This window comes from Muntiacus reevesi, chromosome 22 (assembly GCF_963930625.1).
Source record: "Muntiacus reevesi chromosome 22, mMunRee1.1, whole genome shotgun sequence".
Classification (NCBI taxonomy): Eukaryota; Metazoa; Chordata; class Mammalia; order Artiodactyla; family Cervidae; genus Muntiacus; species Muntiacus reevesi.
This window is the reverse complement of record NC_089270.1, coordinates 20,486,918-21,640,350: the sequence shown is the minus strand read 5'-3', so window position 1 is coordinate 21,640,350 and position 1,153,433 is coordinate 20,486,918. Positions and strand designations below refer to the sequence as shown.

The 1,153,433-nt window shown below is 38.8% G+C and overlaps 5 protein-coding genes and 4 non-coding genes across 12 annotated transcripts; 5 read left to right on the top strand and 4 right to left on the bottom strand.

The window, feature by feature from the left end:
- Positions 1-8,038: 8,038 nt before the first annotated feature.
- On the bottom strand, positions 8,039-175,678 carry ANTXR2 (ANTXR cell adhesion molecule 2). The gene is made up of 17 exons (XM_065914254.1): positions 175,104-175,678; positions 174,376-174,447; positions 172,199-172,270; positions 153,291-153,372; positions 152,472-152,579; positions 152,275-152,343; positions 150,833-150,913; positions 131,933-131,993; positions 129,730-129,828; positions 127,361-127,430; positions 112,295-112,373; positions 99,176-99,271; positions 82,836-82,880; positions 81,825-81,917; positions 76,629-76,796; positions 76,263-76,343; positions 8,039-9,952 (listed from the first exon to the last, which is right to left on the bottom strand). The coding sequence occupies exons 1-17, from the start codon at positions 175,253-175,255 to the stop codon at positions 9,914-9,916; spliced, it is 1,467 nt and encodes a 488-aa protein (XP_065770326.1). The 5' UTR covers positions 175,256-175,678; the 3' UTR covers positions 8,039-9,913.
- Positions 136,122-136,194, bottom strand: TRNAG-CCC (transfer RNA glycine (anticodon CCC)). Its single transcript has one exon. It is a non-coding gene; the product is annotated as a tRNA-Gly (tRNA).
- A 99,471-nt stretch (positions 175,679-275,149) lies between the features above and the next one.
- On the top strand, positions 275,150-295,190 carry PRDM8 (PR/SET domain 8). Of its 3 annotated transcripts, none has more exons than XM_065914024.1 (6): positions 275,150-275,279; positions 287,227-287,480; positions 288,457-288,593; positions 290,881-291,104; positions 292,234-292,465; positions 292,859-295,190. In XM_065914024.1, the coding sequence occupies exons 4-6, from the start codon at positions 290,886-290,888 to the stop codon at positions 294,457-294,459; spliced, it is 2,052 nt and encodes a 683-aa protein (XP_065770096.1). In that variant the 5' UTR covers positions 275,150-275,279; positions 287,227-287,480; positions 288,457-288,593; positions 290,881-290,885; the 3' UTR covers positions 294,460-295,190. The 3 variants fall into 3 exon arrangements, with proteins under 3 accessions (XP_065770096.1, XP_065770094.1, XP_065770095.1); XM_065914022.1 differs by having other exon boundaries at positions 292,856-295,190; XM_065914023.1 differs by lacking the exon at positions 275,150-275,279 and adding an exon at positions 275,450-275,584 and having other exon boundaries at positions 292,856-295,190.
- A 62,151-nt stretch (positions 295,191-357,341) lies between these two features.
- FGF5 (fibroblast growth factor 5) lies at positions 357,342-378,695 on the top strand. The gene is made up of 3 exons (XM_065914607.1): positions 357,342-357,702; positions 365,803-365,906; positions 378,348-378,695. The coding sequence occupies exons 1-3, from the start codon at positions 357,342-357,344 to the stop codon at positions 378,693-378,695; spliced, it is 813 nt and encodes a 270-aa protein (XP_065770679.1).
- Positions 378,696-425,953: 47,258 nt separating this feature from the next.
- On the top strand, positions 425,954-1,049,168 carry CFAP299 (cilia and flagella associated protein 299). 2 transcript variants are annotated; one of them, XM_065914729.1, is made up of 7 exons: positions 425,954-426,064; positions 443,285-443,415; positions 672,013-672,103; positions 707,168-707,239; positions 947,653-947,795; positions 1,026,132-1,026,261; positions 1,049,073-1,049,168. In XM_065914729.1, the coding sequence occupies exons 1-7, from the start codon at positions 425,954-425,956 to the stop codon at positions 1,049,166-1,049,168; spliced, it is 774 nt and encodes a 257-aa protein (XP_065770801.1). The 2 variants fall into 2 exon arrangements, with proteins under 2 accessions (XP_065770801.1, XP_065770802.1); XM_065914730.1 differs by lacking the exon at positions 707,168-707,239.
- TRNAG-CCC (transfer RNA glycine (anticodon CCC)) lies at positions 545,808-545,880 on the top strand. Its single transcript has one exon. It is a non-coding gene; the product is annotated as a tRNA-Gly (tRNA).
- On the bottom strand, positions 963,644-963,776 carry LOC136153129 (small nucleolar RNA SNORA42/SNORA80 family). The gene has a single exon (XR_010660363.1). It is a non-coding gene; the product is annotated as a small nucleolar RNA SNORA42/SNORA80 family (small nucleolar RNA).
- A 69,707-nt stretch (positions 1,049,169-1,118,875) lies between the features above and the next one.
- TRNAW-CCA (transfer RNA tryptophan (anticodon CCA)) lies at positions 1,118,876-1,118,948 on the bottom strand. The gene has a single exon. It is a non-coding gene; the product is annotated as a tRNA-Trp (tRNA).
- A 3,389-nt stretch (positions 1,118,949-1,122,337) lies between these two features.
- BMP3 (bone morphogenetic protein 3) lies at positions 1,122,338-1,152,806 on the top strand. Its single transcript, XM_065914217.1, has 3 exons — positions 1,122,338-1,122,769; positions 1,140,248-1,141,161; positions 1,148,893-1,152,806. Exons 1-3 carry the CDS (start codon positions 1,122,469-1,122,471, stop codon positions 1,149,082-1,149,084), a joined length of 1,407 nt encoding a protein of 468 aa, XP_065770289.1. The 5' UTR covers positions 1,122,338-1,122,468; the 3' UTR covers positions 1,149,085-1,152,806.
- The last annotated feature ends 627 nt before the right edge of the window (positions 1,152,807-1,153,433 follow it).

Here is a 1,153,433-nt window from a genome sequence, read left to right as displayed (position 1 = left end):
GGTGTGATGCACGGGTGGGAGGGAACTTCAAGAGGGAGAGGATCTATGTGTACAAAGAGCTGATTCACTTCACGGTGCAGCAGAAAATAACACAACATTGTAAACATATTACACTCCAGTAAAGAAATAAACTCTGATAGACAGAGTTCCTGAAGAAATATGGACGGAAGTTCGTGACATTGTACAGAAGACAGGGATCAAGACCATCCCCATGGAAAAGAAATGCAAAAAAGCAAAATGGCTGTTTGAGGAGGCCTTACAAATAGCTGTGAAAAGAAGAGAAGTGAAAAGCAAAGGAGAAAAGGAAAGATATTCCCATTTGAATGCAGAGTTCCAAAGAATAGCAAGGAGAGATAAGAAAGCCTTCCTCAGCAATCAATGCAAAGATATCGAGGAGAACAACAGAATGGGAAACACTAGAGATCTCTTCAAGAAAATTAGAGATACCAAGGGAACATTTCATGCAAAGATGAGCACAATAAAGGATGGAAATGATATGGACCTAACAGAAGCAGAAGGTATTAAGAAAAGGTGGCAAGAATACACAGAAGAACTGTACAAAAAGGATCTTCACGACCCAGATAATCACGATGGTATGATCACTCAACTAGAGCCAGACATCCTGGAATGTGAAGTTAAGTGGGCCTTTAGGAAGCATCAAAGCTAGTGGAGGTGATAGAATTCCAGTTGAACTATATCAAACCCTAAAAGATGATGCTGTGAAAGGGCTGCACTCAATATGCCAGCAAATTTGGAAAGCTCAGCAGTGGCCACAGGACTGGAAAAGATCAGTTTTCATTCCAATCCCAAAGAAAGGCAATGCCAAAGAATGCTCAAACTACCGCACAACTGCACTCATCTCACATGCTAGTAAAGTAATGCTCAAAATTCTCCAAGCTAGACTTCAACAGTACGTAAATGGTGAACTTCCAGATATTCAAGCTGGATTTAGGAAAGGTAGAGGAACCAGAGGTCAAATTGCCAACATCTGTTGGATCATCAAAAAGCAAGAGTTTCAGAAAAATATTGAATACTGCTTTATTGACTCTGCCAAAGCCTTTGACTGTGTGAATCACCACAAACTGTGGAAAATTCTTCAAGAGTTGGGAATACCAGACCACCTGACCTGCCTCTTGAGAAATCTGTTTGAAGGTCAGGAAGTAACAGTTAGAACTGGACATGGAACGACCGGGTCCAAATCGGGAAAGGAATACATCAAGGTTGTATATTGTCACCCTGCTTGTTTAACTTATATGCAGAGTACATAATGAGAAACGCTGGTCTGGATAAAGCACAAGCTGGAATCAAGATTGTTGAGAGAAATATCAGTAACCTCAGATACGCAGATGACACCACCATTATTGCAGAAAGCAAAGAAGAACTAAAGAGCCTCTTGATGAAAGTGAAAGAGGAGAGTGAAAAAGTTGACTTAAAACTCAACATTCAGAAAACTATGATCATGGCATCTGGTCCCATCACTTCATGACAAATAGATGGGGGAACAGTGGAAACAGTGGCAGACTTTTATTTTGGGGGCTCCAAAATCACTGCAGATGGTGACTGCAGCCATGAAATTAGAAGACACTTACTCCTTGGAAGAAAAGTTATGACCACCGTAGACAGCATATTAAAAAGCAGAGACATTACTTTGCCAACAAAGGTCCATCTAGTCAAAGCTATGGTTTTTCCAATAGTCATGTATGGATGTGAGAGATGGACTCTAAAGAAAGCTGAGCACAGAAGAACTGATGCTTTTGAACTGTGGTATTGGAGAAGACTCTTGAGAGTCCCTTGGACAGCAAGAAGATCCAACCAGTCCATCCTATAGGAGATCAGTCCTGGGTGTTCATTGTAAGGACAGATGCTGAAGCTGAAACTCCAATACTTTGGCCACCTGATTCTAAGAACTGACTCATTGGAAAAGACCCTGATGCTGAGAGGGATTGGGGGCAGGAGGAGAAGGGGACGACAGAGGATGAGATGGTTAGATGGCATCACCAACTCAATGGACCTGAGTTTGGGTAAACTCCAGGAGTTGGTGATGGACAGGGAGGCCTGGAGTGCTGCAGTCCATGGGGTTGCAAAGAGTTGGACAGGACTGAGCAAATGAACTGAACTGTACTGAAAAAACAAATGTAAAAAAAAACAAAGTTAAAGTCAACTTATATATTTTCTTATGGTGTCAGATAGAAGAAAAATATTTACAAAAGGAAAAATATTATAAACTTTATGGGATGTTGAATAATAGCCGCCCAAGATGTCCATGGGAATGGCTACCCACTCCAGTAATCTTGCCTGGAGAATCCCATGGACAGAGGAGCCTGGTGGGCTACAGTCCAATGGGTTGGAAGGAGCAGAACAGGACCAAGTGACTAAGCACACATCACAAGGTGTCCATGGCCAACCCCGGAACCCGTGATTGTTACCTTATATGGCAAAAGGGACTCTGCAGATGTGACGAGGTTAAGGACTTTGAGATGAGAAAGCTATCTGGATATGCAGGTGAGTCCCATGTAATCACAGTAGTCCTTTTAAAAAGGAAGAAGGAGGCCAGAGCCAAAAGGTGATGACTGAAGCAGAGGCTGAAGTGATACACTTTGAAAAGGAAAGGGACCACAAGCCAAGGAGTACAGGTAGCTACTCTAAGTTGCAAAGGGCAAGGAAACAGCCTCCAAAAGGAACTAACCCAGAGCAAACCTTAATTTTTTAGTTCAGTGAATCTGATTTTGGACTTCTGACCTCCAGACCTGTCAGAGAATAAATCTGTGTTAAGCCACTACGTTTGTGGTAATTTGTGACAGCAGCATTAGAAAGCTAATATAAGCCTTCTCTTCTCAATCAAATTGATGCTAGAAGTGTCTTTTTCAAAGTTAGAAGTTATAAACATATGCATACCTTGGGTTGAGAATTATTGGACTGATTTTTAAAGAGGTTGAGGGAAATAGTCTTAAAAGTAGAGTCGGGGGCTTCCCTGGTACCTCAGTGGTGAAGAACCTGCCTGCCAGTGCAGGAGAACCAGGTCCTGTCCCTGGTCCAGAAAGATCCTACATGTCGAGAAGCAGCTAAGGCCAAGCACCACAACTGAGCCTGTGTTCTAAAGCCTGGGCACCACAATAATGAGCCCACGTACCCCAACTACTGAAGTCCACGTGCTCTAGAGCCCATGCTCCACAGTAGGAGAAGAAACTGTAATGAGAAGCCCTCACACCACAACTAGAGAGTAGTCCCCTCTTGCCACAACTAGAGAAAAGCCCGTGCGGCAGCAAAGACCCAGCATAGCCATAAATAAATGAATAAACAAAAATCAGTCATCCCTTCCATTTATCCATGATTATGAAGAAATAATTTGAGGAGTATACTATTGTTCTTCCACCAGATCAACAGATTCAATGGTTCTGTAATCACTCATGAGTTGACCTTTATCATTTTGAATTAGAACTTTAAAAACCATGGCTACCAATACAGCATTTTAGTGCTTTCTGGGAATGACAGGAACACAGAGACACTGAGTGTTTTCAATGCCAACATAATTTTCTTTTTAGTGCTGTGTCCCACTATTTTTTCATATCAGAAAGAGTACATTGGCTATTCCAGGTCATCACTTAATCTTGATAACCTTTATAAAGATTATTCTAAATCTTTTCAAATTTTCTATAACATCCAGCACCCTCGGAAGAGTCCCAAGACTTTAATTGCAGAAGCCCTGGAACTTTCTCCCATTTTTTTAAACATTAAGAATTTATTGAAGATTTTTTACACTTGAACATATTGTTTAAAATATAATCTTTCTTCCCATGTGACAGCCTCACACAAACAAAGTATTTAAAGAAGATGAAGGTCTGTCATTGCTCTGTTTAATTAACAAGAGACTTTTAGAATTAGAGAATGTTAAAAAAAGAATGCAGAAGAAAACTTAGTGTGATAATGATAATCGTTTCATTTCACATCAGAATTTCAACTTGTAAAAATTCTATTTACAGGTGTCATCTGCTCGAACTAGTCAATCTTCTTTCATAATGTGAGCTTTTCTTTCCCTAGTTACTTACACAAATCAGATGGTGGAGTACAAATTCATGCGGAGAGGTTTAGATTTGCTTCTAATTTAGCACATGATGTAACAACTTCCTTTTTCTATCATCTATGACTTTGAAAGCTCCCAGATCCTTTGTTTTGCATCTAAATTATTTAAAATTGCCTTTCCTTTTAGTACATAAAGGCAATGCATATCTTTTTAATAGTCTACATTCTTGAAAATTAACTCAAGGTTTCTAACCAAACTACTTCAATGCACATTTCAGTAAGTTTTCAATTTATTTTGGATTACCCGGTGACATTTACGATCTTGAAAATACAATTCACCTAAGATACAAATAACTTCACATAATTAGGAGACAACGTTGAGGGTCTGTACATGCTGTGCAAAGTCACTTCAGTCGTGTCTGACGCCTTGCGACCCTATGGACCACAGCCCGCCAGGCTCCTCTGTCCATGGGGTTCTCCAGCCAAGAATACTGGAGTGGATTGTCATGCCTTTCTCCAGGAATCAAACCCTCATCTCTTATATTTCCTGCATTAGGCAAGCTGGTTCTTTACCACGAGTTTTCTTTTACTATGAGACAGTGATGACTTTGTGAAAGGTTAGCAATTTTAACACAGTACATCTACTCAGCTGTGTTCACATTACTCAATAAAATGTTTTCCAATGAATACTTGTTGTGGGATGCACAAGCATAGTTATCATCAAATCAGATTTTTTTCCCCCAATTTTGACTAAGGAAAGAAGAGTTTAACTTTCTGCAGGGTATGAAGTAGCTCAATCATTAAAACTGTAGCATAAATATCTCCTAACAATTTCTGTTTATCTTTACATATGCCTTTGAGACACTTGTTAAGACTATAAAGTCTAAGTGAAACACATGGATATATTTTCCAATATTTTACACAACTTTTGAGAGGTTTCAGCAGATATAAAGTTTATTATCAGTTGCCTCTTTGACAAAATATAGTTGAGAAATTTACTGAGAAATTACTCTATCATGGCTAATTATCAGATTTTGTACTATATAGTTCAATGCCTTTTTTATAATGAAATGGCAGTTTACAGAGCTAATTTTACCACATTCTACAAATGAATCCAGTCATTAAATATGATATACATAAATACTAAAACATCAAATAAGATGTATATTCACAATGTCAGAGCTGGAAGGAAATTTAGGTATTTCCAGCTCATCCATTTTCACTCTATGGTTGAGAAGCTAATTTGTTCAATTTCATCAAGCTACTTGTGGCTAGATCTAGGTCCGAACTTCCATCATCTGATTCTTAAGCCAAAACAATTCGTAGCACATTTGGGCTTCCCCAATGGCTCAGTGGTAAAGGATCCACCTGCAAAGAATAAGGATAGGAAATGTGGGTTTGATCCCTGGATCAGGAAGATCTCCTGGATGACGAAATGGTAAACCTCTCCAGTATTCTTCCCTTGAAAAATCTAATGGACAGAGAAACCTGGCAGGCTAGAGTCAGACACGACTGAGCAACTGAGCATGTATGCAGTCTGAGTCAACCTCCATCTCTCTCCATGTCTCTCTCTTCCTTGCCTGCTTCATGCACACACACACACACACACACACACACACACACTTTACCTTAATATAGTTCTTGCAAAGCAATCTGAACAAGCACATTTTAATATAAATTTGCATATTATACTCTGTACTTTCTTATCAGCATTTTCTTTTGGCAGAAGAGCCCCAAAATAAAATGCATAAAAAAAAAAACCCCAGCACAGGGCTTGCTACACTATGAGAAAGAAGTTTTTCTATCTTTTGTCAAATTGACTGGATTAGATCCTGTTAAGAGTAGAAACATCCCCAAATTGAAGTGTTCTCTGAAATAAGCCATAGAAATTCACTTGGTAAAATATTAATCTAACTGAGTCTAGAGTACGTGGCCACACTCACTTCATCACCTGCAGACAACATGCTCCAGTCTCACCTGCTTGTTTCTTTACATAAACATCCAAGAGATGAATCAGACTTATTGGATGACTCTAGAATAAGTATTTCCTTTCATATTAAAATAATGTATGTATTTCTCTCCTGTGCAATACTAACATTTTTCCAGTAGCAATAGAGAAGTGATAAACTTCCTAAAGTAATGTGATGCTGAACAAAATCTAGTAAAAAGTTAGCCAAAAGGCTTTGTGATAGAGGAAGTTGTAATATTTACAATATTTGTAAATGTTACTCTATATGTTACCCTCTTAAAATTGAAAAATAATATATGTAAGCAGTTCAATTAAAAAAAACACTTTAAACACCTTCTTGGCCACAGTATAGGCTGTTTTAATTTTTAAAATAATCTAATAAAATGCCTCTGAGCAGTAAACAATGGTCAGTGATATCTAGATAATAAAGTTAAGTTCACAGAGACACTCAGATCTTGTATCCAGTAAGGATTTATTAGAAAAACAAATATTGAATAATTTATGATTTAAAGTGGTTAGAATAAAATTCAGGAAAAATATAAGCAAATCATTTCCTTTCTAACAATTTAAAATGTAGAACGTTTAAACCTTATATATTTTTGCCAAAATAGTAATTATCCATAGATGACAGATGCTGCTCCCCACTTAATGGAGGGTCTCAAATTTTACTCTGCATCTCATTGGGAAGGAAATATAAAAATTTAAAATAGAATTAACTTGGGGAAAGACATCAGTGCTGTAACTCTTAGCACCAAATGTTTCTTCTTGGAGCACCAAATGCTTTAAGGAAAACATTCCAAGTATCAAAGTTTTCAGATAGATAAATATTTATGGATCAAATCCATAAAGAACAGACATTGTTATGAAATATATATAGATGCCTTCAAAACTTTCTTTCCAGGCAGAGTAGACACATAAGTTAGGAGTCATTTCCCACTTAATTGTTTTTGCAACCTTATGCAACACAAATGGATTGTGGATAAAGACTTAAACTGGCTTATTCACAGAAAGTAGATCTTGACTGACACTATGTCCAGAAAATTAAACAGGAACTGTTTCTCAATAGAAAACACTATTAAACTTAAAGAAATGGCTTTATTTTAACCTTTTATTTTCTTAACTGAAAGGCACAGAGGTTTTCAATTTTGTCCTTTTGTGAGAAAACAACACTTTTTAAGCAAATTATTCTCAATTTGCTAGTTAGCAAAATCAGAGAAAATCATTAACCTAGACCTAGTTTGTATCTTCAAGTGCAATAAAATTCCGTGTCTTTGAACTTCATGAGTGATACGTTTGTAGTCTGTATATAGACCACTGCCTCTCCCTCTTCACTGAGAGCTCTTCATAGTGATATTAGAACCAGAAATCCATTTTCCTTACAATCTACAGAAACCTACTTTGCCACTTAAGGGCAAAGGTCTACTTACACTGCTCATATAAAAAATAAAAGTGTCATAGAAATGCCATATGATACTAGACGAATTCAAAGGAACTACCAAAGAAGCAGACTTAGCTTCTGTATGTACCCTTGATGCTCTTCAATACCATTTAGGGGTGTGCGCTGATCAGAAGGGCTTCCCTGATAGTTCAGTGGTAAAGAATCCACCTGCCAGCGCAGGAGGCATGGGTTCAATCCCTGGGTCTGGAAGATCCCCTGGAGAAGAAAATGACAACCCACTCCAGCATTCTGGCCTGGGAGATCCCATAGACAGGGGCGCCCAATGGACTACAGTCCATGGGGTCGCAAGAGCTGGACATGACTTAGTGACTAAACAACAACTGATGAGAAATGAAAGGCCAAATTAAGAAAACAGCATCTGCCCCAGATGCAAATGTAGAACAATGGTCTACAAGAACTCAAAGGGGATGTATGTGGTTTCCAAGTTACACTTGCACACATGGATAATTACTACCAACACTATCATTTGTGAACATAACAGACATTTTGGAACTGGATACAATGCTGTCCCTGCAACTAGCCAAGACAATTCAATATTCAACCAAACAATGCTTGAGTGTATGTGGGCTTAAAGAAAACGGGAGCCAAAGCACAGGTAAAATTTTATTTATGAATATGGAGACACATGACTTTGGATCCAGCCAGCCAGTGACATAAATAAACTTGAGCAAAAGATTCAAGCTAGAGGATATATATGTATATCTATATATAAAAATTCGTGTGTCTGAGTAAGGCTTCTTGGAACAGTGCCACAGATCTGAACACCAACCATCAGAATCACTCCCGTCCTTTGAAATTTCCATTAAGAGCACAATGGGGGTAATTATACTGGGATGCTCCAAATCGCTGTTTCCATCTTGTGCACTCACATGCCCGCCAAACATGAAATGTTCGCCTTCTCCCTTCCAACATGATGGTTGTTGAACTTATTTTTAGTGTCATTTGATAAGCCTTTGTGCTCGCAGAGAGACATCCCACTGACCCAGCCACTGGTCATTGTCTATACCAGTTCACATCAAAGCAGGCGCACTTTGTCAGGTCTCCAGTCGAATATCCATTTCGCATCTGAAGTACAGTATCGAAAGTGACTAGATCATTTGAGCTTTTTCTTCAGCTGCTGCCTTCATCCTCCCCCACAGTCTTTCCGCTCACGCTAACATAATTTGGCATCGTCGACGTGACATGATGGTGGTTTTTCTTAAAAAAAATTATAATACAGACATTTTCGATGTTTCGGGGTGGTCGAACCTCCTGATATTTTCATTTATAATTTGACGAGAGGAGGTCTTTTTGTTTTTTCTCTACTGAATCACAACCAAGGTAGAGTGCCACTCAAAAATCCAAGAAATACGCATACAGTAATAGGTCATTCAATGTCAAAAGGCATAAAAAAGATGAGCAAAATCTTCACAGGCTGCTGCTTGCTGTTGCCTTTAATTATATTAATTAAACTTTGAAATTTTCATGCAAAGAGAGTTGCTGGCTTGTGACGCTGAAGAGCCCTTGGAGACTTGGAGGAAGAAAAAACCCTGAGCGGAAGCTTTGTGGTTACTGCTTCCTTTAAATTAAAAGCAAAACAAACTCCTAGATATGTTTACAGATATTAATGCTTTATGCACTACTAAGCCCTAAACATAGCAAGAGGGGTAAATCGACCCATCACAGGGACAAGTTCTCAAATCATGAGTCCATTAAACTCCACTCAAGATCTCTGGTTAGAGGCAGTCTTCCTGTGGAATAATGCACTATTAATTTTCTTCTTTTCCCAAGTGCATAATGAAAGGAAGGTGTCTTCAAAAACTAAAGGGCAAAATCTTGCTTGCTACCAATACCTTGAGGCATCCTGTCTACATTTTGTCATGCGTGTGCACTTTTCAGTGTTAGAATGACAAGATTTTCCAGTCAGAAGCTTCCCGGAAGGCACACTGCCGTAGGAGGACTTGGAAGGCTTTCGTGATCTGACATAGCGATAAGGCAGTAGACTCCATTATCTGCTGAGCCTGGTGGGAGATTTCGCACTCTGCCTCTGGCTAACAATCTTGCCCTGTAAACACACAAGTGCCATGTTTCCATGTAAAACACTCCTTTCTCCATTCAGGATCCACCTCGACCAATTGTTTTTTTTTCTCCCTGTTTTGACATCATCTTCACACTTTTGTTCTCACTTTTTCCTCTTTTACACATTCAAGCAGACCTTCTTGTATAAACCACGGCATGTCCATTAATGTTCCTCTTTATTTTCAACGTCCTGAATCATGAGTTACCATTGAGCTTCATCAACTCCCATGTAGACGGCAGAACAAGTGTTTGAAAATGTTTGGTGAAGCAAAGCAGAAGGCAGAGAAAACATTTCCTGACTGAGAGGAATAAAGCTGCTCTTCCAAAAACTTCTGAAATGCACTCTTTTTTCATCGGCGTTGTGAACATGTACCATCTTCGTACCTCTTGGCCTTCTTGTTTTCCTTTTACTGAGATGGAACTCGAGAGAAGTTTATGCACCGGCCCTAGGAAAGAAACAAATACTTATTGAAATACTGAAATAATTATTTAAAAAGCCCAAGAACACCTAGTGTTTCTACCATGATAAAACAATTACCCAAGGTACGGTTGACATTATGATGAAACATGGTCATAAGTTTTTTTCCCTCTGTGTCAAAGCATGATGGTTTTTTCAGATCTTTACCATAGCAAGTACACCTACCTACACAATGGCATGATAGAATTAGAGTGGGAAAAAAAATAAACTATGGGAAATACAACTTTGGTATTGTTATTTAAAGAACAGTATCGCTATCCTAGCAATAAAAATATCAAAGCCACAAACCTACATTTTCTATAATGAAATAAAAGCATCCCTTTATGCAAGCTGGTGCTTTTAAAGCTGATATAAAATTGGTGCTTCGAAAATGTATACATGAGGAGTGTATTTAAGGGATTGGGGATAAGAAGTCAGGGAGAAAGGGAGAGATGCCATTTCTTTGTGATTCCATTTTATAATAGACTTTCACAAGAGACTTATTAGCATTCTTGTCCTCTCGACCACGTCTCACAAGTGCACACCACTGTTACATCGTCTCTACACGGAGTGACTCTATTTGCACTCCACATTTCCAAAGACAGTCTGCCATTCCAGTTCCTTAGCACTTCAATAGAGCTTATGGAGAAACACTGTTTTATATGTAATTATAAGTAATCCAAGAATTAGTTGAAATAAATTTCCAGTTAGTAATAAAACATCCCCTTTTTCCCCCTCCTTGGTTTGAGAGTGAGGATGTCTTGTACAGTCCAAATCATATCCAGATTCCTTAGTCCAAAGCTACCACACTGCTTTCAGCTTTAGGGTTCAGATCATCATCTTATTGAGATTTTCCTATTTCTCTTAATATCTACTCTCTAACTTCACATTTTAGACTGTCTTTTCATTTCCCTCTAAATATGAATAATACATTTATTTCAAGTGTACATCCTATGTACATGGTACATTAAAAAGGAAACAAGATTTTGGTCTGTTTTCCTCTCAAAAATCACTGTACAAGTTGGAAATTTCAGAAATCAATAAGAAATATTAAAGCAAGGTAGTTTACATTTGTTCTTGCCTAAGAGGCAAATATTCATCAAATTATCTGCCTTCTAAATAATTTTGGAGGTAATGTTATTACTACGATTGTTGATTTTATTCCTTGCTTTGTGCCTAATATCTACAGATAGTATCTATGCAAAAGGAAGTGTGAGAAAATCATGGAGAAGACTACTTTAGAATGAGATAAAAATTCCTTGATAATGAAATGGTCACAGGTCATGTACTTAGACTGTATTTTGTATTATCTAGAACCTTCAAACAAGATTTTCATTACGAATATTAAGGGAAAAGATGCTTTTCTCCAGATTAGCTACATTTGGCATCAAGTGCCAAGAAAAATATTTTTAAATGTTATTTTCATGATATATGCCTTTTGAAAAAAATTTTTCCAGGGGGGTAGGAAGGAAAATGACATAAAAAATAAATATTTGGGCAAAGCAGTAAATCAGTCCTTCTGAGCCATGACAGTATAAACAGTATAAATACATACAATGAGAAATAGATTTTAACTGTGCATATTAAAACAATGATGTATATTAAAAATATTATTTTCTGGCAGTTTGGTTTTCCAGAACCAAAGAAAAGGAAATATATAAGGAATAGCATTCAGAGAGCAAAGGTACAAATTAATGACATCTTTTCTTGTGTATTTATTATGGACCAAAAATGTAAAAGTTTTCTCTCTTCTATGTCATTTTGAAAAAGATGTTATCATAAATTTCTACTTTTATATGGATTTCATCACTAGTTAACTAGATTTAGGTGTAAGGTTCTTTCTCTGACCATTTCTATTCTACACACCAGATTAATCTTAGTGACCCTGATTCATTTACTTTAAGTAACTGGAGAGTTTAAACAGAGAAATTCATAGTCCACTTGAATTTTCAAAATAATGTCAACATCTAGACTATTCCGGACCAAATTATTTTCTATTTCATTTGGTGTGGTTTAATTAAAGAGTAGAAACTAAAATGAAGAAAGCCCTATTGATTTTCACCCTGAGGTCCTTACTCCAACTCTTTCCAACCTTGGGATTAAGTACTGATCATCAGTCTATTGATTTAAGTACCTCAAAACCCTGGTGAATAGCATATATACCCTGGATTTTAGCACACACATTGATAAAAACAACCAAATACCTCCTCTTCTTCTAATCATGGACTCAGTGTTTCTCACTTTTATCAAGATCTGATCATGTTTTAATTCATAGGAATTCAGAAGTTGGTAACTTAGAGTTTTGTTCAGAAGTTACTTCCTTTGTTTAAGCCTTCAGAGGTTAAAGTGTCTGCCTGCAATGCAGGAGGCCCAGGTTCGATCCCTGAGTCAGGAAGATCCCTTGGAGAAGGAAATGGCAACCCACTCCAATATTCTTGCCTGGAGAATCCCATGGAGGGAGGAGCCTGGTAGGCTACAGTCCATGGGGTCACAAAGTGTCGGACATGACTGAGTGACTTCACTTTCATTTTCAATGGCCAAACCACATTGCATCATAATTGCTTGCTCCAATCTGAGTGCTCCAAAGCTTGAATATGTATCCCAGTTCTGCTATTTGTTAACTGTGGGATCATGAGCAACTTATGGTTTCTTCATCAATAAAATGGAGATTAAAAACTGAATGTTTATAAAGACTATTAAGTCTGTTAATATATATCTATAAAGCACTTAGAATAGTACCTGGCATATAGTAAACTCTCAATTAAAAACCAGTCACTATCCATCTCCTGTCTATGATGTCATTGCACAATGTTTAACATAGAACAGACATGTAATAAATACTTGCTTAGAAACAACTGGACAGATGGATGGTGTATTATAAAAACAATACCTCTACTTGGGGAGGAGAAGACCTTGAAAATGGGAAAACAGAAAAAGTATGAATTTGAGAGAGAGAAAAAAATGGATTACAAAGGAGAAAAATACAACAGTGAAAAGGAGAGAAGATAATATGGAAAAACACAGAATAGAGTAGTTCTAAAAAGAAAAGACAGATAAAGAATAATCAAGAAAAAAAGAAACTGTTGGCCAAAGGAAATTTTTATTTAGTATTCCATCAGTTATCTTACTCCCAGGGGATTATTTCATGCTAGCTACTACCATTCACTTACCAGAATATTCTAAAATCAAGGCAACATACCCTGGTTGCAAGTGGCTAAAATTAAGAGTCTGTGGGCCTTCAAATACTACTCAATACTAAGCTTACAAAACCTGTCAGTATCATGCTAATTACGTTTAAGGTCAAGAATGTTTGGGCTGCCATTGATATCACATGGCAAGGCAAGCAGTCAGGGCCAGAACACTGCAGAGCAATTTTTGTTCACAGGAAATGGGCTATGACAGGGCTTATAGGTTTGCTATATCCTCATGCTTACAGTGCCTATACAATAAAGGTTTGTTACCAAGGTAACAAGGAAAGCAATATGAAATAGCTTGAGCAAATGACTCATCACTGGATGGTTCAGAATGGAAAATATTAGTAGTAAATAGTGATTCTTTTCCTGAGACTATTTCACTTAGTATGCATGTGTGCGCTTAGTCCCTCAGTTGTGTCCAACTGTTTGTGACTATAGACTGTAGCCTGGCAGGCTCCTCTGTTTGTGGAATTTTCCAGGCAAGAATACTGGAGTGGGTTGCTATTTCCACCTCCAGGGATCTTCCTGACCCAAGGATTGAACATGCATCTCCTGCACTGCAGGCAGATTCTTTACTGCTAAGCCACCAGGGAAGCCCCCCTATTTCACTGTAATTATAAACAATCAAGCTCTGAAAATTTTTTAAAAAGTCAGTTGAACTAACCTAAATATACAGAAATATACACAGATACATAATTTTAATATTTTATTCCCTAAATAGAGGTTAATACTAGTACCAGGTAAAGGACTATAGACTCTCTAAAATAAACCACTAAAACTGTAATAAGCTAAAACAAATGAACACAAGGTTTCTGCTAGCAAGAGTTAAAATAGATAGATGTGGCTCAGTGGTAAAGAATCCGCTTGCCAATGCAAGAGATGCAAGAGATGCGAGTTTAATCCCTGGGTCAGGAAGGTCCTCTGGAGTAGGAAATGGCAACCCACTCCAGTATTCTTGCCTGGAAAATTTCATGGGCAGAGGAGCTATAATCCCCGGGGCTGCAGAGTCAGACAAAACTGAGCAATTGAGCATGCATGCAATATTACATTTATGCTATATTTTACAAAATAATAAAAGAAGCTTGAAATCAGGTGACACAGTGTTTACAGAATAATATATAATAACATGTAATATTATATTATGCATGCATGCTAAGTTGCTTCAGCTGTGCCTGACTCTTTGAGACCCTATGGACCCCACCAAGCTCCTCTCCAGACAAGAATACTGGAGTGGGTTGCCATGCCCTGTCCTTCTCCAGGGGATCGTCCAGACCCAGGATTGAACCTGGATCTCCTGCATTGCAGGCAGAAAAAAAACATTAATTTTCTCTATATTTCCAAATTTTTATTGAATATTTTAAAAATAATTTTCCTGACTTAAAATCATGCTCTAATCATGCATCTAAATAATGGGTAAAATCAAAGTATACTGTTGTTGTTATGATTTAGGTAACACCATATTATTTATTCAATTAGTCAATCACTACAACCAATCTGAATTTCATACCATGCTTTGTAAATCACTAGTTCATAAGTTTCAACAGTAACAACATATAGTCAATATGAAACTTAATTAAAATAGCATCCTTAGGACTGCATTCATTTAAAAATGAACTATGAATATATTCTATTCTTTTGCCTTGGGAGTATAGAATTCTTTGGATGCAATGAAATAATTATTAAATTTATTCATTTTGTATGACATAGATTAGGAGCAAAACTACTTAAACATTTTAAAAAATTAAGGTTAGGTAGGACAAACAGAATAACTACTGACTTTAGATTATAGCCAAATACATTTAAAGTACATTAATTTCAAATCTATGATAATTCAGATAATGACTGACCAGGTTACAATTTACCTTCTTAATATGTTAAACAATCAATAAGGCAAATATACTATAAACAATATTGCTATGGGCATATTTGCCAACTTAAGTTGTAGAATATTAGAAAGGCATTTATATATCAATAATTGAAACCATGGTATTATGATCTGGGTATGACATTTTATTTACCTAATAAAAATTATGGCTTAAAAGGAATAAAACTGCCTCATTTTCAACGTAAAACTGTTTTATGCAACTTTATATTGAGCACATTACCTAATTAGTGAGCTTCTGTGACAAGAGAACTCTCACGCATTGCTAGTGAAAGCATAAATTGGCAAAAATTATATAGTAAGTCACATGTGTACTAAGTCTTTAAAAGCTTTTATTCCTTGACTCAGTAATTTCATGTTGGGAATTCAGCCCAGTAAAGTGTCTAGACAAAGATTTCAAAATGTTTACCATTGGGTTTTTATAATATGAAAAATATAACAGTTAATTTATATTTATTTCTATCAGAGGAAAATTAAAGTATTCATTATCATATATGTAGCCATTAAAATAGAAAAATTTAAAAATATTTAAAGATGTAGGGAAATAATAAGTGAAAAAAATTCCAATTTGTATATATATATAAATATATATACTTATTATTGGGCTTCACTTGTAGCTCAGTCAGTAAAGAATCTGCCTGCGGTGCAGGAGACCAGGGTTTGATTCCTGGGTTGGGAAGATCCCCTGGAGAAGGGAACAGCTACCAACTCCAGTATTCTTGCCTGGAGAATTCCATGGACAGAAGAGTCTGGAGGGCTCATATAGTCCATGGGGCCACAAAGAGTCAGACACAACTAAGCAACTAACAACGTGTGTCTAAAGAGTAAAAGACAAGACTGACAGACTGCAACAAACATACCATGAGGAGTGGAGCTGTATGATTTCTTACATTCTATTTTATATCTTCTCTGTATATTTATACATTTGATAGTTTAAAAAAATAGTTTTCAAAGAGTAAATTCAATCAGCAAATGTGATCCTTTCTAACGATCTATATTTATGTTCTAAAAATCAGCCCAGGAACCCACTGACTGCTCTCAGGAATCACCATCACCTACCATCTGTGCCAAAGTTCTTCAGCATTCATGTTCCCATAGGTCACCTCATTTACTTGCCTCAAGGTTGTCTTTTGCAGTCAATATCCTGATGAACCTATGTGAGTGCGGTTCTACTCAAGAGGGCATGAGTATGGCAGAAGACGATGATTAATACATTTTATAATCCACAGTCAGTGTTTTCATTTTTATGGTATACAATACTAAGAGTTTCCATAAAAGGCCTATTCAAGCATTTGTCCAGGTCACAATCAGTAATCTAACTTCTTTAAATGTTTGTATGTGTGTGCATGTTCACACTCATGAGTGTGTACATGTGCACACATAGCCTACCTCAAACCCTGTGCATACGGGAGTTGATCACCTTTAAATGAAAATATAAGATAAAACTTTCATATGACATCAAACTTTCCAATAAGATGCATAGAATCTAAGGCATATGTAGGCACGTATGCTCTGTCATGCAGTTGTGTCCAACTCTTTTGTGACCCTGGGGACTGTAGTTTGCCAGGCTCCTCTGTCTATGGGGTTCTCCAGACAAGAACACTGGAGTGGGTTGCCATCTCCTCCTCCAGGGGATCTTCCTGACCTAGGGATCAAATCTACATCTGCTGTGTCTCCTGCACTGGCAGGCAGATTCTTTACCACTGAGGCACAAAGAAGCAGGGTGTGTGTATGTGTGTGAGTGTGTGTGTGTATGTGTGTGAGTGTGTGTGTGTGTGTGTGTATGTGTATCCACTCAATCAACAACACAGAATATGTATACTTCAGGCACTCATCAGTAATAATTTTGGAATCCTTCCTCCCCAGATCTGTGGGCGAAACTATCTTTGAAAGTGAGGTTCTAAGTGAAATGCTAGCCATTGATTTCTCCAGACCAGTCTGACTTCTCATGCTGTAGTCCATGATGTCCTGTGGGTTCTAAAAGAGCCACTTCAGCTGGAATAGTGCACAAGAATGGAGGAAACAGACAAATACAAGCTCTCCTAATTCAAATCAAGAAGCTGTACTCTTACCTATGCTTTAAAATCACAATTCATGTAAGATTTTGTTTTTGCTTAAACTAAAATTGTAGTCTGATAACTATTATTCAAGCTATTCATACCTATATAAAACCAGATCACCAGTAAACTATCAATATACCTGGACTTGGTGTCTTTACTGCTCTTAAGAAATATAATGCCTTCCTAAATAAATTTTTGACAACATTAAAGCATTATCCCTTCAACATTTGGTCATATCAAGCACCCATATGAAAGTTTGATCTTATATAGAGAATTTTGCATTTTGGAAAGTTGCTATCGAGGATCAATTTTTGGAGTTCAGAGCTAGGTAGGAAAAAGCTTGTCATTTCTGGTAAGTTCATGTGTTTCCCTTGCATTATGTAATGCCAACTGTATAACTCGGCCTTTCTCTTTGCGCCTTGACTTCCAAAAGCTCAGACTTATATCATGTTCTAAAGCATTGCTATTCTTAGTATACATTTTCTGGTATAGCTAAAACTTTGGCCCATGATTATCTTTCTATTTTTATCCTTAAGTTTTATTATACATTTTCCTCAATATTTCTTTACAAGTGGATTAGGTATAAGTAATTGTAAATGAATATATTTCTCTCTTAATTCTCAACTTTCTTAATTATGAAGACACCACACTCATCTAAAACCCTTTAAAACCCTCCAACAAATGTATTACACCTCAATCTCTGTCCTACACAAAAGATGAAATCTTGTCTAATTCCCTTCTTTGTTGCCTTTTCTTATTCTGGTAGGATTTATTGAAGTACCATAGAGATAGCTGATGTCAATTTAATCTTAACTAATATGAATTTGAACCTTAAACATGCAAACAGGTTGAAACTATACTATTTCATAAAATTCCAAAAGTTCTACAAAAATAAATCTTCTAGGTTTAAAGACTAAATGCTTAACTTCATTTTCTTTGATTGCTAGAAAAAAATAAGCACACTATGATGCTTTATAAACTTTAAATGTACTTATATGCCAGTTCAACTCTTAGAGCGGAGGTCTATGCAGAGGCTTTACTCTGTTACTCAATTTCCCTCAGTATAAGAAGGAACAGAATGTACCAAGGATATATTACAAACAGGTACATCACTTAACTCCACTTAGGTGATTTTCAGGAAACACCAAGTATCTATTAGAGTAAGAAGTTCATTGACATTTCATCGTTGGCAATACCTTCTCTTGGGTCATATAATAAGTAGGAGTAGAAAGTTGAGACCCCAAATAAAAATGCCCAGTGCCGTTACTGTTCTTCAGCTAATGAAACCAGGAGATTAAAACTAGACAACAGTAGGAACCAATATATTTACTGTTGGTTAAGAGCACAGACCCCAACTCTGTAGCAATATTTGAATATTGATTTTGCCAATCCATTGTTAGTGTGACCAGAGGAGCATTAACCAGAGGAAGTGCCACATTTCCCATCTCTCGAGCATTAAAATTCTGCTGGCATTAACACCTGCAAGCTCCTTTACTAGCATTCTGCACAGGATATATTTCACTGCTATAACCGTTACAGTATTATGCTCACCTCATAAATATCCACTGACAAGCTGAAGCATACAACTGCACTTTAGTTTAGACTTTTCAAACACAGATAGATGATTTATTTATATCGGCACTTCAAAAAAGACTTTACTAAAGCTTCATGCTTTGTGCAACAGTGAACAGTGACTCAAATTTAAAATTGTGTACAAAGCAGAGATGCACACGGAAACAGACCCAAGACAACTGAAGAGGTCTAGGAAATCACAAATGTCAGGAAAGAATGTGGACTTGAGAACACAATAGGCTCTTTGAGTGAAAATTTCCTGTAGCAACAGGAGGTACAGAGTGAGGAAACGGCATCTAGTATTCTCTCTCTCTGTCTAAATGTCAGAAGTTCCTGAGAGGTTTATTTCATTTTTTTAGTAAAAGGGCAAGTTAGTGAAGCTTACATATCTAATACTAATAGCATAATAAGACTACATTCAACTATCAGATATATATACATATCATATATGTATATAAAACACATACATATATACGCTGTACACACACATAATGAGAAAGATATATATACACACAGTTAAGTGTTAGTTGCTCAGTTGTGTCTGACTCTTTGCAACCCCATGGAGTGTGTAGCCTGCCAGGCTCCTCTGTCCAAGGGATTCTCCAGGCAAGAATACTGGAGTGGGTTGCCATTTCCTTCTCCAATATATACACAAATGTATATGTATAAAATGTATACACAATTATATATGTAAATATATTATTTATATATTATATAGGTAAGGACCTGTGTCATCCTGCTTTAAAAAAAACTGAAATATACTGAGCCAAAATATAACATAATCCATATACTTTTGTTCTAACAGAAGCCCAACCTATACCACATGTTCCATTTACAGTGGAGACAACACACCATAGAGAGATTCAGTTAATGTCATGAAGGGAAGTACTGACTTTGCCTGATGAAGTCACCTTTCAATTTTTTTCTCTTCATTCTGTTATGGCACCTGCAAACTTTTAGTGACTCTACATGTATTGGTAACATTTATTTTGCAAATATCTATGTGTCTTTATTTTTCTGAGATTCAGGCATAGAGCTGGCAGTTAATGAAACATCTAATTCATACCTCATAATAGTAAGGCACAAAGGCTAAAGCAGCCGTCACTAAATGAAAGGCAGAATCCTACCAAAAGCTGGGGACATAGCAGGAAAACTGAGAGAGACCCCTACATAGTACATAACATTTCCCTTGAAAGCAAAGCAATCAAGTGAAAGCTAGGGAGAAAAGCAGGAGGGGAGTGAAATATTACTTTTTCAAAGACACACGGGGCCTTCCCTAAGAAAAAGGAAGCAGCCCTTGAAGGTTTGGGGAATGGGAAGAGGAATGAGAAAAACAGCCCTGAGGGACTCAGAACATTCTTGATCCACATGGCAATAACCTGTTGAAACCTGGAAGAGGAGAACTGAGAAAGATCCCTCCAGGATTCATGGGGCCTTCTGACAGTGCAGGGAACATGGCCAACCAAAGGATGTAGAGCAAGGAATCAATATGGATGTGGGTCTTTCAAAGTACAGAAAATGATAATAGGGGAGGTGTGGTCCTGGACGCTGGAGAGCAAAGAGAACTTCCCAACAACTAGGAAGCTCACAGGTGGGTGGTAAAAGAGAGAGACAGAGAGATATGAGACGGGGGTGGGGGTGGGGTGGAAGGAGAGCTCTACTAAAGGAAAATCCCTGATCCTGCCCTCAAATGTCTGGAAGCCAGTCGTACACTAAATCTAAGATGGCAACAAACTGAGACCAGCTCAACCTTAAAACAGCAACATGACAGAGGGACTGTATACATGTTTCCAGAGGTAAATATTATCTAGGTTAGTTTTTATTTTTTAATGACAGTGTCCAGCATAAAATTGCAAATTATGGTATTCACAAGGAAGTAGGACGATATGAACGGAAAGCAACAGAAAACACAGTTAATATAAGCAAATCTATACTTAAGAGACAAGGACTTTAAAATATGTATGATAAAATATTATTAATAAAATTTCTAATGAGAAAGACGGATAGCATGCATAAAAATATGGTGAAATTCAGCAGAAATATGCAAACTCTCAATAAGAGCAAAATGGAAAAACTAGAAATAAAAAAGTAGTAGCAGATATAAAGAATGTTTTTGATTCATGTAAAAGTAGGCTAAAATAACAGAAGAAAAATACATTGAAGTTGAAGGTAAGAGAATATAAATTGTTCATATTGAAAAAAAAAGGGAAAAAATAACTAAAGATAATCTGAGACCACTGTGGCAATATCTAATGGTCTGTCACATGAGTAATTGGTGTCTCAGAAGAGAGAAGAAGGAATGGGGCAGAAAAATTTGAAAAAAAAATAATGGCTAAGAATTTCCTAGATTTGATGAAAGGCATAAACCTACATATCAAGGAAACTCAGTGATCTTCAAGCAGGACAAATACATAGGAAATCTTACCAGAGAATATGTAATAAAACTTACAAAAATCAAAGAATATCATAAAAGTATAACTCTCTGCTCCTCATCATTCCAGCCAAAGATAGTCTATATAGAGAAAACATTTGTAAGCACAACTAACATTTTATCAGAAACAATGGAAAATATAAGACAGTAGAATTCTCTCAAATGCTAAATGGGGAGGAAAAAAGTCAACCTCAGGAAGGTAAGGAAAATAAAGACATTTTAAGACAAGCAAAACCTGACATAATTTATCTACAATAAACTGCAACAACCACAAGTGTTAAATGAATTTCTTGAAACTGAAAGAAAAGACACTAGATGGAAGCCTGGATGTGCAGGAAGAAACAAAGAGAAACAGGAGTAAATATGTGCATAAATGTGAAATATAAATATATAAAAAATAAAAATTGTATGACACTACTGATTACTTAAAGCAAAAATAATAATAACATATTATTGAATTCATAACATTTGTAGAAGTACAATATATGATAATAAGAACACATAGAAAGAGAAGTTAATAAATGAAAGTTAGGGCATGGTAATGTTTATATATTACTTTAAATTTGTATACAATTATTAGATTGTAGATTAAGAAAAGTAATCTCTAGAGAAAACACTGAAAAATAGCACAGAGGTATATCTTAATATATTACATAAAATACTATATTAATCCAAAAGAGGTCAGAAAAAGAGAAACAGGGGAATAAAGAATGGATAGGACAAATACAAATAAAATACAGTAGATGCAAGAACTGAAAATAAACCGAAACCAATGAACCGGATACATAATCACATTTACAAAACAACTCTTTCAGGAGACTTAACACAGTATTTTCTTTGTGTATCTACTACAGAAAATAATTTAAGAATAAACAGACTAACAAAAAATGTTTTATTTCATTCACTAGTCTTAATTTTGATAATGCTACTTTATTATTAATTTGTAGCTAATACATTTTATAGCACAGGGCAGATAAGTATTTAAATATTGGTAAGGTTGAGGTTTTTAATGTAAGAGAAAATAGGTACAAGTATGAATTAAAAAATATTTAGTAAGAGCCTTTAATTCCAAATTAGAATTGAAAATATACCATAAACTCATGATTTTCTCAAAACTATTGGTTTTCTAGTTCTACCTGCTGAAAATGCTTAGAAACAAGGAATACTCAAAACAACTAGCACCCCCATATACAAACATGCTTTATCTAAATATTATTTACTAAAAACATCTAAATCTCCTTGGAATTGAATGATTTATTCCAGTTTTGAAACAAAAATATGAAAGATGAGTATGGGACATATTTTGACAAAACTAAAGAAAATTTATCAAAGACTAATGTGGGCCATGTCAAAAAGATATAATAACCAACATGAATTCAGTTCAGTTCAGTTGAGTCGCTCAGTTGTGTCTGACTCTTTGCGACCCCATGAACCGCAGCATGCCAGGCCTCCCTGTCCATCAACCAACTCCTGGAGTTCACCCAAACCCATGTCCATCAGGTTGGTGATGACATCCACCCATTAGGTTTTTGCAATAAGGTTTCTCTGATCAAACTTATCATCACAAATAGTAGAACAATTGAGATGGTACATTACCAAGTGCATAGCACCACTTATTAATAATCCATGCCATAAAAAGGTGAATTTGAATCGGAGTAAATGGTTACAGAGTGCCAGTATACATAAGCGTGTGTGCCGCAGACCAGTGCTGGAGGAGCTGTACTTTATAGAAATGTTCAGATGGCACAGAGATTCTAAGGAAGTCAATGAAACTATGACTACCTGGGGAAGAATAATTCTGGTAGAGAAATCAAGTGGAAAGTGTAACTGGCATTTCCACAGAAAAGTAATACAGACAGTATGGCAAGAGCAGACTGAGCAATGAAGGGAGGAAGATGAGGTCAGAGAGGAAGGCAGAGACCCTATGATATAAAGTCCTGTAGCAGTAACTGTTATAATTCTCTTTTTAAAAGCCAAATTACTAATTACACAAAGTTAACACCCAAAGCCCTTGACTGTGTGGATTACAACAAACTGTGGAAAAATCTTAAAAAGATGGGAATACCAGACCACCTGACCTGCCTCCTGAGAAATCTGTATGCAGGTCAAGAAGCAACAGTTAGAACTGGACATGGAACAACAACATGTCCCAATATGGACATGGTTCCAAATTGGGAAAGGAGTATATCAAGTCTGTATATTGTCACCCTGCTTATTTAACTGATATGCAGAGTACATCATGAGAAATGCTGGACTGGATGAAGAACAAGCTGGAATCAAGATTGCCAGGAGAAATATCAATAACCTCAGATGTGCAAATGACACCATTCTTATGGCAGAAAACGAAGAAAAACTAAAGAACCTCTATGAAAGTGAAAGAGAAGAGTGAAAAAGTTGGCTTAAAACTCAATATTCAGAAAACTAAGATCATGGCATCCGGGCCCATCACTTCATGGCAAATAGATTGGGAAACAATGGAAACAGTGAGAGACTTTATTTTTTGGGGAGCTCAAAAATCACTGCAGATGGTGACTGCAGCCATGAAATTATAAGGTGCTTGCTTCTTAGAAGAAAAGTTATGACCAGCCTAGACAGTTTATTAAAAAGCAGAGACATTACTTTGCCAACAAAGGTCCATCTAGTCTAAGCTATGGTTTTTCCAGTAGCATGTATGGATGTGAGAGTTGGACCATAAAGAAAGCTGAGCACCGAAGAATTGATGCTTTTAAACTGTGGCGTTGGAGAAGACTCTTGAGAGTCCCTTGGACTGCAAGAAGACCTAACCAGTCCATCCTAAAGGAGATTAGTCCTGAATATTCATTGAAAGAACTGATGTTGAAGCTGAAACTCCAATACTTTGGCCAACTCATGTGAAGAACTGACTTATTTGAGCAGACCCTGTAGCTGGGAAAGATTGAAGGCAGGAGGAGAAGAGAACGGCAGAGGATGAGATGGATGGATGGCATCACCAACTCGGTGGACATGAGTTTGAGTAAGCTCTGGGAGTTGGTCATGGACAGGGAAGCCTGGCGTGCTGCAGTCCACGGCATCGCAAAGAGTTGGACAGGACTGAGCAAATGAACTGAACTGAACTGACTGAACACCTGTATTTCTCCTCATTTCTTTTACAATAGACTGAGCTAAAATGTTAAAGTGATTTCCTTTTCAAAGTTCTTAAGAACAACACACACACACACACACACACACACACACACTTTCTCTCTTTCCCACATACACTCAACAAATAATATCAAGATAAAAAACCCAAACTCCAACTACTATGTCAAATAATAGCTAATTGAAAACTCAACCCACGTTTGAATTATATATTTATATAAATGCTAGACAAATCCAAACGAAAAGTATGTTATATCACAACTCTTCAATCAGGTAGAAAAACAGAATTAATTCACTCATTGTGGAAGAATAATGCATGAATATATTAATTTTCACCTGAGTATTTAGAGACTTAAAATTTTAACCTCCAGTTGTTAATATCACAGAGCAATAATTTTACATGCAATTTGTGTATTTTTTCCTAGAAAATTAGGCATCAAGATAATTCATTTGTCTTATCAAACTGATTTTGGCACATTAAAAGAGAAACCCCAAATGCTTATACACCATTGTCACTGAAAAACATTTATCGGGAGACTTTGTTAATGTATACAATCCCAGTAATACAATGATTTCTTTCTAGCTAAGTTTAGATTCTAAGAATTACATCCTCACTTTTTGGTCAGTGTATGTTGTCCCAGTTAAAAAAATTAATAACTAAAAATGTGTTGATGAATTCAGCCTATCAGGAAGATCCCCTGAAGAAGGAAATGGTTTCATTAGCTGTCTCTTAAGTATTCACAGCTCTTCCGATCATTTGTCAGAGAGCTAAATTCCCAGCTAATCTGAGACAAACTCCAATCATTTAACAGGATCTTTCAAAGAAAAACAAACATTAAAGACTGCACTTTAAGTTTTAAAATCAATACTTAATGGATAATACCAATTAAAAATGCCTTAAACGATTTACAGTTTTTAAAGCTTCACATTTAAGGGAAATTATAAATTACTTTCTAGATGATAAATGAAAAAAAATTTATAGAAAAATCTTCCTAAAGCTTTAGCTGGAAAATTGGTCACTTTTATGTTCTTTCCCTTCAGCGCAGCAAATATTTAATGAACTCATTCCAGACATTCAATTTGAACACAGGACATATGTATATCTTCAATTTTTGGACCAAAATATTTATGCCTTATATTTTTATTACATTTGGGAAAAACAATTTTGAACAATTGTTGAAGTCATTTTTATATTTAATAATGGTATCCAAATCCCCAAAGTCAGGATTTCATTTTGAACATTTACTACCAACTAATATTAAGACATGAAATGATATATACTGTTTTATAACACATAAGTGATGTAGATTAAAATTATTCACAATACACTTCAACATTCTACACTGCCAGAGCAGCAGCCAAATGATTACATTTACTGCTAAATTTACACCAGGAAGAACAAAACTTCAAGCAGCACCTTAAATCGTTGATATGAAAATTAGGCTGATAACAGTCTGAAGACTATCCTTGTTTTTATGTGCAGATGCAAGTCTGAACAGATCTTTCAGATACAGCCGCCAGGACTCATATTGCAAAGATAGATGCCACTGTGACCCAGATGTCACTTCAGTTATCAATGAGTATACAATGGCACTTAATGGGAATCCCTTGGTTTTCACATTATGAAAAGAAACTAAACATGAATTTTGTCCCTTGATCAATACAGGCATTCATTGCTTAAATAACATATCAACTAACAAGATAACTCTTAAAATAACTGAGGTAGTATTAAACCATCTCAAGAGATACAATCTCCCTCAGAAGGACAGACTTTCAAAGTTTAAACATTTATACAAAGATAAGCATATACATACACTCAAATAGGTAGACAAACATGATAGTGATACTGTTTCAGAATACTAATGACCTATTCATGTGTAATAATTTACCTCTATATACAAAGGACATTTATACTTCAGCCATAGAACTCAAAAATGCTGAAGACATGTACATTTGGGTCAAATAATTAAGTGATCGACTTTGATTATTTAATTTCCATTTGATTGTTAAATGTAATTATTCAACATAAATCCCCAAACCAGAAACTGGAGTTTAGGTCTATCTACAACTCAAATACTGGGTCTAGTGTTAGTGTAAATAGATGATTTATGGATGGATGGATGGATAGGTGGATGGATACATAGAAAGATAGATATTGATACACATATTGATAAATAAATAGATAGGAATATATACAGGTAGACAGATGTGGATATAAAAATCAATTCTCGGTTAGTTCAGAAAAACAAATTCTGTTATTCTAAGTCAAAATGGTTTTCTAAACCAAAAATAATATAATTGGCCTAATATTCTACTTGGAGAAAGAAATGGCAACCCACTCCAGTATTCTTGTCTGCAGAATCTCAAGGACAGAGGAGCCTGGTGGGCTACAGTCCATGGGATTGCAAAGAGTTGGACAAAATTGAGCAACTAACACACAAGAGTTTCATGATTGTTTTTTTACTACCATTTTGTAAATGTGTAAAACAGTGTTCACCCTATACTCTGTGTTTAAAACATATTTGCTGAATTAATGATAACTACTGAGTATGAAATGTTAAATTTGATCTATGCAGCTACTGTCTCTCTCAAACATGTAATTGATATTGATATAGATATTCATGTAAATAGTGAGGTACTTCAATTTAACCACACAATGATTAGGAATAAAAGACAGTGGTTCACTTGCCTATATGTACAAACACAAAACTAAGAAACGACATTTCAATTTTTGCTAACTTATAATTAAACAATAGTGGCATCGTTCCATGGCCAAAGTCTTCCTGGCTTTTTTTGTGATGTGGATATTCAAAGCAATCCTTAGAGGTCTCCTTTCCTATGTGTCAGCCCAGTGCTAGGCATAATAGAGAAAGAGTTGAACTGGAGGATAGAAGTATTCTAAGCTGGAAAACAAGTAGGCATCAGGGAGGAACTGAACTTGATGTCAATTTTAAATAGAGAACAGATGGTAGGAAGTGAAGTCTGCTTCAGGCTTGAAATCACCAACAGACAGAGAAGATAATGGTACATATTCCAAATCCATTATGATACTTAGATCTAAATACAACACATGTCTGACAAGCAGGAAGTGGTCATTACGAGGAACCTAACCACATGTAAACATGACATGAAGTACTGAAATAGTAAATCTGTGCCCAATTAATCAATTTTGTGAGTGTTTATTTTCCTTTATGATTCTGCTATTCCCTGTCAAAGAAATCAATATTTGAAGAAACATGGTACTTCTTAATATAAGGGGCATATCTCGATGTGTGTCAATAAAAATTCCAGAGATCAAGTCATGCATCAGGAAGAATTATTCTATATTTTCTATTGTTAACATCATGAGATTTGAAAACAATATAGCATAATTCATGTAGACTTCCCAAAACATATTTTTTTCAAAACTCTCTTAAAACTAATGACATTTGCTGACAAATGTGAACGTTTAATATTTAATATATACTGTGCTGTGGTTAGTTGTCCAGGCATGTCCAACTGTCGGCAACCCCACGGAGTGCAGCACACCAGGCTCCATTGTTCATGGGGATGCTCCAGGTAAGAATACTGGAGCGGGTTGCCAAGCTTTTGTCTAGGAGATCCTCCCAACTCAGGTGTCGAACCCAGGTCTGCCATTGTAGGTGGATTCTCTACCATCTGAGCCACCAGGAAAGCCCAAGAATACTGGAGTGGGTAGCCTATCCCTTCTCCAGGGGATCTTCTGGGTCATGAAGATCTTTTTTTGCATAGTTCTGTGTATTCTTGCCATCTCTTCTTAATATCTTCTGCTTCTGTTAGGTCCGTATCATTTCTTTCCTTTATTGTCCCCATTTTTGCATGAAATGTTCTCTTGGTATCTCTAATTTTCTTGAAGAGATCTCTACTCTTTCCCACTCTATTATTTTTTCTCTATTGCTTTGCACTGATCACTGAGGAAGGCTTTCTTATCTCTCCTTGCTATTCTTTGGAACTCTGCATTCAGATGGGTATATCTTTCCTTTTCCCCTTTGCCTTTAGCTTCTCTTCTTTTCTCAGCTATTTGTAAGGCCTCCTCAGACAACCATTTTGCCCTTTAGGATTTCTTTTTCTTGGGGATCATCTTGATCACTGCCTCCTGAACAATGTCACGAACCTCCATCCATAGTTTTGCCCATAGGTGGTGTGATTACTCAATTAAAGCCAGATATCATGGAATGCAAAGTCAAGCAGGCCTTAGGAAACATCACGATGAACAAAGCTAGTGGAGGTGATGGAACTCCAGTTGAGCTATTTCAAATCCCAAAAGATGATGCTGTGAAAGTGCTGCACTCAATATGCCAGCAAATTTGGAGAACTCAGCAGTGGGCAAAGGACTGGAAAAGTTTTTTCAGTTTTCATTCCGATCTCAAAGAAAGGCAATGCCAGAGAATGTGCAAACTACCACACAATTGCACTCATCTCACAAGCTAGCAAAGTAATGCTCAAAATTCTTCAAGCCAGGCTCCAACAGTATGTGAACTGTGAACTTCCAGATGTTCAATCTGGATTTAGAAAAGGCAGAAGAACCAGAGATCAAATTGCCAACATCCATTGGATGGATCTTGCTCTCACGAAAAAGCAAGAGAGTTCCAGAAAAACATCTACTTCTGCTTTATTGACTACACCAAAGCCTTTGACTGTGTAGATCACAACAAACTGGAAAATTCTTAAAGAGACGGGAATACCAGACCACCTGGCCTGCCTCCTGAGAAATCTGTATGCAGGTCAGGAAGCAACAATTAGAACTGGACATGGAACAACAGACTTGTTCCAGAAAGCAAAAGGAGTACATCAAGGCTGTATATTGTCACCCTGCTTATTTAACTGATATGCAGAATACATCATGTGAAATACTGGTTGAATGAAGCACAAGCTGGAATCAAGATTGCCAGGAGAAATATCAATAACCTCAGATACACAGATGACACCACCCTTATGGCAGAAAGTGAAGAACTAAAGAGTCTCTTGGTGAAAGTGAAAGAGGAGAGTGAAAAAGCTGGGTTAAACTCAACATTCAGAAAACTAAGATCATGGCATCTGGTCCCATCACTTCATGGCAAACAGATGGGAAAACAATGGAAACAGTGACAGACTTTATTTTCTTGGGCTCCAAAATCACTGCAGATGGTGATTGCAGCCAAGAAATTAAAAGACGCTTGCTCCGTGGAAGAAAAGCTATGACCAACCTAGACAGCATATTAAAAAGCAAAGACATTACTTTGCCGACAAAGGTCCCTCTAGTCAAAGCTATGGTTTTTCCAGTAGCATGTATGGATGTGAGAGTTGGACTATAAAGAAAGCTCAGTATCAAAGAATTGATGCTTTTGAACTGTGGTGTTGGAGAAGACGCTTGAGTACCTTGGACTGCAAGGAGATCCAACCAGTCCATCCTAACGGAAATCAGTCCTGAATTAGAAGGACTGATGCTGAAGCTGAAACTCCAATACTTTGGCCACCTGATGCAAAGAACTGACTCATTTGAAAAGACCCTGATGCTGGGAAAGACTGAAGGCAGGACAAAAGGGGACAACAAAGGATGAGGTGGTTGGATGGCATCACTGACTCAATGGACATGAGTTTGAGCAAGCTCTGAGGGTTGATGATGGACAGGGAAGCCTGGCGTGCTGCAGTCCATGGGGTCACAAAGAGTCAGATGTGACTGAGTGACTGAACTGAACTGACTCAGGGGATCTTCCCAACCCAGGAATTGAACCGGGGTCTCCTGCATTGCAGGTGGATTCTTTACCAGTTGAGCTATACTAACTCTATCAAAAAGTAAAGATTTGAGCTTAAAAAGAATGAAAACCTGCTTAAAAGGAATAAAATATAACTTGATAGATCAATTTCGGTGACTCCTTATTTAAAATGAAAGAGTGTTTAACCTACATTGGATTATTGGAGTTGTTCTCTCTTTGATAAGATATTATTAGAAAAGTATCAATTCTGTGGCATTTCTGGCACTCAGAACATTCTTCCAAGTCAGAAACATGAAAGTAAAAGGCCACAAACTGTCTTTTGCAATTGCAAATATATATTATATATATTTATTTATAAATATATATATATTTATATATTTAAATATATATAATATATATTAATTTATATATATATATATATATATAGTGTTCATAAAGCTTGCTTTCTTTGAATTCAGTCTTTCGTCACACTTTTAAAATATGACAATGAAAATTCAATTCCAAAACCTTGCCACTGGAAAATGTCTCTTTGACTGAAATGAAGAGAAGGGCTGGTAGTCGTGCATCAGTACACCATGAGTGAAAGCTGTGCCGAGCTGTCATATTCAAACCTAGCATCCCATCACCACAGATAGAAAGGCTATGTGAGATGACAATGTAATGTGTGGTTTGAATGGCATCCCTGAGAAAAATCCAACTGCAGCAGCACATTTTTAGATTTAAATGTGGAAGATGGGTCACACTAAATATATATCATTGTATTTTTTCATCAAAGTCAACATCTATCTTTGGGACGTAGAGAAAACTGAATGAATAAAATATGCTGGTACTGGCAAAACCCAAACGTGGACAATTATATCAGCATTTTTATTCAGTCTCTTCTGACAACATCAATGCACCTTGCAAAAAAAAAGCCAGATGTTCCTTCCACTCAGTGCTATTAAAAGTCTGTTTTAGAGACTTAAATTATATTCACTGTTTCTCTTTTTTCCCCCAAATGATGATGGCATTGAAGCCTTTGATAATGAAGAAAACATATTTTTATGTGGGTTTTTTAGTACTTCTAGATTTAAATATACAGCTTAACATATGTTTAAGACACAGCATATGGAAATAAGAAAAAGCAAATCTGAAATCCAGGCACAAATATTACTTTATAGTCATTTCAAATCATGCAGGTTATTGAGACTCAGAAACAACAAAAATATAATCTCTTTGGCTATAATCATACTACTACAGGACTTAAAATTTCCATGGTTAATATCTCACTGTTCAGATTCTACAGAATTCATCCCAGATTTTAAAAGGATGAAACCAAGAGAGTTCTTCCCTTCGTGTGACTTGGGGTCATTTCTTACTGAGCACTATTAAAAATAACACCTTTACAAATCAGCCAGTGAATAAATTAATTAGCAGCAACCAGTGAGTACTTCTAGTGTAACAACTTCAATCTATCCACTTAACTGCATTATTACAGAGGTGATGCCCATGAAGAAGTCAGTAGAAAAATATACAAAGAATAATGTACAAAGCAGGGACATCACTTTGCCTACAAAGTACTCATGTTTGGATGTGAGAGCTGGACCATAAAGAAGATTGAGCACCAAAGAATTGATGCTTTCAAATTGTGGTGCCAGAGAAGACTCAGACTCTCTTGGACAGCAAGGAGATCAAACCAGTCAATCTGAAAGGAAATCAACCCTGAATATTCACTGGAAGGACTGTTGCTGAAGCCTAAGCTCCAATACTTAACACACCTGATTCAAAGAGCAACTCATTGGAAAAGACTCTGATGTTGTGAAAGATTGAAGGTAAAAGAAGGGGGTGGCAGCAGATGAGATGGTTAGATAGCATCAGCTGACACAATGGACATGAATTTTGAGCAAACTCTGGTAGACAGCAGAGGACAGAGGAGCCTGACATGCTGCAATGAGTTTCAAAGAGTTGGACACATCTTAGTGACTGAACAACAGCATCAACATTGTATGATTTCACTTTTATGTGGTACCTAGAATAGTCAAATTAAAAAAGAAAGAAAAATAAATAATGGTCCTCAGGGGCTAGAGGAGACGAAACAGAGAGTGTTATTGCTTAATAGGTACACAGTTTCAGTTTGCTTTGCTAAAAAGTTCCAGAGATGAACAGTGATAATGGCTGCACAACAATCTTGACGCACTTCACGCTACTGGACACTTAAAAATGGTTAAAACTGTAAATCTTATATGATATGTATTTTACCACATTAAAGAATGATTATTTACAGAATTTAAAAGTCAACTGAGATTATTACCATAATTTACAGATTAGTTAACTTGTAGAATTTAATTCATGATAGATGAACTCAAGATCTAAAAAATCAAAAGTTCTCATATACCAGTAAAGATTAAGTTTTGGAAGATTTGTTATATTTAAAGAAAAATATTTATTCTAAAAGATATAACAGACTTTTATATATTACTCATCTTCCTCATAGCTCATTGGGTAAAGAATCTGCCTGCAATGCAGGAGACCAAGGTTTGATTCCTGGGTTAGGAAGATCCCCTGGAGAAGGAAATGGCAACCCACTCCAGTAGTATTCTTGCCTGGAAAATCCCATGGACAGAGGAGCCTGGCAGGCCACAGTCCATGTGGTTGCAAGAGTCGGACATGACTTAGCAAGTAAACCACCACCATATATTACTCATGTGTGGTTATCTATCTATATATAAATCATAATTATGTCATGATAGTCAATTTACTTTAATGTAATAAAACCAGTGACAGCATGAAAAAATAATTATTGTTTAATAAGTATTTTGTAAGGCAAGAAATATTTGATAAACAAATATTTGATATTTCAAAAGTTAACTTAAAATCCTATTTTAGATATAATTTACTGTCTTAATCTCAGTAAAATAGTAATAGAGTCAAATAAAGTCTTGACTGTATGCAGTAGTTGGGAATAAGTAATTCAGAGTGGAAAAACTATCATGATAATTGAAAATGAAAGGCAAAAATGCTGCTGGCTTTCCCCCAGCCTCTGTTCCATTCCTTCAGTCATTCAAGTAGGTCCTAATAGGAGTCCTCTCCCCTATTTACCTATCATCTGGTAGACACAGGTGACAACCATTGGGCACATAGACTCAGCCACCAAAAACAAAAATGTAAAGATTCTAACTAATAATGGAAGAATAAACTTTTTGTGAGTTGTCCTTCATGTTGCTGCCACCGCTATTTTCTCCAAATGAGATAGGACCCAGGGCCTAGGAGAGCAAACACGACAGCATTTCTCTCTCCCAGTGCTAGACTAGCAATACCACTGCGATTCTGAAGATCTTTCCAAACTGATATATGGTTAAACATACGCAAGATTGTCAGAAATCAGTTACAATTACTTTTAATAATATAATTTGAGCCATAACCCACTATATTCCTCAGGAATAAAACCAATAGTTTTCTGACAACACCAGCAAAGATAATTATGACCAACCATTATATAATTTAGTCCATATATAACAAGTGCTTTTCTAAGGGTTATGTAAGGACTGGGGCTGTTTACCCAACACTTCTATGTGGTGGGAGGTGATATCTTGAATTTACAAATGAGAAACCTGATGCTTGGAGAAAGCAAATCCTTTACTCAAAAAAGTTCATTACAAATAAGCAACAGCTCCAGGATACTGACTCAGGAGAGTCAACCTCTAACACCCATAATCATCATGGGTGTTGATTATGAATGAATAAAATTCTTTATTTTGTATATAAGTATAGATATTTTAAAATTACATTAAAGATGATAAAACATTACTGGGTGGGAATACAGGAAAATGCCTATCAGGGTGGTGCTAGTGGTAAAGAACCCACCTGCCAATGCAGGAGAGCTTAGCGATGCCGGTTCAATCCCTGGGTCAGGAAGATCCCCTGGAGGAGGGCATCGCAACCCACTCCAGTATTCTTGCTTGGAGAATCCCATGGAGAGAAGGGCATGGTGGGCTACAGATCATAGGGTCCCAAAAAGTCTGACTGAAGGGCTTGGCACACATGAAAACTTACATCCAGTGAGAATTCACAAATTATTAAATACATTATAAATTAAATCTGAAGAATGTTATGAAAAGAATTATAAAATGTATAAAGGGAACTTACGTGAGAGAGACCTTACCTATTTACAGCCAAATAAAATGAACTCAGGTGTCTAGCATTGCACAATACAAACTAGCATGTAAGGATAGGTGTGGATCGACTACATTAAGTCCCCAAACTTTACATACTTTCATTTAGGATGGAACTCCTCAATAACACACTCACACTCTATCTTCCTAGACTCAGTTATCTGACATGTTCTTATATCTAAGACAAAGCTTTGAAATGACGGAAATTGATAATTATACTAGGATGTAGTCCAGCAAGATCCTTAGTGCATTCTGGGGAATATGAAGTTTCTTATTACATTAAACAACTCCAGACTGCACCGTCTGTCTGAGTCTTGTGTCCCTTCCTTTTCTCGTTCTCTTTCTTGCAAATCTTACCTCTCATTACTGTGATACGTGTATCTTTTGCACTCCAATTTTATTATATTGCTTCTAATTTGCACAGGTATGGAAACCAGATAATCAAGTCCACTAAAAGCAGGTATAAGATAAAAGTAGATAATAGTGTAAAGAGCTGGGACTCTTCAAAATCTATTTTTACTGATTGGAGAATTATTTATCCATTTAAAGCTCTGGAGTATGCGCTAGGTATCAAAGTTGCTGGTCTATTTTGCAATACCATATATTTTAATATACATAATTTCACAAAGATTCTACAAAATAAATTCAGTTGATTATATGTTCAGTACAGAGCCATACTTTCCCTACATATGACGGTAATATTCTTAAGTCTCAATTTCAACACATTTACCAAAAGAGAGTTCAAATCAAGAAGCCTACCAGATCTAATCAACAAAACCAAACTTACCTTATGTATATTCACTGTTGTAGAAGTGCACATATATTCGAATTGTACATAATTTCTCTCAACTTGAAAATTTTGCAAATGTGCTTTGTTATATTTCCTTATTTAAATGCTTGGTTTTAATCTCATTTGCATATTACAGGCTGAAAGTAAATAACTATTTCATATATATGTATGTGTATACATATATACTTTTTTAAAGAGAAAGCAAATTAATAGTTCATTTTATAAGGGTTGCAGTCAGGGACACCAGCTGCAAATATTTTGTCCTTTTCTAAATTGCATTTGTGCCAACGGTGAGTAAAATGCATGCTCTAGGATCCCTCTTTCTCTCTCTTCTCCCTCTCTCTCCCTCTCTCTCTCTCCCCCTCTCTCCACGTTCAGATAAATGCCAGTCATTTGGCCAGGGTTCACTCACAGAAGGTGCAGCAGGCGCAGATGGCACTAATGCATAAATGTAATCTAGCAAAAGGATGCCAACGCCAACCCAGACAAGGTTCCAAAGAACCGGAGTGCACTTGCAGGAAGTCTGTGATTGGCAAGGTTCACGCTGCCACCGCGAGAGCGCACTGCTTGTTCCCAGATCAACAATACAGACTCTGGAGCAAAGGAGCATATTTAATTTGTTTTATTTGCCACCAAAGCATTAATTTAGATGGTATTTAGATAAGTGATATAGCCTTAGAAATAACACTAAATGAGGACCATCTAACTCCTGCAACTGAACATGTTCATAAATTCATGTCCATCTGAGTATCTGTAGACTCTTTCCAGCCATTCTCTATTTCCTTACCTCATTGTGTTTTCTTTATAGCTCTTGCTACCTGAAATTATCTTTTGCCTATTAATATACCAACATATGCCTCCCCTAGCTACTTTCACTCAATCATTCTTCAAAGGATTTCACATTTCATGGTTATTTTACCTTTATTTTCTGTCTGTCCCCTGAACTCAACTCCACCAAAAGAGAGCCTTGATCTATCTTGTTTACCTGTCTCAGTGCAAAGTAATAAATTGTTGATTGAATATTAAAGAAAAAAGGGGTGAATAAAGGCACTCACGTGTAACATATGCTTACATGTTAAGTAACAGTATTCTGATGTCCATTCAGACTTACTGTAAACTGTTGATATAATGCTACTCTGAGGAGTTTCTCTATTTTTTTCTCAAAACCAAGTCATCTCACCATACTATAAGTTTAGAATGCTCACAAAATAGCCATTATTTTGTAAATTAACTAAAGCCTTTAATATTCATACTTGGATAAGTTTTAAATATGAGCAAAACATTAACATAATATATTAACTGTGTTTAGTAATCCCACTGCTGCCTACTTAGAATCCTGTTTGTTTCACGAAAAATGCCACCTGATTGTCTAGCCTAGGAAAAGCAGGAAGATGAGTGAAGGAGACATTCCAAGAGAAGAGCAACATCAGGGCAGAAAGGATTTCCTTGTATCGTGATTGAAATGGTTCACAGTAACTCTTAATAAAGGAATGATGTGTTTCCTTAGCAAAAGATACTCCTTCCTAGTTTGTCATTATAAACCTATTTATTATCTCCTCAAAAATACACAGCTTGGAATAAAAGCAATCATTGTTGCATTAGTTATAATGCTACCATTCACACCATGAAAAACTATTAAGTATTCAAACTCATGAACAGTATGAAAAGGCAAAAAGATGGATGCTGAAAGATGAACTCCCCAGGTTGGTAGGTGCCCAATATGCTACTGGAGATCAGTGGAGAAATAACTCCAGAAAGAATGAAGAGACAGAGCCAAAGCAAAAACAACACCCAGCTATGAAGGTGACTGGTGATGAAAGTAAAGTCCTATGTTGTAAAGAGCAATATTGCATAGGAACCTAGAGTGTTAGGTCCATGAATCAAGGCAAATTGGAAGTGGTCAAACAGGAGATGCCAAGAGTGAACACTGACATTTTAGGAATCAGTGAACTAAATGGATTGGAATGGGTGAATCTAACTTAGATAACCATTATATCTACTACTGTGGGCAAGAATCCCCTAGAAGAAATGGAGTAGCCATCATAGTCAACAGAAGAGTCCAAAATGCAATAATTGGATGTAATCTCAAAAACGACAGAATGATCTCTGTTCGTTTCCAAGGCTAACCGCTCAATATCACAGTAATCCAAGTCTATGTACCGATCAGTAATGCCAAAGAGGCTGAAATTGAATGGTTATATGACGACCTACAAGACCTTCCAGAACTAACAACCAAAAAAGATGTCCTTTTCATTACAGGGGACTGGAACATAAAAGCAAGAAGTTAGGAAATACCTGGAGTAACAGGCAAATTTGGCCTTGGAGTACAGAATGAAGCAGGGCAAAGGCTAATAGAGTTTTGTCAAGAGAATGCACTGGTCATAGCAAACACCCACTTTCAACAACACAAGAGAAGACTCTACACATGGACATCACCAGATGGTCAATACTGAAATCAGATTGACTATATTCTTTGCAGCCAAAGATGCAGAAACTCTATAGAGTCAACAAAAACAAGACCAGGAGCTGACTGTGTTTCAGATGATGAATTCCTTATTGCCAAATTCAGACTTAAATTGAAGAAAGTCAGGAAAATCACTACACCATTCAGGTACAACCTAAATCAAATCCCTTACTATTATACAGTGGAAGTGAGAAATAGATTTAAGGGATTAAGTCTGACAGAGTGCCTGAAGAACTATGGATGGAGACTCATGACATTTACAGGAGCAGGGATCAAGACCATCCTCAAGAAAAAGATATGCAAAAAGGCAAAATGGTTGTCTGAGGAGGCCTTACAAATAGCTGTGAAAAGAATACCAGTGAAAGGCAAAGGAGAAAAGGAAAGATATTCCCATTTGGATGCAGAATTCCAAAGAATAGCAAGGAGAGATAAGAAAGCCTCCTCAGTGATCAGTGCAAAGAAGTAGAGAAAAACAACAGAATGGGAAAGACTAGAGATCTCTTCAAGAAAATCAGAGATACCAAGGGAACATTTCATGCAAAGATGGGCTCAATAAAGCGCAGAAACAGTATGGACGAAACAGAAGCAGAAGATATTAAGAAGAGGTGGCAAGAATACATGAAAGAACTGTACAAAAAAGATCTTCATGACCCAGATAATCACAATGGTGCCAGACATCCTGGAATGCAAAGTCAAGTGGGCCTAAAGGAAGCACCGCTACAAACAAAGCTAGTGGAAGTGATGGAATTCCAGCTGAGCTATTTCAAATCCTGAAAGATGATGCAGTGAAAGTGTTGCACTCAATATGCCAGCAAATTTGGAAAGCTCTGCAGTGGCCACAGGACTGGAAAATGTCAGTTTTCATTCCAGTCCCAAAGAAAGGCAATGCCAAAGAATGCTCAACTACCGCACAATTGCACTCATCTCACACGCTAGTAAAGTAAAGCTCAAAATTCTCCAAGCTAGGCTTCAACAGTACATGAACCATGAACTTCCAGATGTTCAAGCTGGATGTAGAAAAGGCAGAGGAACCAGAGGTCAAATTGCCAATATCCGTTGGATCACTGAAAATGCCAGAGAGTTCCAGAAAAAGATCTACTTCTGCCTTATTGACTATGCCAAAGCCTTTGACTGTGTGGATCACAACAAACTATGGAAAATTTTTAAAGAGATGGGAATACCAGACCACCTGACCTTCCTCTTGAGAAATCTGTATGCAGGTCAGGAAGCAACAGTTAGAACTGGACATGGAACAACAGACTGGTTCCAGAAAGCGAAAGGAGTACATCAAGGCTGTATATTGTCACCCTGCTTATTTAACTGATATGCAGCAGAAATGCTGGGCTGGATAAACACAAGCTGGAATCAAGATTGCTGGGAGAAATATCAATAACCTCAGACATGTGGATGACACCACCCTTATTGCAGAAAGCGAAGAAGAACTAAAGAGCCTCTTGATCAAGATGAAAGAGGAAAGTGAAAAAGTTGGCTTAAAACTCAACATTCAGAAAACTAAGATCGTGGCATCCGGTCCCATCACTTCATGGCAAATAGATAGGGAAACAGTAGAAACAGTGACAGACTTTATTTTGGGGGGCTCCCAAATCACTGCAGATGGTGGGTGCAGCCATGAAATTAAAAGATGCTTACTCCTTGGAAGAAAAGTTATGACCAACCTAGACAGCATATTAAAAAGCAGAGACATTACTTTGCCAACAAAGGTCTGTCTAGTCAAAGCTATGATTTTTCCAGGAGTCATGTACAGATGTGAGAGGTGGACTATAAAGAAAGCTGACTATCAAAGAATTGATGCTTTTGAACTGTGGTGTTGGAGAAGACTCTTGAGAGTACCTTGGATAGCAAGGAGATGCAACCAGTCCATCCTAAAGGAGATCAGTCCTGGGTGTTCATTGGAAGGATTGATGCTGAAGCTGAAACACCAATAGTTTGGCCACTTGATGCAAAGAACTGACTCATTTGAAAAGACCCTGATGCTGGGAAAGACTGAAGGCAGGAAAAGAGGACGGCAGAGGATGAGATGGTTGGGTGGCATCACCGATTCCACAGACGTGAATTTGAGCAAGCTCTGGGAGTTGGTGATGGACAGGGAGGCCTGGCGTGCTGTGGTCCATGGGGTTCCAAAGAGTTGTACATGACTAAGCGACTTAACTGAACTGAACTGATGCAAACTTAGGGGGTGCCTACATTTGCCATGGGAAAACGCTTGGTAAAATGTTATGTGAATGTTACCATAAAAACTGTGTAACAATGTAAAAACCAAAAATGATATAAATTTAAAGCAGGATGGAAATTAGTATTTATATAGTATGATTTCATCTATATTTAAAAAAGAAGTTCAGAAAAATTTTGAAGTAATATTTTCTTTAATAGTTTTGGTTTGTGTGATACTTATAAGATTTCTGGGCTTCCCTGGTGGCTCAGACAAAGAATATGCTTGCAATACCAGAGACTTGGGTTCAACTCCTGGGTTGGGAAGATCCCCTGGAGAAGGGAACAGCTTCCCACTCCTGTATTCTTGCCTGGACAATCCCCATGGACAGAGGAGCCTGGTGGGCTACAGTCCATGGAGTCACAAAGAGTTAGACACAACTGAGCAGATTTCACTTTCACTTTTTTTCCTATAAGATACTACTTTCTTCTCTGTCCTAAAACTTTTACAGTTTTTTGTTAGTAACTGTTTGGTTTATAATAATGAAGAGTTGAAAGATAACTTACCACTTTAGTTACTTATGTATTTTACCCCACCTTATTACACACACACACACACACACACACATACACACACAAACTGAAGTTAACTGTAAATTGTAGTCTCACTTTGAATCAAACTACCGGAAGAAACTAAGTTGCTGTTAATATTTTGAATGTTTTCTCAAATACAAATTGTGGCATATGAAAAATGTGTACAAAAAACAATAGAACAGAATTTTTGGAACAAAGAGTATCAATAAATGACCATCAATGCTTCTGAGTAAGATGAAAGGAGTAGGTGGGCTCTTTCTATCTTTGAAAACCAAGTCTGCAATGAGAGTCACTTGACTTGGAGTAATGTATATATTTTTTTGAGTAATGTGTCTTTTCCACTATAATTTCCTCATTTATAAATTTTGGACAATAGCATGGCCTCATGCAGTAAGTGGGAGAACTGTGGGCATGCCTGTGAAGTTCAATACCTGACAGATGATGATTACTAATAAATGCCATGTGTTCCTACCACTATTTCTGTCTAACAGAGAGGAACTGGCAAATAGTATGGTGCATAGAATTGTTTTAGATAAAACTTCAAAACAGATATTGGAGCAAAAAAAAAAAGTCTTCAGTAGTCACGTTCCAATCCTATTCAGCAGGTCTTTCATTAAGGAGACACAGTCATCAGAGTGAGATCCTGTGTGCTTTCAGAGGATTGACTCTGGACATTGTATTAAGAAAACAGGTATACAGTGTCAGCCAGAGCTAAGGACAGACAGGTTTGTAATATGCTCCTAAGATGAAAATGCATGCCCTCTACCAGTGTGGAGAGTTTAAAATTTTTATGTTCCTTTTTTTGAAAAAAAAGGCACTGCATCTGCCAGTCAAAACAAGCGCCCTCTCCACCAGGCTAACCCAACCTCTCAGCACAAATGGGCTGGATTTCAGTGACCACACCTCGCTCTGCCCTCAGTTTTCACCTTTACACAAGATATGACGTGGTGTTGGTGGTTTAGTGGCTAAGTTGTGTCCAACTCTTTGTGACCCTATGGAGAGTAGCCCGCCAGGTTCCTCTGTCCACGGAATTTCCCAGGCAAGAATACTGGAGTGGGTTGCCATTTTCTTCTCCAGGGATCTTCCCAATCCAGGGATCAAACCACATCTCCTGCATTGCAGGTGCATTCTTCACTGACTGAATCCCCAGGGAATCCCCAGGACATAATTTACTCAACTAGAAACAGCAGTGCTGAAATTATACATAGCTCATGATAACACAACATGGACCACAAGTATAAAAATGAAGTAGTGGCAAGGAGGAAAATGTGGGAAGCACACTGTTTCAGGAGAAAACACTGAACACAAAAAGAAGAGCTCAAAAGTGAGCTGGACTGAGAAAAAGAGGATCTAAACCTGCAGGAAATGGCACAAGGAACAGTAACTTGGGTGAGGGCGAGGTCAAACACGAATATGAGGAAGCAAAGTAGAAACCAAAGAGCAAGACACCACATCGATAGGCTTCCATGCCTATGATGTGTGGCACAAAGTGGGAAGGAAGTCTTATTTCTCTTGGCTGCGGAAATTGTAATATGAAGAAATTTCAAGATGTCTGCAATTCAATCAAAAGACCAGCATCTAAGGTGACTTGGAGTGAAGATGCTGTGTCCACCCGTGAGTATGTTGGTGACCCGTTTTTGGAAGGAACACTTACTATTTCACATTCACTGTGTTAATAGGTAGTACGTTTTCATAGCTGTCTAGCTGTGGTAGAGCCACGCTGAAGAGTGACACTTGAGTTAAACTACTCGTAGGAGATGACTTAGCTTCTAGTAGAATCTATCTTCTTAAATGATAAATGCCTGCTTTGAAAAAAAAAAAAGCACCAAGAACTATGATCCCTTTCTAAAGTTGTAAGAAAATGGGACTTATCAGTATTTGACATATGTACAACCTGATTACAGGCTTCCCAGGTCGTGCCAGTGGGAAAAAACCCACCTGCCAATGCAGGAGAGGTAAGAGATGCAGGTTCAATTCCTGTGTTGGGAAGATCCCCTGGAAGAGGGCATAGCAACCCACTCCAGTATTCTTGCCTGGAAAAATCCATGAACAGAAGAGCATTGTAGCTACAGTCCATGGGGTCTCAAAGACTGCAACATAACTGAAGTGACTTAGCACACACGCACACACAACCTAATTACAGGCCATATATTCTAAAACTAAAATATTATTCATAGTCCTAAAGGTAGGAAGTAATCATACCATTGTCAGAACCATTACAATTCTTCTCTTTAAAGGAATTTAAAGTTGTTTCAATCACTGCTCTTAAACAAGTATACAATAAATGACCTAATTATTTAGTCAGAGGCTCATTCCTTTGCTGGATTTTTAATTGATCTCTATTCAGATACATTTCTGGTACAGTTAAACCCGAACATGGAGCAACAGACTAGTTTCAAATTGGGGAAGGAGTATGTCAAGCCTGTATATTGTTACCCTGCTTATTTAACTTACATGCAGAGTACATCATGAGAAACACTGGACTGGATGAAGCACAAGCTGGAATCAAGATTGCTAGGAGAAATATCAATAACCTCAGACATGCAGATGACACCACCCTTACGGCGTAAAGCAAACAGGAACTAAAGAGCCTCTTGATGAAGGTGAAAGAGAAGAGTGAAAAAGCTGGCTTAAAACCCAACTTTCAAAAAACGAACATCATGGCATCTAGTCCCATCTCGTCATGGCAAACAAATGGGGAAATAATGGAAACAGTAGCACTGGGCTCTGTTGGGCTCCAAAATCTTGGTCTCCAAAATCACTGCAGATGGTGAGTGCAGCCATGAAATTGAAAGATGCTTGCTCCTTGGAAGAAAAGCTATGACTAACATAGACAGCATATTAAAAAGCAGAGACATTATTTTGCTAACAAAGGTCCATCTAGTCAAAGCTATGGCTTTTCCAGTAGTCATGTATGGATGTGAGAGTTGGACCATAAAGAAAGCTGAGCACCGAAGATGAACACTGATGCTTTAGAACTGTGGTGTTGGAAAAGACTCTAGAGAGTCTCTTGGACTACATGGAGATCAAACAAGTTAATCCTAAGGAAATCAATTCTGAATAAATATTGGAGGGACTAATGCTGAGACTGAAGCTCCAATACTTTGGGCACATGATGCGAAGAGCCGACTCATTGGAAAAGACCCTAATGCTGGGAAAGAGTGAAGGCAGGAGAAGGCAATTACAGAGGGCAAGATGGTTGGATGGCATCACCAACTTGGTGAACATGAGTCTGAGCAAACTCACGAAGGGCAGGAGACAGTGAAGGACAGGAAGCCTGGCATGCTGCAGTCCATGGGGTCACAAAGAGTTGGACATGACTGAGCAACAGAATGACAACATTCAGATACATTTTTAACTGATACAGTGCTATTCAACTGCTATTTTCAGGTCTTCTGTCATCAAAACCTGGCTATTCTCTTACAAAACTACTACCATGGTAGAAGTTTTCTCTTTCCTAAAGTAGTACTATAATTGGTAGCATTGTAATCAACCTTCCCTACCTACAATTTCTCTCTATCTATGGGTTCCGCATTGCCAAATTCAACCAACCTCAGACAAAATATTCAGAAAAAATATCCAGAAATTTCCAAAAAGTGGAACTTGGATTTTCCATGCACTGGCAGCTATTTAGATAGCATTTACATTGTATTAGGTATAATAAGGAGTCTGGAGATGATTTATGATATACAGGAGGATGTGTGTAGGCTATATGCAAATACTACTACCATTCTACATAAAAGACTTGAGCATCCACAGATTTTGTATTCTGGAACCAATGCTCTGGATATTGGATACTGGGGGACAAATGTACTTAAAATCCTGTTTTGATGAGTTCCACACAAGTTTTCCCCTTAATCACACATCTAAAATTTAAACAAACAGCCAAAATGTTCTCACATTTTTCTAATTCAACAAATGCTTCTTTTCCTTTTAAGAAAATTTATTTTCTCATAAAAGTTCAAGCATAACTGCTGATTGAAAGAAATAGTGAAATATTTCAACAGTATTCAAATTGGTCTCAGGGATTGGAGAATGATGCAAAAGAAATAAAAATCTCATATTAAAACTAAAAGATAGTGAAGAAAAAACTAACATTTGAAATAATCAGAGAGCAATTAATTTAAAAATTATTGCACAATATTTAAAATAATTCACTTTAAGCTCTGGCTATTTATTGCACTCTGACATATAATGCTTTTGCACTTACACACATTCCTACCCAGTACTATACAAGAATAAGAGCTACCTTTCTATTTTTCTGTCTCTTGCACAATTCTAGACACAAAGTCAGCAAGTAATGAATAACTTCACTATGCACTCATTCAATCATTTGGAGGCATTTCTCATTTAAATCTTTGTTACAAAGAAGAAAATGTGTGTTGGTGACTTTTTTCTTTATTTCAAGAAATTAATAAATGAAGGAGCCTTAATTTTATAAAACTTAAAAACATCAGAAATTTAATTAAGCTTTTAATTCAGTGATAAAGAACAGGAATCAATCACTATAGTCTCAACAGTAGTATTAAGAAAACAAGGTGCCCATTTCAAGTCCTTAATGAGGCAATTACCAGTAATAGGAAAAGCTCAAAAGATTCAGATTTGGCTCAATTAAATTCCTTGAAAACCAATCTCATATAACCATCTAAAATAGCACAAAGTAAAGCAGAAGAAATTCTCTGGAAGATTATTTGCAATATCCATAAAACTTTAGGCTAAGGCAGCCAAATTCTGATTATATGTGTTCAGACATATCTTTATTGACAATCTCACTCTAGTAAATTCATAGAAAACTGTCTATCTGCAAGTGACTTTTCTGTCATTCATTTTGGTCACTTTTTTCCAATTCTAATTTGCAACTCATATTTACCTTGATATAGATACTGCCTGGATTGTGACATTCTTAAACAACAGATTTCTGTTTCATTATCTGAACCAGAAATAAAGAAATCACAAAATCACTGACAAAGTAAAACTTGAGGAATTAAGTATCTATTAAGCCAAATATTTGTACTGAACATCAACCATGCTGCCTAGCCTTGTGCTGGTGTTTCAAAAATGCCCTAATATTTCTGAATAGTTCATTGCTTTTGAGTGAAAACAAGAAATTATATTTTGACATCTGGTTACTATTTTATTCTAGTTTTCACTAATCAATGATGCCTTATCCATCCCTTATTTTTAGGAATTTGTTGTTTCAACTCCTCACAAAAAAATTCCATGCATGAGCTTGGTAACACACATTACTGCTATCCACTTAGACAGAGATGGACAGAAGGAAAGAACACTGAACAAAATGGTAAGTTCTCTTGCTAAGTATGAAGGCAGGGTGTCACTCACTTCTGAGTTTGAATCAAGTTAATTAAAACCTGCCAGAGGCTTTGCAAAGCCTACCACCACTGGTAGCGCTACTCACACAAATTACAAAATAGTTCACTCCAGAGGATATCTCTGTGAGCCACAGAACAGTAACAGAAAAGCAAGAAAGAGAAGAGAGGTCTAGAATTCAAGCTCATTAAATGTATCCAAAATGTTTCTGCCTTTTCATGCCAAGCTCTCTATAAGCAACTCAATCCCTACGGAAAAATGCGAATGATGCTGAAAAAGGAGATTACTTTAAGGACTGCTACTTTGCTATTCATGGTGGTTAATATATTGTATTATATATAGGAATAATTACTACTGTTATACTCATTAAAAGCCACTAAATCACAAGACCATTTTAAACTGCTGCAGTAGGAGAAAAACGTTCAGATTTTTACAGTGCCCAATTCTGGCGCCACACCAAGAAAATGATGTACTGTACTACTTGGAAGATAAAAAAATAATGTGAACATGAGTCCTGGTACTTACGTGTATATTTCTAATTTGTGAGACAAATAAAGGTATCTCTTTCAGCCTTCAGAATTAAAAAGTCCTAGTCTATGCCTGTCGCAACAGAAAAGCAAGCCACTGGCCTGATGCTGGAGACCATATGGGTGTTACACACACATTTGTGAGTTTGGAACAGCGTGCTTTGTGTTGGCCATTTTAATTTCAATAGCCTATTAATCTTTTAAATACATTAAGCATGTCCACCCCGGCTGCCAGGGTCTCCTGCCCCTCTGATTCTCCTTCCTTCTAGCTCAGGGGTTTTGCCCTAGAGCTGGAGGCTTCAGCAGAGCGACTCCTACCATCAGGAAGGCAGAGAAGTTCATTTAAAATCAGAGTTTTTTTGAAATTGCCTAGTGACACTATAATTTTCTATTCTTAAGCTTTATAAAATGAAGCCTAAGTGCTTTTCAAACAGATAATGCTGGTTTTTACAAACATGACTTGAATTATTTAACTCAAATCTAGGCTTAGTTTCAAGCAGCTTCGTTGGAGACAGACTCGTCCAAGATAGAGCTACCTTGGTGATGAGTGTGGGGTTCCCTCTGCCCACTTCACATTTATACTACAGAGAATTGCCCACGGAAAGGAAAGATGAGAAAGCAAACAGGTGGAGATTTCTTGCCCAATGAGAAAACTCGGTATGTTAAGAAATATGTACAAAAGTCCTATATGAAAATCCCTTCTTTAGGAATATACTCCCCAATTATTTTATGTAGTAGTTGTTAACCTCAATATGGAATAATCATATTCCTCAAAATTCCCATTACAGTTTCAACTTCCAGATTTGTAAGTCAACCACCATCCATCTTATATCATTTTATTGGAAGAAGTGCACTGATTTCCTATGTACTGTTACTGTTACTAATGTCTCAAACACATGTTAACACTGACTGAACACTGACTTCAGGCCAGGCAATGTTCTAAGTGTTTTACATGTCATAACTCGTACGGTCTTCACAAAATTAAGCAGAGTATTTATATGACTTAATGGCAAGGAGGCATTTTTACATTTTCCTTTTTATAAAGAAAGATACTGCTTATTTTAGAACCCTGGGGCATTTATGGAAATGCAGAAACCTTTTATTCAGCATTTGAGAAGTACTTGATTTGATGGATTTCCCTGGTGGTTCAAACAGTCAAGAATCTGTCTGTAATGCAGGAGACCTTGGTTCAGTCCCTGGGTCAGGACGATCCCCTGGAGAAGAAATGGCAACTCACTCCAGTATTCTTGCCTGGAGAATCATAGTGATGGAGGAGACTGGTGGGCTACAGTCCATGGGATTACAAAAAGGACACAACTGAGCGACTAACACACTACTGCTGTTACTAGCTTGATGTAATACAGATAGATATTTTGGATTCGTCCAGAAAAGAATATGCTATTTCCTAAGCTTATACTATACACTGAATTATAAATTTTTAAAAGGCCAAGAAAGAAGTGCTTAGGTCCTTCTGCTTATCCATTTAGCAAATCAAAATATAATATGATTATTTGATAGCATTTACCATAAGAAAATTTACCATCTGAATTCCATAACTATATAGAAATTTTTTAATACAGATATCTTTAATGTTTGGAACATATTTTGCAAGGGAAGATTTGTTTTTATTTTCCTTTCAAATTTTTATTTTATATTGGAGTATTGATGTTTTTCATCTTAATAAATCTACTATCTATTGATCTGAGATTTTCAATACAAGTTGAAATCAAAATACCCAGTCTTCACTAGATCCCTTTGAATCACAGCCACTTCAGACTCGCTTTTGTGGAGCTCAATTGGCACTCTTCCAGGAGCCTCAGCCATCAAACTTCTGGTAGAAGGAGAATGAGTGAAGGAGCCCCATGCAGTCAGAAAGGCCTGAATTATACCAACTGGAGCCTAATTTATTTTGATCATCACAAATAGGCCCTATCTTAACATATCTGTTCTTACACATAAATATATACCCAGATTTATCCACTAAAATTTTTAAAAATAAAAAATTTAAAGGCCAAAAGCAGGAAAAGTAAGCTCTTCTAGAGCAGAATATACAAAGTGGTAAAAATGCAGAGTGAGAATGAAACTGAGAAGCAGAGGCAGCCAAATCTGGAAATATAATAAGTATATAACAGCAAATATTTATTAAGAACGTCCTGGATTTCAGTCACTGGGCTATGTGCTTCACTATCTCATCTAATCTTCAGTAACCAGGGGTGGTAAGTGCTACTATGAAATAATTTTTGTTTTAAATATTTTTTAAGAAGGAAAATGAGCTTTAGAGAGCCCGAGAATGTGCCTAAGGGCACAGAGGAAACCATACAACCAAGAATGGAACCCAGGTATCATAAGTCAGTTAAGTCATACGCCCCTGTTGCAAAAGGTTTACTGGGCAGCACTGTCAGAAACAACCCTTGTTTCTGTGAAGAACACAGGACTGGACAAAGAGAGAATTTGTTTTGTGTTGCAGTTTCAACAGAGGCCTCAACCAATTCCATGAAATTTCTGGAGCTTGAGGTTAAAAAGCCTCTGCACACGGTGATCACTGAATGTGGGTTGTCCTATTCTATTACTATGGAAACGTCAGAGGAAATCCAGTCCTCGTGAACTGTCCATCATTTAAAAAAAAAAAAAAAAAGAGGGACTTCCCTGGTGGTCCAGTGGTTAAGAATCCGCATGCCAATGCAGAGGACGTGGGTTCGATCCCTTGTCTGGGAAGATTCCACGTGCCATGGAACTAACAAGCTCACGTGCCTAGAGCACAGGCTTGGCGGGGAGGGGGCCCAGACACAGCAACGAGAGAAAGCCCTGAGCAGCAACAGAGCCAACACAGTCAGAAATAAATAATAAATCAAGATTGTGAAATGGTAACACGCATCACCGACCTCCGTTTTTGTTTTTTTAACTGAAGGCATTCCTTTTTTAGAACATTAATACTATCTGAAGATCTATACCAGACAGTTTATGTCCTGCCAGCTAAAGTCCTTATCCCTAAACCTTAGGATCTAGATATCATATAAAATAAAAAAGGCACAGTGCTTTCTCTTTTTTCTCAGTAAAGTAAGGATTTATATAGCCATGTGAGACAATATTTGAAATTGCTATGAGCCTCTTCTATATGTGACATGCCTACTTATTCTGCCAGAAGCAAATAGGAACCAACTATATTAACTGAATTGTAATCTCTGCTTCTCAGCTAGATGGGACTATTTTAAGACTAAAGAGAATGGCCACCCTAAGGTAAAGTGGTTCTCCCCATTAGAATTGTCTTCTCTCCAAATTTCAGGCCAAGTAGATTATTCACGTTTGTTTTATTCTATTTTTATTTAAAAATTTTCTATTGAAATACAGTCAATGTATAGTGTTATATACTGCAGGTGTGTAAAATATAGTGATTCACAATTTTTAAGGTTATTTAGTCCCTTTAAGTTATTGTAAAATGTTGTACAATATGTCTTTATACCTTATTTATTTTGTATATAGTAGTTAGCACCTCTTAATTTCCTATCCCAATATTGCTCTTTCCATCTCCCCACTGTAACCACTAGTTTGTTCTCTATTTCTGTGAGTCAGCTAATTTTTTACTATATTCACTAGCTATTGTCTTTTAGATTCCACATATAAGTGATATCATACAGTATTTGTCATTCTCTGACTTAGTTCACTTAGTACAATACCCCTCCAAGTCTCTTCATGTTGCTGCATATGCAAAATTCCACTCTTTTTTATGGCTGAGTAGTATTTCACTGGATATATACACCACACATTTTTATCCATTCATCTGTCAATGAATATTTAGATTGCTTCCACATCTTGGAAATTGTAAACAGTGCTTCTATGAACACTGGGGTCCATGTATCTTTTCAAATTAGTTTTTTTTTTTTTTCCAGATAAATACCTGGGAGTGGTGCTGGCTCATATAGTAGCTCTACTTTTAGTTTTCTTGAGAAATTTTCATACTGTTTTCCACAATGGCTGCACCAATTTACATTCCCACCAACAGTGTACAAGAGTTTCTTTATTCTACATCCTCACCAACATTTGTTATTTGTGTTCTTTTTGATGACAGCTATTCTGACAGGTGTGAGGTGACATTTCAGTGTGGTTTTGATTTGCATTTCCCTGTTGATCAGTGGCATTGATATCTTTTCATGTGCCTGTCGGCTATCTGCATTTACTCTTTGGAAAAATGTTTACTCAGTTTTTCAGTCCATTTTTTAATTGGGTTGATTGGTTTTTTTAATTGAGTTTGTTTATTGTTTATATATGTTGGATATTAACCCCTTATTGGTCCTATAATTTGCAAGTATTTTCTCTCATTCAGTAGGTTGTCTTTTCATTTTCTCGATGCTCTCCTTTGCTGTGCAAAAGTTTTTAAGTATAATTAGTCCCATTTGTTTATTTTTGCTTTACTTTGCTTTAGGAGACAGATCCAAAAAATACTGCTACAGTTTATGTCAAAGAGTATTCTATATTTTCCTCTAGGAATTTTAGTCTTACATTTAGGTTTTTAATCCATTTTGACTTTATTTTTTTTGTATACTGTATTAGAGAATGCTCTGATTTCCTTCTTTTACTTGCGGCTGTCCACATTTGTCTTATTTTAAACTAGCATACGTAAACAGGGAAGAAAGTGCTCATAAGCAAAATATGAAATTGGAAGAAAAAATAATAATTACACTGCTCTGCATTGCTACCTCCTCTCATAACCAAATCTGCTCCGGCATATTGGTTCAATTAGGTAAATCTGATTACGTAGGTAGCAAGGTCCTATTTACAACAAGGATTGGTTTAGTATGACCATCATTCACGTTTTCAGTGCCACAGAGACTAAATAGCAAGACAAACTCATAATAAAAACAATGTCCTAAAAATATTTATTATTGTGCTCCAGGAGAACATTTTCTAACCTACAGCTTCCAATCACCTTTTACTGTGGGCGATGTCAAAAACACTTATTGCACAAGCAGAGATCTGTGTTTCCTTTGCCACAGACAATAAATCTTTAGTGTCTGCTCCTGATACGCATCACTCCACTTGTTCTCAAGAGGCCCTGGATGTCTCTCTTGCCTTCTCCCTCACCTAACAAGGTCACTTTTGAGTGATGATACAACTTACTGCAAAAATGTATATAGGCGTGCACAATAATTATTTAAATATCTTATCAGTAAATATTGCAAAGCTCTAAATACTGTTGCTTTCCAAACTTAATATAATGTATATATAACCTTAGTATCACTAATATATCAAAATATAAGACCATCTAAAAACAGATTTCTGTCCTGTCTTCTCTGTTTATTATTGCTATACAGTTATACTTTATCCAGAAAGTACATATTTGAGAAATTAATTTTAGCTTCAGAAAAATCTCCTTTTCACTGAGTGGTAATCAGGGAATTAAAGAAAATAAATTGCTACTTGACTGCATTCACCTCTAGCTTACAATGCCAAAGCTTTTTTCTCAATTAGTGAGAAAATAATGGCGAAAATATTTAGAGTGCAATTTATTTTTTATTTTCATTAGCCTTTCTCAACCAGGGTTCTGTAAATGCATTAATACCTTTGGAGGCATCTACTGTATATGATAAGCTAACTTCTCACCCGAGCCTGATGTGAGTTGTGTAGCATCCTTGGAAGAATGAGAAAATAATTCCTTAAATTACTTTCTCTGTTCCCTGATTCAGATAAAAAGCCTCAGTTGAAAAGTTCTGTTAATAAAAAGGTTTAGAGATTATACAACTTGCTGAGGGCCAATCAGTTGGTAAATTCAAAAGCTGATATTTGAACCTGGTCTTTTGACGATAAACTGGGGCATATCATATATTAAATACAAAGCATGTGTTATTCCAAATTTCAGGCATGACAGTTTGCTTTCTTTAAGTGTCAAATTAAGATACATAAAAATTCAGAAGCACATTTTAGATTAACTCTCCTAAGTAAAATAAGCCAAAACAGATGCCTATGAGTCTAAAGCAAAACAAAGACAATACAAGTTGAAAAAATAAAGTAACAGTCTTCAATCTCTGAGACAAAGGAATTTCTAAACGCATTCAAATAAATATGTAATAATATTTTGATGACGAAAAATCATGATGGAAAACCTTTCCATTTCAGTAAGATAGTGAATCTCCTGCGTGTTCTCAAACTAAATGCAAAGACAAAGGGGAGGAAGAGACGGAGGAAACTGTCCTTGCAAGTAACTCAGATCTTTAAATTAAAGCAAAGTTTTTAATATAGGCACTAGAATACCTTCTTTACATAATCTATACCCTTTAAATTTGGTCATCATCCTTTCTTTGAGTCAGTACTACCATCCCTTTCTCTGACTTCTACTCTAGCTCTCCAGTATTTTTAGTAGGACAAATAGCCACTCTAAATCCCTTGGCCATGTTCTATGTTCAGGAAATATTATCCCTTCATAAATGTCTGGCTAGTATTTAAAAACTAAGGAGATGAATCCTTTCCATGTGAGTGAAAGAATGAAAATACTTCAACTGAGGTATAAAATGTATTTAAATATCCTGAGAAAAAAGGAAATAGAGAGGACACAGGTATCCACAAACAAGATGAGAACACAGGAGCTAAGACGGGTCTGGCATACGATCACATGACACTTAGACGTCTGTGATGACTAAGAGCTGTCTGTTAAATAGAGGATGACAGGTAGTAATTATTCTAATGCAATACATTGTACACTAAACAAGGATGGCTGGGATAAAGTGTCAAATGCAGGTCATTAATGATGACAAGGGCTGGATTCAGCTGCAGCAGCTGTCACCGTCGCAGGTGGGTGACCATACTGCCATAATCCCTGTCTCTACAGAGGTCCTTCCTGGGAAAGTACAAGCCAATACCGCAGGTTAAAAAATACAAGTAATAATATATACAGTAACATGCACATAAAATCTCAGGGCCTTAGCACCCCCAAGAACTTACTTCTTGGTAGATTATACCTCTACAAGTCACTAACTCCAGTGTAATTTACATGAGAGCTTTGATATCAGCAAACTCTGAGTTTAAACTTTACCACTTGTCAGCTGTTTAATCTGTTTTTAACATCCTGTGTGTGTGCATAATGGAGAATTTACTTTTTATGAGGACTATAGTGAAAAATGAATGTTACATAGTGGGCACATAGACAGTATAAATTGTTAGTTATCTCCTAAGCCACTGAACAAGTTGGTCAAACTAAACTGCTTTCTGTGAGTGAAAATGTATCATTCCTACCAAGATTTTATGAAAAGACATCAATTTTACAAACCCTATAATTTATGAATTATGGTCTGATATTTAAAAACGAGGCACAAGACATGATTATATTCAAAATTCTAGGATAAGGAAAGGACTAGAACAGCATGAATATGAATGATTACAACTAAGTCTGCAAAACTACTAGAAAACTTCCATTCTTAAAAAATTCCCACTCAATATTCATTACTTTATTCAGTATTACTTCACATTCTTTTAAGCTCAATGATCATCCCAAAACTCTCTGTTGGATCATCAATCTTAGAAACAGTTGCAGAAAATAATCAAAAATTCCATTATTGTATCTTCATTCATACTCTTCCCCTACTCTAAGACTTCAGAAGTTACTATCTGCACTATTCCTTTCAAAACATCCAACATCATCATTCACATCATTCTTTAACACTACTTTCAGATACATTGGTTTACAAGAACCTGCAGACTCTTATCTTTCAGTTACTTCCTCACTGATTTATGAAACTCCCGCTGCTTCAAGAGAAAAAGGGTTACATCGCCAGTAGCTACAAATCTATTGACATATTTCTTGATAATTAACGATAATACACTCTGAGGCACAGGGAACTCTACTTAATGCACTGTGGTGGCCTGAATGGGAAGTCCAAAAGGGTATATGCACCTCTGATTCATCTTGCCAGTAGAGCAGAAAGTAACACAGCATTGTAAAGCAACTACACTCCAATAAAAATTAATAATAAAAATGAACTAAGCTGCTGAAAATAGCTGGAACAAGTTAACTGCTTCAGAATTTTTCAAACCAAATCCCACATTTCTTCTCCCTTTTTCTCTCATTCCCTCTGCTGACCCACCCTCCACTGTAAACTATTCCAATAGTACCTCAGTTTCTGTATATTTCATGTTATCAAAAATGCTGAAGATTTAGAAAATATAAACCTATACCAAGGAGAGGTTGGGATGCTCATTCTAATTTTTAAAAATTAAACCAGATGCCAGTTTTGATTCACAAGAAAGAAAATACACAATATTAAAGGAGAAAACCAATCCTCAGTCTCTTAAACACAGTTTCAACTATTTAAGGAGCCTCTCCAATCTTCATGCCCAGGTCTGTTTTTTTATTCCCCCAAACCAGTATTTCTTAACTTTCCACTGGCATTTCCAACTTCTTCTTCAAGCTCAATTGCACGGCACCATCCTCAGGGCCTTCCTCTTTCCTTTATTCTCCTGGTCGCACCTCTCACTCCCCTTAGTGATCAAGTCCTGTTGGGAGCCCATTTTCCACTCTATTTCCCATTCCGCTGGAATCCCACTGTCCCCTGCCCCGACTGGTGCCCTCACCTGGCGGTTCCTGCATCAGTCCAGCGTCCTGATCTTTCCCTCCATCTATCCAAGAATATACTATCTGTCATGAACCTAATACTCTTTATTTTAAAAAAAAAATTGAAGTAGAATTTCTTTACCATGTTGTGTTAGTTTCTGCTACACAATGAAGTGAATCACGTGTGTGTGTGTGTGTGTGTGTGTGTGTGTGTGTGTGTGTGTGTATATCTCCACTCCCTCCCGTTCCCACCCCCGATCCCTCCCCTGTAGGTCATCAGAGGGTATGGAGCTGAGCTCCTTGTACTATCCAGAAGCTTTCCACTAGTTATCTGTTTAATATGTGCTCATGTATATATGTCAATCCTACTTTCCCAATTCGTCCCACCCTCCCCTTCCTCTGTATCCACACGTCTGTTCTCTATGTCTACATCTCTATTCCTTCCCTGGAAATAAGTTCATCTGCACCATTTTTCTAGATTCCATATATATATGTATTAATACACAATATTTGTTTTTCTCTTTCTGACTTACTTCACTGGGTATGACAGACTCTAGGTCCATCCGCATCTCTACAAATGACCCAATTGTGTTCCTTTTTATGACTGAGTAATATTTCATCACATTCCCCATCTTCTTTATCCATTCATCTGTCAATGGACACTTAGGTTGTGAAGCTAATCCTCTTTAAAAAAATGTTTCCATGAGGTCCTAATATAGAACTAGAAAGAAAAATTCAATAAAACGTTTTTGTCTGGTGGGGTAAAACTTTAAAAAGCTTGAGGGGATTTCCCTGGCAGTCCAGTGCATAAGACAAAGTTGTGGGTTCAGTCCCTGGTTGGGGAGCTAAGATCCCCTGTGCCTTGCAGTTGATAATTTAAAACATAAAAGAGAAGCAATATTGAAACAAATTCAGTACAGACTTAAAACGTGTGTGCGTGTGTACGTGTGTGTGCACACACACGTGTGTGCTCAGTTCTGTCCAACTCTTTGAGACTCCATGGACCATAGCCCACCAGGCTCCTCTCTCTATGGGATTTCATATGGTCTACATTTAAAAAAAATCTAAAAAGATTTAAAAATAAACAGCTTGAGAAACAGCGCAATGAAATACTTGCTGGATACTGAGTGCTAAATGTTAATCTAATATACTGGAACCCTCAGAAATGGATATGACATATATTTATTCCCCATTATTTCCCAACATGTAACTTGGAAGTGACTAAAGCATATAGTTGAGCCCCTGTCCTGGAACACACGTGAACTTTTTTGTCTTCTCTACCTGTACAAATCCTTCAAGGTTAATTCAAACCTTTCTTCCTCTATAAACTGTCATCTTGTCTCCTCATCTGAAGTGCTCTTCCCTGATAACTCAGATAGCAATTAAAGTCTAGACCATTCATTTGGAAATTAATTAGGCAACACATTAGCTACATCTCTTGTTACTGCCTTGAACTGATATTTAAATACCTCATTATTTTATTTTCTATATATGTATTCTTGATCCTTAGAATAGATCAAAAATTTTCTGAAGACTATGTACCAAATATTTTGGGAGCTCAAAGACTGCTTAAAAACACAAGGTGCTCAGGAAAAAAGTTACCATTTTTATGCCTCTTACATTCTAATTCTAGCTCATTTTGTCAAACTACCATTTGATGTGAAATTCTAACTCTGTAGATATAAATGCCCTGATGCTGGGAAAGACTGAAGGCAGGAGGAGAAGGGGACGACAGAGGATGAGATGGTTCGATGGCATCACCGACTTGATGGACATGAGTTTGAGCAAGCTCTGGGAGATGATGATGGACAGGGAAGCGTGGCATGCTGCAGTCCATGGGGTTGCGAAGAATCAGACACAACTGGAGCGATGGAACTGAACTGATAGATATTTTACACTTTTATTTGCTGCATTAATATATAGTATAGATTATCTGTAACATCTTTGTGCATGTATTACTAACAATTAAAGCAACAATATTAATTCTCCAAATATAGTATTTATCAAAAGTATCAAGGCCATACAAAAATTGGAGTAGAAAACTGGAGTAGAAATTAGAATCCATCCAGAATGTACAATGGGCTTTAATTTTTTAGATTTGTTTTTAACTGAATTTTGCTTGCTTTGCTTTGAATTAAAATTTTTGAGGCTTTACTTTATCCTCTACTCCAAATAGATCATAAATTTCTAGAAGATTAGGGACAAAAAGTAATTTTTTAAGTCATCACTAATTTTTTTTAATGTTTCTCTTAATTAAGATAAGAGTCTATTGACAACATTATAGTTCATTTTCCTATCAGCCTAACTTTACTGAAAAGCATTTTAACCCAAAGTGAGAAACGTATTTAAATGCATGTTTTCCAACACATAAAAAGAAAAATTCTAGCATTAATAATTTTTAAATACAAGGATATCCACCAGCAATCTTATAGACCATATAGTTTCATTAATGCCATTAACTATTCCATTGTTTTCCCTATTTCTTATTCCTAAAAAAAAGATTTTATAAACAAATCAGTAAATGTTTATAAAGCATCAGAAGAACTGTTTACTATACATATAATAAACTAGGCTTTAAAACATAGTCTAGGGCTTCCCTGGTGGCTCAGTGGGAAAGAATCTGCCTGTTAAGGCAGGAGACAGGGGTTTGATCCCTCATCCGGGAAGATCCCACATGCCCTAGAGCAACTACACCCATGAGCCACAACTACTGAGCCTGCGCTCTAGAGCCCACGAGCCACAAGTGAAGGGCCACGTGCTGCAACTACTGAAGTCCACGTGCCCTCAGCCGGTGCTCTACAAGAGTCACCGCGATGAGAAGCCCGTGCACCCCAAGAGCGCGGCCCCTGCCCTCTGCAACTGGGGAAAAGCCCGGGCAGCAATGAAGACCCAGCACAGCCAAAACTAAATGAATAAAATTACTTTAAAAAAAACATAGTTTATAAGGACATTGTTCTCATGCCTTCAGTTACAGAAATTATCATTACTATTAATTTTAATTATCAGTAGTTTATACAAGAGAGAGCACATAGAATGAGATCTGGGAAATAAGGGAAACAGTAATTTTCATAATTTGTTAAAAAGGTATTTTCTCAAAAAAAAAAAAAAAGTATTTTCTCAGCAAAAAAACAACAACAACGGTTGTAATAATAATATCAGCAAGCCATGTCATGAGAGTCTTTCTAGATGCCTCATCAAAGACAGCTTTATGACAAGGAAACCCCGGCCTCCCCGTGTGAAGGGGAAGGACCACAAGGACCACTTACACCATCGCACTGTAGCTATCAGCCTACAAATGTCAGCCTTCAGTTCCTGCTACTTACACGCTAGGGATCTGTCTTAAAAGTAATGGTTGACAGGCTGTTTGCTTCAATTTTCACTAATGTACCTTAGAAGACACTTTAAAAACCTTTTCAGTAGGCTCTTGTAGGATGATTTGGGGCACGCTATTTGCAGCTAGATCAAGGGATAAATTTGACAAGTGGAATCATTTGCTCCATAGATCAAAATGAGAGCTCAAGCAAGAGAAAATGATCGAGGAAATAAACAGTAGACTCAATAAATATTTAACTGAAGTCGAAAATGATGATGAAATATTCTGAAAACAAGATTTTAAGAGGGATTCTAAACAATAAATTACACGACTGTGCCAACAGTATCCTGAACTAAAAATTATGGCCTTCCTTTAGTGAATATGAGTTTTGATATGAAGCACATTTGGAAAACATAACTTGGAATTGTGTCATAATCTCTGGATGGAACTTTTCTTTTTAGTTTGATTTTATAGATTAGAAACAACCATTGATTTGTAAAAGTTTAATATTAAGATTAACCTGTCAATATATTTTCTACCATTAATTATATCTCACTTGTTTTTGAAAAGAAAATGTTTTATAATTATTCCTTATTCTTTGCTCCTCCATAATACCTGCAAGTACCCCCAAATAAATCCACACATAATTTTCTGACCTCAGTATTTTAAAAATGTGATTAAAATACTTTATATATACATGCTGAGTATACTGTATCTATCACTAGTGATTCCTATGTTATTTAAACAGTTGACTAGTAATTCCCATTTCTATATTGGACTTTGCAATTTAATTTCATCAGTTCAATGCAAGGGTCTATAAATTGTTAACTAAAACACTGAATGCCTGTCTATATAACTGGCCAATTAACTTTAAAACATAAAGTAGAATTTAAATGGTACACTAATTTTTCCTATAACCTAAAGTTCAAACAAAGTCAACACCCCTCACTCACTACTCCTCTATGTGATGCTAACAACTTACCTGACCTTTCTGATCCTCAGTTTCCTTGTTCATAAGCATGGGGATAAGGAAAGTGAGTTGCTTTGAGAATTATGGTGACACACACAAGGTCACTAGCACATTGCCTGGCACACAGCTGCCACTCTATAGATTATGCTGCTTTTTCATTACTGATGATGATATTAGAAATGATAGCCATGTACACTGACTTCCATAGAACTAGCTTAATTTTTTAGTTATGTATATTCTTCAAGTTTTGACTTTCTATACCAGTCATCACAATTCTGGATCCTGACACTGTCCCAACATCAAGGTAGTTATCTAAGGCATATGTTACATTGGGGTCTTTCCTGATTTATCTTTTCTATTTGCAAATAAGAAATTAAAAATTACTGTTTCCCAGTCTTTCTCAGTCAGTTCAGTTCAGTAGCTCAGTTGTGTCCAACTCTTTGTGACCCCATGGACTGCAGCATGCCACGCCTCCTTGTCCATCACCAACTCCGAGAGCTTGCTCAAACTCATGTCTATCGAGTTGGTGATGCCATCCATCCATCTTATCCTCTCTCGTCCCCTTCTCCTCCCGCCTTCAATCTTTCCCAGCATCAGGGTATTTTCCAGTGGGTCAGTCTTCACATCAGGTGGCCAAAGTATTGGAGCTTAAGCTTCAGCATCAGTCCTTCCAATGACTATTCAGGACTGATTTCCTTTAGGATGGACTGGTTTGATCTCCTTGCAGTCGAAGGGACTCTCAAGAGTCTCCTTCAATACCATAGTTCAAAAGCATCAATTCTTCAGCACTCAACCTTCTTTATGATCCAGCTCTCACATCTGTACATGACTATTGGAGAAATCATGTCGTGCTACATCCTAGTATTTCACAGTAACATGTTACTATTTATATTCATGTTGTATTCATAATGAGATATTTCTGATATAGATTTGAAATATTAAAAGTCTCATGTATATTATCAAGGATGAAACAGATCACCAGCCCAGGTTGGATGCATGAGACAAGTGCTCAGGGCTGGTGCACTGGGAAGACCCAGAGGGATCGGGTGGAGAGGGAGGTGGGAGGGAGGATCGGGATGGAGAACACATGTAAATCCATGGCTGATTCATGTCAATGTATGACAAAAACCACTACAATATTGTAAAGCAATTAGCCTCCAACTAATAAAAATAAATGGAAAAAAAAATGAAAGTCTAAGAAATTGTGGTTAAATAATACTAATTAAGAATTTTCTATTTATAAATATCTAAAACTTTTATCTAACTAATCAAGAATAAGATAATTTTAATATTAGAATAAAATTGCAATCAAACCACTGTCCTCAGAGTTTTATGTTAAACGTGTTGAAAGGCTAAAGATCAAAACAAATGTTATTTGTCTTCTAGTTAGCTGTAGGGGAAAAGACCACTTAATAAAAGGAGTGTATTTAGCTGATTTAAATCAAAGTGATTGATTTTCATTTAACATTTGTCCACTGTTGTTAGCCCAAGATAGAAAATCAATTTCAGAATGACCCAACAGGAGAACAGTCCCATGTAGCTATATATATTTAATGACAAGAACACATTAGTACTTCAATGCTTATAACAGTATTAAATAAAAGAAACTTTTGTGTTTAAATTATTCTGTAGTTGTGACACAAGACAGAAATCTGCCACATATCAAAATGACAATGGAGATAATCCAAGATCACACATTAATATCTTCTCTTTTTGTTTTGAAAGAAGTAGCAAAAAATAGATGTCTTATAGAAAGACAGAAAACTCTCATAAAATTTAAATACACTGCTCTCTTAAATCTGTATCCTCTTTCTTCCATGTGCAGTTATTATCAATTTATTTAAAGCATAATAGTAGTAAAATATCCATTATGGACCTAGAATCATAGCATTGACATAGTTATTCAAGTGTATTTCAGAATATTGAGATACATATGCCACTTTTAATTCTTGTAGTAACCTGTAATATGGTTATATGCATTAGTTATTGATGATATCATGAAAGGTCTAATTACTAAAAATGTATGAATTTAACAGCTTTGTAAACAATGAACCAAACATTCTATCGACATAAATTTTTTCATTCCTCAAAGATTATCAAAGCCCACTGTCCGAGAGCCAATGCACAAACTCCCGGGGTTATACTAGTGAGCATGACAGGACAAGCGCCATGTTCGTGGGGAGCTGGCTTGGTTGGAATTAAATAAAAATCAAGATTTTGAGAATTCAAAGTTACCTTTGCGATCATTTATTTCTCTTAATACAAATGAGAAAACTGAGGACCAACCAGAGAGATGAGGAAATTTGTTGCAGTTTTCAAGACAATGTCTTCCAACTCCTAACACAGTGATCTTCCAATATGCCACCAAGAGCTTTAGGAATTGCTGTAACTCTGCCCTCCTCTCTGAACCTATCTCTCCATCTCCCAGTTTGTTGCTCCAGTCAAGGAAAGTACCTGCAATTCCTGGAATATAAAAGTTATTTCATCCCTTGTGCCTTTGAACATTCTCTTCCTTTGGAGTCCAGAATTGAGGTAGCGGTAGAAGTTGCAGTGTAAGAAGGTGTTGAATTATGTAACTTCTGAGGTCCTTTATGATGCAAAATTTCCTTATTCCACGCAGCTCATGAAATTTCTGTACAATTTACTCCCATTTCTATATCAGCTTTTATTTATAGATACATGCAAAGTTAACTTATTTATATATATGTGTGTTGGAGAAGACTCTTGAGAGTCCCTTGGGCTGCAAGGAGATCCAACCAGTCCATCCTAAAGGAGATCAGTCCTGGGTGTTCATTGGAAGGACTGATGCTGAAGTTGAAACTCCAGTACTTTAGCCACCTGATGTGAAGAGTTGACTCATTGGAAAAGACCCTGATGCTGGGAGGGATTGGGGGCAGGAGGAGAAGGGGACGACAGAAGATAAGATGGCTGGATGGCATCACCGACTTGATGGGCATGAGTCTGAGTAAACTCAGGGAGTTGGTGATGGACAGGGAGGCCTGGTGTGCTGTGATTCATGGGGTCGCAAAGAGTCAGACACGACTGAGTGACTGAGCTGAACTAAATAGGGTAATACATATGAATATATAATATACATATATACATGTAATAGGGTAATATGCATGCCAAAGAATGCTCAAACTACCACACAATTGCACTTATCTCACATGCCAGTAAAGTAATGCTCAAAATTCTCCAAGCCAGGCTTCAACAGTGTGTGAACTATGAACTTCAAGATTGTCAAGCTGGATTTAGAAAAGGCAGAAGAATAAGAGATCAAATTGCCAACATCCATTGAACTATCGAAAAAGCAAGAGAGTTCCAGAAGAACATCTACTTCTGCTTTACTGACTATGCCAAAGCCTTTTACTGTGTGGATCACAACAAGCTGGAAAATTCTGAAAGAGATGGGAATATCAGACCACCTGACCTACCTCCTGAGAAATCTGTATGCAGATCAAGAAGCAATAGTTAGAACTGGACATGGAACAACAGACTGTTTCCAAATCAAGAAAGGAGTACATCAAGGCTGTACACTGTCACCCTGCTTATTTAACTTATATGCATAATACATCATGAGAAACGCAGGGCTGGATGAAGCACAAGCTGGAATCAAGATTGCCGGGAGAAACGTCAATAACCTCAGATATGCAGATGACACCATCCTTATGGCATGAAGCAAAGAAGAACTAAAGAACCTCTTGATGAAAGTGAAAAAGGACAGTGAAAAAGTTGGCTTAAAACTCAACATTCAGAAAACTAAGATCATGGCATCCGGTCCCATCACTTCATGGCAAATAGTTGGGGAAACAGTGGAAACAGTGGCTGACTTTATTTTGGGGGGCTCCAAAGTCACTGCAGATGGTGACTACAGCCATGAAATTAAAAGACACTTGCTCCTTGGAAGGAAAGTTATGACCAACCTAGATAGCATATTAAAGAGCAGAGACATTACTTTGCCAACAAAGGTCCATCTAGTCAAAGCAATGGTTTTTCCAGTAGTCATGTAAGGATGTGAGAGTTGGACTATAAAAAAAGCTGAGTGCCGAAGAATTGATGCTTTTGAACTATGGAGTTGGAGAAGACACTTGAGAGTCCCTTGAACTGCAAGGAGGTCCAACCAGTCCATCCTAAAGGAAATCAGTCCTGAATATTCATTGGAAGGACGGATGCTGAAGCTGAAACTCCAATACTTTGGCCACCTGATGTGAGAACTGACTCACTGGAAAAGACCCTGATGCTGGGAAAGACTGAAGGCAGGAGGAGAAGGGGATGACAGAGGATGAGATGGTTGGATGACATCACTGACTCAGTGGACATGAGTCTGAGTAAACTCCGGGAGTTGGTGATGGACAGGGAGGCCTGGCAAGCTGCAGTCCACGGGGTCGCAAAGAGTCGGACACGACTGAGTGACTGAACTTAACTGACTGAACTGATGCATTCTGAATACACAGTCTCTCTGTCCTGAGTATCCACAGTGGATTGACTCCAAGACCCCTCAGGATTCCACAATCCACTGATGCTGAAGTCCTTCACCTGAAATGGTTCTACCCACTGTTTCCACATCCACAGATTCAACCAATAGTGGACTGAATTTCAACTCTATATGCTAAAAAAATTATGGATACAGACACAGATACAAAATTGATCATTTTGGCCCAAGAGAATCAGACTCAAAATTGGAAATTTGAAAAAGCACTTCTCTACCTATATAAAATCCCTAGTTCACTGAGTTATTGACTGAATAGGAAGAAGAACAAAGAGCAACACTGGACAATGATAGTATGGCAGAATGGGCCACTCACTGAACTGGAAATAAATAAAACCTGGGTTTCAATCTGGGCTGTTACTTTTTAGCAATGTAACCTTGGCAAATGCAGTAAATTTCTCTGAGTCTCATGTTCTTCATCTATAAAATGGGAATGAAATGACACCTAATTCTAAGCACTAACAGCTGAACACACCTAACTGAACATACCTAAGACATTTGCTGTAGTTTAGTCGCTAAATCATGTCTGACTCTTGTAACCATTGGGACCATAACCCACTAGGCTCCTCTGTCCGTGGGATTTCCCAGGCAAGAATACTGGAGTTAGTCCCATTTCATTCTCCAGGGGATCTTCCTGACTCAGGGATCAAACCCTTGTCTCCTGAATTGGCAGATTCTTTACCACGGAACCACTGAGCCACCAGGGAAGACACAGTAAGTACTCAATGATCAGCTGATCTTGAGTCCTAAATTCTTCCCATCAAGAGAAAGTGTTCCCTCTTTCCTGAAACTATGAGTTCCCTCAACAACCGTGATGCCCTGCTGTCACCCCCATCAGACGCATAACCACCCTCCACATGCATGCCCGCATGCACGTATGAATAAATATAAGTATTCATGTACATTTGATCTGCTAGTCCGAGCTTTAATTATCTATCTAAATATTACTAAGAAGCAAGAAAGACTTCTAGACCTCTGACAAATCAGGAAAAATACATGAAGCCATGAAATATCAGATTTTTGGCTAATTAATCTAAGTAGTATTAAAAAAAAAAAAAAAGATGGGATGTCTATTAGAAAAAAAGTGTTATTTTATCCAAAAACCATTTCGTCATTTGACAATCCATCAGACCTCCTATATTATAATTTTCAAGTGATTCTTTCTGCAACTCATGATGAAAGACTACACATAAATATAAAAGCATTGATACTAGATTATCACACACACAAAAAATTATCTACACTCCTGTCCCAAATTTCATTTGGTCACATTACTAGCCAGCTCCAAAACTTTACTGGCTCTCCACTGCCTATAAATTAAAATCTAAACTCTTGATATCTTCAGATTTTTGCACTGTCTCTCCAAAAATTAGTGTGCAAAATAGGTAGCCAGATAAATACTATTTCATGTTTTATTTATATTTAAAGCTAATCATAAAAAGAAGAAAACACTTCTGTAAAGAATAAACTTATATATCTCAAAACCTAATTTAGGATTTTAAATTCGTGGACAACAATATTCAAGTCACTGGCTATAACCTACTAACTGCAATTCAGTTCAGAGTCATTAGAATAAAGATATACATGTAAAAATTAACTTAAGTGTGTTATATACTTTCATTATAGACCTTTTCATTTGTCCAAATACATGGAGAATTTGAAATATAATTCTGAAACCATAATTCAGAAGCTTTAAGCCATACCTGCTTTCTGGCGATTTTCCCTGTAAGTACTGCAAGCCTTATTCCATAGCCTCCTTAGCCAAAATACTCACAATTAATACAGTTAGTTGCAATTTCACACTGCAAAGTATCATAGAATAATAAGGGAGATTTAACAGCAAAGTAGGGTAAACCTGACAAACATGAGTAGAACAGCCAAGTGAGGAGAAAAAAAAGAATTTTAAAGGAAAGGCTGCTTAGTCATTTCAAGATTCAATTTGTTTAATTCTAAATGATTAGGGCTGCAATAGAGGAATGTGGAACTATACAAACATAGTTTAATATTTAAATAAACACTAATTCTATTGCCTGCAAGTTTTTCAGAAGAATAATCTCTTTCTCATTCATTTCTTTTTCATTTGCTTCTTTTCCCATTTCTGCTCATGATCTTTCCTCCTTCTATTTCAGCCCATAATCTGACATTTCCTCTTCAGTGAAGTATTTTGTATGCTGGTAAACATGAAAGCAATATTATTCAGATTTACTGCTGTTGCTATCTATACCTAGAAATTTTATTTGGATTTATTGTTACTTGTCTATAATTCCTAACTGCCCTACAGTAACTGTCAAAAGGTGAAGGCCTGAATATTAACCCAGGGAAATCTTTGAAAGATGTAAATGAAAATATTTATGTAAGACACACACACACACACACACACACACACACACACACACATGCACGCACTCTTCTCTCCCTCCTAAACCTTTTATCTTATAAAAGAGCATCTGATGCCAAAGCATGAACAGTATATTAAGGGCTTAACTTCAGTGTTAATAACTCAGATTTAAAACTCTTGGCAATTAATGAAGATTAATGACAGAAGTCATCCTTTTCCCCCTAATGTAACACTTCCTCCCATCTCTTCAATTCCCCACTCCACTGACCCTTCCAGGCTCATTTTAGGCTGTGGAAACCTCAGGTCCTGAAACTCTGATCCTGTTATGTGCTGCATTTTGCACCTGAGATTAACGAAGTAGACATTAGCAAATTTACAACCAACAGCTCAGACAGCTGCCCTACTTTAAGCAGTTAATGGAAAAGGAACTAATCTAGTTAAGAGCATAGGACTAGTTCATAAATCTGGATTCAGAGAACAGATAAAGCCATCGTGCTTCTTCTGGAGAGTAGGGACTGAGTCCAGTTGTCAGCTTTCTGGTCATTTTGTTGAGAAGAGCCAGTGTTTCTATAAACTGGACTAATGAGACTCAGAGCTAGCATAAGCCGCATGTATGCTTACACAGAAGATGATAATGCAAGAGACTGACATCATAATGTATGATTTCACTGGGATAAACATACATCTTACAATATTTCCAGTCATTGAAAATTTCTCTTGGATCAAATATGAAACAAAGAGTAAATCTGTTTAAAAAAAAAAAAAAACAAGAAGAATGCAACTGCAAGCAAGAAAATAATAAACATATCCCAATAAAGAGAATTAATAAAAATGATAAGCCTTCATCTATTCAGAATTCAACCTAAGGAGAAATAATTGTGTCATGCTCTTATAACTCAGAACATGTTCAACAGATTTAATTATGAATTAAAAATTAATCATCGTCCCCAAATGATAAACCTTAGCTCCAGAGAAATAGCACTTTTATGTATCAGCATTCTCCATCACACTATTATAAGAGACAATTCATATTTGTCAAATTTAAGAATTGCTCTGATGTCATAATTTTCTCAGTAGCTTAGTTTCAGGGTGGAAACATGAAGGTAAAATTATTAGTCCTGCTTACAAAAAACTTTTTAAGTTCCACAAAATCAAAATATGTATCTCTCAAGAATCAGTAGAGTTTACTACATAAATTCATCAAGAATTCATCTTAATCAATTACAATAAAGCTAAAAGGGACATTAAATCACATAATTCTGTTCATTGAATCAGTACTTTGTATACATTATAGGGTAATATTGTGATTTTTTGGCATAAGACATCATACTCAGAATAAGTTAAGGTCTTGTCTCTGCTTACTGAATTGTGGGAACCATGAGGTCTGTTCAGCCTCAGCTTAGATGCAGCAGGGGAAGGGTAGCTAGAGTAACAGAAATAAAGCTAATATTTATGAAAAACACACATAAGGAATATGCTAATCCGCTTAAACACAGAGAATGTGGTAATAATACAACACTTCAGAGGAAAATTCATACAAGTCTTCAGAGACAGGGAAGAGGAATTGAGGAAGGAGGCCAGAACTGTCCAAAATGGTGTGTATCGTGATGAGGGCAAAGCAGTGAAAATCTACATGGTCTCTAGAGAAAGCAGGAGGAGAGAACACTTAAGATCAAGGGTTAAACTGTAGGAATCAACCAATGTTAGGTGATAGGAGAAGGGAGAGAAATGAAAGTGTTAGGCAAAGATAATTGGAGAGTAATCATTCTTTACTATCGACCTCTAAACTGTATATAGATGTGCTATTTGAATATTTTATTGAAGTATGTTTTACAGATTCACTGTCAATCAAGATAGGATATCATATGATATGATATGATGTATGTGTGTATGATTGCAAACTAAAATGTGCTTAATACTGCTCAGGATTATGAAAAAAATATATAATATATATTATTCTCAATACACTAACCTGCTTTTGAAGAAGCATTATGGGAATCTAAAGTTTAGAAAATTAGAACAACCTTTTCCCCCCATATTTTCTAAGTGAAAAGAGTTCTCTAGGGTGAGAAATACAAAGTATATCAGTGAACAAAATTATTTTGAAATGGGAAAGAGTTTGTAAACTATTCCAATTCCATTAAGAAAAAAGAAAAGCATTAGGAGAAAAAAAAATCCTTATAAGTCTTTGAAATAAAAGGAGTTAATTTTTAATTCAAAGTCAGATAAGAACGGTAAACAAGTAAATGGCCATTGGCATTCTTAAACATACTTTTTGCAAAGTCTGAATAGTAAATCATTTTTATTTTTTTACCTCAAAGTTTACAACAGTTTCAAATTCCTCATATATTAGAGACTGTGATTTGATTCAGAGTGGAATTAGGGAAGAATATAGGATAATGTGAAGCAATTTTAAAGATGATTTACTTAGATTATAAATGTATATTATAAAAATTATAGTGTTTTATAAAAAGAAATGAAAGCTATTTAGCCAAAAATGTAATTTATTTCTCCTTAAAAGTATACATTTATACAATGTATTAGTATAAATTCATTTTTAAAAGAAGGGGACAATGAAAGCATCCTACTCAAGCCAAGTTTCTTAACTGAGTTAGAAAGGTTTCCTTAAACTGAACTTATAAATGGGGGCCTGGTAGACATAAAGTCACCATCACTAGGTTCTCTGTTAAAGTAATAAACTGTCTACAAAACAATGTACTTTTTTCCTTCATTGAACTATATCATTTGAGCTCTAAATTGAAAGCAATATTTAAGATATACAGAATAATATAAATTTCTGTAAATTATCAGAAATTGCAAGGTGACATTTAAATAAATATAAATTTAATCTATTGTAATTAAAATTACATAAGGGCTACAGAAAAAGTACTTAAAACACAGAAAAAGAAAGGTTAAAATTCTACCTTTACTGACATTTCTACTCCCAACTGGATGATTTAATTAATGTCCTCCAGATGCTTAACAACAAACTGTATATGAGCCTAAGAAAATAAAGTACTTGGCCAGAGGGGGAGCAGAAGAAGATGGTGGAGGAGTAAGACGGTGAGATCGACAGCCTCCCCACAAATACAATAATGTATTTGGCCATGGAACCAATGTTAACAAGGCTGATATTTTTAAAGTATTCTTCTCGTGTGCCAAAGCTCACTGGTGACAAAAAAAAAAAAAAAAAACCACAGAGATTTATTTTTAAACTAAGTGCATTAATTCAAGAAGAAGATATTTATATTAATTTAATAATTTTTGTCTCATGATTTTCTAAAGGTTGCTGACCAATTCTAACCAAGAAATATCTCTACCTAAACTTACAAATTAATATATAACATATATATGAGGCCACTAAATACATTTTTGGATCAGAGGGGTAAAAAGCCAATTAAATATCTAAGTTCTACTTATACTTTCGTTGAAAAATTAAAACTTTTTTGGTAATTTAAATGATTAAAATTTGCATATTCTGTTTTTCACTTTGGGGAATCAAATTGAGTCAACACTTTTGCCAGTCTATGTGCATAATTAAGCAACAATTTTATTTAAGCTACAAAATGGTATCAAAAAAGTACTCTATTTTCTGAACTTGCTATTTTCCACTGAAACAGACATTAGTTGAAGACATATACACTGAAAAATATGTTCTGTAGAATCATATATACACATACATTTATATTAAACATTATACACACACATATATATATACACACACGCACACACTCATAAATCAGACTGGAAATTGTAACAATGGCGTGTTCACGACATGAGTTATTCTAGTAAAAATTTGTCTTTCAAATAAGTGTAAACCGAAGTTAATTCTTTCTGCTAATTTAAGTGGGATATTTAAGGTATTTTAAGGATGCCCTGACATGTAATGACAAGAGGTAATAAGAACTGGGGCTTTCCTGATGGTCCAGTGGTTAAGACTCCATGCTACCAGTACATGGGGTAAGAGTTCAATCCCTAGTCGGGGAACTAAGATCCTCATGCATGCCATGCAGTACAGCCAAAAGATTAAATAAAGAAATCTGCCTACAAGGTTGTTTTCTGAAAAAAAAGGGAGAGAAAGATAGTAAGAATGGAAAGATACTGGTGGTAACAAAAAGGATAGAAACATCTACTGGTACTCTTTTCAAGTGCTTTTGCATCATACTTGGCCTAAAGGACCATACAAAATTTCAGATCTTATAGAAACAAAAGGCAAGCAATCACTTAAGAGTTTTTACAAATGATATTTTTCTCTACTGTTTAAGTATGAAAAGGGAAAAGTGAAAGCATTGCCGGCATTTTGTGTTCAGTAGGACTGACTCAATGAGGCTAAAGTACAGCCCCTAAAATCTACATTTGGCTATGTGACACAAAGTGTTTACGTGGAATCTAAAAACGAAGCTTAAGAATGCAGTTACTAGCAGCACAGTTCCAAGCACTGAAGACATCTTATACATCAAATCGTCTGAGTGAAGGCTTCAATATGCTCAGAAACACCCACAAGTGGTTTCCGTCTTGCAAATGTGATGTGGAATTTAAAGGCATCCTGGTACAAAATCACTGCCTTCCAGATGCCTCTTCAATCTGAAGATGAAGTGGTTTGATAGCACAGAGCGCTGTTTTGTAAGCATGAGCGTTCAGAGTGATCCTTGGGAGGGTAAGAATCCTTGAAAAAGCCACCACCGAAGAGGTGAGGCCGTGAGTTTGGAGCGCGAGAATTCAGAAGCAGGACTGACAAAGAAAAGACTGAACCTCAATCTAGATCTGGAGATGGAAGCCAGAGGTCCAGCCCGAATCATCTGCCATTGAGGGTCTCAGGCTTCGCTGGTGCCATCTAAATGAACCCTTGCTACCTATGTTCTCAGACTGGTTTTTGGTGGGAGAGTTTTCTGTAGATTTTTTTAAAAATCAGAGGACTAGCACTGAGTTCTGTTATAATGAACATTTTTTTTAAGCAGCTACCATCAGTCATTTTTAAAAATGAAAATATCTGCACAATTAATGGAAGTCTTCTCCATGTAATAAACTTAGCTTAACTGGAAACTCGCTATGCACCTATATTGCTTATTTCACCACCGACTAATGAAAACTTTCCCAAGTGCCAGCATTTCTCCTCAGGTCATTGCTCCCTGGCTGCCCTCATTCCAAAGGCCACTTTGGATCAGCTCCTTTCCTTTATCTTCGTGGAGGCCCAACTAGTTCCTCAGGTGAGGCTGCCTAAATATTATTAACCATAACAGTTTATACTACCATAGAATCCTTATTACCTTACCATACCCGGGAGCTTTACTTGTCAGACTAATATTTTTACAAATCTGTTGTGCCAATACTGTGGGCGCACAATTATAAGTTTTTGCAATATTCTCAGCGAATTATACAAATCCTTAAGATTTGTTCCTGGCTGAATCTAGGTAGTAGAGGAGGAAACTTCCTTAAAAGGGAAAAAAACGCTCCTATTAACATGTTATTCTTACTTTTGATTTTTAATACCCAACTATCGCCATGCAGCCTGTATAAATGAGATGAAAATTAAAGTCAGTGCAATTTTCTCAATTTTGTCTTACTAAAAATTTAAACACATCTGGCAAGAAAACCTAATTATTCTCTTTCATCTCCATGTAATAAAAAGCCCTAAGTTTAAAAAACAAAGACATAGTGGGCATACTTCACGGGTGTTACTATCCCCAGCATTCTTTTCTGGCCCTGTTTCAATTTCTGTCTGCTTACTGGTGAAGGCCCTGTTTCAATTTCTGTCTGCTTACTGGTGAACGAGGGACTGCGGTCTGAAGGTTAACATAACCTCGATGACAGACAAGAAGCTCCTTGGAGATTGACTGGGCTTGTGGAACAGCTCCCTAACCAGGGCTGCGCTTTCTTCTTTGCTTTGCTGCTTCTCTAACTCTCTTTTCAAATAGAAAAAGGAAAAAGAGAGAGAGAGAGAGAACGCCTGCTAATGCATCATTTATAAATTACCTTGTTATGGCAAAAACAAAACACCGCTTTGAAAACCAAACGCACGCCTGCTGCAGACCCCAGCCCGTTTGATGGAGGCCCTTCAAAAGAGTCCCCGGCTTCACGGAGGCTGTTGATGTGGAGCCTTCGATCGGTACCTGCTGCCCCCATCACTCCCTGGAAACTCGGCGGCAGATGTTGCCGCGTTAAGTTGCCTCTGAAGTGGCTCTCCGTCCCCGTCTCCCCACCGCCACCGAGTCAAACTGCATTAGATCTCTTTATTCGCGCCTAAGGCAAGCTCGGGAGCGCAGCTGTGTCCACCCCCTGCTCCTACCTTTGGTGTTTCAGGCCTGCAGGCAGCGAGAGGCAGACCAAAACGGTCCTGCCGCTCTCAACCACCTCCGCTGACAGTCCGGCCGCTGGCTGCGGGCCGGGGGAGGCCGCCGCCGCCGCCGCGGCCAGCAGATGTCGGCGACAACCTGCGAGCTCGCACCTGGCCGCGCCGCCCGCCCCGCGCCCCGCGCGCTGAAACATTCATGACTCCGCGCACCGCGGCCGCCATCAAAGCCCGGCCCCCGGGCCGCCCGCAGCCCCGCCGGCCCGCCGCCTGGCGGGGGCCGGGGCGCCCACAGGTAGCCGCAGCGCGGGGGCCGAGCAGGAGGCGTCTGGCGCCGCTTTGACACTCGAGGCCTGAACTTCAGTTACTTGATCAAGGGCTTCAGTGCGGCCGCGGATGCTGCCACTGAGCCCGCTGCGGCCTCGGGGCCACGAAAGGAGAGCCATTTGGCTGGGAATTCAGCGTGACCGGCCTTGCCGGGGAAATGTGCGTGACTCCGGGTTTGGGTCCACGGACGCGGGTGTGTTTATGAAACTAGACTCTCAAGAGGCAGACTCTGCAGTAAACAATTTCTAAATCCATGACAAGATGGGTTTTCAGGCTGGAAAACCGCGCTGTTGACTAAGTGGAGGTGGTGTTATTTTGGAACCGTCAGCCACTATCTGAAAACAATGGTGTTTTATTCTCTCTCAAGCAGTTGTGTTGTTGTCTTTTTTTACCCCCCAAAGAAAGAGCATGACTATTACTTTCTTTAAAATTGAGAAATGAGAAAGCGTTCTCATTTGTTTCTTGACAATATACAGCAAAACTGCATCCATGCCCAACGAAATGAAAATGTTTCCAAAAGTCCTCCTAATCTCTGCAATGTACAAATTGCTTTTAAACACACACAAACACACACACACACACCCCTCTTATACCATTATGCACACATGTCACAAGAAGCATAGTCAAAAGTAAACACATTCAAGCCTTTACAAGCACAGAAAAATCACAAAATTATTTGCAAAATTTATTTACCAGTTTGTTTGTTAATAAGATTAAGTTTTTCTTTAAAAGAACTGGCCTTGAACAGCTAATAAGATATATTCCAGTGAACTATTTGATATGCAGAGACAAATCTTTTTAGTGGGAATCAATATTGATACATATATATACCTATATATACTATATATATAGTACACACATATTTAAGAAATATTTCATGAGTTGTCCGAGGAGTCAGAGATCTGTATTTTAACTTAATTTTATCAAGTACTGATTGGTTTCAGGGGAGTCAAGTTGAAGATAGAATTTTATCCTTCCTTATGCTGGTGGAGCCTAGGCATAGGTAAATCTAGCTATCTAGTGTCAAAAAACAGTGTCAAAAAAACCCAAAAAGCTCCAAGACTAATTTTCTGACTAAGTGATTATGCCCCAGCTTGCCTAGGAAATCCAAAACAAAGAATAGGCAGAAAACTAGAGGACATTGCTACTTGGACATCTTCGTCTTCTAAATTTAAATTTTCCTCTACTCCATGTAATCCTATGAGATAAACCATGTCTATATAAACAACGTTGATAAAAACCTTGGAGTTCAGACAGTTTAATTTTTGAGAGCTTACCTAACTAGCCACAATAAATAGCAGGTTACAGTGAGCCATGGTCTTCTTCTGCATTGATAATTATGAAAGCAAAGCATCCCATCTTACTATCATACATAAAAATTTAGCTGTGCCAAATATGTTCTGTATCACTTATTCTCCTCCTACCTCTGGGTCTTCAATTTCTTACTAGGTAAATTAAGTTTGTCAAATGAAAGCTATTCTAAAGCAAAAGAAAAGTACTGGAATTTTAAAAATATTATATCATCTTTTTAAAAAATAAACTCTATCAAATAAAGAGGACCTGGTAGATGATACAAAGGTGACAGAAACTCAGATATTCTTAATAATCTTTATGAAACATGAAAAATGGGGAAATGAGAAATAAAAAGAGGGGAGGGCAAAGATTTCCCAGGCTGTCTAAAGGGAAAAAGTTATATGCTGTAAACTATAGGTCTGACATCAAACCCTAGTCTATAAAAATAATAAATATTATAAAAGATCATAGCAAGAATTAGAAGTAAGAAAAAAATCATGTCAAAATTACTTGATTTCCAGGACCAAATAATTTTGCATCACTGATTTGGTTGAATGGGGGCATACATAAATATACATTCTATCTTAAATACAGAAAACTAATAAAATTTATTAAATATCCTTGTGAATAAGATGGTAAATTGAGTTAATACTATTGGTGGGCTTCTACCTTTACCATATTCATTTTAATTAACAGTGTGGAGTGTCAATCTGTGTGGAAGGTGCTCATGGAGTACCCCACTGAGGTCTGAACTTGAACTAAGTGACAAAAATTTGCAGTTGACAAAATTTTGGAAGCAGCAAACCCATCAAGAATAGGTATTATGAATCAGACTGTGTCAGACACACACAGAATCATAATATATATCTGATGGGAAAGCAAATCAGTTAACTGAACCAACAATTGATATTTACTAAGTTTAAAGTCCTGCATTTAAACAAAAACAAATTTAAAAATCATAAATCACACATATAGGTGAAGAGTGAAAAAAGCAGTAAACAAAAAACTGGGAAACAATAAAAGTTTACTATCTTTTGTCTATACTTTTTAAATACAAAATTTTTAAAAACTGAAAGTTTTGTGTTAACTGTGTCAATAAAATACATTTGGAAGAAAAAACTGACCTGAATTAACTGGAGAGTATTTATGGTCTATCATTATCCACCTGTAGTAATCAATATTTCTGTAGCAGAATGTCACAACATTGAGCTCAGGAGATGAAACTTTCCACAGTATATAAACAGATATATGGACTGTATCAGATTCCTAAAATCTGAAAAATTCTGAGTTTTGAAACAACTTAACCTCAAAAGTTAGGATAAAGGTTCCAGGATTATATCAGACTGAAGAACGAGCAAATTCTCAAAAAAACAAAGGAAATTTTGGTCAAAATAATGAAAGCATTATTCTGCAATCATGGAAAAATAAATGATGCTTTAACCTGCTGGGGCAACATGTAAACTATTCTAGCACTATAAGAAGAATGTTAGATTTACTTGGTATCTAACAAAGTGTTTGGTACATTTTAGACATTAGATAGGTATTTGTTTGAATTAATGAAAGAATGATTATAATGCATCTTTCAGAAGCACAAATGCATCGATTTATCCAAACTCAAAGACTTCTTCTATTCCCAATTCATCATTCTGGCTTGAATCCCCAACCCCCAGACTACTTTTTAAGCCACCATCACTGTTCTTGGCTACCTCGGAGATTTTGCTCATGATGCTTCATCTGTGGAAATATTCATTCCACCTAGCTCCACCTGATGAAACCTTATGCATTTTCAAAGATAGCAGGCCTCTATTTTTGATGAAACATTCCCAGATTCCTCTAGAAAGAGTTAATGTCTCTTCCTCCATGTACTCAAGAGTCCTTGATGCTTATCTACATATGGCTTAGATCATGTTCTGGAATAAATTTTATTTTTGTGTGTATCCAAAGTTTAGATCTCTTAAGGGCAAAAGCCATCATCCGTACCCCTCAATATTACCAGGTGCTATTACTTGTGCATATTTATAATCTATAAGTTAGTGAATTAAGTCAAAATTAGTACAAATGAGAAAAGGCCATAAAACTAAATTTTAGTCATGAGAGGAATCATAAAGGAATCCTTTAATCATAAAGGAATATAGAAGGTTGCTGACAAGAGCGTTGGAACCACTCTCTTGTTTTTGCTAATACATCTTCAGTGCTACCACTATACCCAACACTTAAAATGTTGAAAATTAATGTCTAATTTGGGGGACAGAAAACTAAGATGATGTATGAAAACAATTTTAAAACCTATAAAGTGAAAGTCTAGCATATTGAAGAAGAGAGTTGTTATATGCTGTTTGAAAAGATTATGCATTTATTAGATTATGCATTAATTTAAACAGAGGCACAAACTTCATTAAATACAAGAACTTCGTATTAACCACAGTGGTTTGGTAATGAAAGAGCCTGCTTCAAAAACCACCTAATTCTCTCTACCTATGGTAACAGCAAAGGGTAAATGATCTGTTGGGAATATTCCAGGAATATTTTCTCAAATTGGTTTTCTAAATGGTTGAACTCAGATGTTTTTAAAATTATCTCCATCTCACAGAAGTAGAATCTTAAGATTTAGATGTTTTGATAGTTTAAACACCACACTAGAATCATATAACAGTAAATAAAGCTTGGCACTGAAAATATTAATCTCATCAATTATTTCATCCTTAAAAGAATAACCTAGCTTTTCCCCAACAGATCCCAGGTACAAACCTCATCTCCTTCCTGAGGTCGCATCAAGGAAACTCGGTCATACTGCCTCCGCAACAAAGCCCAGAGAGCATCCAGCCGACCCTAAAGGGAAACATGAGCTGTAAATATCTGGGAAATGTACTCAACCTCTGCTTGCTAGATAAATGAGCTAAAATGAAGAAGATAAAGTCTTTTCCTCTACTCTCATTTCTTTCATTAGTTAAATGCATAAATAACAAAAACGGAGTTTCTTGTTACCGAGAAATGACTCAGTTAGAAGGTCACTTGAATGTCTGCTGTTTGATATACCTTGGTCCTCCTTCAGGGAGACTAAAAGGATTACACTTTAGGAATTGCAGTTAAATCCCACAAAGTTTGGACAGTCACCTTAATTGGCGTGTACCACTTGGTCTGGGGAGGCTGGTGTGTGGGTTTGGATCGAGGTGGTCTGGGTCTGACGGGCTCCTCTGGTTCTTCAGGGAGGGTTACCACAGCATTTTTGGCTTTCTCTAGCCTTGCACCTTCTTCTGTAGATCCTTTATCACCCCAGCGAACCTTTAAAACAAAGGGAAATATTGCTATCAGACATACACTGGCCCAGGAGAACAGACTCTTGTTCAGTTGGTTCTTGGCTCATCACCTCAGAGTCAAAAGATGAGTAGGTAACCTAACTCCAAATTCCTCTTCTTCTGAGATTTAACAGGTTTTTCACTACTCCTTATGTATTTAATATCAAGATCCTAGAAATAAAGACCCTTTATAAAAATTTGGCATCAATTAAACTTGATACAACCATTTCTCCATTGTTTCAAATAAGGAGTTAATTTGTATTTTACAAGGGAAATGTGTAATTCTATTCTCTAGGTATGTTCTCCTTCTAGCTAAACACACACCCCTATATACTGATGACAATGGTTGAAATAGATGGTAATCATGATGATAATTAGCATTTATTGAATAATTGTCATGTGCCAAGCTGCATTTAATCCATACAAAAAATGCTATGAGGTAGATACTGTGTTTTTTGCTTCCCATGGAGGAAACAAAGATATAGAAAGCTTAAGTGATGAGCCCAAAGCCACACAGTAAGTAGCAAGACAGGAATTTGAACATGTTAGTCTGAAGTGGACAAGATGTTTCAACTAGGTTCCAATTTTACAAATATATTTTATAAAAGGAGTTAATTTTTCCTTCCAAAGTTTCCATCAAGTTTGACTAAGGACAAAAGCATGATTAAACTTTTGCCTTTGGAAGTAAAAATAATTATATGTGTTTTATCTTCACTTTGTAAAGCAGCTCTCAGTCTTTAGTTCCTCTGCTCACATGCATATGGTTATTTGACATATATATACATTTTTCATTAAGAAAGACAAATCTGAAAAGACTCTGAAGAGAAGAATTCAGAGACATCAGAGATTTCCACAAATTTGGGGGAATTCCTTTCTCTGAAAACCCTGGACACTGCAAAAAAACTGCAAGGTCAAATGATGTTTTCTTTATTTTTCTATGAAAATTGGCTAAATCTGAGCCAAATTTTTTTCAAGTGTGGACATGTGAAGAGGATGCAGCCCCTGGAGGAAGGTTTTGTTCATCCAAGAGCAGCAGAGAAGTCTAAAAAGCAAGGATGTTACCAAAGAAGACAAAGATAAGTGAAGTTCTAAAAAGAAACAGGAAGGCCTGTCCTGAGCATGCAGTGAGTCACCAGTGTTAAGTAATTTCTACAAAGAAAAAATGATTAATAAGCTTTTTAAAAGCATTTTAATGACCTGAATTAGTGGACAGGAATACAGATGATTACTGTTCATAGAATGATCTATTCATAGCTTTTTGATAAGGCTTACTTAGATGTTTTTACTTTTTTTTAACTACAATTTTAGAATAGGTTTTCAATTTCAAGTGGACCCTGTTGAGTCATTAAAATGTATCTGCATCTTTCAGTGTGATCAGTGGTACTAGAATGTTCTTTATGAGGTTGTTAAAATTGTTTTAAACACCATTAAACCTTTAGAGCTAGATAGTTGGCTTTCTTTCCAGAGAAATGACCTTCTCTTTCAAATCAGTGTCTTCACCTAGATTAATTAAAACTTTAAAAATCTTTAGATATATCTAAATTGAACTAAAAAATTCTAAAACCAGGACCCATCTCCTGCAGTTATAAAGTCTCTATTCCAAGGGGGGGAAAAAAAAGATACATAGTCAAATAGTATCATAACATAGAGAAGTAATTTGGAGTAGAAGTATAAGTAGGTAAAATTTAGGACCATTCAGAAGTTATAGAATTTTAACTTAGAAATTTTAACTAGTGCAGCATTCACAGTTGATATCACAGAGGTAATGGTAATTGTATCCTTCCTCTAAGTAACACTGGCACCATTCTCAGATAAAGAACACGAAAATAGTTGAACTTGAGTTCTCACCCAACATGGCATTTCTAAGGACTCAACTATTAAACAACTAAATGTATGACACTAGGTTGGTGGAAAAGTCCATTTTACAACACCTTATGGAAAAAACTGAATGAACGTTTTGGCCAACCCAATATATAGTTGGTGTTGCTATTGTTTAGTCACTAAAGTGCATCCAATTCTTTTGCGACCCATGGATTGTAGCCTGCCAAGCTCCTCTGTCCATGGGATTTTCCAGGCAAGAATACTGGAGTGGGTTGCTGTTTCCTTCTCCTGGGAGTCTTCCCGAGCCAGGGATTGAACCCATGTCTCCTGCACTGGCAGGCAGATTCTTTACCTCTGAGCCACCAGGGAAGCCCCAATTATAGTTGCTGAGGTCTAAAATAAGTGCATTACAAAAATCCATTATTCTTAGCTCATCATAGCTGTTTCATCATTATCACCATCACCACAAACAACAGCACAATCAATTCTCATTCAGCTTCAAATTCTAAAGCTAGGAAACACTATATAGAGTTTTCCTTAAACTCTTATATATACACACTTATATGCATAAATTTTAATATTTTAGTTTGACCACATTGAGATAGCCAAAAAGGATAAAAGAATAACAAGAACAGGTTAATAAAGGCAGCCTTGACAAAATTGATATATCTGACTTTTGACTATTTAAAAAAAAAGTGCAAGTTTGATAGCTAGATGTTTCCAATTCTACTTGGTTTTCATGATAAACAATGAAATTCCATAATTTCTGAGCATATTCAGAGGTTGTATCATAAAGGAGCAATTTCAGAACTGAGAAAAGAAACAAAAACAGTTTCCTGCTGAACTGCCAGAAACACACATGTGAAGTCATCAGGTACCGTGGATCAGTTGTGCTAACAGCTGTTATTAACATCAGTTCAGCTCCAGCTTTCTGCAAATTGCCATTACCACAGTGTTTAAATATTTAATGTAAAGGAGAAGGAAGAAAGACTTTCTACTAAAATTCCTATACTGGCTTAAAATAACATTTAGTTACAAGGACTTATTTTTTTAATTCAGATGTACCATGATTTCTATAATTCCATTTACTTTCCCTTTAAGGTATTTATTTTTTAAGGAAAATACTTTCCAGATTTGAATAGGCATGATTTTAAAACAAGGTATGTTTTCTATTTTTCCTCTCCAAGTTTAAATAAATTCATGCTTTAAAAAGTCTAATGGTGCTTAATTCTCAGTATATTTTTATTGTGTATTTTTACATACTGTGTTTCCCCTTTGTGATGCCCATATTTACTTGCTCATTTTTCCCATCGTCCCATCCTTAGTTCCACCTCACTGATGGACTAGTCCATAAAATATAGCCAAAATTATCCATGGTTAGGGAACTTCCCCGGTGGTTCACTGGTTAAGACTTTGCCTTCCAATGCAGGGGGAGCGGATTTGATTCCTGGTTCGGGAAGGTAAGATCCCACATGCCTCACAGTCAAAAAAACCAAAATGTAAAATAGAAACAAACAATATTGTTTCAAAAAACCAAAATGTAAAACAAATTGAACAAATTTAATAAAGACTTTAAAAATGGTCCACATGAAAGAAAAAACTTTAGAAAAATTATCTGTGACTAAAATGGACTCTGCTTTATTAATAGTAAATGAGTCCTTCTCAGAAATTTTCTTCAGCTAAAAAGGAAGGGCAATGTAATTTCATATCAATTAAGTCAAAACTAAAACACAAATAAATAAATTTCAATTCAACTAAATTTTAAATAAAAGAGTCAATAACTCTTAAAACTTGAAATGTGAGTTACTCAAGGACATTCATGGCCTCATGGCTTTCCTGACCATATTCCAATAATATGCCTTTTAACTTGGAACCCATTCAGGAGCTCATGCATATGCTTTTCTTTTCTGTAGAAAGAGACTCCTAATCTCTGGAATACTAGAATATTGGAGTAACAAAAATCTGCCACAATTCCTCGTGTACCAGGTGGCTCAGATGAGGACCACCTGCAATGCGGGAGACCTGGATTTCATCACTGGGTTGAGAAGATCCCCTGGAGAAGGGAGTGGCTACCGACTTCAGTACTCTAGCCCGGAGAATCCCATAGACAGAGCTGCCTGCCTGGCGGGCTACAGCCCACTGGGTCGCAAAGAGCTGAACACGACTGAGCAACGGGGCACACATGCAATGTATTTGATCCCCACTGTCACGTGGTATTTTATATGTGTGGATTTCAAAGTGGAGTTAGGCTTCTTATTCTGATATAAATGAGTACATGCTCACCGACAAATAGGTCATGAACAAGCAGGGAAATGCATAACACAAACTGAAAATCACTCCATTCAAAGAAAACTACTAACACGTTGTGCCAATTCCTGTCTAACCGTTTCCCCCCTGCATACATCTTCTTATATACACGCTTTGCCAGGATCTGTGTTTAATAATAAAGTCATGATATCAATGACAAAATCCCTCCAACTGCTCCCTTGAGTGGGAGGCTGGCTTATCTCTGCCACTGTTAAGGGGTCAGTGCTGACAGGGCTTGCTTATTATTAATTATTCCATCACATTGAAAAATATGTCTGTGGTGATGAGAAGACCTCATTTGATGGTTAAGATATAATATTTAAGTTCTATTTTAATCCACACTTTTTGCCAGTCTAAAAATTTAATACATTCTATAAATGACATTTAATATTAATTATGATTATTCATAAGTGGCAACTAAAACCTATTTTTTAAAAGCCTTAAAGGTACTTCCTCTACATTTGTGATAAGGTCATATCCACTCTCCTGAATATTTTAACATTTTTTTCTCCCCAAACAGTACTTAACTACTGACTCTTTTCAAAGACAAGCATTGTTGCAACTTTAAGTAGTTGGCTTCTTCAAAGCTGATGTTCTCTGTCATCATTTTTTCCAAAACAGTGAGGAAAGTCCCTAATTTTGTTTTGCCCTTTAGAATTCATGCGTCTTATCAATGCAGTCCATTGGCTAATGAAGTCAGTTCTTGCACAGTTTTGAAATGGCTAGAATTATTCCATGGAAAAAAACTGCCCAAAAAAATACCACATGTTAAGAAATACTGGATGGTATTAGGAAATTGAGCTGTGAAAGGTAGTTTCCATGGCTTAATAGTTCTAAAAATATATATTCCCGATTAGCAGCTTCTATTTTTTTAAGATATACCAACCTCCATTCTTTTAATTCCTCCAACACCTCGACCACCATAATAGGAAGCATCCACGGTTGGCCATTTCTTGGTAGGCAGAGGTTCTTCTTCCTCCTATGCAGATACAAGTTTTTAAAAATGTGTTTAATTAATTTCTTAAAATGTTACTTAAGTCATAACTGGCTCACATTTAGATATTTTTCTGAATAATACCACTGGTATGGAAGAAATATAGTAAAAATTACACATAGCACATGTGTATATACTTCTGCTTACATGTATAAATTTCAAGTGAAGTTCTACAGAATATAAGGGCTCCTTTCATTCCACAATTCATGGAATCTACCTTATTTTGCTAGGCTACCAGAAGTTGCTCCTTAACTATGAACCTCATTTGTTTTTTCCAGATTTATTCATCATTTCATATGTAAAAAGATAAAACATTACAATTAGGACCATATTTGAATGATCATTTAAAGTCTCAACATATGTGTAAATTTGAACGCTGCAAAATTGGTATTAAAAAGCAGTTGAGAAGCTTTGAAAATGCACAATGCCATGTTTCTTGCTAACATAATATTACTAGTATATGCTATATACTAGTAATATAATATTTAATATAAACTATATTAATAATATAGTAATACAGCATATAGCAGTAATATAAAAGTAATAATAATTTTGAAGAAAGTAATAATATCTTTAAACTGCAAGCTTGGATCTTCCAACTGTTTGTAAATAAGGTCAGTAACAGCATATTATTCATATATTGGTATAAAAGTAAATTAAATCTCTATGTACTATTGCTCTTGACGGCCAGTCTATGTTTATCAATGTATGAAGGTCCCATCTTCTAACAAGTAAAAGAAACCACAAGCTTTGAAAAATAACAAGTAACTTTCATAAACTCAAAAGTCAGTATATCAGAGTTACCTAACAACAACGTAATTGATTAGATCTGGGCATAATATCTAAAAAAATACAAAAAAAAAAAAAAAAACCACCCACATCACTTATTAAGCACTCATTTACCTCTTTTGGTGCAGAAGGTGGTGGTGGAGGAGGATCCTTGATAACCTGTACCAAAAAAAAAAAAAAAATTAAATGTAGGAACTTCAGTGACATCGAGAGGAGACAATAAGAATGTACAAAAATAATTAGATTAGTAAAATACTGTGGTGGTGCCAAAGATGTCCCTGATCAACTTAGCTTCTCAATACTTATGCACCTATCGCCCTTTTAAACTAGGTTCTTTTAGTTAGCTTTTGACTAACTAGCAACTACTAGTAGTTTTTTTTTAACTAACTAGCTAACCAACCAACACATTCACTCACTTTATCTTTATGATGTAGATACATTATAGCTACATTTTTCAGTCAAATAACAAAACTGTCAAATACCTTGTACTAGGTGTTTCTTCTAATGTTAAAATGCAAACATTTTTCACTAAATTACAGCTTGTTCCCTCAAATGGAGAGGGTATTTACTAGCAAACTCTTCCTGCTGTGACTCACTGATTCTTTTCAAATTGACATATATAAAAATCAGCTTGCTTTGGATGAGATAAGGGAAATGAACATACTGTCTTTCCCCACCTTTTTTTATCTAGAAACAAATCAACCTTTAAGCTAAGATTCCTTTCCTGTGAATCATTACTCAGTAGATTATATCATCAAGTCTGATATGATTAATTCTTCATGTGAGAGGAATATAAACTGAAATCTGATTTAAGTGATCTTCACTGGTATTGGGGTATCGGGACTTTCATACCATCCTGATAGAAAATGACTGACCAAGTGCCAATGGCTTCTGATAATTAGGGTGCACATCCGAGTCTGTGTACTAAGAAGGAAAACTTTGAAACTATAACTGCTTCACTTCATTTAAGGTCAAATGTTTCAATTCTGTTATGAGATGCTTAATTTTAAAAGAGTAGCTTTGAAAATGAATGTCATCAAAGAATTCTTTTAGTGTACCGGTATCTTCCTATTTTCATGAATATGTTTTCATTTGTTTTTTAAACTTTTTATTTTGTATAGGGGTATAGCCAGTTAACAAACAATGTTATAATAGTTTCAGGCGAACAGTGAAGGGACTCAATCATGCATATACAGGTATCCATTTTCCCCCAAACTCTTCTCCCATCCAAGCTGCCACATAACATTGAGGACAGTTCCATGTGCTTACAGTAAGTCCTTGTTGGTTATCCAATTTAAATATAGCAATGCGTACATGGTCCATCTCAAACTCCCTAACTATCCCTGAATATGTTTTTTACAGACTGCTTATATTTTAAAGATATATACCAAATCACTTCCAGGTTAATGATATAATTCTGATATTTTCACCAAAATAATTAGAGGTGGGAAGTGAATAGGGTTACAGATGAAATAAGATTAGCCATAATTGAGAATCATTGAAGGTGTGTGAAGAAGACATGGAGGATTCATTATTTTACTCTTTCTCTTTGCATATGTTTGAAATTTTCCATAATGAAAGGTTTTTAAAAAATATTTAGAGAACTGACTCATAATCTTTTTTATGTATATTACTTTCATCATTCTAATTTTGGTTTAGATCTAAATCTCAGGAAGAAAAAAAAACAGGCAGTAGCCACAATCACATGGATATAACCGGACAATAATTTAATCTGATTGAATCTCAAACTAATTCATCATAGCATTTGAAGGCTACAAGAAATGCTGTTATTTTTACTTAACCCTTTTGTTATCCAAGTTCACTTTATCAATAAACATAAATTTCCAGTTCTTTTTGGTAATAATGAAGGATAGAAATCTGTGAATTTTGAGATTCAGCCCAGAAATAAATGCCAAGAGAATAAAGATTTAAAATAATACTGGAGTAAAAAAGACAAAGGTTATCATGCTATAGGTGCATTTCCTTTATAAAAAGGAAGCACTCCACTTATTTGCAGGGCAGGAATGGTGATGCAAATGTAGAGAGTGGATATGTGGACAAGGTGAGGGGAAAGGAGAGAGTGGGATGAACTGAGAGAGTGGCACTGGCGTATATAACCAGCATGCGGAAAATAGACAGCTAGTGGGAAATCGCACAGGGAGCTAAGCTCATTGCTCTGTGATGACCTAGGGAGGTGGGATGGGAGTGGAGGGTGGACGGGAAGCTCAAGAGAAAGGAGGTGTATGTGTACAAGCAGCGGATTCGCTTTGTTGTACAGAAGAAACTAGCACAACATTGTCAAGCACTTATATTTCAATAATAAAATTAAAAAATAAAATAACACTAATCTAGAAAATAAATGAATAAAAGTGTGGCAAATCGAAAAAAAGAAGCACGCAGGTCATTATCAACGTGCATGTCCAAAATAAGTGAAAAGCAGATCAGTCAATATTTCACATTCAACAGAGTCAAAACCTAACTAATTACCTTCATTTAAAAGCCAATTCTTCTTCCTGTCTTCCCTATTTCTTTCAAGTAAACCATTTTCTTTAAAATTGCAGCCTTAAAATTTTCTCATAATCTATCATTTATTCTCACCTCTGAATGACTTCACCAAATCATTTACCATGGCCAACAGACTTTTTGTAATATTCCAGTCTCTACAGTGTGTATGTAATGTATGCATCTGTCTCTTTCACCCTACATTCCTATCTTTTCCTCTCCTTTCCCCACCATGAATTCCCCAATCTTCTCAAAGTAGTTCAGATTTCCTTAATATGCATGGATGCCTGTTTGTTCTCCCCTAGCATTGATCACAACTGATAATTTTATCCTACTACAAAACACCATAATTTCTGTGAGGATGAATTTTATGCCTGCTTTGTTCCTGATTATATTCCCAGAACTTAGCAAGGTGTCTAGCAGAAAAGAAGAGAAGAAAGAAATTTAGAAAAAGAGAAAAAGGAGTAAGGCAGGAAAAGAAAAGAAGATGGAAGAGAGAAGGAGGAAGGAAGAAGGGAAGAAAGGAAGGAAGGAAGGAGGAAAGGGAGGGAGGGAAGGAGAGAGGAGAGGAGGAAGGAAGGAGGGAGGAAAAGGAAGGAAGCGAGGGGAAAGGAAGGAGGGAGGGCAAGAGGAGAGGAATATGACAGGAAGAAGGAAGGGTTCTTTACATTCCATTCCCATTCAGTTCAGTTCAGTCACTCAGTCGTGTCCAACTCTTTGCAACATCATGGACTGCAGCACGCCAGGCTTCCCTGTCCATCACCAACTCTCACAGCCTACTCAAACTCATGTCCATTGAGTCGGTGATGCCATCCAACCATCTCATCCTCTGTCGTCCTCTTCTCCTCCTGCCTTCAATCTTTCCCAGCATCAGGGTCTTTTCCAATGAGTCAGTTCTTTGCATCAAGTGGCCAAAGTACTGGAGCTTCAGCTTCAGCATCAGTCCTTCCAATAAATACGCAGGACTGATTTCCTTTAGGATGGACTGGTTGGATCTCCTTGCAGTCCAAGGAACTCTCAAGAGTCTTCTCCAGCACCACAGTTCAAAAGTATTAATTCTTCAGTACTCAGCTTTCTTTATAATCCAACTCTCACATCCATTCCCATTATCACTACCTAAAATCATGAACTTGAGAGTCTTTGGACCTTAAAAATATCTAGTATAATATTTTTCAACTTCCCCAATGCATCCAACCAGAACTTCATTATTCTGAAAAATCCCCACCTAGTTGTCATCCAACTATGTCTGAATTCCTGCAATAAAGAGAAATTCACTACTTCACTAAGCAATTCATTCCACTGGCAAGGAACCCACATCATTTGAAAAATTTTCCCCTAAATGAAGCCAAAGCCTCCCTCTTCATAGTTTCCACTTTTTAGTCCTGATCCTACAGTGTGAAATGTATACACACACACAGACAACTATTTTTAATTCCATAAGAGAGGGTTTCCTGTTTTTGAATACTAACCATATATCATCTGAGAGCTAAACCTCACAATCATTTTTCATGTAACAATCTGAGATACTGGGTGATCTTGGTCAGCTTCTTTGGCATGTATTCATTTGTACAACATCTCAAAGTGTGGATTCTAGAACTGATAAATAGCATTTTAAGTGTGGCCAAGCCATTAATTAAAGGCATGGTACTCAGAAAAAACAGATGCACCCCTGGCAGTCCTCACCTTCATTCCATGCATTTTAATTAATAACATATTGAAAACTAGGATTGATCTATAATTACCATAGCTTTATTTTGGCATTAATGTCTACATGCTTTGCGTGTGTGTGTGCAAAGTCGCTTTAGTCATGTCCAACTCTTTGCAACCCTATGAATGGCTGCCTGCCAGGCTCCTCTGTCCATGGGATTCCCCAAGCAAGCATACTGTAGTGGATTGCCATGCCCTCCTCCAGAGGATCTTCCTGATACAGGGATCGAACCGGTGTCTCATTATGTCTCCTGCATTGGCAGGCAGGTCCTTTACCACCAGAGCCACTTGGGAAGCCCCTACATGCTTTACTTGTAGCTAAATTACACATGCAGCTTGCTTCTCTATCTCTAACTCATCCTTCATTCTAATCTATGCAGCCAGGTCAATATTTTCCTAAGTTTGTTGTTGTTGACTGTTCAGTTTCGAAGTTGTGTCCGACTCTTTGCAACCCCATGGACTGCTCCTCTGTCCTTCACCATCTCCCAGAGTTTGCTTAGATTCGTGTCCATTGAGTTGGTGCTGTTATTCAATCATCTCATCCTCTGCTGCCCTCTTCTCCTCTCGCCTTCAATCTTTACCAGCATCAGGGTCTTTTCCAGCGAGTCAGTTCTTCACGTCAGGTGGCCAAAGTATTTGAGCTTCAGCTTCAGCATCAGTCCTTATAATGAATATTCAGGGTTGATTTCCTTTAGAATTGACTGGTTTGATCTTCTTGCAGTCCAAGGGACTCTCAAAAAGCTTAGCTGATTGCAATAGAAGCTTAATTGATCATTTCTCTAGTCAAAACGGATCAAATATTCCAGTGACCACAACTGAAATCAAGGAATGACTGAATTTCTGGACGAACCTTACACATGATGCTTCCACTCAGTGTTGCAAATTATCATAAAGTGCTCTTACAGTTCTTTCACTAGGAAGAGGCTAAGGTACCTCCTTCATTCCAGTAAGTCTAAGTTTAATATATGGTACTCATTTTCATTTCCTTGTGAGGATTTTAAATTAACTCTGGTTACTACATGTATATCTCGTACGGGTATACGAATTTCTGAGAATGGAAAGAGTATCCCCAATCCTATATTACATTATGTACATGTGCTTGCTGACTTGCTTCAGTTGTGACTCTCTGTGACCCCATGGACTGTAGCCCACCAGGCTCCTCTGTCCATGGGATTCTCCAGGAAAAATAATGCAGTGGGTTGTCATGCCTTCTTCCAGGGGATTTTCCCAACCCAGGGATGCAACCCGCATCTCTTATGTCTCCTGCATTGGCAGGCAGGTTCTTTACACTAGTGCCCCTATAGTTCTTTACACTATGTCCCCTTGAGAATGACTGAACATCCACCACCATAACACCTCCTTTTTTTGTCATATTTGTCATGCTCATTATCCTGCATAGCATCGAGTTTTAGAATGGATATGGGCAAATCAAGTTTCAATTTAAAATCCTCATATGACCACTGCTGACATCCTTACAACAGGATAATGAGAGGCATTTTTACCTTCTTTATCAGAGACTATTTATCTGTTATCATAAGCCACAACCCGGAAAACAAAAAGTCCTTTTTGAGTGCATGAGTCCTCTTGCACTGTCATTGTTCAAATGCCTTAGCATGGCCCTCAATTCAGCCCTAACACTCTGTCTACAAAACCTCTGTTTGTGTACTTTTAACTCCAGATTGACTGAAGACCCCTTTGCTACCCCCAATAAAATGACCGCTTCCATGTTAAGTCCCTTCCATCCTTCACAGAGCAGTCTACCAACTTTCCATTCCATTACCTAGAAACTTTAAAACTTTTAACAATATATACATTACCGCACAGTTGAACCATTCATGTTTCATCAATTTGGGTTTATATGTTTATTTTGGAATTTTTCAACTACCCCTCAGAAGTGTTGATTTCTTAGGGGCAATATCATTTCTCCCTCTTTAAAAATATCACGGTGCCTAATAAAGTGCTGTGAAAACAACAAATACTAAAAACATGATTGAAAGTGAGTTGAAGGAACTAGTTGAGAATGTTTGCAAAGGCTCATAGCCAAACTCTAAATTTATTTTTTAAAACATGGAGAAAAAAGATGTAAATGATAACTGATAAAAGATTTCCATGAAAATAAAATATTGCTAGTTCCAAAGAAAATGAAGTATCAAATTTCTCTTTTGACCAACAAAGTCCAAGAGCTAATGAACTCAAAGACAGATGGGAAAATATAAGATCATGCTAAGTTTCTTCATCTGGGAAATAAATTTGATTCACTACAGGTCCTTTCCAAAATGAAAATTCTAAGAGAACAATAAAGACAAAGTATGTATCACAATACTTCCCAATAGGTCTTTTGCTTCTATGCCTTTACATAATTAAGTAGGCCCTATGTCTACACGTATTTGTATTCACCTTATTTCAGAAAAGAACATTAGGGTTTGTTTTTCCAATAATGTGTAATTAATTGTATGTATGACTAAATGCATGACTTACTATAAATTTAAATTGCTTCTGAAATCCTGGTAAGTATACTTATACATTGTTAACAATGGGAAAAAAAAAAAACCCTTAAAACTCTGCATAAATAAAAATTTGATCTTGTAGATTAAGAGACACAACCACCACCACAACAAATAACAGCACTTTCAGAAACTGAAACAGACCCAAGGCTCATCTGTGCGCTCTTAACACTATTAACAATAACCATATTTTATTGGTGCTGGCATATGCCACACACCCTATATTTTTTTCATTTTCATAATAATGCTATGCAGTTACTACGCTTATTTTAAATATAAGGAGACGGAGGCTCTGAATTCAGTAACTTGTCCAAGGATATACAGAGAAAACATTAGAATTAGTATTTAAACCCAGGACACTGGTCTACCTACCTCCAAACTCTGGGTTCAACTTTCTCTGGCACACGACATTCTCTTAAAATAAGGTTTGATTGTCAAGGGAAAGGGTTCAGGAGAAAAGGTTTAAGATGTGTTGAGAAGAACATTACTTGGTGGGATAGATGGATGGTTAGATAGATAGATGAATAGGTAGATAAGACAGACAGAGATAGACAAACAGATACAGATCAATATTTACAGTAACTGTATGAGACAGATGCTATCATCCTCATTTTATAGGGACATAACGTTTTCATTCATATGCCCAACATCATTGTCCTAGAAATGTTGGAACAGGAAATAAATGTTGTGTGTATTTGATGTTTCTAAATGCTCCGTCTCTCCATTGTACCACACAGCCTCATAAGTAACAAAGGAGAGTGAAAATAATCTGAAGTCATTCAGTCCAAAAGCCAAAAATGGCAAAAGTCTGTGTCCACTGATGTCCCTACATTTCAGTAAAATTAGTGCAGGAGAAAAGGAAACCTGATTGTTAGTCCAAATACATTAAAAATAACAGTCATGAGAATCCCATTCTTGTATTAAATAGTGCAAGAACACTCATCTCAGAAAAGGATGTATTCGCATGCACCATATTTTATGAGAATTTGCAGATTTTAAAAGGCATAATATTGCCTAGTTGCCAGGATTTTTTCTACTTAGCATCCTTCAACTCGATATTGAAGATTCTGGAAAACACTTTCACCACTTTATGAACCATATGCAGAGTTTGATTCTTCTCCAATTTTTTTTTTCATTTGTTATTATCATCATCAGAAAGGATTACATCTCATCTACTTAGCTGCTAGAATGAAGATTTCAGTTTGGAGGAGAGCCGATTAAAAAAAAAAAGTTAGCTGCTTCAGGCAACAGTCCTTTTGATCTGCTCATTAACACTTTTCAAATGTTCGAGTGATGTGGGCATTCTTTGCGCTAGAAAATGTCAGCACTGGAGCCTGCAGCCAGCTTGATGCAATCATATGTTCCGATATTCAGAAAAGAGTGAAAAGAACTGTCAACAGTGAACTGCCTTGGATTTAAAAAAAAAAAGATACTGTGTAACGACTGTAGATCAAGTAGTATTTCAGAAGTGACTCTTGCCAGTGACAGAAACAAATGCCCAATATTTCAGCAATGTCATCTAAGCACCTAAGGGTCCACAGACTTCAAGAACTCATTCTTAGCGTGTACAAAAACTTGTTTGAAATATATGTGGGATTTCCTTTCACTCTTCCCTTCCTTTTTTGATAAGATCATAGAACAAGGGCAATGCCTTTCCTCTCATGAATACAAAGTTCTCTGACATTAGTGTTTGGGAAATCCTTTTCCAAATCACACAAAGTGAGTTGTTTTCAACAATCAGACCAAGATATGGTCGGGTTATCTACCTACCTTTTCTTTCCTCCTTGACAGACTCATCAATGTTCAAAGAGACTGCTTTGAATAAACAAATAATAGTGGGAAGTCCGGACAATAAATAAAATTTTAAATGCCTAATGAGGACTGGGAAGAACACTGTGAGAGTGTGCTTTGAAGGGTTGAGGAGCATGCATGCTCAGTTGTGTCCAACTGGTTTGCAACCCCGTGGACTGTAGCCCACCAGGCTCCTCTGTCCATGGAATTCTCCAGGCAAGACTACTGGAGTGGGTTGCCATTTCCTCTTCCAGGGGTTCGTCCTCACCCAGGGATCGAACCTGTGTCTTCTCTATCAGCAAGCATATTCTTTACTACTGGGCCACCTGGGAAGCCCCGTGACAGTGTATTCTCCTGGAGTTAAGTAAAGGTACTACCATCAAGGTAAATAAACTAAGACCGGGAAGAGTGTGATACCCTGTTTTGTAATGATGCTCTGTTGGAAAACATCACGATAGAACCAATAAGCACTAACATCACACTCGATTTCAAGGAGGCAACCAAACATAAATCATTTTAATTAATGGTACAAGGAAGGCATATTAAAATTTAAATTCCTTCTGTTTTATTGTGCATTCTTAGAAAAAAAAAATCAGGCTGCTCTCAAAGTAACTCAATAAAGGCACCAAGAGCCCTCCTCAACAATAAAAAACAAGTGCAATGTAGAAGCATTATTACTATTTAGAAAGAACAGCACAGCTGTTGCTGGCTAAGAAAATGATTCTATATAGCTCTAGTCAGATATATCCTCATCATGAAAGCCCAGCTTACTTATAAGTAAATTGGGCTTTAAAAAGATAACTTTTTAAAATGGTGTTTTAAAAAGATTTATGAGATCTTTATGCAATGTCTTAAATGTACTGAGGAAAAATGAGCTTGTAGTTTTCCCCTGTGGATGGAGAACTTTGGCCAAGGACACTAGAGCAAAGTGAACATTTATCATTTCCAGCATATTCAGATATTTATTTGCAGCTGGATAACACACTCTAATTGACAACACTCCAGAAAGTCTTTGTTTGCCACCTCATTAGCCTTACGTCTGTAATTTTGCAGAATGCCCAGTTCTTCCAAGTGATGCAACTACAGGACGCTCAGTTCTGCTATGCTGGTAGTAAAACAAACCTGCCATAAACTCAATACATCTTACGAGTTAAACAGTGACGCGAAGAGCCGTATTTTCTGATATCTCCCTCATGATTCAATACATGATTGTTTTTAACTTCTCTCCTTTTTTAATCTAAGGAAAAGGAAGGATGCTGCTGACATCTTTGTTATAGAAAAGCAGTTGTAAAGGATGGACGTGAGGTTATTCAATGAGTAGGAAACAGAATCGTAAACAGGTTGTGAGAAATAACTTTATACAAAAATGAGAACTTCCCCCCTGATGGAATAGTTTGCAAACTCAACATACTCTGTAGTTCACTAATGATAATGCCTAAAAATTCCAGCTTTGCATGAGGGTTCTACTATTATTACTACTATCACTACTACTACGAGATAAAGTTCTCCAAAGATATTGATTATTGATTTAGATCCTATTTGCCATGGAAAACCTAAGCACACAGAGGACACAAATCTGCAACATTTTAATCTGTCTTTAATGATATCACCTGCTTCTTTTATTTTTGAATATACTCATTAAATGAATTGAAAGATTTAACATTTTAAAATAGTCTCCTATTAAAAGCACCATTGGTAGCCAGATATTCTATTTGGGGAGTTTTTTTCTAACCTTTTTTATTCTATGTTCCTCTTTGGCAATCTGATTATAGGGGACCAACGAACCCCTTCCTAGACTAAACAAGCTAAATTAAAATACACAGGATTAAAAGGAATCCAATGGTATTGAAATGTAACTGTCAAATCTACTTTTAAAAACAAGAAACCAGATCTGTGAAACAGAAATACTATGTGCTTCTTTATTAATTCATCAAATAATGAAATATAATAATAGGTCTAGGAACTATCATGATTTCTTAAAGTTTAATTGACTTACAATAGTTTTGCGTGTATAGAATAGTGGTTCAATATTTTTATATCATAGAACGTTATAACAATACAACTATTTTGTCTGCCCCATACATTATGTCCTCATGACTAATTTATCTTACAACTTGTATTCTGGACCTCTTAATCCCCTTCACCCGTCCCTCACCCCTTCCCCTCTGGCAACCACTTTGTTCTCTGTATCCATGTCTTCTTCTGTTTGGTTATATTCGTTCCTTTGTTTGGTTTTCTAGGTTGCACAAATAAGTGGAAACATATGGTATTTGTCTTTCTCTCTCATAATTTTGAAATAGTGGTACGTATCTGAATATGAACGGGATTGTACTGGTTTCTACCATCAAACAACAGGCACCTGAGAAAGCTGACCACAGATCTTTGCTGTCAATGGGTTCTAATAACATATATGTCTTGGATACTTCTTAAAATAAGAAACCTGTTTCTTCGACAAATCCCTGTCACTCTGAAACAGTGAATAAATTCTACTCAGTATATAAAGCATTACGCATATTTACTTGACAGTTGACCTAAAACAAAACAGAATGGTAATTCTAATTTTAAAGAACACCCATGGGTTTTCACTGCCACAGAATCCCTGCAAACATTTTAAGAATATTTCCTTATCTCCCATCTTACAACTTCTTGCACCCCATAGACAGTTTTTGTAAAGAGTTGATCCGAAAACATATTATATAAGAATTCCCCAAAATCAATAGCCCTGAGCAGTGATCCCCAACTCTGGAGAATATCAGAATGATGTAGGGAATCTGTTAGATCTTTAATGCTGCAATAACAAATCACCACAAACTTAGTGGCTTAACACAACAGGAATTTATATTCCTACAGTTCTAGATGCCAGGAGTTCAAACTGAGTCTTACAACTAAAGTCAGGTGTCATCAGAGCCGGTTTATTTTGCAGGCTCCAGGAGTTGATCGCTCCTTGCCCCTTCCAGTTCCTGCCTAGAAGCTGCATCGCTTTGGTCTCTGCCTCCATGGTCACACTGCCTTCTCCCCATCCGTGGTCTTATCTCCTCTGTCACCCTCTCATATGGGCACAGTGATGGTATTTAGAGCCAGCTAGGTCATTCTGGATGAGCTCCCTATTTCAAGATCCTGAATTTAATCATATCTGCAAAGTCTCACTGATGTTTTAACCTCCCAGCCACCAGGGAAGCTCTCTTTTGCCACAGAAGACAACAATCACGGTTTCCAGGAATTAAGATCTGGATATCTTTAAGGATCATTATTGACCTTATCTTAGGGGCTATCCTAAACCATACTGATCCCTGGAAATGTCTCACCCAACCACCCTTTCCCCTCTGAGAGAGACACCACAGATGGAAATCTGACAGCACCTACTCTGAGAGCCTTTCAATTACTAGGAGCAGGAAAAAAAAAAAATCCGGGCTAAGACATAGGTAACATTGTCATCTCTGAGTCATTAATTAGATATCTGTGAAATTTTAATCTCTGAGAAATGAATGGTTAAATTATTTCACAAGATATTTTTTAAAAATATGAAATGATTCAATGAAGAATGTGTGACAGATATGGGTGCCTCTGTTCAGGGTTTTTTTTCCCTTTCCAGGATTTCTATCTCAATAAGAGCTCCTAAGCATATGATTCCCAAGGAGGTGATGGCTGACATAGTCTAAATGTGCCTGAAAACAGACATTTTAAGCTGTTTAATCATATTTCAAGTGAAAGACTAAATGTTTGCCCCAGTACTTAAAAGACACTCAAACAAAAGGAATTTACACAATACCAAGCTGAAATAAGGACTTCTCTGGTGGCTCAGACAGTAAAGAATAAACCAGAAATGTGGGAAACCTAGGTTCGATCCCTGGGTTGGGAAGATCCTCTGGAAAAGGGAATTGCAACCCATTCTAGTAATCTTGCTTGGAGAATTCCATGGACAGAGGCTACAGCCCATGGGGTTGTAAAGAGATGTGCACAACTGAGTGAGTAACACTAAGCTGAAACAAATACATTTCATTTCCTATTAAAAAGTATTATTACTGGTAACAGCTGATCGTCAAAGTCCAAAATGATCCCTAATAATTGAATGTTGCTAACAATTAACTAATCATATTCAAATGCCAGCATTGTGGAAATATATTCTCTAAACACAATCAAATAAATAAATATCCTGCAGTTGTACTATCATAGTACACCTTCTGTGATACTCAAGATCCTGTTTTTCATAAGGTTACAGTCTCCTTTGACCCTTCCTTTTCACATCACCTCCTCATCTTTCTCTAATTGATTTAGCTTATTTTTTATATTCCGACTCTCTATACTTTGTTAGAGATACTTTGCTCAGGCTGTATCTTTTTTTTAAATACAAATGTTAAAGGTTACACTACATTTACAGTTATTACGAAACAATGGCCATATTCCGAGTGTTGTGTAATACATCCTTCTAGCCTAACTTATACCCAATAGTTTGTACTCCCCACTCCCCCCATTCTTACGTTGCCCCTCCCCTGCCCACCGCCACATCCAAGGTGCACCATCTATACTGGCTTGTATTTCCATAGCTGATGGAACTCAGTTGGATAAGACTTAATCCCCACCGGGACCAGATCTCAGCAGCATGTACAGCAAGGGAAGCTTCTTTCAGGGGATCAGTGATCAAATCTTTCCAGTGGTTTCTCCTCTGGGTGAGTTCAAGCTTCCTCAAAGACATAGGAGGTTCATGCCTAGATCCTAAACCATCTTTCACCACTCCTTTCCCTGGCATGCTAGACCTCAGCCTGGGACATCTCAAAGCACGTCTGAATAACTTGTAATTCCACACACACTTCATAGGAAATGTCCCTCACCAACTGCCAAAGTCTTGTTCAATATTCAAAATCAGTTTGGAATCGGCAGCTCCACCCAGTTTCCCTGAAACAGTCCCTCAATTCTGGCAAATCCCTCTTTCCTTTGTGTTCCTGACATGTGTTGCTCCTGGGCATAATCACGAACCTCCATTCTCACTATTAAAATATGAGTTTCCATATCATATGGTAGTCATTTCTGAATCCCTAATTCCAAGCTCAGCACTGGCTCAGATTACTAAGGGCTGAATGCAGAATTCTGCCTCTACTTTCTCTCTGTTTTTAAATCTGTGTTTTTAGGGAACATTTGTTCTGCTTCATTTATGTGCTCAGTCACTTGGTAATGTTTGATTCTTTGTGGCCCCGTGAACTGTAGTCCACCAGGCTCCTCTGTCCATAGGATTTTCCAGGCAAGAGTACTGGAGTGGGTTGCCATTTCCTACATTTTCTTCCTGACCCAGGGATCAAATCAGCATCTCTTATATCTCCTGCATTGGCACACGGGTTCTTTACTACTAGCACCACCTGGAAAGCCCAATTCATTTATTTTTAGATCTAAATGCAAGTTCATACTCAAGGCTAACTGCTCTGTAGTCTATATTTCTAAATGTAAAATAAGGATTATTCTCCCTATTAAATAAGTTGTAGAAATTAGTAAGCATTCATGATGTTTCTGTATATAGGAAGCCCTCCTGACATCCTAAAAACACACCTTAATGGTGTCCTGCATAAAGTCTGCACCCTGCATAAAGAAATATAATTCCTGATTCCCAATCTGCCGAGTTTCAAGGATGGAATGGATCTATTCTCACTACCTGATGATCAAATCCCCGCTATAACATCCCATATGACAGTGAAGACTTCATTTGATTACATCAAGTGTTGTGAAAAAAAACTGCCTGCCAAACAAGAGACTTGGGTTTGATCCCTGGGTTAGGAAAATCCTCTGGAGAAGGAAATGGCAACCCACTCTGTTGTTCTTGCCTGGGAAATTCCATGGACAGAGGAGCTTGGTGGGCTATAGTCCAAGGGGTTGCACAAGAGTCAGACACGACTTAGCAACTGAGTGGGCATGCAGCAACCTCACAAAGAAGCCCAGCTCAGTGTTCACAAGTGTCCTTTTAAAAAAACCATACACTTTGACACTTTTGAGCCCTCTGGTCAACAGTAAACGAAAATGCAAAGTAACAAAAGAATGAAAACCACCCCTGTGAATTTTAAATTAAAAAAGTAAGTACAAATCACATTAAGGCACCTTTTTGCTTTTTAATTTGAGACGCAAGAAAGTTAGCTCGTCTAAAAATCACCATATCTAAGATAATGAAGATTACAACAGGAAACTGAGCGTAAATTGCTCTGGCAGGAAACTGATTAGTTCAGCAAAGAGACAGGATGCTTCTTGTCTCTGCTGCTGTCTAAATTAACTCTGTGCCTCCTCCGTGGCCAACTGCTCTGAGATAAAGGATTGTAAAGTTGCCACATGAAAGTGGACTGAAGTACAATGAATAATAAATGTAGAAGTAATACAAAGCACTGCCTGAAGTTGCAAGGAGAGGAAATCAGTCAGCAAGGGTGACAGGCGAAGAGTCGGTCTAATAACATTACGTAAAACACTACTGTGATCCACAAAACAAAGTTCAATATAATGTGCTGATAAGAGGATATCAAAATAGGCAGTAGGCATGCTTTGAAGGAGCGCTTCTTCAGAATAACCTTTTCTATGAAGCCTGAACAATCCAAGTTATATTGCTTGAAATGTGGTGATGTTTGTTACTCAGAGTTTCACCTTGTGACAGGCAGAATAACGGCCCCATAAAGATGTCCACCTGCCAAAGCAGGAGATGCAAGAGATGCGGGTTTGATCCCTGGGGCAGGATGATCCATTAGTGAAGGAAATGGCAGCCCACTCCAGTATGTTTGCCTGAAGAAGCCCATAAACAGAGGTGCCTGGAAGGCTACAGTCCATAGGGTCACAAAGAGTCAGACACAACTGAGCAACTGAGCACACACACACACACAAGGATATCCACACTCTAATTCCCTGGAACTGTGAATGAGCTGTCTTCCAGGACCAAAGAGACCTTGCAGATGTGATTAGCATGAAGGATCTTGAGATGGGAGATGATGCATGCATGCGTGCATGTGTGCATCAAGGTGGGTCCAACCTCATCACATGGTTCCTTGATACTGGAGGTCCTTTCCTAGCTGGGTTTGGAGTCAGAAAGACATGTGACTACAGAAAAATGATGACAGAGATGCAGCATGCCTGGCTCTGAAGCTGGAGGAAGGGGCTCACTAGACAAGAATGGAAGGAGCCCCTGCAAGTTGCAACACGCAAGGGAGCAGATCCTCCTCTAGAGCATTAAGAGAGGAATGTATCACTGTCGATACTTTTCAGCTTAGTTTAGCCCAGCAAGACCCATGCTGGATCTGTGATTATGTAACTATTAGGTAATAAATTTGTGTTGCTTTAAGCCAGCAAATGTGTGGCAATTTGCTACAGTAGCACTAGAAAGCTTGTGTATATCCATGTTCTTTCAGAGGTTTTACTCAAGCATGAAAAACGACACAACCTCAAACCAACTGTCATAACTTCAAAGTGACTGTTTCACAGATACCCTAACATTTTCATGTGACTTATTTCTAAAATGTTTTTCCAAGAGGCAAACAGAAAAAGTCCTGAAATAGTGTATCTTTCAAAGAGATAATGAAACATTCAATAAGCAATGAAAACAAAACAAAACAAACCCAAAACCCGACAGATTATCAACCCCTCTCAATGAATCCAGTAGAAAATATCATTCAATTTACTTGAAATTCTTTTGTACTTGAGCGGGAAACCCTTTATCCCTATCATCATTCCTACCTTCTTCTTCTCTTCTTCCCCTAAACCTGATATTGAAGTGCTTCCTAGATGAAGTTTTATAGTAAACATTTATTAGCAGGCATGAATAGAATTTCTTACAATGATTAAAGTATATAACTGTTAAAATTCAATTTGCTAATTGAAACTTTGCTGTTGTTGAGCAATATGGCACTGATTCATATTTCAGCCATACTTTACACCTTGATGCTTAAAAAAAAAAAAAAAAAAAAAGGAAGACTGCAAATCCTTCTTACTTACCACTTTGCAGCAAAGGGGCCAAAACCACCACATCAGTCCAATAGCCAAGAGCAGCAGTAACACCAAAATAGCAATGAGGGCTGCAATTCCACTAGACTGGAGGAAGCCGAAAACAAAAGCAAGGCAGTCAGCAAAGTTGACAGTCAAGTCCCAGACATGTACTTTTTAAGGAAACACCAGAAAAAATGATAGGAAGCATCATAATGTTAAACCAGACTGCTAATATATTCCTTTACATTCTTTAAATTATATAAATTATCTTACTACTTATATACTAATTACATTATATCCCATTTTATTATATTTACATAATATACTAAATATAATCTATTTGTATTAAATTTCCTCACATTATACCTCATATATATTATGTTAAGACAGGCAAGGGTAAGTATAAAACCCTCCCAAAGTGTTTGAAATTATACCTTAAAGAAAAAGAGGAAAAAAATCACAATTTGGAGTTGTGCGAATGGTCCTGTGCTGTGTCTGCTAAGTCGCTTCAGTCGTGTGTAACTCTTTGCGACCCAATGGACTGTGGCCCACCAGGCTCCTCTGTCCATGGGGTTCTCCAAGCAAGAATACTGGAGTGGGTTGTCATTTCCCACTCCAGGGCTCAAACCCATGTCTCTTTCCTCTCTTGCCTTGGCAGGCAGGTTCTCTGCCACTAGCGCCACCTGGGAAGCCACATGAACAGTCCCTATGGCCCCTATCTTTTGTCTCTGGGAAAAGATTACTCTGGTTACAAACAAGATTACCTCTAGGCAGAATTTATGCAGAATTTCCCCAGACTTTTTGATAATGGAGCATTATGTCTTCATACACTTAAATGGCAGGACAGGATGAATACCAAAGCTCACCAAACAGGTGACAAACCAGCAACATCGGTTCTTCTTGGCAAGTGGTACACACGTGTCAACGAAAGGATGCAACGGTATGCATTCGGATATCAGAGATCACCCATGGCAGTTCACGTGCTACCCACTCACAACCACAAACCACATAGGTGTTGTTACGCTTCCTAATGACGAGCTCCTCCAGCCCTAACACCTCTGTCCTGGGCTCAGCCTCTACCTGCTTCATCTACCAACTACCTATTCAGCCTACAGGGCGTAGCTAAAGCCACTTCCCCAGGAAGTCTGCCTCGTACCTTCTGGCTAGAAAATACCCCTTCTTACTGTACAAGGCATAATTCTCTGAACCTTAAACTTTAGCACTTAGCACAATTTATTTATTTGATTTGCTTATTTATTTATTTATTTATGATGAACTACAATTATTATTTGTCTTTTCTATATTCACTATGAGTTCTAGGAAGGCAGGGCCTATTCCCAATCTACTTATCCAGGTATACTCCAGGCCTGGTATGTAAAACTATTTACTAAGAGAATGAACTCCAAATAAATGAGATGGCAAGAGCCACAAACACAAAATGAAAGTTGCTCAGTCGTGTCCAACTCTTTGCAACCCCCTGGAATTCCATGGAATACAGTCCTTGGAATTCTCCAGGCCAGAATACTGGAGTGGGTAGCCTTTCCCTTCTCCAGGGGATCTTTCCAACCCAGGAATTGAACCCAGGGCTCCCGCATTGTGGGCAGATTCTTTACCAGCTGAGCCACAAGGGAATCCCAAGAATACTGGAGTGGATAGCCTATCCCTTCTCCAGCGAATCTTCCCAACCCAAGAATCAAACCAGGGTCTTCTGTATTGCAGGCGAATTCTTTACCAACTGAGCTATGACACAAAGAAGAGTATTTACTTAAATTTTAGCACAGAGATCAATTTTCCAAAAGGACAAAGTGTCTCTTTCAAATGCTTACTCTCTGAGATTCCCCAGTAAACATGTTTTATTTGTGTTTTTATTTTTTTAAAGAAAAGACTTCAAGGAAGGGAAAAAAAAAAAAAAAAACACCTGTAAATAAATCAATACATTCTGTCTGAGTGGGAATGTGGGTCTTCATAAGGTAGGTTTTCTGAGATACACACTGTCATTCAAAACAAATAAGAAGTACAAGCCCAGAAATCAAGGCAAGACTCACATTTATCCCAAGAGCTGACAGAGAGAGAGCCTGGAGCTAAAAGAACCTACCAATACTCATCTTAGAATGGCCTTGCCTTACAAGTGTTAGTCTGGAGGTCTAATTTTAAGCAAGCTGTTTAATTTTTAGGGGACTCTGTTTTCTAATCTATACAATAATAAAGTCAGTTGTTCCCAAAGCATGAAATTCTTTGTGGCAAAGTGATAACCAGGATATCTCTCTTAGAAAAGCACTGTGCACATTAACATATTTTTAAAGCTCTGAATGGTTTTGTAGTAGGAAAAAAAAGTCCAACTTAGATCAGCACAAATCAATTTTTTTCTCATTACATTATCAATATCCTACAGAACTAGGATTCCCCCAGTATCCATTTGGGGAAATGTTAGGATTGATCAAAAAGACTTTTGGATGTTGAAGTAACAATGGTTCTGGCATTTAATTAGAACATTTTATGATGGAATTTGAATTGTAATGCATAATAACTTATGCACAAAGAGATAATGATCTTTATGTAGACATGCTTGACTGCTCACTCCCTCAGTCGTGCCTGATTCTTTGCAACCCCATGGACTGTAGCCTCTGTCCATGGAAGTTTCCAGGCAAAAGAATACTGGAATGGGTTGCCATTTCCTACTCCAGGGGATATTCCCGACCTAGGGATTAAACTTGCATCTCTTGTATTGCTAGACAGGTTCTTTACCACTGAGCCACCAGGGAAGCCTCTTTATGTAGATAGTTATTTATAAATAATTGAAGAAGAGAAGAGAAGGTAGTTTGCAAAAGTAATAGTTTAAGGAACATTAGCAAAATATTCTTTATATAGCTTATCAGAAAAATCTTGAAATATGAGTCACAGTTTCCCTGTATCATCTGTTAGTATATCACAGTGTAAAAAAAAAAAGAGATTACCATACAGTGACTTGGAAACTATCTCCAAACAAATCAGTTTTCAAAGACACTGATTATTAACTGCATTTCAATTTTAATAAATCCACTAAAAAAAACTTTTAAAATAATTCTCAGGGCAACATAGACCATAAAACATGCACTGACTTCAGAAATTTTAGGAGAAGATTAACAATCAAGTATATACATGAACAATGAAAGCCATTCTTTACTTTCTAATTTTGCACCTGGATATAAGAGGGAATAACCATACAAGCTATTTATATAACTGATGCTAGGTTGCAAATTAACAAAAACAGACACCACCAAAATATCACCTAGAATCTTTGACTTGTCATGTAATCTATTTTCAGAAGACAACAAAAATAAGTACAGAAACTTCACACACACATACAATCTTCATAAAGCTCTATTATTTACTATTAGCCCACTCTTAAGGCACTTGAAGATGCTACTACATGGTATTTACCATAAAACATTAATTTTAATTTTATGAAATGAAAAGACATGCAGTCATCTAGCAACTTCTTGATGTACAGTTTGATAGAATTAAAGTGCAAACTCAATGCACCAGGCCCAAACACTTGTCTCATGCATCCAACCTGGGCTGGTGATCTGTTTCACTCTAGATAATACACATGTTTCGAGGGATCGGGTAGAGAGGGAGGTGAGACGGGGGATCAGGATGGGGAATATATGTAAATCCATGGCTGATTCATGTCAACGTATGACAAAAACCACTACAATACTGTAAAGTAATTAGCCTCCAACTAATAAAAATAAATGGGAAAAAAAAAAGTGCAAACTCAACATATATTTATTGATATAGCCTAAAGATCTAAGTCAGTGTCTTGCAGATAGAAATTTGTGTGTGTATGTGTGTATGTATCAGTGAGAGAGAGAAGATAAATACATTATAGAAAATGTTCAGGTCATTATCTAAGTTCTCTGTCCTCAAAACCTAAGGAAGTAATTCAGACCACACATCAGGATACTTACGAAAGCACTTAAAGTGCATCTTTCTACATGGAATTCCAAACGTTCATGAACAAATCATGCAATGATTACACTAAGCTCTGAAATCTAGACAAACAAGAATATAACAGGAAAAGAATGTCAACAGAATACGTAGAAAACTATGATATCTTATGAGAGACATGTTGTCAAATGTGTTAAATTCATGATCCCACCTTTAAGCTCTTCCATAAAATACCCCCAAGCTGTGACTGTTCATGTATGGAGTGAACACAACTTTTCCCCCAGACCTTTCCAGCATGAGAATCAAGCCACAGCATGTCCATGGAAATGGCTCGCCATTTGGCTCTGCTCACAAATTCCAAAAGGGTACTACGAACATTTGTTTTCCCCTTTTCTTAGAATTCAAATCCTATGTTCAGAAATAAAGACATGAAACTAGAGGGTGTGAATATGCTACAAGTTTAGTGGTTAGTGTTTTTTTTTTTCCTTTCTACAAATGTGTCATGAGCAGGAAATTCAGAAAATCATACTGACAGAATATAAAGTAGATGGGCTAGCCATGACAGGCAGTCAAAATTCTTGCATTTTCTTTCAACAATGTCCCTGTGAGGAACACTCACAAAACACTGTGCACATCCAGATGTAAACATCATTTCATATAATAATATTATCATCTCAACTGATTCTGAAGATTAGTATACAAGAAAACTATGAAAATATACACTTTCCACAGACCTACAGACTTCATCTTTAGCATATTTAAGTTAAGCATGATGGAGAACAGGTCGCAGTAAGCAAGAATTGAATGCAACTGTAACTTGCCATAAACACTTCCCTGGATGCCCCAGTCCCAGACATTAGCTCAGTTAACTGGATACAAATCCAGGCTTCCACAGTTCCTTTGTTTTGATTTGCCAGAGCCATTATCAGAACATGAAAGACCTCAGCAATGAAAGGGAAATAATTTCATTGTTCAGATAACTTTATAAACAAATTAAGAAAAAAGGTCAAACACACAGACTTCAGTGCTATGAGCAGACGCTGTAATGCAAAGTGCAGACTTCAAAGTCAGATGAAACCAGATCTGATTACACAGAGATCTGTATCATAGGGAGAAACTAAAAGCCTCTCAATCCTGTTTAGGTGTAAGGCTCTTTAAACAGTAGAAAGTTAAAAAGCTGCCAAAGCTATGTTGTGCAAGTCTTCCTGAAGCCCACAGGTTAGTTAGAGGGACATCCCTTGAACACACAATCATAAATGTGAAGAGGACAGAAAGCCGGTACAACAGAAACAGGCAAAGAAGGCACTAGTCTGCACTGGAGTTCTCAGAGGACCTCCTGGGAAAATATAAGAAAGCCCGGAAGAAGTAGGGGTCTAACGAGTGACTTCTTGCAAGAACAAGAAAAGACAACTTTGGCTGGAAAACAGAATCTGAGGGGACCTGAACCAACTGAAGAAACTAATGAAACACAAAGTTCTGGAAAGCAGGAATCCTCTTTATTACAGAGAGAATTGGCCATTTGTTGGGTTAATACCTAACAAATTTGTTGGATGACCTTCCAAGGGGTCATCTGTTGGATCAATTCTTCCTAACTATAGTTCTGAACAAGTAGCATTTTCAGATATCTACAAAGATAAGTTAGCTGAGGAGGCGAATTAAAGACCTAGTACCTTGGGGCTTCCCTGGTGGCTCAGATGGTAAGAAATCCGTTTGCAGTGCAGGAGACCCAGGTTTGATCCCTGCGTTGGGAAGACCCCCTGGAGAAGTGAATGGTAATCCACTCCAGTATTCTTGCATGGAGAATTCCATGGAGAGAGGAGCCTGGCTGGCTACAGTCCATGGGGTCACAAAGAGCTGAACACAACTGAGCAACTAACTAACTAACCCAAGTGTTGGTCAAGGCTGTGAAGCCAAAAGTTTTTAGTTTCAACTGGGGACAGAACCTTGAGCTTGATTTGGGGTAAAAGGGATATATTTTCTAGTTGTCCTGGACACATTCAGTCTTTTAACTTTACCTGCATCTAATTTCCTTTTCTTCATTCAAAGCAAGCTCTAAGGTACCATGAAAAACTTTACTCTGCCAAACAGATGTGAAATTCTAGTCATTAAAAAAGTATAAAAACAAATCAGAGTGACTACTGTACTTGCAAAATAACTACAAGAAAAGAGGAATCACTCAAAAATTTCAAAACTTTGTGAACAGCGTGTTGCAATCTATCTAGAAAATAAATAATCACAGCAACTACATTAGAATAAAACAGAAACAGAAAAGGGGAACTAGATCTCTACAACTTCATTTCATGAGTTCAGAGCTTGGGAAAGAAAAAAATAGGTCATAAAATAGGTGATGATTTCATTTACTGGATTCTTTTGAAATATTCCATATCAGGAATGAGCAAACTATGACCCACAGGCCAAATCAACTCAACAATTTCATAAGAAACCTGGCAAGCTAAAACAAATGTTTTATATTACTATATAGCTGGGGAAAAAATGAAAGAAAAATATATTACATGAAATTCAAGGGTTAGTGTACATAGTTGGTTGAACACAGCCATGCCCATTTGTTTATACATCTATAGCTGCCTTTGCACTAATGGAAGAGTTGAGTAGTGCAACTGTATTGCCACCAAAGCTGAAAATAATTACTATCTGACCTTTTACCAAACAACAAAAAAAAACTGCCAACCTTTATCTTACATAAATCAGATCAGGACCTGCTAATGAATGGAAGATTGTGCAACAGGGGCAGACAGACGGGTTCAATTCTCAATTTTAGCGTTTACTTGATTATGAAACTGAGCAAATAATTTAACCTCCAGAGTCTCCAGGCTCCCAGTCTCCCCTTTCTTGGGGGTGGTGAAGGCTGAAATCATTTAATATTCTGAGCATCAAGCTGTGTGTACCCTACTGAGAGTTAGATCCACTTACGAGAGGAAGCACCTTCTACTGTGTTTGCATATATGGGCAGTAAAGATCGGAGGTGGCTCTCTGTGTTCCTAAGTTTTCTCATCTGTAATATTAAGATCATAATAACAGCCTTCTCTTCAGTGGTGAGAACTAAATCATAAAGTGCTGAGCACACACGCAGGGCTTAGCACAGTGAAACGTAACTCTTGCTCAGAAAATACATTCTTAGTATATTATTCTAAAAGAATCAGAAGAGCAGTGGTTCCAGAGGGGAGAACAAATATCTCTCCCTGCATTTTTAAAAACAGAGACACATTTAGGAGACTTTCTGAGACAAATGAAGAGAATGGACCCCCTGAGAGCTTCCCTGGCCGTCCAGTAGTTAAGACTCTGTGCCTCCAAAGTAGGGGACACGGGTTTGATCCCTAGTCAGGGAACTAAAATCCCACATGCTACATGTTCATGGCCAAAATTTTTAAAAAAGAGAGAGAAAGAGAACAGATAACCTAAGTCTAAGCCCTCCTCAGACCCTACGCTTAAATCTCTTAAATCTAAACCTTAGTATCCCCACTTCGAATATATAGGTACTGTCATTCATTCCTTTAACAAATAATTTTGGAACACCTGCCTTGTGTAAGCACCAGACACCAAAAGGGAGGCAGTGAGAGCCTCCCACAGCCTGCAGAGAGAGGCAGAGACGTAAACAGGAAATTACAGACCAGTGACTTAAGTGCCTTAGTAGGACCGAGCCCAGATGCTCTTGGAGAACAGAGGGGATTCTTTATTTGTGGGATTTCCACAAGGATTAATCAACTGCTAAGGCGATGGTATTTTATTTGGTGTGACTTTCAAATGCCTATGAAGAGCCAAAAACATCATCCTAGAATGAATAAGATTACTAACCTAATTATCAATATCTGAATATTTCAAAACATTCCCTAATTATCATATCCAAATATACCCGAAAGGTTAGGTATCACATAAATACAATGCCCAGTAATTATTATATCATAGTATTACCCACTATCCTCTTCTATTCGGAATAGAGATGTAATGCACACGTCCACTGGTCCTTTCTCATCAGCCCCAGTCTCACTTTCCATGTCGATAAAATGGTGATATTACTACCATCCACAAGGAGAAGAGGGCGGCAAAGGATGAGACGGTTAGACAGCATTAGTGACTCAATGGACATGAATATGAGCAAACTCCGGGAGAGAGTGAAGGACAGGGGAGCCTGGCGTGCTGCAGCCTGTGGGGTTACAGTCAGACATGACTTAGCAACAATAAAACCAGACATATTTGAGCGTAAATAAAAATAATGATTAAATCTAATGAGAAAAAAAGAATCATCCCATGATTGTGTAAGTAAATTGGAGAAGGAACTGGCAACCCACTCCAGTATTCTCGCCTGGAGAATCCCATGGAGGGAGGAGCCTGGTGGGCTACAGTCCACGGGGTCAAAAAGAGTCGGACACGACTGAGCGACTTAGCTAACTTTTTAACTTATGTAAGTAAATAGGTATGCTTTACATCTTAAACTTATACAGTGCTATATGTCAATTATATTAATAAAACTGAAAAGAAAAAACTCTAAATCTTTGTCTCTACAGAGTTAAGCTCAAGCTCTCATGAACACAGATTTTCTTTCCTTCATTCATTTTTAATAGTGACATCTCTGGGTACTAAAGCTGAGGAACCACAGACTTGTAGGATGAACTCTAAGCTCTTTTTTTTTCAGGTTGTTGATAATCTGATCTAAGTGTCTATATCCAAGCTTTCCTTCCACTATTTTTACTCCAACCAAATGTATCTACTTTCAGTTTCTTTAACTAATTTTTTATTAAAGTATAGTTGCTTTACAATATTGTGTTAGTTTCAGCTGTACAGAATAGTGATTCAGTATTTTTGCAGATAATATTTCTTTAAAGGCTTTATAAGATAACAGGTATAGTTCCCTGGGCTGTACAATAAATCCTTGTTGCTTATCTATTCAATATATAATGATTTATATCTGTTAGTCCCATACCCCTGATTTGTCTTTACCCGCTTCAATTTGTTTACTATTTATCTGTAAAATGCTCCCCCACTTTTCTCTCCTTGCTGAAGATCTGCCCTCCTTTCAAGACCCAGCTTATCTAGATTTCTCCATAAATAAAAACCTTTGTCTCGTTTTCTTCCCCCTTCATGCTCCATCTCTTAAAGCTTCTTTTTTTTTTTTCATTAAAAATCATGTAGAATTTGGTTAACTCTTTCATTCCATGCAACAGCTCCCAAACATGCACCTCCAATCCAGACCTCTTTCTAGAACTTCAGACTTGTGTGTTCCGTAGCCTTTCTGATACTTCCCCTGAGATGAAAATAAATGGACATCTTTCACTCAACATTTCCAAAAGAGATCCCCTCATTTTTTCCCAAAAACAACCCTATCAATGACAACTTATCTTTCTAGCTACTCAAGTGAAAAAGCTCAGAACTGTCCTTTTTGCCCTTCACAACCACACCTAATCTGTCTAGGTACCCCAGAGACTTCACCTTTAAAATATGTTCAATCTAACCACTTCTCACCATCTCCACTGTTATCTCCCTAGCAGATAGTGGAGCCACACACACCACACCACCGCCCCACTTCTAGATTACTGAACTAGCCACAGAATTGGTCTCTAGGTCTCCACTTTGGCCCCTATCTTGCCAAGTCTGTTTTTGTGCAGCAACCAGAATGATCCTGCGACAGACATGGAACCCAAGACCCTCTGCTGCACAGTACTGCAGTGCTTGTACCTAAGCCTCTCCTCCAACAACAAAATACAGAGAAACTGTCAGGGACTAAAATTAACTGTGTGCATCCACAGTTAGGGCAAATTTTGGACAAAAGATACAAAGAGACCAAAAACACCGAATTACCACTTCTGAAGAGTCAGAACAAAAGCAGGGTACTGCCCTTGCCACCTGCACACACCACCACCTAAGGGTGGGCAACCACCTAAGCCCCCCCCATTGGCCCAACCCCTGGACACACCACTACCCTCACCCCATAAAAGAGACAAACTCGCTGCCCAGCAAGCAGGAAAGCAGAGGAACTTGGTGTTTGTTCTCATTCCCCTCTGCTGCAACAGGGCCCCCCCAAAAAACCTTGCCTGAATTTTTTGTCTGGCCTCTGATCAATTTCTATTGATGAAGGAGGCCAAGAACCCTGGTGGGTAATAATCCTTTTAAAACACTGTCATACCATGTCATTACTGTGGATGGTGACTGCAGCCATGAAATTAGAAGACGATTACTTCTTGGAAGGAAAACTTTGACAAACTATGTGTATTAAAAAGCAAAGACATCACTTTGACAACAAAGGTCCATATAACAAAGCTATGGTCTTTCCAGTGGCATGTATGGATGCAAGATTTGGACCATAAAGAAGGCAGAGCGCCAAAGAATTGATGTTTTTGAACTGTGCTGTTGGAGAAGACTCTTGAGAGTCCCTTGGACAGCAAAACCAAACCAGTCAATCCTAAAGGAAATCAATCCTGAATATTCTTTGGAAGGACTGACATTGAAGCTGAAGCTCCAATACTTTGGCCACCTGATGCAAACAGCTGACTCACTGGAGAAGACCCTGATGCTGGGAAAGATGGAAGGCAGAAGAAGACGGCGACAGAGGATGAGATGGTTGGATGGTATCACTGATTCAATGGACATAAACTTGGGCAAACTCCAGGAGATGCTGAGGGATGGGCAGCCTGCTGTGTTGCAGTCCATGGGGTCACAAAGAGTCGGAAAGATTTGACAACTGAACAACAACAGCCATGTCACCTTCCAATGGCTCCCTGTTTCATTCAGAAGAAAAACTCAAGTCCTTACAATGACTTACACAACCCACTATGATCTCTCCCCTCCTTCTCTTCCCCTCCACCCTTCTCAAGCCTCCTCCTCCCCTAGCTGCCTTTCCCTGCACATCGGCTGCCTTGTTCCTCTTTAAGGCAGCCAGGTTCAGTCCCACCTTAGGCTGTTGGAGCTGCTCCCTCCGCATAAATACTCTTCCCTTACATGGTCTTCAGGCTTACTCCCTCACCTTTCTCAAGTCTTTGCTCAAATCTCTTCTCCATGGAAATGACTGAGATCCTTTGTTTAATATTACAACATGCCCCCACACTCTCTCTCCATCTCTGATACAACTAATGTCCCTATATCCTGAAATCACCTCACTCTTAAACCACCTCGAGTCACATTCAGCTCAGTTCAGTCACTCAGTCGTGTCCAACTCTTTGCGACCCCATTGACTGCAGCACACCAGGCCTCCCTGTCCATCACCAACTCCTGGAGTTTACTCAGATTCATGTCCATTGAGTCGGTGATGCCATCCAACCATCTCATCTTCTGTCGTCCCCTTCTCCTCCCACCTTCAATCTTTCCCAGCATCAGGGTCTTTTCCAATGAGTCAGTTCTTTGCATCAGGTGGCCAAAATATTGGAGTTTCAGCTTCAGCATCAGTCCTTCCAATGAATGTTCAGGACTGATTTCCTTTAGGATTGACTGGTTGGATCTTTCTGCTGTCCAAGGGACTCTCAAGAGTCTTCTCCAACACCACAGTTCAAAAGCATCAATTCTTCGGCGCTCAACCTTCTTTATAGTCCAACTCTCACATCCATACATGACTACTAGAAAAACCATATCCTTGACTAGACGGACCTTTGTTGGCAAAGTAATGTCTCTGCTTTTTAATATGCTGTCTAGGTTATTCATAACTTTTCTTCAAAGGAGCAAGTGTCTTTTAATTTCATGGCTGCAGTCACCATCTGCAGTGATTTGGGAGCCCAAAAAAATAAAGTCTGTCACTGTTTCCACTGTTTCCCCATCTATTTGCCATGAAGTGATGGGACCAGATGCCATGATCTTAGACTCCCCTGAAAACAAGCAAGACCTAGAAAGACTTCCTCTTTCTAGGAAGCATACAACAAATGGGTCATATAACTTCAGCATCCCTGTACATGTAAACTGTGTATGGTTATAGGATCCAGATAAAGAGCCTATAACCACACTTGAGTGGAAGAGAGGTTAAAAAAAAACAACCAAAAAACAGCTGGAGGTGCAGAATAGGATGGATGGAGAAAGAATGCCATTTCAGTGGGGAACACTGAGAAACCATAAACCACAAATGTTTGTAATCTCAACCACATCCTGAGGGACCATAAAATATACAAACTGCAACATCCACAAAATCTACAAATTGCAACATGAATTGAAGATGAAAAGGCGGGGGTTGAAGGGGGAGGGACTAGCTATTTTTAAAATAAAAAAAATGAAAACAAGTGTTGAAAAAGAGTTATCCAGGGAATTCAATAATGACCCAAGAGTCCATATGGATGCTGTTTTCCCTGCAATGTTTTCTTACAAGAAGAAATAAACTATCTCTATACAGATAATATTGAGTTGCCTTTTTTTTTCCTGGAGGAAGGACATCTCTCAAAGTAAAAGATCAAAATGTAAAACCATCTCATGAAATCATGAGATGTGGGACAATGTTTAGGTTTGGGATTTTGGTCTTTTGAAGGGCAGTAATTTCTTTTTTTTTTCCTCTGATTTATTTATTTTTTACAAAGAAAATGCAATCATAAGACTAACAGTCTTATGTGATCAGTTCCTTTTAATGCTTTGTGTTTTCATGTTCAACAATCTAATATCAAGACTTAAACCAAAAAAATTAAGGAAAACATTGTCTTATCAATGGACTTTACATATCAAAATATTGCATTTTAGATCCACTATGATCTATGATACAAAACTATCACCTCAATTAAATTATAGCTTCAATACAGTTTCAAGCCAAGATATTATCAAGCTTTCAAAATCAAATTCCTTACTCATGAGAAAATACCAACATTAAAATGGAAAAAATAATAAGCTCACATATTAAGATGCACTAATAATTTCAAAAACATGATAAATGTCTTAGATTCTACAATGCAACCTTCATTAAGAGAAAGACATTACTTTCTTTATAGTTATTGTTTTAATTAAAAAATAGCTTCATTTGGAAATCATTCTCCTACCTTATTCTGATATGACTTTCCAAATTTATAAATATCAAAACACAACACATACTCTCTTAAAATCCCTTTTAAAATGAAACTAAAGGAAAATGCAAAACAATCTACAAGTGCAAGTGTTTTCTTGCAATGGTCTTCAGTGTTACTGTTTGTACTTTATTGAAGTATGCAGCAATACTGAAAGACCATAAATTATTTCTGGGTAGAGTTCTCCTTAAAAGGCAACTTTATGCAAACTGTGACTTACACATTCTGTGGCTGTGACTATTAGTGAACTCGAGATGACAGACTTTCCTTCATTAAAACTCACTGAAACATGAAGAGTTCTGAAAGAAAATGAAGAAACAATAATTAACAATGAATTAAAAAGTAGAGCTTTATGGGAGATTTTTCTTTCTTTAAATCATTCAAAAGTAACCAGAAAGTCTACTTTAAAAGTCAAGTGCCTGATCAGTTGGTTTAGCTTAGCTTTTTTCTTTCTTAGTTCCAGTCCTTACTCGGTAGCTAGAGGCAAATTCCTTAAGTGATTCAATTGTTCCTAAAAGAGGCACTAATGTAAATAGAAACATGAAAAATTCCTATGATTGTCCTTATAGTTTAAAAATGCTATTTTTTGGACAAAAATTTTATTTTGAAGAATTCCTCAATGCAGAAAAATGCTGGGATTTTTCAGGTTCACAAAAATCTTTTTAAAAAGGAGAAAAATTGTTCCATCCCATTTCGCTTTTCCCTGTCTGTAGATATTACAATTATTACAAGCTAATTGCTTAAGAATACAAAAATAACCAACCATTCAAAGATAAAATACAGAGAAAGTGATAATGAAAGACAGAGATAAGCTAATGGAAAAAAAGAATACATTTAAATATCTGTAGGCATTTGTTGCAAATACCCAAGATTTTAACATATCCTGAAAAAGGCAGAGAAAAGAAAGAATAATTTCTGTCCATTGCTGAGAACTACTGTAATTAAAATATAGCTCTCATTTTGAAAATATGATTTCAAATTATAATTAAAAATAATTAAAATTTCATTAATTCAGGTTTTATTATAGTAATTCATTAATTGGAATCAGTTGGTAATTTTTTTTTTCATAGCTTTAGGAAGATGGCAACCCACTCCAGTATTCCTGTCTGAGAAATCCCATGTACAAAGAAGCCTGGTGGGTTAAAGTCCATGGGGTCGCAAGAGCCAGACAGGACTTAGCAAATAAACCACCACAAGAAGATGCCAAATGGGGAGTAGTGACAAGGAGATTTTAAAGGAAACAGCTCTTTTCCAAAAGAGTTTACAAAGTATATTACCTATAATAATCAATCTACCAAGAAAACAAAGCTATCCATTCATTAAAGTTCAGGCAACATTTTGTTAATCTAGCTTCTATACTACACCATGCCCCAGTGTTCACAAAATATTCTAAATTCCAAGAATTAATAGCCAGAAACTTTGCCTTAATTACTCTGGATTAGTAGAATCTTGTTAAATTTATTAGAGTTCTACTCTAGGCCTTGAATTTTGTGTCAAACACAGAGTTACAGACAGAGTAAAACAGAAGCAATCTCAAGCTACTGGTAAGATTTTCAATAATGATGCCAGCGATGACAAATATTATTCAGTTCCTGCCAGATGCTATCCTGGGCATTTTATGATATTATCTCATTTAATTCTTATAACTCTTAAAATAAGGAGTTTCACAGTTTTAGAGCTGAGGTACATTAGGCCCCAAAATGCTAATTACCTTGTCCAAAGTGGTAAAGACAGGATTCTTAAAAATTTCGAGTTCTTTCCATTATACCACTGAGACTTGAAGAAATCAAAGTTCTTATTGTGTTTTTCTTTTTTATTATTCTCTCAATGTGATATGTAGCTTGGGTTTTTACAGCACTAGAGTCTCCAGGAAAGATAAAACTAGTAAACTTCTAGCTAAACTCGTCTTCAAAATTCAGCATTACTCCTATTAAAAATATTCCCTGTAAATTATTTCCTTCAAAACATTTTGTTTTTAAAAATATGTTTAACTAAATCCAGAAACAAGCAACAACTTAGGGTGTTTATGTCAACTTTACTGAACTTCTATGAACTTCCAACACAAAATGAGAAGTGGCTTATTTAAGAAAGTAAGCTTAAAATTACTTGCTTATTCTGCAGAATTGAGTGCCTTGTTTTGTTTTGCTTTTTTGAAGACTAAGCATAGTAGAATCCAAAAATAATGTTTCCTAGATCTTAATTCCTTCACTCTCAAGCATGCACCAGAAAGCACATGAGACAGAAGGCATGGTTTTGGTTTTGGGGAAGATTTATTGGAGTCATAATACTGTATGACTGTTGCAGGCAATCTTATTGATTCAACTTTGAAGGGATCAGGAGACATTGACATAAATTGTTCATAATCTGGCAGGTAGAAATCACCAGACTGAACCAGTTCTCTAATTAACAAAGGAAACATTCAAAACATTTAATGCTTATCCAAATGAAATAAAAACAGAAGATATTTTTTAAACAAAGTTCACTCTTTTCTATAGTTTCCCATAGCATGTTGATGAGCTCTTGTAGGCAATCAAAGCAACTGCACATTATTCCTAAAATCTCAGTCTAGTATAATGCAGTTGGTGAAATAAAACTGACTTAAGTCTCCACAGACATGGAAATCCACCTGATGATTCCTTGGACACATGGACTCAGTTGAAACAATATAACCTTCCACTTCCTAAAAGCAGTAGTAGCACTATCAAACTATTACCATTAACAACAATATTAATAATGATGGCATTTGCCTGTTCCTTACTATGAACCTGAGAGAGTTAATTCTTAGGTAGGTTGATAAGGATTCTGGGGCCCTCAAAGAGAAGAAAGGGGTCCAAAGCCCTTGGAGAGGAGAAAGGGGTCTGGAGTTTTCAAGGAAGAGAAAAGGACAAATGGGTTTTTTCTACATTCTTTCATCTTAGTCACATAAAATGGTTTTTTCTTTAAGCCCAGAGTTAATGACTCAAGGGTTGTTTTTCCTTAAGCTCTGTACTAAGGATTATATAACAACAATGTATCGTGCTCAACGACATGCTCCCTTTTTACAAGGACCTTCTGACTAATCTGGTTATCTTAAAATGTATGCTGTGGGAGTGGGTCTGGTGAAAGTGTGTAAGACCTCCATTAGACTAGCAAGGGGGACACTCCCCATCCCCCTTCTGATGTCTATGTCAGAAGCTTTCTCTGTCCCTTTTTATACTTTAATAAAACTCTGCTATACAAAAGCTCTTGAGTGATCAAGCCTCGTCCCTGGCTCCGAAGCTAAATCTTCTTCGGAGATCATAAATCTCACATTGTTCACCATAAGCTGTCAAACCCAACACACTAACTCATCTTCTCATTTAATTCTCAAAACAATCCACTGAGGGAGGCTGTACCATTATCTGCATTTTCCAAATAAGGAACTTAAAAGCTTAAAAAGGTAACCTGCCCCAAACTGGACTTCTCTTGATTCTGTAGTCAAACGCTTTCACTTCTATTAAGCATTACCTTAATCCTCGATAAATGCTTTAGGATCTGATATCTAATTTTTGCTCACTGGCAAAATTTTGTGTCACGCCTCCAACTTTTTACAATATTCATGTTATTTCTCATGGCTAATTACAGGGGCATTTACTATATAATGAAGAGAGAAATGGCAACCCGCTCCAGTATTCTTGCCTAAAGAATCCCATGGACAGAGGAGCCTGGCAGGCTATAGTACATGTGGTCGCAAAGAGTCGGACATGACTGAACAACTAACAGTTACTATATAAAATACTTATTTGTGAATATATCTGTATATTTTTATATGGATATATATTTGTTGGTAGTTTTTTTCAGAAATGTTGCAAGCATGTAAAGCATACTCTAGAAGTTATTTCTGCTTTTAGATTTTGTTGTTTCTTTAGAAAAATATTTTGAGATTACTGGTATGATAATGGCAGTGTTTGATCAAACCAGTCAAATCTAAAGGAAATCAGTCCTGAATATTCATTGGAAGGACTGATGCTGAAGCTGAAACTCCAATATTTTGGCCACCTGATATGAAGAGAGAAACCTGTATGCAGGTCAGGAAGCAACAGTTAGAACTGGACATGGAACAACAGACTGGTTCCAAACAGGAAAAGGAGTATGTCAAGGCTGTATATTGTCACCCTGCTTATTTAACTTATATGCAGAGTACATCATGAGAAATGCTGGGCTGAAAGAAGCACAAGCTGGAATCAAGATTGCGGGGAGAAATATCAGTAACCTCAGATATGCAGACGACACCACCCTTATGGCAGAAAGTGAAGAGGAACTAAAAAGCCTCTTGGTCAAAGTGAAGGAGGAGAGTAAAAAAGTTGGCTTAAAGCTCAACACTCAGAAAACTAAGATCATGGCATCTGGTCCCATCACTTCATGGCAAATAGATGGGGAAACAGTGGAGACAGTGTCAGACTTTATTTTGGGGGGCTCCAAAATCCCTGCAGATGGTGATTGCAGCCATGAAATTAAAAGACACTTACTCCTTTGAAGAAAAGTTATTACCAATCTAGATAGCATATTTAAAAGCAGAGACCTTACTTTGCCAACAAAGGTCCATCTAGTCAAGGCTATGGTTTTTCCAGTGGCCATGTATGGATGTGAGAGTTGGATGGTGAAGAAAGCTGAGTGCTGAAAAATTGATGCTTTTGAACTATGGTGTTGGGGAAGACTCTTGAGAGTCCCTTGGACTGCAAGGAGATCCAACCAGTCCATCCTAAAGGAGATCAGTCCTGGGTGTTCATTGGAAGGACTGATGTTGAAGCTGAAACTCCAAAACTTTGGCCACCTGATGCGAAGAGCTAACTCACTGGAAAAGACCCTCATGCTGGGAGGGATTGGGGGCAGGCGGAGAAGGGGATGACAGAAGATGAGATGGCTGGATGGCATCACCGACTTGATAGAAATGGGTTTGAGTAGACTCCGGGAGTTGGTGATGGACAGGGAGGCCTGGCGTGCTGTGGTTCATGGGGTCGCAAAGAGTCGGACACGGCTGAGCGTGAACTGAACTGAACTGATACGAAGAACTGACTCATTGGAAAAGACCCTGATGCTGGGAAAGATTGAAGGCAGAAGGAGAAGGGGACGACAGAGGATGAGATGGTTGGATGGCATCATCGACTCAATGGATATGAGTTTGAGCAAGCTTCAGGAGCTGATGAGTTTGAGCAAGCTTCAGGGAAGCCTGGAGTGCTGCAGTCCATGAGGTCTCAAAGAGTCAGATGTGACCGAGAGACTGAACTGAATGGCACCGTTATGAGTTGATACCTTTGTCCAAAGCTCTGCTCCTTCATTGATGGCACACAGATTGATAAATCCACCTCATCCTTTAACCCAGACTCAGTACCTTGACCTTTCTTTGCCCCAAGACTCCAATATATGCATATCATATTTTGTCACATTTTACGTAATTCTGCTAGAATTTATGGATTTCTCATTCTGATTGCTATATAACCTCTGTTGCTGGTTAGTAATGTTTAAAACAGTAGAACTCATCCTCTCAGTTACAGAAACTTTATTATGGACAAAAATGTATTAAAATCATTGTTTCTATGTAATTCCATATATCAGTGAGAGGTGAGTCAAGAATTCATCTTTATTTGTCCCAAGAATAAAATAAAATTGAAAAAGAGGATAGATTCTGCCCACATGGGGAATCAGGAGTTCTAGGTTTGAACCCTAGTCACTATACTCTCAATCTTGCATTCCTCAGTCTGTAAAAATGGGGATACTTGTACCTACTTCAGAGTTTGGGGGGAAAAAGTTTGACAAAATAATGTCCACAAAATGTCCAACACAGTGCTTAGAACACAGAAGATACTCTATAAATTACTGTAACATCAGACTACTTATCAAAAAAATTACTCAGAATATCAGGATACTTTTATACCAAGTTAAAAAGCAACCCAGATAATACTGAAGAATGTGTTGCAATGAGATAATTGCCCAATACTTTTGTGTTTAAAGAATTTCTCTTCCCCTTACTTTCATATAAAAATAGAGAAAGCTAAATTGTTCAAAAAATGCCTAGAATATAATATCATGCAAGTTTATTTAAAGAAATTTTTCAGAGCTATTTCCTTCCTGTTACAAAATGTTATCTTGACAAAACCCAACATTACAATTGTGTTGACTGTGTGCTTGAACTTAACACTTAAAACTACACTCCAAATTGGTTTCTGAATGTCTGCCAATAAGTTCAATCTCTCACTCAATCAGTCTATTGCTCTAATATTTATAAATTACCTACAATAGGTCAAGCAAGGTTGTGCTTGGTAATAGGGCTGCAAAAACAAAGAAAACACAGGATTACAATGTAACTGAAAGGAAGTCACATAAAACGATTACAGTAGAATGTGATATTAACTAAAATAGGTACCAGCAGAAAGGCACTAGAGCACAATGTAGGAAATACAACCAACTCAGCCTTGCATTAGGGCATCAACAAAGGTTTCCTGCAGGAAGTCATCTCTATGATGAATTCTAAAGAATGATCAAGAATTAGGAAAGGAGATTAGAAAGGAATCTAAGAAGATGGAGCACTATTTGAAAAGCTAGAAGGTAAGAAAGGCACAGAATAGTCAAGGAACTAAAAAGTCATTCAATATGGCAGCAACACAGAATATGACAGTGAGAATATATGGTTTGAGGCTGAAAAGGAGAATAGGAGAAGGCTCATGAAGAACCCAGAATGCTATATGTAGATGTCTGGGAATAGTCTTATGAACTTCTAAGACAAGTAGAAGTTGTCATAATCCAGTCATAATTGTGTTTTACAAATATCACATGTGTTACATTGTAGAGTAACAGTTGGAAGAGTAATAATTTCTACAGTAGAAGACCAGTTAAGAAAACCATGGTGTATTCCACTCTTAGTAGGAATGTAAATTGGTGTAGCTACTTTGAAAAACAGTATGGAGGTTTTTGAAAAAGTTAAGAATGGAACTACCATAAAATCCAGTTATTCCACTTCTGGGTATTTATCTAAAGAATACAAAAACACTAACTCAAAAGATTTATGCATCTGGATGCTTACTGCAGCATTATTTAGAATCACCAATTTATGGAAGCAACCTAAGTGTCCACTGAGAGATGAATGGCTAAAGATGATGTACAACGTACATGTACAATGGAAGGGTATTCAGCCTAAAGGAGATAGAATCTTGCTATCATGACAACATGGATGGATCTTGAGAGTACTAAGCGAAATACAGCAGATGGAAAAAAACAAGTGTGTATGATTTCACTCATATGTGGAATATAAAAGTAAGCAAACAAAACAAAACAAAAAGAAGCACACAGATAGAGAGAACAGACTGATGATTCCCAGAGAAGAGGGGGAAGGTGAAATGGGTAAACGGATTAACTGTGTGCTAATGGATGGAAACTAGACTTCTGGTGGTAAACATGCTGTAGTGTATACTGAAGCCAAAACTTAACATTGTACACATGAAGCATATATAATATTATAAACCAATGCTATCTTAATTTTAATAAAATTTTAAGAATTTCTTAGTGCATTTCAAATAAAAACCCAAACAGAATTGAGTCAAATAGTGTCCATGGGGGTAGTGCAAAAATGAAAACTGAGAGATATTAAGAAATTAAAAATAGAAAGGACTTGGACATTTATAGGATGCAGGAAGTGAGGAAGAAGGAGGAGTTAAAGATGACTTCAGAGTTCCTGTCTTGCACAGGAAGGCGGGTAATCCTGAATAGGAATCATGAAAGGAATAGGTTTAAGTGGAAGTACAGGGGTTTAATTTGGGAACTTCAGGTTTAAGGTGCCTAGGGGAAATACAAGTGAGTTAGTTGACATCTGGGTAGTAGACATCCGAATAGCTGGCTTAAAGCTAAGGGAAAGATCTTATTTGGAGATTGGGAGCTCATCAGCAAGAAAAGGAAGCCTTAGAGAAGGCGAGTTTATGGGCTAGGAATCCAGTCATGGTGAAAACTGGCAAGGAACCACAAGAAGAGGAAGCACAGGTGACATCAGAGAAGAAACAGCCAGGGAGTTGGGACCATGAAGTCGGGAAAGATAAGGGAGAGCCTTCTGAGACAGGACCGGCCCACAGTACAGACAATTCTGGGTGTTTAGGGAAGGTGAGGCTCAGACCGACGACTCTTTCAACTTTGTTTTCTACAAATTGGTGCTACATCGTTTAGAATTGTGTACAAATGTTCGTTTTCTCTTTGCTCCATCCTCAGAATATTTTTTTAAGTAGAAGGACAGAAGAAACCTAAACATCTTAACAGAAAGACCGTTGGAAGTGCATTTTAATGTCAATTGCTTCTCAAATTAATAGCGATAAAACTAAATTCAAATGTACTAAATTCTTTCCACATGAGAAATTATTCAATAGTATTGGGATATTTAATGAAGTAAATAAAATTCAAAGTCTTAATGGTCACAGTGCTTTTATTTTTTAAAGATATATGAAAATTCCAAAACAGGGGAACAGCTCAGTGCCACATGTTATGCTTACTCTGATCTGAGAAATTTCATACTCCATGAAATACGGTTGACATTTCAATCCACAGTAACCTATTTGGAAAGTATTCATTTGCTGCTTACTTTATGCATAACCAATAAAAGACTGCCATTTTATAACCCATTAAAAAAGATGAAAAAATTAAATAAAATTGTGAAAGACATTTGCTGAAAGTAATAAATAATTTACCTCCAATTTGCACATACTGAAAATTAAACTGGTAACTACTCAAAAAGTTATTAAAATTATGTCAACTGAAGATATTTTGAAACCAAGTGCTACTATTTAATACTCTGTAGAGCCTTTTAAAAGTTAGCTTTATGTACAATAAATTATGAGTTGAAAATCAAATTTCATATTTGTGAATAAAGATTCAATTTCTAGTTATGAATATATATGTAAATTAATGTTTCATCTAAGAATATTTTCTTCAAAGGGTAAGGGTAAAATAAATAAAATAATTTCTTTTTGAGATACTCAATATACTTATATAAAACTGAAACAAATACACTGCAGTCAGAAAGATCGCTAGATTTTAGAAGAAAAAAATGCTATATCAGAGAAGTACTGGATATTACATCTAAAGTTGTATTGGAAATGTTTTCAGTATTACACCGAAAATAACCCCTTTTTAACTGCACTGTGTATTTTTTAAAAGTACTCAAAAGATGCTTAGAAAAGAGCACTCGATTTTTAGTGTATTTCATCCAAAAATGTCAAATGTCTTAACAATAGTAAAAACTTTAATAATATAAAATTTAGAAGCAGATACATAAGAGGATTTAAATACATATTTACTTTCCCAGAGGCTTAGTTGGTAAAGAATCTGCCTGCAATGCAAGAGACCTGGGTTCCATCCCTGGGTCAGGAAGATCCCCTGGAGAAGGAAATGGCAACCCACTCCAACATTCTTGCTTGGAGAATCCCATGGACAGAGGAGTCTGGTGGGCTACAGTCCATGGGGTTGCAAGAGCTGGACAGGACTTGGCAACCGAACTACTACACCTTCCGTATCATTGCATGGCAGTCCCTCCTGGAACACTTTTAGTTACCAAAACACTCACTAAATGATTCTAATTTTTACAGAACTCTTCCTTATACTGAGCTGAAATGTACCTCCCTTTACCTTTCATTCTTCTCTTGTTCTTGGAGCAATACAGAATAAATCAAATCTATCTTTCACACAACAGGCCTGAAGGTGTTGAAGGTTTGAAGGAAGCTGAGGTGTCCACATCTAGATTATGTCTTTTTCAGTATTTTAACTGCATCCTATTTAACATTTTAATACTTGACCACATTCTGTTAGCCACCCCTGGATGTATTCAAATTAATTATTGTTTCTCTTAAAAGGTAACTTCCAGAACTGAAAATCATATTTAGGACCAAGAGTCAATGCAGATTAGGTGAATTTATCACATTTACAGGGCTTCCCTGTGGCTCTGCCTGCCAATGCAGGAGACATGGGTTGATCCCTGGGTTGGGAAGATCCCTTGGAGAAGGAAATGGGAACTCACTCCAGTATTCTTGCCTTAGAAGTCCCCTGGGCAGAGGAGACTGGCTGGTTACAGTTCATGGGGTCACAAAAGAGTCAGACATGACTTAGTGACTAAAAACAATAACAATACAAGGATTAAAATGCACGTTTGGCCACCGCGTGGCCCAGTGCTCCTGGAATGAGTAGCTGAGCTCCCCTGCAGACATTCACCCCAGCGCAAGAGGCTGCCACGGCGGTATCTTGGTGTCTCTGGCAGTCCAACGTCCTGGCAACGGGAGGGAAACCCACTGATGGACGCATTCACATCTAGAACGTCTGCTATGGGGCCTGAGTGCTGTGGATGCTTCTGGGCACGCTCCATCCTCTGGTCCCTTACTATAAGGAGTTCATCTCAGGCCATGGTTTTGCTCAGAACCAGCTTGTTATTTGGAAGCACTCAACCATGGGCTTCCTTGGTGGCTCAGCCGGTACAGATTCCTCCTGCAGTGCAGGAGATATGGGTTCGATCCCTGAGTCAGGAAGATCCCCTGGAGAAGGGAATAGCAACCCCCTCCAGAATTCTCGCCCGGAGAATCCCATGGACAGAGGAGCCTGGAGGACTATAGTTCATGGGGTTGCAAAGAGTTGGACACGACTGAAGTGACTCAGCACACATACTGAGAACAACCATGGCCAAGGTGCCTAGGCTCAGAGGTCACACAGCTCAGGTCCCCGGTCCAACCATGAGCTCAGGAGGGGCCCTGCAGCTATGGAACTGCTCTGATGGGACGCTGAACAAGGGAGGGAGGAAGCAGGAATCCAGTGCAGCCAAACAGCCTCATCCCCATGTCACCTGTCGAGGACCGATTCATCACCTCAGTTTTGGAGTGCTTTTTAAAGAATTTTTCTGATAAAAAAATTGTGTCAAATCTCCCTCTCAAAAAACAAAAAACTGACAAGATGAAATTCACCTAATCACACAAATATATTAAAACTGTTCATGTGAGAAGCTAGGCTAAAGGCAGAATTTGTCAAACTAGGAAAGGGAAATGGAACTAATTTTATTCCAGGCAAAATTAATTATACTGAAAAAATAACAACACTGAGGAAAAGAAGATTCTATCACCGAGTCAGGCTCTAACCCCAAGTCTGCCACACATGCATCTCCATGATCCTTCAGTATCAGCTGCTTCATATTTTCCAGATACATTGATGTCCCACCTCCTCTTACTCAAAACACTGTCAACTGTCTTTCCACACAGCCTTTTAAGAGAACTAATACTATCAGTTTCATCTGATTGAGATATTTATTTCATATTTGCCAGAAGATTCTGGCCAATGTTTTTGAAAGCACATTTAACTATACCATATGCCTCCTTAAATCATCTCTATCAAACAAGCTGTAGGATAAGGCTCTGGTTCATTCTGTTCTGTTTTTCTTTCTTCACAATGTGTTTATGTATATTTACCCAATTTGCTCTGTTCTTCTTGCCAAATTACAGGTTTGAGATCTCAACTAGTGCAGAGCAGCTGTGCTATTGTTGATGTCTCACCAAACAAGGGTCAACAAATAAGCCCATTTCGCGAGAATGGAGACACCTGCACATTCCACTCGAGGAACTGCCCTTGAAAGGGTGGGATCCGCAGGGCTTCACAGAGTCCTTCCTACCTAAGGCATTTTGGTACAAATAAACCACTGACAGAAACTACCTTCCAATCTATACATCTTTCTAGGTAAGACAGTATGTTTAACCATAGGACATTTTTTAAAATTAAATTGTGTCCAGTGGAAAAAAAAATAGAGAAGAACTACCTCCTGTACATTCTTTCTGTTTAATGACTAAGAATCTGTGCATTTTGGTGTAAAATTCTACACCAGATGAAGAAATGTAATACATAGATATCCCCTCAAAGAAAGGACTCCAAAGAACCATTCCAGCAATACTAAGCAATGAAATACCCGGATAAGATCTGCCCAGACAGCTTTAACTTTTGGTTACGCCATGACATGCTGTACATGCGTGCTAAGCCACATCAGTTGCGACCCCATGGACTGTAAGCCCTCCAGGCTACTCTGTGCCTGGGATTCTCTATGACATCAATTTCCAAATGCAAACTTCTGTCCTAGCTACCCTGCTGCATTCTGAATTCCCATCTTCAAGAAAACATCTTCATGTGAAGCTTCTTTCAAACCAAAATTCATGAGCCCTGGATTTTTAAAGGGATCATCCTCAAAGAAAATGTAATTCAGGAGGCAACATAAAGATAAGAAAGGGACCGAGCGAGCACTCTAATGAGATGAGGCACATGTCCGTGGCTCCAGCTCTGAGACTGTACATCTGGCTTTGAGGCTGTCTGTCTAGGGTTACTTCACCAGCATGTTGTTAATTATTTAAGTGAGAGAACAGGGGGAACCATCACCACATCTGTCACCCTCACACAGGAAAAACCTCCATTCATTGTTGGGCCAGATGTGTTTATTTGAATCACAGACTAACTAGCGACTTAATGGGTTTGAATCCTTAGCCAAAAGCTAATTAGACAAACATAGTAAGCATCAGTCACCTTACAAGGCTAAACTGTTTCTGTGGTGTTGATTTTAATCCAATCTCATAAGAGGGCTCATCACCTACAAAAGTATCTGAAGGAAATGCAAGGCAAAGGAAAGGTCCAAATGACTTGCAAAGTACTTAGTGGAACACATGATGATGTCGCCAAATGTCCAACACAGTAACAAACAAAATCTTCTCCAATTTTGCCTCAGAGGTAACATGTACTTGATAGAAAAAAAAAAGGAAAGCAAAATTATTTTAGACAGATCTTTGAAAACATTCTCAGCTAGCTTGTAGGTGAAATATTAACATCCAAAGCCAAACAAATGATGATTTCTTGTGCCTGATATTTTTAAAAAATCATGCAAGATGTAATAAATATCAGGCATGAGAAGCAATCACTTGTCTGGCTTTTGATGCTAATATTTCACCTACAAGCAAGCTGAGAAGAGGATCTGTCTACAAATCACTAAAAAAATTCAGGCAGTATATATGGCAGCCACTTCAAAAGGGCACTGTGACCCAAGGCAAGTTCTACAGAAAACAAATTCAGTGTTGGACAGAACAGGCATATTGCATTGTATAAGTCCTTTGGAAAAGAAAGTAAGCTGTCTTCCCTTTATGAAAAATCCAAGTTAGTTTTCTGCTCTCTTAAATGGTATGACCCCCAAAACAGAATTCTGATCATCCTTCTCCTACCTGAAATACCCAGTAACCAAATGCACTGTTTTAGTCCACATATAAATAATGAATCAAAATGTTTGAGAAACATGTAACAAGTATTTCATGAATCTATTATGTGTCCAGCATCGAGTCCAGCAAGAAACGAAACAAATTCATTCTAGCGGGAAGGAGACACAATAACAAACAAACAAACGCTTTGGAGAAAAAGTAAACCACGAAAAGGAAACAGAGAGTGTTAGACTCAAAGGAGGGAGTAGACTCTGTGATTAAATCGGGTAACTGGGAAGGGCTTACGGAGAAGATGATATATAAATAAAACGTGAAGTTGAACAGTGAGACAAGAGGGGAGGAGCCTCTTAAGCAGAGAGAACAGCAAGTGTAAAAGATGCTGGAGTGTGAGTAAGCTCACGTGGTTAATGAAGAGCAAAGAGGCCAGTGTGCCCTTAACAGAAGGGGCAAAAGAGGATAAAGTCAGAGATGCAGCACGGGCCAGATCCTGGAGAACCTTGTAGAACACTGACTGCAGTGATTAGACTTTCAGTGTAATGCAGAATTCATTATCAGGGATAAGTGAAGGGGTGATATACACTGATCTGTTTTAATAAAACCACTTTTGCCAAAGACAGAAGCAGAAAGAGCATCTGAGAGGCTAATAACCTAAGCAAGAACTGACAGAGGCTTGGTTTAGGATGTATCAGTAGAGGTGGTGGGGAAGGACTGGATTCCGAATATATTTTGAAATCAGAGCTGAGATTTGCTGATGGGCTACATAAAAGAGATCAATAATGATTCAAAGTTGTTTTTTTTTTTTTTTTACCCGAACAACAAAAAGGATGGAGCTGCCAATGACTAAGAAAGAGAAGGCAGCTCTGAAAGCAGACTGGGGGAACAATCAGGGGAATCAATATGGAGTCACAGATTCAATAAAATAAGACCAAACTTTAAGTCAATAGATTTACCATTGTTAATACAAGACAGTATTGTTCAGAAAGACATTGAGCCCCACTGTGTGCGTGGGGTAGAGATGGCTCAATGTAAAATGGACTGGCCTTCAATCCCAAGGCAGTCTAATTTGGTATAAGCACGTTATCAATAATGCTAAATTATTATATGACAAAGAAAACAAATACTTTTTTATAGAAAGAAAAAGATTCTGACAGTCTTGCTTTTATAAGTTATACAGCCCTCTATAACCAATTTAAAATAGAAAGCTGATACCACTCCAGTTTACTCAGTTGACCAGAACCAATGTCCAATAGATATCTTACGTATTTAAGCATCCACATAATTCAAGTGCTCAAGTCAACTTCAAACTGCTAAAATAATTTTCTTAGGTTCCACAAAGGAAAATATAATCCTCCCTCTCTGAATTGTATCCTATTCATTATCCTAAACATATTGCATCCACTACTGTTGAACAAGAGAACATGTGAACTATTCACGGTCATTTTCTGCACAATAAAGAGAGCAGCAGGAAAAGTCACAGATGGAAACATTAAGTTACTAATAAAACTATCTATGTATTTTAGGTGACTAAAATCATAGCCCTTCCTATACACTAAATAGCTTTTAGTTTATCCAGGTATCATGGTTTATTGCCACACCAAAGAACATAAGAATATAAACCTTAACAGGACTGGGACACATATTTCCGAGTCTAAGTTGTGCCTTACTGAGCCACATTCCTTTTTTTCTTCAATCTTAATATTCCAATACTATAGTAATTAGTCAAAATCCCACTTTTGAAATTTGTGTGTGTGTTAATTCAATACACTAAAATTCAAAACACTGGTCATGGCTTTATTAGTTAAAAACTCTTAACAATAGTTCTCCAAACTACCCAGATAAATATTTATAGAGTCTTTTAATCAATATTTGAGAAACAAGATAAAACAGACTTTACCAATTTCAAATCTACTAAGAAACGTATAAAGTACTAACCAGAGTGACTTGCCTGGGTTTTACTATCCCATGTTCAATCTGTATATCAACAATAGATAAAACAACTACTGCCTACTGTGTCACAATTTCCTTATAATTTGCAGCTAAAAAGTTTTAAAATGTTTTAATGAAGCACTTACTCTCCAACTTCATGCAGGGTAGGCGCGGGACAAAGCATAGAATTCCGTTCCACACTTACTGGCTTTACATCTAGAAAATAAGATGCCACTGAATTAATAAAGGGCTTTATGTATCTCATGCAGTTTTATTAATGACATGAAGAGATACAGCAATCAGTGTTCAAGTGTGGGGCATTAGATACATCAGCATGAAAAAACAAAAAGATACTCATCTAAAGAAAGAAGAGAAGAAACACAGAATGAAAAAGAGAGATGCCTCATTGATAATACAGTACTGCTGCTGTTGCTGCTGCTAAGTCGCTTCAGTCGTGTCCGACTCTGTGCGACCCCATAGATGGCAGCCCACCAGGCTCCCCCGTCCCTGGGATTCTCCAGGCAAGAACACTGGAGTGGGTTGCCATTTCCTTCTCCAGTGCATGAAAGTGAAAAGTGAAAGCGAAGCCGCTCAGTCGTGTCCGACTCTTAGCGACCCCATGGACTGCAGCCCACCAGGTTCCCCCATCCACGGGATTTTCCAGGCAAGAGTACTGGAGTGGGATGCCATTGCCTTCTCTGATATACAGTACTGGTAAATCATAAATTATGATTTTTTATATAATGTTCACATATAGTTTGTAGATACTATAAAATTATCACCATTTCTCCCTCAACTTTGTCAATATACTATTCAAGAAAAAATGATATATATTTTAAAAAGCAGAATTTTAAAATGATAAAGAAGATAAATATCCAAAGGATAATAAATTTCTTATTTAATAGAGCTTAATAAAGAGCTTAATAAAATAACTGGGTCTATTATATATAAACAGGCTTCCTAGGTGGCTCAGTAGTAAAGAATACACCTGCCAATGCAGGAGATGAGGGTTTGATCCCTGGATCCTCTGGAAGATCTTCTGGATAAGGGAATGGCAACCCACTTCGGTACTCTGCCTGGAAAATTCCATAGACAGGGGAGCCTGGTGGCTATAGTCAAAACAGTTAGACACGACTTAGCAACTAAACAACAACAACAAATAATATATAAATACATTGTATAGAATACTTAAGTTGCCTTGCAATTTTAATAGATATGAGAAAAATGATCTAGACTATAAATATTCAGAAAAGCTACATAATCAGTTGGATAATCTTAGAATGCAAATGATGAAAATACAATCTGATTCAATTTATTTGAGATTTATTTTAATAAATTTAATCCTATATAGCTAAACATAAAATATGTTTCTATTATAATAAACTCCAACCTGTAATCAAAAGAAGTTAGGTAAAGTTAATGCTTAGATATAGATGACTACTAAATAAAAATATGAAAATAATTTTTCCTCTTCAGTTGTAGAACCTACTAACAAGAGAGTTTGTTACAAATATTATTGCCTTTCCTTACCAAAATGATGATTTTAATAGAAAAGATAGGAATTTAATGATGCCATTTACCATGCTGAGACCCTTAATACTTTAATTCAACAAACATTGAGCAGTTACTTTGCATGCAGATAAAACTGTGCTAAGCAGAGAGTTTATAACAATCAGATAAACAACAAAATTGTAGATGATCCTTTCAAAAAATATTTCTACCAGAGTTCACAGAGTTGCAGCATCTGCCTTACAGTATAAAATTTTAGAAGACAATATAATCACCAACAAGGAGAAAAGTCTTAAAAGAGACCCAAATGCCTAGAATATTAAGATCTATTTATTGAAAGAGGAGAAGTTTTTCTCAGAATAAAGATTAAAGTGTTACACTCATCTGCTTTTTTGAAAGTCAAGCTAGGGAAAGTGAAATTTAATTCCTTAAATATGATAATTATAAACAAAGACTGTACCAGGGGACATTAGAGACATATCTTTAAGGCAAGAAATCTGTCCTCAGGAAACTGGCTGACAACTTATTTGCAAATTAGACAAAGACAGCAAGTGACAATAAAATGAGGTAATAAGTAGTAGAGTAGTCCAAGATCGGTAGACTTTCAAGCAAGAGTGACAGGAAATAAATGTGAAGAAAGAGACAATTAAATCAGCGGGTGGGTATAGTTCATACAGAGCGCAGTCAAGAAAACTGGGTTCAACTCTCAGCTCTGCCCATTATTAGTTGTGTAATCACAGACAAGTTATACAACTCTTTCAGCCACAAGGCCATAATTTCTATAATGAGGATACTTCAGATACGGTCCAGCATTTAACAAGTTATGAACAACTGTTGCCATTATTAAATAACTATTAAGTAACTACTATTACCACTTGCATTATTATTTCACTTCCTTTCTTTACTGATTAAAAATATATAGCACTGTTGGTTTCAGCTGAGAAAAATCCTTCATGCTGGAATACTGCACAGATATTAAAGCAATGCTGAAATTATGGAGACATACTCATTGTGTATGTTTCATTTACAGTGTAAGTACAGAGAACACTGCCATTCCGACTCCCCAGGTTGAATCCTCTTCCATTCAAAACAACTTGAAATTCCTCTAGAAGTAAAAGGAAGAATAAAAAATGTAAATACTACTTTACAAAAACCACAACAAAAAGCATCACTTGAATCAAAAGCATCAAGGCACAAGGAATTTTTTAATACTACTCGGCCAACTAATAACAAAAGACATGGTCTTACTAGTTTTCTTAGACCTTCCAAGGAAATACAGTGGAGGTACCCTTCACTGCCAGGTAGAGATGCATTATTTTACTTTATGAACAAAGTGTTTTCCAATAGTAACCAAAAAGAATTGAAGTGTAATTGACCAATAGAATTGAAGCACAACAGTCATCCCAGACAGATACTGTACAAACTTGCCCAAATTCTATCCTGAGGAAAATATCTGTAGGAAAGAAAAACCCTTTGTTTTCCTCTTGTCTTAGGCACTGAGGTATGAGAATGTGAAGAAGTTAATGCCTCATTTTACCTGGTTCTTAGAACAATCGTGTGTTGTATTTTCTTTAACCTGTGGCACCCCATACAGAGTTCTTCTTTAATAACTTCTTCACATATCTAATCCTACTTTTAATTTCTGTTGCATACAGACTTGTAACTCACCAAAAGTCAGGCACTTTGGACTAATAATAATCTGTGGCCAAGTAGTAAAAGAACTTGATTTGACTCATACTCTGTAAGAGGAGCAGTCACTAAATGTTAGAGAGTGAAATAACATGCTAGAAGAAAAGTTTAAATGTTTGTATCTTTGCTGCTTAGCTGCAAGAAGATATGTCAACTCTTTTAATAGTAATTAACTTTCAATCCTCTTCAGAGACCCCCCTACCCAAGATAATCTAACACATATCTAACAACTAACTGTGGAAGAAAATGCTGCCAGGCCACTCTCCATTCAGTGTGTTACTGAATGTAAAGAATGTTCTTATAAGTCACAATAAAGTGCAAGTGAAATGTAAAATGTGACTCAAAAGGAACATGAGCTTCTGGAGTCAGACAGACAAGAATCTAATAGGACATTTACTAACAGCAACCACTGAATATATTTCTGTCTCAGTTTCCCCATCTGTGAATCCAGGATTATAAAACTGCTGAATAGTGTTGTTGTAAGGATTAAGCCAAATTATAAATGCAAAGAACACCATCCCACTCTAGAATGTTCAAATGCACTATTCCTGTTAAACATCTCAATAATCATTAATGAAGGGTGGGTCTAAAAGATGCCTGCAATGCAGGCATCCCTGGTTTGATTCATACGTCAAGAAGATCCCCTGGAGAAGGGATAGGCTACCCATTCCAGTATTCTCAGGCTTTCCTGGTGGCTCAGTCGGTAAAGAATCAGCCTGAAATGCAAGAGACCTGGGTTCAAACCCTGGGTTGGGAAGATACCCTAGAGGAGGGCATGGCTATCCACTCAAGTATTCTTGCCTGGAAAATTCCCACGGACAGAGGAGCTTGGTAGGCTACAGTCCATGGGCTCGCAAAGAGTCGGACACGACTGAGCAAGTAAGAACACAGAACACTAAAAGATGTAGAACTTCATCCCATGTCCAGCAGGTGGGAGGCCACCAGGCCCAATATTTAACTTTCGAAAGAAAAGTTGGGTTAAAATGAACTCCAGGTTAAAACTTGAAGAAAGTATATAGGCCACAGAGAATCCCACTCTCTTTGGGTTGGATGGCTTGAAAGTGCTAAAACCTGAGTCTGTTTTTTAGCACCAGCTGATCAAGCCACCTGCTTCTTTTCTGCCATCCACCCTGAGCTGGCAGGGACGTACTTTGGCCAGGTCATCAAAACATGAAGCTCAAAGTCTATAGATACATGCCTGTTTGTATAATCAGATAAAAGAGAAAATTTCCTATTTTATTTTACTTGTCATAAGAAAGGTCTCAAACATGAACTAAATATACAGAAGATTTTAAAAGCCTGTCACACAATATGTTCATTATTTAAAATAACACTCCAATCTTAAAAATTTGAATTTAAAATAGAAATATTTCAAGGAATTATTTAAAAATTCTTGCAGAAAAAGATGCCAAAAAATTAATTTTGCTATTCTCTTTCCAACATGAGTTTCAAACCATATATTTTAACTAGGAAAAAAAGTACAATTTCTTACAAGGTATTTTTAAATTCTAAGTACTTACGCCCCACACAGACACTTGAGGGCCGCAATTCCAGGATTTCAGTGCATGACTGAGCTAGTATCTAAAAAGGAAATAAAAAAGAAGACCAAGATATGTGATCAAATCACAATATGTAAAATGAATCATAAGACTACTAATAATCTGTGGTCCTCCATTTACAATAAATGGCAGAGAAAATCTATTAGCCACATATACAGCTATCAAGCTCTTATGAAGTTTCCGGGTCACCTTTTAGTATATATTTCAAGACTGTATTCTGTAGGAATGCTTATTTGATTAGAATAAATACAGACAAGCACAGATAAAAGGAGTTGTTGCTTCAAAGTCTGGGAGCCTTGGATATGAAAAGATAACTAAAATTTCTCAATAGCCATAAAATCAACGCTGACTTTCCCATCAAGCAAAAACAAGATAGCAAAATCAGACCTCCTATTTAATTATGCTAATTTAACATTTTATATTAAAAGATTCAACATAATATCAATAAATAAACACTTCTTTATTTGACTCTGGCATTTCTATTCAATTTCTCTGCCTCAATTCCCATGGATGCTAATCCTCCTTACATGCATCAGACATTACACTTACAGAACACAGGCCCCTTGTATGAGCCAAATATTATTCTCAAAAGCACAGACTCTCTACTCCAGCATTCCCAGAGCACAGGAACAGAACAGCTCTTCTTAGCGTGTTCTGCAAGACAGAAACCACCATAGAAGGCACCAGGCTACAAGTGAAAAACAACAATGATGAAATAAGCTGCTCCTCATGGACTCAACAATCCTGTCTTTATTTTTAGAACTGCCCTGCACTACATTAGCAAAGGCAGACAAGTTCCAGATGATCTTTGAAAGGCATTTCTTTCTTGCTGGAAGTTGAGGACAGACGACGTACAGTAGTTTCTAGCGTCTCCTGCTCCTAACTAAGACAGGAAGGAAGGACTGTGGCAGGATATAGAAATGCTTTCCGTGCTTTCTTTACTAACAGTAGAAATATAAATTGTCAGAATCTAAAAATCAGCAGGTCAAATCATGGAATTTCTGTTGCTGAATATGCCTCTCTGAAAGAGGGCACATTTGTACTTTTTAGGGTCATTTCCCAGTGAATCCACTTTTCACATAGTGATTGAGAAGTAAAATACTGTAACTGAGAAGTTCTGAGTGAGAGCTATTTAAACTCAGAAATGACCAAAGAGAGTCCAGCGTCACCTAAAGACTGTCAGGGCCTCAACAACTCTTGGTCTGCTATTCTATCTCCAATAATCAACACTCACTCCTTTGAAGAGTAAGCACTTTTGTTCATTTAAGAATTGAGGATCACTGTCAAAAGTTAATGTGCCCTCTTGGAAAGAAAGAATCTCAAATCACTAACATCTTTAAACTGTTTGACATAATTCAGATAACAAGACTCTGAAGGGAACAGAATACAAAAGTTTTGCCAAAAGAGTAAGCAGCTAAAAAAGTTCCAGTTAACAAAATAGGTGCATTATTGCTCCAGGTTTGACCAGTCTGAGATAACAGTGAGAACTGAGCCACGAAAATGGAAGGTCAAAGGAAAGCATAAACCCCCTAAATCTATTTTAGCTGGCAACAATTCTTGAAAGAATTTATTTGAAAATAAATCCTATTAAGAAGAGTGACTGATCTTAGAGCTGACAATCTTTTTACTACTCTAGTTATTTTAGGCACACCTTTATCAGCATTACAGAAAAATGTTTTGAGTGTTGAATCACCCCCTCTACTAGAACACAAACTCTGAAGCATAGAAATGGGATATCATACTGAGCAAGCCTTCCAGGAGTACCACATTGTTTTGTACTCGCAGTACATCCAAAAAAAACCACAAAAAAACTGCTTAGAGAATAAAGACCAAACATACTAATTAATAAGAATATTAAAAATTTCTAGTATGCAAATCAATAATCATAAAAGGACTAAGATAAAGCAGAATAAAGTGAATTTATGTTTTCACATAAATTAGATGCCAATGGTGGAAAAAAAATGTCTCTGCCTACATGTCTTCCTGAGGGAGGTCTGTTCCTCTGTTACTGTTTTTCTCAGTTTCTTTTCCTCCTGTATGTGTGAACCACAGGGTTGTTAAAGATTTTTAACCGATAGTTGAGCCCACAGGGCACAGACTGGGTTGGAGGTAAAAGTGTGACCTTCCAGTGGGGAGAGGTCTGGGCAGAGAAGTTGATGGTATACCCAAGACTGTCTGCAAGACCTTGGTATACCCAAGACTGTCTGCAAGACCTGTGTTTATAAACCAGTAAAAAAAAATCTATAATAAAAAAAAGAGGCCAAAAGATATAGAATTCTAAATTCTGTTACTTTGTGTAAAAGGTCTATGTTCCAGCTCACTGTCCCAAACTGTGAAATGCCTAGAAGATGGTTTTATATAGTTAATCTCTATAATAATAGTCATAGTCCTTTCTCATTATCAAAACTTTCTGTCCTATTTAAAATGTATATGTTTTGAATGCCTCCTCTAGAAGGTATGATAGGACTTTTCAAGGCAGGGGACAGGAACCCTAGTCCGGGAAGAGTCCACATGCTGCAGAGCAACTAAGCCGGTACGCTATAGCTACTGAGCCTGTGCTCTAGAGTCTGCAGGGTGCAACCACTCAGCCCGAGTTCTGCAACTACTGAAGCCCATGCGCCTAGAGATCATGCTCCCCAAGAGACGCCACTACAATGAGAAGCCCATACACCGCAACAGAGTGCCTCTGTTTACTGCAACTAGCAAAAACACTCGTGCGGAAACAAAGACCCAGTACAATCATAAATAAATAAAGTTACTGTAAAAATGTATGGTAAACAGCCAGAAACACATGATCACAAGAAAGTGAAAATCCAAGTAATCCCTCTCTTCTGAGTTGTTTGGAATAAAACTGCAAGGGGAACAAGAGCATTCAGCCTTACAAACTATAATTATTTATTTTCTATAATTATTTCTATAATTATTTAGAAACCAGTTGTTTCTAAGTGGTTGCATACAATTTTGATACGTTACTTGCACAATTTAGACCATCAGAATACTCTCAATAGTTCAGTGAACTCTGTAAACATGGGTATCATGGAATTTCTCTATTTCGCAAGGGAGTGGGGTAGGATAAGATAAGGTTATTTACACCCCCCTCTGGGTTAGTTTTGGTTAGCCAAAAGACGGGATGTAGCCTTAGGGGTCAGCTCTGACCATACTGCCAGCTGGCCTCTTACAGATGTTTGGCAGGAGAAGAAAGTAGATTCCATTGTGCTGTCCCTTGCCTAAAGTTCAACTTGAATGAAGTACCAGAATGGTGATACACCCTGGGTATTCCAGGCATGTTTCAAGTTAATTTCAATTGACTCTGCATCTAGCATCATGTACTTAGGTTGCAGGATTTCACTAGAGGTCAGATTTGCATACAGAGCAACAAGAGGACAGACATGCACATTGGAGCTAGAACTGGCAAGACTTATGGCTATGAAGCACCACTGTTAAGTCAGAGACACAACTCTTCCAAGAAACCCAGTGGCTACAAAGCAATTTCTTATCTCACTTATCTATAGTGTCAGGATCAGATCTTTAAAATTATTGTAATTTATGTAAATTAACAGTATTAATCTAGAAAATATTTACAGCAGAAATAACCAGAAAGCATCAGACTTGATTTCTTCTTTCTTAGCTATTTTAAGATACATATGAAACCACATTTTGACTGAGATCTGTAAGTTTCTGAATATGTTTACATAATGAACACATGCTATAATAACAAACACCGAATATGTAGGAAGTAGTGTAAATCATATTATAGCCCCCCAAAATGCATACAATGAATAGACCTTTGGCCTTTTTCTTCTGGCATTGAAGATAAAATGAGAATAATTTAGTGGAGAATTGTTGTTGGGCTGCATCCAAGATAAAATTTAGCAAGGAATTAGTTAAGATGAGGTGACAAAGTCAAAATAGTCCTTAGCACCTACAGGGTCTTGGAAGATTATACTGAATTCGGGAGCAACATCTAAGTCTTATGATTTGAAAACCAAACACCCAGTTTAAATAAACAAGCAAAAGCCCACTCCCTACAACTAATATACATCAAGACATATTTTTTAAATCTATATTTTTTCCAATTTCTTTTCTTTTTTATTTTATTTATTTATTTATTTGGCTGCTCTGGGTCTCCGTTGTAGCATGTGGGATCTAGCTCCCTGACCAGGGATCGAACCTGGGCCCCCTGGACTGGGAGTTCAGAGTCTTAGCCACTGGACCACCAGGGACGTCCCTCCAATTTCTAAATGGTGATGGTAAGGATACTATATTTGGAAAACAGAATAGAGCCCAGTGCACATAAAACTAGGTAAACACTTTTTTTTAATGAATGATAATACCTCATATTTAAAACCAATCTAATATAAAAAGTATATAGCACAAAGTTATAAACAGCAACTGCTCAGTGAATATTTATTGAATTAACTGAGTAAATGCAAAACTTTCTAGTAAAAAACAAGCATCTTGACTATAAGACAAATAAACAGGGTGTGTAACAATGGACAGTTAAACATATTTAAAATTAAAGAGCTTTTCAAATCACATCTTTGGTCACACACAAGGAAAGGAAAACGTATTTGTATAGTCCAAATTGTGGTAACCAATGGCACTAATAAGGCACTGAGCCAAATACAAAAAAGAAACAAATTTAAGATATGCACCTTCTTTTAAAAAGAGGGTTAATTTTAGATAGGATATGTGGAAGAGAAAAATGACATTAAATCCCATTGAATGGTTTCCTCTGTGACATCCTTTTTAAAGGTCAGTTCTAAATAAAAAGAGTTTTCCCCAAAACTGGATTATTTCTTCACTCTTAAATTCTATATGCTACCCAAACATCTCCAACATTTTCAATGTTATTCAAAATTCAAAATATTCATTCTAGCAATAACTTTCTAATACTGACTTTGAGTAAATAACATCACATACAACAGAACATTATAGATAATTTACGAGTACCCTCAGTGTATCCTTAACAAATAGAAACTGTTAATTTGCATGACATACAGCATGCCAGAAAATATCAGTAAGGATAATAAAAAGGTCTGAAATATATAATCTATTTTTTTCTGACTCACTGAGAGTCTTTAAGCACAACAGGCATTCATCCCAAATATGAAGGATTCCAAGTTTAAATCTCATAAGGAAAAATAACTGCAGAACATTAGTTCCCAAAAAAAGTTCCCCCAAAAATAAAGCTTTAGTAATTAACTACACATGTACACAAAATAAGCAACTAAAACTAATGGAAAGATATTTCTCACAATCTTTTCTTGTTTGCTTTTTACCTTTTAATATTTAGATGCAATTTTTATTTTCTCTCTAGTTTTAAAACATCCTACCAAATATATTTTTCTTTAAGAGGTAATGATTCAATGAAAACAATTATAACTAGTAGTCACATGTTTGGTTGTGTTTGTTTTTTTTTAATGCTTGGAGCTTCAAAACGCCAGTTGCTCAATACAGCATGACCCATTTCTAAATATGGATTCTTTCTCCCTTTGAGTAATATAAGCACAAGTGATAAATTCTAAACAAACTTCTACTTCTACTCTAATAAATCTAGGGAAGAATGTAAGTTACAATCATTGCCTTCTACTCTTCTCTGCTCCAAACATAACAGATGAGCAGTTCTGAGTATAATGTTAGTAAAATTATGCCCATATCACAAATTGTGAAACAAAATAGTGAAATGACATTTTAAAGTTCTTCCTCCTGTTATAATTGCAATTTTCATAACAAATCATATTAGCAGGTCTTCCTTTCTCACTATAACATAAAAATATGCCCCAAACTGGATCATGATACAAAACAAAAATTTATATGCCTCTTCTTTTTTTTTCTTTTGTTCACAGCACAAACTCAGAATAATCATTTAATGCTTTCTTAATGGATGAACAATAGACTTTACATTAAAAGTGCACTAAAATGATGGGATTTACACTGATGGTACATTTAATCATAAATCTTACCAATTTATCCCCCTTTTCAATGTCCTACTTAACCGAATTTACTTTCACAAACAAGTGAGCCTCTAAAAGTTTATCTTCTTTTGTAGCCCAAAAGATTAACGTTAAAAAATAAACATTTGACGCTTAACTTTGGCGATGCAACCTAATACCACCACTGGCGTTTCTCACAAAATATCACAAAGTTGTAATTATTTATCAAAAATGAATTTGACTTCCTTATACTACAATCCGCACCAAATAATGAAAAAGGAAAGAATAATATTAAGTAAAATTATCATGCAACTACAAATAGACCATTGAACAAAAGATGTCAAGATTACAAAATTTCAGTAAATTAAATGAATATTTTAAAGTGAACTTTCTATTTGTCTTTTTTAGTTAATTGGAATTAGGAAGAAATGAAGTACCTTATTAGAATATGTTTAAAATATTTTAAATATAGTTTAATATAGTGGACTCTCATAGCTATTGATTTTTCTTCCCTATCCTTAGCATTTTTTCATCCTTACATGTGTATAACCAGTGTTGCCTTCCTCCTGGGAAAATTGTTCTTTATTCCACGTGGTTCTGGTGAGGCTATCAGTCATGGTACCTTCTCTTTCTCCACCTTGTTCCCAACCTTCCACCATGGCAGTGAGCATGTTACTCAGGCTGGTCCAAATATGTCTGTTGACTATGTATTTGTTATAAGAATGAGCACAGGACCAGGCTGAGTCAATCAGAGTCCTCAAACTGGGATAGAATATACTAACGCTGAGACAATGGGCTTGCTAACTGACGCCCATGTAAGCTGAAACCTTTGGCAATTAACTTGCCTCTGATGATCAACAAAACAAGCATGGAATGAGGCAAACAGCTGCTGCTGCCGAGTCACTTCAGTCGTGTCCGACTGTGTGACCCCATAGACCACAGCCCACCAGGCTCTCCCATCCCTGGGATTCTCCAGGCAAGAGCACTGGAGTGGGTTGCCATTGCCTTCTCCAATGCATGAAAGGGGAAAGTGAAAGTGAAGTCACCCAGTTGTGTCCGACCCTTAGCGACCCCTTGGACTGCAGCCTACCAGGCTCCTTTGTCCATGGGATTTTCCAGGCAAGAGTACTGGAGTGGGGTGCCATTGCCTTCTCCAGAGGCAAACAGAATCATACGCAAAACTTAGAAAGGGAGAAGACCTTAAGAGTGGATTGGTACCCTGGATCCAACTGCATCTGGGGTGATTTCCTCCTCTGGATCACCAGTGAGTTAGATAAGCCAATAACTTTCTTTTCCTTTCCCTTAAGCTACTACACACTTGGTTTTGTCACTTGTAACCAAAAGTCTTAATACAGTGGAATGTAAACAAAAGGATGAAATAAAGTAATGTAGAATCAAAAGTCAATTCAAAATAAAGTATTTTCTGGTTAAAAAAAAAGATGAGTTGATTTTTCTGACGCTTAAATACACCATAACTATATTATAAAAATATTTTCAAGGAGCATAGATTTTATTTATTCATTCACTGATAAATGGAAATTGAGCAGTGTCTACTTACCTAACACTGTATTAGAGTTGGGTAAAAAAAATAAAGGAGGCAGAGGGAAATACAGTCCCAACCTTTCTATGGTTAATGTGAAGGATGTTATGAAAATAAACACCTCATCTACATTTAATACTAATGATTCTTGGATAAACTGAAGCCCAGGAGAATCTGACATACAGTGGGCCTACATTATAGCCTGTCCCTTTTTAAAGGGAGTCCTAGAAACTGACTTCCAATTTTGAGTAAGTTGCACCAGTTCAGGTTGTTTTCCTACGAAGATATCTTCATAGTTAGCTCAGACTTTAGGTTTTTCATCCAGCCATGATTTTATAAGTAGAGATTCCCACAACTAAGCAGTCAACATCTGTAGCAGAACCTGCCAAAAGTATTTAAGCTAAAGTCTTTTCGGGTAGTTTATTAGGTATCCTCTTCTATGAAAATGATTTTACTGTAGAGAAAATGACTTTGCAATGTTTTCTCATTCCATTCAAACATAGTTTAGACATCTTTCTTAAATACTTTTTAAAAATAATAACAACAACAGATATGGCTGAGAAAAACAACTTGGCTCCAAAGGTCAAATGAAGCTTATATTCCCAGCACTATGAATGAAGTTACTTTTTGAAATGTATATTGCACTTTTTTCCCTTTATAGACAGTCTATTACAGTTTCATTTAAATTTTCTACATGTCTGAGTGACCATGCTCTTCCTATTTAGGCTCTCTTATTTTCCCATTACGTACTTAGGGACTTTTAGCATTTGCTGCCATCACCTAGGACGTAGTGTTCTTAATTCTTCTGGAGCAGGTGTTATTTATAAAGCCAGCTCCACAATTAATTCATCTCTTTTGCTTAATACTTTCTGAGGTACTGTATCAAGAAAATTTGTGGAACCAACTGCAAACTAACATCTCATGGCCTTGTTTTTAGAGGGGGAAAAAAAAAGGGAGGGAGGTTTTGCACAGATTATTTTGCTTTTTATTCCTCCCCTATTATTCACTAATCATGGTTTTGTTCTATTTTCAGTGTTCTCTTCCCCAGCACTGCATAATGAAACACTGCATTGAAAAGCAAGTGGTACTCAGAGGCTAGTCTGACCTATCCTGGCTTGAATAAAATTTCATCTTCAAATAAAAGTCCTATAATTGCCTTTCCAAGAAACCAAAAATAAGTATGTAACATTCTAAGATTTTAAAGTTAATTTAAAGTGGAAAACAGAATAAAAGCCTTGTGTCTGCGGGCAGTGGGAGAGGAGAAAGATCAAGAGGATGGAGAATGACTCAAGTCTACAGTTTCCTGGCCTGAACATTTCTCTGGATTTCCACTTTCCTCAGTGACATTCCCCACTGGGATTTCTTCCCAGGCCCAATTTCACTCTGTCCTCTAACACTCTGGCCCTTCTGTGAAAACAATTTTCACTTTCAATGCTTCTAGATACTCGGCCACATTATCAGGAGTGGAAGTTGTATTTGACTCCCCGCTCTGTCCTTTTCATCCTATATCCACTGGGCTCCTAGGTTCTATTAATTTTTTAAAGCTTCCCACATTTACCATTTTATTTCCAGTTTCACTGCCATCACAATTTTAACAGCAGCAACTAATTGCCAGGTAACATTCACTGGAGTCTTCAGAGCCTGGCTCAGAAAGAGCCAACAGTTTTATACCTAGTGGTTCACCCCCACCTTGTTCCTGACATAGTTCTGACCAGGACAGTGAATGTATTAGCACTTCCGTTGACATCCTTGACCTAGTTTGATTGGGAAAGACCTGGAATCCCAGTGCCTGAAATAACCCCTAAGGACCTATGATACACTGGGGTGTGGTTTCCCCCTAACAAAACAAGGTTTCTACTCTGAATCACTAACCAGTACCAAGTTCCCCAACAAGAATGGAGAATCTTGAAGTTGTACATAGCTTTTGCCACGGGAATTCTGAATCTAGTTTTTCAGCTGTTCCCTGGAGTCATGTCTGATTCTTTGCAACCCCATGGACTGTTTAGCCTGCTAGGCTCCTCTGTCCGTGGGATTTCCCAGGCAAGAATAGTGGCTATGCTGAGCTGCTTCCACCATGTCTGACCCTTTGTGATCCTATGGACTATAGCCCACCAGGCTCCTCAGTCCAAGGGATTCTCCAGGCATGAATATTGGAGTGGGCTGCCATGCCCTCCTCCAGCAGATCTTCCCGACCCAGGGATCAAACCCGAGTCTCTTGTCTCTCCTGCACTGGCAGGTGAGTTCTTTACCACTGGGAAGCACCACCTGGGAAGCCTGGAATGGGGTGCCATTTCCTACGCCAGGGAACCTTCCCAACCCAGGGATCAAACCCACGTTTCTTGCAATTCCAGCACTGGCAGGCAGGTTCTTTGCCCATAGCGCCACCCGGGAAATCTGAGACCTGAATCCTGAGAATTTAGAACCAAGGCACAGTCAGATCTTGACTTTGGGTAGCTGCACCATCTAGAAGTCCTTGATGTTTTGACCCCTTGCTAGATTTGATCCTTACATATCTAATATCACCCCTCTTTAGATCTAAAGTCATTGATCACTTAGAATACTGACAATCTGCCCTACAGAAGGATCAAGAACCCCATCCTACATGGTCCTAGCTTCTTGCCATTCCTAGCTTCCTATCACGTTTTAAAATCCAGCGCTTCTGAGTTAGATCATTCTTAATCATTATCTCGTGTAATTCACAAAACGACCCAATGACATAGATATCATTATCCTCATTTGACTAATGAGAATTTTAAAACTGAGAAAGATTACATTATAGCACACACATGGCTAGACACCAGCAGAACTGGAACTCGCTCTCAGGTCTCCCTATTTCTAGTCTCATTTTGTCTTCTCTATATTGGGCTTCCTGACACCACGTCTCACAAGCTCTACTGCAAGAGACTTATAATACAGCTTTTCACCTTCCAAATCATCCCATATATTAGCACAGGAATATCCTACCTGAATTTCCACTGCTTTCTTATAAACTTCAGGCTCTAAAAGAATCTTCCATGGTTCCTCAATTATTCATGCAAAAAGTGCCAATTCACCATCCAAACATTGGACAGTCTCCATAATCCGGGTCCAGCCTACCTATCAATGTTTATCCCTCACATCACTTCACAATCCAGGCCAAACTCTCCCGTGCTTCAGCCACTCAGCCTGAGCTATTTCTGAGGTTCTGTGTTCTCTATTTCTAATTAATCTATTCTAATTGTCAGAGTGCAGTTCAGATCCCACCATAAAAAGCCTCCCATGACTTTACATAAGCCAACTTATTCCACCCTTCTGTCAACTTTAATCATATTGGCATTTTACCACAAACTGCATTACAGAATTACTTTTATCATACAGGGTGACTCACTGAAATTTTCCTTTTCCAAATTCTCATACTTTATAATTCTTGGAGGGCGCCACCATAATCCAAAACCTGAATTGTCACTCTCCAGCCCCTTTAGAACAGAGAATTTGTCTTATTTAAGTCTGTATCCTCTCTTCCAAGCTTAACACAATGCCCTAACATAAAGAGCTCCCTAAGTCAATAAATAAAAGAATACATTAGGTTTTAGGAGAAGAAGGGTGAAAAAGAGAAAAAGTTTTTCACTAGTACCACCTTGAGATAATGAATTCTAAACCCTCATATATGCTAATTAAGAGTGGAGGTTAAACCAATGGTATAAAAAATGTTATGCAAAAAAAAAAAAAAAATGTTATATATCATTTCCCTGGATAGAAATCTAAAAATTTTGATGATACATTTCCCTCCAAATTAAAACAGAACATTAAAATGATTTTCTGAATCAAATAAATTTTAGAAAATTTATTTGTTAATATGTTCATAACAAAGGCCTTTTAAGTTCCTTGTTTTTGAGGTTATAAAAGTTATAACTACTACAGTGTTTCTTCTTTTTAGAAAAACTATAATGAAAACTGTTTGAACTTTTTCCAGAGTGATTAAATTGTTGGAGTTGCTCCAATAATACATGAAACTTCCTGTTGTTCTACATCTTCACCAATATTTGTGTTGTCAGTCTTTTAAATTTTATTCATTTTGGTGGGAATGTAGTGGTATCTTCTTGTGATTTTTAACTACATTTCCTTGATGACTAATGATGTTAAAAAAAATTCTTTTTATGTGCACATTACACAACTAAACATATGCCTATCCTATAGGCAGGCCAGAAGCTTCACTCCTAGGTATTTACCTGAGAAAAATAAAAACAGAAACAAGAAGAATTCTACATGAATGTCACCAGCAGCTTTATTCACAATACCCCCAAATAGGTGTCTATCAATAGAACTGTGCTATAGTCACACAATGGAATAAAAAGTAACAAACTGCAAGTACAAATAACGGGCAGATGAGTGTCAGAAATACTCTGCTAAGTGAAAGGAGCCTTATATAGAAGAGTATATACTATACGATTTCATTTATATGAAGTTCTACAATAGGTTTAATTAAACTCTGCTGCAAAAAAATCAGAACAGCAGCTGTCTCTGGGGTGGAGAGGGAGAGGGCAAAGACGGACTAAGAGGAACCATGAAGGAACTTTCTAGGGTGAAAGAAATATTCTATATCTTGATTGGGTTTTTGAACATAAGTACATGCCTTTGTCAGAACTCACTGAATGCATAGTAAAGATCTGTGTAGTTCATTTCATGCAACTGTTTCTTTACACTGAATATAAATTTCACATTAAAAATTAGAGACAAATGAAAAAAAACTATAATGAAGAAAGACTCCAAAATTAAACTTCTATCCTTGCTGATTAAGAAGTCTATTATAAACAAACTATGTGTTAACAAAAGGTGATATCTTATACAATAAGGGGACCAGACCAATTAGGTCACTGGATTTTGGTAGGCAGGGGAAGGAGGACAAAATAAACAAGAAATTCATGTTATCAATTTTTCTCACTTAAAGATGAAAGTCATGGAAATTGATATACTGACAATTAATAAGGCCAGATGGATTTAAATAAATCCCACAGGAAAAATAATTATCAATCCATTTAGCAAATATTCTGCCTTCAGTGTACCAAACATTTAAAAAATTTAAATTTTATGATTTCTTCCATTTGCTTAGTGTTAGTGACTCAGTCATGTCCAACTCCTTGCCACCCCATGGACTGTAGCCCACCAGGCTCCTCTGACCATGGGATTCTTCAGGTAAGAATACTGGAGTGGGTTGCCATTTCCTCCTCCAAGGGATCTTCCCTACCCAGGGATCCAACCCACATCTCCCACATCTCCTGCTTAGCTTTGTGTAAAACATTCCACAGTACAGTGTAATCCATTAGTTTGGTAAACCATAAAGAACAGACAGAAATTCTCTTCTCTCTGCTCTATCCCCTGAAATAGACACACTATATTTGTTTTAAATACCATATACAATTTTTAAAGATAAGATGATATTCTAAGTATAAAGGGTAATTCAAATTTGAGGCTGATATACAGCTTTTGTGTATCACCAGAGGTGATGCAGTCTCTGCCTTGAAGAGAGAGAAAGTACTTGAATTGCTTTAAATTTCTACAAAATGGGCATAAATCCCAAGTTATCATCATGATGATAAAAATCTCAACCATTAGTGTGAGCAACTTTGATTGCAATGCTCTGTGTCCACGTGTCTCCTCTGTCAAGTCACCACCAAGATTTCCCCAGAGGTTGACTTCCCTGAGGATCACTCACTCCTCCTTTTGTGACTAAATAGCAGAAGTTTAACTATAATGAGATAATAACTATACCCATCAGCTCCCTCCAGATGAAACACAAAAGGCTTTGTTCATGATTGGTGGCTAAAATAACCCAAATTTTTCTAACTTCAAACTAAGTCTTTTGACATAACTTTGCTGTTGTTCAGGTACTAAGTCATGTCTGACTCTTTGCAACCCGATAGACTGTAACACACCAGGCTCCTCTGTCTTCCACTGTCTCCCAGAGTTTGCTCAAATTCATGTCCACTGAGTTGGTGATGCTATCTAACCATCTCATCTTCTGCCGTCCTCTTCTCCTTTTGCCTTCAATCTTTCTCAGTATTTTCGGTATTTTCCAATGAGTTGGCTCTTCCCATCAGGTGGCCAAAGTACTGGAGCTTCAGCTTCAGCATCAGTCTTTCCAATGAATATTCAGGGCTGATCTCCTTTAGAACTGAGTGGTTTGATCTTCTTGCAGTCCAAGGGACTCTCAAGAGTCTTCTCTAGCACCACTATTTGAAAGCATCAATTCTTCAGGGCTCAGCCTTCTTTATGGTCCAACTCTCACATCCATACATGATCACTGGAAAAACCATAGCTTTAACTATATGCACCTTTGTCAGCAAATTGATGTCTGCTTTTTAATATGCTGTCTAGGTTTGTCAAATCTTTCCATGCAAGGAGCAAGCATCTTCTAATTTCATGGCTGCAGTCATTGTCTATTGTGATTCTGGAACCCAAGAAAATAAAACCTGTCATTGCTTCCACTTTTTCCCCTTCTATTCGTCATGAAGTAATGGGACCAGGGGGTTTCCCAGGTGGTACTAGTGGTAAAAGAACCCAACTGTCAATGCAGAAGACCTAAGAGACACAGGTTCGATCCCTGGGTCAGGAAGATCTCCTGGAGAAGGAAATGGCAGTCCACTCCAGTATTCTTGCCAGGAAAATCCCATGGACAGAGGAGCCTGGCAGGCTACACTCCACAGGGTCACAAAGAGTCGGCCATGACTGAAGCAACTTAGCACGCACGCACCTGCACACACGATGGGACCAGATGTCACAATCTTAGTATTCTGAAACTCTTCGCTGAGTTTCAAGCCAACTTTTTCACTCTTCTCTTTCAACCTCATCAGGAGCCTCTTTAATTGTTCTTTACTTTCTGCCACTAGAGTGGTATCATCTGCATATCTGAGGTTGTTAATATTTCTCTCAGCAATCTGGATCCCAGCTTGTGATTCATCCAGTCCAGCATTAAGCAAAATGTACTCTGCATATAAGTTAAATAAGCAGGGTGACAATACACAGCCTTGACATACTCCTTTCCCAATTTGGAACCAGTCCATTGTTCCATTTCTGTTCCTAACTGTTGCTTCTGAGGTTTCTCAGAAGACAGGTAAGGTTGTCTGGTACTCCCATCTCTTTAAGAATTTTCCAGTTTGTTGCAATCCACACAGTCAAAGACTTCAGAGTACTCAATGAAGCAGAAGCAGATGTTTTTCTGGAATTCTCTTGCTTTCTCGATGATCCAACAAATGTTGGCAATTTGATCTCTGGTTCCTCTGCCTTTCCTAAACTCAGTTTTTATATCAGAAAGTTCTTCGTTCACAAACTGTTGAAGCCTAGCTTGAGGGATTTTGAGCATCACCTTGATGACATGTGAAATGAGCACAACTGTATGGTAATTTGAACATTCTTTGGCATTGTCCTTCTTTGGGATTGGAAGAAAAACTGATCTTTTTCAGCAGTGGCCACTGCTGAGTTTTCCAAATTTGCTGACCTATTGAGTGCCACATTTTAACAGCATCATCTTTTTTTTTTTTTTTTTTTTAAATATTATTTTATTAGTTGGAGGCCAATCACTTTACAACATTTCAGTGGGTTTTGTCATACATTGACATGAATCAGCCATATAGTTACAAGTATTCCCCATCCCATTCCCCCCTCCCACCTCCCTCCCCACCCGACTCCTCAGGGTCCTCCCAGTGCACCAGGCCCGAGCACCTGACTCATGTATCCCACCTGGGCTGGTGGTCCGTTTCACCATAGATAATATACATGCTGTTCTTTCAAAACATCCCACCCTCACGTTCTCCCCCAGAGTTCAAAAGTCTGTTCTGTACTTCTGTGTCTCTTTTTCTGTTTTGCATATAGGGTTATCGCCACCATCTATCTAAATTCCGTATATATAGGTACCATTACACGCCAGTCAGGATGGCTGCTATCCAAAAGTCTACAAGCAATAAATGCTGGAGAGGGTGTGGAGAAAAGGGAACCCTCTTACACTGTTGGTGGGAATGCAAACTAGTACAGCCACTATGGAAAACAGTGTGGAGATTTCTTAAAAAACTGGAAATAGAACTGCCATATGACCCAGCAATACCACTTCTAGGCATACACACTGAGGAATCCAGATCTGAAAGAGACACATGCACCCCAATGTTCATTGCAGCACTGTTTATAATAGCCAGGACATGGAAGCAACCCAGATGCCCATCAGCAGATGAATGGATAAGGAAGCTGTGGTACATATACACCATGGAATATTACTCAGCCGTTAAAAAGAATTCATTTGAATCAGTTCTAATGAGATGGATGAAACTGGAGCCCATTATACAGAGTGAAGTAAGCCAGAAAGATAAAGAACATTACAGTATACTAGCATCATCTTTTAGAATGTGAAATAGCTCAGTCAGAATTCCATCACCTCCACTAGCTTTGTTCATAGTAATGTTTCCTAAAGCCCACCTGACTTCACACTCCAGGATGTCTGGCTCTAGGTGAGTGAGACCTTCTGGGTCCTAAAGACCTTTCTTGTATAGTTCTGTATCTTCTTGCCACCTCTTCTTAATCTCTTCTGTTTCTGTTAGGTCCTTACCATTTCTGTCCTTTATCATGTCCATCCTTATATGAAATGTTCCTTTGATATCTCCAATTCTCTTGAAGAGACCTCTAGTCTTTCCCATTCTATTGTTTTCCTCTATTTCTTTGCATTCTTCATTCAAGAAGGCCTTCTTATCTCTCCTTTCTATTCTCTGGAACTCTGTATTCAGTTAGGTATATCTTTCCCTTTCTCCTTTGTCTTTCACTTCTCTTCTTTCTTCAGCAATTTGTAAAGTCTCCCCAGATAACCACAATGATTTCTTGCATTTCTTTTTGTTTTCTCTTGGATTTGGCTCGGTCTCCTGTACAATGTTATGAACCTCCGTCCATAGTTTTTCAGGCACTGTCTACCAGATGTAATCCCTTGAATCTATCTGTCACTTGCACTAGATAATCATAAGGGATTTGATTTAGGTCATATCTGAATGGCCTAACGGTTTTCCCTACCTTCTTTGATTTAAGCCTGAATTTTTCAATAAGGAGCTCAGGATCTGAGCCACAGTCAGATCCAGGTTTGTTTTTGCTGACTATATAAAACTTCTCATCTTTGACTGCAAAGAACATAATCATGGCAACTGACTCCAGTATTCCTGGCTGGAGAACCCCATTCTAAAATTTCCTTAGTACAAATTTTAAAAATGAAACTGAATAATTAAATAACAACAACTTTATCTCCTCCAATAATCAACAACTAAATTTCCTGAAGGAGAAATCTGTAGTCATAACCCACAAAAAGAGAGTTTTCAGATGCCAATTAACCACCAGGAAAATTCTGAATTAATCCTCTGATAGAAAATAATTCCAAAGGGGCTAAACCCACAGAGGTCTTCTCTCCTTCACACTATAATTATAAAAATAACTGAAAATTCCCAAGTACAATAAAATTCTATTTAAAATACAATACACTTTTTTTCACTTGCTTCCCTAGTAGCTAAGTTGGTAAAGAATCCGCCTGCAATGCAGGAGAAACCAGTTCGATCCTAGGTCAGGAAGTTCCCCTGCAGAAGGGAGTGGAGGTACACACTCCAATATTCTTGGGCTCCCCTCGTGGCTCAGACGGTAAAGAATCTGCCTGCAATGCAGATGAGGGTTCCATCCCTGAGTTGGGAAGATCCCCTGGAGAAGGTTATGGCAACCCACTCCAGTATTCTGGCCTGGAGAATTCCCATGGCAGAGGAGCCTGGCGGGCTACAGTCCATGGGATCACAAAGAATCAGACACGACTGAGCGACTAACCACAGCACAGCACACTTTTTTTACAGGGTCAAATAATCCTCCCTTTTGCATTGTCAATACACTTTCCTATATTTTAAAACAAATCACAGTTGTGCAATATGTACCTTGAATCCATCTCTAAAAATATTTACTAATTTTACATTGAAATTTCTTCCTGAAACGAAATACATATGTAAAACTCCTAAAATAATTATATCTCTGTTCCATTCTGCACTTAGGTTTGGCCTGTCCACTGGTCATTCTTATATGTGATAGAACTAAATTGCATGTTTTCCCTGAAAAGCCCCATTTATCATGAGGAAAAAAAGTCTACATGCCACCAAAAACAAATTAAAAAAAAAAAAATCTCACCCTATGTTTCTGAAAAAAACATGATCTTTAAAAAGAAATTTTAAATGCCAAAACCAAATGTCAGGAAAAAAACTGAGATTTTTTTTTTTTCCCCTTCAATAAATATCCAAAGATTAAAGGAAAAGTTTTGGCTTAGAGAATATATATATTATTCACTTCCATTTTAGGATGTTGTTTACCAAAATATCATAAATACTTAATAGCAACTGTTCCTAGTGCTTCTAGCAAAAGGCAGTAAAACGAAACATAAACCTCAGCTGTGAAAGCCCAGGAGTTTTGCTTTGCATTTCATCACTCCACTTCCCCTTCCCCTGTTTAGGATGGCCCGGATTCTAACAATCACCAGAGACAGCTCAACTGAATTCCAAACAGAAATATTATGGCTCCAGTGAAACTATTAATCATTAAAATGGAAAGAACAACAACCGCAGTCAAATACTCTGCCGCCGGTTCGAGTTGCCTGACTGAAAGCTAAGAAATGCCCATATTTGGAACAGGAAGCAATCACACATTCCAATCCAAATTTTTATTTTGTACTTCTATAAAGCCTATAAAACTTTCAAGATAGCGACATGGTGAGGAAGTCCATGCTCAAAGGTCGCTCTGAGACTGGTGATGACAATCTTAAACTTGAAATCACAAACCCAGGCTCACAGTGCTCAGTTTGTAAGAGTTAATTCCAAATCTCACTTACAAACAAAATCCAGATCTCTAGAATTTCCCTGCATGTAAAATACTCAACAAATTTCCTCCTTAAATTCTCTTCAAGATAACAAGATTACTTCCTATAGTTTAAAATATATCTAAGAGGTGTCCCTTATATGTGGAATCTAAAAAGAAATCACACAAATGAAATTATAAAACAGAAAGAGACTCACAGATTCAGAGAATCTGTGATTTAGAGAAACTTATGGGGACAACGTTTTGCCAGAGAAAAGAATGAGAAGGGATGGTAAAGGAGGTTGGGACTGATATCTATACACTGCTATATTTAAAATGGATAACCAATGAGGACCACAGCTCAGTGTTATGTGGCAGCCTGGATGAGAGGGGAGATTGAGGGAGAATGGATACATGTATACATATGGCTGAGTGTTCACCTGAAACTATCATAACACTGTGAATCAGCTATATCCCCAAACAAAATAAATTTTTAAAAGTCTTTTAATTTAAAATATGTCTAAAATGATGAGCCTTTCCTACCCCCAAAGAAATACTCACAGAATTAATTATTCCTTTAAGAGCTTGAAATCCACCTTTGACAGGGAAAACTTGCTCCTTGGAATCAGCGATTCTTTCGAGCTTTAAAAAAGGAGAAAAAGTTCACTGAGGGGTGATTGAGACATAGAACCTTTTATACCTTTCCTTACTTGTTAGTTACATTCATCTGAAAACTTACACCAGAGGATTAATTCCTTGTCAGGAACTGACTGGAGTAACTGGTGTACTCTAAACGCATCACAACAAAATGAACTGAGATCAGGCACAGCCCCTTTACAACTGGCTTTAAGTTGCAATTTCAAAACAGCGCAGAGCTCTTCTAGCTGTATATGTTATGAGACACAGAAACTTCACTCACACTCAACCATTTAAATGTAAAAACATTTCGTGAGTGGGGAAAAAAAAATTTAATACATAAACCCTGTAAACTTCATGAAAAAAACATTTTTTTAAGGAAACTCTTTAAAGGTTTTTCCAACAGACTTCCCAAATCCTAAGCTCCTACAAGTCAAGTTTTCAATCAAACCAAAACATCTAAACAAGACTTGTCATGATAACCTTGTCAGCTGATTAAAGAGAAGCACGCATATTATTTTATTAATGTTCAAGAAAAACAGAGTTTTGTCTTCAGTTTACTTAGGTAATGAAACCTATCAAAATCAGACATTACTAACACAGAGTTCAAGACAGGGGGCCATTTTTACAGAAAATCTTCAACAATTAATTGGGTTTCCGTGGTTGCTCAGGTGATAAAGAATTCTGCTGCAATGCAGGGGACCCAGGTTTGATCCCTGGATTTGGGAAGATCCCCCTAGAGAATAGAATGGCAACCCAATTCAATATTCTTGCCTGAAGAATTCCATGGATAGAGGAATCTGGCAGGCTACGGTCCACAGGGTTGCAAAGAGTCAGACCCCACGAGTGACGAACACTTCTCAGGGGGCATTAGTGGTAAAGAACCCACCTGCCAATGCAGAAAATATAATAAGAGACACAGGTTTGGGTCAGAAAGATCCCCTGGAGGAGGGCATGGCAACCCACTCCAGTATTCTTGCCTGGAGAATCCCATGGACAGAGGAGCCTGGCAGGCTTTAGTCCACAGGGCTACAAAGAATCAGACCCAACTGAAACAATTAAGCATGCATGAAAGTGTTAGTCATTCAGTCATGTCTGACTCTTTGTGACCCTGTGGGCTGTGGCTTGCCAGGCTCTTCTGTCCATGGGATTCTCCACGCAAGAACACTGGAGTGGGTAGCCATTTTCTTCTTCAGGGGATCTTCCCAACCCAGGAATCAAACCTGGGTCTCCCACATTCCTGGCAGGTTCTTTACCATGGAGCCACCAAGGAAGCATGCATGCAAGTCGTGATTTAAAAATCTGATCAACTCTGCTTAAGACTATTACGCAATTTAGATTCAAGGCTGCAGATCTGCTGTACTTACTTGAGCTTGTTCAAAGTCAAGGACACCAACACAGTAAACTCTAGCCCCAAGTGACCTGGATATCTTTGCCTATTGAGAGAAAGAGAGAGGGACAGAGAGAGGGAGACAGGTGAATGATTCACACATCAGGCTACACATGCAGAGACATACAGCAAAATACACTGGGGCGTAAAGAGCAGTTTCCGTTCAATACTCACCTCTTTCTCTGCATATGATGGCACCAGGCCGTCCAGCTTACCATCTGTCAGAGCAATTATGATACTGGAGGTTTTTAAGCCTCTTTCTTTCTCAATTTGCTCATTTGCCTGAAAATGAAGAAAAATTGTCCAACTCACAAGATAATCTTAACTTTTAACCAGCATGTTCCATCAAGCTGAATTTTAAGTCTGGCAAAATCAAACTGGCTTTTAAAACAGGGTAGCGCTTCCCTGATGGCTCAGGCAGTAAAGCGTCTGCCTGCAAAGTGGGAGACCTGGGTTGGATCCCTGGGTTGGGAAGATCCCTTGGAGAAGGAAATAGCAACCCACTCCAGTACTCTTGCCTGGAAAATCCCATGGACAGAGGAGCCTGGTAGGCTACAGACCATGGGGTCGCAAAAACTCAAACATGACTGAACGACTTCACTTTCTTCTTTCTTTAAAACAGAGTATTTTATATTAACTACTTTAATTTGAAATATACATATATTCACATTATAGAGTAATTACTATTGGGTGTAAATGGTAAAGGTTTTCAGCCTTGACTGACTATAACCACAGAGAAAATGTGGTTCTCTGAATATAGTCACAGAGAAAATGGAAAATTCCTTAAAAGGCAAACTGTCATCCAAACTTCTTTTATCACCATGGTAAATTCTTTCTATTAGTCTTATCCCTAGAACAACTAAAAGAATTTTTTTTTTAATTTTAAGGTGAGCATGTAATGGCATCTTCCAGTTTTACTAGGGAGTTATAATTTATTTTATTACAGAGTAAGAAAACATTCTTTCCCATACTTGTAAGTATAAAAGAACTTACTAGCTTTAGTCCTTCATGGATGTATGTCTCTCCTACGGGACTAACACGTTTCAAATTGTCCAAGCCTTCACTGATTTTGCCTCTGAAAATAATACAGTATAAAATTAAACAAAAGAAAAATTGGGAAAGATTATAATAAGCACTTTTCAAAAAATGTGGCAGTTTTGCAATTAAGGCAGTTTTGCCCTGGGTTTTGAAGGCAGATAACTCCTCATACTGTCATTTTAAGGAGTATTTAATAATGTCTGTATTTTAAGCATAAAATCATTCACCAGAGCCTCATCCACATATAAAAATAATTTATTTTAATTTTAAGGATTCTATTTTAATATTGTAGTAAAAATTATTATCAGACAAGTTCATCTCAGGAAGTTTCCAGAAAACACAACTTTCAAAGTATAATCCTAATCTTACTTCTTTGTAACTCAGTCACCTCCACCAACCCATGTTGATTGTCTCTTTTAATACTTGTTTTAAAATCTACCTATTCTGAACCTAACTAACTTCAGTACACTCTTTTTTCTAAGATGCCCCAAATATATTCATGTTCAACCTTTACTGCAATGAACAATTCTGTATCTCAAAAATATTCTACTTTAAAATAATTTCACTGATTTAACATTTTCACTTAACTAGATGGGAAGCCTACACTGGGCTATCTCCATATCTATTATTTATAATGTATCCCCCAACTCTGCACGAATTACTTATTATAATGCCTTTTACAAAATAAGTGTTCAATAAATTTTTCAATCTACCCTAGGAAAAAAATTCATAGTTCCACAGATGATGGAGTAAATTACATAATTTATAAACTTGTTTTATCTAAATATTTATGTTTTAATATCTACAGAAACAACTTGAAACTGACTCAGTCTGAATGCAGATAAAAACCAAATATTTGGTGCTTCCCAGAAATGAGTGGCAGCGTGTCCTCAAGCATTAATGTTTGCTGCCAAAAGAGAAATGAAAAAAGACAACTGAAATCCAAGTTTACACAAACAGCTTTTGCCTGGTAAAAATCGCCTTCTCCATTTAGTTCAGATTCTAATCATCATTACTTCTGAGGACTAGACAACACTAGTAGAAGACTCTAAGCAGAAAGAACTTGTCAAATGTGGGATTCAGAGTGGGAATGTAGGTCTCTGCTTGCTTATTTTGCTGAAAGAAGCAGATCACTCTTGCCTGTATCCATACCAGCCACTGTGACATTCTAAGTTGCTCTGAACTGCTCATTACTTTTGCAGCTAGAGTCATAAGAGGAAAAGTGTTCGTTGGCCACACCCAACAACATCAACATACATGAGCCCTGGCCTGTCACTTTCCAGACGAACTACATATTCCGTCAGCCTCTCCGCTAACAATTATCACTGGGACTTCCCAGGTGGTCCAGTGATAAAGAGTTCACCTTCAATGCAGAGGATGCTGGTTTGATCCCTGGGGAACTAAGATCCCACATGACATGGGGCAACTAGGTCCGTGCACCACAACTAAGACCTGATACAACCAAATAAATAAAAAGGTTTTTAAATTGAAAAAAGAAAAAAAATGTGTCACCTAATGGGAAATGGAAATCAAAACAAGATAGGGCCTTTGAGGGATCCCAAGTAACTAAAAATAAGTTAAATTTTCTCTATTAGTAAATGGTGAACTGAGGGAGAAAAAATCACGTAGTAGGTCAACAACACAACTCACCCATTTATACTGTGACTTAATGTTCTAAAGGAAAGCAATGGAGAAAATGTTTAATAATAAAAGACAAAATGTGTATGTTATGAAGATCAGCTCAAATCAGTATCAGATTCACTGAGCTTGGCTTTAATGTTGTCTTCAGTTACAACAAACAGTAATACCGAAACTACTTTGGAGTTTGTTGTGACTCTGTAGCCAAGGAGGCAGCTATCAAGATGCTCAAAGTCCCCTATGAGCTCACAGGGCAGAAATTTCTTTACCAACCCTGAGTAATCGCTACACACTTCCTCTTTTCTGCTAACTACAGTTACTTCTTGCCCTGACTATCAGGAACTGCATGGTAAAAGCCTTCCTCATTCAGAAAGTTCTGCTAAGCTCATATGGTTATCACATTGCTATCTCCTCTTTTCTAAGATCTTAACTTCTCTTTTCAGATGTTACTAATTTTCTGCAATGTTACTGTATTCTGTGTGACTTCAAATACTTTTTGGAAAGAGGCAGAATGTAAACAAATAAAATGGGATATGAAACCTCTGTTTGATTGCTGTTGCTATTGTTTTTTTTGTTGTTGTTGGGCATCAGGGTACCAAAATCTATAATCAACTCTTTCTTCTTGACTTTATAACTATGCTGATTGAAAAGAGGGGGTGAGGCAGAGAGGTGGGGGGTGGCAGAGGCAAAAACATATTGACTCATTTTTTAATCTAAAAAATTAACACTCTCAGCTCTGTTAGTACCCTTCAAATTTCTCTGCTGAGTACGGAAAAGAAGAGATAAGAAGAGAAGAGGAAAGATAAGCAGATAAGAGAAGGGACGGGAAGGAAACAGCAACAACTGCGAGGCACTGTGCCACATCAGTGGCCTTTCTCCAGCCACAAGACACTTGGAACTGTGGAAGGTGTGCATGATGTCACAACTAAGGTGAAGATATATTTTATAAATAGTGGCATAATTAAATAGTTGGCAGAAAATTCTGACTTGCCCAACTAACACAATTCAGGCATAATTTTAAGTCCTTTCTACTTGTGACTAAAGATACACATTTATAAATGTATCTCTATACTTAACCTGAACTTTGTGCATTGCCTTAACTTTCCTGATTTCAAAGCTCTTTCCAGGTTTCAGTCAATTAGTCTTCACACATTGGCTGAGCACCCACACGTGTGAACGCTGTGATCTTACATGGTGATATGAGAACAATTTACGCCTACTCTACGGCTACCCTCTCACCCATTTATAGGTACAATGCCGTTCTCCACCCTGGCTGGACACTGGGATCACCTAAAAGGCTTAAAAATATATATATCTTCTGGACACTGTTGGAAAAAATTATAATTTACTTGATGTGTGCTGGGGTCAGGGTATTTCTTGGAAATTCTCCTGAGTGTTCTATAGTGTGGCCAGGAATTATGAAACTCTGATCCAATCTAATTTAAAAACCTTTCCATGTTGTTGGAAAGGGCTTCCCTGGTGGCTCAGTTGGTAAAAAATCTGCCTGCAAAGCGGGAGACCCGGGTTCGATCCCTGGGTTGGGAAAATACCCTGGAGAAGGAAATGGCAACCCACTCTAGTAATCTTGCCAGGAGAATTCCATGGAAGGTTGCTGGAATGCTCTTTTCCTTACCTATTTTGCCAGACAGTTCTTCTACTGGAGGGGTTTTGAAGGTAACTAGGATAATCTTTTAAAATGTAGAAAGCAGTTTCTGGGATGTATGATTTATAGCCAGAGAGACCATGGATTAATTCCAAGCCCAATCTCATTTTCTCAACTATAAAACAAAGAGGAAAATACCTGTACCACAGGGCCATTGTGAGGATTAAATGGCACATAATAAGTACTGGGTTAGGGGACTTCTCTGGCTGTCCAGGGGCTAAGACTCCCCACTTCCAATGCAGGGGGTGCGGGTTCAATCCCTGGTTAGGAAACTAAGATCACACAGGCCATGCAGCATGGCCAAGAAAAAAAAAAAGTAGAGTTAGTTGTAGCTACTATGGTTATTGACACTGGTCATTCCTCTGTTTGTAGGATTTTGTTCACCCAGTTTACTTTCTTCTTGATTCTAAGGAGAGCTCACTTAGCAAACTGAGGGTTGAAAAAATTTGATAAAGACCCAAAAAGGAGGCGGGAAAGGAATAGAGGAAAGGAAGTTTTATGCTGAAGCTTTAGTGAGAACAAATTATATGGAAAGCCATAGAATGAGGTGGGAAGACTCAGGTTTGGAGTAAATCAGAAACAAACTAAAACTTCGGTTCTGCAACTAATGTAAGCACTGGCAGTTGTTTAATTCCCTGCAGCTCAGCTTCCATATCCATTAAATGTAAATAAGAACGGCTGCCCCAATGAAGTCTACACTCACTCATTCCACAGACATTTATTAGATGACTACTATCACATTTATGAAAGTGTTAGTCGCTCAGCGACCCCATGGACTGAAGCCCACCAGCTTCCTCTGTCCATGGAATTCTCCAAGCAAGAACACTGCAGTGGGTGGGTAGCCATTGCCTTCTCCAGGGGATCTTCCTGACCCAGGGATCAAACCTGGGTCTCCTGCATTGCAGGCAGATTCTTTACCATCTGAGGCACCAGGAAGCCCATCATCTTCATCATATAATGTTATTATACTTGGCAGCTTTGAACATTCAGAAAGCTGTGGGGTCTGGACAGAAGAGCTATTAAAGGAGCTAAGACCACAGAAAGGAAGTGGCTAGTGCCCAGAACAAACCCTCTTCACTACAGCTTCTCCTCTGCATTGTCATGTTGCTCTTCTAGAAAACCTACAAGTGGTGGCAAACAGAATGTGAGGTGACAGATGGCACAACGGACAGGAGTCCAGACTGCTCCAGCCAGTTATCTATCACCGCATCCTTCCGTTGTTTCATGTTAAGCAAAAGTAACACCAACACTAACTCCCCAGGGTGGCTGTGAAAAATCAAAGGAGTCGATGCACATAAAGAATTCAGTACAAAGTCAGTGTCACATAGACATTAGTTATTATTCTGTTATTACATGTGCCAGGAACTGAGTGGGGTCATCTGCCAGCCAGCCCTCGTTCTTTCATTATGCCACCCTGCATCATACCATGAGTGCAACCCAGAGGTCAAAAATGGTGCACTGGCCACCACAATTCCCAGCTCTTAGACTCACTAGCCTTAGTAATTTTGTGACTTTGCTAAGTTGTATCCTCTCTGAGCTTGCATTTCTACCCTCTGAAAATGGGAACATTGATAGTACTTATATAGCAGAGTTGTTATAAAAATTAAAGGGACTATTACTTGTATTTTCAGGACTTCCCTGATAGCTCAGTTGGTAAAGAATCCACCTGGAATGCAAGAGACCCTGGTTCAACTCCTGGTTTGGGAAGATCCACTGGAGTAGGAATAGGCTACCCACTCCAGTATTCTTGGGCTTCTCCTGTGGCTCAGCTGGTAAATAATCTGCCTGTAATGCGGGAGACCTGGGTTTGATCCCTGGGTTGGGCAGATCCCCTGGGGAAGGGAAAGGCTACCCACTCCAGTATTTGGCCTGGAGAATTCCACGGACATAACTGAGCAACTTTCACTTATTACTTGTAAATAGTGAGTACAGGGCGTGGCACCTAAGTGTTCAATAATCAATACCAACTGTCTTTATCAATTTTCTGTGCATGAATGATAAGTTACTTCAGTCATGTCCGACTCTTTGCGACTCCATGGACTGTAGCCCACCAGGCTCCTCTATCCATGGGATTCTCCAGGCAAGCATACTGGAGTGGGTTGCCATGTCCTCCTCTAGGGCATCTTCTAGGGATCGAACCTGCGTCTCCTATGGCTCCTGCATTGGATTCTTTACTGCTGAGCCACAAGGGAAGCCCAAGTGTTGGTTGCTCAGGAAGATCACATTGCAGGCAGATGCTTTACATCTGAGCCGCCAAAGAAGCCCATCAATTCACTGTACTGCTCTCTTAACCATTGAAGGTAATGTAAATAGGAATTATCACCTTTGTTTTTCACAGTTTGGGAGCCTTATTTGAGAACTTCTCTTCACTAGTGCTCCTAAAACACATAGAATTTTTCAACTTTATATTAAGTTATACAAACTCCAACTCATATGCATGTGTTCAGTATTGCTCTTGAATAGGTGAATACCAACAATCCCAAAATGTACTTCTATCACAGCACAATTTTAAACTATTTTAGGAAAATTATCATTTCTAACAAATAAAACTTCAATTCTCACATTTCTACCTTACATATTAATTCTTAAAACTTTGAGAGTTTGAATTGAGAAATACTACTCAAAGTCATGAAAGTAAAAGGAAATGTGCCCATCTATTCCAACCTACCTTAAGAAGGAAATAATGACAATATTAAAATAATACAAAAAGAAAGTATTAATGTTGTTAATAAACAGTTTTAACTCATACAAAAGAATAAGAGGAATGAGAGTGAGAGGCTAATAATAAAAAATAAAAGTAAATAACACATCATTCAAAATTTGCTGACATGGGTTATGGGTTACAGCAGAATCTAAAGACTCATGCCAAAATTACCAATCTAATTTGCTATTTTGGTTATACGCAGGGTTTTTGTTTTTCTCTCTTAGCTGGCATGTTTATTTCTGAAAGAGATGCATCTTTGGAGTTTCACTATTACTTTCCGTATAAACTATGGTACAGAATCTCTAAACATGACCTCTATCAATTTCTTCCTACTCTATATCCACCCATTCGCCCATCAAAAGTTGAAATTTATCCCCCATCCCCTTGAACCTGGCCCAGCCCTGTTACTACCTGGCACTAGAACAAGGCAGAAGTGATATTCTTAGACGTCCAACCCTTAAGAGAACTGGAGACACTGCTTCCTTCATCTCATGGTACTTGCTCTTGGACTCAGTCATCATGCTGCAAGAAGCCCAGGCCACAAGCAGAGGTCCCATGGAGGAGAACATATTATTCCAGTAAACAGTGCTAGCTGTGCTCCATAACAGTAACCACCCTCTATGATTATAGCAACAGATAATATAATGTGGGGCAGAGAAAGCTTCCTTTTGAGCCACGTGTCACAGAATTGAGAGAGCTAACAAAAATCACTGCTTAGGCCACTAAATGTTGGGGTAGTTTTCATGATCACCATGCCTGCTCCAGGACTAAGTCTAAATAAGGCACATGACTTTTCCCTTTATGTACCCTTGGTAGCTGGCTGCCATACAAAAACTTTCACTACCCTGAAATCACCATGGTAGGAGGACACTTAACCTAGCCATGAGTAGAAGTCATGTGTAGCAGAATGAAGACTCAGGTCAACAGTCCCGGCTGAGCCCCTACACCACAGCCAGCACCAGCACGAACTTTCGAACCATGTGGGTGGGGTCATTTCAACTCTTCTAGACATTCCAGCTTTGTAGCTGACAACAGGCAAAGCCTAAGAACTGCCCATTCAATGCACAATATCATGAGAAATGACCAGCTGTATTTACACCATTAATTTTGGAGTAGTTTATTATGCACCAATAGATAATCAAAATAAAAGTTGTGACTAAAGTAAAAGCTAAATGACCTTGAAGAGATGGATAGTAAAGACTGGAAAGGCAGCGAGAAAATTGCTACTGAAGGCTGTTTCATGCTCATTCATATCTGTTACATTCAATTGGTTAAAGTGAGCCATAGGCCCAGCCCACATTTTTTAAATTATATATTTAAATAAAAGTACTTATATACACATATGTAAATACATGTGCATATATAAATATATATAGTTAATATATAAACATGTGTGTACTTATATACATATATAAATATATAAAAAATACTTCTATACACATATATTATACCTGTTACATATATATTTGTCTCAGTGGTAAATCTGCCTGTCAATGCAGGAGATGCCAGAGAATAGTGTTCAATTCCTGGGTTGGGAAGATCCCCTGGAGGAGGACACAGTAACCCACTCCAGTATTCTCACTTGGAAAAATCCTTGGACAGAGGAGCCTGCCATGCTACAGTCCATGGGGTCACAAAGAGTCAGACACAACTGAGTGTGTGCACTCACACACATGTATGCATATATGTTATATGTATTCTGTGTTTTATTGGAGGTCACAAAAGAGCAATTTATCACAAAACCTAAAAGTCTCATACATCTATGCTACCAAATGCCAGTTTAGATAACTCTATAAGCTTAAGTGTTATAGGTATGGAGGCAGAGGAACCAGAGATCAAACTGCCAACATCTGCTGGATCATCGAAAAAGCAAGAGTTCCAAAAAACATCTACTTCTGCTTTATTAACTACACCAAAGCCTTTGACTGTGTGAACCACAACAAACTGTGGAAAATTTTTAAAGAGATGGGAATACCAGACCACCTGCCCTGCCTCCTGAGAAATCTGTATGCAGGTCAAGAAGCAACAGTTAGAACTGGACATGGAACAACAGACTGGTTCCAAACTGGGAAAGGAGTACATCAAAGCTGTATATTGTCACCCTGCTTATTTAACCTGTATGTAGAGTATGTCATGCGAAACGCTGGCCTGGATGAAGCACAAGCTGGAATCAAGATTGCCAGGAGAAATATCAATAACCTCAGATACACAGATGACACCACACTTGTGGCAGAAAGCAAAGAAGAACTAAAGAGTCTCTTGATCAAAGTGAAAGAGGAAAGTGAAAAAGCTGACTTAAAACTCAACATAGAGAAAATTAAGATCATGGCCTCTGGTCCCATCACTTCATGGCATATAGATGGAGAAACAATGGCAACAGTGACAGACTTTATTTTCTTGGGCTAAAAAATCACTGCAGATGGTGATTGCAGCCATGAAATTAAAAGACACTTGCTCCTTGGAGGAAAAGTTATGACAAACCTAGACAGCACATTAAAAAGCAGAGACATTACTTTGCTGACAAAGGTCTGTCTAGTCAAAGCTATGGTTTTTCCAGTAGTCATGTATGGATGTGAGAGTTGGACTCTAAAGAAAGCTGAGCACCAAAGAATTGATGCTTTTGAACTGCGGTGTTGGAGAAGACTATTGAAAGTCCCTTGGACTGCAAGAAGATCCAACCAGTCCATCCTAAAGAAAATCAGTCCTGAATATTCATTGGAAGGACGGATGCTGAAGCTGAAACTCCAATACTTAGGCCACCTGATGGGAAGAACTGACTCACTGGAAAAAACTGTGATGTTGGGAAAGATTGAAGGCAGGAGGAGAAGGGGACAACAAAGGATGAGATGGTTGGATGGCATCACAGACTCGATGGACATGAGTTTGAGCAAGTTCTGGGAGTTGATGATGAACAGGGAAGCCTGGTGTTCTGCAGTCCATGGGGTTGCAAACAGTCAGACTTGACTGAGTGACTGAACTGAACTGAACTGTACTTTATTGTCAAGAAAATATCAGTCAGTGATATGAAATGAACAAAACTGCAAACAAAATGTAGGAATACACAGAAACTTTATAAAGATTTCAGTTCAGTTCAGTTGCTCAGTTGTGTCTGACTCTTTGTGACCCCATGGAGCACAGCACTCCAGGCCTCCCTGTCCATCACCAACTCCTGGAGTTTACCCAAACTCATGTCCATTAAGTCAGTGGTGCCATCCAACCATCTCATCCTCTGTCGCCCCCTTCTCCTCCTGCCCTCAATCTTTCCCAGCATCAGGGTCTTTTCCAATGAGTCAGCTCTTCGAATCAGGTGGCTGAAGAATAGCTACATAACATAAATAAATATTGCTCTTGGAAAATAAAACTTAGTAGATTGAGTAGAATATGAGACAAAACAATCTTCTCAAGATGTTGTTCATGTCCATACAAAATTACTAATGATTTATAATCCACTTAGCATTGTACTTTACCTGAGCAATTACAAATAAAGCATTTAGCAAAATGTCTGATACATAGTAAGTACTCAATAAACTTTACTACTTCTGTCTCCTTCCATTAATTAACCACAATATTATATAATCAGTCTGACAAAGTTAGAAAAATTACAGGAGGGGAAATCTGCTCACTCATTCAAATGCGGGACCATCCTAGCTATCTATTTAATTATGCCATTATATATTGTTATATGGCATACAGTGTGAAGAATAAACTGCAAAAAAAAAAAATTGTTCCCTATTAGCTCAACTTAAAAATTTTTCAAGGGTTTCAAAAGAGTGAAAGATGATTTTTCAGACACAAACATTGCTAATACATTATCTTAGGAACTCATACTTTATATAAAAACTTGCTTACTCTTTATTTAACATGTCACTCTAAGGCCAATATATGTCAAGGTCTCTGTGGTACAGACTCCAGACAAATGAATCCAAGGTCAGGGTCCTAGATTCAAAAATATCAGCTTACAAAATGCCCCATACAATCTGGGTTTGTGAAAATTCATCTCTAATTTAGTCCACACTTATCTAAGTGAGGTACCCAGATGACAACTAAAGTCTCTATCTGCTGTATCTTGTATATTTACATCCCATTTCCTCATTCAACATCTTACTGGGCCATGAAAAAATGACCTCTGCATTTTACCACCTGAGTGTGCCAGGCCTGTCTTCCAGACATGAGTAACAATGAATTTAATTTTCTAGAACACACCCTTAAAACAAACATGGGACTTCGCTGAAAGCAACTATTCCCATATCCACGACTAGAATCTGAGTTGCTGCCATGCTCAGATCTCTCAGAATTAGCACAATGTGTGACCAGCACTGACTTTTCTCAACAGGAAAAATTACTTCCCTATTAGAATCTAAACAAAAACAACTAGTCACTTCCTCTCAGCACGTCACTGGTTTGTAAGAGAACAGAAGAAATTTAGAGGATGAATATATCTTTGAATTATGACAGTTCTAATTCTGGAAACCAGCTGGAGAAAGGCAAACAAAGATTCTGAGGCAGTGGAATAGTTAGGTGCTCATGCTCAAGAGCCATACGCAGGGGTGAATTCTGGCTCTGACTTAGCTGTGTCACTTGGAGCAAAGTCACTTGACTTCAAACTTCTGCTAAAATCTGGGCACATAATGGTGATGAGGAGGTACAGTGATAAGACCTAGATCCCATCTCAGCCTCAGCCTCCTTACCACCTAGTCATTAATCAGGCCTTCTCACGCATTAAGTGCACTTAATCATCCCAACATTTTATCACCCCAACACTTCTACACAGTAGGAATGATTAGCTCCTTATAACAGACAAGGGAATCGGGTAGCAAAAGGTGAAATAACTTGTCCAAAGTTACACAGCTCGTATACAGCACCTATGTTATTCCTGACCCAAAGTCCAATCCTGATGGTTACATTTAACAAGCAACCTTCAGGATCCGCACCCCCCGCCAGGCTTCCCTTCTGACTCAGCTGGTAAAGAATCCACCTGCAATGTGGGAGATCTGGGTTCGATCCCTGGGTGGGAAAGATATCCTGGAGAAGGGAAAGGCTACCCACTCCAGTATTCTGGCCTGGAGAATTCCATGGATTGTCTAGTCCATGGGATCACAAAGAGTTGGACATGACTAAGCAACTTTCATTTCACTTCACTTCAGGACTCCCCAAGTTAACAGCTGAATATGTTCTATTTCTATTCAGGAAATCAACCCTGAATAGTCATTGGAAGGACTGCTGCTGAAACTGAAGCTCCAGTACTTTGGCCACCTGATGCAAAGAGTCAACTCACTGGAAAAGACTATGATGCTGGGAAAGATTGCAGGCCAAAGAAGAAACAGCAGCAGAGGATGAGATGGTTAGAAAGCATCACTGACTCAACAGGCTTCCCTGGTAGCTCAGCTGTAAAGAATCTGCCTGCAATGCAGGAAACCCCAGTTTGATTCCTGAGTTGGGAAGTTCCCCTGGAGAAGGGATAGGCTACCTACTCCACTATTCTTGGGCTTTCCTGGTGGCTCAGATCAATAAAGAATCCGCCTGCAATGCAGGAGACCTGGGTTCAGTCCCTGGGTTAGGAAGATCCCCTGGAGGAGGGCACGGTAACCCACTCCAGTATTCTTGCCTGGAAAATCCCCATGACAGAGGAGCCTGGTGGGCTACAGTCCATGGGGTCAAAAAGAGTCAGACATGACTGAGCGACCACGCACAGCATAGCACTAATTCAATGGACATGAATTTGAGCAAACTCCAAGAAATGGTAGAGGACAGAAGAGCCTGGCGTGCTGCAGTCCCTGGGTTTGCAAAGAGTCAGACTGGACTGAGTGACTGAACAGCAACAATGCTCTATTCCTAATGTGAAGAAAGCTGAGCACAAAAAAATTGATGCTTTTGAATGTGGTGTTGGAGAAGACTCTTGAGAGTTCCTTGGACTGCAAGGAGATCCAACCAGTCCATCCTAAAGGAGATCAGTCCCGGGTGTTCATTGGAAGGACTGATGCTGAAGCTGAAGCTCCAATACTTTGGCCACCTGATGTGAAGAGCTGACTCATTGGAAAAGACCCTGATGCTGGGAAAGATTGAGGGCAGGAGGAGAAGGGGATGACAGAGGATGAGATGGCTGGATGGCATCACCAACTCAATGGATATGAGTTTGAGTAAACTCCGGGAGTTGGTGATGGACAGGGAGGCCTGGTGTGCTGCAATTCATGTGGTCGCAAAGAGTTCCACAGGACTGAGCAACTGAACTGAACTGAACTGATACTTTCTAACTCCTGAGTTCCATTCTGATACCAAGAGAGTTGCCTCTGGCTACATAAGTCAGTAATATTTTTTTTAAACCTAAGCATATGCTTTTTATAAACAGTACATTATTCAAATAAAATTGAATAACCTCAATGTATAGAAATTAAAAACATGAAGGAACGCCCACCTTGAAATTCACTGAAGGAACCCCCACCCTGAATCTCATTGCTAAGACAATATTGTTGTTAGCAATTTGCTGCTCGTCTTCCAGAGTTTTTCCATGCATTCATTATCATACACACATACCATAAAAACCATTAAAATTTTTGGTTTTGTTTATCATCTTTAACAGAGTATTCTGCAACTTGCTTTTCTCAACTAGTATATCTTAGACATATTTTCATAGCAATATATAGAGATTTTCCAATTCTTTGAATGACTGCATAGTATCCAATTCTATGTATATACTCTAATTTAATTATATCATCAACTGATAAGCATTTAGATTTACTACCATTTTCACATTATGAACAATGCTTCAGGGTTTAATCTCGCACATACCTATCTTTGCACACTGATGCTACTATTTCAGTAGGGCATAGTCCTAAAAAGTAAAATTGTTGATAGGAGACTTCTAAACATTTACAGATACTGACAAATTTCCCTGCAAAATGAATGAACCAATTTATAAATTACCAACTATCTTATCACAAACAAATTTTTAACTTGGATTTAAAGGAATTAGAAGAAATCCTTTCAAATAATAGAAATGTGCATATTACTTACACTTCTTATATAAATTTAATCAAATGACTTATCTTTAATTTCCTAGAAGTTTGCCTATGGAATATTTTTTCCTAAGTGATAATCATTCTCAGGTCAAACAAGTATACGACTTTTTCAAGTTGGGGACAAGTATACCAAAGAGAGAGTTGAAAATGTTTGCAACTGACCTATAGCAATAGGAATGAGAAGATTAACAAATATAAATCATCATTTATTACTTCTCAAGGGGAGAAAACTTTTGACAGCAGTTAATAACTCAGGTTGTACAGTCAGACCAACCCAATCGTTCATTCAACATATCTTTACTGAGCATCTATTATGTTTCAAGCTCTGTTATAGGTGTTAAGATATAGAGGCGAAGGTAAACAAGACAAAGAAGACCCCTCTGCTCTCATGCAGTTTACATTAGGGTTATGGAGATAAAATAAATCGATTAATTAACAGAACAATTTCAAAAACTGACAACCGAATAGAGAATTGTGGAACATTATTGGGAAGGTGAGGTAGGATTGCGTCATAGCTGATGCCAAGGCAAGGCCTCTCGGGGGAGGTGACGCGTGGGATGAGGCCAGGGAAGACAAAGAGCAAAACGGCTAGTACAGAAACATGCTTGGCCCGTTCAGGGAAGGGAAGGCGGCCAGTGGGCCAGACTGTGGAATACAGAGTTAGGACAGGAGTGGGTGAGCGGTCAGGTAGGGCTTTTAGGCCACTGGGAAATGTGTGCTTTCTACTCTAAGCCATCAGATTGTCTTAAGAGCAAGAGTGGCACGATCTCCTCTACATTTCAAGAGACCATTCTGGCTAATATACTCCTCATCACTGATTAACTGTGTGTCCTTGGACAAACTACATTTCCTTTCTCAGCTTCAGTTTCCTCATTTATAAAGTTGAGATAATAGTATCTATGACATGGAGTTGATATAAGGGTTAAGTAAAGTAATGAATGGAAAGCATTTTGCACAGTATCTAGCACATAAAAATGTTCACTAAATGTCTCCAACTAAATCACTTTTAACCTCATTAAGATTACACTGAACAGAACTAAGCATAATTCACTATCACCAATTATTCAACACAATAAGCAAAAATATCCTTTTAAATGAGTCTTGATTCAAATTCTCTAATACTGAGAGGCTGGATATTTCCATACTGAATCAACACTCAGCACTTTCCTCGTACTGGATCCTATAATACAGCCCTGAGTTACATGTGTTTGTGTACACTCCTCACTATCACACACACAATTATCCATCCTTGTGTTACCTCCGGAGCACATAACACTCAAAACATGGTATACAGGGTAGGCAAAGCAGGACGGTGGGTAGGTGAGTGGAGGGATTACCAGATATATGGAGGATAAAAGAGAAGACTCTGGAGAGTCCCTTGGACTCCAGGAAGATCAAACCAGTCAATTCTACAGGAAATCAACCCCGAATATTCACTGGAAGGACTGATGCTGAAGCCGAAGCTCCAACACTTTGGCCACACGATGCAAAGAGATGATTCATTGGAAAAGACCCTGATGGAAAAGACTGGAAGGCAAAAGGAGAAGCAGACAGCAGCGGATGAGATGGTTAGATAGCATCTCCGACTCAAAGGACACGAATCTGAGCAGGAGACAGTGGAGGAGAGAAGAACCTGGCGTGCTACAGTTCATGGGGTCGCAAAGAGTCAGACAGGACTCAGCATATTAACAACAACAACAGTGAAAATAAAATAAAAATCATGAGGGCAAAAGAAGAGAATGTTTCAAATTGAAATATCCAAAATAATAATGTTTTCAGGACTTTCCTGTTGGTCCAGTGGTTAAGAATCTGCCTGCCAATGCAGGGGACGGAGGTTTGATCCCTGATCCAGGCAGATTCCACATGCCACAGGGCAGCCAAGCCCATGTGTCACAACTACTGAAGCCTATGTGCTCCAGAGCCCATGCTCCACAATGAGAGAAGCCACTACAATGAGAAGCCCTCACACCGCAACTAGAGAGTAGCCCCACTCACCTCAACTAGAGAAAGGCCACATGCAGCAATGAAAACCCAATGCAGCCAATAAATAACTATAAATTTTTAAAAAATAATGGTTTTGAATCATGAGCATATAAAATGGATAACTGATCATTTCTTGCCATGTTTATTATTCTGTTCATGCATTTACATAGTACCAGACTTCCTGATGAAACCCTAACAGAAGACACAGTCCAGCTGTAAGGACTTACTGCCTTCTAATCTTGCTTCCTCTCTACTGAAGATATTTAGCAACACTCTGAAACATGAAAGAGGTACTTCTCATATTTATCAAAGTGCGGAAGAATGATGAGAAATAGAAACAAAATTGTGAAACCTGATGTATCTGACCTTTGCTTTTTCTATGTGCTCAGACGTCTAAGTGTGACATCAAGAAAGTTCATGCGTAGAATTCCCCTTTCTAGACTTTGAAACAAGGATCCCCAATAGCTGGGGCAACATTCATTCAGTGATCTTGCATCTAAATATGCGAATGGTGTCTACACACTTAAAAGGCAGGAACAGAGATGCAGATGTAGAAAATGGACATGTGGACATGGAGAGAGTGGGTTGAATTGAGAGAGTAGGCTTGACATTAACACATCACCCATGTGTAAAACAGACAGCTGCTGTAGAGTATATGGAGCTCAGCTCGGCGCTCTGTGGTGACCTAGAGGGGTGAGATGCTGGGGCAGGAGGAGGGTGGAAGGAGGGGAGGAGGGGGCTGTGGTGACCTAGAGGGGTGAGATGCTGGGGCAGGAGGAGGGTGGAAGGAGGGGAGGAGGGGGAAGGGGTTGCAAGGAAAGGAAGGTCCAAGAGGGAACGGTTATATGCACACATACAGCTTACTCACTTTGCTGTACTACAGAAGCACACAACATTGTAAAGCAACAACACCCCAATTTTTTTTTTAAAAGGGGGTAAATGAATGAAAAGTGACCTTATATCCAAATATAGAGGACCACAGAAATTTGAAAAGTCACTAATTTAATTAAATAAAATTGGTAAAAGAACAACTAGGTTCAGAAAATAACCCTTTACTGGAAACTGTTCTGTAATATACAAAATACTTTTCTATGCATTGTCTTATTTTTGATCCCCACAAATCTCTTAAGAAAGCACAGTTAAAAAAAAAAAGAAAGAAAGAAAACACTGTAGATTATGCCTGCAGTTTATAGACATAAATACTGACACAATGAGAAGATGATTTATCCCAAGTCTCTAACCAGTAGGTAACAAAACTGGAACTCTCACCTAGGCCTTGTTAGTGTACATTCTGCTACCCCCAAACTAATGCAATTTGGTAAACAGGAAAGTTTGTTAAAACAGAACTTATTTCTATTTTAAAAGAGACAGAAGAGCCAACTATGTTTTTTTAAAAGTTGCAAGTAGCATTATATTAGAATTCCTCCTGGACTATTATAAATCCTTTCAAGCAGTACAATAATCCCTTTATATAAGGATAATGTCTCCCCATCATTAAAATAATGCACACTCCCTAACTGCAGATAATAACAACAACAACAAAGCTCTCTTCGCAATACATATATGCCAGACTCTGTCCTACATTGTCCACACTCACTGACTTCAATTTTTACAGCAGTCTTATGAGGTAGGTATTATTATCATGACCATCATCATCATCATTATAGAGACGGAAAAAAGTGAAGCATAAAGAGGTTGTCATTTGTCTGTGACCATTTGGCTAGGAAATTGGTTCAGCAACTTTCAGCTGCAATATTATGCTGCCTCTGGAAACAGAAGCCCCTTTATCCCAACCTCCGCCTTATTAAATTCAACCAATGGTAACAGAAAATCTTTAGTGAGATTCAGTTCAGTTCAGTTTCTCAGTCATGTCCGACTCTTTGTGACCCCATGAACTGCAGCATGCCAGGCTTCCCTGTCCATCACCAACTCCTGGGTTAAAATGGTGTTAGTGAGATTGTGTACAGTAATATAAATTTAATATTACTATAGTGTATGATAATAGTAAAAATTGTGTTAGTGAGATTAGCACAATTTAAACCCTTTCCACGTCTGCTGATGCAATACCAATCTTGCTGACCTGTGATTACACTTCATCAAAGTGCTAGAGAACTCATATATAAAGTACCTAACAGAGAACCTAGCACAAAGTATGCAGTTAACAATTACTGAGAGTCTACTGTGGGTCTGGCAATATTCTAAACGCTTTTCTCTACATATGCACTCCACAAATGTTAGCACGGTTCTCTTTTTGTCTTAACGGATGTGCTATGTATACGCTCAGTCGTGTCCAACTCTTTGCAACCCCATGGACTGTAGCCCGCCAGGCTCCTCTGTCCGTGGGACTTCCCAGGCAAGAATACAGGAGTGGGTTGCCATTTCCTCCTCCAGGGGATCTTCCCGATCCAGGATCAATGCAGTTCCTGCATTGGCACGTTGATTCTTTACCACTGAGCGACCTGGGGTGAATCAAACGCTGTTTCTTTGGAAATTAAGCTGGGCAACGGAAAAAATTCTTTTCATGAAGGCAAGGACTGTTATATCAATGGGAATAAACAGCTGTTGTATGTGGGTTGTTAGGGACTACTGTTGCCCAGCCTTTGATGAGACCCAGATGCACATGAGAAAGTACAAAACGAAGTATCAGAGAGGAGACTGAGGTCATAAGCTGGACTCCCCACCTACAGAGAGGTTTCCTCTCCAGGAAAAGTGAAACTTAAAGCACAAATACATTAGAAGTTTGATGGATTTTCCGAATCAATTCTGGGAATTTTAAATAAGTCACCTCTGTAAGCTCTTTTAAATATTATGTGTTCTCGACATTTTTAAAGTAAAAAAAAAAAAAAACTTTATTTAAAGGAACTATAAACACAAAACTTCTCAGAAATCCACATATCACACAGAACAAGGTACAACAGTCTTCCTTGCTGAAATTACAGTTTGGAGAAATTGGGTTTCACAATAAAACTAACCCACTCATTTATTCAAGAATTGACCAAAAACTACCTTTTGTACTTCGTGTTAAATGAAGTAGAAACTCTCCCTTCCCGCTATGGAAAGAACCATTCTTTAAAATGTCAGTGACTACTTAATTTTTTAACTTTCTATTCAATGATGGAGTATAGCTGATTAAGCATGTTGTGATAGCTTCAGATGCACAACAAAGAGACTCAGTCATACATACACATGTATCCATTCTTCCCCAATCTCCCCTCCCATCCAGGCTGCACCTAACATCAATGACTACTTCTAACTTGCCACAATGATTAGTTCAAATGACACCAAAATGGTCATATAAAATATTATGACATTGATTTGGGGGAAATTATATTTATATATATATGAAATTAAATTCAAATTTATAAATACATATATTTATGAAATTAAAAGCAAGTTCTTTCATAAAAGTAAACATATTCGGCATCACTGAACCTCAGAGTAAGTCTAAAGATGTAGGATGTCTGCTCCATCTAGTAAATTATCCAAATAGATCCATATCTTTCTCCTCCTTAAGGTTCTTCAAATTCCTAGTTGATTAATATATTACATCTAAACAAGAAAGTTGTAGAACTACTTATAGTAACAGAAAGGGGGAAAGGTGGGAGGAAGTAAACACAACTAAGGCAGAGATCTGGGTCTCATTGTACAGTCCACAGCAATATGAATGATATTGATTTTCAGATTAGCTGCTCTTTTATATTATTCATACCTCCTTTTCCCTCTATTAGTGAAGAGAACTAAACTGTCTGTGTACTTGCTTGAGTCCACTGAGAGGCCTGAATCACCACTTGGAAATATCCATCATCCCTTTAAGATCCATCTCTACTAAAAGCCTGCAGCAAAGTGTTAATGCACTAACCTGTCTCCGGTTAATGGCAAAATAATGGTGGCTTGAGAAGAAAACACAATGAAAGATAATCTCATTTGAGGGCTGCAAAATAAGAAGAGAGGCAGTTAAAACATTTTTAAAAGAAATATTGATATAATACAGATGTATAGCTAGGGAGTCTCATTTAAAATCAGTCTCACTGAACGGTCCAGGCTTCTTTTAAATGGAACCCCTAAGTAGATACATGAACTCTGCTCAACATTACCATTATCACATAAGTCATTCTGGATTTAGTCAGTGCTGCTCAAGACTCAGGCACTCCTCTCTGACCCACAGGGCCATTTTAGGAAGAAATTACCTAGAAAGATAAATTCCAGGCCAGTGCAATTTTTTTTTTTTTTTTTTTTTTGTAGAAAGCTCTTTCTTATGCCTTCTACCTCATTTCCTTCAAGGAGGCCAATCCCTTCAGAATGATTATCATAGCAAGTTTAGGGCTGGAAACAAGCCGGTTTGATTTAATTACCACAACTATGAGAGGAGTTCATACAAGTTATCCTGAGGTAGGATTACTTAAAGAGTGTCAAGGACAATGTGAAAGAGAAGAACAAATCACATTTTGATTAGACATGTTCAGTTCTCTAAGTCTTAAGCATCATACTTCTGACTGGCAACAACTGCCCTAGTTGGCTACACCTTTTAAGCTCTAAGCCTTGATCTCACAGAATGATTCCTGTTTCAAAGACACTCTATGTAACGTTAATTAAGATCTGAACCTGAAGCTGTAACACTCAGCTCTATAAACTGAAGAGCAGAATGATGCCCAAGGGTTACACATATTTGAAAAGTCATTCTCTTCAGTAGTCACCCTTTGCTCATTTCCTACAATATATTATGGGTTAGTAACAGAACAACTAAACTTGTGCCAGAGAACTGTGTATTCTAGAATTCCAACCTGTAAACCAGACCAAACAAGAGAACTACTTCTTGGAAAGGTACTGAAATGACCCACTGCTTTTGATCAAAATCTATGAGACACTCTGCACACTCTTGGCTTAAATCAGAAAATTTATCAACAACTCTCCCTCCTGCCTTTGACACTTAAGGATGTAAGGCCTTGTTTATTTTTCTTTCCTAGACAAGTTTACCTTAGACCCTGTCCAGAAATGAGTGTTATACTTGGCTTCTTAAACAGGAGACTGATGACTGAGCAAGGACAAGCATACATTTTTATAGGGATAAGCTTACTGCTGCCAATAACTGAAAGCAAGGATTTCCTAGGCCTCTACAGATTGTTTGAAGTTACTTGCAACATGACTTTCAAAATGTTTTGATCATCCAAGCCTGTTTTAAAGAAAACATTTGGGCTAACACGACTGAAAGAAGCAATATTTAATGATACAGCTCCTTTTCATGTCCTTTCCATTATCTTGATAAACTTGCATTTCCTCATTGCATTTTTTCTTCTTTAAAAAGAAAAAAAAAAAAAAAAAGAGGAGGAGGAAAAAGCCTCAAAAGCCTAGTGTCCTAGGGTTACTTTTAAATAAGAAAGCCACTAATTTCTGGTTACCTCTAAATAAGAGAGTAAGCGGGCTATCATAGCAGTTATGCTTTTTATAGGAGACAAACCAATCTTTCCTAGTAAGGCTTATTGCATATATAGAACAGTTAAATTTTAAACCAGCCACACACCCACACATTGTGTAAACACAAGTCATTTCTTTAAACACACACACACACACAAGTGCCTTTTCTGGTAGTGGGTTATTAACACATGCTCATTTGAAGTTTACCAACACTTTTTTTTCTTAATGAGGACCTCAATAATGCTAAGAATTGTGTGGAATGGAAAATATATTATGGGTATTATTAGCATAAACTTTTAAAGTGATAAATTATGAGAAAGCATAAATGAAATTCAAAACAGATGAAAACTCAGAAAGGAAAAGACATTTGGAATCATATCTGAAGATACTTCCCCAGAGCCTGAGCCAAGTTTCTGGGATCCAGATGAAATAAGCCCTCAACAACTGAAGGGCTGTCTTAATAACAGCGTGTGTGTGATAAGACCTTGAGGCACTTAAAAATCAACACTTCAGGAAAGGCTTTCCCTGCAAATGGTTTCCAAAAAAGGATACCCTAGCTAGCCTTTGGTCTACTTGCCTCCACCTCAAAGTCCCCTGCTTAGAAAAGGAAAGTAGGAGAGATACCTTACAAATCTCTCTGTAAGCTGCTGGACAAAATTGTAAATTTGAATCCAGTTATTTGCCACACTCCCAGACCTGAAAAAGAAAATTGAACAAATCAGAAAAACAACACATTTACAGGGGTGTCACCTGACCTCTTCTTCAAGCCAAGTTAACAGGATCAGCAGCTGAAAGGTAGGTGCTACAAGAACCTAGGAAGTCTACCCATCTTCAGGGACCACCTGCCTGCTAATTGTCCGGAGTTAAGATGCCAGGTCTTCAAATAAACACAGCCTTCCTTAGAAGGAAACGCAAACCACACAGAGTACGTTAACTGCAGACTGCCAAGCTACAATGAAAGCGCTGTGCTCAGGATAAAACCCGGCAAACTTTAGCCAGCGTGAGGCGTTGGGGACTGAGGGACCCAGAAGGAGTCTTACGTGGGTCCCAGGGTCGCAGAAGGTTACCCCAAGTGACGGCACTCCCATTTCCCAAGAAACCCCACCACTGGCCAGCAGTGATTGCCCATCTCCCTAGAGAGCCTGGCAGCTCGGGGCTCCTCCTATCACCCCGCAGCCCGCACCGATCCCAAAGCGCTCGCCTTTCGGACAAAGATAGCAACAGGGCGCCCATCACCGGAGCACCCCTCACCCCTCCCCAGGTCGCACGGACAGCTCAGCCTCCCCCCAGCACAGCTCACCACCCAGGACCACGCTCCCCCGGAGACCCTGGATGCCTTTTCCCGCACTCACTTGTCCAAGACGAAGTAGAGATCGAAGGCTCCGTGGCAGGAGGGCTGCTCCTGGGCGCTCAGCAGCCCCCCGGGACCGCTGAGAGCGAGCAGCCACAGCCCGGGGACCAGCCAGCGCCCGGGACAGCGGGCCGGGGAGCGCCCCGCCACCATCGTGCGGCCGGGGGTCTGCGGCTTCCTCCTGCTCGCAGCCCCCCTGGGCTCGGCTCGGCTCCGCTCGGGGGCGACGCTAGGCTGGTGGGAGTGACCAGGGTCGCACCCTGAGGTGGGGGGACAGCGAGTCCCCGAGGGCGCCGGCGCCTGGGTCAGCGGGACCCACAGGCTGACAGCGGGAGGGAGACGGGGAAGGAGGGAGGTCCTAGGAGGACAAAGGGAGACTCCGCCGCCGCCGCCGCTGCCGCCGGAACTCCTGACGAATCCCCGTGGAAGAGCGATCCGGCCCTCCCCCTCCCGATTCCGGAGAGTTCCTGCAGACGGCCGGGGCCCGCGGCGACTGCTCGCAGCAGAAGTTCCTCCGCCGCCTCGGGGCGAGCCTGCAGCCTCCGCTCGGGAGCGCCGGTCCTCCGGGAGAGCCGCCCGGGACGCGGCCGCCGCCGCGCGCACTTAAGAAGCGGAGGACCCCTCGGCTCGGGGTTCCCCGCCTCCGCCCGGCGCTGCAAACTTTTCTCCCTCGTCCTCAGCTCTGGCACCGCGCGGCGGCCGGGCGGTCCTCGTCAGGGGAGGAGGCCGGGCGGCTCCGGAGAAGCCACTCGCAGCCAAGGCCAGAACCGCAGTCCGGCCGGGTCCCCGCGGTGGCACTGAGCGCCCGAGGGCGGGGCCTGAGCCGAACCACACACGCACACTTGTGGGTTCGTGCCGAGCCGAGATGACTAAGGCTTGCCAGCTTTTGGAAAGGAGAGAAGTAGTTTAGAAAAACAGATGTCCTCCAGAAACTAAACAACCCCCCCTTCCTGCTGCAGGGGGCTCGGCCTGTTGCAGCAGCTGCGCAGAGCAGCCCTTGGCGGGGTTGGGAGACTGAGGTCTAGCGGCTTGGAGAAAGGGCATGCCCCCTGGCTCTGCCCCACCCCCGTTATCACAAGCACACTTGCTGCTCCGGTATCTAAAGAAGGCAACTTCCTCTTTTTTTTTTTTTTTTTTTTATAAAGCTACTTCATTGTTTCATCTCACTAAAGCTAGAAACTTATCGGTGTGGGGGGTTGGGGAGAGTAAAGGTGGGAAACTCTTCCGGAGTGAACAGTTGTATCTCAAAACATTGCATCCCACTGACATTCATCTCAAGCTCCAGATATTAAGAATTTCATCTCGCAGCCAGCTGGGTCACTCTTGCCAAACTTGCACAGGAGCAAAAGTTTGCAGGCATTTTGGATTCTCTGCTTACCCATCCTGCACTCAACCTCTCCTCTCCACCCCCACGCAATATGCCTTCCCCCAGTGGAAACTGGCTAGGAGAACCTAACCATCTGACCAGTATGTTAGTCGCTCAGACGTGTCCGACTCTTTGTGACCCCATGGAGTGTACCTCCTCAGGCTCCTCTGTCCATGGGAATTCCCAGGCAAGAATACTGGAGTGGGTTGCCATTTCCTCCTCCAGGGGATCTTCCCCACAGTGGATTGAACCCTCCTCTCCTGAGTTTTCTGTATTGGCAGGCAGATTCTTTACCACTGAGCCACCAGAGAATCCCACCAGTGATTGAGAGTAACGTTCAGTGTCACCTCCTCTTCATTTGAATTAAGTCAAGGCTTTATGATAAAAAGTTCATATAGTACTACATTATATGTTGTCTCAGCAATTTGAATAGTTGTGGTGCATATTTAACTTTTCGTTTACATTGTCTTTGACTACAACCAGATTTGCAAGCTGTTTGAAGATAGAAATCCATCACCTTAGGATCTACTTTAGGTAAAGAATCTGCCTGCCCATACAAGAGACATAGTTCAGTCCCTGGGTCGGGAAGACCCCTGGAGAAGGAAATAGCAACCCACTTCAGTATTCTTGCCTGGGAAATCCCATGGACAGAGAAGCCTGGCAGGCTCCAGTCCATGGGGTTGCAAAAGAGTGGGACACAACTTGGTGCTTAAAACAACAATGTGCCTGGCACTGTTCTAGGACCTAGAGTTAAAGCTCAGAATAAGATGACAAGCCCCAGTTTCCATGAAGCTTGCAGTCTGGTTGAGGAAGAAAAGCAGACAGAAATACATAAATAAATGTCCATATAGAAGATAGCTCACAGAGATTTAAAATATGGTCATATGATAAAGACCAACTAAATGACTAACAAAGAAGGTAGCCATTCCAAGAGCTAGAGAAGGAAACATTTCCAGCGACTGCAAGTTTCCAGAAGTATTAGCTTAGCACATTCAAGAAACAGAAAGAAAAACAGTGTAACTGGAGTTTTAGGAGAAAGAGGAAGCAAGAGAGCCAGACAGGGGCTAGCTAGTATATGTGCTTCATAAACTGTGATAAAGAATTCAACTATTTTATATTGTGTGACTGAAGCCCATTAAAGGAGTTCTAGGGGTGGGGAAGGGGATAAATTGTTATGATCTATGTTTTTTATAGAGCGTTATAGCTGATATGATACAGTGAATTTGGAGACAGCAAGAATGAAAGCAAGAAAACCAGTTAGGAGACTAGTGCAGTACCAGGGCACAATAAAATGGTACCTTGGACCAGCATCCCTGTAGTGTCTGAACATAAAGATAGGAATGGGTAAGAACTTCGGTAAATACAGGTAGATCCCCAGTTTGAAAATGTCTGCCACTTAGAGATGGAAATTCCACTATCATCCACTGGACCTACCACTTCTTACCTGATAGGGTAAGGCAGGTACTGATGGGCCAAGTGGCTGATTGAGTGGAAGATAATTTAACACTTTCATTAGGAAGAAACACAAATCCTCCAGTGTTTTCAAGTAAGTGAGCTCCAGAGGAAAGAAACATTCAATGAGAGGGATGGCTATATTATCAACATCTTAATTCTGTGCTCCTTGGTCTCATCTTCTCTTAAGTTTCTGAAATTCTGATTCTTCTGCAGCCATAAGGCCTCCAGGAATATGCTGACATCTCTCATTTCAGATCTAGGCCGTGAAAGTCCCATGGCTTAGGGACTGGAAGTCCCATGGCTCAGATGGTAAAGAATCCGCCTGCAATGCAGGAGACCCAGGTTCAATCCCTGGGTCAGGAAGAGCCCCTGGAGAAGGGAATAGCAACCCATGCCAGTATTCTTGCCTGGAGAATTCAATGGATGGAAGAGCCTGGCAGGCTACAGTCCATGGGGTTGTAATGGATACATTCATCTCTTAGACTTCCCATAGCAGAAGTGAAACAGGCTGACTTTCAGGAAGCTTACATTACCAGCTTGTTAAAGCTTTTTATTCAAGGTTTTTATTATTTACTGTTGGTCAAAACTGATCTCCATTTTCAACTTTCATTTTAATCAGGATAGAATCCAAGATACCATATACCTTTAGCAATGAATATCATATTAGTACATGACTGAATAAAATCAGGGTTGGGGGAGATTGCCAAAAAGCAATAACCATTGCTTTCAAGTTAGAAGATGACAGAAGGTAAGGAAATATGTGTCTCAGGTACTCTGTCCTCATGATGAAGCATTTTAAATTCACATGCCTTGGCTTCTTTTCCCCAGGTTCCTTGACCCATTTCTGTTCAATTTCTGGGACTCCACAAACTAGTTTAAGGACCCATCTTGTGCTAGGAACAAATTAAAGCAAAATACTTTGGAACTAAAGCTTGTTCTTCCTCCAAATTCCTAGGCCCTCCTAGACGTCTCTCATTTGGTTCTTCTTTCCTGATAAAGAAGGAAAGATTAATCCTTGTTGATTTTTTGGGTAGTTAATCCAGCCCAGTCTGAAATTATTATCGTTTCAGCAGGGATGTGGCTTCCTCTAGCACAGGCCAATAATTAATTGAATCATTTTCATCTAATATAAATGAGTGGGAAGGTCATTAATCTACTGGGGCAACCAACTGTCCCGATTTGTCTCAGACTGAAGAATGTCCAGGGACATGCAACTTTCAGTGCTGAAACTGGGGCAGACACAGGGATGGTCCCTAAAGAGGGCTGTTAGTCACACTATTTCCAAGAAATAATGAGGGAAGGTGACAGCGAGGGCAGACTTAGGAATCTCAACAAGCCATGAAGTAGGAGAGGTCACAACACTAAAGCTTTCTCTTCCCCCACTCTGGGGAGAGAGGACTCAGGCCTTGTGTCAGCTGGACAGTAGCCAGGTAGAGCTTCAGATTGACTTCTTTACCATTGCAAACATTCTGGTACACTGTTTAACTTTCTTTTATTTTTTTTTAATTTATTATTTTTATTTGGCTTCTTCAGGTCTTAGAGCATGTGGGATCTAGTTCACCAACTGGAGGCTGAACCCAGGCCCTCTGCATTGGGAGCACAGAGTTTTAGTCACTGGACCACCAGGGAAGACCCTAACTTTCTATTTTAAATCAAAAATGAGATAAGAAATGCAGATTTTTAGCAGAGGGAGGACAATTCAACTGAACGATTTAGATAAATAAATCTAAAATATTTCTCTTTGATCAAATTATCTGCATTTCTGCTAAAGTAGTTTGCTTCATAAACCATACAAGCCCCTACTCTTTGAAAGTTATTCTTTGTATCAAACTGAAGTTCTAGTTCAACGTTAGAATTTATTACCTTATTATAAAACATAATAATAAATCCAAGGACTTTTTAAACTCAGTTTAGGACACTTACAGTAGCTTGACATTGACACCTGATTAAAAGTATCCACTAGGCCTTTGGTCATGTCCCATCTCTTACACCCACAGAGCTCCTATGGATTTTATGTTAAATTTTATTTACTAATTTTTATTTAAAAAGTATTTATCAATACCTACTAGGTATCTGGTAATATTCTAAGCATATAACTTATGCTCTCAGGAGTTCATCTTTCCAATATCCTATCATTAATTTATTTCTGTCTCCTCTGACACCAGCAAGGAATAAACAGAAGAGACAAATAAGTTACAATAATAAACACAGGAAAATAGAAATAAGTGTATCCTTTATGTGTAAAAAGTCATATAATCTATATTATTTACAAGTAGACAACTTTGTATGACATGTACAGTGACCAACATCATGCTCCTGGAAACTACCACAACGGAAGTGATTCATATTCACAGTACCTGTAGAGTGATTCATTATATAACCACCATGATTCACAGGAAGACAATAAGTACCTATAGATGACAAAGTCTACTTAAACTTTTATCAGTATAGTCAGTAGAGAGCTAGATTTCCCCAACGTCTGAACTAGTTCCTGACAGTGAACAAAATGCTTTTTGAAGGTACCTATTACTTCTAAGTTAATATCTAGCTTGATTGTTGTGTTTGAAAACAGGGGATGTCAACCAATAGCAGAAAATGATTACTAACATCTGCATTTGGGATTGAAGGAAAGTGAAAGTCACTCAGTCATGTCCAACTTTTTGCGATCCCATGGACTATACAGTTCACGGAATTTTCCAGGCCAGAATACTGGAGTGGGTAGCCTTTCCTTCTCCAGGAGATCTTCCCTACCCAGGGATCAAACCCAGGTCTCCTGCATTGGGGGCAGATTCTTTACCAGCTGAGCCACAAAGGAAGCCAGAATGGGTAGCCTATCCATTCTCCAGCAGATCTTCCCAACCCAGGGATCAAACCGGAGTCTCTTACATTGCAGACGGATTCTTTACCAACTGAGCTATCAGGGAAGCTGCTTGGGATTGGGTGTGTCTTAAATCCAGTTTCCCAGAAACAGACCTGAGACTCTGGGATCTTCCTGCAGGAGGTATATTGGGTCATGCTCTCAGAAGCAAAACCTATGAAGAGTGAAGAAGCAGAAATAGTCAGAGGAAAAGTTGAAACAACACAATTGCAGAGGAAGTATCAGCCCACCCCAGTGGTAATCTGGAGCTGGAATGGCCTTTCACAGTTGTCCTGAATTGAATGAAGTCGGAGTTTTGTGTCCCTGTGGACACCCCTTTAAAAATAAGTGTAACCTTGGGCAAGGCAGCTTCCTCTGACTTAAGACATTTATAAGAAGGAGCTGTGAGCTGTCAGCAGTCGAAACTCCTGGCTGTGGGAATGAGTACCTCAATCCCAAAGGAGGACCACAGCTTCCAAAACATCCATAAAAAGCTAAACACCTGGCAGCTTGTTTGATGAAAGTCATATCTCATGTGAAATGTCAGATGTTCACAAACCAACGCAGACTCTGATTGGCATCCTGGAATGATAATGTCCTGTGATGACACCCTTTCTTCTAATGCACTCTAGAGCAGACCTGATCCAGGCCAGCTTCTCAATGCTTAGTGAAATTATTCTAATAATGTTCTGTCTTCCCACACCTCCTACACACTTCAGTGTGATTTATTTTTCTGAAGTGCAAACCAATCATGCTAATCACTTAAGTAATAATTGCCAGTGAGATACCACTTCCTGGTCATTTAAGGCCCTCCACAATAGCATCACAGATTAGCTCCATATCTTTACCTCGAATAAGTTAAGCCCCCTCATGTCCTCTATGCAGTAGAGAAACCATGGTAGTCACCGTGCCCCCATATACACAAATTTGCCTTTGGAACCTGCCGCATTGTGCATTTCCATTTCCCGGACACCATACAGGTTTCAGATCCTATTTCCTCTTTCACTTCCCTTCCATTCTGCTACTGAACAATTCAGGTCAAAAGCCCTTAGACGAGGCCAAGCAAACAGGGTTCTGGTGGAGAGGATCTATAGTAGGTGAAGGCGGGATATCAGAGGCCAAGCAGAGTAGGAATTTCCCCCGGTGCAGGGAGGGGCAGCCTGGCATGGAATATTGAACCAAAAAGGGTAAGGGTAATGTCCACATGGGAGGGCAGTGGCCCAGCACGAGGCATCAAAGAATCAGCCAGGTGAAGATGTGTGTGTGTGTGTGTGTGTGTGTGTGTGTGTGTGTGCGCGTGCGTGCGTGTGTGTAGGGGGCACTACGCAATGTGTGGTTTCTGAGCCTAAGTGAGGAGAAGCAGCCTTCTGTTCAGGGAAGGAAGTCCACCGTGGAGCAGTTGGAGCCCACGCACAGACTTCCATGCAGGGAAGTCCCCCAGTGCGGGGTGTCAGCGCACAGACAGAGCAAGAGAGACTGTACTGGAAGCCCAGCTGTCCAGAATGTTGGAGCAGGAGGGAGGCGAGGCGAGGGTGGGGCAGTGCGGAGCTGAGCGTCAGAACCTGCTGCTGCTCAGTCGCTTCAGTCGTGTCCGACTCTGTGCGACCCCATAGACGGCAGCCCACCAGGCTCCTCTGTCTCTGGGATTCTCCAGGCAAGAGTACTGGAGTGGGTTGCCATTTCCTTCTCCAAGCCTGAGCAGTGTGTAAAGGAATTGTGCACAAGGGAGCCAGCCTGCGTGGGACTGGACCAAAGCAGAGAAGGGAAAGTTTCAGATTGGGGAGCACCTGGCTGGATATATTGAAACCTAAGCATTAATAGCACTTGGAGGCTTTAATTCAGGAGTCACCTCCACAGGGTTTCAGAGCCCAGAAGGGTTATGGAGAGAGCCAACCCGGGGCAGGGTGGCAGCCACGTACAGAGCGTCACTGCCTGCATAGGAGCAGCAGGTGGTGACAGTTTCAGAACTCCTGCAGGATGAGGGCATCAGTCCTGGGGGCCAGTCACAGTGGTGATGAGAAAGCGGTTACGTGCAGAGGGATAGACAAATTGAGTAAGCACAGATAACGCACGTATCACCATCTGAGAAGGAAGTTACAAATAAGGAAATGAGAAAGTAATTACTCTTCTCATAGGTCTATGATGCATCTTGACACAACTTGATTCATACGCCAGTTTTCAAGTTCTAGTCATTTTGCTGTTTTTCAGCATCCCAGATCAGGGAGTGGTGGAAATCAAGGAAAATAGAAAAGCTGCCTGAAATGGTGGACCCTAATTGAATTCACTCAACACTATCCAACTCCCCTCCCGTGTGTCTGCTGCATGCTAGAAAAAGCTAAAAATGGACATTTCCTAAACTCCCTTACAGGTTTTCCTCATGGTTTAGAATCCACCCATATATGCTCAGGCTGGTCTTCGGATCAGAACTAAGTTCTACGAGGAGGCAAGCAGGGCACATAGTGTTATTTGTTTATTTAATTAGCTGTGCTGGGTCCTAGCTGCAATAGACAGTATCTTCAATTTTTATTGGGGCACACGTGATCTAGTTCCCCGACCAAGGATCGAGCCCAGGACCCCTGCATTGGAAGTGCAGAGTCTTAGCATTTGGACCACCAGGGAAGTCCCTGCAGTGTCCTTTTGCTGGTGCAGGTCATGACAGAGGCTGTGTGCCGGAGGCAGCATCTGGACCTCATTTAGTGGCTTCAGGGTTCACCACCTCAATCTCAGTAGAGTGAGCAGCTCCCTTGCACCCCCATGCTAGGTGTATTTGGGGAGTTGTCCCCGAATGCTCGGGCTTCACCCTCCTTCTTCAGCAATCCACATGACTCTGTGAGCTGTTTATACTTGTTAATAAATCCCTTTCTCTTAGCCCTGATTCTGTTTTTAAGCACGCAGACAAGTCCTAACGTTCTATAATCTCTGTGAATCTTACATTAGTCATTTTGCTGGCATTTATAATTATGATAAAAGATTGTAAATGGAAGAAAAGAGATAAGAAATTGTGAATTTTTAAATTATCCTTTGCACTCATTTGATATTATTCCTCTCCTTGGTAAACATAAATATTCGGCAGGAAGTTCAATTCAGTTCAGTTACACAGTCGTGTCTGACTCTTTTCAACCCCATGGACTACAGCACGCCAGGCTTGCCTGTCTATCACCAGCTCCCAGATCTTCCTCAAATTCATGTCCGTTGAGTCGGTGATGCCATCCAACCATCTCATCCTCTGTCATCCCCTTCTTCTCCTGCCTTCAATCTTTCCCAGCATCGGGGTCTTTTCCAATGAGTTAGTTCTTCAGATCAGGTGGCCAAAGGATTGGAGTTTCAGCTTCAGCATCAGTCCTTCCAATGAATATTCAGGACTGATTTCCTTTAGGATGGACTGCTTTGATCTCCTTTCAGTCCTCTCTCAAGAGTCTTCTCCAACACCACAGTTTGAAAGCATCAATTCTTCAAACCATAGCTTTGACTAGACAGACCTTTGTTGGCAAGGTAATTCTGAAGGAAAGGGGAAATTTTAAATGGTTTTAAAATAATTTGATTGATTTATTTTTGGCTGTGCTAGATCTTCGTTGCTGCACAGGCTTTTCTCTAGTTGCAAAGAGTGGGGGCCGCTCTCCAGTTGCGGTGGTCAAGCTTCTCATTGTGGTGACTTCTCTTGTCTAGAGCACGGGCTCTAGAGCGTTCAGGCTTCTGTAGTTGTGGTGTGTGGGCTCAGCAATTGCAGTTCCCAGGCTCTAGAGTACAGGCTCAATAATTGTAGCACATGGGCTTAGTTGCTCCAAGGCATGTGGGATCTTCCCAGCCCAGGGATTGAACCTGTACCTCCTGCATTAGCAGGCAGATTCTTTACCACTGAGCCACCAGGGAAGCCCTAAATTTTTTTTTTTTAAAGAGAAAGGTTTTCCAAAGGGTTTTACACTCTTCAAAAGTTTCACACACATGATTTCATATAATCCCCTAATAACCCTTCCTGAAAAATCTACTCCTGTATTGCCCCTCCCATCTTCCTTCTCCCCACTGGTCAATCACTCTGTCGATCTGCTTCTTTTTGGCTTTATTCACTAGTTTGTTGTATTTTTTAGATTCTACATATAAATGATACCGTGTAGTATTTGTCTTTCTCTGTCTGACTTATTCCACTTGGCATAAAATTGAACATTGTAAAGCACTGTAGAATTTAAAGAATCTTTTGTTCAATCAAAAAAAAAAAGTAGGGCTTCCCTGGTGGCTCAGTGGTAAAGAATTCACCTGGGAATGCAGGAGATACAGGTTCAATCCCTGGTCTGGGAAAATTCCACACACCCTGGAACAACTAGGCCCATGCGCCACAACTACTGAGTCTATGTGCCAGAGACCAGGATCTGCAACTACAGCAGCCTACACACCACAGGGCCTGTGTTCTGCACCAAGAGAAGCCATTGCAATGAGAAGCTCACACACTACAACTCAAGAGGAGCCCCCACTCACCACAACTAGAGAAAAGACCATGCAGCAATGAAGACCCAGCACAACCAAAAAAGTTAACTTAAATTTTTCAAAAGTAACCTTCACAGTAAGCAAACCAATAAATTTTTACAGACTGGAAAATTTTCTTAAAAAAAGCAGAAGACCCAATCTACTTCTTTGAGGATATCATAAGACATGTACAAGTTTTTTTAGCTTTCTTAAGAACACAGAAGCAGAAATTTTAAATAACAAAATTCAAAGAATGGAAGTGGCTATAGATAGAAACAGACAACTCAGAAGGGAGACAAAACAAGTTACAGCCAAGAACAACACCTTCCTCAAAAGAGACAGACAAATAAACCCCCAGGTTTATCCTGCGGATGATACCAAATGAAGTTCTTCTTAGCCCATCTAGTAGTTGAGGGAATTCAAGTTTGGTTACCCATCTTCCCTTACCTTCAAATCATTGTGGGAGAAGGGCTCCACATACCTATGTCTCCACCATTTTCAAGAAGAAAAAAAAAAAAAAAATCCCTCTTTTAAGCTAAGCACTATATTTAAAGACTTTGTAGGCAACATGAAAAAGAAAAAGAAACTTTTTTTTTTTTGCTTCTTCCAAACTTGTTTATATAACATTTTAAACAGCCACATTGTTTCTGCTCCAAGATATTTAAGCTGTGGTATAAACTATTTTTTTTTAAGATAAAAAAGTTTGAAATGTAATTTTTCTATTTGGAGTGCCTACCATAAGTACTACAATTAAAAAGATTTTTCATATTCTGGAGTCCTTGCGTTTCTCATGGAAACCACTTGATGGGTGCATATCCAACTTTATTTTAACAGCACATATGGCACATAGATTATCCATCCCAGTTTTCTTGGGAAGTTCTTTGAAAGGAGCAGTAGGAAAGTTGTCAATCCCCAAATGGCCAATGAGTTTCATATGTAGCAAATTTGGCTAGCAAAAATACCAGCTTAACACTGGTATTCACCAACACTGGACCACAAGTGCCTGAGGATATTTTTTAAAGTTTACTAAACCAGAGGTTTGCTTTTGACCCTGATCTTTATACAGAGTTAACACTTGTTCATCAAATAAAGGAAGAGTCTTAATTTGAAGAAATTCATTTTTACAAAATTTTAAAATTTATTAATCAAGCAAATGTTTAATGCCCACTTTCTGCTAAGCACTGATCTCTGCTCTTTGGAAGACAGAATCTAGTAAGAGATACTCTAGTGAGTTATTCTAGTTACTGAACTAAGATAATTAAGTATCCATAATACCAAGATTAAAATTATGTGATGCAGTGTAATAGGAATTCCAAAGACTGAGAAGTTACTCATAGCTGGAAAGATCAGGATCAATGGAGGACAGAGCATTTAATCTGCATTTTAAGAGAAGGATAGTCTTTTTAGGTTAGTCCAGATGAAGGGAAGAAATGTCTGCAGAAAGGAAAAGCATAACCAGGTCTTGTTTGAAGATGGGGGTGGGTTGGTAAAAAGATGGCATTATCAGTTAAGATGTGTAGAAGGAAGATGGTGGAGGAGAAGGTGGACGGGGAGAAAAATCTTTCTCCACGGATGCATCAGGATTACACCTTCAGACACAAAAGACATCACAAAACACCAGCTGAGAACAAGAAGGAATCCCTGATCACCAGAAAGAAATGTACAGACCCATGTCCTCAGTAGGACAAAGGAAGGAGAGGAAAGAAGCAGGACTGTACCTGCACCCAGGGGTGAGGGAGCTGAAGCAGGGGTCAGATCCCCACATTGGGGCAATTGTTTGGGACAAAGGAGAAGCATTTGAGGCTACTGGAGAGTGCAGCAGCTAATTTGTGGCAGTCGGAATGGAATGAGAACCACACAGACAATCTTTGCCGCAGGTCTACATACCCAGGACAGGGACGCAAGTCCCTTGGAACATGCAATGGCTGGGAGCTGGAGCATAGGGATTGGAGAGAAAACCCAGGGTGAGGTCTGTTGTTGATTGCGGGGAGATGGCCTGAGGGGACACAAAGGAGGAGGTTGCAGTGGGAAATGACTTCAAAGGAAAACCATGCAATCATGGAGGCAAGGCGATGCTGCTGAGTCACGCACAGTGGGTGGATCCATCACTGTAGCCTTTGTCTCCCTACACAGCAGCGCCAACATAGAAAGACCCCAAGGAGGGTGTACCTTTAAGTCCCTGACACATTGAGAAATAGAGAAGGACTCCAGTTGGGGGGGTCCTTTAAGTACCTAAACACACCAAGCAACAGAGAAAGACCAGCCTAAGAGGACCTTTGAATGCCAGCTGCCAGAAGCTGATAGGACCATAGCTCCTGCCACTGAGGCAGCCAACATTGGTGCACACTTGGCACCACCAGGGTCCGCACGCTCCAAGCAGCTGTGCCACCTGTATGCGCAGTCCTCACTGGGGCAGAGCTGCCAGAGACTAGAAAAAACCCTAATAGCACCACGTCTCCTGCGTCCCTTGGCCGTGGGCCCTCCCTGAATAGCTGGCACCGTCAGGGTTCCTGCTAGCCAAGCAGCTGTGCCACCTCGACACCCAGACCTCACTGGGGCAGACCTAAGGCGTCCAGGGCAGCCTCAGGAGCAAGTTCCTGTGGCCGATCCACATGCAGATGTGAAGATAAAACCACAGGTGAAATCCAGGGGCAGTGTGGCTAAGGAAGAGGATTGAAAAGCTTCCTACCAGCTATACAAGCTTCAGATTAATCCACATAATCAAGTAGGCAAACTCTGTCTATGGAATATATAAAAGGACATTGAGAGGTCCCACAAAAGAAAACACTCTAGCTCTGGCAGCTGTAGACACTGGAGGCAAGAACAAGCAGGAGTAGGACCAGATTAGAGTCTGAGCTGTCCCCACAGCAGGTCCAGAAGCCAGACAAGTATTGGAGGGCATCCTAGGGATGTGGAGGTGGACTGTGACTCAGTGAGCTGAGGTTTGAGAAAAACATTTATTATTATTCTTATATTTTGATTTGCTCTGTAATTGGTTCTAGATTTTTTTTCTCCTTTCATTTTATTTCCTCTGTTGCTGTGACTGTTGGTTTCATTATTACTATTAACTATATTTAAGATTTTGAGAAGGCTTTTTTTTTTTAAGAATCACACTTTTTATTTCCTTAATATATGGCTACCTCTACATTAGCCTTTTGTGGTTGTATGGGGGTTTGTTTTTGGTTTTTTAATTTTTTCCTTTTTCTTTGATTTTCTTCTCTTATTTGTTTGTTTTCCTGTTGTTCTTTTCCTGCTGTAGTTACTCTTTCAAATATATGAATCTTTTTTTTATATACTTTTATTTAACTTTGCTTTTCTATTTTTTTCTTTTCTTCTTTTTTTCACCATGTTTGCTGTTTGTTTTTTTTTCTCTATTTTATTCTCCAGTTGGCACCCTACTTTGGTTTTGTTTTCCAGTTTGTGCTTTAGTCTGTTTTTAATTGGTTGATATCATTTTCGGTTTCCTTTGTTTGCTGGGTCACTCTCTTCTTTTCTTTGGAGTGTTTTGATTTTGTTTGTGTGTGGGTATGTGTATAGTCCGTAGTTTCTGTTCTTATTTGTCTGGTTTTGTATTTACCGTTTGTCTGGGATTCATCTTTGTTTCTTATTGTGCTTTCTTGTGTTTATTTTAATCCCCTTTAATGCCATAAAAACTACTTGTGGAATCCTGGTTCCCCAGTCAGAGAGCAGGCCTGAGCCTTTGGAGTGGGAGAGCTGAGTCCAGGACCCTAAACCACCGAGAACTCCTAACCCCAGTGAATATTAATTAGTGAGAATTCCCATGAAGGCCTCCACCTGTATACAAGACCCAGCATCACTCAACTGCCAGCAATACAAAGTACAGGATGCCTCACTCAAACAACAAGCAAGACAAAAACCAAGTCCAATCATCAGTAGACAGGATTCCCACAGACACTCCAAAACATACCACTTCACCCAGCCTTGCACATCAGAGGGGGAAAAAAAACTAACTTACCTCCTCCCACCAGAATGCAGGCACAAGTCACTCCCAACATAAAGCCTACACAAATCACTGGGCCAACCTTCTCCATCAAGGGCTTAAACTAAAAGAAAGGAGGAAAACTACCCTAAAACTGGGGAAAAGGTGACCTCAAACACAGTAACTTAGTAAAAAATGAAAAGGCGTATGTATTCCACAAATGAAGGAACAAGGTAGAAACTTACAAGGCCAAATAAAGGAAGAGGAAATAGGAAAACTACCTGGAAAACAATTCAGAATAATGATAGTAAAGATGATCCAAAGCCTCAAAAGCAGAATGGAGAAAGTGCAAGAATCAATGAACACATTTAATAAGGACCTAAAAGAAATAAAGAAGAAACAAACAGAGATGAACAACACAATTACTGAAATTAAAAATACTCTACCAGGAATCAATAGCAGAATAATTGAGGTGGAAGAATGGATAAGTGAGCTGGAAGATAGAATGGCGGAAATAAGTGAAGAGCAGAATAAAGGAAAAATAATGAAAAGTATTAAGGATAGTCTCAGAGACCTCTGGCAAAATATTAAACACACCAACCTTCTAATTACAGTGGTCCCAGAAAAAGAGAAAAAGAAATGATCTGAGAAAATTTTTGAAGAAACTATAGCCAGAAACATCCCTAACAAAGGAAATGGTCAATCAAGTCCAAGAAGCACAGAGAGTCCCATACAGGTTAAACTCAAGGAGAAGCATGCCAAGACACATATAATCAAACTAACAAAGATTAAACACAAAGAAACTGCTTTGTGTTAAAGAAAGATTATTAAAAACAGCAAGGGAAAAGCAACAAGTAACATACAAGGGAAATCCCATATGATTAACAGATGATCTTTCAGCAGAAACTCTATAGGCCAGAAGAAAATGGCAGGATATATTTAAAGTTTTGAAAGGAAAAAAATCTACAATCAATATTACTCCACCCAGCAAGGATCTCATTCAAAATCGAGGAAGAAATCAAAAGCTTTAGAGACAAGCAAAAGGTAAGAGAATTTAGCACCACTAAACCAGCTTTATAACAAATGTTAAAGGGACTTCTATAAACAGGAAACACAAGAGAAGGAAAAGACCTATAAAAATAAAGCCAAAACAATTAAGAAAATGCCAAAAGGAACATCAGTTCAGTTCAGTTCAGTTGCTCAGTCGTGTCTGACTCTGCAACCCCATGAACCGCAGCACGCCAGGCCTCCCTGTCCATCACCAACTCCTGGAGTCTACCCAAACCCATGTCCATCAAGTCAGTGATGCCATCCAGCCATCTCATCCTCTGTCATCCACTTCTCCTCCTGTCCTCAATCTTTCCCAGCATCAGGGTCTTTTCAAATGAGTCAGCTTTTCGCATCAGGTGGCCAAAGTATTGGAGTGTCAGCTTCAGCATCAGTCCTTCCAATGAACCCTCAGGACTGATCTCCCTTAGGATGGACTGGTTGGATCTCCTTGCAGTCCAGGGGACTCTTAAGAGTCTTCTCCAACACCACGTTCAAAAGCATCAATTCTTCAGCACTCAGCTTTCTTTATAGTCCAACTGTCACATCCATACATGACCACTGGAAAAACCATAGACTTGACTAGACAGACCTTTGTTGGCAAAGTAATGTCTCTGCTTTTTAATATGTTGTCTAGGTTGGTCATAACTTTCCTTCCAAGGAGCAAGCATCTTTTAATTTCATGGCTGCAATCACCATCTGCAGTAATTTTGGAGCCCAGGAAAATAAAGTCAGCCGCTGTTTCCCCATTTATTTGCCATGAAGTGATGGGACTGGATGCCATCTTATTTTTCTGAATGTTGAGCTTTAAGCCAACTTTTTCACTCTCCTCTTTCACTTTCATCAAGAAGCTCTTTAGTTCTTTTACTTTATGCCATAAAGGTGGTGTCATCTGCATATATGAGGTTATTGCTATTTCTCCCAGCAATCTTGATTTCAGCTTGTGCTTCCTCCAGCCCAGCATATAAGTTAAATAAGCAGGATGAAAATATACAGCTTTGACATGCATCAATGATTACTTTAAATGTAAATATATTACATGCTTCAATCAAAAGACACAGACTGTCTGAATAGATACAAAAACAAGACACATATATATCTGCAGGAGACCCACTTCAGATCTAGAAGCACATGCAGACCAAAAGTTAGAGGGTAGAAAAGATATTCCATGCAAATGGAAATAAAAAGAAACTGGAGTAGCAATTCTCATATCAATCAAAATAGACCTTAAAATAAAGACTATTACAAAATAAATACTATTACAAGATTATAAGAGATAAGGAAGGACATTACATAATGATCAAGGGGTCAATCCAAGAAGAAGACATAACAGTTGTAAATATTTATACACCCAGTGTAGGAGAACCTCAGCACATAAGGCTCATAAAAGGAGAAATTGACAATAACACAATAATAGTAGGGGACACCCCACTTACACCAATGGACAGATCATTAAAACAGAAAATTAATAAGGAAACATAAGCCTTAAATGACACAACAGGCCAGATGTACCTAATTGATATCTTCAGGACATTCTGTCAAATGCAGAATAATACACTACCTTCTCCAGTGTACATGGAACATTCTCCAGGATAGACCACATCTTGGGTCACAAATCAAGCCTTGGTAAATTTTAAAAAATTGAAATTGTATCAAGCATCTTTTCTGACCACAATGCTATGAGACTAGATATCAACTACAGGGGGGAAAAACTGCAAAAAAACACAAAAACATAGCAGTTAAGCAATACATTTCTAAATAAAGAACAGGTTACAGAAGAAATTAAAAGGGAAATAAAAAAAATTCTAGAAAAATGACACACACAAAAAAACATGACAAAAAAATATCAGTAAAACTAAAAGTTGATTCCTCAAGAGGATAAACCAAAATTGACAAACCATTAGCCAGACTTATCAAGAAAAAAAGGGAGAAAAATCAGATCAACAAAATTAGAAATGGAAAAGGGGAGGTTACAACAGACAATGCAGAAATACAAAGGATAGAGACTACTGTGGGCAACTATATGTCAATAAAATGTATAACCTGGAAGAAATGGATAGATTCTTAGAAAAGTTCAACCTTCTGTGCCTGAACCAGGAAGAAAAATAAGTTATTAGCAAGCCAATTACAAGCACTGAAATAGAAACAATAATCAAAAATCTCCCAAGAAACAAAAGCCCAGAGCCAGATGACTTCACAGGTGAATTCTATCAAACATTTAGAGGTGAGTTAATGCCTATATTTCTGAAACTCTTTCAAACACTTGCAGAGGAAGGAACACTATCACACTCATTCTACAAGGCAACCATCACCCTGATGATGGCAAAGCCAAACAAAGGCATCACACAAAAAAAGAAAATTACAGGCCAATATCACTGATGAACATAGATGCAAAAATCCTTAACAAAGTTCTACCAAAACGAATTCAACAACACATTAAAAAGATCATACACCATGATCAAGTCAGGTTTATCCCAGTGATGCAAGGATGCTTCAATATATGCAAATAAATCAATGTGATGCATCATATTAACAAACTAAAAGATAAAAACCACATAATATTCTCAACAGACAAAAAAAAAGCTTTTGACAAAATTCAGTACCCATTTATAAAAACTCTTCAAATAATGGGCACAGAAGGGACCTATCTCAACATAATAAAGGTCATACATGATAAACCTACAGCAAACATTATTCTAAATGGTGAAAAACTGAAAGCATTTCCTTTAAGATCAGGAATAAGACAAGCGTGCCCACTCTTGCCACTATTATTCAACATATTTTAGAAGTCCTTATTACAGCAATCAGAGAAGAAAAAGTAATTAAAGAAATCCAGATTGGAAAGAAGTGAAACTCTCACTGTTTGCAGATGACATTATACTATACATAAAAAACTATAATGATATTATCAGAAAATTACTAAAGCTAATCAATGAATTTAGTAAAGCCACAGGACACAAAATCACTGCACGGAAATCGCTTGCATTCCAAAAAATCAGAAAGAGAAATTAAGGAATCAGTCCTATTTACCATTACAGCAAAAAGAATTTTAAAAACCTAGGAATAAATATACCAAAAGAGATAAAAGAGCTATATGCAGAAAACTATAAAACACTAATGAAAGAAATCAGAGACAATATAAATAGATGGAGAGACATTCCATGTACCTGCATTGGAAGAATCAATATTGTGAAAATGATTATCCAACCAAATGTAATCTACAGATTCAGTGCAATCTCTATCAAATTACCAATGGCATTTTTCACAGAACTAGAAGACAAAATTTTACAGTTTGTATGGAAACACAAAAGTCCCTGAATATCCAAAATGATCTTGAGAAAGAAGAATTGAGCTGGAGGAATCAACCTTTCTGACTTCAAACCATCTACAAAGCTACAATCACCAGACAGCATGATACTGGCACAAAAACAGAAATATAGACCAATGGAATAATATAGAAAGTCCAGCGTTAAACTTACACACCTATGGGCACATTATCTTTAACAAAGGAGGTGAGAATAAACAATGGAACAAAGATTATCTCTTCAATAATGGATGCTGGGAAAACTAGACAGTTACAAAGTAAAAGAATTAAAACACTTCCTAACACCATATACAAAGATTGAACACCCAAATGTAAGACCAGAAACTATAAAACTCTTAGAGGAAAACATAAGCAGAGCACTCTATGACATGAATCAAAGCAATATACACTATGACCTACTTCCTAGAATAATGGAAATAAAAACAAAAATATACAAGTGGGACCTAATTAAACTTAAAAGATTTTGTACAGCAAAGGAAATGATAAGGTGAAATGACAGCCCTCAGAATGGAAGAAAATAATAGCAAATGAAACAACTGACAAAGAGTTAATTTCCAAAATATATAAAATAAGCAGGTCCTACAACTCAATACCAGAAAAACAAGCAACCCAATCAAAAAGTGGGCAAGAGACCTGAACAGACATTTCTCAATAAAAGATAGCAAATAGCTAATAAACATATGAAAAGATGCTCAACATCACTCATTATTAGAGAAATGCAAATCAAAACTTCAATGAGGTAGTTTTGACTGTCATCTGTCTGACTATCACCTAACACTAGTCAGAATGGCCATCATCAAAAAATCTCCAAACAATAAATGCTGGAAAGGATGTGGAGAAAAGGGAATCCTTTTGCGCTGTTGGTGGGAATGGAAATTGATACAGCCACTATGCAAGACAGTATGGAGACTCCTTATAAAACTATCATATGACCCAACAATATCACTCCTGGGCATATACCCTGAGAAAACCATAACTGAAAAAGACACATGTACCCCAATGTTCATTGCAGTGCTATTTACAATAGCAAGGACACGGAAGCAACCTAGATGTCCGTCGGCAGATAAGTGGATAAAGAAGCTGTGGTCCATATACACAGCAGAATCCTGCGCTACGCTGGGCTGCGCTGAGTTGCCCAGTTATTCCGATTCTTCACAACCCCATGGACTGTAGCCCACCAGGCTCCTCTGTCTGTGGGGATTCTCCAGGCAAGAATACTGGAGTGGGTTGCCATGACCCCTTCCAGGGGATCTTCCAGACCCAGGGATCAAACTCAGGTCTCCTGAACTGCAGGCAGATTCTTTACCAGCTGAGCTACCAGGGAAGCCCAGAATGCAATATTCTTCAGCCATAAAAAGGAAGGGGTGTGAGTCAGTCCTAATGAGGTGGATGAACCTAGAGGAGCCTTTTAGACAGAGTCAGGAAGACAAAAACAAATATTGTATATTAACACATATATGTGGAATCTAGAAAGATGGTACCGATGAACCTATTTGCAGGGCAGCAGTGGAGACACAGACATGAGAACAGATTTAGGGACATGGGGTGGAGGGAAGGAGAGTGTGGGACAGATGGAGAGAGTGGCGTGGAAACATATAGTATCATGTGTGAAATAGATAGCTAGTAGGAGTTTGCTCTACGACTCAGGGAACTCAAACTGGGGATCAGTGACAATCTACAGGAGTGGGATGGGGTGGGATGGGGTGGGAGGTGGGAGAAAGGTTCTAGAGGGAGGGGACATATACCTATGGCTGATTCATGCTGTTGTATGGCAGAAACCAATACAATATTGTAAAGCAATTATTCTTCAATTAAAATTAAGTAAATTTTTAAAAAAACGTGTAGAACAGCAAGCATGTGTTTTTTAAGGCACGATCCCTTGATTACCTTCTTTACCTGTTTCATAGGATTAGTATTGTGTTTTAATCATGTAAAACCTAATAATGCTTTCTCCAGAGTATTGTCATCATACTCTTAACAAGTAGTATGACTACATGATATATTAAACTTAATGTTTAGACACTTCTCATGGAGAACGTGCTTGGAGAAACAACAGTCGTCCTGAGCTCTACTAGTACCAGCCTCCATCCAAGGGAACAGAAGCATAGAGTAGTGAATGTACAGAGTACCTGCTAAGCATGGAAAAAACTTAATGTCAGTGTTCTGAGTCCTGAGCGTATGAAGGGAGAGAGCAGAAAGTAAAGCTGACTGAGCTAAGTAAGGTCCAGTATGTAGAAGGCTTTAGGTTAACACTGTCCACCATCTGTTTTTGTAAATAAAGATTTATTGGACACAGTCATGCCCAATTGTTTACATATTGTTTGTGGCTACTTTCGTGCTATAATAGTACACCTGAGTAGTTAAGACAGAAAACATATGGCCTACAAGCCTAAAACATTTACTGGACTTTTGTGAAAAAAAGTCCAACCTTTGTTTTAAAAAATTTTTAATGTATGAACTTTTCAATAGACAAAGTGTAGATAATTGTAACTTTTAAACACCAGTTTTAACTTTAAACCAGGTTTTAACTTTCAACCAGTTTAAACCAGGTTTAAACTTTCAAACAAACCATTGCATTTAGAAGGATAACCAGGTTGCTTTGGCAAGACAAATTAGAGGGGAAAGGCAGAAAAGAGCTGAGAATACTTACAACTGTTTTCAAAAGAGATAAAATCTGGTATTCTTTTCTTGTTTTTTATCTTGCATTCGATGAAATACCAAAGCCTAGACTGATTCAAAGCTGCAAGTTTGGCAGTAAAATCAGAAGAATAACATTTTTAAGAATGACAAGGTATGAGACGTCCTTGGTGGTTCAGTGATTAGGACTTAACCTTCCATTTCAGAGGGTGTGGGTTCGATCCCTGGTCAAGGAGCTGAGATCCTACATGCCTCGTGGCCAATATTGTAAAACATAAAACAGAAGTATTATTGTAAAAAGTTTAGTAAAAGCTTTAAAAATGGTCCCCACTAAAAAAAAAAATCTTAAAACAAAGAAACAAAAAAAAGAGTGGGAAGGTATAGAAATTTCTACGTGTTAGAGGAACACATGTAGTCAGGATGCAAGCTTTGCCTGGAAAGAAGCTGGAGAGTGAGCAGTGCTGTGGCTGAGAAGGCTCTGAGGAAACAACACAGGGTAAATCTCATTGCTGGAATTCAGTCCTGGAAAGTCTCCATGGTAGGTAGTGAGCCTGCCATTTCTAAACCAAAGTCTTCGATTCCATCCATAGGGTTCACTGCAAGGAAGAAGTAAATTTGATTAGAGTAACAGATCCCGAGGTGAACTAAGGAAAGACAAAAAGAAGTACCATTAAGCTATAGAGTGTCTCATAGCAACCCTGGAGCAGACTGTAATGGCAGTTAGGGATGGGACTAGAGTCTGAACTTGAAGATCCAGGTTCCAATTTCACATTTCCAGAAAGAAAGGTTTTGTTGCATTGATGTCATTTGGTCCAGATGTCCACCCTTGACTGAAACTCAAATGCAGGGGCAGGAACATGTATCTGACACATGGCAGACAGGGCCCCACCCTGGTGGTGAGAGGACATTTTCTAGAGATGATGTACCAGGAAGATACCTTAAAAGGTGTTGTCTGCAAGAAGAGGAGCCCCCCTTTTATAAAGAGAGTCATCGAGGGAGCAAGATTCACTTCACAAAAATCCTACTTAAAGGCAAGTTCTTTGAGAGACTTCAGTTCCAGAGTACAGTGTCTGTATTGTTTATACCGATCATCTCTTTTCTGTCCAAAAGTTTTTTCTCTCACACGAAGCTCAATTAAACAAAGAAAAGGCTGAAAATGACTTTTATAAATTAATTTTCAAACAATTACAGTCAACATTTTGATTGATAATCTAACCAACTATTAAAAAGAAATAAAATGCAGTGCATGGTTCAACCAACAAGCTTCTGTTTTTGAAACTCTGACCTTGACAAATTTGCATTTTAAAGACACTCATTAACGATTTCCCTTCTGTGGCACTAATACTGAATATAAACCAAGGGAGCCTGGGTAGGCACAAACATCAATATGTAAAAGATACCGCAGATAAATTCATTGCACCTTGAGGTGATTAGTTTAAAGCTCATTGAATTTCTAGTCTTTGAATTAATGCCTTTTTTGTTCATACATGATATAGTACAAGAAGAATCATGTGGCAGTCAAAAAAATAACCTAACAAAGTTGATATCTTCACCATTCATCATATCCTTGACACTTCTAACAAAATGGTTTTCCACCCTGAATTGACAGTCAAAACAGGAACTTCACATAGAATTTTATACTGCATTCATGTTAGATGGTATCAAAACACAATACCAAACTCATGAGATCAAACAAATAATTTCTCTTTTCCCTGATGCAGACTTAAGAAGTATATCATCCCTTTAACTAGTAATTTTTCTTACAAGAGTATCTTGTAAGAGGTAAAGTGCATTGACATTCTTCATACATTACTTTATGCTGGGATTTAAAGTGAAAGCTAGTTCCATAGGGAAACGAGAAAAATAGCATTTCTGAGTCTCCTTGCTGTGGCTTACTAAGAAAGTTAACGGTGCAAACTCAAAGTGTGCACATGAGTATAAAATAAATTTCTAAAGAAACATGACAAAATATTTGCAATCACCCTTTTGTTAAAATCTATGGGCTATTCCGTTTCCAGCATATGGAGGGATGGACCTTTTGATTGTGTCTGCCTTATCGACTTTCTCTTTAGTCAGACCTCCACTAGCAAAACACATAGCTAATAGTCTTAAGCCTGATGATTCAGGTAAACGGTTTGATTATTTTTTGGTATTTTCCCTTTCTCGCTCTGTTCACCCACCTCTAATTTATTTCTCACTGATTCGAACTTGCTGACTGAATTTACCCCACATTTATACACAGATAGCTCTGAAACATTTGTCCATGAATGATACATGTATATTAATCATCTTCCATATATTACCCTTAAGATTTATCTCAGGTAAGGAAGGTCTTCCTTTCCTTTTACCTGTGCCTTTAATGTCTACATCCCCCAGAGTAAACATTCATTTCTTCCAAACTTCCTTCTCTGTAGGGCTCTGTAGGGAGTTTTTATGTAAATGATGTCATCTGACAATGAATTTCTGGAAAAGGTACTATATCTTCTGGATGAGAAAATTGATGCATAGAGAGCTAAGAGATAGCTAGTATACTGAAGGGCAGAAACTTAAAGGCGAATCTTTTGATGGATGTCCTATATACTTTTCTTTCCACAATGCCTTGGCCGTTCTTCTGCAGGGTCTTCCCATCAAAGGGCAGAGCTTTTGTCAGGCAACTTTCTCTGCACAGCTCTAGATGTAACTGCTTCCTGATCTATTCCTGTCTTCTCCTTTATAAATCACCTCTTCATTAGATTATCCAATTGGAATGTTTTTAGTCTATTTCCTGCTGGGAACCTGATTGATATGGCTCACCCCTAAAGAGAACTCTCCAACTCCCAACCCCCCTCCCTTTTCTACCAGGTCCATCTCAACTACTCTCACTAAAGTACCCCTTGTTGCAATTCTTGTTCAAAACAAACAAGTTCTTCAGGCTTTCTTCATAAAGACAAAATAATCTGGTAAAAAAAAATTCACACTAATATATGCAGCACTAATAAATATTTAATGTACTACCTTTCCTTCTACCCTGTCTCTAAGCTGACCAACAATATTTGCATATTTGCATTAATCTCAAAGAATAAATATCTAATGGCAGAATGCCAGCCATCTGTTGCAGGTGGCTTAGGGTCAGATTTTTTTTTAAACCATGTAGGCTCAAAGGACCATAGTTAAGTGGAGGGACTATTGGTTAAGGCTTAGTTTCAAAGTTGTTTTTGTAGCATCTAACTCATTCTCTCCCTTCATTGAGTTCGGTTGGTGATAAAAGCATCTAATAGATAAAAATTGGTAAGTAACACATTAATATTAAACAGGAGCAAAAGAGTGTGCTTTAGATGGAAAGTTCCAGGGGCCTTTCTATATATAGGATGACTATGTATGATCGCCAACTCTTATCACATGGGCAGTTGGCTCAATCAAAAACAGTTTTTTTTTCAATGAGATAATATAGTCAAATAATTTTCAATGGACATAGTCTTTGTTATTCCGTGTAATTATTCTTTTCCTATTGAATATGGATAAAAGAAGTCTTTCGTGCATTTCAGCTAAATAAAATATAAATTAAAAATATGTAACTAAAAAATTCCTATGGAATTAAAAAACAACAGACACATTAGAGAGAATTGAAGGTTGAATGGTCTGTACATTATCAAATAATAGCCCAAATAAAAATATGCTTCCAGACATGTGCAGATGGCTGTTTTATAATCACTGAAACTTTAAAAATGATGAAATATGGCTGGCCTTTAGGTTTCCTGGATGAAGTCTATTATAGGATGATTTACCATCTGAGGATCCAGAGGATGTATAACAAGTGTTATCACTAAAATAATGTTGGATGAAGTCTTGAGCCGAGCAGAAGTAAGAAAGCAGCCTGGGGCCTTGGGAACCTTCTGTCTGGCCTGTGGCACCATTATCTGCCACAGTATCTAGTCTGTACAGAAACCTTATTTTAATTTCACTTGGGATCCGTATGTTTCTGCTGACCTTTCCTTGCAAAGATGACTTTTTTCCCACATTTTGCTATTTTCTGCTTTCCAAGCATGTGGGTATTTTTTTAAATTCTTTTGGTTTTGTTGAAGTGACATTTCACTAGCTAAGACAAACAAAGCTTCTAACATAAGGGTAGTGATTAAAAGAGTTTGATAGCATCTTAAATGTACACATAATATAAAGAAGAACACAGACTGTGCGTTCTATACACCGACACTAGCACCTATGCTTCTAAGGCCATATTTGTTTAATCCAATAATCATCTTTAGCTTCATTCTTATCAAAATGAACTCGAGTTCATTTTCATTAACTGTTGGGTTTTCTTGTAAGGCACTCGTAAAGATATTAGAAAACCATATGGATACATTACTCATTCTCAATCTATGCACAAACTGGGCTTTCTAATTGTCATTTAATGTGTGATACTCATCAAGAAGGCATGACTGGAATGTGGCTTGATATAAGAGAAGGCTTCAACTTAACCAACTGTATGGAAAGATCGCTGAAGAATAAGTGTCACCAGATGGTCTGCATGCAGTCAAAGAACACAATTCTGTCAGTGTAGTTTCAGCATCACCCAGAGATGAAGGTACTTGGCCAGCTGACATGGACATTCTGGTTGCTTGGCAAATATTGCCTTACCGTGTGTTGGGGGACATCAAGTGTCATCATTTGATGATATCAGCCATGAAAATCATCCCATAGCTGTGCTGTGACTGCATTTCTACCGACTAATTTGAATTTCCATGGAAATATTTTTTTACAAGAGAGAGAATATGCATACTGGGTGATATCAGTACATCAATTCACTTGGCAGTTGTTCTTTCCACTGAAAATTAATAAATGGTCACATTGAGGCACCTATAACAAAATTATTGTCTCTAACTTTGCTTCTATAACTATGCTAGTGTTTAAGCAACTCCTATAGTTTCCTTCCTATTTCTCACCTCCTAACAAAACCAACTGTAACATGTTATCCTACCTCTTCTATAGGGTAATTATGAAAATTCTAAGTGAAAGAATATAAATTAAGATACTTTTGAATCCCTAGGTTGGGAAGACCCCCTGGAGAAGGGAATGGCAACCAGCTCCAGTATTCTTGCCTGGGAAATCCCATGCACAGAGGAGTCTGGCAGGCTATAGTCCATGGGGCCACAAAAGAGTGGGACATGACTTAGCAACTAAGTAACAATAACAACTTTTATTAAATATAACAACTATGTGATTTTATAATTGAAATGAGTACCTTGCCCATTGTAGGTACTTATCAAATCCTTTGTATGCCACTTAGTTCCACAAAAGGAGTTAAGTCAACCAAAGATTAGTTAGGAAAGTTCTCTCTCTTCTTTCCTACAATTGGCACTGCTGTTTGTTTTAATCAGCCCCTTTTAATTTAAACATAAAGGAAAAATACAATTGTCTTTACTGTGTCTACCCTTCACTCAACTCCCCTTTTCTATATACTTCATGTGCGTGTGTAGGTATGAGAACCAAACATTTATTCCTCTCCTTACTCTGGATTGATTTTTCTTCCCATCTTTCAAAGGCATTGTCATAATAGTGTTTGTTAAGCTTTACTGAATACTATATGTGATGAGTGCTCTGTCGCTTCAATCATGTCTGTCTCTTTTTGGCCCCTGGACTGTAGCCCTCCAGGCTCCTCTGTCCATGGGATTCTCCAGGCAGGAATACTGGAGTGGGTTGCCATGCCCTCCTCCCAGGGATCTTCCCAAATCAGGGATAGAACCCAGGTCTCCTGCACTGGAAGAAGATTCTTTATTGCTGAGCCATTTGGGAAGCCCATTGAATACTATACTAAGTATTTAAATATATTATCGCATTTAATATTAAAAATAATTCTAAGATACAAATATTTTTTATTGATTGTTCACTGTATGCTTTCATGGTACTAATTTTTGATTTATCAAAGAGAGAACTGAAGTTCATAAAATTTAAGCAACGTGGCCAAGGTCATGGAACTCATGGACAGAGAAGTTGAAATATGAATCCAGATATGTTTAACTCCACTGATTTCTCTTTTTTTAATTCATTTTTTAATTGAAATATAGCAATCTATAATGTTTTACTAGTTTCAAGTATACAGCACAGAGGTTCGATATTCTTATAATGTTCCATTGAAAGTTATTAAGAAAATGTCTATAATTCCTTGCGCTATATAATATACCATTGTTGCTTATCTATTTTATGCATAGCAGTTTGTATCTCTTAATCCTTTACCTCTCATTTGCCGCTCCCCCTACTGTTTCTCCATTTAGTAATCACTAGTTTATTTTCCATATCTGTTAATCTGTTTTGCACATACATTCATTTGTATTATTTTTTTAGATTCCACATATAAGTGATATCATACAGTATTTGTCTTTCTCTGGCTTATATCACTAAGCATAATATTCTCTAGGTCCATACAGATTACATCTATTTTTTATTTTTATCATTGTGAAGTAATACATTTCTCATTTTCTTATCCCACTCCTAATTCTTGCTAAGAAGAGGAAAATGGATAAATTCACTTTCAAATATTTCTAGCAGCAGATTCTGGTAAAGTCTTTATATTTCCAATACTCTGTAATAAGAAATAACATACTTATTTTGTTATGTTCTGATTTATCACAAATGACTACATGCTATAAAAGATGAGCCTTAACTCCCTTATACCACTGCCTTGCATGTAGCCATTTGCCTCCTCGCCCCCATCTTTACAAAAGAGCTATAATATCTGTAGGTCTTTTTTCATAGGCTATGTTTTTCCAAGGAACCCTACAATCTACTGCCCAAGAAATATAAATTTAGCTTCCAGTATTCTAGATATTAAGAACCCCATGGAAAAGTGTTCTGAGGGTCTCATTTTTCATAATGCATGCTTTCACTTTTTCCCCATCTTTATTATGGTATCAGCTCTCCATATCCACTATTTGAAATATTTTTTTGATATCGGCTACTTTAAGGTCTTTATTGAATTTGTTACAATATTGCTTCTGTTTCATGTTTTAGTTTTTTGGCTGAGAGGCATGTAGGGTCTTAGCTCCTCAACCAAGAATCAACCCTGCACTCACATGCATTGAAAGGCTAAATCTTTTAACCACTGGATCACTCGGGAAATTCCTTCACTCTCAACTGTGTCTGGAATCTCTACGAGCAAAACATCCTTGGTTCAACCAGCTAACCTGCAGGCTACTGCTTGCGGAGGGGATGGAATGGGGGAATGGGAGCCCCTCATAACACAGCACATTGACCCAGTCTCCTGCTTTGAACCCCACCCTGCATTCTCACCTTCAGAAGCACCTGGGGGTTTCAGTGCCGGAACAGTTCCAGGGTTCAGCGGATTGAATTAGCTTATTGGTAGGCTTAGGTTTCAGCTTTCCTAGATCTGCTAAGTCCCTTACCATTTATCCATCTGCTTGGCAGCCTCCAAAATTATCTGTTGTTCCAAAAATGTACTGGAATGTTAAGTGAGTAGTTGAGAGGTGAGGTCTTATACATGCCAGATCAACCAATGAGAACACACTTACCCACAGTATTCTCAGTATCCTGGCCTTTTCTGAAGCAATTTAGGGAATGAGAATGTTGGTTGAGAGAAGTAATTATAGATTATACAATTTCCACTTAAGTCTATGATTAAATAACCTTATGTGAAAATTGCTTGTAAGAACATACTCCCATCACAATGTCACATAAACTCTTAGCTTGTCTGCTTGCAAACATCCCTCTCCCTGGACCATCTATGATACTTGTCAGTAAATCCCCAGTGCCAAGCATGTGCCTAGCCACAAATTAGTGCTTCAATAAATGTTTGTTGAAAGAATGAACACAAAGACCTGTGTTAGGATAGATAACACAGAGAGAATTTTAGTTCAGCACAGCAAAAAAGTTTTAAGGCTTATCGTCATTGTTATTTTCAAATGGATTTATTTTGCATCAATATCTGTTTCATGATTATAGAGAACAGCAGTGAAATCCTCGTGAGAAACATCCTCATAGTTCCTTGTTTACAAGTATTGCACAAATAAGAATCCTTCTTAAAGCATTCAATCTAATGTCTACTTTGGGTAGAAACTGGAAATTTAAGAGGAAGATATGTAAATTATACATATGTTTCACATTTGAATCTCATCCCAAAATCAAGATGTTTAAGAAATTTAATATTATTTCTGTTGTTCTAGCTACTAAATTTCTCCTGGGGTAGAAAGTAATTAAACAACCTCAGTCAATCTTTGTGACTCCTCATTCCCTTTAGGGTACATCTACAATCAAAAGGACATCTTCAGTACCAAGGTATTTATACAAGCAGAAATAGTGGAGGATGGACAGATAGAATCTCATCCTAAGTGTCATGCCCCCATGGCACGCATCAACAAGCTTCAGTCTGCAAAGGGGAAGGGGGTGGAAGATGAGCTTAAGAGGAAGGACAGTGGAAATGGAAAACACCAAAAAATTTTTGATTAATATCTCAAAAATATTATTCCGTCTTTCCCAGTTGGAATCCCATGGGGTTGATCTACTTCAGTGTTTATTTGATCACGTCCTTACCCAAACCTCTTTCTGGTTCTTATCCTTCCACAAACTGTCTGCATTCCCCCCATCCCCACATTCCCCAGTGGCTTACTTTGCCTGGCCCAAGCTGTTTGTTTGTCTCACAGCTGTCCTGCTGCCAGTAGGGTGGGATGACCACGCTAAGCCAGGCTATCCGGATACTGTCATGCTGGCAGGAAGAGAGGTTTGCAACAATAACACATTGCGCCTTCCTCACATTCCGGACACTCCCAGGAACCATGTGGGGCCCACTTACATAAAACTGGCTCTCTGCTTCATTCATCTGGCAGCCAAGACCCATAAACTAAATCTGGTTTCCAACAACAGCAGTGGTAACATCAGTATCAAAATTAGTTTGCTCCACTCCACAAATGTAAAATTTTGTTTTTTATTTGCTTTGACAAGTACTCCTGCAAGCAGTATTTCTGGAGACCACCTCCAACCATGTTTTGTACCAAGAACTTGACTTTAATGAATCATAACAATAATAGCAACTGACATACAGTTCTAAGCTTAGGTTAAATGTTTTACACGAACTATCTCACTAAATCCTCATCACAATCTCATCTACATTTTACAGATAAAGAAATAGAATCATAGAGCGTAGCTACACTACTTGCCTAAAGTCATATAAATTCCAAGTCCAAAATTTATTAAGAGTTTTATCAGAATCTGAACTTTATCTTCTTTGACCAACCAAAGTGATGTAAAAATGTATAAGTAATTTCAAACTACAGATACAGATAACACCAGAAAATTAGGTATCATGAGGAAAGGAGAAATTTACACTTATGTTAACTGTTCTAGGTTAAAATGCTTATTTCTCAATTAAAATGCTCACACAGATATATAATTAACACCAAAATGTTTCCTAAAGAGAGCAATAGTGAATAGGTCCATTTTTTCAAATTTGGAGACACTTTATAACATCACAACAGTGAACCCACTAACCAGACAACAGAAACTGAACCAAAATAAATGAACAAAAAAAAACTGTTGGTTTATTTCCACCCTTCTTCTTTTATGATTTTCTTCTGGTACTTGGATATAAAATACTACGGAAATGTACATTTATTTATCCTTCTGTCATAACAGGAGCTAGTAGAACCACCACCAAACCAGGAATAAGACTACATTTAATGCAAACTCAACCACTAATTAGCTATGAAAATTTACATGAGTTGCCTGATCTCTCTACCTTAGAGAAACATTCTGCAGAATAAGGAGGCTGGTCTGAATGAACTCCCAGATTATTTCCAGCTTGAACATTCTATTGTATCAGTTATTTAGCTCATGCTATAAAAATTCCTTTTCTGAGCTAGCAGGCCCAGATGGAGGACTTGAAGAAGAGAAATATAACATGAAATTAAAAATAATTAAGGATCTCTCATTACAAATCAAGCCCAAAGTTCCATATTTCTAAAAGACTGGTGTTGTTCAGTTGCGAAGTCGTGTCCAACTCTTTGCAGGACCATAGACTGCAGCACGCCAGGCTTCTCTGTCCTTCACCATCTCCCAGAGGTTGCTCAAACTCATGTCCATTGAGTTGGTAATGCCATCCAACCATCTCATACTCTGTCACTCCCTTCTCCAGAAAAAAAATTTAATTGCTCCCTTCTCCTTCCCTCAATCTTTCCCAGCATTAGGGTCTTTTCCAATGGGTCGGATCTTTGCATCAGGTGGACAAAGTACTGGAGCTTCAGCTTCAGCATCAGTCCTTCCAATGAATATTCAGGACTGATTTTCTTTAGGATTGACTGGCTTGATCTCCTTGTTGTTCAAAGGACTCTCAGGAGTCTGCTCCAGCACCACAGTTCAAAAGCATCAGTTCTTTGGCACTCAGCCTTCTTTATGATCCAACTCTCACAACCATACATGACTGCTGGAAAAACCATAGCTTTGACTCTATGAAACTTTCTCAGCAAAGTGATGTCTCTGTTTTTTAATACCCTGTCCAGGTTTTGATCTTAGTGCTATTTATTTTCTGTTTTCAACTTAAACATAATTTACTCCAAGAAGTTCTCCGTAACTCCCTCTGGAGGAAGATAAATGCACCCTCTGTGTACCTTAGTCCTCTATGCATTTCCTAATAGAGACTTTTTATAATTCTTTGTAATGACTTATTAATTGACTCTTCTCCAAATGTCAAAAGCTTGAACTAGGAATCTCTTTTTCTCACAAGCACCTACAAGAGTTGCTGGCATATGACAGTCACTCAATAAATGCCAACTAAAATTTCCTCTCGTCCAACTTCATTACTTTACAGACAAGAAACGAGCTCCTGAATATGAACATTAGACCTCCAGGAAAGACCCCATTTCCACCTCAACACTGTTACTCAAACTTAATATAATAAACTATATATTATCAGAATAATTATGAGTAGAGATAGGGATGATTATAACTATATTATGGAATACAAATAAGACATACATGGAATTTTTAAGTCTTGCCATAGATAATACAAGCAGAAAAAGATTCAATTGCTAGCTGATAGTGAGATTAGATATGATCAAAAAAGCTTTGACGATTCATTAGCTGTTAAATCAGATCATAATCATGACCAGTTAAAGACAATATAGGTGTTTAATCCAGGACTCAACAAGAAATGAGGAAAAATCCAGAGTTATCGGACTTAGGAGGGAAGAGAGCATTTAAAGCTTTAAGCATGTCACTGATAGAAGGATAAAAATGATTCATAAACACACACACACTACCACACACACAGTTACCACCACCATACATATGTGAGGGTTTTTAAGGTTTCAAAAATATCAGGTACAGGTGTTCATGTACATCATACAAAACCATTCTGTCTAGTTAAACTCTACAGTGATTAAAAAAAAATTGAATGAGTGATTAATACAAGATAACTATGAACCAAACAGTGGACACATGATTTTATTCCTGAATCTGATTAAGTTGACTAAATCTGATTCAGTGGATCATTTTGAGTATTTATACCCCCAGAATCTTCTGCAGGCAAAATTAAAGCACCCCATAGTCCCATTTATTGACGGGGAACTGTGATCAGTGCATCTGGAAAACTAAAGGGAGGACAAGTATGGGGTGAGGCGTGATGAGAGCAAGACAGATACTAGGAGAAAAGAGAGTAAAAGAGCAGAAATGTGCTCTCAGCAGTAGTGAGGGCATCAAACAGCCTACTTCTCATCCTTTATCTCCCGTGTGATTTTTGATGCTGCAGAAGTTATCTGGGATCCATGAGGAAACAAGCAATGGAATAAAAACAATGCTCGAAGAATAATCGCAGGGAAAGAGGAAAATGCCTGCTTAGTATTGCTTGAAAAGATTTTTATGGTTCAATGTGATCTAATGTAACAGAACAATTCATTGAAAAAAAAGTTATTTATACTCTGTATTTAAAGTATGCAAAGCTCACTAAAAAGTTTATTAAATAAAATAAGCAACTAACAAAAGCACTCCATTCACAGTCTAGCATTCATATACACACAGCTAACCACACAACTGATGACTAGTAATACCTCATAATTTATATATTACTGTGAGTTGTAGCTGGGGATATGATTGAAGGAGATTTCTTGCCTCTTCCTGCTTAGAAGCTTTTTCTTTTCCTATTTGCAAATAGTTGAAAAGTAGCCTCTTTATAATGATGTTGTAAGGAAAAGTGAACACTTATTTCCTTGTGCAAACTCTCCAATTATTTTATTATAAAAATATATCCTAAACCACCCTCCAATGTACAAATCTCATACTCACTGGAATGTGTCAGCAAGAGTCTGCATGGGAATCAAGGAGTTCATATTTAAATAGAACAAATATACCTTACACACTGAAGGAATGTTTTTTGTAAATATTTAGGACATTATAGAATATTTTGTTGCAATTTATATGCTATTACTAAAAACAGGACACATGCACACTGGTGGGCAAAACAATGCTTTGAAATAAAGGAGATGGTAGATTTTCAAATGGGATTTTTTAAAGCACAAAACTTGTTTCATTTTAAAACATGCTATAGTTTCAACAATGCAGAATAGAAAGTCAAAACTGGGGGAGACAAAAAAGATCTTTTAGATCATTTTAAGGAAAAGGAAACTATGGGAATTATTAAGTAGCTAGCAGTTCAAGAACTCAACCAATGCTTCTGTAAGAGACTTTTTTAACCTTGAACAACTGGAGGAAATAGAGGGTGGGGTGGAGACAATGGCTTCTTTAAGGCCCTGCTAGCCCTCCTCACCTCATCTGACTTTCTGTTCTCCATCAATCTCAAACCCCGAGTGGATTCCCTCTCCACTCTCCTCTCCCTGTTATTCTCTGCTTTGTGTTTCCCACACCTGGCTGGAGTGTAGTTTTTCTTCTCCTACTCCTAGGGAAATATACCAAATGAAAGGGACTCTTCCATCCTCACTGTCTTTTTATAAAATTCTCAGGCTCCAAGTTGTTTCCCCAAAATTCTCCTGAAGGAAGAGAAATCTTTAGAATAACAAGTGATCACTCCTTCACCAGGAGTACGGACGGGAAGAAATCATCACCCAAGGGAGAAAAAAGTGATAAAAAAACAACTGCTTATCGTGGTGTTTGGAGAAAATTATGTAAATATTTATGCAAAGACAGCTTTGCAGAACACAGAGAGCTGCATCAGAACCGCTTGTGCTAGTGCGCACAGGCAGCCTCACAGTTGGATCAACAGCCTGAAAAGCAGATGTGCCAATTTCCTGTATTTGATTATGATGATTCCTAATTATGCCAAAGCTGTGGCAATGTCCTTCCCTCCAATGACTCTTAATTTTGTTTTGCTAAACCACACACACAACCTGCTTTGGACGTGTAATTCATTGTCGCGTTAAGTCTGTGAAATACTCATTCGTGGGCCGAATAGTTCTGAGGACAATAGCTCATGAGAATGCTGTTTTTTCTTTTTCCACTGGACATTATCAAACATGCAGAGGGAAAAAGAAAGAAAATAGGCCTCTTGATAGAGTCGTGCTGTTTAACATTAACAAGGTTTTTCCACCACAGTCTACAAATGAAAATAACCGGTATACAGTTGTTTTTGAAAGGGCAGGTTTCTGGCTCTGCGTTTACATTTCCAATCAACAAAAAACAGCAACCTTTATGATGAGGCACGGATTATAAGCCATAGTAAGCAGATATGAATAGATACTTAGACATGTGGGGAAGGGGGTGGGATGAATTGGGAGACTGGGATTGACTTAGCTATATTACCATGTGTAAAATGGATCGCTAGTGGGAACTTGCTATAAAGCGCAGGGCGCTCAGGGGCTCCGTGCTCTGTGATGATCTAGAGAGGTGGGTGGGAGTGCAATGGGGGGAGATCCAAGCAGAAGGAGATATATGTATGCATATGCTTGGTTCACTTCCTTGTGCAGCAGAAACTAACACAACATTGTAAAGTTATTGTACTCCAATAAAAATAATTAACAAAGAGCTTGGCCACTGAGGTGCTTAGATCGAATGGTATGATAAGTTGGAAGGGATAAAGCAAAACATGACCAGCTCAATTGTCATACAGCCTTCCATGTGAGGCCTTGAACTTTTCTGGCACAACTAAAGGAATATTTGCTAACCTGGACTTTAATAAGTACCTTTATTCACATTTCTCACCCCACAATTGATATTCATATTTGCTTTAAAGTTATGACCAACCTAGACAGCATATTAAAAAGCAGAGACATTACTTTGTCAACAAAGGTCCATCTAGTCAAGGTTTTGGTTTTTCCAGTGGTCATGTATGGATGTGAGAGTTGGACTATAAGGAAAGCTGAGCACCGAATAATTGATGCTTTTGAACTGTGGTGTTGAAGACTCTTGACAGTCCCTTGGACTGCAAGGAGATCCAACCAGTCCATCCTAAAGGAGATCAGTCCTGGGTGTTCATTGGAAGGATTGATGTTGAAGCTGAAACTCCAATACTTTGGCCACCTGATGCGAAGAACTGACTCATTTGAAAAGACCCTGATGCTGGGAAAGATTGAGGGCAGGAGGAGAAGGGGATGACAGAGGATGAGATGATTGCATGGCATCACCAACTCAATGGACATGGGTTTGGGTGGACTCCAGGAGTTGGTGATGGACAGGGAGGCTTGGCGTGTTGTGGTTCATGGGGTTGCAGAGTCAGACATGACTGAGTGACTGAACTGAACTGAACTTTCAATGTAAAATGTGCTTTTCAATTGTAATCCTTTATTTACACTGCACAACAATCCTATGAGGTCAGTGTTATTATCCTTATTTATAGATATAGAAAGTACATAGATGTTAAACTACATATTCAAAGTAAATAGTAGAGTACTTATCCTGGTGGTGGTGGTTTAGTCGCTAAGTTCTGTCTGACTTTTTCGACCCCATGGACTGTAGTCTGCCAGGCTCTTCTGTCCATGGGATTCTCCAGGCAAGAATAGTGGAGTGGGTTGTCATTTCCTTCTCCAGGGGATCTTCCCAACCCAGGGATCCAATCTGAGGCTCCTACATTAGCAGGCGGATTCTTTACTGCTGAGCCACCAGGGACTTAAATGACAACTTGTATGTAAATCAGCAATTATTTTTTTAGATATCGATTTATTAATTAGGCCTCATCCTTATGAAAGGTAATGACAGAGGCAAAGCTTGAGTTTGGTCCCTCCCTATCTCAAACATCTAACAAATCATAACTGTGTCTCTCTCACTCCAGGAATCTAGAGGCTTCCTATTTTTCTGTGTATGAAGAACAGAATTAGGCTCCTCTCCCAAGTTCTGGATGTTTCTGTCCAGTCTTCTCTCAAGTCCTACCTAATCTACCTCTTTACAAACCTAATCCAGATTCATTCACTAAGGAGAAACTTTGAGACTTAACTAATTTGCACTACAAAGGAGTCTTCCAAAGAAGAAGGATTCTTAGTCTAATTTTTTCATTCTTCATTTCCAGCAGAATATTAAGTCGTGCATGGAATACTGTAGGCATCAGTAAGTATTTGTTAAATGCGTGTGGTTGTATTCCATCCTTAAACTCGTAAAGGAACCATCTAACTGTCTTAATTTTGTTGTTGTTGTTCACTCGCTAAATCATGTCTGACTCTTTGCAATCCCATGGACTGCAGCATGCCAGGTTTCCCTGTCCTTCACTATTTCTCAGAGTTTGCTCAAATTCATGTCTATTGAGTCGGTGATGCCATCCAACCATCTCATCCTCTGCTGTCCCCTTCTTCTCCTGCCCTCAATCTTTCCCAGCATCAGGGTCTTTTCCAATGAGTCGGTTCTTCACATCAGGTGGCCAAAGTATTGGAGATTCAGCTTCAGCATCAGTCTTTCCTGAATATTTAGGGTTGACTTCCTTTAGGATTGACTGCTTGAATTTGGGTTCCCCCAAAGCAGAACATAGGATAAGGACTTAATTCCAAGCCATTTGTGTGGAAGATGATCTCTGGAAATAGGCATGAGGGAGAAAGAGAAATAAATAAAAGGAGGAGAAAAGCCAATATAACATTTTAAGAATCAGGTTTGCCCTCTAGGTAGTAGGAACTCAACTTCCCTAGAACACTCACAGAAGGGTCCACCTGAGAAACAGGATACTGGAGCATTTATCTGTGGGCTCTGTTGATAGAGGGCCACGCTGAGAGTGTCAAAATCCCTACACTTCCAAAAGGCACAAGTAGGTTCACAGAGCTTTGGAGAAAGCCTTGAAGAAGAAACTAGAAAGATACAGGCTAGTAGACACTAGCAAGATGAGGTGAGCCTGAGTTTACAGGAAACTAAACATGATAGCAACAGCTAAAATTAGGCCTGAAAAGAGAGGATGTGAAACAAAGAACCAAAACATCTGCTCCACCAACACAAAAGAAAGAGAAATTCATGGTATTTATTCTTCTAATTTCTAAAACTAGAAGGATTTCTGAAATTTTGGAACTTTGGGAAGAAGATCATGTTCTGATAGCTTGAAAAAGGTCTCAAGTGCATCGAGTTCTCTTTCAGTTATGCAACAAAGTTGAAAGACACCTAAACATCAGTTCAAATACAGAGATGCCACAAGTTGAATGATAAGATTCTTAAACCATATGCTCAAATAGAAAAGAGAAACCCAGAGTATATTGTTAAATTAACTTCCACCTGAAGACTGAAATAATAATTCCGGAATAATTATGATTTTAAATCTGAAAATTGTAATTTGTAGCAATCAGGTATAGCTTTTTATAAAGGATTGAGAATGTGTGACATTTTAATACAAAAGGAAGAGGCAAGTGTTTCTCAAGTTGTCTCTAGACTTAACCTTCTCAAAGTGTGATGACATAATTTGGGGGAATTCACAGGTTGAAGGATATATGTATATCATATATACTATATACACACATATATATAATATACATGTATATGCTATATATATATATATATAGCAAATATATTCTGGATCATCTTGATGACTACTTTCTTATAGAGATGTCCAAAGCATAAAATCATCTTTCATATTTAAAATTTTAAATTTAAAAATTCAAATCTTGTTTGAATGACAAGTACAAAGTTAATTAGTTAAAAAATCAAAAATATTAATATTTTTGACAAGTGAAAGTCATGTTATGTTACAGGATGCTCTAAAAAGTGTTTGTCAGTTTGAGTAAAAAAAAAGTGATAGAAAATTGAGACATCTCAAATACACTGTAGTGTAAGTGCTCTCACCTCCATAAAATCCTGCTCCATAGAAATCTGTACTAAAGAGTCCGTCTTAGAAAAAAAATGTCATCTACTATATTAAATTAATGTTTCTGACTTTCTTTTTTCCTATCTGATTGGCAAATTTGCTTTTATTAATATAAGAACAATAAGCATAGAGAATTTATTCCCAACATTTCTGTTTTAACTAAGAATTATTAAACTAAAGTAATTTAATTCACCTCTCAGGATCTGCACGTGCATGCCCAGTTACTAAGTCGTATCTGACTCTGTGACCTCTCTGTGGGCTGCAGCCGGCCAGGCTTCCCTGTCCATGAGATTTTCCGGGAAAGAATGTGGAGTGGGTTGCCATTTCTTCTTCCAGGAGATCTTCACGGCCCAGGGATCAAACTCGTGTCTCCTGCATCTTCTGCATTGGCAGGCAGATCTTTACCACTGTGCCACCTGGGAAGACCCTTTCAGGATCCATAAGGGTCCTTTCAGAAGGAATCCCCACATGACTTAAATCTTAGAAAGGTTGACTCAGGCTATAATGTATACTAAAATGAGTGTCTCTACAAGATTTTGTAAAAACCTCCAAGAGTTTAAATAGTTTGAGCACCTATTATATGAGCACCTATATACGCATAACATATATACATAACAGTTCAGATGTTGCAGAAATAACGAAGTTGGAGAGTCAAGCATTGCTGTCATGAAACCAGCACTTAGCTGGAAAAATTAATCACTATTGTCCTAATAATACAATCAGGGCTTCCCTGGTGACTCAGATGGTAAAGAATCAGGCTGCAATGAGGGAGACTCCACCTGCAATGGAGACCTGGGTTTGATCCCTGGGTTGGGAAGATCCCCTGGAGGACGATAGGGTAACCCACTCCAGTATTCTTGCCTGGAGCATCCCATGGACAGAAGAGTCTAGCAGGCTACAGTCCATGGGGTCACAAAGAGTCAGACACGACTGAGCCACTAAGTGACTAAGCACAGCACAATGCGTTATATATGCTAAATAAAAGGTGTGGACAAAAACTATAGGAGGCAGACAATGACATGAGCTTGGTTGTAAAAAGGGGCTTCATAAATAAGATGAAATTTGGCGAAATCCTAGTGGGTGAACAGGATGAGACTTTGGGTAACAGAGAAAGCTTTTCAGGCAGAATGCTGGCTCAGAAGTGGGAAAGTGGAAAGGTGCATGCCTTCAGCACAAACCAAATTATTTCACAAAATGGAAGTACACTTTGAAGAACAGTGGAAGGTAAGATTGGAAGGTATATAGGGTCCATAATTAAGGAAACTGTGAATACCACCACTGTAATTTAAGATTTTCAGCTCTGGACAATGGATAGCCAGAAGATTTGGAGCAGGTGATGGAGCAAAGGTTAAAGATTGTTTTTGGAATACTAGAGCAAAGTCATTGATGGCTGAAGAAAAAAAATATGTCTTTTTGTAGTTCAGCTTCAAATTATCTTAGCCCCCAAATGAATTAAAATCATAGAAAAATGTCTTTAAATCCAAGAAATCAATATAAAATTTATGGGAGAAGGATATCATCTCTTAGGCCTCAAATTATCTTGACAATGTTTCATATACAATGTCAGATGTGCAATCTAAATTAAAGCAGGGTAACAGAAGACAAAACAAGAATGTGATTAAAAACAAGAAAAACATGAGAAATTAAAGAGAGCCATATAGATGTCAGCAATAATTTTAAAATAACTATGCCTTATATACTCAAGGAAATAAAAGAATTTTGACAGAGAACTAAAATTTATTTTTAAATAAAATACATTTTAGAGAATAAAAATGCAATAACCAAAATTAGGAACTTAATATAGGGGTTTATGAGCATATTAGATAAGGTTAATGGAAGATTAATGAACTTGAAGGTAAACCAAAGTAAGATATTCTAGATGAATATTGCCTATTTATTTCTTTTCTTTTTTTTTTTTTTTTAAATTTTATTTTATTAGTTGGAGGCCAATTACTTCACAACATTTCAGTGGGTTTTGTCATACATTGACACGAATCAGCCATAGGATTACACGTATTCCCCATCCCGATCCCCCCTCCCACCTCCCTCTCCACCCGACTCCTCTGGGTCCTCCCAGTGCACCAGGCCTGAGCACTCGTCTCATGCATCTCACCTGGGCTAGTGATCTGTTTCACCATAGATAATATACATGCTGTTCTTTTGAAACATCCCACCCTCACCTTCTCCCACAGAGTTCAAAAGTCTGTTCTGTACTTCTGTGTCTCTTTTTCTGTTTTGCATATAGGGTTATCATTACCATCTTTCTAAATTCCATATATATGTGTTAGTATGCTGTAATGTTCTTTATCTTTCTGGCTTACTTCACTCTGTATAATGGGCTCCAGTTTCATCCATCTCATTAGAATTGATTCAAATGCATTCTTTTTAACGGCTGAGTAATATTCCATGGTGTATATGTACCACAGCTTCCTTATCCCTTCATCTGCTGATGGGCATCTAGGCTGCTTCCATGTCCTGGCTATTATAAACAGTGCTGCAATGAACATTGGAGTGCACGTGTCTCTTTCAGATCTGGTTTCCTCAGTGTGTATGCCCAGAAGTGGTATTGCTGGGTCATATGGCAGTTCTATTTCCAGTTTTTTAAGAAATCTCCACACTGTTTTCCATAGTGGCTGTACTAGTTTGCATTCCCACCAACAGTGTAAGAGGGTTCCCTTATCTCCACACCCTCTCCAGCATTTATTGCTTGTAGACTTTTGGATAGCAGCCATCCTGATTGGCGTGTAATGGTACCTCATTGTGGTTTTGATTTGCATTTCTCTAATAATGAGTGATGTGGAGCATCTTTTCATGTGTTTGTTAGCCATCTGTATGTCTTCTTTGGAGAAATGTCTGTTTAGTTCTTTGGCCCATTTTTTGATTGGGTCATTTATTTTTCTGGAATTGAGCTTCAGGAGTTGCTTGTATATTTTTGAGATTAATCCTTTGTCTGTTTCTTCATTTGCTATTATTTTCTCCCAATCTGAGGGCTGTCTTTTCACCTTACTTATAGTTTCCTTTGTAGTGCAGAAGCTTTTAAGTTTCATTAGGTCCCATTTGTTTAGTTTTGCTTTTATTTCCAATATTCTGGGAGGTGGGTCATAGAGGACCCTGCTGAGATTTATGTCGGAGAGTGTTTTGCCTATGTTCTCCTCTAGGAGTTTTATAGTTTCTGGTCTTACATTTAGATCTTTAATCCATTTTGAGTTTATTTTTGTGTATGGTGTTAGCAAGTGATCTAGTTTCATTCTTTTACAAGTGGTTGACCAGTTTTCCCAGCACCACTTGTTAAAGAGGTTGTCTTTTTTTCCATTGTATATCCTTGCCTCCTTTGTCAAAGATAAGGTGTCCATAGGTTCGTGGCTTTATCTCTGGGCTTTCTATTCTGTTCCGTTGATCTATATTTCTGTCTTTGTGCCAGTACCATACTGTCTTGATGACTGTGGCTTTGTAGTAGAGTCTGAAGTCAGGCAGGTTGATTCCTCCAGTTCCATTCTTCTTTCTCAAGATTACTTTGGCTATTCGAGGTTTTTTGTTTTTCCATACAAATTGTGAAATTATTTGTTCTAGTTCTGTGAAAAATACCGTTGGTAGCTTGATAGGGATTGCATTGAATCTATAGATTGCTTTGGGTAGAATAGCCATTTTGACAATATTGATTCTTCCAATCCATGAACACGGTATGTTTCTCCATCTGTTTGTGTCCTCTTTGATTTCTTTCATCAGTGTTTTATAGTTTTCTGTGTACAGGTCTTTTGTTTCTTTAGGTAGATATACTCCTAAGTATTTTATTCTTTTTGTTGCAATGGTGAATGGTATTGTTTCCTTAATTTCTCTTTCTGTTTTTTCATTGTTAGTATATAGGAATGCAAGGGATTTCTGTGTGTTAATTTTATATCCTGCAACTTTACTATATTCATTGATTAGCTCTAGTAATTTTCTGGAAGAGTCTTTAGGGTTTTCTATGTAGAGGATCATGTCATCTGCAAACAGCGAGAGTTTCACTTCTTCTTTTCCTATCTGGATTCCTTTTACTTCTTTTTCTGCTCTGCCTATTTATTTCTTACAGTTTATTTCTGTATCTTGAAAAAAGGAAGAGAACTACTAATAAAGAAACTTTAGGCATGAACAAGAGAGCTATTATTCAAACCTCCAGTATCCTGTCTATTAAATACCTTACTTTTACAACTTTCCCAAAGGACACCTATTTTTCAAGTACTTTTCTTCTTTCTCTCATGGGAGATTTTCCCTGGGGTTGCTTCTCACTGAGTCATTCCCCACTCCCAGTCTATTTCACATGCTAAACCACACTATGGTTACTGAATCAACTCTATATCCTTCCTTATCTCTTGCTTTTTTCCCTCGTAATTCCCTGGAGGAAAAAAAAAAAAAAAACAGGGAAGACAAAAGCTTTTTGTGACTAAAAAATTGAATGTGTGTGTGTGCTTAGTCGCTCAGTTGTGTCTGACTCTCTGTGACCCCGTGAACTGTAGCCCACCAGGCTCCTCTGTCCATGGGATTTCCCAGGCAAGAATACTGGAGTGGGTCGCCATTTCCTCCTCCAGGGGATCTTCCCAACCCAAGGATTCAACCAGTGCCTCTCGTGTGTCCTGCATTGCAGGCAGATTCTTTACTTGCTGAGCCATCAGGGAAGACCAGAAAATTGGATACCTATGAAAATTCAAGGCCTCAAATGAATGGAGTCTCAACCCAAACGGTAAAACACCTCCTCCTCTACATCTCCTAATGTTAGAACTCACAATTTTAACCTATTCTCCAAAGTTTCTAGTTTAAACCTTGGGTACCAATATTTACATCTGTTTAGTGATACACTGTATACATGGAGAATACTTTGGAAGATGTAACCTTTGACAGAAGAAGTGGGGTGAAGAAAAAGAAGAAAGAAAGAAAAGGGGAAGATGAGAAGAAAGGGGAGCCAGTAAAAAGGAAGAAAGGGGATGATGAGGATGTAGAAAAAAGAGAAATATAATATGAAAGAAAGTTAGGGAAGATTAGTGAAAAATGGAAAACAAAAATAAAGACTAGACTTCTGGTGTCTAGGTCCATGTATAAGAAGCTTAGAAGTTGTCACTCTGTTCTAACAAGTGAAACACTGAACAGACTGAAAAATCAACAACTCTTCTTGGATCCATAAGAGAGAGGAAGGCACAGGGGAAAATCACTGCCGCCGAAAGTGGAGAAACAGGTGGATATAGGGATTCATGGCTTAACAAGAGCAGACTTACAAGTAGAAACCACCTTGGGAACAAGTGCTGGAGAAGGAAACCCTGAGCTGAATTGATAAATTGCTGGAGGCTCAGTGAGGGCAGCTAAAACTCCAGAGGGAATCTTAGGGAGAGGTCCCCAAATATCATTGATGAGAGTTACCTACGGAGGGTGACCAGGTTCCCGTGAAAGTTGCTCAGTCATGTTTGTCTCTTTGTGACCCCATGGACTGTAGCCTGCCAGGCTCCTCTGTCCACGGGATTCTCCAGTCCAGAATACTAGAGTGGGTAGCTATTCCTTCTCCAGGGGATCTTCCCAACCCAGGAATTGAATTGAGGTCTCCTGCATTGCAGAGGGATTCTTTACCAGCTGAGTTACCAGGGAAGCCAATAAATATCAGGGGAAACTTTTTTGTGCTTCTGGAAAGGGAATGGGAAAAGGAACCATTTTGAAATACGCCAGAGAACTCTGTTTTGTTTTGTTTTGAAAAGACAGACCAACCACCAGAACCAGACATGACAGGGATATTGGAATTATCAGACTGAGAATTTAAAACAACTATGATTTGCATGCTAAGAATTCTAATAGATAAAATAGTCAGCATACAAGAACAGGCGATCAATGTAAACAGAGAGATGAAATTCTAAAGGGAAAAAAAGTTCTAGAGATAAAAACACTGCAGCAGAAATGAAAAGTGCCTTTGATGAGCTTATTAGCAGACTGGGCATAGCTGAACAAAGACTCTCTGGCCTACAGAATATATCAATAGAACCATCAAAAATAAAAAGCAAAGGCAGGAGTGGCCAAGATGGCTGAGTAAGAAGACTTTGAACTAACCACATCCTACAGACACACAATAATTAAAAACTTGAGCTATCGGGGAAGCCCATTTATCAATGAGAGCAACTCAAAGACCAATAGCAAAGATTTTTCAGAACTAAAGATATAAAGAAGAAACAAAAACAAGATGGGTGAAACAGGAGGTTGTGGGATATATTTAAGACCCATGGCCCTGGAATGTGAACCACATAAGAGGACAATCAATTGCAGAGGTTTTCCTCAGGGAGTGAGGGGTCCAAGTACCATGTTAGGCTCCCAAACTCAGGCGTCCTACACCAGGAAGATGAGGACCCAGAATGAATGTCATTGAAAGCCAGCAGGGCTTTGCTTATGGGAGAGGTGGAGAGCTACAGGAAAAGAGATGCTGCTTTTAAAAGGCACACACAAAATCTTACACACTCTGAGACCCATCACAGAGGAGGTAATTTGGAACCCTGGGTCAGATCCACTTGTTGATCTTGGAGAGCCTTCCAGCAAGGCAAGAAACAATGGGAATTCCTTCTAGGGGCATAGAGGCTGGCAGCACACATTTTGGGGAGCTTGTTCTACCATGAGGATACTGGTGCCAACAAACACAATTCTGGAATCCTCTCTCTAGCCTATCAGCATCAGGGGCTTCCATACCCAACAGGTGGGTGGTACCACTAACAAAAGCCCCATTACCAAGCAGCCAGGCATATGGGGACTCAGTCCCACACACCCACCCACCAGTGGGCTGGCCGCCTCTGCATGAGGCAGGGCCTGGCAGCATCCAGGTCAGGAGAAGGTCATACCTATATACCTACCAGTGTGCCCAGTGTGGCCCTGCATAACAAGGGCCCACACAGCCCACATAAAGGCTATCTCTAGAGCACATAGCTCTGGTGACTAGCTCAGGATGTGCTGCTAGGCCCCACTGAAAATCACATACACAAGGCCACTTCTTCAACACTAGGAAATGTAATAGACCTAACTAATATATTGAAATAAAAACAGAGAATTAGGCTAAACGAGATGAAGAACTGTGTTCCAAATGAAGTAAGAAGGTAAAACCCCAGAGGAAGAACTCACTGAAGTGGTGAAAAGCAACCTACCTCATAAAGAGTTCAAGGTAAAGATAGTAAAGATGCTCAATAACCTTGTGAGAAGAACTTAGCAGAAAGTTAGAAAATATAAAGAAAAGCCAAAGAGATTTAAAGAATACAGTAATTGAAATTAGAAAGAATAGAACAGTATGAATCAAAAGTGGATTAGATGATAAAGAGGAACAGATCAGTAAGCTGGAAATCAGAGTAGTAGAAATCACCTAAGCTAGCAGAAAAAAAGAATTTTGAAAATGAAGAAAACTTAGGAGGCCTCTGGAATAAAATCAACCATACTAACAATTACATTATAGGAGACCCAGAAGAAAAACAAAGAGAGAAAGGAGCAAAGAACTTATTTAAAGAAATAATATTAATACTGAAAACTTCCCTAACCTAAGAAAGTAAATAGCTGGGTCCAGAAGAACAGAGAGTCTCACACAAGATAAATCCAAAGAGAACCACACTAGGATACAGTCTAATTGAAATGCCATTTTTTTTTCTCCAGGGGATCTTCTAGACCCAGGAATCATACCCACATCTCCTGCATTGCCCACATCTCCTGCATTGCGCACATCTCCTGCATTGCAGGCAGATTCTTTATTGCTGAGGCACCGAGGAAGCCCAAAGATAAAAAGAGAATCTTAAAACAAAAAGAGAAAAGCAACTAGTTACGTACAAGGGAGTTATAGCAACACGAACAGAAGCCTTTTCAGCAGAAACTTTGCAGACCAGAGGAAATGGCATGATATATTGAAAACGACAAAAGGAAAAAACCCAGGACTTCCTTGGTGGTCCAGGGCAGGGTACACAGTTTCAACCTCTGGTCAGGGAAGATTCCACATGCTATAGAGCAACTAAGCTAGTGAGCCACAACTCCTGAGGCCAGACTCCAGAGCCCGTGAGCTGCAACTACCGAGCCTGCATGCTCCTATGCTCCACAACCAGAGAAGCCACAGAATGAGGAGAATGCACACCATAACTAGAGAGTGGCCCCTGCTCACCACAAGTAGGGAAAACCCATGTGCAGCAGCGAAGACCCAGTAGCAGATGAATCACTGATTTACGAAGCAAGAATGTAAAAATACAAAAGTAGGAATATCATCATAAGCAGTGAAAGAATGCACAAAATGTAAAGATGTAAAATATGATGCCAAAAACTATAAACAGGGGATTGCCGGGTGGTCCAGTGGTTAGGATTCTGTGCTTTCACTACCCAGGGCCCATATTCAATTCCTGGTCATAGAACTAAAATTCCCATAAGCTGTGTGGCATGATAAATAAATAAATACAATACATGTTGCATGGGGAAATTAAAGCACATGGTTGTTCAACTGAATTTGAATTTACGAAATCAACTTAAAATTATCTTGCATATGTATTGAATTCTATTTATAAACTAGTAATGTGATAGGAGTTTGGTGGGGGTCATGGGGGGGGTTGTATTTTAGTTTTTCTTAAACCTGAGTTGGATTTTCAGTCATTAGCAACTGAAGGAATCTTACCTGATACAGGCCTTCATTTTAGACAACAGGAATTACTAGGTATTAGATATACAATAACAAAAATATACTACTTCTAACTTCAGAGAGTTTAAAATCTAGATAAAGAGATAAGCAAGAAAATAGTAATTTAAGTGTTCAGAGGAAAAATTCAGAAGGCTCTTTTGAGCACATATAAGTTCTAGATAGCATCTGTTCTCAGCATCAGGTGAAGATGAGGTTGTCACCAAAATGTTCATTTGATATGACGTGGTGAAAATTGGATGGAGTTTAACTCTATGTTTAATCCAGTTAAAACTTTGTGGAACTCTGGGAGCATCACTGGCCCAGCCATTGACTGAGACTCAGAATCTAAGTTCCCCACTGATGGTAAGATATTGGTGAAAAAACTACTTTGAGTAGCCTCAAAACAGTGAGTTTTATGTTGGTAAACCTCAGGACAGTTTTCTCATTAGATATCCACAGTGTTCTAAAGTCCCTTCAAGAAGAAGACTTAGAAATATTGCAGGAAAAAAGGAGGAGTGTAATATTAGTTTCATATTCTAACCTTCATTGAGTTCAAATTTCCTCCTTTCACAAAGCATTGAGGGAAAAAAGACTTAGTATAAAGCGACAGTAGTTAAGATGGTGGTATTTGTGAAAGACTAGACAAATGGATCAATGGAACAGAAGAGCAAGCCCAAAATAGATCCATATTAGTAGAGTCAACTGATCTTTGACAAAAGAGAAAAGGCAGTGTAGTGGAGCAAAGATAGTCTGAAACAATTGGCCATTCACATGAAAAAAAGTGAATCTAGACACAACTTACACCATTCACAAAATTAACTCAAAGTAGATCACAGACCTAAATGTAAAGTACAAAACTATAAAAATCCTAGAAGATAATACAGGAGAAAACCTAGACAACTCTAGGTAGAGTAATAATTTTTTAAATTCAATACCAAAGGCACCATCCATGAAAGAAAGAATTAATAAGTTGGACTTCATTAAAATTAAAAACGTCTGTCTGCAAAAGGCAATGTCAAGGGAATGAGAAGATAAACTACAGAACAAGACTGTTATCCAAAAGTTTAGAAAGAACCCTTAAAATTCAATGATAAGAAAACAACCCATCACCAGCCCAGGTGGGATGCATGAGACAAGTGCTCGGGCCTGGTGCACTGGGAGGACCCAGAGGAATCGGGTGGAGAGGGAGGTGGGAGGGGGGATTGGGATGGGGAATAGGTGTAACTCTATGGCTGATTCATGTCAATGTATGACAAAACCCACTGAAATGTTGTGAAGTAATTAGCCTCCAACTAATAAAAAAAAATTTTTTTTAAGGGATAAAATGAAAGTCAATTTATAAGCAAAAAAATAAAGAAAACAACCCAATTTTTTTAAATGGGCCAAAGATCTTAATAGACAGTTCACCAAAGAAGATATAAAGAAAGCAAATGAACATATAAAAAGATGTCCCATATGTATATTATCAGGGGAATATAAATTAAAATGAGATACTCCTACACACTTAGTAGATTGGCCAAAATCTGGAAAACTGACACAATCAAATACTGATGACAAAGTGGAGTGACAAGAACTCATCACTGATGGGAAAGCAAAATGGCACAGCCACTTTAGAAGATAGTTTTGTGATTTCTCACAAAATTGACAGTATTTCTTGATATTTACCCAAAGGACTTGAACCTATTTTCACACTAAAACCTGCACACTGATGTTTATAGAAGCTCTATTCATAACTGCTAAAACTTGGAAGCAACAAAGTTGTCTTTCAGTAGATGAATGAGTAAATAGAGTGTAGTACATTCAGACAATGAACTGTTTTTCAGTGCTAAAAAGGAAATGAGTTATCAAGCCCTAAAAAGACATGTAGGAACATTCAATGCATATTACTAAGTGAAAGAAACCCATCTGAAAAGGCTACATACTGTATAAATCCAGTTATATAACACTCCGGAAAAGGCAAAATTATGAAGACAGTCAAAATAATCAGTGACTAGGGGTTGACAGTGAAGGTATGAATACAATCTTTAGCACCATGAAAACAGTCTGAATAATATGATTATGATAACATGTTATTATATATTTGTCCAAACCCATATAATGTACACCAGCAAGAATGAACCCTAATGTAAGCTATGGACTTTGGGTGATTATGATGTGTCAATATAGCTTCATCAATTGGTAACAGATGTAGTCTGGTGAGGGATATTGATAAAGGAGGTTATACACATGTTGGGGCAGAGGTGTACAGAAAATCTCTATACTTTCAATTTTGCTGTGAACATAAAACTGCTCTAAAAATGTCTTAAAAATGAAATTAAGAATAAAGAAAGTGGGATATAATTAACAGGGTGATTAAGAATCCTGGTTATAGAGCTTGACTGATTCCATTCACATTACAGTTTTGCCACTCACCAGGTATGAAACCTAGAGCAAAGTAGTTAACCTCTCAGTGCCTCAGTGTTCTCATCTTTGAAATGGGGATAATAGTAGCTGTCTCATAGGGTTGTTGTAACTAATAAGGTAACATATAGAAAGCACTGTGAACAATTCCTGGAATATAAGAAATCCTAAAACAAAGTGTAAATGTGGTTTTCATATTAGTTGAAATGTTAGGGTCATCACAGTAATAGTTGGATTCTGTAAATTATCAGCATTTAGAATTTCTGCCAACACCTTGATCCCTACAAATCCAATAATTAAAAAAACTCTTACTAGAGATGCCCAGTATATTTGTCAGTGGATATTGAATGTTACTATCTCACTAAGAATGTGCTAATGAAAATTCAGCAAAACAAGTCTTTTCACAACTTATACAAATGTGCTACAAACACCCAGAAAAAAAATCTAACCACATTTTGTACTGGATTTTGTGTCTTTATTTTAGAATATCTAGGCACCATCCTGCCTAGAGGCAGGACCTTAAAAATACTTAAAAATACTAGGAGGGGTGAAGGAAACTTGAAAGCCCATGCATTAAATGTGTTTCCATTCGTTTCACAGGAAGCTGACCTCAGATTCCAGCATGTGTGTATAACTGTCTCAGATACCTGAAAGTAAACAAAGCAGATAGCTAGCCCTGCCTATTGAACCAACATAGAAGTTCCAATCAAAAAGATCTCATCAGATGTTCACATATTCAAATTTACCACATCCTATAATGTGTTGACATGTTTACCATGATTTGCTAAGAGGCAGAGAAGACTTTTCCCCACTTAACAGGAGGCTTCTATAATCAGGTTCTTAGAGGCTTATAGCAGTTCAAGCAGGTGAGTGACAAATATGATTACAACCAATAAAAAATGCAGTTAGATCAGCTTCTCCTACTCAACCCTCCCCTATAAAATATCTCACATTAAATTGAAAAAATGATAAATTTCAGAAAATATTCACAGCCCAGTGACACATTTTCAAGCTTTTGTTAACAGACACCTAATATTGCCTTACTTCATATGACTTGAAGATTGAAGAACCTGAATGCTTTCCTTTTCACCATCATCTGATGCGATCATCTTACAGTAGTTGGGGCAGGAAAGAATTCATGAAACGGAAGACAATGTATATGATATTACAGAAAAGGAAATTAACTTCAGTTAAGAAACTTGGTTTTGAGACAAACCATTATTTTGTCAGTTTTTACAAAATGAAAGCAATGGTCTTTCACAAGTAAGTAGGATTTTCCATTGACTTTCACACACACACCTTTATTTATATACACATACTATTTATTTATTTGGCTCCTGTAGTTGCAGCATGTCAGATCTAGTTGCCTGACCAAGGGCTGAACCCAGGCCCCCTGGTGGCTCGGATGGTAAAGAACCAGCCTGCAATGCAGGAGACCTGGGTTCAATCCCTGGATGGGGAAGATCCTCTGGAGAAAGGAATGGCTCCCCACTCTACTATTCTTGCCTGGGAAATCCCAAGGACAGAAGGGCCTGGTGGCTCAGTCTGTGGGGTCCCGAAGAGTTGGACACAACTGAGCAGCTAACATGCGCACGCGCACACACACACACACACACACACACACACACACACACAGATCATCTAAGTTCTATAAAGCTCATATTATATTTCCAGTATAATTTCCAGCTCAGGAATGCCAAAGAAATATGCTACCCACAGTCCTCATGAGCCAATGCTGAGTGTCTTGTTCACTCTGCCTTTGAGTACTGTTTTGTCACTTGATGTCTGTCCTACTTGGAAGCCAAGTCTGTGCCATCATAGCCTCCAGTCATCAGTGAAATAAGCCCTAATTCTCCTTCGGAATTACTCGTCTGCATGTAACGCTTGCCCCTCCTACCCGGGTGCCTGGGGCTCTGAGAGGCTGTCCTTGGACTCGTCAATCAGACATCTTCAGCATGGTCAATCTACCACTCAGGCACAATGATGGATTGTGGGCTTCGCCATACTTTGCAGTTTGGTCCCACCCTATGGAGTAATACCATGGGCCCGTCTGTTCCGAGATCCCCACACACTTGACTGAGCTTTCTTTTGACCTCCCTCTGAGGTTTAGACTCCAAAGAAAGGAAATCAGCAGGCCCTTTCTGACCACTAGCGCTCCAGCAGTTCCCTCTCAGACATCTTCCCATCAGCTGGTTAGACTTTCATAGCCTTTGTTGTTGTTGTTGAGTCACTAAATTGTATTCAGCTCTTTGCGATCCCGTGAACTGCAGCACGCCAGGCTTCCCTGCCCTTCGCTATCTCCCTGAGTTTGCTCAAATTCATGTCCAATAGCCTTTAAGCAACAAAAAGAAGAACTACATCTTCCTATATTATTGCCAACTCAGTACTGCAGTATTTGGCAAATGGAACCACCAATAAGCAGTAGTTAACGTAGGAGAGGTATGCAAAAAAAAAAAAAATGCATGCACCTTAAAGTTTTGGGTGAATGAGTAATTTGAGTTGAAATTACTTGATAAGAAGGCTAGAGGATATTATAGGTTGAATAATAGGCCACCAAGGGGTGTAGGTCCTAATTTCCAGAATCTGTGACTATTACCTTACATGTCAGAAGGAATTTTGTATGCTTGATTAAATCAAGGATCTTGAGAGAATCATGTACTATTGAGGTAAATCTGGTGTAACCATAGGTATCCTTAAAAAAAGGAGGCAGGAGATCAAAACCTTTCCCTGGTGGTTCAGTAGTAAAGAATTTCTCTGCCAATGCAGGAGACCTGGGTTTGATCCCTGCATCAGGAAGATCCCTTGGAGAAGGAAATGGCAACCCACTCCAATATTCTTGCCTTGGAAATCCCATGCACAGAGGAGCCTGGTGGGCTACAGTCTATGGGGTCGCAAAGAATCGGACGTGACTTAGCACCTGATCAACAAGAGGAGATCAAAGAGACATGAGGAGATATAAAAGCAGAAGCAAGACAGTTATCAAGAGTTAAGACATGTAGGCAACCATGTGAAACCAAGAAGGGCAAGGAAATGGATTCTCCCCTCAGAGACTATAAGAAATCAGCCCCTCCAACAGCTTGACTTTACCACAAAGACCCATTTTGTACTTCTGACATCCAGGACTGTAAAATCATAAATATGTATCATTTTAAATCAATAAATTTATGGTAATTTGTTACAGCAGTAACAAGAAAGTTAATACCAAGGATACGAAACAAAAATCAAGGTATTACCATTTTGAAAAATAATTTGGTAATTTATTATACAGTTAAATGTATATTTATTATATGACCCAGAAATTCCATTCTAGATGCTTGCCGAAGAAATGTGAAAACACAGTCTTATACACCAGTATTCATTTTTATTCATAACAGACAAAAACTGATAATGGCCCATATGTCCATCAACAGGTGAATAGATAGACAAGATTGTGATGGATTCATGTAATGAAATGTGATAACAGAGCAATAAGCAGAAATGAACCACTGATAGTCACACCAACATGCATGAATCTCTAAAACACTATGCAGGCTGAAGCCAGGAACCAAATGTACATACTAATTATTTCTTCTTTTAAAAGTTCTATGAAAGGAAAATTAATCTATAGTGACAGAGATCAGGTCATTGGCTGCTTAAGGTTGTGGGGAGTGTTGCCTGTGAAGGGGCATAAGGTGGGATGAAGAAAATATCTTACATTTTGGTCGTTGTGGTGGATACACAGGAGTGAAGATGTACCAAAACTCCTCAAACTGGTGCTGACAGGACTTCCCTGGGGGTCCAGTGGTTAAGAATCTGCCTGCCAATGCAAGGGACACAGGACTGAATCCCTAGTCTGGGAAGATTCCACATGCCACCAGCAACTAAGCCCATGTGCCACAACAACAGAAGTCTGTCCTCTAGAGTCCATGCTCGGCACCAAGAGAAGCCACCACCTGGTAAACTTGTAATTTATCAGGTAATGTTTGTTCGTGTGGTTTCCCAGTGTTATTTTCCGGAAACCAGATGGAAACATTTAGAATCCACGTGAATTTAGAGCACCAATGTAGACCAATGTCCCGCACATTTTTAAAGTCTTGAAGAACACTGTTTTGTCAGCACCATTTTTTTTTTAGAGTTAAATTTTTTAAATATTTATTTATTTATTGGCCACACTGGGTCTTCGTTGCTGTGAGCTGGCTTTCTCTAGCTGTGGAGGGCAGAGGCTCCTCTCTAGCTGAAGTGCACGGGACTCTCACTGTGATGCTTCTCTGGTGCCGAGCACGGGCTCCGGGGTCCAGGCTTCGGCAGTTGTGGCTCATGGGCTTAGTGGCCCGGTGGCATGTGTCATCTTCCCAGACGAGGGACTGGACCTGTCTCCCCTGCATTGGCAGGCGGATTCTCAACCACTGGACCGCTAGGGAAGTCCTGTCAGCGCCAATTTGATGAGCTTTGGTACCTTTTCACATGTCATTTTCACAGGGTGGCTTCCCTGGTGACTCAAATGGTAAAGAATCTGCCTGCAATGCAGGAGACCTGGGTTCGATTCCTGGGTCGGGAAGATCCCCTGGCGAAGAGAATGGCTAACCACTTAGGTATTCTTTGCCTAGAGAATCCCATGGACAGTCCACGGGGTCACAAACAGTCGCAAAGAGTCTGACATGACTGAACGACTAACACACACACACATAATTATGAGACTTAAGATGTTACTACTCAAAATATAATGAAGAGTTACTGTTTTTAAAAGCATCCCTTTTTTAGAGGAGACATTATTCCTTTGAGGAAGCCCTATATTTTAGCTTGAACCATGTGAAATTACCCTCTGTGTCAGTTAAATTTTTTTTTAATATCCTTGAGTGAATATCCTCTTCCAATGCATATTTTAAAAATTGTAATATAATGACTGTCTTTGTTTTAGTCTCTGTCAATTGAGTTTCAAATATAGTATATATTTTTAAAGTATTTTTATATACAAAATGCTGTCGGTTTAAAACACCCTGCATATATTTACATTCCAAATCAGTGTCACTTTTATCATATGTTACCATCGTGAAGTGTTTCTTCTGTAATGCATTTAAAAAGAGCAAAAACAGGGTATTCTTAAGCAAACAGACTTTGACAAGCTGCTCTTGCAAAGCTGACTTAAGTGCATGTTTCTTATTTCTTTAGGTATCTGTATACCTAAAAGCATGGTGGAGGACAGGGAAGCCTGGCGTGCTGCAGTCCGTGGGGTCGTGAAGAGTCAGACATGACTTGGCGACTGAAAAACAGCAACAAAATCTAGAGATGAGGTTTGACCCAATTCAGGTCCTTCCTTCTAGCATTCATGTCTTTAGTTATTGACTGAAATAATAGGCTTTTTATGTTTGGAAACTGCTGTTCTAGGATTGAGTCGAGGTGATGGGGTAAGATGAGAAACTATTGTAAAAATGAATTTAAAATTCAGAGTATATACATGTGCTATCCACTTTTGTTTGGTGGCATCAGCCATAATTGACCTGTAGAGAGGAGAGTTCTGAGGAAAATCTATAATATTCATCTGGCTTTCTCTATCAACTAGCATAGAAATAAAAGAATTTAGATGGACTATTTCAATTCTTTTGGGAGAACATATACCAAAAGAATAGTCCAAGGAATCATTTTCCTTTGACTGAAAGGGGCTTAAGTCTAAGTTTACAATCAAGAAAATAAAGAAGGTCTGTAAAAGAAGAATATAAAAATGATTTATCTTATTAAGATGGGGGTTGGAGGCCTGCAAGAAAGCCCTATTAAATTCTGTTTTTCAGTATAGACTACTAACTATATTACTGAAAAGGAAACAAAGAGAGGTGGTACTACAGAACGTGTATTTTCCCCCTGGATATTTAGGAAGTATCCAAAATACATTCTTCATTCTTAAACTCTGCAGAAAAATGAAAATGTCATTAATATTTTGACCTTACATTTTTTTCTGTGGGAACCCTTAAATAGTGTTTCCTAGAATTTTCAAAGTTTTCTCATAAAGTAATGAATTTCCTTTCTCTTACATATCATACCACTCCCATTCTTCTTCACGGTTCTTCCCTTGCCATTAAGCCCAAATTTTCAAATCCACTACAACTTCAAGATAACAAAAGATACAATTCTTCAGCATGCTTTCATATTTCTTTTCTGGTTTAGCCAAGACTACATATAATCCAATGACTGAAATATCTATTTGGGAATGAGGAGACATATTTCAAATACTTCTTTCCTGAGATGAAAATAAAACCCTCTTGAATTGTGTGTTCCCCCTTAAACAGTCTTACTTTTAACCTTCTGTTTGCCAGATGGTGGAACTGAATATCCACTTAATATGAACATGGTACCTAGATAGGTTAGATTAAGCCATAACAAGAAGTAAAGCAGCAATGTCATTTCTCCATGCTTTCAAAAAAAAAAAAGTATGCTTTTTATTTTTTCCTCATTTGTCTGACTCTGAGACAGTGAATACTGATTATAAAAGACACATTGGTGCACCCAACTTCAGTCCATTTTATCCATCTGGGTAGAGAAAGTGTGACAGGCGTGCGTGGGTGTGGATGTGTGTTGTGAGAATGTATAAGCAGGAATCCAGGCTTGAGAGAGCGAGAAAGTGAGAGCGAGAAAATGGACTGTGAAAATTTAAGTCTATCCCAAATCCTGATTAACAAGCCTGTTGTTTAATCTTCATTTATCTTAACTCATTTTGTAGTCAGGGCACATGGGCGTCATTTTCCTCAAGGAAGCTTTCTCTGATTAGAAATGCAGAACCAATAGCATTGTGGGCTATTATTTGAAATGCTGCCCTGGTCATTATTTTTGGATGCCTGTCAGTAAACACAGGTATTAATGGGAAGGTCTCCAGTGGAACAACTAAAACAAATATAGAAGGCAAAGATCACCATCACAATCACTCTGGTAATGGGGACAGATATACCCAGAACTGCAAATCCCCTTTTCAGTGCTTTGACTGCAGGCTCCGACACTTACCTTGAGCTAGACTACTTTTATTAACTTTGCCTTTTGAATACCTTTCCCCCCCAAACTACCACTGTTGGCCTTATTTTAGTTTGCCCCTTGATTTATCTTTCATATCCTGCTTATTTTATTTTATCTAATATCTTGCCTTCTAATGTCTTCTGAAATTCATATTATCATTTATATCGACTACTACAACTTTTCTTAATTTTTCTTTTTACAAAAGCTAAGGCTTCCTTTTTCCTTAAAAACACACTTCTTAAAATCTTATGATTAGTGGACACTTTAATTCTTTTAGTGAAGTAAATTATATTGCCCGAGGCTCCTTGGATTAATCTACTTCTCATCTAGGGGAAGTATGGGTTGACCAAAAAGTCTGTTCAGGTTGTCCAGTAACATCTGAAGGAAAAACCCAATTGAACTTCTTGGCCAATCCAATACATGAAACTAATTGGCCTGTAAAAGTACTCACAGAGAGGAAAATGACACTTGTTAACCAACAACCTAGAATCAGTGACATTTATAAATTTAAGTATGGGTAGGGGACTTTTTACAAAATTCTTTTCATTGGCATTATCTAATTCTTGCATCTAGTGAGGTTATTATAATCTCATTTCACAAGGGTCAAACCACAGCTTAGAGAAGTTAAGCCCTTTGTTCAAGGTCACACAAGTAGCAAGTGGCAGAGAGGGCCTTAGCCCAGTTTCTCTATCTGCAAATCCCATACCTTTTCAACAGAAAACCTTGGGAACAGCAGCCCAGGTCTTCAAAGTAAAGGCCAGCTATATACATAAGTTAAGCTAAAGAGGATTTTTGTAAAACATATATTTTAATTTAATGCCTTTACTTGCATAAATTATGTTTCGCTAACATCAGCTTCTCCTTATTTTCAATGTCAGTTGACCTTCAAGTCAAATTAGGCCTGGTTCCTGTTTTTTGTAATAAAGTTTTATTGAAGGAAATAGGCTTACCTGTTTGTTCATGTATGTCTAGGGCTGTCTTTGTACTACAAAGGCAGAGCTAAATGACTGAAACAGGGACCATATGGTCCAGAAAGCCTGAAAAGTTTATTATCTGGACTTTTTCAAAACATGTTTGTTGACCTCTGTCTTAGATTTTTTACTCCTGTTCATCCTTAACAATCTTTAGATAAATGAGAATAGATGGTAGTTAGCAAAATATAATTTCCTTAGAAGTAAACTGTGTCTATGTATAGCTTTCAAATTAACCTTTCTAAAGTCGTTTTTGAGTAACATCAAGGGCCAGTCACACTGTAGTCGACCGATTCTACCCCAGGCTACTCTTAATTAGCTATTGAATATCAACACTACTGGAACAATTAAGATCGTGGTCCAGTTATTTCAGATATGTAACTTCCAATCATAAAAAAAATTTTTGTGTGTGTTTCCAGGTTGTTTCAACAAGGGATTTTTCTGGTATTGGATAGTCTTCCCCAGATGAGAGTTCATTGATTCACTTAAGAAAGAAAAATGTTGAGAAATGTTTCTGTTTTACAAAGATGAAATCTGTTAGATGCTCACTGCCTTGTCTCAATAGTAACTAAACAATATGATGTGACAGATGTTTGAGAAATTCATGTACTAATTATATATCTCCATTTTTAACTTCTCAATTCTAGAAACTACTAGTCCTGAGAAGCTGCTGGTTGTTTTTTCTTTTTTTTCCTTCGTCTCTGATGGACACCAAGGGATAAATAACAAGAATATTCAGTTTAAACACTAAAAATAAATTCACAATCATTATTTCCCCCTTAAATAACTTAAGTGTCTATCACAAGAGTGTATTAAATTCTTTTTGGAAACTCTACTTTCATCAAGAACTCCTCTGTACAAAATGAGTTTCATAAATTCACTCTCTGCTGAATCTATCAATTAAAAATTTCTTTGGTTGTCTTTGTTTTGCTTCTTCTAAGACAGTTGCCTAGTTTTCATAAACAAAAAAGAACCCTTAAGGATTTTGAAGGTTTTGGCTCTCCTTTCAAACTTTGCCATTCTATATTGAAGTTTATGTCTTTTTGTCTACATTTATGTGGCTTGTTCCTGTTTAGAAGCTAAGTCCTACTTTTTTGTGACCCCCATGGACTGTAGCTAGCCTTACTCTTCTGTCCATGGGATTTCCCAGGCAAGAATATTGGAGTGGTTAGCCACTTCCTTCTCCAGGTGGCCCCTGCCGCATCTCCTCCATTGCAGGCTGGTTCTTTAACACTGAGCCACCAAGGATGTCCCAGCATTGCCATTTTTCTTGGTTGTTTCTGATGTCTTACCTTTAGTGCTTCATTTTTCATTATATCCTTGCATATTGTGATCCAATCTATAAATATTAAGAACAAGCACATTTGCACCATAATTTTCTGAAAAAGAGGATACTGTGTTATATTTTGTTTCCTTTCCATTCCTGGTGACTGTCAGAGCTTCATCTGCCTTTAAGAGATTCAACACAGTCCTCAGAGAAGAGTCCACAATAATCCCTGAGTTGTATTGTTAGATACAAGCCCATTACTCTGCAAGCGTAGTTTGGATTAATTGCCTCCTAAACACGTGGTTCAGCGGGTAAAGAACTCGTCTGCAACACAGGAGATGTGGGTTCGATTCCTGGGTCGGGGAGATCCCCTGGAAGAGGGCATGGCAACCCACTCCAATATTCTTGCTGGGATAAATCTATAGACAGAAGAGCCTGGTGGGCTATGGTCTGTCAGGCCGCAAAAAGTCAGATAAAACTGAAGTGACTGAGCAAAACACATTGGTTCATTATCTTAATCTTATTCTCTGTGAGATTCATATGTCAATTTTCTTTCCTCTAGCACAACTTTATGAGGTCTTCCTGCAGTTTGTCCCCATCAACTTGAAATTTTATTAATGAGAAGAGCTTAGTGTTACTGGCAAACTTGGGAATTTCATTGTGAACACTTTCTTTACCACATCATTTATAAAGCTGCTAGTAAGATCAGCCTCTGAGCTAATTCCTAATATTAAGTGCTTGAATAAACTAAAATAATGTATGGAGAAGAATTAAAACCTATAATTGCTATTTCAGTGCAAGAGATGGTTTTGAGTGAAGGTTATTTAGAAAGCAAATTAATTAAACCAACTGCTATAAAAGGTGGAACAATAATTAAAGACACCCTTAACTATTCATAGTCAGACCCAGTGGGAAATTACTGCCTTTTTTAGTCAAAAAACAAAGAAGGGTAAGTCTACCCCGTGTAGACTGGAGAGTCCCTTACTCCTAAACCATCACCAAGACATAAGATATGGATGCTATTATCCCAGAACATTGAGGGACAATTGTGAACATCAAATCTTTTCCATCATATTCATGAGCATGAGAGACAATGGATGAAAACATTTCAAAAAGACTTTATTTAATGCCAAAGGCAGCAACAACAAACAAAGATACACAGAAAGAAATGGAATCTAGAGGATCTGGACTATGAATTTTGAAAAAAAAAAAAAAAAAAACAACCATTTTTTCAGAGCTTAAGTTCTCATCCTATCCAGATACTGGCTGACTTCCAAGAGAGGCATTGTCTTCAGCACCCAGCACTCCATAACCTAAGCCTTCAAATTCAGTTCCCTTCCAAATTCAGTTTTCTTTCCCTGTCAATTGAACCATTCAAAACAGAATGTACTTTGTGATCTATGAAACCCTGATTTCACTCTGTAAAGTAAATCACAACAGGATAATCATCATCTCGAGATCACAAGACAATTCCAACTTTGGTACCAGAGATACACACATCAGGAGTAAAGAGAAGCAATTTCCCTACAAGGACCAATTTGATGAACTGTAACTTGTGTTAAAACTTAATATCAATACGCAATTGCTACTTCAATAATGCACATCATTGACTCAAAGTCAGTGCAACATAAAGGAAATCTTGACTGGATCAATGGAGAGCAATAGGTAAAGATATATCTGACCCCTCTGGGATTTGTAAAAACTCAAATCAACTTCATTTGAATTTGGTGAAATAAAAGCAAACACTTGCTTAGCCCTACCAGGTCAACAGTTAAGGTTGATGGGATGAATTTAGCAAATAGTTGCTCTATTTTGAATATTTTCTGGGTAATACGTAAAGCAGAGCTCTGTGCCACTTTCAGTTCATCCCGCGTGTCAGCCGAAGCTGTGCTGGACAGATTCTGTGTCGGCTACAAGGATCCACAGCCCCCTCAAGGCCCCGCTGTATTACTCCACCTTTCTTCATCCTGCCTGCACAAGGGGCAGCCCAGAAGCTGGCAGTGAGTTAATCCTCCCAAGACAACCCTCAATTAATTGAGGAGGAGAATCACTAGACAGACGACCTGGCCCCTTGGCCTCCCATCCTCTGGAGGGAAAACTCTGACTGCGTTCTCTGTGGTTCCTCCAGAGGATCCTCAGCAGAATGAGTTCCAGTGGCACAGAGCAGAAACTAGCTTGGGAATACTGATGCCCTCGGTGGAATTTCCCTCCTTCCCTGCCTCATTTTCCTAGCTTCTAGCCAGGACCTCTCACATCCCTAGTCAAATAAACTAGCAGCAACCTTATCTCAGTCTCAGCTTTAAGGAAACCCAAATTAGCACAGGATCTGTATATCAGATTTATTAACACACTTGTCAAATAGTCAGGTAAAATAGATTTTAATTCCATCAAAAATTAAAATAATTTTTTAATACCTGAATAAAAAGGCAATTTGTCATAGTAACAATTGACAATGTTAATCATGGGCGGCATGAATGTTATTAACAAATAAAAGAAAAATACTTTTTATCTATTAAGAATGTCCAAAAAAGTGGATTTTGTGAGGAAATAAAATTATAGAAGAATGACTAAAAAGTACATCACAGTTATAACAAAGTTGTGAAATAGATGCCTGATTTCGTGGAAAATGCAAATCTAACTGTAGACATAAGATTTGGGGAAAAGGAACTACATTCACAACGGGAAGTTACATAACATGGCAGTTGTCGTCATTTGTATGTAACTATATACAAAAAGGAAGATCTGTTTTAGGAAATTTCAAACTGTTTCTATGATTTGAAGGTAGGACAATGTTGGGGTGAAAATAATGTATAATACCCTTCTTTTCGTAACCAGTTTTTGGACTAATTAGAGAAAAACAGGGACTTCCTCTGTGGTGCAGCGCATAATAATCCGCTTGCCAACTCAGGGAACACAGGTTCGATCCCAGATCTGGGAAGATTCCACGTGCTGTGGAGCAGCTGAGCCCATGCACCATAACTCTTGAGCCCGTGCTCTAGAGCCTGGAAGCCACAACTAATATTTTGGAAAGAAAAGTGCCTCGAACCCGTGTTCTGCAACAAAAGAGGCCACTGCAGTGAGAAACCCACACTCTGCAACTGTGGAGTAGCCACCGCTCACTACAACTAGAGAAAACTCAGGCAGAGCAACTGAGACCCAGCCTAGCCAAAAATAAACATAAAATAAATTTTTAAAAAATTAAAAACTATACATGGGAATCAAGTTGATAGAAATAAAAATATCACTTTAATCACTTAGACTGGGTTACAGGCCAGGGCTTTTCTTCATATTTACTCAATTAATTTCAGGGAATAATTTACCCCCACAGGCATCCCTGAGTAGAGAGACCTACCCCTGTAAAACTTACTCCAGGAAGAGTCAAACTGTATATGTGGATTTTTTCCTTTACAGCTAGATCCCAAGAGAAATGGGAATTGAGAGGAATAAATTATGTTTGCCTAGTTTCTCCTTCCAAACTCAACTATCAGATAAGTCACTCTTTCCTCTCTAAGGGAGGAGTAAGGGTGTAGGCAGAGGGCATGAATGTTGCACTAATTAAATGCTTTCCACATGGAATGAAACTTTAGGAATGAGGAGAAGGCAAAATACCCAACCCCAATCGATTCAGAAGAAGTTTTTCTGAATCTGTCAAGTCCGAACTATCAGACGTGACAGGCCAATCTCCTATAACCCTTACCATTGTCTACTTCTAGTTCCTGAGAGAAAAAGAAAGTATTTGATATGGTGAGTATACTGGCCACTAGTAACTCAAGAATGAGTTATTCTGAATTCTTTCATTTGAATCAGAATTCCTGGGTAGCCAGAAATACAAGGATTTCCAAGGATAACCCTCAACCAAATGGAGAGAGTCACTGGATAAAAGTTTAGGCTTCCTGTATCAATATTTTAGAAAGAAAAGTTTATGTGTATTTTACACAATTCTGCAGAGGATCTCTGGTAGGATTGGGCTTTAGTCACCTAGCAGTAACCAGTTCAATAATATACCCAGTAGTCAAGAAACTCATTTTTCATTATTGACCAACAGTTAATGTTATCTAGTTTTAATAATGGCTATTAAAAGATAATTCAGAAATTCTATCATTAGAATCTTAATATTACTATATTACAATCTATTATAGTAAAATCTCTTAATGCTCAAGTAATATTAGAATCTATTAATGCCTTGCACAAAGTAACAGTGATTTGAATTGTGGCCCAGCTGGTAAAGAATCCACCTGCCATAAGAAGACCTGGGTGTGAACCCTGGGTTAGGAAGATCCCCTGAAGAAGAGAAAGGCTACCCACTCCAGTGTTCTGGCCTGGAGAATTCCATGAACTGTATGGTCCACTGGGGAGCAAAGAGTCGGACACAACTGAGCGACTTTCACCACCATACACTAAGACCAGCTAATTATTTTCTGGTATTTTAAATCCTTACATCTTTTTTCTGTATTATTCTATTCTTATCCTAATTCCTATTCTTCTTCTTCCTAAATAAGGTTTATAGTGAGGTTGGCAAACATATATTCCTAATAGAAATCTCAACAGAATGAAAAACTGCTGTCTCTAGTCCAAGTAGCAAACTCTGGATTATCTACCAACAGATTCCTGATTGGGACATAGAACAAGAATGCAGAGAAGCTTCATTTCTCTGGCATTATCATTGTTGGTGTATTAACAATCTGTGGCCACATAACAAATTATTAGAAAGCTTAGTGGCTTTCAACACCAGCATTTATTATCCCAGTTCTTGAGAGTCAGGAATCTGGGCATGGTTCAGTGGTCCTGTGGCTCAGGGTCTCTCATGAGGCTGCAGTCAAGGCAATCATCAAGGATACAGTCAATACAAGGCTCAACTGAATGAGTTCCCATGTCCATTCATTGTTCTGTTTGTAGAATTCAGTTTCTCCTATCGTAAGACTGAGAGTCTCAGTTCTTCACTGGCTGTTAACTAGAAGGCACCTGCAGTTTCCTGGTACATGGGCTTCTCCATAGAGAAACTTGCAATGGAGGCAGCTAGCCTCATTAGAGAAAGCAAACCAATGAAGCCAGAAAGGGACAATAATGATGTAAGTCAGTCTTTTCAAAACCTAATCTAAGAAGTGATATCACATCACTTTTGCATGTTCTCTTCATTAGATGTGAGTAGCCTGGTAAGACCCTCCGTCAAAGGAAGTGGGTCTAACTAGGATATGAATGCCAGGAGGCAAGGGTCATCCTAGAAGGCTACCTACAACAACTGAAATTTATTGATATCTTAGCTATTTCACCATAATTAAAAATCTCATCACTCAGCTAAAGGGTTAATTATGCGAAGGTAAATCTCCTTCGTAGAACATTTGGCTTATCTGTCATCTCCATCTACACAGATAAAGCATTTTTCTACTTTGTTATTGTGTTTGCCTACTGGTTGTACATCCGTACGACGGGTAACCATCAGGACTGGTTATTTGTTTTAATTACTGTTCTCTGTATTCACTATTCTCTATTTACTTAGAGAGAAACAGACAACCATATTTTGTGAAAATTCATATGTATAATAAAAGAGGCAAAGTTTTTCTCTACTTATTAAAATATTTTTTTAAATCCTATTCTGCTATATTCTCATCATCTTTTTGTTTCCAAGCTTTTCATAGTTATAACTTTTTGGCATGTCATTATGAATTCATGGGCTTTCACACATTCAATTTATGGTTAATTAACAGTAATTATTATTGTGTTTTGAAGCTCAGATTTTCATAATTTGAACTTCATTAGTTTATTTATCCTTTTAGTCGTCATCCCATGATGTTCCTAAAAACATTTTACTCTCTAACAAAAGCTATATGTTTTAGACCTGTTGCTTCTAATCCTGACTTTTTACTGCTTAAAAGCCACTGTCAAAGGAGGTGTGATTTCTTTCAGTGGCAAAGGCTGTCAGAAACAAAATTCTAAGCATTAGAGGTACATACATTTATGCTGTTGTAGGAAAGAGTGCTAATATTGTTACTAAATTTTAGAGAAAGATATGGGGAAAGTTTTCCTTTTTAGAGTCAAGTTTCAAATTGATTTTTCCAACTTAACACCATTCTAAACATTATGTTGTGTATCTCACTTCTTTTAAACGAAGGTTTTCAAAGCTCTAAGAACTCTCATTACATAAAAGGCAACCAGGCAGGTAAACCTCACCTGTCTCCTAAAAAAGGACATGAGTAAGTCCTTGATTTAGCCTAAGCAGCCAGATCTACAGACTTTAAAAATTCAAACTCATTTCTGGTCAGCAATTACTGTTGGGCAGTCTTTATATGCCCCTCTCTGTTTCTCATAGTTTTGTGCATTCCATTATTTAACTTGTGATTTTGCAGCTTCCCAGTGATCTATCGTGCAAAGACTCTGTTATTCTAAACCCTTGCCTGTTCAAAAATTCTTGTATGTGAAGAAAGAAGTCTATATGGAACTTCTCCAACCCCACAGATCATTGCTGATATTGTAAAGCACATCTACTCTCTGCAGCCCTTCTAAATATAGATGAATATACCACTTTCTGTAATTTCTACCACCTCTTTTACCATCAGTCTGCTCCTCATTCTACACTTTAAAAGATGTGACTGTTATATGAACGGAAGTTAGAACAAAATACATATGCATTTTCAGATGTGTGAGTGCGTGTGTGTATTTGATGTTTCTTACATACATTCTAGGGCAAACATTACTGTTTGGCTAATTCAGATTCTACTTCTATTCCCCTCCTCTATAATTGTTTCCCATTATAGTTGGAAAAAAAATAGTCATCACCAGTTCAATTAGGCCATGTGCCACAATTTTGGGCAGAAATGGAAGTTGCTAAATCTGGATGAGGGCTCCCCGGCTGGCTCAGTGGTAGATTCCACCAGCCAATGAAAAAGACATGAGTTCAGTCCTTGAGTTGAGAAGATCCCCTGGAGAAGGAAATGGCAACTCACTCTAGTATTCTTGCCTGGGAAATCACATGGACAGAAGAACCTGACAGGCTACAGTCCATAGGGTCACAAAAGAGTTGGACATGACTTAGCAACTAAACAACAAACAAATCTGCATGAAATTGAATGCTTGTCTTAGAACACTCTTTCACTGTTGTTGCTCAGTCACCAGTCATGTCAGACTCTTTGTGACCCCATGGACTGCAGCATGCCAGGCCTCCCTGTCCCTCGCCGTATCCTGGATTTTGCCCAAGTTCATGTCCAGAAGACTCTTCTAGAGGAACTCAAGCTAAGACAGAAATGAGATGGTGGTAACTCCAATAGTATTGTAACAACACAATTAGAGGCTTAGCTATGGTGACTCAGGATGGGATTCATGTAAAAGAGGAGCACTGGCTTATACAACATCTCTGAGTTTTGAGAGGCAAAAGGGGCAGTGATAATGATAATACCCATGGAGATGTTGTTGTGTAATCAAAGTGACAAAGAAAGAAGATCACAAAGTCATATGAGGGAGCTATCAACTCAAAACACAGTTTGAAAGCCACTGGCCTGTTATGGCAGTGTTCAAAGAGACTCCTCATCCGCAGCCAGAAAACAGAGTGAGCTGAAATTGAGGTTGTGGATCTTACTAAGAAAGTAACCATTACAAATAAAAGCTGAATTTACAATCCCCTGGCAAGTCACTATGCTAAGTTCCTGGCCCTGATGGGGAGGAAGGGAATCTAAAATCTGGAACAAGAACATCTGGGTTTATACACATAAGAATCTTCAACCACTAAATCCTCTAAAATTGGTAGCCAAAGCAACTGTCTCCTCCTTGGTAGAGGATCACAGCCTCTCGTTGCCTGGAAACCATGAGAGGTCCTCACCTAAGGCAGATGACCCACAGATGATGTCTGCGTTCCTCAAGGTCTGCCCCACTGCTGGTCACGGCTTCTAGATGTGCTGTGCTTGCTTGTTCAGTCATGTCCCACTCTTTGTGATCCCATGGACTGCAGCCCCCCAAGCTTCTGTGTCCATGGGATTCTTCAGGAAAGAATACTGAAGTGGATTGCCATGCCCTCCTCCAGGCGATCTTCCCAACCCAGGGATCGAACTCAGTTCTCCTGCATTGCAGGCAGATTCTTTATCATCTGAGCCACCAGGGAAGCCCAGGTTCTAGATGCTGCTGCTGCTGCTGCTGCTAAGTCGCTTCAGTTGTGTCCGACTCTGTGCGACCCCATAGACGGCAGCCCACCAGGCTCCCCCATTCCCAGGATTCTCCAGGCAAGAACACCGGAGTGGGTTGCCATTTCCTTCTCTAATGCATGAAAGTGAAAAGTGAAAGTGAAGTCGCTCAGTCGTGTCTGACTCTTTGCGACCCCATGGACTGCAGCCCACCAGGCTCCTCCGTCCATGGGATTTTCCAGGCAAGAGTACTAGAGTGTGTTGCTGTTTCCTTCTCCAGCTTCTAGATGAATGGTCCTCAAATTTCAACATTTATCAGCATCACTGGAGTGCTTGTTACATCACAGATTATTAAGCTATCACCCCCCAGAGGCCCTGATTCAGTAGGTCTAAGATGCGACTTGGAAATCGGCACCGCTAACAAACTCCCAGGTGATGCTAATGCTGATGGTCTGGACCCCACACTCCCAGAACAACTCTTTTAGAAGAATAGTGAGGAATAACTCTCAGTCCAGCCTAAATTAGGGAAGTAGTCTCTGCTAGAAAGAAAGAGGTTATTTACCAAAAAAGCCACAGAACCTGAATAATTTGTTACCATAGGAACCAAGAAAATGAGCCCAAGAATGGATCTGAGAGTATAGGATATAAAGCAAATATAAAGCAGTTTTGAGTCTTGAGTTTTGATCTACAAACACTCTCTCATGACTCTGGACACTGGGAACAAAGATGCTTTGAACCCGTTGTAGCATGTTGCTGAGATAGGTCTTTGAATGTGGGGATGATAGATGATAGTGGCCTACAGTAAATGAAATAGAATTGCCTTGGCAGAGTAGTTATGATGGAGGCAAAAGGCTCCGAGAAATGGACATGTTACAATAAATTCTTTTATGTATGACCAGAGATCATTAACTATGTTCCTTTGTCATTGTTGTTGTTCAGTCACCAGGTCATGTCCGACTCTTCATGACCCCATCCATGTATGGCAGCACACCAGGCTTCTCTGTTCTTTAGGAGAGTCCAAAGGATATTCCCTTTGTTAATGCAATAAGGAAGGCACAGGCGTCATTGAGTAGAATGGCAATCCTCTTTAAGTTACTGGGTTCTCTACTTGCAATGGGGAAGATAGAATTCCAAGATAGAAGAGACCAGGTGATGGCACTTAACTTCCTGAAGCAAGATGGACACAGGCAGCAAAGTTAGGGTGACTATGAGGGATTCTTGTCCACAGAGGCCATATGAAAATAGCTAGTAGACCTTGGAGTTCCCAGAAACTAACCTGACAGACAGCATGGGTGTTGCTTTACTTGTATAACCAAAAAAGATCAAGAGCGAGTAAGCAGGAGTTTGGTGTCAGTTACCACAACTGAATGTCATGATTCTTCACCCAGTTTCAAGATCTTGGCCACTTCTCAGACCCAGAGGCCAATAATCAAAAGGGAATTCAATCTCCTTGAGGAAGGACCTTTACACTACAACTATAAACAACTGTGATCCCCCTTATACTTCCCCAGAGTGACTTATAACCACTTACAGAAATTTTACACTAATAAAAGTGAAATACACAAATGTTTACAGGGTTGTGGGATACAAAGACTGAGGTAATGCTGATACAGTGGAAACATTATTTATAATGAAAGAAGTAAAGACATGACCACTAGACCTCCTATTTTTTAAATACTCAGCTGAAATTCCGTGAGCTCTTAGCATCTGTAAGAAGTAAGACTGCATCTTACATTTGCAGTCTGACTTCAAATTACAGCACCTTCATCTCCTTATCTGATGGCTTTCTCTAACCATCAAAGCTTGCCCTTGCCTCCACACACAGCAGACAGAATTCTTGAAAATGAATGCCATCTAAGAACAACCTAACTCCTGCTACCTTTGAGGCTTATGTTCTACTCTGTTTCAAATCATATTTTAAGTGGCTTGATAATGCACTTTATATAGGCGTTCTTCTCTTCTTGGTCTTGATTTCTTACTCTCCTAGCAGTGTTTCCAACATCCATTGGATCATAGAAAAAGCAAGAGAATTCCAGAAAAATGTTTACTTCAGCTTCATTGACTACGCTAAAGCCTTTGACTGTGGGGATCACAAAAATCTGTGGAAAATTCTTCAAGAGATGGGAGTACCAGACCTTACCTGTCTCCTGAGAAACCTATATGCAGGTCAAGAAGCAACAGAACCAGACATGAAACAATTGACTGGTTCAAAACTAGGAAAGGAGTACATCAAGGCTGTCTATTGTCATCTTACTTATTTATCGTATATGCAGAGCACATCATGTGAAATGCCAGACTGGATGAAGCACCCTGGAATCAAGATTAAAGGGAGAAATATCAATTACCTCAGATATGCAGCTGACACCACCCTTAAGGCAGAAAGTGAAGAAGAACTAAAGAGCCTCTTAATGAAAGTGAAAGAGGAGAGTAAAAATGCTGGCTTGAAGCTTAACATTCAAAAACCGAAGAACATGGCATCGGGTCCCATCACTTCATGGTAAATAGATGGGGAAACAGTGGAAACACTGACAGACTTTATTTTCTTAGACTCCAAAATCACTACAGATGGTGACTACAGCCATGAAATTAAAAGATGCTTGCTCCGTGGAAGAAAAGCTATGAGAAACCTAGACAGCATATTAAAAAGCAAAGACATTACTTTACCAACAAAGGTCCATCTAGTCAAAGCTATGGTTTTCCCAGTAGTCATGTATGGATGTGAGAGTTGAACCATGAAGAAAGCTGAATGCCGAAGAATTGATGCTTTTGAACTGTGGTGTTGGAGAAGACCCTTGAGAGTCCTTTGGACTGTAAGGAGATCAAATCAGTCAATCCTAAAAGGAAATCAGTCCTGAATATTCACTGGAAGGACTGATGCTGAAGCTGAAGCTCCAATACTTTGGCCACCTGATGCAAAGAACTGACTCATTGGAAAAGACCCTGATGCTGGGAAAGACTGAAGGCAGGAGGAGAAGGGGACGATGGAGGATGAGATGGTTGGATGGCATCACCAACTCGACAGGCATGAGTTTGAGCAAGCTCCCGGAGTTGGTAATGGATAGGGAAGCCTGGTGTGCTGCAGTATATTGGGTCACAGAGTCGGACATGATTGAGAGACAGAACTTAACTGAGCACTTTTTCATAGATCCTCTCCCAAATGTGTGTGCTCAAATATTTGTGTCTAGTGCTGCTTCTGGGGAGAAATGCATATTAAGATATATTAATACAAGTAAACAGGACAGGAAGTAAAAAGTTTCCTCCCTTTTTTATTTGGGATTCTGGCACATCATCACCTAAGATACCCATCATCAATACAGGATATCTGATAGAAATGAGAAACTATGATGTGACACTTAGGCACAAAAACGGGGGCAAGAAATAGCACCTTCTGAGTCTTCTTCTGTGAAGCTTGTCAGATATTTAGAAATTCTGATGTGATGTAATTGAGTTGAAAGCCAGAAGACCTGCTAGGGTGAGGTGAGAAGTGAGATGACATCATTGCTGACACTGCTGAGGACCAGCAATACCACCAAGCATTCACGTAGAGCCAGTTCTACACGTGGAAGATCATGGTGCCTTGACCACGGCAAGAGACCAGAAAAGTCTCTCTAGCTTCAGACAGACTTCTGCAGGTGATTCCATAAGGGTATCTATCTATGGTGAGGAGGGATGAAGGGTATTGCCCAGAACCCGGGAGAACACAATCTCTTATCCCATGATCATAAGGACACAGAAATCCTCTCAAATCCAAATATATTTCAAGTAGGACAGGAGAGGAGGAGTCACAGAAAGTTGAAATTTGGACTGTCTGAATGTGTGGGCTGTGCTAAGGTGCTTCAGTCATGTCCAACTCTATGCAACCTCACGGACTGTAGTCTGCCAGGCTCCTCTGTCCATGGAATTCTCCAGGCAAGAATACTACAGTGGGTTGCCATTCCGTCCTCCAGGGGATCTCCCCGATGCAGGGATTGAACCTGCATCTCTAGCACTGCAGGCTGATTCTTTACCCTCTGAGCAAAAAGGAAGCCCAAATAGTAATATAACACGGGGTTGTCTAAAACCAAGAGAATGAGATCATTTTTACTGCCAAGTTTAAATACTAACACAGCACAATCTATGCCGTCCAGTTAAGTGGGGCTCCAGAGGAAGAGTTTCATGTTAACGGCACCCCCAGTTTATAGATTTAATGTCTTCAAAGAATAACTGAATTCTCACTTTATTTATTAAGGGGAAAATGCTTTTGATATATATATATTTAAATATAATGATATTATAATAATAGAATACCCTGGAGTGCATCACTTACACTTTCCAGGGTTGTAAAGGCAGAAAAAGACAAGATCATAAGCACAACACAGGCAGGAGAGCCCTTGGATGCAGACACTCAGATTCACCTGAGACCAGGAGAGAGGTAAGACTGTACATTAGAGGATCCTGGGCCTCAGGGGACCTGAAAGAGCCGTCAGGACAAAAGGTAATTAACAACTGCCCTGTACCTTCTCCTTCTCTCGGGAAATCTGTCCCCTCACTTCTCCTGTACATGTCCTGTGTCTTCTCTTGATGATTCGTAATTCAACCACTCTGAATCCAAATGTCATTAAGAAAGATAACACAAAGGGAACCTTTGAACTGAAGCAGTTCATTCAGATGAAGAAGTACTGTGTTTTATAAAACTCTGTGAAATGGATCCTAACACAGAAGTCAAAAAAAGAGAACTGTGGGGATCTCAGAATTTAACAGTCCACACAAGTGTTAACGGGAGCTTCAAACCCACATCAGGATTAATCAAGATGACTCAAATCATAATTTTACAGAGCACTTTATAAATTGTCATATAAACAAAGGCACTATTATTGGAAATCTAAAACAGAAAAGGCAATTGTTTTTCAGTTGCTCAATAGTGTCTGACTCTTTGCAAACCCATGGGCTGCAGCATACCAGACTTCCCTGTTCTTCACTATCTCCTGAAGCTTGTTCAGACTTATCTCCATTGAGTTGATGATACCATCCAACCATTTCATCTTCTGTCACCCCCTTCTCCTGCCCTTAATCTTTCCCAGTATCAGGATCTTTTCCAAGGAGTCAGCTCTTCGCATCAAGTGGCCAAAGTATTAGACCTTCAGCTTCAGCAACAGTCCTTCCGATGAATATTCAGGACTGATTTCCTTTAGGATTGACTGGTTTGATATCCTTGCAGTCCAAGGGACTCTAAAGAGTCTTCTCCAGCACCACAGTTTGAAATCATCAATTCTTCATTGCTTAGCCTTCTTTATGGTCCAACTCTCCCATCTGCACACAACTACTGGAAAAACCATAGCTTTGATTATATGGACCTTTGACACTAAATTGATGTCTCTGCTTTTCAATATGATGTCTAGATTTGTCATAGCTTTTCTTCCAAGGAGTGAGCATCTTAATTTCATGGCTTCAGTCATCATCCACAGTGAATCTGGAGCCCAAGAAAATAAAATCTGTCACTGTTTCCACTTTCCACCTTCTATTTGCTATGAAGTGATGGGACAGGATGCCATGATCTTTGTTTTTTGAACATTGAATTTTAAGCCAGTTTTTTCACTCTCCTCTTTCACCCTCATAGAGGCTCTTTAGTTCCTCTTCACTTTCTCCAATAGGGTGGTATCATCTGCATATCTGAGGTTATTGATATTTCTCCCAGCAATCTTGATTCCTGCTTGGGCTTCATATAGCTCAGCATTTTGCATGATGTACTCTGCATATCAGTTAAATAAGCAGGGTGACAATATACAGCCTTGTAGTACAGCTTTACCAATTTTGAACCAGTCAATTGTTTCATGTCTGGTCCTAACTGTTGCTTTTTGACCTGCATATAGATTTCTGAGGAGACAGGTAAGGTCTGGTACTCCCATCTCTTTAAGAATTTTCCAGTTTGTTATGATCCACACAGTCAAAGGCTTTAGTGTACTCAATGAAGCAGAAATATATGTTTTCTCTGGAATTCCCTTACTTTCCTTATGATCCAATGAATTCATTGAATCTTCTTCTAAACCTGCTTGTGCATCTGGAAGTTATTGGTTCACCTCCTGTTAAAGCCTAGTTTGAAGGATTTTGAGTGTAATCTTGCTAGTATGTGAAATGAGCACAATTGTATGGTATTTTGAACATTCTTTGGCATTGCCTTTCTTTGGGATTGGAATGAAAACTGACTTTTTCCAGTCCCATGGCTGCTGCTAAGTTCCAAATTTGAGTGCAGCACTTTAACAGCATCATATTTTAGGATTTGAAATAGTTCAGCTGGAACTCCATCGCCTCCACTAGCTTCATTCGTAGTAATGCTTCCTAAGGCCCACTTGACACTCTAAGGATGTCTGGCTCTAGGTAAGTGATCACGCCGTCGTGGTTATCCAAGTCATTAAGACCTTTTCTTGTATAGTTCTTCTTTGTATTCTTGCTACCTCTTCTTAATCTCTTCTGCTTCTGTTAGATAGATCTTTACTGCTTCTATCCTTTATTGTGCCCAAACTTACCTGGACTGTTCCCATGATATCGCCAGATTTCTTGAAGAGATCTCTAGACTTTTGCATTCTATTGTTTTCCTCTATTTACACTGTTCACTCAAGAAAGCTTTCTTATCTCTCCTTGCTATTCTCTGGAACTCTGCATTCAGTTGGATATATCTTTCACTTTCTCCCTTGCCTGTCACTTCTCTTCTTTTCTCAGCTATTTGTAAAGCCCCCTCAGACAACCACTTTGCCTTCTTGCATTTCTTTTTCTTGGCGATGGTTTTGGTCACTGCTTCCTGTACAGTGTTATGAACCTCCGTCCATAATTCTTCAGGCACTCTGTCTACTGGATCCAATCCTCTGAATCTATTCATCATATAAAATTTCTTTTACAGATACTTCTGATAATTAGTACAGGAAAAAGAAAAAGTGAGGATTAGGCCTTCCATATGGCTGGGAAGTAGGAGAGATGTTGATGATGAGGGAATCAGGGGAATCACTAACACCTCTGTCAAGGAGAACAGCAAAGTAAAGTAATTAAAGCCCAGTTTTGATACCAGATGGGCTCAGATTTTAATCCCAGATCTGCCACCTGCTACCTGTGCAATCTTGAGCAGTTTATTTAACCTTTCTGAGAATTAACTGGATGTTATGCAGATTAACTGAGACCATATAAAGTTTCAGGAACATCATAGATGTCCGATAACTATTTATTTTTCCACCCCATTCACACCCACTACCCATATTTAAGAGAAGGAAGAGGTGGAATCTTGGGTAAATGAGACTGAAAATACAGGGGAAGAAAGCAAAGCTCCAGGAAAAATTGCAGAAATAAGAGTGAAAAACAAAATACTTTATGGAAGGTGCCTTGGTTTTCTAGCACATGCATTCTAACACACCCAAATTTTATGTCTAGTCTGAGCAGCCAAGTTTTCATGCCAGGTGACACCTACTAGATCATTTCCAGTTTCCTCAAAATCCTCTGGAATCCATCTGAGATCAGTGGCCAAACTGGGGAACCTGCTACACTGTTGATCCCCAGGCACCAAGGCCAGAGGCTTTGATTCAAAATATTCTTCTGTATTTTCACAAAAGAGACTAATGTTTTTAGATAAGAACTGAGGCATCTCTCCCCGTTTTTCATCTGATTGCTAAATTTTCTTTCTGCTCTTGTCTTACTCAGTCAGAAGCTGCATGACCTCAAGACAAAAAAATAATAAAAACAAATGTCTTATTATTAGAAATTACTTTCCAAATCAAATTTTCAAAAGAAAATGTTAGAGTCAAAGAAATTTTAATTCCACAGAGCCTACAATTTTGAAAGGAGATAAAAGATTTTACGGTGAATGTCAAAATATGTGACCCATGCCATAGGCAATAGATTTGAGAAAGAATTAGATAACATCCCATTTTCCCACCCAACCTGAGTCCAAGAAAAGATGCAGCTTATCCAACTAGAGATAAAGGAACCTTAAGCCAGAGAACAGAATTAGGTGTAAATGTGAAATTCTTGGTTAGCAAAGATCAAGGAGTTTGGAGGACAACTTAGTCCAAACCTCTGATGCCATGAAACCATTAAATAACTTGGGAACTCAGGTACAGTTTCAGGAAAAGGGCATGGAACAGAACTCTTGAGTAAACTAAGTTACAATGACAGGCTAATCCATGAAGTCCAACATCAGTAGATTAATTCTTCTGTCATCACTGAAAACAATGGCTCTCAGCAGAAATTAAATCCAGTTATATGAAAATCTTATAAAAGTTAATTTTCCCCACACATTTTGGAAATTGTATGCCTACTACAGTTTAAAAAGCTACGCAAGTTCTTCTGATTCAAGTGACCTGCAAACCACACTCTGAGAAATACTTTGAACTCTACTTAAAGTCTAGGTCCTCCTCCATACAGATCTTCAGTTCAGTTCAGTTCAGTCGCTCAGTCATGTCCTGCTCTTTGCGACCCCATGAACTCCAGCACGCCAGGCCTCCCTGTCTATCACAAGCTCCCAGAGTCCACACAAACCCGTGTCCACTGTGTCGGTGAGGCCATCCAACCATCTCATCCTCTGTCATCCCCTTCTCCTCCTGCCCCCAATTTCTCCCAGCATCAGGGTCTTTTCAAATGAGTCAGCTCTCCACATCAGGTGGCCAAAATATTGGAGTTTCAGCTTCAACATCAGTCCTTCCAATGAACACTCATGACTGATCTCCTTTAGGATGGACTGGTTGGATCTCCTTGCAGTCCAAGGGACTCTCAAGAGTCTTCTCCAACACCACAGTTCAAAAGCATCAATTCTTCAGTGCTCAGCTTTCTTCACAGTTCAACTCTCACATCCATATATGACTACTGGAAAAACCATAGCCTTGACTAGATGGACCTTTGTTGGCAAAGTAATGTCTCTGCTTTTTAATATGTTGTCTAGGTTGGTCATAACTTTCCTTCCAAGGAGCAAGCATCTTTTAATTTCAAGGCTGCAATCACCATCTGCAGTAATTTTGGAGCCCAGGAAAATAAAGTCAGCCACTGTTTCCACTGTTTCCCTATCTATTTGCCATGAAGTGATGGAACTGGATGCCACCATCTTAGTTTTCTGAATGTTGAGCTTTAAGCCAACTTTTTCACTCTCCTCTTTCACTTTCATCAAGAGACTCTTTAGTTCTTCACTTTCTGCCATAAGGGTGGTGTCATCTGCATACCTGAGGTTATTGATATTTCTCCCAGCAATCTTGATTCCAGCTTGTGCTTCCTCCAGTCCAGCATTTAAGATCTTCAGCTTACCCTATAAAGTGATACCTGCTGCTTAGGGTTAAGGTGAGGATTTAGTGAAACATGTTACTTAGTGTATAGTAAGTTATTGATAACTATTAACTCATTGTTATCAGAGAAACATTTCTAACTCCCCCCCTGATATTTTCTTCTATATTGAGAGGCCTTAGTTAGTGTAACTGCTGGTGTCTCTTACACAACTTTATCTACCCCAGGAAATTGAATGCTTATTGGTCACTTTGGGAAGAATAAACTGGAGTATTGTTAGCTCAGTTCCTTCCTGCTTCTTCATGGGAACATGTAGCCAATGATATTCCACTGGGAGCATATCACCTACTATTCCCTCAGAGACAGACTCTGTCCCTATAGTGAAGCTCCCCCCTGGTCCAGCATTATCTGTATCTGTGCATTCTGCTAACCCTGGGCTCAGTTATAGGCTCATTTAGCTTTCACATGATTTGACTTACCTTCTTTGGGCAACAAGGTTCTATTTTGGCCTACTGCATTCCTTTGTATTATATATAAGTTTATTTAAATCTGAATATTGATGAAGACTGCTACTTAGTAAGTTTCTAAGGAATCTCAGCACTTATTGTAAATGAAATAAGTAAGAGCTATACAATTTACCCAAAAGTCTTGGTTTTTACATCCTTTGACCCAGAAATTTCACCTAAAATAATTTAAACAAAAGCAGAAATATTTACGCATAATAATTTTCATAATATTTATGCATAATCATTTTTATGATTGGAAAAATGTAAATATCCAACAACAGGTAACTAGTTAACTTATGGTATTGATAAAGTGGAATACTATGAATATGTTAAATATAATATTGTCAACTTCAAGTACTTACTAGATGTAATAACAGAGACCAGATTGACTCTGCCAATTTTAACAGCTAAACACATGAACAGATATATGAACAAACAATTTTCAGACATCGGACAACAAGCAGCATAGAACTGTGGGATTCCAGAGAGATCAGAAACAAACAAGGTGAGCCCTGCATTTTCATCAGCTTACTGCTAGGAGACAGTTTCCATGGAACAAATGGGAAGAACTCATATAAAGATCATCAGTATTGCCTAGTTGAGAAGACAGAGATAGCATTCAAGGCAGCTACAAATTGTAGAGCAAAGTAATGGAAAAGAGGGCACTCTATATAAAAAGAGCTTTGTAGCTCTGCAAATGGATCCCACTGAGTCTTTAGCTGAGTATTGGTCTGTACATGTCTAACAAAAAAAATATGTGAGGTCAGGGGGGGAAATACCAAAGAATAGACAAAACAATTCTGGACCTCACACAAGCCTGGAAATAGTTTGTCTTCACATCAGTCAGAGTGGAAAGATCTCATAATATATGGTCATCAGGTGGAATTCTGAGAAGGCCATCACCTTGGTATTACAGTTAAATTAGTCTCAGACTAAAGAGTTCTCTATGCCAATAAGCAAAGATTAAACCTTGAAAAAGTATAATTGATTAACTGCAGAGCTGAACAAAATCTAACATTAAAAGATAATCAAAATCCATCAACCAACAACCTAAATTTACAATGCCAGGTATCTAATAAAAGATTGCAAGACATGAGCATAAACAATAAAATATGACTCATAACCAGGGCTTCCCTGGTGGCTTAGAGGTTAAAGCGTCTGCCTGGAATGCGGGAGACCCCAGTTTGCTCCCTGATTTGGGGAGATCTCTGGAGAAGGAAATGGCAACCCACTCCAGTACTCTTGCCTGGAGAATCCCATGGAGGGAGGAGCCTGGTAGGCTAGAGTCCATGGGGTCGCAAAGAGTTGGACACGACTGAGTGACTTCACTTTCACTTTCACTTTCATAACCAGAAGAAAAATCAAACTATAGAAATGCACAGAAAATTCCATAGATGAAATTAGCAGACAGGAATATTAAAATAGTTAATATAAATAAACTGTATATGTAAGACCATGTCATAAACTATATATGTAAGACCATGTAAGACCATGTAAGGTCATGTCATAAAATTATGACCATCATGAGGAAATAAATGTAAGTTATATAAAAAGTTGTATGTCTAAAGAGATAAAATACTGTATCTGTAAGGGGGAAAGGCATGGAATGGGATCAACAGCAAATTAGACATTGGAGAAGAAAATATTAGTGAATTGAAGACATAACAATACTAACTTTCCAAATGAAAGACAAAAGGGAAGAAAATACTGAAAAATAAGTGGCAGAGGATTTGTAATCTGGTCAACCTTGCAAATGGTTAGAACCCCAAAAGATGAGAATGAGGTAGAGACTGAACACCACATTTGAAAAAATAATGGGTGACAACTTTACAAATTTGATTAAAATACTAAGCTCACAGTCTAACTCAATGACTCCCAAATAGGAGAAACTTGAAGAAAAAACATGCCAAGACATATAATAATCAAATTGCTAAAATGATAAATTCAATAAATCCAAAAAAAGAATGGCTAAGTTCAATATCTATTTCTGATGGAACTCTCCACAAACTATAGATAGAAATGATTTCTTCAACCTAAAAGGTAAATTCGTAAAAAAAAAAAAAGTCACCAGTAGAATACTCAGTGGTAAATAACTGGTTATTTTACCTGTAATTTTGGAGTAAGGCAAATTATTTGGAATAAGGCACTATCAGCACATTTATTCAATATTTCCCTGAAAATCCTAGCCAGTGAAACAAGGCAAAATAATAATAATAATTTAAAAGTCACTCATGTTGGGAAAAAGAATTTTTTCTAATTCTTTTTTTTTTTTTCAAAAAAGGTACATGGTATATGTAGAAAATCCTAAGGAATCTACAAAAAAATTACTAGTTTTATTATAATAAGTAAGCTAAACAAAATCACAGGATACAGATTAATCTACAAATACCCATTTTATTTCAATATTTTATTAGTACACATTTGGAAACTATGTGTTTGTCAACTTTTAAGTTTTGCAATTTCTTTTATCCTTTTAAATGAATATTCACTGTTGCACTTAGCTTTCTATTCATCATTTTGTATTCTTGCTCTTAATGAAATTCTCCAGAATTCTACAAGCCCCAGGTCCCATAAAATCTGGGTCCTTCCCTAACACAAATATTAGGGTCTACTTAAATAATGTCTTATTGTACACCATTGTAATGTGGAGCAAGCTTAAAAAACAATTAAACATACTAAAGCAACATTCTGCATGCTTCCTTCCAAAAAAATCGTTCTGAATTATCGGTGAGATCATTGATGGAAAGCATTTTGAAAAGTAGTAACTACCATATCCATGCAAATTATCATTTTTATTATCCTTTTATATGCAAGCATCTGGAGCTCTCTACATTAGTTTGATAACTATTTTGTGATCTTCAGGTAAGTGTATGACACTCCTGGGGCTGTGGAGGGTATAAAGATGAAATATATCCAATACTTGCCTTTGAGGAGTTCACTGTCTCCAGTTTGGGAACACTGTAAACTGAAGATAAAATTAAGATATAAACTCTATGTTAGTGCTGTGGACTGAATTTTGTTGTCGTTCAGCTGCTAAGCCATGTCTGACTCTGCTACCCCACGGACTGCAGCATACCAGGCTCCTCTGTCCTCCACTATCTCCCAGAGTTTGCTCAAATCTATGTCCGTTGAGTCAGTGATGTTATCTAACCATCTCATCCTCTGTCACCCTCTCCTCCTGCCTTTAATCTGTTCCAGCATCGGGGTCTTTTCCAATGAGTCAGCTCTTCGCATCAGGAGGCCAAAGAATTGGAGCTTCAGTTTCAGCAGCAGTACTCCAATGAATATTCAGGGTTGATTTCCTTTAGAATTGACTGGTTCAATCTTCTTTCTGTCCAGTGGACTATGAAGGGTCTTCTCCAGCACCACAATTCGAAAGCATCATGTCCTTCCAAATTTTGTCTGTTGAAGCCCTAATCCCAATATGATGGCTTTTGGAGAAGAGGCCTTGGGAGGTAAGCAGGTTTATATGAGGTCATGAGAACAGAACCCTCGTGATAGAATTAGTGCTCTTCTAGAAAGAGATGTCAAAGAGCTTACTCTCTCTCCTCACCACGTGAAGAAGGCAGCTGTCTGCAAGCCAAGAGAGTTCTCATTAGGTTGCAACAATGCTGGCACCCTGATCTCTGACTTTCAGCCTCTAGCACTGCAGGAAAATTAACTCATGTTGCTTAAACCACCCAGTTGCGGGCATTTTGTTATGTCAGCCAAGGCCAACTAATAGTTCAGAAAATTTTAACATTTAAAAAAGGTTACTTTAAAAGAGTCCACATTGTAAGTGGAAATTATGGTCTAATACACACATACACATACTCAAACAAACATTTCAGAAAATAATAATCACACTTACCATACACTAAATATAGTTTCTCATAGTTTGCTGTTCTATTCCACTTCCTTTGGTAAAATGCTGGTCACAACTCTCTTAATTTACTTCATAATCTCCTAATAAATTACATGCTATCATTTGAAAGTTGCTCTTTCCTGTCCAACTCTTTTGCAACCCCATGGACTATACAGTCCATGGAATTCTCCAGGCTAGAATATGGAAGCGGGTAACCTTTTCCTTCTCCAAGGGATCTTCCCAACTCAGAGATCGAACCCAGGTCTCCCACATTGCAGGCGGATTCTTTACCAGCTGAGCCACAAGGGAAGTATGATTATTTCACCCTATGGAATGTACACTAAAAATGCATTAATATAACCTATACAGAAATAGGTTATATTAGAGAAATCTTCCTTATATACAGAAATCTCCAATAGCTCTAATAAAAATTGTTTTGAACTCTATTAGAGTGAAAAACAAGACATCAAAATCCTAACAGACCATTTATCCCAGTTAATCATATATGTTTTATTAGAACAAAGACCTTAACTGTCCCTCTATATACATATATATTCGAGGGAGCACACACACACATGGGCACACACACACACATATACTCAAAAGCCTTAACCTCCTGTATCTATATATTAAAACTGATTGCTTTTTCACACTGACAACTGCAATGAAAGCTCCCTGCAGGGAATCACAAGAGTCTGAGTGAAGGGGTTATTTTAGTGGTTCTTTGCCATCCGAGAATTGCATTGAGCCACAAGAGCTTTCTGACAGGACTTGGCAAGCTCTGCATTATATTCAAGATTGTTTATTCTGTTGGAAAATTTGTCATAAAGGGGTTTGGCTCTTTTCTAAAGTATGTTCTGTTTGTGTGTGTGTGTGCGCGCGCTTATGCATGTGTGCATGTGCACATATGTGCAAATACATGTATAAATATTCTATAAAATATATAACATGGATGTTATATAGAGATATTTTCTTAATTCTTTAATGGCAAATTTGTACATGAGCTATTATGATAATAATTTTTATAATGATAAACAATTATTTACTTAGGAAATACATCATGTTTATGGAATAAAGCTGAGCTCTACCTCCTCACTACAGCACTTATCTCTATTTAGAATGCACTTTTCAGCATCAACTCTGTATGTCTTAAGTGATCCACGAGAATAGGCATAGTCATTGTGTAAACAGAGAAAGTTTTAAAGTATAAGACTATTAATAAGTTCTATAAGACTATCAAGTTTCAGTAGATGAACAAAAGGTTTACTCAATCCATTTCTCTCTCTGCATCTAAAGAAATATTACCAATACCCTTCTTTTCCCAATTTTTCCTTGACTAGAATTCACCAGCAGATTTACTCCTTTTGATCACTTCAAGAATGGGCAAAATCAGGCTGGAGTAAGAACATGACCAGCAGCTTTGGGGCATCCAAGAAATGTCTTTGGTGTAACTCCTGAAGTCATGTACAACAGTCTCTGATTAACACCAGTCTCTCTCTCAAAGCCCCGGCTGTTTAACCATGCCACAGTGCCATGTAGACCAGCTACAGAGATATCTAGAAAAGTGAGGGGTGGGGGGAAAAGGGGAAGAAAGACAAGAAGATGTGAAAATCCAGAATTACAGACATACTGACTGCCTGTCATCATTTGGAAGTGTGCCCATCTTATGCCAATTTTAAGCCAATGTACGCATTCCCTGGTGATGCAGTGGGAAAGAATCCACCTGCCAGTGCAAGAGACGCAGGAGACAGGGGTTCCATCCCTGGGCTGGGAAGATCCCCTGGAGGTGAAAATGGCTACCCACTCCAGTATTCTTGCCAGGAAAATCCCATGGACAGAGGAGCCTGAACAGCTACAATCCATAGAGTCACAAATAGTCGGACATGACTGAAAGGACTTAGCACATGCACTGTATTTTCAAGTTCCCAAATCTGCACTTTTTTCCTCATCGCCCTAGTTTATCTTTTCTGTAACCCATATTTTCCGTAAGTCGCAATCTTCTATTTCCTGCTTTTCCCAGTATGAGTCTCTTGGCCTTCTAAATTCCACTATGTGCTGTTCATTCTGCCCATTATGTCTTCTCTCCCTTTATGTTGTTGTTCAGTTGCAAAGTCATGTCTGACTCCATGTGACCCCATGGACTGCAGTACACCAGGCTTTCTTGGCCTTCACTGTCTCCTGGAATTTGCTCAGATTAATCTCCACTGAGTCCGTGATGCTATCTAACCATCTCATTCTCTGTTGCACCCTTCTTCTCCTGCCCTCAATCTTTTGCAGCATCAAGGTCTTTTTCCAATGAGACAGTTCTTCACGTCATGTGGCCAAAGTATTGGAGCTTCAGCTTCAGCATCAGTCCTTCCAGTGAATATTCAGGGTTGATTTCCATTAAGATTCCTGGTTTGATTTCCCTCTTGTCCAAGGGACTCTCAAGAGTTTTCTCCCTCACTAAAATCAATCTCAGATAATCCTTCTCCTGATCAATCTCTGGTAATCCTCCAGAGCAGTGAAGCCTGCTCTGACCAACCCAAACACAATGGACCATCCTACTTCATACCATGGCTGTGAGACTCTCATGGTCTTTTGGTTTTCCTCTTCTTTTTCTTCTACTAGAACATAACCTCCTTGATGGTTGAGACTGTGTCATATTTATATTCCATCCCTAGTGTCTGTTATAAAATCTACTTCTAGGATATTGAGCTGATCAATTGATTGACTGATGTATCTGCCCTGGGTTGGCATGTCTACTGTTCTTGGGAGCCCTGCTTTGTAACAAAGCACTTTTCTCTGTCCTTTCTGAAAATTTCAAAATGTATTCGTTGAAGTTCAGGAGGGTAGTCTGAACTTCATCCAAAATGCTCAGCTAGCACTGTGACCTAGTCTTACCTGAGAATTTTGATTGATGGTTGTTGGTACTATTCTCTGGAGTATGTCTGTGTTACACTGGTTCCTTCTAAGGATCAGAGGCAAGCTATTTTGAGCTTTCAGTACCACTATTATTTTTTTCTTATTGAAGGGCTCCTCTAGTAGAGCAGATATATATAACAAACGCTAGGTCAATAATAAAACTAGGGGAACAATATGTCACAGTTTCAGATACATTTGAGGATGCTTTCCTAAGCTAGACATCTCTGTCTCAGGATAAAAAAATTTTAACTGTTAATGGTCCCAGAATTGATATTATTTCCACAGTAATTGGGCCCCAATGAAAGAGGGATTGATTGTTCTTAATTGCTGATTCTCTGCATGTTTGTCCAATATGCCATAGCTGGAAGGAGAAACAGTGTTCTCACACTTAGTATTTTTTATCATTTTTTCCCAGGCAGAAGTTTGGAATTCACCTCTAATGAAACTCACTGTAACATCCTTTTATTTTCCTTGGAATTCAGAGACAAGGTTTTCCCTATTTTATATGTGGAGTTACACATATCAAAATATTAATGAAGCATAATTCCTAAACAAAAGAGCTTTTAAAAAGGGATTCATTTTTCTTTCAATTCGGTGTTGGAATTTTTCAAAAAGGAGCCCAACAATCTTGAGACACCTTGTTTAAGAAAAATAGTTGGAATGTACCAGTTTTAATCTGTTTTCATGGAGTGCTCACTTTGGCAGCATATATACTAATCTGTTTTCATGGAAAGTAAAAGTTATTATTACATAGTAGCATACTAGGGACCTAGGGCCCACCTGGGATTTTTCTATAGGTCCCTGCAACATAACTCCATCTGTTTTTCCTTTAGAAAGTCTGTCCTCAAGTTTCCCAGAGAAACAATCCTTCTAGACTATTTTCACCTATAGGTAAGAAGAGGTTTATCTCCAGTCCCAACATCTGACAATGAGACAACAGAACCTGCCTGCAATTCCAATAACTGCTCTAATGGGAGTACAGATCAATCAATCAATTAATCAACTCAATATCCTAGAAACAGACACTGGAGATGGAATATAAATATGACAGTCTCAACCATCAAGGTTATATTCTAATAGGAGAGAAAGAAGAGGAAAACCAAAAAAAACTCTAATGGGAGTTCTGTTACCTTATCCTAGAGCTCCCTGATTCTTGACCTTATCTTCCTCTTTGGAATGACTCTTAGCACCCATTTCCTAGACATTCAACTTCTTTTCCCAGCCTTCTAATGTACTTGATATCTCTTCAAGATTATACCTTGAATTTCAGACTAACCCTGGAGACAGTTTCTTGATCCTGCAGACTCTGAACTCACTCCCCTTCCCAAGGCTTTCAGATTACTGATGCTGCCACCACAGAATTATTAGGCTGAATATTAGGTAGAAGAGCAATTCAATAATCTAAATAAGACAGGAGGACCTGGACTGAAGCACAGCAATGAAAATGAGAGGTTCACATTTTAGAGGCACACCCACTCCAATATTCTAGCCTGGAGAATCCCATGCACAGATGAAGCAGGGAGGCTACAGTCCATGGTGAGTCACTTAGCCACGACTGAGTGACTAACACACACACACTTGCTTACAAACAAAATAATCTGGGGATTAATTTGGGATGATAGTAAACAGGGAAGAAGCTATTAAACAGAAATGGAAAGCAGACTGTTCTAGCTACCAGTTACTGCTTGAAAGGAAAGTGTATGAGTGTGTGTGTGAGAGAGAGTGAGAGAGAGAGAGATCATGGAAATTCTGGGGACGAGATAAGGAGAAACACGTAAAATTTCTTACAGTAGGCCATTTTTGACCTATAAAATGTCAGTTTCACTTGATCTCAGCCTAAAAGAATTAAACCCAGCAGGAGTCACGTCCATTGCTGACAGTGTCACTGGCACGTTTGACAGCTTTCCATTTCCAATATTCCTTCTAGGTTTATGTGCGTGCAGAAAAATACTCAGAAGTATTACAAGCCTCCTTGAGTCTCTGAACTATCAGCAAATCTACAGATGCTTTCTTTTTAATAATAATAATGCTAGATAAGTGCACTTCCACAAAGATTATATCATATTATCCTCATAGTAATATCCCCAGAGAAGACATTATCCTCATCATACATATGGAAACAGGCTCAAAGAGGTTAAACAGCTTGTCTGAGGACAAATGGAAAGTAATGACCTCTAAGTATTCTAGCTGCGGGTCTACTGTTCTGTCCACTTTGTGCGGATTTCCTATCTATGAAACAGAAAAGAGGAGATTAGAGGTGCTTCCCATTAGCTATACTTAATGCAGCAGAAAAATAACAAGAACCAAACAAACAAGGTCAACTTTTATTCTCTAAACTATGATCATTTTATATGGGCTTAGAAGTTATTAAAATTATCATTCCCCCTTTTCAACGCAATTATACCTGGTCTCCTCTCTTGTGACTTCCTATAGAACTTCACTGTTGGGAAAACCACTGACTAGCTTCTTGATAAAGTCACTTCTGTTCTCCTGCCCAAATTTGCCTTTCCTGGTGTTAGCTGCTTTCCCCGAACTCCTGCTGTCTAGAGAACATGCCCAGTGTTTTCTTTGTTTCATAGAAGAGGCCTGTATGAAGACTTTGGATTTTAATTTGAAAAATAAATAAATGCCCTTGAAAAGGGAAGACTGTATTCCCCTAGGCCTCTTTCATTAATATGAGCTTCCTGAAATGCAGAGTTCAGTAGTGAGATTCAAGGTTAGAGGCGGAAGACCACACAAACTTGGAGAAGCCTTAAAAAATAAGAGAGGAAAATGTGGTTTATTAGTTCTACTAGTTACAGAATGAACAGCATATTGTATGTGCTGTGTTAGAGGTATGTGATGAATAACAAAAGCCCTGGAGCATTTACATATTTGTTTTCAGCAATCCTGGCAGTTGGATTTCACCATTCTATGCCTCTTTGCCAGAATCACTAAACACTGGTACATATGGCATCTGAAGTACCATATGCCATAGAAAATGTTAGCTGATGCCTATACTTCTATATTATATTTTTATTTCAGATTTTTGCAGTTTGAACAAAGAATAGTAGAAAAAACAAAATATTGGACAAGCAGTAAACAGTGAAGTGAAAAAAAATGCCTTCAGAGAAAGCAAATAAAGGAAATGAATCTACCATGAGTTAACATGGCTACATGGTAATGAATCAGACATGGGAAGTAATTGTTTTGCATGAATAAAATTTATATAGCCTTTTAACTATTTTTTTGGAGTTAAAGGCTGCAACATGAAGAGTGAGGGTTGACATATTTTTCTTATCTTATTCTTCCTGACATTTCTTGCTAAAATCAGTCTGCATTTGATTGAAGTTAATTAACATGAAGGCTACAGTCAGGGACATCTAAAATCCAGGTTAAAACAGAAAAACTCAAATACTAGGAATGATTTTGCAATATTTATTTAGATTTTGACCAAGCTTTTCAGATAACAACTAGAGGCTTTTTTGGTTTTTGTTCTGAGACATAAGAAGACTTTAGAGTTAAAATCAGTATAATTGAATATTTGGCTCTCTCAAACAGAGAAACAAACAAAAATTCTATAGCCAACTGCAACTTTGTGATTTATAAGGAATACATATATTTGGTCATTCAGATGACCAAAATATATTTCTCATGTATATTTGGTCTTCATTCACAGTTCCTGGCTCACAGCTCCCAAATTCCTTTCAATTTTCTGAGTGATAACAGCAATATGAGATTCTTTTGTTATATTAAATAATATTTCATCTCTTGTCCCAAGTTCCTGAAAATGCTTCAGAGTCATCAAAGGTGAAATAAGTGTCTTGTTATTCATAACAAGCCCCTCCCCCATGACTGAGTTTATGTTCATGAAGGTGACTTTTGGCCAGAGTAATCAACCATGAATAGAGGGTTGGAACTTTCAGTGCTACCCCCCTGATTTCCAGAGAGGGGAAAGGGGCTAGAGATTGAGTCAACCACCAATGGCCAGTGAGTTAATCAATCATATTTATGTAATGAAGCCTCTCTAAAAACCCAAAGAAAGTTTGGAGAGTCTCCAAGGTTGGGGAACCAGAACGCCTCCACATGCCACTGTGCCAGCCCCAAGCTCCAGGAGACAGAAGCCCCTTTGTTTGGAAACTTGCACTATGTATCTCTTCATCTGGTTGTTGGTTTGTGTCTTTTAATATTCTTTGTAATAAAATGGTAATCTAGCAAGTAAAATGTTTCTCTGACTTTTCTAAGCTGTTCTAGCAAATTCAGTTCAGTCGCTCAGTCGTGTCCGACTCTTTGTGATCCCATGGACCGCAGCATGCCAGGCCTCCCCGTCCATCACGTCCATCACCAACTCCCGGAGTCCACCCGAACTCATGTCCATTGAGTCGGTGATGCCATCCAACCATCTCATCCTCTGTCATCCCCTTCTCCTCCTGCCCTCAATCTTTCCCAGCATCAGGGTCTTCTCAAATGAGTCAGCTCTTCGCATCAGATGGCCAAATTATTGGAGTTTCAGCTTCAACATCAGTCCTTCCAATGAACACCCAGGGACTGATCTCCTTGAGGATGGACTGACTGGATCTCCTCGCAGTCCAAGGGACTCTCAAGAGTCTTCTCCAACACCACAGTTCAAAAGTGTCAATTCTTTGGTGCTCAACTTTCTTTATAGTCCAGATCTCACATCCATACATGACTACAGGAAAAGCCATAGCCTTGACTAGATGGACCTTTATTGACAAAGTAATATCTCTGCTTTTTAATATGCTGTCTAGGTTGGTCATAACTTTCCTTCCAAGGAGTAAGCATCTTTAATTTCATGGCTGCAGTCACTATCTGCACTGATTTTGGAGACCAAAAAAATAAAGTCGGCCACTGTTTCCACTGTTTCCCCATCTATTTGCCATGAAGTGATGGGACTGGATGCTATGATCTTAAGTTTTCTGAATGTTGAGTATTAAGCCAACTTTTTCACTCTTCTCTTTCACTTTCATCAAGAGGCTCTTTAGTTCTTCTTCACTTTCCACCATAAGGGTGCTGTCATCTGCATACTTGAGGTTATTGATATTTCTCCTGGCAACCTTGATTCCAGCTTGTGCTTCCTCCAGTCCTGCATTTCTCATGGTGTACTCAGCATATAAGTTAAATAAGCAGGGTGACAATATATAGCCTTGACACACTCCTTTTCCTATTTGGAACCAGTCTGTTGTTCCATGTCCAGTTCTAATTATTGCTTCCTGACCGGCACACAGATTTCTCAAGAGGCAGGTCAAGTGGTCTGGTATTCCTATCTTTTTCAGAATTTTCCACAGTTTATTGTGATCCACACAGTCATTAATTGAACCCAAAGAAGGGGTTGTGGGAACCTCTGATTTATAGCCAATTGGTAAGAACTATAGGTAAAAACATAGACTTGTCATTGACATCCTGATCTGGAAGGAGTCATTGGCATCTCCAACTTGTAGCCAGTCAGTCAGAATCACAGGGACTTGTGACTGGTGTCTGAAGTGTAGGGTGGTCTTGGACTGAGCCCTTTATCTGTGTAATTCAATGTTATCTTCTGCTGGTGATTGAATATTGGGCCCAGGGACCAAAAAGACCAACCTTTACCAGTAAGAAAAACATTCAAATAGCTGAATAGCTCTAGTATGTAACAGGTAAGTGATATCCCAATGGGTATAACTTGGTGAATATATTCAGCCTAGGAGAAAACCACATACTCACAATTTTCCAAAAACAGTGTATGATTTTAACAGTCTCAAAAATTAGAAATAAAATTCTTAGTCTGAAAATGACCTTAGATAGACAAGTCATCCAGAGTTGTGCAAATTGACAAAAAGTTAGGATATTTGACTGGTTGATATATCCCAGTTGAATGAATGAACTTAATGAAGTAAGGAGTGAGAAGAAAAACAAAAGAAAACCACAACAGAGTAAAGCATAAAAGTTATAATGGTTTGACTTAAAATCATCCAATAATATTAATCGTTTCAAAGCAGATTTGTGCGTGTTTTTGTCAGTGTTCTCCAGAGAAACAGAACCAACACAGAACTAGAACCAAGATAGACAGATAGATAGATAGATTTATTATGAGGAATTGACTTACATAATTATGAGGCTGAAAAGTTCCACAATCCGCCATCTGCAAACTGAAGACCTAGGAAGCCAGTGGTTAATTCCAATCCTAGTCTCAAGGCCTGAGAACCAGAGAAGCCAGTGGTATACATTCTAGTCCAAGAGCAGGAAAATAAACCAATTTCCCAGCAGAAGCAGGCAGGCAAGCAGGGGATGAGTCTTCTCACCCTCTGCTTTTTGTCCTATTCAGGACCTCAGCAGATCAGATGCTGTCCACCCCCATCCAGGAAGGCAATCTACTTTACTGAGTCCACCAATTCAAATGCTAATCCCACCCAGAAGCATCTTCAGAGACACTCAGAAATAGTATTTAGCCTAAGCACCCCATGGCCAAAATAAACCATCACAAGTAGTACTTTACACCTTTAAAAGCACACTCATATTCTTTTCCATAAGAAAGAAATACACAATTCTGCACTTTGGATATTAGAGCTTTCCCATCTCAGAGATGAGAAAACCAGCTCAGAAAGGTTGTCCTCTTGTCCTTGTGTCTTAATTATATGTTGGAATTACATCCCATTCTAGAAGCAATACCACCACAAATTAAAAACAATGTACTTTCCCAGAGGAATTGCATATTTCCAAATAAAACACAAAAAATATAGGTGATACAGAATCTTAAGCTTTTCCTAAAAGTTTGCTATGAATAGAAGTTTGTGCAAGAGACCTGTAAAGATGTCTGTATAAACTTATTGTATTGTCTTTGTCCCAGTCATCCCAAAAGGGGTTTCCTCAGTGGGTTAGTAGTAAAGAACCCATGTGCTAATGCAGGAGACATAGGAGGTGCAGATACGATCCCTGGGTCAAGAAGATCCCCAGGAAAAGGAAATGGCAACCCAATTCAATATTCTTGCCTAGAAAATCACATGGACAAAGGAGCCTGGCGGCAATCATCCATGGGATCACAAAGAGTTGAACACGACTTAGCAAGTGAACAACAAATCATCTCCAGAACCAAAAATCTCAGGCTCCCAAACTTACACCAAGAAACCAAAACCATATGAGGACTCTTTTATAATGCTGATGTGACTCTCTTCCTAACAGAGCTCTAAATCCAAAACCATAACAAGGTAGGTATATTTGTTTCCTAGGGTTTTCATAACAAATTAACGACAAACTCTGTGACTTAAAAACAATAGAAAATAATTCTCTCATAGTTCTGGAGGAGGCCAGAAATCCAAAGTCAAGGTGTAAGTCTCTCTGAAGTTTCTAAGAAAGAAAAATTTCTTCACTTTTCCAACTTCCAATGGCTTCAGGCATTCCTTAGCTTATGACTGTATAACTCCAATCTCTGTCTCCATTTTCCCATAGCCTTCTCATCTTCCTATGTGTCTTTCTTCTATGTGTCTCTTATAAGGATACTTGTCATTGGGTTTAGAGTCCACGGTTTCTCTGGTGACTCAGACGATAAAGAATCTGCCTGCAATGCAGGAGACCTGGGTTCAATCCCTGGGTTAGGAAGCTCCCCTGGAGAAGGGCATGGCAACTCACTCTAATATTCTTGCCTGGAGAATCCCCATGGACAGAGGAGCCTGGCGGGCTACCGTCCATGGGGTCGCAGATTGAACACAACTGAGCAATTAAGCACAGCACAGGTAATCTCATCTTAAAATCCTAACAGCTACATCTGCAAAGACGGCTTTCCCAAATAAGATCACATTCTCGAATTCTACGGATTAGAATATGGGCACCATGTCTTTGGACAGGGAAGCCTGGCGTGCTGCTGTTCATGAGGTCGCAAAGAGTCAGATACAACTGAGCAACTGAACAAGAATAAAATATCTTTGGAGGATGATGCCATTCGACCTACCAAAGTCCACTGTCTAGTCCCCCAAAGTTCACAACTGTCTCATGTGTAAAGTATATTCTCATTATCCCAACATCCTCCGAAATCTTAACTCATTACAGCATCCTCTTAAATCCAAAATTTCATCAAAATATCATCAGCACAAAAGTCCCAAATTTTATCATTCATGTCAGGTATGGGTTAGAGCCTGAGTCTGATCCATCCTGGAACAAAAGTTTCTTTTTTATGGACATCTAAAACAAGGAAACAAGTTACTTGCTTCCAAAATACAATGGTGTGATAGGCATAGACATTAGATATAAACAGGATAGACACTCCTATTCCAAAAGGGAGAAATTGGAAGGAATATAGGGGTCACCAGTTTCAGGTATGTGAGAAATACATAAAAAAAAAATTTCCATTAAGCTTCAAGGTCTATGAGTAATATTCTGTGTTTTAAAGCTCTGCCTCTGAGACTCCATAGGTCTCTGTAAAACCTGCAGGGGCTGCATCCTTGGAGTCATTATTACTTTTTCTTGAAGGGTAGCATATGTTTGCAGTAGCAGTGTCCTGCTTGAATAATTTTGGAAGCCCAAAAGCTTTCTCATTTTGTTCTGCTGCTACCCCTTTCAGTCCAAGCAGGCAGTGTTTCTGCTGATATAACATTCTCAAAAACCTTGTGGGTCTCCCTTATATGTCACAAGGGTCCACAGCATTAGACAAAAGAATCCCCCAGAAATATTTCCAGAATAACTCTATCTCTATTCCTGCCTTCTCCTAAGATAATTGAGTGGATTCATGAGTCACATGCCTAATTGATCCAGCAAATGTTATCCAGCTATACCCTTGGCCTTCTCTCCAGAACACACTTCCCTAATCAGTCTCCTAGTATTAATATCCTTTGAAATATAGATAGGCCAATAACCTCCCAAATCATCAAGCACTGCTTCCTTTTTGTTAACAATTCCTTCCTCAATTTATCTCTTTCCTCCTGCTTTTTACTAAGCACAGAAAAAACAAAAAAAAGAAAGAAAGAAAGAAAGAAAAGAAAACAGGTTGCCTCTTTAATACTTTGCTTGGAAATCTCTTCAGCAACATATCCAATTTCATCATTTACAATTTCTGCTCTCTCCACAATTGTAGAACACAATGAAGCCAAGTTTTCTGCCACTACAACAATTCTTCCAGTTATACTTAAAATTCCTTCACCTTCCAATAATGTGTTCCTCTTTTCCTTCTGCATCCTTACTAGAATTGCCTTTAACATTCATGTGCCTCCCAACAGCCTTTTCAAGGCAAACATTTTGTGTTCAAATTTCTTTCAGCCTCTACCCACTACTCTGTTGTTATATAAGTGAGTCAGAGTTAGCCTCTGTATATTGGCCTCTGAGATATTTACTTCTTCAAGTTTCTACCATCAACTTCATCAGTGTCAAACTCAAATTTTCACACCCCCAGTTGTTTTAAACACACTCCAAACAAATGGATTTTTAGCCATGTAAAGTCCATCTGCTTTGCACGCCCCATAAACCTGCACACAACATCTGCTAGGGATAGTTAAGACAAACTTAAAGAGTTGTAAAGACCCTAAACTGCTGCTACCCTTCAAAACACAGAGACTCTCTGTTGGGCTAATGAGCAACATCACCTCTCACACCTTTCTCTCGAAATTCCCTTGTCTTGCTACCTTTCTTGGTGGTAGAACAATTACCACCGGAGGGACAATTGTCCCTCTGGACAGTTTCCTGCTTTGAGAGATTCCACCTAATATGCAAATCCACCAAAGTGTTACCCAAATAAAGCCTGTTTGTGGAACTACCATCTCATGGTCATATTTTTTCCGCCACCCCAAGATCAGCCTCTAAATATCTCAAAGCCCCTAAAGTAGTGATAAGGATAGGATAGCCATTTTCACATCTTTTGTTATATGTTACAACAACACTCCACTTCTCAGGACTATAGTTCTGTCTTTTGCGGAATGTAACATAAGTAAAAACAACAGTTTATATAACCTTTTGGGGGGCTTTCCTGGTGGATCAGTGGTGAAGAATCCGCTTGCCAAAGCAGGAGACTTGGGTTCGATCGCTGGGTCAGAAAGATTTTCTGGAAAAGGAAATGGCAACCCACTCCAGTATTGCTGCCTGGGAAATCCCATGGACAGAGGAGCCTGGTGAACTACAGTCCAAGGGGTCACAAAAGAGTGGGACTTGACTTAGTGACTAAACAACATTTTCAGATTAACTTTTTTCACTCAGTGTAATGCCTTTGGGTATCTTCCAAGTTTTTCTATATATCAAGAGTTCATTCCTTTTTCTCTGAGTACTTTCCATTGTATGTATACATGAAAGTGGTTTATTCATTCACCCACTGAAAGACATTTTGGTTTTTTTCCAATACAGCTGTTATCAATGTTAGTGAATAAGATTTTGTGAATATCAGTTTCATTTTTTTAGGATAAACACTCAAACAATGAGATTTCTGGGTCACATAAGTATGTGTTTAACTCTATTTTTAAAAGAACTATCAAACTTTTCAGAGTGACAGGATGATTTCATGTCCCCACGGTATTTTAGAGTTCTATTTCCTCTATATCTTTGTTAGTTGCTAAGAACTAAATGTCTGTGTTTCTTCCAAAATTCACATGCTGAATCTGTAATCCCCAGTGTGAAGGTGCTTGGAGGTAGAGACTTTGGGAAGTAATCAGGTCATGAACCTATATATGCAGTTGCTCAATCCTGTCTGATTCTTTGCGACCCCGTGGACTGTAGCCAATCAGGCTCCTCTGTCCATGGGATTTCCCAGGCAGAAACAGTGAAGTGGGTTGCCATTTCCTCCTCCAGAGCTCTTTCTGACCTAGGGATCAAACTCATGTCTCCTGTGTCTCCTGCATTGGCAGGCAGATTCTCTACCACTGAGCCACCAGAAAAGCCCTAGATCAAGAGAGTAGAGCCCTTATGAATGGGATTGGTGCCCACATAAGAAGAGACTGGATAAAAATGATCTCTCCTTCTGCTACATGAGAATACAGCAAGAAGACAGTCATTTGCAAAACAGGAAAAGGGTTCTCATCAGAACCCAGCCATGTCGGGATCCTGATTTTGGATTTTCAGTCCCCAGAACTGTGAGAAATTCCTGTTGTCTAAGCCACCAGGTCTAGGGTATTCTGATAACAGCAGCCAAAGCAGACTAATACACTTGTACTTGGTATTATCAATATTCTTTTAAACTATTCAAATATTAAAAATCACTGTAGTTTTAATTTTCATATATGCAGTATCTAAAGATGTTGAACATCATTTCATGTCTTCATTGTGATTGATACATTCTGATGAGTGAGTATCTGTTTAAACCCTTTACCCATATTTTAATTGAACTCTTTATTTTCTTATGGTTGAGTTATACAGATTGTTTTTCTATTTTGAATACAAGTCTTTTGTTAGATAAATGATTTGCAAATGTGTTCTCCTGACCTGAGCTTGTTTATCCATTCTCTTAACAGAGGCTTTCACAGAGAAGACGTTTTAAATTTTTATTAAGTCCAAGTTATTTTTTTTTCCTTTTCTCAGTCATGCTCTTGATATCATGACTAAGAACTCGTTGCCTAACCCCAAGTCATAAAAACTTACTTCTGTTTTCTTCTAAAAGTTCTATAAGATTTAGGTTTTAGATTTAGATCTACGATCTATTTATTGTGCATTAATATTGATGCAATAAGTGTGAGATTTTATTATTTTCTTTTGTTTTGACATATGGATGTCCAATTGTTGCAATAACAGTTATTGAAAAATCTATTCATTTTCCATTTAATTATTTTTGCCCCTTTGCCAAAAAATCTAAAATAAAAGCTGTATTTGTATCTCTTGCTTATTATTTATTTCCTACATTGAGTATTGCAAACCATGAGTGAGATATATCTTTCCATCATTTAAATGTTCTTTAATTTCTTTAGTCAACACTTTTTAGTTTTCAGCATATAGATCCTACACAATTTAGTTAGGCTTATTCATTTCCCTCTTTTATCAGGAACTTAAGTAGTACATAAAATATTTGGTATCTAATTATTCATCATTAGTATGTAGAATGATTGAGTTGTATGAGCTATTTGTATATTTTTGGATATGAATCCCTTATTGGTCTCATAATTTGCAAATATTTTCTCCCATTTCATAGGTTGTCTTTTTGTTCTGTTGATGGTTTCCTTTGCTGTACAAAAGCTTTTAAGTTTGATTAGGTCTCATTGGCTTTCATTTCTTTTGCCTTGGGAAACTGATCTAAGAAAATACTGCTACAATTTAAGTCAGAGAGTGTTTTGCCCACATCCTTTTCTAGAAGTTTTATGGTATCATGTCTTATATTTAGGTCTTCAAACCATTTTGAATTTACTTTTGTATATGGTGTGAAGGAGTGTTCTACTTTCATTAATTTACATGTAGCTATTCAGTGTTTCCAACACTGCTTGCTGAAAAGACTTGTTTTTTCTCCATTGTATAATCTTGCCTCCTTTGTCATGAATTAATCGATAGTGTGTGAGTTTATTTCTGGGCTCTCTATTCTGTTCTATTGATCTCTATGTCTGCATTTAAACACTTTCGAGTGTTCATTTTGAGTCATTGTTTAGTTGTATATGGTAGTACTTCCAAATTATTCATCTTTGCATCTCACTCTTCATATTCTATTTTTCTATAATTGTTTCTCTCCATTAAAACAGTGACTTTTAATTTTGGCCTCACAAATTTTTCAACTCAGTGCCTAAGAAATTAAAAAATGTGACTTTTTATTGTACTAATATGTAGTGTGAACACTCAAGACTCTGATATTAGTTATAATTTTATATAAAATTAAAACATTTTATATGCTCTTTACCACTGTTTTTCATCATTTCACCTATGGGTTAGCTCAGGTATAGGAGGAGAGGATAGGGCTGGCAAAATCGGGAGGAGGAAAAGTTACTTCAATCTGAAGTCCACACAGAGTTTGAACTCAAGAAAATGTGTTAGTAGGATTTGCCGTTGCTGCGGGGTTGATTTGTTATGAAGTAGTCACTTTTTGCTAAATCTTGGCTGACTTTCTTAAAAGCAACAGTCAGCAAGTGACTAACCAGGTCTAGCAAGACTGAGGCCGACACAGGAAACCACAAAATGATGAGATACCTAGAGATGCCCAGAGGAAGTCAATGGGGTGTACTCTCAAATTCTTCCAGGTCTTGGCTTACACAGCCTGCCGAGACCTCTGGAAATCAGTGCTAGTAGGAACTTGCAGCCAAAGGGCTCTGAGAGATGACTCTTAAAAACTTGGATGGTTAGGTTTATTTAAAGCCTGCTAAGTTTCTACTTCCAGTTGGAATTGTGCTTCGAAAAGATGTTTGCAGAGAGAGTCTCAGACAAACTTTTTGATGAATGATAATAGTTATATGTTGATTATTCTCCCCAAGATCCATTCTCCAGCCTTCTAGGCCTGGCTTGAGGTCCTCAAAAGCTGACCCATGTAGATCCAGCATCATGTTCCAGTACATTACCAACTAGTTCCCAGTTGGGTTGGGGCAACAGAAGATATCAGCATGAATCGGAAGATGTGAGATGAGAAGGACTGGGGTGTTACGTCCCTTCTCTCCTTGCTATATCATTGCCTCTCTGGCAGTAACTTGTGCTCCTGAGCTCTCCTCCAAGGTTCCAGTCCTTACTGGGCTCTAGAAACTCTAATTCCTCTCCTAAGAGCTTCTTGTGGTGCTGTTTCTGTGCGTTTCATTATCTCATTTGTTCCCACAGCTGTGCCCACCTCTTTTTAAGTAATCTCTTCCTTTGATCCACTTAGGCTGAATTCTGATTCCTACTGGGTCCCTAACAATTACTACATTTTAAAACCCATCATTATTTCTAAGTCTCACCATAACCCTGCAAGGCTAATACATTATTAACCAATTTACAGACAAGGTGATGGTAGTGGTTTAGTCACTCAGTCCTGTCCGACTATTTCAGACCCCATGGATTACAGGCTCCTCTGTCCATGGGATTCTCCAGGCAAGAATACTATAATGGGTTGCCATTTCCTTCTCCAGGGGATCTTCTCGACCCAGGAATCGAACCCAGGTCTCCTGCATTGCAAGTAGATTCTTTACCAACTGAGCTACAAGGGAAGCCGTAGCAACAGATAAGGATATAGACTTAAACCACAAAAATATCCAAAGTCACACATACAGTGAGTTAACAGAGTTGGGATTAACACTCTAGTCCTTCTAACAGGAGTCATTTTCCTTGCTTCATTTAGGTTTGTAAACAAGTTAGCTCTATTTATATTTTTCCTCCCCAAACTAATTTTATTCAGATACAAGTCAGAGTTTATGTCTCTGTCTTATAAACATGTTGAGTAAGCTTGAGCCTTTATTTTGAAATAGAATTTAATGCAACTCACAAAGAAGTTGCTAAATTCAAGTACGGTATCCCTGACTGATCAGTTTTAATGACAATAATGAGAACAAAAACTTTTTATTTAAAATAATACAATAAAATGTGATAATCTGCTCTTGCCTCATGCTAGCATTAAGTCTTCTCTGCCCTGAGCTTTTTGCCAGACACCCTTGGTTGCAACTCACAACCATTCTCAATATTCTTATCTCTATCTTTTTACATTTTAAAGGTTGGTTCTCCCAGACTTTGCAAGTATCTGTGGCCAGGGAATGAACAAAAACCAAAAGTATTTCCTTGACATAAAAGGAAAGAACTACTTTTCTTTGCCCTTCTCTTTCTTAATGGTGTGATGCCTGGAATTATGGCAGTCATCTTGTGATCATGAGCCAGTATAAGAATGACCCAAATATTTCATAGTACATATTTACACTAAAAAGAGTATTATAATTTTATACATAATATGTATATATATATTCAATAACAAGCTGTTATACTCAACTTAAATACTGAGTTCCACAAGCCCTAAAGCCTCTGAGTTTTATTGTTGTTTTATTAAATATGGAATGGACACAAAGAATAACTATAAAATATGTGCCTGACATTAAAAAAAGAAAAACCAATATGCTGTCCACTTAAGTAACCACAACCCAGCCTAAGAAGAAAAAAAACCTCAGAGGAAACTTCTATCCTGCATTTTACATTTATCCATCCCTAGCTGTTTTAAAAATTCCCTTGCTTTCCCTAGTTCATCTCTATGCCCTTTGAAAGGCTAGAAATTGAAACAAGACATTTCCCTTTTTTTTTTTCACTTAAGTTGTTAATATATGCAACAGTTAGTCCCTAAACACACTTTACTTTTTCAAATGCAGTAAAGGTAACCTGACAGACTCCCTTCCTCCTCAAATTACAAGGCAAAGACTTCGGTGGAACATTAAAAACAGGAAGGTGTTCCTTATATCGGTGACCAGAAACCCTGAAGAGGGCAGAGAAGGGCATCTTTTCAGAGCTAGCTAGGGACACAGAGGTACAGACGGCTTGGGGGCACGGGTGGGGGGAGAGAGAAGGGGAGAGAGTAGGGAGAGAGAGTGGTCTTACAGGTAATGTGGGAGGGGTTTGATCTTTGTGTATTTTTAGAGGAGCAGCTCCAACTTTGAGATTTTGAAGGGCTTCCCCTGCCGCTCCCTCAGTGCATCCTAGGAAGGCAGACCCCTGCCCAAGCCTCCCTCCTGAGATCCTGCATATGCTTTGTTGCTAAATGCCTCTTTGCCCCGTTATCTCCTCACGGGATACATCTGTTGGGTGCCTCGCGTCCTCAGCCCCGCTTTCATCTCTTCGTATCTCAACACATTGTTTCCTCCAGTCCTTGTGCCAGGGTGGAAGGGAGCCATCCCGCCCGGCCACGCTCTGGGATTGGCAGCGAATGAATGATTGGCAGCGGGCATCTCTGTCAGGGCTTTGGCATGCTGCGGAGTAGAAGCCCTGTGCTAATGAATGTCATCTACACCTACCAGATGTGCCACTGGGTGACATGCCAGATCTTTTACATAATGCCATTCTGCCGGACACGAGACAGCTGGGGGAGGGAGTGTCTTTTAATGCCTTGGGGTGGGAATGAGCAAGGCTTCTTCTTCTTTTTTTTTAATCCGGACTTCCCGCCACCACCCATACACCCAATCAGTTCCCCCTGTACTGAGCTAAAGCCTATGGCTGAGGGCATCTCCCTCAGGGGCAGCCCGGAAGCTGGAGGGCTGGAGTTCGTTGGCTCTCTCCCACGTTCGTCGCCTTTCCTCTTCCTTGAGTTTGCTCCCCGCCCCCATCCAAATTTAGGACAGATGATTTTTTTTTTAAGTTCAAGATATAAAAATATTGAAGCTGAAACACACAAAAAAGAGAGAGAGAGAGAGAGAGAGAGAGAGAGAGAGGAGAAATGACATTCCCTATCCCCCGCCCCCTCCACGCTACGCTAAAAGTGCAAGAATGCGCTCCCCCACACCACCACCCCCTTCCTTTTCCACCGTCCACCGGAAACTAGATGGCATTTATCCCCAAGGATGGTATCCTGTCAGTGTCTGTCCCACGTTCTGGCTGAAAAAGTTCTCTGGAGTGATGTGGAGGTGTCCAAAAATCCAGGCCGTGTGGAGGGGACTGTTTCCTGGAGTGGGACGGACAAGGTGGGAGGGAAGGGAAATGAGAAAAGCACTTCTGATGGGCAGCGGGTGTGTGAGCGTGTAGGAGACTTTTGGTACCCACACCGCCCCCCCGCCTCAGCTCTCCACCCCGCCAGGGGGAGGGACTGCCACGCGGGTGCCTCGATCCTTCGCTAGACCTCCGGGTCGGGACTGCCCGGGGGTTCGGGGGGGCCCGAAAGGGGGCAGGCCTCTGCTCCCCCTCCCCAGGGGCCAGACGCCCTCCCGCACGTTTCCCATCACACCCCCAGGCCTCCGCTCCCACGCCGCTCGGACCCCGGCCTCTCGCGCGCCCCGGGCCCAGTCGCCCGGCCCCTTCCCCGGCACCCGCACCCCCGCCCGCAGCCGAGGCTCCAGATGGCGGCTTCTCGCGCTCGGCTCGCGGCCCCCAGACGCCGCCCGGCAGCAGCCGCCGGTCGCTCCCTCCCTCCCAGCTGCTGCGGCGGCGGAGACCGCGACTGCTCGGCGAGGAGGGCGGGCTCCTCCGCCGGCTCGGCTTGGGGTAGGAGCCGGGCCGCCGAGGGGCGCGCCGGGGCCGTGCCCGCGGGGAAGGAGCCCTGCAGGCCCCAGGTGAGGAGCGCGCTGGGGAGGGCTCGGGAGGCGGGGGGGCCTGCCCGTCGCCCCGGCACCCTCAACCGCCTCGGTCTCCCGACTTCCCTCCCCCGCACCACCTCCGGGTCCCCGGCGCCGCGGGCCGAGCCGGCGCGGGACCCCAGCACCCGCGGGACCGCCGAGGTGAGCGCCGCGCAGCCGCCAGGAGGGGGCGCCCAGCACCCCGGAGCCCCTGCCCGAGGGCGGGCTCCGCCCGGACGTCCCGCCCGGGCCCTGTCGGAGGCTGTCCCGGCCCGAGAGGTGCCCCCTTCTGCCGGAGAGCGGTAATGCCCACCAACTGCGACCACCCGCTTCCTCACTTTTCTCCGCTCTTCTCTGTCGCTTCCTATTTGTCTATTTTTTCCCCTCCTCGCTCGCCAGGTTCTCTTCCTTCTCCCTTCCTGCGCATCCTACATCTTTCCTCTCCTTTCCCGGTCCCTTCACCCGCGGGTTTGTCCGCCTCCTGGGGCGATGGGAAGGGGGATGTATTTAGTGCCTAGGCGCTAGCTCCCCTCCGCAGGTGCATCCTGGTGGGCCCCCCGAAAGCAGCTCAGAATGGCGGTTCGAAAGGGTTGAGATCACCCTCTTCCTGACCTGGGTCCGTTGAGTCACTTGGGGAGGGGAATGATGCGTTTGGGAGCAGCGCTTCCCTTGAACATGGACTTCGGAATTCTCTTTACTGGACGGATGCGTGAAGTTCAGCGGCCTGGCACCGAGCCCTTTTCTCCCACCCTAGAGTCAGGACCCTTCGAAGGCATTTTCCCGTATAGAGAGCCCGATAAGACTTCAAAGTCCGCTTCCCCGGGCAGTCCTTCCTGCGGTCTTCGTTAGAAATTGTGCTGGGATCAGGGTGGAGGGGGGAAGGCGCTAAAAGGTCTCTGCGCCTGGCGTCCCCTCTAATCCCCCCAGGGCTTGCGCGCGTGCCCACAGGCCCCCTGCCGGGCCCTGCGCGCGGCCGTCTGGCATTAGACCCCCGAGAGTGCGTCCCGTAAGCTCCCAGTACAAATCCCCTCGGAAATATTAATCACAACCGCCAGAAAATGCAAAATGGGTGCCCGCGCCGTGTCTGCCTTTTAATCCCGAACGTAATTCTGCAAGGCAGCATCAGACAGGGGCTCTATTAATCCCTTACACGAGCAAATGCAATCTCTGACCTACTAGACTTGTTTTCCTGTAATTTCACGAAGAGTTGGCCTCGCTTCGCCAGAGGACCCAAAGACAGACGGAAAACCGTGAGGGACTGGCGACGCGACACAGCATCGCAATAATGGGGGTGCATGTCAGTCCGGAGGTGCTCCTGCCCTAGAGTGGGATCGCCGGCCAGGAGCCCTGAAACTCCTGTAGGGGCGGTTGCGGAGTGGGCCGGGGTGGGGAAGGTCGAGTGAGCTAGGCGGCAGGCTCCAACCTAGGGGAGGTTGGAGCCCGAGAGGAAATCCAGTTCTCTTTCCTCCGAAGCCTTCCGACACAACTGACCTCCTTTGGGGCTGACCCGTGGCGACGGCGCTAGGGCAGGCAGAGGGGGTCAGCTCGCTAGACGGAGGGGGTCAGCTCGCTAGACGGAGGGGGTCAAGGTTTCAGCCCCTGAGGCCTATTCCTCACACTTGAGATTTCCCTCTCCACCCTCCTGTCGTTCAATCAATCACGTTTCCCGTCTCCCGTTTTATTCAAAACCGTCTTCCAGTTCCCTCATAATCGTAATTTGCACCATTGCTTTTTATCTTTGATTAATTAGGAAATCGAAAAAGATAATGGAGGGTCGGGCCAATAAATTAGCCTCAGGAGCCGACGGCCGGACGTCTGGGACTGCTGTGTGGGTGGGCATCATCGGCGGAGGCGGTGTGGGGCGGGGGGCCGAGGGCGCCGGCCGGAAAGGAAGGGGTTAAGCGAAGGCGCGCGGTGCCCGCCGAGGGGAGAGACCCGCTCGGAAACCTGCCAGCGGGCGCGAGCGAAGACTGCTCCTGTAGTAAGAGCACAGTCCCCAGTGATGCTTAGCTTTTCCTGTTTGGGTCTAAAGAAGGAGAGAGGAGAAGGCTGGGATAGGGTGAGGGCGGGACTCCTGTTTCTTCCAAAGACGCCTCCTTCCTAGCGGCAGAATTTGGTGTTTTCAGATTGGGGTCTATGTCTTCCGGAGATGGAAACTTGGATTTACTCTTGCATCCTTTCCTTCCCTCTCCATTTGCCTACTGGTCTGAGAGAGGATGGGAGGAAGGGAAGGAAAAGAGAACGATTGAGAAATTCTGTTATTAAGATCAAATCAGTCACTCCCTAGCCCCAGAGCAAAGCTCCTCGCGCGGAGCTGTTCCCTGCCCCTCTCCCAGGCGCAGGGCGGGTTCCGGATCCTTCTTTTCGCCCTCCGCGAAATCGATCACGCCTCTCAGACAGCTGAAGGGGGGCACTTTGCCACTCTTCACAGCTTCGCCCCAGCCTCTTTAGCTTTCAATTGAAAACCAATTAAAGGTTTCTATAAATCTGTTAGTGTCCCTTTTATCTGGAGACCCCCGATGCATGCGATATTGCCCTTTAGATGCCTCTTCCGTGTTTTGTTTTACAATTGTTGTATCAATATAATGCGGCCTTTCTTCTCCTGTCTCTATAGATACAGATACACAAGGCAAACCAAAGCTATTCAGTCTCCTCATTTGTCCGGCAGCCTAACACTGGTGCCCTTTCTCTGCGGCTGCTCTCCCTGCTTCGGGAGCAGCAGTTATGGTAGAAGCAGATGGCTACTGATTGGGGGAGCTTTGTGGCTCTAATACTGAATACTTTATGGAAAAGGACTTTAGCATGCTTCGTTGGGCAGAGGAACAAGGGGATGAGATTTATGGCCAGGAAAAATAAATCTTTTCTAAGTTGCAGCTCCTTCTCACCAGTTGTTGCCTTTGCCCTGGAATTGGAGGGGGGTGGAGGGGGGTGGGGGGGGTGAAACACTAAGGAAATGGTTTCATTTCATTTTATTCTCCTTTCTATTCCAACGCTTTTTAGTCAAGGTCTTAGAGGAGAGCAGAGGAAGAGCCAGAAGTTTATGAAATACCTTAGATTGCTGTTCCTGCATCAGTATTCTTTGCCCTTAAGAATAAACAGAAGGGTATGGGTCTTGAATGCTGTTTGGGGCCATGTTTCCCCTGATGGACTGTTAGTTCCTGGTACAGCATCATCCTCCATTATCCTACTATCTATGGAGAACAAAAAAGCATATCAGTGATCCCATCTGAAAAATCAGAGGACCCTGGTATTGAGAGAATGAGGCAAGTGATGAAGCATATGGTGATACAGGTGTGCTTTTCTCCTCTGAAAGGGTCTGAGCTTTAAAGATGACTAAGGGATGACTATGGATGTAAGGTCCTGGACTCTAAATTGAATTTTCAAGCTCTGGGGAATTTATAGATCCCATCCCGCCGTTAAAGGCCTCATTCACCCCCAAGATAATTCACCCCTGTATCTTCCCCTCTCAGAAGCCAAAAACAGAATGTCAAACAGAAATGCTCTTAGCATGCCTACTGGCAGCCAGGTGCAGAGTGATGGAAGCCAACCCCAATTCTGGGTCTCCTATTCCATTCCAGACAGACCCTTTGTCTCAATATTTGAAATACCATTCTCTGCTCAAGACACATTTGTTGAGCATCTTCCATGTTCTATGTTCCTTTTCCCTGCCTTTCCTATTCTTTTACCTTGTCCCTGGAAACTGAAGAGGAAGAGCCAGAAGGAAAGGCATGTAGCTTTCAGAAGTGTCACCTAATTTACTGCCACAAGCTTCCTCTTCCCAGCTGTGTGCACTACCACCCAATGTGGCCGCATGGACCTTTACATTGTTTCTCTTTGAAGAAGATAAAAAGATTAGGAAAACTAAGATTTAAAAACTGTATTTACCCAGCATTTCAAAGTGGCAGACACTGAGATGCTTTAACTAATTAACTGTTTAGGCTCTTACCATGTGCTAGACTAAATGCCCCCAACAGGCTTATCACCTTTAATTCTTACAACCCTTTGAGTTCAGGATTATCAACCCTAGTTCACAGATCCCCTTTCTTCACAGCAAACAGGAGAACAGAGAAGCTAACCCAAGCTACTGGGCCAGCTGGGTTCTGCGCCCAAGCTTGCTTTTACAATATTCATAGTGACTCTAAGAGACCAACGGTGTTTCTGCTATTTTCCAGATGAGGAAATCAGACCTCAGAGAGGTTAAGTGTGTGCTCAAAGGCACAGAGCTAAGTAGACTGCAGACCCGGGGTTCAAATCTAAGAGTTTAAGATCCCAAATTTTGGTTCAATGGTTCCAGGACCCTTCAGAAGAGCCCACACTGAGCTCTGTTACCTGTCCCTGCGCAGGCAGGAGGGTTCATGAGACTGTAGGCCTGGGGTAAAGGCATTGCCACTGCAGAGGCCGGAAAGCAGCAGGGATCCAGGCAAGGAGGCTTTGCCCCAAGCCCGGGCCTGGGACTAGGGGGCGCCGTGCGGCCCACAAGGCCCCGCGCCGACCGCGTGTGGACGTCGGGGGCGGGGCCAGGGTGCCACCACGTGGCTGCGGCCGGGCGGTAGTGCGGTCCGGCTGCTCTGAACGCGGGCGTGTGTAGGGGCGGTCCAGGAGTGCCCACCCGGTCTCAGGGCCACTGCTCCTGAGCCCCGCGGTTGCGCCTCAGCCCTTTGAGGACGAGAAAGGGCCGCGCGGCTCCCAGGCCCTGAGTCCCGGTCGGGGCCGGCGGCCGGGGCTTCAGGTTCCTCTGCCCGCCCGGCTCTGGCATTCTGGCTAGGACACTTGAGTCGGTCAGCCCTGCGTTCCCAGGCTCATCACCCCCACGGGGTCGCGCTGCCCGGACTTGCCCGCGTTTCCAGGGTGTGCCGCTGCCAGGTCTAAAGAAAAGACTCACGGCCGGGATGAGGGATAAAAGTCCAATCTCCCAGGATCCCGGCCGAAAAACCGCTCGTTCTACCGTGAAGTCTGTGTTTGGGCCCTTGTGGGTCCCTAAACACCTGGACACAGCCCTCATACCTTCTTACTTTATCCTCCAGGACGTCCTTCCTGTTAGAAACATCGGGAAATCCTCAGCCTTCACTGAGTGGCTTTGAAAGCGGGGGCACAGTACAATTCTTAAATTTTCTGAAAGGGAAGCCAAGGCAGTGCTACTATCAGTAAGAGGAGCCAGCACTGAAATAGGTATTTCATGTGTATTAGGCATTGTTCCGGAGAAGGCAATGGCACCCCACTTCAGTACTCTTGCCTGGAAAATCCCATGGACGGAGGAGCCTGGTGGGCTGCGGTCCATGGGGAGTCAGACATGACTGAGCGACTTCACTTTCACTTTTCACTTTCATGCATTGGAGGAGGAAATGGCAACCCACTCCAGTGTTCTTACCTGGAGAATCCCAGGGACGGAGGAGCCTGTTGGGCTGCTGTCTATGGGGTCACACACGACTGAAGCGACTTAGCAGCAGCAGCAGCAGGCAGGCATTGTTCTCTGCGCTTGCTAAATATCAACTCAGCCCTCACAGTAACTTCATAAAAAGAGCTGTCTTTATTACCCTTGATTCACAGAAGAAGGCCTGGAGCAGGGACGGGTTAAATTATCTGCCACGCGTCAGGGGCCAGGATTCCAACAGAGGTAGATAGTTGCTCTGATGGAGTCGTGGCCTAAACCTGAGCTGGCGGTGGTCCTTCTCGGGTCAGTTCTCTAGACGTCTGAGAAGAACGTTCCTTTCTGAAGGCCCTGAGAGCTCTCTGGGACGGCCAAGGCTGAAATGAAACTAACTCCGGCTCTTGGAAGTAATCCCTCACCATCTGCTCAGCAACTGGCTTTCCAGAGCGCGCTCGCCCTCGTTTCACCGAGTCCTCGCCGCGGCCCCGGAGGCAGCTCTGGCCAGCCTTATTTCGCCCGAGGAGAGAAACCAAGGCTGGAAGCGACCCCGGGCAGCTCAGCTAGTGAAAGATCTGAACACAGACCGCGGGCCCTGGGAAAAGGGGATGGGGGCGCCATGTGAGGACCAACCAGGTGGGCGAGGTGAGGGGGAGCTGCGGTACCCAAAAGCCCAGCGCTCCAGAAGCCTTTCCACAGGGAAACTAGCCCGTAGCAGGAGGCCAGAGTTGGCGCTAATTCCAGGCAGGCGGTAGGAGACTGTAGAACACGGAAAACTTGGAGGGGAGGGGGCTTAACTGCACTTCCCCCCACCTTAGGCCAGGGCAGGTCTGTCCCCGCACTGGGAGCGCTGCGTGGCTTCTTGCTGCTCAGTGAGGCCGGCTTGCTAGCACTGCTTCTGAAAGAGTAAGCCTGCACCGAAAGCTTGTCTGGTTCTGCCCAGTGTCACTCCAAATGTAATGGGAGTGTTGTCTGCCCTCTGTGGTACTGTCTGGGTAATGCTCTCTTTGGGTCCATCGTGAGGAAGCCTCCTTAGGCCACCAAGTTCATCTCTGTTATTTGGCTTTCTCTGCACTCTTAGCTCTGTGGCCCTCTACTGAGACCTGCAGGCTGCTGCACAGAATCCAGATATCAAGGATTGTCTTAGGCTAGCAAACATTTCCCTGCCTTGCCTTGAGGCCCAAATGTTGGGCCTAACTCAGCTGTGAGTGGCTTTAGGGATAGAAAAACTCATTCAGTCTCCCAGATAAGAAATGGAACTGGCTTCACTCTCAGAGCGTTGACTTTCCCCAGGACATTTTCACAAGTTCAGAAGCTCCTTGGAAAAGTTAACTTCCTAGTGCCTCAGGTAAACTGACTCTAGGATGTGGATAACACTGCGAGGCACCTGATCACATACACTAGATACGTGTTACTAGAGTGATATATATATAAAACATATTCTTCAGAACGCTATTGTTTTGCTTCTCTGGGAGCAATTGCTTTCCTATATGATGTCACATATATTCTTAAAACCATCTTACATGTAAACATGTAACAAGAAGTGACTACTTTGTAGACCTGCAGCCAAGAAAAACCTCTCCTTCTTTTCCCCACCCTCACACACACACACACACACACACACACATGACCATGTCTGATCAGGTATAAAATTGTTCAGACATAATTGGATTCTAGGCCTTCAGGAAACTCAACATTCAGGTCTTTAAATTCAGTGTATTTATTCTTCTTAAGAATTTGTGAATTTTTTCCCCACAATTCTGGATATTATTTATTTTTAAAGTATGGGCTTTCTTTAAAACTTTAGAGGATATTATGAATTATATCTTGGTTACCTTAATATGACATCAACAGAAGACTAGCAAATCAATATGGAAGTTGGCTTTTCAGTAAGAAAGTATTAGTACAAGAGAACAAATACAAGTCTCAGTCCCCCTATCTATCATTTTTGCCACTTTGTAATGTATATACAATATTGCTTCTAGTAGTGATGATAGTACTATTGTTCGTGACCTACACTGATCGTTTTTTAGTGCTGATGAAAAAGCTCTAGGCCTTCCTTATACTATTTTCAGAGACATTCCCCCTGTGCTGCTAGATTAATACCCCCAGATTAAATTATGAAATACATGCAACTCATTTGAATTGAAATCATGAAAGATAATTTTCACTCAAACAATCCAATTTGCAAGATGACCAGGGAAGCAGTTTGTGTATGAGGACACAGTTTGTGAAAAAATTAAACTATTTCTGAGGCTCTAACAAAGTAATGTGAGTCGTCACTGTTGTGGTGAGTGATGGATATCTGTTGCTCCTGTCCTTTTCATTCTTTTTCTTTTTTGCCCCTCTTTTTGTTAGAGAAAGTCAGATGTCTCCTCGGGCTTCAGGAAAGTCTGCCTTGGACAGATTCCTAGCTAGAAAGCCCTGAGTGTGCGTGCATTCTGACAAGACCCCCTTCCCAGGAGAGGAATGCTATATGCTCTTCAAAGGTTAGCTGTGATCAGGTGCCAGGGAGTCAAATCTGCCTAGTGTGAACCCACTGTTTCAGTAAGCATCTCTCTTTTAACCTGCGGTCAAACTGGAGTCTTGTCTCTTGAGGCTTCTGCATTGGTAAAGTGGATTCTTTACCAACTGCACCACCTGGGAAGCCTAAAATAAAGGGGGAAAGAGGTAGAAGTCAGGTGCCGAGTATTGGGCTAATTCCCTTGTCTTGGCTGTGCAAAGAAATGTGATGTAGAGCTTCTCAACTTGGTGGCATTCCTAAGGCCTAGAGTCAGTCTTCTCAAAATCTGATGCTCCCGCCAATCTGAGACTGCTGGACACCCCTTGGTCCCTTATCTATCTGGAAACCCTGACCAGAGGATAAGGAGGGGCTGACTATGGCCCTGTCCACATTTCCTTCCTCCTACCCTACTCCACCTTGAAGAAGGAAATGGCCACCCACTCCAGTATTCTTGCCTGGAAAATCCCATGGATGGAGGAATCTGGTGAGTGGCTACAGTCCATGGAGTCGCAAAAGAGTCTGACACTACTTAGCGAGTAAGCAACAACCCTACTCCACCTACTAAGATATATTCAAGGACTGTATGTATGATTCTGGGGAGGACTTTGTAACCTGAGGATTAGACAGAATATTCCTTGCCAGATCTCTAGATATTCACCTTGGAGGAGTATAAAATCTGGGAGAATGCAGGGGGCCAGGATACTGGATAGTAGATTTGGTTCACAGGTTACATTCACACAGGTGAGCATGAGGCATTCATTTCAGATCTATAGTAACCACTATAGATGCCTTCAGTATCACCACAGTTTCCTTGCTCTGCTGGAAGTCATTTTCAGAAGTCCTTTCAACTACAACTTAGATCCAGGAGAGAAATTGAATTGCACAAAGGCTATCCAGCTAGAAGCTGAACTCCAACAGAAGGAAGGGCAAGTGGAACTTGAGATCCCTCAGAGAGAAGGTTTTATAGCTATAATGATGATTGCAGTTGTAGCAACAGGATTAAGAACAGTTACCATCTATTGAGAAAGAGGAAGAGCCTAAGAGAGAAAAATGTGAGTGTGGAGTAATGATCCCTGCAGTTGGAAGCCTGGAGTCCCTCCTCACAGGCTACAAAATTATCCATCCTTTGAGTATCTGGCTGTCCTAGAATGAGCCTAGGAAACATTAATTCATATATAACCTATTGAATCTGCTATAACCCTTGGTGAGGAACAGACCCAGACTGATTTTGCCATGCATATTTATATAAAGCAAAGTCCCCCCCTCCCCATTCCTGTAAACCTTTATCCAGTTCAGCCAATTGCCTCTTCTTGCCTCTGACTTGTCCCTTAGAAAGTTCTTTATCCTCCTTGGTAAGGCTAGGGCAGTGCAGTACCCCTCCATGAAGTTCCATAATCTGTCTCCCCCAGTCTCCCCATAGTGCCTTCCAGATACCTCCCTGTAGGAAACTAATAAGCTTAGGAAAAAGTCTCCACCATCTATCTGCTTCTTTGGTATCATCTTGTCTTCCAGTGTGAAAATATATAATATTATATACCTATATATTTCAAACTAAGTCTTTACTGGTGTAGTGCTTTGGAGATATGATTGGAGAGGGATGAGCCAGGACCTGGAAAGGGAGAGAGAAAGAAAAATAATGTGTTTCATTCTTATAAAGTAATAATCCTTCTGAGTGAGTTATTCTTGGAGACTTTACCTGCCTCCTATCATACAAGTTGAGATATTTGAGGCCCTCTTTCTCTACCCTGGGAGGAAAAAGGACACTTCCATTGTAACACTCTCAAGTATCAGATTTCCTTTGATACCCTTTCTCCACCCTCTCACTTAGGTCATAAAAGGCACCACCTCAGGAATCATTCATCAACCTCTCTCCAGCCTTCTCTTCCAAAACAATGCTGCAGTTGTCTACACATGTATTTTCTGCCATAACTCCAAGAAGCCTTGTTAAAGTGGGGCAAGGCAAAAATACCCTCACTCTTCATTGTCATCCCTCTAATCGTTTAACTGGAAATAAAATCCCAAGGAAGAGAGCTCTAAATATATGCATAAACCCATGTTCCATGTGAATTAGATAAAAAGTATTGACCGAGATATATTTTTATAGTTCTGTTTGAGGCTGAATAAATGCCTCAACCCTTCATTTAGTATCAGTGAATTCCAGTAAGTAGTAATTCAGTATGATTTCAAAGTGGTTTATGCCCCATTTTAGCCCATAGATTTCTAAAGAAATTAAAGTAAGTTGTAGGTTTTCTTTACCTCCAATTAACAGTTTTCACTTAGGTCACTTATACTACCTAGCAAAATATGTTTTACTTAAAATACTAGAAAACCCTCAAAGTAGGAATTTCAAACTTACTCTTACCTATATTTGTGGGGTTTGTTGTTGTTGTTGTTGTGTGATTCATTTAATACGTAAGACAAAGAGTTGGCTGGATTCATAAACTGTAGGAATTTTTTTTTATTTGGAGACTTTTATCTAAAATTAGTAGGGGAAATCTAATTATGGAGCAAGATAAGTGAAACTGAGAGAATCAGATGGCTGATTCTCAATACATCTCTCTCCTCTTTGATGTATAGAATCTTAGTTATTTTCTAGCTTGACATTTGGAAAGCCAAGCTCCCTCACCCCCAATTTCAGTGCCAAAAACATTTATTACTTTATACAGATTAGAGTCTAAGTTTCAGTACCTCAAAGAAGCCATAGTCCAAGTGCCCTTTATATTTAAAAAAGGAAAGGCCAGGGAAAAGAAAAATGCCTTCTGCCATTTAGATTCTAAGGTTTTCCAGAATGCTTATATTCTGGGGTAGATCCTTTTATACTCACAATATGTAAGAAGATTTTTAAAAAATGGATTGCATGGATGGATGACTTTTCCTGGGAAAAGCAAACTTCCTAGTCTCTTAAAAAACAAACAAAGCAGTAAAAGAAGGCCCTGAGAGTGTTTTGTTCTACAGTTTAGGAATTAAGTTTGAAAACACTGCACCCCCCCCCCATTCCCCATCCCTTGCCACCTCCCCCCCAAACACACACACTTTTGCTGTAGTTTCTTAGGGACCACAACCCTCTAATGGCTACTTCTTTATCTTGATTTGCTGTTGTTTATACCTTCTTCTTTCTCTGAATTCACTGAAGTGAATTCTTCAACACTGCAAGTTATTTTTCAGATGTTTGAGATAGTTCTTTTGACATTTCTAATCCCATCACCCTTTCTTTAAACAAGTGATGAGGGATGCTTTTGTGTGTGTGTGTGTGTGTGTGTGAATGAGATGAGGGGAGTAATGAATGGAGCATCCAGTTATAAGCCAAATGGTGACTAAATAACTTTGCAGATTTTTATATAGACACATATGAAAACTCTCAGCATTAAGCCCTTGTCATTACATGAGTTGCCTTTAGCCAAACTATTTTAAAGTGTGGACAAGTATAAGAGAAAAGATATGTTCAGATGGAAGGCAATTGCAGTTTGAGATTTCTTTGAAAAGTTGATAACCTGAAAATTAAGGGCGAATTCTCCCTTTACTTCCTAGTATATGGGGATTTTGCAAGCTTGCTTTCTCCAAGTCCCAGCTTAGGCAATGGGCCCTGTCTGATCAGAAGGATTCCGAATTTATGTGTGGGAGGCGGAGAGGGGGAGGGGGGGAGCGCTGCGGCTGGCCAGGGCTGGATGAAAAGAGAGGGGAGGAGCGGGGGTGACAGGAAAACTCAGTGGGAAATTCCTCGCACTGTTTTTTAATTTCTCCTCTGCAGAATTCTTTCCAGGCCTCCTAGTACTTTGGGAGCCGGGGTAAAGATGCTCCGTGCCTGAGTGCTTCACTGGGTTCCGGAGGGAGGTCTCAGAGCCTCAAAGCACACACCTTTTCCTTTTAAGCTGCTCTTCGCCAACCCCCAATCTACTTACCTTGTTTGAACACAGGATACAAACTAGGCTGTCTCCTCAAGTCCTGGCCACTTTAATCGGCTACTCGTCCGATTTATCCTAAAGCTAATGGATTGCCCTCTTCAATGTAGTGGTGGTGTGGCTGGGGCTGAAGGAGTAGGACTGTCTATACCACTCAAAAGGTCTTTCTTCCCTTAGGAGCAGAGAGAGTTGAATGTCGAAAAAGAACCCCGAGATCTCCCAACGAAAATGTGTGGCGGAATCCTGCAGAAGGAGTCAACTTTCAGGCCGTTCAAGACCTCCAGTCATTAGCCTCAGCTGCTGCACTAAAGGGGCAAGCCAGCGCCTCTAAGTGGCTTAGCGCACAAACGAGGCTCCCGAGACGGCCTCGGCCACTCCATCCACTCTTCCACCACCTGCTGGACGTGAAAAGCCCTCCGGGGCCCATCTAGGTAATAATTTTTACTTTTAACTCACCTCCCCCCGCCTCGGGGGTCTTAAAATACCGGCCTCCCCCGGCAGGGGACCCGCTTGGAGACTAGGCGGAACGCGCCAGGCTGAGGGCGGAAGCGCAGGAAGAGATTGCGTCCCACAATCTGGGTTTTTCTCTCCCGCCCGTCTCCTCCTCACCCCTTCTCCCGCCCGGTACCTGTGTACTGGGACCAAGAGACCCCTGTAAATCCCCTTCGGAGATCTGGCGGCGTCTCTACTCCATCCCCCTGACCCATCTCCGTGTTCCAGGAAGGACCGAGCCAAGTTCTCACCAAAGCGCATCCTTTTTGAGTCTTGCTCCTAAGGGCTTGGTAGTGTGAGCGCTCCTGGAGAGCGCTGGCGAGCGTTTGTCACCCCCCAGGCAACTAGCCGCGCGTGTCAGCTGCGGCTGGAGGGGCTAATCCACAACCCCCCTTCCCCTCCAGAGAACTCAGACTCGGGGGAAATGCGCGCGGCGTCCTTGCGCGCGCTGAGTGGACAGCCGTCTGCCAGGGGTTCCCCAGGTGCCAAGAGAAACGGGGAAAGGCCCTCTCCAGGTCTTTTTGGTACTTCCCTTTCCGACCCCCAAGCTGATCCCCGCCCCCAACCAGTCCCAGAGGGCCCAGGCTTCGGAGGTGTGGAGCCGGGCCGAGCTCCGAGACGCGTTGCCACACGGAGAAAGCGCTCAGGGGCGGCGCGGGGCGCGGGCAGGCCGGCGAGACCGCTTCCAGGCAGGCGGCGCCGCCGGAGGGAGCGCCCAGCCCAGCAAAGAGTTAAAGGGAGGGGACGTGGGCTGTCACGCGTCATTGGGCAGATTATGTGCGGCAAACAAAAAGTGTGTGTCTGCGTGCCAGTCAGTCACTGCATCGGGCCCATCTGTACAACTCTCTCCTCTCTCTCCTCTCCCTACTCTCCCCGGTTCCCCTCTCCGCGTCTCTCCATCTCTCCTCCCTTTAGGCAGACCTTACTTGACAGCAACACCCACGGCTCCCGACATGGAAATACACTGAGAGGATAGGCGAAAGAAACACTCGTCTGCACCTCCCGGTTCCAGGTGGCCTCGCTGGGGCGATCTGATCCTGACCTTTTCCCTGGTAAGTCTCTTTGCCTCGATGGGGGTGGGGTGGGCGGGGGGAGGACGACAGGTTTGGTGGGGAGAGTGGAGAATTCTGCCCTCCGTCTTCTCATTATCCAGAAGAGGGGGAGGAAATAATTGTGGAGGGGCGCGCTGCTGCCAACGGGGTTATACAAAGGGAGGGGCGGGTGGAGAGCACTTTGCCCAAGAAGCCAGCGGCTGGGGCGCGCGGCCGCCAGACAATGCCTGCCTACGGGGGAGGGCGGGCGGCCGGCGGCAGCGACGGCTTTCGGCGAGCCGGGCCGGCTCTGGGAGGATGCTCTGGGCGGCTGGGAACCCGGGCCTAGCGGAGGATGCAGAGCTGAGAAAGGCTGGGCGGCGAAGGCGACCGCGCGCGGGCGGCAGAGCCCAGGCTCTCGCCCAGCGCTTATTGTGAGCCGCGCGACGCTCGTGGCGGCCGCCGCGGCGACGCGAACCCCTATTAGCGCGGCGTAGCGAGGAGCTTTTCACCGTATTGTTAGGTAGGACTGCATTTTAATGACTGCGTCCCTGCTGTTGCCCGAAGTGACGGGGCGACCTCTCGGCACAAAGAGCCGTTTGTGTGAAAGAGACTTCTAAAAGGAAGAGAAAAATTGGGGCATAAAACGCTGAATTGAGGAAATTGAAAAGGAGAGAAGAGAATTCCGTTGAAAAGGAGGTTCTGAGAGATGCTGAGAGATTTTTTTTTAATGAATTTAAATGTGCAGTTGGAGATCAGAAAGGCTACCTTGGGTGGGGTAAAATGCCCAGAGGTAAATGCTGTCGAATAATAAAGGGAGTTTGTACTCTATGGATATTTTCTCTGATTCCTGTCTGGCAGATAGAGCCCATACTTGATATTTGGAGGAGATAGCAGAATGAATGGAAAAGAGGCTGACCGAAGTTTCCTGCTCTGTTAGCTGTTAAAGGGGGGGAGAGTACTACCTTCTAAAGACATTTGCAAGATTAATTGATTAATAGACATTAAGATAAAAATGGACATTACCAATATTGTTCCAGAAAGAACAGATTCTTAGGAAAAGAATTGGGTTTCCCTTTCCTGCTACTTAAACTGTACAAAATATACTTAAATATCTGCCTATGGCAATGTTATTGGGGAAAAATCAACTTGGAGGAATCTTCTCATCAGTCAGCAAAAGTGAACAATGCAGTTAGTTCAAAGCTGCCTTAAAATTTCAATATGTTTTGTTTGTTTTTTGATGATAAGTCTTGTGGGGGGGGGGGCGGGTTGTCCAGTGGCAAAGGAAGGAAAATGTGTCTTTATGACAGCTTAATAATAAGAGAGCCCACCGCCGGGGCATCACTTTCTGAATTGCTGCAGATTAAACAGCTGGAGAGCCTACTGAGGTCTACTCAAGCGGGGCTGCCCCCTCTTGCCCAGACTAGGTCCGATCTGGGGGAGCGAACATTCACCAGTCATTAGACACGCAGTATTTCAGACAGGGGACACTTCAGTCCTGCTCTGTACCTGCTCACTTCATGAGGCACATGCGACTCTACCCATCCCCTTGTATAACAAGGTAACTGGGATTCACCCTCATCCATAAATAAGCATGTCGAGAAGAAAATAATTACCTCTGCTTGCTGCTTTTAATTAAAGCCTCGGAGGGACAGTGTTGGATTATGGTAATGAGCAGACACACGTCCCCTCTTGTGGCTGCAGAGAAAGGTTAGCTGACACGGAATCAGTGGCCCTGACACCCCACTTGAAATCCATTCGCCATGCTCCGCCGTCTCTGCCTGCTCACTAGTGCTGCTACCCTCTTTGGAAGAAAAATAAAATAAGATAAAACCAGCTCCCGGACACCCAACTCAATACACAAGAGTAAAAGAGAGGAGCTTTTCCCCAAAGGTTAGAAGTTTCTTTCAGTCTAGAAAGTCTATAAGCTAGCAAAAAAAAAAATCCTTTTGTTCTCCACTTCTCTCCCCCTCCCCCCCATCCTGTCTCATCCTCCCCCAAGGTAAGTCAGAAAACATCTCCTCTTTCCTAGTGCCATTTGTCTTTCTTTCTAGCAGTCAGTCCACTCTGAGCTCCCCCATCACAATTCTCTTTACATTTTTAAAGGAAAAGAAAGTACTCTTCTTTGGCATCTTTGTCATATGCCAGATTTAATCTGCCATCGGCTTTATTTCTGAAATAAGATCGATGCAAAAACTAAGCAAATTCAAGAAAAATCTGTCTAGTAGTTAGAACGTTCTGCCTGGATTCAGAGAGGCAAAAGGAGGAAGGTAAATTTGCTTCAATTGTCCTATGTATCTGTCTCCAGTGGTGATGGAGGATTCGGGCATCCAGCGAGGCATCTGGGAGGGAGATGCCAAGGCTGTCCAGCAGTGTCTGACAGATATTTTTACCAGCGTTTACACCACCTGCGACATCCCCGAGAATGCTATATTCGGTCCCTGCGTCCTGAGCCACACTTCCTTGTACGACAGCATAGCTTTCATAGCTCTCAAGTCCACAGACAAGAGAACGGTCCCTTACATCTTCCGGGTAAGTCTTGGTTGATGTTCTGTAGGATATGAGGATAATATCCTCTTAAAAACAGACTCAGAATCATTCTAATAACAAGCTGAGACAGGTTCTACATGTAGAAAATGCAGTGATACATGCAATTCTATTTTACACACCAGAATTTAGAAAAGGAAAATTAAACTCCAGAGTATTGTCAACTGATTTTGGGAAATAAGTGACTAAATTAGATTTTGAATGCCAGATATGTCTAAATCAATGCCTGGATTCTGAGCTTTCCTGGAGATGAACACCACTTCCTTAACTCTGTGGGAAATTTCACTAGGATTGAGGCTATTTGTAGGCTAAGTACTTCCTATAAGTACTTTTTTGTAAATATTAGGTGCATTCGCCTTCCAATCCCAGAGGCCTCCTGTTCCGTGGAATATTACTCTTTCTGGTTAAGCTAGCTAGTGTCTAGAGTTTGTATTTAAATAAAAGTGTTGGTGTTTTGACAATAAAACATCATTCCAGCCATATGTTTGAGTGTGAAAAGTCCTGTCACTTCCTATTCTTTCTTTACAAAGAACCATTAGTTGTTTAAGTCAAAATAAAGAAGATGAGCAAAAGTCACAAAATAATTTTTAAAATCTAAGTTTGCTTTTCACTTCTAAGACAGACAAAATTCCACAGACTTTTGCAATGTGGGATAATTTAGAAATCAGTTCTCAAGAGCTTAGCACTAATTTGAATTGTAAAAAAAAAAAAAACTGCTAATTTGGTATTCATCCAATATGTAAAAAGACAGGACTCTCCTGGTGGTCCAGTGGTTAAGGCTCCGCCCTTCCAAAACAGGGGCAGAGGTTCGATCCCTGGTCTGACAACTAAGACCCCACTGCCCCTTTGGCTAAAACACACACACACAAGCCTGCGACTTAAAAATCTGTATAATTAATGCAGCTTGCCAGGTATGTTATCTTGCCTGCTGGCTGCAAACATGAGGATGGGTGTTAAGTTGGGTCAAGTTTTTGGAAACTTGATTTCAGATAACAATTCTTAGAGAAATAATAACAGCGGAAATGGTCCTGGCTCCTTTGGCTTCATTCCCTCACAAGAGTCTCCCTCCCTCATCCCCTTCCTTCTTGCATTCTTTCTCTTCTCTAAACTGTAGGTAGACACCTCAGCGGCGAATGGTTCCTCGGAAGGTCTCATGTGGCTGCGTCTGGTGCAATCAGCCAGAGATAAAGAAGAGCAGAACCTTGAAGCCTATATAAAAAACGGACAGCTGTTTTACCGCTCTCTCCGCAGGATTGCCAAAGATGAGGAGTTACTAGTTTGGTACGGGAAAGAACTGACCGAGTTACTCTTGCTCTGCCCCTCTAGATCCCACAGCAAAATGAATGGTAGGTTGGCTCAAGACCTGTGTCCCGGCCCTTAGCTAGCGGAGGGGCGGAGGGTGGGGGCCGGCGGGGTCACTCTGGCGCCTGGGCGCGCCTTCCCTCCCTTGGGGTACCTTGTAGAGAGCTTCTGAGATACAGTCTGGGTCGAAGCTGGGATAGCAAGGTGAGGATGAATCGGGACATGCTTGGCTTAATTCCTGCACTCTCCTCAAATCTGGAGGGAAAGTTAGACCGGGTCTTGTCCGATGTTCTTGTTTTCAGGCACTCAGACCCTGAGAGGTGAAAGTGGATTTGTGGAGGGGGTGATGGCAAACTGGCCTAGAGACGTTGCTGAGTAATCGTGTGTGTGTGTGTGTGTGTGTGTGTGTGTGTGTGCGCTGTTTGCTCACTAAGCAGGGTCGTCCCCTTACACATGCCTGGAGTGCAGCCAACGTTTCCAGTTTGAGTTCCCCTATGTAGCGCATCTGCGCTTCCGCTGCCCCAAGAGACTTCACGGCGCTGAACTGAGCCCCCGAGAGGAGCAAGGCGGCGGCGTGGGCACCAAGGATCACGGGGGCGGCGGCGGTGGCAAGGACCAGCAGCAGTCGCAGGAGGCACCCTTGGGTCCCGGCCCCAAGTTCTGCAAAGCCGGCCCGGTCCACCACTACCCAGCGCCCTCCCCCGAGAGCGGTAACCCGCCGGCGGCTGGTGGCGGCAGCGGCGCGAAGCCGTCCACGGACTTTCACAACCTGGCGCGGGAGCTGGAGAACTCCGGGGGCGCCAGCAGCTGCTCCCCGGTGCGGAGCCTCGGCGGCGGCAGCAGCCACCAGGAGGCGGAGCTGAGTCCCGACGGCAACGCCGCAGGCGTGGGCAAGGGGAAGAGGAAGTTCCCGGAGGAGGCGGCCGAGGGCGGCGGTGCGGGGCTGGTGGGGGGCCGGGGCCGTTTCGCCGAGCGGGCCCTGCCCGCCTCCAAGGAGGACCTGGTGTGCACGCCGCAGCAGTACCGCAACTCGGGCAGCTACTTCAGCCTGGAGGAGAACGGCCGCCTCTTCGCCCCGCCCAGCCCCGAGACGGGAGAGGCGAAGCGCAGCGCCTTCGTGGAGGTGAAGAAGGCGGCCCGGGCGGCCGGGGGGCCGGAGGAGGCGGCCGCCGACGGCGCGGGCGCGGTCGCCGAGGAGCAGGACGCGGGCGGCGGTGGCGGCTCCTCCTCCACGCCTGTGGCCGCTTCCCCGGCCGGCACCGAGAAGCTGCTGGCCCCGCGGCCCGGGGGCGCGCTGCCCGGCCGGCTGGAGGGCGGCAGCCCGGCGCGGGGCAGCGCCTTCACCTCGGTGCCGCAGCTGGGCGGCGCGGGCGGCGGCGGCGCGGCGGGCGGCGCGGGCGCTGGGGGCGGCGCGGGTGGGGCGGGCGGCGGCCAGGGCGCAGCGGCGGACGAGCGCAAGAGCGCCTTCTCGCAGCCGGCGCGCTCCTTCTCGCAGCTGTCCCCGCTGGTGCTGGGCCAGAAGCTGGGCGCTCTCGAGCCGTGCCACCCCGGCGACGGGGTGGGCCCCACCAGACTGTACCCCGCCGCCTCCGACCCGCTGGCCGTGAAGCTCCAGGGAGCGGCGGAGCTGAACGGAGGTTGCGGGGCCCTGCCGAACGGCGGCGGCGCGGGCGGGCTGCCCAAGCAGAGCCCGTTCCTCTATGCCACCGCCTTCTGGCCCAAGAGCTCCGCGGCCGCGGCGGCCGCAGCAGCGGCGGCCGCGGGGCCCCTGCAGCTGCAGCTGCCGTCGGCGCTCACGCTGCTGCCGCCCTCGTTCACCTCGCTGTGTCTGCCCGCGCAGAACTGGTGCGCCAAGTGCAATGCCTCCTTCCGCATGACCTCCGACCTAGTGTACCACATGAGGTCGCATCACAAAAAGGAGTACGCCATGGAGCCCTTGGTGAAGCGGAGGCGGGAGGAGAAACTCAAGTGCCCCATTTGCAACGAGTCCTTCAGGGAGCGCCACCACCTCTCCAGGCACATGACCTCGCATAATTGACACAGAAAGGACCCCCGCCTTCCGCGCGCGCGCACGCACAGTCGAACCACCTGCAGGAACAAACACGCGAGGACATCCACCACCTCCTTGTGACCGGAAACATCACACCCAGAGACACTCGCAGACACACAGGCACACACACATGGTCTCCCCCAACTTTACATCCAGATGTTTACCTGTGACCTACACTACACACACAGACACACACAGACACACACAGACACACACACACGAGACAGGATGGTGGATTTTTGATCGGGTGGGTTGTTTGAAGGGTTTTCTTTTGAATGCACGCATTTTCACTTTCCCAAAAACAAAGGTACATTTTTTAAAATGTCATATATTGCAACATATTGATGCATTTGTCATATGTTTCTACTTAAATTATTAAGCACTTACGGTTTAGATGTAATAATTATATGTAAGGGCAAAATTTATTTTAGATATAAAGTAAAGGAGGAGGGTGAGATGCTTCCTGCATTTCTTGATTACAGTTTGTGTTCTTACAAAAATAAGCAAAACAAATAAAAAGGAGGTAACCGTTCAGTTTAAGTTTCCAGGGGGAAGTGCATGTATCATGAAATGATTATGGACTTCAATGAAGAATGTCATCATTATGTAAATATGTATTTCCTTTTAATACAAAGTGTAATTTTGTGCCAGTGAAATGGAGTCTGAATAGTTATGTGTTTCTTTTATCCCTGGAAAGATTTATTAAACTTTATAGATTATCCGGGTATGTTGGATGCTTTGACAATAAATGACTATTTTCCTCAAAGCAATTATTGGGAAAGTGTTTTAAAATGTTTTTTGTAGCTAAAGGCTACACTTTTGAGTGTGTGCTCAGATGCTTAGTATTGTCTGACTCTTTGCAACCCTATGGTTCCTCTGTCCATGGGATTATACTTTGAGTAGATACCATATATTTTCATTGAGCCCCTGAAAAGAAGAAACTACAAAACAGAGGAATGATAAACACTGCCCCTCTTGTATTATTTACTCTAAGCCAATTTTGAGCCTGAAAGTGAGAAGACAAGGTGCTTATTACTTGGGAAATCTTTATCTGGAAAGGGTTGCACTTCTTGATCAAAGCACAAATAATTTAAACTAAGATGCCTGCCATGAAGCTAACCAGTGTCTGGAAAGTCAACATTCTTTTCAGCAGCAGGATAAGTAGCATCTTCACACGTGGCCAAAGACAAATGATTTTCAGACCTGGATCAGGAACAATGGTTGAAAAGATCACTTTTGGTTCTTACTAGCGATGCTTGCATGGAAGGGTATCTTGTACTCTAGAACCCTTTGGCTTTCTGTCGTTAGTCATTAAGAGACCCTCGGGAGAGTTTCTCCAGAAACTAAGGTGAAATGACCATGGTAGTCTATGTATTGCAGGGCCCTCTAAAGTTCTGAACATCTGCACGGCCTCTGGAAAAAACTAGCCCTGAAGCATTACAATACAGACCTAATAAATTTCCTCTTCTCCCTGCCTTTCCTCTTATGAAAAGTCCCTCTGTACTCTTCATATACTGATGATAGTTCTTCAATAGTGTACGTATGTAAGTGTATGTGGTATGTAGAAAGCAGTAGGTCAAAACCAAATGGTCCTTTAGGTCTCAGGGTAGCATGCACTTAATCCATGGGCATCTTCAGAGAAGTCATTCTACAGGTGCTCTGGTAACCAATACTACACTGGTTCATGCATCACAGGAGGTATTCCTTCCCATTTTTAATTCTTTCACATCTTGCCAACCCTCCCCTATGTCAGAAGGAGAGTATTTGTGAAAAGTTCTGAAATGTGAGACTTGTATAAGATCTTATTGCAGGCCTTCAATGGCCTTCCCTAAAAGGATTTTAAACACTTCATTATCTTAAGGGGACTACATAACAAGTTATAATTAGGTAAACAGAGACCAAGGGTAGGGCAGAGACGGATCCATAGTGTGACCACTGAGATTGGTGAAAAAGCAGGTTGACTTCTTAAGATTACCCAAGTACTTTTTGTGCTATGTTTCTTTGAGACCTGCTCTCAGTTTTCCTAAGCAACAGTCCGATGATCTGAAACACTAATCCCCAGCAAGATATGATGAGAAGAACAGTCCAAAATTCCTGTTCTGTTTCTGCTCTGCATGATTAGTATAACTTGCATCATAATTGTTGATATCATTAATTTACCTGCACTTTGCTTTTCTTATCTGTGCAATGAGTGAGACAGGTTCTGCTATCTTCAAAGTACTTCTAGTACTGGGGAGTTGTTTTTTCTAATGGGCTAATCAGGCTCCAATTAAATCTAAAGAGGACTTTCTAGAGAAAAAAAATAAGATTGGTTTGGAGCAAATTTGATGGCAAGAAATCAGAAAGATATTTGGGAACAAATAGAATGTGGGCCTCAAAGATCCTTAAATCACAACACTCAAGAGGCTGACCAAATTATCCATGTCTAGAACACTAGTGGATCCCTAGAGCAAAAGTTTCTTAAAAACCAACCAACCACCAAGTCAACCAATCAAGGTTGCCTGGGGCCTAACTTTACAAACAAAAACCCGATAACAAACAAAAAACCGTGAATGCTCCTTCATTTCTATCCTATCCTTCCAGAATCTTCCTTTTACTATGGTGGCTAGATTACCTGTTGGGTAGTCAAAGAGGAACTTGAGTCTAAAGAAACAGAAAGCAAATGCTGCTTCTTGAAAAGAAATTCTTCATAGTCTGGAATCTTGTTTTTTTTTTTTTTTTAAGGATTCTGTAGACACTTTTGAGCTTCTCCTGTGTTTTCTTTTGTATGGTAATTAATGTAAACACTCAATCAGGAAGAAAACTGAACTTTGGCTGAGCTAATGCCCAGGCGATCAGGTAGCTATGTGAATGGCAGACACTTTAGGGCTGTGAGTTTTACTGACCAATCTACCTAGGAGACTTTTTTTGGGCGGGAAGCAGTAGGGGAAGGGTGCCCAAAGCTAGTTTTGCCTTCAGCCAAGGCAAACTGAGAAATGTTTTATTTTAATGTTGCATTTTCAAGCGTTTGGATGTATCAACTTTCTCGGATGAGAGTTTCTAAAATTCCATAATCCCACCCATCTGCCAAGCTAGCTGAGGTTGCTGGCTGAAGCCATAGGCGTAAATGTCTACACACAGCTGCGGGGGAAGCAAGGTCATAGGGTCATGCAGGCTTGGAGCAGGCTGGTGCCGTGAAGTCCAGGCAGGTGGCCTGCGCTCCGAGTGCCTGCCAGGTCCTACGGACTGGGGAAAAGGCAACTGAAGCGGCTGCCTTTACTGTGTCCCCAGTCAAGGGCAGATTGCTTGGAAATGACCCGACTCCTCGTGTCTGCAATCTCCGAGCGCGCTCTCTGCGTGGATCGCGAACCCCTCTAGTCTTCTAGCTTTTGCGAGTAGGAGGGGAACGCGTCTATTTCCCAAGATGAGTTTCCAGGGTGTAGCCGAAGATCACCGGCGAGCGGGAACCGGAGGGCTGGGGAAAGAATGCACCAGTTCTCAGGCACTGGGGAGCCGAGGTTGAAACCGGACCTACCGGGGATAGTCCCCAGGGTCCTGGGCCCACTTCTACGCCCTGCGGCTCTCTGAGGCCCAGGGTACCAGTGTAGCCGTCACACCGGCGCGCCAGCCAACATAGACGCGTCGCCGCCGCCGGGTGCGGCGGGGGGATGGAGGGAGTGGGTCCAACAGGGTTGCGCGTTTCCCCCACACACCCCCGTCTGAACCGCTGTGTAGCACCCGCTTCTCGTCTTCTATTAAGTTTACCCTCCCTGCAGCTTCTTAGTGAGAATCACCCCAGCGCCGAAACCTGGAACACCCGGGACCACCCGTACCCAGAAAACAACCGGGAAGAGTAACCTCTCCTCCCGGATTCCGAGGGCCCCAAAAGCGGCCTCGCCTCGTGAGTCAGGGGTTTTTCTCCTCTCTTTCTCCACGCACGATCGGCCCAGACTCCGCCCCACCAAGGACGGTGCAGCCGGCTCGAGGGGAAGAGTCCACGATTGGAGTGCCGGGCTAGGTGCGCGTGGCAAGGCACAGGCGTCCGAGTCCGAAGCCTCCAGCGCTCGGCAGTGCGGAGACAGGGCACATTAGGGGACCACCAAGGACCCAGCGAGGGACAGCAGGCAAGCGCGACGGCCAAGCACCCGCCCTGAGCTTTTAGACTTTCCTTCCTCCCCACGCCCCTCGCCCTCGCCCAATCCCGTGTGCTGGAATCAGTTTCGCTCATTCTTTGGTATCTCCCGTTTTCTCTTCCCTCCACCCCTCCATCACTTTCACGCTGTATTCCGTCTCTTAAGTACTTCTGGAGATTTGAGATCATTCTTACAGTTTTATTAGGAAACCTTCCCTGCCTGGTGATTCTCAACCATTCAGGCAACCGACTCCTAAGGTGGTTGCCCCAGCCCAAGGGGAGACTGCTCTGCTCTCTCGATTTGATTGATTGAGCCTTAAGGACTACTGCACACCCTACCTTGGGATCTGGGGATTCAAAGAGATGAGCAAATGCCAGTCCCGCCTCCCCCCAAACAGACACCCCCTCTGCCCCCATACACAAACAGGCACCCACGTGTGTCGCCTCCTGAAAAATTCCTCCTAGGAGAGGAAGCTGTCTGTCTGATGTTCTTCTGTCCTTAAACTGATGTGCTTGTGTTCTTGTTTGGAAATGCTGTCTTTCCTTGAAGGTGTGAAAGTACCTCCAAGGGATGTCGAAAATTAAGCCTGCCCAGAAGCTGAACTGGGAAGAGAGTGAGAAGCTGGGCTCCCTCTTTTTCCTCTTCTAAATGTGTTTTGGCTGGCAGGTGGGCCAGGAGCCTAGAATGTTGAGCCAGAAACATCCCCATTAGGCCAGTGGGCCTGAATGCCTGCTGAGTGTGACTGGGCTGGGTGGGCAGAAGGGGTGTTCTCAGCCTCTTGGCTTCACAGATCCTATTCCTAAGGCAAATTTTACTTTAAAAAAAAAACATTAAATTGAACTTAAAACTTTTTAGAAACATAGCTATTCTCCAGGGCAAGAGGACGAAGAAACTAAAAAGAAAGTTCTTTTTAAAATTTATTTTTTAAAACTCTCCAGGGCCAACAAAGGTCTGTCTGGTCAAAGCTATGATTTTTCCAGTAGTCATATATGGATCTGAGAGTTGGACTATAAAGAAAGCTGAGTGCTAAAGAAGTGATGCTTTTGAATTGTGGTGTTGGAGAAGACTCTTGACAGTCCCTTGGACTCCAAGGAGATCCAACCAGTCCATCCTAAAGGAGATCAGTCCTGGGTGTTCATTGGAAGTTCTAATGCTGAAGCTGAAACTCCAATACTTTGGCCACCTGATGTGAAGAACTGACTCATTTGAAAAGACCTTGATGCTGGGAAAGATTGAAGGAGGGAGGAGAAGGGGACAACTGAGGATGAGATGGTTGGATGGCATCACTGACTCAGTGGACATGGGTTTGAGTCAACTCTGGGAGTTGGTGATGGACAGGGAGGCCTGGTGTGCTGCAGTCCATGGGGTCACAACGAGTCAGACACGACCGAGCGACTGAACTGAACTGAACTGAGGGTTTGAGATCTGGTAAGCTGTTCTACTTGAGTAGCTAATCTGGTTATAATTGTTATTTACAAATGCCTTTTCAGCGATTCCCAGGTGACACTAGTGATAAAGAATCCACCTACCAATGCAGGAGACATAAAAGGTGTGGGTTCAATCCCTGGGTCTGGAAGATTCCCTGAAGGAGGGAATGGCAACCCACTCCAGTATTCTTGCCTGGAGAAACCCAGGGTCAGAGGAGCCTCGAGGGCTACAGTTCATAGGATCGCAAAGAGTCAGACATGACTAAAGCGACTTAGCACGCACGTATGCATCCGTTGTCAAGTTGTGTGTATGTACTAGAATGTATGTGTGTGCATGTTTGCACACATAATATATTTTTACACATATCTGTATATATTATGTACACATATGTGTATTATATATATAAATGTGCATATCCATTTTGGTAAACACATAGACACAGAACTGGTAGGCACTATTCTAAGCACTTTTCACATGTTGACTTGGTATAATTCTCACAACCTACTCAGGAGGAAGCCTAGTAAGGATTCCACTCCATCAAGTTTTAGAACTGTGTGGTCGGTGTGACTGTCATCTAGGAACAGAAAGCTGAGATTCAATACCATAAAGTAATGGAAAGAATAGTGCCTCCTAAGTCAGAAAGCTTGCTTGGAATTCTGTGGCCTTTCCATCTATGCCTCTCAGTTTACTTTACTTGAGCTTGTGAATAATTCTACCTGTGAGCTTATCATATAGATGTGTCTTAAAAAGCAAAAAAGCAAATAAAATCATTCATGTAGAAGCTTTTCATACTATCACACATGATAGACTTCCCAGTTGGTGAAAGAAATGTACTTTTAGCCTCAACTTATCTTCCTCAGATGGTCAGGAGCTTCTATAAGAAATCCTCAGTTACCTTCCTCTATAAGAAGTCTTTTGTGGCCTTGACTTTCTTTAATGATCTTCGCTCATTTTTAAGCAGAGGTGGGAGTAACAGCTGGTTTGATTTTGTGGATTTGTATTTAACTACTCAATGCTTCTTCCTTATGTCCTGAACTTACAGAAGGGTCACTGAAAAAATATTCAAGAAGTAAAATCAAGCAAGCTTATAGATCCATCCAGGGGTATGTAGTTTTAATTGTCTTAGTCAGAATACTCTTAAATGGTAAGTACAATATGTTCCCAGTACTTAAAAGTTATGTGTAAGCAAAACACCAAGAGTGAAAACGACTATAAGAGGAGGGCTAGCTATCATTTCCCTTGCTGTAGAAAAGATGAGTAAAATGCAGAACAGTAGCCCATTTCTCTTCCAGAGTACCATGTAACAAATGGCATCTTGCTTAGAAAGATGTCTTTAAAACAGAAAGAAAGAAAGAAAGATGTCTTACTGCTTAATGAAGACAACTCTTGGTCTGCAGATCATGGAGATCCATGAATGATACTAATCCATGAGTCAATATCTTGGAGGGGAACTCTGACTCCAACTCATGTTTTGGACTGATGCTGAAGCTGAAGCTCCAATACTTTGGCCACCTAATAAAAAGAGCTGACTCATTGGATATGAGGCCCTGATGCCGGGAAAGATTGAAGACAAGAGGAGAAGGGGATGACAGAGAGTGAGATGGTTGGTTGGCATCACCAACTCAGTGGCCATGAGTCTGAGCAAACTATGGGAACTGGTGAAAGACAGAGAAGCCTGGAGTGCTGCAGTCCATGGGGTCGCAAAGGGTCGGACGTGACTTAGCAATTGAACAACAACTGACTCCAGCTTATGTTTTTCAGTGTTTTTAAGTATATTTTGAGCTAGAACGCATTATTTAATTGTGCATTTCCCTTCTGTTAAAATGGAGACTTGAAAGATGGATGCCTATGCTATCTTCTCTTTCTCAAATTCTCCAGGGAGTAAATTTTTCAAGGTAATATTAAGAGCCTTTGTAAACCAAGAATAGGAATGCGATTTGGAAGGAAAAAAAACCACAGAAGAGAGATTAACTCTACCAGATCTTTGGCCCTTCACTTCTTTTCAAAAGTTTAACCACTGATTCCAAATTTCTTTTGTCCCCATCATTTTTTGTTTTTGCACTTTTTTTTTTTTTTTTTCTGAAAAAAGGCAAGGATGTGGGTTTTAGGGGAGAAATCCATAAAACAGTCTCACACTTGAGCAACATCCCAGAGCACATCTGCTGTGGGAGTTGGAATCTGGAAAAATGTAGCGTGATTATACTTTTCTTCCTGGATTCATCTTGGTTGGGTGTGCCTGTGTTACACCATTGCTTGTAGAACTCAAAGTAGCTTTTTCTGTGTTTAGTATTTTTTTGGTGAAGTGTGAAACTTAAAAAAAAAGCATTTGATGACTTTTTCCCCTCCCAAACAAGTGAATTAAGATCTCTTTTCCCCCTGGCCAAATTTCACTGGGTCTTTGAAAAAGAAAAACAGCCAAACAGCGACACCCAGCCCCCAAAACGATGCAAATCATAGTTAGAAAAATCCGAGTATCCTTAGGCTCCTCTAGGTTCAGAGGTTCCAGTGTAGGAGCAGAATGAGGGTGGAGGAAAGAAAAGGAAAGGAATATTCTGCAGGGTCTCTCCTAGAAAGAGGAATCACTTAGACTTCTACATTAAAATATTTTGGAGAAAGTGTAAGTTAAACTGTTTACTTTAGCAGGGCTGGATAGAAGTCAATAGTGAATGCCATGAAGTTTATCTTCATGGACATTTAATCTGCTCTCTGAATTCCATCTCAGAACGGTTCATCCTCAGTTGCTTCTGCCCTTTGACTTTGTCAGACCTCCCTTAGCCCTTTCCCCTCCAGTAAAAAGATGGTATAGAAAATTCCCACCAGTATGAATCAGTAGTAAGACAAAAAAGTTTGAATTTATTTGAAAGCATTTTCTTTTCCCCCATTTGCTTTTTGGGGCTTAATTTCTAATTTTGGAACAATCTAAGGAAAGATGAGGCATTGGTATGTAGAGGTACGCCCCTTCTGGGGGTGATAATGCCTGAAACTGCTTTCAAATCAGAGATCTTTGATTTTGAGACTGCACTTGAAAGTGTTTATTAAGCCTCCAAACATGCCTAAACTTAAAACCAGGGAGATATTTAGAAAACCTACCTTTCAAACATCTAACTCCATGCATAGTAAAGGGAATGGCAAGAAACTATCTCTGTGCATAGTAAAGGGAATGATATGGTATAGGACAAGTTTCATCAAGTTACATGATTGCCAGAAGCTCACATCTGAATTTCTTATATCTTTCCAATAGTCAAAATACATCTTCTTTGGTAATAAGCCAATTTTATAACAGCTCAAAAACTGGGAACTTGGGACTGCAGATAGCACAAATCTCTCTCTTTTCAGGGATGGTGGCTTTTCTTTGAACACACTGCAGAAGAAGAAATTTAAATTTTAATAAGTACAGTTTCAGAGTCTTTGTCATATCAACTGTTTATGACAGCCTACTCAGGGACCAATACTTTGGCCCCCTGATGCGAAGAACAGACTCACTGGAAAAGACCCTGATTCTGAGAAAGATTGAAGGTGGGAGGAAAGGGGGATGACAGATGATGAGATGGTTGGATGGCATCACCAACACGATGGACACGAGTTTGAGTAGGCCCCCAGAGTTGGTGATGGACAGGGAAGCCTGGTGTGCTGCGGTCCATGGGGTCACAAAGAATTGGACATGATTGAGAGACTGAGCTGAACTGAACTGAACTCAGGGACCCAGGAGTATGGTCAACTGGAAAACTCAGGTAAGGATACTCAGAAAAAAAGGACCTCAGGTAACAACTTCAGTAATAACTTCAGACATTACAGAGGCCCTAGAAGGAGAGATCTCTCTAAATCACATAAGTAGCTGTGGAAAATGCAGATTCTCAAACTCATCTCCAGAAATTGGGTAGATTTCATGAGAAGGGGCTGCAGAGGATGAAATGGTTAGATAGCATCATTGATTCAATGGACATGAATTTGAGCAAACTCCAGGAGATAGTGGAGAACAGAGGGACCTGACCTGCTGCAGCCCATGGAGTTGCAAGAGTTGGACCTGACTTAGTGACTGAACAACAACAACAACAAACATGAGAATCTTGCATTTAAAATAATCGTCAGGTAATTCTAGAGCAGGTGGTTCTGGATCCACACTTTGAGAAACACACTGCAGGGTTAGAACAGCAACCAGTCTTATAGAAACTTCAATTAAAACAGATGCGTCCTCTGTCCAGAAAACTGATTTGTCTCTGAAATACTGTTCATGGGGTTCTCAAGGCAAGAATACTGAAGGGGCTCACCATTCCCTTCTCCAGTGGACCACATTTTGTGAGATGGAAATACCAGACCACCTGACCTGTCTCTTGAGAAATCTGTATGCAGGTCAGGAAGCAACGGTTAGAACTGGACATGAAACAACAGACTGGTTCCAAATAGGAAAAGGAGTACGTCAAGGCGGTATATTGTCGTCCTGCTTATTTAACTTATATGTAGAGTACATCATGAGAAATGCTGGGCTGGATGGAGCATAAGCTGGAATCAAGATTTCAAGGAGAAATATCAATAACCTCAGATATGCAGATGACACCACCCTTATGGCAGAAAGTGAAGAAGAACTAAAGAGTTTTTTGATGAAAGTGAAAGAGGACAGTGAAAGGTTGGCTTAAAACTCAACATTGAGAAAGCTAAGATCATGGCATCTGGTCCCATCACTTCATGGCAAGTAGGTGGGGGAACAGTGGAAACAGTGAAAGACTTTATTTTGGGGGGCTCCAAAATCACTGCAGATGGTGACTAGCCATGAAATTAAAAGATGCTTACTCCTTGGAAGGAAAGTTATGACCAAACTAGAAAGCATAGTAAAAAGCAGAGACATTACTTTGCCAACAAAGGTCCATCTAGTTGAAGCTATTGTTTTCCAGTGGTCATGTACGGATGTGAGAGTTGGACTGTGAAGAAAGCTGAGCGCCAAAGAATTGATGGTTTTGAACTGTGGTGTTGGAGAAGACTCTTGAGAGTCCCTTGGAAGAGATCCAACCAGTCCATCCTAAAAGAGATCAGTCCTGAATATTCATTGGAAGGACTGATGCTGAAGCTGAAACTCCAATACTTTGGCTGCCTGATGCAAAGAACTGACTCATTTGAAAAGACCCTGATGCTGGGAAAGATTGAAGGTGGGAGGAGACGGGGATGACAGAGGATGAGATGGTTGGATGGCATCACCAACTCGACAGGCATGAGTCTGAGCAAGCTCCAGAAGTTGGTGATGGACAGGGAGACCTGGTGTGCTGCAGTCCATGGGGTCGCAAAGAGTCAGACATGACTGAGCAACGGAACTGTACTGAAATACTGGGGCTAAACTGAATTATAGTGCTGTAAATATACACTAAATTAAAAAACTCTTCAGTGATGTCTATCTTGGTTTCAGATCCATTTCCACCCCCACCCCCCATTTCTGGTGTTTCATAACATGTCAACATTTTGTTGTTCTTTTCTCATTCAAGTCTGGTTATTCTGAACAGCAACAACAAAATATAAATGCGTACGAGTGCATGCTAAGTCTCTTCAGCCGTGTCCAATTCTGTGCGACCCTATGGACTGTAGCTCCTCTGTCTATGGGGTTTTCAAGGCAAGAATATTGGAGTGGGTTGTCATGCCCTCCTCCAGGGGATCTTCCTGACTCAGGGATTGAACTCACATCTCTTACATCTCCTGCATTGGCAGGTAGATTCTCTACCACCAGCGCCACCTGGGAAGCCCCTAAATGCATAAGAAAGCCTCTGTTAAACAAAACCTGCAAGCTGCATCTTTATGGAAAAAATTTAAATGGACTTGGATCATCACCTCCTGAGGGATTTGATGCTTATTTTTTGGATTCTGATACATTAGAGTGTCTAAAATCATGTTGCTACTTATTTGTATATGCGTGTTCATGGCCTCCACTAACTCATAGCCTGACACCAAGCTCCTGAGAGCTCTCTTTGCCCAGGGATTTGGGATGGATTGTAGCAACAGAATTGAAAATCTCTTGAGCTGCTGTTCCAGCTCACCGGTCAACAACTGCTGCTCGTCTGCCAGCCGATGACTGAAAAGAGACTGCTGTTTTCTGATGGCAAGTGATTCTAAGCCACCAGCTCCTGCTGCTGCTGCTGGTCCCAGGGTAACAGTCTCCTCCACTGGCTTTGCCTCCCCGAATTTGCCACCCAGGACTCAGGCCTACCTCTGAGAAGGTGAGGCCAGCGGGGCCCTGCAGCAGGGTAGAAGGTCGTATTCACAATAACCCATCAGTTCTGATGCTACCCATTGTCCCTGAACACAATACAGGCTCCTGGAATGCCTTTTTAATGGAAATACTACTGTAATGATCCTATTGGGCTTCCAGATTTGTCAGGACACGCCTGAATTCAAGGGTAGATGCAGTCTAGGACTGGGACCAGAGCTGCAAGATCATTTTAACGTCCACACAGTGCTTCACCAGCACAGAGAATCCAGCTAAAAAAATTGGATTAGGTTTCAAGAGATCTAACATCTAATTTCCTTCTGGTTCTGCCTTTCACTAGCTGGGTTACCTTGGATGAACTAACTTCACGGAGCCTCAGCCCTTTGACCTGTAAGATGAGAGGGTGAAAACTAGGTCAGAGCTTCTCAGACTTCCAGGTTCATAATAATTCCTAGGGCACTTGATAAATGGACTTGGCTCCATTTCTGGAGATTCAGAATGAAGGCAGCAGTGGCCCTTGTATCGGAATTTGCATGTTCATAAACCTATTGAGTGATTCTCTAACCACTTTTGGGAAATATTTGTCTAAAATCAGTGATTCTTGGGACTTCCCCGGTGGCCCAGTGATTATGACTCCATGCTCCCAATATAGGGGGTCTGGGTTCCATCCCCGATCAGAGAACTAGAGCTGGAATGCCACAACAAGGACCCAATACAGCCAAATAAATATTATAAATAAGCATTTTAAATTAGTGGTTCTCTACTCAGGTCTCAGAAACAATTGGAAAGTTTTTTAAAATGCTCATGACTCGTGCCATTCCAAATTAATTCATCAGAATGTCTGAGCCTGGGACCAGGCATTGGTGTACTCTGAAAGTTCTTTTGTCTGGCCAAAGTGAAGAATCAGTGAAATAGATTATTTCTAAGATCCTTCCTTAGCTCTAGAACTTGGACTTCCAATCTAGGATTTTTGGTTCTACCACAACACCACAGTTTAGAAAATGGCGCATTCTGTGTGTACATTTACTAGTTGTTATGGTCTGCATTGTCATCCCCCTGTGAAATTCAAACGTTGAATTCCTAACCCTTAGTATCTCAGAATGTGCCTGTAATTTAAGATAAAGACTTTAAAGAGGTAATTAAAATAAAATAGGATCTTAGGGGTGGATGTTATGCCCGATGTCCGAATCCCTGAGCGGGAAGAGAGAAGGCTTCCAAGACAATGCAACTCGCAAAAAAAAAAAGGAAGTTTATTACTGACTCGAGCCAGGGCCTTCTGCCGCAACCATCACAGTGGTGCAGGGTCAGAAAGCTCTGAGCCCAAGCTGTTACACAAATTTATAAGATATGCATAAGCGGTTAGTAGCTGGCTTAAGCGGATTGGTTACATGTTTGCAAAGCAATTCTATTGGTACAGACTTTCGCAGGCTTTTTCAAACCTGGGCGTTCTCGGGCTTTTCAACTCTTCCTTTGTTTCTTACTGGGCGCATATTGATTGGCTGGCTCCAGGTTACCTGATGGGGGTAGGGAATCTTACCATTTTGGGGGAAGCTAAAACTTAGGTCCAGGCCGCCTGTCATGGTATTAACCCTGGCAGCCTCACAGTGGATTCTAACCCACCATGTCTGGAGGCCTTGCATAAAGAGATTTAGACATACACAGCGCAGAGGTTCAACCGTGTGAGGACCCAGGAGAAGACTGCTTTCTGTGAGCCACGGAAAGAAGCCTCAGAAGAGACTAACCTTACCAACGTCTTGACCTTGGACTTCTAATTTCCAGAACTGTGAGAAAATAAATTTCCTCCAGTCTGTGGTATTTTGTTATGATAGCCTTCAAAAGCTAATATATATATCCATATATATTTTATATATATATAAATAAATAACATAAAGTCAAACAGTTTACTGAAAATTCTATCACTTTAAAGAAAACATTGAACTTCCCTGGTGGTCCAGTGGTAACGAATCCACCTACCAGTGCAGCTTCGATCCCTGGTTTAGGAAGATTCCACATGCCATGGGGCAACTAAGCCTGTTCGCCCTAACTACCGGAAACCACGCCATAGAGCCTGAGCCTGGGCTTTGCAAAAGAGAAGCCACAGCAATGAGACGCCCATGCGCTGCAACTAGAGAAAGCCCCTGTGCAGCAAAAAAGACCCAGCACAGCCAAAAGTCAGTAAATAGCATTGTTTTAATTAAAGAATATAGTATTTGTCTTATTATTCATTCAGAACCAACTTATCTCTCATGTGCATGTGTTAGTCGCTCAGTTGTGTCCAACTCTTTGCAATGCCATGGACTGTAGCCCGCCAGGCTCCCTCGTCCACGGAATTCTCCAGATAAGAATACTAGAGTGGGTTGTCATTTCCTACCCAGATCTTCCTGACCCGGGGGTTGAACCTGCATCTCCTGTGTCTCCTGCATTGGCAGGTGGATCCTTTACCACTGACTCACTGTGATTTAATGTGTATTTCTTTTCAAAGTCTTGATTGGAGATAGGCTATGGAAATAAGTATTATAGTTTAGAATACTATGACCTAATCTTGAAGATGTGTTTTAAGCAGGACTAGGAAAATGTTGTGCTTTTTGCTACTAATAATAAATAACAAAACTGATTTCAATGTAACGTTAAATCACTACCAAATTTTTAATGTGGTCATATAAATTGAAGCTAAATTTTAATTAGAGCCTATGTGAAGCAAAATTTATTCATTTTATTTCTGGGTTTTATTAGACAACCCTGTCCCCTATCCTAGTACAGCCCAAATTTCTTATCTCTCTTTCTTAGAATTTCTTGAAGTCTTCATTTCAGTTGGGTTAACTGAGAAGGAAAACTACTCCCAAGAAGTATTTTCATCATACCCTGGAAAACACATTTAAACTGTAAAGAAAAAGATATATTGCCACCTAGTGGAAAATAAGCAGAATCACTGGCTTGTAATTTAGATTTTTAACTACAAAATTGTTAGTACAAGAAACGTTTTTAAATGTTTTTGGATCATAAATAATTCTGCTTTGTTAATGAAAGGATGTGTTCCAAGTGTAGCTGCAATATCACTTCTGACTTTTATATACTCTACTTTTATTTAGTTGCTACTTACGTGCTAAGTCGTTTCAGTCCTGTCTAACTGCGACCCCATGGACTGTAGCTCACCAGGCCTTATCCATGGGATTCTCCAGGCAAGAATACTGGAGTGGGTTGCTGTGCCCTCCTCCAGGGGATTTTCCTGACCCAGGGATTGAACCCCAATCTCTTATGTCTCATATCCATATACTAAATGCTGAGTGGTAAACCTGAACTTTGTTTTTATCAACGATATTTAGCAAAAGTGACAAAGGCATTTACAGCTAAATATTAAAAACATTTACCACCCACAAAAGGTCAGTAATATAGAAAATAACCAGTGTGAATATAGCTGACTGAGCTTGGGCAAGTCATAGCTCTGAACCGTGTCCTCATCTAAAAAAAAAGCAAAGTTGAACGATATGATTTATAAGACATTTTCAATTCTAATATGTTGAGGTTATATCTCTATAACACGTATTTATAGTTTTAAGCTCAGGATCTTTGTAATATTTAAGACAGTACCCAAACTTGGTTTACAAAGCAGCGTTAGTTAGTAAGTGCATGTCTTTGGAGTAATGTTTCAGCACAGAACTGGAAGAAGCTTATTAATGGGAAGGAAGTTCCTATCTATTTATTTGGTTGCCAGGTTCCCCGGGGTTTTTTTCCGTAAGAGTAAGGTGACCTGGCTAATTTTAACTTCAGGAATTACAGTCTATCCAGCTAAGTTATCCTTGGAGCTTCTATTTGGATATAGCATCCTTTATTGTTTCCTGTCCTAAAGTTTTAGGAAGTTGCTAGTAACTGGTTTACCGTTGTTGACCTTTAATAAGCATGAAGACTTTCTTACCATAGGCCAAGGAAGGCAAGGAGAGTTTAAAGAGACTTCTCTTTTATAGTCCTTGGTATGTCCCAAGAATGTCACAGTCCTTAACTGGTTAACCCTACTGTATGCATGCTCTCTGAAAAGGCCCTGTTTTCAGGTGATGTAATTCAGGGCGCTTAAGTTGTCAAATTGTTTTGGCTCAAATTGTCGGATATGATTTCTTGCTGTACAACATTAATGTAGAAAGTCTTTCTCTTTCAACTGGGATGGACTTACTGTGCAAATGTCAATATCTCTATGGGAAATAAGGAAGCAGGCCAACTTAGTAGGTGTAGTGAAATACTACAGATACATAGTTTCTATAATCATTCAACTTTTAAATATCTGTGAGAAATTGCATTTATATGGGAGTTAAGAAAATAGAAGACATAGGAGTGGTTGATAGAAAACTTTTGTTTGAGGCTTCATCCAGAGATAAGACAGTCAGGAATGCTAATTAGATTATTTCTAGTACTTCCCTTCTCTCTCTCTCAGCAGTCACTCAGTCATGTCCAATTTTTTGTGACCAACCCCCCATGGACTTTAGCCCCCCAGGCTTCTCTGTCCGTGAAATTCTCAAGCAAGAATACTAGAGTGGGTTGCCATTCCCTTCTCCAGGGGGATCTTCCCAACCCAGGGATTGAACCCAGGTCTCCCACATTGTGGGCAGATTCTTTACCATCTGAGCCACCAGGGAAGCTCCAGTAAGTTCCCTTATTTCTCCCTTTTTCTGTCCTACCCTCACCCCCTGAAAAGAGGAAAGAAAGGGGAAAAAAAAGAGAAAGAGAGAGAGAAATGGCTAATTTTCCAGAGTAAACTTATTTTAATAAAGGCTCAGAAAGTTGCTTCTGACAGTTGAAGAGAACAGAGAAGACATCTAGGGTCTCATTTCTTTCTTCCTAGAAACTTTTTGTAACAATTGATTATTAGGTGCATATTGTGGTATTTGTTGCCCATTCATTCTATTTTCAAACAAGCAACACTGAAGAAAAATGATGTTCTCAGTCTCAAATATGCAGCTAGAAGCTATGTGCCTTCTTAGAATATGTAACTTTCTCCTCTATTGTTTATTTCTACACAGATAACCAGATTCCCCAAGTTTCAGAGGGAAAAAATTTCAGTTAACAGTGTGAAATACTGTTTATTCTATCAGATCATACAGCTGCTTCCCATCACTTTCATTGCCAATGTCACCAGCCTATTATATCGCGTCAAATTCCTCAATTAGAAAGGCAGTTTCAGCAACAGAATATGAGAAAGGGGCACTGCATGCTTGAAACAACAGTTGTACGTGACGAGGACAAATTAAAGGTCATGACACATGGCATTAGGGAAGCAATTTCTATAGGTTTGGGGAGAAACTCAGGTTGATCTATGACTTAAATTTCAACATAATTTAATATATCTGTTCCTTGAACAGATACATCTGTCAACTAATTACCATTATTGTTCTCTTTAAGATAGCATTTTCCCCTGCATTGTACTAGAACAGTGTAATAATGATATGACTCCCTCTCTAGTGATCTATTATTAAAATATTGTGTAATAATGATATGGTTCCCTCTCTTGCAATCTAGGCTTTCTTGGTGGCTCAGAGGGTAAAGAATCTGCCTGCAATGTGGGAGATCTGGATTTGATCCCTGGGTTAGGAAGATCCTCTGGAGGATGATAACCTATTCTGCACTTCCCTGGAGAGTCCCCATGGACAGAAGAGCCTGGTGGGCTGCAGTCCATGGGGTCTCAAAGAGTCGGACACTACTGAGCAACTAAGCACAAGAGCTAGTAATCTTTTATTAAAACATTCCATTTCATCTAAAGAAATCATCCTAAGTACAGATCGTGGAATGGGTACTTTGTAAGGTAACTTTGTTTTGACTGCCTTGATTTTTTTCTTTTTATTATCCAAATGCACTTTCATTTGATACACATTCCAGGGAAGCTGAATTTAAAAAGTCAAAGGTTTTTGTCACAATAAATGAAAAAAAATTTCTGAAGTCATACATGTGAAATTCCAGGCATTTTCTAAGGCTTCTAATAGAAAGCAGTTTAAAGATAATGAAATAATTTGGAAATATTGCTCACACTTAAAAAATTCTGAGTGTTAAGATAGAAACATGTCCCAGAAATACAGGCAAAACTGACAATGATCCTTTCTGATAAAATATTGGTCTGCCTAGGTATAAAATGTTTTATTAACCTTCAGTTCTATTATATACATTTACACATGTGCATGATAATAAGCTTATTTATATTCAACCAAACATTCATTTGGCAAGCAGCCTAGAATACTCTAGTGTTGAAGAGTCAAACAAATGCCTGAGAGATTCAAAGTCTTTGTTCCTTTTTCAGTACCGCAAGTCAGAACAGTTGTTTGTCCTCTTGTTGCTGTACTCTGAAAAGCATATTAATTGACAAGCTACACAAGCTGCCTAAATGGCTTTCTCTACCTTAGAGGTGGAGGCTTCCTTTGGGGCTCGTATCTGCTGTCTTTTATAACTCTGTCTGATTACATCTGGTAGACAGGGTACCTGAAGAACTATGGATGGAGGTTGGTAACACTGTACCAGAGGCAGTGACCAAAACCATCCCAAAGAAAAAGAAATGCAAGAAGCAAAGTGGTTGCCTGAGGAGGCTTTACAAATAGCTGAGGAAAGAAGAGAAGCAAAGGACAAAGGAGAAAAGGGAGGATATACTCAACTGAATGCAGAGCTCCAGAGAATAGCAAGGGGGAATAAAAAGGCCTTCTTAAGTGAACAATGCAAAGAAATAGAGGAAAACAATAAACTAGGAAAGGCTAGAGATCTCTTCAAGAAAATTGGAGATATCAAGGGAATATTTCATGCAAGAATGGACATAATAAAGGATGGAAACAATACGAACCTAACAGAAATAGAAGGGATTATGAAGAGGTGGCAAGAATACATGGAAGAGCTATACAAAAAAGGTCTTAATGACCTGGATAACCATGATGGTGTGGTCATTCACTTAGAGCCGGATATTCTCGAGTGTGAAGTCAAGTGGGCCTTAGGAATCATCACTATAAACAATGCTAGTAGAGGTAATGGAATTCCAGCTGAGCTATTTAAAATCTTAAAAGATGATGCTGTTAAAGTGCTGCACTCAATATGCCAACAAATTTGGAAAATTCAGCAGGGTCTACAAGACTGAAAAAGGTCAGTTTTCATTTCAATACCAAAGAAAGGCCATGTCAAATAATGTTCAAACTACTGTACAACCACACTCATTTCACATGCTAGCAAGGTAATGCTCAAAATTCTTCAAGCAAGGCTTCAATAGCACTTGAACTGAGAACTTCCAGATGGACATACTGGGTTTAGAAAAGGCAGAGGAACCAGATATCAAATTGCCAACATTCATTGGATCATGGAGAAGGGAATTCCAAAAATATATCTACTTCTGCTTCACTGACTACATCAGAGTCTTTGACTCTGTGGATCAAAAGAAACTGGAAAATTCTTTAAAAGATGTGGTTATTGGATTGCCTTAACTGTCTTGTGAGAAACCTGTATGTGAATCAAGAAGCAACAGTTAGAACTGGACATGGAACAACTGACTGGTTCAAAATTGGGAAAGGAGTATGACAAGGCTGTATATCATCTCCCTGCTTATTTAACTTCTATGCAGAGTACATCACGCAAAATGTCAGGCTAGATGACTCACAGATGGAATCAAGATTACTGGGAGAAATATCAGCCTCAGATATGTAGATGATACCTCTCTAATGGCAGAAAATGAAGAGGAACTAAAGAGCCTCTTGATGAAGGTGAAAGAGCAGAGTAAAAAAGCTGGCTTGAAATTCAACATTCAAAAACCTAAGATCATGACATCTTGTCCCATCACTTCATGGCAAATTGAAGGGGAAAAAGTAGAAGTGATGACAGATTTTATTTTCTTGGGCTCCAAAATCGCTGTGGATGCTGACTCTGGTCATGAAATTCAAAGACTTTTTGGAAGGAAAACTATGACAAACCTAGACAGCATATTAAAAAGCAGATATATTACTTTGCTGACAAAGGTCTGAAGAGTCAAAAGTATGGTTTTTCCAGTAGTCATGTACAAATGTGAAAGCTGGACCATAGAGAAGGCTGAGTGCTGAAGAATTGATGCTTTTGAATTGTGGTGCTGGAGATGAAAGCAGTCAATCTGAAAGGAAATTAACCCTGAATATTCATCGGAAGGACTGATACTGAAGCTGATGTTACAATACTTTGGCCACTTGATGAGAAGAGCTGATTCTTTGGAAAAGACCCTGAAGCTGGGAAAGATTGAAGGCAAAAGGAGAAGGGGGCGGCAGAGTATGAAATGTTTAACTAACATCACCGACTTAATAGACACGAATTTGAGCAAACTCTGGGAGACAGTGCAGGAGAGAGGGGTCTGGTGTGCTGCAGTCCATGCGGTTGCAAAGAGTCGGACGCAACTTAGCGACCGAACAACAACATACAGATGTTCGAATTACTGATGGCTTAAGGAATGACCACTGCCTCTCTTTGCTTTTCTAGGTTTTCTTACTCCAGAAAAAGATATTGGAGTCAGAAAGACCATGGAATTGTTACAAGAGTTACTACTCTTGGTAGTGTTCTGTGCAGTGTGCACTGTTGGTAAGCCGCCTTACTTTTCTGAACATCAGTTTTCTTCCCTGTAAACTGAACATTGAAAACCACATAATGTGAAGATTGGAAATGAAGTTTGGAAGTCCAAGTCATCTAGTAGGCACTAGGAGCGTAACAATGATTATTTTCATAACTCCATTTTCTGTGTCTTCATGAGTTTTCTATTTCCTTGGGGTTTTTCAACTTCATAAATGGCTTTCTCCTTTTTTGTGAATGAAGGGAAGAATCTTTGGTACTCTGTACAAAGAAGAGGATGGGAAACTATGGGAAACTGGGAAGCTATGACAAACATGGACAGCATATTAAAAAACATTTTTTTCCCCTACAGCAAAGCTTAGATAATTTAACATAATAATTTGTACAATAATTTTTGAATTTTTGGCCTCGGTGGCCTCTTGTACACTAAATATGCTGCAGTCACCAGTGTTTGGGAGAGATCATTGGTCTTCAAGAAGCATGAACTGACAGGATTTCAACACAGCAAGTTTTCCAATTTGCAGCTTGTAGTGCACATGACAATGAGTGAGGTCCTGGATAATACAGAGGAGGATGCCTAATTTAGACAATCTACTTTAAGTAAAAAAAAAAAAGAAATTCACAGATACCCATCAGTTACTACTAAGCTTCTAATAGTGTCTTAATCTGAGAAACAAAGGCTTCACAAAATGTGAGCTTACTGGGATTAAAAAGCATTTTTTAATATGAGATTTCCTGGGGGACGATCATTTCTTGAGAATTGTAGGTGGGAAACTAAGACAAATAAAGTGGGAGTCTGAACTATGAACTCCGCCACCTGACGGAGTAGGTTCCTGATCTCCCTTCAACATCTTCTGTAACAATCCACTCCCTCAAGTCTCCTCTGGAAGCTCACCACTGCAGAGAGCTGCCTTCCCTGGTGGGCTGGTGGAGCCCAGGAATGCTGGCCTTCGGGGCACACCGGCCAGACCTGTTCGCTCACTCAAGTTTAGAGTCAGCAGCATGGGAGGTCCTGATAAGCTGGTTTAAGCATGTAAGGTAGATTCTGAGCACTTGAAACAGGCCGGTGAGACAAATTGTCAAGTGGTCCCTAGGAAGTCTGTATTAAAAAAAAAAAGAATAAAAGCATGAATTTGATTATCATACTATCCCATTAGAGCCCTAAAAGATGATTCTACTTAGAACACTTTCAAATCTCTTATGTTTAACCTTGGAAAAGAATTATCCTATCTATCTCTTTAAATCGTGTTTCAGGACTCTCTTTTTTTTTTTCTCCTCAATTACCTGGATGCTAGAAAAATTTAAACCAAGAAGGATGAAAAACTGGTGGTTCTACAGTTTTCATTCTAAGGGAATTGACTAAGAAGAAAAAACAAAACATGAACAGTAGATGAAAGTAATATTATGCTTACACACTCATTTCATATTAATATTTCTCAGAATGGGTCTGGGACTGCTAGAAGAGATTTTCCCATTACTGAAATCTTATTTTTCCCATAAAACTATGTTATATTAGTTGAAAAAGACCTGTAAAGTTTTCCTTCTGAAAATCTCACCTTAAGATGATTACTGATTCAGAACTTATCAGAGCTTAATTTTAATTAATTTTAACTCTAATAAAAAATTATGGTTTTTCTGGGTTAGAAAGTAAAATGATCATTCTGGGAATTTTCAATACTCTTTGGAACTGGTACAAGACTTCTGTGTTTACTTGGAAATATGGTTTCTGAACATATCTCCTTTTATATTTGAGAAACTTCATCTAACCTATTTTTGCTCTTTGGAAAAAAAATGATTCTTTTCTTTCTTTTAATAGTAATATCTTTAGAGTGATTTTAAAAGAGAAATCTCATCTTTACTTTTACTATTTTTATCACCCTACTGTAAGTCAACATCTTGTTTCCAATTTGTGCTTTTTAAGAAATTTCCTTCAAGATCCTCAAGTCAGGAAACAACTGGTGATGGTTTGTGGCATTTATTCTTCAGAGGTTCTAGGCCCCTGCAGAGGACCCACCCTATTTTTTTTTTCTTGGCGTACAGTTGATTTACAATGTTGTGTTAGTTTCTGACGTAAAGCAAAGTGATTCAGTTATACATACATAATTATTTTTCATATTTTTCCATTATGGTTTATTATAGGATATTGAATATAATTCCCTGTGCTATACAGCATAGGACATTGTTGCTTACCCATCCTGTATATACTAATTTCCATGTGCTAATCCCAAATTGTAGCTCCATCCATCCCCTACATCCCTCTTCCTTGGCAACCACCAGTCTATTCTCTATGTCTGTGAGTCTGTGTCTATTTCATAGATAAGTTCATTTGTGTCATATTTTAGATTCCATGTATAACTGATATCGTATTTGTTGCTCTCTTTCTGACTTGCCTCACTTAGTGTGATAGTCGCTATCTAGGCCTGTCCAGGTTGCTGCTGGTGGCATTATTTCATTCTTTTTTATGGACCAGCCTTATTAGAAACCAGCATGTGCTGTGGGTCAGGTCTGTTGGTGTGCCGTTGGCTGGCAAAGTGGGAAGGGAAAGAAGTGAAGCATTGGGTCCACAGAAACAAGTGCAGATGACAGCCTGTCCCTCATTTCTCATGGATCTAAACTGTGTCCTGCCCAACTAGAAATGCATTTTGGTCAATAAAAACTATTCCATGTGTGAAATGTACTTTTTAAAGTTTATTTTAAATATATTAGGTTATATCAGGAGAATTTATGAACTCCTTTTGAAATAATGATTTTCAGATTTTTCAAACCATCAAAATAAATACATTATGCTACTAAATGTGTTTTTAAAATATGTTATCCAGATCTATGTCCTCAGAAATTTATATTTATAACAAAACCTTTTTTTAAAAAAATGGAGTCAGCTTTATATATGAAGCTAAGAGTCCACTAGAGGTCACTTTTTCAACTTATTTCCCTTAAAAATGGAAAAATTTAGCTGTGATTCCTGCCACTGAATCTTTTTTACATGCCTTTGTTTTCCATATTGGAATTTTTGACTCCTCCCAGAAAAAAAAGTTTCTATATTTCAAACATTTTTTCCCCTGGAATCTTTCTGAGACTGATATGTTCTTATGTTTCAAGCATATTTTCCATTGTGACATTTTAAAGGATCTTAGATATCTAAGTCTATATTAATTTTTGATTATTTAAATATCTTTATTTGAACACTAGTATCCAGAACACGTGAGACTATTTCATGAAGTTTTCATGGATTTTACAATGCTGTATTAGTGTGACTTCCCCGGATGCTCAGTGGTAAAGTCTGTGCCTGCCACTGCAGGAAACTCGGGTTTGATCCCTGCTCTGGGAAGATCGCCTGGAGAAAGAAATGGCAACTCACTCCAGTATTCTTGCCTGGGAAATCCCATGGACAGAGGAGCCTGGCGGAGTATAGTCTGTGGGGTTGCCAAGAGTCAGACATGACTTAGTGGCTGAACAATAACGTTAGTGTGAAAGAAGCAGACTAACAGCAATTACATGACTAGTGCCACTGCTTGGGCATAAAAAGTGATCTTACAAACATATTTTTGTGTATATACAATCTTGGGTATTTTCCACTAAACCATCTGGCATAAAGATAATTTTCTGGCCTCCCAGTTCAATAAATGTCCTCTCCATAACTATATTGATTTTAAAACATTTTCGGTTATTAAAATTTACCCCAGATTAGCAGTTTTTAAACTCAGAAATAATGCAGTGCAGTATCTCATTTCTCTATGAAATGAAGACATTTAAACGGATATCACGTAAAGAGATTTATTCTTACCTTCCAAAAGACTGTCTCAGTATCATTCAGTAAACACTCATTTATGTAAATGATTCCTTTAACAACAAAGATCCCTTTAGCATAATTTTTACCCCGTTGAAAATATTTTATTGAAGAAAATATTTGATATCAGAAAAAAAATTAAAATCATTCTACATGTACTACTTGATTTTGATAGTATTATGTTAGTTTATTTTCATACATGAATATAATACGTGAATAATTTCTCCATGTTAAATACTGAAATATTACAGAAAATAGCTATAATCCAAACCTTCCCCAAGGTATGCCACTTTATATGTATTCTTCTCTGATGTAGGTCTTGTAATAAAGTTACATTCAAATGTTTCAAACACCTGTTAATAGAATATATACCTATATTTTGCTTTATGTACACATGTTTTAAAGATAAATATAAGATGCAACAAATTGTTCTGTCATTTATGTACTTGATTTTGGTTCAATAATAGATGTTGGAATTATTTACAAGTTGGTTCCTATAAATCTCTCTCATTCTTTTGATCTATAGCATAAAGTCTTTGAGAATGATTATAGTTGAAACGCTGGGCTGGAAGAAGCACAAGCTGGAATCAGGATTGCTGGGAGAAATATCAATAACCTCAGATATGCAGATGACACCACCCTTATGGCAGAAAGTGAAGAGGAACTAAAGAGCCTCTTGATGAAAGTGAAAGAGGAAAGTGAAAAAGTTGGCTTAAATCTCAACATTCAGAAAGCTAAGAGCATGGCATCTGGTCCCATCACTTCATGGGAAATAGATGGAGAAACAGTGGAAGCAGTGACAGACTTTATTTTGTGGGGCTCCAAAATCACTGCAGATGGTGATTGCAGCCATGAAATTAAAAGATGCTTACTCCTTGGAAGGAAAGTTATGACCAACCTAGATAGCATATTAAAAAGCAGAGACATTACTTTGCCAACAAAGGTCCATCTAGTCAAGGCTATGGTTTTTCCAGTGGTCGTGTATGGATGTGAGAGTTGGACTGTGAAGAAAGCTGAGCACTGAAAAATTGATGCTTTTGAACTGTGGTGTTGGAGAAGACTCTTGAGAGTCCTTTGGACTTGCAAGGAGATCCAAGCAGTCCATCCTAAAGGAGATCAGTCCTGGGTGTTCATTGGAAGGACTGATGCTGAAGCTGAAACTCCAGTTCTTCGGCCGCCTGATGTGAAGAACTGACTCATTGGAAAAGACCTGATGCTGGGAGGGATTGGGGGCAGGAGGAGAAGGGGACGACAGAGGATGAGATGGCTGGATGGCATCACCGACTCGATGGACATGAGTTTGAGTAATCTCCGGGAGTTTGTTATGGACAGGGAGGCCTGACGTGCTGCAATTCATGGGGTCGCAAAGAGTCAGACACGACTGAGCAACTGAACTGAACTGAACTGATAGTTGAATTCCCCATTTTCCTAGAGAAGTCCAGTTCATTTCCTTTTTTCTCTTAGAAACAGTATGCATGTGTGTGTGTGTGTGTGTACCCTCCTATATGTGGTCAAGCATTCCTCTCCACTGGATTCTATGAAGAGAATTGCTAGGTCATAGGGAAGAGGCATTGAACACATTAACTAATACTCCAAATGGCTCTTCTCTCAGGGTCTCACCAATGCCCTCTCAACTAGTAACAACTGGAGAAGAGCAGAACCCCCACACTGAAGCCAACATTCATTACGTATCTTGTCATTTCTATGGTGTCTCATGTCTGAAATTGCATTTTCCTAGTTATTAGTATTATTTGCATTCACCCTCTATCTGTTCCTTTAGCGAGCATTTTATTTCCTCTTTTGTGAATTTCTTATTCGTATTTTTTGCCCACTTTTCTACTTTATCATTTGCTTTTTCTTTCCAATCTTTAGGAGATTTTATGTATTTTGAATACTAACTGTTTCCTAGGTGAAAGTGAAAGTGTTAGTTGTTCAGTCATGTCCGACTCTTTGTGACTTCATGGAGTGTAGCCTACCAGTCTCCTCTGTCCATGGAATTCTCTAAAGAAAAATATTGGGATGGGTAGCCATTCCCTTCTCCAGGGGATCATCCCCACCCAGTAATCAAACCCATGTCTCCTGTATGGTAGGAAGATTCGTTACCGTCTGAGCCACCAGGAAAGCCTTGTTATATTTATGCAAGTACATTTTTCCAGTTCATTTCTTGACTTTTAACTTTATAATTTCTCTGTTGTAAAAAATGTTTAATTTTTATGCTGTCAATTTACCAATTCTTTCTTTTGTAGCTTTAATTTTGGTATCTTGGTTAAGACGCTCACTCCAGGATTTCCTTGGTGGTCCAGTGGTTAAGAGTTCACCTGCCAATGCGGGGGACACAGGTTCAATCCCTGGTCCAAGAGGATTCCACTTGTCACAGGGCAACCAAGCCTGTGGCCACAACCACTGAGCCCCTGGGCCCCGGAGCCCTTGCTCCTCAAAAACAGAAGCCACCGCAAGGAGAAGCCCACACACTGCAATTAGAGAGTAGTCCCTGCTCCCACAACTAGAGAAAATCCTCACACAGCAGTGAAGAACCAGCCAAAAATAAATCAAATTTTAAAAGACCACTTCTACTCTCCAAATATATAGTTTATCCAACTATCTTATATCTTGTATTTTCATCTAATTCTCATATAATTTTATTGTTATAATTGTCTTCAAATTTCATGAGGATTAGGTTTGTGTGTGAGGCACAGATCTCATTTCACTCTTATTCCCAAATGAATGGTGAACATTCTTTATACCCTTTGATGTGTAGTTCACATCTTCTTACTGATTTCAAGTGTTATGATAATGTAAATTTCCTAACTTTCGCAGAATTATTTCTGGGCACTTCACTATTAATTTATCATTATTAATGGATACTTGTACAACATCACATTTTTTAAAGTAGCACACATTTTGCTATCTGGCATATCACACCCTTTTTTCTTCCTTAAAATGGCAAAATTAATAACAAAGTTATCTTCGCTATTTAGCTGATTTACTCTTTCACATTAATTTTTTTGTTGTTCTTAAATATTTATCTATTTATTGGACTGCTCTGGGTCTTCATTGTGGTGTGTAGGAAAACAGACACATGTTCCTTTTTTTCTTTTAAAGAAATTTATTTATTTATTTGGCCGTGCCATGTCTTACTTGTGGCATGTGGAAACTAGTTCCCTGACTAGGGATCGAACCCAGGCTCCCTGTATTGACAGCATGGAGTCTTAGCCACAGCATCATCAGGGAAGTCCCTCACATTAATTTTAGAATTAGCTTGTGAGGGTTACTGAAAAATCCTATTGAAAGTGAGAATTAAACTGAATTCACATGCTAATTCTGGGGCAAAATGGTATGTACAGTCTTCTTGTCATTGAATATATGTATCTGAAATTTTTAGGTCATAATGTGCTCTTCAGTTAATGCATTTTCCTAAGATGACTGGTCTTATCAGGTTTATTCACAGTCATGCTACAGTTATTGATATTGTGAATTAAATTTTTTATTGTTTCACCATTTCTCATGATTGCTTGTGTAAAAGAAAGCTAACTTTTGAAGACTGATCTGGTGCCTCTCTACCTAAAAATGTTAATTCTAATAGCTTGTCAGGTGACCCTGTTAGATGATTTTTCCATCAGTAAGAACTAAAGAGCCTCTTGATGAAGGTGAAAGAGGAGAGTGAAAAAGTTGGCTTAAAGCTCAACATTCAGAAAGCTAAGATCATGGCATCTGGTCCCATCACTTCATGGCAAATAGATGGGGAAACAGTTGAAACAGTGGATGACTTTATTTTTCTGGGCTCCAAAATCACTGCAGATGGTGACTGCAACCATGAAATTAAAAGACGCTTACTCCTTGGAAGGAAAGTTATGACCAACCTAGAGAGCATATTAAAAAGCAGAGATATTACTTTGTCAACAAAGGTCCGTCTAGTCAAGGCTATGGTTTTTCCAGTGGTCATGGATGGATGTGAGAGTTGGACTATAAAGAAAGCTGAGCACCAAAGAACTGATGCTTTTGAACTGTGGTGTTGGAGAAGACTCTTGAGGGTCCCTTGGACTGCAAGGAGAACCAACCAGCCCATCCTAAAGGAGATCAGTCCTGAATATTCATTGGAAGGACTGATGCTGAAGCTGAAACTCCAATACTTTGGCCACCTGATGCAAAGAGCTGACTCATTTGAAAAGACCCTGATGCTGGGAAAGATTGAGGGCAGGAGAAGGGGACGACAGAGAATGAGGTGGTTAGATGGCATCACCGGCTCAATGGACATGTGTTTGGGTGAACTCCGGGAGTTGGTGATGGACAGGGAGGCCTGGCGTGCCGTGGTTCATAGGGTCACAAAGAATCGGACATGACTGAGTGACTGAACTGAACTGAACTGAATCATATCATCATTCAATGATGTTTTGTGTCTTCCTTTCAAAGATATATCCCTCATTTGTTTTTCTGGCTTATTGCATAAGCTAGGATCTTGAAAATGTTGAATTGAAGGAATATTGAGCATCTATATCTTCTATTGGCTTTAATGAGAAAAATTTTAGTATGTCATTATTATGATTTCGCTAGCATTTTTGACAGTCACTCTTTATTAAGTTAGGGAACATGATGTTAGTGTTTTATTTGTATATAGCATAATAAAATATCATTCTTGTTAAACAGGGTAATTACTATTTTGAAAGTGTTAAACTATAATGGATTATTTTGTTGCTCAGTGCTCCAAATAAACTGCATATAATATGAATTAGTCTATTTGACATCTAGCGTGAGTGAAGCTGGAGCTTATCCTAGAAAAATATTCAGAAGCAGCTAAAACCTTTGATCTGAACTTTAAGTTTTCTCTCAATAGAAATTCTAGTCAAAGCTATGGTTTTTCCAGTAGTCATGTATGGACGTGAAAGTTGGACTATGAAGAAAGCTAAGCACTGAAGAATTGATACTTTTGAACTGTGGTGTTGGAGAAGACTCTTGAGAGTCCTTTGGACTGCAAGGAGATCCAACCAGTCCATCCTAAAGGAAACCAGTCCTGAATATTCATTGGAAGAACTGATGCTGAAGCTGAAACTCTAATACTTTGGCCACCTGATGCAAAGAACTGACTCATTGGAAAAGACCCTGATGCTGTGAAAGATTGAATGTGGGAGGAGAAGGGGATGACAGAGGATGAGATGGTTGGATGGCATCACCAGCTCGATGGACATGAGTTTGAGTAAGCCTCAGGAGTTGGTGATGGACAGGGAGGCCTGGTGTGCTGCAGTCCATGGGGTCACAAAGAGCTGGAAACAACTTAGTGACTGAACTGAACTGAACTGAAGGCTGCTTGTCAGAGAAGTCTGAAGCCAAAGATATAAAGAATGTGTGGATTAAAATATAAAATACAACACACTTTTAAACTACATATTAATTACTTTGTCCAGTTTTTCCAAAGAACACTGAGGCTTAAAACTAACCAACTATTAGGTACCCCACTATTAGTCTTGACATTGTTATAATGAATATTTCCAACTAATGATAGTATAGGGAGTCTGTGATTTATTCAACAAACATTTAAAGAATGCTCATTTTTTGCCAGGCATAGAAGATGAATATTGAAAGTTAGAGGAACGTTATACTTCTGAAAATCTGAGTCGATTCAATTGTCATTGAATTCATATTCTAGAAGTAAAGTGTCATGTTCTAGAAGTAAAAACAGACATCCAAACTTAAACATTTATCCATGGTGTACCACAACAGTTCTGAAAATTCAGATATCCCCAGGATACTCGCGGAAAGCCCATCACGTCAATACAACTTCATATAATCTCAGTCTCTGAGTGTTTCAGAGTCTCTAGGTGGCATGCTATCAGAAGGGACTGAATGTGGATAGGAAAGTCCACTTCTCTTTTAATTCACATAGTAAAGAGATTTACAGAAATATAAGACAATGCATCTCTTCCCACTAAATTAGTTTTGACCCTGGGAAATAGGATTATTCTTCATAAAATATATACAATTTCTTGTTCTAAATTTCTCATACTAAAAGCCTTGGAGTTATCCTTCATTCCTCTATTTTTTCTCCTATTCTTCAATGAATCCTGTTGGCTCCACATTAAAATGCATCACAATATGATGCACATCTCATCATCTTTGCCCCTATTACTCTGCCTGGCCCACGCAAATATGATATCAAGCCTGGATTATTATAATAAACTTCTATTGCTTCCCCTTGGTGAAGGCCTTTCCTACCTTCACCGACTTGATCTGACTTAAATTTTATTTTTTTTCCACCTATTTTTTTTTCTTTTTCTAAAAAAGTCTTATTGAAGTATAGTTGATTTACAATTTACAATGTCATATTAGTTTCAGGCACTGCATCTCTTTACTAAACTTTCCCATCTTTACAAAATCACTTATTATGAACAGTTCACATTACAAAACTATTGTTTGTCTATTTTTCTTGCTCCTTCTGAAATGTGTCTTGCAAATATGATGCATTTCTACCAAAAATTTTCTTCATGAGTAAATCCGACATAAATTTCCATGTTGGAAAGGCAATTGTCTCCTTGTAAGAGTAGCAATAGTAAATACTTTGCCTCTTCCAACTTTGGTCCACATGACTTGGTTTTCTCTTTTAAGTATCTGTATCTTCCAAACTTCAAATTTTTGTAAACTAGTAGAAATTGAATTATCTTTCTTCATATACATTTTATTATGTAATGTTTTCATTTAGTGAGTCAACAGTAATGCACACTTGCAATGACTTTTATTTTAGAAGAAACATGGATAATAATTGAGTTTGTATTTCTTTATCATTTTATACTTACCAAAGCATTTCATTTACACTTTCTCACTTAATCATCATAGTGACCCTGGAAATGATCCACAAATCTATCTTTTAGGCTTAAAATTAATAAATAAAATTCTGTTTTATGTAATTTTAACCATTTTTATTTTACTTTTCCATTTTATTAAGATATAATTAACATATAGCACTGTATAAATTTAAAATGTACAGCATAATGACCAACATATATTATGCAATGATTGCCACAATAGACTTAGTGAATGTTCTTATATGGATTTTTTAAAATAGAAAAAATATATTTTTTCCTTTGTGATGAGAACTCCTAAAAACTTTCAACTTTCACAACAACTTCCTTGGATATGATACAACAGGCCCCGTCTCCCTCTGCTAAAGAAAAGTTCTAATAGAAAGACTATCAGGTCTTCATGGCAAACAAATAAACATAGCCATTTTGAGGTCAAGTCAGTTGGGTTGATTGTCTCTTACCGTTAGTCACAGTCTAAAAGCACAATAGAATAACCTTAAAGTAAATACATTTTAAACTTGCCCTGTGCTTATTTTACAGGTCACATGTAGAGTGTGCACAATCAGGCCAGGGGTGTATGTGTGTGAGTGTGTGTGTCTGTGTGTGTGTCTGTGTGTGTCTGTGTGTGTGTATGTGTGTGTATGTGTGTGTGTATGTGTGTGTGAGTGTGTGTGAGTATGTGTGTCTGTGTGTGAGTGTATGTGTGTGTATGTGTGTATGTGTGTGTGAGTATGAGTGTGTGTCTGTGTGAGTGTGTGTGTGAGTGTGTCTGTGTGTGAGTGTATGTGTGTGTGTGTCTGTGTGAGTGTATGTGTGTGTGTGTGAGTGTGTGTGTCTGTGTGTGAGTGTGTGTGTGAGTGTGTGTGTGGTGGCCTCTAGCGGGCTTCCCAAGTGGCTCAGTGGTACAGAACCCACCTGCCAATGCAGGAGACACAGGAGATGAGGGTTCAGGGTTCAATTCCTGGGTTAGGAAGACCCCTTTGAGATGCAAATAGCAACCTGCTCCAGTATTCTTGCTTGGACAATCCCACGGACAGAGGTGCCTGGTGCCCAGTCCATGCGGTCACAGAGACTAGTATACAACGTAGTGACTAAGGACACACTGCTGCTGAGCAGAACTCACTATTCCATTGTTCTAAAACATGGTTACAAACATATCACAAAACTAGACCTATGCCTCAGTTTCCTTGAAAATATTTCATACATTTTCTCCTTCCAAAATTTAAATGACATATATTCATTCTTGAAATCAAAGTTGCTGTAAAATATTCTTTCTTACCATAGCAATATATGAAGGGAATTTGGAAAATCATTCAGTTTTCACTGTTGGTCAAGTGAACCAACATTCCCTGTTCACGTAACAGCATAGTTAGTAGAATCCAAAATGCATTCTAATTCTGACTATAGCATCCAGTTAACTCTCATGGAAATTATGTGTATATATTATATAATATCTATAATTATATGATGTATAAATATGTCCCTATAATTTGTAATGATTTGATAGAGGCTCTAAGTTTTCTATTCTTAGGTAAGTTCTAACAAAGGTCTTACTGCTAGCTGCCTTCTTTACATTTTATTCTGATGACCGATTTCTATTTTAAATTCAGATTTCTTTTCCTTCTGCTCGCTTTCCATTCCTTCAGCAGGGACTCTCTAATTCTTGGAATACCTTTGAACCTTCACGCTTCCTCTCTCCCTGGTTTCACTTTCCTTCCTTTTCCTTTCTCAAGTGTTCAGTTTCTCTACCCTCAGGTCCTTCCACACCCTCTCCTCACCACTCCTTCCTTCCAGTTGGTATAGCTGACTAGGGGTTACCAGTTCCCAAGAAGGAGAAAGGGGAAGCATAGATTCCTGTCCTATACTTTTTGGCTACTTTCCAGCTGTTTCTCGCCCTCTCCCCCTGCCCCTTCCTTTCTGTGGCTATTAACTGCTTTTCTTAGCATGTTCTCCCCTTTCTTCCTTTGGTGATTTCCTATAACTTCTACTGGAATCCTTTCAATCATTACTTACTTCTTTTCTTTCTCTCTTTCCTTTATTTTTGGCTGCATTGGGTCTACATTGTGGCTTGTGGGCATCTCTTTAGATGTGTCTTCAGGCTTAGCTGCCTGGTGGCATGTGGGATCTAAGTTTCCTGATGAAGGATCGAACCTGCCTCCCCTGCATTGGAAGGCAGATTCTTAGCCACTGCACCACCACTTGCTCAACTTACTTCTTCTGATCCTTTTAGGTAGTAGTTACCATGTTGCTGGTTCATACTGGCATCACTGACATGAGTTTGAGCAAGCCCCGGGAGTTGGTGATAGACAGGGAAGCCTGTCGTGCTGCAGTCCACGGGGTCACAAAGAGTCAGACAAGACTGAGCGATTGAACTGAACTGACTACCATGTTGCCCCTCCAGGATACAGGTAAAAAGATACGGTTACTGTTAAAAAGAAGAAACATCAGTTATTTAAGTCACCAAGTAAAAGTCACACTGACCATTATCTTGGAGCTTAGGTTAGAGGCTGGTGTCCCCACTCTTAGGCAGTTCCAGTGATCTCCCACACTGCTTGAATATTATGAGTCATTATAGTGAATCTGGGGTTTCCCTAGTAACTCAGACGGTAAAGAATCTGCCTTCCAATGCAGGAGATAAAGTTTCAACCCCTGGATTGAGAAGATCCCTTAGAGAAGGGAGTGGCAACCCACTCCAGTATTCTTGCGTGCAGAGTTCCATGGACAGAGGAGCCACGCGGGCTAAAGTCCCTGGGGTCTCAAGAGTTGGATACAACTTAGCAACTAAAGAACAATATTTGGATCTTGGCTTGCCACTAGCAATGTAAAAGTGAGTGCCCCTAGTTTTATAAGAGGCCAAAAAAGGATATTAAAAGATAGTTATGCATTCATGAAAGAAACATAATTGTGGATGTTGTCAATGTCTTAAATGTCTGTTAAGTGTGTTAAGAAGCCCTGAGGATATATTCTCTTGCTTATAGAAAAAAAGAAGCCTTATGTTTTAGCTTCCATGGCCCCATGAAAATGATTCACAGCAAAATTTACCAGTATGTAAAATTGGTTGATGGAATTAGGAATGGTTAACTCTAAAGAAACCAAATAAGACATGATAACTGTCTTTAAATAGTTGAAGTACTATTAAATAATTAATAAATTATTTACTTCTGGAGGATTTTCTTTTTTAATTCGAACTATATATTTTTTTGCTTTTAATATGTTGGGTACTGTTCTGGGTGGGCTTCCCAGGTGGCGCTAGTGGTAAAGAACCCACTTGCCAATGCAGGAAAAGTAAGAGATGGAGGTTAGATCCTTGGGTTGTGAAGATACCCTGGAGGGAGGCATGGCAACCCACTCCAGTATTCTTGCCTGGAGAATCCCATGGACAGAGGAACCCTATGGGCTACATTCCATAGGGTTACAAAGAGTCAGACAGGACTGAAATGACTTAGCACACATCCATGCACTGTTCTGCGTACATTTACTTATGGAGGATGATAATTGGACAAAAAGTGGAAGCATATTTTTATTGCTTTAGATAAAGTGAGGGAGATTTTGCCCAACTGTACATTTCTCCCTCTATTCAGATTATATTCTTTTTTATGGCTTAGCTACTCTAGGTGAAAAGGATATTTTCTCCATCCTTTGAAAGATTCTATCATGTATTAATAAGTTCTTCAGGAATGGCTTGATATACTAAATGGTGTTGTGCTTAATCGCTCAGTCATGTCCTACTCTTTGAGACCCCATGAACTGTAGCCCACCAGGCTCCTCTGTCTATGTGGATTCTCCAGGCAAAGATACTGGTGTGGGTTGCCATTCCCCTCTCCAGAGGATCTTCCCAACACAGGGATCGAACCCAGGTCTCCCGCATTGCAGGCAGATTCTTTATCATCTGAGCCACCAGGGAAGCCCATACTAAATGTGTCTAAAGGAAATTTATGAAATCTTCTACCACAGTGGTTCTCAACTAACAGTGGCTTTTCCCCCCAGGAGATATTTGACAGTATCTGCAGATATTTTTAGGGGCACCGCACTTTAGGTGAGGTGCTGCTATGTAGAAGCTAGGGATGCTATTAAGCATCTTATTAACATAATGCATAAGACAGTCTCCCCAAAACAAAGAAACTTTTCTGAGGTTGAGGAACCCTGGCCTATCACAACAGTAGCCCACTTTACACAGCTATTCCTAACCAGCCCTGCTTCCCAATCCTATTCTCCATGTCATAAGTAAATGTTAATTTACCCTTTTTCTTCCTGTTTTCTAGTAAACTCTTACCATTAGTTTCCCTTTAAGTCACTTGTATATTTGAGGTCAGCTTGGTAAAGTTCTTTTTTTTTTTAATTAATTTATTTGGCCGTACTGATTTGTTTGGCCTTTCCTGGCCTTTGTTGTGGCATGTAGGATCTTTAGTTGCAGCATGCAGGATCTAGTTCCCTGACCAGTGATCAAATCCTGGGCCCTGTGCATTGAGAACATAGAGTCTTAGCCCCTGGACCACCAGGGAAGTCCCCAACTTCATAAAGCTCTTATACTCAGAGAGATGAAAGAGAGAAGTACATTTACAATGTTTCTCTTGTGCTCCATACATTCTATCCATCTCCATCAGCTCCTGCTGCTCTATCTTCACAATGTATCCAGCATCCAAACACTTCAGTTTCTTTCACTGCAAATACCACAGTTCAACCACATCATCTCAGCACTAGATGATTTCAATAGCCTTCTAACAGAACTTCCAACTTTGACCTTTGTGTCCCTGACAGTCTATTGTCCACCCAAGAGCCAGAGGGACTCTTTGGAAAACTAAGTCAGATCATGTAATTTTGCTCAGAAACCTCAACAGTTTCCCTTATCTCTCAGGATAAAATTCTCAATCCTTTCCATCATCTGTAGGATCACACAATAAACGTCCCTTTCCTCTTTAACCAAAGGCTTCCTGGGTAGCTTGAATGGTAAAGCATCTGCCTGCAAAGCTGCAGACCTGGGTTTGATCCCTGGGTTGGGAAGATCCCCTGGAGAAGGGCATGGCAACCCACTCCAGTATTCTTGCCTGGAGAATTCCATGGGCTGAGGGGCCTGGTGGGCTACAGTTCATGGGGTCACAAAGAGCTGGACAGGACTGAGTGACTTTCACTTTCCTCTTTTGCTTGTTCTCCTGTAACTCATTCTCTCTCTGTTTATGTCACATTGGCCTCCTCGATCTACCTGAATTGTGTCAAGCATGTCTTTTTCAGAATATTTCTTCCTCCATATCTGCACAGTTTGCTTCATCTCTCTGCAATGGCAGTTTGTCAAAATTGTTCTTGAATACTCTATATTAAAAAAGCAATATTCTATCCTTCAAACAAATATCTCTATCTTGCTTATTATGATTAAGATTTTAGTGGTTTATTTATCATTATCCTCCCTTTACTGTGATGAAAGTTCAATAAAGGTCTCAGTTGTTCTGTGTTGTTGTTTAGTAAAACATTTCAAGTACCTAGAAGAGCACCTGACACAAAATAAACACTAAGAAAAAACTTTTGAATGAATGTTGCTCTTGTTCAGTCGCTCAGTCATATCCTACTCCTCGCAGCCCCATGGACTGCAGCACACCAGGCTTCCTCGTCCTTCACCATCTCCCAGAGCTTGCTCAAATTCATGTCCATTGAGTCAGTGATGCCATCCAACCATCTCATCCTCTGTTGTCCCCTTCTCCTCCTGTCTTCAGCATCAGGGTCTTTTCTAGTGAGTTGGCTTTTCGCATCAAGTGGCTCAAGTATTGGAGTTTCAGCATCAGTCCTTCCAATGAATATTCAGGGTTGATTTCCTTTAGGATTGGCTGATTTGATCTCCTTACTGTCCAAGGGACTCTCAAGAGTCTTCTCCAGCACCACAGTTCAAAAGAATAAACCTATCTTATGCCTGTAGGTTGACATTTTAAAAAGTGAAGCAAAAGTGAAGGACACTCAGTTGTGTCCAACTCTTTGCAACCCCATGGACTATACAGTCCATGGAATTCTCCAGGCCAGAATACTGGAGTGGGTAGCCTTTCCTTTCTCCAACCCAGGAGTCGAACCCAGATTTCCTACATTGCAGGCCAATTCTTTACCTGCTGAACCACAAGGGAAGCCCATTTAAAAACATTAAAAAAAAAAACCCACCATTTAAAAATTATTATTAAGTGTATCAGAAAACATAATATATTGTACAGTACTTAAATTAAACTCTGATTTGCAACTCAACTCTCTCCTCAGCAGGACTGACACTTTGGAATCCTGGAGGAACATCCTTTCATGTGAGACAATTTGTTAAAACAAACATGATAAAACATTGATGCGATTCTATCACAGTGAATTAAAATGTCATCTTACCATATAGTTATGTAGTGACAAGGCAGAATCCAAATGCAGCCTAATAGCAGTCCTCAGTGACTCCTTATTTTATAGGACTTTTAATGCAATGTTCTGGCATCTGTGAATATTTACTCAATTGAATTGTACTGTTTTATAATCATCTGCAATTAGCCGTCTTGATATCTGGTCTCAACACAGCTACAGAGCAGATAGAATTGGGGCCGTAACAAGATGCTTAATCTCTGAGGCTCAATCTCAGAACTCTGGGTTCTTAGAGCACTTGCGGATGCCCAGATGTGCCTCTCAAATCGTGATTCCTTGAGTAGAAAAAAAGCAAAGCATCAATGATGGATGAAAAACTGAAGTATGACTAAAGTCCCTTTCTCTTTGTCTTCTGGCTTTGTGGCTGCTGCGTGGCGACTGCCTTCTGGCGTGGGAGCTCTGGGCGACTCACACGTCTGCTGGGGTACCGCCGGCTTCTCTGTCATCCTGCTGTGAGCCCCTCACGCCAGTTTGGGGCTGCAGGCCACCGCTCCCACTCTCGTCCCATTTCCTGTTTGTTCAGGAGGTACCTGCCATCCTGCTATGACAGTCTGTTCTGCCCGGCTCTCTAGCCCCGTGCCGCTGTCTCTGCGATCAGTCGTTCCTGACTCTGGTTCCCGACAGCTTGCCAGCAGCACGCTCTGTGCCCTTGTCATCTCTCGCCTATCACACCTGCTGCGGCCACCTGTTCCGGTACCTTGCCAACATCTCTCCTACTGCCTTCAGGGCTGGCTATGTTCCTGCAAAGGAGGAAGAATATTTTTTTTCTAATCAGTGGCTGCTATTGGACAGTGACCCAACCAAGCCGTGACGTCTGGGAAATAGAATGTCGTCTGTCCTTGAGAGAGTGCACTCACTCTCATTGTTGCCAAGACATTCAACCACCAAGCTCTGAGGTCCTTGCTGCTTACTGTTCTAGAACTCTCCCCACCGCCACCATCCCCCCACCGCCCCCTCCTCCACCGCCAGCTTTCTAAGAACTGCAACCTCTACCAATCAACATAAAATCCAGCTATTCATTCAAACTCCTCCATTAAGCTCATTTTTAAAGTCTTCTTCTTTGATTCTCATATCAAAATTTAGCTATAGGGAGACAAAGGGAGGGATATTTTGCCAAAGTCTGGTTTCAGCATTACTGACATTGGCTAGAGTATAGAGATAAGTCAAAACCAAAGAGCCATATTGTGTTTACTTCCCCTGTGGCTCAGCTGGTAAAGAATCTGCCTGCAATGCAGGAGATCTGGGTTCAGTCCCTGAGTTGGGAAGATCCCCTGGAGAAGGGAAAGACTACCCATGTTAGTATTCTGGCCTGGAGAATTCCATGGACTGTATAGTCCATGGGGGTCACCAAGAATCAGATAAGACTGAGTGACTTTCACTTTCATTATGTTTACAGGTAAGTGTGAATTAAGCTTTTAGATTTTAAGGTGAATATTAAGTTGGTGTATGATCTGTAAAAGATACACAATTAGGGTGTTGATGGCTATACAGCATACTTCTGGGTGACAGGACGTGCACCATGATAGCCTGTTTTTTTTCCAAAGTGCCAAAGTGAAAACTGGGGATGAGAGAGATGGCAGAAAAATGAGTGAGTATGTTAGAGATTAACAAATTTTCAGAAAACAAGATTCCTTAAAAACTTGCATATGTATAGGATAGTAGATTAATAGAGATCCAAAGATCAATAGAAACCAAGTGATATGACATGTTATGCAAGCAATAAACTATTATGTACATGTAAGGATTATTATAAGCAAGTTATTTCCAAAGCACAGCTTCTAGAAACTGATCTCTTAAAATGGCAGTCTATTTCATTTAGTAAATGCTCTCATTTTAGAAAAATTACATCAAGCCAAAAGCTAGTTTCACTTACATTATGTTCTAGAACATTTGATACAAAATAGTCCAATCTCATTAGCAACCCTTTCAAAACAATCAAAGGTGTAAATGTAAAATCCAGGACATCTGTAATTTGTAAAAGTGAAGAATCGAGAGTTTTGTGCTGAGGGGTCTGTGGAGAGATATATAGCTTTTTGATAAGTGATCTGATAATATACATTCAAATAAAAATTGCTCATAACCTTTGACCCAGCTATCCCACAGAAATAAAATCAAAGGTACATCTGAATGGTTTGCATTGTAAGTAATTATAGTTAAGAAAATACTGGAAACAACTGAAATAACCATAGAAGAATATATATTTATCATTTTGATCCTATGGAATATAGAGTGATTATTTAAGAGGATGAATTAGATTCATATGTATTGATCTAGCCTAAGATGGCTGCCCTCGGCATATTTTTATATCAGGGAAGCACAACCATGTATACTATAAGACCTCATTTCTTAAAAGAGAAAAACAACCCAAATACATATATTTGGGGACATGTGTTTGAAATAGCATGGAAGAATATACTACAAACCAACATTGATCAATTAAAAAGAGAAAACATAGGTCTTTTATATTTGAATAAGCTTGTATTCTTTTTAAAATTTAAATTATCTAATATCTAAAAACATAAAACATATTTTTAAAAGTGAATCTAACTCTATGCTGATCTATAAATGTACATGAAATTGAAGTTGCTTCTAGGATTTCTTCCAGTGTGGAAATTATACACTAATTTTCCCAGTCACAGTGATGCATTTATACCTAAAGGACTCTCGGTTTTCATACACACATCATTAAGAATCCTGTTAATTGTTCAACTCTAATAAAAGTGTGGCAATAAAATCTTTGTTGTTTTTTTAAGTACTCAATTTTAAATTTGGATTGAAATTGGGACATCAAGGTAAATGTCAGAAAGTTATAACTTCCCAAAGAGGTGTAGTTCTTCCAATTCTATTTTTTGTGATAAACATCCTCAGATCATTCAATAAAATAATAATATTTTCAGATCTTTTGTACTGTATTGGCTGTGATTCTCTGCCTCTATTTTGAAATATGTTCTTCTGATTTGTAAACAGTTATCTGTACTTTCTTAAAGTATCCCAATATTGCAACTTATTTTGAGAAGCCTTGATTCAATGGAAATTTACACTGAGATTGTGGCAAACTAACAATCCCAAAGGAATTGGGAACATTATTTTAAAATAGAGCCAGAGAATCACAGCCAATATGGTAAAAAAGATCTGAGAATATTATTATTTGATTGAATGATTTGAGGATGTTTATCATAGAAAATAGAATTGAAAGGATTACACCACTTCTGGAGTTAATAATTTTTTGACATTTACTTGGATGTATTCCCAATTTCAATCCAAATTTAAAATGCAGTCAATCATAAAGGAAATCAGTCCTGAATATTCATTGGATGGTTGGAGGGATTGATGCTGAAGCTGAGTTCCAATACTTTGGCCACCAGATGTAAAGAGCTGACTTGTTGGAAAAGACCCTGATGCTGGGAAAGATTGAAGATAGGAGGGGAAGGGGACAGCAGAGATGGTTAGATAGCATCACCAACTCAATGGACATGAGTCTTAGCAAGCTCCAGGAGTTGGTGAAGGACAGAGAAGTGTGATGCTGCAGTCCATGGGGTCGCAAAGAGTCAGACTCGAGTGAGTGACTGAACAGTACAACACAACAGTCCCAAGATCTTTCACTTATGTCGTGTTTGTGAATGTTTTAATGCAAGTGATGTAAGAGTGTCTGCCACATCTATCTTGTCCTTAAGCAACTGACATTTTAAGGCTAAATGTAGGGCTTTATCATTCTCCATTTTCAGATTGACTGTGTTCATCATGTTAAAATTTGAAAAGGAACTAAACTGCACATATAGTATGATTAAAACAAAGGACGTTTCTGGTGATTCAGGGGCTAAGACTCCACACTCCCAATGCAGGGGGCCAGGGCTTGATCCCTGGTTAGGGAACTATTAATAGATCCCACATGCAGCAACTAAAGACCTCACTTGCCACAACTAAGACCTGGCACAGTAAAATAAACAAAAATAAATATTTTAAATAAGTAAATTTTAAAAATAAAGAAGACAGGAAAGCAAAAAGAAAAAAAAAAACTATGTAAAAAATACATACACTAGTTCAAAGAAATTAAAAAAAGAAAGTGTGCTTATTCTCAGTTATATCCATATCTTTGTGATCCCATATCTTTGTGACTGTAGCCCGCCAGGCTCCTCTGCCCATGGAATTTTCCAGGCAAGAATATTGGAACGAGTTGCCATTTTATACTCCAGGGGATCTTCCAGACCCAGGGATTGAACCCACATCTCCTGTGTCTCCTGCATTAGCAGACAGATTCTTTATCACTAGCGCCACCTGGGAAACCCCTGAAAAAGAAAATAAACAGATCAAAATGACTGTGAGTATGGCTGAGTGTTAGGAATCATAAGTGATTTGCTCTCCTCACACCACTTTGATAATTTTCTAATTTTCTTTCATGATATTTCAATGAAAAGTTACATTCTTTTAAATAAAAAAAATAAAATGACTTTCATCTTGTTTGTTTGAGCAAACTGCTATATATCTGATGATGATGGAAGAAAAAGAACTTGGGAAATTTAACTGTGAAGTAGCAAGAATTCCTAGTTGATAGACCTTGGGTGCCCATGTGACCTGTTTCCTGACCTAAAAGGATAAAAGGCAAAGGGAATAGGGGTGCTGTTGTTTAATGGGTATAAATGCTTAGTTTTGCAAGATGAAAAAGTTCCAGAAGTCTGCTTCACAACTGTGTGACAGTATTTAATGATGCTGGAACTAACATTCTTTTAAAATGGTTAAGATGGTTAGGTTTTGTTTTATGTGTGTTTTACAACAGTTAGAAAAAAGTGTGAAAGGAACAAGCTTCAATATTAGATATGGTGGATGGGAAGGGATATGATCACTCAGAGCATTCCAGCTTGGTGGAGGGTGATTGTATTAATGGAAAAACTGAATATGTATGAAGAGGATCAGGGGCTTCCCCAGTTGCCCAGTGGTCAAGAATCTGCCTGCAATGCAGGAGACATAGGGACTCAGGTTTGATTCCTGGATTGCAAAGTTCCCCTGGAGGAGGAAATAGCAACCCACTCCAGTCTTCTTGCTTGGAAAGCCCCATGGACAGAGGAGCCTGGGGGGATACGGTTCATGGGGTCGCTAAGAGTTGGACACAACTGAAGGGGTTGAGCACTGAGCACTGATGAAGAGGAGAAATCTGGAGTGAGACATTAACAGACAGTGTGGAGGTCTGCACCATCTCTCCTTTTCCCGAATTTCAGCATTGCTATAATAAGCAGTTCCCTGTGTATCTCCAGGGTCCCATCTCAAATGGGAAATGTTGTACATCTCTGCTTTTCTGCTCCAGGGCTTTCCTCTAAGGCACACTGACGTGACCTGGAAACGGGAGGAAGAAGGAATCAATGGATAATTGCTCCAACTTCCCCGTTCTTCTATAAGATAGTTTTGAGGCACGTTCTACATGGGTGCCCAATATGTCTCCAGTGAGTTTGAGCCCCAGTTACTGATGTTGGTCATCAGTTCAATAATCTAGCCCTACTTTTTTTTTTTTTTTTTTTTTGCCTTTTCCTCAGTTCTGTATCATTTTCTAAATAAACTATCTACACCCAATCCTTGTCTCAGACTCTGAGTAAATCTAAGATAAAGATATTGAATGATGTTAATATTTAGGATACATAACATTTTAGGAGTCTTTGGGAGATTTATTGAAGATATCCATTAGAAGGTCAAAAATTAATTAGTGTCATCACCCCCAAAGTATAGTCTTTCCATTGTCTTGATCCATTTTGCTCTGCATCCTTTCAACAATTTTTCTTTCTGCCACTCATTTACTTTTATCATTGTTCTGTGCTCCTTCTCCTATTTTACTGTTTTGCTTTTTTTTTAAGTCTGAGATCTTAAGAAAATTCACTGAACAGAAATTTTGTTTAAAACGCCCCGCGTTTTTCTTCCTCAAATGAATCATAGATGACTTCCTACAGGTCTAGTTTCTTTTCGGAAATTTTTTTGTCCCTCTTGAGTTTTTGGCCCCAGGATCACTCCTAATTTTTTCCTCAATCTGATTGCTCTGAATAAGGGCATGTTCTGTTTTTTATGCCTATATTTCATCTGATGCAAACCAGTGTCATTAAAAACAAAGTGAATGAATATAATAAAAGATATTCTGATTCTATGTGATCTTGTCAGTCTAAGAGAGGTTTGATATTGTAACAAAGTAAGTTTAATTAAAAAAAAAAAATCTCTAGGAACCCATTATGTCCATGTGTCATATCTTATTGGATGCACAGCATTGGAAATGTGGTTAAAATCTGGAGGAATCATGAATCTTTGGCACTTTTCCAAATGCTAAAAGAATGCAATAATGAAAGGTGCTTTCGTCTGGGGGAAGTAAAATCATTCTGTTTAAATCAAAACTGTTGTTTCAAACAGAACAAAAGGGGAAGGGTATGGAAGAGAAATGATGTTAATCCACTCTTGTAAGTTAGAGTCTTCTTCCTCTTCTCATGGCAAGGATGCTGTGATCATGTTTCCTTATCCTAATCCTTCTGCAATTATAGTGATCCCCATCTCCTGGGGTATCAGTTTTCCTCCGTCCTTTGTTTCTCCTACTTTTATATCTACTCTCTGTTGTCTTTTTCAGAAATAACTCTTTCCTACAATATTTATCACCTTTATAAAGTTTAGGGGATTTGGTTAGCTTGACAAACTTAAAGAAAATCATTGGAAATTAGGTATTTAAATGACACCAATTCAAAATTTTCTAACTTTAAGCAAAAAAAATTTTTTTTTAAATAGAATAATCTAGTTTGTGATTAATCTAGGTGGTGATTAAACAAAAGTCAGAACTATCCTAATTCTCCTAAGATTGTATACAAGAAACGAATGACCCAGGCAGTTTACATAATATGCAAAATCATATACTAACAATCAGCATCACCAGGACTAAGATATACTCTTTCCATTATTTAATGTGGTTTATTTGAAACAAGCTGCAATATCATAGACTGGTGGCAGGTCTGGTCTCATGCCACTTATTGGTAAAGCCTGAGATAAGGTAGAGACAAGTGACTTATTCTTGTTGATCTTGTGAGTTTGTAAGATCTCTCTCTGTGTTTTTTTAAAGACTCTTCATGATTATCTAACCTAATTGCTTTTGCAGATTTTACCAGTTGAGAAAAGTCTGATAAAATAGAAAGTAAGTAATGGTCAACCATGGAGTCGACTGGTGGCAGAGCCAGAACCAGAAGCCATTCGCTCCTTTCTTCACTTAGGCAACAAGTATCTCCTGAGTACATTCTCAATCACAGGCATCATGTGGATTCAACTAGGGGCCAAAGATTGTTGGTCCCTTGATAGGAAACATCCCAGAGATAATTTCCTCTGGAATGGAGTTCATGGTGGGGATGTCCAGGCTGTCGTAGATTCAAAGGAGACATAAGAAAGAGAACTTGAGAACATCTAATTGTGGAGTAGCAAGCATTCCTCCTTGATAGGATCTTGGCTGATGGTAATGCCCTGTTCCCCCAGAGCCTAAAAGTATAAAAGGCTTATAGCTTTTGTCTCCTCTTACCTGATCTGTTATTAAAGGATTGAATAAACCAAAACAGCTCTTTGCACACAGTAGAGTGAGGAACTAAGGAGAAATGGTCAGTCACGTACATTCCCTTGTAACATCTTTCAGTGCGTAAGCCTTACTCTATAAGTCTGCTGGTTCTGTAGTAAGATAAATTGAAAGAAATCTTTGTTAGCATCTCAGCTGTCTCTCTGGGTTTTCCAGGTGGCGCTAGTGGTTAAAGAAACCAACTGCCAATACAGGATGCATGAGACTGGGTCAGGAAGATCCCTTGGAGGAGGGCATGGCAACCCATCTGGTACTCTTGCCTGGAGAATCCCATGGACAAAGGAGCCTGGCAGGCTATAGTCCATAGGGTTGCAAAGAGCTGGACCCGACTGAAGCCACTTAGCGTGCACCCACGCATGAACTGTTGCCTTTCCTGGCAGTGTTTGAGCCTAGATCAACCTCTGTGGCCCAGCCTGGCTTAGAGCTGATTGTCCAGTGAAAGCTACTAAAAAGTGTAACTGATTGGAGAAGAGAGACTGGTGGCAGGTCTGGTCTCATGACACTTATTGGTTGGGAAAAGTTGATATGAGGAAGTCTCATTTAACTTTATGTACTTTAGAAACGCTACTGCTGATGTTCAGCTACACAGACTGATCTTTCCTTTCACATAGATTTTACCTGACCTTTAGAGGAAAATTGGTACAGTTGGTGCAGTTAGACTTATTTTATCGCAGTGGCTAAAAAAATTGTTGAAATCCATTTTTGGAGAGATTAGCAAGACCAACCACACTACCTCCCCTGCTTACAAACTTTTTTTTATAAATTGCAGTGCAATTGCTTTCTAATGTTGTGTTAGTTTCTGCTATACAATGAAGTGAATCAGCTACATGTATACACACATCCCCTCCCTCTTGGATCTCCCTCCCACCCCTCATCCCACCCCTCTAGATCATCACAGAGCACCAAGCTGAGCTTCCTGTGCCTTACAGCAGGTCCCCACCAGCTATTTATTTTATACATGGGTGTATATATGTGTCAGTTCTAATCTCCCAATTCTTCCCATCCTCTTCTTTCCCCTACTGATACAACCATTAAGGAGAGCAGTACAGAGGTTCCTTAAAAAACTAAAAATAGAACTACCATATGATCCAGCAATCCTACTACTAGGTATGTACCCTGAGAAAACCATAATTCAAAAAGACTCATGTACCCCAATGTTCACTGCAACACTATTTACAATAGCCAGGACATGGAAGCCACCTAAGTGTCCATCGAGAGATGGACGGGTAAAGAAGATGTGGTACGTATATAGTGGAATATTACTCAGCCATAAGAAGAGTAAACTTGGGTGATTTGTAGAGATGTGGGTTGACTTAGAGTCTGTCATGCTGAGTGATATAAGAAAGGGAAAAACAAATATTGTATATTAACGTATATAGGTGGAATTAAAAAAAAACGGTACAGATAAACCTATTTACAAGGCAGAGAGACCCAATCACACTCTCCACTTATGCAGTGTGGGAGATGGACTTTGGCTAATTATCTCTTGAAAAGTCATGCAGGAAAAATCTGTATAGATCCAATTGTGCTAAGTAAGAATACTTCATAAAGAATGGGGTACTTTGAAAACACAGGCCCTCATGGGAGAACCTAATCTAGATTTGAGTGGGAGATGAATTAGGGAACATGTTTGAGAGAAAACAGTTTTTAAGCATTTTTTCTTAAAAAAGAACAAAAAAGAAGAAATTAGTTAAGAAAAATTATAGAAAGTAGTGGGCTTATTTTAGAAATCAGAAGCACATGTATCTTTCTTCTAATATTCTCCCCCTTCATTCTTCGTATTTTCCATTTAAAGGACTGAATCTGTTACATGTTATCATTTACATTGCATTACCTATATCTTGGGCTTCCCTTGTGGTTCAGCTGTTAAAGAATCTGCCTGCAATGCAGGAGACCTGAGTTTGATCCCTGGGTTGGGAAGTTGCCTAGAGAAGGGAAAGGCTACCCACTCCAGTATTCTGGCCTGGAGAATTCCATGGACTCTATAGTCCATGGGGTTGCAAAGAGTCAGACAGGACTGAGCGACTTTCACTCTCACGTATATCTTAGAGCCAGTTACAATTAAATGAAGGTCTTGATTGTGATGATGATTACTATACTATGCTTTTGTAAAACTGAGATCAGTACATCAAAAAGAATGAAATTTTGCTACACGTCAAGTTTTAAAAGAAAGAGAACCAAAATAGAACAAGAGTAGAGCATGGACTACTGTTGTCCAGTTCTTCCTTGACCTTCATGTTAAGAAACAGCAAGTAACACAGAAATGTGCACGGGGTTATGTGTGCTTCCTGGAAATTCTAATCCTCCCCTGGAGAATGGACTGTTTGCACTGGAGTTTATTTGAATGTTTTATGTTTCTAGCCCAAGAATGACTCTTTAATCTGCCTCTAATATGTAGACAGGCTGGGAAAATTCCTGCAAGAAAAATATTTCTTGTGACATACAGACGTAACAAATGGAGTGGCATTTGAAAGCTTTATTCTGGCATGACGTGACAGGTGTCTCTGTTATCTAGAAGAGATATGCTACCCGTGCTGGGAGAACCCATGATATAGGTGCCTGAACGTCACCACTCCAGTAAAGGGAAGATTTGAGCGATTATTATTCCATAGCCCACAAAACTGTGTACTATTGTTGTTGACTTGGAGGCCTGACACTTCTCTGGGTGTCATCTGATGACACTGTCTCTGATGTTTATGACAAAGGAAATCTGTTGTGATTTTTACCCATCAGGATAAAGAACATTTTCTTTTCCTTACACAGAATTAAAGAAATCTGACTTAGAAAAGGAAGTTCCTTTTAGATGCATTTGTTGACTTGCATCAGAATGTAAAGCCCTATAGCCTCCAAAATGATTTCACCTGAAATATGTGAGAGGAACAGAGAGATTGTACTTTGATGGTTAACAGTATTGAGGCAACCAATGCGCCAGGAGAGGGTAGTGCTGCCTTGTTTATAAGCCTCAGCTCCTTAGCTTTTATACCAATAATCAAAACAGCACTTGGCGGCAGGGGTTATCACTGGTACCGTTTCACCAATGAGGAGAGTGAGGCTCAGAGAGGTTCAGAAACTTGCTCCAGGTTGCAGAGCTAGGAGCGTTGTGCCTGTGCAGAATACGGAATGTGTGTTTTATGTGCCAAGGTCAGGTGTGTTGTGGAGAGGAGTAATGCTACTTAATTCACTCCAGAGCCCTTAAGACTGATGCTTAGGTGTGTGTTGATTTCTTCCTGTTGGGCCTGCATCTTGTGTCAATTCATATGAAGGCCTCAGTACTGTACTTCCTGGTTCCCTGCATTTACACAGAAGGTAGTTTCCTGTGATTCCCTTTAAGAAGCGGTAACCAAAGTGTCCCCAAGATTTTGCTTCCTTAATAATCCTCCTTTTAGTAGCAACAGATTGGGTGCAAAACAGTTGCAGTGGAGGGTGCACGAATTCCCTACCTCCTTATTAATCAATGCAAAGGTTATATATATATATATATATATATATATTTTTTTTTTTTTTTTTTTACTGCACTGGGTCTTCATTGCAGCTTGTGGGCTCTTTGTTGAGGCCTTGGGGCTTTTACTTATTTGTGGCACGGGGGCTTCTGGTATTGTGGAGCATGGGCTCTAGAGTTCCCACGTTCTGCAGTTGCAGCACATGGGGCTTAGTTGCTCCATGGCATGTAGGTTCTTAGTTTCCCGACCAGGAATTGAACCCTCGTCTCCTGCATTGGAAGGTGGATTCTTAATCACTGGGTCACCAGCAAAGTCCCTCCAAGGGAATATTGTTAATGACAATTTCAAATGTTTCAAAATGCTTTACCCTGGTAATAAACTAAGAGTGGTCTTTACCACTGAAATAGACAATTCTTTTATGATTCTTTTATTTTTTTTTTACAATGCATTGGCCTTTAAAATCTTTAGTCTGGGACTTCCCTGGTAGTACAGTGGGTAAGACTCCATGCTGCCAATGCAAGAGGCCCCGGGTTCAAGTCCTGGTCAGGGAACTAGATCCCACATGCTACAACTAAGACCTGGCCCAGCCTAAACAAATAAATATTGTTTAAAAAAATATCAATAAAATCTTTGGTCTTAGACATATCCTCAAATTTTCCCTAAGTTGCTTTGTTATAGTACACCTAAAATCTTGTGGCTTATCTTTTTCCAAGCAAATCAAAACACATTATATATGAAGCTTAACGCAGTAAAAGACCCTTAAATACTTTAAGACTTTTTTTTTTTTTTTTTTTGTAGAATATTTCTTTTTTTTTTTGGCCATGCCACAGAGACATTTATGATCTTAGTTTCCCAAGCAGGGTTGAAACCTGTGCCCCTTGCATTGGAAGCACAAGCTTAACTATTGGACTGCCCAGGAAAGCCCTAAAAAAAAAATCTTTGAAAATTAATCAAAGGAAATTAGTATACAAGGAAAACTCTTAAAGCTGACTAGTTTGTGTCTCAGTTTTACTTACGGAGAAGATGAATGGAAAAAAGAGTTTGTTCCAAGTGATCCCCTCTGAGCCCTCAGTCACTGTGAGATTATTCAACTCCATCTATGGGAGGTTATTGTTTGATTTGAAGACTAGTAGCTTTCTGCGTCAAGGTATCTGCTACCAAGGTGTTCCCATGTGGAAATCTGAAGCTAACTCCCTTTCCTTCAAAGGGTGGACAGGTTATCTGGACAAATTCTCCATTCCTGCAAACTGCTGTACCTGCTAAATTTAGAGTCAGAAAAGATGACGCACCAGTAACTCTCGCTGCCTTAGAAGTGTTCGTAGTATTAGGATCACTATTTGAAGAAGACAGTGGCCAGTACAGATTGCGCTTCTGATTTATGTATTTTTGGCCATGCTGCATGGCATGAGGGGTTTTAGTTCCCGGATCAGGGATCGAACTGGTGCCGCCTACACTGGACGCACAGTGTCCTAACCACTGGACAGCCAGGGAAGTCCTCCGGTTGGACTTCTTTACTTTGATTATCTTCCTTTCCTTTAGCTTTCCTTAGAATAAGGCTGATAAATCTCATTCATCTCACGATTCACAAATGTTCACTACAATTGTCTTTCAGCTGCTGAAATACCAACAGGGAATCATAATCCAACCTTGTAAAAAGCTGTTGGACCCAGCTCTTCTGTCACAAATTATGACACCCAAGTGTGTTAAATTGATTCATTTTACTATCTGCATTTTTCCAAAGGCAAGATGAGTTGATTAAAATATCTTTATTTCATACATTGTTAGATTTTTTGTATGTTAAGGAAATGCATTATTTTGACAAATTTAACATAAAAAGTTCTAACTTTTATAATTATATAATTTGAATTATAAACTAAGTTTGCATACAAATTTGACTTTTACAGTCACACCTGTGTTTTTATTTACTTCTCAAAACAAAGGGCACCAAAACAGAAATTATTTCCTCTATTTTTACAGGGAGTGAAAATGAGGCTCTAAGGTTTGATTCATCACACTATTTACCTTGTGTGTGTGTGTTTACATGTGGAGGTGAGCTCTGGAATTAGGATTAGAGAATAATTTGTTCTCATGAGAGATCTTTCTCACCACCGCTCCTACTGTCTTTACAAAATGAGCTGAGTTTTGAAGCACCGTAGGCTTCCACTCTGCTGTGCTGGAATTTTTAAAAATCTGGATGTATGTGGTTTGCTTTGCTTTGCTCTCTGTACCACAGAGAGCCAGCAGGAATTCCCTGGTGGTCCAATGGTTAAGACTTGGATTTTCACTGCTGTGGATCTGGGTTTCCTCCCCGGTCAGGGAAGTAAGATCCCACAAACTCTTCAATGTTTCACACACACACACACACACACACACACACACACACACACACACACACACACACGAGGCAGTTGCCTTGCTGTCTCACTGTCACATAGTCCATCCCCACTTTCTGGCTTCTGATCTGTCTTTGCATTGTCATCACTACAAAATTCTTTGAGAAGGTAAGGTTTAAAGCCTAAACTTTACTTCCCCATTGGTAAGACTGGTGCTGACTCAATGGACATGAGTTTGAGCAAATTCCAGGAGATAACGAGGGGCAGGGAAGCCTGGCGTGCTGCAGTCCATGGGGTCACAAAGAGTCCGACACGACTGAGCAACTCAACAACAACAACAAAAGGCTAACTGGCGTTTAGCATGTGTGTGTAAAGCCAAGAATGAACCCTTATTTCTTTCCTTCCTTCTCTCCTCCCCTGTCTAGGGTGGAGAGGGGTAGGTGGAGTTGCAAAGGAAACAAAGAGAAAAAATCAGAGGGAAATAATAGCAGCATCTCTGAGGCTGTTTTTCTCATTCAAAAACTATACGGTGAAATAAAATATCCTAACTAGAATGCTGTTTCTCCTTGTTCTACTCTCCCAGAAGCCCCTGGAGGATAAACTGAGAAGTGGATGTTTTAGTAATGAGCCCAGAATAAAGTATCTCAAGCTGGGGCGCAGACTGTCAGTCATTAAGTTTATTTATTCTCTCAACAAATATTTATTGGGCACCCACAATATGTGTCAAACATCATTCTAAGTGGATGATAAATATTTGTAAACAGAAGATCCTTACCATTGTGGAGCTTACATGCTAGCAGAGTGAAAAAGTAAATAAACACAACACAGAAGTATATTGTATAGTGTATTAGAAAGTGATAAGTACTTCAAGCACAGTTGTAAGGGTATTGCTCCTAGAATCAGACTGAGTCTGAACCTCAGCTCTACCAATTCCTAGCTGTGTGACTTGGATAAGTTAGCCACCTTCTCTGTGCCCCAGTTTTCTTATGACTATAAAATACACAAGACAATGGCGCCTACTCCATAAGGCTGCTATATGCATGAAATGTATTAATACCTGGCAAGAATGCCTGGCTGAGAGTAAGAGCCAGAGAACTGTTTGTTAAACAAATAGCTGCTATGAAAAAAATTAAAAAGAAAAGCAGGGTGAATACTATCAAATATGAAGGGTGTAATTTTGTAGAGGATGGTCAGGTACTATTTGAGAAGAAACCATATGATAAAACCTTGAAGGAGGAGACAATTCAATCAGTCAGTTCAGTCACTCAGTCGTGACTGACTCTTTGCAACCCCACGGACTGCAGCATGCCAGGCCTCCCTGTCCATCACCAACTCCAGGAGATTGCTCAAACTCATGTCCATCGAATCGGTGATGCCATCCAACCATCTCATCCTCTGTCATCCCCTTCTCCTCCTGCCTTCAATCTTTCCCAGCATCAGGGTCTTTTCCAATGAGTCAGTTCTTCGCATCAGGTGCCCAGAGTATTGGAGCTTCAGCTTCAGCATCAGTCCTTCCAATGGATATTCAGGACTGATTTCCTTTAGGATGGACTGGTTGGATCTCCTTGCAGTCCAAGGGACTCTCAAGAGTCTTCTCCAACACCATAGTTCAAAAGCATCAATTCTCTGGTGCTCAGCTTTCTTTATAGTCCAACTCTTGCATCCATTCATGACTACTAGAAAAACTATAGCCTTGACTAGACAGACCTTTGTTGGCAAAGTAATGTCTCTGCTTTTTAATACACTGTCTAGGTTGGTCATAGCTTTTCTTCCAAGGACCAAGTATCTTTTAATTTCATGGTTGCAGTCACCATCTGCAGTGATTTTGGAGCCCCCCAAAATAAAGTCTATCACTGTTTCCATTGTTTCCCCATCTATTTGCCATGAAGTGTTGGGAACAGATGCCATGATCTTAGTTTTCTGAATGTTGAGTTTTAAGCCAAATTTTTCACTCTCCTTTTTCACTTTCATCAAGAGGCTCTTTAGTTCTTCTTTGCTTTCTGCCATAAGGATGGTGTCATCTGAGTACCTGAGGTTATTGATATTTCTCCCTGTAATCCTGATTCCAGAGGAGGGGACAGAGTTAGACAAATATATTGGATGGTAGTTACAGAGGAAGTGGCCTTGGTGAGTGTTCTAATGTGACATTGGTGAATGACCTAAGGTGAAGGTGCTGCCGCCAAGCTTTGAGAGCTGTCAGGCAGCAAGTGTAGCTTGAACCATGTGAGTCTGGGGTTCAGTTAGGAGCTGGAAGTCCCCTGGGAGGAGTTTAGCTTTTCTTTTAGGCTTGAAATGAGAGGTGATTGAAGTTGTAAGGAGAGGAGTGGCAAACAGTGACTTTTCTTTTTAAAACGATTACTACCCTGCATTGAAAATAAACTGAAAGGGTGGAAAGATTAAAGGCGGGGTCTTTGGGGAGATGGTGATGGCTTATACCTGGGTGGTTGCAACAGAGATGATAAGCAGTGGGTGGCTTCCGCCTATATTTGGAAGATAAAGCCAAAAGGAGGTCCTGATGGATTGCATATCGTGAGTGCAGGAAGAGGAAAGTTTAGAGTGAATCCAAGATTAAAATTTCTCGTAATGATTTCTCCTGTCTGCTTTTCTTACCTACAATTTTATTCATCCACCCCCATTTCGTCTTTGTATCTAATGCCAAGATAGCTCCGAGACTAGGAAAAGTCATAATGTAGGGAAAGGAGAATGTATTTGTGAGAGATAGTGGGACAGAACAGAGAAGCAAAATCTGTCTGGAAGAAGAATTTAAGGCTGACGGCTCCTCCCACAGAATGTAGTGGAAAAGAGTTCCAACTGGAAAAGCATGCAAATGAAAAGGCTGGATGGCCCCATTCTTATGCTCCCCAGATCTCTGGGTGATCTTTCACCAGGTGAGGCAGGATCAAGACATTTCTCTGAGCTGGCATGTATTTCTATTTATCTTAAAGATGGGGAACAAAAGGTTAGCAAAACTAAAAATAAATGTTGGTGTTAAAATCCGTCTTTGAAAAATGTAAGCTTTTTATCTCCTCTCTCCTACCCAAACCTTTGTGTCATTTCATTCTCTTCCTTCATTGTGTGTGGACATAACCATATCTAAACTAAACTGTCAAACAATAATTAATGAGTGTATTAGTCACTCAGTCATGTCCCACTTTGTGACCCTAAGGACTGTAGCCGTCAGGCTCCTCTCTCCTTGGAATTCTCTAGGCAAGAATACTGGAGTAGGTTGCCATTCCCTTCTCCAGAGGATTTTCCAGACCCAAGGATCGAACCCGCATCTCCTGCACTATAGGCAGACTCTTTACCGTCTGAGCTACCAGGGAAGCTCAAATAATTAATAAGCTCAGGAATTGACACTGACTTTTTCCAGTGAAGTCTATTAAGCTCAATATACCTGTCTCTACACAAATGCAGTGCCGTACCATGAATGTGCCCAAAATGGTGATTTTTCTCAAGGAGGTTACATATGGAAAAACTTTCTTTGTCCTACTTTGTTTTTGCTCTCTCAACATTTCTCTCCATCCTCTCCCTGTTCTTCTTGCCTCCCTTCCTCCACTCTCATCAGCTGGATATTCATCCATAAAAGCCATTTACAGTTTGATGCCGCAAAGCACTCATAGCTGTTAAACTAGTCTCCATTGGAAAGGAATTTTCCTCGAATCCAGCCACATTCATTCACTCACTAACAGATGTTGTGGCCCCAGGCTGCGTTTCTGGGGAGTAGGTAGCGAAAGGGGAAGGGATTCATCCACGTCCTCTGTCAGAAGTCAATAAGCCATCATTCAACTCTCCCGGGCCCTAAGCAGGTGCTCTTTCCTTTTTTCTGACAATAGCAAAGGTTCCCAAGACCCAGATGACGGTCTCTACGTGAGCATTTAGTGGCTCTACTGACAGGTGTTTCTCTGTATAACCAGACAACAGGTGTTTGCCCGGTGCAGCCTGCCAAAAGCCAAGGAGCCAGAGCAGACAACAAAGCCCATTTGTGAAAATGATTACTGTAATTAAGAGCTACGGTAATGCAAACAATGAAAACTCATACACTTTCTGCAACTCACAACCTCTCAAATTCTTTGTCCCCTGGATAGAGGAAATGACAGACTACAAATCACCCAGCATTAGTTTTAAAAGCTATAGTTCTCAGTTCTTTGGGGAAGAGATTGAAATGATGATTAAGGCATCTTTTGAAACTATTCCTCATAAGTTTCCTCTTTTAAAATGTGTATCATTGTACTCTTGGGGGATTACAAATCAGTGTATGCTGAAGGAGACTGCCTTTGAGAAGGTGTAATTTACCTGAGAGGCCTATATACACCTAAAAAGAAATAGTTAAGCAATATTCAAATCACAATATGTTTGGAGGTGACCCTTATTACAGCAGAAGCTCTGGTTCGATCCCTGGGTCAGAAAGATCCCCTGGAGAAGGGAATGACTACCTACTCCGGTATCCTTGCCTGGAAAATTCCATGGACAGGGGAGCCTGGGTCGCAAACAGTTGGACACAACTGAGTGACAGCATGCCCTTGGGAGTTGGGGGGGGAGGCATGTGGTTAGTTCACTTCTAGCTGCTACATACTGTGATTATTATTATTACTATTATTTTTGCCACCGGGAACATCTTTATTTTAATTAATTTACAGAAGTGAAAAACATATTCCTTTTTCCAGTGGACAATATAATTTTTATTTATCATATATGATTTAAAAACTCATATATAGGGGCTTCACTGGCGATTCAGTGACTAAGTCTCTGAGCTCCCAGTGAAGGTGCCTGGATTCAATCCCTTGTTGGGGAACTAGATCCCATACACTGCAGCAAAGATTGGAGATCCCACATGCCACAGCTAAGACCCAGCAAGGCCAAAGAAATAAATTAATCAATGAAAAAAATTCTTGAGCAATTTTTGATTTTGTAGGTCTTTATATTCCCCTATCCCAACTGGCCAAGTTTAAAAGTTTTATGCTTTTTATTTTTATTTTCTTAGTAAAGTATTTAGTATTACATAGTAAAGATCATATTTTATTTGTTTTATATAATTATTAAAGGGATAAGTAATGTATCATGATTCACTAAAACAGACTAATAAATAACTTATACACTGCAGTTATTGAACACCTTTGTATTGTGATTGCCAAAAGAATAGTCCAAGATTTTTCAGCTAGCTATTTTGCAGTGTTTAAAAAAAAAGATTGAAAGAAGTAAAAAGGGCAGCTCCCAAATAATTCTTCTAGAGGTCACAGAAATGGGATGCTTTTTTTTAAACCGCTTTTGGTTAAGCTGAAAACAGTTTTTGGACTTCTCAGAAAATTCTTGATTTTAGAAAAAGTAGGCAAGGAGTAATTCTCTAGAATGTTATGCCTAAACTTTTCTTGGGGAAAAACTAAACTGACATGAAGCAACCACTTGCTATTGTTGATATCTTTCAAATGTTGTGTACTTCCTTTTAACAGTTGCATCTTCAATTTTGGTCCCCTTACCTCTTTAACACTGAAGAAAAATAAGCATCTTATTATGGGGGGAGAAAAAAAAAACTTAGTATGTGTGGACTAGCTCTCAGACTTAGTCTGAGACATCAGCTTTGATCAAATTACTTTCTGAACAAATGGCCTTTGACTGGGTTGGTGAAAGGATAGGCCATGCGCCCTGGGTTTCAGCAGCTTCCTATCTGTTTATCACTGGTACCAGGCTTGGTCTCACTTCTGTCCTCTTCCTCCTGTCTCATCTGGCACAAGAGGGATGTCCTAGAAGAGACATTGTGCTTCCTTTCTCTCCTTCCCACCCCCTCCCGATTTTTCTTGAATGAGTGCCCATTTGCTTATGGCCTGTCTCTCTGGATACCAACCAAACATCCAGAATGCTAAAGCTATTCCAATGCTAGCAACTCTAATTGACCCTCTTTTTCTCTCATAGATGAGAAAAGTCTCTGATTGCTCACTCTCTTTGCCACCCAACCCACTTCTTGTGGAAGTACCATACCTCTCCACCTACCTATGTTGAGAACAACCTCTCTAGACATTATTAGAGACACACTGTGCTGAGTGCCGAAGAATTGATGCTTTTGAACTGTGGTGTTGGAGAAGACTCTTGACAGTCCCTTGGACTGCAAGGAAATCCAACCAGTCCATCCTAAAGGAAATCAGTCCTGAATATTCATTGAAAGGACTGATGCTGAAGCTGAAACTCCAATACTCTGGGCACCTGATGAGAAGAACTGACTCATTTGAAAAGACCCTGATGCTGGGAAAGATTGAAGGCAGGAGGAGAAGGGGATGACAGAGGATAAGATGGTTGGATGGCATCACCGATTCGATGGACATGAGTTTCAGCAATCTCCTGGAGTTGGTGATGGACAGGGAGGCCTGGCATGCTGCAGTCCATGGGGCTGCAAACTGCTGGACAGGATTGAGTGACTGAGCTGAACTGACTGAACTGTGCCAGGAACAAAAGCAATCACTAAGAGCAAAGTGGGTTCTGTCTGGGGCAGGGGATGGTGGCATTATCTCAAATCATGGTTTTTGTTAGGGAGTTTAGGATTGAAATGTACACTGTCTGAGCCACCAGGGAGGCCCAAATTGTACACAATGCTGTATTTAAAGTGGATGATGAACAAGGACCTACTGTATAGCACACGGAACTCTACTCAATGTTATGTGACAGCCTGGATGGGAAGGGAGTTTGGGGAGGATGGATACATGTATATACATGGCTGAATCCCTTTGCTGTCCACCAAAAACTATGTCAACATCGCTTTTTGTTTTTGCTTTTTGGTTGTGCTGGGTCTTTGCTGCTGCAAGTGCGATTTCTCTAGTTGCAGTGAATGAGAGCTGCTCTTGCGGGCTTCTCACTGCAGTCTTTCTCCTGTTGCCAATCACAGGCTCTAGGTGTGCAGGCTCAGTAGTTGTGGCACACCAGCTTAGCTGCTGTGTGTGGAATCTTCCTGTACCAGGGATCGAACCCATGTCCCCTGCATTGGCAGGAGGACTCCTATCTACTGTACCACCAGGGAAGTCCTATTCTAACACTGTTTAATGGCTATACTCCAATATAAAACAGTTTAAAAAAAGTCAACTCACAACTTTTGCACCCATGTGTCACCAACACAAAGAACCACTTCTTCCCGTCTTCCATGGCTGGCCCTGGACAAAATAAGGGGCTTCCAGTACTTTAAGAAGAGACCGGTATTTTCTGCAATTGGATATCATGTGCCGAGGTAACTGGAGGGCCTATAGTGCTTTGGGACTCAATGCATGGATGCACCAGAAGCTAAACTAGCCACAAAGTTAGTTGGAAAGCACCAGAGATGAGCTTTATGAGAAAAAGTAACAGATTTCGTGCAGACCTTTCACACGAAAGGTCCCCGTCTACTAGCATAGGCTGCTTTGCTTTCTGACCTCACATGGAGGAGACCAGCTGCCTGTGACCATTTCAAAGCAGCTGCCTCTTCAGAGAGGAGTAGTAGGCCCTGGAGAAAGAGGAGGAGACCTAGCCTCCGGGACCTGCAGAGATCCTAATCACTCCGTCAGCACCCTGCCTGCGCGCCCCTCCTCTCTGCTTCCTTGCCACACAGCAGGGCCTTCCCACCCTTCTCAGTCTGCTCAGGGCTCCTTTAGCCACAGGCTATTTGTTCTTGCAGTTGCTGCCAACTTGGCTGGTGAGAAGCCAGGCCTGGAGGAAACTGAGGGTCCTGGCAGGAACGTGGGCTGACGGCTCCAACAGGGTCGGTGCCCGACTCCTCCCACAATGCAACTATGCCCGCATCAAAAATCCTATGGAGCTAGAAGTCGCAGTGGGGTCAGCAGGGACCCTGTTAGCAAAAAAAAAAAAAAAAAAATAGTGGTGCTCCTGTCTGAATGCAGCTTCTGAGTGTGTGGAAGGGCAGCTGGAATGGAAAGGGAGGGCCAGACTGAAGCCCTTCACTAAGGAAAACATTTCTGAGATCCTCTGGACTTTTGTCTGCATGAATCAAGCCAAGAAAACCAGCCCTTGTCTTGCACTGTAATGAACCTATATCAAGGTGGCGCTCGTGATAAAGAACTGGCCAGCCAATGCAGGAGACAGAAGAGACACGGGTTCCATCCCTCCTTGGGAAGATCCCTTGGAGGAGGAAATGGCAATCCATTCCAGTATTCTTGCTGGAGAATCCCATGGTCAGAGGAACCTGGCAGGCTACAGTCCATAGGGTTGCAGAGAGTCAGACACAACTGAAGTGACGTAGCCCCTCCAGCAGCAGAGATGTGTAAAGACTGACTGGCTCTGAACCCAAGCCCGTGTGAGGCCCAGGGGCTCCCCAGGCAGCCTAGCTCTTGGGGTGCAGAGCCTTCTGGGACACTGGTGTGCACTGCCCAGGGTTGCTCATTCAATCTCATCATCTACCTCCAGTCCTTCCTCCAACCCAGCATGAAGCACTACAGATAGGATGGACCAAGTTTTGGCCTCACCTCTGGTCTCAGAGCCCTCTGACTTCTGTTTCCAGCCAGAGGAAGACTGTAAATAGTAAGCTTATCCCTCAGGTGAAGGGAACCTTGGGCGCTGACCTCTTCATCCTCATCTCTTTCTCTTGAGACTTCTGAGTACCAATCTAAGGATACCAGTAATTACAGCTTGCTTTTCAATTGACTCTCGTCCCTAGTGACTGGATCATAGGTACAGCTATAAAAAAGCCTAAGGGAAATTCACCTACAGGTTCTCAGGCAGAACTGGGGGAGGACTGGAAAGAAACTCAGGCGCTAGAGCTAGGAAAGGTAATCCTAAGGACGTGGGGCTACCGAACCTGAGGCTGAGGGGTTGAGGAACTGAGGAAGGGAAACCCCAAGAACTGGGGACACAGCTGATGCCTAGATGATTGGTGGGACCCGTTAACCTGTTGATTAGTTTATCGGTGACCCTTCCAGGGACGATGAGTGGAAGCTAGCCTTGGAGGACCGTTTGCTTTCTCTCTGCAGGCAGCCAGGAGCATACACCTTCTCTCCGACCTCGACCTCACTTCTGAGGCTGGGAGAGCGCAGGAATTAAAAACAGCATGGCGCACTGGCCGCAGGCGGCTCCACCTAAGCCCTGGCGACCTTGACCAGGCTCACTGGCCTGTGAATGGACTGAGGGATCATCCTCAGTCAGGGGGCTTTTTGATGATCGAGAAAAAAAAAAAAAAGTGGTAAGGATTGCACTCTCTTTTGAGTGGAGCTGGTAGGAGTAGAGACCGGGTAGCCGAGACCGTGAAATGAGAGTTTTTTCGACCTCAGATGTGTGGTGGACGCGGGCTCAGCGGATCCGCTGTGCCCCGGGTTAGGCAGGGATGGCGCGGGCCAGGGCGGGCGTAGTCGGGGGCGCCGGGCTACTGGTCCCTTTCTCTACGGAGCTGCGGAGGGATGGAGGGGGGCTTGGCTGTTCAGAGCAGAGGACAGGGGCAGAGCTATCTTCTTTCACTGTTCAATTTGTTCTTTTTTTAAACAACCCAAATACATGTTCAGCCCTCTTCTAGATTTTTAAAAGTTCAGTGGCACCCACTCTACATGCTTCTGCACACCATACTCATTCAGTTTTAAGCACGACTTCAAAAAAACACCCAGCATCCAGGAGAGTTGAGAAGAAATCTGGGATGTGGTTTGCCAGACTCAAACCACTCCTCTCCACTGGTCACTCTTCTCTACTTAGCGAATGCTCTGCTTTCCCTGAAGTTTCACTCTCAGATCTCAGAGGAGGTCAGAGGGCACTTCCTCACCCTCCGGGTGGAGCTGAGCTAAAACCTGAGCAGGTGTCCCGGCCTTCCTGGGTCATCCCTAGACAAAAGTTTGATCCCCAGCTGGAATCTTGCAGGAAATGAGAGGGATACAAGAATGGCTGTTTCACTGGGGCTGGGATTGGAGAATCTGAAAAACAGAGGAAAAGAAAAGGAATTTCAGCTTGAGAGGCTCAGCCTCAGAGTGGTTTTGGCCCTAGGGTTTGGAAAGGAGGCTGATGGTGTCTCCAAGGTCAGTCACTTTCCTGCTCTTTCAGCAGACCTCCAGGGACGAGGAAGGGGAGACACAAGCAACTGGATTTGCTTTGGAAAATCTTTGTCACTTGAGGCATAGGTCGTATACGGTGTGACAGGCAGGGGAACTTACCGATGGCATTCAGCACCACCTATGGGCCTTAAACCCTGACAGCACTGTCAGAGACCCAAGGACATCGCCTGCAGATGCTGCCCAGGCTCAGCATTCCTTACTCATTCAACCTGAAGAGAGGTAATGTCAGTCAAGGAGATCGTTGTGAGGGACCACCTGTCCTCAACCTCCACTTTCAGGATGGCCTTGCAAGGGTCTGCTTACCGGTGGTAGTTAAGCTGGAAGCCCAGAGCTTGAGCCAAGCACAGCAGAAAGAGAAGGGGTGTTCAGCCCAGGATGGCATCTTATATAGGGCTTCCCTGGTGGCTCAGATAGTAAAGAATCTGCCTGCAATGTGGGAGACCTGGGTTTGATCTCTGGGTTGGGGAAGACCCCCTGGAGGAGGGCATGGCAACCCACTCCAGTGTTCTTGCCTGGCGAAGCCCGTGGACAAAGGAGCCTGGCAGGCTACAGTCCATGGGGTCACAAAGAGTTGGACACGACTGAAGCAACTTAGCACTGAAGTACTTAGCGTCTTACACAGCGTGTCAGCATTGTGCCCAGGCCATACACATCTGCGTGTGATGCACCCTCTCCTTCCCCTCTCCCCCTCCACCCAGTGGCTTCACTAAATTGTCCAGGCAACTTTCTGTTTACAGCTGCCTTGATGTTAAGTATTCCAGCCACCCAAGATGACCAATCTTGAAAAACAAAGAAGTGCTTTATAGGCTTCTAATTATTGAGACAGGACTCCTTAAGTGGGACTCAATAATAGAGGAAGCAAGCTCTTCCCATCCATCTTGGACCTTATCGGGCCAAATCGCAGCCTTTTCATTAAACTGAACAGTGAATAATGTACTAGAATGTAGTTTAAAGCTTCAAATATGTTTCCAGACGGAAATATTTCAAGAATGTAAGCCAGGTATACTTCTCAGATAAATGACAGTAGGGGCATCGCCTACAAGGGAATTCTCGGTTCTCAGGTTTCCTGAAATCCAGAGCGCGCATCATTAATCATTCAGTGGGGTCGGCCCTTCAGTCAGTGGCAGCTCTGAGTAAGCTGAAGCGAGCCGTGAGCTAATCCTTCCTGCCACGGGGATCCTGGCGCGAGAGAGGACAACTGGACAGTTGGTCACATGCGTCGGTGATGCCCAGATCCTGCCTCTCTTGCCGGGCTCCGAGCACGGTGCGCGTGTGCGCTCACCCTCCGGAACGCAGACCCGGAGCTGCCCAGAAGGAAAAACCGATTAGGCGGCGGGATGTTTAGCGCTACCGAGAGTTTCCCAGCAGGAAAGCAGCTCGAGCACTGGCGTTAATAGCTTAAGGTGGCTCTCTAAACACTGAATAAATCCACTCCTTAGCTCTTTAGTAAATCAGTAACCACAACAACGGCCACAGCCTTCTTACCCAGCGCGCCACACCAAAGCCTTCCCAAGTTGGGCTGCGAATCCTTGTTTGGTTCCTGGCGGCCAACACTTACAGCAGGGGCGGGGGATCCCCCCTCCCCCGGCGGGATGACTCCCCCTCGGGATGCAGTTCCCGAGGGACCCCCGGGGCGGGGGTGGTGACAGTCGGGTCGGCTGGGCACCGGGGAAGTGAACTTGGAGACTGGATCCTGGGTAGACGAGGGCGCGTTGCTGGGACGCCAGCGTTCGGCGGAGGTGCGAGAGGATGAGAACTCACTCACTGGGCATTTCAAGCCCCCATCCCAAGGACTGCCCCCTGGAGGAGTCCGGGGGCTCGCGCGGGGCTGAATTCGCCGCCGCGTTGGCTCCAGTGGAGGCGGCCGTGCGGCGCGTGAGAACTGCCGGGGTGCGTGGCCCGGGTGCGCGCGCGCCGGGCGTCGGGGTGCAGCTTCCCTCCGCCCCGCTTCCCCTCCCATTCGCCCTCTCCCATCTCCTCCCTCCTCCACACCCCCGCCCCCGGGACGGCGAGGCTCCCTCCCCGCACCGGCCGGAGAGTACTCAAAGCGGCGGGTGAGGGGAAGCTTCGCAGGCGTGCACGGAGCAGTGAGATCACTGGCGTTATAAATATCCCAGTGCCAGCGCCGAGATCCGTTCGGGTGGCCTCTCTCCCTCTCTCTCTCCCCCCTCTCCCTCTCTCTCTTCCCCGAGGCTATGTCCACCCGGTGCGGCGAGGGGGGCAGCGCCAGAGGCACGCAGCCGCGCAGGGGCTCCGGGGCCCAGAACCAGCCCTGCAAGATGCACTTAGGACCCCCGCGGCTGGAAGCATGAGCTTGTCCTTCCTCCTCCTCCTCTTCCTCAGCCACCTGATCCTCAGCGCCTGGGCTCAAGGGGAGAAGCGCCTCGCACCCAAAGGGCAGCCCGGAGCGGCTGCCACCGAGAGGAACCCGGGAGGCGCCAGCAGCCGCCGGAGCAGCAGTAGCACCGCGTCTTCCTCTTCTTCCCCTGCCTCCTCCTCCTCCGCGGCTTCTCGGGGCGGCCCAGGAAGCGGCTTGGAGCAGAGCAGCTTCCAGTGGAGCCCCTCGGGGCGCCGGACCGGCAGCCTCTACTGCAGAGTGGGCATCGGCTTCCATCTGCAGATCTACCCGGACGGCAAAGTCAATGGCTCCCACGAAGCCAATATGTTAAGTAAGTTGCTTGCTCTCCTCCAAAACCTGTCCTGAGCGGGTGGCGTAAGCAGGGACCGCCGGTCATTCCCCGGGCTGTAAGCGCACCTTCCGGAGCCCGGGCCACAGGGAGCCAGCCGGGCGGGTTGGGTTGGAGGTGCGTCTGGGAGGCTCGCACACCCTTACCCGTCTCGTGGGAATGGGCAATGGCGATTCCTGAGGGACAGGCTACCCCGAGGCTGGTGCAGACAGGCAGCTTGTTTCCAGATTGCCCTGGTCCCAAAGAGGAGCTCCAACCTGTGCCCGGAGGAAAAACAAAAATCTTTCTCCTTCTTCAGTTTCCGTTTACCTTCTGGTTCTGTTTATCAGACTAGCATTTTCCACCGGGCAGCAAAGTGCACCCCTTTACCCTGCCCATAACTGAACAGTTCTTTTTAAAATAACCAAATCTCACATACTCCCCCCTCACAACCGCTACCACAAACCCCAAATTGCTACATAATGTGTGTGCGTATGTATGTGTGTGTGTGTGTGTGTGTATCCATATATGTCTCTTGTAGATACGTACATATTTGCACATCATATACATATAGAATATATAGGTATATCAGACGGGAGACCAAACGTTCTCTGCTTGGAAGAAGACAGTGATCTAGAAATCTGGACATGTTTAGAGAGGGAGACGCGATGGACATTGGAATTATTATTTCCGGAGTTGGGTTTAGCAACGTTTAGTATCGAGACCATGACCAGACCTTGTGAGGAAGGGTGTCCGGCCTTCTGTCCCCAAGGACAATTAAAGGAACCTTCTCTATTTTAGAGAACATTTAGAGGCAGGTGAAATTTTTGTGGGATTTTTAATTTAAGCCAAGTTTAAATTTTTCTTTCTGAGTTTAGCTCTCTCTTTCCCTCCTTCATTGTCTCCTCCCTTCCACTCTGTCTGAGTTTCCAGACCATCACTGCCGCTCCTGATTCCTCCCACTGTCTGTCTAAGGCAGCAGAGGGGAGAGATGCGTGGGACTGGGGACATCTCTGCGGACGTTTTCCTCGGTAGGGCCAGATGGCTCTTCCAGCCGGGGCTGGTCCAACAGATAGACGCACGGCCCGGGCCTCCGGGACCCAGGGAGAGCGGAAACGTGGCCAGGAGACAGCGCACAGTCATCGGCCCGGAGTGTCAGCCTGGTGGCTCCCAGGTGTATTTAACTTTCTCTGCCTCGAGCCAATGACCCAAAGATTTCTTCTTAACCAAGCTCCGGAGGAGCGGGGGCGCCCCTGCGGGGCTGGCAGCCTCCCCGACGCGGGTTGGAGATGCGCACATCGGTGGGGTGGCCGGCTGGCAAGCTCTCTCTGGGGAGTTCAGGAGGCGGGAGGTGGAACGCGAGCGGGTCCACGCCTGCCCCTTGCCCCTGACTGCTCTTACCGCCTCTGCCTTCAGCTTGCTCTGCTGCCCGTGGTGAGGTGGCTTGGAGCACCGAACCCCAGAGAGGGCCTTCCGCGTCAGCCCAGCGAATGCCAGGGCCTCCCACACGCTCTTCAGAGGGGACTGCTTTTTTTTTTTTTTTTGGTAAGACTGTATTTACTTTTGGCTGGGTCTTCCTTGCTGTGGCAGTCTTTCTGTACTTGCAGGAGCCTGGGCTACCCTTCCTTGTGATGCATGGGCTTCTAATTGCAGTGGTTTCTCTTGTTGCAGAGTGCAGACTTCACTAGTTGCAGTGTGTGGGCGCAGTAGTTGACGCAAAGGGCTTAGTTGCTCAGGGGGATATGCAATCTCCCTGGACCAGGGATCGATCCTGTGTCCCCAGCGTTGGGAGGTGGACTCTTATCCACTGCATCAGCAGGAAAGTCCGAGGGGCCTACTTCTATGTTTTAAGGTTCATTGCACTCGTTAAACTTCTCACCATATGTGGTGATAAAAGGCAAGGTCAATTAGGGTGAAGGGGAATTTCCGGAGATTTCAGGGTAAGCAAATGTTATGTCTAAGCAAGTGTTATTTCCATCTTTCCTCATTTTGTCCCACCCAGCTCTCCTTCCACCAGACATCAGAGCTCATTTCCCTGCTCGTGGTAATCTTTCCCCCTTTCTCTTACAGGAACACTATTTCTATTCTGTTCTTCCTGTTGTTCAGTAGCTAAGTTGTGTCTGACTCTTTTGAGACGCCTTGGACTGTAGCCCACCAGGCTCCTCTGTCCGTGAGATTTCCTAAGCAAGAATACTGGAGTGGGTTGCCATTCCCTTCTCCAAGGGATCTTCCCAACCCAGGGGTTGAACCCACATCTCTTGCATTGGCAGGCAGATTCTTTACTACTCAGCCACCAGAGAAGCCCTTTCTTCCTGTAGTTTATCCCCAAACTCAGCCTCAACAGAGAATGACTTCTGTGTTTCCAAGGGAAGATTCAAAGCTAACCTGCAAGCAGCCGCAGGTTGGATCCCAGGGTGGGTAAACGGAGGTGTTGGAGTGGGTTTTGGTGTGCTAGGGATCTGTGAAAACTAGACTCATTCCCAAGGTATTTACCCTCTTCCCTTGGAAGAAACCACAAGAGACAAAGATTTTTTGCAGCTTAGGCCTTTTGGAGGGGAAGTTATAGAAAAGTATAGAAAGGAAAATGAGAACAGATCAACAGAGAATACATTCAGCTAAAGAAGACACTGGCCGGTATTTACTTCCAAGGTACATTTTATTTTAAAATCCACTTTGAAAGATATCTAACAAAGAACAGACACAAAATACTGCTTTATTTCTTAAGCAAAACTAAATAAAAGTGCCTAGATAAAACTTTCTTAATTTAACTAACACTTTTCTAGTTCATTCCAGTTTATAACAACAGCCTTTCAGAGTTTCGTCTGTATCTTTTGCTTGGCTTTCCATCAATTCACTTATTCATTCATGCATTTGTTCATGTACCCAACATAGGATGCCTAGATCAGCAAGCTTGATATTCTGGTTACTTGATATTGGATTAGTTGGGATTTTTTTTTTCCTTTGCCTTCTATAGATTTTTCTCACAGAGGAAAGTATAATTTGTTTAAATCATGGTGATTTTCAGCTTTGTGATGTCTGGAATGTCCTACACTGTATCATAAGATTTTGCTACCATTGATCCATGAAGAATTTATGAAATATGTCATGTTTAAAAGGATAGCATGTAATTTGAAAGTTTAAAATGAATCTCTGTTTTTAAGTAGCTGTGAAAGAGAAACAAGATCTGCTAATTGCAGTTGGTCATAGACCTCTTTGAAGATAGCACATGATGGTTTCCTGATACATATGTAAACACAGGAGTTGTTTATGGACTATTGGTTGGAGTAGATGAGGAAACATTTGCCCAAATCTCTTAAGACACTGAGAGACACTTGAGACACTGAGAGAGCTTGGACCATGAGAACCATGGAGGATACATCAGTTTTACCTCATCACCTAATTCTACTGTCTATGAGTTAGCAGTGATGGAAAACATACATTATTCTGACACAGCTTGTTACTTCTGTAAAAAGTCAAAACTCTGCCATGAAACTGCATTCTAACAGGTTCTTTTAAACTCCATAATTTTCTGTAATGTTTGTCAAGAGAGAGAAATATATATGCGTGTATGTTTCATGACTATCATTTGACATTAAAATTTTTGCAAACCCTGAATATTTTTTGTTTTGTTATCAAAAGTACATTTCCTGTCGATTTTGAAACATAATTTGTTTAGTTAAGGTATACCACTTAATATAGTCTTAGCTTCTCATACAAGAGTTATCCCAAGTTTTAAAGACAAGAATCAAGCTCATTGCACATAAATTTTTTTTTGAGCTTCGATTTTATTTGTTTATTTTTTCATTTATTTTTATTAGTTGGAGGCTAATTACTTTACAATATTGTAGTGGTTTTTGTCATACATTGACATGAATCAGCCATGGATTTACATGTATATAAACTCTTGCCATAAGGAAACGCTAAGGAAAGATGAAGATGGGCAAGACAAAATAGATGATAAAATCCCACTACTGCATAGAAACAAAACTTTCCTTTAATTTCTATGTTTTCAATTAGTTTCAATACAATGCTTCTGTTGGCTTATCTTGGGCCACTGAAGAAGAGGCAATCAAGTAATTGTCAGTTCAGGGAGCAAAAGCATAAGGCTATAGCTACACAAAGACTGGCTGTTCACATAAAAATATGGAAATTCCAGTCATGTATTTTGGCTAGCTTTAAAAAATCTGAATTCACTGTCAACCTTGATGTTAATGTAGAGTCAACCTTCATATAGTCCCCAAAGCCTAAATAAACCAGAATCTATATGGAAAAACTCAAGTGGCAGATTTGCTAACTTAATGAAGACTGCTAAACTGGTTATTTCAAGACTCAGATTTGATAATGACTTGGCATATTTATTGCTGTGTGAAGCCAAGTAGAGAAACTACTTCAGTTTTAAATGATTTATCTTTGAGAGTTTTCAGATGGGCTGTTGAAATCTTCTGAATACATGGAATATTTGTGTATCCTATTCACTGATAAAATAGAAAAAAGGGAGACGTCTACATAACTGTATCAACCATCATTGATAAGAGTCTTATTGTATTAAAAATTCTAGAGGGGACTAAGTGAACAAATTTAGATAGAGATTTTCTTATGGGAATAAGCTTACTTTGTAATGAACACCTAATGCTTGTAAGTGGATTAAGCAGTGCGAGACCCTGAATCCCTGCATCCTTCAACCTAGATGTCAATACCAGAATTCCACCAAGAGAGAATAATTCCTTCAATTTAGCACTGCTTTTTACTTTTGATCCTCTTAAATGTGAGCACGCCAGGAAAGATAACACATTGTCACTTGTACTTTAATGTGAATTAATTTATACTGATCTCTCTCCCTTTCCCATTCCCCCAGCAAGACCAAAATAGCAAGAGATTACTAAGACATGTATTCATACATGTGTACACATGGAGTGTCCTGAAAAGGAAGAGAGGTAGTAAGATGGTCAAAGAAATTCAATTTACAAACCTTCACTGACTGTAATCTGAGACACTTGGCCTTCCACAGTTTTTCTTAGGGCTACCATTTGGGCTTCCATGGGAATTGTAAATTCTCATCAAATTCATTATTGCTGACTCCTAAGTGGAAATTACTAAAATCGAAAAAAAAAAAAACTAATATTACAGAAATGCTTTCTGAAATTTATACTCATGTGATTTAGTGCACATAGGTTTAAAATACTTAGAATTCTTTAATGAGTTATTGAGATTTGGCATAAAAATCAATAGGCCTGTGATCTTTTCAGGCAGGTGAGGGGAAAGAGGTTGAATTGTGGGGCTTGAAGAATCTACTCCAATATTCTATGAAAAAAAGACATTGTGTGATCAGAAAAAAAAAAAAAAAAAAAAGACATTGTGAAACTACTGTTGAAATGACTTTAAAACTATAATCTTAACAGTGTTCCCAATAGTACACTGTAATTACATTAAAATTTAGAACATCATACCAAAGTTAACTTTTGAAAAAACAATTACTTCATCTAATCTCAGCTTGTTTCTTTCCTTCATTCTTCATAACTTGAAATAGAATGATTTTTGTAGAATTGTATTTTCAAGGTTTCAATTAAACATAATTTTCTTAAAATTATAAAGTCCTTTTATTCTCAGACAATATATCATTTTTTTGTACTGGAACTTACAAGAAAAGAAGTCATGTAGTATGTAATAAAATAACACTTTCACACATATTGTTTCATCTTCCCTGTATTTAAAATTTATTACAATGCAAATTTTATATAACAGATACATGCAGTTGGGAAATAAGTCGAGTCAAAATGGGTCTTTCTTAAAAATAGAATATGTTGTCAGAAGCCAGTTATATAAACAAAGCAGCTTCCCATTAAACAAATATTTACAGAGCCCTTTTGTCTTGACCTCTTAAATGTTAACCTGCAAACACATGAGAATTAATGAGAATTTTTTCCCCCTACTAATACACAGTAGATTTGCATTTGCAAAACCGGGTGATTTTCCAGACATTAATACAGAAAACCTTTTCCAATGCAGAGCCAGGAGTTAGTTGAGGGAAACATACAATCAAGTCTTTTTTTTTTTCCATACATTTTTATTAGTTGGAGGCTAATTTACAATATTGTAGTGGTTTTTGCCATACATTGACATGAATCAGCCATGGATTTACATGTGTTCCCCATCCCGAACCCCCTTCCCACCTCCCTCCCCAACCCATCCCTCTGGGTCTACACAGTATTCTCAATTGTATTCGCCACCTCCTAAATATCCAATATCATTCATGCTATTTTCAATATTACCCTGTAATTTTGATAGAAATATAACTTTGTATCAGATATTCTAATCATGCTTTATTAATAATATTATCACACTACATTGTGTAGTAAATTTATCTTTACAAAGCATTCTGCGTGCTTTGTTACTATTTGATAAAATTATAATGCTCCTAAGTCTTTGGATATGCATCACAATCAGTCTGTATCATAAAATCTATTATAAATTGAATTTTGAAAACATTTTGAAGGAAAGAATTTCTAAGACACAATGTTTTTTTTTTTCTTCTTCTTCTTTTTTTTTTTTAGGAGTTTTTTTTTCCTGAAAGCAAAAGTAGTTCCTTTCTAATAGTTTTTAGATTTGGGGGAGTTCGTTTTAAAGAAACACCCACTAATAAAGTGGTAGCGGTAGTTTTCTTGAGATGTGTTTTATTTACTCCAGGCTAAGAACACTTATTCACAAAAACAGTAGTTTCCCTATGAACTTTCTGTTCAAGTATTTTTTAAAAATTAATTTGAATAAAGAAGCGGCAGTATTTGCTACAATTATAGGTATTAGGTCACATTGTGCAACATTTAAGTCTTCTATAAAGATACTCATATATGTGTTTGTATGTATTATATACATGTGTAGCCACAATACACTGCTTCTTGTATATTGAATAATTTTATATATACTTCAAATACTGCAGGAGGAGATTATTATGTTAAGAAAATCTGGTGAACTTCCCTATTTAACAGAGTCCTATTGAAATATTCTAATTAGAATATATACTCAAAATACTACAGATTGAAATATTGAGATTTTTTTCCTTCTCCCTTCCACTCCCACTTGCTTCCTTCCTTTCTTCCAGGGCAGGTCCCTTTATAACTTTAATGAATAATATTGTTTTATTTATTTATTTATTTATTTTGCAATTTGATGTAGGCAGTTAACAAAAAGCCCTATACTTTTCTCTTATTCATATAGCATTACATATGAGTTTATGGTAAACAGGCAGGAATTCCAATTATATACAGACTATGAGTTTCAGCTTCTTAAAAATACTCTATGAACTGTGCTGTGCAGCTCTTTTGACCCAGTGGATGTGAACTTTCAAATTATTATAGGAGACAGAGGGACAGAGACGGTAATTCTCATTATGAAATACCAAAATATAAACGATAACATAATAAAATACCTCCTGAAATTTTTTCCAGAAGAGTCATTCAAAATGCAAGATGTCTCAAACCGTAATCCATCAGACACTTCATTGAACTAACAACCCCAAATTATCTATGGTACTTTCAGTATCTTGTTATGTGTAATCTTGAAATAAGCAACTCACTAAATGATAGGGTATGATATATGTTGATTTGTACTTTTATAATTATGATCATTTGAGAAGAGGGATTTTTAATTTAATTGAATATTGTTTTCAAGGCTTCCAGTGATTTATACTAATCTTGAGTGCAGTTGTATGTGCTTTAACAGTCAATGTACTGTCTTATCTTTGACAGAGCAACAATGCATGAGAATTATTTTGTAAAACATTTTACAAAGTCTTTTCCATTTCTTTAGAACTTGAGAAGATTCTTCTGTCAAACACTGATTACTAAGTGACATCATTTTTAGGAAAAAGTAAATAGTAATGAAGCACAACTAAATTTTTGAACCTTGAAATTTATCATTTTAAATGAAAACTTGAGTGCTAAACCTTTTTTTCCTTTTACATAATAAATGTCACAATAAACAAGGATGTTAAGTGCTTTTTAAAAATTCACAGTAATAAAGAATGGAAAGAGTCTCTGTAGAAATTTAAATCTTCACAATGATATATAGAGGAGTCTGTGTTTTATTTTGGGATTTCTGTCATCCTAGGTATTTTGGAAATATTTGCTGTGTCTCAGGGGATTGTAGGAATACGAGGAGTTTTCAGCAACAAATTTTTAGCGATGTCAAAAAAAGGAAAACTCCATGCAAGTGTAAGTAGAACCACTTTATATTTGTTAAAGGTGTTATAGAGATTTTACATGTGTAAAATGGAATGAGTGATTTTCCAAATTGATAGATAGGATAATTTGCCCAGAGAACTTTTATGATTTTCATTTTTGTAAGATTATATATCCATTAAAACAAGAGAATTGTGTGTGTTTTTGTAAGCAATAATTTAAATATTTGATTTATTTGAAAAGATAATATAGAATTCACAGAAAGGTTTAAGGATAAGGTTATTTGAAAGAAGCATTCTCTAAGTGATTATCATTATTTATGTCTTAATAGTGGTCCAAGTGAGGAGAAATATTATGGAAATACTATATTATATTTTAAATTTACATGCTAATGGTGATTGTGTAATCAGTAGATCATGTTCTTAATTTTAAAAGCTACTTATTATGTCAAGAATGGAGTCTAAGTAATAAAACATATATTTATTTTAATAAGTATGGTGGGAAGAAACCAATAATGAGATGATTTTGACCTTTAATAGAGAAATTTCATTTGATTCGTTAGAGAAATTTTCATCTTGTAGCTTTTGTTGTATCAAAAACAATTACTTCTTAAAACTAGGAAGACTGATTCTACACTCTTAAACACTTTTTTGGACTAGTTACACAGTTTGTAATCAATTTACAAATTATAGATTTCTATATTTTGTTCTGAAAATGCTCATTACTTGGGAAACACTAAAATGTTTTAAAGCCAGTAAAATACATTTAATTTAATTTTCCCATTGAGAGGTTCTTTCATTAGTATTAGTATGTATGTACAGACCTTAAAGTTATTTATGCTTTGTCTGTGGTGTACTAAGTTTTGTCACACTAGATCATTTTAAAAAGCAGTTCTTCTTTAAAGCTGCTCCTTTAATCCTTATTAAATTGGAGAAATATGACTTTTCCAGTTTTCAAAGTGTATAGGAAGTTTTAATCAAGCACAGTCAGTTGAAACTTATTAATTATGATTTCTGCTTTACAGATTTTTAAAAAATTGAAAGAGAATTTCACTTGGCTTAATGTTTAAGATTTTCTGTTTTCCTTTCTCTAACATCTAAAGATGGCTTGTTAATATCTTTTGGAGAAGATCATAAAACTGAAGCTATTTCTACAGTTATTTGGGGATTAAATGAGATAATATATACAAAGTTTTTTAGAACAGTATTAGGTACAATGTAAGTGATCAATAAATATTACCTATTATTAGATAATTCAAATTTAAATACAATAAACTACTAAAATCTCAGTTTATTAAATCTTTGTTAATCTCTTCGATCATCCATTGAAAGAATTATAACTAGATTTACTTATCTCATTTTCTGAGCTCATTATTATATTCTAGCAAATTATAATATTCATAAAATAATTGATCTGGTTTATAACCTAATTTAAGGGGCAAAGTTCTGTTGTGGAAAGCAAGACATGCCATTTTATTTTTAAAAAGATGTTTGACTTCTAAAAATCCACATACAGAATAGAAAACAATCATCAAATGCTTCTGCACTGAATAACTTTTCTTCAATCTACTTTGGTCATTAAACATTGAAACACCTTTAAACTCTAAGCATTATAATAATATGCAGTTCCTGGAAAAAAAATTCTGTTATTGGTTCGCTTATTTTGGGTGAAAATCTTAATTTTTAAAATATTCTGATTCAAGCCCTAGCACATGCAAAAAATAGACTACCTTGGACCAGCTTAAGGATAATTGTAGCAGCAAGCAAAGTATTACAAATGGATGCCAATTAGAAAGGTCAAACTGAGAGGTTAGGATACATGATTCCTCTGTCAAATGCAAGTAACAAATTTCCAGAAACTTGACCCAAATGTCTAAGGAAGGCTGGCCGAAATAATGCAGATAATGCAAAAACAGCATCTGTTATTCTTTCTCATCTTGGCAGGCTAAAAGTTATTTCATGGAATAATGACTTTTAAACAGTACAAAGCAAGCCTTGCTCTTGTCACTCATTGAAGCTCTTTGATATAAAAGTCATTCTGATGACTTTGAGCTGAATTGTAGATAAAAAATTAAGCCCTATGATTATGTGAATTTTTTTTAAACCAATTGTCCAAGCCCACTGGCTCTTATTTGAGCTTTTATTATCACTTTTTCTCTCCATAGAAAGCTAATTAAATTATAAAGTGACTTATTTTTGCGGAAGTTTAATTTAGAAATAGTATTAGCCCTAACGTTTAGTAGTTGTATGCCAGATGGTTTCCTTCTTCTTTTTAGTTTCTAGTTAAACATGTTGAAAAATTGTTCTTATAACTTTAAATATAATTATTTGATTTCGTTTGATTTTTACAAAGTTTCAGCACCACTAAAAAGGCTAAAATGCCTTACACTTTCAAGATTAAATGTGTAATTAGTGAGTTGCTTTAAATTAATAATTGTGCAGAGGCATTTAAAGAGTAATTTTATAATCATTTCAAAAAATAGCTGTATAAAATCATCATGTTGTGTATCTTAAACTTAGACAGTGTTGTATGTCAATTGTATCTCAATAAAACTGGAAAAAGTTTTAATTAATGAAGAGTAACTTTGGGGTTCTCTTTGCAAAGTAAATGTGAACTATAAATGTAAAGTATTCATATAATTCTGAGGAAAGTAAACCCATAGTATGTCAAGAAATATTCATGGATTATAGTAGATTTTTCTTGTTTTATATAGTAACAATCAGACTTAAAAATTAGTTACTAGGTAGAGATAAAATATCTGCATATTTCTTTCAAAGTTCTTTCACTCACATTATCTCATTACCTGGTTAGGTGAGGCAACAGTCTCAGTCAGAGATGTTAAATATTTCCTAAGTTACCACAGTTAACAAAAACTTGAACCATGGTTTAAAAATTCTCTCTCCGTTTAAATGCTATAATGCTTGGTAGGGAAAAGTTAGCTTGAAAGAAGATATTTTGTTTCATTTGGAACTATTTACACTATTTTCAGCTATTATTTTATGGAAATTAATAGTTGCATGTTTTAATAATATTTTTATGCTACATTTTAAAGAGTGAATACTGTGGTTCATCCTTAGACTATTTTGCTTGCTTCTCTCTCTTTCTCTCTCTCTGACTCCAAGCTCTTTGGGAGGATCTTTTTCCCCCATCTACTTCTGTGTCTCCTGTACTTGATTTTAAAGTCTAAAAAGGAGGAGGTGTGCGCACCATGAAACTTATCACACTGCTTTGTAAATGTTGGTTATTCAGTGTGATGAGGAGCTGCATCAGGAATTTTTTTTAGGATGTCCTTCCGGAAGAGAAAGGAGATCTGTTTTGTTCACAGAAAATCTTCTTTTAGAAAACGCTTCATGGTCAGTGGACACGAAGGTGGTGAACAGTATTATCAGCCCGGCACGCTCAGATTTAGGCAACATTTGTGCTGATCTCCTTTGTGTGCTGAGTTTGTTAATTCTCTAAGAGGAGTTTGATCTGAGCTTCAGCCATCTGAGTGTGCTCCACTCTGTGCAATCAGCCAACCTACACACTCGTGTCAATCTCCACGCACTCCGCTTCAGACCTTAGCTGGAAGACCCTAAGTAAACTGCAGTCAGATCCCGAGCGTGCGGGTGGTTTTCAGCATCCAAGGATGAAGCTGTCTGGTCTTCTCAAGATGCCTTGAGAACCATTGAGAGCAGCACGAGGTCATTGTTGCCCCAGGAGCCTTGAGGGTCAGTCAGAGCCTTCACCTGGCCTCTGACCTTCCTCCACTTACTCCCAGGCTGAGGTCCTAGGTGAGGCTGAGCCCCCTTCTCTTTCGGTCTCTCTCTCTGCCTGCCTGTCTGTTCACGCTCCCTCCTGACTGTTCTTGCTGTCTTCTCAGCGTGGTGGTCTTTATCCAGAGTCTCACAGACGGTGCCTTTCTGGATTTATCTGAGATGGGTCTGGATGTAAGAGAGGGAGTTCTTGAGTCTCGTAGTTAAATTGTGTCCTTCTTTTTAAACTGTGTTGTGTTACTTAATCTTTCTATTGCTTGGCTTTCTCAGCTGTAAAAGGAAGAAAATTAAACTAACAGGGTGATAGTGGAGCATTTTAAATGAGATAATACATATAAAAACACTTAGAATAGTTCCTGGAAAGTATTCAGCATTTAATGTTAGAACAGACCTTCCTGAATTTGCTCTCAGGCAGCTGTTTCATGATCCTATATCTCCTCTCTCCTCTTTCTGATTTTGGGGTCAGGCAGCTGTGACCCCCTCGGATATTTAGACCAGCCTCAAATCGCATTCATTATTGGCCTTTTTTTTTTTTCTTTAGGTCCCAACTCATCTTGCATACAGTAGCCGCTTATATCCTGGGCTTTCCTTTTCCCAAGGAAGTTAATTTGAAAGCAAGGATTTCCAATGGTCATAATCTCATAATTTTTTAAGATCTTTCTCTTGCACTGTGTTTTTTTTCCTTAAAAATCTAAAACTTGGAAAAAGTGGTTATCATGAATTTGTTGGTCTTTTCATAAACTATACGTGACCACCCATTGGTTGTTGGGGAAAAACATTTTAGCTTATTTTAAACATACAGAAAGAAGCATGTGGTGGAATTATTTTTGTTTCTCAGGGTTTTAGGGGATCATGCTTGGAAGGAAAGCTAATTGCAGAGTTTACGAAACAGGCATGGAATGTATGCTTGATCAGCCCTGAGCAAGGACTAGAAAAGCCTCCTTTCTTGGTTTCAGAGGGTGCCAGCTGGCTTGCCCGGGATGAGAGTCTGAACTGGACTTCCTGAGCTGGGGGCAGAGTGAGGAGGAGTCCGCAGCCCCAAAGCTGGGCATGTTTATTGAAAGGGGAAATGAAGGTTTGAGTGATGGTTATCGTCGTCATTAAAAAAATAGTTTATTGGCCACTGTAAAGGTATTGAATAGAAACGTCCCTTATCCTCTGTGTTGCACTGTGTTAAGTCACTTCAGTCATGTCTGACTCTTTGGGACCATGTGGACTGTAGCCTGCCCCCTCCTCTGTTCGTGGGATTTTCCAGGCGAGAATACTGGAGTGGGTTGCCATGCCTTTCTCCAGGGTATCTTCCCAACCCAGGGATTGAACCCGTCTCTTACGTCTCCTACATTGGCAGGCAGGTTCTTTACCTGTAGCACCACCTGGGAAGCACCCCCATCTTCTAAGAATTTTCAATTTACACAGTAAAATTGAGTACCTAGTAACTCAGGCTGAAAAAAACAATGGGTTCAGGGTTCTGCCTTTGCAATAAATGTCAGTTTTCCCTTAATTTCACACTATGTTTATCTGGCCGTGCTTTGCTCAGTCGTGTCCGACTCTTTGGGATCCCATGGGCTGTAGCCTGCCAGGCTTCTCTGTCCCTGGGGCTTCTCCAGGCAAGAATACTGGAGTGGGTTGCCATGCCCTCCTCCAGGGGATATTCCCAACACTGAGGCTCTATTTTATTGAGGAAAATTGTGTGTAATGAATTGACTTGTAGCTTCGGAGATCCATTTCAGCCTAGTGAGAGATGGTGTTCTATGTCTCGGGTGGTTTGGGGAGTGGCACTTGTTTTTATCAGTATTTTAACATGGAGCAACTTTAGGGCCAGGTGGTACTGTATAGAAGCTCAGGAGATGCCCGTGGATTTGCACATTGTTACTGAAAGAGCTTGAATCTAGTATTCAGTAGAGGAGATTTAAGTCATATAGGCTTACCTTGGCATTTGGTAAATGTGGGGATTTAGAGGAACTATTTTCTTTATTTTTCTGGCTGGAAAATCAGATAATAGCATCCTAATAGTTATGGAATTATGCGAGAATGAAATAATATATGTAAAACACCTGGCACACGGTAGACCTCAATAGCCCAACTCTTTTGAGCAAGGTGACTCAGATGGTAAAGAATCTGCTACAATGCAGGAGACCTGGGTTCAATCCCCTGGAGAAGGGAATGGCAACCCACTTCAGTATTCTTGCCTGGGAAATCCTGTGGACAGAGGAGTCTGACAGGCTACAGTTCATGGGGTCGCAAGAATGAGTGACTTTCACTTTGAGCTACTACGAGCATCAGAAAGTGAACTCCTGTCTTATACCGTGTTTCCCCAAGGGTGGTTCTCACCTCACCTGCATCAAAATCACATAGGATGCTAGCTAATAATGTGATTCCAGGGTCTCAGCTCAGACTTACTAAAAGAATCTCTGGAGATAGGGCCTGGGGAGTCTGCATTTTGATCTGATTCCTTGAGTTACTTTAAGTCAATTCATGAAGTTCAGAGGAGGAAAACTTATGTGGTTGGCATTCTTCATTAACTCAGGTGGATATATTATTAAATCTGACTTGTATTTCCCAAGGTGATTCAGGTGTGAAGAATCTGCCTGCTGATGCAGGAGATGCAGGGGACCTGGGTTCGAACCCTGGGTTGGGAAGATCCCCTGGAGGAGGAAATCACAACCAGCATACTTGCTTGGAAAATCCCGTGGACAAAGGAGCCTGATGGGCTACAGTCCATTGGGTCACAAAGAGTCCGACCTGACTAAGGGACTGAGAACTCATGTCTGAGCACTCACGTATATTCCCTTGGCTGCTCAGCATGAAGTACTGAGACACAGAATGGCCAGATAGCGATTGTTAGAGAGGAAATATGGCCAAGCTCTGGAGATAGCATGGCTTGGCTACAAGTGACCCATACGATGCTTGTAAAGAGGAGGAGGTAACCCTCAGGGTGCTGCCCTGTTCTGGAGTTTTCTGCTTGGGAGCAGTTGGAGCAGGGTCTGGCTTTCGGCTTTCACTCACTACCAGTGGTTGGTACTTTTGTGCTGGGAACATCCTGCGCAACTGTACAAAACAGCCTGGGCTTAGGGCGCCTGACCTGGGCAGTCCCATCGGCATGAGTAGTGCTGGGAACCGAAACACACTGGGAGGACATAGAGGAACTGGAAGCAGGGATGCAGGCAGCAAGAAAATGTTGTTTAGAGCACAATAAATTGGTCTATAATTGCATTTATTAAAGTCTATAAGAATAGCTTAATTATTTAATAATATTATATAGCCTATGATAGCATTTTAGTTATTTGTATTTCTTACTTTATAAAGTTTTTTGCAAGCGGCAAATCAAAGAAAAACTAAAATAAAGAATTAAAATTGATTAACTACCCTGCAGACTCCAGGGTTTATACTCCAGGGTTTTGCTATTAGTCTGAATTCAATCCTCTTTATACACCTCTTTCATACATCATGTATTTAGTTTGATAGTTGCACATAATGAGAATTGGAACTCTATTAACACACACCCTCAACCCACTTCCTATAAGATTCTCAATCATCTTAGACCATGTTGACTAAGAAACAAAACTATATTAAGAGGCTTTAAAAGTTTTTTAAAAATATTGTTTCGGAAAGAATTCTCTGGTTTAATTGACCTTCAGATTTCAATTAAGGAGAATTGGTCTTTCTAGAATATTACTTTCTTTGAACTGAATTTGATTTTTCTTTTAAATATTTACTGTGTGCCCTCTCCATGTGAAGAGATGAGTGAAATCAAGGCAAAGTGTTCTCCTAAGCCCCAAATTCTCGTTTTATTTAACAGCACTGTGTTGTCCCACCTCTGAATTATTTGCATAGTTTCAAGCAAAAGTAGTGTAATTTAGTTTTCATTTGTTCTCTCAATTAAGACTATTTTAAATTACATAGGAAATCAGCAGACTTAAACATTTCATTTTAATTTTGCAGTTATGGCTTGTTGACTATAACTTATTTTTACACTTGCAAAATCAAGGAGAAATTAAAGAGAAAAACAGATAATTTAAGTCAACAAAGAACTCAGGCAGAACCGTATCTAAATTGTCTTTCTTCATAAAAATGGCAACCAGCAGTGTCTGGGATGTGATACATAGTCAATAAACATCTATTGAATAAATTCAGAAAATAATGAATTAGAAACAAAGATGGGCTTCTTTATGAACACGTTAATGATTGGTTTTGTTGTAGTGACCGATGGTGGTAGGATGAAGGTGATGTGGGTTCTGTTTTCAGTAGCTTATTTGAAATCTGATTCACCTCTCTACTTCACACCTGAACTGTAGATAAAGTCTTTATGTTGACTTCACTTTTTCTAGGGAAATAATCCAGTTCTTTTATTTATTTTTTAAGTTTTTTATTGAAGGATAAGTACTTTACAATGTTGTGTTGGTTTCTGCTGTAAAACAACATGAGTCAGCGATAAGTATACATGAATCTGCTCCCTCCTGAGACTCCCTCCCACCCCCACATCCCACCCCTCTAGGTCATCACAGAGCACTACAGCTCTATTATTTTAAAAGTATATATTTTGCTAAAGGAGTTTTTATAATTCAAAAAGAATTTGAAAGGTTAAACTTAGCCTAGAAAATTTATCATCTAAAATTGTATGATGGCAAATGTATATATATTTAAATAATTCTGCTGCTTGATGGCTCTGCTATAGAGATGTTTTATGGGTAACATTAAGGATAGCTATGCCCTTCTTAGGGTCACCATCTTGTCTGAAAAGGGACAGGAATATTGACAGGAATAGTCAGTTTCTCCAGAAGAAACTAGATCTCCTGATGAAAAAGCTCACTGAAATATTTGTTTCAAATGACTCTGTTCCATTGTAGCTGGAAGAATTTTTCAGACAAAACATTAAATTAGAAGTCAATTAAGAAAGCCAAAACAGTCTGACTGCGTTTGCTTCTGTTTCAATGTGAAGTTTGGAGTGGCTAAGGGCCTGCAAGTAGTGTGTGGGTCCTCAGAATTTTGTCGCTAGCCCATGTGACAATTAAGTTGCCCTTGAAAAATCTAGAGCCTGATCAGCCATCCTGTTAAAGTCTTCTCTTAAGAAAGAACATGTATCTCAAGTGGGTGGGTGGGGGGAGGGAGAAAGTTTTTCGATGCAATAATTTTAGAAAGCAGTATCATTGGATTTTCATTATAGGAATTGCTATAGGTTAATATGCTATGTGTGTGTGTGTGCATGTGTGTCTGTTGGCCACATCAATTTAAGAAAAGACATGTTTTTTCTTTATTTTCCTTGACACTGTTAGGGGAAAAAGGTTAAATTATGCAGTACACTTTGAAAAAATTTGTCAAAATTGAATTAAATAATCACTGCTATCTTTATTTCAGGAAAATGATTTTTGTGGATGTGTGAAACAGGGGTAGAAGTCAAGTCAAAGTATAATGTACTATGCATTAGAAATGTTATTCAAATATATTTTAAGAAAAAAATCTGAGGCAGGATGAATATACGTGCTACTTTTAATGAAATCTTCCACACCTTTCTAAAATGCTTGTCCATTTATGTAGCAGAAAGTATTCCAGAAGACTATTGTTGTTGTTCAGTTGCTAAGTTGGGTCTGACTCTTTCCCACCTCATGGACTGCAGCATAACAGGCCTCCCTGTCCCTCACTGTCTCCCGGCATTTGCCCAAGTTCATGTCCATTGAGTCGGTGACACTATCCAACCATCTCACCCTCTGCTGCCCTCTTCTCCTTTTACCACATGACTATAGTTTTTATTTTACAATAAAACTTTGAGATTATCTCATTGAATGGGAGAGCCTTGATGTCCTTTAATAGTTAAGTTGACCAAAAAAAGAGAGTTAAGTTGACAAATCTATGTCTGGTTTGTAAGAAAACCTTTTTAATTGAAAGTCAATAAAAACAATAAATGTGTCCTCTTCTAAAGGAATGTCAGCATAGCACCCTTAACCTAGGTATGGGCCAGTAGGTTAGGATGTGATGAGAGAAAGCCATAGACAATGGTTTTTTAAAACACTAGATTATAGCCTGCTAAAGACCCAGTCGAAGGAATCGCCAGTAGACAGATTCTCAGATACATAGTTTCATAGCCCTCAAATAAAGAGCTTTTTGATTGAACTACACTCTACAATCAAATGTAAATAACTTAGGTAGACTGTCATGTGTAAGATAAATGTGCTATTGGAAATACTCTGAGATTGGTTGTCTCCTGATATTGTCACTGCCTTTTAAAACTCAAAAATTCTGTGTGACAATCAACAGTAGGTGTATGTAGATTGTTTTGCAGTGTTCAGACTTCCAGATTACAGGGTTGGGATCTGTACTGCAGAAAAAAGCTTGACATTATTAGAAAAGCAAGGGAACTAGAGGACTTTTAGTTCCAGTATGGAGCTGAAGCAGAGCATATCAAAAAGCAGAGACATTACTTTGCCAACAAAGGTCCGTCTAGTCAAAGCTATGGTTTTTCCAGTAGTCATGTATGGATGTGAGAGTTGGAATTTAAAGAAAGTGAAAGTGAAGTCGCTCAGTCATGTCCGACTCTGCGACCCCATTGACTGTAGCCTACCAGGCTCCTCCATCCATGGGATTTGAAAGAAAAAGACTCTTTTTCTTTAAAAGTCTCTTTAAAAGAGACTTTAAGTTTCTTTTAAAGAGTCTTTAAAGACTCTTTTTCTAAAAAGTCTTTCTTTAAAGACTCTAAACAAAGCTGAGCACTGAAGAATAGATGCTCTTGAACCGTGGTGTTGGAGAAGACTCTTGAGAGTCCCTTGGACTGCAAGGAGACCCAACCAGTCCATCCTAAAGGAGATCAGTCCTGAATATTCATTGGAGGGACTGATGCTGAAGCTGAAACTCCAATACTTTGGCCACCTGATGCAAAGAACTAACTTATTTGAAAAGACCCTGATGCTGGGAAAGATTGAAGGCAGGAGGAGAAGGGGATAACAGAGGATGTGATGGTTGGATGGCATCACCGACTCAATGGACATGAGTTTGAGCAAGCTCCGGGAGTTGGTGATGAACAGGGAAGCGTACTGCAGTCCATGGGGTCACAAAGAGTCGGACACGATTGAGTGACTGAACTAAACTGAACTGATGGAACCTCTATGATATATAAAGAATTATATATATAAACAAATATATATATATTATATATATATATAATATATATATAGTTATTTAGTCACTAAGCCATGTCCAACTCTTTTTTCAACCCCATGGACTGTAGTCTGCCAGTCTCCTCTGTCCAAGGGATTTCCCAGGCAAGAATACTGGAGGGGTATTTAGTGTTCATATATATATGGGTCAAGATACTTGGTATTCAAAAGCCCAGGACGTTCATACAAATGGTCCTCCATGAAATTGTGAAACCTAGTCCAGGTTAGGGAATTCTACTTCTTTGGGAGTTATGGACTCTTTTGTATTTGATGAAAGCTAAACTCCAGATCCTTTTCCTAGAAAAATATTATGTTTCTCACAATAGCCTTATGGCTCCAAGTATTGTGAACAAGGAGCCTAAAGCTAGAAACTCAATTGGCAGAACGAGCATTTGATTGCAGGTCTATTTGGCACTATCTCGCGCTCTTCTCCTATGCTGTGTTCATTCAACTTCCTCAGTACCACACGCTGAGCCTTTTCAGAGCTTGTACTGGCCTACTTTGTCACCTTCATCTCTTGGTCCTTTCTCTATGCATCCTAAGTGAAAGTCACATTGAACAACTTATGGTAGCTTCCTGATGACCTGTGAACACACCATGCCTGTTCCCTGAAAAACCTCTCATCTCACCTCATCATTATTATCTCATTGTACACTGAGACTCAGTTCAAAAGTCACCATTTCTAGGAAGACCTTCCTGCCCTCTTCGCTGCCACCTCTATCCTCTTAGATGTCTTGTACCCTCTGCATACCACTGTCATAATTCCATTTATCAAATTGCACCGTGATGAATGTCTACTTCTTTGCTTATTCCACTCTTCTGTGAGCATTTTCAAGGGCAGATGTGTGTATGTGTGTGTGTGTGTGTGTGTAGAGGGAAAGAGAGAGTGATGTCTGGCTGAAGTGTTGCTAGTGACTCCAAAAGGTAATTTTTTTCTTCCTGGCATCAGATAGACTCTCCTGTATCACTGTGTGAAGATGAATTTTTTCATAAAGAACTCTAACGCATGCAATATTAATAGGGCCATATGCTACCCCTTTCTCAGCACCAGGAATCACACAGATGGGACTGAAAACTGTATTCTTGTTTCAAAGGATAACATGACCCCATTTCTCTGAATGAATTCATGTTTTACCAGGCAATTGTTTCTTAGTGACATAGTACTATTTACTTTCTTGATGGTTTAGGAGGGGGAAAATCTTACGCTAAAAGTTAAATTTTTAACTAAAATTCTCAAAGTATGTTAAAAAGGGTAACAGAATTTAAATATATTGAATTCCTGTTATTTTAATATACACTCATATTATTTCACAATTGTGTAATACGTAGTAAACAACCAGCATTACAAAGACGAATGAAGTAGGACTATAGAAATGAAAATAGTAATTTTAAAGCAACTTTTAAAAAGGCAAAAAAGGCAAATTCTTTATAAAGAGAATGGAGTCAGAGCGCAGGGACCAGTGGAATTCTTGTTTTTCTTTATAGTACAAGACTTCTTTATATTATATGCTGAAAATACTATCCCTGCTTGAATTTCCTCCTCTTCTTTTTTTTTTTTTTTTTTCCTCTAGGCCAAATTTACAGATGACTGCAAGTTCAGGGAGCGATTTCAAGAAAACAGCTATAATACCTATGCCTCCGCGATACACAGAACTGAAAAGACGGGGCGGGAGTGGTACGTGGCCCTGAACAAGCGGGGGAAGGCTAAACGGGGCTGCAGCCCCCGGGTTAAACCTCAGCACATCTCTACCCACTTTCTGCCAAGATTCAAGCAATCGGAGCAGCCGGAACTTTCTTTCACAGTTACTGTTCCCGAGAAGAAAAAACCACCTAATCCCGTCAAGCCAAAGGTTCCCCTCTCTGCACCTCGGAGAAGTCCTAACACGGTGAAGTACAGACTCAAGTTTCGCTTTGGTTAAGACTTAACTTTGGTTTTGTGAGAAACCATGGAGCCTCCTCAGGAGTTTCTGTAGGTGTCTTTAGTACTCTGAAGACAACTTCTTGGACACAGCTTCAGCTATTACTACACTGTATTGAAGTCAGGTCGTTTGTTTCAGCTTGACTGAAACAAAAATGTTTTCTGATAGTAACTGAACTGGAATTCTTTGTACCAATATAGGGAGTTCACGATGACATAAAGCCTTTTGCTTTATGCTTGGTGCATACAGGGATTCTTTTTCCAAAAGTTCAACGGTGAGGACTGTGTATTTTTCTGACTTTTACAGATCAGCCTGAAGAAAACATACATGATACATTTTTATTTTTGGTTTCCAAAGAATATTTTGATGGAGATAAAAGTATTTTATTAACTTTTGTTTTTGTTTTTTTTAAGAAGTACCTCTGCATTGAGCATATTTTCTTACTTTTATTATTTTTAATTGATAAGACATAAAACAACCATTTTAATGCAGTTTATTAATTATAAATGTTTATAGACCATTTTTAACATGTGGATTTCTTTTTCATTGTTCTTATTCATTGCACTTTTGATTTTTATTATGATTATTTTTCTACCATACCTCAGATCATGTAAGTTTAGTTTTACATCTTAAAGTGTTTAAATTCTCTTCAACAGCACCAAAGGCTCAGCTTGTGTTTGTGTGTGTGAGTGTGTGTAAATTCATGATTTTATATGGAATCTTGTCTCTGTGGTGGCTGGGCTATAATGGGTTAGAAGTAAGGAGAAAATATAAGGGCTTTTTGGTGGAATTAAAAGTTGAGGTAAGGAAAAGAATTAGAGGTACAATGCACTGAGTTTGCAGCGTTTATTGATAGCTAATTCTGCCTTGCCTTCACTTCTCATTTTATCTACCCCTGCCCTCATTCTTTAAAGCTGGAGGAATACATTTTATTCTGCCCATCAAGCATAGCCTATGAAACCAGAGTGCTTAAAATACCTTTTCTATGACCTTCTGCTATCTCCACTGTATAGATCCACAGGGAGCAACCCACTTAGTGGAAAAACACGGAGAATCGAACGAGATGAATCATGTAACAGTTATCCATGTCAAGTCCCATTATCTAAAATATTCTTATTACTCAAACACTCTTTGAGTTTCCTATCCTAAAGGTAACCATATCAGTGAATAGATCTGCCCTTTTATAAGGAAAATTTCTGATGTATATTTTTAAATAGTTGGCTATGTGACATGGGAAACTTAATCTGATGAGTTGAAAATGGCATTAAATGTCAACCCAAATACTGAATGTTGGGTATAAAACAGAAAATTTAACTGAAAAGAATTTACATAATTTATTTTCTTGGGTAATCATTTTTATGGAGTTCTATGTGATAGAAGTATTTTCTTCAGAAAGGTGGCAATAAAAATGGTAAAGCTAATGTTTAAAAGTATATCCCACAGAAAGAGGAAAAATCGTGCACAGAAAGTTTGTGATTTGTATTTAAGTACGTTTCTTTTCTTTTAAAAGATACTGCTAAACTTTTTTTTAGAAACACAGTATAGTTTATTTTGATTCACAGATGCAAAGTGGAAATTCAACAAAATTGAACTTACTACCATTTAAGCAGATTTCTATGTTTCAATAGAAACTATACACATACATATTATATATAATATATATAAAATCCATCCATCAACTAAAACATCACATGTATATCTAGTATGGTATTTTTATTATAGAACCAATAATCAGATTAAATGTTGTTTGCATTTAATGCATGACTTAAAAAAATAAAATTCTATAAAAGTTTTAACTAATTTATACATTAAAAATCTCCTGGATTAAATGAAATAATGAAAATTTGCCAACAAAGTTGTGTCCAATCTTATCTAATTGTCATATTATCTTACATACCTGGTAAAAGCTAAAAATAATCCTCTAGTTTATTCTGATATATTGTTTAAAATTATACACTGTATATCAAGTTTTAAGTGCACATGAAAAATAAAATTGCAGAACAGGAGAGCAGTAGACATGTGTCCCAAAATGGGCAAGGAAAAGGTAGTATTAATGATGGCTAATAATAAAGTTAATACATATGTTATATTGGGCAAATATTGCTGGTAGTTTATGTTAAACTAAAAAACACTACCTTATCTTGTAATCCTAATTTGATTTGATTAGCATATGGAAGTTAAAGTAGAATAGCTTTAGTAGAATACACATTATGCAAGTCAAGACTCATTAATTTCAAAATTTAAAGCAAAGCTAAAAAAATTTAAATTATACTTCTCTTTAGTTTACTGGCCATAAATAATTATATTTAATTAAATCTCACTGAAGCATAAAGTTACTCAAATTAATTAATGGAAAGAACTCATGTAGAGGAAATATGTATAATTCCTTAGTAATACCTAGCACTTTTTAAAGGGGTCCTTGCTTTTATTTAGTTTTTGGTGATTTTGAGGTAACTAGACCTATCGAATATTCAATAAAGTTGTTTAATTGTGATTGTGTTCACCTAAAAATGTCAATGAATTTTACATTACAATTTAGGAAACTTGTTCAGAAAAGAGACAACAAACACCTTCAGACTGACATTTCAGTTTTATTAATTATGTTTAATTTAGTTTGTGATAATCTTTATTTGGAACATCAGTAGAGGTAAATAGAAGCTTTCAATAAGATGTAATAGCACTGTGGTTTTTATTTCACAGAATATACCATCACTCTTTAAGAAACTCATTTGAGAGTGTGGATATATATAAATTACCTTAGTTCTTTTAGCTGAGTTATAGTGACTCAGCTGTACAAGATTGTGTGGTGGTGATAAAGGATACTGACAAAAGATTTTCCAAATTTAACAATTTTATCATCTTAAATAACTTTTATTTCTTGGACCTGAGAATAAAACAACATAAATCTGGTAGGTAGATTTTCTATAAAGCTGATCTTGAAATAGAAAACTGAACAAATTTCTTACATTAACATTTTTACCCTTCCAAAGGAAAGAGGCATTTAGCCGTAACTTCTCACATTTTCAATAACAAAATGAAAATAATGCACTAACTAAAATCTTGAATTCTGGCACTATGTTTACAGCTGCAGAAAATTTCTTGTACAGTTAATTTTTAAAATAAAAACAATATTGTGGACACTGAAGCAACGGCAAGCTAACAAAAATATCCAAAGAATTCTATACCTTCTCTAAGATTTATTTCATTGATACATCTAAATTTTGATTATGTAAAATCTTTTTTTTTTTAAATCAATCATCTTTTTACACCTTTTCAAAGAAAGAAACTTTCAGGCAAATGAACATGACTCCTCTATTTTTCTTCTAGAAGTCAGTCCAATTGTACTGAAATAGGATTATCATATGATTAGGCATTAGTGGAAGAAAAGCATTACCTGCTCTATCTCATTTCCTGGGAGAACAGGGAGGAGAACCCAGCCTGAGTCAGTAGAGGCATTTTTTTCATTTAAGAATCACATACAAAGTTCAGATATACCATCAGACAATGGCCCTACAAATCATCTGTGAGTGTTTAGGCAATTTTATGTAATAAAATGATAGAAATCAATAGCTCTTACATACTTTTATTTTGAATCTTCTTTTGTTCTGACTGACACATATTTATTTATCCAAAGTCACTCTCTAGCCTTATTCCACCAAAGGAACTCGAACACCATTTCCAGCTTTGTCATCAATGATTACATGAGCCTTAAACTGTTGAGGTACCAAAGAGAAGACATGGTCCTCTTCAGGTAGAACTAAAATTCTGTCCAGATGAAACTGGACAGCCATGTGGAAGAGATCATTAAAGAAGGAATACGCTGTTATTTTTTAAAGGCCTTGTCTTACATTAAGAAAAAAATTAAGTGAGTATGCCACTGGATTAAGAGATTTTAAATATAGGAATCATTCCCAGGCTTACCATTTTTGTGAGGAATTTTGCAAATTTGTATTAATGGTCAGGAATGGTCAGAGTAGCAACACTGTTCATAATAAATACCTCAAGATCTTAATTAAATATGTAATTTTTAATATCTCTGTTTTGACCAAAATGCCACCTTCTTCATGAAGCCTTCTAGAAATTCATGAAGAAATATGAATGATCTCCTCTTGACACCAGTCCTTCAAATAGGTATAACTCATGACATAACTTTCCATCACCTTTCCCTTGTTATCCAAATAATTTAGTATTTTCTGAGATCCTGCTTAGCTGAGGCACTCAGGCAGGAAGTGAAATGTTTCTTCATTTGCTCAATACTCATTCAGTGTGTTCCAGGCGGAGGTGAACAAATGTATTCACAGATTTTGAACTTTTGCAGAGAGTATAGCTGCTCTCCTTGCATGCTACCCAACCCAAATGCAGGCTAATAAAAAGAACATAAGAAATGTTCTTAGGTGATAGCAATTTTGAATAATGTGTTCCCTTGACTTTAACACTTTGTGGAGACTACTGGACATTCTACTTATTCAAAGTGCTGGCTACATAGTTATAGGTTCCTTGAATATGTTAGGTGCTCCAAAATGCTTATAGAAGGGATAAATGTGCTGAATAAGATCTATTTGATGAAGATGGTGATGATGATGGTTAAGAGAAATTCCTGCAAGATGTGAAATGGCTCTAACAACAAGAGTCAGAACACCGCCTGCCTCCCTCACTGTTCTTGGATTTCTCAAACACAAACCCCAAGCTCAGACTAAATATATCAAGCAGTCACAAGCTGCATTGAAGTGTCAATAAATTTAGTTGCCGTATGAAAGTCCAATTTCATCCCCAATCATAAAAACAGGTGACAGTGCAAATCCCTTTTCTTTTTTTTTTTTTTTTTTTTTTTGCAGTTTGCAGGCCAAACCAGCAGTCCAGTGGGATGTCAGTAGGTATCAGTGGGAGAGTGAAGACATTACTTTTTGGTAATTTGCTTCTCGATGCTTCCCCCCCCCCCCCCGCCCCGCCCTTTTCGCAGATAAACTCTCTCAGTGAAGACCGTCTTTTTCTGTACCCTACAGAGAGATTAGTGAATGCATAATCACACAGTGACAGGTCCAGTTCCAATGTGTTTCTCATTAAATTCTCTGTCATCCCCTCTGTGGGAAACTGGGAAATTTATCAGATTTTCCTACAGGGAGGTGAATTTCTGCTGAGGAGGCAACACAAGTGTCTTTCACTCTCCGGAGTGCAATTATGGCCCGGCTTCCACAGCTCCGCTTCGTTGACCATCAGGCTCTCTTTGGGGGGAGGTGTGCATTCCGTAACCTGTCTCCATGCTTTGAGACATGTTATATATTTACATTTTTTAAAGTTTGCTAGTTGTTCTACATTCTTCTCCAGAAAAGGCCTCTGAGAGCAAGGGGAAATATACTATTCAGTGTACTGGAAGAGGAGATACCAAGACCTCCCTAACAGTCACCATCCTAATAGAAAATGAGACAGAACGTGTTTAAATTCTAGAAGAGAAAAGCAGTTGAAAATTGTATGTTCTCTATTTATTCTCTCTTTTTCTCTTCCCTCTCTTTTTTTTTCATACAAGATGCATTACAGAGGGGTGAAAACATGTTTTCTGTTTAGATAATGAGCGAATGGCAGTCATACCAATGACTCCTTATAAATCTCCTCTGGGACCTGCAGTGCCTCTAAATGATGATTAGGAGGAAAGCCATGCCCCTTTCTGCTGCTACATTTGTGATGTCACTGGGTTCTAAAACCAGGTCAGCTCTGAAAAAGAGTTTGTTTTCACCTTAGTAATTGTGTTGTCTGAGCTCCTCAGCCTTTACAATCCGGACAGCAGGAGGACGAATGAGAAAAAGACACAGCCTGGCACTGGCATAGAGTGCAGACCACAAGGTCTCACTGCTGCCTAAGGGAGGGGGCTCCTCGGTGGCATGGCTGTAAAGAACTGCCTGCCAATGCAGAAGACGCAGGAGACACGGGTCCCAATCCCTGGGTCGGGGAGATTCTCTGGAGGAGGGCATGACAAGCCACCCCCGTATTCTTGCCTGGAGAATCCCATGGGCAGAGGAGCCCGGGGGGTTACAGCTCATGGGGTCACTACAGCCCACGGGGATCGCAAAAGAGTCAGACACAAACTTAGCGACTAAACAACAACACATCAATGAAAGATAGTTAGGAACCCACGAGCGCATGGGAAACGGAAGTATATTTTTCTACATGCATGCTAAGTTGCTTCAGGCGCGTTTGACTCTTGGTGACCTTATGGACTGTAGCCTGCCAGGCTTCTCTGTCCTTGGAATTCTCCAGGCAAGAATACTGGAGCAGGTGGCCATGCCCTTCTCCAGGGGATCTTTCCGACATACAGATGGAACTGGCATCTCTTTTGTCTCCTGCATTGGCAGATGGGTTCTTTAGAACTGGCACCACCTGGGAAACTCCACGTTTTTCTATGGAGACCTCTAATTTTACCTGTCACAACACTGACTTGATAGCTGGGATTGGAAGGTCAATGACCATCTAATTTCAGGATTGCTTAGAAAGGGGAAAACTGACTTGTGCTTCTCAGCATCTGATATATTTCTCATGATGAAGGCGTCCATGGGATGGAAATGTGTGTGGGTTAAAAATCTGAAAGAGGAAAGTAGCCCTGAGTCTGCCCTAACTTTTCAGCTCTTTTCTACTTGTTTGCAGGAAGCTGGACAACTGTTAACCATTTAGCACTTAAAACACACACATACACCCCCACGACACACACACACTACCTCCCACCGTTGGTCTTAAAGGATTATATTAGCTCCTTCTGAAAACAGCTGCTTCTTTGGGGGCTGCGAGGATCAGAGCAAAGCAACCTTCTCCAAGACATGTGAGGGGGTTGGCAAGTGTTGCTGCGTCTACCTTGAATACTACGGAGGCACCCTTGCAGTGCTTCCAGCCAGCGTTCCTGTAACGCTGGCCTGTAGTCAATAAATATTTCATGTCTCTTGCCCCCAGGGTGTGCTCAGAGGACCACCCTGCTAGTGTCTGACTCGGCGCTAACGGCTTGTGCTGTGGGCGGAAAGGTGGGTGTGGAGCCAGAGGCAGAAAGTGAAGGCAGGATCCAATGCGGTTAACATTTGGGATCATTGGTCTGGCTGTAGGGGATCTGCAGAATTCTTCATGTCAACACTCATTCCCGGAGACGGAGCAAGTCCACCAGAGGATTATCATCCAGCATCAGTGTGACTCACTCAAGGGTTAATGGAAGGAAGCATTCATAAGAGGTGAGGTTGCAGATTCAGAGAGAAATAGAGGCCTCCTGGACTTCTCATCAGGGCTTTCACTGTTGAGTGTGTGGGTGTGTGTGTGCTCAGTTGTGTCCGCCTCTGTGCAGCCCCATAGACTGTAGCCCACCAGGCTCTTCTGTCCATGGGATGGCCCAGGCAACAGTACCGGAGTGGGCTGCCATTTCCTTTTCCATTTCACTGTTGAGATAATGTAGAATGTCATCTTCTATTTAGGAAGGAAGCTCTCAGAATTTCCCAAAGGCAGGCACCCAAATGGGAAAGGGTTCTTGTCTCCTTGAGGCTTCCCTGGTGGTTTAGATGATAATGAATTTGCCTGCAATTCAGGAGACCCACGTTCCATTCCTGAGTCGGGGGGATTCCCTGGATAAGGGTATGGCAACCCACTCCAGTATTCTTCCTGGAGAATCCCATGGACAGAGGAGCCTGGCGGGCTACAGTTCATGGGATCCAACAGAGTGGGACATGATTGAAGAGACTGAACACAGCACATATACATCTATATTTAGATGTATAGTTAAAACACCTAAAGGGAAATGAATAGTTAATAAATTATTGGCATTTGAACCTTGGACCTCGTAGTGTTCTATGCAGTTTCCTTCTTCAGTGCTTTGACATTCATTCCCCAGGTGCCGGAAATGTGCCCTTTGGCCCTTAGGGAACTGTCCCATCCAAGGTTATACCCACTCCCAGGGACACCATGAGGACAATGATTTGCTGTTTCAGAGATTCAGTAGTCCAGCCCTCTTGCCAGAATTTGTAATGAAAATGGAGGACCATACTAGCTTCAAAGTGCCCCCAGGATCATCTGAGACCTTCGCTGTAATCATACAGAGAATCATCTCCTTCTAATCTGTCTTCTTCACCTCCTTACAGGGAAGGATGTAGATAAAATACAACACGTTCAGTTTAATGAAAATTCCAGGTATAAACAAATAATGTTTTAGTATATTCAAATATTGCATGGGCACTCTGTATTTTTATTTATTAAGCTTGGCAACTATACTTATGGATGTAACTCTCAAGAGGACTCCCCAATAAACCTATGTACTACTCTCAGCTGAAGATTATTTCCAGATAATCCATTCTTCAGGAAAAGGTTGATGTTGTTCAGTTGCTAAGTCATGTCTGACTCTTTGGAACCCCATGGACTGCAGCACAGCAGGTTTCCCTGTCCTTCACTATCTCCCAGAGTTTGCTCAAACTCATGTTCATTGAGTCAGTGATGCCATCCAACCATCTCGTCCTCTGTCGTTCCCTACTCCTCCTGCCCTCAATCTTTCCCAGCATCAGGGTCTTTTCCAATGAGTCAGCACTTGCATTAAGTGGCCAAAGTTTTGGAGATTCAGCTACAGCATAAGCCCTTCCAATGAATATTCAGGGTTGATTTCCTTTAGAATTGACTGATTTGATCTCTTTGTAGTCCAAGGAACTCTCAAGAGTCTTCTTCAGCCCCACAGTTCAAAAGCCTCAATTCTTCAGTGCTCAGCCTTCTTTATGGTCCAACTCTCACATCTGTACATGACTACTGGAAAAACCATAGCTTTGACTATATGGACCTTTTGGAGAAGGTATTATGGTCAATAAACAACAAGAAGTACCTTGGATTACAAAAAAAACTTACAAAGAAACATGAAGAGATCTAGAAATTCATCTTTGCACATTTGAGGGATCACAATTCAACATTCTCATGGTCATAAAAACCTTTTCACTCACAAGCAATGCCAAATTCAGAAGTTTCGGTGGCTATACAAACCCTAATTACTATTTATTATTTATTCTTAAGGCATCCACCCTTCACTCCACCAAGATATTAGCTGTCAGTCTGCTTATTTGTATGTTTTATGCTGAAGCACGTGGACTGTGTTTTCCTAAAATTATACAAGGAGTATAATCACTTTGTGATTTATCACTAACATTTCTGAAAGTCTCTTAAAAAGTTGGTTACTCCCTCCTTCATGAAATACATTTTTTAGTTATTTCCCGAAGTGCCACATTCTCCTGGTCTGTTTGCTAGTTCAGTGGCTCCTTCTTCCTCATCTCTTTGACTAACTTCTCTTGCACCTGACTTCTAAAGCTTGCAGATCCTCAGGGCTCAGGTTTTGGCTCTTTTCTACTCTCTCTTTCTCTCTCAAACTCACTCCCTGTGTAATCTTATCTCTGCTTTAAAACACCATCTGTATGCTAATGACTCTCCAATTTAAATCTCCAGCCTCAACCTCTCCCAGAGTGCCAGGTTCACACAGTCAACAGCCTCCTTGACATTGCTCCTTGGATGTCTAACAGGAATTTCAACCTTAGTATGTCCAAAACAACTCAACTCTTGTTCCTGAACCGGTTAAGCTTCCAGGCTTGCACAGTTTAATAAACAGCATGATGATATATTTAGTGATGTGAGCCAAAAATCTAGGAATTATTCTTGTGCCTCCTCTTTCCTTCATAATCCTCATCCTAACCCTCATCAATCTACCAGTAACTCCTTTTGCCCAAACTTTCAAAATAAATCCTGATTCCTACCACCCCTCTCTCTACTCTATACCTCAGTCCAAGCCACCCTTACTTTTCACTTCATTTATCCCTACAGCCTCTCAACAGGTCTCTCTTCTTCTCATAAGAATGAATTTGACAGAGAAGTCAGAGCAAAATTTTTAAAACTTAAATCCTGTCATTGTGCTGCTTAGAACCCTTGAGTAGCTTCTCCACCCACTAGAATGAGCCTGGTCCCTTCTTCACTCTTCCATCACATCCCCATCCTCTGCCAGCCTCACTCTCTCTACTCCAGCCACAATGGCCAGGAATGCCTTTCCTTCAGTTCTTCACCAGCTGCATTCTCTTTCTCCTCAGGGCTGTCCTCCATGATGGCTCTGTTTAAAACCTCTTCCTGAGTTCCTCCATCATCTCCTCCTTAGTTTCTTTAAGTGCATGTTACACACTCCTCAATGATTTTACATCCTTCTTGTGTTTACTGGATTCCCAAGGGGATTGTAAACAGTTTGTCTCCTCCCAGTAGAATGTAAGCACCTTGAAGGAAGAAGCCACCCTGTTGGGTTTATTCACTGTGGTATCTGGGCTCCAGGCAATGTGCTGGCACATAGGAGTCACCCAGTATTTACTGATTGAATGAACACATACGATCAGTTTTGTTGCAAGTCTTCTTTTGAAAAATGCTAATTTGCTCCAATTTGATTGATACAAAAAGGAATAACTTGAACAAAAGGTGGATTTGTGCTTGCTTATATGTAATTTCATTCGGGAGAAATATTCTGTATTTCAGATGAACCAAATTGCATCGATATGCATAATATATACTGCATACTTCTCATGAAGTCAGCAAGCTACATCTGTCCACATCTGGGTTTACAACTTTCCACCTGATTTAGAGCACACCCTTCAAACATTTTGTAGATGGAATTGTGTCTCCCCCACATCCATATGTTGAAGTTCTAGCCCCCAATGTATTTAAAAATAGGGCCTTTAAGAAGATAATTAAGTTTAAACAAATGTATAAGAGTGCAGCCCTACTCTGATAGATCTGATAAGACTGATGTCCTTTTAAGAAGAGGAAAAGTCAGCAGAGTGCACCCCTTAGGGATGCACGCACATGTGCACAGAGAGAAAAGGACACAGCTGACAATCCGCTGAAGCCAGGAGAGCCTTTACCAGATACTGAGTGGGCTTGAACCTCAATCTTGAACTGTGAGGAAATAAATTTCTGTTTAAGTCATTCAGTCTGTAAGTTTTTGTGATGGCAGCCCCAGCAAACCAGTACAAACCACTTGATGAAAACTCAGAAGCCGCATCTCTTCCAACAGCCACTCTATCACACAGCCCTGTGCTCGCCTTTCTCCTCTCAGCCTTTTTGGTATCTTTTCCTCTCCTTTTAAAAAATTTTATTTAAATTTTATTTCTTTGGCTCCACCACGTCTTGGTCATGGCATGTGGGATCTGGTTCCCTGATCAGGGATGGAACCCAGGTCCCCTGCATTGGGAGCTCAGAATCAATCACTGGATCACCAGGGCAGTTCCTCTCAGCTCTCTTTTATAACTATTGTCTCACATTTTTTCTATGGATCTGTCTCTGTTACTCACCCTGGAAACCTAACTATAAGCGAACTTAAGACTTTTTTTAAGGTAAAATGACATGTTTATGTATTTCTTAAACATCTAAGGTATATATATAAACTCTGCTGAGCCACCAGGGAAGCCCCAATTATATCCGTATATCTGTGCAAATATAAATACATACAACTATACAGAGATATACATATATATATATATATAACAAATATACAGCAAAAAATTTATAGAGGAAGCAAAAGATTGAAGCCTTAGGCATAGATCCTAATGTATTTTCTACTGTGCCAAGCAAGCTTCTGTCTTGTATTTTCTGATATTAATCCTTGTTTTTAAACATTACCAATTATCTTTATCTGATCATCTTTGAAATGCTTTGTCTCTTTGTGGTGATACTTGCATTGGAAAAAGACATGAGGATATGACTTAGAAAACTTCACTCCAAAGTCTTTCATTGACAATGCCATACAGATTGAAATTTTAAATGCTGTATCAATGGATTCAATAAATTGAGAGTTTGAGTCACGCTTTATTTCATTTTGTAGGTCAAATACCCATTATTATTATTAAATAATATCAGCTTCAAATCACACAGTTCAGCCTCAAATAAAAATGTAAAGTAAATTGACACATAAACTATCACTTTATTATAGTTAAGAAGCCATGTATTTTATTATCAGATAATATTTATTGAACATGTGTGTGTGTGTTAGCCGCTCAATCTTGTCTGACTCTATGCGACCCCATGGACTTTAACCCACCAGGCTTCTCTGCCCATGGGATTCTCTAGGCAAGAATACTGGAACGGACTGCCACGCCCTGCTCCAGGGGATCTTTGTTACCCATGGATTGAACCCGGATCTCCTGCATTGCAGGCAGGCTCTTTACCATCTGAGCCACAAGAGACGCCATCAAACGTGTACTGTGTGCAAATCTGTAAAAATGACTAGAGAAGACTTCTGTTAGTTGTTCCATTTGCTATGTACATTCGCTAATTGGGGACCCATTGGGTGTACTGCTTGTTACAGGAAGCACAGCAACTGGCAGATGTGAGTCTGTGTCCTGATCTTAGCCCTGCTATGAATTAACTGGAGGAGGCTTGGACCTTTAAATGGGGCTTAACCTGATGATTCATAAAGTTTCCCAGCAGTGTGAGCTGGTGTATTAGTTCTGTAGAACAGTCCCCAACCTTTTTGGCACAAGATACTGGTTTAGTGGAAGACATTTTTTCCATGGATGAAGGCAGAGGATGGTTTCAGGATGATTCAAGCTCATTACATTTATTATACACTTCATTTCTATTATTATTACATTGTGATATTAATGAAATAATTGTACAACTCACCATAATGCAGAATCAGTGGGAGCCCTGAGCTCATTTTCTTGCAACCAGACAATCCCATCTGGGGGTGATGGGATACAGTGACATTTGAAGTGTGTTGCTTATCTCCAGTCTACTCCATAACCTCATTTTGGTTGCATCTCAATACTGGCCCGTGGCCCAGAAGGTTAGGGACCCCTGCTCCAGAGAAACAGAACCAGTAGGATCTATCTATTTATATAGGAATTGGTTCATGTGATTATGGAGGCTGAGAAGTCTCAGGATCTGTTATCTGCAATTTGGAGAAACAGGAAAGCCAACGGTACAATTCAATCTAAGTCCAAAGGTCTAAAGTCAGGAGCACTGATGTCTGAAGGCAGGGAAGGATAGATGCCCCATCTTAAACAGAAAGAGTGAATTTACCCTCCATGTCTTGCTACTCTACAGGTCCTTGGTGGATTGAATGATGCTACTTACACTGGGGAAGGTGATCTTCTTTACTCAATCTGCCCATTCAAACATTAACCCTGCCTAGAAACATGCTAACAAACACATTTTTAGAAATAACTTTTTTTAACCAGTCATCTGTGATCCCTTAGTTGACATGTAAAATTATCCATCATAGCTGGGTTTTCTGTTTCCCCTTCTGCCCAGTTTCCCAATTGCCTGCATTTAAGGCTGAACCACTGTTCAGGTTGTAAATGATGTTGTGGAGAACACTATTCTTCCACCAGAACTCCACAGACCTCTGTAAGCTTCCTTTAGGAAGGCTCTCGTGGGAGAAGAGGAGTAAAGTATTCTGTAAGAACACATAGGACCTGTGTGCACTCAGAAATAATCTACTTAATAATAATTACAGACTATGGGGGGAGAAGAGGAGAGAATGTGTATAAGACATGGTTAGTTTAATCAATACAGTTAATTGAATGAATGAAACAAATTGCCAATGATTTCCTTACTTTCTTTGCTGGTTTAGGCCAGCTCTCCAAGGTCTTTTAACAACATTCCACTCTAGGGTAGAAGGAGTTGATGAGATTATTTCAATTTAGAGGTAACCAAAACTTTAAACTCTCCTACTAGATTTAAGGCACTTCCCTGATAGCTCAGTTGGTAAAAATCCGCCTGCAATTCAGGAGACCCCAGTTTGATTCCTGGGTTGGGAGGATTCCCTGGAGAAGGGATAGGCTATCTACTCTAGTACTCTTGGGCTTTGTTTATGGCTCAGCTGGTAAAGAATCCACCTGCAATCCAGGAGACCTGGGTTCAATCCCTGGGTTGGGAACCCCTGGAGAAGGGAAAGGTTATCCACTCCAGTATTCTGGTCTGGAGAATTCCATGGACTATATTGTCCATGGGGTCACAAAGAATTGGACATGACTGAGTGACTTCACTAGATTTAAATCTTGTTTTCAACTTAACTTTCTCAAAATAAATCACACTTCCTAATACAGCTTCTATCAATCTACTGATATAGAAACCCAATTCTCTTTTAAGACTTATTTTTCTTTCTTATAGTGAATTATTTCCAAATTAAAAGAGAAAAGGAGAAAAATATGACTGTTTTAAATACAAATGTGACAAAAAACAAGACAAAGATAGAAATGTTTATAGTAAGATGTAGGAAGTTGCCTCTTAAATTGCTTCTAAGGCACTATCCAAATTTAAGCTTTTAAAATCACATAAAACTCACTAGTTGTAAACATGGTGATTGACCAGCTGCTACATTACTTATAATTTTAGTCATTGTTTGAAAATCTCACTGAAATGAAAAACCGTAGTAATAGCCCTCAAAGGAACTGACTTTAAGACGTGCTTCAATAATTTGGTGATAAGCCACACATTCAAATAGTGAGGTATTCATTCAGAAAGCTTGTGATCTTTTCTCTGAGAGAGCTAAGATTCATTTCCCACATATCTTGAGTGGGAGAAATGAGAACACCATTGTTATCAACAACAACAAAATGAGTGGACGGCTGAATTCTACAAAAGATGGTCTGTTTTGTCCTCAAAATACAGTAGAGGGCAAAGGAAAGGGCGCTTTAGGAAAAATGACACACATTTTTAGCAGAAATTATGACCACTCCTGTCATCCAGTAAAAAATATGTCTCATCTACATGCTTACTATTGTGCTAATTGAAATACGTACTTTTGATGCATTCTCTATTCATGTGAAAGAGTGGGTAACAAGTGATAAAAGTCAACAGTCATGGCAATTGGATACACTGAAAACCTTTCTTCCACGACTCTGAGTCAGTCTCCTCAGTGGATTACTAAACACATTCCAGAAATCTCATAAGTTACTACTGGTCTAAAAATGGATATAATTAAAGATGAGTAAACCTACCGCAGAGCTTGATGTAATCTTTTAGGGTAATTAACCCAAACTATTTACAATGGATTTTTATGCCACCTTTCTAAAGACTGCATATATGTTATTACAAGTTCATATACCTTTCCATTACAAAAGCAACTCCCCCCGCCCCCCGCAACATAGTCACACAAAGCAAAGAGATATCTGCATTGTAACAGTTTTAGAGGAGGTAAATCCAGTAACCATGGTTGTGAGTTTGATCACAGCCAGACCAGGATCTGGGGATCCTACATGAATTTCACCACATCAGTGATTTACCAGTATATACCTCTGAGTTTGGGAGAAGTATGATTTGGATTGATAATTTTCAATGAGATATTGTTAGAGGGAAGAACTGACTCCATATTGGATCTGTTGCTTTTAACATTTCTTCCTGTTGCTTTTGTTCACTAAAAGGATAATGTTTATACATAATGACCTGCTTTGGGGAACTCTGAAACCTCTGCCTAAAGTAAACCACTATGTCTTGGTTCAGGATCCTGTCCACCTGTGGATGGTTACAGGAAGGAAAAGATTAACACATTCTCTCCCCAAAGCTAGCCATTCCAGGAGATATTTGTAAGATAAATGGCCTTTTAAAAATTTTACCTCCTCACCTCCCCCCACTCTCTGTCCTATAAAAGAACCTGGCATCCAGACCCTGGTAAGATGGTTATTTTGAGACATTAGTCTGCCATCTTCTCAGTTAGCTGAATTAATTGACCTGTCATGCAGTGAGCAAAGGGATCTTGGACTCAGAAAAAAATATGCTTGTCTCAACTAAGTTGCTTTTATTGCTATGCCACCAAGCGGCTTTACATGGTGGGGGAAAGCTGACTCTTTCCTAAAACTCTGTCTTTTTTTTAACATCTGATGAAGTGTTATTAAATTCTAGAAAATAAGGCTCCTCTTCTCGCTGTCTAGTAGTTTTCTCTTAACTCAAACTCTAACTTTCCATAGTAAGGCTTTCCATTCTATGTGGATTCACTAAAACACCTATGAAATAAGGCCATTTCTGGATAATCAGCTCTGTCTTTTCCTTCATAATTGACCATTACTTCTTATAGTCCAGTTACAGTGCTCAGGGCTTTCACCCTATCCCTTTAGCCCTCATAATCACCGTATGGAGTGTGTAATTTCCCCCTTTTCAGACTGAAGAAACTGAGGCTGAGGGATTAAATCTTCCAGGATCACAAGGCAAAGTTGAGAATCAAATCAGGTTTGTTTCTTGCCCCTGTCTTCCCCAAGTTTTAGCTTAAACTGTGTGTTCATCCTTGAAATTCTGTTATATATTACATCATTCAAAACCTAAATGCTTCCCTCTATTGAGACAGTTATAGAGGGTGGGCTGGGGTGTCTAGTGTTTAGAAAAGAGCAAATATTCAGATGTAAATTTGACTTCCTGATTCTGCATGTGAGAAGTTTGTGAGTCCATGTGCTGGTATTTGGAAGAGATGTAACAAAATGAAAAGTAACAAAAATGAGTGATTGGACAAGGATTACAGGTATTGAATGACATGTACATCACCTTGTATACCTGGAGACGCCCACTGATCTTTTAGGGTATCAAATCCTTTTCTTAACTTGTCCGTTCTGATTTTTGGTGAATGACACACCATTTTCCTTTCTGTAGTTACACCTAGATAGCAGGGCTTAATGCCATCTTTAATTTTTTAATATTCACTTCAAAGAACCAAAAACAAATGGTTGGAATCAATTGTCATAAAACTCAGGACCTGCATCCTGTTTTTGTGATACTTTTGTCTCATTAAACTCTGACCTGTTGTAGCTGAGGAGTCGTTGAGAATATTTCCCTTTTTCTTAGCTGTCAAAATTCAGTTGATACATCACAGATCCCTAAAGCTATGTAGGGAACTCTTCCCTTAATTCCATCCGCTTCATTTCTAAGCATCTGTAATAGTCACGGCTGGGTTCAGTGAGAGTTCTGCTTGCCATGAGCGTGAGATCATGCCCTAAGTAATTACAGTGAGCGTGCAATGAAAATATGTGGTGAGTATAATGTCAGGAAATCATGCAAATTTTATTTTCATCAGTGAAGTGGTGGGAGAACTTGTCAGTATTCGCAACTTGAGGCTTCTAATTACCCCGAGTTACTTGTAGCTCCATTCATAACCTTGCTGCTGTGTTGTCCCTGACAGTACTTCTGCATTTTGCAAGAAAGGGATAATACCACGTAAATAATTTAAAAACAATAAATCATTTAGAGTGGCTTTAAACCAAAACCTAATGCAGTAGCTGGCTGAGGACTTGCTACACTTGACAGGTAGCTGGCATGCAGAATTCATCTATGCATCATAAGTATTTACTTTAAAAATTCCCCAATCCAAATCAGGCAGGTTGAAGGAAAAATAAGACCTAATCCTCCTCCGTCCTGAAGAGTCCATTTTACCTTCTTGAGGCAAAATGGGAAAGAGAGAAATTAAGTTCTGTATAGGATCGAAGTTCTACTTAAAACACAGATTTGCTGAGTTATGCTTGGTAAATGACTAATTAAGGCTGAGTCTACCAGCAGAGCTGGCTGAGTGTTGCAGGAGTTACAGAGACACGCCTGTGGCGGCACCCCACCCCTCCCTGCCTCCCATTTCATCCCTCCTTCTCCTCCCCCACCCTCACTACAGGGAAGGACTGGAAAGACTGGGAGCAGGAGGAGAGAACTAGCTGATACCTACCCAACTCTCAGCTACTTGCAGGGGAAGAGGAGGCTCTTTCTCTTTGGTTATTTCTATTCACACAAGACAAAGCAGATAATGAAAAGCAGAAACCCATCGAGAAAAGCTTCAACTCAAGAAAAAAGGTAGGACTCCTTCCATTATGCCGGAGGGAGTGCTGTGTCTGCCAGCTGCCTTTGGACAATTGAGTTCCTACTGGGTGCCAAGCATGTCATTATCTCTTTTAATCCTCTCAACAATTCTCTGAGGTAGGTATGATTATCCCCTTTTATAGATAAGGACAAAACCTGAGTTAGATTAAGTAATTCGCCTGAGATCACCAGCTAGGGAAGTGACTTTCGGAATTAAGTCTGAATCTATCTGACTCAGGAGGCATTTTCCCTCCATCCCCTGCTTTGTACTCTCCATCCCTCCCTACAAGTTAAGTTTCTTGCTTAACTCCATCTATATTTTTGACATATTTGTGAGGTCGTCCTGTGAACATTCAGAGTAGTGGAATCCCAGGAGTGAGAGGCATCCTGAAAGTCACCAAGTCAGGCTTTCTCTAAAACATTGTTCTTCCAACAGTCTTGTGGCTGCTAAGGGGGAGTGAAGTGGGGGAGGGAGGGATTGGGAGTTTGATGTTAACAGATGCAAATTGTTATATATAGAATGAATAAAGAACAAAGTCCTATTCTATAGCGCAGGGAACTATACTCAATATCTTGTAATAATCTATAATGGAAATAATCTGAAAAAGAATATATATATATATATATATATATATATAAATCTGGAATATAATATAATAATCTGAAAAAGAATATAATAACATAATAATCTGAAAAAGAATGTATATATGAGAGTTGGGCCATAAAGAAAGCTGAGCAGCAAAGAATTGATGCTTTTGAACTATGGTGTTGGAGAAGACTCTTGAGAGTCTCTTGGACAGCAAGATCAAACCAGTCAATCCTAAAGAAAATCAATCCTGAATATTCATTGGAAGGACTGAGGCTGAAGCTGAAGCTCCAATACTTTGGCCACCTGATGCGAAGAACTGACTCACTGGAAAAGACCCTGATGCTGGGCAAGATTGAAGGCAGGAGAAGGGGACGACAGAGGATGAGATGGTTGGTTGGCATCACTGACTCAATGGACATGAGTTTGAGCAAACTCTGGGAGTTGGTAATGGACAGGTGTGACCATGGGGTCGCAAAGAGTCAGACACAACTGAGTGACTGAACTGAACTGAACTGATATATATACACACACACACACACACACACACACACACACACACACACACACACATATATACACATACACACACATATGTACACACCCATATACATAGGGTAGGCCAAAACAGTTGAAGTTAATTTGGATTTTTCAACAAGACATGGGAAAACTCAAACGAACTTTTTGGCTAGCCCAATATATATCTGAATCACTTTGCTGTACATTGGAAGTTAACAGAACATTGTAAATCAACTATACTTTAAAAAAAAAAAAAAAAGGCATCCCTCTTCCACGCCTTCAGAAAGGGTCCACTAGCTTATTCTGTGGGCACCCACAACAGGGAACACACACAGATTGCTTGAAACAGATGACTTCTGTTTTTGTCTACACATTGCTACTTCCTGTCCCCCTCCCTCTACAAATAATCTCCCCAAGTTCCCAGCTATCCTGTTTTCTCATTAGGTGTTTCTCTCGGGGGAGACCTCACTAGACCTGTTAAAATGCCTTTTTTTTTTTTTTTTTTCCCTGAAATACCAGCAGTCAAATATTTATTTCTTTAGATTAATGATTTTCAAATGTTTGTCTGCATAAGAATTACCTGGAGCACTTGCTGAAACGCAGATTGCCGTCTTGTGAATTAAAAATGTGTAATGCTCTGGCTCCTAGAAGACACTCAATAAATGTTATTTCCTTTTTTAGTCTACATTTTAAGTGATCCTCATATCTTCCCTGGAGAAGGCAACGGCATCCCACTCCAGTACTCTCACCTGGAAAATCCCGTGGATGGGGGAGCCTGGTGGGCTGCGGTCCATGGGGTCGAGAAGAGTCGGACACGACTGAGCGGCTTCACTTTCACTTTTCACGTTCATGCATTGGAGAAGGAAATGGCAACCCACTCCAGTGTTCTTGCCTGGAGAATCCCAGGGACGGGGGAGCCTAGTGGGCTGCCCTCTATGGGGTCACACAGAGTCGGACACGACTGAAGCGACTTAGCAGCAGCAGCATATCTTCCCAATGTGAGGTTTACCCTGATGTTCCCCAGTCTTTGAATATCAGTTTCCTACTAACCAACAACAAATTTCTTTTATTAATGTATTTAGAAAAAGGAAAATGAGGGGTCTTTCTACCCACTTATTTGTACTGTATTGCAAAATGAAGCAAAATCTACCCGGCACCAACTAGAGACAGTGTGGTGTAACTACAGCTGTGCTGCCTTTATGGAAAAAGATCATGTCTTCAGAAGGTTCCTCTGTTCAAAGTTATTCGACCTGTTTTGAGGGAAAGAGGGCTGTTCTTTAAGAACTGAAAGTCAATGGCAGAGTCTAGCTGATGAAATGTGCTAGAACCTCTCTAAAGCTATGGGGAGGGAAGCACATTTGATAGAAGTTAGGTACTGATCAGAAGGGGCCTTGGCCGTTAGTTGTCAAAGAATCTTGCCTTCCATGGGGAGAGATCAGTAAGGAAGAAGGAACCTGGTGAGCTTTATCAACTGTTCAGAGTGGTAGTTCTTTTTTTTTTTCTTTTTAAAATTAATTTCACTTGTTTGTTATTTATTTATTTATATATTATTGGTTGTTCTGGGCCTTCATTGCTGCGCAGGCAGGCTTTTCTCTAGTTGAGACGAGGCAGGGGGCTACTCTTCGTTGCGGTGTGCGGGCTTCTCATTGAGATGACTTCTTTTGTTGCTAAGCACAGGCTCTAGGAGCATGGGTTTCAATAGCTGTGGAGTACAGGCTTAGCTCTTCCGAGTCACGTGGGATTTTTCCAGACCAGGGATCGAGCCTGTGTCCCCTGTATTAGTAGGCAAATTCCCATCCACTGTCCCACCAGGGAAGGCCCTAGAGTAGCAAATCTTTCAGTGCGTCCCCAGACCAGCAGCAAGAGCATCTTCTGTCAAATACGAATTCTCTAGTTTCACCCCAGACCTAACTGAAGTAGAACCCTGGGCAAGGGCCCAGATCTGTGTTTTAGCAAGTCCTTCAGGGGATCCTGCTGAACAGGAACATGTGAGAACAGTCTTAGGACAATTTTCCTAAAGAAAGACACAGAAGTATAGATAGTATACTGACCTAAGATATGAGCTGTGGCTCTGGTCTGTTACCTCCAGCAGAGTATTTCATAATGACAATTTAAAAGTAGAGCAGGAGAAAGTTCCAGGTGATTCTCAACCCTTGGCTGCACATTTGAGTCACTTGGGTCGCTTTGAAAAATACCATCATCCATTTTGGGCTACATCCTAGCAATTTCATTTTCCTTGAGGTGGGCTCTAGGCTTTCATATTTTTAAGACTTGTTCAGATGCCTATAAATGTGGTGGCCTGGGTTAAGAATATCTGTTGCAGAGACTTGAAGTTTGGAACTTAGGATGCCATAAGAAAAAGTTACTGATAATTCTTTAAAGCATAACTTAAGTACTGCATGGTAACAGCTACCAGTTAGCTGAGTTATCAGAGCTCCTGTCACAGTTAGCAGATGGTCTAGGAGTAGGAAGTGGCAACCCATTCCAGTATTCTTGCCTGGAAAATTTCATGGACAGGGAGCCCGGCAGGCTATAGTCCATAGGGTTGTAAAGAGTTGGACACGACTGAAGCAACGGATCATGAGCAAACACACATGCTAGAGTGCAAGGCCACTACCACTGTTCCTAGTTAGCAGCCTTTGCAGGCTGCTGGACGCATGCACAAGCAGAGTTGTGTACCTTGAACTGAGCCCACTGCCCTTTTTACAGCTCTGCCCTGTGTGAAGGGAAAGTAGTAAGACTCATGGAAAAAGCCTGGTCTCAGAGAAAGAAAATCTGCACAGGAGTGCCGGCTTCACCACTAGCAAGATCTACAATGAGATCATCTATAACTTGAGAGTTCTGCACCTGTGTCCTTGTCTGTACGACTCAGTAGGCTTCCTCCAGCTCTAAAATAAAATCTTTACTCAAAGCATGGCTTCCCTGATGGCTCAGCGGGTGAAGAATCTGCCTGCAATGCAGGAGACACAAGAGACACTGGTTTGATTCCTGGGTTGGGAAGATCCCCTGGAGAAAAAAATGGCAACCCACTCCAGTATTCTTGCCTGGGAAATCCCATGGCCAGAGGAGCCTGGCGGGCTACAGTCCATGGGGTCGTGAAGAGTCGGACACGACTGAGTGACTAAGCATTCACACGCATAGCTTCTTTAGTTTCATGCAAGGTGGACAATTGCACATTTGTCTGTTAAGAGCCAATATGGTCTGAGACATCACAGATCTCTAGCCTTGAGTCTTACTCCTTTGACTTTTTATTAAAGTGAAACTTTCCCCTTTCGATAAATAAGATGGATGCATGCATGCATGCTAAGTTGCTTGAGTCATGTCTGATTCTTTGCGATCCCACGGACTGTAGCCCGCCAGGCTGCTTTGTCCATGGGATTTTTCAGGCACAAAGAACCCACTAGAGTGAGTTGCCATGCCCTCCTCTAGGAGATCTTCCTGTCCCAGGGATCGAACCCATGTCTCTTATACATCTCTTGCATTGTAGGCAGGTTCTTTACCACTAGTGCCACCTGGGAAGCCCATTAAGATGGATGCTGTAAGGGAAACAGAGAAACCGCTGAAATTAAGTTCACACTATGAACTGAGAGTGTTCATTTTACCTCCTTCAACTGTCAAATCAGTTGAAAGCAGTCCATAGTACCTGAACTATCAAGATTGCGTAAAAAGAATGGAATTGATTCTAGAAAGTAAGAAGCTTCTCCGGCTGCCTTTTTTAAAAAAGCTACTACTGCTTAAATTTCATTTTATGATTCTTTTTGTTTATGAAGCCAACTTACAAGCTGAAAAAGGCTTGGCCATTCCTGTCCTCTCATAAATGATGCTCTAGATAGTATACTATTCTGAGAGGTACCATGTGAAGCGTATCATATAATTATCATGGTCCATTCATTATGCTTGGTTTCAACAAATGGATGTGGAAACCATACAAGGATCAGATTCTAAATGGAGTACTTAGGCAGGAGATAGACATGACCTCTATCTTTATTGCTCACATACTCTATCCTTCTTACATGTTAATATTGTAAATATTACTTCTTCTGTAGCAGAAAATAATACTTTTCCCATCTCTCTCGCTCTCTCACCCTACCTTCCCCTTTTCATTCTAATTCTAACATATCTCCAAGTATTATTAACTCTGAAAAACTCACTTAAGATGTTCATGTAAACATTTATTTATTTGGCTGCAATGGGTCTTAGTTTCAGCATGTGGGATCTTCAATCTTTGTTGCAGCATGCGTGGTCTTTAGTTGCAGCAGGCAGAGATTTTAGTTGTAGCACATAGGATCTGATTCCCTGACCAGGGGTGGAATCTGAGTCCTCGGCATTGGGAGTGCAGAGTCTTAGCTACCAGACCACCAGGGAAATCCCAAGGTTCATGTAACCTTTAATTTTTGCCAAATCATAGGTCAATTGATAAATGCCAATTTTCATTCACGTGCTTCTGACAAACTTCAAAATACATATATTGGTATGGATATATACATGTGTGTGCCCATGTGCGCATGCACACACACACACATACACACACAGAGGCACATTTGCAGCCTTATTATCAAAACCATTCCCTTCTCTTTAACCAAAACATGGTCTTGAAGGCAGTCACATGGGCCAAAACGAAAGGCTGAACCAGGAAGTACTGAACTGGGTGAAATGAGACCTCTCCTATTTAAAGGTGCACAGTACTTTCTAACTAGCATGAAAGATTGTTATCACAGAAGATAGAAATGTATGTGCTGGATATCAACAAAATTCTTTTATCTAACTGGCAGATGAGATTGATAAAAGCTATTGTGATTCAGTAAGCAGTGCCTAATTGCACCTCTCTCATATGGGTCTAGGAAGCTTACGAAGAATATTTTTTAGTTACAACAGCTATTTAAAATCATGTATTGAAACATGATGACTTTAGACACATAGCTTTGAATTGCTGTACCACAAAAGGTTAGAAACATTATAAGACAATCACTTTGCTCTCAATTAAAATATATCAGAGAAAAATTATGTACTATTTGTCAATAACCAAAATTGTTTAAAATGCTATGAATTACATTGAAAAAGTTTTTGCCCATACTCTAGCCATGTGAGACCTTAGTTCCCCAACCAGGGATTGAACCCATGCCCCCTGCATTGGAAGGCAGGGTCTTAACCACTGAACCATTGGGGAAATCCCGTGAATCACATTTTTATCTCATCCTTTTCAATTTCATATATATTTATAACATACATTATATATAATATGTATTACATATTCATCTTTCATGGCAAAAGGAATGTCATCTATATAGGGGACAACCTATAATAGAAAATCAGTAGCAAAAAGGACTGTAGGTGAATGAATTAGAGTATTGAGTTCATCCACAAACAAAGGCAACTATAGTTTTTTTTTAAATATAAAAACAGATAAAAAAATAACAATCTAAAACTTGCACAAATCTTATTGAGGACTTAGAAGAAGGTGATTGCTTTAATTTAGCAAAAAAGATGTAAACTGTATATCACGTTCTCCAACTATGAGTTGTGAAATGTTTCTGATACATATTAAGAGTTTGACAAGTAGATCTACTTTGATGGCATAATTTGCATAGTACCTATGAGAATTGGGGAATTAGATGCTAAGAGACTTTCCACAATCTGTTTTATATCCACTGATGATCAATCATACCTCCTGTTTTCTCTTCCATCATATCTGGATATAAACAAAATTTCAGGTGAGAGAAATTTCAAGCTGGAAAACAAAAGTGAAGTGAAGTCTCCCAGTCGTGTCCGACTCTTTGCGGCCCTGTGAACTGTAGCCTATCAGGCTCCTCCATCCATGGGATTTTCCAGGCAAGAATATTGGAGTGGATTGCCATTTCCTTCTCCAGGGATCTTCATGACTCAGGGATCGAACCTGGGTCTCCCACATTGCAGGCAGATGCTTTACCCTCTGAACCTCCAGAGAAGCCCAAGAAAAACAAAAGGGTGGATCAATAGGTAGATAGATATACAGGTAGATGAGTTGAATCATTCAAGTCCCACCCCTTACCTTACGTTTTAAAATTAACCCTATTAATAAAAGAGTATTTGAACCCAATTCCCAAATTTTATATCTTTATAAATTACGTAAAGTACTATTGTACAAATATATTATTATCAATAATATGTATCAAAATAGAGTAAATATTTTTATATTGGTTTATAGCATTTCTAAGGGGACTATTTTTGTATTACTGAGTTTTTAAATCTACCTTATCATCTCCCCCTATCTTTCATCAGATGTGAGATGTAGGTTTTGTTCAGTGAACACTTTTTTGAACTCCTACTATTTCCACATACAATACTAAGATCTCTAGGTGATAAATATTTGAAATAGGCTTGTCATATCTATCTATTGTGTGCCTAGTATCTCTGAAAAAAGTGCATCCTGGACATAATATAATAGCAGCTGTTGAATTAATGTGGTCATATGGCTCGATGCAGGCTGTGGTTTGTTATTTGCTAGTCCTCCATCTAGGGAATACTGTCTTCCTGGAAGTAAGGGAGATAGTAGAGTGAATGCTAAGGTAGAAAAGTTGGAAAATTATGTATAAAAGTGTTAGTCACTCAGTTGTGTCCGGCTCCTTGTGACCTGCACTGGACTGTAGCCCTCCAGGCTCCTCTGTCCATGGAATTCTCCAGGCAAGAATACTGGAGTGGGTTGCCATTCCCTTATCCAGGGGATCTTCCCAACCCAGGGACTGAACCTGAGTCTCCCACATTGCAGGCAGATGCTTTACCATCTGAGTCACCAGGTAACCCCATGTATATACATTATATATAGCATATATGTACTTTATATGTAAATATATATGCTTTTTTTACAGCACATGTGGTATATATATATGTTATTTATCTTGTAAATTTAAAGTATTTCAGTAATATTAATAGTAGACAGTATCAATGTATATAAGAGGAAATTATAGGATATTCTTTTTAGCTCTCAATGCTAATTAAAATGAATGTGAGTATAAGACAAATTATTAGCTAAGATTTTCAGATAATTACATTAAGAAAGAAATATAATTCAAAGTCTATTTGAGAACTTACCGTGTGCCAAGCATTGTGCTAATTTTTTTGATGTGCATTTTCTCATTTCATCTTTGATGATAATTCATAAGCTAACTAGTTCTATTACTTTCAGTTTACAAAGAAGAGATTTTGTGATTTACCCAATATGACAGCCACAAAAGGGTAGATCTGAGGTTAAAATTCAGATTATCCTGGTAAATAGCTAAGGTTCTGGAGCCAATGCTAGACTGACTTGCCTACCTCTTTACCAACAGGGATGCTCCAGTGTTTTCACTGAGATTAAAATCAACGGTATTTAAATACAGTTTATGGGGGCATGTTCGGATAAGTTACTTCTAAGTAAGCATTCTTGCGGTTTGTTTTGTTATGAATTAATGATAACTTAGGCTGTCAGCTCTGCCAAACTTTAATATATGTTCGATAACTGTTTTTATAATCGTTAAAACTTGGTCTTAAAACAATGTCTGAGTGGTAACGGTCAAAAACACGAAATATAACCAGCCAGACTAGAAGACTGATTACTTAAACCGTCCCCGTGACTATATATATTTCATTTACAGACATACATAATACGAAAACATCTCAGAACAGAGGTGAAGTTCTATCACAGATTAATCTGTTTCCTTCTGATGAGGGATTTCAAGCTCATCCTAAATGCAGGATCTTTTTCTGTGTGTCAGTCTCCTAACTTCCAGATGAAGCTCCTTAAGTGATATTTTCTCGGAGCAACATCACGGCCATATTTCTTAGAATATACCTTGGTTGTGGGGTGACCCCACCTCCTGGGGTCAGGAAGTTGCCCCTAAACTCAGGACCCTCTTTGGTAACATACTAACCCCTCAGCTGAGCTCCTTAATGAGTGCCTCAGAAACATCATTCTATGAAGACAGGCATATGGTGATGATAGATGCATTTTGGACAGAGATAGAGAGACATGTTGAAAGCCTCACAGTGTTCCCAGAATCAGTTATATAACTCTTGACTAAGTTTTATTGCTTTGCTATCAGTCTTGTGCCAAAGCTGGTAGTTTTTTGTTTGTTTTTTAATTCAATGTGTTGCAAAGTGATTTAAGGAGCGGTTTTCCAGATAGAGGAAAAATTAGCCATAAGTGACAGGTAGGTTTTGTGATGTGGCGGGGACACATGCATCAAAACTTTAATTGGCCTTTTGTGGACTGATGTTCTATTCTCTCATTTATACTACTACAAACTTACTGCCATAGTGATGGGACATTGCTCTTCTGTACTTTTTTTTTTTTTTAATAGAGATTAGTATTTATTTATTTACATGTTTTTGGCTGGGCTGGGTCTTCATTGCTGCGTGGGCTTTTCGCTAGTTGCAGCAAGTGGGGGTTACTAATTAACCATTCAAGGGCTTCTCATTGCCCTGGCTTTTCTTGTCGTAGAGCGTGGGCTCCCGGGCACGCGGGCTTCAGTAGCTGTGCTGTGAGGACGCAGTAGTTGTGGCTCCCGGGTTTTAGAGCACAGGCTCATTAGGTGTAGTGCACGGGCTTAGCTGCTTCAGGGCATGTGGGATCTTCCCAGATCAGGGATCGAACCTAGGTCTCCAGGACTGGTAGGCAGATTCTTTACCACTGAGTCACCAGGGAAGCCCTGCTCTTCTGTACTTTTTTGATTGCTGTGTAAAACCCTATTCTAAAGAAATTTGTCTTATTTTACTGAATCACATACTACTGACCTTGGGATTTGTTAGGTAACCCAATCCTTTTGGCATAAATGGTAATAACAATTTTTTGCAGAAAGGTAACGGTTTTATTGTGGGGGAAGTAAAGCAGTAAAAGAAAACAACTGTCCAAGCATATATTAAAGAACAGAAAACACAAAGAGAAGAAATATTTTATAAGAGAATCATATATTAGTGAAAAGTGCATACGTGCATGCTCAGTCCCTCAATCGTGTCTGACTCTTTTCAACCCTATGGACTGTAGCCCGCCAGGTTCCTCTGTCCCTGGGATTCCCCAGGCAAGAATACTGGACTTGGTTGCCATTTCCTACTCCAGCAGATCTTCTAGACCAGGGATTGAACCCATGTCTCCTGCATTGACAGGCAGAGTGTTTACCACGGTGCCACCTGGGAAGTCCATTAGTGAAAACAGATTTGATAAAACAGAAAAATCCATGTATAAACTCTTACATCTGGACTTACTACATTCAGTGATTTCATTTAAGGTCAAAATGTAGTAAATGATTATTTAAAAAGCATTCAGCTCAGTTCAGTCGCTCAGTCGTGTCTGACTCTTTGCGACCCCATGAATTGCAGCACTCCAGGCCTCCCTGTCTCTCACCAACTCCCGGAGTTTACTCAAACTCATGTCCATCCAGTCGGTGATGCCATCCAGCCATCTCATCCTCTGTCATCCCTTTCTCCTCCTGCCTTCAATCCCTCCCAGCATCAGGGTCTTTTCCAATGAGTCAACTCTTCGCATGAGGTGGCCAAAGTATTGGAGTTTCAACTTCAACATCAGTCCTTCCAGTGAACACCCAGGACTGATCTCCTTTAGGATGGACTGGTTGGATCTCCTTGCAGTCCAAGGGACTCTCAAGAGTCTTCTCCAGCACCACAGTTCAAAGGTATCAATTTTTCAGTGCCCAGCTTTCTTCACAGTCCAACTCTCACATCCATACATGACTACTGGAAAAACCATAGCCTTGACTAGACAGACCTTTGTTGACAAAGTAATGTCTCTGCTTTTTAATATGCCGTCTAGGTTGGTCATAACTTTCCTTCCAAGGAGTAAGCGTCTTTTAATTTCATGGCTGCAATCACCATCTGCAATGATTTTGGAGCCCAAAAAAATAAAGTCTGACACTGTTTCCACTGTTTCCCCATCTATTTCCCATGAAGTGATGGGACCAGATGCCATGATCTTAGTTTTCTGAATGTTGAGCTTTAAGCCAAACTTTTCACTCTCCTCTTTCACTTTCATCAAGAGGCTTTTAGTTCCTCTTCAGTTTCTGCTGTAAGGGTGGTGTCATCTACATATCTGAGGTTATTGATATTTCTCCCGGCAATCTTGATTCCAGTTTGTGCTTCTTCCAGCCTAGCGTTTCTCATGATGTACTCTGCATATAAGTTAAATAAGCAGGGTGACAATATACAGCCTTGACGTACTTCTTTTCCTATTTGGAACCAGTCTGTTGTTCCATGTACTAAGAAGTAAAACTTACTCTATTTGAGATAACTTGTATTGTATATAGAAAGTACTAAGGAATCAACTAAAACTTCCATTAGAAGTAATGGACAAAATCAGCTGGGTTGTGGCATATAAGATAAACATATAAAAATCTATATATTGTATGTACATATAAGAGTATATATTCTAGACTCTTAAAGTGAACAATTCAAAAAAGAATCTGAAACACTTTGATTATAAATAACATCAAAAAATACAATGCGGGCTATAGTCCATAGGGTTGCAAAGAGTCAGACACAACTGAGTGACTAACACTATCTTCATTTTATTGCTAAGATGGCAGTATTTCCCATATTGATCTATAGATATGACAGTCCCTATCAGATTCCCAGTTGGCTTATTTGTAGAAATTGACATGCTGATCCTAAAATGCATATAGAAATTTGAAGTACCCCAAATCACCAAAACAATTTTGAAAAAGAAAAAAAGTTGGAGAACTACACCTAATTTCAAATTTTACTACTACAAAGCAGCAGTTACTAAGACAGCATAGTATTGGCATAAAGATAGACATATAGGTTCCATTGAAAAAGATCCAATATATCTATGGTCAATTGATTTTAATAAGGATGCCAAGACCATTCAATGAGGAAAGAAGTGTCTTTTCAACAAATGTCAGTAGGACAACTGAATATCCACCTTGGAAAGAAAAGTTGGACTACTACTGAATACTCCATGTGAAAATTAACTTGAAATGTGTTTAGTAGAAAATATAAAACTATACAATTCTTAAAAAAATAGGGGTAAATCTTCATGACCTGGATCTAGCAATCATTCCTTAGTTGTTGTTGTTGGATGGGAATGTAAAATGGTGCAGCCACTTTGGAAATTTTGGAAAGTGTGGCATTTCCTCAAAAAGTTAAGCATGGAGTTACTATATGACCCAAGAATTCTAATTCCAGGCATATAGTAAAAAGAAATGAAAACACATTCATACAAAGACACACGCCTTCATTTTCTTAGCAGTATTATTCATAATAGCCAAAGGAGAGAAACAACCGAAATGTCCACCATCTAATGAATGGATAAACAAAATGTGATATATCCGTAAAACAGAATATTATTCTCAAAAATAAGTATGAAGTATAGATGCATGCTATAACATAGATGAACTAGATGCTAAGAGAAGGGAGTCAATCACAAAATACCATGTATTTTGATATTCCTTTTGCATAAATTGTTGAGAATAGGCAAATCTATAGAGACAGAAAATAAATCAGTGGTTGCCTAGAACTGGGGGTGGGAATCTGGCTGGCTGGAGGTGATAACTAAAGGGTACAGGGTATCTTTGGGGAGTGATAAAATGTTGTAAAATGAATTATGTTAATTAGTGGCACAACTCTTTGAAATACTAGAAACCATTGAGTCATATTCTCTAAATTTGTGAATTGTATGGTATGTGAATTATATCTCAACAAAGCTGTGACCAGATCAGCATTATTTCTGAGGCAGTATTCACACACTTTTAATGTATGTATCCAGCCCTTTCAACATGGGTTTTCTAGATACACCTGTGCAAAATAAGGAAACATTTTTGAAGAGAACTTTGGTTTGGAGAAAAAAATCATCTAATATACTTCGAAAATATGGATTCATTTAAACTTTGGTATGTCACGAGCTTATTAGCATTGTGAAGTTAATGGTTGAAAAGGTCAAGGGACGTGAAATAGGAGAACAAATTCTTTAGACTTTTTTTTCTTTTTTAACAGGTGCACCATATCCAGAGAAACAGTTGGTGTAACCCTTACATCCATTTTTTTTGTTGCTATCTCAGCAGAAAACACTATTTTCAGAAAGTATTGTCTTGCCAATGAGTTATACATTTACAACCTATCATTCTTGCCCAGCTATGAAAATAATCCTAGGGCATTGCACCAGAATCCTGAAGAGCTGGTGCAAGAGCCAATTCTGTTTGCTTCTTGCCTTTCTTTTGCCTCTGAGCTTTTCTACTTAATAAATCTGAAAAATGTATTAGTCACAGTGGTTTTGACTCTAAGCTAAAGCTCTAAGTGAGCTGTTGCACTTCTGAACTAAAATTTCCCCGCTCTTTGCCATCTTTCACCCTGTGCTTTTCCAGACCTAAAATGTCAAAGTATCAGGCAGATGGAATTACATTTGGAACGTTGGTTTGGTAGGGAATAACTCCATGCTTTTAGCAGATCTGTAATTGTAGTATTTTTACAAACAGTAGACTGTTAATAAAGGACTTGTTGAAACCAGTTCTCTGTCTCAAGTAACTATTGTGTTTAGATAAAATATTCGTATTATGAAACAAAATCAGTACTGGCAATTTTTAAGGTATCTAGGAAGTTATTGTAGGCCAGATTTTTGTCTAGCAAACCTTTAGAAGAAAGGGTTTCAGGTAGATTGGAAATACTTCAGTACTTTCTTAGTTGGGGGGGGGGGGTTGCATCTTGGCTAAAGAAACTAAAACACTTCTAACCTTATTTCAGCAGAACATTAGAGAAGCTTCTTTTCTGTTCGGGCCTTGTGCCCATGAAGCATCAGGCACAGACATTCTGTTATACCTTTGAGATGACTGGCCTTATGTTTCCTTTACCTGGTGTACTTAGTTGCTCAGTCGTGGCCAACTTTTTGTGACCCGATGGCCTGTAGCCTGCCAGGCTCCTCGTCCATGGGGTTCTCCAGGCAAGAATACTGGAGTGGGTAGCCTATCCCCTCTCCAGGGGATCTTCCTGACCCAGGAATCCAACCAGGGTCTCCCGAGTTGCAGGCAGATTCTTTACCAGCTGAGCTGTTTACAAAATTGCATTTCTGTGATTGGGAGTGCATTTTTTTTTCCTTATTGAATTTTGGACCTCCGTGACTGCAATTATGTCTCATTGCATTGCTGACTCTGGCTAGGGAAAATGTGAGCATGAAACAGAGCCAAAACAACTGACCAGGAAGTAGGAGTCCTTCTGGCTTCTAACACTGGCTCTGTCACTATCTCTGCCTTTGGATGATATTTCCATCATCCAACAAATATTTATAAGCACATACTGTGAATGTGCAAAGTATCGTCTAGATGTCTAAACTCATAAGATTTCAGTTTCCTCAGCTGTAAAATGAAACGTGATTTTTAAGCTGTAAATCTGATTATTCTCTCATGATCCAGAGAGTAGAGGTTAACACATTTGACCTCTGTTCTAGGGAACTCAGGAATGTTACCCATATTTGTACACTTAGTACAATGTTGTCTCATTCATAGAGAAGTTCTCTATTTTTAAGTGGTGTTAATAAAGTCTTGTACATGCCTTAAATTCAGTTTTGAAAGTCAGTTTAAATGAAAATTGTGTGTGCGTGCACAGCCCCACAATAAAGTCAGCAGTGGAAATGTGACACCGGGCAACTTACACTGTGGTGTCATAATTTTAAAATGCTGGAAATTCCCTCTACTCTGAATAGGGAGAAATTACGAGATATTTTGTTAGTCTTGAAAAACTGCTGGATTCTAGCCCATCTGCTTTTTTATTCATCTTCCCTTTTTCAAGAAAAAAAAAAAAAATGACCAAATGCAGTGAGGACCAGAATGGCAGTGGCCCAGTCGTGACTGGCAAACGTTCTCAGTTGCAATCACGGTGTGTGCTAAGGGCCACTTTATAAACTGCCCTTTGGGGCTCTGCTCACCATCAGTCGACTTCCTCATGGTGGGAAGTGGGAAGGAGAAAACTAAAGGGGCCTGTATTTTTCAGGGGACCCTACTTTTCTGCCCCCGCTCTTCCCTAGACTTAAGTGGCCAACAGAACAAGTATGTGACTCTTTTCCTCTTAGACTGGGCTTTAGGTACTCAGATTCTAGAATTCTCTGTTAACTGAGTCTCCACACTGCAGGTGTGTGGACCCACCCTGAAAGGTGGTGATGCCAGCTGTGGACCCTGATTAAACCTCTACGTGTGCATCATGGAAGAGAGGAGAGGGGAGAACTCGGCTCCAAGCCATGTAAACAGTGCGGCTGGGCCTGAGAGTAGAAATTCACCACTCTGTAAGACATTCTCCTAGGAGTACGTTTCCATGGTTACACCTCTTCCGCAAGGAGCACACACTTTCAGAACAATTTAACTCTAAACCCTGGGCAAAATGGTAAACTTGGTTAAGACCTCCCTTTGCGGGGTGGGAATCATTGGTGCAAAAACAAGAACTGTAACATTTTAGCAATGGGGAGAAGAAATATCAAGTAGAAGGAGAAAATGGATTTGGGAGGACACTGGAAGTATTTCTTGTCCTGGGGGAAGTAATATAGGTATTCACTTTGATATAAATCATCCTGGGTATTTTTCTTTAGGTATGGTACAATTTTCAATAAAAACATTTTTAAAAAGCTTTTTAGAAAAAGATCCTTTGGTTTCCTCTGTGCTGCATTTATGTATATCCCTCAGTCACGCTGGTGATTTCTTCTCAACACCCCGTCACACTGTATTCCCACATGTTTATCACTGTATGCTCAGATGCTCATTTGTGTCTGACCCTTTGCAACCCCACGGACTGTAGCCCACCAGTCTCCTCTGTCTATGGGATTCTCTAGGCAAGAATACTAGACTGGGTTGCTATTTCCTTCTATAGGGGATCTTCCCTACCTGGGGATCAAACCTGGGTCTCCTGCATTGCAAGTGGATTCTTTACCAACTGAGCCACCAGGGAAAGCCCTGATTATCACTGAACTTCCCAGGTGGCGCTAGTGGTAAAGAACCCACCTGCCAATGCAGGAGATGCTAGCTGCTCTTAATTCCCTACCAAAGAAGCTTCCTCTCCTGGACCAAGCTCACTCCTTTGATTCCTCATCTTTTCCTACCCTGGGTCAACAAGACTAGGTCTCCATTTGTTCCAGGAAGTGCTGTGCTGCTTTTGGTAGCTTAATCAATGAATTAAATGTATCTTTAATGATCCATTTACTAATTAATGTGTTCTTTGTTCCAGGCAAGAAAAGGATTCATAATGTTGAAATTTACTTCTGCTCAGAAAGCATTAAAATGAAAATAACCTTCACAGGGCTTCCCTTGTGGCTCAGCTGGTAAAGAATCCACCTGCAATGCAGGAGACCTGGGTTCCATCCCTGGGTTGGGAAGATCCCCGAGAGAAGGGAAGGGCTACCCACCACTCCAGTATTCTGGCCTGGAGAATTCCAAGGACTATAGAGTCCATGGGGGTCACAAAAAGTGGACATGACTGAGCAACTTTCACTTCACTTCACCTGAAAGGAAAACTCAGAACTTCCTGGGTTTTAGGAAGTAGAATCCTCTGGTGAGGATTTTTCTCAACCGGTTCGTTTCTATCACTTTGTTACTGTCTCCTGTGGGCCTCTCTCCCTCTATGTGCATATAATCTCTTGTCCTTAGGCAAACTTATGTTTAACAGCTCCCCCCTCCCATTCTAAAGTACTTAGTGTTTAGTAGAAAGTAGAATGAAAGGATTACAAAATCATAAAAATCTTGCTTACCAAGCGCCATCTTTTCTGCTGTAACACAACTGCTGAAATCTTAACGAAACCTTGAGTTCTCAATAATCATGTAGGGAAACGATTACTCCAATAGGAGAAGGCAGGAGTGGGAGCAAGAAGAATTGAGTCAAAACAACAAAGTTATTTTAAGGAGCAACACTAATGATCCTTGGCTGGAATTTCAGGTAGGCTGCCAGGGGAAGTTTTGGCTGGCAGGCCTGATGCCCTTCAAACCACACCATATTACAGCTTTCACCTGTGGGTGAATCTGTTTCTGCAGGGCATCATCGGCAGATGTAGAAGTAACCCTTAGATGGTGCTTTCCGGTTGGGGAGATTCAGGCAGGTGCGCCACCCACAGGAAGTTGGAATAAATGCATTATTCGCGGAAAGATGAAGCAACATAGAAGAAACGTACATCTCCAGACTGGAAGCAATGCCCAGGGTCATAACTGGGAAAGTAGCGTAACATGTGGTGAAAAGGCAAAGTTAGATTGTAAATGGAGGAATAAAAAAATTCAGCAATAGGAAGGTCAGAAACTGGTTGGAACACAGCTGAGTCGCTTCAGTTGTGTCGGACTCTTTGCAACCCCGTGGACTGTTGCCCGCCAGGCTCCTCTGACCATGGGATTTTCCAGGCAAGAATAGTGGAGTGGGTTGCCATGCCCTCCTCCATGGGATCTTTCCGACCCAGGGATTGAACCGTCATCTCTTACCTCTCCTGCATTGGCAGGTGGGTTCTTTACCACTATCGCCACCTGGAAGGCCAGAGCACAGTGTATAGACGGGGGCAATTGGTTCTGGATCAAGAACCTTGAGTAGTGATTACAAACCAGCTTCAGGACTTCTTTGCTTCCCAGTGGCTAGGACTTTGTGCCCCCAGGGCCTGGGGCACGGAATCAACCCCTAGTCAGAGAACCAGATCCCACGTGCTGCAACTAAGAACTGGCACATTGAAATAAATAAACATTAAAAAAAAAAAAAGAAGAAGCCAGCTATCACTTGATGTCTTGGGTGCAGAGCTTATGAACTGAAGAGCTCTTGACTTAAAAAATAAAGGAAGAGGGACTTCTCTGGCGGTCCCATGGCTGAGACTCGGAGCTCCCAATGCAGGGGCCCGGGGTTCAGTTGCTGGTCAGGGAACTGGATCCCACCGGCTGCAACTGAGGCCTGGAACAGTCAAATAAAGAAATAATTTTTTTTTTTTTAAGGAGAAAAACATGGTCTCTGTTTTATGTAGCTCATTTCTCTTAATTAACTTCATTGTTTAACTGACTTGAAGCTGTAATTTATTTTCAGTATCTCTCAATAAAGTAAGATAGAAAGGAGTTATAGGATTTGACCGTGGTTCCCAACTAAATAAACATAATTGGGTCTTGACTTTTTTAGAACTTAACAAACACTGTATCTCTTAAATGTTGGCTTTGCAGGAAAATGGTCTTAAATATTTTTTTCTTGACCCAATAACAGGTTTGAAAAGTGAAAGTCTCTCAGTCATGTCTGATGAATTCTGCAGGTCAGAAGATTGGGGGGTAGCCTTTCCCTTCTCCAGGGGATCTTCCCAACCCAGGGATCAAGCCCAGGTTTCCTGCATTGGAGGCAGATTCCTCACCAGCTGAGCCGCAAAGGAAGCCCAAGAATACTGGAATGGGTAGCCTATCCCTTCTCCAGGGGATCTTCCTGACTCAGGAATCAAACCAGGGTCTCCTTCATGGCACGGTGATTCTTTACCAACAACAGGTTTAATTTTTTTTTCTCTTACTATTCAAAATCTATTAATTAGGATTTATTAGCATGTGGAGAAACAAATCAGTTACATAATCATATATATTATAATGATCAATAAATTATATAGGCCTATAATAGTGTGCCAGTATTTCATAAAAATAATTCTTCACTGTTGAATAATTATGTAGGCCAAACTTCTAGAAATCAGTAGTTTTAATTTCAAAATTACTTAGCCTATTTTTAGTTTGTTTTAAATTAACAATTAGATTTCCTCTGGCATATTAATAATTATTTGGAAATGTTGAGTGACTTAGGACAATCAGAATGTTTGCCAATAGTCACATGTTCTTGGTAGCTGCTATTGCAGTCATACTTTAAGGCAAATACTAGACTTTTTAAATTAAAGTAAGAGACAATATTCTTAAACTACATTTTAAAAAAATACAGGAATCTACATGTACACTCTTTCTGGAATACATGTCTACTGGGAAACATTATGAAAGAACACAACATAAAAAAAACTTTTCTCTCCAGAGTGGTTATCATGATAGGCTCTAAGAGTAGTTTGCAATCAATTTTTATGATCAACCCTTTACAAAAACCCTCAAAATCCAATAACTGACTCATAAACTAAATAGTAAATGGAAAGGGGAAAAATTAGGAAGCACAGTGCATTACACACAGTATCATAAACAGAGGCCTAAGTGACCATTATTAATGCTCTTGGTTATTGATAAGCATGCATAAAGAGCCACATTTTTTGTCATAAAACTTTATCACAGACTCACAGCCATTTCAGGTCTGTTGCTGCCATCACCTCCTCCGTCTCAATGTTCTAGAATGCAAATCAGAGACATTAACACTGAGGGATGCTGGGAGGAAACAAGTTTTAAAGAAGTTTGAAATTTTGAGACTAGCAACAATTTTGAAAAAGAAAATTGAGCCTGTAATTACATATGTCAGTAGATATTCTGAATGGACATGGAAAAGGGGTAGTTTTAGAAGAAAGGTAAAAAGAATCTGAGAAATAAAAAGGTTCATGGGTCCAGACAGAAAAGGCAGCAGCTGGGGATCTGTTAACGTGGTTGTATAAGAACACATTTGTGTCATGTGCATTAAAATGACTTTACATTTAATGTGCATACTACTGAAACACTATAGTTGTTAGAAATATTCTCTCTTGGTTATTTACATTAATATTTTTGTGTGCCTTTGGCTAAAGTTGACCACATCGTTTTGACAAATGGTGACAGTGTCTATTCATATAAGCTTTTCATTTTTCTTCATAAATACATGCTATGGTATTAATATGTTTAGTGCTCTTATTATTTGGCAAGGGTTAGCTTTATCTGTCTGAATTATCATAAAAATAATATTAATCTAATCTGTTTTTATATTTAAAAATTAAAGTAATTATTGGATGGATGTATTGGGTGGGTAGTGGTGGTGGAGGCAGGTGGAAAAAGGAGAAGGAAAGAGACAATTATGAATAAAAGAAAAGATGGGAAGTACATATTTTTTGACATTGACAAAAAGTCTTGCCAAGCATGCTGAGATCTATGGTTATAAAATAATTTAGTACAATATGTGTTTTCTTATGGCAAAGCCCATTGTAGGGGAGCAATTCTACTCTTTCCCCTTCCTCTCAGAGACTTTCTTTAGGTTAAATCCAAACACTTAATAAACATGTATGTTATGTTATATCACACAATTTTCAATCTAGACATGATCTCACAGACCATCCAGTTCTTTTAGAGAAGACAAAATTATTTTCTGATTTCTTAAAACAAATTCTTGCATTCTTTCTATTAAGTCTGTTGTTCACACACAGGACCAGTTTTTCTCATCTATATCCCACTCTCTATACTATAAATATTTTTTTAATCATTCAGTTCCTACAATATTGAATTTTCCTCATTTATTTAAAGATGCATTTCCCAAATCTGCTTAATTTATCTCCTTCTTTTCCTTCCTTCCACCAGTTATCAGCTCAGGACCTCTATCTTTCTTGCCTAAATTATGATACCCTTGAAGATGGACTTCCCTGGTGGTTCAGATGATAAAGTGTCTGCCTATAATATGGGAGACCTGGGTTCGATCCTTGGGTCGGAAAGATCCCCTGGAGAAGGAAATGGCAACCCACTCCAGTATACTCTTGCCTGGAAAATCCCATGGACGGAGGAGCCTGGTAGGCTACAGTCCATGGGGTCACGAAGAGTCAGACACGACTGAGCAACTTCGCTTTCTGAAGATGTGAAGGACCAGGTTTTATTTTTTGTGGCACTTTCAGAGCCTTTTTGGGCTTCCCAAGTGGCCCTAGTGGTAAAAAAAAAATCCACCTTCCAATGCAGGAGATGCAGGAGACATGGGTTCAATCCCTGACTTGGAACCATCCCTGGACAAGGAAATAGCAACTCACTCCAGTTTTCTTGCCTGGAAAACTCCATAGACAGAAGAACCTGCAGGGTTACAGTCCACAGGGTCACAAAGAGCGAGGCACAAATGAGTGACTGATCATGTATGCACACACCATGCCTGATCTAGTTATGTTAAATTATTGCTGAGTGATTAAGTTTGCTTTGATGAGTGTCAATGGCAAAGATGGACCAAAACATCTTTTATTGTAATTACTGTAATAAATTTTGCCATACTCAGAGAATGCTGGATATCCTGGAGAATTAGAGCCAAGTTCAATGAGTGAATTAGCTCTTAATGGAGTTGGCATCCCTTCCTTAAATGCTTCTTCTAGAGTGTTTAATGAAGACTACTGAAGGCTCGGTCCTCTTTTTGGGTTGGCTTAATTGTGAGTGGTGTTATTGTATTATTACCATGGCTGCAAAAACACTTTGCTACCTGATGAGCTCTGACATTGTATTCAGAGGCTAGAAAGAAGATGCTGATTTAAAATAGATCAAGTTTCTCCTCTGAGGAATTCTATAGAGGTCAGTGAGTATTTTAGAGGTGCTAAATATACTCCTCAGAAAAACAGCTTGTTTCCACCTTGTCTCTAGAGTTTTAAAGATGTCACTTCTTATTTTCTCCAGAAATTTCATCTAAATTTTTTTTTTACCTTCAAATCAGTACCTAGTTATTTGAGTTTATTAAGTACTTGCAAGTTTTCATTAAAAACCAACCACATCACAGTATTTCTTATTTTGATCTAAAATGAAAATCTGTTGAATCTTATTTGAGGATAAAAAGTGCTCAGTTGTTCCTCTATACACTTTATCCCAGTGATTTCTGGAATCCGTCTCTGCTACATGTAATGTGTGAGTTGGTGAAAATGTCAGATGAAGGAATATGGAGGGCCTTGTTAGCCATGTTTAAAAAAAAAACAAAAAGAAGAGAAAGAAAATTTAATCTGAAGGCAGTGGAAAGCCCATGGAGGTTTTCTGAGAAGTGTGATTAAATCAGATCACTGTTTTTAAATAAACACTCAGTTGTGAAGAGTGGAATGGAGAGGGTGCCCAAGGGATCTAAGGAAACAAGAAAAGAGGCTATCTTTGGAGTCTAGATGTCAGTTTCTGGCTTAGACAAGAAAGCAAAAGCAATGAGGTTGGAAAGAAATCAAAGCCTTTAAGTGATATATTTGGGAGAATGAAATAAAAGGTCATGTATTTCAGGGGTAAAGAGTAAAGGGTCACAACTGTCTTCCAGGCGTCTTCTATGAACCACGGAGAGAAGAGAGAAAGATGTATTCTGAAGGAGGGAACACATGGGGACCAGCAAGTTTAGGAAGCATGGAAAAGAAAAAATTCAATTTTATACTCATTTTCATCTGGTGATGTCTTGTAGGCAGTTGGATTTGGGGGGTTGGAGCTCAGAAGAGTGATCTGGCTAGTTATATAAAGCTGAGAACCATATGCATGTAGGATATAAATTATGGATATAGATATACAGTAAGTCCCCTACATACGAACCTTCAAGTTGCGAACTTTCAAAGATGTGTGTCCCATCACCGTCAGGCATGAGTGACATTGCAGCTCGTCCTCTGCCTCCTGTGGCTGACCATCCTTCAGCGCTACCATCTCCCACCTCCTCGCCCTCCTCCATCAGCAGCTCTTGTTGCCTGTTCACTTGATGCCAGCCCCCCGTACGCCAGCTGTTGTGCTGTGCTACTGTACTTTTCAAGGTACTGTACCGTAAGATTAAAAATGTTCTATTTCTGTGCTTGTTTTTTATGTATTATTTGTGTGACAAGTATTATAACCCCATTACAGTACAGTACCACGTGGCCAGCTGTGTTTGTTGGGCACCTAGGCTAACTTTGTTGGACTTATGAACAAATTGGATTTATGATTGTGCTCTCAGAGTGGAGCTTGTTTGTACATAGGGGACTGACTGTAGTCTCAGAGCGTATAGAGGCAGGAATAGGCCTAGAAGAGAACTCCAAGACCATTGAACTTTTAAAAGTTAGTTAAGGAAAAGAGGAGCCTGCAAAGAAGACAGGAAAGACAGTTGATGGAGAACCAGCCATCTAGTTGACCAACCAAACAGCTGGTCACAGGGCAAAAATGATGTGATGGAAACTGAAGGAGAGTTTTGAAGAGAAGAGAGTGGTCACAGACTCACATGCCCCTGAGAGTGACGTAGTATGAGAACAGAAAAAATTGCCTAGGAAGCCTTCCCTGGAGGTTCAGTGGTTAATATTTTGAGCTCCCGATGCACGGGGCATGGGTTTGATCCCTGGTTGGGGAACTAAGATCCCGCATGCCACTCAGCCAAAAAAAAATTGCCTAGGATATCATTGCCTGTGATAAAGATAGTTTCAGTGGACCAGTGCATAACACTAGATGGGAAAGGGCTGAGCAGAAAGTGTATGGTTAGAACATGGGAATAGGGATGGCTGCTAACTGTTTTAAGAAGCTTTGCTGTCAGAGATGAGAGCGCTTATAGCAGAAGTGGACCGTGGAGTGGAAGGCTTGTTTTAGAGTTCATTTGCTTGTTCTAAAAAAATGGGGAAAGAAGTGGGGGAGAGAGAAAAAAAAAGAGAGAGGAAGAGAGATAATGATATAGGAGTGAGAAGGGATAGTCAAAATAAAAAATCCTGAGAAGGCAAAAGGAGAGAGCCAGTGTAGAATGAAGGTCTAAGAGGAGGTGAATCTCTTCTTTTGAAACCAAAGGGAAGAAATTGAAGAACTGATATGTGAGTAATCTTGTAGGATATCTAATCTGTACAATATCTAATCTGATGCCTTTACTTCTGTTGTGAAGGAGGAGTTAAGATGGTCTGCTGTGAGACAGGAGGATATAGTGTTAAAGAGAGAAGAGAAAGAAGGAAAAGTCACTGCAGAAAATGAATGATTTGAAGGGAAAAACACATAGTAAGATCGGGGGTGGTGCTGAGCAACCATCTGAAACTGGCAGCTCTGCCCGGATCGTGGTGGCCATCTGTTCACCTGTGATGCCTTCTGAGAGCGTTTGGCCCCTCAGCGGGAGTGGTGCATTAGGGGACAGCCAGATATCCACGGAGGCAAAGAGGTTGAAGGAATTGTCAGTGAAATTGTTAGGAAAACCTTAGAGTCACTGAGAGCCCAGTTCTAAGGAGATGGTTGCAGCCATTATTCCCACCATCTATCCCAGAAGGGAGATGGTGAAGGACGGGCGTGCTTTAGTCTATGGGGCCACAAAGAGTCGGACATCACTTAGCAGCTGAACAGCAACAACAAAAATCCCATAGCACAGTAACTTCCAAACTTTTCTTAGCTTCTGACACCTGTCAGCCCCATTCCTGGTAGCAGTTACCTCTGGTCTTTCTTCTGGATCCTTCCCTTGACATTGGCAGAGGCCAGGAGAAAGCAAGAATTATGACACATGGACACATCATGTCTGCATGAGCTAGAAGCTGTGGAACCAGAACTCCAGCACTTTAGAATAACTGAGACAACGTGGAAGTCTAGTGATCTCATCACAAGAAATAACTTAAATAAATTCAGTGTTGTTTTTATTACAAAGTGCAAAAGAGCTCTCCTTGCCTGATGATTAAGCACTAGTCCTCATCTGCAACCCACAGGAACTTCATAAGCAATAGGGCAGCATCAGACACAAGTCTCTTATCCTTTTAGAGTGAGCGTTAGGTTTTTCTTTCTTACAATATGGTAATGTATTAAGTCCAGTTTAATAGAACCTCAAGTTTTTACTCAGAGTGTTTAGCATCTTATTAGCATAATAAACAAGGCATCTTGTTTCTTTCATGTCAACTTACCTAAAGTATGTTTTCTAGTCACTTCCCCAGATACCATGGTATATTGCTGAATATTTGGAAATAGAAAAGCACAAAGCTTAACTGGAAATTTTTTCATACACTTCCACTTATACTTTGGTAAGTATAACACCAAAGTCTTTTTATTTCAAAGAGATAATGATGCTTAGATTTTTGCCTACATTCCTATGACTTTTATTTTTATACTGTGTCATTTTTTAAACTCAGTAAACTGAGATAAGGGCTTCCTTGATAGCTCACTGGTAAATAACTCATCTGCCAATGGAGGAGACGAGGGTTCGATTCCTGGTTGAGGAAATGGCAACCCACTCCCGTATTCATTCATGTCCTGAGAAAGCCCATGGACAGAGGAGCCTGGTGGGCTACAGTCCATGTGGTTGTAAAAGAGTTGGACACGACTTAGAGACTAAACAACAAAACTAAGCTAATTATAGTATATATTTTGTTATTCTTACATAGCACATGTTTCTTTCATCTTTTGGAGTATTGTTGTGAATATAGATAATCCTTGCTGGTCCTCTTGCAAAGAATGAAATATCCGGGATTGGGTGCTAAATTCAGGTTTCCACCTTTAAAAGTCCTGGACTATAAGTAGGAATGCATGCTACCCAAAATAACTGATCTACAAAGACTTTACAATAGGAAATAGAGATCTGCCAAAGTTCATTAATTTCTCAGGCACAGGTCTGAAAGTGCTTTTAAACTTAAATAGAAGGTTAAGAAAAATACAATTGAATTAGGCCTACCACCATTCAAGCTTTTCTTGAGAGCTAAGGCTGAATTGATATTTTTTTCTTTCACTATGTATAAAGAAACTAATTTGTTGAAAATCATCCTCAGTGTTCTTAGTTGGAACACATTACTAGATTCATTGACTTGAAGCATTTTCATGATTATTAAAATTTAGATGTTTTAGGGATTCCTTCATCAAAGAGCTGATGGCCAAATGGTACATTTAATGAGGTTTCCACTGAAAATGCATAGTCACAATGGATCCTAATAGAAGAATATACAGGCACACAATAATCTCAGATTTCACTAACATATAGGTCCTTATTATCAAATTGCTATGGTTGAATGAACCCAAAGATTCCACCTGCAATGCAGGAGACACAAGAGATGTGGGTTTGATCCCTGGGTTGGGAAGATCCCCTTTAGGAGGAAATGGCAACCCTCCCCAGTATTCTTGCCTGAAAAATCCCATGGACAGAGGAGCCTGGTGGGCTACAGGCCATGGGGTCGCAAAGAGTTGGACACTACTGAGCAACTGAGCATGCCCACGTATGCCCGTGCACACACATACACACAGACAGACAGACACGCAGTTTCCCTAGATTCTTTATGGTTTCTCAGAATGGATGCGATCATGAAGGAGGAGGATTTCAAAGCTAATATGATAATATAAGCACTCTGGAGGCTTCACCAGTGACATGTTTTGTTTGTACGTGATCATCAGTCGTTTTCTTCATACCCTGTCTTACTCCAAGATTATTACCTCTGCAAACTCTTCATTCAAGCCTTCAAAGCCTTCCCACCAATTTGCCTCCTTAGTCAGATTCCTTTCCTCTGTGCTCCTTCCTGGGCTTCTCACAACTGTCAAATCCATGTGCAGCTTTTTCCTACACAGAACCCAGTCTTTCTTTGCCTCCACATCTTGGAATATGCCATCCCTTTTGCTTCTTTATTTGTGCTGATTCATGTTCCCTTTCACAATTTGACATATATATGTATTTCTAATAAATACAAAACCCCAACCTTGATAGTTAATTCCATGTGACCCTTCAAACCTCTTTCTCTTTCTGGGAAAACAGGAGCAGTAAGTTGTTTTGCTATTTTTATCTTTAAGACTTTGGCCAATCCACTTAGATTCATTCTGTTTCCATATTACGAATAACGCTAGCGCTACTTTCCTGGTGGATCTGTAGTCCTGATTAAACAATATAGTGCATGTAAAGCTTGCATTTAGAACAGGGCTGGCACATGGTAAAGTTTTAATAAATATTATCATACTAAATCAAATACATATTTTCTAAGCCTTTCCTTGTGCTCAGTTCATTCAGAATAACGAGGAGACATTTCCAGAACTCTCTAGATGATCCAGAATACTGAGACCTCTGTCTCTTATCAGGTATAATGTCTCAAGTTACATGGATTTTTTCCTCAGTCTTGAGCTGTTTGAATTTTCATGTCTTTTTAGGCATTAGATGATGTTAAAGTGTTGGTGGTTGTTAATTTTAGCACAGATACTAGTTAAAGATGTAATCCATTGTTGGCACTTGGGACAGTGCCTAGCATGCAAGGTGCGCTCAATAACTGGTATTATTATTATTCATGTCATTGTTGTATTATGAGTGTCCAGGGTTTCTTTCTCCTTTCTGTTCTCCTAAATCAAGATTACATTGTATTTAAAAATAATGTCCAAAGTGCCTCTTAAAATGTAGTAATTAGTTAAAAGATAAGTTACTGATATCCTAGAGATTATTGTTTCCATCACTTAAAATCAGAACATTCATGACATTCTAATTTTGAGAGGACCCTCTTAAAGTAAGAAAGCTAACTCAAGGTGAAGTATCTTAACAGATGTTTTCATTAAAAATTTTTTTTGCACTTCTGTGGAAAGCTTCAAAATCAACTCAGTAAGTACTGAGAGAGCAACTACCACAGGCTCAAGTGTTGTCCTATGTGTTAATTCCCAAGGATGATTTGTAGAACATTAAAATCCAAAAATGGATTCTGAAAAATTTTGCCAGCTGCCAGGCTGGATTACTTTAAATCCATGTTTTCAAAATGTAAAACTCTGTTCTAAACGAAAAGTCTTTAGTAAAAACCTTTGCTTTCTAAATTTCCACAGATATTTTACCCTTTAAAAGAAGGCAGCTTCCACAGGCCAAGATCCTTCTGTGCTTGCTGAAACTTAAAAGGTTAAAAAAAAAGTTAAAATAAGCGCCTGGGGCCAAAAAGAAGTCTTCAAAGGTATTTCTGTTCAGTTAGTTTCCTTTAGGAAATTCATAAATTCTTTCTCATGTCCAGATATTAGCAATAACTTAAAAATAGGTGGCCCAGTGGTAAAGAATCCTCCTGCCAATACAGGAGATGTAAGAGACGTGGGTTCGATCCCTGGGTCGGGAAGATCCCCTGGAGAAGGGAATGCCACCCCACTCCAGTATTCTTGCCCCGGAAATCCCATGGACAGAGGAGCCTGGCAAAGCTACAGTCCATGGGGTCTTGAAAAAGAGTCGGGCTGACTTAGCAACTAAACAACAATAATAATAATTTGAAAATATTATGAATGTTTCTTTTGTTAATGGATTTGTCCACAAGTCCATTTCCAGAAATTTCTGTTTTGAGACACTGCAAAAATGGACCTTCAGTTACCAGAGAACTAACCTTGGTAATCTGGTCCCTCACAGCATTGTTTTATTTTATTTTTATTTTATTTTATTTTATTTATTTTTTATTTTTTTTTAATTTTATTAGTTGGAGGCCAATTACTTCACAACATTTCAGTGGGTTTTGTCATACATTGACACGAATCAGCCATAGAGTTACACGTATTCCCCATCCCGATCCCCCCTCCCACCTCCCTCTTCACCCGACTCCTCTGGGTCCTCCCAGTGCACCAGGCCCGAGCACTCGTCTCATGCATCCCACCCGGGCTGGTGATCTGTTTCACCATAGATAATATACATGCTGTTCTTTTGAAACATCCCACCCTCACCTTCTCCCACAGAGTTCAAAAGTCTGTTCTGTACTTCTGTGTCTCTTTTTCTGTTTTGCATATTGGGTTATCATTACCATCTTTCTAAATTCCATATATATGTGTTAGTATACTGTATTGGTCTTTATCTTTCTGGCTTACTTCACTCTGTATAATGGGCTCCAGTTTCATCCATCTCATTAGAACTGATTCAAATGCATTCTTTTTAATGGCTGAGTAATATTCCATGGTGTATATGTACCACAGCTTCTTTATCCATTCATCTGCTGACGGGCATCTAGGCTGCTTCCATGTCCTAGCTATTATAAACAGTGCTGCGATGAACATTGGGGTGCACGTGTCTCTTTCAGATCTGGATTCCTCAGTGTGTATGCCCAGAAGTGGTATTGCTGGGTCATATGGCAGTTCTATTTCCAGTTTTTTAAGAAATCTCCACACTGTTTTCCATAGTGGCTGTACTAGTTTGCATTCCCACCAACAGTGTAAGAGGGTTCCCTTTTCTCCACACCCTCTCCAGCATTTATTGCTTGTAGACTTTTGGATAGCAGCCATCCTGACTGGCGTGTAAATGGTACCTCATTGTGGTTTTGATTTGCATTTCTCTAATAATGAGAGGACACATGAAAAGATGCTCAACACAGCATTGTTTTAGGAGACTAGAAGCTCTGATCTGTAGTATTTTGTCTACATAGCCTGGGAGGAGTTTCACCCTTTTCAATTGTGGATTGCAATTGCCTCTCTTCCAAAGGTACTCATTTTTATCTAAGTACGAGTCTACTGAAGTCGTCAGGCCTGGACTTGGGGAGGGTAACGTGAGACGGCGTTCCTAGGAGTGAGGCGGGAACCTGAAACCGTAACCAGACACGGGGGTGGGATTAACGCCCCAAACTCCGCACCGGTTTCTAACTGATTGGAAGCGAAGAAGTGGGTGGAATCTTCTGACCCTGCCCCGCGCCTCCGTAGCTAGGGACGCTTCGGCCAAGGCAACCGCGATGGATCAGGACGAAGCGTCGACCACCGTGGACAATATAGTCACGCAGTTCAACACCTACGAAGACTTCCTGGACTCGCAGATCACGACCCTGGACTTGTACTACCTGGAGGTAAGGGCGGCCGCCCAGTAGGGTGGCCACCGCCTTTGCGTTCCCCGGGTCCGCGCACGGTCCTGAGCCCCCGCGTCGTGGGGTGTTCGCCCCCTGGCGGTGAAGCTTGGGGACTGCAGGCGCGGCAGTTTCCCGACCGCGGCTCCAAAGCCACGGCGGTGCAGAGCCGCCGTGTCCGACACTGCCCCTACCCCTCCGGCCCCTTCACCACCTGGGTCTGCGCGGCATTCCGGCCCCTTGTGTCCGTGACGCCGCGCAGACCCGTGCCCGAGCGCACGCGCACCACACGCGCCGCGGGACCTCGGTTGTCTGCCCCGCGCCGCCCTCGCCGCCTCCTGGCCGCTCCCCTTCCAAAGTCGTGCGTCTTCGAGCTGGGGGGCTGGATTCGGAGACCCGCGGAGACCCTTCCGGGGGCTGCAGTTCAGGTCTGACACCCGGTTTCTCTTTGCCAGTTTGTACCAAAGAACAGAAGGCAGTATCCTTCCAGGTGTTGCTGGTGTTCGGCGTTTGGTTCCCTGAAGTCACCCCCAGCTAGTTGGTTCAGAAAGCGCTTTAATTACGGGTACACGTTACAGCTCCCTGTAAATGCAGGCATAAGCTGACTTGTTTGTCGAGTTGATGGAGCACAGCTATTGTTGACAGTTAAAAAAAAGAAAAGAAAAAGCCTGCAGCACAACAAAATCGGACGTAATTGGGATTGGCTACAGTCCTTAAATGTGTTGGGGATGGGTGGGGAGCAAGTGGGGGGCAGGGAGGCGGGCAGAAGGATAAAGTGCCTGGCCTCCTGGAGGAGAATCAGGACGAGCGGGGATGGGGGGTGGGGGTGTTGGAATAATGGTCTGCGAGTCCTGAGAAGCAGGATATGGACCCAACTTCCCTGTAGCCCTGATACAGTCCCCAGACCAGGCTGATTAAATGGACGCTGACTTGGAAATTCTGCTGTTTTGGAGCCAGACCCCAGAACCTCAAGTTGCCCCATATTTAGGCCAGAGAGAGCAAGCTCTGCTGTGTGGGTCCACTCCGCATCTGAGTCTGAGAAGGATCTGTATCCTGCAGTGAACTCCATAAACACTTATTCACCACAACAGTAATTCTTTTAGTGGACTGAAATTTTTGGACTTGGAGTCCAAAATGATCGTATTAAAAGTTAGATTTTACTTCAGTGGGGATTCCAAGGTCTGAAAAGTGCTTCTTCAAAACACATTCATGTGCTACATAGGAACATAATTTTTTTTAATACAATATATTTGACATGTACACAATGCTTTCATTTATTTGTTTATCCTTGGCTGTACTGGGTCTTTGTTGCTGCACTCCAGCTTTCTCTAGTTGTGGTTCCTGGGCTTCTCCTTGCTGTTCCTGGGCTTCTCATTGCTGTGGTGTTTCTTGTTGTTGGAGCACAGGCTCTAGGTGTGAGGGCTTCAGTGGCTGCTGCACAGGCGCTTGGGAGTTGTGGCTTCCGGTCCCTGGAGCTTCAGTTCAGTTCAGTTGAGTTGCTCAGTCGTGTCTGACTCTTTGCGACCCCATGGACTGCCGCACGCCAGGCTTCCCTGTTCATCACCAACCCCTGGAGCTTGCTCAAACTCATGTCCGTGAAATCGGTGATGCCATCCAACCATCTCAACCTTTGTCATCTCCTTCTCCTCCTGCTTTCAATCTTTCTCAGCATCACCGTCTTTTCCAGTGAATCAGTTCTTCGCATAAGGTGGCCAAAGTATTGGAGCTTCAGCTTCAGCATCAGTCCTTCCAATGACTATTCAGGACTGATTTCCTTTAGAATTGACTGGCTTGATCTCCTTGCAGTCCAAGGGACTCTCAAGAGTCTTCTCCAACATCACAGTTCAAAGGCATCGATTCTTCGGCACTCAGCTTTCTTTATAGTCCAACTCGCACATCCATACATGACTACTGGAAAAACCATAGCTTTGACCAGATAGACCTTTATCGGCAAAGTAATGTCTCTGCTTTTTAATATGCTGTCTAGGTTGGTCATAGCTTTTCTTACAAGGAGCAAGTGTCTTTTAATTTCATGGCTGCAGTCACCATCTGCAGTGATTTTGGAGCCCCCCAAAATAAAGGCTCTCACTGTTTTCCCATCTATTTGCCATGAAGTGATGGGACCAGATGCCATGATCTTAGTTTTTTGAATGTTGAGTTGTAAGCCAGCTTTTTCACTCTTCTCTTTCACTTTCATCAAGAGGCTCTTCAGTTCTTCTTCACTTTCTGCCATAAGGATGGTGTCATCTGCATATCTGAGGTTATTGATATTTTTCCCAGCAGTCTTGATTTCAGCTTGTGCTTCATCCAGCCCATCATTTTGCATGATGTATTCTGCATACAAGTTTAAGCAGGGTGACAATATACAGCCTTGTCATACTCCTTTCCCAGTTTGGAACCAGTCCGTTGTTCAAACTACTGCACAATTGCTTTCATCTCACATGCTAGCAAAGTAATGCTCAAAATTCTCCAAGCCAGGCTTCAGTAGTACATGAATTGTGAACTTCCAGATGTTCAAGCTGGTTTTAGAAAAGGCAGAGGAACCAGAGATCAAATTGCCAGCATCTGTTGGATCATTGAAAAAGCAAGAGAGTTCCAGAAAATCATCTGCTTTATTGACTATGCCAAATCCTTTGACTGTGTGGATCACAACAAACTGTGGAAAATTCTTAAGGAGTTGGGAATACCAGACCACCTGACCTGCCTCCCTAGAGCTTTCAGGCTTCAATGGTTGTGGCACCTGGGCTCAGTAGTTTCAGCTGAAGGACTCTAGCGCACTGGCTCAGTAGCTGTGGCTCATGGGGTGAGTTGCTCTGAGGCATGTGGAATCTTCCCAGTTAGGGATTGAACCTGCGTCCCTTGCATTGGTAGATGGATTCTTACCCACTGTGCCACCAGGGAAGTCCAGGAACATAATTTTAAGGAAGTAGAAACATCTCACTTTAGTCCCATCTTTTCCATGAACAAATTGTGTGACCTTGGGCAGAAAATTTGATCTTTCTGGAATTATGTGTTAAAAAAAGCCAGGTGGTATTTCCAACAGATTTTCTGACTTCAAAATCAAGCTTTTAACATTTTATACAGATAATATAAAATTAAAATCATGAAGGTTCAGTTTTATGCCTCGCATGGAAGTCACTGAAATAAATAAGGGGCAAAAAGTAGTGGTGCCAAACAATGTTTGCATCTAAATTTTTGAGTATCTAAATAAACAAGAATGAAATATAGACAATAAATATCCCAATAGGATATAATTATCTTTGTAGCACATGTGCACAATTGCCAAGCTTAAGCTTAATATTGTTAAGAAAGGTTTCAATTTTTTTTTAAGGCAGAGTTTTTCATGTTAGCTAGCAATGAAGCTTATTGACATTGATTAGGAGTGAGAAATTAATACTTTGTGTTATATCAACCATAATTTCAAAGGTCTCCAAAATGGAAAATGATGACTATGTTTGGGGGAATGATAAAGAAATTTACTTTTAAATTTGATACTAGTTAAGCCATTTGCTATCAGCCAGCTTCTTTCATTGGCCACTTTAGTGCTGACATAATGGGCACATGGAGGAAGATGGAGGCTACACATGGGCCCAGGTGCATTGGTACCCTCTTGCAAAGGCTGATGTAGCTGAATATCCAACTCAAATGACAGGCATTTGACTGTCAACAACCAAGTTGAATACCTACAATATAGCACCATTTCTCAAGGGAACCAACCAACCATTTGGTGGCAACTTGACCACATTGGGCCCCTTCAACTTTGGAAAGGTCAACAATTCAATCTGATAGGAACAGATACATTTGGTAGTAATGGGTTTGCCTCTTCTGGCTGTAGTCACAAGTCTGCTCCACTATCTAATGGCCTATGGAGTATTTTTTTTTCTCTTGGAGAAAAGCTTTTAAATATCATGAAACTATCAAATGTTTTCTCCTTTCATGATGGAGGTAGTCATGTGTAACTAACCTGCTACCAAGTGGCTGGTTAATCCCTAAGCCTTGGGCTTTTCATTTTCTTTTCCCATAGCCTTCAATACACTTAGATGGAACCAATACCATTATCTTTCTTATTGCCACTAAATTGTCCTCTGGCAGAAAACACTTGGTTACCCAAAGCCCTGGCTTCATTGCAGGTCTGTAAAGTTGATAAATTAAATCACTTGGCCTCTGCACTTCACTGACTACAGCATAATCTTTTCTACTATAAACGGGGCCTGTGATATTTTTAATAAGATCAGAGAACCAATTCTAAGTAAACTAGAACCATTCAGAGAATTTGTCCTTTAAATTTCCGTTCCTCTGGAATCATTGCCAATAGCCAACTGTGACTCATTCAGAGTTCAATAAGAGAAGCAGAACATGGACACACACACACACACGTAGATATGAATATATGTGTGTCATGTATGTTTACTTTTTTATAGAGATTTTCCCCTACACCATTATGAGAACTGTTTAAATGGTTGATGAAGGGCTGTTTCTTTAGTGTCTGGAACCTGAAGTCATTAGGACAGACAGCCAGGAAGTAAAGTTACATGAGGTGTGGGGGAAACAAGGGGAAATGGACCTGTAAAAATATGCTAGAATTCATAAGGACAAACTGGCACTTGGATCAGGCCCTCACCTCTTCTACACTTCCAACTTTGATGGTATTAGATCTGCAGAAGAAGCTAATATCTTTAGCTACAGAGCTAAACATACTCATGCACCTGACCCAGGAGTTGGAGGAGGTAAAGGAGAAGATCCTTGTAAGAGCGAGAACAATATGGCTGCTCTTCTTCTATCATCCAAATCTATTGCAAATGCCTCTTGTGGTCTAACCTACCCTGTAAGTAACTCAGGAAGGAAAACTATGGAAACAAAGCTCCAGCTTAGCTTGGCTAAGTTGACAGAATACAGATTCACTGCATCTGCCACATTTTACTTTTTTACAAGGAGAGTGAATTTAAGTCTGACTTGTATAATTAAAAATTTATAAAAAGAAAAGCATGTAATTTTCTTAAATCATTTATAGGACTTGTGTAACCCTGATATCAATCCAGAAAATGATAGTACAAAATGGAAAGCTAGAGAGTAATTTTACTTATTAACTGAGTGAGAAATGAATCTAGGCACATAATAGGAAACAATAGGTCAGTTCAGTTCAGTTCAGTCACTCAGTCGTGTCCGACTCTTTGTGACCCCATGAGCTGCAGCATGCCAGGCCTCCCTGTCCATCACCAACTCCCGGAGTTTACTCAAACTCATGTCCATCCAGTTGGTGATGACATCCAGCCATCTCATCCTCTGTCATCCCCTTCTCCTCCTGCCCCCAATCCCTCCCAGCATCAGAGTCTTTTCCAGTGAGTCAACTCTTCACATGAGGTGGCCAAAGTATTGGAGTTTCAGTTTCAGCTTCAGCATCAGTCTTTCCAGTGCACACCCAGGACTGATCTCCTTTAGGATGGACTGGTTGGATCTCCTTGCAGTCCAAGGGACTCTCAAGAGTCTTCTCCAACATCACAGTTCAAAAGCATCAATTTTTTGGCATTCAGCTTTCTTCACAGTCCAACTCTCTCATCCATACATGACCACTGGAAAAACCATAGCCTTGACTAGACGGACCTTTGTTGACAAAGTTATGTCTCTGCTTTTTAATATGCTGTCTAGGTTGGTCATAACTTTCCTTCCAAAGAATAAGTGTCTTTTAATTTCATGGCTGCAATCACCACCTGCAGTGATTTTGGAGCCCCCAAAAATAATGTCAGCCACTGTTTCCCCATCTATTTCCCATGAAGTGATGGGACCAGATGCCATGATCTTAGTTTTCTGAATGTTGAGCTTTAAGCCAACTTTTCACTCTCCTCTTTCACTTTCGTCAAGAGGCTTTTTTGCTCCTTTTCACTTTCTGCCATAAGGGTGGTGTCATCTGCATATCTGAGATTACTGATATTTCTCCAGGCAATCTTGATTCCAGCTTGTGCTTCTTCCAGCCCAGTGTTTCTCATGATGTACTCTGCATATAAGTTAAATAAGCAGAGTGACAATATACAGCCTTGACGTACTCCTTTTCTTATTTGGAACCAGTCTATTGTTCCATGTCCAGTTCTTTTTTTTTTTTTTTTTTTTTTTATTATTGGTGTATTTGTTTTTATTTTTCTTTTAATTTTTTTTTATTAGTTGGAGGCTAATTACTTCACAACATTTCAGTGGGTTTTGTCATACATTGACATGAATCAGCCATAGAGTTATACGTATTCCCCATCCCGATCCCCCCTCCCCCCTCCCTCTCCACCCGACTCCTCTGGGTCCTCCCAGTGCACCAGGCCCGAGCACTTGTCTCATGCATCCCACCTGGGCTGGTGATCTGTTTCATCATAGATAATATATATGCTGTTCTTTCAAAACATCCCACCCTCACCTTCTCCCACAGAGTTCAAAAGTCTGTTCTGTACTTCTGTGTCTCTTTTTCTGTTTTGCATATAGGGTTATCATTACCATCTTTCTAAATTCCATGTCTATGTGTTAGTATGCTGTAATGTTCTTTATCTTTCTGACTTACTTCACTCTGTATAATGGGCTCCAGTTTCACCCATCTCATTAGAACTGATTCAAATGAATTCTTTTTAACGGCTGAGTAATATTCCATGGTGTATATGTACCACAGCTTCCTTATCCATTCATCTGCTGATGGGCATCTAGGTTGCTTCCATGTCCTAGCTATTATAAAGAGTGCTGCAATGAACATTGGGGTGCACGTGTCTCTTTCAGATCTGGTTTCCTCAGTGTGTATGCCCAGAAGTGGTATTGCTGGGTCGTATGGCAGTTCTATTTCCAGTTTTTTAAGAAATCTCCACACTGTTCTCCATAGTGGCTGTACTAGTTTTCATTCTCACCAACAGTGTAAGAGGGTTCCCTTTTCTCCACACCGTCTCCAGCATTTATTGCTTGTAGACTTTTGGATAGCAGCCATCCTGACTGGCGTGTAATGGTACCTCATTGTGGTTTTGATTTGCATTTCTCTGATAATGAGTGATGTTGAGCATCTTTTCATGTGTTTGTTAGCCATCTGTATGTCTTCTTTGGAGAAATGTCTGTTTAGTTCTTTGGCCCATTTTTTGACTGGGTCATTTATTTTTCTGGAATTGAGCTTCAGGAGTTGCTTGTATATTTTTGAGATTAGTCCTTTGTCTGTTTCTTCATTTGCTATTATTTTCTCCCAATCTGAGGGCTGTCTTTTCACCTTACTTATAGTTTCCTTTGTAGTGCAGAAGCTTTTAAGTTTCATTAGGTCCCATTTGTTTAGTTTTGCTTTTATTTCCAATATTCTGGGAGTTGGGTCATAGAGGATCTTGCTGAGATTTATGTCGGAGAGTGTTTTGCCTATGTTCTCCTCTAGGAGTTTTATAGTTTCTGGTCTTACATTTAGATCTTTAATCCATTTTGAGTTTATTTTTGTGTATGGTGTTAGAAAGTGTTCGAGTTTCATTCTTTTACAAGTGGTTAACCAGTTTTCCCAGCACCACTTGTTAAAGAGATTGTCTTTTTTCCATTGTATATCCTTGCCTCCTTTGTCAAAGATAAGGTGTCCATAAGTTCGTGGATTTATCTCTGGGCTTTCTATTCTGTTCCATTGATCTATATTTCTGTCTTTGTGCCAGTACCATACTGTCTTGATGACTGTGGCTTTGTAGTAGAGTCTGAAGTCAGGCAGGTTGATTCCTCCAGTTCCATTCTTCTTTCTCAAGATTACTTTGGCTATTCGAGGTTTTTTGTATTTCTATACAAATTGTGAAATTATTTGTTCTAGTTCTGTGAAAAATACCGTTGGTAGCTTGATAGGGATTGCATTGAATCTATAGATTGCTTTGGGTAGAATAGCCATTTTGACAATATTGATCCTTCCAATCCATGAACACGGTATGTTTCTCCATCTGTTTGTGTCCTCTTTGATTTCTTTCATCAGTGTTTTACAGTTTTCTATGTATAGGTCTTTTGTTTCTTTAGGTAGATATACTCCTAAGTATTTTATTCTTTTTGTTGCAATGGTGAATGGTATTGTTTCCTTAATTTCTCTTTCTGTTTTTTCATTGTTAGTATATAGGAATGTAAGGGATTTCTGTGTGTTAATTTTATGTCCTGCAACTTTACTATATTCATTGATTAGTTCTAGTAATTTTCTGGAAGAGTCTAGTTCTCTTCTAACATGTCCAGTTCTAACTGTTGCTTCCTGACCTGCATACAGGTTTCTTAAGAGGCAGGTCAGGTGGTTTGGTATTCCCATCTCTTTCAGAATTTTCCACAGTTTATCCAGAGAGTGCTAAATACTACTGTTAAGTAGTATGGTTTATCATAGGAATGCAAGGATGGACTCAGACAGGAAAGATTGCACTTCTCATCAGAAATAATACAAGCCATGGGACAGTGGGATAACATTCTCTGAAGTGCTGTAAGGGGGAGAACGTGAGGGTGGGATGTTTTGAAAGAACAGCATGTATATTATCTATGGTGAAACAGACCACCAGCCCAGGTGGGATGCATGAGTCAAGTGCTCGGGCCTGGTGCACTGGGAGGACCCTGAGGAGTCGGGTGGAGAGGGAGGGGGGAGGGGGGATCCGGATGGGGAATACGTGTAACTATATGGCTGATTCATGTCAATGTATGACAAAACCCACTGAAATGTTGTGAAGTGATTGGCCTCCAACTAATAAAATAATATTAAAAAAAAAAAAGTTAACCTGTTACACTAATCCAGCAAAAATCTTTCAAAAATTAAGTGACATAATTGAAGAAATCAAAGAGAAAACAAAAAGTTCCTGAAAAAAATAAAAGAGAAGACCAACAATCCAAAATCTAGGTGATGAAGGCAAAAGCAGTTCTAAGAGGGAAGTGTATAATGAAAGAAGCTTTTTAAGAAAGAAAAAAAAGCTCAAATAAACAACCTAAACTTGCACCTAAAGAAACTAGAAAAAGACAAACAAACAAAAACTGAACTATGTAGAAACAAAGAAATCATAAAGACCAGAGCAAAAAATAAGTGAATAGAGACTAGAAAAACAGTAACAAAGATCAGTGAAATCAAATTATTTCTTTGAAAGATAAATAAAATTGATAAACTTTTACCCAGTCTTATCAAGTAAAAAAGAGAGAAGGCCCAAACAAAAAATAAAAAAGGAAATGTTATAAATGATACTGCAGAAATACAAACGATTGTTTAAGAGACTACTATGAATAACTGTATGACAATAAGATGGACAACCTTGTAGAAATGGACAAATTCCTAGAAATGTACCCTCTCTCAAGACTGAACCAGGAAGAAATAGAAAATATGGACAGACCAATTACCAGTAATGAAATTGAATCAGTAATAAACTAACTCTCAGCAAACGAAGTCCAGGAGAAGGTAGCTTCTCAGGTGAATTCTACCAAACATTTGGAGAAGAGTTAACTCCTATCCCTTTCACACTTCAAAAAATTAAAGCAGAAGTAATGCTTCCAAACTCATTCTGCAAAGCCAACATCACCCAGATACCAAAACTGGACAAAGGTATCATACACAAAAAAGAAAGTTACAGATCAATATCCCCAAAAATCCTCAACAAAATGTTAGCAAACTGAGTTCAACAGTACATTAAAAGGATCATACACCATAGTCAAGTGGGATTTATCCTAGAGATACAAGGATGGCTCAGTATTCACTAATCAATCAAAGTGGCTTGATATTCACTAATCAAATTTCATTCATGAATGAAAATGATATGATCATTTCAACAAATGTAGTAAAAAGCTTTTGACAGTATTCAATATCCATTTCTGATAAAGACTCTCAACAAAGTGAATATAAAAGAAACATACCTCAAAATAATAAAGGCTATATATGACAAACCCACAGCTGTCATCATACTTAACAGTAGAAAGTTTAAAGCATTTTATCTAAAGTCAAGAATAAGAGAAGAATGCCCACACTTGCCACTTTTGTTCAACATAGTATTGGAAATCCTAGTCATAGCAATTAGAGAAGAAAAAGAAATAAAAAGAATACATGTTGGAGAGGAAGAAGTAAAACCACCAGTCTTTGCAGGTGATATGATACTATACATAATAAATCCTAAGTGTTAGTCAGTCACTCAGTTATGTCCAACTCTTTGCGACCCCATGGACTGTAACCTTTCAGGCTCCTCTGTGCATGGAATTCTTTAGGCAAGAAAACTGGAGTGGGTTGCCATTTCCTTCTCCAGGGAATCTTCCCAACCCAGGGATCAAACCTGTGTCTTCTGCATTGCAGGCAGATTCTTTACTGTTTGAGCCACCGAAGAAGCATTGCAGGTCGATTCTTTATCATCTGAGCCACAAGGGAAGCCCCAATAAATCCTCAGACACCATCAAAAAATTATGAGAACTCATCATAAGATTTCGTAAAGTTGCAGTATACAAAATTAATATACAGAAACCTGTTGCTTTTCCATATGCTAACAGTGAGCTATCTGAAAGGGAAACTGAGAAAACAATCCTGTTTGTAACTGCATCAAACAGAACAGAATACTTAAGAATGAATTTAACTAATGAGATAGATGACCTGTACTTGGAAAACCATAAGACACCGGTGAAGGGAACTAAAGACAACACAGATGGAAAGATACACAGTGCTCATTGATTGGAGGAGTTAATATTGTTAAAATGACTCTACTACCCAAGACAATCTACAGATTCAATGCAATCCCTATTAAAATACCAGTGGGATTTTTCATAGAACTAGCACAAATTCTAAAATTTTATGGAAACACAGGAGACCTCAAATATCCAAAGCAATCTTAATATAGAAAGAACTGGATTTAAAATTATACTGCAAGGCTGTGGTAATCAAAATAATATAATATTGGCACAAAAGCAGACATATATCAATAGAACAGAAGAGTGAGCCCAGAAATGAACCCAGACTTTAGTGGGCAATTAATCTATGACAAAGAAGACAAGAACATACAATGGGAAAAAGACAGCCTATTCAATAAATGCTTTTGGGAAAACTGGACAGCTGTGTGCAAAAAGATCAAACTAGACTACTTTCTTATACTATATACAAAAATAAATTCAAAATGGATTAAAGACTTAAATGCAAGACTTGAAACTATGAAACTTACAGAAGAAAACATAGCCCGTACGTTCTTTTACATTGGTCTGGGAAATGTATTTTTGGGAATACCTCCCCAGGCAAGAAAAACAAAAACAAAAATAGAAAATTGGGACCACATCACATTAAAAGGCTTTTGCATAGCAAAAGAAACTATCAACAAAGCAAAAAGGCCACTTACTGAATGGGAGATGATTTTGCATATGATACATTTGAGAAGGGGTTAATATCCAAAGTATACAAATAACTCCTACAATTCTACGTCAGAAAGACCCAAACAAACTGATTAAAGAAATGACAGATAATCAGAATATACATTCTTCCACAGAAGATACACACATGGCCAGCAGATGCATGAAAATTTGCTCAGTGTCACTAGTCATCAGGGAAATGCGAATCAAAACCACAAGGTAACACCTCACAAATTTCAGAATGGCTGTTATGAAAAAGACAACAAATAACAAATACTGATGAGGTTGTTGAGAAAAGGGAAACTTTATGCACTGTTGAAGAGCATGTAAATTGCTGCAGCCACTGTGGGAAAGAGTATGGAGACTCCTCAAGAATTTAAAACTACAGCTACTATATGATCCAGCAATTCTAATCCAAAGAAAATGAAAATATTAATTCAAAAAGACATAGGCACCCCTATGTTCATTGCATAATTACTTATACTAGCCAAGATGTGGAAACCCTAAGTTCCATCAACAGAGGAGTGAATAAAGATGTGGTTACAATAGAATATTACTCAGCCATAAAAAAGAATGAAATCTTGCCATTTCTGCCAACATGGGTGGACCTAGAGGGCATTATGCTAAATGAAATAAATCAGACAGACAAAGACAAATACTCCATCATCTCACTTATATGTAGAGTCTAGAAAATCAAATGAACAGATATATTTAACAAAGCATAAGTAGAATCATAGATACAGAGAACAAACAGGTGATTGCCAAAGGGGAATGAACTGGAGGGAGGAGAGAAATAGGTGAGGGATATTAAGAGGTGCAGGCTTCCAGGTGCATAGAAGTGAGTGAGTTATGGGTATGAAATATACAGTGTGGGGAATAGAGTCAATAACGATGTGATATCTTTGTATGGTGAGATATTTGTTAACTAGTATCATGGTTATTATTTGACAGGAATATGAAATCTCTGTGCTGTGTAACTGGAACTAACAGTGTTGTAGGTCAATGTACTTTAAAAACAAAGAAACATACTCTTAGAAAAAGAGATCAGATTTGTGGTTACCAGAGATTCAGGAGGGTGGAGGGAGGGGGAATTGAATTAAGGCAGTGCAAAGGTATAGACTTGCAATTATAAGATGAATAAGTACTAGGGATATAATGTACAACATGACAAATATAATTAATGCTGCTTTATGTCATAGCTCAGTTGGTGTAGAATCTGCCTGCAATGCAGGAGATCCCAGTTCAATTCCTGGGTCGGGAAGATCCCCTGGAGATGGGAAAGGCTACCCACTCCAGTGTTCTTGGGTTTCTGTGGTGACTCAGCTGATAAAGAATCCACCTGCAGTGCGGGAGACTTGGGTTCGATCCCTGGGTTGGGAAGATCCCCTGGAGAAGGGAAAGGCTACCCACTCCAGTATTCTGGCCTAGAGAATTCCATGGACTTACTACTTTCCAGTAGTCATGTATGGATATGAGAGTTGGACTATAAAGAAAGCTGAGCGCTGAAGAATTGATGCTTTTGAACTGGGGTGTTGGAGAAGACTCTTGAGAGTCCTTTGGACTGCAAGGAGATCCAACCAGTCCATCCTAAAGGAGATCAGTCCTGGGTGTTCATTGGAAGGACTGATGCTGAAGCTGAAACTCCAATACTTTGGCCACCTGATGTGAAGAACTGACTCATTTGTAAAGACCCTGATGCTGGGAAAGATTGAGGGCAGGAGAAGGGGACAACTAAAGATGAGATGGTTGGATGGCATCACCGACTCAATGGACATGGATTTGGGTGGACTCCAGGAGTTGGTGATGGACAGGGAGACCTGGTGTGCTGTGGTTCATGGGGTCACAAAGAGTTGGACACGATTGAGTGACTGAACTGAACTGAACTGAATACAGTCCATGGGGTCGCAGAGTTGGACACGACTGAGTGACTTTCACTTCACTCACTTATGTCATATATGAAAGTTGTTGAGAGTACATCCTAACAGATCTCATCCCAAGGGAACAAAAATTTATTTTTCTTTTTCTTTAATTTGGTATCTGTATGAGATAGATGTGAACTCAACTTATTGCAGTAATCATTTCATGATGTATATAAATCAAATCATTATACTGTACATCTTGAATTTATATAGTGCTGTATGTCAATTATATCTCAATAAATTTGAAGAAAAAATTAAGGTGAAATAAATATTTTCTTTAGTCAAAAAAAAAAAAAAAGCCAAGATAACTTGTTGTTAGCAGGACTGTTAAAAAAATATTTATTTTATTTATTTGGCTGTGCCAGGACTTAACTGCGAAACAAGGACATGTGAACTCAACAAGTTGTAGCATGTGAGCGCCTAAGTTGCAGCATGTGGGATCTAGTTCCCTGACCAGGGATCGAACCTGGGCTCCCTGCAATGGGAGCATGGTGTCTCAGCCACTGGACCACCAGGGAAGTCCCTTAGCAGACCTTTCCTGCAAGAATTGTTTAAGTTTTTGAGGTAGAAGAAAAATCGTGTTTCTGCAAGAAACTTGGATCTACACAAAATAATGAAAATCACCAGAAATGCAAATGAATGAATGAATATGTGAGTGAATAAAACTATTTTATTTCTGTTTCTTTAAAGATAAGTTATTTAAAGATGATTAACCATTTAAAGTAGAGAGACGACTTGTGACTCCACCAGTTAGAACATGGTTATGGTTAAGTGGGGAAACAACTTCAACTTTCTACTTGATCTTGTCATTTGTTACAATACAAAGAAGAAGGGTGAGCACCAAAGAATTGATGCCTTCGAACTGTGGTGCTGGAGAAGACTCTTAAGAGTCCCTTGGACTGCAAGGAGACCAAACCAGTCATCCTAAAGGAAATCAACACTGAATATTTATTGGAAGGACTGATGCTGAAGCTGAAGCTCCAGTACTCTGGCCACCTGATGCGAAGAGCTGGCTCATTGGAAAAGACCCTGATACTCAGCAAGATTTAAGGCAGGAGGAGAAGGGGATGACCGAGGAGATGGTTGGATGGCATCACCGACTCAGTGGACATAAGTTTGAGTAAGCTCCAGGAGATAGTGAAGGACAGAGAAGCCTGGCATGCTGCAGTCCATGGGGATCATAAAGAATCAGACATGATTTAGCGACTGAACAACAACATATTAGTGTCAATGAGCACAGAGCTATCCAAATGATTCAGTGTGGCTCTGGTAGGATACACAATGCATAATTCACTCCATATGCAAAATTAATACTGTAGTTGGGTTGGGTTTAATTCAATCACTGATGAGTTATATGTGATGAACCATGGTTCCTTATACCTGGCTGGTCAGTTCCGTAGCACGCTGTGGTATAGAGCAGAGAGAGGTGTAGGAAAAAGAACAAGAAGAACTAGTCAATACAGCAGCTTTTTAATGGTCTTTATTATATAAAATGCTTTGTTGGCCACAAGCAACTTATCTTTTTCTGCTAGAAGAACCTCAGTCTCACAGAGCTCAGCTATGAATTCTTTCCTTGAGCTCACTTTTAGTAATGTATTTAAGAAAGTTTAAACTCAAGTCATCTCATTTTATGTAAATAAACTCAAAATCTGCATCCCTTTTTTATTAAATGTTCATTCCACTAGGTGGAGGCATTTGCTCAGTTTTGTGGTTCAGAGGACAGTAGCCTGGGATAGAGTATAGTGAGCAGGGGAACAAGTCAAGAAAGAAAGAACTCTGGCAAGCCCTGATGCTTTGCATTGTCTTCTCTTGGCATATGTACCCATATTGCTACACAGGTTTCAGTATTTGCTTTTAGTGTTTAGCAAAGTAAAGTAGTCAGGTTTTCCACGTTGATAGTATCTGAATTTTTTATTTTATTTGAGTAATTTGAACTTTAGCCACTGTGGGTTGAATAGATTATTAACTATGAATTAAATTTTCTCATTTTAATTCTGCTCGACAGGAAGTGAAGAAGAATTAAAGAGCCTCTTGATGAAAGTGAAAGGGAAGACTGAAAAAGTTGGGTTAAAGCTCAACATTCAGAAAACTAAGATCATGGCATCTGGTCCCATCACTTCATGGTAAATAGATGGGGAAACAGTGGAAACAGTGGCTGACATTATTTTTTTGGGCTCCAAAATCACTGCAGATGGTGATTGCAGCCATGAAATTAAAAGACGCTTACTCCTCGGAAGGAAAGTTATAACCAACCTAGACAGCATATTAAAAAGCAGAGACATTACTTTGTCAACAGAGGTCCGTCTAGTCAAGGCTATGGTTTTTCCAGTGGTCATGTATGGATGTGAGAGCTGGACTATAAAGAAAGCTGAGCGCTGAAGAATTGATGCTTTTGAACTGTGGATTTGGAGAAGACTCTTGAGAGTTCCTTGGACTGCAAGGAGATCAAACCAGTCCATCCTAAAGGAGATCAGTCCTGGGTGTTCATTGGAAGGACTGATGCTGAAGCTGAAACTCCAATACTTTGGCCACCTGATGTGAAGAACTGACTCGTTGGAAAAGACCCTGATGCTGGGAAAGATTGAGGGCAGGAGGAGAAGGGGACAACTAAAGATGAGATGGTTGGATGGCATCACCGACTCAATGGACATGGATTTGGGTGGATTCCGGGAGTTGAAGATGGACAGGGAGGCCTGGAGTGCTGTGGTTCATGGGGTCACAAAGAGTCGGACACGACTGAGCGACTGAACTGAACTGAACTGAACTGAGACAGTTCTTGCATTCAATAGTGATGTATTCAGTGAGAGTCTGTAACAATAAAATAAATGCTATTTTCACAATATTACAGAAATTTTCTGCTTAATTAAGATGATAATATAAGGGATAATGTAAAATGTTAATATACGTATTGTTATGTAATACGGGTTTCCTAGGTGGCACTAGTGGTAAAGAACCCTCCTGTTAGTACAGACACAACTGAAGCGACTTAGTATGCATGCACACGCAAGTAATACTTAAGCCTTTATATTAGTAACTTCAAGTAAAATATCACCTCTTCAATGGGGAGATGCTGCTCTTTTTTGAATATGCTATGCAAGTAACAGAAATGTGTGTGACAATTTTTAAAGTAACCTGATGCGGAGAGCTGACTCATTTGAAAAGACCCTGATGCTGGGAAAGATTGAGGGCAGGAGGAAAAGGGGATGACGGAGGATGAGATGGTTGGATGGCATCACCGACACAATGGACATGGGTTTGGGTGGACTCCGGGAGTTGGTGATGGACAGGGAGGTCTGGCGTGCTGAGGTTCATGGGGTCGCAAAGAGTTGGACACGACTGAGTGACTGAACTGAACTGAACTGAAATATAAAAGGTCCAGAGAATTGTAGGGAAATATTTTTTTTTTCAGTTTGAAGCTTTTTGTGGTCATCTTGGGTTTCTACTTCTCTGTTTTTATTGGTACCGACACTATATGGAAACAATATCCTTCTACTCAAACAGGAAATTCATCTGCTCTTTGCTTTGTATTTGAAGTTGTAATGCCCTGTGTCATCAGTTAATTGACTTCAAGGAAATAAGTCTCTGAAGTATTAAACTTTCCGAAAGCAACCCAGTTTTCTTTTTTGTGCAACTGCTTTTTTTAAAAGTCTTTCTTGTATAAATACTATTGTCTCTTAGTTTTATTGTTTTAAGGATACTTTATTAATTATCTACAGCTCTTCTCACAAATTGATTAAAAACATAACAGACTTTTGTCTTCCAATCCCTTAGAGAAAATTTAGTGCGTGATGTTATTATTAATTTTTTCCCATCCTACATCTCTTGGAAAGGGATGACAAATCAGATATTTATAAAATTATTGTTGGAAAGAATTCTAACTTTTCATGTCTAACATATCTTGTCTCATATTTAAATAATACATTTGCTTTTTCATTTGAAACAGTTATTCAGTATACATTGATAAAATGTCTCATTCATCCACAAAACTAACAATCGATCTTCTTTTCAGGATGAAGGTCTGGCCCGCCAGTTGGTGGAGCTAGGCTACCGAGGTACTGGAGAGGTGGTGAGAAGAGAAGATTTTGAAGCAAGAAAGGCAGCTATAGAGATTGCAAGGTTGGCTGAAAGAACTCAGAAAAAGTAAGTGTCCGTGTTCCAAACTGATTTTATATTACACTTTGTAGAGTCTGAAAATCCAGTTTTGTTGGCATTGTGGTAATTTAGAAGCACTAGTTGGAACCGGTAGAACTTGGAATATTCTAAGCATGTGTTGTGCAGATCAGGGATTGGAGGAAGTGTTGTATGGTTGCAAGAAAGCCACAAGCAACTGTGAGCTACTAATTTAAAAAATATTGATACTGAAATATGGTCATCATACCAATAAAGTCCTATTAAAACACAATTCTATATTATTGGCTTTGCACAAAAACTATGAGTGATTTTTGCCTTTGTACTTTTGAGGCCTGTAAATCTTTGGCTTCATTTACATTCTCATGTTTTTGTAAACACTGATTCACTGGATTCTATTAACAATCACTGACTTTTTTTAATGTGAGTCATACCTGGTTATATGAAATGTGAATTTAATAAAATACATTAAATGTATTAGAAAAGAGACGTACATCTAAAGTAAACAAGTAAGACAATTTGAAAAAGATGTGACAAGTAATTATCTATTTTCTTTTTAAAAGTTAATGCTAAAGTTGTAAATGTTGGAGAAGATAATTACTTAGAAATTGGTATATTATTCTTGCTGTTGTTGTTTAGTCATTGAATCGAGCCTGACTCTTTCTGATCCCATAGACGTAGCCTGCCAGGCTCTCCTGTCCATAGGATTTCCCTAGCTATGGTTGATTCTTGTTGATGTTTGACAGAAAACAACAAAATTCGGTAAAGCAATTATCCTTCAATTAAAAAACAAATAAATTAAAGAAAAGAATATTGTATCTTCCTGACCCAGGGATCAAACCCACATATCTTGCATTGGCGGGCAAAGTTTTTACCACTGAGCCACCAGGGAAGCCCGCATTATTCTTAGGTGACATGCAAAAGAATACTCAGTAATTACGAGTAGAAGTCTCCCATGGATTTACTATAAAAATAACATTTGGTAGTGGACTGTGAATCTGTCCTGGAAATGTGCAATTTTAATGAATCTTTCCATTAAAGTAGTGGTTCTCGTACTTCAGGACCATAGATAGAATATTGGCATTTAATATGCTGACATTCAGTAATATATTAGTCTTCTATTGCTGTCATAACACATTGCTACAAACTGAGTGGCTGAACACTACACAGATGTGTTTGTTTATTGTCCTGTAGGTCAGAAATCAGAGTACAGTGGCTTGGCTGGATTCTCTGCTCTCTGTATCCCAAAGTTGAAATCCTGGTGTTGATTAGACTGAGTTCTTTTCTGGAGATTCTGAGAAGGAATCTGCTTCCACACTCATTTGGGGCCTCTGTGGTAGCTCAGTTGGTAAAGAATTCACCTGCAATGCAGGAGACCCCTGTTTGATTCCTGGGTCAGGAAGTTCTGCTGGAGAAGGTATAGGCTACCCACTCCAGTATTCTTGGGTTTCCCCTGTGGCTTAGCTGGTAAAGAATCACCTGCAATGCGGGAGACCTGGGTTCGATCCCTAGGTTGGGAAGATCCCCTGGAGAAGGGAAAGTCTACCCACATATGGGATGGGCCCCATGTGTTTCCTCTTGCCCCATGTGGGAGTTATTTTGTTCCCTTCTCTACTCAGGTTCATTGTAGTGTTATTGGCAGCAGGGCCAGCAGAGTCTGGACACCAAACATTCCTGTACCTATTTTGCTGATGTTCACTTTGAAAATATGCGTGAACATCTGCCTGCCCGCCAACTGGTACCAACTTGAAAACACGTGATTCTACTATGAGATTATCTTAGCTTCTCTAATGTGTGGGTGAGCAGCCCCATGCAGGTCACAATCCTATTCTCCAGCAATCATAGACCACCCATTTCAAGAACTGCTGGCACCTAAGAGTATGTGGTTTTCTCAGAATAGATAAAAGAGGCTGGTTAGAGATGCTAGGAGAGTATTTTGCTGGAAGAAAGCACCAGGTTAAACCAAACTCCTTAGTTGTTCACGTCACAAATACTCATAGACAGCCGTGCTGCCCTAGGTGTTATGCTAGGTGCGGGGGCTACTGTAGAAGGCTTGTCAGTCCCCTGCCCTCCAGGAAATTGAGGGCTGGATAAAGAAAAGACAGTGATGTTGCTGGTGGGGGTATACAATGGGAAATAGTTTGGTGGTTCTTCAAATGTTACCATATGACCCAGTAATCCCACTCCTAAGTGTATATTCAAGGGAATTGAATAGTTAGGTCCACTTAAAAACTTATACACCAGTGTTCATAGCAGTATTATTCATAGAAGCCAGAAAGGGGCAGAAACTCCGGGACTTCTCTGGTGGTTTAGTGGTTAAAACGCTGAGCTTTCACTACAGGGGGTACGGGTTCAGTCCCTGGTCAGGGAACTAAGATCCCATATGCTGCATGGCATGGACAGAAGAGGGAAAAAAAGAAAAAAAAGGGAAGCAATCCAAATGTCCATCAACTGATGAATGGATAAAAAAATGTGGTATACATAGATAACAATGGAATATTATTCAGCCATAAGAAGGAGTGAAATATTCTTCTCTGCTCTGACATGAATAAACTTTGAAAATATTAGATTTAGCAAAGGAGGCAGGTAAAAAGTTTATAAATTATATAGTCCCGTTTATATAAAGTGTCCACAATTGGTAGATCCCTAAAGACAAAAGTAGATTTGTGGTTGTCTTTGTCAAGGGCTGGAAGGAAGAGTGAAAGAAGAATGATTGCCAGTGGGTATGGGCTATCTTTCTGGGGTGATAGAATGTTCTGGAATTAGATATTGGTGATGACTGTACAGCTTTGTAACTGTACTAAGAACCATTGAATTGTGTACCTTGGAAGTTTGAATATTATGGTTTGTGAATTGTATCTCAATTTAGGAAGGCAGTTACAACAGAAGATAACATATGCTATCATAGGTCTCACAGCAACACCCTGAAGTAGTACTAAGTCAAGATTTGAATGTGAACAGGGAAGGCTCTTCTTAAGGCATGTCAGCTGAATTTACTTTTAAAGGGCAAGTAGGAGTCAATGAGGAAGACAAGAGTATGAAGATGGACACACATTATTTGCCTCAACTCATGATAAACTTGCCTTCTTCACAAATCATCCTCTCTACCTCTTTGTCTTAACTTGTGCCTAGTCCCTTGCTGAGACGTCCCCCCAGCCCAAGTTGCACCAGCTAGAGGTCACTCATTTCCACATTTACTGGACTGGTGGTGGTGACAGTGGTGGTGCTGGGTGGACTCTGCCTTCTCCTAGCTCCCTCAGCCTTTGTTTCAAAGCCCTTTCTGCTTCATTATCACATAAACGTCATCTCTCATCCCCCATCCACTGAGATTCATGCCAGCTGGGTAGCTGCAAGGCAGAGACTTTTTGTAAAGGTTGGAAGGAAAGGATGCGATTAGTTTAGCTGGTGTTTACTGAGGGAGCTCCCCTCATAAGTCCTGGAGAATTTCTGTCTGTAGTGAGAAGATCAGTTGATTTCCATGGGTGATAAGAGAGAAAGATGTTGACTGTTTGCACACACGTTGAATATTGGATTATTGGGGTCTAGTTAGTAGTTATATTTGAGTAGTTATATCTCAGCCTGAACACTGTCCTGGATGAGGTTGTAAGATCATCAGCCTTTTAGCTTTGGGCCAGTTTTTGTTTTTAGGACATGAACTAGCTCTTCTTTAAACTGCTTCTGAGATAATGACCTAATTTTTACTGAAATGCAGAATCTGAAACACAGAGGGCATAAATAGTAGCCCTGGAGGAACTGAGGATTGTACTACTTGGCTGTTGCCATCTTCTTGAGAGACTTCGTGATGGGCCTTTGGGAATTCCTATAAAGGGAGCTTGACAGGCATCTCAGATGCCGAATATATAGGGATCCCTATGACCTTTCCTGCTGAAATAAAGAGGAAATCTGTGGTGATTTGGGCTTCCCGGGTGGCTCAGTGGTGAAGAATTCACCTGTCAATGCAGAAGATGCAGGAGACCCGGGTTCAATCCCTGGGTTGGGAAGATCCCTGGAGGAGGAAATGGCAACCCACTGCAGTATTCTTGCCTGGGAAATCCCATGGCTAGAGGAGCCTGGTGGGCTACAGTCCGTGGGGTTGCAAAGAGTTGGATGTGACTGAGCACCCCTGTATGCATAGTGATTTTGGAGAAGGCCCTATATTCTTTTATCCTCAAGTACATCGGGGACTAAATTTAAAAAGTTGGACTAAGTCCCCAACCTTTCTTATTCCAACCAATCGTCAGTTTATCTTCTGTCTGCTATTTCTGAGTGGAGTATTCTTCCTTAATTTGTTTTTAAAAATAGGAGTTGGAGGTATCTAATAATTGATAGTATACTTTTTCTGAAGATGAAGTTAGATACAAGGTCAAAATTTGTTTTATGATTCACTTTATGATCAAAAGGGAATACCATATGCTAGTGAATTAAATGAATTTCTGTAAGTTCAATGTTTTCTGCTAGTTAACATCTGATTTCTATAAAATGGTTTCACCTTTTCACTCTGTTTCAAGTAGTTTATGCTTTTAAAGTCATTCTTGTACATTTAATAGCTCTCAAACAAGAAATCTCGAGTTGTGGCTTGTCTGACATTAGCTTCTCTAGAAAGTAGACAGTGGGGGTCAGAAGAGAGAAGGTTTTCACAGGAAGTAACACCTGTGAAAGGGAAAGTGAGAAAGCAGGACTGAGCAGGGTCAGAATCTTCTTCTTCTTCTTCTTCTTTTTTTTTTTTTTTTTAATATTTATGTATTTATTTGGCTGTGCTGGGTCTTCATTGCCACATGTGGGATCTTCAGTCCTGGTTGCAGCACTCAGGATGTTTTTGGCTGTGGCATACAAACTAGTTGCAACATGTGGGATTGAGTTCCCCGACCAGGCATCAAACCGGGGCCTCCGGCACTGGGAGAGCAGAGTCCCAGCCACTGGACCACCCGGGAAGACCCAGGGTCAGACTCTTTTTTTCTTTTTTCTTTTGCCAGTAAACAACTTAGTCTTTTATTTGCCCAAGGCCAGCTGTTGCAGGCGTTGAGGCCCCAAGACTTCCAGAAGGGATGTGGGAGGGGGGTGAGCCATCCTGCCTCCCAGGTGCTGCCTGCCCCGTCCTGCTTCCTGCAGGAGATGGGAGAGTAGATAAAGTGTACCCTTGCACCATCAAGTATCTCCTCAATTTTGTGTGTGTGTCAGTTGCTCAGTCGTGTCTGTCTCCATGACTTCATGGACTGTAGCCCACCAGGTTCCTCTGTCCAAGGGATTCTCCAGGCAAGAGTACTGGAGGGTCAGACTCTTGATAGCAAAGTTACAAAGACTCTCCCAGCACCTCAGAAAGCTCCAGAGGAAAGGCTGTTTGTTAAAATTTGGGTGAAACATTCAGGCCCTTAGTACCTCTTTTGCATCTAGTCATTGCTTGAGGGTTGCCTTCCAAATGTGACCTCAGCTTGAAACTGAGGCAGACCCCAGAAGGGTTAACAGCTGGAGGCTGTCCTTTCAGCATCTTCCCACAGCCAGGCAGTGAGGCCTTTTTCCAAGGGTATCTGAGTGCTGTGCCCCCATGCCTGCTACGGTTCACCCCATGTGACGTATGGATCCATTTTATACTTGCAGGGAGCATCTCTTCCACAGCACCAAGGGCCTTTCTCCCAGAAAGGTCATTCACAAGAGGAGAGTTAGTGGGATGAGCTACAGTCCCCAGCACTGCTGTTGGTTTGGGGGCCAGAGGTGGTTCTCATCATCTCCTTCTTCTGCTGTTCATCCTGTATCCTCTGTCTTCAGCTGTCACCTCTGTTAGTCTCAATGATGCGATGATGGAGGCCATGGTAATCCTACTGTCCTCATGTTGAAGTTGCTAAATTTCTCATCCTCATTTAAAATTCTATTAGGAAGTACCAAGAGGTACTTGGGAGGGCCACTCAAGTTTGTTGCTTGTTACTCTCTACCCCCACTCTGTAACAGCAGTCCCATCTCCCTTGCCAATCAGCAAGAGTACTCTTCACAAGACAGTGTCTCTGCATCTTGTTTGCTGGGACCTGGGCATAAGAAGCTTACGAGCACTCACATGGAGGTCAGAGTTTGTAGTTCAGTGACACACTTGCTGTTGTTCCTGGTGAGACTGTCCTCAAAGATGACACCCTGTCCTTGAACAGTATTGCCTCTGAGCTGGAGATTCAGTTGTACCTCCTGTGGGCTATTCCAACAGTTTTAGGCTGACAACTTCTGATGGGGCACGAAGTGATTAGGCCAGAGGATCCCATGATTATGAGCTCTCTCTCACACCTTTTTTTGTTGTACAGTGGGTTTCCTGGTTGGGGTGCTCTGTTGTATTGGATTTCATGCCTGTGGATTAGGTATTTTGTAGGCACCCAGATAGTGGTGCCAACTAAGGTCAGGTAGGCAGCAAAAAGGACATTCATATTTGGAATAGGTAGGTGTTCCCATGCGAGTAAGTTGTTGTCCCTTGAGGGACAAAAAGGAGCCAGCATAGTCAATCTGTCAACAAGAGTTCATTGATCTCCTTGAGGACTGACGCCCTCCGAGAGACTCAACATTGGTCTCTTTTGCTGGAAAATTGGACCTGGAGGAGCAGAGTAGCTGGATCCGCCTTAGTGAGTGGAGTCTGCTGTTGGGTCCTTGATCTGTTGTGCTTTGTGGATGTGTCTACCATACTGGTGTTGAGAAGACTGCTGACAAGGCTGAGTGACATCAAGTGACTGAGCCCTTTTGTCTGTTTGGTTGTTTAGTGCATCATTTTTGATGGGTGTTATAAAAATCTTCACACTTGTACTCATTACCCTATGTCCATCCATGTGACTCCACCTCAGATATTCTTAGTTTCCACCTTTTTTCTTCCCAGTTTCCTGCCCAGCCAGTTAGCCCATTCACCATTGCCCATGAGTATTTTCTAATTTTTGGACATTTGTTTTTCCTTATCCTTCTACACAGAGTGGATGATCAGGGACTTCTTTGGCAGCCCAGTGGTTGAGGCTCCATGCTTCCACTGCAGGGGGTGTGGGTTTGATCCCTGCTCAAGGAACTAGGATCCCACATGCTGGGCAATCAAAAAAACAAATAAACAAACAACAAAAGTAGATGATCAGATGTGTCACCGAAAATTCTGCCTATTGGGAAAAATTTTCTTTCTCACTGTAATTTACAGACATTCCTAGATTTTATGGGTAGAATTGCATTCTCCAGCAAAGGTTTGTTGAAATCCTAATCCCCAGTACCACAGCAGGTGACCTTATTTGGGAATAAGATCATTGCAGATATAACCAGTCATTTTTGTTCAGTCACTCTCTTGTGTCTGACTGTTTGTGACCCCATAGACTGCAGCATACCAAGCCCCTCTGTCTTTCATTATCTCCCAGAGTTTGCTCAAATTCATGTCCATTGAGTTGGTGATGCTATCTAACCATCTTATCCTCTGCCACTCCCTTCTCCTCTTGCCTTCAATCTTTCCCAGCATCAGGGTCTTTTCCAATGAGTTGGCTCTTCACATCAGGTGACCAAAGTCTTGGAATTTCAGCTTCAGTGCTAGTCCTTCCAATGAATATTCAGGACCGATTTCCTTTAGGATTGACTGGTTTGATCTCTTTGCTGTCCAAGTGACTCTCAAGTCTTCTCCAACACCACAATTCAAAAGCATTAATTCTTCAGCACTCACTTCTTGGTCTCTCACATCAGCACGTTACTACTAGAAAAATTAAAGCTTCGACTATATGAGCTTCCCTGATAGCTCAGTTGGTAAAGAATCTGTGTGCAATGGGGGAGACCCTGGTTTGATTCCTGGGTTGGGAAGATCTGCTGGAGACGGGATAGGCTACCTGCTCTAGTATTCTTGGGCTTCCCTTGTGACTCAGCTGCTAAAGAATCTGCCTGCAATGTGGGAGACCTGGGTTTGATCCCTGGGTTGGGAAGGTCCCCTGGGGAAGGGAAAGGCTATTCACTCCAGTATTCTGGCCTGGAGAATTCCATGAACTGTATTGTCCATGGGGTTGCAAAGAGTTGGACGTGACTCAGTGACTTTCACTTTCACTTTGACTATATGGACCTTTGTAGGCAAACTGATGTCTCTACTTTTTCATACACTGTCTAGGTTTGTCATAGTTTTCTTTCCAAGGAGGAAGCATCTTTTAATTTTATGGCTGGAGTCACTGTCCTCAGTGATTTTGGAGCCTAAGAAAATAAAATCATAATCAGTTAAGATAGGTTCATATTGAAATTGGTTGGGCCCCTAATCCAGTATGACTGGTGTCCTTATAAGAAGATGGCCATGTGAAGAACCTGCCTGCAATGCAGGAGACCCCAGTTCGATTCCTGGGTCGGGAAGATTCGCTGGAGAGTGGACTGGCTACCCACTCCAGTATTCTGGTTTGGAGAATTCCATGGAGTCAGACACGACTGAGAGACTTTCACTTCACTTTCATGTGAAGACAGATACCCAGGGAAAATGCCATGTGACAATTAAGGATTCAAGTGATTACAAACCAAGAAATGGCAAAGATTTCCAGCAAGCCACCAAAAACTTTGAAAGGCAAGGAAAGATTCCATTAAAGTTTCCAGAGTAAGCATGACCCTGTTGATACATCTTGATGTTTGGATTTTAGCTTCTGGGTCTATAAAGGTGATCAATTTCTGTTGTTTTAAGCCACCCAGTTTGCAATGCTTTGTTGTAGTAGCCCTAGACACTACTACACTGAGGGAGTCTTTATCTTGAAAAGCTTTGAAGTGGCAGATACCCCGAGTTTTTAGGATTTACTCTGTCCTCCAGAGTGCATGTGTCTTATAAAAGGTATGTGATGGTCGCCTCTTGTTCATTCTTTCAATCACTGTGGTGTCACTGGTGGAATTAATCAATGTTATGTTCTGTGGACCCAGATTCCATTGTGAAAGGGGATAGTTACCATAGCCCTGAGGTAAAACAGTGAATGAGTATTGTTGTTGTTTATTGTGAATTCATTGATTTTGACCTCATTTCCTAGTTGGCGTAGAAAAGGACTCACTCACCAAATCAATAGCTATATGCCATGTATCTGAAGTCATAATTTTTTCTAGCAACTAGCGCAACAAATGCAATCAATACTATGACTTGAATGGGCTTGTGGTAGTCTACAGTCATTTTCCAGGATCCAGGTTTGGGATTGTGCCAGTTGCTAAGTATGACAATCTGAATTAGACGTTTGGATCAATGATCCCTGGGTACATCAGTAAACACAGTGGACCTGTTGTAAACGGACCCTTTGGTCAAATGGCCAGGACTCCATCTGTTATCTGCTCCCCATATGCCTTCACTCTAATAGTGGGACCATGAAGATGCTTTGGATCTCCAGATAGCAGTCTCAGCTATGACCCTGCACCCAGTAGTCTGCCAACTGTCTGGGTATTCTCCTTTCCTTCATGTCTATTAACGTAAGTAAATGGTTGAAGATCCCTTTGGCAAAGAACAGAGGGACTCATTGCAACAGATACTTGATATTGGGTTGCAGGTCCATTCCTCTAGGACAGGGTAACTTCTTTAGTCAGCAGGTTCCTAGTCTGATCACTGGATCAGGTATGGATATTGGGTGAGACATCCTAACTTCCTACTGTGATGCCTTCCTTCAACCTCAGATAATCAGCTTTGATTTCTTACTGTGATACAAAATGAGTAGTACCTTTGTTAACGGAGCATCTGTTTTACCCTAAGGGATGACATGTTCAATACAGCAACTGCATGATTTTCTCCATGTGAGGGTCCTAAGCAGCCACTCTGAGCTTGTTGATCAAGTCCCTGGATTAAACTCCTTATCTGAGTCTGCAAATTATGATATTGATAAATGCTCAGTATTAACTAGCTGGATATTATAACATCACTGAGATTACACTCTCAATTTTTTCTCCTTTCCTCTCTCCTTCCCTCTGCCTCTCTTTCACTTTTTTTCCTTCCACCAATCTTGCCCTCCCTCCCTCTCTCCAACAAGCAAGTGATTATAGAGGGTGTTGATCTTTTTAGGAATGTCATGTCTATTTATACCTGTCTATCAGCACATGTATCTGTATTATTTTACTTTCAGTTCAGTTCATGCACTCAGTCATGTCCAACTCTTTGTGACCCCATGGACTGCAGCACACCAGGCCTCCCTGTCCATTGCCAACTACCAGAGTTTACTCAAACTCATGTCCATTGAGTCAGTGATGCCATCCAACCATCTCATCCTTTGTCAGCCCCTTCTCCTCCTGCCTTCAATCTTTCCCAGCATCAGGGTCTTTTCAAATGAGTCAGTCTTTTCAAATGAGTCAGTATTGGAGTTTCAGCATCAGTCCTTCCAATGAATATTCAGGACTGATCTCCTTTAGGATGGACTGGTTGGATCTCCTTGCAGTCCAAGGGACTCTCAAGAGTCTTTTCCAACACCACAGTTCAAAAGCATCAATTCTTCAGTGCTCAGTTTTCTTTATAGTCCAACTCTCACATCCATACATGACTACTGGAAAAATCATAGCTTTGACTAGATGGACCTTTGCTGGCAAAGTAATGTCTCTGCTTTTTAATATGCTGTCTAGGTTGGTCGTAAGTTTTCTTCCAAGGAGCAAGCGTATTTTAATTTCATGGCTGAGTACTTTTGTAACCGTGTTCGTAAGTGCAATTAATTCTAGCTCACAGAGTAAGTGGACCCATTGCTTAGATGAATTGATTCTTTTTGTATTTGACAGGTTATTAATATTGCCACATTTATAGATCTTAGCCTCTCTGAGCTTAAAATTAATATACAAAAAGTCACAGAAAAATCTATGTAGACACAACCCAATATTGGTGATAATAATATCATCAGCTAATATTAATCAAAAGACAGATAAAATTCACATGTTTAAAATTCACACTGTTGAGTCCTTTGTTCAGATTTGTTCCTACCTTCATATATTTTTCACTCTTCTTACATCTTGCTGATCCAATTTTTCTTCAGATTGACTTAGTTTATTACAGTATCACGTGATTGCTTAATCTCAACTTTCTTTATCATCTAATACTATGCTGCCCAATCATATGTCTATGAAACAACCTTCAAAACATTTTCTTTCCTCCCATCCCTTCCTCTTTCCCTTCTTTCTTCTTTATAGCTTGTGCTCCTGCTCAGTCGCTTAGTCATGTCTGACTTTTTGTGACCCTGTGGACTGTAGCTCTCCAGGCTTCTCTGTCATGGGATTTCCCAGGCAAGAATACAGAAGTGGGTTGCAATTTCCTCCTCCAAGGAAATCTTCCTGACTCAGGGATCCAATTCATGGCTCCTGCATCTCTGTATTGGAGGTGGGTTCTTCATCACTGAGCCATCTTGGAAGCCCCCTCTTTCTATCTATCAACATCTGAATTTTCATCCCTACGAAAGAATATTAGGTGGCTTGCAAGAGAAATAGGAATATCTCATAGCAATAAGACTTTAAAAGGTAGTAGGTAAAGTAAAGGTGGAAGAAATGACCTCAGCCTCAGCGATAAAGCTGAGGTTGAGGTTAGTGCCCAAAATGTATGCCAAATTTGGGAAGGTAATTCAAAGAGGAAAATATTTACATTACATAATTCATTATGTCCACTTGGAACAACAAAACTATTAAGAAGTGTAGATATTCCTGGTTCTAAGAGCTACAGGGGGAGAAAAATTTTCCTCGACCATCTTAGAGTCCCTGAATGGGTTTGAAAATTAAACGGACAAACACATTAACAGGAGAAAAGGATACAAATGTATTTAATATAAGAAGCCTTCAAGAGGAAATAAAAACCTAAAGAAACAGACCTGAGTAGTTTGTACTGGGCTTGATGAAGAGTGGGCAGTTGTCAAGGAATATGATAGGTTAAGGAGTATGAGATAATTACAGTAAACTGGAGAAACTTCTCAAGGCTTGTTTGTTAGGATTCTTCTTGGCACTTCTTTGTCCTCAGAGGTACAGGGATTGTTCACTGTCCACAAATCAATTAGTATGATATACCACATTAACAAATTAAACAGCAGAAACCACACGATCATCTCAATAGATATAGAAAAAGCTTTTGACAAAATTCAACATCCATTATGGTAAACTCTCCAGAAACAACACTGTAAATCAACTGTATTTCAGTAAAACTTAAAAAAAATACCAAGGTATTTGTTTCAGAAAGCAAAGCTATGTCATGCCTAAGTCTCTTTCATTTAAGAATGTCAGAAACACAGAGTTTAGTTGATTTTGCTCTTCTTTCCAGTCCTTGATGTTTCCTAGGGTAGGTATATAAGGAGAAAGAGGAATGTGATTGAAAATGGAAGATAAAGTAGGAAAACGTTAAATTTTTTTTTTTTTCATTAGAGAGGAGCCTCGCAAGGACTCATGGTAAATAAGTAAACAAAGCAATAGATATTTTGCACAGTGCTATATATATTGCTCTCAAGTCTTTCAACATATTTGATTAACTAATTTGCTTAGCTGACAAATTATTTTTCTTATTTGTTTTAGTTTTTATTTGATGGGAAAATTCCTTTTAACCATCAAAGAGAAGGATGATTTGATCTAGAAGGATGGCAGAACCCCACTACAAGGGTCCTTTGATCTACTTAGAAATGTTTATTTCTAGTAATCAATGCATAATAAGGAGGGAGTGTTAGAAGAGGGGTAAACAGGGTTTCTTCCAGTTTCTTATGGAGTCAGTTCATTACATCATAAACACCCCTGTTTGTCTCAAACACATTTTCAAGGGTAATTGTAAGCATCCATTTAGAAAATAAAATGTTTTATATGTATAAATATATATATATATAAATATATATATATATTTCATGCATAATATTCAGATAATTTAAAAATTTTATACTGTGAATTTTATTAGCAACAGTATTAATTTTATAGATGAGTAATAAGCATTAAGTTCTTTTAAGTGCACAGAATCTTGCTAGTAGAATTATTCCAATCGAGATGATTAAAAGTGATCTTTTTAAATTCAAATGTTGAAACAATTTCCAGATGTGAACTGATTTCTTATTTGACACAACTTATATGTTCTTAAAAACACAAATTTCTTTTAAACCAGAGGTGTTTTTGTCTGTTTTTGCCATAACATTAAATGATTGTATGGCACATCCTTGAAACAAATTATTGTAAAACTACTAGATTTAATTTCTGTAATTGTTAAGTTAATATTATGACTTTTAAATTTTGTACATGATTTAGTTTATATATTCTCTTTTTATTTACATCTATATGTAGATATATCCATATATCACAGATCAATGATATATACATACATGGGCTTCCTAGTTGGCACTAGTGGGAACCCACCTGTCAGTGCAGGAGACATGAGACATGGTTTGATCCCTGGCTTGGGTAGATCCCATGGAGGAGGGCATGGCAACCCATTCCAGCATTTTTCCCATGGACAGAGGAGCCTGGCAGGCTGCGGTCTGTAGGGTTGCACAGAATTGGATACAACTGAGGTGAGCTGGCACGTGTGTGCACATATGTGCACACACACACGTGTGCCCACACACAGATAGATATGTATTTAGAAACAAACTTTTGTGAAAGTGAATCATCTGCCAGTAAAGTGATCTGTGTATATTTTGTGTACAACACAATAATAACAATTAGTTGTATCGTAAGTATCATTTGCTGATATCTGCCAAGCACTGTAGAGCATTTTATGTGTTTTAACTTAGTTAATGTTCACAACCGTCTTCGTGGATATAAGTATAATTATCTCCATTTTGCAGTGGAAAAACTCAGTACATAGAGTTTACAAACAAGTTCAAACAGCCATTAAGAGGCAGATGTGGGGGAAAGCTCAAGCAGCCTGGTGTTAGAACCTGGATTCTTACACTCTGGATTCTACACTCTCTTACCTCATATAATGAAATGTGTCATTAAATGCCATATCCTCAGAACACAGCCCCTTCCTAATACATTGTTCTCTGTATTCTCAATCTGTATGTGTTATGACTGAGGTAATATTAGAGTGAAATCATAAGCACCAGTACCACTTGATAATATTGAATTGGGAAAGGAAGTCACGAAATGCACGTTTATCTTTATCAGAATCCAAGTAACTTGTCTCATTCACTTTAAGTAACACATTGGGCAATAGAGTTTTTTGATGACTAAACCTTCATGTCCTTAATATGTTTACTTTAACACAATATTAAGTCAGTTCTGAAAAGGTGCAGGTGTGTTTGGGTAGCTTTTCTCTCTAAGTAGTGAATTTTAACATTAGCAATAATGTTTTTGCACCTGGATTTGGACTGCGATAACAGACTTTCTCAGCCTGAGAATAAATTTGGACTCCTTTAAAACTTTTTTCCTCCTCTGATTTAAAAATACTTTAAACCTAAATAATTTTGGATAACCCCACAGCAATAAATAAAATTTGTTTACTTAGGTGCAACAAAATATTTCCTTGTAACAAGGATTGTTTCTACTTGTAATAAGTTTATAATCTTTAAGGAAAAGGGGCTAGATTCAACACAGTCATTTGTTTGTGGAGTCCAAGGCTGTTATGCACAGGCTTAAAATGATTCTGCTCTTTTGAATCCTTTTCCTCTTTTACTTCAGTATTAACTGGTAGTTCTGATTTGTTTCTTTTGTGAACATGAAAGCTTGTTCCAGATATAGAATCTGCACTGGTCCTTCTTTTTGTTTGGAAAACACTTCTGCCTGATTGATCATTATGTGGTTGGTTTCCTTTTGCCATTCAGATCACAGTCCATATCTCCATATCTCCATAGAGACATGCCAGGCTTTAGCCATGCAGTCGCTCACTTCAACACTGCTGTTTTATTCTTCTGTGAGGTCAGAAACTTCATAGATTTTGTTTGTGTTGATTGATAAATGCAGTATTATTATTATTTTTTTGCATTTCTTTTCCTTGGGGATGGTCTTGATCCCTACCTCCTGTACAATGTCGTGAACCTCTGTCCATAGTTCATCAGGCACTCTGTCTATCAGATCTAGTCCCTTAAATCTATTTCTCACTTCCACTGTATAATCAAAAGGGATTTGATTTAGGTCATACCTGAATGGTCTAGTGGTTTTCTCCACTTTCTTCAATTTCAGTCTGAATTTGGCAATAAGGAGTTCATGATTTGAGCCACAGTCAGCTCCTGGTCTTGTTTTTGCTGACTGTATAGAGCTTCTCCATCTTTGACTGCAAAGAATATAATCAATCTGATTTCGGTGTTGACCATCCAGTGATGTCCATGTGTAGAGTTTTCTCTTGTGTTGTTGGAAGAAGGTGTTTGCTATGACCAGTGCGTTCTCTTGGCAAAACTCTGTTAGCCTTTGCCCTGCTTCATTCTGTACTCCAAGGCCAAATTTGCCTATTACTCCAGGTGCTTCTTGACTTCTGCTTTTGCATTCCAGTCCCCTATAATGAAAAGGACATCTTTGGGTGTTAGTTCTGAAAGGTCCTGTAGGTCTTCAAAAACCATTCAACTTCAGCTTCTTCAGTGTTACTGGTTGGGGCATAAACTTGGATTACCATGATATTGAATGCTTTGCCTTGGAAACGAACAGAGATCATTCTGTTGTTTTTGAGATTGCATCCAAGTACTGCATTTCAGACTTTGGTTGACTATGGTGGCTATTCCGTTTCATCCAAGGGATTTCTGCCCACAGGAATAGATATAATGGTCATCTGAGTTAAATTCACCCATTCCAGTCCATCTTAGTTCGCTGATTCCTAGAATGTTGACATTCACTCTTGCCATCTCCTGTTTGACCACTTCCAATTTGCCTTGATTCATGGACCTAACCTTCCAGGTTCCTATGCAATATTGCTCTTTACAGCATCGGACCTTGTTTCTATCACCAGTCACATCCACAACTGGGTGTTGTTATTGCTTTGGCTCCATCCCATCATTCTTTCTGGAGCTATTTCTCCACTGATCTCCAGTAGCTTATTGGGCACCTACCAACCTGGGGAGTTCCTCTTTCAGTGTCCCAGCTTTTTGCCCTTTCATACTTCTCATGGGGTTCTCAAGGCAAGAATACTGAAGTGGCTTGTCATTCCCTTCTCCAGTGGACCACATTTTGTCAGACCTCTCCACCATGACCCGTCCATCTTGGGAGGCCCCACACGGCATGACTTAGTTTCATTGAGTTAGACAAGGCTGTGGTCCTGTGATCAGATTGGCTAGTTGTCTGTGATTGTGGTTTCAGTCTGTCTGCCCTCTGATGCTCTCTCTCAGCGCCTACTGCCTTACTTGGGTCTCTCTTACCTTGTACACGGGGTATCTCTTCACGGCTGCTCCAGCAAAGTGCAGCCAGTGCTCCTGACTTTGGACATGGGGTAGCTCCTCCTGGCCGCCACTCCTGACCTTGGATGTGGGGTAGCTGCTCCCTGCCCCTGTGCCAGGCAACTGCCGCCCCTGCGCCACTGGATGCAAAAGGGCAAAATGGCTGTCTGAGGAGGCCTTACAAATAGCTGTGAAAAGAAGAGAAGTGAAAAGCAAAGGAGAAAAGGAAAAATATACCCATTTGAATGCAGAGTTCCAAAGAATAGCCAGGAGAGATGGGAAAGCCTTCCTCAGCGATCAACGCAAAGAAATAGAGGAAAACAATAGAATGGGAAAGACTAGAGATCTCTTCAAGAAAATTAGAGATACAAAGGGGACATTTCATGCAAAGATGGCCTGAATAAAGGACAGAAATAGTATGGACCAAACAGAAGCAGAAGATATTAAGAAGAGGTGGCAAGAATACACAGAAGAGCTGTAAAATAAAGATCTTCATGACCCAGATAATCACGATGGTGTGATCACTCACCTAGAGCCACACATCATGGAATGTGAAGTCAAGTGTGCCTTAGGAAGCATCACTATGAACAAAGCTAGTGAAGGTGATGGAATTCCAGTTGCACTATTTCAAATCCTAAAAGATGATGCTGTGAAAGTGCTGCACTCAATGTGTCAGCAAATTTAGAAAACTCATCAGTGGCCACAGGACTGGAAAAGGTCAGTTAAATTCCAGTCACAAAGAAAGGAAATGCCAAAGAATGCTCAAACTACCATACAATTGCACTCATCTCACATGCTAGTAAAGTAATGCTCAAAATTCTCCAAGCCAGGCTTCAGCAGCACATGAACTGTGAACTTCCAGATGTTCAAGCTGGTTTTAGGAAAGGCAGAGGAACAAGAGATCAAATGCCAACGTCCACTGGATCATTGAAAAAGCAAGAGAGTTCCAGAAAAACATCTATTTCTGCTTTATTGACTATACCAAACCTTTGACCGTGTGGATCACAACAAACTGTGGAAAATTCTTCAAGAGACAGGAATACCAAACCACCTGACCTGTCTCTTGAGAAACCTATATGCAGGTCAGGAAGCAACAGTTAGAACTGGACATGAAACAACAGACTGGTTACAAATAGGAAAAGGAATACATCAAGGCTGTATATTGTCACCCTGCTTATTTAACTTCTATGCAGAGTACATCATGAGAAACACTGAGCTGGATGAAGCACAAGCTGGAATCAAGATTGCCGGGAGAAATATCAATAATCTCAGTATGCATATGACACCACCCGTATGGCAGAAAGTGAAGAAGAACTAAAGAGCCTTTTGATGAAGGTGAAAGAGGAGAGTGAAAAAAATTGGCTTAAAGCTCAACATACAGAAAACTAAGATCATGACATCTGGTCCCATCACTTCATGGGAAATAGATGGGGAAACAGTGGAAACAGTGGCTGACTTTATGTTTTTGGTCTCCTAAATCACTGCAGATGGTAGATGCAACCATGAAATTAAAAAATGCTTACTCCTTGGAAGAAAAGTTATGACCAACCTAGACAGCGTATTAAAAAGCAGAGACATTACTTTGTCAACAAAGGTCCATCTAGTCAGACTATGGTTTTTCCAGTAGTCATGTACGGGTGTGAGTGTTGGCCTATAAAGAAAGCTGAGCACCAAAGAATTGATGCTTTTGAACTGTGGTGTTGGAGAAGACTCTTGAGTGTCCCTTGGACTGCAGGGAGATCTAACCAGTCCATCCTAAAGGAGATCAGTCCTGGGTGTTCATTGGAAGGACTGATGTTGAAGCTGAAACTCCGATACTTTGGCCACCTGATGTGAGGCGCTAACTCATTTGACAAGACCCTGATGCTGGGAAAGATTGAGGGCAGGAGGAGAAGGGGACGACAGAAGATGAGATGGTTGGATGGCATCACCGACTCAATAGACATGAGTTTGGGTAAACTCCAGGAGTTGGTGATGGACAGAGAGGCCTGGCATGTTGCGGTTCATGGGATCGCAAAGAGTTGGACACGACTGAGTGACTGAACTGAACTGAACTGATACGCAGTATTTTCCCTCAGCCACATGTAAGTTCTGTATGAGCAAGTGTCTTTCTTTTGCTCGCTACTGTCTCTCCAAAGTCAACTATAGTGCCTGATGAAAGCAGATTCTCAGCTGCTAATTGAATAAATGACTTTTTGATTCAGGAGTTGAGAGCGCCAGGTGCTGGATGTGTTTTGGACAAGGTAACAGTAAAATGGGCTTCCCAGGTGGATCAGTGGTCAAGAATCCACCTGCAGTGCAGGAGACATGGATTCAATCCCTGGGTCAGGAAGATCCCCTGGAGAAGGAAATAGCAACCCACTCCAGTATTTTTACCTGGAAAATCCCATGGACAGAGGAGTCTGGTGGGCTATAGTCCATGGGGTCGCAAAAGAGTCAGGTGTGATTCAGAGACTAAACAACAACAGTAAAATGGTTGGTCATCCAATTTGTAACACTGATGTTTATCTAATATGGACAGTGAAGTCCCAGATATGGCACCCATAGCTTTGCAAGATAGTTCAGCAACTTAACCCATGTACTTGAACCCACATTGTTAAACAAAATTCCCATTACAAAACCTATACCTACATATATCTTTTAAAACTTTACTTCTGTGTGCAACTATGTACTTAGGCAAATTGCTTATAAATTAGATTCCAAGTCAGTGACAATAATTAACAAGTCAATTGTCAAGTAGCAACTATATATATAAGATATATAGTATATAAATATATGTAATATATATTTTATATCTGTTGTATAAATAGACATTATGTAAAAAATTCACACTTTCTCCCCCTCCCCCAGCCCTGAAAACCATCATTTTCCTTTCTATCTGTAGTAAATTTGACTACTCTAAGATATTACATATAAATGGAATCATACAATATTGTCTATTTTATGACTGGTTTGTTTCATTTAACATAATGTCCTCCAGGGTTCATTCACATTGTAGCATGTCTCAGAATTTCCTTTGTGATTTTCTGAAGAGTATACTATTATTATTATTTTTTAAGTCCTTTTCCAACTCCTGAAAAAGTATTAATTATATCCTGGATATAGTTATTTAGCCTTGACAGTAGTTATTAATATCAACTCATACATGCTTTTTTAATTAGTTGATCAAAAACTACAGAATTATGAGTGATAATTTTATTGTACCTATCCATCAGGATATGCCATGTCTTTTTCTTTTAATAGGTAAGAAGTGGATTTATTTAGAGAAACATACTCCACAGACAGAGTGTGGGCCATCTCCGAAGGTGAAAGTGGCCCAGAAATATGGCATGGTTAGTTTTTCATGGACTGATTTCATAGGCTGTTGAATGGGAGGATTATGACAACTATTCTGTGGAAGGGACAGAGATGTCCATGAATGGGTCACTGCACATTTTTTGGTCTTTGGTGGTCAGCCTCAGAACTGTCATGGCACCCTTGAGTGTGTTGTTTAGTTTGCTGACGTGTTATTGTTGTTCAGTCATTAAATCCTGTCTGGCTCTTTGTGACCCCTTGGACTGCAGCACTCCAAGCTTCTCTGACCTTCACTGTCTCCTGGAGTTTGCTTAAACTCATGTCCATTGAGTCAGTGATGCCACCAACCATCTCGTTCTTTGTTGCCCCCTTCTCCTTTTGCCTTCAGTCTTTCCCACCATCAGGGTCTTTTCCAATGAGTTGGCTCTTTGCATCAGGTGACCAAAGTGTTGGAACTTCAGCTTCAGCATCAGTCCTTCTAGTGAATAATCAGGATCTATTTCCTTTAGGATTGACTGGTTTGATCTCGCTGTCCAAGGGACGCTCAAGAGTCTATTCCAGCGACGCAGTTTGAAAGCATCGATTATTCTGTGTTCCGCTTTCTTTATGGTCCAGCTCTCATATTCATACATGACTATTGGAAAAACTGTAGCTTTGACTATATGCACCTTTGTTGGCAAAGTGATGTCTCTGCTTTTTAATATGCTGTCTAGGTTTGTCATAGCTTTTCTTCCAAGGAGCAAGTATCTTTTAATTTCATGGCTTCAGTCACCGTCCATAGTGATTTTGGAAAATAAAATCTGTCATTGTTTCCACTGTTTCCCCATCTATTTGCTATAAGTGATGGGACCAGATGCCATGATCTTAGTTTTATGAATGTTGAGTTTTAAGCCAGCTTTTTCACTCTTCTCTTTCACCTTCATCAAGAGGCTCTTCAGTTCCTCTTCGATTTCTGCCATTAGAGTGGTATTATCTGCATATCTGAGCTTCCTGATATTTCTCCTGGAAATTTCTCCAGCTTGTGATTCATCCAGTCCAACGTTTCACGTGATGTACTCTGCATATAAGTTAAATAAGCAGGGTGACAGTATAAAGCCTTGACATACTGCTTTCCCAATTTTAAACCAGTCCATTGTTCCGCATCCCGTTCCAACTATTGCTTCTTGTCCTGTATACACGTTTCTCAGGTGGCAGGTAATGTGGCCTGGTATTCCCATCTCTAAGAATTTTTCACAGTTTGTTGTGATCTACACAACAAGTTGATGTGTTATGATGACTGTATACTGAAATTCCAGGTCTAGTGGAAGTCAGCTCATCTGACATCTTGGACCCATTTGGTTCTAATCAGTTTATGTTATGTTCCCGGCCTATGTCATTCTTTGAAAGGCTGTGCCCTGTCCCCTTCCCTTTTCATTCCTCCCTTGGAGATTTTACTTCCGTATTCTTATGGGAACCAGAGAGAGAATACGTCATGTTTTAACTGAAAAGTTAAAATGGTTAAATCACACCCAGGACCCAAGAGGAATAATTTTAGAGAGACACAGGGATGTCAGTATATTCAGCACTCAGCTTATTTACTGGATCTTGTACATTTGATCCAAAAATGTCAGAAGCATGGGTCCTGGGCTCATTCTTCTGGCTGAGGCAGGGATCTAATGGAGAGAGAGGCAGACTTGGAACCAGCAGACCATCATTTCTGTACTATCCTATTCACTAAAATGAGTCACGAGGCCAGCCTGGATTCAAGAGATGGAGAAAAAGACTTTGCCTCTTGTTGGAAGAAGGTGCGAAATTATATTGCAAAGGGCATAGATGTAGGGTGAGCCATGAAATATTGAGCCCATTTTTGTAATAATTTGAGCCAATTTATAATTTTATAATATAATAGCCATATATATAAACTTAGCCTACATCCTGAGTTCTTCATTCACTATGCTCTTGCTCTCCTTTTAATAAAGTTTTATATGTATGTGTGTTTCTAAAGAGTAGATTTTTCATTTTAATTGTTTTGACTTTACAAAAGATGCTATTGCTAAATGTATGCTTTTGGGATTTACTTTTTCACATAGTATCTTATTACTAAGGATAATTCATATTGTTTTGTGTTGCTATATTTTGTTTATTTTTTCTCTTCTGAATAACATTCTGTTGATGGTATCAGCACTGAGTCTTAAACATCCTTGTTGATAGGGATTTGGGTTACTTATGGGTCTTGCTATTGTGAACAGAGCTGCTATGAATGTATCTCCTAATGAATCTTTCTCCTGAGCAATATGCCATTTACCGGGATGCATCTGTTGTAGAGTATGTGAATATTTAATTTTATTTCCAAAGTAGTTGAGCCAATTTGCCTTGTTACTAACAATTAATATTATATCTTTTGGCTCTCCATCCCATCCAATACTTGTATGGTCAGAATTTTTTTTTGTCATTCAAATATTTTTAAAATGACTTCTCATTGTAGTTTTGATTTGTGCTCCCTAATCACTAAAGAAATTGAATTGAAAGTGCCTTTGTATGTTTATTGGCCATATATGTTTCTCTCCTGTGCTTTTCTCATTTTCTTGCAGGAATATTTTATTTATACCTGCTTCAACTTTATATAATTCCAGTAGCTTCTTCTAGTTTGCAGTTTGTCTTCTCCTTTAGTTTAAGGTGTCTTTTGATAGAGTCTGAAATTAACTTTGATGTGAGGTTATGAAGGGTCATAGAGTGGGTTATACATTTGCATTGTTATACATAGAACAGAGATGCATATTGTCCTTTCTTCTATACATTCCTTAGATTGTGTTCTGCTATTTGACGGAATGGTTAAGAATGACAAATACCTATAAGAGGCTGTGAAATTATGTGACAAATTGGGAAAAAAATTCCCTATTAAAAAATAGTAATTTCTAAAATGAAAGCATAGTCTTTATTCTACTTTTTTCTTCAAATCATTGTGACATTTTTTTTTAAACATCTTTCAGTTTTAGCATTCCTAAGCAATAAAATGGACTTTCTTGGTGGCTCAGATGGTAAAGAATCCACTTGCAGTTCAGGAGACTTGAGTTCAATCCCTGGGTTGGGAAGATGCCCTGAAGAAGGGAATGGCTACCCGCTCCAGTATTTTTGCCTTTAGTATCCCATGGACAGAGGAGCCTAGTGGGCTGTAGTCCATTTGGTCGCTGAGTCAGACACAACTGAGTGACTAACCACACATACAAGCAATGAAGTGGTCAAGTGATGGTTTAAAACATAAACAACTGATAAATATATGTGTTAGGGAGCTATTCTAGCTTAACATGTTTGTGACAGGAGAATTTGTACATAGTTTGGTATGTTCATGAAGGTAAATTGAAAAAGAAAAAAAATTATGAGAAATTTAACTGGTTCCAAACATATTTATTTGTAATAGCTCAAAATAAAAAATAGAGCTATTGACAATTCTAATACCCTTAGAAACGTATCCCTTGGTAAATGCATTCAAACATTTAAAGCAATACAGGGGTCAGAAAATGTTTAATATGTATTATTAAGAAATAGAGTCTAGATTAAAATTGTGAAACTCGAACCAGGTTTAAAATGTGCCTCGTCACCATTTTCACAAATTCGTTGACAAATTCATCTGTAACTTTTAACTTTTCAATTATTACATGTTTACAAATTACTCCTGTAAAATGTCAGGTTATATCATCTTAAATTAGAAGAACATGGCTTTCTATGTACATGTGAAGAAAACAGATTTCTTAAATGTCATCAAGAGGTAAACGTTGATGGTTATTTCATGGATTGTATGAATTTTGATTTTGTTTTCACAGCTTTTCTATTTTAGCTTTTATAGAAGGTAGAAAAATGTTCTAAAGCTGTGTGCTTCTAAATTTGGTCCTTACTGACAGGGAGGAATTATTTGAAGCACCTGAAATCTGATCTGAGCCTTGGAGAAAGGTACCACAAGATGATAGCATACATGATTACAAAGCAAGGAGGATTAGCAAGAGCAATATATTTTTGGAAAAAAGGGCAAGCACACCACTTGGAATGTTTTATCAAGAGAGGGATACAGAAGTGAAAAGTAATCCTTCTGCTTTATTTGGCATTATTGCTGTGTTCGATTTTGGTCTTTGCATTTGGCAAAGTATATGGAGACTCTGGAGAAGGTCCAGCGAAGATCAGCAAAAGTGATGTAAGGAATGGGGACCAGCTCCTACGAGAGGGCTCAGTGGGATCAGGACTGTTTAACTTGGAGGAGGGAAGACTAAGGGGTGATTTAACTGTCTTCAAGTATTTGAAAGGTTATTATATAGAAGATGCAGAACAGATGTTCTTTACTTCCACAGGAGAGCAAATAAAAGGAAATAGTTTTAAATTGTAGCAAGAGAAAAAGTTCAGTTGGTCATAAAGATGGACATAACTATGAAGAAGGGATTAAACACTGAAACAGGTAACCAAGGAATACAGGGAAATTCAATCCTTAGAGATCTTTAAAACTAGGCATGGATAGCCATCTGCCTAGGAAGGTTTCAGTATCTTCCACCTCAGTGCAGTGAGTTACCCTGTTTCTCTTTTTGAAACTCTTCCAGCTTTGAGATTCTGTGCTCGTTGTTTCTACTCTTGGAGTTACCTGAAAGACAGTCAGTTAGGAATATCTATTTATCCAAGGACAGAGGCTAGATCTCAGAAAAGGCAGAGATCAAAGGGCTACCTGGTGTTCCCCTGAGTATCTCTGATCTCCTCCTAACCCCACAGGTATTAGTGAGTGAATCAGAGAGGAGAAACCTGTTTCTCACCTGTTCATTTGCAGAACTATTTGTAGAAAGAACTATATATGTTCTTTCTTCCTAGAATTTTCTCAATATGCAGTGATAATTTAGGAAATTATGCTAGCTACTGTGATATGGAAGGTCAGGCTTTGTACTAAATTATGTCAATCATAAGCAGGTAGTATGTTTCTTCTTTCACAGATAAGGAAACTGAGACTTAAAAGAATTAGCTTAAGGTCCTTCAACAAGTTAGCAAGAAAAGTATTATTAGGATTCTTTTTAGGACTTCTTTTTGTCTCATTGTTCTAAGGAGAGGTTTTACTCATGTAGAAGTATTTTCCATTGATAATGGCAACTTTTATTAATATTAAGAATAGGATATGGGTACAAAAGTAATAACCTTCATTAGAAGAATGTAAGGAAATATGTGTTGAATATATGATGACCAAGACTTAGATTTGAAGTTGCATTTGGTGATGTGTTGTGATGTGTGTCATAATTAAGTTGCTCTGTTTCACTAAAGCAGCACTGTATGTAACCAAAGATGATTATTTCCTTTGGCCATTTGATCCACAATTAGGATAACTGAATAGTGTACCCATGAAGCATAAAGCCTTTACAATTCAGTGCTTTACAAGCATCTACATTTCCTAAAGACATGAGAGACATGGCATATTGCAAACTTCCACAATTAAGTCAAACACAAAATGATAATAGAACTATTTTAGGGTAAATTTAAATAAATAAAATAGTATGTGTTTGATGTTCGATTCACGGATTCTTCACTGTCCTCCATCAGTGCTTCATTTAGTTTTATCACAGCCTAAAGTTTGTATAGAGTTAATCTGACTCTTTGTATTTCTAGTGAAAAATACTTCTGGGAACATCCAAGTAGATATAAACGATTAGTTTTCTAAATTAAAAATTAGCAGTGAACATACTACAGCATTTATCTTGTTTTTTTTAGAAAAATAATACCTTTCTAATTAATTTATTCAATTAAAAACTTTAAAGGCCCTACAGCTAGGTATTGGGAGCTCTTAATTTGTTAGGGTAGTAGGACTATGAATTCTTCTACCCTATTTTGTTACTGTTTCATTTCTATGATTCTTGGGAAGCTTATCAGCCAAATAATGTTAAGAGCACTTGAATGTTGTTTTTTGGAATAAAATTTCTCTTTGCCTAATGTCTCTTTTGTATTCTGTAATTTAGACTTCTTTTACTTCACGGTAAAGAGAAAGAAACAGGTAACACTTATTGACCACTCAGGGCTTCCCAGGTGGCTCAGTGGTAAAGAGTCTTCCCACTAATGTAGGAGACGTGGGTTCTATCCCTTTGTCAGGGAAGATCCCCTGGAGAAGGAGATGGCCGCTCACTCCAGTATTCTTGCCTGGAGAATTCCGTGGACAGAGAAGCCTGGCAGGCTGCAGTCTGTGGAGTTACAAAAGAGTCGATCATGACTTAGCGACTAAACAAGAAAAATTGAGCTTTCATTGTCAGTGCCACTGAAGGCATCATCTGTGGTGCTGTCAATGCAGTGGTTTCTTTCTGTATGACAAGTGTTCCTCTAAATGCTCTGCCAGTATTATCTCATCAAATCCTGATACGCATCCTATTGAGTGGGGCATTGATTAGGCTCCTTTTATGGAATGAGAAACCGAGTGTGTACTATGTTGACCACAGTCAGAGAGGTTAACTAATGACCCTTGTCACTCAGCTAGAAAATGGAGTAAGGATTCACGCTCAGGCAATCACATGACCACGCGTTTGCCTTCATACCACGCTGCTTGTTCTTTTGGAGACCATTTGCCTATGTAAAAATCTCATAATTGTCATTTCAGATGTCCCAAATTTTCTGTATTTTATTTCTAATTAATAGCCTGAATCAACCTAGCATTCTTATTTTTTTTTTTTTTTGCTTATTAAACACTAATCATAAAACCTTTACAATTCAAATAAATATTTGTTTATTCTAAGCTGTGAGTTAAAGGGACGTATTTTGTATGACACATTTTAGGGTAAAAGTTAAGCATGAAAAAACTCCTTTTGTTTTGTTAAGGAACTTACAGTTCAGAGAGGAGATTAACACGTAAATTCAGCTAGATATATTTCTTGAAGCAGAGTGTGCTAACTGGTATAAGAGAAGTATAAACAACATATTCCAGAAGCACAGAGGAGGGAGAGTTTCATTCTCATAAGGCAAGTGTTGAGCCATGGGACTTGCCATAGGGTGAGAGAGCTAGAGGATCTGTATTAAATAGGATAACAACGAGACATGTGGGCGCAGACAGTGTGCAGGACGGGGAGGAGGGGACATTCTTCCCAGCGGCTTATGCCCACTGAGGATATGGGGGATGCAGCTCCATGTAGACTATCTCTCAATTTTTTGCTGGATTATAAACATCAGGAAACTGTACCTTGACACCCCCCCCCCCCCCCACCCATCTGGCTACTCACTTTTTAAAATCAAACCTCTGGTTAAAGTAGTCTCAGTTAATTGGGATGGTGATTGTTTTCCTTAATAGGTATGCATTTTTTGAACCTCAAGAAGATTTAAAACAGTGTAAAAGCATTTAAGACTCAAAATTTTAGAGCACTGATATCTATGTGTTAAGGAAGAGTCTTCATAATTAGTATTGTATTTGCTTAAAATGAGTGGATCTCAGGCTTTTAAAATGATATCCTAGTAGCTTCAAGTTAAGATGTGTAATTGAGTAAGTTGTTTCAGCTTGTTGTTTTCTATATAAAAGTTTCTTAAATTTGTATGTTGTATTTGGACATCCAAGGGCTTCTCTGATAGCTCAGTTGGTAAAGAATCCACCTGCAATGCAGGAGATCCCCCGTTTGATTCCTGGGTCAGGAAGATCCTCTGGAGAAGGGATAGGCTACCCACTCTAGTATTCTTGGGCTTCCCTTGTGGCTCAGATGGTAAAGAATCCGCCTGCAAAGTGGGAGACCTGGGTTCGATCCCTGGGTTGGGAAGATCTTCTGGAGAAGGGAAAGGTTACTCACTCCAGTATTCTGGCCTGAAGAATTCCATGGACTGTATATGTCCATGGGGTTACAAAGAGTTGGACACGACTAAGCCACTTTCACTTTCAGGATATTTAAGAAAACTTAAGATTTCCCTTTTTATGTGTTTAATTTACTAAATATATAAAAAATACTTAAGCATTTTAGAAAGTTTTTTCTTAATAAGACAAAGTATTTAAAAAGGAAATTGAATATATTGAGTTTATGATCTGCTTTAGTATCTTTGAAGGTATTTAGTTTTATAAATAGATCCAAATATCAATCAAAAACTACTTAAATAGACCCTTAGAAGTTTCTCAGCTTATCACTAATATTTATTAGCAGAGTTTAAAAGGCTGAAAAAATGGTGGCTTGTATCCCAAAGCTGCCTGTGTGATGACATCAATAATAGCAGAACAAGTCTGATTGGAATGGGTTTAAGAGAGAATGGGAGGAGTGGAATTGGGGAGCAAGACCCAGACATTGGTGTCATTACTTAGGTGTTGACTGGGGTGCTGGCTGCAACTTTGAGGTCTCACCCTTAGATGACTGTGCACGCAGCAGACTTCCTGAGACCAGGGGTGGGGGGTGATGACAAGGCTGTGTATGAATGAATTCACCTGTGATGCCTCCCCGGCTAGGATTCAGGAGCTGGAGATACAGCTATATCGGCAGGTGCTCACACCTACAGAGGTAGCTTATTTCCTTTAGCAAAACTCTATTTGTAACATGCAGATTTCTGAGGCGGAAACTCACTCTACAAGAGTGAAAGAAAAGGAAGAAGAGTCTGGAAGGGGCCAAGAAACTGGAGGAACCGTGGAGAGTAGATGCCTTAAATCTGTATGAAAAGGACAGAAGCCTGTTTGGTGGCTCGGTCATAAGGCCAGAGCCCAGGAACTGCGAAATCAGGAACGAGGCTTACTTTTTCTGTCTCTCCAGTGTCTCATAGCTCCTCACTTCTGCTTTTGTGTGCCTGTCTGTGTCATTCTTTTCAGTCTTTAGCTACAAACCTGCTCCACTATTACTCTGGGTGTGTGCCTTAAAGTGAGGGATGCAGCCTTAAATGTCTGTCCATTCAAGTCATCAGAATCTCATAAATAAGTCGTGAGTCACAACTGCTATAATTGTGACCGACCCGGATCCAGTTACTTCTGGCTGAGAGAGCAAAGTCTAGGGTCCATCGCCCTCTTAAGAAGCATGAGAATCTTTGAAAAGGAGACTCTGTTGTTGTCTTGGAGTGTGGTGAGCATGCAGGAAATGGGTGGGCAGTTATGGTGAAGTGGGATATGGCTGGGAAATGCAGCTAGAGAAGAATATTATTCCAAATCTAATTTTTAAATAGAAACCAGTTCAAAACTTTATCCTTAATAATCAAAGGATTTTTACATAGTCCTGAAGTAGTTTTTCATCAAGTTTAAGGAAGAAAATGAAGCACAGTAATTAGGTTGGTGGTTTTCAAAGGTTTTTGCTTTTCCTTCAGCAGAATCTTTTTGTCACTGAAATCTCATGTGCAGCATGAAAAGACAGAACAGATGTGGGTGGAGTGCTGTGGCAGAAGTATTGTCAAGGGGCATGGAGCCCTCCCTGCCCATTCTTTGAAAGATATATGTTATATCCTAATAGGTTCCATCTTCTATTTCTAGTCCCCTTTCTACCCCTAATATCCATGTGAAACTATCCTTGGGGTACCTTAGAGGAATTGCATCTTTCTTGGCATGTTTCTTTTGATTATACATATTTTTCATTTGCGGTGAGGTATCTGTTAAGGTCTTAGATCCATGTTAAAAATCAGCTGTTTGTTTTCTTGTTTAGTTTTAAGAGTTCTCTGTATATTTTGGGAAACTGTCCTTTATCAGATGTGTCTTTTGGAAATACTGAAAATCATGACTTGCCTTCTCATTTCTCTCTCTGTTGGCTTTTTGAAAAATATTCTTTTCTTGAAAGACTGCTGAAAGCATGCACAAATTATCATTAGTATAAATGCTGGAAAGGGAGTTGATACTCATATTGCCAGGGTTACCAAAAAGTTATGTCCAGTCCAGTTCAGTCGCTCAGTTGTGTCCAGCTCTTTGAGACCCTGTGGACTGCAGCACGCCAGACTTCCCTGTCCCTCCTGGATCTTACTCAAACTCTTGTCCATCGAGCCAGTGATGCCATTTTCTTCTCCAGTGATGCCATTCAACCATCTCATCCTCTGTTGTCCCCTTCTCCTCCCACCTTCAATCTTTTCCAGCATCAGGATCTTTTCTAATGAGTCAGTTCTTTGCATCAGGTGGCCAAGGTATTGGAATTTCAGCTTCAGTGTCAGTCCTTCAAATGAACATTCAGGACTGATTTCCTTTAGGATGGACTGGTTGGATCTCCTTGCAGTCCAAGGGACTCTCAGGAGTCTTCTCCAACATCACAGTTCAAAAGCATCAATTCTTCCATGCTCAGCTTTCTTTATAGTCCAACTCTCACATCCATACATGACTACTGGAAAAACCATAGCTTTGACTAGATGGATCTTTGTTGATAAACTAATATCTCTGCTTTTTAATATGCTGTCTAGGTTGGTCATAACTTTTCTTCCAAGGAGCAAGCCTTTTTAAATTTCATGGCTGCAGTCACTGTCTGCAGTGATTTCACAAACATCTTAGTTATGGGATGTCTTTTTGATGGTCTCTTTGACTTTACCATCAAAATTATGGTTTTGTTACAGGACGAAATTGTCAATACTGTGTTCTAATTATTATTTACCTCATACATATTTTATTATTTTAATTTCTACATTGTTTTATTTTTGTTAGCTTTTGACAAAAGACCTACTATCCTGCTTTTGAACATTTATAATTTAAGACATATTTATCTGAAATGTGTTAAAAGCAGATATGTTCTGTATCTCAGCATATTTGGTATAAATAGCTAGACTACTTATCTGTCTGAAATTGTAAATTCACACATTTCTGTGCATCAGAAAGAAAAGAAATATAGCAAGAGTTTCTATGACATTTACACAAACTTCATCTCACCTATCACTACTTTGAGTAAAATGAGCACAATTCTTATAAAATTCTATTTTAATGAGCAAATTAGATAATTGTTGTTGTTCATTTGCTCCTTGTGATCCCATGGACTGCACCATGCCAGGCTTCCTTGTCTTTCATTATCTCCTGGGGTTAGCTCAAACTCAGGTCCATTGGGGCTTCCCTGGTGGCTCAGATGGTAAAGAATCGGCACATAAAGTGGGAGACCCGGGTTCTATCCCTGGGTTGGGAAGTTCCCCTGGAGAAGAAAATGGCAACCCATTCTAGTATTCTTGCCTGGAGAATCCCATGGACAGAGGAGCCTGGCAGACTTCAGTCCATGGGATTGCAAAGAGTCAGACACGATTGAGTGACTTCACTTAACACTTACATGTCCATTGAGTCGGTGATGCCATTCAACCATCTCATCCTCTGTTGCCCCCTTCTCCTCCTGCCCTCAATCTTTTCCAGCATCAGGGTCTTTTCCAATGAATTGGCTCTTTGTATCATGTGGTCAAAATATTGGAGCTTCAGTTGCAGCACCTGTCATTCCAATGATTATCCAGGGTTGATTTCCTTTAGGATTGACCACTGTGATCTCCTTGCTGTCCAAGGGACTCTCATTCGTCTTCTCCAGCACCACAATTTGAAAGCATCAATTCTTCAGTGCTCAACTTTCATTATGGTCCAGATCTCACATCCATACATGATGTGATAATATAGGGAGTTATTTTATAAAAATAAAATATTGGAAAAGACCCTGATGCTGGAAAAGACTGAAGACAGGAGGAGAAGGGGATGACAGAGGATGAGATGGTTGGATGGCATCACTGACTCTATGGACATGAGTTTCAGCAGGCTCCGGGAGTTGGTGATGGACAGGGAAGCCTGGCGTACTGCAGTCCATGGGGTCACAAAGAGTCAGACACGACTGAGTGACTGAACTGAATGACTGATTTTTATAAATTACATCCTTGTATTACAATTACTGGCTTAAAATGAGTTAAAATGATCTCCTGTGGATAGATGGTGAAGCTTGGGCATTTGGTAAAGGCCCGTAACATTGACACTCAGAAAAGAAAGGCGCTGCGACAGGAGTGCTGTCACAGCAGCTCATCAGCAGTAGAACAGCCCCATCCTGGATGTGAGGTCAGATGCATATACTCTGATGTTGTGCTGCTGGCTCTTTCCTTGAGGTGGTAGCAGCATGTTTTGTTTCTGTTTTGGCAATACTAAGTCATTTTTCCTATTATAGAAGGATTAGTTTCACAATTGGGTGGCAATTTGAAATCCAATTATCTTTTCTGTTTCATTACATTAAAGAGTGTTTCCAGGGGTTTACACCCAAGATGCTGGGTGATGCCTTGCCATGTATTAGGGAGGTTTTGACAAGAGGATGGTTATGACATGCCTCATGATTCTATGCCTCCCAGCCATCCTTTCTGCCCTTAGATCTTATGTTCTGCTCTGTTCTCATTAAAATGCAGCTCTGGTTTTGTTCCTCTCTAGCTTCAAACACTCTGACAGCTTTCCCTCACTCATTGTTCTAAGCTACTTTTCTATCTGATTCCTCACAACTCATCTTCATATTTTTGTTGTTCAGTTGCTCAGTCGTGTCTGACTCTTTGCGACCCCATGGACTGCAGTGTGCCAGGCTTCCTGTCCTTTACCATCTCCTGGAGTTTGCTCAAACTCATGTACATTGAGTTGATGATGCCATCCAACCATCTCACCCTCTTTCGTCCCCTTCTCCTGTCTTCAGTCTTTTCCAGCATCAGGGTCTTTTCCAATGAGTTGCCTTTTCACATCAGGTGGCCAGAGTATTGGAGCTTCAGCTTTACCATCTGTCCTTCCAATGAATATTCAGGGTTGACTTCCTTTGGGATTGACTGGTTTGATCTTCTTGCTGTCCAAGGGACTCTCAAGAATCTTTTCCAACACTGAAGTTTGAAAGCATCAATTGTTCAGTGCTCAGCCTTCTTTATGGTCCAACTCTCACATCCCTACATGACTGCTGGGAAAATCATAGCCTTGACTATATGGATCTTTGTTGGCAAAATAATGTCTTTGCTTCTTAATGCTCTTTCTAGGTTTGTCATAGCTTTTCTTCCAAGGAGCAAGCATCTTTTAATTTCATGGCTTCAGTCACCATCCTCAGTGATTTTGGAAACCATGAACATAAAGTCTGTCATTGTTTCCTCATCTATTTGCCATGAGTTGTTGGGAACAGATGCCATGATCTTCATTTTTTGATTATTGAGTTTTAAACAAAGTTTTTCATTCTCCTCTTTTACTTTCATCAAGAGGCTCTTTAATTCCTCTTTGCTTTCTGCCATAAGTGTGGTGTCATCTGTGTATCTGAGTTTATTGATACTTCTGGCAATCTTGATTCCAGCTTGTGCTTCATCCAACCCGGCATTTCACATGATTTACTCTGCGTAGAAGTTAAATAAGCAGGGTGACGTATACAACCTTGGTGTAGTCCTTTCCCAAATTGGAACCAGTCTGTTGTTCCATGTCCAGTTCTTGGTGTTGCTTCTTGACCTGGATACAGGTTTCTCAGGAGGCAGGAAATATGGCCTGGTATTCCCATCTCTTTAAGAATTTCCCACAGTTTGTTGTGATCTACACAGTTACAGGTTTTAGTGTAGTCAATGAAACAGAAGCAGATGTTTTTCATGAATTCTCTTGCCTTTTTTAATGATCCAACAGATGTTGGCAATTTGATATTTCATATTTACTTTATAAGTATTTGTATTTATTTCATATTTACTTTCACTAAAATAAGCTGCTCTTAGTGGCTCACATAGGGTTTGCACTGATTGCTTTTTTGCCTTTTCCCAGCCCTTTGTTCATTTGTTGAAAAACTATATATTGGGGCTGCTTCCTGCCAGGCACTTGTTCTTCTAAGAAGACCTCTTTATTAATTTCCTCACATACTGTACAGTCCTATCTGTTATTCAAAACCCAGCTGAAACACTTCATGAAGCCTTTTGTGATATACTTTGATAGCCCAATTCTCCTTTTCTTCTGGGAGCTTATTACCTGCTGTCATATTATCTGTATTTTTCTCATGTCACATTTTCTCAAGTCACATTCAAGTTTATGATCATGGCTTATGAAGGCTTTTAGTGCTTCTGTTTGATTATAATCTCCTTGAGGACATGGACTATGTTTCAGTCCCTCTGCTTCCCTCATAATCCCTTGCACAGGACTTTGTAGATCATCATAAGCATTTGTGGAATAAATAACCAAAATTATATTTTAAACTAGTTTTAATTCACATTGATTTCCATCTTGAGAAATTAGGAGGCCAGTATATCTACTTTATGACATTTTGTGGTCTTGGTACAGCAGCTTTCTAAATAATTAGCAATTACTGATTACTTACATTCTCATGAATTTTTATTTTCCTCTGTCTTGTGATTCTCTTACTTAAAATGTTTAGATAAGAAAGATAAGTAGGGGAAATAATTTAAGACCAAATCAAGTTTAAACCTTGGTCCCTCAAACTCATTGGAGAGGAGAATCCGCAAATGAATTTTATATATTTTTGACTTAATTTGTGTATGTATGTATTTATTTTTTTATGAATGGACTTTCAAGGGCCTGGCAACTCCATGGTATTCTGTGCAGATCTTGTGGTGGGTGAGTCAGTGGTTTTTATTCAATGCTCGAAGGCACCTTTTACACAAAAGCAAATAAAACAAAACAACAATAACAAAACCCCTACTCTTCTCATTGGTCTTCTTTATCCCCTTACTTTATACTGGAATTTCAAAGAGTGTCACTGTATGTGAAAGGCTTTTGAGGAACTTAATCCTATATATGAATTAATTTTAGAGATTATTGTCATCAGCAAGAGTCCGTACCATAAAAATAGTCACTTGATATAATTCTATAAGAGACCATTCATCAGTAAGACTTAGAGAAGTGAATGTCAAAGTTGTTTTCTTCCCCCATCTTAATGAGATAAAACAGAGTGATATGAATTTAATGGTCCCAAAGGCTGGTGTACAATGATGAAAGAACAGGTGATTTGTTCCCTATATAGTAAAAGAGTGAAAAAATGATTCCTTGCTTGAAGCTGGCCAAGGCTTAAGGAAACAAAGAATGGGGTGATTCTGCGATGTCACTCTTAGTCCACTAAATTTGGACTCGTAACTACCCACCATAATTCAGTGCCCTATAAAGTTGTTGGCATTTCAGACCTGATGGAAAACAGTCCTCTGTAGCTGAGGAAATAAATACTTTCCCCCTTTACTAATCTGAAAGCATTGGTTTTTCCAGTGCTACCCAAATTAAGAAGAGAATCTTCAGCTTAGCCCTCCACTTCTTGGTAATGAACTTCATTTCTAACTGCATCTCCCGGGACTTTCTTATGCAGAATCCAGGTTTCTTACAAATGAGGTTACTTGCAGGGCCTTGCACTTTCTCAGCTTTTTACTTTTCCCCATCCCGTTTTTTTTTTTTTTTTTTTTTTTCCTGTTGTTGTTGTTTGTTTGTTTTTTCTTAAATGGAATTAACTAACTCAATTATTTATTCAACCAGTTTTTATTGAGTAAGTACCCTGTACCAGGACTGAGCACCAGGGATTCAGTGATAAGATACAGTCTTTAGGCAGTCAGCACCCTGCCCTGGCCATGTGAGTAATTAAATAGGATAAAGTGTTACTAGGCAGTCTGGGAAGATCCCCTGGAGAAGGAGATGGCAACCCACTCCAGTATTCTTTCTGAGAGAACCCCATGGACAGAGGAGCCTGGCAGGCTACAGTCCATGGGGTCACAACGAGTTGGACATGACTTAGCAATTGAGCAACAACAACAATCAGTAGATGATCAATATAAATTTTATATATGTGAAGATGTATATAAAATCAGCCTTACAGTTATTTATACATTTTCTTGTAGAGAACCCATTTTCTTCTGCTTGGATACTTTTACTGTGTGTGTAAATATATATACACACACACACACACATATGTACATATATATACATACACCAGACAAACATTTTGACCATCTATTAATACTTTCTCACCTATGTGCCCTTCTTGAAAATGTTATTTTAAAAAGTATTCTTTCTGGTCAGCTAATTTTTGACAAGGGAACTGAGAATACTCAATGGAGAAGACAGTCTCTTCAATAAATGGTTCTGGGAAAATTGGGAATTCACATGTAAAAGAATAAAACTGGACTCCCGTATCATACCATCACAAAAAGAAACTGAAAAGTATTAACGACTTAAATATAAGACCTGGAACCATAAAACTCCTAGAAGAAAACATGGGAAAAAGCCTTCCTAAATCTTTGCAATGATTTTTTTTTTCAATATGTAATCTAAAGTACAATAAAGTAAAAACTAAACAAGAAAAATCTAGGAAAAGAAAATGGCAACACACTCTAGTATTCTTGCCTGAGAAATCCCATGGACAGAGAGGCCTGGTGGGCTTTAGTCCATGGGGTCAGAAAAGAAACAGGCATGACTTAGTGACTAAACAACAACACACCAAACTGAAAACTTCCACATGGCAAAAGAAACAATCAACAAAATAAAAAGATAGCCTACAGAATGGGAAAATATTTGCAAATATATTTGCAAATTATAAATTTGATATCCAAGCCATATAACAAACTCATACACCTCGATAGCAACAACAACAACAAAAAATTCAATAAAAAAATGGGCAAAGGACCTGAATAGACATTTTCCAAGGAAGCTTTATGAATGGTCAACAAATAAATGAAAAGATCAGCTCAGTATAACTATTAGGGAAATGCAAATAAATACCACAATAAGATATCAACTCTTGCCAATTAGAATGGCTGTCATCAAAAACATAAGAGATAACAAAAGTTTATGAGAAGATGAAGAAAAGGAGAACCTCTATGAACTATTGGTCAGACTGTAAACTGGTACAGCCCCTTTGGAAAACAGTATGGAGGATTTCTCAAAAAAATTAAAAATAAACCTGTTATGATCCAGCAATTCCATATATTCCATATATCTGGGACTATACCCACAAGAAATGATAACATTATGTTGAAGACCTATTTGTTGCTGTCCATTGCAGTATTATTAATAATAGCCAAGACCTGGAAACAACTTCAGTGTCCATCAACATATAAATGGATAAAGGACAGTGGTGTATATTGGTAAAATGAAATATGGTTAAGCCATTAAGAAGGCAAGTCTGCCTTTTGTGATGACATGGGTATACCTAGAAGACATTATGTTAAAGTGAAATAAGTCAAACAGAAAGGCAAATACTGTATAGTCTCATTTATATCTCAAATCTAAAAGAAGAAAAGTAAAATAAATCTGAGCTCATTGTATAAGAGTTTAGATTTGTAGTTACCAGAGTTGGGTGGAAGTGGGAGGGGTAATTGGAGGAAAGTGGTCAAAAGGTACAAAGTTCCAGTTATAGATAAGTATTGGTGATGTAATAGACACATGATGACTAACACATGACAGCTAACATTGTTGTGTTGTATTTAATATACTAAAAGCTGTTAAGGGAGTAAGTCATAAAGAGTTCTCATCACAAAAGAGGAAAGCATTTTTTTCTTTTTCTTTTTTGACATCTTTATGAGATGATGGATGCTAAATTATTGTGATATTCATTTCGTGATACATGTGATTCAAGATGTTATACTATACACCTTGAACTTATACAGTGCTGTGTGTCAGTTATATTTCAATAAAACTGGAGGTAAAAAAGACCATCAGAAAACAGGGGAAAAAGAAGAGTGCACAGTGCCAGGCAAGAATAGTCTCTTAACAAGTGTTTGCTTGATAAATTAACGGAAAGGATAAAAGGAACCCTGAACGTTTAAAAACTGGTTTTTGAGGGGCAGCATTTCAGAGCTTCTGAAATTCAATGAAAGATATTCAGACTATCAAAAAACATTCTAGATAACAAAAATTAACCAAAATTAATCATGGAAAAATCATAGTTTAATAGAGAGACTATGGGTGATCCCTAGAATGAATAAAATTGGATATAGCTAGGATTGCCAGATTTAGCAAATGAAAATAAAGGCTGCCCAGCTAAATTTGGTGACCAGGAGTCCTTCCCTCAAATGTTTTGGATCCTCCTCTGGTTCCTGGGATCTGCTAAGCTGGTTGCTAGATTCTGGAGCAGCCCCTGGCGAGTTCTGGACTGTGTGAGCTGCAGTCCCTGTGTCTTCCACTAGGGGGGTTCTCCAACTCTCTTCCTGGAGGATGGAAGCCAATTAGATGTCCTGAGAGCTCTGGGACTTGAGTTTTGGGGTCATTTCAGCCCATCTCGGTTGGGCTAGAGGTCCAGGAGGGGCAGTCTGCTGGGCAGATCCCTCTTCTGACTGGTGTAGTGTTTCTTTCTCTGGTTGGTCAGGACTGAGTGACAGGAATGGTGCTGACATACTGATCATTGGTAACTCACTCATGCATGTCAGTGAACAAATTCAGGATTCTGGGAGGCTGAAAGAGTCTTGTGCTTGAGCCACTTGGGTGTAGGTATTGTCATTGTGTTCTAGCTGTGGTGCTGCCTTGAGGTTATGCATCCTATTCTCAGCAGCACCCCCCCCCCCCACCTCTGCTGGCATCCAGGAAGGCCACCCACCTCTCTGCAGGTGGGCCTCCTAAGTGGCCAAGTTCCTGCCCTCTGAGAATTTTAGAAATCATTGCTCTCAACAGCAGTGGGCCCTCTTGATTGGTATCCTATTTTGCCTCGGATCTATGTAGGTGCATGTTCCCCTAGTCAATCTTAAGCCATGTTGGAAGAGAAGGACATCCCTTGCTTCAGTGGGACTCTTCTCTCACTGACCGTGGTTCTTCTAACTAGCACTCTATTGTCAGTATTCGGGAGGTGGGGTTACAATTTCAAAAGAGTTCACATTCGATGAATTCAGTAATTATATCCAGAAGACTTCAAGAAGAGACACTATTGGAAGATGTTTGCTCTGTGTTATAAAGTTCCGAAGATAAATTTATCATGACCAGAAAAAAGAATTATTATTCACACTTTCCTGCACACTCTGGGTAAGATTTGCTTTTGTGCTTATCATCAGTAAAGCAAGTGTCATCTTTTGAATGTCATTGGATGCCAGCATTCATGAGTGGCATCAGGGATGAAGCAACTTCCTTAGGAATGATTCAATAGTGTGAAAGAACTGGTACTGGGAAAGTGCAGAGGCAAATATTGTTTCTATATAAACAAGTTCCAAAGAGTCATGGTGATATGAGTAATAATAGCATTTTTACCTTTTTCTTGCCAAAGGGGATACGAAATTAATCAAGAACATGAAGAGATAGTTTCAGGACTTGTTGAAGAAGAGATGGTACCTAAACATTAAGAGGAATTATCACATGTGTTATTGGAGTGAACTTGAGTTCACTTGCCTACCGCACAGCAAAGCCAGTCTACTGACACTATGGGGTGGTAGTGAAGGAAAGTATAGCATTTATTGCAGACACCAAACGTGAACAGGTAGCTTGGGCCCAAAAGGCCTGAACTCCCTGATGGCTGTCAGAGAAGGGTATTTAAAGGCAACATTTGCGGTGAGAGTCTGTTCTTTGTAACTCAAGAAAGGCCTAGGAGACTAAAGCTTTTTTCCCCCCAGGGAAACTTTTTTTCTACCAGGGAAGCCCTACAAATAGTGGAGGACAAAGAAAGGCTTTTGTACTCGGGAAAGCCCCACAGGGTCCCACTTGGTTTCAGTCCCCTTCTTTCTTTGATATTTCTCAATCCTAAGAGGAACAGAGGGCAGGACAAGAAAAAGACTAAAGTTTTGGATAGAGAAGTTAATTGTAAACTTGGCAGAGAAACTCAGTTTTCAGGACACCCAGATTCACATGCACTCATTGGACCAAAAAGAAAAAAAAATTAAGTGCTTGTTTTCTACCATTTTCCTAAATTGTCATCAATCACTAGACATTGTATAGACTCATGAATTTTTGAAGTAAATTATTTAACCAGCTAGTTTATATAGACAGGGACCTGATACACTTTAGGGGCAGCCCAGCCCCTAGAATCAGCATTTGTCCACGAATTATTGGAAGATATGATACCAATTGTTCCTGGAGACTGTTCTGTTTATTACTATTAGTCATTTTTACCTCTCTGAAGGCCTAGCCCATAGTTTCTCACATGATTTTTTTTCACATTGTACATTGAAGACGTATGGTAGGCTCTCAGTAAATAGTTGTTGAGTGAATAGTAGTTGCTTAATACATGCCTGTTGCATTGAAAAGGATAACTGTGTAACAAATGGCACAGAGAAAATTAGCTCTTACTCCTGGTAACTATTTTGCCGTTGGAGCATGATAAAAAGTATTTTCCAATTATAATCTAACACATTAACTGCTGCTGCTGCTGCTAAATCGCTTCAGTCGTGTCCGACTCTGTGCGACCCCATAGACGGCAGCTCACCAGGCTCCCCTGTCCCTGGGATTCTCCAGGCAAGAACACTGGAGTGGGTTGCCATTTCCTTCTCTAATGCATGAAAGCAAAAAGTGAAAGTGAAGTCTCTCAGTCGTGTCCAACTCTTTTAACGACCCATGGACTGCAGCCTACCAGGCTCCTCCGTCCATGGGATTTTCCAGGCAAGAGTACTGGAGTGGGGTGCCATTGCCTTCTCCGAACACATAAACTACTACACTTAAATTTCTGAGAATACACTTACATAGTTCTGGAAAAACCTTCGCTAGATCAAGGATTATTCTCACCCCTTCTTTTCCTTGGGGAGAACTGATTCAGGCTTGTGTGAAGAAAGTGTTTAGTGTTGTTTTCTTGGTTCTGTTATCTGTTCCTTGGTCTTTTCACTTAGAATCTTTATAAAACAGGTGTATAAATAGAATTGTTTTCAGTGAAAGGGAACCTTGCCCTTCGCAAGCCTCTGAACAGTTGTTTTCTGCACCTGCAGCAATAAAATTCGAGAGAGATAATATATTGAATTTTAATCACATGCTGCCTTGTTACATATTCACTGTTTAAAAACATTCCGTTTATCATGGAGTTGTTAGTAAAAGGCGGTGTTGCCAATTAAGCCACTGAATGGCCTGGGGAGTGATTTTACACTGGGGAATGATTATAGTCTTATGTAAAAATAGCAGACTCTTAGGTTAAAGTGAAAAAGACTGGTAAAAACGCTTGATGAAAGCTGTGCTTACTAGAAATGCTTCAAGTGAGTGTGTGTGTGTGTGTGTGTGTGTGTGTGTGTATTTAAAATTATAGATGAAGTTGGATTTTTATCTCAATATGCAGAAAGGGATCATTAAGTCTACAACTATGAGGATTAAAATTTTGATAATATTATATATTTAGTAAAATTGATCTCTGAAGGGAATGGGAACATGTTTTGTCATCCCGAAATATGCCTCTTTTTGGCATGAGGATCCTCTTTGCCTGGTCTTTTTTAAGAAGCAACCGATACAGAGAAGTTTCAAAAACTGAATAGAAGTAGGAGACATTTGCGCTTTCCAGGTGGTGCTGGTCACATGGACCACAGCCTTGTCTAACTCAATGAAACTCGGAGCCATGTTGTGTAGGGCTACCCAACATGGACAGGTCTGGTGGAAAGTTCTGACAAAATGTGGTCACTGGAGAAAGGAATGGCAAACCACTTCAGTATTCTTGCCTTGAACCCCATGAACAGCATGAAAAGGCAAAAAGATAGGACACTGAAAGATGAACTCCCCAGATCAGTAGGTGCCCAACATGCTGCTGGAGATCAGTGGAGAAATAACTCCAGAAAGGATGAAGGGACAGAGCCAAAGCAAAAACAATGCCCAGTTGTTGATGTGACCAGTGAGGGAAGTAAAGTCTGATGCTGTAAAGAGCAATACTCCTTAGGAACCTAGAACATTTGATCCATGAATCAAGGCAAATTGGAAGTGGTTAAACAGGAGATGAACATCGGCAAGAGTGAACATTGACATATTAGGAATCAGGGAACTAAAATGGACTGGAATGGGTGAATTTAACTCAGATGACCATTATATCTACTACTGTGGGTAAGAATCCCCTAGAAGAAATGGAGTAGCCATCATAGTCAACCAAAGAGTCCGAAATGCAGTACTTGGATGCAATCTCAAAAATGACAGAATGACCTCTGTTGATTTCCAAGGCAAACCATTCAATATCACAGTAATCGAAGGCTATGCCCCAACCAGCAATGCTGAAAAAGCTGAAGTTGAACGGTTTTGAAAACCTACAAGACCTTCTAGAACTAACACCCCAAAAAGATGTCCTTTTCATTATAGGGGATTGGAATGCAAAAGTAGGAAGTCAAGAGATACCTGGAGTAATAGGCAAATTTGGCCTTTGAGTACAAAAGGAAGTAGGGCAAAGGCCAACAGAGTTTTGCCAAGAGAACGCACTGGTCATAGCAAACACCTTCTTCCAACAACACAAGAGAAGACTCTACACATGGACATCACCAGATGGTCAGTACAAAATCAGATTGATTATATTCTTTGCAGCCAAAGATGGAGAAGCTCTATACCATCAGCAAAAACAAGACCAGGAGCTGACTGGCTCAGAGCATGAACTCCTTATTGCCAAATTCAGACTTAAATTGAAGAAAGTAGGGAAGATCACTAGACCATTCAGGTATGAGCTACATCAAATCCCTTATGATGAAACAGTGGAAGTGACAAATAGATTCAAGGGTTTAGATCTGATAGAGTGCCTGAAGAACTTTGGACAGAGGTTGTGATATTGTACAAGAGGCAGTGATCAAGAAAAATAAATGTAAAAAGGCAAAATGGTTATCTGTGGAGGCCTTACAAATAGCTGAGAAAAGAAAAGAAGTGAAAGGCAAAAGAGAAAGGAAAGACATACCCATTTGAGTGAAGAATTCCAAAGATAACAAAGAGAGATAGGAAAGCCTTCCTCAGTGATCAATGCAAAAAGACAATAGAGGGAAACAATAGAATGGGAAAGACTAGAAATCTCCTCAAGAAAATTAGAGATACTAAGGGAACATTTCAGGCAAAGATGGGCACAATAAAGGACAGAAACAGTATGGACCTAACAGAAGCAGAAGATATAAAGAAGTGGCAAGAATACACAGAAGAACTGTACAAAAAAGATCTTCAATCTTCATGACCCAGAAAACCACAATGGTGTGATCATTCACCTAGAGCCAGACATCCTGGAATGCAAAGTCAAGTGGGCCTTAGGAAGCATCACTAAGAACAAAGCTAGTGGAGGTAATGGAATTCAAGTTGAGCTATTTCAAATCTTAAAAGATGATGCTGTAAAAATGCTGTACTCAATATGCTAGCAAATTTGCAAAATTCAGCAGCAGCCACAGGACTGGAAAAGGTCAGTTTTCATTCTAATCCTAAAGAAGGGCAATGCCAAAGAATGCTCAAACTACTGCACAATTGCACTCATCTCACATGCTAGCAAAGTAATGCTCAAAATTCTCCAAGTCAGGCTTCAGCAATATATGAACTGTGAACTTCCACATGTTCAAGTTGGATTTAGAAAAGGCAGAACCAGAGATCAAATCGCCAACATCTCTTGGGTCATTGAAAAAGCAAGAGAGTTCCAGAGAAACATCTCAGTTCACTTCAGTTCAGTTGCTCAGTCATGTATAACTCTTTGTGACCTCATGAACCACAACACGCTAGGCCTCCCTGTCCATCACCAACTCCCAGAGCCTACCCAAACTCATGTCCATTGAGTCGGTGATGCCATCCAACAATCTCATCCTCTGTCATTTCCGTCGCCTCCTGCACTTATCTTTCCTAGCATCAGTGTCTTTTCTAATGAGTCAGCTCTTTGCATGAGGTGGCCAAAGTATTGGAGTTTCAGCTTCAACATCAGTCCTTCCAATGAACACCCAAAACTGATCTCTTTTAGGATGAACTAGTTGGATCTTCTTGCAGTCCAAGGGACTCTCAAGAGTCTTCTCCAACACCACAGTTCAAAAGCATCAGTTCTTCACCGCTCAGCTTTCTTTACAGGCCAACTCTCACATTCATCTATGACTAATAGAAAAACCATAGCCTTGACTAGACAGACCTTTGTTGACAAAGTAATTGTCTCTGCTTTTTAATACGCTGTCTAGGTTGGTCATAACTTTCCTTCTAAGGAGTAAGCGTATTTTAGTTTCATGGCTGTAATCATTTGGAGCCCCCAAAAATAAAGTCAGCCACTGTTTCTCCATCTATTTGCCATGAAGTGATGGGACCGGATGCCATGATCTTAGTTTTCTGAGTGTTGAGCTTTAAGCCAACTTTTTCACCCTCCTCTTTCACTTTCAACAAGAGACTCTTTAGTTCTTCATTTTCTGCCATAAGGGTGGTGTCATCTGCATATCTGAGGTTATTGATATTTCTCCTGGCAATCTTGATTCTAGCTTGTTCCTCATCCAGCCCAGTGTTTCTCATGATGTACTCTGCATATAAGCAGGGTGACAATATACAGTCTTGACGTACTCCTTTTCCTATTTGGAACCAGCCTGTTGTTCCATGTCTGCTTCTAACTGTTGCTTCCTGACCTGCATACAGGTTTCTCAAGAGGCTGGTCAGGTGGTCTGGTATTCCCATCTCTTTCAGAATTTTCCACAGTTTATTGTGATCCACACAGTCAAAGGATTGGCATAGTCAGTAAAGCAGAAATAGATGTTTTTCTGGAACAGTCTTGCTTTTTTGATGATCCAGTGGATGTTGGTAATTTGATCTCCGGTTCCTTTGCCTTTTCTAAATCCAGCTTGAACACCTGGAAGTTCTGCTTTATTGACTATGCCAAAGTCTTTGACTGTATGGATCATAATAAACTCTGGAAAATTCTTCCAAAGATGGGAATATCAGACCACCTGACCTGCCTCCTGAGAAATCTGCATGCAGGTCAAGAAGAAACAGAACTGGAGATGGAACAACAGACTGGTTCTAAATAGGGAAGGTAGTTTGTCAAGGCTGTATATTGTCACCCTGCTTATTTGACTTGTGTGCAGAGTCCATCATGCGAAATGCCGAGCTGGATGAAGCACAAACTAGAATCAAAATTGCTGGGAGAAATATCAATAACCTCAGATATGGAGATGACACTACCTTTATAGTAGAAAGCGAAGAAGAACCAAAGAGCCTCTTGATGAAAGTTAAAGAGGAGAGTGAAAAAGTTGGCTTTAAACACAACATTCAATAAACTAAGATCATAGCATCCAGTCCTATCACTTTATGGCAAATAGATGGAGAAATGATGGAAGCAGTGAGGGACTTTATTTTGGAGGGCTCCAAAATCACTGCAGATGGTGAGTGCAGCCATGAAATTAAAAGACGCTTGCTCTTTGGAAGAAAACTTATGACCAACCTAGATAGCATATTAAAAAGCGGAGACAATTACTTTGTCAACAAAGGTTCATCTAGTCAAGGCTATGGTTTTTCCACTCGTCATGTATGAATGTGAGAGTTGGACTATAATCATAGTTGAGCACCGAAGAATTGATGCTTTTGAACTGTGATGTTGGAGAAGGCTCTTGAGACTCGCTTGGACTGCAAGGAGATCCAACAAGTCCATCTTAAAGGAAATCAGTCCTGAATGTTCATTGGAAGGACTGATGCTGAAGCTGAAACTCCAATACTTTGGCCACCTGAACCTACTCACTAGAAAAGACCCTGATGCTGGGAAAGATTGAAAGTGGGAGGAGAAGAGGACGACAGTGGATGAGATGGTTGGCTGGCATCACTGACTCAATGGACATGAGTTTGAGTAAGTTCCAGGAGTTGGTGATGGACAGGGAAGCCTGGTGTCTGCAGTCCATGGGGTTGCAAAGAGTTGAACACGACTGAGTGACTGAACTGAGTGGCAAAGAATCTGCCTCCCAATGCTGGTGACATAAGAGATGTGAGTTAATTCCCTAGTTTGGGAAGATCCCCTGGAGAAGGGAATGGCAACCCTCTCCAGTATTCTTGCCTGGGAAATCCCTTGGACAGTGAAGCCTGGCTATAGTCCATGGTTTGCAAAGAGTGAGACACAACTGAGAGACTAAAGGGCAGCAGCAAGAGACGTTTGCATTCATAAGGGAGATCTCCATTTGTAAGGATGTCTCCCAGCTCTAAGGGGAAGAGGAGGATGTCCAAATCTCTAGAAACTCTTTATCAGTGGAGAAGACTGTAACTTGAATCTGCATAGCAACCTTGGGGGTGGTTTAGTTACTAAGTTGTGTCCGACTTTTGTGACCCAAAAAACTGTAGCCTTCCAGGCTCCTCTGTCCATGGGATTTCCCAAGCAAGAATACTGGCATGGGTTGCCATTTCCTTCTCCAGGGAATCTTCCTGACCCAGGCATCTCCTGCATCAGAGGTGGATTCTTTACCGACTTAGCCACCAAGGAGGCCCTGCATCACAACCTTAACCTTGCTTATTGTCCTTTGCCTGATAATCTCCCATGACTGGCTCCCTATCTCCCATCTGTTTAGCTGGAGATGGTATTTAAGATGATGCTTGGGCCATTTCCTGGGTACTCAGTTTTCTTGGACATCTCCCATATTTGTAAGAGTTATGCATAGTATTAAGCTTCTGTTTGTTTTCTCCTGTTAATCTGCCTTTTTTTTTATAGGTGATTTCACCTGAGAACCTAGACGGGTGGAGGGAAAATGATAATTCCTCCCTTGAACACCCAAAGATAGTTTCACAGTGTTTCTACAGCTGTTAGTTTTCATTTTGCTGTTGGACTTTTTAAAAACATTAGACTGAAGTTTATCATATTGACTATTTCCACACACTTTAACCTGAACAGATTCAATGTTTATTTAATGGAGATTATTTTAGTTATTTTTAAAGAGGATTATGAGAGGAAAAAGTTGTTTTTATTAGCCTTTATTTTTTCACTCTATATTTTAATATGATCAATACATCATGTTTTTCTGTGTTTTCTGGAAGGCTCTGGATATGTTCTTTGGGATGTGGAGTTCTCTAATATGGAGTACGTCTTCAAAGGTGGGAAATACGTGGAGATGGAAAACTATCTGTTGTTTTTCATCCTCAAATTAAAATAGTACATAAAAAATTAAAATGTATGAATTTCTGTGAACATATGCTACAAATTAGGTTACACATATGTTAGAATGTAGGTTATATATACATTAGAATTTTCATTGATTTAGCATAACATAACGTGGGATTTCCCAAACTTACATGTTCATAAGAATCTTGTGGGTGTATTATCCGAAAACTGAGTTCACCTCTTGGTGGGTGTCAAGGCAAAAGGCACAACCAAGCCAAAGATCTAGAGAAAGTGAAAGTGTTAGTTGCTCAGTCATGTCTGACTCTTTGCGACCCCATGGACTGTGGCCCACCAGGCTCCTCTGTCCATGGGTTTCTCCACAGGCAAGAATAATGGAGTGGATTGCTTCTCCAAGGGGGTCTTCCTGATCCAGAGATTGAACTGAGTCTCCTGCATTGTAGGCACAATCTTTACCATCTGAGCCACCGGGGAAGCCCAAATGTCCATTACTTGAAGTAGGATGGAAATTTTTGAAAGTAATGTGTCCTTGAACAGCAAAATTAGGAAAGTTTTAAGCTGAAGATCATGCATCCTCATGAAGAGGCTTGAGCATAGGAGAATTCAGTATAGAAGAGGGGCAAAGGTTGACAGAGTCCAGTTCAGTTCAGTCACTGCTGTATCTGACTCTTTGCAACACCATGGTCTTCAGCACACCAGGCTTCCCTGTCCATCACCAACTCTCGGAGCTTGCTCAAACTTATGCCCATTGAGTCAATGATTCCATCCAACTATTTCATCCTCTATCATCCCCTTCTCCTCCTGCATTCAATCTTTCCCAGCATCAGGGTCTTTTCCAGTGAGTCAGTTCTTTGCATCAGGTGGCCAAAGTATTGCAGCTTCAGCTTCAGCATCAGTTCTTCCAATGAATATTCAGGACTGATTTCCTTTAGGATGGACTGGTTGGATCTTCTTGCAGTCCAAGGGACTCTCAAGAGCCTTCTCCAACATCACAGTTCAAAAGCATCAATTCTTTGATGCTAAGCTTTCTTTATAGTCCAACTCTCACATCCATACATGACTACTGGAAAAACCATAGCTTTGACTAGGCAGGCCTTTGTTGGTAAAGTTAATTAAGGTCAAGAAAGGTAAATATCATCATCCATTCTCCTACTTGGGTGAGGGCCTTTAGTTCCTACAGAATTCAAAGATATGTATCAGGTTGTTATGTATATTCCTTGAGGAGGAATTCAGAATCTGTTTCATTGAACAATAGTTTTTCCAGTAGTCATGTACGGATGCGAGAGTTGAACCATAGGCTGCACCCTGAAGAACTGATGCTTTTGAACTGTGGTGCTCTTGAGTCCCTTGGACTGCAAGGAGATCAAACCAATCAGTCCTAAAGGAAATCAACCCTGAAGATTCATTGGAAGGACTGATGCTGAAACTGAAGCTCCAATAATTTGGCCACCTGATGCGAGGAGCCAACTCATTGGAAAAGACCCTGATGCTGGGAAAGACTGAGGGCAGAAGGAAAAGGAAATGACAATGGATGAGATGGTTGGATGGCTTTACTGACTCTATGGACATGAGTTTAAGCCAGTGCTGGGAGATAGTGAAGGACAGGGAAGCTGGGTGTGCTACAGTCCATGGGGTTGCAAAGAGTCAGAAACAACTTAGAGACTGAAAAACAGCAACAACAACTATTTATTTTTTAAATTTAAATTTATTTATTTTTTAAGTGAAGGATACTTGCGTTACAGAATTTTGTTGGTTTCTTCCAAACATCAACTTGTATCATGAATCAGCCATAGGTATACATATGTTCTCTCCCTCTTGAAACTCCCTCCCCATCCCATCCCTAATAGTTGTTTCTTGACTGCTTTTCCTTTGTTCCTGCCTTCCCTCCCTTCCCTAAAGATCCTTAATTACTGAGCTCTGTTTAAGGACAGGCACTTTTGCCAGACTTAGATCAAAAAATGGCTTAAACCCAAAACAGCTGCTCTTAAGTCAAGAAAGCCATGCCTGGTTCTCTTTTTCCAGGGATCTCCCTATGCTATCTGCTTACAAGAGGACTTCTTGCTTATGTAGATTCTTGGGTCCCTTAGGCCTACAGAATCACAATCTCCATGGGGAGGGCCTAGAGTGCTTGTTTAGGATAGAAATGTTGGGTAATGGTTAAGAACAGATGTCAGAGACTGGAGTATCTGCGTTAGAACCTTGAGTTCACCACTTCCACCTGGGCTTCCCAGGTGGTGCAGTGGTGAAGGATCTGCCTGCCAATGCAGGAGATGCAGGTTTGATTCCTGGATAGGGAAGATCCCCTGGAGAAGAGTGTGAAAACCCACTCCAGAATTCTTGCCTGGAAAATTCCATGGACAGTGGAGCCTGGTGGGCTACAGTCCCTGAGGTCGAAAAGAGTTGGGCACAACCAGCTGAGCAAAGCTGATCCATGGGGGAAGTATTATTGAAAAAAGCTCTACACCTGTTTTCTTATATATAAAATAGGGGCAATGGTAATACCTTCTGAGAGGGTTGATCTATGGATAGAAAGAGATGTAAGTTGTATCATGTATTTAGCACAATGCCTAGCACTAGTTAAGCATTCAGTAAATATTAGGTGACTGTGGCTCAGATCATGAACTCCTTATTGCCAAATTCAGACTTAAATTGAAGAAAGTGGGGAAAACCACTAGACCATTCAGGTATGACCTAAATCAAATCCCTAATGATTATACAGTGGAAATAAGAGATTTAAGGAACTAGATCTGATAGAGTACCTGATGAATTATGGATGGAGGTTCATGACATTGTACAGGAGACAGGGATCAAGATCATCCCCAAGAAAAAGAAATGCAAAAAAGCAAAATGAATGTCTGAGGAGGTCTTACAAAAAGTTGTGAAAAGAAGAGAAGTGAAAAGCAAAGGAGAAAAGGAAAGATATACCCATTTGAATGCAGAGTTCTGAAGAATAGCAAGGAGAGATAAGAAAGCCTTCCTCAGCGATCAGTACAAAGAAATAGCAGAAAACAATAGAATAGGAAAGACTAGAGATCTCTTCAAGAACATTAGAGATACAAAGGGAACATTTCATGCAAAGATGGGGCTCAATAAAGGACAGAAATGGTATGGATCTAACAGAAGCAGAAGATATTAAGAAGAGGTGGCAAGAATACTCAGAAGAACTGTACAAAAAAGATCTTCATGACCGAGATAATCACGATGGTGTGATCACTCACCTAGAGCCACACATCATGGAATGTGAAGTCAAGTGTGCCTTAGGAAGCATCACTATGAACAAAGCTAGTGGAGGTGATGGAATTCCAGTTGCACTATTTCAAATCCTAAAAGATGATGCCATGAAAGTGCTGCACTCAATGTGTCAGCAAATTTGGAAAACTCATCAGTGGCCACAGGATTGGAAAAGGTCAGTTTAAATTCCAGTCCCAAAAAGGAAATGCCAAAGAATGCTCAAACTACTGCACAATTGCACTCATCTTACATGCTAGTAAAGCAATGCTCAAAATTCTCCAAGCCAGGCTTAAGCAATACATGAACGGTGAACTTCCAGATGTTCAAGCTGGTTTTAAAAAAGGCAAAGGAACTAGAGATCAAATTGCCAACATTCGCTGGATCATTGATAAAGAGTTCCAGAAAAACATCTATTTCTGCTTTATTGACTATGCCAAAACCTTTGACTGTGTGAATCACAATAAATTGTGGATAATTCTGAAAGAGATAGGAATACCAGACTACCTTGACCTACCTCTTCCTGTATGCACTTCAGGAAGCAACAGTTAGAACTGGACATGGAACATCAGACTGGTTCCAAATAGGAGAAGGAGTACGTCAAGGCTGGATATTGTCACCCTACTCATTTAACTTATATGCAGAGTACATCATGAGAAACGCTGGACTGGATGAAGCACAAGCTAGAATCAAGATTGCTGGAAGAAATATCAATAACCTCAGATATGCAGATGACACCACCCTTATGGCAGAAAATAAAGAACTAAAGAGTCTCTTGATGAAAGTGAAGAGGAGAGTGAAAAAGTTGGCTTAAAGCTCAACATTCAGAAAACTAATATCATGGCATTCGGTCCCATCACTTCATGGCAAATAGATGGGGAAACAGTGGCTGACTTTATTTTTTGGGACTCCAAAATCACTGCAGATGGTGATTGCAGCCATGAAATTAAAATACGCTTACTCCTTAGAAGGAAAGTTATGATCAAACTAGACAGCATATTAAAAAGCAGAGATATTACTTTGTCAAGAAAGATATGTCTAGTCAAGGCTATGGTTTTTGCAATAGTCATGTATGGATGTGAGAGTTGGACTATAAAGAAAGCTGAGTGGTGAAGAACTGATGCTTTTGAACTGTGGTGTTGGAGAAGACTCTTGAGAGTGCCTTGGACTGCAAGGAGATCCAACCAGTCCATCATAAAGGAGATCAGTCCTAGGCATTCATTGGAAGGACTGATGTTGAAGCTGAAACTCCAATATTTTGGCCACCTGATGTGAAGTGCTGACTCATTTGAAAAGACCCTCATGTTGGGAAAAATTGAAGGCAGGAGGAGTAGGGGATGACAGAGATTGAGATGGGTAGATGGCATCACCGACTCAATGGACATGAGTTTGGACAGGCTCCGGGAGTTGGTGATGGACAGGGATGCCTGGAGTGGTGCAGTTCATGAGGTCTCAGAGTTGGACACAGCTGAGTGACTGAACTGAACTGAACTGAAATATTAGCTATTACCATTTGTAGTATAATACTTAGTACATTTTCAAATACATTTTCTCAAAAAATTAAAAAAAAAAAAAACCCACTAGATAGTTAAATAGGTTGAATATATTTAATGTGAGAATCAAATGAACCAAAATGTTGTTTCCACTCTTTGAGGCTTGTTCAGTCTTTCCAGCTTTTTCTTAAAAGAAAAGGAGCTTGGAGAAGGCAATGGCAACCCACTCCAGTGCTCTTGCCTGGAGAATCCCAAGGACGGAGGAGCCTGGTGGGCTGCCATCTATGGGGTTGCACAGAGTCAGACACAACTGAAGCGTCTTAGCAGCAGCAGCATGCACATATATTCTGCATGTTTATTCACATATGGCACTTAAATAACCATATTTAAATGCTATATTTAAAACAATATAGCATTTTCCTGAAGTAAAATTCTGCAACAGATCTTAAAGGCAGTTTTTGTTATATTGTCTATAAATTATTTTTAAAATCATATGCATAGCAAATGTGATATATATGTGTAACTTATTTTTAAACCACATCTGTTAACATTTGAAATGACCTAATCAGGAATCCACAGACTAAGAGAAGTTAGCATTTCAAACAGAGTATTATCTAAATCTGCAAGAGATTCTGTTAACTAGCATAAATGATTTTAGACAAACATTTTCATTGATTAAATTGGAGTTTTTAATATATGTGAAGTAAGCACCACCACTTTTACATGGCTGTGGTAGAAGAATTAGGAGCATCCCTCAGTTTAATCTGTTGGGATTGGTACAGATACATAGACTTTCCTTCAGTTTCATTTCCCAACAATTAAAGGATGGGCCATTGTGTGATTCAGCCTGGCACTTAGAACAGCTCATCTTGCTTGTAGAAAGCTGTGTTTGTCTCTGAATCTTTCATATGAGGCTCTTGTTGGAGCCTAGTGGCCCGTGAGGACTTCTTGCTTACAGGCCTGGGTTTGTATCCTCTTGCCATAAATGCTTATACACACGGCAGAATCATTGTGAAGCTAGCTTTGTTTTCCACATATTCTGGTGGTGAGTTGTGGAGAAGGATGCTTCCAGCCCCTACTTGCCTTTGATCATTAGAGCCTACTAAGCAAGAGATATTCAGGGGGAAGATTGTGACCAATTTTAAGTGACCACTGTTAAAAGATAAACTGAGGCATAGGCGTGCTGCGATTCATGGGGTCGCCAAGAGTTGGACACGACTGAGCGACTGAACTGAACTGAACTGAGGCATAGTAAAATTTTTAAAAAGCTTATTTGAGCCAAAAATTGATTTGAATTGGGCAGTGCCAAACCAGAAGTCGTTAGGAGTACTCCTTGGCCAAGAGTCAGGGGAAAGCCTTACCTCGAGAGGATGCAGAAGCAAAGAAAGGAAATTGCTGATTGGTTATAGCTTGAAGATCGAAGGCAAAAGGAGAAGGGGGCGGCAGAGGATGAGATGGTATTAGATAGCATCACTGGCTCAAAGGACATAAATTTGGGCAAACTCTGGGGAAATAGTGAAGGACAGAGAAGCCTTGTGTGCTGCAGTCCATGGGGTTGCAGAGTCGGACACAACTTAGGGACAGAGCAACAACAACAAATAACTTAAAGCCTGTTGGCTGTTTGTGGTTGGTTGTCCTTAGCATTTTGATTTCATAACCTTGAGGCTTTTACAGGCTGAGCTTTTGTTTTGCTTACATAGGCCACCCAGGCATTAGCACCACTTGAGTCTGGTGGCTTGTTTCATTAATTTAACATCACATAAGTTTATTTCAGTTCACACATACCTCCTAGTTCCATTGCAGCTTTTAAAGTTGAAGGTCAAAATCTTAGGCATTTTGATATTTGTTTTTCAATCCTCAATATCATATTCTTATGCAAAAGAGGCCATTCTCCATCTTTCTTCCAGTTGATTAGTAGTTTGAAATAGAACATGGCAGGAATGTTTGTGTGCATGGGTGCTAAGCTGCTTCAGTCATGTAGGACTCTTTGTGACCCTGTGGACTGTAGCCTGCCTGGCTCCTCTGTACATGGGATTCTCCAGGCAAGAATACTAGAGTGGATTGCCATGCCCTCCTCCTGGGGATCTTCCCGACCCAGGGATCAAACCCATTGTCTCTTTTGTCTCCTGCATTGGCAGATGTGTTCTTTCCACCGGTGGCATCTGGGAAGCCTCAGGAATGTTTACGAGTTGGCAAACTTTAGAAGTTCCCTCACCATCCTCGCCAAGAGCTGTTTCCTGAACATGTAGCTGGCCTTTCATGGTATGGTGTTCTTTCTGATAGGTCTGTATTCATGATTCACTGGCTTTAAAAAAAAGATTAAGACTAGTACCCATGTAGTAGAAAAACGTGGAAACAGTGACAGATTTTCTTTTCTTGGTCTCCAAAATCATTGTGGATGGTAACTGCAGCCATGAAATCAAAATATGCTTTCTCCTTGGAAGAAAAGTTGTGACAAACCTAGACAGCATACTATAAAGCAGAGACACCACTTTACCGAAAAAAGGTCCAAAAAGGGCTGTATGGTCAAAGCTATGGTTTTTCTAGTAGTTATGTATGGATGTGAGAGTTGGACAATAAAGAAGGCTGAGTGCTGAAGAACTGAGGCTTTTGAATTGTGGTGTTGGAGAAGACTCTTGAGAGTTCCTTGGACAGCAAGGAGATCAAACCAGTCAATCCTAAAGGAAATCAGCTGTGAATATTCATTGGAAAGACTGATGGTGAGGCTGAAGCTCCAGTACTTTGGCTATCTGATGCGAAGAGCCAACTCACTGGAAAAAATCTTGATGCTGGCAGATTAAGGGCAGGAACAGAAGAGGGCAACAGAGCATGAGATGTTTGGATGAAATTACCAGGGACTTTCTTGGTGGCTTAGATGGTAAAGAATCCATCTGCAATGCGAGAGACCCGAATTCCATCTCTGGGTCAGGAAGATCCTCTGGAAAAGGAAATGGCAACCCACTCCAGTATTGTTGCCTGGAGAATCCCATGGACAGAGGAACCTGGAGGGCAGTTGGACATGACTGAGCAACTAACATTTTCACTTTCACTTTTCACCGACTCAATGGACATGAGTTTGAGCAAACTCCTAGGGATAGTGAAGGGCCAAGAAACCTGATGTGTGGCAGTCCATGGTGTCACAAAGACTTGCACAGGACTGAGTGACTAAACAACAAGTAGAAGAAAAAGGTCAACAAATACTTAAGAAACTCATAAATTTCTGGCTTTTTTTCTGGGCCACATAGCATTGTTGGAAGAACACGTGGAATGCAGTCAGCTAGAAGCACAGAATTGGTGGGGGCCTTTGGTGGAAGAGGTTGGTTGAGAAAGTATTCAGAGATATAACGCAGATAAAACCAAGACAGGTGATGGAGCTGAACAAAAACAGTCTAAGGTTCATGTTTTAATTTCCACAATCATCTCTTAATTTTCTGTTGATAATAAATCTGGTAGCACATTTATTCATCTTTATGGAAAAATCTTTGAATATAAAATTTTATTTTGAGGTATTTGTAGATTTAGTTGTAGTTGTAAGAAATAATAGAGACGCCATATATCCTTTAGCTATTCCCCCCTCAATGACAACTTTCTGCAGAACTATGACACACTGTGGCCTTGATGTTGGCATTGATGCAGTCAAGATAGAGAACATTTTCCTCACTACAAGAATCTCTTCTGCTCTGGTATATGCCCTGGTATAGCCATAGTCACTCTCACTCACCAGCACTCCTTCCTTATAACCCTTGACAACTGCAAATGTGTTCTTCATTTCTATAATTTTGTCATTTCAGGAATCTTACATTAAATGGAGTGGTACAATATGTAACCTGGGGTTGGCTTTTCTTTTTTTTTTCATTCAGCATAATTTTCTGGAGCTTCACTGAAGTCATTGTGTGTATCAAAAGTTCATTCCTTTTTATTGCTTGGTAGTTATTCATGGTATGGATTGTACCACAGTTTGCTTAATCATTCACCCATTGAAAGATATCTGAGTTGTTTTGGCTGTTATGAATAAGCCTGTTATAAACATAGGTATACAGGTTTTTTGGTGAATGTGATTTTTTTATTTCTCTGGGATATATGCCCAGAAGTGCAGTTGCTGGGTTATATGATAATCACGTTTCAGTTTTTTAGGAATATGCTAAACTTTTTAGAGTGTCTGTATCAACAGCAAAGTATGAGTGATCCAGAGTCTCTGCATCCCGGCCAGCTTGTGGGGTTGCTACTGGTTTTTGTCTTACCATTCTCCCAGCTGTAGAGTGATATCTCCTTGTGGTTTTTAGGCATTCCTACTGGTTGTTGATGCTGGACATCTTTTCTTGTACTTTAGTTCAGTTTAGTTCAGTCGCTCAGTCGTGTCCAACTCTTTGTGATCCCATGAACCGCAGCACGCCAGGGTTCCCTGTCCATCACAAACTCCCGGAGTTTACTCAAACCCATGTCCATTGAATTGGTGATGCCATCCAGTCATCTCATCCTCTGTCGTCCCCTTCTCCTTCTGCCCTCAATCTTTCCCAGCATCAAGGTCTTTTCAAATGAGTCAGCTCTTCCTATCAGGTGGCCAAAATATTGGAGTTTCAGCTTCAACATCAGTCCTTCCAATGAATGTCCGGGACTGATCTCCTTTAGATGGACTGATTGGATCTCCTTGCAGTCCAATGCTTACTTGCCACCTTTGTATCTTCTTTGTTGACATGTCTCTTCATGTCTTTTGCCCACATTCTAGTTGGACTTTTTTTTAACTGTTGTGTTTAACTGTTCTTTATGTAGTTTAGTGACTAGTCCTTTGTGTGATTTGTAGGTGCTTTCTTATGGACTTAAACTTGTCTTTTCACATTTATCACATGATCTTTTGTAGAACAAAGGTTTTTAATTTTGACAAATTCCAACTTATCATTTTTTCCTTTTGGTGTTGTCTAAGTGCTGTGGTGTTGGAGAAGACTCGTGACAGTCCCTTGGACTACAAGGAGATCCATCCAGTCCATCCTAAAGGAGATCAGTCCTGGGTGTTCATTGGTAGGACTGATGTTGAAGCTGAAATTCTAATATTTTGACCACCTGATGTGAAGAGCTGACTCATTTAAAAAGACCCTGATGCTGGAAAAGATTGAGGGCAGGAGGAGAAGGGGATGACAGAGGATGAGATAGTTGTATAGCATCACTGACTCAATGGACATGGGTTTGGGTGAACTGAGGGAGTTGGTGATGGACAGGGAGGTCTAGCGTGTTGCGGTTCATGGAGTCGCAAAGAGTCAGACACGACTGAGCGACTGAACTGAACTGAAGAACATTCAACCTTAAACCTTGAACTTCAAGTTTTCTTTTTTTTTCCTTCTAAAAATTTTGTAATTTTGTGCTTCATATTTTCATCTGTGGCACATTTTGAGCTGATTTTTGTATAAAATAAGATTTAGGTTGAGTTTCATTTTCTGGCTTATAAACATTTAATTGTCCACCATTGTTCATTTAAAAAGTGATTGTTTGTTTTTTTTACATTGAGTTGCTTTTTCACTTCTGTCAAATATCAGTTGGGCATTATTTTTGTGGGCCAATTTTGGCTTTTCTATGCCATTCCAATTTTACTAGTTTCTTCTCTTTACTTTTTTCATCCTTATGCCAGCTCAGGGTTTATTCTGCTCTTCTTTTTTGAGGTTCTTTATGTGGGAGCTTACATGATTGATTTGAGAATTTTCCCCTTTTTCACTGCAATAAGTTCATTCTGTAAATTTTTTTTTTTGTCTCAGCACTGTTAGCAATCTCCCATAGATTGATGCATTTTCATTCTGTTCAATGTATTTTTAAATTTTTCTTGAGCTTTTCTTTTTCATCTATTTATTATTGAAGGTGAAAGTATTAGTCACTTTTGTCTGACTCTTTGCGACCTTATGGACTGTATGGACTGTAGCCTGTCTGGCTCCCCTGTCCAAGGAATTCTCCAAGCAAGAATACCAGAGTGGGTTGCCATTTCCTTCTCCATGGGATTTTCCTGACCCAGGGACTGAATCTGCATCTCCTGCATTGGCGGGTGAATTCTTTACCACCGAGCCACCAGGGAAACTCTTCACAATTAAACAATTCAAATTTATTTAGCTACATAATTTCTCTCCAACATATTTCATTTTATTTTACTTTGCATATTATCAATTAATAAAATTTAGTCTATTAATACCTATTAAAACTAATTTTAGCTTGGAGAATATAAATTCAAAGTGACTTGTTTCCTGTAATATGTGGGATGTTATATGATGCACTGATATAATTAATCTTTCTTGGCTTTTTAAAGAGGTAATAATGAATCTGTAGCTTTATTGTCATCTCCTCTTTAGGATATTTTCTTAATCTGGATATTATGGGCCTTTTCAGGTTTCAATGAATGGCATGAATAGTCCCCAAATTGAACATGGTATTTTGTATAAGATGCGCACATTTCTGTAGATAGGGCTCTTGTTTTAATATTCAGTCCTCAAAGAGTAATGTGACCCTTGTAAGATCTTAATCTTAATCTGATCTATTCTAATCTTAATCTAATGTTCTGTAGGATGTAGTTGTCATCATTAGTGAGTGTAGTTTCTTTATTTCTGAAATCAAGGTACTTTATTAAACAGCAATTTATTTATCTAAATAAGACATAAAGGTATATTGCAATATATTGGTGAAGGCATTTAGAACATTTTGTTTTTATTTCAACTACCTATAATGCTCAGAACTTCTATAAAAGGGCAGAGGAAGTCATACTCTTTGTGTTTTTATATTTAATAGCAGATGCAAATTTTATTTTTCTTTGTGGTTTATTTTCCTGATGTGTTTTCCTTTGTCTATTTATATTTATTCAGAAATGGCTATTTAATGTCTACTATCTGCCACATATTAAATATCTTATTAAATATTATGAAATAAGAGGAATCATCGGTGATTTTAAAAGTAGCTCTTTATTTGAACTTTACATTTCTCGGAAGATAATTAGTAAGGTTAATATGGTACGCATTAGACACTAAAGAAACTGTATTCCCCCTCCCCCATGAAAAATCAACATAAATTTAGGGGTGCATTTTTTGCAGTTTGCTGAGCAGCCCAACTTATTCCTGTTTGTTACTTCAGACCCCCATTCTGATGTTGTTCCTTGGCTCTGCATTACAACTGTTTGTTGTTGTTTAGTCCCTAAGTTGTGTCTGACTCTTTGCGACCCCATAGACTGTAGGATTCTTTTCCACTGAGCCGCCAGGGAAGCCCCTGTATTACAGTGCTTCCCATGAATGACTCTCCTTTTATTTCTAGTTTGATTCTTGATTCTGCAAAATTTGTGTCTTCATTCTTCCACTATTTGTATCTATCTGATATTTGTTATTAAAAGTATTTTATATTGAAAACTGGGAGGTACAATTTTTTATCTGTATTCTGTAAAGTGATGTGGGCAGGATTTAGGTCACAGGGTATAATTTTAATAATTTAAGAATTCCTCATGGGGATGGGGAATGGCTGGGAATGCAAAATCAGAAACCCTGACTTCAATAGCATCATATTTTAAAAGCTGCATTAATTACTCTAAGAAAATAATGTATAAGTGTAGTAACATGTGAAGAAAATGTTTCCTTGGGAGAAAAATGAACTAATTATGGTAAAAATATTTCAGCAGAAACAACACTGCATTCTTTTAAAGTGAAATCATAAATAGAGGTAAACTAATATTTCCGGAATTATTGACACTCTATACACAATGTGTGTGTTTTTCTTGGCCTTCAACATTTTTTTCCACTAAATCAGATTCATTGCATTTGGCAAGATTTTTCAAAAAGAGCATGAGGTTATTTGTGGGATGTGTATTTGACATGTTCACACAATGTACAGTTCATAGTTCAAAGTTGAAATCACAGCTCTGTTTTTCTTGACGAGAATTCCCTCTGGCAAATTGCCTAGGAAAATTCTGGTAGATTTGTTTGCATCCCACCCAATATTCAACTAATATTATAAAATCAGTCATCAGCTGGGACTAACTAATTGCTCTAGAGTTATTTATCTGAATAAGATGACTGTCCATTAGACTTGCTGAAACAGTTGTTGTTTAGTCACTAAGTCTTTTCATACTGTTCATGGGGTTCTTAAGGCAAGAATACTGTAGTGGTTTACCATTCCTTTCTCCACGTGGGAGGAGAAGGAGACAACAGAGAAGGAGATGGTTGGATGGCATCACTGACGCGATGGACATGAGTTTGAGTAAGCTCCGGGAGTTGGTGATGGACAGGGAAGCCTGGTGTGCTGCAGTCCATGGGGTTGCAAAGAGTCGGACACGACTGAGTGACTGAACTGACTGAATCACTAAGTTGAGTCCAAATTTTTGTGACCCTATGGATTGTAGCGTGTCAGGCTTCCCTATCCATGGGATTTCCCAGGCAAGAATGCTGGAGTGGGTTGCCATTTCCTCATCCAGGAGATCTTCCCAACCCAGAGACTGAACCTGCATCTCCTGCATTGGCAGGAAGGTTCTTTACAGTTGAGCCATCTGGGAAGCCCCTGCTGAAACAATAGGACATGTTTAATTGAAAGACTTAAGTACACCAGGCCGGAGCACTTATCTCATGCATCCAGCCCCCCCAGAGGAATTGGGTGGAGAGGGAGGTGGGAGGGGGGATCGGGATGGGGAATACATGTAAATCCATGGGTGATTCATGTCAATGTATGACAAAAACCACTACAATATTGTTAAGTAATTAGCCTCCAACTAATAAAAATAAATGAAAAAAAAAAATGACTTAAGTACTCTTTTACCTAAAAATTGGTAAGAAAAATATATGTTGAATTTGTATCTTTGATAATATGACAATTATTGGTAACTTGGGAAGATCCCCTGGAGGAGGGCATGGCAGCCTACTCCAATATTCTTGGCCTGGAGAATCCCATGTATGGAGGAACCTGGTGGGCAGTCCATGGAGTCGCAGAGTCAGACACGACTGAAGCAGCTGAGCATGAGCATGCATATTATTGGTAACTTCCACGATATAGAGATATCTAGTCTGGTGTATCTCAGGATAAAATCTAGGTAGGAACTCCGTAGAAATGTTCTGCTCTAACTTCACTTAAGGACATGTTACTCTTGCACTCTGACTATGCCATCATCATTCTTAACTTATTAATTTATTTTGGTGGCTATAGTGCTGAAATTTTATGTCATTTTGAACTCTGCCTCATAGGAAGTATTGTGCCACATTCAGAGAGTTTAGACTCCGATTGACAATGGTAGCATGAGTCTAACATTTGATTTTAGGAATGTGAGCATGTTGCTAAACCCAAGTTTGTGCACCCGACACACAGTGAGGCCAAACAGACTGAAATGTCGGAATTTGGAACTGAGAACAGTTTATATGAGGGCAAAGCAAAGTGAACAGGCAACTGATGCTAAAAAGCACCAAACTCCCTGACAGTTTTCAGAAGAGCTGTTTAGTTTTAAAGGCAGAATTTGGGGTGAGAACTGCAGGGTATGTGGCTTTCTTCTGATTGGTTGCTGGTAAGGTAACAGGGCAGTGCTCCAGGGGTCTTGTGCTCAGCCTGAAGTTACCATCCTCCACGTGGGTGGGGTCCTTACTTCCCGCAGGAGAACTCAGATAGTTCGGTATATCTCCTGAGAAGGAGCTAAGATTTTATCACTGCATTATTGTTTGACTTCCCTGGTGGCTTAGTTGGTAAAGGTAAAGAATCTGCCTGCAATGTTGAAGGCTGGGATTCAATCCCTGGGTTGGGAAGGTCCCCTGGAGAAGGGAATGGCTACCCACTCCAGTCAGTATTCTTGCCTGGGAAATTCCATGGACAGAGGATCCTGGCAGGCTACAGTCCAAGGGGTCGCAAGAGTCAAACATGGCTTAGTGACTAAACCATCACATTGTTTGACAGCGTTTCCTTTGTCTCTGCATTCCTTCCCATTCCTGATTAGTAATGGTTTGCACCTGACCTTTGAAACTCAGGGAAGTAAGTTTAGGCGGCTAATGCCTTTTCCCTACAAACCAAAATGGGGACACAAAAAGGCCTTTTTTTCTTTTAAACTTGGGATGGCCCCACAGGTCCCGCTCAGTTTCAAGCAGGCTGTAAAATGTTATATAACTAATGTGATTCTAGTGGAGTTCTTCAGCATCTGTCAATCAAGAGCTGTAATTTGTAATGTAATGTGTCATTGCAAAACATTATATAAAATGGCAGTGTTTGTAAATGTGCAAGGTTTAGGTAAAACAAGTAATCTGGATACTAAAGCAGAATTAGGGATGCAAATTTTTGTTTATTTCCAAGTTTTCTTTTCTAGATACTGTTAACTCTCTAAATTTTGTGAAGTAGTGCTATCTAGAACCTGAAATTTTACAACAAAGTCCTACTTTTTTCTAACAATGTTTATGAACAATTTACCATCATAAACCTTTTAAAATTTTATTTTGCACTGCTATATTTATATTCATAGCAAAGATCTATTCATTTATTAATATGCATTTATTTAACATGAATTATGTACCAGACACTGTTGCAGTCACTCAGAATTTACTATTGTCATTTTAGTTGCTAAGATGTGTCTGGCTCTTGGTGACCCCATGAACTGCAGTCTTCGAGGCCCCTATGTCCGTGGGATTTTCCAGGCAACAATTCTGGAACAGGCTGCCATTTCTTTCTCCAGGGGATCTTCCTGACCCAGGGACTGAACCCACATCTCCTTCATTTGCAGGAGGATTCTTGTCTGCTGAGCCCTAAGAATTTACTAATGACTAAGAAAAGACTTCCTGCCATAATGATGTTTACATCACCACAGGAGAGAGGACAAACAAAACCAACAAATCCAATGGCCAGTTCTCAGTTCTCATCTTGCTTGACTTACAGCAGCATCAACACAAAGGATCTTTTTCTCTATTTTGCAACACTTTCTTCACTTAGCTTTGGGATTTCCCCAGGTTTTCTTTTCTGGCTGTTTATTCTCTATTTCCTTTGCTCCTTTCTCCTCATCTTCTTGATTTCTTAATGTTGAAGCTCCAGGATTGTCCTTGAACTTCTTCTTGTTCTTTTTCCATCCTTGACGGTTGTGTTTATGGCTTTAAATACACTGTCTCCTCTGACAACTGCCTACTCATTAATCTCCAACTTGGACTTCTCCCCTGATCTCCAGATTCACTATGGAATTGTTTATTCTATATGTCTTCCTGTATAATCAGATACCCATAAAGTCCTGATTGTCTCTTCCAGATCAGCTTGTCCTGCAGGCTTTTCCATTTTAGTAAATGGTAACTCTAGCCAAAAATCTAAGTTACCATTCACTTCTCTTTCTCTACTAACACATCTCCAATCCACTGTCTTTTTGATCTCATTACTCCTCATTTTCCCAAGTCCAGCCATTCTAGCCTTCTTGCTATTGCTCCAGTACATCATATATGGTTCACCCTTAGGGCCTTGTGCTGGATATCTCATCTCCCAGATTTATTCATGGTACACTCCTTCAAATCCTTCAGGTTTGTCTCCAAACTCACCTTGTGAGACTCTCCCTGACCAATCTGTTTTAAAAATTGTATACCCCTCCGCCCCATAGCTGTTCTCTCTTACATTTAAAAAAAATTTTTTTTTGTTTATTTATGTTCCTTGTTTTTCTTCATTACATCTACCCCTGTCTGATATACTATATATTTTACTTCTTTTGTACTTTTTCCTAGCCCCTCTCTTTTCTAGAACGTGAGCTCCATGGCCAGGAAGTTTTGTATTTTGTTCGGTACCAAGAGTGGGATCTGGCCTGCTGTAAGTCCTCAGTGGAATGAGTGGCTCCAGTGCAGAGGAGCCATGTCTCTGCAGGGTTTTCCTCCCTCCTTCTTCCCTCATCATATGTAGTACTTCAGGCACCCTACTATCCATCCTACTTCCGTCCATCCGTCGCTGTCTTCCTTTTTCCTAGTCCCCCGCATCCCTCCACCTCCTCCTTCATTGTTCTTAATAAACTTGGAGAAGCCACTGAGTTAAGGCTAGTTTTCTATTCCTGGCTCTCTGGATTGGCAGTCATTTGGTCCTGTGGTAAATCTGTGTCTCGTCTGTCTGAGTTATAAGCTGCCTGGATATCATGGAGAAGCCTCTTCATCTTCAGGGTCCCTGCCTGCTAACCATTCAGTTTGAATTCTGCTGCTGGTGGCTCAGCAGTCATTGAATGCCGCTGATATGTGGCTGCAGAAGTTCTATTTGGGGAGTGGCTGGTTCCTGTAGTGAGTGTCCCAGCTGCTGCCCGCATCATGGCTCTGGATTACCTTCCTTAGTACCTGAGGTGATACTGTGCTTTATTCACAGACTCATTTGTGTTCTCCGTGGCAGTACATTGTAAGCTCTGTGAGGATAGGAACATATTCTGAATATCAAGGCCAAGGACAGTGCCTCATTTATGAAAATAAATATTTATTGAATAAGGACCAAATATGTAAATTCCATTTATAGAGAGAAAAATCTAAAAACAAATGAAGAAGGAAGCTATTTTATGATGATAAAATATTGGTAATAAGCACATCACTTTTTCTTTCATTTATCTTATCTATGCTCTTTCTGGGGCTCCCCAGAAAGGTGCTAGTGGTAAATAACCTGCCTGCCAGTGTAGGAGATGTAAAAGACATGGGTTTGATCCCTGAGTCGGGAAGATTCCTTGGAAGAGGGCATGGCAACCCACTCCAGTGTTCTTGCCTGGAGAATTCTGTAGGCACAGAAACCTGCTGGGCTACATCCATAAGGGTCAGACGTGACTGAAGCGACTTAGCACGCACACATTCTCTTTCTAAAAGAAAGTCTTTGTAGATTTTGGCACAGGGTTTATAGTCCTTATAAAGCACGCATCCTACTTTTTTGTATACTTATGTTCATGTTAATGGGAATCTGGCATTATGTAGAGGGGAATAAATTGGCCTAGATTGCCATCTTTTCCAGAATATTTTCGCTAGTGTTTGCTTTTTAATGACAAATATTTCTCAGCTTTTAAAACTCACCTTCTATGCCCGAAAGAGCACTAAATAACTGTCCATTCTCAAAAAACAAAAATTTGCTCTTATCAGGAGACTTAAAAAATATGTTCTTGCTGTGTCAGGGCAGGTTTGAGCAGTTGTTTTCCTGTGCTTACTGTCCTTAATTTTTTTCTCTTCATCCTTTCATTCCCAAGTATGTGTGGAGTAAACAATAAAGAGTTATAAATGGCTAAAGATGTATGATTTCTGTTAAGACACTATCTTGTGGAAGAAACAATCTGGATGTGTCATGTACCTGAATGTTTAAAACCTGCATTTTATATGTGTTTGTGAATAAGTCATTTCCCTTAATGTGTAGACAGCTTTCTAAATACTATAGCTATGATATAGTATGCTCTGATGTATCACAATGCATTCCTATAAATGATCTGTGGTGATAGCTAAATGCTACAGGGGATTAGATCTGGTAGACAGAGTGCCTGTAGAGCTATGGATGGAGGTTTGTAACACTGTATAGGATGTGGTGACCAAAACCATCCCTAAGGAAAAGAAATGTAAGAAGGCAAAGTGGTTGTCTGAGTTACAGATAACTGAGAAAACAAGAGAAACAAAAGGCAAAGGAGAAAGGGAAAGATATACCCATTTGAATGAAGGGTTCTGAAGAATAGCAAGGAGAGATAAGAAAGCCTTCATAAGTGAACAATGGAAAGAAATAGAGAAAAACAATAGAATGGGAAAGACAAGAGATCTCTTCAAGAAAATTGAAGATACCAAGGGAACACTTCATGCAAAGATGGGCACGATAAAGGACAGAAATGACAAGGACCTGACAAAAGCAGAAAAGATTAAGAAGAGGTGGCAAGAATACACAGAAGAACTGTGCAGAAAAGATCTTCATGACCCAGATAACCATGATGGTGTGGTCATTCACCTAGAGCCAGACGTCCTGGAGTGTGATGTCAAGTGGGACTCAGGACGTGTTGCTATGAACAAAGCTGGTGGAGGTGATGGAATTCCAGCTGAGCTTTTTTAGATCCTAAAAGATGGTGCTGTTAAAGTGCTGCACTCAGTATGCCAGCAAATCTGGAAAACTTAGCAGTGGCCACAGGACTGGAAAAGGTGTTTTCATTTCAGTTCCAAAGAAAGGCAATGCTAAAGAATGTTCTAACTATGCTACGATTGCACTCATTTCACATACTAGCAAGGTAATGCACAAAATCCTTCAATCTAGACTTCAGCAGTATATGAACTGAGAAATTCCAGATGTACAAGCTGAATTTAGAAAAGGCAGAGGAACCAGAGATCAAATTGCCAACATTCCTTGGATCATAGAAAAAGCAAAGGAATTCCAGAAAAACATCTGCTTCATTGACTACACTAATGCGTTTGACTGTGTGGAAAATTCTTAAAGAGATTGGAGTACCCAAACACCTTACCTGTCTTCTGAGAGTGTTGTATGCAGGTCAAGAAGCAACAGTTAGAATCAGACATGGAACAACAGATTGGTTTTTAACTGGGAAAGGAGTATGTCAAGAAGGACGTGTATATTATTACTCTGCTTATTTAACTTAAATGCAGAACACATCATGCAAAATGCCAGCCTGGATGAATCACAAGCTAGCATCAAGATTTGCTGGGAGAAATAACAACCTCAGATATGCATTAGGATGATACCATCCTAATGGCAGAAAGCAAAGAGAAACTATTAAGCCTCTTGATGGGGGTAAAAGAGGAGAGTGAAAAAACTGGCTTAAAACTCAACATTCAGAAAACTAAGATCACGGCTTCCGGTCCCGTTACTTCATGGCAGGTATAAAGGGAAAAATTGGAAACAGTGACAGATTTTCTTGGGCTTCAAATTCACTACTGATGGTGACTGCAGTCATGAAATTAAAAGACATTTGTTCCTTGGAAGGAAAGCTTCCATGACAAACCCAGACAGTGTATAAAAGGCGGAGACATCATTTTGCTGACAAAGGTCCCTATAGTCAAAGGTATGGTTTTTCTAGTTGTCATGCCTGGTTGCAAGAGTTAGACCATAAAGAGGACTGAGCACCAAAGAATTTTCTTTCAAATTGTGGTGCTGGAGAAGACTCTTGAGAATCCCCTGGACTTCAGGGAGATAAAACCAGTCAATCCTAAAGGAAATCAACCCTGAATATTCTTTGGAGGGACTGATGCTGAAGCTGAAGCTTCAATACTTTGGCCACCTGATGAGAAGAGCCGACTTATTGGAAAAGACCCTGATGATGGGAAATTTGAGTGTAGGAATAGAAGGGAGCAGCAAAGCATGATGTGTTTGTATGGCATCACTGACTCAATGGGCATGAGTTTGAACTAACTCCGGGAGACAGTGAAGGACAGGGTAGCCTGGCATATTGCACTCCATGGGATTGCCAAGAGTCAGACTCAATTTAATTTAAAAAGAAGGATTGGAAGAATAGAAAAGAGAAACATCTGTGGAAAAGTGAGAATACTTCAATGAAAGTATTGCTTCAAGTTCTGCTTTTCTCAGTTTCTCAAAACTACAGATGAATTATTTTATTCTTTGTATAAAAGCACACATAGCTTTGATGTTTATGAAGAAATAGTTCCCTTATTTGCTATTGATTTTAATTTACTTGAAAACCTTTCCAATTTTAGGCAAATAATTACATGTCAGAATTTCACGCTAAATGTGCAGTTTTGTGTGTGTGTGTGTGTGTGTTAGTTGCTCAGTCGTGTCTGACTCTTTGCAACCCCGTGAACTGTTGTAGCCCACCAGGCTCTTATGTCCATGGAATTTTCCAGACAAAAATATTAGAGTGGGCAGCCTTTCCCTTCTTTAGGGAGTCTTCCTGATCTAGAAATGGGACCTGGATCTCCTTGATTGTAGGCAGATTCTGTACTATCTGAGCCATTTTTTTTTTTTTTTACCAAAATCTGTGTATAACATTTGGTATAATATGAATATACCAGTTTGGTGTAATATAAAATTTACATGAATAAATACCAATTAATTCATTTGCTCTTAGCATAACCTTCTCAGCATAAATTAAAGATATTTTATTTGAAATTTTTAATTTTAAGAAAAAAATTAATTTGGGAAAGTTTTATTTTCTGTACAATCATTGGGAATGGTGTTGAAAATTTCTTTCTTATATTTATTATTTGTATATTATTGATGTTTTATATCTATATTAGATGGGTATAGTGCTTCATGTTGCCAATATTATCAAGTAAGATGCTGCCAATCTCTTTCACATGTCATACATTTTAAAATATGTCTTGAGTGTCCAACACAGTTATAGTCTCATAGCAAGGACTCAAAGAAATATTTGTTAACTGGTCACTTCATTCATTCTTTCCATGCTGCAATTATTTATCAAATGTTGATTATGTATCAGTTAGAAACAGCAAAAGAATTCCAGAAAAACATCTACTTCTGCTTCATTGACTATGCTACAGCCTTTGTGTGAATCACAACAAACTGTGGATTCTTAAAGAGATGGGAATACCAGACCATCTTACCTGCCTCTTGTGAAACCTGTATGAAGGTCAAGAAGCAACAGTTAAAACCGTACATGGAACAATGGACTGGTTCCAAATTGGGAAAGGAGTGCGTCAAGGCTGTATATTGTCACCCTGCTTATTTAACTTATATGCAGAGTCCATCATGTGAAATGCTAGGGTGGATGAAGCACAAACTGGAATCAAGATTGCAGGGAAAAATATCAATAACCTTAGATATGCATATGACACCACCCTTCTGGCAGAAAGCAAAGAGGAAATAAAAAGCCTCTTGATGAAGATAAAAGAGGAGAGTGAAAAAGCTGACTTAAAACTCAACATTCAAAAAAAATATCATGACATCTGCTCCTATCCCTTGATGGCAAATGGATGAGGAAAAAATGAAAACAGTGACAGACTTTATTTTCCTGGTCTCCAAAATTACTGAGGATGTTGACCGCAGCCATGAAATTAAAAGACATTTGCTGTTTGGAAGAAAAGCAATGACAAACCTAGACAGTGTATTAAAAAGCAACTTTGCCAACAAAGGTCCATATAGTGAAAGCTATCGTTTTTCCAGTAGTCATATATGGATGTAAGAGTTGGAATATGAAGAAGGATGAGTGCCAAAGAGTTGATGCTTTTGAGCTGTGGTGTTGGAGAAGACTCTTGAGAGTCCCTTGAATGGCAAGGAGATCAAAAAGTCTGTCATAATGGAAATCAATCCTGAATATTCATTGGAGGGACTAATGCTGAAACCTGAAGCTCCAATACTTTGGCTACCTGATTTGAAGAGGCAACTCATTAGAAAAGTCCCGGATGCTGGGCAAGCTTGAAGGCAGGAGGAGAAGGGATGACAGAGGATAAGGCAGTTGGATAACATCACTGACTCAATGGACATGAGTTTGAGCAAGCTCCGGGCGATGGTGAAAGACAGGCGTGGCGTGCTGCAGTCCATGGTGTCACAAAGAGTCAGACATAACCAAGTGCCTGAACAACAACAACAATTTAATGCAAAAGATGAACTGTAAATTTATTTATTTATATCACAATTTATATTTGGATGCTGTGCCTTATAAAATATTCTATAAATATCATTAGGTGAGCAATTGTCCTTAAAATGATGTTCTAGTCAATTTAGTTCTTTTTTTTTTTTAAATAGGATATGGTTGGATTTGTGTTTTTATTTTTCTAATTAAAATTTTTTTAAAAATTTATTTGGCTGTGGATTCTTAACCACTGGACCACCAGGGTAATCCCCTTAGTTCTTATTGTTTTAATTCTGTTTCATAACACACTAACAAGTAAGATCCAAATAGTGTCACTTGTTTTAAGGTTGTCACAAAGACTGTTTTTTGCTTCCTGATATCCATGATCCTCTTTTCTATAATGAAAGGACTCTTGTTTTGTAGCAGGGCGTGTAGCTACAGAGTAAGGATGACATTTTCTAAGCTCCTTTGGATGTGATATATGCAACCTTCAGACTTGCCTTGAAGGGAGGAAGAGTTGTCGCTTGGCTAACTTTTCCCTATCCTGCTGCTTTGAGAAGTGTTTATGGTGTTGGGTTATCTTGTATCATGTGGATAAGATCAGTATCTGAGAGATGATAGAGCTACATGATAGAAAGAGCCTGCGTGCCATCTAATGCTCAATTGTGTACAACTGTTTGTGACCCCCCAGACTGTAGCCTTCCAGGCTCCTCGGTCCATGGATTTCTTCAGGCCAGAAGTGGATAGCTGTTCCCTTCTCCATGGGATTTTCCCAACCCAGGGATCACACCCGAGTCTTCCATATTGCAGGCAGATTCTTTATCATCTGAGCCACCAGCGAAGCCCAGAAGGAGCCTGGGTCCCACATAAAATCAACCATTTCTAGACTGTAGTGTGAAAGGGGTAAACCTCTATTTTCTTTCTGTATTTGAATCTCAGCCATGCATTTCAAACTTAGATCCTAACTAAGAAAGAACTTGGTATTACCAGAGAGGGGTGTATAAAAGTGGCATAACCTAGCTCTGAGTTAATATGTTTAACATTTGGGAAGCAGAGCCACAGATACTGGAGATTGAAATGCTGGTTGATCTTTGATAAACTTTGATATAGTTGTTGCTTTCAGTATTTTAGAAGGCACATGAAATGTTGACAGAGGCCATACATAACATTTGGGGAAATCATTGCAAAGCTGCAGAGTTTTCATGTGTGTTGGCAGCTGCTTGCTCCTCCAGCAAATTTCTGTGACAGAGATGAACTCAGGCTAGAGTTAACCAGTCTGTGATCAGAGGTGGAAAGGAATACAGTTCTCTTAAGAAAGGCTCTTTCTGCCAGGTTTGCAAAATAATTTCACTGAGAGTCCTATAATTTGAGGCCTCTGAGGGTTGAAAAAGTCAACTCCTTCTGTATTCCAAACCCAAGCAATTATAACTGGTAGCTTCAAAGCCACTGGCTTAGTAGGAGATAAGCTCAGTGCCCTGCCAGATTTGGGAGCCAGACCAGAGGCACAATCAAATTAAAAAAGTATTGCTTTTCCACCCTAACAAAATGGTTTAGATAGCCTGGATATAGCTTCCATCCAGAGAAGGGGTAAGGAAAAGACAAGCATCTTCAGGCTTAAAGACTACATTCAGATTAAATCTTTGGCTATAGTTACTTACATATGGAACTAATCCAAAACAAATTGCCTGGAAGCTTGCTATGGTTTTGAGGGAATTGTATGGCTACAGAACAACAACATAGACTGCAAAAACCTGTAATTGTTCAACCCTTTAGGAAATTCCTCAGCCGCCAAATCTGGACCAGCCAGGAGCAGGCTACAAAAACACTTCAGTCTCCAAGGAGAGCAATCTTGTAAGGCCTACTGGATACATAGCAAGGGAGGACAAAAGATAAGAAAGCTCCTTGAGGATAGAATGATAGGCTGTAGAAGAAAATGGACACTTCTTCCAGGAAAGCAGAATCAGGGCCTTCCAGTTGAGACTAATCTATTGTTGGTTCATGGAATATTTGTAATTCCTACCTAGTAGGATTTGATCATTGCCATGGCCTACTTGCTGCTGTAAGTTTACCAATGCCTCTTTGCTTTGTTAGTGTAGTGTATGGGGACAGGTAAACTTGTTGTAGTTTGTAGGCTGCTAAACCATGAGGCTCCATCTCCATGATTAGTTAAGGGAAAGTACTATATGTCATCCAGAGAGGAGAGACTTTTAGCTGGGTGCAGTAACCAGTGGGTAGTAATGGGCTTCCCAGGTGGCTCAGTGGTAAAAGAACCTGCCTGCCAATGCAGGAGACACAGGAGATGATCCCTGGGTGGGGAAGATCCCTTGGAGGAGGAAATGGCAACCCACTCCAGGGGATGCAAAGAGTTGGATGCCACTGAGCATGCACATTATTACATTATATTCCTTTTAGCAACAAGTATAAAAATGAGAGGTCCGTGGAGAATTGCCTCCCAATTGCTTTTGCCGAAGTCATTTGTGACTTTCTAATTTTTGTTCTAACGTGCACTTTTCCTACTTACCTAACTTGAACTTTTATAGCTTATAGCTCTATTGCCATTTTACCCATTCTGACTTAATTATACCATTTTCTCTAGAGTTTCTTCTTATTCCTTTGACTTTAAAAAAAAATTATTTTATTTTCAGTTGCGTTGGGTCTTTGTTGCTGCATGTGGTCTTTCTCGAGTTATGGTGCGCGGGCTTCTCATTGTGGTGGCTTCCCTGGTTACAGAACGTGGCTACTAGGGCACGCGAGCTCCGTACTTATGTTTGTCGACTCAGCAGTTGCAGCTCACAGGCTTAGTTGCCCCATAGCATGTGTCATCTTCCCAGACCAGGGATTGAACCTGTGACCGCTGAATTGACAGATGGATTCTTAACCGCTGGACCACCAGGAAAATACCCCTTCACTTCTTTATTCATTGTTTCCTTCATTTATCAAATATGTTTTCAGTACTTCATTTACTCCAAGCAGTCCTGTAGGCACTGAGAAGTGAACAGTACAGAAAAAGCACCTTTGCTTTCTTACAGCTAGCAGGGGAAGCTTAAGGTGAAGTCAGATAACAAATGAGATAAATTAAATGAGGTATAATGTTTTAGATGGGGCAAGTGCTAAATGGGAAAATAATGCAAGGTAAAGGAATAGAGAAATAGGAAGATTAGGGTGGGTTACAGTTTGAGAACAAAGGTTTTACTGAGGAAATAGCATTTGAATAACCATCTGAAATAAGTGAGCAAACCTTGAGGATATTTGGGCCCTACTTGAGGGCTGCTGGAAAAGGCCTGGGCTTCCTGGGTGGTGCTAGTGATAAAGAACCCGCCTACTGATGGAGGAGACTAAAGGGATGCAGGTTTGATCCCTGGGTTGGGAAGATCCCCTGGAGGAGGGCACAGCAGCCCACTCCAGTCTTCTTGCCTGGAGAATTCCGTGGACAGAGGAGCCTGGCGGGTACCAGTCCAGGGGGTTGCAAAGTATGACTGAAGCAACTTGGCATGCATGCATGGAAAAAGTCTAGGAAAAGCCAGCAGGAAATGCAAGACCTGGAGCCCATGGTGGGCCTCCTGTGTCTGAGGAATAGCAAGGAGAGTCCTGTTACTTATTCCTTTAATGTCTGTCTTCCAAAGGTCATCCTAACTCTCGACAATATAAATTTAATCTTATATTTTTCTTCTACAAATTCATGGTTTTGTGTGTGTGTATTTGTGAGACATGCTTCATCCATTTGTAAGAGTTAAGGTAGAGAGTTTTTCAAAAGGTATCTAGTTTTTCTAAGATAATTTATTGATTAATCTTTTACTTTCTCCATTGATTTTAAATGTTACCTTTGTCATTTAAGAATTAAAATAAATTCTTATATGAATAGGCTTCTTTTTTAAACTTCTGTTCCATTCCTGTTTGTTGATTTTTTAAATTCATTAAGAAGCTATTTTAATTATATGGCTTTTTTTTTTTTTTTAGAAATTTCTAGACTGTCCTCCTTATTTTTCCAATTGAAATATATAATTCTTATGTCCAATTTAATCTTCTAGATATTTTGATTTATATTGTGCTTAATAGATAGATAAATGAACATGGCAAGTGTATTATGTTGTCATCCCACACAAGATTGTGATTTATTAACTGATTTAAATATCCTTTTATACTCCTCAGTACTTAAAGTACAGTAACATGTCTTTTTGGTGATTGGGTTTATAGTTGTGTGCTGTGCTGTGCTAAGCCAGAATACTGGAGTGGGTAGCTCTTCCCTTCTCCAGGGAATCTTCCCAACCCATGGACCGAACTGAGGTCTGCATTAAAAACAGATTCTTTACCAGCGGAACTACCATGGAAGCCCTGGATCTATTGTTAGGCCATTTTTTTTGTTGTTGTTCAGTTATGTTTAAGTATTAGTAACATTGAACATAATAGAGAAATACATATCTATGGACTTAATTTTAGCATTTAATGTGCTCTATTGTAAGCCTCAAGTAATTCTTAGAATTCAAGTTGAAATTATTTTGTTTGTTATTCTAGTGAAATTATGACGTATCCCACATAGAAAGTTGTCAAACATATTTCTAAATGAGAGTTTTGGTGTTCTGGGCTTTGCATACAAAACAGTGATGAGGCAGTTATTGATCCTGAGACAGGAATGTACCCTAAGTGATATAATCTAATCTTCTGTCTTCCCTGGATAGAACTCAGTGAAAACCACCAGGCAAGGCAGCTTAATATACTTTTTGGAGATTTAAGTCAGACAAGAAGATTCACATATTCCTCTGGTACAGTCTATAAATTATAAAGTTGTTTTGCAGGTGGTCATATATCCCAATGGGGTAAATTATTCGGGTTTGTTTTGATTTTTTACTCAAAGTTTGCATGATGGCATGGAGACTCTCCCACTCACTTTCCTTCCATAATCTGATTATTGTGTAAGTCCTAATGTTTATCAATAAAGTTCTTACTTTGTAGGTACAAGTAAAATATTCAGTTTTTCTTAAGATTTAGTTTGCTTTGAGTTTTCACAATGAACTTGTTTCATGCTTAATTTTTATCACTCACGTATTATTAGTATTCACAAATAAAACAGAATTACTTTGTTAGTTGCCTCTGTCTTCAGATTCTTGTTTTCCTTATTTTCTGTTGATATTAAAAATTTGTTATAGTAACAATTTGACTATATTGTTTCAACGACTTGTTGATATTAACACTTTGCCAAACCTAATTCTTGATGGAATTTCGTAATTTAAAAAAAATCAACCTTCTGAACTATTTTTAAGTGTATAGTTCAGTTTTCTTTTCTTTTTTTTTTTTTTAAATTATTTGTTCATCGGGCTGCACTGGGTCTTAGTTGTGGCATGAGGGATCTTTAATTATGGCCTGTGGGATCTAGTTCCCTGACCAGGGATGCAATCTGGGCCTCCTGCGCTGGGAGCTCCGAGTCTTAGCCATTGGATCACCAGGAAAGTCCCCATAATTTTTTTCATGTAGGTGTATAAAATGTTTACTTTTAAAAGCAAATAACTGAAAACAATTTATAAACTTATCGAAGATGATTGTGTATCTTACTGGATTTAAAAACGTATTTTTGGAAAACATTTACAGTGATTATTTTAATTGATATTCTGATTATATTTTTGAATTTTCCAGGATTACAATGAAAGTGAATATTTTTTTTATTTGGAGGATAGTAGCTTGGCGATATTGTGTTAGTTTCTGCCATAATCAGCATGAATCAGCAGTAGGTTTACATATGTCCCCTCCCTCTTGAACCTTGCTCCCACCTCCCACCCCATTCCACCCCTCTAGGTTGTCACAGAGCACTGGGTTTGAGAAACTGGATAATTTATCAATATTTTCTGCTTTGCTAACCACATTTTTCATTATCAAATTCTCAATCCGTTTTGTTTTGTATAATTTCTAAGAATGCCAACATCTAAAAAACACTGACAAACTCATTTTCTGAAGTTAGAGGGTCCCACAGTCTCCTTCAGTACTTTATTTTTAATTGGATTCACTATCTGTGGATATTAATTTTTCACCAAAAGGTTAACTTCTTTCTCAAAGCTGGAAAGTTACTGATTCATAAGGTAGACTATCTTGTCATTAATTCAGATAGGTTTTTTTGTCCCCTAACAATTTCTGCCTTCCTCTGCCTAAATGTCCTACTTGCCTGGAAGATAGATGCAGTTGAGCAGTGGAACACAGTACAATATGCTAGCACAAAATTAAAAAGTGAAACCATTATTTTTAGACTGCTTATAACAGTGTCAAATCAAAACCCAAGAAACTAGTTTTAGAGTCAATTCCTGACACTGGAAAAAAGATACCTCACATCACTGCAAACCTTTAATTTTACCAGCCTATATAAAAACTTATCCATACTGTATTTGATACCAAAATGGGAAAGAGAATAAAAACGTTGCCTTTTCAAATAATGTGTTAGTACATACGTTGACATTTCATATCAAATCTGAGAGAGACAATATGAATCCAGAAGATTGGTACATCAAAAAAATTTTCATTACACTTGGATGATTTCACAAAAGTAGTGTACTTACCGATATATTACTGCTTGGAATCCCTGAAGACAAAGGCTTGGAAGAATATTATTTATTCCAATGAAGCTCTGTATCAAACATCTGAGAATAAAGTGGTAAAGGAATAATTGAAACCAATAATATATTAAAGAAACACTTCCCAAAATATCTGCGTGATGATGGTTATATGAAGTTATAGGAAAGCATCTGAGATTTACATCAAAGTTCTCTTTATACCCTAGAATTCAGAAATACATTATTTAATTAGCATTAGAAATATTCCATATGTCAGGGTTTGTCCATAGATCTATAATCTATATTAAAAGATGTTACAAAAATTGTGATGGGTACTAAAAAATGAGGATAATTATATATATATATATATATAAAGTGATAATTAAATCCAAGCTGTTAAAATAGCATTTTCATCTTTATTCAAAGAAATATGTTCAGAACATAATTTCATACTGAAGTGCATTGGTGACCCAAGGAGAGTTAGGCAAGAATTTATACAATTATTGCTCACTTGTGTGTGTGAGAGAGAGAAGGAAGGATGGAGAGAGACAGGGGATGAGATATGAAAGAATGTAAGGGAGTGGAGGGGCTGCTTTCTTTGTGTATTTTTTAGAGGCATTGTTTCTGGCTTTCAAAACAATGCACTTCACTGATATTTTTTCAGCTTCCAAGAAGCTTAATTATTTTAGCAGGTACTAATAGAATTAATAGAGAAATTTGAATCTTCAAAATTTAAGATGAGCAGAGCAATATCTGTGTAGCCTTGAGGAAAATCTTTAATATTTTTAAATACTTGAAAGTTTAAAATTGGCATTACCACAAAACTACTCACTGTTAAATTTGTCACACACAAAAAGAAAGAAGCTAAAACTGTTTTAAAGGACTGATTGCTCCTGTGGCATATAATTTAAACAGAATTATCTGAATTCTGGTAATTTTACAAGAAAGCAATTGAAATACAAGCAACATATATTCATTTGATACCGCCTACTTTGAACAAAATGTGTTATTAATATCACTATGAAAAATTTAAGGAGATCATCATTAAAAAGATTTGAAAACGATTTGTGTATAGCCATTTTGAACACAAAACCATATACTAAAGCATTATGTCCACAGAAGAAATGTCACATTTCTTATTAAAAGTAAAAAACCTCTTTTGAGAAAGTGCATTTATAGTCAATATTTTATTTTATTTATTTATTTTTTTTTAATATTATTTTATTAGTTGGAGGCCAATCACTTCACAACATTTCAGTGGGTTTTGTCATACATTGACATGAATCAGCCATATAGTTACACGTATTCCCCATCCCGATCCCCCCTCCCACCTCCCTCTCCACCCGACTCCTCAGGGTCCTCCCAGTGCACCAGGCCCGAGCACTTGACTCATGCATCCCACTTGGGCTGGTGGTCTGTTTCACCATAGATAATATACATGCTGTTCTTTCAAAACATCCCACCCTCACGTTCTCCCCCAGAGTTCAAAAGTCTGTTCTGTACTTCTGTGTCTCTTTTTCTGTTTTGCATATAGGGTTTGCTCACAATGGTGAAATGTCAGTGCTCTTTGTCTAAATATTAGTAATGATTGCTACAAGCAATTATCCTCATAGTGAATAATTGATATGTTGTTGCTAGGAATAAGATTACTTGATAAGATATAAAATAAAATTTCAGGGCTTTGCTTCATATGTTTCATCTGTTAACTCATTTTATGGAAGTATTTGACAATATCTAGTGAAAACTTAAATTTAGAAAACATGATAGTACTTATAAATTCAGTGTAAGTTTTCAGTTTTTATAATGAAAAAAGCAAACAGGCGACTGAAATCTTGTCACAATCTTAAAAAAAATATGTGTGGGATATCATTTAGTTCATTTTTTGTAAAGGGCCATTACTATTTCCAGTTTTATTATGTAAGAGACCTATATAATCCATTAACTTTTTTTGGCTCTCTGAAAAATAATAAGTTGAATTCATAAGCATCTTTTAACAGTGAAGATTTTGTCTAAATACAGGTTCACCATCCATTATCCAGAACTCTTACAGTCAGAATTTTTTGAATTTTTGAAAGGGTATATGATTCACACACCTTATTATATAATGCCCTCAGCAGGGTCTAGGACAGTACCTTGTATCAAAGATGTTAATTTTTAAATAATGAAGTAAGACTAGTCAAAATAAGTGGGGTAAATAAAGGCTAGGGCATTCATTTTGTTCAGGTTAAGTTTTGCCATTAGAGAAGTTCAGGTTATGTTGTAAAAGAACTAGGGTTTTGAGGACTTTGGGTTTAAAATAAGGGATTGCGGGCCTTTTAATAGGGATCGAAGACAGTTCATGTTTCATGGAACCCACCCAGTTTTCCTTCCCAGGATATCTCCAAAACCAATTATACAAATAATTGGAAGCCATATCTAATCAAATGAATGTAGACATAATTTTACAATTTACACCAACCTCACTCAAACTTCTCAACAGACAAAAGACAAAACTGTATCTATGGTACCTCAGCTTTGCTTAAAACTGTATCTACAGTACCTCAGTTTTGCTTCTGAAATTTAACCAAAAAAAAAAACACAAAACATTAAAGTCTATCCAAAAAAGGATACAAAATTTATGACATGAACTTTATACAGAGTGAAGTAAGCCAGAAAGATAAAGAACATTACAGTATACTAACACATATATACGGAATTTAGATAGATGGTAGCGATAACCCTATAGTCAATATTTTAAATCTTCCTTAATATTTTGTATTTTATATTATAATCATAAAATGCAAAGAAAATGTAATACTTTCTTCTCTAAGTCTCATAGTTGCCCCCAGAGTCAATTTTGTGAAAAACTTATTTTACTGTGTGTCATAAAAAAAGGCTGTTTAGTCACTTCTTTATAATTCAGCAGAGGAGACTAGTGAGTCAGTAACTGGTGAAATTATAAGGGTTGAAAAAAACAGCAGCTTTGGAGATGGCAGTGGTTTAAAAGATTGTGCTAAATGAGTTGAATAATTTTCATCAGACTAAAAGCACGTGAGATAAATCTAAAGTAGTTTAGGGAAGACAGTTGTTCTTGGGAAGCTGAAAAAGCTTTGTTGATTTTTAATAGTTTTTATCTTCTCTTTCTCTCTCTTTTTAAAGTAATTATCTTCTCATTTACATAAAGCATTTCTATAATGCCCTGAGCAGCTTAAAATGGGAACAGTCGCCCAGGCTGTACCCAGCTCAGCAGCCAGCACCCTCCAAGTCTACCATCTTGCCCAGGTAGTATCTGGTGCATGCATGCAAGCTAAGTCACTTCAGTCATAGCTGACTCTGTGATCCTGTCAACTATAGCCTGCCAGGCTCCTCTGTCCATGGGATTCTCCAGGCAGGAAATACTGGAGTGGGTTGCCATGCCCTCCTCCAGGGATCTTTCCCACCCAGGGATCAAATTTGTGTCTTTTATGTCTCCTGCATTGGCAGGCAGGTTCTTTACCGCTAGCACCACCTGGAAAGCCCAGTATCTGTGAGTGAGAGGGTACTGTATTAGTTTGCTCAGGCTGCCATTACAAAGTACCACAGACTGGATGGCTGGCTTGAACAATGGAAATTAATTTTCTCATGCTTCTAGAGGATGGAAGTCCAAGATCAGAATGTTGGCAGGGTTGGTTTCTTCTGAAACTTCTGTCCTTGGCTTATGGGTGGCTGCTTTCTTGCAGTGTGCAGGCATCCTTGGTATTTCTTTTTGTGTCTAAATTTCCTTTGGTTATAAGAATACCAGTCAGATAGGAATAGGGTCTACCTGTACAATGGGAAAAGAGTACGTCAAGGCTGTATGTTGTCACCTTGCTTATTTAACTTATATGCAGAGTACATCATGAGAAATGCTGGACTGGATGAAGCACAAGCTGGAATCAAGACTGCCCGGAGAAATATCAATAACCTCAGATATGCAAATGACACCACCCTTATGGCAGAAAATGAAGAAAAACTAAAGAGCCTCTTGACAAAAGTGAAAGAGGATAGTGAAAAAGGTGGCTTAAAACTCAACATTCAGAAAACTAAGATCATGGCATCTGGTCTCATCACTTCATGGCAAATAGATGGGGAAACAATGGAAACAACGAGAGACTATTTTTTTGGTCTCCAAAATCACTGCAGATGTTGACTACAGCCATGAAATTAAAAGACGCTTGCTCCTTGGAAGAAAAGTTATGATCAACCTAGACAGCATATTAAAAAGCAGAGACATTACTTTGCCAACAAAGATCTGTCTAGTCAAGGCTATGGTTTTTCCAGTAGTTGTGTATGGATGTGAGAGTTGGACTATAAAGAAAGCTGCGTGCTGAAGAATTGATGCTTTAGAACTGTGGTGTTGAAGAAGACTCTTGAGAGTCCCTTGGACTGCAGGGAGATCCAACCAGTTTCCATCTTAAAGGAAATCAGTCCTGAATATTCATTGGAAAGACTGATGTTGAAGCTGAAACTCCAATACTTTGGCCACCTGATGCAAAGAACTGACTCATTGGAAAAAACCTGATGCTGGGAAAGATTGAAGGCAGGAGAAGGCAGAGGATGAGATGATTGGATGGCATCACTGACTTAATGGACATGAGTTTGAGTAAGCTTTGGGAGTTGGTGATCGACAGGGAAGCCCTGTGTGCTGCAGTCCATGGAATCGCAGAGTCAGACAGCACTGAGTGACTGAACTGAACTGTACAACGTATTTGACTTTAATTATCTTTAAAGGCCCTGTCTCCACATGTAGTCACTGTCTGGGTTATTGGGGCTTGGGACTTTTGCTTATGAGTTTTAGGGGGATACAATTCATCCCATAATAGGGGTCCAGCAGTGCAGTTGGGACATTGTAAGAGCTTATTTTTTAAAAATTTAAGTTAATATTTTTCAGTGTAGGAATGATTTTCATGTTATTTTGTAATGATAAAGGAAACATAGTCCTGTTTGGCATATAATTAATATAGTTAGTTATCTATAGATAAACTGCTTCCATTTAAACCTTTTTTAAATGCTTGATTTAGTGTTTGCTTTAAATCTTTTGACAATATAATCTATTTATTTCCTTTCCTCTTTGACAGTAGTTATAAAGCATTATACTATTAAAGGATGGAAACTTCCAATCTAAGATTGATCACTTAGATTAATTTAGTCTTCTCCTCACTTTCACCAATTACTCTAATAAACTATGCTGTTGAGAAGATGGAGCCTCATTTAAGACTGACTATTTTGATCTGGTAATTACTCAGTGAAAGACTAGATCCCATCATATCTAAAGCCTGATCCTGTTACCTGGAAAACTGTTTGTGGGAAACTGATGGCATACCAGTAAACACTCAGGTCCTGCAGTCAACACTCAGAAAAGGGCTAGGGATGTTATCACTGATTTGTGCCTCCTGGGTACAAGCATGGTTGGTGAGGGTAGAAATATAAACCCACTGGAGGAAATATAAAGGTAACTTCTAGAAGGTGATAGGGGCTTCCCTGGTGGCTCAGCAGTAAAGAATCTACTTGCCAATGGAGCAAATGCAAGAGATATGTGTTCTATCCCTGGGTAGGGAAGAGCCCCTGGAGAAGGAAATGACAACCCACTCTAGTCTTCTTTCCTAGGAAATCCCATGGATATAGAAGCTGGGCAGGCTCCTACAGTCCACAGGGCTGCAAAACAGTCAGACATGACTTAGTGAATGAACAACAAAGAAGGCCACAGGCGATCTTCACTCTAAAGAGACATGACCCCAGGCTTCGCTGGTGGCTCAGTGGTAAAGAATTCTCCTGTCAGTGCAGGAGACAGGGGCTCGATCCCTGATCTGGGAAGATCTCACATGCCGAGGAGCATCTAAGCCCATGTGCCACAATTCTTGAGCCTTTGCTCTCGACCACAGGAACCGCAACTACAGAACTCACAGCCTGCAACTACTGAAGCCCTAAAGCTTGTGCTCTGCAACAAGACGACATCGTAATGAGAAATCCCCCTCACCTCAACTAGAGAAAAGCATGCACAGCAGCAAAGACCTAGTACCGCCATAAATAAGTAGAATTATTAAAAGAGAGAGAGAGGGAGGTGGCCCTGATAATAGGTGTTTGGTGGGGATTTGAGGCAGAGAAGTCTGCCCCTTGGCTGGGAGCATCACCGCGTCATCACTGGTGCGTGTAGTAAGCTGTATGTTGTGAATGGAGTCCTTTCCTTCTTTAAAGGAGCGATGCAGTCCTAGCATGCCTGGCTCTTTGGGTATCTTTTAGTCAGTTATCCTGTTGGGGCAAACAGGCCCTCAGCTATTTATTTCATTTCCCACTTGTTTCCCGTGATACCGAGGAGCACCCAACAGAATAAATTACAGGACATGTAAATCCAAATTAGTTTTTTCTGGCTACTGTCATTTCTGGGAAAGGGAAGTGGATAAATTTACTTTTAGAATTTCTTCTGAGAATTGTTGGTCTCTCAGTTTGTGATGGCTCTGGGTATCCTGTGTGGAACGAGCTGAGTTTATGTTAACATGCTGCTGTTTGGTAGACTATTGTAAAATACATCTGACGATTTATTTTAGATGACGGAAATTTAATGCCTTTCGGAGCTAAAGTTATTATTGTTAATATTGTGAACATTAAAAGGGCCATTCACCAAGCTGAATGAGAACAATGTGGTACAACAATAAGTTTGAAAAATAAGGTAATTAAATTACTGTATTTTACTTGATTACTTGTTAAGCAGTAGGAGTTTTGGGGGTAGATTATGGGATTTGTTTGAAGGGATATAGCACATTTCCCCAAATGAAAACATCTGTCTCCATTGATGTTTTCCATTAGTCATCTTCAGAGACATTAGTTTAACTTAAAACAATTCACACGACTCTGTTGATGATTAATTTGAAAATGATGTTTGCATTATTAGTTGAAGTCAGAGACACCATGAGAAATGGTAGTAAAAACAGATGGCCATGATGATGCCTTTGGTCCTTAGAATGTTTACATTAAAGTGGTCCCTGGTGTTTGCATAGGGATTGAGAGCAGAGGAGAAACTAAAATTGGCACAAGTTATTAAAGTGCCTGACTCAAAGAGTCCACATAATCCCTGCATAGAGTCTCATAGAAACTGCAGTCTTATCGAGTTTCATGTGATTGACAGTAGCTTGCACTTACCCATTATTCTATAGGACTAGAGTAAGCAGAGAGAATTCAATCCCTTTTATTTATTTATATTTAAGAAAAGGTTTTAAAGTCATAAAAGCTATTAGAAGAGATCATACTTTTATCTAATGAACCTTGCATATCACAAACATTTCAGTTTTTAGTACACAATAGAGTTTTCTGTGAGCATTCAGGCAGAGGCATTTAAACTTCTTCAAGAATACTCTCATACTAAGAGTGTATTCTCATATATCATCCCTTTAAATCATTTGTTCCCAAATTTTAATGTGTATGTATCCTGTCCTATACATCTTAATTTAAGGATTTTGGCTGAATAAGGGTAAAGAATCCACTTACAATGCAGGAGTCCCTGGTTTGATTCCTGGGTCAGGAAGATCTGCTGGAGAAGGGATAGACTACCCATTCCAGCATCCTTGGGCTTCCCTTGTGTGGCTCAGTGGGTGAAGAATCTGCCTGCAATTTGGGAGACTTGGGTTCAACCCCTGAGTTGGGAAGATGCCCTGGAGAAGGGAAAGGCTACCCACTCCAGTATTCTGGACTGGAGAATTCCATGGACTGTATAGTCCATGGGGTCACAAAGAGTCAGACACAACTGAGCGACTTTCACGTCACTTTGGCTGAGTAAAGATGCGAAGAGCCAGCTCATTGGAAAAGACCCTGATTCTGGGAAAATTGAGGGCAGAAGGAGGAGGAGATAACAGAGGATAAGATGGCTGGATAACATCACCGACTCAATGGACATAAGTTTGAGCAAATTCTGGGAGATAGTGAAGGACAGGGAAGCCTGGCGTGCTGCAGTCCATGGAGTTGCAAAGAGTCAGACACAACTGAGCAAGTGAGCAATAAGCTTTATTGTCTAAATTTTCAACAAGCTTTAAAAGTGGCTTTCTAAAGAATAATTTTAAAAAATTCACATATACCTATTCCTTAAATTATTCCTTAAAAATAATCTCCTGCCAATATATGACAAAACTCACTACAATATTGTAAAGTAATTAGCCTCCAACTAATAAAAATAAATGAAAAAAAAAATAAAATTATAAAAATAATAATCTCCCACAAGCCCAATGTTCTTTTTCTTTTTTGTAAAACCAATCTAGCTGTTTCCCTAGCAGTTTAGCTTTGTTGTTATTGTTCAGTATAGCTTAACAGTAGCTTTAAATAAGAGAAGATATTTGGTTTAGAGAAGATATTTGATTCACACTTCAATTCAGTCACTCAGTCCTGTCTGACTATGACCTCATGAGCTGCAGCATGCCAGGCCTCCCTGTCCATCACCAACTCCTGGAGCCTATTCAAACTCATGTCTATTGAGTCAGTGATGCCATCCAACCATCTCATCCTCTGTCATCCCCTTCTTCTCCTGCCCTCAATCTTTCCCAGCATCAGGGTCTTTTCAAATGAGTCAGCTCTTGTCATCAGGTGGCCAAGGTATTGGAGTTTCAGCTTCAACATCAGTCCTTCCAATGAACCCCAGGACTGATCTCCTTTAGGATGGACTGGTTGGATCTCTTTGCAGTTCAAGGGACTCTAAAGAGTCTTCTCCAACACCACAGTTTAAAAGCATCAATTCTTTGGTGCTCAGCTTTTTTTATAGTCCAACTCTCACATCCATACATGACTACTGCAAAAACCACAGCCTTGACTAGACGAACTGTTCTTGGCAAAGTAATGTCTCTGCTTTTTAATATGCTGTCTAGGTTGGTTATAACTTTCCTTCCAAGGAGTAAGCGTCTTTTAATTTCATGGCTGCAATCACCATCTGCAGTGATTTTGGAGACCCCCAAAATAAAGTCTGTCACTGTTTCCACAGTTTCCCCTTCTGTTTGCCATGAAGTGATGAGACCGGATGCCATGATCTTAGTTTTCTGAATGTTGAGCTTTAAGCCAACTTTTTCACTCTCCTCTTTCACTTTTATGAAGAGGCTCTTTAGTTCCTCTTCACTTTCTGCCATAAGGGTGGTGTCATCTGCCTATCTGAGGTTATTGATATTTCTCCCAGCACTCTTGATTCCAGCTTGTGCTTCTTTCAGCCCAGTGTTTCTCATGATGTACTCTGCATATAAGTTAAATAAGCAGGGTAACAATATACAGCCTTGACGTACTCCTTTTTCTATTTGGAACCGGTCTGTTGGTCCATGTCCAGTTCTAACTGTTGCTTCCTGACATGCATACAGATTTCTCAGGAGGCAGGTCAAGTGGTCTGGTATTCTCATCTCTTTTAGAACAGTTTATTGTGATCCACACAGTCAAAGGCTTTGGCATAGTCAAAAAAGCAGAAATAGATGTTTTTCTGGAACTCTCTCGCTCCAGCGGATGTTGGCAATTTGATCTCTCATTCCTCTGCCTTTTCTAAAACCAGCTTGAACATCTGGAAGTTCATGGTTCACATATTGCTGAACCCTGGCTTGGAGAATTTTGAGCATTATTTCGCTAGCGTGTGAGATGAGTGCAATTGTGCGGTAGTTTGAGCATTCTTTGGCATTGCCTTTCTTTGGGACTGGAATGAAAACTGGCCTTTTCCAGTCCTGTGGTCACTGCTGAGTTTTCCAAATTTGCTGACATATTGAGTGCAGCACTTTCACAGCATCATCTTTCAGGATTTGAAATAGCTCAACTGGAATTCTGTCACCTCCACTAACTTTGTTTGTAGTGATGCTTCCTAAGGCCCACTTGACTTCACATTCTAGGATGTCTGGCTCTAGGTGAGTGATCACACCATCATGATTAACTGGGTCATGAAGATCTTTTTTGTACAATTCTTGTGTGTATTCTTGCCACCTCTTCTTAATATCTACTGGTTCTGACAGGTTCTGTCAAATGTCTACCATTTCTGTCCTTTATTAAGCTCATCTTTGCATGAAATGTTCCCTTTGTATCTCTTATTTTCTTGAAGAGTTCTTTAGTCTTTCCCATTCTATTGTTTCCCTCTATTTTTTTTGTGTTGATCACTGAGAAGGGCTTTCTTATCTCTCCTTGCTATTCTTCAGAACTCTGCATTCAAATGGGTATATCTTTCCTTTTCTTCTTTGCTTTTCCCTTCTATTCTTTTCTCACCTATTTGTAAGGCCTCCTCAGACAGCCATTTTGCTTTTTGCTTTTTCCTGGGGATGGTCTTGATCCCTGTCTCCTGTACAATGTCACAAACCTCTGTCGGTAGGTGCCCAATATGATACTGGAGATCAGTGGAGAAATAACTTCAGAAAGAATGATGGAAGTGGTCAGTTTAGTTCATAGTGACACACTCATCACATGATACTGTGTCCTCTATCATTTCAGACACTCCAAAGGGTTTAAGTGTATAAACACATCACAATGAAAGTGATAGGTAACCATTAGTGCCTGAAAATTTTCAATGATTTTCTGGTAGACAGAAAGCAATTTAGGGAGAGCTATCAGGAGTAGGATAAAAGGATCTGGGACCCGAGAATGAGTAGATTTTTATTCTACTGAATCCTGGAGATCCTCAGGATTCTAGAATGCCAGTTCTGATGAAGAACAGGAGTGAAGAGTGAGTTGAAAAACAAGACCATTTATATCTATACATGGAAATGCTACCTTGGTGTCTCAGACAGTAAAGAACCTGCCTGCAGTGCAGGAGACCTGAGTTTGATCCCTGGATTGGGAAGATCTCCTGGAGGAGGGCATGGCAACTGATCAGTGTTCTTGCCTGGAGAATCCCATGGACAGAGGAGCCTGGCAGGCTACAGTCCATGGGGTTGCAAAGAATCAGACACAACTGAGCGACTAACATTTTCACTTTGACTTCATGTCACAATAATGTTATACTTCAGAGGGTCGACAGAATACCCAACAATGAGCATCAACACACTTAGGCAAAAATCGGAGGATTCTTCCTTTTAGAAAGAAGTGACTATCTGAATTGCATGCGGACAGTTGTTGTGGGAGTTGGCGCCCAGATCAAAGACCTTAGCATTCTGGGAGGTAGGAGTTCTGCAGCATAAGGACCACCTCCTCACTGAAACGTTCCACCAGCACCCATGTGCGCATTCCCACATATTTGGTTTTTATTGCCTCATTCCTAAATGTGAAGCAATAACTAGGTTCAACAGATATTTGAGGAACATTCAAAACATAAGAAAGAAAAATTAAGGTAACCATATTTAAAAAATGCCCATAAATGGACACATGGTCACACATGAAGCAGATACTTATTCAAATTGTTTGGGGATTTTAGTGAATCCTCCCACCACACATTCATACACACTTTCACCATTAATACTCTATTCATTATTCTTAAAAATAAGGATACAGTGCTATCCGAAAGCAACATGGTGAACAAGAAAGATTTTTAAAAATATGAGCAAAATAAAAGATTTAAAACATTGGACCAGTAAAGTTGAAGAAGATTCCTAGAAAGCAGGAAAAAATATATACTGACTGGCCTGTTTCATTTTCTATTATGTTTGTTGTTGTTCAGTCGCTAAGTCGTGTCTGACTCTCTGGTGACACTATGGGCTGTAGCCCTCCAGGCTCCTCTCTGCATGGGATTTCCCAGGCAAGACTGTTGGAGTGGGTTGCCATTTCCTTCTCCAGAGGATCTTCCTGGATGCAGTGTGTCCTGCATTGACAGGCGTATTCTTTACCTCTGAGCCACCGTGGAAGCCCTTTTCTCACACAGAACCCAAGGAAATAAAGCTCCTCCTTGAAATGTCTTTAAATTTCTTACATTACTGTTTTCAGATATAAAATCTGACAATCACCAGTATACAGTTTGCAGTGATTCACATCTCAATGAATTATCCTTTATTCATTCATTATCTGGTGTTGATTGAGCATCTACTATTTATCTGTCATTACTCTAAGCACCAAGTAGTGATCAATACAGTGATCAAGGGGATTCCCTGGTAGTCCAGTGGTTAGGATTCCATGCTTTCACTGCTGAGATCATGGGTTCAATCCTTTGTCAGGGAACCAAGATCTCTACAAGTCACAGAGTGCAGCCAAAAAAAAAAAAAAAAAATCAGTTATCAAAACATACAAAAATTTCTGTAGTCACAGAGCTTATGTTTTCATTGGGAAATACAGACAGTAAACAAAAACCAAAAAAATACATAGTATGATAGATGGTTATAAGTACTTTGGAAAAATAAAACAGATCAAGGAGATAGGAAGGTGCTGCTTGGTATGGGGTTTGGAGGAGGACTTTTAAAAATATACTTATTTATTAATTATCGTTTTTTAAATTTCGCTGTGCTAGTTCTTCCTTGTGGCATGTGGGATCTAGTGCCCTGACCCAGGCCCCCTGCATTGGGAGCGTGGAGTCTTAACCACCAGACCACCAGGAAAGTCCTGGGAGGAGCATTTCTGGAGGGTTGGAATCCAGAGTTTGTATTTTAGGCATGTCAGATTAGCGATGCCATGTAGAAATCCAAGTGGAGGTGGTGAGGGCGGTTGGGTAAACATGTTGGAGCTCATTGGAGGGCTCTGGACTGAAGATACTGATTTGTGAACTGTTCAAATATAGTAATATTTAAAGTCACTTGAACGGATAAGACAAAGAAGAGTCACAGGGAATGAGCCCTGTAATACTCTTAACATGTAGAGGTTCACACCATGAGGAAGAGCTTACTAGCAGAGAATGACAAAGGTTAGCCAGGAAGAGACCAAAGGGAGTATGGTGTTCTGGATACCAAGATTGGAAGGTATTTCGGGAAGGTGGCAGTAATCAATCATTCCAAATGATTTTATAAAAATGTTTTCATCTGCAAATGGCTAGTGGTAGTGCTCTTCTTATTTTATGAGAGTATGAGAGTGAGTAAAAATGGAAGAGTTACATTGCACAAGTAGTTTGCACTACACCAAAATGTAGCCACTTCAAATACAACTTTGAAGTAAGCAGAGTAGAAATAAATTATTCAGTCAACCACTCAATTGAAAGGCAAGGGTCACACCATTTGATGACCCAGAGCCAGGATTTTCCCCCCGACCACCAATAAATCACATGGGAAATTGAGTAACTGTCTTTGTTATTTGTGTATGTCCTAAGAGCATCTCTGAAACCTGGAATCATTATTGGGCATGTTGGAAAGTTGTTTTTGGTAATTTCCCTAGTTTGGAGATGAGGCTACCCAGTTTGTGGTATTTAAAAACATATTCTTTTGAGTTTTCACACTTTGCAAAATTAAACGGGAGTCATAGATGTTTATCCACTGAAATCCCTTTGGCTTGGATGGATTGGCAGAATAGCAGGAAATATTCTTGCTTTTAATATATCCTTTGGGTGTGTAGAGTACTGTTACGACTCCATTTATTATAAATGCAGCAATATATGTTAATTGCTGAGATACTATTTTTTGGTCCTTTTCTTTTTCTCCCCTCATTTATTTTCTTAGAGATTCTGCTTGGTGTACTGTATGGTAGAGAGAACCCAGTCTTTGAAGGTAAGGAGAGGAACAGACAGTTGTTTTTCCTGATTCAGCAGGATAGCGGTTGTCAGATCTTCTGAGTAGGGAGGAATCCCTTGCACTGTGGGCCCAGGGAGCCTGGTCCCTAGGGATGGAGGGTCCTAGCCATACCTGTGTGACACAGGGACAGTCTTCAGCTTCCAGAGCCAGTGTGCCTAGAGGCAACAAATGTCACTCTTCTCTCACCTCCAGGAGGCAGTGGAACAAATCTATGTGTAAGAATTTCATATAGCAGCAGTCCCCTACCTTTTTGACACTAGGGACTGGTTTCATGGAAGGCAGTTTTTCCATGGACAGGGCTGGGGAATGTTTTCAGGTTGATTCTCATAAGGATTACAGAGTCTTTACATGTACAATTCCCAGTAGGGTTCGTGGTCCTATGAGATTCTAATGCCACTGCTGATCTGACAGGAGGCTGAGCTCAGCTGGTAATGCGAGGATGGGGAGCGGCTGTAAATACAGATGAAGTTTCACTGGTATACCTGCTGCTTACCTCCTGCTGTGTGACCTGGTTCTTACCAGACCTCTGCTATAAAGTACCATAATGCTTACTTTTGCCCTTGGGTTCTAGGCAAAGAACTCAAATTCAAGATTTTTTAGTCATAGCTTTTCTTCTGAGCCAATTATTTTTTTGCTGGTTCTTCCCTGCCCCATAGATCATTTTCAAATGCCTTTCTGATTTCTTTAACTACATTCTACTGTAACACTCATTTTTCTTAGAATGCTTCATACAACACCTTTGCCCTAACTGAAGCTAGGCCCCCCTGCTGAGGAGATGATTTTTCTGGCAACTGTCTGCCATAGAGATCATTTACACATTGCATGTTTAACTGGGCTTGTCATTCTCTATTGGTTTTCTAGACCATTTTCTGCATCTTACAATAAAAATCTTCCTTCTACTTTGAAACTTATTCCTGTCCATCCTTCTGTGACATGTTTATCTGTGACATCTCTTGTGTTTGTCAAGTACTTTGGCAACTAGGTCAAAATTTTATTTGTCATTCCAAGTGCTTTCATTTTTTATTGTTACTTTCTGTGGTTCACACAACTCTGAAAGCTCACAGTTCTTCTGATAGCTTGACAAGTGGCTACATTCTGGAACCTTTCATTCTCTATCTTTGGACTCCAAAATTCTACTATCTTTAGCTCTACTCACAGTCTCTGATATTTCTAGCTTTCTCTTTCTTATTCAGAAATCCTAATCTCCAGTTCCTTAACTGCTTCATCTCTCCTCCCCCTTCTAGTATAACTTCATTTTTAAAAAATTATTACCTAAATCTTCCTTTGCTTGAGTTCTCAACCTCTTAGTCTGTCTCTGTCTTTCCCTGTTTCCTTCCCCTTCTCTTCCTCCCTCCCTCTCTTTGTTCCTTCCTTCATCTTTAGTTTCTTTGTATTTCTTTTTATCTAATCTATCTATCTATGTATCTATCCATCCATCTAACTTATTGAAACTTATAGCCTATGTCAGAAACTTGGTTAAGATCTTTATCAGAAACCTGTTTTTCACTTTCTAGCACTCAGGCCTCCTGTTAGGTTTTTGCATATGTATGAGGTCTAACCAATAGGCCGTGAGCAGAAATGATGTGTGCCTCTGTGGTATGAACCTTCTCCTTTCTCCCAATTCCATCTGCTGGTTGGATGATAACACTCGAGGTGTTCTTGGAAATTGCATGTTAAAGACAGATGGGCCTTGCTATCTTGACTTCCTAAAGACTTCATGAATGAATCCCTACTTCTATTCCAGATAATTTTAAATGAATGAGAAATAAGCTTCTGTTGTGTTAAATTATTGACATTTCTAAATTAATCTGTTATAGCAGTTCATGTTATCATAACCTAAGATAGATCCAGACCTCTGCTTTCTTTTTTTTTTCTTCCCCATGTTTGGTCTGCCCCTGAGTAGTACTGGAGAAATTTATACCACTGCGTGGATTAGTACCAAAATCTACCACCTTCAACTTTGGCTGGATTGTCAGTTTTGCTCAGTGATCACTCAGGGTGTCATATTACTTCTTTTCCTCATTTCCCTCAATAACTATTTATTTTATTTTATTTTATGAACATGCTCAGTTGGGTATGTGATTTGCATCCTATGTTATAGAAATACAAAAGACCTTGATAAATCGGAATTCTTTAAGCTTCTATTCAACTCCTATTCCCCCTTCCCTCCATCTACAAACATGCCTGTCTTCATCATGTCCACTTTACCCTCATTCTATGAAACAATTGACTTTCTTTTTGAGGTTAATGATTCCTCTTGGATATCCATTCCATTTATCTTCTTAGAACCTTTGGTCCACCTAGTATTCTTAACAGGGCAGCAGCCATGCTAATTTAACCCACCCTTGTATTTCCAACATGAAACATAGTACATGACACATAGTGGGTGTTCAAAACAAGTTTCTTCAAAACAAGTTCAAAACAATTTTCTTTATTGTATTTTCAACATCATCCTTTCTACTGATATTTTTCCTCTTCAATATACAGTGAATTCTGTTCCTATGAAATACAAATGGAAGTAAATAAAATCTTCTCAAATTTTAAACTCCTTGAATTCCTACTCTATTTCTTTTCTATGAGCAACCTTTCTGGGAACTATCTATATGCACTCTCCTACTCAACCCACTATGGCTAGACTTCTTTCTCCATTGCTTCACTAAGATGTTTTCACTAAGGTCACAGGACTTTGTAGTTCTTGAAATAAAAGAACAGAAACACTCTATATTAGTTTCCTTGACTTCTCTGCTGAATTTCACACTGTTGTTATTCCCCTACCCCCACCATAGCATGTTCCCTTGTCGCATAGTTTTGCTTTTCTTTTTATCTCTCTGCTCTTGCCCTCCCACCATCAGTTTATCTTTTCACGCTGGTGGTACTGGTTTGCTTTCTTCTCCGTTTATAGACTCTGAGTGATCTCTTCACACCCATGCTTTCCCAGTTTACAACAGCTCAGCCTCTTCCCAGTTTCAGATCTGCTTATTCAACTGTTCACTGGATAAACGCTTCCAACTCAAATGTCCTAAAGTCCTCTCATCAGCCTATCACCCGGAGAAGCTTCTTCCTCTCCCTAATATTCCTTTTAATGAATATTGAAGTCATAATAACAGCCTGTATTGGAAATGTTAGTTTTTTTTCCCTCTTTATCTTATCACTTTAGTCTAGACTATTAGAGACTGAGGTAGTGATAGCAGAAGAAGATGACTCCTCGGGACAACAGAATAGGACCAAATGAAGATCTGAGCAAAACCACAAGTAGAAGAGGAATTTTTGCCCACCAAATTGTTTCAAAGTTGTGGATCTGAGAGCAGAAATGGCCTGCTCCCCCCAAATAGTTAATAGGACAGGAAAAAAATCTTCAAAATGTATCTTCCAGTAATGGTAAGTCAGAATAAAATGATTAAATATTAAAACTTTTTTAAACATGAGGTTTATTAAAACTTTTACATAATAGAAAAGAAACATGAGACTAAATAGTCAGAAGAAAAGTAAAACTCCTGAAAATCATGTGTAGCAAGTGGGTACTTTAGAAACACGATCATAGGAATGAATGCTATAAAACTATAAGAAGAAAGAACATGAGGTATGATCAAAAACTGTTATGAAGAATTTCATGAACAAAAGGAAATGACGTTAAAGAGATAAAGACATAAATATGGTGCCATCCAACCATCTCATCTTGTATCACCCTCTTCTCATTTTCCTCTAAATCTTTCCCAGCATCAGGGTCTTTTCCAATTAACCAGATTTTCACATCAGATGGCCAAAGTATCAGAGCTTCTGTTTTGTCATCAGTCCTTCCAATGAATATTCAGGGTTGATTTCCTTTAGGATGGACTGGTTTGATCTCCTTGCTGTCCAAGGGACTCTCAACAGTCTCCTCCAGCACTACAGTTCAAAAGCATCAATTCTTCGGCGCTCTACTTTCTTTATAGTCCAAATCTCACATACGTACATGACTACTGGAAAAACCAGAGCTCTGACTAGAAGGACCTTTGTTGGCAAAGTAATGTCTCTGCTTCTTAATATGCTGTCTAGGTTGGTCATAACTTTTCTTCCAAGAAGCAAGCGTCTTTTAATTTCATGGCTGCAGTCACCATCTGCAGTGATTTTGGAGCTCTCTAAAATAAAGGTCACCAAAGGGCCACACAAGACGGACAGGTCATGGTGGAGCATTCGGACAAAACATGGTCCACTGTAGAAGGGAATGGCAAACCACTTCAGTATTCTTGCCTTGAGAACCCCATGAACAGTATGAAAAGGCAAAAAGATAGGACACTGAAAGATGAACTCACCAGGTTGGTAGGTGCCCAATATGCTATTGAAAATTAGTGGAGCAATGACTCCAGAAAGAATGAAGAGACGGAGCCAAAGCAAAAACAACGCCCTGTTGTGGATGTGACTGGTGATGTAAGTAAAGATGCTGTAAAGAGCAATATTGCATAGGAACCTGGAATGTCAGGTCCATGAATCAAGGCAAACTGGAAGTGATCAAACAGGAAATGGCAAGAGTGAACATCAACATATTAGGGATCAGGGAACTAAAATGGACTGGAATGGGGTGAATTTAACTCAGATGACCATTATATCTACTACTGTGGGCAAGAATCCCCTAGAAGAAAGGAAGTAGCCATCATAGTCAACAAAAGAGTCTGAAATGCAGTACTTGGATGCAATCTCAAAAATGACAGAATGATCTCTGTTCATTTCCAAGGCAGACTATTCAATATCATAGTAATCCAAGGCTATGCCCCAGCCAGTAATGCTGAAGAAGCTGAAGTTGAACGGTTCTATGAAGACCTACAAGACCTTCTAGAACTGACACCAAAATAAGATGTCATTTTCTTTATAGAAGACTGGAATGCAAAAGTAGGATGTCAAGAGACACCTGGGGTAACAGGCAAATTGGGCCTTGGAGTGCAAAGCTACTAGGTCAAAGGCTAACAGAGTTTTGTGGAGAGAACGTGCTGGTCACAGGCACACATGCACAGATATCACAGCTCTGCTGGTCAGCCTTCTCTCTGTTGTCCACAAATGTCTGCAGCATTTCATTTTTAAAGTTAAGACTGATTTTAAATTAGAGATGCACAAAAGCATCAAGACCATACCCAAGAAAAAGAAAGCAAAAAGGCAAAATGGTTGTCTGAGGAGGCTTTACAAACAGCTGAGAAAAGAGGAGAAGCAAAAGGCAAAGGAGAAAAGGAAAGATATGGGCATCTGAATGCAGAGTTCCAAAGAATAGCCAGGAGAGATGAGAATGCCTTCCTCAGTGATCAATGCAAAGAAACAGAGGAAAACAATAGAATGGGAAAGACTAGAGATGTCTTCAAAAAAATTAGAGATATCTAGGCAACATTTCATGCAAAGATGAGCTCAATAAAGGACCGACATGGTATTGACCTAACAGAAGCAGAAGATATTAAGAAGAGGTGGCAAGAATACACAGAAGAACTATACAAGAAAGATCTTCACGAACCAGATAACCACGATAGTGTGATCACTCACCTAGAGCCAGACATCCTGGAATGTGAAGTCAAGTGGTCCTTAGGAAGCATCACTATGAACAGAGCTAGTGGAGGTGATGGAATTCTAGTTGAGCTATTTCAAATCCTAAAAGATGATGCTGTTAAGGTGCTGCACTCTATATGCCAGCAAATTTGGAAAACTCAGCAGTGGCCACAGGACTGGAAAAGGTCAGTTTTCATTCCAATCCCAAAGAAGGGCAATGCCAAAGAATGTTCAAACTATGAAACAATTTCACTCATCTTACACACTACAAAGTAATGCTCAAAATTCTCCGAGCCAGGCTTCAACCGTATGTGAACTGTGGACTTCCAGATATTCAAGCTGGATTTAGAAAAGGCAGAGGAAGCAGAGATCAAATTGCCAATATCCGTTGTATAGTCAAAAAAAGTAAGAGAGTTCCAGAAAAACAACTACTTCTGCTTTATGGATTACACCAAAGCCTTTAACTGTGTGGATCACAACAAACTGGAAAATTCTGAAAGAGATGTGAATACCAGACTTACTCACCTGCCTCCTGAGAAATCTGTATGCAGGTCAAGAAGCAACAGTTAGACCCAGACGTGGAAGAATAGACTGGTTCCAAATTGGGAAAGGAGTATGTCAAGGCTGTATATTGTCACCCTGCTTATTTAACTTATATGCAGAGTACATCATGAAAAATGCTGGGCTGGATAAAGTATAATCTGGGATCAAGATAGCCAGGAGAAATATAAATAACCTCAGATATACAGATGACACCACTCTTATGGCAGAAAGTGAAGAGGAACTGAAGAGCCTCTTGATGAAAGTGAAAGAGGAGAGTTAAAAAGCTGGTTTAAAATGCAGCATTCAGAAAACTAAGATCATGGTATCCGATCTCATCACTTCATGGCAAATAGTTAGGGAAACAATGTAAACAGTAAGAGACTTTATTTTTTTGGTCTCCAAAATCACTACAGATGGTGACTGCAGCCACAAAATTAAAAGACACTTGCTCCTTGGAAGAAAAGCTATGACCAACCCAGACAGCATATTAAAAAGCAGAGGTCTGTCTAGTCAAAGCTATGGTTTTTCCAGTAGTCATGTATGGATGTGAGAGTTGGACTATAAAGAAAGTTGAGAGCTGAAGAATTCATGCTTTCAAACTGTGCTGTTGGAGAAGACTCTTGAGAGTCCTTTGGATTGTGGGGAGATCCAAGCAGTCCATCCTAAAGGAAATCAGTCCTGAATATTCATTGGAAGGACTGATGCTGAAGCTGAAACTCCAATACTTTGGCCACCTGATGTGAAAAAGTGACTCATTGGAAAAGACCCTGATTCTGGGAAAGACTGAGGGCAAGAGGAGAAGGGGACAACAGAGGATGAGTTGGTTGGATGGCATCACTGACTCGATGGGCATGCGAATGAGCAAGTTCCGGGATTTGGTAATGGACAGGGAAGCCTGGTGTGCTGCAGTCATTGGGTTGCAAGGAGTCGGACACAACTGAGCGACTGAACTCAAAAGTATCTAAATTCTAGCCAAGATCATGTTTTTTTTGGCCACCTTTGGCTAAATAACAAGCAAGCTAATTTTGACTCTATTTTGTAAAGTCAAAGAAAAAATATTGCACATTCTATTAAAGAATTTCTATGCCAAGTTTAAGCCTGGATCCAATGTTAAAAGTAACTTATATCTCCCTAAAATGTAGAAGTTTGCTAGAACCTTAACATTACTGCGCTGCTAATTGCTTACTGTTTCATTTACTTACATTACTGGTACTTAAGCTAAAGGAACTGAATGTGGCTGTTTAATTTAAGACATAAGAAACTATGTACTGTATTTTCTATGTATTTTACTCTTTTAAGAAAATGATGATTTTTACCTAAGAAGTGAAAAAGGTGACATTCATGGCCACTCAAAATGTTGCAATGCTATACAGTACACCCAATAGTGTGTGATACAGAACTTTATAAACAATAAGTGTTTTTCAGTTTTTCAATATTTAAAACTTTGCTTGGAACATGTCAGAGCTTTACAGATGAGATATATCGTCCAGGATCCCGAACTTCAAAGGCTTAAAAAATAAACTGCAAACTAGCAAACTTTTGGTTTTTGTTTTACTTCCGTTATTTTTGTAACCTTTCCTTTTAAGCACACTTTTCTTGCTTTTGCCATTTGCAGATAAAGTTAGTAGTACTGAAATAATTCATTTTAAAATAAATTTGAAATGGGTTGAGCTTTCTGTGAGTTGTACCAAATGACATAAAACTGTGAGATTCAGAGATTTCATATTTTCTCCTACTTTGTCATGATATTTTAACACCAGAAGGCAATGGCACCCCTCTCCAGTCCTCTTGCCTGGAAAATCCCATGGACAGAGGAGCCTGGTGGGCTGCAGTCCATGGGGTCGCTAAGAGTCGGACACGACTGAGCAGCTTCACTTTCACTTTTCACTTTCACGCATTGGAGAAGGAAATGGCAACCCACTCCAGGGTTCTTGCCTGGAGCATCCCAGGGACGGGGGAGCCTGGTGGGCTGCCGTCTATGGGGTCACACAGAGTCGGACACGACTCACGTGACTTAGCAGCAGCAGCAGTGAGCTTCAAGTTAAAAAATATACCTGGACTATTATTGATTAATAGAAAAACAATGATCCTGTAAACTGCAGGGAATACGTCTGTGTCTTTTACTTTTTCAGTCATTTAATTTTCTACTCTGAAAGGTAAATCTCACTAGCACCTTTTTATCTTCTGTGATGAGCCTACTCTATTTTTTAAAGTTTGAAAGTGTTAGTTGCTCAGTTGTGCCGGATACTCTGTGACCCCCTAGACTGTAGCCCGTCAGGCTCCTCCATCCATGGGTTTTCCCAGGCAGGAATTTTCTCTCCAGTTTCACTGGAGTGAATTGCCATTTCCTTCTCCAGGAGATCTTCCCAACCCAAGCATTGAACCCTGGTCTCCTGAATTGCAGGCAGAGCCTTTATTGTCTGAGCTACCAGGGAAGCCAATCTTTTTATTAAGAATGGCGTTAAAATGATAAATTATGTCAATGATTCCTTTGAAAATTATTTTACTGTGGTGAAGTTGTTTTCAGGTGTTGATCAAATTTTATTCACAATTAGTAGTGCAATAAAAATTGCAGTTCTTGGCTGTGTGTGTTACCTAAATGATCTGGGTTATTTTATTAAGTTACCATCATTGTATGTTGTTGTTTAGTTGCTAAGTCATGTCTGATTCTTTGGATCCCCATGGACAGTAACTCTCCACGTTCCTCTGTGCTCCACTATCTCCCAGAGTTGTTCAAACTCATGTCCATTGAGTTGATGATACTACCCAACCATCTCATCCTCTGTCGCCCCCTTCTTCTGCCCTCAGTCTTTCCCATTATCAGGGTTTTTCCCATTGGATGTACTCGACCTTATTTTCCAGCAGTCAGAAGTCAAGAATAGATAAAGATAGAATTTGACATTTCTATTTTATAGAATACTCTAATTTAGGTAACAAAAATGTGAGAGATACTGACTAAGCTGACAGGAAGAGAGTGGTGACATTAGGAGGTCATAATTCCCTGTCAAAGGAGAGACAGGGAGGGATGAAGATTCCTGTGTTAGGAAAGAAATGACAGAGAGTCTCATAGGCAAAGATCCCCCAAATGCCCAACACATCCTGGGAGCAACCTGAGATTGTTCTTCTGGACTGGAGCCTGGGAACCAAATGCTTCAATTTTCTATATACATCACCTCCTTTCCATCTCTTCCACACTCTAAAAACTATTGTTGTATTATAAGGAAATGAAAATAGATCCCTCTCCCTCCCTCTCTCCCTCTTGGGAGAGTGAAAGAGAAGGAAACCAAGGGAAGCAATGGAGTGACACAGAATGAAAAAAGCAACCAAACCAACACTCAGACTAACAAATTGCTGCCTTCTGATGCATTTTGGAATTTTCCCTTAATGTGTTAACCCTCTGTAGACTGTTCTTTTCTTGGACCTACTTGAGCAAGGCTTCTGAGACATGCAGTCCCAAAGAAAACAAAAAAGGAGTGCCTAATGAATAAACACTCTGTTTGATTAACATTCACAACCCTGAGGGTTGCAGCCCGGCAACTCAAGCTGTGTTTCACATGCAGGCGAATGTGAACTTCTCTTTCATGCAGTGGCTGTAATTTCTGGGAAAACACAGATCCTCTCACAGGTTGAGAGAAGCACAGAATCTACAGGGTTTGAGGGCCCCACTTGCAATTTTTTAGTTTCAGTGAGGATACCTGAAAATAATTAAGGGTACCTTAAAAAACTCAAATAATTTCCTAGTAAGTTAACTATGTTCAGTCACTGAGTCGTGTTTGATTCTGACAACCCCATGGACTGCAGCACGCCAGGCTTCTCTGTCCTTCCCTTTCTCCCAGAGTTTGCTCAAACTCATGTCCATTGAGTCAATGATGCCATCCAACCATCTCATCCTCTGTCACCCCCTTCTCCCCTTGCCCTCAGTCTTTCCCAGCATCAAGGTCTTCTCCAGTGAGTTGGCTCTTTACATTAAGTGGCTAAAGTGTTCAAGCTTCAACTTCAGCATCAGTCCTTCCAATGAATATTCAGGGTTGATTTCCTTTAGCATTGACTGGTTTGATTTCCTTGCTGCCCAAGGGACTCTCAAGAGGCTTCTCTAGCACCACAGTTCGAAAGCATCAATTCTTCGGCGCTCAGCTTTCTATGTGGTCCAACTCTCACATTCGTAAATGACTACTGAAAAAACTATCGCTTTGCATATAGGGACCTTTGTCGACAAAATGATGTCTCTGCTTTTTAATATGCTGTCTAGGTTTGTCACAGCTTTTCCTCCAGGGAGCTAGCGTCTTTTAATTTCAGGGCTGCAGTCACAATTTGCAGTGATTTTGGAACCCAAGAAAATAAAGCTTGTCACTGTTTCCATTTTTTCCCCATCTGTTTTCCATGAAGTGATGAGACTGGATGCTGATCTAGCTATGAGCTAATAATCAAAGAACAAAAAATCTGTTTTATTTTTTGTGACATCATGAATATTCATTAGAAGGACTGATGCTGAAGCTGAAGCGCCAACACTTTGGTCACCTGATGCGAAGAGCCAACTCATCAGAAAAGACCCTGATGCTGGGAAAGATTGAGGGCCAGAGGAGAAGGAGGCAACAGAAGACGAGATGGTTGGATGGCGTCACTGGCTCAATGAACATGCCTTTGAGCAAACTCTGGGAGATGGTAAAGGACAGGGAAGCTGCAGTCTAGGGGGTTGCAAAGAGTCAACACTACTGAGTGACTGAACGACAACAACAAAAATTGCAGACCCAAATGGCATCGACTTAAATATTTTAAAAAATGGCACAAAGTATAAATTAGTGCCCTTTTAAGCCCATATCTTTCTAGACCCTTTCTACAAAAAGGATAGCAAGTGTAAGTCGTGGAATACTACCAAGATATTCATTGTTCTGTTCTTTCAAACAAAAGAAACCAAGTAATTGCAGATTTTAAAAATTGTGAATTGCTTATCAATGTCTGAAGCAAGGAAACATGCGATAATTTCTTTCAGAGTATTTTTAAAATAAATATGTGTAAAAATAAAAAATAGGTATAAAATACTTAGGGCCATATTTCAAAATGTTTAACCTGAAGGTTCAGTTTGGAAGTATGGTCCTGTTTATGAAATGTTGACCAGCACCACTGAAGCTATGGTAAATGGTTGTGGGAGCCTTCTTCCTGTTTTAAATTTATTTTTATTTTTGGCTGTGTCAGGTCTTAGTTGTGGTGAGTGAACTTCTCTTTAGTTGAGGTGTGCAGGCTCAATAATTGCAGAGGCATGGGCTTAGTTGCCCCACGGCATGTGGGGTCCTAGTTCCCTGACCAGGGATCGAACCTTCATTCTGTCCATTGTAAGGTGGATTCTTATCTGGGGAAGTCCCCTCATGGGTACTTCCTTCTCGTCCCTTGAGGCTAACTGTGGTCGAGAGGCTCATCCCCCTCACCAGACCACTCCAAACCACAGAGTCAGCTAAAGACAATATTTCTCATCCCTCAACTCTTGAATTATGTTTTCACCTCTGACACTGACTGCAGGTCATCACTACTACCCCATCAAGTGCTGTCTCACCCCAGGCTGCTGCAGTCTTGCATTCCCTCAGACCTTTGCACTGCCGGATACCTGTACAAGGAGAGCAGCTACTTATGTGTATCAGCACCAAAGGAGGAAATATCTGCATGCTAAGGTTGTGTTAGAAACTTGAAGGATGGTAATCCCATGCCTGTCTCTCAGTTACAGAGCAGAGATGGTTCTCCATCTTTTACAAGGAAGATTCTTGGGTCAAAATTCTAGCAGAGGGCTGTGGAGAAGCCTGTAGAGCTGTTGTCCTGAAGCTGTGTTTGAATAGCGGGTCCACTGATTTTCTCTTAGGTTGTGTGTTCATGTGTGGACTTGAGGCAGGGATGTATTGGAGCTAGCTTTCACGAACTAGCAAGACCACTGGGCACTTCTCTTCCCAGATAGGCCATCAGTTGGTAGCCTGAAATTGGCCAAGGTGGTTGCCTTGGCCTTATGTCAAAGCCTTTATACCATGCCTTTATACCTTTATAGCATGTATGCTGGCAGATGCTATCACTCAGGGCCCCTGTCTCTCCTCTAGCCAACCCCAGCTGGATTTGGGGATATTGAGAGTTGATTGGAGCAGAGCTGCTAAAGTCATTCTAGGTCAGTGCCTCAGAGGCACCTCTGTCTTAACCACTTCCTAAAATGTAGACCTTGTTCCTTTCATTTTTCTCCTTTTTTCTGATCTTCATTTTGCTTTTGGTTTCCTCTCCAGACTAATCCTCCTCTCCCTCTCTAACTTTCACTAGTCTACTTTTGTCATAAAATCGTCTGCCTCCTGAATCTCTTCCCAGAAAATTCCCCAATTTTTTGCCTTGTCTCAGTTTGGCAGGCGTCTAAGCCTGCTACTTTACACCTGCATGCCTCTTGTTAAATGTGGGAGAATATTTTCCTTTCATGTGCTCTCCAACACAGGAATATGAAGTAGAGACTAAATAATGTAGATTTTAATGCTAAGTGTGATGATGCAAGTGGGGATGAGAATCAACTTACAGAAAGAAAAAGTTGGTACCACATAAGTGTTGTGTTACATGTGGTTTGTTTGTTTTTTGTCTTTATATGTAATCCAAATTTTTCACTGTAAGATGAGATTGAACAAAAGAAGTGTGACCACTGTAAATATCTTAAATTAAAGAAGATAGTGAGAACCAAAGTGAACATGTGTTCATTAGCTTTGGAAAACTCATTGGCAAATGTGGTTTAGAAAAGGATGTTAATTACAGTAGACTAATATCCAGCCTTTACAAGGAATGAAGTTCTCATCCATATTATTAATACAATATGGATGAATCTTAGAGCAAGCCAGGCACAGAAGGACAATATTGTAGGAAATACATAGAGAGAGATAGTAGATTAATTTTCATCAGTGGTTGAAGAGAGGGGTAATGGAAAGTTATTGTTTGATGGGTACAGAGTTTCTGTTTGGGATAATGGAAAGTTTTAGAAATAGTCATAATGGTACAGAAAATTGTGAATAATTAATGCCACTAAATTGTGCTCTTAAATGTTGTTTAAATAGCATATTTGTGTTATGTTTATTTTACCAAAATAGATAAATACCCTAATTGAAAAAAAAGAAAAAGAAAGTGGTGTTATTTCTGGATACCACCTGGGTCCTGTTTCATTATTACCTCAGTGACTGGACCTACATTACCAAATAAATTTGGATGACTAGTACAAAGCATTCAGCAAAATACCCTATTAAGTGTGATAGATATTGGGAAGCTTTCAAATTATAGGCTAGTAGTTCTCAATCTGTAACCTCTGACCAGCAACATCAGCATCATGTAGAAACTTAGAAATGTAAATTCTCTGTCTGCATCTCAGGTCTACTAAATCATGATCTCTGATGGAGCTCAGGCCCTGTGATTTGTGTTTTTCACAAGTCCTCCAGGTGACGGATGCTTGCTGGCTTTAGAACCAGGCTTTTAGGCTGTGGCCACAGAACTGACTGCCAGTGAGGTGGTGTTCTTTTTATCTGAAGTAGAACATGGGATGTGGAGTAACAAGATGTGCAGAAGTCTCGGTGATAAAATGCATGAGAATTTACTATTTATGTGACCTTGGGCAAGCTACTGAGTTGTCTCATTTATACAAATGTTTTCTCATCCATTAAGTGGGGATAATATCAGTACTTAATTCAAAAGGTATTTATGTGAACACACATAAAAATTATGCATTATTATACATTTAATATTAATGATAACAGTATTAACAGTAGCATCACATAGGAGGATGCTGGCTTAGGCTGTTAGGAAAGGAGATTATTTAATATGTTATCTGTGGGTCTCCAGTTGAAGAAAGGAGGAGAGAAATTTCCTTTAAATTTTAATGACAGAGGGACTTCCCTGGTGGTCCAGTGGCTAAGACTCTGCATCCCCAATGCAGGTGGCCCAGGTTCAATCCCTGGTCAGGGAACTAGATCCCACATACCACAACTAAGAGTTTGCATACTGCAACTAAAGATTGAAGATCCAGCATGCCACAACAAAGACTGAAGATCCTGCGGGCCAAAACTAAGACCCATTGCAGTCAAATAAATAAATAAAAATACATTAAAAAATAACTATTTAAAATGTTTAATGACTGGAAAAATGACTCATTTATCCACAAGAAATAAGTGTCCCCTATTTGTTTCTGCTAATGAGAATTATGTAATTTTTCATGTGTTCATTTTTAGTTTGGTTGATAAGATACTCAGGGCCAAATTTGATACACAGTCCCATCAATTACTTAAGACTTCTTGTGTAATATGTACTTCTTTTTATTTTTTCTGTGGTTCTATTTTTTAAATTCATCTAATCTTATTTGTTGCTAATTCATTTCTGACTCTGTGACCCCATGAACTGCAGCATACCAGGCTTCCCTGTCCTTCACTATCTCCCAAAGTTTGTTCAAACACCCATTGAATCACTGGTTTCTATCTAACCATCTTATCCTCTGTTGTCCCCTTCTCCTCCTGCCCTCAATCATTCCCAGCATCCGGGTCTTTTCCAATGAGTCAGTTCTTCGCATTAGGTGGCCAAATTACTGAAGCTCCACCTTTAGCATCAGTCCCTCCAATGAATATTCAGGGTTGATTTCCTTTAGGATTGACTGGTTTAATCTCCTTCCAGTCTAAGGGACTCTCAAGATATGTCCCCAATTATAACTTCCTTTACACTTACTTTTTCTTTTGCCTTAGTAAAAAATGGGAGAGAAAGAAGGAAAATACCTAGGTGTATCACTTGATTTAGTAAAATAATTATTTAAAAGTGCTAGGAATACCAGGAAAGTCTCCATATTGAAAAGAATTCCTCTGTGTTCTTTCTGTGGTCATAAGATTTCTCAGACTTAGCCTCTTCTCTGCATAATGAAAAATGATTTTCCAGTACCATGTAGTGAAAAGAGCCCTAGCCAGTATTTAGAAAAACCAACCATAAGCCTCTGTCACTTTGAACATGCCATATGTTCACTTTCCTCATCTCTTGAATAGATTATGAAGATCAAATAAGAAAATCTATGTAAAAATGCTTGGTAAATTACAAAGCTATGCACAAGTTGAAGCTGGTGTATATAAAATTTTGATCACATAGATACCATTTGTGAAATAAGTGAGTAAACAATGAACGAATGGATTCTTCATCTGCCTTTTTCTCCTTCTCTCTCTTTCCCTTGTCATGCCTGAAATGTACTGGCTTCTAGAACAAAGTTTAGGATGATGTTTTAATACATGAAATTCATTTTGTCATTAAGAACATGGTATTCATTTCATGAAGATTTCACCTCAAATGGAAATTGATATTTTTAAGCACCTTAGACAAATGTAATTGTTGTTATACATATTATTACTGAGTCACTTGATGTCATTTAATGACTCGTACTTGTTTTTATTTTCTTCATATTCAGTTGCAGATATAGTAGTTTTCTCAATTTCATGAGAATATTTTGTTGACCTTAACATTTGTCAGTTATTTTGTGAATTAGGGATGATAGCATGACATATTATTAATGAAATCTTGGGATGCATTTCAACAGTCTAGCAAAATGTCATCTTTCACCCAGCAGAAAACTGACTCAAGAGAATAGAGAAATGCTCAAAACTGACAAAATAGGATAGGGGAGAGAGAATATATTTTAGCAGAGAAGCTAATTAAAAACTTATTTATTTGCATTTATAGTCAGTCATTTCATATAGTCAAACAATTTGGAAACAGTATGAAATGGAGTTAAAGTTACTTCTATATGAAGTAAGTTCAGTTCAGTTCAGTTGCTCAGTCATGTCCGACTCTCTGCGACCCCATGAATCACAGCACGCCAGGCCTCCCTGTTCATCACAAACTCCTGGAGTTTACTCAGACTCATGTCCATCGAGTCAGTGATACCATCGAGCCATCTCATCCTCTGTCATCCCCTTCTTCTCCTGCCCCCAATCCCTCCCAGCATCAGGGTCTTTTCCAGTGATTCAATTCTTTGCATGAGGTGGCCAAAGTATTGGAGTTTCAGCTTCAGCGTCAGTCCTTCCAATGAACCCCCAGGGCTGATCTCCTTTAGGATGGACTGGTTGGATCTCCTTGCAGTCCAAGGGACTCTCAATAGTCTTTTCCAACACCACAGCTCAAAAGCTTCAATTTTTTGGCGCTCAGCTTTCTTCACAGTCCAACTCTCACATCCATACATGACCACTGGAAAAACCATAGCCTTTACAAGATGGACCATTGTTGGCAAATAATGTCTCTGCTTTTTAATATGCTATCGAGGTTGGTCATAAGTAGACATTATTAAAAAGTGATAATAATGACATTAATAGCTATTTGGCACTATTAAGAGGCACTGTATAATGTAGAAAATTACCCTCTGCTGGGAGATATCACAGTTATTCCAGTTTGAGAAGAAAGCCCTGAGACTTGAGAATTTACATAATCTGCTCAAGCCTCACAGTAGTGGGTTGTTCAGCTAAAATATGAACTGAAACTATTTGCCTTTAAATCCTATGTTTATTACCATTACCCTAAAGCTTATTGTATACTATTTTAGCACTGTTTTGATAACAACAAACAGGTATATGGGGAAACTAAACCAACCCCCCCAAAAAACACTCCAAAATAAAACCCAAAACAAAATTAAAAAAGCAGAACCCTAAAAAATAAAAAATTCCCACAAACCCAAACCTATTAACAAATGTTATTGATACATTTGTTAGTCTTCTATGCCATAGTCCTAACATATTTTTGTAAAGCACTGCCATGCCATTTAACAGACACTGGCAGGAAAAATCCTCTTGTGGCATTAATTCCATGCAACCATAAAAAGAATCCTTGCTAAATGCCAGCAAATGAGGTGGTAATAACTTCAAACTTCTTTACTCAGCAGGGAGATGCTCAGCAGGGGTAAAAAAAGATCTGCTTTCCATCTCAAATTTTTCAGTGTAAAACAATGATATGAGGTTCAAGTGTTCTTCGTGACCCCTTTAAGTTGAGGATGTATTAACATGCAAGTTAAGATGTAGCAAGTTTCACAAAAATGATCTATTTTCAAAATTTAGCATTCAGACTCCACAGCGTGACTGCCAGTGTTTCTTTAGCTGCTAGATGGGAGAGACCTTGCGCTCCTTCCCACACACCTGTGTTTACATTGAGGCCTTGGCAGCACATGACCCCGCAGCCATCCCTCACAGCTTTCGGTTTGCCTTCAGCCATGGCAAGCCGCACTGTCCCTGCACTTTCACTAGCTAGCACTGTTAGAATGTTGACTTAGGAGTCCTAAGCTTGGAATTTAATATAAATCAGTTTGTTGAATTTCACTCATTTTAGAATGTCACACAGATATTTTCTTAAATCCTAAACTGGAATTGATTATGTCTTGTAAATACTGTTGAACTTTAAAACGGGAATGGGGATGTTGTTTTCATGTAACGTTTTTTTTCTTTATATGGACTTAAGATATTTCTCCCCATTTGCATCTCTTGGAAAATAGGGATCATGGGCTTAAAATGAGTTGGTTACTTAGCAAAATAGATAGCAAGAGAGGAGGGGGATAATATTTCTTTGAGGCTTCTTAGGTTTCAGGTACAAGATGTTAAGGCAAAAGAAATCTATAACCATACAACTTTGGAGTGATGGTGTAAGTTTTTAGATGCTACTTTTCATGAAAAATTTGATGCATAATTAATCTTTTTATCAAAGTATATGACATTGCTTTTAGAGCCTGATAAATGAATAGTAAGTAGAATGCATTGACCTCTAGATTTCTCAGGAAATAGCAGGTACTGTGGCTATATTCAACTACATGAGTGCAACTGATGTGATTAATTGATTCTTGAAAAAAAAAACTATGCTTTCCTAAAGTTCATTCCTGAAGAAGATAATCAGTTCCTTCCCACAAGGAACTTAACATTGTTTAGGGGGTAGAGACAAGCAAATAGACGGTTACAAAAAGAATAAATAAGAAGAGAATTTCCAGAAGCCACAGGAAGCCCCTCTAACCAAAATGCTGTGTGATCAGGGAAGCCTGAGCCAAGAGGGAGATACAGTCAAATTCAGACCTGACAGGTGAGTAGGGGCTAGCCAGGTAAGGGTCTGGGTAAAGAATATTCTAGGCAGAAAGTAGAGATATGTGAATTCTCAAAACCAAAAACAGATTTCTGCAAAACAAATTCCAGTATCATTAATCCTTTGGAAAGGGATATAAGGTTTAACTTTAAATTTATAATTTCTGATAGGTTTAAATCATCCCATCTTTAAAAAAGAATCTAAGGTGCTGTTTCTTTAGAGAGGTGAATTGTTTCTCATGGAATATCTCTTTTATTTATATATTCTGTGCCCTTTTGGAGTAAAATGGAAAGGGCCCCACTTGTTCAAAAAAAATTAGAAATTTTGTTTCAGTCTGTGAACTACTAAAAAGAGGTTGGTTATAAGCTACATTAGAACCAAAATTTGTTTGCTATTAAAAATTTTCTAGCATTAAAAGATTTTATTATAAATCATTCTTTTTACTACTTAAAATATATTTTGACCATTTAAAGTTATGATTTTTAAATGGAAGTTAAATTAATTAAATGAATAAATTTAAAATATAAGTTTAATTAAATTAATGAATATTTTGAAATCAAAGTTGAAATTTAATGAACAATTTCTGGGGATCTCAGGTACAGTATAGTGATTACATTTTGTGATACTGTATTGCATACTAGCAAGTTGCTATGAGAGTAGATATTAAATGTTCTCACTAGAACATAGTGGAAATATGTGATATGATGCAGGTGTTAGCTAACACTGTAGTGGTAATCATTTTGCAATATCAAGTACATTAAATCAACATGTTGTACACCTTAAACTTACACAATGTTAGTATTCAGTTATATCTCAATATAGCTGGAAAAGCATTTAACTTTTCATCACATTGTGGCTGTCTCAAGTTTCTCCAATTTTATATTATCAGTATTTTCATTAAGCAAAGGAACATGCTGATTACTAAGAGTAAGAAAAATGTGTTTATTTGAACAATAATGTTTGAGTACATAATTTATCTGATAAATATTATTTTATTATATATGCATTTTAGCTTAATTATAAATCTTTTCAAAAAGCTGAGAAGTGAGGTTACTGACTTGATAAATAATACTCCTTATTTTTAAAATGGAAATAAGAAAGTGATTGTAATTAGAAAAAATTTTTATATCTAGAAATTTCCTAGATGGGGCAATAAATTTAAAGTCAGTTTCTGAACACTTAAGGTTAATAAGGTATTAAATAATTCCCTTTTCATCTATAAAAAACAAACAATCTGAGGCAAATTCACTTTTCTTCTTTGACATGGTAGGGTGGGATGAAGAATATATATACTCAAATTGACTTTAAAACCATTTTCTGAGGGCCAGTTCAAGATGGCAGTTTAGGAAGATCCTGAAGACTTATCCCCTCCCACAGACATACCAAATCTACATATATGTTTTGAACTATTCCTTCTAAAAAAAGACCTTGAAGCTAGCTTAATGGTCCTCTCCAACAAAGGATAAAAGGGCTACATCAAGGCAGTAGGAGAAGCAGAGATGTGGTCTCACAAAAATTCCACCCTTCCACAGTCAGGAGGAAGTCTTACAAACACGGAGCTTCTTGCTGAAGAGCCAGGTGTTCATGCTCAATATCAAGCACCCCAACCCTTGGACCCTGCACCATAAGAGGAGCCCCCAAAAGGTATGGCTTTGAAAACAAACAGGATATATTCAAGAGGCCCATTGAGGTGTAGGGAACAGAGATTTTACTCCTAAAGGACTCACACATAGAGTCACTCACCCTGGGACCCAGCCTAAAAACAGCAGTTTGAAAAGCACATATGGTCTATATGTGAAGGAGATCCATTTGCTAATCTTAAAACATCTGTTGGAGGGGCCGGCGCCTACTGCCACTCTCTCTGGGAACAGAGTGACAGTGGGTGCCATTTCTGTGTTCTTCGTCTATCTTGCTAGCGACAGTGGGTGTGACCTGGTCCCAGGCTCTCCTGCAGTCCCGCAAAAGCTGGTGCATACTCATGGACCAACTTCATGCATACTCACGGACCAACACATCCCCAGTCATCCTGAGAAAAAGGCCTACTGGAGCTTCAGCCAGAGCAATAGGCTTCAGATTTAGCACACATCAAAAGGCTACTGAGTTGCTCTGAGGTTATGTGCGCTGGAGGAACCATCTTTCCACTCTCCTATGGCCTTGCTGGAGAAGGAAATGGCAACCCACTCCAGAATTCTTGCCTGGAGAAGTCCATGGAGAGAGGAGCCTGGTGGGCTACAGTCCATGGGGTCACAAAGAGTCGGACACGACTGAGTGACTAACACTGGCCTTGCTACAGCTTGCTGGTACTCCCAGAAAGGAGTTGATACACCTGCCTGGACCCGTGATTTTTGTAACTTTCTTCAAGAAGACATATCCAGATCACATGCTTAGGAGGCCAGCAGGGTTTACCTTTGAGGTTCCACAAGATAGTATGTGTGTATCTGCTTTAAAAGCTGCTGCCTGAGGGTCTGGCTTATCAGCCTGAAACTAGGTTCTAACTGAGATCTCTCTGTCTGGAATGCTAACAAGTCTTGGCACACCCTCAGTAACTAGAACCTATCAAGAATAAATCAGGCTGCTTAAACAATCACAAAGGTTCAAGAGACAACTCAGAACTAGAGCAAGGTTGAATGATAAGTTTCATTTCTTACACACAGCCACTCCTCCAAATCTGAGAGAAGGAGTTTCCCCGTCCTGCCCCCTACCCAGTATATAGAAGCAAACATGGAGAGTCAAACAAATGAGGAAATGGAGGAAAATGTTCCCAATGAAACAATAAGATAAAATCCCAGGGGAAAAAGTCCTTAACGAAATGCAGATGAATAATTTCGCTGATAAAAGAGTTCAAAGTAATGGTCATAAAGATGAGACCTTCAACAAAGAGAAAATATAAGAAAGTAGCAAATGGAAGTGAAGTTGAATTACAGAATATAATATCTGTGCTGAAAAATATGCTAGAGGCGTTCATCAGAAGACCAGATGAAACAGCAGAAAGGATCAGGGATCTGGAAGGCTGGCCATTGGAACTCATACAAACAGAATAGCAAGAAGTGTTTAAAAGTGAAGGTATCTTAAGATACCTATGAGACAACATGAAGCAGAACAACATTTACATTATAGGAATTTCAGAAGAAAGAGAAAAAGGGGGCAGAAAGCTTATTTGAAGAAATAATGGCTGAAAATTTCCCTAACATGGGGAGGAAATACAATCCAGATCCAGAAAGCCCAGAGAGTTCCAAATAAGAGGAACCCAGAAAGATTTACATCAAGATGCATTATAATTAAAATGTCAGAGTTCAAGAGTGAATCTTAAAAGAGTAAGGAAGAAAAAAACAAACAACCACTTGTTATATACAAAAGAATCTCCAAATGACTATTAGATTTTCAGCAGAAACTTTGTAACCCAGAAAGGAGTGGTGTGATATATTCAAAGTGCTGAAAGGAAAACCTTTCAAACAAGAATACTCTGCCTGGTCAGATTATCATTCAGAATTGAAGGGAGATAGTTTTCCAGACAAGCAAAAAGTAAAGGTATTCATTACCACTAACCTGGCCTTGCAAGAAATGTTAAAGGGACTTCCTTAAGGTAAAAAATAAGGACACTAATTAGTATCAAGAAAACATATGTTTATGAATATCTCACTGGTAAAGGTAAATATGTAGTAAAGGTAGGGGATTGATTACTTATAGAGGTAGTACAAAGGTTAAAAAGTAATAAAAATAACTGCAACTATAATAGTTATATAGAATAAAAAGATGTAATATGTGATATCAAAAACATAAAACGTGGGAAAAGAGTAAAAATATACAATTTTAGAATGTGTTCAAACTTAAACTGCCAAGAACTTAAAATAGACTTGTACTCACACATGCACACACACAAACACTTACATACACATACATGTATATGCATACGTACATACATAGGCTATTAAATATGAGCCTCTTGGTAACTACAAATGAAAAATGGACAGTACATACCAAAAGAAAATGAGAATGAGTTCTAACCATAACACTAAAGAAAATCATCAAACCATAAGGGAGAACAAGAGAAGAAGAAACAGAGAGGAACTACAAAACAGCCAGAAAACAATTACGAGAAATGTAAATGGGCTTAATTCTCCAATCAAAGTAAGTGACCAAATGGATAAAAAACAAGACCCTATATTTGCTGCCTATAAGACACTCACTTCAGATGTAAGCACACACATAGACTGAAAGTAAAATGATGCAAAAAAGACGTTTCATATAGATAGAGAGCAAAGAAGGCTGAGGTAGCTATATTTCCATCAGGCAAAATAGACTTTAAAACAGACTGTAAAAAAGATAAAGATGATCATTACATAATGATTATGGGGTCAACCCAACAAGAAGATATAACATTTGGAAATATTTATTCACCCAACATAATCTGAGCCACAGTCAGCTCTCAGTCTTGTTTTTGCTGACTGTATAGAGCTTCCCCATCTTTGGCAGCAAAGAGTATAATCAATCTGATTTCGGTATTGACCATCTCTTGATGTCCATGCGTAGAGTCATCTATTGTGTTGTTGAAAGAAGGTGTTTGCTATGACCAGTGCGTTCTCTTGGCAAAACTCTGTTAGCCTTTGCCCTGCTTCATTCTGTACTCCAAGGCCAAATTTGCCTGTTACTCCAGATATCTCTTGACTTCATACTTTCACATTCTAGTCCCCTCTGATGAAAAGGACATCTTGTTTGGGTGTTAGTTCTAGAAGGTCTTGTAGATCTTCATAAAACCATTCAACTTCAGCTTTTTCAGCATTACTGGTTGAGGCATAGACTTGGATTACTGTGATATTGACTGGTTTCCTTTGGAAATTGAGAAAGTAGGGAAAATCACTAACCATTCAGGTGTGAGCTAAATCAAATTACTTACGATTATACAGTGGAAGTGACAAATAGATTCAAGGGTTTAGATCTGATAGAGTACCTGAAGAACTATGGACAGAGGTTCGTGATATTGTACAGGAGGCAGGGATTAAGACCATCCCCAAGAAAAAGAAACACAAAAAGGCAAAATGATGGTCTGAGGAGGCCTTACAAATAGCTGAGAAAATAAGAGAAGCTAAAGGCAAAGGAGAAAAGGAAATATATACCTACCTGAATGCAGAGTTCCAAAGAATAGCAAGGAAAGGTTAAGAAAGACTTCCTCAGTGATCAATGCAAAGAAAGAAGAAAACAATGGAATGGGAAAGACTAGAGATGTCTTTAAGAAAATTAGGGATGACAGGGGAACATTTCATGCAAAGATGGATACAATACAGGAAAGAAATGGTATGGACCTAACAGAAGCAGAAGATATTAAGAGGTGGCAAGAATACACAGAAGAACTGTAAAAAATGATCTTCATGGCCCAGATAACCACGATGGTGTCGTCACCCATCTAGAGCCAAACATCCTGGAATGCGAAGTCAAGTGGTCCTTAGGAAGCATTACTATGAACAAAGCTAGTGGAGGTGATGGAATTCCAGTTGAGCTATTTCAAATCCTAAAGATGATGCTGTGAAAGTGCTGCACTCAGTATGCCAGCAAATTTTGAAAACTCAAGAGTGGCTACAGGACTGGAAAAGGTCAGTTTTCTTTCCAATTCCAAAGAAAGGCAATGCCAAAGAATGCTCAAACTACCGCACAATTGCACTCATCTCACATGCTGGTAAGGTAATGCTCAAAATTCTCCAAGCCAAGTGTCAGTAGTATGTGAACCGTGAACTTCCAGATGTTCAAGCTGGATTTAGAAAAGGCAGAGGAACCAGATATCAAATTGTCAACATCTGTTGGATCATTGAAAAAGCAAGGGAGTTTAAAAAAGCATCTACTTTGCTTTATTGACTACACCAAAGCTTTTGACTGTGTGGTTCACAACAAGCTGTGGAAAATTCTTCAAGAGATGGGAATACCAGATCACCTTACCTGCCTCCTGAGAAATCTGTATGCAGGTCAAGAAGCAACAATTAGAACTGGATATGAAACAATAGACTGGTTCCAAATTGGGAAAGGAGTATGTCAGGGCTGTATATTGTCACCCTGCTTATTTATCTTATATGCAGAGCATGTCATGTGAAATGCCGAGCTGGGTGAAGCACAAGGTGGAATCAAGTTAGGCAGGAGAAATATCAATAACCTCAGATATGCAGATGACACCACGCTTATGGCAGAAAGTGAAGAACTAAAGAGCCTCTTGTTGAAAGTAAAAGAAGAGAGTGAAAAAGTTGGCTTAAAACTCAGCAGTCAGAAAACTAAGAATATGTCATCTGGTCTCATCACTTAATGGCAAATAGATGGGGAAACAGTGGAAACAGTGAGAGACTTTATTTTTTTGGCCTCCAAAATCACTGCAGATGATGACTGCAACCCATGAAATTAAGAGACGCTTGTTCCTTGGAAGAAAAGCTATGACCAACCTAGACAGCATATAAAAAAGCAGAGATATTACTTTGCCAACAAAGGTCTGTCTAATCAAAGATATGGTTTTTCCAGTAGTCATGTGAGAATTGTACTGTAAAGAAAGTCCAGCACTGAAGAATTGATTCTTTTGAACTGTGGTGTTGGAGAAGACTCTTGAGAGTCCCTTGGACTGCAAGGAGATCCAACAGTCCATCCTCAAGGAAATCAGTCCTGAAAATTCATTGGAAGGACTGATGCTGAAGCTGAAACTCCAATACTTTGGCCACTTGATGTGAAGAACTGACTCACTGGAAAAGACCCTGATGCTGGGAAAGATTGAAGGCAAGAGGAGAAGGAGACGACAGAGGATGAGATGGCTGGATGGCATCACTGACTCAATGGCCACGAGTTTGAGTAAACTCCACGAGTTGATGGTGGACAGGGAGGCCTGGCTTCTCCAGTCCATGGGGTTGCAAAGAGTTGGACATGACTGAGTGACTGAACTGAAACTGAACTGAATTTGGAAAGCTACAAGTAAAATTGCCACTGTTTGCAGATGAAATAATTTGTATATAGAAAACCTAACAAGTCCATCAAAAAGTAGAATTATTGAAAAAATTCAGTAAAGTTTAGGCACAAAATCGATTTACAATTTCAATTTATAAATATCTCTTGTGTTTTTATACACCAATTTTGAACTATCAGAAAGAGAAATTAATAGAGAAATGCCATTTACTACTGCATCAAGAGAATAAAATATCTAGGGATAAAGTTCATCAAGAAGGTTAAAAACCTGTATGCCAAAAAATTTAATATTTGATGAAAGAAATTGAGGAAGATGGCAATAAATGGAAAGAAGTTCTGTGCTCATAAACTGGAAGAATGAATCTTCACACTGGCTGTTGTGTAAAGGCCAGAGTATAGGGAAAAACAGAAGTAGGCATGAACCAGTTAACAGGTACTGCAGTAGCCCATGCAAGAAAAGATCAGTGCTTGTTCTGGGGAGATGGTAGAGCAGGACCCAGTTAGGAATCCTTTTGTTTTTTTCAATTAGAGGGTCAGGATATACTGATAGATTTGATATGCAGAGTAGAAGAGAAGAATCAACTTGGATGTCTAAGTTATTGGTTTTTTAAAAATATTTTAATTGGAGGGTAATTGCTTTACAGTGTAGTGTTAGTTCTGCTGTACAACAATTCGAATCAGTCATAGCTCTATAGATGCATCATGTCTCCTCCCTCTTGATTCTCCCTCCCATCCCCGTCCCCCCACATCCTACCCTTCTAGGTCATCACAGAGCACCAGGCTGGGCTCCCTGCGCTTCACAACAGCTTTCCACTAGCTGTCTATTTTACACACGGTAGTGTATATATGGGGTCGCTAAGAATCAGACACGACTGAGCGACTTCACTTTCACTTTTCACTTTCATGCATTGGAGAAGGAAATGGCAACCCACTCCAGTGTTCTTGCCTGGAGAATCCCAGGGACAGGGGAGCCTGGTGGGCTGCCGTCTATGGGGTTGCACAGAGTCGGACACGACTGAAGCGACTTAGCAGCAGCAGCAGTGTATATATGTCGATGCTACTTACCCAATTTGTCCCACCCTCTCCTTCCCCCACCGTGTCCACAAGTCCGTTCTCTACATCTGTGTCTACCTAGGCTCATCAGTATTATCTTTCTAGATTCCATGCATGTGTGCTGAGTCATGTCTGACTCTTTGCGACTAGATTCTGTATATATATATATATATATAACACTAATGTATGATATTTGTTTTTCTTTCGAACTTACTTGACTCTGTATGACAGGCTTTAGATTCATCTTCCTCACTCCAGCTGACTCAAATTTACTCCTTTTTATGACTAAGTAAATATTATTTTTTGGCCTGAGAAACTAGGTAAATTTTGGTGTCATTTACTGAGATGAGGAAATGTGTGAAAGCAGAGGGTTGTTCTGGGGACATGAAGGAAATATCAGTAGTTTTTGGACACATCAAAATTGAGATAGCTTCTGTCATCCATGTGAACCTCTTAGGTCATCTCTTGATATGTGATATTTGATCTCAAGCCAAAGTCAGGCTAGGAGTTGTACATTAAAAAAATAAATAAGAATCATCAAGGAATATTTGATGTTTAAAGCTAATTTAGTGGGTCTAATTGTGACCTTCCAGGGAGAGTGATGGAGTAAAAAGGACCAAGGACAGAGCCTAGACAATTTTTGTCTCCTCCAGTCTCCCCACTTTGGAAATCATGTCTTCAGACGATACAGTCTACCACCCCTGCTTCTTGATGTTCTCTACAGACTTGAGTTTAAGCTCCTGGATTTGTCTGTCTTTTCAAATTATTAAAAGATAAACTGAAGTGTATGAAAAATTTCAAGAGTTCATTATTTGAGCAAAAAATAGTTTTAATCATGCAGAACCAAACTGGAAGTGGTTAGGAGAGCCCTGTCAACAGGAGTTCAGAGAGGGACTTTATAGAGAAAAGGCAGAAGCCTTAGGTTTTGATTTTGTAACCTTGAGAAATTTATGGCTTAGATTTTGATTTGCTTATGTAGGCCTCCAAGACATTAGAGTCACCTCAGTCAGATGACCTGTTGTTTAAATAATTCAATAATCCTTATGCCCATCATACTCTCAGAGGTTCAGTGAGCATGGAGATAAACCTTCCAGTCTGGCCACTCAGATCCTGGCTCTCTTCTCCAATGAACTTCTCTGACAACAACCTTATCCATCTCATCCCACCATCAGACTTTAGATTTTGCATTACTAATATCTGCAATCCATCCATGATCACAATGTCAAGCACCTCATTTTCTCAGCACTACCACTGAACTTTCCTCAGTTCTCGCTCTAGTTCTCTAGATTTATTCTCTGACTCTCATGAGCTCTATAGCTCATTCTTCCTACACCTTTTAAAAGTATCCCTGAAGTCTCTATTCTCCTATTTCCCTCCCAACTTAGTTTTGATTCCATGGTCCATCATTATAATCAATCCCTTGCAGACACTGTCAACTCACTTGCTTCTATTTTTTTGCTTTATTATTGTTGCCTGGCAAGACTCCAATGCTGGTTAAATCCAACTCTCCTCTTTGTCCACACCTGCACTTGCAGACCTGAATATAGCTGGAGAAAATCCTGCAAAAGTGACTGGTCTCATTAAAGAAAAAAAAAATTTGTATTGGGGGATAGCTGCTCTGCAACGTTGCATTAGTTTCTGCTACACAGTGCAGTAAGTCAGCTGTGTGTATCATATATCCCCTCTTTTTGGGATTTCCGTCCCATTTAGGTCACCACAGAGCCCTGAGTAGAGTTCTCTGTGTTATATAGTAGGTTCTCATTAGTCACCTCTTTTGTACATAGTAGTGTATATATGTCAATCCCAGTCTCCCGGTTCATCCCAGCCCTCCTGTTTTTGAATTCATGAGAACTAACCTGCATGAGCAGTCCTTCTACATTTTCCCCCAGGGCATTTGTTTACTCTCCCTCTTTCCTAAATCAGTGGTCTTCAAACATATTGCTCATTTAGTCCTAAGAATTTTGAAAAGTTCTACACTCCTCATGTATTTTTCAAGTTTATATCCAATAATTTCACCATGATTTGAATTGTTATAAAAGATGTCGCACCTGGTATATTGGATGCCACTTTTAAAAACGTGTCCAGTGGTAACTAAATGCCAAAGCAGATATGTCCACTCTTTCCTGTTTCAAAGCTCAAACAAGCTATTCCATCAGAGTTCAAAATGTATATCACTAATGTTTCTTCTTGACTTCGATTCCATTCCACTTACCCCACAGGATTTTATTTTGTGCTAATGAAGTTTTCTTTGTGTTTGTTAGCCTCTCATTTATTACCTTATCATATTTATCTGGAATATCAATGCATATAAACAAAATTTTAAGAATTTTGTTTCTTGACTATGAGCATAGTCCTCTAATTGTTAAAGTAGTTAATGGATTATCAGTACAAATATTTTTAGTAAGCAGCTGACCAAATAAAAAATCTTTTATGTATTTTGAAAAATAAGAAGTTTAAAAAAATTGTTGGAAATTCAGTGTCAAAAGAGACTGACAGTTTTTAAGCACCAATAAATATGTGCACCCAATGAAACCATTTTGTTTCTGAATGCAACAGTTGGATATAAATTGATTGTATTTCCTTGCATGTTCCTTAGATGGAAGGAACTTTCACTCCCTGTCTTCATGTATTTATGATTTAATTGATTATCTTTTTACCTTTGAAATTTAAAATCCTTGGTTATAAAGACATGGCTGTAGTGGAGAGCCCTGATAATAGAGGTGTACTTTGGAGGGTAGGAATGGGAGAAGAGGGTGCTAATGTATTGATTTCACATAAAATTTTCAAAGAAGCCTACTTTAAAAAAGGAATGTTCAGCAATAATACCAGACAGGTCTCAATGATGTTTAAAGTGGTTCCTGATTCCCGGAGTATGTTACATTCATTAGACTGATATGCCTAGTATCAATTATCACAATTCAAAATGATTGTAGATATTTTTGAAAAGTGTGGTTCCAGAAAAATGATCACATGAGTATAAATTATGATATATAAGGGAAAAAAATAGGATTTTGGTCAATTTAGTATACCAAAGTGAAAAGTAAGGGGTGATAAAACAATTTTACAGTAGCAAGCATAGTATCTTGGTGAATATTTACTGCTTTGAGTTGAATTATGTAAAAGTGAAAGTTAAGGTTGCCAGTTTATTAGTAGCCTCTATTTTAAAAAAAGGAATGAGATGTAGGGGCTCTAGGTGAAAAAATATAGATTTGAAAAATGTGAAAAATTATCTAAGAATTAGAGATGAAGTATCCAAAGAAAACTTGGAGGTATCTTTTCTGTCCCAAACCTTTTAAAGTACTCTCTGCATGAGGTTACTATCTTTATGGGATATAAGAATTTTGTAGTCAAGTAAATTTGAGAAGTGCTTAGTTTAAAAAAATCATACCAATTTTTAAAAATTAGACTTTAAATAAATGCTTCTAACATTCATTGGTTTTTACAACTATTAGGTAAGACTAGAACACATATCTGGTCAAAAGTACAAATGTTTACCACCAACTTATAAAGTAATGAATTATTTATTATGAAAACTGGTCTATTTGAAAAAGTAGCATTGTAAACAAATCGATTAAATAAAAAATTAAAACTGGGTATTTTAATGTTAAGTGGTCATGTGAAATTACTGAAACATTACTACATTACTACAGAGCTACATTACTTTCATACGATAAATTTGTTTAGTTCAGTACATTTAGTCTATGTCTTGAAAAATCTTTATAGTATTGGTACTAACTAAATTAAGTGGACACCTGGAACATTTACACATTTTGGGAAGCCTTAAGAGAACCAAGTGACAAAAAGCTCACAGCCTATTGCCATAAAGCTGAAACATGTGTTCTGACTTATGCTGGCCAAGTATCTGCTAATAGTCATATCCAGATTTTTTTTAAATGGTTATACCCAGCTGTAACAATTTAATGTGAACCTGGGCAATACCTAGTTGATATATTCTTTTCCTTATGTACTAGGACATTTTCCTTAAAAACAAATTAATACAAAATTTTAAACTATGTGTTCTTTGTTCAGGTATTATTCGTGTGCTTCTGTATTGATTGTATAGTACTCCAAGACTGAAAGTGTCCAAGTTGATATTGTAAAGAAGCTGCTGGTTGCTAATTGGATGGATTGTTTCAGATAATTGCATTTTTAAGATACTATATTCCAACCAAAATAAATTTCTAGTTATACTATATGTAGAAAAACATCTGAAGTTCTGGTATTAAATTTGTTCACATTATTCATAGCTCAATTCAATTTATAAAGAGTGCAATATAATATGCATTTGTCCACGAAGTCTTTTTTAAAAAATCATTCTATATTAATAATTTAGCTCATAAATTTATCTAAACAAGTAAGTGTTACTGTTAAAGATCAACCAATGGCCAGAGAGTCAATCATTATCTCTGGAAAAATGCCAGAATGCCCCAAAGACATATGTGTAGACTATTGGTTTCTTTAAGCCATGAAAGCAGAAATGGCGTGTTCAAAGACAGTGACTTCGTCATGTGTGGCAGATGGAAAAGCATAGTCATAGATACTTCCAAGAAGAGGCAGCACTTTGCTGAAAAAGCTTAATGTCAGTAGGGACAGCCAACAGATATTCTGAGGACTTTAGGTCTGACTTGTAGACATGTAGTCTAGACAAGGATGCCAGTACTTCATTGAAATGAAGATGCTCTTGTGAAGTTCATACCTGGTTGTTTCCGAAAAAGTCTGCATATGCCACAAGAACAAAATAATGTGTTGAAGTAATTAATTACTACCACTTAAATCCCTCAAAACTCATAGCAAATAACATGTTTTAAGACCTATATGTGGTGTCCCTGGTAGTCCAACGGTTGAGTCTGCTTTGCGGCACAGGGAACTCTGGTTTGACCCCTGGGTGCCTGTGAGCCAGAGCTCCTGGACCCACACGCCGCGACTACTAACGCTGCACATCCTAGAGCTCGCGCCCGACAACTGAAGAAGCCATCGCAGCCACTGCAGTGAGAAATCCGGGCATCGCAACTGAATAGCAGCCCCTGCCTGCTGCAACTAGAGCACGCCTGTGCACAGAGACGAATACCCAGTACAGGCAAAATTAAGTAAAATTGTTTTTAAAAGATCTGTAAGTATTGGTGAAGTATTGCCTTTTTTTTTAATTGAAAAAAATTGAAGCTCATTGCAGAGACTGCACTCAGCCTAGGACATTTAAAAAGACTATCTTGATGGAATAAATTCATCTATTTTACTGGCTTTGCAAAGTACATATGAAATAATTTTGTTAATAGGAATTTTATTTTCTTTAGAGAATTTCGATTACTGACCGTTGCAACTCAGTATGGATAAAATTTTAAAACTAGAAGGAAACTTGGAGACCTAGTCTTTACACTTTTTTAACAGATTGAGGACACCATGCCTGACCCTGTGGGCTTAAAAATGAGTTGTTTAAAATTTTCATGCTAATTAGTGTCAGAAGTGGGACTTAAATACAGGTGTTCCTCCTTCTAAGCTGCAAATAGAAAATATAATTGAACAGGTATATACTTCTTGTTATCAGTTAGCATATGATGATAGCAGTACCACCATGTATCCCCCGTCCTCCCATTTATTCTGTCCATCTAAATGTCTGGTTTGTTTTGGATCTGTGGCTGATGTTTAGTCACTAAGTCATTTTGACTCTTTTGCAACCCCATGGACTGTAGCCCACCAAGGCTTCTATGTCCATGGGATTTTCTAGGTGACAACATGGAGTGGATTGCCATTTCCTTCTCCAGGGGACCTTCCCAACTGAGGGACCGAACCCATGTCTCCTACTTGGCAGGTGGGTTCTTTCCCGCTGAGTCACCAGGGAAGACTGTTTAAGACCTAGTATCTGGCTAATGCTCAGTATCACACGTTTAATTTAGAAATCCTCTTTCAAGAAGCGGAAAGACAGAATCTTTTGTGTTCTGGTATATGTGACATTATTTGAAAATATGGGAGCACACATGTTTTGAGTGATTATATGAGAAAGGATTACTGTCTAAAACTGGATAGTAATAAAAGAAGTAAAAGAGTCAGACAATCTTGAATAATGGCCCTGTAACCTCACAGGTGGCAACTCTATCTGGGAATATAGAATTCAAGGAAAGAGTTTATGATGCTTGAAATTCTTTTACCAGAGATGTGTACTATATCAATAAGAAAGTACACACTACTCCTTGCAGTAACATCAGTACTGGCTCTAACTGCCTCTTCTCTCTTCTCTGACCATAAAGAGGTGTTTATTAGAGGAGGAGAAGAAATTCAGAGTGAAGTCTCATGGACTGTCACTTTCATCTAAATGATATTTGTATCATTTGTTTCATAATAATATTACCCCAAAGTATTCCTTTTGGGTAGATCAAAATACCATTCAAGATTATAATGCTCCCAAGAAATCTCTTATTAAGTCATCCAAGAAATGAGAAAGTTTTAGCACATGAACTTAATAAAATGTCTTGGCATGCAGGCCCAGAGTAACATATGCGTTTGAGCAATTATTTTTTCAATTTTATTTATTTAATTTATTTATTTGTCACCGCACTGGGTCTTCATTGCTGTGTGTGGGCTACTCTCTAGTTGGGGTGCGCAGGCTTCTCATTGTGGTGGCTTCTCTTGTTGCAGAGCACGGGCTTTTGAACGCGGGCTCGGTAGTTGTGGCCCATGGGCTTAATGGCCCTGAAGCACGTGGAATCTAACCAAACCAGGTATTGAACCATTGTGCCCTGGTTCAATGGCAGGCAGATTCTTAAACACTGGACCATCAGGGTGGTCCCGCAATTGTTGAAGTTAGAAAAACAATAAGGAACAAAGCAGTAGAGAATAAATTAAAGAAAACCAGGTGCAATTTCAGCAGTCTCTTTCTTTTTACTTATGTGTTACTTGCATTACATTGATGATTTCTTTTTTCTATGGATAAAAGTATTTTTAAAATTGTTTGCATCATTCTCAATTTTGTCTTCATTATATGCTTCATTTTCTCTGTAGTCTTTTGAAATGTGTGTATAAGCAATATTAAAGTGTACTTATAACTAGATGAAGTATGGGGTCAGTTTTTAAAATCCTGAATGAAAATATAAAAAGGTCCTTAGGAGTTTTCTGTGGTAGTCAGTTCCAAACTGTATACATCAAATATTAAAAAAATTTTAAAAGTTATATTCTTAAAACTTGCCTTCTTCACTCTGTATGACAGTTCCTAGGTTCATCCACATCTCTGTAAATGACCCAATTTTGTTTCTTTTTATGGCTGAGTAATATTCCATTGTATATATGTACTACATCTTTATCCATTTATCTGTTGATGGACATTTAGGTTGCTTCCATGACCTGGCTATCGTAAACAGTGAACATTAGGGTGCATGTATTTTTTTTTAATTTTGTTTTTTTCAGGGTGTTTGTCCAGTAGTGGGATTACTTGGTCATATGATAATTCTATTTTTAGTTTTTAAAGGAACCTCCCTAAATCCAGAAAGAGAAAAGCAAATATCATATATTAACACTTATATGTGGACTTGATAAAGATGGTATAGATTAACCTGTTTGCAAGGCAGAAATAGAGGCACAGACATAGAGGGGGATGGCAGGTGCGGTGAATTGGGAGATTGGAAGTGATGTGTATACACTGATATGTATAAAATAGGTAACTAATAAGAACCTGGTGTATAGCACAGGGAACTCTACTTAATGCTCTCTGATGACCTAAATGGGAATGAAGGCAAAAGAGGGGATAAATGTATACATATGGGCTTTCCTGGTGGCTCAATGGTAAAGTGAAAGAAAGTTAAGTCGCTCAGTCATGTCCAACTCTTTGCGACCCTGTGGACTGTAGCCCACCAGGCTCATCCATTCATGGGATTCTCCAGGCAAGAGTACTGGAGTGGGTTGCCATTTCCTTCTCAAGGAGATCTTCCTGACCCAGGGATCGAACCCAGGTCTTCCGCATTGCGGACAGATGCTTTAACCGCTGAGCCACCAGGGAAGCCCAATGGTAAAGCATCCACCTACAATGCAGGTGATGCTGGAGATGGGGGTTTGATCCCTGGGTTGAGAAGATCCCCTGGAGGAGGGAATGGCAACCCGCTCCAGTATTCTTGCCAGGAAAATCCCATGGACAGAGGAGCCTGGTGGGCTGTGGTTGCAAAGAGTTGGACGACTGAAGTGATTGAGCAAAAAAAAAAAAAAAAAGTATACATAGAGCTGATTCACTTTCTGTACAGTAGAAGCTAGTACAACAGTGTAAAACAACTCTACCCCAATAAAAACAAAATAGAACTTTCCTCCTTTTTTCTTTCTTTTGTCCCAAACACATACCTTTGTGAGTCAAAAACCTGGACTCTTGCTTTTGTTGTTAATTATTTAAATCAACGTTTAATCTTTCACTAAAATATTTTCTTTTATCACAGATAATTAGGACACTTGAATGTTCAAATTACTGTATTACTTTTGTGTAAAAAGATTTTTTTGAATTTGTAAAATTTTATTCTGTCTTGGATTCAAACATATATGCAGAAAGACACCACACCCAAATTTAAGCAATACGTGAACCATGAACTTCCAGATATTCAAGCTGGTTTTAGAAAAGGCAGAGGAACCATAGCTCAAATTGCCAATATCTGCTGAATCATCAAAAAAGCAAGAGAGTTCCAGAAAAACATGTATTTCTGCTTTATTGATTACGCCGAAGCCTTCGACTGTGTGGATCACAATAAACTGTGGAAAATTCTGAAAGAGATGGGAATACCCGACCACCTGACCTGCCTCTTGGGAGGCAGGTACTGGAGTATCCTAGAGCACTGAATACAATACCTTACTGTTAGTGGTTACTGTCTGTTGTTCTTTCTTTATTTTTTAAAAAAACTTTCTGTTTTATATTGTAGTATACCCAATGAACAATGTCGTGATAGTTTCAGGTGCGTGGCGGAGTGACTCAACCATCATATACATGTACCCATTCTCTCCCAAACTCCTCTCCCATCCAGGCTGCCAATAACATTGAGCAGAGTTCCCTCTGCTATGCAGTAGATCCCTGTTGGTTATCCATTTTAAATACAGCAATGTATACGTGCCCATCCCAAACTCCCTGACTATCCATTCCCCCCACCTTTCCCTTCTGTGTAAAAGTTTGAAACAAGTTCCTTTGATGACTCTGCTATAGCACTGAAAGTTGTCAGACTGCTTGGCAAATATTTCCTGGGGTTAGGATCTATCAGGCTGCTAATTATAACTTTATTTTTTATTGACCATTAAGACTGTTCAGCCCTCTGCTCTTGTTGGCATCTTTGGCCATTGAAGGTACCTTCTGATTTTAAATTTGTTCTCTTTGTAGAATTTTCTATTCTGAGGAAACAGGGTAATAACTTGCAGACTTACTAGTTAAAATTCTCAGTGCACATTGTCTGTCTGGTTTTACATTAATTTCTCAGAGGTTTGGTTAGCAGGAATCAGTATCCCCTGAGCCTGATTACCTGTGACAACCAGCTGGTGTGACCTGCCAACTGCTTCAGGCATTTTTAGTCCTATTTGCAACTTCACTTTATATTTTCTAGACCCATACTATCTCCTATAGACTATATCATTCTACTAAGCAGAACTTTCTTCTTGAATGTCAAGTCCCAGGTATATTTGGGCACTTTGTATAGCTTGGCCTTTTTTCTCTCCATTTCTGGGTGCTGCTCTATGTGTAGCATTATTTCGATTGTGTCAAATGCTTTGGAAAGATGTACAGAATTTCTGTCACCAAAGGCATACAACATAATCGATTAAGTAATCTCAGACCATTAGTATATTATTTTAGCAATAAAGGTACATTTAATTTAAAAATTACTTTATCAACAATGATCTTTGTCAACTATAATGATTTTGTTCTTTTAAAAAAGTAATGTGCATTCTATGTTATTGTTTCCTGACATTTTGATTTCACAAGTCACCTTCTACTTTTGTTCTACTTTATCACTGTCCATCCTATGGTGTATAAGATCTGTGGGTGCAGAAACTTCTTCTGTATTTACTGCCTGTGAAACAGTAAAGTCAGGGGTTTCTAGACTTAGCTGCTAAGGGTCTCTTCTTACATGGCAAATGTGTTGATATCTTTCTGCCTTAGATATAGCCTCTCAAGGCTCTCTTACCTGAGGGTTTCTGAATCCTTACCTTTGCCTCCTGATTCTGTCTCTTCTAAACTGAGCTTCTTTGGCACTTGGTGTTTCTGTGTTTCAGCCTGCCTATATTTCTCTTTTACAGAGCTTCCTGACTTTTATTTCACAAGTCACCATCTACTTTTTTTCTACTGTATCAGTGTCCATCCTATAGAATATAAGATCTGTGGTTGCAGAAACCTTGTCTGTGTCATTCACTAGTACTATCTCTGGGTAAAACAGAGGTTAGATATTATATAAATGCTGAACTGAGTGGCTCCTTATCCTAATTTTCTTCTTCTAGAAATGATATAATTTATATATTTTGAGAATTCCCAATTTACATTCTTCACAGTTACCAAAACTTTTTTGGAGTTTGTTGTTGTTGTTGTTTAAATCAGTACTTAAGAAAAATAAAACACATTTTTTTTGTGTGTGTGATCTCATAGTTTGAAATTCAGTGTGTTAAACAGTCATTATGTATAAGATTTAAACCGTAATAGCTATCCAATAATTCAGTAAAATGTTCTACAGAAGGGATTACTGCCTTTTTAAAGGCAATTTTACCCATAAATATTTACTATATAAATATTGTTTTTTCTAGTATTTCTATAAGGAGGATGTGTTCCTTGGTTAATTAATCTTGTCTGTTTCTCCATTTTATGAAAGGCAAATTTTTCATTTTAACAGTGCCTGAGTAACTTGTCATTCTCCTAGCAAAAAGTTCAATTTAGCACTTAACAATATTTGGCAAGAGTAAAAATATTCTGACACAAAATACTTTGTTTAACATGTTTAATTTTGTCTAATATGAATGTCATTAAGTTACAGATAAAAATTGTTTAACTGTAATGAAAATAATTATAATATGCTTTTCAGGAAAGACCACATGTTTTATGTAATGATTATTTTAATGAGCAAGATCTTAAAAAAATTCTAAGGATAATTTCATGGTTTAAAAATAGAACTAATATATGCTGGACACCAGAATTTCTGTAAGTTTAACATGTTCATAAAAATAGAGGTATAGTAAATTAAACTTAGAATTCTGAATTCCATTTGATAAAATCACTTAAACAATCATGAGTTTTGCTCAGGCTTTAAAAAAGAACTCATCTGGAAAATATGTTATACAGGACAACACATGTAACACACATACAAATACCATAGTTAATATTCATAAACAGGACATAAGAGTAATATAGCCATTTCTTTCTCTATTTAAGGAAATGTTTTATTGTAGTTTGGTCAATGCAATATTGGGGCTTCCCTGGTGGCTCAGATGGTAAAGAATCTGCCCGCAATGCAGGAGACCTGGGTTCAATCCCTGGGTCAGGGAAGATCCCCTGGAGGAGGGCATGGCAACCCATTCCAGTATTTTTGTCTAGAGAATTCCATGGACAGAGGAGACTGGTGGGCTACAGTTCATGGGGTCACAAAGAGTCAGACATGACTGAGCCTCTAACATGGACACAATATCACACAGTCCATATCTATGTATAATAACTCTGAAAAACTACTTTTCTTTCATTATCACCAGATTTCATAGGTTAATATTTTTGACAATCCAGTGTCAAGAAGAATTAGCAACAGAGATGTTTGTAAAAAGTAAATAAGCATAAAGTGGCTCATGGTAAACTAGTTCTTTAGTGGGGGCAGGGAAAGTAATTGTGACCAATGGAAGGTCAGAGGCAGAGAACTTGTGTAGGATAAAGTGCAGGGACTTGGAAGTATGTAAAGAGTTAGGAAGAAATACAGCTTGGTATAACATAATGCTAGTTGCTAACTTAAATAGTTTCAACCAGCTCTGAAGTATGTATAAGGCTGTCTCTAGCTGTATGGTACTTGGGTACACGTGTAACTCCTTATCCTCTGGTCTGGGCCCAATGGCAGTTAGGTTAAGCAGTCTTCCTTGATCCCTTGGGTTAATGAAGCCATCCTCTGCTACTTAACCCTATGTCAGTTTTGTTTATTTCTTTCACAGTATTTTTAAAAAATTGCAATTTATAATTATCTTGAGTTTTTCCGGCATTTGTTATTATCTTTCACTCCACTGAGCTGAAACCCTAAGACTGCTGAGACCTAGCGTGGCTTTCTCCTCCTCTCTCCCATTGCTGTAAACCACCTCTATGTTTTAGTGACTAGAATACTATACACATAGTCAGTATTTTGTGGAAGAAATGAATATGTTAATATATGTCATTGTGCGTGCTCATTCGCTCAGTGTTGTTTGACTCTTTGTGACCCTTTGGACTGTAGCCTACATGCCCCTCTGTCCATGGGATTTCCCAGGCAAGAATACTGGAGTGGGTTGCCATTTCCTTCTCCAGGGGGTCTTCCCAAACCAGGGGTCGAACCGGCGTCTCCTGCTTGGCAGGCTGATTCTTTACCACTGAGCCACCAGGAAAGCCAATTATATGTGGTAGACTCAGAAAAATAAAAATGATCATCTGTGATAGTTAAGAACCTTAATTCCAGTATATGACTCTAAGTCCATCACTTTCTCAATTAGAATCTAAAGATAGATGTGTATCTCTTTTACCTTATGTTTTAAAAGAAAACCATCACAATTTATATGCTAAATTTTATTTTGTTTTGTTAATGCATATAAAGCTAGGCTAGATTTTGTGGATTTGGTGTTCGTCCGCAGAGTGAAAATTTAGTAATAGCTATGTTTTATAGTGAAAGTAGCAAGAGGAAGGAGAAGGAAAAGCTATTTAATTTGGCTGAAACTCTGATTTCCTTCTTGAAATATATCCTTATACAGCTTACTTTCCTTGCAAAAAAGGATCTGCAGCAAGAACAAATTTTACCTATTATATTTAAAATAACATTTTAGGAAATCATATAAACATCACAGACACATTGAGCTGCCAATTCTTGGTCATTGTGAGATTTTTAGGATGGACAAAAAAATTGTATTTGGTTTCACTTTATTTGGAAGAATGTTTTCTTTAATTTCTACCAAAGTAATTATATGATTCATATCAAATTTTTGGTTTAAATTTTCTTAAAACCATAATTCAATTTTTATTAATTTACAAGTGACTTTGGCCATTTATTTTTTGTTTTTTACTTTTTGAAGCATTTTATTTTTATAAAATTTTAGAGGTTACTTTCAATTTATAGTTATTACCAAAAACTGGCTATACTTTTTGTGTATATAATATATCCCTGAGCTTATCTTACACCCTAGTATTTGTGCCTCTCACTTCCCCTTTTCCATACTCACCCTCCCCACCTTTCCACTGGTAACCAGGAGCTTGTTGTCATTTTTCTTTTTTTTTTTTTTCTGGATGGAGATTTCCTTAAGTGGTTCTGATAAATGAGACTCTTAAAATAAAACAGAAATGTGCTAGTTTAAAAGGTAAGGAACAGAGTACTAAATAAGATAAAGTCCATGTTTGTTATTCTAAAAGTAAATTTCTATAAAAATGATACATATTCAGTATAGAAAATTTCAAAAAATAAGCAAAAAGTTATAAAAAATTGCCTGTAATTCTGTCAACTGGCTTTGGTATATTGATATACTTCTTTATCTATCTGTGTGGTGTTTAGTCACTAAGTCATGTCCAACTCTTGCGATCACAAGCTATAGTCTATGGGATTCTCCAGGCAAGAATACTGGAGGGTTGCCATTTCCTTCTCCAGGGCATCTTCCCGACCCAGGAATTGAACCCAGGTCTCCTGCATTGCAGGCACATTCTTTACTGACTGAGCTACAAGGGAAGGCTATCTATCTCTATAGATATATGTGAATCTATATTTTATATACTATTTAAAATTTGGATCATGCTATACTTTCCAGTTTGAAACTGACTTTTTAACCTAAGAGTATATTATGGGCAATATCCAAAATCATTGGATTTATTTTCTTGGTAACTTATTTATTTTTTCATAAGTATATTTTTAATAAAAATTTCACATATTTAAGGCATACAACTTGAAGATTTGGTATACATATGAATTCCCACAATTAACACATCCATCACCTCACATATTTACCTTTTTAATTTATTTATTTGTTTTGGTGAGAACACATTAAGTACGACTCTGTTAGCAAATTTTAATTATGCAATATAATATTATCAACTGTAGTCACCCTGTTATACATTTATCTTATAATTGAAGGCTTTTACCCTTTAACCAGCTTCTATTTCTCCTGCACCAAGCCCCTGGCAACCACTGTTTCTATTCTGTTTCTATGAGTTCTGCTTTTTTTTTTTTTTTTTAAAGATTGTGCATATAGGTGAGACCATGCAGTAGTAGTCTGTCCTCTCAGTCCGTCGGTTTATAGCAAGTATTTGAAAAAGAAAATTCTAGTAAGCTCCAAAAAGCAGAACTTGAATTTGCCTTACACTAACAACTACTTGCATACTATTTGTTTAATTTACTATTATTTACATAGTATTTATATTGTATTAGGCATTATAAGTAACCTAAAGAAGACTTATATGAGAAGATGTGCGTAAGCTACATGCAAATACAACACTTTTATGGAAGGACATCCATGAATTTTATGTGTCTGGGGGCGGTTTGGAACCAATATCTCGTGGATACTGGGGACAACTGCATTTGTCTTCCTTTGTCTGGGTTATTTCACTTAGCATCATTCCTTCCAGGTTGATCCATGTTGTTGCAAATGCCAGGATTTTTTTTAAAGACTAATATTCCATTGTATATATAAACCACATTTTCTTTATTCATTCATTTGTTAAAGCACGGTAGGTTGTTTTTATACACTGGATGAGGTGAATAATGCTTCACTGAACATGCGAATACAAATAACTCTTCAAGACAGTGATTTCATGTAACGTAATTTTTAATGTCAGTATTGTAATATGTATGTATTTAATACCATGTTTAGTTTAGGATTTATTGCATTTTGTATTTCACATTATTCTTTTCTTGCATTATAATAATGATAATATGCTTAATATAATAATGATAATATGCTTCAAAGTTGAATTTGCTTCCTAGAACACTAATGGATATTATTTTTACAATGTAATGTTTTAACCTTGAATGTAATGTTTCTGACATTAACATTTCTACATTATTGTGCATACCACTAACATTTACCCATGGACTTTTTTCATCTCTTTAATTTTTACCTTTTCTTAGTATTTTGATATATGTTGATATATATTGATAAGGTGTGTTTCTTATTAACAATGTGTCTATAGGCATTTTTTAAAAAAATATTCATCTAAGTGGAAAATCACTGATAGTTAAGAAGAGAATTTAACCTACTTTCAATATTTTTTGTGTAATTTGTATTAATTTTAGTGGATGGATGTATGTGGGTACAGTTTAGGTACAGGAGCTACTTTGGTCATTTTAGTTATATCTTCTCCCTTTTTCAATTGAGGTATAATTGACGTAAAGCATTGTATCAGTTTCATCACAACACAATGATGTGATATTTGCATATATTGTGAAATGATAACTACAATAAATCTAGTTAACATTCATCACTGTACATAGTTACAAATTTTTTGGTGATAAGACCTTTACAGATTTACTGTATCAGTAGATTTCAAATATTTATTTTAATATTATTAATTATATTCGCCATGTTGTACATTACATTCCTGTGTCTTATTTGTTTTAAAACTGGGCATTTTTATCTTTTAACTCCCTTCACCTATTTCACCTACTCCCCATACCCTACCTCTGGCAACCACCAATCTTGTCTCTGTATCTATGAGGTGGTGGTGTTGTTTTTTAAATTACACATATAAATGAGATCATATGATACTTGTCTTTGTCTGACATATTTCACAACATAATGCCCTCACAGTCCATGTGTGTGGTCAAAAATGGCAAGATTTAATGTTTTCATGGCTGAATATATTCATATATATATGTGTGTGTGTGTTTATACATACATATATATATATTCACACACATATATATACGTACACACTCCATTTTCTTTATCCATCAGTGCACATGTACGTTGTTTCCTCTATCTCCTCTTGAGGAGCTGTTTTCCTAAGATTAATAATAAAATCAATATTTCTCTGATTAAAGCCCATACTCTGAAGTATGATGGCAAAATGTCTCATAACTTCCAATTAAACCTTACCATTTTACATTTAACATTTTATTTATATAAAATAGCCATAAATAGCCAGCTAGGTCTAAGGAATTTAGAAACCTACTTACTTTACTGAGTTCATTTTGTTGTTGTTGCTGTTTTAATGATAAGCCAATGTATTTGCATTTTGAAATAGTCACATTTTGTTTTTTCTGGTTGGGGGGAATCTTACCTAAATTTCCATTTAGTCCTCAGACTATTGCAATCAGAATAGAACTCCCATCTCAACCAAAATTGCACTTGTGAGCATCAGCAGTGCCTTCTAGTTAATCAATCCATTGATCATTCAGTACTGCTCCCCTAACTAATGTCTCTGATGCTTTTGGCATTATTGAAAAGAGGTTCCCAGAAGAATATGGTGGGAAACCATGAGAAAATGGTCCCTTAATCAGCATTCTGCTTTGGGTGGCCTTCTTATATGCATAGAAAGTAGTTTTGTTCAGTTTTCAGTCTTTGAGTTTGTTCTCTTCTGATTATTAATTTCTCCTTAGGAGAACTTGTTGAAAAACTGTTTCCTAACTTTTCCTCATATAAAAGCCTGAAGTATTTTGTTATAATAAAATCCTTAAATTTAGACCTGTGTAGATTATAGAATATGAATAAAATTATGCCAAACTACCACATTTTAAATTGCAATAATTCTATTTCAATGTACTCCATCTTCTCATTTGTTGAAACAGCCAGCTATTTTGTTGAAACTGCTGTCAAAGCAACAGTAAATTTATTCTAAAATGTTTTAATATTTGTGGTATTTGGCAGTATATTCAGTAAGTCTTTAATTACATCTGATAGAAATACAAGTTCCATCTGTCTTACACGTGCGCCCTACTCAAAGGATGGCACCAGTGCAAGTCTGTTTCCGATGCTCATAAATAAGATACCAACAAACCCACAATATTGGTACAGACTGTTCTGGACCAGTTTCTAAAATGTTAACCACAGGAAGTGATTTTAGTTCTTTTTTTAAAACCTTTTTTTTTTTTAATTTTCCCTCCATCAGACCGCCTACGTGCTCATTGTGGCACTTTAGATTTCCTGGATCTTCTAAGTACTCAGAATTACTGGAATAACCAAATGGAAGGCAATCTTATTTAATTACGTAAAATGTAGACACAGAACTGAAGCGATAGCTATCTAAGTCTGATCATTCTAAAATGAAGGTTTATAAAAAAAGACCACTGAAGCTTGTAAAATGTGTGGTCACAGCAAATACAGATCAGTGCATTAACAGTCAACCTTTCTGATAATTCGTAAGATAACTTGTAATGCATAAGCCTTTGTAAGTCTAGCTTAACTTATCACCACTCTTTGACATTTGTATTTACAATATTGAGTTATTCACTGTTGAAATTTAAATTTTAAATGGGAACAAAAATACTAAGAAGGAAATTAGTGTGCTGTGCTTAATATTAATAGTTGACTCAATTTTTCTTAGGAGGTACTTTCTTTTGTAATTAAAATAATGTGTTATTAATATATATTTATATGAAAATGTATAAATTGCAATTCATTTATTAAAGTTAATTTTAAAATTAAAAATTATTCATATAACTTTGGATAGGTTTCTAAGAGTTTCCTTAACAGTTTGGATTTGTCTCAACATTTCTGAACACAGAATAAAATTTCCACAGTGTTCACAGATGGCTCTGTTTTTGGTAGAGTGTTTATTCTCTTTTCTTCTTTATGACACAATAGAGAAAATGAAGCATATGAAGTTTAGTAGTTTGGAAAATATTTTTTCATTTCTTAGGATGAATTTTAATTATTTTGATCATTTTGCTAAAGTTATCATTCAGTTTTGGTTCTGCTCCGTTCTGCTGAACTGCCTAATATTTTACCTCATGGTAAATAATTTGAAATACTTTCATGTTTTGTATGATCCATTTTAATTATTTTTGATCAAGATGGCTGATCTTATAAAAGACTATGATATAATGTCTCTCCCCATATTTTTATATTATTAAATGCTTAGATGAATGAGTCAAATTCGATGTGTTAAGTTTTGTAACACATACCCACTTATCAAGTAAATTAAAACAGCAATTTTCCTTTACTCAGGTGGTTCTTTTTTTCCAGATAGAAACTGGCAAATAAGAGATCCTGACTAAGTGCTCTCCATTTACTGAGAATTCCTTCTGGTGCACAATTAATAAAATCCTTGGGGTAACATAAGCTTAGGTGGGGAAAAGGGAAGGGTAGAGAGGGGCAGGAAAATGTCATTAACTTCCTGAAGGGTATGTGAGAGAAAATGTGAGATCCAAATATCTTTCTGTAGGATTTTGAAGACCATCTCCTCTCCATGATTGGAATTATTAAGTTGAGTTATCATAGAAAACACGAGGAATTACCTGAAACTATAAACTGAGATTGTAGGGAGAATCTGACCTGTTGGGAAAAGGTAGTTGAAGAACTGATTGTTGAGGAGGCATCTGAAGGCAGTGGTGTAAATGATGTCGTGAGGAGGTAGAACAAGCATGATTCTTGCATGCTGTCTAAAACTGAATTTGCTGAACATCATTCTCATAGTAGCAATACTAAAATCCTGTAGTGATATCTCATCATCTACAGAATAAGGGTAAAAACCTTTAGCCTAGGACTTGAAGTCCCTCATATCCTGGCCTCAAGTTAACTTTCATCTGATTTCTAGCATCCCCCTGATCTACTCTGTTGTTCCGTTGCTATGTTCAGTTCATATGTCAATGTATTGACTAATGTTTTGATATAAAGTACTCAGTATATGTGTAACTGAGTCACTTTGCTGTACGCCTGAAACTAACTCAACATTGTCAATCAACTGTGCTCCAATATAAAATTTAAAAAATAGAAATAAAGTACTCAAGAAGCCCTTGACTGAATTGTGAAATAGACAAAATTGTCTTTTTCTCCCTGCATTATTTCCCCAAAGTTCTTCTCCTATTCCTAATCTCAAATAGCTATTCTTTTTCTGTCTCATGAACTTCAGCTCTCAATTATCTGACAGGCATCTCAAAAGCAATAGTATGTAAGAAAATAACATATGGATTAATGCATGGATTGGTGTGAATTTTTGTCAGTGTTATAATTCTAGAGTTGGTTGTTCAGTTCATGGAAGTTCAATATAAAAAAAGAAAAGCTGATCATGCGTGGCCCATGATAATTAGTCTAGTTCTATTAACTCAAGTCTACCTAACAATATTTTCCATTTTTAGATCATGCAGTACTTTCTAGAGTTATTTACATTTTAATGGAGATCTGAATTTATTTCAAGGAATTCATCTCTTAGTCATTTAAAACTCAGTATCAGATTGTCCTATTATCTCCAGTGCTAGAGATTTTGGTTCTCCTATATCTTATATCTGCTCACACTCTTTCACAGATGTTTATTTCTTTATATTCATAGGAAACAAATATTTGTTTGTATGTGGATAGTTGGGGAAAGGACTCGTCCATATCAGCTCAGGTCATTGATTCAGGAATCCTTCAGATTCCTGAAGGCATTGCTTATAGTGAGATTTAAGATTAACAAGCCTTGGACAATGTGATGGAGGGACATTCTTTGGAGTATCACATGGTTTTCCCAGTTTGTTTACAGGTAGATCCTGATTATACTTATTTGAGAATACTGTCAATGTGTTTGGGAGCCTTTAGAACTGTATCCTCTAAAGAGAATTGAGGCAATTTTCTAAGTAGTACTTTCAGAGAGTTGCATTAATTTTATAATACTAACTTTAGAGGCATTGCTTTCTTGGATCTTTCACAAGTATTCTTTTGGAAGATTCACTTTTGATTAAAATCTAGTCTATCACCAAATCAAATTGATCCCAGTTCAGAAAGAGGTTTTAAATTGGTTGACATGTGCCAGTTTTCACTGCCACTGTTCTGGTCCAATTGCGTCACTTCCTCTGCAGAAAATCACCACATCGGCCTCCTACCTGATCCGGGTGCTTGCTGTTGGCTGTTGGGCTCTTCTTCTCTCCAAGCTTCTCTCTGATGCTTTTACAGCAGAAATACATTATGGGTGCCAAGCTCCAAGCCTCAGGAACTTCTGTGGTGGACTCTTAGATTCCAGAAGCTTCACTTATTGGAGATTTGTTATATTTCCTCGACTCAAAAGCAATAAATTACAACTGATTTCCATATAAAGACAGATGACACTTTTGTGTCAGTTTTTTCTTTATACTGTACACTATAATTAGTCAGACCCAAAATAACTTTAATTATACTATCTAGATACATTTTTAAAGTTGGTCTCATCTGGTAGACAAGAATAATATGTAATTGAGACCTCAAAATTATGTCATGTCTGCTGCACCCTATGAAAAAACAAAATTAAAAAAACTATATTTAAATTATACTGTGAAAGGTGTTATTTCTCTAGGGGAAAGCACTTAGTATGAATTTGATTTTTTTCCTACTCATTTATTTATATTCTGAAAATTTCCACATGTATGCCTATAATATTAGTATCCAAATAAGTTGACCCATGCATGCAAGAACTTGCTTCACAGAGAAGTGCTATGTAACAATATTTTTCTGTGATGTAGTTCAGTATAACAATTATTTTTCTATCATACGATAGAAAGATATAACTTTTTTCTGATTGCAGCCATTTCTATGAAATGGATGGTCCCGTAAAAACAATTGTTTCTTTTGATTTATTTTCTGTCTAAGGTAATAAAATAAAGAAGAAACTTTTGCAATAAGAACTTTAGTTGTATAAATCTTGTAATGACCCTGTCCTGTATCAAGTATTGTCTTCAGATTCCCTTCATCTTTTCAATTTTAATCAGTTCTATTTTTTTTTAATTTTATTTTATTAGTTGGAGGCTAATTTTTATGCAGTACTTCCTGGTGGTTCAGAAGGTAAAGAATCTGCCTGCAATGCAGGAGACCTGGACTTGATCCCTGGGTTGGGGAGATAACCTGGAGGAGAGCATGGTGACCCACTCCGGGATTCTTGCTTGGAGAATCCCCATGGACAGTGGTCCGCCAGGCTCTGTGTCCATGAGGTCACAAGTGGTTGGACACGATTGAGCAGCTAAGCACAGTACAGGATTGATTATGTAAAATAAATTTACTGGAAAAATAACACTCTGATGTATACATACACACATTGTGTGTGTTAGAGGAGGTGGCCAGAGAAAGAGAGAAGACACACCATAAAAGTCAGGAAGAGGTAAGACTAAGGATGTTGTGGTAGATTATCTTTTAATTTTAAGGTTTCTTTTATAATAAAGTTTCATTTTAGCAGTTAATTCAACAGACGGTAGCTGAATATCATCTACACTTTGATAGTCATCAGTTCTTACAGGTAGAGGGTTATGGTTTATATTAGTTCCTATAAAACATTTCTAGGTGATTTCAGTATCTTTCACTACCCTAATTTAACAGTTTCTTGGCCTACTATTTTCTCTTTATGTCATCTTCCAGTCTACTTTAGTTTCTCAGTCCCAGTACCATAATCTTGACCTTATCATTGTTAGTAAAGTCAACCTATCTTTAATCTCAGTTTCAAGGAGACCATTCTCCAATCAACTTTTACCTCTACAATTCACTTGCACAATGACACCAATTTCAGAGATTCCTCAAACCCATCAGGACCTTACAATTCCCTTATTTTATGCCTTTTCACTACCTACTCATTTTCTCACATTCTCACTCATGTTCTCAATTGCTAGTTATCCATTCAAATGCCATGGGCCATCACTATAACCACTCATTTTCAGACCCAACTGCTTACTCCTGTGACCGTTTCTCACTCTTTCATATTTACATGATAAAATAAAAAATTTGATAAAAGCTGATTTTCTACTTTGTGCCTATAACTGTGGAGCTAAACATGTCTAGAAAAAAATGCTATGTTGAAATTCACTCCTAAGTTCACAGCCATCAACCCATGTGCCTTATTAGTGCTTCCAGTAGTCCTATTACGTTTATCTAATCCATTTGCTTTCCCACACTCCTCAATGACTTTTTTATAACTTCTTCCATCTTTTCAAAACACCCCACCCTCACTCTCATTATCTTCACTCTCAGCTGATAATCCTTCTTCTCATCTTCCTGAGATACAAAAACAATAAATAAAAATTTTAAAAACTCTTTTTCTGTTTTGCATACAGGGTTATCATTACCATCTTTCTAAATTCCATATATATGTGTTAGTACGCTATAATGTTCTTTATCTTTCTGGCTTACTTCACTCTGTATAATGGGCTCCAGTTTCGTCCATTTCATTAGAACTGATTCAAATGAGTTCTTTTTAACGGCTGAGCGCACTGGGAAGACCCAGAGGAATCAGGTGGAGAGGGAGGTGGGAGGGGGGATCGGGATGGGGAATACGTATAACTCTATGGCTGATTCATGTCAATGTATGACAAAATCCACTGAAATGTTGTGAAGTAATTAGCCTCCAACTAATAAAAAAAAAAATAAAGGAATAAATAATTAGAAAAAAAAATAAATAAAAGCTACTACTATTGTAGCAACTCACCATCTACATTTGTCCCCTTATACTTTGATCTTTCTCCTTTAAAAAAATTAATTAGCTAATTATGCTTCAATCAAAAGCTAATATTTTCATTGTTATACTAGAGCCCATGCCCTCTTGCCAGCTTAAGGACATCACTCCAGTCACCCTTTCTTCTTTCAACATAAACTTTTTTCTCACTAATTCGGTCATCCATGTCAGTGGAAAATTATAATGTAATTTTTCTCATCTCATAAATCTGTATCTTTAGTCCATATTTCACTCTAGATATCACCTCATCTCTCTGTTTCTCTTTACAACAAAACAATACTTGAGATACTTATTTGTACTTTCTGCATTCAAGCCTTCTCCTATTATTATTTCTCACTTTAGAAAAAATTGTATTCAGATTTATTGATTAGCACCATGTACAGTATAAGTTTTATCCTTTCATGATTTCTTGAACTAGTGAGCTTTATACAATTTTTCCATTGACTATATTAAACCTTTTTACTTTCTTTCATCTTAAAAATATGGATTTTTTTCTTTTTTTAATTTAAATTTATTTATTTTAGTTGGAGGCTAATTACTTTACAATGTTGTGTTGGTTTGGCCATACATTGACATGAATCCACCACGGGTGAAATAAAGTCTCACTTTTAAAAATTCTCAATGAGAAGATACTTAAATGTGACATTTCACTTTAAAAAAATTTCACGAGATATTTTGTGCTTACCTTTGTGACACAATTTGTTGTTGTTCAGTGACTCAGTCATGTCCGACTTTTTGCGACCCCATGGACTGCAGCATGCCAGGCTTCCCTGTCCTTCACTATCTCCTGAAGTTTACTCAAATTCATGTCCATTGAGTCAATAATGCCATTGAACCATCTCATCCTCTGTAACCCTCTTCTCCTGCCTTCAGTTTTTCCCAGCATCAGGGTTTTTTTCCAATGAGTTGGCTCTTGGCATCAGGTGACCCAAGTATTGGAACTTCAGTATCAGCCCTTCCAATGAACATTCAGAACTTGTTTCCTTTAGGATTAAGTGGTTTGATCTCCTTGCAGTCCAAGGGACTCTCAAGAGTCTTTTCCAGCAATACAGTTTGAAAGCATCAGTTCTTCCATGCTCAGCCTTCTTTATGGTCCAACTCTTACATCTGTACATGGCTAGTGGAAAAACCATAGCTTTGACTATATAGGTCTTTAATATATGTGACACAATAATTACCATTTTATCTTCAGTTCAGTTCAGTTATTCAGTCATGCCCGACTCTTTGCAGCCCGATGGACTGCAGCACACCAGGCTTCCCTGCCCATTACCAACTCGCAGAGTTTGCTCAAACTCACATCTATCGAGTCAGTGATGCCATCCAACATTCTCATCCTCTTCTCCTTCTGCCTTCAATCTTTCCCAGCATCAGGGTCTTTTCCAATGAGTCAGTTCTTCACATCAGGTGGCCAAAGTATTGGAGCTTCAGCTTTAGCATCAGTCCTTCCAATGAATATTCAGGACTGATTTCCTTTAGGATGGACTGGTTTGATCTCCTTGCAGGTCCAAGGGACTCTCAAGAGTCTTCTCCAACACCACAAATCGAAAGTATCAGTTCTTTGGTGCTCAGCTTTCTTTATGGTCCAACTCTCACATCCATATATGACTACTGGAAAATTCATAGCTTTGACTAGATGGACCTTTGTTGGCAAAGTAATGTCTCTGCTTTTTAATAAGCTGTCTAGGTTTGTTATAGCTTTTCTTCCAAGGAGCAAGCGTCTTTTAATTTCATGACTACACTCACCATCTGCAGTTATTTTGGAGTCCAAGAAAATAAAGTCTGTCAAGTGTTTCCATTTTTTCCCCTTCTATTTGCCATGAAGTGATGGGTCCATTTTATCTTGGTGTTAATTATATTCACTAACATGGAGAGTAGTTTATTAGCAAAGTTGTCTGGTCTGGTCTTACTGCAGGATGCCATGACTTGAAATACATACCCGTATTTTTCTGTCATAAAGTTGCAGGGCCTTTCTTCTTGAACCTGCTCTAGCCAGGCTTCATTTCCTCCCCATCTCTCCACTGAATCTACTTCTGCTCAGGTCACCACTGATCTCCACGTTGTTTTTCCCAGTGGCTGATCCTCAGTTCTGGTATGACAGAGACAATCATTTTCTTCTCCTTTTTCTCTTTTAAAAACACTTCATTCTTCTTGAAACATCTCTGCTGTGTTTCTAAGACTCTTTCAGGAAACCATACCCTCCTACCTCATTGGTCATTTCTGCTCAATCTCACTGACTGACTACTTTTCATATTCCATACTTAAAATGCTTGGGTATTCTGGAACTAAGATCTTGATCTCTTCTTATCCACTTGCATGTTTTCACCTCCAGATTTATACTTTCAATTCAGACTTCTTTCCCCTAAACTCCAGACTTTTATATTCAGATGCCTACTGGATATCTCTACTTAGATGTCTACCAGGCAGCTTAAACTTACCATGTCCAAAACTGTACTTCTAACCTCTTATTCCCTCTCCAAACCATCTCTTCCCACAGGCTGTCTCATATCAGGAAGCAGAAAATCCATCCATTCAGTGGCTCAGACCAAAAAAAAAATATATTTGAGTCATCTTGATCCTTCTCTTCCTACCTCACCCCAAATCAAGTCTGTCAACAAATCATGTAAGATCTACCTTGAAAATATAAGTAGAATTGAATCATTACTCACTAACTCTACTACTGTTTCTTTTTTTTTTTTTTTAAATTTTATTTTATTAGTTGGAGGCCAATTACTTCACAACATTTCAGTGGGTTTTGTCATACATTAACACGAATCAGTCATAGAGTTGTACATATTCCCCATCCCGATCACCCCTCCCACCCCCCCTCCACCCGACTCCTCTGGGTCCTCCCAGTGCACCAGGCCCGAGCACTCGTCTCATGCATCTCACCCGGGCTAGTGATCTGTTTCACCATAGATAATATACATGCTGTTCTTTTGAAACATCCCACCCTCACCTTCTCCCAAAGAGTTCAAAAGTCTGTTCTGTACTTCTGTGTCTCTTTTTCTGTTTTGCATATTGGGTTATCGTTACCATCTTTCTAAATCCCATATATATGTGTTAGTATGCTGTAATGTTCTTTATCTTTCTGGCTTACTTCACTCTGTATAATGGGCTACTACTGTTTTCTCGTCTAAACACCACTATTTCTAGCCTGGAATATTATGTGCCATATAAGAGCCTCTTCTAAGATTTGCTTGATTCTGTGCCTTTCCTGTTTCCCCATCACTTCCTTTTCTCAGCTCAGTAGCCAGATCGATCATATTAAGTTCTATCAGTTTAGTTCTCTACCCCAAACTTTCACTGTAGATCCTTTTCTTTCACTGTACATATCAAAATTCACAGGATGACTTACAAAGCCTCCCCAAGCTGTCTTCTTTTCACCTTCCTGACCTTACCTCTTGCCAGTCTCCCCATTACCTCCTGAGTTGGCCAAAAAGTTCTTTCAGGTTTGAGCCAACTTTTTGGCAAACCCAATGCTTCAGAGAAGCCACATTAGCCTTAACATGTCACACAAACTCCTAACTCAAGGACTCTGCTCTTGTTCTTCCTGCTGCCAGAAACGCTCTTCCTCCAGATCATCCTGTTTCTCGTGGGCCATAACCTGCCCTTCTTTGTTCCTTTTCTTCTGTGGCTAACCATACCACCTACCGTATGACTGAAGGTATATTTATTTGCCTAATGTGTTCATAGTCTCTCTCCACGTTGGATTGTGAGCGCCTGGAGGGTAAGGATTTTCATCTAGCGTTTTCCTTTGCTGATTTTCAAGTGTCTAGAGCAGTGCCTGGCTAGGTTAATAACAATGCTTATTAAATGAATGAATGAGTAAAACACAATGCGTATATTCTCCATCTTCACTCTGTAATTTTATTCATTCTTCAATTGTTATTTGATCCGTTACCTACTTTGGGAAGGCTTTATTTCCCACCCTGCCCCCATATCAAGCGTGAATTAGCTGTACCTCTTAACTGCAGTCATTGCATCCTATACTAAATTGTATTTTTGTACCTCATCACCCGCCTATTTTCATATGTGTCATCATGGACGGTCAATACAAAGTGTTTACCACTACATGTTTAGTACCTGTATCCTAAGAGGTATTCAAATAGTTATTTCTTGAATAAATGATTTACATATATATTCTCCATTGAGATTCTACAGCATCACAGAAATAGTATGTGTTGTACATCTCATATTTTCTTGAGGATCATCTTCATTGTATGCTAAGATTTTTTTGATGTTTTCAAAACTCTTCTTAAATAAATGGGTATCTTTTGAATTAAATATTAAAACATTGGCAACCTTGAAAATTTAACTCTTTATTAGTAAATGTTTTGAATGATATCTTCATCAATCTTTGATTAATTTTCAGACCATGTTTTCTCTCTCAGGGAATGGTGTCGATTAGTTGCCTGTTACCAGATTGAAATCCTAGATAAAATCCAAGTTCAACAGGTTCAATAATCTTTATTAGTGTTATGATCTTTTTTATTTTATTTTATTTAAAAATATTTTGGAGTATAGTTGATAAATAATGTTGTGTTAGTTTCAGATGTACAACAAAGTGCTTTAGTTTTACATGTGCATGTATTCCCTGTTTCTAAGATTCTTTTCTCATGTAGGTTATCATAGATTATTGAGTAGAATTCCCTGTAGGTCCTTGTTGTTTATCTCTCTTATTTATAATAGTGTGTGTTAATCCCAAGCTCCTGATCTATCTCTCACCCCTATGTTTCCCCTTTCACAACCATAAGTTTGTTTTCAAAATCTTTAAGTTTGTTTCTATTTTGTAAATAAGTTCATTTGTGTCATTTAAAAAATTCGATTCCACATAAATTTGTATGATATTTGCTTCTGACTTACTTCACTTAGTATGATAACCTCTAGGTCCATCTATGTTGCTGTAAATGACATTATTTCATTCTTTTTATGGCTGAGTAATATTCCATTGTATGTATGTGCTGAATCTTCTTTATCCATTCATCCATTGATGGATATTTAGGTTGCTTTCATGTCTTGGTTTTTGTAAATAGTGCTGCAATGAGCAGTGAGGTGCATGCATCTCTTTAAATTATGGTTCTCTCTGGGTATATGCCCAGCAGTGGGATTGCTGGCTCTTACATGCTCAGTCACAGTTATGTCTGACTCTTTGCTGAATCATATGGCAACTCTAGTTCTAGTTTTTCTTAAAGAACCTCCGTTCTGTTCTCCATAGTGGATTTTACCAATTTACATTGCCACCAACAGTGTAGGAGGGGTTCCCTTTTCCCCACACCTTTTCTAGCATTTATTGTTTGTAGACATTTTGATGATGGCCATTCTGACTGGTGTGAGGTGATATTGTAAGTCTGATTTGCATTTCTCTTATGATTAGTGATGTTGAGCATCTCTTCACGTGTCTCTTGGCTATCTATGTATTTTCTTTGGAGAAATGTCTAGTATATTTAGATTCTCTGCCATTGTATAATTGGTTTTTTTTTTTTTTTTTTTTTAATATAAACCTACGTGAAAGAAAGAAAGATAGTGCTAAGTCATGTCTGACTCTTGCAATTCCATGAACTGCCTGACAGGCTCCTCTGTCCATGGGATTTTCCAGGTAAGAATACTAGAGTGGGTTGCCATTTACCTCTGCAGGGGAACTTCCCAACTCAGGAATTGAACCCAGGTCTCCTGCATTGGAGGCAGGTGCTTTACTGACTGAGCTATGCAGGAAGCCCAACCTGAAGACCTGCATGAGCTGTTTGTATACCTTGGAGATTAATTCTTTGTGAGTTCCTTTGTTTGCAAATATTTTCTCCCATTCTGTGGATTATATTTTCATTTTATTTAGGCTGTCCTTGGATGTGTCTGAACTGTATTTTAACATCTTGCTTCTCTTTGGAGGAAAGAGGCCAAGTTGCTTTAGATGAATCTAACTTATAATACTTCCTTAAGAACTAACTGACTTCATTTAGAACTTAGGTGTAATGATGAAAACCAAATGTTGACTATACTTATGGTAAAGTTTAAAACAAAGTAAAAATTAATTTTATTTCTGAAACCAAATACAACAGAATATCATTTTAACAAAGTCCAGTTGTTTCACATTTTCAGATATTTTAAAAGCCTCATAATGTCTTCAAATAGACCACCACACATTGCATAAATTTATAGGAATGTTGCTGGTCTGGAATAAGAATGTCAGTCCTGCAGTCAGCACCATATGTATTTTTCAGAGATTAAACTTTATAAAAAATTGTCAAGATGTTAGGAATTCTAAAGCAACAAAATGATGATATAGAAAAAACAATTAGAAAGTGTCTTCATGTCTAGCCTTATTACTTACTTAAGGAGTAAAATACATATTTTTGAAGATATCCATCAAATTGTTAAAATAAATTTTATTTGTACATGCTTATAGTCATTTTGGCTATCTGAAAGATGTATGTAAGTAGAGCTATCATTCTAGATTATGATCAGGAAATGTCATTTCACACTTTTATTCTAATTAGTTCTATGATACACATGAAAAAACTAACCTAAGTGTAGTTGTTTTAAAAAGATATTATATGCAAGTTATATTAATTTTAAGAATTATGTCAGACTCAATAATGCTTTATTAGAAATGCACTTAAATAATTGTGAATCAAGTTGGACAATCAACCTATAGACATTATGTGAAACCATTTGTAGCTGATAGTATTTTGAAGTATTTTCCCCTCTTCTGCAGATTTTTGGTGGATCTCGGACCATCAGCTACCAGTATGCTAGGGAAGTCTTTGTTCATTTCTCCAGAGAAGGGAATACTCAGAAAAATTCTGAGGATCAAGGGAAAAGCAAAAGGATGTTTTGGTTGAAGAGGGTGTAGGAATGGGGATAGGGAGAAATTCAAAGGAGCGTTGATAATGGTTTTGATTCAGTCTTGGGGATCCCAGAGAAAATAGCCTATGGTGAAATATGTCAGATTTGTGATCTCCAAAGAAGATTTAGCTTCAAGATCAGGGACCAGGCTTGATCACTCAGGGCTCTTGTGTTTTATTGCAGTGAAAAAGAAACTGAGAAAGCTTCTGACATAGACCCACTCCTACAGCATAAGGAGTCTTACCTGTGACTGTGTCTTAAGATAACAAGATTAGGCAGAAGGTTCTTGTTAAGAAGGAGAAACAAGTCCTCTGTTATATAATCATTAGGACAGAAAAGAGGGACTGAACTGAACTGAACTGAGCTTAAGGAAAAACAGACGCTTCAGCAAGATGAGTTGTGTTGTTGTGTAATCATTAGCTCTGGCCTTAAGAAAGTTAGTCTTAAAGACTGTTGTCATAACAACTCAGAGTTTAAGGGAAAAAACCTCTTATGTGACTAAAACAAAGCAATGTAGAAAAACATTTGCCCCTGGGCTTCCCTGGTGGCTCAGAAGCCTGCAATGTGTGAGACCCAGGTTTGATCCCTGGGTCAGGAAGATATCCTGGAGAAGGAAATGGCAACCCAGTCCAGTACTCTTGCCTGGAAAATTTACATGTACTGAGGAGCCTGGGAGGCTGCAGTCCATGGGGGTCGCAAAGAGTCGGACACGACTGAGCGACTTCACTTTTACTTTCCTCCTTGAAAGTCCAGGAATCTTTTATCCTCCTCCTCCTCCCCCTCTGGGATTCAGGACTTCTTATGAACCTATCTAAGAAATAACTCTCTCACTGACTACCTCTCTCCTGTAGTTGAGCCCCAGGTGAAGATCAGTAGAGATCTCAGTTGAGATCCCAGAGCAAAACAGACCTAGACCTCCTTACCCTATGGCAGAGTCTAGCATGTGGAGAGGGGTCTACTCCCGGGAGCAGAGATGACTGCGTAATACCTCTAAGCGGCCTGGCCTGAGGTTGACCCATAACTTTCCCATGGACCACCATGCTCTGCAGTGCCTGAAAATCTTCAGGCACACCCAACAGGATCATGAAAATATAGGAGAGTTCCTGGACAAGGTCTTATGGATGAGAATTAGGTTTGACAGAATTGTAACCTCACTAGACTAACTTCCAAGGATCAGACCACAGATGAGGTAAGATTCAGAGGGTGTGAGCTATGGACAGATGTCACCAAGGAACAACCGCCCCCTCTCCCCTCACAACTGAATATATGGATAGAGCTCCATACCTACTTCAAATATTTCTTTTTTCAAACAAATTGAAAGGGTATGTTTTAGCTTGTACATATCCTTGACTCAGTAGGTAACCCACAATCATATGATGACGGTGGAGAGCTGCTTAGGTAGCTACATTTCGGGGGCCATATAACTGGCATGTGGAGTACTTTAAACAGCCCTGATTGGCAAAAAATAACTTCTACAACGAGTGTAGAATAGTGATTACCCTCACCTTCAGAACATTTGAGATCTATACAAGAGGAGAATCCAGACAGTTTTCATTTATATGTACAAAAGCACCATGGGTAAATCAGTTTCTATCTGCTGTGCTGAAGAACAGGTAAAAACGCCACACTCAGAGATTTCCAGGCTTCCAGATCCAATACTGATTAACTTCCAAGTTTATGGAGGATTGCCTCCTCCCCTCAGTGTTTATAGGTTTTCTCTGGAACACAGCTCTCCAGACACCAGAACAAGCCAAATGACAAGTTGCCAACAGAGAAATACGGGAAACAGTGGAGAGTACTTTTTAAACTGAGAACTACAAAACTTCTAGAGCCAGAGGTCAAGTCTAGAAGTTTAGCCTGTCTTGAATATAAATCCTGAAGATAACATCTTGACCCCAGATGCTTCCATGATGATCTTGGTGACTAATGAAGGGAATGAAGGAAGATGTTTAAACCACAGGATGTAGTGTGGTTAGAATTAGATACCTAACTATGGCTGATATAAATTAAATGTTAAACATATTTGCTCATATAGCCTAAATATGTGAAATTATGTAATTTTTGTTTTAAACACCTTATAAAAAGTAATAGCATGGCACCCTTTATTTTTATTAGTTTATAGCATGCTGAAATACATTGCTCAATCTTGAATTTATGTGAAAGCAGTTTAGAACAGGCTTGAATAGAGGAGGTGGAATTAAATGCGAGCGTTTATTGACAATAGGACTGCATACTGAGGAAACAAAGTTTTAAGCTGTATTTGCTTTTACATGAAGTAGGTCTTACTTGAAATGAAAGCTGAATAAATAACAAAATCCTTGTTATTTTCATGTGTGAATGTGGCTTGTAGTCAAAAATATATTGTTATATACACTCATAGCAATTTTCCTTAGTCAGACCTTCAATCTTGACCTTTAAGTGTGAATATTAGAACTCTATATTATGATCTTATAAAGTTGCCTATTTCTGAAAAAAATAGTAACTAGCAACAGAATTTATCAGGTCGTAAATAACTTGAAGAACATTACACATTAGGGATATTTCATTATTATTTCTGCACATAGAATTGACTGTTACAGATGTTAGTATTAATGAATCAGCAACAAAAAATAACCATACATTTTGAAGGTTGAATATTTATTTCATTGAGATGAGTAATGATGACACTATCTAGAAAAAATCATGAATTTATCACAAAATTTATTCCCTGATCACCCTCTTTCCTACTGCTAGAAACTACTTTTAAAAGTATGGTTGGAACTTAATATCTCATCTCCTTCAAGATTCTGTTGTTTCCTCGTTCTTCACAGATTCCTCACCTGCAGAGCCAGCTCCCTGGGGAGTGACCTGTGTAGTTGTACAGAGTCCTACATTTAGAAGGGCCCCTCAGGGGACTTCCCCCGTGGTCCAATGGTGAAGACTCCACATATTACTGCAGGGGGCCCTGGTTCGATCCCTGGTTGGGGAACTAAGATCCCATACGCACATGGCCAAATAGAGGGTGGGAAAGAAGAAGGGCTGCTTGCTTGGTTTAAAGCTCTGTAATAATGTTGAACAACATGCTCTGCATTTCATTTTCTACTGGGTCTCATAAATTATGTGGGAATCCTTCTCCAGCTGCTCCAAACAGAATTTATTCTCCTCTTTGTCCTTATACTTTTTTTGTACCTGTCTGAACTATCATACCGAGTTACACTACAGCTTGATTATCATCTACTTTCTCAGACATTTGTAGTAGATGCTCTCGGTACTCAGTTCTTTTTTATGAGCCATCTTACTCATCTCCTACATGCTGTGAGTACTAGCCTTCTCCAGAGAATTGTGCTGCTCCAAAGATGCAGAAGGCCCTCTGCCTTAAGGTGAAACTGCTCTGCGGTGCCGTGCATGTTGCACAGTTCCTTGTGGTCTCCCGTAGGATCAGCTAAAGTCTAAAGTAAACTTTAGCTGAGCCCACAGTCTTGCTTTGGTTTATCCTCTAACTTATCCTCCTTCCCTCACTGCTCTCCTCTGAGCATTCCCTTAATGGTACAGAAGTATCCGAATCCCTGTATCAGGCTTTGATGCTGGGTCTTCCTGTCTAAGCCATCCATGGATTAGGACAGGGACCATTTGTTGCTTATATCTTCATCTCCACCACCTTGCACATTTCTTGGCAAATTATAGATACCTTATGATGCTTGAATGAAAGACCTTTCTAAGGATGGTTTATTGGAGTGCGAAATTTCTTCCAGCTTAGTATTGTTCAAGAGGTATTTGGAGGATGTAAAATAACTTCCTTCACAGATACATACTTTCCTCTAGCTTCATGGTATGGTCCTTCCAGTAAGAACGTCAGCCCTAGATCATCTCTGATTCCTATATTTTAAAATGTTTATCTCTTTGACTGCCTATTTCAAACTCAGTTTCTTTGGAAAGGTTTTGAGTTCATAGAGTATCAGAATGAGAGAAGCCTTAGGGAATATCTGAAAGTGAAACGAGAAAAGAAAAATTCTTTGAGGTTCAGGAAGCAGGAAGAAAAGAAACAATGAAAAGATCAGAGGTATGGTTACATACAATGGACTGTCCTTTTCCTATTGAGCTTTATAAATCTTGTTTTGATGATTGTAACAAAATATATGATCAGATGTAATCATCTGGTACACAAGACAATGATATTTACAGGTGAGGAAAATAAAGGTACTTGAAGAGAGATGTTCACAGTTAAATGGAAGTGGTAAGAATGTTGATATGAGTAAATTATTATGTCAAACTGTATACTATGTGATTCTCTGAGTAACACTATGAAAACTATGCAAAGAGATAGAGTCAAAAACACTATAAATCAATCAAGTTGGAATCCTAAAATATATTCAGTTAACCCACAGGAAAGCAGGAAAAGAGAAACAAAAGAATGAATGTCAGGAGAAAGAAACAGAAAAAAATAAATTAATAAAATGGAAGTCTTAAGTTCTAGAGCATTAATGTTCAGTGATACCACTCAAAATAAACCAATCAAAATACAGATTGGCAGAATGAATTAAAAAAAGTACAACCAGATGTTCTTTGCAAGAGATTCACCTCAAATTAAAGGACATAGGTTGAAAAAGGACTGAAGAAAAAGTATATGTGAAAATACTAATTAAAAAATCAAGAGTGACATATTAATATCTGGCAAATACTAGGGCCAATAAAATTACTGGGAGCAAAGAGCATTGATAAAAGGATGAATTTATGAGAAAGACAAAATGATCCTAAATATTTATACACCAAACAATAAAGATTCAAAATTTAAGAAGCAAAAGTTGAAACAAGAATTAGACAGATCTACAATGATAGTGGTTGTCTTCAACACCATCCCCTTGGTAACAGAACTGCTAGATAAAGTCAGCAAGTATAAGAAATGTCTCAACAATGTACTGAAACCAATATCTAATTGACATATATAGAACACTCCACTCAACAAATAAAGAACAAGTGCCCATGGGACATTCAGAAAAATAGAATAATTCCTGGGTCATGAAACAAACCTCAACAAGTTTGAAAGAATTGAATTCACACATAGAGTGTTCTCTGACCATAATGTAATGAAACTAGAAATCAATAACAGACAGATAACAGAAATATCTCTAAACATGTGGAAATTAAGTTATACATTTCTAAATAATCCATGGATCAGAGAGAAAGGCTAAAAGGAAAGAGAAAAAAATTTATAGTACTGAATGAAAATGAAAATACAACATTAAAATAAATTGACTGCTGTTGAAGTGTCATGTAGAGGGAAATTTATAATTTATAAATTGTTTATAATTGACAGCTTCCACTGGAAATGTGGTAAGGCCTTAAATAATCCAAGTTCTTATCTCAGAAAGTAGAAAAAGAGAGACAGATAAACCAAAAACAAAGAAATCCAAAGCATAAGGAAGGAAATAATAAAGATTATTGTAGAAACAATGAAATAGTAAAGTAGGAAAACAATAGAGCAAATAAATTGAAAAAGAAAAAATCCATAAAATTAATAAACTTCTAATAATACAAAAAATAAAAAAAGAATGAAACAGACAATATTAGAATTGGATATTACTCCAAATTCTTCAGCCATTAAAAATTAATAAATGAATAATCTGAACAACTTTAATATATTGGATGATATAGAAGAAAGTGGCCAATTTCTTAAAAACCACAAACTATCAAATTTCAACCAAAATGAAGCAAATAATTTCAATAGCCTTTTAACAACTAAGAAAGTTTAATTCATAATTTAAAAAACTACTGAAAAAATATCACTAGATCCAGATAATTTCAGGAGAGATTTCTAGTAAGCCTTCAAAAAGAATTAACAGTTATTTTAAAGTCTCTTTTGGAAAATAAATGAGATGGGAATACTTCCCAACTCATTTTAGGAGGCCAGTGTTATTCTGACAGTAAAGCCAGAAAAAGATAATAATGCAATTAAGACAACATGAGGAAAAGTATCTCAAATAAAATCAGACTCAAAACTTGTCAGCAAAATATGAACAAACTGAATTCAACAATGTACAAAGAGAATTAGTGGAATTTACTCCAGGTATGCAAGGCTTGTTCAGTTTTCAAAATCATTCAGTGTAATTCACCCTATCAACAACTTAAAGAAGAATCATATATCATATCAATTGGCACAGAGAAAACATTAGAATAAAATTCAACGTCATTTTATGATAAAATTCTTAGGTTAGAAATAGGATGCATTTAACAAAGCATGTATGCTGGAAATTTTTTAATATGCTTATGAAAGAAATCAAAGATCTAAATAAATTAAAAGATACTACTGGGTTCATGGCTTGGGAACTCAGCATAATATAAATGTCATTTCCCTCCTACTTGATCTAGAAATAGAATGAAATTCATGTAAAGTTTCATCAGGTTTTTAAAAAAATTTTTTTGTAGGTGTAAAAAAGCATATTCTGAAATTTATTTGTAAGGCACAGAAGTAGAATAGCTGAAATAATCTTGACAAAGAATAATAAAGTAAGAGAGATTGATGTATATACACTACTGATACTATGTTTAAAATAGATAACTAATGAGAACCTACTATATAGCACAGGGAACTCTGCTCAATTCTCTGTGGTGACCTCAATGGGAAAAAAATCAATAAGAGAAGGGATATATATAAACGTATGACTAATTCACTTTGCTACACAGCAGAAACTAACACAGAATTGTAAAGCAACTATATTCCAATAAAAATTAAGAAGAAATAAAGCTGGAGGAATCACTCTACCTGATACTGTTGACTATATTCTACCCTATACTGTTTACTGTGCAGATTCAGTAATAAAGACAGTGTGCTATTGGTAGAGGGATAAACTAGTCAGAATAGACCAAAGAACCCAGAAGAAGATGCACGCAAATATGCTCAACTGATTTTTTATGAAAAATGCAAAAGGTTCAGTGAAGTAAGAATTGTTCAGTCTCTTAAGTCGTGTCCAACTCTTTGCAATCCCATGAACTGCAGCACATCAGGTTTCCCCGTCCTTCACTCTCTCTCAGAGTTTGCTCAAACTCATGTCCATTGAGTCAGTGATGCCATTCAACCATCTTATCCTCTGTCGCCCTTTTCTTCTCCTGCCCTCAATCTTTACCAACACCAGGATCTCTTCCAGTAAATTGACTCTTCACATCAGGCAGCCAAAGTATTGGAGCTTCAGCTTCAGCACTAGTCCTTCCAATGAATATTCAGGGTTGATCTCCTTTAGGAGTGACTGGCTTGAGAATTGACTGGTTTGATCTCTTTGCTGTCCAAGGGACTCTCAAGAGTCTTAGCCAGCACCACAATTTGAAAGCATCAGTTCTTCGGTTCTCAAGCTTCTTTATGGTCCAACTCTCATATCAGTACATGACTGCTAGAAAAACCATACCTTTGACTATATGGACGTTTGTTGGCAAAGTAATGTCTTTGCTTTTCAATACACCGTCTAGGTTTGTCATAGCTTTTCTTCCTAGAAGCCAGCATCTTTTAATTTCATGGCTGCAGTTACTGTCTACAGTGATTTTGGAGCCTAAGAATATAAAATCTGTCACTGTTTCCACTTTTCCCCCCATCTATTTACCATGAAGTAATGGGACCGCATGCTATGATTTTAGTTTTTTGAACGTTGGGTTTTAAGTCAGCTTAAAGTAAGAATAGCCTTTTCAACAACCGGTGTTGGAATGATTGGATATCCATAGGTAAAAGAAGAAGGAGGACGAGGAGGAGAGGAAGAAGGAGAAATAGGAGAAGCAGAAGGGGAGCATCTCAACTTAAATCTCACACCTTATATAACAACTAACTCAAACTGTATCATAGAATTAAATACAAAATATAAAAATATACAACTTTTAGAAAAGCAGTTTAGAAAATATTCAGTCCCTAGAGCTATTCAGATATTCTTAGAGGTGATACAAATAGCGTGGTCCATAAGAAGAAAACTGAATATATTGGATTTCATAAAAATTTTAAGTTTTGCTCTCGGAAAGTCCATGTGAAAAGGATGAAAAAAACTACAGATTGGGGGAAAATATTTGCAGGCTATTTATCGAACAAAAGGCTAAAATGTAGAGTATATAAAGAACTCTGGAAACACAACAGTAAAAAAAAATAATAAAATGGAAAAAGGACATGAAGAGGCATTTCAATGAAAAGGAAATACAGATGGCAAATAAGCGCATGGAAATATGTTCAACATCAAAGAAGCACAAATTAAAACCTCAATGAGGCATTCCTGCACATCTATCAGAAGGGAAAAAAATGAAAAAAATAGTAACAGTACCAAGTGCTTGAGAGGATGTGGAGAAACTGGATCTGTCACAGGTGGGAATGTAAAATGCTACAGCCTCTCTGGAAAACAAATTGGCAGTTTGTTGTAAAACTAAACATGCAATTTCCATGTGACCCATCAGTTGTCCTCCTAGACATTTATCCTAGAGAAGTGAAAACTTATGGTCACGTAAAACCCTGTAAAGTCCATAGCATCTTCTCTTAGAGTAGCCCAAAATTGAAATAAGCCCCAATGCTCTTCAGCAGATAAGTGACTAAACGAACTATCATGTGTATATACTATGAAATACTACTCAGCAATAAAAAGAAAGGACCTGATTCAGACAGCAAATTGGATGAATATCTAAGGAATTATGCTGAGTGAAAAACAGCCAGTCACCAAATGGTACGTACCTTGGTTCCATTTATAGAACATTTAAAAAAATTGAAGGCCAGTTGATGTACAATATTATATGTAACAACTGTCTAATATGTGATTCAAAAATCTAAAGGTTACTTTCATTTATAGTTATTATAAAATATTGGCTATATTCTCTGTTGTATAGTATGTCACTGTAGCTTATTATATACATAATAGTTTTACCTCTTAATCCCCAGCCCCTATATTGCTGCTTTCCCATTCACTCTCCCCATTGGTAACCAATAGCTTATTCTATCTGTAAGTCTGCTCCTTTTTTGTTCTAGTTTGCTTGTTTTTTGTTTTCAGCTATAGTGACTGTATAAAAAAAAAAAGGAGCAGACTTACAGATAGCTTTTGTTTGATTGTGTTTTTCTCTGTCTGACTTATTTCACTCAGCATGTTGTATGCTGAGTCGCTCAGTGGTGTCCGACTCTTTGCAACATGTCATAGACGGTAGCCCATTAGGCTCCTTTCCATGTGGATTCTCCAGGCAAGAATTTTGGAGTGGGTTGCCATTCCTTCCTCCAGGGGATCTTCCAGACCCAGGAATCGACCCAGGGTCTCCTGCACTGCAGGTGGAATCTTTATCAGCTGAGCTACCAGGGAAGCCCTTACACAGCATAATACCCTCCAAATAATACAACAGTTTTTAAATGACAAGATTTTAGAAATGGAGGACAGATTAGAGGATATCTGAGGTTAGGAACAATGGAAAATTGAAGGTGGATGGGAGATGGGTATGGTTGCAGAACTGAGTTCAAGTCCCACTTCACTTACCTGTATATTATCTTGGGCAATCTCTTTGTGCCTCCCCCTAACTGTAGTAAACGTACCTACCTACTTCATGAATGAACTAGGGCAGTTCATATAAGAAGTTTTAAAGCACTGGGAAGACCCAGAGGGATGGGGTGGGGAGGGAGGTGGGAGGGGGGATCGGGATGGGGAATACATGTAAATCCATGACTGATTCATGTCAATGTATGACAAAAACCACTACAATATTGTAAAGTAATTAGCCTCCAACTAATAAAAATAAATGGAAAAAAATTATAAAGAAAGTTTTGAACTTCAGGCACATAGAAAGCATTCTATTGATGTTGGTAATTATTATTATTGACAAGAAATGCAGGAGATGCCCACAGCATTTGAGAATTTATGTCTGAATGCATTATAGCTATAGCCACTGTTATTTTGTAAATGACTTTTCCTGAATTGATAAAATGATTGCATATCTTAATTTGGCTAAAATTTTCTGTGAGGGAATAAAATTTTGGTTTAATTATAATACATTGAAGTATTCAGAACTGCTTATTCATATTTTTTCCACAAAAGCGAATATGACTGATGTTTTCATATCTATTTTTTTGTTAGTCAGTAGTTAGTGATAATGAAATCGGTCATTGCACAGCACTTAGGGTGAATTTCTTTGTCTTGAATTTATTAAAGACCAGAATCTTCAGACAAACCATATGTAGCATTTAATAAGCTACTGACCCCAAGCTCATCACATGACCTAAAGATTGACTAAAAAGAATCTTTATATATCTTAATAATATGTCCAATAACTGTAGTCAAACCAAGCATAAAATAACAGGTCCTTTTCTGTTTCAAGTTGTATTAACTCAGGAATTGCCTTAATGCTAATTTCTTTTAGGATAATAGTAAGGCTCACAACACTGATGCTGAGATTTCATATGAAAACCTGAGAGACTCGTGGAGGCCTGGAAGTTGATTTTTAAAAATTATCAAGTTTTAATGATTGACAGTTTTAAATATTAACATTTATAGTGTATATATATATTTCTTTTTCTTTTTTTTTTCCCTTTTTGGAGAGCATCCCTCCTGCCCTGCTGCAGTTTTTTCAGGACCTTGGACAATCAAACTGTTCATCTCTAACTTCAAACACTTTTATATATGTGAAATTAGATTAAAATGAGGGTTAAGTACAACCACAGAAGAGGGAAATAAGAAGGTCAGTTCTGCTTGGCCGTGAAGGCAGCCGTACATTGTACACAGTATATACTAGTACCTTGGGAGTTTTTTAAAATTTAAAATAGAGCACATCTTTTCCCATCAGTCATATCCCTGATTGACTGCCTTGATATCTACTGATTTGAAGAAAGTGGGAGAAAGTGATGCAACGTGGTATACTAGGAAAAGTTCTGTCTTGCTAGAGAAAATTGTTGTAGTTTAGTTGCTAAGTCATATTAGACTCTTGCAACCAGATGAACTGTAGTCTGCCAGACTCCTCTGTCCATGGGATTTCCCAGGCGAGAATACTGGAGTGGGTTGCCATTTCCTTCTCCAGGGGATCTTCCTGATCCAGGAATTGAACCTGAGTCTCCTGCAGTGGCAGGCAGATTCTTTACCACTAAGCCACCTGGGAAGCCCTGAGAAAATTGTACTTAACTTACAGAGCAACATGCTTATGGAGCATGTGAGGAAAACAGCTCTGAATGGCAGTATTCAGTATAGTGACACATATTTTAGGTCCAGATGAGGATGCAGTCCTCATGGCTTTTAGTAATAAGTTACATGTTATATGTGTGAGCTGCCCAACAAGACAGCTATAACCATTTAGTAGGGGTTCTATAAGCTAAGAACCCCAGTTATGCTCAAGAGGTTACACTGCCTGGGTTCAAATCCTTAGCTGTACCATTTATCAGCTGTGGGTCCTTGTATAAGTTGCTTAACTCTTATTGTCTCAATATCCTCATTTGAAAATAAGGAAATAATAATAGTTACCTGCTAGAGTTGTTATAAGGAGTAAGTATTGCAACTCCATGAACTGTAGCCCACCAGGCCCCTCTGTCTGTGGGATTTCCCAGGCAAGAATACTGGAATGGGGAGCCATTCCCTTCTCCAGGGGATCTTCCCAACCCAGGGATCAAACCCTGGGCTCCTACACTGCAGGCAGATTCTTTACTGTCTGAGCCACCAGGAAGTCCAAGAATACTGGAGTGGGTAGCTATTCTCTTCTTCAGGGGATCTTCCTGACTCAAGGATTGAACAGGTGTCTTTACCATCTGAGCTATGAGGAAAGCCCTCTTAGAGCAATGCCTAGTACTTAGTAACCATTCAATAAATGGTATTTTAAATTTTGTTATTTGGAAATTTAGTAATAAATTCTGTACAGAATTCAAGAGAAGAACTTGCTACTTTTATTTCTACTTTGTAGTGATTAGTATTGTTTATTTGTTTCAGGATTCTTTGCCCTTTGGTGCCTGTTTTCTACATCTATTGTTACATTCTTTAAAAATACGAAATTTGAAATATTTTTTACTCCATATAATTTTTAGATATGGTCATGTCTGGCTGTACCAGGGAGGATTTTTATTAATAATCATAACAGTAAAAATCTAATTTTCTTTACTATGTTTCTCATTAACATATCTTGGAAAACTGAAAGGTTGTAAATAGGAACCAGATGCTATGAATCTTTGACATATAGCTTCAAAGTCATTGCAGATTTTTTAACCTAAATACAATAAAAAATATTTAGCTCTCCAGAACAATGGTGGAAAGATACATAAGGTAGAAAGTACACAAGCGAGGCCATATGTCCATTTGTATGTGACAATTCAAATGTTTAAATTTACTCTGAAAGCAAGCTAGTGAAAAAACAGTGCAAAACTGGTTGGTTTGTAGTTCATATTTTTACTTAAAAAGTTGCCCGTTTAAATAAAGAACAGTCCATGTAATTAAAATTTTTATTAAATTCAATCAAGGAGCATTTGAAGCTATAGTTTATAAAGTACAAATTTGAAAATTCAATTTTGACTTAAATGCTAACAGATTGCACGTAACTGTACCTTTCTCTCAACTGTACCAGTCCCCAAATAAGATATCAGAGGAGTCAAAAGTCCAAACACCAGGAACAGATTGTGTAAGTTAAACTCCAAGCTCTTATCCTTTCTGGGAAGAACAGGGAACCCTGGTGTGCTGCCATAAAGAGTTGGGCACGACTGAGCGACTGAACAACAATCCTTGCTGAAGGCATGACTCTGACTACGGGGAAATTATTTAGCCTCTCTGCGCCTCCATTTCCTCATCTGTGAAACCAGTTATAATAGTACCCAGTTCATTGGGTTTCTGCGAGGTTTACAGAATGTGTGTATATATATATATATATCTATGTATGTATATGCATAGTGTAGAGTTGGTCACTCAGTTGTGCTGACACTTTGCAGCCCCACAGACTGTAGCCTGCCAGGGTTCTCTATCCATTGGATTCTCCAGGCAAGAATACTGGAGTGGGTTGCCATTCCCTTCTCCAGGGGATCTTCTGAACCCAGGGACTGAACCCAGGTCTCCTACATTGCAGGCAGATTCTTTACCATCTGAGCTACAGGGAAGTCCTATATGTATGTATATGTATATTTACACACACACGTGACTGTCTATGTAATAGATACATACATTAATAAATATGTTGTGTGTTATTATATATATGAGTGTGTGTGTGTGTGTATATATATGTAGAAAATATGTATGAAAAATTTTCAGGTCCCTGTATTGGGCTTTCTCCTAAACCACTGTTGTTGCTCTTGCTGCCTTTCCCTAGGTATGAGAGAAGAGAAATCAGACTTTTCAAAAACACCTTCACTGGCCTGGCCTGGGAAAAATAATAAAGCTGTTGAAGTTTGTTATTTTTGTCGTATGCTTTCTCCCTTGAACTTGGGCAAACTCCAGGAGATGGTGAGAGACAGGGAGGCCTAGCGTGCTGCAGTCCGTGGGGTTTGCAAAGAGTTGGACGCAACTTTAGGGGCTGAACAACAACCTCTCTCTCTGTACCCTTGTCTCTTTTCCAGTGCTCAATGTACTCTTTTTAGCTACTTTTATAAACACAATGCCTTTTAGCTGCCCACACTGGTTTTCTGAAGGCCATTCTCTACTGCTTTCCTTGTGTCTGCCTTATCACAAATTGTTAAAATAACTTGTTACCCTCTTGTCCCTTCCCACCAGTTCGAAACTCTTTTTTTTTTTAAAAAACCTGGTCAGCACCTGGGACCACACCTATTTGCAAATACACACTAAGGTGTGATGTACTAGTAGCCTTACCTGCAGCTTCTTTCCTCTGATAGGAAAAAAAAAAAATCTGTGCCTCTCCACTGGAGTAATGAAGTTGGAACTGTGCATTTTGATTTGTATTAGTGGGTATGAGTAATTGGAGATGTGGCTGACACCTTTGGAGTGAAGCTGACTATAAAGAGAAGTAGGTAGCCTTGGTCCTCATATTTAGTGAAAATAAATGTCATGGAAAAATAAAGAGAAGACTCTGGAAACATAAGCAGTCTTTATTTAGAGTCACTGTCTTTCATTTACTTACTTAGAGTATTATTTATTTCTATAACTGCTCCTAAGCTACTACTTAAAATTTTCTTGTGTATTTTCATAACTTTTTGAGAAGGGGATACATAAGAACACAGATGTGGGTCTTGTTTACTGGTTATATTTCCTATGATAGATGCTAAATAAATGCATAGTGATTATAAGATATAGAAATGGACCTATTTCTGGCTTCTTGTTGGCTTATTTGCTTCAACAGACTTTTTGTTTTTAAATAAAAGTTGAATTTTTGTGAAGTCTAAATAAAAATTGATGATGAATAGAGAAATCTAAAAACCCTGTTTAAACACAACTTCTGCATTTTTAACTCTGTTTTAAAATACACATATGCACCAATGGTAACTACATTATTCCTAGGGCTAAGAGCATGAAGAGAATGTACAAAAGATGCTAACTTAGCTGTAAGTGAAACCAAGTCATAGCAATACAAATGGGTTTTAACCAGTTTTCCTCTCTCAGAGTGTTTTATTTCTCTGGGATAGTCAGGCCTGGGTATTTCCTTTGAAGAGTACTCGGCAAATAAACTCACAATAAAAGCCATTTTAGAGGGAAGTAGTTGGGAATAATATTTAAATCACTTGATTTCAAGTGATTTCAAGCAGTTGTAATGTTACCTTCTGATATCACCTTTAATCCATTTTCAATTTACAACTAATGTGTTAACTAACTCCTCATTATTCAGCTGCAGAGAAATTACGTTGGAGCCTTTGTGCAAACATAATCTCTGGATATCAAGACCAAGAAAGTTTAGTAAGATGTACTGGATGATTAAGTGGTGTTAATATTGAGAAAAACAATGCTTTGTACATGCCTCTATAGGATTAATTTCAATTTCATCTGGTCCCACATTTGACCTTTTTAGAATTCACTTTTTCTATCTCTACCTAAATGACTGATGATAATGATTAAAATAAATTATATAATAGCATGTTTTTAAAGTAATTCAGTTGAATGCATAATAGTAGCTCAAGAATATTTCCAATTGTAACCTAAGCTGGGTTCAAATTTCTTAACTTTGCTGCATTTTCATTTAAATAAAAATGTGTAGAAGAACTATACATTCACTCTTTGGTCCCCTGATAATAAGGAGACCACTTTCACTTTTGACTTTGTCTGGATAATCTCAGGTTGTGTCAGTTGTCCCAGCATAATAATTCATGATACTGTCTTCTATTCTCAAAAATGTTATGCTTTCACTCATAAAGCATGCTACCTAGTACAGAGAATTTGTTTGTGATGTACTTTTATAGTCTAAAAAAATCTGGAATTTTATCAGATTGTGAGTCACATATAATGGTAGCTAGTCATAGCAAGCATCAGTTCTTCTGCTTTGTCATGCTTAGCAATGTTTCTTTATGAGACATTCCTCCAAATATTTTGCCATGTTCTTTAAAATAAAAAAAGTATTGCTCCTTTCTAGTATGTTTTATTCAGAACATTCAAAAATGCAAGTTCACTTTTCCCCCTAACATAGTAACATGTTAAGATTTTCATTTCTACAGTACTTAGTAGTTTGAGTTATTTTTCAGAAGAGGAAAGATCTTTTGAAAAACCACACCTTCATTAGTCAATTTCATCCTCAGATAAACTCTTGGCTTCTGGAAATGTCACCCTGAATGTAGTATAATGTTTACTATGCAGTAGGTACCTGATAGATATTTGTTAAATGAGTGAATGAGTAGCAATGGTAGTTTTCTAAACTTTAAAAATACATTACTTTATTTTAGTAAATGGTATTATTTTTCAAGTCATCCAAGCTACAATGGGAATAATAAAATTCTTACTTGAGAAATAGCCAATCACTAGTATCTATATTTATTAGGATACACTAAAATAATTAATTAAATTATCCCATGTGAGATAGTAACTGAGAAACCTTAACCCATATGTGTTTAAATATGAAGGAGGGAAAGAGATGATGTGGAGAGGAAAGCTGTTGTTCAGTTGCTCACTCATGTGCGACTCTTTGAGACCCCATGGACTGCAGGACGCCAGGCTTCCCTGTCTTTCCCAGTCTCCCAGAACTTGCTCAAACTCACTTCCATTGAGTTGATGATGCCATCCAACCATCTTGTCCTCTGTCACCCCATCTCCTCCTACCTTCAGTCTTTCCCAGCATCAAGTTCTTTGCCAACAAGTCAGCTCTTTGCATCAGTTGGCCAAAGTATTGGAGCTTCAGCCTCAGCACCAGTCCTTCCATTGAATATTCAGGGTTGATTTCTTTTAGGATTGACTGATTTGATCTCCTTGCTGTCCAGGCGTCTTTCAAGAGTCCTCTCCAGCACCATAGTTTGAAAGCCTCAATTCTTCGGCACTCAGGTTTCTCATGGTTCAGTTTTCACAACCATATATGGCTACTGGAAAAACCATTGCTTTGACTATACGGATCTCTGTCAGCAAAGTGATGTTTCTTCTTTTTAATACACTGTCTAGGCTTGTCATAGCTTTCCTTTCAAGGAACAAGCATCTTTTAATTTTGTGGCTGCAGTCACCATCCACAGTGATTTTGGAGCCCAGTAAAATAAAATCTGTCACTGTGTCCACTTTTGCCCCATCTATTTTCCATGAAGTAATGGGACCGGATGCCATGCTCTTAGTTTTTAAAATTTTGAGCTTTAAGCCAGCTTTTCCACTCTCCTCTTTCACCCTCTTCAAGAGGCTCTTTGGTTTCTCTTTGATTTCTGTTGTTAGAGTGGTATCTGCATGTCTGAGCTTGTGGAAGGGAGAGTACTTTGCTCTGCTTATTTGCTTTGTCGTGTCAAACTCTGTGTGACTCCATGGACTGTAGCCCGCCAGATTCCTCTCTCCATGGGAATTCTCCAGGCCAGAATACTGGAGTGGGTTGTCATGTCCTCCTCCAGGGGAGAGGAGAGTACCATAAAGTAATTGAATTTCTTGTCATAGTGAAAATGGTATTCCCATGAATTTCTTCAGACTTACTATTGAAAGTTTATCAATAATTATTCTGGAGCCCCTTAAGAATATACTTTCCATGTTATGTTACAAATTTCTGTCTTCAGAGAGATGACTTGTGATTTCAGCCTCACATCAATTAAGAAATATACACCATATAACAGAGGAGAAGAGCTTGAAGGCTCATCAGTAGGCCATGAACTTTTCGGACAGTAATTTGAAAGAAAGTTTGAGAATTGCACTTAAAGGAATGGGCTTTGCTCTTTGATCATGTTATTAATCTTTCAGGAATTTAATAACACTTAAGCCAGTTTTACAATTAAACTAAGAGGTAGTCGATAATGACAATAAACTTTAAGTGTCTGTAATAGCATATGATGGGGAAGAAAAGGACCAGAGTTTTAAAAGTTTTTAATTCTTTAAGTCAATTGGAAGAGAATTATGGGCATCAAAATGGGCTTTGACTGGCAAGCCACTATCAAATTAAAATAATTGTTTAAAGCCCTCTAGTCCCTTGATGTTGCAATTGAATCCTATTAAAGACTAAACTCTATATCCCCTTGTCTTTCCTAACCACATTTTTGTTTACCAGGTGAATCTTTTCCTACTTTCTCACTCCTTCCGCTTAGTTTCATCCACCTCTTTTAGTTGTTAAAAAGGAGTATAATTTTATGTTCTTTTTAGGAAAAAAAAAATCTAATGAAAATAAAGCACCGTTGCTTCAAAGTTCAATAACTACATATTGAAATTGCTGGAATAAGTAAAAAATTGCCCTTACTGGGTAGCCAAATCCCTCTCCCTCTGTAATAGGTGAGAAGACAGAAAATATGCATGTCGATGTAGCTGTTTGTACCTGTGATGGCAGAAAATTGAGGGGATCCTCTATTGTTTTGTAATGCCAAGGTTATTCTTTTATAGTTAACAAGGATGTAGCCAGAGCTTTGAAATGAGTGGAGACTTTTCTTTTTGAAATGGCTGCACGAGGACTGGAAAGAAAGCATTCCCTAGTGATACCTGGAAGTAACCTAGATAGCAGTAAGTGGAGGTCACAGATCTCTAGTGACACTGACATGCACTTCTTATTTTCTCTAGCAAAATACAGCTTTCCAGATTTAGAAGGCCAACATTACACTTAAATTTGTGAGGATATATTATAGGGACAAGCAAGGGAGTTGAGGACATAGTAACAGCAACTGGTACACGGCACTATGGAGTTGAATATAAGGGGAAACAGAGTGGAGATATGATGAGTGTGTTTGATAGGCAGAAAGTAGAAGCATTAGAAATTGGATACCTGGGCTTCCCTGGTGGGGCTCAGCGATGAGGAATCCACCTGCCAGGGCAGGAGACACAGTTTTGACCCCTGGATGGGGAAGATCCCCTGAAGGAGGAAATGGCAACCCATTCCAATATTCCTGGAATGGGAAATCCCATGGACAAAAGAGTCTCGTGGGCCATGGTCCACAGGGTTACAAAGAGTCGGACATGACTTAGCGACTAAACAACCGCAACAATAAGATACCTTATAGCTGGTAAAACCAGAATTCTTCAGTATTTGAAGGGAGGATTTAAGGTTTATTAAAAAAAAAAAAAGTCATTGGATTTGTTACTAAGATCTAAGTCCTGGTGCAAGGAGGGAAAACTAAGTGATAGAGCTAGGATTATCGATAGCTGCGGTTGTTTGAGTTTCAGAGTTTGGCAGTGAACCAGTTACAGGTGATGACAAGACCCAGGGTGCGTGCAATAGAGCTGGATGGAAAGTGGAGTAGATGTGAGATTCACCAAAGAGAAGGAAGCAGAGGAGCTGAGAGGTTGAGTGTACTTTTGAACTTTGAAGATGCTCAAGTTGATATTAGCAATTTGTGTACAGGAAACAATGCTGAGAGAAGTGCAAAGGCTTCAGCAAATGTGGGGGAATGGCTAAAAAATTGATAGGTAAATGGTAATGAGGTAATTTAGACAGTAGAAAGCTGGGATGCTCCATAACCCTTTAAAGATAAAGGTTCTCACAGAATTATGTTGTCAGGAAGATCTGGAGGTATCACTGAGGCTCTAGGACAATGATAGCTAATTATCTTGACTCTAACATAAAACACTATGAAAAAACGAGTGGATTTTACTTGTGAGTTCCATATGGGAGAGCCTGCTTTGAATCAGGGCAAGCACATACAGAAAACATTTAGTGAAAGTGTTCAGAATACATGTCTTTTCCTTCCTTGTGAATACTTTTTTGGAACCGCTCTGTTTTAAGAGGTAGGAAAACCAATGTTCCATCAGATGAAAGGAATTACAGAACTGTATGGAGACATGAATTTAAGAGAGAGAAGATGACTGATGAAGCTTACACCTTGGGTGGAAAGATTGCAGGACTGTGTGAGGCATGCTGGCTTAACATGCACAGGTTGTTTATAAGTTAGTCTATGCTTGGAGCCTCATTTTGAGTTCTGAGCACATAATTTTATAATTCATATAGTGTAAGAACTATAGTTAGTGAGTGCTGGGATGGAGGACAAAATGAGATATAGGCTTGCCTGCCTCCTCCATATCTCCATTTGAGGCAACCACTAGTTTGGGGTCTCACTGGAGAGCTGCCAACACATTATTGGAGACAGTATGAAAGAAGCGCATGTTGACTCTTAAAGCTCTTTATTTAATTTTCTATGTGTTCACTCTGTTTTGAGTACTTTGCATGTTTAATTGTATCATGTGACACAACCAGAGAGAAATAAGCCTCCTATCTAAAACATTGTTCTGGGAGGGGCATTCCCTAACTAATTTTATCTCCTCTGAGCACCAAAATATTGACTTTTACCAGCGAGGTGGGGTGAATTTAGTGGCATACTTTAGAGTTAGTGCACTTGGCCCTGTTCTCTATCAACATTCTTTTTGTGATAACCTCCTCTGACACACTGGGGAGGGCTAGCCTTCCCTCTGATATGCCCAAATAATCTACTTATTGTTTAAGGTTTTTTTTTTCCCTTAAAATTTCCTCCTTACCTTTAATAAAAAAAGTGAAATTGTTAGCTGCTGTCATGTCTGACTCTTTGCGACACCATGGACTATAGTCTGACAGGCTCCTCTGTCCATGAGATCCTCTAGGCAAGAATACTTGAGTGGGTTGCCATTCCCTTTTCCATGGGATCTTCCCAACCCAGGGATCAAACCCACATCCCTTAAGTCTCCTGGATTGCAGGCAGATTCTTCACCATCTAAACCACCAGAAAAGCTCACCTTAAATATGGAAGAGCCAAAATATTTCCCAAGAAGGTAGTGATGTCAGCATCAAAGTAAATTCCTCATTTTTATCCCCACCCATGACAACAAATGGGCTTCCCTGGTGGCTCAGTAGTAAAGAGTCCACCTGCAACTCAGGAGACACAAGAGACGTGGGTTTGATCCCTGGGTCAGGATGAACCCCTGGAGGAGGAAATGGCAACCTACTCCTGTATTCTCGCCTGGGAAATCCCCATGGACAGAGGAGCCTGGTGGGCTACAGTCCACGGGGTTGCAAAGTTGTACATGACTTAGGACCAAACAACAACAGCACAACAACAAAAATTTGGCATCGATTCATCCACAAATGAAACTGCCCCTGTGGGAGCTGTGGGCTCCAATAACATCTGCCAAGGGACCTGAAGGAGTCTCGCCCACCTGTGCATCGGGTAATAGGCTGACAGGCCTCAGTACCAGCTGCGGACCCTGCTGCAGCCTGTGAACCGGTTCCAGCCCTCTCGGCGGCAGGCCAGGGCACCTGGTGAGCGCCAGCTCAAGGCAGTCCCCACGGAGGAACAAGAGAGCCTTTGTGGACGTCCAGGTTTCCAGAGAAGAAGTTACAGCACTCTGCTGGAGAAAAAAAATAAAATATGAGTTTGGATGAATTGGAGTGGGTGAGAAGAAGAACTTGGCTTTGCCCGCATCACCCCTCCCCTGGGAGGCACAGCTTCAGCCTAAATGAGACCCATCTGGGCTGAGATTTCTCCCATGGGAGAAGGGAGACCTGGTGAATGAGTGCGAGACTTGCCCAGCGGTGTGGGATTTTGCCAAGAGACTCATTTCTCTCTCCCAGCCTGTGCGTGCGAGTATGCTGTGGCTTCGGTCTTGTCCAGCTCTTTGAGACCCCGTGGACTCTAGCCCGCCAGGCTCCTCTGTCCATGGGATTCTCCAGGCAAGAATACTGCAGTGGGTTGCCACGCCCTCTTCAGGGGATCTTCCCAACCCAGGGATCGAACTCAGGTCTCCTATGTCTCCTGTGTTGGCAGGTGGGTTCTTTACCACTAGGGCCACCTGGGAAGCCCCTCTCCCAGCATCCGGAGTCCTCAACTGAGTACTTCATGGTTGGGGCTGGGGGTGGAAGGACATTGGGAAAGGGGCCACTGTGATTCTGAGAGGGTGTTAAAGAAATGTAGTTTCTGATAGCTGCCTAGTGGACTCCATCAGGAAGCTGGCCCGTGAGCCACTGGGGAAGCCTCATGTGTGAAGTCCCTCACCTGGCCCATGGGCACCCCCAGTACCTGCATGCCTGTCCAGCTCCCCCTCCTCTACTGCTGGCTCGTGTGGTCACTCCAGAAAGCAGAAGGCGAGTAAGCATTCAGAAAAAGCAAGTCAGGGTCTGTGGGCCAGAGGGAAACCACTAAAAGTCCCATGGTACAGCTTCCTTCAGAAAAGCAGAGAGGATGCCAGTAGCCAGCCTGGTGCTCTGCAGGGCTGAGAGAAGACATACAAGCTTAATCATCATGCCAGAGTGGGAACAAGAAGTGTGGAGCAGGCGTTTTCATACAGGATCTCAGAAAGCCTCAGAATGCCTAATAGGACTGATGGAAGGTATAACTACAGTAAAGTCAGTCAATAAAGATTGGAGGAGGTGACTGCTAACACAGAGGTGAAGACAGCAATACAAAACTACAAGGAACATGAAAAATCAAGGAAACATTACAAAAGATCATGATAATCAGTATGTGTGGGCTCAGTCGAGTCCAACTCTTTGCAACCCCATGGACTCTAGCCCACCAGGCTCCTGTGTCCATAGGATTTTCCTGGCAAGAATACTGGAGTAGGTTGCCGTTTCCTTCTCCAGGGTTATCTTCCCAACTCAGGCATCAAACCCACGTCTCTAGCATCTCCTGCACGGACAGGCAGATTCTTTACCACTGAGCCACCTGGGATCCCTGTAATCTCCCAGTAACTGAAGCCAAAGATGTGGAGAGCTATGACTTATCCAATAAAGAATTTTAAGAAAGTACTTTAAGCGAACTCCATGAACTACAATAAAATACACAAAGACAGTTCATTGAAACCATGAACACAATGAGAAATTTAATACAGAGATAGAAATTCTAAAAAAGAACCAAACAGAAATTCTGGAGCTGAAGAATTCAGTGAACAAAAAAAAAGTGCAGTATGAAGCATCAAGCAGAGAACAGACCAAATCGAAAAAGAATTTGTGCATGAGAAGGTAGGAATTTGAAAACAAAGGAAATGGTTACCAAAAAGAAAGTAAGGGAGAGGGATAAACTGGGAGATTGGGGTTGACATATACCCTGTATAAAATAGATAACTAATAAGAAACTACTGTGTAACAAAGGGAACTCTACTCAGTACTCTGTAATGACCTGTATGGAAAGGAAATCTGAAAAAGAGAGGACCTATGTGTTACTATATGTATTACTGGTTCACTTTGCTGCGCAGCGGAAATTAACAGAACATTATAAATCAGACTATACTCCAATCAAAAGTAATTAAAAAATAGTACTGCATTCTTTCAGGGACATGTTTTCTCACTATAAGCAAGTATTATCATATGGTAAATGTTTATGTTCAGATATCCAGCTTTACTACTTATTAGCTGTGTAACTGGGACAATCACAAAAACTAGCCAGTCTGATCACATGCACCACAGCCTTGTCTAACTCAATGGAACTAAGCCAAGCCGTGTAGGGCCATCCGAGACAGAAGGGTCATGGTGGAGAGTTCTGACAAAATGTGGTCCACTGGAGAAGGGAATGGAAAACCACTTCAGTATTCTTGCCTTGAGAACCCCATGAACAGTATGAAAAGGCAAAAAGATAGTACACCGAAAGATGAACTCCCCAGGTCAGTAGGTGCCCAGTAACTGCTGGAGATCAGTGGAGAAAAAACCGGGCCCATTTCAGTTGTAAACATAGATACAGAAGTCCTAAATAAAATATTTGCTAATTAAATTTTTGAAAATACCCATTAGTACCTGACTCTCATTGTAAGTCATTTTGATTTAATATGTATATGATATTGCTTAGATATTGTGACTTTTTAAAAGTTTCAGATGTTTACAATAGGCAGCAAATTGGTGAAAACACCAGTTTAGGATATGTTTAAAATTTTGCACACATATTTTCTTCACAAAATGTAAGTTATTTGTTGTCTTTATTTTCATTTATTAGTTGTATTTGTAGCATGACTATGAATCAGTATTTAGATAAAGCTGTAGAATATGAATTAACCCATGATATTTCATCAAAAATGTACATAAGTGGTGAAAATACATATTATATTGTGACTCTTTCATAGTGAATGTACAGGGAAATATATGTTAATTTGACTAATAAAGTGTGGCTTACTAAAAATATTAGGTCTGCATATACACATGTTAAAAAAAAAAAAAAAGAATGAAGGGATGGAGCCAAAGCAAAAACAATACCCAGTTGTGGATGTGACTGGTGATAGAAGCAAGGTCTGATGCTATAAAGAGCAATATTGCATAGAGACCTGGAATGTTAGGTCCATGAATCAAGGCAAATGGATGTGGTCAGAGATGGCAAGAGTGAACGGCAACATTTTTGGAATCAGCAAACTGAAATGGACTGGAATGGGTGAATTTAACTCAGATGACCATTATATCTACTCCTGTGGGCAAGAATCCCTTAGAAGAAATGGAGTAGCCATCATAGTTAAAAAAGAGTCCAAAAGGCAATACTTGGATGCAATCTCAAAAACGACAGAATGACCTCTGTTTGTTTCCAAGGCAAAGCATTCAATATCATGGTAATCCAAATCTATGCTCCACACAGTAACGCTGAAGAAGTTGAAGTTCAATGGTTCCATGAAGACCTACAAGACCTTTTAGAACTAACTCCCAAAAAAGATGTCCTTTTCATTATAGGGCCTGGAATGCAAAAGTAGGAAGTCAAGAAAGACCAGGAGTAATAGGCAAATTTGGCCTTGGAGTACAGAATGAAGCAGGGCAAAGGCTAATAGAGTTTTGCTAAGAGAACCCACTGGTCATAGCAAACACCCTCTTCCAGCAACACAAGAGAAGGCTCTATATACATGGACATCACCAGATGGTCAATACTGAAATCAGATTATTATATTCCTTGCAGCCAAAGATGGAGAAGCTCTATACAGCCAGCAAAAACAAGACCAGGAGCAGATTGCAGCTCAGATCATGAACTCCTTGTTGCCAAATTCAGACTTAAATTGAAGAAAGTAGGGAAAACCACTAGACCATTCAGGTATGACCTAAATCAAATCCCTTACGATTATACAGTGGAAGTGAGAAATAGATTTAAGGGACTAGATCTGATAGACAGAGAGCCTGATGAACTATGGATGGAGGTTCCTGACATTGTAGAGGAGACAGGGATCAAGACCATCCCCAAGAAAAAGAAATGCAAAAAAAGCAAAATGGTTGTCTGAGGAGGGCTTACAAATAGCTGTGAAAAGAAGGGAAGCAAAAAGCAAAGGAAAAAAGGAAATATATACCCATTTGAATGCAGAGTTCCAAAGAATAGCAAGGAGAGATAAGAAAGCCTTTCTCCGGGATCAATGCAAAGAGATAGAAGAAAACAATAGAACGGGAAAGACTAGAGATCTCTTCAAGAAAGTTAAAGATACCAAGGGAACATTTCATGCAAATATGGGCTCAATAAAGGACAGAAATGGTATGGACCTAACAGAAGTAGAAGATATTAAGAAGAGATGGCAACTATAAAAAAATGATCTTCATGACCCAGATGATCACGATGGTGTGATCACTCACCTAGAGCCAGACATCATGGAATGTGAAGTCAAGTGGTCCTTAGGAAGCATCACTATGAACAGAGCTAGTGGAGGTGATGGGATTCCAGTTGAGCTATTTCACATCCTGAAAGATGATGCTGTGAAAGTGCTGCACTCAATACGGCAGCAAATTTGGTAAACTCAGCAGTGGCTACAGGACTGGAAAAGTTCAGTTTTCATTCCAATCCCAAAGAAAGGTAATGCCAAAGAATGTTCAAACTACCTCACAATTGCACTCATGTCACATGCTAGTAAAGTAATGCTCAAAATTCTCCAAGCCAGGCTTTAGCAATACATGAACTGTGAACTTCCAGATGTTCAAGCTGGTTTTTTAAAAGGCAGAAAAACCAAAGGTCAAATTGCCAACATCTACTGGATCATCGAGAAAGCAAGAGAATTCCAGAAAAACATCTATTTCTGCTTTATTGACTATGCTGAAGTCTTTGACTGTGTGGATCACAATAAACTGTGGAAAATTCTTCAAGAGATGGGAATACCAGACCACCTGACCTACCTCTTGAGAGACCTGTGTGCAAGGCAGGAAGAAACAGTTAGAACTGGACATGGAACAACAGGCTGGCTCCAAATAGGAAAAGGAGTAGGTCAAGTCCGTATATTGTCACCATGCTTATTTAACTTATATGCAGAGTACATCACGAGAAACTCTGAGTTGGATGAAGTACAAGCTGGAATCAAGATTGCCTGGAGAAATAGCTTAACCTCAGATATGCAGATGACACCACCCTTATGGCAGAAAGTGAAGAGGAAATAAAAAGCCTCTTGATTAAAGTGAAAGAGGAGTGTGAAAAAGTTGACTTAAAGCTCAACATTCAGAAAACTAAGATCATGACATCTGGTCCCATCACTTCATGGCAAATAGATGGGGAAACAGTGGAAACAGTGACAGAATTTATTTTGGGGGGCTCCAAAATCTCTGCAGATGGTGATTGCAGCCATGAAATTAAAAGACGCTTACTCAAAGTTGTGACCAACCTAGACAGCATATTAAAAAGCAGAGACATTACTTTGCCAACAGAGGTCCATCTAGTCAAGACTATGGTTTTTCCAATAGTCATATATGGATGTGAGAGTTGGCCTATAAAGAGAGTTGTGTGCCAAAGAAATGACGCTTTTGAACTGTGGTGTTGGAGAAGACTCTTGAGAGTCCCTTGGACTGCAAGGAGATCCAACCAGTCCATCCTAAAGGAGATCAGTCCTGGGTGTTCATTGAAGGACTTTGTTGAAGCTGAAACTCCAATACTTTGGCCACCTGATGCGAAGAGCTGACTCATTTGAAATTCCCTGATGCTGGGAAAGATTGAGGGCAGGAGGAGAAGGGGATGACAGAGAATGAGATGACTGGATGTCATCACTGACTCAATGGACATGAGTTTGGGTAAACTCCAGGAGTTGGTGATGGACAGGGAGGCCTGGCGTGCTGCCATCCATGGGGTCACCAAGAGTTGGACGTGACTGAAAGACTGAACTGAACTGAACTGGGACAATCACATAACCTCAGCTTCTTAAACTATAAAATGAGGATATGTAGTTTCTGTTTCAAGCATTGTTATTCAATAATTTAGAGCATTTTCTAGTACACATGAAGTATCAGTAAATTTATTGAGTGTGTTCTGAAATGTATCTTCATTTTCATATGAAAGCCCAATTTTTTTTTCAAGATACCTTCCCAGGTATCTTGAAGGTATCTCTCAACTCAAACAAAATAAAGATTTTTTTTTTAACAGAAAACAAACAAAAAACAATGAAAAGGTAACCTATGGAATCAATGGAATAGAAGAAATTATTTGCAAACCATATATATGATAAAAGGATAGCTCATACAACTCAGAACAAAAGCTATCTAAATAAAAATTGGGAAGAGAATCTGAATAGACATTTTTCTAAAAAACATAAAGATGGCTAAAAGGTATATGAGAAGGTGCTCAACATCACTAACATCAGGGAAATACAAATTAAAACCACAGTGCAATACTGCTTAGGACCCATTAGAGTGAGTCTTATTCAAAAGGCAAGGAATAACAAATACTGGAAAGGATATAGAACAAAGAGAACCTTGTGCACTGTTGATTAGAATGTAACTTGATGTATTTGTGGAAAACAGTACATAAGTTTCTCAAAAAATTAAAAGTAGAAGTATCATATGATTCAGAAATCCCACTTCTGGGTATACAGCAAGAGGAAAGGAAAACAGGATCCTGGTGAAGTATCTATACTTCCATATTTATTGCAGCTTATTCATAATAGCAAAGATATGGAAACAATCCAAGTGTGCATCAAGGATGAATGGATGAAGAAGTGGTGATATATATATTTCTATTATATATGTGTGTGTGTGTGTGTGTGTGTGTATATATGTGTATATATATATATATATATATATATATATATATTTCTCTTGTTGTTCAGTTGCCAAGTCATGTCCGGCTCTGTGACCCCATGGACCACAGCAAGTCAGGCCTTCCTGTCCCTAACCATCTCCTGAAGTTTGTCAGTTGCATCGATGATGCCATCCAGCCATCTCATCCTCTGACATCCCCTTTTCCCTCTGCCCTCAATCTTTCCCAGCATCAGGAACTTTTCCAATGAGTTGGCTATTCATATCAGATGACCATCATATCACTTCACCTTAAGCATTAGTCCTTCCAGTGATTATTCAGGGTTGATTTCCCTTAAGATTGACTGGTTTGATCTCCTTGTTGTCCAAGGGACTTTCAAGAGTCTTTTCCAGGACCACTGTTAGGAGGTTTCAGTTCTTTGGTTTTCTGCCTTCCTTATGGGCCAACTCTCACAACTTCTCCACTGGGAAGACCATAGCCTTGACTATATAGACCTTTGTCAACAGACTATTATCTCTGCTTTTCAACACACATAGATACATATATAGTGGAATATTATCCAACCATGAGAAAGAAGGAAAAAATTCTGCTATTTGGGACAGTGTGGACAGACTTTGAGGACATTATGCTAAGTGAAATGTCAGCTGTGAAAAATAAATATGTGTATGATAACACTTATCTGTGGAACTTTAAAAAGTTAAACTCGTGGAGACAGAGAATAGAATGGTGGTTACCAGGGCTTGAGAGATTAAGATATGGAGAATATTGGTTCAAAGGGTAAAAATTCCCAATTAGAAGATGAGTAAATTTGGAGCATCTAGTATACAGTATGATGTCTATAGTTAACAGTTCAGTTCAGTTCAGTCGCTCAGTCGTGTCTGACTCTTTGTGACCCCATGGACTGCAGCATTCCAGGCCTCCCTGTCCATCACCAACTCCCAGAGTTTACTCAAACTCATGTGCATTGAGTTGGTGATGCTATCCAACCATCTCATCCTCTGTTGTCCCCTTCTCCTCCCACCTTCAATCTTTCCCAGCGTCAGGGTCTTTTCAAATGAGTCAGCTCTTCACATCAGGTGGCCAGAGGATTGGAGATTCACCTTCAACATCAGTCCTTCCAAAGAATACTCAGGACTGATCTCCTTTAGGATGGACTGGTTGGACCTCCTTGCAATCCAAGGGACTCTCAAGAGTCTTCTCCAACACCACAGTTCCAAAGCATTAATTCTTTGGTGCTCTGCTTTCTTTGTAGTCCAACTCTCACATAGTTAACAGTACTGTACACTGTTTTATATACTTGCAAGTATATTATATACTTGCAAGTTTCTAAGAGAATAGATCTGAAATGTAATCCTCACAAAAAGGCAATGGTAATTATATGATGTGATGGTGGTGGTAGTTTATGAGACAGTGGTAATCATTTTGCAATATGTAAATGTATCAGATGAGCACCTTGCACCTTTTAAACATATACAGTGTTAATTATGTTGTGTTATGTGTTATGTGTCAATTATATTGCAGTAAAGGTGGGAAAAAAAGTTGCCCATGGATCATCATTAAATAGTCCCTGCAAGCAGTAGCTCAGCTGTAATACGCTTTCACCAAATCATGTCCCGCTAGTGTGCAAGTTCAAGGTACTGAGGTCAGCCTTGTATGTGAGAAGATGACACCTTTGTGGTCCATATACACTCGGGCATAAGTAGTTGTACTAGCAGAAAACATTCAAGTCATATATAGTTTAAGAAAGGTGATTTTAAAGACAGTAGAATTACACATATTTTAAAAATTAAAACTACAGCTATAGTTATGCACATTTAAGAACACTTTTAAACATTATCAATTATGGTGTAGCTTATTCTATAAATAATTTAAGACACCTTAGAGTGAGTAAATAGAGCTTTCCTGGTGGCTCAGACAGCAAAGAACCTGCTTACAGTGCAGGAGACCCAGGTTTGATCCTTGGGTTGGGATGATTCCCTGGAGAAGCACATGGCAACCCATCCCAATATTCTTGCCTGGAGAATACCATGGACAGAGGAGCTGGGTGTGCTGCATTCCATGGGGGTGCAAAGAGTCGGATGCAACTGAGTGACTTTCACTTTCAGGGTAAGCAAATATAATTTAGAAACAAAAAAGAAAATGAAGAAAAAATAAAGATATTTGGAATTAGGTCTGTGATGTCTATGAAAACACATGCCATAAATGTGAATATGCTCACGAATAATGGGCCACCAATTTAGGTTTTTTATCAGTCAATGAAAAAGGGAGTAGCAGACTTACAGAGAAAGAGAACAAACTAGTGTTTACCAGTGGGGAGTGGGGAGGGGCAGTAGAGCAATACAGGAGTTGGGAATGGGAGTTATAAACTATGGGTGTAAGATAGGCTCGAAGATGTATACCATGGGGAATAGAGCCAATATTTTGCAATAAATGGTAAATGGAAAGTAAGCTTTAAAAACTGTATAACAAATAAAAACTTTAAAAAATGAAGTAATAGAAAAAAGGAATTGTGTAAGAAAAGAAATAGAGAAAGCTTTTGACATTTAAGCAATGACACCAAATAAATAGATAAAAGAAATCTTAGGGTCACTTGAAACTGTGAAAATAGTACAAAAAAGTTAAAATGAAGTCATGGTGATTTGGGGTTTATTCCTGGAGGATTAAACTGATGAAAAACAGTTCTTGTATATATTGTCTAAGTAAGAAGTGAAACTTTCACCAAATGACAATAGATTAGGAGCAGATTTTCCCTAGGCACAGTAAGAGACATTTTATTCTGATTCTTATATGACTAATGCAAAATTGATGTTCACTTGAATATTTTATTCCTTGATTTAAATTGCAGTGCTTTCTATTTCTGTTATATGAAGCTAATGTTTTTATACTTGAATTTTATCACATGCAGTACTTGAATTTTATCACAGGCAGTCTTTGGCTTTGAGAAAAGTAAGAGAATAATTTTATTTTCAGTTCAGTTCAGTTGCTCAGTGGTGTCTGACTCTTTGTGACCCCATGAACTGCAGGACGCCAGGCCTCCATGTCCATCACCAACTCCTGGAGTCCACCCAAACCCATGTCCATTGAGTCGGTGATGCCATCCAACCATCTCATCTTCTGTCATCCCCTTCTCCTGCGCTCAATCTTTCCTAGCTTCAGGGTCTTTTCAAATGAGTCAGCTCTCTGCATCAAGTGGCCAAAGTATTGGGAGTTTCAGCTTCAACATCAGTCCTTCCAGTGAACATCCAGGACTGATTTCCTCTAGGATGGACTGGTTGGATTTCCTTGCAGTCCAAGGGACTCTCAAGAGTCTTCTCCAACACCACAGTTCCAAAGCATCAATTCTTCTGTGCTCAGCTTTCTTCATAGTCCAACACTCACATCCATACATGACCACTGGAAAAACCATAGCCTTGACTAGATGGACCTTTGTTGACAAAGTAATGTCTCTGCTTTTTAATATACTGTCTAGTTTGGTCATAACTTCATCCAAGGAGTAAGTGTCTTTTAATTTCATGGCTGCAATCACCATCTGCAGTGATTCTGGAGCCCCAAAAAATAAAGTCAGCCACTGTTTCCCCATCTATTTGCCGTAAAGTGATGGGACTGGATGCCATGATCTTAGTTTTGTGAATGTTGAGCTTCAAGCCAACTTTTTCACTCTCCTCTTTCACTTTCATCATGAGGCTCTTTAGTTCTTCTTCACTTTCTGCCATAAGCGTGGTGTCATCCGCATATCTGAGGTTATTGATATTTCTCCCAGCAGTCTTGATTCCAGCTTGTGCTTCCTCCAGCCCAGCGTTTCTTATGATGTACCCTGCATATAAGTTAAATAAGCAGGGTGACAATATACAGCCTTGATGTACTCCTTTTCCTATTTGGAACCAGTCTGTTGTTCCATGTCCAGTTCTCACTGTTGCTTCCTGATCTGCATACAGGTTTCTCAAGAGGCAGTTCAGGTGGTCTGGTATTCCTATCTCTTTCAGAATTTTCCACAGTTTATTGTGATCTGCACAGTCAAAGGCATTAAGGGGAGATTATTCCTAAATACTCAAAATTTTGAATCTCATGCACAGTTCTGATTTTTATCACAGTATGCTCTTGAACAAATATGTTCTCAGTGCATTTCACTGATTTGCTGAGCATGTTTCTCTGATGTAATGGTTTTGCTGGGATTCGAAAGTTGTAGTGTATCATATGGGCAGCAGACCACCAAACAGTGACCATGACCACTTTTTGGTGCCAGTTTGGATTTTGGGAAGTACTTTGGGGCTTCTTCTCTGTCCAGTCACTGAGCTAGTCATTGCAGGTTGTTATATGAAATCCACTTTTTTCATGTGTCACATTCCAATTGAGACATGGATTGCATGTTATAAGAGAGAATGACACTTCAAAACGATGATTTTTTAAAATTTTTGATCAACTCATGAGGCACCCCTTATTGAGTTTTTCCTTACCAATTTGCTTTAAATGCCAAACTACCATAGAATGGTCAATGTTGAGTTCTTCAGCAACTTCTTGTATAGTTGTAAGCCAGTAATCTTTGATAATGGCTCTGTTTGGTCGTTGTCAACTTTTGATGGCCGGCCACTGCACTCCTTATCTTCAAGGCTCTCATCTCCTTTGCAAAACTTCTTGAACCATCACTGCACTGTAGTGTTAATCAGCAGTTCCTGGGCCAAATGTGTTGTTGATGTTGCAAGTTGTCTCTACTGCTTTATGACCCATTTTGCACTAAAAAAAATCACTCAAATTTGCTGTTTTGTCTAACTTCATTTCTGTAGTCTAAGATAAATATAAAATAAGCAGCAAGTAATAAATCATTAGCAAAAAAATATAAAGCGAGACATGCACATTAAAATGATGTGTAACATAGTCACATTTATTTAAGAATACGTTGTAATATCAAATGGCAAATTTCGACAATTTGCATTGTCGAAATTACTTTTGCACCAGCCTAACCTACTCCAGTATTCTTGCCTGGAGAATCCCAGAGACAGAGGAACCTGATGGGCTGCTGTCTATGGGGTAGCAGAGAGTCAGACGCAACTGAAGCGACTTAGCAGCAGCAGCAGCAATGAAAGATGAATCTATGTCCTGCTTGAAATAGATTTTTCAATATTCACTATATTATCTGGGTTCACTCTCACCTTCCACGGAACTGGGAGGCACCTTGAACTCCTCCCACAGTCTTGCTCCCAGTTTCTAGTCAATTGCCTACATCTACCTCTTTTAAGCCTTATAAATATATCCAGAACACTCTTTTCTCCTATCCATCTTCAATGCCACTTCCCTATTTCCACTCTACTTTCCCACTGCTCTGATCTCTTTTCTTTATTTTTTCATATTCTGTCAATATATTTCAGGCCCTTAGGATACTCCTTTCTAAACTGCCCTGTAAGTTCAGCTCAGTTCAGTTTGCTCAGTCCTGTCCGAGTCTCTGTGACCCCATGGACTGCAGCACGCCAGGCTTCCCTGTCATCACCAACTCCTGGAGCTTGCTCAAACTCATGTCCATCGAGTCGGTGATGGCATTTGACCATCTCATCCTCTGACGTCTCCTTCTCATCCTGCCTTCAATCTTTCCCAGCATCGGGGTCTTTTCCAATGAGTTCGTTCTTCCCGTCAGGTGGCCAGAGTGTTGGAACTTCAGCTCCGCATCAGCCTTTAGAATGAATATTCAGGAATGATTTCCTGAATAAACATCCCTGTATTTAAAAGAAAAATCATATTGTACTTTTTAAAATCTCTTGTCTTTATCCTAGCTTTTTTCCAGTTTGTCCTTCAACCGCATTCAAGTGGTTTTAAGGGATATATTTAAAAAACACATTAAATTTTCCATACATCATTCATATTGGGTAGTTTATTTTATTATTAAATCTATGTTTGAGGAGAATTTTAGATATACACATATATGTGGAGAAAATATAATTAATCATTTTTTGAAACCAGCATGGTTTACTGGAATTTTTCAGGTTGAAGTTATTGCCATTTTTTATGGAAAATTTTTGTATTATGGTTTTTCTAGAATATTTTTATTATAAAATAATATCTATTTATTTTAAAAGTTAAAAAATAAAACTGTGAAATAAGCGGTAGTCTCTCTGTCTATACCCTTAATTCACTCCTTGAAATAAGCTACTGAAAATATTATGGTAGTCATTCTTTCACACATTTTTAAATAGAAGGTACATATAGTTTTTATGTATTTGCACATACATGTACTTTCTACATGTCAGTGGAATACTATAAGATATTGTGGCCTTTTTCATAATTTACCAATTTATTTTTATATGTTTTTAATTGTGGTAAAAGTCACATAATATAAAACATACTATTTTAACCATATTTAGCTGGTTGGCATTAAATGCATTCACATTGTTGTGCAGCTGTCACCATCATTCATTTCCCAAATTTTTCACCTTTCTAAATGCTGTCTCCATTAAACATTAACTCCCTATTCCCCCTCCCCACCTCTCCACCCTCTGACCCCTGGCATCTATCAATGTATTTTGGATATCACTTTTTTTGTGTTATTTTGTGGATACATGTTTCTGGGTATTTTTGTAGATATAGGTGTACATCATTACTTTAATATATGGATGTCCTATAGTTTGTTTAACCAAGTTCCTATTGGTGGACACTTAGATTTTTCCTAATTATTTACTTTTATCAAAATGCTACAGTGCTTGCACAGGAAAGGAAACCGTAAACAAAAGGAAAAGACACTCTACAGACTGAGAGAAAATATTTGCAAACAATGGGACTGACAAGGGTTTAATTTTCAAAATACATTAGCAGTTGATACAGCTCAATATCAAAACCCAAAACAACCCAATCAAGAAATGAAAAACAAAAAAAAAAGAAATGAGCAGAAGACCTAAATATATATTTCTCCATAGAAGACATATAATGGACAAAAACACATGAAAAGATGCTCAACATTGCTAATTATTAGAGAAATGTGAATCCAAACTACAATGGGGTATCATCTCACCCTTGTCAGAATGGCCATCATTAAAAAGTCTACAAATAAATGCTAAAGATTGTGTGGAGAAAACGGCGCCTTCCAACACTTTTGGTGGGAATGTAAATTGGTGAAGCCACTATAAAAACAGTATGGAGCGTCCTTAAAAATTAAAAATAGAGTTACCATATGATCCAGCAGTTCCACTCCTGTGCATATATCCAGACAAAATTATAATTTGAAAAGATACCTGCACCCTTATGTTCATAGCAGTACTATTCACAATAGCCAAGACATGGAAGCAACCTAAATGTCTATCAACAGAGGAACAGATAAAGAATATGTGGTACATATACACAGTGCGATATTACTCAGCCATCAAAAAGAATGAAAAGAAACGCCATTTTCAGAAACATGTATGGACCTTGAGGTTATCATACTAAGTGAAGTAGAAAGAGAAAGACAAATATATGATATCACTTACATGTGGAGTCCATAATATGACACAAATGAACTTATTTGTGAAACAGAAACAAACAGAAACAGACTCACAGACATGGAGAACAGACTTGTCCTTGCCAAGAGGTAGGAGTTGGAGGATGGATGGATTGGGATTTTGGGAATAGCAGATGCAAACTATTATATATAAGATGGGTAAACAAAAAGGTCCCACTGTGTAACATAGGGAGCTATATTCAATACCCTGTGATTCAATACCCATTGAACACTTTATATTCAATAAAGCATATATATACTTTTCATGTATATGAATCCCTTTGCTGTACACTAGAAACTAATACATTATAAATCAACTCTAACAAAAATAAATTTTGAAATGCTGCAGCTAATATCCTTATATTAATATCTTTGCTTTATTAGAATATTTATATATTAAATTCTGAGAAGTGGATCCTTGTATTAAACTCTGTATATTTTTAATTTTAATAGGTATTTCCAAATAGTCCTCCAAAACAGTTTTACCAATTTACATTCCTAAAAGTGGGCTATGAGATTTACTGTACTCAGCTATCACAGGCTATTATGAAACTTCTTTCTTATATTTTCAAATTCTCAAATGAAAAATGGTACCTCACTATATTTTTACCTGTACAGTTGGCCCTTGAACCACACTGGTTTGAACTGTGTGGGTCCACTTATATGTGGATTTTTAAAAAAATAAATATTTATTGCAGTATTACAAGACCTGCAATTGTTGAATCTGTGGATGGAGAACTACTGATAAGGTAGGCTGTAGGGCTGACTATAAATTTAAACCTTGATTTTTCAACAACACTGGGGAAGTTGGTGTCCTTAATCCCCATGTTTTTTAAGGGTCAACTGTACTTACTTATGGAGAAGGCAATGGCATCCCACTCCAGTACTCTTGCCTGGAAAATCCCATGGGTGGAGGAGCCTGGTAGGCTGCAGTCCATGGGGTCGCGAAAAGTCGGACACGACTGAGCGACTTCACTTTCACTTTTCACTTTCATGCATTGGAGAAGGAAATGGTAACCCACTCCAGTACTCTTGCCTGGAGAATCCCAGGGATGGCGGAGCCTGGTGGGTTACCATCTATGGGGTTGCACAGAGTTGGACACGACTGAAGCGACTTAGCAGCAGCAGCAGCAGTTAAATTTGAGTGATGTTGAGCAACTTTTCCCACATTTATCATGACAAGAACATTGATCAACCATTTTCACAATACTGCAGTCATTGAGACCACTAAAATTCAAGGATTTCTTTTGACCTCTGGGGGACTCTTTATATCTATGCCTAGAAGATCATGTTTGAACACCCTCTAAGACATGAAAGAAGAATAATACATAGATACTTACTTGAGAACAGATGAAATATTTTGGATTCATATTGGAAAAGGAAAGACTGAGAGAATTGACTTAAATTTCTAAGACCATGGACACTATGATTGAACATAAACTTACTCACTCTGATGAAATATTATAATGTGTTCATTACTGGGTGAATATTTTTATTGGCCAGGCATCTTAGTTAAAAATGGGAATTGACTTGGATGATTTTTTTAATACTAATCCACTGATATCTGAGAACAGAGTAATGGGAATCAAAGCATATACCAACGAGTTTTACGATAGCCAAGCCTTGGAATTAACCCTGGAACACTCACTTCTCTTGAAACTCAATAGTGGATGAGATCATTGAAGGAGAGTACAGCTTAGAAGGCAAAATACCTAGGACAAATTATGGAAGAACTCAAACTTATTTATGTATTTTTTTCATTTTTACAATGTTGTGTTGGTTTCTTCTTTACAACAACGTGAATTAACCATAGTGACACATTAGCCTTTCCTCTTGAACCTCTCTTTCATCCCCGCTCCATCCTACCCCTTTAAGTCATCACAGAGTGTCAGGCTGGGCTCCCTGTGATATACAACAACTTCTCACCAGCTTTCCAATTATTCATGGTAGTGTATATGTGTTGATGCTACTTTGTACATTTGTCCCACTCTCTTCCTCCCGCACTGTGTCCACAAGTCCATTCTCTATATCTGCCTCTCCATTCCTTCCCTGCAAGTAGGTTCATCAATACCATTTTTTTAGATCCCGTATATATACACATTATTATGTGATATTTGTTTTTCTGTTTCTGACTTACTTCACTCTGTGTAACAGGCTCTAGAGAACTCAAACGTCTATTTTACACAATACTCTCTCTTCTACTTTCCTTGTAACTCCATCTTTGTTTACTTTGCAGGTTAATCTTCCTCTTTCCAGCCATAAAATGTTGATCTTACCGAAGGCTCAGGTCTAAGTTGCCTCAACTTTTCACTTTTTTTCTAGATAATCCAATGTCATGCCCATTAACTCATACATAATTTACACGCCTATGTATACATTTATACAGCTAACCCAGACTTTCTCAATCTTATCATTATTGATAATTTTTGTGTTTGTCTTTTGCTTTTTGAGACATGGATCATGTATCCTATGGATTTTAGGGTGTTTGGCAGAATTCTTGGTTTTCCCCACTATATGCCAGTTATAAGTAACCTCCATTTGTAGTAGTCAAAAATGTTTTTAGACATCGTCAAATGTTCCTGAGGGGCAAAATCACCATTGATCTAGCTAAAGACTTATTTTAGCCCCATATATACAAATATCTAATTGCCATGCCTCTTGAGTATTTCAAGAAACCTCAAATTCAAAATGTCCAAAGTGAAACTAATTGTGGAACTCCTGTCTTTAAACCTGGGTATTTACCAGTCCTTGTTCACTCAATGAAAAGTACCACACCCTCTGGTTATGCAAACCTAGCCTAGATATCCTATCTTCTTTTTCTAGATGTATTTGTTTTCTATTGATATGTGACAAATTAGCACAAATTTTGCAGCTTAAAACTGGCACAGGCTTATTTTGTTACAGTTTCTGTGAGTCAGGAGGAGTCCGCACACAGCTTTACTGACTCCTCTGCTGAGGGTCTCACAAGGCTGCAGTCAAAGCCTCAGTAGGGCTTTCATCTCGTTTGAGAAGAGGTTAAATTTTACTTCACGCTCCTTTTGGTTGTTGGTGAAGTTTGTTTCACTGTGGCTGTATGAGCGAGGGCCCTGGCTGTTTGCTGACTGTTGTTTGGAGGCTGTCCTAGAGACTGCCCACAGTTCCCTGCCATATGACTGCCTCAATAAGCAGTTCACGGTATCTGGTATTTGCTTCTCCAGGCCAGTAAAAGACTCTGTCTCTCTCTCCAGTTTGTTAAGACAGAGTCTTCTGTGGCATAATGTTATCAGGAGAGTAAAATACACTACCTTTACCACATTCTGTTAGCTAGAAGGAAGTGACAGGTTCCACTTGTACTCAAGGAGAGGAACTTATTCAAGCACATGACTCATTGGGGGCCATCTTAGGGTGTTACTAGAGAATCAGTCCATCACCAACATCTGTGAATTTCATCTTAACATGTATATCCACCAACTTCCATCTGTCTTCTCAGTGTTTATCATGAAGCTGTCCCAGCCTATCATCATCACTTAGCTAGACTGTTGCAGTATCTTCATTAATGTTTGTCTATATCTGCTTCCCTGGTAGCTTGGTGGTAAAGAACTCACCTGCAATGCAAGATTTGACTCCCGGATCAGAAAGATTCCCCTGAAGGAGGAAGTGGCAACCCACTCCAGTTTTCTTGCCTGGAGAATCCCATGGATAGCCTGGCAGGCTATATTCCATGGGGTTGCAAGAGTTGGACATGACTTAGTGACTATAACACCACTATATCCACTCTGGCCTTTTCCAGTCCATTCTCAACCACAAAGCCCATATGATCTCTTTGGAATGCAAATATGTTCATGGCTTCCTTTTGCTTAAATCTTTTTGAAGTCTTTCAAGAGTTCTTGATGTGATTAAATGCCTTAGCAAAGTGTTAGCTGTTCAGTTGTGACTCTTTGCGATCCCGTAGACTGTAGCCTGCCAGGCTCCTCTGTCCATGGTGTTCTCCAGGCAGGAATAATGGAGTGGGTAGCCATTCCCTTCTCTGGGGGATCTTCACAAACCAGGGATTGAACCCCAGTCTCCTGCATTGAAGGCAGATTTTTTTTTTGCCATCTGAGCCATCAGGGATTCTTAGCAAAATTTCCAGGGTCATTTTGGCTTCTTTCAAATCCTTTGTTCTCCCTGTAACAGGATTTCTGTATGCATTTTCTTCCTTTCCTAGAAAGATTTTACACCTTATCCTCACCCAGATCACTTCCTCATGGAAACTTACTGACCTCTATGAATATATACTCTCATGACAAGTTCTTCCTCTTGGAATTTATAATGGTCTCAATGTTATAAATGAGTTTATGGTTAGTTGAATAATCTCTCTCTCTCTTCCACAGACAACACACTTTATGAAGGCAGAGACTGTGTCTGGTCTTGCTCACTCTTTAGCCTCTGTATGAAGCACTACGTCTGGCACATAATAGGCATTTAAATTGTTTTGTCTTAGTAGATGCATGATTGATCAGAGAGATAATTCAGGAAATTGGAATCATATAGGAGATATGGATACTTTGGTTTTTTAATATCAACTGATTCCAGAATGAGAACTGTACATGCATGTACTGCTGCTGCTGCTAAGTCGCTTCAGTCGTGTCCGACTCTGTGCGACCCCATAGATGACAGCCCACCAGGCTCCCCCATCCCTGGGATTCTCCAGGCAAGAACACTGGAGTGGGTTGCCATTTTCTTCTCCACTGCATGAAAGTGAAGATGCTCAGCCATGTCTGACTCTTAGCGACCCCATGGAAAACTACTTACCAGTTATGTATCTCAGTTTATGTGGATGAAGAGCCTGAGCATAGCTCAGCAGGGTCCTTGGCTTGGGATCTACTATGGTTTGAATAGTTTACCCCTGCCCCTTCACAACACCCCTCCACTGCCCCTGACCTCCCCATTCATATGTTGGAGGAAGTCCTAACTTCCAAAGATGATGATATTAGGAAGTGGGGCCTTTGGGAGGTGCTTAGGTCATGAGAATGAAGCCCTCATGAATGGTTAGTGCCTTATACAAAGGTGATCCAGAGACGTCTCTGGTCCTACCCACCATGTGAGGATGGAGAGAGAAACTGCTGGCTATGAACCAGGAAAGTCAGCCCTCACCAGGGAATGAGATTATGCTGTTGCCTTAATCTTGGACTTCCAGCCTCCAGAACTGAGAGAAATAAATTTCTGCTGTTTGTAACCTACCCAGTCTGTGGTATTTTGTTACAGCAGCTGGAATAAACTAAGATAAGCTGCAGTTAAATACTTTGAAAACTTCAACTGAGATGAACTACTCAGCAATTATAATCAAGAAATTAAGAAAATGTATTCACTTGGAAAATAGCTTGAAAAAATACATTTTGGCATAAGAAACAGAAAATTCATTATATAAGAATAAACAGAAGTTCAAAGTGAAAAATAATTCTCTGTTCCTTCAGGGCTCTGAATTTTTCTACTACCCACTTAGAAAGGTCTTTCATGCAAATTCTCCTAATGCATACTAAATCAAAATCATAAATCTCTAGAGACTAATACTGTAGCTTCTACTGCTTATGCTAAGGTATATTTGTGTGTGTGTATATGTTAGTTGCTCAGTCATGCCTGACTCTTTGCAATGCTGTGGACTGTAGCTTGCCAGGTTCCTTTGTCTATAGGCTTTACCAGGCAAGAATACTGGAGTGGGTAGCCATTCCCTTTTTCAGAATGTATATTTTTTGAAGAGAAAATTTAAATTAAAAAATCTGTATGTCATCTGTTCAATATCATTCTGTCTTTCCAATTAAAACAGAAATACAACCTTCTAAATATTCTAATTATTTTTAATAATGAGTATAAATTTTTTGTATTCATATAATCCTACAATTGCAATTTATAGCTTTAAAATTGAATGAAGTATTGCCATTTTAAAATGGGCTCTCTTGGCAATCTGTTATTTTAGTAAATAAGGTTATTCTGTAGTTTGTAAGGTAGACACTGTGATTCTAATTAAAACTAGCAAACAAATGTAAATAAATAGACATATAGGCAAGTGGAATGGATTTACTTAGTTGTCCTATTGTGTCATGTCTTATATCACTGTTATTATAGTTATATTAATAGTTTCCAGCCTAGCAATCTCTGTGTACATCCTAAGAACCTAATATCTAGTTCCTGAACAAACATGTATACAAGGCCTTCATTCTTAGATGTTACAATTGCTTTGAACTTTTTCCATCTCTTTCTAAAGCACACTGTACGAGAGCAAGATACCAGTTGTGTGGTGTTGGGGCAGATACTTAAACTTCTCAAGTGACATTTTCCTCATTCAGTACCTACCTCTTCTTATTGTGAGGATACAAAGAGCTAAAGCACACAGTGCTTAATAGAATGCCTAATTCATACTAAGCATATTCAGGTAATATTAGCAATTGTTATTTGCTATTTGAGACTTCCTTGGTGGCTCAGCAGTAAGGGATCCACCTGCAGTGCAAGAGACACGGGAGCTGCAAGTTTGATCCCTGGGTCAAGAAGATGCCCTAGAGAGGGAAATGGCAACCCACTCCACCCGACTCCTTTGAAAAGACCCTGATGCTGGGAAAGATTGAAGGTGGGAGGAGAAGGGGACGACAGAGGATGAGATGGTTAGATGGCATCACTGACTCAATGGATAGGAGTTTGAGTAAACTCCGCGAGTTGGTGATGGACAGGGAGGCCTGGCATGCTGCAGTCCGTGGGGTCACAAAGAGTCAGACACAACTGAGCAACTGAACTGAACTGGGTGTCGGAAGAGACTTGGAGGGTTTTTAAAGAATTTATCTGTGACCCTTTTCTGTTTATTGCATCTTCCTCACATGAATCTGCCTGCAATGCAGGAGACCCCATCTCGATTCCTGGATTGGGAAGATCTCCTCGAGAAGTGAAAGGCTACCCACTCCAGTATTCTGGCCTGGAGAATTCCATCGACTGTATAGTACATGGGGTCGCAAAGTGTCGGACCCGACTGAGCAACTTTCACTTTCACAATGTTTGCCTATGTGGGTGTTGGCAGTGACAAAGCTAAAGGCCATAGGGCCTTATTAGTATTCCTAAAATGCCACTCTTTTCATTTACCCAGCTTTTACAAAAGCCCTCCATGCCTTTCTGTTGTTTGGAGAACAGTGTGCAAAGCCAACATCAGAAAGTCAAGGTCCCTCTACAATAAGACCTCTCCTGGGGCTTCCCCGGTGGTCTAGTGGTTGAGACTTTGCCTTCCAATGAAAGGATTGGGTTCAGTCCCTGGTCTGGGAACTAAGATCCCACATGCCTTGAGGCCAAGAAAGTAAAACATAAAGCTGAAGCAGTATTATAACAAATTGAATAAAAATTAAAAATGGTTTACATAAAAAAAAAAATCCGGTCTTTCCCCATCTTTCACCAAATGATTCCTCTTCCCCCTTGTACACGCTGCCCCACCAGGACTGGTCTGCTCTCTCTTTCACTGGAACTGCCTGACCATGCTCACCTCTGCACTTCCATTCGTCTCCTTTTTCTATCCTGGTGAGCCCCCTCTGTTTCAGAGTTTATTAAATCTTCATGGCTTCTTATGATTGCTTTTTCCAACACTATGTGTATGCCTGAAAAAAAAAGGGATACTCTATGGCATTGTTACATTAAGAAAATAACTGTTGGAGAAGGGCGGTTAAAGAGCTTAGCCATCTCAGACCTTGAAGAAGGGAATGCTTGCTGTTTTCCTGGCTGACAAATCTCATAAGCTCTCCATTAGGTTTGCAAGCAGCTGAGAGGGGTGGCTATCACCCCCTAACTTCCTTCTCCTGTTTGCTGATTCAGAGCCCCACCTATCTTTTGGTTAATGGACAATTCATACAATCTGGTAGATTATTGATTAAGATTCTTGGTTTCTCCTGTGGTTGTATGTTATTCTCATAAATCTACAGAAGGGGATACATCAGAAGCTGCTGGATAAGGAATTCCACCATGGTCTAGTGGTTAGGATTCTGCACTTCCACTAAGATCCTGTGAAAAGAGTGGCCTGGCAAGCTACAGTCCATGGGGTCACAGAGAGTCAGACATGGCTGGGTAGGCACATGCACATTTCTATAAATAAATGGAAGAGGATACATCAGAAACCACTTGATTGGGATTTCCCCAGTGGTCCAGTGGTTAGGACTCTGCACTCCCACTGCAGGGGTCAAGGGTTCCATCCTTGGTCTGTTAACTAAGATCTCATGTGTCTCATGCCATGTTAAAAAAAAAAGAAGGAGCTGCTTGATAGTTTCCATCTTACTGGAGTAGTAGTTGTGAGTCGCTCAGTCATGTCTGACTCTTTGCAACCCTATGGACTGTAGTCTGCCAGGTTCCTCTGTCCATGGGATTCTCCAGGCAAGAATACTGGAGTTGGGATGTCATCCCCTTCTCCAGGAGATCTTCCTGACCCAGGGATTGAACCTGGGTCCTCTGCTTGCAGGCAGATTCTTTACCATCTGAGACACCAGGGAAACCCTATCTTACTGGGAGCCCTTCCATATTTGAATTTAATGTCAATCCTTAGTAGTCTTCTTTTGCGCCCATTAGACCCACTCCCCTGTATTTGCAACCTCATCCCACTTACTGCATCTTTACCTACAACATGCTTATACCATTTTGTTTGAAAAGAAAAAGTCAGTCCTTTCCTGTATCTCCTCCTAGCCCTTTGTCTTTAGAGTCATGAATCATGGAAACTCCTGTGTCTAATATCTGTCTCTGTGCCCCCATTTGCTGTGGGCAGCATGGAGAGATGGCTAGGTCCCTATCTTACTCTCTTCAGGCTGCCATAACAAAAATACCATCGATTGGGTGGCTCATTAACAACAGGTATTTACTTTTCACAGTTCTGGAGGATGGCAACTCCAAAATCAAGACTGCCAATCTGTGTCTGATGAAAACCTGCTTCCTGGTTCACAGAAGACTGTCTCTCACTTTGTCTTCACAGAACAGAAGGAGCGAGGGAGCTGTCAACCTACTATTCTTGACAATATTCCTCTTTTAGAAAAAAATCTTTCCTGTTTTCAGCTGATGGTTACTAAGTTCTACTGTCCCTGCCACTTCACTCCCCTCTAACCTCTGCTCTAGCCAGACCTGGTTATTTGTACTTCCTGAAACATGAGATGCTGTTTCTCACCTTCCACTCCTGGACTTTGAACTTGCCCTTTGTTTTCCCTTCAGAAATGCCATATCTTTCCCATATTCTTTGCTGTTCTCATCATCTTCCAGACCCAGGTCACAAGTCACTGCCAACCCCACAACCACAAATGTGACTTTACAATCTCTTGGTCAGTGTTGTGTTTTTTATCACAATGTCCCACATTGTATGATAATTATTTGCAGTCCTGTTTTCATCACTAAGCTGTATGTTCATTGCTTCATTTCTCTTGGCATTCGCAGACCTAGACAGCATATTAAAAAGCAGAGACATTACTTTGCCAACAAAGGTTCGTTTAGTCAAAGCTATGGTTTTTCCAGTAGTCATGTATGGATGTGAGAGTTGTACCATAAGGAAGGCTGAGTGCCGAAGAATTGATGCTTTTGAACTGTGGTATTGAAGATGACTCTTGAGAGTCCCTTGGACTGCAAGGAGATCCAACCAGTCAATCCTAAAGGAGATCAGTCCTGACTATTCACTGGAAGGACTGATGCTGAAGCTGAAACTCCAGTACTTTGGCCACCTGATGTGAAGAGCCAACTCGTTAGAAACCCTGATGCTGGGAGAGATTGAAGGCAGGAGGAGAAGGGAACGACAGAGGATGAGATGATTGGATGACATCACTGACACAAAGAACATGAGTTTGAGCAAGCTCTGGGAGATGGTGAAGGACAGGGAAGCCTGGCATTCTGCAGTCCGTGGGGTGGCAAAGAACTGGACATGACTGAGTGACTGAACAGTAACAGTATTATATCTGGCATGTAACAGATAGCTAATGATTTTTCCTAAACCAAGAAGTTCAAGAAGTTTTTTTGTTTGTCTTCAAATTTATTAATTTGGCTGCACCAAGTCTTAGGTGTGGTATCTTTGTGTACTGTGCTAAATTACTTCAGTTGTGTCTGGCTCTTTGCGACCCCACTGGACTGTAGCCCACCAAGCTCCTGTGTTCATGGGATTCTCCAGGCAAGAATACTGGAGTGGGTTGCTGTGCCCTCCTCCAGAGGATCATCCCAACCCAGGGATTGAACCCTGCATTGGCAGGTGGGTTCTTTACCACTCATGCCACCCAGGAAGCCCTATACTTAGTTGCATGGGATCTTTAGTTGCATGCAAACTGTTAGGTGAGGCATGTGGGGCCTAGTTCCCTGACCAGGGATTGAACCCTGGCCCCCTGTATTGGGAGCTCAGAGTCTTAGCCCTTGGACCACCAGAGAAATCCCAGGAATGTTTTTTGAATGAGTGGATGAATGAATGCAGTGGCATAGGAGACTGAGGAGGAGACAGAAACAAGAGACAATTTAGGTACTAGATTCATTAAAGCTTCATAACTGTTGGCTTGTGAGAAAGAAAGGAGCTATCTGTCAGGGGATAATATAATACCAGGTAGTGATGTGTCATGAAGACAAATAAGAAGGTTTAAACAGAAAAGGGTTGGGGTAGTATTTTCAATGGTCTTACAATGTGTTCATCAGGGATGACTTCCCGGTTATGTGACCAAGTAAATCAGTGAACTCTGTGGATATCTGAGTGCAGAGTGTTCCAGGCAGAAAGAGGGACACGTACAGAGCCTTGAAATGGGAGCATGCTTGACTTGTTTGAGAAATGGCAAGGAGAACGGTGGGGTGGGGGGAGGGAGTTAGAGACGTGAGCAGAGATGCAGGAGCTGGGAGGGACATGACCTTGGAGGCTATGCTCTGCCTTTGGATTTTATTCTGTGTGAGATGGGAGGTCTTTGGAGGGTTTGAGCCAAGCAATGACACAATCTGACTTAAATTTAAAAGGATCACTCTGGCTGCTATAGTGAAAATCAATTATAAAGGGACACAGAGGCCAATTAGGAGACTGTTGCAATAATCCCAGAGCGAGATGGTGGTGTCTTGGACTAGGATAAGAGCAGAACAAATGGTGAGAAGTGCTCAGATCAAATTCTAATAGGTACATTTTTGAAGTTAGAGCCAATAGGCTTTACTCATGGACTGGATGAGAAAAGAAAAGGGCTCTTTCTGGATTCTGGACTTGAATACTCTACAGTGATTTTAAAGACAGTGTATTAAAAATGAAACTCCAGCTTTCATTTCAGTATTTAAATTTCAGCACCCCACCATTCCTTTCTTATTCTGATCACCTTTTCTCCTTTCTGTGTCTACCCAAACAATTCCTAAATCCTGACACCTTTACTGCCTAACTGATACCAAATGCATTCACTTCTATTCAGCCACTCTCTTATTTCAGGCCATGAAATGACCTGTTTGGATTACTCCCACAAGCTTCTTTATCTCCCTTTAGAATATCTCCATTTCAATCTCTCTGCATTTAGCCAGAACAATCTTTCTCAAACTCAGTGAACCATCTCAGTGATTTCTAGACCCTCTGTCCTAGCGGTCTTCTCTCTTGCTGATTTCTTAAAGCCGCTGTGCCTTGCACCTTTGTCTGTGCCTTATTCTCTTATGGGGCTTCTCTGGTGGCTTAGTCTGTAAGCAATCTCCCTGCATTGCAGGAGACCTGGGTTCAATCCCTGGGTTGGGAATATCCCCTGCAGAAGGGAATGGCAACCCACTTTAGTATTCTTGCCTGGGAAATCCCATGGACACAAAAACCTGGTGGGCTACACTCCATGGGGTTGCAAGAGTCAGACACGACTTAGCGACCAAACCACCACATATGCTGTTACATCCAGCCCTTTGCATGTGCTGTCATCTCTGCTAATCGGAGCACTTCCAACTCCTTTCTCGGAATAGGTGTGACTTGTGTTTTCAGGTCTCACTTTAGTCATTTAAACAGTCTGAGAAACTTTCCCTGGTTCATTTTTAGAATATATGGTATCTTATTACATGAATTTTTTTTTCCATTTTCTAGTTGAATTTTCATAAAATACTCGGTGCTTTTGTGTCTCTGTGTTGTATTATTTTCTCCAAGTCATGCTTATAGCTTCATTCATGTACAGTAAAATTAGTTGGCCCTTTGAATCACCCTACTGTGTTTTAATTATTGCTGGAACACAGTCACGTGTTTCACATGAATACATTTTTATCTTGAATTTTTGTAGAGAAACATTTTAAAGAGCTATTTTGGTACTCTTGTGTTGAGTTTTTGTTTTTCTTTTCTGTGTGTGTGGAGAGAGGCTAAGGACTCTTTGCTCACCTGTACCTGCTTACTCCCTGATTAGATCCAGTGTCTTCCTTTTGTTGATAAATAAGGTAGGTTTTAAGAAAAACCCAATGAGGTGAGGGGACCTGTGGATGCAAAGGAAGGACAATGAATTACATATAAATTAACCGCATTTAAAGATACCAGATTTCCCTTTCTTTGTGTGCGTGCTAAGTCACTACAGTCATATTCGACTCTTTGCGACCCTATGGACAGTGTCCTGCCAGACTCCTTCCTCTGTTTGTGAGGTTCTCTAGGCATGAAAACTGGAGTGGGTTGCCATGTCCTACTCCAGGGGATCTTTCTGATCCAGGGATCAAACCCGCATCTCTTATGTCTCCTGCGTTATAGAAAGTTCTTTACCACTAGTTCCACCTTGGAAGTCCTTCCCTTTCTTTGATATAGTACAGAATTTTTAAACACCTAGTGTCTTGTTTGGGGAGCAGTATTTGAATAGTGGGGGAAAAAGAAATGTGACCTGAGGGGAGAAATTGTATTAAATCACTAAGGCAAAATATTTTCCTTACAGACTGTAAATACTAGTTTTTAAAATGCATGTGAATTAGCAAAGCAGGTCACACGTTCACCAGTGTGGTGAGGATATTTATGTGAAATACACAAGGGGTTTTGACTTCCCGATGTTTGCTTTGGAATGTGATTGCAATGACATCACAGATATATTTGAAAGTATATCTGCAACTATGATCATGGTGTTTCGGAATTTGAAATGCAAAGAATAGCAGAATAGATCATGTCAATATTGGTGATTTCTTTCAGAAATAGTAGAGATTTTATTGGTAAGATATAACTACTTCTTGAAACAGTCAATGAAATGTTTTTAAGGTACTTTAAAATAACCCTGCTACTAAGGTTATGTTTTCTGGAGAATATCATTTGTAGAAATCATCTACAAAAAGAAGGTAATTTTATTAAGCTGTAATCTAGATATTTTTCTGAAATCTAAGGCTTTTCTTCTTTTTATTAAATAATGTTCATCAAGAGATTCAACAAGTACTTATCTTCTATGTGCCAAGCATGTTCAGGTGCAAGGATTAACCAGTTAACAAAAAGTAAAGTCCCTGCTTTGATAGAGGTTACTCTGTGCAGGGAAGAGAGACAATAAACAAGGAAGGTGGCATTGTAAGTTACAAGGATGATAAATGTAGGGAAGAAAAAGAAAGCAGAAGGCGTAGGATAGAGAATGCTGGAGGAGAGGGGCTGGACTGTCATTTCTGTAGTGTCCCCGCCAGTGCCTAATCAATATTCCAAGGGCACAGCCAAATAAATTGAAATAAATATAGGAAAAAAACCAAAGACAGTGAGGGGAAAGCCAAACAATTTTGGAGAAGAAAGTGTTCCAGGCAGAGTGAAATCATGTGCAAAGAGCTTGAGGCAGACATGTGCTTCCAGGAGTGGTTAGAAGGGATAAGTAATAGAGCCGGTAGGAAATGACATTCAAGATCTGTGGTGTGGGGCTGGGTGATGGCAAAGATCACATGGGACCTTGTAAATCAATATACAAACTTGAAGTTTTGTTTTGGAAAAATACTGGAATCTTTTAGATGGTTAAAAGCAGAGACAAAGTTGATTTACATTTTAGAAGTATGACTGTGACTGCTGTGTTGAGAGGCAAAGGAGGAAGTGGGGAGACCAATTAAAAGTCTAGTTTCATAATCTACGAAAGAGATGAGGATAGCTTGATCATGATGGTAAGGGAGTGGAAATAGGAAACCATGGCCAGGTTCCAGATATATTTTGAAGGTAGCTTTCAAAGGATTTCCTGATGTGCATGCTCAATCATTCCTGTCTGACTCCTTGCAACTCTGGGCGGTAACCCACCAGGCTCCTCTGTCCATTGTATATCCCAGGCAGTAATACTGTAGTGGGTTGCCATTTCCTTTTCCAATCGTAATTATTTAAATGTTAATGTATTAGATGTGAAATGTGAGTGAAAGAAAGAAATCATGATTTAAGATTTTTTACCTTTGAATTTCTTTTTATCATTAAAAAATTATGCATAGTTGATATAAAATGTGTTAATTTCTTCTGTAAAGTAAAGTGACTCAGATATGCATAGTTATATATTCCTTTCATATTCTTTTCATTTATGATTTGTCACAAGATATTGAATATAGTTGCTTGTTCTATACAGTAGGACCTTGCTGTTTATCCAGCCTGTATATAATAACTTGCCTCTGCTAATCCCCAAATCCCATTCCTTCCTCCCCTATCTGCCTCCCACTTGGCAACCACAGGTCTATTCTTTGTATCTGTTTTTTGTTTCATAAATAAGTTCATTTGGTGTCATATTTTAGATTCCTCATATAAAATATGTCATAATAATATTTGTCTTTCTCTTTCTGATGCATTTCACTTAGAATGATAATCTCTAGATCTAACAATGTTGCTGCAAATGGTATTATCTCATCATTTTCGATGGCTGAATAATATTACATTCATCTGTTGATGGACACTTAGATTGCTTCCATGTCATGGATATTGTAAATAGTGCTGTTGTGAACATGTGCATGCTTAGTCCCATCAGTTATGTCTGACTCTTTGTGATACTATGGACTGTAGCTCACCAGGCTTCTGTGTCCATGGGATTTTGCAGGCAAGAATGCTGGAGTGGGTTGCCATGCTCTCCTCCAGGAGATCTTCCTGACCCAGGAACTGGACCCGTGTCTCTTACATCTCCTGCGTTGGCAGGCGGCTTCTTTACCATCAGGGCCACCTGTTGTTGTTGTTGTTCAGTCGCTAGTCATGTCTGACTCTTTACAACCCCTTGGACCACAGCACACCAGGCTTCCCTGTCCTTCATCTCCCAGAACTTTCGCAAACCATGTTCACATGAGTTGCACAAACCATGTCTATTGAGATGGCATCCAGCCATCTCATCCTCTGTCATCCCCTTCTCCTTCTGCTTTCACTCTTTCCCAGCATCAGGGTCTTTTCCAATGGTTCAGTTCTTCACAAAGTGTTAGAGCTTCAGCTTCAGCATCAGTCCTTCCAAGGAATATTCAGGATTGATTTCCTTTAGGATTGACTGGTTTGATCTCCTGCAGTCCAAGGAACTCTCAAGAATCTTCTTGAACACCACAGTTCAAAAGCATCAATTCATTGGCACTCAGCCTTCTTTATGGCCCAAATCTCACATCCATACACAACTACTGGAAAAGACATAGCTTTGACTATACAGACTATATGGACTATCTTGGCAAAGTAGTGTCTCTGCTTTTTTTTTTTCCCCCATTTATTTTTTATTAGTTGGAGGCTAATTACTTTACAGTATTGTAGTGGTTTTTGTCATACATTGACATGAATCAGCCATGGATTTACATGTATTCCCCATCCTGATCCCCCCTCCCACATCCCTCCCCACCCCATCCCTCTGGGTCTTCCCAGTGCACCAAGCCAGAGCACTTGTCTCGTGCATCCAACCTGGGCTGGTGATCTGTTTCACCCTAGATAATATACATGTTTTGATGCTGTTCTCTCGAAACATCCCACCCTCGCCTTCTCCCACAGAGTCCAAAAATCTGTTCTGTACATTTGTATCTCTTTTTCTGTTTTGCATATAGGGTTATCATTACCATCTTTCTAAATTCCATATATATGTGTTAGTATACTGTATTGGTCTTTATCTTTCTGGCTTACTATACTCTGTATAATGAGCTCCAGTTTCATCCATCTCATTAGAACTGATTCAAATGAATTCTTTTTAACGGCTGAGTAATATTCCATGGTGTATATGTACCACAGCTTCCTTATCCATTCATCTGCTGTTGGGCATCTAGGTTGCTTCTATGTCCTGGCTATTATAAACAGTGCTGCGATGAACATTGGGGTGCACGTGTCTCTTTCAGATCTGGTTTCCTCAGTGTGTATGCCCAGAAGTGGTATTGCTGGGTCATATGGCAGTTCTATTTCCAGTTTTTTAAGAAATCTCCACACTGTTCTCCATAGCAGCTGTACTAGTTTGCATTCCCACCACTATAAGCAATGTGAAAAGACAGTCCTCAGATTGGGAGAAAATAATAGCAAACAAAGCAACAGACAAAGGATTAATCTCAAAAATATACAAGCAACTCCTGCAGCTCAATTCCAGAAAAATAAATGACCCAATCAAAAAGTGGGCCAAAAAACTAAACAGACATTTCTCCAAAAAAGACATGTCTCTGCTTTTTAATACACTGTCTAGGTTTGTCATAGCCTTTCTTCCAAGGAGCAAGTGTCTTTTAATTTCATGGCTGCAGTCACCATTTGCAGTGATTTTGGAGACCAAAAAATAAACTCTGCCACTGTTTTCAATAAAGTTTCCCCATCTATTTGCTATGAAGTGATGGGACTGGATGCCATGATCTTAGTTTTCTGAAAGTTGGGCTTTAAGCCAACATTTTCACTCTCCTTTTTCACTTTCATCAAGAGGCTCTTTAGTTCTTCTTTACTTTCTGCTGTAAGGGTGCTGTCATCTGCATATCTGAGGTTATTGATATTTCTCTCAGCAATCTTGATTCCAGCTTGTGCTTCATCCAGCTCAGAGTTTCTCATGATATACTCTGCATATAAGTTAAATAAGCAGGGTGACAGTATATAGTCTTGATGTACTCCTTTCCTAACTTGGAACCAGTGTGTTTTTCCATGTCCTAACCCTTGCTTCTTGACCTGCATACATATTTCTCAGGAGGCAGGTCAGGTGGTCTGGCTTTCCCATCTTCTTAAGAATTTTCCATAATTTGTTATGATCCATACAGTCAAAGGCTCTGGCGTAGTCAATAAAGCAGAATTTTTCTGGAATTCTCTTGCTTTTTCGATGGTCCAGCGGATATTGGGAATTTGATCTCTGGTTCCTCTGCCTTTTCTAAATCCAGCTTGAACATCTGAAAGTTCTAGGTTCATGTACTGTTGAAGCCTACCTTGGAGAATTTTGAGCATTTGCTAGCATGTGGAATGAATGCAATTGTACAATAACTTGAACATTCTTTGGCATTGCCTTTCTTTGGGATTGGAATGAAATCCAGTCCTGTGGCCACTGCTGAGTTTTCCAAATTTGCAGTATATTGAGTGCAAGACTTTTATCGCCATCATCTTTTAGGATTTGAAATAGCTCAGTTAGAAATCCATCACCTCCACCAGCTTTGTTCATAGTGATCTTGACTTTGCACTCCATGATAGCCGGCTCTAGGTGAGTAATCACACCATCATGGTTATCTGAGTCATTAAGATCTTTTTTATATAGTTCTGGGTTGGGAAGATCCACTGGAGAAGGGATAGGTTACCACTCTAGTATTCTTGGGTTTCCCTGATGACTCAAATGGTAAAGAATCCACCTGCAATGTGGGAGACCTGGGTTCAATCCCAAGGTTGGGAAGATCCCCTGAAGAAGAGAAAGGCTACTCACTCCAGTATTCTAGCCTGAAGAATTCCATGGACAGAAGAACCTGGCAGGCTGCAGTCCATGGGTTTGCAACGAGTTGGACACAACTGAATGACTTTCACTTTTACTTTCTGTGTATTTTGCCACCTCTTTTTAATATCTTCTGCTTCTGTTAGGTCCATACCATTTCTGTCCTCTGTTGTGCCCATCTTTGCATAAATTGTTTTCTTGGTATCTCTAATTTTGCACTGATCACTTAGGGAAACTTTCTTATCTCTCCTTGCTATTCTTTGGAACTCTGCTCAGATGGATATATCTTTCCTTTCTCCTTTGTCTTTCACTTCTCTTCTTTTCTCAACTATTTGTAAGGCCTTCTCAGACAAACCATTTTGCCTTTTTGCATTTTTTTTCCCCCTTGGGGATGGTTTTGATTACTGCCTTCTATACTATGTTATGAACCTCTGTCCATGGTTTTTCAGCACTCTACCAGGTCTAAACCCTTGAATCTATTTGTCAGTTCCACTGTATAATTGTATGGAATTCAATTTAGGTCATGCATGAATGCCTTTGTGGTTTTCCCTACTCTCTTTAGTTTCAGTCTGAATTTTGCAATAAGTAGTTCATGATCTGAACTCCAAGTCTTGTTTTTGAGTACTGTATAGAGCTTCTCCATCTTTAGCTACAAGCAATATAATCAATCAGATTTCAGTATTGATCACCTGGTGATGTCCATGTTTAGAGTCATCCATTGTGTTGTTGGAAGTAGGTGTTTGCTATGACCAGCATGTTCTCTTGACAAAACTCTGTTAGCCTTTTCCCTGCTTCATTTTGTATTCCAAGGCCAAACTTGCCTGTTACTCCAGGTGTCTCTTGACTTCATACTTTTGTATTCCAGTCCCCTATGATGAAAAGGACATCTTTTTGATGTTGGTTCTAGAAGGTCTTGTAGGTCTTCGTAGAACCATTCAACTTCAGCTTCTTTGACATTAGTGTTTGGGGCATAAACTTGTATTATTGTGATATTGAATGGTTTGCCTTGGAAATGAACAGAATGGAAATGAACATTCTGTCATTTTTGAAATTGCGCTCAAGTATTGCATTTTGGGCTCTTTTGTTGACTATGAGGGCTACTCCATTTCTTCTAATGGATTCTTACCCACAGTAGTAGATATAATGTTCATCTGAATTAAACTTGCCCATTCCAGTCATTTTATTTCACTGATTCCTAAAATGTCGATGTTAACTCTTGCCATCTCCTGTTTGACCACATCCAAATTACCTTAATTCATGGACCTAATATTCCAAGTTCCTGTGCAATGCTGTTCTTTATTTCGTTGAACTTTACTTTCACCACCATACACATTCACAACTGGGTGTTGTTTCCACTGTGGCTCAGCCTCTTCATTCCTTCTGGAGTTATTTCTCCTCCCATCTCCAGCAGCAATTTGGACACCCACCGACCTGGGAGTTCACCTTTCAGTGTCCTGTCTTTGTGCCTTTTCATGCTGTTCATGGGGTTCTCAAGGCAAGAATGCTGAAGGGGTTTGCCATTCCCTTCTCCAGTGTACCACATTTTGTCAGAACTCTCCCCCATGACCCTTCCATCTTGGGTGGCCCTACTGCATGGATCATAGTTTCATTGAGTAAGACAGGGCTGTGATCCATGTAATCAGTTTGGTTAGTTTCCTGTGTTTATGGTTTTCCTTCTGTCTGTCCTCTGATGGATGAGAATTAAAGGCTTGTGGAAGCTTTCTGATGGGAGGGATTGGCTGTGGGGAAAACTGTGTCTTCCTCTGGTAGGCAGACCCTGTTCAGTAAATAGTTAATCCAATTTTCTGCTGATGGGTGGGGCTGAGAAGCCAGCTATAAACACAGGGAACATATATCTTTTCAAATTATAGTTTTATTACCTTTATATTTCAGTTTAAACATTGCTTTTTAATGTTCAGAATACAATCTTAAATATTTCTTAAATTGTGAAATCAAGTGCTTGCTAATTTTGCTAGTTTTTTGTTATTTTAGCTTGTGGTTCAAAGATTTACTTAAAAATGTTACTCTATTTGCAACTTATATAATTATCCAATTTAGAATTAAAATTTTAATTATAATACTAAACTATAGTCTTTTATTATCTTTCAAAATCTATAGAAAAAAAAAACAGGCTATATTTTAGTCTCTTAGCAGCAACTGATAGTGACCTATTGAATGTCCATTATTTTCTTCATTAAACATAGATCTCTGATTTGTTTCAAGGTGGAAATGTGCCCAGCTAGTTATACTCATTTTCTCAGCCTTCCTTTCAACTAGACGTGGCCATGTGATCCATTTCTGACCATTCAAATGTAATAAGCGAGCACAGGTGATGAGACTCTCAGAAAGATTTTTTAAGGTACAAAGATGAAGATGACATTGTGTTATCCATACTGCCTTCTCCTCTTCTTCCTACTTAGACTGGAGACATCTTAAAATCTCAGCTGAATATTTAATCTCTTGGACATCTGAATATTTGTGGTCTATCTTATCACAGTTTAATACTTCTACTTTTTAAACAAGAGAAATTAGCATACGGAAGAATGTGTCCTTTTCTAGATATTTTATGTTAAGTGTCGGGAAGGGTTTGTCAGAAGGGCACATGATATTTTAAAAAATAGTAATTAGTCCATTATAAACTCCTTGACTTTTTTTGTTCATTTCTCTGCAACATTCTGGAAAGTAAGATTGGAAAGCTATATTTATCTTGCCCTTTTCTCTGTAGTTTGAGTTAGAATTGTCTCCTGCTCTGTCTCTTAATCATTATGGGTTGGCTAAGGCTCAGTTCCCTCATTTGTAAAATAAGATCAATAGTTATTGTCTCAGTTTTTTTTTTTTTTTTGTAAGGATTAAATGACATAATATTGGTAAATTATGTAAATCCCTTGAAATCCTATAATCTATATCTCCAACAAGGTAAAAGCTAATTACATGTTAACTGCTATTATCATTGGGCTTCCCTGGAGGCTCAGATGATAAAGAATCCTCCTGCAATGCAGGAGACACGTTTTCAATCCTGGATTGGGAAGAATCCCTGGAGAAGGGAATGGCTATCACTCTAGCATTCTAGCCTGGAGAACTCCATGCACAGAGGAGCCTGGTGGGCTACAGTTCATGGAGTTGCAAAGAGTCGGGCATGACTGAGCAACAGGGCACACGCACTATTATTGTTGCTGCTATTTCACTGATATTCGGAAAGCCATATGTTATTTAAATAACACAGTAAAGAATTTTGCAAGTAAAATTTAAGTTGAGCACATTGTTATAAAGCAGAAAGAAAACTCCCCAGAGCTAGAGAGACCACAGATCTGATGCAGTCGTACCAAAGCTGCTAAGCAAGTACAAAGGATCTCCTATAATGAGAAACCTAGTGGATAGCTAAGCATTGCTCTTTACATTTTTTTTCTCTTGTTATTTTAATATCATTCAGCCCAAGCATCTCAATACTAACAGACTACTTAATAATTTATTATACTCCTGTTGTGTCTGTTTTCCATCTGACAATGTCTAAACCTTGTGTATACTCTGCCTTATTGAATTCCTTGAAAGTATTGTCTCCGTTTGAAAAGCTTTTCACCTGCTCTACTGTAATCTGAGTTGAGCAATCTCACGTGCTTGTCTGTAGAACAGGATTTAAGAGCTCATTAGAAATATTAAATCCAGAGGCAAGCACAGGTGCATGAATTCTGGCTTCAGTTTCATTTGCATAATAGTAAGCTGGGTAATTGAAGCTGTCAGTGGTTACCTGTCCAAACACAAAAGATAAAAACACTGTATTCAAGCATGGGTCCCTAAATCTGTCTACCTTTTAGTCTTTACAAACTTGAATGAATGTTGTTACCATTTATTAGTATGCACAGGTGTGGAATGCTAGGATTCCTATTTATAAATTCTTTTCCTGGAATGTTGCAGTCCCTTCTTTAAACCTTATTTTAGACTCCTCTAGCTAGAAATGAAATTTTGGCCACTAAATACTTTTTTCCTTTCAGGGTGGGTACCTTTTGCAATTTTAATTATAGAAGAGCATAACTGTTGGCAAAACAAAGCTACTGGGTTTCCGCCCTCAGAGGAACTTTAAAAAAGGGTTGGGGCTCGAGTCCATGGGCTAAATATGTAAGACCCAGTCATTTCTCACAGTCTTCCAGTGTTTAACCAAAGACAAAATATTTTGTGTTCTTTGGTGTTGTAAATGGGAAGGGAATCCAAAAAAGAGGGGATGTATCTATGCATATGGAGATTATCTTTGCTCTATGGAAGAAAATAACACATCACAAAGCCACTATATTCCAATAAAAATTTTAAAAAACCTTTTTAACAACAATTAAGTGATATATCTCAGAAACTTTTTTAATATGCCAATAAATTCTACATCATATGCATACATACTCCAATGACGTTCTTATCATACAAAACCTAGGAAGCCTTCCACAGTGAAATGTGGAAACTACATACAATTGAATCCTAAGGTGCTCTTTAAAGTGATAGTGGAAAAAAAACTGTTCTATGACCTGGGAATATGTTCATAATTTCTTAAGTAACATGTCAGAAATAAAAAATTATAAATATAAGAAATATAAGCAACAAATATGTTGCATAACATTATATACAAATGGTGGTGATTCAGTTGCTAAGGTGTGTCCGACTCTTGTGACCCTATGGACTGTATCCTGCCAGGTTCTGCTGTCCATGGGACTCTCCAGGCAATAATACTGGAGTGCATTGCCATTTCCTTCTCCAGGGGATCTTCCTGACCCAGGAATTGAACCAGGGTCTCCTGCATTGGAGGCAGATTCTTTACCGACTGAGATACAAGGAAAGATACATTATACATTACATACAAATAATGGGAATACATATAACTGTTGATTAGATCCAGCACTGTGCTCAGAAGAATTGCGGGGCAAATAATATCCTCACTAGGAAAGAATACTAAGATTTATTATCAACCTCTGCCATGGGTAAAGAAAAGGATACTAATATCTGAATGTTATATATTTAAAATTCATGCCCCAAACAGTAAATGTGGTCACTTCTGGGTGAGGAGATTAAAGGGGATTTTTTTTTTACTTTGGTTACTCCTGGTTTTCAAACCTTTGAGAAATTATTTTATTTTATTACATTGAAAAAACCCAACACAATTTTTTTTAGGGATCTTTCCTTAAAAGCACATTATCCACAAATTAAAGAGAAAACAGAAAGAAATCAAAGTTTTTCTAATATACTTTTGTGAAGGCTTAAAAGGTTCAGATAAGTTTTATGACATTTTTATGAGGTAATTCCATCAGCAATATATACTGGCCTGGTCTTAGTAGTTAAATATATTTAAGTACAATGCACAATTAATCTTAACAATTAGAAATAAAAAAATCATGTTTTAAGATTTTGATGATTTTCTTGGAGTTTAACAAGTTTACTTTTGTTCTGTTTATCTACAGAAATGATATGATTTACTGTGATATTAAAAGAAAATTTTCCACAGGCAATTTACTGATTTAGTTGGCTTTTATTTAGTTAATCATGAAGGATCTAGTATAGAAAATATCAATATAAGGGAGTTTCAAACAGTTGTACAAGGTGAGGGGGTTTTATAGACCAAAGTGAGCAAGAACAAAGAATTTATACTGGACATTTGCTGATTGGTTAAAGCAAGGTTACTTTCCTTTTGTTGTTGTTTATTTGCTAGTCATGTCTGACTCTTTTGTGACCCTGTGGACTGTAGCCCGCTAGGCTCCTCTGCCCATGAAATTCTCCATGAAGTGGGTTGCAGTTTCCTGCCCAAGGGGGTCTTCCCGACCCAGGAATCGAACCCACATCTCCTGCATTGCAGGCTGATTGGGTTCTTTACTGCTCAGCCACCAGGGCAGCCCAGCTTGCCTTTGCTGGAGCAGAGTGCTGGAGGCCGGTCAGGTCACTTGTGCCGAGCAGACGTGTGTTGAGTGGCTAACTTAGTTCTTCTCTCTCTGAGAGAGTCAAGCCTGAAAGCATAGTTAAGTTTTGATTTCTTGATGTGTGGCTTAGCATGCACTCCTCTCTCTTGGGCCTTATCTAGTTCAATAGTAGTAATCAGTTGGCTATTAAAAAATAAAATTTTTAATTTATAGTTTTATATCTGGAATATAAAGATTCTTGTTTCAGAAAGTAAATCATGGGCTCATGTTGCTAAAATAAAGACATTTTATTTTAAAATATTTATAGGGCAGAGATATTTTAAGAGTCACACTAGGAAATTTATGAATGACATCTGCCAATTTAAAGAAAGTAAATGGAATTCCTTTAGTCATCAGTATTTTTTTAATTTATTTTTTTATTGAAGGATAATTGCTTTATAGAACTTTGTTGTTTTCTGTCAGACCTCAACATGAATCAGCCATAGGTATACATACATCCCCTCCCTTTTGGAACTCGCTCCCTTCTCCCTCCCCACCCCACCCCTCTAGGTTGATACAACCCCTGTTTGAGTTTCCTGAGCCACACAGCAAATTCCCGTTGGCTATTTATTTTACATATGGTAATGTGAGTTTCCATGTTACTCTTTCCTTACATCTCACCCTTTCCCCATGTCCTTAAGTCTATTACAGGGGTAGCAATGGAGAAATAGACTTATATTTATCAGTATTTTTAATTGAACACAGATTTTTTTTTCCTTTTTTTAAAAAAACTTAGGAATGATGGAAAACTTTGGATGATAGGAATAACCAGAGAATTTTTAAGAATATCAAGAAATCTTTTAAAAATTCTAGATGCACAACATTTCAGTGGGTTTTGTCATACACTGACATGAATCAGCCATAGAGTTACACGTATTCCCCATCCCGATCCCCCCTCCCACCTCCCTCTCCACCCGACTCCTCTGGGTCCTCCCAGTGCACCAGGCCCGAGCACTTGTCTCATAGATTCAACAGGGTTTTTTTTTTAAACTTGATTTCTGAACAATAAAAGTAATAAGGATTAAAAGAGAGCTTTCATTCCCTCTGTGCCAGTCCTGGATGAGATGATGGGACAGAAGTACGTGACAGAGGAGAAAGATTCCGAGTTTAGCCAGGTTGTGAGTCTGCCTATTTATTTGAGAGGAATCATCTTCAACCTGGCTACAGCAAAGTACACATCATAAAAACATAGAAAGTGAAGAGTGAAGCATATTTACTAAGTCTCATTATTTTTAGCCCCCACAGTTCACATGTTAGGTGTAGAATAGAATGGCCATTTTGTTTTCAGAGTTATTCCTAAGAATGAGAAACCTGAGAGGGGATCCTTCCTCATTTTTCCAAAGGGGAAGAGTTGAGTTTCAGAGACTATAGACTGAGGGCTTTCATGTCAATCCCGGTCCTATGTTGAAATATATAATACAAAACTGATGGGTGGACACTTAGCCAAGGGGAGATATTAACTCTAGAAGAGAACCTTGATTCCTAGCAATAGAAATTTTAACAGGTTCTTTTCCTATTTTGATAAATTTACTAACTTGATAGTCATTCCTTTAGCCTTTCACGATGGTGGGTGTGACTGAAAACCTTGGGCAGTTAGTTAAAAATGACTTTAAGGTTTGTTAAAATCAGTATGTGTCAACAGCATGATGTACCTGCTTACAAGTGTTGAGTACAAATGGTTAAGTACTTACAGAGCTAAGTACTTAGTTAAGTACTTACAGAATATAGTTCTGAGTCGTGAGAACTTTATTTTGTAGAAAATAATTAAAATTGGAGATTATTCAGAGGAGGGTCATCGAGCTAATGAGAGCTCTAGAACGATGTGTATTGAAGTTATTAAGGAACTGGTGTTATTAAGCATAAAGAGGTGACTTTTATGGTGGTCACAGAAAAGCTATACTCAAGGTTGAAAATAAAACTGGTTGTTGGACATGATGGTGGGACTTTAGAAAATAAAGTAGAAGCATTGGGTGGTAATTTCCCACAGGAAAATTTCAGCTGTCTCAGGAACCATTTTATAGTTCTTAGAACTGCTCAACTATGGGATAATGGCCTTTAGAAATTTCCTGCCATTGAAAATCTTGCTGCATGTATATTATCTATGGTGAAACAGATCACTAGCCCAGGTGAGATGCATGAGATGAGTGCTCGGGCCTGGTGCACTGGGAGGACCCAGAGGAGTCAGGTGGAGAGGGAGGTGGGAGGGGGGATCGGGATGGGGAATACGTGTAACTCTATGGCTGGTTCGTGTCAATGTATGACAGGACCCACTGGAATGTTGTGAAGTGATTGGCCTCCAACTAATAAAATAAAATTAAAAAAAAAAAAAAAAAGAAAATCTTGCTGCAGAATCCAAATTAATGCCTTTCAAAGATGTCAGTAAGTGGATTCCTACACTGGTTAGGAACTCTTAGATCCTCTGATTTAATGACTCTAGTTTTGTTTTTTTGTTTTTTTTTGCATAAGTTAATCTGCATAATTATTCTACTAGATAACTCCGAGTCATGGTATACATGTATCATTTAAAGGTGTTGTAATTATGCTACTCTGAGATACATTAGATAAATACTATTTCATTAACAAAATCTAATAAAAGAGTGCTACATCATCTGCAACTGTTAGATTAAGGTGCTTTAACATATTTTGTATGAACAATAGAGTTCACATTTCTGTACTGTGACTTTCTTAGTAGGTTTTTAATTGTCTCACAGCTCTAAAGACATCTTCAGATCAAGGACAAGTTTAAAGGGCATATTGGTGGTTTTCCAGGGAAGTATCCTAAACTGAAATTTGTCTACAATTTCTCTCACTAAATTTAGTTACCAGGAAAATTTTCTTCTAATAAAATGATCTCATTTACTTAGTAGATGTACTGGCTGTTTATCATATTTGTGGCCTTACAACATCTTTGAAACACCTGTTCTATATTTGTATAGTTCCTCAGATTATATACCTTGGACTTATGGTCTAAGATTTGTATCTTGGATTTTGTTTTAATTAGGTATGGTAAGGTGGCAGACAAGGGGGCATATGCCTTTGAAAGAAGAATTTGTTACTTATATTTTCTAAGAGGAGGAACCTGCCATGTCACGGAGGGCCACATGGAAAGCACCAGGTTTTGTCAGGTTGCAGAAGCAGGAGTGAAGGGTAGGACATGACTGAGAGCCTTTATCATGTTTTCTGTGGGAAAGGCAGGCAAGGGAAACCACTAAAGACGGGCCAGATTGAATAATCTCAGCAAACTCTGGGCAATGGGCACAGTCTCTAGTTCTTTGGTACCTGGCTCTGCATGGTTTAGTACAAGAGGTATGTTGGCTTGATATGTGTGAGGTAGGTAAAAGAGATGATTGGGAGGATGGAGTCTTGATTGGCTGGAGGGTTTCTTATATCATTTCCATATCCCTGCAGAAGCTGGAATTCAAGGGAGATGTAAACAAGTTTGGCTGTTAATTTATCTCTGTGATTATTTGGTACCAAATAAACAAATATAGAGTTAACAAAAAATGCAGAATGCTTCCCCAGAGTAGACGTCAGGATCATTATCTTAGCCTCTCTTGCTTCTGGAGCATGTACATGTGACTTCAACTTACAAATCTCATGATTTGCAAGAGATCTGTACTTGAAGGTGTCCAAGATGAGGGAATTAAGAGCATTGGGGACACTTTTTTTTTGGTGAGTAAAGCATCTAGTTTTGGGGTCCTGCAGTGGAGAAGCTTCTGGAATCTAATCTTAGTATTTTTGATATGAGCTATGCAGTCTATAAAAGCACAACGTCTTGGTTAACTGCACAGGCCACAGTGTTTTTGCTAAAGCTATTAACTCAGTGTAATTGAGTGTTTTTCAGTAGTTTCTTTTTCTGGATTTCTGACCATTTTCAAAATTATATGATCTCCCTAATATCCTTTGATAAAATTGATTTCTGCTTAACCTTGCTAGAATGGATTCTGTTATTCACAATTAAGAACCTTGAGACATACAGTGACTTTCTAGGAGTTCACGTTTTCCTGAATTTTCTTTTAATAAATAGAGAAGCCAGGCATAAATAGTTGAAAGTATGTTTTAACTACTTTAATTAAACATGAATATCAATAAAATAATTATACGTTGAAACATAAATACCTACTGTACCATATGAGGAGATGGAGAAATTGTAAGCAGGTTCAGCAAATAATATGTTGCAAGACTATATAATTCCAATACCCCAAACAAGGACAGGAAATCAAAAATAGGACAATTAACTTGTAAACTGAAGTTGTAAATATAGACTTTTATGACTATTTTGATGACACAAAGAGATTTAAAGGAAAACAACTTTTTATAATGAGCAACTTTAGCCAGAAACCAAAACAAAGTCTGTTTATGTGGAACAGAGAAAGAGTTGGTGATCATACATCAGAATATCCAGCACACCCTTACCCATGGATAGCAAGCTGAAAACCTCTGGTTCAAATAAGAATGATGAAGTGTATATTTTCTCTATGTAGATTTTATTTCCATGATGTAAAGTAAATAACACATATTTGAAACTTACAAATAATGAAGAGTTCTTTATGTCTCACAAATGGCCGAAATATTTTTTCTAATGCTGTATAAGAAATTTTGTAGTGATTAGTAGGGAGCTATCTAACAGACTTTTTTCAACTCTTGAAAAACTCTCATATGTTTCTTTGATGAGGATTTTTATTCTTGATAATTATCAGAGCCGCTAACCACAGAGAAGGATCAGAGAACCAGATGACTCAATTCTTGCGCTGATTTCTGTGTCCTGGTCAAATGAAAACCTTGTTTTGAGAAAGAAATTTACTTTCTCCAGATATTTAGTAGTGTATTTTGATTTTCCAAGAAACATGATGGAGATTTTGTTTTATGTGATTTAGACATAATATGAACAGAAAATAAATGTTTCATATGACAGGAAAGATAATTGTGAGAAATAATATACATGCTGTTTTTTATAACTTTCTTTAGACATTGCAGAAATATAATTTCTCTGTTTATGTGTATTCCAGATAAACATGGTTAAGTTTATTTGAATTCCTTGTTTCCACGTTACTTCATTGTGGTTGGTAGTTTTGACCATTGTAAGGATTAAACATTCTTCAAAGAGAGAGTTGGGTTAGTTAAATCAAAGTTATAAGTGTGTTAAATATGTACATTTACATATGTATATTATGAGTATTTTTCTTCTTAACATTTTGTATTAGTTAAGAGAACCTTAGGGTATTTTTGATGTTGTGCTATATGCCTTTTCTACAGGCTTATTTGGCACTCATTGTACCTCACTTGTAACTTTTTAAAGAAAGCGTATATAATCACATTTCTTCTTCTAGTTTTTATCAAAGTAACTGATTCACTCAGTTCACAAACGTTTGTGGAAGCACTGTGCTACTCATTGGGCATGCAGAGTTAAGTAAGATAGACAAGGTTCTTGGTCTCATCAGATTCAGCTCAGTGAGGATAGCAGACATTTCACAATTAAACACACAAATAAATGTTATAGGTGCCAAAAAAAAGAAAAGAATTCTATGTGAATTTATGGGAAACCTTAAATAATGTGGTTGGAATTCTAGAAAGTTTATCATAGTACGAGACCAGTACTGAGCCACTGGCCAAGAATTGACAAGGAAATCAAGGTTAGAAGGCATATCCACAAGAAAAAGAAGAAAAAGTTATGAGAGCGAGGTTCTAGAAATATCCAGCTACATACTTAATCGTGGAAACTCTAAGATTATAAGAAAATCAGTTTGTATATGACTGCAGTGTGTTTTGTCTTTTCCCCATGAAGGGAACTGTGGCCCTACCAATCTCTTCTGTCTGTTTGTGAGTTAAAACTCTGATCAGGATGTGATGGTTTACTTAATTCATTCTCCCCCTGGTATTACTATCTTATGTAATAAAACTTTAGTTTTAATCTGCTGTATTTTCAAATGCTATAATTATCTTTCATTGAAGCTTTGTAATTGCCTAAATTAGAAAGGAGATCAGGAAGGGCTCTCTGAGGATGTGACATTTAAGCTGATATATTGTAGATAAACAGTAATTAGACAAAAAAAATTCTGGATGGTATTTTCAGCAAATATCTTGTGGGGAGATCTGAGGTGAGAGGAAGAGAGTGGCAAGAAGATTCTTGCAAAGCTTTTAGAACAGGTTTGTGACCTTTATATTTTATTCTAAATTCTACAGGAAACAATTAATTAGAAGGGTTTAAGCAAGCAAGCAATTCACATACACATATACACATGCAGACACATATATTTTTAGGGTGTTGTGGCTTCAATAGGAAAACTGGAGATAAATTGGGAGATGCCAGCTAAGAGGCCTTTTTAAAATATGATATTAGACTAAATGATGATGATGTATTAGATTTAGGATAGTAGCAAAGTAGAGGAAGTTGAATGGATTCTAGATATATTATAGTCAGAGGCTTAGCAACATGGTGAAAAGTCATGGGCTTCTTCGTGACTCAGATGGTAAAGAATCTGCTTGCAACACAGGAGAACTGAGTTCAATCCCTGGGTGGGGAAGATCCCCTAGAGAAGGGAATGGGAACCCACTCCAGTATTCTTGCCTGGAGAATTCCATGGACAGAGGGGCCTGGAAAGCTATAGTCCTTGGGTTGCAAAGAGTTAGACATGACTGAGTGACTTTCACATTTTCCATGGGGGTAAAGGTGACTGCAGCCATGAAATTAAAAGAAGAGACACAGAAGTACAGAACAGACTTTTGAACTCTGTGGGAGAAGGGGAGGGTGGGATGTTTTGAAAGAACAGCATGTATATTATCTGTGGTGAAACAGACCACCAGCCCAGGTGGGAGGCATGAGTCAAGTGCTCGGGCCTGTTGGGCTGGGAAGATCCAGAGGAATCGGGTGGAGAGGGAGGTGGGATGGGAGACCGGGATGGGGAATTTGTGTAACTCTATGGCTGATTCATATCAATGTATGAGAAAACCCACTGAAAAATAAAAAAAAAATACAATGATGAAAAAAAAAAAAAAAAGATGCTTGCTCCTTGGAAGAAAAGCTATGACCAACCTAGACAGCATATTAAAAAGCAGAGACATTACTTTGCCGACAAAGGTCCGTCTAGTCAAAGCTATGGTTTTTCCAGTAATCATGTATGGATGTGAGAGTTGGACTATAAAGAAAGCTGAGTACCAAAGAATTGATGGTTTTGAACTGTGGTGTTGGAGAAGACTCTTGAGAGTCCCTTGGACTGCAAGGAGATCCAACCAGTCCATCCTAAAGGAAATCAGTTCTGAATTTTCACTGGAAGGACTGATGCTGAAGCTGGAATTCCAATTCTTTGGTTACCTGATGTGAAGAACTGATTCATTGGAAAAGACCCTGGTGCGGGGAAAGATTGAAGGCAGGAAGAGAAGAGGACAACAGAGGATGAGATGGTTGGATGGCATCACTGACTCGATGGACATGAGTTTGAGCAAGCTGCAGGAGTCGGTGATGGACAGGGAGGCCTGGCGTGCTGCAATTCATGTGGTCGCAAAGAGTCAGACACAACTGAGTGACTGAAATGAACTCGAAGAGTGAGAGGGAAGTACACTACCAGATTAAATTATTGAAATGTTTATAATATTTCAAAAAAATTTTTTTTGTATGTTTGTGTATATACTTGTTTAGGTCAGTTCAGTTCAGTCGCTCAGTCATGTCCGACTCTTTGCGACCACATGAATTGCAGCACGCCAGGCTTCCCTGTCCATCACAAACTCCCAGAGTTTACTCAAACTCATGTCCATTGAGCCATCCAGCCATCTCATCCTCTGTCGTCCCCTTCTCCTCCTGCCCTCAATCTTTCCCAGCATCAGGGTTTTTTCCAATGAGTCAGCTCTCCACATCAGGTGGCCAAAGTATTAGAGTTTCAGCTTCAGCATCAGTCCTTCCAATGAACACCCAGGACTGATCTCCTTTAGGATGGACTGGTTGGATCTCCTTGCAGCCCAAGGGGCTCTCAAGAGTCTTCTCCAACACCACAGTTCAAAAGCATCAATTTTTCGGCGCTCAGCTTTCTTCACCGTCCAACTCTCACATCCATACTTTGTTACACATGTATTAGTAGATGTCTGTGAAATGACAAAAACTCATTCTATGATCAAATAAATTTTTGAAACACAGTTTAGGGCAAGTTAGAAAGATTGCTATAAGATTTTTCATTGTTTTTAATATACTATTGTACAGTGTGGATTGTCAGTGGGGTAACCAAAAAACGCTTGTATTTGATGAAATTCTTGTAGTATTTTCCTGAATGTGCTTTGTGATTTGCTGCTTAAAGGAGTATCTGAACTCTCATATCAATTTATTTAATTGTTCATGTTAAATTCTGAATTTTAATAATTTTTTTCTTTTAGCTTACTGAGAGTATTTATAAGATAAATTTGGGGATTTATCCCAACTCATGTCCCAAATTCATAGACATGTATTTGATCAAACTCTGGGAAGTAGTGAAGGACAGGGAAGCCTGGCATGCTGCAGTTCATGGAATCACAAAAAGTTGGACATGACTTAGCAACTAAGCAACAGCAACAAACTTTTACACACTATAACATTAATCCTTCAAAGTAGATTTTGTCTGTTCAATAATCATTTATTGACCTAAATATTATCTTAGCCATATTGCATATAAAATTATAAATAAGACATGAAAATTGTGTCTAATAAGCAGTTAACCAATATTAATATTTATTGATTGATGTTAACTGCATGTACACCTTTATATTTTAGATGAATCATCTGAACCTTATGTCATCATATCCAACTCTTTATTTCCTACATTTAAGTACACTTTAATCTGCATAGGTTTGGCTGATCTGATATAGGCCAATTTTACTTTTTCTTAGCCGTGTCTCAATTTAATACTTAAATGTCTTTAGCATTTTTCTTGGATATTATCATTATCTTAAGTGGCTTCTAAATAGGTCTGTTTTATTATTTCCTATTATTAATTATTCATCTTGAAAATAAAGTTAGAGTTTGACCCTGGTCCCTCCTCTTTTAATCCCTGCCATTCTCATCCTGAAATTAATATAGTTCCTAACTTAATGTCCCATACGATTCAGAGTATAGCAATGTATGTAACATAGGCTAGTTTCTAAACTTTTAAAAGCATCACTCAACACACAGACACACACAGACAGACACACATTCTAAGTATGAAATCTGAAGGAGAAAAATTACTTCTTCACATATACTGGTCTATGCTATAACCATATAAGGAGAGCTTCTCAGTCATAATTTTTCTCTTTCTGGAAGTGCTGCATTTTACAAACTGAGCAGAAAGCTGATAAAGAAACACACACACATATATATATGTAAATGTATATGTATAGTTAGTGCTGGGTAAGTGACATGAGACATGCCACTGGTAGTTCTGTTAACTGTTTGAAACATTTGTGCCAATATTTGGTCAGGTGTCGACTTCCCAGTGTAAGCCAAAACTCCCATAACCATGGAAACTGTTCAGTTGAAGTATGTGAGCAATAATAATATTTTTAAAATCATTTACTCTGTGGAGTTTCAAATATCATATACTAAGTGTAGTTTTAACAATTACTTGTTCATTTTATTAAACAATAAAATATGTGATATTAAGATCCTTACAAAGACATTTCCTGTACATTAGATTATGTAAGTAGCAATGAAATTTTTATAGTAGAGTTTTCAGCTGACAACATGCCAGAAATATCAAGATGACTAGCAATCTATGCTTTAAAAAATGACTTCCTAATCCAATTATTTCTTGCAAACGATAGCACATTTTAAAAGTATCTTTAATTTAAAAATAAAATACATGATAGATAGGGTTCAGTTCAGTTCAGTTCAGTTCAGTCACTCACTTGTGTCTGATTCTTTGCGACCGCATGAATCGCAGCACGCCAGACCTCCCTGTCCATCACAAACTCCCGGAGTTTACTTAAACTCATGCCCATCGAGTTGGTGATGCCATCCAGCCATCTCATCCTCTGTTGTCCCCTTCTCCTCCTGCCTCCAATCCCTCCCAGCATCAGGGTTTTTTCCAATGAGTCAGCTCTTCGCATGAGGTGGCCAAAGTATTGGAGTTTCAGCTTCAGCATCAGTCCTTCCAATGAATACCCAGTACTGATCTCCTTTCGGATGGACTGGTTGGATCTCCTTGTAGTCCAAGGGGCTCTCAAGAGTCTTCTCTAACACCACAGTTCAAAAGCATCAATTTTTCGGCGCTCAGCTTTCCTCACAGTCCAACTCTCACATCCATACATGACCACTGGAAAAACCATAGCCTTGACAAGACGGACGTTTGTTGGCAAAGTAATGTCTCTGCTTTTTAATATGCTATCTAGGTTGGTCATAACTTTCCTTCCAAGGAGCAAGCGTCTTTTCATTTCATGGCTGCAATCACCATCTGCAGTGATTTTGGAGCCACCCCAAAATAAAGTCTGACACTGTTTCCACTGTCTCCCCATCTATTTCCCATGAAGTGATGGAACCAGATGCCATGACCTTAGTTTTCTGAACGTTGAGCTTTAAGCCAACTTTTTCACTCTCCTCTTTCACTTTCATCAAGAGGCTTATAAGTTCATCTTCATTTTCTGCCATAAGGGTGGTGTCATCTGCATATCTGAGGTTATTGATATTTCTCTCAGCAATCTTGATTCCAGCTTGTGCTTCTTCCAGCCCAGCGTTTCTCATGATGTACTCTGCATATATGTTAAATAAGCAAGGTGACGATATACAGCCTTGACGTACTCCTTTTTCTATTTGGAACCGGTCTGTTGGTCCATGTCCAGTTCTAACTGTTGCTTCCTGACCTGCATACAGGTTTCTCAAGAGGCAGGTCAGGTGGTCTGGTATTCCCATCTCTCAGAATTTTCCACAGTTGATTGTGATCCACACAGTCGAAGGCTTTGTCGTAGTCAATAAAGCAGAAATAGATGTTTTTCTGGAATTCTCTTGCTTTTTCAATGATCCAGCAGATGTTGGCAATTTGATCTTTGGTTTTCTGCCTTTTTAAAAACCAACTTGAACATCTGGAAGTTCACGATTCACATATTGCTGAAGCCTGGCTTGGAGAATTTTGAGCATTACTTTACTAGTGTGTGAAATGAGTGCAATTGTGTGGTAGTTTGAGCATTATTTGGCATTGCCTTTCTTAGGGATTGGTATGAAAACTGACCTTTTCCAGTCCTGTGGCCATTGCTGAGTTTTCCAAATTTGCTGGCATATTGAGTGCAGCACTTTTCACAGCACCATCTTTCAGGATTTGAAATAACTCAACTGGAATTCCACCACATCCACTAGCTTTGTTCATAGTGATGCTTTCTAAGGCCCACCTGACTTCAGATTCCAGGATGTCTGGCTCTAGGTGAGTGATCACACCATTGTGATTATCTGGGTTGTGAAGATCTTTTTTGTACAGTTCTTTTGTGTATAGGATATACATAAATAGAATATGTTTATCTGACAACATATACATTGTTATCTAATTCATATGTATTTTTAGTCCAGATATCAGCTAAATGTACTATAAATAATATCTTGTGTTAAATTTTTTTCCCCTTGGAATAGATTTTAGTTTTATACATGGAAATTTATGAGTACAATTCCTCTAATACTAAACCTAAGACTTCTTCATATGACTAATACTTGCATTTTTGTGTATAAAAGATTTGCCTTTTAAGATATATGTCAATGTTTTTTTAATTTATTAATGTTTTTAAAGAAACTGTAACTGTTCGCTTAAAGACATAATACAATTCTTTGCCTTTCAAGAAAGTATTTAGATATAAATAGTTGTTCAAATAATAGGCTCCTGTTTGTTTTCCTTATTGGGGCAACCTAACAAGTAAGTGATGTGCTTCCCATGTAGTTCAGTGGGTAAAGAATCTGCCTGCAATGCAGGAGGTGCAGGAGACACGGGTTCTATCCCTGGGGTTGGGAAGGTTCCCTGGAGCAAGGTATGTAAACCCACTCCAGTATTCTTGCCTGGAAAATCCCATGGTCAGAGTAGTATGGCAGGCTACAGTCAATAGAGTTACAAGTAGTTGGACATGACTGAAGTGACTGAGCACACACACATGAGACGTTAGTTCATAAAATGTATTAAAATATTGCTTGTTTAAATTGGAATATGGTCCTGGTTAACATGGGTTACCACAACTGATTACTTTTATAATTGGGGAAGTATAAATAGATTCTGGGCTCCCCTGATGGCTGAGTGGTAAAATATCCTCCTGCAATGCAAGAGAGGTGGGTTTAATCCCTGGGTCAGGAAGATCCCCTGGAGGAGAAAATGGCAACCTCCTCCAGTATTCTTGCCAGGAAAACCCCATGGACAAAGGAGTCTGGTGGGCTATATAGTCCGTAAGACATGACAGCAAGTAGGTCAGGTCAAATAGACTCTGCTTTCAATGAAGTAGACAGTGCCTACAGATGGAAATAAAAAAAACAAAAATATCCTTTCCCTGGCCCTGACCTGTTAAATATTTTCCTAAAATATATGTAATTATGGCACCAACTCTGAGCCAGCCAGGTGAAAGTCCCAATCAGAATAGCATGGGCTGTAGTGCTTTTTATTGGAAGTGAGTGGTTTATTTTATTATCTAGACTTTAAAGTCTTCTAAAATGTCTCCAAAGTATTGTATGGCCTAGAATATTACAAAGGAAGCTCTAGAGAGAAAAAGAATTATAGAAAAAGGGAAATATTTTGCTAACATGAAAGCTGACTTTACAAAAATTTAAATACATTTCGAACAAGAGTTTATTACTATATCCAATAGCTTTATTAGAGCTTGTGTGAATGAATAGCCAGCTATGAATGGTCGACAAATGTATGAAATGAAAAATAAATGAAAATAAAATGTGGCTTTCCATTCCCTGAATGTAAGAATCATTTATTTGGAACATAAACATAAAGGTTCAGTTATTTCCATAGGAAATAAATTTCATTCCTCATCTTCTAAGTAAATCTGTATTCTGATTATCTCTTTTTATGCCAAGCACAGCACAGCTTTAAATATCTGCTTTGTTTTACTCACAGTTTTGTGAGTCAGGACTTCAGGAAGGTCTTGTCTGGAAATCTGGTCTTTGCTCAATAGACTCTGCGGCTGCTGGGGTTGGAGGGTCCACTTCCGATATGGCCTCTTCACGGATATGGTCATGCCTCAGTACTGTGTCTACCGGTGTCCGTCTCTCTCCTTCTCTCCAAGTGGCAGCTCCTGCTTCAGGTTATCTCCATGTGACTTGGGCTTTTCACAGCATGGATGTCTTAAGTGTAGTTGGCTTACACAGCAGTTGGCTTCTAAGACAGTATGTTCCAAGAGAGATGGAGAGAAGATGCCAGTTCAATCACAGTCTGAGTTTAGAACTGGTACAGTGTTACTTCCCTGTATTCCATTGTTCAGAATAATCTGGTTCAAGGAGGTGAAGAAAAAAGGACTACTCCTGTTGAGAGGGATGGCATGAGCACAATGCATGTGATTATGTAGGATGGAAGATGCAATTTTTTTCCATTTTGAAGAAGGTCCATTAAGTTTTTTAAAAAACAGTGGTCTAGACAGATACTTTATGATTAGTGTATTTGGAAAACCCACACATCTTGATTGGAGCATAGGGAGAGACAGATGAAGAGATTCAAAACTTAGATGTCAAAATATAACTGTACTACACCAGCTATTTCTTCCTCTGTTTTGATCCTTCATCAAATGGTGAAATGCAAATGTATGAAAATATGTTCAGTTTTGTTTATAGTAAGATAAATACAAAAAATGTACTGAGTTAGTTTCTCACCTATGAAATCAGCAAAAACCTAAAAGCTTTGGAATATACTTTGTTGATGAGAGTATGCATAAACTTGTAAATGATAGTCTTATAAATGACAGAAAGGACTACCAAATGGCCCAGCCTATTGAAGGAGTTTGATAATATTCAACAAAATAAAATACTCATGCATTCTTTAACCAGGAATTCTACACCTAGGAATTTATCCTAAAAATATACTTGCAAAAATATGAAATGACCTATGCCCAAAGCTATATACACTAAAGCGGTATTTGTCTTAGCATATAAGAGGGAACAACCCAAATGATCATCAGAAGCCAAGTGACTGTACTGTAATATATCCATATAGTTGAGTACTATGCAACTAAGAAAGGAGTGACATTGTCTGTTACTACTATGTCATAATTTTCTGACTGTAATGTAAGTGAAAAAAGTTGAGATAAATGGGTATAAGATGCTACTATTTACAAAATAAATATAAAGCTAGCCAGATAATAGATAGATATGCTTATCTTTGAAAAATAGCAATTAAAAAAAGCAATATAAAGTCAATCCTTTTGTTTAAATTGAGGATCTATATAGAAGGGAGGGAATAGAACAGGATAGGAAAAACAAAGGAAGATCCAAACTGGGCTTCTTTAAAATCTCTACATTGTAGATTTGACTTTAGGATTCTAAGAATATTTTCTATAGTCATAAGAAAAAATTTTAAATATCTTAAAAACTTAAATAAAATTAATAAATGAACCTAATTGTATATGTAACTGGGATCACAGTTACAAAGAAGGTATCTTTTTCAAGTGTGGTGACTTTATTTTTTTTGTTAATTTTGAAATTTCTTACTCATGCTGCGTATCATGCAGGATGTTAATTCTTTAACCAGGGATCCAACTCATGCCCTCTGCAGTGGAAGCATGGAATCTTAGCCACTGGACCATCAGGGAAGTTCCCAAGTGTGGTGACTTTAAAACACAGTTATCTGGTCATGCGTCCCTAATGGGATATAACCTAAAGGGGGAAAAAAAGATCTATCTGCATTTGTGTCTTAAAGTATTTTCAAAGCATATTGTTGATGACAATATATTGGCAGTTTTATTTATGGGACTCTACTTATGATAAAGTGAATGAGTTATTAGCTCTTTCCCTGGTGGCTCAGTGGTAAATAACCCACCTGCCAATGCAGGAGACACAGGCTCAATTCCTGGATCAGGAAGACCCCTTGGAGAAGAAAATGACAACCCACTGCAGTATTCTTGCCTGGGAAACCCCATGGACAGAGGAACCTGGCAGGCTACAGTCCATGAGGTTACAAAGAGTTGGACACAACTTCGCGACTGAACAACAGTAAAAATGATTTTTTATGTTGGTGTTTTTGAACTTCAGGATTTTTGCTTTTGGATGGAAGGAGACTGATTGTAAGAAAAACGTACCTTGTATAAGGAGTGTAATTCACCGAGGGCCCCGTCAGATGCTCTTTGAAACCTGTTGTGCATTTGCACCCATGCCATACCTGCCATAGGCTGCTTTCCCCCAATGACTGAGTGTGGCAGGAATATTAAGGGTGGATACATATCTGGAAGCCATAACTCTTTATTGGCTAGCTTTGGTTCAAGGACTTAGAGCTTTGCTGAATCTTCCTTAGCATAGCAGTTTAGGAAACTTATTTCTCTGTCTGACTCTCTCTGTCTCTCTCTCCTCCTTCCCCATTCTAATGCTGTCCCATCTTTTCTAAACTCTTCTTTGTCACTAAGGGTCAGAATTACATCCCAGTGCTGCAATTTTTATTGGGAGGGTAACACAGGGGTTCATACAGGGGACAACAGGAACCAAGGCTCCCTAACAGCCTTCTTTAGGTATCTTTCTCCCCGAGGTCCCCCGTGGATGCTCCTCTCCTTCTGTATCCCCCCTCCTACTGTATCCCCCTCATCTGTATACTCTTCTGCTTTAAGTACCGACTGTCTTGATGCTTAAAAGTCTCTACCTGCCTCATATGGTTGTTGAGAAACGCAGCGTGGCTTTTCTGCTTAGACTGCTTTTCTCTGGTGAGTAGTTGCCCCCTGGAATTTCGTCATATCAGATTCTCTTCCTTCTTATATAGAATTTTTCAAACATTATTAACAAGAGACACACACATAGAGCCTAGGTATAAATAGCATCAAGATGTTGAGCCTTAAGACCTTAAGCTTTCTAAAGTCTTATGTGCATGACCGACCTCAGCATTCTATTGTAAATGTAAATATATTTTTTATGATGTAAAGCAGTAAGACGGATGCCTGAAGATAGAGAGTTTAGAGGCTAGTATATCAAACACGGGGTTATTTTCCCTGCTTTCTGTTTTCTCATTGGCTTGTATAAATATAACCAGGAGATCAGGGAGTATATTTCAAACCAGATAAAAGATCTAGCTGCCTCTCAGAGGAGAGTGAAAGCGAAGTTATATTTTAATGTTTATAGAACAAAAGCAAACACATTCAGAAACTAAGAACTTTTATTTCCTCTCTAAGTTGTCTTTTTTCTCCCCTCAAAGTGTGAGAATATCTTAACCTACCATATTTAAGAACTGACTCAATAAAGTTGCCAAAGGTACCAAGAAATGAGGAGTCCATTGACACTTTCTCACACAGAAGCCAAACCATTTTGTCCCCTCAAAGAAAAGCGCAAGTTTTCCTCCAGGGGGAGTGGAGTTTGATGTAAGATACCACAGACTTCAGGACTCCCACTTGGGTTTTCCTCAAAATAGAAAATGAAAAGAAACAGCTGTCCCGTGTGCATGTTAGCACTTCTCGTCTTTCGTCTGTGTGCCTCTGACAGTTAAAGTTTTTCCCAGAGATGTTGAGAGCTTTACTGTACGTTTGATAACTTAAAAACTCTTTCACACAGAAAAGGGTGGGAAAGTGGTGCCATTCATCTTCCTAACGGAAATTTGATTCTCATTCCTTCTTACCAATAAATGAACCTCATTCCTCAAGTATTCTACTCGTTCTCTGAAAGTTATTAGAATATAAATTGATGACCTCCTGGAAATTCTATGGAAATCATAGTATGTAGTGTAAAAGTTCTGCATTCATAAATCTCTCTAAATGTAATCCTGACTGACCTGACTCCTGAGGAACATTGTTTCCATTACATTTTAAGAAAAGAAAGAAAGAAAAGCCATCAAGAATAGCTTACAAGAAAATACAGGAGACTCAAAAACCCCACATTGGATTTAGCTCCACTGTTGTTTTTTCCTTTTGAATCTTCAGAAAACTATCCCTTGGTATTAAAGGTAGATTCTCCTATTGAATTTATACTCAAAGGAAAGGACTTGAAATTGTTCACTGGTTGCTTTTTTCCCCCTTCTATACATTTTCTGGTATTCTTTCTGTTATTCAGCGGACATGTAGATCAAACATAAAATGTACATACAAAACATAAAAGTAATCAGGGGAAAGCAAATTAAAGGCATGACAAGACATTAGTACAAATACACTAAATTGCTTGATATTAAAAACTCCTAAAATACACCATTTTGGGAGTGATGTGGATCAAAAGGAACTCTTATGTTCACGTGAATCAGAAAGAACCCTCATTTTCTGGTAATAGTACTGTCAGTTGGTTCAAGTGTTTTGGAAAGAAGTTGGCATTGTTTTGTAAAGTTAAAGTTACAAATATCCTACAACACAGGTATTCCACTGCTAGCTACATTTCTTAGAGAAATTTCTGCTCAGGACACATGTATAGGAAATTCTATCAGCAAGTTTATAATAGACCCAAATGAGAAACAACTTTGATGTCTATGTTAATAAAAATGGTAAATAAATAGTTGTATATTAATATAAAAGAATTCAGTGAAAATGAGAGTCAACCACATGCATCAAGATGTGTGGAACATACAAACATATTAATGAAAAGAAAAAAAAAATTGAAAAAACACATACTTCATGATACCATTTGTAGAAACTTCAAAAACAGACAAATTAAATTGTATTGTTTAGGGGGTACAGTGTTACTTAAGTGATAAAAGGAAATGATGATCATGAAAGTTGAAGACATATAAGCCAAAAGCAAGGGAGCGGATTTCGTAAGAGTGAGAAAGAGGTTACCTTTGGTGATGGTGGTGATGGGAGATGGAGTTATCAGCAGGAATGAATAATAGGAGTTCTAGAGTGTTGTCATTGGTCTGTTTCTTGACTCATTGATAAGTTACAGGGGTTGGCTTTGAAATAATTGATTAACTCTATGTTTAAGATTTTTGCTGTTTTTATGTTCATTAGTTATATTTCACACATATAAAGGTTAAAATAATCCTATAATGAGTATATTATTGTTTAAATTCACATTCAAGATAAGAAACAGGAAGTTTTTCTCTAGGCTATTTGAGGCAAATTCCCATGGTCTGTCATTTAGGCCTTTTTTTTTTTTTTTGTGGTTACCTGACTTGAAATTGCTTGCACCTTGCTAAAGATAGCTGGAGAGGAACAAATAACTGTCTGTCGTAACTTAATCTAGCATATCTCAAGAGGTAAAACTTGCTAACATTCTCCATAGGATAAAAGAAAATCTGAAATAGCTCCAAGTTGTACCAAAGAAGTGATAAGGCAAGCAAGACAGAATATTGCAAGAAAAAAAGGTGGGAAATGAGTTCTGAAGAGAGAAAAAAAACATGATATAAATAGAATTGTGTACCCCATCCACCCGGACTCTGACCCTACCAAATTCATATGTTGAAAACCTAACCCCCAGTGGGATGGTATTTGGGGACTGACCTTTGAGAGGTAATTAGGTTTAGAGGAGATTCTGATGGCGGGGCATTCGTGATTGGTTTAGTGTTCACTTAAGAAGAGACACCAGAGAATTTGCTCTTGTTCTCTGCTGTGGGGGGACCCAGTGAGAAGGCAGCCAGGTGCAGGCTAAAGAAAGCTCTCCCCAGGTACAGAACATGCTGGTACTCCTACTTCAGACTTCTGATGTACAGAACTTGATAAACTTCTGTTATTGAAGCCACCCAATCTATGGTATGGTAAGTACCATAGTGTTTTGTTATGGCAGCCTGAGCTGACTATTGGGCTTCCCTGGTGGCTCAGATGGCAAAGAATCTGCCTGTAATGCAGATGTGTGTTCCACCCCTGGGTGGGGAAGAGCCCCTGCAAATATATAATAATACATTGAGGAAAGGAAAATGAGGGTTTATCAGTTAAAAGATAGTTACAAAACACTTTATTTGGGGAAAAGTAAGATTTTTCTTCTCCTGATTTATGCAAAGGACAAAAGTAAAATGTATGATGCTGTCCTGGAAAAGTACAGAATCATCTCTCCCTGACAAAGTAAAAGACTGTGTTAAAGTACTATAAAAACACTTCATGCTGAAACACTCAAATGAATTATCTAAAAATTCACACATTGTTTTAATTGAAATTATATATTTTTTATCAAGTTTGCAAACAACTTTTTTCTATTTTGGCCTTTAAAAAATCAATCAAAGTTATATTATTTGAGACCATACAAATACACATACTTACAAATCGTTGTCTCAGTAAACTTATCATGGGAATTAAAGCTACTCATGAAAAACTGCCCTTTCATAAATTAGTGTGCTTGTGTCTTAAGAAGATAATATTATAGAGTTTTTATAATAAATATTTTACCCATTTACTATTTTTTATTTTACTCTCCACTTAATGTTTCCAAACCGAATATACAAAAACATCCTTTTAAACAAACTGAGGTAGAGAGAGGTTAAATTAAAACACATTTTCAAACAAGTACTAATGAGTTGAATGTAAATTCCAGAAATATGAAATGTGAATGTGGGTTATTTAAACAACATAATTAAATCATAAAACCAGTAGCTTAATTTTTGAGGATTAAGAATATATTTAGAGTCATTCATGTAGAATTATATAAATACATTTAGTTAATGATTAAATAAGGTTGGTAAAAATTAACTCATACATATGACTTTTACCCCATTTTGAAAGTGTGGTGGAGTGTAAACAACACAGATGGAGTATTTGCCTTTTTAAAACTTATAACCCTCAGATTTTATAACAGAAATACTTCACTTCTTAAGGAAGTGACTCCTTTTGTAATATTTATTTAAGCAAGGTTTCTCAGGTCACTGACTGTTAAATAAATCTAGTTAAGTAAGAGTAAATCATGTTAAAGATTTAAGAATTCCTTACTACACAGTCTGTATTACCTTTCTTTCCCAGTATTTCTTCTTGCTGAGAAGTTTCAGGTTCTCAGATGTAGCATGTTATAATAATTGATTATTTATATAACTTTTTTTACCCTGCTACAAATAGCTTAGGGTTTTTAGACTGTATCCTCTCTGTTCCTAGTTTATATAACAAAAATACTATTATCTTCCTCACAGAGGTTATAAGAAATGATGTAAGTCTGTGTATGTAAGACTTGAATAATATTAAATAGGAACAATATTCTCTTAAGGTATTGTCAATTTGGCAGTCACATTTCTTAAACTGATTATAAATAAATGATGTTTGGTGCTTGATGATGGAGTACGATTGTTTTAAATTAAAAGTTTAGGGCTTCCCTGGTGGCTCAGACGGTAAAGAATCTGCCTGCAATGTAGGAGACCAGAGTTTGATCCTTCGGTCGGGAAGATCCCCTGGAGAGGGAAATGGCTACCCACTCTAGTATTCTTGCCTGGAGAATCTCATGGACAGAGGAATCTCATGGGCTACAGTCCATGGGGTTGCAAAGAGTTAGACACAACTGAGCAACTGACACACACAGCTGCTAGGCTACTTAGAGATTATTCAACTCATCATGAAACCCAGGTTCAGAAAAACTTGATGACTTGGACTAATCAGTTGGTAAGTAAATAAGAATTAAAGACTGATGTCCTGTCTTATATTTCAGTTTAATTTCCATTATCTCATGTTTCCATTTAAAATATTTAACATTTTGACTATTTAAAAAGCAATTCATTTTAATTTGATAAGTTGTGCAGTCTCCTGGGATATCTTCAGTATGTTACAGATTAGGTTAAAGTCTAATTTGATCATCAAGCCAATCCTACAACATCTTTGTCAGAAGGGTGAGCATTTCATATGGTGAAAGTATTTGTTTGGATTAAGTCTAGTTAGAAATAGGGGTTCCCTGGTGGCTCAGATGTTAAAGAATCTGCCTGCAATGCAGGAGACTTGTGTCAGGAAGACCCCCTGGAGAAGGAAATGGCTTCCCACCCCAGTATTCTTGCCTGGAGAACTCCATGGACAAAAGAGCCTGGAGGGCTATAGTCCATGGGGTCACAAAGAGTTGGCCATGACTGAGACGCTAACAGTTAGTTAAAAACAATCGAAAATCCCAAAGTGGCAGTAACTAAAACCAATTATAAACTCTTTTTATTTAGTCTTATATTCCAGAGGTTTTTCATGTCTCATAAACCTGGGAATAAATTTGATCTTCCTTGACACTCGCATAAACATCTATTCCTAGGAACAATAACAACAATACAGTAAAACAGTAAGTTGCAAGATATGTAATAAAATGAACAACTCACAAAGAGATATTGATACTATATATACTTTTATGGGTACATAAGTATAGACATAAACAACTGAAAATAACTGAAGGCTGTGTGCAAAATGATAATGATGGTTACTTTGAATGTTTAGGCTCGAGATTGGTAATCTGATTGGACTTTATCTGTAATGTTCTAAGGATTTACAACAAAATAAGGTGTGTTTGGGGATGGGAAAATTGGGGCATAGACTTACTATACGGAAATCTTTAGGACTGCTGCAGTATTGTTTTTTTTTTTTTTTCTCCTGGTTATGTTGCCCTCTGAGATTCCAAAAGTCCCCACAGACCTGCCAGTGAGAGGGTTTCCTGTTGTTTGGAAACTTCTCCTCCTTCACAACTCCCTCCCCAGGATGGGTCTCTGTCCCTAACTCTTTTGTCTCTTTTTTGTGTGTGTCTATTATATTTTGTCCTACCTCCTTTCAAAGAGAATAGGCTGTATTTCTGGGTGCCTGGTGTCCTCCGCCAGTGTTCAGAAGTTGTTTTGTGGAAGTTGCTCAGCATTCAAACGATCTCTCGATGAATTTGTGGGGAAGAAAGTGGTCCTATTCCTCCACCATCTTCGGACCACCCCCTAAAGTAACTTAAATTTTTTTTTTTATTGTGGTAAAATTCACATAATATGAAACATACTATTTTGACTATATTTAACTGTACAGTTCAGTGGCACTATGTACGTTCCCATTGCTGTGCAGCTCTCACCACTCATCATTTCCCAAATTTTTCACCTTGCTAAACTGAACCTCTGTTCCCATTAAACACTAACTCCCCATTCCCCCTCCCTCCCTTCTGACCCCTTGGCCCCTGTCATCTACTGTTGTACTTTCTGATTCTATTAACTTGACTATTCTAGGTATCTTGTATAAGTGGAATCAAACAGTATTTGTTGCTCTGCAGTATCTGAACTGGATAACCATCATATCAATTATAAGTTTTGGTTGTGAACAGTAGAAACCAATTCCAACGAACTAAATATAAAAGGGGGTTTACTGGAGGGACACTGATTATTGTAGATTCGAGGAAAATGTTGAATGATGAGACTGTCTAGTAGAAATTAAGGACAGCTTAATTCAGCTTAATACAACTCCAGTTTCTTCACAACCTTGGATCTGTCTCTTTATGATATGCATTCCCTTGAGGTGATGTGACATTGGGTAAGTCTGAGGCATGTTCATCAGCTGAGCTTTGGAAAGCAAGAGTTGTGAGTGAGTGGGTACCATTGACTGTGTCACCAGAGCAAAGAATGCGAGAGGGACCGTTTTCCAAATAAAAAGTGTTTGTGTGCTCAGTCATTCAATCGTGTCTTGACTCTTTGTGATCCATGGACAGTAGCCCACAGGGCTCCTCTGCTCTTCTTGATCCAGGGACCAAACCCACATCTCACATCTCCAACATTGGCAGGCGGATTCTTTTACCACTAGTGCCACCTGGGAAGCCCTCGAAATAAAAATTAGGGTTCCGTTTTAAAAAAATGTGAAGGGTTGTCAGGAAGGCAAAACCAACAAGTGTCTATAGCTATTACAGAAGAACACACACCGAAGTCTATATCACTTCTTCAACCATAGTTTTTAGATGTTCTGTGGGTCTGTGGAAAGATATTTTGCTGTGGAGCTAAGTTTAGTGATCATACTGTCCAAAAGGGTCTTTATTTGGTTAAAATGCAATCAATTGCATGAACACGTTTTCTGTACCTTTAAATTTTACTCACAAATTGTTTTCTTTATTGCTCTTATTTACTGAACTTTGCACTCCATCTTTGGTTATGCTGTTGAAGGCAATCGGTACATGGGATACTGTTTACAAATATTTACTACTTTTCCTTAGGCAGGATTATTCTTTTCCATTCTGTTGATTTCAGGCATGGCACTTTCTTTCTCCAATAAAATGTGAGCGGAAGTGACATGAGTCTCTTACAAACAGATGTTCTTTTTTTTCCATTTATTTTTATTAGTTGGAGGCTAATTACTGCACAACATTTCAGTGGGTTTTGTTACACATTGACATGAATCAGCCATAGAGTTACACGTATTCCCCATCCCGATCCCCACTCCCACCTCCTTCTCCACCCGACTCCTCTGGGTCCTCCCAGTGCACCAGGCCCGAGCACTTGTCTCATGCATCCCCCCTAGGCTGGTGATCTGTTTCACCATATGTCATATACATGCTGTTCTTTCAAAACATCCCACCCTCACCTTACTTTTAAATGGAACAACAAATTGAGAAATTTCTCAAACACATGATTCTCCATTAGTACCAATTAATAGTTATTTTTATGTATAGTTAGATGTCTGGTGGCCCAGTGGTAAAGAATTTACCTGCTAATGCAGGAGATTTACGAGACATGGATTTGATCACTGGTTTAGGAAGATTCTCTGGAATAGAAAACAGCAATCCACTCCAGTATTCTTGCCTGGAAAATTCCGTGGACAGGGAAGCCTGGTGGGGTACAGTCCATGGAGTTGCAAAGCATTAGACATGACTGAGCAACTGAGCATGCACACACACAGGTGTTTTGATTATTAGTTGATATTGGTACTATGCGTGTGTGCATCCTCAGTCAGTTTAGTCGTGTCTGACTCTTTGTGACCCTGTGGACCCCAGCCTGCCAGGCTGCTCTGTCCACAGAATTCTCCAGGTAAGAGTTCTGGAGTGGGTTGCCATTTCCTTCTCCAGGGGATCTTCCCAACCCAGGGATCGAACCCACATCTCTTACATATCCTGCATTGGCAGGTGAGTTCTTTACCACTAGCACCACCTGGGAAGTCCACTGATACTATAAGCTAAGGCATATAAAACTAGAAAAGAAGAAGCTGACAAGTTATGATTAGTTTAATAAGTTGCATGTATTGTTCAACAAAATAATCATTAGGTTACATGCTGTATATGCCCATATCGATTTAAAGAAACCTGGCAATAATCTCTCTTTAACTATTTAGAAAAAGAAATCACCAGGTCTATTTCCCTATTAAGTATTTGCCAGATCTACCTCTTCTTATTCTTACCACCACTGCTTTAAGTCACATCTTCATTATCTCTTACCAAAGCTCTCTAATTAATAGTTCCAGTGTGGTTATCCTCCTGGTTATGTTTATCACAACCACTGGATGCTATAACTAAAATACAACATTGATCATCTTATTTCCTTGCATATGACCCTTGTGGTTCAACATCTCCTAGAAGACAAGGTTCAGGCTCCTTAATGTAGTATATAAGGGCTTCCTGGAAAGGCAGCATGGCCTGTTGGTTACTAGAATGAGTTTTAGAACCACACTGCCTGGGTTGGAAGATAGGTCTGCTCTAATTAGCTGAGTGACCTTTACTAAATATTTACAACAGTATGTCTATAAATATGTTAGCTTTTGTTAATTTTATATGGTTTCTCTCTCACTTCCTGTACTTACTCTCTGATTTTTTTTTATAATTACCCAAGGGTAATGATTACCCAATTAATTTTTAAATAATTACCCAATGCTTTTCTGGTGGTTCAGACAGTAAAGGGTCTACCTGCAATGTGGGAGATCTGGGTTTGATCCCCGGGTTGAGAAGATCCCCTGGAGAAGGAAATGGCAACCCACTCCAGTACTCTTACCTGGAGAATTCTGTGGACAGAGGAGCCTGTCAGGCTGCGGTCCACAGGGTCACAAAGAGTCAGACATGACTGAGTGACTAACTTCCACTTTAATAGGTACCTGGCAGATTTTCATCTCTATTTTTGAATTCCTTTGTAATTACTCATAACTCTTTCCCTCTTCCACTACCCCCTCCCTCAAACTGACTAATGCTGTCTCATCTTTTAATGTTTAGTTCAGTGATAGCTTTAAAGCTTAAGATTAAGTATCTTTTCTTTGAATACCTAAGATATTTCTCTTATGAACTCAAAACCCATCTGTATCTCTATTATTATATCACACAGTATGATATTATAAGGTTTTTGTATCTACTGACTTCTATGAGACCACAGGCAGCTTGAGAGCAGGAATCATATCTCATTAATTTGTCCTTAGTATACTTCTGATTCATAATAGACACACAGTAGAAATGTTTGTTGAATATATAGAATATTGCCAAATAAAGAAAGGATTATTATTTTGTAATCACTTTTGAACTCTTTATTTTGTGGTTCAGTGTTGCTTGATCAAGGTCTTTGTGATGAATTTCCTTTGAAATTTATTTCCAGAGAAAGTTGTTTCTCTCTTGAATTCTTAATGTTTTCTTTTATCTGACCAGGACAACCTAGTTTCCTGTCTTGCCTTGAATATCTCCACTCATAGAGCTAAAATAGTGTTCTATTCCAGTAGCTGAATTGGGCTAAGTGGCTAATATTTTGCTTTTATTACATTAAATAAATCGTGCTTAAATTATAGTCCATTTTAAATTATTGTGGGTAGTGAGGAGAATACATAGTTTGAAATTCTATGACATGATAAAAGAATAAAATGGACATGTAAGTGCAATTAACTCTATCTGGCATGAGTATTGATATTATTTATAATCTTGATTCCAATTATTTTAAAATAAAGACTCTATAACTGTATGAAATTAAATTTAAGAATTTGATAGTTTATTATAATTATGTGTGATTTATGATTGTGTACTGTGTATACTGTTTATATGTAGTTTTCATGTTGAAGGAATTGTCACTTGAAATAAAGAAGGCTACTTTTTTGTACCCAGCATATTTTCAATATTTTTGCTTAGCTAATATATTAAAACTGAAAGTCTGGTTTTTTTTTTTTTTTTTTTTTTAGGACACTAACAAGTGCTGGTAAAGACCTACACGATAATTTTCTGAAGGCTCTGGCCGTGAGAGAAGAAGACAATCGCAGTGGAAAAGTGAGCGTGAGTACATTTCATTCAGAGATTTAAAACGTATACCTTAAAGGCACATTAGTATATAATATCTAGTTAGTTAATAATGTAATTTTAAATATTCTCTCTGAAAGGTAATTCATGAGGGATATAATAGAGCTCTTTATTATTAGAATATGTTATAGGAATATATGTGGAAAAATTATGTCAATTTATATCTGTAGAAGTAGCTACATGGTAAAAAATATTAGTATCATTCTGCATATTGTGGAGAAAATGCCTATATGTGGCAGACTGGTTGTCATCTCCAATTTTGTGCTACTGCTATGTTGAAACTTCCTGCTTCTTTTCAGCCCCATCTCTTAGTACACTTCTCCAAGTCATTTTATACACTCATCTTGAAGATTTTCCCACTGTGTACCTGATTTTATGCTTTCTCTAGAAGATAAAGTCTTCCCTCTAGTCCTACGTTGGGAGCTGTGATAGAAACCACATAATGGAGAGAGATGATTTTGAGTCATCCAAAGAGGATATGCTTTTGCTTTATTAAAACTTGTGCTAAATCAGATATTTAAAATTGCTAATATTATTTGGAATATTTACTTTCATGCTTTGCTAATATAATACTGATGATAACAGTCTTCTGTATGTAAAAAAAGACAAATATTCATGCTGAAACTGTAATGAGTGACTTACAGGAAAAGAATCAGAAGTAGCAGGATGCAAATTTTAGAGCAACAGAAAAATATGTTATAAGAGTGTCTACCTTTACCAAAGTTTTCTCAATTAAAAAAATTGTATTTTTCTTTTTTTCAAATTTATTTATTTATTTATTTTACTTTACAACATTGTATTGGTTTTGCCATATGTTGACTTGAAGATGTCACATGCAGATAAAATCCTCAATGTACTTCAGAAAGAAAAAAATATCACTGTTTGGTTAGATAATTGTATACAATGATCCTGGACTTGAAATCAGGGAAACTTTGTTGGTGGAAGTGGGCTGAGTGAAATTTAAAGGTGGTGATGTTGGAGATATGAGTGGACTTGGAGGACTTGGAGGACTTTGTAAATCACAACAGAAAAGTTGGAATTTATCTGAACCTTTTTGGAAAGAGCAGCTAGAAAGGAGGAAGACAGGTAGAAAAATGTGGTGTCATAGTAATCCATGGTAAGGACCTTCAAGAAAAAGCAAACGATCATCAGTGATCAAGCAGGATAAGGTCTGAAAAAGGATCTGTTGTGTTTGGGAACATTCACTTTAAAAAATACTTGACAACAAATTCCATCCATAGTTAGGACAGAAGTCAGGTTTCTTAGGGTTGAAAAATGGCCCATGGTTAGGCAGTAGCACCAAAAAACACAAACAGCTTTAGATACCCGAGGCCCATGTTTTGTTCTGAAATGGTATAATGCCTCTCAAAAATGCCCTTTTAACCTTTCTATCCCATTGGTATTTCCTTTAACAATGAATAGCAGCGTCATTCATTCATTTACTCAATCAGAAGTATGTCAGTTATAATAAACTTAATTATCTTTCACCCATGTTGAATGAGCTACTAAGTTCTTCTAAATATGTCAAATTACATCACTTTTCGCCATCTCAAATAGCATTTATCTAGATTCAAACCCCCATCACATCTTAAATATATTACTATAACAGCCTCTTAAATGATAACACCTGTGTATTTTCTTGGCTGACTGATCCATTTTCCAAATTCATGCTTATTATGCACCTGCTCAAGCCTGGAACTATTTTAGTCTCTGGGACACTGGGGCACTGAAGAATCTGTGACCTTAAAGCATTTGTATTTTAGAGCATGAGATAGAGAATAGGTGAGCAAAACAAAAATGGAACAGTTAATTTCAACTTTGGATGGGTGCTATGAAGAGCACAGAATTAGAATATCAGATATAGAGATTGAATAGACAGTGGTTGGTTGCTTTAGCTACTGTGTACACGAAAATCACTTTAAGGAGGTTACATCTGTTGAGACTGGAATGAAAGGAGGAAGATAGTCATGGAATGTGAATAGTGAGACATCCCAAAGAGATAAATATTTGAGAGGGTGCAATATATCCCATTAAGAAGGAAGATGTATTAAAATCTCCCAAGATAACAGCAGTCATGGCATAGTCAAGAGATGATAAGAAAACTGAAATGACTGGAAGGTAATTATTGAAGGGAATTATAAAGACAGATGAAGTCAGAGAGAAGGTCAGAAGCTGGACCATACAGGTTATAAGGAATTTCTATTTTATTCTTTTTTAATGTTTATATTTATTCTTTTATTACTGTGATAAGTCGATAGATGGATGATCTTAAGTGGAAAAGTGACCTGATATGGCTTCCACTTTAGATTAACTTCACCACTGCTGTGTACAGTAGGATAATATGGGGAAGAAGTCAAGCAGAAGCAAGCAGATAAGTTAGGGAGCTCTTATAATCAATCAGCAAAAGAAGAAACTCTTAAAACAGCATGGTTATAGTTGAGATGGAGGGAAGTTCATCTCAACTGAATCGTGTCTGTTTTAGAGGCAAAGCACACAGGACTCAGTGATTGATTGGATGTGAAATCTTAAAGAAAGGGGAAATTAGGATGCCTTCTAGGCTTATCATTTGAACAGGTGGGGATGATGGTGGCATTTAGTGTGACTTGGGAACTTATTTCAGGAATCAATAATGTTCTATTTTGGCTACATTAATTTTGTGATGCCTATTAGATGGCCAAGTGGAGAAGTGGATTGGTCATTTACATATATTGGTTTGGAAATTGTGAGAAGTCTTGGCTAGCATATAAATCTGAAAGTTATCAACATCTAGTAATAGTCACTCAGTCGCGTCTGACTCTTTGTGACCCCATGGACTGGTACCTGTCAGCCTCCTCTGTTCATGAGATTTCCCAGGCTAGAATACTGGAGTGGGTTGCCATTTCCTTCTTCAGGGGATCTTCCCAACCCAGGGATCCAACCCAGGTCTCCTGCATTGCAGGCAGATTCTTTACAACTTCTAAATGGTATGTAAAATCATAAACTTGCCAAAGTAACCAGGAAGAGAGTATGGGTAAAAAGAGTGAGGTTCTATGACAGATTTTTAAGACACTCCAACATATAGAGATCTGAAATGTGTCGAAGAAGTAGCTAAGGAAACTGAGAAATAGCACATGGGAGAAAAATCAGGTGAGAGCCATGCTGTGAAAAGAAAAATGAAAAAAACTCCAAGGAAAGAATGCTCACCATGGCAACTGCTGCTGAGAGGCTACGTAAGAGGATGTATCAGTTTCCCAGGGCTGCCATAGGAAATTACCATAACCCGAGTGGCTTAAAACAACAGAAATTTGTTCTCTCACAGTTCTGAAGGCCAGAAGTCTGAAATCACAGTGTCAGCAGAAACATTCTGAAGGGTCTAGGGGAGAATCTCTTCCATTCCTTTCTCAGCTCTGGTGTTGCTGACAATCATTGGTATACTTTGGTTTGTAGAGACATCACTTTGATCTCTGCTACTGTCATCACATGACATTTCTCGTTGTGTACCTGTGTTTGGGTCTTCTGTTCTCATAGAGACACCAGTCATATGGGGATTAGCAACCCCCTACCCTGAATATGACTTAATATTAATTCCATTATGTCTACAAAAAAAACCTATTTCCTAAGAAGGTTATCCTCACAGGTACTAGGGGTTAAGATCTCAACATATCTTTTGAGGGGGACAGAATTCAATCCATGAAAAATCGAATCAATTCAACAGATAAAATGTTTGCTGTTGTTTTGGGGTAGGTAAATATCATGGATTGTGCTGGCAAGGGCAGTTTCAGTGGAAGACTGTGGTTAAGTGTGTGCTTGGAGTAGGTAAAGAAAAAGGTGTATGGGTGAAGATAAGGAAGATCAACTGTTTTTGAGGATTTTTGCAGTGAAGTATCACTTAGATATTGATTGATAACTGGTACAGGGTCAAGAGTCCGGAAATTTGTTTTATTATGCTTTAAGATAGATCATTGTTGTTGTTGTTCAGTCACTAAGTTGTACCCGACTCTGTGGCCCCATGGATTGCAGCATGCCAGGCTTCCCTGTCCTTCACCATCTGCCAGAGGTGGCTCAAACTCATGTCCATTGAGTTGGTGATGCCATCCAACCATCTCATCCTCTGTTGTCCCCTTGTCCTTTTGCTTTCAATATTTCCCAGCGTCAGGGTCCTTTCCAATGAGATGGCTCTTCACATCAGGTGGCCAAAGTATTTATTAACCAAGTTTATGTCAATGGGAATGACCCACAGAGAGAGGAGTGTTGGTGCTGTAGAGGACAGGGGGGATCTTTGCTGGGGGAATGGGATTCAGAGCACAAGGAAAAGACTTGCCTTTGAGAGCGGCAGAGGCCACTCACAGAAGGGAAAAGGAATCTATAGGTCTATTTACTAGGTAGATTGGTGAATTTGGATTTTGGAAAATGAGATAGCTTTTCTGGAAGTTTGTCTATTTTTTCGACATCGCTGCTGAACGACCTTTAATTGCATCATTATAGGTTTTTTTTTCCCCCTTAGAAAAAATGCTAAATTTAACTTTTTTGAGTCATTTAATGTTTGGTAGGCTGTCATTGATTTGGAAACTAGCATCTTTTTTAGACTTGCTGCTGACTCTGAAAATAACATATGGTCATTTATTTGAACCTTTGAATTTGTGATACTATTATAATCAGCAGAATGCATGTCATTGTATCAAGGGCAGCATTTAAGGCTTAATTGTCTGTATCTAGTCATGTCATAATGAAGACTCCAAATGGTTTTAGAGCAAACTATTTACAACAGAATACAGTATGTTTTAGAAAGATCTAATTATCAATATTAGGATCATAAGCTTACTTAAAAGCCATTTACTAAAAGGATATGCTTTAAAAAAGTAATCCTATAAAATATACAGTATTCATGAGATTTGAATCTATATTAATTTGCTGTCAGCAGAAATTATATGTGAATTTTATGAGGTCTGAACTCTCCAAGGGAAATGTCTATTTCCTGAGCATTGAGATTTCTCTGCATAATGCATAGGTACAAAATACATGGAGAACTTCATCCCAGGGGCACATTTGCTACTCTTTTTGTTTCATCTTATTGAAATAGTAAAAAAATTAAGGTATAGTTTTAGAACTGACGTAGTTAACCTGCATGGCCTAATAAGGTTTGAAGCTCTAATTTCATAGCAATTTTCCCAGGTAATTTTCTTTAAATATAGCTAGGAAATTAGAAGATGAGATTTACTTTCCCACATGCATAACTTTTGAGTATATTTAAGTTTGGTGATCCCAGGTTTCAAATGCTATTTAGTGTAATTGGATCTTCTTCTGAGTGTCCTCCTTCTCCCTCTGGTCAACTAATTGTAAATGTGATGTATTAGGTTTTTTTTTTTTTTTTTTTTAATGCTCTGAGTTGACACTGCTATAGAGCCTAGAATTTAGAAAAGCAGGCCTCCTCTCCGTCCCCCGTCCCCAGGAGCTCCCACCTAATATTTTCAATGCGTAAGTTATAAGGTTATTTGCTTATTATACACATTTATACAATCCCCACAAAGTTGCTGCCTGGGCATGTAGTCTTGGGCTATGCCCTGGGAGAGAATAGGGTTTTACAAAAATTAAAAGTTTATAGAGCTGCTATTTAAATTGTACATTTCTTGAAAATGTACTTCCTTTAAAGCTTTCAGTGGTTCAGATGTTTTTGATATAGATATTATTTGGATAAGTCCCTTTTAAAAGAAAATTGTGATAAGCCAGAAGTAACTCAGTTGAATTCAAGAATTATTTCATAATTACCTCTGAATTTGTATATAATGCTTGCAAAATACTATGTATGTATAGTATCTGAATATGTATATATATAATCATATGCAAACACTCTGTATAAGTATATATATACATGTAGGTATGTATGCATAAGCACACATTATTTTACATCTTTTCCAAAATATTCCATTTAAAATTACTATGATGCTGCATTTTGTTTAGACAAAACATTGAGTCTTATGTGAAATTCATGTACAAAAATGTTTGAAAGAATTTTGTAGTACTTCAAATGACAAGTATCATGAGTATTTTTTTCTAGTAACAGTATTTAATTATATTTTAAATGCGAGCTATTCATATAAAAAAACATTTATACCTCATGCCTCATAAATTTCAGATTTAAAACTTCTTTGAAGACTAAAATAGTTAACCATTTTCTTCTCATTTGTAAGCAGATTTATTGTTTCCTGAGAAGGTGTAATTTTCTGACTACTCCATCTATGAAGTGTTTAACACTGTCCCCACAATGAGGCATTTATTAAGAGTGTAACAAGTGCTGGGAAAGCACATTAAATGAGTCTGGTTCTAGATGCCCAGAAACTCAGATCAGAAGCAAGTCATACTGATGCTGGTGGACATAAAAAGTTCTCAGAAAGCTGAAAACATTGTGTGAGCATACGTTGCTGTTGTTCAGTCACTAAGCTGTGTCTGACCCTTTGTGACCCCATGAACTGCAGCACGCCAGGCTTCCCTGTCCTTTACCATCTCCCGGAGCTTGCGCAAACTCATGTCCATTGAGTCGATGATGCCTCCCAACCATCTCATACTCTGTAGTCCCCTTCTCCTCCTGCCCTCAATCGTTCCAAGCAACAGGGTCTTTTCTAATGAGCTGGCTCTTTGCATCAGGTGGCCAAAATATTGGAGTTTCAGCATCAGTCCTTCTAATGAATACTCAGGATTGATGTCCTTTAAGACTGATTCATGGACATATGAGATACAGCAAAATGCATTTTCTCAGAAAAATCAGTGGAAATATAAAATAATTAAATATTTCAATGCAAGTGAGATTAAAGGCATTTTATTTTATTTTTTGTAATTTCCAGAAATTTCTTAATCAAATGGTTGAATTTTTATAGAGGATGCTTGGATGAAGATGTAACATTCTGAGAGCATTTCATGTCCATGATAGAGACTAAGAAAAATACTTGAGGTCAAGATTTGATGATCTTATAAAGAAAAGACTGGCCTTCCCTAGTGGCTCAGCAGTAAACAATCCACTTGCAATGTAGGAGACATGGATTCAATCCCTGGGTTGGGAAGATACCCTGGAGAAGGAAATGGCAATGCACTCCAGTATTCTTGCCTGGGAAATCCCGTGGACAGAGGAGCCTGGCGAGCTATAGTCCATGGGGTGCAAAGAGTTGAACATGAGTTAGCAACTAAACAACAACCACAGTAAAGAAAAGACTAGATAAACAACAGAGTGAAGAGGTAAAATAGATTATGCTGAGATGATAGTTTCTTCCTAAACTGCTCTGAGGTATTTATGTAGTTGATAAATCTTTTTTCTCTCCTTTTTTGATGTCTATGACATGATTATCGTATAGTTTCTCAACTGCCTTCTTGATTTTTGATCTCAGTCTCTTTCTTGGACTGACTACTGTATATCTCCATTTGAGTTCCATCTTTTTCACTATATACATTTCCCCTTGGTGAATCACACAGACCCATGAACTCACTACTCTATGCTTCTTGCTTTGTAAATAGAGACTTACCTTTGTTTGCTTCCTATCTATTTATTAATTTATTCAATTATTTATTAAATGGTGACAACTGGTTCTATAGAAGGCCTTGTATCAGCTTCTGGGGAGACAGTGGATAACAAGTGCCTTAATGAGTTTAGAGTTGCTTGAAAAATAAAGTGTATGATCCAGTAAACATACAGATAAAGCAAAATTGCAAGTGTGATAAGTGCTATTGATATGAATGAAAAACACAAAAAGTTCTGATTACATTTAAGTGGGTTGAGAAATGATATGATCAGATTTTCAGACAAAAAAGATCAGTGTGCTTTCAATATAGAGAATAAATGATAGAAAGCATAAAGCAGTTGCTTTAATTTTTGCAATATGATAAATGCATTTCAAGAGCTAATAAGAGAAGATGAGATGGTAGCCTGGGCCAGGAAGATGACAAGGAATATAAAGAAGATTTGAGAGTTATTCAGAAGGTAAACTGGGCAGAAATTGGTAACAGGATATCACTAAGGAGGGGATTGAGACAAAGGGAGTGGCCATGCATATTGGCCTTCACAGTTGTATAGAAAGTGTTGCTACTCTTTGGGACGTGGGACGCTCTAAGATCATGAATGGGGTACAGAGATCATGGATCTGATTTTGGACATACATCTTTGATGAAAGACATTGTTCAGGTGTTAAGTAGAGAGCTGGAGAAGGTTTCTTGGACTCTATTCCAATGTTTATCTCCACATTTTGCTATACCTCAAAATACTTCATTTAATCTGCTACTAAACCAAATTTCTGTTCCTCTTCCATTTCCCAGATATCACATCCAGTTGGTGACTAAACCTGGTCAATTCTACCTTCTGTATATGTCTCAAATAAACATGGGGGAGATGGCAAGAAAGCCAAAGAGGTCTGAGGGCTCCAATGTGCTGCGCTCAGTAGTGTGGATAATGTCCTGAAGGTGATGGGTATCCCCGAAAGAATTTAGACACAAATGGTCTGTGGCCTCAGATGTGTACTTTAGGGGTACAGCAGGGGCAGTGCGTAAAGTAAGTATATGTCTGTAGGGGTAGGACAGGGAGGTCATTGTAACATTACAGACAGATAATAAAAGACTAGAATAAAGAAATGACAAAAATGAATGGTGAGAAAAAGATGGATTTGAGTAATTCAGGAGATAACTTTGTTTTGATAAGGAAATGGTGAGAGGGAGTTTTGAATACTATTCATGCATTTCTCTTTGGAGAATACGATGGCATATATAAACAGCTGATGATAATTTTATTAACGGGAAGAGGAGTGTGATCCTGGCTTTAGAGGTCTAAAGTTCCCAATTTACCACTCACCTAGTATTAACATTTGCAAAAGGACTATTAAGAGTACCCTCATCTTAATATCGGGGCCTCCCAGGTGGCGCTAATGGTAAACACCCCTCCTGCATGGAGGAGATGTAAGAGACTCAGGTTCGATCCCTGGGTTGGGAAGATCCTCTAGAGAAGGAAATGGCAATCCAAAACTCCAGTGTTGTTGCCTGCGGAATCCCATGGACAGAGGAGCCTGGTGGACTTCAGTCCATATGGTCGCACAGAGTCGGATGCAACTGGAGTGACTTAGCATGCATCTTAATATTGATTGAGTATTAAAAAGAAATATAGCTTAAACATTTGGCACACTGCATGATACATGACAGTACTTTAGTAAATAATGTGATTTCTGTAGTAAATTATAACATTGCTAGAGCTAAAATTGTAAATAAAATAGAAATTGTAGAAAGTATGAAATACATTTGTTAAGTTTCTAAGGTAAGCACTGAATAGTTTTGAATCTTTCTTTAGAAAATATTGTAGAGAGGGTTCCTTGAGACCACAGATACTTGCAGATTTTATTAGAAATCTGAAGCTTGTTGGTCATTCGCAAGATATTATAGCAGGCAGAATATTTTCTAAAAGCCTTTTATATTATAGATTTTTTAATGTTATAGGAAACCACAGTCCATTTCATTAGTTTTCTGCTGTGTGCAAACCACTTTGCTACTTGCATAATATTTGCTATTTTTCAAAAACAAAAAGGACAGGCTGTCTCTGCAGGGTTTCTAATGTAATAGGATTGTGAAACTCTTTTAAGTAGTGACATGGCAGGGTGGGGGTGGGTGACAGGAGTTGTTATTTTTTCAGATGGTAGTAAACAAAGACTCCAGCATTTATTGATTCCACTAAAACAAAAATTAAATAGTCCTTTCCTAAATCAGACACTGATGAGGATTGAGATGGAGGGTCACATGCTCTTCTGGGTTGGGAAAGTGGAACCTGTTGACACTTATTTTCCCACTGAATGTTGACTGTGTAAACAGTTACATGGCTGACCCATTTGGGCTTTGAAATATGCATTATTGAAGCTGGTATAAAAGCACTACTTACAGATTTTCCTTCAGAGTCATTCAAAGAAACTACTGTATGTGGCTCAGGAAAATCTATGAATTAGGCAGTTCCTAATATACCCATTTCCTGTGTTGAAATCTCTATGAAACATAAGATTGCGTTGTATATGACCAGTAACATTGTGCTGACATGATCTTTTCCCTCCTTGCTGTTTTCCAACTTCTATAAAATGTTCCCTTTCAGGAAAATGAAGGTATTATACAGATGTTTATTTCCTTTTTAATTGAATCCATGCTTGTCCACTAATAAACCCTATGGAAATTATATGACTCATACAGTCTTACCTTCATTTTAAACAAATTACATCAATGTTTGGAAAATAGAATGCACATCAACTTCCATGTCACTAAAAAAATGTAAAGTCAAATAGATCTTTAATTTTTTATTTCCCAGATAAAAGTATGATATGGAGGCAGTGAAAGATTCTAAAGAGTAGACATTATGAAGCCATATACATCTGAGTTTGATTCTTGGATTTCCTACTTATTATACACTAAGTTCTTCAACTTTACAGTCTGAGTTTCCCCACCCACCCTATGGGCATCATAATTTTCATATAACTGATATACTTCTAGAACAAAATTATATCATGTTCTAATCTTTAGTACATATTTTGTGTGTGTGTGTGTGTGTGTGTGTGTGCCCTCAATACTCATGTCTGAATCTGTGATCCCATGGACTATAGCCCGTCAGGCTGCTCTGTCCATGGAATATTCCAGGCAAGAATACTGGGAGCAGGTTGCCATTTCCTACTCCAGGGGAATCTTCCTGATGCAGAGATTGAACCCATGTCTTTTGCATGTCCTACATTGACAGGCAAGTTCTTTACCATTAGTGCCGTATGGGAAGCCGGGTGGATCACAACAAACTGGAAAATTCTTAGAGATGGGAATAACAGACCACCTGACCTGTCTCCTGAGAAATCTGTATGCAGGTCAAGAAGCAACAGTTAGAACTGGACATGGAACAACAGACTGGTTCCAAATCAAGAAAATAGTAAGTCAAGACTATATATTGTCACCCTGCTTTTTTAACTTACATGCAGAGTTCATTATGTGAAATCCCAGGCTGGATGAAGCACAGGCTGGAATCAAGATTGCCAGGGGAAATATCATAACCTCAGATATGCAGATGATACCACACTTATGGCAGAAAGCAAAGAATAACTAAGGAGCCTCTTGCCAAAAGTGAAAGAGGAGAGTGAAAAAGTTTGCTTAAAATTCAACATTCAAAAAACTAAGATCATGGCACCAGGTCCCATCACTTCATGGCAAATAGATGGGGAAACAATGGAAACAGTAACAGACTTTATATATATATATATTTTTGACTCCCAAATCACTGCAGATGGTGACTGCAGCCATGAAGTTAAAAGACTCTTGCTCTTTGGAAGAAAAGCTATAACTAACCTAGACAGCATATTAAAAAGCAGAGACATTACTTTGCCAACAAAGGTCCATCTAGTCAAGGCTGTGGTTTTTCCAGTAGTCGTGTATGGATGTGAGAGTTGGAGTATAAAGAAAGCTGAGCACTGAAGAATTGATCCTTTTGAACTGTGGTGTTGGAGAAGACTCTTGAGAGTTCCTTGGACTGCAAGGAGATCCAACCAGTCCATCCTAAAGGAAATCAGTCCTGGGTGTTCATTGTAAGGACTGATGCTGAAGCTCCAATACTTTGGCCACCTGATGGGAAGAACCGACTCATTAGAAAAGACCCTGATGCTGGGAAAGATTGAAAGGGGGAGGAGAAGGGGACGACAGAGAATGAGATGGTTAGATGGCATCACCATTGTGATGGACATGTGTTTGAGTAGGCTTCGGGAGTTGGTGATGAACAGGGAAGTCTGGTGTGCTGCAGTCCATGAGGTTGCAAAGAGTCAGACATGACTGAGTGGCTGAACTGAAATGAAATAATGTGTTGTGTTAGTCCATGTCCTCTGGACAACAGTTCCCAACATTTTTGGCACCAAGGACAATTTTTCCATGGACCAGAAAACAGAGTTAAAAATGGTTTAAAAAAGGTGGGGTTGGGGGAGGGGAAGCACCAATATTTTAACAGCAAGTGCCCTGATGTGAAAGATTATGTGAATTTCCAAGTCCACAATCCTTTAGCTACCAACCTAAAATCCATGAAGTTATGAGACAGCAGGGGAGTACATTGTTACAAGCACTTCAGACAGCAATTTGGCAGTATCTGGTAAAAATAAAGATGAGTACAAGCTTTAAACCAGTAGATATATATCTAAGAGAAACTGTCAATCACATATATATATGTATATATATACATACATATATATATATGAAGATAATTATTCACAAGTGCTTTAAAGCATTGCTTAGAATAGCAAAATAACCTAAATGTTCTTAAACTTGAGAATAAACTTGTGGTCTCTTTATGGAATGGGATATTGTACAGCATCAGTGTGAAAAACTAGGTGTATTCTGTATATCAACATGGAATCATCTTAAATCAAAGAAGATACAAATAGATGGAGAAATATACCATGTTCATGGATCAGAAAAATCAATATTGTGAAAATGAGTATACTATCCAAAGCAATATATAGATTCAATGCAATCCATATCAAGCTACCAATGGTATTTTTCAGAGAACTAGAACAACTAATTTCACAGTTTGTATGGAAGTACAAAAAACCTCAAATAGTCAAAGCAATCTTGAGAAAGAAGAATGGAACTGGAGGAATCAACCTGCCTGATTTCAGTATCTACTACAAAGCTATACTCATCAAGAGAGTATGGTACTGGCACAAAGACAAAAATATAGATCAATGGAACAAAATAGAAAGCCCAGAGATAAATCCATGTACCTATGGACACCTTCTCTTTGACAAAGGAGGCAAGAATATACAATGGAGAAAAGACAATCTCTTTAACAAGTGGTGCTGGGAAAACTGGTCAACCACTTGTAAAAGAATGAAACTAGAACACTTTCAAACACCATACACAAAAATAAACTAAAAATGGGTTAAAGATCTAAACATGAGACTAGAAACTACAAAACTCCTAGAAGAAAATATAGGCAAAACACTCTCCAACATAAACCACAGCAGGATCCTCTATGACCCACATCCCAGAATACTGGAAATAAAAGCAAAAATAAAAAAATGGGACCTAATGAAACTTAAAAGCTTTTGCACAACAAAGGAAACTATAAGTAAGGTGAAAAGACAGCCTTCAGATTGGGAGAAAATAATAGCAAATGAAGCAACAGACAAAGGATTAATCTCAGAAATATACAAGCAACTCCTGCAGCTCAATTTCGGAAAAATAAATGACCCAATCAAAAAATGGGCCAAAGAACTAAACAGACATCTCTCCAAAGAAGACATACAGATGGCTAACAAACACATGAAAAGATGCTCCACATCAGTCATTATCAGAGAAATGCAAATCAAAACCACAATGAGGTAGCACTTCACGCCAGTCAGAATAGCTGCTATCCAAAAGTCTAGAAGCAATAAATGCTGGAGAGGGTGTGGAGAAAAGGGAACCCTCTTACACTGTTGGTGGGAATGCAAACTAGTACAGCCACTAGGACAGCCAGATTCCTTTGAAAACTGGAAATAGAACTGCCATATGACCCAGCAATCCCACTGCTGGGCATACACACCGAGGAAACCAGAATTGAAAGAGACACACATAGTCCAATGTTCATCTCAGCACTGTTTATAATAGCCAGGACGTGGAAGCAACCTAGATGTCCATCAGCAGGCGATGCATAAGGAAGCTGTGGTACATATACACCATGGAATATTACTCAGCCATTAAAAAGGATACATTTTAATCAGTTCTAATGAGGTGGATGAAACTGGAGCCTATTATACAGAGTGAAATAAGCCAGAAAGAAAAATACCAATACAGTACACTAAAGCATATATATGGGATTTAGAAAGATGGTAATGATAACCCTGTATGGGAGACAGCAAAAGAGACACAGATGTATAGAACAGTCTTTTGGACTCTGTGGGAGAGGGCAAGGGCAAGATGATATGGGAGGGTGGCATTGAAACATGTGTATTATCATATGTGACACGAGTTGCCAGTCCAGTTCGATGCATGATACAGGGTGCTCGGGGCTGGTGCACTGGGTTGACCTAGAGGGATGGGATGGGGAGGGAGGTGGGAGGGGTTTCAAGATGGGGAACACATGTACACCCATGGCAGATTCATGTCAATGTATGGCAAAACCAATACAATATTGTAAAGTAAGAAAATAAATAAATACAACTGAAAAAAAAAATAAAACATTAAATTTGAAAAAACAGAACAAAACAAAACATCATGTTAAGTTGAAAGAAAAAAGGTGTTTCAGAGTGACATGTGCAAGATGACCTTCCGTCAGTCACTAACAAGCTCTGTTCCTTTCTGTCTTAGTTTCCTTATCTGCCTATTGAACTAATAACAGTATCAGGTTAATAGAATGTGAGAATTAAAGGAACTAATGTAAACAAAGTGCTTGGAACTCTATTTGGACAACAGTAAATTATCAAGAAATACTATTATTACAAACATTTACATAAATCTTAAAAGCATTCAAAATAACATATATTTTTATGGATACATTCATGTTCTAATTTTATAAAAACTGCATGGTGACAATGTACACAAATTTTGGAAACTGTGCAAGGTAAGAAAAGGTTGGAAAGAGGGGGAATAATAGAATTAGAGAACAGGCTTTTATGAAATGATTTATTTCTTTAAAATTTATGATGCCAGTATGGGTAAATGTAAAGATTTAAGCTTAACTGGATGTTGGCTAAGGGGTATTAGTTATGGTAGTTATATTAATAAACATGATTTATGTTTATCTCTTTGCAATTTTTTATGTTTAAAATATTTCATAGTTATAAGTGTAAGGAAAACAAGATTGTGATATTTTTAGAAAAAAATTTAAATTATTATGCTAGTAAAATTTTTATAGGGAAATAAACAAAAAATGCATCCAAGAGGTCTAACATAAAGGACAAACTTTGGGTGGCAGCTCACAACAATTCTTTTTCCTCCAGGAAGGGAGCCCAGATCCAGAAGAGGGCCCTCAGAGGCCACAGGGGTCCTGCTTTTTCCTATCTATCCCAGATGATTTATTCATGTTGGGTCAGTAAAATGTTCTCTGGTGTGAAGCAATATTCAAGAAGATACACAGGCTAGCAGACACTGAAGCTAAAAGAGACAGTCTAACTCCAAATGCTGAGTTCTTGGAGTTGCCTATGGATCTACTGTTGTGTTTTGAACATTCAATCCTGCCTTTGAATCTGGGAGATACTGCAGGAGCATCCAACCATACCTCCATTTTGCTTAGCGTTCAATTCTTGGCTCACAACAAAGAAATCTACAATCTTAAAATTAGTTTTTTATCTCTGATACAGAGAGGGTAATCACTTAGCAGAATCCTTCTGTGGGCATAAATTATTTCCAGTTTCATCCAGAGGAGATTTCCAGAAGCATTTTCAGAGTTGGAATCTATGGATTCATACTCTGTCCAACTCTTTGTGACCCCATGTACTGTAGCCCTCAAGGCTTCTCTGCCCATGGAATTCTCCAGGCAAGAATACTGGAGTGAAGAGTCATTTCCTTCTCCAGGATATCTTCCTAACCCAGGGATCGAACCTGGGTCTCCTGCATTGCAAGCAGATTCTTTACCATATGAGCGACCACAGGAGCCCCAGTAAAGCTATTACTTCCTCTAAGTTCAATTCTGTGTACTTAATTTGCCACACAGCAATTCAAAGGTAAATTGCTACAAATCTTTGGGCATATGCAATGCAAAATGTGTAGCAAAATGTAAAATTAATGGATGTGCCGATTATGATGATATACCTAAGAGTTTTTCTTTTTTAATGTTTTATGTTAATGAAATTAACATAGACTTTTAATGAAATTATTAACATAAACATTTATGTTAATGAAATTATTAACGTAACAGAGGATTAGATGATTGGATGGCATCACCAACTGATGGACATGAGTTTGAGCAAGCTCCGGGAGTTGGTGATGGACAGGGAAGCCTGGTGTGCTGCAGTCCATGGGGTCTCAAAGAGTCATACATGATTGAGCGACTGAACTGAACTGAATGAAATTATAAATCTGTTACTCTGTGTAACTGAGAAAATGTTTGCATATTGTTTTGTATTTGGACATGTGCAATGGAGACCAAGTATATTCATGAGGCTGTTTGACAATTGATTCAACATATAGTAATAGTTCTTTCTTCAAATCCATAAATTTTAAGGAAAAACTTGTGGGGAATACGTGTAACTCAATGGCTGATTCCTGTCAATGTATGACAAAACCCACTGAAATATTGTGAAGTAATTAGCCTCCAACTAATAAAATAAAATAAAAAAATAAAAATAAAAAAAAAATAAAATAAAAAATTAGCAAACAGGATGATTTCTATAATATGAGTGATACAAAACAATGGGAAAAGAGGATTTTTTGATACATAATATATGCTATTGTATATGAATGGATTAGCTAGGTCTTCTGTCAACAGATAGTTTCACTTCCTGAAATTAACAGAAGATCTCATAAAGAAGTTTCTACTGAAAATCAGCTGTCAGAGAAGAGGTTGACTGTAGTATATTAAATAATAGAGATTCTTCAAAACAATAAAAGGGATACAACAAAGATTACTCTTTAAAATTTATTAACATTTTTGAACAACCTAATTTGCAAAACATGATGGTGAATTTGACAGAAAGTTGCAATTTAATGTTTGTGCTATCAGAAGAAAATTATATCATATTCAAAACATTTTTTTCTTTTGATTTTTCAATTGAATTAATTTAGCACTTTAAGAGGTTAGTAGACAGGCTCACAACAAGACTTGCATCACAAACAAATTTAGCAATCATGCTAATTTCTGTTTTCCTCCTTATCTCCAGTATGTGGTGAATTAAGTGCTTTTCTCTTTTCTCACTTTCTCTAGGGCAGGGAAGGGTTATAGCTGTACACACATGACAAAGTTATGTTTCTTTAGATGAGGAAAACAGTGCAGTGTAGTCTGGTGCTCTTTGGACATTTTACATGTCTGACCAGTGCTGGTCTCTATATTTACTAATCCTAAGGGAAGAGTTTCAAGAGAGGGACAAGGTCTGAACCAATGTCTTCATTAAACCCAAGATAGCAAAAATACCTGCTTCCTTTGGCATGGATTGGGGAGGGGTCAAATATAATACATTTTTACTCAGCTTTAATTCTTGAGAGTTGGAGGAAAGCTCTCAAAAGGGTCAGTTTATCTCTCTCTCTCTCTCTCTTTTTTTTATAGCTTTGTTCCTCTTCATATAGAGAGAGGCTTTGACTATTTTTAGACTACAGTTATATTTAAGATAATTGTCTTTTATTGACTGCTCACTTTTTGTTGGCTCTTGTAATTTGTCAAGTTTATTAGCATAAGCTGATTCATAATACTCCTTGATCATTTTACCATTTATAAGATCTGTAGTAGTTTCCACTCTCATTCCTGATATTGCTGATTTCTGTCTTCTCTTTTTTCCTGAGCTGTCTAGCCTGAAGTTTATCAATATTGTTGGTCTTCTTATAGAACCAGTTACTTGCTTCATTGGTTTTCCTATTAATTTTGTATTGTTTATGCCTTTGATGCCTGCCCTTTATTATTTTGTTTCTCCTGCATACTTTGGGTTTACTTTGTGTGTGTGTGTATTTTTTTTTTTTTTCAGTTTCTTAAGATGAGAGTGTAGGTCATTGATGTGAAATTTTTTTTCTTTTATCATATAGGTATTTTAATGCCATAAATTACCCACTAATCACTGGTTCATCTCCAGCAGGTATTTTGATAGGTCATGTCTTAATCACTTCATGGGAAATAGATGGGGAAATAGTGTCAGACTTTATTTTTATGGGCTCCACAATCACTGCAGATGGTGATTGCAGCCATGAAATGAAAAGCCGCTTACTTCTTGGAAGGAAAGTTATGACCAACCTAGATAGCATATTTAAAAGCAGAGACATTACTTTGCCAACAAAGGTCCGTCTAGTCAAGGCTATAGTTTTTCCAGTAGTCATGTATGGATGTGAGAGTTGGACGGTGAAGAAAGCTGAGCGCCGAAAAATTGATGCTTTTTAACTGTAGTGTTGGAGAAGACTCTTGAGAGTCCCTTGGACTGCAAGGAGATCCAACCAGTCCATCCTAAAGGAAATCAGTCCTGGGTGTTCATTGGAAGGACTGATGCTGAAGCTGAAACTCCAGTACTTTGGCCACCTCATGTGAAGAGTTGACTCATTGGAAAAGACCCTGATGCTGGGAGGGATTGGGGGCAGGAGGAGAAGGGAATGACAGAGGATAAGATGGCTGGCTGGCATCACTGACTCGATGGACATGGGTTTGGATAGACTCCGGTAGTTGGTGATGGACAGAGAGGCCTGGCATGCTATGATTTGCAAAGAGTTGGACAGGACTGAGCAACTGAACTGAACTGAACTGAACTGTTTTAATTTTCAAAAATCCATTTGATATGCAGTACAAATTACTTTCTGATTTTCCTTTGGATTTCTTTTTAACCCATGTCTTATCTAAAAGTTATTACCTAGTTTCCAAATATCTGGGAATTTTCCAGCTTCTAGGCTGGCCCCAGGGTCTAAGATTAATGTATTAACTTCGATTACTTTATGCCTCTTTTTCCTTTACTGTCAGTTTTATAATTTGAGATCAACAGGCTGAACAGGTGAGTCACTGGTGTAACTGATATTCTTTTTTTTTTTTTTTTTTTTTTTTTTTAGTTGGAGGCTAATTACTTCACAACATTTCAGTGGGTTTTGTCATACATTGATATGAATCAGCCATAGAGTTACACGTATTCCCCATCCCAATATTCTTTTATCATAGTATGCAATCCCTGAGGAGACTGAAGGTTTTTATTTTGTTTTGCTTGTTTTCTCTGTTGTCTAAAATACTTCTATGTCCTCTGGGATGAATTTTTTTGTATGTATTTTTGTCTATTATATTGCAAGACTTTTTTCCCCCCAAATTTTTAGTAATCCTTGGTTCTTCATTTATATTTAAGAAAGAGGCAGTCTAAATGCTATGAGCGCTAATAGGTTTTGTGTCAACCCACGACTGGTCAGGGAGCATACCATTAGGCAGAAGCTCTCTTAATTATGGAAGACTTCGTTCTGGGGCACCAAGTGCTTGTTCTGATACTCCCCAGGGATTTTGTGCACTTTCTTTAGATATTATTCTTCAGTTCTTTGTCTGGGTTTTTGAGGGCCGTAATTGTCTAGCTACTGATAATTCTGTTCGTGCAGGTGGAGTATATTTTGATTGGCTCTCTTATTTATAGGTCACTTCTTATTGTTTGATACTTATGTAACTGGAATCTCTGAGCTCTGAGCTTCTCCAGGGTTCGGCTAATAAAACTGGTTTTCTACTTAGATTCAGTCCTCTCCACTCTCATTCCTGCCAGCCATTCTTCCTTTCTTCCTTTGTGAGTAGGTCCAATTATATCTGATTCTCTTTTATTATTATTAATATTAATAGGTATATTTTAATCCTTGATAGTTACAGAGCTTTCTTTTTTAAAACAGAATTATGCCATTGTATCCTTACTACCAAGAATCATTTGATAGGAGCATAGGATGCTCATGTGTACGTGCATTCAGTTGCTCAGTCGTGTCCGACACTTTGTGGCCCCCTGGACGGTAACCCACCAAGCTCCTCTGTCCATGGCGTTTTCTAAGCAAGAATACTGGAGCGGCTTGCCATTTCCTACTCCAGGCTATCTTCTTGACCCAGGGACCAAACCTGTGTCTCTTATGTCTCCTGCACTGGCAGGTGAATTCTTTGCCATAGTGTCACCTGGGAAGCCTGTGTTCTCATATATATGTATAATTTATAAATTATACAAGAAAAAGTGCTGTTCATTTATTAATGTAATTTGCTATAAAGTTTTCCCCATATTTTAGAGATTTCTAGGAGCATAGGAAATATATGTAAAAAATGATGCAGAAACTATTTGGGAATTATGCTGCAGGGGCTTGTTCAACACTTTGTATATATGCTGTTGCTTTGTAATAGACACTATATAGGATAGGCTAGAACTAAGTTGATTTTTTAATTAAATGCTTTCTACCAGGTCAAAGATAATCAAATAAAATGACATCTCAATTATTTGATAACTGATGTGCTGAAATGTATATAAAATTCAACAGAATGCTGTTGTTCTGAAGACCTAAGTGATGAGGTGTCAATGAGAGGATGCTGCATAACACTTTGGTATCTGTAGTCGAATTTGTGATTTCTTAAGCACATATTTTCTTGTATGTTTTCCTAGGTAGTGGAGTTCCTCAAGATTCTTGGAGTAGTATTTGGGCAGGGAAAACATCCAGTTCCATAATATTTTCTCCTTTGGGGGAAGTTGGCCAGGAATAAACTATGTAGCACTCCATATCTGGCCCTTGATGAGGGTTCCCATCACAGTTGCCAGGCTGTGTGTGACTCACTGGCAGGAAACAGATTTAGGAAAACAAAAGATCTGATTTTCTGTTGTTGTCTGTTTGGAGTCTGGAGGATAGAGAGACATTGTGGAAGGAAGGCTAGGAGAAGGGAGGGAGGGAGGAGAGAAAGTCAGAGACATTTGACACCAATGTCATCATGAATCGTAGAATCTCAGAAAAGTAGAGTGCATCTTGTTCAGTCATCTTTCCAATATGAATCTACTTTTCCAGCTTCTTTGACAGAATGGTTTAAATACTTGCATTAGTAGATAGCTCAGTTCTCTGTAGGCTGTCATGTATTAATATATTTCAGATCTAACATAGCTGGGAAAAATCTACCACCTTGATCACTTGTCTTCTGGAACAACATAAAATAATGCTGCTGCCACTCTGGTTTTTGAGGATGGATTTCAGTTTTTTCTTTTACATCTCTGGCCTTTTTAAGTTAAATATCTTATTTCCTTCGATCACCCTTTCCTTAAACACTCAGTGTTTTGACTGACTTTTTTCTTGGTACTCCCTAATTTTCAGTATCCCTTTACAAGCTTATTGGGATTCCCTTATAGCTCAGTTGGTAAAGAATCTGCCTGCAATGCAGGAGACCCCAGTTCGATTCCTGGGTTGAGAAGATCCCTTGGAGAAAGGATAGGCTACCCATTCCAATATTCTTGGGCTTCCTTGTGGCTCAGCTGGTAAAGAATCTGCCTGCAATGAGGGAGGTCTGGGTTTGATCCCTGGGTCGGGAAGATCCCCTGGAGAAGGGAACGGCCACCCACTCCAGTATTCTGGCCTGGAGAATTCCATGGACTGTATAGTTCATGGGGTTGCAACAAGTTGGACATGACTGAGTAACTTTCACTTCACTTTACAAGCTTATTAAGATTGAATCATTTCCTACATATAAAGGTACACAAATTGTAAATGTGCAGCTCCATAAATTACCATAATTTGATCAGTATCCAGAGTAGGAAAAATAATGTTACAGATATCAAATAAACCCCCTGTGTGCCCGTTTATTCACGACTCTCATACCCCCAAATATAATCATATTCTAATTTCTAACACCACTGAACAGTTTTGTCATTTTTGACATATTTTATGAAATTAGAACCAGATTGTCTATACATCTCACAGTTTTGTTTACACGGGTCATCCATGTTGTTGTGTGTAGTTGTAGTATATACTAATTCATTTGTGTGGTTTTTCCACTATATGGTAACACAAGTTATTTTTGTCTTATTGTTAAGCACAGTGGATTGTTTACAGTTTGGGGCTGCTGTGAAGGTTCTGTGAACATCCTTGTGCATGTCTTTGTGTACATGTGTGCATAAGCTTTCTATTTCTATTGGAGATATATATATATATATATATATATATATATATATATATACTTATAAATAAAATTGTCAGGTTATAAGTTATATATATGTTTAATTTGAGCTTCCCAGGTGGCACTAGTGGTAAAGAACCTGCCTGACTATGCAGGAATCATAAGAGACACGGGTTTGATTCCTGGATTGAAAAGATCCCCTGGAGGAAGGCATGGCAACCCACTCCAGTATTCTAGCCTGGAGAATCCCATGGACAGAGGAGCCTGGTAGGCTATAGTCCATAGGGTTGCATAGAGTCGGACACAACTGAAGTGACTTAGCATACATGCCTGTTTAACTTTAGTAAATAATGCCAAACACTTTGTAAAGCAATTGAGACAATGTACCTTCCCAGCAATCATACATAGGAGTCATGGCCCCAGTCTCATTAACATTCATTTATTGTAAATTTTGATCTTAGAAATTCTCATAAGTGTGTGATGTTATCTCACTGTGATTTAAATTTGCATTTGTCTGATTATTGATGAGGTCTTCTGTATGTTCATTAGTCATTGGATATCCTTTTTGAGAAGTGTCTGTTCAAGATTCTTCCATTTGTCTACTGTAATTTGGGCCTTTATATAATTGATTGAATGTTTTTTCCATATGTTTAGGATAAGAAGTATTTGTTGATTGTGTGTGCTGGAAATATCTTCTCCCACTCTGTACCTTGACTTTTTTCTCTCTTAATGAAAGCTTCCAATTTGATGTAATAGTTCAGTTCATTAATTTCTTCCTTTATGACCAGAGTTTTATTTTTATACTGTTTTACATATCTAGGCTATCCCAAGATCACAAATATACACTCCTATGTTATCTTATAGTAGTTTTATTGTTTAATGTTTATATTAGATGTGTATTTTGCCTGCATTTACTTTTTCAAATACAATATGAAGTAGAGGTCAGGTTCCAATGAGATGCCTATTATATCAGTATATCCTAGCACAGATGTCAGGCAGGCACAGATATAAAAATTTGGATTTCCAAGTAGAGGTCTACATTGAAGGTAAAGTTTTGGGAGTGTTTAGTGTGCAAATGCTGAGTTATGAGATTGATGTTACTGGAGAAGTCAGCATAGATTGAGAAGAAACCTGAAGACAAAGCCCAGGGACACTCCAGCATGTCACCTGAATCTTCACTCAGGACTCTGCTGGGTGCTAATGTGGAGGACAGTGTACTGACATAGGGTAGAGTGTACTCCATAGATTTTGACTGCATGGATATCACCTTCAGTAGCGCATCCCCTGATCATGTTGGCTTATGCCACAGTCAAATCAGAATAGAAACTTAGTTCAATGTCACAGTAAGCAAGAATGTCATATTTTAAAATATGAATTGTTACTAAGCCAAATGCTTCATTCTGTCCTAATGGAGTTAACTAGTTGGCATATAAAAGCAATGATTTGTATTTTTTTTCTTGAGCATTTTATGAGCTTTTCATGTTCCTTGAGTTATTTGTTTCAGCCTATCAGGATATTTTGGGATTCTAAATAATGAATCCAGCATGTTAGCTATGTCCCATACATCCAGACTATTCAACACTTTTAGGTTTGATAAGTAAGGGTTTAATAGGGATTACTGGATACTGTAAGGTCATATCTTGAAATCTTTGACTGATACAATAGAAACTTCCTCTTCTAGCTGACGTTGTTCCCAATTTCAAAGCTTGTTAGAGCAAAGCTGTTCAACTGTATGTAACTTATTGTCATCCCGGTCATATTCCCTAGGCTCTTCTAGGGAGGTTCTCCTGAGAACCTTCATAGAACCTTTCTCTCAGCTTCTCATGAAAGAAGCCATCTTTCTTTGAATTCTCACTTTATGTCGCCTAATGCTGGAATCTCACCCACATTCTTGACAGTGTAAGCTACTTCCAGTGTCAATTTATTTCATTTCTGCCAAGAGGAATATCCAGAAGATGGTATGATGTGTGCTTAAATGTCACAGTTGGCCTCCAGCCACCTCCAGCAATGTGAAAGTAAAAATTGTGCAGAGTAACTTTTATTCGGCCAAATGCAAAAAGAAAAAGTCCCTTAGCATGCGGACATTTATGAAGTGCCTGTCTTATGCAATGTGCTGTTTTAGATGCTATGAAGAGTATAATATGAATTATGGTTCCCTGCCATCACACTGTCTATCTGATCTAGGGGTCTGTCACTTACATTGCTGTTGAGCCCACAACTCTATAATTTTCTTCATTTTTCGCATAATTTGTTCTCCAATCGTTGCCTGTGATTTCATTGCTTCTTTAAGACATCTCTATAAGTTGTTACAAGGCACTTTTCTAAGTTCTTTCTTTCATTTTAGCAGTGACAATATTTGACTCTTTACAACCACTTGCTTAGTATTCATATCCTGTGAGCCACCTTTTCTTCTATACTGTCATACAGAGTTTGTAACGAGAAATAAGAACACTGAGTCTTTTAGAGGTTAAACCATGTAGTTTCTGGCCAGTAGGGTCTAGAAAATAAATGCCTTCATCTCCAGTTCTGTTCTTTTTTTTCTAGTCCACAAACTGTGACTTCAAAATTGCAGAGGCATTGAATTTAAGGACCCCTAGTAACAGTGAATACAGACTCAAAACTCTCTTAACTGTACCTCATGACTGTTATGAATGCCATGTAAAATGAGATACTGCTGCTCCTGATCTTAGGAGCAGGCTACTACTATTACACTCCCAGGAAATATTTGAGGTCTGAAACTTGTGTCTCGGTTACAAGGGATCATTTATTCCTGAAATATTTACAGTAGTATTTTTATAAGGCATGTGACCAAATCATAATATGTGCCTTTAGCAGTGAAGGGATAAAGGTGGTTGACTATCAGTAGGAAACTTGGATGTTATATACTCAAAATCGGGATACAAAACAAAACAGACAGCTCAAGATCGCAAAGGGAAAAATTAGTAATCCATGAATAATAAACAGGAAAAATATTTTTAAAAGGTAGGATGTCAGAATACCTCTGAGATCAGTTTAACATATATGATCCGCACTTATGTATAGCAGATTACCTAAATTCAAACTAACCTTGGCCACTGTAAGGAGGCAGTATTTTTGAAAGAATGAGCTCTACTAAAACAGTTTCTGTAATATATTAGGCACAACTATGCTTTCCTTCCATGTTAGGCATGCAGAACTTTTTCCCACCTGTTTATTTTTCCTTAAACAAACATATTATCTGATATAACTTGTCCAAAGAAAATTTTCTCTTCCTCTATATGAATGAACTCCCCTCTTACCCTTTTGCTAAATCCTGGAGTTGTGATGTAGTTCAGGATCTTATATTACATCCATGTCACTTTTTGGAATCACTTCAGTGGTATAGTGACTTGAATTATTTTCAAGTATTTAATCAGCTTCTGTTTAAGTCGATTTTCTCCTTTGATGGTGTAAATTTATTTTCCAAATGCAAATGTATGATAATACAGATTGGACTCCTTTACTGTTATAAGGTTTGAAACAAATAATAAGCTTTTGTCTTAAAGTCTTTTATAGCTGTAAAAGGTAGAAAAATTAAGAATGTTTTATCAAGTCTGTACTATAGGTTTCATGTGTGTGTGTGCTAAGTCACTTCCATCATGTTCAACTCTTTGCGACCCTGTGGACTGTAGCCCAATAGACTCCTCTGTCCGTGAGATTCTCCAGGCAAGAATACTGGAGTGGGTTGCCATGCCCTCCTCCAGGGGATCTTCCTGACCCAGGGATTGAACCTGCATCCCTTGGATTGGCAGACGGGTTCCTTACCACTGACACCACGTATGACAGCTATTAAATACTGTAGTCGTTTATTTTCTTTTCATTGTTGAAAATTTAAGGTGTTATTCCATGGGAATAGATGGCTCCTAAAGAAATGTTTCTGAGTGTCCAAAATGTAAGGAAGAAGTTTTTTAATAAATGGATTTAGACTTAACTCTGTGATAAAAAATAGTAGGTGTTTGAGTCAAAGTTTTAGATTTATAATTAAGCTGTGATATTTACTTGTTTGAGCTCTTTGGGAAAATGATATGCCTTTTCTGTACTTCAGTTTTCTCAGCTATGGATTGAAGGTGAAAACTGGCTCTTAGTCATTCAATTATGGAACACTTTAAATGAGATAGAGTATGTAAAGTTCTTAGTGACTGCTCAGTAAATATTAGTTATTACTAAGATTTATAAGAAGAGTATTATATAAAGTAGTGATCTTCCCAGAGAGTTGAAGAAAGGAACCACTAGGAAAAATTAAGAAGTTTCAGTTACTTTTAGTGGGTTTCCCTGGTGGTTCTGATGGTAAAGAATCCTCTTGCAGTGCAGGAAACTCAGGTTCAATCCTTGGGTCAAGAAGATGCCCTGGATAAGGGAATGGCTACCCACTCCAATATTCTTGCCTAGAGAATTCCATGGACAGAGGCGCTTGGTGGGTTTCAGCCCGTAGGGTCGCAGAGTTGGACATAACTGAGCGACTAACACTTCTGAAATTGAAACTCAGAAGTAACAGTTTATTATAGCTATAGGTATTAAATACCTAACCAGGTAAATTGAGGAGGTTAAATGTTTAATCTCACTGTTTTATTATCATACAGCATTGTTTGTTTAATATATAAAATTAATTTTTATTGGAGTATAGTTTCTATCCTATGTGCTAATCATGGGACAGTTGCACTTATCTCCCATGCTATAAGATCATGCTTAAGATTGTGCATGCTAGACTTCAGCATTATGTGAATCAAAACCTTCCAGGTGTCCAAGTTGGATTTAGAAAAAGAAGGGGAACCAGAGATCAAGTTGGTAGCATTCACTAGATCAGAGCAGAGAAGGCAATGGCAACCCACTCCAGTACTCTTGCCTGGAAAATCCCTTGGACGGAGGAGCCTGGTGGGCTGTAGTCCATGAGGTCGCTAAGAGTCGGACACGACTGAGCGACTTCATTTTCACTTTTCACTTGCATGCATTGGAGAAGGAAATGGCAACCCACTCCAGTGTTCTTGCCTTGACAATCCCAGGGACAGGAGAGCCTGTTGGGCTGCCGTCTATGGGGTCGCACAGAGTCGGACACGACTGAAGCGACGCAGCAGCAGCAGCAGCGGAACTGGATCAAAAGAGAAAGCTAGGGAATTCCAGAAAAACATCTATCCCTGTTTCATTGACTGCACCAAAGCCTTCGACTCTGTGGATCATAATCAACTGTGGAAAGCTCTTAACAGAATGGTAATACCAGAACACCTTACCTGTCTCTGGAGAAACCTGTATGTGATTCAGGAAGCAACAGTTAGAACCAGATCAAGAGTGAGAGAGGAGTATGACAGGGCTGCCTGCTGTCACCCTGTTTGTTGAATCTATACACTGAGCATATCATGAGAAATGCCGGACTAGATGAGTTACAAGCTGGAATAAAGATAGGCAGGAGAAACATCAACAACCTCAGATACGTGGATACTACTCTGTTGGCAGAAAGCAAAGAGGAACTAAAGAGTCCCTTGATGAAGGTGAAGGAGGAGAGTAAAAGAGCTGGCTTAAAAATAAATATTAAAAAAAACTAAGACCATGGCATCCAGCCCCATTACTTCATGGCAAATAGAAGGAGAAAAGGTGGAAGTAGTGACAGATTTCCTCTTCTTGGGCTCCAAGATCACTACAGATTGTGACTGTAGCCATGAAATCAGAAGATGTTTGCTTCTTGGCAGAGAAGCTATGACTAACCTAGACAATGTGCTGACAAAGGCCCGTATAGCCAAGACTTAGGTCTTCCCAGTGGTCACATACAGTTGTGAGAGCTGGACTGTAGAGGAGGCAGAGTGCCGAAGAATTGATGCCTTTGAACTGTGGTGCTGGAGAAGACTCCTTAGAGTCCCTGGACAATAAGGAGATCAAACCAGTCAATCTTAAGGGAAATCAACCCTGAATGCTCATTGGAAGGACTGATGCTGAAGCTGAAACTCCAGTATTTTGGTCATCTGATGCAGACAGCTAACTCATAGGAAAAGTCCCTGATGATGGGAAAGATTGAAGACAGAAGGAGAAGAGGATGTCAGAGGATGAGATGTCTGGTATCACCAATGCAATGGACATAAACTTGGGAAAACTTCAGGAGATGATGAGGGACAGAGAGACCTGGTGTGCTGCAGTCTATGGGGTTGTAAAGAGTTGGACAGGACTGGGCAACTGAACAGCATCATAGTTGCTTTACAATATTGTATAAGTGTCTACTGTCTGGTGCAGTTAATCAGCCGTACGTATACATGTGTCCCTTCCCTTTTGGACTTCCTCCCCGTTCAAGTCACCACAGGGCATTAAGTAGAGTTCCTTGTGCTGTACAGTATGTTCTCATTAACTTTCTATTTTATACATAGTATCAATAGTGTATATATGTCAACCTCCATCTCCCATCTCCTTCCACTCACCTTTTCCCTCTTGGTATCCACACATTTGTTTCCTCTGTCTGTGATACAGGGTTATTTAAAATGGAAACTTGTGCTTTCTTATTGTTTTAAGTCACTAAGTTGTACCCAACTCTTTGCAGCCCCGTTGACTGTAACACCAGGATCTTCTGTCTGTGGGATTTCCCAGACAAAAATACTGGAGTGAGTTGCCACTTCCTTCTTCAGGGGAACTTCCTGGCCCAGGGATGGAACCCTCACCTCCTGCTTGGCAGGCAGGTTCCTTACAGCTGAGTCACCAGGAAACAATAACTCAACTTTTGTGTACATTTTGAGTTTATCTGATTAAGATAATTAAAATTGTTCCTTTGATGAACTTTCCTTGATAGAAAATATGCCATATTTTGTGCATTTTGAAATGAATAAATAAATAATAGATACCACTGGAGTTTGAGGACATTATATATCCTTTCTCTGTTTTTCACCTAAATTTGGATTTGATTGAGAGAATATCCTAAGGTCAGATGGAAAAAGATGCTGTTCTTCAAACAGATAAATAAATCTCTATTGAATTGATGCTTAGGCTGAAAGCTCATGCATTTGCCATTGCTACTATTTTCCCAGGATAGGTTTTGGAACAACTAGCCTAAAAGGGAATGTTTTGCTCTACAGTGTAGACTTTAATTTATCTAGGATCACTCTGGTGGCTCAGTGGTAAAGAATCTGCCTGTCGATGCAGAAGTCATGGGTTCAATCCCTAGGTCAGGAAGATCCCCTGGAGAAGGGAATGACAACCCACTCCAGTATTCTTGCCTGGGAAATCCCATGGGCAGAGGAACCTGGTAGGCTACAGTCCATGGGGTCCCAAATGAGTCAGACACATCTAGCAACTAATCAACAACAGGATCACTATACCACTTCACACTTAGAGCTTTATTAGCTCCACCCAGTTGAGAGAAGCAAGGATTACCAACTTGTCCAATTCTATAGGGAGGAGTAAGAGGTAGAACAAAGCAGTTTTCTTAAAAATCAAGAGGTTCTAAGTAAGTGTAGAAGAAGAGAATACAGAAATGTGAAACCCTAGATGCATACCTGTTAAAGCTGGACTACTTGGCAAGATCATTGGCATTCACTGCAGTTGTGTAAGATGATCAATATCCTAAATACTCTAGCCTAAAAAATAACCTAACAAAATAAAATACATATGTACATATAAACATGGAAAGTGAAAGTGAAGTTTACTCAGTCATGTCCGACTCATTGTGATCCATGGCCTATATAATCCATGGAATTCTCCAGGCCAAAATACTGAAATGAGTAGCCTTTCCCTTTACTAGGGTGTCTTCCCAACCCAGGGATCAAACCTAGGTCTCCCACATTGCAGGTGAATTCTTTACCAGCTGAGTCACAAGGGATAGCCTATCCTTTCTCCAGTGGATCTTCCTGACCCATGAATCGAACCGGAGTCTCCTGCATTGCAGGCAGATTCTTTACCAACTGAGCTATGAGGGAAGAATTCAAAGGGCTAATAGCAGACAATGATGTCATTTTTTTTTCAAATTTCTAGATAATTAAATGAAAAATTATTGAAACTACTAAGTAAAAAGGCAAAATATCAGTTCTTTGCTTTTTGTCAGATCATTCCAGTGTAAAATTTAAATATAAAAAGTGATCCTTAGGTTTAGGTTGTATGTGTGTGCTCAGTTGCTCAGTCATGTCCCATTCTTTGAGACCTGACAGATTGTAGCCCTCCTGCCTGGCTTCTCTCTGTTCATGGGATTTCCCTGTCAAGAATACTGGAGTGGGTTGCCATTTCTGCCTCCAGAGGATCTTCCTGACCCAGGGATCGAACCAGCATCTTCTGCATTGGCAGGCAGATTCCTTATCACTTAGCCACCAGGGAATTCAGCAGCCTGATGGCTAACTTCTTTTCTTACCTTGGTTGCTAGCACGAAGCTGGCTCAGCAGGTGTGAGTTAGTTCAACAGAAAAACAGTCAGTTCAGTTCAGTTCAGTTCAATCGCTCAGTCGTGTCTGACTCTTTGCGACCCCGTGAATCGCAGCACGCCAGACCTTCCTGTCCATCACCAACTCCTGGAGTTTACTCAAACTCATGTCCTTCAAGTCAGTGATGCCATCCAGCCATCTCATCCTCTGTCGTCCTCTTCAAAGGCAACCCCTTACAAATAGGGCCTCTCCCCTGACAAGAAAGTTTCTACTGATACAGATCACATAGATTTCCTTGGCCCTTAGCCTTACAATTATATGCGGTGTTACCGACGCCAGTTTCCTCTCTGCTGGAATGTTGGCCATGTGCACATGGATTTGAGCAGTGGATGATGAGCACTGAGGGCTGGGCACGCTGTGTGTTCTACTGCTTCTCTGCTTATCAGTTTTCTCTTGATAACCCCTCTGTTCTGTCTGCACTGTGAAATGTTGGTGGTGGTGGTTGCCCATGACTAGCAACTAAGAAGCAGAGAGGGACACTCATGTTTCAAGGTAAATGCAGGGACAACCATCAAAAGCCAAAAGTATGAATTATGTGGCTCAGATGGTAAGGGATCCATCTGCAATGTAGGAGACCCAAGTTCGGTCCCTGGGTCAGGAAAATCTCCTCGAGAAGGGAATGGCTACCCACTCCAGTATTCTTGTCATGGAGAGTGGAGGCTGGCAGGCTCTAGTCCATGGGGTCACAAAGAGTCAGACATGGCTGAGCAACTAACACACACACACACGAATTGTACATTGCATCAGAAAGGCAGAATGGGTAGGTGCCAGTGAACTTGGATTGGACACTGGTCCTCTGAGGTCAGTGTGATACTAGAAGGAGAAATTTAATCTTAAGAAGATAAAAAAGAGATTGATGATGAAGAGAATTCTGAGTCGTTGGAATATTTTCCTCAGAGAAAGTGTGTTTTAACTAGGAAGAAAGGAATTGAGTTTATTTTGCACTGGCAAGATCACATATTTTGCCACCAGTTGAAGTGAAGGATCACAAGGTAAGTTCAGTTACAGGGAAAAAATTTTAAAGCTCCATCTTTCATGACTCAGTTATAAAAAATTCATACCTCAACTAAAAGAGAAATTGTTATTTGTGTTCTACTTGAGGTCATGTTAAGATACATTATTTGTATTTTTTAAAATGGGAGTTATATTATCTCTCTTGCAGAGATATTTCTGTGCAAATACATTTTCTTTTGAACAGCATTTACTTTTCAACCAAATGCTTAATAAGCATGTCTTTGACTTTATTTTCCAAAGGTAAAAATTGGCCTAATGGGAGAACAAAAATATCAGAATGATTTTTCTACTGTGTTTTCATAATAATCATCTTTCCTTAAACATAAAAGAAGTTTTACTCGTACATCTAACTCCAGATACAGGCTGGAAAGCTGAGAAAGATTGTATCACCAAGAGGAAATAGCATTAAAAAACCTTCCTACTGATCTACTACCGTGTTGTATGTGCTCAGTCGTGTCCAATTCTTTGTGACCTCATAAACTGTAGCCCGCCAGGTTCCTCTGTCCATGGAATTTTCCAGGCAAAAATACTGGAGTAGGTTGCCATTTCCTCCTCCCGGGGATCTTGCCGACTCAGGGATCAAACCCACTACTCTCGTGTCTCCTGCTTTGCAGGTGGATTCTTTACCACTGTACCACCTGTGAAATCCACTGACTTACTACATCACCTTTTAAATAGAAGAAATGGAAACAAATGTCAGGCATGTGCTTTCAAAATGAGTTTTTTGCTTGTGGTATTTCATTCTGGCTCTAAACATAACCTACAAATGAAATGAAAAGAGGGCATTTGTTTTTACAGAAAACCAAAACCAGTTTGTTTTGTCACCTACTCTGTAACATTTCATTATGCCAGCTGTTTTTTGTTTGTTTGTTTGTTTGTTTTTGAATCTTTTCCTTTAGAAATAATTTTAAACTATTGAAAAGACACAAGAATAATACAATATCTGTAAGCCTTTGACCCAGATTCCCCTATTATTGGCTATTGTTTTTAATGACACTTGTCAAAATTGTAGTATGTTGAGTACTGAAAGCCAGTCATGCTGCTTTGTTTGGTGTGTTTCATGGGCAACATTCCTGTTTCAGGGGTTGTGAGCTCTGGCCAGTCCATGTAAGTCCTCTTAGGGCAATGGGAATCAGATTACCTTTCTTTTGTAATCGTTAGGGAGGCCTCTCCACTTGTTGAAGGAAGAGTCAGTGAAGCTTCCAAGAACAGGTATAGATTTTAAAAGTTAAAATCCCATTTTCCAATCTCACTACTCCTTCTGAAACTAACAGTATCTTGTAAATCTTTCCAGAAACATTCCATGGGTGTACAAAGATATATGGCTATTACTATAGCAACAGGTACATAGTTGTAGACACATGAAGAGGTATAAATACATTTGTAAGTGGAATTACAGATATAGATTTAGAAATAATTTTCCATATATACTCTAATGGGATTATGTTGTATATGTTTTTCTGCAGCTTGCTGTTTCCATGTGGCAATAAATCTGAATTAGTTTGTGAAGTTAGGTCATATAGATTTGTCTCAATCTTTTTTAAAAGCTGCATAGTACTTCATTGGGTGTATATGCCATAATTTTTAATCTATACCACAAATGATAAGCATTTTTTTTACCTTTTTCTGTTGTAAAACTAATAAATATCCTTAGCTTACCTGAGAGTTTCTCTAAAATAAATTTATAGCAGGGTATTTGTGGATTTAAATTGTGATAATAATTTTTAGATAATTTTGATAATGATTGATATTTATTGTGTTTGGAAAATAGAATGCATTCAGAAAATATTTACAGAAAGAGGGAAGGGAGGAAAGGAGGTAGACAGGGAGTGAAAGAAGTAGTGAAGGCTAGTCTCTTGGGGATAGTTTTCTTTACCTAAGTGAAGAAGAAGATGGACCTTTCAAACAAGATTATGATTGCTTTTATTTAACAGTTTTCTATTATGCTTTATATTTTTGAATTGATGTACTTTTTAATATCTTTCAGAGACAAGCTTGATTGTTACTTCCTTAGGAGGAATATAAAAAATAGAATGTTAAATATTCTTATTGTATGGTCTTGTCATACCCTAAACTTCTTCGTCACACCTGCATGTTCTTTCAATATCTGTCTCCTTAAATAGACCAGAGACAAGAAGCACCATAAGGAATGAGGCCATGTCTCTCTTTTCAGTGTTTTCTCTAAATAAGGATGTTTAGGTGTTCAGCATTTGTTAAAAGCAAAAAGCTAGGGAGGAGAGAAAGAGAGACACAGAGAGAGAAATAGAGAGAAAGGAAGGATGGGAAGGAGGGAGGGAGGGAGAAGAGGAAGGGAATGAGCAGGGTGATGATGCCAGGAGTTAGAGCTGTAAATATGGGGGAAATAGGTGAAAACCACTATAGACAGTGACTGCAACCATGAAATTAAAAGGCACCTGCTGCTTGGAAGAAAAGCTATGATAAACACAGACAGTGTATATAAAAGCAGAGACATCATTTTGCTGACAAAGGTCAGTATAGTCAAAGCTATGGTTTATCCTGTATGTACGGATGTGACAATTGAACCATAAAGAAGGCTGAACACCAAAGAATTGATGCTCTCAAATTATGCTGCCAGAGAAGAATCTTAAGAGTCCCTCGGACAGCAAGGAGATCAAAGCAATCAATCCTAAAGGAAATCAATCCTGAATATTCATTGGAAGGACTGATGCTGAAGCTAAAGCTCCAATATTTTGGCCACCTGATGCATAGAGCCGACTCATTAGAAAAGACTCTGATGCTGGGAAAAATTGAGGGCAGGAGGAGAAGCGGGCAACAGAGGATGAGATTGTTAGATGACATCATCAACTCAATGGACATGAGTTTGAGTAAGCTCTGGGAGAGAGTGAAGGACAGGGAATCCTGGCGTGCTGCAGTACATTGGATCACAGAGTAAGACACAGCTGAATGACAGAACAATAGCAAGGTGAAAAGTCAATGATAAGAAAGAAAACAACTCACAGGTATATGAATCTCAGTATTTTCTGACTTTAGAATTGGGAAACATTGGGTCATTTTTCTGAAAACCAGAGGAGTTGACCATAGCTTAGTTTCTGACTGCAGAGTGAAAGCTGTGAGTGTTGGAAGGTCTAGAATAAGAAGGATTGTTTGTAGGACTTGTTTTTCCATTTCAGTGATACAGAGAGAACTAAGAAAGGTATCAGTGTAAAGATGAATACCTGCTTTCTACTATTAATGCTGGGTAAATGGGAATATAATTCCAATCATGAATCCACCATAGAGGGGCTGTTCGGAAATTGCACTGGACTTGAAGCTTATGTAATTTAATAGCATGAAGGTTCTCTGAGATGGTTTTGCTTATTTTTATTTTAGATTAGAGTGTAATATACTAGAGACATTTATAAAACATTTCCTAGCTGAAATTTCTTTTTGAATTTAGTACATCATAATTATATAACTCTTCATCTTAATATTTCTCTATGTCTGTATATACCTGGTGGCTCAAATGGTAAAGAATCTACCCACAATGCGGAAGACCTGGGTTCAAGCCCTGGGTCAGAGAAGGTATTTATATAATTATACTATGTAGAGACATTCACACTAAAGAAATGAACCATCTTAAATTCAATACCATTCACAAGTGTTGCTGAACATAAACCAGTAAGAAGTAGATTATTCAGTTTATAAGCTTCTTGCTTTTTCTGTTTCACTTTCATTTTTGGGCAGTGTGTGTTTTCACCAACATTGAAAGGTGGGTTCTTGAAAGGAAAATAAATGATGTATTTAATTATTAACAGGTTGCATATTTTTGTTCATTTCATTTATCAGTATGCCTGACTGATGGCTGATTCCAGTAATAACAGAGAGTGTGCTTCAAATTTTACTCTAATAGGGTGAATTGTTAACCTATGGAACATGCCTAATTTGGATTTCCTCTCAATTATTAGAGTTAAATCAACAGGAGGCTGATGCCGCTCATACCTTTAAGAAGAAACTGGCAGAAAGTAGTGCTCATAGAAAAGTTTCCTTTACAAGTTAGGAAAACATTTTGGCTTCATCCTACGTATACTACACTCCAAGGTCTATTGCTACTGTTTTCCGAATTACTCACTAACTTGATGAATGGCAGTTACAAGTAGTGCTTTTATTGCAATACACAGATGTTGGTATTTTCCACAATTTTCTGGAGGTAAATGGAGAGCTTTCATATAGAAAAACTTATTTTAGATGTAATAAAAGAACCTAGATTTCTACTTTCTAAAGATCCATGCAACTACTAGATTTTTATTTTTACTTATTTTTTAAAGAAAGTCTATTTAAAGAGCCTGTCTTTCTTGGCATTGATAGAAAGCAGATGTTACCTGATGGGATGAAGCCAGGAGGCTTAATGCAGAATAATACAGAGATAGAAACATCACACTAGTATCTCAGACAGTAAAGCATCTGCCTGCAATGGGTTCAGTTACTGTTGAGAAGATCCCCTGGAGAAGGAAATGGCAAGCACTCCAGTATCCTTGCCTGGAGAATTCCATGGACAGAGGAGCCTGGCAGGCTATAGGCCATGGGGTTGCAGAGTCAGATATGACTGAGCGACTAACACACACACAGAAGCATCATGTCAAGGGTCAGAAATGACTTAGAATTTTAATATACAACTGAGTAAAGTTAAGAGAGTGGGTGTGTGTGTTTGTGTGCATAAACTTGTGGGTATGTATGGAGAGAAAGAGAGGTTCAGATGGAGTTGATGATGAAAGTTCAGTTCAGTTCAGTCACTCAGTCGTGTCTGCCTCTTTGCGACCCCATGAACTGCAGCACACCAGGCCTCCCTGTCCATCCCCAGTTCCCGGAGTCCACCCAAACCCATGTCCATCGAGTCAGTGATGCCATCCAGCTATCTCATCCCCTTTCATCCCCTTCTCCTCCTGCCCTTAATCTTTCCCAGTATCAGGGTCTTTTCAAATGAGTCAGCTGTTCGCATTAGGTGGCCAAAGTATTGGAGTTTCAGCTTCAACATCAGTCCTTCCAATGAACACCCAGGACTGATCTCCTTTAGGATGGACTGGTTGGATCTCCTTGAAGTCCAAAGGACTCTCAAGAGTCTTCTCCAACACCACAGTTCAAAAACATCAATTCTTTGGCACTCAGCTTTCTTCACAGTCCAACTCTCACATCCATACATGACCACTGGAAAAACCATAGCCTTGACTAGACCTTTGTTGACAAATTAATGTCTCTGCTTTTTATTTTTTTATTTTTTTTCATTTATCTTTATTAGTTGGAGGCTAATTACTTTACAATATTGTAGTGGTTTTTGTCATACATTGACATGAATCAGCCATGGATTTACATGTATTCCCCATCCCAATCCCCCCTCCCACCTCCCTCTGCTTTTTAACATGCTATCTAGGTTGGTCATAACTTTCCTTCCAAGGAGTAAGCGTCTTTTAGTTTCATGGCTGCAATCACCATCCGCAGTAATTTTGGAGCCCAGAAAATAAAGTCAGCCACTGTTTCCATTGTTTCCCCATCTATTTGCCATGAAGTGATGGGACCAGATGCCATGATCTTAGTTTTCTGAATGTTGAGCTTTAAGCCAACTTTTTCACTCTCCTCTTTCACTTTCATCAAGAGGCTTATAAGTTCATCTTCACTTTCTGCCATAAGGGTGGTGTCATCTGCATATCTGAGGTTATTGATATTTCTCGCGGCAATCTTGATTCCAGCTTGTGCTTCTTCCAGCCCAGTGTTTCTCATGATGTACTCGGCATATAAGTTAAATAAGCAGGGTGACAACATACAGCCTTGACGTACTCCTTTTCCTATTTGGAACCAGTCGGAGGTGAAAATAAGGAAATGTTTTATGAAAATATTCTATTTTAAAATTCAATTCTCCAAATAATTTGGCTTTACTTTTATTCATTCATTCCATTTGTTTTAATTTTTACTGGACTGTAGTTGCTTTAAGCAGTGTTGTGCTGGTTTCTGCTGTATAGGAAAGGGAATCAGCTGTATGTATATATGAGTGAGTGCTCAGTTGCTCAGTCATGTCCCACTCTTTGCGACCCCATGGACAATAGCCCACCAGGCTCCTCTGTCCATGGAATTTTCCAGGCAAGAATACTGGAGGGGGTTGCCATTTCTTACTCCTTGGAATCTTCCCCAACTCAGGGATTGAACCTGCATCTCTTGAGTTTCCTGCATTGGCAGGCAGATTCTTTACCACTGTACCATCTGGGAAGCCCGTATATGTATAAATATATCCCCTCTTTTTTGGATTTCCTTTCCATTTAGGTCAGCACAGAGCATTGAGTACATTTAAATTTATTTCAGTTGTTTTAAGTTCACAAAGTATGTGAGACTTTTAAATTAGAGATTATAATTTTAATATAAAGAAATGTAGGAATGAATTTCTCAGAAAAGTTTCCAAGGATTTTTTTGTATAACTCTACTGTTTTCTATTTGAGCACCTTACTATATCCAGAAACTTAAGACTGTTTTGGAGGCAGAAGAAAAAGCTTACATTTTGTTAAATAACGTGACTTTGTAAATCAGTAAGACTTTTGCCTTGTGTATAATTATGTATACTAGCAAAGCTTTACAGTGAAATCTGAATAATATTCATAGTTGTTAATTTTTCCCCATATGTCTGCTTTCTCCACACACATAGCTTTCCCTATTATCAGCATCAATGGAATGAGGGATGTAGGTTCATCAATTCATCACAACTGATGAACCTATATTGACACATCATGATCACCCAATGAGCATACTTTACATTATAGTTGACTCTTGGTAATGTACATTCTGTGGGTTTGGACAAATGTATGATGACATGTACCCATATGCCCTGAAAATCCTCTGTGCTCTGCCTATTCGTCACTCTCCACTGCCTGGCCCCCAAACCTTTGGCAACCACTGATCTTTTACTGTCTCCATAGTTTTACCTCTTTCAGAATGTCATATAGTTGGTATTGTACAGTATGTAGCCTTTTTCAGGTTGGATTTTTTTTTTTCACTTAGCAATATGTTTTAAATTTCTTCTGTGTCTTTTCATGACTTGGCAGCTCATTTCTTTTTAGCACTGAATATTATCCCAGGGTTCACTTATCTATTCATTTTAGTTGCTTCCAAGGTTTAATAATTAACAATAAAGCTGCTCTAAGCATCTATGTGCAGGTTTTTCTGTAAGCATGGTCATTCAACTCCTTGGGGTAAATATCAAGGAATTCTCCAATGATTTTTTGATAGTGCTTTGAATATTTAAAATTTTCCCTACTTTTTGTTTATATGGCATTAATGGAACTTTTTACAGTTTCTATTTTATGTGTAATAGTATGTTTTGGCAGCTTTTCACCAATACCTAGCCTGTCTAGATATTAACCTGTTTGTATGCTGCCTTCTGTGATTTTTTGTGACCATGTATCTGTGCCAACTAGTGGATTTTTGTCGATAAAATAATGATTTTGTTTGAATAGTTCATAAATGACCCTCAAAATGATAAAGCGAAAAGAAGTAAAAAATTCTAAATGATGCTTGAACAAATCAAATGCTTTTTCATAGTTATCTCCTTTGAATTGTATCTCACCAATATTTTATCCACTGGAAGCTTGTTAAAACTTTAAGGCAGAATAATATTCATTAATATCTATAGGTTTTCAGGTAATTTACATATTTATTTAATGTATATTTTATGAAGTTGTAATTTATTATTTGAAGAGATTTCAGTTCCCTTTTTCGGTTCCCCTTTCTGATCATATTAACAACTTCTTTAATACATGTTCTAGTAATAATAACATCAACAAGATGCAGAGGGAAAGGAGTCTTTTCTCTGTTCACAGAAGACCATTACACTGGTTTCAAAGTTGTGAATACCCTAGACTCACCTGAACACCCCCCAATCCACCTTGACTGGACATAGTGCTGAAGTAATAAAAAGATGCACATTTAAGAAAAAGAAATTTTTCCAACTTTATTTAGATATAATTGACACATAAAAATCTTATCTATTTAAATGTACAATATGATGATTTTTATATGTAAATATTATGAAATCATTACCAGAATCAAGCTAATTAACATGTTCATCATCTCACACACTTTTTTCTTGGTGAGAACACAGATCTATCCTCATAGCAAATTTCAAGTATACTGTACAGTATTATTAACTACAGTTATCATGCTGTACATTAGATCCTCAGAATTTGTTCATCTTATAACCATTCTTATACCCTTTGACTAATATCTCCCTGTTACCTACCCCTCAACAACCCCAAGCAACCACCATTCTACTCTTTTCTTCTTTGAGTTTGACTATTTTAATTAAAATTCCACATATACGTTAAATCATATGGAACTTGTTTTTCTGTGTCTGGCTTATTTCATTTAGTGTAATGTCCCCAAGGTTCATCAATCTTGTTACAGATAGTAGGATTTCTTTCTATGCCTTAATACTATTTCATAATTATAATTTTATAGCTGAATTTTATATATATATACATATATATATATATATGTATATATATATTATATATGTGTGTGTTATCTCTTTGAGGTCCAGATATCATTTCCTATGACTATATAGCTGGAAATGGGATCTTAGTTTTAAGGAACCTCTGTACTATTTTTTGCAATGGCTGTACCTATTTACATTCCCCTCAACAATGTACGAGGGTTCCTTTTTCTCCATATCCTCTTCATTGCTTATCTCTTAGCTTTTTGATTAAAGACATTCTTTAACAAGTGTGAGGTGATATCTCATTGTGGTTTGGATTTGCATTTTCCAGTGATCAGTGATGCTGAGCACCTTTTCAGATAATTTTTGGTCATTTGTAAGTTTGCTCTGTAAAAATGTCTATTCAGATCATTTGCCCATTTTTTAAACCAGACTATTTCTTTTTTGCTGTTGAATTGCATGAGCTCCTCATATAATTTGGATATGAATTTCTTATCATGTGTATGGTTTGCAATTATTTTCCCCCCAAAGAGTAAATTCTAACAAAATGCATGCTATTATTATGTCTAAAGAGAAGTAGCCACTTGCTTTTTCTCCCCCATTCTATCCCATGTCTTTCCTGTGATACTCATTACATTCTTCTTATATTATAGTAATCTGCACTTACATATTCTCTGCTTCATGTTTTAAATATTTTTCTTAAACTCAGTGTTGCTAGGCCCAGTTCCTTAATGATAATAGTACAGAATGTATGTGGGCTTAATTAACTAATATAATTTAAAGACCTTTTATCAGAATGGACCTTAAGCTACAAAGTCCTTTGGGACCTTCTTGTCAATATGATATAATCTACAAAAGTGAAATCAGATCCTTCCTAAATGTAAAACTATGGTTCATGTTCAATGATAATTATAAAGACTTTTAATGTCTTAAATCTTGTGATTAACCCAGAAACTTGCTGGCAGGAGGGTTTCATCAGTCATGGTTCAATTGCTGCGGGTGGCCTCTAACCATTATGTCATTATCAGCTGCAGGGTGAGCTAGTCTCACTGTGTGTAGGTTCACTAAGTTGTTCTATCAGTTCTCCAGGAGAAAATGCAAATAAACGGGTTCCAAACCCCTTCAGAGCACACTGTAAATCTTTGTAACTTCATGGCCAAATGGTAAACCGCAGGACCACATGACTCAATTCCCTTGAGACAGTCATGTTATTCCTGTCAGACTTTTCGTCCCTCATACATCAGCTGGAAGCTTTCATCTCCTTTTAAAGTCATGGCCCCTCAAGTAGGGGTGAAATTACACCTGTCAGTAATAAATGTGCCCCCTACTCTATATCATTCTGTCATGTCACAGAAGATATTAAAAGGAAGCATAGTTTATTCCAAATTGTTAGTAACACTTTTTCCCCTTTTCTCCACAGTACGTTTCAATACCTTCCAGTTATGTAATTGTTGAGAGAATTTAAAACTTTCTCACCTAAGATAGTTTTAAGAATATTTTAATCAGATCACTAGCCCAGGTGGGATGCATGAGACGAGTGCTCGGGCCTGGTGCACTGGGAGGACCCAGAGGAGTCGGGTGGAGAGGGAGGTGGGAGGGGGGATCGGGATGGGGAATACGTGTAACTCAATGGCTGATTCGTGTCAATGTATGACAAAACCCACTGAAATGTTGTGAAGTAATTGGCCTCCAACTAATAAAATAAAATTTAAAAAAAAATAAAATAAAATAAAATAAAATAAAAGCACAAAAAAAAAAAACAAAAGAATATTCCCCATAAATTGAGGAACCTTGAAGAAATTAGCTTCCATGTGGACTATACGTTATATTCAGTAACCGTGTTAAACTTCTTTGACAGAAAGATTTAACTGTATACATAATCTGCAACGGCAATCTAAATGTGCCCCTTAGCACACTGGTTCTGTTTATTTTTTGTACGTTACCCTCTGATAACTCTCTGCCTGTAATACCATACAGCAGGTGCACCTGGAGGGCTACCATTTTATTTACATAGAGAACAAAGTTAATGTTTTATCAAGTGCAGGTCACACCTGGGTTGAGACAGTAGGAAACAGGGTTCAAATCAAAACTGCAACTTGCTCTTAGCTTGATATTTGAACTCCATTGAGCAAACCCTCTTGAGTTCTCTTGAAAGTTCTGAGAACTTCGTCTCTTAAGTCCGCATTTACTGAAGGATGGAAAGCAAGCTGGGAGGCTGAAATGCATTACTTGTAGTGCTGCCACCCCTATGATAGGTCTTGACCTAAGCAATGAGAAAAACTGAATGGTGTCATTACTGCCCATAACGTGTACTTCGTATGCTGTCCCAGGTAGAGAATTCTTGAAATACATTTGTGTGTGAGGGAAAGCGTTTGGGTCAGTGTCCTAAAACTGAGCTAATAGATGAGTGAATGCATATTGTGTGAACTTCACAAATCTCTGATAATGGTCATGCTCTAATGGGTTTTCGTTGTCATTGTTATCCCTCAAGGAGAAAGGATGGGCCAGTTAATTTTAGATTAGTGGTACAGTGAAGAGTACATGAATACAGTTATCTACTAGAATTGTTATATTTTGTTTGCCACCAACATGGTATTTTATTTTTTTCAGAGCCCAAAGGAAATAATATAAGTCTTTGTTTCTATACCTTGTTTCTCACCCTGTGTTGTCCTTCCTCTTATTTCACCTAAGGATAAAAATAACACAGCACCCTTGATAATATACATGTTTCGAGGTATAGAAACAAAGACTTATAAATCCATGGCTGATTCATGTCAATGTATGGCAAAAACCACTACAATAGTGTAAAGTAATTAGCCTCCAACTAATAAAAATAAATGGAAAAAAAAAATAAAGCAAACTAAAGCACAGAGCCTTTCACAGAGTGAAAAGGATAGATTGACTTGCTTGTTACTAAATTAAAGAATTTATCTCAAAAAAACAATATAAGTTTGATTTCTGTGAAAATGATTACATTAGAGTCTGATGAGAAAAAAAAAAATCCTAAAGTATCTATTTCAAGCTTTGTCAACTAATATGACTTAGATGGTAAAGAATCTAAGTACAAAATGCAAATAAATGGTTTCTTTCCCTGGGTTGGGAAGGTCCCCTGGAAGAGGGAATGGTTACCCACCCCAGTATTCTAGCCTGGGAAATCCCATGGACAGAGGAGCCTGGTGGGCTACAGTTCATGGGGTCTCAAGGAGTCAGACATGACTGAATGACTAGCGCTTTCACTCTCATCCTTATTTACAGAAACCCACCCTAAACCATATGTAAGGCTAAAAATGTATTATTATTATTTAATATTATGTGGTTTATTGTTTGTTTCTTTTTAAATTTTAATTTTATATCTGAATACAGTTGATTTGCAACATTGTATTATTTTCAGGTGTACAACAAAAGTATTCAGTTATACATATACTTCCGTCTATTCTTTTTCAGATTTTTTCAGATTTTTTTCCCATATAGGTTATTACAGAATATTGAGTAGTGTTCCCTGTGCTATGTAGTATGTCTTGTTGATTATCCATTTATATATAGTAGTGTGTGTGTGTTGACACCAAACACTGAATTTATCCCTCCCCTCTTCACCCTTTGGTAACCTTAAGTTTATTTTCTGTATTTGTGAGTCAATTTCTCTTTTTAAATAAGTTCACTTATATCATTTATTTAGATTTCACATATAAATGATATCCTATATTAGTTTTTTTCTGTCTGATTTACTTCAATTAGTATGACATTCTCTAGGTCTGTCCATATCATTGCAAATGGCATTCATTTTTATGACTGAGTAATATTTCCTTGTATATATGTGCCACATCTTCTTTATCTAGTCATCTGTCAGTTTCTTCCATTCATCTGTTGGTTGCTTTCATGTCTTGGCTCTTGAAAATAGTGCTGTTAGTGAACATCAGGGTGCATGTATCTTTTGAATTGTGGTTTTCTCTGGATATGTGCTCAGGAGTGGCATTGCTGGATCATACAGTAGATCTATTTTAGCTTTTTAAAGAAACTCCATACTGCTTTTCATAGTGGTTTCACCAATTTACATTCCCACCAACACTGTAAGAGGGTTCCTTTCCCTCCATACCCTCTGCTGCATTTATTGTTTATAGACATTTTGATGATGGCCATTCTGACCAGTGTGGTGATGTCTCATTGTAGTTTTGATTTGCATTTCTCTAATAATTAGCAGTGTTGAGCATCTTTTCATGTGGCTTTGGCCATCTTTCTGGAGAAATGTCTATTTAGGTCTTCTGCCCATTTTTTGATTGGGTTGTTTATTTCTTTATATTGAGCTGCATAAACCATTTGTATATTTAGGCTGTTTGTATATTTAGGCTCTTCAGTGTCTTTTGTGTTTTCATACAAATTTTAAGCCTTGTCAATTGTATCATTTGCAAATATTTTCTCCCATTCTATAGGCTCTCTTTTTGTTTTATTTATGATTTCCTTTGCTATGCAAGAGCTTTTAAATTTAATTATGTCTCCCATTGTTTATTTTTGTTTTTATTGCTCTAGGAGGTGGATCAAAAAAGATCTTGCTGCAATTTATGTCAAAAGTCTTCTGCCTATGTTTTCCTCTAAAGGTTTTATAGTATCCGGTCTTACATTAGATCTGCAATCTACTTTGAGATTTTTTGTGTGTGTATGGTGATAGAAAATATTGTAATTTCATTCTTTACATGTAGCTCCAGTTTTCCCAGAACCACTTATTGAGGAGACTGTCTTTTCTCCATTATATATTCTTGCCTCCTTTGTCATACATTAATTGATCATAGGTGCGTGGGCTTATTTCTGAGCCTTCTATCCTGTTCCATTTATCTACAATTCTGTTTTTGTGCCAGGATCATACTGTTTTGATTACTGTAGTTTTATAGTATAGTTTTAAGTCGAGGCGTCTGACTCCTCCAGTCAATTTTTCTTTCTCAAGATTGCTTTGGCTATTCAGGGTCTTTTGTGTTTCCATACAAATTTTAAGAATTTTTTTTGTTTTGTTTTAGATCTGCAAAAAAAAAAAAAAAAATTCCATTGATAATTGGATAGGGATTTCATTCAATTTATGGCTTGCCTTGAGTAGTACAGTCAATATTAATCCAATCCAAGAATATGGAATATCTCTTCATCTGTTCATTTCATCTTAAATTTCTGTGGTCAGTATCTCATAGTTTCCAGAGTACAGGTCTTTTGCCTCCTTTAGGATGTTTATTCCTAGGTATTTTATTGTTTTTGATGTGACAATATGTGATATTGTTTCCTTAATTTCTCTTTCTGATCTTTCATTGTTAATTTATAGAAGTGTAACAGATTTCTTTGTATTAATTTTGTATTCTTCCAATTTCATAAATTTATTGATGAACTCTAGTAGTTTTTTGATAGTCTTTTCAGGATTTTCTCTGTAGCTGTGTGTGTGTGTGCTAAGTCACTTCAGTAGTTTCTGACTATTTTTGACTCTATGGACTATAGCCTGCCAGCTCCCCTGTCCATGGGATTCTCCAGGCAAGAATACTGTAGTGGGCTGCCATGCCCTCCTCCAGGGGATCTTCCCAACCCAAGGATTGAAACAGCATCTCTTACATCTCCTGCATTGGCAGGCAGGTTCTTTACCATTAGCACCACCCGGGGAGCCCCTTTCTAGGTATACTATCATGTCATCTGCCAACAGTGAGAGTTTTACTTCTTTTTACCCCCTTTGGATTACTTTTATTTCTTTTCTTCTCTGATTGTCATGGGTAGTACTTCCAAAAATATGTTTTATGAAATATTTTTATATAAAAAATTTGTGAGAATTCAGTTATTCCCATTTATGTACTTAGATCATCCTTATACCAAATAACTTCCTGTGGTTTAAATTTAAAGTTTTGTGATACTATTTTCACTTAAACAGAAGTTGAGCAATCCTCTCAATCCTCTTAATTAAGTGTGAAATACCTCTGAACACCCCAAACCCTAATGTTGCACTTTGGGCTCTCACTACAAGTCTTCTTCCATTTAATACATAGTTCTTAAGAAGTTTGTTTTTCTGTTCTACTTACCTTTAGACTATAAGAGGCACCAGCCTTAAAGAATTAAGTTCAATAGTGAAAACAGAAAAAATAACAGCCAAGGAGGGAAAAGAAAGTAACAGTAATGTACTAGATATTTTATTAGGCTCTTTCACATTTATGCTCACAACTGTATGTGAGGTACATTACTTGTTCCCCCAAAAAACACATTACTTTTTTCCTAGGCTAAGGCATAGGGCATAAGGCATGCATTTTTCTTCACTGGTAAGGAACAGAATTGGGATTTTAACTCAGAATATTCCCTGGTGGCTCAGGGGTAAAGAATCTGCCTGCCAATGCAGGAGATGCAAGTTTGATCGCTGGGTTGGGAAAATCTCTTGGAGAATGAAATGGCAACCCACTCCAGTATTTTTGTCTGGGTAATCCAATGGACAGAGAGGCTGGTGGTTTACAGTTCATAGGGTCACAAAAGAGTTGAACATGACTTAGTGACTAAACAACAGCAAAATTTTACCTTAAGTGAGTAGGGAAAAGTCAGAAGAATGACAAATCACCTATACAATGTAAATGTTGTCTAGTGCGTTTGTCAGAGGAAGAAGTAGTAGAAAATTCATTTTAGGGAGATCGATAGAAATGGGTAAAATTTACAGAGCTTTCGAGTCACTGGCATCATATCTTTTCTGGAACCTCTCATTTTCTAAGGATAATTAATACATTATTTTACATATTTTTGTTGTCATTGCCTGAATAATTTAACTCTAAATCTGATGTGACCCCTATGGTGTTGCAAATAAATTTAAGTAACCCAGTTCCTTAAATTCAATTCATTATAATCCCAAATTACATTACTTCCTCCATTCTCTCTCCAGAACTTGGTCACATCCAAAGTGCCAGTCAGGACAAACAGAAGCAATTGTCCTCTGCCCCATTTCAGTTGGTTTTAGTGTTTTACTGGTATGCATCCATGTAGCAGTATTTTGCAAAATGCAGTCCACATGTGACCTCCACGAGAAACACCTATGTTGCTTTTGTAGAATGCTGAATTAGTTCATCGGGAACTGGGGCTTCGGCACTTAAACTCTGAGAACCACTTTCAGTTCAACATCATTTCCTTTTGTACATATGATGGTGCTGTTTTGAAACTGATTGCATTTTACAATCCATCTACACCTGCAAGGCCTAATGCTTGTTCAGAACACTGTTGACTGAGACAAAAGCGATGGGATAGACAAGAATCTATCTTCAGTTTATAACTCTGAACGCTGCTGGCCATGCTTTTTCCTGTATCTTTGCCAGAAAAGCAGGCAGGCACATATTTGATTCATTTTCTCTGATTATTTTAAGTTATTATTACAGCCTTCCAGTTAGTATGGAATTGGGTTTTGTTAATTGATACTATTGTTCATGGGCCCCTGTCCTATTTGTTAAGTACATTTGTTATCTTTTCCATTTTTTTTCTCTCTGTATATATAACAAATGATCCATTTACAAGTTAAGTTCACCCCCAACAGATTGTTAATGTCATTTTGGACTGAAGTTGTATTCTTCCTATCTTAATGAGAAGAGTTTTGATTAAAATTAACTGCTATCTTTGCATATTTCAAGTCTCAAGGGGTGATTAAAAACATATAGAAAGAGTGTTCCTGATAGAAAGCGTTCTCAGAGGTGCATTTATATGACTAATAACCATGTGGTGCTAGCTAGCAGCTCTATATTTAATAGAGATGACAGACAGTCCATAACAGTCATGAGGCACTGACTCTAAATTAAAGGCAGTTCTACTGAAAAGGAGCTCTTGATGTAACAGATATCACAGATACGCTCATTGGAGAAGTTGGCACTGACTGGAGGTGGGTGATATGGAGGAACTGATGCCAGATCTCTGGAGAAGCAGAAGTTACTACGTTCTCGGAAGTCTGGCTGCACTCCTGAAAAGTTAGCAGGCAAAATTCATGTAGTTTGTTTGACAGAGAAGTTGGGTGATACAGAAAAATGCTTTTTTTTTTTTTTAACGTGGAAAAATAAATTCTGACAAGGTCTGGCAATGTGGCTCCTTTTAAATGTGGTTACAAGTCTTTAAATGAATTAGGGGGAAATTAGGGATATACAATTAAGAGATGCAAACTACTATCTATGAAATAGATAAGCAACAAGGATATATTGTATAGCACAGGGAATTATGGTCATTATTTTGTAATAACTTTTAATGGAGTATGATCTATAAAAATACTGAATCACTATGCTGTACACCAGAAAATATTATAATACTGTAACTCACCTACACTTCAGTAACAAAAAAATGCTGCATTGAATGTCAGTTAATGGGATTTCAGTGTTAATAGAGCTTGATGTCAAAACTAGATAATAAAATTTTTAGTTATCCCCTGCCTCAAAAAAAGTAAATATATTAGTCCCACTTATCAAAAATTAAAAAGAAACATTGAACATCACTGTTATTAAAATGTTGTTTGAAGTTGACATGTTTTGAAATGTTTTTTGATCAGAAGAGAAAAACATGATTTTAATGTCAACATAAATAAGACACCTTTGGTTGCACTTACACCAAAGCTTTGTGAGCTATATTTAATTATAGACTCATTTCCCATTTCTTCATTGATATATTTAAATGTTTATTAACTAATTATATTTTAAACATCATTTTATTATATTTAACAATAAACCTCTTTGGTGAAGAGTACTAAAACATCATTTGTATCTTAACAACATACTTTACTTATTTGAAAATCTGTTCATTTTATTGCATAATTCTTTCCTTCTTTCTGTGTAGTCAATAAATTTTGGCTAATACTGAGAATTGAAAGTACTAATATTTACTAATATGAAGAAATTAGTGTACTAGTCTTTAGAAATCCTGATTTGAGCTTAGGGAACTGCAAACAGTGCAGAATTTAGAAACTGTTGGCTGTTTACTAGTCAAACATTGTTCACTGGCTAGGTAAATAGTGATATGGAAGCAAACTTATATAAGTACAAAGTAAATAGCAGTGTATTTACTTTTTTCTAATATTTTCATCTATTTATAACAAAGTATTGTGGATTACTGAAGCCAAACTTCTTCACAAAGTAAAGCTTTCAGAACATTTAAATACCCAGCTCCAGTGTGTCTACTTGGGAAAAGAAAACTGACACCACTGATTCACCCTAGGTTGGCATACATCTTGGTACTTCCAGCAATGAGAGCTTAGGAGTAATTTCTGTCTTCTGTATTTAACTCCACAACCTCTGCAAGAATTTTAAGACATTATTAAAGAATCACATTATTGCTTGTGGGCATGGCGTTTAGCTGTGTGGAAATCTGGGCCCTCATGGTCTCCTTTAAAGCAGAGCAATACCATTCCTTCAGAAGCTTGCCAGCTGGTAATTAGCCTTATCTATCCACCAATTAGTTACTGACCTTCTCCAGGAAAGGGCTTCCCTTGTGGCTCAGCTGGTAAACAATCCACCCGCAATGCGGGAGACCTGGGTTTGATCCCTGGGTTGGGAAGATCCCCTGGAGAAGGGAAAGGCTACCCACTCCAGTATTCTGGCCTGGAGAATTCCATGGGCTGTATAGTCCATGGGGTCGCAAAGAGTGGGACACGACTGAGCGACTTTCACTTCCTCCAGGAAAGAGTAGGTATTTCCTTTGATTGGTCAATTCAGCTTCAGATGTCTAAGAGTTTGCCTCACATAAAATTATAACAAATATCACATTGTTTTGTATTATGTTGTATTGTATTCTATTTTCATGTAAATTTTGTTTGTGTGTCTTCCAAAGTTATCTGTGAACTGTTTAATTTGGGTGCCAAGACTGGAACCAGACCAAAGCGGCTGTTTTCTGTGAACCCAGCAAAGCCTTCTGGCTACCCCTAAACATGTAAAATTACAATGAAGGGTGGTAATCCCTTATAACCTGTAAGCATCTCGTGGCTATTAATGAAGGTCAAGTATGGAATGTTTTTTCAGTGGGTTTTGTCATACATTGACATGAATCAGCCATGGATTTACATGTATTCCCCATCCCAATCCCCCCTCCCACCTCCCTCTCCACCCAGTTCCTCTGGGTCCTCCCAGTGCACCAGGCCCGAGCACTTGACTCATGCATCCAACCTGGGCTGGTGATCTGTTTCACCATAGATAATATACATGCTGTTCTTTCGAAACATCCCACCCTCACCTTCTCCCACAGAGTTCAAAAGTCTGTTCTGTACTTCTGTGTCTCTTTTTCTGTTTTGCATATAGGGTTATCGTTACCGTCTTTCTAAATTCCATATGTATGTGTTAGTATGCTGTAATGTTCTTTATCTTTCTGGCTTACTTCACTCTGTATAATGGGCTCCAGTTTCATCCATCTCATTAGAACTGATTCAAATGAATTCTTTTTAACGGTTATTTTTTTATTAAAATGCAACATTTTATGAAAAGCTAAGATAAATTCTCCAAAACAAAATTTCCCTCAAGCTTAATGTATGTTAGTGACTGCTGTGTACTTTTTTTCTGTAACTTATTTTTAGAATTGAAATGAATAAAAGAAAATGTGAAGATAAAAAAGCAGATTATTTTGTTGTTTTTCATGCTTATTTTCATTCTCACAACTACTCTCTGATTCCCCTCAGGTAATACAGCAGTAATTTGTTAGGAAGTGGATTTTTATGACCCATGTTAGTAGGCAACTGCAGAATATTTGGAGATCTTAGATCTTTTGTTAATTATGGCCCACTAATAATTGGATTGGTTTACATTCTGATAGAATTATAAATTATATGTTTCCTGGAAGAAACTTTGCATAAATTCATTAATACCCAAAGTAAATGTACCACAAAAAGCAAATCTTATCAGCATTTCAGCTAGTTAATAGGAGTACTATATTTTTACCTAAATGACAAACCTTTCGGATATCACCTTAGTTGTCATGTATTATGGCCACTAATATTCTTCAGGGAGTTTAGAAAATAACAGCCCATCCTTCCCCTGAAAGCTCACTCTCTTCTTCAGGGGTACAGATAGGAATTGGAGAGGGAAAAAGAGGGCCTTTGCCTGGTAGGACAAAATAGCAACCTTAACCTTGGCTACTCAAGTGGTATCAGATGCCACATTCTCAGACCCTTCCTTTTCAATATTAAAAGTTCAGCTATGGATGAACATTTATAATTACTTAGAAAAATTTTGAATAATTCTGAAAGTTTGCTTTTCAAAGAAAAGCAATAAAAAATAAAATAATTTGCAAAAAGGACTTAAAAAAAAAACCTTATTCACAAGTTACAGCATTTAGCTTTTTAGCATTTGTCAACCAGTTGAGAAGGGGATGCTCAAGTGACTATTGAAATGTTAGGGTTTGATAACATTCACTTGGACCAGACATCTTCGCATTACAAATGAAGAAGCTCAAAGAGGCTAAGAGGCATGCCCAAAATGACATAGCTGATGGAAAAACTTGTTCTAAATGAGCATATCTTGGCATTCTATGTTTAGGATTTGCACAACACTATATATAGAAGAGTATAGAGCAGGAGTGGGCCAACTATGGCCTGTGAGCCAAATTCAGCCTACTGTGTGTTTTAGTAAATGAAATTTTATTGGCTTACATCTATGCTCATTCAATAACATATTGCTTATGGCTGCTTTTGTGCTATTTGACAGTATATTAATTATAACAGACTGTAATACCCCCAAATATAAAGTACATATTATCTGGCCTTTTACAGAAAAAGTTCACCAATTCCAGGTATACAAAACTAAGGTGTGAGTGTATGCTAAGAAAGAGAAAATTGAAATACTTTTACAAAAAGTGTTGTTCAATGTACCTATCAAAAAATAGTTTGAGACTTTATTCTGAATCTCCAATTAAAAATAAAGATTATGGCCATCCATGAATGTCATAAAGCCTGAGTCTTTCATTAATTACTTTTGTTCATTTTTTAAAGATCAAGAACCTGAAACCTATTGTATTACATTTAATGAAGATAAAATGTTAGTATGGAAAGGCTATATAAAAGGTATGGATAATATTCTCTAAATTGTATTCTAACAAAATAGAAGGAAAATGAGAAAAAAGTCATTGTCAGCAAGGTATAATAGATATGATATAATGTACAGTAAGAAGGGGAAGTGATAGACATGCACTTTCATTCTTGTGAAACCCCCTTACTTTGGAAAGAATTGGTTGTCAATGCCTGTGCATTTCCTTGACAGATTATACCGCGCTGCACAATGGCTGTGTTTGTCTTTGGTCTGTGGACCTAAGACATTCAGCATTGATGGGACCTTTTTCAGTACAGGTAATAATAAGGTGGTCAGTCAAGCAACCGAAAGATCGAGTTTAAAGTTAAAATTAAAGACGAATTCCCAGCACTATAGCATTTCATTTTATGTAAAGCTCCTCACCAACCAGGCTCGTTTACTTGTCATAGGTCCCCAAATAAGAATATAAGGTTGACATGAAAGATATAAGCATGTAAGGTAGCTTCATTCCATGGAGAAGGAACTAAAAGAAACACTAGAACAAGCCTATTAGATGACTTAAAAGAATGGCAGAAAGAGTAATTAACAAAAGTCTCTAATCTCTATCATGTCCTTTAAAAAAATAACATATCCAAGCAGCGGTTCATCCAAAGGTCATGGAGCCTTACTTCCCAGTTTTCACTGGAGAAGCCACCGTTAAATTAATATTATTTAAATTATTATTAAAGCATCAGTACAGTGTGTTTTTTTGTCACACATAGTTGTCTCTCAAAATATTTAATTTATAGTATTATGGTTGATATCTAGCAATAAAGACAGTTCTTTTTTAACTTTCTATGTATCCTTAGCATTTAGATTGGAGGGAAACTGGTGACTTCTGCTGTGTTCGGAGTTCAGGGTGATTCACCTTACCAAACCATCTTGTGTTGACAGATGAGGAAACTGAGGCTCAGAGAGCCTTATTTCCAGAGTTACACGATGAATGAGAGCATGGCTGGCAGGTGAGAAATAAATGACCCCAATCTGGGTCATAGACTCTTCACAGTGCCACTCTAATTCCCTACTTGGAGAACTTTTATTCAGTTTCCTTATTGAGATATGGCAGGGAGTTCAGTTATGACAAAGAGCTCTGATTTGAGGACATTTCCGTCAACATTTAAATATTATTGTGCACTTTATTGATATGGGTGCTTGTGATACTAAAAGTTTTGAAGCATGTTTAGTCATTCTTGTTAGGCCTAATAATGGGTCCCCAGATGAGCATATAGGGTGGATATGAGAGATACAAACAAGTGAGGTAGCCTGATTCTTATTTCTTATTCCAAAGAAAAGGAGCTAGAGACTTCCCAAATCAGAAGCACTAGGACAAGCCTATTAGATGACTAACACATGGAGTCTTGGGTCACATTTTCCTGAGACTGTAAGCGCTAGATCACAGTCTTCAGTAACTAGATCAAGTCCCTGACTAGAGTTTCTGGATCAGCAAAGCTATTTCCCAGTGTTCTGTTGTTTTTCCATAAATTATCATTGAATGTAAAGTACTGCAAAAATGCCAGGTGTGATTCCCTATGGGAGCAAGCAGCGATTTTTTTTTTTCCCTTTATTATCTTTTTATTTTTTTATTTTATTTTATTTTTTTCATTTATTTCCATTAGTTGGAGGCCAATCACTTCACAACATTGCAGTGGGTTTTGTCATACATTGACATGGATCAGCCATGGCAAGCAGCGATTCTTATATTTGTTGAACATATTAGAGCACTCATTCTTTTTCAGATTGTCTTAATCCACTCAGGCCACCATAACAAAATGTCTTGGAGTAGGTGACAGAAACAACAGTGTATTTCCTCACACTTTCTGGAGACTGTAATTCTGAGGTCAGGGTCCTGACATGGTCAGTTTCTGGTGAGGACTCTCTCCGACTTCCAGATGGCCAGCTTCTCAATGTGTCTTCAGACAGCAGAAAGAACAGGACAAGTTCTTTGGTTTCTCATCTCCTAAGGAGAGTAATCTTATCACGAGTGCTGTAACCCCCTCCCCTGGCTTCATCTAAACCTGATTACCTCCCAAGGACCCCATCTCTAAATATTATCACAGTTGGGATGGGAGCTTCTGCATATGCATTTTTGGGGAGGGAAACAAAATTCAGGAGCTACACCAAGCACAAAGAATACAAGGGTAAGTAAGACATAGACGTTTCCTCTAGCAGGGAAGACAGACCTAAACAGAAAGTATCACAATACATTGCAAACAGTGCCAACAGTGAGCAAAATACAAATACTCTAAGGAGGGTCGTGGGCCATTTCATCTGTTACTCATCTCATAGACGGACAGGGAGATGGGTTTTTGGTGTGGAGAAGGCAGAGGTGCCATTCACAGCAGGATCAGCTACATAGTTTGTCAGAGGACCAGTGCAAAGTGAAACTGGACGGGCTCTTCTTCTAAAATTACCAAGAATTTCAAGCCATTGACAGTGAAATATTAAACCCAGTATGGACAAAGAACGAACGTTGTATGATTCCATTTATGTGGGGTAGCCAAAGCAGTCAAATTCAAAGAGACAGAAAATAGGCAAGGGACTTTAAGGCTGGAGCGAGAGGGGGAAGGAGATACTATTTTTTTTTTAAGGACTTTAAGTTTGGGGTGATGAAAAAGTTTTGGCAGAGGATGGTGGTGACAGTTGCACAACAATATAAAGGGACTTAATGCCCCTGGATTGTGCACTTAAAAATGATTAAGATGGTAAATTTTGTTTTACAGCTATTTTACCGCAGTAAAAAATAAAGGAGCCAAGCATGGGCTCTTCTGAGTCCAGGGCACCATGTGGCTGCCGGGAGGTATACTCTGACTTTTAGCAGCGAGAAAAACGTTGAGTCCTTAGATCTGGAATGCCAGAGGGGGGGGGGGGTGTGTGTGTGTGTGTGTGTGTGTGTGTGTGTGTGTGTGTGTGTGTGTGTGTGTGTGTGTGTGTGTGTGTGTGTGTGTGTGTGTGTGTGTGTGTGTGTGTGTGTGTGTGTGTGTGTGTGTGTGTGTGTGTGTGTATATGCACATGTGTATCTGGACTGGCAGGAGATGAGAGCTGGAACAGTAGACTGAGACCAGGTCAATCTGACCCACAGTATTGCTTGCTTCCCCTAAGAGGTTTGCCCTTATTTCCTCTTAATTAGCCACCTGTTTTGTTCAGGTATACATCCCTTGGGCACAGTAATCCTGTCTCAAGTTCTGAGCTTAATACTGATTAGCCTATGAAAACCGAGCAATACTCAGAGGATTCCCATTGCCAGTGGTTAGTTAAGCAGCAGCCCCAAACTTGTCTTCATATATTTTCCTCCGTGGAGTGCTAGGAAACACATGTAGTCATGTTTCAGGATTAGTCCTGGGAATTGTATAATTCCTCCAAATTATAATTCCTCCATAGGTGACACTGGATGTCACCTATAATACTCATTGTGTTTGTTTAAATGTCGTCTGTTTTTTCCTTTGTGTTTATTTTCTGGTGAATTATTATTTTCCTCCTGTGTGCACATTGCTCACATTCTGCATCTCAGAGGGTTACTCAAGATTAATGAGTGGCCCCTGTGTATAGAAAGTGACAACCTCTGCGGGTTATTGTTTTTTTGGTTTTGTTTTTACCAATTGCCTTTTTCCCCCCTTTTTTGAAAGCTAATTCATTTATTTTAATTGGAGGCTAATTACTTTACAATATTGTAGTGGTTTTTGCCGTACATTGACATGAATCAGCCAGGGGTGTACATGTGTCCCCATCCTGAACACCGAGCCCCTCCCTCCCCATCCCATCCCTCAGGGTCATCCCAGTGAACTGGCCCTGAGTGCCCTGTTTCATGCGTCAAGCAGGAAACATGAAAATATATTTCATACATGTTTCAGTGCTATTCCCTCAAATAATCCAACCCTTGCCTTCTCCCATAAAGTCCAAAAGCCTGTTCTTTACATCTGTGTCTCTTTAGCTGTCTCCCATATAGGGACGCTGTTACCATCTTTCTAAATTCTGTATATATGTGTTAATATACTCTATTTGTATTTTTCTTTCTGACTTACTTCACTCTATATCGTAGGCTCCAGTTTCATCCACCATATTAAAACTGATTCAAATGCATTATTTTTAATAGCTGAGTAATATTCCATTGTGTATATGCACCACAGCTTTCTTATCCATTTGTCTGCCAATGGACATCTAGGTTTCTACAGGTTATTATTAGAGAATATCATCCATCCTTTGCTCAGCAAAATCCAGATGAAAATATTTACATTTCCATACAAGTATTAATGTAATATGTAAATAAATATGCTATGTTCATTAATTAAATTTTCTGGGTATTTCTGTCACTATAGATAGAAAATTTTAATATCTGCTAAATATGATTCCAGATGAATTATATGAGTTTGAAAAAATTTATTACACAGCATAATGTTTTGCAAGACTTATTTTATGATTATCCAAGCATTTTAAAGACTAGATCATTGTATCTGTACAGATGTAACATCATTAAATCCAAAACTTAAAAGTCATTTCTGCAAAGTTAATATATTCATCATAGCATGAGTGAAGTGAGTCACTTGATCGTGTCTGACTCTTTGCGACTCCATGGAGTATACAGTCCATGGAATTCTCCAGGCCAGAATATTGGAGTGAGTAGCCTTTCCCTTCTCCAGGGGATCTTCCTAACCCAGGGGTTGAACCCAGGTTTCCCAAATTGTAGGCAGATTCTTTACCAGCAGAGCCACAAGGGAAGCCCAAGAATATTGGAGTGGGTAATCTATCCCTTCTCCGGCAGATCTTCCCGACTCAGGAATCAAACTGGGGTTTCCTGCATTGCAGGCAGATTCTTTACCAACTGAGCAATCAGGGAAGCCCTGATAGCATATTTATCTAAATTAGCATTTTCTTTTTTAAACTCAATATCACACTGGTATTTGTCTGGAGATTTCACAACATTTGATCCTTTCTAACACCTTAGTTTAATTACTTTTTAAATTAAATATGGACTTCTTTGGTCGCTCAGATGGTAAGAATCCATCTTTCAATGCCAGAGATGCAGGTTCAGTCGCTGGGTTGGGAAGGTACCCTGGAGAAGGGAATGGCAACCCACTCCAGTATTCCTGCCTGGGAAATCCCATGGACAGAGAAGTCTCATGGATTACAGTCCATGGGTCACAAATAGTTGGACATGACTGAGAAACTCATACACACACACACACAAATTAAATATATACTCTTTACTAGGTGTTTTGCTAGGTGCTAAACAGAATTTAATCATGAATAAGTAATATATCCACAGCTGACATTTCATATGAAAGTGCAGATGAGTGTAACAAGGAAGAGTAGAGAGAGCATCACATGGATATGGCCACAGAGTGGGGGACCTTCACAAATCATGAAGCTTAACAGGAAAAGTTTTCATATGAGTTAAGCAAATGGGATGGGAAGAATCTATGTAAGCTGAAATTAAGCAAAGTATAGTTTGTCAGTACTTAATGAAGTTGTCATTTGGGTGGCAAGGAACCTGCAAAATCAATGGCGGGTGCCTACTTCAGGAATCATGGATATTTAGGGGTAACTTAGCAATAGCTAAATGAAGCTAACAGAGGGGAATGGGTCTGCATTTAATAGGGTCTTAAAGACTAGTCTGAGAAGTTTGTAGTTAATCTGAGGCTTTTAGGAAGTTAAAAGAATTTTAAATGGCAAATTATCATTCTAAATCTTCTGTTTAGGAAAGATTAATCTGTTAGGAGCGTGAAGAGTAGTTTAAACTATGGAAAGATAGAGGTCATAGGATCCAGTTGGAAGGGATACAGTAAACAGAAAGCCTCAGAGGAGTTGGCAACAGACAGAACTTGGATTTAAGCACTGTCCTGAATAATATAGTTGGCTGGGGAAATGAATGCTGGCATTATTAATTGAACTAGGGAAGTCAGGAGAAAAGTTGGCTTATGGGAGGATATAATTAATTCTGTTTTGGCATTTTACAAATGAATAGGAACTCTTCAGGTCCACTGTGCCAAAATTACCACTGTCTACCTTGATACTTCAGTGAAAAGTCAATAGTTTTACGAACACATCATAGATCAGCTACATTGTCTACTACATGCAAGACACTACTTTAAGTGCTGGAATATGTAGTAGTTAATAAAACAGACAGAAAGAAAGACTTTTCCCTCATGGAGCTTACATTTGGTGTTAGAAAAACAGCAAAGGACACTTGAATGAAATAGAAAAATCCAGAGAGATGCTAAACTGGAATAGAAGCAAAGGAATTGTTTAAATACAAAGAGAGTGATCTCCTGGGCCAAATGCTGCTGGTAAAGTAGTGAAGTGAAGTGAAAGTCCCTCAGTCATGTCCTATTCTTTGCGACCCCATGGACTCCATAGTCCATGGAATTCTCCAGGCCAGAATACTGGAGTGGGTAGCCTTTCCCTTCTCCAGGGGATCTTCCCAACTGAGCCACGAGGAAAGCCTGAAGAGTAAGATAAATAAATGGTCCTTGGATTTGGTAAGATGAACATTGTTGGTGACTTTATGACAGTAGGTGAGTGGGGTGTGTCCAATTTAAATTAAAAAAAAAAAAGAGGGAATGAGTGTAAAAGACTCAGCCACTTATTAGACGATTATGCTGTAATGAAGAGTATGGAAATAAGACAAGGCCTATAGAGGGGTTGTGAAGTCTTTAGCTTGTCTGTTTTGGAGTGGATGAAATTGTAGGATATTTGTTTATTGATGAGAAAATCCACTAGAGAAGGAAAAGTTATGATTAAGTAAAGGGAGCAATTCTAGAGCAATGTCTTTGAGTAGATGAGGGGCAGTAGCATCCAGCATACAAGTTGGGGAGTTGGCTCTTGGATGGGAAGATGGATGACTCATCCTATGTGAAAATGCAAAGCAGAGTTTGGGAGTCCAGTGCAGATGGATATGATTGAGGGAACATGTGAAAGTTCTGTACTTACTGCCTCTATTTTCTTTGTTTCAGAATAAAAAGAATCAAGGAAGTTACTAAGAGTGAGTTTTTTTGTGTAACTCTCATCAATAATCAGAAAGATATTTTTGTATAATAGATTCAGTGGAAAAAAGAGAACGATTTTGTTTTACAATGTGATACGCCTTTTTAAAAGACAGTTGTAGGCATTATAGGATGTTTTAGTATCTGTATGAGATACGGATTTTTGTGCCATGTGAATTCTAAGGTAAAGCATCAATAGCTCTGATGACTTTCAGTGGGAAAGTAGTTGAATGCATTATGGTACATCCACACTGGAGACTGCTGTGTAGTTATTAGAAAATGAATTTGTTAGTTCCACAGCTACTTGACTGGAGGGATTTCCAATGTATATTTGTCAGGTGAGAAAAGATCCAGTTACGGGTAATGTAGTTATTATGATCCCAGATTTTATAAAAATGAAGCAAGTATCTTGTGTGCATTTTTTATATCATATTAATATGAAAAGCAATTAAAATGGATACATAGTGACATATTAGCATTAACTGCCTTTTGTAGAGTGAGAATGAAGGAGTGATGGAGATATTAGTAGCTTTATTTTTATAGATCTTTTCATTGTTTCACTGATGATAATGAGTGTTCTTTTTTAAAATTAAAAGTTAAAGAAACTCCCCTGGCAGTCAGTGGTTAATAGTCTGTGCTTCCAACATAGAGGGCATGGGTTTGGTCCCTGTTCTGGGAACTAAGATCCCACATGCCTCCTGGTGTGGCCAAAGATTTTTTAAAAATTAAAGAGCAAACAGATCCAGAGATTCTGAATTACTCAATATCATCTTTACATAACACAATATCTTAAAAATTAACAGACTTAATACTTTTTATGAAAAGTATCTATATTGACTTTTTCGTATTTTTCATTTGTTGTGGTTTAGTCACCAAATCGTGTCCAGTTCTTTTGTGATCCCATGGACTGTAGCCCACCAGATTTCTCTTCCTTAGGATTTCTCAGGCAAGAATACTGGAGTGGGTTACCATATCCTTTTCCAGGGGCTTCCCCTTGATCCCTGGCCACTGAACCCGTGTCTCCTGCATTGAAAGTGGATTCTTTACCACTGAGCTTCCAGGGAAGTCTATATTTTTCATACTACTGTTTTCTTCCTGTATCCCCATGGAATGATAGATCAGTTGGTACTTGGGTTGAAGGAGATAATCGTAGGTATCTATGTGTTCTATGAAGCCTAATTCAGAGGAACAGAATGGCAGAGCTTGTGTTCCTTGGGTGTACTTCGCGACCTATGTAGAAGACTTTTATGCCAGAGGCAACTGCTGCCCCTATAAACGGGCTTATGTGTGACTCTGGGCCTGTTGCCTAACTTCGTGAATAAATATTTCTCGTGCTTTGTTATGAAATGAAATAATTTTTAAAATGCCTAATTCATAGCAAAATGTGAGCAAAGAAAGTAAAAAGGTATTAGCTGCAGAAGTATTTTTCACCCCCACTCTCACTGATCTTTCATCAGTGTTGGTCACTTTGAGTCAAGCTTTCCTTCTCGGAAGACTGTATTAACTGAGCTTCTATGATATGACACTCCCACAGAAGTCTCACCCCAGTTAGGCTTCCCGTTCAAGCTTCTTGCCTGGGTTTCGGAGTACCTACTTTAGGTATAGATATTCTTCACTAGATCAAAACGTGAAGGAAAAAAAAAAAAAAAACTTGAAACCTGCCATTGCTCAAGCTGAACTCACCATCTTTCCCACCTCTGTTCTCCAGTGTTTGTCGTCTCAACAAATGTTGAGGGGCCTTATAAATGCTTAGAGTCCTTGTAATTGTAACACATAGAGGCAAGAGGGGGGGACCAGAGAGATGGCTATGCTTTATACAATTGTGGAGACGTACTTCAGCAGCTAGCAAAGAAGTGAGGCCCACAGTTCAACAGTTTATGAAGTATTTCATCTTATCCCTCCAGAAGCCAGGCAAGTGATCTTAGAAGTGGATTCTCTCCAAGTTGAGTCTTCAGAAAGTCCAGTCTGTAGCATCTTTTATTCCCTTTGATTTTTCTCCATTTCATTAGACTATATTCATTTCCTGTTGCTGCTGTAACCAATTACCCCAAAGCCGGTGACTTAAAACAACACAAATTCATTGTTCTAAGATTCTGGAGGTCAGGTGCCTGAAACAGGTATCACTGTGTAAGGTAGGACTTCAGTCCTGCTGGGGCCTCAAGGGTAGAATTTGTTTCCTTGCCATTTCCAGCTTAGGGTGACCACCTACACTCCTTGTTTGTGATATGCCTACCAGTGATGGGATGCCTCTTTCTCATACGGCCATCTCTTGTGTTTCCCCTCTTCCGCCTCTCTTTTTGATTATGAATATATTGGCCTCATCCAGATAATCCAGGATAATCCTCCCATCTCAAAGTCAACTGACTTAGCAAACTTAGTTCCATCTCTAGCCTTTAACTCCCCCTTGCCAACTTGGCAAGTTCTAGGGATTAGAATGTGAATATCTTTGGGGGCCGCTGTTCTACCTAACGGGCTACGCTGGTAGCTCAGCTGGTAAAGAATATGCCTGCAATGAGGGAGACCTGGGTTTGATCCCTGGGTTAAGAAGGTCCCCTGGAGGAGGAAAAGGCTACCCACTCCACTATTCTTGCCTGGAGAATCCCAAGGACAGAGGAGCCTGGCCGGCTACAGTCCATGGGGTCGCAAAGAGTCGGACATGACTGAGCAACTAAACGAAGCACAGCACAGCATTCTACCTAACACAGGGGTTCACCCTTAAAAAACGTGTGCAAGTAAGATATGCACACACACCGGAAGGAGGCTAGAGTGGGGTGTCAGCCACTCATCAAGTAATCAGAGGAGAGAATATGAGAGCAAACATAGCATGAATAGCATGAGTGGTGATGAGATCAGGAATATTCTCTCCTCTGATGTGTTTTTAGGTGTTCCAATAAAATCACGCTTGTCCAGTAAGAGTTCAATGGATGACTTTGGAAACACAGGAGACTAAGAGGATGACACAAATTGGTTATTGGCAGTAATTAGTGCTTATTCTTTCCCCCATGTCTAGGCTGTTTGGTGACAGTGAATCTTCTGTTGCCACACTTATTCAGCGTGGCTGGAGCTATGCAGTTGGGAAGACCAACACCAGCTGAGTCCTCACTTTTATTAGCTCCGTTTCTTGGGCAAAATACAACTTATGTCTCCACCTAGAAAATGAAAAATTCTCTTCTGCCTCCACAACCCGAAGACATTTATGACCAATGCTAGTGTAAAATCATAATGCCAGGGAAAACTCCCTTCTAAATTGTAGAAATGCTGTGCTGTGCTTATTGCTCAGTCATGTTCAACTCTTTTCAACCCTATGGACTGTAGCCTACCAGGCTCCTCTGTCCATGGAATTCTCCAGGCAAGAATACTGGAGCAGGTAGCCTTTCCCTTTTCCAGGAGATCTTGCCAACCCAGGGATCAAACCCAGGTCTACCACACTGCAGGCGGATTCTTTACCGTCTGAGCCACCAGGGAAGGTCCCATGTTGTAGAGGTAATCTGACTTTATTTTGTATTGAAAGAAGAGATGAAATGTCAGTTATTCAATTAGATGACATTGAGAGCAGGAAGTTTGACTTTATGTGATGCAAGTAACTGCCTAGAGTTACAGCTGATTTAAATTAGAGTTATCTTCAGAATTTGAATTAATAAATATTTTTGTCACCCTTTAACAGTCAGTTGCAAGTCATCTAACTTAGTAAATGTAAAGTAACTAGGAAAAAAGGGAGAACTAATAGCTCTTTGGGTACTTGAAATATCTTCCCATGATTTGGATTAATTTTGAGGTGGAGAAGGGACATTTGGCTTCTATTGTGTGAGGTTCTTTCTATTACCTGGCATATTTTCCAAGGCCTTCATGACTTGGAAGGTTAAGTGCTGGTTGTGCCTTTTCTCACAAACAATAAATAGCAAGTAAAAATGAGGGAAGTGCTTGGTAGACATTATCTGGAAAGAATTTTTGTTTAGAACCCTTGTTTTTACTGTGGTTGAATGACTTTAAGTCTGAAATATTTGAAATTTAGCATGATCTCCCAACTTGTGGTTGTTTCCACTCTTCAGCTTTTAGAACTGAGCTTTTAACACACAGTCCCTGCAAAGTCAACATCCATCTCTAAACGTGGTCCCATCTTTGAGCCACAAGTTAATGAGAATGGACTATTTCAACCGCCAAACCACAACAGTGCCTCCAGTGTCTGTACTCCTGCTCTGAGTTGCCATAGATGCATGTGTTCTGCATCTGTATTAGAGGGGTTGGCCTCGACATTCCTTCATCCCATGAAATATTTGTCTTTTTTTTTTTTTTAAAGAAAGGAGCAGATGTGCTTCACCCAGATATGATATTTGATCAGCCTGGAAATTCTTCCATCATGTCTTTCCTGCCACTGAATAGTACCACACCAGGGCTGGCCTTCTGTATCCGATTGAAATTGATGATTGCTGGTGACTTACTAATTATCACAGATCTATTGTCTAGAGTACAAGTGCTGTAATTTATTCCAAAAGGACCCTTATTCCCAGTTTCACATTTATAATTTCTGCATTTAATCGGTTATTTCCTATGTGAACCACACATTCAGAAAACTAAGATCATGGCATCTGGTCCCATCACTTCATGGGAAATAGATGGGGAAACAGTGGAAACAGTGACAGACTTTTTTTGGGGGGGCTCCAAAATCACTGCAGATGGTGATTGCAGCCATGAAATTAAAAGATGCTTGCTTCTTGGAAGGAAAGTTATGACCAACCTAGATACCATATTAAAAAGCAGAGACATTACTTTGCCAACAAGGGTCGGTCTAGTCAAGGCTATGGTTTTTCCAGTACTCATGTATGGATGTGAGAGTGGGACTGTGAAGAAAGCTGAGCACTGAAAAATTGATGCTTTTGAACTGTGGTGTTGGAGAAGACTCTTGAGGGTCCCTTGGACTGCAAGGAGATCCAACCAGTCCATCCTAAAGGAGATCAGTCCTGGGTGTTCATTGGAAGGACTGATGCTGAAGCTGAAACTTCAATACTTTGGCCACGTGATGTGAAGAATTGACTCATTGGAAAAGACCCTGATGCTGGGAGGGATTGGGGGCAGGAGGAGAAGGGGATGACAGAGGATGAAATGGCTGGATGGCATCACTGACTCAATGGACATGAGTTAGAGTAAATTCCGGGAGTTGGTAATGGACAGGGAGGCCTGGCGTGCTGCAAATCATGGGGTCACAGAGTCGGACACGACTGAGCAACTGAACTGAACTGATGTGAACCACTCTTATTTTTGAGTGTTTTGAAAGGTTAGGAAAAAAGCCATCCAAATCATTTTGAAAGTTTTATCAGAAAACAAGGCATGTGTCACACTTTTTGCATATTCATTTCTGGAAAATCATGCACTGTAAAGTGAAAGCCGCTCAGTTGTGTCCGACTCTTTGCAATCCCATGGTTTATACAGTCCATGGAATTCTCTGGACTGGAGTACTGGAGTGGGTAGCCTTTCTCTTCTCCAGGGAATCTTCCTAACCCAGGAATCAAACCCAGGTCTTCTGCACTGCAGACAGATTCTTTACCAGCTGAGCCCCAGGGAAGCTCATGCACTGTAAGGATCTGGTTTATTTCACTTGGACTTCTCTAGTAGCTCAGCTGGGAAAGAATCTGCCTGCAATGTGGGAGACCTGGGTTCAGTCTTGATTCAGGAAGATCCCCTGGAGAAGGAAATGGCAACCCACTCCAATGCTCTTGGCTGGAAAATTCCATGAACAGAGGAGCTGAGCAGGCTACAGTCCATGGGGTCGCAAAGAATCGGACATGACTGTGCAACTAACTTTCTTTCACCTACATATTCCAGGTCCATCAATTTTGTCCCAATTGGAATATTGTCCTTCCTTTATATGGCTATATACTATATATAATAGTATTCCAAATTATATATACATATGTGTGTGTGTGTGTATACTCACATGTACATATGTATTACACTTTCTGTATCCATTCATCCATTGGTGGACATTTAGGTTGTTTTCATATCTTGGCTATTGTGAGTTATGCTGCAGTGAACATGGAAATTCAGGTGTCTCTTCAAGATCTTAATTTAAATTCCTTTGGATAAATACTCAGAAGTGAGGTTGCTGGATCATATGGTGGTTCTATTTTATTTTTTGAGGAGAAATAATGGTTTCCCCATTTTCATTACCACCAACAGTGTGCAAAGGGCTCCCTTTACTCCACATCTTTACCAACAATGATGATGATCTTAGTCATCTCAACGTAATGATGATAATCGTCATCCTAACAAGTGTCATGTACTATCTCATATGATTTTGACTTACATTTCCCTGATGATTAGTTATGTTGAGCATATTTTCACTTACTTTTTAACATCTTTGGAAAAATGCCTTTTAGTTCATTTGTCCATGAAAACCATGCATTTTGACTGGTGAAAGTCACTGTCTCCATTCAGACATAGACTCCAGATAATGTGGAAATCCTTGATGTTGCTTTGTTCTTCTTTCTACCTTCCCTTTCCTCTCTTCCTCTGCCCCTCTGTCTTCTCTTTCCCTCTTTCTGCCTCTTTCAAACTATAAGCCACACTTAATTGTGCTAATAGCATAATTCTCTTGGGGCTCAGCAGTAAAGAATCCATCTGCAATGCAGGAAATGCAGGAGATGCGGGTTCTATCCATGGGTCAGGAAGATCCCCTGGGGAAGGAAATGCAACTCTTTCCAGTATTCTTGCCTGGGAAATCCCATGGACAGAGGATCCTGAAGGGCTACAGTCCTTGGGTTCGCAAAAGAGTCAGACACTACTTAGCAAATAAACAGCAGCAAATTGTGCTCATAAAGTAACGTAAGTGCAGAACGGACTACTGTGATTTTGAAGCATAGTGAAAGTGAAAGTCACTCAGTCGTGTCCGACTCTTTCTGACCCCATGGCCTATACAGTCCAGGCCAGAATACTGGACTGGGTAGCCTTTCCCTTCTCCAGGGGATCTTCCCAACACAGAGACTGAACCCAGGCCTCCCTCATTGCAGGCGGATTCTTTACCAGCTGAGCCACCAGGGAAGCCCAAGAATACTATAGTGGGTGGCCTATCCCTTCTCCAGTGGATCTTCCTGACCCAGGAATACAACCGGGGTCTCCTGGATTGCAGGTTTATTCTTTACCAACTGAGCTGTGAAACACAAAGTGAAACAAAAAGACTTGAAACTGGATTTCAATTTGGTTTTTCAATTCTTTGAATGTTTAAGTATTTCTAAGGCACTGAAAAATGAAGTATACAATATAGTTTTCTGTTCAAGTATATGAGCAATTCTCTTTATTTGTGTGTGTGTGTGTGTGTGTGCATGTTTATTACATATTAATCTCATTCAAATTGAAAACAAAAAGTGGAGTTACAAACCCAAGTTACAATTGTACTAGCTTTTCTTTTTTAAAGCTTCTAATTTTATACTGGAAAAAAAAGGGGAAAAAAATAAAATAAAATAAAATGGATAACCAGCAAGGTCCTAGTATATATAGCACAGGGAACTCTCCTCAACATTATGTGGCAGCCTGAATGGGAGGGGAGTTTGTGGGAGAATGAGCAATTCTCTTTAAAATAACGTGAATCAAATCATAAATACCATGTAGAGCACATCTGTGTCAGTGAACTCCATGCCTCTGAGCAGAGAGCAGTGGCCTTCAAACCAGGTGATAGTAAATGCTAGCATTTTGTAGAGACCCTATAAACATTCCTTAAAATATAATTTAAAACACTCTCATATGTGTTGTAAAGCTTTTTAGGTCCTTCAATTTGTCAACTTATGAAGACAGTTTTTTTTTTTTTTCCCAGTGTAGACCATGAAATAAACTCTGTTTTCATCACCATGATGAGTTTGAGCAAACTCTGGGAGATGGTGAAGGACAGGGAAGCCTGACGTGCTGCAGTCCATGGGGTCTCAAAGAGTTGGACACAACTGAGATGCTGAACACCCACCACCATCATGATGAAGTTGGCTTATATGATAACTGTTTTACCAAACGGATGACTTCTTCTTTCCCTGGTCATGTTACAAAGAAAAACTAATTTCTGTGCATGTTTCCTTATATAAAATTGTAGAAGTAACAATTTCACCCCATTCAGAACCACAGATTGCAAAGGTGACTATACATTATATGTATAGATGTGCATCACATAATTTATAAGTATACAGAAATATACATGCATGTGTATATAGGCTGCTGCTGCTTAGTCACTTCAGTCATGTCTGACTCTGTGCAACCCTATGGACTGCAACCTGCCAGGTTCCTCTGTCCTTGGGAACTGGTGTATATATATATCTACATTCCTTCCCTCTTGAACCTCCCTCCCACCCCTGCAGGTTGTTGCAGAGCCCTGGTTTGAGTCCCTGAGTCATGCACCAAATTCCGACTGGCTATCCATTTTACATATGGTAGTGTACATGTTTCTGTGCTACTCTCTCCATTCATCCCCCCTTCTCTTTCTCTCTCTGTGTCCACAAGTCTGTTCTCTATGTCTGCATCGCCATTGCTGCCCTGGAAATAGACAAGAATGCCCCCTCTTGCCACTATTATTCAATATAGTTTTGGAAGTTCTAACTACGGCAATCAGAGAAGAAAAACAAAAGGCATCCAGACTGGAAAAGAAGAAAGATCTCACCGTTTGCAGGAGACATGATATGATACATAGAAAACCCTAAAGATATGATCAGAAAATTACTAAAGCTAATCAATGAATTTAGTAAAGATGTAGGATACAAAATCAATACACAGAAGGGCTGTATATAGAAAACTACTGATGGAAGAAACCAAAAGAACATAAACAGATAGAAAGATACTCCCTGTTCCTGGACTGGAAGAACCAATATTGTGAAAATAACTATACTACCAAGTGCAATTTACAGATTCAATACTATCTCTATCAAATTACCAACACCTTTTTTCACAGAACTAGCATATCAGTGTTCTAATGCTGCCGCTGCTGCTAAGTCGCTTCAGTCGTGGCCGACTCTGAGCGACCCCATAGACGGCAGCCCACCAAGTTTCCCCGTCCCTGGGATTCTCCAGGCAAGAACACTGGAGTGGGTTGCCATTTCCTTCTCCAGTGTGTGAAAGTGAAAAGTGAAAGTGAAGTCGCTCAGTCGTGTCTGACTCTTAGCTACCCCATGGACTGCAGCCCCCAGGCTCCTCCGTCCATGGGATTTTCCAGGCAAGAGTACTGGAGTGGGCTGCCATTGCCTTCACTGCATATCAGTGTTTTAATGGCAAGTACTAAAATGGTATTATAGAAATATTTCTTGTGTATTTTTTCTTCTGTATTTTATATTTCTAACTGGAAGTCCAGATATTGTTAAGTAATTAATGCAATACTAAGCCTCTAAATCTACATTTCATGAGCCCCTGAACTATGAAATTATTCATTTGCTCTGAAAGTCCATGGTAGGATAATGAGAGTGAAAGCGTTAGTTGCTTAGTTGTATTCAACTCTTTGCAACCCCATAGACTGTAAGCAACCAGGCTCATCTTCCATGGAATTCTCCAGGCAAGAATACTGGAGTGGGTAGCCATTCCCTTCTCTAGAGGATCTTCCTGACCCAGGGATAAAACCTGGGTCTCCTGCATTACAGGCAAATTCTTTACCATCTGAGCCACCAGGGAAACCCCAGTAGTATAGTATGGATGTTCAAAATCAGCCACAAACTTGGTAGAAGCCCCATGCACTCCTGCTCCCTCTGGCTGTGCTGTAGGGCAGCCAGTCAAGAGCAATTTATTTTTGTTTCCAAACCTGTCTGTGCTAGTCGTTCTCTTATTTAGTATTACATTAAATTTATATTTAATTGTTCATGTAATTAAATGGTATGAAAAGAGATGAAATTTGGGGGCAACAAGAAATGCTGTTTCTAAAAAAAGTAAGTTAAATGCTTTGGAAAGCTTTGGTTACAATCACAGTTAACTTAGGTGTAGAAAAAAAATGATAAATTATTGGAAAAAGAATCATCAAAATCTAGATGATTTTCATCTGCAAGTTGCTTCTAAAGTATTTTCAGTTCCAGCTATGCCTTAAAGATACTAAACTTCGTACATGATGCATTGGAGAAAAAAGGAATGTAAGAAGCTCTGAGGAGCAACTGCTTACTTAGAAAACACCTTATCCATAGTTTTAAAATGGCAACTATGTGAACCTTTGTATGTTTTACATAAAAATTAAATTTTTGTATCATTTTCTAGAAAGGGCTTCCCAGGTGGCTCAGTGGTAAAGCATCCCTCTGCCATTGCAGGAGTTGCAGTTTCGATCCCTGGGTCGGGAAAATCCCTTGGAGGAGGAAATGGCAACCCACTCCAGTATTCTTGCCTGGAAAATTCTGTGGACAGATAGGCCTGATAGGCTGCAGTTCATGGGTTCACAGAGTGGGACACAACTAAGCCACTGAACACACATGCATGCATCCTTTTATAATCCTCTCCTTAAGTGTTTTTTGTTGTTGTTGTTTTTTTGATGTATGGACAACTTACCAGTCTAACTGTGTCAGTGAAGAGGATATCTACCATAATTCAACCCTGATATTTCCTTTTACCCCTCTTTAATGTTTCCAGGACAATGTTATTGAAAGATATCAAAATTGAAAGGGTGCTAAAAATCTGTTACCATTTTCAATTTGTGTGAGTCATAATTTTTTTATATTGTATAACCTAGAGAAAATTTAAAAACAAGTGAAAAAGTACAGGTGATAGACATGAAAATAAATGTTACTCTGATTCTTGTTTCAAATGTCTCTCAAAGTAGCCTCATTATTTTCATTGTGTAACTACCAAAAAAATAAATAAATAATGTAAAGATCATAAATGCAAACAGAAGCAAGAGATTTTTAACACAATTTAACAGATTCAGAGATTTATGTAAGTTTTCATCAAAAAAGTATTTCTTTATCAAAAAGTGTCTTAAATACTCTATTTTAGAGTGCAGAAAAGTGATTTAGATGCTGCTTGAGCTTCCTAGCAACAGAGGAAGAACAGGATGCTATCAAATTGACACAAAGGGAATCAGTAAGCTTCATTTTGAGTAAGAGGATAGGGGAGACTTCACATAGGAAGTAGGTTTAAATTCAGCCTTAAAATTTTCTGGCAAATAGAGGGAGAGTTAACTGCTGAGAGAGGAAACTCAGCAAAGGATGGTATAAGAGAAACAGAGAGTATTTACAGAGAAGGGTAGAAGCTCTTGGTTGGCTTCCCTGGTGGCTCAGTGTTAAAGAATCCGCCTGCCAATGCAGGTGACACAGGTTCGCTCCCTGGGTCGGGAAGATCCCCTGGAGAAGGAAATGGCAAACCACTCCAGTATTCTTGCCTGAGAAATCCCGTGGACAGAGGCGCCTGGAAGACCACAGTCCATGGGGTCACAAGAGTCGGACACGACTCAGCGACTAAACCATGACTGCTACCAGAGCTATTGGTTCTGGAGCTTGGGGAGGGAGAGCGTTGCCTAAAGGCCAAGGCATTGGTCTTTTCACTAAAGTGGCTTTTCTGAACCACTGATGTTGCCTAAGTCTGAGAAGGACACAATTTATGGAACATCTGTTTAGATGGGTACAAAGTATTCTAGAAGAACCTGTGAAGCTGTGACTAATTCTGCCTGTAGGAAAACTTCTTTATAGAGGAGATGAAGCTTCATTTTAACTTGATGGATACATATTTCAGATCTGCTTGTTGGTCATAGTTTGAAGGGAGAATAGACCAGAGGTAGAGACAGTGATATGGATATGGTGCAATGGAAAATAATTTAAGACTTTAGTCAAACAATTTCCCTTAATTTTAAGGCAATTACTGTTGATGTTTAAAATTAAATTCCTAATTCATGGAATTGAAGATATTTTCATGTCCTTCTACTTTATTTGTCCTTTTACCGTATATTCAGAAATTTCGCCACGAAGTAAGCATCTTGGAGTCATTTGACTAAAATGAAAAAAATAATTTAAAAAATCTTTCTTTCAAAACTGGTCATTATTTCTAAATTAAACAAGAGGTAGAATAAAAGTACAGTTTTATTGTATAGAAAAAGAAAATGTTTGCTCAAGTTGTTATATTATTAAAAGACAACTAAAATTGGATTTTAAATGTTTTTGAAAGGTTCCTAATTGTTGTCATATGGTTCGGTTTCATGTATGCTGAGGCATTAAGTACTTGCCATCCATAAATCACTGAAGAATATGTTCCTTGTGAAATGAATTTTCAGTTTTATTCATGATTAATAAAGGAAAGAGGTACAATTGTATCATATTTTTTCAGTACTGTTCTGGCTTTCAGTTAAGAGGTTAGCTTGTAAATAGTAAAATAATGACAAAATAGCTTCACTGTACAGAAATGCCTTATATAATACTTATGGTATAAGAAATATGAATACATTTCACATGTAGAATCATTTAAATCTATTGGGAAGGTTAATATTTGCAAGATTTGCATACTTCATAGTATTTATAAATTAGAGCTGTAATTTTTGTGTATTAGTGTACTTATTTTTAAATTAATACTTAATGAAAAACTTTTTAGAAACATCAATAAAACGAAAAAAAATTTTTTATCCTACCATCCCCCCAAAATATTTTGTAGGATATATCTACACACATAAAACTATGTAACATACTTATACTTTTTACTGTTTTCTTACAAAATTTATATTGATACTTCATTTTAAAAACTTAAGTTCTTAGCATATCACTTTAGTATATTTTAATATATAAATCATTTTTAAATTATGGGATCTTAATGGGCTACATAAAGGTTATTGTATTGGTGTTTTAATATTTTATTTAGCCAGTCATTTGTGGTTGGCATTTACACTGTTCTTATCACCCCTAATGTAACTATGAAGGTGAACTGCCTGAGACCTAAATATTTGGCCCCATCTCCTAGAGGGCAGTACAGGGATGTAAGCAGTAGGCATCTTAAGGCTTTTGATTCAAAGTGTGAAAAGGCTATCCAACTTAAATGCCTACTTTCTTTAAATTGTGCCATCCCAGGAAGCATCAATATTTCATTATTATTTTTGTTATTTTTTAATACTTTGGAGTTTTCTGCTTAAAAATTATTTATTTGATATTGATTGTTTTACATTTATTGACAATTTGCATTTTTATGAGTTGTCCATTAATGTACTTTCCTATGAATTTATATGATGCCTTTTGTTGTTTGACCTTCCTACTTTTGCATTCCAATTCCCTACAATGAAAAAGACATCTTTTATCGGTGTTAGTTCTAGAAGGTTTTATAGGTCTTCGTAGAACCGGTCAATTTCAGCTTCTTCAGCATCAGTGGTTGGGGCATAGACTTGGATTACTGTGATTTTGAATGGTTTGCCTTGGAAACAAACAGAGATCATTCTTCATTTTTCAGACTGCACCCAAGTACTGCATTTCCAACTCTTTTGTTGACTATGAGGGTTACTCTATTTCTTCTAAGGGATTCTTGCCCACAGTAGTAGGTATACTGGTCATCTGAATTAAATTTGCCCGTTTCCATCTGTTTTAGTTCACTCATTCCTGAGATGTCGATGTTCACTCTTACCATCTCCTGCTTGACCATGTCCAATTTACCTTGACTCATGGACCTAACATTCCAGGTTCCTATGCAGTACTGTTTTTTACAATATCGGGTTTTGCTTTCATCACCAGACACATCCATAACTTAGCATCATTTCTGCTTTAGCCTAGCTGCTTCATTCTTTCTGAAGCTATTCGTAATTGCCCTCTACTCTCCCTCAATAGTATATTGGACACCTTCCAACCTGGGGGGCTCATCTTCCGGTGTCTTGTCTTTTTGCCTTTTCATACTGTTCATGGGGTTCTCAAGGCAAGAACGCTAAAGTGGTTTGCCATTTTCTTCCCCAGTTTTCTTCTCTTGTCCTTTGCTTTGGTATTTTGTTTATGGCACATGCGTGTGTGTATGTGTGTGTGTTATGAGGCTGTAAATGGGCACATAAAAGGAAAAAGCACTCAGATAAATTTTCAAATATTAATCCACTACATATTGATATTATTCAGTTTCATTCAGGACAAAGTCAAAGCCTATTTAAATAGTCCATATTTTTATGAATTTGAGGATTCACTCAAGTTGCAAGGTTCCTTTCTCTTACAGTCAGAAACTAGGACACACTCTACTCAAAATTAGTGTATCTGGGTGATTTTGAAAATTGAACAGAAGAGAGAATTCCTAGGAAAATGAAAAACTACTCTTATGCTTAGAGATAAAAATCGGTGGTATGATTAAGTCTCTCAAAACACTCAAGACAAATTAAGCTGTGATTGTCACAACGAAATTTTCATTTGATGAGAACTTGAAGCTGACTGCATGGTTGCCAATAAATGGTTCCCATTAGGAGTGACACTGGACATTTTAGCTGGTGAAATACTGTTGTTAATGGATGTAGAGCTTCAACAATGCCAAAAATATTTCACCAAGTGGATTCTCTGCATGCGGTGAAGTTTCACCACGTACAAATTATGAACAATATTTTAGAAAATACATATTTATGTAGTTGGTAAAGCTATAGAAAAAAGTAAAGAATGAAAAACATGAATTTTAGGTTAGTAGTTACTTCTGGGAGAGAGAAAAGGGAGTATGATCAAAGCGGGTAAACAGGGGCAACAAATGTATTGAGAATGTTTAAATTGGTGGTGGTTACACAGGTTGTTACTGTTATCTCTTTTACGTACATTATGCATAGGCTTTGTTTGAATAAACTGTTAAAATATATTTTAATAATTTTTAAAATCACAAAAAGTATCTAAAAACCATGATAGTCGATACTTCTTTATGTGTTCTACGTGCCAGGTACTCCCCTTTCCCCCTCATGTACGCACATTGTTTTGTCCTTCTTATTTCTACTTGCATCTAAGTAAGTTTATCTTTTCTCTATTCTGACAGACATCAAGAACAAGTGGGCAGTGAATCCAAATGTAAAATCAGATTTTAAAAGCACTGTTTCAGGAACTGTTAGGAATAAATGGGGGCCAAGGGTGGGATGATACATGTTTATTTTTAAAAATTCTGTATTTCATCTCTAGTGTATCCTTTTTTTTTAAAATATATATTTGATGTATGTTTAAACATACATCCAGGATAGTAAAATAATGCATGTATATATGTATACATTTGTCTCTTAGTAATAAAAAAAAGGCACGAATTAAAATACTTTTGTGCTTTATTTTTACCTGTTGTGCATATTTTTAAAAGGTTAACAAAGACAGGCATACAGTTAGGATATTCATGGAATATAGGCTATTTAGGAAGGGATGGATAAAATTAAGCATTTTGATAAAATAAAAAGGGCTATTCATTAAATCCTGTCTATCTAACTTAAATATAATGTATAATAAATTTCACTATCTGGTTTCCCAATTCTCCAAGAGGAAAGTACTTATGAGATTGATACAGGCAAAATAAGTGTAAAAGCTGACATCCTGAGAGCAAAGGGAAAATTAGAAATTATTTTAAAAGTGATTACTCAATTATATAATATTTTATATAATACAAGATGGATATTCATGATGTGGTATCAAGAAACACTTCACTTTTATATTAAAATGATTTTCATTTTTCACTAAAATTATTCAGTTTATCACTTGAATTATTATACTCCAATACTGAATTTTTTTCCCCAGACTAAGACTTATTTTCTTGATAAATTAGACAACAATGTAGTGTTCTTTTCTTGCTGGACATTTCATGTGAGTGTTTTATGACATCATTCACTGTCATGAAGTCTGTGTCCAGTGTACCTGTATGCCAGTAATGTCTGTTATGTAGATATAGGTATACACAGCATGCTAATTAAGGAAAATTCATTTTTATATATGAATGCAGAAGGCAAATATTAAGCTGATTTTTTTTTCACATGCTCACTCATTGCTGTTACTTTATTTCAGTTATAAGATTTTCTTCAGATTGTGGCTACCTGATGATAAATCTCCATGAATGTTGGGGTACTGGGGAATGATGGACATCTTCTAAAAGCTGATTAATAGAATCAACAGTAGCAATACACTATTGGGTTCCTGTGTATCTTCCTAACTGCTCATGTTCAAGGAAGATGAAGCGTGTTTAGTGATTCATTATGCTCTCAGAATAGAGAGGCAAGAGAAAGAAAGACATAAAGTTAGATGGCAGGTATTTAGGTGGTATTTATTGGTCAGTGCAGGTGGCTCATGGAGATTTCATAAACTCTCCATTGCTCCAGAGACCTGATAGATTTTATTAGGTCTTGTTAAAGTCTATACTGGGGCTTCCCAGGTAGTGCAGTAGGAAAGAATCCAATTGCCAATTCAGGAGACACTGGAGATGTGAGTTCAATCCTTGGGTAGGGAGGATCCCTTGGAGTAGGAAAGTGCAAAGAGTCAGACATAGCTGAGCAAACACACATACCTGTACACTCTATACTAAATCATGTGTTTACCGTTCTTGGTCTCTTTCCTTTTTTCAGCTTCTTGGTCATTCTGTATTTAGATCTGATTAACCTTCCTGTGAAATATTCTGGTGTAAATGAATGAAAGACTGTGTGTGCATGCTCAATCTTGTCTGACTCTTTGCAACTCCATGGACTGTAGCCCGCCAGGCTCCACTGTCTATGGAATTTTCCAAGCAAGAATACTGGAGTGGATTCCCATTTCCTATTCTAGGGGATCTTCCTGACCCAGGGATCAAACCTGCATCTCTTGTATCTCCTGCATTGGCAGATGGATTCTTTACCACTGTACCACCTGGGAAAATGTCAATGGAAATATGTCCACAGATACACCATCTATATTGCACTAACTGATTAATTTTTGCAATTTTATATTCATTATTATTAATTACTGTTTTTAAAGATTAATAGATAATTCCATTTATATAGGTAAAAATATTACAAGACTTCTGTTTCCTGTTCTCCTTACCAAAGGGAATATTTTCGTTAAAGACATTAAGGGTGAATTCTAGGGTGATACCATCTAATTATCAGTGTTAGCTTATTTTATTTATAAAAATATTGTGTTAGGAGTTTGTGTTATGCAGAATTAATGGAAGATAGTGAAAGTTACCAAAGAATCTGATTAATTTGAATAGGTTTTCTCCATTAAATTATTGATAAAGTATCAATTGTCTATTTATCATTTCCAGTAATTAATTATTTGCTAAGCAGTCTCTCTAGCATGATGGATAGAAAGAAAGGATTTACTATGAAGTAAAGGTGACACTGGAAACTACTAAGGATTAGCTTTCTTCCATAGGCGTCTGATATAATATCATTGAAATACTGATTTTAAAAATAAATATTCTGGAGTCATTGCAGGAAATACATTTCATGTGTCTTTAAATTTGAATCTATATACAAGCTAAGAAGGATCCTGGGTAGACAGAATTGGTATGCTAAGTGGCTGCTGCAGCTGTGTTGGCTTCACAAATGCTTTGCATGTGTTGTTCTCGAAGAGCAAATAATAAAGCAGTCCCCTCATCGTCCAAGGCCATGAGAATATTTTTTTCCCTTTTAATAATAGTCCCAAATATGATCTTCATTTTGTTTTCTTAAAATGTTTGAAACAGTAAGCAGACACTTCAACTTGAAGACACAGCTGTTCAGTTGATCAGGCACAAAAGAAGCCCAACAATATCCTCAAAGTGAAATTGAAATGCAATTATGAGGATTTTAACTACTGAATTTATAAATGTGGGCCCCCACCCCAAAGAAAGTTGGAAAGCTGCCAACTACATTTTATGAAAACGACCACACATATCACAAAGAAATTTACATTTTGTCACCCTCTTCCCTTTATTGACATGTAAACCATCTCCCTGCTCTCTACCACTTACTTCTATTTGAAGGTGGAAATCAGGTGGTTGTAAGTTGCTTTAATGATTTCCTCTCATCTGTTCAGGATAAGCAGCTGCACTAAATTGTATAGCATCATTTTGAATATGCATAGACCAATGCTCAGCTCCGATTAAAAGGAAAGTCTGACTTTATCTTCTTGGCTATTTCAGTTTGCATTGAAGGCAGAACGATTAATGCTGCATTTTGATACCATGCAAAATGGGCTATTATTGTTATGGGATCTTTGAGATATATTTTAAGTTACTTCATGTTCACTTTGAAAATTCTTAGCAACCTCTGACAAAAGCTAAGTTTCCAAAAAAAATCTATTTAGTTTTCTTTATAATTGCCCCTTAAAATTATTAATACTATTTTTGGTTGTCAATGGTAATCATTGGTTTTGTCAAAGCCATGTGAAATAATTAATATGCTCCCTGCCATATATTTTTCATTATTAGGACAAAGCGAAAACTTTGTGACTTTTCATTAGTTTTCATTTTTTAATTCAATTCTTGAGTTTGTCCAGCTATACATTTGTTCTATTTTTAAATCATTTTTTTAAAAAATTCATTTTATGGAAGTATAGTTGATTTATACTGTTCATGGGGTTCTCAAGGCAAGAATGCTGAAGTGGTTTGCCATTCTGTTCTCCAGTGGACCACGTTTTATCAGAACTCTCCACCATGACCCATCCATCTTGGGTGGCCCTACCTGGCATGGCTCATAGTTTCATTGAGTTAGACAAGGCTGTGATCCATGTGATCAGTTTGGTTAGTTCTCTGTGATTTTGATTTTAATTCCATCTGCCCTCTGATAGATGAGGATAAGAGGCTTGTGAAAGTTTTGTGATGGGAAAGACTGGCATGGGGAAACTAGGTCTTGCTCTGGCAGGCAGGGTCATACTCAGTAAATCTTTAATCCAATTTTCTGCTGATGGGTGGGGCTGTGTTCCCTCCCTGTAGTTTGGCTTGAGACCAAACTATAGTAGGGGTAATGGGCTCCAAAATCACTGTAGATGATGACTATAGCCATGACATTAAAGACTTGCTCCTTGGAAGAAAAGCTGTGACGAACCTAGACAGCGTATTAAAAAGCAGAGACATTACTTTGCCGACAAAGTTCTGTCTAGTCAAAGCTGTGGTTTTTCCTATAATCATGTATGGATGTGACAGTTGGACCATAAAGAAGATTGCGTGTAGAATAATTGAGGTTTTTGAGCTGTGCTGTTGGAGAAGACTATTGAGAGTCCCTTGGACTGCAAGGAGATCAAACCAGTCAATCCTAAAGGAAATCATTTCTGAATATTCACTGGAAGGACTGATGATAAAACTGAAGCTCTGATACTTTGGTCATCTGATGACAAGAGCTGACTCATTAGAAAAGACCCTGATGCTGGGAAGGATTGAAGGCAGGAGGAGAAGGTAATAACAGAGGATAGATGGTTGGGTGGCATCACCAACTCAATGGACATGAGTTTGAGCTAACTCTAGGAGATGGTGAAGGACAGGGAAGCCTGGCGTGCTGCAGTCCATGGGGTTGCAAAGAGCTGAACATGACCAAGTGACTGAACAACTTCAACAATAGTTGATTTATGATGATGTGTTAATTTTTGCTATATAGCAAAATGAGTCAAGTATACGTATAGATACATTATCTTCATATTCTTTTCCATTATGGTTTATCACAAAATATCGATTATAGTTCTCCGTTGTACAGCAAGATCTTGTTGTTTATCCATTCTGTGTATAATATTTTGCATCTGCTAACCCCAGACTCCCAATCCATCCCTCTTCTCTCAGCAACCACGGTTCTGTTCTCTATGTCCGTGAGTCTATTTCTGTTTCGTAGATAAGTTCAATTGTGTCACATCTTAGATTCCACATGTAAGGTATATTATATGGTATTTGTCTTTCTGACTTCATTTCTTTTTTAATGTATTGAAATTTTTGATGTTTTGAAAATGTTAGCTCTTTGAATATACCTTACTATTACCTTGCCTTGTCATTTATTGTTCATAAAATAGCTTCAGATTTTTTTTCATAAAAATCTCCAAATACAAAGAAAAATATTGATTACATTTGTATTTGGGGTCAGCTTCTACTATTTAGACTAACACTGTAAACATTTAACTTTTATCTATGATAATCCTGTTTCATGAAGATTCTAAATGCTAAAGAATTCCTTGGAAGGAAAGTGAACATTTAAAGTGTAAAAATATTTTGATATCCATTATTATGAGTTTTGAAGTGGCAAACGACTTTGATTTATTATCAACATTTAATAAATATTTTCCAAATATTGATAACAGTCCCCTGATGCGTATCATTGAAATATTTTTTTAAAATATATTATTTGTTTGTATGTCTCAAAATTATGAGATATCTTGGGTTAGACTTGTTTACCATGGCTAAACCTGTTGCTCACTTCTGAAGACTTGATTGAATTCTCTTTGTCACATTTGAAGGTATTAGTCATTTAAGTTTTTTGCTTTTTTTTCAAAGTCTTCCTCCTACTCCTAGACCTGGTACTTTTTCATAGCATCATCTCATGCCTCTGCTAGCCTCTTAACTTTATCTGAATTTAATTTGTGTTGGATATTCCTTTCTTAATTAAGTTTACCCTGGGTACTTCTTCACCTACCACCCAAAGTTTTCACCTTATGCTTAAGGCTCTCAGATCTTCTCGATTCTCTCCTCTAAACTCCAGAACCATATCATCAAAATGCTACTGGAAATCTCTACTAAGTTGTTCTACAAATACTTCAAACTCAGCTTATCTAAGTAAGACTTATCATTGTTCATTTTCCCCTGTTCCACCTGATCCCAGTTCCATGTTTCCCCACTAGTACTCGAATAGGCTGGGAACACAGACATCATCCTATAGATACTATCTTCCTTCTCAGATTATCTCCCACAGTATTCATCAAGGCTTATCAAGTGTCTCATTCAATATCAATGCCAACTCCTTTCTATTTTAACTTCTCATATTCTATTAATAGGAGCCGGAAAATAACAAAGTTACGTAATTCTAGACTCTCTAGGGAAGAGCTAAGCAAGAGGATGCAGAAGTCAAACTCAACAAGCATTATATGTTCTGTCAAACTGCGGTGGTTCCATCTGGTTTGTTGGACAGCTAAAGCAGTCTCCCTAACATTCAAATTCCCAAGGGAATGAAGAGTGGTTACACATTTCTTCTGCATTGCCTTCAATTTCCATAGTCTAGCATTCAAGACTCTCCCAGATCAGCTCATCTACCTTTATTTTCTTTTTGTCCTTCTATTACTCTGTACTACAGACAGACAAAACTGTTTTTATTATTCATACTTAAATCATAATTTCCTGTGGTTAAGTATCTATTCCAAATTTCCTTCCCATATAGGGCTGTAACCTCACCCCTACAAATGTAGTCTTACTGTTCCTGGGTTGGTTCAATTCTATCACTTCTCTTACCATTTTATACACTGGAATTCATTTATTTACAGGATGATTTTTCTCTTCTGTAATTTCTTAAGAAATAGTTTATATTTTTTCTCTGTATCCCCACATCTTTTAGTTTTTAGAATTTGAATATTTAAATATTTTGGATGAATAAATGGTTTTGATTAAGGATTACTGAAGTATGAATGTAATTATAGACCAACATTTTATATTATGATAAAAAACCTAAAATATGCTATTTTTTTGACTGTACAGTTTAATTGCATTAAGTATATTCATGTTATTGTGTAGCTATTAGCACCATCCATCTCTGGGAGTTTTTCATTTTTCCAGACAGAAACTTTCTACCTGTTAAATCAAAACTTTCCATTTCACAATAACTAGCCCCTGTCCTGGGAAACCACCCTTCTACATTCTGCCTCTATGAATGACTACCCTAGATACTTCATGTAAATAAAATCACACAATATTTGTACTTTTGTAACTGTTTCATTTAGCGTAGTATCCTTAAGGTTCATCCAGGTTCAGAATTTCATTCCTTTTTAAAATTGTATAGTTTTTCCTTGTATGTATACACCAGCATTTTATTTATCCTTCATCCATCAATGTGCACTTGGGTTGCATCCATGTTTTGGCTGTTGTGGATATGCTTCTTTGAATATCAGTGTACACATATCTGTTCAAGTTCTTCCTTTCAGTTATCTTGAACATACACCCAGAAGTGGAATTGCTTGATCATATGACAATTCTATATTTAACTTTTGAAGGAACTGTTCTACTGTTTTTCACTGTGGCTATACTGTACAATTTTAAATTTCCACAAGCAGTATTCTCATTTCTCCACATCCTTGCCAATACTCCTTATTTTCTTCTTCTTTTTTTTCCTTTGGTAAGAGCCCTTGTTTTTAGTAAGTGTGAAGTGGTATCACCTTCACAGTGGTTTTGATTACATTGCCCTCATAATTAAGGATGTTGAGCACCTTTTCATGTGCCCATTGGCCATTTTTATGTCTTCTTTGGAAAAATGTGTGTTCAAGTCCTTTGCCTTTTTTGTTAATAGAGTTGTTTATTTGTTTTTGTTGTTGTTCAGTTATAGAAGTTCTTATATACATTCTAGATATTAATCCTTTATCAGATACATGATTTGAAAATACTTTCCATTTTCTGGACTGCTTTATCACTCTGTTGATAATGTCCTTTGGTGCAGGAAAATTGCAATTTTGATAAAATCCAATTTGTCTACATTTCAGTTTTTGTCTACGAGTTTGGTGTCATATGTAAGAAATCATTGCCAAAACCAGTAGCATGAAGCTTTCCCCTCTTATTTCTTGTAAGAGTTCTATAGTTTTATATCTTATGTTTAAGTCTCTGATTCATTTTGCATTCATTTTTTGATTGTGCTTGAAGATAAGGGTCTAACTTCTTTGTTCTGTATGTGGATATCCAGTTTTCTCAAAGAAAAAAGAAAAAAACTATTGAAAAGACTATTCTTTCCCCATTGGATGCTCTTGGAACCCTTGTTAAAAATCATTTGAACATACCTGTGAAGGCTTATTTCAATTCTATTCTCTTGGTCAACGTGTCTCTCATTATGCTGATACCACACTGTTTGATTACTTTGTAGTAAGTTCTGAAATCAGGAGATGTGAGACCTCCAACTTTGTTCTGTTTCAAGGTTACTTTAACTATTTGGGATACTTTGAGATTTCAGATGCATTTTAGCTGCAGCCAAATTTTTTGTCTTCTCTTTGCTTGAAAATGAAGTCACTCAGTCGTGCCCAGCTCTTTGCGACCCTGTGGACTATACAGTCCATGGAATTCTCCAGGCCAGAACACTGGAATAAGTAGCCGTTCCCTTCTCCAGGGGATCATCCCAACCCAGGGATCGAACCCAGATCTCCCTCATTGCAGGTGGATTCTTTACCAGCTGAGCCACCAGGGAAGCCCAAGAATACTGGAGTGGGTAGCCTATCCCTTCTCCGGGGGATCTTCCCAACCCAGGGATCAAACCAGAGTCTCCCACATTGCAGGTCGATTCTTTACCAGCTGAGCTACCAGGGAAGCTTAGTCACACAAATAGCCATAAGAATAAAAACAGTTAGTATTCCATCAGTTTTTTTTAGTGCCAAAGAACTTGAATATTTTTGGATGTTAATAATACACAAACTATTAGAATACAAAGAAGACAATATTATATAATGGAAACAACCTTGGAATAGCAGTTGAGAAGTTGTGAGATTTTGGTTCTAACTTCTAACTAGCTTTGTGGTCATCAGGAGGCTATTTAATCCATCTGAGCCTCAGTTTCTTTTTTCTCATAGTGAGATCATTGAAATTGATTATGTCTTACGATGTGCTCTAACTCAGATTTGTATGCAAAGTAAAATCTTTGGAAACTCTGCAAGATAGTGTTTTAGTTCCTTTCCCTGACTACTCCTAGCTAATATTATGATTATGAAAAATAGTCTTTCTGTCTATCAAATGTATATTATATGTAGCTCTTCCTCTGGCAGAGGGGAATCTCTCTTGTGAATTCTGTTCATGCTCGTGTTTGTTAATGTTCCATCAATCAGGAGATTAATGAGGTGGAAGTTTAACAAAGGATGAAAGACAAGTTGTACCCAGGTGTGCAGAGATGAGTAAGTTGCATAAACAAGAAAAATCATAAGAGGTTAGCGCCAGAGGCAAACAAGTATGAGAGGCCAGTGAAGGAAAGAAGATGGGAAGCCTGTGGAACTGGAAACTGGGGCAGTAGAGGATACTTCTGTTCAGGTATCTGAACTAGAACTAGGACTACCCACTTCTTTAGTTGCCTGGGGACCTAGAGATATAGAAACAGAGAAAAAGAAGTATTCCCGAAGTGTTGAAAGGGAAGAGGGAAACATAGAGACCGGATGCAATTAGAAAGAGGAGGTAACACAGCATACACTAGGCAAAGGCAATTTAACAGATGGCAAGATGTATAAGATTCTTATTGTGATGCTGACCAGTAACTCTGTTTCCCTAGTGACTTAGTGGTAAAGAATCCGCCCGCAATGCAGGAGGCACAAGAGACACGGATTTGATCCCTGGGTCAGGAAGATCCCCTGGAGAAGGAAATGGTAACCCACTCCAGTATTCTTGCCTGGAAAATTCCATGGACAGAAGAGCCTGACAGGGTTACAGTCCATGGGGTTGCAAAGAGTCAGACACGACTGAGCATGTACTTACCAAATACTCTATAAAGTCCCCTAAGCTCATGAATGCTTTTGTATGAGATACATTTTGGTACCTGGGAAATCCCATCGACAGAGGAGCCTGGTGTGCTACAGTCCATGGGGTTGCAAAAGAGTCAGACGGGAGTGAAGTAAGCCAGAAAGATAAATACCATTACAGTATACTAACACATATATATGGAATTTAGAAAGATGGTAATGATAACCCTATATGCAAAACAGAAAAAGAGACACAGATGTACAGAACAGACTTTTGGACTCTGTGGGAGAAGGCGAGGGTGGGATGTTTCGAGAGAACAGCATCGAAACATGTATATTATCAAGGGTGAAACAGATCACCAGCCCAGGTTGGATGCATGAGACAAGTGCTCAGGCCTGGTGCACTGGGAAGACCCAGAGGGATCGGGTAGAGAGGGAGGTGGGAGGGGGGATCGGGATGGGGAATACATGTAAATCCATGGCTGATTCATGTCAATGTGTGACAAAAACCACTACAATATTGTAAAGTAATTAGCCTCCAACTAATAAAGATAAATGGGAAAAAAAAAAAAAGAGTCAGACGGGGCTTAGTGACTAAACAACAACAATAGCGATCTGACAGAGGGCTGTCTTTCATGACTGCATTCATGTAGCCTGATGCAAAGGCAACCCTTGAGGATTCAAGAACCTGGAGAATGTTAGACTATCAGACATCTCCAGAACTTTGGGGAAGGCTTTGGAAACTTACAACTTTAGGAGCTGGTGAAGAAAAAGGGTACAAGGTGATACTGTGAAACAGAAAAGAGAGAAATTCCCTGTTGAACAGGCTGATATCAGTGGGATATACAAAAATAGTTAATTTTGTTTTCCTCCAACTGCTGCTTTCAAATTTGTCCTGTGGAATCTGCCTTCCTTTTGCCTGGACAGTATCACAGTCTTATTTTGTATTTTTTCCCCTGCTAAAAGTAGTCTTACAGTTAATTCATATTCACTTTTAGTTTTTAAGAGTCTGGTCCAGTCTAAATCAAACCCTTTTTCTAAATGTGCATTTATTATCATCAGGTAAGGTCTCACGTTACAGTTGGGGTAGGAAAATGTGACTCTGCTTTGTTGTTTATTTTATGTTCTTTTGAATAAGAACAGTAGCTAAAACTTGAGTGCTAAGCTTTGCATTCTATATGCATGCACATTTATTCTTTGTAATAAACTTACTGTTGCCTCCCTCATGTAAATGAGGGAACTGAACTTAGAAGGTGAAGTCTCTTTCTCAAAGGGCTTATTTTCATTGTTTCTTCCCCTGAATCTTTCCCATCAAGGCAGCATTTTACACGTATCACTTAGATTTCATTTTTAAAGTTTCACTCCATCAATTCTGGTCCATTGAGATCCTTCCAGTGTTTCTGTCATCCCACCTCTTTCTCTTAGCTCTTGAAGGCTGCCAGTGGATAAAACCTTCCCTGTCATCATCCCTGTTGTTGATAAAAAAGTTGAAGAGATTGGTACCAAGAGCAAAGCCTGAGGTCCTCTGCCAAAGAACACTCCTCATGTTGTATCCATCTATCCTTCAACATTCTATGAGTGCTGTTGACTTACAGATTGTGAATCAACTCTCATTCAGCCCATTAAGAAAAATCTGGCCCACAGATTTTGTCAAATTCTTTCTCCTTCTCTAGTATAACACCTCTATCTCAAAGGTAATATGAGAAAAAATTGCTGTTCTATGGGCAGATGTGATGGTGGTGGAAAGAATACAGTATAGATATGAAGCCTCTGTAAACTATTATAGGTTCACAAAGGTGAAAATATCTCAAGGGGTCTCCCAATATGCTTTTCTTACCATTACATTAATAATTATATCATTTAGTTCTATAAGTCCTCATGCTTCTTAGTGACAAAACCTACGGCCTGATGTTGAAGTTTTCACAAAGTCAAAACTCCTGAAGAAGTTCCCCTTATTGGAGCAAATATTTTCTTTTGTATCATTACCAAAAGATGTTTAATAGAAGATACTGATGTTCATTCTAAAACATAAAAACTACAGGTATGCTTGGAAAATCTCTACTTTCTTTTAACTAACCTAATATAGATCTATCTATATTGAATGTAATGAAATATCTCTTGAACATATTTTTATTTTTAGCTTAACTTTTAAAGTTAATGAGTTCCATATGTTTACCACTTAACTGCCTAAAATAACTATTTTTGAATTTCTAAATAAATTTAGTTTTGAAAAATAAGAATAGCACAAAATTAAATACATATCTTCCCTGTGGCTCAAACGGTAAAGAATCTTCCTGTAATACAGGAGACCCAGATTCTATCTCTGGGTCAGGAAGATCCTCTGGAGAAGGGAATGTCAGTCCACTCCTGTATTCTTACCTGGAAGATTCCATGGACAGAGGAGCCTGGCAGGCTACGGTCCGTGAGATCAGACACGACTTAGCGACTAACACTACTTCTCCTACTGTTGACACAGTGCCTTATCCATAGCAGATGCTCAATAATTATTTATGTAAAGAGCTTTTGTGTTATATAGAAATCTAGTACACTTTCTTTTCTGTATTTTAAAATGTCTTTCTTTGAGTGTCTAGGAGTGCACATTAGTTCTAGTCTTAATATTGGGAGAGAAGTTCATTTATATAAGCTTCAGGATTTTATAGGCTTTAATCATATCTGTCTTTATCTTTCCCTTTCTAAACTTCAGTCTCAGTTGTCCCCAATATAGTCTTGTATGAGAGGTGTATACCATCCTTGCTCATTGCAGCTGTCCATTTCTGAATCTTTGCCAGATTAATTATATCTTTTCTGTTCTACACCTGAGTAATCAGAATGTAAGCTTTCAGGTCTGAGTGACCATTATTGGTTGTTTTCAGGGCATCAGGACATTTTTCTTTGCTTTATTTCTATCATTTATTCTGAAATATCTTTTAAGAAATCTTTCTAACTATTATATGCTGGTTTAATTCTTTAGAATAAGTAAGCCATTAATATTATCTAAATACAAACCTTTCTGTTCCAAATGAATTCCATTTTTTCTTGTTCTTCACCCAGTGACAAGGTTTGGCCACCATTAGCCAGGACTACTAGTCTTTTGCATAGTTGTAAACTCTAACTAGTATCACCTTCACACTTTTCTTTTTCTGAGTAAAAGAATATCTTTCTATAGATTCTATCCTGTCTGTTTACAGTCTCAAAAGCCTGTTTCTCTTCCATTGAAGTTTATCCACTTCAGACATATGTACATATCATATTTGTCCCAGTAAAGCCTCAGAAAAAAATTTGAATGGATAGAAATGGTGAAATACTAAAGTTCATATAAAGGGTGTGATGATGTTGATATGTATTATTTGTGTGATGGTAGTTCATTCGGTAAGTTGTGTCCAACTCATTGTGACTCCATGAACTCTAGCCCATTATGCACAAATTAAAGCATATTAGAAATGATTTAAAATTTGTTTCTAATGTTGCTTTCTGAAGGCAACAAAAATAGGAGGCTTATTCATGAAACCAGAATTGAACACTCTATGCAGTTCTGTCATCCTTTAAAATTTTCAGATAAAAGAGGTTTTGAGGCTGGCCTCACACCTTCACCTAAGATTTCTCTGGAGTTTTCATCACTTATCCTAAGAAGCTCTTGTTCAGCAAATGAATTTTCAGAATGTTATTAAATTTAGGTTACTAGTTTCTTAGATTTGGTTTGAGATCTCTGAGGGGAAAACTCCAGAGCGTCACCATTAGCTACCCAATGCATAACGTCTGCTTTCAAAACAATGAGCAGGGAAATGTGACCCCGTGCTTGGGAATTGAAATCTTGCCAATTGCACTGAAGTGTTACATTCATTATGTCATACCACACACATCTGATAAGGGAAGACATAATGCTGTTGGATAGGCTCTTGTATACAAGAACTCTCTAGGTCAAGTAAAGGGCTGTTTTTCATTTAATAACTGAACTATGCAGGTGCTAATTTGGACCATATGTAGGACAATGCAGAAATATGTGACTCTGCAGTGGACTGGTAGCATGTGTGTGAGTTGATAGCAAGGGGGGGTTTTGATTAATTAAGGTGACTATGCTCTGGTTAATTTAAACCGTGGAAATCAATTAACGTAACTTTGTAAAAACATAAAGCTTGCAGAAAACTGTCATAACGCTGAAATTTTTTCTGTTCCTTCTCTTCATACACCCTGACTTTTTGAAGCTCCCGGTGGACCAGTTCATCTGAGAGAAACATATTGGACACTGGGAAAGGCCAAATGAGAACTGAGGCAGCAATTGACTTCCTCATTACATATGCCTGCCATGGGATCTACATAGTGTATCTGGAACAAGAAATACTGAGTGATTCAGGTTCTTAATATTTTTCATCTTCTTGTGGGAACTAAGTTAGAAAAAAGGGCCCCAGAGGTAACATGCTAAGAACCATTTTCAAGATTTAATTGCAAATTTGTACTAACCGACCAATGTGTAGATATAACCTATGTATTGAGGATTAAGTAAATCCTTGAGAACTTTGATGAAAATTTCATTTGAATGCTAACCCCTAAGAGAATTTTTTAGGTTGTTGACCTATCTAGTGAAAGCCTTGTTTCACAGCCTTCTACCCTCCGGTTGCTCATACGCCTCTCTAACATTTTTATATTTTCTTCTTGTTTGCTCCTTTTTTGAGATTCTGTTATAAAAATCCTCTTATTTTCATTACATGTATTGTGTGCCCAGTTGCTCAGTTGTGTCTGATTCTTTGCGATCCCATGGATTATAGCCCACCAGGCTCCTCTGTGCTTTGGATTTTCCAGGCAAGGATACTGGCGTGGGTTGCCATTTCCTATTCCAGGGGAATCTTCCCGCCCAGGATCAAACCTGCATCTCTTGCATCTCCTGCGTTGGCAGACAGATTCTTTACCATTAGCGCCACCTGGAAAGCCCCATTACATATATTATTCTCTCACTAAAATCATCATTAGAGATGAGTAGTATTTTGGTTCATTATGATCATACAAAGGCTTGTGAAGAAAAATTTTTATTACCCTACTGGGTACAGGCCTGCTGCCCCCAAGGAGGAAAAGGGGGATGGTGGGATAAATTGGGAGGTTGGGATTGACATATACATACATACATACAGACATACATATATGTATGCATATATACACTATTGACACTATGTATAGAATAGATAACTATTGAGAATCTCCTGTTCAGCACAGGAAACTCTATGTTCTGTGGTGACCTAAATGGGAAGGAAATTCAAAAAAGAGGGGATGTATGTAAACATAGAGCTGATTCACTTTGCTGTAGAGAAGAAGCTAACACAACTTTGTAAAGCAACTGTACCCCAATAAAAGAGAAATGCTGCTCCAGTCCTCACTATTTCGTGGGTTTTCATTGCTATTGCACAATGGTAGGATTTATTGAGCAGTGGCAGCACTTAGATGCCATTCTTAATGCTGAGAAAAAAGATTTCCAGAGAATATAATCATTGATCATGTCTTTGGCACTTTATCAGGATGTGAACTTTCCTGAGCCTGGATTTCTACTGTGATGTGAAGCATCTGTCCTGCAAAATGAAAGCATGGACTAAATTTCCTCCAAAGATGCACATAGAACTGATACCCACCCTCCAGTGTCGTGATTGGTAGACCTTGTGCATGGTATAACATTTTTGTTTTTCCCTTTGTACTTACAACAGAAATCCTCTGAGTAATCTGCCTTACAGACATGTTCCTATTTCTCTAGAACTTTCTAATTGAACTTATCACCTCTAAAACACCCACAACTATCAGTTTCATCAATCTCTACAAAACATACTTTGCAAACGTTAACCCTTTTCCTTAGAAAACACTCTTGCCTCTAAAATAAACCCTGAATCCCAAGTTGGAGAATCAAGTCATTATGCCATCTGGCCCAACTCACCAGTCCACTTTCTCTCCTGCCACCCTCCAGTGTGTCTGCACTCGAGCAAGGGTGACCCATCACTGGACTTCTGAAACTATTTGGTCAGCTCTTCTCTAATCTGTGCTCGCCCAATTCCATTTCCCTGGAATGTGCTCCTCCCTCCGCTCTATTTATTAAACCTCGATATTTCACATTCTTATCTCAAACTCCAGCTCTACCACCCATGATGTCCTCAGCCTCAGAACTCTTAAAATTAGTTATTGTAGAATCTCAGAAGTTTCATACCTAAAGGGAGCTTTATAAGTGACCTGTCTTAATGCACTCATTTCAAGAGCCATGGAAGATAAAATTAACAGTTGCTGTTGCAAAAAGCTTTAAAAATACGCAGAGAAAGGTTTTATCCCTGGGGAGAGGGGGAAATCACAACTGTAAATTCTTTGAGATCGGGGTTTGCGTCTTATACTTGTCACCTAGCAAGTATGAAATGGGTGCTTTGTAAATAATTTGATGATGACATCCTGAGAAGCTTTACATGATAGAATATGGTGAGCATTTTTAATCATCCAACTTTAAAATAGAAGTTTTTAAAATGATTTTAAAAACTTCTATTTTAAAGTTTGTTATGAATAAAATCATCACTGCCCTAACAATTGTGGTGTTTCTGCCTCACCACTTAATATTGGAAATACAACAGTTGAGTTCTGAAAGTCACACATGGAGTACATTCTTTGGAATCTTCTTTGTTTGATCACCGCTGAACAACACTCAAAGCTTTGTATTTTTTCACCTGAATAAATAGTGCCCTGCATTTCACCCTTTGAGGTCAATACATATGTCTCACAAGACAAGCGTTCTTCAGCTCTTTTTCTGCAGATTCTAATAAAAAGCAAGAAGCTCAGCACTCATAACACCTGACTGAGAGTGGAAGGGCCTGTGTTTCTTATTCTTATTTTGCAAGGCAAGATGGTGATCTCCACTAGTTTTATATATGGTAATGTTTTCTCACTAGAAAAGAACTGTATTTGCCTCTCTCAATTTTGTTTATCTACCAACATAGCTTTAAAGCAGATGACTTGTCAAATACTCTGAATATTTGAATTTCGTTGTAATTTGTAATAACTGGCCTGCAAAAGAGTTGCCAATTTCTGCATAGTGTTTGTGAATTTAATGATTACTTGTCAGGATAATTAATGTTCAGTTGATATCTTGGATTCTAACGTGGCAGTAGCCCCTTAAAAAGTTTCAACTTTCATTAGAAATCATTTATTTATTATTTATAAATGCTAATTGTGGGTAGAAAACTTGTTTACTATTTTAAAGAAATCTCAGATTATCTATACCATGTATTTAGTTGAAAGTGTTTGTTTTGGGCCTGTCTTGAATTTGACACTTTTTAAAATAACATAAAGAAAAACTACTGTGATTTAATTGAGCGTAACAAATGTATGATAAGTTTTAGAGTCCAAAGTGGAAACAAAAACTTCATGTGCATAGCTTCAATGAGTCTCCATAACTGGACCTTTTTTCTAGACGCAGGGGCCAGGTTTGGGCAGCTGAAATTATTCTAATGGTTACTGGATATTTAAGGTTTGCTAACAAACACTATACACTCTGTAGTATTTGGAAATGTCTCATAGTAGCGTCATTAGACAAACTAAGTTTTCATTTAGATGTGATGAGAGCCAAGTTCATATGAATGTGCACATGGTTTTCTTCTTCGGGCACAGGGAAATATTTCTATAGTACGTTCACACCTCGTCATTCATGTGGGGAAATATTTGATGTGTTGTTAATAGTGTGGACTACTCTGGATAATCTTAGATATATTAGAAAACTGATTTTGTTAGCAGATCTTACCAATTAAGTCTAGTGATAATATATGGACTGCTAGAAACTTCTTGTTTTGTTTGTTTGTTTTTTAACCACCTAGATTTTCCCCACTTACCTTATTCCAGGGGCAGCTTCCTCACGTGTCTGAGGTCCAATTGCCATTCTTGGCAGATACGATCACTCTCCAGATGGAACAACCTGTATTCTGTGAGTGCATGCTAAGTCTCTTCAGTCATGTCCAGCTCATCTGGACTGCAGTCCACCAGGCTCCTCTGCCCATAGTATTCTCCACGCAAGAATACTGGAGTGGGTTGCTATGCCCTCCTCCAAGGTATCTTCCTGATCCAGGGATTGGACCTATATCTCTTATATATCCTGCATTGGCAGGCAGGTTCTTTACCACTAATGTCATCTGGGAAGCCCAACCTGTATTCTATCCATCAGCATATTCTTTTTAAAATGAATATCTGGCCCAAATGGAAGTGAGCATCTGCATAAATTTTATTTGTATTACTCCCCACCACCAAATCCTCAAATGATCCCCTCCTTTAGTAGGCTAGAGTTGACTGTATCAGAAATTGACTGATATAAACCACATCGTTATCATCTTACACTGTAAAAACTTGGACATAGACAAACCAAAGCCTCATATATGTAGAATTTTTAAAATTATAGAAAAACAATTTGATTCACTATGTCTTAAAGTTGCTAATTTCAATGTTATTTGTTTGTTTATTGAGTCATTTGTTCAGTGGACATTTAAGAAAGAGAAGAAAATGGATTTATGAATCTATGGACTTCCTGCCCCATGCAAAGGAGGACCTCCTGACATCAGGCAAAAGCAACAAATGATAATCAAATACCAAGATAAGAGACAGGAAAATAAAGAAAGCAGCATATGATCAGTAAAAGTTCAGTGAATCCCAAAACTTCATCACCTGGTCTCAAAAGTGTTTCTGTCTTTAACAATTACTGTCTACTGAGTTCTAGATAGTAAAGATACAGAATGGAGAATAAGGATCTAGAACAGTGAGTAAGGATATGGACATTGAAGATTTAGAGCAGAAGGCTTCCCTAGTGATTCAGTGGTAAAGAATCTGCCTGCCAACGCACAGCTCACTGGTTCAATCCCTGGTGCAGGAAAATCCCCCATCCCGCAGAGCGACTAAGCCCACGTGCCACAACTACAGAGCCTGTGTTCTAGAGCCTGGGAGCCGCCACTAGTGAGCCCACGTGCCTCAGCTACCGAAGCCCACCCACCCAAGAGCCTGTGCTGCTCAACAAGAGAAACCACTGCAATGAGACAGCGCACCACAACTATAGAATAGCTCCCACTTGCCACAACTAGAGGAAAGGCTGCACAGCGATGTAGAACCAGCACAGCAAAAAATATATGAATCAATATTCCAGAAAATTTTTATTTTTTAAAAAAGATGTAGAGCAGAAGATAAAACAGACAGAGCCCCTCTTTCTGTATAATTTATGTTCTATTTTGAGAAGACAGACACTAAACACATAAATAAAAATAAGCTTGATCATTTTATGGGATAAATGCAAAAGGGAATAAAAACAAGGTATGATAAATACTTACAATGGTTGTTGATGGAAGGCTTCTCTGAGACAGTGGCATTTGAGGGGAGGGCTGCTGCTGCTGCTGTTGCTAAGTCGCTTCAGTCGTGTCCAACTCTGTGCGACCCCACAGACGGCAGCCCACCAGGCTCCTCTGTCCCTGGGATTCTCCAGGCAAGAATGCTGGAGTGGGTTGCCATTTCCTTCTCCAGTGCATGCATGCATGCTAAGTCACCTCTGCCCACAGGATTCTCTCGGCAAGAATACTGGAGTGGGTTGCCATTTCCTTCTCCGGAGGGGAGGGCAGAATGCCTAGAAAAGGAAAGGGAGGGACTGATGAAAGTGTTCTAGGCAAAAGGAAGAGTAAGTGCATAGATCTTGAGGCATGAATGAGCTTAACGTGCATGAAGAAATAAGAGAGATCAATGTGCTTGAACGGCAAGTACTGGGAAGAGTCGTATGAGAAGAGGGTGGGAGCAGGCGGCCAGACACAAATCACATGTGACCTTTTGTGAAGAGGAGCAATGTGAATTATAGTCTGTCGTGTCAGTGGGAAAGATGAAGTGAAGTTCGGTTCCCTTGAAGCATATTGATGTTAAGTACACACCACTGTATTTAAAATGGATAATCCTTGAGGACCTACTATATTACACATGGAACTCTGTTCAGTGTTATGTGGCAGCCTGAATGGGAGGGGAGTTTGGGGCAGAATGGATATGTGTGTATGTATGGCTGAGTCCCTAGACTGTTGACCTGAAACATCACAACATTGTTAATCAGCTATACCCCAATACAAAATAAAAAGTTTTTTTTTTTCACAAAGTAGTATTTGAACGAACTTTTTGGTCAACCCAGTATAAGGACTAATGCTCTTATGAAGATTTGAATAAAAGTGGAGTTATAACAAACAGTAAGCAGGTCAGGTTTATCTGGAAAATTACAAAGTCTTTAATATTGCTGGCACAGTTTGAATTTCCTGAGTCCCTATAAGCTCACTTGGCACCTCAGAAGTCACTTAACGGTGATATATAAATTTTGCAGCTTCTTTCTCCTTTACAGTAAGTGCCTTAGGCTCCTTGACACCAGAGAGATATAATTGATATACCTTGCCACCTGGCAACCTAGTTGTGACTGAGATTAGTCAATATTATCTCTAACGTGTTTATGACAGACTTCCTTCCAAACAGGTTCTGCATTTGCTCTGTTGTACTGGGCAGGCTTTCTGCTGGGCTGTGGGAGCCTGTCCACATTTCACTCTACAGCACTTCACTGATTTTCCTACAGATACCATGTTATCTGTGGCTGCTTTTCCAGACCCCGCAGTTCCCAACCAACGGCCGCATTGCTCCCAGATGCAGGAAGCACATGTACTATTCCACCAGGCAGTGGCAGATCCGAATCCCCACAGTGCCCAAGATGGGAAGCAATCTGTGGCAAAATGGATAACGGGAAGGTGACTTTCTCTCCTCTGATTTAGGCTTTATTAGAGGATCCCAACATGCTGTTAGCTAATATTTTATGACTTCTTCAATTGTTCAGTCGCTAGGTTGTGTCTGACTCTTTGCAACCCCATAGACTGCAGCATGCCTGCTTCCCTGTCTTTCATTATCTCCCCGAGTTTGCTCAAAGTCATGTCCATCGAGTTAATCCTACCATCTCATTCTCTGTTGCCCCCTATCTTCCTGTCCTCAATCTTTTGCAGCATCAGGGTCTTTTCTGATGAGTCAGCTCTTCGCATCAGGTGGCCAAATATTGGAGCCACACTTGGCACAGTCTTCCACAATTCCTCAGTCTTCCTACATTCAGCTATGACGCTGGCAATTTTTGTCATGTGTGCGTTAGTCCCTCAGGCGTGTCTGACTCTTTGCAACCCCGAGGACTGTAGCCTGCCAGGCTCCTCTGTCCTTGGGATTCCCCAGGCAAGAATGCTGGAGTGGGTTGCCATTTACTTCTCCAGGGCATCTTCCTGACCCGGGGGTAGAACCCAGGTCTGCACTGCAGGCAGATTTTTTACCATCTGAGCCACCAGGGGGCGGAAAATGTTTGTCACATCAGGTACTATTTATACTTGTGTCTTCAGTTGTTACAGGCAGTCAAGTTCCAGAAGAAAGAGCTGAAGAAATAGTCATTGTGATCTATTTGGAAGAGCTCCTTACCTCTGATAGCCAAGGGCTTTGTTACTAATGCAAGTTCATTTGTTGTACATTGCCGTGTGGATTTGCTGCTGGTGCCTCAATCTCAGTATGTCCAAAATTAACTCATTGTGTTATCTTGCACACTTACCTGGATTCCTAATCTCCTGTCCTTTTTTTTTTTTTTTGGTCTAGTTTTGAGTTTTTTGAGTTTATTTATTTTTTGTCCTTATGTTTAAACTCTCCCAGTCCTCTGCTTAATAGACTGCTAGGTTATCACACATACCTGAACTTCAGCTCTGGACACAGTCTATACTCAATTTGGAACTCCCTAGTTACACATGTGAATGAATGTGACAAGAGTTGGTACTGAAGAAGTAGGCAGTTTCTGATACCGAAACTTAGTTTTTATACTCCAAGTTAATGGGAACCATTGAAGCAGGGAAGTAATTCAACGGAGTTTAATATTAGACAGATCCTTTTGGCAGGATTAGGGTGGAGGTATTGGAAAGAACTAGAAGCAAAGAATGTAGTAACCATATAGGTGAGATAAAATGAGAATCTGAAGAGATCTCTTTGTTAGATATATAGGAACTGAAATGTGCAGAGTGTGGAATACTAACCCAAAAAGGAGGTGAAAAGGAAATTGAGAAGTTAAATGTGACTTTCATCTTCTTGGCTTCCAAGTTGAGGTCAAAAAAGTAAAGTGGTTAAGTGTACTGATTCCCAACACAGAACACTGGTTTTACTACTTACTAGCTGTGTGATCTTGGGCAAGTTACTTAAGCCTTCTTTTCATCAGATGTGGATAGTTATTACTTCCTAGGATTTTTTGGACCAATAGTAAGTTAATGTTTGTAAATCCTTAGAACAATACTTGGCATGCAGTAAAAATTTAAATAGTTTTAGTTATTGCTGTTGTTCAGTTCAGTCGCTCAGTTGTGTCCGACTCCTTGCAACCCCATGAATGGCAGCACGCCAGGCCTCGCTGTCCATCACCAATTCCTGGAGTTTACCCAAACTCATGTCCATTGAGTCGGTGATGCCATCCAGCCATCTCATCCTCTGTCGTCCCCTTCTCCTCCTGCTTTCAATCTTTCCCAACATCAGGGTCTTTTCAAATGAGTCAGTTCTTCACATCAGGTGGCAAAAATATTGGAGTTTCAGCTTCAACATCAGTCCTTCCAATGAACACCCAGGACTGATCTCCTTCAGGATGGACTGGTTGGATCTCCTTGCAGTCCAAGGGACTCTCAAGCGTCTTCTCCAACACCACAGTTCAAAAGCATCAATGCTTCAGCACTCAGTTTTCTTTATGGTCCAACTCTCACACCCATACATGACCACTGGAAAAACCATAGCCTTGACTATGTGGACCTTTGTTGGCAAAGTAGTGTCTCTGCTTTTTAATATGCTGTCTAGCTTGGTCATAACTTTTCTTCCAAGGAGTAAGCGTCTTTTAATTTTATGGCTGCAATCGCCATCTGCAGTGATTTTGGAGCCCCCAAAAATAAAGTCAGCCACTGTTTCCACTGTTCCACCATGTATTTGCCATGAAGTGATGGGACCAGATGCCATGATCTTAGTTTTCTGAATGTTGAACCATAAGCCAACTTTTTCACTCTCCTCTTTCACTTTCATCAAAAGGCTCTTTAGTTCCTCTTCACTCTGCCATAAGGGTGGTGTCATCTGCATATCTGAGGTTATTGATATTTTTCCCGGCAATCTTGATTCCAGCTTGTGCTTCCTCCAGCCTAGCATTTCTCATGATGTACTCTGCATATAAGTTAAATAAGTAGGGTGACAATATACAGCCTTGATGTACTCCTTTTCCTATATGGAACCAGTCTGTTGTTCCATGTCCAGTTCTAACTGTTGCTTCCTGACCTGCATACAGGTTTCTCAAGAGACAGATCAGGTGGTCTGGTATTCCCATCTCTTTCAGAATGTTCCACAGTTTGTTGTGATCCACACAGTCAAAGGCTTTGGCATAGTCAATAAAGCAGAAATAGATACTGTTGTAGTTTGTACTTAATGTATTATTATTTTAATATTATAAAATGGGTGGTAATAGTGCTGCTAATTGGAATCGGCATTAGAAGAGGCAAAGTATACTTGAAAATTAAGATAATGTTTTAATTTAGACTTGTTGAGTCTGAGATGTCAGTCATATTTCCAGGTAATGGAGTACTACCAGAAGATGAGCCTGCAATTCTAGCAAAGGCTCTGGCTAGAAAAATGTAAGTAGGCTAAGATTGCCTTCAAAAAACATGCTAGGGTTTGGGAACTAAACAGAAACCAGTGTATTCAGTAATAAATAAAATGAGAATGTGGTGACAGAATATATATCACATTCTTTCAAGAAGTTATAGATGAGAGAAAAATAAGTATGATAGTAGCCAGAGAGAGGAAGAAATTTTTAATAAAGTTTTTAAAAATAAAAATTTTAAATATTTGAAATAAAAGAATAGTTTTTAATATATTTATAGACTGAGTTGTATAAAACTAGAGGAGGGAAAGGAAAGGAAAATGTTTAATAAAAATCAAGATAAAAACTAATATTAACTATTTTCTAATGGAAAAGACATTTATTCTGGGTCAGTCACTGTTCTAAGCATTTACATGAATTATCTCACTGGACCCTCAGAAGCAAGCAAGATGGGTACCAGGTGAGGAATCTTGAAGTCTAGAAGGCTAAGCTGGAGTGGGTGACCTTGAACCGAGGACTGCCTGTTACCAAAGTTGTTATCTTTAGGTACTATATGATTTTGCTTCCCATACTTGGACAAAGGGATAATGGACAGTGATCCTAAAAAACAATAGTAGAGATTATAATAAAAAGAAAAATAAAAGTAATAATCTATACTGGAAGAGAATGTAAGATAAGTGTATATATATATGTGTGTGTGTGTGTGTGTGTGTATATATATATATATATTTACTTATTTATTTATTTATATATGTGGATCACCTTACTGTACATCTGAAACAAACATGATACCATAAATCAACTACATTTCAATAAAAATTTTTAAATGGAAAAATCAAAAGCATCAAATAGTTGAGGATATGATAAAAGAATCTTTGGGTTGAGTTAGAAAGAAAGATATTAAATGAGTAAGAGGATACAAAAGACAGATTTCTCATACCTTCCATTCAGTTCAGTCACTCAGTCGTGTCCAGCTCTTGGCGACCCCACGGACTGTAGCACTCCAGGCTTCCCTGTCCATCACCAACTCCTGGACCTTGCTCAAACTCATGTCCATCGAGTTGGTGATCCCATCCTTCTCATACCTTGGCCCCTGTGAAAATAGAAATGATATTTGTATTAAAAATTTCCAAATCCTGATATTCAGTTATCAAATCCCAGGCACCAAACAAATTTAATGAACTTACTTCTTTTTAAAAAAATACCTAAATTTTTTGGTTGGCACTTGAAAAAGTGCTAAGACCCCTTTGGTTAGAAGGATTGAAAATGATATTTTCAAGTATTAAACCTAATCTAGATGCATGGGATGCGAGGGTCGGAGGGAAGTCTAAGAGGAAGGACTTGGATATATGTACATAAATGTATGTGTATACATTTAGCTGATTCACTTCATTGTACAGCAGAAACTTTACATTGTAAAGCAACTATATCCCAATTCCAAAAAAGAAGAAATATATTTACATTAAAAAAGTAATAATCCTAAATGAGAGTCCTTTTATCTACACTGGTTTTAGGCAGAAAATACAGAGATTTACTGGTGTGTCTATATTTTTTTTTTTCCACCAGAGTTTAAATGTGGTTAACGGGGTAATTGTTAGCAGAAACCTTTTCCTTACGGCAATGTTGGTGGGCTTTAAAATCCCTTGTACTTAAATTATCTGTTTTCCCCCTTGTTTTAGCTATGCAGTATTTACTCCAGAGGGGGAAAAAATTCCTACTGATTCATACCAGGCTTATAAAACAGAATGTGTGCTTCTACTTTTTATAGGCAAATGAAATAGAATGATTATAAACAATGAACTTGCCAACGTGATACTGCTAATCAGCTTGTTTAAACAAAACCCATACCATGTGCCAAATACCTGCCATCTTGTTAAGGAACAGTTTGTGTTCTTTGTATATGGCCAGATTTGATTCCCCAGAGATTTGATGCTATGAGGCTGGAATTCAATTTGTATGTGGTTAGGAATGATATTAGGTTCTAGACTCACTGCCAGGGCATATCTTTCCAAACAGGTGGGAGAGTGAGGCAGAGTGGAAAAACTCTACAGTGATGCTTGAGGAGATGCATAAATAGATTTATTTTTATAATAGCCTTTCAAGAATCTTCTTAGCCCTTTTCCATTACTCAAGTTAATCACAGACTTAGGAAGTTCTCTTTACATACTTTGTCTTTTCTTTAGCTTAATGCAGTGTAGAGGATGTAATTCAATGTTTATAAATATTCATTTTTCAGAAACTCTTTTTACATACGTTTCTTGAATCCATATTTAATTTGCTCCATTTTCCCCTTCTGTTAAAGAGACATTTAACAATTAAGAAAACGTATGGCACAGAAAATTTGTCTTGGAAATTCTACAGAAATAAATCACTTCTCTGCTTTAATTTACTGCACTAAGCTGTTTTTTTTAGTGGAATGAAGATAAATATCTTACCAAATGTCTAAAATATTGGCATCAATGAAGGCTAATCTGCATGTCTGTGATGGATATTAGGTCATTCTAGAAAACTGTCCTCAGATAAGTCCATATGACTAGGGTCCCTTTTAAAGTTATGTGTCCCTTTTAAAGTCACTGCTATTTGGGTAAATTCTGGAATTTTATTGAATATTTTTTTCCTGGCCATTTTGCCTCACAGCATCTGCAAAGTAAGAAATAAATTAATTTGCCAATATTTTGCATTTTGATTTTTAAAAATAAACATATGATGTCCCAATTAAGTTTTCCTATATTAAGTATTTCACCCTAGTTAGTTCCTAGTGGAGTTTAAAATCCTATATCATATAACAAATAAACCTCATCAGATAAACTGGAAATTATTCCACTTGAGTCTGTCTTCTGATTCATGGAGCATTTCGAGACTAGCCTTGGAAAAATTGACATAATGGAAGAAAAAATGCTTAACTTTCTGGAAAGATGTTATGGAAATAAACTGTGCTAATGCCATCTTTCACAGTTAGATCAACTTCCAGCTCGACATATACTCAGCTGTCTTTTTCCTGCTTAAGTCTATCTCACCCTCCATGACCTGTCCTGTCTTAGTGGGCCTGGAGGGGAATCTACTCCCACTCCTTTACACAAACATAGCATTTGTCTGCTTAATAAAGAAGTTAATAGGTCCTTCTTCAAGTTAACTTCAATTAACATCTGTAGTTTTCTTATTCATTAAACTGAAATCTTGCTGACCAAAGACTGTCTTTGTTTGGACCTGGATCTACTGACCTGCTGTCTGTAACTAACACTCTTTGACCTCGAGGAGATGTCAATTTCTCAAAGACTGGCTCAGCTGGTAAAGAAGCCACCTGCTATGTGGGAGACCTGGGTTCCATCCCTGGGTTGGGAAGATCACCTGGAGAAGGGAAAGGCTACCCACTCCAGTATTCTGGCCTGGAAAATTCCATGGACTTTATATTTATAGTTCATGGGGTCGCAAAGAGTCGGACACGACTGAGTAACTTTCACTTCAATCAACAGTACATGAATAATCTTGATCCTTCACTTCTATACAGAAAAATTCTCAAATTTCTGCTCAGTTATTACAGAGCAATATCTAATCTGAAAACCAGGTAAATGGATGCACACATCTGCTTATTACTGCGAGAAAACTGAACATCTCTTTTCTCAGGTTACTTTCCCTTAAATTGTGATATTTCTGTGAAAATGCTCCTTGCCTCTTTTGTCTGCACCAACCATTTTTACTGGGTCTTTCTTGGGAAAAGTGGCAACCTTTGGTGCGATTATGTAATGAAAGAAGTGTGGGCCAGGTGCTCATCTGACTGGGCAGATCCTGTCTGTTCCATTTTAGCTAAAACCCTTGACTTCTCTGGGCCACCTTTATTCTTCTTTATTCTTTTAAAAATTAACTTAATCAATATAAAGCATATGATGCAGTGTCCAGAACACAGAGAAAAATCAATAAGTCAAAATCACTGAATCAATATGTATGGATAGTTATGCACATATCAGGTCAGCCTATGGACTTTGCCACAGCAGGCACCTTAAAGCTATTATATATCATAAATCCATGAGAAAACTTGATTTTCCCTGGTGGTTCAGATGGTAAAGAATCTGCCTGTAATGCAGGACACCTGGGTTCAATCCCTGGGTTGGGAAGTTTCCCTGGAGAAGGGGATGGCTACCCACTCCAGTATTCTTTCCTGGAGATTTCCATGAACAGAGAAGCCGGGTGGTCTACAGTCCATGGGGTCTCAGAAAGAAGGACAGAACTGGGTGACTAATACTTTTACACTTTCATGAGGAAACTTAGGAAGAATAGTGACAATTATATGTATTTCTAAAAGAGCAAATTTGTTTGGAAGGCTGAATTATTGGTTCAATAAGTTCCCGATTATAGTTTGAACAACCTTGTGAGAGAATGTCCTAAAAATCCATAAGAAATATTGTAAGTGATGTTAAATAGTTAGTTTTCCTCATTTTAAACCAGAGCATCCTATATTAATGGCTTATTTACACATTCAGATTTTTCACTATATTTCATATATTAAGTGAAATATAACATATGAAAATGTCAGTCATAATAGTGATAAAGAAAGCTGTGAACTGTTATCATGTGATAAGTATGTAGATAATTAGAATTGGTCTAAAGGCAGAAGAACATAGAGAAATGCGTGATAGGATGTAGAAAAAGATGAGAATATGGGACTAAGAAGGGTGGCTGAGGTCCCTGTCTGACCCATTTTCTTGAATTTAAAGTGTACTCTCATATTTTGGTGGCTTTAGAGGTTGTGAAATATTTCTTTGCTTAAAAAAACTGTAATGAAACCACTGAATATCCTACATAAATACTGATATTCTGAACTCTCTACCTGGAGAAGGAAATGGAAGCCGACTCCAGTGTTCTTGCCTGGGAAATTCCATGGACAGAGATGCCTAGCGGGCTACAGTCCATGGAGTCACAAAGAGTCAAATACAACTTAGCAACTAAACAACAACAACAGCCATCTATCATATTCTACTTTTCCAGTTCTTTTTCCTTTCTTTCCCTGCAACCACCCAAGAAGATACATATATTTCCCTCCAGACACATTGTCGTTTTGTCTTACCTCTACTCTTCTATTTTGATGTCTATCTTAGTCCATCTTCAGCGTACAATACCTTGCACACTTCTCCATAAATCTAGACTAAAGCAAATTAAAAAGCCAGTGGCTGGAAAGAAAAAGAAGGAGAAAGGTGGGGATAATATTGAAAGTCCCTGAGGAAGATTTCTCTTTAACTTTTCTTTTGTCCTCATGGGTGTAGAGAATTTTGCTTTAGACTTGAAAACTAATAGAGAGGAAGAGAAAATTGTATACCCTGGGAAAATGAGAAAGCTTGATAGAGAAAACCTGGAGGAGGTGAAAATAAACAGTCAGGACGTAAGATGGGGGTGTGTATCTCGCATCTAGGAGGTTGTGTGTGATAAGGCTTCAAAGAGATGCTGTAAAGTTACTCATCTGCTTTGGGAAGTAAGGAGGAACAAATAGCTGAAGATGTATGTAGACAGGTGAAAGGTGAAGAATTTGAGTGAACTCGTTATAATAGCCTGCATCTTCTCAGGAACTTAACTGCTGAAAATGAGAAATACAGGGTTGGAGGAGGATACTTCAGAAGAGTAGAAAAGTTCTGGAAGGGCTATCATAAGAAATAAGATAGGTTGTCAGCTGAATTTAAGGAATGCAAAGTTAAACTGAAGATCTAGTTGAGATTAGTTGCATATAGAGATGATGCAAGTTGCAGTTAAGGAATCTCATATTTTGTTCATTTCTAAGAATAATGCATAATGCCATTCAGCTATATTTTATGATTAAGTTCCTGATAGATATAGCAGATAATAGGCATGATTACATGTCAGTGTTATTGTTGGCAGGCTTCCCTGGTGGCTCAGATGGTAAAGAATCCACCGGCAATGCAGGAGACCCAGGTTCGATCTCTGAGTTGGGAAGATCCCCTGGAGAAGGAAATGGCAGTCCACTCCAGTTCTTCTTGCCAGGAGAATTCCAAGGACAGAGGAAGTTGGTGGGCTACAAACCATGGAGTCTGTTATTGTCAGCAAAAGATCAGACATTCCTGAAACTGCAGAAGCAGCATGCCTTTCTTCAAACCTCTAATTTTAATAAAATGGATAAATATTAGTTGCTAAAACAATCTCATGTTAATAGCAGCCTATCCTAGATAGAACTATATTTGCAGATGTACCAAGAACTTTTGGAGGTTTCAGTCAGTTCTGATACATTCTGTTTTAGAGAATGTTGATATACATGGTTTTATATTATTGGAGTTGTCAGTTAAGAACTAAGACTACAGGACTAAATGATTATTTTACCATTTAGATGTGATGATAGAAATTGGATAAACCTTTCCCAGTTTTTGTATAGCTAGGAGTATAATCATTGTCTTTAGACTCGACTACAGGTTCAAGTAGAAACTAGAAATGGTAATGACAGTGAAATCAGAGGTGGTACAGACAAGAGTGCTAGCAGTTTTGTCTTGGAATGAAGAAAGAGAGAAAATGCAACTTCCTCTTTGCCTTTATCCCCAATTACATAATAATAGGGTAATAGTAGCTGCTGTAAAAAATGGTCCACAACATTTATAACTGTTTGAACAACTAGTTTATTTCTTGCTCACAAAACAGTGCTGAGCTATCCCAGTTTAGTGGAAAGTAAGAAATGTTTCATTCCACTCAGTCATTCAGAAACCCAGCTTAATGGAAGTCTCTGTCATATTGAAGACATGGTCTCCAAGGTTGTATAGTTGTCTCCTTCCAATGAAAAAATGAGAAGGATCATGGAAGTTGGCTTCTGGGAGGCCTGATTTGCTGACATAGAAGTGGAGCACATCGATCGTGCTAATGTTCTATTATCCAAAACTCTGTCATGTGACCAAACCTAACTGTAAGGAAAGATAAGAATGTAATCTACCTGTATGCCTAGAAGAGGAAAAGAGGTATGGAACAATTTATAGTTGGTGCCATACTAACTGCTTAGTAAGTGTTGTGACAAGAGTAACTGGTATATTCACCTAACATGGAAAGATATCTCCTACCTAACCCTGATCTCCATTTAAAGATTAGGAACACATGGTTGGTTTCCTTTCAGTTGGCTCTTGCTTGAATACATTTTTAGCAGTTAACCTCACTATCCAACATTCAAAAACTGCTGAGTAATTCTAGAATTCACCTACTCAATACCATTGCTACCAGTTCAGTTCAGTTGCTCAGTCATGTCGAGCTCTTTGCGACACCATGGAATGCAGCACGTCAGGCTTCCCTGTTCATCACCAACTCCCAGAGCCTGCTCAAACTCATGTCCATCGAGTCGGTGATGCCATCCAACCATCTCATCCTCTGTTTTTCCCTTCTCCTCCTGCCATCAACCTTTCCCAGTATCAGCGTCTTTTCCAGTGAGTCAGTTCTTTGCATCAGGTGGCCAAAGTATTGGAGATTCAGCTTCAGCATCAATCTTTCCAATGAATATTCAGGACCAATTTCCTGTAGGATTGACTGTTTGATCTCCTTGCAGTCCAAGAGACTCTCATGAGTCTTCTCAAAGTCTGTCACTGTTTCTATTGTTTCCCCATCTCTTTGCCATGATGTGATGAAACAGGATACCATGATATTTGTTTTAGAATGCTGAGTTTTAAACCAGCTTTTTAACTCTTCTTTTTACTTTCATCAAGAAGCTCTTTAGTTCCTCCTGGCTTTCTGCCATAAGGGTGGTGTCATCTGCATATCTGAGATTATTGGTATTTCTCCTGGCAATCTTGATTCTAGCCTGTGCTTCATCCATACTGGCATTTTGCATGATATTCTCTGCATTTAAGTTAAATAAGCCAGGTGACAGTATACAACCTTGACGTACTTCTGTCCCAATTTGGAACTAGTCTGTTGTTCCATGTCCGGTTCTAACTGTTGCTTTCTGACCAGGATACAGATTTCTCAGGAGGCAGGTCAGGTGGTCTGGTATTCTCATCTCTTTAAGAATTTTCCATAGTTGATTGTGATCCACAGTCAAAGGCTTTGGCATAGTCAATGAAGCAGAAATAGATGTTTTTTCTGGAATTAACCTTGCTTTTTCGATGATCCAGAGGATGTTGGCAATTTGATCTCTGGTTCGTCTGCCTTTTCTAAATCAAGCTTGGATATTGGGAAGCTCTCAGTTCACATACTGTTGACTCCTGGCTTGGAGAATTTTGAGCATTACTTTTCTAGTGTGTGAGATGAGTGAAACTGTGCAGTAGTTTGAGCATTCTTTGGGATTGCCTTTCTTAGGGATTGGAATGAAAACTGACCTTTTCCAGTCCTGTGGCCACTGCTGAGTTTTCCAAATTTGCTGGCATATTGAGTGCAACACTTTCACAGCATCATCTTTTAGGATTTGAAATAGCTCAGCTGAAATACCATCACCTCCACTAGCTTTGTTCGTAGTGATGGTTCCTAATGCCCACTTGACTTCATATTCTAACATGTCTGGCTCTAGGTGAGTGAGCACCATGATTATCTGGGTCATGAAGATCTTTTTTGTACCGTTCTTCTGTGTATTCCTGCCACCTCTTAATATCTTCTGCTTCTGTTAGGTCCATACCATTTCTGTCCTTTATTGAGCCCATCTTTGCATGAAATGTTCCCTTGGTATCTCTAATTTTCTTGAAGAGATCTCTAGTATTTCCCATTCCATTGCTTTCCTCTATTTCTTTGCACTGATCACTGAGGAAGACTTTCTTATCTCTCCTTGCTATTCTTTGGAACTCTGCATTCAAATATGTATATCTTTCCTTTTCTCCTTTGCCATTTGCTTCTCTTCTTTTCTTGGCTATTTGTGAGGCCTCCTCAGACAACCATTTTGTCTTTTCACATTTCTTTTTCTTGGGAGTGGTTTTGATCACTGTGGCCTGTACAGTGTTACAGATCTTTGTCCACAGTTCTTCAGGCACTCTGTCTGTCAGGTCTAATCCCTTGAATCTATTTGTCACTTCCACTATGATCATAAGGGATTTGATTTAGGTCCTACCTGAATGGTTTAGTGGTTTTCCCTGCTTTCTTCAATTTAAGTCTGAATTTTCCCATAAGTAGTTCATGATCTGAGTCAAGTCAGCTCCTGGTCTTGTTTTTGCTGACTGTATAGAGCTTTTCCATCTTTGGCTGCAAAGAATATAATCAATCTGTTTATGGTATTGACCATTTGGTGATGTCCATGTGTAGAGTCATCTCTTTTGTTGTTGGAAGGTGTTTGCTGTGACCAGTGCGTTCTCTTGACCAAACTCTGTTAGCCTTTGCTCTGCTTCATTTTGTACTCCAAGGCCAGACTTGCCTGCTACTCCAGGTATCTCTTGACATCCTACTTTTGCATTCCTGTTTCCTATGATGAAAAGGACATCTTTCTTTGTTGTTAGTTCCAGAAGTTGTAGGTGATCATAGAACAATCCAACTTCAGCTTCTTTGGCATTAATGTTTGTCATTTTTGAGATTACACCCAAGTACTGCATCTCAGACTGTTATGTTGACTATAAGGGCTACTCCATGTTTTCTTTTTTTCTTCTTTCATTTATTTTTATTAGTTGGAGGCTAATTACTTCACAACATTGCAGTGGGTTTTGTCATACATTGACATGAATCAGCCATGGAGTTACACGTATTCCCCATCCCGATCCCCCCTCCCACCTCCCTCTCCACCCGATTCCTCTGGGTCTTCCCAGTGCACCAGGCCCGAGCACTTGTCTCATGCATCCCACCTAGGCTGGTGATGTGTTTCACTATAGATAATATACATGCTGTTCTCTTGAAACATCCCACCCTCACCTTCTCCCACAGAGTCCAAAAGTCTGTTCTGTACATCTGTGTCTCTTTTTCTGTTTTGCATATAGGGTTATCGTTACCATCTTTCTAAATTCCATATATATGTGTTAGTATGCTGTAATGTTCTTTATCTTTCTGGCTTACTTCACTCTGTATAATGGGTTCCAGTTTCGTCCATCTCATTAGAACTGATTCAAATGAATTCTTTTTAACAGCTGAGTAATAAGAGATTCTTGTCCACAGTAATAGATGTAATGGTCATCTGAATTGAATTCGCCCATTCCAGTCCATTTTAGTTCACTGGTTCCTAAAATGTCAGTGTTCACTCTTCTTTCATCTGCTGTTTGACCACTTCCAATTTACCTTGATTCATGGTCCTAACATTCCAGGTTCCTATACAGTATTGTTCTTTACAGCATTGAATTTTACTTCCAATATCAGTCACATCCACAACTGGGCATTGTTTTTACTTTGGCTCAGCCTTTTCATTTCTTCTGGACCTATTTCTCCAACTCTTCTCCACGGGCATACTGGGCACCTACTGACCTCAGTTCAGTTCAGTTTAGTCACACAGTATTGTCCGACTCTTTGCAACCCCATGGACTGCAGCATGCCAGGCCTCCCTGTCCATCACCAACTCTTGGAGTTGACTCAAACTCATGTCCATTGAGATGGTGATGCCATCCAACCATCTTATCCTCTGTTGTCCCCTTCTCCTCCTGCCTTCAATCTTTCCCAGCATCAGGGTGTTTTCAAATGAGTCAGTTCTTTGTGTCAGATGGCCAAAGTATTGGAGTTTCAACTTCAACATCAGTCCTTCCAATGAACATTCAGGACTGATTTCCTTTAGGATGAACTCATTGGATTTCCTTGCACTCCAATGAACTCTAAAGAGTCTTCTCCAATACCACAGTTCAAAAGCATCAGTTCTTTGGTGCTCAGCTTTCTTTATAGTCCAACTCACATCCGTACATGAATACTGAAGAAACCATAGCCTTGACTATATGGACCTTTGTTGGCAGAGTAATGTCTCTGCTTTTTAACATTCTGTCTAGGTTGGTCATAACTTTTCTTCCAAGGAGTAAGCGTCTTTTTATTTCATGACTACAGTCACCATCTGCAGTGATTTTGGAGCCCAGAGAAATAAAGTCAGCCACTGTTTCCACTGTTTACCCATCTATTTGCCATGGAGTGATGGGACCGGATGCCATGATATTAGTTTTTGGAATGTTGAGTCGTAAGCCAACTTTTTCACTCTCCTCTTTCACTTTCATCCAGAGGCTCTTTAGTTCCTCTTGGCTTTCTGCCATAAGGGTGGTGTCATCTGCATATCTGAGGTTATTGATATTTCTCTCAGCAACCTTTTTTGTTTCCATTAATTTTTATTTGTTGGAGGCTAATTACTTTACAATATTGTAGTGGTTTTTGCCATACATTGACATGAATCAGCCTGGATTTACATGTGTTCCCCATCCCAATCCCCCCTCCTGCCTCCCTCTCCATCCCATCCCTCCGGATCTTCCCAGTGCACCAGCCCTGAGCACCGGTCTCATGCATCCAACCTGGGCTGGTGATCTGTTTCACCCTTGATAGTATACTTGTTACAATGCTCTTCTCTCTGAACATCCCACCCTCACCTTCTCCCACAGAGTCTAAAAGTCTGTTCTGTACATCTGTGTCTCTTTTTCTGTTTTGCATATAGGGTTATCGTTACCATCTGTTTAAATTCCATATATAAGTGTTAGCATACTGTATTGGTCTTTATCTTTCTGGCTTACTTCACTCTGTATAATGGGCTCCCGTTTCATCCATCTCATTAGAACTGATTCAAATGAATTCTTTTTAACGGCTGAGTAATATTCCATGGTGTATATGTACCACAGCTTCCTTATCCATTCGTCTGCTGATGGGCGTCTAGGTTGCTTCCATGTCCAGTCTCTCGGCAATCTTGATTCCAGCTTGTGCTCCCTCCAGCCTAGCATTTCTCATGATGTACTCTGCATGTAAGTTAAATAAGTAGGGTGACAATATACAGTCTTGACGTACTCCTTTCCCGATTTGGAACCAGTCTGTTGTTCCATGTCCACTTCTAACTGCTGCTTCCTGACCTGCATACAGATTTCTCAAGAGGCTAATCAGGTGGTCTGGTATGCCCATCTCTTTCAGAATCTTCCACAGTTTATTGTGATCCACACAGTCAATAAATTGACTTTGGCATAGTCAATAAAGCAGAAATAGATGTTTTTCTGGAACTCTCTTGCTTTTTTGATGATCCAGCATATGTTGGCAATTTGATCTCTCATTCCTCTGCCTTTTCTAAAACCAGCTTGAACATCTGGAAGTTCACAGTTCACGTAGCGTTGAAGCCTGGCTTGGAGAATTTTGAGCATTATTTTGCTAGTGTGTGAGATGAGTGCAATTGTGTGATAGTTTGAGCATTCTTTGGTTTTGCCTTTCTCAGGGTTTGGAATGAAAACTGACCTTTTCCAGTCCTGTGGCCACTGCTGAGTTTTCCAAATTTGCTGACATATTGAGTGTGACACTTTCACAGCATAATCTTTTAGGATTTGAAATAGCTCAGCTGAAATACCATCACCTCCACTAGCTTTGTTCATAGTGATGGCTCCTAATGCCCACTTCACTTCACATTCTAAGATGTCTGGCTCTAGGTGAGTGAGCACACCATCGTGGTTATCTGGGTTGTGAAGATCTTTTTGTGCAGTTCTTCTGTGTATTCTTGCCACCTCTTCTTAATATCTTCTGCTTCTGTTATCTATCAGTGTCTTATCTTTTTGCCTTTTCATACTGTACATGGAGTTTTCAAGGCAAGAATGCTGAAGTGGTTTGCATTCTTCTCTAGTGGACCATGTTTTGTCAGAACTCTCCCCCAAGACTTGTCTGTCTTGGGTGGCCCTACACAGCATGTCTCATAGTTTCATTGAGTTAGACAAGGCTGTGATCCAAGTGATCAGTTTGCTTAGTTTTCTGTGTTTGTGGTTTCCATTCTGTCTGCCCTCTGAGGGATAAGGATAAGAGGCTTGTGGAAGGCCTGTTACATTACTATAAATGACTCAATTATGTTGAGGCGATGTAGAAAATTCTTGGTTTTTCAAGGACACAGACTTATCTCCACTATGTGAGAAGAATGAGTGCATTTTGACTTGAGAAATGGTTGATAATATTCGTTTGCTAAAGTAGTGGGATTTTATATATTTTTCATTAAAAAATTTTGCAATTGCCTCAGTGTTGTTTATGCAATAAATAAAAGTCCTTGCTTTTTAATAGTGAATGCATATTTCTCAAATGTGTTTAAGTCTCCACATTATATTAATGTATATATTATATTTAAAAGGCTACTATGGAATTTTCAAAATTCAGATTATAATTCTCTTAACAGTTTTGACTTTAAATTTAAACTCTTAGCAAGTAACGAGTATGCCCAGATGCATTATTTTAAAAATTGTCATCTTTATTGACCTTTGTTACTATGTAGTCTGTGTTATGTTTTAAGAAAATATTTTATATTTTTCTTATATTTGGGAGTTGGATTTGTGTGAACATATCTTAAAGTGTTAAAACTTTTGGTTAAGACAAATTAGAATATTCCAGAATCCCTGTATTGTCTAAGGATTAAATGAAAAATTATTTACATTAAGTCTTGGTCACACTAGTTAGCACAAGCTTCAGAGTTTTAAGGAATAAAGATGTTGCTGAAAAGAAAAGTTTTCTGGGGAAAACATGAATTCAAGTCATATTTGGAATTATTAGTCTTTTCTCTCCTAATACCCTCCCAATATGCAAATTCCTGATAATCATAAATGAAGTCCTATCTGGAATTATAGCCTGAATAATAAGGATAAAATTTTATAAACATCTATAAAGAGAAATTTATAAAAATTGTATAGATACATTGACTTGCTTCCTACTCTGGGACAGAAGACTGCGTGTCAGTATGTATGTTTCTGTGTGTATACCACGTGTGTGTGTTTAGCATGCCTGTAAGACTGAGTTTTCTACTTTCCCTTTGTTCTCATAACAATTTATTAGAGAGAGATTTACCAAATGGGCTTATGCTACAGTCAGTTTTGAGAACATTTTTGCAGATAATTAGATACATGAACTTCTCACGTTTCAATCAAGGAACATGAAACATTGATTTCATCACTTATAATACTTACCAATATATCTCTTTATCTAAGAGGTTGTTCTTGAAATTTAGTATACATAGAAACTAGCTTCATAGCTAAATAAAAGTGTAGATTTCTAATGAAACAAGTTAGAGTAACACGAATATACATGTATGATAAGCTCCGCCTCTTAGTGCTTGCTCCATGTCAAGAAACACTGCCTTAAGGAGTGCATCAAGTCATATTTCAGTGTTTGGCTTTTATCATGCATCTTACCTCAAGTCTTGTACAAAATGATGTTTCTGAAATGAATGTTGTGCCATCCATATTCAACTTAAATTCTATAGTGACGCATGAAGTTCCTGATTAAGAACCCACTCAGTTTTGCCTTTGAGCATGAAACATCTACACTGTCCAACAAGGACCAGGAAGCTATGGTCTGTGAACCAAATCTGGCCTGTCTGTTTTTGTTGGGCCTTTAAGCTGAGTGGTTTTTACATCTAGAAATGGTTAAAAAAAAAAAACAAAAGAATATTTCCTGATGTGAAAATTATATTCAAATTTCAGTGCTATAAAATAAAATTTTGTGAGTTTTATTTATGCTTACCTGTTTATGTATCCACCTGTGACTACTCACACCTCTAATGTCAGAGCTGAGTAGCAGCCACAGAGATGGTATGCTATGCTCTCATCTCTTTGCATTGCTCTTCGGTACACTTCCAATCACAGTAACACAGGTACAATTCTGTAGTCTTTCAAGTGCCACATATGTGGTCATACCACATGATTGGCAAAGCAGTGGCACTGTGGTTTTGCAAAAATAATAAAATATGACAACATCACCAAACTGAGCACTCACCAGTAACATTCCCAATTAATAAGAAAACAGCATTCATAAAAATTAGAAAAATAAAATTTAGTATTGCATCATAGAAGAATCCCTTCTCAAGAATACAAATGAAGATGCAACCATAGAAAGTTTCTGAGTCATTCATTTGTTAGTTAAGCAAGGAAAGCCATTTTCTGATGTTGAGCTAATTAAATCATCTTTGATTGCAGTAGATTAAGAAGTTTATCCAGAGAAAATAAACTTAAGACAAATGCCTTCCAAGGAATGAATATGCTCAATTAAAATCATATTTTTGTAGATTGATATCAGTATCTTGGCAATACCTGTCTTTGTAAAAACTCATTTTCAAACATGAAATACATAAAATCTCATTAAAGATAGGCATGAATAGATGAGCGTTTGCGGTTGATTTTGATGATAGGGAACAATACATTTGTCAGTCTCATCATTTGCAAGTATATTCTCTCATTTCACAGATTGTCTTTTCATCCTGTTGATGTTTTCTTTTGCTGTGCAAAAGTTTTTAAGTTTGATTCAGTCCCTTGTTTATTTTTGCTTTTGTTTCTTTTGCCTTAGGACCTAAAAAAAGTATTGCTCTGATGTATTTCAGAGTGTTCAGTCTACGTTCTCTTCTAAGAGTTTTATGGTTTCAGGTCTTACATCTGTGAGGATGACCTTCTTTGGAAATAGGTTCTTTGTAGATGTTACTGTTTTTCAGTCACTTAGTCGTATCCAACTCATTGCGACCCCACGGACTGCAGCATGCCAGGCTTCCCTGTCCTTCACTGTCTCTTAGACTTGGCTTAATCTCATGTCCATTGAGTCAGTGATGCCATCCAACCATCTCATCCTCTGTTGTCTGCTTCTCCTCCTGACCTCAATCTCTCCTAGCATCAGGGTCTTTTCCAATGAGTCAGTTTTTCACATCAGGTGGCCAAAGTAGTGGAGCTTCAACTTCAGCATCAGTCCTTCCAATGGATATTCAGGGTTGATTTCCTTAAGGACATCATTTTGCCAACAAAGGTCTGTATAGTCAAAGCTGTGGTTGTTCCAGTAGTCATGTACAGATGTGAGAGTTGGACCATAAAGAAGGCTGAGCACCAACAAACTGATGCATTAAAATTGTGGTGCTGAAGAAGATTCCTGAGAATCATTTGGACAGCCAGGAGATCAAACCAGTTGATCCTTAAGGAAACCCATGAGGTATTTACTTACTGCCATTTTATTACTTGTTTTCTGGTTGTTTTGTAGTTCTTTCTTTTTTTAAATTCTTATTACTTGATGATTTTTGTTAGCATGCTTGTGTTCCTTTCTTTTTAGTTTTATATCCATTGTGGGTTTTTGATTTGTGGTTAGCATGAGATTCATCTATGCTGATCTACAGCTGTAACTGCTTGTTTCAAACTGACAGTCATTTAATTTCACACATACTCTATAAGATATGTGTTTTTACTCCCCTCCTCTACCTTTTGTGTTTTTGATGTTCTATTTTATATCTTTGCAGTTATACCATAACTGTTTATTGTAGTTACAGTTGCTTTTATAATTTTTTGACTTTTAATCTTTATACTGGCTTATTTTATTGTTTAATCGTTAGTCCTTATTATCTATTTGCCTTTTCTGTGAGACTTTCCTTTCCCATATATTTTTACTTTTTTTCCAATTTAGAGAAGACTCTTTAACATTTCTTTTAAGGTTGGTTTATTATTGACGAAAGAAATAAGTTCTTTTGATATCCATGTTACTTCCATATAAATTTGGTTCCCACCTTTATTTCTAAGCTGAAAAGTTATGTTATTTTTTATACTTGATTCAGTGTCAATGAAAAGTAGAAGGGATTCAATAAATGTTACATGGTTATATGAAAGAATAAATTAATTTATTCTCCTTGAGTTTATTAATAGCAAACTCACCCTTTTTTCTTTTACCTATTAGTTTTAGTTTTAGTAACTTCAACATTTATATAATAACAGTCTTAGTGTTCTGATCATACAGTTTCTTGTCCTTGCTAGCTCTTTTAGGAAGAGCCTAAAAGAAGCTGCAGGTGTTTTTCTGCTACACCATGGCAGTTACCCACTTTAAGGTTGCTACATGTGCCATTCAAAACTGTTTCATATCCAGCATTGTCAAATGTATAAAGCAAGAAACTCCAATATTTTCATCTTTCCTACATCCTCATTAATTATGTTGCCCTTGCCCTAGCAGCCTCCAGTTTTTTTCTCTCCAGCATATTGTGTCTTTAATCTCATTTTTTTTACATTATTTAATTTATTTTAATTAGAGGATAATTACTTTACAATAATGTGGTGGTTTTTTGCCATATAGTGACATGAATCACCCATGAGTGCACATGTGTCCCCCGATCCCAAACCCCCTTCCCACCTCCTTCCCCACTCCATCCCTCTGGGTTGTCCCAGAGCACTGACTTTGAGTCCCCTACTTCATGCATCGAACTTGCACTGGTCATTTAATTTACATATAGTAATATATATGTTTCATTGCTATTCTCTCAAGTCATCCCACCCTCCCCTTCTCCCACACAGTCCAGAAGTCTGTTCTTTACATCTGTGTCTCGTCTGCTGCCTTGCATACAGGATCGTCATTACCATCTTTCTAAATTTCATATATATGCATTAATACACTGTATCGGTATTTCTCTTTTTGACTTTCTTCACTTTGTATAATAGGCTCCAGTTTCATCCACCTCATTAGAACTGATTCAAATGCATTCTTTTTTATAGCTGAGTAATATCCCATTGTGTATATGTACCACAACTTCCTTATCCATTCATCCGCTGATAGACGTCTAGGTTGCTTCCATGTCCTAGCTGTTGTAAACAGTGCTGCAGTGAACATTGGGGTGCACGTGTCTCTTTCAGATCTGGATTCCTCAGTGTGTATGCCCAGCAGTGGGATTGCTGGGTCATATGGCAGTTCTATTTCCAATTTTTAAAGGAATTTCCACACTGTTCTCCATAGTGGCTGTATCAGTTTGCATTCTCACCAACAGTGTAAGAGGGTTCCCTTTTCTCCACACCCTCTCCAGCATTTATTGCTTGTAGACTTTTTGATGATGGCCCATTCTGACCAGTGTGAGGTACCTCGTTGTGGTTTTGATTCACATTTCTCTAATAACGAGTATGTTAAGCATCTTTTCATATGTTTATTAGCCATCTGTATGGATAATGTCTTTGAATAAATGTCTGTCTAGTTCTTTGGCCCACTTTTTGATTGGGTTGTTCGTTCTTCTGGTATTGAGCTGCATGAGCTGCTGCTTGTATATTTTGGAAATTAATTCTTTGTCAGTTGTTTCATTTGCTATTATTTGCTCCCATTCTGAAGACTGCCTTTTCACCTTGCTTATAGTTTCCTTCATTGTGCAAAAGCTTAGGTCCTTTCAGTCTCATTTTTATGTAACTTGTTTACTTCTTTTAGCTACATTGGTTAATCAGTCATTTTATCAGTCTCTCAACCAACACAACTTCATCATATCTTTCTCTCCGTAACCTTTATAATTACCGATAATATACTTTGATGTTTAAGTTGTCTTTTACTTTAGACCATGCCATAACTATCATTTATTTTGCACATTAAAATTTTATTATTTCTAGTACATTCACAACCTCATCATTACTATAATTCATCTTGCCAAGTATTTATTTATTTCACAATGCTTCTTAATCCCCGCTCTTCTGGTTCTAGACATTGAAAATAAATTTATTTCTGTCTTTTTTCTAGACAGTAATCCCATCATTTCCACCTTTGAATATTTTAAAACTTCATTGAATGAGTCAGTTGCTAAATTATAGCTACCTGTGCAGCAAGTGAAATTGTAGTAAAGGAACAGTTTCTTCTGGTTCAAGAATGTATCATTGTACATTTGGCCGTGTATCTCAACTACTCTCACTGTGATGAATTAGATTAAGTGATCTTTGGAAGAGGAAAATTTGGAGCAAGGAAAATTTCAGGAATCTGATGACGGACTGTCTGAAGTTCCAGGGTACACAAACTAGGAGCTTTCATTTATTTTCGTCCATGAGGGACAGGTAGTTTAAGCTTGAGATTGCTGGTTTCAAATCAGTGAATCTGGACCCAGTTTCAATAGCAAATGGGAATGCATGACTGAGCGGCAGCTGCTCACCAGCAGACTCAGCACTGGGCAAGTTTCTCAGTTAAGTTGTTTCGTTTGGTATGATTCTCACAGCGTGATCGTCTGATGCTTGCACAATGTTTTCCTGCTGGATTTTAATCAGCTCTTCTCTTAAGCTGGCTAGATAAAAAAAAAGTGAGTGAGTTTAGTTTAGTTGCTCAGTCATAGACGTCTGACTCTTTGCAATCACACGGACTGTAGCCCACAAGTCTCTGTCCATGGAATCCTCCAGGCAAGAATACTGGAGTGGGTTGTCATTCCCTTCTCCAGGGCATCTTCCCAACCCAGAGATTGAACCTGGGTCTCCTGCATTGCAGGCAGATTTCTTACCGTCTGAGCTAGGGAATTAAAAAAAAAAAAAAAAGGAGTAGTCAAATTTATACTTTATGATTTTATACTTTTTAGTGAGCTATAATTAACATATTAGTTTCAGTGGTACCATAGAGAAGCAGCATTTTTGTACATTGTGAAATGATCACTTCAATGAAACCAGTTACCATCAGTCATTATACAAAGTTGTTACGTGTTATTCACTATTTTCTCTGGTTTTCATAACATTCTGAGACTTTTTTTAATGGACTTTTATATTTTTGTTGTTTTTGCAGACCACCTAGATAAGAGTCCAATCCTAGTAGGAAATGCTTTTTTTTTTTTTTTTTTTTGGCTTTTTGTTCTTTATGTGAATATATTCCAAACTCTTTTTATTTTACTGAATGTAAGTAAAATTGAGTCCAACACGCCACATGATATTTTCGATTTTCTTTATTAGATTCAATGTATGATTTATAGTTGCAATTATTCTCTTTGTAGAGATGTTCAATTGAGAAAGACTGTCAGTTGGTATTTTTCTTACAAGGTTTGCTAAGATTCTATTTTAATTAGTGTAAAATATTTATGAGAAAATTGTCTTTGATGTTAGTATTTTTAACATACTGAGCAAAGTACATATGGGCCTGTCCAAATAGCTTTTTCAGTGGAGAGAGTCACTTAGGCAATTTTAAAAGTTGTTGTACTATAAACGCTATCTGTGATCACTAGCACACAAAAACTAAGTAAAAATGTAGTTAAGAGCAAATAACATGTATGGCCGATACATCATAAGAACATGCTCTTTAATTTGAACTTTAGTTATTAATAACCAAAAGCACAACATAAAATATTAGACTAGATGACTATAAGCATTGTTTTCAAGTGTAAAGAAAAAATATATGTAGAGAGGGAATCAGGGTATGGTTAGTTTGACATCTGATCTGTAGAATATCAGTCTTAAACCTGTAAAAGTCACACAAAATAAATGTCAGCTCTGGTTTTACTATTATGAATACTATAGCTATTAACACTTTTGCTGTTTTTTTCCAATAACTAGAAACAGTATATTCAACCAACGTGAGCCCAGTAAATGTTTTAAGAAGGCAAATATATTCTTATAACCAAATGTTTTTTACATTTAGATATCAGTCAGTAGCTTGAAAAATGTATTTTTTTTTTAGTTTAGCTGTTTGATTCTTCCACATGTTTTACATTTGTTAAAGGATGTGGCTCCTTTGAAAGACATTTTGAACTGCAGCCTCTCAGTTGTATAGGTAAATGAAAGCAAATGATGCTGTTGTAAAGTATAAAGACAAAAGAAAATTTTGCCAAGGTTGCAAACAAGTATAAGCTTGTAATACATATAAATAATCTGGCTTAAACATCAGAGATGTCAGAAGCACTATTATTTATAGCTGCTATTCACATTCATATTTTGATAAAAATCACTAAACCTATGATTAAGAAATATTACTGAGGAAGTTTCTTCCCAAGTTTAAATTTCTTCTTCAATCTGAGTGGATCAGTGCTTCACTTATGCCCTAGTAGTTCAGATGCTAGACAACCTGATTCAGCAAAGGTCCATAGTGTTCCGTCATCTATAAGCTACGTAAAATACAATACAGTCTGGCTCCTCTGAATCATCAGGAATAGGGATGAACAGGAAATATATTTCGCTAAGTCAACACTTACACATTAATCCAGATTTCTCTCAGGTTGGTGGTGATGTAAAAAAAATCTTGGTTTTTGCTAGAACAATGCTTCAACCTTATTAGGAGCTCAGGGCATATCTGAGGGAGAAAGGGAGGGAGCTTGGGCCATTTGATAATAGAGACTCTCATTTTCTTTAAAATTATTTTTTTTTGTTTGTATTTTTTTTTAATTATTTTAATTTTAAAGTTGTTGTGCCAGTTATTGGACTTCCCTGGTGGCTCAGATGGTAAAGAATCTGCTAGCAATGCAGGAGACCTGGGTTCGATCCCTGGGTCAAGAAGATCCCCTGGAGGAAGGCATGGCAACCCACTCCAGTATTCTTGCCTGGAGATTCCCATGGACAGAGGAGCCTGGCAGGCTACACACAGTCCATAAGGTTGCAAAGATCTGGGCATGACTGAGTGACTTAGCACGCACGCATGCATGACGATTATTAAGCACATAGTGAATGATAACATAAATCACAGTTATTCATCCAAAGCATACTTGAACCTGTATACTTATACCTGTATAGTGACAACTATGCATAATATACTTTATACCTGTGTACTGACAGCTATGCATATATAGTAAGTAGTGTACAACTGATTGACTTCTCATCCTGTCTCTGATAAGCAATAATAATCAATTGTTATTAGGAAACTAGCAAATTTATCTAAATGCCAGCTGGAGAGATTAATTTCAGAATACTGAGAAAGATAAATCAAGATTGAATTATATAAGGCTGTGGTGATAATGGAGTAGCTGAACAAACTTTTATGGGGTTAAATACTGGGTCTTGAAGAGAGAAGAAAACTCCGTAACTATCTCAAGGTCAAAAAATCTGAGGAATGTGAGCTGGGAGGGCATTTTATCTGAGTTTCATTACTTGAGGCCCAGTGTGGAAGTAGGTGAAGTTTTCTTACTGGTCAGGATGATTGAACAAAATAGTTTTCCTTTGAGAGCAGCATCCAGAAAACAGCAAAGGAAATTTGATTCTTAGGAATGCCAGAAAGAGAAAAACTTGGGACTGAAAGAAAAGAAGCTCAAGTATACTTCCTAGGGAAGCAAGTTCTAATTCCAGCTCTGGGTGATTAAGACAAGTAACCATCTCTCTGAGCACTGGCTTTCTTATTGTTAAAATAATCATGTTGGGATATCAAGCTTTATAGATTGACAACCTGGTCTCTACGTTGAAGAAATGATTGCATGTTCAGCTGTGCAGTCATGTCTGACTCTGCAAACCCATGTACTGCAGCCTGCCAGTCTCCTCTGTCCATGGAATTCTCCAACAAGAATACTGGAGTGGGTTGCCATTTCCTCCTCCAGGGGATCTTCCTCATCCAGGGATATAACCTGCATCTCCTGCACTGGCAGGCAAATTCTTTACCACTGAGTCATCTGAGAAGCCCTTGAATAACTGAAGTGAGACTTTTTTGTTCGTGATGTTTGGATTTGAATTTAAAGTCTTAATGAAGCTTGTATACATTCCCTATTTCTACCAGGACTCCCTTGCTCTAACTTTTGTTCTCCCTGCCCAAGCACTTGCTTTACCCTTGACAGTGTTTGAATTTCAAACCTCTGTACCTCTCTGTCTATTGTCTTTTAGGGTTTTTTGTTTGTTTGTTTGTTTGCTCTAAAATTCCATTAGTGCCTGCAGATAATGATAGAATGAACAATCAGTTCAGTTCAGTTCAGTTCAGTCGCTCAGTCGTGTCCGACTCTTTGGGACCCCATGAATCACAGCACGCCAGGCCTCCCTGTCCATCACCAACTCCTGGAGTTTACTCAAACCCATGTCCATCGAGTTGGTGATGCCATCAAGCCATCTCATCCTCTGTCGTCCCCTTTTCCTCCTGCCCCCAATCCCTCCCAACACCAGGGTCTTTTCCAATGAGTCAGTTCTTCACATCAGGTGGCCAAAGTATTGGAGTTTCAGCTTCAGCATCAGACCTTCCAATGAACACCCAGGACTGATCTCCTTCAGGATGGACTGGTTGGATCTCCTTGCAGTCCAAGGGACTCTCAAGAGTCTTTTCCAACACCCCAGTTCAAAAGCATCAATTTTTTGGCGCTCAGCTTTCTTCACAGTCCAACTCTCACATCCATATATGACCACTGGAAAAACCATAGCCTTGAACAGACAGACCTTTGTTGGCAAAGTAATGTCTCTGCTTTTTTTTTTTCTTTTCTTATTTTTTTCATTTATTTTTATTTGTTGGAGGCTAATTACTTTACAATATTGTAGTGGTTTTTGTCATACATTGACGTGAATCAGCCATGGATTCACATGTATTCCCCATCCCGATCCCCCCTCCCACCTCCCTCTCAACCCAATCCCTCTGGGTCTTCCCAGTGCACCAGGCCCAAGCACTTGTCTCATGCATCCAACCGAGGCTGGTGATCTGTTTCACCCTAGATAATATACATGTTTTGATGCTGTTCTCTCAAAACATCCCACCCTCGCCATCTCCCACAGAGTCCAATGATAACCCTATATGCAAAACAGAAAAAGAGACACAGATGTCTCTGCTTTTTAATATTCTATCTAGATTGGTCATAACTTTCCTTCCAAGGAGTAAGCGTCTTTTCATTTCATGGCTGCAATCACCATCTGCAGTGATTTTAGAGCCCCCAAAAATAAAGTCTGACACTGTTTCCACTGTCTCCCCATCTATTTCCCATGAAGTGATGGGACCAGATGCCATGACCTTAGTTTTCTGAATGTTAAGCTTTAAGCCAACTTTTTCACTCTCCTCTTTCATTTTCATCAAGTCTTTTTAGTTCCTCTTCACTCTCTGCTATAAGGGTGGTATCATCTGCATATCTGAGGTTATTGATGTTTCTCCCAGCAATCTTGATTCCAGCTTGTGCTTCTTCCAGCCCAGCATTCCTCATGATGTACTCTACATATAAGTTAAATAAGCAAGGTGACAATATACAGCCTTGACATACTCCTTTTCCTATATAGAACCAGTCCGTTGTTCCATGTCCAGTTCTAACTGTTGCTTGCTGACCTGCCTACAGGTTTCTCAACAGGCAGGTCAGGTGGTCTGGTATCCCCATCTCTTTCAGAATTTTGATCCACAGAATCAACTGTGGATCACAGTTGATTGTGATCCACACAGTCAAAGACTTTGACATAATTAATAAAGCAGAAATAGATGTTTTTCTGGAATTCTCTTGATTTTTCGATGATCTGGCAGATGTTGGCAATTTAATCTCTTGTTCCTCTGCCTTTTCTAAAACCAGCCTGAACATCTGGAAGTTCATGGTTCACATATTGCTGAAACCTGGCTTGGAGAATTTTGAGCATTACTTTACTAGCGTGTGAGATGAGTGCAATTGTGCGGTAGTTTGAGCATTCTTTGGGATTGCCTTTCTTAGGGTTTGGAATGAAAACTGACCTTTTCCAGTCCTGTGGCCACTGCTGAGTTTTTCCAAATTTGCTGACATATTGAGTGCAGCACTTTCACAGCATCATCTTTCAGGATTTGAAATAGCTCAACTGGAATTTCATCAGCTCCACTAGCTTTGTTCGTAGTGATGCTTTCTAAGGCCCACTTGACTTCACATTCTAGGATGTCTGGCTCTAGGTGAGTAATCACACCATTGTGATTATCTGGGTTGTGAAGATCTTTTTTGTACTGTTTTTCTGTATATTCTTGCCACCTCTTCTTAATATCTTCTGCTTCTGTTAGGTCCATATCATTTCTGTCCTTTATCGAACCCATCTTTGTGTGAAATGGTCCCTTGATATCTCTAATTTTCTTGAAGAGATCTCTAGTCTTTCCCATTCTGTTGTTTTCCTCTATTTCTTTGCATGGATTGCTGAGGAAGGCTCTCTTATCTCTCCTGGCTATTCTTTGGAACTCTGCATTCAAATGGGTATATCTTTCCCTTTTTCCTTTGCTTTTTGCTTCTCTTCTTTCACAGCTATTTGTAAGGCCTCCTCAGACAACCATTTTGCCTTTTTGCATTTCTTTTCCTTGGGGATGGTCTTGATCCCTGTCTCCTGTACAATGTCACAAACCTCCATCCATAGTCCATCAGGCTCTCTTTCTATCAGATCTAGTCCCTTAAATCTATTTCTCACTTCCACTGTATAGTCATAAGGGATTTGATTTAGGTCATACCTGAGTGGTCTAGTGGTTTCCCCCATGTCCAAGGTAAGAGAAACCCAAGTAAGACGGTAGGTATTGCGAGAGGGCTTCTGAGGGCAGGCACACTAAAACCATAGTCACAGAATGAACAATAATACTGTCTAAGTATTGGGTTCCTTTTATGTGCTTGAGACTAACCCTCAGAACCACATTAGAGAGTAGTATCATTATGTTTATCTTACAGATCATGAAATTGAGATAAGGGATGCTAATGACTTGTCTGAGACCACATAGCTTGTGAGTAGCAGGGCAGGGGTGTTCTCATCTAACTGAAACCGAGATTGAGCGTCTTCCCTGTATGCCATACTTCCTTACACTATAGTTCACTATTGCTATTTTTTTTTTTAATATTAACCTGAAAAGTGGAAATATGTGGTCTTCTTGGAAATGTTCTCATCCAGAGTGACTTATTTTCTAATTATGCTGGAGAAATGAATTACTATCTTTCATTAAGATGAGGTTACTTCAAGGTTAGACCCTCTCAGTAGGCTTAAGAGAGATTTCTTTAACCAGGCATTATAGAACACAAGTTCTAGGAATTGATTCTGTTCTCTTAAAGCAGATTAAAATGTACAATTGTGGTTATCATCCCAGTGTTTAAAGTGTTTAAAGCTTGCATTTCTAAAATGGAGTATCCTTTGTAAGGTTAATTTTACTAACATTAATATTTCATGTTAGTCATGAAGAGGCAATGAGTTTAACTTGTCCTTCAAAAAAGTTCTCAGAAGTTTAATTGGGTGAGTTTGTACATGCTGAAGCAGTGGTTATGACTATAGCCATACTCCTTGAAAGTGAAGGTACAAGTCTCTGAAATGCCCCGTTTATATAAGGCATTTGGTTACTTCTCAATAACCGTACTGCCCTGAGAACCATTATCTCTTAACATCTGCTCCTTAAGTACTGTCTGAATCATGACTATTTAGCATGCTGAGAAAAAGAAAACCCTCCATCTGTACCACTGTTAACATTGCAAAGCCAGGACAGAGTAGATTAGAGAAATTTAAACTTGTATATCAACAAAAACTTCAGGTGAGTACTAAATCCAGAATCTAGGTTATACATGATAATATAAAAGTATGAAGAAGACCAGCTAACAATGGTAATCTTCATTTCTTAGCTACTAGCTTGAGCTTGTACTGCTGGCTGTACAAAAAAAAAAAAAAAGGAAAGAAAGAAACCTTGTTTTGACTTGAACAAATTCAATGTGTAAGTCAGTAATGACTAATTGTATAATCCATACTTAACTATTTTTAATTATATTCTTCACTAAAATGAGTAAACGGTAAACTTTCAAGTCAACCAAATGTATTGTAATATATCCAAAGCCTTAAAAGTTTATCTTATTCTTTTAAAAATTTACTTGCTTTTTTTTGTTTGTTTGTTTTGTTTGTTTTTTTGCACCTACAGTTTTTTTTTTTTAATTTTTTTTTATTAGTTGGAGGCTAATTACTTCACAACATTTACTTTTAAATTAATATTTACTGGAGTATAACTGATTCACACTGTTATATTAGTTTCTGCTCTACAGCAGAGTGAATTAGTTATCTATATACATTATAGCCACTCTTTTTTACATCCTGTTTCCATATAGGTCATTACAGAGTACTGAGTAGAGTTCCCTGTGCTATACCGTAAGTTCTTATTGGTTACCTATTTTATTACATAGTGAAAGTTGCTCCGTCGTGTCCAGCTCTTTGTGACCCCATGGACTGTAGCCTGCAGGGTTCCTCTGTCCATGGAATTCTCCAGACCAGAATACTGGAGTGGGTTGCCTTTTGCTTCTCCAGTGGATCTTCCCAATCCAGGGATCAAACCCATGTCTCCTGCATTGCAGGCTGATTCTCTGCCGTCTGAGCCACCAGGGAAGCCCTATTGCATAGTAGTGTGTATGTGTCAATCCCAATTTCCCATTTTATACCTCCTCCCTTTCTTTCTTGGCAACCATAAGTTTGTTTTCTACATCTGTGACTCTATTTCTGTTTTGTAAATAGGTTCATTTGTACCATATTTTTAGACTCCACATATAAGCAATATCATATGACATTTGTCTTTCTCTGACTTATTTCGCTCAGTGTGACTATCTCTAGATCCATCCATGTCATTGCAAATGAGATTATTTCATTCCTTTTTTAATTTTAGATCCAAAAACGTTTTAAAAATCAGATATAGAAATGACTTGGAATCATTTGTCCTTCCATAAAAACTTGATTAATTCAACAAGTCAGTGAATAGTTTGTCCAAAAATAATCTGTTAACCTATAGACTTAACAAAATGGCACTAAATATTCTGCCTTGTTCATATATATGAAGATTGTTTTGTACACTCTGGCCAGTGTTATACTTTGAACCTGCAAACAGAAGCTTTTGCATGCCTTCATTTTCTCAGCTGTCTGTCTAGAGTACCCTATCAGAGGGCTGTTTTTTCCATCTCTTCATTCTTTGACAGTCAGTAATGTGCCAAGCACTGTTCTGGGTTCTGGGGGATAGTGGTGAGCCAACCGTTGAGTTGGGAAACTAGGGTGAGGATGTGAAGACTAACTGTTTCAGAATATGCAAGAGTTAACCCAATGGATGGGCCATGAGAGTGTGTTTCAGAAGAGCAGAGACTGGGGCAGAAGCACAGAGGTGAGAGACAGCATGATGTATAAAGGACTAAAGGTGAATGGTGTTAATGGGCCATAACATATTATAAAAGGAAGAGTTGAATGGCAAAAACTTGGCTACAAGGACTCAGTTAATGGGTTTGAACCCCTGTAGGGAAGCCACTGAAGAGCTGAAGTCAGGAAAATTATATATCCAGCTGTGCGGGAGGCAGCTGGGTGCAATTTTGAGAAGAGGACTCTCAGATGTTAAGGCAAGAGGCCAAGCAAGAGATGATGATGGTCTGAAATAGGTAGCTTTTATTCCATAGAAGAATAAATTCTTTTCTAGAATGTAGAAAGATTTTGAGGTTATCAGGAGAATCCGGCACAAGCATCACCAATAGCAATGATGGTAACATCAGTAGCAACCAGAACTTACAGAGCGCTTACTGGGTGCCAGGCACTCTGCCAAGACTTTACATGCTCTGGTGCAATCCTTCCTGTGACTTTGTGAGTTAGCTACTTTTATTATCTCCATGTTTAGAGAAGGTCACACAACTAGAAACTGAGTGAGCTGAGACTCAAGCCAGATCATCTTACTTAACTACAATGCTATGCAACCAAGCTTATTTAATTTATAAATTTAAGTTTGTATAAAATAATAATGACTTTCAGAATAAAAATTGGATAAATTTGTCTACTAAAGTGGTCAAGTTAGGTGGACTTTGTGACTGTTTTCACTCTTGATAAGAGTAAAAGAGGAAAGTGAAAAAGCTGGCTTAAAACTCAGCATTCAAAAAACAAAGATCATGGCATCCAGTCACATCACTTCATGTCAAATAGATGGGGAAACATTGGAAAAAGTGACAGGCTTTATTTTCTTGGGTTCCAAAATTACTGCAGATGGCGATTGCAGCCATGAAATTCAAAGACGCTTGCTTCTTCGAAGAAAAGCTATGACCAACATAGACAGCATATTAAAAGCAGAGACATTACTTTGCTGAAAAAGGTCCATCTAGTCAAAGCTATGATTTTTCCAGTAGTCATGTATGGATGTGAGAGCTGGATCATAAAGAAAACTGAGCACTGAAGAATTGATGCTTTCAAACTGTGGTGTTGGAGAAGACTCTTGAGAGTCTGTTGGACTGCAAGAAATCAAACCAGTCAATCCTAAAGGAAATCAGTTCTGAATATTCATTGGAAAGACTGATGCTGAGGCTGAAGCTCCAATACTTGGGCCACATGATGCAAAGAAAAGACTCACTGGAAAAGACCCGGATACCGGGATAGGTTGAAGGCAGGAGGAGAAGGGGACAACAGAAGATGAATGGTTGGATGGCATCACTGATTCAATGGACAGGAGTCTGAGCAGGCTCTTGGTGATGGACAGGGAGGCCTGGAGTGCTGAAGTCCATGGGGTTGCAAAGAGTTGGACATGACTGAGTGACTGAACTGAATTGCCCATACTTCTAAAAGGCATTTAACTTCCCAGTTTGAACTCATTTTGACAGGTGCTTAAACTGCAGAGGCATCTGCTCATACCCAAACAGAAGCAAGCTGCAAGCAAGCGCTATTAAATATATGAAGTAGTAGGATACATCTTCAGTCCTTTTTGTCTCTTCATCCTTATTTCTTGTTGATTTTTATCCTCCTCTCTATGTTATCTGTGATTTAATGCTGTCTCTCCAACCTCTTGAGATATAAGTTACCTGAGAAGTTGATTTTAACAATTATGTTTATTAGTGACTCATTGGTACTCCTAGAGGATGTTTTTTATATGAAGAATGGATTATAGATGGAGAAGGAAAAAGCAACCACTGCAGTATTCTTGCCTGGGAAATCCCATGGACAGAAGAGCCTGGTGGGTTACAGTCCATGGGGTCTCAAAAAGTCAGACAACTTAGCGAATAAACAGCAACATGAGTTATAGAAGGCTAGAAGGGAAGAGAGGGGCTTCAGAAGTACTTAGAAAGAGTTGCTTCCTAAAAGGACTAACTCTTTTAAAATAATCATCTCATGTGATGAATTTAAGCATGCAAATTGCAGCACAAAAAATCCATATTCAGATTCTGTCCTTCAAAGAAAATATCTGATTATAATCTGACTTCTGCTGGGATAGAACTACCTGGAGAGAGGACACCGAGGAAAGGTTAAAGTATCTGGATACACAGGCAGCTATAATTCTTAACTTCAACCTTAGAATGGCATCTAGTCTTAGCTGTTAATTGTCTATGAGCTTTGGTTCCCGTGAGTCAGTTTCTGAGATGCAGATGGGCTTCCAGAATGCTCCCAGATCAAATCTCTAAGTCTGACACATTGATGAGAGGCTTCAAGTAGTGGTGACTTCATCAAGGAAAATGCTCCCTTTCAGTGCTCCGTGGCAGTGACCTGGCTTGTCTTCCTATATTACACCCTCACCTTGCTCTATGTCCCTTCCCTTTGGAAGTTCTTACAAGACCTCTTTAGAAATTTCAATTGTAAGTGTCTCAATCTTGGAAGGGAGATAGAGCTCTGAGAAAGAGCTGGCCTTCCCATTACCTTCAGACCGTATCATTTAGTAAATTGAGCAAGTTTTGGAAATCTCCTAATCATACTTCTGACACTGATGACTTCTTAAATTATTGCAAGGAAAAATATCAATCCTGACAGCTGACAACATTTTATAATTGTGTTTCATCAAAGAGTTTATTTTAAAGCTGCCTGGAGTTCTTACTGCATTCCACATGGCTGACTCTTGGCAAAGTTAGGAATACTGATAGTCTTACTAAAAACCTCATAATTTTCCAGGTAGTTCCCTGTCTTAGACAATAAATCTCGTTTTCTCTTCTCAAAGTTATTTGACTTCCTGGGCAGTGTACCAAGTTGGGCAGATGTTTTGAAGATGTTCCGATCAATTCAAATTAGGAAATAGGTATTTGAAGTTCACTAGGTCAACATAATGGTATTGAAACTTGGCTGTGTGATTTGGGTGGGACACAGTAAAAGAAACAAAAAAATTTACTGCTTGTGTATGACCCAACCTTTGAGAGGAGAAAAAAAATGACAAGTTGGCTTACCTCAGATATATTTTGACCTCCCTTGCAAATCCTGGCAATAGTTAGGTCTGCTTGCTGTTGGTAATAACAGACCAAGAAATATTTTCCACCAAAAGTTTTGTGTTTATGATGGCATAAGTTATTTTTGTTTATGATTTGGAAATAGCATAGCTTTTAATTTCCTGAGGGTCATCGTAAATAGTGCATTTCTGAAAGACCAAATGAGCCTACAAAGTGCTGTCAAAGAAATATCTTTCATTGCTCATCGGTTAAGTTAACATTATGGATAAGTGCTTTTCAGAAATAAAGCATTTGTGTGTGTGTTTTTAATTGGAGGATAATTGCTTTACAATGCTGTGTTGATCTCTGCTGTAAAACACTATGTAAACACTTGTTATATATATATATTTAGTTATATATATACATATATCTCCTCCCTCTTGAGCCTCCCTCTCACCCACTCCAAATCCTGCCCTTCTGGGTCATCACAGAGCACCAGCTGGGTTATATAGCAGCTTCCCATTAGATAGATGTTTTGCTATGGTATGTATATATTTCAAAAGCATTTCTTTAGAAAAAAATAAAAATTCATTTTAAATATAAAACACACATTTTTCTCTTGAATGTATATCTTCCTTAAATATTGACCATGTGAGTACCCCCATACACTCTTCATAACATTGCTATTTACAATTTAATGGAATATGATGATTTTAAGAAGTTTAGAGTCTGTTATCCCCATTTTATTGGCAAAGAATGCAACACTTATAAATTTAAAGCTGTGATTAACAGTCACGTCCAATGTGATGTTTCCATCAGCCTTTGAATTTGTATCCATTTCAGTGTACCTAAGGCATAGCAAACCTTTCGTACAAGCAATTATTTTTCTGGGGCCCTGATTTGCTTTCATTATGTCAGAAACTGAAAATAATTCTATTTGTAAACTTACTATTAATGGCATAATTTTCATAAGACTGAAAGAACTTACGGGTTCTTAGAGGTTGTAACCTGTACGTCTATAAAACTCCAAACAGAAATAAGGCAGAGAACAGACTTTGTTCAGTAAAATAGAGTAAAAATATCAACATGATAGCTGTGATAATAATCCCTTTAAATCTTCGAAGTGCTATATTAACACAATGTGGCTTCTATACAGGTGTCTTATTTGTTCCTTTTAGGGGCCCTGTGAAAGAAACAAGGAGCATAGTAGTTTACTTTGCAGAGAAGGAAAAGGAAGCTTAGAAAGCTGAGATATCTAATGTCTGACAGCAAGTGAATATCAGTAAGGATAAGTCTGACTTGTAATATATGCTATAACTAAGTTAATTTGAGCTTTAATTGAGTGCATTGTTGACATGTGCAGACCTGCTTATACCCATGCAAAGACAGTTTGAATGTAATCACTTCATTGTGTCTTACCTTAAAGCATTCACTCCTAACATGTAAATTTACATCTTGTATATGTGTCCTGCCTCTTCTATTAGCAAGCTACATGACCTTTCCTCAGTTATGATATATTTTGTGGCCACTTTTTTTATTTATAATAGAAATTATCATCCTACCCCTTGTAGTTTATGCCACTGAGTAAAGTAAAATGACATGATAAAGCACATAGCTCTTAGCCTGAAACATAGCTAGTTTCCTATAATCTAGTTTATTTAAATTTGAGTATGTATACATTCAATTCATAGCTATGGATTCAAGATGCTTAGCTGGTTCTAAAGCAGTGCCAATCCTGAAGGTCTCTGAAGGTCTGCCGTCATTATCAATAGTAGAGAAGTTACTTGAGGATGCAGAGAAAATGTGATCATTGTATCTAGACCTTTGGAGGGACGTACTTGCATATTCTCTATGTCTGCTTCAGACCCAGATTCTAGAGTTATCTCTGGCTGTATGTTGAAATTTGCACATCTATTTTTGCCCATTCACTAAGTCGTGTCTGTCTCACTGTGATGCCATGGACTGTAGCATGCCACGCTTCCCTGTCCTTCACTATCTCCCAGACTTTGCTCAAATTCATGTCCATTAAGTTGGTGATGTTATCTAATCATGTCATCCTGTGATACCCCTTTCTCCTTTTGCCTTCAATCTTTCCCAGCATCAGAGTCTTTTCCAATGCATCGATTCTTCCCATCAGATGGCCAAAGTATTGGAACTTCAGCTTCAGCATCAGTCCTTCCAATGAATTTCAGGGTTGATTTCATTTAGAATTGACTGGTTTATCTGCTTGCACATCTGGTAGGGAGTTTATTCATGTACTCAATCATTTACTTGATAAATAATGAGTTGTCAACATTGTGCCACACAGTTTGCACATGCTGGGGCTAAAACAATGAATAAGACAGACATATCTCTTCTTTTCATGGAGTTTACAATATATTGAGAAGGGATACAACTAAAAAAACTATGAAAAACTGTGATGAATATTATGATAGGAAAATTTTAGGTTACAGCATAGGACCACTTCGAGGAGTCTAGCCTAAAGGGAATGGCTTCACTAAGGAAGTGAGTATATTAAAGCAGAAAACTGAAGGATGAGTTGAGTTGGCTGTTTTTAAATGAGAAGAGAACCAGAACGTCTGGCAGTGATTTTCTTCTGTGTAGTTCCAGCTTCTCCCATGACATTTGAGATATACAAAGTCATATTTGAATGCTTTGTTGTGACCACTGTGTGTTACTGGAAATAAACTCAGGTCAGCAGAAATCACATATGACTACTAGTCTTTCTTTCCAACAACTGGTAGACAAAACATCTAAATTCCTTCAAAATGTATCCTGGAAAGGCCTGTAAGTTATTTATGTCTCAGAATCATTGTTTAAAAAAATGTCTAACTTTATATAAGAATACACTAATAATAATGAAAACAAGTGCTACCATATTCCAGTGCCTGCTATGTATCAAGAAAGCCTTTGCATTCACTAGTTCTGATCTCATCAACCTCATAAAATTGATATTTTTATCACCATATTGTACAACGAAAAACTGGGATACAGTTTGTTTAATTATTTTATTCTATTAATCAGGAAATTTTATTTTCATAAAATATTACATGTGACTGTTTGCTAGTTGAAACATTTGACTTTCCCCATTTCACAAATACTTTCTTGTTATTAATCACCGTAATTTTTGACCATTTCTATTTTACAATTATAATTGTGTGTTAATTCTCCAGTATCAGCTGTTTTCTGTAAATTCTCCTTTAAGTTTATATTTGGTGGAAGCAATGCCCTACTATTTGTTGGAGCCAGAGTCTTTGTAACTCAAGGAAAGGTAAGAGAGAATGTGAAGAGGTGAATAATACCCAATCTTGTTATGGTGATCATTAATATAGGTTTTCTACATAGGCTATACAATAATTTGGCTGTATACTACATGGCATTAGTAAGTTTTTGGAACACTGCACTGAAAAATATGAAGCAAAAACTATGACTGGTTCTAACAATACTCAAGGAGAAAAAAAAGAAAAGCATGGCTGTTGCCAAGCTTCTTCTGGGCCAAGGACCAAGCCTTCAACTTGGTATCTCTTGTCCCTACATTATACTCAAATTTTTGGTGAACTGAAAAATATGCAGGTGGTCTGAAACTAACACACCGTTGTATATCAGCTAAACTCCATTAAATTAAAAAATATTTAAAACCTAAAAATATACAAGTGGAGAGGAAATAACCTCTTCAATAAGAAATGTGTTTAAAATGGTTATTTTCATCAATGGAAACATATAGGAGCAGTGTCTCTGTATAATATTTAGGAGCAGTTGTCAAGACTAAAAAATTAATGATAGAGGGACTTGAGAGGATTTAATGGAAGTCAGAGAGAAGGTTTTAAAAATATTGAAAATAAGAACAAAAAATAAGGTAATTCTTAAATATGTATTTGTATTTAAAAAAATCAAATATATCTTAAGCTACAAATAAAACATCAGTCTCCTGATGTAAAAATATTACAAAATTATTCTTCAACCATAAAGCACTAAAATTATCACTTATTAGTAAAATAAATACTAAATGATTTTTTCATCTGTAAAATTAAAAAAAAAATTTCATTAAACAACTTTCAGATAAAAGGGGGGAAATAAACTGAGCAGAATGGGCAAAAAGTAATAATAAAAATACTACATATCAAGATCAATAGCATGCATTTAAACAATAATCAAAAGAAAATCTGAAACTTACCAAATTAAGACTTTTACTGTTCCTATCTTAGTGCGTAAGTAGAGAAGTAGAAGGAGAAGCAGATGAATGAGATATCAACCCCAGATGGTTAACAAATAGTTAAGATATTTTCATATCTGACTATTGTGGAGTAATGGGGACCAGATTTACCTTCTTCATGCAATAGCTAAAGAAATAGATGAAAACATATAAAATAAATTATATGGAATCTATAAACCCACAGATCCAAAACACACAGTGAACCCAAGTATAAGAAGCATAAAGAAAATTATACCAAGGCACATGAAAATCAAAATCCTTAAACTGAGTGATAGAGATAAAAATCTTAAAAGTAGCAAAAAAAACAAGGGGGGGGAGGAGAAAAAAGATACATTATATCCAGAGAAAGATAAGGGAGACAGCATATTTCTGGTAGGAAACATTGCAAGGGGGAAGACAGTATAGAAGTGTCCTTAAACAACTGAAAGAAAAAACTGTCAACCTAGAATTTTTTCTACCAAACAAAATGATTATTCAAGAAACTAGCAAAATGAAGACCTTTTCAACCATAGGAGAGCTGAAATAATTAATCACCACCAGAACAGTACTAAAAGAAATTTTAAAGGATTTAAGCAGAAAGAGAATTACACCAGACAGAATCCTGGATCTTCACAAAGGAACAAAGTGAAAGTGAAGTCACCCAGTCGTGTCCGACTCTTTACAACCCCATGGACTGTAGCCCCACAGGCTCCTTGGTCCATTGGATTTTCCAGGCATGAATACTGGAGTGGGTTGCTATTTCCTTCTTCAAAGAACACCAGAAACTATAAGTATGTTGGTAAATATATTTTAAGATGAATTTAAGTATATTTAAGTATATTCTCTGTTGGCTCAGCTGGTAAAGAATCTGCCTGCAATGTAGGAGACCTGGGTTTCATCAATGGGTTGGGAAGATCTCCTGGAGAAGGTAATGGATACTCACTCCAGTATTCTGGCCTGGAGAATTCCAGGGACTTTATAGTCCATGGGGTTGCAAAGAGCCGGTCATGACTAAGAGACTTTCATTTACTTACTTAAGTATATTTAATATATAATAAACTGTTTAAAGGAAAAATAATGACAAATTGTGATTCTTGTAACATATGAAGAAGCATAATCCATAAAAGGAAAATTGATAAATTGTACTTTATAAAAATTTAGAATGCTATTCTTTAAATGATGCTCTTAGTAGAGTGAAAAGTCAAGCCATAGACTGGGAAAATACTTTTAAAACATTTATGTGATAAAAGAACTGTATCAAGAATATATAAAGAACTCTCAAAATTTAATTATTAGACAACAAACAATGCAGTAATCAAATCAAGCAAATAACTTGAACAGAAATGGCAAATAAACACTTGAAAAGACTTTTAGTGTTACTAATCTAAGAAATGCAAATTAGAATCATAATGAGATACCACTTCACACCTATTAATATGTCTAAAATAAACAAGACTGATCATACCATTTGTTAGCAAGGATGTGGAACTCTCATATTGTGGTAGTGGGAATGTAAAATGGTACAGTCACTTTGGAGAACTTTTTTGACAGTTTCTCAGCAACTAAACATTCACCTACTATATGACTTAGTAATTGCCCTAGTTAGTTATCAAAAAGATATCCTCATACAAAGACTTACACATGAGTGGTCATTGGAACATGATTCATAAAAGCCCCAAACTGGAAACAACCTGAATGTCCATTAACAGGCTTAGTTCAGTTTAGTTGCTCGGCCATGTCCAACTATGAGAACCCACAGACTGCAGCACACCAGGCTTCCCCGTCCATCACCAACTCTTAGAGCCTGCTCAAACTCATGGCCATCGAGTTGGTGATGCTATCTAACGATCTCATCCTCCATCATCCCCTTCTCCTCCCACCTTCAATCTTTCCCAGCATCAGGGTCTTTTCCAGTGAGTCAGTTCTTCGCATCAGGCGGACAAAGTATTGGAGTTTCAGCTTCAGCATCAGTCCTTCCAATGAATATTCAGGACTGATTTCCTTTAGGATTGACTGGTTTGATCTCCTTGCAGTCCAAAGGACTCTCAAGAGTCTTTTCCAACACCACAGTTCAAAAGCATCAATTGTTCTGCATTTAGTTTTCTTTATGGTCCAATTCTAACATCCATTCTTGACTACTGGAAAAACTATAGCTTTGACTAGATGGATCTTTGTCGGTAATGTCTCTGCTTTTTAACATGCTGTCTGGGTTGGTGATAGCTTTTCTTCCAAGGAGCAAACGTATTTTAATTTCATGGCTGCAGTGATTTTGGAGCCCAAGAAAATAACGTCTGTCACTGTATCCATTGTTTTCCCTTCTGTTTGCCATGGAGTAATGGGACCAGATGCCATGATCATTGTTTTTTGAATGTTGAGGTTTAAGCCAGCTTTTTCACTTTCCTATTTCACTTTCATCAAGAGGCTCTTTGGTTCTTCTTCACTTTCTGCCATAAGGGTGGTTTCATCTGCATATCTGAGGTTATTGATACTTCTCCCAACTCTCTTGATTCCAGCTTGTGCTTCATCCAACCTGGCTTTTTGCATGATGTACTCTGCATATAAGTTACATAAGCAGAGTGACACTATACAGCCTTGATGTACTCCTTTCCCAATGTGAAACCAATCCATTGTTCCATGTCTGGTTCTTTTTCTTCTTGACCTGCATACAGGTTTCTCAGGAGGCAGATAAGGTGGTCTGGTATTCCCATCTCTTTAAGAATTTTCCAGTTTGTTGTGATCCACATCGTCAAAGACCTTAGCATAGTCAATGAAGCAAAAGTAGATGTTTCTCTGGAATTATTTTGCTTATTCTATATCCCAGTAGATGTTGGCAATTTGATCTTTGGTATCCTTTAGCAGGCTAAAGGATAAAAATACAGTAGCCTACCCATACAAATACAAGTAGGAATACTGCCTCTCAAAAACAGGAATGAATTGCTGATACGTGTTACTACAAGAATGAAATCCAAAATGATTATACAGAGTGAAAGAAGCCAGATAAAAAGAATCCATAGATGATTCCATTTATACAAAATTCTATAAGTGCAAATTAATTTATAATGTAAGAAAGATGTATGATGGTCTCCTGATGAGAGGTTGAAGAGAGATAGGAGAAAGGTTATGGAGGCAACAAGAAAACTTTTGTGGGTAGTATGTTCATTATCCTTATTGTCAGGATGTTTTTAGAGATTTTAAGCAGGTAAAACATAAACAGTGCACTTTAAATATCTGCATATTTTAATGTATGTCACTGGTACCTATTAAAATATAAAAATAAATAAATGGATTAAATACCTACATCATCTCCCCCCAAAACATCTATATAAGCAACAACAAGCCAAAGGAGAAATTATTAAATATAAAAGTAAATATCAATAAGGTAGACAATGGAAAAAGTCTACCTAACAAATAACTCAAAATCTTGGTGTTATGAAAAGAAATAACAAAACAGACAAACTGCCAGCTAATTTCATAAGGCAAAAATAATTAAGGGGACACAAAATTATACAAAATAAGAAATGATAATATGTAAATCACCATTGAAACAAAAAAAATATCCTTTCAAAATATTCCAGAAATTTTGGTACTGTTCATATCTTTGTTTCCTTGAGTTCATTTCTTCATAGACTCAACAGCAACTGCAACAAGTATTTAGAAGTTAGATACACACAAACTTGTTGTGGATAAGACTATTTTATCACTGATGTGGCTTAGAATTGTTGGTTCATGCTAATGATAAAAAGCTGACTACTTTAGTTTTATTCTTTGTAATTTTCCTGTACACCACACACCCCTTTCTTGCCTGCAGGACCACTTTACCTGTGTCCCTTCCTTGATATATCACTACCTCCAATTACTTCTTAATATTTCCTACTGAATAGTTTATTTCCATTTTTTCTAATTCCCAAAATATTTTTTTCTCTGAATGTTCCTCTTTTTATATTATGGATGAACTACATCTTTTGAACCCTTTGGGAATACTAATTTTATACAATTTGACATTTTTATTATACTTTCTTCGTTAGCATTAAATGACTATATTTTCCGTGAATCTCCTTTTCATTTTGTCTTTTTTATCATCTTTGTTTTATGTTAGAAACTCTCCTCCAATGCCTGGAAATCCTTGGTTTATTTATATTTAAGAGAATGCTCTGAAAAAGTCAATTTGGAAGGTCTCTAGCCCTGTGACTGACTTTTTCCCAAAGATGCAGAAGTATAGATCTCACTATACTAAGTGAGGGACAAAGTATAGTCTTTTTGTCCCTCACTTCATAATTCTCTTTGCCCTTGTGAGTTTATACAATTTTTATCCCTTTACTGTTACTTCTTAGACTTTCCAGAGGAGCAGAGGTAGACGGGTGTGTTCAATCTGTCAAATTTATCCAGAAGCTTGGACTCTTTCTGTATGACATATTTAAATTAATAATACTACAATTTATATACTGAAACTGTCTGTAATTTTCAAGTGTTTGGGTAGGTTTTCTTTGGCCATTTTAAAAAGCTGTTCCATATAGTTACATGTATTCATGTCAATGTATGACAAAACCCACTGAAATGTTGTAAAGTGATTGGCCTCCAACTAATAAAATAATATTAAAAAAAAAAAAAAAAAAAAGCTGTTCCATTAGGCAATCACTAATACCTGTTAAATTTAACTTAGAAGAGAAAAGAAGATGTCTCTTATAAAGCCTCCAAATACACTCATTTTATACCACACTTACTTTCAATATGCTTAAAAATAAAACAAATATGTTTATACAACCTGTGTTCAAAGTTGAATAAATAATTATCAAATAATGAGGCTTAAAAATAAAGAAAAAATAAAATGTCTCAAGAAGATACTTTTTTTCCCCACACACTTCACTGGTGCTGAAATGTGTTATGAGCTATCTTTCTTTGTAATGCTTTTGGCACTTCAGTTCATGCAGATCAAAACTAGCATATGTTCTTTCCCTGATTTTCCATTTCTTCACTAACTTAAACATTGTGGGGGCTGACTATATTACTCACTAATGGTGGACTAAAGTAGTTAGCTTGAAATTGACTTAAATTAAATCTGATATTTCAAAGATACAAGCCATGTCTTGACAGCATTACCACAGCACCCATGAGATATTATATAATCAGTCGGATACAGTTATATGTTTATCAACTGATCTGTTCTTATCTAGGAATACTTTTCATGATTGTATGATTTTTCTTTCAGTTCAGAAATTTACTTCAGAGAAAATCTAAAGGTTTCTTTTTTCCACACCCCATCCCCCAGGTTTCCAGCAAAGCTAAACTAAAAAATAAATAAAAGAAAATAAAGCATCTTAAGTTAGGACAGTGTCCTATATATTCCAAGATAACATTTTTTTAAAGAAAATATTTACTTTCAATGTGAAAGAACTTCTGTGTATCCTTTCTAGAAAAAATGTTTTTATTTCAGCTCACTAGTAAGATATTCTATAGTTCAGCATTCCAGGTCATTTAATGAAGGTGTCTACATGTTCTTATTTTTCTTTCAGAATATTTTATTTACTATTTTACTACTATAATATTTTAAAATAGCTACAATATCTTCAGAAAATTATTTAACTAGGCTGTACTTTAGTTTACTACCCCAAAGGATAAAGAATATAGAATATGATTTTTTTAACTTATATATGCTGTTGTGTAGTATTGCTTTAAGGACAACAAATGCCTAGAAAGTTATGTAGAGGAGGGTAAGTGTAATGGACTCTTGAGTTAGGCTACCTGAATTCAGATCTTGATTCCACCACTTATTGTCTTGTAGAAGAATAGCCCTTGGTGTCCTCATTTTAAAAATAAGGCTAATAATAGTACCTCATAGACATGTTAAGAAATTTAAAGAAGGGTAACACACATAAAGGGAAGGCAATGGCACCCCACTCCAGTGCTCTTGCCTGCAAAATCCCAGGGACGGAGGGGCCTGGTGGGCTGCAGTCCATGGGGTCACTAAGAGTCAGACACATTTGAGCGACTTCACTTTCACTTTTCACTTTCAAACATTGGAGAAGGGAATGGCAACCCACTCCAGTGTTCTTGCCTGGAGAATCCCAGGGATGGCGGAGCCTGGTGGGCTGCCGTCTCCGGGGTCGCACAGAGTCAGACACAACTGGAGTGACAGCAGAAGCAGCAGCAGCAACACACATGAAAAGCACTACATAGCTCCAGTTACTTAAGAACTCAATAAATGTTATGTGATAATTGTCATTATCATAAACTAGAAATATTATTATTATCATTATCACCAAGCCACAGAAGATCATTTTAAGATATTTCCTTTTATTCTGTTGTTAGACTTGGGACAGATCTTTAGGTCTTGATTCCTGACTTCCTAGGCATCCATTGACAAGCAAAATATATTTCTGAAAATGGTCTAGAAAACAAATAGTTTCTCATCCTATTTCGAAGTGATAGCAATATTAATGAATTTGTAAATAGAATATCTTTTTGCAACCATTAATTGGCATTCTAGGAAAAACTCAAGTCAATCATGCATTTAATGAATTACCAAAGAACAATTTCTAAGTCTAAAACCATGCATGTCAGAGCATATTGCAGTTTAAGAATTAATAGCAATTAATTAACGATAACCCTATATGCAAAACAGAAAAAGAGACACAGAAGTACAGAACAGACTTTTGAACTCTGTGGGAGAAGGTGAGGGTGGGATGTTTTGAAAGAACAGCATGTATATTATCTATGGTGAAACAGATCACCAGCCCAGGTGGGATGCATGAGACAGGTGCTCGGGCCTGGTGCACTGGGAGGACCCAGAGGAGTCGGGTGGAGAGGGAGGTGGGAGGGGGGATCGGGATGGGGAATACATGTAAATCCATGGCTGATTCATGTCAATGTATGACAAAACCCACTGAAAAATAAAAAAATGAAAAAAAAGAAATGGAAAAAAAAAAGAATTAATAGCAATAACAAAGTTTCAGTTGGTTTTGGAAAGGAAATTATCCTTATTATTTCCATATTCAAACCTCAGTAATCTTAAAACAATTAGATTTATTGTATAATAGTGATATTCTTTTTTTATCCTCTTATTTTTCCAAACTTATGAAATATTATTTCTTATAATCTTAGAGCTTTTTTCTTTACTTTTGAGTCCGAAAAACTTTGGCTTAGCACCTTCCATATATTCCAATGACAGTGGAGTGATAAACTAACATGTATTGAGGAAAAGCAAAAAACAGTAGACTGAAAATGTTACCATGGATTCTGTTTTCTTTAAAAAACAATACTCTTTTTCCAATAGCAGCATTTATGATCATTCTTTCATTTGCTTTTGACCTCTGATTTATGAAACTATTCAGAGCCATATTCTGTATTTATCTTTTCCTATTATAATTCCATTCAAACTTACGTTTCCTTCTGTCTTCCCAGCTGATCTCATGAAGTGAAGTAGGAGACTGGAAAGTGAATTCCTTCCTTCTTCCAAACACTCTGCATTCAGTCAATCATCATGTCATGCATTTTGCTTTTAAACAATCTGTCACTTCCATTCTCTGTCTTTTCTGTCCTTGTCTCAGTTTCTGTGCCAGCTCCAAACATGAGGACTTGAAGAAATAATCATCCTTGAAACATAGCCCTCACACCCATTCCTCTTTCTACATTATTGACAGTGTGCTCTCTAGAAAACATGATCTCTTCAGCAGTCACACATTGCCCACAGAATAAATCTAAGCTTTTTAGTGTGGAAGATAAAACCCATCTTTGCTGGTTCCTGCCTACCTGATCAGTATCTTGTTCACACCTTTGCACCGATGGTATACTCAGTTTTTAAAAGATGCTTTTGCTCCCCCAACCCACATTCAACCAAAAGAAATCAACTCCGTTTTGCTGAAATCAGGAAAACTGAGTTTGACTAACCAAGACAAAGTTTAACTTTCTTAGATAGATGAAAAAGAAGGTTGTAGGTTGCTGCTCTTGACTGTACTTCTTCAATGGTGAGGTGGAAATTACACAAAAGAATGGAAGGTAAGATGTATCTTTATCCTAGTAAGTATCTGTGCTCTGGGAGCTGCCACGAAGCTTTCACAGATATAGTCACCTGTGGAAGGGAGGACACCAGTTTGCTCTCATAGGCGGAATAGTGTGAGACCTTCGGTTTAGACCAAGGCCAGGTGGGCTTCTCAAGGGTGGCTCAGACACTAAAGAATCTGCCTGCAATGCAGGAGACCTGCATTCACTCTCTGGATTAGGAAGATCCCCTGGAGAAGGGAATGGCTACCTACTCCAGTATCCTGGCCTGGAGAATTCCATGGACAGAGGAGCCTTGTAGGCCTCAGTCTATGGGGTCACAAAGAGCTGGACATGACTGAGCGACTTCCACACACACAATGCCAGATCAGGGTTCTTTTTGGTTGCTGACCCCTCAGCCTCAGCATTGCCACCTTAAGCATGCCTGGAAGGAAATTCACATGTGTTTGTGGCTGGCAGTCTCATCAGCAGGCAGCTTCAGATCACCTTCTGATATTCAGGCGCTGATGCCATCTTCTTCCCTTGAGTGAGTTGGGTTTTGTGATTCACTTTTAACAGATAGAATACAGCAGAATTTATGGTATGTCAATCTTGGGATTGGGTTATAAAAACACTGTGGCTTCCTTCTTGAGCACTTTCTCTTAGATCACTCGTTCTGGGAGAAGCAAGTGGACATATTATGAGCAGGTCTGGGGAGGAAAACACTTGAATGAGTTTGGGAATGAATCCTTTATTCCTAGTCAAGCCTTGAGATGACTGTAGCCCTGCCCAACAGCTTGAGTACAACCTCATGAGACACCCTGAGATAGAGGCACCCGGGACCAGATTCTTGGCTCACAGAAACTGGGAAATAATAAACATTTGTTGTTTTAAGCTGCTAGATTTTAGGAGTCATTTGGGCAGTGGATAAGCAATACAAAGCCACGCAGTGCCCTGGCTGCCTTTAGGCTCATTACTCTGCCGAAGTACTGAACGGCTTTAGAAATTACCATATATACTGAGTTGTTTCATTTCTTCCCTCCTTTTCACATGCCTTTCTTCTTCCTGTCTGCCTTTCACGTCCACTTGTTTTCTAGTCTTAGCGTGAGATTTCCTGAGATGGTAAATTTAGACATGTACTTCCTTTGTGTTACGTCTACGCTTTGTACCTGTTGTTGACATTCTATTGTAATGATTTGAGAGATCCTCTGACTCACAAACACATAACCTAATTCTCTGTGCCTCTTTTCTCACTGTGTGTGTTTAAAGATGACACTTCTCTTCTTGGAAAATAAAAAGTAAAATCTTTGTGAGGGTAGTAGTTGCCTGATTTATTTATTTTTTTTAACTTTTCAAAGCTTCACTATGTCAATCAAATCACATACTAAAACAGGTACAATGTTGTTTTTCGTATTGTTAAAATGAATGTTCAGTTAGACTACATCGGTAAACAAAACAGGCACAGTAAAACGACCAGATCTTTTGCATTTTAAAAATGCCCTACGGGCAGTTTTCCTTGAAACCTCCACTGACAATAAAAAGAAAGGCATGCCTGAGGAAATGCACAATAATGGCTTGTAAAATAACTTTCAAATTACAAGGAGTCAAAACGTTCTGGTTTCTGTCAGGGCCCAGTGGCCATTACCAAGCTTTAATGGGTGCAGGTGCAGTTGGTTCTTAACATGTTTTGTTTTTACTTAATCCCGTTATCACTGGCAGTTACCCCCGTACTCACTCCATCTGTTCACCCTCATCCTTCACTCATCTAGCACTACCTCGGCAAGCTCAGTTTACCAATGGAAAGGAAAAAGTTCCTTGATTTCATCATGATCTAGTAGGGTTGTATTCTTAAGTTCATTGGTCTAAAACTATGAAGACTTTGGCAGAGTTGATTTTCATCAACTTTTCATGCTTTTCCTCATAATGTCGTGATTATGACCAGTTCATTTTCTGGGTATAGAACTCTGAAAAATCACTGACTTTTAACCTTATTATCAACCTTCAATGTGGTTCTTTGCTAACTTATTTCTATTGTTTATAATTTTTATTATCAGTTTCTCATGTGTTTGCTATGCTATAACCCCTAATTGCCTCATTTCTGAAAGCTTCCATAAACTTTTCTCTTTGCTATAAATGTTTTCTCCTTTAAAATTTTGGGCAAAGATTTCCCTGCATTTAAAAAAAATATTGTATGTTTTGAGTTGTAGATACTGAAAGCAGGAAAACGACCGATCTGATTGTAAGTGTGCCAGAAAGGGTGGAATATTTGAAAGAAATGGCTCAGTTTCATGGTTTTCCTTCATAAATCTTGCTGTTTACTTGGAGAAGAGCCATAGATACTTGGGGTTTGCTTAAAGAATCACACACCTTGAACTATGAGTTCTGCTTGCTGTTTCCAGATGCATAGAAGGACCTGCTGCCTACTCTTCGATTACACATTAACCTTGCTTCGTTAGCTTTTTGGGCTTTCCATGTGGTTCGATGGTAAAGAATCCACCTACTAATGCAGAAGATGGGCAGGTTCAATCCCTGGGTCAGGAAGATCCGCTGGAGAAGGAAATGGCAACCCACTCCAGTATTCTTACCTGGGAAGTCCCACGGACAGAGGAGCCTGGAGGACTACTCAAGTTTTTAATAATTGAGATATTGTCTTCCCTTTTGACTGGAAATACAGAACACTGTGAGAACACATGAGGATTAGTTAAGAAATGCATATGAGCTTTTATCCACTTAGCCAGTAAAGAAAAGAAACAGCAACTGGAGAGAAATTATTTTGCAGTATATAATGTTTAATTGGGCTTCCCAGGTAGCACTGATGATACAGGGCTCACCGGCCATTGCAAGAGACATAAGAGGTGTGGGTTCGATCCCTCGGTTGGGAAGATCCCCTGGAGGAGGACATGACAACCCACTCCAGTATTTTTGCCTGGAGAATCCCATCCATAGGGTCACAAAAAGTTGGACGCGATTGAAGTGACTTAGTAAGCGTGCACACAATTTTAATTATTACTGTTCTGATTCACCTTTTAGAAGCAGAGTAGCAATTGTCTCTAATAGTAATTATGCTTCTCTTTTTTCCCCATGAACTCTCCTTGAAGCATGTATTTCTTTTTTAATTTTGTGATAAGTCTCTTTCTTCAATTTGGTTTTCTTTTTTTTTTTTTTTTAAGAAAAAGAAAAAATGAAGCATGTATTTTCTGACACCCTTTGTTGGGTCTCCACACTGAGTAATTATCAATTGCATTAGTATTTTCTATTTAGACTTTGGGCTCATTCTTTTCTGTATTGTTTGTGTTAGAAAAGAGTCTGTTATATAATAGACTCTCAACAAACGTTTTGAAGAATGGAAGGAAGAAGAAAGAATTTCTGTATAAATTTTTCATCATCTTCTAAGAGCTATGGCAATTTTAGTATTATTCTAAAGAGTTAATTCTAACTCTTGATTAATTATAAGCCTTATGAGGTGTTTGATACGGGTTACGTTTAAAGCTACCAGGAACATACATGTATACTACTAAATCAGTATTAATTGGACCCACATCCGTAATGTGGGGCCCCGTATCCATAATGTGATTATGGTTGCTTATCATCTATCTGTATGTCTATAATTTTGAGACCATAATATATTATGTTCTACATATAATAATTTTGGAGTCTATGTAAATTGTACCAGCCTAAACAATAACTGAAAATCTATGAATGGCTATTAAATATAAGTTAACACTTGTAAAAGCATGCAAATAAACTTTTAATGAACTACTAAATTACTGTTTAAACTTAAGCCAGCTAATATACTCTCAGCTTAACATAGGGCATGAGAAAGGGTATAAAATAAAAAGTGTACAGGTCCTTAAAGGAAAAATAAGGCATTTTGTAATAAAAGTTATTAAATTTATTTGTTCATTTCCTCACTCAGGAGTTCTATAAAGTGCTGTGTTCCTATAAAGTGCTAGGTGTCATGATAGATCTAGGATGTAGCAGGAGGTGAAACAAACTTCCTGTCCTCAAAGAGGTGAAATTATACTGGTGGATAGAGGCCAGTAAGCATATCTGTCATAGACTGATGATTAACTGACACAGACAAATAGAAAGAAGGAATAATATCAGCCTCTGATAAGTGCTATGAAGAAAACTGAAGGGTCAGAGAATGGTGGGCTATTTTGGTAGATGGTAAGGGGAACACTCTTTATCAGGTTGAAGATGTCAGGGTCTGAAAAGATTTTCTACTAGTGAGATAATTTCAGAGAATGTACCACTTTATATTTTTTACATTTTTTGAAGAGTAGTTAATTTACAGTGTTGTGTTAGTTTCAAGTGTTTTGCAAAGCAATTCAGTTATACATATATATGTATATATTTTTAGATTATTTTCCTTTATAGGTTATTATAAGATCCTGGGTATGGTTCCCTTTGTTGTGCAATAGATCCTTGCAGTTTACCTATTTTATATATAGTAGTATGTATATGTTAAGTGCAAACTTCTAATTTATCCCTCCCCCCACTTTCCCTTTTGGTCACCATTAGTTTGTTTTCTATGTCTGTGACTCTTATTTCTATTTTTCACATAAAAAAATAGAATTTTTCTATTTTTCATATTTTCATATCATTTTTTTGTTTCCACATATAAGTGATATCGTATCATGTCTTTCTTTCTCTGACTTATTTCACTTAATATGATAATCTCCAGGTCCATCTATATTGCCAAAAATGGCATTACTCATTCTTTTTGTGGCTGAGTAATATTCCATTGTATATATATACTCCACAACTTCCTTATGCATTCAAGACTATGTGAACTTTAGATAAGAGTGAGATATAGGAGACCAACTGTGGATGTCCAGGGAAGACAAACAATATTGGTCTTAATTCAGTTAGACATGTATACCACTTCAGTGTCCTACAATTAAAAGCTCAAGACCAATTCAACTCAGAAACAGGCAGTGGTGTATCTTTCAGAAAATGTGACTCCCCTCGGCAACTTATCTTGATCTTTCATATGTGAAAAGGTGATTTAGGTATGTGTGTAGACAGTAGTACTGTTTATGAAAAAAAACTAGATATTATGTAAAAAATTTATCTTAGAAAGTGTGACATCAGTTGATTTCATTGCATCTAACTGTTTCTGTCATTGACTCAATATAATTGTGTAGTTTACTGTCAAATTTAATGTTTATTTTATATTGCATTGAAAGTTATGAGTATATATCTGTATATACATACATTGATATATATATAGTGTGTGTGTTCACACACACAATATATCAGTTATATAATGATATGTTTCATTCATAGCAAGGTTCAAGTAACTTTCAAATTTATTTTGTTAAAGATCATTAAAATATTAGGGTTTCTTTGGGATAAATTGACAAATAATAATGGCAAAAAGTTGGGTATTATTTGTATTTCTAGGAAGAAAGTGAGTTGAAGTCTTTTTTTTTTTTTACGTTTAGATAGCTGGTAACATTTTCAGACAAGATAGACTTATATGTTTTCTTCATCAGCAGTTAAAAGTTGGATCTCGGAGGACACATTGCCAAGAAAACTAAATCAAACTGTTTCCCTCACACTTACTGAGATATTGATTATGCAAGGCATTAATAACTATTAGTTTTTAAAACCATATATCTAGATAGATAAAGCAATTTTTATTTCTTGTTTATAAAGGAGATCTAAATCCTTGCCCTAAAAAATCATAAAGATTACTGTGAAATACACATTTAAATTCATGACATACACTTGATTTCAAAAAGTTAATGTACTGTCATGTGTGGTCCTAAGCTAGGCTTCACTCCATGTTAGCAGTGGTCACTTTTGGCCATAATTCAACATAATTTGTTGGATTTTCTATGCTAATCCTGTAACCTGGACTGTGAATGCTAAAGGAGCAATTTTAAACCAGTACAGAAATATACAGTAAAAAATATTTGTAGAACTATGACTTATACACATGTTAACTTGTTGCTAGAAATGGCAAAAAAAGGAAGACAAACTTTAAACATCATAACAAAACCTAATTCTTTAGACAATATATTTATTTATACCATTTTCTATGCACACACACATACACACAAACACAGGTTTATCTGATCCCATGGCTAACTTTTGACCTCTGATAAAATAGGGGATATATCTGATGATAGCCATTAATATATGTGTATAAGTGATTACAAATATAAAGTAATGTTAAATTGAATTTTGAGTCCACAGTTGGTTTTCATGAACTAGTTTCTGGCTTAGTCTATGTAGGAATCTTTATAAGAGACTATTCAGCTGCTCAGTGGTATTTGAGAATGAGTAGAACTGAAATCTATAAAATATGACTTAATTTGCCACATGTCAGAAGCCATAAAAGCATATGTATCTAAAGTTCTTTCATGCCTGTAAGTATAACACAAGTGGTCTTTTTCATCATTTACAGTAAATATGATTATTGCCAGATTGTAAATATGGACCCAGGTTCTTCCTTGGGAAATTCAGTCCAATCTGTTTTCAACTCTTTACAGATGTGAGTTTTCCATAAAGATAATATCTTTGTACTTTGCTACAAACTGTAAATTATATTATTTAATTTATCTCTTAAAGGTATGTGATAACGTTATATATGTGATTGAAGCTAGGGCTAAATCCTCATGATTTTCTGTAAAAGAAGAAAAGGGTAGGAAAATTAAGATGGCAGTTTCTTCACAATAGAGACATCTATCTCATTTTAAAGACAGCAATATAATGACTTTATCGGAAGTGCTATTGCTGTCTTTCCATCGTCCCGATGTCCTAGAAAGAATCCAGAGGCATTGTGCCTCATTTAGGTCCTTTCTGCAATCCCTTCTGTGCTCTGTGTCTCTGTTTTAGCCCTCCTCCAAACCTGACCAGTCAGCTCAGAGATGTTTAGGGAGTATGTGTGTGCTCAGTCATGTCAACTCTTTGCGACCCCATGGACTGTAGCTCACCAGGCTCTTCTGTCCATGGGATTTTTGAGGCAAGAATACTGGACTGGGTTGCCATTTCTTTCTCCAGGGGATCATCCCCACCCAGGGACTGAGCTCTCTTCTCCTGCGTCTCCTGCATTGGCAGGCAGATTCTTTTCCACTGAGCCACCTGGGAAGCCTCACAAACAACAGTAAAATAGTGGAAAATAGTTATTTAGGCACTCATTTTCACCTTTGAAATACCTGATTTACAAATTTTATTAATGCAGGTCAGTCATCACATTTTGCATGTTAAAGCACCATTTTTGACAAATAATCCTGCTTCCCTGCCTATGAACACCTCCATTCTTATCTTTTGTGTCTTTCTTCTTTGTTTTCCTTTTGTAAGGCTGTTCACTTTATTCCTATTAACACACAAGATCTACCCAGCATATAAATTATTCTTCAAGAATCATTTACATGGTTGATAGGAAGTACATTGATTTGTTAAGAATTTGACCACCTATTACAATAATGATGAGCCTCAAGCTTCTCCTCAACTTGAGAAAGTGAGTTTCATGAATAGAAAGAATCCAAATCATCTCAGATACAGATCACTTTTAAAAATTATGCAAAATACTTCTCCCCTGGTTGAGAAGTTGGGTTGGTCACCTTGTATGTGGCACTGGATGTTTCCGAAGGATAAGAAAATGTTTCTGATAGATGAATAAAAATATTCTGAACTAAGGCTTGCCCTACCAAATAGAATTTCCAGTGTATTATTGGTTTCAACCAGGACAAAACCAAACAACCCATCTGGCTTAAAAAAATAATAGTAATAATAATTGAAAATGACAGACAGAAACTGACTTTGAAATGAAGATCATAAATATACAAAGTGGCTAAGCCAACTCCACAGTGTAGGTGGGTATTCAGTCAGGGAAGGACATGACCCCTAAGCAGCGGGGAAGCAAACCTTCAGAAATGGTGACTGCACGTCTCTGTGTTGTAACATGTCAATACTCATGCTTGGTGATTCATCCAAAGGCCATGTACCTTAGCCCATCTTGCAGTCAAATCTTAAAGGATATTTCTAACCTGGTCCTCTGGAAGTTTTCAGACAGCTACAGGCAGGGAACCAAAACTTGATGTCCTATACTCAAGAAAAATAATGTTTGAATAGGGTAACATTGTATTTTAAGAGCTAACCTATATAAAGATCTTCAACTAGTCTTGATATCATTATCTCATTTCATCCCACCTGTAGTCCTGTGAGTTATCCATTGTTATGCCCACTTTGCACACAAGCAAATAGAATAAGAAGTGATAAGGAATCAGTGAAAGGCTATGCTTCACAGTAAGTATGAAACTAATGATATAGGTTACATAAAAATGATATCACTAAAATGACCAGTGGATCCAAACAGAATATGAACCAAACCTTAATTAGTTAAGTTGTAACTTAAAATATTGTAAATGGATATGCTATACCAAACAAAATTGCCTTTATATGTTTCTAATAGTGAAAGTGAAAGTCGCTCAGTTGTGTCCAACTCTTAGTGACCCCATGCGCTATACAGTCCATGGAATTCTCCAGGCCAGAAGACCGGAGTGGGTAGCCTCTACCTTCTCCAGGGGTCGAACTTTCCTTTCCCTTCCCAACCCAGGAATCGAACCCAGGTCTCCCGCATTGTGGGCGAATTGTTTACCAGCTGAGCCAGCAGGGAAGCCCAAGAATATTGGAGTGGGTAGTCTATCCCTTCTGCAGCAGATCTTCCCAACCTAGGAATTGAACTGGGGTCTTCTGTATTGTAGGCAGATTCTTTACCAACTGAGCTATCAGGGAAGCCCATGTTTCTAGTAAGTCTTCACTAAAAAGATTGCATTCAATTTGAGAATTGTGTTTATGTCTCCTTTAGTAAAAATGAATTGTAGAGTAGCATTTTTACTTGTTTATAAAATTGTTATTTTAGAATAGATTTATATTTATACAAAATTTGTGAAGATAATATAGAGTTCCCAGATATCATATACTCAGTTTATAGTACTACTAATGCCTTACATCAGTGTGAAGCACTTATCAGAATTAATGAGCCAATATCAATTCATCATTATGGACTAAAGTCCGACTATATTCAGATTTCCATAGTCTGTGCTGAACATCCTTTTTCTATTCCAGGATCCCATCCAGGATGCTGCATTAAATTTAGTCATCATGTTTCCTTAGGCTCCCCATAGCTTCTCTGTTTCTGAAGATTTGACAGCTTTGATGAGTATTTATCAGAACATGTCTCAGTAGGGATTTGTCCTGTAAGTTTTCATTTGCCTGATGTATGTCTTGAGCTAAGAAATTTCCCAAGGAATTCAAATTCTAGAACAATTTCCTAGAATATTCTGTCTTTCAGTCCTATCTGAGTTGAGGTAGTTTAGTCATGGTGTAAAAACCCAAGGTACAATCAATTTAGGACCTGTAGCATTTCTGCTGGAGAAGGCAATGGCACCCCACTCCAGTACTCTTGCCTGGAAATCACATGGATGGAGGAGCCTGGTGGGCTGCAGTCCATGGGGTTACTAAGAGTCAGACACAACTGAGCGACTTGACTTTCACTTTTCACTTTCATGCATTGGAGAAGGAAATGGCAACCCACTCCAGTGTTCTTGCCTAGAGAATCCCAGGGACGGGGGAGCCTGGTGGGCTGCTGTCTATGGGGTCGCACAGAGTCGGACACGACTGAAGCGACTTAGCAGCAGCAGCAGCATTTCTGCAAGTTAAAAATTGGGAATATCACAGAAAATAAAAAGGATCTCTGCCTGAATCTTTGTTCAACCACTTATTAGGTTTTTGTACCTAGGCAAATAATTTAATATCCTACAGTTTACTCTTCAGTAAAGGGTACCTTCTACTTTAGGGAATATCCTAAGGATTAAAAGAAAGAAATCATGCTAAGTTTCTAATATAGTTCCTTGACCATAATAAGTTATTAATAAGTAGTAGTTTTAAAAATATTATTAGATAACACATATAAAGAGTTGGACACAGAATAGGCTTTAATAAGAATCTATTAAAATTAGTGATTTGAGAAGTAAGCTGACTTAATTTGTGAAGATATTTAATTTGGAAATGTATACTATTTCCTACAGGAAGTAACATTTTTGCACTTGGTTTTACTAGAATCTATTCAGCTTTTACTGGAGAAGGCAATGGCACCCCACTCCAGTACTCTTACCTGGAGAGTCCCATGGATGGAGGAGCCTGGTGGGCCGTGGTCCATGGGGTCGCTAAGAGTTGGACACGACTGAACAACTTCACTTTCACTTTTCACTTTCACACATTGGAGAAGGAAGTGGCAACCCACTCCAGTGTTCTTGCCTGGAGAATCCCAGGGACGGGGGAGCCTAGTGGGCTGCCGTCTATGGGATCACACAGAGTCAGACACGACTGAAGAGACTTAGCAGCAGCAGCAGCATTCAGCTTTTACAGTGCAAAAATTTTGTTATTCATTCAATTTAGAGGTTGATATCAATCAGGTTGACAAGACTTCTTTCAGGAGCAGAGATGGGTCAGCTCTTTGGTGTCTCATCACTCTTGAGTAACTAATGATTAAAATTACATTCATAGTCAAACAACAATTAATGCCATCATGAAAATAATCTGGTATTGGAACAGACGGCTGATTTTATAGACATCTCTTCAAGTGGATAGTGAAAATAGAAAAGATAGTATATAGTCTTATTTGTAATGCATTTTTCATTTAGCCTGGGATAAGTGACCTAATCAAGCCCATTCAGAGTGTGTCTGCACAAATAAGGCCGTTCGAAAAGCAAACTAGAAACTAGGAAATGGTCGTCAGAATATGACAAGCTGGGTAAGATTGCGCGATCATGATAATAAGTACTGGCCTTTGCATCTACTGCTTTAAAGAGACCAGAATGGGCTCAGTGGAAATTGGGCTCTGAGCCCAAAAAGAATTAGGCAGGGAGCCTAAAGGAAATTCAGTGTTCTCTGCTTCTTCTTTCTGCTTTCTATTTGATTTGGTTTTTGGAAGAAATCTCTATTTACAGGACAATTTTAAGTTTATCTGAAGCAGGTGGAGGATGGTTGGTTTTGAGTCTACAGATATGGCAAAGCAGAGAAAGATGTAGGAAAAAAGGAGAGGGTACCACTGGGGTATGTCAGAGAGAATGTGGAAATCTTTACAGAAATAATTTGATGCTCTCTAATATAAAGGAGATTTATAGTTTTGCCTGGATGAGTGGGGTGTTAGATTGTTTCTGTCCCATAGTTTAACTAATCTAGCCTCCATTATTATAATAGAAATGTAATAATGTCAAAAATGAACTGTAGTAGTTTGACTTACTAGACAAATTTCCATTTATAGATTCCATGTATTTGTAAAGTATATCTAAATATAACAAGAAGTTAGAAATAGTAAATCCAGTAGGAATATAAATTGATTTGCTCCAAGCAATGTATAGTGGCTGTTTATACATGCATTTTATGGCAAAAAATGTTTCTTAAAATTTTACTAAGTTTCAGAATATATCTGGTATGGAAGAAACTTTAAGATTTCATATATAAAGAGTATCTGACTGAGAAATTTACAAATGAACTTGCTCAACATCTCTAATTTTTCAATAAATGTAAATACTAGCTTGACAGTGATATTAATCTTACTAAATGTAGTCAAATTCTGTTTTAAGCAAAGGCAATAACAATTATCATGTCAATTCCAGACAACAAATTCTAAAGTGGACTCAGAAGTAAACTGATTGAAACAATTGGCAGAAATACCTCAAATAAACAATTATTAAATGTGTGAAATATTAGAACATAAGCAGTGAGATAAAAAATTAATTCCTTTCCAGGTCTAGGGACTAGGGTTGTCATTTCTGAGTGGAAGAGCTCTCACAGATAGAATTTGTTGTTCACTCAGTCGTGCCTGACTCTTTGTGACCCCATGGACTGCAGCATGCCAGGCTTCCCTGTCCATCACGAACTTATTGATATTTTTCCCCACAGTCTTGATTCCAGCTTGTGTTTCATCCAGTCTGGCATTTCACATGATGTTCTCTGCGTATAAGTAAATAAGCAAGGTGACAATATACAGCCTTGATGTACTCCTTTCCCAATTTGGAACCAGTCCATTGTTCCATGTCCAATTCTAACTGTTGCTTCCTGACCTGTGTACAGGTTTCCCAGGAGGCAGATGAGGTGGTCTGGTATTCCCATCTCTTGAAGAGTTTTCCACAGCTTGTTGTGATCCACACAGTCAAAGGCTTTGGCAAAGTCAATAAAGCAGAAGTAGATGTTTTTCTGGAACTTTCTTGCTTTTTCGATGATCCAATGAATGTTTGCAATTTGATCTCTGGTTCCTCTGCCTTTTCTAAATCCAACTTGAACATCTGGAAGTTCTCGGTTCATATACTGTTGAAGCCTGACTTGGAGAATTTTGAGCATTACTTTGCTAGTGTGTGAGATGAGTGCAATTGTGAAGTAGTTTGAACATTCTTTGGCATTGACTTTCTTTGAGATTGGAATGAAAACTGACCTTTTCCAGTCCTGTGGCCACTGCTGAGTTTTCCAAGTTTGCTGGCATATTGAGTGCAACACTTTCACAGTATCATCTTTTAGGATTTGAAATAGCTCAGCTGGAATTCCATCACCTCCACTAGCTTTGTTTGTAGTGATGCTTCCTAAGGCCCATTTGACTTCACATTCCAGGATGTCTGGCTCTAGGTGAGTGATCACACCAATGTGGTTATCTGGATCATTAAGATCATTTTGTATGATTCTGTGTATCTTCTTAGTATCGTCTGCTTCTGTTAGGTCCATACTGTTTCTGTCCTTTATTGTGCCCATCTTTGCATGAAATGTTCCTTTGGTAATTCTAATTTTCTTGAAGAGATCTCCAGTCTTTCCCATTCTGTTGTTTTCCTCTATTTTTTTTTTTGCACTGATTACTTAGGAAGACTTAATCTCTTTTGTTATTCTTTGGAACTCTGCATTCAGATGAATATATCTTTCCTTTTCTCCTTTGCCTTTAGCTTCTCTTTTTTTCTCAGCTATTTTTAAGGCCTCCTCAAACAACCACTTTGCCTTTTTGCATTTCTTCTTGGGGATAATTTTGATCAGTGCTTCCTGTACAGTGTTAGGAATGTCTATCCAAAGTTCCTCAGGCACTCCATCTATCAGATCTAATTCCTTGAATCTATTTGCCACTTCCACCGTATGATCATAAGGGATTTGATTTAGGTCATACCTGAATAGTCTATTGGTTTTCCCTACTTTCTTCAATTTAAGTCTGAATTTTGCAATAAGGAGTTCATGATCTGAGCCACAGTCAGCTCCTGGTCTTGTTTTTGCTGATTGTATAGAACTTCTCTTTCTTCAGCTGCAACAAATATAATCAATCTGTTTTCAATATTGACCATCTGGTTATGTCCATGTGTAGAATCTTCTCTCGTGTTTTTTTGGAAGAGGGTGTTTGCTATGATGAGTGTGTTCTCTTGGCAAAACTCTGTTAGCCTTTGCCCTGCTTCGTTCTGTACTCCAAGGCCAAACTTGCCTGTTAGAATAAGAGGAACCAAAAATGACAGAACATATGCAATTAATAAATTGAATGATTGAGTGAGTCTAAGGTGATGTTTATTATATCCTAATGAGTTGTTTATATAAATAAGATCTAAAGAATGCAATTTAGCACATTAAAAGTATTAATATATAATAAAAATAAAAATTGAGACTAGAGAAAAAGGTATTTTGAACAAGATCTTGAGTTCTAGCTAGGTTTGTTGCTCAAAATCTCTTATTTTTGAAGAAACCTTTTCATGTTGGAACCATCTTTAAGTTGGAATTTTTTATCTGTAGATAATATTGGTGTGCAGATTCATTGAGTCTGGCATAGGCTCCAAATGAAAGAACGTAGAAAATTGCTAAATGCCATGTGGCTCAGTGGTAAAGAATGTGCCTGCTGATGCAGGAAGCCATGGGTTCATTCCTGGCTCAGGAAGATTCCCTGGAGAATGAAAAGACAACCAACTGCAATATTCTTGTCTAGGCAATTCCATGTACAGAGGAACCTGGCAGGGTACAGTCCATGGGGTCACAAAGGCCAGACATGACTGAGCAACTGAGCACACACGCTATGGAAAGCAAGTATTAATGTCTCTGTTAAAGGTATGTGCTCCTCCCAAGTTAGTATATTCAACAACCTTCACACCTTCTACATAATAATTATAATCACAAATAATGCAGACTCATTTGGTGGTCTCATTGTTTATTGCTTCAAAAGAACAAAACAATATTAAAATTAATGAGCTTTAAGATTGTCAATATAGCTGCTGCTGCTGCTGCTAAGTCATGTCAGTTGTGTCTGACTCTGTGCGACCATATAGACGGCAGCCCACCAGGCTCCCCCGTCCCTGGGATTCTCCAGGCAAGAATACTGGAGTGGGTTGCCATTTCCTTCTCCAGTGCATGAGAGTGAAAGTTAAGTCACTCAGTCGGATCCGACTCTTCACAACCCCATGGACTTCAGCCTACCAGGCTCCTCAGTCCATGGGATTTCCCAGGCAAGAGTATTGGAGTGGTTTGCTATTGCCTTCTCCAGTCAATATAGCTAGTATTTCTAATTTCCAATATAGCTAGAATTCCCCATTTTGCAAAAGTGGGGGAAAAAAGAACAGTAATGGCTATATGCACAAATTGATCATAAATATTCCTGGGTCCAAGCTTTCTTTATTTTAATTTTTTAAAGGAAGAGCATAGTGGAACTAGAAAGCCCTAATGAAATGAATCCATGAGCAACCAAATGGCTACCTTGTATATAGAGCCCAGCTGGCCTACAAATGAGATGAGTCCATTTTCTCTTTCCACTCCAGATGCCATGACATCAGCATGTCTATGGACAATACCCCAAGCATCCAGACCTGTTTCCCTCAAGCAAGGTATAGTTACAAACAGTCTAGTTTCAGTACTAATCAAATTACTTTGACAAGGAGCAGTCACTTAAAAAAAAGGAGAGTGCCAGGACTGTTGTAACTTAACCTTGAGCACCGTGGTATGCCTTCAGAGCTATGCAGTTGTCAGCAGAGGGCTTCCTAATCTGCTCAGTGGGATCATCAGTGGTTTAAGGGAGCTGTCCTTTAGTACCCAGCAGTTAGTAAGTATACACTTATCACATCAATGAAATGATTTATCACATTGAGTAGAGTTGCTAGGATTTAACAGGTACTTGTCTGGATTTCTTAAATATCACAAGCAAAGGTTGATACCTATCATGTTCTTTCTCTTTCCTCTTTTCCGCGTCTAATTGCTTCATTCTTGTAATGGCGTTTTCCATATTTCCACAGGTTTCAGCCATGTAGTTTGTCTTGGGATACGAAGAGGCAGTATTAACCAACTAGTGATGATTTTGTTTCTGTGTACATGTGTGCCTGTTCCATTCTGACACACATTTTACCTAATTAATTAAAATGCTTTCAGATACGAATAAGGGGACTCCTTCATTTCAGTGAGTTTGATGTGATGTATATGAGAGATGACATAGTTCTTGTGAAATATGATTTAAAACTGAGCAGAGCTTTGGAAGAGAAGGATTGGGTTTATTAGGAAGATAGAGGGAACACACACCAGGCATTTGAGGTGTCTCTGGTTTGGGCTATAACAAATAATTCTGGGGGACTTGTGCAAACATTACAATGGGAAACATGCATGTATGTACCTATACATATGTGTGTGTATACACATCGTTGCCAAGGCAAACCATTCAATATCACAGAAACCCAAGTCTGTGCCCCAACCATTAATGCTGAAGAAGCTGAACAGTTCTGTGATGACCTACAAGATCTTCTAGAACTAACATTGAAAAAAAAAAAAAAGATGTCCTTTTCATCATAGGGACTGGAATGCAAAGTAGGAAGTCAAGAGATACCTGGAGTAAGAGGCAAGTTTGGCCTTGGAGTACAAAATGAAGTAGTGCAAAGGCTAATAGAGTTTTTCCAAGAGAACACACTGTCATAGCAAACACCCTCTTCCAACAACAGAAGACATGCCTCTACACATTGACATCACCAGATGGTCAATACCAAAAATAGATTGATTATATTCTTTGCAGCCAAAGATGGAGAAGCTCTATACAGTCAGCTGAATTGATACACATATTTATGAAATGTCAGTAAAATTGCTGGGCCATACGTTGTTTTTAGGTCCACATTTAGTAGAAAATATTAATAGGTATCCATAGTAGTTTGCTCAAAATCCTTCAAGCTAGGCTTCAACAGTATCTGAACCAAGAACTTCCAGATGTACAAACTGGATTTAGAAAAGGCAGAGGAACCAGAGGTCAAATTTCCACTGGAATCATAGATCAAATTTCCACTGGATTATAGAGAAAGCAAGGAAATTCCAGAAAAACGTCTACTTCTGCTTCATAGACTATATTAAAGCCTTTGACTGTGTGGATCACAACAAACTGTGGGAAATTCTGAAGGACATGGGAATATGAGACCACCATACCTGCCTCCTGAGAAATCTGTTTGCAAGTCAAGAAGCAACAGTTAGAAACGGACATGTAACAATGAACTGTTTCCACTCTGGGAAGGGAGTATGATAAGTCTGTATATTGTTGCCCTGCTTATTTAACTTGGTAAGCAATTAGTAATCTTAGCAATTACTAAAGTAAAATTTAGGAAGATAAATCTCTCATTTTAAATTATCATTTATGCCATAAAATATATTTAAAAGTATGGCACATGTCAGCATTTAGCTTTTCTAATGTAAAATTTTTAATACTGTAAGAATAGATTATACAAGTGCATAATAAATCATTTAGACTGTATAAAACAGAATTATAATGAAAATCTCTCTGACACCCTTATAGAATTACATTTGAAAGTGGTAATATTTTTAAAAATTAGAGGGTGTCGCTTTAAAGTATTCATAATATACTTGACATATCTAGTCATTGTTAGTGATTTGCATACTTAAATGGGAAGAGGCTTCTACTCTTAGTTCTCAAGTTACTGTTAGACTTTATAACATTCTAATACACTTTAATGTAACTGCCGAGTTTACATATGGGATAATGCTGTTATCAAGATCATTGCATGAATGATCACAATGAAATCCATCAATAAGAACCATAAATCTTATACAATAGGAATCCACCTGTGGTTTTATGGTCTTGGAACTCAGCCACAGTTTTTCAAAACCAGTGAAACTACACCTGTCTATCAGATGGGAAAACACAGTGGTCATTAATTATATTATTTCTTTCTTTATCTTATGGGCTTAGAGTAATTAGTATTATTTACAGGACAGACTTTGTGTTTGATTTAAGTTGTGCTGAAAGCCTTAGCCCCTGTGTGAGTTACTTTTGCAATATCATGGTTTGATCATATTGTGAAGACATCAAAAACATAATGCGCCTTGGATTATGTGAGGCTCTGCTTAAAGAAAGACAAAGTCATACAGAATGTTGCGAGTTCATATCATATTCAGAGTTTCAAGAGTTTGGTTCACCTTTTCTAGTCAGTTTATGATAGAGGCTTGATAAAGGAGGAAGGAGGAAAAGGAAAGCTTGGGTTCCGGTCAGCATAATCAATTTCCAAACACAAAGTCTATCAAGTAGCATGCCTGCAGAGCAATGAAAGTTGAGGGGAGTGAGGAGCTTTGTTTAAAAAAAAGAGATACTATCTTTCTAATTTTCTTTATCTTTTAAAATGTATTCGTTGAAAATTTCAGATTAATGTTATTACTTTCATTGTTTTCTAAAGTAGTCCATGTTTTTTTCTACTCTGCCTGCACTAAGTATCAGAGTCGCTGCTCACCGTTTATTAAAAGCTTAACTGACAAACATGGTCTGCTAGAGGAGTAGAAGAAGAAGAAGGGAAGGAAGCATACGAAGATAAAGGGAAGACAGAAAGGAAGTAGAACAAAAAGGAAAGGATGAGATCGCGGCTCTCGGATGTCTGAAATAGTCCCACGTACAATTATCTCTAGCTAAAGAGTACAGTTGTACTCTTTTAGTTTGCAAATGCACTCTATTAGTTTGCAAAGGCTGCCAACACAAAGGACCATACACTGGCTGGCTTCAAACAATACAGATGCCTTTTTTCACAGTCTGGAAGCAAGAAGTTCAAGATCAAGGTGTCAGCAGGGTTGATTTCTTCCAAGGCCCCTCTTGAGCTTGGCTTGTAGATGGCCTTCTTCTCGTGTCTTCATGTGATCATCCTTCTGTGTATTTCTGTGTCATAATTGCCTCTCTTTTTAAGGACACCAGTCCCTCATTTTACCTCAGTTTCCTCTTTAAAAGCCCAATTTCCAAATCCAATCACATTCTGGGGTTTAAGACTTCAACATAAGAATTTGGGGAGAATACAATTCTAGTTTCTGTAATAGATTTTTGAGTAAATTACAGTACTAAGAGAGTAGAACAATTAATTCCAGCCAAGGAAATTTGGGAGAGCTTCATGGTAGAGAGAATATGTATTCTTAAGTTCATATACATATCATCATATGATAACAGGTTTGAATTTTAGGGCTAAAGGCATTTTCAACAAATACTTAATATACTGAGTATAATAATATATGTATGAATCAGGTTAAATTTTCAGGAAGCAAACTAAGTATAATGTCCTTGACTATTATTTATACAGAAGAAATGTTGAAACATTCCAAACTCTCTGCATTAATATTCAATTCAAAGAAACCTTCTGTATCAAAGATTGTTTTAGTTATAAGCACATACATAGGCTGTCTTCCAAAATTATTTCCAAATGTATGTGCACTAATATGTTTCCCTTAGTTTTACCTCTTTGCTATCACTCTGGAATAAAGATTTTAAATGAAAAAGAGTTAGGTATACTTAATTTAAAAAAGGGAAAAAGTCCATTTTTATTATGTTTAAGTTTTTTTTTCCCAATTATTTTTATTAGTTGGAGGCTAATTACTTTACAATATTTTAGTGGTTTTTGCCATACATTGACATGAATCAGCCATGGATCTACATGTGTTCCCCATCCTGAACCCCCCTCCCACCTCCCTCCCCATCCCATCCCTCTGGGTCTTCCCAGTGCACCAGCCCTGAGCACTTGTCTCATGCATCCAACCTGGACTGGCGATCTGTTTCATACTTGATAATATACATGTTTCGATGCTGTTATATTTAAGTTTTTAAAAATTAATGTTATGAATGAAGAAATGAAAAATTGTAGAGGTGTGCAAACATCCTAATTTGAGTTATATTCTTTTTGATAAATGTGAAATCTTTTGAAAGGAAATGGTGTTCTATTCTTATAATGCATAATCAGATTGGTTTAAGTTCCGCCTACATTTCTGGTGTTTGCAATTATTTCCATACTTGAAAGATCCTGTTTCCAGTGTAATTACTGCTATTTTTTCTACATATTAATTTAATGTGTCTGTTATAGACTGAATGCTCATTCCCCTTTCAGTTTGTATGTTGAAACCTAACCCTCAATGTGATGGTATTTGAAGGTCAGGTAGGGCCTTTGGGAGGTGATTAGGTCCTGAGGACAGAGACTGCATCAAAGAGATTCGTGCCCTTATCTAAGAGTCCAGAGAAATCCTTTCTCCCTTCTACCATGTGAGGACAGCCATCAGTGAACCAGAAAGCAGGTTCTCACCAGACATTGAATCTGTTGTTAACTTCTCATGTAGGAGAAATATATTAGCAGTTCTCCATAGTAGTTTTAACAGTTTATACTCCCATCAGGAATGTGTGAGGCTTACAGTTGCTCAAGAGTCTCAGCAAACTTTGAGACCTGTCAGTCTCTTTTTTAGCTATTCTAGTGAGTTGCATTTCCTTGCAAAGTCTAATAGAGTTGACTATTTAAAAAAAATCTTCATTGGTCATTTGGATATCTTCTTTTGTGAAGTTGTGTGTTTCAGATTTTATTGAGTTGTCTTTCTATTGTTGATTTGTCAGAGTTCTTTATCTTGTTTTGATCTGAGTCCTCTGTTGGTCACATTGTGCAGTAGGCAGAAATCCTTAATCTTGTATGATAAAAATTTTGCAGATATGATTAAATTAAGGATGCTGGGATAAAGAGATTTTCCCGAATGATCTGGGTGGACTATGAATGCAGTCATCATTTTAAGAGGAAGGCAGAGGGGGACTTAACACAGTCATAGACGATAAGGCGACAAGGTTTTGGAGCCTCCTTGATGTGACCTCAGGAGCTGGAAGAAGCAAGAACCTGATTCTCCCTCCAGGGTCTTCTGACAATTTGATTTTGACCCACCGATCCTGATCTCAGACCACAGTCATCCAGAACTTGGAGAGAATATGTTTCTGTTGTTTTAATTCACTGGGCTTTTGGGTACTCAGCTAGAGAAGCTGATACACATGGGTTGCATATGTCATCTGTGCTGTGTAGATTGCATTTGCGTTCACTGAATGGTGTATTGGATAAATGGAATGTCCCCAGATAAACATATTCCTGTTCATTAGTCTCTTTCTTATGGTTAGTGTCTTTTGCCTGCCATATTTAAGAAATGTTTCCCTGTCCTGATAACATGCAGATACTTTGTCGTGTTGTTTTGCCTTTCATATTTAAGTTTTGCAACTACTTAGAGGAGATTTTTGTTTATAAAATAAGCTGTCTGAACTTTACACATCCATAACTGTTTTACAGACATTTTGTCAATTTGCACAAAAAATTGGATGAATTCTGAATTTTATTGACTCATAAAACAATTTTGAGAAAATTGAGAGCCAGTAAAGCATGACCTTCTCAGTTCGTGGATATATTTCCTTCTATTCAAAAGTACTTAATTTTTCAAGATAACATTTACAAAAATTTTATTAGATTTATTTCTAAGTGTTTGATGTCCTCATTATAAATGGTAACTTAAAAATGTCCTTTTCTTTACTCCTTGTGGCTGGTAAATACAAATATGGTTGTTTTTTAAAGAATATTAACTTTCTATCAAGCCAAATGGTTAAACTCATTTATGTACTCTAAAAAAGATCTTTTGCATTTTCTATATACACAGTTATATACAAATAAGCTATTATTTTTCTTCTAAAACTCATATATGTTGCTTTTTTTCCTTTTTTCCTGTTTAAAAAATCTCATTGATGAGGTTTTCCACTACAATTTGAATAGAAGTGCTCATAGTAGACATCTATATTCTTTCCAAAGACTTACCACTAAATATGAGGTTTGCTTAGATTTTTGTTGTTGCTGATTTTCTTTATCAAATTGAGACTAGTCCCCTCTAATCTTAATTTTGCTGGGATTTTTAAAATCACAGATTTACAGATGCTTTGTTCTAGACATTATCTGAGAGAATAGCTTTATTTTCCCCATTTTATTCTGCTTAATGTGTTGAATTACCTAAACTGATTTTCTAGTATCAATAAACCTAAGCAGATAATGACATATTATTCTGTTATATATGACTACAATTCATTTGTCAATATTTTGAACATAAATATTTGTAGCTATATACATCAATGAGATCAGCCATAATTTTCCCTGCCTATAATGTTTTGTTGTTTTTTTTTTTCATATTTTGGCATGAAGATTATCTTAGCCCCTTGAAACAAGTTTGGATGTATTTTCTTTTTTAAGTATTCAGAATAAGTATTTATGAGCTTGACATTGTTTCTGCCTCAAATGAATAGTGAAACTTATTAATGAAACTAGGAGGCAGAGTTTTGTTGTAAGAAAGATTTTTATTTATTTATTCAATGAAATTGTTTTCTGCTTATTTCAATGTAGTGGGTTCTGCTTTTCTAGGAATTTTAAATCTTCACAGATTCTCCAATTTTCTTGCGTAATCTTTGTAAAATTCTTTTATGACCTTTTTAAAGTCTGTATAATCTGAAGTAGTGTTCATTCTTCAAACTGATTATGCTTTCTCTCTCTCTCTCAAAGCCAGTATCACCAAATGACATTATTATTATCATCAAAAATCCAAATGTTTCCCTAAGGTTCTCTCTATTGCTTTTATCTTTTTTATTCCCTTCATTGTATTTTTCTTCATTTATTTTTTATTGCTTTTCTGTCTCTGAGATTAATGCTTAGGGATTTTGATTTTCTTCTTTCTCCTTTCTTTTTCTCTGTTCTAATATTTCTATTTTAGGTTGCTCCACCCTGAACTTTAGGTCTTCCCTTTCAACAGTGCCTTAGGTGGTCTTCCTACAGCTTCCTGTCCCTCTCCCAAGGGTAAGAAGATGACTACAGGCAACGCCTGTCATCCTGGTCGGGGTGAGGGAAAGGGGCATTTTTTCTTTAGACCTAGGCTTAGGTAAGCATTTTGTCAATGGGTGTTGAAATAGGGCATTCTCAGGGATCCTGTCCCAACCCCGGATTTAGTTCAGTTCAGTTCAGTTGCTCAGTCATGTCTGACTCTGTGACCCCATGGACTGCAGCACAACAGGCTTCTCTGTCCATCACCAACTCCTGGAGCTTGCTCAAACTCATGTCCATCAGGTCGGTGATGCCATCCAACCATCTTATCCTCTGTCGTCCCCTTCTCCTCCTGCCCTCAATCTTTCCCAGCATCAGGGTCTTTTCCAATGAGTTGGTTCTTTGCATCAAGTGGCCAAAGTATTGGAGTTTCAGCTTCAGCATCAGTCCTTCCAAGGAGTATTCAGGACTGATCTCCTTTAGGATTGACTGGTTGGATCTCCTTGCAGTCCAGGGGACTCTCAAGAATCTTCTCCAACACCATAGTTCAAAAGCATCAATTCTTCACTGCACAACTTTCTTTATAGTCCCAACTCTCACATCCATACATGACTACTGGTAAAACCATAGCTTTGACTAGACAGACCTTTGTCAACAAAGTAACATCTCTGCTTTTTAATATGCTGTCTAGGTTGGTCAGAGCTTTTCTTCCAAGGAGCAGGTGTCTTTTAGTTTCATGGTTGCAGATTTTGGAGCCCCAATTAATAAAGTCTCTCACTGTTTCCCCATATATATGCCATGAAGTGATAGGACGAGATGCCATGATCTTAGTTTTTTGAATGTTGAGTTTTAAGACAACTTCTTCACTCTCCTCTTTCACTTTCATCAGGAGGCTCTTTAGTTCCTCTTGGCTTTCTGCCATAAGGGTGGTGTCATCTATGTATCTGAGATTGTTGATATTTCTCCCAGCAATCTTGATTCCAGTTTGTGCTTCATCCAGCCTGGCATTTCACATGATGTACTCTGCATATAAGTTAAATGAGTAGGGTGACAATATACAGCCTTGACGTACTCCTTTTCCTATTTGGAACCAGTCTGTTGTTCCATGTCCAGTTCTAACTGTTGCTTCTCGACCTACATACAGATTTCTCAGGAGGCAGGTAAGGTGGGTTGGTATTCCCATCTCTTGAAGAGTTTTTCACAGTTTATTTTGATCCACATAGTCAAAGGCTTTGGCATAGTCAATAAAGCAGAAGTAGATGTTTTTCTGAAACTCTCTTGCTTTTTCGATGATCCAGCAGATGTTGGCAATTTGATCTCTGGTTCCTCTGTCTTTTCTCAATCCAGCTTGAAAATCTGGAGGTTCATGGTTCACGGACTGTTGACACCTGGCTTGGAGAATTTTGAGCACTACTTTACTAGCATGTGAGATGAGTACAATTGTGCGGTAATTTGAGCATTCTTTGGCATTGCCTTTCTTTAGGATTGGAATGAAAACTGACCTTTTCCAGGTTTGTGGCCACTGCTGAGTTTTCCAAATTTGCTGGCATATTGAGTGCAGCATCATCTTTTAGGATTTAAAGTAACTCAACTGGAATTCCATCACCTCCACTAGCTTTGTTCGTAGTGATACTTCCTAAGGCCCACTTGACTTCACGTTCCAGGATGCCTGGCTCTAGGTGAGTGATCACACCATTGTGATTATCTGGGTCATGAAGATCTTTTTTGTACAATGCTTCAGTGTATTCTTGCCACCTCTTCTTAACATCTTCTGCTGCTTTTAGGTCCATACTGTTTCTGTCTTTTATTGTGCCCATCTTTGCATGAAATGTTCCCTTGGTATCTCTAATTTTCTTGAAGAAATCTCTGGTCTTTCCCATTCTATTGTTTTTCTCTATTTCTTTGTACTTATCACTGAGGAAGGCTTTCTTATCTCTCCTTGCTAGTCTTTGGAACTCTGCATTCAAATTGGGTATATCTTTCCTTTTCTCCTTTGCCTTTTGCTTCTCTTCTTTTCACAGCTATTTTTATGGCCTCCTCAGACAACCATTTTTCCTTTTTGCACTCCTTTTTCTTGGGGATATTCTTGATCACTGCTTCCTGTACAATGTCACAAACTTCCATCCATAGTTCTTCAGGCACTCTATCAGATCTAATATCTTCTAATGACCACAGGACTGGAAAATGTTAGTTTTCATTCCAATCCCAAAGAAAGGCAATGCCAAAGAATGTTCAAACTGCTTCACAATTGCACTCATCTCACACACTAGCAAAGTAATGCTCAAAATTCTCCAAGCCAGGTCAACAGTACATGAACCATGAACTTCCAGATGTTCAAGTTGAATTTAGAAAAGGCAGAGGAACCAGAGATCAAATTGCCAACATCCATTGGATAATCAAAAAAGCAAGAGAGTTCCAGAAAAATATCTACTTCTGCTTTATTACCTTCTGCTTCTAATACCTTCTAATATTGGATTCAGGTCTGGATCATATATGTATCCTCTACCTCCCTCCTGCCCCAGAGGCAGAGTGGAGTTTTTCTTAGTTTTCTTCTTCTAGTTACAATGAGTTTTCAAGATGTTCCTATGGTGATAGTGTTTGTTCCCATTTCGCCACCATTTTCAGGCTTCCCAACCACCCCGCCCAAAGGAAATAAAAGGAATGATATGATCGGGTGTTATGCCTTTTCTGAAAGTGGTTGTTCTGCAACTTCTCTAGGCCTGCACCTCACATGTACTTTCTCATCACTCTCATTGGTCTTTTTTGCAAGAAGAGCCCAAGTGTTTGTGTGAATTTCTCTTGTGTTTGTGGTTCTCATCATCTTCTATATTATCCTGCTATCCCACAGTCAGCATTCAGCAATTTATTAAAAATTATAGCTGAAATCTTCTAGATGTTCACTTAGCTCTACTCCACTGTGGGTAAGGAAGTGCATGTATTCTGTCTGTGGAGATATCTGCCTTTCCTTAGGTTTCCTCTTGTTGAACTCAACTCTCTGGTATGTTCAAGAAAAGCTGTATGTATGCAGATTGCCAAAGGTGTTGTCTGAGTGGCAGCAATTCTCTTTCCTTTTACCCACCTCCTGCATGGAGTCAGCTTTTCATTTTTAAGTCATAGATGGTCAAGAGGTTATAAGACTCTTAGTCTTAGAGGTCCAGGCAGTCTAAGGTTTTCTAGGTCAGTAGTAACCAAACCAGACTTCCCTGGTGCCCAACTCAGACAGGAAAAAAATCTGCCTGCAATGCAGGAGGCAAGGGTTCAGTCCCTGGGTCAGGAATATCCCCTGGAGAAGGGAATGGCTATCCACACCATTATTTTTTGCCTACAGAATTCCATGGACAGAGGAGCCTGGTGGGCTACACACCATAGGGTCGTGAAGAGTCAGACATGAGTAAATGACTAACACTTTCACTTTCAGTAACTAGTAGAGATAGAGCCCCGACTGAAGAACGAACTAGGTAAGTGAGCAGTGGTGTTATTTCTCTACTATTGTTGCCTTATTGTTTTATGGAAGGATCAAACTGTAACATTTGGTCAGCTCTTTGAAAGAGGTGAGTAGAACCAACAGTTGTGTTGTCATATGCACACTCTGTCGTGTCCAGTTCTTTGTGACCCTGTGGACTGCAGCTCACTAGGATACCTGTCCATGAGATTTTCCCAGAAGGCATACTGGAGTGGGTTGCCATTTTCTCCTCCAGGGGATTTTCTCAACCCAGGGATCGAACCCCTGTCTCCTGGTTCTCCTGATTTGCAGGTGGATTCTTTACTTCTGAGCTGCCGCAGAAGCTCATAGTCATTAGGCTAAATACAAAATTGCCTCCTCTGGAGTCAGAGCTAACTAAAGAAAAGAAACAAGTATCCTCGGTGAAAAATACTAAACACATAAAAATGTTAAAAATGTAAGACGTTAAAATTTAGTACTTCTTTCTATTTCATTTGATTGATTTTGCAACTGTTCTTCAATGTTTTCTCAATTATATATTGTGACAGAATATTTTGAGAATGAAATGAAAGGATCACAGATCATGTAGAACAAATACTTAGATGATTGTGTAGAAAATTCAGCCGTTCAATTATTAAGGTCACCCTTTACTCCTCAAGGTGATAAGTGGTTAATGAAAGTAGAAGTTGGGCTAAATGAGAAGTGGAAATCCAGCATAACCCAGTTAATGATAAATCCTAGATAGATCTTTGTCAGCGCTTGAGTATCTCAAAGGCTCTCTTTCTAATTCTTGTGCAACGAGCAGTGGTTTTCATTAGAACTCCGTGGCCAGCAGAAACATCCGTTTGGTTCATTTTACTAGCAAGTATTTTTGTACTCTTACATGAATAAATAAAAAAGACTGGCTCAAGCAGACTCGTTTCTTTCCTTTGGTGCCTCTGTTAACAAAGGGCTAGTGTCCATTTTAGGGAAGCCTTCTTGTGCTGCTTGTGGCCTCTCTTATTAGAAATGAGATATCAAAGAGTTATATTGTGAGAACTCCAGTCTTTCCACATTAAAGAAAACACCAGTTACCCAAGTTTGTGGAATAAAGGGAAAAACATGTCCTCCATTAGACCCCTTGTTGTCCATCAATTATTTTGTCTTTTTGTTAAAGACCAGAGCTGTTGGATTCCTTAATCCATAGATATCGATAAGAAACCAGACAAAAAATCCAGGGAAGGCTTTACTGGGACTCATGCTACAGCATTAGGGAACGAAAACAAATACCAGGTGTCTGCGCTAGTGCCCCAGGGAGGGCGAGTTGGTCCATTAAATGGGGTGAGGGCAGGGGCGGGGCCAGGGGTCAGGCAGGAAGGGTGGCCTGAGTGGTCTGCCCACCTTCTGGGTGGTGCTGTGTGCAGAGATCACAGCAGGACCTTGCTTTTGCCCACAACACCTCAGAAGTGGCAGTTGGGTTTTTGGTCTTTTTGTATCTTGTTTTTCATAATTTGCCCCAACTGCACATGCATGCAATTATTTTTAGTGCCTTATAGTGTCTTTGTATTCTGTTGCTGGAGGAGACTTTTGTCCAGGTGCAATCACTGCAGTGAAGGACCCCAGGTCCCAGCTCTCCTCATTTTCAACAGGGCCCATGTATCACTGCTTTGCAGTTTAGGTAGTTTTAACACAGACAATATTGTGCCTATTGTGAATCAGTCGTAATAGTTCTCGAACTAGCAAACCAAATATGTTAGATTCATCTGTGTAGCTTCACTAATTTTACTTTTTTATTTTCTGTGCCCCAAGTTTTTCATTTTTTTTTTCTTTCTCTAAAGGAAATATGGTTCATATATTTGGCTAGTTGCCTTTGCACAGTGTCACTGCATCTATTTTTCTTTATATAAAGAATATTATGGTTTATTCACTCAGGATAAAAACGTGTGATTATTTTTCTTCATTCAACCACCATCAGGGAGCTCAAGACTGTTATCCCACAAGCATACTCAGTTGACAGACTCCTCCGTACTCTGTGACAGGACTTGGCAGACTATGGCCCACAGGCCAAATCCAGTCCATCACTTGTTTCTCTATACTCAGGAGCTAAGAATGGTTTTTACATCTTTAAAATTCTTTTTAAGAAACATCAAAAAAAGGGTAATATTTTGTGACACATGAAAATTGTGACATTCAAATTGCAATGTCCATAAACAAAGTTTTATTGGCTCTATGTTTGCTCAATATTTTGACAAATTTATTGAAATGGCCATAGTCATTTGTCTTTGAAATACTTTTATGGCTGCTTTCTGCTATGATGGCAGAGTTGAGTAGCTGCCACAGAACTGTATGGCCCGCAAAACCTAAAGTACTTATCTGCCAATTTACAAGGGATGTTTGCTGGCCTCTGCTGTATATAGAGTATCTGTATTGATGAAGGTCAAGAATATTTCAAAAGAAAGAAGCGTGGCAAACAGTAGATGATGTAAGGGAATGGATGTTGCTATCATTACAGAGGCTTCACGATGTCCGAAAATGTACTAGATATTTACAAAATAATGTATTTAATATTTGTGGGTACATGCAGCTAGTATTGGGCTTTCCCGATGGCTCAGCATAAAGAATCTGCCTGCAGTGCAGGAGAAATGGGTTCGATCCCTGGATGGTGAAGATCCCCTGGAGGAAGTAATGGCAACCCACACTAGTATTCTTGCCTGGAGAATCTTTTGGGCAGAGGAGCCTGGAGGGCTAGAGTCCATGGGGTGGCAAAGACTTGGTCATGAATGAAGCGACTTAACATGCACACAGGCAGCTAATACTGATAACACCTCAAGAATTCACACACCGTGCTTTGAGTTCTAATCAACTTTAAAATAATGACAGTGATTACGCAAACCACACCTAGAAATCAATACTGTTTTTCTTTTCTCATAATCATCATTGGATGGTTTTTTTTGTATTATGATAAATCAGTTTTTATAATCTCTTTCATCATTTTATATAAGACATTTGTTCTTGTTGTTGTTCAGTCACTAAGTTGTGTCCGATTCTTGTGACCCCATGGACCACAACATGCCAAGCTTCGCTGTCCTCACTATCTTCCAGAGTTTGCTCAGACTTTTTAGGTGGCCCAGTGGTAAAAAATCTGCCTGCAATGCAGAAGATGCTAGAGACATGGGTTTAGCCCTTGGGTTGCAAAGATTCCCTGGAGAAGGAAATGGCCATCCACTCCAGTATTCTTTTCAAGGGTTCCATCTCTGGGTCAGGAAGATCCCCTGGGAGAGGAAATGGAAACCCACTTCAATATTCTTACCTGAAAAATTCCATGGACAGAGGAGCCTGGCAGACTATAGTCCATGGGCTTGCAAAGAGTTGGACACGACTGAGCAACTAACCACACACACGCATACACATATAAGACATTAGACAGAATTTTTTTAAAAAGAGAAATCAATATTATAATTAGAAATAAAATGTCAGTTATTTGATGACTACTTAAAGCTCAGTTTTTTAAATATATTATTGATCAGTGAACTATTTCACATTCAAAATTCAGTAAAAAGTAATTTTAAAATTGTATTTCTCATGACTACAAACAATTGGATTTCTCACCAATGAGGATATCAGTGTTTCAGGAAGTTTTCTGTGAGAATTTTTGTTATTTTAATTTATATTTATTTATTCAAAATACTTAACTCATTGCTAATTTATTTATGGCAACCTTTTATTCTTTTACAGTTTTTTCCTAATGTCAAAACAACGCCTTTAATCCTGAAAGCTTCAATAGTTTCTTACCAGAGCTAAGATGAAATTATTCATATTACTAGTTCAGTATTATATATTAGCAAGTTAATGTAGACATTCTTCATTGTTAAAAAGTATTTCCTACTTTTTCATAAAATCAGTTTGTTTTTTTTTTCATATTCCCAATCTAAGTTGAATTAAACTGATGTTTCCTCATGGACTTATGTTTCCTAACACATTCATTACATAAACAATAAAGGATAATTGTTTCTAAGTGACTTAATTCTGTGGACCTAAATATAATAATACAAACGTAACAATATTTACCTTTCAAAATTTGTATTAATTTGATTGCAAAAAAAATGTATGTCAGTCATATTACGGATGGTTTATTTTCTAAGGCTAGCAAAACAGAGAATTTTATATCAAAGATAGCCAGAAAGCAGATGTAAACTTTCTCAGATATGGATAAATTGAGGGTAAATTGTACTGGCCCCCCAAAATGCCTATCATCTTCTAAATATTAAAACAACAGGAAAGCATTATTAATATTTTTTGTATGATCCTGGGTTCTTATGCTTAAAATTAACTTTGAAAAAGAAATGGTGAAGCTTATTCAAGTTATCTTGAAAAGTATATTTATATTTTTATAAAAAATAAAAGTCACAACTACGAAAAGACATAAAACTTGGTTTGTGTCATATTCATGCCTGAAACTTCTGTTTTGTTTTGTTTTTTTTAGTGTGGTTCAAATAACTTTTTCAAATGCCTCTTATGTGCTAGGCACTATGTTAGGTTCTGAAGGAGGAGGTAAAGTTGGTCAGTGTGTAGACCTGAGTCTCAAGATAGTTACAGTTCAACAGTTAATGGAGAATTTTGACAGTTCTTACATGGCCAAATGTGTGTCAGATAAGATTATGAGAAACAAGAGTGGTATTGTGAGATCTGATTAAAGAGAAAAACTTGAATGCCATGGTGATTCTCTGAACTTTATTTATTTACACTCATTAAAAATTTTTGAGTAGAAGGTAGTCATGGTCATGCACGCATGCTAAGTTGCTTCAGTCTTGTCCAACTGTTTGTGATCCTATGGACTATCGCCTGCCAGGCTCTCCTGTCCATGGGATTCTCCAGGCAAGAATACTGGAGTGGCTTGTCGTGCCCTCTTTCAGGGGATCTTCCTGACCCAGGAATCAAACCCATGTCTCTTATGTCTCTTGCATTGGCAGACAGGGTTCTTTACCACTAGCACCACCTGGGAAGCTCAGTTATGATTATAACTGTAGTTAAAAATCATAGAAGGAAAAATGTGAGCAAGATTGTCTCTTGTTTCATTTGTTTGGTTTTGTCATTTAATTTTTCTCCTTTCAACCACTGTTCTCACCTATGTTAAGAAATTGGGATAAAGATATCAAGTTAATAATATTGACTATTGTGTATCCATGGCAATTTTGACACCACCATTATTTCATTTCTTTTTGGAATTGTTTTATTGTAGTTCTGTTGCTAGAGTATAGGACAAACTTTCCATAAACATAGACAACTGGAATTATTTGATGTCCATGTTACAGGGATTTAACAAAATTAGAAATAATGATGATGTACACAACTTTTTCACTAAATTTATTCACAAAATTAATTCCATAACTTTATCCCATATTTATTTCTGATTTTCCACAATATTTTTCACCTCAATATGGACCTACTCTCCTTAAGATTTTTTTCAGTATATATTTAAAAATCCTCTAGATCCATCACAGCAATTTTTTACTTGGGATTATGTTATGGGTAAGTTTGCCCACAACTGCAAACAACCTCTTGACAAGTCTGGAAAGCATGTCCAAAGCCAGAGAAAAATTATTTAGCTTACCCTGATTTAGTTACTTTATGACTTTCATAAGCTTTTCATAAAGCTAGACTGTCTTTTTTAATTTCTATATTGGGTCCATTTTTATTTCTGCAGTGAAAATCTCCTTGGAAATCACTAACCTGAATTTTGATCTCTAGCATTTTTAGCAAAGTATGAAATAACCTCAAAGAGAGAGTAGTGCTTATTACTCTTTGTATCAATTAGGGCTTCAATCGGAAAAGCAAACTCAGTGGGCATCAAGGAATAATGAGACCAGTACAGGAATTAGATCTTACACAGTTGTGAAAGAAGATGATGAGTAATTAGGTGTGTGGGAGGAAGACGAGCTGGATATAGAGCAAGGAGAGAGAGAACAAATTAGGATCTACCACCGCTAGTAACCATGTCCAACATGTCTAACTCACAGACATTCAAAGCCCAGTAACCACTGGGTAATTTCTAAACTTTGTGCAAGTTTCTCTTTAGTCCTCCTTTAGCCAAGAGCTCTCCAGGGAAGGGGATTCTGAGACACAATTTCAACTTAACTAAACTGAGATAGTACAAAACTACCACACTGCTCTTTAAAAAAAAAAACACCACATAATGTGTGTGAGTTGCTCAGTCGTGTCTGACTCTTTGCGACCCCGTAGACTCTAGCCTGCTAGGCTCCTCTGTCCATGGGATTCTCCAGGCAAGAATACTGGAGTGGGTTGCCAGTTCCTTCTCCAAGGCATCTTCCAGACACAAGGATCAAACCCAAGTCTCCCACATTGCAGGCAGATTCTTTACCATCTGAGCCACCAGGGAAGGACAAAACTACCACATTGCTCTTTTCTCAAAAATCACATATATGCTTTCACTTATTTTACCATTATTTAAGAAGCGTTTACAGGTTCCAAGCTCCTTGCTGGGGGCTTCTGTGGTAGCTCAGTGGTAAAGGCTCTCCTGTCAACGCAGGAGACCCGAGAACTGCGGGTCGCAAGCAGCACACACAAGCTCCTTGTTGGCTGTTGAAGATACAGTTCTAAACCAGAATTCCCCATCTCCTCAAAATTCAACATTTTTTAGGGACAAAAAAAAAAAAAAGTAGGAAACAAAATAAAAGTGTGAGGAGAAGTACGGGTTAAAATGAGAGAGAATGGCAGAGACCCTCCCCAGAGAGTTCACCAGAGAAGCCTTCCTGGGCAACAAGGCGTCTAAACTAATACCTGATTGGTGGACAGATGTGATGGATGGGGGAAGAGAAGGACAGGAAGGAAAGTAAAACGTGAAATGCCCCAGGACCAAGAGTTGCCATGGTGTCTTGGGAGAACTGAGAAATGTCCAGGATAACTAGAATACCGAGACTCCAGAAATGGGTAACCTGTGATGAACAAATTACTGCTTTTGGTGGTGGGGGAGATGCAACTGTTACACGTATAATTAACTTTTTCCTGCCCCCATACTCATTTTGCTAGTAATTCAGTTATTGGAAGATTGTCATTTGAAAGTTCTTCTGATCCAGGATGAGTGCATTTTGATTTGTAGAATTGTCTCTCACAGCAGGTGTTCTAGAAATATATCAAATGGAAGCTGCATTTTATTTTAAAATCTCAATTTAAATTTGCCTCAGAGTATAATATAAACAAGAGCATATGTTTAAGCAAATGTTTTTTTGTTCTCTCTCCATATCCTCTTAGCAACAAGTCCTTTAATTCTGGGTGGTCATTATGGTGGTCTTTGTTTTTATACAAAGGAAAATATAGGAGGACTCTCCTGTAAACTAAACCACAGTGGAATTTTGCTTAGAATTAGACTACTAAAGAAACCACAATCATGCATTACTTCCTGTGGTTATTATCAGCATGGTTAAGATGTGCTACACTATTCAAAACTGAAAAATTGATATATTTGTATGGAAGGGGGAAAAAAGAGAAAGCTTCACCTTAGATTCAAATAAATACTAAAATGGATATTTAGTGATGTAGATGACTATGCATTATATATAGAAAAAAATAAAAGATTTTCTCTGTATCTACAATAATCAACTCTGTAAGGGACAAAACTTAAATATAAAATAATTAGATAAGTAAATAATAATTAGACAGTTTACCAAAAATATGGAGGTTCCAAATAATGTAATAAGCTCCAATCCAATTTCCAGTGGAATTCTATGCAGTTTTAAAGATGATTTTAGTATTTCTTTTAGGTAATAGCCTATATTAGGAGGCCATAGAGGATCTTGTATACTAAAAAAAAAAAAGCAAAATACCCACAAATCTACAATATTTAACAATGTGATATTGGTACAGAAATAGATAAGCAGATTAATAGGGATTAATAGAAAATTCAAGAACAGAAATATGAATATCTATGCATGTTTATGTGTGTTTGAGAGTCAAATATAATAAAGTATCATTTTAGATCAATAGCTAAGTGGTTAATTGTTCTATAAATGGTGCTGGATTTTAACTTGATATAAAACATAACAATATGTGCATATATTATATTTGATGCAATTCTGATCAATTCAGGTTAAGTTTAAAATTTGAAAACCTACATTTCTTTTCTTGCAAGTTGGTGAACTAAGATAACATGAAAAACTTCACACATATACATAGAAATGCTGAGGATGAAATATAAAAACCAAAAATTGACCTCATGGATAAAAATCACAAGAAAGAAAGATACTTGAAATAAATAATATGCTTCCCCTTTGCCTAGGACAGTCCTGCAGTCCAAGTGTAAGTGGACTTCCAAAAATATCTTGGTTTGGATGACTCCAGTAATTATAAACAGGAACTAGAAGCTCATGAACTATTAATGCACCTGGTCCTGGTGTGGGAGGTAGAATGCCGTGGGAAGGGAGCTTGTAATTTTGATGTCAGTAAATTAGAGCATAAATTTAATGCTCCTATAAGGATAGGAGATGAAATCTCAAACCCACTGGAAGAGGGGAATTGGGGCCCTTGATGTCCGTACTGTGGAGAATGATATACTTCTAGATCCCCTTTTAATAAAAGATTTATTGTTCCAGTTGTTAGGAATGCCTGGCAGAGAGACCTTTGCTACGCCCCCTTTGGAAATTGTCTCAGCTAAAGAGAGCTATTTCACCAAAGCTGTGTGTCCCTTTTCCAGGGCTCCCAGTGACTAATCAGCAGAGGTATAAGGGCCTGACCCTATTTCTCCGGTGAAGAAACAGCTATCAAGGGCCATTCCAACTCCAAAGCCACACGTCAGGTCAGGAGAGGCATTTAACATAACTGCGTCACAGCTCAACTTCTCCACTGTCCATACTTATTTCCTTCCATTTCCTTCCAGAGATGTTAATCCCAAGAGCATTCCTAACAAATGACTTGAGGACTAAACTCTTTTTCAGTCTGTATTTCAGAGAAACCAATCTGTGACATGTCCACTTGGTGAAAGATTGACTAGAAGTAATCTGCCTAGTGGCACAGGAAGGCTGCCTGTTTTTTCCAAGATTCTGGATGTTGTTCAGTCACTAAGTCATGTCTGACCTCTGCGACCCCATGGACTGCAGCACACCACGCTTCCCTGTCCTTCATTATCTCTCAGAGTTTGTTCAAACTCATGTCCATTGAGTCAGTAATGCTGCCCAACCATCTCATCCTCTGCTGCCCACTTCACCTGCCATTAATGCTGAAGCTGAAGATCCAGTATGTTGGCCATCTGATGCATAGATCCATAGGAAGGGGGAAAAATGACTATTTGATAAATAATTGCTGAATGTGGGCCTAGCCCATGTTGAGGTCAAAATTTACTCCATCCATGTGGTTCAAGAAGCCTTATACTTTATAAAACATATCAAGAAAATTCACTATAGAGTAATTGGTAAACATAAATGTAATAAAGAACTAGAGTTGAAACAATATGAGATAGTTTGAGAGTTTAAAATTAGTGTTTTTAAATGAACAGATTTAACAAACAAAATAAGTGGGTCATCAGAAAGAACAAGACAGTATAAAAAATGTTAAATTTTAAAAGAACTAACATGAGCTTCTAAAATGTAATAAAAATACTGCAATTAAAGGAGGTGAAATTCTCAAGGGACAGATAAAATAGCTTTAAAGAAATGGAAGAGAAAATTAGTAATTCAGAATATAGAATTTCAAAAATTAGCCAGAATGCTGTGCAGAGATATAAAATTTTATAATTAATAGAGTGGTTATGACACGCAGATGACAAAATGAGATGTTGAGCACAGTCTACTCTAAGTTTCAGAAGGACAGAATAGAGAGAATGGCAGTGAAGCAGAACTTGAAAAAATACTAGCCAGAAGGGACAAGAGAGGGGTAAGGGATTCAGTTCAGTTCAGTCACACAGTTGTGTGCGACTCTTTGCGACCCCATGAACCACAGCACGCCAGCCTCCCTGTCCATCACCAACTCCCAGAGTTTCCCCAAACTCATGTCCATTGAGTCGGTGATGCCACCTAACCATCTCATCCTCTGTCATCCCCTTCTCCTCCTGCCTTCAATCTTTCCCAGCATCAGGGTCTTTTCAAATGAGTCAGTTCTTCACATCAGGTGACCAAAGCACTGGAGTTTCAGCTTCAACATCAGTCCTTCCAATGAACACCCAGGACTGAGTTCTTTTAGGTTGGACTGGTAGGATCTCCTTGCAGTCCAACGGACTCTCAAGAGTCTTCTCCAACACCACATTTCAAAGGCATCTATTCTTCGGTGCTCAGCTTTCTTTATAGTCCAACTCTCACATCCATACATGATTACTGGAAAAACCATAGCCCTGACTAAACAGACCTTTGTTGACAAAGTAATGTCTCTGCTTTTTAATATGCTATCTTATGGTCATAACTTTCCTTCCAAGGAGTAAGCGTCTTTTAATTTCATGGCTGCAATCACCATCTGCAGTGATTTTGGAGCCCAAAAAAATGAAGTCAGCCACTGTTTCCCCATCTATTTGCCATGAAGTGATGGGACCATATGCCATGATCTTAGTTTTCTGAATGTTGAGCTTTAAGCCAATTTTTCACTCTCCTCTTGCACTTTCATCAAGAGGCCCTTTAGTTCTTCTTCACTTTCTGCCATAAGGGTGTTGTCATCTGCATATCTGAGGTTATTGATATTTCTCCCGGCAATCTTGATTCCAACTTGTGCTTCCTCAAGCCAAGCATTTCTCATGATGTACTCTGCATATAAGTTAAATAAGCAGGGTGACAATATACAGCCTTGACGTACTCCTTTTCCTATTTGGAACCAGTCTGTTGTTCCATGTCTAGTTCTAACTGTTGCTTCCTGACCTGCATACAGGTTTCTCAAGAGGCAGGTCAGGTGGTCTGGTATTCCCATCTCTTGAAGAGTTTTCCACAGTTGATTGTGATCCACACAGTCAAAGACTTTGGCATAGTCAATAAAGCAGAAATAGATGTTTTTCTGGAACTCTCTTGCTTTTTTGATGATCCAGAAGATGTTGGCAATTTGATCTCTGGTTCCTCTGCTTTTTCTAAAACCAGCTTGGACACCTGAAAGTTCACAGTTCACGTATTGCTGAAGCCTGCCTCATTCCTATTTAACTCCTTGATTTAAGAATCTTAAATGGAGAGTCATCTTGTTAAAAATTGTGTGTATGTGCATATTTTAAAGGAGTAGATTTTACCTTTTAGGGCTTCCCTGGTGGCTCAGTCGGTAAAGCATCTGCCTGTAATGCGAGAGACCCAGCTTCGATCCCTGGGTTGGGAAGATCCCCTGGAGAAGGAAATGGCAGCCCACTCCAGTATTCTTGCCTGGAAAATCCCATGGATTGAGGAGCCTGGTGGGCTGCAGTTCATGTGGTCATGAAGAGTCCGACGACTGAGCGACTTCACTTTCACTTTTGTGCATTGGAGAAGGAAATGGCAACCCACTCCAGTGTTCTTGCCTGGAGAATCCCAGGGACAGGGGAGCCTGGTGGGCTGCCGTCAGTGGGGTTCAGAGTCGGACACGACTCAAGCGACTTAGCAGCAGCAGCAGCAGCATGGAAGAAGAAACTGAGGTTTAGAGAAGTTGTTACCTTTAAGCAACTATGAATCTTGTTGCTTTTTTATAACCCCTAAATGATGTAATAAGGGCAATTACAGGCTTAGTATTATTTTCAGTATTGAATTGTATCCTCTTATGACTTTCATCCCCTGATTTATTGCTTTATTATTGGATTACTTTCATTCTTTTGAAGAACTCAAGTTGATTTTTCCACTTACCATTTATCAAACACAACTCTTCGTTATCAAAATAGAATCTCTCTTTTGTTTCACTAGTTAGTTATCCTTTCCTTTTAATTACTCTATATATATCTTTAGTCCAATAAATTAATATTAGCATTGACATTTTAAAGCTTGTGCCATAATTTCAAGTAGAATGCAGCATGTCTGATTGTACATAGTTTGTTTGCCTTGGACATGAAAATATATTTAGTAGTTTCAGTTTGGCAAGTCAGAGATTTTTAATAAGTGTAGTCCAGAGTACCATCAACATAAATGGAATCCATTTTTTCTCTTTCAAGAAGGCTGAATCATCAGTAACAAAACTTTAAAAATGCTACCTAACATTCTACATCGCAGCTTTTTAAAAGCATAGAGATTTCCACACACATTCCCAGAAGCTGAAAACACATCTTCAACATCTTCAATACCCCTGAGAAGTAGGAAGGCATCACCCAACAGTGATTTGTGTCTGTTTACTATTTTAAGTATAAATGTCTTAAGTAGCTAAAGTTAAGGGGTTGTACAATCTCTTACAAGAATAAGATCAGTGGAAATATAAAAAATTCAGTTGATCCAGATGATATTTCATTCATATCTACTAAAAAAATCATTTGATTTTATGAAATATCTGGCTGTTCCATTCTATATAAAAACTGGCTTGAAGTTACTAGTAGCAGCATTAAAGGTAGATTCATATTTGAAACATGAAAATAAGTTTATTATTCACCGACCTATTCTGTTTGCTTCGCCTACATAGATCCAACTTTTAACCATATAGAAACCATATAAAATGGTGGTATATAGAAAACCACCATTTTTGTTATGTTAAATTCAAAGTGTTTTTTTAACTGAATACATGATATAGAATTTCCTTCTGTTGATCCATTTTAATTCAATACATAATTTAAATCTACTCTGTACCAGATGGCTTTGTTAGATTCTGGGGCCAAGGGTCCAAGACAGAGATACCAAGAAGACTAAAACTGATTGCAAACATCTTCTCATGTAAGGGGAATATAGGCATGCAAATAACCAGATATAGGATAGAATAAAGTATGCCTCGGGTGGAGAGGGAGGTGGGAGGGGGGATTGGGATGGGGAATACATGTAATTCCATGGCTGATTCATGTCAATGTATGACAAAACCCACTACAATATTGTAAAGTAATTAGCCTCCAACTAATAAAAATAAATGAAAAAGCAAAAATAGAACTACAAATAACAAAGGCCGTGGTTGCTCAGAGGATGGACTGATTAATGCTGAGAGGATTCAAGTAAAGCTTTTGGCAGAAAGAGACATTTGAATTGGATCTATGATGTACAGCAATGCTTTCCAAAGGTAGAGAATGAGTAGGTGAGCAGAGCAGAATAGGTAACCTTGGGTTAAGCGTTTGAAAGAGGTCAATATAGTCAGTTACAAGAAAATAAATTAAGGGTTTTTTTTATTATTTTCTTGGAAATAATGTATGCATGCATGCTCGGTCACTACAGTCGTGTCCAACTCTTTGAGATGCTATGGACTGTATCCTGCCAAGCTTTTCTATCCATGGGATAGAAAGGCAAGAATACTGGAGTGAGTTGATCACGCCCTCCTCCGAGGGATCTTCCTGACCCAGAGATCAAACCACCATTGGCAGGCAGGTTCTTTACTACTAGCACCATCTGGGAAGCCCCATAATGATGTGTGAAAGTGAAAGTAGTGAAGTCGCTCAGTCATGTCTGACTCTTTGCCACCCCGTGGACTGTAGCCCACCAGGCTCCTCCGTCCATGGGATTCTCCAGGCAAGAATACTGGAGTGGGTTGCCATTTCCTTCTCCAGAGGATCTTCCTGACCCAGTGATTGAACCCAGGTCTCCTGCATTGCAGGCAGACGCTTTAACCTCTGAGCCACCAGGGAAGATGTGTACCTATTGTTAATTGCTTACCAGGTACCTGACATTTCCCTTTGGCTTAATGAGAATAATTTCATTTGATACATTGTAATATGAGGTGTTATAAAAGAGGTATTACTATCCTATTTTACTGATTCACTAACTGAGGCTTAGTGAGTCTGTTATAGAATTTTACTGAGGGTGACACAGTTTATTAGTAGAATCAGACACGACTGAGCAACTAACACTTTCACTTTTGTATTAAATTTATATTGCTGTGCAACATGTTACCATGAACTTATGGCTAAATTTCTATTATCTCACAGTCTTATAGATCATAAGTACATGCCCAGCTCAGTCTACTGGTCAGGGTCTTACAAAGCCTTGTTCTTATCTGAAGCCTGAGGACCTCCTCCAAGCTCATTTGTTGTTCGGTTCAGTTCAGTTGCTCAATTGTGTCTGACTCTTTGAGACTCCATGAACTGCAGCACACCAGGCTTCCCTGTCCATCTCCGCTTCCCTGTCCATCACCAGTTCCCAGAGCTTGCTCAAACTCATGTCAATCAAGTTGGTAATGCCATCCAACCATCTCATCCTCTGTCGCCCCCTTCTCCTCCTTCTCTCAAATCTTTCCCAGGATCAGGGTCTTTTCCAGTGAGTCAGTTCTTTGCATCAGGCGGACAAGCATTGTAGTTTCAGCTTCAACATCAGCCCTTCCAAAGAATATTCAGGACTGATTTCCTTTAGGATGGACTCGTTTGATCTCCTTGCAGTCCAAGGGACTCTCAAGAGTCTTCTCCAACACCATGGTTCAAAAGCATCAATTCTTTGGTGCTCTCCTTAGCTTAAAGTACAAGCATTTCATCATCCAAATGTTCTAAATGAAGGTACTGATGAGGTTTCTACTATTATCCATAAATACAACTCCTAGGACATACTGGCCTCCCTCCGTGGACTTGTTAAAGTAAAAAGTAGTGTGTTCACAACATTCCCAATGTATCTGATGAGACAAGTGTATCAGATGATAGTTGTAAACATTCTGGCTCAAAAGAAGAGAAATGGAAGGTCAAACTGAATCACTAGTCCAAAGCAGTTCTGTAATCTGGAGTTCCTTGACTACTTTGTTAAAGGTTGTGAATAATTCTCTGTGGTCTTCATTCCAGTCTCCTGGCTCTATGTTTCACCCTCTAAGTCATTCTTTTTCTGAAAAGAAGTTTGCAGATGAGTAGTTTTTCCACCTGCTTATTGGCAGTAGAATTTCAGTTACGAGAGGGTGACGATCCCACAGCCTCCTTTCATTTTGTACTTCCTCTGTCCTATGGAGAAAGGAATGGCAACCCACTCCAGTATTCTTGTCTGGAGAATTCCATGGGCAGAGGAGCCTGGCAGGCCACAGTCCATGGGGTCACAAAGAGTCAGATACAGCTGAGCAACTAAGTATATCACTGTCCTTTTCACCAAGCTTGAAATGTTTGTACTAATAGAACTTTTTCAAGGATTTTAGGGCCTTCCATGGATTTGTATGACACTGACTCCATTTAGACAAGTCATATTTACAAATCTTTTTGAGATAACTCCTTTCTCTTTGGCTCCTCTTCATAGAGGTCCTCTAGTTTGGTTGAAATGTGTGAGACAGCTGATCTCTTAAAATAGCCATAATTTAAACACAGGCCTCTTTTGCTCTGGAGCTCCTTCTTTTAATGTTAGGTTATACTGCCATCTTCTAGAGTTATTTTTGAGGCATATTTTGTAATGATAGCCTACAGTGAACCATGTCAGATTTGTGATCTCCGAAGAAGGAAATTTAGCTTCAGGATCAGGGACCAGACTTGACCAGTCAGGGTTCTTGTGTGACAGAAGTTTTATTACAGTGAAAAAGGACAGAAAAAGCTTCTGACATAGACATCAGAAGGCGGAGAATGCTCCCCTCACTAGTCCTAGCAAGGGAGCTATATACTTTTTCAATTGGTTATTATAGTAAATCAAAAGAATGTTTCAAGGTTGTAAAGTTCTTCCCAGACCCACTCCCACAATATACATTTTAAGATGACAGGATTAGACCTAACAATAGAAAGGTCTTACCAGACTCACTCCCACAATATACATTTTAAGATGACAGGATTAGACCTAACAATAGAAAGGTCTTACCAGACTCACTCCCACAATATACATTTTAAGATGACAGGATTAGACCTAACAATAGAAAGGTCTTACCAGACTCACTCCCACAATATACATTTTAGGATGACAGGATTAGGCAGAAGGTTCTCAAGAAGGAGAAACATGTCCCCAAGCAGAATACATTGTTGTTATATAATCCTTAGTAGAGAGTTTAAGCTGAGTTGTTTTGTTGTGTGATCATTGCTCTGGGTTTAAAGGAAAAAACATTTTATGTGACTAAGACTAAGGAATGTAGAAAAAATAGTTCGTCCTTTTCTCCTCCTTGAGAACCCCAGTCCCCTTTCTCCTCCTTGGGGACCTTGGACTTCTTATCATCTATCTAAGAATTGCTGACTGTATAGAGTTCTCCATCTCTGGCTGCAAAGAATATAATCAATCTGATTTCTGTGTCGACCATCTGGTGATGTCCATGTGTAGAGTCTTCTCTTGTGTTGTTGGAAGAAGGTGTTTGCTATGACCAGTGCGTTCTCTTGGCAGAACTCTATTAGCCTTTGCCCTGTTTCATTCTGTACTCCAAGGCCAAATTTGCCTGTTACTCCAGGTGTTTCTTGACTTCCTACTTTTGCATTCCAGTCCCCTATAATGAAAAGGACATCTTTTTTTGGGTGTTAGTTCTAGAAGGTCTTGTAGGTCTTCACAGAACCATTCAAACAGCTTCTTCAGCATTACTGGTAGGGGCATAGACTTGGATTACCGTGATATTGAATGGTTTGCCTTGGAAACGAATAGAGATCATTCTGTCATTTTTGAGATTGCATCCAAGTACTGCATTTCGGACTCTTTTGTTGACCATGATGGCTACTCCATTTCTTCTAAGAGATTCTTGTCCACAATAGTAAATATAATGGTCCTCTGAGTTAAATTCACCCATTCTAGTCTGTCTTAGTTCGCTGATTCCTAGAATGTCGATGTTCACTCTTGCCATCTCCTGTTTGAGCACTTTCAATTTGCCTTGATTTATGAACCTAACATTCCAGGTTCATATGCAATATTGCTCTTTATAGCATCGGCCCTTGCTTCTATCACCAGTCCCATTCACAACTGGGTGTTGTTTTTGCTTTGACTCCATCCCTTCATTCCTTCTGGAATTAGGGATGAAGAATTGACTCCTCAGTAATTTAATATGTTAAAGCCAGAATTGATGGATATTCTTTTTCAAAGTATCAGGCACAGGTCAAATTTATTTACCTCCCACCGATAAAGAGATAAATCCATATTTGCTAAGAAATATAGGTATTTGATACAGGAACATTTTACACATATAAACATTAATTGCAATACTGGATGACAGAGTTAATATAACTAAATTTGTTCTCCTATTCAATCAGTTCAGTTGAATATAATCTATTAGATGATCTCAACCAATAAAGCACTTTGGTATATTGTGTGCATCTTTTCAATTTATATTATTAGTTAGAAGCTTGTTTAAGTAATAATAAATGGTAAAGTATAACATATGTTTTTTAAAATCTCACTTAAGCATCTAGGCTGACTGTAAGCATCTAGGTTTGATTGGTAGAGACCCATGTTCCTTCCATGTTGTTGCTCAGCCACCCAAAATAGATGTCTTCCACTATGTCCATCATGTACTCCACGGAGACTCCTCTGACCCCTGCCATAACTAAGCTAACACGGACAAGGAGAACAGAAAGGGTGTGGCCATGGGAACCTCTATTTAAGAGAATGACTAGAAGTTGCTTCCTCTCACATCCCATTTGTTTTTAGAAAGCCTAGTCAAATGGCCATTCCTAGCTGCAAGGGACTCTAAGAAATTTAGTCTTTGATGAATAAAGACAGATTCAGCCAACATTTTTATTATTGTAGAAAAAAGAAAAAATGATCAGAGGACTGTTAGTTATGACTGCCACATTTTTGTAATTGCTGTCCTGAGTGTTGTTCACCAGTAATTCAGGTTATTATGACTGGTTTTGACCTGTCATTTCTGGCTAATCAAAGGTAGGCAAGTCATATAGGATATGAAAATCTAACATTTTACTGATGTGGCAGGCAGAGAAGCACATTTAAGATAAACAGATGATGATAAACAAATAAACAGATGATGGCAATCTGCGGTCACTGAGATATTAGTGGAAACTTTTTCTTTACAAAGGACATTATAAGCATCAATGGAGACTAGTGACAAAAATGTCAAGAGTTGCCAGAAAAAGTGCAGTGCAAGCCTCTGATTGCTTCAGAGAATGTGAAGAAAAGAGGATATGACTGACATATAAAGACGTGGAACACAATTGCTTGGGGGAATAAGTGCTGTTAATTTCATTCAGCTCTTATTCAGATGATGCTCCATTTCAGGGAACTCATTCCCTAGGCTGGATAAAATAGTGACTCTACATAAGTCATTAAACTAAATCTCACATATAATTAGATTAACATTTCTCTAAACCACTTGAGAAAGTACATTTTCCTAATATGAATTCTTTATAACTATCATGACTATGATTTTAGTGATAATAACCACAGAATCAGCATAACTCTCATATATGGGATATAATCAAGTATCATTTCAATATTATTTAAGAATTGTGGCCTGGCATACTGCTAGAATATGAAACAAATTCAGAATAGCATGGAGCAGAGACACATGGAATCCTAGTAAGTAGGAAAGTGAGTAGGGTGTGACAAACCAGACGGAAGATATTTTCTGCTTAAGTTTCCTGAATTGAGAGACCTGAGTTGGTACTCTTAGCCAATATCAGGTAAGACTTGAATCCATGGTTGTTATAGCAACCAGTGGCCCAGTGTGTCCCTCATTGGCAAGGAAAATATCCATCTGGATGTCTGCAGTCTATTTTTTCTTTTACTCAGCAAAAAATGATGATCCCAATTTTATTTTTTCCTTGGTAGATTGCTGTGGTTCAGTCGCTAGGACGTGTCCCACTGTTTGCGACCCCATGGACTACGGCGCAGGACACCAGACTTCCCTGTCCTTCACTGTCTCCCAGAGTTTGCTCAAACTCATGTCCATTGAGTTGGTGATGCCATCCAACCATCTTTTCCTCCGTCATCCCCTTCTCCTCCTTCCCTCAACATTTCCCAGCATCAGGATCTTTTCCAATGAGTCAGATCTTTACATCAGGTGGTCAAAGTATTGGAACTTCAGCTTCAGTATCAGTCTTTCCAGATATTCAGGGTTGATTTTCTTTAGGATTGTTGGGTTTGCTTTCCTTGCAGTCCAGGGGACTCTTCAAGAGTCTTATCTAGCACCACACTTTAAAACATGAGAAGTATTAAAATTGCAAGTGTAGGTTATACAGAATAAATTATAAGGATAACTTTATTATGTATTTGTTAAACTAGAAATACATATTTTTGTAATAATTTTCTTTTTTTTGATATTTAGACAATTTGAATGAGAGATTTCAAAATAGTATTTAGCAGGTGAGCCTTAGATTCCAATTATATGTGTGTCTGAGTAATTTTTTGAGACTTAACGATTTGTAGATCAAAAGTTATAAAAGAAGTTTTCATGTTATTAATAAGTCTTAAATGTAATTATGCTTCAGAGTTTAATATATAATATAGTTGGGTTAGGAAAGTTACATAAGTGCTCTAGAAAACTACTAACTGAGAATAATTGAATTACTATGAAAGAAAGTTAATCACAAATTTATACATGAACTATAGTTGAAAGTGTTTCAAGATATTTAATTAAGTTTGTCAATGTGGGGATTGTTAAGAAATTTGAATTTGTTTACATTATACTGATTAAACACTAAACAAAGCTCTCTTGAAAGATGTTGTTAAAATTTACTCAATTTATAAAAAGAATAATGAAGAAACATTTAAAATAACTTAAAATTTGAATTTAAAACCTTAAGTAAAATAGATCTGTGATGTGTATTTATTAAATTTAGTATTAAGTTAAGGAATCCAAACAGCTAAAGTTAAATTTTCCAGGCACAAGAATTAACCTCATGGTCACGAAAATATGACAGAGACAAATATCTCCTTATGGGAAGGATCATAATACTTATATTTTGAAAAATAAAAGTAATACTAATTCAAACAAGTGCATATAAAAACCAAATATCATTGTGCCTTCATCCAGTGGCATAAATCCTTTCACACTTTTTCTACATACATGCAATAAATATATACATTTGTAAGTATTATAGTTAAAGTTTATTTCCTCTCCCCCCCCCCTTTTTTTTTTTTTGCAAAAATGCTTCTTTGGACAAAGATTTTTATTGAAGTATGGTTGATTTATAACTTGTATTAATTTCAGTGTACAACATAGTAATTCAATATTTTATAGAGTACATTCCATTTTAAGTTATTATAAGATATTGGCTATATTCCCTGTGCTGTACAATATATCCTTATAGCTTATTTATTTTGTATTTACTAGTTTGTTCTTCTTAATCCTTTACATCGATATTGTCCCTTTCTACTTTTCTCTCCCCACTGGTGATTAATATTTTATTCTTTATATTTGTGAGTCCATTTCTGTTTTTGTTATATTCATTTGTTTGTTTTATTTTTTGGATTCCACATATAAGTGAAAACAGTATTTGTCTTTCTGTAATTTATTTTACTAGGTTTATTACCCTGTGTGCGTGCATGCAAGTCACTTCATTTGTGTCTGACTCTTTGTGACTCTAGGGACCATAGCCTGCCAGGCTCCTCTGTCCATGGGATTCTCCAGGAAAGAATGCTAGAGTGGGTTGCCATTTCCTTCTCCAGGGGATATTCGCAATCCAGAGATTGAACCCACATCTCTTATAGCTCATGCGTTGGCAGGCGAATTCTTCACCACTAGTGCCACCTGGGCAGAGAGGGCAATGGCACCCCACTCCAGTCCTCTTGCCTGGAAAATCCCATGGACGGAGGAGCCTGGTGGGCTGCAGTCCATGGGTCGCTAAGAGTCGGACACGACTGAGCGACTGCACTTTCACTTTTCACTTTCACACATTGGATAAGGAAGTGGCAACCCACTCCAGTGTTCTTGCCTGGAGAATCCCAGGGACGGGGGAGCCTGGTGGGCTGCCGTCTATGGGGTCGCACAGAGTCGGACACGACTGAAGTGACTTAGCAGCAGCAGCAGCAGCAGCAGCAGTGCCACTTGGGAAGTCCTATTACCCTGCAGGTCCATCCATGTTGTTGCAAATGGCTAATTTTCACTTTTTTTATTACAAATAATGCACCATGAACTTTGAGGTGCATGTGTTTTCAAATTAATGTTTTCAGTTTACTCAGATATACACCGAGGAGTGGAATTGCCGGACCATACTATCTTTGGTTGTTCAGATCATAAAGAATCTGCCTGCAAAGCGAGAGACGGGGATTCTCTCCCTGGGTGGGGAAGATCCCCTGGATAAGGGAATGGCTACCCACTCCAGTATCCTATCCTGAAGAATTTCATCGACAATGTAGCCTGGTATGCTACAGTCCATAGTATCGCAAAGAGTCGGACACGGCTGAGCGACTAACAGTTTCATTGTTATTTCTTGTATTCATGGTTAGTTCTGTTTTTTAGTTTTTTGAGGAAAGTCCCTACTGTTTCCATAGTAGCTGCCCCAATGACATTCCCACCAGAAGTGTACTTGAGTTCTCTTTGCTCCATATCTTTACCAACATTTTTTATTTGTGGTCTTTTTGATGATAGCTATTCTAACAGATGTGAAGTACTATCTTATTTTGGTTTTGATTTGCATTTTCCTGATGATTAGTGATTTTGAGCATCTTTTCATGTGCCTGTTGGCCATCTATCTGTATGTCATCTTTGGAAAAATGTCTATTCATATCTTCTGCTGATCCTTTAATTCGACTGTTTTTTTTTTTTTGATATTGATTTGTATGAACTGTTCATATATTTTGGACTTTAATCCCTTATTAGTCATATCACTTGTGACTATTTTTCCCCACGCAGTAGGTTGTCTTTTCATTTTGGTGACAGTTTCCTTTGCAGTGCAAAACGTTTTAAGTTCGATTAGATCCCCTTTGTTTGTTTTTGTTTTTGTTCCCGTTGTCTTATGAGATGGATCAAAAAAATATTGCTATGATTTATGTCTAAGAGTATTCTACCTATGTTCTTTCCTAATAATTTTATGCTTTTCAGTCTAACATTTAGGCCTTTATCAGTTTTGAGTTTACTCTTATATATAGTGAGAAAAAAATGTGGCAGTCATTCTTTTACATGTAGCTGGCCAGTTTTCCCAGCACCACTCATTGAAGAGACTGTTTTTTCTCCATTGCATATTCTTTTTCTTGTCTGATTGCTTTGATTAGGACTTCAATACTATGTTAGATAAAAAGTGGCAAGAATGGGCATCTTTGTCTTGTCTCTGATTTTAAAAGAAATGCTTTCTTTTCTCTATTAGATATCATAAATGGCCTTTATTTTATTGAGTTGTGCTCCATCTATACCAACTTTGATGAGGGTTTTTATCATGAATGAATATGGAGTTTTATCAAATGCTATTTCCATGTCTAATAAGGTGATCATATGACTTTCATTCTTTCTTTGGTTAATGTGGCATATCACATTAATTGACTGCAGATAGTCAACCATCCCTTCATCCCTAGAATAAATTCCACTTGATCATGGTGTATGATACTTTTTATATATTTCTAGATTCAGTTTGCTAATATGTTGTTGAGGATTTTTACATCTATATTCATCAAAGGTATTGACCTATAATTTTTCTTCTTTTGTAATGTCTTTTATGGTTTTGGTATCATGGTAGTGGTGGCCTGGTAGAATTAATTTGAAAAATAGGCAAACTTTCTGGCAGATACTTTGGTGGTATATATCAAATAGCTTGGAACATTCACATTCTTTTATCTGTTTGCTGTTTCTAAATATTTACGGATAAAGCTATTCATCACGTGTGTGCATACTAAATCACTTGTCTTGTGCAACTATTTGTGACCCTATGGACCATAACTTGCCAGGTTCCTCTGTCAAAGGGATTCTGCAGACGAGAATACTGGAGTGGGTTCCCATTTCCTACTCCAGGGGATCTTCCTGACTTTTAAAGTCTCCTTCATTGGCAGGCAGGTTCTTTACCACTAACACCACCTGGGAAGCTCATTCATCACAGTCATACTTATTTTAAAAATTGAATAAAACTAAATGTCCAAAGAAAGGACTCATTAAAAAGCCGTCTTCATTTGGTGAACTATATATGATGTAACTATTAAAAACTTTGTTTTCAGAACAACTGCATGAGAATATTGCTTAGTAGAAAACTAAGCTATAAGCTTATGTATAAATATGCTTCTAATCAAAATGAATATGTGATATGGAGAGATATATTTGTAAGTATAAAAGAAGACTAGAAAGGATTACATCATAATTTTAGCATCTCAGGGCGCTAGAGTTACAAATTTTAAAATGTGTTTACTTATAAATATCTCCATATCCAGGTCTTCCTCAGTAGTCATACATTACTTAATAATTATAAATAATAAATGATTTAACATTTAATCATACAAATAATGGATATTGAATTTTATATAATCATTCATTCATTTTATCCACTAATTCATTATTACGCCTCTTCCATCTTTCACACATTGTGTTTATTTTCTTGTGATTTGGCTCTGTTTATTTGATATATTTTTAGACCATCTAGTCAATCAGTTTGTGAAATGAAATTAGAACACATTCTTCCAAATTCCAACCAAGCATTCTTTGCCTGAGATTACACTGCAAAATAAGAAATAATTTGAAAATTAACTAAAAGAAGCACCAGAACACTAAAAGTGAAGAAAAAGAAATCAGTGCAAATATGTTTGTATGAAAGTTTAAAATCTTGGGCTTGTGAGAAGTTTAGAGAATATTTTTGAAAAACTGGCCATCCAAATAAAACAAGTTTGTGTGGGATGTAAATTCATAAACAAAATGGTTATATGAAGTGAGAAAGGCATGAGTCTTTGTTTGCTTCGATATTATTTTTAACACGTTGAAATATTCCAGTAAGTGATTTGAATTGCAACTTAGGAACCAACTGAGTCAACAAAATAAATACGACAATTTGATGCCATTTGAGGATATTGGCATTTTATAAAAGAAATTGTCTCGCAGAGTAGATCGTGGTTCTGGCTTGGGTTGCATCTCTTTTTCTTTTTTTTCCCCCTTGGATGGAGATGGTTGCCACCAGGTTCAAAGTATTCTCTTGCCAACTCTAACACCATGGAAATAATTTAAAAGGTGCAATGCATGAAATGCTTCAAGGTAATGAGGCTTTTATAACTGTTTAGAATACAAGGATGCCCTTGTACAGGTGATCAAGAGAGGGAACATACAGATATATCATGCTAATTTGGCAATTTTCACACTTATTTTAGGACCATAGCCAGAGCTCATCAAAGTGTGCTTCTCTACAATGTTTGAGCAAACTCTGGGAGATGGTGAAGGACAGAAAAGCCTGGCATGCTGCAGTCTATGGGGTCGCAGAGTCAGACACGACTGAATGACTGAACAACAACAACAGCTATATATAATCTCAGGCCGTAGAGGTTTCTCAACCTCTACTTAAACGTTTCTAGAAAGAGAAATCTCAGTCTCTCCCGGGTTCTCAACTGGGGATCACAGATACTGTATGCATGTGTTAGTCGCTCAGTTGTGTCCTACTCTTTGTGACCCTGTGGGCTGTAGCCCACCAGGCTCCTCTGTCCACGAAATTCTCCAGGCCAGAATGCTGGAGTGGGTTGCCATGCCCTTCTCCAGGGGATCTTCCTAATCCAGGGATTGAACCCAAGTCTCCAGCATGGCAGGCAGATTCTTTACTGTCTGAGCCACCACGGAAACCCCACAGATACCATAAGAGTGCCTAATGGAGCTTTAGGGATCAGACAACACCCTGAAGTTACATCCAAATTTTTTGATTCGTGTGTTAGTCTTCATGTCTTAATTCCCAAAAACGTCAGCATCCTCAAAATATTAAAAACCACTGCAGAGGTAGCTGGTTACATTTTTCAAGCAGATTGAGTAATTGAAAAACTGGATTTTATATATATATATATATATATACACACACACACACACATATAAATTCTAAAACAAAACAGAATAAGTCTAGTCACTTGATCTGTTTATAACCCTTTCAATAGAACAACTAATTCACTGGGGCTGCTGCTAAGTAACTTCACTATTTCTCCTAAAATCTCTTTCACTCTAAGCATTCTCATTTTCCTAAGTATTTCTGTACTGACAGCTTTTGGCCCCATCACTGTGGTCACTCTCTTTTATACATACTCCTCTTTGATCATTATTGCTTCTTGAGGTGTGGTTCCATCTGTGCAAATTTCAGGTGTAACCCTATCGACACACACAACAAGGAAGATTAATTCTCCTCGTATTCTGTTCACTCATCTTATATTAATATAGAAATACTTACCTTTTGGAGGGAGCCATAACAAATGTTTCTCCCCTTTGAACATCAAATAATTTTTTATGTATTCAGATGTAATATTTGCTTAATTCCATAAAGAAAACTGAAATTATGCATCCCCCAGAGACCCGGGTTTGATCCCTGGGTTGGGAAGATCCCCTGGAGAAGGGAAAGGCTACCCACTCCAGTATTCTGACCTAGAGAATTCCATGGCCTGTATAGCCCACGGGGTCATAAAGAGTCGAACATGACTGAGCAACTTTCACTTTCACTTACATTCTCACTCCAGCTCCCCCACCTACTTTATTTTCTCTTTTCTATGACTAGGACATTTGATTGTTTGGCCTCACCTTCTGTTAAGTCGCTCATGTGCTTGCTTTGACTTTTCATTCAGAGCAAGCAAAGTTGTCTCTTTGCTGATCTTATTTGTTTCCCAGGATGGCATATAGAGAAATACAAGCCATACAGATGTAAACACTGAAGTTTGATTCTTAGTTCTGTCTCTTATTATTAAAAATGGTTGTATGATCTTGAATAGTTTAGCTGACAATTCAACGCATCAAAGCATTCTTCATCTATAAAGTGGAAATATTAATATCCAATTCATATCATTATAAGAATTAGAAAAGATTGTCTATACATTTTTTAGATTAACTTTGTTCGTTCCCCTTTCAGTTGGTAACAGTGTCAGTATTTTTATTATATTATATACCTATAGAAGACCGAGGAATGCTTAGTAAATGCTTAGTAACTTTTAGGCCTCATACCATATGCATGCCTCTACTCTTTAACATGTTCTCCTCCTATTGCCTCACACCACCCACTGTCCTTTTTCTTTAGCTTTAGCCATGCTGGCTTTCTTACTGTTTCTAAAACATTCCACACAAACTCCCATTTCAAAGCTTTTGATTTGCTGTTCACTTTATCTGAATCACTCCCTGCTTCCCTCTCCCTTCCCTCTAATTAAAAAAGTATTTCTTATCTCCTACTTCATGTATTTTTCAAGTGAAGCCAGCCTGTCAACTTCATAGCACTTGCCCTCCTTCAAACACTAGAGATAAACCTTGAATATCCTGACATGCTAGAAATCACGGAAGCTCTCAAACAAGACCAGGGTTGTGTGGAAGACAGTTTCATAATCAAAAAGAAGAAGGTTATGTAGATGAAACTTCTGTTTCTGGCTATTATGGAGTAATCTATATCAGGCCATCCCTTTTATTGAGTATTATCATAAAGGCAGGATAAAAAAAATTGGTGAACAAATACAATGTGTTAAAGTTAATCAATGAATTACCAAGGCAGCCAGCATTTGAGAGCTTCACATTGCAGAAAGAAATTTAGGTGACTCGACTCTTTCTGCCAGTTTTCCCCATAGTATATTAGTCAAATTTCAGACACAGCACTAAGGTGAAGCAGAAAGCAATAACCTAAAGCAGGGGTCAACAAACTGCTACCCGAGGGCCAGATCCGGTCTGTTGTGCACGCCGTGCTCATTGGGTTACATAATGTCTGTGGCTGCTTCTGGAGGTCAGTGGCAGAGTTGAAAGGTTTTATCAGCCTACCTAGCTTATAAATCAGACATGTCTCTATGTTTCTTTCACAGAACTGGAAGGACAAATCCTGGATTTTAGGGCTGCTAATTGGGTTGAATCGCTCATCCAGGAAGATCCCATGAAGAAGAAAATGGCAACCCACTGCAGTATTCTTGCCTGGGCAATCCCATGGACAGAGGAGCCTGGCGGGCTACACTGCATGTGGTACCAAAGGGTCGGACATGACTTAGCAACCGAATAACAAGGACAGTGACGTAAGAGAAAGGGAGTATCAAAGTGTCAAAGAGTGCTGGAAAACACGTTTTTCAGTTGAGACCTCTGGAAAGCTATACTATGACTAAAACCAAATTCAAAATAGACTCCACGAAACGCAATACCCAACTTTGCTTCCTCTCAGTCCTTGAATGGATTGAAGTCCTTGATTTATACCAACTCTTCTTAACAAATTGAAGAGTAATAAATCTTTGAAAGAATACAACTTTATCCAGAACTTCTACAACTTTTCATACCCAGTGCCTGACATGTAGTCAGTAAGTACCAGAAATATCAGGAGACAACACAAGTGAAAAGTAAGAGAGGAAAACAAATACATAATAAAAAGGGAGCCTAAAAGTGTCAAGACAGTGAAGTTACCAGTTATAATAAACTGAGCAACAGATATAAGAAAATAAATGACAGTATTGGTAACTCACCATAGAACCATAATAAGGCCCAAATTAAAAATTTTTAAGTGAAAAATACCATTAATGAAAGTAGGGGATTTGGGAGAGAATAGATACATGTGTATGTATGGCTGAGTCCCTTCACCATTCACCTGAAACTGTCACAACATTGTTAATTGGCTATACCCTAATACAAAATATTTCTGGTGTTAAAAAACATAAAGAAAGTAAGAGCACAATAGATATGTTTGTGCATTCAGTCACTAAGTCGTGTCTGACTCTTTGTGACCCCATTGACTGTAGCCCACCAGGCTCCTCTGTCCATGGGATTTTCTAGACAAGAATGCTAGAGCTCATGGTCATTTTCTCCTCTGGGGATCTTCCCAACCCAACCCAGGGATTCAACCCAGGTGTCCTGAATCTCCTGCATTGCAGGTGGATTCTTTATTGTTGAGCCATTGGGGAAGCAAGCAGATAACAACTAGACTAAAGCAATAAATGAAAGATGGAAGACATACAAGGAAAGGTTACAGACATGGGTCTCGATGAAAAGCCTAAATGCCTGTCACATGGGCTCTAATATAGAGGAGAGAGAGAATGAGGTAGAAACACAATTTGAAGAGATACTAGTTTTTTAAAAATATTATAAACTAGATATCAAGTCATAAATTAATAAAACTTTAGTAATCCTAAAGAGGATGAGTGAAAAGAAGCTATACCTTCTACATTTCCATATATCTTCTGAAAACTTAAAGCTGGAGGAAACTGTAAAAACAGCCAAAGATAGAAAGAAAAAAACTACATTTCCCTCAATGAAGCTACAGTAAGACTGACACCTATTAACTTGAAACTATGGAAACTTGATGAATCTGATCAAAGTTCTACATATATAACTACGAAAACCACAGGATGATATTAAATGTCACCAGGTCTTCTATGCTATGCTTGCTAAGTCAATTTAGTTCTGTCCAGTTCTTTGCGACGCTATGGACCATAAGCTGCCAGGCTCCTATATCCATGAATTCTCCAGACAAGAATACTGAAGTGGGCTGCCATGCCCTACTCCAGGGGATCTTCCTGACCCAGGGATCGAACTCATGTCTACTGAGGCTCCCACATTGTAGGCAGAGTCTTTACTGCTGAGCCACTAGGGAAGCCCCATAACCAGGTATAAAGACAGCCAAATCCAGAAGGTCAAAAATTCTAGTGACATATGGTTTTTTCATCAGACACATAAAAGAAGAAAGAGGAGAAGAGAAGAGTGGAGGAGGAGAGGAGAACTGTAGGAAGATGAGGAGGAGGAGGGGAAGAGATGGGGAGAGGGAAAGAGAGGGAGATGGGGGAGTAGGAGAAGAGCACCGTGAGTTCCCTACACATGAATGAGTTCTGTTCTAGGAGCCTGTTCTTAAGTCCAATTGGCTTAAAATTCCAACAAAATCAGCCTCAGTACCCAGCTAACACAATCAGCTATATAGTACTGTACTGTAACAGGTTGATAATACCTGTCACTGCTGCTTTTACACTTGTTTCTGGACATCCTGGGCTTGAAATGAAGATACTGTACTACTATACTATACAGTAAAGTACATAAAAGCCCAACCACTTGTAGAGGATGCACGCATGTGACAATGTATGCCAGGCACTTGAACTAACTTAAGTGATGGGACAGGAAAACACATGTTTGCATCTTTGAAAATTTGCAACTTGAAGGTTAGTATGTAGGGGACTCACTGTAGAAAGGTAGAAAGAGGAGGATAAAGAGAAGGAAGAAGAAGGAAAAGAGAGAGGGGGAATGGGAAGGGGAGGGGGAGGAAGAAGAGGAAGCGGAGGAGGAAAAATTATCTTGAAAAATAAATGCTTATTAACCTTATGCGTTATTAGAACTTTGCACGTATCCTATTTCGATAAACTCAGTTTGTTTCACAAACTCATTTGTGAAACAGCTGGGGAAGTGTAGGTGTGATAATCCTATTTTTTGCTTAAATTTATTTTTAATTGGCGGATAATTGCTTTACAATATTTTGTTAGTTTCTGCCGTACAACAATGTGTATCAGCTATCTGTATAATATAGCCCTTCCCTCTTGAATGAACATATTTTTAAAAACCCTTAACTCTTAGAGATATGTACCAAACTGAACACAGATAACAATATGATATTTATGATTTCCTTTAATATAATTCAGTGGAGGTGTAGCTAAGTGGGTAAACAAGATTTCCCACGTCGATAATTTTTGAAGCTGTTGATGAATACAGGAAATGTACTACCATATTTGTATTTTAGAACCTTTCTGTAGTAAAAAGTCAAAATCACAAAAAGAAAGAAAGAGCTGAAAATAGCTTTTAGCTCTTTGAGTTGAACAAAATGAGCTTGCAATTCACATTTAAAAAGGCGTATCTGTGGAATTATTTTACTACACCTAAGTCCCAGGTATTTCCTCAGAAATACAAAAAGTCAAAGCAACAGTTCTAGATTCCAAAGTTTTAGTTCTTTAATAGTGACTCAGGATCACATTTTTTGTTTCTTCTGGAAACTCCCTGGCAGTCCAGCCGTTAAGACTCAGGCTTTCACTTCCTAGGTTAACTTACACCAAGAACACAAACATAAATCCTTGTGTTTTTAAATTTCTGTACATCATTTGTCTAACATTAATACATCATCATTTCAAAGATACACTATTTGTATGCATCACTGCTGTATAAGAATCTTTCTGGTTCCTGGAAGGAAGTTTCTAAATCCTTGAAATTTCCTGAGTAATAGGAGTGTCTTAGTTATTCATGAGCCCCTTGGATCACCCCTCAGTTTATGCTAAGAGATGAACTGACTCAGGATGGGAGCTGGGCATCAGAAAGACCAACCAAGAGGCTTGGGGCTTGGAGCGAGCCTAACCTTGAGGGACAAAAGGGCAGAGATTTGATATGAGTTCAAGCTGATGATCAATGGTTAAATCAATCAAGCCTTCCCTATTGGGAAAAAAAAAAAAAGGCTCAGGCTTTCATTGTTCTGGACCTGAGTTCATCCCGTCAGGGAACTAAAATCCTGCAAGCTGCACAGTTTGGCCAGAAAGAAAACTTCTTCTTTCAAATTTATGCTGTAGGCAGTGCACAAGACTTCCTAGCTGAAGTGCAATAGAAAATCACAAACCACCTCTAAAGAGTGTACAGGGTGTGCTTTGTGTACCAATTTGATGAGGAGTAGGTAAGCACCTATATCTCTGTATAATATTCTAGAATAGTAGATTATTTTTGAGATTTAATCTTTAAGAGATACATTCCATAAAGAACAGAAAGAATAGCCAACAAGAACTTGCCTGTCACCACGCTTGATCTAGTCTGTTGGAAACTAGAATAAGATCATTTTCAAGACTTGAGGGGGGAAATGATTGAGACTTTTGTTGTTCACCCAGTAGCTGTAAGGGCAGCTTAAGCTAACATACTGTACATTATTTTTCTTTGGCCCAGTCCATGATGCAAACATTGTGGTTTCATAGTTGAGTAGACAGGATAGTTGAAGTAATTGGGCTGATTATACAGGACAGGTGTATAATTTCAAAAGAGGGAGTGTAACAGGTGTAGTGTCTAAATTAACTCAGATCACTAAGCCACAGTGAATAATAATTCGTAGCATCACTTAGAGAGGCAATATAATAACGTAGTGTAGCACATGAGGTCTGGCATCTGACTGGCCTTTCCAGGTGTATCTATGCAATTCCAGGCGAGCCACTCAAGCTCTGTGCTTTAATGTCTGTGGAATGTGATAATCATACCAACTAGGCCATATAATTGTTATAAGTCAGGGGAGAGATCTGTTCTTTTTGGCCAGGATCCGTTTTACCCTTTTTCTTGTCGTGAGTCCTTAGTATCTCAGTTTTCCTCTGGTAAGCCACCCCTTTCGCACTTTTAACCTGTGTTCATAAGAGAAAGCATGTGATTTAACCTGTCTCTATGATTGGGTCAGAGACGTTTACGTTGTCCAGTGAGAACAAGAGATACAAAGATAATTTTTCTAGGATTTTTGGGAGAGAGGGACATTTTCTTTGTCACTGGACTGGAATCTGGAAGAATGTGAGTCTGGAGCTGCTATGAGCCATCTCGCTGGGAAGAACTTGAGAACTAAAATAACATGGGAGGAAGGCGGAGCCTAAGAATGGAGTTAGACCAGGCAGAAATTGTTTAAGCCCCCTAATCTAGCAGTTTGTGGAAGAAGCTTGCCTTTTACTTTTAGTTACTTGAACTGCAAAATTCCTTATTGCACAAGGGGAGTGGGAGGGTTGAGTTTAAGCAAGTTCGAGTTGGGTCTTATGACTCCTGAATTACAAAGAATGCTAACCAGATGAGGTTTACATGAGAATATATGTGTGTGTATATATATATATATATATATATATATATATATATGTATGTATATTTAAATTAGGATAGAGGATAGGAAAAATTCACACTGGCGCTCAGTAATATAACACTTCTGTGTATTCATTATAGTCTAGCTACTCTTCTTGTTCTGTTGGCATCATATAATTATCTCATGTAATCCTTACAATCTATTACACAGGGCATTTTATTTTATCTATTGTGGCATAACAAATTACACCAAAACTTAACATATATTGTTTCATTGTTTCTGTAAGACAGGAGCTTACAGAATAAGGGATCAGCTTATTTGATCCTGGTCTGACTCATAGTCTTAACAAGAGCTTTCAGTTAAAATATATTTTCGGATTACAAATATCTGAAGACTTGACTGGGGCTGGAGGATCCACTTTCAAGATAGAAAAATAAATGATCCTATAAAGGCAGAAGCTTCACTGTCTTTCATGATTGAGTACTGGGAGTGACACTCTGCCACTTACATGTCATCCTATTGCTTACACATGTTATCCCTCTTTAGTGTAGGGGCAGGCTACATAAGGATGTGAATACAGGAGGCAGGGACCATTCGGGACTGGCTAACCACACAGAGTATGTCATTATCTCTGTTCTAAACATGAGAAAACTAAAACTTGGAATAAATAATTTGTCCAAAGTCAATAGCTGTTGAGCGATGGAACATGATTGGGCACTTAGCTAGTCCTTTTTCCAGGACCTACTCTCTTAATCACAGTGCAATGCTTTCTGGTTAACTGTCTCAGTAGAAGTTATCCTTTATTACTTATCATGTATCCAGCAACTCATTTGCCTTCATAAGTGAATGTAAGAATATAGAATATAAAACTTAATGTCTATCTCTATCACTTTAATATTGAAACATGTGTCAGAAGGCTTAAGGCAATGTATCCTTGCAAAAGTCTGTTTCAAAAGATTTCATGTATATTAAAGCATTTGGAACAACTACCCTGATGTCTCCTTTGGCTAAACCCAATCAGAAACAAGCCAGTATGGGAGCCTTGAGTGCACGTCTCAGGGTTAGCCCTCAAAGCATAGAGCAAGGCAGAAATAGGCAAAGGAGTTCCACAGAGCAAGAGAATTGCAAGCCCAGCATCCCTACACCTTTAATTAGCAAATAGCTTACTTGGAAATAAGTGATTTGTAAGTAAAGTGAAAAAATAGCCCCATGTAGAGCACATCTTCTCCTGTGAGAACTCCAAAACTACAACTCACTGCAGAACAACCATCGACTGGAGAATGTTGGATTCCACCAAGAAAAGATACCCCACATCCAAGGGCAAATGAGAAGCCCCAGCGACATGGTAGGAGGGGTGAAATGGCATTTAGAGTCAAACCCCTTACCCGCCAGAGATACTCAGAGGGCTCAAACAAGCCTTGTGTGCACCAGGACCCAGAGACCCCACAGAGACTGAGCCAGAAATGTCTGAGGGTCTCCTGCAGAGGTACGGGTCAGCAGTGGCCGGCCGCAGGGGCACAGACTCTGGGTGCAGCAGACCTGGGTGTGACATAAGCCCTCTTGGAGGAGGTCACCATTAACCCCACCACAGAGCCACCGGAACTTACACGTGACTGGGGAAACAGACTCTTGGGGGACACAAACAGAACCTTGTGCACTCCAGGACCCAGGAGAAAGGAACAGTGACCCACAAGAGACTGACCCAGACTTGTCATGAGTGTCCAGGAGTCTCCGGTGGAGGGGTGGGTCGACGGTGGCCTGCTGCCAGGGTTGGGGGCGCTGAGTGCGGCAGTGTGTGCAGGGGACCTTTTGAAGGAGATCCCCATTATGTTCATTGCCTCCACCATAGTTTTGCCTCAGGTAAAACAAGAGGGACGGAACACAGCTCCAGCCATCCACAGAAAATTGGATTAAATATTTACCTGCCCATCAGAACAAGACCCAGTTTCCCCTCAGTAAGTCTCTCCCCATCAGGAAGCTTCCATAAGCCTTTTATCCTTATCCATCAGAGGGCAGACAGAATGAAAACCACAATCACAGAGAACAAACCAAACTGATCACATGGACTACAGCCTTGTCTAACTCAATGAAACTATGAGTCCGCCATGTAGGGCCATCCAAGATGGACGGGTCATGGTGGAGAGTTGTGACAAAACGTGGTCCACTGGAGAAGGGAATGGCAAACCACTTCAGTATTCTTTCCTTCAGAACCCCATGAACAGTACGAAAAGGCAAAAAGATAGGACACTGAAAGATGAACTCCCCAGGCTGGTAGGTGGCAACATAGTATGCTATGGGAGATCAGTGGAGAAGTAACTCCAAAAAGAATAAAGAGACAGAGCCATAGCAAAAATAGCACCCATTGGTGGATATGACTGGTGATGGAAATAAAGTCTGATGATGTTACTATACTCCTGCATAGTAACCTGGAAGGTTAGGTCCATGAATCAAGGCAAATTGGAAGTGCTCAAACAGGAGATGGCAAGAGTGAACATCAACATTTAAGGAATCAGCAAACTAAAATGGACTGGAATGGGTGAGTTTAACTCAGATGACCATTATATCTACTACTATGGACAAGAATCCCTTAGAAGAAATGGAATAGCCATCATAGTAAACAAAAGAGTCCAAAATGCAGTACTTGAATGCAATCTCAAAAATGACAGAATGATCTCTATTCATTTCCAAGGCAAATCAATCAATATAACAGTAATCCAAGTCTGTGTTCCAACCAGAAATGCTGAAAAGCTGAAGTTGAATGGTTCTATGAAGACCTACAAGACCTTCTAGAACTAACACCCAAAAAAGATGTCCTTTTTGTCATAGGGAACTGGAATGCAAAAGTAGGAAGTCAAGAGATAACCTGGAAAACAGGCAAATTTGGCCTTGGAGTACAAAACAAAACAGATCAAAGGTTAACAGAGTTTTGTGAGTAAAATGCACTGGTCATAGCAAACACCCTCTTCCAACAACGCAAGAGATGACTCTACACATGAACATCACCTGATGGTAGATACCAAAATCAGATTGACTATGTTCATTGCAGCTGAAGATGGAGAAGTTCTAAACAGTCAGCAAAAACAAAACAGGGAGCTGACTGTGGCTCAGACCATGAATTCCTTATTGCCCAATTCAGACGTAAATTGAAGAAAGTAGGGAAAACCACTAGACCATTCAGGTATGACCTAAATCAAATGCCTTACAATTATACAGTGGAAATGATGAATAGATTCAAGGGATTAGATCTGATATACAGTTTGCCTGAAGAACTATGGATGGAGGTTCATGACATTGTACAAGAGGCATTGATCAAGACAATCCCCAAGAAAAAGAAATGCAAAAAGGTAAATGGTTGTCTGAGGAGGCCTTACAAATAGCTATGAAAAGAAGAGAAGCAAAAAGCAAAGGAGAAAAGGAAAGATATACCTGTTTAAATGCAGAGTTCCAAAGAATATCAAGGGGAGATAAGAAAGACATCCTCAGTGATCAATGCAAAGAAACAGAGGGAAATAATAGTGGCACTCAATATGCCAGCAAATTTGGAAAACTCGGCAGTGGCCACGGGACTGGAAAAGGTCAGTTTTCATTCCAATCCCAAAGAAAGACAATGCCAAAGAATATTCAGACCACTGGACAATTGCACTCATCTCACACACGATCAAAGTAATGCCCCCAATTCTCCAAGCCAGGCTTCAACAGTATGTGAACCATGAACTTCAGGATGCTCAAGCTGAATTTAGAAAAGGCAGAGGGACTAGAGATCAAATTGGCAACATCTGCTAGAGCATTGAGAAGGCAAGAGTTCCAGGGAAACATCTACTTCTGCTTTATTGACTATGTCAAAGTCTTTGTGTGGATTACAACAGTCTGTGGAAAATTCTTTAAGAGATGGGAATACGAGACCATCTGACCTGCCTCCTGAGAAACCTGAATGCAGGTCAAGAAGCAACAGTTAGAACTGGACATGGAACAACAGACTGGTTCCAAATTGGGAAAGAAGTACATCAAGGCTGTATATTGTCACCCTACTTATTTAACTTATATGCAGAGTACATCATGGGAAAGCTGGGCTGGATGAATCACAAGCTGGAATCAAGATATCTGGGAGAAATATCAATAACCTCAGATATGCAGATGACACCACCCTTATGGCAAAAAGTGAAGAACTAAAGAACCTCTTGATGAAAGTGAAAGAGGAGAGTGAGAATGTTGACTTAAATCTCAACATTAGGAAAACTAAGATCATGGCATCCTGTCCCATCATTTCATGTTAGATAGATGGGGAAATGATGGAAATAGTGGCTGACTTTATTTTCTTGGGGTCCAAGATCACTGCAGCCATGAAATTAAAAGACGCTTGCTCCTTGGAAGAAAAGCTCTGACCAACCTAGAGAGCACATTAAAAAGCAGAGACATTACTTTGCCAACAAGGATCCGTCTAGTCAAGGCTATGGTTTTTCCAGTAGTCATGTATGGATGTGAGAGTTGGACTATAAAGAAAACTGAGGGCCAAGGAATTGATGCTTTTGAATTGTTGTTTTGGAGAAGACTTGAGAGTCACTTGGACTGCATGAGATCCAACCAGTCCATTCTAAAGGAAATCAGTCCTGAATATCCTTTGGAAGAACTGATGCTGAAGCTGAAACTCCAGTACTTTGGCCACCTGATGTGAAGAACTGACTCACTGGAAAAGACCCTGATGCTGGGAAAGATTGAAGGCAGGAGGAGAAGGGGACGACAGAGGTTGAGATGGTTGGATGGAATCACCAACTTGATGGACATGAGTTTGAGGAACTCTGAGAGTCGGTGATGGACAGGGAGGCTGGCGTGCTGCAGTCCATGGCATTACAAAGAGCCAGACAGAGTTCAGAGAGTTCAGACTGACTGACTAAACTGACTGAGAGCACGCTTTTCCGGGCATTTTCCAAAAAAGATTAGATCACTATAATATTCTGAATGATTAATATTTCATCCTTATACATTCCTTCTTCTTCCTTTAAATAGCCTGTCTTTCCTCATTCTGTCATATTGAATTTTTTGGACCAACAGTATATTTAGAAGGCTTTAGCCAGTTCACAGAGTTAACAGTTTGACTGTACAATTGTCTTTATGCTGTGATGTTCATATGGAAGAAAAGCTATGAAAAATCTAGACAACATATTAAAAAGCAGAGACATTACCTTGCCAACAAATGTTCGTCTAGTCTAAGCTATGGTTTTTCCATTAGTCATATATAGATGTGAGAGTTGGGCCATAAAGAAAGCTATGAAGTAAAAGTTGATCAGTCTTATCCAACTCCTGTGACCTCATAGAATATACAGTCCATGGAATTCTCCAGGCCAGAATGCTGGAAAGGGTGGCTGTTTCCTTCCTCAGGGGATCTTCCCAACTAAGGGGTTGAACCCAAGTATCCCTCCTTGCAGGCAGATTCTTTACCAACTGAGCCAACAGGGAAGCCCTGGTGAGAAAGAAAGCTGAGTGCCAAAGAATTGATACTTTTGAACTGTGGTGTTGGAGACGACTCTTGAGAGTCCCTTGGACTGCAAGGAGATCCAACCAGTTCATCCTAAAGGAAATCAATCCTGAATATTCATTGGAAGGACTGATGCAGAAAGTTGAAGTTCTAATACTTTGGCCACCTGATGAGAAGAACTGACTCACTGGAAAAGACCCTGATGCTGGGAAACATTGAAGGCAGGAGGAGAAGGGGATTACAGAGGATGAGATGGTTGGATGGCATCACCAACTCAGTGGACATGTGTTTGAGCAAGCTCCGGGAGTTGGAGATTACAGGGAAGCCTGGCGTGCTGCAGTCCATGGGGTCGCAAAGAGTCAGACATGACTGAGTTACTGAACTGAACTGATGTTACAGAACATAGCAAATGCTTTGTGACTGATAAGGAAAACACGTTGTATCAAATAATTTAATTTTAAAAAATTTAACAGAATTGACTGATGCATTCTGTCTTATTTCAATATCACTTTTCGAGAATTGTTTGGGACTACCCTAATGACAAAAAGACAACTCTTTAAGTGTTTTTCTCATCATTGTGGTTTTGGCACTTCATCATTAGCTTATCTTCATTTATTTATTAATTATTATTTATTTAAAGATTCTTAATCTCTGTGTGTTCTGTGCTCAGTAGTGTCCAACTCTTTGCCACCCTAAGTACTGTAGCCCAGCAGGCTTCTCTGCTCATGGGATTTTCCAGGCAAGAATACTAGACTGGGTTGCCATTTCCTCTTCCAGGGGAATCTTCCTCACCCAGGAATAGAACTGACATCTCTTGTGTCTCCTGCATTGGCAGGCATATTCTTTTCCACTGTGCCACCTGGGTTTCTTGTTTTACATATGTTAAATGTTCCCTGACAAAACATATGGCTATACTTTCTGTATATGGCACCCTACTTTCCACATATACCAATGGTATCCCACTTACCTCTGTCCTTGAGCCAAGGACATTATGTCTAGAATTTTTCTTGCAGGGCATCTCTAGGACCACATTTTCTTTCTGTTTCCATGGTTTAAATTTCAGTCCATAGTCTAATTACCTTGATAAGTCTCTGCTGGGCTCATGCATTAAATGCCCCAAGCATTTATTTACTAAAATGAAAATATGAGTCTTATATGGAGTCCTTATGGAGTCTTATATGGAGTATTTATGGAGTCTTATATAAACACACTTGTTTTGGATAATGATGACATAGCAACAATAGTAAGAGTCCTTAGAAGTCATGGAGCATAAAATGTCAGGATAGGAATTATGACCTTTGACATATACAGAGTTGCCTATGGAAGCATATGAATAGATATTTTTCCCAGTGATTATGGTGGCTCAGATAGTAAAGAATCTGCCTGTAATGCAGGAGACCTAGGTTCAATTCCCTGGGTCGCAATCTCCTAGAGAAGTGAATATCTATGCACACCAGTATTCTTGGGGGATAATCCCATGGACAGAGGAACCTGATGGGCTACAATCTATTGGATCACAAAGAATCAGATGCAATTGAGTGATTGTTCACAACTAACACTTTTTTTTTAAACGGAAGCCATATGAGTAGATATTTTTCCTAGTGATTACTGGAGCCTGTATTTTTCACAGTGCAACTTTTTTTTTAAACTGACAGAGTCTATAATTGGTTTCATCAATATAGGCAAGTGCCTAGCTTCAAAACATAGTTCAAGTAACTCAGAGCACTAAAGTAATATTTTTGAGGTACCCTTCTTGAGTCAGGCAATAAAACACGATGTTCAGGGTCAAGCAGAACATAATAATAATAATAAAAACCTCGTAAGTCTTTTTATTTTTTTCTGTCAGTGTCAGAGAGGACCTCCACATGTTTTCTAGAAAACTTGCAATTTGGAGTTGCTATTGTCTTTGGCTCTAATTTAACGGTAAACTAGTTAACCTAAATTCTAAGATACTCGTGATAGACATGTGGCTAGTGAAAAAGACCCCCTGTTTAGTGGACTATGGTTTCTGCAGAAAGAACTGCGGTCCTCCAGACTATTTTAATGTTATGGCTTTAAATGGATAACCCTAGTGCAATTAAGTCATAGTTTGGAGTGGAAAGGAGGTGGAGGAGATATTAAAACCAATGAAAACACTGCTGACCAAATTACTTTGGCTCTTTGATGGGACAGATACATCAGATTAAAAAGTGGTGATTTGCAATACTGTGTAAATACTACAGTCCAAGAATTTTTGACTTTCAGATTGATGAAGCCGTAAAGAAAAACTGCCACCTATATGCTTGCTTACTTTTCAAATATGAAATACCTAAAAACTGGTCTAATTATGGACTATAGTCCTCCAATGAACATTAATAAAAGTTTGACCAAACCTAAATTATGCTTTCCACAACCTTTTTAAAGTAAAAACAAAAAACCAAAACAAAACAAAACCTCAACCAATTATAGTAACAGTGCTGTGTAGGAGGTTTGCAAATATATGATACATTTTGACAGCTGTTTTTTTACTGAAATCCTATCAAGACAATCACTAAAATATTTTGGAATGCTTAAAATGAGGGAATGCTAAATTTGTAGCTGTGCCTCAGCCACTGGAGGCCCCAGAGTGGGAAAGTGTTTTTTGGTTGCTACAGTGCTACCCATTATGGAAGTCGGCCACATTTTGTCACTCAGATTCCCCAGTAATTGATACAAAATATTCACTTATTAAATTAAAAAAATCTTTGAAATGTAACAGCTTTAGGATGTTATGTTAGTTTCTGCTGTACAATGAAGTAAATCAGCCACATGCATACATATATCCTCTCCTTCTTGGACCTACCTCCCACCCTCCACCTCATCCACTTCCCCCAGGTCAACATAGAGCACTTGTGCACAGTAAAGGAAACCATTAAAAAGGCAAAAAGACAACCCTCAGAATGGGAAGAAATATTTGCAAACAGAGGATTAATCTCCAAAATATACAAACAGTTCATGGAGCTCATCATCAAAAAAAACCAAAATATTCATTTTAAAGGTAAAATGAATATTACCTCACTGCTCAAAATGTTTATACCATTTTTGTTAAGAATCATGTCCTTCTGACACAATCAATAAAATGGTCAGGTAATATATTCAGAGATTGTCCCTTTAAAATGGGTTTGATGATTATAAAATAATACTCCCTAATTTGTAAATAACAAATTGCTGGAAAGCAACAGGAAGGAATAAATGAGTGTGCAGAGCTCATGCTTAACCCTCTCATTATCAGTAGTTTCATAGATAATGATGAAGTTGTTGCTATTGTTCAGTCGCTCAGACATGTCCGACTCTTTGTGACCCCACGGACTGCAGCACACCAGGCTTCCCTGTCCTTCACCATCTCCCGGAGCTTGCTCAAACTCATGTCCATTGGGTCCGTGATGCCAACCAACCATCTCATACTTTGTCACCCCCTTCTCTTCCTACCTTCAATTTTCCCCACCATCAGGATCTTTTCCAATGGGTTGGTTCTTTGTATCAGGTGTCCCAAGTATTGAAGTTTCAGCATCAGTTCTTCTAATGAATATTCAGGACTGATTTGTTTTATGATTGGCTGGAGGGATCTCCTGCTTTCCAAGGGACTATCAACAGTCTTCTCCAACACCACAGCTGAAAAACATCAATTCTCGGGCTTTCAGCCTTCTTTATGGTCCAACTCTCACGTCCATACATGACTGTTGGAAAAACCATAGCTTTGACTAGAAGGACCTTTGTTGGCAAAGTAAAGTCTCTGCTTTTCAATGCACTGTTTAGGTTTTTCATAGTTTTTCTTCCAAAGAGCAAGCATCTTTTAATTTCATGACTGCAGTCACCATCTGCAGTGATTTTGGAGCCCAAGAAAATAGTCTCTCACTGTTTCCATTGTTTCCCATGAAGTGATGGGACCACATGCCACAATCTTCATTTTTTGAATGTTGAATTTTAAGTCAGTTTTTCCACTCCCTTGTTTCACCTTCATCAAAAGGCTCTTTAGTTCCTCTTCACTTTCTGCCATAAGGGTGGTTTCATATGCATATCTGAGGTTAATATTTCTGCCGGTGAAGTACTGTTTCCTGTTTTATGATCTATACATGTGTGTGTGCTGTCACTTCAGCCATGTCCAACTCTTTGCGACCCTATAGTCTATAGCCCGCCAGTCTCCTCTGTCCATGGGATTTCCCAGGCCAGAATACTGGAGTGGGTTGCCATTTCCTTCTCCAGGGGATCTTCCCAACGCACGGACCAAACCTGTGTCTCCTCCACTGGCAGGATGATTCTTTAGCACTGAGCCACCAAGTAACCAAGGTACTCTAGTAATATTCTGTTTCGTGATCTTGTTATGTTTCGGAGCTCTTTCAGGAATTGGAGTGCCGTTGCTTTTCTCTGACAGACTCTTTATTTTCTGAAGACTTTGGCCTTTTATCTTTGATGCACTTCTATAGCTGATCCTTCTTCTTCAGCCATCATCCACCCTGGAGGTTCCCACCTCCATGTTGGTTTGGTTTTCCCCCATCCTGTTTTTTGTTATTGTTGTGTTTATGCATATATGTGTTTTATTTAGAATAAAGCTAACTTGAACTTTAGTTAAAATCACTTTTTACTATCCTTTCACCCCCCTTCCTCCCTCTGTTTACTCTATCTAAGTCACCTTTGCTTTATGTGTATCCAGCTTAGCTGGGTTCCTGAGCTGCAACTATCTGGAAGCACCTGAGTCTCAGGACTCCCTTCTTATGATTCTCTCCTTCTCTGCCATCACTGGACAACAAAGTGTCTCCCTCACACTGTCTAAGAACATCCTGAGGAAGCTCTAGAAATTCGTAACAGGTAGGCAACAAGAAATCCAAATTTTGCATCAATTCCAGGTCCTTTTCACAGTGGGTCCCTTAAATTATTTGCTCCAGCCCTTATATCAAGCAGCATATGAGATAAGACCTGCAATATTTAAGGCATACACGTAGACTCTAATTCCTGTTTATCTATTCTCATCCCCTGTCCATTATTTTCAATTTCTACCAGTGACGTTCTTCCCTCTCTGCTTTTGTTAATTACTGACCATTCTGCCTGGAAAAAACATTTACAAATCCTCCCCACACCTCAAGTGTCAGTTCCTCCAGGAAGCCTTCTCCCATATCTTAGTTAACCTGTGTGTTTCTTTTTTAAAATTTATTTTATTGAAGTATAGCTGATTTAAAATATTGTGTTAATTTCTGCTGTACTTCAGAGTGATTCAGTTTTCATATTCCCGAATATGAAAAAGATACACATTCTTTTTCATATTCTTTTCCATAATGTTTTACCATAGGATATAGAATATAGTTCCCTGTGCCATATGGTAGGACCCTGTTGTTTATCCATCCTAGGTGCAACAGTTTGCATCTGATGATCCCAAACTCCCAGTCCATCCTTCCCTTCCCCCATCCTGACAACCACAGGTCTGTTCTCTACATCTGTGAGTCTGCCTCTGTCTCGTAGATAAGTTCATTTGTGTCACATTTTAGATTTCACATATAAGTGAGGCCGTATGGTATTTGACTCTCTATCTGACTTGCTTCACTTAGTATGATAATCTCTAGGTCCATTCATGTTGCTGAGTATGGCATTGCTTTGTTCCCTTTTTATGACTGAGTAATATTCCATTCGTGTGCATGTGTGTGTGTGTGCGTATATGTGCGTGTGTGTATACACACATATATATACACACCACATCTTTTTCATTCATTCACCCATTAATGGGGCATTTATGTTCTTTACATATCTTAGCTATTGTGAAAACAGTGCTTCTGTGAACACTGGGGTACGTGTATCTTTTGAATTATAGTTTCGTCTGGATATTTGATGCCAAAGAGTGGGATTTCTGAATCATATGATGATGACTCTATTTTTCAGTTTTTAAAGGAAATTCCCTCTGTTCTCCATCCTGGCTGTACCAACCTTTTCTCTCCTGTGTGTTTCTTTGTAATCCCTGTGTGTTTAGGCCCTCAGACTTCAGTGTGCGCTGAAATAACCTAGAGGGCTTCTCGCAGTACAGATCCCTGAGCTTCTGTTTCAGTGGATCTGAAATGCAGCCTGAGACTTTGAATGTCTAACTAGTCTCTAGGGGAAGTTGATGCTGGTAATGTAGGGATACACGTCAAGACTCACTGTTCCAGGTTCTAATCAAACATGGAAAAATTATAAGACTAGATAGAATTTCCCCCAGTCAATTGTGAACCCTTTGAAGGCAAAGGACTTGGTCTGAAACCCATGGATGCAGAGCCCATGAATGTGGAGGGCCTATTGTACAATGACATTCTATATAAGGGACTTGAACATCTAGGGAGTTTGGTGTCTGAGGGGGTCCTGAAACCAATCATCCTGTGCATGCTGAAGGACAACAATCCAGTTGTCTTTTCAGTATGTGAGCATGATGCCTGACACTCAGTAAGCAATTAATGAAAAGTGAAGAAAGTGAAAGTGTTAGTCACTCAGTCATGTCTGACTCTTTGCAATCCCATAGACTGTAGCCCACCAGGTTCCTCTGTCCATGGAGTTCTCCAGGCAAGAATGCTGGCGTGGGTTTCCATTCCCTTCTCCAGGGCATCTTCCTAACCCAGAGATTCAACCTGAGTCTCCTGCATTGTGGGCAGATTCTTTACCATCTGAGCCACTAGGAAAGTCAATCAATGATGCTGACAAATAAAAGATTATAGAATTGGGAGGCAGGCTGAAATGCATTTTGTTGTACCAATAACTAGCTAAACTAGCTGTTCATTAACTTGGGTATCTAACTTTAGCTGTCAGTTCTTCAGTTTCCTCATCTATACTTAAGGACTAAAAACTAGTACACACCGTATCTGCTTATTTTATTAAATTAAATTATTGATATATGTTGGGCTTCCCTGGTGGTGTTGGTGGTAAAGAACCTGCCTGCCAATGCAGGAGATGTAAGAGATGTGGGTTCAATCCCTGGGTCATTAAGATCCCCTGGTGGGGGGCGGGGGGCATGGCAACCCACTCCAGTATTCTTGCCTGGAGAAGTCCATGGACAGAGTAGCCTGGCGGGCTATAGTCCAAAGGGTCTCAAAGAGTTGGACTCTACTGAAGCGACTTAGCATGCATGAATGCATTGACACATTAATATATAAATATATATTTGATATAATCCTCTCTACTGGTTTTGGTGTATGTGTGTGTGCATACAATGATAAGCTTACTGTTAGTGCATCTTAAGTGCTTAGTAAGTGGTTTCTTATTAGAATTATGAATAAATGTGGCTGAAAAGTCTTTCTTCTGGCTACTAATCACATTAACTGCACAACTTGTACTGGTCAGATTCTATGGAAGCATGGGACTGGGCAGTGGAAGCAAGAGGAAGAGCAAAGTTATTCTATACAGAACTGGAGGACACACGGTAGGTCTCTGAAACATGACTTGCTGTGGTCATTGGAAAGTCCTTGTTTATTAAAAGTGGTTTAGGGTTAGACAATATGTTCTTGAATTTTCAAAGCTTTGGTTTTCATTGGAATGGATAAGTCTTTAAATTAAATGTGGTTAACTTAACATAAACATCTAATACTTTCTTCATCTCCTATATCTGCTCTCCTTGGAATACTGCCAAGTCACTGGAGAGTTGCTGAAATACATTTCTTGAGTAATGATTAACATATAGCGTGAGGTTAGTTTTCCATCTGGAGATTTTACATGTGTGTACACTTAAACCCTGAGGGATTCTGACTAAGAGAAAATCTCAGATCCTAGGAAGTATAGGTGAATAGCCATTATCTGATTGAAATAGGCAACTGGCCTCTTCTAACCAGTGTTGGGCAGGAAGAAAGGTGCTTCAATCTGTCAGGTCTTAGAGATGTCACTGAAGCTATTCTCACCACCCAAATCCTGAAAACTGAGAAACATCTTACTCCTATGTTGGAGTGATTTAAATGTCAAACTGATTTTTTAGTATACTTAGGTGGGGGCGGCAGGGGACAGTTAGGAGGAAAGCAGAATGAACTTTTGGAAAGGACCATTGATTTCAGTTAGAACCTAATCTACTCTTACTTTAAATCATCTCATTAACTTCGGTAGAAGTTAACACTGATAGAAAATTACCTGATGTAGAATTATTAGAAGATGAGTTTGTTAAAATTCTGCTAAATCATTCTGTCCTAAACATCCTTATAAATCAATGTTCAATTACTTTCAACATCTGCAAATGAAAAACCAAACATTACTAAGTGTGTACTGTATAAGCTCTTGGACATGAGTTTATTCTTTACATGACTGATGTTTATCACTGCCCTAGAGATGAGCAAATAGAAGCTCTGAATAAGAGATATTGCTCTGTGATGACCTAGAGGGTGGGACGAGGGGTGGGTGGGAGGGAGGCTCAAAAGGGAGGGGATATATGTGTGCATATAGCTGATTCACTTTGTTGTACAACAGAAACTAACAGAACATTATAAAGAAATTATACTCCAATTAAAAAAAAAGAGAGAGAGATTTGCCCAAGAAAATAACTCCTACTAAGCAGACCTGGAACCAGTTCCTGATTGCAAATCTAGAATTTAACACATTTCAACTAAATCCTCCTTATCAAGAATGGAAATCTATTTGTCTGTTCACATATTTTAAAATTGCATCAACTTTCTCTATATGTTAGCTCTTCAATTATTTTACTGATTATAGAACACTCACTTAAAAGTTAACTTGCTTTTGAAATACTGAAATTGTGCCTTCTACCCTTACATATTCAACTTGTAATGATTAGGTAAAGGTAGGTACTAGTATGTTTAGTCACTCAGCCATGTCCGTGTCTGACTCTTTGTGGCCCCATAGATTGTAGTCCACCAGGTTCCTCTCTCCATGGAATTTTCCAGGCAAGAATACTGGAGCAGGTTGTAATTTCCTATTCCAGGGGACCTTCCAGACCCAGAGATCAAAATTGCAGCTTTTGCATCTCCTGCATTGGCAGGTGGATTCTTCACCACTAATGCCTCCTGAGAAGCCCAGGTGCTAATATGCACACATGCATGCCAAGTTACTTCAGTCATATCTGACTCTTTGCGACTGCAGCCCACCCAGCTCCTTTGTCCATGGGATTTACCAGGCAAGAATGCTGGAGTGGGTTGCCATGCTCTCTTATAGGTGATCTTCGTGACTCTGGGATTGAACCCGAGTCTCCTGCAGCTCCTTCATTGTGGGTGGATTTTTTACCACTGAGCCACTGGGGAAGCCTGGGTACTAATATACTAGTATTTTGTTTCCTTAGTATAAATCAGTAGGAGACTTGCTCAGGATTATCCAACAAATAATTCAGAGTCTATATCACTCTATACTCTCCCCACATATCCATTTTTTTTTTGCATTTCCATGCAGATTCCTGTTCTTTTGTGCATAAAGTAAGATCAAGTGTTATTTTTATTGAAGCTATTTAAGAGTTTGAAAACCACCAGTTTCCATTAGATGCACAGATTTCCTTGAAATATGAATTTACCTGTGGCCAAAGAGTGTTCTCCCCTGTTCTCTAGTTCACACCACCACTTTGCACACAGATTTGTCTTAATGGTCACAGCATGATTTTCTTTTTCATAGACAGTGGAACTCATCTTGAACCAACATGAGTGTGTGCATGCTAAGTTGCTTTAGTCGTGTCTGACCGTTTGTGACCCTATGGACTGCAGCCCGCCAGGTTCCATTCACATGATAAACTAAATTTCCCTGTGAAAGTCATCACAACCATCAGATGTGAGCAAAGAACATTTCATTAAGGATGAGATTAGTAATGGCAATGAGATTAGTAAAGGAAATGGCAACCCACTCCAGTGTTCTTGCCTGGAAAATTCCATGGACAGAGGAGTCTGGCAGGCTACATACAGTCCATGTGGTTGCAGAGTTGGACATGACTGGGAGACTGAGCATGCATGAGATTAGTAATATTTCACCTAAAGTCCTAAATAGCAGAAATGGTTCTCATGCTAAAATTCTAGCGGAACACTTACATTTGAATATATCTTAAACCATGAACTGTGTAAGTGAGGCTTTGCAATTTCTAATTGTATAATGCCAAACATACACGCCTCCTCCCTCAGGAAAAAAAAACTCTTGAATTTTCAATGACTAGGTTTTAACTGCCTAAAAAAATGAACAAAGTCTGAAGTTGAATTTTCTGACGTTGCAATTTTTGTTTTTATTTTAGAGAAAGGAAATATGTTACTTAGCAAGTCTCCTTTTGTTTCATGAATATGGAAGATAAAATTTCCCTGTTACATATGAGGGTTTTAGGGGGGTAAAAAAAAAAACAAACCTGTTTAAATACGCCAACTTTAAATGTCAGACAGGCTGGGTTTGATTCCTAGCTCTATTTCTCCTAACTGTGTGAACTTGGACAAATACTTAACCTCGTTGACTGTTAGTCACAGAGATATCCATGGAGATAATGATACCTACTTTTAAGGGCAGTAGTGAAGATTAAGTGAGATAATCCACAGAAAATATTTAGTTCCATTCTTGCACAAAGGGGGGCTTTAAAATGTGTTAGTAGTTACATCTATTACTGAGATGTGGTACATGTTTTGATAAGTTAAAAATAAACCCTCCACACACATTAGAACCTAACTCTGAAGTCAGGGAATGAATATGTTATTGAAGAAGACAAAGTAAAATAACACATGCTTTACTGCACCTTTGTAAACCCTTAAATACGTGCAAGCTGACTTTAGAAAGAAAATAAGTCTGGGGATAATTGCCAGTGACTAGAAATTTCAGAGTTAAGTCATATTGTTGCCTACATAAATGATCCATGTAAGCTATAGAAGCCCACCAAAAAAGGAAATCGAGACCATATTCCCTCTCAGAATGAAGTATTGACAGAGATATGTTTAAAATGCATAAAATCTTGATTATACACATGTTCCTAAAAGAACAGCAGATGATGTTGAAGAGCAGGATTATCAAATATAAACAACTTTGACCAAGAGCTACTAAACAGAAAGCACACCAAATCTTTTGAAATTCATTACTTGATGTCACAATAAATTTTATCTGAAAATTTCCATAGTGTAGTTATCAGATTACTATATGTAATTTTATGTATATGACTTTAAATTTTTATCAGGCAGTAATTTTCTAATATGGCCATCTACTACTTGTGAATATTAAAATTAATATTTATTTGAAATTAAATTAAAAAATGGAATCTCGGTGGCACTGAGTTGGTTCTTCAGTAACAAAAAAATGAGACTATGATCTCTGATTCACACTACTGACTTACTAAAGCTTTTGTAGGCAACTGGCAGAACTATGGACTTCCTCAGTGGCTCAGTGGTAAAGAATCCACCTGCTTGCAGAAGACTCAGGAGATGTGGGTTCCATCCCTGGGTCAGGCAGATCTCCTGGAGGAGGAAATGACAATCCACTCCAGTATTCTTGCCTGGAAAATCCGATGGACAGAGAAGCCTGGCAGGCTACAATCCACTCGGTCTCAAAGAATCAGACACAGCTGAAGCAAACAGAACATGCTCATATGAGCCTGGTTGAACTATACAGCAAAATTATATCTGGGTTGATTTGGTCCCATACAAAAGTTGAGTTTCCTGACTGAGTTGCAGTGGGATTTAGTATTCTTTTGGGTTAAATGCCTAAACTATCACTAGATAAGTGAGTACAAAAATGCATCCTAGTGATTGTGAATTCAACATTTAGAGAAGGTAGAAATGCATTAGAACTCTAGAAATCCTGGGTAAATTGTAATGCTGGTATTTGATGCTGTCATTTTAGTGATTATGAATTTTAAGCATATTGTCATTGATTTAATCATGAAAATGTTATTTTTTTGGTGGTTGTGAGTTTGAGACAATAATGTTAGGCAACTAGTCAAGGGTTGTTAAGTAAACCACATTTGGAATTTCTTTTCTTTATATCCCTACATAAACAAAATTGGTATTTTGAAATGTTTGTTCAGATAGGTTTCTACATTTATTCCTTCTGTAACCCAGTTTGTGTAGGCAATTTGAATTTTGCAAGATCAACATATATCCATGTATAACTCTTAGGTCTAAATGAAAACTTTGTCATCCAATATTTGGGGTATACTTAGCTGTGGACTCAAAGGGAGATTCTGAGCTTGCTCTTCCCATAATGTTTATCTAAAAGTAGGGATCTAGCGGGACTTCCCTGGTGGCTCAGTGGTAAAAAATTCACCTGCCAGTGCAGGAGACATGGATTTGAACCGTGGGTCGGGAAGATCCCCTAGAGAAGGAAATGGCTACCCACTCCAGTATTCTTGCCTGGGAAATCCCATGGATAGCGAAGTCTGGCAGGTTACAACCCATGGAGTCGCAGAGTCTGACATGATTTAGTGACTAAAATCAACAAGGGATCTAATAATATCCAGTTTGTTTATTTTCTGACCATGTAATTGAGGGACACCTATTTCTTATGCAACAATAAAGACAATGAATTTTGAGATTTAAAAAGCACTTTCTTTATGCTATTAAATGATTACTTTTTGAAAAAAATGGTTTTGAGACTTTTTCACCTATGATAGTTATTCCTCCCCCACAAAAGCTTATGAATAAAACTCAGGAATACCAATACAAACGTTGAAGTGTACCAGTTTTTTTAATCAATAAAGTGGGCATCTTTTATGACTTTAAAAATTTTAATCAAGTCTTCTATTGAGTGAAATTCAAGTAGAGAGGGAAAAAATGCACTTGTCGGTCATTACCTAAAAAAGTGATTGACAAGAAGTTGACGGGCTGTTCATTAAATTTACATACATAAGAGAAGATAAAGGCTGCATTTTAAAGCACATGTTCCAAATCAGCTTTGTGAATTATAAAGTCAGAATCTTGCTTTTTCCAAGTTAACAGAGAAATCATGAAGTGGTATCAGTCATGCTCCACTTATCACTGGTGGATTGTTTTCAGATTCTTCTCAAGTTCTGTAGAGTTATAGCATCACCTGGGAAGAAGGACGAAAGAGAGCAAGTTATTGGTCCACCAAACTGGAACAGGCAAAACTTTGTGCATAAAAAGATGCCTCTAAGTTTCACAAGAATGGATTAAGTAAAATCTCAAAACCGTTCTGCCCAAAGCACGCTTTGCTTTCTCACATTCAAGCTCCTGTGACAGTCAGTAGAAATGCAATCCTTATGTTTCCGATTCATTTTCAACTAATTCAGCTCAACAACGTTTTGCAAGCACTTTTTGATGTCAGAGAAACATGTTGTGTCTCTCTATGAAGCCTTTTTTTTTTTCTTCTGAAGCAGGAAGTCACAAATTAACGTAAAGAACAAAGCACTGTATTTTTCAAAATGATTTAAATGTTCAAAATGAATTAGCATAAGACTTTAAAAACAGGATTGTTTTATTCATCATTTTAATTAAAGAATTTGAAAACATTCTTATCTCCAGCACCTGGTTTATTTAACAAGTGAACACTAGATGCTAGGATTGTAGCAATGGAAAGAGGGAGTAAATAACTAATTTTAAATGAATTTTGAATGCAATGGGAGAGAGGTTCTAAAACACAAGCGTATCTGTTTTGAGGCCTGGCTTTGCTCAAGAAATGTGTTTTTAGAAGTGGGTGAGTGCTTTGAGTTGTGGTATATATAATTGCGGTATTGTTTATTTTCCACTTCTTCTCATTCTATCATATTTCATTTTATAAGAATAATAGAATTATGGGTTCTCTAATACATGCAAGGAGATCAAATCAGTCAATTCTAAAGGAAATCAATCCTAAATATTCATTGGAAGGACCGATGCCCAAGTTGAAGCTCCAGTACTTTGCCCACCTCATGTGAAGAGCCAATTCATTGAAAAAGACCCTGATGCTGGGAAAGATTGAAGGCAGGAGGAGAAAGGGACGATAGAGGACGAGATGGTTGGATGGCATCACCAACTCAATGGACATGAGTTTGAGCTTACTCTGGGAGATTTTTATTAATTTCTCTTGTGGTACATGTATACAGTGGGAAATTACTTAGCCATAAAAAAGAACTTATATATATAAAAAAAGAACTCATATGCAGAGTACGTCATGTGAAATGCCAGACTAGATAAAGCACATGCTGGAATCAAGATTACCGGGAGAAATATCAAAAACCTCAGACATGCAGATGATAACCATCCTTATGGCAGAAAGTGAAGAGGAACTAAGGAGGCTCTTGATGAAAATGAAAGAAAAGAGTGAAAAAACTGGCTTAAAACTCAACATTCAGAAAACTAAGATCATGGCATCTGGTCCCATCACTTCATGGCAATTACATGGGGAAACAATGGAAACAGTGAGAGACTATTTTCTTGTGCTCCAAAATCTCTGCAGATGGTGACTGCAGCCGTGAAATTAAAAGACACTTGCTCCTTGGAAGAAAAGCCATTACCAACCTAGAGAGCACATTAAAAAGCAGAGACATTACTTTGCCAACAAAGTTCTGTCTAGTCAAAGTTACTGTTTTTTCCAGTAGTCATGTATGGCTGTGAGATTTGGACCATAAAGAAAGCTGAGTACTGAAGAAATGATACTTTTGAACTGTGGTGAACTTTTTTTGAACTTTTGAACTGAGAAGACTCTTGAGAGTCCCTTGGGCTGCAAGGAGATCCAACCAGTCCATCCTAAAGGAAATCAGTCCAGAATATTCATTGGAAGCACTGATGGTAAGCTGAAACTCCAATACTTTGGCCACCTGATGCAAAGAGTCAACTCATTGGAAAAGACCATGTTGCTGGGAAATATTGAAGGCAGGAGGGGACGACAGAGGATGAGATGGTTGGATGGCATCACCGACTCGATGGACATGAGTTTGGGCAAGCTCCGGGAGTTGGTGACAGATAGGGAAGCCTGGCGTGCTATAGTCCATGGGGTCACAAAGAGTCGGACACGACTGAGTGACTGAACTGAACTGAAAAAGGAATGAAATTGTATAATTTTCAGAGACATGGATGCATTGAGAGACTGTCGTACAGAGTGAAGTAAGTCAGAAAAAGGAAAAAAACAGATATGGTATATTAACCTATATATGTGGAATTAAGAAAAATGATAAAGATGATCTTATTTGCAAAGCAGAAATAGAGCCACAGATGTGGAAAACAAACATATGGATACTGAGGGTGAAAAAGAAGGTGTGGGATGGATTGGGAGGTTGGAACTGACATATATATACCCTAGTATGTATATATTGGGAATTCCCAGGTGGCTGGGTGGTAAAGAATTCGCATGTCAGTGAAAGAGTCACAGAAGACGGGGGTTCAACCCCTGGGTCAGGAAGATCCCCTGGAGGAGTAAATGGCAACCCACTCCATAATCCCATGGAGAGAGGAGCCTGGCGGGCTGCAGTCCATGGGGTCACAGTCAGACACGACTGAGTTACTTAGCACACACACACATGTATACATTAGATAACTAATGCAGGCTTACCGTGAAACACAGGGAGCTCTATACACTCAGTGCTCTGTGGTGACCTAAGTGGGGAGGAAATTCAAAAAAGGGGTATATATGTATACATGTGGCTTATTCACCTTACGTATACATATATCTCCTCTGAAAAGCAGAAAGTGACACAGCAGTGTAAAGCAACTATATTCCAATAAAACATTTTTTTAGTGTATTGGTTGACTGTCTTCTTACCCTAAGTATTTTATACTTGACCCTGTGCAACATAATGTATGGGTTAAGAGCAGTGATTCTGGAGTGTGTCTTCTTTGGTGTAAATCCTGTCTCTAGCACTGACTGGTAGTGAGTCTTTGGACAAGTTACTTAAACTCTGTGTGCCTTAGTTTTCCCTTCTGTAAAACTGAAGATTAGTTGAGTGAATAAATGTAAAGCCTTTAGAGTAGCATACTCTTAAATTTTATGAGTGTCAGCTATAGTCTCTTGAACATTGATCATTTATGTATGAATTGTGAAGCAATAACACTCTTGTAACCAAAATATTCAGTTAACTAGAGTACTCATAGCTTGGCTAGATAAATGAGACTTTGCTGATCTGTTTTTTTTATCTGTATATCTAACAGCAGAATCATTAGAAATATTAGGAAAAATACCTTTAAATGGCATTGCTAATCAATTTGTCAGCCTAATGGAGGCATATATATTGTCAGTATATTAGCAAATATGACTGAACTTAAGAAAAGTTACTTTGTTCTTATCCATACAGTTACAGACTTCTCTTGTGGTCTGTGAAATTTTCATTAAGATGCTGCTGCTGCTGCTGCTAAGTCTCTTCAGTCGTGTCTGACTCTGTGCGACCCCATAGACAGCAGCTCACCAGGCTCCCCCGTCCCTGGGATTCTCCAGGCAAGAACACTGGAGTGGGTTGCCATTTCCTTCTCCAATGCATGAAAGTGAAAAGTGAAAGTGAAGTCATTCAGTCATGTCTGACTCCTAGCTACCCCATGGACTGTAGCCTACCAGGCTCCTCCATCCATGGGGTTTTCCAGGCAAGAGTACTGGAGTGGCTTGCCATTGCCTTCTCCGCATTAAGATATTACATAAATTTAAACATTTAACTATTTATTAATTTCATTCTTCTCCCCTGTTTCGACACTATTTCTACTGATTTGCTATTATTACACATGCTCCTTATCTCCTTTATTTATATAATTGGTCTCTAGATGTTTTCAAGGAACAATACTATCTTAGGGTATTATTATATTTCAGATAACCTTGAAAAACTGAGAAGAGTCAAACTCACAGAAAATATGATGTAAAGAAATGAGAGCTGCCATGTTTGAGAATTTATTATCTTATCACTTAATCTATCCAGGCATCCCATTATTATCATTTCCATTTTACAGATAGAAGAAAGTAAAATACAGAGAAGCTAAACTTTACTTTGTCATTACTAAACTTTTTCATTTTGAGAACACAAACAGAAATTTCAGGGTGTGATGTGTAGGTTGTATATATTAAAGACATCTTGAGAGTGGGATCCATTATAGATGATATTAAGAGACAGAAAAATTACATTTACATGTCTTCACTATGCTCTTTGTAGCTCTCTTACCAGAGTGCAATTTTGGTCGCCACACATTTTAAAAAAGAAAAAAACCACAAACCTTCAGAGGAAAAGTGATATAAATAAGGTCTTTCCACTGAATTATAATGCTTCATAAAAGCAAGGACTACATATCTTTAATTCATAAAATAAATGATTTTAAAGTAAAGCAAAATTACCTTTAGGAAATAATCTTTGAATACCTATTCAGTGGGTAGTAATGTGCTAAAAGCTCTGAGAATATAGGCAAATATAATAATCTCTGCACTCAAGAATCCCATAACTTTCTTGGGGAGAATTGTAGTAATTAATAACATGTAAAATAATAATAAATCAGATATAAGAAGGAAGTCTTAAATGCCAGAACAGTAAAATACCAAATAGCAACTCCAGGAGGTTGTGCACTCACTTCTCTTTGTGTATTCTTAAAAATGAGGCAAGTCAAATCATACTGATTGATTTAATGATTGAAAATGACTATTTATTGAATACATTCTGTGTGTCAGTCATTGGCACACACTCATTGGTTAGCACACTGCCAATGCTATTATTTAGCATCAAGTCCTGTTGAAGAAATTAATTCATAATTCTTCATCTTATGCCTCTGTTTACATTATCAGAAAAAGACTCTTTGCTTGATTTCTAAAACTATGCCACTTAACTTCAGTCTATTAGGTATTTATTGAACATTTGCTTTGTAGCAGACCCTGTACCAGGGTCTGGAGTTGTGAAAATGTCCTTGAAGAACTTTCCTATGGCAGTGAGATACTGAATCAAATATAATGTGAAAATACTAAGGAATTCACTAATGAGATTTTTTTCAGATGTCTCAAACAGTACATACCAGTTCAGTAATGATACATCTTGGCTTAAAATGAAAATATAACCCATTTCACTGCCTCAATTAAAAGTCAGGGTTGAGGGTGGAATGTGGGTAGGGGGAACCTCATTGGTAGGAATCGCCCTATTTCAAAAATTTTCATGCAGATGTCAAAAACGAAAACCCAGGAAGAGAAACTGCCCGTGGACTGCAAGGAATTTAAACACTGTCAGTCAGGAGCAAAGAAAACAAAGGGGGAAATCAGCACTTTGTTCTATAATATGGAACTTTAAAATATTGTGTGCATCTATTAAAGGTTTCTGTATGTAATATTGAAAAGTTCATAAGATTTCATTCCAGTATTTTCATTTTGATACTGAAATGCTGAAGTATTAATTTGGCCATTAAAATTTCCTAAGATCCATATGTTTACCATTATGACAAAACCATATTCGTTGGTTACCAATCAGAATTCTGTTTGAAGAAGGAATTTGGCATTCATAGATCCTAATATGCTGCTACCCTGGATGACCTTTGTGAAGGTATTTGCATGCCTAACGGTGGAAGCATTAGTTTAACCTGAAATACCAAACATGCTGATATGTTTGTCAGCCTGTATTTTAAATTATTTTCCTACAGAAAAGCACCTTAATCTCATGAAAAAAATAAGTTCAACTTAATATTGAATTCAAATGTGTACTCCACAGTGTTCTAAAATACATTGCTAATTCTGACATGCAGGGAATTTATTGAGTTTTGTGAAGTAAAGATCTTTGATTTCAGTATACGATACACGGTCAGCTCTAATGCTTTTGCATTGAGTATGTAGTGATCCTTTCCTGTCTTTCCTTAAAATAAGCATCTCAAATGCTGCTAACCTGCCACTTCATGCGTTGCACATGTTAGACATTAACTTATATGAGTTTTCAAGCATCCCTTACATGTGACACATTTAGGACTAGAGTCTTGATTCTAAGAGCCACAATTATAGGTTAGAGCCTATTCTCCCTTTTTATTTGTGGTTAAGTTTTAATGTGGTCATGGTACATAGTCCCATGATTTACAATCAGATGGATTAGCCACTGACTTATGCCTCACATAAGCATTATAAATTCATACGCATACCTTCCAGATGCAGGGAAAATGCAGAGATATTTTCATAATGGATTATTCAGACCATTTTGAGTGAGGGGCGGGGGGGAACCAATCCAAAGCAAAAACAGCTTTTACATATGGCATCCATGGCTGTAACACTCACTATATTGCAGAAAACTCTCAGATGAAGCAAAAATGTCCTGACAAAGACCAAAAGAAAAAAGAAAAAATAACCCAACAAACTATTTTTAACGATAGCTCAAGCCGCCAAATTTAGAGTAAACCTTTTGCCTCTAACCACATTTGCTGCAGAATTCTTCTGGCTAATTGCAGGCTACCCTTGCTTTGCACCAAGACATCTGTACCTTGGCACACCCTGTAATTATATGGGAAGGGATCACTCATGATTTTCTTGATAGTGTATTACAGCTAAATCCTTTGGGTGGGAACGGGAGGACTGCGTTGTTTCCATCTAGGTGACAAAAAGTACAACTTTTAAGGAAGTAAAATTGTCCACAGAGTAAACCACGCCATTGCTCTATGATAATGTTTCACACTTTTTCTTAACTGCATGCAGAGACTCATCATGGTCTATGAAAGAGGGAGGGAGAAGGGAAGAGGGATCTCTGCACACCCAGGATGATTTCCTCCAAGAGTATGTTTGAAATGAATCATAATTACCCCTGTCCTGGTTCAGGAAGTTATCGATTCTTGACTGCAAAGATATTATTGACTGCAAAGATTCTTCATCACATGTCTTATCAGATTGCAACAAGATCCTTATAAGTAAGAAAGAGGAAAAACAAATATCATATTTTAACATATATGTGGAATCTAGAAAAATGGTACAGATGAATCTATTTGCAGGATAGGAACAGAGACATAGACACGCATAGAGAACAGACATGTGGACCCGGCGGGAAAGGGAAGGGTGGGAGAAACTGGGAGAAGGGATTGACATGTATATACTACCATGTGTAATATAACTAGCTAGTAGGAGCCTGCTAATATATAGTGCAGGGAGCTCAGCTCCGTGCTCTGTGATGACCGTGAGAGCTAGGCTCAAGAGAGAGGGGATCAGTCCTGAGTGTTCATTGGAAGGACTGATGCTGAAGCTGAAGCTCCAATACTTTGACCACCTGATTCAAAGAACTGAGTCACTGGAAAAGCCCGTGGTGCTGGGAGGGATTGAAGGTGGGAGGAGAAGGGGACGACAGAGGATGAGATGGCTGGATGGCATCACCGACTCCATGGACATGAGCTTGAGTAAGCTCCAGGAGTTGATGACGGACAGGGAAGCCTGGTGTGCTACAGACCATGGGTTCTCAAAGTGTTGGACATGACTGAGTGACTGAACTGAACTGATATATACATATATATATACACACACATCTATACATGTATATGTATATATATACACACATATAGCTGATTCACTTCGTTGTACAGTAGAAACTAACATATCATTTTAAGACAATTATACTCCTATCTCCAATAAAAAAAATTTTTTTCAGTGTCTTCATTCTTCAGTGTCTTCTGGACACTAACCATTGGTGAAACCTTCCCATTTCCCTGTTTTTATCATGCAACACATCTTCTATAAAACTTCAGTGATCCCATTCCTCATAGATTAGAGACCAGATTCCCATACCTAGCTTTCACAAATTTCCAAAGCTCTCCCTAAACTCCTCTTCTTGGTACATCCCTTCCTACAGGGATATATCAATATTGTATTTGGAAATGCCCATGGCCTAGTGAATTTAGATTGTCCAGGTTTCAGGTCCAGTCAGATTACTCACCAGTTGTATGACTGGGGGCCAGTGGTGTAACAAGTTTGACATGCAATATCTTCATCTAAGTGGCTCTAATAATTTCATCCACATTTTAGGGTCTTGGTGAAATTTTCACATACTAATGAACATGTCAGACATTTATAGACTGACTGGCATATAGTAAGCACTCATAAATTCAGAGCTGTTTTATTGATGTTGTTGTTTATTGGAGCATACATACCAGGTATCCTCTGGCTAATCTTTCCTCTAGAAGTATATTATCTGGCAAGCCATGTTCGAATTATTTTTTGAACTTGCACAGTTTTTAGACAGATCTCGATGTCTAGTAAATCACTTGTGACTTACCAAGTCCTTGAAGAAATTTAATCAGAGCCCTTTACCTCTGTGAACACTAGTCAGTCATCTATAACGGGTTGAATGGTAGTCCTTGAAGAAATTTAATCAGAGCCCTTTACCTCTGTGAACACTAGTCAGTCATCTATAACGGGTTGAATGGTAATCCCCCCAAAATTCATGTTCATCCTGAACCTCGGAATATTTGACCTTATTTGGAAATAGCAGCTTTGATGATGTAATTATTTAACAATCTTGTGGGTAAATCATCCTGAATTTATAGCAAGCCCTAAATCTCTTTTCTGGTGTCCTAAGAAGAGAGGACACGGAAAGACACTGATAAGAAAAATCATGTGAAAGGAGAGGTAAAGATTAGAGGAATGCTTCTGCAAGCCAAGAAGCACCAAAGACAGCTGCCACACCAGAAGCCTGGGGGAAAGCGTGGAAATGTTTCTCACTTAGAACCACCACCAGTAGCCACGCCTACCCACACCTTGATTTTAGACTTCTCCAGAACTTGATTTTATCACTTTCTCCAGAACAGTGATACATATCTGTTGTTTTAAGCCATCAGTTTGTGGTAAACTGTCATGATAACCCCAGGAAACCAATATGTAAGGATCATCTTATCCATCTTCCCAGTCTCAGTTCATTTCCTGCCTAAGTGGTAGAACTTTCCCTAATTAAATCACACCAGCCCTCTCTGTTTTGAACCTTCACTGAAATGTGCCATCATTCTCACACATTTGATTCCCATCTTGTCTTCTCTTTTTGCCTTTGCCTAGGTATATGCCTCAGCTCCTCAGAAGGACTGTAAACTACAAGGTTGAAATCCGATTCCCACACATTTTTATACCCCTGAGAGCAATTTTAATATTGTAGGATGTGATAAATATTAATTGGTCCAAATCACCTCTGAATGTTATGAATAATAAGATTCTCTAAATTTATTGAAAAATCTGCCATAGAAACAATTCACTTAAATGGCAGTCATCTTTTATCAAGATATTGTTAGACTCCTGAAACTTCCTTGGACTGCAGGGAGATCAAACCAGTCAATCCTAAAGGAAATCAACCCTGGATATTCATTGGAAGGACTGATGCTGAAGCTGAAACTCCAATATGTTAGCCACCTGATGTGAAGAGCTGACTCATTAGAAAAGACCCTGATGCTGGGAAAGATTGAGAGCAGAAGGAGAAGGGGGGTGACATAGGATGAGGTGGTTGGATGGCATCACTGACTCAGTGGACAAGAGTCCACTGAGCAAACTCTGGGAGATAGTGAAGGACAGGGAAGCCTGGCATGCTGCAGTCCATGGGGTCACAAAGAGTGGGACACGACTGAGTGACTGAATGACAACAATAACAAATTACAAATTTAAATATGCAAATTGTAGATTTAAATACCTTTTCAGTGAGACATGTCACCTGAATAGCCAGAAACATCTGTATCTAACATCAATTGCAAAAATACGATATACTCCCCCAAACAAATATAGTTATTACATATATATTGCTGCCATAGTGAAGCTATTTTTTAACACATGACTTAATTATATATATTGTGTTCAGCTATGATAATAATTTGTTTCTCATGTAAATTCTTTAGATGAAAATGTTTGCATGCTTGAAAACATGTAATCCAAATTTGCTGTGTAAGTTAAAATGATGGATGTGTTAGTGACTGTTGCACCAACTTGTTAATATTTATTTCTTCAAAGACCATGACTAAGACCATGGGTTTTATCTCCTTATGGCCTGGTTAGTTTTGCAGCTACAGACTATCCCCTTTGCCACAACTGGCTGACTCCTAAATCTGTGGTCACTAAGAGAAGTGATCTGTCAAACCTGGGACAATTGAAAAGGCAGTGAGTTGAGATGCTGTATTACTGGAGAGCTGGATGTAAAGGGCTTCTAAGATTGAAGATAGGGCATTTGGCACTTTAGACATGAGAAGTTACTTTTGGTGTAAACTGAAGACTCAGAGCCAGAAAATTGATATAAAGGAGAGTAGGTGTAAAAGCAGAACAAAACACAAAGGCAGAAATTTGGAAAAAATCAGGGAATCATTAAAAAAAAAAAAAAGCTCAGAATGAGGCAGGATTATGGGAGGTAATGAGCTTTGCGTGTCATGCTAGCAGTAAAGAACCCACCTGAGAATTCAGGAGACATAAGAGACCCTGGATTCGATCCCTGGGTCATGGAAGATCCCCTGGAAGAGGACACAACAACCCACTCTAGGATGCTTGCCTAGAGAATTCCATGGACAGAGGAGCTAGGAGGACTATGATCCATAGGTTTGCACAGAGTCAGACACGAATAAAGCAACTTGCATGCATGCACGCACACAGGAGGTAATAAATACATGAAAATGCAATATGTGAAGTAGCTGAAAAACAAAAAGGTTATATGAAAGGGGATTGCAATAGCAGCCACATAGTTTCAACAGTGGGAGATAAAGTCTCTTTTTAATGAGTCAGTAATATATTTATACATACCAAACTTCCAAAAATTAAGCTTGTAAAAATAGTGACTAGTGTGTGTCTATCATGCACCCAGTAAGATGAGTCAACCACTGAGTCATAGCTGGAAGGAACTGTTTTCTGATTGCCTTGGGTTTTTGCTTTTTTTTTTTGCTTCAACATTTATTGACCACCTGTTAGGTACCGTAAGCTTCTCTGCACGCATAGTCCCTACCTCTCACAAGATTGCCTCTTGTGGTTGGATTTATTGACAGTATTAAGGTACAGGTGACAAATGTTTTGATAGAAATTTATATGTTGAGAGATTATATATTATAGAAGGGAGTCACCTCCTTTGTTTTGGAATTGAGCAAGGAAAGCGTCTCAGACCACCTGGAGAAGGAAATGACAATCCCCTCCAGTAATCTTGCCTGCGAATGCCATGGAAAGAGGAGCCTGGCGGGCTACAGTCCATGAAATTGCAAGAGATGGACACGATTGAGTGACTAACACTTTCAATTTCAACTTACTGAGTCATCTGCTATTTTCATGGCCCTACAAAGAGCTTGATACCCCTTTAGAGCTTTCTAATCTGATCTGGATCTTGCAATCCAGTGCAAAGAACCAATATGGTCAAATTAGCAGAAATAGTTATTCCATTATTTTCAAATCGATGAAACAGTCACCTAGTATTGAAATGGCTATCGAGGAATCACCTTGGTCAATCATAATTTACATAAATAATTTTCAGATCACCTTATTCTAAAGACTGACTAAAATATGATTACGACTTCTACACTAATCATTACAATGTATATTGGTTTCATATTTCACATTTGGGTCTAACAATATCACTAATTTGTTTATTTATAGGCTACTCATTAAAGTTGGCAGACATTTCTTTAAGAGGTTATTGACATTCCATGTGAAGTGTTATTTTCTATTCTATTGTTCTGTTAACTTTCAGAAGATATTAAATTAGAGGAGAAAACTGTTGTTTTAAAATTTTTAAATATTTTAATCTTAACACTTCATTATACAAGACAAATGCGAAAACCTATCATCACATTTTAAATTGTAGGATCTATATAAATGTTTACTTGACCTGTATGCACAACTGTTGATATGCATGTGAAAATCTACATGATTAAATTACACTTATTAACACAAATGAAAAAAGTTTATATTACCAAAGTTTAGATTGTCATTAAATAGATGACAAAAATCATTATATTGAATCTTTGACATCATAAACTGAGAAGCAATTTTCACTCAACAGCTAGATTTATGAAAGGCAGGTTTCCATGAACAAAGGAATTTTTCTGGAGTTTAGAGGTTTATTCTTAAAACTATATTAAGCTCTTCAAAGGATTCTTTTTTTTTTTTTTTAATCCAAGAGCATTGTGTATAGGATAGAAAGAAATGGCCAAAGTAGTTCTCTGTATGTATTTACAGGAAAGACATCTTCTTTTTATCCTAATACATTTTTTTGGAAGTAAGTGTCTTTTTCAAACAATAAATCTTCTGGATTTGTCAATAAAACATATAAATGGCTCATCAATTAACTCTGTACCAAATGAGACAGGATTTATATGAATCAAGACTTTGATTTTATTAACATAGAATTCAGAAGTTTAGAAAACTGGAGTTCATTTAAACATCTATTGAGTAGGGAGGAGACATATGGAGTAGCCATAATGGGTTTCTAAGACTAACAAGTAAACAAATGAAAATAGCATCATCACTCTGACAAAAATCACTGTCTGAAGTATAAGCATAGATATGAAGCCAAACTTGATATAGCCAAAAATTTGGCATAGTTTCTTACCCAGAATAAAAAAGAAAATTTGAAAGAGTATTTGAAAAATCCTCAACTTACTGTAAAACCAGTTTAGTCCATTTGTCTGAATTTATTGTTATTGCTAAGTAAGAAAAACTACTATTTGATCTTGTTTATTTTCTCTTTCCTAATTATGTTTTTAAAAGCCAGGATACCTTATTTTACATATTCCAATCTGCTCTGACTGCTTATATGTTAGCCAGCTCTCCAAAGAACTGGAAAGTTTTGTTTAGTAAAATAATTTTTCTTTTTCTGTCTTCTATCATTTCTCTGTCCCAGAGCTCTTAGAAGCAGAATTCTTCTGCCCAAAGCTTTGTAAAGTGTGTTTGAACAAGTTGAATTCAATTACACTTCATCACTTCTCTTAAACAAGTGAGGTAATGATATTTTTTCCTTTTAAAATGTTGTTGAGACATCCACACGTGTTCTTCAGCAACCCCCAAACTTGTTAAAAGCACGTGCCTATTTTATGTTCTGGATGTGTACTTGATGTTAGCATTTGGTATCAAACCCAGGTGGACATGGGTGTCATCATGTCATTAGTAAACCCATAGAGAGACTTTTTTTTTTTTTTTTTTAATGTTTATAGTGTATTTTGAAAGCCTTTAGATAATTTCAACGAAGGGGGAGTATTTGAACTAGAACATACATTCCATAGAAAAGTATGCAAGAAATCAACTCCCCAGTGAGTTTTGTGTTCATGTGATTTTTTTCTCAGATTCTTTGTAATTTGGGAGTCATGTTAATGTCTCCAAATAGTTTAAGCTCTACAAATGTGATTTAAAATACTTCATTGGAGTATTTAGCAAAATTAGTTCTTTTTGCTTTCAACTATTCATGTTAAACGAAAGTTAAAAAAATCTTCACTTTCTTTTTAACAAATTAAAGAGTTTGGCTGAGAGGAAGTCCCTAGTGAATACTGACACTAGAAAAATAAGCAGGGCAAAGCCATAAGGACAGTTAAGGGAGGAAAAAAAAATAAGGACTAAGATTTGCTCCTAGGATAAAATCTGCATTGAAAATTCTGACCTAGGTATCAGGATAGTGCTCCAAGACATATAGAATCTAAAAAACATGCCACTCATATATCTCAAATTATACATATTCTGTGCACATTCACACACGCAAACACACGTACACATGCACAAGGCAGAAGTAAGTTCGCCTATGCAATCATCATCTACCTTGTCCAAAGGCAAATTGGAATGCTCAAGTACAAATATGAACAAATAAGCCAAACTTGCCAAACATTTGATGAAAACCAAACTTTACAACTGGCATTTAATGTACTTAGAGTTGAGAAGATATTGCATCTATAAAATAAAATTAAGCTACTAAGAAAGAGAAATAAACCCTCATAAAATTAAAAATGTGTGTGTGCTCAGTCATGTCCAACTCTTTGCTGCCCCATGGACTGTAGCCTACCAAGCTCCTCTGTCCATGGAATTTTCTGGGCAAGAATACTGAAGTGGGCTGCCATTTCCTACTCCAGGGGATCTTCCTGACCCAAGGATCGAACTCTCGTCTCTTGCATCTCCTGCATTGGCAAGCGTCTTCTTTACCACTAGAGCCACATGGGAAGCCCGAAATTAATTACTGGAGTGGGTTGCTATTTCCTTCTCCAGGGGATCTTCCTGACCCAGGGGTCTACCTTGGTCTCCCGCATTGCAGACAGATTCTTTACCATCTGGGCCCACCAGGGAGGCCCCAGAAGTAAAACTATAAAGTGTCACATGTGGCAGGTTTCCTCTCAACTCTGTTCTCACCCCTTTGTACCATAGCCTCATTCGTGCTAGAGACTAGGAAGTCTGTATTTCTCAAAGTCCTTTCCCTCTCAGGTTCAGTGGGGGACTCTCTGCTCACTTCTTAAGAGGAGAATGTTGTGTGAGGTTTGGAGGGCAGAGGAGAACATGCCGAGGTGGACCCACACTTGAGTTGGTCTTGTTGTGTCTGCTGGCAAGTACAGTCAGGGAGGCATTTGGCTTTTCTGAGGCAGCTCTCGCCAAGTTCCAAGTGTCTGTCCTCTGGCTCCGCGGGCCCTCAGAAGCAGCGTGTGACATCTCTTTACTGGTACGTGTCGGGGCTGAGGCTGCAGGGTCCCGTAGCCAGCAGAAATGTGATGTAACGGCACTTTATCCCTGGACTGGGGCTGAGGCACTTAGGCGTGGAGCCAGCACTCGTGGTGGCAGGAGCAGAAGCAGCAGCCCCCAGGCTGGCCAGTTCCATCATGTTCTGGAAGTTGTTCCAGCGCTTCCCGATTACAGACTGTTCCTCCTGATCTTCAGATGGTTTTGTAAGCATCTAATTTAATCTATTAAAATATTTCTACCTAATCTAGCCAGAGGACAACTGGAACCCTGATTGATATATGTGATCATCTAGATAATACAGCTTGATATATATGAGTTGAAGCACAAAATAGATACATTTTGAAGATTGAATTAATGAGTTGGAAGATCAAACTAAAGTCGTCTCTAAAATGTAACATCAGAAAAACTAGAGGTGGAAAATATGAAAGAAAATCCAAAGCACAAAAGATATAGTTATGATTTCCACTACTTGTCTAATAGGAGTTCCAGAAGGATAGGGCTAAGAAAATGCAGGAGAAGAAATAAACTATGACATGTCAAATGTGGCAGGTTTCCTCTCAACTCTGTTCTAACCCCTTTGTAACCTACCCTATTGCATGCTAGAGACTAGGAATTCTGTATTTCTCAAACTCCTTTCCCCCTCAGGTTCTGTGGGGGACTTTGCTCACAGAACAAAGAATAAAAGAAATTCCCAATATTGAAAATATTTTTTCAGAGTCAGGTCTCAAGAAGTCAATAACTACAGACCCCTTTCTGTTCTAGTTATAATTAATATATCGGAAAATTGAAATAATAAATGAGAATAAACTCAAAAAAGAGGAAGACATCAAGATAAACAGATATTGAATGATAAGGTATTTGTTTAAAAATTAATAAGATGAGAGGAAAAATAAGATAGCAAAAACTGCTAATCAAAGTAAACCTTAATTAGTAACACATCTATTAAAATAGGTATTGTATCCATCAGTTTGTTATAAGCACACTGTGAAGCTCTAAAATGTTCTCCAAGTCAATCATAAAGATAAAATATAGCATGTAGCAAAGCAGTGTGTAAATCACGATCACAATGATGTTTGAACATTGTTTACAGTCATATGTTTAAATGTGAATGCACAGGTGAAGGGCTAGAATATTGTTCAGTTGCTCAGTGTCCTACCCTCTGCCACCCCATGGACTGCAGCATGCCAGGCTTCCCTGTTCTTCACCATCTCCCGAAACTTGCTGAAAATTAGGTCCATTGAGTTGGTGATGACATCCAACTATCTCATCCTCCGTCATCCCCTTCTCCTGCCCTCAATCTTTCCCTCTAATGATTCAGCTCTTCTGCCCACAGTGTGGCCACAGTATTGAAGCTTCAGTATCACCCCTTCCAATGAAATTCAGGGTTGATTTCCTTTAGGATGGACTGGTTTGATCTCCTTGCAGTCCAAGGGACTCTCAAGAGTCTTCTCCAACACTGCAGTTCAAAAGCATCAATGGTATACATCAATTTTTTAAAAATTTTTGTTGGAGTATAGTTGATTTACAATGTTGAGTTGATTTCAGGTGTACAACAAATTGAATCAGTTACACATATACATATATCCACTCTTTTTAGATTCTTTTCACATACAGGCCATCACAGAGTATTGAGTAGAGTTCCCTGAGCTGTATAGTAGGTCCTTATTAGTTATCTATTTTTTATATAGTAGCATGTATGTGTCAATCCAAACCTCCCAATTTATCCTTTCCCTTCTTCTCATCAACATTTTCAACAATGTTTCACTCTGAATAGGAATTGAATTGGGAGTGGGGATGGAAAACTGCAGTGAAAATTTTTTACTAATGAAAGAGTTGTAAATATTTGTAACATTAAAAATAAGAAATATTTTCCTACTTTCCAAAAATAATTCTATCAATGAAAAACATTTTGTATTAAACAAAATCATTACATACATAATCACAAAACTCCTATCTGACAGACAGTTTCTACAAAACCACTCATAAAATCGATGAATTAGTAGAGTGTGTCAGAATTACAGAATAAGATTTTTAAAAAGACACTTTCTTTAGGATTATAATTCATAGAAAATACATGCAAAATTTTCCCAAGAGCAAAATTACACTGGACAAATGATTTGTGAATGGTTGTAAATAAGATTCTTCCAAATTTAGAACCAATATGTAAATAATAAGAAAGATAAAATAAAATATAGAATATACATTAAGTATGGGAAAAATGAGAAAAAAGTTATCAATGTACATTCAGCAGTAAAGGAAAATGCATCCTTCAAATATAGAAAATGGTATAATGGGACTATTTCAGTTTGAAAATAAATATCTTTTAGTACCATCACTTTTTTTCCCCTGACACAATGCAAATCAAAAAACTTTCTGGTATCAATTTGTTTTCATAAAGAGATGTTTTTCTCAACTGTCAGCGAACACAAATATTTCGGTCCTCATGTCAGTTATATATACTCAGTAAAAATTAATAAACTGGAGTTTATGTGTTTATAAATATATAATTCTTATGAATTGTATTAATGTGAATCCATTCACAAGGGGTGAGAATACATGGGCTATAATACATAGTATATTAATATACAGACTGATAAGTAAATTATAATAATATAATCTACATGTAAATATTCTCAGTTTACATATTTTGTATCAGCTTCCCTGGTGGCTCAGATGGTAAACAATCTGCCTGCAATACAGGTCACCTGGCTTCAATCCCTGGCTCAGGAAGATCCCCTGGAGAAGGGAATGGCTACACACTCCAGTATTCTTGCCTGGAGAATCCCATGGACAGAGGAGCCTGGTGGGCTACAGTCCATGGGGTCACAAAGGGTCATACATGACTGATCGACTAACACTTTCACAACATATACTTTGTAAGTACTGATATATGAATAAATTAAAATTAATTGCTTAATAATATTAGTATGAATATACTAAAATTACATTACAAACCCAACTACCTTAATGTGGTCTTCTTGACTGCAAAATACAAATTAGATTGACTTATTTTTTTATACCATTATGCAACTTCTCTTCACAAATTTTACTATAGATTCTACCTGTATATTAACCCATATAGATATTTGTTAATAAAGTAAGTTTAATTTCACTAGATTTAAAACTTTATGAGAGAAAGGGCCATCAATGATTCACATTTAGAACATACCTGATATCATGATATGTAATTAGAATTATTTCTTGTTCAAAAGCAATTTTTAGGCAGGTTCAAATATTTGTTCCCAGCTTTTCTTTGCCTCTTAATTTTGTGTTTTAAAATCAAGGCTCTATAAAAAAAATTTATTATTTAATCTTTTTTTCTTAAATTTATAGCTTTGGTGGAATGTTTGGTATGTTCATCATCATCCCAACTTTCTTCTAAATCTATTACTTTCTTCTAGTGCTTCTTTAGTTTCCCTTTTATATTTTAATAATTTTTGCATCCATGCTAAGGCCCTTCAGTCATGTCCAACTCTTTGTGACCCTGTGGACTGCAGCCTGCCAGGCTCCTCTCTCCCTGGGATTCTCCAGGTAGTAATACTAGAGTGGGTTGCTACGCCCTCCCTTAGGGGCTCTTCCTGGCCCAGGGATCCAGCACATGTCTCTTATGTCTCCTGCATTGGGAGGCAGGTTCTTTCCCACTAGTGTCACCTTTGTAAAGTGATTTTTTAAACTTTTCTTAGTTGGCCAATTTTTTTCCAATAGTTTTTTTTTTAATAAACTATTCTTTCACCAGTATTTTGAAACACTACTTTTTCATATACTAAATTATTTTATATGTGTTAATACTTATGTTTTCTCTATTTGGTTCCATTGCTCTGACAACATCTTAGGTAATAGAATATTAAAGTTCAACTGTAAATGCTTCACTGCTCTTCTGTTCAACATATTAGATTCTCTTACATTCTTTCAAGGATGCAAAAGGAAAAGTTGCATCAAGCCATCTTCACCCACCAAAAAAAAAAAAACAAAGGAATCTAGATGAATAAAACTCATTAAAAATATTTTTAAAAAAGAAAGAAAAGAAACATCTTAAATTACTGAAGCTCATTGAAGGGGAGGTAAACTCAACAGGAAATGGCCCACAAGGGGAACGAAAATACTTTCGCTTCATAGTGTTGCAAATAAGGTTTGGAAATTATGTACATGTAACTCAGAGTGGGACAAATGGCTGCTTAGCAGTCTTGATGGATACCTGGAATACAAGAACTGAAAGAATGTGATTTTCTTTGACTTGGGTATATTGGGAAGTCATTGTATATAGCATTGATTTCGTGCATGGCAACAGAAAGGTGAAAATGATAATGTGAGCAGTCAGTCTTCAACTAGGAGAAGAAGCTGTGTAGGATTTATGAGGACTTCAAGTAGGCAACAGGAATTTCAGAGAGTGAAAACGAACTGTCTGCAGGCTTCAGAAGTCACAGGAGGTTTTTGTAACAGCCTAGGTGTAAAAGCACTGACTAAATTCAAGCTTCATCAGGGAGTGCAGGAGACCTAAGACTTATGGTTAGGAGTATTAAAAGTGTGTTAGTTGAAAAGGAGAGATCAAGTCACCTGGTAGATTTTGGAGATGGTCAAGAGAATGGCTTCACACAAAAGCTATACTAATGAGCCAAGCAAATCCACAAGAAACAAGCTTTCAGGTCAGAAAATCCAGGGAAGTGGTCAAAATTAACTTGATGTCTGGACAAATAAAAAGAAAAAAAAAAAAACCCAGCTAATTGGTGTAGAGGAGGAAATTGCTGTAACTTACGGCCTCAACAAGAGTAAGTAAGAGAACCACAGAAGTATTTATTTCCAGGCTACAGGAATGATCTCTATGAACACTGACCTTAATCATTTCTATTTACCTAAACTGAAAAAATCCATTGGGAAACATCCCAACTCATAAAATCCAAAACAGCTTTTAGCTTGAGTAAGTACTGTGAGAGTCTTAATATAAAACTGACAAAAACAAATACAACAGTGTTGTCAACACCAGGCTCCTACTATTTTAGAGACCTTTAAAAAGGCACCATTCTCATGGACAGTCAAAGCCTGATGAGTTTTCCCAATCCAAAGACTAACTAGCTAAACTTCTTGAGAACCGCTGAAAATTTTTGGAAATAGCTTTTCTTTCTTTCTTCCTCCCTTCCAATCTTCCTTTCTTCTTCTTCTCTCCCTCCTTCCTTTCCTTCCTTTTTTTTTTTTTTTTCCTATTTTTCCTTTATTTCTTTTTTGCCTCCAAAAATTTTAGGAGTGATAGGAGAATTACACATGAAAGTGGCTGTATCAAAGTAGCCAGAAGAAATACTAGTAATATAATAAAGCTTGAGACAAATGATGATTTCTTTGACTTCTAAACACTCATTTAATAGCATGTGGATTAACGCCTTAGTAAATCTACATTATAAGAAATATAACAAATATACATATTATTTTACATCTTATACCATAACATCATCTTATACCATACATCACTATAACATCAAAGATTTATGGTGATATACTGGGGTTATTTGGACTTCCCAGGTGGTGCTAGTGGTAAAGAACCGCCTGCCAAAACTGGAGACAAAAGAGGTTGGGAAGATCCCCTGGAAGAGAAAATGGCAACCCACTCCAGTATTCTTGCCTGGAGCATCCCGTGGACAGAAGAGCCTGCAGTCTGCTGTCCATAGGGTCTCAAACAGCTGGACGTGACTGAAGCGACTTAGCATACACAAATATTATGTGTTATTTATTCACATATCTTGGGCCTTCCTGGTAGCTCAGGCAGTGCAAAATCCACCTGCAATGCAGAAGCCACAGGTTTGAGCCCTGGGTTGGGAAGTTCCTCTGGAGAAGGGAATGGCAACCCACTCCAGTATTCTTGCCTGGAGAATCCCATGGACAGAGAATCCCTGGAGAATCCTGGTGGGTTACAGCCCACGGGGTCACAAGGAGTTAGACACATACACACACCCTTTCTAAATAGACTAGAGACCAGGTAGTGATGCATTCATTCAGTCATTGAACAAATATTTATTGAAATTCTACTGTAGGAAGGGCTGCTCCAGACCCAGGGCATATAAGAAGAAAACCACAAAAGCTCTGACTTCAGGAACCAAAGCTAGAGGTTACTGAGAACAGAATCAGATCAAGAGATAAATACCATGGAGATAATAAAGATATAAGTAAGTAAGTGTTAGTCACTCAGTCATGTCCGACTCTTTGCAGTCACATGGACTGTGGCCCACCAGGCTCTGTCCGTGGAGTTCTCCAGGTAAGAATACTGGACTGGGTTTGCATTTCCTGCTTTGACCCAGAGATTGAACCAGTGTCTTCTCCATTGCAGGCAGAGTCTTTACCACTGAACCACTGAGGGAGCCCCACTTGACCACATCCCTTTAAATGTAATGAATAGTGTCCACAATATTATTAGAGTATTTATGGAAAGGGGCTACCCACTCCAGTATTCTTACTTGGAGAAATCCAGGGACAGAAGAGTCGAGCAGGCTATGGTCTATGGGGTCACAAACAGTCAGACATGACTAAGCAACTAACACCTTTTTTTTTTCAGTTATGGGGAAAGACAGCAAAGATGATCACAGAGCTGAATTATCATAAAACAAGGATGCTAAGTAATTTCTACAAACTGGCAATTCCTTCAGCGGAAAAATGTTTTTGAATATTGCAATTAAGATATTAAACCTGATATGCTTTACTTTGAGTGAGCCTAGTAAGAAAACCAGTAACCTTCCTAATTGTATGAAGGTATATTTGGAAATTCATCACCAAGCAACCTTGATAAGAGGCACCGTTCTTGCTCTTTTGGTCTCTGAAAATGTAAGTTGAGGAGGAAAGGATTTCCCAATTTTTAAAGATGTTTATTTCTTTTTATTCAGCTGTGAGTAATAATAGATTTGAGAAACAGAATAGTTCAAAATCATGTGAACGGTTCTCAGCTCCTCTAATAGCAGCCCCCCCCCCCCCCTCCGTCACTTTTGGAAACCAAATTACACAAACAAACTTCTGGAGAAGAGAGCGGCCTCAGAACCCAGCAGAGGCTGTGTCCTGGTAAAAGCTAGAATGGAAACCAGCACACCTGCTCACAGCCGGTCCCCCCTTCGCGCATCTCACACGGCCTCGCCATGTGAGGTCTCGTCCAAGTCAAACAAGTAGCGATTTTAAAGTGGCACCTAAAGAGGAACTCGGGCAGAGCTGGCCGGCAAAACCCCAGGCCCTAAACGCCCCTGCTGCGCAGGCTTTATTTTCATTTCCTTGACCCGTTTACCGAGAGTTGTTACTGATGGCCCGCTCCGCCTCCCCCTGAACACAGCGCACCAATAATAAACAGAGGCCAGCTGACGCCCAGAGACACCTGCGCAACTCTCACAGTGCAGGATTGTTCGTCCGGGGGGGCTTTGGACCAGGGGGTGGATGGGGAGCCATCCGCAGGCTCAGTACACACACACACACACTCACCCAAAAGAAGTTTACCAAGGACCCTCCTGAGGGCCTGCTGAACTGCCAAGAGAACTAGCAGAAAAGCGCCGCTGACTGTGGACAGCAATGTGTGAAAAGGCCTCTGTGTGCAGGCATCCCCTTGTATCCCGAGCACTTGGACTTGCTGAAATTAGTTTTGCAAAAGTTTGGTAGAAATTGCATGCAAGCGTTTGCACAAAGACTGGAAGGCATGAGCTTATTATTCCACTTTCTCCGGCTCCAACTCCTTATTTATTCATAAATTACATGTTTGCCAATGAAAATACTTTGTTGAAGGTCTGATCAAGCAGGTGCCTTCAAGTAACCTGAAAAGCCTTCACTAACATTTGAAAACTTTTCAGAACTGGGTTTCTTGGAATTGACAACAAAGGCCTTTTTTTTCTTCTATGAATTCAAGTCTGAAATACTTTTCTAAATAATTCAGAAAATATGATTTAAGTTGGTGATGAATCAATAGGAATATATGTAGTAACACTCACTATGTTATGAAAGAAATATTTCAAATATATTCAAATACAATAATTAACATCTTTAAGGAGCCTGCTTGGTATTTTAAATATTTAGTACACTCAATACTTTTAATTAATACTGATTCATGACAGGAGAAATAAAGGAAAGCTGATTTTTGTAACTGTGTGGCTTCCAAACCCTAAGATTCAATTCACTTACAATATTTTTGAACCAGATAAGCTTTATGAGAGGGCATAAGAATAGAAAATTATTGAATCCAAAGATAAATTAATATCATAACATTACCAAGGGCCACATAAGAGAGACAGCATGGAAACTAGACTAGAACCTCTGATATAAAATGCTCTTTCTAGAATATTGTACAGCCTATCCTGTGTTTGTCTTATTTCAGTATTCATCAATGGCACAGTAATTTTCTATAAGAAAAATGAGTAAACAATTGTGTACTATCTTTAAAATTTAGAGATTCTAGCAAGTTGAAATCTTTTGGTTTTCTCTCATTTTTTTCTCATTAACGAAGTGCATCTGTCTGATGGTCTTTAAAATCACTTACATCAATCTTAGGAATAGTCCAAACCATTCTTGGACAAGAGAGAACACACCAGCTGTGGTTTAAGCAGCAATGCAGCTGTAGAAAGTATGTGAGCAAAACCTGAAGCTGGAGAAAAGCCAGTTTGCCTTAAAAAATTCCACCTGGACCTACTTAGCACCTCCTCCCTTACCCTAACCCTAAACACATGCCCTTGGACTCCACAGGGATAAGAATGAAACCTGGAGAGAGCACGAGGCTTAGTCTTAGTTTGTGTTGGCAAGATTGTTCCAAGGCCCTTCTATTTCCTGCTTCCCATGTACCTCTCCTTTCGCTCCAACAGACAACTGAAACCCAGTATAGCCGGTAGTCAGCTGCTGCTACATATTAATAAATCAGAAACTGTAGCAATTCCCTCATATTGCCCTTTTATTGTTTTTATGAAAGAAATCCAAGGGATATACTGGACACCTTCTTTTGTTGCATGTAACCAGAATAATTTAAATAATAAATTTATTTATTATTTGTACCACCTGTGCTGGTACAATGTTTATATATGTACATTGTTTCAGCTATTAAAAAATTTCAAAAAAACCTTTCCATGTTCATATTTTTTCTAATGCTTATTCTTAAATAGATACATCACTTTTGTACATCTAGCAGCTGAAATATAGATATTAAAGTTCCTTTAGGAGACTCAGGAAATTTATTATGCCTTTGTTTATTCATTCATTTAATTATTCAACAAATATTATTTACTATAGCTTTCACTAACTTCATATATCTCTTTTGTGCCTGATCTATTATGCATAGATCATAACATTTAAACTTGCAGTAATGCATAAAGTAAGTACTATCATTATTCCCCTTTTCTGGATAAGGCAACTGAAGTTCAAAGAGGTTAAGTAACTTGCCCAAGGTTGCCCTGCTAAGAAGTTATAGAATTAATATTTAAATAGAGTCACTTTCAACAATGTTAATTATAGGATCTAGGCACCAAATATATGAGGGTTCACTGTGTAATTCTTTCACCTTTTCTGCATGTTTCATAATAAAATGGCAGGAGTAAAATCACTTTTATTTTAATTTCCATGAAGCTTTCATTGATATGTCATATCGTGACTCATTTGATATTCATTTGGAGCCACATTATGAACACTAATGTAAAATTAAGACACTCCCAGATAAACAAAGCTGAGGGAGTTCATTACCACTAGACCTGCCTGCAAGAAATGCCTAGGCATCCTGCAAGTTAAAATGAAAAGATGCTAGCCAGTAATTTGAAACCATATGATGAAATAAAAATCTCAGTAAGGGTAATCATAGACAATGATGATAAAATCTTCACAAAATTCCATCAAACTGAATTCAGCAGTTTATTAAAAGAATTATACATCCTGAAAAACTGGGACTTACTATCAAATGCAAGGATAGTTCAACATATGAAAATCGATTAATATAATACACCATATTAACAGAATGGAGACAGGAAAAGCTACATGATTATTTCAGTCAATGCAGAAAAAATATTTGACAAAATTCGACATTCATTCATTATAAAAAGATTTAACAGATGAAGAATATATGGGAACATTATCAATATGCTAAAATCCATATATGAAAAACCCATATATGAACATCACAGTCAAGGTAAAAAAATGGAAAGCTTTTCCTCTAATAACAGGAAAAAAGTAAGACTGCCATCTCTCACCACTCTTATTAAGTACTGGAAATTCAACTGAGAACAATAAGAAGAAATAAAAGGCACCCATATTGGAAAAGAGGAAATAAAATTATGTCTGCTCACAGATAATATTTTATATGTAGAGAACCCTAAAGATTTCATTAAAAAACTCTTGAACTAATAAATTAATTTAGAAAATGACAGGATTCAAAGCACATTTCTATATACTAACATCAAGCAATCTGATAAGGAAGCTAAGAAAACAGTTTCATTTACAATAACATCACAAAGAATAAAATACTCAGAAATTAACTTAAGAAAGTTAAAAAAAAAAACTACCCTGAAAACTGTAAAACATTGCTAAAAGAAATTAGCCATAAGTAAGTAGAAGCACAGTCCATGTTCATGGATTAGAAGATTTAATACTGTTAAAATGCCCATACTACTCAGAGTGATCTACAGGTATTATGCATCACCCATAAAAATTCCAATGAAGTTTTTAAAGACATAGAAAAATCCATCCTAAAATTCATATGGAATCTCAAGGGACCACACATAGCCAAAACAATCTTGAAAAAGTGCAAAGCTGGTAAACTCTCTGATTTCAAATCTTACTATAAAACTCTAGTAATCAAAACAGAATAATACAAAAATAAACATGTAGTTCAATGGAATGGGATAAAGAGCCCAGAAATAAAACGTCACTTATAAGATCAAATGATTTTCAACAAGGATGCCAAGACCATTCAATGGGGGAAAAGGATAGGTCTGTTCAGGAAACTGTAGTGGTGAAACTGGACATAGACATGCAAAAGAATGAAAGCAGACCCTTACCTACCACCATATACAAAAATCACCTCAAAACCATAAAAACCTAAAAGTAAAAAGTGAAACTTTAAAACTCTCAGATGAAAACAGGACAATAGCTTCGTGACATTAGATCTGGTAGTGATTTTTTGGGTATGACCTAAAGACACAGGCAACAAAAGAAAAAAATAGATAAATTGACTTTCATGAACATTTTAAAATTATATTTCATGAAAATTTTAAAATTTTATCCATCAAAAGATTCTATCAACAGAATTTAAAAGGCAACCCACAGAATGAAAGTATTTTCAATTCATGTATTTAATAAGGGATTAATATCCAAAATATCTAGAGAGCTCCTAAAACTAAACAACAAAACCAAAACAACCAGATTCAAAAATCAACAAAAGGATAGACATTTCTCCAAAGAGGATTAAAAATGGCTAATAAACACATTAAGAAAATGCTCAACATTGCTAATCCTTAGGGAGATGCAAATCAAATCTGCAGGGAGATACCACCTCACACAATTAGGATGGCTGCTATCAAAAAAAAGAAAACCAAAAGATAACAAATGCTGACAAAGATGTAGAGAAGTTGGAACCATGTGCCCTGTTGATGGAAATTAAGTAGCAGAGCTTCTGTAGAAAATATATGGCAGTTCCTAAATTTTTTAAAAATAGAATTTCGACTTGTGCTCAGTAACTGAGTCATGTTTGACTCTTTGTGATCCCTTGGACTGCAGCCCACCAGGCTTCACTGTCGGTGGAATTTTCAAGTCAAGAATACTGGAGTGGGTTGCCATTTCCTACTGCAGGGGACCTTCCAACCTAGGGATTGAGCTCGAGTCTCCTGCATTGGCAAGCAGATCCTTTAACATTGTGCCACCTGGAAAGCCCAATGATCTAGCGATGCCACTTCTGAAAATATACCTAAAAGAACAAGTAGAGTATCAAAGAAAATAAATTTGTACACCCATGATCATAGCAGCATTTTTCACAATGCTTAAAATGTGGATGTAACCCAAGCATCCACTGATGTATGAATGAGTAAGCAAATATTGCATCTATAATTGTACAATGGAATATTATTATCCTTAAAAAGGAGGGAAATTCTGACATATATTACAACATGGATGAACTTTGAAGACATGCTTACTGAAATAATTCAATCACAAAGACAAATATCATGTGACTCCTTTTATATGAGGTACCTAGAGTAGTGAAAAACCATAGAGACAGAAAGTATGATGGTGATTACCAGAGGCTGGAGGGAATAGCGAGTTATTGTTTAATGGGTATAGAGTTTAAATTTTGCAAGATGAAAAGATTCCTGGAAATGGATGATGGTGATGGCTACGTACCAATATGAATGTAACACTACTCTACTGTTCATGGGGTTCTCAAGGCAGGAATACTGGAATACAGGAATACTGGCAGGAATTCTCCAGGCCAGAATATTGGAGTGGGTAGCGTTTCCCTTCTCCAGCGGATCTTCCAACCAAGGAATTGAACGGGGGTCTCCTGCATTGCAGGCAAATTCTTTACCAACTGAGCTATCAGGGAAGCCCCTCAAGGCAAGAATACCGAAGTGGTTTGCCATTCCCTTCTCCAGTGGACCATGTTTTGTCAGAACGCTCCACCATGACCCATCTGTCTTGGGTGGCCCTACACAACATGGCTCATAGTTTCATTGACTTAGACAAATCTGTGGTCCATGTAATCAGTTTGATTAGTTTTCTGTGATTGTGGTAAACATTCTGTATGCCCTCTGATGAATAAAGAGAAGAGGCTTGTGGAAGCTTCCTGATGCGAAGGGCTGGCTGTGGGGGAATCTGGGTCTTGCTCTGGTAGGTGGGGCCACGCTCAGTAAATCTTTAATCCAGTTTTCTGTTGAAGGGTGGGGCTGTGTTCCCTCCTTATAGTTTGGCCTGAGGCCAAACTGTAAAGGTAATGGTGACCTACTTCCAAAGGGCTTATGCCATGACTGCTGTGGTCGGTGCTCCTGGCCGCACATCAGCCGCTGTCCTCCCACGCCTCTGCCGGAGCCTCCTGGACACTCACGGGCAGGTTCGGCTCAGTCTCTTGTGGGCGTCACTGCTCCTTTCTCCTGGGTCCTGGTGTGCACAAGGCTTTGTTTGTGGCTTCCGGTTTCTGGGTTGTCTGCTCCGTAGCTCGGTGCTGGGGCTCATACGCCCCCCTCCCGGGTCTGCTGCAGCCAGAGCCCCGTCCACGTGGCGGGTCACCGCTGACCTGGGCCTCCTCTGCAGGAGACACTCGAACACGCAGAGGCGGGTCTGGCTCAGCGTGGGGCCCCTGGGTTCTGGTGCACGCAAGCTTTTGTTTGAGCCCTCTAATAGTGCATAGGAATTTGGTATGTGAGGTCCAAGAATCAGGGTAAATTGGAGGTGGTCAAACAGGAGGTAGCAAGAGTGAACATCAACATTTTAGGAATCGGTGAACTAAAATGGACCAGAATGGGTGAATTTAATTCAGATGACCATTATATCAACTACTATGGGCAAGAATCCCTTAGAAAAAAATGGAGTGGCCCTCATAGTCAACAAAAGTGTCTGAAATGCAGTACTTGGGTGTAATCTCAAAAATGACAGAAAGTTCTCTGTTCATTTCCAAGGCAAACCATTCAGTATCACAGCAATCCAAGTCTATGCCCCAACCACTAATGCCAAAGAAATTGAAGTTGAATGGTTCCATGAAGACCTCCAAGACCTTCTAGAACTAACACCAAAAAAAGATGTCCTTTTCATCATAGGGAACTAGAATGCAAAAATAGGAAGTCAAGAGATACCTAGAATAACAGGCAAGTTTGCCGTGGAGTACAAAGTGAAGGGCAAAAGCTAACAGAGTTTTGCCAAGAGAACACACTGCTCATAGCAAACACCCTCTTCCAACAACACAAGAGATGATTCTACACACAAACATCACCAGATGGTCAATACTGAAAGCAGATTGATTATATTCTTTGCAGCTGAAGATGGAGAAGTTTTATACAGTCAGCAAAAACAAGACCGAGAGCTGACCTGTGGCTTAGATCATGAACTCCTTATTGAAAAATTCAGATTCAAATTGAAAAAAGTAGGAAAAGCCACTAGACCATTCAGGCATGACCTAAATCAAATTCCTTGTGATTATTCAGTGGAAGTGACAAATAGATTCAAGGGATTAGGTCTGAGAGATAGAGTGCCTGAACAAGTATGGACGGATGTTCGTGACACTGTACTCCAGGCAGTGATCAAAACCATTCCCAAAAAGAAGAAATGCAAAAAGGCAAAATAATATACAGGGTATTTACTAATTTAGAAATGCTGGGTAACTGCAGTTTTGCACAAATTGGGCATAGCAGAAGTAGGGCTGCAATCAAAGACTGTTCAGTCCCACACCTGTGCTCTTAACCACTGCCTATACAGTCAGCGTCTCTTCAACTGGGTAGACAATTTGGCCATTTCCTGAAGAATAGTGGGAGATCTCCCAACAGAAGTTAATTCTATTTACCCCAGTGTTTCTCAGCCTAGAAGCAAGTCAGAATCACCTTTAGAATTTTTAAAATCAAGGCATGTCTGGACTATACCCATGGAGTAAATGTATAGAGAGGTATCTGCATTTTTCTAAAACTTCTCAGAGTTCCCAGGACTAAGAGCCACCATGATATATGGTTTATGGCGGTGTTTTTCAAAATGGGAGACCAAGACTGCTGGCAATAGAAATTCAGGAGTACTTACAAAAAATGCAAATCCTAACTCCCCTCCCACGCTTCTAAGTAGAATCTCTTGGCACTGCATTTGGCAACTATTAGTATGTGGTTTTTGTCAGCATTCATACTATAAAGATATTTTAATAACAAAAACTATATCATTAACTTTCCAAATATGTAATACTGACATTATATATTGAGAACATACCATTTTAGAACGTACCATATATTTAGAACGTACCATATAATAAAGTTCTGTTCCTTTTTGTTTACTGTTTAAAAATATAATACTCCATTTCCTATCACTCCCAAATCAATCACGATTGTGTTAACAGAATGCAAACCTTTGGATCGGTAGGAACTGGTACTTCATAATGGTGTTCCAGATAATTTTGCATGTCAGAACTGTACTATGCCCATTCATAATAAATCTAGGCTATGGCAAGTTTACAGGACCTGTTTCCAAATTAAGCTTCCACAGAAAACATGTGTCAGGTTTGTTTTGCTGTGTCAAAACAATGAGCACAATATGAATGGATTTTCACTCCTCTGATGGTTCAAAATATTTGCTTAATGCTCATGGACTTTGAGTCTCCCCGAGAGCTGGCCTCCCGTGTATCTGTTAAGGACTGTCAGGGATGGTCATGCAGGCTGTGTACTGCACAATTCCAGGGGGCACCGTGCATGTTATATGCAACATGGTGCCAACTCTCAGAGGTAATGATTAAGTCCCAAAGGAATTTTTAAATTCTGAATTGTCTTATTTTACTATTTTCTATGATATCACATTGGGAAATACGTCCTTTACCTGAAACGATGCATGTGCACCATTGACTAAACTAACTTGAAGGCAATTGGTAAATAAAAGAAAAGTAAGACATGTATTCACCAAAGATAAGATCATTGATAATTTGGTTCTAAAAATTATATTAAAAAAAGAAAACCTGTGGAAGCTAGTCACAAAAAAAGTTCTTATAATTTTCAAAAATAATAGATTTTAAAGAAAATATGAAGTTTTGATTTTTCCCTAATTTGGTTTTAATTTAAAATACAAAGATTTAACATTATTTATTTTAATCTTGGCTGTTTGAGTAAACAATAAAATCCTTTTTAAGTAGTTCTTGAAGTAACAGTGTTTGTTATCACAAAACCTGAGGTACCACTTAAAGGATGTTTTTTTTTTTAATTACAAAAATATGATGATTTAGTAAATATTTTATCAAAGATTCCAATGTAAAAATTTTCACTTTGCATTTACGATAGATGTCTCAAAATTTCAAGAAATTTGACAGTTGTTAACATTTAAAGATATGTAGTTTAAAAAAAAACTTATTCTTAAAAATAATCAGATATTTCTCTTTTACTCTTGATTTATTTTGCTTTTCTAATGTTCTAAATCCAAATATTATAAAAGAGTCTAATTGTTAAATATTCATTGCTGGGGGACAGTATTATATTTAACTTTTGTGAGTTTATAATAATTATATTTTCTTAACCATGCATTCTACTTTACTCAATTAACATGGGATTATGCAAAGCAGACTTTACAGTATTTACTGAACATAGTAACCAAAAGTGGGTCAAATAATTTGGATAATAAAAGGCATAATTTACAAGCCCATAAATCTATTTTATGAAGTACTGCCCATTTAACTTCAGAGTACTGTAGTGAAGACAATTATATTCAGCTTCTTGAACATGAAAATACATTGGATATGGATAGTTCATATCAACACTTACTTCCTTGGGAACTAAAAACCCATGAGATCTCCCTAACACTAATTTGGCCCTGCCCAGCTACCTGCTTCATTATAATTGATAGCATTATCAACAGTTCAGTGAAGAGAAAAATACCATGTACTAGACCTACTGTGGGTCACACAGTGTGTGAGGCAGGAGCTTTTACCAAATCATGAGGGAAGGAGAAGAGGCAAAACATAAATGAGACACTTATGATGCCCCTAGGCACTTCTAATAAGTTTAATAAGGAAATACATGATACTATTGATTAAAAGCATGTTTAAGGATTTTTCTCTATATTTCATACATCTATTCTGACTCTCCCTCAATAGCATGACTGCTTAGTTATTGAAGATATTTTAATGAATAAATAATTTTCAAGCAAACAGTGGAATGTACCCTGCATGGAAAACTGTCTACCAGAGTATACCTGTTCTAATGAAGGAAAAAAATTTCCTTTGTAGATGTGAAATCACATTTGTTCTCTTTTTTTTTTTCACATTTGATCTCTTTAACATTAACATTACTCCAACAATGATACATAAGACAACGCCATATCAACCTTCTCAATGAAATCCAGGGATGAATTTTTGGCCCAGAGTAGTGAAATGGAAGCCCACTAAAAATGCCCCAAATCAGTGGTGTATTAGAGACGAAGTGAAAGTGATAAATTTGCAAATTTATAGGTAAGAGTAAAATGATAAAGTTTTAGTTATTTCAGACAGGAAATATTTGCTGTTCCCCAACTCTGCATGAGTGAGTAGTCTGCCAGGCTCCTTGGTCTGTGGGATTTTTCAGGCAAGAATATTAAAGTGGGTTGCCATTTTCCTCTTCCAGGGGATCTTCCTGACCCAGAGATGAAAGCCCTGTCTCCTGGGCCTCCTGCATCACAGGCAGATTCTTTACCCTCTCAGCTATTTGGGAAGCCTGTTCTCTAACTCTATATACATCTAAAAAAGAAATAAACTTAATTTTTTTTCTTTGTTTTCTGGTTTGTCTTTGTTTTTCCTCAAAGCACCCATATATCTCCAGTTCATTCACATGACCTAGCATTCAATATTTTCTGAATGGATGAACAAGTGAGTATTTCTAGTCTGCACTAGTGATTAAAGACACAGGATGATACCAAGCAAGCTACAGGTGTCCTGAAGTGACCAGGGGCCAGGTGTGCAGGGAAGGCTATAGTCCCCTAATTTGTGAAGTGCCTCCCCATCTCATGGGTTACTGTGAACATTATCTGAGACCATAAAACTCTTCCCCAACCCAGGGATCAAGCATGCATCTCCTGCATTGGCAGGCAGATTCTTTACCACTGTACCACCTGGGAAATCTTAGGTAGGTTTTATTTATGGGTTTTTTGTTGTTGTTGTTGCCATGGTAAATGAGATTATTTCCTTAATTTCTCTTACTGATAGTTTGTTGTTAGCATATATTATAGAAATGCAACAGATTTCTGTATATTAATTTTGCATTCTGCAACTATTGATTATTGATGACCTCTACATGTGCTAGCAAAGTGATGATCAAAATTTTTCAGACGAGTCTTCAACAGTATGTGAACTGAGAACTTCCAGATGTTCAAGCTGGGTTTAGAAAAGGCAGAGGAACCAGAGATCAAATTGCCAACATACGTTGGATCATCAAAAAAGCAAGAGAGTTCCAGAAAAACTTCTACTTCTGCCTTATGGACTATGCCAAAGCCTTTGACTGTATGGATCACAATAAACTGTGGGAAAGTCTTAAAGAGGTGGGAATTCCAGACCACCTGACCTGTCTCCTGAGAAATCTGTATGCAGGTCAAGAAGCAACAGTTAGAACCAGACATGGAGTATGTCAAGTCTGTATATTGTCACCCTGCTTATTTAACTTATATGCAGAGTACATCATGAGAAACTCTGGGCTGGAGAAAGCACAAGCTGGAATCAAGATTGCTGGGAGAAGTATCAACAACCTCAGATATGCAGATGACACCACCCTTATGGCAGAAAGTGAAGAACTAAAGAGCCTCTTGATGAAAGTGAAAGGAGAGAGTGAAAAAGTTGGCTTAAAGCTCAACATTCAGAAAACTAAGATCATGGCATCCGGTCCCATCACTTCATGGCAAATAGATGGGGAAACAGTGGAAACAGTGGCTGACTTTATTTTTCTGGGCTCCAAAATCGCTGTGGGTGGTGATTACAGCCATGAAATGAAAAGACGCTTACTCCTTGGAAGGAAAGTTATGACCAACCTAGACAGCATATTAAAAAGCAGAGACTTTGCCAGCAAAAGTCCATCTAGTCAAGGCTATGGTTTTTCCAGTAATCATGTATGGATGTGAGAGTTGGACTATAAAGAAAGCTGAGTGCAGAAGAATTGATACTTTTTTTTTTTTTTTTTTTTTTTTAATTTTTTTATTTTTCAGTGGGTTTTGTTATACATTGATGTGAATCAGCCATAGAGTTACACGAATTCCCCATCCCGGTCTCCCATCCCACCTCCCTCTCCACCCGATTCCTCTGGATCTTCCCAGCCCAACAGGCCCGAGCACTTGATACATGCTGTTCTTTCGAAACTTCCCACCCTCCCCTTCTCCCACAGAGTTCAAAAGTCTGTTCTGTACTTCTGCGTCTCTTCTTCTGCCCTGCATATAGGGCCATTGTTACCATCTTTCTAAATTCCGTATATATGTGTTAGTATACTGTAATGTTCTTTATCTTTCTGGCTCACCTCACTCTGTATAATGGGCTCCAGTTTCATCCATCTCATTAGAACTGATTCAAATGAATTCTTTTTAACGGCTGAGTAATATTCCATGGTGTATATGTACCATAGCTTCCTTATCCATTCATCTGCTGATGGGCATCTAGGTTGCTTCCATGTCCTGGCTATTATAAACAGTGCTACGATGAACATTGGGGTGCACGTGTCTCTTTCAGATCTAGATTCCTCAGTGTGTAAGAATTGATACTTTTGAACTGTGGTGTTGGAGAAGACTCTTGAGAGTCCCTTGGACTGCAAGGAGATCCAACCAGTCCATCCTAAAGGAGATCAGTCCTGGGTGTTCATTGGAAGGACTGATGCTGAAGATGAAACTCCAATACTTTGGCCACCTCATGCGAAGAGCTAACCCTTTGGAAAAGTCCCTGATGCTGGGAGGGATTGGGGGCAGGAGGAGAAGGGGACGACAGAGGATGAAATGGCTGGATGGCATCACCGACTCAATGGGCATGAGTTTGAGTAAACTCTGGGAGTTGGTGATGGACAGGGAGACCTGGCATGCTGAGGTTCATGGGGTTGCAAAGAGTCGGACGCGACTGAGCGACTGAACTGAACTGAAGACTCAATATACTTTCCTGAGCACTCTCTTTAGGCAACCTGAAGGAAATGAGTGAAAAATCCCTTGTCTGTCATCTTCATGTTACTGCATAACATCACTCGCTAATTTTGTCCATTTTACTTTTCAGTTTTATATACGATTACATATTTAGTACTGAGAAATTTCTGTATCTCAATTACTGAGATACTGGGCCCATTTACTTAATTCTTTATCTACTGCAGTTATTAAATTGATTTAGTACTTTTGCCCTAAGCCTGCCTATAATTAATGTTATGATTTGAGTTTTCTAAATAACCCTAAGTTGGAGCTAATATTTAAATAACTCCTTCTAATGTAGTTAATCTAAACTTCTTGCTGCATTGTTTTCTCTGCAATTTGCAACAAATTACCACAAAGTTAGAAGCTTAAAACAACACCATTTAGTATCTTACAGTTCTGTAGTTCAGAAGTCTGACATAGGTTTTATCAGGCTAAAGTCAAAGAGGCAACAGTGCTGAGTTCCTTTCTGCAGAATTTATGGAAAGAATTAGTTTTCTTACCTAGCTTCTAGAGTTTGCCCAGTTTCCTTGGTCCATGGCCCCTTTCTTCTATACTGAGTGCAACTATGTTGCATGTATCTGACCCTTCTTCAAGAGTCACATCTCCTCCTTGTTCACAGCTGGAAAACGTTTTCCCCTTTTTAAGGACCATTATGAATATATTGGGTTGACCCAGATAATCCAGGATAATCCCTCCTTCTCTAGGTTCTTAACCTAAATTACATATTCAGAGTCCCTTTGCCATGTAAAGCAACCTATTGACAGGTTCCAGAGATTAAGACATGGACATCCTCAGGGTCCATGTCTTTCTAGTTCTACAACCTAATTATGATGATGTAGGAGATTTTAATATTTCATATTGTTTTTAGAAAATGAGTCTTTTTGATTTTTTAAAATCTTAACTGTATTTTCTGAAGTCACTCACTTTAAATAAAATACTTATTTAAAATATTACTTATTCAAATATTTTCCCTTTGTATAGTGCTGCAAAATACAATTCTAGGCTTTCAGTCATTTTCAGAATCATCAGTGTTAGAGCGGCTTCCCTTGTGGCTCAGCAGTACACTAATCCACCTACAGTGCAGAAAACCACCAGCAATACAGGTAACACAGATTCAGTCCCTGGGTTGGGGAAATCCCCTGGAGGAGGAGAAGGCAACCCACTCCAATATGCTTGCCTGGAAAGTCCCATGGACAGAGGGGCCGGGTGAGCAGCAGTCACGGGGTTGCAAGAGTCTGACAAGACTTAGCAACTGGATGATCTGAGAGAACAGCACTGAAACAAGTATACATTATCAAGGGTGAAACAGATCGCCAGCCCAGGCTGGATGCATGAGACAAGTGCTCGGGCCTGGTGCACTGGGAAGACCCAGAGGGGTTGGATGGGGAGGGAGGTGGCAGGGGAGATCGGGATGGGGAACACATGTAAATCCATGGCTGATTCATGTCAATGTACGGCAAAAATCACTACAATATTGTAAAGTAACTAGCCTCCAACTAATAAAAATAAATGGAAAAAAAAAAAAAAAAAAAAGACTAAGCAACTAAACCACCGTCTCCACCACCTTGTGAGAGTAGTTTTTATACTGGAGTTACTCTTTTTTCCTGAGTTAAGGATATATAATAATTTTAGTTGTACTATTTAAAAATATTGTTCAGTGACCTGCTAGATGATCTCTCTTGAAGTGAATAATAAGAATTATCCTAGTTTTAAAAGTCGGCAAACGGAGAAGGAGAGATTGGTTATACCAGTAGATATCAAAACGGAAAAAAGAGCTAAAATAAGAGGTCACAAATATTTTATCTAGAATCCTTTTTGTGATTCTTTAAATTCTGTAATAATGAAGTTATTGATTCATTGCATTTTTCTAACACACGCGTTGCCTAAATGTTAGAGAAAACTAGCAGAAATCTGCTGATTGTTTTTTTTTTATATATATGTGGACATTTCCGCCTGTCTCAAATCCACAGATTCATCAAAGATCTATTTCTATTCCTCTCTTCCAATGAGTCTTCCCTGATTTTACCAGCCCACAGTGATATGATTCTTCCAAAGGTTTAAACTTTCTTTGGTATATTGTTTATTTGGTACATGTGAGCTGCCTTGAATTATGCATGACTCTTTATATGCATAAACATTCTCTTTCAAATGAATTATGAGCTACTTGGTGGCAAATGATGTTCATTATATTTCTTCATATTCCTCTCATGCTTATCATACTGTTCTGCCCATTGTAGGTAATTATAGTACATTTGTTGATGGGCCAGCAGTATCACATTCCCATCCTCATCATCATTACATCGGCATCATCAGTCAGTATTTACTGAGAAAATGACAAGTCGTCGTCTGCAACAGCAAAGAATGTCCTCAGAAATGCTTAACACATGTTTTTCTTGCATCATCATACACAGGAAACCAGTCAATCCTAAAGGAAATCAGCCCTGAATACTCATTAGAAGGACTGATGCTGAAACTGAAGCTCTAAAACTTTGGCCATCTGATGCAAAGAGCTTACTTATTAGAAAAGACCCTGATGCTGGGAAAGATTGAAGGCTGGAGAAGAGGGCAACAGAGAATGAGAAGGATTGGATGGCATCACTGATTCAATGGACATGAGTTTGAGCAAGCTCCAGGAGATGGTGAAGGACAGGGAAGCCTGGCGTGCTGCAGTCCATGGGGTCTCAAGGAGTCAGACATTACTGAGTGACTGAACAACATAGAAAAGGAAATGCTGTTTTATAATGGTGGATTCATGGGTCAATTATGAACACAAAAAGGCAGTGTGATCTAATAAACATTTTAAAGCATTCAAAAAAATCAGGAAATCTGGCTCCTGCTCCTTCAGGTCTTCACTAAACAGATTAACTCTCGACAACCTAAGTCATCCTGGCCATTGTGCTGTTTCCTCATCCTGGAAAATTGCCCCCCTAGCAATTTCTTCCCTATGTATTAAACCAGGATATGCTGTAGATGTATTTTCAAAATAGAAGATAATTCACTTTAATCAGGTAAATGCCTCATAAAAGCCAAATTCTCAGTCACTGTCATTGTAAAATCACATTCTCAAATGGAAATTCCCAAGGGAATAAATGGTTTTTAAAAGACATTCTCCTTGGATTCCTCAGGATATTGGCCCAGGAGTGGGACTGCTAGGTCATATGATAGCTCTACTTTTAGTTTTTTAAGGAACCTCCACATTGTTCTCCATAGTGGCTCTATCTATATACATTCCCACCAAGAGTGAAGAGGGCCCCTTTTTCTCTATACCCTTTCCACCAACCCTCTCCAGCATTTACTGTTTGCAGACATTTTTGCTGATGACCGTTCAGACCAGTGTGAGGTGATTCCTCATTGTAGTTTTGATCTGCATTTCTCTAATACTTCGTGATAGTGAGCGTCTTTTCATGCGCCTGTTGGCCATCTGTATGTCTTCTTTGCGGTGACCTGGATGTGTGGGATGGGGGTGGGGGTGGGAAAAAGGGATCCAAGAGGGAGGGGATATATGTATAAATATAGCTCATTCACTTCATAACAGCAAAAACTAATACAAGATTGTAAAGCAACTTGTGTGTGTGTGCTAAGTCACTCACTTGTGTCAAACTCTTTGCGACCCCATGGACTGTAGCCTGCCAGGCTTCTCTGTCCATGGGATTTTTTTCCAGGCAAGAATACTGAAGTGGGTTGCCATTTCTTCCTCTAAGGGATCTTCCTGACCCAGGAAGATCTTGTGTCTTGTGTCTCCTGCATTGCAGGGAGATTCTTTACCACTGAGCCATTGGGGAAGCCCCCAAAGCAACTATATCCCAATTTTTTAAAGCAAATTGAAAAAGAAAAATAAGACATTTTCTATGGAATACCCATTTAAAAAAATCCCTTGAATGTGTTTTAAGGTAATAAAAGCCCGTGCTCTGTTTGTGGTGCCAACGTAGAGCAATTTACTTGCCTTCCTTACCTCTGAGAACTTGAAGTTCCTGGAAATGTCCAAGAAGTGATCCAAGTCCCAGGAAGGAAGACCCCATTCAATGCTGAAGCTTAGTTTATCTGACGTGTTATTGTTGTACCTACTCCACAGATTGCATTCACTCTTCAGATGAAAAAATTACCTTACACGATTGTTGTGAGCTGCAAATGAGTTAGCTTTTGTGAAAACTATCATGCAAAGGCATTGTTTTTAGGTCTTTAACTCAGGGATTAAATAAGTTTATTTATTAATCTATCTGCTTTGCTAATGTAAATAAGTATCTGTTTATGAAAAAGTCATGAATTTGACATTTCGGGTTTGAATGATCCACATTCACATCCATGTTTCTCATAATCAAAATATCTGGTTTCAACTAGATGATATATGTTATGTTCTAATCTTCATTAATTAATAAGGTGTATGCGAGCATGCTCCATCACTTCAGTCATGTCCAACTCTTTCAGACTCTAGCCCTCATGTCTCCTCTGTTCATGGGATTCTCCAGGCAAGAATACTGGAGTGGGTTGCAATGCCTTCCTCCAGGGGATCTTCCCTACTCAGGAATTAAATCCTTGTCTCCTGCATCTCCAGTATTGCAGGCAGATCCTTTACCACTGAGCTCCTAGGAAGCACCCATTAATAAGGCATAGCATCAACTGTTTCTGTGGCTGTGCCTATCAGTAATGTTTATCATAGGCTTAAAGTGCCTAAACAGGTCATATAGGCAGAAAGGACTTGGATGACTTGATATTTTAAATTGATGTCAATATAAGTAGACAAGTTGGTATTTTGTCTTAAAGGTAAATGCTACTGGGTTGTTTGGACATAATTATCGTGGTTAAGAGCAAAGGTATTTTAAATGGGCAGATAACAAAGATAAACACACATTTATTATTTTTGTAATCTTGAGATCACAATGTTGTATCTGCATATTACCCTTAAACCACATCCTGCATGTTTTGAATTTCAGAGAGTTTAGGATTAAGGGCAGTTCTTTTTATCTAATGCTTATTCTCAGAGTTTGTTTTTATTTTTTTCCCCTAGCATGATACATAAGAGTTTTAGGTTCTTTAAAGATCCTCTGGACTTATGAGCAAGGAAGAAGAGGATCAAGATGATCTTATTTTTATTTAATATTTATTAAGCACACAAGTTATTCCAGAATTTTTGGAAAACACCAAACAAAAATAGCTTCCCCCAAAATGTGTTTACTTCTTAGGTTTTTAGATTCAGATGTCTGATCATTCCTGCCACTTTCCTTTTACACATGAGGAAAATGAGTCGCAAAAGCTTAAGTTGCTTATCTCTGGTCATATAGCTGGTTAAAGGCAGAACTGAGACTAGCCCCTGATGTTGTCCTTCCCACTCAGGTTAGACTCTTTCCACTGTCTCAAACTGCCACTCATAACAACTGAATCTTTTCAAGAAGGATAAATATGCCATTGTGTGCGTGCTAAGTTGCTTCAGCTGTGTCTGACTGTATGTAACACTATGGACTATAGCCCACCAGCCTCCTGTGTCCTGGGATTCTCCAGGCAGGAATACTGGAGTGGGTTGCCACATCCTCCTCCAGGAGATATTCCCAACCCAGAGATCAAACCTGTGTTGCCGATGTCTCCTGCATTAGCAGTCGGGTTCTTTACCACTAGGGCCATCTGGAAAGCCCTGGATGCATATATCCCCTCTTTTTTTATAATAGATTTCCCTTCCATTTAGGTTGCCACAGAGCATTGAATAGAATTCCCTGTACAATACATTAGAGTATGGGAAGACTGAGGGCAAAGATGTTGTCTTATTTATCCATGTGCATAGCACACACTTTGCACATTGAATAATGGAGCTGCTGATGTGCTCATTTTCACATGGCACTGGAATCAGGGCATCACCTTTGACTGAGGTAGGCATATTAATTCAAGCCTCACTGTCCAATTAGCCTCACTTTTGTGGTCTCATTGCCAATAAAGGCCAAAAACTCTTTTTATCTAAAAGGAAATACCTCTAGAGCTGGTCTTGAAGATCTTAATGCTCAAAGTGACCACGCAAAGGTCCCTGTGCAAATAACATTTTATATCCCCCACCTAAGTTGATGTCACAACACAGTCCTGACTGTATTGTTCTGCCCAGATGAGCTGACAAGTCCACACGGGCTCAAAAATTCCCTTCACAATATATGCCTTAAACATGATTTTTAGAAAACAAGGAAGTAATTAAAATATTACAAAATTATACTGGGTAATATAAGTTATGGGCTTCCCAGGTGACACAGTGCTAAAGAATCCTCCTGCCAATGCAGGAGACACAAGAGATGCTGGTTTGATCCCTGGGTAGGGAAGATCCCCTGGAGTAGGAAATGGCAACCCACTCCAGTTTTCTTGCCTCAAAAATCCCATGGACAGGGAAGCCTGGCAGGCTACAGTCCATGAGGTCCCAAAGAGTCGAACACAGCACAGTGCGTGAGCACGCAATGTAAGTTACATCTAAGTTAGTGTTACAATTATAAAGTGAAAGTGAAGTCGCTCAGTCGTGTCTGACTCTGCAACCCTATAGACTGTAGCCTGCCAGGCTCCTCTGTCCGTGGGATTCTCTAGGCAAGAATATTGGAGTGGTGCCATTTCCTCCTGCAGGGGATCTTCCCACCCCAGGGATCAATCCCAGTCTCCCACTTTGCAGGCAGACTCTTTACCCTCTGAGTCACCTATATTTCAAACTAAATCCAAAAAATTATATTTGATCCTCAGACAACTAGAACTTGTGTGACAACTAAAACTTTAGCTAATTGGATGCTAAGACAATAATCCAAGCAAACAGGTACCTCTTTTAAAATGAGGCTTTTGTCCCAAATCTGATGATGAGTGATACTAAATGAGAAGGATGCCTTTTTGTCTGTACTACATTTTGTCCTAAGTGACCCAAAATACTTGAACTAGACTGAGAAGAACTTCTTGTCTCCTTTTCACCCAAACCCTCTTCTATAAATCTTTGTTTATCAGTCTAATGAGAAAGTCTTGGCAAGAAAACAGGCCAGAATCTCTTTCTAAGGCCAAGAGGAAACTACCTAATCTGTTCACCCCAGTTTTTCTCAGTGTGTTAGCAAGGAAAAGAGACTGCATGCCCCTAGCCCCTCTGCTAGACACATTCTGGAGCCTGACTCATCCCTTCTCCTTGGGGCTGGTATGAAGGAGAAGATCCGTACTTTGTCTGGACCTTCCTCTGGACAGAAAAAACAAATTACACAGAGAAGAGGCTGCAGCATGTTATTGGGCAATATCTATGGGCTACTGAATTCTAATCCTGGCTCCACCACCTACTGTATGGGTGAACTTGGCCAAGTTTTTAACCAGTGCTATCCTGGGTACGAGGAAATGGTCGGCGCCTCTAAACATTTTCAAATCTCTAGCTGATTTCTTTGTCCTTTCGTCACCATCAGGGTGGTAGAGGGGAGGTTGATCATAACAGGGATGAAAATGGACTCAGGAATCAAACAAATTAGGTTTCTAATTCTAGCTCTGTCACATATGGCTGTAACTTGGGGAAATTACTTCTAATAACAGTTTTCTAATCAGTAATGTGGAGGCAATCTGTGTGCTTATTTAGTAAGTTCACTGCAAGTACTAGGTGAAATGTTTATGTGAAGTGTTTGCATGTGCATGGAAATACTTGCATGTGAAAAATGAAATGCATGTGAAGTGTTTAGCACAGTGCATGGCCCAATCTGCAGAGTGCTTGACTCTGCACTGATAGTTTAACAAGTACTGGATTTTAATAACAGTAGCTGTAGCTTGAGTATGAGCTTAAATGAGATGTGGGAAGAGGAAGCCTTTCAACCACCTGTGATCTTCGGCTCAGGGTCACCTCGGGCATCTAAATAAAAATTGCTCTTTCACGTAATTCAGCCTAAGTCCTTAGGCTATGACACAAGGTATTGCCAACAAAACTCCCAAGGAGTCATGAACTTAACTCACCTTAAGTTTTCATTTCCTTAAGACTTTTTGCAGGAATGGGTGGTGGATAGGGTTTGAGAGTCTGTAATATTCTTAGTAAATCCAATCTCACTACCATTTCTTCAACCATAATGTAAGTCAGGTGCCAAGTTGCTGCCTAAAACATGACGAAAATGGTAGTGTTAGTTGCTCAGTCATGTTTGACTTTTTGGACTATATCCTATGGACTATAGTCTGCCAGGCTCCTCTGCCCATGGCATTCTACAGGAAAGAATACTGGAGTGGGTTGCCTTTCCCTTCTTCAAGAGATTTTCCCAAGCCAGGGATCAAGTCTGCGTCTCTTATGTCTGCTGCATTGGCAGATGGGTTCTTTACAAATAGCGCCCCCTGGTAAGCTAAAACATGTCTAAATAGAATTTATGTCTGTTGGGCTCATGTTGGTTTGCAGCAGCCCTCGGGTCCTGAAGGTTAGGGCAAAGTCTTATATGTCTCCGTTGTCTTTCTGCTCTGTCCTCCATTCGTATCACAGCACAGTCTGCTCCAGCCCCACACTTACTTCTAGGAAAGAGCGTTGAAATTCCTGAGTGATATCTTTAAATTAAAATTCATGGTACTCTGTTACTTGAAACTACTCAATGACTTCCTATTGCATTTAAGTCACATTGAAAGTTATTCTTAGAGCCCACTTAGTCTACAGAATTTGGGTCCTACTTACTCCTAAAATTTATCTCAGGTCCTCCCTTCCCTGCCCCTTTCTCAAGTCTCACTATAATCTGGACACAATGACCTTTCTACTTTTTGAACAAGCCAGGTGACTTCCTGTAAGAAGGCTTTTGGATTTGCTTTTCTTTCTGCCTGGAATGTTGTTTCCTAGCATCTTCCCCTGGCTTTCTCATTAGTCAAGTTTCAATTAAAACATTTCCTTCTCAGAGATGCCTGATTCTACCTCCCTGTCTAAAGTAGCTAGGTTCTTTCCAATTAATAGGCACTCCATTGTTCTCACAGCAAAATGTCTCTACTTGCAATTATTTGTTTACATATTTATGATTCTTCTTTCTTTACTGACAAGCATTATACTGACAGCAGGAACCTTATCTTATTTACTACGACTTATTGTCAGTGCCCGTAACAGTGATTTGCTTATAGGTTCTCAATAAATATTCATTAAATGTGAAAATGAGTGAATGGACTGAAATTTTCCTTTAATATGCTGGTCGCTTACCGATTCCCATTTCTGTATGTCTGAAATGTGTTCAGCATTGAATAGCAATATTTAGGACTTTTCTACTTTTATCATAGTTATCTTTTACCTAATCCTTATAACTTTCCATGTGGTCACCCTGCCTTTCACATTCTAGGTAATGCTACATGGACTTCTTTTGTTCATTTGCTTACTGATTGCTGGGTGGGGTGTCATCACCTCTCTTTGGGGGTTGAGGAGGAAGAGGTGGACACTTACTAAACCCTTGGAGAAGTCTTTGTTTTCTCCAGAAGGTCAACAAAATCCTCCAAGAAGGTGAGGTCTAAGAATAAGAGAAAATGTACAGATGGTAAAGGAGAAGTTCATTCTAGATTTCTGGATCGGGATGTTGTCTGGCTTCTTCGTTAGACTGTGAACTGCATGAGGTCAGGTTCTCATTTTGTTCAGTATTATTCCAGCACCTAGGACAGCACCCAGTACACACTTGCCTTCCATTGAGTATACTTGAATGAGTCCCTCCAAAGCATAGTATTTGATTAACTGTATTCAGAAGCCTATATTTAAAAATATAGATGAGTTTCTAATTTAGGATCATTTGGAGGCAATGAAAAGATTTTTTGAGGTTGACAGAATCCAGTCTATAATGAGAATGATAAATAATTTATAATTCAATGAATTATAGAACCTCACTGTCTAGTGAGTTCAGTTATCAGCTTATAGTTTCTTCTCAGTAAGGAAGTGGTCTTAACCCATAATTAGTCTTGTTAATTGATGAGACTCTTTCCAGGCTTTGTCATATCCTCGTTGTCAGTATGCAGTTATTCCACTGGGATGACCACACTCTCAGCCTCTCTTGTTTCTGGTTTCTTAGTCATCAAAGGTGCCTGAAGCCCTTTGATCCAAACGAATAAAACCCTGCAAAATTCTAAGTGCCTATGGGCTTGCTAAAGAGAATCCATATGCACCGTTATAGTCATTTTTCTCTTTTTCACAGATGGCCCCTTATTCTCCTAGGGAATTGTATTAGGCCTATAAGATGAATGTTCCATCAATGTTAATGGTGGAAAGGAAATAAAAATCCCCTGGTCACAAGAATCATTTTGTTTTTTGAAATATGAATTGAAAACAAAACCTCCCTTCCTGCCTGCCACCCCACAAGCCTAGCAGAGGCTTCATAATCAAGTTGTTGTTGTGGTTCTTTAGTGGCTCAGCTGTGTCCGACTCTTTGCAACCCATGGACTGTAACCCACCAAGCTCCTCTGTACATGGGATTCTCCATGCAAGAATATGGATTGGGTAGCTTTTCCATCCTCCAGGAGATCTTCCCAACCCAGGAATCAAACCCACATCTCCTGCATTGGCAGGTGAATTCTTTATCACTGAGTCACCTGGGAAGCCCAAGTTAGGTGTATATAGTCAAAGGTGTGGGTACAGATCCCAGCATTATCAGTAAGTATTCTTCATACCTTGGTTTTATTTCTTCAGAGTCTCTTCCATTCTTCTCTGCACCCTCCTCTCTGCCTATAAAGGCTGATTCTATGTGATTACATGCATGGTATCAGGGCTCTAGCCCAAGTTAGATATGGCCAATATAAGGCTCCATCAGTAAAGTGTTCTGTATTCAAGTATATTCAAGTGTATTCAACTATAAAGTATTCAAGTATTCCCTTGATCCTTCTTCTGCTTACAGCTCTCTCTCTCCCCTTGACATCAGGTATCTGCTCTTCTCCAGCATGTTTTCCGTTTGTACATCTCTCTCTCCCTCTTGGGTTGTGATGAACTCTGCTTCCTGGGAGTGAGGAGAGGTTTGTGGCAGGAATAGTGTCAGTATCATGAAGTACTGATACTTCATGCAGTATCCCTTCTGGTGCCCCTTCATACCATCCATTAATCCCTGAATAATAAACAAATATTGCCATTATTTTCTATTGGAGTTCTGACATGTTAACCATGTAAGCCTGCACCCTAGCACTACCTGCTTTGGCTTTCTTATCTATAAAATAGGATTACTAATGTCACCTACATTATGGGACTCCAGTTAGGATTAAATGAGAGAAGATTAGACACATAGTAAATACTCTTTAGAAGTTAGATCTTATCACTAATATTATTTTGTTACATGGTGACACTTTCTGTGAAGCATGATTGAATAAATAGCAGATTATATTGGCAGATCATATTGCTAGACTTTGTTTAATCACCTCAAATACAAAACTGTGTTAGTTATATACCTTTGAGATATCATATTAAGCATACAAAGTTAGATAACGATATGATGTCCAGCCTGAAAGGACTTCAAATACTACAATATAAAATAGGAAGTGCATAGAGAAAAATGTTTTTTTTAATTTTGGTGACAAGCAGAGGATATTCCCAATATTAAAAGTATTTTTTAATATTGGTGACAAGCAGAGGAAATTCCCCAAATGTTTCTACTTTCAGAGAGAAAATCTTTGAATATGAGAAAGGGGGTATTGTTGAAAGTTTGAGGAGAGAAGATATGAAAAAAAATCAGGAGTGTGGGAGAGAGGAAGAGCTTATCATAGACAATTATTATGTAAGTGCTATATAGGTACAAAGGAGTTTATAGTCTTTTTTTTTTTTTTTTTGCGTCCAGTCATTCTAGTTTTCTTTTTCTCTAGCCAAAATCAGTCATTGCTATGTAAAAAAACTATAAAAGGAATGTTGGGTTGAAACCACATTGGAATTTTTTTCATGAGTGTGACAGGATGTGTGCAAGAAATTTGAAAATGTATGCAAGTGAACAATTATGATACTGCATGCACCATGGACTCTTAGCTGGATAAAGAGAGAACTGACTATATAAACAGGACAGTAAACAGTGATGAAACATGGTGGTTTAATGCATCAGCTGCTCAAAGATCTGAAAGGGGCGCCAGCATCTGTGACCTAGAAAGACAGAATGTAGAGATCAGAGAGATGTATGTTTTCACAGAAAATTTTGGAATCATGTAGTTAAAGCAAGTGTTGACATGGGTCTTCCCTGGTGGTCCAGTGGTTAAGACTTTGCCTTCCAATGCAGGGGATGCAGCTTCAATCCCTGGTTAGGGAGCCAAGTCTCACATGCATTGCAGCCAAAAACCAAAAACATAGAACAAATACAATATTGTAACAAATTCAACAAAGACTTTTAAAATGTTCCATATAAAAAAAAAAAAAAAAAAAAAAAAACTAAAAGTAAAACACAACATAGACACCCAGTGTAGAAAATTTAGAAAATATCATACTATATGCAGCATACACATTTGTGTAAGGGTGTGTTTCTGAAGTTATTACTTTTCATTGTGCACCACTGTATCAATGATATAAGATTTAATTATTGCAAATTTGTATCTAATAATGCAAGTTCTGCTGTTTATTTTTCCTCTTCAAAATTATCTTGGGTAATGTGAAGTGAAGTGAAAGTCGCCCAGTCATGTCCAACTCTTTCCAACCACATGGACTGTAGCCTGCCAGGCTCCTCTGTCCATGGATTTCTCCAGGCAAGAATTCTGGAGTGGGTAGCCGTTCCCTTCTCCAGGTGATCTTCCCAACACAGGGGTTGAACCCAGGCCTCCCCACTGCAGGTGGATTCTTTACCATCTGAGCCACCAGGGAAGCCCAAGAATACTGAGGTGGGTAGCCATTCCCTTCTTCAGGGGAACTTCCCAACCCAGAATTAAACCGGAATCTCCCGCATTTCAGGCAGATTCTTTACCTGCTGAATGTTAGCCTTTATATTTAAGGTAAAATTTCAAAGAATCCAAAGTAACCCATTGGTATTTTGCTTAAAATTTTAATACATTTATTTTGTAATAATAAATTTCCTTCAGCAATGTAACTTCTTGGTTTTTATGTTAGTTTATGTTATTTTAGTAAAGTTTTTCATAAAAAATGTTTGGAGGAGAGTTATAATTTTAAAAAAGCAGAATGCAAATAAAGGTTGCATGTGAAATAGTCTAATAGGTTATTGCCAATGCAAAACCAAGCTATATTTTTTTTTAATTGGAGTATAATTGCTTTACAATATTGTGTTCATTTTTGCTGTCTAGCTATTATTGTATTTTTGTATAGATACTTTGTATTGGTTTCAGTTAACTATCTCTGATTTTCTAAGTAAATTATCAGTTCATATACAAATAAAAATAATTTTTCTTTTTTCCAGTACTTAGAGCTTCTACAATATATCCCAGCAGACCTCTCTAGTTTTAACTTGGTTATTTCTTGAGGCACATGTTTTGGGGTTTCCAGGTGGTGAAGAACCTACCTGCCAAAACAGGAGATGTAAAGAGACTCGGGTTCCATCCCTGAGTCAGGAAGATCCCCTGGAAAAATAAATGGCAACCCTCTCCAGTATGCTTGCTTGGAGAATCCCTTGGACAGAGGAGCCTGGAAGGCTGCAGTCCAGAGGATAGCAAAGAGTTGGACACTACTGAAGCGACTTAGCATGCATAATATACACTTTTCTGGGTTTTTTGTTGCTGTTGTTTTTTAATTAATTTTTACTGAGGTATAGTACTTTATAATGTTGTGTTAATTTCTACTGTACAGCGAAGTGAGTCAACTAAACATACATTCATCCCTCCTTTTGTAGACTTCCTTTCCATTTAGGTAGGTCACCACAAAGCACTGACATTACTTTCATTCACTAAAATTTCCAGAACATTTTGGAAACTACAGTGAAATTAGGCATTCCTAAGTTACTCTTAACCTCATTGGTGATGCAAAAAAGAACCTTTTTTAAAGGTGGATATTTTCATAATCTAGAATAGTAAAAATAGTAAAGTCAATAATTCCCCTCAGAAATAAAATCTCTAGTTGTCAAAAAATAAGCAAAATTCTTAGGTTCTATATGATAAATACTTAAATTGCAAAATAATAGCTACCATTCTCCACTTTGTCCTTTATCCATGGCCCTTTGCAATGATTCTTTGCAACTGCTCCCATCAAGAGACGTCACTCTGCCTGCCTCTTGACACTGAAATGCTTTGTGACCTGCTTTGGGCAACATGTGGTGATGGTGGTCTAGTCACTCAATCATGTCCAACTCTTGTGACCCCATGGACTATAGTCCACCAGGTTCCTCTGTCCATGGGATATCCCAGGCAAGAATACTGGAGTGGGTTGACATTTCCTTCTCCAAGGGATCTTCCCAACCCAGGAATCGAACCATGGTCTCCTGCATTGCAGGCAGATTCTTTACCACTGAGCCACCAGGAATTCCCCTGGGCAACAGAATGTGGAAGTAAAAGCTTTCTGGTTCTTAGAATAAGCTTTTAACAGGAAAGACAAAGAACCATCTTCCATAACCCTGAGAACTGTGTGAACAGTGAAAAGATATATCTAACCGCAAATGAAAAAGAAGATATAGAATTTTGAAATAATTATCAGCATAAAAATCAGAAAACAATCTGTATCAGAGAAATTTTTAACAGAAACTTTTAGATGTTTGAAAACAATTGTTTGTCAAAACTTAGACTTCATTTAGCAAAATCATTTCTCTTCCAAACCAAAATGATTCCCTAAAGCTAATGATTCATAAAAGCATTCCAGGACCTTAAAATTCTAAGAAATAAAAATTCTTTTTTCATTTGTCTTTATCAGGCGGCATGCTGACAGTCTCAGGAGGAAATTACCAGAACTTAGCTTGTCGGACAGCTTTCATACCCTGAAATGGATGGTTCAGTTTTTATGCAGCAACATACTGCTTAGTACGCTTTTTTACAAGTGACTTTGGCTTCACTGTTGAAAAAGTCCCATTTCAATGTATCAGGTTTATGTCTCCTCATTAGTGTTTGGCAAGAAAAATCAGGCAACATATGTACTCAGCCCATAACAACTTTATGAATTTGTATTTTAATCCACTTCTGGGAAAAAGACAAGCAGCCAAAGATCCAAATGATATATTAATGGTCTAAATTGTGCTTTAATTCATCTTCTCCCAACACATGAGAAGTAATGAGGACCTAACTCAGCATTCCATAAGTTTTTTGGTTCACACTTGAGGTCACAGACCATCTCAGTAAAATCTCAGTTTCCAATACTTTTTGGTATCTGAGCTCTCACTTCAGTATAAAGAATGCTTGTGTCTTGATATTTATCAATAGTATCTTCTTATATTTTTCATTGCTACCATTTTTGTTACTTAAAAATTCATGTCTTTTGCTTCCTTGCTTGTTCAGACATTCAGTCATGTCTGACTCTTTGCGACACATAGTCTGTAACCCGCCAAGCTTCTCTGTACATGGGATTCTCCCAGCAAGAATACTGAAGTGGGTTGCCATTTCCTTCTCCAGGGGATCTTTCCAACCCAGGGGTTGAAGCTGCATCTATTACATCTCCTGCATTGGCAGGGAGATACTTTACCAGTAATACCATCCTTCTTTTGCTTAGGCTGCAAATAAATTTAAAACTTTGGACTTTGCCAACAAAGGTACATCAAGTCAAAGCTATGGTTTTTCCAGTAGTCATGTACAAATGTGAGTTGGACTATAAAGCTGAGTGCTGAAGAATTGATGCTCTTGAACTGTGGTGTTGGAGAAGACTCTTAAGAGTCCCTTGGACTGCAAGGAGATCCAACCAGTCCATCCTAGAGGAAATCAGTCCTGAATACTCATTGGAAGGACTGATTCTGGAGCTAACACTCCAATACATTGGCCACCTGGCGTGAAGAACTGACTCACTGGAAAAGACCCTGATGCTGGGAAAGATTGAAGACGGGAGGAGAAGGGGACGATAGAGGATGAGATGGTTGGATGGCATCACCGACTCAATGTACATGAGGTTGAGTGGGCTCCAGGAGTTGGTGATGAACAGGGAAGCCTGGCATGTTGCAGTCCATGGGGTCACAAAGAGTTGGACATGACTGAATGACTGAACTGAAGTGAACTGAGTCATGGATTCAAATGAATATCATTTGATTTCCTGAAATACTTGTATTGGTTATAACTTGACTTATTCTTGAAAGGATTAAAGGGTCATATCTAAGGACAATGAACATTTTGGAAATGTTTCTTTTATAAATATAACATCACCATTTAGAAGAGCTCTTCAGTATATGAAGTATAGTTTTCATGTGTCTTTTGGGAAATTAACTGTGATTAAAAAGTTATTAGAGTGAATAAAACCATATACTCTGTGATTCCATTTATATGAAAAAATTCAGAAAAGGCAAGTCTATAGAGATACAGAGTAGATTAGTGGTTGCCTGGGACCTGGGGATGGGAACAGGGATGAATGCAAATGGGCACAGGGGATCTTTTCTGGGTGATGAAAATTTTCTAAAGCTAGATTATGTTACACTGCTATACAAATATACTAAAAACCATTGAATTTTACACTTAAAACTTTGGTATGAATTTTATGTTGTATAAACTATACCTCAATAAAGTTATTATATTCTTTAAAAGAAAAAGGTTAGTAGAGAAATTTAAAACAATTATTTACAACATTTTCTAATTCCTATTGAAACAGTTAGTTCAGTTCAGTCACTCAGTCATGTCTGACTCTGTGACCCCATGGACTGCAGCAGGCCAGGCTTCCCTGTCTATCACCAATTCCCAGAGCCTACTCAAACTCATGTCCATCAAATTGGTGATGCCATCCAACCATTTTATCCTCTGTTGTCCCCTTCTCCTCCTGCCTTCAATCTTTCCCATATTAGTCTTTTCAAATAAGTCTTTTCTTTGCATCAGGTAGCCAAAATATTGGAGTTTCAGCTTCAGAATCAGTGCTTCCAATTAAAATTCAGGACTGATTTCCTTTAGGATAGGCTGGTTGGATCTCCTTGCAGTCCAAGGGACTCTCAAGAATCTTTTCCAACATCACAGTTCAAAAGCATCAATTCTTTGGAGCTCAGCTTTCTTTATAGTCCAACTCTCACATCCATACATGACTACTGGAAAAACCTTGGCTGTGACCAGACAGACCTTCATTGACAAAGTAATGTCTCTTCTTTTTAATATGCTGTCTAGGTTGGTCATAGCTTTTCTACCAAGGAGCAAGCAACTTTAAATTTCATGGCTGCAGTCACCATCTGCAGTGATTTTGGAGCCCAAGAAGATAAAGTCTGTCACTGTTTCCATTGTTTCCCCATCTATTTGCCATGAAGTGATGGAACCAGATGCCATGATCTTAGTTTTCTGAATGTTGAGTTTTAAGCCAACTTTTTCACTCTCCTCTTTCACTTTCATCAGGAGGCTCTTTAGTTCTTCTCTTTCTGCCATAAGGATGGTGTCATCTGCATATCTGAGGTTATTGATATTTCTCCCAGCAATCTTGATTCCACCTTGTGCTTCATCCAGCCTGGCATTTCGCATGATGTACTCTGCATATAAGCTAAATAAGCAGAGTGATAATATACAGCCTTAACGTACTCCCTTCCCGATTTGGAACCAGTCTGTTGTTTCATGTCCAGTTCTAACAGATGCTTCTTGACCTGCATACAGATTTCTCAGGAGGCAGGTCAGGTGATCTGGTATTCCCATCTCTTTCAGAATTTTCCACAGTTTGTTGTGATCCACACAGTCAAAGCTTTGACATAGTCAATGAAGCAGAAGTAGATGTTTTTCTGAAACTCTCTTGCTTTTTTGATGATCCAAAGGATGTTGGCAATTTGATCTCTAATTCCTCTGCCTTTTCTAAATCCAGCTTGAACAGCTGGAATTTCATGGTTCACATACTGTTGAAGCCTGGGTTGAAGAATTTTGAGCATTACTTTGCTAGTGTGTCAGATGAGTGCAATTGTGCAGTAGTTTGAAGATTCTTTGGCATTGCCTTTCTTTGGGATTGGCATGAAAACTGACCTTTTCCAGCCCTGTGGCCACTGCTGAGTTTTCCAAATTTGCTGGCATAGTGAGTGCAGCACTTTCACAGCATCATCTTTTAGGATTTGAAATAGCTCAACTGGAATTCCATCACCTCCACTAGCTTTGTTCATAGTGATACTTCCTAAGGCCCACTTGACTTTGCATTCCAGGATGTCTGTCTCTAGCTGAGTGATCACACTGTCATGGTTATCTGGGTCATGAAGGTCTTTTTTGTATAGTTCTTCTGTGTATTCTTGCCATCTCTACTTAATACCTTCTGCTTCTGTTAGGTCCATACCATTTCTCTCGTTTATTGTGCCCATCTTTGCATGAAATATTCCTTTCGTATCTCTAATTTTCTTGAAGCGATCTCTAGTCTTTCCATTCTATTATTTTCCTCTATCTCTTTGCATTGATCACTGAGAAAGGCTTTCGTATCTCTCCTTGCTATTCTTTGGAATTCTGCATTCAGATGGGTATATCTTTCCTTTTCTCCTTTGCCTTTAGCCTCTCTTCTTTTCTCAGCTATTTATAAGGCCTCCTCAGACAGCCATTTTTCCTTTTTGCATTTCTTTTTCTTGAATCACTCAGTCATGTCCAACTATTGTGACCCCATGCACTGTAGCCCACCAGGCTCTTCTGTCCATGGGATTACCCAGGCATGAACTTCCGTCCATAGTTCTTCAGGCAATCTGTCTATCAGATCGAATCCCTTGAATCTATTCTATATTTTATATTGAATCTATTTTATACATTGAAACAGTAGAGGACTCCAAATAAGAAAACTTTCAATTACTAAAACTTGTCACACTTAGGCAGAAATAAACCTGATTCTTCAAAGGGATTCCTATTATATGCATCTGGATGCCAAAATCATGACTTTATTGTCAATTAGATCCATCCTGTTTAATAACTGGAAAGATTGTTTAAAGTTTAACTTCACAATACATTCAAAGTTCTAACTGAGAATGAATAAACTTAACAAATGAATTGAACTGCAACCTAGACATAATTATATACACCTACGTAATGGAATTCTGATATAATTATTCCATTTCCTTATCCAAAAGGAATTGACAAAACTGTTAACATATTATAACTACAATAGTGATAGTAATGCAAAAATTTTTAAACCAATATGTAATATTAATATTTTCTGAGTTTTTGCCAAGTTCAAGTCATTGTTGTGTGCTTAGCAAAAACAGTCTTATTTAATTCATGCAGCAACCCTAAGAGGCAGGTGTTATGACCATTTTGTGATGAAGGGAACTAAATCTTAAAAATGATAACTAACTTACCAGTGTCACAGAGTAAATAGATGGCAGGGCCAGCATTTGAATCCAGGTTTTATGTGTCTATGCACAGTGGTTGGAAGCATGGGATTCATGGAAGTAAATGTGTAAGGGTATGTGCCCCACTGTAGCTGAATGCCCTTGGGGAGATTCCTCAAATTCTCAGTTCTTTGAGGTCCTACATTTATAAAATGAGGATATTAATGCTATCTAACCCAAAATCACTGCAGATGGTGACTGCAGCCATGAAATTAAAATACACTTACTCCTTGGAAGGAAGATTATGACCAACCTAGATAAAAAAGCAGAGACATTACTTTGCCAACAAAGGCCCGTCTGGTCAAGGCTATGGTTTTTCCAGTGGTCATGTATGGATGTGAGAGTTGGGACTGTGAAGAAAGCTGAACACTGAAAAATTGATGCTTTTGAACTGTGGTGTTGAGATGACTCTTGAGAGTCCCTTGGACTGCAAGGAGATCCAACCAGTCCATCCTAAAGGAGATAAGTTCTGGGTGTTCATTGAAAGGACTGATACTGAACCTGAACTCCAATACTTTGGCCACCTCAGGCGAAGAGTTGACTCATTGGAAAAGACCCTGATGCTGGGAGGGATTGGGGGCAGGAGTAGAAGGGGACGACAGAGGATGAGATGGCTTCATGGCATCACTGACTCGATGGGCATGAGTTTGAGTAAACTCTGGGAGTTGGTGATGGACAGGGAGGCCTGGCATGCTGCGACTCATGGGGTCGCAAAGAGTCGGACACGACTGAGTGACTGAACTGAACTGAACTGAACCTTTATGTATATATGTACATATATATACACACATATATATGTGTGTGTGTGTGTGTGTGTGTATTTTAGAGAATTAGATACAATGATAAATATGGAGCTAATATTTTGCTCAGAACATAGTGTTTTATTAATAAATTATAGTAATATTAAGGGTAGGGGTAATTAGTCTTGACTTCGGAGGAATATATACATTTTGCAAATGAACACATTAAATTAATTAATCAAGAGTATTAGTTAACTTTATTCTAATTCTCTAATTCCTCTCACCTCTTCTGTTTCACTATTTTTTTCTGTTACCTACTCTATACTTTTAAATGATATGTTTTGAAAGCTAAATGTCATTTCCTGACTATTACCAATTACTGTAACTCAATAGTTTTGGCTTCCCTGATAGCTTAGTTGGTGAAGAATCTGCCTGCAATGCAGGAGACCCTGGTTCGATCCCTGGGTTGGGAAGATCCCCTGGAGAAGGGATAGTCTACCCACTACAGTATTCTTGGGCTTCCCTTGTGGCTCAGCTGGTAAAGAATCTGCCTGCAATGTGAGAGACCTGGGTTTGATCCCTGGGCTGGGAAGATGCCCTGGAGAAGAGAATGGCTACCCACCTCAGTTTTCTTGCCTGGAGGATTCCATGGACTGTATAGTCCATATGGTGGCAAAGAGTAGGACATGACTGAGTGACTTTCACTTTCCATAGTTCTAACCAGAGTTTTAAAATAATTCATAAAGCATGCTATTCATTTGGAAGATTTTTCATTTCACTGATTTTTTTATTTTACTAAAAAGTTTTAAAAATATACTTTTACACATATGTACCCATACTTGGAAAGACATGGATAAAGAAATTTTTGTTTTCTCTGTACAGATTTTTGTGAAAACAGTTTCTTGCAATCATTTTTCTAGGTTTGAAATCATAGAAATTTTAATTTAACATTTAGCTTTTCTTGAAGATAAAAAAATCATAAATACAATGATTACAAGAATTTCTATTGGGAAAGAAAACCATGTTTGCATGTTGCTTACAAATTGGTCAAATAGGGCTAAAGGTATGGGTCTGACAAAACGTAAACGTGAATTTAGAAGTTTCATGCAATACAAAAGGAAAAGATTATTCTGTTACTCTGTAAAGTAGAAAAACAAACAGGAAGAAGAGAGAGGTTGCAAGAAGGCTTAACCACAATATCATATTAGCTTCAGGTGTACCACATAGTAATTCAATATTTTTATATATTATACTCCATACAAAGATATAACACGACATTGATTATGTTCCCTTTGCTGTACATTACATCCTTGTCATTTATTTATTTTATACCTAGCGGCTTATACTTCCTAATCCTCTCCATCTATTTGGTCCCCTCTAGTAGCCACTAGTTTATTCTCTGTATCTGTGAGTCTGTTTCTTGTTTTTGTTGTATTTGTTCAGTTTTTAGATTTCACATATAAGTGAAAACATACAGAATCAATCAACTATACTTCAATGAAAAAGAAAAAGAAAAAAGAAAGAGGAGGCTTAACTAGTTAAATGCTTAGGTCCAAGCAGAATTTTGGATTCTTGTTTATTTTGTTATGGTTTGTTTTGTTTTATTTGGGGGGAGTGTTCAGTTTGGTTTGGTGTAGAGACTTGCTGGATTTTGCAGGAACCTGACCAAGGGCACAGGACTTATGAATATAGAGAGGCATTAAGAGTTTGAACTATCCACCCAAAGACACACAGTGAACATGGAAGGAAATCACACTTACACTTACACCCAGTTTGACCTTCCTTGAAGTTATCTGGTTTCAAAAAAAACCCACAATCTCAAGACTCACAAAAATCACAGAGCAAGCTCTTCATTCTCAAAGGCTGGAGAAGTAAGATTTCAAATTTGTTTAGATTTCTATGGACAGAGGGCCTTTTAAAAAATCTTTTTATCTTGTATTGTGGTGTAGCCAATTAAGAGCTTCCTTGGTGGTTCAGATGGTAGAGAATCTGCCTGCAATATGGGAGACCTGGGTTTGATCCCTGGGTTGGGAAGATCTCCTGGAGGAGAACATGGCAACCTACTCCAGTATTCTTGCCTGGAGAATTCCCATGGACAGAGGAACCTGGTGGGCTACAGTCCATGGGGTCACAAAGGGTCAGATACAACTGAGCATCTAAGCACAGCAAATAGTCAATTAAAATGCTGTAAAAGTTTCAGATGGACAATGTAGGTACTCAGCCACACATACATGTATCCATTCCTCCCCAAACTCCCCTCCCATTCAGCTGCCATGTAACTTTCAGCAGAGTTCCCTGTGTTATACAGTAGGTCCTTGTGGGTTATCCATTTTAAATATAGCAGTGTATACATATCCACTTCAAATTCCCTAACCATCCATTCCCCTCATCCTTCCCCCTGACAACCGTGGTGTGTTTCCTAAGTCTGTGAGTCTCTTTCTGTTTTGTAAGTAAGTTTATTTATAGCATTTCTCTTTAGATTCCACATATAAGGGATGTCACACAATATTTCTCCTCTGGATAGAGAGCTTTAATGCACATATAATATATGTATATATTATATACATATAATATATGTATATTATATATATATAAAACAAAATGATACATATTTTGCTTATTGTTGCTCCTGTCCAACTAAGTCAGATTTAGTTGCTCAGTCATGTCCAACTCTTTGTGACCCCATGGACTTAGCCCACCAGGCTCCTCTGTCCTTGCGGATTCTCCAGGCAAGAATACTGGAGTGGGTTGCCATGTCCTCCTCCAGGGTATCCTCCCAACCCAGAGATCAAACCCAGGTCTCCTGTACTGCAGACATTTTAGAAAATTAATCACTTTACCCATAAGAACTTTAAAGACTAAAGATGTTTAGGTACTTGACTCAGTTAAAAACTAAACAATCAAGCTTATATTTTAATACTTTACAATCTTTATTCTATAATATTTATGTTTTTGTTCCCTTTGATCTAGAACTTAATGATAGATACAAATTTACTACAGTGCTCATTTGTGTTCAACTCTTATAACCTACTAAGCTATGTCTATGGGATTTCCCAAGCAAGAATACTGGAGTGAGTTGCCATTTCCTCCTAAACTCAGGCATTAATGCATATTAGAAGTTAGTTTTTAGATTTTATCCAGAACTTTTATTTGTTTTCAGCATAAAAGTCAGTAACAACACCTGCTATGCTATTCTGCTGGAAAAATATCTGGTCCATCTCTTATTTTATTTGCTTGAACTCCAAAATCACTGCAGACAATGACTGCAGGCGTGAAATTAAAAGACGCTTGCTCCTTGGAAGAAAAGTTATGACCAACCTAGACAGCATACTAAAAAGCAGAGACATCACTTTGCCAACAAAGGTCCACACACTCAAAGCTATGGTTTTTCCAGTAGTCATGTATGGGTATGAGAGTTGGACTATAAAGAAGGCTGAGTGCTGAAGAATTGATGCTCTTGAACTGTGGTGCTGAAGACACTTGAGAACCCCTTGGACAGCAAGGAATCAAACCAGTCTATCCTAAAGGAAATCAGTCCTGGGTGTTCATTGGAAGGACTGATGCTGAAGCTGAAGCTCCAATACTTTTGACCATCTGATGTGAAGAACTGACTCATTTGAAAAGATCTTGATGCTGGGAAAGATTGAGGGCAGGAGGAGAAGTGGGCAGCAGAGGACGAGATGATTGAATGGCATCACCCAATCAATGGAAACGAGCTTGGGCAAACTCTGGGAGACAGTGAAGGACAGGGAAGCCTGGCGTGCTGCAGTCCATGGGTTGCAAAGAGTCGGACACAACTGAGCAACTGAATAACAACAGAATCTCTCATTTTGAAAGACAGAGACAAAAACAGAGACAGAGAAACAGAAGAGCTTTTTGTTGTTGTTATTGTTAGTAGAGTTCCATTTTGAAAGTAGAGGACTTATTCTGGGCCTTTTTTCCATCTTCATGTCCCTGCATGACTTGCTAGCATCAGGAGCAGCCATAATGGAATAAAGATTATAAGTACCTTTCAAACAGCATATGAAATATTAATAGCCCATGGCCTCATTTACGTTGGGATAGCAACACTAGTTGTTGCTTTAGTAGCGTGAGTTTCAGGAAGTCTCTTTGAGTTACTAACCATTTGGATTTTGTGTTGTATAAACTAAAAGCTAAGTGACTAAAAGCATGGAGAAATTATATAAATTTAACTGGGAGTTATGAAGGGGTAATGAGATGGACTAAAGATGGAGTCTATCTAAATTTGACCACAGGAATAGTAATGAATGTTTGTTCATCCAGTCATTTCTGAGGGAAACATCACTAATCCAGCACAATATTCCCTCCTCTTGTCTAAGGAAGGGCCTCAGGATACTTAGCACAGTGTTCACAGCACCCAGTGCCATACCAGAATAGGCTGGAAGACAAAACATCAAAAAAGTAACAAATAATTGTAAATTATATCTCTGTTCTTCCATTTTTAAGTTGGCATGTTGTTAACAGCATATTTTCATAAATGTAGCAGGGAAAAGAATTATTTCAATTTTCTAACTTCACCCTTTTGGAAACTCTGCTATCTAAGGTAACCCCTGTGAGTGCTCCCTGTAATTGACTATACAAAGACCCAACAAGTAACCGTCCAGTAATTGCTCAAGAGGAAAAAGAAGTCTTGTTTACAGATTCCTCCAAATATAGAACTTCGCCATGAAACTCTACACTTTGATCTAGATTTGGAAATGAATACATTATAAGCTTTTCCAATTTCATTTAGAGCTTTGTTTTTTTTTTGTTTTTTTTTTCCCCTTCTACACTCCCCGCCCCCACCATAGAACTTGAGATCCATGTGTTTTTGGCTTGACAGAAAGAAGACTACACTTCTTCCATTTCCATTATCTTGTTCCCACTTTGCGGCCTTTCTATCAACTGTTACCTTTAATTTATAGGCTTCTATTCTAGATCTCTGCATGGCTTACCTCTTCTCAGCCTTCAAGTCTTGGCATAAAGGTCTTCTCAAGGTCTTTTCTAATCCCTCTACCTAAAGTAGCCTTTACCACCATGAACCTGCCTAGCCAATCATCTTCTTTATTTTCTTTATGACACTTATCCCTCACTATAAGTATTGTTTTCTTTTAATGTCTATTGGCTACTTCTGCTTATCTCAACATAAGTCCCAAGAGATCAGGACCTTTACTGTCTTGTTTATCACTGTATCCTTGGCACATTCAACAATGTCTAACATGTTGTAGCCACTCAATGATATTTGTGAAGGGATTAATGTAAAGGAGAAATATGTAATTTCTGTAAGTTTTGACCTATGGAATTAATTTTGTAAAGAGATTTCAATTTTTGACTGTTATGATATTAAAGAAGAGAGACCCCATTTCTATTTTTGTAACAGAAAATAGGTAGGTGTTCAAATGAAAAAAGAATGCAGTGATTCTTTTCTTCTAATCAGAAGGAAAGACACATGAGCCTGGGATTTAATCTAAGTTTTTCAACCTACTAGCTGTATAAGGAACTCAACTTCTTTGTTTCTCAGTTTTTAAATTTGCAAAATGATGATGAAGAAAAGACAGTAGGATTGGAAAAAGACATTACAAACACTGAAAATAATGTCTGTCATTAGGAATAAGCTAATGTAGTAAATAAATTAATTATAAACACTGAAAATAATGTGTTACAAACACTTAAAATAATGTCTGTCCTTAGGAATACTTCTATGAGTTATTTGTTGATATTGTTATATACAATTACTGTAAGTTAATTAATGTTAGTTGCTCAGTCGTGTCCAACTCTTTGCAATCCCATGGACTGTAGCCTGCCAAGCTCCTCTGTCTGTGAAATCTCCAGGCAAGAATACTGGAGTGTGTAGCCATGCCCTTCTCCATGGGATCTTCCCAACCCAGGGGTCAAACCTGGCTCTCCCCCACTGCAGGCAGATTCTCTACTGTCTGAGCCACAAGGGAAGCCCTGAATTGCTGTAAATGAACATTATATGCATATTCAGTTAACTTTTCATGAATTTATTCATTGTCAGGACAAAGCAATTATACCTACCTTATAGGCTCTTAGTAAGGATGAAATGTAAAGCCCTTAGAATAAGCTATAACACATGCATCCTTCAATAACTGTAGATTTTATTATCAGGTAAAATTTACTCAAATGACTTTCATTCACTTACTCTCTCTCCATTCTCTGTTTTTCTGTGTTACTAGTCCGTGATCTTTATTCGTGACAAAAATTCTCATGGGCAGGAGGTGTCAGGATACATTGACTATGCCCACAGGCTGAAGACTGAAGATTTTGAAGTCTACTTTAGTGGAAAAAAACGACTTCTTCCAAGACCCACAGATATGAGGTAAAGTGCAACACATTGCTCACACCTTCAAGAGTAAAGATAAAGGTTATTTGTTTTATTTTCTGGAACTCCAATGTATATGTAATAGGAGTGGTTGAAATAAAAAAGTAAGTAAATTTTAAACTGGGGACTGAACATAGATGTGTATATTCCATTAACAGGCCAATGAAGGGAACTCTTCAGAGATGAGATAAGCGAATTCTCAGTGACATTCCTTTTAAATGATAAGTAAAACCTAAAAATTGCTAATCTCACGAGGCTCTTGCACCACATGGGACTTTGCCTGTCTAGAAGCCTCAAGAGCAGTCCAGGGAATACATTTTCCTCTCATTTTTTTTTTTTTTTTTCTCTTTTTTGGTCACCAACCAAAGTCCAGGCCTCTGAGTAGCTCACACTCTCTTATTTTCACCACTGGCCTATTTGGAGATTTCTTCTACTCATGGTTGTTTTTACTAACCTCTACCCTTTCCTCCGATGCCTTCATCCCATAACATAGGATCTACTCAACAAAGTCAATCCACATGCAGATCCTTACCCTTCTCCCACCTTCTGAATAGCTCTCAAGCTCAACTTTTATTCTACACCTCTCACTCATGCTAGAACACAATAGTTGTAGCAGCATTCTGCTTTATCTCTTCACTGCTGTATCCAGATTATGTTTTGACACTTGTAACAACACTCTTCCTCTGACATCTCTGCCATCTGGTGTCCATCCTTCTTGCTGTCATCTAGAGTTCCTAACCCATCACCATTTCATAGACATACTCCTTTCCCTATCCAACCTAGATGCAGAGCAAAATCATTTAATTTACCTCTTACAATAATCCCTGCTGCCCATGACTTTTTTGGGTCTTGATTGTATCTATCCTGCTAACCCTCAGGTTGATTGAGCCAGTCATCCTCTTGCCTTCAAGATCCCTGGGTAATGTTGAAGGAAATTTTGGGGTATTTCAGAAAGGTGTGGATGGCTGCTACCAATAATTTATGGTCTCCAAAGTCAGTCAGGCCCTCAGCCATCCATCTATATGTTTTTTCTCAGTTCTTAATTTCACCATTCTCCCCAACGCCCCCAAATAGTCTGAAGCGTCATCATTTTCTCAAGACCATTGCTCTCAACTCTGACCCTGACTCCTCTCCATATATGATTTGCCTCACATTTCACAGAGAACACTGGGTCTAAACATAGAAACCACTGCCCAATCTGGCTCTCTCTCAACCCAAATCAGCTTCCTCATTAGCAGGTGCCCCCCTCAGAGTATTCTTCTGATTATTCCCAGTCATAGTTCCATTCTGGCAGCTACTGGCTCCTGGGCTCACCATCGACATGCAAAACATGTCCATCCCTAACTCTCAGAACACCGTCATGCCGTCTTTCCCTCAGCCAACCTCTCAGAGGTGCAGTCTACTGCAAACTTGTGCACATTTCCCCAACACAGCAAGGCTTGGGTTTTCCCGAGAACCATGAGGGAATGTGTGCCTTAAGAGTGACTAAGGGTCTTCTGGCGACATTTCTGAAGTAAAATGGCTGACCACAAGTACTTGTACTTGCTTTTATTTTTTAATACATCTATTTATTTGGTTGTATCAGGTCTCCACTGAAGCATGCAGGATCGTCACAGTGTCATGTGGCTCTTTTGTTGCAGCCCACAGACTCTCTAGTTGTGGTACGTGGGCTCACTAGTAGCGGCACATGGGCTTAGTTGTGGGATCTTAGTCCCCTGACCAAGAACTGAACCCACATTTTGTGCATTGCAAGGCAGATTCTTAACCACTGGAGCACCAAGGAAGAAACTTTTTTTTCTTGAAAAAAAATCAATATTTCATTTTTATTAAATGAAATACATGCATTTATTCTCACCACATTTTCCCAGATGCAGAAAAAAAAAGAACTCCTTGACTTGGTTAGAGCTAATTTATTCAACTTTTTTTTTTAAATCCTTTCTCCCCTTTTTCCAGTGAAGCCATGCTTAATCTGTTACTCTCTTTTTCCCATACATTCTCATACTGACACTATCAGCTGGCTCCTTTATCTCACCTCTAGACATGCTGAAGCTATTTCTATAAGAAATCCTTTTTGAATTCCAACTGTTGACCTACCTCTCTTACAGTTTCCAGCTAAACTCTTCCAAATAATAAGTATCTTCAATTCTCACTTCTCATGGAGGTGATAACCTACTGTTTTTAGCCCTCTGCCACTATTATTCAAATGAAACAACTCCTGCGAAAATTACGAGTGACTGGCAATTTCAAATTTCTGTGTGCTATTTTCAGTTCTCATCTTATTTAACTTCTCTACATCATTTGATTACTGTTGCTTAATCAGTATGCTGATTAATTCTTTCTTCTCAAATCTATTCAGACACACTAACATTTTATATCAGAATCCCTCATTGAATCCTCCCCTTGTTTATTTCATGCATGATGGTGATCACCAGAGTTCATTCTTGGACTCCTTTTCATAACACGTGGGTGATTTGATCACTTTTCTGGAGTGGAGTTGTCTTTGAAACTAGAACAGATCTCTTTATTTAAGACTCAATTATCCTGCTACTCACTTGAGAAACTTCTGAATATCCCAGTTCAGTTCAGTCACTCAGTTGTGTCCGACTCTTTGTGACCCCATGGACTTCAGCATGACAGTTTTCCTTGACCATCACCAACTCGTGATGCTCACTCAAATTCATGTCCATCACATTGGTGATGCCATGCAACCATCTCACACTCTGTGGTCCCCTTCTCCTCCCGCCTTTAATCTTTCCCAGCATCAGAGTCTTTTCCAATTAGTCGGTTCTTTGAAACACCAAAGTATTGAAGTTTCAGCTTCAGCATCAGTCCTTCCAATGAATATTCAGGACTGATTTCCTTTAGGATGGACTGGTTGGATCTCCTTGCAGTCCAAGGGACTCTCAAGAGTCTTCTCCAACACCACAGTTCAAAAGCATCAATTCTTTGGTGCTCAGCCTTCTTTCTAGTCCAACTCTCACATCCATACATGACTATTGGAAAAACCATAGCTTCGACCAGATGGACCTTTGTTGGAAAAGTGATGTCTCTGCTTTTTAATATGCTGCCTAGGTTGGTCATAACTTTTCTACCAAGGAGCAAGCATCTTTTAATTTCTTGGCTGCAGTCACCATCTGCAGTGATTTTGAAAGTCTCTCACTGTTTCCACTGTTTCCCCATCTATTTGCAATGAGGTGATGGGACCAGATGGCATGATCTTAGTTTTCTGAATGTTGAGTTTTAAGCCAACTTTTTCACTCTCCTCTTTCACTTTCATCAAGAGTTCTTCTTTAGTTCTTCTTTGCTTTCAGCCATAAGAGTGGTATCATCTGTATATCTTATGTTATTGATATTTCTCCCAGCAGTCTTGATTCCAGCTTGTGCTTCATTCAGCCCAACGTTTATCATGATGTACTCTGCATATAAGTTAAATGAGCAGAGTGACAATATATAGCCTTGACGTACTCCTTTTCCTATTTGGAACCAGTCTGTTGTTCCATGTTCAGTTCTAACTGTTGCTTCTTGACCTGCATACAGCTTTCTCAGGAGGGAGGTCAGGTGGTCTGGTATTCCCATTTGTTGAAGAATTTTCCACAGTTTATTGTGATCCACACAGTCAAAGGTGTTGGCATAGTCAATAGAACAGAAGTAGATGCTTTTCTGGAACTCTCTTGCTTTTTCGATGATCCATCGGATGTTTGCAATTTGATCTCTGGTTCCTCTGCCTTTTCTAAATCCAGTGTGAACATGTGGAAGATCATGGTTCATGTGCTGTTGACATCCTGACATTATACCTAAGAAAATAATTCCTTAATATATCTAATACATAGTTAGTCCTTATTCATATTTCATGTAATGTCTTAAGGTTATCTTTTCATAATTGGTTTGATTAAATCAAAGTCCAAACAATACTGTGTTATTATTTTACTTTATAACTGTCCCCCTCCTTTTTATCTTTTATGCTGTTGAGTTTTTGGAGAAGATAGATTATTTGTCCTAAGAAATGTCTTATATTCTAAATGTAACCAATAACTCTTGTGCTGTATTTTGCTACACACTCACTCCATCCTATTTCCTGTCAACTGGCTTGATGAAATTCAGTTTCAACTTTATTAGGTAAGATTTTTTTAAAAAGTTCATGAAGTTCTGTGAGTTTCATCAGGGAGGTCAGATGGTGTCAGTCTGATGACTCCATTAGAAAGTTTCCATCTGGTCTTCCCCAGTGGTTTTAGCACAATAATGAAGGCTACCTCAATGTTTTAAATAAGGATTGTGTAATGATGATTTTCTATCTTTCATTCTGTATTTAACCTAGGATTCTGCCACAGAGAATATCTTTTTCTCATAGTTTATTTGATTGCCCTGAAATAGAATTCAATTCATGCCAAAAGACAAAAATAAACACTTTATTATTTTCCTAAGTTTATCAAAAAATGCAAAACCAAAAGCACAAAAGAGAATGCAGATAATGCCAAATTATGGTCAACGTGGTCATGCTATTGTATATTCGCCAAAAATATTATATAGATTCTCTCATTAACCCTCATCCTCACTGACACATGGCATGGACAGACTATTTTTCCACTGTACTAGGCTATAAATGATCATTCACGCTGGTCTTAATTTTTATTTCTGTGATTACTAGTCAGAATGGACATCTTTTATTGGCAACTCAGATTTCCTTTCTGTGAAGGATCTGTTAAGACTTTTCCTCCTTTTTCTCTTGGTTATGTGTTTTTCCTTTTCTTATAAATTGTAGGAGTTCCTTTTATTTTTTAAACATTGATTAATCCTTTGCCTCTTATATATATTGAAAATATGTAGTCTTCTAGTATGTGATTCTTTCACTTCCTTAACAGGGACCTTTGATAGTCAGAAGTCAGAAGTTTTGATAGATTAGTTCATTTTATTGATCTTTTCCTCAGAGGTTTGCAGTTTGTTTGTGTTTTGTTTAACAAATCCATACCTTCCTGGAAGTCATAAGATATTATCCTATTAAAGTATCGTGATTTTGCTATTTTATTTTATATCTTTAACCTACCAGAATTTAGTACTGTATATGGTAGTTGGTAAGGGTCCACTTTTTTATATTGGAATATAATTGCTTTACAATATTGTGTTAATTTCTGCTGTAGGGCAAAATGAATCAACTATATGTATACATATATCCCCTTTCTCTTAGACCTCCCTCCCACCCTCTTATACCACTCTTCTAGAGAACAGCCTCATGGAACAGGAGGGGAAATGGAAGGTGGAGGAAAATGGAAGATTAGAATCGACATATATACACTGTTGTTCGGTCACTAAATCTTGTCTGACTGTTTGCGATCCCATGACCTGCAGCACGCCAGGCTTCCCTGTCCTTCACTATCTCCAGGAGTTTGCTCAAACTCATGTCCGTTGAGTCAGTGATGCCATCCAATCATCTCACCCTCTGTCTTCCCCTTCTCCTGCCTACAATCTTTCCCAGCATCAGGGTCTTTTCCAATGAGTTGGCTCTTCACATCAGGTGGCCAAAGTATTGGAGTTTCAGCATCAGTCCTTCCAATGAATATTCAGGGTTGATTTCCTTTAGGATTGACTGGTTTGACCTCCTTGCTCTCCAAGGGACATTTAAGCGTCTTCTCTAGAACAACAGTTCAAAGACTATCAATTCTTGGGTGCTCAGCCTTCTTTATGGTCCAACTCTCACATCTGTACATGACTACTGGAAAGACCATAACTTTGACTATATGGACCTTTGTTAGCAAAGTGATGCCTCTTGCTTTTTAATATGCTGACTAGATTTGTCATAGCTTTTCTTCCAAGAAGCAAGCATCTTTTAATTTCATGACTACAGTCACCATCCATAGTCATTTTGGAGCCCAAGAAAATAAAGTCTGTCACTGTTTCCATTTTTTCCCCATCGATTTGCCATGACATGATGGGACCAGATGCCATGATCTTCATTCTTTTAATGTTGAGTTTTATGCCAGCTTTTTCACTCTCCTCTTTTCACCCTCATCATGAGGCTCTTTAGTTCCTCTTCACTTTCTGCCATAAGGGTAGTATAATCTGCATACCTGAGGTTATTGATATTTCTCCCAGCAATCTTGATTCCAGTTTGGAATCCATCCAGTCCAGCATTTCACATGATGTACTCTGCAGAAGATATTAAGAAGAGATGGCAAGAATACACAGAACTGTACAAAAAAGATCTTCATGACCCAGATAATAATGATGGTGTGATCGCTCACCTAGAGACAGACATCCTGGAATGTGAAGTCAAGGGGGCCTTAGGAAGCATCACTACAAACAAACCTAGTGGAGGTGATGGAATTCCAGTTGAGCTATTTCAAATCCTGAAAGATGATGCTGTGAAAGTGCTGCACTCAGTATGCCAGCAAATTTGGAAAACTCAGCAGTGGCCACAGGACTGGAAAAGGTCAGTTTTCATTCCAATCCCAAAGAAAGGCAATCCCAAAGAATGCTCAAACTACTACACAATTGCACTCATCTCACACGCTAGTAAAGTAATGCTCAAAATTCTCCGAGCCAGGCTTCAGCAATACGTGAACTATAAACTTCCAGATGTTCAAGCTGGTTTTAGAAAAGGCAGAGGAACCACAGATCAAATTGCCAACATCTGCTGGATTTTCAAAAAAGCAAGAGAGTTCCAGAAAAACATCTATTTCTGCTTTATTGACTATGCCAAAGCCTTTGACTGTGTGGATCACAATCAACTGTGGAAAATTCTGAAAGAGATGGGAATACCAAACCACCTGACCTGCCTCTTGAGAAACCTGTATGCAGGTCAGGAAGCAACGGTTAGAACTGTACATGGAACAACAGACTTGTTCCAAATCGGGAAAGGAGTATGTCAAGGCTGTATATTGTCACTGTGCTTATTTAACTTATATGAAGAGTACATCATGAGAAATGCTGGGGAGCATGAAGCACAAGCTGGAATCCAGATTGCCAGGAGAAATATCAGTAACTTCAGATATGCAGATGACACTACCCTTAAAGCAGAAAGTGAGGAAGAACTAAAGAGCCTCTTGATGAAAGTGAAAGAGGGGAGTGAAAACGTTGGCTTAAAGCTCAACATTCAAAAAACTAAGATCATGGCATCTGGTCCCATCACTTCATGACAAATAGATGGGGAAACAGTGGAAACAGTGTCAGACTTTATTTTGGAGGGCTCCAAAATCACTGCAGATGGTGATAGCAGCCATTAAATTAAAAGATGCTTACTCCTTGGAAGGAAAGTTATGACCAACCTAGACAATGTATTAAAAAGCAGAGACATTACTTTGCCAACAAAAGTCCGATCTAGTCAAGGCTATGGTTTTTCCAGTAGTCATGTATGGATGTGAGAGTTGGACGGTGAAGAAAGCTGAGCACTGAAGAATTGATGCTTTTCAACTGTGGTGTTGGAGAAGACTCTTGAGAATCCCTTGGACTGCAAGGAGATCCAACCAGTCCATCCTAAAGGAGATCAGTCCTGGGTGTTCATTGGAAGGACTGATGTTGAAACTAGAACTCCAATACTTTGGCCATCTGATGCAAAGAGCTGACTCATGAAAAGACCCTGATGCTGGGAAAGATTGAGGGCAGGAGGAGAAGGGGACAATAGAGGATGAGATGGCTTCATGGCATCACTGACTCGATGGACATGGATTTGGGTGGACTCCGGGAGTTGGTGATGGACAGGGAGGCCGGGCGCGCTCAGGTCATGGGGTCGCAAAGAGTCGGACACGACTGAGCGACTGAACTGAACTGAACTGAACTCTGCATATAAGTTAAATAAGCAAGGTGATCATGTGTAAAATGGATAGCTAGTGGGAACTGCTATATAGCACAGGGAACTCAGCTCAGTGCACTCTGAAGAATCCACTTTTTGTTTCTGTATTACTAATAATTTGTCCTAGCAATATTTATTGAAAAGTCCACTATCTCTTCCCCCACATCCACAATACCATTTGTTTCAAAAGTTGATTCTGCATGTGTTTGGTTGCTCCTGGGATCACTCTTTTGTTTTATTGGCCTTTACTTAAAATAATAGAATCTTACTCATTTGTTATATGTTCATAATAATTCTCGATACAATAAATGCAATTTCTTCATCTGGTTTTTCTTTTTCAGGAATATCTAGTCTATGCTTGCCCTTTACTCTCTCAAATAAATTTTAGTCAAATTGTAATGTCCACACACAAAAAAATGGTGTAATTTTGATTGCAATTTCTTTTGTGTTATGCTTAAATATACTGTTGATTGGCATCTTTATGACATTAGGTTTCCAGTTATTTATTTACACTTATTTATGTCCTCTTTAATGTCTTTTCATAGTATTTTATAACTTCTCAATTATAGGGTTTTATCATCTTGGGTCTTTTTTTTCCTCCTCAGTGCCAGATAATTTCTGACCTTTAAAGCAAAATTAGCTATATTACAAAGACTGTACTTTACAACTTTTACCACATTGAGTTTAAGCCATCTATCAGAATCAGACTTCAGATTTTTTCACTCAAGAGATCTCCTGCCAGTAAATGACTTAAACAGTTGTTACTAGGGAAAAAATATCTTTGGTATCCATAGTTCCATGGTCAGTTTGATTCAGAACTAAAACAAAGACTTTAAAATTAAAGCTTTCCAAAGGATCCTTTCTATTTATCTTTTGACATGCTATTTTATTCTATGTAGGAAGAGACAGTAGTTCTGTGATTAGAATCCTGTCTTGCACTTTTACTGTGGAAAATATAAATATCAGCAGACAGCTGCAACTATTATGAATTGCAGCAGTAGAAAGGGCTGAAAACTTGATCATCTTGTCAGCTCAGACTTCATCTTGATCATGTGTTTTCGATTCAATCCCTTCCTCTGGGCATGACTGTGAACAACCTATAAGCAAATACCATGTTACAGTTTATCAAGTTCCTTTACATGGCTCTGCAACAACTTTGTGAAATAAGTTCAACAAGCATTATTCTTAACATCCAAGAGAGGATAAAAGAAGATAAATCATTTGCTAAAGTTCACAAGTCAAACAGTGATAAGTGAGAACAAGTTCTTAGGAATTCACTGTTCACTTCCAGAACTCGCTTCTGGGTGTAAAAGTGTTTGTCTCTTGAAGACAATTGCACTATGTAGAATCCTTGAGTTATATTCTGCCTCCCCTCACCCCCCACACTGAGCTGTTTAAATTTCCATATTTATGTACTGTTGAACAAAGATGTAAGGTCTCCTGTCGAGCTCTACTCATGCCTCAAATAGAATTGTCATGAGGAAATTAAAATGTTCTCTTTTTGTGTTTCTTTTTAAAGAGTCCATGAAATATTCATACCCTTGACCGAGGAATGCCCCTAAATACTAAAGCTTTGAGAGGTATTATTGTCAAATTTCCCTTGCAGTCCCATTGTCTGTTTTATTAAAATGTTGGACCTGCCAAATCTCTGAAGTTAGAATTATAAAGTTGTGCTTATCCTGTGCTTAAGCTCATTCTCATGAAAGCATCTGGTAACATGTTGGCAAATTCTCAAGTTTAAAACAAAAGGAGTAAATGACTCAGTGCTTCTGCAAGTGATCTGTAAAATAGTGCTTATTTTGAAATTACTAATATTGTCCCACATCTGAATATGGTGACTCGCCATTAGAATATCATTTTAGCCTCTTCAACAAATATTCACTGAATTTGGAAGGGGAGGAAATGCTTTGGGAGTAAAAATACTGATTGAGGGAGACATGCCACAACGACCCAGCTCCTAGATACTGAAAGTGTGTGGTCCATGGACAAGGAGCAGTGACATCACCTGAGAGCCAGGAAGAAGTGAAGCATCTCAGGCTCTGTCCCAACCAGCAAAGCAGAACTGGCATTTTAATATGATCCCCCTCATAGTGTCTCAAATGGTACAGAATCTGCCTGCAATGCGGGAAACCCAGGTTCCATCCCTGGATCAGGAAGATCCCCTGGAGAAGGGAATGGCTACCCACTCCAGGATTCTTGCCTGTGAATCCTATGGACAGAGGAGCCTGGAGGGCTACAGTCCATAGTGTTGGAAAGAGTAAAGACATGACTGAGCAGCTAACACTTTCACTTTTCACTTTCTACATTTCAATCTGCATGTTTAAGTTTGAGAAGCATACTCTAGACCTGTGCTGTACAGTAGGGTCACCACTATTCATATACAAGTATTGAGTACTTTCACTTTAATCACACTGACTAACCCTGAATTAAGATGTGCTACAAGGGTAAAATCCACACCTGATTTTGAAGATGTTATAAAAATATGAAGTATCTTACCAATAAATCTACATTTATTATATGCTAAAATAATGATATGCTGGATGTATTGGGTTAACAAAATATATTTAAAACTATTTTCACCTGTTTCTTTTTACCTTTTTCAGTATTGCTACTAGAAAATTCAAAATGACACACATGCCTCCTTGTATTGTAACTCACATTATATATATATGTATATATATAGTGTGTGTGTGTGTGTGTGTGTGTGTATACACACATCCCAGTGGGTCAGATGGTAAAGAATCTCCCTGCAATGCCGGAGGCCTAGGTTCGATCCCTGGTTTGGGAGGATTCCCCTGGAGAAGGAAATGGCTACCCACTCCAGTGTTCTTGACTGGGGAATCCCATAGACTGAAGAGCCTGGTGGGATATACACAGTACATGGGGTCACAAAGAGTTGGACACGTCTGAGTGACTAACAATTTCACTTTCACTTTCACTTTCACACACACACACACACACACACACACACACAAATATATATGGGCTTCTCAGTTGACTCAGTGGTAAAGAATATGCCTGCCAAATAGAAGATGTGGGTTCGATCCCTGGGTCAGGAAGATACCCTGGAAAATGAAATGGCAATCCATTCCAGTATTTTTGCCCTTAAAATACCACGGTGGACAGAGGGGCCTGGTTGGTTACAGTCTATGGGGTCACGAAAAGAGTCAGACATGACTTAGCAGCTCAATAACAGCAACATATGTGTATACACACACACACATACACATAGCACTGGTCTGCTCTACTGGTCCCCAGCCCAGAGATTCACTCCCATCCAGATCGTTAGGACCAGTACTGGTGTAAGGTAGATGTGCTATATTAATTAGAAATCATAGACCAGAAATCACCAGTTAGTAGTATCTGGCTGCAGACATGTTTTATTTGGGCCGGCACAATATATTTAAAAGTTGGGTCAATGTCCTAGAAACAGGAAATGTCACATAAAATATCTTTGAGTTGCAGATTCTCTTAAAACTGACAAGGTCTTCCCACACTGAGCCTGCATGCTCTCATCCCAGCCATGATCTTGAATCACAAAGCAGCTGCTACTAAAGATGGGGTATGTTCTCACCACACTAACAAGAGACTTGGCGGTGACTCAGACCATAAATAAAAATAATCTGCCTGCAATGCAGGAGACCTGGGTTTGATCCCTGGGTCAGGAAGATTCCCTGGAGAAGGGAATGGTCACCCACTCCGGTAGTCTTACCTGGAGAATTCCATGGACAGAGAAGCCTGGCAGGCTGTAGTCCATGGGGTTTCAAAAAGTAGGACACAACTGAGTGACTAACATGCACTTTTACTGCATGACCACTCATACTTACTGGCATCTGCACTGTCATCCTTAAGTCACTCACTCATAACACCTGTGAGATTCTTCTAGACATTGGAGTTTGTGACCTCCAGTCTAAATTACCAACTAATGTTTTCAAGGGCTTCCCTTGTGATAAAGAATCCACCTGCAAAGTGGGAGACCTGGGTTCAATCCGAGGGTTGGGAAGATACCCTGGAGAAGAGAAAGGTTACCCACTCCGGTATTCTGGCCTGTGTCACGAAGAGTCAGACAGGATTAGTCCAGTTATGACTCCTTTGCCCAATCCCTTTGGGTGGGTTTAACTTCAGTCCTTGGGCTCTCTCAGGTTGTTCCACTAGGACTAGGCTGAGTCAAAGTCTAAGATGACTATATTGCTGATAAAAATCAACTGATCACTAACCATGCGTAACGCTCTGTGCTAAATTATTTATATACATCATTTCACTTACACCTTACAACAACCTAATGGGTTAGGAATATTTTTTACATTTTAACATCAAAGAACATGCATCACAATGGTATTAATTGACTTAACCAAAATTACACATAGATAATTGTACTCACGATCCAGGACCAAATAGAGACCTATGGAACTCCAGATACCGTGTTTTTTGTTTAATCAATGCTATATGATTCTACTTTAGGATTTTGTCATGCAAAGATATTTTTCTCTTTGGTCTCATATCCATATCCTAGTAATTGTCAGGCCATGTATTTCTTTGCAGATGTGTATATGACTTGACAAGATCTAATTTGAGATTGTTTTTCAGCACTTTAAGCAATCCTGCTACCTACGGTTAAGACTAGGGAATTTCAGCCATCCTGTACCCACCCTTGCCACTTCCTCCTCTCATTGAGCTTGGCAGAAAACAACCCTTTGTACTTACCCAGGCCTTTATTTTCAGTCTGTGTGAGTGAAAATTACAGTGTCCCACAGCTTTGTGTGTGGAAGAGCTCTGGACAGAACTAAAAGTGGCCTTTAATTGTGGCTTCAGCCTAAAAATCTTTAGGGAAAAATTGGCCCTGACTTGAACCTCAGTTATATCCCAGGATACTTTTAGAATCTATTCATATCCTCTGAACTGTGGCTCACATAATTTTTGTAATATTTACTTGGAATTCTTTTACAAATAAATTTAATTTTCCAATACTTAACTCACTTGAAATTTTTTTTCCTTATCCTAAGCTAAACATTTAGCACTATCTCTCATGGAAGACACAAGGGTGGAGGAGGGAGATCTGAAAGATGGACCTCCCCCTGTGGGTCTATAAAACCCAAATATACTAGAACAGTTCCTACCAAATTTCTACTGAAATATTTGTCTGCATCACTATGTGGTAGAATTTTATCCAGACTGTTTGGCTCATTGCTTTAAAAAAAAGTCAGAATCCCAGAAAAATTATCTGGTAGTATATTTAATTGTTTACAATGTGCTTCCCTGAAGATTATATCTCTGGGTAAACCTTAAGTGAATAATTAGAGATCTGAGATAACTTCTAGTTCACTGACAACATTACTATGGTTATGACAGTATTATTCTTTATACAAGATTTTTTCCAATATTTAAAAATATTGGTAAAATATACATAGTATAAAATTTACCATTTTAATCATTTTAAGTGTACTCTCCAGTGATATTCAGTCAGTCAGTCAGTTCAGTCGCTCAGTCGTGTCCAACTCTTTGCAAGCCCATGAATCGCAGCACAGCAGGCCTCCTTGTCCATCACAAACTCCCGGAGTTTACTCAAACTCATGCCCATCGAGTCGGTGATGCCATCCAGCCATCTCATCCTCTGTCGTCCCCTTCCCCTCCTGCCCCCAATCCCTCCCAGCATCAGGGTCTTTTCCAATGAGTCAACTCTTTGCATGAGGTGGCCAAAGTATTGGAGCTTCAGCTTCAGCATCAGTCCTTCCAATGAACACCCAGGACTGATCTCCTTCAGGAAGGACTGGTTGGATCTCCTTGCAGTCCAAGGGACTCTCAAGAGTCTTCTCCAACACCACAGTTCAAAAACATCAATTCTTCGGTGCTCAGCTTTCTTTATAGTCCAACTCTCACATCCATACATGACCACTGGAAAAACCATAGCCTTGACTAGATGGACCTTTATTGGCAAAGTAATGTCTCTGCTTTTTAATATGCTATCTAGGTTGGTCATAACTTTCCTTCCAAGGAGTAAGTGTATTTTAATTTCATGGCTGCAATCACCATCTGCAGTGATTTTGGAGCCCAAAAAAATAGTCTGACACTGTTTCCACTGCCTCCCCATCTATTTCCCATGAGGTAATGAGACCAGATGCCATGATCTTAGTTTTCTGAATGTTGAGCTTTAAGCCAACTTTTTCACTCTCCTCTTTCACTTTCATTAAGACTTTTTAGTTCCTCTTCACTTTCTGCCATAAGGGTGGTGTCATCTGCATATCTGAGGTTATTGATATTTCTCCCGGCAATCTTGATTCCAGCCTGTGCTTCTTCCAGCCCAACATTTCTCATGATGTACTCTGCATATAACTTAAATAAGCAGAGTGACAATATCCAGCCTTGACATACTCCTTTTCCTATTTAGAACCAGTCTGTTATTCCATGTCCAGTTCTAACGGTTGCTTCCTGACCTGCATAGAGGTTTCTCAAGAGGCAGGTCAGGTGGTCTGGTATTCCTATCTCTTGAAGAATTTTCCACAGTTTATTGTGGTCCACACAGTCGAAGGCTTTGGCATAGTCAATAAAGCAGAAATAGATGTTTTTCTGGAACTCTCTTGCTTTTTCAATGATCCAGCAGATGTTGGCAATTTGATCTGCAGTTCCTCTGCCTTTTCTAAAACCAGCTTGAACATCTGGAAGTACTCGGTTCACATATTGCTGAAGCCTGGCTCGGAGAATTTTGAGCATTACTTTACTAGCATGTGAGATGAGTGCAATTGTGCGGTAGTTTGAGCAATCTTTGGGATTGCCTTTCTTTGGGACTGGAATGAAAACTGACCTTTTCCAGTCCCGTGGCCACTGCTGAGTTTTCCAAATTTGCTGGCATATTGAGTGCAGCACTTTCACAGCATCATCTTTCAGGATTTGAAATAGCTCAGCTGGAATTCCATCACATCCACTAGCTTTGTTTGTAGTGATGCTTCCTAAGGCCCCCTTGACTTCACATTCCAGGATGTCTGGCTCTAGGTGAGTGATCACACCACTGTGATTATCTGAGTCGTGAAGATCTTTTTTGCACAGTTCTTCTGTGTGTTCTTGCCATCTCTTCTTAATATCTTCTGCTTATGTTAGGTCCATACTATTTCTGTCCTTTATTGAGCCCATTTTTGCATGAAATGTTCCCTTGGTATCTCTAATTTTCCTGAAGAGATCTCTAGTCTTTCCCATTCTGTTGTTTTCCTTTATTTTTTTGCATTAATTGCTGAGGAAGGCTTTCTTATCTCTCCTTGCTATTCTTTGGAACTCTGCATTCAAATGGGAATATCTTTCCCTTTCTCCTTTGTTTTTCGCTTCTCTTCTTTTCATAGCTATTTATAAGGCCTCCTCAGATAACCATTTTGCCTTTTTGCATTTCTTTTCCTTGGGGATAGTCTTGATCCCTGTCTCCTGTACAATGTCACGAACCTCTATCCATAGTTCTTCAGGCTCTCTGTCTATCAGATCTAGTCCCTTAAATCTATTTCTCATTTACACTGTATAGTCGTAAGGGATTTGATTTAGGTCATACCTGAATGGTCTAGTGGTTTTCCCTACTTTCTTCAGTTTAAGTCTGAATTTGGCAATAAGGAGTTCATGATCTGAGCCACAGTCAGCTCCTGGTCTTGTTTTTGCTGACTGTATAGAGCTTCTCCATCTTTAGCTGCAAAGAATATAATCAGTCTGATTTTGGTGTTGACCATCTGGTGATGTCCATGTGTAGAGTCTTCTCTTGTGTTGACCAGTGCGTTTTCTTGGCAGAACTCTATTAGCCTTTGCCCTCCTTCATTCTGTACTCCAAGGCCAAATTTACCTGTTACTCCAAGTGTTTCTTGACTTTCTACTTTTGCATTCCAGTCCCCTGTAATCATGCCAGTGATATTAAGTATATTCAAATCGTGTAACTCTTCCAGCTTTTATTATAATTTTTTTTTAATTTGAAATGTTGGAGGAAAAGTACAGTAAATGCCAATATACTCACAACCTAGAGTAAACAACTGTTAACATTTTTCCAGATATGCTTTAACTCTTTTTATTTTTTTTTTATTTTTATTTTATTTTTTTCCACTGTGCAACCCGCTTCAGTGCCTGCAGCCTACTGGCAGAGGCCAGGCAATGGTTCGGGGCCGCGTTTGCTCTGGCATGGGACACTATGAGAGGCCCAGGGGGACGAGCCTGCCATAAATCCAAACCCATGCATTTAACTCTTTTTAGTACATTGGTATGTGCATGTGTGCCATTTTAGTGTAGCTTACAGATTTAATCCCTAAATATTTTTTCACTATTCATCCCCTAAGAATGAGAACTTTCTCCTTTATAGCATTACCATTATCAATATAGGAAAATTCATAAGTATTTCCTACTATCATCTAATATCCAGCTCATATTCAAATTTTCCTAATTGTTTCAAAATTTGTTTTGTAGCGTTCAAATGATGTACAAAAATTGCATTGTTTATGTATCTTGACTCTCCTTTACCCTAAGATAGCACCTTCTCCCTCAGTTTCCAATGAGATTTTTTTTTTTTTTTTGTCATGCCATTGTTTTTTTTACAGAGATAGGTCCAGTTGCCTTTTATATTATCCTGCATTCTGGACTTGTCTGATTGTTTCTTTGTAGTGTTATTTCTCTCATCTCTGTATTTTCTTTAAACTGGGAGATAATTCTAAAAGCTTGATTGCATTAAGTGTAAATATTTTTTCAGTCAGAATTCTCTATTGGCAAGGACTATGTATTGGATCATATGAGAAGGCACTTCATGTCAAGTTGTCCTGTTGTTAGGGATGCTCAGTCTGGCCCCTTAGTTAATAAAAAATTATTAGCTATTTATTGTGAAAAGATATATTTTATTTCCCTTGGAAAAATTTTATAGTAACTAAACTAGTATGAACAGTTATATAAGTGTCTATTTCCTATTCAAAAATCTGCATTGGTTAAAAGAAAGACTACTAGTAGCAAGTTAACCTTGATATACAGAGATCTTTTATTTTTTATTTTTTTTTACAGAGATCTTTTAGAAAATTTTTATAAAGTATAAGCAAAGACAGTATTTGTTATAACAGAATTCAAATAGAGTTAAAATTATATGTAGAAGGACTTCCTTGGCAGTCGAGTGTTTAAGCCTTCACCTTTCAGTGCAGGAGTTGTAGGTTCAATCCCTGGTCAGGGAGGCAAGATACCACATGTCTCATGGCCAAAAAAATCAAAATATAAAACAGAAACAGTATTGTAACAAATTCAATAAAGACTTCAAAAATACTTTTTAAAAAAGTTATACTGTAGAGCTATCAGAAATTATAAACAATTTCCAATATGCAGATAAACTATGCACCAAAACTGCACTTGTTTATCACTTGGAGCTCAGACCCATTTTCCTAAAGAAACTATCCATCCATTTCCCAGGTCACCTCACAAAATGCCAAACCCATTATTTCTATTGAAAAATTAGTTTTGTTGTATGTAGCAAGAAGAAACTTAATGACATCAAATAAATGTCTCCAGTTTCCTGAAAGTTCCCCGCCTCAGGTATATGGTGACCATTTCATTTGGGCTAATTAAATAAATAGGAACACACTATGATCATCTTCCTTCAGATAACATAGCTGTGACCATCATGAAATCAAAACAGTAAGGTAACACATTTCAGGGGACACATCTTGCTCTCTGGAATAGCGAGCAAAATCTGATCTTATATGAATACATACACATCAATACATTCTGGGTAGATTCTGTTCAAAAGTCCAACATTCATAACTTAGGGAACACTATAAATCTGGTGATGACTGAAAACCTAAATATCTAAGGATGGATGCTTAAGTGTAAATCTCACAGATGAGAAGAGGATTAATGACTTTGCTGTTGTTTAGTTACTAAGTTGTGTCTGAGTCTTTTGCAATCCCATGGACTACAGCCCACCAAACTCTTCTGACCATGGGATTTCCCAGGCAAGAAAACTGGAGTGGGTTGCCACTTCTCTTTCCAGAGTACCTTCCCAACCCAGGGGTCAGAACTGCATCTCCTGCATTGGCAGGTGGGTTCTTACTGCTGAGCCACCAGGGAAAGTCAACTAATGACTTTCATAAGCACAAAAGGATAGATATAACAGTAGTGATGTGGATTAAATTTTTACACGGTCATGCTGTCTATAGAATTTAGAGGAAACTATGGAGAAAAAAAGATAGAAGCAGGGAAAACAGAGGCTATGGGATCTAAAATGTCAACTTTCTCAATGGCAGTCCAAACACTGGATTTTCTGATAAAAATGATCTATTCTTGGGTTTTAAACTTTAGCATAATGAGACAAGTGTTCGGGCCTGGTGCACTGGGAAGACCCAGAGGGATCGGGTAGAGAGGGAGGTGGGAGGGGGGATCGGGATGGGGAATACATGTAAATCCATGGCTGATTCATGTCAATGTATGACAAAAACCACTACAATATTGTAAAGTAATTAGCCTCCAACTAATAAAAAAAAAAAAAAAAAAAAACTTTAGCATACACCGTGATCACATAGAGTACTTGTTAAAACCAGATTTCTGGGTCCTACTCCCAGAGTTTTTAACTTAGTAAAATTGAAGTAGGACCTGAGAATTTGTATTACTAGCAAATCCTCAAGTAATGCTGATGCTACTAGTCCTAGTCCAGGGACTACACTTTGAGAACCACTGATCCAGAGGATGCCTCTACCTCCTCCATTAATGCCAGAAATCAGGGCTGCCTGAGGGAAAGCTGGTTTTGCATAGCAAACAGTGACAGTTTTACTTTTTCTTTTTCAATTTGAATTCCTTTTTTTTCCCCCTTCTCTAGTTGTTGTAACTAGGACTTACAAAACTGTGTTTTAAAAAATGGTGGGAATACATGCAGAGAATGAGAAATTAGAAGTTTTTAACAAATAATGAGAAAATATAAAGAACCACCAAACAGAATTACAGAATACAATAACTAAAATGAAAAATATACTACAAGGAATCAATAGTAGACTAAATGAAGCAGATGAACAGATCAGTGAGCTGGAAGACAGTGTAATGAAAGTCACTGCTATCAGAGAAAAACAAAAACAATGAAAAGGAATGAGGACAGTTTAAAAAAACCTCTAGGACAACATCAAACATGCTAATATTCACATTACAGAAGTCCCAGAAAGAGAAGAGAGAAAGGGCCTGAGAAAATATTTGAAGATATAAGAGCTGAAAACATCCTTAACCTAGGGAAGGAAACACTCACCCAAGTACAAGAAACACTCACCCAAGTACAAGAATCTCTCATACAGTATTAACCCAGAGAGGAATACACCATGAAGCATTATAATAAAAATGACACAAATTAAAGATAATGAGAATATTAAAAATAACAAGAGAAAAGCAACAAATAGCATACAAGGGAACTCCCACAAGGCTATCGGTCGATTTCCATTAGAAGCTCTGTAGGTCAGAAGGAAGTGGCTTGATATGCACTTAAAGTGATAAAAGAGAAAAATCTACAACCGAGAATCTTCCACCCAGCTAGGTACTCATTAAACTTGATGGCTGTAAAATCTAAAGCTGTACAAATAAGCAAAAGCTAAAGGAATTCAGCACCACCAAAGCAGATTTACAACAAATGCTAAAGGATCTTCTCAGGCAGAAGAAAAAGCCACAACTAGAAACAAGGAAATTATAAAACGGAAAAGCTCACGGATAAAGGCAACATACAATAAAGGTAGGAAATCATCCACAGACAAAGCTAATGGGAGGTTAAAAGATAAAAAAAGGTAAAATCATTTGTATTCACAATAAGCAGCTAAGGGATACTCAAAACAATTATATGTAAAATATAAAACCAAAAACAGTAATTGTGAGGTGAGGAGACTACAAATGCAAGATATCTAAAATCCATTTGAAATTAAGAGATCAGCAAACATGAATAAATATAGATTCCTATACAAAAATCTCATGGTAACCACAACCAAAATCTATAATAGATATATGAAAAAGGAACCCAAACATAAGACTAAATTTAGTCATCATGTCGCAAGAGAGGAGAACAAAAGAAGAAAGAGGAAAAAACCCTACAAAAACAAATCCAAAACAATTAACAAAATGACCATAGGGCAGGCATAACCATTACTACCTTAAATGTAAATTGACTAAATACTCCAACCAAAATACAAAGACTGAATGAATACAAAAACAAGACCCATAGATTTGCTGCCTATAAGAGACTCAATTCAGATCTAGAGACACATACAGACTGAAAGCAAGCGGATGGAAAAGATATTCCACACAAATGGAAATCAAAATAAAGCCAGAACTGAAATATTTATATCAGACAAAATAGACTTTAAATTAAAGTCTGTTATAAAAGACAAACACTAAATAATGGTGCAAAGATCAATCCAAGAAGTCAATATAACAGTATAGGAGCATCTCAATATATGAGGCAAACGTTACAGACATAAAAGGATTTTGTTGTCAAGGGAACAATCTGTGTGTTATTATTATTATTTTCTTAAATTTTCCATGCCCCTACTTTTAGGAGTAAAAATGGTCATTTTAAAAGAACTAAATAATTCAGTTTACTTTGATGGCTTCTCAATTTGTATTCATAAACAAATGAAAAGAATGAAACCAAAATCCAGATACAATTATGCTTTACCTTTGTCTTTTTCTCTAAGAAGATCTAGAAATATATCAAAGTTTCACATATAATCCTAAGCACACTCAGTTGAGAAGGAAAACCCAATTGCAGTTTGCCTGAGCCCTGGAATTCAGGAATGATTAATGTAATTCTTTGATTTCCTAACTATCCCACATTAGCTCAATTATATATTATTTAGCTATGGAAACAGCAGTACAATGTATATATTCAAACTCTCATGTACACACAAATATTGTAAAGACTTATTAACACATTAATATTCTGTCATTTATGTCCCATCACCCATAAATTTGTAAAGGCGATAAAGAAGGGAAGTTAACTTGTTGATGACATGGGTCTAAAAACCCCTTACCAACATTTTTATTCCTTTAACTCTCATCATGTTTACCTTATATCAACATTTATATTTTATTTTTACTTAATTTTTACATAATCATTTTTTTAAGACTGTGACTCAGATAAGCCCTCAAGCTGTGCCATTCTGATTCATGAGCACACTTTACAATCCAGGAACATGTGCACGCACTTCCGAGCCAACATTTAATGAAATGGGATAATGGCACTTTAAATGGTTTAACTTCTTTAGTCAGAACCCAGAACTCAACCTCTCATTTCCCTCTCTTACCTTGAAATAAGGAAAGCAATAAGCAAGTCCAACATGAAAAGGCAAATCATTGGGAACATTGGAGTGCCCACATGCCTTCTCATTAGTCCCCGTAGTTCTACCCATTATCAGCCACCTGAATAGAAGTCTGCGTGTCAGACCTTTGGGGTTTTATTTTATTTTATTTTATTATTTCTTTTTATTAGTTGGAGGCTAACCACTTCACAACATTGCAGTGGGTTTTGTCATACATTGACATGAATCAGCCATAGAGTTACACGTATTCCCCATCCCGATTCCCCCTCCCACCTCCCTCTCCACCCGATTCCTCTGGGTCTTCCCAGTGCACCAGGCCCGAGCACTTGACTCATGGGGTTTTAAAATGGGAATATGTTGTGTGCTTAAGTCCTTTGTCTGTGCTGTGTTTTTAAGAAAGTGCAGAAATGAACACAGAAAAGGAAGGGAAGGAGAGAAAATGTTTGCTTTGGTTTCTCAACACATGTTGATTGTAGCCACTTTAAAGGCATTGGGTAAAATACTCTGTAAAAATTGGTTAATCAACCTTTAGTAGGAAGGAACAATGTTAGAAACTTTCTCAACTTGCTGGGAAGGTCTTTTTTAAAATTTTTCTTTAAAATGCATACTTTATGTTCTTTATATCGGGGCCTTGTCTCCACTAGTTTTCAAAGAATACATAATATTTGAGGGATGCAAAACCAGATAATGGTGTTTTGTGGTTTTCTATAGTCAAGTTTACTTGAATACTTGCAGAAAATTTATATATATATAGGTGTGTGTGTATATATATATATATATATATATATATATATATAGGAACTGTCATGAAGAGATTTTAGTCACTGTGTCTATGAAAGCCATATAGGATTAACCCATAGTTTACACTTGTATAAAGATGAAAATGAACTATTTAGCTCATCTGGGATGCAGCTGTGTAGAACTGTGGAAAGCAGTGGTAAGAAAAAACCACGATTAGGTAAACAAAGCAACAGAAAGATGGTGTAAAGGGTAAAGGAATAAGAAATTAGAATACATTCAAACAAAACTTAACTTGGATGAATGAGGAAGAAAGTCTTTTTATGCCAACTCAGTAAATGTTTAATCTGGAAAAGCATGCTTCCACATCTGGCTTATGTTTAATATTGTAAATATCACTGCTTTGATTTTTTAATTTTATTTTTGATGTAAATTTTTGTTTATTAACAAAAATAAAATAAAATTCAGTGGAGAGATGTATTAATATCATAAGTGCTAAATGTTTCAAATAAAATATTCAAAATAAAAAATGATACCTGTTCTCTAGCATGTGTTGGCAAAAGCCACTAAAGAAGAAAAGTGAAAATATTAGAAAATAGCAAACATTTTTATTGTTTGAATATGAGTCATCTAATATATTAAATACTGTGAAAATTCTCCAAATGACCAGAGGACTAGTCTCTTTGGTATATTTGTAGTACAGTGTGATTTTGAAAGTGACCATAAATCATTTAAAAGGAAAAGAGGAAGTAAAAATGTTTCATTTGTATTAATTTTTTTGAGGACAGTATTGTAATGTTTGTATGCAGTAATGAACTAGCTTCAAACTGAATTATTTCTTAATTTTCTGAGGAATTACTCTGAGAGAGCCTTCTACTCTTCAAGTCAGCCAAAAACATTGACATTTGGCTACCAACGGATTCCTGGCTCTTCTTCGTAGGGCTTCCAAAAGTAAGGTCATATGTAAGTCAGTCCAAAAAAGAAGACAAGTGGAATAAATTGGGGGTCTACCAACATTGTAAGAGAAATAAATGAAATTGAGCAATAATTTTCCTCTACTTCTCCATGTAATAATAAAGATAATAACTTACCTTTATGAGGTTTTAGCATATTTTCACACTTTGTCATTTTAATGTTCTTCACCCATACATTTTCACTTAGTAATTATTACACAATGACTCAAATGTTATTATTCTATAAATTCTATAATAAAATATCTACAGAGTATTACAGATTAAGGTGCAATTAGTCAATCATTTGTGAAAGTACAGGAAAGGCTTCTGCAAGAAAATAATTTGAAATTTCGTTGAAAAAACAAGTAGCAGAAAAGTGAAGGACAGGCTGTTCCAAACATGAGCAAGAGCAAGAGAAAGTATGACAGATTTTAGGAATAGTGAGTAACTTATACCTATTGAGCAATCTGAAGTTGCTGAAGCTGAAACTTCAAAACTCCAATACTTTGCCACCTGATGCAAAGAGCTGACTCATTGGAAAAGACCCTGATGCTGGGAAATATTGAGGGCAGGAGGAGAAGGGGGAGACAGAAGGCAAGATACTTGGATGGCATCACTGACTCAGTTGACATGAGTTTGAGCAAATTCCAGGAGAGAGTGAAGAACAGGGAAACCTGGCATGCTGCAGACCATGGGATTGCAAAGAATTGGACACAACTGAGTGACTGCACAACAATTCAGCAATCTTGGTCTCCTTGATATAACATAGTCTAGGACCAAACTGAATCGAAATATATAATACACATAAAGAAAGAAGAAGATGGACTGGCAAGGAAATTTTTTTTTTCAAATGGTACTGCAAAGCAGTTTCTATAACTGCAGAAGAAATTAAACATTTTATAAAATTTTGTTATGAAATTCAATAATTATATGTTAACACCTGCTATGAGATAAGCTCTACTTGACAGTTGTAACTCAACAATCAACAGTAAAGGTCTAACTTCTCTTGAAGTGCTTATATTCTGGCAGACAGAAACAAAAATTACTAGATGTAATGACCAAGCATCTTAGCTGCAGACAGTAGAGTCTACTAAAGTTGGCTTAAGCACAAAGAGATTTAATAAGAATATAAATAATTCATAAAATCATTTGGAGGACCAAAGAAACAGCCTCCAGACTCTTTCTACACTTGAGCCACACTGCAGAACTGAACTGATAAAAAGTTGCAGCTTCTCCCACCATCAGGAAACTACATGATCAAGAAGCTTCTACCACTGTTGACAGCTCCAAAAACATGCTGCTTGTGCAGCAATCAGGAGCTGGAGTGAATCTTCTGTCACACCTGCCAGTTCTAGAACCATGCCTTTTCTCCCAAAATCTGTTTGAGAAAATTCATTCCTTCTGTCCTGTTTCTCTCACCACATGACTTAGTTCCAAATTAATTACTCCTGTGAGAGCTTCTAGTTGGTGGAAACTGAATCACCTGGAAAAGCCCAGCTGTGGTGTAATCTTAGAAAGGTAGATTTTAGCTCCCTCACCTCTGCAGTACTGGAAGGCATGCCAGAAAGGGATTACAGTGGATACTGAGTGGAACAACCCATGGTATCTGGTGAAAGTGATGAGTAAATTGCATGACTTACATTTTTTAATAACCAATTTCAAAAAACATAAATGGCTAATGCTAAGAACAAGCAAGCAGGAGTAAGGATTGCTTTTCTGAGTAGGTAAAACGTAGGCTCATTCGTAAAAGAGGAGAGTGCTTTCTAACTTTCCCTATAAGGAGTGAGGAAAGATGATTTTAGGGAAAGAGATTTTATAGAGGGTAGCAGTTAAAAAGTGAGATCTCTAGAACTAAGCAGATACTCCCCCTTGCTTACTTTATAATCATGGGCAAATTACTCAAATTCTCTATTTTATTATCCTTGTTTATAAAACAAAGATAGTAATACTACCTAAGAAGGTTACTGTGAGGATTGCATGATTTAGTGTGTATAAAGCACTTATAACAGTGACTGGCACATAATATGTACAGTTAAAAAGGGGGGGGGGCATTTAACTTTTCCAACATGTTAAGTTTGAGTTATCTATGAGATAAGTCTAAAACTGAGAAGTCTAGAGATACAAATTTGAAAACGATTCAACAGATAATTAGTACTTAAATCTCTGGGAAGGAATATTACTAACTAGAGACAAGAAGAGAAGAGAGGTAATGTACAAATGCCAAATTTTAGATCCTGGGAAAGGGACCTGGTAATGTACACTGAGAAGGAAGTTACAGTGGCATGAGAGAAAAAACAGAGGGCAATCATAGCATGGAATTCAAGAGAGAAAAGTATTTCAGGAGTGAAGAAGTGATGGAAAACAGCATGTAACCACCTCAAAAATTTAAAAACTAAATAGAATGACAATGTCATCCAGAAATCCCACTTGTGGGTACATATCCGAAGAAAATGAAAAGAGGATATTAAAAGGTTATCTACATCTGAATGTTATTCAAATAAAGAAGATGTTGAATATGTTATTTTATATACATATATATAGAGAATTACTATATATATACATATATATATATATATATAATTATTCATACATGAGGAAGAAGGAATTGCTTCCATTTGCAACAACATGAATGGACCCTGGAGGCATTCTTCTGAGTGAAATAAATCATACAGATAAAGACAAACACTCTTATATCATTGATATGTAAAGTTTAAAATGATGAATGCATAGAAACAGAGACAAAATGGTGGTTACCAGGGGCCGGAGCAGATAAAGGGAAATGTTGATCAAAGGGTGCAGACTTTCAGCTATGAATAAGCCATGTGGATCTAATGTGCAGCATAGAGATTATAGTGAATAATACTCTCTCATGTACCTGAAAGTTGCTAAGAGAGTGGAGGTTAAATGTCATTACCACAAAAACGAAGTATTAATTATCTGATATGATTCAAGTGTGAGCTAAACAATGTGGTGCTAATCATTTTGCAATATATAAGTGTATCCAATCAATGCAATGTACACCTTAAACTTATACAATGTTATATGTCAATTATAGCTCAGTAAAGCTATGGAAAATAGAAAGAAGTACCATCTGTTGATTAAGTTGAGGGTTTTAAAATGTCCATTGTGTCTGAAAACGTGGAGAATATTGTTGCTGTTGTTCAATCTCTAAGTTATGTCCAATTCTTTGCAACTCCATGGACTCTAGCATGCCAGGCTTCTCTGTCCTCCACTGTCTCATGGAATTCACTCAAATTCATGTCCATTGAGTCAGTGATGCTATCTAATCATCTCTTCCTACTGCCCTCTTCTCCTTTAGCCTTCAGTCTTTCCCAGCATCAGGGTCTTGCCAATTAGTTGGCACTTTGCTTCAAGTAGCCAAAATATTGGGGCTTTAACTTCGGCAACAGTCCTTCCATGAATGTTCAAGGTTGATTTCCTTTAGGATTGAATATTAGTGGCCTCTATAAGAACAGGTTCAGTTATGTGGTGGTTGTCTTGGTAAAACTACATTGTAGTGGATTGAAATAACTTGGAGGTGGAGAAAGAGAAATAGCTTGAGTAGAAAACTAGAAGTTTGATGAGAAAAAAAATGAAAGGGGAAGAAATTCTGTGTGTATATTGGTAGCAGTAGATGATAACAGTAGTCAATCATGGAAGAGAGACGTGAGAATGAAGAAAGTTCTTTAGGACAAAAAAGCAAAAAGGAAAGGAAAAACATTTAAATCATCCCATCCTTTGTTGTCGTTGTTCAGTCGCCCAGTTGTATCCAATGCTTTGCGACCCCTTGGACTGTAGCATGCCAGGCCTCCCTTGCCCTCACCATCTCCCAGAGTTTGCCCAAGTTCATGTTCATTGCATTGGTGATTTCATCCAGCCATCCTATGGCATTCTAAATCAATTCTTTTACATTTTTCTTTTACTGTCTTATAATTACACAGCGAATATAATAGGGAAAATATTAAAATAGCAATGACCTTGTCAGGTTATATACCTTATATTTAAAGAGCCTGGGCTTTGGGATCACTCAACTTTCAATTCTAATTCTGCTTCTATCATCTTGGGCAAGTGTTTTGACTTTTATGGCCCTTAGTTTCTACATCTTATGCAAGTTGATAAATAATATCTTCCTCAAATAATAGAGGATACAATCAATATGATATTGCATGTAAATTAGCATGAAAACTAGTATGAAAATTTTCCTATAGTGTATATTTAATCTATTAAGGTATTGTTAATCACTTCATTAAGTGGTGACTATCAATGAGTAAGAAGTTGGTAAATTAAATATGGAATTTAAAGGAATATATGAAGATCCATAAAAATGTAAATTTTCATTCAGTATCTATCATGTTAACTATACTTGGAGAAAAATATATGAAGCACTAGAATAATTTTGGTTCTAAAACTAGAAAATGGACAGCTGTGAAATAGAGTGAGTAAAATCACAAGTCGCCACCATAGGTAGAAATTATGCAAAATCAGATAGTAAAGTTGCCTATCAAGGCAGGACTCTCCTTGGGGCATGAATGGGTAGAGGAGGGATGTGTAGGGATAAACAAAATATACCCAGTACAGAATAAAACAGTTCCAGGTATAGAATCTGTAGCATAAACTAGAACATGCACACATACACACACTTGAACACATTACATGGTAAGCAATTTTAATTTTTGAAATCCATTGCTTTATCAAAGGGTTGATCCTGAATTTTTTAGTAGCTCTCAGGATCCACTGGAGACATTCTCTTCCCCTTTGGATGAAGCAGTATGCACTGGATGTTACAGGTTACTCTAATTAAACATTATGGATCTTTCTGAAAATAAAAGAACACAAATCACCTGCTTCCATATTATACATCATAGTAAACTTGAAAAAATGTTTTCTAACTTTTATTTTAACTTTTACTGGAATATAATTGCTTATTTGGCTTTACTTGGTCACTTCTAAGATGCTCGTGATCCTTAGGTATTGCCACAGGGATATGACAGTTCATTTTGTCTGCTTGGAACTTTAAAACCCACTGACATTAGTTCACCATTTGAATTTTCATCTTACTCTACTGTCTAGAATGACAGGTTTCTGGACTACAGATTTAGTAATTATTATCATTTTATCCTCTTGGCTCAGTCACTGTCATCGCTCTCATTTCTTTCAGATATGCATACATAGTTTAGCTTAAATATGACTAGAGGGTTATTAAACCTACAATTTCCAAAGAAACTTTAAATTGAATCTTCTTTTAAAGTTTTAGAATAGTTTTCATTTTTCCTTCTCAAAGGTTGCCAGTTGAATTCTTCCCCTTCTTCCTGAGTTGGCCAGCTAATTTTTGGCTTAGGCTAATGTTTGCTTTCTCTCTCTCCATGCTAATCCCTTCATTTCTAAAACTACACACAATTGCACATATACATATATACGTATGTATATGTATGCATGTATATAGTATATATCCTTTCTGAAAAACAGTTAAACGTTCAAGAGTGGACCATTCAAATAATAAAATGTGATGTTTTTCATCTGAATGCGGTGCCTGCCTCTTTCTCAGTGTGACATACTTTGTACGAAAAGTTTGAACATTTTCCTTAAGGAAAAAGAAGTTGCAGAACATTTAACCCATTTGTTGTTCAGTCGCTAAGCTGTGTCCAACTCTTTGCGACCCCATGGACTGTAGCCCACCCCGCTCCTGTGTCCATGGAATTTTCCAGGCAAGAACACTGGAGTGGCTTGCCATTTCTTCCTTCAGGGAATCTTCCCGACCCAGGGATTGAACCCATGTTTCCTGCATCTCCTGCATTGGCAGACAGATTCTTTACCACCTGGGAAGCCTTCAATAACTTAAATCATCTGGGTTACTTATAATGCCCAAGTGAGTGAGTGAGTGAAAGTGGCTCAGTCATGTCCAACTCTTTGCAACCCCATGGACTGTAGTCTGTCAAGCTCCTCTATCCATGGGATTCTCCAGACAAGAATACTGGAGTGGGTAGCTGTTTCCTTCTCAAGGGGATCTTCCCAACCCAGGGATCAGATCCAGGTCTCTCATTGCAGGAGGATTCTTTACCAGCTGAGCCGCCAGGGAATACAAATGTAAAGTAATTAGTTGTAGATACCATTTAAATGTTATGTAAAGAGCTGACTCATTGAAAAAGACTCTGATGCTGGGAGAGAATGAAGGCAGAAAGAGAAGATGCCAATAGAGGATGAGATGGTTGGGTGGCATCACCAATTCAATGGACATGAACTTGGGCAAACTCTGGGAGATTGTGAGGCACAGGGACGCCTGGCGTGCTGCAGTCCATGAGATCATGAAGAGTCAGACACGACTTGGCAACTGAACAACAACAAAGAGTTGCCAGAGTATGAAAATTTCAAGTTTTGCCTTTTGGAACTTTCTGGATTTTTTTTTTTTCTGAATATTTTCAATCCACATTTGGTTAAATCTGTGGATCGAAAATATTCAGGAAAAAAAATTCCAGACAGCTCCAAAAAGCAAACTTAAAATTTTCATCCTCTGGCAACTCTTTACATAATATTTAAATTGTATTTATAACTATTTACACAACATTTGCATTATATTAAGTCCTATAGGTAACCTAGATGATTTAAAATATACAGGAGAATGTGCATAGTTTATATGCAAATAACACCACTACATTTTAAATAAAGGACTTGAACTTCAATAGATTTTGGTATCTCCAGGGTGGGGATACTGAGGGATGAAGTATATCATCAGCCTTTTCTTTAAGGGAGGTTGGTTGGTTTGCCAACACAGAAGGAACAGTTTCAAGAAAACTGCACTTTTTATAAATGCACACTTCTGGGAGTAATTTTTAAAGAAGTTGATACACAACTTTTTAACTTCAACTAGATTTTATAACTGTTCAAATATAAGAATAAATTATTTCACCAGAGTAAAATGGTATACAGACAAACCTCATTTTATTGTGCTTTGCAGATATTGCGGTTTTGGGGTTTTTTTGTTTGTTCGTTGCATATATAAGGTTTATAGCAACTCTACATCCATTAAGTGGGCTTCCCTGGTGGCTCAGATGGTAAAGACTCGCCCGCAATGCAGGAGACCTGGGTTCGATTCTTGGGTTGGGAAGATCCCCTGGAGAAGGGAATGGCTACCCACTTAAGTATTCCTGCCTGGAGAATTCCATGGACAGAGAAGCCTGGCAGGCTACAGTCCATGGGATCAAAAAGAGTCAGACATGACTAAGTGACTAACGTTTTCACTACATCCACCAAGCCAATGAATACCAGTTTTCCACAGCATCTGCTCACTTTGTGTCTCTGTGTCACATTTTTGGTAATTCTCACAATATGTCAAACTTTTTCATTATTATTTTATTTGTTATGGTGATCTGGGGTCAGTGGTTTTTGATGTTATTGCAAAAAGACTGTGACTCGCAGAAGGCTTGGATGGATGATTGCATTTTTTGGCAAAAAGTAGTTTTAAGAATATCATATTACTTTGTTTATTTTTGTTGAAGTATAGTTGATTTACAATGTTGCATTAGTTTCAGGAATATAGTGTAGTAATTCAGTTATTTTTTCTAATTATGTTCCATTATAGGCTATTATAAGATATCAAATATAGTTCCCTGTGTTATACAATAAATTCTTATTGCTTATCTATTTTACGTATAGTAGCTTGTATCTGTTAATCTCATAGTCCTAATTTTGTCTCCTCTCCTCTCCCTCTCCCCTTTGGTACCTGTAAGTTTGTTTTCTATGTATGTGAGTCTGTTTCTGTTTTGTATGTATATTCATTTTTATTGTTCTTTTAGATTCCAAGTGCAAATTATATCACATAGTATTTGTATTTCTCTTATTTCAATAAGTATAATATCCTCTAGGACTATCCATGTTGCTGCAAATGGAAATATTTCATTCTCTTTAATGGCTGAGTAATGTTGTTCAATCACTAAGTCATGGCCAATTCTTTGCAACCCCATGGACTGCAGCATACCTGGTTCCTCTGTCCTCCACTATCTCCCAGAGTTTACTCAAATTCATGTTCATTGAACAATATTCCATTGGTCCCTTGAGCAATAGCCCATCATGTATAAATATATATACCACATCTTAAGCCAGTCATCTGTTGATGAGCACTTGGGTTGTTTCCATGTTTTGGCTATTATAAATAATGCTGCTATGAGCATTTAGCAAAAAGTATTTTTAAATTAAGGTGTGTACATTGTTTTTGAAGACATAATGCTATTGCACGCTTAATAAAATACAGTACAGTGTAAAACTAACATTAATATGCACTGGGAAATCAAAAAAATTGTGTGACTTGCTTTATTGTGATAGTCACTTTATTTAGGTGGTCTGGAATCAAACTTGAAATACCTCTGAGCTATGCTTGTATATAGGACATTATGACAGTAGTTTATTGAAGTATGTATGAAGTGAAAGTGAAAGTATTCGTCGCTCATTCGTGTCTGACTCTTTTGTGATCCCATGGCCTGCCAGGCTTCCCTGTCCGTGGGATTCTCCAGGCAAGAATACTGGAGCGGGTAGGCATTCCCTTCTCCAGGGAATCTTCCTGAATCAGGGATTGAACCCAGGTTTTCTGCATTGCAGGCAAGTATTTACTGTTTGGGCTGTATATTTACACATAAATATGCCATGTGTGTTGGAGAAGGAAATGGCAACCCACTCCAGTATTCTTGCCTATAGAATCCTGAGGACAGAGGAGCCTGGTGGGCTGCCGTCTATGGGGTCGCACAGAGTTGGACACGACTAGAGTGACTTAGTAGCAGCAGCAGCATGCCATGTGTGTATACATAGTATAAATCATCAATGAATATTATTATGCTTCAAAGAAATTGGGATTATTTCAATATGTTAGTAAAATTGCATATAAAGGGTTACAGCCTAACAAGGTTGTTATATTTACTTAGAAATTTTCAATGGAAGTTAAGTCTTTTAATGAATTTTTTGGCAAAGACAAAGTGGGAAAACCTAAATCTTTGGTGAGATGATATTGGAAGGTTTCTACCTTTTTGGGTAGAGGAGGGTGTGGAATGTTACAAAGCATCTTTTGTTTTGACAGCAGTTGCCCCACTAGGACACCCTGACCTCAGAAGTCAAATCACATATCTGTTTGCAGATGTGTCAGGAATAAGAAACCCTCAGTGTTGCTGTTGTCCATATCCATGTATCATTGTCTGCATAGCCCAAAAGAAGATTTTTAACTAGTGGTCCAGCAAGGAACCTAAATTCCAAAGCAATTAGGGAATGGGAAATGGAGAAATTTTACCTCTACTTATCATCCAGAAGACAGATTTCTAGTTCTATCACAGTTACATAGATAAAGATTGAAATCAAATGTAAAAAACTTTTCAAAGGAAATTATTTTTATCATAACATGTATTTTGGTTATAATTCTAAAGATAACTTAGCTTTAGTGATGACAAATAGCATATAAGAGTATAGAAAAAATTAAAAATCATCTATAATTTTATCACTCTAAGATATTACAATTATTCTGATTTATTTCTCTCTAGTATTACTTTGTTTGAAGATACATAGTTAGCAATAGCAAAATTGATTATCACTGTTGTTGTTGTTGTTGTTCAGTTGCTAAGTCATGTCTCACTTTTTGTGGCCCCATGGTCTGTACACACCAGGCTCCTCTGTCCTCCACTATCTCCCAGAGTTTGCTTAAATTCATGTCCATCGAGTTGATGAGGCTATTAATACAGATACAGGTAGATATTTTTGTTGGTGGTGTTTAGTTGCTAAGTCATGTCTGACTCTTTTGCAACCCCATGAACTGTAGCCCGCCAGGCTCCTCTGTCCATGGGATTTCCCAGGTAAGTATACTGGAGTGGGTTGCCATTTACTTCTCTAGAGGATTTTCCCGTCCTAGGGATCGAGCCCACGTTCTCCTCTTTGGCAGGCAGACACCTTGCCACTAAGCCACCTGTGAGTGTTAGTCCCTCAGTCATGTGAGACCCTGTGAGACCCCCATGGACTATAGCCCAGCAGACTTCTCTGTCCATGGGAATCTCCAGGCAACAATACTGAAGTGGATTGCCATGCCCTCTTCCAGAGGGTATTCCCGACCCAGGGATCAAACCCAGGTCTCCTGCATTGCAAGCAGAGCCACATAACCATCTAAGCCACAAGGGAAACCAAGCTACCTTGGAAGCTCTCTATGTGTATGTATAGTTCCTGATGTATATGTATAGATCCTGTATGTATAGCTCTATATGTATAGATCCTAATACAGATCTTTTTTTCAAAATTCCAATCATGCTGTCATGCAAGATTATTTCAATTACTCTTAGAAAGTCTTTTATAGAGCACATGTCTTACTCAATGTACAATGCAGTTATATCATCATAAACCAAACAATAAATTGAAAATATCAAATTGAAAATGTGTTTAATGCCCCTAACCTACCAAACGTCATAGTCTAGCCTAGCCTACCTTAAACATACTTATTGAAAATGCATTTAAAACACCTAACCTACCAAACATCATGGCTTAGCCTCAATTCAGTTCAGTTCAGTTCATTTCAGTCGCTCAGTCGTGTTCGACTCTTAGCGACCCTATGAACTGCAGCATGCCAGGCCTCCTTGTCCATCACTAACTCCTAGAGTCTACTTCAAACTCATGTCCATCGAGTCAGTGATGCCATCCAGCCATCTCATCCTCTGTCATCCCCTTCTCCTTCTGCCCCCAAATCCCTCCCAGCATCAGGGTTTTTTCCAATGAGTCAACTCGTCGCATGAGGTGGCCAAAGTATTGGAGTTTCAGCTTCAGCATCAGTGCTTCCAATGAACACCCAGGACTGATCTCCTTTAGGATGGACTGGTTGGATCTCCTTGCAGTCCAAGGGACTCTCAAGCATCTTCTCCAACACCACAGTTCAAAAGCATCAATTCTTCCATGCTCAGCTTTCTTCACAGTCCAACTCTCACATCCATACATGACCACTGGAAAAACCATAGCCTTGACTAGATGGACCATTTTTGGCAAAGTAACATCTCTGCTTTTTAATATGCTATCTAGGTTGATCATAACTTTCCTTCCAAGGAGTAAGCGTCTTTTCATTTCATGGCTGCAATCACCATCTGCAGTGATTTTGGAGCCCCCCAAAATAAAGTCTGACACTATTTCTACTGTTTCCCCATCTATTTCCCATGAAGTGATGGGACCAGATGCCATGATCTTAGTTTTCTGAATGTTGAGTTTTAAGCCAACTTTTCACTCTCCTCTTTCACTTTCATCAAGAGTCTTTTTAGTTCCTCTTCACTTTCTGCCATAAGGGTGGTGTCATCTGCATATCTGAGGTTATTGATATTTCTCCCAGCAATCTTGATATCAGCTTGTGCTCCTTCCAGCCCACCGTTTCTCATGATGTACTCTGCGTATAAGTTAAATAAGCAGGGTGACAATATACAGCCTTGACGTACTCTTTTCCCAGTTTGGAACCAGTCTGTTGTTCCATGTCCAGTTCTAACTGTTGCTTCCTGACCTGCATAGAGGTTTCTCAAGAGGCAGGTCAGGGGGTCTGGTATTCCCATCTTTTTCGGAATTTTCCACAGTTTTTGTGATACACACAGTCAAAGCCTTTCACGTAGTCAATAAAGCAGAAATAGATGCTTTTCTGGAACTCTTTTACTTTTGCGATGATCCAGCGGATATTGGCAATTTGATCTCTGGTTCCTCTGCCTTTTCTTTTTTTTTTTCTAAAACCAGCTTGAACATCTGGAAGTTCACATATTGCTGAAGCCTCGCTTGGAGAATTTTGAGCATTACTTTACTAGCATGTGAGATGAGTGCAATTGTGCAGCAGTTTGAGCATTCTTTGGGATTGGAATGAAAACTGACCTTTTCCAGTCCTGTGGCCACTGCTGAGTTTTCTAAATTTGCTGGCATATTGAGTGCAGCACTTTCGCAGCATCATCTTTCAGGATCTGAAATAGCTCAACTGAAATTCTATCACCTCCACTAGCTTTGTTCATAGTGATGCTTTCTAAGGTCCACTTGACTTCACATTTCAGGATATCTGGCTCTAGGTGAGTGATCACACCATCGTGATTATCTGGGTCATGAAGATCTTTTTCGTACAGTTCTGTGTATTCTTGCCACCTCTTTTCATATCTTCTGCTTCTGTTAGGTCCATACTATTTCTGTCCTTTATTGAACCCATCTTTGTACGAAATGTTCCTTTGGTATCTTTAATTTTCTTGAAGAGATCTCTAGCCTTTCCCATTCTATTGTTTTCCTCTATTTCTTTGCGTTGATCGCTGAGGAAGGCTTTCTTATCTCTCTTTGCTATTCTTTGGAACTCTGCATTCAAATAGCCTAGCCTACCTTAAACATGCTCAGAACACTTAACAGTAGCCTACAGTTGGGCAAATTATCTAACAGAGAGCTTCTTTTATAAGAGAATGTCAAATATCTCACATAATTTATCGAATCGTATATTTAAAGTGAAAAACAATGGTTGTATGGGCACAGAATGATTGTTTTCCTTCATGACCACATGACTGACTGGGAGCTGTGGCTGCTGCCACTGCCACCGAGAGAGAGTATTGTACTGCACCAGCCGGAGAACAGATCCAAATTCAGAATTTGAAGTCCAGTTTCAGCAGAATGCTTTCACATTTACAATGCATTCACAGCATCCTAAAGTTGAAAAATTGTAAGTCAAAGCATTATTAAGTTGTATCACTGCAGATGCTGATTGCAGCCATGAAATTAAAATACACTTGCTCCTTGGAAGAAATACCAACCCATACAGCATATTAAAAAGCGGAGACATTACTTTGCCAACAAAGGTTCGTCTAGTCAAGGCTATGGTTTTTCCAGTGGTCATGTATGGATGTGAGAGTTGGACTGTGAAGAAAGCTGAGCATGGAAGAATTGATGCTTTTGAACTGTAGTGTTGGAGTAGACTCTTGAGAGTCCCTTAGACAGCAAGGAGATCCAACCAGTCCATCCTAAAGGAAATCAGTCCTGGGTGTTCATTGGAAGGACTGTCACTGAAGCTGAATCTCTAATACTTTGGCCACTTCATGCGAAGAGTTGACTCATTGGAAAGGACCCTGATACTGGGAGGGATTGGGGGCAGGAGGAGAAGGGGACGACAGAGGATGAGATGGCTGGATGGCATCACCGATTGATGGACATGAGTTTGAGTAAACTCCGAGAGTTGGTGATGGACAGGGAGGCCTGGAGTGCTGTGATTCATAGGGTCGCAAAGAATTGGACACGACTGAGTGAACTGAACTGAACTGATCAATCAATTCAGTGAAACCCATTAAATAATTGTGATTGCCTATAGTATTCACAGTTGTGTAACTCAGAGTCATTGATCTCAAGAAATTTTTTATTATTCCGTGCACTTATATAGGGATTCATAGAAAAATAAATTTAAATTTGTCCTTGATCAGGAACACAAGGAAATATTTTCTGACTTGTCCAAAGACATATATATTAAGTAGAAAATGTATCCGTTTTTACTTGGCATACACATAATAGAGGTAATGTTATTTATTTATTTATTTTTAAAAATGGGCTTCCTCAATGTCTCAGTGGGTAAAGAATCTGTCCGCCAAAGACATGAGAGATGTGGGTTCGATCCCTGGATTGGGAAGATCCCCTAGAGAAGAAAATAGCAACCCACTCCAGTATTCTTGGCTGAAAAATCCTATGGCCAGAGGAACCTGGCAGGCTACAGTCCAAAGGGTCACATAATTCTTACAATGTATTAATACTTCCGTACTTTAGATTCTGCTTAGAGCAATGAACATGCAGTATAGTTAGGTAATTACCTATGAATTTAAAGTAAAATTGGAAGTTTCCCAGTTTCAAGTGTACTGTCTTTGAAATTATTGCCTTCGTTGTTCTCTGTCAAATATGTTGCTAATTGTTACCCAGTTTAACCCACCAGTTCAGTTAGAGGTATGAATATGTGTGGTCTGAGGAATGCTGAATTCAAGCAGTGCATCTCAAAAAATGGTTCAGAGTCAGGCTGGAAACTGCTTCAATCTTCTCAGAGTTGTGGAGTCTGTATCAGCAAGTCTGAGTGAGACCTGCTGCATAAAGACATAAAGACATTTGCCTCTCTCCACCCCATTCCACCCTTAGGTCCCGGTCAGATTGGCAGGTGGGGGCCTTTTGCTTAGATTCTGTGGGGAACCATTTCAGAAGCTCTGAATTGCCTTGTGGTTGTTGTCAAGTCGTGTCCTACTCTGCTGCGACCCCAAGGACTATAGCCCTCCAGGCTCCTCTGTCCATGGGATTCTCCAGCAAGAATACTGGAGTGGATTGCCATTACCTTCTCCAGGAAATCTTCCCGATCCAGGGATTGAATTCACATCCCTGGCATCTTCTGCATTGGTGGTAGTTTCTTTACCACTGAGCCACCAAGGAAGCCCTTAAGTTGGATAATTTCATCTTCCTGTTTCATATCCTAGAGAAGGGAATGCTCTTTTCCTTCTCATTTTCCTTGAAGGACTTTTACCTGGGGTTTGACTTTCTTCACAATTGATGTGGTAATATCTGGATGGACTGAGCCAAGATAAAAGGGACAAGCAAGTTGTTCAGTGTATTTTTTATAGGCCTTAAGTCAACCTCGTCCAAGAAAAGCCATCCATGGTTCAACCTACTTCTCTGGAGAACGCACTGGAATTTGGGACAAAAGTCTAATAATAAAAATCATCCATGTATACATCTTAGTGAGAAGAAGTGAATCTTTTGTTGTGCAGTAAAACTGATATTGACCCTTAGGGAACGGGTGATATGTGTCATAAGAAGCAAATATGAGTACCTTAAGCCTTTGTTACAGGCAATAAAAGCCATGTGCTAAATATGAGGGAAAAAGCATTGTATGGTGAGAGATAAATAGAAAATGGTTTTGCAATATGAGAAGCTGTTGATCTAGTATCCAACTTTATGATTTTTAAAAGTATGTGTCAGATAATGAAATTCTACATGAGACAAGTTTGTAATAAAACATGATCCGAATTTTATAAGTTAAAACAATTTTTAAAAGAAACAGTACTCCCACTCAGTATACTTTGTAAAGATCCCCATTTCTTGAGATTGAGGAAAACTGGAAATACTTAATTAAACTAAAAGAATACTCTTTTGGTTACAATGCAAACCTGTGTACTACTAGCTGGCTAACTTTCATCATTTCGATCATTTCAGCCCATCAAATTCACAGTCTTTGTATTTGAATCTGGTCCATTCAGTGAAAAAAGCCAGGAAAAAAGAAAAGTGTTAGTCATTCAATCCTGTCTGCCTCTTTTGCAACCCCATGGACTGTAACCCGCCAGGCTCCTCTATCCAGGGGATTTTCCAGGCAAGAATCCTGGAGTGGGTTGCCACTTCCTTTTCCAGGGCATCTTCCTGACCCATGGATTGAACGCAGGTCTCCTGTGTGGCGGGCAGATTCTCTACCATCTGTGCCACCATGAGCTTCTAAACCAAGCTTACTGGTGGGATTGCCCATAAATAAGGACTGCCAGCTAATTCCTGCTCATCAGCTGGGACCACTGGGTTGATTTCCATTGTTCCTTCTAGTCACTAAAATTGTTTTTAATCAGAAATTTTATCTTTTAAAAACGACTAGAATTCTAAAGACGTGGGTGGACATGGCAATAATATTCTTAGGGCTCGAAGAAAGTATATTGACAGTGTTTTCACTCTGAATCTCCCTCACCCAGAACGGCTGCCAAGAAAGCATCAAGCCCACCAGGAGAAACCTTTCAGGAAGCTCAAGGGCGTCCATGCCCCATCGCCTTGTTTCTGTGGAGAAACCATTCTTTTAGTTACTGTTGGCTTTTTTCTCTGTGGCAAAGGGCCCATCCCTGCAATTTTTTATCATGCTTTTTCATTTTGAGATTAATGGGCAATTGCAAAAATGGTTTCAAAACTTTGCTCAGGGAGCCCAAAGTGCCTTGATCATCGGTCCTGGAATTTCTCCCTCTCACAAACCCTTCTGCTACTTTTACAGTGATCCCCAGTAGCCACTGTTAACGAGTGTGTAATAAACTGTTGTGTTGCAGTTGAGACACTTTATGTCCATATACGATGATGACTTGACTGCAGATAGTGTATGAATCCTGCGGGTTCCATTCGTCAGCACTGTGAAATCAACCGCCCATGAAATACAAAGTATGCTTGATTTATTTTGCTGATAGGATGTCCCATAGAGTTTAAGCTTTAAGAATCCTTTTTTGAGTTCGGGTTTTGTTTTTCCCCACATCTTTGTTTCATATTTTGAGTCTATGGGTTGAGCGTGACACTCCTACCTGCTTAAGTAACAAGGTTTGGGAAAAATTAGTGAAGAAGTGATTCACACTAGAGTTGCTCCCATGCCAGGAAAAATCCAAACTTTGCTTTGGTGATGCACCTGCTCCTACGCATTAGAATCGGGAGAGAGAAAATATTACTTTAAGTGCTGCTTCTTTTTACATCTCCAGATGAAAATGTCCTTTGGAAGTAAGTGTGCAGGCCAGATTGTCTTGTTGGCACCGGTTTACTACACCTCCGGTAATATTGCTAAGGTGGTTCAAATTGTCTATTGACACATTTGCTAAAGCAGTTTGCAAGTTCATTGAAGTGATGTTTAGGTGCTAATGCTCACCTCTTTCATCACCACTTTACTCTGGTGCATGATCTGTACCAAAAGTGTATCTCTGGATTGAATGCAAATATCTGAAAATGCATTTTAAACACACACACACATTCACGTGCATGTGTGCACACAGACACATATATGAACTCACATTCTGTCTTAGTCTCAGCTAATTTGAGCCCTCAAGACAAGTCATGTCCTGATGCTGACATTATGACTTAAACTTCAGGAAAGTCTCATAGCAAGATAAAGGGTTTTTACCCTACCATATGTATATACAACTTTGATTATTCTCACAATTCTCCCCAGTTTTCCAAATGCAAAACTTATAGTCACATACATAGAACATACATCTAGAGAGGTGTTTGATTGGATTTCCAAATCAGTTTTTCCAGTTGCCTTTAGCTTTTTTACTAATTGAATACTAACAACTGACTATTTTGTTCAGTAGTCACCAAATTTTGGTAATACCTAGCATAGTTCATGCTTGCAGTATAAAAGGCTTCAGCATTTTCTAGAAATTATCTCTATATTTGTTACAAGACTGAATTTCCTTCCAGTTATGATACCAAATTAAAATTTGTAATTTAATTGTGATAATCTTAATAATAAATTCATAATTAGCTATTCTAAACAGATATCTCATCCTCTGTCACCCCTTTTCCTCAAGTCCCTTGATCTTTCCCAGCATCAAGGTCTTTTCCTATGAGTCGGCGCTTCGCATCAGGTGGCCAAAGTATTGGAGCTTCAGCATCAGTCCTTCCAATGAATATTTAGAGCTGGTTTCCTTTCAGATTGACTGGTTGATCTCCTTGCAGTCCGAGGGACTCTCAGGAGTCTTCCCCAGCACCACAATTTGAAAAGTGTCAGTTCTCTGGCTGTCAGCCTTCTTTATGGTCCAACTCTCACATCTGTATATGACTACTGGAAAAACTGTAATTTTGACTATAGAGACCTTTGTTGGCAGAGTTTTTCAGTATGCTGTCTAGGTTTGTGATGAGATGGTTGGATGGCATCACCAACTCAGCAGACATGAGTTTGAGAAAATTCTGGAAGATAGTGAAGGACAGGGAGGCCTTAGTCCATAGGGTCGCAAAGAGTTGGACACAACTTAGTGACTTAAATGGGCAGGAATGGGAAGTGAATCTGTTATATAATGGTCTAATGAATTCCAAAGGAATATACACTGATAACATGTATTTTAGAGTCCAAGAAAACATTTAAACTTGATATACAATGTATGACTTGCCATTCTAAATTTTTCATTCTGAGAAAGCTTTTTTTTTTGTTTTATCTTATGTTTCTTAAACTTCAAGTGGAAAGAGAATTTACTAAAATTTTTAAGTTCTTACTCACTTTTGCAAGTTCATTTCATTATTCCAAAACAATAAACAAAATCTATGTGATTTTAAAAGGAACAAATGGCCCATGTAAAACTTAGAAAAGAAAAGGATGCTTTAAATTCTTCTATTCAATCTCAGTATTTTTCTCAAGCAGGCTGGCAATGATAACAGGTTTTTAAATGGTTCAGTTTAGTGAAATAGTTGAATTTTTGAAAACTATAAATGGAGTTCAATCAACCTACTATTAACTGTGTGTTTAATAACAATTGCTTGAATTGATTCATGCTTTAAAAGGTTCACAAATTTATATTTACATCTAAATTCAATAAACAAGGAAAAGATTCAGAATAATTAAATATATATTTGATCATAAAAAGTTCTCTTAGCCTAGCAGATTAGCACACCAAAATTTATATTTGAAATTTATCTCCAAATAGACAATTTATTTTACATAAATTATTGATTTCGTTAAAATGGGTCAATGTTATCATTTTCTACCCTAAAAGTAGAATAGTCTAGGAAATGTAAACTCAGAGTTCTCTGCAAGATTTGTGCCATCTTCTCTAATTCTCAAGATAGATTACTAGAAATGCTTCCAAATTAAAAAAAAATAAAAGCAATTTGTATAATTCAATAAATGTTCAGTAACACTTTATCCTAGAAACTTTTCCTAATCCTTGGCTTTCAGCTTTTTGACTCATTCCAAACTTAACATTTTATTCTTAAAATAAGTATTTTATTTAAAGTATTTACACTTTACAATTGAGCACTTCAGAGTGTTTAAATATAACAAAGAATGGATGGTTTGTCCTTCTCTGGTTCCTTTGTCTCTCATCTGGCCCACTATTTCCAAGTTTTTGCTTGTTTTTGTTTGATTTTGTTTTTTTTTAAAGCCACCTTTTATATAAAATATTCTTTTCTATCACAGTCACACTCTTCCTAGTCTATTCTGCCAGTTCACATTTCAATTGGCATAATTCTGGCATAATAATTGGCACAACAGTTAGTAATAATTGGAATTATTCTGACATAAATACAAATTGGTTTTATAAGAATTTTCACATCAAATATACGAATGAGCAAAAACCATCACAATATTCTAAAGTAATTATCCTCCAATTAAAATTAATTAATTTAAAAAAATTTTTTTAAAAGGAAAACAATCAAACTTTTTTTTTGTTTGTTTAATTTTATAGCTAAGGCAGGTGTTAGATGGATTTGGAACCAGGTATCTATTCCAAATGGTAGATTTTTCTCTTTTTTCACCATTTATTTCTCTGTATCCTAAAAGGAAATTTAAGTTGAATACATTCATCATCCAAATTGATGTCAGGCTTAGGTTGTTAGGAAAATATCTGGCTGCAGTTAAGATTCAGCTGATTCTGTAAATCTAATGAAAACTTTCATGTCATACCAAAGTACATCACACCAACCTTTAAAATTATACCACATACCAGAGTAAGAAAATCAGAGTTGCTTCTGTCAGGATCAACATAATGAAACAAGAATTTCTTGAAAGGGAGAATGATCTATAACAAAAGGAAGAGGCATTTGTTTCACATTCAAGAAACCTGTGTCCATTTACTTGGTCTTTTTATACCATGCAAAAGTGGTTTATTCTCTGACATTGTAACTGACTTACAACTGTATTTCAAAAGCAGAATTTTTCCAGAGTTGTTCAAATAAAAAAAATGTGTATTTTACTTTTTTAAGTTAAGGCACACTGACCTCAAAGCAACAAACCAACATTATTTAATAGCTTCTTTTTTTCAGAGAGAAAATATTAAGCATCTGGCCCCCTGCATGACATGTTTGATTTATTGAAAGGAGTCAGTATTCTGTGGACCTTTCAGCCAATCTGCCAGAGAAAAAATGAGCAACAATAATCATGTGCTAATAAGAGCTATGGTCTTACCAGTAGCCAAATACAAATGTGTGAGATGGACCATAAAGAAGACTGACCGCCGAAGAATTGATGCCTTTTTATTGTGGTGTTAGGGAAGACTCTGGAGAGTCCCTTGGACTGCAAGGAGATCCAATCAGTCAATCCTAAAGGAAATCAACCCTGAATACTCACTGGAAGGACTGATGCTGAAGCTCCAATACTTTGGCCACCTGACGCAAGCAGCCAACTCACTGGAAAAGATCCTGATGCTGGGAAAGATTGAAAGCAAATGGTGAAGAGGGCAGCAGAGGATGAGATGGTTGCATAGAATCACCGATTCAGTGGACATGAACTTGGGCAAACTCCAGGAGATTTTCTGAGGGACAGAAAGGCCTGGCATGGTTAGTCCATGGAGGTCTCGGAGAGTTGGACACGACTTAGCGACTGAACGACAACCAAAGTAAGAGCTACATGCAGTGAAAATGCAAAAGATGTGTAGAACGCAGTGTCTTTTCTCCATGAACTTATTCTACCTCCGCAGCAAAATGAACATTTAGGCTGCAGTTGGAGAATACTTGGGTATCAGATTATCACCACATACCTGTCTTTACCAGGCACCAGGTGAGGGGCCCATGATCAGAGGGCAATAAGAAGGTGCAGTCCTAGACCAAATAGCCTAAGGCAGACCCAGGTGTACACAATGTCCCCACATCAGTCAGAGGCGAAAGATAACATCAATTAGAAGAGCTGACTGGCCACACAGCACTGCCTTCTTCAGTGTGCGGGACCTGCCATGGGATGCTGTAGACCTGAGCAGGGATGATATTCTAATGGACAGAGTTGATACATCCATCAGGGGTAACCTGGTGTCCTGAGCGCTTCCTGTGTCAGACATAAGTGGGACTTACTCAAAATCAACCTCAGTCCTATTCTAAGCCAGAGAAGGCAATGGCACCCCACTCTAGTACTCTTGCCTGGAAAATCCCATGGACGGAGGAGCCTGGTGGGCTGCAGTTCATGGGGTCGCTACGAGTTGGATACAACTGAGTGACTTCACTTTCACTTTTCACTTTCACGCATTGGAGAAGGAAATGGCAATCCACTCCAGTGTTCTTGCCTGGAGAATCCCAGGGACGGGGGAGCCTGGTGGGCTGCCATCTATGGGGTCGCACAGAGTCGGACACGACTGAAGCGACTTAGCAGCTATTCTCAGCAGCACACTCTCCTGTGATCACATGCTAGAGGATCCAGCTAATGGGACCAGGAAGACTCCAAAAACATTCGTCCTGGAGCTCCTTGAGTCTTCTGACATTTAATAAAAGAATGAGTCAGGGGTAAAGAAGGATCTGAGAGGACCTTGAGGGGGAAAATGGAGACCAGGGAGAACATAGGTCTTGGTGTGTTCTGATTCTCCACCCATACAGCACTGCCTTCCATAGTTGATCTCCACCTCTAAGGACCACTGCAAGGGTACTTTGACATGTTTTTAGAAATGCACTCCAAACAATGGGGACCCTGATGGAAGCCTTGCCTCCCTGGGTCTAGAAGCGGTATTGGCAGAAAAACATGGGTGGACCTAGTCTTGGATAGATAGTAAGGGTCCAGACAAGAAGAAGGACTTGACAGTAAGCAAAAGAGAAAGGTTTGGAGATAGCAACAGAGAGAGTCCAAGTGAGAAGGAAGAAAACAAGTTACATGTAGAAGCAGGGAACAAACTAGCCAGTGACTAGTTGGGTGAGCTGAAGAACTTTGGTACACACCTTGGGCTGGTTATTTGGTTTTGGTACTAACTTCCATTTAGTATGCCTTAATATACTGTGAAATCTGGAGCTAAAAATCACATTGCTCAGACTCCAGTAGACCTAGGATTATGAAAAAGGAATAGGTGTCCCTGTCTCAATCTAGACAATTATTTATGGAGAGGGAGATGGATGGTAAGCATCCAGCGTGGGAGTGTGAACTATGACTGGGACGGAGTTGAAGCAGCTTCTTACTTGGGCAGGGAGCTTCCCAGTATTCACAGAGGCTGTGTAGTTCTGAAACCCATAGTTATAGAAGGCTTAGTCAGTTGTGTCCGACTCTGTGACCCCATGGACTGTAGCCCACCAGGCTCCTCTGTCCATGGGGATTCTCCAGACAAGAATACTGGAGTGGATTGTCATGCCCTCTTCCAGGGGATCTTCCCAACCCAGGGATCAAACCCAGGTCTCCCATACTGCAGGCAGATTCTTTATCCTCCGAGCCACTGGAGAAGCCCAATTATAGAAGGGTTTCCTTCATTTAACATGCAATCTCTTTATGTCCCCCTTTTCAGTTTATTTTGAGATATAATCTACAGACAATAAAGCTTTCTAATTTTAAAATGTACAATTTGTGAATTTCAGCAAATGTATACAGTTATGCAAATACCACCATAGTCAAGATATAGAACATTTTCATCACCCACTAAAATACAACTTTTGCCACTTTGCAGTCAATCTCCAACCCCCACTCCAGCTCAAGTGATCTGCTTTTTGGTATCACAGTATGTTTTTTTCTTTCCTGAATGTCATATAAATGAAATTAAACAGCATGTAAGTTTTGAAGCATGACTTATTTCACTTAGACTAATGCTTTAGAGATTTATCCATGCTGTTGCAGGCATCAGTGGTGTTTTCTATTGCTGAGTATTACAGATCACAATCTGTTGATCCATTAACAAGCTGAGAGATATTTGAGTTCTTCGCAGTTTGTTTCTAAGAATAAAATGACTATGCCTAAGTCACTTCAGTTGTGTCCAACTCTTTTCTCCCCTATAGATCGTAGCCTGCCAGGTTTCTCTGTTGATGGGATTCCTCAGGCAAGAATACTGGAGTGGGTTGCCATGCGCTCCTCCAGGGGAATCTTCCTGACCCAAGCATCGAACCTGATTCTCTTATGTCTCCTGCATTGGCAGGCGGGTTCTTAACCACTAGCACCACCCAGAAAGCCCTTAAAATGACCATGACAATGAACAAGACTTTCTGTGGATTACTGGATATGACAAGCTCATGTTTAACATTTTGAGCAAGTATGAAACTGTTTTCCAAAGATGCTGTAGTATTTTTCACTTCTATCGACATTTTAGGAGTTCCTTCTGCTCCACATTCTTGCAACATTGGTATTGTGAGTCTTTTTCATTTTGGCTACTCTATTGTGTATGTAGTTTTGGTTCATTAAGCTCAGCACAATGGATATTTGAGACCAGATAATTTTTTCTTCTTTTTGCTGTGGGATATTCAGAAACATGCCTGTTCTCTGCCCACTAGATGCCAGTAACAACCATCTAGTTTTGACACCAAAACTGTCTCCAAACTTCGCCAGATATCCCCGGGGGCAAGTGACCACCTTTTCACTGAGAACCACTGATATAGTGGTTTCATAGGAGTCAACTCTTCACATCAGGTGGCCACAGTATTGGAGTTTTAGCTTCAGCATCAGTGCTTCCAATGAACACCCAGGACTGATCTCCTTTAGGATGGACTGGTTGGATCTCCTTGCAGTCCAAGGGACTCTCAAGCATCTTCTCCAACACCACAGTTCAAAAGCGTCAATTCTTTGGTGCTTAGCTTTCTTCACAGTCCAATTCTCACTTCCATACATGACCACTGGAAAAAACCATAGCCTTGACTAGATGGACATTTGTTGGCAAAGTAATGTCTCTGCTTTTTAATATATTGTCTAGGTTGGTCATAACTTTCCTTCCAAGGAGTAAGCATCTTTTAATTTCATGGCTGCAATCACCATCTGCAGTGATTTTGGAGCCCCCTTGTTTCCCCATCTATTTCCCATGAAGTGATGGGACCAGATGCCATGATCTTAGTTTTCTGAATGTTGAGCATTAAGCCAACTTTTTCACTCTCCTCTTTCACTTTCATCAAGAGGCTCTTTCTGCCATAAGGGTGGTGTCATTTGCACATCTGAGGTTATTTATACTTCTCCCGGCAATCTTGATTCCAGCTTGTAATTCATCCAGCCCAGCATTTCTCATGATGTACTCTGCATATAAGTTAAATAAGCAGGGTGACAATAAACAGCCTTGACTTACTCCTTTCCCCAGTTTGGAACCAGTCTGTTGTTCCATGACCAGTTCTAACTGTTGCTTCCTGACCTGCATACAGGTTTCTCAAGAGGCAGGTCAGGAGGTCTGGTATGCCCATCTATTGAAGAATTTTCCACAGTTTATTGTGATCCACATGGTCAAATGATTTGGCATAGTCAATAAAGCAGAAATAGATGTTTTTCTGGAACTCTCTTGCTTTTTCGATGATCTAGAAGATGTTGGCAATTTGATCTCTGGTTCCTCTGCCTTTTCTAAAACTAGCTTGCACATTCTTATCCCTTTTTAAGCTGCACATAGAGTATCTTTTTCTCTGGTTTTTAAGATTTTTCTTCTTGTCACTTATTTTCTACAATTGGTATATTTTCCACAACTTTTGGTGTATTGCTCACTTGGTGCATTTTTTTAATGTGTCTTCTACTTTAAGTTCACTGAGCCTCTTACTACTGCAGGCTTATAGAGTTCACTAAGTTTAGAAAATTTTACAACTCTATTTTTTCAATTATTTTTTCTGAATTCCCTCTTTACTGTCACCTCTGGATCCTCCCTCCCTCTCCTACTTTCTTTTGAGGACTCCAATTACACATACATTAGCTCACTGGACTTCTATTAAGGTTTTTTGGATACCTTCTGTTACTATGTTTTCAAGTTCACTGGCATTTTTTCTTTTTCTGCAATGTCTAATTTTCCCTTAATCCTATCAAATTTATTTTGTCTTTTCAGTGTTATATTTTTTTCTCTAAAATTTCATTTGGATTATTTTCATACATCCCAAGTCCTCGCTTTACCATGTACATTTTAAAACATGTTTGAAAGATATTTACTGACCGTTTTATAAACTAGTCCCATCATCTTTGTCACTCTGAGTCTGTTATCATTAGCTGATATTTTCTCCTGGCTGGGATCGTATGTTCCTACTTCTTTGTATATCTAGCATACAGATTAGAGCTGGGAACCTCTCTGGTGGCTCAGCAATGAAGAATCCACCTGCCAATGTAGAAGACATGGTTTGATCCCCAGGAAGGTCCACTGGAAAAGGAAATGGTAACCCAGTCCAGTGTTCTTGCTTGGGAAATCCCATGGACAGAGAAGCCTGGTGGGCTAGAGTCCACAGGGTCCCAAAAGGGTTGAATACAACTTACTGATTAAACAACATTGTAGATTTTAGATTTTGGGATGCTGGATATTTTTGTATTGCTTTAAAGAATATAGCACTTTTGTTCTGAAATGTAACTAAGTTACATGAAATCAGGTAGATCCTTCTGACATTTGTTTTCAAGCTATGCTTGGTCAGATTCAGAGCACTGACTCTGCCCAATAACCCAGATATTATGAGATCTACGGTCCAACTGAAGGGAACATAAACTACTTTCATCCCTTGTGTGAGTTCTGGGAACTCTTCCTCTGACACTTTAATAAATTCCTTATTTGTCAATTCAGCCAGGGCAGGTTCCAGAAAATTCTAACTTAGAGCAAATAATGGTCACTGGGATTATGTAATTAGGAGTAAATAAGTTTTAAAAGACATTAAAAGTCTAGCCAAATAGCCAAGTTACAACTTTGTGCAAGAGTAAAGATGGAATATGAATTTGAGCAAACTCCAGGAGACACTGAAGGACAGGAAAGCCTGGTGTGCTGCAGTCCCTGGGGTTGCAAAGAGTCAGACACAAGTGAGTGATTTGAACAACAGCAACAAAAATGGAACTGTTATTGATTTTTGAAAAGGTAACTGATAAACACAAAGGAATAAAGTCTGGGGTGAACTAATTTATGTTGTACGTTCAAGAAAAGAGTCTTGAAATAGAGAGACCAGGGGGGCAATTAAGCAATACAGTGTTTCCCAACAGTGATGAGTGTGAAACAGCAGAGAGAAAATGGTTAATATGAGCAACATTTGGAAGGACGATATTATCTGAAAGGAAAGGCCTGGTAACAAAATAGATATAATGATGTTAGGAATGGAAAGGGAAAAGTCAAAGCTGACTCCAAGATTTCTAGCCAGGATGACACTAAAAGAAACGGGCATGGAAAAACAGCTTTCAAGAGGAGCAGATGAGCAAGTTTTGGACTTGTATTTTGTGAAGAAGGTGGCATATCTAAGTAACCACGTCCTGGAGGCTATTGAAAGACAACATACTATTTTATAGATCATATATCCAGGCAGAAGACCTAAGTCTGGACAAAAAATGCCATGGTCAATATGGATGAGTTTAGTCACTTTTCAAATGTATTACTCTTCAAAATTCTATCCTCATGTCAATCTTACTTTGGTAAAAGAAAAACTAAATAATAATATTTTCTCTGTTTTAGATTTTGAATGCTTTTTGGTTTCTAGATTTGAAAAGGAATTAGAAATATCATAATAATGCAAGGAAAGCTATTCTTCTGTGTAATTACTTACACAAGTATTGGAAGCCTCGCATAAAATGTTGTGTTTGAGGGAACTCCAGCCCATATTCTTTACCAGAATTTTGGCTAACCTTCAGATAAACAAGCCTTCAAATTGTTCAATAGTCACCACCAGCAGTTGCCAGGCTAATTCTTCCATTTCCTTTCCATGGCACATTTCCCAAAGAATCTGAGCCTTTTGTGCTTTGAGGAAAGATTTCATACGGCATAAATAGGCTCTAGAAACACAATGGATGGGTTTTTTGCTCATTTTGTGGTACAGACAACTTCCAGAACACAGCATACAATTTTCTGTTCTGTACAATTTCCTAGGGTAGCAATTCATTCACCACTATTGGTCTAAATTAATCGTTAGACAAAAACATAAATTACAGTGTTCCAGGGGACCTTAGAAATCACCAACTCCAGATGCTTTATGTGTAGATGCAGAAATTGTCAGTAAGAAATGGTACACTTTCCTGTCCAGATTACTGATGCAGTTAGAACTAGAATTTAAAAAGATGTCTGCTCAGGGCTACATGTTGTGCTGTTAGCTCTGCTCTTTGCAAATACTTTTGAAGTCTCTCTTATGATGGGAAGATGCCAATCAAGCATGATTTCTTCAATCTATTCACCTTAAATATCAGTACCTTGTGTTACCCTAGTTTTCTGTTATGTTCATAAACAACTAGGTAACACCAGGTTATCTCCAGAGGGCCTACAATGACTCAGCTGATTTCACAACACATCTAAAACTACTGTTTTGCCTGTATCTCTTTTGTTACTACATGCCTTGACTCTAATTATGAGATAAATTTCTAGTTTCCATAGCTATGAATAACAAAGTCAGTTTTATCCCCACTTTAAAATGATGGGGAAAGCTAACAAATTATAGAATTTGATTTATGACTAATCCTATCTAGCATATTCTTGTAGACCTCAATTTACCCATGATTTATTTCCCAAAAGTTCGCAGACTATTAGAAACATTTACTGCATTTTCCCAACAATGTTATGTATCAAAGTCAGATCTATTCAATATTATTACTTTGGTAGTGCGTTTGTTTGGAGAAGGCAATGGCAACCCACTCCAGTGTTCTTGCCTGGAGAATCCCGGGGATGGAGGAACTTGGTGGGCTGCCGTCTATGAGGTCGCACAGAGTCAGACAAGATTGAAGTGACTTAGCAGCAGCAGCAGCAGCAGTGTTTGTGTGTGCATGTCTGTAAACTTTTAATGGCAAACCGATAACTATCTTTTATTTACAGTAGTAGTTTATGTTAAAAAAAAAACTTTTTATAAGTCCTAATATTTATATATAACATCTAACATAGTATGGGCTTCCCTGCTGGGTCAGTGCTAAACAATCTGCCTACCAATGCAGGAGACTCAGGTTCATTCCCTGGGCTAGGCAGATCCTCTGCAGAAAGAAATGTCAGCCCACTCTAGTATTCTTACCTGAGAAATCTTTGGACAGAGGAGACTGGCGGGCTACAGTCTATGGGGTTGCAAAATAGTCAGACACAATTTAGCAACTAAACAGCAACAAGATTACTTTGCTAACAAAGGTCCGTCTAGTCAAAGCTATGGTTTTTCCAGTGGTCATGTGTGGATATGAGAGTTGGACCATAAAGAAAGCTGAGCACTGAAGAATTGATGCTTTTGAACCGTGGTGTTGGAGAAGACTCTTGAGAGTCCCTTGGACTGCAAGGAGATCCAACCAGCCTATCCTAAATGAAATCAGTTTTGAATAGTCATTGGAAGGACTGATGTTGAAGCTGAAACTCCAATAGTTTGGCCACCTGATGCAAAGAACTGACTCACTGGAAAAGACACTGATGCTGGCAAAGATTGAAGGCAGGAGGAGATAGGGGACAACAGAGGCCTTGGTGGACATGAGTTTGAGCAAGCTCTGGGAGTTGGTGATAGACAGAGAAGCCTTTTGTGCTGCATCATATGGGGTCACAAAGAGTCGGACACAACTGAGCCACTGAACTGAACAATAAGATAATATTCAATAGTATAGTTTTCCCCACACTAAAGGTAAACTATTTCCTACCCTGCTCAGGCACAGGCTTCACAGTTATAGTACCACGAGAAGAAGAGAATGGGGAGGAAGGGAAGAGAGGCTGATGGAACCTTACAGGCAGTGTTTGGATTGCTTCAACAGCAACTGCTAAATCAGGGTAAGCTCTACATTCAGGGAACTGGTTTCTGAGCATGAAAGTTCTATTTCCAGTGTCTGTCTGTAAGGAAGCTAAGTGGAAGTAAAAGATCTATAGATTGTGATGGTAGCTGAGTTGTCCAGCAGCAGCACAAGCCTCCCTGTCAATCAGGAGGGTAAAGGAAGATACACACAATAGCTTGTGTAACTATTGGCTGTAAATTGTGTGGGCAAAAGCCAGGGAGGATTTGTAGTTTTCACAATCTGGCACTGAACCCAAAACCTTAAGGACTTGCATTTACTTTCTTCTTACTATTTCAGCATTTACTGAATTTACACATTTAGTTCTCAACTATTAGTTCCTAAAGCATGCTACAAGGAGCAAATTACAAAACAAAGTATTCCTACTTAGAATGGTTTCCAGATTCCATAGTTCAGGTTCTAATCCAGCATATTATATCAGTATTTAGCCTCCATATGTTTTAATAACTGTGTTGAATTACCATGCAACCCTCTAATTCAAGTTATTTGACAAATGCGGTACATGAAGTTCAAGAATTTAGCCTCTGGTCACAATCATGTCTAAGACAGAAGTGCAGTCATCTGCAGTTCTCAGCACATTATAATTCAAGTAGGCAGAATATTCTATTATAGTTTGAGGCTATTGCAATGTTTTCCATCTTCAACTATTAGCATGAGATCCTCAGGTGAAGTTGAATTATCCATTACTTAAACTTAAGCAGCTCTCTCTTTTTCCAAGCTACATGAGAAACTATTTTCCCTCTGAGTCAAATCCATGACTCACAAATTCAATATGTTTGGATCATTTCATTCCTAGGTGGGCATGGTTTTCTATTGCTTTGGTCCAAATTTATCTGGTTCATGTAGAATCAGGACATCAAGTTCATTGAAGGAAAAATTATTAGCTAAAACTATCGCAGAGATTGCCATCCAGATAAAATCAAGGGAGCTATAATTTTCTTATGTGAACCTAAGTCCCTTGGGTGTCAAATATAGGATGCCTCCCAGATCATTTGCATAGGCGGGATTTGACATGCACCAGTATACATAAGCCTTCTAGGATACACCATCTGGCTCCACAATGTCGGACACACAAACACAACTTCTCTCTTTAAAGGATTTTCTGACCTATTTGGGTTTTTTTTTAATTTTAGTAAAAATTTGGACTTGCAAAACCTCCTCCATGAAAAATACTACTCTCATATGATGTACTTCCCCATCTCCAACCCTACCCCAGGATCATTCACTGAAGTTAGGTACACTATATGTCCCCTTTCAAACTTAAAGATCAAGACCAATAATCCTGGGCAAAATCCCTTCCTGGAACATAAGTTCATAAGCAGAGTTTGTCAGTATCTGTCAGACAGATATGGAGCTGGACTACTATTTCCTCACTCTGACTGTGACTCATGTCTCTCCTGTATTAAATACACACTGGATCCCACTGAAGATGAAGGTAGTATTTCCTAACGAAACCAAATAGAGTCAATGCTAAGCCAATCAGTGGTGGTGGGTCATATAGTAGATGACACAGATTGTAGATTCGTGTACTTAACCTGCCTCCTGGGCCACGGAAGAGGCCAATATCCATGACTTAAGTCGTCACTCGATGTCCTTAGGTCTCGAGAGCGTACGCCTCATGGCTGGTCTCTTAGCCTCTTAGCCCCTTCTCCTACCCTCCCTTCCTGTGATGCATCTTCCTTATAGCTCCTTTCTATGCAATGTCTCTGACCTAACCTGCACTAAAATATGTGCCCTTTTACTACACAATGCTGATGCCCCAGCCTGCAGTCACTTTTTGTTGCTCATTAATAATGTCCATAAGTCCCTTGAACGTCCATGACTTCTTTCTGTAACAGGAAGCAGGGAACCCTAGACTTACTTCTACTGCTTTTGGGGTATACATGAGGAATTGGGAAAGGACAGGTTGAGGTAAGGATGAGGACTTCTATTCTGGGCTGTGGCTGACTTTAATTTTTTTTAAGTAACTTAAATTAATCCCAGTTTATCAATAAAATATTATTTTCCTACCAAAAGTTACTCAACCTAATCCTTATAAAACCCACAAATTCCTTCTGTGAACTTGATATTTTTTTTTAAATTGGAGTTTAGTTGCTTTACAATGCTGTGTTAGTTTCTGCTATAGAGCAAAGTTAATCAGCTGTTGTTATTGTTCAGTAGTTAAGTCATGTCTGGCTCTTTGTGACCTCATGGACTGCAACAAGACAGTTTTCCCTGTCCTTCACTATTTCCCGGAGTTTGCTTAAATTCATGTCCATTGAGTCGGAGATGCCACCCAATCATCTCATCCTCTCTTGTCCCCTTCTCCTCCTACCTTCAGTTTTTCCCAGCATCAGCATCTTTTCTAATGAGTGGGCTCTTCACATCAGGTGGCCAAAATATTGTCACTTCAGCCTCCAATAGATATTGGAATGACTGAATACTCCAATGAGTATTCAGGGTTGATTTCCTTTAGCATTGACTGGTTTGATCTCCTTGCAATCCAAGGGACTCTCACGAGTTTTCTTCAGCACCACAATTTGAAAGCATCAATTCTTTGGCTCTCAACCTTTCTTACAATATATACACATATCCCTTCTTTGTCCACCACAGAGCACTGAATGGAGTTCTCTGTGCTACCAGCAGGTTCTCATTAGTTACCTATTTTATACATAGTATCAATAGTGGATTTCTGTCAATCCCAATCTGCCAGTTCATCCACATGCCTTCCTTGGCATCCATATGTTTGTTCTCCAAGTCTGTGCCTCTACTTCTGCTTTGCAGGTAGGTTCATCTGTACTATTTTTCTAGATTCCACATATATGCATTAATATATGATATTTGTTTTTCTCTTTCTGGCATAACTTGACTTTTACCCTATTTCTCATGGATTAAATAACCATTTTCTCATTTATTAACTTGCACACGTGTCTCCTACCAGTCTAAATTTTCATGGCACCATTTCCCCCATATTAATTGACAAATCCAAGCACCAAGCCCAATTCCCATACTCTTAATCGCCAGGTTTGAGGAGAGCAGTTTAGTTTATCCTCTGACACATCATTTATTATTTTATTTTCTAAATTGCTATCTATGAACCTGCTATACATTGGGCAGTATTAAGTGATTTTATCTTATTTTTTAATAAGATGGTTGCTTTACAATGCTGTATTAATTTCTGCTTACAATAAAGCAAAGCAACTCTCTCTATATATATAGTGAAAGGAAAGTGAAAGTGTTAGTCACTCAATCATGTCCAGCTCTTTGCACCTCTATGGACTATAACCCACTGGGCTCCTCTGTCCAGTGGAATTCTCCAGGCAAGAATACTGCAGTAGGTACCATTCCCTTCTCCAGGGGATCTTCCCAACTCAGGGATAGGACCCAGGTCTCCTGCATTGTAGGCAGATCCTTTACTATCTTTTGGATTTCCAAAAGAGAAATAATATACAGTTCCTTCCCTCAAGGAACACATCATCTAATAAAAAGTTAGACATAGACAATTATAAAACAATTTGGACTGTCTTTTCACCTTACTTATAGTTTCCTTTGTTGTGCAAAAGCTTTTAATTTTCATTAAGTCCCATTTGTTTATTTTTGCTTTTATTTCCAATATTCTGGGAGGTGGGTCATAGAAGATCTTGCTGTGATTTATGTCGGAGAGTGTTTTGCCTATGTTCTCCTCTAGGAGTTTTATAGTTTCTGGTCTTACATTTAGATCTTTAATCCATTTTGAGTTTATTTTTGTGTATGGTGTTAGGAAGTGTTCTAGTTTCATTCTTTTACAAGTGGTTAACCAGTTTTCCCAGCACCACTTGTTAAAGAGATTGTCTTTTTTCCATTGTATATCCTTGCCTCCTTTGTCAAAGATAAGCTGTCCATAGGTTCGTGGATTTATCTCTGGGCTTTCTATTCTGTTCCATTGATCTATATTTCTGTCTTTGTGCCAGTACCATACTGTCTTGATGACTGTGGCTTTGTAGTAGAGTCTGAAGTCAGGCAGGTTGATTCCTCCAGTTCCATTCTTCTTTCTCAAGATTACTTTGGCTATTCGAGGTTTTTTGTATTTCCATACAAATTGTGAAATTATTTGTTCTAATTCTGTGAAAAATACCGTTGGTAGCTTGATAGGGATTGCATTGAATCTATAGATTGCTTTGGGTAGAATAGCCATTTTGACAATATTGATTCTTCCAATCCATGAACACGGTATGTTTCTCCAACTGTTTGTGTCCTCTTTGATTTCTTTCATCAGTGTTTTATAGTTTTCTATGTATAGGTCTTTTGTTTCTTTAGGTAGATATACTCCTAAGTATTTTATTCTTTTTGTTGCAATGGTGAATGGTATTGTTTCCTTAATTTCTCTTTCTGTTTTTTCATTGTTAGTGTATAGGAATGCAAGGGATTTCTGTGTGTTAATTTTATATCCTGCAACTTTACTATATTCATTAATTAGCTCTAGTAATTTTCTGGTAGAGTCTTTAGGGTTTTCTATGTAGAGGATCATGTCATCTGCAAACAGCGAGAGTTTCACTTCTTCTTTTCCTATCTGGATTCCTTTTATGTCTTTTTCTGCTCTGATTGCTGTGGCCAAAACTTCCAACACTATGTTGAATAGTAGTGGTGAGAGTGGGCATCCTTGTCTTGTTCCTGATTTCAGAGGAAATGCTTTCAATTTTTCACCATTGAGGGTGATGCTTGCTGTGGGTTTGTCATATATAGCTTTTATTATGTTGAGGTATGTTCCTTCTATTCCTGCTTTCTGGAGAGTTTTAATCATAAATGAGTGTTGAATTTTGTCAAAGGCTCAGATTGGGAGAAAATAATAACAAATGAGGAAACAGACAAAGGATTAATCTCAAAAATATACAAGCAACTCCTGAAGCTCAATTCCAGAAAAATAAACGACCCAATCAAAAAATGGGCCAAAGAACTAAACAGACATTTCTCCAAAGAAGACATACAGATGGCTAACAAACACATGAAAAGATGCTCAACATCACTCATCATCAGAGAAATGCAAATCAAAACCACAATGAGGTACCATTACACGCCAGTCAGGATGGCTGCTATCCAAAAGTCTACAAGCAATAAATGCTGGAGAGGGTGTGGAGAAAAGGGAACCCTCTTACACTGTTGGTGGGAATGCAAACTAGTACAGCCACTATGGAAAACAGTGTGGAGATTTCTTAAAAAACTGGAAATAGAACTGCCATATGACCCAGCAATACCACTTCTGGGCATACACACTGAGGAATCCAGATCTGAAAGAGACACGTGCACCCCAATGTTCATCGCAGCACTGTTTATAATAGCCAGGACATGGAAGCAACCTAGATGCCCATCAGCAGATGAATGGATAAGGAAGCTGTGGTACATATACACCATGGAATATTACTCAGCCGTTAAAAAGAATTCATTTGAATCAGTTCTAATGAGATGGATGAAACTGGAGTCCATTATACAGAGTGAAGTAAGTCAGAAAGATAAAGAACATTACAGTATACTAACACATATATACGGAATTTAGATAGATGGTGGCGATAACCCTATATGCAAAACAGAAAAAGAGACACAGAAATACAGAACAGACTTTTGAACTCTGGGGGAGAACGTGAGGGTGGGATGTTTTGAAAGAACAGCATGTATATTATCTATGGTGAAACGGACCACCAGCCCAGGTGGGATACATGAGTCAGGTGCTCGGGCCTGGTGCACTGGGAGGACCCTGAGGAGTCGGGTGGAGAGGGAGGTGGGAGGGGGGATCGGGATGGGGAATACATGTAACTATATGGCTGATTCATGTCAATGTATGACAAAACCCACTGAAATGTTGTAAAGTGATTGGCCTCCAACTAATAAAATAATATTAAAAAAAAAAAAAAAACAATTTGGAAATAGAGTGATAGAAATATGCCCAAAGCCTATCTAATTATAGAGGAAAATATAGAATGAATTCACTGGGTGGTGGGGAAGACAAGGCTTCATAGAGTAGATCCCCACAAAACTCATTTTTAAGGAATGCATAGGCGTTTCCATTCATGGAAGATGGGGAAATGGCATTTTGGCTGAGGGAAAGGCATGAACGAGGTTGTAAAACTGAAAAACAACATGATATAAGAAAGAGAACCTATTGGTAGTTCAAGGTTGCTGCAGCATAAACCTCACATTGGGAGCAATAAGACATGAAGGGCCTTGCAAACCAAATTAAGAAGCTTGGAATTTATGCTATAGGTGATGGTGAGTCATTGAAAGGGATTTGCATCTGGCGGCAACATGGTTAAATCTTGAGTTTGAGAACACCCTGTAGGCAATGTTGAAGATGGATTAAACAGATACAAGACAGGAGGGGAGGAGACAATAAACGCACTAAAGGGCTGGATTAGGGTGGTGGCGGTGGGGGGGAGGGGGTGGCGGGCAGGGTGATAGGAGACCAGTGGGAAGAATATTCATGGAGGGAAACTGGCAAAACTGAGTGGAAACAGGCTGTGTGAGAGGGGAGTGCATGCATGCGAAGTCACTTCAGTCGTGTTCCACTCTCTGTGACCCCATGAACTGTAGCCCGCCAGACTCCTCTGTCCATGGGATTCTCCGGGCAAGAATACTGGAGTGGGTTGCCATGCCCTCCTCCAGGGGATTTTCCAAACCCAGACATCGAACTTATGTCTCCTGAAGCTCCTGCATTGCAGGCAGATTACTTATTGCTAAGCCACCAGGTAAGTCCAGAGAGGGGAGAGTCAAGCACAATTCTAAAGCTAAAACATGAATGTCTCAGTCAACAGAGGTACCAATTAATGTAAGAAGGAAAATCCAGGATAACAGAAGTTCAGGGGGAAGATCAAGCACTCCGTATTGCATATATTGCATTTAAAGTGCCACTAGAGGGGCTTCCCTGGTGGTCCAAGGGTTAAGAAACCGCCTGCCAATGCAGGGACACTGGTTTGATCACTGGTCCAGGAACTAAGATCTCACATGCTGGGGGGCAACTAAGCCTGTTAGCCACAAACCACTGAGCCTGCCATACTAGAGCCTGTACTCCACAACAGGAGGAGCCACTGCAACTGGAAGCCCTCACACCACAACTAGAGAAAGACCCCACACAGCAGCGAAAACCCAATGCAGTCAAAGGTAAATAAACAAATAAAAATGAAATAAAGTGCCAGTGGAATATCTAATATACAGTAGATAGTTATGTATTTCTGAATCTTTGAGATGTGTAAGCAGAGAAATGAATGTGGAATTTTAAAAATATAAGTAGTAACTAATACATCTTGAGCAAAGATGAGATTATCCAAGAAAGTCGTTCTTTATATTGTTGTTGTTCAGTCACTCAGTCATGTCTGACTCTTTGCCACCCCATGGACTGCAGCACAACCGGCTTCCTGTCCTTCACTATTTCCTGGAGTTTGCTCAAACTCATGTCCATTGAGTCTGTGATGCCATCCAGCTATCTCATCCTCAGTTGTCCCCTTCTCCTCCTGCCTTCAATTGTTCCCAGCATCGGGGTCTTTTCCAGTGAGTCGGCACTTTGCATCTGGTGGCCAAAATGTTAGAGCTTCAGCTTCAGCATCAGTCCTTCTAGTGGATATACAGCATTGATTTCCTTTAGGATTGACTAGTTTGATCTCCTTGCTGCCCAAATGACTCTCAAAAGTATTCTCCAGCGCCACAGTTCAAAAGCATCGATTCTTTGGTGTTCAGCCTTCTTTATGGTTCAACTCTCACATCCATACATGACTACTGGAAAAACCATACTTTGGAGTAGATGGACTTTTGTTGGCAAAGTGATGTCTCTGCTTTTTAAAGACTCTGTCTAGATTTTAAAACTCAACATTCAAAAATCAAATATCATGGCATCCAATCCCATTACTTCATGGCAAATAGATAGGTAAACAATGGAAACAGTGAAAGAGTTTATCTTCTTGGGATCCAGAATCACTGCAGATAGTGACTGCAGCCATGAAATTAAAAGACACTTGCTCCTTGGAAGAAAGGCTATGACCAACCTAGACAGCATATTAAAAAGCAGAGACATTACTTTGTCAACAAAAGTCCATCTAGTCAAAACTATGATTTTTCCAGTAATCATGTATGGATGTGAGAGTTGGACCATATAAAGAAAGCTGAGCACTGAAGAACTGATGCTTTTGAACTGTGGTGTTGGAGAAGACTCTTGAGAGTCCCTTGGACTGCAAGAAGATTCAACCAGTCCATCCTAAAGGAAATCAGTTTTGAATATTCATTGGAAGGACTGATGTTAAAGCTGAAACTCCAATACTTTGGCCACCTGATGCAAAGAACTGACTCGCTGGAAAAGATCCTGATGCTGGGAAAGATTGAAGGCAGGAGGAGAAGAGGACGACAGAGGATGAGATAGTTGAATGGCTTCACCGACTTGATGGACATGAGTTTGAGCAAGCTCTGGGAGTTGGTGATGGACAGAGAAGCCTAGTGTGATGCAGTCCATGGTCTCGCAGAGTCGGACACAAAAAGTTAGTGAGTGAACTGACTGATTAGATTTATCATGTCTTCTCTTCCGAGGAGCAAGCGTTTTTTAATTTCATGGCTGCAGTCATCTGCAGCGATTTTGGAGCCCAAGAAAATATGTCACTGTTTCCACTTATATGTAGGTATAAATGGTTAAATCATTGGCCCCTGGTGATCAACTCAACCTCTGGCTCCTCCAGCTAGCATCTCTCCCCTCCCTGGAGGTCTGAGGGTGCAGCTGAACGTTCTAATCCTGTAATCACGAGGATGGTTCCTCTGGCAACTAACCCCCATCCTGAAGCTATCTAGGCCCCCACTAAGAGTCTTCTCACTAGCATACACTCAGAGATGGTTGAAAAGGGCTTAAGATGCATAATAGAACACCCTCCACTCACCCCTACTACTCAAGAAACTACAAGGGTTTGGAAGACCAAACCGTATTTCTTATTATACCACAATATCACAGAAATCCATACTGAAATTTTTTAAGATAAAATTACATAAAGTTCAGAACTTGCTAATCTGGCTGGTAAGAGTGGGTTTGTGAGAGGGGAGAGATGAAACTGGACGCTTTGTAGTTAATTATTGATGCTGGATAATGGGTACATGGAAAATTGTTACCTAATCACTCTACTTTTAGCTGTGTTTGAAACCTTTCACTAAACATTTTTTTAAAGGGCAAGAAGAGATGACTTGAGTCTCTCAATAAATATTCTAGGTAAAGGTTTTGTAAAACTTTACCCAATGAAGTGTCCTCTGATATTTTCTACTCTTTTCTATACCATTCTGGATTTTCATTCTGGCTGTGGCCCAGCAAATTGATTTTGGAATTCAAAAAAGAATCACAGTATTTGCTGTTTAAAAACCACTGTTCTCTCTCAATGCTCTGCCTCCTAGTCTGCCTTTTTCATTGCTACTGCTAGTTGAAAAGTGAATGTCGCTCAGTCATGTCCAACTCTTTGCGACCCCAAGACCTGTACAGTCCATGGAATTCTCCAGGTCAGAATACTGGAGTGGGTAGCCTTTCCCTTCTTCTGGGGCTCTTCCCAACCCAGGGATTGATCTCAGGTCTCCCACACTGTGCAGGCAGATTCTTTACCAGCTAAGCCACAAGAGAAGCCCACGAATACTGGAGTGGGTAGTCTATCCCTTCTCTAGTGGATCTTTCCCATTCCTACATTGCAAACAAATTCTTTACCAAGTGAGCTATCAGGGAAGCCACAGACCCAGTTTAAGTAAGAATCTGGTCCTCTGACTGCCTAGCCTAGGAGTTTGGACCCCGTAGGCTGACTTCAAACCATCGTTGTTATAACTAATACTGTAGAGAGTCTTTATGTACATATCTCTCTATGGTTCCTAGAGGTGGAATTGCTGGGCCAAGTGATATAAATTCTTACAAGGCTTATTTTGCACACTGCCAAATCGCGTTCCAAAGCGTAATAATTTGCACTGTCACAAGCTATCAATGTGTGCATGCTTGTCTCCTGATACCCTCGCTAGTTGGTAGTATTATACACTTCTTAATTAGTCTCCATTTTAAAAGTCAAAAACATTTATTTTTTTGTTAGCAATGCTCATTTTAATTATTTGCTGACCATTGTTTTATTTTCTGTGATATATCTATCCTTGGTCTCACCCAACTTTTTTTTAAAAGGACTAGTGTATTTATTTATTAAATATTTACTTAATTAATCTATTTGTCTTATTTGACTGCACTGGGGCTTAGTTGTGGCTCTCATGATCTTTGTTGTGGCGTGTGAACCCTCAGCATGCAGCATCTAGTTCCCTGAGCAAGGATCAAACCTCAGGTATCCTGCATTGGGAGTGGGAATCTACCCACTAGACGACCAGGGAAGTTCCTGGTCTCTTCCAAATTTTAAAGTTAGGATCCTTGAGATTTTTTAAATTGCTTTGTAAGAGAGCATTATAATTTCAGGATATTTATGGCACACATTTTTCCATATTTACTCCCTCTATTTTTATGACTTCTCTTGACATAAAAATATTTTAAATTGTTATGAAGTTAAATTGGTCTATCTTTCCCTTTAGGATTCCTTCCATTGCTTTTAGGCTTAGGAAATCCTTCAGTATGTGCCAATCAAATAAACAGTGGTCCACATATCCTCCCCTTCATTTCCTCTGGAGGCTTTGTAACATTCAATGTATATTCTCTCTTAATCTTCATATTCTGTTTACTAAGCAAAATATTGCTCATTTACCTTTGTATGTTTTGTCATTATTATCAAGTTCAAATGCTTGCCAAAATCATATCTTACCAGCTTCTCAAGGGTTAAACAACAGGTTTTTCAATGCAGTGTTTTACCCAACTGTAATAATCCCTACCATTCAGTTTTCAGTGGGGTGTCTGAGGCTCCGGTCATACTGACAAGAGAGTTATGCTTTGAACAAACAAAGAAAGTGCTGAGTATATGATGTAGTTGAAGGAGGGTCAGTAAACAGCCTCCCCTCCCACTCAAAAATGTGTTCTCTTAAAAGTGACAGAGCATACACTCCCACAGTGTCAGTCCATGACACTAGCAAATGAAAGAAGACAGAATTCTTCCATGCTAATGTATAAGTATCTCATAATGTCCTGACCCAAAGCTCTTAGCAGGGCAGATGAAGACCAAAGGAGAAAGAAAGTAACAGTAGACCCAGGAGAGAAAGAGAAACTGATGCTGAAGATGAAAGTCAATTTTAAGTTGACGGCAGTCTTGTGGTAGCAAAGGAAAAAGTTAAACACTCGTTGGAAATAACAAAGCACCAGGTGCTGAAGAAGCTCTGGGAGCAGTCAAATAAAGCCTGGTTCCTACCCTTATGAGCCTGCATGCATGCTCAGTCATGCCCGACTCTGCGATCCCATGGACTGCAGCCCACCAGGCTCCCCGTCCATGGAATTTTCCAGGCAAGAATACCCTTATGGGGCTCACAGGCTAATTGAGAAGGTGGTGGTTTGGTGGTCTAGTCACTAAGTCATGCCTGACTCTTTTGCAACCCCATAGACCTGTCAGGCTCCTCTGTCCACGGGATTTTTCAGGCAAGAATAGTGGGATGGGATGCCATCTCCTTCTCTAGGGGGTCTTTCTGACCCAGGGATCGAATCTGTGTCTCTTGCATTGCAGGCAAATTCTTTACTGCTGAGAGACAGACGAGTAAATCAATTGTTACAAGACAGAACTTTAGTGTTCCTAAAAGAAGAGTATTAGGATTTCCTGGATGGTCCAGTGGCTAAGACTCCATGCTCCTGACGCAGGGGGCCCGGGTTCTATCCCTGAACAGGGAACTAGATCCTACATGCCATATCTAAAAAGATCCTGCCTGCTACACCTAAGGGTCCTGCATGCTGCAACAAAGACCCGGCATAGCCAAATAAATAAATATTTATAAGTAGAGTGTCTATTCAGCGCAGAGACTGGAGGAGGGATTATGTGATAAGAGATTTGGAGAAAGAGTAGCACTTGAGAAGATGAGAAAAAGAAATGCAGAGAGGGCAATCCAGACAAAGAAAACAGCGTGCCTGATGGTAGGGAGGCACTGTCAGGGCATGGAATGGCATGTTGAAAGAAATACATCGTAGAAAAAGCTTAAGAGAAATCTGGGGTTGGAAGTTTGTGGGGTGGCCAAAGAGTCAGCTTCCAGGTTTTGGAGAGTTTGTGTGCGACACTCTATAGAGTGTTGTTAGAAAGTCACGGGTGTCAGAAAAGTATTTTTATCAGGGATGTCCTATCTGATGTGCTATACTGAAAGTTACCTGTGATTGCAAGGACGACAGGGGATACAGACAAAGCTGAGAGGCTGGTTATCAAGGAATTGTATTAATTCAGGTGAGAACTGATGTATGATACAGCCTTTGGAGAGAAGAGGATGGACGTGAGAGGTTAAGGAAATACACTCTATAAGACTTGACAAGAGAGGATGTAGAGGAGGAAGTGGGGAAAGCCTGAAGTAACCCACGTTTCTAGGCTGGGTGACTGGGTGGGTAGTGGTAACACTTACTGGTGACTCATGTTCATGCAGTCATGACTCATAAACATGATAAGACATTGCTTCTTCTGTTTCAGTGTTAAAATTAGCAAAGGAAGGAGAAGGAAAATCATTGCAGGAAAAAGATTGAGTAGCAGGTAGGGTCATGAAAAGAGCTCTGGCACAAAGTCAGTATAAGGTAATGGTTTCACTTGTAAAAATAAAACACCAAAAACCTGACTATTTGAATGAAGAAGGCCTTTGAAGGAGATATGTCAGATGAGGAAGGAGAGCTGGATGAGCAGCTCCAGTTCTTTCCACTTAGTGCTTTTCTCCTCACTTCTTACTCCCATCACTGTGATGGGCCCCAGAGAAAAGCTGCTCCCATTTTCATTCTATCCCAGAGGAGCCAGCACTTCTTTTCCTGGCTTATCTCTGCACAGTTGGGCAGACAGACTTTTTCTTTTTTTTAAAGATAACTTTCCATAGCATCTACCGAAATTAAAAAAAAAAAAAATTGCCCAATGAAAAGTCAAAGGCTATGAAGTGTTTGGCTCCCCTTTCTGCCTAAGGTTGTTTTCCAGCTATGTGGCTTCTCATTGCTTTAGTTTTTGTTGTTTCACTGGTATTTTTGTTATTTCTCCCTGATCACATTCTAATTATAACTTATATTCCTACTTTACCAATCGGGAGTGCAAAATGAGGTCACATTCCTTTTAACATTCAAACTCAATGTTGAACCTCAGGTCCGTCCCAGCCTCCCAACTGTGATAAAATGTTTATTTCCTCCTCAACATACTCCCTTAAGTTAATGCTAAGGCCCCTGCAAACGCCTGATGTCTTAGCTTTTTAATGCCAAGTGACAAATTACCACAAATTTAGCAGCTTAGAATAACACACATGTCACCGTCCGTAGGTCAGCACAGTATGGCTGGATTCTCAGTTCAGGGCCTCACAAGACTGAGATGAAGGCAAAAACTGCATTCCTTTTTGCATGCTCTGGGGAAGAATATACTCCCAAGTCCATTTAGATTGTTGGCAGATTTCAGTTCCATCTACTTATACTGCTGAGGTCCCCGTGGCCCCTCCATATTAAAGCCAGAAACAATGAATGTATGAAAATCCTTCTCATACTTTGAATTTCTCTGACTTCTTCTGGCTTTCTTTTCTGTTTTTATGGGCTCTTATGATAGCATTACCAGACTTTCCTGGTGGCTTAGCCAATGCAGGAGACATGGGTTCGATTCCAGGGTCAGGAAGATCCCCTGGAGAAGGAAATGGCAACCCACTCCAGTATTCTTGCCTGGGAAATCCTATGGACAGAGGAGCCTGGCCAGCTACAGTCCATGGGGTCACAAAAGAGCTAGACACAACTTAGCAACTAAAACAGCAACAACAATAGCATTGTGCCCATCTGGATAATCCAGAATTTTTTCCCTATATTGAGGTCAAACAATTAGTAAAGCCCCTTTTGCCAAGCAGCACTGTGGGCGTACCACCAAAGCGCAGAGATCACAGAAGATATTTTGAATTCTGCCTTCCAAGCCTACCTGTTCCAAAGTGGTTAAGTTTTTGTTACTATATTTGACGGACACAAACTCACAAAACCATTTTCATTAGCCATGGAACCCCCTTTCAACAAGTTGTTTCTGTTGAAACCAAGTCACCTAGCAATTTGGGTGTCTTCCCTTCCTAGAGGATTGCGATTCAGGCGCAGAATCTCCAGCCTTCTTGAGATCATCTTACTTGTACTGCCAAATGATCCCATTTCCTAGACAAACGTTACCAAAACATGAGCTCTAATAGGCAGTTAATGCATACGCCTGGTAAAATTCTAAAAAAAAGTACTTCAATGACTTGGGATTTCACTTCTAATCTGGGCAGTATCTCTCCAGGTATAGCAGCAGAGAAGGCAGTCTCTTCTCCAGTGTTACGTCCCTCCACCATAGCTTCATGTTGCCTAAATGCTGTTTCGTAACATTCACCTAAAATATAGTTCTAAATTGCATGTCTTTTTAACAAATTCAGAGCCATTTCATGTCAAGACACAATTATAGTGCCTGAGCCTGAAGGCTATCCAGTCTTCCTCCCAACATTCCTACAATCCAGTTTTCACATCTGCTTCCATTCTCTAGTCTCTAGGACCCACCATAATTTCCTCTCCCTAATATACTGACATTTCTTTATTAAAATGCCTTACCTTATCACATAGTCATGACTAAAAAATTATGATTCTAGAAATATATCCATAGATATGAAGGAAAACAATGGTGATTACAGGCCAGAATCTACTTATAGAAAGATCAGTAAACCTAAAGAATATCTCAATATTCATAGTATAAAAATAAAAGTGATGTTGCTGTTACAATAGTTCCAAATAATTTCATATTCACAAAATTTGAATTGTCAAGACCTTTCAATAGAAAGAGTATGTTAAACCAAAGAATGTTTATTATCTTTAAATAAGAGAACTTTAATCTTATAATTTCCTTACAAGTAACAGAGATAACTTACCTATACAATCTCCTTGTTGTTGTTCAGTCACTAAGTCATGTCCAACTCTTTGGGACCCTATAGACTTCAGTTCACCAGGCTTCCCTGTCCTTCACTCTCTCCCAGAGTTCGCTCAAACCCATGTCCGTTGAGTCAATGATGCCATCCAACCATCCCAACCTCTGCCGTCCCCTTCTCCTTTTGCCTTCAGTCTTCCCCAGGATCAGGATCTTTTCTAATGAGTCGGCTCTTCTCATCAGGTGGCCAAAATATTGGAACTTCAGCTTCAACGTCAGTCCTTCTAATGAATATTCAGAGTTGATTTCCTTGAGGATTGACTGGTTTGATCTCTTTCCTGTCCAAGGTACTCTCAAGAATCTTCTCCAGCATCACAGTTTGAAAGCATCCATTTTTCGGTGCTAAGCCTTCTTTATGGTCCAACTCTCATATCCTGACATGAGTACTGGAAAATGCAGTCTCCTTAACCTAAGATAAAGGCACACTAGCTCCTAAGAGAACAGTTACCAATAATAGCTATCAAATTTTGGTCATTTTCTCATTTCTTTCTTGCATTTGACAAGGGGTTTGATGTCCTTGTTCTTTTTTTATATCTTCTATTCCTTTTGGTTCTCATGCCACTGTCTTACTCCTCTTACATTTGTATGAAATTTCTCTGTCTCCTTCTCACATTTTTTTCTTATGTATATCCAGTGTAAATTGTGACATAAAAAACATAAAATGTGTCCATAAATAACAAATTCTGGTGAGAATGTGGAGAAAAGGGACCACTTGTACACTGTTAGTGGGAATGTAAATTGATGTAGCCACTCTGAAAAACAGTATGGAGTTCCCCCCAAAAATAAAACTGCCATATGATCTAATAATTCCACTGCTGGGTATGTATATTTAAAAAATATGAAAACACTAGTTCGAAAAGATACTTCCACCGCAGTGTTCATAGCAGCACTATTTACAGTGGTCAAGATCTGGGAGCAAGTCAAGTGCCCATCAAGAGATGAATGGATAAAGAGGAGTCAGCATGCATATACAATGGAATATTATCAGCCTCCAAAAGGATGAAATGATGCCATTTTCAGCAACATAATGGAACTAGAGGGTATTGTGCTTAGTGAAGTAAGTTAGACTGAAAAATGCGAAATCTAAAGAATAAAACAAAGTACATTAAACAAATGTATTTGACAAAACAGAAATAGAATCATAGACATAGAAAACAAACTTATAGTTACCAAAAAGAGGGAGAGAAGAGGGAACAAAATAAGAATATAGGATTAACAGATACAAATGACTGTACATGAAATAAACAACAATGATTTACAGTATAGCACCGGGAGTTATATCCAATATGTTGAAATGACCTATAAATAAATGCCCTGCCTAACACATCATTATTCTGGACATTGAACAACAGTATAAAGGTTCTTGGTAAATGAAAAAGCACTACCTCAATGCAAAATAACATTACTGACAGTTGTTGCAATAATAATATCGGAAATTAAGGTAGGGGTCTCTGTGACACGCGGCCCATACATGCACCCTTCCCTCGGGTTTCTGCCTTAGGGAAGTGCTTCCTCTTCAGCTTCTTCATGAGGAGTGGCTGGATAGCTCAATTACTCTAAGAATAGATAGTGCCATTCTTGCTTGACCTTGAGATTCTCACTCTGTGATTTGGAACTGAAAGGTACTCCAGGATGCTTCTAATATTTGCTCCCTTTGAAAATTCAGAAAGGGCTTTGTGTAACTCTCTTTCCTTACTCTGGGGAGATATGGTAATGAGTAGATCTGTTATCATCACCTACTCCTTTCCTATTGCACGTGGGTAGCAATGAAACATTCCAGAGGCCTTGCCAGAAGGCTGGGATCCACAGTGAGGAGGCCAGCATGGGAGTATGGAAGCAGATTTGGAATACTTCCTCTGAATCTCTTTCTATAAGAAGGATTCCTCTGATCAAGTGTTACATTATTCTTTACCTTAGGGGACTTATGACAAATATTCAAGTATCCCAAATATTATAACGTTCATCTTACCCTTAACACCTTCCATAATCAGTCCACATACTTGACATTGCACTTTGGATTTAGAGCACGTAACATGGTGAACATGCCAGACAGGTGCCCATCTGTCTTCTGACTCAGTGACCTCCTGGCAATGAACACTCCCTTTTATCCACATGCCTTCAAGGGAGAGGAGATCCAACATTGCCAGTTCTTCTTGCTTCCTTTGCTCTCCCTGAAGGGAAGGCACACCCAAAGTTTTCTGCATTTCGGTGGGAGACAGGAATCACAGTCCATGTTTGATTCTCAATCCACAGCAATTTATTTTCTGCCTCGTTAGTATGAAACTACTGAGGATCTCTTATAAAGGTTAATACTAATAGATATATACCCATTTTCCAGGCTCCCCAGGTGGCATTAATGGTAAAGAATCTGCCTGCCAATGCAGGAGACCTACCTGAGAGACGCAGGTTTGACCCTTGGGTTGGGAAGATCCCCTGGAGAAGGAAAAGGCAACCCATTCTAGTATTTTTGCTGGCAGAATCCCATGGACAGAGGAGCCTGGCAAGAGTCGAATATGACAGCATACAAATTTTTCAGTTCTTGTCTAACTTTAATGTCCTTTCTACCTAGAATGCTTGGCCCTGTTTCTTTCCATCAGGAAAATCTCATTAGAAGCATATCTTACCAAGATGCATAGTTTTTTTTACCTTAACAGTCCAAAAATACCTTACACAAATACCTATTGTATCATTTCTCAGGCTGTATTATAATTCTTTGTTTTTATTTTTGATGTGTTGAATTGAATTGAATGACCCTCCTAACTACCTGTCACTAGGGCACTTAATGTTTTCAGTTACTTTAATAGTTACAGTAGGTTGGTCAACAGTTATCTGTATTTTCCCAACTGGAATATGTGTTCATTAAATAGCTGATTGAGTTAGAGGTACATTATATAGCCATGAATAGGAGCCAAGTTAACTAACTTTTGGAAACACTAAACTTTAGATTTCATATCCTTACCAACTAAAATAACTGATCAAACTGATATTTTTACAGGGAATATGATATTTCAGGAAATTAGTTTGTTATAGAACATTTTACTGCTTTGATATTATTTGGAAAATAGAAAAAGAACAGGAGTGTTTATTATTCTAGATTAAATTTCATGTCTCTTTACCACAATTGCAATTTCATATAATTTTTCCACAGCAATAAAATAAAAAGGATCAACCATAAGAAAACATGTCTTAGCATTTTTTAAACATCTTTATCATAGTTTTGGCAAATCTATGGCAAACCTTTAGAACAGTTTAGACAAACATTGGATAAATCAGCTCTAAAACAGCAGCGTTTAAATGGTCTGTAGGTGTGGCGACCACACACCTCAGTTTTCCTGGCATTATCTGAGCTTACTCTTATTGTCTTGGCACAATTGTCAGCAGCTTCTTTCTTTCTCAGAAAGATCCTAGTTTGGACAGTAAAACTGTAGCCATCCTACTTGCAGACTGTCTACACAGAGATTAAAAAGGAGACAATAATGTTTAATGCCTAAATGTCCCCATGACTCATATAAAACCCCCTGAATTTTCATTTCTCAATAAAATCTTTTGATTTCACAAAAACTGTTTTTGTAAGTTTTCTAAATTTATTTCTGTTTTTATAAATTTCCTTTAAATATAAATATCTCTCTTCCTAAAAATTGTATCATAAATATTCTTTATTTTTCTCTCAAATAGAATGTGTTTTAACTTTATAAGCATATTCAAGTATTAGGTATTATAAATGCCTACTGGTCCAACTCTTTAAAACCCAGAAAGATTCCATTATTAATGGAGATTGAAATAAAAACTCCCTCCTATTCATTATGAACTGTTGATTATACTCATAGGGAAAATCTCTTAGGTGCTAATAGGTTCTCTTTCAGTAATGTGTTCTCCGTGATGTCAGATTTCCTGTTCATACCATAATGATCTTATTTTTTTCCCTATGCTTTAGGTAGTGGAGACTGTAATTGTTATAGTCACTATTTTTGTTCTGGATTCACCCTTAAGATGTTGGTTTCCCTTAAATGTATTTTTATGTGCAAAATTTTCTAATCTTTGATAGCATTGTCCATTATGCTTCCATAGTTTCCCTAAATATGGCACTTGAAGGAAGATATTGAACAAAATTAGGACAAAGCATTTTGGAGACAATGGCTTTGAACTTTACTCCCCCTGGTGGTCCAAAGCCCTGTTTCCCTGTGATGTAATAAAAATATCTTTTTTCTGACACTAGGAGTCATCATGTAAAATAGATAACAAACAAGTAATTGTTTCCAAAAATATGCATAAGGACACTTTGTCACTTAATGAACAAATTTTACACCTATTTATCTCAACTCATTATTCTAACTTATTTATATAAGTTGTATATAAATATGCTCTTATATAATAAAATGCCCAATTACTAAGATGTTTATCATGGGGAGCAAATGGTAATTTGTTCTGTTACTCCAACACCTTAATTAATTTCACAGAAATTATCCATTTATGTTCTTCAACTTTACATATAGTATGTTTGAACTTTTCTACAAGTATTTTCTAGATGTGAACATTTATACGTAAATTAGAATAACATGCATAATTCACTGAATCAAAGGAGGCTTTCATAATAATAGACTATTTCCATTGTGAAGAGCCTTTGCAATATATAGGTCAACCTCTAAATTTTAGACAGAGAAAATTTAAACAATTACTTCAGAGTTCAGATTTAAGTCCCAGATCAATGTTCTAGATGAATTCTCTTATTTACCTTTTAAAATAACTTTCTTTCTACTTCCTTGTTTTAGTTCTGTAGTAATTGAAAATAATATAATCAATTGAATGATGAATGATAACAAATACTGGCATTGTATCATTAATTTAGTTTATGAATATTTATTGAGTGCTACTTGTTGATAGAAACAGTGTAGCAAGTGTAGAATAAACAGGTTTGGAAGATGGGAAAGAAAAAATTACTTTTTAATATGTTGACATTGGGGCTTCCCTGGTAGCTCAGACTATAAAGAATCTGCCTGCAATGAAGGAGACCTAGGTTCCATCCCTGGGTTGGGAAGATCCCCTGGAGAAGGAAATGGCTACCCACTCCAGTATTCTTGTCTGGAAAATTCCATGGACAGAGGAGCCTGGTGGGCTACAGTCCATGGGGTCGCAAAGAGTCAGACACGACTGAGCAAGTAACACTTCATGCTGAGATTGAGATGCCTGTGGTTTACCCCGGTAAGTGCAGTTGAGCAGGTGATGTGGGTCAGCAGTTCAGGTGAGAGAACTGAGATGGAACATGGTTTGGGGTAAGCTGGTATAGAGAAGATAGACTTAATTATAATCCATCAGGAGAATATGAGTTTGAGGAAGTTTTTAAATCTCTTTTCTCCTTTTTCCTTTCTCTCTTTTATTCCTCTCTTTTCTTTCTTTCTTTCTTTTTTAACTTCTTTCTCTCTGTCTCTTTCTTTATGTCTCTTTCTTTTCCTTGTTTAGCTGAAATTTATATGTGTGTGTTAGTTCGGAGAAAAATTGTATAGGGAGATGAGTTTGATTATATTAGAGAAATGTTGAGTAACTATTAAAGTAACAAAGAAGACAATAAGGAATGGAATTCAGAAAACAAATAGAGTTTTTTTTTTTTATCTTGGAAAAGAAGAGAGGCATTCATTCTGAGCTGAAGGAAGGTTAGAGAACAGTGTCAATATGAATAAATTTGCAAGTGAAAGGATAGGATCTTGATCATGTTCCCATTTAGTGTCCTTTTTTACTAATAAACTAAGAAGTAAGGTCATTTTCTGATAGTAAAGAAGGAAGTGGAGGAATAGGATGCATGAATAACATAATGAAAGATAGAGAAAGAGAACTAGAATACATAAAAAGTTACTCTGTAGGATCTAGAATTGGGGGTTAGAATTTGAAATTTAGAATTACATCTATGGTACAGTATGTTGTTTTCAGCAAGAATTGTCAAAAGACTATATCCAAGAACAGAGAAGGCAAACATTTGAACTGACCTAGAGTTGGTATTTATGAATACCAAGAGGGTCTATTGAGCTAGACAGTTGTGATTATTGGCAAGTGTCTCAAGAATGATAGAGAAGTTAAGAAATTAGTTGTTATAAATGAGAATAAAAAGGGTGACCTGGAGAACCCAAGACCTCAATAAGTGCAAAACAGTACTGTAGAAGAACTATCAAAGAATACTAATAGACAATAAAAATTCAAATAGAATTATGAGTTATAATACTATCTAGAATATGGAGTTGGATATAGATGGCTTAAAAGGAGTGGAATTAAGATTTAAATATACATTAACACGTTCTGCATTGACAATTACTTTGCCACTTTAAAAAAATCAATAAACATCAGATTAAAAAGAATGTTTGGGTTGGTGACATCAACAAGATAGCAGAGTGGGAAGCCCTGGACTCTTCTTCCCCCCAACAAATACACAGATTCAGTAACTCTTCCCAGACAAATTCCCTTTGTAAGAAATCCAGAAACAACTGAAAAGTCCATGTACCCCCCAGTCAAATGAAAACCAGCCTTAACAAAGCCAATAGAGATTTGAGACACCCTCTTACTGGATTACCTTTTGCCAGCTTAGCATCACACTATGAAAAAGAAACCCTCTAGCCCTCAGCTTCTCCCAGGGGAAGCAGGGATTGGTTTCTGTACCCAAACTCCCAGCTGTTCTAAGAGGGGCTCCATAGAGAACTAACTTCCATTTTGTCAGTCTTGGATTTCTGTTGGGTCAGGCACATTCTATGCACCTGGAAGAAAATGGTTACAGCATCTTGGGCTGGTAGACATCATACATCCCACTCACTTCCCATCACAGAAAATCCCCAGCTGCCTGCTTCTTCCTGGGGAGGGAAAAAGTTAGAATGGGCCAATGAATCTCTATCCAAGTTGATAGGTGGTGGTCTTCTCCTGTAACAAGCCATTTCATGAAGACTGGGAGAGGCATCTACTTTGTCTAATATGCAGGCAGCAACACAGAAAGTCAAGGAAAATCAATAATCAGGCAAGAATGTTCCCCCAAAAAAGGGATGAAATAAATCTCCAGATACTGACCCTAAAGAAAGGTAGAAGTGTGTTAGTATTAGTCACTCAGTTGTGTCCGACTCTTTGTGACCCCATGGACTGTAGCCCACTAGGTTTCTCTGTCCATGGAATTCTCCAGGCAAGAATACTGGAGTGTTTTTTTCCATTGTATATCCTTGCCTCCTTTGTCAAAGATAAGGTGTCCATAGGTTCGTGGATTTATCTCTGGGCTTTCTATTCTGTTCCATTGATCTATATTTCTGTCTTTGTGCCAGTACCATACTGTCTTGATGACTGTGGCTTTGTAGTAGAGTCTGAAGTCAGGCAGGTTGATTCCTCCAGTTCCATTCTTCTTTCTTAAGATTAGTTTGGCTATTCGAGGTTTTTTGTATTTCCATACAAATTGTGAAATTATTTGTTCTAGTTCTGTGAAAAATACCGTTGGTAGCTTGATAGGGATTGCATTGAATCTATAGATTGCTTTGGGCTATATGCAAAACAGAAAAAGAGACACAGAAGTACAGAACAGACTTTTGAACTTGGGAGAAGGTGAGGGTGGGATGTTTTGAGAGAACAGCATGTATATTACCTATGGTGAAACAGATCACCAGCCCAGGTGGGATGCATGAGACAAGTGCTCGGGCCTGGTGCACTGGGAGGACCCAGAGGAGTCGGGTGGAGAGGGAGGTGGGAGGGGGGATCGGGATGGGGAATACTTGTAAATCCATGGCTGATTCATGTCAATGTATGACAAAAACCACTACAATATTGTAAAGTAATTAGCCTCCAACTAATAAAAATAAATGAAAAAAAAAAGAGTTTTCTTTCAGCACCACAGTTAAAAGCATAAATTCTTAGGCACTTAGCCTTCTTTACGGTCCAACTCTCACATCCATACATGACTACTGGAAAAACCTTTGTTGGCAAAGTGATGTCTCTGCTTTCGACACACTGTCTAGGTGGAGTTAATAATCAATTGACGTCAAGTTTCACTGAAACAAGACAAGTAAGCTCTAAAGCCCCGATGTGCAGTATTATACTTATAGTCAACATAATGTGCACTTAAAATTTGTAAAGAGAGAAGGTCTCCTGTTGAGTGTTCTTAATACAATAAAATAAAAATTTTAAGAAACAGTACTTGTTTTAGAGCCTATAGACTGGATTTGAGACTGTATTCTAGTACTTGCTAATAATATAAATTTTAAACATTTATCTTCTCTTAGCTCCAGTGTATGTGCTCAGTCATGTCTGACTCTTTGCAGCCCCATGGACTGTAGCCCGCCAAGCTCCTCTGTCCATGGAATTTTTCAGGCAAGAATACTGAAGTGGGTTGCCATTTCCTACTCCAGGGGATCTTCCCGATCCAGGGGTCAAACCCACATCTCTTGCACTTCCTGCATTGGCAAGCATCTTCTTTACCACTAGAGACACTTGGGAAGCTCCTTAGCTCCAGTGCCCTCATCTATATAATAGGAATAGAAATAAACATTATGCAGGATTCTTACTAAAATCAAATTAATCTCCATAGAAGAGATGTATCATAATGCTGTTGCATATTCAGTATATCATCTCATATATAATTTTTTTATAATAAAGCCTTTTTATACCTCCTGCTGCTTTAGGATCCTGCTTTCTCTACTTTTCCCTCTTCACATCATGGAAACAAATTCAAGAATAGTTCATCCTATAAAAAACCTGACCTTTAATTTTTTATATCCTTTTCAATGCTGTCCTAGTTTTCTTGTTTCCTTCATAACTAAATTAATACAGGAATTTTTTTATTCAATGATCTTTTCTCATTGTCTCTTAAATTCTCTATAACTGAAGTTTGCTCCCACCATTTTACTGCAACTGTTTTTTTGTAATATCCTTCCAAGTGAAAATTTGGATGAACTCTTTTCATTCATTATCTGAATTATAAAGCATTTGGCACTGTAATCTTTCCTAAAGTACTGTTTCTTTATATATTCTCCTCTTTTCAGATTTTGCAATAAAATAACCCTCCTGGTTCTTCCTGATGCTTCAGATCACTGTTTTTTAATTTCCTTTACTGATTCCTCTTCTTTTCCTACAAAACTGACGTTCCCAGGTTTCACTCTTTTTAAAATTTTTTTTATTTTTATTAAATTTTTTTCATGCAAACCATTTTTAATATCTTTATTGAATATGTTACACTATTGCTTCTGTTTTATGTTTTGGTTTTTTGTCTGCAAGACACATGTTGGAAGGTGAAGTCTTCACCACTGAACCACCAGGGAAGTCCCCCAGATTTCATTCTTATTCACATTTTCTCCTTTGTCTATCTCAGTCACCTATTGAAAGTTAAATACTGCTGGTACTGCTGGTACGCCATTGAAGCATGCTCAGCCACTCAGTCATGTCCAGCTCTTTGCGACCCCACAGACTGTAGCCTGCCAGGCTCCTCCATCCATAGGATTGTCCCAGCAAGAATACTGGAGTGGGTTACCATTTCCTCCTCCAGGGGATTTTCCCGACTCAGAGATACAATCCACATCTTCTGCATTGCAGGCAGATACTTTCCTCTGAGCTACTGGGGAAACCCCTTCTCCATCTAAGAAAACTCTAAATTTAGAAATTTATCCATTACCTATTTATTCTGTTAATATACATTTAGTATCTACCATGTGTCAGGCATGGGCTCTAAAAAGGAATTGGAAATATGGCAGTAAACAGCACAAACCAAGACCTTTGCCTTCATTTTCTTGGATATTTCCTGAGGATTTCAAGTTAAACACATCTAAAACTAAAATAATCCCCTTCTATCTCCTGCAATCTGTTCCTTACTTTGTGTTTTATTTTCTAGTAAACATTAATAATCTATCCACTTAGGTACTCAAATCAGAAATCTGAGAGTAATCTAGACTCTTATCTCGTCGACATTTTTCTCACAACCATTAAATCCACTTTTCAGTATGTTACTAAATCCAGTTCCTCATTTTCATCCACAGACACACTTCATGATGACCTGGGCTCTGTATGTATAAAATGGGATAGCTTTATGCCTACTTCATGGGGTTGGCGATAAGATTAATCATAGATCCCTTAGTCTCAAAACACTACCCGGTACATGATGCTTATTAAATGTATTAGTCACTATTATTAAATATTAATAAGTATTAGCTATTAGCATTGGCATTTGAAATGAAGCCTATTACCCTTCCCTGAATAGGAGAACAAAAAGTATTGACCAAAAATCCAAGTCACTTCATCAAAAGTACCATATGCTAGACAAATTGACTTTCTTACATAATGAGTATGTGTATATATATATACATATTAATATATATTCAAAAAATCTGCCTGAACTTCAATGAGGCTTTTAATTTGAAGTCCGAGCAACAAGATAGGAATGTGTGATATAAACCATGCCCCTCAGAGTACAACTATGACTCAAGCATTTTAGTGAGATTGTCTCTATCTATATATCTCAGAAATGCACACACACGTAAGGTTGAGAATCACACCCCTGTCCCTTATTCCAGTTTGTCAGTCTCCTAACTGAACACCCAGGTGGATGGAGGTCAGTTTATCTTCCTTATTATGAATTAAACTGAATTGAGGAACCCAGTTTGAGTGTGAAGTCAAATTGTCTTGTAATTCCTTTTCTAGTGGATTGAATTTACCACCAGTACTGTTGGCAGCTCTCCTATCATCAACCTATTGGGCACTGAGATTGCCAAAAGCTGGCTAAAGTGAGGACCTAGAAAGCATGAATGTTCAGCTGCTGCCCTCAAGTTGTTAATCAGATAGTCATTCCTGCTGTCTTGGGAAGGGTTGACAAAACAGACAGAGGTGGTTGGAAAACTTCTTTTTCTAACTCTATGCCTCAGAAAGGGCAGATGTTATTATGTCTTGACCATAGAAGAAGTAAGAGGGGAAGAGAGGGACTAGTTCTCACTCATATGCACCCCTGAAGATTTAAATATATGATCTATACAATCAGTTTTTGAATATTAAAATATTTGAAGGTAAACATGTCACATTTTCTGGTAATAGCAAAAAGTTGATGCCTCAGAAAAAAATGTAATTCAGAGTGACTTTAATCAATGAAATCTACTCTTTCAAAATGAAGAGCAGTAACAGAAGGCAAAACAACCCAGAAATAGGATAAGGGGGAAATAATTAAAAATAAATATTACAAATATTTGAGAGGCATACTGGGCTGTGAGCGATCCATGTCTTATCTCTACAGCTATCATTTTAAAAGCAAACATAATATTAGAAATGTGTTAATGGGAATAAGATACATAAAAATAAGTATGTTGAGGATGCTTCTAACACATAACAGCATTATATTTGTGTTGACAAATATAAAATAAGACATGGAAAAAATTCAAAGTTTCCATAGATCATCCAAAGAAAGAGTTGAACAGGCAATGCTGAGTGGTAGAAAGAGTATGTATATGTTTTGAAACACACAGATCTGGGTTGAAATATTATATTTCTAATGTTAACTATACTAGTTGAACTCCTCTGATATCCTTGCCTTGTCTGTGAAGTAAGAGCAGTTTCATATGGATGTTGTAGAATACATCACATCATGCCTGGCCTGTGGTCACCTCTCAAACACAAGTAGTTTTCTTACTGCCTGGGAAATGTATCATTGAAAAATAGACCCTTAAAGAAACAAATTAATTGATTTTGAATGAAAAGAGGTGACTTAGCCTACTTTTCCTTCCAGTAAACAGCTTCTTATTTAATACCCTGAATACTCAATAACCTGAAGAGTCTGAGGCTAGAAGAAATAGCCTTAAATTACATCAATTTTCTTCTTCCTGGGAATATAATACTGGAATAGGCCCTAGATCTTAGAGTGTCCAAACCAGGAAATCATGCAAAATAGTCATAAATATGTATCTAAATGATTCAGAACCCAGTCTAATCTTTTCTGCAAGAATTTTAATCACACCTGTGGTCTGCGTGGTTCTACAGACTGTGATCTTATCCATTTATCTTGAAGCTGAACTTCCCCAAATATTGTCTGGAATATATTTGTCCATTTAATTCACTATGCATATTAATTCCTAATAAATATTTATTTTTATAGTTTTTACAACTGGGACAGTCATATTGCTGTTTGGAATTCAACTCCCAACTACCAAGTGATTGCTGATAATCCAGAAGGCTTACTTTTCAAATACAAAAGAGACAGAAAAATTCTCAATGTGGACCCTAAGGTACATCTGCTTTTACATTTATGAATCTCATCATATTTTATTGTATCTCTACCATCACTCAAAAATTATTAAATAATTGACCTTAAGTTTTTTTTTTAATTTATAAATGAAAAGCTATGTGGAAACAAGTGTCTACTATCCTTAAAGAAAGAAAAAAACTTCAAAATTCAATAAATTATCAGAAATCAACAGGGAAGAATTTGGGGGGGATTTAAATGGAACTCACATGTGAGAACACTCCTCTTTGCCTGGCAGCAGAATTAGGTCAGAGAACCAGTGGACTCCATATCCATTTTTTGCTCTGATTCTGTGGAGTCTAGTCAGTGAATTCGGTGATGAGTCATTTACAGAAGAGAGGCTCTCATCCCGCATACATACCCAAAATTCTAATATCCCTTTTTTATGTGTGACTAACACTGAAAACAATATTGTCTTTAATGCATTTAGGAGCGTTCACTTATGAATAGCAGAGAAGTATGTGTGCACATCTTGTCTCTGGTAATGCCTCTTTACTCATAAGTGGGTGTCAGAAAGTGAAAATGAAAGTTGCTCTGTCGTGTCTGACTTTGCCACCCCATGGATTGTAGCCTGCCAGGCTCCTCTGACCATAGGATTCCCCAGGCAAGAACACTGGAGTGGGAATCCATTCCCTTCTCCAGGGGATCTTCCCATCCCAGGGACTGAACCCAGGTCTCCCACATTGCAGGCAGATTCTTCACCATCTGAGCCACCAGGGAAGCCCCAAATGAGTGTCAGCACACTATCACTTGAGGCAAATTATAGAAAACTTAATAAATAGCATTCGCAGAGTCTTTTCCTTTGTGTAGGCTAAACTACATACATAAGAAAACATATAAAATGATTAATAGCATTATTAATATGTGTGGAACAAGTTTTTGAATCAGTTTTGAATGGCATCACACAGACTATTTTAAGGTTCGATTTTAACCTATACCATATACATATACCAAGAATGTATGCCATCAATTATAGTTTTTGTGTATGTCTTTGAAGAATCATTACTGAATCCAAACTGCTATTTGAATGGTTTGAATAGCTTTAATTAATAAGCACTCATTTCCACAATAATCAATCATGAAATTTCAAAGACTTAATCAATAATCCATGAAACATAACATTTTCCTCTTTTTCCTGGAAGATTTTAATTATAACTCAAAAGATTCATGCTGAGTCTGAAGGAAAGGTACTTCCAAAATCTTGGAGAATAAGGATTTGGATAATTAATAACAAATATATTATTGTATGTTATATTATACATGCATAAAGTATATTGGTCTTCCTGGTGGCTCAGACAGTAAAAGAATCTGCCTGCAATTCAGGAGACCTGGGTTCAATCCCTGGGTTGGGAAGATCCCCTGGAGACAGGAGTGGCTACCCACTCCAATATTCTTGCCTGGAGAATTCTGTGGACAGAGGACCCTGGCAGGCTGCAGTTCACGAAGTTGCAAAGAGTTGGACACAACTGAGCAACTAACGCTTTCATAAAATATATTATATAAAAGAATTGTTAAGTGAGACATCCAGTGATGTTTGGGTACTTGCACAGCTGCTCAGTAGCATCCAACCCTTTACAGCTCTAGCCCACCAGGCTCCTCGGTCCATGGAATTTTTCAGGCAAAAATACTGTAGTGGGTTGCCATTTCCTCTTCCAGGGGATCTTCCCGACCCTGGCCTTGAACTCCCGTCTCCTGTGTCCCCTGCATGGCAGGTGGCTTCTTTACCATCCAGACACCTAGGAAGCCCCTAAATGTTCCTTTAAATTTTATTTTTAAAATCCTTTTGAAGGATAAAAACTAACTGGGAAAGAATGTTGGTCTTAGCATTAATAAACAAAATTTTAGGCCTTTACTTTATTATTAACTGGCTTCATAATTTTGAGAAATTCACTTAACTTCTCTAGGCTTTGCTGTTCACAGCTGGAAGATGAGACTTTGTTGTTTTCTGATCTCTGGAGTCCCTCTAGCTCCGCAGGCCCAATTTGCAGAGATTCTAACTCAACTGGGCCTAGAAGTACATATTTTCATAAAGCTACCAGTGTGATTCTGCTGTAGATTGTCCATGAACCACAATTTGAAAAAATCTTCTCTATAAAAACAGTAATCTCAAAATCTGGTACTCTGTGTTGCAGACACGAATGTTCTCAAACAAAATAGAATGCATATATTTTCATTTTTATGGACTAGATATAAAATTAGTATGTATATCACTTACTTAATTTCTTAACTTATTTACCCTCTTCAAAGAGGGTAAATTTTATATTTCATGCATCAACACAGCAGCTCTTACAGACCTACAGGCAAGTTAAGAAATAAACTAATAAGTCAAGTTTTTCAAACTACAAACAGCAATTTGAGTTATATCTTTATACTCAATATCCTCCCTAATGATTCTGCTTGAAATTCTTCCTAAGATGAACATCTCATCATTCCATCTTTAAAGAGCTATAAAATATTAAGAACCATACAACTCAATTCTCCTTTTCTTTTACTTCAAGCACTCTCTTTGAGATGTTTTACGCCTGAAATTAAAGAGGTTGAGATAAATGAAAGGTGGAAACAGTGGTAAACAGGATGTGTTTCCTTTGTACAACACAGATGTAGACTCATTAATTCTGAAGTGTAGTTCCCTTGAAACAAAGTTGTTTGTAAATGGAAAAACTGGAAAAAAAGAAAATCGTGCAGGTCTTAGAACAAGTAACATGAGTTCATTGGTTAAGAAATTCCAAATGCAATAAGAGTTTGGTTGCATTGAAAACAGGACCACTGGCTTTAACTTCCCTGCAGCTGTATAACATCTGGAACAAATAAGGCCAGTTTCTATTTCTGAGTGAAGAATGCTTGTCTGAGTGATTCACACCCACCAAAATGTTTCCAGTGTATTATCTTTAGAAGGATTGAGCGGACACACTTTGTACTCACTCCCCTGCATCATCTGCACAAATGAAAAAAAAAAAAAGGAATTTTCCTTTTGCTTTTAGGAAACATTAACCATGAAAGAGTTTGCTTTGAATCTTAGCCTAACATAGGTGGTCTAAAAGTTTCATAATCTACTAATGAGAGATTGTTTAGAATAGTTAAAATAGGAAGAAAACTTCCATACTTACACCAGTTGTTTTTTTTTTCCCTTCCCCTCCCCTCTTCTATTTACTAATGTGAGAACAGAACCCATCACCTGGAAAAATGTCTGGTTAATAGATACTCAATAAATATTTATGGAATAAATGATTGAACGTATGAGTCCCTCCAAACACAAATGCAATTCTATACGTTAACAAAAAGGTGAGGAGTATATTATGTCACTGATGTTTGCGGTAGCAGTAACAGCCAGAAAGGGCACAGTCACACCACTCTGTATTGATCCAAGTAAGTCAGAAAAAATAATTATAGGAACTTATTGGTGGAAACAGCCAGTAGTGTGGCCATAATTTTAGGCTTTGTTGAAGTTATGCAGAAATCTTTGTTTTAGTATGCGCTTCCAAGTGTTCTTGTGCAGCCCCAGGAACATGTAATTTAAGCCATCTCAAATTCAGACCGTTAGAATATGTTTTTGATTTATGAACAAATTGACACAAACAGGTTAAATGACTTGCTCAGGGTCACAGACTTCGTTATTAGTAGAAACTAGTGATGAAACTTAAACTTAAATATGAGACACCATAGGGAGCATAAAGATGAGCATATGAGTTCAACACTTGCCCTTTAAGTGCTTGCAGGAGTTTTAAGAAAACAGGCACGTGAAGAATATAAGGGCAACCTAAGGAGGAAAGTGATATGCTGCAAAAAAATAGAAATGCTGTGGGGAGTCAGTGGAGAGATGACTTTGGATCTAGGGCAGGGAGAGCATTGGAGATTGTTAAGGAATAATGGTGAAAGTAATCTTTCAGTTGAAATTGAAGGATGATTAGGAATTGAACTCATAGAGATGGAGATGATACCAAGAATGAAACCTCTTAGCAAAGATAAGGTTGATGGGTGTAAAACAAAGGAAAGGAAGACCTAAATAGTTAAAGTTAAGCTGCTGAGTTGGTCTGGAGAAGGAGTGGAATGGGAATTAAGCATGAAAAGATCATGAAAAGCCTTGAATGAAGAACTGGTGAGGACCTTGGACTAGACTTGATGGGAAATAGGGAAATATGCCCAGGCTCTTGTGCAGGGAAATAACGGGATGCAAGTATGTTTTGAGAAGATTAGAGAGTATAAATTAAGACAGACTAAGGAGAAAGACTGGAGAAGATGAGACTATAACAATCAAAGAGAACTAGAACTAGCGGTCCCACTGCAGTTCGAATGTTTCTGAGTTACGCTTTTAATACTGCAACTACCTGATCATCCAAGAAAAGACAAAACTTAAAGAATATATCCATGTAGAAAAAGTGGTTGAGAAATGTTACTTTACTCCAACACTTAGGAAAGAGAAAGAGAGAGAGAGTTCTAATGCTGGATACGAGTAGAGAAAAGGATCAGCTGGATGGATGTCATTTAAATCAGTCTGTCACCTCTTTATTTTTCCTTCCATCCTCCTCTTCCTGTGTTTACTGGCACTGTGAGGTACAAAAAGTGAATCAGAAAGCTGGCTTTCTTTCCCTGAAAAAGCTTACAGGTTAACTGATGGGTGGGTGGGTGCAAAAATACATTATGCACAGAAATGGCAAGCTGGAAAGTGACCTGAGAGGGAATAAAATGCTCTAAGAAATCAAAGGAGGCAGAGATTACTGTGGACCTAAAGCATTCAAAGGGCTTCCCTTGTGGCTCAGCTGGTAAAGAATCCGCCTGGATTGCGGGAGACTTGGGTTCGATTCCTGGGTTGGGAAGATCCCCTGGAGAAGGGAAAGGCTACCCACTCTGGTATTCTGGCCTGGAGAATTCCATTCACTGTATAGTCCATGGGGTTGCAGAGAGTCAGACACAACTGAGTGACTTTCACGTCACAAAGCATTCAGAAACAAGCTAATGAAAGAAACAGCATCTGAACCAGATTTTGAAAGATGGGTGTGATGGAAACACGAGAACCTGAGCAGAAAGGGTGTTCTGCTAGGCAGGAATTTCACACAGAAAGGTGTGGAAGCACGGGGCATGAGACTGCGTGAGAAGGGAGAGGGGCTCCTTTCGGCAAGTCATTCTCAGCATTGACCAGACATCAGAATCACCCAGAACGCTTTATAGTATTTGATGCCTGGCCTCATCAGCAAAAATGTTAGTTTAATTGGTGTGGGCGGAAGGCCTGCCTGGACATCCATTTTTTTTAAAGTTCCCAAGTAAAGTCTTAAGTGCAAGCAGGGTTAAGACCAAGGTGCAGGAAGGAGAGAAATAGCAGAGAAGTTTTGGGAGAAACTTGAAGTCCAAGAGTGGAAACCAAATCTAGTGAGTTTTTGCCGTTCTGTACAGTTCAACGAAAATCTGTACCATTTGTATCAAGACTTAGAATCAAAATTTCTGAGTATGAAAATGATTAAGCCATCCTGAAAGGAGATTATTTTTCTGCTGGCTAAATTCCAATGGTGTGCAAAAAAAAAAAAAAGAAAATCAGTTGTATGAAAAATATGAAATTAGGGTTTCCCAGGTCTGCCAGTGCAGGAGACTGAAGGGACACAGCTTCAATCCCTGGGTTAGGAAGATCCTCTGGAGAAGGAAATGGCAGTCCACTTCAATATTCTTGCCTGGAGAATCACATGGACAGAGGAGCCACACAGGCTACAATCTATGGGGTCACAAAGGGTTGCACACGACTGAATAAACAGCATGGCATGTCACAAGGCTCCTTTCTGTCACTTTATGTCTAATCGAGTGTATTTAAATATAGTTGCTTGATAAATGGCTAATAACAAAACAAGCAAATAAACAAAAAAAATATGTTAAAAGATCTTAAAGATGCGTGATTTTTATTAGACATGTGTGCTTATGTGCTTAGTCGCTCAGTCGTGTCTGACTCTTTGAGACCCTGTGGACTGTGACCCGCCAGGCTCCTCTGTCCATGGAATTCTCTAGGCAAGAATGCTGGAGTTGGTTGCTATTTCCTCCCCCAGGGGATCTTCCCAACACAGGGACTGAACCCATGTCACCTGTGTTTCCTGCACTACAGGAAGATTCTTTACCCACTGAGGCACCCCAAATTAGACATAGTAAATTGAAACAGAAGACACTGTTATAACATAAACCTTTCTGGTTCACCCTGAGTGTCACTGAACTTGGAAGTCATGTGTAATGCAGACTGTGCACTGATTTAGCAGATGTATTTCTGATCTCCTTACATATCGATATTCTTCACTATGCAACAGGAGCTCCGCAATCCAGGAGCTCTGGTGGAAAGTCACAATTGTTCAAACATAAAAATGAGCTATGCTGGAATGCAAACTGTCATCACAAGAGCCCTTCATCTACATCTAGCCCACCAGGATTTGACTAGTAGCAATCTCCTCGACTTTCCTCGACTAGATAGCATTTCCCCTTCCTCTCTCCTCACACCAGTCTGTCAGGGGAGCCCTAGGCTTCATCCTTCTAGAGATTCAAACTGCATCTGTCTGTGGCAAGGCCCAGGAATCCCCATTTTTTTTTAATTTATTTTACTGAATCATGGTTGGTTTACAATGTTGTATTAGTTTAGGGTGTATAGAAAAGTGATTCAGTTATACAAAAATATACAGTTTTTTTTCTTTTTCAGATTCTTTTCCTATACAGGCTATTTCAAAACACTGAATATAGTTCCCTTTGTTATACAATATGTCCTTGTTGTTTATCTATTTTATATGTAACATCTGCATATCTGTTACTCCCAAATTCCTAATTTATCCCCTGCCCCACTTTTCCTCTTTGGTAAGCAAAAGTTTGTTTTATATGTCTGTGAGTTTATTTCTGTTTTGTAAATAAATGTATTTGTATCATTTTTTTGTTTTATATTTCACATATAAGTGATATAATATGATATCTGTCTTTGTCTGACTTACTGCACTTAATGTTGTAATCTCTAGGTCCATCAAGTTGCTGCAAATGGCAGTATTCCATTATTTTTTATGGCCGAGTAATATTCTATTGTATACATGTATATATAACATGTATATGTATATATATTGTACATACAGTATATATATATACTTTGGCCACTTGATGGGAAGAACTAACTTACTGGAAAAGCCCCTGATGCTGGGAAAGATTGAAGGCAGGAGGAGAAGGGGCCAACAGAGGATGTGATAGTTGGGTGGCATCACCAATTGATGGACATGAGTTTGAGCAAGCTCGAGAGTTGGTGATGGACAGGGAGGCCTGGTGTGCTGCAGTCCATGGGGTCGCAAAGAGGGGGACATAACTGAACTGACTGATATATGTACCACATCTTCTTTATCTGTTCATCAGTTGATGGATATTAAGCTTGCTTCCATGTATTAACTATTGTAAATAGTGCTGCAATGAACACTTTTCCAGTTAGTTTTTCCAGATATATGCCCAAGAGTATTTTCAAATGTCTGTTCTGGTGAGCTTAAAGATTAGCTGAATTGATACAAGCTCTTTAACAAAGTGATGTTTTATTAGTTCAGTGCCAGCAAATTTGGAAAACTCAGCAGTGGCCACAGGACTGGAAAACGTCAGTTTTCATTCCAATCCCTAAGAAAGGCAATGCCAAAGAATGCTCAAACTACCACACAGTTGTACTCATCTCACATGCTAGCAAAGTTATGCTCAAAATTCTCCAAGCCAGGCTGCAGCAGTACGTGAACCATGAACTTCCAGATGTTCAAGCTGGATTTAGAAAAGGCAGAGGAACCAGAGATCAAATTGCCAACATCCGTTGAATCATCGAAAAAGTGAGAGGCTTCTAGAAAAACATCTACTTCTGCTTTATTGACTATGTCAAAGACTTTGACAATGTGGAACACAATAAACTGTGGAAAATTCTGAAAGAGATGGGAATACCAGACCACCTGACCTGCCTCCTGAGAAATCTTTATGCAGGTCAAGAAGCAACAGTTACAACTGGACATGGAACAACAGGCTGGTTTCACATCAGGACAGGAGTACGTCAAGGCTATATATTGTCACCCTGTTTATTTAACTTATATGCAGAGTACATCATGGGAAATGCTGGACTGGATGAAGCACAAGCTGGAATGAAGACTGCCAGGAAAAATATCAATAACCTCAGATATGCAGATGACACCACCCTTATGGCAGAAAGCGAAGAAGAACTAAAGGGCCTCTTGATAAAAGTGAAAGAGGAGAGTGAAAAAGTTGGCTTAAAGCTCAACATTCAGAAAACTAAGATTATGACATCTGGTCCCATCATTTCTTGACAAATAGATGGAGAAACAATGGAAACAGTGACAGACTTTATTTTGGGGGGCTCCAAACTCACTGGAGATGGTGATTGCAGCCATGAAATTGAAAGACACTTGCTCCTTGGAAGGAAATTTATGACCAACGTAGACAACATATTAAAAAGCAGATCATACTACCCAAAGCAATCTATAGATTCAATGCAATCCCTATCAAGCTACCAATGGTATTTTTCACAGAATTAGAACAAATAATTTCACAATTTGTATGGAAATACAAAAAACCTCGAATAGCCAAAGTAATCTTGAGAAAGAAGAATGGAACTGGAGGAATCAACCTGCCTGACTTCAGACTATACTACAAAGCCACAGTCATCAAGACAGTATGGTACTGGCACAAAGACAGAAATATAGATCAATGGAACAGAATAGAAAGCCCAGAGATAAATCCACGAACCCATGGACACCTTATCTTTAACAAAGGTGGCAAGGATATACAATGGAAAAAAGACAACCTCTTTAACAAGTGGTGCTGGGAAAACTGGTCAACCACTTGTAAAAGAATGCAACTAGAACACTTTCTAACACCATACACAAAAATAAACTCAAAATGGATTAAAGATCTAAATGTAAGATCAGAAACTATAAAACTCCTAGAGGAGAACATAGGCAAAACACTCTCTGACATAAATCACAGCAGGATCCTCTATGACCCACCTCCCAGAATATTGGAAATAAAAGCAAAAATAAACAAATGGGACCTAATGAAACTTAAAAACTTTTGTACAACAAAGGAAACTATAAGCAAGGTGAAAAGACAGCCTTCAGAATGGGAGAAAATAATAGCAAATGAAGAAACAGACAAAGGATTAATCTCAAAAATATGCAAGCAACTCCTATAGCTCAATTCCAGAAAAATCAATGACCCAATCAAAAAATGGGCCAAAGAACTAAACAGACATTCTTCACAAGAAGACATACAGATGGCTAACAAACACATGAAAAGATGCTCAACATCACTCATTATCAGAGAAATGCAAATCAAAACCACAATGAGGTACCATTACACGCCAGTCAGAATGGCTGCTATCCAAAAGTCTACAAGCAATAAATGCTGGAGAGGGTGTGGAGAAAAGGGAACCCCCTTACACTGTTGGTGGGAATGCAAACTAGTACAGCCACTATGGAGAACAGTGTGGAGATTTCTTAAAAAACTGGAATTAGAAATGCCATATGACCCAGCAATCCCACTTCTGGGCATACACACCGAGGAAACTAGATCTGAAAGAGACACGTGCACCCCAATGTTCATCGCAGCACTGTTTATAATAGCCAGGACATGGAAGCAACCTAGATGCCCATCAGCAGACGAATGGATAAGGAAGCTGTGGTACATGTACACCATGGAATATTACTCAGCCATTAAAAAGAATTCATTTGAATCAGTTCTAATGAGATGGATGAAACTGGAGCCCATTATAGAGTGAAGTAAGCCAGAAAGATAAAGACCATTACAGCATACTAACACATATATATGGAATTTTGAAAGATGGTAATGATAACCCTATATGCAAAACAGAAAAAGAGGCACAGATGTAAAGAACAGACTTTTGGACTCTGTGGGAGAAGGCGAGGGTGGGATGTTTCAAGAGAACAGCATCAAAACATGTATATTATCTATAGTGAAACAGATCACCAGCCCAGGTGGGATGCATGAGACAAGTGCTCGGGCCTGGTGCACTGGGAGGACCCAGAGGGATCAGGTAGAGAGGGAGGTAGGAGGGTGGATTAGGATGGGGAATACATGTAAATCCATGGCTGATTCATATCAATGTATGACAAAAACCACTACAATATTGTAAAGTAATTAGCCTCCAACTAATAAAAATAAATGAAAAAAATAAAAATAAAAAGCAGAGACATTACTTTGCCAACAAAGGTCCATTTAGTCAAAGCCATGGTTTTTCCAGTAGTCATGTATGGATATGAGAGTTGGACTACAAAGAAAGCTGAGTGCTGAAGAATTGATGCTTTTGAACTGTGGTGTTAGAAAAGATTCTTGAGAGTCCCTTGAACTGCAAGGAGATCCAACCAGTCCATCCTAAAGGAAATCAGTCCTGAATATTCACTGGAAGAGCTGATGCTGAGGATGAAACTCCAATACTGTGGCCACCTGATGTGAAGAACTGACTCACTGGAAAAGACCCTGATGCTGGGAAAGATCGACGGTGGGAGGAGAAGGGGACGACAGAGAATGAGATAGCTGGATGGCATCACTGACTGAATGGTCATGAGTTTGAGTAAACTCCGGGAGTTGGTGATGGACAGGGAGGCCTGGCGCTGTGCTGCAGCCCATGGGGTCCCAAATAGTCAAACACAACTGAGTGACTGAACTCGACTCAACTTATTGTTTCTCTATACAGGGAACATAAGAGACACAGGTTCAGTCTTTGTGTTGGGAAGATCCCCTGGAGGAGGAAAGTCCATAAGGTCACAAAGAGTTGGACACAACTGAAGCAACTTAGCATGCACACACCTTTTCATATGTCCATAAGGTAGTCAAACTTCATTCTTCTAAAGCAAGTTATAAATCAACAGTCTTAATTTTATGAAGTCTAAATTACATATTTCTGAGATTGCACAAACCAGCTAGAAAGTACAGACCACACACCAAAGGCTTCTGTATTAACTTCCACCACAATACCAATGACCTCAATAGATACTTTCATTGATAAATTGCAGCCATTTTTCCTTCCTAACTTGGATCATGATAGAATGAGGATGACGATACCCATTCTTGCTATCATGGCCTCAACAAGAATCATTTTGTCAGGCAGGTTAGTCCAGGGGCTCACATGAAACATATGTGACAAAGACTTGTGAAGCATACACAGAAACATGGGGCAGAAACCATTTTTGGTCGTTTTGCCATTGTATCTCTAGTGCTAGTGTATGGTAGGTGCTTAGTAAACATCTATGGAATGAATAAACTGAATATTAAATATTTACCAAAGAATAGGAAAGCCAAAAATAATCCTGGAAACTTTTGAGGTTAACTTTAAAATATTTTAGGATCTTAGACACTTGAAACATATGTAGCGCTGATGCTATTTTTAGCTGAAAATTGCCTGAGTAATTGACTCTGGTACTTTTCTCTCCTTGGTAGGTGAGTTAACCCCGGGAGTCCTTTCCTGCTTTGGAGTGCTGATTCTAGGTGTCCAGGGCAAGGGCAAGGTGTTAGGTTCTTGGTCTTTTATTATGTTTAAAAAGTAAATGTATAGTCATTATTGTCTGATACAGATGCAAAAGAACACAAAAAAACAGGAAGTCAAATTTTACTTTCTTTTTCTATAAGCAAAATAATATCTAGGTGAGCAATGTTTAAAATTAAAAATTACTTCTAATGACAACATATGTTTTTGTTCTTTGGGGGAGTGACTTGTTTGTTTGCTTAATTTAGAGGACCATTGCAGCAATACCTCCTTACAGTTCCTGCCCCTCTGCTCCACTCCTCCCAAGCCACCCTCCACCCAAACACTTGCTATATTAGTAGGGAAGGTGCTAATTGCCTCCTAATGCTGCTTCCTAATTCACTGACTATGTTAAAATCAGATGGAGCCTGTCATAAGCTGGAAAATTCTCTCCTCAAAATGGGGGCCCCTAACATTCCTACATCCTTTCTGCAGATGGTTTGAATTTATTCTCTTGAAGCTCCACCCTCCCAGTGAAGGTCCTCAGTTTTACAGGGTGTCTTTTACAGGGTCCACGTATATTTCCTATTGGACATTGTTAAGAAAAACCCATACTGAACAGAATAGACTTAAGAGAAGCCATGATTTCCTTCTTGAAAGTCTGCAACACTGTTCTCTCACCTCCACACAACCTTGAGTTAACGGGGCAGGGGATACTTACTCAGTCACCAGCACCACTTTTTGGCTCCTGGGTTTTCCTCAGAGGCGTCTTGTACGTACTGCTTTTTGACTGTGGCACAGTCACAGTTATTAAGTAGAGCTGAGGCCTTGCCAGTTTTCTGGTTTTGCTGCCCAAATTACTGAATGTTTGGTTGATTATAGCCCTAAAACACCCACATACTCAGAAGCTTTTAAATGTTTTCTCCCCTTGGGCAATCACCTGGTATACCGGAACTGAAAGTCTACCACATATAAATTAAGTATTTACTTAACAAACTGCTGCTAAAATCAATGGCCTTGAGGAATACATTAAAAATTACACAACAGAGATTAGCTTTTATGAATTGAAAACTCCTAAAACTTAAATGCTATGCCCTCTTTTTGACCTGGAAAACTGATTTTAATTTTATATGCAGTGTTATGAAACAACCCCTAGAGATAAGCACGTTGTTGTTAAGTGTCCGGTACTTATGAACTCACACACAAGGTGTGGCGCAGAAAAGGTGAGCTGGAAGAAAGACAAAAATTAAATATATAATTTAAAATTATATATATATATATCTCAATGCTTAGTAATGAAAGTGTGAATGACAACCCTTCACCATCCAAGTATATTATCTGCAGTGAAAAGTATATATTTATACTGCAGTGAAGAGAAAGTATACAATAAAACATGCATAACAAAGAAAATTTGCTGTGTTAAGCTTCTGTTTAGAAAGACAGTCTAATCAAACATTATGCCAAAAGTCAGTTCAGTTCATTCGCTCAGTCGTGTCCAACTCTCTGTGACTCCATGAACCGCAGCACGCCAGGCCTCCCTGTCCATCACCAACTCCCAGAGTCCACCCAAACCCATGTCCATTGAGTCGGTGATGCCATCCAACCATCTCTTCCTCTGTCATCCCCTTCTCCTCCTGCCCTCAATCTTTCCCAGCATCAGAGTCTTTTCAAATGAGCCAAAAGTAATACAGACCAAAAGGCAAGTGAGAATGGAGAAATTTGAGGAAGAGAGCTTTAGCCTCAATTCATGCTCACTTTTTTTTTTTACAAAATGTGTTACAAATCAGTACAAGGACTATGGAAAAGAATGGAACATGTCCTTTCCTAGCTGAATGAAAGGATTAAATAGAAACAAAATAATTGTTTCCTTCATGGTTTCAAAGACTTGATAACTAATGCCAGAGAGGCAGGTGCTAGAAACACAGGTGTCAGGGATAGTCTCTGTTGGTCCAGACCACAGTCAAGGAATTATTGTTTATTCAAAGAGAGCATGATTTCTTCTCAGCCTGAACAGCTAAACAAGTAGTCAAGTCTCATGACTATTTAACAATTCACCACCCCAGTAGATGCTTACAGTTTCTGAGGCACTGAAATCCCAAAGCAGGTTGAGGGATATTGAAATATGTTGGAACATGGAACACAATAGCATGAACAGTGATCAAGCCTCCTGGCAAGAGAGAAAAATCTCATGCTGATAACCTCTAAATGGTTATTGCTAGTTGGGAGAGCTTCAGCATACATATTAGTGGCCTTGATGATGTATATTGCCTCAAAAAGCTGAAGCAAGAGTAAAATAATCATGATAAGACAAAGAAACAAATGGCAAGCCCCAACTTGGTAACCCAGAACACTACCTCACAAGCACATGAGCCTGCTCCAGAGACTAGACTCTTAACCTTTTAGGAAACACAACTTATTTTAAAACTCTGACACATTTGATAGATTTGCTCAGAAAAGAAAATGCACATGTGCTGGCATACACAGAGTAATATAAAAATATTTTAGGATATTCAGAAACCTGCCTAAGCCTTTTAATGAATTCCGCTTGAGACCTGAGGACCTAGGACTCTCCAAAATGCCTGAGAGCAGTCCAAAGGAACTAGAAAAAGAACAGGATAGGTGGGAAGGGCTGGGGAGCACCTCCTAGGACTCAGGCAGAGAAAAGCTGTTTAAGAGGGGCAATAGGGAAAATGAGTTGGAGTTAAACTTTTATCAGCTTTGTGATTAGGGTAAATTCCTTAACTCCTCTGGACCACTTCTCCACCTCCGTCTTCTCATCTGTTAAATCTATTAAGAACAACTATTTTACAACAAGGTTGTTGTGATGATTAAATGAGAGAATGTGTTTAATGCGCTACTGAATTGGGCTAGGTAAACAGATATCGCTTCCTGGTGCTGTACCAATTTAGAAAAGTGAAGGTTGTTAAAAAGCAGTGATTGTTAAAACTAGTAAAAGAAGTAGTTGTTAAAAAGTAAAAAACTAATTGCAGTAGATTAAAAGTGGAAATAATCCCTATGTCCATGACTGGCGGCAATAATTAAATAGCTTATGATACATCAGAGCAGTGAAGTGATATTGTTGTTGTTGAGTCACTAGGTCATGTCCAACTGTTTTGTGACCCACGGACTGTAGCCCACCAGGCTCCTCTGTTCATGGGATTTCCCAGGCAGACGTACTGAAGGAGATTGCCATTTCTTCCTCCAGGGGATCTTCCCAACGTAAGAATCAAACTTGCATCTCATGCAATGGCAGGTAGATCCTTTACCACTGAGCCACCAGGGAAAGTGAAAGTTGCTCAGTCATGTCCAACTCTCTGCCACCCCATGGACTTTACAGTCCGTGGAATTCTCTGGGCCAGAATACTAGAGTGGGTAGCCTTTCCCTTCAGGGGATCTTCCCAACCCAGGGATTGAACCCAGGTCTCCCGCATTGCGGGCAGATTCTTTACCAGCTGAGCCACCAGGGAAGCCCTAGCTAAAAATGAGTTAAAGCTATATTTACTGAATTTGTTGTGTTAGTATGGATAGATGTTTGTTTACACTATCAAATGGAAAAATCAAGCCGTTAAACAGTGTAAATAATGTTCTGTCTTATAAGGGGCTTCACTGGTGACTCAGATGTAAATAATCCTCCTGCAATTTGGGAGACCCAGGTTTGATCTCTGGGTTGAGAAGGGAAAGTCAGTTGCAGTCTACCAAGTAAAACTGTCTTGCATTTATACAGATATGAAGTATTTAAATCATTATCTGACTTTGAGAACTTACAGAGTTGTAATATCAAAGATGAAAAAATCTAAATGAGCATTCAAGATATCCACTATTTGAGATGTAACTCTCAAAATCTCTTACAGTTTTCCCTGAGCACCTCCTCTCCTCTTTTTATCATAATAATTTCAAAGAAAGTTTATTCTTATAAAATAAAGCTGCTCTCATTAGAGCTGCCTGATTTTTCACAAAGATGCAACAAAAGGTTTATTTTACCATTTTGGACACCTTAAGCTGCCCATGTAAACTCTAAATCCATATAATTTTGAACAATACTAAATTAAATTGGGTTTGGAAATTTTCATAAGAAATCTCAAATTGGATTTTTAAAACTCTCTATTATTTTTGACCTGAGGCTAGGAAACCAAGCCCAAGAAATGCTCTCCACCATATTTCACCTGAAATACCTATAAATTTGTGTAAATTCCTCTGTTCACTAGGTCTCCCAAATATTTTAAAGTTAGTTACATATAGTGTGTTTTCCAGCTGGCACTAGTGGTTATAGGCTTCCCTCCTGGCTCAGCTGGTAAAGAATCCGCCTGCAATGTGAAAGACCTGGGTTCGGTCCCTGGGTTGGGAAGATTCCCTGGAGAAAGGAAAGGCTACCCATTCCAGTATTCTGGCCTGGAGAATTCCATGGACTGTATAGTCCATGGGGTTGCAAAGAATTGGACACGACTGAGCGACTTTCACTTCACCAGTGGTAAAAATTCTGCCTGCTTAAGAGACGCAGGCTCAATCCATGAGTCGGGAATATCTCCTGGAGGAGGAAACGGCAACCTGCTCCAGTATTCTCTCCTGGAAAATTCCATGACAGAGGAGCCTAGTGGACTGCAGTCCATGGGATCACAAGGCATTGGACACGAATGAGCGACTGAGCAAGCATATAATATACAATATTCTTGGGCTTTTTAAGTCAAGGAATAGGTCAGCACTTTATAGGCATTGCTTTCATTCAAGTATGACATTCTAGGCAAGGCTTTGGTTTTTCAATTTATACAATTATGTTATGTACAATTATAGATGACAGAGCCTTACTGAACCTAGGCAAATAACTAAATGGCCATGGAAAGTAAGGAAACAATATAAACTGAATCCTAGAGGAATAAGTTGGTTTCCCTTGTGGCTCAACTGGTAAAGAATCTGCCTGCGATGTAGGAGACCTGGGTTTGATCCCTGGGTTGGGAAGGTCCCCTGGAGAAGGAAAAGGCTATCCACTCCAGTATTCTGGCCTGGAGAATTCCATGGACTGTAAAGTCCATGGGGTTACAGAGTCGGACACGACTGAGGAATAAGTGGGAATCAGCTATCATTTTAAAATAATTTTTGAATGTTTGGCTTCATATTACAAAAACAGACTTTGCTAAATTGTATGTGTTACATATTACTTAATGAAAAGGAGATAGGGTGATTATTAGATATCTGAAAATAGAACATTAAATAATATCAACAATATTCCAGACAAATAGCCACAGTAAAATTTCTCTTAAGAGTTTATTCAACCCAGTTATAATTGATTCCCGCTCCAGTGGATCTTTGGTTAGCTGTCCTATGCCATCCTCTCTTTTGGCTAAAACAGAACCTGGAAATCCTGACTCAGTCCATTGGTGGTGCAGATTGAAAGTTGTCTAATCTATATTAGCTCAGCTTTGAAGTGTCAGTATTTGACATACCTGATACAGTTCTTTTCTACAATATCCTGAGACTTTTCTTCTTAGTTGAAGACACAGGTTCTCACCTGTAACTATGAGACACTTCCGGGAAGCATCAGAGTGAAACAATACTATCTGTAGATAAGAGGGACTTAAAATAGGTGAGTGATTATTACTAGCAATTTTCAAGTGCGAACAGTCTGATGAGAGTTCAGAATAAAAATAATGCAGAAAACGGAAAAGGTTACTTCTCTCTGTGGTATTCAAAACAAATTCCCTGCCTCTTCTCCAGCCCCAAATAAAGAAATATGATAAACCATCTAAGGATAATGATTAAGTTTATTTCAGAAGGAGTTTGTGAATGCTATAATTGATTCAGAAGAGTGAATAAAAATAATTTTATAGAAGAAAAAACACTGAGATATGACATAAATAATCCTGAGATATAATTGTTTGTACCAAAAACATCAAGCAAGTGGCTTAGTAAGGTCTGCAGTAAGACCTAAATAATTGTATCTTTAAAACCAATAGTTGAAATGATGACACATAGCATTATCCTACCATTGCCTAATATCATCAAGTTCAGCACCACCAGAACTCTGCTATATTTAGGAAAATCTGTTGGAAATATTCCCAAGAGTTGGGATCAATGTTCTCCCTGAGGGTAAAGCTATATTATAAGACAACAAGGTCAATGACATAACTCCCGGGACTTCCCCCAAATTTTTTGAAATATTTATATTAATAACGTTATACCTATACAAGTCTACCTCAGCAAGGCTGAACACCGCTTCTGATTTATTAATAGCAAATCTACCCACAGAATTCTACAGAAAAATTTAGCTCTTTCTGGCAGCTCTCTTCAAAGGTGAAAAAATAAACCTTTGTGATTTTTTTCCAGACCCTCTGAGAAATCTCAAAGATAGTTTCAGGTGTAAAATATAACTGGAAAGTTTAATTTTTTCTATACTTAGGATTCATTTATAGGAAGGCAAAAATCAGTGCAAAAGAAAATGTCAGAGGATATTTGGGCACTTGGTTAAGATAGGATCAGGATGCTGCAAAAACAATACCGAATTAACTGTTTAAACATTTAAAATAATATAACATTTATAAATTAACACGACATTAACATGACTGCAAAGAACCTTAGCTCTTTATAAATGAGGAATTTTTGTTCCTTGCTTTTGTTTCTTATTTTTTCTTTTTCTTAAACAATTAAGAATGTAATAAATTCAACATAAAGCACAGAAAATTATTCATGTAAGACTTGGAATATTTACTACCTAGACAGTTACACAAAAGGTTAAAAAAAAAAAAAAAAAAAGCCTTTCATATAGTAGGTAAAGGAATTAACCAGTAAGCAAGCCCATCAAGATGGGGCAAACTTAACTGAAATTTTAGCATGTCATTACTCTTTTCAGAATCAAGTACTATAAACCAAGGCAAGTAAAATTTACTTCCAAATTTTGTCTTTCATTTTCCTTTGTCATGTCACAGCAATTCTCAGGAGATCCATGAACTCAAAAAAACATATATACATATATATATATATCTAAGTATATATATATACACACTAAGATGTTATTTCTGTTAACATTTCAATATGTATTCATCGTAGCTATGGTCAAATGAATCACTATCTTAAATTTTCTCAATTTCCACTTCCAATATAGTAAATATTGATAGTTATAACTCACATAAATTTTTTTGTGGTTCTCAATAAATCTCGAGATTTTACAGGGGTTCTGAGATATAACAGAAGAGGAAAAAAGCCTGAAAAGCACTACTATTACATATGCATTATGCAGTTATTTATATATAATTGTATCAATATGTAGTAGTAATTATATAACCATATATAAATTATAAATATATAGAAATTGTATAAATTATATTTATACATATATACATGATAGCTACATAAGTCTATAAATTATATATAAAATTGTATATACAATTAATACTATATATGTGTGTGTTAAATCACTTTCAGTTTTGTCTAACATTTTGTGACCCTATGGACTGACTGTAGCTCTCTAGGCTCCTCTGTCCATGGGGTTCTCCAGCCAAGAATACTGTAGTGGGTTGCCATTTCCTTCTCCAGGGGATCTTCCCAACCCGGGGATCCTCATGCCTCCTGCATGGCAGGTGAGTCCTTTACCACTAGCATGCCCAGGAAGCCCAATACTATAGATATAATTACTGTGCCGTGCTGTGCCTCGTTGCTCAGTCGTGTCTGATTCTATGCAACCCCATGGACTGTAGCCCACCAGGCTCCTCTGTCCATGGGGATTCTCCCGGCAAGAATACTGGAGTGGGTTGCCGTGCCCTCCTCCAGGGGATCTTCCCAATTCAAGAAACGAGCTGGGACTTCCTACATTGTAGGCGGATTCTTTACCAGCTGAGCTAGCAGGGAAGGCCCTATATACTATATATATAATTACTACTATATAGTACTATATTTTTTATTTTTATATATATATATATATATATATATATATATATATATATATATATAGCTACTATACACTGTTATAAAACCTCCACTATAAACGGAAAGGAAATCTAAAAAGGAGTGGATATGGATATATATGTATCCATATGTATACGTATGACTGATTCACTTTGCTGTACATCAAGAAACTAACAGAAAATTTTAAAGCAGCTATACTCCAATAAGAATTAATTTTTTAAAAAACTCCACTATAGGTTAAGACTATTTTCTCTTTGAAACACAAAAGCAAAGAGACTGTGGTATTAGTCTATCCCTGTTGCTTGTGATGGGGCTTCCCAGTTGGCTCAGTGGTAAAGAATCCACCTGCCAATGCAGGAGACGCAAATTCAATCCCTGGGTAGAGAAAATCCTCTGGAAAAGGAAATGGCATCCTACTCCAGTATTCTTGATTGAGAAATCCCATGGACAGAGGAGCCTGGTGGGCTATAGTTCACAGGACTGCAAAATAGTCAGACAAGACTCAGCAACTAAACAACAATAACATTGCTTATGATGTCTTCTCAACCATTCATATTAATTATGATTTTTCAGCCAAAGTAACTCTATTTCATGGAGAAAATTAGAGGTAGATAGCTACGAATTCCTTTCTTCCAAAGACATTTTAACAGACAAGAGAAGTTTATGTTGCATCTTTGTATAGCCACACACATATCTTTTTAAAGAGAAAAAATGAACATGTTCACTAACATGAACAAAAATAGGAACTTTTCATTGGCTATAAGCAAAAGTATATAAACTTAAAGTTAAGTTTAATAATTAGGCATCAAATTTTCAGTATTCTATCATGATTAGAAACTATCTGGATATCATATGAACGTTCTTTATGCTATTTAACCTAATAGCTATCTAAATTTTTATGTTACTGAAAGATCTGAGTAATTATATTCAAGTTGACAGTAAAAAACAAAATTACTGATGATATAAAGTTGTCAGAATAATGATTTGATTTTGTTGAATATGGATTTCTCATTAATTACAGATTGTATCAGAGTAGTGTTAGCTTATTTTATCAGTATGCATCAATAAGCTTAAGAAAAGCAAACACAAGTGCAGTAGAAAAAAATATATGTTTATGTTATACCTAACACTGATAAATCAAAGGAAAAGCTATTTGTGTTAAACCAAAATCATTACACTACTCTGATTTGCCAAATACTTATCTCAATTGTATGACCTTAAAATTTTAAATTATTTGTGTGAGAATACTCTTTAAGCATAGCACATTAAAAGTATCAAACTCTGGATTTCCCTGGCAGTCCAGTGGTTAAGATTCTGCACTCCCAACATGGGGGACATGGGTTTGATCCCTGGTTGGGGAAGATTCTCATGTTGCATGGACAAACATTAAAAAAAAAAAAAATGAAAAAGTATCAAAACTTTAATTTCCACATTTTCCTGGAATTTTATAAATATTTGACTTACATAAGAACTTATTTACATAAGAGTTCTACAGGCCAATCAGAACAGAGTTTCTTTAATTTAGGAGACTTCTAAATCTAATTTATTAATTCTCTCCAGAGATAGAAAAATACTGCGTACTCATGCATAAAGATGCAAAGGTCTTTATGAATTCTAAACATATATAGAGAGACACATAGGGATCTTGTAGCTTCAAGTCTAAACATAGCCACAACTCAAGCATAAATGCAAAAAAGTAACCTGCCCATATATCAAAAATGTTGTCCTCTTTCCTGATGGGCATGAGATTCTTAATTTCTTCAAAGAAGACAAGTAGACAAATAAAGAAAAAATCATAATAGCAAATCAGATTTTCTGTTGTTTCTTACTCAAAAAAAGAATAAATCTCAGTAATCTCTTCATCTATTTACAGAAAACGCAAAGGTTAAACCATAAAATCAAGTTCCAAATCACAGTTAGTTGTCACCAAGAGGGAATAATTTATTCATTGTAAAAGTTCCAAAAGCAAAAACAAAATACAAACATAGCAAAAAGGAAAATATGTGAAGAAACAGAAGATCAACAAAGTTAAAGTTCTGTTGCTACTAGGGATTTACCAATGGAAACCAAGAAATAGAGAGTTTAAGTCACCCAAGAGAGACACTCTCCAGCTATTCAAACTATTCATCTGTCAGGTGAATCCACTGTGCATCAAATTGGAATCTCCAAAATATTTACACGATAGTGTTTCTAAAAAGGACTTAATTGTGACTCTCATACTGATGTAAAATGAATGTGTCAAAAATTTTGTTTATTCATAAATTATGTAGTGAACAAGTAAGATATTGTAAGCAGTTCAAGGAAGAAGTCAAAAATCAGAACACATATAGGGAAAACGAAAGATTGAAATTAATTTACAAATTAATGTAAAACAGGTCTCAAGATGAAACAATAATCAGTGGTGTGCCGCTGAGCACAATTAGTTTGCATCTTTGTAGAGAAGAATATTTTGCATTATTATCAGTTTTCTCCAACTTAATGAGTTATAAAATAGCACAAACATAGAATAAAACGTGGATAGGTAAGTCACTCAAGACGCTCACTCTTTTTGTTTTCCCTGTTTCAAAATCTTTACAATTTTACTCATTCTTTTAACAGAAGATGGGTCTGATATATTCTTTCTCACTAGCACAAGAAATTGAATACCAGGGGGAAAGGTAATATCAAAGCTTCTCTCTAGTCCCTGATCTAAATCCTTATCAGCTCTTCCTGCAAAAGAAGGAGAGAGAGCAAGTAACATCATTCATTCTTTTGTACATCAAATAGAGGAAAGGCCCAATGACTAATACTAGATACTGTCTGGCTCTTTTCGGATCTGTTTTCTGTCTTATCAGCACCACATTAGTGAATACTTTCTCCCAGAGGGTCTCTCTGGGGGCCCTGTAAGTATGGCAAAATACCTGCATAAAAGTAAAAGGACCAAATCTTTTTTTCAAGGATTATAATGTAAAGGGGGGAAATGTAAATCAAATAGCTATCAAACGAGTAAGAAGCTATTCATGAAACCCACGATGGACAGGTAGTTAATTCCACCAGTCTGAACCAATTCCAAATCTGAGACATTTTTATTTGACAAACTTGAAATCAAGATAGGGTCCTTTTTAACTTATTACCCTGCAATCACCTGTGTGTGCAAAGCCCTTCCCTGGGAATTCTGCAGAGTTAGTGACCCGTGGGGTTCAGCAGAGTCTAGACAAGTATGAACCTGCAATACCGCTTTGATCCTAGATATTTTCAGTAATGTCATCACCAGGGCCTCAGAGCTCCTGATTGGAATTATCACCACTCCTGGGAAAAGAATCTGGGGGGAAACTTGGGTATGTTTCCATGGATACAACTTTCTTAGTTCTATTTGCTACAACATTGAAGCAAGAAGAAAATTCATTTAATGTGAATTATGTGCATGGACTGACCTGACTAACAACATGATTTGTGTATTTTAGGCTCAACCTGGTGACAACTCTACTAGAAGCCCGATCCTAACAGAGCTCTACACACAGGTTGTCATTTTTGACCACGTTTCCAGAAGAAAGACTTAACTACAAATGTGGTAGATAGTGTCCTCCCTAATGGTTTGCTAAATGTAAATGACTCCTATAATCAAAAGCAAATTAGAATAATAAGTGAGTCCAGTAGCTATAAGGCAAATCAGAATAATAAAAGTTGATAAAGAAATTAGAGAGGAAACCATGATCTTGACTGTCTTTCTGTGGTATTAATATTGTCTTAATCTGCTTTGAGGTTTTTCTAATTTTTTCCCCCTAAACACTGAAGCTGACTGCAGTAATTCGTGGAAGAAAATCTTATTGCTTCTTCAAAGATAAAGTAATTAGTACTTACATTGTACCTCAGATTTTCCACGTTTCCAAATGTCCAAAAATATTCTAGGTCCTAGTATTGCCAAACAGAGTTAGTCAAAGCCTTATGCTACATGGCAGTGCTATCTCCTAAAATCACTGAATTTGATGTTAGTCACTCAGCTATGTCCTCATGGACTGTAGCCTGTCGGGCTCCTCTGTCCATGGAATTTTCCAGGCAAGAATACTGGAATGGGTAGCCATTCCCTTCTCCAGGAATCCTCCTGACCCAGAGATCAAACCCAGGTCTCCTACATTGCAGGCAGATTCTTTACCATCTGACATAAGAGGTTGGAAGACTGTCCAAAGGTTTTCAAGGTTTTCATTAGCACTACATGAGTAAGTTGGAGAAGGAAATGGCAACCCACACCAGTATTCTTGCCTGGAGAATCTCATGGACAGAGGAGCCTGGCAGGCTACAATCCCTGGGGTCCCAAAGAGTTGGACACAACTGAGTGACTAACACACACACATGAGTAAATATAATCTTAAGTATCCCATGAGTTTATGCACAAAATGATTGAAGTGTTTAATATGTTCATGTGCCTAGACAATGTGAACTTCATGACAATAAAGCTGAGAAAATGAAATCTAAAGGAAACCAGAGATTTTAAAGAAATGAAGACCTCATAAGAGTGAAGAACACATTTTCCTAATATGCCCCTGCAGGTGACTTTTGGGCAGAAAAGATATTCAGAGGCCGTTTGTAATTTTAGATTAATATCTGTCTCTCCTTCTGGGGCTTCCCAGGTAGCGCAGTGGTAAAGAATCCGCCTGCCAATGCAGGAGGCCCAGGAGATTTGGGTTCAACCCCTGGGTCAGGAGTATCCCTGGAGTAGGAGATGGCAACTCACTCCAGTGTTCTTGCCTGGAAAATTCCATGGCAGAGAAGCCTGGCGGGCTATATAGCCCATGGGGTCACAAAGAGTCAGACGTGACTAAGCGCACATGCTTCTTCTTCTCCTTCCCGTTGCCTTCCTTCCCATTCTAAGCAACCCAGTTCTAAGGCAATTAGGCGGAGCCAAGCAAGGCTCAGTGTCAGGCTCGGGGTGGGAGAGCCCAGAGTAGGGTGTCCCCAGTTTCAATGCAGTGACAGGATGTATTCACGGAGGAGGTGATAGTCTGGCTCGAGGTGTCAGGTCCCAGTGTGAAATAGTAGAGTGGTGTTAAATTAGAATTGGATGTATTGGTATGATCTCTTCATTTTCAGTAAATACAACAGATACAGAATATACGCCTCTGTGTGTATGCATACATATTCCAACACTGTGTCCACTGAGACAACCTCGGAGCAGCAACACCCAATGTAAGTTAGCACACCTAGCACCCAGATCTTAGTTTCTCAACACTATTTTCTGCCAAAGGGAAGAAGGGATCCATAGAAAAATAACTGATTCTAGGGCTGAGGCTGCTGCTGCTGCTGCTAAGTCGCTTCAGTTGTGGCCAACTCTGTGCGACCCCATAGACAGCAGCTCACCAGGCTCCCCGTCCCTGAGATTCTCCAGGCAAGAGCACTGGAGTGGGTTGCCAGGGAGAGTTAAAGAGTCTGGGATCCCTTTCTGTACCAGAAAGCAAAGATGTTCCAGAAAAATGAAACAAACTTATCAAAGAAACACAGACTCCACCTTGAAAGGGTTCTCACTGGCCAAATTTGGTACAGTTTAGGCATCAAATAATGAAAACAACAGGTATAAAATAGGAAACCATGAGTCTATACAGATCTACTTAAATGAATAAATGGAAAGTTTGATGAGGAACAGAATATTTATGTGGTATCTCCCACAAAATACTTATTACAGAGAGAACATTGCAGAAGCTTGGAATACACAACGTTTACTAAATGATCAAAGAGAATATGACTAGTAAAAAGGTGAACTGAGTTTGTTCCTCACCTAATTAAGGTACAATAGAAGAGCTCTGCATCCCCTTTGTAGAAATCCTGCCAAAGTTGCATAGCTAGTATTTAATCAAGAGAAAACACAGACAAATCCAAATCCAGAAGACTGAGAAATTATCCCAGGTTGAGTGTGAGACTATAGAGACACGATTTCAAATTCAGCATGGGGAATTCCCTAGTGGTTCAGTGATTAAGACATGGTGCTTTCATTGCCAAGGATCCGGGTTCCATCCTTCGTGGGGGGGGCTGAAATTCCACAAGCCACATGGTAGGGCCAAAAAAAAGAAAAGAAATGCAACACAAGATTCTGAGTTTTATCCATATCTTCTAAAGGGAATTTGGGGACAATTGGTGAAAATTGAATGATTTCTAAAGATTAGATGGTAGTAATATAAAAATATTTATGTCCTGATTTTGATGATTATGCTGTGGTTATATTTGAAAATGTCCTTGATTGAAGGAAATTATACTAAAGTATTTGGGAGTCAAAAGGCATCATGTCAGCAAATTATAAATATTTCATGGGGAAAAAAAAATCTTTGTTTTGAACTTGCAACATTTCTGTAAAGCTGGGATTATTTTTGAAATAGGATAAATACTTGACTTATTACATTTACAAATTCAAAATATCTATTTCTGTTTCACTGACTACCCTAAAGCCTTCAACTGTGTGGATCAAACAGACTGTGAGAAATTCTTAAAGAGATGGGAATACCAGACCACCTGACCTGCCTCATGAGAAACCTGTATGCAGGGAAAGAAGCAACAGTTAGAACCAGACATGGAACAACAGAGTAGTTCAAAATTGAGATAGGAGTACATCAAGGATGTTTACAGTCACCCTGCTTATTTAACTTATTTGCAGAGTACATCATGCAAAATGCCAGGCTGGGTGAAGTACAAGCTGGAATCAAGATTGCTGGGAGAAATATCATTAACCTCAGATATGCAGATGACACCACACTTATGACAGAAAGCAGAGAGGAACTAAAGAGCCTCTTGATGAAAGTGAAAGAGGAGAGTGAAAAATCTGGCTTAAAACTCAACATTTAAAAAATGAAGATTATGGCCTCTGGTCCCATCACTTTATGGCAAATAGATAAGGAAACAATGGAAACAGGGACAGACTTTATTTTCTTGGCTCCAAAATCACTGCAGACGTTGACTGCAGTCTTGAAATTAAAAGATGCTTGCTCCTTGAGGAAAAAACTATGACAAACCTAGACAGCATATTAAAAAGCACAGATATCACTTTGCTGACAAACATCCATATAGTCAAACTATAGCTTTTCCAGTAGTCATGGGAGAGTTGGACCATTAAGAAGGCTGAGTGCAGGAGAGGAGGAGCCAAGATGGCGGAGGAATAGGACGGGGAGACCACTTTCTCCCCTACAAATTCATCGAAAGAACAATTGAATGCTGAGCAAATTTCACAAAACAACTTCTGATTGCTAGCAGAGGACATCAGGTGCCCAGAAAAGCAACCCATTGTCTTCGAAAGGAGTAACTAGCCTCCAACTAATAAAAATAAATGAAAAAAAAAAAAATGGTGATGATGTATGGCAAAAACTACTACAATATTGTAAAGTAATTAGCCTCCAGTTGAAATAAATAAATTAAATTAAAAAAAAAAAAAAAAAAGAAGGCTGAGTGCAGAAGAATAGATGCTTTCACACTGTGGTGCTGGAGAAAACTCTTGAGAGTCCCTCAAGAGACTCTCAGTCAAGGAGATCAAATCAGTCCATCCTAAAGGAGATCAACCCTGAATATTCATTGGAAGGATAATACTGAAGCTAAAGTTCCAATACTTTGGCCACCAAATGCAATGAGCTGGCTCATTGGAAAAGAACCTGATGCTAGAAAAGATTGAGGGCAGGAGGAAAAGAGGGCAACAGAGGATGAGATGGTTGGATGGCATCATCGACTCAATAGACATGAGTTTGAGCAAGCTCCAAGAGATGATGAAGGACAGGGAAGCCTGGCCTGCTGCAGTCCATGGGGTTGCAAAGAGTTGGACGTGACTGAGTGACAGAACAACACAGCAACTTATATTTTAAGTATATATACAAATTATTTTTCTATCCATAGATTTGGTGAAATTTTAGCAATTATTTTTATGAATTCTGTAGTGTAGTTAACTTAAATCCTTTAAACATTTTAAATTTTATTTATGAGCTTCATTACATTCAAGTTTCTAATGATTTCAAATTTCCAACTAACAAGCTTTCCTACAGATTTAAATAACTGTCATAAATTTAATAAATTAAATTTATAATGATTCATGTTCTCATAAAAGTTTCAATTATAGTTAATAAATTTATAAGATTTCAATTTAAAATAGTCTGAATTAATTATTCAAATATCATATTTTATTTTAAATAAAAATAACTTTTATCCAGAATTAATTTTCTCTTAATCCCTTTGTTTTTAGAAGCTGCCTCCCAGGTGGGTGTAATTTAGTTGTTTTTTTTTTATTGAAGTGCATTTGATTTACAATATTGTGTTAGTTTCAGGTGTATAGAAAAGGGATTCAGTTATACATTTTTCATATTATTTTCCATTATATGTTATTATGATATATTGAATACAATTCCCTGTGCTACTTAGTAAATCCTGTTGATTATCTATTTTATGTATAGTGTTTGTATTTTTTAACCCCATACTCCTAGTTTATCCCTCTGCCCATCCCTTTCCCCTTTGTAACCATAAACTTGTTTTCTATGTAAGTCTCTCTGGCTTTGTATGCATTTTAAATTAGAATAATAATGCTTCTTGTTTTTCAGTCACTCAGTCATGTCCGGCTCTTTGCAACCGCATAGACTGCAGCATGCCAGGCTTCCCTGTCCTTCACCATCTCCTGGAGTTTGCTCAAACTCATGTCAATTGAGTCGGTGTTACCTATTAAATAATCTAGGCTTCCCAGGTGGCATGTGTCAATGCAGGAAATGCAAAAGATGCAGTTTGATCCTTGAGTTTGGAAGATCCCCTGGAGTAGGAAATGACAACCCACTCCAATATTCTTGCCTAGAAAATTTCATGGACAGAGGCGCCTAGCGGGTTACAGTCCATGGGATCACAAAGAGTCAGACACGACTGAGCAAGTAAGCACATACACACACAAATTAGATAATCTATCCCCTAATATGCCAGTGTTTCTTAAACGTTTTAGCTATTTTAAATATTTTTAAGTATAGCTATTTCAAGTATTTAAAATGCTTCATATATTTAGATTGTTTCTATATTTTGTCCCAACATTTAAGAAACAAAAATTAACTATGTCATCAAAAGTAATTTTTCCATTACCTTCTAAATTGAATGTGTGTGGTGTGTTAGTCACTTCAGCAGTGTCCCACTCTTTGCGACCCCATGAACTGCCGCCCACCAGGCGCCTCTGTCCATGGGATTCTCCAGGCAAGAATCCCAAGTGGGTTGCCATGCCCTTCTAGTCAATATCTTAAACAGTTTCTGCCAGTACAATTGTTGTCTAGCTAGAGAGATGGATTCCATGTGCTTCCTACTCCATTGGCGCTTTAAGTGTGGATGCACCTTTGAGGCCCACACAGACGGCAGAAGGCTCGAGAAGAGTGACTGAGAAGGAGCGAAGTGCTCAGGGCCTGAGCTCCAGGCACTAAGAAGCCACGTGCACCTGAGCGTCCCCCAGTTAGCAGGCAGAAATTCTAGCGGGAACTCAGGGCACGTGATCTGCATCCTGCCTGCAGCACAGAGACTGAATTTAATGAACTGAATGAACCGTGGTGTTGGAGAAGACTCTTGAGAGTCCCTTGGACTGCAAGGAGATCCAACCAGTCCATCCTAAAGGAGGTCAGTCTTGGGTGTTCTTTGGAAGGACTGATGTTGAAGCTGAAACTCCAATACTTTAGCCACCTGATGCGAAGAGTTGACTCGTTTGAAAAGACCCTGATGCTGGGAGGGATTGAGGACTGGAGGAGAAGGGGATGACGGAGGATGAGATTGTTGGATGGCATCACCGACTCAATGGACACGGGTTTGGGTGGACTCCGGGAGTTGGTGATGGACAGGGAGGCCTGGCGTGCTGCGGTTCATGAGGTCGCAAAGAGTCAGACACGACTGAGCGACTGAACTGAACTGAATGTAATGATAGTAAATACTGAATGGAGTTATTTGTTTGCTAGGGCTGCCATAACAAAATACCACAGACTGGGTGGCTTAAACAACGAGAATTTATGTTCTGACACTTCTCGAGACTGTAAGCCCAGGATCGAGGTGTCAGAAAGTTTGCTTTCTGAGACCTCTCTCCTTGGCTTGCATATGGCATGCTTCTTGCTGTTTCTTCACTCAGTCTTTCCTCTGTGCAGGCATCCCTGGTGTCTCTCCATGTGTCAAAATTTCTTATTCTTGTGAGAAAATCAGTCAAATTAGATTAGAGTCCACTGTAATGGTATCATTTTAACTCGGTTACTTCTTCAAAAGCTGTTTCTCAAAGTGCAATCACATTCTTAGGTACCAGGGTGGCGGGAGGGAGGAACAGAACTTTAGATATGAATGTGAGCACAGTTCGGCCCATAATGTGGGATGTGAACCACAAATACCCAGGACATTCTCAGGATTAGAACCTCTGGGCCAGTGCAAAGCCAAGACTAGACTTCTGAGAGTTCTAATATCATGTCTTTTAATTGCACCTGGCCTTGGATTCAGATGTCATATTGCCTAATTTAGTAGCCTGATTTAAGTTTGCAGCACTCACCTAGGCTGATTGATATTCAATGAATCTATGTAAGATTTCTTTCATGCTCTGTTGCTCAATCGTGTCTGACTCTTTCAGCCCCATGAACTATATAGTCCACCAGGCTCCTCTGTTCATGGAACTTTCCAGGCAAGAATACTAGAGTGGGTTGCTATTTCCTCCTCCAGGGGATCTTCCCAACCCAGGGATGGAACCCACATCTCATGCATCTCCTGCATTAGTAGGTGGATTCTTTACCATTGAACCATGTGGGAAGCCTATACACACACACACACACACACACACACACACACACACTTTATATCAACAGAGCCATAACTCCTATAAATGTTTTAAATGACATGCCCTTGTGTTGAGCTTATATCACATCTTACCTTGCCCTGTGACCACAGTACTAAGGTCAAACTAATGCAACTTCTAGGAATTGGAAACTCCTTTTATGGAAGTTCATTGAACTGACTTTTACCCAGGAAAGAAGAGACTGCGATTAGAGAGCTATTACACTTGAGTCCAGGGTTCATGAAGAAAGTAATTTTAACCTGAAGCTAATGGTCGAATGCAGGGCCAAGGGAAGGGAATATGTGAAATGTATATGAGCATCAGCAGAAGAATAGTGAGCCAAAGACCCAGGACCAAAGAATGAACTAGCCGACAGAAAGGAAATGAAACCAGAAATTGAGCAATGCAATAAAGAGTAAAGAGCATTAAGGACCAGACTGTTTGGCAAGCTGATGTTGGTAATTGGCCAAATCACTTTATCTCTCCAGACTTTGGCTCTTGAAGGTCTCTTCAAAATCCAAAACATCTATGATTTCTCCTTGCTGTTTTTCTAATCTATTTATAGATTCCCTCAGCTGAACAGAATAGCCTTGCAAGTTAAGCATAATTTTCTCCAAGTGATAGTTTAAAGGCATTGTCCAAGACTCGTTGCAAGTGATGGCTATCCGATCTGAAGATTTCTTGTAAAAACACTGAGCTGTCTCCTAGGATTAAAGAAAGGAATATGTCTGCATCGCAGGAATAATCATCATCATACACTCTCAGAAGTTCTGCTCTATTCCATTACTGTTTTCTCTGTGCATCCTATTCTCTTCCAACAGAACAGCCTCTCTGTTTCTCCAGGTGTACACCTCTCTCTCTCTCTCTTTCTCTCTCTCTCTACCCCTCTCTCTTCCTCCCTCTTTCCTTCCTTCCCTTCCCCCTTCTCGTTTTATCCAAGTCCAAAATCCCAGAGAAGGGAAACTTGACTTAGCATCAACCAGGCGCCCAGTGCCACTAAAATTTAAAATCTAGGACGGTCAGACTCTGCAGATTTATGTTTTCCTTTGGGCTTCCCCGGTGGCTCAGATGGTAAAGAATCTGCCTACAATACAGGACACCTGGGTTTGATCCCCTGGTTGGGAAAATCTCCCAGAGAAAGGAATGGCTACCCACTCCAGTATTCTTGCCTGGAGAATTCCATGACCAGAGGGCTACAGTCCATGGGGTCCCAAAGGGTCGAAAACAACTGAGCAACTAACACACTTTAATTACAACAACTATGACAATCTCGTGAATGAATGAGAATCTTCAGAAAAGCACATAGTTCTGACAAAACAATGCATCCAGTTCAATGGAGTAGAGAGTGGGAATAGGAGAGAGTAAAGGAGAAGTCTGGGATACTAAAGTACTCAATCGTTCCTCATAGATCAGTCAGTAAAGAATCTGCCTGCAATGCAGGAGACCCAGGTTCGACTCCTGGGTTGAGAAGATCTCCTGGAGAAGGAAATGGCAACACACTCCAGTATTCTTGCCTAGAGAATCCCATGGACAGAGTAGCCTGGCAGACTACCGCCCGTGGGGTCGCAAGAGTCGGACATGACTTAGCAACTAAACTACCACCAAGGTACTCAGTCATTGGAGCAGCAATTCATTCTTCCTCTTTCACTGATGGTGACAAAAAGAGGAAAAGCAGCAGTGACCATGTGACTGGATGAATATTCTTTCTGTGCAATTCCTAGTTTTTGTAAGATAAAAATGTATATACTTAGAACTACCTGATCTATGACCAGCATCCTCAAATTTTATTGTATCTCCCAGAAAAAGATGATTGAAACAATTAACAATAGCCAGAAACTATCTTAATCTCAAGGAAATTAAAAGAAAATATCTACTTATTTAGGGCTTCCCTGGTGGCTCAGAAGATAAAGCATCTGCCTGCAATGCAGGAGACCTGGGTTCGATCCCTGGGTTGAGAAGCTCCCCTGGAGAAGGAAACGGTAACTCACTCCAGTACTCTTGCCTAGAACATCCCACTGGACGGAGGAGCCTGGTAGGCTACAGTCCATCGGGTCGCAAAGTGTTGGACATGACTGAGAGACTTCACTTTCACTTTCTACTTATTTAATTATGAAGGACACAATGTAGGAGGTCTGGATTTGATACCTGGGTTGGGAAGATCCCCTGGAGAATGGCTACCCACTCCAGTATTCTTGCCTGGAGAATTTCAAGGACAGGGAAGCCTGGCAGGCTAGAGTCCATAGGGTTGCACAGAGTCAGACATGGCTGAGTGACTCACACACACACACACACACTTGTTTTTTTTGTTTGTTTGTTTGTTTCTTGTGAGCCAGATACTCTTCCAGGGACACAATAGTGGATAAGTGCTTCCCTCAAGAAATTCATTCACTTGGATTAAAAAGGAATCTCAGGCATCTTCTGTTTTTATTTTTGCTGCTGATACAACTGGTATTATGAATTAATTTCCTCCTCATTACAGCTACCAAGAGATTGCTATAGAGATGACATGAATTGGCCAAGACTTTCTAGAACCAATTAAGTCAAGAGGATGAAGATGCTGGTTTATTGAGAATACCACTAGGGAACTGTTTCCCAAAGTATGTTTCCTTAGCACACCAATCTTTTTAAAGTATCTTCCAAAACAAAAAATATTCTGTGGTCAAATAAAACTGTGAAATTGCATACCACAGATTACTCCTCTGGACTCACAATGTGACATGTTATTGACTCTGAGAAGTTCCAAATAAAGAGAGCTCTGTAAGTTTGTTTACATTCCCACACAAACTGTCTACTAATCAACACCCCTCCATTTTCACCATCAAACACCTATTAGCATCTGAGTTACTTGAGGTTTTCTGTTGTTGTTCGGAAGCCACATAAACAAATCTCACACATTTAAGTGGAAATAGCAGTATGCTAGAATCCAAGGAACAGTTGAAAGCCAAGACTCAGGAAAGAACAGAGAATTCTGGAAGCCTCTCTGTCACACACTGTCAGTAAATAAAGCAGCGCTCCAGCTACTTCCCACTCTGTCTGTCAACCCTAAATTTCAGATTCTCAGGAGATGAAGCCTGATCAGCATCAGAGGCTTGGAGTCTGCTACATCAGTCAGCAATGGTAAAGGTCAGATGGTAGACATACTACCTGGAGCTTCATCCCTGAGTCTCAAGGGCTGTTTCTAGAGAAGGAGAGATTATCATGAGTTTGGAAGACACCCAAGAAATGTCTATTATGGAGATCTCTTGAAACGAGAAGCACACATTGTTAAAAACCATTCATATGATGCTGACTCAATTTAATATTAATATTTTAAATGGGGAGAAATATACTCCTATTCCTAATATTGCTTTGAGACTTAACCAGAAATGGATGTCAGTATTTCCTTCCAAATGCAGTTTTGCCATCAACTGAAATTATTATTATAAATAAAATTGTTATATAGTGTGCTATGTGTATATAAATTTTGAGATGCTTTCCAGGTAAAAATGCTTCTTGAATTATTTCTTCAGTAGACTATCCAAATTGCTTTGCTCATATATTATTTGAGATTTTTGCAACTCTCTTTATGAGAGTGTTTCTGTGTATGTAGTTTTATTTTCCTCCTTGCCAATAACACTTTATTTATGGACACTGAATATTGAATTATATGTAATATTTTAATTAATATAATTTATTTTATTGGATTAGTTTGAGGTTTACAAAAAATTGAGGACAAAGTATAGCTTCCACCTCTTCTCCTCATACGTACACAACTTCCCTTGTTATTAACATCTCTCATTAATGGGCTATATTTGTTACAATTAATAAACCAAGTTGAAAAATTATTAACTAAGTCCACAGTTTATATTAGAGATCACTTTTTGTCCTGTTGTTCAATTCTGTGGGTTTTGACAAATGTATACTGTTTTTTATCCATCATAACAGTTACCAAAGCAAATATCCAAATATCAAGCCTTAAATATTCCCTGGGCTTCACTGGTGGCTCAGTGGCAAAGAATCCATCTGCTAACGCAGGAAACATGGGTTCAATCCCTCAGTAGGGAATGGCAACCCACTCCAGTATTCTTGCCTGGAAAATTCCATGGACAAAGGAGCCTAGTAAACTATACTCCATGTGTGCATGCTCAATAGCTCCACTGTGTCCGACTCTGTTGTGACCCTATAGACTGTAGCCCGCCAGGCTCCTCTGTCCATGGAATTTTCCAGGCAAGAATACTGGAGTGCCATTTCCTTCTCCAGGGAATCTTCCTGATCTAGGGATCAAACCCATGTTTCCTGCGTTGGCGAACGGATTCTTTATCACTGGGCCACCAGGGAAGTCTGGTCTACAGTCCATGGGTTGCACAAGAGTCAGACAAGGCTCGACTAAACAACACCAAATAGTCCCTGTTCTCCTCCTAACTCACTCCTCCTCGTCTATCTCCTTTAACCTCTGGCAACCACTCATCTTTTTCTTTTTTCATTCATTTTTATTAGTTGGAGGCTAATTACTTCACAGCGTTGCAATGGGTTTTGTCATACATTGACATGAATCAGCCATGGAGTTACATGTGTTCTTCATCCCGATCCCCCCTCCCACCTCCCTCTCCACCCAATTCCTCTGGGTCCTCCCAGTGCACCAGGCCCGAGCACTTGTCTCATGCATCCCACCTGGGCTGATCTGTCTCCCTATAGATAATATACATGCTGTTCTAGATGCCCATCAGCAGACGAATGGATAAGGAAGCTGTGGTACATATACACCATGGAATATTACTCAGCCGTTAAAAAGAATTCATTTGAATCAGTTCTAATGAGATGAATGAAACTAGAGCCCATTATACAGAGTGAAGTAAGCCAGAAAGATAAAGATCATTACAGCATACTAGCACATATATATGGAATTTAGAAAGATGGTAATGATAACCCTACACACAAAACAGAAAAAGAGACGCAGATGTACAGAACAGACTTTTGGACTCTGTGGGAGAAGGCGAGGGTGGGGTGTTTCAAGAGAACAGCATGTATATTATCCATCTTTTTACTGTATCTTTAGTTTTGCCTTTTCCAGAATATCATATCATTGAAATCATAGCCTTTTAAGATTGACTTATTTTATTTCGCAATTTGCATCTCATTTTCCTCCATGTCTCTTCCATGACTTGAGAGCTCATTTCTTTTTCAGTTCAGTTCAGTTCAGTCACTCAGTCATGTCCGACTCTTTGCAACCCCATGAATCGCAGGACGCAAGGCCTCCCTGTCCATCAGAAACTCCCGGAGTGTACCCAAACCAATGCCCATTGAGTGGGTGATGCCATCCTGCCTTCTCATCCTCTGTCGTCCCCTTCTCCTCCTGCCCCCAATCCCTCCCAGCATCAGGGTCTTTTCCAGTGAGTCAACTCTTTGCATGAGGTGGCCAAAGTACTGGAGTTTCAGCTCTAGCATCAGTCCTTCCAGTGAACACCCAGGACTGATTTCCCTCAGGATGGACTGGCTGGATCTCCTTGCATTCCAAGGGACTCTCAAGAGTCTTCTCCAACACCACAGTTCAAAAGCATCAATTCTTCAGTGCTCAGCTTTCTTCACCATCCACCTCTCACATCCATACATGACCACTGGAAAAACCATAGCCTTGACCAGATGGACCTTTGTTGGCAAAGTAATGTCTCTGCTTTTTAATATGCTATCTAGGTTGGTCATAACTTTCCTTCCAAGGAGTAAGCATCTTTTAATTTCGTGGCTGCAGTCACCATCTGCAGTGATTTTGGAGCCTAGAAAAATAAAGTCTGACACTGTTTCCACTGTCTCCCCATCTATTTCCCATGAGGTGATGGGACCAGATGCCATTTCTTTTTAGTGCTCAGTTCATTGTGTGGATGTACCACAGTTTATTTATCCACTTACCTATTGAAGGACATCTTAGTAGCTTCCAGGTTTTGGCAGTTATGACATAAAGCTGCCATAGATATCTGTGTGCAGGTTTTTGTGTGGACATAGGTTTTCAACTCATTTGAGTATATGCCTAGGACTGTGATTGCTGGATCATATACTATGTTTAGCTTTGTTAGAAACTGTTCAACTGTCTGCCAAAGTGACTATGCCACCAGCAGTGAATGACAGTGCCTATTGTTCTATATCATTGTCAGCATTTGGTGTTGTCAGTGTTTGGATTTTAACCTTTCTTTAGATGGCTCAGTGGGTAAAGAATCCATCTGCAATGCAGGAGATACAAGAGGTGCAGGTTCAATCCTTGGGTCAGGAAGATCCCCTGGAGGGGTGCATGGCAACCCACTCCAATATTCTTGCCTGGAGAGTCTCATGGACAGAGGAGCCTGCTGGGTTACAGTCCAGACTTTATTTTTCTAGGCTTCAAAATCACTGCAGATGGTGACTGCAGCCACGAAATTAAAAGATGTGAAGGAAAGTTATGACCAACCTAGATAGCATAATATTCCACTGTGTATATGTACCATAGCTTTCTTGTCCATTCGTCTGCTGATGGGCATCTAGGTTGCTTCCATGTCCTGGCTATTATAAACAGTGCTGCGATGAACATTGGGGTGCACGTGTCTCTTTCAGATCTGGCAAAACACTCTCCGACATAAATCACAGCAGGATCCTCTATGACCCACCTCCTAGAATATTAGAAATAAAAGCAAAAATAAACAAATGGGACCTAATTAAACTTAAAAGCTTTTGCACAATAAAGGAAACTATAAGCAAGGTGAAAAGACAGCCGTCAGAATGGGAGAAAATAATAGCAAATGAAGAAACAAAGGATTAATCTCAAAAAGATACAAGCAACTCCTGCAGCTCAATTCCAGAAAAATAAATGACCCAATCAAAAAATGGGCCCAAGAACCAAGCAGACATTTCTCCAAAGACATACAGATGGCTAACAAACACATGAAAAGATGCTCAACATCACTCATTATCAGAGAAATGCAAATCAAAACCACAATGAGGTACCATTACACGCCAGTCAGAATGGCTGCTATCCAAAAGTCTACAAGCAATAAATGCTGGAGAGGGTGTGCAGAAAAGGGAACCCTCTTACACTGTTGGTGGGAATGTAAACTAGTACAGCCACTGTGGAGAACAGTGTGGAGAGTCCTTAAAAAACTGGAAATAGAACTGCCATATGACCCAGCAATCCCACTTCTGGGCATACACACCAAGGAAACCAGATCTGAAGAAGACTGTTTAAAAATCGAAGCTGGCTTTTTCCATATTTGAGAAAAGTTTTATGTAGAATTTGGATTATCTTTTTTTTAAGTTTGACATAATTCTCAACAATAAAACCACATGGCTCAAGGCTTTTCAGAAGAAAAAATTTGATTATTTCTTATAAAAGAAATAAGAGAAAATAGTGTTTTTTATTTCTTGAACTAACTTGAACATTAAATTTGTCTCAGAAGTAATCTACTCCATTGAAATTTCCAAACATATTTTCATAGAATAGTATATAATGTCTTTGTAGTATATTTCCTCTATACTTTTTTGTGTTATCTAATATCTAATAATATCTAATATCTAATAATATCTAATATCTAATACCTATTTTTAAAATTTGTGTTTATCTTTCCTCTTAATTGTATTTATATGCTATTTGGTTTTAAAGGACTACCATGTTATTTTTTAATTGATTATGATGCTCATTAATTTGACTTTTATTCTTCATCACATTCTTCTTTATGCTGTTTTACAAGTATTCTGTTTTTATCCAAACTCTTTGAGTTGCGCTTAGTCATTTTTTTATTTCTGCTTTTTTAAAATAATGAATGCTTTTAACACAAAAATCTTTCCTTCTGCTTTGGCCACAATCAACAAAATTTGAGAATTAGTGTTCTCATTTTTCTTATTTTCTAAGTACTCCATACTTGTAGGTTTGTACTTGCCTTTAGCCTAAAATTTTTGTGGTATTCTTTCTAAATTTCATAGTAAACCTAATTATTTGTATCTAAGGTTGTGAACACAATTTGTCATTTTATTGCACTATTGTTGAAGAATCTTCCCTTTATAGTTCCTACTTGGGGGATTTTATTGATATTTTCTTTGCAACTTAGCTTACAGTTAGTTTTATTGTTTTTAGTTTAGTGCTCCACAGATAGTTGAAAAAACTAAGTATAGTTTTAATACATATTTAAATGTTATTAGTGTATTACCAAGTACCTATATCTCTTGATTTTTTTGTATGTCTGTGTATATATATATATCATATATATATGAATATATATATATATATATTTGCCCATCAGAGGCTAACAGAAATATAACCAAGCTGTCTACTAAAAATAGTCTCTATTATTCCTTTTAAATCTAAATGTTCTTGCTTAATTTTGAAAGTCTTCCTTTGCTATTCTTCATGGCATTGTCAGCATGAATTACACCTTTGCTAAAAGAAAAGAACTTTCATTTTCCGTTTTTTTTTTCACCCAAATTCTATTTTTTTTCCTGAAATTTAAACTACCAACCCTACTTTATATGTGTATTGATTTGTCTGAGAAATAAAAGTCCAACTGATTATGACTCTCAGCATTTTTCATACTTGTGTATGAAAGTCTGTATTCTGTATTCTGAAGGTATAAGCTTATACTGTGCTGTGTGCTAAGTTACTTCAGATGTGTCTGAATCTTTGAGAACCCATGGACTGTGGCTCACCAGGCTTCTCTGTCCATAGGATTCTCTAGGAAAGAATACGGGAGTGGGTTACCATTCCCTTCTCCAGGGGATCTTCCCAACCCAGGGATCAAACCCATGTCTCTTACGTCTCTTACTTTGGCAGGCAGGTTCTTTATCACTAGCAACACTTGGGGAGCCCTTACTATTGTCATTTTAATGTAGTTTCTCTTTCAATAATATTTACTGAAATTTAAAATCAGTTTTGTAGAAGTATTTATGATAGATATTTCTATTCCGTTTTTAAGGTGCTTGAGTGTCCCTTTATAATGCTTCAGTCCCTTTATAAGATAAAATCACTAGTCTTAAATTGTAATATTATCAAGTAATTTCATGTTTTTATTCCAAAATTACTTTCTCATAGCAAAGAAACCAAAAGTAGAAAACTGGAAGTCAAGTCCCCTCACGGATCAGGAGTACGTGTTCCTTGGTGCCTCAGATGGTAAAGAACCCGCGTGCCCAGGAGACCCGGGTTCAATCCCTAAGTCAGGCAGATCCCCTGGAGAAGGGAATGGCTACCCACTTCAGTGGAGAATTCCACTGAATTCTTACCTGGAGAATTCCATGGATGGAGGAGCCTGGTAGGTTACTGTCCATGGGACCACAAAGTGTTGGATGCTACGACTAAGCGATTGGTACTTTCACTTTCAGGGTGGAGTGAGTTCGATGCCTGGGCACAAAACCTAAGCAGATACTTCATCTCAGGGTGCTTGCTTCAACCTGTAGCATAGGTGCCTCACTCACCTCACCCCGATCTGGCCTTGTTTTCTTAAACTCACTCCATACAGAGAAGACACTACTGCTGATGGCTTCCTCTCTCTCTTTCCAGGAAAGTGTTTGTGGTTGCGTGTATATGTGTGTATGTGTGTGTGTTTCCTAAATATTGATACTTAGGATCATTGCTATACCACTCCTCATTGCTTCACACTTAGAATGAGGGTCGTCCACTCACTTCAATAAATATTCCACTCCTCATTGCTTCACACTTAGAATGAGGGTTGTCCACTCACTTCAATAAATATTAATTAAAACACCTACTATTCTGGGCATTTCGTTGTTGTTGTTATTTAGTCACTAAGTTCATGTCCGACTCTTTGCGACCCCATGGGCTCTAGCCTGCCAGGCTCCTCTGTCCATGGGCTTTCCCAGGCCAGAATACTGGAGTGGGTTGCCATTTCCTCCTCCAGGAGGTCTTCCTGACCCAGGTGTTGAACGCTAGTCTCCTGCACTGGCAGGCATATTCTTTATATGCCTGGGAAGCCTGTTCTAGGCATTTACACAACCCAAAGACCGAATGAACATGAACATGCTTCAGTCTTCCTAAGCATCGCATGCTATTTCATTGTATAGATGCACCATAATGGTTTTAACCGGTCTGGTATTGATGATATTTAAGTATTTGTTGTCACAAACTATACTTTGGTTAGCATCCTTTTTCATGTATTTTTCTGCCATGAAGTGAATATACCTGTAGGAGAAATTCCTGAACATAGAACCGCTGAGTCAAATGTGTGTCTAATCATTGATAGGTATTATCAAATAGCCACCCCCAAATGTGACTCTAACTCATAACCCTAAAGTGTAAATGAATAGTAAGATGCACTGATAATGCATCTTAGCAATCTTTTCATTATTTGCCTCTCTGAAAGGTAAATATTTGTTTTCCATTGTAATTTTAAGTTGTATTTATTTAATCATGAGTGAGTTTAAACATATTTTTACATATTTTTTGAATACTTTTATGTGTTTTTTCATTTTTGCCTACTTATTATTTATATGCTCTTTATTTTCTAGTTGATTTGGGAAAGTTTGGGATATATGAAGAATTTTTTTTTTTTTTTTTTTTTGAAATACACAATGCCAATGTTTTTCTCACTTTATTTTTTAAAAATTTTCTGTGGTAACATTTGTTGTGCAAAAGGATTTAATTTTTTAGTGGTCCATTTCAATTGTGCTTAGCCATCATATTTCATGGCAGGAAGACTTGCCCACTCCAAGATGGTAATAACATTTAAATTTTTCTCCTGATACTTTTATTGTTGTTTAGATGTACATTTTTGTACATGTGTGATTTATTTTGATACAAAGGATGATGCAGAAAATTAAACATGATATTTTTCTCAAATAGCTATTAATTTGTCCTTGTATTTTTCAAAGTAATTCACTTTTTCTTCACTAATTTAAAATCCCCAAGTTTATCATAATAAATTCACCCTTCTTTTAGTTTATTTCTAGTATCATTATCTAATATATTGCTGGGTTATTGCATGCTTTAATTCCTTTTTTCTTATAAATGCTTTTTAATGTCCTTTAAAGCAAGCTTATCTTCATTACTTTTTTTTATAGTTGACACAATAATTTTTTACATTGTCTTTAATATCATTTTTCAAATTCCAAAAAAGCATATAAGGACTGTATGCATTTAGAATAATACCTGTCACATAGTAAATACTCAATAAATTTTAGCCACTTAAATTAATTGTCCAATGAAGTAAGATCTTTCTAGACCTTGAGAAGATGGTGGCATTTCCATTGTCTCCACTCACTCTGCACTTGGATGTTGTTTGAATTCTCTACTCTCATATATTCAACCATAGCAGAATGCATGCAGCTGTCATTAGAAGTTATTTTTATTGTGGCGCTCTCCAGGGTGTTAGGACTTTCTCTTATGCTCATTCCACAAAGCACCAAAAATTATTGTAACAATTGTCTTTCCTAATATGCACTTTTACTAGGAATCTTCCTATATGTCCAAGGGTCTTGTACCTGGGGCAAACATACACACTCCTGCAAGGATTCTCTCTTCTTCTTGTCCAGTTATTTTAAGAGTGGTAAAGTAATGTTGGGGCTTCCCAGGTGGTACTAGTAGTAAAGAACCTGCCTGCCAATGCAGGAGACATAAAGAAACTTGGGTTTGATCCCTGGGTCAGGAAGCTCCCCTGGAGAAGGAAACGGCAGCTAACGCCAATATTCTTGCTTGGAGAATCCCTTGGACAGTGAGGCCTGGCACGCTACAGTACCCATGCCAGAGAGCAATGCTTTTAACTTTGTTTTAATTTTTCATATACATATAGCCACACTTTTTTTAAGATTAATTTCCCATATAGGCCATTACAGAGTATTGAGTAGAGTTTCCTGTGCTCGGTTGTTACTATTTATCTATTTTATATATAATAGTGTATATATATGTCAGCCCCAATCTTCCAGTTTATCGCCTGGTAACCGTAAGCTTGTTTTCTATATCCATGACTCTATTCCTGTTTTGTAAATAAGTTCATTTGTACCCTTTTTTTTAAAGATTCCATATATAAGTGATATCACATGATATTCACTTTTTTCTGTCTGACCTACTTCACTTGGTATGAAAATCTGCAGGTCAATCTATGTTGCTGCAAATGGCATTCTTTTCTATGGCTGAATAATATGATGTATGGGCTTCCCTGGTTGGCTCAGCGGTGAAGAATCTGCCTGCAGCACAAGAGATGCGGATTTGATTTCCTGGGTCAGAGAGATCCCCTGGAGGAAGAAACACAACCCACTCCAGTATTCTTGCCTGGGAAGTCACATGGGCAGAGGAGCCTGGCAGGCTACAGTCAAGAGGTCTGGAGAATCAGAGACGACTTAGCAACGAAATTACCACCAACAAATATAATGTAAATATGTACACATCTTCTTTATCCATTCCTCTATTGATGGACATTTAGGTTGCTTCCATGCCCTGACTATTGTAAATAGAGCTGCAGTGAACATTGGAGGTGCATGAATCCTTTCAAATCATGGTTTTCTCTGGGTTTATACATAAGAGTAATATTGCTGGGTCATATGGTAGTTCTACTTTTAGATTTTTAATAAACCTCCATATTGTTCTCCAGAGGCTCTTTTTTAGTTATATTCTTCAGATCCCTGAAGTTATAGTTAAAAGCCTTAAGGACCATTTCAAAGGGTCATAGAAAGCAGGGCTAATGGAACTCCAAGACTCCCGTGCATTTTCAGCCACAACAATTCTTTATGTTTCAAGAAATACTTCATTGAGACAAATGATGAAAAAAATTTTTTATGTTTATCTATTTGTCTGGCTGTGTCAGGTCTTAGTTGCAGCATGCAAACTCTTAGTTGCAGCATGTGGGATCAAGTTCCCTGACCAGGGATTGAACTCGGGTCCCTTGTCTTGGGAGCAGGGAGTCTGCACCACTGGACCAGTAGGGAAGTCCCCAATGAAATTATTTTTAAAATAAAAGTTGAGGAGGGGAGAACAAGGGAACAGAGAGACTCCGATCCAACTCCCTAGTAGTATAGACCAGGGTTTCTCAGCATCAAGATTATTTATTCTGGGGACTACATGCTTCTTCCTTGCAGGTGGCATATTCTGTAAGCCATAGGGTTACAGCAACAGCTTTGGCCTCTAGCTCGTAGCAGTCCTCACACAACTGTAACAGAAGAAAATATCTGTGGACATTGCCAAAAATCGTATGGTTGGCAAAACTGTCCCCAGGTGTAGATCATACCTTGGCATCGTGAGGCTGTTTTAGCGGGTGCATGAAGCACTGTGTATCTTCCTTCAGTTTGACAAGTTTGCTGTTGATAACAAGTTATGTTTTTCAGTCCATTCTATCAGACTTTAGTTAATAGACATTTCCTCCAGGCTCTACTGAGTTCAGTTCAATCCAGTCACTCAGTCGGGTCCCATTCTTTGTGACCCCATGGACGCCAGCACACCAGGCTTCCCTGTCCATCACCAATTCCTGGAGTTTACTCAAACTCATGTTCATGGAGTCAGTGATGTCATTCAACCATCTCATCCTCTGTCGTCTCCTTCTCCTCCTGCTTTCAGTCTTCCCAGCATCAGGGTCTTTACCAATGAGTCAGTTCTTCACATCAAGTGGCCAAAGTATTAGAGTTTCATCTTCAGCATCAGCTCTTCCAATGAACATTCAGGACTGATTTCCTTCAGGATGGAATGGTTGGATCTCCTTTCAGTCCAAGGGACTCTCAAGAGTCTTCTCCAACACCACAGTTAAAAAGCATCAGTTCTTTGGCACTCAGCTTTCTTTATAGTCCAACTCTCACATCCATACATGACCACTGGAAAAACCATGACTTTGACTAAATGGACTTTTATTGGTAAAGTAATGTCTCTGCTTTTTAATATGCTATCTAGGTTGGTCATAGTTTTTCTTCCAAGGAGTAAGTGTATTTTAATTTCATGGCTGCAGTCACCATCTGCAGTGATTTTGGAGCCCTCAAAAATAAAGTCTTCACTGTTTCCACTGTTTCTCCATCTATTTGCCATGAAGTGATGGGGCCAGATGCCATGATCCTGGTTTTCTGAATGTTGAGTTTTAAGCCAACTTTTTCACTCTCCCCTTTCACTTTCATCAAGAGGCTTTTTAGTTCTTCTTCACTTTCTGCCATAAGGGTGGTGTCATTTGCATATCTGAGGTTATTGATATTTCTCCCTGAAATCTTGATTCCAGCCTGTGCTTCATTCATCCAGCCCAGCATTTCTCATGATGTACTCTGCATATAAGTTAAATAAGCAGGGTGACAATATCCAGCCTGATGTACCCCTTTCCCGATTTGGAACCAGTCTGTTGTTCCAGGTCCAGTTCTAACTGTTGCTTCTTGACCTGCATAAAGATTTCTCAGGAGGCAGGTCAGGTGGTCTGGTATTCCCATCTCTTGGAGTATTTTCCACAGTTTGTTGTGATTCACATTGCCAAAGGCTTTGGCATAGTCAATAAAGTAAAAGTAGATGTTTTTCTGGAACTCTCTTGCTTTTTTTATGATCTAACGGATGTTGACAGTTTGATTTCTGGTTCCTCTACCTTTTCTAAATCCAGCTTGAACAATTGGAAGTACATGGTTCACATACTGTTGAAGCCTAGCTTGGAGAATTTCTGAGCATTTCTTTGCTAGCATGTGAGATGAGTGCAATTGTGCGGTAGTTTGAGCATTCTTTGGCATTGCCTTTCTTTGGGACTGGAATGAAAACTGACCTTTTCCAGTCCTGTGGCCGCTGCTGAGTTTTCCAAATTTGCTGACAAATTGTGTGCAGCACTTTCACAGCATCATCTTTTAGGATTTGAAATAGCTCAAATGGAATTCCATCACCTCCACTAGCTTTGTTTGTAGTGATGTTTCCTAAGGTCCACCAGGCTTTATTAGATTTAGTCATTGAGTGTTTAGGACAGAGGAGCGGTTAGGACAGAGGAGCCTGGCGGGCTGCAGTCCACAGTGTTACAAAGTCAGAGACGACTGAAGTAATTTCGTACACGCGCAGGTTAAGAAAGCTGCATTGAGTCCTCCAATGTCATAGCATTTAATACTGGCCTTCTTGAAGACTTTAAGTTGTAAGTTACTGTCATAGTCATAAGAAAATGATTAGTTAATGATGAACAGTGAATAAACATAAATCAAGCAATGTCTTCTCACTAGTGGGTTTCCGCCTCCAGTAGCCCATGAAAACATGCATAAGAATTGGTCCCTGGGAGCTGATATCTTGAATAAGTCTTTGCTTTACTTTCATTTTTTCTCACTTAACCACTTTGATTTCTCTGACATTTCACTTGCTCTGTGCTTGCACTTTGGAAACACTGCTGCTGCTGCTAAGTCACTTCAGTCGTGTCCGACTTTGTGCGACCCCATCCCTGGGATTCTCCAGGCAAGAACACTGGAGTGGGTTGCCATTTCCTTCTCCAATGACAAAAGTGAAAAGTGAAAGTGAAGTCGCTCAGTCGTGTCTGACTCTTCGCGACCCCATGGACTGCAGCCTACCAGGCTCCTCCGTCCATGGGATTTTCCAGGCAAGAGTACTGGAGTGAGGTGCCATTGCCTTCTCCATTGGAACGCTACCAGCTTTCAAATCTTTGTTTTGGTCCTCCTGGTCCTAGCCACCAATGATTTTATAATATCTGTTTTTAAAGATCACGACTGTCAATTTTGAAGAAAAGATGATATTTTATTTCATTTTCAAATGGCTCATAACTGAAAAAAGAACATTATTTGAAAAATTTCCTCTTCTCAGACATAATTTCCTTCCAAAAAATATGAACATTCAGCCAGTAATGCGTTGTGGTTATTTCTTTTAGGAAATCAAATAAGTAGGTGTTTGCTAATATGATTATGTAATAAGAAATATTTAAAGTTGAAAAATAATTTCTGTTTTCTCTTGGCAGTTTATTAATTCCATAGCTGGCATGTGATAATGGGGGAAAATGTACTTACTATGCACGTTATAATCAGGTGTCAAAGTTAAAAAATAAGTGACCTTATAAACCAAATTTTTAGTTTGTAATTTGCCAGTTATTTTTAAACTGGTCATTGTTTCTTTCAAATTATCACTGCAAGGAGGGTTAACTATTATAATGAGAAATTCCAGTCTTGGTTTAAAAGTGTTCAAAGAAAGTTGAAAACTTAAAAATCAGATGCAAATGGTTGGTTGAGCAGCAGGTAAGTGTAAAATCAAATAAAAGCCTTCAAGAATCTCCTGGAAATGTAAGTGATAAAAGCCTATGGATTTGGAATTGCTGCACCTGAATTCACATTTGCCAAATTCTGCAAGTGTTATTGTTGACTGTAACTCCACCCAGCCATACCTGTAATGTGAGGAAGGTACCACATGCCTTCTTTCTTCATTCCTCCCACGTCATAGATACCAACACAACCCAGAAGCCTTCACCAGCCTTAGGCTTAGAAGATTCAAGTTCATTTTCTGATGTTCTACCCCCTGCAATTTACTTGAGTAAGTTCTTTAACTGCTCTGAGCCCATCTTAGCTGTGTGGCTCTCACCTGTCATAATTCCTTGACTGCAGCCAAACACGATCTAGAATACTGGGTTTAGGACCCATATGAAGCCCCCTCATCTGGGTTTAGGACTAGTTTGTGAGCACTCCTCTGGTTATCCCCTGATAGGAGTTTGTCTACAACTCATAACATCAACCTGAAGGCCTGCCTCCGAAACCGTCACAGACTGTGAAGTGCCTAGAAATATGAACATTCACTACCTAAAGCAATGACACTGTTAAAGTGTGTATTCCTTTATTAGCCCATACAACAAGTACTTACTAAGCACCTACTAGGTGCCAGGCAATCTTCTAAGCCCCAGGACTAAAGCAGTAAGTAATATAGTCAACGTCCTTGATCCAAGGGATCTTACCCTCCAGTGAGGAGCAGAGACAAAAGACAAAGAAACAACCAAGAACAGCATTGTTCTATAATTTAAACCATGCTTCTAAGATTGAAAAACAGCTGTAGCATGAGATAAACAGCCGTGATCTTGGACGCAAGAGACCTGCACTTGTATGCCAATTTATTCTTTTTTTTGTTTTGTTTTTAATTAATTTTTATCGGAGTATAATTGCTTTACAATGTCGTGTTAGTTTCTATTGGACACCAAAGTGAATCAGCTGTATGTATACATACATCCCCTCGTTTATGGATTTCCTGCCCATTTAAGTCACCACGGAGCACTGAGTAGGCTCCCTGTGCTCCACAATGGGTTCTCATTAGTTATCTATTTTATACACAATAGAGTATGCATGTCAAACCCAATTTCCCAGTTCATCCCACCTTCCCTTTCGCCCCTTGGGGTCCCTATGCTTGTTCTCTGCATCGGTGTCTCTCTATTTATTCACCTTTTAGCTGAATCATTTTATGTAAATGACAGATTTTAATTTCTGATCCTGTTTCCTCACATGCAAAAAAAAAAAGGAATCATCATATACTTTTTTTTGTTAGAATTAACTGATATAAGGCTGAAACAACCTCTTGCAATAAAATATTGAAAAAGAAAAAAATATTTATTATTAAGGTTAAAGTTGTCTTCAACAGCACATTCTTTTTCAGCACTGTGTCTTCTTTTAATTGTCCTTTATGATTAATGAACAATTCAAAAATACACAAAAGTACAGAATTCTTCCTCTTGCCTAATGTAAAATGCATCCTGATGTTCTGTTAATTTTAGCAGAGCATCAGTAGGCAATGCAGAATGACATAGGCTCAGGGCCAGGAAAGAGGTGGCTAAATCCCAAATTAAATACAGATGATCCCATCTCAACTGTTAGCATTTTGAGGCACAAACCTCAATACCCTGATATTAGACTGAGATTCCAAAGCTTGATATTTTCATATGTTTCTTTGAAATGGATGCAACCACTTTAAAAAATGCCAAAGAAATTTACTACTCATAATGAAGTTTAAGGGTGGAAATATTAAATGTCAAGCCAAATGTTTGCACTTCAGTCTGAAATCTGACAACATAAAATAGAAAATATTATAAATTAGAATTCAATTTGGGGACTACCAATTTTGCCCCATTAATTGTGTTCATTTGACAAGATGCAGTCTGTTTTTTATTTTTTTAATGAGCATTATATAAAGATGTTTTATCTAAGTTGATATACCACATCGTCAATAGGGGTATGTGTAGTCCATTGATGCAGGAACATATATTTTTACTATAATATTTCTATGCCTCAGCTTGTCTCCCAAAACTCAGATGCATTTTACCAACTGCCTTAATTTCTCTGCCTGAATAATTCACTGGCATATTAAGTTCAGCAAATTCAAGTGGCTTTTTCTAACTTCTCTAGCAGGAGATGAATAATTTCTCTCTTCTGGGCTTTCTTTACCACTGTTTATGTCTCTTAATTTTGTTTTATTTCCTTCAAACTTCCTAATACATAAATGTTGTTTTGTCCTTAATAAATATAAGAGCTTTTCAAGAATAATTACCTTGACTTTTATCTTTGAACCCCAAAAAAGTTCAGGTCAGTGCAAATGAATACTCAAAAAACTTTTTGTTGAACAAAAAGAATGAATAAATAAATGTGTAGAAAATGCACACATTTATATAACTTCCTCATGACTTGTTTAAAGAACTGGTGTAACATCTTTGGTCTGCTTTAAAAGGAACACTTAAAATTTTTTAAACAGATTTTATTGAATTAAACCTTTGGTACTAGAGAATAAATATCAGAATTTGGTTTTAGAAGATAGTCATAATAAAAATCTTCTGATACATCAATATCATCTGGGTCTCTCTATAACACACAATGCAATAAACACTGTAGATAATCTTTAGACCACGAGCATTCTTGTACTCTGAACAATTTCCCTACAGTTGATATGATTCTTTAATGATGTTCCAATGTTTGTTTCTCCATTCTCTGATTTGCTTATTTTTCCATATTTTGAAAATGCCAGTGTTGTTGTCTCTAAACAATGTCAGCCCAGAGCCCTAGGCAGACAGAGTGAGACAAATGTGCCAAACATATGGATGACAGGGGAATAGTTTTCCCAGAAATGATAACCACATAAAAGTGTTAAGAATGTCCTCCTTAGCTTTGGGATTTTCTTCACAAGATTTCTTGCAAATTATATGGCCTGAAGTGGGAGTCATACAGAGGGGTAAGGAAAGTAGTTCAGTATTTTCAGAAAAGAGAATCACCTTCTTGAGATACAAAATAACTTCAATATTCCTACAAAATATTTGTAACTGAAATTGGGGTCCAGGTGCTTGCCACTCAAAAGCCAACACAGAGGCCGGGTTGGTGCAAAGGAAAGTTGGCTTTACCTTGGATGCCAGCAATCAGGGGGAAGGGCAGACTTCTATCCAAAGGCTGAATCCTCCTCCCTGACAACAAGTGGACAGTGGCTTTTACAGGCAGAGAGAGGGGGTTACATGGGGAAACAGCACAGTCAGCTCTGAGAGTCATCTTGAAATTGGTCATTGGTGGCCTTTTCAGCATCACCTTGATTGATTTAAGTAGTTAATATTCAGTTCCAGGGTCAGTTTTTTCCCATTTCCTGGAGGACATTTCATGGAATTGTGGCAGCTTATGTCATGGCTACGGTCTGGTCATCACATAGTTAATTTCTTCCACCTGGTGGAGGTATCAGTATCTATGAAGGATATGACAGGATATGGCTCAGAATATTGGCCATAGCCCTTGAGAAGTAACTAAAGGTCCTGACTATGCTTAATGACCATGGATTCCTTCGTGTTCCTGTGTTTCTGCTTGCTCTCATTTCTCTAATGAAACTCATTCTTTGGGTACACTTTTTCCACAGACAAAAGGCAGGGTGAGGGTGTTGGGGGCAAGGACCATAGGGTCCTGCTCCATTTCATATTGACTCTGCTTCTAGAAGGGCACTTTTTGAAGATATTTCTATAAAACAGGAAAATCAGTACTGCTGGATTTAGGAGAATAACATTTAGGAGACATAAAGGGAGAAGTCATTCACTGATATTGGGGGCATCATGTACTGAATACCTGCTCTATTGGACACTAGACTAAGAATTGGGAACACCAAAATTGGTATTATATGGCTTTGCCTTCAAGAAGCTTAAATTCACAACCACTTCGTACTTGTTTAATTCAGAGGGAGGCTAAAGGGCTTTCCATGGCTTATTTTCAGTGATTCAACTTGTGATAAATTGACCCGCTCCTGAGAACTTCTAAGAATTTCTGAGATCTGAGAATATAGTACTGGGAACAGACAATCAAATGATTTCTATTAAATGGGAAAGAGTATGACAGACGTTTTCACAAGATTATCTGGTAGTCGAAAGCACCAAGACAGCTTTCTGGATGAGGCGATACTAAGATTTGTCCTGAAGAAGGAGAGGGAAAGAGCCAGCCAAGGGAGAGACATCTACAATAAGAGATTCAGAGCGAGAACACAAAGCATTTGAGGAGCTCTGCGTAGACGAGGCAGGCAGGAGCAAAGTGTCTGGAGCAGGATGTGCCCCGTGGGACGTGAGGGAGAGATAAACGCCAGCCAGACCATGAAAGTTCTCGTGCATACCACCCAGGTATTTGTATATTGTTTTGACAAACCTGGGAAAACGAGACAGAGAAAGCTGAACTACCAACAGGATGGGGGTAAGACAAAATGGAAGAAGGGACACTTTATAGATTAGATGACATGAGCTTGAAGAGAGAAAAGGAGGGGCTTGGCTAGTTCTTGCGCTTCTACAGGTATGTGACTGGATCGTCTGGTGTAATGGAAACATGGAGCTGGAGAGAGACAAGAGGGTCACTTAGGAGGCACTTGCCATATTTCAGGACAGAATCATCTGGCAGTAATAGACCTCTAGAAAGAAGAAAAAAGATGTGAGCAATATTAGGGAAGTAGTGTTCATGTGATTTATAGACCTATTGGCTATGAGGGAGGAAGACATGGCAGATGACCTAGTGATCTCCAGCCTGGGAAACAGGCAGTGATGATGGCATTAAACCTAGCGGAAGTGGCACAGAGTTCATTGTGGAGGTGGGAGAAAAGCTTGCTTTATTTATTTATTTTGGCCACGAGGCAGGTGGAATCTTGGCTCCCTTCCACCGCCTGCATTGGAAGATGTAGTCTTAACCACTGGACCACCAGGAAAGTTCCACTTGCTTTATTTATTACGTTGACTCACACGCATTTGCTCAGCATCTTCATGGAGTAGCTAGCTGAAAGTTACCCAAGAGCTAAAACTGTATAACTTAGTATGATTTTTCATTTAAAATGTTTTCTAAAATGTTGCCCAGATATGTCCCTAATACATAAATGAGAAGCATGAAACTGACTCTTTGTGACCCCATGGTCTATCCAGTCCATGGAATTTTCCAGGCCAGAATACTGGAGTGGGAAGCCTTTCTCTTCTCCAAGGGATCTTCCCAACCCAGGGATCAAACCCAGGTCTCCGTCATTACACGTGGATTCTTTACCAGCTGAGCCACAAGGGAAGGCCAAGAATACTGGAGTCCATAGCCTATCCCTTCTCCAGCGGATCTTCCCAACCAGGAATTGAACCAGGGTCTTCTGCGTTGCAGGTGGATGCTTTACCAACTGAGCTATCAGGGACGCCCTAACTTTTATGCCACTCTCTTAGAATTATTTCTGTATGTTTTTACTTGACCAAAGGAAAAAGCATTACTATTTGGCAAGTGCCTATTTTATGCAGGCACTGTTTTAGAGTGTTTCTGCATATTATATCCTCTAATGCTCACAAAAGTTGAAGTAAATGATGTCCAGGAAAGTTCAGGGAACGTAATCATCTCCAATGATACTTTAGCTTTGTAAGTTAATAGTTCTCTGGGCCCAACACCTCCGACCGAGACAGAATACTTTATCTTTTGAGGGCACTTAGCTTTGTACATCTTTGGTAGAGTGGTAATCCATTTGGTCTCATGGTGTGTGAAAGGTTAAAATTGTAATATATCCTTTGAACACTGGATGGCAATATTCTGAATAGGCTAGTCCACTTCCCTGTGTTGGAGGCAGTCTTACACAGGGTTTATATAACAAAGCTTCTGAAATCCTATTCAGTCTCTGGCTTTCTGAGCCTTGCGTAGTGTTTTTGCCAATAGGGACGAGAAAAACTAATTTGGCTAAAGTGCCAGTCAGTCCATCCAAATGCTTGCAACAGGTCAATCATATTATCCTGAATGATGGAAACAATACACATGATAAATTAACTCCAGGAGGCCAAGAGCTAAGTTTTCTCATAGTGAAATTAAGAAGTTGAACACATTCAAATAATTTCTGCCTCAGTGCCAAATGTGAGCTTCAATAATTTTGTAGCATTCACATCTGATGAGCATATTCTGAAAGGGGTGTGGTTTGGGTGTGAATATGTTTCACTGTCCCCCAAACTGGGGAGTCTGTGGAGTCTTTTATCATACGGGTGTCTTTGGGACAGCATAACACCAGATTCTAGAGAAGGACATGGCAACCTACTCTGGTATTCATGCCTAGAGAATCCCAAGGATGGAGGAGCCTGGAGGGCTACAATCCATAGGGTCTCAAATTAGAAATGTGAGGTGGGAGATATGAGAACAGTGTCAGCTGGCTGAAATTTGGTATTAAGACAAAAGGAGAAGGATTGAGTGTGAAGATGAGAAGAAGGGGTTCATTCTCTGAATTATTTGTGCATGTGTGACTTCCCCTGTCCAAAAGCAGAAATGTAGAGCTGGGTGTATTTTCATGTTTTCTGTTTGTTTGTTTTGAGAGGCTCAATTATGTGACCTGCAGCCAGACTTGTACAATTTCAGAAAGTCATATGTCAGGTCCCTTGGTGGTTCATAGGCTAAACTCTAGGAAAGTTCCCCCAATTCCTCTAACGTTTCAGAGCTAAAACTTAATGATAGATTAGAAATCAAAGCTAATGAATACATTCCTGAAGCCAGCCATGTGTCATAAAAACACAGGTTTTGGTCATTTCCCTGGGCAGTGTCTCAAAATGGTAATAAGAAAAAGTAGTATTAGGAATTGCATTCAACCAAAAGCACCTGGTGAAGCTCAGCTCTCGGGAATGCCTGTCAGAGCCGAACCTGCTTCAGGAACAGATGTGTACTCAGGTCAGATGGGATTTATTCTCATCTATCACAGCTTGCTCTCCTAAACTCCTTTGCCATTCTCTTTCTAGTGCAAGTGATGTTATGAAACACGGGGGGAAATATTATACTTTAAAATAAAAAGCACTAGCTGCAAAAAGCTGTTCCCATGAGAAAAGCACGGGATGTGTGTGTACCATTTAAGTTTTGTCTTCAGCCGTATAATATGATTTCTGTGTGAGTTTAACTGAGATGGCTGAAATATACAGGAGATGCTGAAATATGAGATGAAAATTGTCCTAAGCTTAAAAAGAAAATATCAAAAAAAAAAAAAAAGAAAATATCAGAAAGCAAATCAATTTTATTGGATTTCGATACCTCTAATTTCTAAAACAGGGTAGAATTGGGGATAATTATATCTTCTCTGAGTAGCTGATCATCACTCTCTGGGTTTACAGCAACATAACAGCAGTAGGCTAAAGAAAAGTATTCTGTTTATAAGTAAGAGAATGTGCATTTATTTAAGCCATAAGGGAAGTAAAATGTTATTTTTCTAATTGCATAGTACATTCCTGTTTATATGTTATATATGCAGTTTTTAAAAAGCTTCAACGTATACTGTTTCTAGACTGTTTATTACACTTGTAGAGAGGCAATGATGAAATAGGCATGTGGTGGAGGGATGTTCACAGAGGTCATCATCTAAAAATCCAGTGGATCTTAAACTTGGCTCAATAATTGGCAAGTCTTTTAAAAATGCATATTCTAAGTTGCATCCTAGCTCTAATGAATCAACATCTTGAGGCATGGCACACTCATATACTGTCATTAGAAATGATGAGATAGCCCCTTTTGGTGGGTGCCATGGCCCAGCAGACAGCACCCCGGGGAAGTCTCCTTTCAGGACAGCACAGACCTGACCACCATCCTAAATGCCCCTTGATCTTCAGGAAATGAGATGCTTCATTCCTCTGCCAGTGGGCAGCTTACCCACCTATGGCCTACTTTCCTCACCCCGCTGGCTTCCCACTTACAAAATTCTCCAGGAGGGAAGCAACCACTAATCCTTATCCAGAGGGAACATGCATTGAGATCATACCTGGTCCTTTGGTCCATCATGGCTGTACTTCAGCCCAGTCAATATCTGGTGCATGCCTGCCCTATCTCCCTATATGTTTCTTTGGCTGGGAAAAAGAAGTATCCTCTCCTTTTCCCTCAGCAGAGAAAGGTCAAAGTATTTCCCACTCTGACACATTTCTTTAAGAAATTGATCTTTCCAAATGGTAATTTTCTTTGCTATATGCTGGAGATATAGGAAAGATAGACAGTTAAGAGACCAGCTCATTCACCATGCAAAAAGAGGAGATAAATTTAATAATTCTCTTTAGAATAGGGAAATGTTTATTCAAAAATGTTTCAACTCTCAGCTTTAGCCCATATTCAGGAAGTCACCTTAACACCCTTAAGTTCCATAAGTGTTTAAACTCAGTGAGCTGAGTTCAATCATAAAAATATTGTGATGATTAATTTTATGTATCTACCTGACTAGCCATGGAGTCCCCAGATATTTGATAAAGCATTATTTCTGGTGTGTCCCAGAGAGTGATTTTGAATGAGACTGATGTTAGAATCAATAGACAAAAAGCAGATTGCCCTTCCCCAATGTGGGTGGACATCAGCCTATCCATTGAAGGACTGAATAGAACAAAGAAGTTGGGTAAGGAAGAATTCTCTCTTTCTGCACGATTGCTTTCAAGCTGAGACATGGGTTTTCTCTTGTCTTCTGACTTGGATTGAAACTTCTCTTCCGCTCTCCAGGTTTTTACCTGGGCTTGGACTCTCCAGGGTCCCTGTCTTGGTGACTGCAGGTCTTGGGACTTCTCAGCCTTCATAACGGTTTTTTAGCCAATAGATAGATAAATAAATAGACAGACTGCTAGTCTGTTTCTCTGGAGAACCCTCATACAGACATGTAATTCCTTCTCACACTCCTTGCTATCCTGATTCTGTTGGACTGTTGGCTTGCTCACACCAACCCTCCACCCAAGATTCCATCAGACAAAACTTATCCTGTAGCTTTTCACTTCTCTGCTTACGCAAAACCCATCTCAACTAGCTTGCATCAATTCTGTTTAGTTTTAAATCTGTCTACTCTTCAGAGATTTTTTGTGCTAGTTGCTAAAGTTTTGGCAGCTTCAGTTGGCCATTGTGGGAGTATTTATACCACAAAATTGATAAATGTAAAAATCAGGGTTGGAGGGAAGGGACCCAGTTTTACTGACACCAATCAAATTCTACTTTAAATGACTCCTTCTGAAGATCAGTGCTCTATCCTATAAGAATGAATGTTGCATTTAAAAAATGCCAATAAAAGGTTTCTTTAAAAAAAAAAAAAAAGTAAAATAGTAAAAAAGAGAAAGAAAATCTGTCTGTCCCACCTCTGAGACCCAGGTTGAGCCATCAGAGACTTTAGCAACTGAATTCTTCATATGCAAAATGAAGAAGATGGCAATCATATAATCATGACAAAAGTATGATATATGTGTGTTGAAGTGCTTTGTAAAATCTAACATAGGATGCACATATTTATATTTTAATTATTATTTCAAATTCCTTAAGATTGGGACCTCCCTTTCTTCTTCTTTAGCTACTCCTCAACTATTAGCTTAGTACCCGATTATGGGACTATTTTCTTTATTTCCTGAATATAAACTAAGGTTTCTCAAAGTTAACAATACAAAATAATCTCCACATGGGAAAAAATCAATAGGCATTGTAGCCTTAACTCTGTGTCCTTGGAAATATGTCCTCCATTTGGGAAAATCACTGTTAATTATGGTTGCTAGGAGCTCAGTCTTATCTATTATTTAATTGCCCAATATTTTAATAGAGATAATCTTAAAAGTCAGGAAGTGAAACAATATAGAAAAGATGCATAAAGGCTCTTGAGGTACAAATGACCTCAGGCACAGATCAAAAACATTATCACCATGATTATTACAAGAGAATGAAACAGGGGCTTCCTAATCAAATTAGTAAAGAAAAAGAAATAAACTTTCCACTGCCAAAGTATGGTATTCAGTACTAAAGAATAAATTCACTTTCTAATATGAGTATAACATGACTCATAGCCAATTACGTAATTTGAAAACTCTACCAAAAAGTAATAGCAATCTTTCAGAAAATAATCCAAAATTCAATAAAGAACTTGTTCTTTCAGTTTATTTAAAATGTTCAATAACCTTTTCATTTTTTGAACAATGACAAATATTTAGTCAGTCCAAATGGTAACTCCTTAAAGATCCAACAATTTGCAATCCACTTTCTTTATATATACATATATGTAGGTATATATATAATTTTCTTTATTTATTTATTGGCTGTGCTGGGTCTTGGTTGCTGCTCCAGCTTTTCCCTAGTTGCCCTGAGCGGGAGCTACACTTTAGTTGCAGAGCATGGACTCTAGGGAGTGTAGGTTTCAATACTTGAATGGGCTCAGTAGTTGTGGCTCATGGGCTCCAGAGCACCGGCTCCATAGTTGGGGCACACAGGCTTAGCTGCTCTGGCGCATGTGGCATCTTCCAGGATCGGCGATTAAACCCTTGTCTCTTGCATTGGCAGGTGGATTCTTTACCACTGAGCCACCAGGGAAGCCCTGTGATCCACTTTCAAGCAAGCATTCCAGCTTCTATAGAATATATGTGGGCAAAGTTTAGTGGCATCCAAGTGAAAGTGTTAGACTCTCAGTCATGTCCGACTTTTTGTGACCCCGTGGGCTGTAGCCTGGCAGGGCTATCTATCCATGGGAGTCTATCCATGGGATTCTCCAAGCAAAAATACTAGAGTGGGTTGCCATGCACTCCTCCAGGGGATCTTCCCGACCCAGGGATCTAACCCATGTCTCTTATGTTTCCTGTGTTTGCAGGTGGGTTCTTTACCATTTGTGGCTCAATTGGTAAAGAATCTACCTGCAATGTGGGAGACCTGGGTTCATTCCCTGGGTTGGGAAGATCCCCTGGAGAAGGGAATGACTACCCACTTCAGTATTCTTGCCTGGAGAATTACATGGACAGAGGGGCCTGGAGGGCTATAGTCCCTGGGATTGCAAAGAGTCAGACATGACTGGTTGACTAGCACTAACTACCTATGTATGAATGCATTCAAGACACATCTAGTGAATGAGCACCATCTACCAGTCTCAAAGGTATAAAAGATATCACCTGCCTCTATGGGGCTTACTAAATAGCAAGGAAATGGTTAACTAAGTAATATAATTTAAGTGAAAATGACTCAGTTGTGTCTGACTCTTTGCAACCCCATAGACTATATAGTCCATGGAATTCTCCAGGCCAGAATACTGGAGTGGGAGCCTTTCCCTTCTCCAGGGGATCTTCCCAACCCAGGGATCAAACCCAGGTTTCCTGCATTGCAGCTGGATTTTTTACCAGCTGGCCCACAAGGGAAGCCCAAGAATACTGGAGTGGGTAACCTATCCCTTCTTCAGCAGATCTCCCCAACCCAGGAATTGAAATGGGGTATCCTGCTTTGCAGACAGATTCTTTACCAACTGAGCTATCAGGAAGCCCAATAATATAATTTAATGTGGTAATAATTGAGTGGTACAGTATTCTGTGGAAGTATGTGGCAGAAGCAACTACCCTGCGTCATGGGATCTGTGGGTGTGGAAGAGATCATACCCTAAGGAAGGCTCTGAAAGCTCGTGTGTAGCTTTCTCTCCCTCTCTTCTTTCATTTTCTCCTCTAATTTATTCTCTATTTTACTTTATTCCAAATATTTTTCTTTTTTTTCTCCTTGTCCCAGCCTACCTAGTATTAGACCCTTTAGTCTTTCTGCATTTGGAACTGACTTTGGGCTTGAGCAACAATTCTCGTTAAAGCTAAAACTCACTTAATTCATATCTAAAGTCAGTTTCCTAAAACCACACAGAAACCTACAGTCTTGATAAGTGTGTGAGCCCTAAACTTGTAACCAGATGATTTGGATTCAAATTGTGATTTTGCTGAGCAATAATAGCCATGTGGCTGAAAATAAATAACCTCTCAGAGTCTAAGAGTCTTCGTTTTCATAATGAGCCTAACTTACAGGGATGTTGAAAGGATAAATGTAGTGAAAGTGGTGTATAAAATGAAGAGTAAGTCAAATAAAAGCAATCTTATCAAAGGAACAAGTAAACCCCCCCAAAAAAGATATAATTTGACTCATCCAGGAGGTGTTTTAGGAGACTTTGTTTTGAAATCATAGAAAGTTGAACCTCAGTTGTGCCTTTACAAAATGAATCAGATTGCAGAGCTGAGAGAGTTGGGGCTGTATTGTGCAGAAAATTATTTTGTTTTTAATAGATTTTGTTAGGGAAATGTCTAAGTAGTTGAATATGACTGACAGAGTTTGAAAACAAAACATTTTTAAGACTATATATTCATCATATATTTTACTCTTTCCATTTGTATAGCTTTTTAAAGATAGGATGAAACCTTCTTACCATGTGAATCTGGGAAGCTTCTTCAGCATAGAATGGACTCATTTAATTGTTCAAAATACTTAGACACGGATTTATATTATTGTCTACAATTTTTTTTTAAAAAGTCCAAAAAATACTGAGCAGCCTACACTTTATTTTTCACAACTACAGAATGCTCAAAAAATCTAGCAGCTTAAAGGAAAACGTATATAATAACAGTGAATTACCATGATCGTTCCATTTACAATAGACCGTCATCTAGGATCTAGAGTGACAACTCACTCTTTTCTCATGGTATTTCCAGATGATGGGCCACTTTTTAGCAGAAATTTTTTGGAAGGGTGTGTGTGTGTGTGTGTGTGTGTATCTATACATAAAAGATTTTGTCTACTTTGTTTTCTTGTAAGATAATTTTTTTAAGTTTCCCCTCTCTTTGGACAAGGCCACATTTAATTCAAGACATTTTAGGAAAACTATCTACTTCTATTTTGCTTGTTGATTAATACAACCTGTCTTTGAACAAATATTTATAGAGGAACTAGTATGTGCCAGATAACCTTTCAAGGGTTATTTCATCTAACTGTCACGACAACTCTGCCAGAGAGTTTGGACTGAGACAAACCAAGTCAAATTCTGTCAAAAGCACGCCTAGGTGTTCTGTCATCCATATCTTTGTGGAATTAATTTGCTCATCTAAGCAATTCGGCAGGAAATGTCAAAACCTGTTTTCAACTGTTTTTCAATGCCACCCCTTCACTGTAAAAAGGCACTTTGGAATCACTGTGTCTTGGCTGAGGGTGCTCCGCTAAATTTCCACATCACACAGGAAACAGTTCAGTAGAACCCTGAAAAAGTGAGTGTTTAGTCACATCTGACTCTCTGTGACCCCATGGACTGTAGCCCTCCAGGCTCCTCTGTCCATGGAATTCTCTAGGCAAGAATACTGGAGTGGGTTTCCATTCCTTTCTCCGGGGGATCTTCTTGACCCATGGATCGAACCTGAGTCTTCTGCTTTGCAGGCAGATGCTTTACCATTTTTGGCCACCAGAACTTGGAACAGAAATCCTACTCCTATCCAGAGGATCTGCCACCTAGTGGTGAAGTTTAGCAAAACTTTTTGTTGTCTACCAAGGCCATAGTTTTCTTCATAATTGTATTTTTCTTAGCTCTAGACAAGGGTCAGCTACTTCCAAAGAGAAATGCAGACACATTTACATGATAATAAACCAGCAGGCAGAAATTCTAGGGATGACAAGAAACCCCTTCGGCTCTCCCTTTTTCAAGGAAAAGGAGAACGTGCACCCCCTAATCAATGGCGCTTCCTGTGAGAGAGGCATAACACTCCATATGCAAAAAAAGAAAAAAAGTGCCACGCAGGAGCAAACTGCAAAGAGATTTGACAAAGAATTCAGTCCACTGAACTAGAATTTGGCTGCTTCTGGATTCTTAAATTAAGTGCCCTTTTGTTTCTCTGACTTTCAAGAAGGGTATTAGCAAGTATTTTCCTCCTTGGTTTCCTGCTTTTTTAGCATATAAAAATACACATTTCAGTATTCCTCACCAAATGACAAATATGAAGTATTTGGGAATTTTCAGAGGAACAGTATTTTTGCAGACATTGCAGTTTGCCAAAAATTCTGAAGTTGAAGTCTGAGGAAGAATGAGACTTGCATGAAAAGACCAGGCAAGAAGTCTATCATTCCTAAGTCTCGGTGTCAGCCTGCAATGTTGTATTTCGTGTTACAATCCCATCCTGACACTGAAACATTCATAATGCTGAGATCTGGGGCCAGGATGAGATGTTGTTTTGGAGTGGGGATGAATCAAGTCACTCATTCTCAGATAAAACGCACCCACAGTCAAGAGCTCCATGACTCTCTGTGAGACAGATGGGAAGTCCTGATGCATACCAGGCCACTGTTCTCCAGCAAAGAAAACAAAAACCCAGGTGCAGAATGTATTGGAAGAGTGCAGATGGGCCTTCAAGGGTGTTCGCTGTTTACAAGAACAGGAACGGGCTCTCATCATTGAGTGACCGCTCTTCCCGGGGATCTGTTTCCCCCAGCTGGTCTCAAGCAGCATACTCCCCCCACCCCCCAACAAAGGCCCAGGCAGCAGCTGTCAATGACCTCTGGCCCTTCAAAGGGAGAGTCTGGGTGGCTGCTCTCACCCTGTCAAGACGTGCTAATTATGTGAATGCTGAGAGTCAGAGCCTCCACACTAGCATGGTTTTTCTGTAGCCCGCCTGCCTCCCACACATCTTTCTCTTGTCTGCAGTCTTTTTAAGGAAAACAATTTACATCTGTTTCTATACAGATTCCTGGCATCTCTTCCATCCAGTTGTATGTTATCAGCTCCCAGTTCTGTCTGAAACGTGCTGCTATTCGGGGAATTGCAAGTCAGCTCGAAGAAGAGGAATTTGAAAAGAGAGAAGGGTCCTCTTGATACTTACCCTATGCCATGTACCTGTCTGTCATTTGCAGACAAAGCTTCATCTGATCGTCGTCATAGCCCCTAGAAGAGAACATGGCTGTTCACACTTGGCAGGCAAGGAAACGGAGCTGACACTCTTCACGACTGTCTAATCTCTCCTCCTCACTTCATCGTTCACATGACCTCATTTATCTTTGTTAAAATTCTATTTCATACACCACTGCTCTTCCCTGACCTAGTCAAGGAATTACAAACTACTCCATCCGCTTTTTAAGAGGTAGTCTCAGCCTAACCAGTGTCTACTATTCCTCATACAACTAAGACTTCTCTCCCTTACCTGTCTTCCCCTTTCTGTTCGCCCTTCTTCCAGGGAAATCCTACCATGTTTTGCAGATCAGAACAAGTATCAGGTCACTGATGAAAGCTTTTCTCTATCTTTAATATGTGCTACATAACTCTTATCATGTTAAACTTAGTGTCTCTCAGTCCATTAAAGATGATTTTGAACTATCTATGCATGCACTGAAAATCATTACCACGATGCATTATTATAATGATCTCCATGGGACAGTGTATTAAGTATCATGTAAGAAGAATTAGGGGATTCCCTGGGGCCCAGACGGTAAAGAATCTGCCTGCAATGCAGGAGACCCTGGCTCGATCCCTGGGTCAGGAAGATCCCCTGTAGAAGGAAATGACAACTCACTCCAGTATTCTTGCCGAGAGAATCCCATGGACAGAGGAGCCTGGCGGGCTACAGTCCCTGGAGTCACAACACGACTAAGCAACTAACACTTTCAACACTAAGGATATTTAGAGAAAAGAGGCTACATTTCTGATCTCTTCTGAGCTAGGCTGAAAGAGAAACAGAAAGTAGAGAGCTGAGTCACATAATACAATATGAAAGTAAGCTTCCAAGTAAGAATTTCTTATCATTTGATTTTGTCTAGAGATGTTGAAATCAAAAATGTTCAGACAGTTGTATTCTGTGAGGATGGCTCAGGTGAAGGAAAATCCGTATTGCATCATTACAATTGATGAAACCTATTCATTATTTCATTTTATAATCTCATTTTATACATAAGCAGAGATGTACCAATAAATGCTAAATAGCCTTTCTGAAATAAAAAGGGGCCTTGATTTGTAGTCTTTGCTAACTTATTTAGTACGAATATTTCTACTACTACTGTTTCAGTTTCTAAATGCTAATGTGACATCTCCTATCACAGGGTTAGAAGAATTATGCACATGGTCTCTTCAGTTCTGTCCAGTTGCTCAGTCATGTCTGACTCTTTGTGATCCCATGGATTGCAGCAAGCCAGACTTCCCTGTCCATCATCAACTCCTGGAGCTTACTCAAACTCATGTCCATTGAGTCAGTGATGCCATCCAGCCATCTCATCCTCTGTTGTCCCCTTCTCCTCCCGCCTTTAATCTTTCCCAGCATCAGGGTCTTTTCCAATGAGTCAGTTCTTCGCATCAGGTGGCCAAAGCATTGGAATTTCAGCTTCAGCATTAGTCCTTTCGATGAATATTCAGGACTGATTTCCTTTAGGATGGACTAGTCGGATCTCCTTGCTGTCCAAGGGACTGTCAAGAGTCTTCTCCAACACCACAGTTCAAAAGTATCAATTTTTCGGCGCTCAGTTTTCTTTATAATAGTCCGGTCTCTTAGGAGCTGATATGAGCCCCCTCCAGTACACCTCTTGAAAAGCCACATATTATTTCTATTAAGCAGATGAGGAAACTGAGGGTCAGAGAGGGTTTGTAACTTGTCCAAGACCACCTTGTAGATATATGGAAGGCATGTGCTTTCAGTCTGGTATGTGAGATTACAAATTCCATTCTCCCCTGCTAAAGCACACTGTCTAGACAGCGTCAATAAGTGATTGCATTAAGGACATGGAACACATGGAACATTTCTCAGTCCCTTGATGCTTCTCCCAGGAGTAGGGAAGCCGAACACAAAGAAATAGTCACATGGTGGGCAAGTCTTCAGTAAAGCGTTTCAACAGAGGAGAAATCTCTGGTAGCATATAGTGATGATTCTCAGAAAGAGAGAAAGATGAGCAGGAATAGAGCTTTTGCCTTTGCATGTAATCATCTCTCTACTTCTACAAGCCCCTCACTTTCACAGAAACACTACTTTCCTCTAGGCCTTAACTTAGCCACACAACAGACTTCTCCCTGTAGTTTGTACTTTTTCCCCCTCCCTCATTTCTTTCTTTCCTTCCTGTCTTTTTCCTTCCTTCCTTCTTTCCTTCATTTCTCCTATGTCCTTTCTTACTTACTTTCTCTCTTTCTTATCTATTTCCTTGCCTAACACTATTCTATTGTTGCCCCGTCATCATCAAGGATCTGAAATAATATGTGACACCATTTACCAATGAGGTATGTCATATGTAATTCATCCTGCAAAAGTCATTTGGCCAAGTAGGATATAAAAAAGCAGTTACAGAGTCAGGATGTGTTAATGGAGCACACAAAAGTGTGTTGTCAGGGTCAAATACATTTGCCAAGAGGCATAAAAATACTCTCATTAAAAGTATGGAGTAAAAAATTAATTTGTGGGATATCAAGCACTATTTTGACTCTTCTCAGTATGAATAAGGGGCTTCCCTGATGGCTCAGATGGTAAAGAATTTGCATACAATGTAAGAGACCCAGGTTCAATCCCTGGGTAGGGAAGATTCCCTGGAGAAGGAAATAGCAATCCACTCCCATATTCTTGCCCAGAGATTCCCATGAACAGAGGAGCCTGGTGGGCTACAGTCCGTGGGGTCACAAAAAGTCAGACACAAATACAAAAGCATGTATAAACCAAGGTTAAAGTCTAAATGTTTGTGTATAAAACTTTCAGATCTTCATATCTTACAGAGGAAAAAAAAAAGATTACAGAGCTGTAAAGAATACACATAGTGCACTTCCTCTAATTCCCATAATGAACTTGCCTGATACACTGTTTAACACTAAAATGAATTTCTAACTTAACAGCAAGGACCTCTGATTGCTGACATGGTATAGCAAGTGAAATTCAAAACAACACATGAAGAAAAGAAGCCTTCCAGTTAAATCAAATGATGCTTTTAAAAAGTCACACACTCAGGAATCACTTTGTAGCCCTTGGTTTTTGGTCTGAAGTATTTATTCCCAAGGGGAGAATCGGCCCCTCTCCTGCCCACCAGCACCCTCTTCACATCTCCCATTTGTCAAGCCATTTGTCAACACACAGCAGTCTCCAGAGTGCCTGGACTTTGTCAGATTCTCATCTGGGAAGCAAAGCAAAGCTGTCTAAAGTCACTTGCACAGCCACCTCCTTACAATGACCAGAACCCAGCCTCAGAGAAATCCACCCCTTCAAAACCACACTCATGGAACAGAGTTCTCTAAGTAGCCGTGACACCACTACCTAAAGGACCATTAAAAACTGGAGGAGCCGAAGGGACGAGAAACAGAAATTGAGACCTGGCTCTGAGCATCTCCAGGCCTCAGTTCCTTCATCTTTACATGAGACAGCATCTGGACCAGAAGATTTCAAACTTGTTTCCAGCTTTAAATCTCTGTGGCACAAATACAGGCATCACTAAGCTGTAGTTTACTTTTTCAACTACTAGATAAAAGTTTGAGGATTCTCCAAGGATAATATTTTAACTTTGAGGATATCTGTCCCAAGTGGACAAAGTGAGACTTAACTCATGTGTGCTTTGGAACTTGGCTTGGTCACCCTGGACATTCTGAAATGAAGGATACATAAGTGAAAGAGCCCAAGAAGGGATGCTATCTGTCTACGCAGGAGAGAAATAGTGGGAAATCCCGTTAGCACCCACAGTGGTTAGATGCTTGAAGTAAGTATACCGAGAAAGTAGTATCTTGGTGGCATCACCATCCTCTGTGGTCTATTCCTGAGCATTCATGGTTTGTTTTTGTTCAGTTGCTAAGTCACGTCCGACTCGTTGCAATTCCATGAACTACAGCACACCAGGCTTCCCTGTCCTTTACCATCTCCCGGAGTTTGCTCAGATTCATGTCCATTGAGTCAGTGGTGCCATCCAGTTTATGGTTTTGGCATATAAATAGATATTTCATTTCTCTTTGAAATGAATAGAGTCTAAGAAATTGCCTCACATTGATGAGATAATGATAACTGTCACACAAGGACCCTAGCAAGCATTTTTCCTGCAGTGTGTATTTTAGGACATACTCACGACAGCCTCATTGGGGCTTCCTGGGTGGCTCAGTGGTACAGAATCCACCTGTCAGTTCAGGAGATGCAAGAGACAAGGGTTTGATCCGTGGGTCGAGAAGATTCCCTGGAGGAAGAAATGGCAACCCAGTCCAGTATTCTTGCCTGGAGAACCCCATGGTCAGAGGATTTTGGTGGGCTACAGTCCATGGGGTCGCAGAGTGTTGGACATGAATGCACAAATGAGCACATGTGCACATCATACTGTATTGCCTAAGTGAAACTTACAGAATCTGATATGGCCTAAAATGCAATTATAAAAAGAATTATAACAAGAAATTATACTGTTGTACTGCTCAGTTTGCCTGGGTCTATTCGGTCCCTGGCACACGAGAAACTAAACTCCTCTCAGAAGAGGCCTGGTAAGCAAGCATGAAGTAGGTGCAAATGGGTTTGGATTAAGTCAAGAAAAACATCATCATGTCTGGATCCACAGGGGCACCTCGGTGTCGGCCAGATCTAATCTGCACTGATAAATCCTTGCTCCTGGTCTGTCCTAACCATTTCCAATCTCCCTTTGATGCATAACATCAGTGGGTGTGCAACATTGATGAGGCTGTGGCTCTTATTTCTATCTGAAGAAGCCTCTTACATACCTCTGTTGCAATGGGATGCTTTCCTGATTGTTGCTAATGTTTAGTCGCTAAGTCATGCTCCACTCTTTTGCGACCCCATGGACTGTAACTCACCAGGATCCTCTGTCCATAGAATTCTCCAAGCAAGAACACTGGAGTGGGTTGTCATTTCCTTCTCCAGGGGATCTTCCCGACCCAGGCATCAAACCTGTGTCTGCTCCATTGGCAGGCGGGTTCTTTACCACTGAGCCACCAGGGAAGCCCCACTTTCCTGATTGCAATTCTGCCAACTCTTTCTTCAGCAAGGAATGGTTTTGCAGTTAATTTAAATAGCTAGCAGTTATACACCCTGTTCTAAGGACATAACTCGTGTTGTCTTCATTAATCTTGATTAATTAAGCAACCCTCTGAAGTCATTACTATTAATTGTCCTCATTTTACAGATGCAGAAACAGAGACACAAAGAGGTCAGGTAAATTTCTGAGGGTCACACAACTCTAAGCGTAGAGCTGAGCCCCAGTTCATTCTCTTATTCACCCTGATTGTTTCTAAGAATATTTAATATGCCTATTTTTGCCATTTTTATCCTTTGATGATGACAAAACCTTCACATTCGGCTGACACTTTGAAGAAAATATTGTGACTATAACCATTAAAGGTACAAATGACTCAGTGTTATATGTCACACACAGAGAAGGCTACCTAAAGGAATTCAGTTGTCTTTATAATATCCACTTGTCATCTTCCCATAAGCATAGCACCCATCCCCATTCAGGGATTGTCTTAAAATTGCATAATGTAAATTCCACACACAAATTGTCACTGGGAATATAAAACCAACTGGATAAAACAATCTGATGTAAATAATGTACCACTTCTTTCCTCTGGCTATATCAGCCCTCCTGTGTGTGTCTGGATGTTTTTACTAAGAAATTATTTCATGGTCATAAGAAGTTAATTACACCTTCTCTTTCATAATACTACCCTTACCACATCACTGTCTTCTAGGTCAGCTGAACTAATTCATCCTTTTAATATTTACATTTGAAAGATTCCTTTGAAGCTCCATGGCATCAAGAGGTGAGGGTCTGCAGGAATGATAACAGGCCAGACACAAGCCCTGTTTCTATCATTTCCACTCTTTCATGTAAAGACTGACTTTCAACATCCTGAAATTTCCACTCTGTACTCACCAATGTAGCTGCTGGGTTTCTGTCAGATAGAGAGACAGGGTTTTTGGAATTTTCCAAAGAAGTGATTCAGGAAGCTGTAACCTCTATTAGAGTCTGGAACTGGACAATGGTTCTTCTTAAAATGTTTGTTTTTCTGTTTTTTTAAAATAAACAAATTAAAGGACCGAGAATTTCTGTCTTTCCCCCTCCCCTTCCCTTGCTCTGATTTTATGTTTGGTTGCTAAATAAGGACCAGTTTAAAATATTTCATTTAAGGAAAATCCCGGCAAACTTTCCCCAATTGAACAGGCAAAAAATACTATAATGTTGCATCAAGCCTAGATTAAAGTTAATTATAAATAGTACAAAGAATTTGATTTTAGACTTCATGCTTTACTAAGTAACTCAAATATTCAATCAAGGATAGAATATTACAACCAGTCAGTGAAAGATGAAATGATTCCGTTCTAAGTGAATGACTAAATGGACACCAACAGGCCTTGAAAAAGAATATCAACTTGTCTTTCATTCTAAAGGAAGAATATCAAATACTCACCTTCTGCATAAGGTCTATGCTTAGCCACTTAAAGAGCATGTATACAGTATCAAATCTCCCAAGGATTTCTGAGACAATCTTCATTTCAAACATCTTGCTGTGTTCACCCAAGGAAATTATTGAATGTCTCCTTTTAATAATTGCAATATTAACCGTAATATACAGAGTATATTCAGTTCAGTTCGGTCACTCAGTCGTGTCTGACTCTTTGCGACCCCACGAATTGCAGCACGCCAGGCCTCCCTGTCCATCACCAACTCCCAGAGTCTACACAAACCCATGTCCATTGTGTCGGTGATGCCATCCAACCATCTCATCCTCTATCGTCCCCTTCTCCTCCTGCCCCCAATCCCTCCCAGCATCAGGGTCTTTTCCAATGAGTCAACTCTTCGCATGAGGTGGCCAAAGTATTGGAGTTTCAGCTTCAGCATCAGTCCTTCCAATGAATGCCCAGAACTGATCTCCTTTAGGATGGACTGGTTGGATCTCCTTGAAGTTCAAGGGACTCTCAAGAGTTCTCAAGAGTCTTCTCCAACACCACAGTTCAAAAGCATCAATTCTTCGGCACTCAGCTTTCTTTATAGTCCAATTCTCACATCCATACATGACGACTGGAAAAACCATAGCTTTGACTAGATGGACCTTTGTTGGCAAAGTAATGTCTCTGCTTTTTAATATGCTGTCTAGGTCATAAGTTTTCTCCCAAGGAGTAAGCATCTTTTAATTTCATGACTGCAATCACCATCTGCAGTGATTTTGGAGCCCCAAAAGATAAAGTCTGCCACTGTTTCCACTGTTTCTCCATCTATTTGCCATGAAGTGATGGGACCAGATGCCATGATCTTTGTTTTCTGAATGTTGAGCTTTAAGCCAACTTACTCTTTGTCAAACTATGCATCCTAAATTTTTATTTGGAAAATATGATCAGAAAAGAATTTTACTTTCTCTGTCATCAGTAGGCTTTATGAGGGTGGCCTTTTAAAATGTATTGGATAGAACTTGGACTTGAATGAGTTTATTTTAGAAGTTCATGTTTTTGAAACCAGATTGTTTGTGTTCATAGCTCAGTCCCCATTTTTTACTTACTTGAGTGCACCAGGGACTGTAACTTAATCCCATGGAGCTTTAGTTTCCTCATCTGCAATGTGAATAATAAGAATGTGCATTCCATTGGGTTAAGATAATTTAGTAAGGTAATGAAGATAAAGTCCTTTAGCACATACTAAATTCTCAATAAAAGTTAACTCAGTATTTTATCTAAGCTACTAATTAATTTAATCGACAATCAGATGAGGCCAGTACAAGTATATTGCCATTTCACCACAAAAATAGCTCAGTACGTATGAAAAGAAGGGTATAGAATTTGTACAACATATTTGTTGATGTAATTTAACCCATTTCTAGAAAATTGTCTCACCGTCTGTTAGTACCTTGCACTTAATTTATAAAGTGTAACTACTGTATGTTTGTATAAGCACCTTTACAATGTGAGAAAAATATTTTTGTCTGTTTCTTAGTACCAGTAAGTTATTACCTTGTTCAGTCATGTCTGACTCTTTGTGACCCCATGGACTGTAGCCCACCAGGGTCCTCTCTCCATGAGATTTCCCAGGCAAAAATACTGGAGTGGGTTGTCATTTCCTTCTTCAGGGAATTTTCCATGATCCAGGGATCAAACCGGTGTCTCCTGAGTCCTTTGCATTGGCAGGTGGATTGTTTACCACTAGCGCCACCTGGGAAGCCCCAAGTTATTACCTTAACTGCGCCCTAAAGGAAGACCCTTTAGAATGGCAGGAGCACCTTTTGCTCTTTACCTGCCTCCATCCATTTTCAAATGAATGGAACTGCCTATTACTCCAGGCTCAAATTATTTCAACTATTCCATCAAAGATAAACTCCTTTGCTATTTCTTTTCTGGTTTGTATATTATTAAGCATTGATACCTATTTTTAAAATCATATATCTTATTTTCAATGTCTAATGAAAGGTTATCAAATGAAATATCAATATGGCATTTTTTAACTAGAGATAAGAAATATTTATACATGACCTTTTTTTCAGCGCCTCCCCCCAAACAACCTATATGAAAGTAATAATCCTAAAAGGCACATAAGCAGGAGAATCTGGGGAAACAAATAAGAATCCATTCATTCTTGAAAAGTAAATGTTACAATAAACAGTTACAGAAGTTATAACTAATGCTTGCAGAAAACCAGTTCTCATGGATCTGCTATGGGAAGGATGATAGCATAATAAGCAAGAATCAAATGTGTAGCGCTGAAAGTGGTTCAGTCATGTCCGACTGCATGCAGTCCTTGGAATTTCCCGCCAGAATACTGGAATGGGTAGCCTTTCCCTTCTCCAGGGGATCTTTCCAAGCCAGGGATCAGACATAGGTCTCCTGCATTGCAAGAGGATTCTTTACCAGCTGAGCCACAAGGGAAGCTTTTGTAGTGCTTAAGTAGAGTCAAAGCCCCAAGGGGTGAGGGGAGGGGATGGGGAAGTGGGAGGAGATCTATTGATTGCAAAAGAGTTGGACATGACTGAGCGACTAAACAACAATAACAAAAACTTTAAGTCACATAATTAACATAAATACCTCTCAACCTTGCAGTTAACACAGTCTCACTTATAGTAGGAATTCAAGAAATGTTAGCTGGATGAATAAATACATAAATGAACTCGATCCTGAACTATAAGAGGATAGAAAATGCAGACTAATGTGTTGTGGCTTTGTTTTATTTTTCGTTCATGTGTTTGGCTTCTGGCAGAATGGTGATCAATTAACTTCCCATTTTAAAGTAGTTTCTTCTTTAGCAAAATGTATGTTCAGTTCAGTTGCTCAGTCGTGTCCAACTCTTTGCAACCCCTTGGACTACAGCACGCCAGGCTTCCCTGTCCATCACCAACTCCTGGAGCTTGCTCAGCCTCATGTCTATCGAGTCAGTGATGCCATCCAACCATCTCATCCTATGTCATCCCCTTCTTCTGCCTTCAATCTTTCCCATCATCAGGATCTTTTCCAGAGAGTCAGTCCTTCGCATCAGGTGGCCAAAGTATTGGAGTTCCATCTTCAGCATCAGTCCTTCCAATGAATATTTGGGACTGATTTGCTTTAGGATTGACTGGTTTGATCTCCTTGTAGTCCAAGTGACTTTCAAGAGTCTTCTCCAACACCACAGTTCAAAAGTATCAATTCTTTGGTGCTCAGCTTTCTTTATAGTCCAACTCTCACATCCATACATGACTATTGGAAAAACCATAGCTTTGACTAGTCGGACCTTTGTTGGCAAAGTAATGTCTCTACTTTTTAATATGCTGTCTAGGTTGGTCATAGCTTTTCTTCCAAGGAGCAAGTGTCTTTTATATGTTGAATTGGCCAAAATGTTTGTTCCAGTTTTCCATACTACCTTACAGAATAATAATAATCATAATGTTATAATTTAAGAATCCTTGCTACCCCAAAGGGTTATTGTGACTTTCAAATGAGAGCACTCGAATTTACAAATGCTCTATGTAATTAAGTAATTTTTATATCACTTCCTTAGAAAAAGGGAAAAGCCCCTGCTATGTTTGTGCAGATTGCAACCCTTTCAATCTACCTTTATGTTACCTAGAGGTGTGGGGATGAGACTAAGGGTAGAGTGGAAAATAGAGAAGGGAGCATTGGTACAGAAGAAAGTTGGAGAGTCTTCGATCATCTTTGTGATGGTTTAGAGGGATTGTCTGCAGAAGGGGTGAATAAGAGAAGGGAGTCACCATTGTTTCCCTCTGTTAGTCAAGTGCTGGATGGTTTATAGGAAACAAGGTGTGCGAGTCCCTGAGGAAAAAGGTGAGAGATAGCAGTTACAACCATAAACTGGAAGAACAGTCATCGCAGGTTCAAAGTGTGAAAAGCAAAATTAGTCAAGCACTGCTATTTTAAGTTTCACTTGCACTCAAAGCAAGCAATATGTGAAAAGTTTAGCCCCTTGCCCCTGCTTCTGAAAGCGGAGGTGAGACACACCATAAAGAGGAATGAGGGTTTCCTGTGTTAAAATATTAATTATTTGTGGGTGGTATTTTTTAAATATAGCCAGGGGTGGCTATTGAAATGCAAATGTGTGTTTATTGCCCTGAAGGAGATGTTGTAAAATAAGAAAAAAAAAAAAAAATAGACAATACCCAGAGCTGGAAATTGCCCCCTGGGCCAAGGGCAGATGTTGGGTAAGAGCAAGAACAGGCAGAGAGGACAGGAAGAAGGGAGGAGGGGCCGGGAAAGGAAGAAGTAGAAAAGACTAGCGTGGACATCCCATGAGAGCTGATTAAAAAGTTGCAGCTGAGCCCAGCTTTTGTCACAATCCAAGAAAAGCATCCCAAGATTTATGGGTGGAATGGTCAACTACTGAGAATGGAAAGACTCTCCCCAATAGAAGCCTATATGGTCAAACTGATCTTCTGCCTTTATAATGTGAAATGATATATATCCCCTCCCTATGAAGTAAAAGTTGACTTGGAAATAATGCAGCCTTAGAGAACTCAGGTATGGAGCAGAATAGCAGAATCACTAGAGATGAAATAGAGAAGAGGCAGAAGAGGTCCTATCTTTGTAATATCTGGTTGGAGAGGTTTCCAAGTAATCTTCCTTACCCATTGACTGGGGACAGGAGAGGAAAACTGAAGACTTACTAGGAATGGGCCTGGAAGAAATAGGGGAAAACCACATAACCAAACTCTGATTGTTTCATCACTTTCCCACTTTAAGCCATACTGGAATATGAATAAAAACAGCAGCTAAAAACACCACCTACACAACTTAGTGACTGAACAATAACAAACTTAGACACAAACATTCATGAACCGTTGCTGTTTCTGACTAATTTACTATGTAAAGGCAAAATGCTAAGGAAACTTGAATACATACAGGTGGGCTGGGAAGCAAGAACAAGAACTAAATTCATACTTCTGTGTCTCCTATAGACTCCAAGTGCCTTTGTGTGTGATTCCATGAACATTAATATGAAATGTCACAGAACCACACATTTCATTTAGAGGTTGAACTCAAGTCAAATGGTATTTAAATATCAGGGGTTTTTTCTTTTTTTTTTTCTTTGCAAAATATTTTTTTTCCTTTATTTTTTGTTAGTTGGAAGCTAATTACCTTACAATATTGTAGTGGTTTTTGCTATATATTGACATGAATCAGCCATGGATTTACATGTGTTCCCCATCCTGAACCCCCCTCCCACCTTCCTCCTAATCCCATCCCTCTGGGTCATCCCAGTGCACCAGCCCTGACCACTTGTCTCATGCATCCAACCTGGACTGTTTCACACTTGATAATATACATATACACTTGATAATATACATATTTTAATGTTATTCTCTCAGATCATCCTACCCTCACCTTCTCCCATAGAGTCCAAAAGTCTGTTCTACACATCTGTGTCTCTTTTACTGTCTTGCATATATACTAACGCATATACATGGAATTTAGAAAGATGGTAAATATCAGTTTTTGCATTGATTTATTCAATCAAAAATTTTGGTGAGCAACTTTGCTCATGGTCCGGTAGCTTAGACTCTATGCTCCAAATGGAGGGAGCCTGGGTTCCACCCCTGAACAAATAACTAGATTCTACATGCCGTAACTAAAGATCCTGCATGCTGCAACTAACAGCCTGTGCAGACAAATAAAACATGTATATATATATATTTTTAAGTGCTTCGTATATGCCACACACCCTGCTGAGTCCTGGGACAGAGCTGTGAACAGAGGTGGGCATTGGAGAAGGAAATGGCAACCCACTCCAGTATTCTTGGCTGGGAAATCCCATGGTCAGAGGAGCCTGGTAGGCTGCAGTCTATGGGGTCGTAAAGCGTGGGACACGACTTACTGACTAAACAACAAGAACAGAGGTGGACATAGCACAAAACTTTGTGTCCAGGTCACAGAGATGAAAGAGTGATAGTGAACTACCCTAAGTTCATGCCCTAAGTTACCCAGACTTTTATCCTTAATCAGCTGGACAGCAAGAGACCGACCATTAGATGTGTTTTCAATCAGGAAAAAAAAAAAGGCGGAATCAATTTATACTGCAGAAAGATGATACTAATTATATGCAAAACTGATAAACAGGAAGGAGAATCAAGGATTTGAAAGGCTGGAAAACTGTCAGACATTTACTGCATAACAGTACTTGGGACAAGGAAATGTGAACTCAAGTGGTGTCGGTGAGAATATTTTTAAAAGGATCAGATCTTTACCAGGAACACTGGCAAAACTTGGGAACAATTAGAGACAGAGAGTAAGAGGAAGAAGGAAAGATTACAAAATGATGAGAAGTTTTTGGTTGAGAAAGTCCACATGATAGAAAATAATCCCCTAATATAAGTGACCTAAGTAATTCTAAAAACGATAGAAAACCAAGAAATTAGTACGTTTTCCTTAAGCTGCTGGTAACTGATAAGATGTGTCAGAATGCTCACAGCTCTCCAGGCACTGGGGTCAAGAGTGGTTCTTAGATTTCTGGGTTTCTTATCTTAAATTCATCAGTGAGATCCTTAATGTTAACATATGTTGCATTAGAGCTAAGTTTGTTTTAGAGTTGGTGGAGATATCCTTCATTACGCCAAAAAAAGGTAAGTGTCGGAGGAAGAAAAACACATTTGAGAATGACCTCTTATTTATGCTTAAGGATATGGCTTTATCGACTTGGTTCCTTTCACAGACTAGTAGATCTTGCCAGAATACACTAGGTCTCAAGGATCCCAAATTTAAAATTAGAGGGTAAAGATTAAGGATAAAGTGTAAAGAACAATGGATCAGGAAGAACATTTTTCTCTCCATAACTCTGTCCTGCCACTTACTATCTATGTATCTTGGATAAGAAAAGCAACAAACACACTGTACCTAAATACACACACATATACACACACACAAAACTGGGAAGTTGATGGCATTCATTCATTTGTTTATTTTTCAACAAGCTTTTATTGACAGCCTATTTGTGCTAGGCACAGTTCACTACACTGGGGGATGCCAGAGAAGGAATTATATGGTACTAGTGGTGAAACTGGGCTTCCCAGGTAACTCAGTGGTAAAGAATCCGCCTGCCAATGCAGGAGACACGAGTTTGATCCCTGATTTGGGAAAGATTCCCTGGAGAAGGAAATGGCAACCCTAACTGGAGAACTCTTCAGGAACTCTTGGCTGGAGAATTCCATGGACAGAGGAGCCTGGTGGGCTACAGTCCATGGGGCCGCAGAAGAGTCTGACATGACTTAGAGCCTCAACAACAACAGTGGTGAAATGCAAGACCACACAGTATTAGGAGTGCTTTCAGGGTTACTGTAAAGCTCACTTTGGCTGTGGAGAGTCTTCATGAAAAAAGTAAAATCTGAACTCTCTCAAGGGTTGAACAAGTATTTGCCACATGTACCCACTGTGGATGACATTCCTACTAGGAAGAATTGACTAGGGATCAGAAAACTAAAACCATTGTATTGACATTTAAATGTTATATTTTGAAACCAGTCTTATAAATTTAAAACTCAGAAGTTTTCCTTTCAGGAGAAAAATACATTTTCTTTTGAGCAGAGGTTCATAGGATGCAAAGAAATTTTCCTCTTTGAGAGGAATTAAGGAATTTTAAAGTCTCAAAAACAGTTGAGCAAGATTAATATTCCCATATTATCTGACAAAGATAAAAATGTTTTAAAATAGTAACATTTATTCAATGTGTTTACAACATTTGTGAGTTCCTACAGATATTTCTATGTGTTGCATTCTTCATTATTCTACTGAAAAGAACTTAATGACCTTAGTAAAAAAAAAAAAAAATCTCCCACCAAGGATTCTGTTCAATTGTATGAGCATTTATAGAAGCTTCCTGATTTTTCAGTCAATGTTTAATATTTATGACTGAGAAAATTGAGGCAATAAGAATTTGTCTTTTGAAACAGTTATTTCATAATCCCCATGTATCTACACGTGAAGATTCACAGTAGGTCTAACAGGCAACAATTTTTGCCTCCAACTGTAACATTCCAAAAATGTTTTCCCTTATTTCTTTGAGATGTAAGTTATAATATGTATTTTTAAAGGTAATTTTTAGAAATGATGCATTGGACAAACACTGCAAAATTTTCACTAAGTAATCTAAAATGAAGTGATACAGGATTTTGAAAGGGAAAAAAGAACCTAGCTATAATTTACTGAGTTTCTACTTTGTGCCAAGCACATTACACTCCCTTATTGTGCTCAGTCACTTCAGTCGTGTCTGACTCTTTGCAACCTCATGGACTGTATCCCACCAGGCTCCTCTGTCCATGGGGATTCTCCAGGCAAGACTACTAGTGTGGGTTCTCCAGGGGATCTTCCCAACCCAGGTATCAAACCCGTGTCTCTTAGTCTACCTACATTGTCAGGCAGGTTCTTTACCTCTAGCACCACCTCGAAAGCCCACATTATCGTAGCCAATCCATACAACACCCTTGAGAAATAGAGTTAATTCTTGTTATTCACAGTAGCAACTTTAAAGTCACTACAAACACTGCATTAATGGCTATGGAGCCGTTGTTCCTGGAGAAATAGTGAGTTGTATTCCTGGGAGTCTCTGGTCATAATATTTCCATCAACCAATCATTACATAGCTTCTTTTTATGTGTGTTTCTGTTTAAAGACAACTTATCTAATATATATTGTTGATTTATTAACACTGAACTCATGGCTAGCAATTAGCCATAACTCCTACCTGAGTGAAGTTTATATAATTCACGGATTTTCCCCATAAAGCACATCACAGCCTTATGCTAAAGAACACTAGACGCACTTGAGCACTATGCTTGGGGCCATACTGGAGGCAAAATCGCCAATAAAAAGAACAAAAATGTGCAAAACATGGCATCAGCTATACTGTGAAAAGGACATCTTTTTAGTATGAGAGCTTAAATAAGATGATGGCATGTTGCCTTTTTCAGCTTCAGCTGGGCATGTGCATAGTGAGTAATTCACCTTTTTCACCACCCTGTGTATGTTTATGAATGCCTGCAAAAGTGCCAAATACTGATCTTGAGAATACAAATAAATATTAGCGGGTAGGTGAACTTACAATGACAGAACCTGCAAATAATGAAGACTGACTGTAATTATTATTACTCCTATTTAATAGAGAACTAAAAATTTAGAGAGCTTAAATAATTTGCCCGAGGACATCCAGAAATACTGACTAGGAAATAACTGACTATAAAAATTACTCAAACTTAGTCTCATGTAGGGACTTTAAATTTTTTTCAAATAGTCAATGTGCCAGAAGGTTTAGGAACATAGGTCCTGAAACTGAGTGGCTGGGTTCAAATCCTAGTTCCACCATTTACTATGTGTTTGGCCTTGGCAAATTGGAACCCCTCCAAGCCTGATTACCTCACTGGTAAAATGGGGATGATAATGATCAGTGCAGAATCAGGTGATTGTGAGGATTAAACAAAGAATCCCTGGGAAATGACCAGCACAGCTCTTAGCTTCTGAAAGTGCTCAGTGACTGTTAACGGCTTCAGTTCAGTTCAATTCAATTCAGTTGCTCAGTCGTGTCCGACTCTTTGCAACTCCATGAACTGCAGCACGCCAGGCCTCCCTGTCCATCACCAACTCCCAGAGTTTACCCAAACTCATGTCCATTGAATTGGTGATGCCATCCAACCATCTTGTCCTCTGTTGCCCCCTTCTCCTCCCGCCCTCAATCTTTCCCAGCATCAGGGTCTTTTCCAATGAGTCAGTTCTTCACATCAGGTGGACAAAGTACTGGAGTTTCAGCTTCAGCATCAGTCCTTCCAATGAATATTCAGGACTGATCTCCTTTAGGATGGACTGGTTGGATCTCCTTGCTGTCCAAGGGGCTCTCAAGAGTCTTCTCCAACACCACAGTTCAAAAGCATCAATTCTTCGGTGCTCAGCTTTCTTCATAGTCCAACTCTCACATCCATACATGACCGCTGGAAAAACCATAAGTGTATTACCCTTTCTATTGCTGCCATATACTGACTATCAACAGAGTCAAACACTGACATAGGAACATAGTATTTGTGTACTCTTTCCAAGAATCTTATGAAAAATTTTCTCAAGTCCCCTAAAAGCCATTAGTAGAGAAACCAAGATTTGATTTCAACTCTTTGACTCCAGTCAATGTACTCCTAACACATCCCCCCACTGCCTCTCTGTCTGTCACTGCAGGATCTATATTTGAAGAACAATTATTTCCTTGGGATGACATGCACCATAACATAATGTACTATCTTCTTCCATCCACTCTGCACTTCTAGATACTATTTCAGATAAATTGGAAATTCTTTAATTGAAAATGAAACTATTTCAGCACCCTGAAATATTCTTTACAATTCTATGCCAATTTTATTATTTTATAAAAGCTCATCTTCATGTTTTGTGTCCTATTAGTTGCTCAGTCGACTCTCTGAAACCCCATGGAATGTAGCCTGCCAGGCTCCTCTGTCCATGGGATTCTCCAGGCAAGAATACTAGAGTGGGTTGCCATACCCTCCTCCAGGGGTTCTTTCTAACCCAGGGATCTAACTCAGGTCTCCCGCATTGCAGGTGGATTCTTTACAATCTGAGCCACCAGGGAAGCCCAAGAATACTGGAGTGGGTAGCCTATCCCATACAGTCAATAGCCATATTTTTTCCTAGACTTCTTTTTTTATTTATTTATTTTAACTGGAGGATAATTACTTTATAATATTGTGATGGTTTTTGCCATACATCAACATGAATTGGCCATAGGTATACATGTGTCCCCCCCCATCTCGAACCCCACTCCCTACCCACCCCTATCCCTCTGGGTTGTCTCAGAGCACCAGCTTTGGGTGTCCTGCTTCATGCATCAAACTTGCAATGGTCATCTGTTTTACATATAGTAATGTACGTGTTTCAGTGCTATTCTCTCAAATTATTCCACCCTGGGCTTCTCCCACTGAGTCGAAAAGTCTGTTCTTTATGTCTGTGCCTCCTTTGTTGCCATGCATGTAGGATCATTGCTTTTGAAATATTTTAAAACCATTGGTTTGAAATATTCCATTGCTTCCTCAACACTGTAGTATAGTAGACATCAGATTTTTCAGGAGGCATTTAGAGTAATATGAGTGCAATGACTGATTTTATGTACCCATTTGGTTAGGCTATGGTGCCTGTTCCATCAAAGACAAGTCTAGATATGGCTGCAAAGGTATTTGTGGATGTGATCAACACTTACAATCAGTTGAACTTAAGATTATTTTCCAGAGTGGGGTGGGCCTCATCCAATTAGTTGAAGGTCCTAGAGAGAAATGTATTTATTTGGCTGTGCTGGGTCTTAGTTTTGGCATGTGGGTCCTTTCAGTTGCAGCATGTGGGATCTTTAGTTGTGGCATGTGAGATCTTTAGTTGTGGCATGTGGGATCTAGTTCCCTGATCAGGGATTGAACATGGACTCCTTGCACTGGGAACATGGAGGCCTAGCCACTGGACCACCAGGAAAGTCCTCAGTTGCAAGTCTTGAGAGCAGAAGAACCTGACTAATCCAGTGACCAAATGTTTTTGTTTGCCCAGGATAGAATAAGTGGGACATGGACTTTTCCATCCTATGCCAGGACAGACTTGGACAAATCAAGACAAGTTGGTCACACTACCTTAAAGTTTATCTTCCCTGCAGCAAATCACAGGATGAAAAGAAATATTAGTGTTACACAGATTTGTAGGATCTTTCCAATTATTGTTGGCACAAGTTATCTAGCCAATCACAAATCAGACTATATTAACTTAGCACTGCACTAACTTGCGTGGGTGTATGATAAAGTACACATAACACAAAATTTACCTTGTAAACCATTATAAAGGTACACACAGATGTGTAATCATCACCACTAGCTACTTGCAGAATTTTTGCATCACCCCAAACAGAATCTCATATCCATTAAACAGTCACTCTCCTCAACTTCTGGCAACTACCAGTCTGTTTTGTCCCTCTGTGGGTTTGCCTACTCTGGCAAATATATGACGATGAATTAAAACGCTGCCTGAAGGAACTCAACAACACGGATTATGAGAAAGAATGAGGACAAGTGTGTTGAGCTTTAAGTCATTTATTCATGCATTTGACAACTGTTTATTAAACAGCTACTATGAACCAGATGCTTTTAACAAAAATGAGACTCTAACTGTCCTCAGAGTTATGGGGTTGACACAGAGTATCAGCCACTAGTGGCAAAATGATTGGATGTACTGAGTTTATGGGAAGATGGAAATGAAACCCGTATAAGTCAGAGCCGTGGTTTTTCTTGTGGACAGAGATAGGGGACATCAGGAAGCAATTCTTCTCAGCTGGCACAAAGACAAAGGTGGCCACAGTGGACGAGCAGGAGGTTAAGAATCAACTGTAGTCATGGAAGAGAGAAACTTCTGCTTTTTCATGGGATAAAAAAAAAATCTATCCAAACTGCTTTGAATGGTGCTTAGCTACGCATTCGGATATCACTCTCTGATAAGAAATACTATAAAACACCTGTGTTAGGTAATAAAATTCAACAACATCCCCTTCCTATCAGGACTTCATCTTTATTCATCAGTGGTTTGTAGGACTTCTACCACGGCCTGGCAGGGAGATCCAAACAGGTCCACCTCTCTACTGAGCTAGAGATAAGTACTTCCACAAAATCTTACCATTGTGATGCTACGTAGATCATGTTTACAGTCCTGTAATAAAGCCACTAATAACACTTTGTACTTATGAACTGCCTCACACTGAATATCTCAAATGTTTTATAGACCATAAATTCTCCCAACACCCTTCATGAGATAAAGAATAATTACTCTCCCCTAATAACAGGAAAACCAGAAACTAGCTTAGCTGAATGACTTGCCCAAGGCCACTGATGCAATACAGAAATCCACTTGTTCTGGAGATTAAGTGGGGCCCATTCTGGACCAAAGGGTTGATATTTGATCCCAGGGACTGCTTCTATTTCCCCTTTCTTTTTCTACCAATTTCTGGCAACTCTCCTAAGTTTCCCTCAAGGTGTTAACTGATACCAGCTGATAATGCTTAATGTGTTAGCCTTCCCAAGGATATCTACCTTTTATTAGGGAGCTCTTGAAGCCTGGCTGGATTTCAAGAACCAAGGAAAGGGGCTCTTTGAACCGCTGATGGAAAGTTTGTTCCCTTCACCATCCTACACTGTCGGTGAGAATGTAAATTGGTACAGCCACTATGAAGAACAGTATGGAGTTTCCTTAAAAAATATTCAAAATAGAGCTAACATATGACCCTGCAATCCCACTCCTGGGCATATGTCCAGAGAAAAACATGATCCAAAAGGATACATGCACCCCAGTGATCACTGCAGCACTGTTTACAATAGCAACCTAAGTGGAAGCAGCCTAAATGTCCATCAGCAGAGGAATAAAGCAGATGTGGTACATATATACAACGGAATACTACTCAGTCATGAAAAACGAGATAATGCCACTTGCAATAACATGAATGGACTTAAGAGTGTCATACTGAGTGAAGTAAGTCAGATAGAGAAGAAATATCATACGACATCCCTTATATGTGGAATCTAAAAAGATGATACAAATGAACTTTCTTACAAAATAGAAATAGACTCACAGACTTGAACAAGCTTATGGTTGCCGGAGGAAACGATGAGGGGGAAGGGATAGTTAGGGTGGTTGGGATCAACATGTACACTCTGCTGTATTTTAAATGAGTTATCAAAAAGGACCTACTGTATAGCACATGGAACTCTGCTCAATGTTGCATGGCAACCTGGATGGGAGGGGGCTTGGGGGAGAATGCAGACATGTATATGTATGGCTGAGTCCTTTCACTGTTCACTGTTAACTATCACAACATTGTTTGCTAATCAGCTATATCTCAATACAAAATTAAAAGTTTGAAAAGCAAAAAAAAGAAGCTTGTTCCCTTCTCATCACTCACACTGTGTACAGCCCAGGGGACCATTCGCCCCCTGCCACCCTGGAGACTATCTCCAGACAGAAAGCTCTTATCCTACTACATCAGCCATTGTACCTGGAGGCTGTGCTTTGGCTTAACCACAGAGATGGAAACAAAAGAATTATCTTTGTGGCAAGAACTTTCTGACATCAGGACCCATCTGGTTGTATTAGGCAGCAGGATCCCTGAAAATATTTTACCGTTCCATTCTTTATGCCCAAACATTGTTAGTGAGTGAATTCTTTCTTGACTTGAGCTGGGAATACAATCCAAACACTGCCACCAGATGGGACCTCTTTCAACTAGCAGGACAGACGTTTCCCACAGAACTTCCAAGATCAGCAGCATTTAAGACCTCCTTCTACCTAAATGGGAGGAAACGGAACAGTTTAAAACCATTAGAAAAATACTTGGTTGTCCATTGCCCTTTGTTGTTGTTTAATCGCTAAGTTGTGTCCGACTCTGGCGCCTCCGTGGACTATAGCCTGCCATCGCCCCTTGTTGAAACTTATATCTGATTTCCTAAAGTAATTTTGAATGGTCTGTTACCCACGATTCAAAGGAAAGTGAAACTTTAAGTTTAATAGGGACTAGGGGCTGAGCTTTACTATATGATCATTGACACATCTTTTATGATATACATCATTTAAAAGTATTGGAGAAGGCAGTTATACTTACATTATGTACAAGTGCTGAATACACAGAGAAAAACATAGCGGGGGGTGAGGTTTTTCTCCCCATCTTTTTTTTATCACTGGACGAGAAGTAATACTGCTTTTCTCTAAAGAGGAAATTTTTTTCTGCTATCAACCTGAACTTCCTCTATATACAGCCCTGTTGAGGCTTGAGAAATAATAGACTATCCCAAGTTGAAAAACAGAAAGCTCCTCTTTTTCAGCTTCATGCCGTCTTAGGTGGCTGAATTAGTATATCACTATTTGTGCCTCAGTGTTAGGGGCTTCTTTGGTGGCTCAGAGGTAAAGAATCTGCCCATAATGCAGGAAACCCAGGTTCAATCCCTGGGTTGGGAAGACCCCTGGAGAAGGAAATGGCAACCAGAATTCTTTCCTTGGAAATCCCAAGGACAGAGGAGCCTGGCAGGCTACAGTCTATGGGGTCTCAAAGAGTTGGACATGACTGAGCGATTGAGCAGGCATTCACGTTCTTATTTCAACTGCTTTTCTAAAGGGTACTTAATGGAGGCAAAGCCCTCACCCATGATTCTTGTCCTCAGGAACTGCACTCTAAATAGAGATGCATATGTACACAAATGCTCATTTTATACAGTCAGTTAGCTTCTCATATGTTTATATATTAGATATAATAATGGCCTGGAGTCCTCCAGAAAGACTTTATGGGGGGGGGGGGAATCTAAACTGTGCTGATCTGGAGAGGATTCCCTTCTTGGTTTGTGTTGGGTTTCACAGTAGGAGGAAATTTGCACCAGAGTTTTAAAGCAAGAAAAGTTGCCACAGCAGCTTGGATAGGAGGGGAATTTGGGGGAGAATGGATAATGTTTGGGGCTTCCCTAGTGGCTCAATGGTAAAGAAACTGCCTTGCAATGCAGGAGACACAGGAGACAGGTTCAGTCCCTGGGTTGGGAAGATCCCCTTGGCAGAGGGTATGGCAATCCACTAAAGTGTTCTTGCCTAGAGAATCCCATGGACAGAGGAGCCCAGTGGACCACATCCATAGGTCTAAAAGAGTTGGACGCAAGTGAAACAGCTTAGCATGCACGCACACATATACACAGATACGTATATACGTATGGTCGAGTGCCTGTTTTGTTCACTTGAAAATATCACAGCATTGTTAATTGGCTATACTCCAATATGTGTGTGTGTGTGTTAGTCACTCAGCCGTGTCTGACTCTTTGTGACCCCATGGATTATAGCCTGCCAGACCCCACTGCCCTTGGAATTCACCAGGCAAGAAAACTGGAGTGGGTAGCCATTTCCTTTCTCCAAGGGATCTTCCCGACCCAGGGATCAAAACCAGGTCTCCTGCACTGCAGATAGATTCTTCACCATCTGAGCCACCAGGGAAGCCTACACTGCAATATAAAGAAGAACAGCAGCAGATTGTGTGAGGGCATTCTTTGTCAACTCCTTAGGATTCAAAAATATTTGCTGAACTAGCTACAAAGATCATCATGAATCCCTTTTTAATTATTTACCCTTCCTTCAAAACATGGGTTTCAATAAAAAAATGTGTTGTGTACTTAGTATAGATGGAGGATAATCAAAATGGAAAAAAAAAAAAAACAGGCTTTGGTCTTGCTGAGCTCAGGATCTGTCAGTTTCCATTCAATGTTAATTCCGGTTCAACCAAATCCTACTCAGCTTGCCCAGCGCTAGCCAGACACTCCCACTGTGTTTACAGCTCAGCAATAGTTACCAGGATTGAGGACGTGGATACCTGAAGTATTTATACTGCGTTTGTGCAATCACTCTTCATTGCCTAGTAAAAGACGGGTTTGCAGAGGCTGGCTCCTTGCCAGAGTTATCTAGATCTTCATTTTATAAGGTAAGAATTTACCCCAGAGTTCAAAAATTGAAAAACAGGGCGGAGGAGTTGTTGGTGGTAATCACTTGTGGTCAAAGAAAGCTGTTTGCTTTTCTGTGGGCAGATATCCAGGGGCAGTTTGAAATGACTTCCCTCAAGGAAGAAACAACAGAAAAACACCTGGAAATCCTGAAGTGAAAGTAGAGAATAAATTTAGTTTCCAGTGGTGGTATTTATCACATCTACACCCTCTATCTGTCTCTATTTTTAAAGGATTCTTCACCATAACTAAGGAGCTTCCCCAGTGGCTCAGCAGTAAAGAATCTGCCTGCGATGTAGGAGACACAGGTTCGATCCCTGGGTTGGGAAGATCCCTTGGAGAAGGGAATGGCAACCCACTCCAGTATTCTTGCCTGGGAATTCCCATGGGCAGTGGAGCCTGGCGTGCTACAGTCCATGGAGTCGCAAGAGTTGGACATAACTTAGTGACTAAACCATCATCACCACACCATACCTAAGCAACTTTAATTGATCCTGTTAAGGTTTTTACATGGGTCATCTGAGCAGTTACACCTAGAAATTTATGTGCGGGGTGAAAAGGCAGATGGTTGCAGCCATGCCAATGACTGTATCCCTGAGTTGCTGAAGTGAAAAATGAGATCACCTCCCTCCAGGGACTGGAGGGTCAGAAACCTCTTTAATCCACAGTCCTATTGCCAACCATCTCATGGACTGCATATGCAGGTAGGGCCAGTGGGAAAGAGGAGGGACAAAAGGAGGTAAAGTTAAGAGAGTGAGAGGATTTCCCTGATGATCCAGGTGTTAAGAACATACTTGCCAATCAAAGAACATGAGTTTGATCTCTGGTCCAAGAAGATCCCACATACTGCAAGGCAACAAAGCCCATGCCCCATAACTATTGAGACCATGCTCAAGAGCCCATGCTCCACGAAAAGAGAAGCCCCAGTAATAAAAAGCCCGCTCTCCACAACTAGAGAAAGCCCACAGCAACAATGAAGACCCAGTGCAGACATAAACAAATAAAATAAAATAATAAGGGAGTGGGGAAAGGCGGTGGGGGATGGGGGGGCGGGGGGGTGAGCCTGAAGGCAGAAGAGGAATGAGACAGACACTTATACTTCTGCATTGCCAGCTAATCCTCACTGTTGGGGGCTTAGAGCCATAATTCCCTGGGAGAGTACTATGAAAATATGAATGGAAATGTTCACTGAATTGCATATGGAACCACTTCAAGGGCATAAAACACTTTAAGTATTATGCCTTTAGAAACTCAGTTTAAGAACCAGTCTCCAAAAGGGTGACTGAGAACTAAGAGATGAATTCTAAGAAGAAAGAGATTGTTCATTTGTTTTAATGTAACAGCTTTTCCCCAAAGAATAAAACTAGCAAACTGCCATGTACAGAAACAGCTAAGTCCAAGAGACCGATATATGAAGTAAAAAGGTCTTTAAGAGACTGTAAGAATTGAAACACAAATTACAGTAGAAGGATGCCACCTGAACTGCCTTCAGGAAGAAACTGATCAGGATGGTGGGTAGATTTCCACAAACAAATCCCATAGACAACAGGTGGAAAACAAGGGGCCAGGCACCTGAAGAAACACTCCAACTACCAAACCACAAAAGACTAAATGAACAATCAGGGGAAGGAGGGCGTCAAGACGGGCTTGCAAAGTTTCTCATGCTATCATTCAAGCATGACACTAAGCCTTCTACCAAGGGGAGAATATCCATTGTTACAAGTAAAATTCTTAAAAAGAAGAAAATAAAGAAAAAAATACAAAAAAAAATTTTAGTTAAAAAAATAAAGAAAATTATTTTCTTTTTCTTGGGGGAGGGGGAGATGTAAGGGCATATTCTCAAAGCATCATTATCAGTTGAAATTATCAGTATAGGTGGAATTGAAAATACAAGGAGAAATATGACCAGGCATGTCAATTAGTTATAGAACTTTAGTGAGCATGTTCTGATATGTTCCTTACGAAGCAGAATCAACATAGTTAAGCATTTAAAAAGGATGCAATTCCCTCAGAGTATAATTTCTCTAATTTTTTATTAAGCAGAAAAAAGTCAAAATACTGTGTGATTCTAAAGATACAATTAACACAGAGCTATATTCTATGCCCTAGACATAGAAAAAGGAAAATTTGAGAAGTTATACCCCAAGATGTTAATTTTGGTTTTGTTTGGGTCCTTTGATGACGGGTGATGTGAAAATATATAAAATACTGTTTTTGCCCTCAAGGATCTGACTAATTCATTTTCCTTATTATATTGGTTTAGTCATGTTTAATTTTCATATCATTCAAATTTTAAGGGCTGTCTTAGTTGAAAAGGAGTTGAAATGAATTCAAGGGTAAAAAGGAAATAAGCAAAAGCTAAAATCAAATTATTTTGTACTGTAGGAAGGTAAACATTTTTTATTCTATATAGTTAGACAAGAAAACAAATGCATTTAGTTGAAGAAATCTGGTGTAACACCCCTGCAGCTTATCACTATTCGATTGGATTCTGTTCCACAAATACTATATTAAGCATATTATACTAAGCATGTAATGAAATGTAAGGAAATTAGAGGAAGGCAGTGGGGGTGAATGATGAACAACTCTCCCTGCCTTCAAGGCCTTTGTATCTAACTAGATATCAGATCAATGTAATGACACTTCCAGCTCTCTCCAACCCTAAGTCTATGCCTGGATTCTTATCTGATTTTCTTAGTTAGGACAGAAAATAGGACTGAGCCTTTGGGAGAAATCCTCTGAGTGACTGAATAGTCTCAATGTAGATCACTAAGAAAGTGTTAGATCCTCAGTCTCTGGAATGCCCTCAGCAGATTCGCCTTCAATCATTATGAATAAATTTCCCATCACTCAGTCCTCAGTTCAAATGCTGGGTCCTCAGAGAGATGTCTCCTGACCACCTTACCATTCTGGAATACCCCAACACCCCCAGCACCCCCTTCCACATATACACACTATTCTGGGGCTTATTGGATTGTTTTATTATCTTCATGGTGCTTCTATGAAATTCTTAAATCTTTGATTTTATTGTCCATTTCTCTTGAAATATAAACTCCATGAGGATAGGATTTCAAAGGTGTTTTGTATGGCTATATCCCCAACTTTTAAAACAGCCCATAATTATGCTCAATAAATATTTATGAACAAATGAGGAAGCACCTACCTCTATCTATCTGGGTCTTGCTACCTTGACCCTAAATTAAAAAAAGAAAAAAAGCAAGCAATGACTTTATTCCCACTGCATCTCCAGCACTTAGAGGGATTTCTGATACATGGTGGATGTTCAGTTAAATGTTGCTGTTGTCTAGTCACTAAGTTGTATCTGACTTTTTGCAACCCCACGGATTGAAGCATGCCAGGCTTCCCTGTCCTTCACTATCTTCTGAAGTTTGTTCAAATTCATGTCCATTGAGTTGGTGATGCTACCTAAGCACCTCATCCTCTGCTGCCCCCTTCTCCTTTTGCCTTCAGTCTTTCCCAGCATCAGAGTCTTTTTCATTGAGCGGGCTCTTTGAATCAGGTGGCCAAAGTACTGGAACTTTGGCTTCAGCATTGGTCTTTCCAATGAATGTGCAAGGTTGATTTTCTTTAGGATTTATCTCCTTGCTATCCAAGGGACTCTCAAGAATCTTCTCCAGCACCATAATTCTAAAGTATCAATTCTTTATCACTCATCCATCTTTATGGCCCAACTCCCACATTCATACATGACTACTGGAAAACCTTAGCTTTGACTATATGGAACTTCATTGGCAAATTGATGTCTCTGCCTCTAAATACACTGTCTAGGTTTGTCATAGCTTTTCTTTCAAGGAGCAAGGTCTTTTAATTTCATGGCTTCAGTTAAACAATTGTTAGCTAAAATGACGGTAGGACAGTAGCCAGGAAGAAAAAGATCCTCAAAACAGAAAATCAAAATGTGGTGTAAGTCCGATATGGAGTTGTATATTGATCCATGTGTGTTTATTTCCATGAACTTTTAGTCAATTACTGTCTGCAAGTTCCAAGCTTGCTTCAGTTGTGTGTCAAAAATCAAAATTAAATTAGTTGTGTGTTCAAACTTAGCCAGAACGTGACAGAAGGGTGTATCAGAATCCCTTAGTGCAGCACAGGAGTAAAAATAGGAATCAGTCAGAGAACGATGGGGCAGATGGAAAATCTCTGGGAATGACGAGTCAGAAGAGAGGTCCAGCCACTTCTTCTCCAGGTGGATATTCTCCCATTGCTGCCAACCCTGAGGGAGCTGGTTTTTATTAGAGAAGCAGCTATTCCTTTATAAAAGTAAACAAAAGCAGCATGTGACAGACTCTCTTAAGTGTTATGAGAGGTACTAAATGCTATGAAGATTTAAAGGATTAAGAGCTTACAAGCCATTGGACTGATTAGGAATCACGGCACAGAAAAGGTAGAATCTTCAGATGGGTCCTGGGGAGCACAAACCAGGCAAATGAAGGCTGCAAGTGAAAAAACTGGAAAAGAATCATCTATTATGGCTGGAGCACAGGGGCTGTGTGGGAGAGAACAGACACACACCAGAAAATTAGGTTGAGGACAAATTGTGGAAACCTTATGAGTACCAAACGGAGGATTTATTTTGTTTTGTTTGTATTCAGTTCGTAATGGGCAACTTACAGATTTCTGAGAAAGTTTATACTGTAACTGACCGACTTCCCAGGTAGATTAGTGGTAAAGAATCTTCCTGTCAATTCAACAGATGCAGGAGATGTGTGGGTTCAATCCCTGGGTTGGGAAGATCCCCTTAGAAGGAAATGGCAACCCACTCCAGTATTCTTGCCTGGGAAATCCCAGGAAGAGAGGAGCCTGGTGGGCTACAGTCTATGGGATCACAAAGAGTAGAATAGGGCTGAGCATACACACGCACGCAATATTGTTACCAAACTAAGTTGTAGGAGGACAAATCTAGTAGCAGTGTTTAGATGGTTACAATCATAAGCAGGGTTTTAAATTGATTCCCAGTCATTTGTATAATTTCCATTGTCAGTGTAAGAGAAAGCTATGGATATGATGGGATATCCCTTTGGTGATTCACTTATGCTATACGTTAAAATTGAGTTTACAAAAGGGAGGTTATCTCTGGTGGGCCTGACCTCAGCAAGTCCTTTAAAAGGATAAGGACTCTTTCTGGAGAGATTAGAAGGTACTTAACATCCAGGAAGTTCTCCTTTACTGGTTTGAAGATGGAGAGGACCACATGGTAAAATGGCAGATGGCTTCTGGGAGCTGATAACAAAACCTGGTAATAGCCAACAAGAAGATTAGATTCCAGTCCTACAACTGTAAGGAACTAGATTCTGTCAACACATGAATGAGCTTGGAAGAAGATTCTTACTCAGAACATTCAGATAAGAACACCACACATTCAGTACCTTCAATCTGAGACCCTGAGCAGAAACCCAGATGAGCCCACCTGGATCTGATCTACAGAACTGTAACATAATAAATGGGTGTTGTTCAGCCTCTGAGTTTGTATTTCTTATGCAGCAATAGAAATCAAATACACTTGGAGAGAGGAGGAAATCAAATACAGTTGGGAGACTATGACTCTTCTAGATCAGAATAAATTAGCAACTAAATGAAAGAGATGGCCATAAAAATAAAAAGAATGGATGGCAGAGATATCAAAAAGATAGCTTCATGTGACTTAGCAATGATTAGATATTGTGGTCAGAAAGAAAGAGAGAGAGGCAAATGTGACTCTAAGACTTGGGACCTAGATGACTAGAAGGATAAGGATGCTGTTCATGGGAGACTGTGGAAATCACGAATAAGAAGGGGGTTGGAGATTCAGTTTCATTACAGAGGCACAGAATTTACGATGTCAACAAAACTTATGAAAGATGGAGTCTTAAATTCTATAGGGAAGTTTAGGGTAGGAAAGTCATTTTGGGGACTTTCTGGTAAGTAAATAAAAATACATAGCAAAAGTGAATTAACTGAGGAAATAATTGGAGAAAGAGATGGGTATGAAGTTGTAAGAGGATCCCAGAAGAAAGGCTTCTCCTACCTCTGTGTTCTTATTACTTCCTCTGCCTGGAAAATACTATGTTTAATTGTCTTGGAAAACCACCTATTTAACCTTCAGATCCCAATTGAAGTATCATCTCCTCTGTGTAGCACTTGCTGCTCTATTCAGCCATTCAAAATTATTTTAAGATTGCTTAAGTGATAATATTCCTGTCTCCCCGGCAGACTAGGTTTCCAGAGGATAGGGACCATTTCATTTCATCTCTGTATTGTCAATACCAAGTGAAGCTTCAGGAACACAACAAACACTAAGCATCTGTTGAATGAATGAAACAAAGATATGTGTAATCGAAGAGATAGGAAGAAACCAGAATAGATAAGATAAAAAAGCAAGAGAGTTTCCAGGAGAGGGTGGTAAATAGTGTCAAACCCTTAAAGATAAATGAGAATGAAGCTTTAAGGGGCAGGGGGTTGGGGGGTGAGGAGGTAGGGATGGCGGCGATTGGATTGCTGATAGAAGTTTAGTGCCTAATACAAGGACAGTTTCAGTAGAGTACAAAGATCCTATTCCAGATGGTAAGAAATAAAATGAAGTGATGTGATTATGGGTAATGAAAAAGTGAGATGTTAGGTATAGACTACTTTTTAAATAAGTTCAGAGATCAAAGAAAGGAATAGGCTGATAGTTTGTGAAATAGATAAGGAAAAGAGTTTGTTTTTGTTTTTAGAGTGTAGAAAAACTAAACAAGTTTACAGAAAGAGGAGAAAATAATAAATGGATTGAAGATTCACAGGCTCTCAACAATGGGAGGGTCCTTATAACATTCCTTGTCAGTTGCTTTACATTTTCCATTGTCCCTTCTTCCTTGATAACTGAATTCAGATCCACTTTAAAGTGGCAATGTTCCCAGGCCAGACAAGATACTTAATTTTCCAGTCCCCCTCATTCAGATACGGGCTTCCCTGGTGGCTCCAGATGGTAGAGAGTCTGCCTGTAGTGTGGGAGACCCAGGTTCCATCCCTGGGTTGGGAAGATCCCCTGGAGAAGAAAATGGCAACCCACTCCAGTATTCTTGCCTGGGAAATCCCACGGAGAGAGGAGCCTCGTGGGCTACAGTCCCTGAAGTCACAAAGAGTCAGACACAACTGAGTGACTTCACTTTCGCTCATTCAGATAATCTTGAATGCTTACAGGCAAGGAAGGCCTTGAAAAATGGTTTAGACCAATGAGATTTAATAGATAACAGTCAGGACTCTGAGAGAGATTTTGACTCTCTTGATGAAACAGAAAAACATGATTGGTGCTTTCCTTTCCTCCTTCTTTCTTCCTTGAGCAAGCGCTCGATGGCTGGAGTTGCAGAAGCCATGTGGTGACCCTGAGAAAGCAAGAAAGAGAGAAAAGATAAGTCTTAAAAACTTCAGTAATGACATTGTCAAGTCACTGAACAAATACCAACAGCTCCTTAACTGCAGGCTTCTTGCAACAGGAGGAAAAATAAACTCCTATGTTTAAGCCACTGTGAATCAAACCCATACATATGTATCCTTGCAGCCAAGAAAGTTTGCAATTAATCAGGCTTTAAATATTTTTAATCAACCTTTCAGCATATGAGTTAGTTCTAAAATTTCTCCAAATTGTTTACCTCCTTCCAGAGGCAGGAAATTGATTAGTTATTAAAACTTTCCAGACCATTTTAGAGAGTTTGGACCATTAGAGAGTTAGACCATTGGCTTGCTCTTCTCAAAAGCATTCTACAGTTCCCTACTTTCTCCTTGAAGTAGGACATTCAAGGTCCTCCATAAACTCATTCTAGACTACAATCCATTTCTATTTCCTGTACTTTCCAGCATACGCACTCTCTTCAAATCAGATCAACCTTTGTCCCAACAGACACAGCCTTACTAACATGGCAAACTCATTCTTACTTTGTGCAACTTACTGTTAACAGATATTTTCTAAATGGCAAGTCCTTTATGTTTGACTTGTCTAAGGTCCTACTCATTTTTCAAGGCTAAATAAAGCTTCTTCTTTTCCAGGAAATCTTCTCTAGCCACTCCTTTTCCCATTGATTTCCTCCTGTTGACTGACACAGTAAGTTGTGACTTAAGTCTATTATTTGTTGAGTCTCCCATTATTTGTTGATTGTCTCATGTGGGTTTCCTTGATTCACTTACTAGAATGTTAAAATGCTCCAAGCATAAGAGACATTCGTTCTTACATATTTTCCCCACAACTGCTACTGCAGCCTTCTGTAAGCATTCAATAAGTGCCAATGGGACAGTTTAAGAAAATAAATGTACATATTGCTTAAGAGGGCTAATAAGAGGACATGTATACATGCATATATATCCCGAATTGCAGGCAGATTCTTTACCATCTGAACCACCAGGGATAAGAAGGCATCTCATGGTTTTGTGATGAGGGAACTACTATTCCCAATTCAATTTGATTTTTTAAAATAAATGGATTGTATTTATTATGTGTATTTTTTGGGGTTTTTTTTTGGCCACTTCACAAGGCATGTGGGATCTAGTTCCCTGACCAGGGATTGAACCTGTGCCCCCTGCATTGGAAGCTTGGAGTCTTAACCACTAGACCACCAGGGAAGTCCCTCAGTTTGCTTTGATTTCCGTTCCCCAGGAAGTCACTCAGAGTGTCTGACATGTGTCGTTTCTTTGTCATTGATGAACATGATGCTGCTGACTTCATCTGCTTCATCCCTTGCTCCATCTTCTGGGGAGTAGTTTAGTTGCAAATGTGCCACTTTTGGTTCCAAATCTGGCTGCTACAAATGTTCTTCAGCTTGCTAGATTTCATTCACAGTTTTTCTTTTATTAATTCTTGCAATTACAGGTGAGAGTCCAGCTAGGGATCATTCTACCTGCTTAACATCTCATCATCTCATTTACTGTAATGGCTGGCTACTAAAGTATAAAGATAGGTAGAGCCTGGCCTCTGTGTTAACAAAAACACACAAACAATTCTCTTAGCTCATAGCCGACTCTTCTAAAACATTTGCTATGTGCCAGGCACTGCACTTTCCTGGTGGCTCAGACGGTAAAGTGTCTGCCTACAATGCAGGCAAGAAATTGCAACCCACTCCAGTATTCTTGCCTGGAAAACCCCATGGATAGAGGAGCTTGGTAGGCTACAGTCCATGGGGTCACAAAGAGTCAGACACAACTGAGCAACTTCACCTTCTTCACTTTTAGGCACTATACTAACTCTTGACGTGGACTGTCACATGATTTTTTCTTTTTTACAACAACCCTGTTGACAGGAACTATTAGTTTATACTTATGACTCTAATAAGAAAATGGAAGCATGAAGAAGAGAAAGTATATCTAGGAAGAAGTAAGGATAGGCATTGAAGACATGTGGTCAACTCTAGCAGTCATAGCACAGATTCTATGAATGAAGAATTGTGTCAAGTATAAAGCAGCAGAAGTAGCAATGGATCTATGCAGACTCCTTACCATCTGAGCCACCAGGGAAGTGCACCAGAGTTAAAAGAAGGGAAGTCTTGGGGATGATTTCAAAAGGCTGGAAGATGAAATTTCAGCAATGCAGACTGGGGCTGGGAGAGACCCAGAGCTATGTATTCAAAGCTCAGAGGAGATCACCAAAGCAGATTTTTTCTTCATTAGGTATCCTCCCTGGATGGGTTATAAAGATGTGAGAAACACTGAAGGCAGGCCAAGAAAGAGGAGACAGCTCACAGAACTGAGGGAGAGCAAAAAGCAGAGGGAAAGAACCAAAGATTCACAGGGAAAAACCCAAAAGGGAGAGAATTTCCAGGGCCTATTGAATTTTGCAATTGGGTCATTATTAATCACAAAAGCTATTATGTTCTTGATGCCAGGCAAAAATCACACACATGATCTCACTTAATCCTCACAACCACCCCTAAAGTATGTGTTATTATCTGCAGAACAGTTCCGGGGGTGGCCAAGGGGAAAATCCAAACCGCAGTGGGTTGAGAAGTGACTGAATGGGGAGAATGTCGTCTGCATTTGGGATGAATTTGGGATAAAGAGATTGAGTCTCCACTGAAAGCTAGCCAGGGTGCCAGTCACTTTAACCCTGTCTTCTATTGTCATCCAAGCAAAACTCTAAAGGGATGTGTCCTTATTCACCTTCAAAGAAGAAATGGAGATTTGGAAGCCCACTGTGATCCCACAGCCTATATTCTTTTTCATAAACTCCACTCTGCTCCCATCGAGGGAACAGATAAGTTGCAACTGACATTTACTGAAGTCTTTACTGCACCAGGCGGGGAACTGTGCTAAAAATGTGCCAGCCTGTTAACTCACTTCAATCAAGTATGATTCTCTGCAAGCCCATGGACTGTAACCTGCCAGGCTCCATGGGATTCTCCATGGGATACTCCAGACAAGAATACTGGAGTAGGTTGCCGTCCCTTCTTCCAGAGGATCTTCCAGATTCCAGGGATCAGACCCAAGTCGTTTATGTCTCCTGCATTGGCAGCCAGATTCTTTTCCACAAGCACCACCTGGGAAGCCTCTGCTAAGAATATTTACATGAATTGTCACACTGAAGCCTAACTTTAAATGCTAGCTAGCTTCATTACTGATAGAGTGATGATTAAGGGCTTGAGCTCGGGAATCAGATTCCCTGAGTTGGGAGCTCAGCTCTGCCATCTAGGAGAGTCTTTGCCTCAGTTTCCTCATCTGTAAAATGGGCTTTATTGTGAAAGTTGTTTCAAGATAGCACACTTCATATCAAAAGAACAGTGAGTACCTAAGGCGTGATTAGCAACTGTGAAAGTCCGCTCTGGATTTCAGCCTCTCCCAGAAATCCTTCTGTTTCACCACCACCCACCACCCTGCAGAGAATCCTCTTGAGGGGGAATATGGGGGTGGGTGGGTGTTTGCAGGGTGTTTGCTTTTTGTTTTAAGACGGGATTGAGTCGACTTGGCGCATAGTTATTTCCTGGGAACCGGGGGACTGGGTGGAGAGTGGAGGAGACGCAAAGGGAACGTGCAGAAGAGAAGGAGCTTTGAAGGATAAGCTCTCGGGGAGACTGGGGGAGCTGGCAAGCCGGCACAGGTGCAGGTGCGTGGTCTGCCACCTGACCCCCAGAGGCCCAGGAAAGGAACTGAGGTTGGTGTTCACTGTTCACGTCTTGATTTTGATTGGAATCAGAGGAGAAAGAATCCAGGAAGAAGTTTACTCTTCCTCTCCCTTCTTGCTGGCAGGGACATAGCCAGTGTTTCTGAAGAGATTAAATAATAATCATAATAATACCCCGTGCCTCCTACCCTTTCTTTCTTCCTGGACCTTCTCCTTCCCCCCCTTCCTCCCCTCTACCACCCCCACCTCTCCTTCCTCTTCCCTCCCTCCCCCTGCTGGCTAACTGGTTACTTCCCCCTTCCCTTCTCTCCGGGGTAGAGCGCGGTCCCTGCTGCCTTCCTGGGCGAGGGAGAGAGCGAGGTTGGCTGCGGACGGTACAGATCAGCCAGGGAACCGAGTCGGTCTCTCTCTCCCTCTCTCTTTTCCCCCCTCTTCCCCCCTCCTTCTGTTGCACACCACACACACACACATACACGCACACGCGCACACGTACACACACACACACACGCAAACACTCAAAACTCGGACCGGCCGCACCGCGGCTGCTCCAATCCCTGCAAAAGGCGAGCGAGCGCCCTCCGGTCCGCGCTCGGCTCAGCCCGCTCCGGCTGCGCGCCCGACGCAGCGCCAAGTCCCGGTGCCCCGCGCGCCCGCTTCGGCCGGGTGTTCCCGAGAATAAAGCGGGGAGGGAGGGTACAGACAGATCAGAAAACACGCCAGCCACACACGCCGCGACTTCAGCTCTGGCTGGGAGTCCGAGGGGAGACGGCGCCGGCAGCGCCCTGCGCGGGTGAGGTCCGCGCGGCCGCCGGGGAAGAGCCCACCTGCCGGCCCGCGATCGGCCGGCGCCAAGAGTGGGGCCCATCGCGGTCCTGCTCGGGCAGCGTCCGGGCTCCGGGCGCCCTCGCCCCAGCTAGTTGGGAGTTTCCACCTTCGGCTCCGCCGCTGGAGGGACCTCGGAGGCACCCGGTCCGCGCCTCGGAGGGACCTCCCCGCCTCCTCCCAGGACGCAGCAGCGGAGCGGACCTCGCGATGGCCGGGGCGCGCGGGCTGCTCCGTCTGTGGCTGGGCTGCTTGTGTGTGAGCCTGGCGCAGGGACAGAGACTCAGGCAGCCCTTCCCGGAGCTCCGCGCGGCAGGTGGCGGCCCCGAGTCCCCGCTGCAGCCCCTCGACCAGCTGTCGGAGCACATGCTGAGGCTCTACGACAGGTACAGCGGCGGCCGAGCGGAGGCGGCGCGGACGCCCGGGACCTCGGAGCGGGGCTCGTCGCCTTGGCGCCCCCAGCCGCTGCGCGAGGGCAACACGGTCCGCAGCTTTCGAGCCGGAGCCGCAGGTGAGTGCCCGGGGCGCCCCCTTTCCGCGATCTCGTCCCGGGGTTCTCCCGGGACCCCCCCCCCCCCGGCTTCCTCGTCTGCTCCCCGCGTCACCTAGAGACCCTCCCTCGCCCTGCGGCTCACGCTCCCCGCAGCCCCCAGATGCCGTCCCACCCCGCATTCCACCCGCGACCTAAGAATCAGCCCAATCTAGAGTCCGAACCGGGAGGGAGCAGTGGGAGGGAAGGGCGCCGAGACCTGAACCAGCTCGGCTGGAAGAAGGAAGTGCAGGAAACCGGGAAAGGGGCTGCCACCCACCCTATCCAGCCGGGTCCTCTTGCCCTGGGTGTCTGGAGCTCCCCTGGGGCAACCTATGCCGACGTTTAAGTCGGTCAGCGGAACTTCTCTTGGACAGGGCTATAGCCGTGTTTACCTAGAGGCAGATGTTATTTTCTGCCAACCCCAGGGCACCAGAGAGAAAAATCACACTTGAACTAGACGCCTTCCCCTTAGCCCTTTAGACAGTCGCTTCTCTAGACCTTCCACCTCCTCTTAACTGGCGTTCTCTGTGTTTATATTTGACACTTTCTACTTGATAGTCCCTTGGTGGCAAACAACGCAGACTAAACCAGGTGCTCGAGTGTTTCGATTATTTAAAACCCATCTGGGCAAACAGGGGATGTACCACCCACCCTGGGAGGAGCTGGGACGGAGGGGAGCAGCCGGTGGATGTAAACACCTCTTGGAATCTGCCGATGAAAATTTGCTCATCCCATTTTTCAACACACAGATCACTGTGGACTGAAATTCATGGCTTAACAAGGTTTCTCCTGGCCCCTGTGGTGAAGCGAATAACTTATGCTAACAGCCTGCCTCCCCTGTGCTAACAGCTTGAGGGAAAGTCTCCTGGACGCTAACTCGGTTTATATGCTTTGAGGATGCACCCGGCTTTTTTGTTCACTGCATTCACGATTAAGGGAAATGTAACTGCAAAGCCTGTCCTCAGTGAACCCTTGAAAAATAGCCAAGAATCTTCAAGTTAGGAGGCCATGCCTCATGCTCTATCAATTCTGTCAGAATCACTAGAAAGGCATCTCCCAAAGCTTTGATATGTAGGACTCCTGGAAAAGTGGAACACCAGGAAAGCATCCATTAGGGAAAGCCCTAGGCTGACACTGTAAATACACTCTAGAGCACCTAGGCTTGATGACATTTACAATAAATGTGAATTATGCTTTCTAATGCAGAAGTCTTTAGCTGGAGCCTGAGCTGAATCAGATTTCGCTTTCTTCTGAAAACCACGAGCATGATCTGTAAGGAGGTGGCCTCTGCTAAGGAAAGAAAAACCTGCTCGTGGTCGTCCATAGTGTGTTAGCCACTTGAGAAGGCTGTCCTGACAGCTGACCACACCGGTGACTGGCCTGTTTAGTGCAACTCCAAGGGCAGAGCTCCATGAAAAAACAGTGTGGAAGAAACCGGAGAAGTTGGGCTGGCAAGGCAGGTGGCAATGGTGAAGATAATCTAATCATTCTCACCTCTATATGCATTTTCTTGGTAATATTCCTAGGGAGTCCCCAAGGCACCCGAGAGATGAATAGTATTTTTGGAATCACAAATTTTTAGTATGAATCACAAGGTTTGGAGGTGGCGTGTGAGTTTGTTTCATTCACACCTATTGTATAGTGTTTTGTATGTTTGTTTTAGACTGAGGGAACCATGAGTGAGAGACGGATAAGGATTTGAATATCTCAGGCCCCGTTTACTCTTTGGCTTCAGCTCACTCTATGCATTATAATTTCAGAGTGTCTCTTATCAGCCTCTCTGTAGTCTTAGACCATCAAATGATAAACTCTGATACGGAGGCCAGAAGTTCCCTTGAAATGATGAATTGCAGCTTAAAGGATATATACAAGGCTGTGCTCCCTGATAAGAAAAGTAATTCCTTTAGCATCCTAGAGACTGTCTTAATGACTTATTCATCAAATGTAGACACCAGTTTTTGTGGAAGCTGAAGTGTCCTGTTACTACACTGGAGACTCCTGGAGAGGTGGCTCGTGTTGGACTCCTTCCAAGAGTGTTTAGTTACTAACACACTAAAAAGACCTTATTAAAAGCAGTTCTGGCTTTAATAAGGCAGAACTCCAGGAAGGGGCTAAGGCTTTCGTGTGCCTCTCTTCTTTATCCCTATCAGCATTTCCCTAACACCCTTCATCTTGTGACACGTGTTCTGATGTAGGTGAAAGATGCTGTCTGCTTTAATAAATCAGATATGTTTTCCAGTCCACAGTGTTGAGGTTTCACAAACATATGGGCTTCTCTGGACCAACGATGTTACAAATTTTAATGGAAGGTCAGGTGTGTGCTCTTGTCTATGGAGTGGCTGCTGATTCGGCAGACTTTCCTCGTGCTTATTCAGGCTGAGTTATAGCCTTCGAGCCCTCTTTGCTCCTTGGAACATACCTGATTAAGATTATTTATTGTTCTAAACCTAGAATATCTTTGGTTGAAATTTAGCTGCTGTGGTCTCCCTCTGATTACCTTCTACTTAAACCATTACTTGATGGTGGGTGGCATTCATCCTAAATACACTTTCTGCTAACCCCTTTCTCCTCCCTCAATGCTATGCAGTTGGTGTGCCAAAACCCTAAGTTTGGAGCACTCATACATCTTTTTGTGGTGTGTAAGTGTTTATATAAAGATAGGTTTTATCTTTCCCTTTGTAAAAGGTAATTTACAAAATTATTGATGACAGAGAAGTTCGGCTTTAGAAAAACACACCATCTCGAAGGAAGACAAGAGGGACATGAAATCAGCTTTTATTTTCATCCTAGTTTAAGTTGTCCTTGGCTTCTATGTAATGAAAGAAGAATATTTTGCATGAGGTTTTCTCCTGGCCTTATCCTTGAAGATACATACTTTGTGTTCGTTAGTTTCTCATCATTTCCATAGTCACTTAATCTTATTTTTCTTAATCATAAATTTAACCTCTTTAGGGAAAGCGATTAACGCACAGATGTTCTTATTAGGAAACTGTCATTATTTTAATTTATGACATGTAACTACAAAAGATTGCATTTCAGTAGATTTATGTCACCTTTAAAGAAAAATGACACGGACTTTATAGACAGAAAGAAAAGAAAGTTGAGAAAAGTCAGACCCCGAAATGAATATTTTCCTTCAATGACAAAGAGGAGAGTCTTTCCTACTGTAACCAAAAATCTTTTAAAATGAAGAATTATAATGTGACATGTTTCTGAAGTGCAAGGCTAAAATATAAGGCTTTAGAAAGGATGTAGTGAAGGGCTGAACAATCATTCTAATAGGAGCCAGTTTTGTAAAATGCATGGGCTGGCGGGGGAGAAACATCATTTTTGCTGGGTTTGATGGCAAGGGGCTATTACAACATTATTAAAACAGAGTTACCTAGAAATTTCTGGCACCTAGAAATTAAAGAATACTTAGATTATCTGATGTTTTTATTCAGAGGACAATAATACCTCTGGAGAGGGGGAACTGGCTGTGCAGCTGCTTTGAATTACACTCTGCTTTGAATACATGATAGCCCTTAATGAAGTTTTTACTGTAACAATCAAGACAGCTTTACAATCTCTGACATTTAAAAATCCATAATGTCATGAATTCTAGATTATCTATGCTAATGGAAAAGAAAAAGAATGTTACATTAGAAATAATTTAAATTTACCTCTTTAGTATGGTTAGACACACTCAGAGAGACCAGGAGAACATGAGGGTCAATGAAAAAAGTCCCCTAAGTAGATAATTCACTCAGGGAATATTTTTACATTAAAACTATATACATAATTGAGAATATATTAAAAGGGTTACAGACATTTTATCTAAGCGGTGGAAGTTTATAAGCATTTGATTGACCCAGTTCAGGTTTTTCTAAAAGTTAGCTAAAGACGTGAATGTCAGACCTGATCTTAAATGTTTTGGAATTACACAATTTCACGTTTGGAAGAGGCTATAAAGAAAGCAAGCCCAACCCTTTATTTAAATGGAAGAAGAAATGGACATCATGATATATTTGCCAGACAAGTTTTCAAACATACTGAGCTCATCTCAAAGTTTCTAATCATCTTCTCTGATTTTCTAGGAGAAGATTTTGTAAAAGAGGGTATTTAAAAGTTGTTAAAAGATGTTACATAAAACTGCATTCCAGTATCAAGTAAATTTGGGAAGAGTTATCAGTTTACTTTGGGACCTTTCAGGGCCTTTAAATGCTCATGAACCCTCTTAAGAGTGGATCACTTTCTCCTCATGAGAGCACTTTAGAGAACTGTGGTTCTGAGACATCTATCTGGGGAAACATTGGTTCAGAGTCTTCCTAATTTCTCGAGAAAGAAGATACGCGAAATTCAAGTGAATATTATGACTGAACACTATTTCATTTCTCATTTGTTTACTCAGGATATTTCCTTACACTACTAGTTTTTGGACTTGAGTCCAGTTGGCATTGTACAGTTAGCCCTCCATATCGCTGGGTACCAGGGATCCAACTACAAATTAAAAATATTCACAGGGGAAAATTTCAGAAATTTCCCAAGAGCAAAACTTGATTTTGCTGAATAATAAATATTCTAGAGATGATTTAAATATAGAGGAGCATATATGTAGATTATATGCAGATGCAATGACATTTAATTTTAGGAACTTAAACATCTATGAATTTTGGTATCTGCAGGGGGTCCTGCAACCAGTTTCTGAGAATTCCAAGGGCCAACTGGACCATCTTCCTGATTTCATATTTTAAATTTCTCTGAATGTAATTTTAGAGCCTCTGTCATTAAATTTTATTTTGTCTGTTTTTATTAATCCTCCTTCATTATTTTCTTGTATAGGATTAGTATTTGTTATTTTACATCAATCTGGTATTATTCTTTTAAAAGAAAGCCTTCTTTATTTGTGGAAAAATTCACTAGAGATCATACTCATCACTTTGTTAATGTTTTATTATCATCAACCCCTTGGTTATAGATACCTGTCAAAGCCCTTATATAATCCCATTGTTTGTTATATTTATTAGATATAACAAAATTCATACCTATCAAAAAGCCTAATGAAAATTATTGAGCAATTTTGTATATGCTAGTCAGGATTTTTCTGCCCCAGCATCAGAACTTTTCTAAAATTTTGATGGTTTTCCCATCCATTAAATTTGTATATCCTAGGCTTTCTAGATGGCACTAGTGGTAAAGAACCACCTGCCAAACAGGAGACATGAGAGCCGCAGGTTCAATCCTAGGATCTGGAAGATCCCCTGAAGAAAGACATGGCAACCCACTCCAGTGGGTCTCTTGCCTGGAGAATCCCAAGGGCACAGGAGCATGTCAGGCTATAGTCCATGGAGTCACACAAAGTCTTGGACACGGCTGAAGCGAGTTAGCACAGCACAGTGATCAGTATCTTGATAACTTTATTTCAGTGGTATGATGGAAAGAAGTTTGGCTTCATAAATAGTTTCTATTTGAACTTTCCTATGCCAAGTTTCAATTCAGAGTGAATTTTTATGATTATGTTCCTAACCCATGAAAATAGAGTAATGGAAACAGTGTAATGGAAACAGTGACATAGTATTAATCAAGTGACACAAATTTACCAAGGTAATATCTACTTTGGACCATAGTAAACCGTGGCATTGTGACCAAAGAGCCCTCACCTATGGAATATACTTAGAAATCCATAAAGCCACTAGTCTAGTAATATGTTAGTAGTGGTTGTGTCCTAGAATATTGGTACCTAAAGCACTCTTGGTAACACACATTTTCAGGGATGATATTATTGAAGACATGGATGTCTCTTTATTTGTCTAAAACGTCCACATGTAAGTCATAAAGCCAATTGACCATGGTGTTTTATTGAATCCTTCAGTGATCTACCTTTCTTTACGATCTATTGTTTCTTGGCAGTAGAACCACAGTAATGCAATGCCTTGGTTTTGCTTGGGCATTATGAATAAAGTGTTTGGACAAACTGATCCTACTATATTTCTGACTTCAGTATGTTACTACTTTACTGAGGGAGTAAATATTAAATATGACTTTAAATATTATAGTGAGTAAATGTTAAATGTTCCTTTTATAAAATAATTGTATCCAATAGCTTTAGTAATGAGAGATTCTCTGCCCAGTCCTCTGATTTAAAGTTAAAACTACTGAGGCCCAGCATGATCTTATTTGCTTTTTTGGCCAAGAAAATTTTAATTTAATGCATGGAATTAGTCTAAAGACTGAATGGAGTATAATTGCTGCACTTAGGTATGGTTAAGATAAATTGTTTTCAAGAAGAGAAGAGATTCCTAGAGAATCTAGGATTAAGAGCATTAAGAGATCTAAATGGTAATCTTGGCTGCATTGCTAATTAATAAAGTCATCTAATATTTCCAGGCCTAATTTCATCATGTATCAAATGGGTTAAGTCATACCTTCTGTGCTAGTCTCACAGAAAGACGGTGAAATGTAGTTGGAAAAATTGAATGCGAAAATCATTTGGAAGCCCCATGTAAATGAGATAGTCTTAATACTTTGAGATACTGTCTTTCTCTCGCTCCCCACAAAATCTTAAACATACCTATCACAGTAAATACCATGCAGTTGTTTGTGGCACAAAGGATGTATCTGGATAGCAATGAAAGCATGAGGAGGTCATAGTCCTCTTGTAATACAATCTATGCCAAATTTCCATTCAAGAAATTACTGTTTCTGTTCTGACCTTGGTGGCTGCATGGAGCAGAGTTGCACCTTTTTATAGTGATTTCTTGAAGTTAGTTTTTCTCAAAGTACGGTCCCTGAGTTAGCAGCATCACCATCACCCAGGAAACTTGTTAGAAATCCTCCAGCCCACCCAAACCATCTGAATCACACTCTGAGGGTGGGCACAGAAACCTTGATTCTCACAAGTCAGTAAGGTGATTCTGACGCATGTCTGAGACACTGCTCTAAACTCGACATCCCTGGAGTTTTGAGTATCTTATAACTGGCGTCTGAAATTCAGGATTGATTAGTCTTCTAGTTCTGGTCTCGTCTGGCCGTTTTAGTGGGTCTTTCCCTGGACAAATGGTTTATTAATTTATATAAGGGTAAGTTTCTTTCGCTTTGGATGGTATATTAATGTTTTTATGACAGCTTTACCCTGGGGAGGAGTTCAAAAGTAAGTTAATAAAGCTGTGTAACCCTTCTTTCCCAGCTGCAGAATCTGGGGCCTAATAAGTTTGCTAGAAAATGGGTGATGGGGCAGGGGTCAAGTTTCTGGAGGGCAAATAGCATATTTCATTTCAAGCTTGCATTTTGAGGGCCTGGCATAGGTGGCCACACAGTAGGCGCTCGGGAAATATTTCAGTTGAGCTGAATTAAGTGTTCAGGGGGCTAGGTAAGAGAAGATAGTAGAAAAGCTATCAGCCAGGCAACAGATGCTTTAAAAATAACTGAAAGAAATTTCAGTTTAAGTTTCCTCTAAGACATTTTACCATGAAGATGTGGGACTAAGCCACTCTACTTTATACACTGTTCTAGTAATGTTTTTCTCCTGATGAAGGGAAACTCCATAGGATACTTATCCCCCAGAAGGCCTTTTGCTTTGGCAATTTAAATTTTTTTTTACTTTGGTGTGAAGTAGGAAACACTCAAGAATCTGGTAAGTTTGCACAGTGGCTCATTCACTGTTAAATATTTTAAACAATTTTTCAGGATATCATTGCTCCAGACCACGCGAAGTGCTAGGAGTTCAAAGATTTATCTGGACATGGGTCTACCCTCTGAGAGCTCACAGTCTAGGAATGCCCTTGGGTGGAGGCTGAAAGTAGATAAACTTGATTAGTGAACATTTTGCTATTCTAGAAAAACATACATTATATCATCTTTGGCCATGTTTTACTTCGGACATAGAGGATGGTTGTTTTGAGATCCCATAAAACTCAGTCATTTGACTGGAACTCTGCAAGAAAAAAAACATTCTGACCGTGTTCTATTTAGAATCTCTCTATCTCTTGATGCCGGGAAGCTGAAGGTGGCATAGAGGAACTGTAGCCTTGGCGCCTTAATCAGCAGAGAGTAGTCAGCCCGTGACTATGAGCATATATGGCCCTGTTCTAGGCACCCCTAGCATCTGTGCTTTGTTTGGAGAAAAGGATGGAAAATAAAGAGTTGTTCTTAGTTACATATTTTCTGTATGACTAAAATGTTTTTGCTGCTTCCTGGGGATTTAACTAATCATCAAGATTTCATTTAGTCTATTTGTTTTAAAATCAGACTTTACATAGAAAGCTTTCCATTGTACATTCTATTTCCCTTTGAAAACGTTCTGTGTGGGCCAGCACGAAGGTGACCTCCCACTCCCCACTCCCCGGGCACCTCCTCAACTCCTCCCTGAGAGGAACTGAACTGTCACAATAGTATGGCTGGTCCCAGGTCTTAGTTTCTTTGCAGAGTCCTGGGTTTCTTGAGGAGCAGGTGCTTTCTTTTCAGATGAAAACAAATAGATGTTCTGCCTTTATCTGATAACCAAACCCCCCCCCCCCAATAAAATTTTTATGTAGGTAATAGAAGACCTGGGTTTCTTTCCAAAATCAATGCTCACTGACTGGCTGACTTTTATGGCCCTTCATTTTCACATTTCTACAATGAACGTGTATGCATGCATGCTAAGTCACTTCAGTTGTGTCTGACTCTGCGACCCTATGGATTATAGCCGGCCAGTCTCCACTGTCCATGAGATTCTCCAGGCAAGAATGCTGGAGTGAGTTGCTGCGCCCTCCTCCAGGGGATCCTCGATCCATGGATTGAAACCGAGTCTCCTGCATCTCCTACATTGCAGGCAGATTCTTTACTACTGAGCATCGGGGAAAGCCCTCTACAATGAATAGGTTAGACTAAATCTGTTTATTCATATAAGAAGTATTTACTAAGCACTACTTAAGAGTTAAGCCCCATGCTTGGGGCTGAAGAGCCTGATGTAGTTACTACAGGGCTTTGTCTTTAAGGAACTTAGGGTCTTAGGAAGGAATAACAATATGATGAAAATAGTAATAGGGACAGGGTCTAAATGAAAGGAGTGGGTTGTAAAAAGCTTGCCTCTGTTTTGCCTTAAAAATGAAATCTGGATCATTACGGAGAACTAGGCTGGATGAAGGCATTTCAGGGAGAAGTGGTAAGTCCTAACAGGTGTGAAAAAAAAAAAAAAAAGTATGGCTGGTTCCAAAACTCACCTGACTTCTAAGCCCCTTTCCAATTCACAGGTATGATGACTCTAGAAAATTCAGACTATTATAATGCCAATGGCACGTCCTAAGCAGACGATGGGAGAAGTATGTTCAGCAAGGAAAAGCCAAGCTTATGCAAGTGCTTAGCAAACAGTAAGAAAACAGCGCCACCTATTGGTAGTTACATTTTGACATCTAAAAACATTACCTTGCAAAGAGCTGAAATTAAAGCCTATTGTAGTTCCTTGCAGGGGATCTGAGAGGTTATCTAATTCACCTTTCACACCTTCGCTACTATAAAGAGATCCTTCACTAAGTCTTGAATTATGGTCGTCTCTCTCCTGTCTGCCTGGCCCCATAGAAGGGTCTCAGCATCAGGCTACACACTTAGACGTCATGATTTACCTTGACCTGGATTCTGCCTCCATTCAGCTATCACCTTTAGACCTAATTCTCATCTTTGACACTGACAAGAAAAACCGTGTTTTCTCTATGGCCCCTTGAGTATTTGTAAAGAATTCTTAAGTCACTGGTTTTTTTTTTTTTCTTTCCTCCAGAGCAGGTATTCTGTAACTCAAATGTGTAAGAAATAACTTTAAGACCAACATCTAGGTTACTTTCCTAGCTACTTTCTTTTATTTTAATAAACTAGTTAAAGTTAGAGCACCCAGAATAAGCATGCAATTGTAGATATGATTGAACTGTGTGCACAGTTAATGTTCCCTAGGACCTGAAGACTACAAAGGGCATCCTGAAAATACATAAACCATTGTTCTGTAACCTGATGACACCTTGCCACTGGTTTTAATAATATTATTATTATATTTTGCTCTTATTAATCAGAAAGTATACCTCCATTTTCAGATTCATTGATTCCAAATAGGTGAATATCAGAATATTTCAGAAGAATGGAAAAAGTGAACAGGAAAGCATTTTCCATTCACTGATATGCCAACATAGATATGTTTTTCACAGACAAACCTGTGCTTTGCACCGTGAAGAGAGAGAAGTCTTTTGAAAAACTCCTGCTCTTAAGTATAGGAAAAGATACTTTTTTGAACAGCTAAATTAATATAAAATCAAAAGTCATGAGAGTAATGGAACAGATATTATTAGCATATATTTCAACCTGCAGGGAAGTATTTGTTGACTCATTTTGGGGGAGAGAGCATTGACTTGTATGGAAATGAAATGCTTTAAATTCAGGAAAGACAAAAATAAAGTATGGGTTAAAGAAATCAAGGAATGGTTTGTGAAATGGTGGAGACTTAGTGTTTTTAAAAAAGGTGGGGAGGAGGGAAATCTAGGGCAGAGGTAATGTATTCCTTCACCTGGGTGGGAATGGCAAAGGCTTTGAATGCCGGGGGTCATATAATGTTGTTAAGAGCTAAATGTCAATTGGCCATTCCTTTTCTTTAAAAAAAAAAAATTTATTATTAAAAAATTTTTTTTAATTATTTTTAAACTTTTTTCTGGCTGTTCTGAGTCTTTGTTATGGCTTACAGACTTTCTGTAATTGCACAGAAGGTCTCTAGCTGTGTGAAGCTTTAGTTGCCCTTTAGCATGTGGTAACGCCCCTACCAGGGATCGAACCCACATCCCTTGAAAGACAGAGTCTTCTTCTTCTTCTTTTTTTTAAAAGGAAGGCAAATTCTTAACCATTGAACCACCAGGGAAGTCCCTGTCTATCCCTTTTCCGAATTTAGGCAGTTGAGACGTCTGTAAGGACTTCAAATAACCAGGTTAATTTGGGAGTTTTTCTTATAAGTCTCCATTTAAAACATTGGAAATATCACTTACGCAAAAGCTTCCAGATATCCCGCACCACTGACGACTACTGTGTGCTCCTCTTGTTGCCTCCCCAACAACCCCTTTTACCCTCATTTTTTTTCTTTTTCACTGAAGTATAGATGATTTGGGCTTCCCCATGCCTTAGCTGGAGAAGGCAATGGCACCCCACTCCAGTACTCTTGCTTGGAAAATCCCATGGAGGGAGGAGCCTGGTGGGCTGCAGTCCATGAGGTCACTAAGAGTCGGACACGACTGAGTGACTTCACTTTCACTTTTCACTTTCATGCATTGGAGAAGGAAATAGCAACCCACTCCAGTGTTCTTGCCTGGAGAATCCCAGGGACGGCGGAGCCTGGTGGGCTGCCGTCTATGGGGTCGCACAGACTCGGACACGACTGAAGTGACTTAGCAGCAGCAGCAGCGTGCCTTAGTGGTAAAGAATCCACCTGCCAACGCCAGAGAGACGGTTTGATCTCTGGGTCAGGGAGATCCCTGGAGAAGGAAATGGCAACCCACTCCAGTGCTCTTGCCTGGAAATTCCCACGGACAGAGGAGCCTGCCAGGCTGCAGTCCTTGGGGTCGCAAAGAATGGGACAAGACTGAGCGACTAAGCACAGAAATACGTCCTTAATAAAGGAAGGTGTGTTGCTTTCCAAGAAAATAATCTCTTGCCCAACTTACATTTTGGTTTGCATGTTCATGTTTAGCAAATCCCTAATTCTTCCCTGCGGTTGGGAAAAAAAAAATGCCTTTTTTCTTTCCTTTCGGACAACATGACCACAAAAATGGTGGTCATTCCACTGTCCAGGAGAAAGTTACTTTGAACCACAAACGTGAGCCACGTATGCAATTTAAAATTTTTAGTAGCCTCATTAAAAATATGAAAAGCAAAGGGTGAGATTAATTTCAATACTATATTACATTTTAAATGTTCTGCACCCACACCAGCAAGGAATACTCAAACACCAACAGGGTGTCTGAGAATTCAACCAAATTCTGACACTATCTACCTAAAGAGAGCATCCACATTCCATAGATGAAGGGCTCAGTCCTCCAAAACTGTCCTCCACTTCGGACACCAGTCCCAGACCCAGATTGTTACCTGGGCTTATGACTTACCTGTGCTTAGGGCTACACATTAGAAGTTCCCACAACCTCCTCCTTGGGTTTGATTACTTTGCTTGAGTGGTTCACATAACTCAGGAAATGCAGTTACTCACTAGATTCCCACTTTAGTATAGGATACAACTTGGGAACAGCCAGGTAAAAGATGCTCAGGGCAAGGTAGGGGAAAGGGCTTGGAAATTCCATGAGCATCACTTCCCCCAGTCTCCACATGTTCACCAACCCAGAAGCTTCCAAATCTTGTTTGTTGTTTTTTTTTTAATTTGCATGGAGGCCTCATTATGTAGTCATGGCTGATTAAATCATTGGTCATTGGTGACTAATTTAATTTCCAGCTCCTCTCCCCACCCAGACATCTGGGGTTAGGGGTGATACTGAAAATGCCAAATCCCTAATCACAGGGTTAAGTTTCCAGGCAACCAGTTCCTCTTTGTGGGTGCTCAGTTGCATCCAACTTTTTGAGACCCCATGGACTGCAGCCCACCAGGCCTCTGTTCATAGGATTTCCCAGGCAAGAAAACAAAGCAGGGCCATGTCCTTCTCCAGGGGATCTTCCCAACCCAGGGAAGATCTGCATTAGCAGGCAGATTCTTTACCACTGAGTTACCTGGGAAGCCCAGATTATTTGGCCTCCAAAATCACCCCATTAACATAGAAAGGACACTTTATGGCTTTCATCACTTAGACAATTCCAAAGGTTTTAGGAATTCTGGCTCTGAAACAGAGACAAAGACCAATTATATATTTCTTGGTATAAATCACAAAAATCACAATATATAGCCCAGTGTTTCCAAATGGTATGCTTTCAACACATAATCAATATAAAATATTCATTTGATATTTTATACTCATTTTTGTGCTAAAGCCTCAAAACTAAGTGTGTGTTTTATACTTATAGCACATCTGGATTCAAACTTAAGTACCTACTTGGACATTGCTATTCTAGTTTGCTAACATTCATTGAATTTTGTCCTATGTGTTGTATATATTACCTACACTCTTTGAATTAATTCTCAGAGCAACTCTGCTGATACTGTTGGGCTCATTTTATGGGTAAGTAAACAAAGACTTAAAGAGTTTAGATAATTTGCCTGAGAACAGCTCTTGGGCATGGTGGTGCTGGTGGTGAATTAATCACTAAAGTCATGTCAGGCTCTTGTGACCCCATGAACTATAGCCCACCAGGTTCCTCTGTCCATGGGATTTTCCAGGCCAGAATACTAGAGTGGGTTGCCGTTTTTCTCCAGGGGATCTTCCCAACCCAGGGATCAAACCCTTGTCACCTACCTTGGCAGGCGGATTTTTTACCTACTGAGCCACCGTGATAGAACTGAGCCTGGGCCATAGGGCTTTGACTTCAAAGGAAGGCAATGAATTAAAATTAAAGCCATCGGGAGAGGTACATGGTAGATTATGAGACACTCATGAGATGATATCACAGGTTATACCCAAGGTGGAGACTGGTTAACAGCAGGACACAAAGGGTTTGTAAGAAGGAAATATTCTGAAGTCAAAAGTAGGGAAAAGAGGCAGGACTGCATTTCCCCAGTGAGACACCACCAGCCACATCCCTCAGAGTTCATCTCTTCACTCCAGTGTGTTCCTTTGGCAACCATCCGATTGCCACATGCTTAGAAGAGAGTGACTTCTTTTCCTTCCATTTTAACTTCCATTTGGGTAAAAACATATGCTCTGGTAACTAGTATGAATCAGAGCTAGAGTCTGAACAAGGCTGATGCCATGGCTTTCTAATAAAAGTCTGTAAAATAGTATCCTGGTGTCATGGATTATACAAACCTTCACAAATGGAAGTTTCTCCCCTTTTCCTTCACACTGTGTTAGAAGGGAGTGAGATGTGTGTCCCAGATGCACTTCCCCTGTACTTGGGGACTCAATGAACTCATTTTAAGTTTCCGATCTTGCTAAAATGTTTTGTTCTTACTGAAATATGTTTCTGATTAATGACAATTTCACAATTTCATGTATGTTTCCGGAACAAATCTACATATGAAACAAGTAGCGTGGAAGAGGGTTCAAGCTCTGGTGCGCCATTTCAGGACTGGGGATTCTTGAGTGTAACTTCAGCCTTACCATTAAAAGCTCATGAGATTATCTCAAGAGCAGGAACCAGTTTCTGCCCCTGCTAATGAGTCACCCATTCTGTTACTCCTCATTTCTGCATCTGAAAAGTTGGAAATACAGTTGCCTAGTTTCAATAATTTCATCGAGCTCTAGAGAAGCAATTCCCCTCTTAAATTCATGTGATGTCATAAGCTTTGTTTTTTTTATTTTATTAAAATTTATGTCTGTATTTGGCTGTATCAGGTCTTAGTTGAGCTCGAAGGATCTTCATTGTATCATGTAGGATCTTTCCTTGTGGCGCTAGGGCTCCAGAGCACAGGCTGCTCAGTAGTTAACAGAATGTAGGCTTAGTTGCTCCATGGCATGTGGAATCTTAGTTCCCTGACAGGAGATCGAACCTACCTCCCCTGCATTGCAAGGTGGATTCTTAACCACTGGACCACCAGGGAAGCCCCTAATCCCATAAACGTTAGACAAGCTCCACAAACAGCATTATCTTCACAACACTTTCAATGCATGACTCAGTTTTTTTTCAGATACATTATCTGAAGATAGAGCTATATGTTCTTGCTTACCCACCCTCAGCCTGCACCCTTAATTCTGTAAGGCAGATAGAAAGTATAATCCCCAATTTATGGTTAATATCAGCACTTATAGTAATAATAATTTATACTTAAGAAACACTTGCTGAAAAAAAAAAACACTTGCTGGACACTTGGTGAATTTATTTACACACATCTCACTTAATTCTGATTGAGTGCGTGAAGTCGATTCAGTCGCATGTGACTCTTTTGCAACCCTAGGGACTGTAGCCCACCAGACTTCTCTGTCCAAGGAATTCTCCAGGCAAACATATTGGAGTGGGTTACCATGCCCTCTTCCAGGGTATCTTCCCAACCCAGGGATTGAACCTACGTCTCTTGTGTCTCCTGCTTTGGCAAGCAGGTTCTTTACCACTCGTGCCACCTGGGAAGCCCTTAATTCGATGACAGGACTATTATTCCGTTTCATGACTGAGAACACTAACTTTCCCAGTTACATAGTTAATAAGTGGCTGAGCCAGAATGTGAATCAATGTGAATTTACTTCCATCGATGCTTGTAACCAGGAGGCTAGACACTGCTTCAGATAAGACACAATTATGACTCTGTACCAAATTTATAGGAATAGTTTTTGGTAGTCGCATTAAGAAAGGTCAGAGCTCTCGGCTCTCATACCACTAAGTTTATGATTTGCATTTCAGTAAAGGAAAGAGAATATTAGTAAATATGGCTGATCTTTGCTTTCATCTTTATCCAGTTTGTAAAATTACTCCTGTTATCTTTTGTTTAGCTGAAGTGGAAATTACATAATTTAAAAATAGCTATTATTAAGTAAACAGCTCAGGAACATTTGGTAGTTTCACAATGTTAGGCAATCACCAAGTTTATCTAGTTCTAAAATATTTCTATTATCCCAAAGAAAAACCCCCTACCCATTAAGCACTTTCTCCACATTACTCCCTCCCCTCAGCCCCTGGCAAACACCAGTCTGCATTCTGTCTCAGTGGATTTACCTTTTGGGGGTATTTCTCATAAATGGAATCATACAACATGAGACCTTTATGTCTGACATCTTTCATTTAGCACAAGGTTAATATTTTCAAGGTTCAGCCACATTGTATCATGTATCAACCCCTTATTCCTTTTTATGGCTGAATAGTATTCCATTATATGACTATATCACAATTCAGTTCAGCTCAGTTGCGCAGTCGTGTCCAACTGTTTGCAACCTCATGGACTGCAGCACACCAGGCCTCCCTGTCCATCACCAACTCCCGGAATTTACTCAAATTCATGCCCATTGAGTCAGTGATGCCATCCAACCATCTCATCCTCTGTCATCCCTTTCTCTTCCTGCCTTCAATCTTTCCCAGCATCAGGGTCTTTTCAAATGAGTCAGCTCTTCACATTAGGTGGCCAAGGTATTGGAGTTTCAGCTTCAACATCAGTCCTTCCAGTGAATATTCAGGACTGATTTTCTTTAGGATGGACTGGTTGGATCTCCTTGCAGATAATATCGCATTTATTTATCTGTTAATCCATTGATGGGCATTGAGTTGTTTCTGCCTTCTGGCTATTGTGGAAAGTAGTGCTGTTATAAACATGTGTGTACATGTACTATTTGAATACCTGTTTTCAATTCTTTGGAGTTTATACCTGGAGTATTGTGGGGTCATGTGCCATTTCTATATTGAACTTTTTGAGGAATTGTCAAACTGTTTCCCACAACAGCTGAACCATTTTACATTCCAACCAGCAATGTAAAAGTGTTCCAATTTCCCCACATCCTAACACTTGCTATTTTGTTGTTTATTATTATAAATGTCAAATGTATGTCAAATGGTACCCCATGGAGGTTTTGACTTACATTTTTCTGATGACTAATGATATTGAGCATCTTTTCCTGTGCTTGTTGGCTGTTTGTATGCCTTCTTTGGAGAAATGTCTGTGTGAATCCTTTGGTCATTTTTTTATTGGCTTGTTTGTCTATTTGTTGTTGAGTTGTAAGAGTTATTTTTATATTCTGGATCCTGTGCTTAGTCATTCAGTCACGTCCAACTCTGCGGCCCCATGGACTGTAGCCTGCCGGGCTTCTCTGTCCATAAGGATCCTCTAGCCAAAAATACAGGAGTGGGTTGCATGCCCTCCTCCAGGGGATCTTCCCAACCCAGGGACTGAACTCAGATCTCCTTCATTACAGATAGATTCTTTACCATCTGAGCCACCAGGGAAGCCCAAGAATACTGGAGTGGGTAGCCTATCCCTTCTCCAGGGGATCTTCCCAACCCAGGAACTGAACTGGGGTCTCCTGCATTGCAAGCAGATTCTTTACCACCTGACCTATCAGGAAAGCCCATCCTATGTCCTAGGTTTTATTATATATTATATATGATTTGAAAATATATTTTCCATTCTGCGGGTTGTACAAACTTTCTTGATAACATCTTTTGATGCACATTATTATTGAGATTTTGATGAATTTTATCCAGTTTATCTATTTTACCAATTTATCTATTTTTTATTTCTCTTAATTTTTTACTTGCACTTTGAGTGTCATATGTAAGAACCCACTGTCAAATCCAAAGCCATGAAAATTTTACTCCTATGTTTTCTTCTAAGAATTTTATGATTTTAGTGCTTATATTTAGGTCATTCATTCATTTTGAGTTAATCTTTGTATATGATGTGAAGTAGAGAGTCCTATTTAACTCCTGTTTACTTCCTTTTTTTTTCCTTCCTAGGAACCCTTGAAAACAAGGAACTACATATTTTTAACCTGACTTCTCTAACTAAGTCAGAAAGCATTTTATCTGCCACACTGTATTTCTATATCAGAGAGCTGATAAATATCAGCCTGAGTTGTCCTGTGTCCCAAGAATGCTCACATCATGCCCAGAGGAAACACATTCATATTGACCTCTCTGCATGGATCCTCAAATCCAGTGGAAACCAAAGTCAACTCCTGGGTCATCTTTCGGTAGATGGAGGGAAACCTCATCGAGACTTTGTGTCCTGGCTGTCGAAAGACATCACCCAACTTTTGAGGAAAGCCAAGGAAAACGACGAGTTTCTCATAGGATTTAACATTACTACCAAAGGACACCAGCTGCCAAAGAAGATGACACCCAGTCCTGAGCCTTATATCTTGGTGTATGCCAACGATGCTGCCATTTCTGAGCCGGAGAGTGTGGTGTCAAGCTTACAAGGACACCGGAATTTCCCCACTGGAGCTGTGCCCAAACTGGATGGCCACAGCAGGGCTGCCCTTTCCATTGATCGGAGGCGGAGGAAGCGCTCTGCGGGGGTCCTTCTGCCTCTGCAGAACAACGAGCTTCCTGGGGCAGAATATCAGTACAAGGAGGATGGGGTGTGGGAGGAGAGGAAGCCTTACAAGACTCTTCAGACTCAGCCCCCTGACAAGAGTAAGAACAAAAAGAAACAGAGGAAGGGACCTCAACAGAAGAGCCAGACACTCCAGTTTGATGAGCAGACCCTGAAGAAGGCAAGAAGAAAGCAATGGATTGAACCCCGGAATTGTGCCAGACGGTACCTTAAAGTGGACTTCGCAGATATTGGCTGGAGCGAATGGATTATCTCCCCCAAGTCCTTCGATGCCTATTACTGCTCCGGAGCGTGCCAGTTCCCCATGCCAAAGGTAGCCATTGTTTTTTGTCCTGTCCTTCCCATTTCCATAGTGTGGAAAGACCCAAATTGAATGTATGTTTTCATTTACAAAATCCATCTGGACCTTTATTTATTGCATTCTAAAGTGTAATAGGTAACATGGTTATGTTTGGTTGTTCTTTACTGGTTGTTAAAGTAATATGAAGTCAATATTGGTATGAAGAAGGATATGAGAAAACAATGTATGCATAAAACATGTTTTTTGCACTGCTTCCAAACACAGTGCATACTCAGCTACATGATCACATGTGAATTTATGCCTGTCCACAACAAGGAAGCCCCCAGTGGTAGGAGGCTGACCTTTGAGGGGGTATTTAGGGAATGAGTGAATGTCATGAGAGCAAAAGGAAGGACTAATTGGATTGATGCCCTGATACAGAACATTTTGATAGTCTCTTGTGAGATGAATTGTCGTCATGGGGGTTAGGATCAGGGTTGGGCTAGGAAAACTTGCCTCATGAAATTCACCAGATGCTTATTTCATTTGCTTCCCTGATAAATATCAAAGTTGGAGTCAGAATAAGGCACAATGACTCTGTCGACTTCTAAGACTCATTTTAACTGCTTAGAGCTAATCCATGTCTCTTATAAAATAGGGACTGAATCCATGTCTCTTCTTGATAGGGACTGAATCTTTAACTTATCAGTACTCAGTATCCTGACAAATATATTCTCAGAAGCCTCCCCATCCCCACCTATGTCTTGTACTGCAAGTCCAAGTGACTGTACTCTTTGAATTTAGAATTAATAAAACATATTGGTGCCCCCTGGTCTTCAGCTAAGCTTATTGCTGCACTTCCCTTCTTAGCCCATAACAATTTGAGTCTCTGTCATACAATGAAAGGTGATCCTGGCAATAGAATTCAGAGGATAAATAGGAGTGTTTTTGTTTTGTTTTGTTTCTGTTTTTTGCAAAACTTGACATGGATCAACTTCTACTATTGTATGTTAATGGAGAAAAACCCTTTGCCTCGAAAAGTAACCACCTTCTGTTTATAGGTCTTTAAAGGGGCATGTTCATGTTACAGGCCTGTGATCACTGGACTGCTAAAGGTAACACACACATAAAGCAACACCAGATCAGCCTCAGGGCCAAGAACTTGATTGAAATCCCATTTTCCTGTTAGGAAAGGATAAGCTTGCTACATTTTCTAGACCTTGTGGATTCCAGGTTTTGTCAACCCAAATACAAAGTAGGGATCGTAGACATTTACAATGATATAAACAGCCTTATCTTGTCTAAAGATTATAAAGGACATTTTATTGATCAATAGAAACTTGGTCAAACTGGGATAACATTTAAAATACACAACAAAGATGCCAAGTATAACAGGCAGTAATGAATATTCTACAGTGTGGCTCGCTTTGTGGCACTGAGAGGCAGAAATGGAGTAAAAATATCTCTAAACCTGGGATGACTGATTTTAAGTGGGTCTCTGAGTCTTCCAAATAAGTCCTCTCTCTCTCCTAAACTGTGATTTTTTTTCTAGGTTGCCTGAGGAAGTTTTCCTCTTTCCTCTTGACTCCAGGTTTTAGGACCCAGAAAGCCATGATCACGTGGAGATATTCAGTCAGTTAGCTGACCTGGGTTGGTCTCCATAATTGCCCCAATCTGCCTCTCCCATCTGTTATGGTTCTGCTTGTTTTTCCTGTTCAAAAACCTTGCTGTTGCTCCCATAGATCTTCATCGTAGTCCTCAGTGATCTAAGGAATAGCAATTAAAAAACATATGAGGGATAAGTTAAGAATGGTGCTGCTGCTAAGTCGCTTCAGTCGTGTCCAACTCTGTGTGACCCTATGGACAGCAGCCCACCAGGCTCCTCTGTCCATGGGATTTTCTAGGCAAGAATGCTGGAGTGGGTTGCCATTTTCTCCTCCAAAGTTAAGAATAGAAGAGATAAATTTAAGGAAAGAAGTATGTTAGTGTAACAGGATGACTAAAGGGTACCTGCTTGATCATAGCTGGGTTTCTGAACCTGAAGGTGCCTGCAAATTGTCTGGGGATCTGGTTCATCTGTAGGTTCTGATCCAGCGGTTTCCGGGGCAAGATTCGGAGTATTTAACAAGCCTCTAGACGTTACTGATACTGTTGGTTTCCAAACCATCCTTTAAGTCGACAAATCCTTTTGGCTTAAAACTCGGCTCCACTTCTTACCCGCTGTGCCTTTAAGGTGGGGAAGTTCCTCTAACTTTCTATAGGTTAGTTTTCTCATCTTTGAAACAGATACTAGGGTAAATAAAAATATCACAGTATCTGCATTATAAAAATGATGGGAAAATGAGACTGTAGAGTACCTTGTGCTGAGTAGGCACTCAATGAATTTTTGCCATTATTAATAGCCGTTATGAATTTTTGCCATTATTAATGGCCGTGGCTGAGACTGAGGAGAATAAAAAATCCAATGTAGGGAACTGGGAAAAAACACAGGAGTAGGGATCAGAAGAATAAAATTGTGGGACTTCCCTGGTGATCCAGTGGTTAAGACTCTGTGCTTCCAATGCATGGGTTCAGTTCCTCCTTAGGGAACTAAGATCCCACATGCTATGCAGCATGATCAAATAAATAAAATGAAATAAAATTTTAAAAAAAAATAAAAGGTGTAAGACAAGGATAAGTTTTGTAAATGTTTCTTATCCCCTTTTAAATGTCACAAGGCTTTAAATAGGGTTCTCCCTGCAGCCCGATAGTTCATAAGCTCTTTGGTGGTTAATAGAATCAAGAAAGCATCCTTTATAGCACTGAACTGAACGCATGATGTTGTGCTTAATCGCTCGGTCATGTCTGACTCTTCATGTGACCCAGTGGACTGTCACCCACCAGGCTGCTCTGTCCATGTGATTCTCCAGGCAAGAATACTGGAGTTGCTGTGCCCTCCTCCAGGGGATCTTCCCAACCCAGGGATCGAACCCAGGTCTCCCGCATTGCAGGCAGATTCTTTACCATCTGAGCCACCAGGGAAGCCCATGATAGTATTTGTCAAACCTTGGAATGGCATCCAAACTACAGGGAGATGTCATGTAACAGGGATAGGGTGGAGTCTTCTCTGCGAGTTGAAGATTTCCTTTTGCCAAGTTTCGAGTGGAAGTCTGGCTGTGACATGGACATCGCAGTCTTTCATCGCCTCGTGTGGACCCGCTTAACTTTTGCCGCTTTCTACTGATCCCCTGTAAGCCTTCCAGGCTTTCTGTCTTTCAAGGGGTACAGTCACCAAAATGATGGGAAGCTTGAAGCGGTATGAAGCTGTGACATCAGGGGTAATTAATCACTGTTGCTGTTATCAGCCTAGTGTCCAGCATGGTAACCAGAGTCAACTATTTAAACAAAAATATAGTTTTTGAACCACAGAGGATAATAAGGCCTCTGACAAGATCAGTACAAATGCATGTGGAGTAAGTGAGGCGCCAAAGACCTTTCAGATTGTAGATATACATTCTGCCCCAGAGAAAAGTTCTCCCAGGCCAGACTCCTCGGCTGGCCCTCCTTCCTCTGGCCTCCCCAGTGACAGCCTGCTCTCTAGAGCCGGGCTCTTCATCTGCAAAAGTTGACAACCTGTCTGTAATTCAGAACAGCTGTGTTCTGCCTTTCCCAAATTCCAGGCTTTGCCCTTTCCCTGATTCCAATTAGATAGTTTCTGGGCTATCACACCCATGTGGGTTGGACTGGGAAAGCATGGAGCAAAGCCCCATGGCCTGAGTCAGGAATGAAAGCTCAGAGCTGATGACATTCTCTCCCCTGCTAATGCACTTGTAATCGAATTCAACTCGAGGACATCACCCGCAGCTTGGCAGGTGAGGGCCTGAGCACGGCAGATTTCATTCACAGACACAGCAACTTGGATTTTTCTGATTTCTAGCCCTTACAGCCAATCTGTTCCCCCAGGGAGAGACCCCTGGCACTCTGCCATGAGATGAAAAAGACACATATAGCTGTAGCCAAGTCTTAGGCCTTGGCCTCCCCTCACCACCAAAGCAGAGATGGAAAACAGAAATTTCAAATGAAAATGATTGAGCCATTGTTGCTGAAAAGAGGTCCAAGGGAACCAATCAAGGATTGGAGGACTGAAGGTATTTTTGCATGGAGTGGTGCAAAGGCTGGGAATAGCAAAGACAAAGAATTATGGAGCAAAGAAGTTAAACACTTTGAACCAAGCAGACTCTCTAAACAAGAAATTCACATGGAATAAGTTCAAAATGATGCAGACTCGATCAATGTCCTTTGGTTTCCAACTCCAATTTCTGATCATGAAGATGAACTCTAAAAATCTTAAATATTGATGTATTGAGTTACCTAAGCAAAAAGAAAAAAAAAAAGACCTAAATAGATACCAATGCCCTGTTTCACCCACATTAAAAAGTGACACTAGGGAGGAAGAGGGCTAAATAATCTGCCTGCTAATGCAAGAGACAGAGGAGTCGTAGGTTCAATCCCTCGGGTCAGGAGGATCCCCTGGAGAAGGAAATGGTAACCCACTCCAGTATTTTTGCCTGGAAAATCTCATGGACAGAGGAGCCTGCTGGACTACAGTCCATGGGGTTGCAAAGAGTCGGACAGGACTGAGCAACTGAGCATGCACTGGGGAAAAAAAACAAAAACACAGGTTTGCATTTGTCATCACTAGGTTTCTTAAGCTGCTGTGAAGAGAGAGCTGAGAAACGTAATCGGAATGCAAAAACAAATGAAAATGATAGACTGGCAAATGTTCCACACTAGCAAATGATCACATGGGTCTTTTGTGCATGGCTTAATTATTCCTGGTCATGACAGCTGGATTTCACAGTGAGAAAGAAAGGGGACAACTCCCTAGAAAACTGAGAGGTTCCTGATAGAACACACCGCCGACAATCAAGGGCTTGCTGGATTCCTGTGAGCCCACCAGAAACCTCTCATTTGTGAGTAAGAGCTTTTAAAAAGGATAGGAATTTTCCTAGGGAACACCCATGAATATTTTCCATATCTGTGCTGGGTCATTAGCTCAGAACCTTTTATTTTTGTTGATGGGAATTATTTCCACAGAAATAGGTGCAATGGAGGGTATGTTATTATTTATAAGTATTTCACCCATTTGGCAAGTATTTATTCAGTGCCTAGAGAGCCTGCTCTGCTGTAAGCACCGAGGACAAGCAGTGCACAGCAGGATTTATGGATCAAGTCCTCGTCTACTTAAATATATGAAAATGAAATTGTATAGGAGTCAGTAAAACATGAACAGTAACAAAATATTGTCAGAAAATCTATGGCTTTAAAAAAATCCTTTGGGGTGTTATCATATGCTGTTTGGAAGACTGAATTTAAAAATAAATCAATGGAGAAAAGTGGATGGCTGCAAAAGTTTTCTTAAGAAATCGCCTGATACTGATGAAATAGCAAACAGTGGCCATAGTACAATTGCAGTCTGTCAATTACCTGCATAGTGTTGATGCCACAGGACACAGGAGATGCAGAATAGAACAACAGAGACTTCTTATCCTTAAGGGGAGAAAATACCTTTCTTTGCAAAGTTAGTTAATTGTAGGTTAACTACTCTTTTTAACATACACTTAAAGTCTCCAGGAAAAAAAGAGTAGATAAAGGAGCTGGCCATCATCAATACTAACTTTAAGGTAATTTGTGCCTATGAGCAATCATGTTGAAATTTAATGCCTAGATAATTTTTTTCACTAAAATTGAAAGATGAGATGAGACAAATTGGATTTGCCCTTTTCCTGCCCCCCCCCCACCAAAATCCTATTATTTTTTTTTAACAATGTGCCAACTTTTCTACTTATTTGCTTCTCCTTTGGCTTATGTGTACGCTTAACCTTTCGATATGTTTCAGTTTCCCATACTGGGAGTTTTAGGTGTATAAAGTTAGAATACCAGTTCACTGGGGGCTGAGGTGCCTCTGAAACGTGACTCAAAATCTTGACATTAAAAAGCCAGTGTTTTGGCTTAAATCCCACTCCTGAATTGACATGTGATCTCTGGCAAGTTACCAAAGACCTGTTTCTAAATTCTTTCTAATGGATTTCATCTGCTTAAAAGAGACATCGGGGAGAACTGATGTTGAAAAGTGTGGCATTGATCAGGAAGAAGGTCTTACCACTCTGGCAATACCTAAACATTCTGGGCTTGGAAAAGCGACCGTCCTTCAATGCTGAGCCAAGCTGGATAGGGCTCTCTAAATAAAACCAAATGTCTCCCAGGTATGGTAATGGTCCCATTTGGCATTGCTTGGGAACAGATTTTGCTCATGTTTCTTTGGTCAAACTTTTGACAGCCATAGATAACCTCAGGCCCCCTGGTTTATTCCTAGAGGATATGCCCCAGGTTTAGAAGACTAAAATGCTACAGCATTAATGTCTGTACCCATGGAGCAACAGTGACCCCCAGTGGCCAGCAGTGTGGGCCTCTTAATCAGCATCCACTCATCCAGGTGGTAACTACTAAATAAATCAACGCCTCTTGACACTGGGGACTTCCCAAGTGGTGCTAGTGGTAAAGAACCTGCATGCCAATGCAGGACACATAAAGAGGGATGGGTTTGATCCCTGGGTGAGGAAGATCTTGCATGAAAAATCCCTTGGACAGAGGAGCCTGGCGAGCTATAGTCCATTGGGTCGCAAAGAGCTGGACAAGACTGAAGTGACTTAGCACGCACTTGACATGTTTGTGTTATTTTCAAAACAAAGTATAAATGTCACTATAGAAGTGGCAAAAATCTATGTTAAGTTGGTGCTTGTTAAACATTCTTTGTGACTAGCTCAGGATCAAATTGTTTCAACATCTTGCAATCCTGTTATCAAAAACACCCTTCATTCAGTCACTCAGTCGTGTCCAACTCTTTGCGACCCCATGGACTGCAGCACACCAGGCCTCCCTGCCCATCACCAGTTCCTGGAGCCTGCTCAAACTCATGTCCATTGAGTCTGTGATGCCATCCAACCATCTCATCCTCTGTCGTCCCCTTCTCCTCCCGCTTTCAATCTTTCCCAGCATTAGAGTCTTTTCCAGTGAGTCAGTTCTTCTCATCAGGTGGCCTAAGTATGGAAACTTCAGCATCAGTCCTTCCGATGAATATTCAGGACTGATTTTCTTTAGGATTGACTGGTCTGAAAACACCCTAGGATGTACTAATCCCGTTTGAGGACTAAATCATTTTTAATTAAATGATTCCTGCTTAGAAAACCAGATTCGAGTTCTCACTCTCCATGTCTGTATGACTTTATATGTGTCATTTAAGCTTTTTGAGTCTATTTCTCTATCTATAAAATGTAAGAAATAGTGGTTATGTGGTAAGGATTAGAAATACTACAGAGAACATGACCGGCACCTGAAAAAAAGTCGAAGTGTTAGTCGCTCAGTCATGTCTGACTCTTTGCGACCCCATAAACTGTAGCCTGCCAGGCTCCTCTGTCCATGGAATTCTCCAGGCAAGAATACTGGAGTGGTTTACCCTTCCCTTCTCCAGAGGATTTTCCCGACCTAGAGATCGAGCCCAGGTCTCCTGCATCGCAGGCCAATTCTTTACCAATCAGTCTGAGTAGACACTTAGTCAATGACAACCATTTTGGTGATGGTGATATTGGAGATTGGGCTGAATGTGTGATGATGCCAGGGCTTTATTAATTTGTTGAACCAAATCCATCATGTATATTTTTTAGTGGGGGCTGGAGAGGGGAAAAGCCATTCTACCTAACCTGTTTTCTCCCTTTTCTTTCCTAGTCTTTGAAGCCATCAAATCATGCTACCATCCAGAGCATAGTGAGAGCTGTGGGGGTCGTTCCTGGAATTCCCGAGCCTTGCTGTGTGCCAGAAAAGATGTCCTCACTCAGTATCTTATTCTTTGATGAAAATAAGAATGTGGTACTTAAAGTATATCCAAACATGACAGTAGAGTCTTGCGCTTGCAGATAACCTGGTGAAGAACTCATTCGGATGCTTAACTCAATCATTAGTTTATTTTTATGGACTTTTTTTGCACTGCCAATGCATTTCATTTCAAAAGATTTTTCAGTAGTCAAAGGCGAATGAGCAAATAGACTGATGATTTCCACCAAGGAGAACTGGACTGTATTTGTTTCTGAATGTAACTCAAAGCAAGATTTCAGTAAATATGGACATCTTTTTCTTTAAAAAAAAATAATTACACAAGAAAAACAATCACTCAAACTGTTTTTAGAACTGTTAGAGAACACACTGATTTATTTTTGTAATGGGCTTTGAAAATAGATTGGAAACAAGCAATAGCTTATCATTGATCTCTGCTCACAGAAATAGAATAATTTCATATTTTAAAGCAGGCTTCTTAGATTCCTGAGCAACTTAGCAAGTGCTAAATACTTCAATCAGCTTTGATGTTTATCTTAAATTTGTGGAGACTATTGTTTACCTGTGTTTTTCTTTACAGATCCTTGTGTGACTAGCTGAGTGGAGGATGTGTGCTGAGTGTCAGGGTGTATGGATGTGAACACATTCCCAGGGACGTGTGCCCTCTTTTGGAAGATTGGCTTAACATGATTTTATAATGCAGTCTGCATGGGATTCTTGGTTTTTTTATTTTATGTTCTGACAAGCCTCGTTCAATTATGAGAAGTTTAGCAAAATGGATAGAGTGATCCAAGAGGGTATGCAAGAGTTACCACTTTCCTCAGCCATTTATTTGGAAATACTGATGTTTTCATTTCATGGCCCTCACAAGAAAGGCAACCAGCAACCCAATTTTCAAAAACCCAGATCTAATTATTCTTCTGTATCTCTCTTCCGCAAGTGTTTTCACTTGTTCTTTTAAACTGAATTTAAACATGCAACTAAGTGTTTAATTCTCTTGATATTACCTTTGCCTCTTATAAAGTAATCAACAGATACCAAGGCTCTCTGGATGGACTATTGGAGATTTAAGTGACCAATCTAATCACAATCACAAGTCCACATCCTTGTTCACCTATGTCCACGTCCAGACACTTTTTCATGTTGATCACGGCTTTTGGTTCAGACAGGGAATCTATTCTTTAGTAAAGCTTACTATAAATTATCCAGCAAGAAAGAGAGTTGAATCTATACACTTATTGTTTTTTTTCCCTATTTCCATTTGTCACAAATATCTCCTCTCACACTTTTGCCCTCGAGAAATTATTTCAAAAATCTTTTCCTCGCTCTGTTTGTGTGTGTGACAGAAATGTTTTCAGACCATGGATTGTTGTTGACATTCTCTCTGTGGTGAATTCTTATCTAAGTTCAGTCTGACCTGATTAGAGTCACCTAAGCCATTTCAGAGGCTGTGAAGTTAGCAGAAGACGCAGAAGACATGGAGTTTTGTTCTGTCTCTGCCTATAGTTAGTTATCTGTGGTAGTTCATAATTTCATGTTAATTGAGCATCTACTTTGTGAAAGACATGCAAGTGTCTTCAGTGGTAAAAATAAAGAGGCAGACTAGTTAAGCTGGAAGGTCCTTCTGCCACCGAAAGTTTGGGTTTATAGTAGTTGTTATGTCACACATATCTTCCTTGAATGGATGGTAATGACAGAGCTAAAAACCTGCAGGTATGTCTGTTCATAAACCAAAGGCAGAAACATCCTGTTCTTCCGTGTATGCCAATATGACATTCCCTGTCATTTAAATAGTATTTCTGTCTTATTGGAAACCCACTAAAAAGAGTACCATGAAAAGACGCTCTTTGACACTTTTGAATGTGTGTTGACTCCATGAATGAGAAACACCTGTTCTAAATGATGAATGAAGTTCTGGTACCTGAGTTGCATGATTTCTTCTAGTTCATTTTTTGTTCTGGCAGCATACAGATTCAAAATGAGACAAGGGATGAAATTATTTTCTACTAAGTTTTATCAAAAATTTGAAACATAGTTATACAATAGAAGCGACCCCTTGTGTGGCTGCTCTATCCTGGTCATGATCTTTCCATAAATATAGCTTTTATTTCATTGGTCGATTGGGTGAAATTCTTAGTTTTTTCTGGAGACATATCTACCAAAATCTCTTAACAATTTCCAGTTTTCTTTCTCAGCCTTCTTCTCTCCAGATGTCTGCCAGTTACCTTCAATTTAAATTTAAATAGAGACTAACTTTTTATAAATTAAATTCTATAGTGGCCAAAAGAAAATCTCTAAATAATAACTATTTCCAATTTTGAAGCAACTGATATGACAAAATTAGAACATAATGAAAGTCATTGGATTGACTCTTAGAAATCAAAATAGCTTTTGACTAGTAGTTATTTTTCTGGAAGCTTGTAACCATTATTAATTATCTCCTGCATTGAAGCCATATTATGATATAAATGGGAAAAAGTTTAGTTCCCCCAAATAAAGGAAAATTACTTTTTAAGGAGTTGAAACAGAGTTTGAAGTAAATGAATTAATATTTTAAGTAATAAAAATTTACATGAAATAGTTGGAAAATTGAGTGACTATGTCACAATTGGTTAGGTACTAAAGTCTGTATAATTACTATATAAACCTTTTATAAATCTCCTAATTTAAAATGACATTAATGAGAAGAGAAATTGTGTTTATATTGATAATGCCATTTTCTAAACCATGCATCTTTCTTTTCCTCTTTCTCTTGCACCCACCCTACCACCCCCATCCCTACATATTGAGACACACACACAGTTAGTTGAAAATAAATTTTTTTTTTCAATAACTGTTCTGTTGAATTCATATTCAGGGGTGCTGATATAGTATTACCAAAGTATTTCGTTGTAACCTGTGTAAATAATATACCATTTACAGGATTTGGAGTTGTAGAATTTAAGCTGGAAGATTGGACTCTCTAGATCTCAGGACTATAATATTCCCGATCAATTCTGACACTCACCTAACTATATATTAACTGATGATCATTTATTCATTAAGCTAGGATTTTTTTTTACCTTAACATTTCAGAAGGAAAAAACCTTTTTTTCCCGTTTATTATTTTCATAGGCAAACTAATCATATGTGTATAATGCTATTATCAATCTGGCTTACAAAGATTTTTTTATATATAATTACATTATTCACTTTAGTCTTACTTTTCTCTGTGCTAACAAGTAAGTAATGTCTGGATATCGACTTAGTTGAATCAAGGTTGGGTCAAAAAATAGTTCTGCACACCTTATGTGTAAGATTAAATGTGAGATTAAATAAGATATCTTGGATAAGTCTGACTTCTCTGTATATCTTTTTCCCTTGGGAATTGTATGTTAATGTAGTTATAGTGCTTAAATGATCCCCTTTTCCCAAAAACCAAGCCTTCCCTTCAGCTTTCCACAATAGTTTCTGTAAATGTTCTAGTTGAGAACTGAATGCTTGTACAGTTGATGGCAATTGAAAAAATATATATTATATATGTATATGGAAAAACTTTAAAGATGCTTTTAATTTATTTAATGACTGTTGCCTTCCTATCTATAATGGTAATAATTTTCATATTTAGATGGTAAGAAAAAGTTCTTTTTACAACAGTTGCTACAGGCAGAATGACAACTGGTTCCCTAGTACAGTTACTAAAGGAGCGGACTGCAGTGAAACTGTGAAGGACGCTTCACTACTGATGTGTAAGCTTTGCGGGCTTTGTATCACTTTCCTCCAGTAATGGAGAGCTTTTCTCTATACAGTATGGAAATAAAATTGCTTAATTGAACACTTCCCCGTTCTCTTCTACTTATCATTGGGAAAGACGCCATTTTCACAACTTGAGAAAGTTGAAAAACAGCTGCATCTGAAAAGAGATAACAACACTTGGGCACAGAGTCAAACATTTTCAAACAGTATCGTGAATGGAGCATCATAACCTATTAACAACATAACGTGAAACATAATTAACACTATGAAGCAATATATACATATATATGCATATATATTATACCTGTATAATGTATATATATATATTCACCCATAAGGGGAATATCAGAAATTCAGCTTGAATCGTTTCATATTTTTTTTCTCTCTCTTTCTCCCTCCCTCTCAGGCATTTCTTATTTAACCACACACTCCACTTAGAGATACTTTGTGTGAATGCCCATATCACTGTTTTGAGAGTAACTTTATCTGTCATTGTTAACATGTCCATGTACACATTTTAGGATGATAGGCACCTATTTAACTCATCTGATCATTGAGATGTATTTCTCCATTTTTGTTTAGGCTATACCTTTCTCTCTAAAAGAAAAATGACCTCAGGTTAAGAAATAAAATATGCTTTCATATTATTCTCCCTCATTTAATGGATCGCTTCAGACTGTGTCTATTTAAAAACCATAGCA

Bases quoted from the DNA above. Each gene is read 5' to 3' on its own strand.
- PRDM8 (XM_065914022.1), top strand. From the start codon at position 290,886: ATGGAGGATTCGGGCATCCAGCGAGGCATCTGGGAGGGAGATGCCAAG. The intron at 291,105-292,233 runs GTAAGTCTTGGT...TCTAAACTGTAG, and splicing joins CGGTCCCTTACATCTTCCGG to GTAGACACCTCAGCGGCGAA. The intron at 292,466-292,855 runs GTAGGTTGGCTC...TTGCTCACTAAG, and splicing joins ATCCCACAGCAAAATGAATG to CAGGGTCGTCCCCTTACACA.
- BMP3 (XM_065914217.1), top strand. From the start codon at position 1,122,469: ATGGCCGGGGCGCGCGGGCTGCTCCGTCTGTGGCTGGGCTGCTTGTGT. The intron at 1,122,770-1,140,247 runs GTGAGTGCCCGG...TTTCCTTCCTAG, and splicing joins CTTTCGAGCCGGAGCCGCAG to GAACCCTTGAAAACAAGGAA. The intron at 1,141,162-1,148,892 runs GTAGCCATTGTT...TTTCTTTCCTAG, and splicing joins GCCAGTTCCCCATGCCAAAG to TCTTTGAAGCCATCAAATCA.
- ANTXR2 (XM_065914254.1), bottom strand. From the start codon at position 175,255: ATGGTGGCGGGGCGCTCCCCGGCCCGCTGTCCCGGGCGCTGGCTGGTC. The intron at 129,829-131,932 runs GTAAGTACTTAG...TTTTACTTCTAG, and splicing joins CTCAAGTGTCTGTGTGGGGC to AGGAATTTCAAGTTGTTTTG. The intron at 82,881-99,175 runs GTAAGTAAGAAG...TTTTTGGTACAG, and splicing joins GGCCCCTTTGCTGCAAAGTG to GTTATCAAGGATCCTCCTCC.
- FGF5 (XM_065914607.1), top strand. From the start codon at position 357,342: ATGAGCTTGTCCTTCCTCCTCCTCCTCTTCCTCAGCCACCTGATCCTC. The intron at 357,703-365,802 runs GTAAGTTGCTTG...CTGTCATCCTAG, and splicing joins CCACGAAGCCAATATGTTAA to GTATTTTGGAAATATTTGCT. The intron at 365,907-378,347 runs GTAAGTAGAACC...TTTTTCCTCTAG, and splicing joins AAGGAAAACTCCATGCAAGT to GCCAAATTTACAGATGACTG.
- CFAP299 (XM_065914729.1), top strand. From the start codon at position 425,954: ATGGATCAGGACGAAGCGTCGACCACCGTGGACAATATAGTCACGCAG. The intron at 443,416-672,012 runs GTAAGTGTCCGT...TTTTTTTTTTAG, and splicing joins GCTGAAAGAACTCAGAAAAA to GACACTAACAAGTGCTGGTA. The intron at 672,104-707,167 runs GTGAGTACATTT...CAATTATTAGAG, and splicing joins ATCGCAGTGGAAAAGTGAGC to TTAAATCAACAGGAGGCTGA.